Below are 1,153,433 nucleotides of genomic sequence, written 5' to 3' on the forward strand. Positions count from 1 at the left end.
ATCATGCGATTGCCCATACTCCCTTCAGTCCCTATTTCCGATAGGGGCCGGCAATTCATTTCCCAATTCTGGCACAGTCTTTGCACATATTAGACATTGTTGCCCAACACTCATCTGCCTATCACCCACAAACGAAGGGCAGACAGAGTGGGTAAACCAGGTTTTAGAACAGACACTGCAATTTCTAGTGACCTCTACTCCTAATCCTTGTTACCGTTCACTGAATTTGCCTACAATAACTCAGAGCATTCAGCTACTGGGGTTTCCCCTTTCTCATGTTGAACAGGTACACGTCCTTGTATGTTGCCCAAAAATGTGCAATGCATTCTGAACATGTACCTGCCATACAAGACTTTGTGAAACATCTGGCTAATTCACAGCAGCAGGCTAAGCTAAGTATGGAAAAATATGCTAACAGACATCAACAGCAACAGCCAGACTGTAAGGCTGGAGATCAAGTTTGGCTGTCCACTAAACACCTACGATTCTAAGGGCTACGTAAGCTAAAACCCAGAAATGATGGTCCCTTCTCAATTGAATGAATCATTAACCCAGTAGCTGTAAAATTAGTTGCCAGAAGATTTACCTGTTCATCTAATGTTTCATGTGTCCCTCTTGAAGCCCGATTGTACCCACACATATCCTGCTCCCCCCTCCCTCACCAATAACACTGGATGGTCATTTGGAATTTGAAGTACAAAGAATCCTTGATTCTGAACAAGAGAATAGATGCTTGTTTTACTTGATAGTTTGGAAAGGCTATGGTCCTGAGGAGCAGTATTGGGAGCCAGCCAGCAAAGTCCATGCCCCTCGCCTGGTTCATTCCTTCCCCACCTGTCACCCAGACAAATCACAAACTGTAGGTCATTGTTTGCGGGGTGAACTATCACAACCCCCTCATGTGTAGTGGGCCTAGCATGCAGGGCTCATGTTGCTTTACCCCTGTGGCACTTCATGGCATGCTATGATAATATGACTGATGATTCCACAGCACCCTCAATACTGCTGTCCCCCCAGTGCCTTCATGACTGGTGCTTCCCCAGCACTTTCATGACTGATGCTCCCCCAGCACCCTCCTGACCGATACTTCCCCAGCACCCTCCTGACTGATGCTTTCCCAGCACCCGTAGTTTCCATTACACTTGAGCCCGTGCAAGAGTTCCCCAAATCCTGTGAACCAATAGATTATTTGCTCTTGCTGTTCCTAGGGTCTCGGTGTGATTTTCCATTAAATCCCTGCAAGTTTCCTCCAGAATCCCGTGAGCCAATGGCAAGCCTTGCTCTTGCTGTAACTGGGGTCTTGGTGTTGATTTCTATTATGCACGTTCAAGCGAAAAAGATACATGTGTTTCCTGTTATTCGGGTCCGATCAACAAGTTGCAACTGTCCATTCTGTAAGGTCAATGAAAGTTTACTAACACGTATTTTCCCCAATGTTCGAGAGCCTTCCAGGCAGCCATGTGCCCCACGTGATCTAGCTACATCCATTGAGCCTTCGAGAAAGTGTATATACCCCGCCCATACCTGACTCGTGGCTTGGCCTCGCTCCCTGCAGAAGAAGCTTCACCTTTCCCACTCACATGAAGAATCCTGCTGGAACCAAGAAACACTCCAGTCTCCTTACAATCCATCCAAACTGGTGTTTCCCATGGCACTCGGTCCCTTGATGTCTTCCCCCTTGCTCCCTCTTGCACAGTTTCTCTGGAGCCGCGCAACTCCCTGAGTCAAAGCCTTGAGATCTTCTTGGAACTTCAGTCAAGTGGAAAAACTAGGCTAGGTACTTGATATCAGGTTAGTGTGCACTAAACTTCCTAAACGAGTAAACAGGATGGAGTATCCCCGTATTCAGACTATAGACTTTTCCTCCATATCCTCTCTGTGAATTACTCCAGCGCTTCTTGTGTGTTGATATTAGGGACCCTTCCTATATCCTTGGCACTAGAAATGTATTGTTCAAGGTTTAAAGACTTGAGCTCCATGTTTGTCTGATGAATAGTAGTGCTTAGTGAAAGTACTTCAGAGTTTCTGTTATATGTATGGACTTTGTACCAACATCTGTATTTTAATTTATTCCTAGGAGTGCCTCACTCAAATCTATGATTTGGGATGTTCTTCCCGCATGCTGAGCTGCTGATAAAACCTGCAATTTTGTGTCACTAGATTTAATGCATACTCATTGTATTTAGAGACTTGTTAGTGTAACTGCCACCTCTTGTTATTTCCAGTGCATTGTGTCATCGCAAAAAAAGAGATTCTGGTCCCGGGAACATCTACCTTGCTAACAAAAGGGTATAAGAAGCGACAGATCCTTTTCCGCAGTTTCGCACAGCCGCAGAGCAAATCCAAAACTGCAAGTCTCTCTTTCTTATTTTACACCAACCCCACTTCCCCCTTGGGGACAGTGTGTGTTTTAAGGTTTTGACTCCTAGGCATTTGCTGTCCTTAGGAGGGGTAGAATGTCCAGTATTGGCTCCACTGTCGTCTCTGGTTGGGATCAGATGAGTGCATGACAGTAGTCATTGTTATCTGAATAGATATTAGAACATCTAAGAAGCAAGTTTATTTAACTAAAAGCAAACCTAATATTGGCAAAATGTGCACAATCTCAATTAGAATCTTGATCTTAAAATGACATGCCTAGAAATGTTCGTTATAACTGCTGAATGTTCCAGTTTAATAAATGCATTACTTTATAGGCAACATTTTATTCTTCAATGAACTTCCTATTTTCTCATGTTCACATATAAATGCTTGATTAAGTTAGTTGTGCATGATAGACAATAATTCTTGTTCGTATTGAATGGAATGCGCTGCCTAACAGTGATTTTGTCTCTTAATTAGTACAGTTCATTGTTCTCGTAGTGAAACAAATGTGAGGTAGAAAGTCAACTTGTGCTCAAATACCGATGGGAACTAAGGCTTATGTTTCCCGAATCTAACTACGCAAGAATGTTTGTAGTTAACTTGTGTTAACTTCACAAGCCACATATATTTTTCATGGGAAGGGAGGAGCTGAACCAACTCTATGATGAGAAATGCCAATTAATTGGTCGGCGGATGAAGAAGCCCGATACAGTGTCTGCAACATGTAATAGTATATTTTATATTAGTGTGTGTTTCTGGGTAGATGCAATTCTTTTCTCCCCTTTGCCAGGCTCTTGACAGTTATGGCTTCTGTTGCTGCTGTTTCCCTCTTACCCTGTTATTGCCAATTAATTTTGATAGATTGCTACTGCAACTGTATGCTGAATTAATTTGGATTTATTGAGGCTCTGCTGAGTTTCTTGAACCACTTTTTATGGGAAGTTCTGCTGCTTTAGTTTGACTTCAAAACGTATACTCATTTGATCTCACTTTTTTCCTTTTGAATTCGAACTCTTCATGGGTTCCAAGAATCTAACACTCAGGTCTCACATTGAGTATGGGGAATTAGCCCTTTGCGGAACACGCTTACATGTATTTTTCCAGTCTAACCATAGTTTTTGATGAGATTTCAGTATACTTATTTGATTTAAAGACTAATCAAAATAAAAACAACAAAACAACTTTGCTAACCTCGTAATGAGAATAAAGGTTTCAGAAACTTATCAAAATTCTCATCATTGACTGAACTTAAACGATTGATGTAATTTAATTTTATGATGCCCAATTTGCTCTTTGACTCATAATGCGATATTCAAAAATCCATCACAGAAGAGAAAGTTCCAGCGCAGAAACGGCCTAATTCAGCAAGTGATAGTAAATTCATAAATAAACCGTATAACCCTATATTATTATTTAGGATTGATTTTTGGGGCCCAGTCCTCGCTATCAGAAGCTTTGCTCTGTGGCTTAGGGATGCCTGTGTTAGTTGTCTGAGGAGTTCTGTTGGCTCTTAACATCTGTATGACACTTTTTCTGGTGTGCGGGCTCCCTGATGATGGGACTCTTTTTGTGTGTGCCCAGTGTATGGGCGCTGTGGGTCCCCACAAGTGTTCCCTTTGGCTTGTTGGTGCTTGAATCTGAGTTCATTTTCCATTTCAGTGCTGAAGCTTTGCTTTTTGTATAGTGCTTTTGAACATACTTCTGGCGTTTGTGGTGACTATATATTGCAGCTGGTACTGTTGCAATATTTGCTGGTGCTCGGTTTACTTACGCTCAGTGTACTTGAAGACCTGTATGGCCTTGCCAAAATTGAAGCTTATTCTCTGAAATTGCCATTTGTTTGGTGGCATGCCCTGATTTACATGCATGCTCTTGCCAGCTCAAAGGATAGATTTTGGCCTAATGTTGAGGGGTCTGTTCTTGTATTCTGTACTATTGCCACAGTGTCTTCCAGCCTCTGGTGCGTCTGTTGTTGCCAGTTGCCTCCGTTGTTTCCTGTTGCTATTGATCTCCGATTTGTTGATAATTGTCCTCTGCCAATCCAACTCCTCCTTTTATGCTTCAATGATGGGGTCACTGGGTGCTTTTTCTTGGCATGAATCTGGTGTCACTTGCCTGGCCTTCAGTGCTGTGCCTTGTGGCTGACTGTAAGCAGTTTGGCTATTTAGCACCTGGTCTTCGCTTATGGAAGCACTCATTTATCTTGTGGTCTGTTCGTCTTCTGTTAGGTGGGGGTAAAGATTTCTACAGCTTTTCCCACATTGTGACCTCTCAGGGTTTGTTCACATGTTCATCTGCCTCATCACCTGGCCACCCAACTTTCTTGCTTTGGTCATCGTTTGGAGGTAAGTTCTTGGCAGGCTGCGGTCATGATCTTACTCATCCCACTTGGAGATTACTTCTTACTTGTTGTGCCTCTCAGGGTTTACAAAATTTGGAGTGGGTAATCCTGTAGGCTGGCTTCTTTATTTTCAGACATGTGCCTTGCACATCTGTTCATGATGACATGTGGTGCAGGGTTTCACCAGAACGGTTTATACAACCTTGCAGTCTGGGCTGACTGTTCTGACATAGGCTTGAATTGGTGTCCTTTGATTCAGAACTATTCACTGCAGTGTTGAAAAGTGATTGGTGCTCAGATTAATTTTTGCGGCTGACTGCTGTTAAATATCATCTTTTCTTGAGGGGCTACTTCACTGTTGTGTGTGCTATATAGGCAGAAGTCCAGAGCCAGCAGTCAACCACTCCTGGCAATTCTAGGGTCTGACCCCGAATGCTTTCATGTTTCCTAGCATTTTGGCTGTTACACTTATGTTTTGCTGATTTATTTGAGCAATTCCTATGTTGGCTGCCTGACTATCCATGTTGTGACCTTGACTAATGAGTGCTCTCACTTTCATTATACCCATCTCCTTTCGGGTCCTTGCCATCTCCTCATCTTCCCAAGCATCCAGTGAAGTAGGGCTCTGTTCTGGGTCTGTCCTTGCAGCCATGGGTGCTTGACGTTGACCCCATTGTTTGTATAGCCTCTTTCCTGGTTTTTTTCCTGCCATGGTGCCAGCACTATCAGGGTGCTGTTCCCTCATCCTGCACCCTTGATTCTCTGTCTACTTGGTTTTATCCTGTGCTATTGCACTGCACTGGCCAATTGAAGGGGGAGAGTGGCTGGTACTCCTTGTTCCCTAGGGCTTTGTTTCTTCCCTGCCCTAGGTTATCCACCTATTGTGTCTCGCCCCATTTCAACAGTTCTTAAGAAGGTCTGGCTACTGTAGTGGCTGTTAATGCTCCACAATGGTGGTTGCTTGATGCTGACTGCTTTATCTATGGTTCTGCTGGAATCCCACTGGTTGCTTGAACTGCTGTGGTTGTTACCTGGTGATGGATATGACATCTGGTCCTCTACTCTTCATGTGACTATGTCAGCCTGGATGTCATGACTTGCATCCTGTTGCTGATGTTGTGCAATAACGTTCTGAATCTATCAGGATCCTGTGTTATTCCCACTACCCTGTCACAAAGAGCAGTGCCCCAGACACAACTTAAAACAAACACAACTAGCTGAATCAGGCCCCAGAAGTAGCAGATTCTGTGGGGCACACAATGTGGAGTCAGCACTGGAGAGCTAGTGAGTTTGTAGGCGAGGCCCAGTGTATGGCTGCATCTCCTCCAAGATTTCAAGTTTTATTAAAAGTAGTGACCTACTTGGGCTTGGCATTTAAACTGTGCCTGACTCATACAGTCTGTCTTGTGGTCGGGTTTCTAGATAAAGAAAGTTCTTCCTACTTGACCTTCTGCTTTAGACAGATCCAGTTCTTTCATTTCTCATGAGCTCATCCTCACCAGCAATTGAGCTTCATTAGTGATCAGGAACAACAATAATACACGGCTGTTACTATGAAATGCTTTGACGGTAAGAAACAGCTCCTTGCACAGCATAAACAATGGTTGTTCCATTACTAATTTTGCACCTTCAGAAAGGAGATGTTATTCATGAGTTCACTAAGCCTTTGTTAAACTGTGCTCAAGTACAGAGCACAATGTCATGAATCATTAACATTCTATGACATCTAAATGTAAATAGAACTTTAAATATGTATGAATATGAATATGGATACAACTTATTACTTTGCTACGAAACTCGGCATTCCAATCATAGACATGATAAAGAAAACAGGTATTTAGCACCATGGTAGTAGAGGGACAGAGCAAAGAAAAGCTATAGGACCTTGTCAGTAATAATTGGATGTTTACTTGTCTAAGACACGGATTGAATCAACAAATAGTACATTTAATCCTGATAAACAGACCTAGCTTAAACCAAGGAGAGGATGGGTTTAGGTATTCTGTAGGATAGTCATACAAAACGTCACTCAATATGATTTATATCTATTTATTCTTCAGTATGGCTTTGATTAGTCATTACTCTTATATTATATCTTAAATTAACAATAGAACAGCATTCCAACTGAGGTCACAGGCAAAGGTGATTGGATTGCTTAGACGACAGTAGCTTCCTCCAGACGAGCTTCAGTACAATGTGGGCCTCATTTTCAAGAAGTGATGCATGGCTGTGCTGTGGCCGCGATGCGTCAAAAGCACTTACGAAACGCAACATCATTTTTTTACAACATGGATGTGCCGTTTTTAGGTATCTGAAAAAATTGACACATCTGCCGTAAAAGTGTGGTAAGGCAGAATAGTGTCACATAACACGAGCAAAACAACCTTAGCTCCACTTTTTACTGCATTGAATGTGAAAAAGTGGATAAAAAACTTATGCAAATTACAAAAACATAAACCCAATTTCACTGAAGGCAGCAATGGAGCAGGGAGGAGAGATCAGCAGCCAGGACAACAACCCAACAACCCCAGCAACAGCCAAGATGTCCAGGCAGACTTCCTGGGCAGAGAAAAAGGAAGTGCAACTTTAGTGAGGACGAGAAGGAGATCCTGATCACTGATGTGACAGACAACCTACACGAGCTGTTTGTCACCTCAAAATTGCCATTATCAAAGAATGAAGCCATTTGGCAGTTCATGCTGGCCAAGGTAAACAGTGTGGGACAAGTGAAGAAGACAGTGACCGACTTGAAGAAATACTGGCATGCCATAAAGCGCAGGACACAAGAGGAATAGCAACCAACAAGAAGGGATCAATGCAGACCAGAGGAGGGATCCCAGCAGACCAGAAGGAGCTGGATGCCCTGGAGGAGCATGTGGCAGCTTTCATTCCAGAATAGTTGGTGACAGGCCTTTCAGGACAAGACAGTGCAGCCCATGAGGAACATCAATGCCTACAGTGTAAGGTACAACAAGGGCAATGTGGTGAAAAAGATCTTGTCGTGAAGTCTAGCTAGCTAAGTACCAGCACTCCACTGCAAGATAAGGGCAGAAGTGGGGGTCATGTACTGTTAAAATTCATATAAATGTCAGTCACACTGGCTTGTTACTGGCCTTTTAAATGGTCACCTCTGTTATCAACCACTTGTAGTCGTATAATCAACATGAGTCCCCAGAACTACAAGTCCCACAATACCATGAAAAAATACATGGGACCTCAGTCACCAGAAGCCTGTGCTGCCATGAGTCTCACTTTTCATTACACTCTGGTGGTGCAGGTCTATCAGTCATATTTTGTATGCAACGCTAAGCCACCCTGCATGGCTTTGAGTGGCCTCATAGGTATGGATTAAGGCAAAGCAGTGCAAGGCGCTGCCTTGCCTTACTCTAAGCTCATGTGGCTTGAACTGGCCTCCAAGTGATGGGTCTACACTGTGAGCTGCCGGGACGTCAGGAAAAGTGATTTTCTGGGGGCACACTGGGTTTGTAATAAGCACCTGGGTTTAGGGGGCAATGCAAGTAATGCACACCAGAGGACCTGGGGCCATATTCTGGCAAATTTGCTTTTTCATAGTTTGCCCTGGGCGCAAACAGGCAAAATGTGTCCTATTACCACAAATGTGCTGCCCCCAGGGCAGCAGTTAACTAGTGCTTCACCGGGTACAGCGCATTCCTGTAAAAACGAATGCAGCTGCTATACAGCCGCTCTGTGTTTTCACTGTGTAGGCGGCAACCATCTGCACTTTTGAAGGGGATTAGCGATCCCATTGCAGGCGGGTGCAGTCAGTGACTGCACCCACCTGTAAAGGGATGTCTGGTGGGGTCCATGGGTCCCCCTTTTTCCCCTCCAGAGGTCTGCATGAGGGGGCAAACTGACAGTACACCACCTTTTAGGTGGAGCACTGTCAGCACACCCCCTGAGGGCTTCTTTGCCTCTGCGCCCGCATCTGTTATACGGCGTGGGTGCAGAGGCAAAGGGAGTCCCTTAATTGCATTGGGCAAGCCACCATGCAAATGCGGGAACCCCCCCTGCAGATAGCACTTTATGTGCACCAGCACTATCGATATGTCGGAAGGGGCGGCACAAGCTTCTGCGGCCCCTCCTGTAATACCAAAGTGCTCCGGGGCACGCAAAGTGGGCACAAACGTCATTGCACCCCCAGGCACTTTATGTACCATGCGTGTTGAAACTAAACATGGTGGGGGTTATTGACAAAGCCATTGTGCCACCAGTGCATCATTTTTTGTGATGCACTGCTGGCGCAATGGGCCTGCCCATATTAACAGGGCCACGTAAAGTCACTCTGAGTGGCTTTTCATGGCCTAGTAAATATGGTCCCCTTTCACAAATTACTCTGTGTTCAATGGGTGCTGCTGTGGGTTTTCCCAAGCAACATCCATGGAATCTGATGCACTCCCTGATTTACAAGGTCTTGTAAATCTGGCAATGTGTCAGATTCCTATGCCTCCCCAGGGGGGGGGGGCATAAGGGAGGGACAACAAGGAGAAATACCTTTATTTCTCCTCATTTCCCCTTTTTTCCATGTATGCTGAATCCTGCTGTACACATAGAAATAGAAAAACACTGCTTGTGATTGTATTTGTGCATGAATGTGTCTCTTCCTGCGCAAAAGCAATCACCCTCTACAACACTGACACCCTTGCGTCATGGTACAAGTGTTCCTGCATTGGCGCATAAGGGCAGGAATGCACTGTATCTCATAGATAGGGTTCATTCTTCCCTTTTCTTTTGATGCAGGGCAGCGCAGCAAGATCCCTTGTGGTGCTGCCCTGCACCAAAACCTCATCAATGATGCCCAATGTGTGGCCCTGGATTTCCTCTGGTAGTGTAGGCCATTGTAGGTGCTGGTTGAGCATGTACATCTGCCAGTGTGTATGGATGTAGAAATATTGCATTGGAAGGCTGCAAGAAGGCATATGTGTATAGCAAGGTTGCCATGCAATGCTGTGTCTGACAGTGTCAGACTTGTGTTGTAGTTGGTTAGGCATGACAGGGAAGAGCCCATTGGGGCAATTCATCCTACATGTGATGTGGCCCTGGTTGAAGATGGAGCACGTGACAGGAGGGAGTCTGGAAGCAAAGTGTCTCACCATACCACATGTGCCAAAGAGGAAGGATACGAAACAGGGATCAGTCAAGGTATATGAAGAACTAGTTTGCCACCACAAAGCCCTTGAGTTAGGAATGGTAGGAGGCTAATGTAAATGGCTCCATTTGTGGGGCAAACCTGGGTAGCTAGATGTCACCAATTCCAGCACTACTACAATGCACGGTTCCAGTTGACCCAGAGCCCTCAAATACAGGCTGCCATCTCAGTCTATAGGTTATGGTCAGTCATATTGTCAGTGTTCCAGGCACGAGACTAAATGTGAGATCTAGTTTACATCATAGTTTGGCAGTAAGTTGTGTCTCTGCTCCAAAACATGAAGGGCCAAATGAGACATGCACATGTACAAGTGAGGAGCATGAGTCAAACAATGTGTGATACTCTGACGATAAACTACTCTTCCACTGATTAAATGGGGTGAGAGTCTGTGTTAGCAATCTACATTGTTTCACTGGGCCTATCCCCTCAGAGTTGCTACACTGTGCTCACTAATATGGAGCAAAGTCTGTGTGTACTTTACTCACCTCAGTATCCACCACTCAGACAGCCATCCTAAGAACCTGTCCCTAAAACATTCCTACAGTGTATCAAGGTTTGAAACTGTGTGGAGGACATGTGTGAAACACAGACCCCTAGGCCACATGACTGCACAATGTGCATGGAAGACACTACAACAAGGAAGAGTATTGTGGTGTACTGTGTGAAAGGCAGACTGCAGGTACATAACCAATTAAATTTCCAAGCTACATCACTTCCGCAGGAGTGAACGGCTGAGTACTTGTCACGGGGAATGCAGGCTCCTTGCGGCTTATGGTACAATGTGCATATAAGTGGTGCCAATATGTCAATCAATAAATCAATCAATTAATCAGGGATTTGTATAGCACGAATACTCAGCCATGAGAGTCTCAAGGCGCTGAGGGGAGGGGGTTGCTGATCCATCTGTGTGTGTTGGTTCAGTCAAACAGACAGGTCTTGAGGTTCTTCCCGAAGTGGGGCTACGATGTGGATTGCCTGAGGTGGAGGAGCAGGGTGTTCCAGGTCTTGGCGGCGAGGTAGGAGAAGGATCTTCCTCCAGTTCTGGTCTTGTGGATCCATGGGATGGAGGCCAGGGGGAGTTGAGCGGACAGAAGTTGTCTGGCTGGTGTGTGGAAAGTGAGGTGGTGGGCAAGATATTCTGGTCCTACATCATGGAGAGGCTTGAATGTGTGTGTGAGGAGCTTGAAGGTGATGCTTTTGATTCGGAGCCAGTGGAATTGTTGGAGGTGTGTCATGTGGCTGGGGTAGGAGATGTCAAGGACTAGTCTGGCTTTGGCATTTTGGACGTTCTGTAGTTTCCTGAGGTGTTTCTGGGTGACGTTGCCATAGTCAAGTCTGCTGGTGATGAGTTTGTGGGTGACCATCTTTCAGGATTCTGTGGGGAGCCATCTGAAAGTCTTTCGAAGCAGGTGGAGCACGTGGAAACAGGATGAGGATACTGTGTTGATATGGCGAGGAGTCTAGCATGATGCCGAGGTTCAGTGCGCAGTCTGTAGGGGTGGGAGTGGTTCCTGGTGCGGCGGGCCACCAGGAGTCATCGAAGGCTGAGGGAGTGGGTCCCAGGATGAGTACTTCGGTCTTGTCCGAGTTGAGCTTGAGACAGCTGTCTTTCATCCACTTAGTGACAGCCTTCATTCCATTGTGAAAGTTGATTCTCGCGGCTGTGGGTTATTTGGTGAATGATATGATCAGCTGGGTGTCGTTGGTATAGGAGACGATGAGTCCGTGATCAGGAGGAGTGGATCCAGTTCAGTGCCTTGTTGTGTATGCCGGTATGGTGGAGTCTTGTGATTAGGGTGCGGTGGGAGACAGTGTTGAAGGCGGCCAAAATGTCCAGTAGGATGAGGGCTGTAGTTTTGCCCCGGTCGAAGAGGGAGCAGATGTCATCAGCGGCAGAGAGGAGTGCATTCTTGGTGCTGTGGTTGCTTTCGAAGCCGGTTTGCAAGGTGTCCAGGACGTGGTTTTCTTCAATGAAATCAGAGGGTTGGATGATGATGGCCTTCTCGATGACCTTGGCTAGGAAGTGGAGGAGGTGATGGGTCTAAAGTTCTTGAGGTCCGTCAGGTCGGCAGGCGGTTTCTTCTTCAAGGGTTGATCTTGGCATGTTTTCAGTCTTTGGGAAAGGTGGCAGTTTTGATGGAGCAGTTGATGTTGCGGGAAGCAAGGGGGCAATGGAGGTGGCTGCTCTATGGAAGATGTGGTACAGGCAAGGATCAGATGGGGCTCATGAGTGGATGCTCTTCATGGTCGTGAGCATGTCGTCTGTGGTGAGCAGAGTCCAGTTTACCACGATCTGTTGGGGTGAGGCATGGTCGCATGCGGTGATGGCAGCTGTAGTGGCAGGGGGTCTTGGGTGTTGATGCTGTCATATATCTGCCCAATTTTGTGGTGGAAGAAGGTGCCAAGTTTCTTGCAGAGGTCTTGGGAGGGTGGGACGTCTGTGGTCTCGCTGTTGGGCCTGACAAACTCCTTGAGGATGGCAAAGAATTCTTTGCTGTTGTTAGCGTTGGCATTGATTCTATCTTGGAAGACTGTTTTCTTTGTGGTTCTGAGGAGAACGTGGTGTGCATTGACGGAGGATTTGAAGGTTGCATGGGTTGCTAGGGTTTTGTTGTTCCTCCATCTCTTCTCGAGTTGTCGGCAGGTGCGTCTGGACTCGTGGAGGATGTGAGTGAACAAGCTGGCTTTCTTGGAGTGCTGTTTGCCTCATGTCTTCTTGAGGGGTTGCCAGAGTGTCGGCGCAGGTGGAGATCCTTCGGTGAAGGTTGCACTTTGCTGTGTTGGCGTCTGTTGGTGTAGGCAGAGTGTTCGTACTGAAGACGGGTGGAGACAATGAGGGCTGTCCAGGGAAGTTCGGTGGTTTGGTTGTGGGTGGTGTTCCTGCTGGTGGAGAAGATGGGGCCAAGCGTGTGTCCGGCTGTGTGGGTTGGTGCGGTTCCTACTGCCTGAGTCGATGTTGGTCAAGATCCTACAGTAGGGAAGTGGTGTTCTTGATGCTGGGGTTGTCCAGGTGGACGTTGAGGTCTCTGATGAGGATGTAATCAGTCAATACATGAGCCTGGGGTGTGATGAGGTCTATGATGGTGTCGGTGTAGGATGGGTGGGGGCCAGGGGGCCTGTAGACGAGGGTGCCACGGAGAGAAGTGCTGGGGTGAGTCTGGACCTGCAGGTGTTCCAGCTAGGGGCGCAAATAAAATAGTAGCTTACTAGTTAAGTAGTTTTAAGTCTTTCCCTTCCACTTCACATCACTGCACCTCACATAGTCCTTAACAAAATGCTCCTGCATAGTTCGCAAGTTGCAGCACGCCTCAATCAGTAGAGGATTGAGAGGAAAACCAAGGATGAATCATTTCACCTAGGGGAAACCCTAGTGGGTGAGGGTTCTCTAAAAAAAGAGTCTTTTTTCTAGTGAAGCAATCGCAACGAACTTCCGTTGGATCCTGTTCTCTTTCATTTCCCTTAGGGTTAGGTTTTTTTTCAATTACATTTGATTTGTGAAACCAGATACATTAAGGAGGGTAAATCGAACTTAAACCTCTACCTCCCCCTATTCTTTGGTGTTCCATGGCTGTCATTGGGTCTCTCAGTGAGTGGTCACTCAGAGAGTGTTCTTGTGGGCAATGGCAATGACTGCTCCTGGCCAGTCGACGCAGTCCTTGTACATGATTTTGTAGCCATTGGGGATGGCAATATCCAGACCAGACCTGGGGTTGTTCCAGGTTTCCATGAAAACGGTGATATCGGGAGCGGTGAGGCGGTCCCAGATTTCCATAGTCCTGTTGGTGGAGGGATCGCATGTTGAGGAGGATGCAGTTGATTCGGTCGGGTGTGCTGTTGGTCGGTCAGGCTGTGGGAGCAGCTGGCGTATTGGTGTGGGTGAAGGTATGGCTGCAGTTCCAGCAGGTGAATGGTCCACGGGTCTCCTTCAGTGACATGAGGTGGAAGGTGGCTTGGCATCCTGAGTTGAAAGCGAGGAGGGTGCTTGCGTGGTAGCGGTGGAAGGTCCGAGAACCAGGGTCCCTGGTGCAGCAGCAACCATTAAGTAGTGCTGCGGGGGGGGGCTGGAAAGCTGGGATGTGGAAAAACACGGGAGCGGAAAGGGTAACTGAAGGGGATGCCACAGGGGTGACAAAGAAGCAACAAACACCGAAAAAGGAAACATAAGTAAAAAAAGGCAGAAGCAAAAAAGGCAAAAGCACGAGAAAAATGACAAAAGACAAGCAGAAAGAGAGAGACAGAAGGACAGTCAAGTAGCAGAGCAGTGGTTCAGGAGCCTGCGGGCTGAGGAGGGTCTCGAACTCCTGACCTACGGGTCACCAGTAGAAACGGGGGCAGCAGAAGCTGCCAGATGGAGAAGTGCCATGAAAGGAGCAAGTTCACCAAAAGGTTAGTGGGGTCAATATATATGGGGGCATATTTACAAACCCAGTGCGCCCCTGGAGCTTCATTAAGCAAGACTTTGCTTCCAAGCAGTGGGCTTACCCATATCTACAAGGCCCCATAAAGCCTCACACTACGATTGGAACGCATACCATGGGCCTCATGGTGGGTTTTCACAGGTAACAGTCAAGGCATTTCAGACAGTCCCAGAGTTACAACAAGCTGGAAAGCAGGGAAATCGTCAATATCTGATGCCTCTCCAAGGGAGGTGTAGTGGAGGTGAAAAAAGGAGAAATTACATCATTTCACCACGATGTTGCCTCTTCCTATGTATGCTGCATTCAGCAGCACAAACGGAAAGAGGAAAATTCCTCCATATCTTGTTTTTTGTCAGAAAGGTGACCATTCCTGCACAAAAACAAACATACCTACAATGCAGTCACTCCAACACAGTGAAAGGGTGCCTACGTTGGTGCATGGCAGTCATTTGTGCACCAACACTGTGGAAGAGGCTAGGAATATGCCTTATTGCATAGATATGGGGCAATCATGTCCTTTTATTGTGTCATGAGGGACTGTGCAGCAGGAACCTTGCAATGCTGTCCTATGCCATAAACTCTTTATTATAAAGAGGATCCACACGAAGTCTCTTTAAAACGTTTATTTGTAACACCCACCAAATATGCAGCGATGACAGCAGGCTTCAGCTCCAACTGTCCCTTCAGTCCCTTCTCACCTCTAGCCCATGTCATCACATTCTATCACAGAACCAGAGCTTAAAGGAGAAGCTACAACACATCTTCCCTTTATAAAAATGTAAAAGAACACAAAAGAAAGAATAGAAAAAGAAGAAAGATAAAATAAAACAGATTAAGCAGATACATAAGTAAATCACAAATTTAGGAAAAGAACATATCAATTTCCAGTTAACTTGCAGATACAAAGATAAAACCTACCAAATACTATTTGTACTTTACACAGTAATCTTGAAGATACAATGGTGGTCTCCTGATTCTGGAACCATGAATAGACAAATCAGAACGAGTACAATTTTGATTACATTTTGGAAATTTAGGCTGATACAAAGAATCTCTGTATCCATTCCCCGAATGGGCACATTTTGACAACCGGGACATACTCCACACATCCCCCCCATCAAGCATTACTACATTCCTCAAGACTTTAATGATACGTCTCGGACCAAAATATTTTGTTTCGCCTTTGGGAGACCAAACTGCTTTCTTAACAAACACAAAGTCACCAAGGTTGACATACCCCATTTTTTAAATCAAACCTACGTTTGTAATCCTCTTGATATTTATTAAGTCTCCAATTCTGCAAAACACAACCCCTATCTTTCACACTCAACCAAAGAGGATTTAACTTTGAACCAGCTGTTCTCCCCTTAAGTTTTTCAAATGGAGAACACCCAGTCACAGTATTGGGTGCATTCCTACGTGCCCACAATTTCTCTCTCAGGATGGGCTTGAGTGGGGCACTTCTCTCTAAGGCATTCTGAGCAGAAGCTCTAACTAATCTATTCATACTTTCAACTAACCCATTTGCCTGTGGAGCACAGAGAGCAGTTCTGTGATGTGTAATAGAAAGCTCTTTCAAAAAATCTGCCATTTCTTGAGAGCTGAACTGCACCCCATTATCTGATACAAGAACATTGGGTATACCTTCACAAGTGAAGGCATCTTTAAGAAATTCAATAATGTTCTTAGTTACAACTGAACCCATACAAGAAGCAGACACCCACTTGGATGTATAATCAACTAGTACTACAACAAACCTTTCTGAGGGAGACAAGGTGTCAAAAGGGCCTACAATGTCAACAGCAAGCTTTGACCAAGGACACTCAGGTATCGCAACAGGAGAAAGAGGAGCAGTCCTGGCTTTCCTCGACATGTCATTTCCTGCGCACATGACACAATCCTTGACCACTTCTTCCACTTGGCGATCTACTTCAGGCCACCAATAAGACTCTCTAACTCTCGCTTTAGTTAAGCTACGCCCTCGTCGCCAGTATTATAAAGAGGATCCACACAAAGTCTCTTTAAAACGTTTATTTGTAACACCCACCAAATATGCAGCGATGACAGCAGGCTTCAGCTCCAACTGTCCCTTCGGTCCCTTCTCACCTCTAGCCCATGTCATCACATTCTATCACAGAACCAGAGCATAAGGAGAAGCTACAACACTCTTTCAACATAACTCTTAATTCCAGAGGATGAAACACCTACTTCTGACCAGCTTCATGTCCTGGAAGTGGATTCTGTGGAGTATGATAGACTGCCAAGTCTCGACCAAGACATTCTCTGGGATATTCTGGACTTCATCCAAACACCATCTCCAGTCACGAGAATGGCTAACAGCATTGCAGGGTCTCCACATGATCTGCTGCTCACACATCTAACACCACCTGCTAGACCATATCTAGCAGAGAACTCTGAGTCCCTCAAACAATTTTCCATCATCGTGTGGTAGGAGTGCAGTGTAAACTGGTTGATGAGGTGTGGGCGAGGATGGAGACCATGGCAAGCACCCTAGATGAAGGAGATGATGGAATGAGCACTGAACCTTTTCAGACACTTACCTCTAGTCCCAGATCTAGGTTGAATCCATCATCTTCTTTAGCTCACTTCGTCATCCTAGTTTAGACCCAGCCATATACAAATCAGTCTTGACCCTCTTTCTCATGGGAACAGACCAGCCTGAATTGCCAAGCCATGTCTTCCCTGGACTGGAAACGGGCATACTGAGACCGGTTTTAGGTGAACACCTCTCATCAGCCAGGCTAGCTTGAATCCAGTGGCAAAGTAAGCAAGGGACCCACATCTGGGCATACCCTGCCAACTTAGGCCAAACAAAGCAAACACAAAGAGATGATGGACAGTGCGCTGAAACTTTTCAGACACTCACCCCCAGTCACAGATCTAGGTTGAATACATCATCGTTCTTTAGCTCACTTCACCACCCTAGTTCAGACCCAACCATATGCAAAACAGTATTGACCCTGTTCCTCGTTAGAACAGTCCAGCCCAAACTGCCAAGCCAGGTATGAAAATGTTCAGCACACCTGCCATTGTCTCTTTGTGCTTGCTTTGTTTGCCCTAACTTCCTGTCATAACTTAAAACTAGCCTAACCTACCTAACCATATCTTCTACTCTGTACATATACCACAAGAGACAAGTTAAATATCAACCCCATCCCGCTCGTAACACATTTCTACATGAGACTAACACCAGCTACAGCTATACACAAACTACCTAAACGTTAAAAGCTAAACAAATATATATTTGCTTGTATTTTTTGTTTATTTTTTATATAAACACAGACTACACATCAACACCCCACCCACTGAACAACCCTCACCTAAAACACAGATCAACGAACAAATACATGAAAAAAACAATACCTACACTAACCTATCACTATGCTAATAACTATCCTAACCTAAGCTAAAGGTCTATACTATAAAATGTATTTTAAAATAACTGGGGAGGCCATAAAAGTTTCAGGAATGGCCTACATTTTATGTTCTATGCATTCCACAGTCTGCTGCAAAGTCTTGGTTATTTGCATCTGAAGTCAAGCCAATTTTAAATGATCGTCCTGCTTCCTCCTCTGCAACTGTTGTAGAGGTCCAATAGTTGCTGTGACTGTCCGGCATGAGGCTGTGCTGCCATTGCTGGTGGGCCAATAGAGGGTCCTTGTACTGGGCCTGTGGAGGATCCTGCAACTGGTCCTGGAATATCACCTTGTAACATATCCGCAGGACGGCTTTCTCCTACCCTTCTGGATTCTTCCTGCCTCGGGTCTGTCGACATTCAGTTCCCTGCTACCCTGGCTCTTTTTGTAAGTGTGGGCTATTCTCCTGAAGGCCTTTGCACATGTCTTATTTGCCTGTATTGTTCAAGGAGGACCCAATAATCCTTTTCCTCGGTTGGGGTCATGTTTGCTGTTAGAGAAGAAGAACACATGAATCACACAAAGATTTGTGTCACAATTGAGCACATTTACATGCATCAATCACTATTAGCAGCAGTAGTGGCATGGCCTTACATCTATGTAACGTAGAATGACCAACCATAATGAGAAGCATGTCCTCCCCCTAAGAAAACAATGGTAAATAAGCCAGATTTTGACCGTGTGGGTACAGGAAAGGGCAGTGACAGGCTTCATTACCATGTACCCATGTGAAAATGAATTCAGAAGTGGATTTATGTTGTAATGTACACATGGAATTGTACACATAGTCTATCTATGTGCTCCCTGGGGAATGACATGAAACATGCAAGGGTACAATATATGGGCAATCAGCTAAAAGAAATGAGTGAGGTGTAGCAAGTACACGTAATGCGCCCCAGCAATGCTTCACTGTTATGGCAGGTACACAGGCCACACACATAGCAAAATAGATGGGCTCAATGGCAGGTAGCTGAAACATAGACCAAATTTACCTCACATTCAACAGACCTGTTAAAAAATGTTGTGATTGACATATAGACAGCCCAGAACCACTATAGCATAGATCACCTACTGCATTGATAAACAAAGTACGGCCCTGGGGCTGCATGCAGCCCACCTGACCTTCACAGGCAGCCCCATGGTTAACAGCAGCACTGGGCTGCTGCTTAATCGACTCAGCACTAACATTAAAAAACGATGTTAAATAAATAGGTGAGCATTTGTTTAAAGGTTAATTGAAGTGAAAGAAAGGTAGCAACTAAGATGTCCTGCACCACGTAACTTTAGAAATACCTTCATTTTTAAAGACCTCTTGCAAAAAAATTGTAAAAGTATCATAACGTCTCTTGAGAATTCAACATGTGTATTTTATGAACATGAAGAACCGTTAACCGAAATACATCAGATTATATCAGTGCATTGAGAAGTTTTTTTTAAAGTGATACTTTTGAAAATGAATTTAGAAACATTAATTAGTCTCCCATCCTGAAAACAAACCAAAAGTGAACTAAGACACAAGTCAGTTGTTTTGCGCAATTTTTGGGTGGCCTGAGTTCCTATTATAAATGAACAGCATTATAGTTCATTAAAACACAGGATAAGGTTTTGTAAAGCGCACATCCTGAAGTCATGTATTTTTAGGTCCTCTTCTATGTGATAATGAGGAAAAAGGAGGGAAAGTGAAATAAAACAATTGACTAGGATCACACAATTTAGTGAAGAAATGGAGAAGCCAGGATTCATTTCAGGTGTTCTGCTTTGACATTGTGCAATTCAGCCAATATATGTATATGCTTCACTTCCCATACACCTGCCTTACCGCCAACACCCCCACCCTCCACCCACCAAACCTCCAAACCCCTCACTACCAGCCTGCTAGCATCAATGCGGCCGGATGTCACATTACAGACCAGACCTTTTGGACTCTTGGACCCAATAGTCTGTTCCAACCTTCCTGAATGGATTGTTATCGAGAATCACACCAACTCATACATAGTCCATGTGAATAGTGTATACATGCAAACTGTGCAGCGCATAATTGTGAGTTTTCAGAGCTTTACCTTTAATGTAATTTGCAAACAAGTGCTGAATGGAGAGATATCCAGGGTATAAAATATGGATCTGTGAGAAGGTGGTTCTGACCATCTGAGCAACCTGGATTTTTTGCTTTTTGAACACCTGATTTTTCAGCTTTTACTGTGGGAGAGCCTCATAAGCTGGGACTCACCAAAGTAAACTCATGATAAAATAGACTGCATGTGGATTTCACCGGTGTCCACCTTGTGAGATAAGGCCGCTGCACTGCAGCCAGGGTAAGGGGCACCGGACTAGTTACATATGGACACATGTTCACACACGTGTACACCTGTGCAAGGGCTGCGCGGGGAGGTACCTGTTATGTGCTGCCCAGGAGCTAGTACAGATAGAATGGTGTGGCAGGGGTAATGCAGAGTTTGGAGGTGACATGGAATAGGCTTTATAATGTGGGGAAAGTCAGTGTGCTTTACTGTTTCACTGTAGAAACACCCACTTACTCTCCTATGGAGACAGAGACCAGGTGGGGTAGTTTCACTTCCCTAGGGCCTAAAAATTCCAAACACGGCCGAACTACACCGTAAGCTGTGTAAAAAGAAGTATTCTGCTGAGTCCAAAGCCATATCTGTACTGCTTATGGGTAATCCAGAAATGTCATATTCCTCTGACTCAGCTCATAACCAGAGCCTGGCTGGGTGTGACCCTGCCAGGCTGGATTCATTATATTCCTCCCCAAGCTGTAGCATCAGAGGCCTAGCACTTCACTGCAAGCATTCCCAAGGGCGAAGGTCTTCTCTTCTGGAGGGAGAGATGGGGGTGAAGCTACAGGTTATCCATCAGCAGATGTCACCCGGTGCCAGGCACCAGGCCGAATCTGGGCGTTGAAGTCATCAAGAAGGAAAGGGGGCTTTTCAGAGACCCTGTAGCATAAGTCCCCTGGACGACGCCATCTTGAAGTATCCCAGAGGCCTGGGCAGGAAGGAGGGAGCAGAGGCAGAGAGTTGAGGTGTCACTGCAGGTTAGGCCTTCCTGCCAGCCCACTCCAAGTTCTCTTAAAAGGTCTTGCACAGGAAGATGGGCTCTCTCTGGGTAGTGGTATTGCTGAGGAAGACTGGTGCTGGATCCTGGCACCATGGTCAATTAGAAGGAGGATTCCCCTGAATATCCCAGGACTCTGGACTGCGCCTTTGAGAGAGTCCAGGGCCAGTAAAGAGAAGAGAAGCCTGGGTCTCTGTGCAAGGAGGAGAGAGGCCCAGAAGGAGAGCTAGGTGAAAGGCTGGCCCAGGGAGCCAGTGAATATAGTTCCTTGCCGAGTCACCCTCTAGGAGGCCAGGAGGGTGGTGAAAAGTGCTCCATATTGCTAGGGCTGGCCACCAGGAGTGAGAAGAGGCCAAGATTGTCAAAATCGGTCGACGGGGGCCGAGTTAGGCCCCCAGAAGGTAGGCAACCTTTGACCTCTGATCAGACCGACAATGAAGCGCGTGGGGCTCTGCCGCGGGTCTTGGATGTGCCCCCAGGGTGAGGGAAGGTCTGGCTGGCTGCCCCCAGAAGAAGGAGAAGCAGGGGAGTTCTGTCACCCCACCGGGAAGGTACCCACAGTGCCCAGGCTCTCCAACCTGGTCCCCCCATGAAGTAAAGCCAGGCAACACTGGTCCCCATCGACAACGGAAGTCAGGGGCACCATTGTGCACCTGAGAAGTGGTGCCGGGGGCCTATGACCCCCAACTCCGGGACCCACTGAAGCAGAAGTTGAGGAGTGCCGTTGTGCCCCCCGTGAAGAGGGAAGTCGGGGAGTGCCGTCACGCTCCCCGTGAAAGAATTCCTGGGGACTGGGACCCCCAAATCCGAGCCCTGCAGAAGCAGACATCAGCACTGTTGCGTTCTTCGTGAAGGTGGGTGGGGCCCAGGACTCTTTCCTGGGCCCCAGTGTCAGAGAGGTGGGGGAGTGCTGCTGCTCTCCCCTGCTGCAGGAAGAAGAAGGGGGAGTGCCATCACACTCCTCTGAGGCCCCGCCCGCCAGACTGTATCATCCGTGTCTGCCCTCAGGAGCTGGCAGACCAGAAGGAAGAGCCAGTTCCCGCAGGAGCATGCAAGGGTGCTGGCCAGACGTGGAGCCGATGAGAGCAGCCGGGGGTAGGCTCCCTTGAGTTGCTTTCTAAGTCATCCTGAATACGGGGTGCCTGATGGGACCGGGCCATGAGAATTTGTGAAGAAGCGAGAGGCCACCACCACAGGCAGCACAGCTCTCCCCGGCTGCTCAGATATTCATGCCCTTAGCACGAAGCACCCCATAATGCCTTGCAAGGCATGTTCAAGGCTGCAGGAAAACCTGGGTTTTCTGCGTGTGGTGGCCACAGGAGGATGGGGTCACCACCATTTGTTGGCAAAGGTGCAGGGGGAGCTGCAGGAGACATGCATACTCCCCCAGCACAAAAGAGGAAAGTCCCGCCCAACATCTTTGGGGACTTAAAAGGAAACAACCTCTCAAGGGTTCAGCCTTGTTTCAAAGCAAACCTATTGCTGGAATCTTTGTTCTGCAGCTGGGGGCTAATGGTTAGGACTGTACAGAGGTGTAAGAGGCTGAACTTGGGATGTCTTTGGAGAGGCATCCCCTAGAGGTGCAATTGCACAAGTGGTGCATTTACATAATGTTGTTCCTAATGGGGACTGGAAGTCAGATTTAATATGTGAAATGATAAATACATTGGAAATATGTTGTAAGGCATTCCTGCCAGGGTGCCTGGTTGTAATTGCATAATCATGTGATTATAAAGGTGATGGGCCCGATTCACAGAACTAACTTAAGACAAAATCCTAAACTTACGACCATTTTGGTATTCACAGAAGGCACTTACTCGTTTTGGTATTCACAGAAGGCACTTACTCATTTCGGTATTCACAGAAGTTAGGAGTCCTAACTTTAGGACTCCTAAATGCCTTCTGTGAATACCAAAAGTCTTAAAATTAGGATTTTCCTCAGTTTAGTAGTAGTATAGTTAGGACTCCTAACTTTAGGACTCATAAATGCCTTCTGTGAATACCGAAAGTCTTAAAATTAGGATTTTTCTCAATTTAGTAGTAGTAAAGTTAGGACTCCTAACTTTAGGACTCCTAAATGCCTTCTGTGAATACCAAAAGCCTTAAAATTAGGATTTTTCTCAGTTTAGTAGTAGTATAGTTAGGACTCCTAACTTTAGGACTCCTAAATGCCTTCTGTAAATACCGAAAGTCTTAAAATTAGGATTTTTCTCAATTTAGTAGTAGTAAACTTAGGAATCCTAACTTTAGGACTCCTAAATGCCTTCTGTGAATACCGAAAGCCTTAAAGTTAGCATTTTTCTCAGTTTAGTAGTAGTAAAGTTAGGAGTCCTAACTTTAGGACTCCTAAACTGAGAAAAATCCTAATTTTAAGACTTTCGGTATTCACAGAAGGCATTTAGGAGTCCTAAAGTTAGGACTCCTAACTTCTGTGAATACCGAAGTGAGTAAGTGTCTTCTGTGAATACCAAAATGAGTAAGTGCCTTCTGTGAATACGAAAACGGTAGTAAGTTTAGGATTTTGTCTTAAGTTAGTTCTGTGAATCGGGCCCGATGCCTTTTAAGGGCTGTGATTGACTTGGATTATACCTGTTATCAGTTATCATAAGTACCTGTCATTCTAAGTGATGCCTAGACATTTATTATTGCTACTGCGTTAGTCGAACAACCAGATTGGCAGCCAGAGTGATTCAAGTGTGTATGCTGTATGGTCAGTATGAGTTGCTCAGTAAGGGTTATGTGTCAATATGGCAGGTGTTCCTATTTTAAATGCTTGTTGGGATAATGGGGTGGGCGGCCACTGGAATGGTGCCAGTGAGAAGGGCCCTCACTCCAGGTTATTGTCAACCCACTGCATTTTGGGGGCAAGATGATGTTCATACATGTGAGTGTTGGTACAAGACTCTCCCCCTCTGGGAGGGGTGGGGATGTTACGCAATGTCCCGTAGTATTTCCAACAGCATATGTATATTTGTAAATGAATGCATAGTATTGAGTAGTGTGTGTTTAATAAATGTACTCTTCCTTTTAATAAAGCAAAGTACAGACTGGACAATCAATTATTGAGTGTTATTTCTGCATACCTGTAAATGGTGATTACTAGCCCACACCACTTCCCTTGAGTAAGCCTTAGACTGCTCTTCAATGCTACCCTCTGAGAGTCAAGCGCTACAATGAGGTGTTTGGTTCCCAGTGAAGGCCAACTGTAGACATATTGTTTGTGCAGGCCTCACAAATATTGCCTCATTTTTCATAAGGATCACTACAGCATTTTGAGGAATGTGGAAGGGCCTTATGTGAGCCTTATGTCTCACAGAAACCTAAAAAGTTATGGGATTGTGTCTTTTACAGGCTATTTGATGTGTGGGACAGGAGTCAGGCATGTTACACAATTGCGATGTGTGGACTGATGACATGTCCCACATACACTCATACCTAATCAGGGCTCAATTTATTAAAAATATCCTTAGGGCAGCGTCACAGGCCTTCATGCTGTACTGCCCTACGGCAAAAGAAAAGGGCAAGAATGCTCTCTATCTATTAGATATGGTGCATTCCTATCCATTTCACGTGTGCTGGCCCACAACGTGCTACCATGCATCAATGCAGGCACGCTTGCACCATGGTGCAAGGGTTTTTGCGTCTGCAGGATAATTATTTTTGTGAAGTAAGGGACACCTTCATACACAAACAAATCACAAGAGGTGATTTCCTCTTTGCATTTGTGTTGTGGAATGCAGCACACATAGAAAGAGGAAAAACAAGGAAAAATAAAGACATTTATCCTCTTTGTGCATCCCCTACTCCACCCCTGGGGAGGCGTATGTTTTTGACGCATTTCCCAGTTTACAAAAATTCGTTAATCTGGTAATGTGTCACAGGTCATGGGTGTTACGAGGGAACATCCACCATAACTCCCATGGCATGCCTCCCTAATGTAGGGTGAGGCCACGCAGTGACTTGCACTGCGTTGTTTCAGTCCATATCCAAAAGGCCATTTAAAGCCATGCAGGGTGGCTTTACGTGGCCTTGTAGATATGGCCCTGCAGTGTGCACCACCGGACCGTCGCTAGAAGTGATGTTCTGGCAGTCACAGGGGCTTGTACATGAGGCCCTCAGTTTGCACTTGTGTAGGATTCATCACAGCCTGTGTACATCTGCCACATAAAAGAGTTCCCTAAATTAACATGTGTAGGCATACTGCAGCAATGTGCAGCAGACAGGAAGATATGGATCATTTATCCCAATCCATGTTAACATTGAGTTGAATCACAACTTCCTTTCACCACTATGTCACATTGCCTTTCTCTACTCTGTCACCCCATCTCACCAATGAGCAGTACTCTGAGGGATGGGCTGCTACCCATGATGCAAGATGACAGTTGCAACAGATCATGATCACTGTTGACTAGGGGATGACACCAAGTCATTCATTGACATGGACAATAGATGTTTGCACTCACTGCAAAAAATGGGGAAATGTGAATTCACCACTCACCATGCCATCTGCAATAATACATGTTAACTATGCCACGTCCGTTATACATATGCTGCATCAATACTAAGTTGGAATCATGTTTAGGTATGGGAGCCTGCACACATTCTAACCCAAGTCCATTGCAGTCCACACATTGGCTAGATGTTGTACAACAGGTACATGTATGGAAGACTAAACATTAAGCTGCCTGAGTGGCATGCATGTCAGACATGTCTTCAATCATTTAGCCTACCAATGTTGATAGGGTAGAGGTAAGTAATTGGGAGGCATGTGCTTGGTATGATGTGAAGACACAATGTGAGAACACATATATTGATCAAATGGTCATTGTGCACATGACATCCGATGTTCTGTTGAGTATTGGAAGTTTGGTCTGGGATATGTGTAACACCCCAACCACACCTGTGTGCTGCTGGAAACATGACTTGGGAAAACATACTGGGGTATATTCACAAGAACGTATGATAACTACCACAAGAGTAGCTTAACGCAACTCTCAACATCGCAGCCTATCGCAGGAAAATTTTGCGGTGCCACCAAGTATTCACAACGCGGCGGTAGCATGCGATAGTCTGCCTAAACCGCAGACAATGTCTGCGATACAACCACCTCGATGGAGATAAAAACACAAACCACAACAGAAAAAAAACTGTGATGGGCCAAAGCGCGATGAGGAAATCAGCGATAATCAGCTCCAGGCCTGCAACACACACCTGGCAGGCCGGAAAAATCACTATAAAAGTAGAAAAAACACCCAAACACAAACTGACCAACACCTAAGCACCATGGAGGCAGCTGGAGCAGGTGCAGAGGACAAGCGCAACACCACTAGCACCCCAGTTGACCAGCCCGGGACCTCGGAGACAGGGAAGGGCAAGGAAAAGAAGAAGAGGAAGACGAAGTTCAGTCCGCCGGCGAACAGGATCATAGTCACGGAGGTGATGGAACACCATCAACAACTGTTCGTCACCTCCAACTTGTCATTGGGCACCAAAACTTGAATACGGCGGGACATCGTGGACAAGGTGAATACCGTCGGAAAGCACAAGAGGGCAATAGACGGGGTCAAGAGCCGATGGAATGACACCAAGAGAAAGACCAAGGAGAAACTCGCAGCCAACCAGAAGGCAGCAATGCAGACTGGAGGTGGGGGCCCAGTGCCACAGCTCGGGCTGGATGACATGGAGAAGCTGGTGTCGACAGTCCTCAGTGTGGATACTGTGGCCGAAGTCGGGGGACCGGACACTGCTTGACAGGACACAACACAACTGCAACAGGGTGAGTGACCACCAGGTACTGGGGGGACAGGTGGAGATGGCCACGATGGCACACATGCACAATCAAGCAGAACATAGTGCATACCCACAATGACTTTAGGTCATCGCCCAGATCTATAGACTGTCACAATGTACAATGCCATGCTGTCTGAATGTCAACATGTATCATGCGGCTACATACATGTGGACACATTTCAATACACCATCTCCCCTTCACATTGCAGGGCCACCGTCAATACTCCCTGCAGAGCAGTCCCAGCCACTCTTCACTGATGACGAGGAGGACAACCTCAGCATCGATGCAAAAGCCCTCCTAGACATCATTGACATCATCCACAACACACCTCCAGGATCAGGGCTGACCAGCTGCATCGAGGAGACCCCACCCACCACCCAAACCACCCAGCAGGAGGCACCCACGGCCCCAGCAGTCTCCCAAGACCCCCAGGAACAACACATGGCATTCCAACACCATGTGCTGGAGGCCCAGAGGGAGATGGCTGAGCAGGTGTGGGTGGGGTTCGACCTCATGGCCACCAAACTGGACACCATCCATGGTTGTCTAGGCCCACTCCATGGTCTCCAACGAGCCCTGACTGACATTGCTGGAGTCCTGACGTGGAGAGAAGAACACCTGTCCACTCAGATGGGCACCAGCGATACCAGCCGTGAGCTGGCACACATGGGGGAGGCTCATAGAGGACATGGTGCGGATGCAGGTGGAAAGGATGGCAGCCACCGCTGTACATCAGCGAAATGTAGCTGGGATCTACCATGCCCTGCAGATCATCATCATGGCATTGCTGCCACAAGGCGTGGTGCAGATGAATGCTGCTGCCCCCACACCAACCACATCTCCGCCCCCTGGTATGCCATTGCCTCACAGTGCGGCAGACGTATCCACTCCGGCACCTGATGTGTCAGTGGTACACTGTGCCTCAGCCGGTACTGCAACAGCCACAGGTTAGGCAGAGCACACATCCGTGGGATGAGGACGTGGATGGGTTTGTGATCAGGAGGCACTAGCATTCATTTCCGCCACCTGGCCTGTTTTTGCTTGGTTCCGCACATGGCCTCATGACCGTCCACTGACCCCCGATACACTACGATGCACTCATCTTGGACAGCGACATAGACTGTCATATCCTGTTTGATGATAATGACACGGTGACCAGACTGCGGACTGTACCCTTCCTCTTCCGCAGTACTTGTCATCCCCGGATGGACTCTGGCTGGCCCTCCATGGGCCCATATTGTGTAGCGTGCTCGGCATTGCCCTGTACCGCTCCAGCTGCAGAACTCCACTGGATGTGCAATAAACATCAAGTGACGCACTGCTGTGTTATGTCTTTCATCATTCATGAATGTGTGGATGAATGTAGGGACAGTGATTTCCCTCGCGTCAATGATGCTCATCCTGTAGGATGCCAGTCAGAGGGTGCTACATTGCATATTATGTCCTGGGTCCCGTGAACACTACAAAAGGGACGCATCTGTTACTTCCATGTCCGGACATGGACTGAACCACGCCCAGAGCCCACGAGTCATTTTTGCAGGCCCTGCACGCTCCAAGGGGGGGCTCTCATTGCTACCTGTCGCAAGCGTACACGCTGGTGGTGTGCAGGTCACTGGTCTAGTTGTCCGCATGTCACAGCCACTCCCTGAGGGCAAGTTTGCACGCACACCACAACCGTCCGGCACAGGCGTCACAGGCCATGTGATTGCATCAACATAAGGGGCCAATGACGTCACATTCCCCTCTGCCGCTGGTGACTGGATGACGGTTCTCAATCATGAAGGGCACGTGAGTTGTTGTGCACAGGGTTAGTGGCAGGGTTAGTGGCACCTGAGGCCTTGCGGCCGCTATGGGCCTACCACCACATGGCGCTGACTGGCGTTCCACAGGGTTAGTGGCACCCGAGGTCTTGTGGCCGTCATGGGCCTACCACCACATGGCACTGACTGGTGTTGCACAGGGTTAGTGTCACCGGGAGCATTGCGGCCGGCACAGGCACACCTCCACGGGATGGTGACTTTGGGTGCACTGAGTCAGTGTCACCTTAAGCTGCTGAGCGAGTGTGCAGCCTGCAATGATGTCCTGTCCCAGCGGTCCGGACAGGTCAGGTTTTGTGTGCCATGCTGGACTGCAGTGTAGGCCAGAGCCAGCAGGCAGTGTGGGTCTACCGCCACATGGCATCACTTCCGGGATCCCAGAGTTAGTGGCATCCATTGGGCTGAGCAGGTGTGCACTGATAAGTCCTATGCCATGGAGTAAACAAGACCAAGCACCAAACGTGAGACCTGGTGGCCTGCGGAGCGGGGCTGCATGGTGTTGAGGGTGCCATGCCCGCAGGCCTGGGGCTTGTGGCTTGCAGCGGCACAAGGTGAGACCTCCTGTCTGGTGGCGGAAGGTGAGCAGTGAGGCCTGGGTGTGCAGGGGCGGGCATGCTCCGATTGGCGGCGGGAGAGGCTGGGGTGCCTCTACCTGGGTGTGCATGGGCAGGCGTGCTCTAATCGGCGGCAGGTGGGGCTGGGGTGTCTCTGCCTGGGTGTGCATCGGCGGGTGGGCCATGTTGTCTTGTGCATATTGTATGTTCTCTGCCAATCATGTATCTGGACTCTGTTTCAGATGACGGCTCTGTCTCAGATGTGTGACCTCGTGTTCTGCTATACATACTGTCAAGTGGTTGGAGACACACCGGTGGCAGCAGGTGAGCAGTGTGGCCTGGGTGTGCAGGGGCAGCACTCTCTCTCTCTCTCTTCCCCTCTCTTCTTTTCTCTCTCTCTCTCACCCCCTCTCTTCTTCTCTCTCTCTCTCTCCCCTCTCTTCTTTTCTCTCTCTCTCTCTCCCCCTCTCTTCTTATCGCTCTCGCTCTCCCCCTCTTTTCTTATCTCTCTATCTCCCTCTATTCCTCTCTCTCTCTTTCGCTCTCTCTCTGACCTTTGATGTGCGCAGGACACACCTTCTCATCATGAATTTTGTCTTGCAGGCTGTGACCTACAGATTGTCCCGAGGGGAGCCACCATGTGTCATTTAAGTGTTCATGTTAATAAAGTTTCATTTGTTGCTTCGAAAGTGAATGTGTGATGCTAATTTTTGTGAGGACACATGCATGTCACCAGTTGTGATTGTGCAACATCAAGCGGATTATTTTGAATGTGTTTAGGTGTAGCTGATGTGGCATGTGTTTTGTCGGGGGGTGCCGGGGAGAGGGGGTCCTGGGGGTGGTGGCGGCGGCTGTTGTTGCCCTTTCGGTCCTCCGGGCTGCATGTTCAGTAGTCCGGGTGCATCTGTTGCGCTTCCGATGTGGCTGTGGGCTGTGCTCACTTTTGTGGTGCAGGCTGTGGTTCGACTTTGCACCAGGTCAGAGCAGGTGTTATTTTCCTGCTGCTAATGCACCTTATTGCCTGTTTTGTTTTCTTATCGCAGTTCTGGCTGGTCGTTGTGAATGTTGTGGAGTGGTTTTGTCGCGGCTTTGGACACGGTAACGCCTACTCTGCATCTCATTAGCGATAGTTGCGGGGGTCATTGATGGCGATGTTTCACAGCATACAACATGAAACATTTGTGTTAGATACTTGGGGTAACTTGTTGGCAATTGTGGTCCATAGTATGGGTGAGAGACTTTATATTTGATATCCATCATCAGTTTTTGGGGCAGTTGATGGTACATGTGTGATATGAGTCTCTACACTATAGCTGACACTACATAAGCCCTGCACATTAAAGCCATACATATTGTGGGCCAGCAAACATTGCTAATCATTCCAGATGGCAATTTGGGCCTGTCATTTGCACATGCTACTTTGTCTTACTCCTATTATAAATCTACAAGTAAGGTGCAGCTTGTCTCCACAGACTGACGACGGCCCTTGTACATCTCACTAGAACCCATTTCAGCAAACACACACAATCCTTAAAGATCACAGAAACAATTAAGTGACATTCACAGGTAGCATAAGAGTCTCTGAAGGTCACCACCTCAACATTGGAGTATGGGTTTGGTCCACCTAATAACACAAAATCATGGTACATAGCTCTGTGAATGCTGAACATATACTGTATACATTTTAAGCAAGTACATTGTCTTCACAAATACCTGGTATTGTCGGTACGTTGGACTAGTAGCATGAAGCACAGTTGGGACACCATCATGATGGACATTCGTATGCCATGTTGAAGTGTATTCAGATGATAGCAAGCACATCACATATGAGGTGCACAGAGTTCAGACAAGGTACAAGACCAGCCTAGCTTGCAACACAGTGACAATGTGCCTGGCTTTGACGCCTACTTGAACAGGCCAAGTAGATTGACCACACTTTGCATAGTAGGACAGTGCTGGAGCCTACTCAAGTTTATACGTGTACTTTACCAGGCTGCACACATCAAACAATATCCATGCTTGTTTGCCTCCTTGACTTAGCTCCTTACATATGACCAGTGCACTGTAATTAAACAATGATCAATCAAGACTCATGCAGGCTCATTAAGGAATGAGCATGTAGGTATGTAACAGAGACATATGTCTGATTATTTTGGGAGACACAGACACCCTATCAAACCTGTGGCTTGATGACTTGTGAGTGCACTTTCCTGCAACAAATTTGGCAGGTGGCCCACACAGTTTGAAGTAAGCAAGTGAACTAGCAGGGCATCAATACTGCCTGGGCAGTGAGGGATGTATCCCACATCACCCATGGGCCTACCCTGCAGTGCATGGTCTGCTTTGCTAGTTCTAGAACCCCTGTAACCAGGGCCCATGTTTCATGTTCAGGGTTTGTAAATAAGTTAGCACGTGTCATGCCATAGTCACCGATATACATATTTGACCCTTTCAATTACAAAACCAGTTAGAGAATTTTGCTACAGCTACAAGCTCATGGTACAAAGTTTGCCACCAACTTCTATGCCCAGGTGATCAAGGAGATCCTGTTCCAGGCTAATAATATCGGCCCACCAGTGCTTGTATTGACTTACTTGCCAGTCCACAACAAATACTCTTTCCATTTGCTATCACACCTTCTCCCACCTTTGCCATCTCTACTGGGTTGGGTAGCCCTGGATCACCCTGCAGCCTGCCACTTCCAATCATGTTGGGCAGGAATTATACAATCAATACCAGCAGACCCTCAAAATGATACTTCTCCCTTACTCTTTTCCCTAAAACTATTCACCCCTAATAAGACAAACACCCCACAATACACTACACAGTACAAGACAAGATACAATTACAGGAAAAAAGTGACATTTTAGGTACATGACACAGAAAGCAAGACACCTACAAGAGCAGGAAAACTACAACACTCTCAAGCAAAATCTGTAGGAATGTGTCCCTTTTGCATGGTTGCCCCCACGTTTTGCCATATGTTGATGTACTTTGACTGAGTGTGCCCTGGGTTCCTGCCAACCAGGTACCCATGGTCTATGTTCTTTCCCTAAAAACTGTACAGTTGCAAAACCCATTGGCAACTCTCTGGCCACATGTAAGCCCCTTGTAAAAGGTACCCTAGGTACCAAGGGCACTGTGACCAGGAAAGGTCTCTAAGGGCTGCAGCACTTATTGTGCCACCCTGTGTACACACACACACTGCCTTTGCAGGCTGCATGTTTTGGTGCAGAACAAAGTGAAGAGTCGACATGACTCACATCCCTGTGTGCCATGCCTACAACCCACTGACTTGGCATAGGTAAGCCACCCATCTAGATGGGTGCACTATACCAGTGGTAAGGGTGCAGGTGCATGAGCCCTGTACACCTACAGTGTTTAAATCAATTCTTAGACATTGTAAGTGTAGTAATGCCATAGAGTATACGGTATGGGAGTTTGTCATTACAAACTCCACAGCACTATAATGACTTTGCTGAAAACTGGGAAGTTTGGTAGCAAACTTGTCAGCACATTAAACCCCCACTGGTGCCAGTGTAGGATTTAATGAAAAATGCACTAAGAGGGCATCTTAGAGATGTCCCCTAAAAAAACAACTCTAGTGTCCTGGCTGAGCGGCTGCTCATCAGCTGCCACCACCAGAAATGTTTCTGGACCCCTGGGTCGTGAGCCTGCTGCTCTTGGGGTCCTGAAACAAAGCACATCCTGGGACAAGGTACCAAGCCTCCTCCCCTGGATGGGCAGAGTCCACAAAGAGGATGCTTCAAAGGCCTGCCGCCTTTGTGAGCTACCCCAGCCATTTGCTGCTCCCAGCAACTGGCCTCCACCGGTTCTGACCCCCACTTTGGCCATGAGAATCGGCAGTAAAACCAAGTTAGGAAGAGAGGTGTGCCCACCTTTGCCAACCCCCCCCCTCAGGTGGGGGAGGTGAGGAGGAGCACAACTCTCAGTCCCTGCCATCTTACAGATGGGGGGACCCAGCCAACCAGAGTGAGCCTATGCCTCCCTCCCACTGAAGGGTGGTATAATAAGGGGTGTGCCCACCCCAAGGACCTATTGGTCCTGACCTGTACCTACCTGAAATGCCCCTACATTTAGTATTTAGGGGCCACCCTGAAACTTGCCTCCTCAGACCAGAGATGTAATGTAGAAGCATGAAGAAGAAGAAGTAGGACAGAACAGCCGTGTGGAGAGCAGAAGAGGAGGACACCAACTGACATGGTCCCAGTCCAACTGGCCAGTCCAGAACCTAGACTCCTCCAAGAGAACCTCGGTGTATCCTACAGCCAGAAGTCCTCAAAAACCCTGAGAACCTGCCCTGCCTTTGCGACTAAAAAGGACTTTGTCTCCAGACTTGCTCAAAAGTAACCGACTTTGGGGCATATCAGCAAAAGCCGGCGATAATTATCGCTAAGCGCGCTTAGCGTGAGGATAATTATCGCCGGCTATCGCTGGATTTTATCACAGAGATAGCGTGCTACCGGCAACGCTTATCTCCAATGCGATAATAAATCCAGCGATAGCTGCAAAATGTGCGATTATCGCTGGAATTCCAGCGATAATCGCACAGCGATAGGCGATACGTTGATGATAGGGCAGGGTGGTCTTATTATTATGATCCACCACCCATAGACTATAATGGCTTAGTCAGTGTAAAAGCAGGCGTAAGCAAACCTGTGCTCAGCGCGGTTAGCACTACTTTTCTCGTCGCTACACAGGTTAGCGATTAGCTTGTTAATTGGAGAAATGTCTGTTAGCGACATTCTCCCCGTCAGTTTAGCAGGGTACGCCCACTTTGCATATCATTGGTGTTGCAAAGATGGGCGTTAGGGAAACCGGCGCAGAGGAATAGGAACACGCGTTAGCGTGTCCTTGCTGATAGTGCAATAAAATTATTGCCGCTTTTCGCCCAAAAACGGACGCTAAAGCGGCGATAATTTTATCGCAGCGCCTTGATGATATGCCCCTTTGACTCCAGTCGAGTCAATGAGTCTCCATCGCTCTGTTCCCAGCACCCCAAGCTTGAGCCTAAGCCTGAGAGAGCCAACACCCAAAGGAGGTCCTCTCAGCGATCTTAGCCTAGATCCCAGTGACCCCTAAACACCAATAAGGTCCCAAACCCAACCTGCAGCCAACAACATGAAGGTCCACTCAACAGCGACCGAAGGTGACACCCAGACTGACTCCGTAACCGAAGCGGTCCAGAAAGACCAACTGTGAATGTCTGACCACCTCCATCACCAAACGCTTGCGGTCACAGTACAACGTTTCCCAAAGACCCCATTCGCCTCAACAGCAGCTGACCAACTCCGAGGAAACCACTACCAAATCTGCAGTATCAGCCAAAACCGCATCCTATACCCCGCCACCCCTGTGCTGCTGGTGTAGTTCATGTGTTGGCCGTCGGGCCCTTCTGTGCTGACCTCGACCCCAGGAGTTTTTGTTTTCCCAACCTGGTGGCCTGCTTGCTGCAGTCCCCCAGCCCATGATCATGCTTAGACTGTTGGCTAATGTGTGGTCCCTGCACTCTGCACCCGCCCACCTCTGTCCCTCTGGCCGCGCAACTCGAGTGCCCATTTGACTGCATCTTACCCACAGACCCGTAAACCCACTTCTGCCTCCTCAGGACTAAATGTGGTTTGTGAGTAGTACTGTAAATCTGTATTGAGTTTGCAAAACAGACTGCATCCTTTTTCCTTCCCACAGGAAATGCACCAGCCTTGCATCTAGAGATACTTGAATGCATAAGAAAAGTAATTGCAAAGTAATTCTGACTATCTGCAAATACAAAGTAATTCTACTGTAAACAAATTCACGCCATCCGAACAGTATTTGAATTGCATATGCGTGCAAAGTATTTGTATACTTACCTGTACCAAGCCTGGATTCATTTTAGACAATAAAAATGACTTAGAACTACCCTCTTATAAGGCCATACTGCTAGCCCACACTACCCCAAACAGAGAGTAAGGTATTGCCTACTTTTGTGGATCCACTGGACACTATACCTTACTTTGATATAGTACCTACAGAGTCAGCTTCCTACAAACACAAAACACCTCCACCAGCCAGCACAGACAAAAAGACAGTAAGTTAAAGAGAACAAATTTCACACTTCCTACTTTGCAGAATGGCTGAGCCTTGACATCATCTCCTGTGGGGATGTGACACATTTTTAGTGCATGCATAATATTTTTTACTGAAGTGTGTTTTTTCTGATGCTTTGCTAGCTAAAGGTCCAAGTCGTATTAACACTATGGGCAAAGCATTGTTATTGCCACTTTGCCCTTGATGCGTGGCTTCTAGCCGACACTCTTTCCACTCAAGTGCCACGTTTGTAGTAAAGTGTCCGTTTTCCGATAAAAACAATACATTTACTTGAGTTACCTTTTATAACATTGAGTCAGTTTACCTAGTCCAATGTCACTTTTGGAGGTGATGCGTGACTTTCCATTGCAAAACAGTCACATTTCCTACAGAAACATCACCTTTCATACCATTGAGTCACTTTACCTAATCCAATGTCACTTTTAGTGTGAATGAAGGGCTTTCCACGGGAAAACGTCACATTTCCTACAGTAATTTCACCTTTCATGCCATTGAGTCACTTTATCTACTCCAATGTCACTTTTAGTGTGAATGAAGGGCTTTCCACGGGAAAACGTCACGTTTCCTACAGTAATTTCACCTTTCATGCCATTGAGTCACTTTATCTACTCCAATGTCACTTTTAGTGTGAATGAAGGGCTTTCCACGGGAAAACGTCACGTTTCCTACTGTAATTTCACCTTTCATGCCATTGAGTCACTTTATCTACTCCAATGTCACTTTTAGTGTGAATGAGTGACTTTCCATGGGAACAAGTCACGTTTCCTACGGAAATTTCACCTTTCATAACATTGAGTCCAATGTCACTTTTAGAGGTCACGTGTGACTTTCCAATGCAAAAAGTCACTTTTCCTACAGAAATGTAACCTTTTATACCAGTGAGTCACTTTACCTAGTTTAATGGTACTTTTAGTATGAATGAGTGACTTTCCATGCCAGAGTCACATTTACTCCAGAACATTATTCTTTCATACAATAGTGTCAGTGTTGGTAGTATAGTGTAACCTTTCCTATTAGAGTGTCACCTTACCTACTCATATATGATTGTTTACTGACACATTGCTATGAAAATTAGCTAGACACATGTGACATACATCACTTGACAATGCACAGTGCATTATTTTTGGGGCTTTGACATTGATGCCTGGCTTTTAACCTGATTGTAAACATCTGAGGGCTACTTCTAGTTGACAAAATGTGTGTACGTAGATGTTTCCTCCAAATGTGACATAAACACAAAGACAAGTAATAGTTTCAAACAGTTATCACCATGTTGAAACTTTCAGACACGTTGGGTAATGGTACATTCGCAAGCATGTGTTTCAAGAAAGGACATTTTGCACAATGTGTGTGCATCTGTGATTTCCTGCAGCTGTATTTTGGATGTCTTGAGCCTTGGGATCCTCCTCTTCATCCTCCTCCTCCATTAGGTCCTCAACTTGTAGGTCACCATCCCAGGGAACATTAGTCCTCACACAAATATTGTGCAGTATGGCACACACCAAGAGGATTTTGCAGATCACTGAACAGGGAGTAGAGCAACCTCCCCCCGAAATGTCCATTCAGCGGAACCTGGCCTTCAGCAGTCTAAAAGTTCTTTCAACAATGTTCCTGGTCATGGTCAGAACCTGTTTGTAGGCCTTCTTGGGCTCAGACGGATGATGTGCATAGGCTGTCATGACCCATGGCTGGATCTCAAATCCATGGTCAGCTGAAAGTGAAAAGAATGGACACTTGTCAATACTTTAGAAAACTGTTACTGATACATGGCAGGTCATTTGCGTTATGTGTAGTTACATTGTCATACAAATTTCGAACTTGTTTTTCACAATATGTGTTAGTCATACAGTTGTTAATAAGTTGACACTTTTCTCTTATTTCTCTATGTTATAGCAAATGGTGAGCACAGGCTGATACATCGTACACTTCTACATCATGACAGTCATGTTGATCCTGTATTTTTCTGTGATGTCAATCTAGAGTTGCTTGTGACCACTCTATCTATGTTATGTGCTCCCACAACATGTGTGAACTTGCCAATTGTGATTCTAATATTTGGGTGCTTGGTCCTCCCTAGGTACATAATGACATAGGAAACATGCCTTAATCTACACAGGCATATGTCCATGGCAAACCACAGATGTGGGTGTTGGGATACATGACATGCCTTAGGAACCATGGAAGTGTCATGTAGACACCCCCACAGCCCCCATGGAAACCTTCTTTACACACATGGATGGTACACTGCATTTGGCCCAGCAATGCATTGATCTATACCCTTCCATCATTAAACGGACGCCATAGTGGCATTGTGGGGCATATTATCAAGGGCCCTATCTCAGCTTTTTTGGTTTTAAAAGCCAGAAAAGCAGAGATACTATTTTCGCCCTATATACAAGGCGGTACTAACATGCATTAGCACATCATAGCAGCCGTTCTCAAAACGCCACACCTTACATCGCTAATGAGATGCAAAGTAGGCGTTTCTTTTCAAAACAACATGAAAAATATCGCTAAATACACTACTCTGTATTAACAAGCCCACCCAGGACACCCATAGCGATATAAAAAGCTGCACTAACCGCGGTTATCGCCGTAAGCTAACGTCTGCAAAATTTCTGACTTAGCTATATTTATAAAGGGAGGTGGATTCTAAGGCTAAGTCCACATCTCCCTATTACCAATGATTCCCTTATCGCTGCAGTTGTATCGCTGGATTTCCAGCGATGTTCCCTCATTTCGCCACTATAGCCAGATTTTATATTGCCTTGGAGATAAGCGTTGATAATAACGCGTTATCTCGGCGATTAAATCCAGCGATAGCCGGCGTTAAACAAAATCGCGCTAAGCGCGCTCTGCGATATTTATCGCAGATTGCTGATAATATGCCCCTGTGTGTCTTGACATTGGTACCTTGTGGATTTGCCTGAGACATGAACCATGATACATGGTGCATGTGTGAGTCACGTCCCTCTTACTTCTGTTCCTATCTCCATCAACAGGCACAGTCATGGATATTATGTCATCCATTTCTAGATGTTATTGGGTGTGTTGGGGATTAGAGTGTAGCTTACCTACAAGTAGGCTATTCCCACATTGTCCATTCCGGAATCGGTCATTGATGATGCAGTGCCTGAATATGTATGCATCAGGCACACAATTCATTTTATTTTGATATGGAACTCCGATGGAGGTCCACAGAAGTACACCAATTACTTAAAAAGGACATACTTTATATACAATACAAAATTCTTCAAAAGTACTACATAAGGTTAAAAAAGATAAAAGGACATACTATATATACACAATACAAAATTCTTCAATATCCAACCATCAGATATTACAACATACAACAATGGGCTGAAAAATGACCTAATAAATAACCAAGAATGTTTTAAAAAATTGATATATCCTATGGCAAACCATTTCATTTGGTGGGGACAAAACAAATGCAGGGCCTCCTGAGCAGAATAGATATTAAATTTGATAAATGATGCTCTTAAAAACATAAGCCTGGCCCTTTGTAATGCTGGGCACACACATAGCACGTGATTAAGATCCTGAATTTGTAAAGGGCACATTTCGCAAATTCTCTCCCCTCTTGGTATTTTTTCCCATAAACCTGTAACTACTCTTAAGGGCAACAAGTTTGTTCTCAATAAAAGTATCAGCCTTCTGATTCCATGAGGAAGGTTCCAGGTTAAATAAAGCTGCGGTTTATTCCCCTAAGCACTCCCACAGACCGCCTCATCACGGGGCTTGGACTGACATAAAGCAATATCTATAACCGTGCTAATATAGCCTTATAGCCCGCCGTAGCGGGCTATACCGGCTATTAAAGGCCCGCTGCAGCGTTAAAGGCCCGAGCCGAAGGCGAGGGACTTTAACTAAAGCAGCGGGACTTTAATAGCGGTATAGCCCTGCTACGAAGGGCTATAAGGCTATTAGAACATTCTGCCACTAGAGGGCAGAATGTTCTAACAAATTAAACAAAGGCTTCTCGAAGCTCGAGGAGATTTAAAATCCCCTCGAGCTTCGAGAGGCTTTTGTAAAACATTGGAATGTTGCTCTGCGGGCCTTTACCGGCCCGTAGAAGCATGGAGCACTCCATTGTCTACAATGGAGTGCTCCACATTCCAATGTTCTAATAGAAGTTACAGACTTTTTTATAAACAGCTTCAGTGCAGACTTTGGCATAGGGGAATCAACATTTAAGCTAAGCCTGAATAAATCATTTGCTTGTGCAAAGGACCAGAAAAATGTTTATTTATCAAAAATTACCATTCTCAAAGCAGCCCTAAGAGTGCCCTCGACCCCGCAACAGAGGGAGTTACCCCACCTCAGGACCGCTGCCATGGATAAAATATATGAAGAGACTGGACCAAATTCCAAACGTAGTACATGTGAAGCAGCTATAGAAATTAAATTACAGTTGTGGCATAGGATTCGGCCTTCAGCCTCATCAAAAGAGAGCCAGTGATTCATATCCTGTACTTCAACAGCATACTTTAATGAAGGGGGAATTTTAACCTTAAATACTGATAGAACATGAATGAAGTGGCATTTCCCACAAGTTTTATAAAATCTCTTCAAAGCTCCAGCCTGGGATACAGCCTTACTAACACAGAGTTTAATATGCTCTATATCTCGTCCAGTTTTTGAAAAGACCTTCCCCAAATATAGATACGAGTCAACTAGTTCCAGTTCTTCAAACCCCTGCAACCACTTATACCCACTCTTTAATCAAAGCCCTTTCTTGCGGAAGACCAAGATTTTGCTTTTGGCATTATCAATTTTCAAGAAATGGTCTTCTGCATATTTAGTTAAAGCATCCAAACGACGTTGCAGACCAATGGGCGTTAGATCAAAGATTGCCATGTGATCCGCATATAATATAGAAATAACGGACATTGTACCAATTCTGGGGTCATCCCCCCACAGTGAGTTCAAACTGCAGGGGAGATCAGATGCGTACAAAAAAAACAAAAGAGGGGCCAGCAGGCAACCCTTCTTAAGCCCATTATATGTGATAGTGATTGGATATGCTGCAGTGCGTACAAGTTACACATGTTTGCTGTCCATGGCACCCAGCTCATGTAGGAACCCGGCAATAGCATAAAACCCTTGTTTGGTCTCCAGCTCTAGTTCCTGGGTGTTGATAAAAAGGTGTAGCAGGTTATCAGCCAGATGATGGCATCTAGGTTGATGGGAAGGGATGATGAGAAAAATGTCTGGGAGATTTCAGCCACTCTGGCGGCTGTTGCCTTGAAGGACCCTGACACCAGCATATGTACTACCGTCAGAAGCTTCACCTGTGAAAGGAGGTTGGTATCCCTGTCAGCTGTTGGCTGTTGCCTTGGGGAAATGAGGTGTAGCAGGTCTACAATGAACTGCCTCCTATCCGGTAATGGGTGTTTCACTCATCCTCCCTTGGTTCTATTAGAGTGGTCCTCTGATGATAAGTGCGCTCCCTCCACCTGTGTTGCATTACTGGTCGTGAGGGGTGGTGTGGGATGGGTGGTTGCGGTGTGTTGGATGGTGGTCGTCTCCTTGTGACTCCCAGCTGCAAAATTAATAACTCCATGGTGTGGTTCTGGTTGCAAAACTGTCCTGTCTAACTTCTCTTTATGTAGCAATGTTGATGCATCATTTCCTACTTGAGGGTTTCACAGGTGCAGGAATGTTGATGTTACCGGACCTCTGAGTAACTTAACCTGCCACTGCATCACTTTTCTGAAATGTCACAAATGTCCATGCATCAGGTTTACGCTGGAAATTATGCCGGAACACCTACCTTGCATATATTTATACTTACGTGACCAGGCAATTCTGACACAGGTTCTTTTTGGTGCAGGAGTCCTAAAAGTGACCCAATCTCAAAGATACGTCACCTAGTATATTTTGGAGCAGTGATTGCGCTGCCAATGCATCAAAACGTTTGACACATTGACGGTGCAAGCTCCATGTATATAAGCCTACATTGGTATTTGTCTTTCTCTCTTTTCTCACCCTTCTTTTTCTTTCTCTGTTTGCTAGTCCCTATAATGGGTTGAGGATATACAGAAACACGTATTTAATAATTCCATATACATGTAAAATGTCTAATACATGCAGTCCAGCCTTTCATATAGCTTTAGGTGGCCTCGAATAGTCTGAGTTGTCACACTTGCTGGAGTGTGATGGTTAGTATGGTGTTGGTACTGTCATTGGCAGCCCTGGCAGGGGCAAGAAATGGTGCAAACTGCAGTGGCATACTGACAAGGGCCCTGGCACTTATCCTTTTGCAAATTAAGGACTGCATGAAGAGATAAGACAGTAGGACACTGAGCTAGGGCATATTTTTTTCATTGTCTGTCAATTGCTGGTTGAAATGGGAGGATATGCACACAATGCTCAGTTACTAACTGGCCATATTCATCATGTTTAGTCATACTCTAACTTATCACAGCAATTAGGTTCCGTCCAACCACTCCATTGTTTTCGGTCTTTGGTAAGGGCTTTGGGCCCGATTCACAAAAGTAATCTGAGACAAAATCCTACCTTTACGACTTTCTGTATTCACAAAGGGCATTTAGGAGTAGTAAAGTTAGGAATCCTAACTTTACTAAACCCAAATGCCCTTTGTGAATACCGAAAGTTGTAAAATTAGGATTTTGTCTCAGATTACTTTTGTGAATGAGGTTCTTTAATATTACAGGAGTATTCTGGAAAGGCTAGCCCCTTTTCATGACACGTGTTTTTAGCAAGTGGTACTGAAGCAGTTATGTCTTAGAGGTGGGATCCAACTCATAAATCATAGCTGTGAGGAGGACCAGTAGGATTAAGAGGAATGAAGAATGCCAATAAGCAATCTGATCATTCTGTGTTTTTCCCAATTTGAAGGAGAGAAGGACTGCTAGATAGAGACACCAGACTCTAAAGCATGCATCTTATTTTACACCTTGGAAGCAGGAATTTTGTTTGCATTTGAGAGTGCATTTTTGGCTGCCAGGTGATCATGATGTATTCATGATATATGAAAAGTATTTGTACTGATGGAATTTTTTTAATTCACTCACTTTTAGTTTTCTTCAGGTTCAGCAACTTCTCATATCCTGAATTATTTTACATTTATTAACTCACTGTAAATAAAAATGCGAAAGTAATTTAAAAAATCTTTAGGCAGCATTTAGAATGCATCCGTGAACTTTGGTTTAAGCATGTTTGTCGCTTGTCTGAGTGCATTGTGGATTATTTCTTAATTAATATTATTCCTATTTACACAAAAGAAGAGAAATAATGCCATGGTTCATTGTGATAATTATGTTGATGATTTTGAAAACATGTATTTAATGAACATTCTAGGAAGAACATCGAGTGAGTTAAAAACAAAGAAGAGGCTGATAGAAAATATAATTCTGCCATCTCTTCTGAAGAAATATGTGTAAATGGAAGTCACTGCAGAGCTGGCTTACTTCCAAGCAGCAGTTATCACAGTGGGAAAGACCATAACTCGCAGATATAATAATATCTCTACAGGCAAGAGGCATTTATCTGTTATGGTCCTAATTGGGATTTCATGGTCTGAAGCATTATGAATTTGTCATTTATGTTCATTTGTTTCTAGCAAAGTGACTCCCTTATTTTGTTCATGCTATTTGATAAAAAAAATCAAAATGAAACACTCTAAAATTAGAATGTGTACTGACTCCAGGCAATTGGTTCTTGTCCAGAATCAAATTCGTATCTGTTGATAGACCCAAGCTGAAATATCCATAACCTATCTGATATAGTCACAGACCATTAACCATCTGGTTCTCGCTTTCACTATTTTCTCTACTTAAAGTGGGTATTTCTTTGCAATATCGTTCTTATGTAAGCATTGCCCACACCATAAGAAGATACTGGCTATAAATTATACAGCACATTTTATAGTGTTGCATTTATTTTTGCACACTCATGCTGACCGATAAAATATATTTTAATGGGATGTAAATTAAGGGCATGGATCCAGTTAGACTGCAGTCTTAAAAAAATGTCTTTGAGGGCAAGGGCGTGTGTTATGACCACACATCATGGCAACGAAATATGTTGCACCGGTCAGACGTGGCAGCCCTGTATAGTTCTGCCATTGGGTAGGATAGAGAATGGGAATCTAATGTTCGGTTTTGTAATATGTAAAGCTTGTATAATCAAAACTTAAAATGTATAAATTGGTATATTCCATATGTTGGGGGAGGTTGTACCTTTTCTTGTGCTATCTTGTAGTGTTTACAGTATTGTCTTGACTTTCAAGGCCTCCCGCTTCTGCCACTGCCTGACCGCTCTTAGGGTGCAGTGCTGTCTAATTTTCTTTAATTGACAAATGAATAAATAACATCTTCTTAACTTTCAATGGTAAACTTTTTTGAATTTCTTCTTCTTGCCAATTGTAGGCACCATCCCGAGCAAGTAAATGTTTCTTTTTTTCTTTGTCTCACTATTCTTAGGATGTTGAATGAGACTTTACTTGAGATAAGTAACAACTTACAATGTTTTTTCAGATATAGTCAAACCATCAAATCCTCAAGTTGGTATATTACAAATTTTGGATGGAGTTAATCCTCTTCTCTCCTTCTAGGGTATCTTGTAGTGTTTATATAATTTTTCTAACTTTCAGGCTCTCCCCATTTAATCAAAACCTATCTTTTCTTGGGGCACAGTGCGGACTGATTTTCTTTACGTGACAAGCATACAAAGATCTTCTTACCTTCGCTGGTACATACTATTTTCTTCTTCTTGCTGCACAAAAATATCCATCCCCAGATGGTTTTACTTTCTGCCCATTTCTCTGTGCCTCCTCTTCACTCCTATTCCCTGTACACACATTTACCACCATGGTCATTAAAACCATCAAACATCATCTAACCAAGTGAAGTTCAGGTGAACCCACACTTGCCTGAACAAAACTGGCATTAAATAAACAATGTCTGTATGAGCTATTGCCCCATACCCAAATGCTCTGCAGAAGCCTGATATCTCATTATTCACCTCAAGAATAGCTCTGTCCACTGCCGCAGCCTTCACAGTGCCCTACCATACTCTCCTAGACAACACCATAGGCTATCCTAAATTCACCCCAGGCTACTTCTGTTCAGCTCCAAAATATTTTTCTTCATCAGTCTTATCAATGCCAGACCTGTCGTGTGCAGTAAATCATTCCTCCTTAAGTGTGTAATCAACAGATCCTACCTCTTCTCTTGCTATTTAAATCAAAAGTCAATGCCAGCATTTGCGTCCATTGCATAGCTCCCCTCCCAGAGGGGACTCAATTGTCCTTAGGGACATGGCACCTTGCCTCCCATAGCTTCTTCTTCTTGCATAATTCCCTATGCACTTAACAATTAAATCACTTCAAATCCATAGTTTCAGGGGTGTGCATATTTCCCTACCATGCTTCAAATTCATAAAAATACATTGGCAATGTTAACTCCAAAAGTACCATCTTCCCCTTTAGGCACAGTCTTTTTTATATAAAATCTATAGAGCTCTGACTTCCATCTGAGCAGTTTCATACATTTCTCCTTGGATGTCTAAATCCTGGGAGCCTCTGTATCTGCCCCAATTCAAAATAAATGGGCGCCAAATCTTGCTCTTGGCAACTCAAATGATGTCATACATTTTAAAAGGATTTCCAGCACAACACTACACTTCACACCAGTAACATTTTCATGCCAGAATAGCCCCCATTCCACCATCTCCGACTATGCTATAACCTTCCTGCACTGTTATGGGGTAGATCGAATTCTTGCGCATTTTGCCCAACAGACCACTGTCCCTAACCCACTTCATCAGTTTTACTCCTTCCTATCCACAGTGGTACACACTTTTCCCACAGTTGCACTTCATCTTAAAACAAGCCACCACTGTTTGCACCTCTCATTTTCTGCAACTCGGAAAGCTCTGAAAAAGATTGGGCCTGATTTAAAGAATGACAGGCAGCCGACCGTCCATCAGGGTGGTGGAGGTCATTACGCCAACACCCTGACTGGACTACTGCTCGCCATATTTAGAGACATCCACTGGAATTCTGGAGATTTCTGTGCCATCAGAGGAAGACCATCATGGTGTCTTCCATGATGGCACTGTAAGTCTGGTGAGCAGTTGCCAAGTTTCATGAAACCACTCATCAAACACTTGTATTTTCAAAAATCAAATACCCAAAGTGGGAGTTTGTTTTTGAAAAACAAAAACTTGACACCCTAGAAGTTTTCCTTCAGGGTATGAGGTTAATTGTCCTCTGTTTTCAGTTTGGAACTGACAGTTTCAATGGCAGTCCCAATCTGAAAGGAAAATTCATGAAACCATCCACTCTAAATAGGGCAGATGGTCTGATGCAGCTACCTGTGTGGAGTTGAGGCTTTCAGTGCAGGCGTTTCCATGTTGGAGCCAGTGGGGACACTGATGTAAGAAATATAATAGTCCATCCAACTCTCAACAGAGTGGGCAGACCATCAGTTTGGTGGGCAAGGTACTCTACTGTATTTGTCCCCTTTGAACCAAACTGTAAATCAGGCCCATAGTTACAAACAAAGCTCCAAAAATTGTATTTTCGAACCCCAAGTAACAAACTCTCTCTAGCAATCCATAAATGTCCTCAATATCACCATCATCACTGGCATCTTGCCATCTGCAATGTATCTTCCCATCCTCGCGCAACATTCAAACATTCTTCTATCCAATTCACCTCAGCCTCTCCAGTTGATCTTATCATTCGAAAACTTCCCTTAACCCCTTCGCTGCGGCGGAAATTCCGCCGCAGCGCTGGGGGATGCGGGGGGGGCAGCGCGGTGGCCCGGTGCTCATGACGGAGCCACGCCGTCATGAGCCACGGTTGGGCTGTGCTCATGACGGAGTGGTTCCGTCATGACTCCGCCCACAGCGCTAATCGCCCGCACAGGCGGGGAATTAGCGCCGCGTGGGCGGCGCGGCCGCCAACGGCCGCAGCATGACGGAACCACTCCGTCATGAGCACACGGCAACCGTGGCTCATGACGGCGTGGCTCCGTCATGAGCACGGAAGGAGTTAAAATTCACTTGAGCCAGCTTGCTTTCTGTTATAGCAGTGATATGAGAATGTGGATTATTAGTTGGTGTGGATGGTAGTCTACCACAAGTAATAATGGCACTATTCTTGTTCGGTCCAATTAAAGTTTCATTAATTTATACAGGAGCTCAACCCCTGGTAGCTATGGCACAGAGCAGACAGGCTTAACTTCGAAAATGTGTAAAGCATTGAGAAACAATAAAACAGTTAAAAAATGAAAACACAACATAATAAAAATCCCTTTCTAATATGTATCAATGACAAATGTTTTAGTGAACATATGCCACCAAAACAACAAAAATCCAATAAGGGGAACAGGAGTTATGTATTTTTTATTTTTTTTTAAATAAAATAGTGCTGAAAATTGCATAGCACCAATGGTGAGCAACTAGTTGTACTAGACTAGGATAAGGGTAAGGTTTGAGTCCTACTGCATTAGAGCTCAGGTCAGATATGAGGATCAGGTTGGTCCCTGTCAAAGAGTGACTTTCTCACTTAGAAATATTCTGAGAAGGCAGTCTTCAGTGAGGAAAGGCAGCAGGCTGAATTCGTAGGTGGGTCATCAAGATAGGTTGGCAAAGGATGATGTCTTGGTAAAACCATTGACGAAGATGGGAAAAGCTCCGAGGAAAAACAGGAATAGTCAAAAGTTCACGCCCAAGAAGGTATCAATGTTGATCGGATACTGCTCGGTTTCAGGCCCAGTGAAGATTTCTAGCTTTGGATGAACATGCTTTTGTGCACTAGGGCAAGGCTGCTAGCTGTAGCCAAAAAGTGTTCAACGTCATTGGATGCCAGTCTGTGTCAGGCCTGCTGAAGCGGATTTGATGCTTGGAGAAGAACGTAGCAGGAGCTACAGCGAAGTCAGACTCAAAAGTGATGCAACCTCGGCAGATTGGCGTGACAGGTTGGTGTCGGTCTTCTGACGGTTGCCCAGGCAAAAAGTTTTAAAAAAGATTCTCAATCCATGGTTTTAGAGTAAGGCAGGAAGAATACACTCTGATACCAGCCAAGGGTTCTGGGACCTCTGGAACAGCACTTGGCGGCTCACTCCACAAAAGCCACCAGCAGAGTCCAGGGTAGGTCCAGTTGAAACTAGTCAGTTGGGCTGCTCCATGAAAGTGGGCTTCTTGCAGGTTTTGCATTCCTGTATCTTACCAGGATGCCAGCCAACTGACCCTTGGAGTCCTTTTCTTTGTCCTGGGTACAAGTGGCAGCAGTTCTAGCCCTTTGGGTTCTCATCACAGGTTTCAGCAGTAGTTGAAGTCCTTCTTCTGTATTCCACAGGTCCAGCAGTGTTTTGAAGAGGGTGTCCATTGCTGTCACAATTATGCCTTGCACTAGCCTGTGGGTCAGGGAAAATCCTGACCCTCCCTAACCAATAGGGAAAAAGTTATCTGGGTGAACCCTACCACTTTTGCAGCGGGTCCTGTGTGTCCTACCGCAATCAATCTCACAGTGCCCCTCTCTGACTTAAACTAAGCTGGCAGATCCTTTCTCCCCTATGCAGCACTCCTGTGCCCACTCTAGCTAGAGGTGTTGCCAAGGATATTAGCAATCCCTCCTCTGCAGTCACTCAAAAACAGTGCTGGGGGCATTTCCTCTCCCTCCCCTGGGTTGGTACTTGACTGTCTAGGGAACAAACAAAGGGTGAAGGCCCAAGTGTTAGCTACATCTGCCTGTGATGGGTACGTATCTTTGAAGTTAATTAAGTTGCTGCCAGAGGAACAAAGCACCTCCTGATGCGTAAAGCTTTTACTCAAGCTTTGCGTCAGCTCTAAGAACAGGCTTACTTCTCAGCAAGAAGCTATTCAGCTCCTGGGTCAAAGTTGGAAGTATTTATTGTAAAATATTTGTGAAAAATCAGACCTTAACAATGAATTGGACTTATAAAAATTATTTTAATGGGTCCAAAAACAAACTTTTAGCTTACTCCTAGGCGGGGATAACCTTATTCAATATTAACTCCCAAATTCTTTCCTATAGAACAGCAAATCCTGCTACAGTGCAAATAGCTTTTGGGGCCTTGTCACTGTAAGGACATGTTTTCCATTAAACTGTTACATCTCCTACTTTTATATACCATGCACTCTGCCTTTTTTTGAGATTAATGACTAATTAGGGGTGACTTATTAAAATTTAAATTGAGGGTTTAGGCCTGTCAAAAGGGTTTGAGTTGGCAGGATGAATTTGTAGTTTAAATCTGCAAAGCTAGGTTATTATTGGCAGGCCTGCAGTCATGTTTTGCATTGTTGCTTTAGGGATGACACAATATGTGCAGCAGCCCACTAATGTCATTTAACATGCAATGTTGTCATGCTTTAAGAGGCAGGACTCATGCACTGGGGCATGGTTAGCAGAGTCCCAGTGTACAGAGTACAAAAGCAGCAGTTCCAGTCCAAAAAAAGGGGGGATCAAGAAAAAAGAGGCCTTTTCTTATAAGGAGCCTTTACTTGCCATCCACAAAAAGTAAATCTCCATGTCCAATTGTATCCTCATATTCCCCAGTTTCGTTCATCTGAAAGTCTTCCCCGCTCAACACAAATTCCCCCATGCAGTTATTCTCTTTATTGGATTTTCAATATCAACATAAACATCAAACATTACACCAATAGAGAGCTTATCAAAGAAATCATAGATATCGAGGTTACATGCTCACAAATCCCCTGGCAAGTATTCTTGCTGATTACCAATCATTACTTCCACCAGAAGGCATATATCTCATGTGTGCACATAATTACACCAGTTCTCACATATTTTCCCATGTTCAGTACTCACTCCCCAGGCCTTATGGACCAACATCTCTACCTTAGAGTACAATTCCATGCCTCTTGTCTATTACTGCATGGGGGGGGGGGGGCGTTCTGCATCCCTCTTGGCCACCAGGAATCCCATGGCCTTAGATAATAATAGGGTGCAGCGAGTACCCCCCACTCTTCCATTCGGTCCATTATTGTCATTTGTGGGTCGACTGAGACTGCCCTGCCTCACTCAGAGTACAGCAGACATACTTTCAATATTGCAATATGTTCGCACATGACCAAATCACATGAAAGAATTCCGCTTCCTGACATCCACTACAGCTCAGAGTTTGAGATCTCCCCATATGCCAGAGGCGCTTTCAGCATAGTAATGCCTAGAACTGTATAAGGCGCAGCCTTGAGGACACTAAGCAGCATAGAGCCATCATTGCCTCCCTCCAGTCACCTTCGCCTAATCTCCCCACAACCTTTCAGTTCGTTGCTGGAGCTGCAGGAGAGGGTCTGAACATTGTTTAACAGAGATCGGTAAATCTGGGAAATGACTTTCTTCTCTAATTTTGATAAAACAAACTTATCCTCTGTGGAGATACTATCCTGAATTATCTCTGATTTTCTCTCATAAAAGGCATGATGCAAATGAAGGTAACGATGAAACTATGAGACGTGTATCGAGAACTCCACCTGTTGGTCTCGAAAGAATTTCATATGATTATGTGACCACACATCTCCCAGTGTTGAAATTCCAATCAGGTCCCATTGCCTGAAATCCTGTGGGCACACCAAATGTGGGATATTTGTATCATGCCACAGTGGCATTGCCGCTGTTAGGACATTCCGAAACCTGATGGACCTCAAAGCAGTGCTCCACCATAGAAGGTGTATCCAAGTAACCTTGGTGAGGGAATTGGAGATCTTACCCCCATACATCGTTGTTAGAACTGGGGTCACCAATTCCGACTTAGTAGCTTGGCGCGAGGTAGGAAGGCACCCGAAGGCAATGTGCAAAGCAGTTGTGCAGCACTCACTTACACAAACTCAGCAATGCGCATACAATGAAGGACACCACACCAAGTTGTTTGATAAAACCAGATCTTTTATCTATCTCATGTCATGGCAAATCAGTTCATTTCAGGAATAATCTGGATAATTTCAAGACAGCGATAAATTCATTCGAGTAGCTAAAACAGATATTCGCAGGGCAACAATTAATTCATTCAAATAAATGAAGCAGTGAATTTCAGGGCAACAATTAATTCATTTCAGCTCAAAACAGGTGTAAATTCCTTCAAGTGAATAGCACCAATAACCTCTTGGCAACAAGTAACTCATTCCAGCCCCAACACAGGTGCAAATTCATTTAGGGGCCTCAGGGTGTGACCAGATCAGCAAAACGGCTCCTGGATAGGGGAACATGAAGGTACCAGACACCCCCATGGCATGCATGTAAATCATCAACATATCCCTGGGGTGAGTAGTGCATACCAGCATTCAGCATGGGACAGGCAGTCCCCTTTCCAACTCAGTTCCCCAGCTCTTGGCTGTTCCAGGTGGCAAAAGGAAGTTAATTAGGGGTCCTTGGGGCCTGGGAACAGTCTCCTGAGGGGAGGGGCTGTAGCTGAGCTGCCTTGCTAATTGTGGGAGACTCCTGGGAAGCCCTCGCTATTCCCGCAGACTCTCCGCCCTCCCCCCCAGAGGTATTACTTTGCACCGGGGGCTCCGTTCTCTGTAGGGAGTTCCAGTTCAGGCGGGAGCCCGCGCAGGCAAAGCGGACTCGTGGTCGGGGCGAGGCAGGGGGGCTCCCGCTCCACTCGGAGCCCCCACGGGGAGTGACAGAGCCGGTACCGGCTCTCCGGCGTCTTCTTCGTCCCGGGACCAATCCGGGCCCAGGCCTCATAGGGCGCGCCAGCAGCAGCCAATCCCTGCACGACTCGCTGGGGGGCGCGGCAGCCTCGTCCAATGGCTGTGCGGTGTTAGCGGGGGCGTGGCTGGTGATGCGGCCGGCGCCCCCGTCACATGACACAAGATGCGCTGGCTTCGCCGGCCTGGTGCGGTCCTCCCCAATACTGCGGCAACCCTCTCCAGACTTCGGCGGCTGCGGCGGTGATGTCGGCAGCAGGCGATCCTTGTGGCAGCAGGCGCCGGGGCCACGGCAGTGATTCTCTGGCCCAAGGCGCACTCGTCAGCGACACAGGCGGCGCCTCCTTCTTCCCAGCGCCCGGGCTGCAGCGGTGATCCTCGGCAGGTGAGCGCTCCCAGGGCTCTGCGCGGGGACGCAGGTACCGGGCTGCGGCGGTGATCTGGGGGTGTGCAGCACTTAGCGGTCACAGCGCTTGGAAGTCACCACATGAAAGGGGCACAGCAGTAGCTCCACTAAATCCTGGACTGCGGCGGTGACGGCTTGCAGCGCTTCGAGACCCCAGCGCTTGGGAGACACAGCAGGTGGGGGGAGGTACTGCGGCAGTTCAGTGATGATAGGGAAAAGTAGAGCTTAGAGGCTACACAGCGCTTGGGAACAGTATGGGTGGATTAATCTTCTGAGGAGCACAGTTCTGGCAGTGTAGCGCTAGGAGGGCACAGCGCTTTACCTGTAGATACTCCAGTGGCTCACAACAAACAACCCACGTCCTCAGTACAGCACTTATCTCAGGGGGAAGGAAGATGGCAGGTCTCAGTGGCAGGCTTGTGAGGGGGAGAAGGGGGTTGATTTGACAGGCTTAGGAGGGCAGGATGGTTCCCTGCAGCGCACTGGAGTTGGTCCCCTGGGTTTCCCCCTCACCAGGCAAGATCAGCAGGCAGGCAGAATACCTCATCTAACTTGGGTACAGCAGGGCCTAGACTCAGTCAGTCCCAGTAGTGTAGGTTTCTCCCCTAGGCCCAACCGCCTACATTCCGACAGAGGTTCCCCCAGGTCCAGTGGTGCCCCAACTGACTGGTTCAGTTTCCCTCCTTTCCCCTTATACCCCTAGGTCAGGTGACCCTCCAGTAAAGGTGGCAAAGCATAGCCCCTCCCAGGGCTGGAAGGTTCCAGGAGCTTCCACATATCTGTCTATGGGACAAAAAGGCGGAATGGTAAAGATACTACTGTATCTTTACCATCCCGCCTTTTTGTCCACGATGTCCCAGCCTGCTCCTAACCACTAGTGCGTGTATGCAATGGCCACTCCGCAGTAACAGGGGCCTGTGGCAGCCATGCTATTAGGAGAGATGACCTGCACATCAGCACTGTTTGGCAGTGGTAAGGCGCCCAGAGACCTATGGCCAACAAAAAGGTGGTAGCAAAAATGAGGCGACAAGGGCAAAAAAACAGGGTAAGACCACCCTAGGGCTGACAGGTCTAACATGCGTCCCGGGAAATAGAGGCCACTGGCTGGTCTTGGCCTTCCTCATTCAGTTGAGACAGCACAGCTCCTATGCCATGCTCAGAGGCGTCTGTCTGCACAATGAATTCCTTGTTGAAATCTGGAGTTCTCAGCACCGGAGCGGTGCACAACGCGTGCTTAAGGGGGTCAAATGCTTCTTGACAGGCAGCCGTCCAGATGACTTTATGGGGTTGCTTCTTAGACGTCAATTCAGTCAGGGGGGCTACGATGGTTCTATACCCCTTGACAAACCGGCGGTAGTAACCCGTGAGGCCGAGAAAACCTCGGACCTCCGTTTGGGTTTTGGGGGGCTTCCAGGCCAAGATGGTCTCGATTTTGGCCTGGAGGGGTTGCACCTTACCCCCGCCCACCAGGTGTCCCAGGTAGATGACAGATCCCTGTCCAATCTGGCACTTGCTAGCCTTGTTGGTCAGGCCAGCCCGTTGTAGAGCCTGTAGCACCTCCTGGAGGTGCTCCAGATGGTCCTCCCAGCTGCTGCTGAAGACAGCTATGTCATCCAGGTAGGCAGCTGAGAAGGCTTCTAGGTCAGAAAGCACCTGGTTGACCAACTGCTGGAAAGTGGCCGGAGCATTCTTTAGCCCGAAGGGCATCACCCGAAATTGAAAGTGGCCCATGGGGGTGGAGAACGCAGTCTTCTCCTTGGCTCCGTATGCCATGGCAATCTGCCAATATCCTGACGTCAGGTCGATGATACTCAGATACCAAGCTGCTCCCAGACGGTCAATCAGCTCATCCGCCCTAGGGATCGGGTGAGCATCCGTCTTGGTCACGGAGTTCAAGCCACGGTAATCCACACAGAACAGATGTTCTAGTGTGGTGCCCGGTGGGGCCGCTTTCGGCACCAACACCACCGGACTAGCCCAAGGGCTGATGGAAGGCTCAATCACCCCCAGCTCCAACATCTTGGCCACCTCACTCTGGATGCTGGTCTTGATCTTGTCGGACAGGTGGTAAGACTTGGTTTTCACCGGGGGGCTGTCCCCTGTGTCCACGTCATGGGTACACAGATGCGTGATCCCAGGAGTGAGGGAGAACAACGAGGCGTACTGCTCCAACACCTGGCAGCAGTCCCTCTGTTGCTCCGGGGTCAAGGATGGGGAGAGGACCACTCCCTCCACTGATCCATCCTTCTCGTGGGTCACCAGAAGGTCCGGAAGAGGCTTGCTCTCTTCCTCTTCGCTCCCATCCGTCACCATAAGGAGAGCAAGCTCTGATCGCTCATGGTGTGGCTTCAGGCGGTTGATGTGGAACACCCTATGGGGTTGCCGGGGGGTCTTGAGGTCTACAACGTAAGTGTTCTGGCCTCTATTCTCCAAAATGTCGTATGGTCCAGTCCACCGGTCCTGGAGGGCGCTAAGCTCTCCGGGCTCCATGACCCACACCTTTTGTCCAACATCCAACTCCACCGTCCGAGCGTTGCGGTCAAACCACTCCTTCATGACGGCTTGACTAGCCTCCAGATTGTTGGAGGCTTCCTTCCACAGCTTGGCCATCTGGCTGCGGAAGGCCAGCATGTAGCTGACAACGTCACGGGGAAGCTTCTTGGAAGACTTCTCCTACCCATCCTTCACCAGGCTTAGGGGCCCCCTAACGGGGTGTCCATAGAGCAGCTCAAAGGGGCTGAACCCGGCTCCCTTCTGCAGCACCTCTCGGTAGGAGAACAGCAAACAGGGTAAGAGGACGTCCCACTTCCGTCTCAAGTCCTCTGGCAGGCTCCGGATCATCCCCTTCATGAGCAAGAGGCATTTATCTGTTATGGTCCTAATTGGGATTTCATGGTCTGAAGCATTATGAATTTGTCATTTATGTTCATTTGTTTCTAGCAAAGTGACTCCCTTATTTTGTTCATGCTATTTGATAAAAAAAATCAAAATGAAACACTCTAAAATTAGAATGTGTACTGACTCCAGGCAATTGGTTCTTGTCCAGAATCAAATTCGTATCTGTTGATAGACCCAAGCTGAAATATCCATAACCTATCTGATATAGTCACAGACCATTAACCATCTGGTTCTCGCTTTCACTATTTTCTCTACTTAAAGTGGGTATTTCTTTGCAATATCGTTCTTATGTAAGCATTGCCCACACCATAAGAAGATACTGGCTATAAATTATACAGCACATTTTATAGTGTTGCATTTATTTTTGCACACTCATGCTGACCGATAAAATATATTTTAATGGGATGTAAATTAAGGGCATGGATCCAGTTAGACTGCAGTCTTAAAAAAATGTCTTTGAGGGCAAGGGCGTGTGTTATGACCACACATCATGGCAACGAAATATGTTGCACCGGTCAGACGTGGCAGCCCTGTATAGTTCTGCCATTGGGTAGGATAGAGAATGGGAATCTAATGTTCGGTTTTGTAATATGTAAAGCTTGTATAATCAAAACTTAAAATGTATAAATTGGTATATTCCATATGTTGGGGGAGGTTGTACCTTTTCTTGTGCTATCTTGTAGTGTTTACAGTATTGTCTTGACTTTCAAGGCCTCCCGCTTCTGCCACTGCCTGACCGCTCTTAGGGTGCAGTGCTGTCTAATTTTCTTTAATTGACAAATGAATAAATAACATCTTCTTAACTTTCAATGGTAAACTTTTTTGAATTTCTTCTTCTTGCCAATTGTAGGCACCATCCCGAGCAAGTAAATGTTTCTTTTTTTCTTTGTCTCACTATTCTTAGGATGTTGAATGAGACTTTACTTGAGATAAGTAACAACTTACAATGTTTTTTCAGATATAGTCAAACCATCAAATCCTCAAGTTGGTATATTACAAATTTTGGATGGAGTTAATCCTCTTCTCTCCTTCTAGGGTATCTTGTAGTGTTTATATAATTTTTCTAACTTTCAGGCTCTCCCCATTTAATCAAAACCTATCTTTTCTTGGGGCACAGTGCGGACTGATTTTCTTTACGTGACAAGCATACAAAGATCTTCTTACCTTCGCTGGTACATACTATTTTCTTCTTCTTGCTGCACAAAAATATCCATCCCCAGATGGTTTTACTTTCTGCCCATTTCTCTGTGCCTCCTCTTCACTCCTATTCCCTGTACACACATTTACCACCATGGTCATTAAAACCATCAAACATCATCTAACCAAGTGAAGTTCAGGTGAACCCACACTTGCCTGAACAAAACTGGCATTAAATAAACAATGTCTGTATGAGCTATTGCCCCATACCCAAATGCTCTGCAGAAGCCTGATATCTCATTATTCACCTCAAGAATAGCTCTGTCCACTGCCGCAGCCTTCACAGTGCCCTACCATACTCTCCTAGACAACACCATAGGCTATCCTAAATTCACCCCAGGCTACTTCTGTTCAGCTCCAAAATATTTTTCTTCATCAGTCTTATCAATGCCAGACCTGTCGTGTGCAGTAAATCATTCCTCCTTAAGTGTGTAATCAACAGATCCTACCTCTTCTCTTGCTATTTAAATCAAAAGTCAATGCCAGCATTTGCGTCCATTGCATAGCTCCCCTCCCAGAGGGGACTCAATTGTCCTTAGGGACATGGCACCTTGCCTCCCATAGCTTCTTCTTCTTGCATAATTCCCTATGCACTTAACAATTAAATCACTTCAAATCCATAGTTTCAGGGGTGTGCATATTTCCCTACCATGCTTCAAATTCATAAAAATACATTGGCAATGTTAACTCCAAAAGTACCATCTTCCCCTTTAGGCACAGTCTTTTTTATATAAAATCTATAGAGCTCTGACTTCCATCTGAGCAGTTTCATACATTTCTCCTTGGATGTCTAAATCCTGGGAGCCTCTGTATCTGCCCCAATTCAAAATAAATGGGCGCCAAATCTTGCTCTTGGCAACTCAAATGATGTCATACATTTTAAAAGGATTTCCAGCACAACACTACACTTCACACCAGTAACATTTTCATGCCAGAATAGCCCCCATTCCACCATCTCCGACTATGCTATAACCTTCCTGCACTGTTATGGGGTAGATCGAATTCTTGCGCATTTTGCCCAACAGACCACTGTCCCTAACCCACTTCATCAGTTTTACTCCTTCCTATCCACAGTGGTACACACTTTTCCCACAGTTGCACTTCATCTTAAAACAAGCCACCACTGTTTGCACCTCTCATTTTCTGCAACTCGGAAAGCTCTGAAAAAGATTGGGCCTGATTTAAAGAATGACAGGCAGCCGACCGTCCATCAGGGTGGTGGAGGTCATTACGCCAACACCCTGACTGGACTACTGCTCGCCATATTTAGAGACATCCACTGGAATTCTGGAGATTTCTGTGCCATCAGAGGAAGACCATCATGGTGTCTTCCATGATGGCACTGTAAGTCTGGTGAGCAGTTGCCAAGTTTCATGAAACCACTCATCAAACACTTGTATTTTCAAAAATCAAACACCCAAAGTGGGAGTTTGTTTTTGAAAAACAAAAACTTGACACCCTAGAAGTTTTCCTTCAGGGTATGAGGTTAATTGTCCTCTGTTTTCAGTTTGGAACTGACAGTTTCAATGGCAGTCCCAATCTGAAAGGAAAATTCATGAAACCATCCACTCTAAATAGGGCAGATGGTCTGATGCAGCTACCTGTGTGGAGTTGAGGCTTTCAGTGCAGGCGTTTCCATGTTGGAGCCAGTGGGGACACTGATGTAAGAAATATAATAGTCCATCCAACTCTCAACAGAGTGGGCAGACCATCAGTTTGGTGGGCAAGGTACTCTACTGTATTTGTCCCCTTTGAACCAAACTGTAAATCAGGCCCATAGTTACAAACAAAGCTCCAAAAATTGTATTTTCGAACCCCAAGTAACAAACTCTCTCTAGCAATCCATAAATGTCCTCAATATCACCATCATCACTGGCATCTTGCCATCTGCAATGTATCTTCCCATCCTCGCGCAACATTCAAACATTCTTCTATCCAATTCACCTCAGCCTCTCCAGTTGATCTTATCATTCGAAAACTTCCCTTAACCCCTTCGCTGCGGCGGAAATTCCGCCGCAGCGCTGGGGGAGGCGGGGGGGGCAGCGCGGTGGCCCGGTGCTCATGACGGAGCCACGCCGTCATGAGCCACGGTTGGGCTGTGCTCATGACGGAGTGGTTCCGTCATGACTCCGCCCACAGCGCTAATCGCCCGCACAGGCGGGGAATTAGCGCCGCGTGGGCGGCGCGGCCGCCAACGGCCGCAGCATGACGGAACCACTCCGTCATGAGCACACGGCAACCGTGGCTCATGACGGCGTGGCTCCGTCATGAGCACGGAAGGAGTTAAAATTCACTTGAGCCAGCTTGCTTTCTGTTATAGCAGTGATATGAGAATGTGGATTATTAGTTGGTGTGGATGGTAGTCTACCACAAGTAATAATGGCACTATTCTTGTTCGGTCCAATTAAAGTTTCATTAATTTATACAGGAGCTCAACCCCTGGTAGCTATGGCACAGAGCAGACAGGCTTAACTTCGAAAATGTGTAAAGCATTGAGAAACAATAAAACAGTTAAAAAATGAAAACACAACATAATAAAAATCCCTTTCTAATATGTATCAATGACAAATGTTTTAGTGAACATATGCCACCAAAACAACAAAAATCCAATAAGGGGAACAGGAGTTATGTATTTTTTATTTTTTTTTAAATAAAATAGTGCTGAAAATTGCATAGCACCAATGGTGAGCAACTAGTTGTACTAGACTAGGATAAGGGTAAGGTTTGAGTCCTACTGCATTAGAGCTCAGGTCAGATATGAGGATCAGGTTGGTCCCTGTCAAAGAGTGACTTTCTCACTTAGAAATATTCTGAGAAGGCAGTCTTCAGTGAGGAAAGGCAGCAGGCTGAATTCGTAGGTGGGTCATCAAGATAGGTTGGCAAAGGATGATGTCTTGGTAAAACCATTGACGAAGATGGGAAAAGCTCCGAGGAAAAACAGGAATAGTCAAAAGTTCACGCCCAAGAAGGTATCAATGTTGATCGGATACTGCTCGGTTTCAGGCCCAGTGAAGATTTCTAGCTTTGGATGAACATGCTTTTGTGCACTAGGGCAAGGCTGCTAGCTGTAGCCAAAAAGTGTTCAACGTCATTGGATGCCAGTCTGTGTCAGGCCTGCTGAAGCGGATTTGATGCTTGGAGAAGAACGTAGCAGGAGCTACAGCGAAGTCAGACTCAAAAGTGATGCAACCTCGGCAGATTGGCGTGACAGGTTGGTGTCGGTCTTCTGACGGTTGCCCAGGCAAAAAGTTTTAAAAAAGATTCTCAATCCATGGTTTTAGAGTAAGGCAGGAAGAATACACTCTGATACCAGCCAAGGGTTCTGGGACCTCTGGAACAGCACTTGGCGGCTCACTCCACAAAAGCCACCAGCAGAGTCCAGGGTAGGTCCAGTTGAAACTGGTCAGTTGGGCTGCTCCATGAAAGTGGGCTTCTTGCAGGTTTTGCATTCCTGTATCTTACCAGGATGCCAGCCAACTGACCCTTGGAGTCCTTTTCTTTGTCCTGGGTACAAGTGGCAGCAGTTCTAGCCCTTTGGGTTCTCATCACAGGTTTCAGCAGTAGTTGAAGTCCTTCTTCTGTATTCCACAGGTCCAGCAGTGTTTTGAAGAGGGTGTCCATTGCTGTCACAATTATGCCTTGCACTAGCCTGTGGGTCAGGGAAAATCCTGACCCTCCCTAACCAATAGGGAAAAAGTTATCTGGGTGAACCCTACCACTTTTGCAGCGGGTCCTGTGTGTCCTACCGCAATCAATCTCACAGTGCCCCTCTCTGACTTAAACTAAGCTGGCAGATCCTTTCTCCCCTATGCAGCACTCCTGTGCCCACTCTAGCTAGAGGTGTTGCCAAGGATATTAGCAATCCCTCCTCTGCAGTCACTCAAAAACAGTTCTGGGGGCATTTCCTCTCCCTCCCCTGGGTTGGTACTTGACTGTCTAGGGAACAAACAAAGGGTGAAGGCCCAAGTGTTAGCTACATCTGCCTGTGATGGGTACGTATCTTTGAAGTTAATTAAGTTGCTGCCAGAGGAACAAAGCACCTCCTGATGCGTAAAGCTTTTACTCAAGCTTTGCGTCAGCTCTAAGAACAGGCTTACTTCTCAGCAAGAAGCTATTCAGCTCCTGGGTCAAAGTTGGAAGTATTTATTGTAAAATATTTGTGAAAAATCAGACCTTAACAATGAATTGGACTTATAAAAATTATTTTAATGGGTCCAAAAACAAACTTTTAGCTTACTCCTAGGCGGGGATAACCTTATTCAATATTAACTCCCAAATTCTTTCCTATAGAACAGCAAATCCTGCTACAGTGCAAATAGCTTTTGGGGCCTTGTCACTGTAAGGACATGTTTTCCATTAAACTGTTACATCTCCTACTTTTATATACCATGCACTCTGCCTTTTTTTGAGATTAATGACTAATTAGGGGTGACTTATTAAAATTTAAATTGAGGGTTTAGGCCTGTCACAAGGGTTTGAGTTGGCAGGATGAATTTGTAGTTTAAATCTGCAAAGCTAGGTTATTAGTGGCAGGCCTGCAGTCATGTTTTGCATTGTTGCTTTAGGGATGACACAATATGTGCAGCAGCCCACTAATGTCATTTAACATGCAATGTTGTCATGCTTTAAGAGGCAGGACTCATGCACTGGGGCATGGTTAGCAGAGTCCCAGTGTACAGAGTACAAAAGCAGCAGTTCCAGTCCAAAAAAAGGGGGGATCAAGAAAAAAGAGGCCTTTTCTTATAAGGAGCCTTTACTTGCCATCCACAAAAAGTAAATCTCCATGTCCAATTGTATCCTCATATTCCCCAGTTTCGTTCATCTGAAAGTCTTCCCCGCTCAACACAAATTCCCCCATGCAGTTATTCTCTTTATTGGATTTTCAATATCAACATAAACATCAAACATTACACCAATAGAGAGCTTATCAAAGAAATCATAGATATCGAGGTTACATGCTCACAAATCCCCTGGCAAGTATTCTTGCTGATTACCAATCATTACTTCCACCAGAAGGCATATATCTCATGTGTGCACATAATTACACCAGTTCTCACATATTTTCCCATGTTCAGTACTCACTCCCCAGGCCTTATGGACCAACATCTCTACCTTAGAGTACAATTCCATGCCTCTTGTCTATTACTGCATGGGGGGGGGGGGCGTTCTGCATCCCTCTTGGCCACCAGGAATCCCATGGCCTTAAATAATAATTGGGTGCAGCGAGTACCCCCCACTCTTCCATTCGGTCCATTATTGTCATTTGTGGGTCGACTGAGACTGCCCTGCCTCACTCAGAGTACAGCAGACATACTTTCAATATTGCAATATGTTCGCACATGACCAAATCACATGAAAGAATTCCGCTTCCTGACATCCACTACAGCTCAGAGTTTGAGATCTCCCCATATGCCAGAGGCGCTTTCAGCATAGTAATGCCTAGAACTGTATAAGGCGCAGCCTTGAGGACACTAAGCAGCATAGAGCCATCATTGCCTCCCTCCAGTCACCTTCGCCTAATCTCCCCACAACCTTTCAGTTCGTTGCTGGAGCTGCAGGAGAGGGTCTGAACATTGTTTAACAGAGATCGGTAAATCTGGGAAATGACTTTCTTCTCTAATTTTGATAAAACAAACTTATCCTCTGTGGAGATACTATCCTGAATTATCTCTGATTTTCTCTCATAAAAGGCATGATGCAAATGAAGGTAACGATGAAACTATGAGACGTGTATCGAGAACTCCACCTGTTGGTCTCGAAAGAATTTCATATGATTATGTGACCACACATCTCCCAGTGTTGAAATTCCAATCAGGTCCCATTGCCTGAAATCCTGTGGGCACACCAAATGTGGGATATTTGTATCATGCCACAGTGGCATTGCCGCTGTTAGGACATTCCGAAACCTGATGGACCTCAAAGCAGTGCTCCACCATAGAAGGTGTATCCAAGTAACCTTGGTGAGGGAATTGGAGATCTTACCCCCATACATCGTTGTTAGAACTGGGGTCACCAATTCCGACTTAGTAGCTTGGCGCGAGGTAGGAAGGCACCCGAAGGCAATGTGCAAAGCAGTTGTGCAGCACTCACTTACACAAACTCAGCAATGCGCATACAATGAAGGACACCACACCAAGTTGTTTGATAAAACCAGATCTTTTATCTATCTCATGTCATGGCAAATCAGTTCATTTCAGGAATAATCTGGATAATTTCAAGACAGCGATAAATTCATTCGAGTAGCTAAAACAGATATTCGCAGGGCAACAATTAATTCATTCAAATAAATGAAGCAGTGAATTTCAGGGCAACAATTAATTCATTTCAGTTCAAAACAGGTGTAAATTCCTTCAAGTGAATAGCACCAATAACCTCTTGGCAACAAGTAACTCATTCCAGCCCCAACACAGGTGCAAATTCATTTAGGGGCCTCAGGGTGTGACCAGATCAGCAAAACAGCTCCTGGATAGGGGAACATGAAGGTACCAGACACCCCCATGGCATGCATGTAAATCATCAACATATCCCTGGGGTGAGTAGTGCATACCAGCATTCAGCATGGGACAGGCAGTCCCCTTTCCAACTCAGTTCCCCAGCTCTTGGCTGTTCCAGGTGGCAAAAGGAAGTTAATTAGGGGTCCTTGGGGCCTGGGAACAGTCTCCTGAGGGGAGGGGCTGTAGCTGAGCTGCCTTGCTAACTGTGGGAGACTCCTGGGAAGCCCTCGCTATTCCCGCAGACTCTCCGCCCTCCCCCCCAGAGGTATTACTTTGCACCGGGGGCTCCGTTCTCTGTAGGGAGTTCCAGTTCAGGCGGGAGCCCGCGCAGGCAAAGCGGACTCGTGGTCGGGGCGAGGCAGGGGGGGCTCCCGCTCCACTCGGAGCCCCCACGGGGAGTGACAGAGCCGGTACCGGCTCTCCGGCGTCTTCTTCGTCCCGGGACCAATCCGGGCCCAGGCCTCATAGGGCGCGCCAGCAGCAGCCAATCCCTGCACGACTCGCTGGGGGGCGCGGCAGCCTCGTCCAATGGCTGTGCGGTGTTAGCGGGGGCGTGGCTGGTGATGCGGCCGGCGCCCCCGTCACATGACACAAGATGCGCTGGCTTCGCCGGCCTGGTGCGGTCCTCCCCAATACCGCGGCAGCCCTCTCCAGACTTCGGCGGCTGCGGCGGTGATGTCGGCAGCAGGCGATCCTTGTGGCAGCAGGCGCCGGGGCCACGGCAGTGATTCTCTGGCCCAAGGCGCACTCGTCAGCGACACAGGCGGCGCCTCCTTCTTCCCAGCGCCCGGGCTGCAGCGGTGATCCTCGGCAGGTGAGCGCTCCCAGGGCTCTGCGCGGGGACGCAGGTACCGGGCTGCGGCGGTGATCTGGGGGTGTGCAGCACTTAGCGGTCACAGCGCTTGGAAGTCACCACATGAAAGGGGCACAGCAGTAGCTCCACTAAATCCTGGACTGCGGCGGTGACGGCTTGCAGCGCTTCGAGACCCCAGCGCTTGGGAGACACAGCAGGTGGGGGGAGGTACTGCGGCAGTTCAGTGATGATAGGGAAAAGTAGAGCTTAGAGGCTACACAGCGCTTGGGAACAGTATGGGTGGATTAATCTTCTGAGGAGCACAGTTCTGGCAGTGTAGCGCTAGGAGGGCACAGCGCTTTACCTGTAGATACTCCAGTGGCTCACAACAAACAACCCACGTCCTCAGTACAGCACTTATCTCAGGGGGAAGGAAGATGGCAGGTCTCAGTGGCAGGCTTGTGAGGGGGAGAAGGGGGTTGATTTGACAGGCTTAGGAGGGCAGGATGGTTCCCTGCAGCGCACTGGAGTTGGTCCCCTGGGTTTCCCCCTCACCAGGCAAGATCAGCAGGCAGGCAGAATACCTCATCTAACTTGGGTACAGCAGGGCCTAGACTCAGTCAGTCCCAGTAGTGTAGGTTTCTCCCCTAGGCCCAACCGCCTACATTCCGACAGAGGTTCCCCCAGGTCCAGTGGTGCCCCAACTGACTGGTTCAGTTTCCCTCCTTTCCCCTTATACCCCTAGGTCAGGTGACCCTCCAGTAAAGGTGGCAAAGCATAGCCCCTCCCAGGGCTGGAAGGTTCCAGGAGCTTCCACATATCTGTCTATGGGACAAAAAGGCGGAATGGTAAAGATACTACTGTATCTTTACCATCCCGCCTTTTTGTCCACGATGTCCCAGCCTGCTCCTAACCACTAGTGCGTGTATGCAATGGCCACTCCGCAGTAACAGGGGCCTGTGGCAGCCATGCTATTAGGAGAGATGACCTGCACATCAGCACTGTTTGGCAGTGGTAAGGCGCCCAGAGACCTATGGCCAACAAAAAGGTGGTAGCAAAAATGAGGCGACAAGGGCAAAAAAACAGGGTAAGACCACCCTAGGGCTGACAGGTCTAACATGCGTCCCGGGAAATAGAGGCCACTGGCTGGTCTTGGCCTTCCTCATTCAGTTAAGACAGCACAGCTCCTATGCCATGCTCAGAGGCGTCTGTCTGCACAATGAATTCCTTGTTGAAATCTGGAGTTCTCAGCACCGGAGCGGTGCACAACGCGTGCTTAAGGGGGTCAAATGCTTCTTGACAGGCAGCCGTCCAGATGACTTTATGGGGTTGCTTCTTAGACGTCAATTCAGTCAGGGGGGCTACGATGGTTCTATACCCCTTGACAAACCGGCGGTAGTAACCCGTGAGGCCGAGAAAACCTCGGACCTCCGTTTGGGTTTTGGGGGGCTTCCAGGCCAAGATGGTCTCGATTTTGGCCTGGAGGGGTTGCACCTTACCCCCGCCCACCAGGTGTCCCAGGTAGATGACAGATCCCTGTCCAATCTGGCACTTGCTAGCCTTGTTGGTCAGGCCAGCCCGTTGTAGAGCCTGTAGCACCTCCTGGAGGTGCTCCAGATGGTCCTCCCAGCTGCTGCTGAAGACAGCTATGTCATCCAGGTAGGCAGCTGAGAAGGCTTCTAGGTCAGAAAGCACCTGGTTGACCAACTGCTGGAAAGTGGCCGGAGCATTCTTTAGCCCGAAGGGCATCACCCGAAATTGAAAGTGGCCCATGGGGGTGGAGAACGCAGTCTTCTCCTTGGCTCCGTATGCCATGGCAATCTGCCAATATCCTGACGTCAGGTCGATGATACTCAGATACCAAGCTGCTCCCAGACGGTCAATCAGCTCATCCGCCCTAGGGATCGGGTGAGCATCCGTCTTGGTCACGGAGTTCAAGCCACGGTAATCCACACAGAACAGATGTTCTAGTGTGGTGCCCGGTGGGGCCGCTTTCGGCACCAACACCACCGGACTAGCCCAAGGGCTGATGGAAGGCTCAATCACCCCCAGCTCCAACATCTTGGCCACCTCACTCTGGATGCTGGTCTTGATCTTGTCGGACAGGTGGTAAGACTTGGTTTTCACCGGGGGGCTGTCCCCTGTGTCCACGTCATGGGTACACAGATGCGTGATCCCAGGAGTGAGGGAGAACAACGAGGCGTACTGCTCCAACACCTGGCAGCAGTCCCTCTGTTGCTCCGGGGTCAAGGATGGGGAGAGGACCACTCCCTCCACTGATCCATCCTTCTCGTGGGTCACCAGAAGGTCCGGAAGAGGCTTGCTCTCTTCCTCTTCGCTCCCATCCGTCACCATAAGGAGAGCAAGCTCTGATCGCTCATGGTGTGGCTTCAGGCGGTTGATGTGGAACACCCTATGGGGTTGCCGGGGGGTCTTGAGGTCTACAACGTAAGTGTTCTGGCCTCTATTCTCCAAAATGTCGTATGGTCCAGTCCACCGGTCCTGGAGGGCGCTAAGCTCTCCGGGCTCCATGACCCACACCTTTTGTCCAACATCCAACTCCACCGTCCGAGCGTTGCGGTCAAACCACTCCTTCATGACGGCTTGACTAGCCTCCAGATTGTTGGAGGCTTCCTTCCACAGCTTGGCCATCTGGCTGCGGAAGGCCAGCATGTAGCTGACAACGTCACGGGGAAGCTTCTTGGAAGACTTCTCCTACCCATCCTTCACCAGGCTTAGGGGCCCCCTAACGGGGTGTCCATAGAGCAGCTCAAAGGGGCTGAACCCGGCTCCCTTCTGCAGCACCTCTCGGTAGGAGAACAGCAAACAGGGTAAGAGGACGTCCCACTTCCGTCTCAAGTCCTCTGGCAGGCTCCGGATCATCCCCTTCAGAGTCTTATTGAAGCGCTCGACGAGCCCTTTAGTCTGGTGGTGGTAAGGAGTGGAGAACCGGTAGGTCACTCTGCACTCCTTCCACATGGCCTGTATGTAGGCCGACATGAAATTCGTGCCCCTATCTGACACCACGACCTTGGGGAATCCCACACGGGTAAAAATCCCCATCAAGGCCCGCGCCACCGCAGGTGCAGTGATGGTCCTCAGAGGGATCGCCTCCGGGTACCGGGTGGTGTGGTCCACCAACACCAAGATGAACCGGTGTCCCGAAGAAGTCGGCGGGTCCATCGTCCCGACAATGTCAATGCCTACCCGCTCAAAAGGGGTACCGACAACCGGGAGCGGTTCCAGAGGGGCCTTCAACTTAGTCCCTGTCTTGCCACTCGCTTGACAAGTCTTACAGGTCTTGCAAAAGGTGTCAGAGGCAACTCGCATTCGGGGCCAGTAAAAATGTGGGTCCAAACGGGCAAAGGTATTGTCCTGGCCCAGGTATCCTGCTAGTGGTATCTCGTGTGCCAATTACAGCAGAAAGGCCCGGTAGCATTGGGGGACCACCAAGGCCCTTGATGACCCAGGCACTGGAGACTTAGGCTCACTGTAGAGGAGGCCATCCTCCCAGTAAATATGGTAATTACCAGTCTCTTGGTGCGTCGCTTTGGCTTCGGCCTGCCGCCGCATACCTTCAAGCGTGGGGCACTCTCTCTGCTCCTGACAAAATTGCTCCCGGGTCGGCCCTCCTTCCACCTGCCACTCTGCAGGGGTTGGCAAGTCCTCCACGGGAACAACATCCACCTCCGCGGACTCCGGGGCCACCTCCATGGGCTCCCCATCCATCTCGCAAGGTGCATCCTCCACAACATCTCCTTGTCCAGCAGTTAGCTGGGCCATTGTTTCAGGCTCCAACCCGGGTTGAGTTCCTTGCCGGGCAGCCATGGACCTCGTGACCACGCAGGTCCACCCTGGTAACCCCAGCATCTCAGCGTGGGCGTTGAACTCCAATTCCTTCCAGGCGGTATGTTCCAAGCCATTTCCGAGCAGACAATCCACCGGCATGGCAGGGCTTACGGCAATTCTCAACTGGACTGTGATTCCTCCCCACTCAAAGGGAACTTGGGCCACGGAGTAATGACTCTGACTGGATGGAATACCTCAGGAATCACCTGCTCTGGGGACACCAGCTGATGTCTTACCATCGTCATGCTGGCACCCGTGCCCCTCAGAGCCTCCACCTCCACCTCCTCCCCGTTAACCCGTACCCTCTGCCGATACTTGGCAGTGTTCGAGGGCAACTGCGTCACTGGGACCATCTCTCTATCCCCCAGTGAAACCAGAGACATGCCTGTCCACTCACCCCCCCATCTAGCATCTAGGGACAACTCCTCCCCCAGCGTTACACTAGCCACCCCGGGGCTCTTACCTCCTGTGGGGGCTGGGGTCCGTTTGCGACACTGGGGATCCCCCTTGTAGTGTCCAACCTCCCCACACTCATAGCACCGGACAGTTCTGGGCTGCTGACTCTTGTCAGGGTAAGTGGGTTTCTGGGATCCAGATTGGGGTGAGGATCCTACCACTTTCCCTTGCGGTCTATTTTGCGGGCCTTTAAAGAACTCCTTTTTATCTCCCCTCTCTCTCTTCTGGGGAAAGCCCTGTCCGCCATTCGGGGTGTCTCCCCCGGGTCCCTTGTGGGACACCCGAGTGCTGACCCAGGTATCTGCCTCTTCCGCAAGCTTATGAGGGTCGGTCAGCTTGCGGTCCACCAGGTGTTGATGCAGCTCTGGAAAACATTTATCGAGGGGGTGCTCCCTTAAAAACAAGTTGTACAGCCTCTCATAGTCGCTCACTTCGCTGCCACGCACCCAACCCTCTAAGGTCTTACGTGCATAGTCAAACAAATCCACCCAGTTTTGTGTGGGAAGCTTATGGCTGTTGCGGAACCTCTGGCGATACTTCTCTGGAGTGAGACCTAAGCAGTGCCTCCCTCATGACAGGATAATTGGTTCGATCTTCCTTTTCTAAAGTCAGGAGGGTATCCCTTACCACTGGAGGTATGTACCGATACAGGCCACCCCCCCAGTAACTCTCGGGCACCCCATGGGCTACCAGAGACACCTCTCATATGCCACCAACCACTTATCTAGGTCATCCTCTACCCTAAAACTGACCACCACCTCCTTAGGTCGGTAAAACTTAGGCTCCCGTGGAGCCTCAGCGGGTACGCTGCCACCATTTCTGTTGCCTTGCGCCCCTATTTGCAATGCTCATGTTCAATTCCTTTAGGCTAAGTTCATGTGCTAGCTTTCTCTCCTCCATGGCTAGCCTCTTCTCCTCTCTCTCCTTCTCCATTCTAGCAAGCTCTAATCTCAATTGCCTCTCCTCCCTCCTGTCCTCGTACTCCTCCACCGACACACTCCCTCCTGACACACTACTACCTGCCCTGGAACGTCTCCCTGGCAACACATTGTCACTAATGTCTACCTGCAGTAGGTCCAACTCTCCTGAAGTGCCCAGTTCCCCTCCAGCGCCCGACTCCCCTCGAGCGCCCGGCTCCCCCAAGCGCCCGGCTCCCACTGCCCCTCGTCCCCTCTCCACCCAAGTGGGCCAATACCCATGCCCTCAAGGCTTTTTGAAGCTCCTCTCTCTTGGCACCTCATTTGACAGACACCCCCATCCCCTGACAGAACTCCCTCAGCTGCGCCACCCTATACATTTCAAGTTTGGCCAGCTCGAACTCCATCCTGACAGGTGGGGCCCCAGACAATTTAAGAGAAAATACTAGGACGTAGGCAACAGGTTCAAAACAGGAGCCTATACAATCAATCCGACAGTGCAGGGCAATTTGTTAGGCTTGCGAAAGAACAGGTGTCCAATTGCAGCGCACACTGAATCCCTGTAGGGTGCTGCACAAGCAGAAGTCCCAATCTCACCGCTGCCACCAATGTTAGAACTGGGGTCACCAATTCTGATGTGGTAGCTTGGCGCGAGGTAGGAAGGTGCCCGAAGGCAATGTGTAAAGCGGTTGTGCAGCACTCACTCACCCGGACTCAGCAATGCTCACACAATGAAGGACACCACAACAAGTTGTTTGATAAAACCAGATCTTTTATCTATCTCACATCATGGCAAATAAGTTCATTTCAGGAATAATCCGGATAATTTCAAGACAGCAGTAAATTCATTTGAGTAGCTAAAACAGAAATTCGCAGGGCAACAATTAATTCATTCAAATAAATGAAGCAGTGAATTTCAGGGCAACAATTAATTAATTTCAGCTCAAAACAGGTGTAAATTCCTTCAAGTGAATAGCACCAATAACCTCTTGGCAACAAGTAACTCATTCTAGCCCCAACACAGGCGCAAATTCATTTAGGGGCCTCAGGGTGTGACCAGATCAGCAAAACAGCTCCTGGATAGGGGAACATCAAGGTACCAGACACCCCCAGGGCATGCATGTAAATCATCAACCTATACCTGGGGTGTGTAGTGCATACCAGCATTCAGCATGGGACAGGCAGTTCCCTTTCCAACTCAGTTCCCCAGCTCTTGGCTGTTCCAGGTGGCGAAAGGAAGTTAATTGGGGGTCCTTGGGGCCCGGGGACAGTTTCCTGAGGGGAGGGGCGGTAGCGGGCTGCCTTGCTAATTGTGGGAGATTCCTGGGCAGCCCTCGCTATTCCCACAGACTCTCCGCTCTCCCCCCCAGGGGGATTACCTTGCACCGGGGGCTCCATTCTCTGTAGGGAGTTCCAGTTCAGGCGGCTCTTACTTGCGGTCGGGGCGAGGCAGGGGGGGCTCCCGCTCCACTCGGAGCCCCCACGGGGGGTGTCAGAGCCGGTCCCGGCTCTCCGGTGTCTTCTTCGTCCCGGGACCAATCCGGGCCCAGGCCTCATAGGGCGCACCCGCAGAGGCCAATCCCTGCACGGCTCGCTGGGGGCGCAGCAGCCTCGTCCAATGGCTGTGCGGCATTAGCCGGGGCGTGGCTGGTGACGCGGCCGGCGCTCCCGTCACATGACACAGGACGCGCTGGCTTCGCCGGTCTGGTGCGGGCCTTCCCAATAACTCGGCGGCTTTCTCCAGACTTCGGGGGCCGCGGCGGTGATGTGGGCAGCAGGCGATCCTTGTGGCAACAGGCACCGGGGCCACGGCAGTGATTCTCGGGCCCACGGCGCACTCGTCAGCAACACAGGCGGCACCTCCTTCTTCCCAGCGCCCGGGAGGCAGTGGTGATCCTCGGCAGGCGAGCGCTCCCAGGTCTCAGCGCAGGGACACAGGTACCGGGCTGCGGCGGTGATCTGGGGGCGTGCAGCGCTTAGCGGTCACAGCGCTTGGAAGTCACCACATGAAAGGGGCACTGCAGTAGCTCCACTAAATCCTGGGCTGCGGCGACCCCAGCACTTGGGAGACACAGCAGGTGGGGGGAGGTACCGCGGTAGTTCAGTGATGATAGGGCAAAGTAGTGCTTAGAGGCTACACAGCGCTTGGGAACAGTATGGGTGGATTAATCTTCTGGGGAGCACAGTTCTGGCAGTGTAGTGCTAGGAGGGCACAGCGCTTTACCTGTAGATCCTCCAGTGGCTCACAACAAACAACCCACGTCCTCAGTACATCACTTATCTCAGGGGGAAGGAAGATGGCAGATCTCAGTGGCAGGCTTGTGAGGGGGAGAAGGGGGTTGATTTGACAGGCTTAGGAGGGCAGGATGGTTCCCTGCAGCACACTGGAGTTGGTCCCCTGGGTTTCCACCTCACCAGGCAAGATCAGCAGTCAGGCAGAATACCTCAACTAACTTGGGTACAGCAGGGCCTAGACTCAGTCAGTCCCAGTAGTGTAGGTTTCTCCCCTAGGCCCAACCGCCTACGCTCCGGCAGAGGTTCCCCCAGGTCCAGTGGTGCCCCAACTGACTGGTTCAGTTTCCCTCCTTTCCCCTTATACACCTAGGTCAGGTGACCCTCCAGTAAAGGCGGCAAAGCATAACCCCTCCCAGGGCTGGAAGGTTCCAGGAGCTTTCACATATCTGTCTATGGGACAAAAAGCCGGGATGGTAAAGATACAGTATCACGATGTCCCAGCCTGCTCCTAACCACTAGTGCGTGTATGCAATGGCCACTCCGCAGTAGCAGAGGCCTGTGGCAGCCATGTTATTAGGAGAGAGCACCTGCACCTCAGCACTGTTTGGCAGTGGTAAGGCGCCCAGAGACCTAGGGCCAACAAAAAGATGGTGGCAAAAATGAGGCGACAAGGGCAAAAAAAACAAAAAAAAAAAAAAATAATCTGGGTAAGACCACCCAAGGGCTGACAGGTTTAACAAACGTAATGAACAGTCCATGGCATTCTATCAAGGGTAGTTCCAACCTCTACAGGGGTTCCAGCTGGTCTCAATGAAACCAGTCATTCTTAGGACTCAGCTGTGCTGCCCAATAGTAGAGCTGTACATCCGCCCAACCCAGTCCAGCTTCATATGGAGAGCTGTGGCACTTCGCATATGAGACCCACAGGACCGCCCTGGCCCACAGAGGAACATGAGACCTTCAAATGTAAGTTCAGAAAAAAATGCAGCTGCAATATGTAGGGGTAGTTTTGAAATACATGCAACAGGCAGGGCAGGAGCACCATTTCAAAGAGTGCACTTTGACCCATCATAGAAAGTGGCAGGTGCTCCCAGGACCAAAAGGTATTCCTCATGTCACCAAGCAATGTACCGATATTCAGTTCCCAACTTCTGGTACAAGAGGTGGTGATTTCCTTGTCCAAATACCTAAAATGTGGAAATACATTGATTTCTGCTAGTTTTTCTGCAGACCTGGGGTATCGCCATACATTTAAGGATTTTCATCACTCTCAGAAATCTCTGAATTCAATCTTATTCATATAATCTCTAAAACTAGCTATTCCTTTTCCTTATTTAGTACCCACATTTGAAGGGAGAGGTTGTAGTACAGCTATTGACTCCACCTTGATATTGGCCAGAATGTTACCCTTGCTTATCTGTTAGAAATGGGGGTCTCTACTTGGCAGAGGTAGGTAGCTTTGTCTAAATAGGGACCATTGCTACTAGTCAGGGTAAGGTGGATAAACTTCTAAATTAACCTTTGCTCACCCCCTTGGTAGCTTGGCATGAGCAGACAGGCTTATGTTAGAGGCAGTGTGTAAAGCATTTATGAACACATACAGTAATACAGTACAAATGGACACCACCCCAGTTTAGAAAAATAAGTAATCTTTATCTAAACCAAACAAGACCAAAATGAAAAAAAATCCACAACACAGTACTAAAAATATGATTCTCAAATTGGAGAAATAGTTCAGTTCAAAGCAAATTGCACATGTGACACTTTTCACACAAAGTACCTGGGATGCGTCACAAACACAAACAAAAAGGGCTGCAGGGAAGGTGATGCGTCGGTTCCTTTCTCCAAGGGAGGTGATGCGTTGGTTGCTTACTGCTGTGCAGGGGAGGTGATGCGTCTGTTTCTTACCTGAGAGGAGGCGATGCGTCGGTTTCTTATTGCGTGGGGAGGTGATGCGTTGGTTTCTTACTGGGTCTCCCAACGATACAACAGACTTGGCGCCTCGATTGTAATGCGACGATCCGGGAAGATGCGTGGGTTCTTACAGCCACACAGCAGAGCTTCAGTTGAAATTGGTGCAGTAATCTCGGACTTCGGTGACCGATGCGCCCGATGTGGCGTTCAGCGATTTCTCGAGCCACAGGCAGGTGCTGCGACGATTTCTTCGGCAATGCGTCGGAAACAGATGCGGATGCGTCACAATTCGAAGTAGCATTACCTGTCCAGCTCCCAGCGGCAAACAGCCTCCAGAGGTCCAAAATAACAGCAGGAATCTCTCTGCAGGTTAGAACTCACAGAAAGGAAGTTCAGGGGAGCTGGTGGTGAAGTCGTTGTGTCCCTGAGACTTCAGAACCGGAGGCAAGCTCAGTTTCAAACCCTTGGAGATCTTCCTCAAGCAGGGGACACAGCAAACTGCAGTCCTTTTCCCTTTCCTTGGCAGAAAGTAGCCACTGCAGGCCAACCCCAGAGAGCAAATAGCCAGGGGCAGTACTCCTCCTCAGTTTCTACAGTTCTTCTCCTTGGCAAAGGTTACTCTTGATTTCCCAGAAGTGATCTAAAAGTCTAGGGTCTGGTCCCCTCTTTTCATACAGTAAATGTCTTTGTTCTCTCCTGGCCCGGGGCTCTGAGCCCAGTTCAAATCAGTTCTCGCGGGCAAGTGCACAACAACCTCTGTTGTCAGTGTGATGGCTGGCTCCAGATACACCACAGGGGGGGGCAGAGCCATCATTGTGGAAGACAGGCACAGCCTGTTAGAAATGGGATTTCTGGTTGGCTAGGGCTTGCGCCAAAGCCAGGCAGTAACCACCACTCTAGTCATCGCTGGGGAGTTACACGCCAAAGATAGCTCCTGCTCACCCCCTTGGTAGCTTGGCACGAGCAGTCAGGCTTATCCCGGAGGCAATGTGTAAAGCGTTTGCGCGCTCACCCAGAAACAACACCCAAGGCCCACCACAAAAGAAACTCCACACAAGGTTATATATAAAAATAGCCTTTGTATTATACCAAACACATTAGATAATAAATACTCACTTTACAATGTGCCACTGGCACGGGCAGAATTTACAGGGGAATTATCTACATGGGACAGGGCCTCATGGACCAGTGTCAGGAATAAGCACTTTTAGAACTAGCACTTTGTAGGAATAACACTTTAGAACATAGCACATATAATCACTGTAGCACCAATTAGAAAATTAGCGCACAACCAGTATCCACTGGTAACAGGTAAGTACCACCTACGCAACCCTAACCACCTTAGGAAAATATTACACAGGGAACCATGAACTCACTAGTATCACTATACTAGGTAACACAACCTCCTAGGTATAAAAATGCATCTAGAGGGATACACAAAGCATTGCATAAATCACATTAGGCAATAATGACAAATAACGCACAGATCACTTAGACCTGTCCCCTAGGCCAACCTGGCCTCTCAGGGGCTCAAAACGCCCTTTGTCCAAAGTCAGGGCTGGACTGCGCAAGCCACAGCACAGGGGCACAACCGAAACGTTGCAGCTGCCCACTAAGTGCTGGGCAGCTGGGAAAATGAGCCGGGGCACCACTGTGCCTTTCAAAACAAATATACCGCACTGGAGCCACCTAGGCTCTAAAAGAAGAATGCCCCCAAAAGGTTGGAGTCCCGCTCGGGGTACTCGTGGGCCCTCAAAGGAAAAGGTGCCCCAACTGTTGGAGCCTCACAGGCTCTGGAATATCAATGCCCCCGACGTTGGAGCCTTTCACGGCTCTGGACAACAATTGTGGCCTCAAGTTGCAGCGGCCCGCTCTCCTGCGGGTCCGCTGAAGGACACAGGCACAGTCACCCCGGTGCCTTGTGGGCACTCCACATGTACCCGGTCTGCCCCCACACTCACCAGGACACTCCACACGCTGCTCCGATGTTTCCGGTGGCGGCAGCACTTCGGCGGGGCAGCAGCGTCGCGCTGACTCGCTCTCTTCTTTCCTCGCCACAGGAGCGCGGGGTAGGCTCCCGTCTGCTCCTTCTGTGTACCCCCGCTGCACTTCTCTTGGGGAGCCTCCGAGGCTCCAGGCACACCGGACTCTTCAGGGGCAGTACGACGGGCCACAAGAGAGCTCCCGCTCCTCGGGGGCTCTCTCGCTCTCCGTCGGGACGGCCTTCCTCAGTTCTTTCCGCTGCGTGTAACGGAGCGCGGGATGGGCTCCCGTCAGCTTCCAGGTCAGGCCCCGCCCCCGTCTCGGCGAGGGTTGCCTGACTTCTGGTTGGCCGCTCCGACGCAGCGGTAGGTTCAGATCTTGGGCTGCGGCGGCGATTCTCCCTTTTTGGGAAGGCAGCAATGCGGGGTAGGCTCCCGCCTTCGGCAAAACAAAGTCAACAACGGGGTAGGCTCCCGTGGAACCGGCAAGACACGGGGTGGGCATCCGTTTTAAACAAAGCAGAAATCCTTCCAGCGGCAATACCGTGGGGTGGGCACCCGCTCCCTGGAATACTGAGGGTTGCGGGGTAATCTCCACGCCGGGGATTCCCTTTTTAAAAGGATCGCAGCTCCGTGCTGCAACTAAAATTGGAAGCGCTGCTCCTCAGCTGCGCAGAGCACAGTGTACTCTGAAAATGAATGCCAAACACTCGTCCAAATAAAAGGCAAAGGTCAGGGAAAAGTCCCTCAGGAGCAGGGGGGCAAAGACTGGGCCCAGGGGCCAGCTCACAGGGCCCTCCAGCAGGGAGGCAGTGCCCAGTGGCGGTCTCTCCTGGCGCCCAGCAGCAGCAGGCCCCCCTCAAGTTTAGGATCAGAAGAGAACATTTTGTAAGGGGTCACAGCCCCTTTTTATACACATTTTTCTTTTGTGACACAGCACAGGGTTTAGGGCAGAACCAGTTACAACTGGTTCAGGAGCACTTGAGCACTTTGTTTTGCTCAGCTCCTCGCCTTCCTTTCACAGGACAGGGCCATCCGACGCACCACAGGGGGCGGAGCCAGCATTGTGTGGGGAAAGCCCAGCCCTATTCAGGTCCCAGGTGCACTCCTCTCACCCATCTGGCTGCTGACCTCCTCATTCACCACTGGGTGACTCATCCTGACTCTGGGGATTCCCTAGCCCATCACATGACCTCAGCCAGCCAATCGCCAGACAAGGCACTCATCTCACACTGCACACAGAAATGCCAACTTCTAGAAGTGGCACTTCCACACTAGGTACATTGATGCTGCACACATCATCGCGCAGCATTTCATCACACGAGTCCGCACATACCAAACTCGCACCTGCACTCCCCAGTATCAGGAAGTACCAGGGACACATACATTCCCCCATGCATTCCTATGGGAGGGCAGGCCAACCTCACTACACGCACGCACATTACCCTGGGACACAGTGGTAAAGTGCGCAGAAGCCAAAAATCACTAACACCAGGTCACAATAAAAAGCAAAAAAGTTTATGGGTGAACCTGCCAGAAGGGCCAAGTCCAACACAGCCCTATTCAGTTGCAGGTGCTACTCCTCCCACCACTCCAAACGCAGACCAGGCCTATTCAGCCGAGTGCTGACTCATCCAGACTCTCTAGAGCCAATTCACATCCCCAGCCCCTGTCACACTAAAGCCAGACAGTCAATACACATCCCTGCAGAGGCACATTGGATGGCTAAGCAAGAAAATACCTACTTTCTAAAAATGGTATTTTTAAACACAGAATGTAAAAATCACCCTCACTAAAAGAAAGATTTTAACATTCTAAGTTCAGGCATATAAACTTTATTTTCCCATCTGGTTCCCAGGGGCAGGTATGCTTAAAAGATGTTATAAGTAAACTCCCCATTCTATCCTATGGGAACAAATAGCTGTATAATAGTGAAAAACAAAATTGGCAGCATTTCACTATCAGGACATGCCACACACATCAGGGCATGTCCTACCTTTCACATACACTGCGCCCTGCCCATATGGGTACCTTGGTCCTAATTTAGGGGTGAATATCATGTAAGAAAATGGAAGGTTAAGGCCTGGCAAGTGGGTGCACTTGTTAAGTCAAAATAGCAGTACTAGACTGCACGCAAGCTCTGCAATGGCAGGCCTGAGTTACATTTACAGGCTGCTTATGTGGGTAGCACAATCAGTGTTGCAGGCCCACTAGCAGCATTTGATTTACAGGCCCTGGGCACAAACAGTGCACTGTACAAGAGACTGACTAGTAAATCAAATCAGCTAATTATAGAAACACCAATCCATATATACAATTTACAGGGAGAGCATATGTACTTTAGCACTGATCAGCAGTGGTAAAGTGCCCAGAGTCATACAACCAATAAAAACATGTCAGAAACAGAAGGCCACAAAGCAAAAAATATTTGGATAACCCCACTATAAAAGCCAGGTCTAACACTTACTCTCTTCTCTGTGGAATGGAACAGCAGTAGCGATCACAACCCATTAGTGCAGCAGTTTATCTGGTCTGCAGTGGGGGGTAGGTCAACCACCATCTACAAGGAGTCAATGAAATTGCAGGACCAAGGTCGTAGATTTAGATGGGTTAAAATGTTCCTGGTTTACTTATTAAGTGCTTTGATTCAAAACCAGCAATCAGATTTTGAGTAGGGGTGGGTGGAATTTGCGAAATCCACTTTCACAAATTATCGCGAAAATGTTAAAAATTATCGTAAACACGCGGAAATATCGCGAAGATGCGGAAGTTTTTTTCCCGCATGTTCGCGAGATTTTCTGCATGGTTGCGGCTCGCCAACTTACCCATGTGGTTGCTCGCGGGCGCGGCCATCTTGTTTACAGTTGTCTCGCAGTGCATGATCGCGAGAAGAAAGACGTGATCGCCCGACGCATGACGTCACTGCGGGCGCGAACTGTCGTGAGACAGTGCAAATGGCTAAAACAATACAACATCTCATGGAGAACGCGACCGGATCAAGAAAACTTGTCGGCGAACGCAGGGATTCAGGTAAGGCGATCGCGCGCGAGAATGTATTATTTTACAGCGCGAGCAAGAAACAAATTATCGCCAAGCTGCGGAATGCGGAAATTTTGACATTTTCGCGCTTTCCGCGGAACGCGGAAATGTCAAATTATCGCAATATCCGCGAACGGAACGAAATTTTAGCCCAGGCCTAATTTTGAGACCTGTTTATTGACAGACTCCTCAGATCAGATAATTTTAGATTTCTTTTCTAATATTGGCATAGCAGTGCAATTGGCTGTTAAGGTAAAAGCAAGAAGGCGGGGAGGGGGGGTTAATCCAGGCCCCAAGTGGTTTGATAGGAGTTGCTCATCAGCACAATATGTGCTGATGAGCAACTCTTAGCAAGGTCTTAGCATGAGTAGTCAATAAAAGACACTAAAAAAAGTTTAACTTGGCTTGTAAGACCTGTAAGGAAACTCATAATAAAGAGGCTTGGGAAAACCTGGTGGCCACTTGTGAGTAGAGTGTAAACCCTGCTTTTGGGAATATAGTAAATCATTCCCTTTTCTATGAGGCAGCGGTACCTGAACAGAATCAATGTATTCCTCCCGAGGCCTGGATTAGTCATTTTAAATCCATATATGTGGTGGCCATCACCACACCCTCTAGATCAGGTGCTGGCTCTCCTCTGAGTAGAGGGAGACCTCTTAAGATTTTTGTGAGCAAAATCACAGAGGCTACAACAACCCTTCCCGCACATAAAGCTACGGGACCAGATGGGAGTACCTGGGGACCTCACTAATCATGTGTGGAATTATGGGCCCATTTGGTTACGTAACACCTTAATGCAGCAGCTCAAGGTCATTCTCCTCCTTCTTGGCATAGGCCAGTTATTATACCTGATTTTTGAAAAAAGTAATCATGCAGAACCTGCCTGCTATCATCCCATTTTCTTAGTGGATGCCGAAGTGAAGGTTCTAGGGAGGTTACTGTTAAACCATCTGAGGAATTGGTCAGAGAATGGATACCTTATATTAGACATTCAATATGGTTTTAGGTCCAGGAGAGGGACAATAGAGCAAAATCTTCATCTTTATCTAATAACCTCCAAGTACACCAAGGTGAAGAAGGAGGCGATACACTTGGCTTTCACGGACCTCAGCACCACTTTTGATACAATAGATAGAACTAAGTTGGGGGCTGTGCTGAGGTCCATGGGGAAGGGAGGGCTCTCATTAGTTAGATTGACTTGCATGAGGGGATGGAAGCATCAGTAAGGTTTGGGTGCACGGGTGAATGTACATCACACTTTTGGTTAGGAAGAGGGTCCAACAGGGCTGCATCCTAGCCCCTATGCTTTTTAGTTTATATATTAGTCAGTTAGATCAGTGTTTAGTGGCGCAATACAAGGATGTCCTCCTGGTGGGTAATAAGAGGGTTGTTATATGTAGTTGACACCATGCTTATAGCTTGCACAGGTAATAGTTTACAGCTTTTAATTGATTGCTTTCATGGTTTTATGGGTGCATTAGGCATGAATATGAATTCCTCAAAATCTTTCACTATGGTGTTAGGGCCATGGAAAAACAAAACTAGAACCCATGTGATTAGGGATTAGTATTTTAGCAGGACAGAGCATTTTAGCTATTTAGGCATCTGGATGGATGTAAAATTAAATTGGGATTCCCTAATTAGGGCTTGTGTGCAATCTTTTAACAGAGTGACCCATTGCATTGATGAATTTGCAAGAAGCCTGGGACATTCACATGTTAAATCTGTATTGGATGTTTATAGAGAAAAGTGTGTTCCCACAGTGTCTTTTGGTGCAGAGATTTGGGGATATGAGCCTTGCTGCCCCGTTCAGGTGGCAGAGAACAAAGTCCTCAGGAAGACTCTGAGGTTACCGCAATCGGTACCTGCAGAAGTTGTCTATGAAGAACTGAGTATGGGTTTTATGTCATTACTTTCAAATCCACCCTGTTCTATTATGATTATCTGTCTGACTAAAAATAGACGTGGAATTCAATAGAATTATTTTGAAAGACTGTTTGGGGTTGGAATGTAGCCGCGTAATTCCATGTGTACAGTACATCAAAGATATGCTAAGTATCCTAGGAAGGCCAGAGTTGTTCTCTCACCCAGACACACTTTCAAAATCTAATGTGAGCTGGGTTAAAGTGATGTTTCAGCTGTACAAGGATGAAAGAAGGGTAACAAGGTCTCTGTCCAAAAAAGCATGTCGGCTTTACACGACAGTCAAACTTTCAACTGAGAGTGAATTGCACCTAACACTTGATATGCCCGTCTTTCATAGGCAACTTTTGTCGTATTTTCACCTAAATATGTTCCCCTAGTAGCTAGCCAGATGGTACAGGCCTCCAGAACCTGCAATTTGCACTTGTGATAATGTTACTGCACTTGACATATTACACATCATTTTTCTTTGTCCCATTTTTGAAAATCTCCGATCTAAATATATATCCGCCCTTTATTGCGACCGTTGAGTTTTACACGAGCGGGGCCGTCCTTACTTTACCTACAATTTTTAGAGAGCCATACAATTTGTTTTTATCTGGAGTTTTCCATGCCTCATGAAGGATGGTTCTAATGGTTTTTGCTGTTTTTAATGATAATGTTTTGAATGTGCTTTTATGATTTTTATGATAAGTTGAATAAAGTGATTTTAATTGAACTGAACAATCCTTGAGCCATACTCCCTATTAACCAACCAGTATAACATTGTCTCTTCCTTTTCTACTTTTTCATACAATCTACTCTGTGAATACAACCAAAAAGTACTAGCAGTGACCAGGAGTTTTTGCTTTAGCGCCAGTTTGGCTCTGTGGAATCGGCGTTCTTTATCCTGAGTCAACGGGGCCTCTCTCCTCCCTTCTAACTGCTGAAATTGACACTCTGGATCCATTATATCATTTCTCCTATCTGCCTCCTTACCCCGATATTGGCCATGGTGGAGCAATGCAGTACTGTCTTGAAGGCTTCGCAGAGGGCTGTGGCTGAGGAGACCATGTGTTTATTAATTTGGAAAATTCAACTACTCCCTCCCTTAGGTGTTCAACCATGTCATTATCTAACAATCACCAGGCATTTAATAACCATATCCCTGAGCTCCCCTGACGTGTATGCCTGAAGTTTATTTGTATGGGGGACTGGTCTGAAAGTGCCCAGGTGAGAGTGAGCACCACAGCCACTGCTTAGCGTTCCACTACTGGGACCAGAAAGTAGTCAATACAAGATTGTGTGGCATGCACTGGGGAGTAATACATAAATTGACTGGTGGTCCTGTGATGTATGCTCCAGGTATCGGCCAACCCGGTCGTCAATATATTCTGCTGGAAGTGGGATGTGCGATGAGACGCAGTTGATGCAGTGGTGTTGTAATGTACACCCACTACAGCATTAAAGTCCCCACCAATTACTGTCATTCCAGCAGGGATGCTAAGCAGGAGCTCAGTCAGGGCAGGTAATGTAGCCAATCTGGGGGGTGAATACACAGTCACGATAGACCATTGGTTTCATTCCAGGTGACTCATCACCATAATATATCGCCCCTGATCATCCATGAAAACCTGGGGCAGTGACAGAGGGACTGTCCTACGCAGCAGAATCGCCAAACCCCTTGACCCCTTAGCAAATCCTGAGGTATAAATCAGGGTATATCCATGTTGACCTAGGAACTGATAACGTATGCCCAATAAGTGTATCTCCTGCAATAGGAGAACATCTATAGCATGGTATTTGCCATACAGCATAACTGCTCCGCATTTGATTTTATTATTCAAGCCATTCGCATTTCAGGACATTAAGCGAAATTCCTCCCTATGCACCCCTGGAAGGTTCTCAACCATCTCGGGCAACATTACTCAGTGACCTTTAAGTTTTGCTGTCAGATGAAAACAGGAACAACAACTAAAAGCATGCAAACCAAAAACTACCCCTTCCCCCAACATCCCTCCACCTTATACTTCCGAAGCATCTGTCACCTGTATAACAACAAACCATCCTACTAACCTAAGAAAATAAAAGTGAGACAACAAAAAAGTGAAAGCTGATATTCTCTGAGGGATCCACGCTGTGAAGCCCAATTTGGGCGCACCAGGGGATCCCCAACTGCTCAGGAAAATGGTAGGCACTTCAGGTTGAGACTAAAGCCATTCTTAAACACGTCCACACTAGCAGTTTGAGTCCTGCCTACACCGACCTTCCTCTCATCAGTGGCCGGCTCAACCCTAGGAAACTCTACCTAAAATGTTCCCAGTGGTGTTCCCAGGATCACATCATGATCCTTTGGTGGACCCTCGGTCTCCTGGTCCCCGTGCCCTCCTAGATTACAAGTCCATATCTAGGGGGCCACAGATGTTACCTACCAACCTCCTGTTGGTTACCTGCCTTGCTGTATTTTGTGGGGCACGATTGATGTCACATGCTTCTCCCCTGCTCCTTAGGGGACTGACCCAGGACACCATGCCTGGGACTCTGGCATGGCCATCCTGGAAATCTCAGGCCATCCCTCCAACCAGGCCTGTTCTGGTGATTTAAAAAAAAAGTGCCTTGTCATTAAACAGGACCTTTAGCTTGGATGTAAATAGTAACATGTAAGGCAGACCCATCGCTCTCAATTTCACCTACACCTGATCAATGGATCCCCTTTGATGCTGCATCAACTGAGTGTAGTCAGGGAGGATTAGGACAGTTGTAGAGTCATCTTTGCGCTCCCCCTTCAGTCGTGCTACATGCAGTACAGTGTTGTGGTCTCTATAATTGAGAAAACAGGCAATTAATGTGTCAGGAGCCCTGTGCACCATCTCGATCAGGGTTGTCCCCATCCGTTCATTCGGGAAACCCCACAAATCACAAGCTATTGCTGTGGGAAAACCTCTCTGTGTCCTTCACCCACACACACAGTTCCAAATTAGTATTTCTGAGCTTGTGGAGATCAGTACACATGGTCGGCAATTCATCCTCCAGGATGGAGATCCACTCTTCCCCCTCAGTGACTCGATCCACCACCTGGCGAAGATTCTGTCTCACTAAGTGAACATCGCTGCCCACTGAGCCAATCTGGGACACCAGAGTCTGTCTCTTGTATTGTAGGATGATGTCAGTGGACTTTCTGCTACCTGGCTCCTCCTCTGTGCCATTACTGTTCCCACCAGCCAATGTGTGGAATATTTGGCCCCAGTAGGACTTTGGTAAATGTGTTCGTTTTTGCCTGATTTGGAGGGGGGGGGGGCATGGTCTTCATTGTAAGCTGAAGGTGCTGGTGAAGGATCCAATCAAGGGGAAGAGAGAGGGACCCACCAGGAGATCAGTGTACTGGGCCCACCAGGCCCGTTGCAGAGCAGCACATGAAGCCATCAATCAGCCCTCAAAAGTCAGAGCGTTCTTTCAGGTATATGCCAGGATGCTGCAGAGGATGTCCAAGCATGTAGTTCATCACTCCTCACAGTCAACAAATAGAGAGAAAGGGTTATTTAGATGGGTAACACTCCCAGTCCCCTGGAGATAATCCAGTAATCAAATGAGGGAGTTTGCCCCAAAACTCCCTCATTTGATTACTGGCTCATCACTCCTCACCATCCCAGTACCCGGGCCAGGACGGTAACTCTCAGGATGCAGAAGAAGGCATCAGATAGTCACAGTTGGTGGGTCCACAGAGTCACCGTTAGGCCCTTGCCAGGCCATCAAAGAATGGTGGTGAGTAGGGGGGCACACTCACCGCCTACACGCCGGGTTTCCAGAATTGCCGAGGAAGGTAGCCCTGATAGCCATGCAGCCGCAGAGTCCTCTGCCAGTGCTCGTCGGTGTCGCTCGAGCTCACTTATGTTGCGTCCTGGCACACGGCCAGCCCAAGCCTAGCTCCCAGAGCAGCCACGAAGCCAAGCGCTGTACGGATGTAATTATGCTAAGAAGTATGATTTGGGGATTAATGGGCCATCAGGCTGGAGCTGACGGAACACATCCACCATCTTGAGAATTCTGCCACGACTCCTAATGAAGTTTTATAAGTACTTAACACAAGCGTGGAATCAAAGTTCCCAAGAGTCCTCTTGCAGTAACCCCTTCCCTAGCTGCAAGTGTGGATCTGTCTCTTGCCTCTGGAGCCATGTCATCTCATTCTCCGGAAACTAGACTACACATCAGCTCTGTCACTAGATATTACATGCTCAAAAAACACATTCATGGCTCATTGTTCAGAATAAATGTCACTCGACTGACACGCAGTGCTTCATCCCTCAATGAATGACTCCAAAAATGCAAAACTGTGCTTTTGTCTGATCCAGTGCTCTGTCCATCTCATGCACACCGTTCACCAGACCAATAAAGACCGACACCTGAGGTATACACTTTAAAGGTTTTTCCAGGTAATATTGCTATCTGGCTCATCTGAAGAAATTCAACAACACAAAAATCTTCAGAATTAAACTTTGAACTGTGCTTGTTCCAATTGTTCTAATTGAAATAAAAAACGGACCGTGCTCTCACTTCCTTCGAAAATAAAACATACCCTTGATTAATATCGGCGTGCATCCATTGCTTCGGGCTATTGCTCTTCAGTCCTTACAAAGTGAAGAAGACAAAGCTTCTCCTTTAATAATCCACACAAACAAACAGATTTTCTGCGCCTCTACTTCACTTCGCATATAAGAGTGAAATACCCATGCATCTGCAGTTTTTACTATATGTCTTCATGCGCTCCCTGGAAAATTACTCTACTGCACCATATGTCCAGTAGTAATTTAGCTGACAAATGTAAGGTAACTCACTATGATGGAACCTTTTACACTAACCATCAATTTTAAATCATTCTAATGAGTTTAAAGGCACATAGACATCTTGTTGGTGTCATACTTTAAACGAAGGCTCCATCGGCTCTAGGACGCTAACATTATATTGCACCACCAGGGAAAGTAGCAATATTGTCTAGCTGTTGCAGGTTAAACACAAAGTGACGTACAAAGAAATGTTGCACTTTCAAAGTCTGCCACTACCAAAATCACAGGGTTTGAATCAGCAAAATTCCTTGTTGTTCTATACTTAACCCATGAGCTGGCAACACACTATTAACTAGAAAAACGGGTTTAGAAACCCATAACCAGTAACTATTTGAAAGGAGCATGTTCCAGGCATTCCGGTCCAAAAAGTGATGTTTCAAAATATGTATCAATGTTTTGCAACCAAAATCCAGTCACAAAACATGGACATTTTCGAAACTCCTCAAAGGAGATTTTAGCCCATAGGCAAAGGGAAAATGGTCCCCTTCAGACACCTTCCCATTTGTGAATGTTAATTAAACGTTTTTTGGGAAGTTGTTATTGGAAATTTGCCCTACCTGCATGGTCATCCGTGATTTTTTTGCCTTTTTTCTGAACCCTACTTCTGTTGGCGGATAAACGCTGTACACTTTGCTAACGAGTGTTGAAGTGCTTGTGCTCTCCCTGTTAAACATGGTAAAAGTGGTACAGACCTAATTAGTACATTTAATTTACATATAGGCACCTAGTACATGGTACTTCATGTACTCAGGTCCTGTAAATGAAATGCTACTAGTGGGTGTGCCGTGTCTCCAGGCCCAGGCCCAGCCCTGCAGCTTATGCATGCAGTTTTAAACTGCAAATTCGACCTGGCAAAATAACTCTTTTGCGAGGCCTAAACCTTCCATTTTTAAAACGTATAAATTTACCCCTAAAGTAGGTCCTAAATGTCCATTGGGCAGAGTGTGTGGTATTTAAAAAGTAGGGCAACATTTTACATGTCTCTGCAGTGAAAAATATACAGTGATTTTTCACGGTGACAAGACGGCCTCTGCGATAGGTCAACACTGGTTTACACTATTATCTTTAATCAGTGCTAAATTCAGTTTGGTAGCAGCTAGAAATGTTGTTCATGGACACCTTTTATTAGTAATTTAAAATCCATCTTAAAGGACAGGTCATAATTTATATCACGTGTTTGGAAATGGCCCTTTTAGAAAGTTGTCATTTATCTACCTAAAGTCAAATGAGCCTTTCTGCCAGTGTCCAGTGTTGCACAACTGCTGATGGCTCTCCTGTGGTGAGTTATGGATTACTCCAATACAGTGGTCAAAAGGCTTGGGTGTGAAGAGGTGTTTTGAGATATTTGTAGGCTTAGGAAGCACAACTAGTACAGGTTTTTACATGTGTTTATACATCTGTGTGTATTATTAAACTATTAACACTGCTTCACCATTTTACCCTTCCCTGGACCCAATTATTTGAAAATGACCCTCAGTTTTCAGACCGATAAATTCAAACATGTTCTTCAAAATAAATCATAGGAACAGGCTTCATTGTCTTTTGTCTTGGTCCACCTACATGCACCTCTAATATCAAGGCTACTGCTGGACACATATGAATGTTCGCCATAATTATTGCATAGCTTATCCAATAAAGTGTCCTTATACATTTCCACTCATTAAAAATATACATTAAAATAAAAACACCACATCTGCTCAAGTCAAGTGACCTAAATTTACAAAAAGTGGCTGGAAGACATCACCTCAGCTTGAAGCTACTGTATGAAAAACTGCAATGGTCCCACCACCCAGGAACTGCAAATTGGGGGTTAAGGGATCAGCGTGGACATCAATGGTGGAACATTCCATCTCAAGGTAAAGCAAAGGTGCCACTCAGGTGATCCAGACTTGCAATTAGATTGGTTCTTCAGGTCTAAGGGCAAAACAAACAGTTTACAACAATCAAATATCCAAGAACAAGCAGGGATAAAGAAAAAAATGACAGTAATGTTACAGCTGTACAGTAGGTTGGAATATACTTTCTTTAAAGGTGGACGACTGTGATGTGTGATCAATGCATTTAAATCACCACCAGCCACAACCATTTTGCAATGGAGCACACCGCTCTAATCCAGGAAGCTACTACTAAAACCTCCCTGGAAAAAAGGGTTCATTTGAAAGAGCTCCACTCCTTCCTGCCTGTCCAAATATTTTGAAGTAAATCCCATCAAATGTCAAGGATGGTTTACCGCTGATCCTGAGCCGTGGAAAGTAGTGTAACTTATTGGGTTACTGCTACACTAGTTGACCTTGAGGGAAAATGGCAAACTAGATGGGACACCTTCCTGCACAAAAACAATACCCAGAGGCATTTTCCTCTTTCTATGTGTGCTACCACACTTAGAAAGAGGAAGTATGAATAAAATAAAAATATTTCTCCTCGTTACGCTTTATCTGGGAAGGCATAGCATTTTGGCGCATGCCCAGGTCTACTACTTTTGGTAAATCTGGGAATGCATAAAAATCCATGGATGTTGTATTGGAACAACCAAGCAACACCCATGGAATGCCACCCTGGCGCAGAATAACGCAACACAGTGATTTACGCTGTGGTGCGTTACTCTAGATTTATCAAGCCACACAGGCTCTTGCATGGCTTGATGACTTGCATTTTGGGCTTGCGTCACTTATGCACCATATTGCGTTCCAAACATGCATCCCAGACGTTTGTGCACCTACTGAATTGTGTCATTTGATTTTGTGTAATTGCACAACATTTTGTAAAAAAATGACGTAAAATTGCGAGTAACAACCCAAAATGCATAACCTGCATTTAGTGCTACATTTTGGCGTGAAATGTGTCCTCGGGTCCATCTTCTAGGCAAGGACTCATACCACATTTAAAACAGGAGAGCAGCAGACAGCAGCTGCTCTCATTCTGCTTGTCCGCATTGCTCCTGCTAACAATTTGCCATGTGAGACGAGTAATTATGCGATGTAGTATAATAGTGTAGTTTCTGGGATTTTGTGTAACAAGCACATGTAAACACGAAATGACCAAAATTGCTCACGAATATAACCATGTAACAGAAAGGTGGCCCAGGCCTACTAATGACCAATTCCTCCTGAACCATTGCTACCACTTCCTCTTCACATCTTCTTCTTAGTAAAACCTCCAACGTTCCCCTGATAGGAACAAGGGTACTTCTGTATTCGAGAACAGAAGTATCCCTTAGTTTCACAAACAGACAGGACGGACAAAGGCCTGTTTTAGCAGAATTGTGTGAGAATTGCAGGGGACAGCAGTTAAGTGGTGAATGCTATCACATTTGCTACGTTTAAAGGGCAAGACATGCCTTTTTTTAAAACATTGGTGTGAATTTTTTTCAGTCACTAAAAAGGACTCTAAACGTCCTCAGTTGTTGCTCTAGGTTGACAGCAGAAGTACTGTGTACCTCCCAGCAGTCTCTGGCATTGCCGCATTCCTGGCTCTGAAAAAGTACTTAAAGCAATTATCCCATTCAACTTTCTGTCTTTTCAAGGGTAATTTCATGAAATATGTAATCACATAATAATGATTAACTTTAAAAAACACTGCGTACAATGATATGGACTGCAATTTAGTGCTTTCAAAAATGAAAAAAACCTAAATTCTGGCAAAAGAAATGCATCTGAAGCACTCATCTAACTGGTGAATAGAGATTATTTTCGCAATGTGCAGATTTTTTTTAAATGACTTGAATTCCCAGCATATGTAGAATTCAGCCAAGGAAAGAAATACAAAAATGTTGATATATTTTCTGAACACGTTAGGATATTATGTTTTATTGTACAAACGCCATCATGTCAAAGTGCATTATACAATGTATATAATGCCCCCTGTCTGTGTATTGCATTGTAACACAAAGAAGAGAAATATATGCAAAGAAAAATACAGTTACGTGCCACATTATGAAATATCAACTGTTCTCTTATTCTATGATGCATTGTTATGATTTCCACAGTAGAAATCTACAATTTAGGATTGTGTAGGTTTGAAAATTAGCAAACAAACCCAGATTAATGACTGAAAATTGTACCAACATAGGGGCTTATTTACAAGCCCGTTGCGCCACTTTTGCGCCACTTTTGCGTCACTTTCCCCATGTTAAAAGTGACGCAAAAGTGGCGCAAGGGGCTTGTAAATAATCCCCATAATTAGGTCTCGCCTGACCCAGCGCATGCGCTGGTCTGGCGAGACTTATTGAGAGGGCTCCAAAAAGTGCTACCAGACCAGCCTAGAGCTACAGTGCATGTGCGCGGGCGCGCGCGCCGAGATTACTTTCACTTTCATGGCTGCTTTGATGTTTGATCGCGATTGCGATCACTTTCACTTTAGCGGCCGTGCGCCGCTTGGCATAGCCAATAGGTCTCGCATGCTTGTTAGGACTTTTGCCCTGTATTTTCAGAATGTTTTGCAATTCATAGCCTCTGATCATGGTTTTGGTTCGTGAAGAATGAGAAGCTGTCAGCAACATATTTTCCATCTCACACAAGCCACTGATATTGATATGATTATTTTCCCCGCATATTACATTCTCACCAACTTGTTTCGCTTTAGTAATTCAAGTTTTACATACATGTATGTAAACCATCTGTGCATCACACGTGTTTCATATTGTTCCAAGGGTTTCTAGTGACACGACTTGTAATCTGCAGATCGCAGTCCCAGTATTCCAAGGCAATGTTACAAGATGCGGGACCCACCACACCGTCAGTGTCCGCCTTAACCAGTTTAAGAGATTCGCGTGCTGCATGATACATCACGACAGCACTGCATAAGAGCTGTCTGTTGAAGTACAACCCCTGTGAGTTTGTAGTCGTGCACTGTGTCTCGCACCGGAGCACAAACACCAGCTGCTTTCCTAATCAGGATGGCGCCGAAAAGCAAGTCAGCTCAGACAAACACAATGCAAGTCCCAAGTAGAATGCCTGGAACATGCGAGATATAAATGACGGAGCAGCTGCCAGTCATTTGCATGAATGTGGAACAAGATAGAAAGGGACTGTCTTGAAACATTTCTGGAAGCAGAATAGATCTGCTGTGGGGGCTCTGCTACTGTGTACAGGAATGGGAATGTTTCCGTATATAATGTATATCACAGTGGTATAATGCCATAAGGACAGTTATATGGGTTGCAAGAACTTGCATGACATTAGATCGAGGAAAATATATTTGCTTAGAATCTGTTGACCCTTGGCAATTCACACAGACAAAGATTTAGACTTTTAAACTATATGAAGTGCATGCTAGACTTGGACAAATGAGAAGCGTATGGCTTTATGTCAATTCACATACATTTATTTGCGTCGCTTACAAAGTGGCACAGAGCTTGCACTGACAGAGGTCACTTCAAACGTCCCCCTTAAATAACAAGCATTTGCAATGCAATAGGTCTCGCATTTACGCGAGTTTGAGCTATTGACATTGCAAATAGTAATGCCTTTTATTTTTGTTTTAGTTTTAAAAACATAAATAAAAAGCATTGTTATTTACAATGCCAATGGCTGAAACTCTTGTAACTGCGAGACCTATTGCATTGCAAATGCTTGTTTTTAAAATGTGATTGAACTAGACTCCAGAAACAACTTTTGCATCGCATAAGACAGGAGGGAAGACTGGGGGTGCTATTACTGTCATGGTACTATCAAGCTACCCAGCTCCACTATCTCATTGAATGGAACCGGTCCCTCTCTGAGAAGCATTGGGTATTTATGGATCAAGCAGAAGCTGGCTTCCACATATGGAAGGAAGTGTGGCTGCCTCTTCGGCATAGGGATTGACGTCTCTCTTCCTCGCCTATGACATGTGTGACTTTAAAGGTTTGAGATAAAGTGGCGGTTATAGCTAGCCTTACTATGTTCCCTTCACCCATGACTCCCCTTTTGACTAATCCAGACTATCATCCTGGGTTGGCACAGGGTAGCTTCCAACAATGGGTAGGTGGGGGCTGTAAGCGAATGGGCTGTTTATTCGATTTGGACGGACTGATCTCATTTGACCAACTTTAGATTGATTACTCCTTGCTGCAAAAATATCCTTTGTCATTCATGCAATTGTGCCATTGGGTGATGAGTCCGGACGTACCCATGGGTACAAGCCGAACGGTGACCCTGTTTGAAAAATGTCTGCTTCTTCAATTGGATCATAAGAGGCTGGTCTCAGAGATTTACGCCTACCAAGGTAAGGCGGGGCTACGTCATTGGACTCCTGGTCAAAGGCAATGAGAGGCTCAGGTGGGCCGACCCTTCATGGACAAAGAATGGGAGGATATTTTTTAAGAGTCCATTACACTGCACACACGGTAGTCAACACTGAAACGGCATATGAGATCATCTCTTATTGTCACTATACGCTGAGCCACACCCGGAAATGGAATGAGGACACAATGGGGGATTGTTGGTGGGGCTCTGGGAATCCCGGGACCCTGCTCCATCTCCTATGGCACTGTCCCAAATTGACTAGGCACTGGGACCAAGTCCTGGACGATATTGACATCGCCTTTAACACTGCGATCCCGCGATTCCCAGCTTACACTGTCTTGGGGATCCCAAACGCATTGAAATTCCCGCTGCGCTCCCTTTGAGGGAGACAGAAGGTCCTTGCACTGAACGCAGCTCATCGGGTTATACTATCATCCTGGGTTAATGTAATGTAATGTAATGTACACTTATAAAGCGCACTGCAACCCATCAGCCATCCTGGTGCTAAAGAGACGGAAAAGACACCTATAACAGAGACATGTAGGCATTAAAATCTGAGAAACAGACAGGTTTTTATTTTATTTTGAAACGGCAAAATATATTTCATCTGCCGCAGCTCCGTGGGCAGCTTATTCCAGAGTCTTGCAGCAGCAACACTGAAAGCTTGCCCCCTCAATTTAGCTCTTCTAACCAAAGGTACTTCCACCAAATTACCTGAGAAGGACCGAAGGCAACAGGTGGGGACATACCAGCTAAATTTGTTCTGTAATGGTACAGGCCCCAGACCGTGTAGTGCCTTAAACACGACACAGAGGGATTTGAAGTGGATCCTCTGCAAAATAGGGAGCCAATGAAGCTCCTTGAGGGCCTGAGAGGAGGATGATTGGCGAGGGTGCGACAAAGTCAACTTGGCTGCCATATTCTGGAGTCTCTGCAGTCTCCCAATTAGATACCTAGGAGGCTCCATCAACAAAGAGTTGCAGTAATCCAGCCTGCTCAAAATCACACTCCTTACTACCAGAGAGGGTGAATGTGTAGGGAGCAGGGGGAGAATTTTCCTCAAAGTCCTGATAAGGGAGAAGCAGCTCCACACGGTTTAATTAACTTGAGTTTCCAGGGTCAGCTTCTCTTTAAAACAAATTCCCAGATTGCGGCCGACTTGGATGGTACCAATGGAGGATAGGCAGGAATACTCCAGAAGTTGGCTGGGAGGAGGTAGGACACTCTCCCACCCTCAATACAGAGGATCTCTGTTTTATCTGCATTAAATTGCAGGGAGTTGTTTCTCAACCAGTGAACCCCATTCTGCATACAGACATGGAAGTTCTCCAAAGTGGGTGACTGTTCTCCCTCCAGAGAAAGAATCAGCTGGGTATCATCCGCGTAGTTTACCAGGTGTATGCCGTAAGATTTAATGACATCCACCAGGGGACGCATATAGACGTTAAAAAAAATAGGACTAATTGCATAGCCCTGCAGCACACCATGGTGGATCGTGGTTAACTTGGACTGGAAAGCAGGAAGAGCCACTGCCTGATATCTGTCAGACAAATAGGATTGGAGCCATTTCTGTGCCTGGCTAAAAACCCCCACTCCTTCCAATAATTCCAGGAGAACCTTGTGATTGACTGTGTCGAAAGCGGCAGACAGGTCTAACAGGATCAAGATGGCATGTTGACCCTTGTCTGCAATCAAACGAAGATCGTCCAACACAGTCAGCAGAGCAAATACAAAACACCAGATCATAGAGCATGGCTGCACCAACTGTGGCTCCTTCTGGTAATGGAGTGGTTGACCATGGCGGTGACCCCCGAGGGCTCCTCTTATGCAGAGCTATGGACCCCTTTTATTTCAATTCTTTCTAAAGAATTGCGAGAGCTGTCCTCCCCATCCTATCTTTCAATCTTGCGATTGATCCCAGAATCCTCTCTCTATGAGTGATGAAGGTCACTGGTCTTGGATGAGGGACACATGGGTTATCTGCTCATCTCCTAGTCTAGTGGCAGTTTGGAAGGAAGGTGAGTGGGGGTGTGGGAAGAGATATTTGTTATTTTTTGTCATTTTCTGTATTTTTTAAAATCGATTTAAAACTCAGTCCTTCTTATGCAACTCTCTTATTGTTGACAGCAAACCATACCTTTGAATAAACGCGGCCGGCCCTGTTGGGTTGTAGGCAGCTTGCTGTGTTATCAGTGTCCTCGAGTTAAATCATTGTGAATATGCAACTGGCCTGGATTGGGTTGTAGGTGACATGCGGTGTTCAACATGTGCAGACTGTTAATAAACAGAATTGATCCTAAAATGTGATTGAAAGCATTAATGACTGAAAATTCCACCAATGCATTTTTTTTAATGTGATTTTCAAGACATTGAGAACGGAGGTGTTACATGAAAATACACATTGTTGCATCATAAATCCTTATTACCACAATTTATGGAATGCTGTGATTGACTCAGTGTCTTATGCAAACAGGGCCAGTTGTCATGGTGTCTGCATATTTTGGGAGAGATTTGGTGTAAGGAATCAGGAACCTTATTGCTAGTGGATGAGGTTTAAGGCCATCTAAGATGGCTGTGTAGTTGTGGAGCTCTTTCTTTCTACATTCAATAAAAATCGTGCATTTCACCAATTTGCATATGACCCGGCCTGTGCTGAAAGGGAGTGAGCTATGAGACCCCATTGCCACAAAACTCTTTTACTAATGGATAGGTGCTCCTAGAAACAGTTGAAGATATGTCCCTAAGGTATCATGTGGTATTTGCAAAATACAGAAAATGGATGCCAAACAGAGCAACCTAATTTTTGACCATAAGAAACACACTCAAACAAAATCAAGATTGAAAAGATAAACACAGTGATGGACTAGAAAAAGCATAAGAGAGGATTTCTGAAAATAGAAGATGGTAAATATTAAAAGCATGCTGCTATGAATGGAAAGCAAGATGCCTAAACTCAATGAAAAGAACAAGACCTTGTGTCCTGATCACACAGACATAATATCTGCATAGCAAGGATCCCAGAATCACCTAACCTTAGCAAGACTGAGGCCTTGATAGACACACAACTTCCAGACCTGTCATTCAGATACAACTTTTCTAAGCTCTTCGTAGTTGAGCGCACTTAGATCGCTTGAATCCCTCCTGGTCAATATTTTCTTGACTGTGTAACTAGTGTGATTGAGATAGTTTGCTGAGACCAGACAGAGAGATGGCCCCCTTCAACATCAGGGCTCTGAAATATCCCTTTTTCTGGATTTCACAGTAGCAGATCAAGAGGCCAGAAGGGCATTTGTGGGAGTGAAGGAATTGTTGAGAGCTCAGGATATCAAGTATGTCATGCAGTATTCTGCCAGACTTTGTATACAGAATAAAGACTACACACACATTTATGGCAGTCCAAGAGAAGCAATGAAGTTGTTAAGACCACAATCGGAGCAGGAAAGGAGAAAAGCTGTTGCATGCTGCTGATCATCAAGATACCAACCCTGAATTTCCTTTTTTACTCTGCGTCAGTATGAGAAAGTAGTTTATTAGTTGAGGTAGATTGGTGTCTGCCAGTAGTAATAAATTCACTATCTTTTCAGGTCCAGTCAAAGGATTCAACAATCTGACCCCATCCCCTAGAAGCATGACATAAAGCCGACAAGCTTAACTTAGAGAAAATTGTGTAAAGCATTTAGAAGTACCAAAACAGTTAACAACCCAAAAAAGAACACACTGTAATCCCACTCCAATATACACAGATAGAGTCAGATGTGTTAACGAAATTGAAATGACAAAATTCAAATAAGGGGAACTGGAGAAATGAATTTTTAAAAATGTAAGTGAAAACAGAGTCAAAAAGTTCAAAGCACCAATGGTACTCAATGGTCGCTGGAGACTGGGACCTAGGCACACTATGAGTTGGACCACAAAAGAGCACTGGTTGGATACCCAAAGTAGATTGGTCCAGCTAGGGCCTGGAATTAGGGAAGCTCAAAAAAGGTTCCATGTCCCTAACTAAAAAGGCACCTACGCGCCATGAGTGGTACGTTACCTGTTAATACGTTTTTGGCAGTCTACGCGGCACCCCCTTACACTCACCTACTCCCTGCTGACGAGAGGCAACTACCTCGAAACACGTGTCCAGGGATGGCTAATGCGACACTTACTTTCTTCTAACACTGTGGCACAGGCGTACTCGCCGTCGCCACTACATGGACCATAGTTCCTTGGGGCAACTTGCTGGTAAGACGAGCAGAGTGCGGCCAATTGGATTTGTTGTATTAAGGCTCCCTTGAGCCATTGGGCTGACGAGCCCTGGACCAGCACCTGCACGCCATGAGTGGTACGTTACCTGTTAATACGTTTTTGGCAGTCTACGTGGCACCCCCTTACACTCACCTACTCCCTGCTGACGAGAGGCAACTACCTCGAAACACGTGTCCAGGGATGGCTAATGCGACACTTACTTTCTTCTAACACTGTGGCACAGGCGTACTCGCCGTCGCCACTACATGGACCATACTTCCTTGGGGCAACTTGCTGGTAAGACGAGCAGAGTGCGGCCAATTGGATTTGTTGTATTAAGGCTCCCTTAAGCCATTGGGCTGACGAGCCCTGGACCAGCACCTGCACGCCATGAGTGGTACGTTACCTGTTAATACGTTTTTGACAGTCTACGCGGCACCCCCTTACACTCACCTACTCCCTGCTGATGAGAGGCAACTACCTCGAAACACGTGTCCAGGGATGGCTAATGCGACACTTACTTTCTTCTAACACTGTGGCACAGGCGTACTTGCCGTCGCCACTACATGGACCATAGTTCCTTGGGGCAACTTGCTGGTAAGACGAGCAGAGTGCAGCCAATTGGATTTGTTGTATTAAGGCTCCCTTGAGCCATTGGGCTGACGAGCCCTGGACCAGCACCTGTGCGCCATGAGTGGTACGTTACCTGTTAATACGTTTTTGACAGTCTACGCGGCACCCCCTTACACTCACCTACTCCCTGCTGATGAGAGGCAACTACCTCGAAACACGTGTCCAGGGATGGCTAATGCGACACTTACTTTCTTCTAACACTGTGGCACAGGCGTACTCGCCGTCGCCACTACATGAACCATAGTTCCTTGGGGCAACTTGCTGGTAAGACGAGCAGAGTGCAGCCAATTGGATTTGTTGTATTAAGGCTCCCTTGAGCCATTGGGCTGATGAACCCTGGACCAGCACCTGCGCGCCATGAGTGGTACGTTACCTGTTAATACGTTTTTGGCAGTCTACGCGGCACCCCCTTAACTCACCTACTCCCTGCTGACGAGAGGCAACTACCTCGAAACACGTGTCCAGGGATGGCTAATGCGACACTTACTTTCTTCTAACACTGTGGCACAGGCGTACTCGCCGTCGCCACTACATGGACCATAGTTCCTTGGGGCAACTTGCTGGTAAGACGAGCAGAGTGCGGCCAATTGGATTTGTTGTATTAGGGCTCCCTTGAGCCATTGGGCTGACGAGCCCTGGACCAGAACCTGCGCGCCATGAGTGGTACGTTACCGGTTAATACGTTTTTGGCAGTCTCCGCGGCACCCCCTTACACTCACCTACTCCCTGCTGACGAGAGGCAACTACCTCGAAACACGTGTCCAGGGATGGCTAATGCGACACTTACTTTCTTCTAACACTGTGGCACAGGCGTACTCGCCGTCGCCACTACATGGACCATAGTTCCTTGGGGCAACTTGCTGGTAAGACGAGCAGAGTGCGGCCAATTGGATTTGTTGTATTAAGGCTCCCTTGAGCCACTGGGCTGACGAGCCCTGGACCAGCACCTGCGCGCCATGAGTGGTACGTTACCTGTTAATACGTTTTTGGCAGTCTACGCGGCACCCCCTTACACTCACCTACTCCTTGCTGACGAGAGGCAACTACCTCGAAACACGTGTCCAGGGATGGCTAATGCGACACTTACTTTCTTCTAACACTGTGGCACAGGCGTACTCGCCGTCACCACTACATGGACCATAGTTCCTTGGGGCAACTTGCGTGTAAGACGAGCAGAGTGCGGCCAATTGGATTTGTTGTATTAAGGCTCCCTTGAGCCATTGGGCTGACGAGCCCTGGACCAGTATCTGCGCGCCATGAGTGGTATGTTACCTGTTAATACGTTTTTGGCAGTCTACGTGGCACCCCCTTACACTCACCTTCTCCCTGCTGACGAGAGGCAACTAGCTCGAAACACGTGTCCAGGAATGGGTAATGCAACACTTACTTTCTTCTAACACTGTGGCACAGGCGTACTCGCCGTCGCCACTACATGGACCATAGTTCCTTGGAGCAACTTGCTGGTAAGACGAGCAGAGTGCGGCCAATTGGATTTGTTGTATTAAGACTCCCTTGAGCCATTGGGCTGACGAGCCCTGGATCAGCACCTGCGCGCCATGAGTGGTACGTTACCTGTTAATACGTTTTTGGCAGTCTACGCGGCACCCCCTTACACTCACCTACTCCCTGCTGATGAGAGGCAACTACCTCGAAACACGTGTCCAGGGATTGCTAATGGGACACTTACTTTCTTCTAACACTGTGGCACAGGCGTACTCGCCGTCGCCACTACATGGACCATAGTTCCTTGGGGCAACTTGCTGGTAAGACGAGCAGAGTGTGGCCAATTAGATTTGTTGTATTAAGGCTCCCTTGAGCCATTGGGCTGACGAGCCCTGGACCAGCACCTGCGCGCCATGAGTGGTACGTTACCTGTTAATACGTTTTTGGTAGTCTCCGCGGCACCCACTTACACTCACCTACTCCCTGCTAACGAGAGGCAACTACCTCGAAACACGTGTCCAGGGATGGTTAATGCAACACTTACTTTCTTCTAACACTGTAGCACAGGCGTACTCGCCGTCGCCACTACATGGACCATAGTTCCTTGGGGCAACTTGCTGGTAAGACGAGCAGAGTGCGGCCAATTGGATTTGTTGTATTAAGGCTCCCTTGAGCCATTGGGCTGACGAGCCCTGGACCAGCACCTGCGCGCCATGAGTGGTATGTTACCTGTTAATACGTTTTTGGCAGTCCAAGCTGCACCCCCTTACACTCACCTTCTCCCTGCTGACGAGAGGCAACTACCTCGAAACACATGTCCAGGGATGGCTAATGCGACACTTACTTTCTTCTAACACTGTGGCACAGGCGTATACGCCGTCGCCACTACATGGACCATAGTTCCTTGGGGCAACTTGCTGGTAAGACGAGCAGAGTGCGGCCAATTGGATTTGTTGTATTAAGACTCCCTTCAGCCATTGGGCTGACGAGTCCTGGACCAGCACCTGCGCGCCATGAGTGGCACGTTACCTGTTAATACGTTTTTGGCAGTCTACGCGGCACCACCTTACACTCACCTACTCCCTGCTGATGAGTGGCAACTATCTCGAAACACGTGTCCAGGGATGGCTAATGCGACACTTACTTTCTTCTAACACTGTTGCACAGGCGTACTCGCCGTCGCCACTACATGGACCATAGTTCCTTGGGGCAACTTGCTGGTAAGACAAGCAGAGTGCGGCCAATTGGATTTGTTGTATTAAGGCTCCCTTGAGCCATTGGGCTGACGAGCCCTGGACCAGCACCTGTGCGCTATGAGTGGTACGTTACCTGTTAATACGTTTTTGGCAGTCTACGCGGCACCCCCTTACACTCACCTACTCCCTGCTGACGAGAGGCAACTACCTCGAAACACGTGTCCAGGGATGGCTAATGCGACACTTACTTTCTTTTAACACTGTGGCACAGGTGTACTCGCCGTCGCCACTATATGGACCATAATTCCTTGGGGCAACTTGCTGGTAAGACGAGCAGAGTGCGGCCAATTGGATTTGTTGTATTAAGGTTCCCTTGAGCCATTGGGCTGACGAGCCCTGGACCAGCACCTGCGCGCCATGAGTGGCACGTTACCTGTTAATACGTTTTTGGCAGTCTAAGCTGCACCCCCTTACACTCACCTTCTCCCTGCTGATGAGTGGCAACTATCTCGAAACACGTGTCCAGGGATGGCTAATGCGACACTTACTTTCTTCTAACACTGTGGCACAGGCGTACTCGCCGTCGCCACTACATGGACCATAGTTCCTTGGGGCAACTTGCTGGTAAGACGAGCAGAGTGCGGCCAATTGGATTTGTTGTATTAAGGCTCCCTTGAGCCATTGGGCTGACGAGCCCTGGACCAGCACCTGTGCGCCATGAGTGGTACGTTACCTGTTAATACGTTTTTGGCAGTCTACACGGCACCCCCTTACACTCACCTACTCCCTGCTGACGAGAGGCAACTACCTCAAAACACGTGTCCAGGGATGGCTAATGCGACACTTACTTTCTTCTAACACTGTGGCACAGGTGTACTCGCCGTCGCCACTACATGGACCATAGTTCCTTGGGGCAACTTGCTGGTAAGACGAGCAGAGTGCGGCCAATTGGATTTGTTGTATTAAGGTTCCCTTGAGCCATTGGGCTGACGAGCCCTGGACCAGCACCTGCGCGCCATGAGTGGCACGTTACCTGTTAATAAGTTTTTGGCAGTCTAAGCTGCACCCCCTTACACTCACCTTCTCCTTGCTGACGAGAGGCAACTACCTCGAAACACGTGTCCAGGGATGGCTGATGCGACACTTACTTTCTTCTAACACTGTGGCACAGGCGTACTCACCGTCACCACTACATGGACCATAGTTCCTTGGGGCAACTTGCTGGTAAGACGAGCAGAGTGCGGCCAATTGGATTTGTTGTATTAAGACTCCCTTCAGCCATTGGGCTGACGAGCCCTGGACCAGCACCTGCGCGCCATGAGTGGCACATTACCTGTTAATACGTTTTTGGCAGTCTACGCGGCACCCCCTTACACTCACCTACTCCCTGCTGATGAGTGGCAACTATCTCGAAACACGTGTCCAGGGATGGCTAATGCGACACTTACTTTCTTCTAACACTGTGGCACAGGCGTACTCGCCGTCGCCACTACATGGACCATAGTTCCTTGGGGCAACTTTCTGGTAAGACAAGCAGAGTGCGGCCAATTGGATTTGTTGTATTAAGGCTCCCTTGAGCCATTGGGCTGACGAGCCCTGAACCAGCACCTGTGCGCCATGAGTGGTACGTTACCTGTTAATACGTTTTTGGCAGTCTACGCGGCACCCCCTTACACTCACCTACTCCCTGCTGACGAGAGGCAACTACCTCGAAACACGTGTCCAGGGATGGCTAATGCGACACTTACTTTCTTCTAACACTGTGGCACAGGTGTACTCGCCGTCGCCACTACATGGACCATAGTTCCTTGGGGCAACTTGCTGGTAAGACGAGCAGAGTGCGGCCAATTGGATTTGTTGTATTAAGGCTCCCTTGAGCCATTTGGCTGACGAGCCCTGGACCAGCACCTGCGCGCCATGAGTGGTACGTTACCTGTTAATAAGTTTTTGGCAGTCTACGCGGCACCCCCTTACACTCACCTACTCCCTGCTGACGAGAGGCAACTACTTCGAAACACGTGTCCAGGGATGGCTAATGCAACACTTACTTTCTTCTAACACTGTGGCACAGGCGTACTCGCCGTCGCCACTACATGGACCATAGTTCCTTGGGGCAACTTGCTGGTAAGACGAGCAGAGTGCGGCCAATTGGATTTGTTGTATTAAGACTCCCTTCAGCCATTGGGCTGACGAGCCCTGGACCAGCACCTGCGCGCCATGAGTGGCACGTTACCTGTTAATACGTTTTTGGCAGTCTACGCGGCAACCCCTTATACTCACCTACTCCCTGCTGATGAGTGGCAACTACCTCGAAACACGTGTCCAGGGATGGCTAATGCGACACTTACTTTCTTCTAACACTGTGGCACAGGCGTACTTGCCGTCGCCACTACATGGACCATAGTTCCTTGGGGCAACTTGCTGGTAAGACGAGCAGAGTGCGGCCAATTGGATTTGTTGTATTAAGGCTCCCTTGAGCCATTGGACTGATGAGCCCTGGACCAGCACCTGCGCGCCATGAGTGGTACGTTACCTGTTAATACGTTTTTGGCAGTCTACGCGGCACCCCCTTACACTCACCTACTCCCTGCTGATGAGAGGCAACTACCTCGAAACACGTGTCCAGGGATGGCTAATGCGACACTTATTTTCTTCTAACACTGTGGCACAGGCGTACTTGCCGTCGCCACTACATGGACCATAGTTCCTTGGGGCAACTTGCTGGTAAGACGAGCAGAGTGCGGCCAATTGGATTTGTTGTATTAAGGCTCCCTTGAGCCATTGGGCTGATGAGCCCTGAACCAGCACCTGCGCGCCATGAGTGGCACGTTACCTGTTAATTCGTTTTTGGCAGTCTACGCGGCACCCCCTTACACTCACCTACTCCCTGCTGACGAGAGGCAACTACCTCGAAACACGTGTCCAGGGATGGCTAATGCGACACTTACTTTCTTCTAACACTGTGGCACAGGCGTACTCGCCGTCGCCACTACATGGACCATAGTTCCTTGGGGCAACTTGCTGGTAAGATGAGCAGAGTGCGGCCAATTGAATTTGTTGTATTAAGGCTCCCTTGAGCCATTGGGCTGACGAGCCCTGGACCAGCACCTGCGCGCCATGAGTGGCACGTTACCTGTTAATATGTTTTTGGCAGGCTACGCGGCACCCCCTTACACTCACCTACTCCCTGCTGACGAGTGGCAACTATCTCGAAACACGTGTCCGGGGATGGCTAATGCGACACTTACTTTTTCTAACACTGTGGCACAGGCGTACTCGCCGTCGCCACTACATGGACCATAGTTCCTTGGGGCAACTTGCTGGTAAGACGAGCAGAGTGCGGCCAATCGGATTTGTTGTATTAAGACTCCCTTCAGCCATTGGGCTGACGACCCCTGGACCAGCACCTGCGCGCCATGAGTGGCAGGTTACCTGTTAATACGTTTTTGGCAGTCTAAGCTGCACCCCCTTACACTCACCTTCTCCCTGCTGACGAGAGGCAACTACCTCGAAACACATGTCCAGGGATGGCTAATGCAACACTTACTTTCTTCTAACACTGTGGCACAGGCGTACTCGCCGTCGCCACTACATGGACCATAGTTCCTTGGGGCAACTTGCTGGTAAGACGAGCAGAGTGCGGCCAATTGGATTTGTTGTATTAAGACTCCCTTCAGCCATTGGGCTGACGAGCCCTGGACCAGCACCTGCTCGCCATGAGTGGCACGTTACCTGTTAATACGTTTTTGGCAGTCTAAGCTGCACCCCCTTACACTCACCTTCTCCCTGCTGATGAGAGGCAACTACCTCGAAACATGTGTCCAGGGATGGCTAATGCGACACTTACTTTCTTCTAACACTGTGGCACAGGCGTACTCGCCGTCGCCACTACATGGACCATAGTTCCTTGGGGCAACTTTCTGGTAAGACGAGCAGAGTGCGGCCAATTGGATTTGTTGTATTAAGACTCCCTTCAGCCATTGGGCTGACGAGCCCTGGACCAGCACCTGCGCGCCATGAGTGGCACGTTACCTCTTAATACGTTTTTGGCAGTCTACGCGGCACCCCCTTACACTCACCTACTCCCTGCTGATGAGTGGCAACTATCTCGAAACACGTGTCCAGGGATGGCTAATGCGACACTTACTTTCTTCTAACACTGTGGCACAGGCGTACTCGCCGTCGCCACTACATGGACCATAGTTCCTTGGGGCAACTTGCTGGTAAGACAAGCAGAGTGCGGCCAATTGGATTTGTTGTATTAAGGCTCCCTTGAGCCATTGGGCTGACGAGCCCTGGACCAGCACCTGTGCGCTATGAGTGGTACGTTACCTGTTAATACGTTTTTGGCAGTCTACGCGGCACCCCCTTACACTCACCTACTCCCTGCTGACGAGAGGCAACTACCTCGAAACACGTGTCCAGGGATGGCTAATGCGACACTTACTTTCTTCTAACACTGTGGCACAGGTGTACTCGCCGTCGCCACTACATGGACCATAGTTCCTTGGGGCAACTTGCTGGTAAGACGAGCAGAGTGCGGCCAATTGGATTTGTTGTATTAAGGCTCCCTTGAGCCATTGGGCTGACGAGCCCTGGACCAGCACCTGCGCGCAATGAGTGGTACGTTACCTGTTAATATGTTTTTGGCAGTCTACGCGGCACCCCCTTACACTCACCTACTCCCTGCTGACGAGAGGCAACTACTTCGAAACACGTGTCCAGGGATGGCTAATGCGACACTTACTTTCTTCTAACACTGTGGCACAGGCGTACTCGCCGTCGCCACTACATGGACAATAGTTCCTTGGGGCAACTTGCTGGTACGACGAGCAGAGTGCGGCCAATTGGATTTGTTGTATTAAGACTCCCTTCAGCCATTGGGCTGACGAACCCTGGACCAGCACCTGCGCGCCATGAGTGGCACGTTACCTGTTAATACGTTTTTGGCAGTCTACGCGGCACCCCCTTACACTCACCTACTCCCTGCTGATGAGTGGCAACTATCTCGAAACACGTGTCCAGGGATGGCTAATGCGACACTTACTTTCTTCTAACACTGTGGCACAGGCGTACTCGCCGTCACCACTACATGGACCATAGTTCCTTGGGGCAACTTGCTGGTAAGACGAGCAGAGTGCGGCCAATTGGATTTGTTGTATTAAGGCTCCCTTGAGCCATTGGGCTGACGAGCCCTGGACCAGCACCTGTGCGCCTTGAGTGGTACGTTACCTGTTAATACGTTTTTGGCAGTCTACGCGGCACCCCCTTACACTCACCTACTCCCTGCTGACGAGAGGCAACTACCTCGAAACACGTGTCCAGGGATGGCTAATGCGACACTTACTTTCTTCTAACACTGTGGCACAGGTGTACTTGCCGTCGCCACTACATGGACCATAGTTCCTTGGGGCAACTTGCTGGTAAGACGAGCAGAGTGCGGCCAATTGGATTTGTTGTATTAAGGCTCCCTTGAGCCATTGGGCTGATGAGCCCTGGACCAGCACCTGCGCGCCATGAGTGGTACGTTACCTGTTAATACGTTTTTGGCAGTCTACGCGGCACCCCCTTACACTCACCTACTCCCTGCTGACGAGAGGCAACTACCTCGAAACTCGTGTCCAGGTATGGCTAATGCGACACTTACTTTCTTCTAACACTGTGGCACAGGCGTACTCGCCGTCGCCACTACATGGACCATAGTTCCTTGGGGCAACTTGCTGGTAAGATGAGCAAAGTGCGGCCAATTGAATTTGTTGTATTAAGACTCCCTTGAGCCATTGGGCTGACGAGCCCTGGACCAGCACCTGCGCGCCATGAGTGGTACGTTACCTGTTAATACGTTTTTGGCAGTCTACGCGGCACCCCCTTACACTCACCTACTCCCTGCTGACGAGAGGCAACTACCTCGAAACACGTGTCCAGGGATGGCTAATGCGACACTTACTTTCTTCTAACACTGTGGCACAGGCGTACTCGCCGTCGCCACTACATGGACCATAGTTCCTTGGGGCAACCTTCTGGTAAGACGAGCAGAGTGCGGCCAATTGGATTTGTTGTATTAAGGCTCCCTTGAGCCATTGGGCTGACGAGCCCTGGACCAGCACCTGCGCGCCATGAGTGGTACGTTACCTGTTAATACGTTTTTGGCAGTCTACGCGGCACCCCCTTACACTCACCTACTCCCTGCTGACGAAAGGCAACTACCTCGAAACACATGTCCAGGGATGGCTAATGAGACACTTACTTTCTACTAACACTGTGGCACGGGCGTACTCGCCGTCGCCACTACATGGACCATAGTTCCTTGGGGCAAGTTGCTGGTAAGACGAGCAGAATGCTGCCAATTGGATTTGTTGTATTAAGGCTCCCTTGAGCCATTGGGCTGACGAGCCCTGGACCAGCACCTGCGCGCCATGAGTGGTACGTTGCCTGTTAATACGTTTTTGGCAGTCTACGCGGCACCCCCTTACACTCACCTACTCCCTGCTGACCAGAGGCAACTACCTCGAAACACGTGTCCAGGGATGGCTAATGCGACACTTACTTTCTTCTAACACTGTGGCACAGGCGTACTCGCCGTCGCCACTACATGGACCATAGTTCCTTGGGGCAACTTGCTGGTAAGACGAGCAGAGTGCGGCCAATTGGATTTGTTGTATTAAGGCTCCCTTGAGCCATTGGGCTGACGAGCCCTGGACCAGCACCTGTGCGCCATGAGTGGTACGTTACCTGTTAATACGTTTTTGGCAGTCTACGCGGCACCCTCTTACACTCACCTACTCCCTGCTGACGAGAGGCAACTACCTAGAAACACGTGTCCAGGCATGGCTAATGCGACACTTAGTTTCTTCTAACACTGTGGCACAGGCGTACTCGCCGTCGCCACTACATGGACCATAGTTCCTTGGGGCAACTTGCTGGTAAGACGAGCAGAGTGCGGCCAATTGGATTTGTTGTATTAAGGCTCCCTTGAGCCCTTGGGCTGAAGAGCCCTGGACCAGCACCTGCGCGCCATGAGTGGTACGTTACCTGTTAATACGTTTTTTGCAGTCTACGTGGCACCCCCTTACACTCACCTACTCCCTGCTGACGAGAGGCAACTACCTCGAAACACGTGTCCAGGGATGGCTAATGCGACACTTACTTCCTTCTAACACTGTGGCACAGGCGTACTCGCCGTCACCACTACATGGACCATAGTTCCTTGGGGCAACTTGCTGGTAAGACGAGCAGAGTGTGGCCAATTGGATTTGTTGTATTAAGGCTCCCTTGAGCCATTGGGCTGACGAGCCCTGGACCAGCACCTGCGCGCCATGAGTGGTACGTTACCTGTTAATACGTTTTTGGCAGTCTACGCAGCACCCCCTTACACTCACCTACTCCCTGCTGATGAGAGGCAACTACCTCGAAACACATGTCCAGGGATGGCTAATGCGACACTTACTTTCTTCTAACACTGTGGCACAGGCGTACTCGCCGTCGCCACTACATGGACCATAGTTCCTTGGGGCAACTTGCTGGTAAGACGAGCAGAGTGCGGCCAATTGGATTTGTTGTATTAAGGCTCCCTTGAGCCATTGGGCTGACGAGCCCTGGACCAGCACCTGCGTGCCATGAGTGGTACGTTACCTGTTAATATGTTTTTGGTAGTCTACGCGGCACCCCCTTACACTCACCTACTCCCTGCTGACGAGAGGCAACTACCTCGAAACACGTGTCCAGGGATGGCTAATGCGACACTTACTTTCTTCTAACACTGTGGCACAGGCGTACTCGCCGTCGCCACTACATGGACCATAGTTCCTTGGGGCAACTTGCTGGTAAGACGAGCAGAGTGCGGCCAATTGGATTTGTTGTATTAAGGCTCCCTTGAGCCATTGGGCTGACGAGCCCTGGACCAGCACCTGCGCACCATGAGTGGTACGTTACCTGTTAATACGTTTTTGGCAGTCTACGCGGCACCCCCTTACACTCACCTACTCCCTGCTGACGAGAGGCAACTACCTCGAAACACATGTCCAGGGATGGCTAATGCGACACTTACTTTCTTCTAACACTGTGGCAAAGGCGTACTCGCCGTCGCCACTACATGGACCATAGTTCCTTGGGGCAACTTGCTGGTAAGACGAGCAGAGTGCGGCCAATTGGATTTGTTGTATTAAGGCTCCCTTGAGCCATTGGGCTGACGAGCCCTGGACCAGCACCTGCGCGCCATGAGTGGTCCGTTACCTGTTAATAAGTTTTTGTCAGTCTACGCGGCACCCCCTTACACTCACCTACTCCCTGCTGACGAGAGGCAACTACTTCGAAACACGTGTCCGGGGATGGCTAATGCAACACTTACTTTCTTCTAACACTGTGGCACAGGCGTACTCGCCGTCGCCACTACATGGACCATAGTTCCTTGGGGCAACTTGCTGGTAAGACGAGCAGAGTGCGGCCAATTGGATTTGTTGTATTAAGACTCCCTTCAGCCATTGGGCTGACGAGCCCTGGACCAGCACCTGCGCGCCATGAGTGGCACGTTACCTGTTAATACGTTTTTGGCAGTCTACGCGGCAACCCCTTATACTCACCTACTCCCTGCTGATGAGTGGCAACTATCTCAAAACACGTGTCCAGGGATGGCTAATGCGATACTTACTTTCTTCTAACACTGTGGCACAGGCGTACCCGCCGTCGCCACTACATGGACCATAGTTCCTTGGGGCAACTTGCTGGTAAGACGAGCAGAGTGCGGCCAATTGGATTTGTTGTATTAAGGCTCCCTTGAGCCATTGGGATGACGAGCCCTGGACCAGCACCTGTGCGCCATGAGTGGTACGTTACCTGTTAATACGTTTTTGGCAGTCTACGCGGCACCCCCTTACACTCACCTACTCCCTGCTGACGAGAGGCAACTACCTCGAAACACGTGTCCAGGGATGGCTAATGCGACACTTACTTTCTTCTAACACTGTGGCACAGGCGTACTTGCCGTCGCCACTACATGGACCATAGTTCCTTGGGGCAACTTGCTGGTAAGACGAGCAGAGTGCGGCCAATTGGATTTGTTGTATTAAGGCTCCCTTGAGCCATTGGACTGATGAGCCCTGGACCAGCACCTGCGCGCCATGAGTGGTACGTTACCTGTTAATACGTTTTTGGCAGTCTACACGGCACCCCCTTACACTCACCTACTCCCTGCTGATGAGAGGCAACTACCTCGAAACACGTGTCCAGGGATGGCTAATGCGACACTTATTTTCTTCTAACACTGTGGCACAGGCGTACTTGCCGTCGCCACTACATGGACCATAGTTCCTTGGGGCAACTTGCTGGTAAGACGAGCAGAGTGCGGCCAATTGGATTTGTTGTATTAAGGCTCCCTTGAGCCATTGGGCTGATGAGCCCTGAACCAGCACCTGCGCGCCATGAGTGGCACGTTACCTGTTAATTCGTTTTTGGAAGTCTACGCGGCACCCCCTTACACTCACCTACTCCCTGCTGACGAGAGGCAACTACCTCGAAACACGTGTCCAGGGATGGCTAATGCGACACTTACTTTCTTCTAACACTGTGGCACAGGCGTACTCGCCGTCGCCACTACATGGACCATAGTTCCTTGGGGCAACTTGCTGGTAAGATGAGCAGAGTGCGGCCAATTGAATTTGTTGTATTAAGGCTCCCTTGAGCCATTGGGCTGACGAGCCCTGGACCAGCACCTGCGCGCCATGAGTGGCACGTTACCTGTTAATATGTTTTTGGCAGGCTACGCGGCACCCCCTTACACTCACCTACTCCCTGCTGACGAGTGGCAACTATCTCGAAACACGTGTCCGGGGATGGCTAATGCGACACTTACTTTTTCTAACACTGTGGCACAGGCGTACTCGCCGTCGCCACTACATGGACCATAGTTCCTTGGGGCAACTTGCTGGTAAGACGAGCAGAGTGCGGCCAATTGGATTTGTTGTATTAAGGCTCCCTTGAGCCATTGGGCTGACGAGCCCTGGACCAGCACCTGCGCACCATGAGTGGTACGTTACCTGTTAATACGTTTTTGGCAGTCTACGCGGCACCCCCTTACACTCACCTACTCCCTGCTGACGAGAGGCAACTACCTCGAAACACATGTCCAGGGATGGCTAATGCGACACTTACTTTCTTCTAACACTGTGGCAAAGGCGTACTCGCCGTCGCCACTACATGGACCATAGTTCCTTGGGGCAACTTGCTGGTAAGACGAGCAGAGTGCGGCCAATTGGATTTGTTGTATTAAGGCTCCCTTGAGCCATTGGGCTGACGAGCCCTGGACCAGCACCTGCGCGCCATGAGTGGTCCGTTACCTGTTAATAAGTTTTTGGCAGTCTACGCGACACCCCCTTACACTCACCTACTCCGTGCTGACGAGAGGCAACTACCTCGAAACACGTGTCCAGGGATGGCTAATGCGACACTTACTTTCTTCTAACACTGTGGCACAGGCGTACTCGCTGTCGCCACTACATGGACCATAGTTCCTTGGGGCAACCTTCTGGTAAGACGAGCAGAGTGCGGCCAATTGGATTTGTTGTATTAAGGCTCCCTTGAGCCATTTGGCTGACGAGCCCTGGACCAGCACCTGCGCGCCATGAGTGGTACGTTACCTGTTAATAAGTTTTTGGCAGTCTACGCGGCACCCCCTTACACTCACCTACTCCCTGCTGACGAGAGGCAACTACTTCGAAACACGTGTCCGGGGATGGCTAATGCAACACTTACTTTCTTCTAACACTGTGGCACAGGCGTACTCGCCGTCGCCACTACATGGACCATAGTTCCTTGGGGCAACTTGCTGGTAAGACGAGCAGAGTGCGGCCAATTGGATTTGTTGTATTAAGACTCCCTTCAGCCATTGGGCTGACGAGCCCTGGACCAGCACCTGCGCGCCATGAGTGGCACGTTACCTGTTAATACGTTTTTGGCAGTCTACGCGGCAACCCCTTATACTCACCTACTCCCTGCTGATGAGTGGCAACTATCTCGAAACACGTGTCCAGGGATGGCTAATGCGATACTTACTTTCTTCTAACACTGTGGCACAGGCGTACTCGCCGTCGCCACTAAATGGACCATAGTTCCTTGGGGCAACTTGCTGGTAAGACGAGCAGAGTGCGGCCAATTGGATTTGTTGTATTAAGGCTCCCTTGAGCCATTGGGATGACGAGCCCTGGACCAGCACCTGTGCGCCATGAGTGGTACGTTACCTGTTAATACGTTTTTGGCAGTCTACGCGGCACCCCCTTACACTCACCTACTCCCTGCTGACGAGAGGCAACTACCTCGAAACACGTGTCCAGGGATGGCTAATGCGACACTTACTTTCTTCTAACACTGTGGCACAGGCGTACTTGCCGTCGCCACTACATGGACCATAGTTCCTTGGGGCAACTTGCTGGTAAGACGAGCAGAGTGCGGCCAATTGGATTTGTTGTATTAAGGCTCCCTTGAGCCATTGGACTGATGAGCCCTGGACCAGCACCTGCGCCCCATGAGTGGTACGTTACCTGTTAATACGTTTTTGGCAGTCTACACGGCACCCCCTTACACTCACCTACTCCCTGCTGATGAGAGGCAACTACCTCGAAACACGTGTCCAGGGATGGCTAATGCGACACTTATTTTCTTCTAACACTGTGGCACAGGCGTACTTGCCGTCGCCACTACATGGACCATAGTTCCTTGGGGCAACTTGCTGGTAAGACGAGCAGAGTGCGGCCAATTGGATTTGTTGTATTAAGGCTCCCTTGAGCCATTGGGCTGATGAGCCCTGAACCAGCACCTGCGCGCCATGAGTGGCACGTTACCTGTTAATTCGTTTTTGGCAGTCTACGCGGCACCCCCTTACACTCACCTACTCCCTGCTGACGAGAGGCAACTACTTCGAAACACGTGTCCAGGGATGGCTAATGCGACACTTACTTTCTTCTAACACTGTGGCACAGGCGTACTCGCCGTCGCCACTACATGGACCATAGTTCCTTGGGGCAACTTGCTGGTAAGATGAGCAGAGTGCGGCCAATTGAATTTGTTGTATTAAGGCTCCCTTGAGCCATTGGGCTGACGAGCCCTGGACCAGCACCTGCGCGCCATGAGTGGCACGTTACCTGTTAATATGTTTTTGGCAGGCTACGCGGCACCCCCTTACACTCACCTACTCCCTGCTGACGAGTGGCAACTATCTCGAAACACGTGTCCGGGGATGGCTAATGCGACACTTACTTTTTCTAACACTGTGGCACAGGCGTACTCGCCGTCGCCACTACATGGACCATAGTTCCTTGGGGCAACTTTCTGGTAAGACGAGCAGAGTGCGGCCAATCGGATTTGTTGTATTAAGACTCCCTTCAGCCATTGGGCTGACGACCCCTGGACCAGCACCTGCGCGCCATGAGTGGCAGGTTACCTGTTAATACGTTTTTGGCAGTCTAAGCTGCACCCCCTTACACTCACCTTCTCCCTGCTGACGAGAGGCAACTACCTCGAAACACATGTCCAGGGATGGCTAATGCAACACTTACTTTCTTCTAACACTGTGGCACAGGCGTACTCGCCGTCGCCACTACATGGACCATAGTTCCTTGGGGCAACTTGCTGGTAAGACGAGCAGAGTGCGGCCAATTGGATTTGTTGTATTAAGACTCCCTTCAGCCATTGGGCTGACGAGCCCTGGACCAGCACCTGCTCGCCATGAGTGGCACGTTACCTGTTAATACGTTTTTGGCAGTCTAAGCTGCACCCCCTTACACTCACCTTCTCCCTGCTGATGAGAGGCAACTACCTCGAAACACGTGTCCAGGGATGGCTAATGCGACACTTACTTTCTTCTAACACTGTGGCACAGGCGTACTCGCCGTCGCCACTACATGGACCATAGTTCCTTGGGGCAACTTGCTGGTAAGACGAGCAGAGTGCGGCCAATTGGATTTGTTGTATTAAGACTCCCTTCAGCCATTGGGCTGACGAGCCCTGGACCAGCACCTGCGCGCCATGAGTGGCACGTTACCTCTTAATACGTTTTTGGCAGTCTACGCGGCACCCCCTTACACTCACCTACTCCCTGCTGATGAGTGGCAACTATCTCGAAACACGTGTCCAGGGATGGCTAATGCGACACTTACTTTCTTCTAACACTGTGGCACAGGCGTACTCGTCGTCGCCACTACATGGACCATAGTTCCTTGGGGCAACTTGCTGGTAAGACAAGCAGAGTGCGGCCAATTGGATTTGTTGTATTAAGGCTCCCTTGAGCCATTGGGCTGACGAGCCCTGGACCAGCACCTGTGCGCCATGAGTGGTACGTTACCTGTTAATACGTTTTTGGCAGTCTACGCGGCACCCCCTTACACTCACCTACTCCCTGCTGACGAGAGGCAACTACCTCGAAACACGTGTCCAGGGATGGCTAATGCGACACTTACTTTCTTCTAACACTGTGGCACAGGTGTACTCGCCGTCGCCACTACATGGACCATAGTTCCTTGGGGCAACTTGCTGGTAAGACGAGCAGAGTGCGGCCAATTGGATTTGTTGTATTAAGGCTCCCTTGAGCCATTGGGCTGACGAGCCCTGGACCAGCACCTGCGCGCCATGAGTGGTACGTTACCTGTTAATATGTTTTTGGCAGTCTACGCGGCACCCCCTTACACTCACCTACTCCCTGCTGATGAGAGGCAACTACTTCGAAACACGTGTCCAGGGATGGCTAATGCGACACTTACTTTCTTCTAACACTGTGGCACAGGCGTACTCGCCGTCGCCACTACATGGACAATAGTTCCTTGGGGCAACTTGCTGGTACGACGAGCAGAGTGCGGCCAATTGGATTTGTTGTATTAAGACTCCCTTCAGCCATTGGGCTGACAAACCCTGGACCAGCACCTGCGCGCCATGAGTGGCACGTTACCTGTTAATACGTTTTTGGCAGTCTACGCGGCACCCCCTTACACTCACCTACTCCCTGCTGATGAGTGGCAACTATCTCGAAACACGTGTCCAGGGATGGCTAATGCGACACTTACTTTCTTCTAACACTGTGGCACAGGCGTACTCGCCGTCACCACTACATGGACCATAGTTCCTTGGGGCAACTTGCTGGTAAGACGAGCAGAGTGCGGCCAATTGGATTTGTTGTATTAAGGCTCCCTTGAGCCATTGGGCTGACGAGCCCTGGACCAGCACCTGTGCGCCTTGAGTGGTACGTTACCTGTTAATACGTTTTTGGCAGTCTACGCGGCACCCCCTTACACTCACCTACTCCCTGCTGACGAGAGGCAACTACCTCAAAACACGTGTCCAGGGATGGCTAATGCGACACTTACTTTCTTCTAACACTGTGGCACAGGTGTACTTGCCGTCGCCACTACATGGACCATAGTTCCTTGGGGCAACTTGCTGGTAAGACGAGCAGAGTGCGGCCAATTGGATTTGTTGTATTAAGGCTCCCTTGAGCCATTGGGCTGATGAGCCCTGGACCAGCACCTGCGCACCATGAGTGGTACGTTACCTGTTAATACGTTTTTGGCAGTCTACGCGGCACCCCCTTACACTCACCTACTCCCTGCTGACGAGAGGCAACTACCTCGAAACTCGTGTCCAGGTATGGCTAATGCAACACTTACTTTCTTCTAACACTGTGGCACAGGCGTACTCGCCGTCGCCACTACATGGACCATAGTTCCTTGGGGCAACTTGCTGGTAAGATGAGCAAAGTGCGGCCAATTGAATTTGTTGTATTAAGACTCCCTTGAGCCATTGGGCTGACGAGCCCTGGACCAGCACCTGCGCGCCATGAGTGGTACGTTACCTGTTAATACGTTTTTGGCAGTCTACGCGGCACCCCCTTACACTCACCTACTCCCTGCTGACGAGAGGCAACTACCTCGAAACACGTGTCCAGGGATGGCTAATGCGACACTTACTTTCTTCTAACACTGTGGCACAGGCGTACTCGCCGTCGCCACTACATGGACCATAGTTCCTTGGGGCAACCTTCTGGTAAGACGAGCAGAGTGCGGCCAATTGGATTTGTTGTATTAAGGCTCCCTTGAGCCATTGGGCTGACGAGCCCTGGACCAGCACCTGCGCGCCATGAGTGGTACGTTACCTGTTAATACGTTTTTGGCAGTCTACGCGGCACCCCCTTACACTCACCTACTCCCTGCTGACGAAAGGCAACTACCTCGAAACACATGTCCACGGATGGCTAATGAGACACTTACTTTCTACTAACACTGTGGCACGGGCGTACTCGCCGTCGCCACTACATGGACCATAGTTCCTTGGGGCAAGTTGCTGGTAAGACGAGCAGAATGCTGCCAATTGGATTTGTTGTATTAAGGCTCCCTTGAGCCATTGGGCTGACGAGCCCTGGACCAGCACCTGCGCGCCATGAGTGGTACGTTGCCTGTTAATACGTTTTTGGCAGTCTACGCGGCACCCCCTTACACTCACCTACTCCCTGCTGACCAGAGGCAACTACCTCGAAACACGTGTCCAGGGATGGCTAATGCGACACTTACTTTCTTCTAACACTGTGGCACAGGCGTACTCGCCGTCGCCACTACATGGACCATAGTTCCTTGGGGCAACTTGCTGGTAAGACGAGCAGAGTGCGGCCAATTGGATTTGTTGTATTAAGGCTCCCTTGAGCCATTGGGCTGACGAGCCCTGGACCAGCACCTGTGCGCCATGAGTGGTACGTTACCTGTTAATACGTTTTTGGCAGTCTACGCGGCACCCTCTTACACTCACCTACTCCCTGCTGACGAGAGGCAACTACCTAGAAACACGTGTCCAGGCATGGCTAATGCGACACTTACTTTCTTCTAACACTGTGGCACAGGCGTACTCGCCGTCGCCACTACATGGACCATAGTTCCTTGGGGCAACTTGCTGGTAAGACGAGCAGAGTGCGGCCAATTGGATTTGTTGTATTAAGGCTCCCTTGAGCCCTTGGGCTGAAGAGCCCTGGACCAGCACCTGCGCGCCATGAGTGGTACGTTACCTGTTAATACGTTTTTTGCAGTCTACGTGGCACCCCCTTACACTCACCTACTCCCTGCTGACGAGAGGCAACTACCTCGAAACACGTGTCCAGGGATGGCTAATGCGACACTTACTTCCTTCTAACACTGTGGCACAGGCGTACTCGCCGTCACCACTACATGGACCATAGTTCCTTGGGGCAACTTGCTGGTAAGACGAGCAGAGTGTGGCCAATTGGATTTGTTGTATTAAGGCTCCCTTGAGCCATTGGGCTGACGAGCCCTGGACCAGCACCTGCGCGCCATGAGTGGTACGTTACCTGTTAATACGTTTTTGGCAGTCTACGCAGCACCCCCTTACACTCACCTACTCTCTGCTGATGAGAGGCAACTACCTCGAAACACATGTCCAGGGATGGCTAATGCGACACTTACTTTCTTCTAACACTGTGGCACAGGCGTACTCGCCGTCGCCACTACATGGACCATAGTTCCTTGGGGCAACTTGCTGGTAAGACGAGCAGAGTGCGGCCAATTGGAATTGTTGTATTAAGGCTCCCTTGAGCCATTGGGCTGACGAGCCCTGGACCAGCACCTGCGTGCCATGAGTGGTACGTTACCTGTTAATATGTTTTTGGCAGTCTACGCGGCACCCCCTTACACTCACCTACTCCCTGCTGACGAGAGGCAACTACCTCGAAACACGTGTCCAGGGATGGCTAATGCGACACTTACTTTCTTCTAACACTGTGGCACAGGCGTACTCGCCGTCGCCACTACATGGACCATAGTTCCTTGGGGCAACTTGCTGGTAAGACGAGCAGAGTGCGGCCAATTGGATTTGTTGTATTAAGGCTCCCTTGAGCCATTGGGCTGACGAGCCCTGGACCAGCACCTGCGCACCATGAGTGGTACGTTACCTGTTAATACGTTTTTGGCAGTCTACGCGGCACCCCCTTACACTCACCTACTCCCTGCTGACGAGAGGCAACTACCTCGAAACACATGTCCAGGGATGGCTAATGCGACACTTACTTTCTTCTAACACTGTGGCAAAGGCGTACTCGCCGTCGCCACTACATGGACCATAGTTCCTTGGGGCAACTTGCTGGTAAGACGAGCAGAGTGCGGCCAATTGGATTTGTTGTATTAAGGCTCCCTTGAGCCATTGGGCTGACGAGCCCTGGACCAGCACCTGCGCGCCATGAGTGGTCCGTTACCTGTTAATAAGTTTTTGGCAGTCTACGCGACACCCCCTTACACTCACCTACTCCGTGCTGACGAGAGGCAACTACCTCGAAACACGTGTCCAGGGATGGCTAATGCGACACTTACTTTCTTCTAACACTGTGGCACAGGCGTACTCGCTGTCGCCACTACATGGACCATAGTTCCTTGGGGCAACCTTCTGGTAAGACGAGCAGAGTGCGGCCAATTGGATTTGTTGTATTAAGGCTCCCTTGAGCCATCGGGCTGACGAGCCCTGGACCAGCACCTGCGCGCCATGAGTGGTACGTTACCTGTTAATATGTTTTTGGCAGACTACGCAGCACCCCCTTACACTCACCTACTCCCTGCTGACGAGAGGCAACTACCTCGAAACACGTGTCCAGGCATGGCTAATGCGACACTTACTTTCTTCTACCACTGTGGCACAGGCGTACTCGCCGTCACCACTACATGGACCATAGTTCCTTGGGGCAACTTGCTGGTAAGACGAGCAGAGTGCGGCCAATTGGATTTGTTGTATTAAGGCTCCCTTGAGCCATTGGGCTGACGAGCCCTGGACCAGCACCTGCGCGCCATGAGTGGTCCGTTACCTGTTAATAGGTTTTTGGCAGTCTACGCGACACCCCCTTACACTCACCTACTCCGTGCTGACGAGAGGCAACTACCTCGAAACACGTGTCCAGGGATGGCTAATGCGACACTTACTTTCTTCTAACACTGTGGCACAGGCGTACTCGCTGTCGCCACTACATGGACCATAGTTCCTTGGGGCAACCTTCTGGTAAGACGAGCAGAGTGCGGCCAATTGGATTTGTTGTATTAAGGCTCCCTTGAGCCATCGGGCTGACGAGCCCTGGACCAGCACCTGCGCGCCATGAGTGGTACGTTACCTGTTAATATGTTTTTGGCAGACTACGCAGCACCCCCTTACACTCACCTACTCCCTGCTGACGAGAGGCAACTACCTCGAAACACGTGTCCAGGCATGGCTAATGCGACACTTACTTTCTTCTACCACTGTGGCACAGGCGTACTCGCCGTCACCACTACATGGACCATAGTTCCTTGGGGCAACTTGCTGGTAAGACGAGCAGAGTGCGGCCAATTGGATTTGTTGTATTAAGGCTCCCTTGAGCCATTGGGCTGACGAGCCCTGGACCAGCACCTGCGCGCCATGAGTGGTACGTTACCTGTTAATACGTTTTTGGCAGTCTACGCGGCACCCCCTTACACTCACCTACTCCCTGCTGACGAGAGGCAACTACCTCGAAACACGTGTCCAGGGATGGCTAATGCGACACTTACTTTCTTCTAACACTGTGGCACAGGCGTACTCGCCGTCGCCACTACATGGACCATAGTTCCTTGGGGCAACCTTCTGGTAAGACGAGCAGAGTGCGGCCAATTGGATTTGTTGTATTAAGGCTCCCTTGAGCCATTGGGCTGACGAGCCCTGGACCAGCACCTGCGCGCCATGAGTGGTCCGTTACCTGTTAATAAGTTTTTGGCAGTCTACGCAACACCCCCTTACACTCACCTACTCAGTGCTGACGAGAGGCAACTACCTCGAAACACGTGTCCAGGGATGGCTAATGCGACACTTACTTTCTTCTAACACTGTGGCACAGGCGTACTCGCTGTCGCCACTACATGGACCATAGTTCCTTGGGGCAACCTTCTGGTAAGACGAGCAGAGTGCGGCCAATTGGATTTGTTGTATTAAGGCTCCCTTGAGCCATTGGTCTGACGAGCCCTGGACCAGCACCTGCGCGCCATGAGTGGTACGTTACCTGTTAATACGTTTTTGGCAGTCTACGCGGCACCCCCTTACACTCACCTACTCCCTGCTGACGAAAGGCAACTACCTCGAAACACATGTCCAGGGATGGCTAATGAGACACTTACTTTCTACTAACACTGTGGCACGGGCGTACTCGCCGTCGCCACTACATGGACCATAGTTCCTTGGGGCAACTTGCTGGTAAGACGAGCAGAATGCTGCCAATTGGATTTGTTGTATTAAGGCTCCCTTGAGCCATTGGGCTGACGAGCCCTGGACCAGCACCTGCGCGCCATGAGTGGTACGTTGCCTGTTAATACGTTTTTGGCAGTCTACGCGGCACCCACTTACACTCACCTACTCCCTGCTGACGAGAGGCAACTACCTCGAAACACGTGTCCAGGGATGGCTAATGCAACACTTACTTTCTTCTAACACTGTGGCACAGGCTACTCGCCGTCGCCACTACATGGACCATAGTTCCTTGGGGCAACTTGCTGGTAAGACGAGCAGAGTGCGGCCAATTGGATTTGTTGTATTAAGGCTCCCTTGAGCCATTGGGCTGACGAGCCCTGGACCAGCACCTGTGCGCCATGAGTGGTACGTTACCTGTTAATACGTTTTTGGCAGTCTACGCGGCACCCTCTTACACTCACCTACTCCCTGCTGACGAGAGGCAACTACCTCGAAACACGTGTCCAGGCATGGCTAATGCGACACTTACTTTCTTCTAACACTGTGGCACAGGCGTACTCGCCGTCGCCACTACATGGACCATAGATCCTTGGGGCAACTTGCTGGTAAGACGAGCAGAGTGCGGCCAATTGGATTTGTTGTATTAAGGCTCCCTTGAGCCCTTGGGCTGAAGAGCCCTGGACCAGCACCTGCGCGCCATGAGTGGTACGTTACCTGTTAATACGTTTTTTGCAGTCTACATGACACCCCCTTACACTCACCTACTCCCTGCTGACGAGAGGCAACTACCTCGAAACACGTGTCCAGGGATGGCTAATGCAACACTTACTTCCTTCTAACACTGTGGCACAGGCGTACTCGCCGTCACCACTACATGGACCATAGTTCCTTGGGGCAACTTGCTGGTAAGACGAGCAGAGTGTTGCCAATTGGATTTGTTGTATTAAGGCTCCCTTGAGCCATTGGGCTGACGAGCCCTGGACCAGCACCTGCGCGCCATGAGTGGTCCGTTACCTGTTAATAGGTTTTTGGCAGTCTACGCGACACCCCCTTACACTCACCTACTCCGTGCTGACGAGAGGCAACTACCTCGAAACACGTGTCCAGGGATGGCTAATGCGACACTTACTTTCTTCTAACACTGTGGCACAGGCGTACTCGCTGTCGCCACTACATGGACCATAGTTCCTTGGAGCAACCTTCTGGTAAGACGAGCAGAGTGCGGCCAATTGGATTTGTTGTATTAAGGCTCCCTTGAGCCATCGGGCTGAAGAGCCCTGGACCAGCACCTGCGCGCCATGAGTGGTACGTTACCTGTTAATATGTTTTTGGCAGTCTACGCAGCACCCCCTTACACTCACCTACTCCCTGCTGACGAGAGGCAACTACCTCGAAACACGTGTCCAGGCATGGCTAATGCGACACTTACTTTCTTCTACCACTGTGGCACAGGCGTACTCGCCGTCACCACTACATGGACCATAGTTCCTTGGGGCAACTTGCTGGTAAGACGAGCAGAGTGCGGCCAATTGGATTTGTTGTATTAAGGCTCCCTTGAGCCATTGGGCTGACGAGCCCTGGACCAGCACCTGCGCGCCATGAGTGGTACGTTACCTGTTAATACGTTTTTGGCAGTCTACGCGGCACCCCCTTACACTCACCTACTCCCTGCTGACGAGAGGCAACTACCTCGAAACACGTGTCCAGGGATGGCTAATGCGACACTTACTTTCTTCTAACACTGTGGCACAGGCGTACTCGCCGTCGCCACTACATGGACCATAGTTCCTTGGGGCAACCTTCTGGTAAGACGAGCAGAGTGCGGCCAATTGGATTTGTTGTATTAAGGCTCCCTTGAGCCATTGGTCTGACGAGCCCTGGACCAGCACCTGCGCGCCATGAGTGGTACGTTACCTGTTAATACGTTTTTGGCAGTCTACGCGGCACCCCCTTACACTCACCTACTCCCTGCTGATGAGAGGCAACTACCTCGAAACACGTGTCCAGGGATGGCTAATGCGACACTTACTTTCTTCTAACACTGTGGCACAGGCGTACTCGCCGTCGCCACTACATGGACCATAGTTCCTTGGGGCAACTTGCTGGTAAGATGAGCAGAGTGCGGCCAATTGAATTTGTTGTATTAAGGCTCCCTTCAGCCATTGGGCTGACGACCCCTGGACCAGCACCTGCGCGCCATGAGTGGCAGGTTACCTGTTAATACGTTTTTGGCAGTCTAAGCTGCACCCCCTTACACTCACCTTCTCCCTGCTGACGAGAGGCAACTACCTCGAAACACATGTCCAGGGATGGCTAATGCAACACTTACTTTCTTCTAACACTGTGGCACAGGCGTACTCGCCGTCGCCACTACATGGACCATAGTTCCTTGGGGCAACTTGCTGGTAAGACGAGCAGAGTGCGGCCAATTGGATTTGTTGTATTAAGACTCCCTTCAGCCATTGGGCTGACGAGCCCTGGACCAGCACCTGCTCGCCATGAGTGGCACGTTACCTGTTAATACGTTTTTGGCAGTCTAAGCTGCACCCCCTTACACTCACCTTCTCCCTGCTGATGAGAGGCAACTACCTCGAAACATGTGTCCAGGGATGGCTAATGCGACACTTACTTTCTTCTAACACTGTGGCACAGGCGTACTCGCCGTCGCCACTACATGGACCATAGTTCCTTGGGGCAACTTGCTGGTAAGACGAGCAGAGTGCGGCCAATTGGATTTGTTGTATTAAGACTCCCTTCAGCCATTGGGCTGACGAGCCCTGGACCAGCACCTGCGCGCCATGAGTGGCACGTTACCTCTTAATACGTTTTTGGCAGTCTACGCGGCACCCCCTTACACTCACCTACTCCCTGCTGATGAGTGGCAACTATCTCGAAACACGTGTCCAGGGATGGCTAATGCGACACTTACTTTCTTCTAACACTGTGGCACAGGTGTACTCGCCGTCGCCACTACATGGACCATAGTTCCTTGGGGCAACTTGCTGGTAAGACAAGCAGAGTGCGGCCAATTGGATTTGTTGTATTAAGGCTCCCTTGAGCCATTGGGCTGACGAGCCCTGGACCAGCACCTGTGCGCTATGAGTGGTACGTTACCTGTTAATACGTTTTTGGCAGTCTACGCGGCACCCCCTTACACTCACCTACTCCCTGCTGACGAGAGGCAACTACCTCGAAACACGTGTCCAGGGATGGCTAATGCGACACTTACTTTCTTCTAACACTGTGGCACAGGTGTACTCGCCGTCGCCACTACATGGACCATAGTTCCTTGGGGCAACTTGCTGGTAAGACGAGCAGAGTGCGGCCAATTGGATTTGTTGTATTAAGGCTCCCTTGAGCCATTGGGCTGACGAGCCCTGGACCAGCACCTGTGCGCCTTGAGTGGTACGTTACCTGTTAATACGTTTTTGGCAGTCTACGCGGCACCCCCTTACACTCACCTACTCCCTGCTGACGAGAGGCAACTACCTCGAAACACGTGTCCAGGGATGGCTAATGCGACACTTACTTTCTTCTAACACTGTGGCACAGGTGTACTTGCCGTCGCCACTACATGGACCATAGTTCCTTGGGGCAACTTGCTGGTAAGACGAGCAGAGTGCGGCCAATTGGATTTGTTGTATTAAGGCTCCCTTGAGCCATTGGGCTGATGAGCCCTGGACCAGCACCTGCGCGCCATGAGTGGTACGTTACCTGTTAATACGTTTTTGGCAGTCTACGCGGCACCCCCTTACACTCACCTACTCCCTGCTGACGAGAGGCAACTACCTCGAAACTCGTGTCCAGGTATGGCTAATGCGACACTTACTTTCTTCTAACACTGTGGCACAGGCGTACTCGCCGTCGCCACTACATGGACCATAGTTCCTTGGGGCAACTTGCTGGTAAGATGAGCAAAGTGCGGCCAATTGAATTTGTTGTATTAAGACTCCCTTGAGCCATTGGGCTGACGAGCCCTGGACCAGCACCTGCGCGCCATGAGTGGTACGTTACCTGTTAATACGTTTTTGGCAGTCTACGCGGCACCCCCTTACACTCACCTACTCCCTGCTGACGAGAGGCAACTACCTCGAAACACGTGTCCAGGGATGGCTAATGCGACACTTACTTTCTTCTAACACTGTGGCACAGGCGTACTCGCCGTCGCCACTACATGGACCATAGTTCCTTGGGGCAACCTTCTGGTAAGACGAGCAGAGTGCGGCCAATTGGATTTGTTGTATTAAGGCTCCCTTGAGCCATTGGGCTGACGAGCCCTGGACCAGCACCTGCGCGCCATGAGTGGTACGTTACCTGTTAATACGTTTTTGGCAGTCTACGCGGCACCCCCTTACACTCACCTACTCCCTGCTGACGAAAGGCAACTACCTCGAAACACATGTCCAGGGATGGCTAATGAGACACTTACTTTCTACTAACACTGTGGCACGGGCGTACTCGCCGTCGCCACTACATGGACCATAGTTCCTTGGGGCAAGTTGCTGGTAAGACGTGCAGAATGCTGCCAATTGGATTTGTTGTATTAAGGCTCCCTTGAGCCATTGGGCTGACGAGCCCTGGACCAGCACCTGCGCGCCATGAGTGGTACGTTGCCTGTTAATACGTTTTTGGCAGTCTACGCGGCACCCCCTTACACTCACCTACTCCCTGCTGACCAGAGGCAACTACCTCGAAACACGTGTCCAGGGATGGCTAATGCGACACTTACTTTCTTCTAAAACTGTGGCACAGGCGTACTCGCCGTCGCCACTACATGGACCATAGTTCCTTGGGGCAACATGCTGGTAAGACGAACAGAGTGCGGCCAATTGGATTTGTTGTATTAAGGCTCCCTTGAGCCATTGGGCTGACGAGCCCTGGACCAGCACCTGTGCGCCATGAGTGGTACGTTACCTGTTAATACGTTTTTGGCAGTCTACGCGGCACCCTCTTACACTCACCTACTCCCTGCTGACGAGAGGCAACTACCTAGAAACACGTGTCCAGGCATGGCTAATGCGACACTTAGTTTCTTCTAACACTGTGGCACAGGCGTACTCGCCGTCGCCACTACATGGACCATAGTTCCTTGGGGCAACTTGCTGGTAAGACGAGCAGAGTGCGGCCAATTGGATTTGTTGTATTAAGGCTCCCTTGAGCCCTTGGGCTGAAGAGCCCTGGACCAGCACCTGCGCGCCATGAGTGGTACGTTACCTGTTAATACGTTTTTTGCAGTCTACGTGGCACCCCCTTACACTCACCTACTCCCTGCTGACGAGAGGCAACTACCTCGAAACACGTGTCCAGGGATGGCTAATGCGACACTTACTTCCTTCTAACACTGTGGCACAGGCGTACTCGCCGTCACCACTACATGGACCATAGTTCCTTGGGGCAACTTGCTGGTAAGACGAGCAGAGTGTGGCCAATTGGATTTGTTGTATTAAGGCTCCCTTGAGCCATTGGGCTGACGAGCCCTGGACCAGCACCTGCGCGCCATGAGTGGTACGTTACCTGTTAATACGTTTTTGGCAGTCTACGCAGCACCCCCTTACACTCACCTACTCCCTGCTGATGAGAGGCAACTACCTCGAAACACATGTCCAGGGATGGCTAATGCGACACTTACTTTCTTCTAACACTGTGGCACAGGCGTACTCGCCGTCGCCACTACATGGACCATAGTTCCTTGGGGCAACTTGCTGGTAAGACGAGCAGAGTGCGGCCAATTGGATTTGTTGTATTAAGGCTCCCTTGAGCCATTGGGCTGACGAGCCCTGGACCAGCACCTGCGTGCCATGAGTGGTACGTTACCTGTTAATATGTTTTTGGTAGTCTACGCGGCACCCCCTTACACTCACCTACTCCCTGCTGACGAGAGGCAACTACCTCGAAACACGTGTCCAGGGATGGCTAATGCGACACTTACTTTCTTCTAACACTGTGGCACAGGCGTACTCGCCGTCGCCACTACATGGACCATAGTTCCTTGGGGCAACTTGCTGGTAAGACGAGCAGAGTGCGGCCAATTGGATTTGTTGTATTAAGGCTCCCTTGAGCCATTGGGCTGACGAGCCCTGGACCAGCACCTGCGCACCATGAGTGGTACGTTACCTGTTAATACGTTTTTGGCAGTCTACGCGGCACCCCCTTACACTCACCTACTCCCTGCTGACGAGAGGCAACTACCTCGAAACACATGTCCAGGGATGGCTAATGCGACACTTACTTTCTTCTAACACTGTGGCAAAGGCGTACTCGCCGTCGCCACTACATGGACCATAGTTCCTTGGGGCAACTTGCTGGTAAGACGAGCAGAGTGCGGCCAATTGGATTTGTTGTATTAAGGCTCCCTTGAGCCATTGGGCTGACGAGCCCTGGACCAGCACCTGCGCGCCATGAGTGGTCCGTTACCTGTTAATAAGTTTTTGGCAGTCTACGCGACACCCCCTTACACTCACCTACTCCGTGCTGACGAGAGGCAACTACCTCGAAACACGTGTCCAGGGATGGCTAATGCGACACTTACTTTCTTCTAACACTGTGGCACAGGCGTACTCGCTGTCGCCACTACATGGACCATAGTTCCTTGGGGCAACCTTCTGGTAAGACGAGCAGAGTGCGGCCAATTGGATTTGTTGTATTAAGGCTCCCTTGAGCCATCGGGCTGACGAGCCCTGGACCAGCACCTGCGCGCCATGAGTGGTACGTTACCTGTTAATATGTTTTTGGCAGTCTACGCAGCACCCCCTTACACTCACCTACTCCCTGCTGACGAGAGGCAACTACCTCGAAACACGTGTCCAGGCATGGCTAATGCGACACTTACTTTCTTCTACCACTGTGGCACAGGCGTACTCGCCGTCACCACTACATGGACCATAGTTCCTTGGGGCAACTTGCTGGTAAGACGAGCAGAGTGCAGCCAATTGGATTTGTTGTATTAAGGCTCCCTTGAGCCATTGGGCTGACGAGCCCTGGACCAGCACCTGCGCGCCATGAGTGGTACGTTACCTGTTAATACGTTTTTGGCAGTCTACGCGGCACCCCCTTACACTCACCTACTCCCTGCTGACGAGAGGCAACTACCTCGAAACACGTGTCCAGGGATGGCTAATGCGACACTTACTTTCTTCTAACACTGTGGCACAGGCGTACTCGCCGTCGCCACTACATGGACCATAGTTCCTTGGGGCAACCTTCTGGTAAGACGAGCAGAGTGCGGCCAATTGGATTTGTTGTATTAAGGCTCCCTTGAGCCATTTGGCTGACGAGCCCTGGACCAGCACCTGCGCGCCATGAGTGGTACGTTACCTGTTAATACGTTTTTGGCAGTCTACGCGGCACCCCCTTACACTCACCTACTCCCTGCTGACGAGAGGCAACTACTTCGAAACACGTGTCCGGGGATGGCTAATGCAACACTTACTTTCTTCTAACACTGTGGCACAGGCGTACTCGCCGTCGCCACTACATGGACCATAGTTCCTTGGGGCAACTTGCTGGTAAGACGAGCAGAGTGCGGCCAATTGGATTTGTTGTATTAAGACTCCCTTCAGCCATTGGGCTGACGAGCCCTGGACCAGCACCTGCGCGCCATGAGTGGCACGTTACCTGTTAATACGTTTTTGGCAGTCTACGCGGCAACCCCTTATACTCACCTACTCCCTGCTGATGAGTGGCAACTATCTTGAAACACGTGTCCAGGGATGGCTAATGCGATACTTACTTTCTTCTAACACTGTGGCACAGGCGTACCCGCCGTCGCCACTACATGGACCATAGTTCCTTGGGGCAACTTGCTGGTAAGACGAGCAGAGTGCGGCCAATTGGATTTGTTGTATTAAGGCTCCCTTGAGCCATTGGGATGACGAGCCCTGGACCAGCACCTGTGCGCCATGAGTGGTACGTTACCTGTTAATACGTTTTTGGCAGTCTACGCGGCACCCCCTTACACTCACCTACTCCCTGCTGACGAGAGGCAACTACCTCGAAACACGTGTCCAGGGATGGCTAATGCGACACTTACTTTCTTCTAACACTGTGGCACAGGCGTACTTGCCGTCGCCACTACATGGACCATAGTTCCTTGGGGCAACTTGCTGGTAAGACGAGCAGAGTGCGGCCAATTGGATTTGTTGTATTAAGGCTCCCTTGAGCCATTGGACTGATGAGCCCTGGACCAGCACCTGCGCGCCATGAGTGGTACGTTACCTGTTAATACGTTTTTGGCAGTCTACACGGCACCCCCTTACACTCACCTACTCCCTGCTGATGAGAGGCAACTACCTCGAAACACGTGTCCAGGGATGGCTAATGCGACACTTATTTTCTTCTAACACTGTGGCACAGGCGTACTTGCCGTCGCCACTACATGGACCATAGTTCCTTGGGGCAACTTGCTGGTAAGACGAGCAGAGTGCGGCCAATTGGATTTGTTGTATTAAGGCTCCCTTGAGCCATTGGGCTGATGAGCCCTGAACCAGCACCTGCGCGCCATGAGTGGCACGTTACCTGTTAATTCGTTTTTGGAAGTCTACGCGGCACCCCCTTACACTCACCTACTCCCTGCTGACGAGAGGCAACTACCTCGAAACACGTGTCCAGGGATGGCTAATGCGACACTTACTTTCTTCTAACACTGTGGCACAGGCGTACTCGCCGTCGCCACTACATGGACCACAGTTCCTTGGGGCAACTTGCTGGTAAGATGAGCAGAGTGCGGCCAATTGAATTTGTTGTATTAAGGCTCCCTTGAGCCATTGGGCTGACGAGCCCTGGACCAGCACCTGCGCGCCATGAGTGGCACGTTACCTGTTAATATGTTTTTGGCAGGCTACGCGGCACCCCCTTACACTCACCTACTCCCTGCTGACGAGTGGCAACTATCTCGAAACACGTGTCCGGGGATGGCTAATGCGACACTTACTTTTTCTAACACTGTGGCACAGGCGTACTCGCCGTCGCCACTACATGGACCATAGTTCCTTGGGGCAACTTGCTGGTAAGACGAGCAGAGTGCGGCCAATTGGATTTGTTGTATTAAGGCTCCCTTGAGCCATTGGGCTGACGAGCCCTGGACCAGCACCTGCGCACCATGAGTGGTACGTTACCTGTTAATACGTTTTTGGCAGTCTACGCGGCACCCCCTTACACTCACCTACTCCCTGCTGACGAGAGGCAACTACCTCGAAACACATGTCCAGGGATGGCTAATGCGACACTTACTTTCTTCTAACACTGTGGCAAAGGCGTACTCGCCGTCGCCACTACATGGACCATAGTTCCTTGGGGCAACTTGCTGGTAAGACGAGCAGAGTGCGGCCAATTGGATTTGTTGTATTAAGGCTCCCTTGAGCCATTGGGCTGACGAGCCCTGGACCAGCACCTGCGCGCCATGAGTGGTCCGTTACCTGTTAATAAGTTTTTGGCAGTCTACGCGACACCCCCTTACACTCACCTACTCCGTGCTGACGAGAGGCAACTACCTCGAAACACGTGTCCAGGGATGGCTAATGCGACACTTACTTTCTTCTAACACTGTGGCACAGGCGTACTCGCTGTCGCCACTACATGGACCATAGTTCCTTGGGGCAACCTTCTGGTAAGACGAGCAGAGTGCGGCCAATTGGATTTGTTGTATTAAGGCTCCCTTGAGCCATTTGGCTGACGAGCCCTGGACCAGCACCTGCGCGCCATGAGTGGTACGTTACCTGTTAATAAGTTTTTGGCAGTCTACGCGGCACCCCCTTACACTCACCTACTCCCTGCTGACGAGAGGCAACTACTTCGAAACACGTGTCCGGGGATGGCTAATGCAACACTTACTTTCTTCTAACACTGTGGCACAGGCGTACTCGCCGTCGCCACTACATGGACCATAGTTCCTTGGGGCAACTTGCTGGTAAGACGAGCAGAGTGCGGCCAATTGGATTTGTTGTATTAAGACTCCCTTCAGCCATTGGGCTGACGAGCCCTGGACCAGCACCTGCGCGCCATGAGTGGCACGTTACCTGTTAATACGTTTTTGGCAGTCTACGCGGCAACCCCTTATACTCACCTACTCCCTGCTGATGAGTGGCAACTATCTCGAAACACGTGTCCAGGGATGGCTAATGCGATACTTACTTTCTTCTAACACTGTGGCACAGGCGTACTCGCCGTCGCCACTACATGGACCATAGTTCCTTGGGGCAACTTGCTGGTAAGACGAGCAGAGTGCGGCCAATTGGATTTGTTGTATTAAGGCTCCCTTGAGCCATTGGGATGACGAGCCCTGGACCAGCACCTGTGCGCCATGAGTGGTACGTTACCTGTTAATACGTTTTTGGCAGTCTACGCGGCACCCCCTTACACTCACCTACTCCCTGCTGACGAGAGGCAACTACCTCGAAACACGTGTCCAGGGATGGCTAATGCGACACTTACTTTCTTCTAACACTGTGGCACAGGCGTACTTGCCGTCGCCACTACATGGACCATAGTTCCTTGGGGCAACTTGCTGGTAAGACGAGCAGAGTGCGGCCAATTGGATTTGTTGTATTAAGGCTCCCTTGAGCCATTGGACTGATGAGCCCTGGACCAGCACCTGCGCGCCATGAGTGGTACGTTACCTGTTAATACGTTTTTGGCAGTCTACACGGCACCCCCTTACACTCACCTACTCCCTGCTGATGAGAGGCAACTACCTCGAAACACGTGTCCAGGGATGGCTAATGCGACACTTATTTTCTTCTAACACTGTGGCACAGGCGTACTTGCCGTCGCCACTACATGGACCATAGTTCCTTGGGGCAACTTGCTGGTAAGACGAGCAGAGTGCGGCCAATTGGATTTGTTGTATTAAGGCTCCCTTGAGCCATTGGGCTGATGAGCCCTGAACCAGCACCTGCGCGCCATGAGTGGCACGTTACCTGTTAATTCGTTTTTGGCAGTCTACGCGGCACCCCCTTACACTCACCTACTCCCTGCTGACGAGAGGCAACTACCTCGAAACACGTGTCCAGGGATGGCTAATGCGACACTTACTTTCTTCTAACTCTGTGGCACAGGCGTACTCGCCGTCGCCACTACATGGACCATAGTTCCTTGGGGCAACTTGCTGGTAAGATGAGCAGAGTGCGGCCAATTGAATTTGTTGTATTAAGGCTCCCTTGAGCCATTGGGCTGACGAGCCCTGGACCAGCACCTGCGCGCCATGAGTGGCACGTTACCTGTTAATATGTTTTTGGCAGGCTACGCGGCACCCCCTTACACTCACCTACTCCCTGCTGACGAGTGGCAACTATCTCGAAACACGTGTCCGGGGATGGCTAATGCGACACTTACTTTTTCTAACACTGTGGCACAGGCGTACTCGCCGTCGCCACTACATGGACCATAGTTCCTTGGGGCAACTTGCTGGTAAGACGAGCAGAGTGCGGCCAATCGGATTTGTTGTATTAAGACTCCCTTCAGCCATTGGGCTGACGACCCCTGGACCAGCACCTGCGCGCCATGAGTGGCAGGTTACCTGTTAATACGTTTTTGGCAGTCTAAGCTGCACCCCCTTACACTCACCTTCTCCCTGCTGACGAGAGGCAACTACCTCGAAACACATGTCCAGGGATGGCTAATGCAACACTTACTTTCTTCTAACACTGTGGCACAGGCGTACTCGCCGTCGCCACTACATGGACCATAGTTCCTTGGGGCAACTTGCTGGTAAGACGAGCAGAGTGCGGCCAATTGGATTTGTTGTATTAAGACTCCCTTCAGCCATTGGGCTGACGAGCCCTGGACCAGCACCTGCTCGCCATGAGTGGCACGTTACCTGTTAATACGTTTTTGGCAGTCTAAGCTGCACCCCCTTACACTCACCTTCTCCCTGCTGATGAGAGGCAACTACCTCGAAACACGTGTCCAGGGATGGCTAATGCGACACTTACTTTCTTCTAACACTGTGGCACAGGCGTACTCGCCGTCGCCACTACATGGACCATAGTTCCTTGGGGCAACTTGCTGGTAAGACGAGCAGAGTGCGGCCAATTGGATTTGTTGTATTAAGATTCCCTTCAGCCATTGGGCTGACGAGCCCTGGACCAGCACCTGCGCGCCATGAGTGGCACGTTACCTCTTAATACGTTTTTGGCAGTCTACGCGGCACCCCCTTACACTCACCTACTCCCTGCTGATGAGTGGCAACTATCTCGAAACACGTGTCCAGGGATGGCTAATGCGACACTTACTTTCTTCTAACACTGTGGCACAGGCGTACTCGCCGTCGCCACTACATGGACCATAGTTCCTTGGGGCAACTTGCTGGTAAGACAAGCAGAGTGCGGCCAATTGGATTTGTTGTATTAAGGCTCCCTTGAGCCATTGGGCTGACGAGCCCTGGACCAGCACCTGTGCGCCATGAGTGGTACGTTACCTGTTAATACGTTTTTGGCAGTCTACGCGGCACCCCCTTACACTCACCTACTCCCTGCTGACGAGAGGCAACTACCTCGAAACACGTGTCCAGGGATGGCTAATGCGACACTTACTTTCTTCTAACACTGTGGCACAGGTGTACTCGCCGTCGCCACTACATGGACCATAGTTCCTTGGGGCAACTTGCTGGTAAGACGAGCAGAGTGCGGCCAATTGGATTTGTTGTATTAAGGCTCCCTTGAGCCATTGGGCTGACGAGCCCTGGACCAGCACCTGCGCGCCATGAGTGGTACGTTACCTGTTAATATGTTTTTGGCAGTCTACGCGGCACCCCCTTACACTCACCTACTCCCTGCTGACGAGAGGCAACTACTTCGAAACACGTGTCCAGGGATGGCTAATGCGACACTTACTTTCTTCTAACACTGTGGCACAGGCGTACTCGCCGTCGCCACTACATGGACAATAGTTCCTTGGGGCAACTTGCTGGTACGACGAGCAGAGTGCGGCCAATTGGATTTGTTGTATTAAGACTCCCTTCAGCCATTGGGCTGACAAACCCTGGACCAGCACCTGCGCGCCATGAGTGGCACGTTACCTGTTAATACGTTTTTGGCAGTCTACGCGGCACCCCCTTACACTCACCTACTCCCTGCTGATGAGTGGCAACTATCTCGAAACACGTGTCCAGGGATGGCTAATGCGACACTTACTTTCTTCTAACACTGTGGCACAGGCGTACTCGCCGTCACCACTACATGGACCATAGTTCCTTGGGGCAACTTGCTGGTAAGACGAGCAGAGTGCGGCCAATTGGATTTGTTGTATTAAGGCTCCCTTGAGCCATTGGGCTGACGAGCCCTGGACCAGCACCTGTGCGCCTTGAGTGGTACGTTACCTGTTAATACGTTTTTGGCAGTCTACGCGGCACCCCCTTACACTCACCTACTCCCTGCTGACGAGAGGCAACTACCTCGAAACACGTGTCCAGGGATGGCTAATGCGACACTTACTTTCTTCTAACACTGTGGCACAGGTGTACTTGCCGTCGCCACTACATGGACCATAGTTCCTTGGGGCAACTTGCTGGTAAGACGAGCAGAGTGCGGCCAATTGGATTTGTTGTATTAAGGCTCCCTTGAGCCATTGGGCTGATGAGCCCTGGACCAGCACCTGCGCACCATGAGTGGTACGTTACCTGTTAATACGTTTTTGGCAGTCTATGCGGCACCCCCTTACACTCACCTACTCCCTGCTGACGAGAGGCAACTACCTCGAAACTCGTGTCCAGGTATGGCTAATGCAACACTTACTTTCTTCTAACACTGTGGCACAGGCGTACTCGCCGTCGCCACTACATGGACCATAGTTCCTTGGGGCAACTTGCTGGTAAGATGAGCAAAGTGCGGCCAATTGAATTTGTTGTATTAAGACTCCCTTGAGCCATTGGGCTGACGAGCCCTGGACCAGCACCTGCGCGCCATGAGTGGTACGTTACCTGTTAATACGTTTTTGGCAGTCTACGCGGCACCCCCTTACACTCACCTACTCCCTGCTGACGAGAGGCAACTACCTCGAAACACGTGTCCAGGGATGGCTAATGCGACACTTACTTTCTTCTAACACTGTGGCACAGGCGTACTCGCCGTCGCCACTACATGGACCATAGTTCCTTGGGGCAACCTTCTGGTACGACGAGCAGAGTGCGGCCAATTGGATTTGTTGTATTAAGGCTCCCTTGAGCCATTGGGCTGACGAGCCCTGGACCAGCACCTGCGCGCCATGAGTGGTACGTTACCTGTTAATACGTTTTTGGCAGTCTACGCGGCACCCCCTTACACTCACCTACTCCCTGCTGACGAAAGGCAACTACCTCGAAACACATGTCCAGGGATGGCTAATGAGACACTTACTTTCTACTAACACTGTGGCACGGGCGTACTCGCCGTCGCCACTACATGGACCATAGTTCCTTGGGGCAAGTTGCTGGTAAGACGAGCAGAATGCTGCCAATTGGATTTGTTGTATTAAGGCTCCCTTGAGCCATTGGGCTGACGAGCCCTGGACCAGCACCTGCGCGCCATGAGTGGTACGTTGCCTGTTAATACGTTTTTGGCAGTCTACGCGGCACCCCCTTACACTCACCTACTCCCTGCTGACCAGAGGCAACTACCTCGAAACACGTGTCCAGGGATGGCTAATGCGACACTTACTTTCTTCTAACACTGTGGCACAGGCGTACTCGCCGTCGCCACTACATGGACCATAGTTCCTTGGGGCAACTTGCTGGTAAGACGAGCAGAGTGCGGCCAATTGGATTTGTTGTATTAAGGCTCCCTTGAGCCATTGGGCTGACGAGCCCTGGACCAGCACCTGTGCGCCATGAGTGGTACGTTACCTGTTAATACGTTTTTGGCAGTCTACGCGGCACCCTCTTACACTCACCTACTCCCTGCTGACGAGAGGCAACTACCTAGAAACACGTGTCCAGGCATGGCTAATGCGACACTTACTTTCTTCTAACACTGTGGCACAGGCGTACTCGCCGTCGCCACTACATGGACCATAGTTCCTTGGGGCAACTTGCTGGTAAGACGAGCAGAGTGCGGCCAATTGGATTTGTTGTATTAAGGCTCCCTTGAGCCCTTGGGCTGAAGAGCCCTGGACCAGCACCTGCGCGCCATGAGTGGTACGTTACCTGTTAATACGTTTTTTGCAGTCTACGTGGCACCCCCTTACACTCACCTACTCCCTGCTGACGAGAGGCAACTACCTCGAAACACGTGTCCAGGGATGGCTAATGCGACACTTACTTCCTTCTAACACTGTGGCACAGGCGTACTCGCCGTCACCACTACATGGACCATAGTTCCTTGGGGCAACTTGCTGGTAAGACGAGCAGAGTGTGGCCAATTGGATTTGTTGTATTAAGGCTCCCTTGAGCCATTGGGCTGACGAGCCCTGGACCAGCACCTGCGCGCCATGAGTGGTACGTTACCTGTTAATACGTTTTTGGCAGTCTACGCAGCACCCCCTTACACTCACCTACTCTCTGCTGATGAGAGGCAACTACCTCGAAACACATGTCCAGGGATGGCTAATGCGACACTTACTTTCTTCTAACACTGTGGCACAGGCGTACTCGCCGTCGCCACTACATGGACCATAGTTCCTTGGGGCAACTTGCTGGTAAGACGAGCAGAGTGCGGCCAATTGGATTTGTTGTATTAAGGCTCCCTTGAGCCATTGGGCTGACGAGCCCTGGACCAGCACCTGCGTGCCATGAGTGGTACGTTACCTGTTAATATGTTTTTGGCAGTCTACGCGGCACCCCCTTACACTCACCTACTCCCTGCTGACGAGAGGCAACTACCTCGAAACACGTGTCCAGGGATGGCTAATGCGACACTTACTTTCTTCTAACACTGTGGCACAGGCGTACTCGCCGTCGCCACTACATGGACCATAGTTCCTTGGGGCAACTTGCTGGTAAGACGAGCAGAGTGCGGCCAATTGGATTTGTTGTATTAAGGCTCCCTTGAGCCATTGGGCTGACGAGCCCTGGACCAGCACCTGCGCACCATGAGTGGTACGTTACCTGTTAATACGTTTTTGGCAGTCTACGCGGCACCCCCTTACACTCACCTACTCCCTGCTGACGAGAGGCAACTACCTCGAAACACATGTCCAGGGATGGCTAATGCGACACTTACTTTCTTCTAACACTGTGGCAAAGGCGTACTCGCCGTCGCCACTACATGGACCATAGTTCCTTGGGGCAACTTGCTGGTAAGACGAGCAGAGTGCGGCCAATTGGATTTGTTGTATTAAGGCTCCCTTGAGCCATTGGGCTGACGAGCCCTGGACCAGCACCTGCGCGCCATGAGTGGTCCGTTACCTGTTAATAAGTTTTTGGCAGTCTACGCGACACCCCCTTACACTCACCTACTCCGTGCTGACGAGAGGCAACTACCTCGAAACACGTGTCCAGGGATGGCTAATGCGACACTTACTTTCTTCTAACACTGTGGCACAGGCGTACTCGCTGTCGCCACTACATGGACCATAGTTCCTTGGGGCAACCTTCTGGTAAGACGAGCAGAGTGCGGCCAATTGGATTTGTTGTATTAAGGCTCCCTTGAGCCATCGGGCTGACGAGCCCTGGACCAGCACCTGCGCGCCATGAGTGGTACGTTACCTGTTAATATGTTTTTGGCAGTCTACGCAGCACCCCCTTACACTCACCTACTCCCTGCTGACGAGAGGCAACTACCTCGAAACACGTGTCCAGGCATGGCTAATGCGACACTTACTTTCTTCTACCACTGTGGCACAGGCGTACTCGCCGTCACCACTACATGGACCATAGTTCCTTGGGGCAACTTGCTGGTAAGACGAGCAGAGTGCGGCCAATTGGATTTGTTGTATTAAGGCTCCCTTGAGCCATTGGGCTGACGAGCCCTGGACCAGCACCTGCGCGCCATGAGTGGTACGTTACCTGTTAATACGTTTTTGGCAGTCTACGCGGCACCCCCTTACACTCACCTACTCCCTGCTGACGAGAGGCAACTACCTCGAAACACGTGTCCAGGGATGGCTAATGCGACACTTACTTTCTTCTAACACTGTGGCACAGGCGTACTCGCCGTCGCCACTACATGGACCATAGTTCCTTGGGGCAACCTTCTGGTAAGACGAGCAGAGTGCGGCCAATTGGATTTGTTGTATTAAGGCTCCCTTGAGCCATTGGGCTGACGAGCCCTGGACCAGCACCTGCGCGCCATGAGTGGTCCGTTACCTGTTAATAAGTTTTTGGCAGTCTACGCGACACCCCCTTACACTCACCTACTCAGTGCTGACGAGAGGCAACTACCTCGAAACACGTGTCCAGGGATGGCTAATGCGACACTTACTTTCTTCTAACACTGTGGCACAGGCGTACTCGCTGTCGCCACTACATGGACCATAGTTCCTTGGGGCAACCTTCTGGTAAGACGAGCAGAGTGCGGCCAATTGGATTTGTTGTATTAAGGCTCCCTTGAGCCATTGGTCTGACGAGCCCAGGACCAGCACCTGCGCGCCATGAGTGGTACGTTACCTGTTAATACGTTTTTGGCAGTCTACGCGGCACCCCCTTACACTCACCTACTCCCTGCTGACGAAAGGCAACTACCTCGAAACACATGTCCAGGGATGGCTAATGAGACACTTACTTTCTACTAACACTGTGGCACGGGCGTACTCGCCGTCGCCACTACATGGACCATAGTTCCTTGGGGCAACTTGCTGGTAAGACGAGCAGAATGCTGCCAATTGGATTTGTTGTATTAAGGCTCCCTTGAGCCATTGGGCTGACGAGCCCTGGACCAGCACCTGCGCGCCATGAGTGGTACGTTGCCTGTTAATACGTTTTTGGCAGTCTACGCGGCACCCACTTACACTCACCTACTCCCTGCTGACGAGAGGCAACTACCTCGAAACACGTGTCCAGGGATGGCTAATGCAACACTTACTTTCTTCTAACACTGTGGCACAGGCTACTCGCCGTCGCCACTACATGGACCATAGTTCCTTGGGGCAACTTGCTGGTAAGACGAGCAGAGTGCGGCCAATTGGATTTGTTGTATTAAGGCTCCCTTGAGCCATTGGGCTGACGAGCCCTGGACCAGCACCTGTGCGCCATGAGTGGTACGTTACCTGTTAATACGTTTTTGGCAGTCTACGCGGCACCCTCTTACACTCACCTACTCCCTGCTGACGAGAGGCAACTACCTCGAAACACGTGTCCAGGCATGGCTAATGCGACACTTACTTTCTTCTAACACTGTGGCACAGGCGTACTCGCCGTCACCACTACATGGACCATAGTTCCTTGGGGCAACTTGCTGGTAAGACGAGCAGAGTGCGGCCAATTGGATTTATTGTATTAAGGCTCCCTTGAGCCCTTGGGCTGAAGAGCCCTGGACCAGCACCTGCGCGCCATGAGTGGTACGTTACCTGTTAATACGTTTTTTGCAGTCTACATGACACCCCCTTACACTCACCTACTCCCTGCTGACGAGAGGCAACTACCTCGAAACACGTGTCCAGGGATGGCTAATGCAACACTTACTTCCTTCTAACACTGTGGCACAGGCGTACTCGCCGTCACCACTACATGGACCATAGTTCCTTGGGGCAACTTGCTGGTAAGACGAGCAGAGTGTTGCCAATTGGATTTGTTGTATTAAGGCTCCCTTGAGCCATTGGGCTGACGAGCCCTGGACCAGCACCTGCGCGCCATGAGTGGTCCGTTACCTGTTAATAGGTTTTTGGCAGTCTACGCGACACCCCCTTACACTCACCTACTCCGTGCTGACGAGAGGCAACTACCTCGAAACACGTGTCCAGGGATGGCTAATGCGACACTTACTTTCTTCTAACACTGTGGCACAGGCGTACTCGCTGTCGCCACTACATGGACCATAGTTCCTTGGGGCAACCTTCTGGTAAGACGAGCAGAGTGCGGCCAATTGGATTTGTTGTATTAAGGCTCCCTTGAGCCATCGGGCTGAAGAGCCCTGGACCAGCACCTGCGCGCCATGAGTGGTACGTTACCTGTTAATATGTTTTTGGCAGTCTACGCAGCACCCCCTTACACTCACCTACTCCCTGCTGACGAGAGGCAACTACCTCGAAACACGTGTCCAGGCATGGCTAATGCGACACTTACTTTCTTCTACCACTGTGGCACAGGCGTACTCGCCGTCACCACTACATGGACCATAGTTCCTTGGGGCAACTTGCTGGTAAGACGAGCAGAGTGCGGCCAATTGGATTTGTTGTATTAAGGCTCCCTTGAGCCATTGGGCTGACGAGCCCTGGACCAGCACCTGCGCGCCATGAGTGGTACGTTACCTGTTAATACGTTTTTGGCAGTCTACGCGGCACCCCCTTACACTCACCTACTCCCTGCTGACGAGAGGCAACTACCTCGAAACACGTGTCCAGGGATGGCTAATGCGACACTTACTTTCTTCTAACACTGTGGCACAGGCGTACTCGCCGTCGCCACTACATGGACCATAGTTCCTTGGGGCAACCTTCTGGTAAGACGAGCAGAGTGCGGCCAATTGGATTTGTTGTATTAAGGCTCCCTTGAGCCATTGGTCTGACGAGCCCTGGACCAGCACCTGCGCGCCATGAGTGGTACGTTACCTGTTAATACGTTTTTGGCAGTCTACGCGGCACCCCCTTACACTCACCTACTCCCTGCTGACGAAAGGCAACTACCTCGAAACACATGTCCAGGGATGGCTAATGAGACACTTACTTTCTACTAACACTGTGGCACGGGCGTACTCGCCGTCGCCACTACATGGACCATAGTTCCTTGGGGCAACTTGCTGGTAAGACGAGCAGAATGCTGCCAATTGGATTTGTTGTATTAAGGCTCCCTTGAGCCATTGGGCTGACGAGCCCTGGACCAGCACCTGCGCGCCATGAGTGGTACGTTGCCTGTTAATACGTTTTTGGCAGTCTACGCGGCACCCCCTTACACTCACCTACTCCCTGCTGATGAGAGGCAACTACCTCGAAACACGTGTCCAGGGATGGCTAATGCAACACTTACTTTCTTCTAACACTGTGGCACAGGCGTACTCGCCGTCGCCACTACATGGACCATAGTTCCTTGGGGCAACTTGCTGGTAAGACGAGCAGAGTGCGGCCAATTGGATTTGTTGTATTAAGGCTCCCTTGAGCCCTTGGGCTGAAGAGCCCTGGACCAGCACCTGCGCGCCATGAGTGGTACGTTACCTGTTAATACGTTTTTTGCAGTCTACGTGGCACCCCCTTACACTCACCTACTCCCTGCTGACGAGAGGCAACTACCTCGAAACACGTGTCCAGGGATGGCTAATGCAACACTTACTTCCTTCTAACACTGTGGCACAGGCGTACTCGCCGTCACCACTACATGGACCATAGTTCCTTGGGGCAACTTGCTGGTAAGACGAGCAGAGTGTGGCCAATTGGATTTGTTGTATTAAGGCTCCCTTGAGCCATTGGGCTGACGAGCCCTGGACCAGCACCTGCGCGCCATGAGTGGTACGTTACCTGTTAATACGTTTTTGGCAGTCTACGCAGCACCCCCTTATACTCACCTACTCCCTGCTGATGAGAGGCAACTACCTCGAAACACATGTCCAGGGATGGCTAATGCAACACTTACTTTCTTCTAACACTGTGGCACAGGCGTACTCGCCGTCGCCACTACATGGACCATAGTTCCTTGGGGCAACTTGCTGGTAAGACGAGCAGAGTGCGGCCAATTGGATTTGTTGTATTAAGGCTCCCTTGAGCAATTGGGCTGACGAGCCCTGGACCAGCACCTGCGCACCATGAGTGGTACGTTACCTGTTAATACGTTTTTGGCAGTCTACGCGGCACCCCCTTACACTCACCTACTCCCTGCTGACGAGAGGCAACTACCTCGAAACACATGTCCAGGGATGGCTAATGCGACACTTACTTTCTTCTAACACTGTGGCAAAGGCGTACTCGCCGTCGCCACTACATGGACCATAGTTCCTTGGGGCAACTTGCTGGTAAGACGAGCAGAGTGCGGCCAATTGGATTTGTTGTATTAAGGCTCCCTTGAGCCATTGGGCTGACGAGCCCTGGACCAGCACCTGCGCGCCATGAGTGGTACGTTGCCTGTTAATACGTTTTTGGCAGTCTACGCGGCACCCCCTTACACTCACCTACTCCCTGCTGACGAGAGGCAACTACCTCGAAACACGTGTCCAGGGATGGCTAATGCAACACTTACTTTCTTCTAACACTGTGGCACAGGCGTACTCGCCGTCGCCACTACATGGACCATAGTTCCTTGGGGCAACTTGCTGGTAAGACGAGCAGAGTGCGGCCAATTGGATTTGTTGTATTAAGGCTCCCTTGAGCCCTTGGGCTGAAGAGCCCTGGACCAGCACCTGCGCGCCATGAGTGGTACGTTACCTGTTAATACGTTTTTTGCAGTCTACGTGGCACCCCCTTACACTTACCTACTCCCTGCTGACGAGAGGCAACTACCTCGAAACACGTGTCCAGGGATGGCTAATGCAACACTTACTTCCTTCTAACACTGTGGCACAGGCGTACTCGCCGTCACCACTACATGGACCATAGTTCCTTGGGGCAACTTGCTGGTAAGACGAGCAGAGTGTGGCCAATTGGATTTGTTGTATTAAGGCTCCCTTGAGCCATTGGGCTGACGAGCCCTGGACCAGCACCTGCGCGCCATGAGTGGTACGTTACCTGTTAATACGTTTTTGGCAGTCTATGCAGCACCCCCTTACACTCACCTACTCCCTGCTGATGAGAGGCAACTACCTCGAAACACATGTCCAGGGATGGCTAATGCAACACTTACTTTCTTCTAACACTGTGGCACAGGCGTACTCGCCGTCGCCACTACATGGACCATAGTTCCTTGGGGCAACTTGCTGGTAAGACGAGCAGAGTGCGGCCAATTGGATTTGTTGTATTAAGGCTCCCTTGAGCCATTGGGCTGACGAGCCCTGGACCAGCACCTGCGTGCCATGAGTGGTACGTTACCTGTTAATATGTTTTTGGCAGTCTACGCGGCACCCCCTTACACTCACCTACTCCCTGCTGACGAGAGGCAACTACCTCGAAACACGTGTCCAGGGATGGCTAATGCGACACTTACTTTCTTCTAACACTGTGGCACAGGCGTACTCGCCGTCGCCACTACATGGACCATAGTTCCTTGGGGCAACTTGCTGGTAAGACGAGCAGAGTGCGGCCAATTGGATTTGTTGTATTAAGGCTCCCTTGAGCCATTGGGCTGACGAGCCCTGGACCAGCACCTGCGCACCATGAGTGGTACGTTACCTGTTAATACGTTTTTGGCAGTCTACGCGGCACCCCCTTACACTCACCTACTCCCTGCTGACGAGAGGCAACTACCTCGAAACACATGTCCAGGGATGGCTAATGCGACACTTACTTTCTTCTAACACTGTGGCAAAGGCGTACTCGCCGTCGCCACTACATGGACCATAGTTCCTTGGGGCAACTTGCTGGTAAGACGAGCAGAGTGCGGCCAATTGGATTTGTTGTATTAAGGCTCCCTTGAGCCATTGGGCTGACGAGCCCTGGACCAGCACCTGCGCGCCATGAGTGGTACGTTACCTGTTAATAAGTTTTTGGCAGTCTACGCGACACCCCCTTACACTCACCTACTCCGTGCTGACGAGAGGCAACTACCTCGAAACACGTGTCCAGGGATGGCTAATGCGACACTTACTTTCTTCTAACACTGTGGCACAGGCGTACTCGCTGTCGCCACTACATGGACCATAGTTCCTTGGGGCAACCTTCTGGTAAGACGAGCAGAGTGCGGCCAATTGGATTTGTTGTATTAAGGCTCCCTTGAGCCATCGGGCTGACGAGCCCTGGACCAGCACCTGCGCGCCATGAGTGGTACGTTACCTGTTAATATGTTTTTGGCAGTCTACGCAGCACCCCCTTACACTCACCTACTCCCTGCTGACGAGAGGCAACTACCTCGAAACACGTGTCCAGGCATGGCTAATGCGACACTTACTTTCTTCTACCACTGTGGCACAGGCGTACTCGCCGTCACCACTACATGGACCATAGTTCCTTGGGGCAACTTGCTGGTAAGACGAGCAGAGTGCGGCCAATTGGATTTGTTGTATTAAGGCTCCCTTGAGCCATTGGGCTGACGAGCCCTGGACCAGCACCTGCGCGCCATGAGTGGCATGTTACCTGTTAATATGTTTTTGGCAGTCTACGCAGCACCCCCTTACACTCACCTACTCCCTGCTGACGAGAGGCAACTACCTTGAAACACGTGTCCAGGTATGGCTAATGTGACACTTACTTTCTTCTAACACTGTGGCACAGGCGTACTCGCCGTCGCCACTACATGGACCACAGTTTCTTGGGGCAACTTTCTGGTAAGACGAGCAGAGTGCGGCCAATTGGATTTGTTGTATTAAGGCTCCCTTGAGCCATTGGGCTGACGAGCCCTGGACCAGCACCTGCGCGCCATGAGTGGTACGTTACCTGTTAATACGTTTTTGGCAGTCTACGCGGCACCCCCTTACACTCACCTACTCCCTGCTGATGAGAGGCAACTACCTCGAAACACGTGTCCAGGCATGGCTAATGCGACACTTACTTTCTTCTAACACTGTGGCACAGGCGTACTCGCCGTCACCACTACATGGACCATAGTTCCTTGGGGCAACTTGCTGGTAAGACGAGCAGAGTGCGGCCAATTGGATTTGTTGTATTAAGGCTCCCTTGAGCCATTGGGCTGACGAGCCCTGGACCAGCACCTGCGCGCCATGAGTGGCACGTTACCTGTTAATACGTTTTTGGCAGTCTACGCGGCACCCCCTTACACTCACCTACTCCCTGCTGACCAGAGGCAACTACCTCGAAACACGTGTCCAGGGATGGCTAATGCGACACTTACTTTCTTCTAACACTGTGGCACAGGCGTACTCGCCGTCGCCACTACATGGACCATAGTTCCTTGGGGCAACTTGCTGGTAAGACGAGCAGAGTGCGGCCAATTGGATTTGTTGTATTAAGGCTCCCTTGAGCCATTGGGCTGACGAGCCCTGGACCAGCACCTGTGCGCCATGAGTGGTACGTTACCTGTTAATATGTTTATGGCAGTCTACGCGGCACCTCCTTACACGCACCTACTCCCTGCTGACGAGAGGCAACTACCTCGAAACACGTGTGCAGGGATGGCTAATGCAACACTTACTTTCTTCTAACACTGTGGCACAGGCGTACTCGCCGTCGCCACTACAGGGACCATAGTTCCTTGAGGCAACTTGCTGGTAAGACGAGCAGTGTGTGGCCAATTGGATTTGTTGTATTAAGACTCCCTTCAGCCTTTGGGCTGACGACCCCTGGACAAGCACCTGCGCGCCATGAGTGGCACGTTACCTGTTAATACGTTTTTGGCAGTCTAAGCTGCACCCCCTTACAATCACCTTCTCCCTGCTGACGAGAGGCAACTACCTCGAAACACATGTCCAGGGATGGCTAATGCGACACTTACTTTCTTCTAACACTGTGGCACAGGCGTACTCGCCGTCGCCACTACATGGACCATAGTTCCTTGGGGCAACTTGCTGGTAAGACGAGCAGAGTGCCGCCAATTGGATTTGTTGTATTAAGACTCCCTTCAGCCAATGGGCTGACGAGCCCTGGACCAGCACCTGCGCGCCATGAGTGGCACGTTACCTGTTAATACGTTTTTGGCAGTCTAAGCTGCACCCCCTTACACTCACCTTCTCCCTGCTGATGAGAGGCAACTACCTCGAAACACGTGTCCAGGGATGGCTAATGTGACACTTACTTTCTTCTAACACTGTGGCACAGGCGTACTCGCCGTCGCCACTACATGGACCATAGTTCCTTGGGGCAACTTGCTGGTAAGACGAGCAGAGTGCGGCCAATTGGATTTGTTGTATTAAGACTCCCTTCAGCCATTGGGCTGACGAGCCCTGGACCAGCACCTGCGCGCCATGAGTGGCACGTTACCTGTTAATACGTTTTTGGCAGTCTACGCGGCACCCCCTTACACTCACCTACTCCCTGCTGATGAGTGGCAACTATCTCGAAACACGTGTCCAGGGATGGCTAATGCGACACTTACTTTCTTCTAGCACTGTGGCACAGGCGTACTCGCCGTCGCCACTACATGGACCATAGTTCCTTGGGGCAACTTGCTGGTAAGACGAGCAGAGTGCGGCCAATTGGATTTGTTGTATTAAGACTCCCTTCAGCCATTGGGCTGACGAGCCCTGGACCAGCACCTGCGCGCCATGAGTGGCACGTTACCTGTTAATACGTTTTTGGCAGTCTACGCGGCACCCCCTTACACTCACCTACTCCCTGCTGATGAGTGGCAACTATCTCGAAACACGTGTCCAGGGATGGCTAATGCGACACTTACTTTCTTCTAACACTGTGGCACAGGCGTACTCGCCGTCGCCACTACATGGACCATAGTTCCTTGGGGCAACTTGCTGGTAAGACAAGCAGAGTGTGGCCAATTGGATTTGTTGTATTAAGGCTCCCTTGAGCCATTGGGCTGACGAGCCCTGGACCAGCACCTGTGCGCCATGAGTGGTACGTTACCTGTTAATACGTTTTTGGCAGTCTACGCGGCACCCCCTTACACTCACCTACTCCCTGCTGACGAGAGGCAACTACTTCGAAACACGTGTCCAGGGATGGCTAATGCGACACTTACTTTCTTCTAACACTGTGGCACAGGCGTACTCGCCGTCGCCACTACATGGACCATAGTTCCTTGGGGCAACTTGCTGGTAAGACGAGCAGAGTGCGGCCAATTGGATTTGTTGTATTAAGACTCCCTTCAGCCATTGGGCTGACGAGCCCTGGACCAGCACCTGCGCGCCATGAGTGGCACGTTACCTGGTAATACGTTTTTGGCAGTCTACGCGGCACCCCCTTACACTCACCTACTCCCTGCTGATGAGTGGCAACTATCTCGAAACACGTGTCCAGGGATGGCTAATGCGACACTTACTTTCTTCTAACACTGTGGCACAGGCGTACTCGCCGTCGCCACTAGATGGACCATAGTTTCTTGGGGCAACTTGCTGGTAAGACGAGCAGAGTGCGGCCAATTGGATTTGTTGTATTAAGGCTCCCTTGAGCCATTGGGCTGAAGAGCCCTGGACCAGCACCTGTGCGCCATGAGTGGTACGTTACCTGTTAATACGTTTTTGGCAGTCTACGCGGCACCCCCTTACACTCACCTACTCCCTGCTGACGAGAAGCAACTACCTCAAAACACATGTCCAGGGATGGCTAATGCGACACTTACTTTCTTCTAACACTGTGGCACAGGCGTACTCGCCGTCGCCACTACATGGACCATAGTTCCTTGGGGCAACTTGCTGGTAAGATGAGCAGAGTGCGGCCAATTGAATTTGTTGTATTAAGGCTCCCTTGAGCCATTGGGCTGACGAGCCCTGGACCAGCACCTGCGCGCCATGAGTGGTACGTTACCTGTTAATATGTTTTTGGCAGTCTACGCAGCACCCCCTTACACTCACCTACTCCCTGCTGACGAGAGGCAACTACCTCGAAACACGTGTCCAGGCATGGCTAATGCGACACTTACTTTCTTCTACCACTGTGGCACAGGCGTACTCGCCGTCACCACTACATGGACCATAGTTCCTTGGGGCAACTTGCTGGTAAGACGAGCAGAGTGCGGCCAATTGGATTTGTTGTATTAAGGCTCCCTTGAACCATTGGGCTGACGAGCCCTGGACCAGCACCTGCGCGCCATGAGTGGTACGTTACCTGTTAATACGTTTTTGGCAGTCTACGCGGCACCCCCTTACACTCACCTACTCCCTGCTGACGAGAGGCAACTACCTCGAAACACGTGTCCAGGGATGGCTAATGCGACACTTACTTTCTTCTAACACTGTGGCACAGGCGTACTCGCCGTCGCCACTACATGGACCATAGTTCCTTGGGGCAACCTTCTGGTAAGACGAGCAGAGTGCGGCCAATTGGATTTGTTGTATTAAGGCTCCCTTGAGCCATTGGTCTGACGAGCCCTGGACCAGCACCTGCGCGCCATGAGTGGTACGTTACCTGTTAATACGTTTTTGGCAGTCTACGCGGCACCCCCTTACACTCACCTACTCCCTGCTGACGAAAGGCAACTACCTCGAAACACATGTCCAGGGATGGCTAATGAGACACTTACTTTCTACTAACACTGTGGCACGGGCGTACTCGCCGTCGCCACTACATGGACCATAGTTCCTTGGGGCAACTTGCTGGTAAGACGAGCAAAATGCTGCCAATTGGATTTGTTGTATTAAGGCTCCCTTGAGCCATTGGGCTGACGAGCCCTGGACCAGCACCTGCGCGCCATGAGTGGTACGTTGCCTGTTAATACGTTTTTGGCAGTCTACGTGGCACCCACTTACACTCACCTACTCCCTGCTGATGAGAGGCAACTACCTCGAAACACGTGTCCAGGGATGGCTAATGCAACACTTACTTTCTTCTAACACTGTGGCACAGGCGTACTCGCCGTCGCCACTACATGGACCATAGTTCCTTGGGGCAACTTGCTGGTAAGACGAGCAGAGTGCGGCCAATTGAATTTGTTGTATTAAGGCTCCCTTGAGCCATTGGGCTGACGAGCCCTGGACCAGCACCTGTGCGCCATGAGTGGTACGTTACCTGTTAATACGTTTTTGGCAGTCTACGCGGCACCCTCTTACACTCACCTACTCCCTGCTGACGAGAGGCAACTACCTCGAAACACGTGTCCAGGCATGGCTAATGCGACACTTACTTTCTTCTAACACTGTGGCACAGGCGTACTCGCCGTCGCCACTACATGGACCATAGTTCCTTGGGGCAACTTGCTGGTAAGACGAGCAGAGTGCGGCCAATTGGATTTGTTGTATTAAGGCTCCCTTGAGCCCTTGGGCTGAAGAGCCCTGGGCCAGCACCTGCGCGCCATGAGTGGTACGTTACCTGTTAATACGTTTTTTGCAGTCTACGTGACACCCCCTTACACTCACCTACTCCCTGCTGACGAGAGGCAACTACCTCGAAACACGTGTCCAGGGATGGCTAATGCAACACTTACTTCCTTCGAACACTGTGGCACAGGCGTACTCGCCGTCACCACTACATGGACCATAGTTCCTTGGGGCAACTTGCTGGTAAGACGAGCAGAGTGTGGCCAATTGGATTTGTTGTATTAAGGCTCCCTTGAGCCATTGGGCTGACGAGCCCTGGACCAGCACCTGCGCGCCATGAGTGGTCCGTTACCTGTTAATAAGTTTTTGGCAGTCTACGCGACACCCCCTTACACTCACCTACTCCGTGCTGACGAGAGGCAACTACCTCGAAACACGTGTCCAGGGATGGCTAATGCGACACTTACTTTCTTCTAACACTGTGGCACAGGCGTACTCGCTGTCGCCACTACATGGACCATAGTTCCTTGGGGCAACCTTCTGGTAAGACGAGCAGAGTGCGGCCAATTGGATTTGTTGTATTAAGGCTCCCTTGAGCCATCGGGCTGAAGAGCCCTGGACCAGCACCTGCGTGCCATGAGTGGTACGTTACCTGTTAATATGTTTTTGGCAGTCTACGCAGCACCCCCTTACACTCACCTACTCCCTGCTGACGAGAGGCAACTACCTCGAAACACGTGTCCAGGCATGGCTAATGCGACACTTACTTTCTTCTACCACTGTGGCACAGGCGTACTCGCCGTCACCACTACATGGACCATAGTTCCTTGGGGCAACTTGCTGGTAAGACGAGCAGAGTGCGGCCAGTTGGATTTGTTGTATTAAGGCTCCCTTGAGCCATTGGGCTGACGAGCCCTGGACCAGCACCTGCGCGCCATGAGTGGTACGTTACCTGTTAACACGTTTTTGGCAGTCTACGCGGCACCCCCTTACACTCACCTACTCCCTGCTGACGAGAGGCAACTACCTCGAAACACGTGTCCAGGGATGGCTAATGCGACACTTACTTTCTTCTAACACTGTGGCACAGGCGTACTCGCCGTCGCCACTACATGGACCATAGTTCATTGGGGCAACCTTCTGGTAAGACGAGCAGAGTGCGGCCAATTGGATTTGTTGTATTAAGGCTCCCTTGAGCCATTGGTCTGACGAGCCCTGGACCAGCACCTGCGCGCCATGAGTGGTACGTTACCTGTTAATACGTTTTTGGCAGTCTACGCGGCACCCCCTTACACTCACCTACTCCCTGCTGACGAAAGGCAACTACCTCGAAACACATGTCCAGGGATGGCTAATGAGACACTTACTTTCTACTAACACTGTGGCACGGGCGTACTCGCCGTCGCCACTACATGGACCATAGTTCCTTGGGGCAACTTGCTGGTAAGACGAGCAGAATGCTGCCAATTGGATTTGTTGTATTAAGGCTCCCTTGAGCCATTGGGCTGACGAGCCCTGGACCAGCACCTGCGCGCCATGAGTGGTACGTTGCCTGTTAATACGTTTTTGGCAGTCTACGCGGCACCCCCTTACACTCACCTACTCCCTGCTGACGAGAGGCAACTACCTCGAAACACGTGTCCAGGGATGGCTAATGCAACACTTACTTTCTTCTAACACTGTGGCACAGGCGTACTCGCCGTCGCCACTACATGGACCATAGTTCCTTGGGGCAACTTGCTGGTAAGACGAGCAGAGTGCGGCCAATTGGATTTGTTGTATTAAGGCTCCCTTGAGCCATTGGGCTGACGAGCCCTGGACCAGCACCTGTGCGCCATGAGTGGTACATTACCTGTTAATACGTTTTTGGCAGTCTACGCGGCACCCTCTTACACTCACCTACTCCCTGCTGACGAGAGGCAACTACCTCGAAACACGTGTCCAGGCATGGCTAATGCGACACTTACTTTCTTCTAACACTGTGGCACAGGCGTACTCGCCGTCGCCACTACATGGACCATAGTTCCTTGGGGCAACTTGCTGGTAAGACGAGCAGAGTGCGGCCAATTGGATTTGTTGTATTAAGGCTCCCTTGAGCCCTTGGGCTGAAGAGCCCTGGACCAGCACCTGCGCGCCATGAGTGGTACGTTACCTGTTAATACGTTTTTTGCAGTCTACGTGGCACCCCCTTACACTCACCTACTCCCTGCTGACGAGAGGCAACTACCTCGAAACACGTGTCCAGGGATGGCTAATGCAACACTTACTTCCTTCTAACACTGTGGCACAGGCGTACTCGCCGTCACCACTACATGGACCATAGTTCCTTGGGGCAACTTGCTGGTAAGACGAGCAGAGTGTGGCCAATTGGATTTGTTGTATTAAGGCTCCCTTGAGCCATTGGGCTGACGAGCCCTGGACCAGCACCTGCGCGCCATGAGTGGTACGTTACCTGTTAATACGTTTTTGGCAGTCTACGCAGCACCCCCTTACACTCACCTACTCCCTGCTGATGAGAGGCAACTACCTCGAAACACATGTCCAGGGATGGCTAATGCAACACTTACTTTCTTCTAACACTGTGGCACAGGCGTACTCGCCGTCGCCACTACATGGACCATAGTTCCTTCGGGCAACTTGCTGGTAAGACGAGCAGAGTGCGGCCAATTGGATTTGTTGTATTAAGGCTCCCTTGAGCCATTGGGCTGACGAGCCCTGGACCAGCACCTGCGTGCCATGAGTGGTACGTTACCTGTTAATATGTTTTTGGCAGTCTACGCGGCACCCCCTTACACTCACCTACTCCCTGCTGACGAGAGGCAACTCCCTCGAAACACGTGTCCAGGGATGGCTAATGCGACACTTACTTTCTTCTAACACTGTGGCACAGGCGTACTCGCCGTCGCCACTACATGGACCATAGTTCCTTGGGGCAACTTGCTGGTAAGACGAGCAGAGTGCGGCCAATTGGATTTGTTGTATTAAGGCTCCCTTGAGCCATTGGGCTGACGAGCCCTGGACCAGCACCTGCGCACCATGAGTGGTACGTTACCTGTTAATACGTTTTTGGCAGTCTACGCGGCACCCCCTTACACTCACCTACTCCCTGCTGACGAGAGGCAACTACCTCGAAACACATGTCCAGGGATGGCTAATGCGACACTTACTTTCTTCTAACACTGTGGCAAAGGCGTACTCGCCGTCGCCACTACATGGACCATAGTTCCTTGGGGCAACTTGCTGGTAAGACGAGCAGAGTGCGGCCAATTGGATTTGTTGTATTAAGGCTCCCTTGAGCCATTGGGCTGACGAGCCCTGGACCAGCACCTGCGCGCCATGAGTGGTACGTTGCCTGTTAATACGTTTTTGGCAGTCTACGCGGCACCCCCTTACACTCACCTACTCCCTGCTGACGAGAGGCAACTACCTCGAAACACGTGTCCAGGGATGGCTAATGCAACACTTACTTTCTTCTAACACTGTGGCACAGGCGTACTCGCCGTCACCACTACATGGACCATAGTTCCTTGGGGCAACTTGCTGGTAAGACGAGCAGAGTGCGGCCAATTGGATTTGTTGTATTAAGGCTCCCTTGAGCCATTGGGCTGACGAGCCCTGGACCAGCACCTGTGCGCCATGAGTGGTACGTTACCTGTTAATACGTTTTTGGCAGTCTACGCGGCACCCTCTTACACTCACCTACTCCCTGCTGACGAGAGGCAACTACCTCGAAACACGTGTCCAGGCATGGCTAATGCGACACTTACTTTCTTCTAACACTGTGGCACAGGCGTACTCGCCGTCGCCACTACATGGACCATAGTTCCTTGGGGCAACTTGCTGGTAAGACGAGCAGAGTGCGGCCAATTGGATTTGTTGTATTAAGGCTCCCTTGAGCCCTTGGGCTGAAGAGCCCTGGACCAGCACCTGCGCGCCATGAGTGGTACGTTACCTGTTAATACGTTTTTTGCAGTCTACGTGGCACCCCCTTACACTCACCTACTCCCTGCTGACGAGAGGCAACTACCTCGAAACACGTGTCCAGGGATGGCTAATGCAACACTTACTTCCTTCTAACACTGTGGCACAGCCGTACTCGCCGTCACCACTACATGGACCATAGTTCCTTGGGGCAACTTGCTGGTAAGACGAGCAGAGTGTGGCCAATTGGATTTGTTGTATTAAGGCTCCCTTGAGCCATTGGGCTGACGAGCCCTGGACCAGCACCTGCGCGCCATGAGTGGTACGTTACCTGTTAATACGTTTTTGGCAGTCTACGCAGCACCCCCTTACACTCACCTACTCCCTGCTGATGAGAGGCAACTACCTCGAAACACATGTCCAGGGATGGCTAATGCAACACTTACTTTCTTCTAACACTGTGGCACAGGCGTACTCGCCGTCGCCACTACATGGACCATAGTTCCTTGGGGCAACTTGCTGGTAAGATGAGCAGAGTGCGGCCAATTGGATTTGTTGTATTAAGGCTCCCTTGAGCCATTGGGCTGACGAGCCCTGGACCAGCACCTGCGTGCCATGAGTGGTACGTTACCTGTTAATACGTTTTTGGCAGTCTACGCGGCACCCCCTTACACTCACCTACTCCCTGCTGACGAGAGGCAACTACCTCGAAACACGTGTCCAGGGATGGCTAATGCGACACTTACTTTCTTCTAACACTGTGGCACAGGCGTACTCGCCGTCGCCACTACATGGACCATAGTTCCTTGGGGCAACTTGCTGGTAAGACGAGCAGAGTGCGGCCAATTGGATTTGTTGTATTAAGGCTCCCTTGAGCCATTGGGCTGACGAGCCCTGGACCAGCACCTGCGCACCATGAGTGGTACGTTACCTGTTAATAAGTTTTTGGCAGTCTACGCGACACCCCCTTACACTCACCTACTCCGTGCTGACGAGAGGCAACTACCTCGAAACACGTGTCCAGGGATGGCTAATGCAAAACTTACTTTCTTCTAACACTGTGGCACAGGCGTACTCGGCGTCGCCACTACATGGACCATAGTTCCTTGGGGCAACCTTCTGGTAAGACGAGCAGAGTGCGGCCAATTGGATTTGTTGTATTAAGGCTCCCTTGAGCCATCGGGCTGACGAGCCCTGGACCAGCACCTGCGCGCCATGAGTGGTACGTTACCTGTTAATATGTTTTTGGCAGTCTACGCAGCACCCCCTTACACTCACCTACTCCCTGCTGACGAGAGGCAACTACCTCGAAACACGTGTCCAGGCATGGCTAATGCGACACTTACTTTCTTCTACCACTGTGGCACAGGCGTACTCGCCGTCACCACTACATGGACCATAGTTCCTTGGGGCAACTTGCTGGTAAGACGAGCAGAGTGCGGCCAATTGGATTTGTTGTATTAAGGCTCCCTTGAGCCATTGGGCTGACGAGCCCTGGACCAGCACCTGCGCGCCATGAGTGGCACGTTACCTGTTAATATGTTTTTGGCAGTCTACGCAGCACCCCCTTACACTCACCTACTCCCTGCTGACGAGAGGCAACTACCTTGAAACACGTGTCCAGGTATGGCTAATGTGACACTTACTTTCTTCTAACACTGTGGCACAGGCGTACTCGCCGTCGCCACTACATGGACCACAGTTTCTTGGGGCAACTTTCTGGTAAGACGAGCAGAGTGCGGCCAATTGGATTTGTTGTATTAAGGCTCCCTTGAGCCATTGGGCTGACGAGCCCTGGACCAGCACCTGCGCGCCATGAGTGGTACGTTACCTGTTAATACGTTTTTGGCAGTCTACGCGGCACCCCCTTACACTCACCTACTCCCTGCTGACGAGAGGCAACTACCTCGAAACACGTGTCCAGGCATGGCTAATGCGACACTTACTTTCTTCTAACACTGTGGCACAGGCGTACTCGCCGTCACCACTACATGGACCATAGTTCCTTGGGGCAACTTGCTGGTAAGACGAGCAGAGTGCGGCCAATTGGATTTGTTGTATTAAGGCTCCCTTGAGCCATTGGGCTGACGAGCCCTGGACCAGCACCTGCGCGCCATGAGTGGTACGTTACCTGTTAATATGTTTATGGCAGTCTACGCGGCACCCCCTTACACGCACCTACTCCCTGCTGACGAGAGGCAACTACCTCGAAACACGTGTCCAGGGATGGCTAATGCAACACTTACTTTCTTCTAACACTGTGGCACAGGCGTACTCGCCGTCGCCACTACAGGGACCATAGTTCCTTGAGGCAACTTGCTGGTAAGACGAGCAGTGTGTGGCCAATTGGATTTGTTGTATTAAGACTCCCTTCAGCCTTTGGGCTGACGACCCCTGGACAAGCACCTGCGCGCCATGAGTGGCACGTTACCTGTTAATACGTTTTTGGCAGTCTAAGCTGCACCCCCTTACACTCACCTTCTCCCTGCTGACGAGAGGCAACTACCTCGAAACACATGTCCAGGGATGGCTAATGCGACACTTACTTTCTTCTAACACTGTGGCACAGGCGTACTCGCCGTCGCCACTACATGGACCATAGTTCCTTGGGGCAACTTGCTGGTAAGACGAGCAGAGTGCCGCCAATTGGATTTGTTGTATTAAGACTCCCTTCAGCCAATGGGCTGACGAGCCCTGGTCCAGCACCTGCGCGCCATGAGTGGCACGTTACCTGTTAATACGTTTTTGGCAGTCTAAGCTGCACCCCCTTACACTCACCTTCTCCCTGCTGATGAGAGGCAACTACCTCGAAACACGTGTCCAGGGATGGCTAATGTGACACTTACTTTCTTCTAACACTGTGGCACAGGCGTACTCGCCGTCGCCACTACATGGACCATAGTTCCTTGGGGCAACTTGCTGGTAAGACGAGCAGAGTGCGGCCAATTGGATTTGTTGTATTAAGACTCCCTTCAGCCATTGGGCTGACGAGCCCTGGACCAGCACCTGCGCGCCATGAGTGGCACGTTACCTGTTAATACGTTTTTGGCAGTCTACGCGGCACCCCCTTACACTCACCTACTCCCTGCTGATGAGTGGCAACTATCTCGAAACACGTGTCCAGGGATGGCTAATGCGACACTTACTTTCTTCTAACACTGTGGCACAGGCGTACTCGCCGTCGCCACTACATGGACCATAGTTCCTTGGGGCAACTTGCTGGTAAGACAAGCAGAGTGCGGCCAATTGGATTTGTTGTATTAAGGCTCCCTTGATCCATTGGGCTGACGAGCCCTGGACCAGCACCTGTGCGCCATGAGTGGTACGTTACCTGTTAATACGTTTTTGGCAGTCTACGCGGCACCCCCTTACACTCACCTACTCCCTGCTGACGAGAGGCAACTACTTCGAAACACGTGTCCAGGGATGGCTAATGCGACACTTACTTTCTTCTAACACTGTGGCACAGGCGTACTCGCCGTCGCCACTACATGGACCATAGTTCCTTGGGGCAACTTGCTGGTAAGACGAGCAGAGTGCGGCCAATTGGATTTGTTGTATTAAGACTCCCTTCAGCCATTGGGCTGACGAGCCCTGGACCAGCACCTGCGCGCCATGAGTGGCACGTTACCTGTTAATACGTTTTTGGCAGTCTACGCGGCACCCCCTTACACTCACCTACTCCCTGCTGATGAGTGGCAACTATCTCGAAACACGTGTCCAGGGATGGCTAATGCGACACTTACTTTCTTCTAACACTGTGGCACAGGCGTACTCGCCGTCGCCACTACATGGACCATAGTTCCTTGGGGCAACTTGCTGGTAAGACGAGCAGAGTGCGGCCAATTGGATTTGTTGTATTAAGACTCCCTTCAGCCATTGGGCTGACGAGCCCTGGACCAGCACCTGCGCGCCATGAGTGGCACGTTACCTGTTAATACGTTTTTGGCAGTCTACGCGGCACCCCCTTACACTCACCTACTCCCTGCTGATGAGTGGCAACTATCTCGAAACACGTGTCCAGGGATGGCTAATGCGACACTTACTTTCTTCTAACACTGTGGCACAGGCGTACTCGCCGTCGCCACTACATGGACCATAGTTCCTTGGGGCAACTTGCTGGTAAGACAAGCAGAGTGCGGCCAATTGGATTTGTTGTATTAAGGCTCCCTTGAGCCATTGGGCTGACGAGCCCTGGACCAGCACCTGTGCGCCATGAGTGGTACGTTACCTGTTAATACGTTTTTGGCAGTCTACGCGGCACCCCCTTACACTCACCTACTCCCTGCTGACGAGAGGCAACTACTTCGAAACACGTGTCCAGGGATGGCTAATGCGACACTTACTTTCTTCTAACACTGTGGCACAGGCGTACTCGCCGTCGCCACTACATGGACCATAGTTCCTTGGGGCAACTTGCTGGTAAGACGAGCAGAGTGCGGCCAATTGGATTTGTTGTATTAAGACTCCCTTCAGCCATTGGGCTGACGAGCCCTGGACCAGCACCTGCGCGCCATGAGTGGCACGTTACCTGTTAATACGTTTTTGGCAGTCTACGCGGCACCCCCTTACACTCACCTACTCCCTGCTGATGAGTGGCAACTATCTCGAAACACGTGTCCAGGGATGGCTAATGCGACACTTACTTTCTTCTAACACTGTGGCACAGGCGTACTCGCCGTCGCCACTACATGGACCATAGTTCCTTGGGGCAACTTGCTGGTAAGACAAGCAGAGTGCGGCCAATTGGATTTGTTGTATTAAGGCTCCCTTGAGCCATTGGGCTGACGAGCCCTGGACCAGCACCTGTGCGCCATGAGTGGTACGTTACCTGTTAATACGTTTTTGGCAGTCTACGCGGCACCCCCTTACACTCACCTACTCCCTGCTGACGAGAGGCAACTACCTCGAAACACGTGTCCAGGCATGGCTAATGCGACACTTACTTTCTTCTACCACTGTGGCACAGGCGTACTCGCCGTCACCACTACATGGACCATAGTTCCTTGGGGCAACTTGCTGGTAAGACGAGCAGAGTGCGGCCAATTGGATTTGTTGTATTAAGGCTCCCTTGAGCCATTGGGCTGACGAGCCCTGGACCAGCACCTGCGCGCCATGAGTGGCACGTTACCTGTTAATATGTTTTTGGCAGTCTACGCAGCACCCCCTTACACTCACCTACTCCCTGCTGACGAGAGGCAACTACCTTGAAACACGTGTCCAGGTATGGCTAATGTGACACTTACTTTCTTCTAACACTGTGGCACAGGCGTACTCGCCGTCGCCACTACATGGACCACAGTTTCTTGGGGCAACTTTCTGGTAAGACGAGCAGAGTGCGGCCAATTGGATTTGTTGTATTAAGGCTCCCTTGAGCCATTGGGCTGACGAGCCCTGGACCAGCACCTGCGCGCCATGAGTGGTACGTTACCTGTTAATACGTTTTTGGCAGTCTACGCGGCACCCCCTTACACTCACCTACTCCCTGCTGACGAGAGGCAACTACCTCGAAACACGTGTCCAGGCATGGCTAATGCGACACTTACTTTCTTCTAACACTGTGGCACAGGCGTACTCGCCGTCACCACTACATGGACCATAGTTCCTTGGGGCAACTTGCTGGTAAGACGAGCAGAGTGCGGCCAATTGGATTTGTTGTATTAAGGCTCCCTTGAGCCATTGGGCTGACGAGCCCTGGACCAGCACCTGCGCGCCATGAGTGGTACGTTACCTGTTAATATGTTTATGGCAGTCTACGCAGCACCCCCTTACACGCACCTACTCCCTGCTGACGAGAGGCAACTACCTCGAAACACGTGTCCAGGGATGGCTAATGCAACACTTACTTTCTTCTAACACTGTGGCACAGGCGTACTCGCCGTCGCCACTACAGGGACCATAGTTCCTTGAGGCAACTTGCTGGTAAGACGAGCAGTGTGTGGCCAATTGGATTTGTTGTATTAAGACTCCCTTCAGCCTTTGGGCTGACGACCCCTGGACAAGCACCTGCGCGCCATGAGTGGCACGTTACCTGTTAATACGTTTTTGGCAGTCTAAGCTGCACCCCCTTACACTCACCTTCTCCCTGCTGACGAGAGGCAACTACCTCGAAACACATGTCCAGGGATGGCTAATGCGACACTTACTTTCTTCTAACACTGTGGCACAGGCGTACTCGCCGTCGCCACTACATGGACCATAGTTCCTTGGGGCAACTTGCTGGTAAGACGAGCAGAGTGCCGCCAATTGGATTTGTTGTATTAAGACTCCCTTCAGCCAATGGGCTGACGAGCCCTGGTCCAGCACCTGCGCGCCATGAGTGGCACGTTACCTGTTAATACGTTTTTGGCAGTCTAAGCTGCACCCCCTTACACTCACCTTCTCCCTGCTGATGAGAGGCAACTACCTCGAAACACGTGTCCAGGGATGGCTAATGTGACACTTACTTTCTTCTAACACTGTGGCACAGGCGTACTCGCCGTCGCCACTACATGGACCATAGTTCCTTGGGGCAACTTGCTGGTAAGACGAGCAGAGTGCGGCCAATTGGATTTGTTGTATTAAGACTCCCTTCAGCCATTGGGCTGACGAGCCCTGGACCAGCACCTGCGCGCCATGAGTGGCACGTTACCTGTTAATACGTTTTTGGCAGTCTACGCGGCACCCCCTTACACTCACCTACTCCCTGCTGATGAGTGGCAACTATCTCGAAACACGTGTCCAGGGATGGCTAATGCGACACTTACTTTCTTCTAACACTGTGGCACAGGCGTACTCGCCGTCGCCACTACATGGACCATAGTTCCTTGGGGCAACTTGCTGGTAAGACAAGCAGAGTGCGGCCAATTGGATTTGTTGTATTAAGGCTCCCTTGAGCCATTGGGCTGACGAGCCCTGGACCAGCACCTGTGCGCCATGAGTGGTACGTTACCTGTTAATACGTTTTTGGCAGTCTACGCGGCACCCCCTTACACTCACCTACTCCCTGCTGACGAGAGGCAACTACTTCGAAACACGTGTCCAGGGATGGCTAATGCGACACTTACTTTCTTCTAACACTGTGGCACAGGCGTACTCGCCGTCGCCACTACATGGACCATAGTTCCTTGGGGCAACTTGCTGGTAAGACGAGCAGAGTGCGGCCAATTGGATTTGTTGTATTAAGACTCCCTTCAGCCATTGGGCTGACGAGCCCTGGACCAGCACCTGCGCGCCATGAGTGGCACGTTACCTGTTAATACGTTTTTGGCAGTCTACGCGGCACCCCCTTACACTCACCTACTCCCTGCTGATGAGTGGCAACTATCTCGAAACACGTGTCCAGGGATGGCTAATGCGACACTTACTTTCTTCTAACACTGTGGCACAGGCGTACTCGCCGTCGCCACTAGATGGACCATAGTTTCTTGGGGCAACTTGCTGGTAAGACGAGCAGAGTGCGGCCAATTGGATTTGTTGTATTAAGGCTCCCTTGAGCCATTGGGCCGAAGAGCCCTGGACCAGCACCTGTGCGCCATGAGTGATACGTTACCTGTTAATACGTTTTTGGCAGTCTACGCGGCACCCCCTTACACTCACCTACTCCCTGCTGACGAGAGGCAACTACTTCGAAACACGTGTCCAGGGATGGCTAATGCGACACTTACTTTCTTCTAACACTGTGGCACAGGCGTACTCGCCGTCGCCACTACATGGACCATAGTTCCTTGGGGCAACTTGCTGGTAAGACGAGCAGAGTGCGGCCAATTGGATTTGTTGTATTAAGACTCCCTTCAGCCATTGGGCTGACGAGCCCTGGACCAGCACCTGCGCGCCATGAGTGGCACGTTACCTGTTAATACGTTTTTGGCAGTCTACGCGGCACCCCCTTACACTCACCTACTCCCTGCTGATGAGTGGCAACTATCTCGAAACACGTGTCCAGGGATGGCTAATGCGACACTTACTTTCTTCTAACACTGTGGCACAGGCGTACTCGCCGTCGCCACTAGATGGACCATAGTTTCTTGGGGCAACTTGCTGGTAAGACGAGCAGAGTGCGGCCAATTGGATTTGTTGTATTAAGGCTCCCTTGAGCCATTGGGCCGAAGAGCCCTGGACCAGCACCTGTGCGCCATGAGTGATACGTTACCTGTTAATACGTTTTTGGCAGTCTACGCGGCACCCCCTTACACTCACCTACTCCCTGCTGACGAGAGGCAACTACCTCGAAACACGTGTCCAGGCATGGCTAATGCGACACTTACTTTCTTCTAACACTGTGGCACAGGCGTACTCGCCGTCACCACTACATGGACCATAGTTCCTTGGGGCAACTTGCTGGTAAGACGAGCAGAGTGCGGCCAATTGGATTTGTTGTATTAAGGCTCCCTTGAGCCATTGGGCTGACGAGCCCTGGACCAGCACCTGCGCGCCATGAGTGGTACGTTACCTGTTAATATGTTTATGGCAGTCTACGCGGCACCCCCTTACACGCACCTACTCCCTGCTGACGAGAGGCAACTACCTCGAAACACGTGTCCAGGGATGGCTAATGCAACACTTACTTTCTTCTAACACTGTGGCACAGGCGTACTCGCCGTCGCCACTACAGGGACCATAGTTCCTTGAGGCAACTTGCTGGTAAGACGAGCAGTGTGTGGCCAATTGGATTTGTTGTATTAAGACTCCCTTCAGCCTTTGGGCTGACGACCCCTGGACAAGCACCTGCGCGCCATGAGTGGCACGTTACCTGTTAATACGTTTTTGGCAGTCTAAGCTGCACCCCCTTACACTCACCTTCTCCCTGCTGACGAGAGGCAACTACCTCGAAACACATGTCCAGGGATGGCTAATGCGACACTTACTTTCTTCTAACACTGTGGCACAGGCGTACTCGCCGTCGCCACTACATGGACCATAGTTCCTTGGGGCAACTTGCTGGTAAGACGAGCAGAGTGCCGCCAATTGGATTTGTTGTATTAAGACTCCCTTCAGCCAATGGGCTGACGAGCCCTGGTCCAGCACCTGCGCGCCATGAGTGGCACGTTACCTGTTAATACGTTTTTGGCAGTCTAAGCTGCACCCCCTTACACTCACCTTCTCCCTGCTGATGAGAGGCAACTACCTCGAAACACGTGTCCAGGGATGGCTAATGTGACACTTACTTTCTTCTAACACTGTGGCACAGGCGTACTCGCCGTCGCCACTACATGGACCATAGTTCCTTGGGGCAACTTGCTGGTAAGACGAGCAGAGTGCGGCCAATTGGATTTGTTGTATTAAGACTCCCTTCAGCCATTGGGCTGACGAGCCCTGGACCAGCACCTGCGCGCCATGAGTGGCACGTTACCTGTTAATACGTTTTTGGCAGTCTACGCGGCACCCCCTTACACTCACCTACTCCCTGCTGATGAGTGGCAACTATCTCGAAACACGTGTCCAGGGATGGCTAATGCGACACTTACTTTCTTCTAACACTGTGGCACAGGCGTACTCGCCGTCGCCACTACATGGACCATAGTTCCTTGGGGCAACTTGCTGGTAAGACAAGCAGAGTGCGGCCAATTGGATTTGTTGTATTAAGGCTCCCTTGAGCCATTGGGCTGACGAGCCCTGGACCAGCACCTGTGCGCCATGAGTGGTACGTTACCTGTTAATACGTTTTTGGCAGTCTACGCGGCACCCCCTTACACTCACCTACTCCCTGCTGACGAGAGGCAACTACCTCGAAACACGTGTCCAGGCATGGCTAATGCGACACTTACTTTCTTCTACCACTGTGGCACAGGCGTACTCGCCGTCACCACTACATGGACCATAGTTCCTTGGGGCAACTTGCTGGTAAGACGAGCAGAGTGCGGCCAATTGGATTTGTTGTATTAAGGCTCCCTTGAGCCATTGGGCTGACGAGCCCTGGACCAGCACCTGCGCGCCATGAGTGGCACGTTACCTGTTAATATGTTTTTGGCAGTCTACGCAGCACCCCCTTACACTCACCTACTCCCTGCTGACGAGAGGCAACTACCTTGAAACACGTGTCCAGGTATGGCTAATGTGACACTTACTTTCTTCTAACACTGTGGCACAGGCGTACTCGCCGTCGCCACTACATGGACCACAGTTTCTTGGGGCAACTTTCTGGTAAGACGAGCAGAGTGCGGCCAATTGGATTTGTTGTATTAAGGCTCCCTTGAGCCATTGGGCTGACGAGCCCTGGACCAGCACCTGCGCGCCATGAGTGGTACGTTACCTGTTAATACGTTTTTGGCAGTCTACGCGGCACCCCCTTACACTCACCTACTCCCTGCTGACGAGAGGCAACTACCTCGAAACACGTGTCCAGGCATGGCTAATGCGACACTTACTTTCTTCTAACACTGTGGCACAGGCGTACTCGCCGTCACCACTACATGGACCATAGTTCCTTGGGGCAACTTGCTGGTAAGACGAGCAGAGTGCGGCCAATTGGATTTGTTGTATTAAGGCTCCCTTGAGCCATTGGGCTGACGAGCCCTGGACCAGCACCTGCGCGCCATGAGTGGTACGTTACCTGTTAATATGTTTATGGCAGTCTACGCGGCACCCCCTTACACGCACCTACTCCCTGCTGACGAGAGGCAACTACCTCGAAACACGTGTCCAGGGATGGCTAATGCAACACTTACTTTCTTCTAACACTGTGGCACAGGCGTACTCGCCGTCGCCACTACAGGGACCATAGTTCCTTGAGGCAACTTGCTGGTAAGACGAGCAGTGTGTGGCCAATTGGATTTGTTGTATTAAGACTCCCTTCAGCCTTTGGGCTGACGACCCCTGGACAAGCACCTGCGCGCCATGAGTGGCACGTTACCTGTTAATACGTTTTTGGCAGTCTAAGCTGCACCCCCTTACACTCACCTTCTCCCTGCTGACGAGAGGCAACTACCTCGAAACACATGTCCAGGGATGGCTAATGCGACACTTACTTTCTTCTAACACTGTGGCACAGGCGTACTCGCCGTCGCCACTACATGGACCATAGTTCCTTGGGGCAACTTGCTGGTAAGACGAGCAGAGTGCCGCCAATTGGATTTGTTGTATTAAGACTCCCTTCAGCCAATGGGCTGACGAGCCCTGGTCCAGCACCTGCGCGCCATGAGTGGCACGTTACCTGTTAATACGTTTTTGGCAGTCTAAGCTGCACCCCCTTACACTCACCTTCTCCCTGCTGATGAGAGGCAACTACCTCGAAACACGTGTCCAGGGATGGCTAATGTGACACTTACTTTCTTCTAACACTGTGGCACAGGCGTACTCGCCGTCGCCACTACATGGACCATAGTTCCTTGGGGCAACTTGCTGGTAAGACGAGCAGAGTGCGGCCAATTGGATTTGTTGTATTAAGACTCCCTTCAGCCATTGGGCTGACGAGCCCTGGACCAGCACCTGCGCGCCATGAGTGGCACGTTACCTGTTAATACGTTTTTGGCAGTCTACGCGGCACCCCCTTACACTCACCTACTCCCTGCTGATGAGTGGCAACTATCTCGAAACACGTGTCCAGGGATGGCTAATGCGACACTTACTTTCTTCTAACACTGTGGCACAGGCGTACTCGCCGTCGCCACTACATGGACCATAGTTCCTTGGGGCAACTTGCTGGTAAGACAAGCAGAGTGCGGCCAATTGGATTTGTTGTATTAAGGCTCCCTTGAGCCATTGGGCTGACGAGCCCTGGACCAGCACCTGTGCGCCATGAGTGGTACGTTACCTGTTAATACGTTTTTGGCAGTCTACGCGGCACCCCCTTACACTCACCTACTCCCTGCTGACGAGAGGCAACTACTTCGAAACACGTGTCCAGGGATGGCTAATGCGACACTTACTTTCTTCTAACACTGTGGCACAGGCGTACTCGCAGTCGCCACTACATGGACCATAGTTCCTTGGGGCAACTTGCTGGTAAGACGAGCAGAGTGCGGCCAATTGGATTTGTTGTATTAAGACTCCCTTCAGCCATTGGGCTGACGAGCCCTGGACCAGCACCTGCGCGCCATGAGTGGCACGTTACCTGTTAATACGTTTTTGGCAGTCTACGCGGCACCCCCTTACACTCACCTACTCCCTGCTGATGAGTGGCAACTATCTCGAAACACGTGTCCAGGGATGGCTAATGCGACACTTACTTTCTTCTAACACTGTGGCACAGGCGTACTCGCCGTCGCCACTAGATGGACCATAGTTTCTTGGGGCAACTTGCTGGTAAGACGAGCAGAGTGCGGCCAATTGGATTTGTTGTATTAAGGCTCCCTTGAGCCATTGGGCCGAAGAGCCCTGGACCAGCACCTGTGCGCCATGAGTGATACGTTACCTGTTAATACGTTTTTGGCAGTCTACGCGGCACCCCCTTACACTCACCTACTCCCTGCTGACGAGAGGCAACTACCTCAAAACACGTGTCCAGGGATGGCTAATGCGACACTTACTTTCTTCTAACACTGTGGCACAGGCGTACTCGCCGTCGCCACTACATGGACCATAGTTCCTTGGGGCAACTTGCTGGTAAGATGAGCAGAGTGCGGCCAATTGAATTTGTTGTATTAAGGCTCCCTTGAGCCATTGGGCTGATGAGCTCTGGACCAGCACCTGCGCGCCATGAGTGGTACGTTACCTGTTAATATGTTTTTGGCAGTCTACGCGGCACCCCCTTACACTCACCTACTCTTTGCTGACGAGAGGCAACTACCTCGAAACACGTGTCCAGGGATGGCTAATGCGACACTTACTTTCTTCTAACACTGTGGCACAGGCGTACTCGCCGTCGCCACTACATGGACCATAGTTCCTTGGGGCAACTTGCTGGTAAGACGAGCAGAGTGCGGCCAATTGGATTTGTTGTATTAAGGCTCCCTTGAGCTATTGGGCTGATGAGCCCTGGACCAGCACCTGCGCGCCATGAGTGGTACGTTACCTGTTAATACGTTTATGGCAGTCTACGCGGCACCCCCTTATGCTCACCTACTCCCTGCTGACGAGAGGCAACTACCGCGAAACACGTGTCCAGGGATGGCTAATGCGACACTTACTTTCTTCTAACACTGTGGCACAGGCGTACTCGCCGTCGCCACTACTTGGACCATAGTTCCTTGGGGCAACTTTCTGGTAAGACGAGCAGAGTACGGCCAATTGGATTTGTTGTATTAAGGCTCCCTTGAGCCATTGGGCTGACGAGCCCTGGACCAGCACCTGCGCGCCATGAGTGTAACGTTACCTGTTAATACGTTTTTGGCAGTCTACGTGGCACCCCCTTACACTCACCTACTCCCTGCTGACGAAAGGCAACTACCTCGAAACACGTGTCCAGGGATGGCTAATGCGACACTTACTTTCTTCTAACACTGTGGCACGGGCGTACTCGCCGTCGCCACTACATGGACCATAGTTCCTTGGGGCAACTTGCTGGTAAGACGAGCAGAGTGCGGCCAATTGGATTTGTTGTATTAAGGCTCCCTTGAGCCATTGGGCTGACGAGCCCTGGACCAGCACCTGCGCGCCATGAGTGGTACGGTACCTGTTAATACGTTTTTGGCAGTCTACGCGGCACCCCCTTACACTCACCTACTCCCTGCTGACGAGAGGCAACCACCTAGAAACACGTGTCCAGGCATGGCTAATGCGACACTTACTTTCTTCTAACACTGTGGCACAGGCGTACTCGCCGTCGCCACTACATGGACCATAGTTCCTTGGGGCAACTTGCTGGTAAGACGAGCAGAGTGCGGCCAATTGGATTTGTTGTATTAAGGCTCCCTTGAGCCCTTGGGCTGAAGAGCCCTGGACCAGCACCTGCGCGCCATGAGTGGTACGTTACCTGTTAATACGTTTTTGGCAGTCTACGTGGCACCCTCTTACACTCAACTACTCCCTGCTGACGAGAGGCAACTACCTCGAAACACGTGTCCAGGGATGGCTAATGCGACACTTACTTTCTTCTAACACTGTGGCACAGGCGTACTCGCCGTCACCACTACATGGACCATAGTTCCTTGGGGCAACTTTCTGGTAAGACGAGCAGAGTGCGGCCAATTGGATTTGTTGTATTAAGGCTCCCTTGAGCCATTGGGCTGACGAGCCCTGGACCAGCACCTGCGCGCCATGAGTGGTACGTTACCTGTTAATACGTTTTTGGCAGTCTACGCGGCACCCCCTTACACTCACCTACTCCCTGCTGACGAGAGGCAACTACCTCGAAACACGTGTCCAGGCATGGCTAATGCGACACTTACTTTCTTCTAACACTGTGGCACAGGCGTACTCGCCGTCACCACTACATGGACCATAGTTCCTTGGGGCAACTTGCTGGTAAGACGAGCAGAGTGCGGCCAATTGGATTTGTTGTATTAAGGCTCCCTTGAGCCATTGGGCTGACGAGCCCTGGACCAGCACCTGCGCGCCATGAGTGGTACGTTACCTGTTAATATGTTTATGGCATTCTACGCGGCACCCCCTTACACGCACCTACTCCCTGCTGACGAGAGGCAACTACCTCGAAACACGTGTCCAGGGATGGCTAATGCAACACTTACTTTCTTCTAACACTGTGGCACAGGCGTACTCGCCGTCGCCACTACAGGGACCATAGTTCCTTGAGGCAACTTGCTGGTAAGACGAGCAGTGTGTGGCCAATTGGATTTGTTGTATTAAGACTCCCTTCAGCCTTTGGGCTGACGACCCCTGGACAAGCACCTGCGCGCCATGAGTGGCACGTTACCTGTTAATACGTTTTTGGCAGTCTAAGCTGCACCCCCTTACACTCACCTTCTCCCTGCTGACGAGAGGCAACTACCTCGAAACACATGTCCAGGGATGGCTAATGCGACACTTACTTTCTTCTAACACTGTGGCACAGGCGTACTCGCCGTCGCCACTACATGGACCATAGTTCCTTGGGGCAACTTGCTGGTAAGACGAGCAGAGTGCGGCCAATTGGATTTGTTGTATTAAGACTCCCTTCAGCCAATGGGCTGACGAGCCCTGGACCAGCACCTGCGCGCCATGAGTGGCACGTTACCTGTTAATACGTTTTTGGCAGTCTAAGCTGCACCCCCTTACACTCACCTTCTCCCTGCTGATGAGAGGCAACTACCTCGAAACACGTGTCCAGGGATGGCTAATGTGACACTTACTTTCTTCTAACACTGTGGCACAGGCGTACTCGCCGTCGCCACTACATGGACCATAGTTCCTTGGGGCAACTTGCTGGTAAGACGAGCAGAGTGCGGCCAATTGGATTTGTTGTATTAAGACTCCCTTCAGCCATTGGGCTGACGAGCCCTGGACCAGCACCTGCGCGCCATGAGTGGCACGTTACCTGTTAATACGTTTTTGACAGTCTACGCGGCACCCCCTTACACTCACCTACTCCCTGCTGATGAGTGGCAACTATCTCGAAACACGTGTCCAGGGATGGCTAATGCGACACTTACTTTCTTCTAACACTGTGGCACAGGCGTACTCGCCGTCGCCACTACATGGACCATAGTTCCTTGGGGCAACTTGCTGGTAAGACGAGCAGAGTGCGGCCAATTGGATTTGTTGTATTAAGACTCCCTTCAGCCATTGGGCTGACGAGCCCTGGACCAGCACCTGCGTGCCATGAGTGGCACGTTACCTGTTAATACGTTTTTGGCAGTTTACGCGGCACCCCCTTACACTCACCTACTCCCTGCTGATGAGTGGCAACTATCTCGAAACACGTGTCCAGGGATGGCTAATGCGACACTTACTTTCTTCTAACACTGTGGCACAGGCGTACTCGCCGTCGCCACTACATGGACCATAGTTCCTTGGGGCAACTTGCTGGTAAGACAAGCAGAGTGCGGCCAATTGGATTTGTTGTATTAAGGCTCCCTTGAGCCATTGGGCTGACGAGCCCTGGACCAGCACCTGTGCGCCATGAGTGGTACGTTACCTGTTAATACGTTTTTGGCAGTCTACGCGGCACCCCCTTACACTCACCTACTCCCTGCTGACGAGAGGCAACTACTTCGAAACACGTGTCCAGGGATGGCTAATGCGACACTTACTTTCTTCTAACACTGTGGCACAGGCGTACTCGCCGTCGCCACTACATGGACCATAGTTCCTTGGGGCAACTTGCTGGTAAGACGAGCAGAGTGCGGCCAATTGGATTTGTTGTATTAAGACTCCCTTCAGCCATTGGGCTGACGAGCCCTGGACCAGCACCTGCGCGCCATGAGTGGCACGTTACCTGTTAATACGTTTTTGGCAGTCTACGCGGCACCCCCTTACACTCACCTACTCCCTGCTGATGAGTGGCAACTATCTCGAAACACGTGTCCAGGGATGGCTAATGCGACACTTACTTTCTTCTAACACTGTGGCACAGGCGTACTCGCCGTCGCCACTACATGGACCATAGTTCCTTGGGGCAACTTGCTGGTAAGACAAGCAGAGTGCGGCCAATTGGATTTGTTGTATTAAGGCTCCCTTGAGCCATTGGGCTGACGAGCCCTGGACCAGCACCTGTGCGCCATGAGTGGTACGTTACCTGTTAATACGTTTTTGGCAGTCTACGCGGCACCCCCTTACACTCACCTACTCCCTGCTGACGAGAGGCAACTACTTCGAAACACGTGTCCAGGGATGGCTAATGCGACACTTACTTTCTTCTAACACTGTGGCACAGGCGTACTCGCCGTCGCCACTACATGGACCATAGTTCCTTGGGGCAACTTGCTGGTAAGACGAGCAGAGTGCGGCCAATTGGATTTGTTGTATTAAGACTCCCTTCAGCCATTGGGCGGACGAGCCCTGGACCAGCACCTGCGCGCCATGAGTGGCACGTTACCTGTTAATACGTTTTTGGCAGTCTACGCGGCACCCCCTTACACTCACCTACTCCCTGCTGATGAGTGGCAACTATCTCGAAACACGTGTCCAGGGATGGCTAATGCGACACTTACTTTCTTCTAACACTGTGGCACAGGCGTACTCGCCGTCGCCACTAGATGGACCATAGTTTCTTGGGGCAACTTGCTGGTAAGACGAGCAGAGTGCGGCCAATTGGATTTGTTGTATTAAGGCTCCCTTGAGCCATTGGGCTGAAGAGCCCTGGACCAGCACCTGTGCGCCATGAGTGGTACGTTACCTGTTAATACGTTTTTGGCAGTCTACGCGGCACCCCCTTACACTCACCTACTCCCTGCTGACGAGAGGCAACTACCTCAAAACACGTGTCCAGGGATGGCTAATGCGACACTTACTTTCTTCTAACACTGTGGCACAGGCGTACTCGCCATCGCCACTACATGGACCATAGTTCCTTGGGGCAACTTGCTGGTAAGATGAGCAGAGTGCGGCCAATTGAATTTGTTGTATTAAGGCTCCCTTGAGCCATTGGGCTGATGAGCCCTGGACCAGCACATGCGCGCCATGAGTGGTACGTTACCTGTTAATATGTTTTTGGCAGTCTACGCGGCACCCCCTTACACTCACCTACTCTTTGCTGACGAGAGGCAACTACCTCGAAACACGTGTCCAGGGATGGCTAATGCGACACTTACTTTCTTCTAACACTGTGGCACAGGCGTACTCGCCGTCGCCACTACATGGACCATAGTTCCTTGGGGCAACTTGCTGGTAAGACGAGCAGAGTGCGGCCAATTGGATTTGTTGTATTAAGGCTCCCTTGAGCTATTGGGCTGATGAGCCCTGGACCAGCACCTGCGCGCCATGAGTGGTACGTTACCTGTTAATACGTTTATGGCAGTCTACGCGGCACCCCCTTATGCTCACCTACTCCCTGCTGACGAGAGGCAACTACCTCGAAACACGTGTCCAGGGATGGCTAATGCGACACTTACTTTCTTCTAACACTGTGGCACAGGCGTACTCGCCGTCGCCACTACTTGGACCATAGTTCCTTGGGGCAACTTTCTGGTAAGACGAGCAGAGTACGGCCAATTGGATTTGTTGTATTAAGGCTCCCTTGAGCCATTGGGCTGACGAGCCCTGGACCAGCACCTGCGCGCCATGAGTGTAACGTTACCTGTTAATACGTTTTTGGCAGTCTACGCGGCACCCCCTTACACTCACCTACTCCCTGCTGACGAAAGGCAACTACCTCGAAACACGTGTCCAGGGATGGCTAATGCGACACTTACTTTCTTCTAACACTGTGGCACGGGCGTACTCGCCGTCGCCACTACATGGACCATAGTTCCTTGGGGCAACTTGCTGGTAAGACGAGCAGAGTGCGGCCAATTGGATTTGTTGTATTAAGGCTCCCTTGAGCCATTGGGCTGACGAGCCCTGGACCAGCACCTGCGCGCCATGAGTGGTACGGTACCTGTTAATACGTTTTTGGCAGTCTACGCGGCACCCCCTTACACTCACCTACTCCCTGCTGACGAGAGGCAACCACCTAGAAACACGTGTCCAGGCATGGCTAATGCGACACTTACTTTCTTCTAACACTGTGGCACAGGCGTACTCGCCGTCGCCACTACATGGACCATAGTTCCTTGGGGCAACTTGCTGGTAAGACGAGCAGAGTGCGGCCAATTGGATTTGTTGTATTAAGGCTCCCTTGAGCCCTTGGGCTGAAGAGCCCTGGACCAGCACCTGCGCGCCATGAGTGGTACGTTACCTGTTAATACGTTTTTGGCAGTCTACGTGGCACCCTCTTACACTCACCTACTCCCTGCTGACGAGAGGCAACTACCTCGAAACACGTGTCCAGGGATGGCTAATGCGACACTTACTTTCTTCTAACACTGTGGCACAGGCGTACTCGCCGTCACCACTACATGGACCATAGTTCCTTGGGGCAACTTGCTGGTAAGACGAGCAGAGTGCGGCCAATTGGATTTGTTGTATTAAGACTCCCTTCAGCCATTGGGCTGACGACCCCTGGCCAAGCAACTGCGCGCCATGAGTGGCACGTTACCTGTTAATACGTTTTTGGCAGTCTAAGCTGCACCCCCTTACACTCACCTTCTCCCTGCTGACGAGAGGCAACTACCTCGAAACACATGTCCAGGGATGGCTAATGCGACACTTACTTTCTTCTAACACTGTGGCACAGGCGTACTCGCCGTCGCCACTACATGGACCATAGTTCCTTGGGGCAACTTGCTGGTAAGACGAGCTGAGTGCGGCCAATTGGAATTGTTGTATTAAGACTCCCTTCAGCCATTGGGCTGACGAGCCCTGGACCAGCACCTGCGCGCCATGAGTGGCACGTTACCTGTTAATACGTTTTTGGCAGTCTAAGCTGCACCCCCTTACACTCACCTTCTCCCTGCTGATGAGAGGCAACTACCTCGAAACACGTGTCCAGGGATGGCTAATGTGACACTTACTTTCTTCTAACACTGTGGCACAGGCGTACTCGCCGTCGCCACTACATGGACCATAGTTCCTTGGGGCAACTTGCTGGTAAGACGAGCAGAGTGCGGCCAATTGGATTTGTTGTATTAAGACTCCCTTCAGCCATTGGGCTGACGAGCCCTGGACCAGCACCTGCTCGCCATGAGTGGCACGTTACCTGTTAATACGTTTTTGGCAGTCTACGCGGCACCCCCTTACACTCACCTACTCCCTGATGATGAGTGGCAGCTATCTCGAAACAAGTGTCCAGGGATGGCTAATGCGACACTTACTTTCTTCTAACACTGTGGCACAGGCGTACTCGCCGTCGCCACTACATGGACCATAGTTCCTTGGGGCAACTTGCTGGTAAGACGAGCAGAGTGCGGCCAATTGGATTTGTTGTATTAAGACTCCCTTCAGCCATTGGGCTGACGAGCCCTGGACCAGCACCTGCGCGCCATGAGTGGCACGTTACCTGTTAATACGTTTTTGGCAGTCTACGCGGCACCCCCTTACACTCACCTACTCCCTGCTGACGAGAGGCAACTACCTCGAAACACGTGTCCAGGGATGTCTAATGCGAAACTTACTTTCTTCTAACACTGTGGCACAGGTGTACTCGCCGTCGCCACTACATGGACCATAGTTCCTTGGGGCAACTTGCTGGTAAGACGAGCAGAGTGCGGCCAATTGGATTTGTTGTATTAAGGCTCCCTTGAGCCCTTGGGCTGAAGAGCCCTGGACCAGCACCTGCGCGCCATGAGTGGTACGTTACCTGTTAATACGTTTTTGGCAGTCTACGTGGCACCCAATTACACTCACCTACTCCCTGCTGACGAGAGGCAACTAACTCGAAACACGTGTCCAGGGATGGCTAATGCGACAGTTACTTTCTTCTAACACTGTGGCACAGGCGTACTCGCCGTCGCCACTACATGGACCATAGTTCCTTGGGGCAACTTGCTGGTAAGACGAGCAGAGTGCGGCCAATTGGATTTGTTGTATTAAGACTCCCTTCAGCCAATGGGCTGACGAGCCCTGGACCAGCACCTGCGCGCCATGAGTGGCACGTTACCTGTTAATACGTTTTTGGCAGTCTAAGCTGCACCCCCTTACACTCACCTTCTCCCTGCTGATGAGAGGCAACTACCTCGAAACACGTGTCCAGGGATGGCTAATGTGACACTTACTTTCTTCTAACACTGTGGCACAGGCGTACTCGCCGTCGCCACTACATGGACCATAGTTCCTTGGGGCAACTTGCTGGTAAGACGAGCAGAGTGCGGCCAATTGGATTTGTTGTATTAAGACTCCCTTCAGCCATTGGGCTGACGAGCCCTGGACCAGCACCTGCGCGCCATGAGTGGCACGTTACCTGTTAATACGTTTTTGACAGTCTACGCGGCACCCCCTTACACTCACCTACTCCCTGTTGATGAGTGGCAACTATCTCGAAACACGTGTCCAGGGATGGCTAATGCGACACTTACTTTCTTCTAACACTGTGGCACAGGCGTACTCGCCGTCGCCACTACATGGACCATAGTTCCTTGGGGCAACTTGCTGGTAAGACGAGCAGAGTGCGGCCAATTGGATTTGTTGTATTAAGACTCCCTTCAGCCATTGGGCTGACGAGCCCTGGACCAGCACCTGCGCGCCATGAGTGGCACGTTACCTGTTAATACGTTTTTGGCAGTTTACGCGGCACCCCCTTACACTCACCTACTCCCTGCTGATGAGTGGCAACTATCTCGAAACACGTGTCCAGGGATGGCTAATGCGACACTTACTTTCTTCTAACACTGTGGCACAGGCGTACTCGCCGTCGCCACTACATGGACCATAGTTCCTTGGGGCAACTTGCTGGTAAGACAAGCAGAGTGCGGCCAATTGGATTTGTTGTATTAAGGCTCCCTTGAGCCATTGGGCTGACGAGCCCTGGACCAGCACCTGTGCGCCATGAGTGGTACGTTACCTGTTAATACGTTTTTGGCAGTCTACGCGGCACCCCCTTACACTCACCTACTCCCTGCTGACGAGAGGCAACTACTTCGAAACACGTGTCCAGGGATGGCTAATGCGACACTTACTTTCTTCTAACACTGTGGCACAGGCGTACTCGCCGTCGCCACTACATGGACCATAGTTCCTTGGGGCAACTTGCTGGTAAGACGAGCAGAGTGCGGCCAATTGGATTTGTTGTATTAAGACTCCCTTCAGCCATTGGGCTGACGAGCCCTGGACCAGCACCTGCGCGCCATGAGTGGCACGTTACCTGTTAATACGTTTTTGGCAGTCTACGCGGCACCCCCTTACACTCACCTACTCCCTGCTGATGAGTGGCAACTATCTCGAAACACGTGTCCAGGGATGGCTAATGCAACACTTACTTTCTTCTAACACTGTGGCACAGGCGTACTCGCCGTCGCCACTACATGGACCATAGTTCCTTGGGGCAACTTGCTGGTAAGACAAGCAGAGTGCGGCCAATTGGATTTGTTGTATTAAGGCTCCCTTGAGCCATTGGGCTGACGAGCCCTGGACCAGCACCTGTGCGCCATGAGTGGTACGTTACCTGTTAATACGTTTTTGGCAGTCTACGCGGCACCCCCTTACACTCACCTACTCCCTGCTGACGAGAGGCAACTACTTCGAAACACGTGTCCAGGGATGGCTAATGCGACACTTACTTTCTTCTAACACTGTGGCACAGGCGTACTCGCCGTCGCCACTACATGGACCATAGTTCCTTGGGGCAACTTGCTGGTAAGACGAGCAGAGTGCGGCCAATTGGATTTGTTGTATTAAGACTCCCTTCAGCCATTGGGCGGACGAGCCCTGGACCAGCACCTGCGCGCCATGAGTGGCACGTTACCTGTTAATACGTTTTTGGCAGTCTACGCGGCACCCCCTTACACTCACCTACTCCCTGCTGATGAGTGGCAACTATCTCGAAACACGTGTCCAGGGATGGCTAATGCGACACTTACTTTCTTCTAACACTGTGGCACAGGCGTACTCGCCGTCGCCACTAGATGGACCATAGTTTCTTGGGGCAACTTGCTGGTAAGACGAGCAGAGTGCGGCCAATTGGATTTGTTGTATTAAGGCTCCCTTGAGCCATTGGGCTGAAGAGCCCTGGACCAGCACCTGTGCGCCATGAGTGGTACGTTACCTGTTAATACGTTTTTGGCAGTCTACGCGGCACCCCCTTACACTCACCTACTCCCTGCTGACGAGAGGCAACTACCTCAAAACACGTGTCCAGGGATGGCTAATGCGACACTTACTTTCTTCTAACACTGTGGCACAGGCGTACTCGCCATCGCCACTACATGGAACATAGTTCCTTGGGGCAACTTGCTGGTAAGATGAGCAGAGTGCGGCCAATTGAATTTGTTGTATTAAGGCTCCCTTGAGCCATTGGGCTGATGAGCCCTGGACCAGCACATGCGCGCCATGAGTGGTACGTTACCTGTTAATATGTTTTTGGCAGTCTACGCGGCACCCCCTTACACTCACCTACTCTTTGCTGACGAGAGGCAACTACCTCGAAACACGTGTCCAGGGATGGCTAATGCGACACTTACTTTCTTCTAACACTGTGGCACAGGCGTACTCGCCGTCGCCACTACATGGACCATAGTTCCTTGGGGCAACTTGCTGGTAAGACGAGCAGAGTGCGGCCAATTGGATTTGTTGTATTAAGGCTCCCTTGAGCTATTGGGCTGATGAGCCCTGGACCAGCACCTGCGCGCCATGAGTGGTACGTTACCTGTTAATACGTTTATGGCAGTCTACGCGGCACCCCCTTATGCTCACCTACTCCCTGCTGACGAGAGGCAACTACCTCGAAACACGTGTCCAGGGATGGCTAATGCGACACTTACTTTCTTCTAACACTGTGGCACAGGCGTACTCGCCGTCGCCACTACTTGGACCATAGTTCCTTGGGGCAACTTTCTGGTAAGACGAGCAGAGTACGGCCAATTGGATTTGTTGTATTAAGGCTCCCTTGAGCCATTGGGCTGACGAGCCCTGGACCAGCACCTGCGCGCCATGAGTGTAACGTTACCTGTTAATACGTTTTTGGCAGTCTACGCGGCACCCCCTTACACTCACCTACTCCCTGCTGACGAAAGGCAACTACCTCGAAACACGTGTCCAGGGATGGCTAATGCGACACTTACTTTCTTCTAACACTGTGGCACGGGCGTACTCGCCGTCGCCACTACATGGACCATAGTTCCTTGGGGCAACTTGCTGGTAAGACGAGCAGAGTGCGGCCAATTGGATTTGTTGTATTAAGGCTCCCTTGAGCCATTGGGCTGACGAGCCCTGGACCAGCACCTGCGCGCCATGAGTGGTACGGTACCTGTTAATACGTTTTTGGCAGTCTACGCGGCACCCCCTTACACTCACCTACTCCCTGCTGACGAGAGGCAACCACCTAGAAACACGTGTCCAGGCATGGCTAATGCGACACTTACTTTCTTCTAACACTGTGGCACAGGCGTACTCGCCGTCGCCACTACATGGACCATAGTTCCTTGGGGCAACTTGCTGGTAAGACGAGCAGAGTGCGGCCAATTGGATTTGTTGTATTAAGGCTCCCTTGAGCCCTTGGGCTGAAGAGCCCTGGACCAGCACCTGCGCGCCATGAGTGGTACGTTACCTGTTAATACGTTTTTGGCAGTCTACGTGGCACCCTCTTACACTCACCTACTCCCTGCTGACGAGAGGCAACTACCTCGAAACACGTGTCCAGGGATGGCTAATGCGACACTTACTTTCTTCTAACACTGTGGCACAGGCGTACTCGCCGTCACCACTACATGGACCATAGTTCCTTGGGGCAACTTGCTGGTAAGACGAGCAGAGTGCGGCGAATTGGATTTGTTGTATTAAGACTCCCTTCAGCCATTGGGCTGACGACCCCTGGCCAAGCAACTGCGCGCCATGAGTGGCACGTTACCTGTTAATACGTTTTTGGCAGTCTAAGCTGCACCCCCTTACACTCACCTTCTCCCTGCTGACGAGAGGCAACTACCTCGAAACACATGTCCAGGGATGGCTAATGCGACACTTACTTTCTTCTAACACTGTGGCACAGGCGTACTCGCCGTCGCCACTACATGGACCATAGTTCCTTGGGGCAACTTGCTGGTAAGACGAGCTGAGTGCGGCCAATTGGAATTGTTGTATTAAGACTCCCTTCAGCCATTGGGCTGACGAGCCCTGGACCAGCACCTGCGCGCCATGAGTGGCACGTTACCTGTTAATACGTTTTTGGCAGTCTAAGCTGCACCCCCTTACACTCACCTTCTCCCTGCTGATGAGAGGCAACTACCTCGAAACACGTGTCCAGGGATGGCTAATGTGACACTTACTTTCTTCTAACACTGTGGCACAGGCGTACTCGCCGTCGCCACTACATGGACCATAGTTCCTTGGGGCAACTTGCTGGTAAGACGAGCAGAGTGCGGCCAATTGGATTTGTTGTATTAAGACTCCCTTCAGCCATTGGGCTGACGAGCCCTGGACCAGCACCTGCTCGCCATGAGTGGCACGTTACCTGTTAATACGTTTTTGGCAGTCTACGCGGCACCCCCTTACACTCACCTACTCCCTGATGATGAGTGGCAGCTATCTCGAAACAAGTGTCCAGGGATGGCTAATGCGACACTTACTTTCTTCTAACACTGTGGCACAGGCGTACTCGCCGTCGCCACTACATGGACCATAGTTCCTTGGGGCAACTTGCTGGTAAGACGAGCAGAGTGCGGCCAATTGGATTTGTTGTATTAAGACTCCCTTCAGCCATTGGGCTGACGAGCCCTGGACCAGCACCTGCGCGCCATGAGTGGCACGTTACCTGTTAATACGTTTTTGGCAGTCTACACGGCACCCCCTTACACTCACCTACTCCCTGCTGACGAGAGGCAACTACCTCGAAACACGTGTCCAGGGATGTCTAATGCGAAACTTACTTTCTTCTAACACTGTGGCACAGGTGTACTCGCCGTCGCCACTACATGGACCATAGTTCCTTGGGGCAACTTGCTGGTAAGACGAGCAGAGTGCGGCCAATTGGATTTGTTGTATTAAGGCTCCCTTGAGCCCTTGGGCTGAAGAGCCCTGGACCAGCACCTGCGCGCCATGAGTGGTACGTTACCTGTTAATACGTTTTTGGCAGTCTACGTGGCACCCAATTACACTCACCTACTCCCTGCTGACGAGAGGCAACTAACTCGAAACACGTGTCCAGGGATGGCTAATGCGACAGTTACTTTCTTCTAACACTGTGGCACAGGCGTACTCGCCGTCACCACTACATGGACCATAGTTCCTTGGGGCAACTTGCTGGTAAGACGAGCAGAGTGCGGGCAATTGGATTTGTTGTATTAAGACTCCCTTCAGCCATTGGGCTGACGACCCCTGGACAAGCACCTGCGCGCCATGAGTGGCACGTTACCTGTTAATAAGTTTTTGGCAGTCTAAGATGCACCCCCTTACACTCACCTTCTCCCTGCTGACGAGAGGCAACTACCTCGAAACACATGTCCAGGGATGGCTAATGCGACACTTACTTTCTTCTAACACTGTGGCACAGGCGTACTCGCCGTCGCCACTACATGGACCATAGTTCCTTGGGGCAACTTGCTGGTAAGACGAGCAGAGTGCGGCCAATTGGATTTGTTGTATTAAGGCTCCCTTCAGCCATTGGGCTGACGAGCCCTGGACCAGCACCTGCGCGCCATGAGTGGCACGTTACCTGTTAATACGTTTTTGGCAGTCTACGCGGCACCCCCTTACACTCACCTACTCCCTGCTGATGAGTGGCAACTATCTCGAAACACGTGTCCAGGGATGGCTAATGCGACACTTACTTTCTTCTAACAGTGTGGCACAGGCGTACTCGCTGTCGCCACTAGATGGACCATAGTTTCTTGGGGCAACTTGCTGGTAAGACGAGCAGAGTGCGGCCAATTGGATTTGTTGTATTAAGGCTCCCTTGAGCCATTGGGCTGAAGAGCCCTGGACCAGCACCTGTGCGCCATGAGTGGTACGTTACCTGTTAATATGTTTTTGGCAGTCTACGCGGCACCCCCTTACACTCACCTACTCCCTGCTGACGAGAGGCAACTACCTCAAAACACGTGTCCAGGGATGGCTAATACGACACTTACTTTCTTCTAACACTGTGGCACAGGCGTACTCGCCATCGCCACTACATGGACCATAGTTCCTTGGGGCAACTTGCTGGTAAGATGAGCAGAGTGCGGCCAATTGATTTTGTTGTATTAAGGCTCCCTTGAGCCATTGGGCTGACGAGCCCTGGACCAGCACCTGCGCGCCATGAGTGGTACGTTACCTGTTAATATGTTTTTGGCAGTCTACGCGGCACCCCCTTACACTCACCTACTCTTTGCTGACGAGAGGCAACTACCTCGAAACACGTGTCCAGGGATGGCTAATGCGACACTTACTTTCTTCTAACACTGTGGCACAGGCGTACCCGCCGTCGCCACTACATGGACCATAGGCCCTTGGGGCAACTTGCTGGTAAGACGAGCAGAGTGCGGCCAATTGGATTTGTTGTATTAAGGCTCCCTTGAGCTATTGGGCTGATGAGCCCTGGACCAGCACCTGCACGCCATGAGTGGTACGTTACCTGTTAATACGTTTATGGCAGTCTACGCGGCACCCCCTTATGCTCACCTACTCCCTTCTGACGAGAGGCAACTACCTCGAAACACGTGTCCAGGGATGGCTAATGCGACACTTACTTTCTTCTAACACTGTGGCACAGGCGTACTCGCCGTCGCCACTACATGGACCATAGTTCCTTGGGGCAACTTGCTGGTAAGACGAGCAGAGTGCGGCCAATTGGATTTGTTGTATTAAGACTCCCTTGAGCCATTGGGCTGACGACCCCTGGACAAGCAACTGCGCGCCATGAGTGGCACGTTATCTGTTAATACGTTTTTGGCAGTCTAAGCTGCACCCCCTTACACTCACCTTCTCCCTGCTGACGAGAGGCAACTACCTCGAAACACATGTCCAGGGATGGCTAATGCGACACTTACTTTCTTCTAACACTGTGGCACAGGCGTACTCGCCGTCGCCACTACATGGACCATAGTTCCTTGGGGCAACTTGCTGGTAAGACGAGCAGAGTGCGGCCAATTGGATTTGTTGTATTAAGACTCCCTTCAGCCATTGGGCTGACGAGCCCTGGACCAGCACCTGCGCGCCATGAGTGGCACGTTACCTGTTAATACGTTTTTGGCAGTCTAAGCTGCACCCCCTTACACTCACCTTCTCCCTGCTGATGAGAGGCAACTACCTCGAAACACGTGTCCAGGGATGGCTAATGTGACACTTACTTTCTTCTAACACTGTGGCACAGGCGTACTCGCCGTCGCCACTACATGGACCATAGTTCCTTGGAGCAACTTGCTGGTAATACGAGCAGAGTGCGGCCAATTGGATTTCTTGTATTAAGACTCCCTTCAGCCATTGGGCTGACGACCCCTGGACAAGCACCTGCGCGCCATGAGTGGCACGTTACCTGTTAATAAGTTTTTGGCAGTCTATGCAGCACCCCCTTACACTCACCTACTCCCTGCTGATGAGAGGCAACTACCTCGAAACACATGTCCAGGGATGGCTAATGCAACACTTACTTTCTTCTAACACTGTGGCACAGGCGTACTCGCCGTCGCCACTACATGGACCATAGTTCCTTGGGGCAACTTGCTGGTAAGACAAGCATGGTGCGGCCAATTGGATTTGTTGTATTAAGGCTCCCTTGAGCCATTGGGCTGACGAGCCCTGGACCAGCACCTGTGCGCCATGAGTGGTACGTTACCTGTTAATACGTTTTTGGCAGTCTACGCGGCACCCCCTTACACTCACCTACTCCCTGCTGACGAGAGGCAACTACCTCGAAACACGTGTCCAGGGATGGCTAATGCAACACTTACTTTCTTCTAACACTGTGGCACAGGTGTACTCGCCGTCGCCACTACATGGACCATAGTTCCTTGGGGCAACTTGCTGGTAAGACGAGCAGAGTGCGGCCAATTGGATTTGTTGTATTAAGGCTCCCTTGAGCCCTTGGGCTGAAGAGCCCTGGACCAGCACCTGCGCGCCATGAGTGGTACGTTACCTGTTAATACATTTTTGGCAGTCTACGTGGCACCCCCTTACACTCACCTACTCCCTGCTGACGAGAGGCAACTACCTCGAAACACATGTCCAGGGATGGCTAATGCGACACTTACTTTCTTCTAACACTGTGGCACAGGCGCACTCGCCGTCACCACTACATGGACCATAGTTCCTTGGGGCAACTTGCTGGTAAGACGAGCAGAGTGCGGGCAATTGGATTTCTTGTATTAAGACTCCCTTCAGCCATTGGGCTGACGACCCCTGGACAAGCACCTGCGCGCCATGAGTGGCACGTTACCTGTTAATAAGTTTTTGGCAGTCTAAGATGCACCCCCTTACACTCACCTTCTCCCTGCTGACGAGAGGCAACTACCTCGAAACACATGTCCAGGGATGGCTAATGCGACACTTACTTTCTTCTAACACTGTGGCACAGGCGTACTCGCCGTCACCACTACATGGACCATAGTTCCTTGGGGCAACTTGCTGGTAAGACGAGCAGAGTGCGGCCAATTGGATTTGTTGTATTAAGGCTCCCTTCAGCCATTGGGCTGACGAGCTCTGGACCAGCACCTGTGCGCCATGAGTGGCACGTTACCTGTTAATACGTTTTTGGCAGTCTACGCGGCACCCCCTTACACTCACCTACTCCCTGCTGATGAGTGGCAACTATCTCGAAACACGTGTCCAGGGATGGCTAATGCGACACTTACTTTCTTCTAACACTGTGGCACAGGCGTACTCGCCGTCGCCACTACATGGACCATAGTTCCTTGGGGCAACTTGCTGGTAAGACAAGCAGAGTGCGGCCAATTGGATTTTTTGTATTAAGGCTCCCTTGAGCCATTGGGCTGACGAGCCCTGGACCAGCACCTGTGCGCCATGAGTGGTACGTTACCTGTTAATACGTTTTTGGCAGTCTACGCGGCACCCCCTTACACTCACCTACTCCCTGCTGACGAGAGGCAACTACCTCGAAACACGTGTCCAGGGATGGCTAATGCGACACTTACTTTCTTCTAACACTGTGGCACAGGTGTACTCGCCGTCGCCACTACATGGACAATAGTTCCTTGGGGCAACTTGCTGGTAAGACGAGCAGAGTGCGGCCAATTGGATTTGTTGTATTAAGACTCCCTTCAGCCATTGGGCTGACGAGCCCTGGACCAGCACCTGCGCGCCATGAGTGGCACGTTACCTGTTAATACGTTTTTGGCAGTCTACGCGGCACCCCCTTACACTCACCTACTCCCTGCTGATGAGTGGCAACTATCTCGAAACACGTGTCCAGGGATGGCTAATGCAACACTTACTTTCTTCTAACACTGTGGCACAGGCGTACTCGCCGTCGCCACTAGATGGACCATAGTTTCTTGGGGCAACTTGCTGGTAAGACAAGCAGAGTGCGGCCAATTGGATTTGTTGTATTAAGGCTCCCTTGAGCCATTGAGCTGAAGAGCCCTGGACCAGCACCTGTGCGCCATGAGTGGTACGTTACCTGTTAATACGTTTTTGGCAGTCTACGCGGCACCCCCTTACACTCACCTACTCCCTGCTGACGAGAGGCAACTACCTCAAAACACGTGTCCAGGGATGGCTAATGCGACACTTACTTTCTTCTAACACTGTGGCACAGGCGTACTCGCCGTCGCCACTACATGGACCATAGTTCCTTGGGGCAACTTGCTGGTAAGATGAGCAGAGTGCGGCCAATTGAATTTGTTGTATTAAGGCTCCCTTGAGCCATTGGGCTGACGAGCCCTGGACCAGCACCTGCGCGCCATGAGTGGTACGTTACCTGTTAATATGTTTTTGGCAGTCTACGCGGCACCCCCTTACACTCACCTACTCTTTGCTGACGAGAGGCAACTACCTCGAAACACGTGTCCAGGGACGGCTAATGCGAGTGCGACACTTACTTTCTTCTAACACTGTGGCACAGGCGTACTCGCCGTCGCCACTACATGGACCATAGTCCCTTGGGGCAACTTGCTGGTAAGACGAGCAGAGTGCGGCCAATTGGATTTGTTGTATTAAGGCTCCCTTGAGCTATTGGGCTGATGAGCCCTGGACCAGCACCTGCACGCCATGAGTGGTACGTTACCTGTTAATACGTTTATGGCAGTCTACGCGGCACCCCCTTATGCTCACCTACTCCCTGCTGACGAGAGGCAACTACCTCGAAACACGTGTCCAGGGATGGCTAATGCGACACTTACTTTCTTCTAACACTGTGGCACAGGCGTACTCGCCGTCGCCACTACTTGGACCATAGTTCCTTGGGGCAACTTTCTGGTAAGACGAGCAGAGTACGGCCAATTGGATTTGTTGTATTAAGGCTCCCTTGAGCCATTGGGCTGACGAGCCCTGGACCAGCACCTGCGCGCCATGAGTGGTACGTTACCTGTTAATACGTTTTTGGCAGTCTACGCGGCACCCCCTTACACTCACCTACTCCCTGCTGACGAAAGGCAACTACCTCGAAACACGTGTCCAGGGATGGCTAATGCGACACTTACTTTCTTCTAACACTGTGGCACAGGTGTACTCGCCGTCGCCACTACATGGACCATAGTTCCTTGGGGCAACTTGCTGGTAAGACGAGCAGAGTGCGGCCAATTGGATTTGTTGTATTAAGGCTCCCTTGAGCCATTGGGCTGATGAGCCCTGGACCAGCACCTGCGCGCCATGAGTGGTACGTTACCTGTTAATACGTTTTTGGCAGTCTACGCGGCACCCCCTTACACTCACCTACTCCCTGCTGACGAGAGGCAAATACTTCGAAACACGTGTCCAGGGATGGCTAATGCGACACTTACTTTCTTCTAACACTGTGGCACAGGTGTACTCGCCGTCGCCACTACATGGACCATAGTTCCTTGGGGCAACTTGCTGGTAAGACGAGCAGAGTGCGGCCAATTGGATTTGTTGTATTAAGACTCCCTTCAGCCATTGGGCTGACGAGCCCTGGACCAGCACCTGCGCGCCATGAGTGGCACGTTACCTGTTAATACGTTTTTGGCAGTCTACGCGGCACCCCCTTACACTCACCTACTCCCTGCTGATGAGTGGCAACTATCTCGAAACACGTGTCCAGGGATGGCTAATGCGACACTTACTTTCTTCTAACACTGTGGCACAGGCGTACTCGCCGTCGCCACTAGATGGACCATAGTTTCTTGGGGCAACTTGCTGGTAAGACGAGCAGAGTGCGGCCAATTGGATTTGTTGTATTAAGGCTCCCTTGAGCCATTGGGCTGAAGAGCCCTGGACCAGCACCTGTGCGCCATGAGTGGTACGTTACCTGTTAATACGTTTTTGGCAGTCTACGCGGCACCCCCTTACACTCACCTACTCCCTGCTGACGAGAGGCAACTACCTCGAAACACGTGTCCAGGGATGGCTAATGCGACACTTACTTTTTCTAACACTGTGGCACAGGCGTACTCGCCGTCGCCACTACATGGACCATAGTTCCTTGGGGCAACTTGCTGGTAAGACGAGCAGAGTGCGGCCAATTGGATTTGTTGTATTAAGGCTCCCTTGAGCCATTGGGCTGACGAGCCCTGGACCAGCACCTGCGCGCCATGAGTGGTACGTTACCTGTTAATATGTTTTTGGCAGTCTACGCGGCACCCCCTTACACTCACCTACTCTTTGCTGACGAGAGGCAACTACCTCGAAACACGTGTCCAGGGATGGCTAATGCGACACTTACTTTCTTCTAACACTGTGGCACAGGCGTACTCGCCGTCGCCACTACATGGACCATAGTTCCTTGGGGCAACTTGCTGGTAAGACGAGCAGAGTGCGGCCAATTGGATTTGTTGTATTAAGGCTCCCTTGAGCTATTGGGCTGATGAGCCCTGGACCAGCACCTGCGCGCCATGAGTGGTACGTTACCTGTTAATACGTTTTTGGCAGTCTACGTGGCACCCCCTTACACTCACCTACTCCCTGCTGACGAGAGGCAACTACCTCGAAACACATGTCCAGGGATGGCTAATGCGACACTTACTTTCTTCTAACACTGTGGCACAGGCGTACTCGCCGTCACCACTACATGGACCATAGTTCCTTGGGGCAACTTGCTGGTAAGACGAGCAGAGTGCGGCCAATTGGATTTGTTGTATTAAGGCTCCCTTGAGCCATTGGGCTGACGAGCCCTGGACCAGCACCTGCGCGCCATGAGTGGTACGTTACCTGTTAATACGTTTTTGTCAGTCTACGCGGCACCCCCTTACACTCACCTACACCCTGCTGACGAAAGGCAACTACCTCGAAACACGTGTCCAGGGATGGCTAATGCGACACTTACTTTCTTCTAACACTGTGGCACGGGCGTACTCGCCGTCGCCACTAAATGGACCATAGTTCCTTGGGGCAACTTGCTGGTAAGACGAGCAGAGTGCGGCCAATTGGATTTGTTGTATTAAGGCTCCCTTGAGCCATTGGGCTGATGAGCCCTGGACCAGCACCTGCGTGCCATGAGTGGTACGTTACCTGTTAATACGTTTTTGGCAGTCTCCGCGACACCCCCTTACACTCACCTACTCCCTGCTGACGAGAGGCAACTACCTCGAAACACGTGTCCAGGGACGGCTAATGCGACACTTACTTTCTTCTAACACTGTGGCACAGGCGTACTCGCCGTCGCCACTACATGGAGCATAGTTCCTTGGGGTAACTTGCTGGTAAGACGAGCAGAGTGCGGCCAATTGGATTTGTTGTATTAAGGCTCCCTTGAGCCTTTGGGCTGACGAGCCCTGGACCAGCACCTGTGCGCCATGAGTGGTACGTTACCTGTTAATACATTTTTGGCAGTCTACGCGGCACCCCCTTACACTCACCTACTCCCTGCTGACGAGAGGCAACCACCTCGAAACACGTGTCCAGGCATGGCTAATGCGACACTTACTTTCTTCTAACACTGTGGCACAGGCGTACTCGCCGTCGCCACTACATGGACCATAGTTCCTTGGGGCAACTTGCTGGTAAGACGAGCAGAGTGCGGCCAATTGTATTTGTTGTATTAAGGCTCCCTTGAGCCCTTGGGCTGAAGAGCCCTGGACCAGCACCTGCGCGCCATGAGTGGTACGTTACCTGTTAATACGTTTTTGGCAGTCTACGTGGCACCCCCTTACACTCACCTACTCCCTGCTGACGAGAGGCAACTGCCTCGAAACACGTGTCCAGGGATGGCTAATGCGACACTTACTTTCTTCTAACACTGTGGCACAGGCGTACTCGCCGTCACCACTACATGGACCATAGTTCCTTGGGGCAACTTGCTGGTAAGACGAGCAGAGTGCGGCCAATTGGATTTGTTGTATTAAGGCTCCCTTGAGCCATTGGGCTGACGAGCCCTGGACCAGCACCTGCGCGCCATGAGTGGTACGTTACCTGTTAATATGTTTTTGGCAGTCTACGCGGCACCCCCTTACACTCACCTACTCTTTGCTGACGAGAGGCAACTACCTCGAAACACGTGTCCAGGGATGGCTAATGCGACACTTACTTTCTTCTAACACTGTGGCACAGGCGTACTCGCCGTCGCCACTACATGGACCATAGTTCCTTGGGGCAACTTGCTGGTAAGACGAGCAGAGTGCGGCCAATTGGATTTGTTGTATTAAGGCTCCCTTGAGCTATTGGGCTGATGAGCCCTGGACCAGCATCTGCGCGCCATGAGTGGTACGTTACCTGTTAATACGTTTATGGCAGTCTACGCGGCACCCCCTTATGCTCACCTACTCCCTGCTGACGAGAGGCAACTACCTCGAAACACGTGTCCAGGGATGGCTAATGCGACACTTACTTTCTTCTAACACTGTGGCACAGGCGTACTCGCCGTCGCCACTACTTGGACCATAGTTCCTTGGGGCAACTTTCTCATAACACGAGCAGAGTATGGCCAATTGGATTTGTTGTATTAAGGCTCCCTTGAGCCATTGGGCTGACGAGCCCTGGACCAGCACCTGCGCGCCATGAGTGGTACGTTACCTGTTAATACGTTTTTGGCAGTCTACGCGGCACCCCCTTACACTCACCTACTCCCTGCTGACGAAAGGCAACTACCTCGAAACACGTGTCCAGGGATGGCTAATGCGACACTTACTTTCTTCTAACACTGTGGCACGGGCGTACTCGCCGTCGCCACTACATGGACCATAGTTCCTTGGGGCAACTTGCTGGTAAGACGAGCAGAGTGCGGCCAATTGGATTTGTTGTATTAAGGATCCCTTGAGCCATTGGGCTGACAAGCCCTGGACCAGCACCTGCGTGCCATGAGTGGTACGTTACCTGTTAATACGTTTTTGGCAGTCTCCGCGACACCCCCTTACACTCACCTACTCCCTGCTGACGAGAGGCAACTACCTCGAAACACGTGTCCAGGGACGGCTAATGCGACACTTACTTTCTTCTAACACTGTGGCACAGGCGTACTCGCCGTCGCCACTACATGGACCATAGTTCCTTGGGGCAACTTGCTGGTAAGACGAGCAGAGTGCGGCCAATTGGATTTGTTGTATTAAGGCTCCCTTGAGCCTTTGGGCTGACGAGCCCTGGACCAGCACCTGTGCGCCATGAGTGGTACGTTACCTGTTAATACGTTTTTGGCAGTCTACGCGGCACCCCCTTACACTCACCTACTCCCTGCTGACGAGAGGCAACCACCTCGAAACAGGTGTCCAGGCATGGCTAATGCGACACTTACTTTCTTCTAACACTGTGGCACAGGCGTACTCGCCGTCGCCACTACATGGACCATAGTTCCTTGGGGCAACTTGCTGGTAAGACGAGCAGAGTGCGGCCAATTGGATTTGTTGTATTAAGGCTCCCTTGAGCCCTTGGGCTGAAGAGCCCTGGACCAGCACCTGCGCGCCGTGAGTGGTACGTTACCTGTTAATACGTTTTTGGCAGTCTACGTGGCACCCCCTTACACTCACCTACTCCCTGCTGACGAGAGGCAACTACCTCGAAACACGTGTCCAGGGATGGCTAATGCGACACTTACTTTCTTCTAACACTGTGGCACAGGCGTACTCGCCGTCACCACTACATGGACCATAGTTCCTTGGGGCAACTTGCTGGTAAGACGAGCAGAGTGCGGCCAATTGGATTTGTTGTATTAAGGCTCCCTTGAGCCATTGGGCTGACGAGCCCTGGACCAGCAACTGCGCGCCATGAGTGGTACGTTACCTGTTAATACGTTTTTGGCAGTCTACGCGGCACCCCCTTACACTCACCTAGTCCCTGCTGACGAGAGGCAACTACCTCGAAACACGTGTCCAGAGATGGCTAATGCGACACTTACTTTCTTCTAACACTGTGGCATGGGCGTACTCGCCGTCGCCACTACGTGGACCATAGTTCCTTGGGGCAACTTGCTGGTAAGACGAGCAGATTGCGGCCAATTGGATTTGTTGTATTAAGGCTCCCTTGAGCCATTGGGCTGACGAGCCCTGGACCAGCACCTGCGTGCCATGAGTGGTACGTTACCTGTTAATACGTTTTTGGCAGTCTCCGCGACACCCCTTTACACTCACCTACTCCCTGCTGACGAGAGGCAACTACCTCGAAACACGTGTCCAGGGACGGCTAATGCGACACTTACTTTCTTCTAACACTGTGGCACAGGCGTACTCGCCGTCGCCACTACATGGACCATAGTTCCTTGGGGCAACTTGCTGGTAAGACGAGCAGAGTGCGGCCAATTGGATTTGTTGTATTAAGGCTCCCTTGAGCCTTTGGGCTGACGAGCCCTGGACCAGCACCTGTGCGCCATGAGTGGTACGTTACCTGTTAATACGTTTTTGGCAGTCTACGCGGCACCCCCTTACACTCACCTACTCCCTGCTGACGAGAGGCAACCACCTCGAAACACGTGTCCAGGCATGGCTAATGCGACACTTACTTTCTTCTAACACTGTGGCACAGGCGTACTCGCCGTCGCCACTACATGGACCATAGTTCCTTGGGGCAACTTGCTGGTAAGACGAGCAGAGTGCGGCCAATTGGATTTGTTGTATTAAGGCTCCCTTGAGCCCTTGGGCTGAAGAGCCCTGGACCAGCACCTGCGCGCCATGAGTGGTACGTTACCTGTTAATACGTTTTTGGCAGTCTACGTGGCACCCCCTTACACTCACCTACTCCCTGCTGACGAGAGGCAACTACCTCGAAACACGTGTCCAGGGATGGCTAATGCGACACTTACTTTCTTCTAACACTGTGGCACAGGCGTACTCGCCGTCACCACTACATGGACCATAGTTCCTTGGGGCAACTTGCTGGTAAGACGAGCAGAGTGCGGCCAATTGGATTTGTTGTATTAAGGCTCCCTTGAGCCATTGGGCTGACGAGCCCTGGACCAGCAACTGCGCGCCATGAGTGGTACGTTACCTGTTAATACGTTTTTGGCAGTCTACGCGGCACCCCCTTACACTCACCTAGTCCCTGCTGACGAGAGGCAACTACCTCGAAACACGTGTCCAGAGATGGCTAATGCGACACTTACTTTCTTCTAACACTGTGGCACGGGCGTACTCGCCGTCGCCACTACATGGACCATAGTTCCTTGGGGCAACTTGCTGGTAAGACGAGCAGATTGCGGCCAATTGGATTTGTTGTATTAAGGCTCCCTTGAGCCATTGGGCTGACGAGCCCTGGACCAGCACCTGCGTGCCATGAGTGGTACGTTACCTGTTAATACGTTTTTGGCAGTCTCCGCGACACCCCCTTACACTCACCTACTCCCTGCTGACGAGAGGCAACTACCTCGAAACACGTGTCCAGGGACGGCTAATGCGACACTTACTTTCTTCTAACACTGTGGCACAGGCGTACTCGCCGTCGCCACTACATGGACCATAGTTCCTTGGGGCAACTTGCTGGTAAGACGAGCAGAGTGCGGCCAATTGGATTTGTTGTATTAAGGCTCCCTTGAGCCTTTGGGCTGACGAGCCCTGGACCAGCACCTGCGCGCCATGAGTGGTACGTTACCTGTTAATACGTTTTTGGCAGTCTACGCGGCACCCCCTTACACTCACCTACTCCCTGCTGACGAGAGGCAACCACCTCGAAACACGTGTCCAGGCATGGCTAATGCGACACTTACTGTCTTCTAACACTGTGGCACAGGCGTACTCGCCGTCGCCACTACATGGACCATAGTTCCTTGGGGCAACTTGCTGGTAAGACGAGCAGAGTGCGGCCAATTGGATTCGTTGTATTAAGGCTCCCTTGAGCCCTTGGGCTGAAGAGCCCTGGACCAGCACCTGCGCGCCATGAGTGGTACGTTACCTGTTAATACGTTTTTGGCAGTCTACGTGGCACCCCCTTACACTCACCTACTCCCTGCTGACGAGAGGCAACTACCTCGAAACACGTGTCCAGGGATGGCTAATGCGACACTTACTTTCTTCTAACACTGTGGCACAGGCGTACTCGCCGTCACCACTACATGGACCATAGTTCCTTGGGGCAACTTGCTGGTAAGACGAGCAGAGTGCGGCCAATTGGATTTGTTGTATTAAGGCTCCCTTGAGCCATTGGGCTGACGAGCCCTGGACCAGCAACTGCGCGCCATGAGTGGTACGTTACCTGGTAATACCTTTTTGGCAGTCTATGCGGCACCCCCTTACACTCACCTACTCCCTGCTGACGAGAGGCAACTACCTCGAAACACGTGTCCAGGGATGGCTAATGCGACACTTACTTTCTTCTAACACTGTGGCACGGGCGTACTCGCCGTCGCCACTACATGGACCATAGTTCCTTGGGGCAACTTGCTGGTAAGACGAGCAGAGTGCGGCCAATTGGATTTGTTGTATTAAGGCTCCCTTGAGCCATTGGCCTGACGAGCCCTGGACCAGCACCTGCGTGCCATGAGTGGTACGTTACCTGTTAATACGTTTTTGGCAGTCTCCGCGACACCCCCTTACACTCACCTACTCCCTGCTGACGAGAGGCAACTACCTCGAAACACGTGTCCAGGGATGGCTAATGCGACACTTACTTTCTTCTAACACTGTGGCACAGGCGTACTCGCCGTCGCCACTACATGGACCATAGTTCCTTTGGGCAACTTGCTGGTAAGACGAGCAGAGTGCGGCCAATTGGATTTGTTGTATTAAGGCTCCCTTGAGCCATTGGGCTGACGAGCCCTGGACCAGCACCTGCGTGCCATGAGTGGTACGTTACCTGTTAATACGTTTTTGGCAGTCTACGCGGCACCCCCTTACACTCACCTACTCCCTGCTGACGAGAGGCAACTACCTCGAAACACGTGTCCAGGGACGGCTAATGCGACACTTACTTTCTTCTAACACTGTGGCACAGGCGTACTCGCCGTCGCCACTACATGGACCATAGTTCCTTGGGGCAACTTGCTGGTAAGACGAGCAGAGTGCGGCCAATTGGATTTGTTGTATTAAGGCTCCCTTGAGCCCTTGGGCTGAAGAGCCCTGGACCAGCACCTGCGCGCCATGAGTGGTACATTACCTGTTAATACGTTTTTGGCAGTCTACGTGGCACCCCCTTACACTCACCTACTCCCTGCTGACGAGAGGCAACTACCTCGAAACACGTGTACAGGGATGGCTAATGCGACACTTACTTTCTTCTAACACTGTGGCACAGGCGTACTCGCCGTCACCACTACATGGACCATAGTTCCTTGGGGCAACTTGCTGGTAAGACGAGCAGAGTGCGGCCAATTGGATTCGTTGTATTAAGGCTCCCTTGAGCCATTGGGCTGACGAGCCCTGGACCAGCAACTGCGCGCCATGAGTGGTACGTTACCTGTTAATACGTTTTTGGCAGTCTACGCGGCAACCCCTTACACTCACCTACTCCCTGCTTACGAGAGGCAACTACCTCGAAACACGTGTCCAGGGATGGCTAATGCGACACTTACTTTCTTCTAACACTGTGGCACGGGCGTACTCGCCGTCGCCACTACATGGACCATAGTTCCTTGGGGCAACTTGCTGGTAAGACGAGCAGAGTGCGGCCAATTGGATTTGTTGTATTAAGGCTCCCTTGAGCCATTGGGCTGACGAGCCCTGGACCAGCACCTGCGTGCCATGAGTGGTACGTTACCTGTTAATACGTTTTTGGCAGTCTCCGCGACACCCCCTTAAACTCACCTACTCCCTGCTGACGAGAGGCAACTACCTCGAAACATGTGTCCAGGGATGGCTAATGCGACACTTACTTTCTTCTAACACTGTGGCACAGGCGTACTCGCCGTCGCCACTACATGGACCATAGTTCCTTTGGGCAACTTGCTGGTGAGACGAGCAGAGTGCGGCCAATTGGATTTGTTGTATTAAGGCTCCCTTGAGCCATTGGGCTGACGAGCCCTGGACCAGCACCTGCGCGCCATGAGTGGTACGTTACCTGTTAATACGTTTTTGGCAGTCTACGCGGCACCCCCTTACACTCACCTACTCCCTGCTGACGAGAGGCAACTACCTCGAAACACGTGTCCAGGGATGGCTAATGCGACACTTACTTTCTTCTAACACTGTGGCACAGGCGTACTCGCCGTCGCCACTACATGGACCATAGTTCCTTGGGGTAACTTGCTGGTAAGACGAGCAGAGTGCGGCCAATTGGATTTGTTGTATTAAGGCTCCCTAGAGCCTTTGGGCTGACGAGCCCTGGACCAGCACCTGCGCGCCATGAGTGGTACGTTACCTGTTAATACGTTTTTGGCAGTCTACGCAGCACCCCCTTACACTCACCTACTCCCTGCTGACGAGAGGCAACTACCTCGAAACACGTGTCCAGGGATGGCTAATGCGACACTTACTTTCTTCTAACACTGTGGCACAGGCGTACTCGCCGTCACCACTACATGGACCATAGTGCCTTGGGGCAACTTGCTGGCAAGACGAGCAGAGTGCGGCCAATTGGATTTGTTGTATTAAGGCTCCCTTGAGCCATTGGGCTGACGAGCCCTGGACCAGCACCTGCGCGCCATGAGTGGTACGTTACCTGTTAATACGTTTTTGGCAGTCTACGCGGCACCCCCTTACACTCACCTACTCCCTGCTGACGAGAGGCAACTACCTCGAAACACGTGTCCAGGGATGGCTAATGCGACACTTACTTTCTTCTAACACTGTGGCACAGGCGTACTCGCCGTCGCCACTACATGGACGATAGTTCCTTGGGGCAACTTGCTGGTAAGACGAGCAGAGTGCGGCCAATTGGATTTGTTGTATTAAGGCTCCCTTGAGCCATTGGGCTGACGAGCCCTGGACCAGCACCTGCGTGCCATGAGTGGTACGTTACCTGTTAATACGTTTTTGGCAGTCTCCGCGACACCCCCTTAAACTCACCTACTCCCTGCTGACGAGAGGCAACTACCTCGAAACATGTGTCCAGGGATGGCTAATGCGACACTTACTTTCTTCTAACACTGTGGCACAGGCGTACTCGCCGTCGCCACTACATGGACCATAGTTCCTTTGGGCAACTTGCTGGTGAGACGAGCAGAGTGCGGCCAATTGGATTTGTTGTATTAAGGCTCCCTTGAGCCATTGGGCTGACGAGCCCTGGACCAGCACCTGCGCGCCATGAGTGGTACGTTACCTGTTAATACGTTTTTGGCAGTCTACGCGGCACCCCCTTACACTCACCTACTCCCTGCTGACGAGAGGCAACTACCTCGAAACACGTGTCCAGGGATGGCTAATGCGACACTTACTTTCTTCTAACAATGTGGCACAGGCGTACTCGCCGTCGCCACTACATGGACCATAGTTCCTTGGGGTAACTTGCTGGTAAGACGAGCAGAGTGCGGCCAATTGGATTTGTTGTATTAAGGCTCCCTAGAGCCTTTGGGCTGACGAGCCCTGGACCAGCACCTGCGCGCCATGAGTGGTACGTTACCTGTTAATACGTTTTTGGCAGTCTACGCAGCACCCCCTTACACTCACCTACTCCCTGCTGACGAGAGGCAACTACCTCGAAACACGTGTCCAGGGATGGCTAATGCGACACTTACTTTCTTCTAACACTGTGGCACAGGCGTACTCGCCGTCACCACTACATGGACCATAGTGCCTTGGGGCAACTTGCTGGCAAGACGAGCAGAGTGCGGCCAATTGGATTTGTTGTATTAAGGCTCCCTTGAGCCATTGGGCTGACGAGCCCTGGACCAGCACCTGCGCGCCATGAGTGGTACGTTACCTGTTAATACGTTTTTGGCAGTCTACGCGGCACCCCCTTACACTCACCTACTCCCTGCTGACGAGAGGCAACTACCTCGAAACACGTGTCCAGGGATGGCTAATGCGACACTTACTTTCTTCTAACACTGTGGCACAGGCGTACTCGCCGTCGCCACTACATGGACGATAGTTCCTTGGGGCAACTTGCTGGTAAGACGAGCAGAGTGCGGCCAATTGGATTTGTTGTATTAAGGCTCCCTTGAGCCATTGGGCTGACGAGCCCTGGACCAGCACCTGCGCGCCATGAGTGGTACGTTACCTGTTAATACGTTTTTGGCAGTCTACGCAGCACCCCCTTACACTCACCTACTCCCTGCTGACGAGAGGCAACTACCTCGAAACACGTGTCCAGTGATGGCTAATGCAACACTTACTTTCTTCTAACACTGTGGCACAGGCGTACTCGCCGTCGCCACCACATGGACCATAGTTCCTTGGGGCAACTTGCTGGTAAGACGAGCAGAGTGCGGCCAATTGGATTTGTTGTATTAAGGCTCCCTTGAGCCATTGGGCTGACGAGCCCTGGACTAGCACCTGCGCACCATGAGTGGTACGTTACCTGTTAATACGTTTTTGGCAGTCTACGCGGCACCCCCTTACACTCACCTACTCCCTGCTGACGAGAGGCAACTACCTCGAAACACATGTCCAGGGATGGCTAATGCGACACTTACTTTCTTCTAACACTGTGGTACAGGCGTACTCGCCGTCGCCACTACATGGACCATAGTTCCTTGGGGCAACTTGCTGGTAAGACGAGCAGAGTGTGGCCAATTGGATTTGTTGTATTAAGGCTCCCTTGAGCCATTGGGCTGACGAGCCCTGGACCAGCACCTGCGCGCCATGAGTGGTACGTTACCTGTTAATACGTTTTTGGCAGTCTACGCGACACCCCCTTACACTCACCTACTCCGTGCTGACGAGAGGCAACTACCTCGAAACACGTGTCCAGGGATGGCTAATGCGACACTTACTTTCTTCTAACACTGTCGCGCAGGCGTACTCGCCGTCGCCACTACATGGACCATAGTTCCTTGGGGCAACCTTCTGGTAAGACGAGCACAGTGCGGCCAATTGGATTTGTTGTATTAAGGCTCCCTTGAGCCATTGGGCTGACGACCCCTGGACCAGCACCTGCGCGCCATGAGTGGTACGTTACCTGTTAATACGTTTTTGGCAGTCTACGCGGCACCCTCTTACACTCACCTACTCCCTGCTGACGAAAGGCAACTACCTCGAAACATGTGTCCAGGGATGGCTAATGCGACACTTACTTTCTTCTAACACTGTGGCACGGGCGTACTCGCCGTCACCACTACATGGACCATAGTTCCTTGGGGCAACTTGCTGGTAAGACGAGCAGAGTGCGGCCAATTGGATTTGTTGTATTAAGGCTCCCTTGAGCCATTGGGCTGACGAGCCCTGGACCAGCACCTGCGCGCCATGAGTGGTACGTTACCTGTTAATACGTTTTTGGCAGTCTACGCGGCACCCCCTTACACTCACCTACTCCCTGCTGACGAGAGGCAACTACCTCGAAACACGTGTCCAGGGATGGCTAATGCGACACTTACTTTCTTCTAACACTGTGGCACAGGCGTACTCGCCGTCGCCACTACATGGACCATAGTTCCTTGGGGTAACTTGCTGGTAAGACGAGCAGAGTGCGGCCAATTGGATTTGTTGTATTAAGGCTCCCTAGAGCCTTTGGGCTGACGAGCCCTGGACCAGCACCTGCGCGCCATGAGTGGTACGTTACCTGTTAATACGTTTTTGGCAGTCTACGCAGCACCCCCTTACACTCACCTACTCCCTGCTGACGAGAGGCAACTACCTCGAAACACGTGTCCAGGGATGGCTAATGCGACACTTACTTTCTTCTAACACTGTGGCACAGGCGTACTCGCCGTCACCACTACATGGACCATAGTGCCTTGGGGCAACTTGCTGGCAAGACGAGCAGAGTGCGGCCAATTGGATTTGTTGTATTAAGGCTCCCTTGAGCCATTGGGCTGACGAGCCCTGGACCAGCACCTGCGCGCCATGAGTGGTACGTTACCTGTTAATACGTTTTTGGCAGTCTACGCGGCACCCCCTTACACTCACCTACTCCCTGCTGACGAGAGGCAACTACCTCGAAACACGTGTCCAGGGATGGCTAATGCGACACTTACTTTCTTCTAACACTGTGGCACAGGCGTACTCGCCGTCGCCACTACATGGACGATAGTTCCTTGGGGCAACTTGCTGGTAAGACGAGCAGAGTGCGGCCAATTGGATTTGTTGTATTAAGGCTCCCTTGAGCCATTGGGCTGACGAGCCCTGGACCAGCACCTGCGCGCCATGAGTGGTACGTTACCTGTTAATACGTTTTTGGCAGTCTACGCAGCACCCCCTTACACTCACCTACTCCCTGCTGACGAGAGGCAACTACCTCGAAACACGTGTCCAGTGATGGCTAATGCAACACTTACTTTCTTCTAACACTGTGGCACAGGCGTACTCGCCGTCGCCACCACATGGACCATAGTTCCTTGGGGCAACTTGCTGGTAAGACGAGCAGAGTGCGGCCAATTGGATTTGTTGTATTAAGGCTCCCTTGAGCCATTGGGCTGACGAGCCCTGGACTAGCACCTGCGCACCATGAGTGGTACGTTACCTGTTAATACGTTTTTGGCAGTCTACGCGGCACCCCCTTACACTCACCTACTCCCTGCTGACGAGAGGCAACTACCTCGAAACACATGTCCAGGGATGGCTAATGCGACACTTACTTTCTTCTAACACTGTGGTACAGGCGTACTCGCCGTCGCCACTACATGGACCATAGTTCCTTGGGGCAACTTGCTGGTAAGACGAGCAGAGTGTGGCCAATTGGATTTGTTGTATTAAGGCTCCCTTGAGCCATTGGGCTGACGAGCCCTGGACCAGCACCTGCGCGCCATGAGTGGTACGTTACCTGTTAATACGTTTTTGGCAGTCTACGCGACACCCCCTTACACTCACCTACTCCGTGCTGACGAGAGGCAACTACCTCGAAACACGTGTCCAGGGATGGCTAATGCGACACTTACTTTCTTCTAACACTGTCGCGCAGGCGTACTCGCCGTCGCCACTACATGGACCATAGTTCCTTGGGGCAACCTTCTGGTAAGACGAGCACAGTGCGGCCAATTGGATTTGTTGTATTAAGGCTCCCTTGAGCCATTGGGCTGACGACCCCTGGACCAGCACCTGCGCGCCATGAGTGGTACGTTACCTGTTAATACGTTTTTGGCAGTCTACGCGGCACCCTCTTACACTCACCTACTCCCTGCTGACGAAAGGCAACTACCTCGAAACATGTGTCCAGGGATGGCTAATGCGACACTTACTTTCTTCTAACACTGTGGCACGGGCGTACTCGCCGTCACCACTACATGGACCATAGTTCCTTGGGGCAACTTGCTGGTAAGACGAGCAGAGTGCGGCCAATTGGATTTGTTGTATTAAGGCTCCCTTGAGCCATTGGGCTGACGAGCCCTGGACCAGCACCTGCGCGCCATGAGTGGTACGTTACCTGTTAATACGTTTTTGGCAGTCTACGCGGCACCCCCTTACACTCACCTACTCCCTGCTGACGAGAGGCAACTACCTCGAAACACGTGTCCAGGCATGGCTAATGCGACACTTACTTTCTTCTAACACTGTGGCACAGGCGTACTCGCCGTCACCACTACATGGACCATAGTTCCTTGGGGCAACTTGCTGGTAAGACGAGCAGAGTGCGGCCAATTGGATTTGTTGTATTAAGGCTCCCTTGAGCCATTGGGCTGACGAGCCCTGGACCAGCACCTGCGCGCCATGAGTGGTACGTTACCTGTTAATACGTTTTTGGCAGTCTACGCAGCACCCCCTTACACTCACCTACTCCCTGCTGACGAGAGGCAACTACCTCGAAACACGTGTCCAGGGATGGCTAATGCGACACTTACTTTCTTCTAACACTGTGGCACAGGCGTACTCGCCGTCACCACTACATGGACCATAGTTCCTTGGGGCAACTTGCTGGTAAGACGAGCAGAGTGCGGCCAATTGGATTTGTTGTATTAAGGCTCCCTTGAGCCATTGGGCTGACGAGCCCTGGACCAGCACCTGCGCGCCATGAGTGGTACGTTACCTGTTAATACGTTTTTGGCAGTCTACGCGGCACCCCCTTACACTCACCTACTCCCTGCTGACGAGAGGCAACTACCTCGAAACACGTGTCCAGGGATGGCTAATGCGACACTTACTTTCTTCTAACACTGTGGCACAGGCGTACTCGCCGTCGCCACTACATGGACCATAGTTCCTTGGGGCAACTTGCTGGTAAGACGAGCAGAGTGCGGCCAATTGGATTTGTTGTATTAAGGCTCCCTTGAGCCATTGGGCTGACGAGCCCTGGACCAGCACCTGCGCGCCATGAGTGGTACGTTACCTGTTAATATGTTTTTGGCAGTCTACACGGCACCCCCTTACACTCACCTACTCCCTGCTGATGAGAGGCAACTACCTCGAAACACGTGTCCAGGGTTGGCTAATGCGACACTTACTTTCTTCTAACACTGTGGCACAGGCGTACTCGCCGTCGCCACTACATGGACCATAGTTCCTTGGGGCAACTTGCTGGTAAGACGAGCAGAGTGCGGCCAATTGGATTTGTTGTATTAAGGCTCCCTTGAGCCATTGGGCTGACGAGCCCTGGACCAGCCCCTGCGCGCCATGAGTGGTACGTTACCTGTTAATACGTTTTTGGCAGTCTACGCAGCAACCCCTTACACTCACCTACTCCCTGCTGACGTGAGGCAACTACCTCGAAACACGTGTCCAGGGATGGCTAATGCGACACTTACTTTCTTCTAACACTGTGGCACAGGCGTACTCGCCGTTGCCACTACATGGACCATAGTTCCTTGGGGCAACTTGCTGGTAAGACGAGCAGAGTGCGGCCAAATGGATTTGTTGTATTAAGGCTCCCTTGAGCCATTGGGCTGACGAGCCCTGGACCAGCACCTGCGCACCATGAGTGGTACGTTACCTGTTAATACGTTTTTGGCAGTCTATGCGGCACCCCCTTACACTCACCTACTCCCTGCTGACGAGAGGCAACTACCTCGAAACACGTGTCCAGGGATGGCTAATGCGACACTTACTTTCTTCTAACACTGTGGCACAGGCGTACTCGCCGTCGCCACTACATGGACCATAGTTCCTTGGGGCAACTTGCTGGTAAGACGAGCAGAGTGCGGCCAATTGGATTTGTTGTATTAAGGCTCCCTTGAGCCATTGGGCTGACGAGCCCTGGACCAGCACCTGCGCGCCATGAGTGGTACGTTACCTGTTAATACGTTTTTGGCAGTCTACGCGGCACCCCCTTACACTCACCTACTCCCTGCTGACGAGAGGCAACTACCTCGAAACACATGTCCAGGGATGGCTAATGCGACACTTACTTTCTTCTAACACTGTGGTACAGGCGTACTCGCCGTCACCACTACATGGACCATAGTTCCTTGGGGCAACTTGCTGGTAAGACGAGCAGAGTGCGGCCAATTGGATTTGTTGTATTAAGGCTCCCTTGAGCCATTGGGCTGACGAGCCCTGGACCAGCACCTGCGCGCCATGAGTGGTACGTTACCTGTTAATACGTTTTTGGCAGTCTACGCGACACCCCCTTACACTCACCTACTCCCTGCTGACGAGAGGCAACTACTTCGAAACACGTGTCCAGGGATGGCTAATGCGACAGTTACTTACTTCTAACACTGTGGCACAGGCGTACTCGCCGTTGCCACTACATGGACCATAGTTCCTTGGGGCAACTTGCTGGTAAGACGAGCAGAGTGTGGCCAATTGGATTTGTTGTATTAAGGCTCCCTTGAGCCATTGGGCTGACGAGCCCTGGACCAGCACCTGCGCGCCATGAGTGGTACGTTACCTGTTAATACGTTTTTGGCAGTCTACGCGACACCCCCTTACACTCACCTACTCCGTGCTGACGAGAGGCAACTACCTCGAAACACGTGTCCAGGGATGGCTAATGCGACACTTACTTTCTTCTAACACTGTGGCGCAGGCGTACTCGCCGTCGCCACTACATGGACCATAGTTCCTTGGGGCAACCTTCTGGTAAGACGAGCAGAGTGCTACCAATTGGATTTGTTGTATTAAGGCTCCCTTGAGCCATTGGGCTGACGACCCCTGGACCAGCACCTGCGCGCCATGAGTGGTACGTTACCTGTTAATATGTTTTTGGCAGTCTACGCGGCACCCTCTTACACTCACCTACTCCCTGCTGACGAAAGGCAACTACCTCGAAACACGTGTCCAGGGATGGCTAATGTGACACTTACTTTCTTCTAACACTGTGGCACGGGCGTACTCGCCGTCACCACTACATGTACCATAGTTCCTTGGGGCAACTTGCTGGTAAGACGAGCAGAGTGCGGCCAATTGGATTTTTTTGTATTAAGGCTCCCTTGAGCCATTGGGCTGACGAGCCCTGGACCAGCACCTGCGCGCCATGAGTGGTACGTTACCTGTTAATACGTTTTTGGCAGTCTACGCGGCACCCCCTTACACTCACCTACTCCCTGCTGACGAGAGGCAACTACCTCGAAACACGTGTCCAGGGATGGCTAATGCGACACTTACTTTCTTCTAACACTGTGGCACAGGCGTACTCGCCGTCGCCACTACATGGACCATAGTTCCTTGGGGCAACTTGCTGGTAAGACGAGCAGAGTCCGGCCAATTGGATTTGTTGTATTAAGGCTCCCTTGAGCCATTGGGCTGACGAGCCCTGGACCAGCACCTGCGCGCCATGAGTGGTACGTTACCTGTTAATATGTTTTTGGCAGTCTATGCGGCACCCCCTTACACTCACCTACTCCCTGCTGACGAGAGGCAACTACCTCGAAACACGTGTCCAGGGATGGCTAATGCGACACTTACTTTCTTCTAACACTGTGGCACAGGCGTACTCGCCGTCGCCACTACATGGACCATAGTTCCTTGGGGCAACTTGCTGGTAAGACGAGCAGAGTACGGCCAATTGGATTTGTTGTATTAAGGCTCCCTTGAGCCATTGGGCTGACGAGCCCTGGACCAGCACCTGCGCGCCATGAGTGGTACGTTACCTGTTAATATGTTTTTGGCAGTCTATGCGACACCCCCTTACTCTCACCTACTCCGTGCTGATGAGAGGCAACTACCTCGAAACACGTGTCCAGGGATGGCTAATGCGACACTTACTTTCTTCTAACACTGTGGCACAGGCGTACTCGCCGTCGCCACTACATGGACCATAGTTCCTTGGGGCAACTTGCTGGTAAGACGAGCAGAGTGCGGCCAATTGGATTTGTTGTATTAAGGCTCCCTTGAGCCATTGGGCTGACGAGCCCTGGACCAGCCCCTGCGCGCCATGAGTGGTACGTTACCTGTTAATACGTTTTTGGCAGTCTACGCAGCAACCCCTTACACTCACCTACTCCCTGCTGACGTGAGGCAACTACCTCGAAACACGTGTCCAGGGATGGCTAATGCGACACTTACTTTCTTCTAACACTGTGGTACAGGCGTACTCGCCGTCGCCACTACATGGACCATAGTTCCTTGGGGCAACTTGCTGGTAAGACGAGCAGAGTGCGGCCAATTGGATTTGTTGTATTAAGGCTCCCTTGAGCCATTGGGCTGACGAGCCCTGGACCAGCACCTGCGCGCCATGAGTGGTACGTTACCTGTTAATACGTTTTTGGCAGTCTACGCGACACCCCCTTACACTCACCTACTCCCTGCTGACGAGAGGCAACTACTTCGAAACACGTGTCCAGGGATGGCTAATGCGACACTTACTTTCTTCTAACACTGTGGCACAGGCGTACTCGCCGTTGCCACTACATGGACCATAGTTCCTTGGGGCAACTTGCTGGTAAGACGAGCAGAGTGCGGCCAATTGGATTTGTTGTATTAAGGCTCCCTTGAGCCATTGGGCTGACGAGCCCTGGACCAGCACCTGCGCGCCATTAGTGGTACGTTACCTGTTAATACGTTTTTGGCAGTCTACGCGACACCCCCTTACACTCACCTACTCCGTGCTGACGAGAGGCAACTACCTCGAAACACGTGTCCAGGAATGGCTAATGCGACACTTACTTTCTTCTAACACTGTGGCGCAGGCGTACTCGCCGTCGCCACTACATGGACCATAGTTCCTTGGTGCAACCTTCTGGTAAGACGAGCAGAGTGCTACCAATTGGATTTGTTGTATTAAGGCTCCCTTGAGCCATTGGGCTGACGACCCCTGGACCAGCACCTGCGCGCCATGAGTGGTACGTTACCTGTTAATACGTTTTTGGCAGTCTACGCGGCACCCTCTTACACTCACCTACTCCCTGCTGACGAAAGGCAACTACCTCGAAACACGTGTCCAGGGATGGCTAATGCGACACTTACTTTCTTCTAACACTGTGGCACGGGCGTACTCGCCGTCACCACTACATGGACCATAGTTCCTTGGGGCAACTTGCTGGTAAGACGAGCAGAGTGCGGCCAATTGGATTTGTTGTATTAAGGCTCCCTTGAGCCATTGGGCTGACGAGCCCTGGACCAGCACCTGCGTGCCATGAGTGGTACGTTACCTGTTAATACGTTTTTGGCAGTCTCCGCGACACCCCCTTACACTCACCTACTCCCTGCTGACGAGAGGCAACTACCTCGAAACACGTGTCCAGGGACGGCTAATGCGACACTTACTTTCTTCTAACACTGTGGCACAGGCGTACTCGCCGTCGCCACTACATGGACCATAGTTCCTTGGGGCAACTTGCTGGTAAGACGAGCAGAGTGCGGCCAATTGGATTTGTTGTATTAAGGCTCCCTTGAGCCTTTGGGCTGACGAGCCCTGGACCAGCACCTGTGCGCCATGAGTGGTACGTTACCTGTTAATACGTTTTTGGCAGTCTACGCGGCACCCCCTTACACTCACCTACTCCCTGCTGACGAGAGGCAACCACCTCGAAACACGTGTCCAGGCATGGCTAATGCGACACTTACTTTCTTCTAACACTGTGGCACAGGCGTACTCGCCGTCGCCACTACATGGACCATAGTTCCTTGGGGCAACTTGCTGGTAAGACGAGCAGAGTGCGGCCAATTGGATTTGTTGTATTAAGGCTCCCTTGAGCCATTGGGCTGACGAGCCCTGGACCAGCACCTGCGCGCCATGAGTGGTACGTTACCTGTTAATACGTTTTTGGCAGTCTACGCGACACCCCCTTACACTCACCTACTCCCTGCTGACGAGAGGCAACTACTTCGAAACACGTGTCCAGGGATGGCTAATGCGACACTTACTTTCTTCTAACACTGTGGCACAGGCGTACTCGCCGTTGCCACTACATGGACCATAGTTCCTTGGGGCAACTTGCTGGTAAGACGAGCAGAGTGCGGCCAATTGGATTTGTTGTATTAAGGCTCCCTTGAGCCATTGGGCTGACGAGCCCTGGACCAGCACCTGCGCGCCATTAGTGGTACGTTACCTGTTAATACGTTTTTGGCAGTCTACGCGACACCCCCTTACACTCACCTACTCCGTGCTGACGAGAGGCAACTACCTCGAAACACGTGTCCAGGAATGGCTAATGCGACACTTACTTTCTTCTAACACTGTGGCGCAGGCGTACTCGCCGTCGCCACTACATGGACCATAGTTCCTTGGTGCAACCTTCTGGTAAGACGAGCAGAGTGCTACCAATTGGATTTGTTGTATTAAGGCTCCCTTGAGCCATTGGGCTGACGACCCCTGGACCAGCACCTGCGCGCCATGAGTGGTACGTTACCTGTTAATACGTTTTTGGCAGTCTACGCGGCACCCTCTTACACTCACCTACTCCCTGCTGACGAAAGGCAACTACCTCGAAACACGTGTCCAGGGATGGCTAATGCGACACTTACTTTCTTCTAACACTGTGGCACGGGCGTACTCGCCGTCACCACTACATGGACCATAGTTCCTTGGGGCAACTTGCTGGTAAGACGAGCAGAGTGCGGCCAATTGGATTTGTTGTATTAAGGCTCCCTTGAGCCATTGGGCTGACGAGCCCTGGACCAGCACCTGCGTGCCATGAGTGGTACGTTACCTGTTAATACGTTTTTGGCAGTCTCCGCGACACCCCCTTACACTCACCTACTCCCTGCTGACGAGAGGCAACTACCTCGAAACACGTGTCCAGGGACGGCTAATGCGACACTTACTTTCTTCTAACACTGTGGCACAGGCGTACTCGCCGTCGCCACTACATGGACCATAGTTCCTTGGGGCAACTTGCTGGTAAGACGAGCAGAGTGCGGCCAATTGGATTTGTTGTATTAAGGCTCCCTTGAGCCTTTGGGCTGACGAGCCCTGGACCAGCACCTGTGCGCCATGAGTGGTACGTTACCTGTTAATACGTTTTTGGCAGTCTACGCGGCACCCCCTTACACTCACCTACTCCCTGCTGACGAGAGGCAACCACCTCGAAACACGTGTCCAGGCATGGCTAATGCGACACTTACTTTCTTCTAACACTGTGGCACAGGCGTACTCGCCGTCACCACTACATGGACCATAGTTCCTTTGGGCAACTTGCTGGTAAGATGAGCAGAGTGCGGCCAATTGGATTTGTTGTATTAAGGCTCCCTTGAGCCATTGGGCTGACGAGCCCTGGACCAGCAACTGCGCGCCATGAGTGGTACGTTACCTGTTAATACGTTTTTGGCAGTCTACGCGGCACCCCCTTACACTCACCTAGTCCCTGCTGACGAGAGGCAACTACCTCGAAACACGTGTCCAGAGATGGCTAATGCGACACTTACTTTCTTCTAACACTGTGGCACGGGCGTACTCGCCGTCGCCACTACATGGACCATAGTTCCTTGGGGCAACTTGCTGGTAAGACGAGCAGATTGCGGCCAATTGGATTTGTTGTATTAAGGCTCCCTTGAGCCATTGGGCTGACGAGCCCTGGACCAGCACCTGCGTGCCATGAGTGGTACGTTACCTGTTAATACGTTTTTGGCAGTCTCCGCGACACCCCCTTACACTCACCTACTCCCTGCTGACGAGAGGCAACTACCTCGAAACACGTGTCCAGGGACGGCTAATGCGACACTTACTTTCTTCTAACACTGTGGCACAGGCGTACTCGCCGTCGCCACTACATGGACCATAGTTCCTTGGGGCAACTTGCTGGTAAGACGAGCAGAGTGCGGCCAATTGGATTTGTTGTATTAAGGCTCCCTTGAGCCTTTGGGCTGACGAGCCCTGGGCCAGCACCTGCGCGCCATGAGTGGTACGTTACCTGTTAATACGTTTTTGGCAGTCTACGCGGCACCCCCTTACACTCACCTACTCCCTGCTGACGAGAGGCAACCACCTCGAAACACGTGTCCAGGCATGGCTAATGCGACACTTACTTTCTTCTAACACTGTGGCACAGGCGTACTCGCCGTCGCCACTACATGGACCATAGTTCCTTGGGGCAACTTGCTGGTAAGACGAGCAGAGTGCGGCCAATTGGATTTGTTGTATTAAGGCTCCCTTGAGCCATTGGGCTGAGGAGCCCTGGACCAGCACCTGCGTGCCATGAGTGGTACGTTACCTGTTAATACGTTTTTGGCAGTCTACGCGGCACCCCCTTACACTCACCTACTCCCTGCTGACGAGAGGCAACCACCTCGAAACACATTGTCCAGGCATGGCTAATGCGACGCTTACTTTCTTCTAACACTGTGGCACAGGCGTACTCGCCGTCGCCACTACATGGACCATAGTTCCTTGGGGCAACTTGCTGGTAAGACGAGCAGAGTGCAGCCAATTGGATTTGTTGTATTAAGGCTCCCTTGAGCCCTTGGGCTGAAGAGCCCTGGACCAGCACCTGCGCGCCATGAGTGGTACGTTACCTGTTAATACGTTTTTGGCAGTCTACGTGGCACCCCCTTACACTCACCTACTCCCTGCTGACGAGAGGCAACTACCTCGAAACACGTGTCCAGGGATGGCTAATGCGACACTTACTTTCTTCTAACACTGTGGCACAGGCGTACTCGCCGTCGCCACTACATGGACCATAGTTCCTTTGGGCAACTTGCTGGTAAGACGAGCAGAGTGCGGCCAATTGGATTTGTTGTATTAAGGCTCCCTTGAGCCATTGGGCTGACGAGCCCTGGACCAGCACCTGCGCGCCATGAGTGGTACGTTACCTGTTAATACGTTTTTGGCAGTCTACGCGGCACCCCCTTACACTCACCTACTCCCTGCTGACGAGAGGCAACTACCTCGAAACACGTGTCCAGGGACGGCTAATGCGACACTTACTTTCTTCTAACACTGTGGCACAGGCGTACTCGCCGTCGCCACTACATGGACCATAGTTCCTTTGGGCAACTTGCTGGTAAGACGAGCAGAGTGCGGCCAATTGGATTTGTTGTATTAAGGCTCCCTTGAGCCATTGGGCTGAGGAGCCCTGGACCAGCACCTGCGTGCCATGAGTGGTACGTTACCTGTTAATACGTTTTTGGCAGTCTACGCGGCACCCCCTTACACTCACCTACTCCCTGCTGACGAGAGGCAACCACCTCGAAACACATTGTCCAGGCATGGCTAATGCGACTCTTACTTTCTTCTAACACTGTGGCACAGGCGTACTCGCCGTCGCCACTACATGGACCATAGTTCCTTTGGGCAACTTGCTGGTAAGACGAGCAGAGTGCGGCCAATTGGATTTGTTGTATTAAGGCTCCCTTGAGCCATTGGGCTGACGAGCCCTGGACCAGCACCTGCGCGCCATGAGTGGTACGTTACCTGTTAATACGTTTTTGGCAGTCTACGCGGCACCCCCTTACACTCACCTACTCCCTGCTGACGAGAGGCAACTACCTCGAAACACGTGTCCAGGGACGGCTAATGCGACACTTACTTTCTTCTAACACTGTGGCACAGGCGTACTCGCCGTCGCCACTACATGGACCATAGTTCCTTGGGGCAACTTGCTGGTAAGACGAGCAGAGTGCGGCCAATTGGATTTGTTGTATTAAGGCTCCCTTGAGCCCTTGGGCTGAAGAGCCCTGAACCAGCACCTGCGCGCCATGAGTGGTACATTACCTGTTAATACGTTTTTGGCAGTCTACGTGGCACCCCCTTACACTCACCTACTCCCTGCTGACGAGAGGCAACTACCTCGAAACACGTGTACAGGGATGGCTAATGCGACACTTACTTTCTTCTAACACTGTGGCACAGGCGTACTCGCCGTCACCACTACATGGACCATAGTTCCTTGAGGCAACTTGCTGGTAAGACGAGCAGAGTGCGGCCAATTGGATTCGTTGTATTAAGGCTCCCTTGAGCCATTGGGCTGACGAGCCCTGGACCAGCAACTGCGCGCCATGAGTGGTACGTTACCTGTTAATACGTTTTTGGCAGTCTACGCGGCTCCCCCTTACACTCACCTACTCCCTGCTGACGAGAGGCAACTACCTCGAAACACGTGTCCAGGGATGGCTAATGCGACACTTACTTTCTTCTAACACTGTGGCACGGGCGTACTCGCCGTCGCCACTACATGGACCATAGTTCCTTGGGGCAACTTGCTGGTAAGACGAGCAGAGTGCGGCCAATTGGATTTGTTGTATTAAGGCTCCCTTGAGCCATTGGGCTGACGAGCCCTGGACCAGCACCTGCGTGCCATGAGTGGTACGTTACCTGTTAATACGTTTTTGGCAGTCTCCGCGACACCCCCTTACACTCACCTACTCCCTGCTGACGAGAGGCAACTACCTCGAAACACGTGTCCAGGGATGGCTAATGCGACACTTACTTTCTTCTAACACTGTGGCACAGGCGTACTCGCCGTCGCCACTACATGGACCATAGTTCCTTTGGGCAACTTGCTGGTAAGACGAGCAGAGTGCGGCCAATTGGATTTGTTGTATTAAGGCTCCCTTGAGCCATTGGGCTGACGAGCCCTGGACCAGCACCTGCGCGCCATGAGTGGTACGTTACCTGTTAATACGTTTTTGGCAGTCTACGGGGCACCCCCTTACACTCACCTACTCCCTGCTGACGAGAGGCAACTACCTCGAAACACATGTCCAGGGATGGCTAATGCGACACTTACTTTCTTCTAACACTGTGGCACAGGCGTACTCGCCGTCGCCACTACATGGACCATAGTTCCTTGGGGCAACTTGCTGGTAAGACGAGCAGAGTGCGGCCAATTGGATTTGTTGTATTAAGGCTCCCTAGAGCATTTGGGCTGACGAGCCCTGGACCAGCACCTGCCCGCCATGAGTGGTACGTTACCTGTTAATACGTTTTTGGCAGTCTACGCAGCACCCCCTTACACTCACCTACTCCCTGCTGACGAGAGGCAACTACCTCGAAACATGTGTCCAGGGATGGCTAATGCGACACTTACTTTCTTCTAACACTGTGGCACAGGCGTACTCGCCGTCACCACTACATGGACCATAGTGCCTTGGGGCAACTTGCTGGCAAGACGAGCAGAGTGCGGCCAATTGGATTTGTTGTATTAAGGCTCCCTTGAGCCATTGGGCTGACGAGCCCTGGACCAGCACCTGCGCGCCATGAGTGGTACGTTACCTGTTAATACGTTTTTGGCAGTCTACGCGGCACCCCCTTACACTCACCTACTCCCTGCTGACGAGAGGCAACTACCTCGAAACACGTGTCCAGGGATGGCTAATGCGACACTTACTTTCTTCTAACACTGTGGCACAGGCGTACTCGCTGTCGCCACTACATGGACGATAGTTCCTTGGGGCAACTTGCTGGTAAGACGAGCAGAGTGCGGCCAATTGGATTTGTTGTATTAAGGCTCCCTTGAGCCATTGGGCTGACGAGCCCTGGACCAGCACCTGTGCACCATGAGTGGTACGTTACCTGTTAATACGTTTTTGGCAGTCTACGCGGCACCCCCTTACACTCACCTACTCCCTGCTGACGAGAGGCAACTACCTCGAAACACGTGTCCAGGGATGGCTAATGCGACACTTACTTTCTTCTAACACTGTGGCACAGGCGTACTCGCCGTCGCCACTACATGGACCATAGTTCCTTGGGGCAACTTGCTGGTAAGACGAGCAGAGTGCGGCCAATTGGATTTGTTGTATTAAGGCTCCCTTGAGCCATTGGGCTGACGAGCCCTGGACCAGCACCTGCGCGCCATGAGTGGTACGTTATCTGTTAATACGTTTTTGGCAGTCTACGCGGCACCCCCTTACACTCACCTACTCCCTGCTGATGAGAGGCAACTACCTCGAAACACATGTCCAGGGATGGCTAATGCGACACTTACTTTCTTCTAACACTGTGGTACAGGCGTACTCGCCGTCGCCACTATATGGACCATAGTTCCTTGGGGCAACTTGCTGGTAAGACGAGCAGAGTGTGGCCAATTGGATTTGTTGTATTAAGGCTCCCTTGAGCCATTGGGCTGACGAGCCCTGGACCAGCACCTGCGCGCCATGAGTGGTACGTTACCTGTTAATATGTTTTTGGCAGTCTACGCGACACCCCCTTACACTCACCTACTCCGTGCTGACGAGAGGCAACTACCTCGAAACACGTGTCCAGGGATGGCTAATGCGACACTTACTTTCTTCTAACACTGTGGCACAGGCGTACTCGCCGTCGCCACTACATGGACCATAGTTCCTTGGGGCAACCTTCTGGTAAGACGAGCAGAGTGCGGCCAATTGGATTTGTTGTATTAAGGCTCCCTTGAGCCATTGGGCTGACGACCCCTGGACCAGCACCTGCGCGCCATGAGTGGTACGTTACCTGTTAATACGTTTTTGGCAGTCTACGCGGCACCCTCTTACACTCACCTACTCCCTGCTGACGAAAGGCAACTACCTCGAAACATGTGTCCAGGGATGGCTAATGCGACACTTACTTTCTTCTAACACTGTGGCACGGGCGTACTCGCCGTCACCACTACATGGACCATAGTTCCTTGGGGCAACTTGCTGGTAAGACGAGCAGAGTGCGGCCAATTGGATTTGTTGTATTAAGGCTCCCTTGAGCCATTGGGCTGACGAGCCCTGGACCAGCACCTGCGCGCCATGAGTGGTACGTTACCTGTTAATATGTTTTTGGCAGTCTACGCGGCACCCCCTTACACTCACCTACTCCCTGCTGACGAGAGGCAACTACCTCGAAACACATGTCCAGGGATGGCTAATGCGACACTTACTTTCTTCTAACACTGTGGTACAGGCGTACTCGCCGTCGCCACTACATGGACCATAGTTCCTTGGGGCAACTTGCTGGTAAGACGAGCAGAGTGCGGCCAATTGGATTTGTTGTATTAAGGCTCCCTTGAGCCATTGGGCTGACGAGCCCTGGACCAGCACCTGCGCGCCATGAGTGGTACGTTACCTGTTAATACGTTTTTGGCAGTCTACGCGACACCCCCTTACACTCACCTACTCCCTGCTGACGAGAGGCAACTACTTCGAAACACGTGTCCAGGGATGGCTAATGCGTCACTTACTTACTTCTAACACTGTGGCACAGGCGTACTCGCCGTCACCACTACATGGACCATAGTTCCTTGGGGCAACTTGCTGGTAAGACGAGCAGAGTGCGGCCAATTGGATTTGTTGTATTAAGGCTCCCTTGAGCCATTGGGCTGATGAGCCCTGGACCAGCACCTGCGCGCCATGAGTGGTACGTTACCTGTTAATACGTTTTTGGCAGTCTACGCGGCACCCCCTTACACTCACCTACTCCCTGCTGACGAGAGGCAACTACCTCGAAACACGTGTCCAGGGATGGCTAATGCGACACTTACTTTCTTCTAACACTGTGGCACAGGCGTACTCGCCGTCGCCACTACATGGACCATAGTTCCTTGGGGCAACTTGCTGGTAAGACGAGCAGAGTGCGGCCAATTGGATTTGTTGTATTAAGGCTCCCTTGAGCCATTGGGCTGACGAGCCCTGGACCAGCACCTGCGCGCCATGAGTGGTACGTTACCTGTTAATATGTTTTTGGCAGTCTACACAGCACCCCCTTACACTCACCTACTCCCTGCTGATGAGAGGCAACTACCTCGAAACACGTGTCCAGGGTTGGCTAATGCGACACTTACTTTCTTCTAACACTGTGGCACAGGCGTACTCGCCGTCGCCACTACATGGACCATAGTTCCTTGGGGCAACTTGCTGGTAAGACGAGCAGAGTGCGGCCAATTGGATTTGTTGTATTAAGGCTCCCTTGAGCCATTGGGCTGACGAGCCCTGGACCAGCCCCTGCGCGCCATGAGTGGTACGTTACCTGTTAATACGTTTTTGGCAGTCTACGCAGCAACCCCTTACACTCACCTACTCCCTGCTGACGTGAGGCAACTACCTCGAAACACGTGTCCAGGGATGGCTAATGCGACACTTACTTTCTTCTAACACTGTGGCACAGGCGTACTCGCCGTTGCCACTACATGGACCATAGTTCCTTGGGGCAACTTGCTGGTAAGACGAGCAGAGTGCGGCCAATTGGATTTGTTGTATTAAGGCTCCCTTGAGCCATTGGGCTGACGAGCCCTGGACCAGCACCTGCGCGCCATGAGTGGTACGTTACCTGTTAATATGTTTTTGGCAGTCTACGCGGCACCCCCTTACACTCACCTACTCCCTGCTGACGAGAGGCAACTACCTCGAAACACATGTCCAGGGATGGCTAATGCGACACTTACTTTCTTCTAACACTGTGGTACAGGCGTACTCGCCGTCGCCACTACATGGACCATAGTTCCTTGGGGCAACTTGCTGGTAAGACGAGCAGAGTGCGGCCAATTGGATTTGTTGTATTAAGGCTCCCTTGAGCCATTGGGCTGACGAGCCCTGGACCAGCACCTGCGCGCCATGAGTGGTACGTTACCTGTTAATACGTTTTTGGCAGTCTACGCGACACCCCCTTACACTCACCTACTCCCTGCTGACGAGAGGCAACTACTTCGAAACACGTGTCCAGGGATGGCTAATGCGACACTTACTTACTTCTAACACTGTGGCACAGGCGTACTCGCCGTTGCCACTACATGGACCATAGTTCCTTGGGGCAACTTGCTGGTAAGACGAGCAGAGTGCGGCCAATTGGATTTGTTGTATTAAGGCTCCCTTGAGCCATTGGGCTGACGAGCCCTGGACCAGCACCTGCGCGCCATGAGTGGTACGTTACCTGTTAATACGTTTTTGGCAGTCTACGCGACACCCCCTTACACTCACCTACTCCGTGCTGACGAGAGGCAACTACCTCGAAACACGTGTCCAGGGATGGCTAATGCGACACTTACTTTCTTCTAACACTGTGGCGCAGGCGTACTCGCCGTCGCCACTACATGGACCATAGTTCCTTGGGGCAACCTTCTGGTAAGACGAGCAGAGTGCTACCAATTGGATTTGTTGTATTAAGGCTCCCTTGAGCAATTGGGCTGACGACCCCTGGACCAGCACCTGCGCGCCATGAGTGGTACGTTACCTGTTAATACGTTTTTGGCAGTCTACGCGGCACCCTCTTACACTCACCTACTCCCTGCTGACGAAAGGCAACTACCTCGAAACACGTGTCCAGGGATGGCTAATGCGACACTTACTTTCTTCTAACACTGTGGCACGGGCGTACTCGAAGTCACCACTACATGGACCATAGTTCCTTGGGGCAACTTGCTGGTAAGACGAGCAGAGTGCGGCCAATTGGATTTTTTTTGTATTAAGGCTCCCTTGAGCCATTGGGCTGACGAGCCCTGGACCAGCACCTGCGCGCCATGAGTGGTACGTTACCTGTTAATACGTTTTTGGCAGTCTACGCGGCACCCCCTTACACTCACCTACTCCCTGCTGACGAGAGGCAACTACCTCGAAACACGTGTCCAGGGATGGCTAATGCGACACTTACTTTCTTCTAACACTGTGGCACAGGCGTACTCGCCGTCGCCACTACATGGACCATAGTTCCTTGGGGCAACTTGCTGGTAAGACGAGCAGAGTGCGGCCAATTGGATTTGTTGTATTAAGGCTCCCTTGAGCCATTGGGCTGACAAGCCCTGGACCAGCACCTGCGCGCCATGAGTGGTACGTTACCTGTTAATATGTTTTTGGCAGTCTATGCGACACCCCCTTACTCTCACCTACTCCGTGCTGATGAGAGGCAACTACCTCGAAACACGTGTCCAGGGATGGCTAATGCGACACTTACTTTCTTCTAACACTGTGGCACAGGCGTACTCGCCGTCGCCACTACATGGACCATAGTTCCTTGGGGCAACTTGCTGGTAAGACGAGCAGAGTGCGGCCAATTGGATTTGTTGTATTAAGGCTCCCTTGAGCCATTGGGCTGACGAGCCCTGGACCAGCCCCTGCGCGCCATGAGTGGTACGTTACCTGTTAATACGTTTTTGGCAGTCTACGCAGCAACCCCTTACACTCACCTACTCCCTGCTGACGTGAGGCAACTACCTCGAAACACGTGTCCAGGGATGGCTAATGCGACACTTACTTTCTTCTAACACTGTGGCACAGGCGTACTCGCCGTTGCCACTACATGGACCATAGTTCCTTGGGGCAACTTGCTGGTAAGACAAGCAGAGTGCGGCCAATTGGATTTGATGTATTAAGGCTCCCTTGAGCCATTGGGCTGACGAGCCCTGGACCAGCACCTGCGCACCATGAGTGGTACTTTACCTGTTAATACGTTTTTGGCAGTCTATGCGGCACCCCCTTACACTCACCTACTCCCTGCTGACGAGAGGCAACTACCTCGAAACACGTGTCCAGGGATGGCTAATGCGACACTTACTTTCTTCTAACACTGTGGCACAGGCGTACTCGCCGTCGCCACTACATGGACCATAGTTCCTTGGGGCAACTTGCTGGTAAGACAAGCAGAGTGCGGCCAATTGGATTTGTTGTATTAAGGCTCCCTTGAGCCATTGGGCTGACGAGCCCTGGACCAGCACCTGCGCACCATGAGTGGTACGTTACCTGTTAATACGTTTTTGGCAGTCTACGCGGCACCCCCTTACACTCACCTACTCCCTGCTGACGAGAGGCAACTACCTCGAAACACATGTCCAGGGATGGCTAATGCGACACTTACTTTCTTCTAACACTGTGGTACAGGCGTACTCGCCGTCGCCACTACATGGACCATAGTTCCTTGGGGCAACTTGCTGGTAAGACGAGCAGAGTGCGGCCAATTGGATTTGTTGTATTAAGGCTCCCTTGAGCCATTGGACTGACGAGCCCTGGACCAGCACCTGCGCGCCATGAGTGGTACGTTACCTGTTAATACGTTTTTGGCAGTCTACGCGGCACCCCCTTACACTCACCTACTCCCTGCTGATGAGAGGCAACTACCTCGAAACACGTGTCCAGGCATGGCTAATGCGACACTTACTTTCTTCTAACACTGTGGCACAGGCGTACTTGCCGTCACCACTACATGGACCATAGTTCCTTGGGGCAACTTGCTGGTAAGACGAGCAGAGTGCGGCCAATTGGATTTGTTGTATTAAGGCTCCCTTGAGCCATTGGGCTGACGAGCCCTGGACCAGCACCTGCGCGCCATGAGTGGTACATTACCTTTTAATACGTTTATGCCAGTCTACGCGGCACCCCCTTACACTCACCTACTCCCTGCTGACGAGAGGCAACTACCTCAAAACACGTGTCCAGGGATGGCTAATGCGACACTTACTTTCTTCTAACACTGTGGCACAGGCGTACTCGCCGTCACCACTACATGGACCATAGTTCCTTGGGGCAACTTGCTGGTAAGACGAGCAGAGTGCGGCCAATTGGATTTGTTGTATTAAGGCTCCCTTGAGCCATTGGGCTGACGAGCCCTGGACCAGCACCTGCGCGCCATGAGTGGTACGTTACCTGTTAATATGTTTTTGGCAGTCTACGCGGCACCCCCTTACACTCACCTACTCCCTGCTGACGAGAGGCAACTACCTCGAAACACGTGTCCAGGGATGGCTAATGCGACACTTACTTTCTTCTAACACTGTGGCACAGGCGTACTCGCCGTCACCACTACATGGACCATAGTTCCTTGGGGCAACTTGCTGGTAAGACGAGCAGAGTGCGGCCAATTGGATTTGTTGTATTAAGGCTCCCTTGAGCCATTGGGCTGACGAGCCCTGGACCAGCACCTGCGCGCCATGAGTGGTACGTTACCTGTTAATACGTTTTTGGCAGTCTACGCGGCACCCCCTTACACTCACCTACTCCCTGATGACGAGAGGCAACTACCTCGAAACACGTGTCCAGGGATGGCTAATGCGACACTTACTTTCTTCTAACACTGTGGCGCAGGCGTACTCGCCGTCGCCACTACATGGACCATAGTTCCTTGGGGCAACCTTCTGGTAAGACGAGCAGAGTGCTACCAATTGGATTTGTTGTATTAAGGCTCCCTTGAGCCATTGGGCTGACGACCCCTGGACCAGCACCTGCGCGCCATGAGTGGTACGTTACCTGTTAATATGTTTTTGGCAGTCTACGCGGCACCCTCTTACACTCACCTACTCCCTGCTGACGAAAGGCAACTACCTCGAAACACGTGTCCAGGGATGGCTAATGTGACACTTACTTTCTTCTAACACTGTGGCACGGGCGTACTCGCCGTCACCACTACATGGACCATAGTTCCTTGGGGCAACTTGCTGGTAAGACGAGCAGAGTGCGGCCAATTGGATTTTTTTGTATTAAGGCTCCCTTGAGCCATTGGGCTGACGAGCCCTGGACCAGCACCTGCGCGCCATGAGTGGTACGTTACCTGTTAATACGTTTTTGGCAGTCTACGCGGCACCCCCTTACACTCACCTACTCCCTGCTGACGAGAGGCAACTACCTCGAAACACGTGTCCAGGGATGGCTAATGCGACACTTACTTTCTTCTAACACTGTGGCACAGGCGTACTCGCCGTCGCCACTACATGGACCATAGTTCCTTGGGGCAACTTGCTGGTAAGACGAGCAGAGTCCGGCCAATTGGATTTGTTGTATTAAGGCTCCCTTGAGCCATTGGGCTGACGAGCCCTGGACCAGCACCTGCGCGCCATGAGTGGTACGTTACCTGTTAATACGTTTTTGGCAGTCTACGGGGCACCCCCTTACACTCACCTACTCCCTGCTGACGAGAGGCAACTACCTCGAAACACATGTCCAGGGATGGCTAATGCGACACTTACTTTCTTCTAACACTGTGGCACAGGCGTACTCGCCGTCGCCACTACATGGACCATAGTTCCTTGGGGCAACTTGCTGGTAAGACGAGCAGAGTGCAGCCAATTGGATTTGTTGTATTAAGGCTCCCTTGAGCCATTGGGCTGACGAGCCCTGGACCAGCACCTGCGCGCCATGAGTGGTACGTTACCTGTTAATATGTTTTTGGCAGTCTATGCGGCACCCCCTTACACTCACCTACTCCCTGCTGACGAGAGGCAACTACCTCGAAACACGTGTCCAGGGATGGCTAATGCGACACTTACTTTCTTCTAACACTGTGGCACAGGCGTACTCGCCGTCGCCACTACATGGACCATAGTTCCTTGGGGCAACTTGCTGGTAAGACGAGCAGAGTGCGGCCAATTGGATTTGTTGTATTAAGGCTCCCTTGAGCCATTGGGCTGACGAGCCCTGGACCAGCACCTGCGCGCCATGAGTGGTACGTTACCTGTTAATATGTTTTTGGCAGTCTATGCGACACCCCCTTACTCTCACCTACTCCGTGCTGATGAGAGGCAACTACCTCGAAACACGTGTCCAGGGATGGCTAATGCGACACTTACTTTCTTCTAACACTGTGGCACAGGTGTACTCGCCGTCGCCACTACATGGACCATAGTTCCTTGGGGCAACTTGCTGGTAAGACGAGCAGAGTGCGGCCAATTGGATTTGTTGTATTAAGGCTCCCTTGAGCCATTGGGCTGACGAGCCCTGGACCAGCCCCTGCGCGCCATGAGTGGTACGTTACCTGTTAATACGTTTTTGGCAGTCTACGCAGCAACCCCTTACACTCACCTACTCCCTGCTGACGTGAGGCAACTACCTCGAAACACGTGTCCAGGGATGGCTAATGCGACACTTACTTTCTTCTAACACTGTGGTACAGGCGTACTCGCCGTCGCCACTACATGGACCATAGTTCCTTGGGGCAACTTGCTGGTAAGACGAGCAGAGTGCGGCCAATTGGATTTGTTGTATTAAGGCTCCCTTGAGCCATTGGGCTGACGAGCCCTGGACCAGCACCTGCGCGCCATGAGTGGTACGTTACCTGTTAATACGTTTTTGGCAGTCTACGCGACACCCCCTTACACTCACCTACTCCCTGCTGACGAGAGGCAACTACTTCGAAACACGTGTCCAGGGATGGCTAATGCGACACTTACTTTCTTCTAACACTGTGGCACAGGCGTACTCGCCGTTGCCACTACATGGACCATAGTTCCTTGGGGCAACTTGCTGGTAAGACGAGCAGAGTGCGGCCAATTGGATTTGTTGTATTAAGGCTCCCTTGAGCCATTGGGCTGACGAGCCCTGGACCAGCACCTGCGCGCCATTAGTGGTACGTTACCTGTTAATACGTTTTTGGCAGTCTACGCGACACCCCCTTACACTCACCTACTCCGTGCTGACGAGAGGCAACTACCTCGAAACACGTGTCCAGGGATGGCTAATGCGACACTTACTTTCTTCTAACACTGTGGCGCAGGCGTACTCGCCGTCGCCACTACATGGACCATAGTTCCTTGGTGCAACCTTCTGGTAAGACGAGCAGAGTGCTACCAATTGGATTTGTTGTATTAAGGCTCCCTTGAGCCATTGGGCTGACGACCCCTGGACCAGCACCTGCGCGCCATGAGTGGTACGTTACCTGTTAATACGTTTTTGGCAGTCTACGCGGCACCCTCTTACACTCACCTACTCCCTGCTGACGAAAGGCAACTACCTCGAAACACGTGTCCAGGGATGGCTAATGCGACACTTACTTTCTTCTAACACTGTGGCACGGGCGTACTCGCCGTCACCACTACATGGACCATAGTTCCTTGGGGCAACTTGCTGGTAAGACGAGCAGAGTGCGGCCAATTGGATTTGTTGTATTAAGGCTCCCTTGAGCCATTGGGCTGACGAGCCCTGGACCAGCACCTGCGTGCCATGAGTGGTACGTTACCTGTTAATACGTTTTTGGCAGTCTCCGCGACACCCCCTTACACTCACCTACTCCCTGCTGACGAGAGGCAACTACCTCGAAACACGTGTCCAGGGACGGCTAATGCGACACTTACTTTCTTCTAACACTGTGGCACAGGCGTACTCGCCGTCGCCACTACATGGACCATAGTTCCTTGGGGCAACTTGCTGGTAAGACGAGCAGAGTGCGGCCAATTGGATTTGTTGTATTAAGGCTCCCTTGAGCCTTTGGGCTGACGAGCCCTGGACCAGCACCTGTGCGCCATGAGTGGTACGTTACCTGTTAATACGTTTTTGGCAGTCTACGCGGCACCCCCTTACACTCACCTACTCCCTGCTGACGAGAGGCAACCACCTCGAAACACGTGTCCAGGCATGGCTAATGCGACACTTACTTTCTTCTAACACTGTGGCACAGGCGTACTCGCCGTCACCACTACATGGACCATAGTTCCTTTGGGCAACTTGCTGGTAAGATGAGCAGAGTGCGGCCAATTGGATTTGTTGTATTAAGGCTCCCTTGAGCCATTGGGCTGACGAGCCCTGGACCAGCAACTGCGCGCCATGAGTGGTACGTTACCTGTTAATACGTTTTTGGCAGTCTACGCGGCACCCCCTTACACTCACCTAGTCCCTGCTGACGAGAGGCAACTACCTCGAAACACGTGTCCAGAGATGGCTAATGCGACACTTACTTTCTTCTAACACTGTGGCACGGGCGTACTCGCCGTCGCCACTACATGGACCATAGTTCCTTGGGGCAACTTGCTGGTAAGACGAGCAGATTGCGGCCAATTGGATTTGTTGTATTAAGGCTCCCTTGAGCCATTGGGCTGACGAGCCCTGGACCAGCACCTGCGTGCCATGAGTGGTACGTTACCTGTTAATACGTTTTTGGCAGTCTCCGCGACACCCCCTTACACTCACCTACTCCCTGCTGACGAGAGGCAACTACCTCGAAACACGTGTCCAGGGACGGCTAATGCGACACTTACTTTCTTCTAACACTGTGGCACAGGCGTACTCGCCGTCGCCACTACATGGACCATAGTTCCTTGGGGCAACTTGCTGGTAAGACGAGCAGAGTGCGGCCAATTGGATTTGTTGTATTAAGGCTCCCTTGAGCCTTTGGGCTGACGAGCCCTGGACCAGCACCTGCGCGCCATGAGTGGTACGTTACCTGTTAATACGTTTTTGGCAGTCTACGCGGCACCCCCTTACACTCACCTACTCCCTGCTGACGAGAGGCAACCACCTCGAAACACGTGTCCAGGCATGGCTAATGCGACACTTACTTTCTTCTAACACTGTGGCACAGGCGTACTCGCCGTCGCCACTACATGGACCATAGTTCCTTGGGGCAACTTGCTGGTAAGACGAGCAGAGTGCGGCCAATTGGATTTGTTGTATTAAGGCTCCCTTGAGCCATTGGGCTGAGGAGCCCTGGACCAGCACCTGCGTGCCATGAGTGGTACGTTACCTGTTAATACGTTTTTGGCAGTCTACGCGGCACCCCCTTACACTCACCTACTCCCTGCTGACGAGAGGCAACCACCTCGAAACACATTGTCCAGGCATGGCTAATGCGACGCTTACTTTCTTCTAACACTGTGGCACAGGCGTACTCGCCGTCGCCACTACATGGACCATAGTTCCTTGGGGCAACTTGCTGGTAAGACGAGCAGAGTGCAGCCAATTGGATTTGTTGTATTAAGGCTCCCTTGAGCCCTTGGGCTGAAGAGCCCTGGACCAGCACCTGCGCGCCATGAGTGGTACGTTACCTGTTAATACGTTTTTGGCAGTCTACGTGGCACCCCCTTACACTCACCTACTCCCTGCTGACGAGAGGCAACTACCTCGAAACACGTGTCCAGGGATGGCTAATGCGACACTTACTTTCTTCTAACACTGTGGCACAGGCGTACTCGCCGTAGCCACTACATGGACCATAGTTCCTTTGGGCAACTTGCTGGTAAGACGAGCAGAGTGCGGCCAATTGGATTTGTTGTATTAAGGCTCCCTTGAGCCATTGGGCTGACGAGCCCTGGACCAGCACCTGCGCGCCATGAGTGGTACGTTACCTGTTAATACGTTTTTGGCAGTCTACGCGGCACCCCCTTACACTCACCTACTCCCTGCTGACGAGAGGCAACTACCTCGAAACACGTGTCCAGGGACGGCTAATGCGACACTTACTTTCTTCTAACACTGTGGCACAGGCGTACTCGCCGTCGCCACTACATGGACCATAGTTCCTTTGGGCAACTTGCTGGTAAGACGAGCAGAGTGCGGCCAATTGGATTTGTTGTATTAAGGCTCCCTTGAGCCATTGGGCTGAGGAGCCCTGGACCAGCACCTGCGTGCCATGAGTGGTACGTTACCTGTTAATACGTTTTTGGCAGTCTACGCGGCACCCCCTTACACTCACCTACTCCCTGCTGACGAGAGGCAACCACCTCGAAACACATTGTCCAGGCATGGCTAATGCGACACTTACTTTCTTCTAACACTGTGGCACAGGCGTACTCGCCGTCGCCACTACATGGACCATAGTTCCTTTGGGCAACTTGCTGGTAAGACGAGCAGAGTGCGGCCAATTGGATTTGTTGTATTAAGGCTCCCTTGAGCCATTGGGCTGACGAGCCCTGGACCAGCACCTGCGCGCCATGAGTGGTACGTTACCTGTTAATACGTTTTTGGCAGTCTACGCGGCACCCCCTTACACTCACCTACTCCCTGCTGACGAGAGGCAACTACCTCGAAACACGTGTCCAGGGACGGCTAATGCGACACTTACTTTCTTCTAACACTGTGGCACAGGCGTACTCGCCGTCGCCACTACATGGACCATAGTTCCTTGGGGCAACTTGCTGGTAAGACGAGCAGAGTGCGGCCAATTGGATTTGTTGTATTAAGGCTCCCTTGAGCCCTTGGGCTGAAGAGCCCTGAACCAGCACCTGCGCGCCATGAGTGGTACATTACCTGTTAATACGTTTTTGGCAGTCTACGTGGCACCCCCTTACACTCACCTACTCCCTGCTGACGAGAGGCAACTACCTCGAAACACGTGTACAGGGATGGCTAATGCGACACTTACTTTCTTCTAACACTGTGGCACAGGCGTACTCGCCGTCACCACTACATGGACCATAGTTCCTTGAGGCAACTTGCTGGTAAGACGAGCAGAGTGCGGCCAATTGGATTCGTTGTATTAAGGCTCCCTTGAGCCATTGGGCTGACGAGCCCTGGACCAGCAACTGCGCGCCATGAGTGGTACGTTACCTGTTAATACGTTTTTGGCAGTCTACGCGGCTCCCCCTTACACTCACCTACTCCCTGCTGACGAGAGGCAACTACCTCGAAACACGTGTCCAGGGATGGCTAATGCGACACTTACTTTCTTCTAACACTGTGGCACGGGCGTACTCGCCGTCGCCACTACATGGACCATAGTTCCTTGGGGCAACTTGCTGGTAAGACGAGCAGAGTGCGGCCAATTGGATTTGTTGTATTAAGGCTCCCTTGAGCCATTGGGCTGACGAGCCCTGGACCAGCACCTGCGTGCCATGAGTGGTACGTTACCTGTTAATACGTTTTTGGCAGTCTCCGCGACACCCCCTTACACTCACCTACTCCCTGCTGACGAGAGGCAACTACCTCGAAACACGTGTCCAGGGATGGCTAATGCGACACTTACTTTCTTCTAACACTGTGGCACAGGCGTACTCGCCGTCGCCACTACATGGACCATAGTTCCTTTGGGCAACTTGCTGGTAAGACGAGCAGAGTGCGGCCAATTGGATTTGTTGTATTAAGGCTCCCTTGAGCCATTGGGCTGACGAGCCCTGGACCAGCACCTGCGCGCCATGAGTGGTACGTTACCTGTTAATACGTTTTTGGCAGTCTACGGGGCACCCCCTTACACTCACCTACTCCCTGCTGACGAGAGGCAACTACCTCGAAACACATGTCCAGGGATGGCTAATGCGACACTTACTTTCTTCTAACACTGTGGCACAGGCGTACTCGCCGTCGCCACTACATGGACCATAGTTCCTTGGGGCAACTTGCTGGTAAGACGAGCAGAGTGCGGCCAATTGGATTTGTTGTATTAAGGCTCCCTAGAGCATTTGGGCTGACGAGCCCTGGACCAGCACCTGCCCGCCATGAGTGGTACGTTACCTGTTAATACGTTTTTGGCAGTCTACGCAGCACCCCCTTACACTCACCTACTCCCTGCTGACGAGAGGCAACTACCTCGAAACATGTGTCCAGGGATGGCTAATGCGACACTTACTTTCTTCTAACACTGTGGCACAGGCGTACTCGCCGTCACCACTACATGGACCATAGTGCCTTGGGGCAACTTGCTGGCAAGACGAGCAGAGTGCGGCCAATTGGATTTGTTGTATTAAGGCTCCCTTGAGCCATTGGGCTGACGAGCCCTGGACCAGCACCTGCGCGCCATGAGTGGTACGTTACCTGTTAATACGTTTTTGGCAGTCTACGCGGCACCCCCTTACACTCACCTACTCCCTGCTGACGAGAGGCAACTACCTCGAAACACGTGTCCAGGGATGGCTAATGCGACACTTACTTTCTTCTAACACTGTGGCACAGGCGTACTCGCCGTCGCCACTACATGGACGATAGTTCCTTGGGGCAACTTGCTGGTAAGACGAGCAGAGTGCGGCCAATTGGATTTGTTGTATTAAGGCTCCCTTGAGCCATTGGGCTGACGAGCCCTGGACCAGCACCTGCGCACCATGAGTGGTACGTTACCTGTTAATACGTTTTTGGCAGTCTACGCGGCACCCCCTTACACTCACCTACTCCCTGCTGACGAGAGGCAACTACCTCGAAACACGTGTCCAGGGATGGCTAATGCGACACTTACTTTCTTCTAACACTGTGGCACAGGCGTACTCGCCGTCGCCACTACATGGACCATAGTTCCTTGGGGCAACTTGCTGGTAAGACGAGCAGAGTGCGGCCAATTGGATTTGTTGTATTAAGGCTCCCTTGAGCCATTGGGCTGACGAGCCCTGGACCAGCACCTGCGCGCCATGAGTGGTACGTTATCTGTTAATACGTTTTTGGCAGTCTACGCGGCACCCCCTTACACTCACCTACTCCCTGCTGATGAGAGGCAACTACCTCGAAACACATGTCCAGGGATGGCTAATGCGACACTTACTTTCTTCTAACACTGTGGTACAGGCGTACTCGCCGTCGCCACTATATGGACCATAGTTCCTTGGGGCAACTTGCTGGTAAGACGAGCAGAGTGTGGCCAATTGGATTTGTTGTATTAAGGCTCCCTTGAGCCATTGGGCTGACGAGCCCTGGACCAGCACCTGCGCGCCATGAGTGGTACGTTACCTGTTAATATGTTTTTGGCAGTCTACGCGACACCCCCTTACACTCACCTACTCCGTGCTGACGAGAGGCAACTACCTCGAAACACGTGTCCAGGGATGGCTAATGCGACACTTACTTTCTTCTAACACTGTGGCACAGGCGTACTCGCCGTCGCCACTACATGGACCATAGTTCCTTGGGGCAACCTTCTGGTAAGACGAGCAGAGTGCGGCCAATTGGATTTGTTGTATTAAGGCTCCCTTGAGCCATTGGGCTGACGACCCCTGGACCAGCACCTGCGCGCCATGAGTGGTACGTTACCTGTTAATACGTTTTTGGCAGTCTACGCGGCACCCTCTTACACTCACCTACTCCCTGCTGACGAAAGGCAACTACCTCGAAACATGTGTCCAGGGATGGCTAATGCGACACTTACTTTCTTCTAACACTGTGGCACGGGCGTACTCGCCGTCACCACTACATGGACCATAGTTCCTTGGGGCAACTTGCTGGTAAGACGAGCAGAGTGCGGCCAATTGGATTTGTTGTATTAAGGCTCCCTTGAGCCATTGGGCTGACGAGCCCTGGACCAGCACCTGCGCGCCATGAGTGGTAAGTTACCTGTTAATACGTTTTTGGCAGTCTACGCGGCACCCCCTTACACTCACCTACTCCCTGCTGACGAGAGGCAACTACCTCGAAACACGTGTCCAGGCATGGCTAATGCGACACTTACTTTCTTCTAACACTGTGGCACAGGCGTACTCGCCGTCACCACTACATGGACCATAGTTCCTTGGGGCAACTTGCTGGTAAGACGAGCAGAGTGCGGCCAATTGGATTTGTTGTATTAAGGCTCCCTTGAGCCATTGGGCTGACGAGCCCTGGACCAGCACCTGCGCGCCATGAGTGGTACGTTACCTGTTAATACGTTTTTGGCAGTCTACGCAGCACCCCCTTACACTCACCTACTCCCTGCTGACGAGAGGCAACTACCTCGAAACACGTGTCCAGGGATGGCTAATGCGACACTTACTTTCTTCTAACACTGTGGCACAGGCGTACTCGCCGTCACCACTACATGGACCATAGTTCCTTGGGGCAACTTGCTGGTAAGACGAGCAGAGTGCGGCCAATTGGATTTGTTGTATTAAGGCTCCCTTGAGCCATTGGGCTGATGAGCCCTGGACCAGCACCTGCGCGCCATGAGTGGTACGTTACCTGTTAATACGTTTTTGGCAGTCTACGCGGCACCCCCTTACACTCACCTACTCCCTGCTGACGAGAGGCAACTACCTCGAAACACGTGTCCAGGGATGGCTAATGCGACACTTACTTTCTTCTAACACTGTGGCACAGGCGTACTCGCCGTCGCCACTACATGGACCATAGTTCCTTGGGGCAACTTGCTGGTAAGACGAGCAGAGTGCGGCCAATTGGATTTGTTGTATTAAGGCTCCCTTGAGCCATTGGGCTGACGAGCCCTGGACCAGCACCTGCGCGCCATGAGTGGTACGTTACCTGTTAATATGTTTTTGGCAGTCTACACGGCACCCCCTTACACTCACCTACTCCCTGCTGATGAGAGGCAACTACCTCGAAACACGTGTCCAGGGTTGGCTAATGCGACACTTACTTTCTTCTAACACTGTGGCACAGGCGTACTCGCCGTCGCCACTACATGGACCATAGTTCCTTGGGGCAACTTGCTGGTAAGACGAGCAGAGTGCGGCCAATTGGATTTGTTGTATTAAGGCTCCCTTGAGCCATTGGGCTGACGAGCCCTGGACCAGCCCCTGCGCGCCATGAGTGGTACGTTACCTGTTAATACGTTTTTGGCAGTCTACGCAGCAACCCCTTACACTCACCTACTCCCTGCTGACGTGAGGCAACTACCTCGAAACACGTGTCCAGGGATGGCTAATGCGACACTTACTTTCTTCTAACACTGTGGCACAGGCGTACTCGCCGTTGCCACTACATGGACCATAGTTCCTTGGGGCAACTTGCTGGTAAGACGAGCAGAGTGCGGCCAATTGGATTTGTTGTATTAAGGCTCCCTTGAGCCATTGGGCTGACGAGCCCTGGACCAGCACCTGCGCGCCATGAGTGGTACGTTACCTGTTAATATGTTTTTGGCAGTCTACGCGGCACCCCCTTACACTCACCTACTCCCTGCTGACGAGAGGCAACTACCTCGAAACACATGTCCAGGGATGGCTAATGCGACACTTACTTTCTTCTAACACTGTGGTACAGGCGTACTCGCCGTCGCCACTACATGGACCATAGTTCCTTGGGGCAACTTGCTGGTAAGACGAGCAGAGTGCGGCCAATTGGATTTGTTGTATTAAGGCTCCCTTGAGCCATTGGGCTGACGAGCCCTGGACCAGCACCTGCGCGCCATGAGTGGTACGTTACCTGTTAATACGTTTTTGGCAGTCTACGCGACACCCCCTTACACTCACCTACTCCCTGCTGACGAGAGGCAACTACTTCGAAACACGTGTCCAGGGATGGCTAATGCGTCACTTACTTACTTCTAACACTGTGGCACAGGCGTACTCGCCGTCACCACTACATGGACCATAGTTCCTTGGGGCAACTTGCTGGTAAGACGAGCAGAGTGCGGCCAATTGGATTTGTTGTATTAAGGCTCCCTTGAGCCATTGGGCTGATGAGCCCTGGACCAGCACCTGCGCGCCATGAGTGGTACGTTACCTGTTAATACGTTTTTGGCAGTCTACGCGGCACCCCCTTACACTCACCTACTCCCTGCTGACGAGAGGCAACTACCTCGAAACACGTGTCCAGGGATGGCTAATGCGACACTTACTTTCTTCTAACACTGTGGCACAGGCGTACTCGCCGTCGCCACTACATGGACCATAGTTCCTTGGGGCAACTTGCTGGTAAGACGAGCAGAGTGCGGCCAATTGGATTTGTTGTATTAAGGCTCCCTTGAGCCATTGGGCTGACGAGCCCTGGACCAGCACCTGCGCGCCATGAGTGGTACGTTACCTGTTAATATGTTTTTGGCAGTCTACACGGCACCCCCTTACACTCACCTACTCCCTGCTGATGAGAGGCAACTACCTCGAAACACGTGTCCAGGGTTGGCTAATGCGACACTTACTTTCTTCTAACACTGTGGCACAGGCGTACTCGCCGTCGCCACTACATGGACCATAGTTCCTTGGGGCAACTTGCTGGTAAGACGAGCAGAGTGCGGCCAATTGGATTTGTTGTATTAAGGCTCCCTTGAGCCATTGGGCTGACGAGCCCTGGACCAGCCCCTGCGCGCCATGAGTGGTACGTTACCTGTTAATACGTTTTTGGCAGTCTACGCAGCAACCCCTTACACTCACCTACTCCCTGCTGACGTGAGGCAACTACCTCGAAACACGTGTCCAGGGATGGCTAATGCGACACTTACTTTCTTCTAACACTGTGGCACAGGCGTACTCGCCGTTGCCACTACATGGACCATAGTTCCTTGGGGCAACTTGCTGGTAAGACGAGCAGAGTGCGGCCAATTGGATTTGTTGTATTAAGGCTCCCTTGAGCCATTGGGCTGACGAGCCCTGGACCAGCACCTGCGCGCCATGAGTGGTACGTTACCTGTTAATATGTTTTTGGCAGTCTACGCGGCACCCCCTTACACTCACCTACTCCCTGCTGACGAGAGGCAACTACCTCGAAACACATGTCCAGGGATGGCTAATGTGACACTTACTTTCTTCTAACACTGTGGTACAGGCGTACTCGCCGTCGCCACTACATGGACCATAGTTCCTTGGGGCAACTTGCTGGTAAGACGAGCAGAGTGCGGCCAATTGGATTTGTTGTATTAAGGCTCCCTTGAGCCATTGGGCTGACGAGCCCTGGACCAGCACCTGCGCGCCATGAGTGGTACGTTACCTGTTAATACGTTTTTGGCAGTCTACGCGACACCCCCTTACACTCACCTACTCCCTGCTGACGAGAGGCAACTACTTCGAAACACGTGTCCAGGGATGGCTAATGCGACACTTACTTACTTCTAACACTGTGGCACAGGCGTACTCGCCGTTGCCACTACATGGACCATAGTTCCTTGGGGCAACTTGCTGGTAAGACGAGCAGAGTGCGGCCAATTGGATTTGTTGTATTAAGGCTCCCTTGAGCCATTGGGCTGACGAGCCCTGGACCAGCACCTGCGCGCCATGAGTGGTACGTTACCTGTTAATACGTTTTTGGCAGTCTACGCGACACCCCCTTACACTCACCTACTCCGTGCTGACGAGAGGCAACTACCTCGAAACACGTGTCCAGGGATGGCTAATGCGACACTTACTTTCTTCTAACACTGTGGCGCAGGCGTACTCGCCGTCGCCACTACATGGACCATAGTTCCTTGGGGCAACCTTCTGGTAAGACGAGCAGAGTGCTACCAATTGGATTTGTTGTATTAAGGCTCCCTTGAGCAATTGGGCTGACGACCCCTGGACCAGCACCTGCGCGCCATGAGTGGTACGTTACCTGTTAATACGTTTTTGGCAGTCTACGCGGCACCCTCTTACACTCACCTACTCCCTGCTGACGAAAGGCAACTACCTCAAAACACGTGTCCAGGGATGGCTAATGCGACACTTACTTTCTTCTAACACTGTGGCACGGGCGTACTCGAAGTCACCACTACATGGACCATAGTTCCTTGGGGCAACTTGCTGGTAAGACGAGCAGAGTGCGGCCAATTGGATTTTTTTTGTATTAAGGCTCCCTTGAGCCATTGGGCTGACGAGCCCTGGACCAGCACCTGCGCGCCATGAGTGGTACGTTACCTGTTAATACGTTTTTGGCAGTCTACGCGGCACCCCCTTACACTCACCTACTCCCTGCTGACGAGAGGCAACTACCTCGAAACACGTGTCCAGGGATGGCTAATGCGACACTTACTTTCTTCTAACACTGTGGCACAGGCGTACTCGCCTTCGCCACTACATGGACCATAGTTCCTTGGGGCAACTTGCTGGTAAGACGAGCAGAGTGCGGCCAATTGGATTTGTTGTATTAAGGCTCACTTGAGCCATTGGGCTGACGAGCCCTGGACCAGCACCTGCGCGCCATGAGTGGTACGTTACCTGTTAATATGTTTTTGGCAGTCTATGCGGCACCCCCTTACACTCACCTACTCCCTGCTGACGAGAGGCAACTACCTCGAAACACGTGTCCAGGGATGGCTAATGCGACACTTACTTTCTTCTAACACTGTGGCACAGGCGTACTCGCCGTCGCCACTACATGGACCATAGTTCCTTGGGGCAACTTGCTGGTAAGACGAGCAGAGTGCGGCCAATTGGATTTGTTGTATTAAGGCTCCCTTGAGCCATTGGGCTGACAAGCCCTGGACCAGCACCTGCGCGCCATGAGTGGTACGTTACCTGTTAATATGTTTTTGGCAGTCTATGCGACACCCCCTTACTCTCACCTACTCCGTGCTGATGAGAGGCAACTACCTCGAAACACGTGTCCAGGGATGGCTAATGCGACACTTACTTTCTTCTAACACTGTGGCACAGGCGTACTCGCCGTCGCCACTACATGGACCATAGTTCCTTGGGGCAACTTGCTGGTAAGACGAGCAGAGTGCGGCCAATTGGATTTGTTGTATTAAGGCTCCCTTGAGCCATTGGGCTGACGAGCACTGGACCAGCCCCTGCGCGCCATGAGTGGTACGTTACCTGTTAATACGTTTTTGGCAGTCTACGCAGCAACCCCTTACACTCACCTACTCCCTGCTGACGTGAGGCAACTACCTCGAAACACGTGTCCAGGGATGGCTAATGCGACACTTACTTTCTTCTAACACTGTGGCACAGGCGTACTCGCCGTTGCCACTACATGGACCATAGTTCCTTTGGGCAACTTGCTGGTAAGACAAGCAGAGTGCGGCCAATTGGATTTGATGTATTAAGGCTCCCTTGAGCCATTGGGCTGACGAGCCCTGGACCAGCACCTGCGCACCATGAGTGGTACTTTACCTGTTAATACGTTTTTGGCAGTCTATGCGGCACCCCCTTACACTCACCTACTCCCTGCTGACGAGAGGCAACTACCTCGAAACACGTGTCCAGGGATGGCTAATGCGACACTTACTTTCTTCTAACACTGTGGCACAGGCGTACTCGCCGTCGCCACTACATGGACCATAGTTCCTTGGGGCAACTTGCTGGTAAGACAAGCAGAGTGCGGCCAATTGGATTTGTTGTATTAAGGCTCCCTTGAGCCATTGGGCTGACGAGCCCTGGACCAGCACCTGCGCACCATGAGTGGTACGTTACCTGTTAATACGTTTTTGGCAGTCTACGCGGCACCCCCTTACACTCACCTACTCCCTGCTGACGAGAGGCAACTACCTCGAAACACATGTCCAGGGATGGCTAATGCGACACTTACTTTCTTCTAACACTGTGGTACAGGCGTACTCGCCGTCGCCACTACATGGACCATAGTTCCTTGGGGCAACTTGCTGGTAAGACGAGCAGAGTGCGGCCAATTGGATTTGTTGTATTAAGGCTCCCTTGAGCCATTGGACTGACGAGCCCTGGACCAGCACCTGCGCGCCATGAGTGGTACGTTACCTGTTAATACGTTTTTGGCAGTCTACGCGGCACCCCCTTACACTCACCTACTCCCTGCTGATGAGAGGCAACTACCTCGAAACACGTGTCCAGGCATGGCTAATGCGACACTTACTTTCTTCTAACACTGTGGCACAGGCGTACTTGCCGTCACCACTACATGGACCATAGTTCCTTGGGGCAACTTGCTGGTAAGACGAGCAGAGTGCGGCCAATTGGATTTGTTGTATTAAGGCTCCCTTGAGCCATTGGGCTGACGAGCCCTGGACCAGCACCTGCGCGCCATGAGTGGTACATTACCTTTTAATACGTTTATGCCAGTCTACGCGGCACCCCCTTACACTCACCTACTCCCTGCTGACGAGAGGCAACTACCTCAAAACACGTGTCCAGGGATGGCTAATGCGACACTTACTTTCTTCTAACACTGTGGCACAGGCGTACTCGCCGTCACCACTACATGGACCATAGTTCCTTGGGGCAACTTGCTGGTAAGACGAGCAGAGTGCGGCCAATTGGATTTGTTGTATTAAGGCTCCCTTGAGCCATTGGGCTGACGAGCCCTGGACCAGCACCTGCGCGCCATGAGTGGTACGTTACCTGTTAATATGTTTTTGGCAGTCTACGCGGCACCCCCTTACACTCACCTACTCCCTGCTGACGAGAGGCAACTACCTCGAAACACGTGTCCAGGGATGGCTAATGCGACACTTACTTTCTTCTAACACTGTGGCACAGGCGTACTCGCCGTCACCACTACATGGACCATAGTTCCTTGGGGCAACTTGCTGGTAAGACGAGCAGAGTGCGGCCAATTGGATTTGTTGTATTAAGGCTCCCTTGAGCCATTGGGCTGACGAGCCCTGGACCAGCACCTGCGCGCCATGAGTGGTACGTTACCTGTTAATACGTTTTTGGCAGTCTACGCGGCACCCCCTTACACTCACCTACTCCCTGATGACGAGAGGCAACTACCTCGAAACACGTGTCCAGGGATGGCTAATGCGACACTTACTTTCTTCTAACACTGTGGCGCAGGCGTACTCGCCGTCGCCACTACATGGACCATAGTTCCTTGGGGCAACCTTCTGGTAAGACGAGCAGAGTGCTACCAATTGGATTTGTTGTATTAAGGCTCCCTTGAGCCATTGGGCTGACGACCCCTGGACCAGCACCTGCTCGCCATGAGTGGTACGTTACCTGTTAATACGTTTTTGGCAGTCTACGCGGCACCCTCTTACACTCACCTACTCCCTGCTGACGAAAGGCAACTACCTCGAAACACGTGTCCAGGGATGGCTAATGCGACACTTACTTTCTTCTAACACTGTGGCACGGGCGTACTCGCCGTCACCACTACATGGACCATAGTTCCTTGGGGGCAACTTGCTGGTAAGACGAGCAGAGTGCGGCCAATTGGATTTGTTGTATTAAGGCTCCCTTGAGCCATTGGGCTGACGAGCCCTGGACCAGCACCTGCGCGCCATGAGTGGTACGTTACCTGTTAATACGTTTTTGGCAGTCTACGCGGCACCCCCTTACACTCACCTACTCCCTGCTGACGAGAGGCAACTACCTCGAAACACGTGTCCAGGCATGGCTAATGCGACACTTACTTTCTTCTAACACTGTGGCACAGGCGTACTTGCCGTCACCACTACATGGACCATAGTTCCTTGGGGCAACTTGCTGGTAAGACGAGCAGAGTGCGGCCAATTGGATTTGTTGTATTAAGGCTCCCTTGAGCCATTGGGCTGACGAGCCCTGGACCAGCACCTGCGCGCCATGAGTGGTACATTACCTTTTAATACGTTTATGGCAGTCTACGCGGCACCCCCTTACACTCACCTACTCCCTGCTGACGAGAGGCAACTACCTCGAAACACGTGTCCAGGGATGGCTAATGCGACACTTACTTTCTTCTAACACTGTGGCACAGGCTTACTCGCCGTCACCACTACATGGACCATAGTTCCTTGGGGCAACTTGCTGGTAAGACGAGCAGAGTGCGGCCAATTGGATTTGTTGTATTAAGACTCCCTTGAGCCATTGGGCTGACGAGCCCTGGACCAGCACCTGCGCGCCATGAGTGGTACGTTACCTGTTAATACGTTTTTGGCAGTCTACGCGGCACCCCCTTACACTCACCTACTCCCTGCTGACGAGAGGCAACTACCTCGAAACACGTGTCCAGGGATGGCTAATGCGACACTTACTTTCTTCTAACACTGTGGCACAGGCGTACTCGCCGTCACCACTACATGGACCATAGTTCCTTGGGGCAACTTGCTGGTAAGACGAGCAGAGTGCGGCCAATTGGATTTGTTGTATTAAGGCTCCCTTGAGCCATTGGGCTGACGAGCCCTGGACCAGCACCTGCGCGCCATGAGTGGTACGTTACCTGTTAATACGTTTTTGGCAGTCTACGCGGCACCCCCTTACACTCACCTACTCCCTGCTGACGAGAGGCAACTACCTCGAAACACGTGTCCAGGGATGGCTAATGCAACACTTACTTTCTTCTAACACTGTGGCACAGGCGTACTCGCCGTCGCCACTACATGGACCATAGTTCCTTGGGGCAACTTGCTGGTAAGACGAGCAGAGTGCGGCCAATTGGATTTGTTGTATTAAGGCTCCCTTGAGCCATTGGGCTGACGAGCCCTGGACCAGCACCTTCGCGCCATGAGTGGTACGTTACCTGTTAATATGTTTTTGGCAGTCTATGCGGCACCCCCTTACACTCACCTACTCCCTGCTGACGAGAGGCAACTACCTCGAAACACGTGTCCAGGGATGGCTAATGCGACACTTACTTTCTTCTAACACTGTGGCACAGGCGTAATCGCCGTCGCCACTACATGGACCATAGTTCCTTGGGGCAACTTGCTGGTAAGACGAGCAGAGTGCGGCCAATTGGATTTGTTGTATTAAGGCTCCCTTGAGCCATTGGGATGACGAGCCCTGGACCAGCCCCTGCGCGCCATGAGTGGTACGTTACCTGTTAATACGTTTTTGGCAGTCTACGCAGCAACCCCTTACACTCACCTACTCCCTGCTGACGTGAGGCAACTACCTCGAAACACGCGTCCAGGGATGGCTAATGCGACACTTACTTTCTTCTAACACTGTGGCACAGGCGTACTCGCCGTTGCCACTACATGGACCATAGTTCCTTGGGGCAACTTGCTGGTAAGACGAGCAGAGTGCGGCCAATTGGATTTGTTGTATTAAGGCTCCCTTGAGCCATTGGGCTAACGAGCCCTGGACCAGCACCTGCGCGCCATGAGTGGTACGTTACCTGTTAATACGTTTTTGGCAGTCTACGCGGCACCCCCTTACACTCATCTACTCCCTGCTGACGAGAGGCAACTACCTCGAAACACATGTCCAGGGATGGCTAATGCGACACTTACTTTCTTCTAACACTGTGGTACAGGCGTACTCACCGTCGCCACTACATGGACCATAGTTCCTTGGGGCAACTTGCTGGTAAGACGAGCAGAGTGCGGCCAATTGGATTTGTTGTATTAAGGCTCCCTTGAGCCATTGGGCTGACGAGCCCTGGACCAGCACCTGCGCGCCATGAGTGGTACGTTACCTGTTAATACGTTTTTGGCAGTCTATGCGACACCCCCTTACACTCACCTACTCCCTGCTGACGAGAGGCAACTACTTCGAAACACGTGTCCAGGGATGGCTAATGCGACACTTACTTTCTTCTAACACTGTGGCACAGGCGTACTCGCCGTCGCCACTACATGGACCATAGTTCCTTGGGGCAACTTGCTGGTAAGACGAGCAGAGTGCGGCCAATTGGATTTGTTGTATTAAGACTCCCTTCAGCCATTGGGCCGACGAGCCCTGGACCAGCACCTGCGCGCCATGAGTGGCACGTTACCTGTTAATACGTTTTTGGCAGTCTACGCGGCACCCCCTTACACTCACCTACTCCCTGCTGATGAGTGGCAACTATCTCGAAACACGTGTCCAGGGATGGCTAATGCGACACTTACTTTCTTCTAACACTGTGGCACAGGCGTACTCGCCGTCGCCACTACTTGGACCATAGTTCCTTGGGGCAACTTTCTGGTAAGACGAGCAGAGTACGGCCAATTGGATTTGTTGTATTAAGGCTCCCTTGAGCCATTGGGCTGACGAGCCCTGGACCAGCACCTGCATGCCATGAGTGGTACGTTACCTGTTAATACGTTTTTGGCAGTCTACGCGGCACCCCCTTACACTCACCTACTCCCTGCTGACGAGAGGCAACCACCTCGAAACACGTGTCCAGGCATGGCTAATGCGACACTTACTTTCTTCTAACACTGTGGCACAGGCGTACTCGCCGTCGCCACTACATGGACCATAGTTCCTTGGGGCAACTTGCTGGTAAGACGAGCAGAGTGCGGCCAATTGGATTTGTTGTATTAAGGCTCCCTTGAGCCCTTGGGCTGAAGAGCCCTGGACCAGCACCTGCGCGCCATGAGTGGTACGTTACCTGTTAATACGTTTTTGGCAGTCTACGTGGCACCCCCTTACACTCACCTACTCCCTGCTGACGAGAGGCAACTACCTAGAAACACGTGTCCAGGGATGGCTAATGCGACACTTACTTTCTTCTAACACTGTGGCACAGGTGTACTCGCCGTCACCACTACATGGACCATAGTTCCTTGGGGCAACTTGCTTGTAAGACGAGCAGAGTGCGGCCAATTGGATTTGTTGTATTAAGGCTCCCTTGAGCCATTGGGCTGACGAGCCCTGGACCAGCACCTGCGCGCCGTGAGTGGTACGTTACCTGTTAATACGTTTTTGGCAGTCTACGCGACACCCCCTTACACTCACCTACTCCGTGCTGACGAGAGGCAACTACCTCGAAACACGTGTCCAGGGATGGCTAATGCGACACTTACTTTCTTCTAACACTGTGACGCAGGCGTACTCGCCGTCGCCACTACATGGACCATAGTTCCTTGGGGCAACCTTCTGGTAAGACGAGCAGAGTGCTACCAATTGGATTTGTTGTATTAAGGCTCCCTTGAGCCATTGGGCTGACGACCCCTGGACCAGCACCTGCGCGCCATGAGTGGTACGTTACCTGTTAATGCGTTTTTGGCAGTCTACGCGGCACCCTCTTACACTCACCTACTCCCTGCTGACGAAAGGCAACTACCTCGAAACACGTGTCCAGGGATGGCTAATGCGACACTTACTTTCTTCTAACACTGTGGCACGGGCGTACTCGCCGTCACCACTACATGGACCATAGTTCCTTGGGGCAACTTGCTGGTAAGACGAGCAGAGTGCGGCCAATTGGATTTGTTGTATTAAGGCTCCCTTGAGCCATTGGGCTGACGAGCCCTGGACCAGCACCTGCGCGCCATGAGTGGTACGTTACCTGTTAATACGTTTTTGGCAGTCTACGCGGCACCCCCTTACACTCACCTACTCCCTGCTGACGAGAGGCAACTACCTCGAAACACGTGTCCAGGCATGGCTAATGCGACACTTACTTTCTTCTAACACTGTGGCACAGGCGTACTTGCCGTCACCACTACATGGACCATAGTTCCTTGGGGCAACTTGCTGGTAAGACGAGCAGAGTGCGGCCAATTGGATTTGTTGTATTAAGGCTCCCTTGAGCCATTGGGCTGACGAGCCCTGGACCAGCACCTGCGCGCCATGAGTGGTACATTACCTTTTAATACGTTTATGGCAGTCTACGCGGCACCCCCTTACACTCACCTACTCCCTGCTGACGAGAGGCAACTACCTCGAAACACGTGTCCAGGGATGGCTAATGCGACACTTACTTTCTTCTAACACTGTGGCACAGGCTTACTCGCCGTCACCACTACATGGACCATAGTTCCTTGGGGCAACTTGCTGGTAAGACGAGCAGAGTGCGGCCAATTGGATTTGTTGTATTAAGACTCCCTTGAGCCATTGGGCTGACGAGCCCTGGACCAGCACCTGCGCGCCATGAGTGGTACGTTACCTGTTAATACGTTTTTGGCAGTCTACGCGGCACCCCCTTACACTCACCTACTCCCTGCTGACGAGAGGCAACTACCTCGAAACACGTGTCCAGGGATGGCTAATGCGACACTTACTTTCTTCTAACACTGTGGCACAGGCGTACTCGCCGTCACCACTACATGGACCATAGTTCCTTGGGGCAACTTGCTGGTAAGACGAGCAGAGTGCGGCCAATTGGATTTGTTGTATTAAGGCTCCCTTGAGCCATTGGGCTGACGAGCCCTGGACCAGCACCTGCGCGCCATGAGTGGTACGTTACCTGTTAATACGTTTTTGGCAGTCTACGCGGCACCCCCTTACACTCACCTACTCCCTGCTGACGAGAGGCAACTACCTCGAAACACGTGTCCAGGGATGGCTAATGCAACACTTACTTTCTTCTAACACTGTGGCACAGGCGTACTCGCCGTCGCCACTACATGGACCATAGTTCCTTGGGGCAACTTGCTGGTAAGACGAGCAGAGTGCGGCCAATTGGATTTGTTGTATTAAGGCTCCCTTGAGCCATTGGGCTGACGAGCCCTGGACCAGCACCTTCGCGCCATGAGTGGTACGTTACCTGTTAATATGTTTTTGGCAGTCTATGCGGCACCCCCTTACACTCACCTACTCCCTGCTGACGAGAGGCAACTACCTCGAAACACGTGTCCAGGGATGGCTAATGCGACACTTACTTTCTTCTAACAGTGTGGCACAGGCGTAATCGCCGTCGCCACTACATGGACCATAGTTCCTTGGGGCAACTTGCTGGTAAGACGAGCAGAGTGCGGCCAATTGGATTTGTTGTATTAAGGCTCCCTTGAGCCATTGGGATGACGAGCCCTGGACCAGCCCCTGCGCGCCATGAGTGGTACGTTACCTGTTAATACGTTTTTGGCAGTCTACGCAGCAACCCCTTACACTCACCTACTCCCTGCTGACGTGAGGCAACTACCTCGAAACACGCGTCCAGGGATGGCTAATGCGACACTTACTTTCTTCTAACACTGTGGCACAGGCGTACTCGCCGTTGCCACTACATGGACCATAGTTCCTTGGGGCAACTTGCTGGTAAGACGAGCAGAGTGCGGCCAATTGGATTTGTTGTATTAAGGCTCCCTTGAGCCATTGGGCTAACGAGCCCTGGACCAGCACCTGCGCGCCATGAGTGGTACGTTACCTGTTAATACGTTTTTGGCAGTCTACGCGGCACCCCCTTACACTCATCTACTCCCTGCTGACGAGAGGCAACTACCTCGAAACACATGTCCAGGGATGGCTAATGCGACACTTACTTTCTTCTAACACTGTGGTACAGGCGTACTCACCGTCGCCACTACATGGACCATAGTTCCTTGGGGCAACTTGCTGGTAAGACGAGCAGAGTGCGGCCAATTGGATTTGTTGTATTAAGGCTCCCTTGAGCCATTGGGCTGACGAGCCCTGGACCAGCACCTGCGCGCCATGAGTGGTACGTTACCTGTTAATACGTTTTTGGCAGTCTATGCGACACCCCCTTACACTCACCTACTCCCTGCTGACGAGAGGCAACTACTTCGAAACACGTGTCCAGGGATGGCTAATGCGACACTTACTTTCTTCTAACACTGTGGCACAGGCGTACTCGCCGTCGCCACTACATGGACCATAGTTCCTTGGGGCAACTTGCTGGTAAGACGAGCAGAGTGCGGCCAATTGGATTTGTTGTATTAAGACTCCCTTCAGCCATTGGGCTGACGAGCCCTGGACCAGCACCTGCGCGCCATGAGTGGCACGTTACCTGTTAATACGTTTTTGGCAGTCTACGCGGCACCCCCTTACACTCACCTACTCCCTGCTGATGAGTGGCAACTATCTCGAAACACGTGTCCAGGGATGGCTAATGCGACACTTACTTTCTTCTAACACTGTGGCACAGGCGTACTCGCCGTCGCCACTACTTGGACCATAGTTCCTTGGGGCAACTTTCTGGTAAGACGAGCAGAGTACGGCCAATTGGATTTGTTGTATTAAGGCTCCCTTGAGCCATTGGGCTGACGAGCCCTGGACCAGCACCTGCATGCCATGAGTGGTACGTTACCTGTTAATACGTTTTTGGCAGTCTACGCGGCACCCCCTTACACTCACCTACTCCCTGCTGACGAGAGGCAACCACCTCGAAACATGTGTCCAGGCATGGCTAATGCGACACTTACTTTCTTCTAACACTGTGGCACAGGCGTACTCGCCGTCGCCACTACATGGACCATAGTTCCTTGGGGCAACTTGCTGGTAAGACGAGCAGAGTGCGGCCAATTGGATTTGTTGTATTAAGGCTCCCTTGAGCCCTTGGGCTGAAGAGCCCTGGACCAGCACCTGCGCGCCATGAGTGGTACGTTACCTGTTAATACGTTTTTGGCAGTCTACGTGGCACCCCCTTACACTCACCTACTCCCTGCTGACGAGAGGCAACTACCTAGAAACACGTGTCCAGGGATGGCTAATGCGACACTTACTTTCTTCTAACACTGTGGCACAGGTGTACTCGCCGTCACCACTACATGGACCATAGTTCCTTGGGGCAACTTGCTTGTAAGACGAGCAGAGTGCGGCCAATTGGATTTGTTGTATTAAGGCTCCCTTGAGCCATTGGGCTGACGAGCCCTGGACCAGCACCTGCGCGCCGTGAGTGGTACGTTACCTGTTAATACGTTTTTGGCAGTCTACGCGACACCCCCTTACACTCACCTACTCCGTGCTGACGAGAGGCAACTACCTCGAAACACGTGTCCAGGGATGGCTAATGCGACACTTACTTTCTTCTAACACTGTGACGCAGGCGTACTCGCCGTCGCCACTACATGGACCATAGTTCCTTGGGGCAACCTTCTGGTAAGACGAGCAGAGTGCTACCAATTGGATTTGTTGTATTAAGGCTCCCTTGAGCCATTGGGCTGACGACCCCTGGACCAGCACCTGCGCGCCATGAGTGGTACGTTACCTGTTAATGCGTTTTTGGCAGTCTACGCGGCACCCTCTTACACTCACCTACTCCCTGCTGACAAAAGGCAACTACCTCGAAACACGTGTCCAGGGATGGCTAATGCGACACTTACTTTCTTCTAACACTGTGGCACGGGCGTACTCGCCGTCACCACTACATGGACCATAGTTCCTTGGGGCAACTTGCTGGTAAGACGAGCAGAGTGCGGCCAATTGGATTTGTTGTATTAAGGCTCCCTTGAGCCATTGGGCTGACGAGCCCTGGACCAGCACCTGCGCGCCATGAGTGGTACGTTACCTGTTAATACGTTTTTGGCAGTCTACGCGGCACCCCCGTACACTCACCTACTCCCTGCTGACGAGAGGCAACTACCTCGAAACACGTGTCCAGGGATGGCTAATGCGACACTTACTTTCTTCTAACACTGTGGCACAGGCGTACTCGCCGTCGCCACTACATGGACCATAGTTCCTTGGGGCAACTTGTTGGTAAGACGAGCAGAGTGCGGCCAATTGGATTTGTTGTATTAAGGCTCCCTAGAGCCTTTGGGCTGACGAGCCCTGGACCAGCACCTGCGCGCCATGAGTGGTACGTTACCTGTTAATGCGTTTTTGGCAGTCTACGCAGCACCCCCTTACACTCACCTACTCCCTGCTGACGAGAGGCAACTACCTCGAAACACGTGTCCAGGGATGGCTAATGCGACACTTACTTTCTTCTAACACTGTGGCACAGGCGTACTCGCCGTCGCCACTACATGGACCATAGTTCCTTGGGGCAACTTGCTGGTAAGACGAGCAGAGTGCGGCCAATTGGATTTGTTGTATTAAGGCTCCCTTGAGCCATTGGGCTGACGATCCCTGGACCAGCACCTGCGCGCCATGAGTGGTACGTTACCTGTTAATACGTTTTTGGCAGTCTACGCGGCACCCCCTTACACTCACCTACTCCCTGCTGACGAGAGGCAACTACCTCGAAACACGTGTCCAGGGATGGCTAATGCGACACTTACTTTCTTCTAACACTGTGGCACAGGCGTACTCGCCGTCGCCACTACATGGACCATAGTGCCTTGGGGCAACTTGCTGGTAAGACGAGCAGAGTGCGGCCAATTGGATTTGTTGTATTAAGGCTCCCTTGAGCCATTGGGCTGACGAGCCCTGGACCAGCACCTGCGCGCCATGAGTGGTACGTTACCTGTTAATATGTTTTTGGCAGTCTACGTGGCACCCCCTTACACTCACCTACTCCCTGCTGACGAGAGGCAACTACCTCGAAACACGTGTCCAGGGATGGCTAATGCGACACTTACTTTCTTCTAACACTGTGGCACAGGCGTACTCGCCGTCGCCACTACATGGACGATAGTTCCTTGGGGCAACTTGCTGGTAAGACGAGCAGAGTGCGGCCAATTGGATTTGTTGTATTAAGGCTCCCTTGAGCCATTGGGCTGACGATCCCTGGACCAGCACCTGCGCGCCATGAGTGGTACGTTACCTGTTAATACGTTTTTGGCAGTCTACGCAGCACCCCCTTACACTCACCTACTCCCTGCTGACGAGAGGCAACTACCTCGAAACACGTGTCCAGTGATGGCTAATGCAACACTTACTTTCTTCTAACACTGTGGCACAGGCGTACTCGCCGTCGCCACCACATGGACCATAGTTCCTTGGGGCAACTTGCTGGTAAGACGAGCAGAGTGTGGCCAATTGGATTTGTTGTATTAAGGCTCCCTTGAGCCATTAGGCTGACGAGCCCTGGACCAGCACCTGCGCACCATTAGTGGTACGTTACCTGTTAATACGTTTTTGGCAGTCTACGCGGCACCCCCTTACACTCACCTACTCCCTGCTGACGAGAGGCAACTACCTCGAAACACGTGTCCAGGGATGGCTAATGCGACACTTACTTTCTTCTAACACTGTGGCACAGGCGTACTCGCCGTCGCCACTACATGGACCATAGTTCCTTGGGGCAACTTGCTGGTAAGACGAGCAGAGTGCGGCCAATTGGATTTGTTGTATTAAGGCTCCCTTGAGCCATTGGGCTAACGAGCCCTGGACCAGCACCTGCGCGCCATGAGTGGTACGTTACCTGTTAATACGTTTTTGGCAGTCTACGCGGCACCCCCTTACACTCATCTACTCCCTGCTGACGAGAGGCAACTACCTCGAAACACATGTCCAGGGATGGCTAATGCGACACTTACTTTCTTCTAACACTGTGGTACAGGCGTACTCACCGTCGCCACTACATGGACCATAGTTCCTTGGGGCAACTTGCTGGTAAGACGAGCAGAGTGCGGCCAATTGGATTTGTTGTATTAAGGCTCCCTTGAGCCATTGGGCTGACGAGCCCTGGACCAGCACCTGCGCGCCATGAGTGGTACGTTACCTGTTAATACGTTTTTGGCAGTCTACGCGACACCCCCTTACACTCACCTACTCCCTGCTGACGAGAGGCAACTACTTCGAAACACGTGTCCAGGGATGGCTAATGCGACACTTACTTTCTTCTAACACTGTGGCACAGGCGTACTCGCCGTCGCCACTACATGGACCATAGTTCCTTGGGGCAACTTGCTGGTAAGACGAGCAGAGTGCGGCCAATTGGATTTGTTGTATTAAGACTCCCTTCAGCCATTGGGCTGACGAGCCCTGGACCAGCACCTGCGCGCCATGAGTGGCACGTTACCTGTTAATACGTTTTTGGCAGTCTACGCGGCACCCCCTTACACTCACCTACTCCCTGCTGATGAGTGGCAACTATCTCGAAACACGTGTCCAGGGATGGCTAATGCGACACTTACTTTCTTCTAACACTGTGGCACAGGCGTACTCGCCGTCGCCACTACATGGACCATAGTTCCTTGGGGCAACTTGCTGGTAAAACGAGCAGAGTGCGGCCAATTGGATTTGTTGTATTAAGGCTCCCTTGAGCCATTGGGCTGACGAGCCCTGGACCAGCACCTGTGCGCCATGAGTGGTACGTTACCTGTTAATACGTTTTTGGCAGTCTACGCGGCACCCCCTTACACTCACCTACTCCCTGCTGACGAGAGGCAACTACCTCGAAACACGTGTCCAGGGATGGCTAATGCGACACTTACTTTCTTCTAACACTGTGGCACAGGCGTACTCGCCGTCGCCACTACTTGGACCATAGTTCCTTGGGGCAACTTTCTGGTAAGACGAGCAGAGTACGGCCAATTGGATTTGTTGTATTAAGGCTCCCTTGAGCCATTGGGCTGACGAGCCCTGGACCAGCACCTGCATGCCATGAGTGGTACGTTACCTGTTAATACGTTTTTGGCAGTCTACGCGGCACCCCCTTACACTCACCTACTCCCTGCTGACGAGAGGCAACCACCTCGAAACACGTGTCCAGGCATGGCTAATGCGACACTTACTTTCTTCTAACACTGTGGCACAGGCGTACTCGCCGTCGCCACTACATGGACCATAGTTCCTTGGGGCAACTTGCTGGTAAGACGAGCAGAGTGCGGCCAATTGGATTTGTTGTATTAAGGCTCCCTTCAGCCCTTGGGCTGAAGAGCCCTGGACCAGCACCTGCGCGCCATGAGTGGTACGTTACCTGTTAATACGTTTTTGGCAGTCTACGTGGCACCCCCTTACACTCACCTACTCCCTGCTGACGAGAGGCAACTACCTCGAAACACGTGTCCAGGGATGGCTAATGCGACACTTACTTTCTTCTAACACTGTGGCACAGGTGTACTCGCCGTCACCACTACATGGACCATAGTTACTTGGGGCAACTTGCTTGTAAGACGAGCAGAGTGCGGCCAATTGGATTTGTTGTATTAAGGCTCCCTTGAGCCATTGGGCTGACGAGCCCTGGACCAGCAACTGCGCGCCATGAGTGGTACGTTACCTGTTAATACGTTTTTGGCAGTCTACGCGGCACCCCCTTACACTCACCTACTCCCTGCTGACGAGAGGCAACTACCTCGAAACACGTGTCCAGGGATGGCTAATGCGACACTTACTTTCTTCTAACACTGTGGCACGGGCGTACTCGCCGTCGCCACTACATGGACCATAGTTCCTTGGGGCAACTTGCTGGTAAGACGAGCAGAGTGCGGCCAATTGGATTTGTTGTATTAAGGCTCCCTTGAGCCATTGGGCTGACGAGCCCTGGACCAGCACCTGCGTGCCATGAGTGGTACGTTACCTGTTAATACGTTTTTGGCAGTCTCCGCGACACCCCCTTACACTCACCTACTCCCTGCTGACGAGAGGCAACTACCTCGAAACACGTGTCCAGGGATGGCTAATGCGACACTTACTTTCTTCTAACACTGTGGCACAGGCGTACTCGCCGTCGCCACTACATGGACCATAGTTCCTTGGGGCAACTTGCTGGTAAGACGAGCAGAGTGCGGCCAATTGGATTTGTTGTATTAAGGCTCCCTTGAGCCCTTGGGCTGAAGAGCCCTGGACCAGCACCTGCGCGCCATGAGTGGTACGTTACCTGTTAATACGTTTTTGGCAGTCTACGTGGCACCCCCTTACACTCACCTACTCCCTGCTGCTGAGAGGCAACTACCTCGAAACACGTGTCCAGGGATGGCTAATGCGACACTTACTTTCTTCTAACACTGTGGCACAGGCGTACTCGCCGTCACCACTACATGGACCATAGTTCCTTGGGGCAACTTGCTGGTAAGACGAGCAGAGTGCGGCCAATTGGATTTGTTGTATTAAGGCTCCCTTGAGCCATTGGGCTGACGAGCCCTGGACCAGCACCTGCGCGCCATGAGTGGTACATTACCTTTTAATACGTTTATGCCAGTCTACGCGGCACCCCCTTACACTCACCTACTCCCTGCTGACGAGAGGCAACTACCTCGAAACACGTGTCCAGGGATGGCTAATGCGACACTTACTTTCTTCTAACACTGTGGCACAGGCGTACTCGCCGTCACCACTACTTGGACCATAGTTCCTTGGGGCAACTTTCTGGTAAGACGAGCAGAGTACGGCCAATTGGATTTGTTGTATTAAGGCTCCCTTGAGCCATTGGGCTGACGAGCCCTGGACCAGCACCTGCATGCCATGAGTGGTACGTTACCTGTTAATACGTTTTTGGCAGTCTACGCGGCACCCCCTTACACTCACCTACTCCCTGCTGACGAGAGGCAACCACCTCGAAACACGTGTCCAGGCATGGCTAATGCGACACTTACTTTCTTCTAACACTGTGGCACAGGCGTACTCGCCGTCGCCACTACATGGACCATAGTTCCTTGGGGCAACTTGCTGGTAAGACGAGCAGAGTGCGGCCAATTGGATTTGTTGTATTAAGGCTCCCTTGAGCCCTTGGGCTGAAGAGCCCTGGACCAGCACCTGCCCGCCATGAGTGGTACGTTACCTGTTAATACGTTTTTGGCAGTCTACGTGGCACCCCCTTACACTCACCTACTCCCTGCTGACGAGAGGCAACTACCTCGAAACACGTGTCCAGGGATGGCTAATGCGACACTTACTTTCTTCTAACACTGTGGCACAGGTGTACTCGCCATCACCACTACATGGACCATAGTTCCTTGGGGCAACTTGCTTGTAAGACGAGCAGAGTGTGGCCAATTGGATTTGTTGTATTAAGGCTCCCTTGAGCCATTGGGCTGACGAGCCCTGGACCAGCAACTGCGCGCCATGAGTGGTACGTTACCTGTTAATACGTTTTTGGCAGTCTACGCGGCACCCCCTTACACTCACCTACTCCCTGCTGACGAGAGGCAACTACCTCGAAACACGTGTCCAGGGATGGCTAATGCGACACTTACTTTCTTCTAACACTGTGGCACGGGCGTACTCGCCGTCGCCACTACATGGACCATAGTTCCTTGGGGCAACTTGCTGGTAAAACGAGCAGAGTGCGGCCAATTGGATTTGTTGTATTAAGGCTCCCTTGAGCCATTGGGCTGACGAGCCCTGGACCAGCACCTGTGCGCCATGAGTGGTACGTTACCTGTTAATACGTTTTTGGCAGTCTACGCGGCACCCCCTTACACTCACCTACTCCCTGCTGACGAGAGGCAACTACCTCGAAACACGTGTCCAGGGATGGCTAATGCGACACTTACTTTCTTCTAACACTGTGGCACAGGCGTACTCGCCGTCGCCACTACTTGGACCATAGTTCCTTGGGGCAACTTTCTGGTAAGACGAGCAGAGTACGGCCAATTGGATTTGTTGTATTAAGGCTCCCTTGAGCCATTGGGCTGACGAGCCCTGGACCAGCACCTGCATGCCATGAGTGGTACGTTACCTGTTAATACGTTTTTGGCAGTCTACGCGGCACCCCCTTACACTCACCTACTCCCTGCTGACGAGAGGCAACCACCTCGAAACACGTGTCCAGGCATGGCTAATGCGACACTTACTTTCTTCTAACACTGTGGCACAGGCGTACTCGCCGTCGCCACTACATGGACCATAGTTCCTTGGGGCAACTTGCTGGTAAGACGAGCAGAGTGCGGCCAATTGGATTTGTTGTATTAAGGCTCCCTTGAGCCCTTGGGCTGAAGAGCCCTGGACCAGCACCTGCGCGCCATGAGTGGTACGTTACCTGTTAATACGTTTTTGGCAGTCTACGCGGCACCCCCTTACACTCACCTACTCCCTGCTGACGAGAGGCAACCACCTCGAAACACGTGTCCAGGCATGGCTAATGCGACACTTACTTTCTTCTAACACTGTGGCACAGGCGTACTCGCCGTCGCCACTACATGGACCATAGTTCCTTGGGGCAACTTGCTGGTAAGACGAGCAGAGTGCGGCCAATTGGATTTGTTGTATTAAGGCTCCCTTGAGCCCTTGGGCTGAAGAGCCCTGGACCAGCACCTGCGCGCCATGAGTGGTACGTTACCTGTTAATACGTTTTTGGCAGTCTACGTGGCACCCCCTTACACTCACCTACTCCCTGCTGACGAGAGGCAACTACCTCGAAACACGTGTCCAGGGATGGCTAATGCGACACTTACTTTCTTCTAACACTGTGGCACAGGTGTACTCGCCGTCACCACTACATGGACCATAGTTCCTTGGGGCAACTTGCTTGTAAGACGAGCAGAGTGTGGCCAATTGGATTTGTTGTATTAAGGCTCCCTTGAGCCATTGGGCTGACGAGCCCTGGACCAGCAACTGCGCGCCATGAGTGGTACGTTACCTGTTAATACGTTTTTGGCAGTCTACGCGGCACCCCCTTACACTCACCTACTCCCTGCTGACGAGAGGCAACTACCTCGAAACACGTGTCCAGGGATGGCTAATGCGACACTTACTTTCTTCTAACACTGTGGCACGGGCGTACTCGCCGTCGCCACTACATGGACCATAGTTCCTTGGGGCAACTTGCTGGTAAGACGAGCAGAGTGCGGCCAATTGGATTTGTTGTATTAAGGCTCCCTTGAGCCATTGGGCTGACGAGCCCTGGACCAGCACCTGCGTGCCATGAGTGGTACGTTACCTGTTAATACGTTTTTGGCAGTCTCCGCGACACCCCCTTACACTCACCTACTCCCTGCTGACGAGAGGCAACTACCTCGAAACACGTGTCCAGGGATGGCTAATGCGACACTTACTTTCTTCTAACACTGTGGCGCAGGCGTACTCGCCGTCGCCACTACATGGACCATAGTTCCTTGGGGCAACTTGCTGGTAAGACGAGCAGAGTGCGGCCAAATGGATTTGTTGTATTAAGGCTCCCTTGAGCCCTTGGGCTGAAGAGCCCTGGACCAGCACCTGCGCACCATGAGTGGTACGTTACCTGTTAATACGTTTTTGGCAGTCTACGTGGCACCCCCTTACACTCACCTACTCCCTGCTGCTGAGAGGCAACTACCTCGAAACACGTGTCCAGGGATGGCTAATGCGACACTTACTTTCTTCTAACACTGTGGCACAGGCGTACTCGCCGTCACCACTACATGGACCATAGTTCCTTGGGGCAACTTGCTGGTAAGACGAGCAGAGTGCGGCCAATTGGATTTGTTGTATTAAGGCTCCCTTGAGCCATTGGGCTGACGAGCCCTGGACCAGCACCTGCGCGCCATGAGTGGTACATTACCTTTTAATACGTTTATGCCAGTCTACGCGGCACCCCCTTACACTCACCTACTCCCTGCTGACGAGAGGCAACTACCTCAAAACACGTGTCTAGGGATGGCTAATGCGACACTTACTTTCTTCTAACACTGTGGCACAGGCGTACTCGCCGTCACCACTACATGGACCATAGTTCCTTGGGGCAACTTGCTGGTAAGACGAGCAGAGTGCGGCCAATTGGATTTGTTGTATTAAGGCTCCCTTGAGCCATTGGGCTGACGAGCCCTGGACCAGCACCTGCGCGCCATGAGTGGTACGTTACCTGTTAATACGTTTTTGGCAGTCTACGCGGCACCCCCTTACACTCACCTACTCCCTGATGACGAGAGGCAACTACCTCGAAACACGTGTCCAGGGATGGCTAATGCGACACTTACTTTCTTCTAACACTGTGGCACAGGCGTACTCGCCGTTGCCACTACATGGACCATAGTTCCTTGGGGCAACTTGCTGGTAAGACGAGCAGAGTGCGGCCAATTGGATTTGTTGTATTAAGGCTCCCTTGAGCCATTGGGCTGACGAGCCCTGGACCAGCACCTGCGCGCCGTGAGTGGTACGTTACCTGTTAATATGTTTTTGGCAGTCTACGCGGCACCCCCTTACACTCACCTACTCCCTGCTGACGAGAGGCAACTACCTCGAAACACGTGTCCAGGGATGGCTAATGCGACACTTACTTTCTTCTAACACTGTGGCACAGGCGTACTCGCCGTCACCACTACATGGACCATAGTTCCTTGGGGCAACTTGCTGGTAAGACGAGCAGAGTGCGGCCAATTGGATTTGTTGAATTAAGGCTCCCTTGAGCCATTGGGCTGACGAGACCTGGACCAGCACCTGCGCGCCATGAGTGGTACGTTACCTGTTAATACGTTTTTGGCAGTCTACGCGGCACCCCCTTACACTCACCTACTTCCTGCTGACGAGAGGCAACTACCTCGAAACACGTGTCCAGGGATGGCTAATGCGACACTTACTTTCTTCTAACACTGTGGCACAGGCGTACTCGCCGTCGCCACTACATGGACCATAGTTCCTTGGGGCAACTTGCTGGTAAGACGAGCAGAGTGCGGCCAATTGGATTTGTTGTATTAAGGCTCCCTTGAGCCATTGGGCTGACGAGCCCTGGACCAGCACCTGCGCGCCATGAGTGGTACGTTACCTGTTAATACGTTTTTGGCAGTCTATGCGGCACCCCCTTACACTCACCTACTCCCTGATGACGAGAGGCAACTACCTCGAAACACGTGTCCAGGGATGGCTAATGCGGCACTTACTTTCTTCTAACACTGTGGCACAGGCGTACTCGCCGTTGCCACTACATGGACCATAGTTCCTTGGGGCAACTTGCTGGTAAGACGAGCAGAGTGCGGCCAATTGGATTTGTTGTATTAAGGCTCCCTTGAGCCATTGGGCTGACGAGCCCTGGACCAGCACCTGCGCGCCGTGAGTGGTACGTTACCTGTTAATACGTTTTTGGCAGTCTACGCGACACCCCCTTACACTCACCTACTCCGTGCTGACGAGAGGCAACTACCTCGAAACACGTGTCCAGGGATGGCTAATGCGACACTTACTTTCTTCTAACACTGTGGCGCAGGCGTACTCGCCGTCGCCACTACATGGACCATAGTTCCTTGGGGCAACCTTCTGGTAAGACGAGCAGAGTGCTACCAATTGGATTTGTTGTATTAAGGCTCCCTTGAGCCATTGGGCTGACGACCCCTGGACCAGCACCTGCGCGCCATGAGTGGTACGTTACCTGTTAATACGTTTTTGGCAGTCTACGCGGCACCCTCTTACACTCACCTACTCCCTGCTGATGAAAGGCAACTACCTCGAAACACGTGTCCAGGGATGGCTAATGCGACACTTACTTTCTTCTAACACTGTGGCACGGGCGTACTCGCCGTCACCACTACATGGACCATAGTTCCTTGGGGCAACTTGCTGGTAAGACGAGCAGAGTGCGGCCAATTGGATTTGTTGTATTAAGGCTCCCTTGAGCCATTGGGCTGACGAGCCCTGGACCAGCACCTGCGCGCCATGAGTGGTACGTTACCTGTTAATACGTTTTTGGCAGTCTACGCGGCACCCCCTTACACTCACCTACTCCCTGCTGACGAGAGGCAACTACCTCGAAACACGTGTCCAGGCATGGCTAATGCGACACTTACTTTCTTCTAACACTGTGGCACAGGCGTACTTGCCGTCACCACTACATGGACCATAGTTCCTTGGGGCAACTTGCTGGTAAGACGAGCAGAGTGCGGCCAATTGGATTTGTTGTATTAAGGCTCCCTTGAGCCATTGGGCTGACGAGCCCTGGACCAGCACCTGCGCGCCATGAGTGGTACATTACTTTTTAATACGTTTATGGCAGTCTACGCGGCACCCCCTTACACTCACCTACTCCCTGCTGACGAGAGGCAACTACCTCAAAACACGTGTCCAGGGATGGCTAATGCGACACTTACTTTCTTCTAACACTGTGGCACAGGCTTACTCGCCGTCACCACTACATGGACCATAGTTCCTTGGGGCAACTTGCTGGTAAGACGAGCAGAGTGCGGCCAATTGGATTTGTTGTATTAAGACTCCCTTGACCCATTGGGCTGACGAGCCCTGGACCAGCACCTGCGCGCCATGAGTGGTACGTTACCTGTTAATACGTTTTTGGCAGTCTACGCGGCACCCCCTTACACTCACCTACTCCCTGCTGACGAGAGGCAACTACCTCGAAACACGTGTCCAGGGATGGCTAATGCGACACTTACTTTCTTCTAACACTGTGGCACAGGCGTACTCGCCGTCACCACTACATGGACCATAGTTCCTTGGGGCAACTTGCTGGTAAGACGAGCAGAGTGCGGCCAATTGGATTTGTTGTATTAAGGCTCCCTTGAGCCATTGGGCTGACGAGCCCTGAACCAGCACCTGCGCGCCATGAGTGGTACGTTACCTGTTAATACGTTTTTGGCAGTCTACGCGGCACCCCCTTACACTCACCTACTCCCTGCTGACGAGAGGCAACTACCTCGAAACACGTGTCCAGGGATGGCTAATGCGACACTTACTTTCTTCTAACACTGTGGCACAGGCGTACTCGCCGTCGCCACTACATGGACCATAGTTCCTTGGGGCAACTTGCTGGTAAGACGAGCAGAGTGCGGCCAATTGGATTTGTTGTATTAAGGCTCCCTTGAGCCATTGGGCTGACGAGCCCTGGACCAGCACCTGCGCGCCATGAGTGGTACGTTACCTGTTAATATGTTTTTGGCAGTCTACGCGGCACCCCCTTACACTCACCTACTCCCTGCTGACGAGAGGCAACTACCTCGAAACACGTGTCCAGGGATGGCTAATGCGACACTTACTTTCTTCTAACACTGTGGCACAGGCGTACTCGCCGTCGCCACTACATGGACCATAGTTCCTTGGGGCAACTTGCTGGTAAGACGAGCAGAGTGCGGCCAATTGGATTTGTTGTATTAAGGCTCCCTTGAGCCATTGGGATGACGAGCCCTGGACCAGCCCCTGCGCGCCATGAGTGGTACGTTACCTGTTAATACGTTTTTGGCAGTCTACGCAGCAACCCCTTACACTCACCTACTCCCTGCTGACGTGAGGCAACTACCTCGAAACACGCGTCCAGGGATGGCTAATGCGACACTTACTTTCTTCTAACACTGTGGCACAGGCGTACTCGCCGTTGCCACTACATGGACCATAGTTCCTTGGGGCAACTTGCTGGTAAGACGAGCAGAGTGCGGCCAATTGGATTTGTTGTATTAAGACTCCCTTCAGCCATTGGGCTGACGAGCCCTGGAGCAGCACCTGCGCGCCATGAGTGGTACGTTACCTGTTAATACGTTTTTGGCAGTCTACGCGGCACCCCCTTACACTCACCTACTCCCTGCTGATGAGTGGCAACTATCTCGAAACACGTGTCCAGGGATGGCTAATGCGACACTTACTTTCTTCTAACACTGTGGCACAGGCGTACTCGCCGTCGCCACTACATGGACCATAGTTCCTTGGGGCAACTTGCTGGTAAAACGAGCAGAGTGCGGCCAATTGGATTTGTTGTATTAAGGCTCCCTTGAGCCATTGGGCTGACGAGCCCTGGACCAGCACCTGTGCGCCATGAGTGGTACGTTACCTGTTAATACGTTTTTGGCAGTCTACGCGGCACCCCCTTACACTCACCTACTCCCTGCTGACGAGAGGCAACTACCTCGAAACACGTGTCCAGGGATGGCTAATGCGACACTTACTTTCTTCTAACACTGTGGCACAGGCGTACTCGCCGTCGCCACTACTTGGACCATAGTTCCTTGGGGCAACTTTCTGGTAAGACGAGCAGAGTACGGCCAATTGGATTTGTTGTATTAAGGCTCCCTTGAGCCATTGGGCTGACGAGCCCTGGACCAGCACCTGCATGCCATGAGTGGTACGTTACCTGTTAATACGTTTTTGGCAGTCTACGCGGCACCCCCTTACACTCACCTACTCCCTGCTGACGAGAGGCAACCACCTCGAAACACGTGTCCAGGCATGGCTAATGCGACACTTACTTTCTTCTAACACTGTGGCACAGGCGTACTCGCCGTCGCCACTACATGGACCATAGTTCCTTGGGGCAACTTGCTGGTAAGACGAGCAGAGTGCGGCCAATTGGATTTGTTGTATTAAGGCTCCCTTGAGCCCTTGGGCTGAAGAGCCCTGGACCAGCACCTGCGCGCCATGAGTGGTACGTTACCTGTTAATACGTTTTTGGCAGTCTACGTGGCACCCCCTTACACTCACCTACTCCCTGCTGACGAGAGGCAACTAACTCGAAACACGTGTCCAGGGATGGCTAATGCGACACTTACTTTCTTCTAACACTGTGGCACAGGCGTACTCGCCGTCACCACTACATGGACCATAGTTCCTTGGGGCAACTTGCTTGTAAGACGAGCAGAGTGCGGCCAATTGGATTTGTTGTATTAAGGCTCCCTTGAGCCATTGGGCTGACGAGCCCTGGACCAGCAACTGCGCGCCATGAGTGGTACGTTATTTGTTAATACGTTTTTGGCAGTCTACGCGGCACCCCCTTACACTCACCTACTCCCTGCTGACGAGAGGCAACTACCTCGAAACACGTGTCCAGGGATGGCTAATGCGACACTTACTTTCTTCTAACACTGTGGCACGGGCGTACTCGCCGTCGCCACTACATGGACCATAGTTCCTTGGGGCAACTTGCTGGTAAGACGAGCAGAGTGCGGCCAATTGGATTTGTTGTATTAAGGCTCCCTTGAGCCATTGGGCTGACGAGCCCTGGACCAGCACCTGCGTGCCATGAGTGGTACGTTACCTGTTAATACGTTTTTGGCAGTCTCCACGACACCCCCTTACACTCACCTACTCCCTGCTGACGAGAGGCAACTACCTCGAAACACGTGTCCAGGGATGGCTAATGCGACACTTACTTTCTTCTAACACTGTGGCACAGGCGTACTCGCCGTCGCCACTACATGGACCATAGTTCCTTGGGGCAACTTGCTGGTAAGACGAGCAGAGTGCGGCCAAATGGATTTGTTGTATTAAGGCTCCCTTGAGCCATTGGGCTGACGAGCCCTGGACCAGCACCTGCGCGCCATGAGTGGTACGTTACCTGTTAATACGTTTTTGGCAGTCTACGCGGCACCCCCTTACACTCACCTACTCCCTGCTGACGAGAGGCAACCACCTCGAAACACGTGTCCAGGCATGGCTAATGCGACACTTACTTTCTTCTAACACTGTGGCACAGGCGTACCCGCCGTCGCCACTACATGGACCATAGTTCCTTGGGGCAACTTGCTGGTAAGACGAGCAGAGTGCGGCCAATTGGATTTGTTGTATTAAGGCTCCCTTGAGCCCTTGGGCTGAAGAGCCCTGGACCAGCACCTGCGCGCCATGAGTGGTACGTTACCTGTTAATACGTTTTTGGCAGTCTACGTGGCACCCCCTTACACTCACCTACTCCCTGCTGCTGAGAGGCAACTACCTCGAAACACGTGTCCAGGGATGGCTAATGCGACACTTACTTTCTTCTAACACTGTGGCACAGGCGTACTCGCCGTCACCACTACATGGACCATAGTTCCTTGGGGCAACTTGCTGGTAAGACGAGCAGAGTGCGGCCAATTGGATTTGTTGTATTAAGGCTCCCTTGAGCCATTGGGCTGACGAGCCCTGGACCAGCAACTGCGCGCCATGAGTGGTACGTTACCTGTTAATACGTTTTTGGCAGTCTACGCGGCACCCCCTTACACTCACCTACTCCCTGCTGACGAGAGGCAACTACCTCGAAACACGTGTCCAGGGATGGCTAATGCGACACTTACTTTCTTCTAACACTGTGGCACAGGCGTACTCGCCGTCGCCACTACATGGACCATAGTTCCTTGGGGCAACTTGTTGGTAAGACGAGCAGAGTGCGGCCAATTGGATTTGTTGTATTAAGGCTCCCTAGAGCCTTTGGGCTGACGAGCCCTGGACCAGCACCTGCGCGCCATGAGTGGTACGTTACCTGTTAATGCGTTTTTGGCAGTCTACGCAGCACCCCCTTACACTCACCTACTCCCTGCTGACGAGAGGCAACTACCTCGAAACACGTGTCCAGGGATGGCTAATGCGACACTTACTTTCTTCTAACACTGTGGCACAGGCGTACTCGCCGTCGCCACTACATGGACCATAGTTCCTTGGGGCAACTTGCTGGTAAGACGAGCAGAGTGCGGCCAATTGGATTTGTTGTATTAAGGCTCCCTTGAGCCATTGGGCTGACGATCCCTGGACCAGCACCTGCGCGCCATGAGTGGTACGTTACCTGTTAATACGTTTTTGGCAGTCTACGCGGCACCCCCTTACACTCACCTACTCCCTGCTGACGAGAGGCAACTACCTCGAAACACGTGTCCAGGGATGGCTAATGCGACACTTACTTTCTTCTAACACTGTGGCACAGGCGTACTCGCCGTCGCCACTACATGGACCATAGTGCCTTGGGGCAACTTGCTGGTAAGACGAGCAGAGTGCGGCCAATTGGATTTGTTGTATTAAGGCTCCCTTGAGCCATTGGGCTGACGAGCCCTGGACCAGCACCTGCGCGCCATGAGTGGTACGTTACCTGTTAATATGTTTTTGGCAGTCTACGTGGCACCCCCTTACACTCACCTACTCCCTGCTGACGAGAGGCAACTACCTCGAAACACGTGTCCAGGGATGGCTAATGCGACACTTACTTTCTTCTAACACTGTGGCACAGGCGTACTCGCCGTCGCCACTACATGGACGATAGTTCCTTGGGGCAACTTGCTGGTAAGACGAGCAGAGTGCGGCCAATTGGATTTGTTGTATTAAGGCTCCCTTGAGCCATTGGGCTGACGATCCCTGGACCAGCACCTGCGCGCCATGAGTGGTACGTTACCTGTTAATACGTTTTTGGCAGTCTACGCAGCACCCCCTTACACTCACCTACTCCCTGCTGACGAGAGGCAACTACCTCGAAACACGTGTTCAGTGATGGCTAATGCAACACTTACTTTCTTCTAACACTGTGGCACAGGCGTACTCGCCGTCGCCACCACATGGACCATAGTTCCTTGGGGCAACTTGCTGGTAAGACGAGCAGAGTGTGGCCAATTGGATTTGTTGTATTAAGGCTCCCTTGAGCCATTAGGCTGACGAGCCCTGGACCAGCACCTGCGCACCATTAGTGGTACGTTACCTGTTAATACGTTTTTGGCAGTCTACGCGGCACCCCCTTACACTCACCTACTCCCTGCTGACGAGAGGCAACTACCTCGAAACACGTGTCCAGGGATGGCTAATGCGACACTTACTTTCTTCTAACACTGTGGCACAGGCGTACTCGCCGTCGCCACTACATGGACCATAGTTCCTTGGGGCAACTTGCTGGTAAGACGAGCAGAGTGCGGCCAATTGGATTTGTTGTATTAAGGCTCCCTTGAGCCATTGGGCTGACGAGCCCTGGACCAGCACCTGCGCGCCATGAGTGGTACGTTATCTGTTAATACGTTTTTGGCAGTCTACGCGGCACCCCCTTACACTCACCTACTCCCTGCTGACGAGAGGCAACTACCTCGAAACACATGTCCAGGGATGGCTAATGCGACACTTACTTTCTTCTAACACTGTGGTACAGGCGTACTCGCCGTCGCCACTACATGGACCATAGTTCCTTGGGGCAACTTGCTGGTAAGACGAGCGGAGTGCGGCCAATTGGATTTGTTGTATTAAGGCTCCCTTGAGCCATTGGGCTGACGAGCCCTGGACCAGCACCTGCGCGCCATGAGTGGTACGTTACCTGTTAATACGTTTTAGGCAGTCTACGCGACACCCCCTTACACTCACCTACTCCGTGCTGACGAGAGGCAACTACCTCGAAACACGTGTCCAGGGATGGCTAATGCGACACTTACTTTCTTCTAACACTGTGGCGCAGGCGTACTCGCCGTCGCCACTACATGGACCATAGTTCCTTGGGGCAACCTTCTGGTAAGACGAGCAGAGTGCTACCAATTGGATTTGTTGTATTAAGGCTCCCTTGAGCCATTGGGCTGACGACCCCTGGACCAGCACCTGCACGCCATGAGTGGTACGTTACCTGTTAATACGTTTTTGGCAGTCTACGCGGCACACCCTTACACTCACCTACTCCCTGCTGACGAAAGGCAACTACCTCGAAACACGTGTCCAGGGATGGCTAATGCGACACTTACTTTCTTCTAACACTGTGGTACAGGCGTACTCACCGTCACCACTACATGGACCATAGTTCCTTGGGGCAACTTGCTGGTAAGACGAGCAGAGTGCGGCCAATTGGATTTGTTGTATTAAGGCTCCCTTGAGCCATTGGGCTGACGAGCCCTGGACCAGCACCTGCGCGCCATGAGTGGTACGTTACCTGTTAATACGTTTTTGGCAGTCTACGCGACACCCCCTTACACTCACCTACTCCCTGCTGACGAGAGGCAACTACTTCGAAACACGTGTCCAGGGATGGCTAATGCGACACTTACTTTCTTCTAACACTGTGGCACAGGCGTACTCGCCGTCGCCACTACATGGACCATAGTTCCTTGGGGCAACTTGCTGGTAAGACGAGCAGAGTGCGGCCAATTGGATTTGTTGTATTAAGACTCCCTTCAGCCATTGGGCTGACGAGCCCTGGACCAGCACCTGCGCGCCATGAGTGGCACGTTACCTGTTAATACGTTTTTGGCAGTCTACGCGGCACCCCCTTACACTCACCTACTCCCTGCTGATGAGTGGCAACTATCTCGAAACACGTGTCCAGGGATGGCTAATGCGACACTTACTTTCTTCTAACACTGTGGCACAGGCGTACTCGCCGTCGCCACTACATGGACCATAGTTCCTTGGGGCAACTTGCTGGTAAGACGAGCAGAGTGCGGCCAATTGGATTTGTTGTATTAAGACTCCCTTCAGCCATTGGGCTGACGAGCCCTGGACCAGCACCTGCGCGCCATGAGTGGCACGTTACCTGTTAATACGTTTTTGGCAGTCTACGCGGCACCCCCTTACACTCACCTACTCCCTGCTGATGAGTGGCAACTATCTCGAAACACGTGTCCAGGGATGGCTAATGCGACACTTACTTTCTTCTAACACTGTGGCACAGGCGTACTCGCCGTCGCCACTACATGGACCATAGTTCCTTGGGGCAACTTGCTGGTAAAACGAGCAGAGTGCGGCCAATTGGATTTGTTGTATTAAGGCTCCCTTGAGCCATTGGGCTGACGAGCCCTGGACCAGCACCTGTGCGCCATGAGTGGTACGTTACCTGTTAATACGTTTTTGGCAGTCTACGCGGCACCCCCTTACACTCACCTACTCCCTGCTGACGAGAGGCAACTACCTCGAAACACGTGTCCAGGGATGGCTAATGCGACACTTACTTTCTTCTAACACTGTGGCACAGGCGTACTCGCCGTCGCCACTACTTGGACCATAGTTCCTTGGGGCAACTTTCTGGTAAGACGAGCAGAGTACGGCCAATTGGATTTGTTGTATTAAGGCTCCCTTGAGCCATTGGGCTGACGAGCCCTGGACCAGCACCTGCATGCCATGAGTGGTACGTTACCTGTTAATACGTTTTTGGCAGTCTACGCGGCACCCCCTTACACTCACCTACTCCCTGCTGACGAGAGGCAACTACCTCGAAACACGTGTCCAGGGATGGCTAATGCGACACTTACTTTCTTCTAACACTGTGGCGCAGGCGTACTCGCCGTCGCCACTACATGGACCATAGTTCCTTGGGGCAACCTTCTGGTAAGACGAGCAGAGTGCTACCAATTGGATTTGTTGTATTAAGGCTCCCTTGAGCCATTGGGCTGACGACCCCTGGACCAGCACCTGCACGCCATGAGTGGTACGTTACCTGTTAATAAGTTTTTGGCAGTCTATGCGGCACACCCTTACACTCACCTACTCCCTGCTGACGAAAGGCAACTACCTCGAAACACGTGTCCAGGGATGGCTAATGCGACACTTACTTTCTTCTAACACTGTGGCACGGGCGTACTCGCCGTCACCACTACATGAACCATAGTTCCTTGGGGCAACTTGCTGGTAAGACGAGCAGAGTGCGGCCAATTGGATTTGTTGTATTAAGGCTCCCTTGAGCCATTGGGCTGACGAGCCCTGGACCAGCACCTGCGCGCCATGAGTGGTACGTTCCCTGTTAATACGTTTTTGGCAGTCTACGCGGCACCCCCTTACACTCACCTACTCCCTGCTGACGAGAGGCAACTACCTCGAAACACGTGTCCAGGCATGGCTAATGCAACACTTACTTTCTTCTAACACTGTGGCACAGGCGTACTCGCCGTCACCACTACATGGACCATAGTTCCTTGGGGCAACTTGCTGGTAAGACGAGCAGAGTGCGGCCAATTGGATTTGTTGTATTAAGGCTCCCTTGAGCCATTGGGCTGACGAGCCCTGGACCAGCACCTGCGCGCCATGAGTGGTACGTTACCTGTTAATACGTTTTTGGCAGTCTACGCGGCACCCCCTTACACTCACCTACTCCCTGCTGACGAGAGGCAACTACCTCGAAATACGTGTCCAGGGATGGCTAATGCGACACCTACTTTCTTCTAACACTGTGGCACAGGCGTACTCGCCGTCGCCACTACATGGACCATAGTTCCTTGGGGCAACTTGCTGGTAAGACGAGCAGAGTGCGGCCAATTGGATTTGTTGTATTAAGGCTCCCTTGAGCCATTGGGCTGACGAGCCCTGGACCAGCACCTGCGCGCCATGAGTGGTACGTTACCTGTTAATATGTTTTTGGCAGTCTACGCGGCACCCCCTTACACTCACCTACTCCCTGCTGACGAGAGGCAACTACCTCGAAACACGTGTCCAGGGATGGCTAATGCGACACTTACTTTCTTCTAACACTGTGGCACAGGCGTACTCGCCGTCGCCACTACATGGACCATAGTTCCTTGGGGCAACTTGCTGGTAAGACGAGCAGAGTGCAGCCAATTGGATTTGTTGTATTAAGGCTCCCTTGAGCCATTGGGCTGACGAGCCCTGGACCAGCCCCTGCGCGCCATGAGTGGTACGTTACCTGTTAATACGTTTTTGGCAGTCTACGCAGCAACCCCTTACACTCACCTACTCCCTGCTGACGAGAGGCAACTACCTAGAAACACGTGTCCAGGGATGGCTAATGCGACACTTACTTTCTCCTAACACTGTGGCACAGGCGTACTCGCCGTTGCCACTACATGGACCATAGTTCCTTGGGGCAACTTGCTGGTAAGACGAGCAGAGTGCGGCCAATTGGATTTGTTGTATTAAGGCTCCCTTGAGCCATTGGGCTGACGAGCCCTGGACCAGCACCTGCGCGCCATGAGTGGTACGTTATCTGTTAATACGTTTTTGGCAGTCTACACGGCACCCCCTTACACTCACCTACTCCCTGCTGACGAGAGGCAACTACCTCGAAACACATGTCCAGGGATGGCTAATGCGACACTTACTTTCTTCTAACACTGTGGTACAGGCGTACTCGCCGTCGCCACTACATGGACCATAGTTCCTTGGGGCAACTTGCTGGTAAGACGAGCAGAGTGCGGCCAATTGGATTTGTTGTATTAAGGCTCCCTTGAGCCATTGGGCTGACGAGCCCTGGACCAGCACCTGCGCGCCATGAGTGGTACGTTACCTGTTAATACGTTTTTGGCAGTCTACGCGACACCCCCTTACACTCACCTACTCCGTGCTGACGAGAGGCAACTACCTCGAAACACGTGTCCAGGGATGGCTAATGCGACACTTACTTTCTTCTAACACTGTGGCACAGGCGTACTCGCCGTCGCCACTACATGGACCATAGTTCCTTGGGGCAACTTGTTGGTAAGACGAGCAGAGTGCGGCCAATTGGATTTGTTGTATTAAGGCTCCCTAGAGCCTTTGGGCTGACGAGCCCTGGACCAGCACCTGCGCGCCATGAGTGGTACGTTACCTGTTAATGCGTTTTTGGCAGTCTACGTAGCACCCCCTTACACTCACCTACTCCCTGCTGACGAGAGGCAACTACCTCGAAACACGTGTCCAGGGATGGCTAATGCGACACTTACTTTCTTCTAACACTGTGGCACAGGCGTACTCGCCGTCGCCACTACATGGACCATAGTTCCTTGGGGCAACTTGCTGGTAAGACGAGCAGAGTGCGGCCAATTGGATTTGTTGTATTAAGGCTCCCTTGAGCCATTGGGCTGACGATCCCTGGACCAGCACCTGCGCGCCATGAGTGGTACGTTACCTGTTAATACGTTTTTGGCAGTCTACGCGGCACCCCCTTACACTCACCTACTCCCTGCTGACGAGAGGCAACTACCTCGAAACACGTGTCCAGGGATGGCTAATGCGACACTTACTTTCTTCTAACACTGTGGCACAGGCGTACTCGCCGTCGCCACTACATGGACCATAGTGCCTTGGGGCAACTTGCTGGTAAGACGAGCAGAGTGCGGCCAATTGGATTTGTTGTATTAAGGCTCCCTTGAGCCATTGGGCTGACGAGCCCTGGACCAGCACCTGCGCGCCATGAGTGGTACGTTACCTGTTAATATGTTTTTGGCAGTCTACGTGGCACCCCCTTACACTCACCTACTCCCTGCTGACGAGAGGCAACTACCTCGAAACACGTGTCCAGGGATGGCTAATGCGACACTTACTTTCTTCTAACACTGTGGCACAGGCGTACTCGCAGTCGCCACTACATGGACGATAGTTCCTTGGGGCAACTTGCTGGTAAGACGAGCAGAGTGCGGCCAATTGGATTTGTTGTATTAAGGCTCCCTTGAGCCATTGGGCTGACGATCCCTGGACCAGCACCTGCGCGCCATGAGTGGTACGTTACCTGTTAATACGTTTTTGGCAGTCTACGCAGCACCCCCTTACACTCACCTACTCCCTGCTGACGAGAGGCAACTACCTCGAAACACGTGTCCAGTGATGGCTAATGCAACACTTACTTTCTTCTAACACTGTGGCACAGGCGTACTCGCCGTCGCCACCACATGGACCATAGTTCCTTGGGGCAACTTGCTGGTAAGACGAGCAGAGTGTGGCCAATTGGATTTGTTGTATTAAGGCTCCCTTGAGCCATTGGGCTGACGAGCCCTGGACCAGCACCTGCGCACCATTAGTGGTACGTTACCTGTTAATACGTTTTTGGCAGTCTACGCGGCACCCCCTTACACTCACCTACTCCCTGCTGACGAGAGGCAACTACCTCGAAACACGTGTCCAGGGATGGCTAATGCGACACTTACTTTCTTCTAACACTGTGGCACAGGCGTACTCGCCGTCGCCACTACATGGACCATAGTTCCTTGGGGCAACTTGCTGGTAAGACGAGCAGAGTGCGGCCAATTGGATTTGTTGTATTAAGGCTCCCTTGAGCCATTGGGCTGACGAGCCCTGGACCAGCACCTGCGCGCCATGAGTGGTACGTTACCTGTTAATACGTTTTTGGCAGTCTACGCGACACCCCCTTACACTCACCTACTCCGTGCTGACGAGAGGCAACTACCTCGAAACACGTGTCCAGGGATGGCTAATGCGACACTTACTTTCTTCTAACACTGTGGCGCAGGCGTACTCGCCGTCGCCACTACATGGACCATAGTTCCTTGGGGCAACCTTCTGGTAAGACGAGCAGAGTGCTACCAATTGGATTTGTTGTATTAAGGCTCCCTTGAGCCATTGGGCTGACGACCCCTGGACCAGCACCTGCACGCCATGAGTGGTACGTTACCTGTTAATACGTTTTGGCAGTCTACGCGGCACACCCTTACACTCACCTACTCCCTGCTGACGAAAGGCAACTACCTCGAAACACGTGTCCAGGGATGGCTAATGCGACACTTACTTTCTTCTAACACTGTGGTACAGGCGTACTCACCGTCACCACTACATGGACCATAGTTCCTTGGGGCAACTTGCTGGTAAGACGAGCAGAGTGCGGCCAATTGGATTTGTTGTATTAAGGCTCCCTTGAGCCATTGGGCTGACGAGCCCTGGACCAGCACCTGCGCGCCATGAGTGGTACGTTACCTGTTAATACGTTTTTGGCAGTCTACGCGACACCCCCTTACACTCACCTACTCCCTGCTGACGAGAGGCAACTACTTCGAAACACGTGTCCAGGGATGGCTAATGCGACACTTACTTTCTTCTAACACTGTGGCACAGGCGTACTCGCCGTCGCCACTACATGGACCATAGTTCCTTGGGGCAACTTGCTGGTAAGACGAGCAGAGTGCGGCCAATTGGATTTGTTGTATTAAGACTCCCTTCAGCCATTGGGCTGACGAGCCCTGGACCAGCACCTGCGCGCCATGAGTGGCACGTTACCTGTTAATACGTTTTTGGCAGTCTACGCGGCACCCCCTTACACTCACCTACTCCCTGCTGATGAGTGGCAACTATCTCGAAACACGTGTCCAGGGATGGCTAATGCGACACTTACTTTCTTCTAACACTGTGGCACAGGCGTACTCGCCGTCGCCACTACATGGACCATAGTTCCTTGGGGCAACTTGCTGGTAAAACGAGCAGAGTGCGGCCAATTGGATTTGTTGTATTAAGGCTCCCTTGAGCCATTGGGCTGACGAGCCCTGGACCAGCACCTGTGCGCCATGAGTGGTACGTTACCTGTTAATACGTTTTTGGCAGTCTACGCGGCACCCCCTTACACTCACCTACTCCCTGCTGACGAGAGGCAACTACTTCGAAACACGTGTCCAGGGATGGCTAATGCGACACTTACTTTCTTCTAACACTGTGGCACAGGCGTACTCGCCGTCGCCACTACATGGACCATAGTTCCTTGGGGCAACTTGCTGGTAAGACGAGCAGAGTGCGGCCAATTGGATTTGTTGTATTAAGACTCCCTTCAGCCATTGGGCTGACGAGCCCTGGACCAGCACCTGCGCGCCATGAGTGGCACGTTACCTGTTAATACGTTTTTGGCAGTCTACGCGGCACCCCCTTACACTCACCTACTCCCTGCTGATGAGTGGCAACTATCTCGAAACACGTGTCCAGGGATGGCTAATGCGACACTTACTTTCTTCTAACACTGTGGCACAGGCGTACTCGCCGTCGCCACTACATGGACCATAGTTCCTTGGGGCAACTTGCTGGTAAAACGAGCAGAGTGCGGCCAATTGGATTTGTTGTATTAAGGCTCCCTTGAGCCATTGGGCTGACGAGCCCTGGACCAGCACCTGTGCGCCATGAGTGGTACGTTACCTGTTAATACGTTTTTGGCAGTCTACGCGGCACCCCCTTACACTCACCTACTCCCTGCTGACGAGAGGCAACTACCTCGAAACACGTGTCCAGGGATGGCTAATGCGACACTTACTTTCTTCTAACACTGTGGCACAGGCGTACTCGCCGTCGCCACTACTTGGACCATAGTTCCTTGGGGCAACTTTCTGGTAAGACGAGCAGAGTACGGCCAATTGGATTTGTTGTATTAAGGCTCCCTTGAGCCATTGGGCTGACGAGCCCTGGACCAGCACCTGCATGCCATGAGTGGTACGTTACCTGTTAATACGTTTTTGGCAGTCTACGCGGCACCCCCTTACACTCACCTACTCCCTGCTGACGAGAGGCAACCACCTCGAAACACGTGTCCAGGCATGGCTAATGCGACACTTACTTTCTTCTAACACTGTGGCACAGGCGTACTCGCCGTCGCCACTACATGGACCATAGTTCCTTGGGGCAACTTGCTGGTAAGACGAGCAGAGTGCGGCCAATTGGATTTGTTGTATTAAGGCTCCCTTGAGCCCTTAGGCTGAAGAGCCCTGGACCAGCACCTGCGCGCCATGAGTGGTACGTTACCTGTTAATACGTTTTTGGCAGTCTACGTGGCACCCCCTTACACTCACCTACTCCCTGCTGACGAGAGGCAACTACCTCGAAACACGTGTCCAGGGATGGCTAATGCGACACTTACTTTCTTCTAACACTGTGGCACAGGCGTACTCGCCGTCACCACTACATGGACCATAGTTCCTTGGGGCAACTTGCTTGTAAGACGAGCAGAGTGCGGCCAATTGGATTTGTTGTATTAAGGCTCCCTTGAGCCATTGGGCTGACGAGCCCTGGACCAGCAACTGCGCGCCATGAGTGGTACGTTATTTGTTAATACGTTTTTGGCAGTCTACGCGGCACCCCCTTACACTCACCTACTCCCTGCTGACGAGAGGCAACTACCTCGAAACACGTGTCCAGGGATGGCTAATGCGACACTTACTTTCTTCTAACACTGTGGCACGGGCGTACTCGCCGTCGCCACTACATGGACCATAGTTCCTTGGGGCAACTTGCTGGTAAGACGAGCAGAGTGCGGCCAATTGGATTTGTTGTATTAAGGCTCCCTTGAGCCATTGGGCTGACGAGCCCTGGACCAGCACCTGCGTGCCATGAGTGGTACGTTACCTGTTAATACGTTTTTGGCAGACTCCGCGACACCCCCTTACACTCACCTACTCCCTGCTGACGAGAGGCAACTACCTCGAAACACGTGTCCAGGGATGGCTAATGCGACACTTATTTTCTTATAACACTGTGGCACAGGCGTACTCGCCGTCGCCACTACATGGACCATAGTTCCTTGGGGCAACTTGCTGGTAAGACGAGCAGAGTGCGGCCAAATGGATTTGTTGTATTAAGGCTCCCTTGAGCCATTGGGCTGACGAGCCCTGGACCAGCACCTGCGCGCCATGAGTGGTACGTTACCTGTTAATACGTTTTTGGCAGTCTACGCGGCACCCCCTTACACTCACCTACTCCCTGCTGACGAGAGGCAACCACCTCGAAACACGTGTCCAGGCATGGCTAATGCGACACTTACTTTCTTCTAACACTGTGGCACAGGCGTACTCGCCGTCGCCACTACATGGACCATAGTTCCTTGGGGCAACTTGCTGGTAAGACGAGCAGAGTGCGGCCAATTGGATTTGTTGTATTAAGGCTCCCTTGAGCCCTTGGGCTGAAGAGCCCTGGACCAGCACCTGCGCGCCATGAGTGGTACGTTACCTGTTAATACGTTTTTGGCAGTCTACGTGGCACCCCCTTACACTCACCTACTCCCTGCTGCTGAGAGGCAACTACCTCGAAACACGTGTCCAGGGATGGCTAATGCGACACTTACTTTCTTCTAACACTGTGGCACAGGCGTACTCGCCGTCACCACTACATGGACCATAGTTCCTTGGGGCAACTTGCTGGTAAGACGAGCAGAGTGCGGCCAATTGGATTTGTTGTATTAAGGCTCCCTTGAGCCATTGGGCTGACGAGCCCTGGACCAGCAACTGCGCGCCATGAGTGGTACGTTACCTGTTAATACGTTTTTGGCAGTCTACGCGGCACCCCCTTACACTCACCTACTCCCTGCTGACGAGAGGCAACTACCTCGAAACATGTGTCCAGGGATGGCTAATGCGACACTTACTTTCTTCTAACACTGTGGCACAGGCGTACTCGCCGTCGCCACTACATGGACCATAGTTCCTTGGGGCAACTTGTTGGTAAGACGAGCAGAGTGCGGCCAATTGGATTTGTTGTATTAAGGCTCCCTAGAGCCTTTGGGCTGACGAGCCCTGGACCAGCACCTGCGCGCCATGAGTGGTACGTTACCTGTTAATGCGTTTTTGGCAGTCTACGCAGCACCCCCTTACACTCACCTACTCCCTGCTGACGAGAGGCAACTACCTCGAAACACGTGTCCAGGGATGGCTAATGCGACACTTACTTTCTTCTAACACTGTGGCACAGGCGTACTCGCCGTCGCCACTACATGGACCATAGTTCCTTGGGGCAACTTGCTGGTAAGACGAGCAGAGTGCGGCCAATTGGATTTGTTGTATTAAGGCTCCCTTGAGCCATTGGGCTGACGATCCCTGGACCAGCACCTGCGCGCCATGAGTGGTGCGTTACCTGTTAATACGTTTTTGGCAGTCTACGCGGCACCCCCTTACACTCACCTACTCCCTGCTGACGAGAGGCAACTACCTCGAAACACGTGTCCAGGGATGGCTAATGCGACACTTACTTTCTTCTAACACTGTGGCACAGGCGTACTCGCCGTCGCCACTACATGGACCATAGTTCCTTGGGGCAACTTGCTGGTAAGACGAGCAGAGTGCGGCCAATTGGATTTGTTGTATTAAGGCTCCCTTGAGCCATTGGGCTGACGATCCCTGGACCAGCACCTGCGCGCCATGAGTGGTACGTTACCTGTTAATATGTTTTTGGCAGTCTACGTGGCACCCCCTTACACTCACCTACTCCCTGCTGACGAGAGGCAACTACCTCGAAACACGTGTCCAGGGATGGCTAATGCGACACTTACTTTCTTCTAACACTGTGGCACAGGCGTACTCGCCGTCGCCACTACATGGACGATAGTTCCTTGGGGCAACTTGCTGGTAAGACGAGCAGAGTGCGGCCAATTGGATTTGTTGTATTAAGGCTCCCTTGAGCCATTGGGCTGACGATCCCTGGACCAGCACCTGCGCGCCATGAGTGGTACGTTACCTGGTAATACGTTTTTGGCAGTCTACGCAGCACCCCCTTACACTCACCTACTCCCTGCTGACGAGAGGCAACTACCTCGAAACACGTGTCCAGTGATGGCTAATGCGACACTTACTTTCTTCTAACACTGTGGCACAGGCGTACTCGCCGTCGCCACTACATGGACCATAGTTCCTTGGGGCAACTTGCTGGTAAGACGAGCAGAGTGCGGCCAATTGGATTTGTTGTATTAAGGCTCCCTTGAGCCATTGGGCTGACGAGCCCTGGACCAGCACCTGCGCGCCATGAGTGGTACGTTATCTGTTAATACGTTTTTGGCAGTCTACGCGGCACCCCCTTACACTCACCTACTCCCTAGTGCTGACGAGAGGCAACTACCTCGAAACACATGTCCAGGGATGGCTAATGCGACACTTACTTTCTTCTAACACTGTGGTACAGGCGTACTCGCCGTCGCCACTACATGGACCATAGTTCCTTGGGGCAACTTGCTGGTAATACGAGCGGAGTGCGGCCAATTGGATTTGTTGTATTAAGGCTCCCTTGAGCCATTGGGCTGACGAGCCCTGGACCAGCACCTGCGTGCCATGAGTGGTACGTTACCTGTTAATACGTTTTTGGCAGTCTACGCGACACCCCCTTACACTCACCTACTCCGTGCTGACGAGAGGCAACTACCTCGAAACACGTGTCCAGGGATGGCTAATGCGACACTTACTTTCTTCTAACACTGTGGCGCAGGCGTACTCGCCGTCGCCACTACATGGACCATAGTTCCTTGGGGCAACCTTCTGGTAAGACGAGCAGAGTGCTACCAATTGGATTTGTTGTATTAAGGCTCCCTTGAGCCATTGGGCTGACGACCCCTGGACCAGCACCTGCACGCCATGAGTGGTACGTTACCTGTTAATAAGTTTTTGGCAGTCTATGCGGCACACCCTTACACTCACCTACTCCCTGCTGACGAAAGGCAACTACCTCGAAACACGTGTCCAGGGATGGCTAATGCGACACTTACTTTCTTCTAACACTGTGGCACGGGCGTACTCGCCGTCACCACTACATGGACCAAAGTTCCTTGGGGCAACTTGCTGGTAAGACGAGCAGAGTGCGGCCAATTGGATTTGTTGTATTAAGGCTCCCTTGAGCCATTGGGCTGACGAGCCCTGGACCAGCACCTGCGCGCCATGAGTGGTACGTTCCCTGTTAATACGTTTTTGGCAGTCTACGCGGCACCCCCTTACACTCACCTACTCCCTGCTGACGAGAGGCAACTACCTCGAAACACGTGTCCAGGCATGGCTAATGCAACACTTACTTTCTTCTAACACTGTGGCACAGGCGTACTCGCCGTCACCACTACATGGACCATAGTTCCTTGGGGCAACTTGCTGGTAAGACGAGCAGAGTGCGGCCAATTGGATTTGTTGTATTAAGGCTCCCTTGAGCCATTGGGCTGACGAGCCCTGGACCAGCACCTGCGCGCCATGAGTGGTACGTTACCTGTTAATACGTTTTTGGCAGTCTACGCGGCACCCCCTTACACTCACCTACTCCCTGCTGACGAGAGGCAACTACCTCGAAATACGTGTCCAGGGATGGCTAATGCGACACCTACTTTCTTCTAACACTGTGGCACAGGCGTACTCGCCGTCGCCACTACATGGACCATAGTTCCTTGGGGCAACTTGCTGGTAAGACGAGCAGAGTGCGGCCAATTGGATTTGTTGTATTAAGGCTCCCTTGAGCCATTGGGCTGACGAGCCCTGGACCAGCACCTGCGCGCCATGAGTGGTACGTTACCTGTTAATATGTTTTTGGCAGTCTACGCGGCACCCCCTTACACTCACCTACTCCCTGCTGACGAGAGGCAACTACCTCGAAACACGTGTCCAGGGATGGCTAATGCGACACTTACTTTCTTCTAACACTGTGGCACAGGCGTACTCGCCGTCGCCACTACATGGACCATAGTTCCTTGGGGCAACTTGCTGGTAAGACGAGCAGAGTGCAGCCAATTGGATTTGTTGTATTAAGGCTCCCTTGAGCCATTGGGCTGAAGAGCCCTGGACCAGCCCCTGCGCGCCATGAGTGGTACGTTACCTGTTAATACGTTTTTGGCAGTCTACGCAGCAACCCCTTACACTCACCTACTCCCTGCTGACGAGAGGCAACTACCTAGAAACACGTGTCCAGGGATGGCTAATGCGACACTTACTTTCTTCTAACACTGTGGCACAGGCGTACTCGCCGTTGCCACTACATGGACCATAGTTCCTTGGGGCAACTTGCTGGTAAGACGAGCAGAGTGCGGCCAATTGGATTTGTTGTATTAAGGCTCCCTTGAGCCATTGGGCTGACGAGCCCTGGACCAGCACCTGCGCGCCATGAGTGGTACGTTATCTGTTAATACGTTTTTGGCAGTCTACACGGCACCCCCTTACACTCACCTACTCGCTGCTGACGAGAGGCAACTACCTCGAAACACATGTCCAGGGATGGCTAATGCGACACTTACTTTCTTCTAACACTGTGGTACAGGCGTACTCGCCGTCGCCACTACATGGACCACAGTTCCTTGGGGCAACTTGCTGGTAAGACGAGCAGAGTGCGGCCAATTGGATTTGTTGTATTAAGGCTCCCTTGAGCCATTGGGCTGACGAGCCCTGGACCAGCACCTGCGCGCCATGAGTGGTACGTTACCTGTTAATACGTTTTTGGCAGTCTACGCGACACCCCCTTACACTCACCTACTCCGTGCTGACGAGAGGCAACTACCTCGAAACACGTGTCCAGGGATGGCTAATGCGACACTTACTTTCTTCTAACACTGTGGCGCAGGCGTACTCGCCGTCGCCACTACATGGACCATAGTTCCTTGGGGCAACCTTCTGGTAAGACGAGCAGAGTTCTACCAATTGGATTTGTTGTATTAAGGCTCCCTTGAGCCATTGGGCTGACGACCCCTGGACCAGCACCTGCACGCCATGAGTGGTACGTTACCTGTTAATACGTTTTTGGCAGTCTACACGGCACCCCCTTACACTCACCTACTCCCTGCTGACGAAAGGCAACTACCTCGAAACACGTGTCCAGGGATGGCTAATGCAACACTTACTTTCTTCTAACACTGTGGCACGGGCGTACTCGCCGTCACCACTACATGGACCATAGTTCCTTGGGGCAACTTGCTGGTAAGACGAGCAGAGTGCGGCCAATTGGATTTGTTGTATTAAGGCTCCCTTGAGCCATTGGGCTGACGAGCCCTGGACCAGCACCTGCGCGCCATGAGTGGTACGTTACCTGTTAACATGTTTTTGGCAGTCTACGCGGCACCCCCTTACACTCACCTACTCCCTGCTGACGAGAGGCAACTACCTCGAAACACGTGTCCAGGGATGGCTAATGCGACACTTACTTTCTTCTAACACTGTGGCACAGGCGTACTCGCCGTCGCCACTACATGGACCATAGTTCCTTGGGGCAACTTGCTGGTAAGACGAGCAGAGTGCGGCCAATTGGATTTGTTGTATTAAGGCTCCCTTGAGCCATTGGGCTGACGAGCCCTGGACCAGCCCCTGCGCGCCATGAGTGGTACGTTACCTGTTAATACGTTTTTGGCAGTCTACGCAGCAACCCCTTACACTCACCTACTCCCTGCTGACGAGAGGCAACTACCTCGAAACACGTGTCCAGGAATGGCTAATGCGACACTTACTTTCTTCTAACACTGTGGCACAGGCGTACTCGCCGTTGCCACTACATGGACCATAGTTCCTTGGGGCAACTTGCTGGTAAGACGAGCAGAGTGCGGCCAATTGGATTTGTTGTATTAAGGCTCCCTTCAGCCATTGGGCTGACGAGCCCTGGACCAGCACCTGCGCACCATGAGTGGTACGTTACCTGTTAATACGTTTTTGGCAGTCTACGCGGCACCCCCTTACACTCACCTACTCCCTGCTGACGAGAGGCAACTACCTCGAAACACGTGTCCAGGGATGGCTAATGCGACACTTACTTTCTTCTAACAATGTGGCACAGGCGTACTCGCCGTCGCCACTACATGGACCATAGTTCCTTGGGGCAACTTGCTGGTAAGACGAGCAGAGTGCGGCCAATTGGATTTGTTGTATTAAGGCTCCCTTGAGCCATTGGGCTGACGAGCCCTGGACCAGCACCTGCGCGCCATGAGTGGTACGTTACCTGTTAATACGTTTTTGGCAGTCTACGCGGCACCCCCTTACACTCACCTACTCCCTGCTGATGAGAGGGAACTACCTCGAAACACGTGTCCAGGGATGGCTAATGCGACACATACTTTCTTCTAACACTGTGGCGCAGGCGTACTCGCCGTCGCCACTACATGGACCATAGTTCCTTGGGGCAACCTTCTGGTAAGACGAGCAGAGTGCTGCCAATTGGATTTGTTGTATTAAGGCTCCCTTGAGCCATTGGGCTGACGACCCCTGGACCAGCACCTGCGCGCCATGAGTGGTACGTTACCTGTTAATATGTTTTTGGCAGTCTACGCAGCAACCCCTTACACTCACCTACTCCCTGCTGACGAGAGGCAACTACCTCGAAACACGTGTCCAGGGATGGCTAATGAGACACTTACTTTCTTCTAACACTGTGGCACAGGCGTACTCGCCGTTGCCACTACATGGACCATAGTTCCTTGGGGCAACTTGCTGGTAAGACGAGCAGAGTGCGGCCAATTGGATTTGTTGTATTAAGGCTCCCTTGAGCCATTGGGCTGACGAGCCCTGGACCAGCACCTGCGCACCATGAGTGGTACGTTACCTGTTAATACGTTTTTGGCAGTCTACGCGGCACCCCCTTACACTCACCTACTCCCTGCTGACGAGAGGCAACTACCTCGAAACACGTGTCCAGGGATGGCTAATGCGACACTTACTTTCTTCTAACACTGTGGCACAGGCGTACTCGCCGTCGCCACTACATGGACCATAGTCCCTTGGGGCAACTTGCTGGTAAGACGAGCAGAGTGCGGCCAATTGGATTTGTTGTATTAAGGCTCCCTTGAGCCATTGGGCTGACGAGCCCTGGACCAGCACCTGCGCGCCATGAGTGGTACGTTACCTGTTAATACGTTTTTGGCAGTCTACGCAGCACCCCCTTACACTCACCTACTCCCTGCTGACGAGAGGCAACTACCTCGAAACACATGTCCAGGGATGGCTAATGCGACACTTACTTTCTTCTAACACTGTGGTACAGGCGTACTCGCCGTCACCACTACATGGACCATAGTTCCTTGGGGCAACTTGCTGGTAAGACGAGCAGAGTGCGGCCAATTGGATTTGTTGTATTAAGGCTCCCTTGAGCCATTGGGCTGACGAGCCCTGGACCAGCACCTGCGCGCCATGAGTGGTACGTTACCTGTTAATACGTTTTTGGCAGTCTACGCGACACCCCCTTACACTCACCTACTCCGTGCTGACGAGAGGCAACTACCTCGAAACACGTGTCCAGGGATGGCTAATGGGACACTTACTTTCTTCTAACACTGTGGCGCAGGCGTACTCGCCGTCGCCACTACATGGACCATAGTTCCTTGGGGCAACCTTCTGGTAAGACGAGCAGAGTGCTGCCAATTGGATTTGTTGTATTAAGGCTCCCTTGAGCCATTGGGCTGACAACCCCTGGACCAGCACCTGCGCGCCATGAGTGGTACATTACCTGTTAATACGTTTTTGGCAGTCTACGCGGCACCCCCTTACACTCACCTACTCCCTGCTGACGAAAGGCAACTACCTCGAAACACGTGTCCAGGGATGGCTAATGCAACACTTACTTTCTTCTAACACTGTGGCACGGGCGTACTCGCCGTCACCACTACATGGACCATAGTTCCTTGGGGCAACTTGCTGGTAAGACGAGCAGAGTGCGGCCAATTGGATTTGTTGTATTAAGGCTCCCTTGAGCCATTGGGCTGACGAGCCCTGGACCAGCACCTGCGCGCCATGAGTGGTACGTTACCTGTTAATACGTTTTTGGCAGTCGACGCGGCACCCCCTTACACTCACCTACTCCCTGCTGACTAGAGGCAACTACCTCGAAACACGTGTCCAGGGATGGCTAATGCAACACTTACTTTCTTCTAACACTGTGGCACAGGCGTACTCGCCGTCGCCACTACATGGACCATAGTTCCTTGGGGCAACTTGCTGGTAAGACGAGCAGAGTGCGGCCAATTGGATTTGTTGTATTAAGGCTCCCTTGAGCCATTGGGCTGACGAGCCCTGGACCAGCACCTGCGCGCCATGAGTGGTACGTTACCTGTTAATACGTTTTTGGCAGTCTACACAGCACCCCCTTACACTCACCTACTCCCTGCTGACGAGAGGCAACTACCTCGAAACACGTGTCCAGGGATGGCTAATGCGACACTTACTTTCTTCCAACACTGTGGCACAGGCGTACTCGCCGTCGCCACTACATGGACAATAGTTCCTTGGGGAAACTTGCTGGTAAGACGACCAGAGTGCGGCCAATTGGATTTGTTGTATTAAGGCTCCCTTGAGCCATTGGGCTGACGAGCCCTGGACGAGCACCTGCGCGCCATGAGTGGTACGTTACCTGTTAATACGTTTTTGGCAGTCTACGCAGCACCCCCTTACACTCACCTACTCCCTGCTGACGAGAGGCAAGTACCTCGAAACACGTGTCCAGGGATGGCTAATGCAACACTTACTTTCTTCTAACGCTGTGGCACAGGCGTACTCGCCGTCGCCACCACATGGACCATAGTTCCTTGCGGCAACTTGCTGGTAAGACGAGCAGAGTGCGGCCAATTGGATTTGTTGTATTAAAGCTCCCTTGAGCCATTGGGCTGACGAGCCCTGGACCAGCACCTGCGCACCATGAGTGGTACGTTACCTGTTAATAAGTTTTTGGCAGTCTCCACGGCACCCCCTTACACTCACCTACTCCCTGCTGACGAGAGGCAACTACCTCGAAACACGTGTCCAGGGATGGCTAATGCGACACTTACTTTCTTCTAACACTGTGGCACAGGCGTACTCGCCGTCGCCACTACATGGACCATAGTTCCTTGGGGCAACTTGCTGGTAAGACGAGCAGAGTGCGGCCAATTGGATTTGTTGTATTAAGGCTCCCTTGAGCCATTGGGCTGACGAGCCCTGGACCAGCACCTGCGCGCCATGAGTGGTACGTTCCCTGTTAATACGTTTTTGGCAGTCTACGCGGCACCCCCTTACACTCACCTACTCCCTGCTGACGAGAGGCAACTACCTCGAAACACGTGTCCAGGCATGGCTAATGCAACACTTACTTTCTTCTAACATTGTGGCACAGGCGTACTCGCCGTCACCACTACATGGACCATAGTTCCTTGGGGCAACTTGCTGGTAAGACGAGCAGAGTGCGGCCAATTGGATTTGTTGTATTAAGGCTCCCTTGAGCCATTGGGCTGACGAGCCCTGGACCAGCACCTGCGCGCCATGAGTGGTACGTTACCTGTTAATACGTTTTTGGCAGTCTACGCGGCACCCCCTTACACTCACCTACTCCCTGCTGACGAGAGGCAACTACCTCGAAATACGTGTCCAGGGATGGCTAATGCGACACCTACTTTCTTCTAACACTGTGGCACAGGCGTACTCGCCGTCGCCACTACATGGACCATAGTTCCTTGGGGCAACTTGCTGGTAAGACGAGCAGAGTGCGGCCAATTGGATTTGTTGTATTAAGGCTCCCTTGAGCCATTGGGCTGACGAGCCCTGGACCAGCACCTGCGCGCCATGAGTGGTACGTTACCTGTTAATATGTTTTTGGCAGTCTACGCGGCACCCCCTTACACTCACCTACTCCCTGCTGACGAGAGGCAACTACCTCGAAACACGTGTCCAGGGATGGCTAATGCGACACTTACTTTCTTCTAACACTGTGGCACAGGCGTACTCGCCGTCGCCACTACATGGACCATAGTTCCTTGGGGCAACTTGCTGGTAAGACGAGCAGAGTGCAGCCAATTGGATTTGTTGTATTAAGGCTCCCTTGAGCCATTGGGCTGACGAGCCCTGGACCAGCCCCTGCGCGCCATGAGTGGTACGTTACCTGTTAATACGTTTTTGGCAGTCTACGCAGCAACCCCTTACACTCACCTACTCCCTGCTGACGAGAGGCAACTACCTAGAAACACGTGTCCAGGGATGGCTAATGCGACACTTACTTTCTTCTAACACTGTGGCACAGGCGTACTCGCCGTTGCCACTACATGGACCATAGTTCCTTGGGGCAACTTGCTGGTAAGACGAGCAGAGTGCGGCCAATTGGATTTGTTGTATTAAGGCTCCCTTGAGCCATTGGGCTGACGAGCCCTGGACCAGCACCTGCGCGCCATGAGTGGTACGTTATCTGTTAATACGTTTTTGGCAGTCTACACGGCACCCCCTTACACTCACCTACTCCCTGCTGACTAGAGGCAACTACCTCGAAACACATGTCCAGGGATGGCTAATGCGACACTTACTTTCTTCTAACACTGTGGTACAGGCGTACTCGCCGTCGCCACTACATGGACCATAGTTCCTTGGGGCAACTTGCTGGTAAGACGAGCAGAGTGCGGCCAATTGGATTTGTTGTATTAAGGCTCCCTTGAGCCATTGGGCTGACGAGCCCTGGACCAGCACCTGCGCGCCATGAGTGGTACGTTACCTGTTAATACGTTTTTGGCAGTCTACGCGACACCCCCTTACACTCACCTACTCCGTGCTGACGAGAGGCAACTACCTCGAAACACGTGTCCAGGGATGGCTAATGCGACACTTACTTTCTTCTAACACTGTGGCGCAGGCGTACTCGCCGTCGCCACTACATGGACCATAGTTCCTTGGGGCAACCTTCTGGTAAGACGAGCAGAGTTCTACCAATTGGATTTGTTGTATTAAGGCTCCCTTGAGCCATTGGGCTGACGACCCCTGGACCAGCACCTGCACGCCATGAGTGGTACGTTACCTGTTAATACGTTTTTGGCAGTCTACGCGGCACCCCCTTACACTCACCTACTCCCTGCTGACGAAAGGCAACTACCTCGAAACACGTGTCCAGGGATGGCTAATGCAACACTTACTTTCTTCTAACACTGTGGCACGGGCGTACTCGCCGTCACCACTACATGGACCATAGTTCCTTGGGGCAACTTGCTGGTAAGACGAGCAGAGTGCGGCCAATTGGATTTGTTGTATTAAGGCTCCCTTGAGCCATTGGGCTGACGAGCCCTGGACCAGCACCTGCGCGCCATGAGTGGTACGTTACCTGTTAACATGTTTTTGGCAGTCTACGCGGCACCCCCTTACACTCACCTACTCCCTGCTGATGAGAGGCAACTACCTCGAAACACGTGTCCAGGGATGGCTAATGCGACACTTACTTTCTTCTAACACTGTGGCACAGGCGTACTCGCCGTCGCCACTACATGGACCATAGTTCCTTGGGGCAACTTGCTGGTAAGACGAGCAGAGTGCGGCCAATTGGATTTGTTGTATTAAGGCTCCCTTGAGCCATTGGGCTGACGAGCCCTGGACCAGCCCCTGCGCGCCATGAGTGGTACGTTACCTGTTAATACGTTTTTGGCAGTCTACGCAGCAACCCCTTACACTCACCTACTCCCTGCTGACGAGAGGCAACTACCTCGAAACACGTGTCCAGGAATGGCTAATGCGGCACTTACTTTCTTCTAACACTGTGGCACAGGCGTACTCGCCGTTGCCACTACATGGACCATAGTTCCTTGGGGCAACTTGCTGGTAAGACGAGCAGAGTGCGGCCAATTGGATTTGTTGTATTAAGGCTCCCTTGAGCCATTGGGCTGACGAGCCCTGGACCAGCACCTGCGCACCATGAGTGGTACGTTACCTGTTAATACGTTTTTGGCAGTCTACGCGGCACCCCCTTACACTCACCTACTCCCTGCTGACGAGAGGCAACTACCTCGAAACACGTGTCCAGGGATGGCTAATGCGACACTTACTTTCTTCTAACAATGTGGCACAGGCGTACTCGCCGTCGCCACTACATGGACCATAGTTCCTTGGGGCAACTTGCTGGTAAGACGAGCAGAGTGCGGCCAATTGGATTTGTTGTATTAAGGCTCCCTTGAGCCATTGGGCTGACGAGCCCTGGACCAGCACCTGCGCGCCATGAGTGGTACGTTACCTGTTAATACGTTTTTGGCAGTCTACGCGGCACCCCCTTACACTCACCTACTCCCTGCTGACGAGAGGCAACTACCTCGAAACACATGTCCAGGGATGGCTAATGCGACACTTACTTTCTTCTAACACTGTGGTACAGGCGTACTCGCCGTCACCACTACATGGACCATAGTTCCTTGGGGCAACTTGCTGGTAAGACGAGCAGAGTGCTGCCAATTGGATTTGTTGTATTAAGGCTCCCTTGAGCCATTGGGCTGACGACCCCTGGACCAGCACCTGCGCGCCATGAGTGGTACGTTACCTGTTAATATGTTTTTGGCAGTCTACGCAGCAACCCCTTACACTCACCTACTCCCTGCTGACGAGAGGCAACTACCTCGAAACACGTGTCCAGGGATGGCTAATGAGACACTTACTTTCTTCTAACACTGTGGCACAGGCGTACTCGCCGTTGCCACTACATGGACCATAGTTCCTTGGGGCAACTTGCTGGTAAGACGAGCAGAGTGCGGCCAATTGGATTTGTTGTATTAAGGCTCCCTTGAGCCATTGGGCTGACGAGCCCTGGACCAGCACCTGCGCACCATGAGTGGTACGTTACCTGTTAATACGTTTTTGGCAGTCTACGCGGCACCCCCTTACACTCACCTACTCCCTGCTGACGAGAGGCAACTACCTCGAAACACGTGTCCAGGGATGGCTAATGCGACACTTACTTTCTTCTAACACTGTGGCACAGGCGTACTCGCCGTCGCCACTACATGGACCATAGTCCCTTGGGGCAACTTGCTGGTAAGACGAGCAGAGTGCGGCCAATTGGATTTGTTGTATTAAGGCTCCCTTGAGCCATTGGGCTGACGAGCCCTGGACCAGCACCTGCGCGCCATGAGTGGTACGTTACCTGTTAATACGTTTTTGGCAGTCTACGCAGCACCCCCTTACACTCACCTACTCCCTGCTGACGAGAGGCAACTACCTCGAAACACATGTCCAGGGATGGCTTATGCGACACTTACTTTCTTCTAACACTGTGGTACAGGCGTACTCGCCGTCACCACTACATGGACCATAGTTCCTTGGGGCAACTTGCTGGTAAGACGAGCAGAGTGCGGCCAATTGGATTTGTTGTATTAAGGCTCCCTTGAGCCATTGGGCTGACGAGCCCTGGACCAGCACCTGCGCGCCATGAGTGGTACGTTACCTGTTAATACGTTTTTGGCAGTCTACGCGACACCCCCTTACACTCACCTACTCCGTGCTGACGAGAGGCAACTACCTCGAAACACGTGTCCAGGGATGGCTAATGGGACACTTACTTTCTTCTAACACTGTGGCGCAGGCGTACTCGCCGTCGCCACTACATGGACCATAGTTCCTTGGGGCAACCTTCTGGTAAGACGAGCAGAGTGCTGCCAATTGGATTTGTTGTATTAAGGCTCCCTTGAGCCATTGGGCTGACGACCCCTGGACCAGCACCTGCGCGCCATGAGTGGTACATTACCTGTTAATACGTTTTTGGCAGTCTACGCGGCACCCCCTTACACTCACCTACTCCCTGCTGACGAAAGGCAACTACCTCGAAACACGTGTCCAGGGATGGCTAATGCAACACTTACTTTCTTCTAACACTGTGGCACAGGCGTACTCGCCGTCACCACTACATGGACCATAGTTCCTTGGGGCAACTTGCTGGTAAGACGAGCAGAGTGCGGCCAATTGGATTTGTTGTATTAAGGCTCCCTTGAGCCATTGGGCTGACGAGCCCTGGACCAGCACCTGCGCGCCATGAGTGGTACGTTACCTGTTAATACGTTTTTGGCAGTCGACGCGGCACCCCCTTACACTCACCTACTCCCTGCTGACTAGAGGCAACTACCTCGAAACACGTGTCCAGGGATGGCTAATGCAACACTTACTTTCTTCTAACACTGTGGCACAGGCGTACTCGCCGTCGCCACTACATGGACCATAGTTCCTTGGGGCAACTTGCTGGTAAGACGAGCAGAGTGCGGCCAATTGGATTTGTTGTATTAAGGCTCCCTTGAGCCATTGGGCTGACGAGCCCTCGACCAGCACCTGCGCGCCATGAGTGGTACGTTACCTGTTAATACGTTTTTGGCAGTCTACACAGCACCCCCTTACACTCACCTACTCCCTGCTGACGAGAGGCAACTACCTCGAAACACGTGTCCAGGGATGGCTAATGCGACACTTACTTTCTTCTAACACTGTGGCACAGGCGTACTCGCCGTCGCCACTACATGGACCATAGTTCCTTGGGGCAACTTGCTGGTAAGACGAGCAGAGTGCGGCCAATTGGATTTGTTGTATTAAGGCTCCCTTGAGCCATTGGGCTGACGAGCCCTGGACCAGCACCTGCGCGCCATGAGTGGTACGTTACCTGTTAATACGTTTTTGGCAGTCTACGCGGCACCCCCTTACACTCACCTACTCCCTGCTGACGAGAGGCAACTACCTCGAAACACGTGTCCAGGGATGGCTAATGCGACACTTACTTTCTTCCAACACTGTGGCACAGGCGTACTCGCCGTCGCCACTACATGGACAATAGTTCCTTGGGGAAACTTGCTGGTAAGACGAGCAGAGTGCGGCCAATTGGATTTGTTGTATTAAGGCTCCCTTGAGCCATTGGGCTGACGAGCCCTGGACGAGCACCTGCGCGCCATGAGTGGTACGTTACCTGTTAATACGTTTTTGGCAGTCTACGCAGCACCCCCTTACACTCACCTACTCCCTGCTGACGAGAGGCAAGTACCTCGAAACACGTGTCCAGGGATGGCTAATGCAACACTTACTTTCTTCTAACGCTGTGGCACAGGCGTACTCGCCGTCGCCACCACATGGACCATAGTTCCTTGCGGCAACTTTCTGGTAAGACGAGCAGAGTGCGGCCAATTGGATTTGTTGTATTAAAGCTCCCTTGAGCCATTGGGCTGACGAGCCCTGGACCAGCACCTGCGCACCATGAGTGGTATGTTACCTGTTAATAAGTTTTTGGCAGTCTCCACGGCACCCCCTTACACTCACCTACTCCCTGCTGACGAGAGGCAACTACCTCGAAACACGTGTCCAGGGATGGCTAATGCGACACTTACTTTCTTCTAACACTGTGGCACAGGCGTACTCGCCGTCGCCACTACATGGACCATAGTTCCTTGGGGCAACTTGCTGGTAAGACGAGCAGAGTGCGGCCAATTGGATTTGTTGTATTAAGGCTCCCTTGAGCCATTGGGCTGACGAGCCCTGGACCAGCACCTGCGCGCCATGAGTGGTACGTTACCTGTTAATACGTTTTTGGCAGTCTACGCGGCACCCCCTTACACTCACCTACTCCCTGCTGACGAGAGGCAACTACCTCGAAACACGTGTCCAGGGATGGCTAATGCGACACTTACTTTCTTCTAACACTGTGGCACAGGCGTACTCGCCGTCGCCACTACATGGACCATAGTTCCTTGGTTCAACTTGCTGGTAAGACGAGCAGAGTGCGGCCAATTGGATTTGTTGTATTAAGGCTCCCTTGAGCCATTGGGCTGACAAGCCCTGGACCAGCACCTGCGCGCCATGAGTGGTACGTTACCTGTTAATACGTTTTTGGCAGTCTACGCGGCACCCTCTTACACTCACCTACTCCCTGCTGACGAAAGGCAACTACCTCGAAACACGTGTCCAGGGATGGCTAATGCGACACTTACTTTCTTCTAACACTGTGACACAGGTGTACTCACCGTCGCCACTACATGGACCATAGTTCCTTGGGGCAACTTGCTGGTAAGACGAGCAGAGTTTGGCCAATTGGATTTGTCACCAATGGTACTCAATGCTCGCTGGAGACTGGGATCTAGGCACAATGTGAGTTAGACCACAAAAGAGCACTGGTTGGATACACAAAGTAGATTGGTCCAGCTAGGGCCTGGAATTAGGGAAGCTCAAAAAAGGTTCCATGTTCCTAACTAAAAAGGGACTTTGTCACTTTTCTGAAGAAACACTCCTCTCCGCGTGGGACAAGCATGAAGTTCAGCCTGATGCTGTGAAACTGCTGATTAGATCATTTTTGTTGTTGGTTTCCTTGAAACTCTGCCGGAAAAGTTTTGAAAAAGTTCCTAAACTCCTTTTGGTGCTCAATCAATCATTGGAGTAAACTTTCAAGGTCCCCAGGGCCTCATGGGTCACACTTATAGACTCTCAGGGTGTCAGACAGAAGGCAAAAACAAACTCTAGGACCAGTCCAGTTGCCACTGGTCTACTGGGATACTTCACCGGAATATCCTGTTCTGGTTTTTAATTTTCTCTTCTGGATATTTGCAGGGGATCAGCCTAATAATCCTTTGAGATCTATCTCTCCTTGGAATGTAAGTGAAAGAAAGCCCCTTCAGGTCATTATCACAGGTCACAGATGCCAAGTGTAGCAGGCTCTGTTAGGGGCATATTAGCAAGAAAGGACGTTAAAATTATCGCTGCTTTAGCAGCAGAAAACTGCCGCTAAAGCGGCGATAATGTGCTTGATAATACGCCGCAGAGAATTTCAATAGAAGCCCATGTTCTGGTGTCAACATGGGCTTCTATTGGAATTCTCTAGTGCATATTATCAAGCCCATTATCGCTGCTTTAGCGGCAGTTTTCTGTCGCTAAAGCGGCTATAATGTTAACGCCGTGCTTGATAATATGCCCCTTAGTTTGTCAAGCAGTGTTCTGAGTAAGGCTGGGTGAGGGTCAAGCTTTCTAGGATCACCAGCATATGGGTGGGGACTACCCTAACACTTTCCTAGTTCCTCTCTGACAATGTAGTAAAGGATTCCTATGTCCTTTTGCAGTAATTCCTGTTTGCTTTACTGTTGATAGAGTCAAATTGCTATGTTTTACGGCATTTATAGGATGGCGGCAAAATTCTTAAACCACACTAAATTTGGCCTCTAAGGGCAGTGGTTCTGTGTGGGGAGTACATTTTGGTAATCCTATTGTATTCGCCGTCTGGCACTAAAAGTTAGTTTGAAGCAGGCACTGAAAATACAACAAACTCAGAGACAGATGTCTGGAAGGACAAAAACATGGTCCTTCTGCAACTAGACAGGCACTGCACAAGAACTGTTCAAGCATCCTGTTTGCTCCCTTTGAATGCGCAAAACCTTTCCATGTGCCTGACAGACTTGGGTGTCAACAGGAGGGGCACAGCCCCCATCCTACATATCCTATTGAGCACAAAGGAATCATCCCTGCGTATTCAGTTCAGCCAATCAATTATTTGCTTCTGGGAGGCATTTCACAACTCATTCAAACCTTTTTCAGGACAAGTGTAGCCTAGAAGAAACTGGAGAGCTAGTGATTATCAGCCTCAGTATACCTCGGACAGTCAAAAGGTAACTTTTTAAGAATTCATTTTCCTTAATATTTATGAAAATCCTACTTTGACATTAAATTGATTGTTTAGTAGCTATTAAACATAGTAGTTTATTTTTGTTGCAAGCTGGTACATTTCAGATATACAGTATTAGTATTTGATCTAGTTTGCTACATAGGAAAGGTAGGCATGCCACAGTGAAACTATCTTTTTCGGTCTTGTCACTGTGATATTAATTTTCTGTAGGTCACACTTGCAAATGCCATGCAACCTACCATCTGGGCTGTAGGGCCTGCACAGGGGTGACATAGTAATATTTACAAGGGAGATTTTTTTGTAAAAAAGTTATTTTAACAGGTTTCACTGCAGGTTCAAAGTGCAGCAATCAGGCTCCAATAGAATGATATAAATGAGATAGCTTTGGTGTGCAATTCTTACAGATCATTATTTCTAATAATCCTATACAATAAAATCCCAGCATGGACTCATTCTGCTGATGAAGCGTGTTGTACTACCAGACCAATCAAGGATTTGTATTGGGCAGAGCCAGATCTAACAACCTAAAATCATTGTTTGCTGTTATGCACTGGGTCCAACCTGATCTGATGCCCTTTCCATGTTTTCAGAAGCAGAGGGGGCTTTCGTCTTGTTGCATGGCCCAGTGGTGACTCCTCCACTAAGGCAGAGGAGTGTCACACCAATGCTCAAAAGGAAAAATACAATGAGAATAACGTATCATTATTATCATTGCATTTTTCCTATGGAAGTCAGTGGCCCGCAAGGGGTGGGGCTGGGCAGAGGAGGGGGAGGAGCGGTTTGCACTCCTTAAGTGCACATGACTGCTTGGCCAGCCCTCTTGGGCCAGACAAGCAATCATGCGCACCTTGCATCTTTCCCACCAGGCTGCATTACACAGCCTGGTGATGAACATGCAAAGCCTCCCTGTCCCCGTCTGAACACCGATCCACGGCTCTCAGACCAAACACAATGCTGCATTGCAGCCTTGTGATTGGCTATGGGGAGCCAATCACAATGCTGAACTGGAGAGTTGTGATTGGCTCAGGAGAGCCAGTGTGCCCGGTTGCTTCCTGCTGCCAGGCAGGACTGGAGACCGGAAGATGAAGAGGGCGGAGGAGAGATGTCCGTCTGTCCATTTCAGGTAAGTTCTTTTTATTTTTTTCATTCCCGCCTCGCCTCTCCCGTCTGGTAGTAGCCGCTACTGGAGTGGCACTTTCTCTACATGGCGTTGAGCAGGCTGGGGCTAAGGGCCTAAAATTTAGGGCTCATAAAACTGCTTTATTCTGAATTCATGGCCAGGGTGGGCTTTAAGGGATCTACTTATCGGCCATTCGCAGTAATCAGAGGTTCGTCACAGGATACTACCTTTCACCCCTCTTTTTCTCTCTCATTAAGGAACCTTTGGTTATGTGACTACGGAAGAGTCATCTACATAGGGGCATTGCATTTCCAAACAGACCTGTATTATTGCCCCTCTATACTAATGATAATGTGTTATTTGTGAAAAACCCTGAGGTCAAATCGGAGGTGATCATCAGTAAAACAAATTAGGTATGGGCTCTTATAAGGCACACATATGACACTGTGGGCCAAGAATTGACAAGTGGCTTGCCCTGCTACCTCCCGTGTGCTTCGAGGGACCATGGAATAACCTGCGATTGCTCTCCGAGCATGCCCTGGAATACTATGGAACACTCCTGAAATCATGGGAGTATCATAAGAGATAACAGAAGCCCATTCTAAGTTTTTCTGGGTGATTGGTCAAGAAACATTCTTCTCCTTTGGGCCATGTTTTGTTATACTTATCCATCATGGAGACGCTACCATTGTTTTCTATTGCTTTTTCCCCATCAAATATGGCATCACTCTACTTCCTCTTCATCACTTCCTGTCTTTGGATGTATAAGGGTAAGGCACTGTTTGCACCGGCATTCCATTGTCAGTAGCACTGTAGCCACCAGAAAGGTTTGCCCCTACCTTTGGAAGAAAAGAACCATCCAGATCCGGAATATGGATGGTCAGGGGAGTAAGAGACCTCAGAAGCCCATTCTTAGTTTTGCTGGGCGATTGATCTGGAGGCATGCTTCTACTTTGGGGCCATGTTCTTATCCTCTGTAGTTCCCCTTCCCAGAATTCCTCAGTCAGGGTTTTTGTTATACTTGCCCATCATGGAGGCATTACCATTTTTTCCCTATCCAGTATGGCAGCTATCTACTTCCTCTTCATCACTTCCTGTCCTAGGGTATAAATGGGTTAGACCTGTCTTTCTCTTTGTGTTGCAACATTCTTTGCTCCTGCTGGTGTGTCTTCGCTCCTTTGCTGATTCCTCGCTGGTTCTTGTTCCAGTTAGTGTCCTTGTCTGCTGGTGATCCCGATTCCTGTATTTGTCCTGCTCTTCTTATTTTCATCTGGTCTCCCCTTATCTGCAGTTTTCCGAGTCCTGTCCTAGCCTTAGAATCCTCATCTACTTCAGCACTCTTCGCCTCCGGAGAGTGTCCAGTTGCCATCAGACATTTTTTCCCTTAAAGGTTTTTCCTCCTGGGGACTTCTTCTGGAAGGCACTGTCGGCTCCAGTGTTCCATTGTGAGCAGCACTGTGGCTACCTGAAAGGGTCACCCCTACCTTGGGCAGAAAAGAACTATCAAGATATGGAATCATGAACGTTTCCTTCATACCAAGATCATGAAAAGAAGTCTGTCCATTGAAGATCCTGATGTAAATATTGACTGAGGGAAATCTGCAGTGTATCCCTTCCCAGATATGTCACTTCTTCTGTAAGCCTACTACCACTCCTGAGGTATTGACTGTCAGTCAGGCTCTTCAGCCATCTCTACCTTTGACTTTTCTTTCAATCAGACTCCAGGTTTCGCCCATCTGATCGAGGCCTCATGCCAGGTGTTTCTTATGCCTTCCTCATATCCCTTGAGTGATCAAGGTCAGGGCTAGTCCTCAGTGTTTGAAATGGGCTTGTGGAGGGTATGACCTATCAAGCCACAGGGTCTTATCATGATTTCTTCATAGGCATGGTGTAGATAAGTCTGCTTCAATTGGTTTTTTTTGCTGATGGTGTTTGGCCAATGAATTTGGAGGATTTTCCTCAGACAAGTGTTGATTAAGGTCTGAACTTTATTGGTGGTGGTCACTGTTGTATCCAAGTTTCTGCTCTATAAAGACGGACCAATTTTACATGTTAAAAAGCCTGATCTTGGTTTTCCTTGTTAGGTCCTTGGAGCTCCAGATCTTCTTCACCTGAATAAAAGAAGCCATCGCTTTTCCAATTCTTGCCTTGACGTCGGTATCTGTGCCGCCCTGCTTGTCTTTTCCAATTCTTGCCTTGACATCGGTGTCTGTGCCGCCCTGCTTGTCTATGACAATGCCCAGGTAGGTGAAGCCCCCAATCTCTTCCAGTGCATCACATGCAAAAGAGACTGCAGTTGTGCTGGCCACGGTAGCATTCGGGATTTTGGTTTTTCCTCTGTAGTTATTTAGGCCATAACTTTGCTGATGTGGCTGCCACATTCTGGGTCTGCTCCTGCATCTGCAGATGGATATGAAACATAGAGCCAGGTTGTCTACAAAGTCCTGGTCATCGAGCTGCATCCAAGGTGTTCAGTGGATCCCATTTCTCCTCCCTGCTGGGGAAGTCTTCATGATCCAATCTATGATCAGCAGGAAGTGTAAAGGCGAGATCAGAGGGCCCTGGTGGGTTCCAGTACTCACTTGGAAGGCTTCTGAGTCCTCCATTGACTAGCTTGCAGGTCATTCCCTTATAAGAGTTCCTGATGATACTTTAGAGTTCATCTGGCACACCATAGTGGTGGTGAAGTTTCCAAAGGGTCTCTCTGTCCACGTTGTGAAATGCCTTCTCATAGTTGATATTGACACTGTCGCTCTCACTCAGACCATAGATCAACTATCCACTGCGCTGTTTGAGACCATAGTCATATATCTGGGGATACTTATAAGCAGAGATTAACAATTGGTGATTTGGGATAACTATGGTCCAATAATTCAAACTCTAAACAGCCAGGTTAAATCATGGATAATGCTGCCTTTGTCAATTGCTGACAGAATATCCCTGATTAACATTATGCTATTGCCCAGACTTCTTTATGTATTCCATAACATTCCAATCCCGCTTATTAAGTCATTTCTTGATAAGCTGATGACCTTGCTATCCAGGCTAGTCTGGGGAGGACTCAGCCCTAGATTTAAGTGGGGTTCTCTCAATATTTCTTATGATAGAGGTGGGTTTGCAGTTCCTATGCGTAGAGATATTATCATGGTGTGCAATCTCAGTATCTGGTGTACTGGTTTGAACCACAGTGTTATGCAACCCATCTTCTGATAGATGATAATCAAGTGGATGTGTGAATTCATGTGCCAGTTAAAGGTAAACAGTCAAATTGGCATAATTACCTGATACTGTTTGGACATTGCTGTTTGCAGGAGTGTTTCAAAAGATTTCGAAACTTCTTTTGTACATTTCTTAAAGTAGTTAAAAAAATATAGGGCTGGCAATTGTATAATTGTGAAAGCTTGCTAATCTTTGTAAAGTGAAACAAAGGCAGATATAGATAATATAACATTTGAATTCTAGCAAAGGTTTTCAAATATGCTGGAAAACGAAATATTTTTTCTATGATTTTCAGCATTATGTTATGTTATGTTATGTTATGTTATGTACATTTATTACTCGCGCAGATACTCAAAGAGTGTCCCGGCGCGGTCAAGGAAGAACCAAAAGAGAAGAGGGGATTAAGAAAAGAGATACGTTTTTAACCGTTTTTTAAAGACCTCCAGATCTTCAATAGAACGAAGTGATAGGGGGAGCGTGTTCCAAGAGCGGCCAGCAGCCACGACCAGAGAGGCGCCGCCTAACCGGTGCCGCTGAAAGACAGGGATCTTCATAAGCCTGAGTGCCGAGGACCTCAAAGAGCGACCCGGCACGTAAAACGAGAAGCGTTTCTGTAGGTAACCAGGACCTTGCCCATGCAGAGCACGATGGGCTATGGTGAGGGTTTTAAAGGCAACACGGGCCTTCACTGGAAGCCAATGGAGGGAACGACGATAGCCATGAACGTTCTGCCTAGGACCCAGCCCACCCAGCAAGCGAACAGCCGCATTCTGGGTCACTTGCAGCTTGTTAAGGGCATAGGCTGGAATCCCAGCATAGAGGGCATTAGCGTAGTCTAAACGGGACAAAATAAGCGCCCGAACCACCGATTCCCTGGCCGCTTGCGGAAGCAGCGGCAAAAATCTTCTCAGCACTCTAAGTAGGCCAAAACAGCCACCTGACAAACGTTTGACCTGACTAGAGAAGGAGAGATTACAATCGAAATACACTCCCAGATTCTTCACGGTCTGGCTGCTGGAAGCCGGAGGTGGAAACTCGGGAGGCCAAATGAACTCTCTAAACCCTGGGGGGAAATTACCGAACATCAAAACCTCCGATTTGTCCTCGTTGCATTTTAAATGAGCAGAAGCCATCCAGGCGAAGACCGAGGAGAGACATCTCTGCACAAAGATGAGGAATCTTTCACTTACCTAATTTGAACGTTTTAGAGATGGTATTTGAAAAATGTGTCTTTTCAAAACTTTTCAACAGACCCTTGCCACTATATAAAGACATAGGTGTTCCCATGATTGTGAGTAACCTTCAAAAGAAGTCAAACCCAGGCTATCCTTTCTGTTCAATTAGTGTTGTGGCAGCCTTTGAAACCTTAGCTAAAGCATAGTGGTATTGTGTGGAACATAAAAACGACTGCATTAAAATAACATTTATAAGACTTTTTATAGGTTTGGAAGGCTTTTAAGGAATACATTGAAAAGGTTTATGACACACAGGTTGCTTCAGTAAATATAAGTGGAATCTAACAAATTTCCAATTTCCAGATGGTATAGGAAAGTCATTGAATAAATCAATCAATGACATTTGTAAAGCACTCAGCTGCCTCAGCTGAGGCGTCCCAGTGCTCAAAGCAGAAACTGAAAAATGAAGCCTGGACAATTCTATCTAAATTTGGTTGAACAGACAAGTTTTTAGTTCTTTCCTAAAGCAATGCTCGGAATGGACCATGCGTAGTTTAATAGGCAAGGTGATCCAAAGCTTAGCTGTCAGTACAGTGAATGACCTGTCACCTCACCGTTTCCGGTTACGCGGGGCACAAGACAGGGGTGCCCGCTGTCCCCCCTGTTGTTTGCTATTGCAATGGATCCGTTGGCTGCACTCATTAGACAACACATCACGGTCAAGGGTATAGGCTTTAGAGCTCGGAGTCTCTTGATATCACTCTATGTAGATGATGTCACTTTGTATATTTTGAACCCTGCGCAAAATCTGGACACAGTATTACGAGAATTCATCAATTTTGGTGGCCTTTCAGGCATATCTATAAATTGGGCCAAATCGGTGGTATTCCCCCTCACCGATAACACTAAAGCGGTAATCTCGGAATTTCCGTTACTATGGGAAGAAGAGAAAGTGATGTATTTGGGGATCTGGATCAGCTGGAATATGCAAGAAGTATGGAACCTGAATTACGGTAATGCCATTAATTGGTTGGAGGAAAAGGTGGCTCTGTGGGCTAAACTTCCGCTGTCCCTAGCAGGGAGAATCGCGTTAGCAAACATGATTGTCTTGCCTAAATTCCTATATCTTTTTGTTAATCTGCCACTCATACTTACTCAATCTTTTTTTAACATATTGCACTCACTGTTAACATCCTTGGCATGGGCGGGGGTCCAGGCCCGGGTATCGTGGGATCTGCTGTCCCTGCCGCTTAAGCAGGGTGGTGTGGGCGCGCCCGATATGAAGTTATATGCACTTTGCGCACAGGCACAATTCCTGCACCATTGGGTGCGCCCAGCTCCCTTCCAACCGCACGTGGCCGTGGAGACAGATGTGGTGGCTCCTGTTTCTTTCCGAGTGGCAGTGTACCAGACCTACAAACGCCCTACAGACAGCATTGACACCTCTGAAACTCCAAGATGGGCTTGGGATGGGCTGCGCAGGCGGGCGGGAGTAAAGATACTATATGTGCCTTCAATCCCCCTAGCACAAAACACTATGCTACCAAACATTAGAGATGAGATAATCACAAAGATAGCGCAGCGGATGTCACTTCATACCTCTGCAGATCTCCACCCGGGGGGGGGGGGGCTGTTTAGAGAACCTCCAGTGGTGGAGGAGGGGCAGAAGGTGTCCTTCGGGGAGACATTCTTATATCACAAAATTCGGGCTGCATGTCGCAAATTACATGCCGAATTCCCGTCCCAACCATCCCCTTTGAATGCCTTGGAAAAACTACTATGTACACCATTGCCACATAGACTTATTACCAGACTCAACACACAAATGCAAGCTGACGCCCCAGTAGCGGCCTCTAGTGCTAGGCATAAGTGGGACATGGAGCTATCGCCCACCCTATCTGATGACCAGTGGATTTATTGTTGCGCTCAGATGACTGAGTTGTCTCCTAATTACAGTCTCCGCTTGATCCACTTTAAATTCTTACATAGATACTACAGAACACCCATTAGCTTACGTCACATGGGGCTTAGAGACGATGACTGGTGCTGGCACTGCGGTGTGACCTCCTCTTCTTTTCTCCATATGGCATGGGAGTGTCCGGACATTGCTGACTACTGGTCTCAAATTTTCGTGTCCATCAATCACATTCTAGTTCTGACGCTGTCCCCATCCCCATTATTGGGACTGTTAGGATATGTCAGAGACATGCACGTAAACAAACGCAAATTGCATGCGCAATTGCTACTGTTCACCAAAGGCCAAATAGCCGTACACTGGGGGAGAAAGGGGACACCTAGGATCCCGGAATGGATTAGGGCGGTTACATATGGTCAAGTTCAGCTGGCCACGTTCTGGGAACTAATGCCACCCACCTCCAGGCCCCGGTAGATATGGGCACCATTTATTACCTGGGCTCAAGAGAGGACCAATGGACCAAATGATGGGGGGTAAATGTATTAAGCACTGAGACTGTGTGACTTGTTGATTGTGGAGATTTGATGTGCGTCTCGACTGGATACTACGGGAGAACTGATGTGTGAGTCGGTTGGGTATCATGAGAGGTCATTGTATGCCACTGTCAGAATAAGAATTATTAGATTTTAATGTTTACTCTTACCTAAATCCTGGCTTTGTGTTCGCGGGAACTTCGCTGTGCTCTATACAGAAGGATATGATTTTATGTGATGTCGCACATTTGGCAACTATACACCAAGTTGGTTTGTTGTTGTATATGGTATATGCTGCAATGATTTTGCACAATCAATAAATATATTCTTTTTAAATAAAAAAAATGACCTGTCACCCCAGCTAACTTTAGAAAACCTGGGAATGTGCATGAGTCAGAGGTGGTTAGATCTAAATGATCTCTCCAGTTGGTATCCGCCAAGTCTATTTCTCATGTAATGTGGTCCTTTGCCTTCAAGGGCTCTGAAAGACAAAGAAAGGGCTTTAAAAGTAATCCTTTTGGCAATAGGCATCCAATTGCATTCATAGACGTCAGTGTGGTCAAGGATAGGACAGGTAGATGGCCCGATTAAAGATAATCTGGCCCCACTACTGGAGTCAGATCTAATCTTGTCATCTAAGTATTAGGAAGGGTCTCTTAAGGGGCCATCCACGTGGAGAAAAACAGTTCTCTTTACCCACTACTACAAATCTAACAATCGCAAACAATAGGCTTTAAAGAAGGTTCCTGTGGTTGATTAGTTCTACTTGGGTTTTGAAACCTGTTTTGGCATCATTCATAGGAAGGTCCCTTTGATGTGGCTCTTAACCCTCAAGACAGACAGACAGACACCTTTTACAAAAATGCAATGATTGTCAACAGTGTGGACAGAGTTCGGTGTAGGGAATTGCAAATGCCTTGACCTTATTTACAGCTGTAGGATGATTAGAGAAACACACTTCCCAAACAGAAAAAAGTTGACATACTTTGGTAAATAGTTTGTTGTTGAATCTCAAATAAACGCCAATGCTCCTGCCTCTGTGACATGCTACTTGGTACAATTGTGGAAGCGATATTCACCAATCATTCTTACAGTGCGATAAGATGATAGTGGGCAGGGCGCAAGCATGTCACGAATGGTGTTTACACAGTTTGTTTCGGTGTTATGAAAAATTCCACAGCATTGTTTGTTGGCATCTAGGGGGCTATTTATTCCTTAACCAGGGTATGGCACCACTGAAGGAGCCATTAATGACAAGTGGCAAATGGCAAAACAAATATTCATTTTAGTGGACCAAAAGTAAAATAAGACCTTTGCCAGTTAAAGCGTCGCCTATCAACTGCCCTCTCAAACGTCACGAAACCAAGGGTTACATCCTCAACATTCCACACTGCAACCTTGCATGCACACAAAGGGCAGAAGCAGAACAGAACAACAGGAACCAGCAAGGTAATATAACAAAATACATATAACATAAAAATACATAAATCATAATGATGTGTAGGTTACATCATCTCTTATCATTAAAAAACATTTTAGAAAAAATAAATAAATACTTCTTGCATTACAAAATCTCTAGATTTCTTTGGTAATGCCATTTTCTTAAGGATTCAACAGTAACTTGAAAACTTTTACTCTTTCGAGATTCAACCTCACAGCTATTGCAAGATTACTGGTAACATGTATTCCTTGCTCATAAAACTCCTTACCCTGTGAGATTCCTGACAAGAGTTCTCTGCACTACCCTCTCTTTCTTGTTCGGCATTCCTAATCAGTCGCTGCCTGTGCAGGTAAGAGCGGTAGGGCGGTGAGGTGGGTGGGAGGGGGATTTCGACGAACGATGACAAGGGAAAATTATGTATTTATTTAATTTTCCTTGTCATCGTCCATCGAAATGCCACCCCACCCAGCCTCACCGCTCTTTCCCGCACAAGCCACGGCTGTTCATAATGCCGATACAAGTTTTCCAAGCTGCATGGTTTCAAGACTTCTTCAAAATAGTTTTTCTTGCCTGTGAGTGTGAATTTAAAAAACGTATTACTCTCCGCACTTCTCTTTCGTATCTTACCCAAAATTTCAGCTTGATCAGAATCAATAGGAATTTCTTTAAGTTCCATCCACCTTTGTTTCTCAAAAAAACGTATTTTTTACCACCTTTTAAATCAATTGTGGCTTCTGATAGTTTGTTAACGCTTTAGGTACAAAAGTATTTTTTGTATTAGAATCCAATCGGCCACATCGACCAGTGGTTATGAGAAATCCCCTTCACTAGTTGTAAAGCGTGAGCCCATGCCACATATGATAATGTCTACTGTAACACCCCATCCCACTTAGCGCGCGCCTTCGTTGCATGGTCCTTAGATGTAGTATTGAGCGAAGTGTAAAGTGCTGTAACGGCATGACGCATGCCACTGTGTGCAGGATCGCTGACAGGGCTCGAGTCGGGGTACCACGCGGGTGGACGGCGTCCCCCCACTTATTTTACCAGGTTTTTCCGGGTGGACGCCGTCCCCCCTGCCCAAAAGCTGGACAGCATTGTGTGAGCAGAGAGCCCGGGTGGGAGGGAAGTTTCCCGTAAATTACCAAAGATATGCTAATATTTGTAATTGGAGACTTTAAGAGGCACCGGTGGTGTGTGCAGGCTGGAGTGATTGGGAGGCGGAGCGAGCAGGCGTTGGCGGTTAACGCTTGGAATGTGTGTCCTTCTGTATCTTGTGCACTTTTGAGCACTTCGTTGTGCAACTGGGGCACCCCCTCGGGGGAGTGGGGGGCAGGGGGGGTTGCAAAGGACATCGAGGAACAGACCAGGGGTAGCAGTGCTGTGAAATGCCTCGTCATCTAAAGGCATATGAATACTCATGAGATTCCTGTTTTGACGTCACTTCCGGTGACAGCGTCCCCCCACTTCTTTTCATGAGATTCCTGTTGTGACGTCACTTACGGTGACAGCGTCCCCCCACTTCTTTTCATGAGATTCCTGTTGTGACGTCACTTCCGGTGACAGCGTCCCCCCACTTCTTTTTTTAGGACTTGTGCCCTGATCGCTGAAGTAGAGGGCTTTTCATCCCGTTATTCCCAGTCTCGTGTAGAGCATGCTAAACAGCATGAAAAGTTAAGAACTGCCCTGTATTCAACCCGTAAGTGTCCACGACTTCCTGGAACACCATGGCAGTGCCCTCATTGTACGTGTCACCTACTCGTGTAACCTGAGCGTCAGTCCATGGGGACAAATTAGTGAATTGTGCTATGAGACGCATGTGCGGTAGTTCACATTTGGAAATCGATGGGGATTATGGGAAATGGGCGCCCCTGATATGCACATAGCTGTGATAGCAGGAGCGAGCCACCGAGATCTGTCTTGGTTTTGTTCCGCGGGTGGATGGTTGCATCCGAGAGCTATGGGTGGATGCTTACAGCCTGCAGCACTGCTCGCACCAGCAATGACTCGGAGCACCGCGGTGTGCAGAGCCACGCCATCAGCCACTGGAGCTGTGCTGCCGCATAATAGAGCTCAGTTCGGTTCTCCGAGGCTGCCTTCGGATAGAGGCACTGGAGTGTCATCAGCACAACACGCCGTCAGCTCGAGCTCCAAATGAGCTCTAACAGTAAGCCATGAAGTTGGGGAAAAAACCTTCCAGGGCGCACATCAGGAAGGGCAGCAAAGAAATACAATAGCTGAGGTAAAACCAGCATTTTAGAGATCACTACACAGCCCAATGGGGACAGGGGCAGCAAATGCCAGAAGGGCAGAGATCAATAGATGGACCCGATTGCCTTATCAATGTTTGCTTCCTTGAGGTCTGTAATGTTGCTGCGCCAGGCAGGCAGGCCTCGTGAAGCTGGACCCCACAAACATACACAGACAACTGGATAGACACTATGGGCCGGAAGTCCAGAGTGACCTCCGCCCATTTATTTATACCCTCTGGCCACGCCTGGTCAGAGGTTGATACAATGTGTGTCAGCCCTTCAGGGCTAAGGGTCCGAAGGTAGAAACTTAGCGGCAACTAGACCGCTACATCCCATCCCAAGTCAGTATTCAAATGAAATAACAATAGGTTAACACATAAAGTCTGTAAGTCTTTGACTCTGCCTCGGATTGGGCCTCAGTTTATACCGCTGGTGGTAACCTCCGCGACTTGCTTGATAGCTGTCTTCATCGACCTCGGGGCCTGGAGATTGGCCCCCAATGGCAGCTCCTCCACCTTCTGCGGGGCCAGGAGGCACCCAGCGGGTGTTGGTTTCATGCACTCGCTTGAACCACGAAATGTTCCTGGTGATGACTTTGTCACCTTTTTGCACTATTATGGCAGTCCCATTGGTTTTCAGCACGGTCCATGCCCCGGGCACGTATGTGGTGCAGAACTTGCTTCCGCTGCCGTGAGCCATTACGAAAATGGTGCATCTTGGCATGATGGTCCTTGTTTTGGCCCTTCTCTTCTTGCTAGCTCGCTCGTTGGTCACCATCCTTTTCCTTTGGGTGGTGGCAGGATCATAGGGTTCTGGGACACAACCGTCAGCTGCTGGGATGATGTCATGGCGGGTTCCTGCTAGCATCAATGACCGGGCTGACCGCTGGGAGGTGGAGTGTGGAGTACTGCGGTATTCCTGTAGAAACTGGTGCATTGCCACTTCTGGGTCAGCTTGTTCGGAGACAGTGATCCGCAGGATCTTGTTTAGGATCCTCATGAAGCGCTCTGCTTCTCCGTTGGCCTGTGTCCACTGCGGGGTGATCCGGTGAGGTGGATTCCCAGTAATGACAAGGAAGAAAGAAAATCCCTGTTGCAGATTGCAGATGTCCACTTGCGCCCTACGTGTTCTAGGTGGCGATGGGAAAATGTCTATTTTTGCCTTCTTGTGCTTTGGCTAGGCTGTGTGTGTTGTTGGCAGACTGGCTCCTCCTTCCTGATTGGCTCAGCCCCAGTGGCCAGGGAGGGGGGTGAGGGAGAGGCAAAAATGCAGCGCTCTGGGCTCAGCAGCGTACTGTAGGCCGCTCGCGCATTGTAATTGAGGTGTCGGGGTACCATGCGCAAGCGCACACCACGCGGTCCAACGCGGGCTTCAACCGGTTCACCACCGGGAGCACCGGCGTTTTCGGAGTGCGTAGTAGCCATTACGGGGTCAGGGCAAGGGAAGGCTCATGCGTATGCGTACCATAAAGGCGAAGGCTGTCGAGGTTGCTCGCTGGCATGCAGAGCGATGTCAGAGCCTTCAGCGATGGTGCTGCTGCGGGGGCAGATCATCGCACTTTGGTGATACTTGGTCACACGGCGCTCGGGCTCTCAGCGCGGGTCGTTTGGTCGACGCTGCAGCGTCAGTCTTTGCTGATACAGAAATCTAATCATGCATTTTGAGGGCTTACTTATGCAGGGGAAATAACTAAAATTGATTATAAATGTAAACTGCAGACGGATCTCTGAAGGGTTAACTCGATGCAGCGCTGGTCTCAGCGTTACGGGAAACAGACATGACTTTGGCCAATTCACATACAAGCTGGAAACCATGCCAAAGCATCCAATATGTGCATTAGACAGGAAGCAAAGACTCAACATCTCTCAGAAAAACCAGTGTGTGATCAGTGTATAATGTCACAACAATGGAAAGGTGCACTCTGAAAATTGTTCTAGTCCAAAGAACGTCAGTGGGGTATCTCTATAAAGTATTTTGTTTTTCCTTCTACACAAATCTCAAAACAATACAATACAACACTAATATTCGCTATATCATATTACTAAATATAAGCACAACCAAATATAACATTTTCCAGTTGCACAGTGAGATAACAATAAAAGACCATTTGTGTGTCAAAAAAGTACATATATAAAGTAAACTTTCTGAACCATAAAATAAACACATTAAGATCTAAATTTGATATGACCCATTATGTCTACCCATATCATTTCATTCAGAGGGACATCAACAGTACAGCATTACCTACGCAATATGTGCCCTTGGTTACCTATACCTGATCTGAATTACTGAATTCGAATGATACAGAAATCTAATCATGCATTTTGAGGGCTTACTTATGCAGGGGCAATAACTACAATTGATTATAAATGTAAACTGGCATTCAGTGGTGAAATGCTTCCTAAATATCCTAACTTGCAAGTCCAATGACACAAAGTTAGATCTGATTTGTAGTTTAGAACATACTTCTCACTCAAAAGGTTTATCAAAGACCATGACATACCTTATGTGTGTTGATTTCAAACATGTGCATCTTCTAATAACACAATAGTATCATCTATTGCTCCAGTCAACCTTGAATTTGTCAAGGGGTCTTTCCCTCTTTAATTGCAATTGTATTTCCAAAATATTACCCGTTCGTAAGGGAATTAAGGTAAAAATCCCAGGATGGAGACCTGGTGGAGATGGCAAACAATAATATCAAAACTAGTGTTACATACGGAGAAGGGAAAGCATACATTTGCATGATAGCCGGTGAATCTAACCAAAATAATATGTATTTTCTATGATTAAGTACACGGCTGATAACCATCCATAAATTTTACTGCCAACTAAAGAATAATAACTGCCAATGACATTCTACATATTGACAAGGCATTGCTTAACACTAAAATACCACAAATTTACATAGGTCTCGCATTGACTAATGTTCGCTATTTAATCAAAGGGAAGTATATCCATGGTGCTAAACAATATTAGTTAATTCCTACAGTTAAAGGTGTGACCATTCCAAGAGACATAAATTAGCTAATGTCACCAACAGATCACTAAAGATAGCACAATAAATTAGCTTCACAATACACCAAACCCAGTGCCAGATGCAAAATACTGCCCCCTATCTCAGCGGTCAAAGCGACCTAAAGTTGGCCAAAATTGGAGAGTCTTGTAAGCTTTAAAATAGTGGAGATGAGCCACAATCGTCCTCATGCCATAGCTACCATGCAAAGCCTGAATCTGCGTATAATGATATTGTGTGATGCCCACCCCATTCAGGAATACCTCAGTCTAATGGTCGTTGGCAAAGTTGACAGGCCACAGGCTCCATGACCAATACAAATATGACAGGGGACAATCGGCAATGCTCTGTCTAGAAGATGCTGAAGCTGTCAGAGATCAATCCTGGTCTTCACCCGCACCAAAGGAGCGGCATAGAGAGTGCGTACACAACCCATTAACCCTGGGCCCAACCCCATGTTGGTGAGTGTTGAAAGGAAGTAGTCCCAGCTCAGGGTGTCAAAGGCCAATGAAACTGCCACATGAGCCAGAGCGTCAGCCAGTGTGTTGTGCAAGAAACGCAGAAGACGGTGGATTTTCAGGTTCGTACTGTGTCCAAGCATCAAGCTGGATTGGTCCGTGTGGACTAGCGAGTGTATGATGGGAAGAAGGTGGTTTGCCAGCACACTACCCAAAATCTTACAATTCATATTAAGTAAGGAGAGGGAGCAATAAGTGCGAACATCCAGTGGGTCCCTACTGTTTTTGGGTACAACCACTATCAGGGCTTCGCAAAGTGAATCTGGAACATCATTCCCTAGCCTCAACAAACACGTCAAGCTGGTGTTGGATAGTTTGAGCAGTGAAGGTGGTGCAATACTCAATTGGTAAACCATCAGTGCCTGTGGTCTTTTTATGGGCAATCTGAGAGATAGCCACCCAAATTTCTGCCAGTTGTAGTGGGTCGTCTAGCTTGTACCCCTGCAATCTGTTCAGCTTTGCCAGCTGCAATTCACAGAACGCACACATGTGCTCAGGTGCCGGGGGCATTTTACGGCATAAAATTCTCTGTAGTAATCTCGAAAGGCTGCATTAATGGCCAATTACAAGGTAATCAGTGCACCACCATCTCTATCGAACCACACCAGCAATCTCCCCAAGCGATCCCCCCCTTGGCATGCTGTATGGCCACCCATTACCTATAGTCATGTCTGCTCAAGTGCGATTCGGCCTCGTTGAGTTGCTTGCTTAATTGTTGAAGCCGCTCAGCCGGAGCAAGCACCTACTCATGTTTATAAGGACCGAAGTTCACACTCCATCCCCATTAGATCCTCTGTCAAATGTCTGCATATCTCCAAGAGGCTGTGAGACAATGACCTTGCACCACCACTTTGTGGGTGAAGGAAGTGGCCCTTAGGGGCCACCCGGGTTATCTACAACCTCCTACTTGCCTTCTACCAAAATGAAGAGTCGGTCAGCCAGTAGAGAAAGCAAACAGTTGTTTATATGCAATACTCTGCAGAGGAGTACAATCTTACCTGCACCCTAAGATGTCTGCCAAGGGACTGGCCCCCCAACAGTCTGCAATGCATAATCATTCATCTATGAACCCCCAACCACGCCCACAGTGGAAAGTTACCGGCTCAGGCAAATGTGAATGCCTAACCCTTGAAACTGCATTTTTTTTCTTTGGCTTCTGTGCTTGGTACATGTATTGTCGTATGCTGTTTTGTGTTGTAGGTACACAAGACGGCTTGTTGTGTGCTTTCTGTCTTTTGAGCCCACCCGAGCTAGGAATGGTCATGACGGTGGCCATTTCCATTAGTCAATCGGTTGGACTCGCTTTAGCCACTCATTTCACAGGATGCTGTGAACATGCCCTTGAATTAACAGAGACAACACCTCACCAGTGCATCGGCCATAAAATAACACTGTTTGCAAAAATTGTCATGATTAGAAAAATGTGTCACCTTAAGTCAGCCATATTACTGCCTCTCCCTTCTGTAAAATTTATGGAATTGGAATTGAAATGGAGATGAAAGGACGGGTAGACTAGACTGATGTTCCCTTATCTGATCCTTAAGGGGAACTATATGTTGTGGCTTTTGTTTGGATACCCAGGTGGCACCACCATTATTGCTCATGTTACCCCAACACTACGTACAGTTGTAGAGACATCATAGGTCCTTTATTAGTTAGCCTGAGTAACTGGGTTGTAACAGATGATGTGGGAAGGAACAATGCATTTGCAGAAAATGATTAAAATGAAATTAAATAATGTTTGTAGCTGGCCCTGCAGCATGGGTACTGGCAGTCACGACGTCTAAATTCAAAGTACATTGTCAGGATGAGACATTGCTCAGCCTGTGTACTGTATGGTGCACATGATGCGCATTACCAGGAAGGGTACCTGTAGGCCCCCAATAATTTCACACCACACATTGTCTTTTTTGAGGTTCTTCAGATGAATAATATAGGAATGGACAGATGCAATGATTCAAAATATGTCCGGATTGTTCTTTCAGAGCTTAGTAAATGAATTAAAGGCTTACCCCACTACTTGGTGTTGGGAGAGACAAGAAAATAGCCGTGTCTTTTCCATCTTATTCCTATGAAAGATATACTCGTAGAATGGTACTAAACATTCCCCATTCTGTCCTTTTGGCAGGGCAGCCTTTCAAATGGCAACATTTCGCCACCAGGACATGACACACACACCAACACACATCAGCACATATCCCACTCCTCACACAAACACACCGCACTCCACCCAGGGGGAAACCCTGGGCCCACCATAGGGGTGCCCTATGTACAATCTGAGCGCAGGCAACAGACTGCCAGGCCGAGACGTCTTTCCCGGGCCACTCATGCAAGCGGCACAATCAGTGCCGCAAGCCCTCCAGTAGCACCCGATCTACCAGCCCTGGCACACCTAGTGTACTTCATTAAGAATCTACTGGCAAAACAAAATACGCATATCAGGGAGAACCAAGCACAATATCATGTTACACAGGCAGCACCTGCACCATGACACTGACCAGCAGCGGCAAAATGCCCAAAGCATCTAAGCCAATGAAAACAAAATCCAGCACAGCATCAAAACATGGGAGGTAGAGGCAAAGAGTCAGGCAAAACCACGCCAAGGATGCCATGTCCAACACTATTTAACTGTACTATTCCTACAACTTTGCTATGTGTCTAAAACTATGAGCAAATAACTACCCTTTTTTAAAACATTTTTATAGATGCTCTGTCTTTCTGCATAGTCCTAAGAAGCGCAGGGGAGCCTATGACTCCTACCAGTCAATGTGAAATCCGGACATAGACCTATTATTGAAATAAATAGTACCGCCAAAGAACGTATTTTAGATATATAATAAAATATTGAGCAGCAGAAATGTCCATTAGCAGAAGCATAGCAATGGCTAGAACAGCAGGATGTTGGAAAACCACTTTTTCATGATGTTCACACCAATCTGTCACAAATTGTAAACACAATCAAAATAATGGGACTATTACAATGTACCAGTCTTCTCCTCACCAACACCTTTCTCAACCAAATCCGGAATCATACACAACAAGGCTCGTGAAATCTGTAGGAATCCCAGCTCTACATCACCTGTTGCCCACCAAGTGGGTGGCACATCTGCAAAACTCGGGGGAGGGGGTTGGGCAACACCATGCACTGGCGACAACAACACTCCTTACATTAGGACCCATCATCATGCATTCATCACAATCAAGCATTAACACAAACGCATTATCCACCAAAAAAGGACCAATAGCCAAAGCAAGAGGGTGCAAAATGCGTGCTACAACTAATGCGTATGAGACACCCACCAATACACGCATAGCACTGTACTATGTTAAATACATCAAAGAAAGAAACAGTATAGACCAATTATTTCCCAATTTCTACAACCAAGTCGCTAGTGCAAAAACACAATAAACGAATCTGCAAACAATCAAGTTCCTCTTTATAGACACAAATCCTGCCCACTAAAATCTAAAAAGCACCTTAAATCTCTCATCTTTCCTCTGACAGCAGCAACCAGAACAGCCTGAACATCACAGCAGGAATAGAAAAAGCAGAAATAAAAGAACAGCTGATCAGAATTTAATTCTGGCTGAACCTATCAGTTGGGAAGAAATCGAGGCTGCCATAAAATCCCTGTCTACCGGCAAAGCCGCAGGACCCGACCTCATACATCTCGAATTTTATAAAACTTTTTCACATTTATTTAAGCAGCAGATGCTTGAAGTTTTCCAACTCGCTCAGAGGGGGGTCATTCCTGAAACCTGGCGACAATCGACCATTGTACTATTTAAAAAGAAAGGTAAAGACGAACTAAACCCAGCATCATATCGGCCTATAGCATTAATCAACACCAATAGTAAAATCTACTCCAGGGTCCTAGCGTTTCGCCTTGTGCAAATTATTTCTTCGTTAGTTTCCACTCGCCAGCATGGCTTTATCCCGGGTAGAGATACCACCGACCATATCAGGCGTGTTATCGCTCTTTTAGATTGGGCTCAGGTGACAAACTCTCCCCTTGGTGTGATCCTGTTGGACGCCGAGAAGGCGTTCAACAGGGTCTCCTGGGGTTATCTATGGGCTCTTCTCCATTGGAAAGGGATATCGCCAGAATTTATTCTGGCTTTGCAAACCTTGTATATTTCCCCAATTTCCCAAATCCGTATCTCAGGAAGGGACTCAAGCTATTTCCCTATCACTCGGGGCACCAGACAAGGGTGCCCCTGCTCCCCCCTTCTTTTTGCTTTATATAGTGATCCCTTTCTGTCTTTGATAGAAAAAGCCCAAAACATCTCCCCATCTATAGTTCATGGTACTCAGTATAAAGTATTGGCATATGCTGACGATATAGTAGTATTAACAAATAATATTATTGTTTCTCTTCCTGCATTGGAGACCTTAGCAGTACAATTCGGCCTAATCTCAGGTTATAAGTTAAACATCACTAAAACCCAAATTTTGCAATCATCAGCTATGCCAATATCAACTGCTCCCATTACCCCACAAGCGACATACCTTGGTATTCAGATCTCGGCTGATGTTGATCAAATCTCAGATCTGAACTATCTACCCATTATTGATCAGCTTCATAATAAACTAGAACGGCTGAACCACCTTCATCTCTCTCTATTTGGGCGCTGTAATGTTCTCAAAATGCTGGCTCTTCCAAAATGTTTATATTTATTTAGATCCATCCCTTTATTAATCTCCAATCCTACCTTAACAAAAGCACAAAGAATTTGTCAGAGGTTTTTATGGACATACCGCAAGCCAAGATGAGCTGCTAAATGGACCTGTCTCCCGCAAGATCGTGGGGGCTGGTCAGTTCCAAATCTTGTTTATTATTATTGGGCTACTATGATCCAACATTTTGCCCTTCCATTATTTGGAAAGAAAGTGGAATTGCCGCTCTTTTTGGCTCCTTCAATATATTCAATTTCATTAGGTGACCCTACACAAGGGATATTAACACGTATCCTAGAACCAAGCTACTTCAAAAATACGAGGTTCAAGGTAGCATGGGCCCTGTTCACGATTTGGCAAAAAATCCGTCGTCTCTTTTCCAATTACAAATTGAATTACTATACATCACTGAATGCTTCTGGGCTACCCCCAGCGATATTTCAAGACTGAATAGTTTCCATCTGGGCCTCGCAAGGCCTGACTGATATAGGCGACCTAGCTGACTCTGGCCTGCTGGCATCTTTTTCTCTTTTGAAACACAAATTTCAATTACAATCCAATCATTTTTTCAAATACCTTCAAATTAGAAGTTTTCTCGATAAAAAATTTCTAAAAAACCCTGCACTCTTTGACAAGATTCTGATATTTGAATTAGTTAAAAGGAAAGCCAAAATCGGTATATTATATCAAACCTTACTGTCTCAACTTCCAGATGACCTATCTGATTTTAATAATAAATGGGCGGTCAAATTTGGTGTACCCTCTATAGATTTAAAATTACCACTGATGTTAGCCAGGACGGTCTTTGTCTCCGGTACTCTTCGCACCCAAAGCTATATGGCTATGTTTAATCTTTATTACACTCCAGCAAAACTAGTCAGATGGGGGACGGTTGCCGGAGGCAAGAGCTTATCATGTGCAAGATGCAAATATCCATCTGCGGATTCTCTTCACATGTTTTATGACTGCCCTGAGCTATCACTTTTTATTAACCAAATTGAAACGTTTCTCATACAGATTACTCAATCCTCAATTAAAATTTCCGCTGAAATGGTAATCACCGGCTATCAACACGCTATGGTCTCTACAAGATCAAGATATTTACACTCTTTTTTGTTTATCGCAATGGCAATGCTTAGACTCTGTATTACTTCTATTTGGATAAACCCTCAAACCCCCACTTTTTCTCACTGGCAGGCCAGGATGTTGGCATGGTTTTAATTAGAAACTGTTGTACGAAAGTTTCAGGGAAGGAGAAGACGTTTAATTGCCTCTAAAAACTGGGCTCCATTTCAAGACTGGTTAGCAAATTAATAATGTGTCTCTGTTATATACTGTCATGTATTTTCTCTCTGTTTATATCTTGATTTATTGCATTGTTTTCATGAAGCATAAACTGCCAATCCCTCCCCCACCACCACAGGGGGTGGGTTGCAAGGAGAAAAAAAAAATGAATGTTTAAAGCAATAAAGTCAGAGGGATATTTGCAAATTGACATTTCTTAAAACAATGCTACGGCTGTCTCCTGCTAGGCCTTCTACACTGTACATACTCATCAGGAATCTGATATTTAACATCATCTGGTGTACAGTAATCTGTGATTTACCTTTCTCAAATGAACCTATTGTTGCTGCAACTTTCTCTAAAACGTATTGTGTAATTTCTCCTTTTAAAACTACAACAACCTTGGTATTGCACCTTTTATTTCTGCTTGTGAAACAACACATCTTAACTCACTTTTCATTCCCTGCAAACAACTTTTCTGAGCAAACTCTGAGGCAAATGCCACAGCAAGCCTGCATGAACAAATGGAATTCACTGGGTGTGTTGCACATTAAAAAAATCCTTTTATACAGCATAAGTACATGCTGCCTGGAGCGCTTGAGACACTTTTTCCAAATTAAACACACTCACTCAAATCAATCATATGTTAACTACACATTCTCTAACTGCTCAATCCTCCCTCCGTCCTTTTTTTAATTTCCAGAACTCAAGTAGAGGGAAAAAACTGTGCCTGCTTGCATGCTTCCAGTTCATGGAGAGACCAAACACATTCCGTTCTTAGTTCAAAGCTAAACAGCAAACTTTTTGCCAGCACTACTGAATTACGAGCGTGTATTTCACCTCTCCTACTGCACTTTTAGAATGCATATCTGTTCAGCACAAATATACTTTACCTAGAATCATCACAACACTGTTTTCAATTTAAATGCACATTCCCTCCTTACATTTTTCTCATGATGCACTCTTCCTTGTCAAAACAAATGTACATTCTTACTAGTATGATCAAACCATATATATATATATTTTTTTACATTCTTTAAAATTTAAAGTGTCGTCTGGAGGCGCCAGCTAACCTACTTCCAATGGACATCTGCAGAGCAACAACGACAACAAGAGACCAAATTAAGCTCATTCCAGACATTTTCAAGAAGGGGCCACATTCATTATTTTGCCTGGCAAAGGAATTGCAAGTACTTTTCCCAAAGACGGTCCTCAGACCGTGTCAAACAAAGAGAAAAAACACACAACACAGCTTACTGAGGCAAGGCATCCTTACCTCCACACGAAGAGCACCGTCGCTACTCACTCAGACAAGCATTTCACAAGCACCACCACCGACGTCAGACCACAAACCTCATAGCACCCAAACACAACAAACAAACCACAAGTCAGCCCGGAGACTGCACCAGAACAAGAACAAGAGGCAGACCGGAGACTGCACCAGAACAAGACAGTCCAGAGACTATATCAAAACAAGACAGTCCAAAGACTGCACCAAGATAAGAAGACAGGCTTTAGCCCCAGACCTTTACAAGAATAGACCGAATTTCCAGTTCGCCTGGCAGATTGCTCGCAAACAGTCCGAGTCCTTTTCAAGAATAGGACGAATTTCCAGTTGGCCTGGTAGACTGCTCACAAACACTCTGTGTCTTTTAAGGGTCCGCAAACCAACCAAGATCAAGACAAGACAGTTCGAAGACCCGTAGGCTTGTGTCGTTCAACCATGGCGCCACATTTTCCAAGAATTCAAATCACTCACCTGGTGCACTCAGGTCGAGCAAGATTATTCTCCACTGCTGACTCTTCAGACCACAATGGTCAAATCCAAGGTTTTGCCTTCTCAGGATCCCAGCCAGTGACCACTAGACGAGGAGTCGCCCGATCAGACGGGAGGGGCAGCCAAGAGAACTGGGTTCTTATTGTGTGGGGATTCCCGATCCGCCCGACCGGACGCAACCCGGACCCTGCAACCCGATTACGGGTGAGTCGGATCACCTTGCGGAGTCCCTGTTCGGGCGCCTACTGAAGGAAGTGGCCCTTAGGGGCCACTCGGGTTATCTACAACCTCCTACTCACCTTCTACCAAAATGAAGAGTCGGTCAGACAGTAGAGAATACAAACAGTTGTTTATTAGCAATACTCTGCAGAGGAGTCCAATCTGACCAGCACCCTAAGATGTCTGCAGAGGGACTGGCCCCCCAACAGTCTGCAACAGTAAATCATTCCTCTAAGAACCCCCAACCACGCCCACCGTGGAAAGTTACAGGCTCTAGCCGAACATGACCAAAGGAGGCACAGAAAGATGAGCTACCACCTGCTAGATGGGTACATATTATCATTCTCTCAAGGTTGCCCTGCTGGGGCTCAGCCTCTCCTAACGTGGGAGCAGAACTACACAGGGATAGATATCCAAGGACAGAATAGCCTATTCGTTAGTGAGTCAGATTCCAACCTTGAACAGCAAAGGAAAATAATACTTAATACAGTGTTCTGCTGAGGCAGGCAATACGAATAATGACGCCTAGTTCAGACACAGCCTAATAGGGATTACTAAATACAAAATGGAGTCATACTTGCTAACTGAAGCTTACACATTGCAGGGATAACTCAGTGGGTTGCATAAAATGGATATGAATGATGCCTAATTTAGCTGTTCACTGGTAACCTAATATAGCATAGAACAAGTCTATAACGATAAAGGATTTTTCAAACCTAACATGGGTATCCCACTCAGTAGCATGAGACGCTGCGGTACCAGCATTAGGCTCAGAAAATTGTGCAATACATTGTGCTAAGTTTTTACGGAAGGAGGGTCAGCTAAAGCCTCTACTTGCAATTGCCAACTAGGTTTGACTGGATGCTGTCATCCCCGTCACAGGATAAGCAACACCGGACAGTGGTCCAACAGTGTGAGTGCCAGATATTATACCCAGACACCTGATCACTAAGCAGGCAAGTTCTAAAAAAAAAAGGTCTGTCCTAGTGTGTACGTCAAGTACCTATGAGTAAAACTAAAACTTGCACTCTGTTGGGTGTGCTAACTGCCATGCTTCATGAAGAAGCATATGTGTGAGCCACTGGCTGAGGTGCTAATCAGCACGATGAAAGGCAGAGGTTTGGAGGAGGGTAGACCGGTGAAGGTCGATGTGCGGGATGCAGTTGAAATCATCTTCACATAATTCAGGGGATTATGGGTCCTTGAAAAGCATCAGTGTAAGAATGACCAAAAATCACACCTGATGTGTGTTGGGAGCATAGATCGCAGTCAGTGCAAGAGGTGCACTATCCCGGTGGCCTTCCAGAAGCACATAGTGACCCTCCACGTCCAGCCTTTGTCAGTCTACTACATAAGGGACCCCAGGGGCGACCCATTTAAGCATGCCACAAGCAAATAAATGACATGGAGGTACCATACACCTGTCCTCTCCACTTTGTGCAGACCTTGTGAAGCTCTGAAGCCGTGAGGTGGGTTTCCTGGAGCATCACAATGTGTATGTGGTGGCGATTGAGATGTGCCTAAATGTGGCACTGTTTAGTTGGAGAAGACATGCCATGCACGTTCCAAGCGAGGATATGTTAGTGGGATATGCAAGTGTCAGATATAATACCCCCATGGAGTTCAGTATGTAACCCAAGGGCAAAGGATACAAGAACCCCATTTAATCCCCATTGGCGACCCGTGGGGTTCAGGAAAACCTTCCCCAATATCATCAGGTACATTTGTAAGACATGCAAAGAAACAGCAATTCCATCAATATTCAAATTCAGGGCACTTTCAGAGCATTTTGATAAACAATAACAACAAGCATCAACTTAATACCACCTGGGACAGATGCACTTGTAGAGCCTGTCCGAAAATACCCAACTCTATGGCAAAAACAATGTGAAAAAGAAAACCAATCAACAATTAAGTCCACATAGGAATGTTGGTGGGACCTAGCACTAGGGTGGAGGACCAATCTCAACACCAATGCGATGACGACAGTGTTCAGTGTGTCCGTAGTGTGGGTCCAGAACAGGAAGTGTCTCCTTCAGCCCCCTGAACAGTACCACTTACCTTCCGAAGGACAGCGAGTCCATGATAACTCCACTCACTTACAAGTCATCTGCTGATCTTGGGGTGACCTTCGGGCCCTGTTGAACCCCAGTAGATGATGAGAGCAAGCCATCCGAGTCCGATCCTGATTCCAAAGGGTGCTCAGTTCGAAGAGGAGAAAAGGAGTTTGTATGGTGGAGAGGCCTCTGACACCCCTCAGGCCTGCTCCGCTGCCACCTGCTCCCTTGTTGGTCTCGTCTTTTTTTTTTTTTTTTTAATTTTTTTTTCTGTCCTCATACTCAACCCATTAGGAACCATCCAGGCTTTGGAGAGAAGAAAAAGAATAACACCGCCTCAGTACACTGGATTTGTAAACTTTATCTTCAGACAAGTGTACCGGTGCTTCTTTTACTCAAACAATGGCCAAAGGCAATATCCACTATGGGGCCTATTGCTCAGCCTTAGAGGCAGTGGCAACTCATCCATGACCTGCATTTAAGGGAGAGAGGATCTGTCTAGGAGAAAGGGCTATGTAATCCTTGTTGGTCTCGTCTTGTTGTTACGGCACCTCTGTCATATGTGCATGGGCACTATCCAGTCTCCAGCAGTCGACTCCTCGGGTGGAGTATGCACTATGTCCTTGGCATGGAACCAAGTCCATACATCGTCTGGGCAATGGAATATCTGAGACTTGTCACCATCAATGACAAGGAGCCTGGCAGGAAACAGGAGAGCATACTTGAAATCCAATTAACAAAGGTGCTGGTTGACCCTGGAATAGGAGCCACAGCAATGCTGCACTGCCATGATGAAGTCAGGGTATGCGATGATCTTTGTATTTCTATAGCCCCAGGGGCCCTTGGTGCGGACCCGTTGTAGTTTAGGAGACTAGCTATGAAGGGCCGCGGAGGTGTAACGGGGAGGGGTGGCTGGATTGGAGTGTGGTGCACCCTTCTGCTGGAGAAGAATTTTTGTGCTCTACCCTCCAGGGCAGACTTCATTAGCCAATCTTCCAGAAATAACCTGACACTGGGGCCTTCTGCATGTTCTGGGGAGCCTATCAAGTGAATGCTATTGGGTCTCGATCTCCCTTCTGTATCTTCCTCTCTGTGATGTAAGTGAGCGACCTCTTCCTCCACATGCTACAAAACCTCCCCCAGGTCCTTCACTGTCGGTTTCTCCTTTGTCAGAAAGGATTCCTCTTCTTCCACTCTGATAGTTTGTGGGTGTAAATGCGAGCTTCTAGGGAGGTTTTAGTGTCCATGATGGCCTGGAGCACCTTGTCGAATTGAGCAGAATACAATTGGAAAGTTGTTTCTAGATGTTGAAGGCCGGCAAGAGTCGGTTTCAGCAGTGCAGGATTCATCCCTGCCCCCTTGGTGCCTGTGTGCTGTGGTTCAATATTCTTGGGTTTCACCATCTCAGCATAATGGACCGGAAGGTCTCGAGTGAATAGGAGGCACCTTGTAGAACAAGTGGCCACCAATACTACCAATGCTTTCAAGAACATCGCCTATGTGTGCCAACATTTCTTGGAGTTTTGGAAAAGGATGACATTCAACCACAATGTTCTTATTCAGTGATTGTGGGCTGCTCATAATCTAAGCTGACCGTGTTTCTTCTGTGCAATCTTTGTGGGCCTGCAGCACATGTGTCAGGCCTGCCATTGCAGAGCCTGCGTGTGCATTTTATACCGCTATTTCAACCTTGTCAAAATAAACCTTTTGCCAGACCCAAACCTTCCCTTTTTATGCATATCTGTCACCCCTAGGGTATACCCTGGACAAACTAAGGGGTAGGGTGCAATGTATTTAAAAGGCAGGATATGCTCTTTAAAGTTTTACATGCCATGATAGTGAAAAAATATCAAATTCATTTTCCACTACTGCAGGGCTTATCTCTCCATTAGGATAACACTGGCACTACCATATTACCTTTCATAAGTGTAATTTCCAAATAGGAAGATATAACTGTTTCAAGTTTGGTATCTCTAGAATCTTAATTTAATATCCAGACTTATGGTGAAGCTGATAATGTCACTTTTAGAAAGTTTTGTTACAGGAGACAGTGGTCCCTGGGAAGTAAGAGGATATTAGTACAATGAATATAGCCTCAATCAATGCTATATTTGAGCCAGTGTCCAGCCGGAAAAGGGCGCTATTTAATATATTTTAGAACAGTAGTACAAAGGATGTAAGTTAAATCACATTGGGATACAAGCCTGTATCCGAGACCTAACATATCACATGAACAATAAAGTACAAAAGGCTTAGGCAATTTCGTGGATGTTTCGGTCAGTGAGTACTTAAATGGCGAAACATTTGATATACAAGGGTCACCTTCACATAAGTTATCAACAGTAAATAAAATGTGTAAGGCTGACAACTGTGTCAACGGCGTTTCGATCCTTATCAAGGGGATATCGGATCATCATCAGGACTAATTAAATAAAATTGTCCGTGAACAATTGCCTCAGAGGGCGTGGTGAATGAGAATTCCGCGGCGCAAGGAGCGGGGGTAGTTAATCCGGGCAATTGCCAGACATCGTAGGTGGTAGATGTGGGTTGAAGGATGAATATCCTGGCTCTTGAGGGTAGATGAAATGTGGAAGATTGAGCCTCGCGATGGAGGATCGGTCACATGCAATGATGCGAGTGAGTTCCGTGGCCGGGTACGCTAATGGCGTCATTAGCGTACCCGGCCATGGAACTCACTCACATTGCATGTTTGCCACCTGCCTCAATAGTACAAATGAGGTGGGTCCAATTATGACCTACTACAATTCAGCATTTTGTGAACTGAGTTATTAGTGCACAGGTCGCTTTGCAAAATACCAATGTATTATGTAAATGTTGCTGTGCAAATTGCTACCACTTTTACCAAATGAATGGCACTTACCTCTGGCCCCAAGTTTTTTAAAAAAAGGTACAAATTACCTATACATGTAAGATTTAATATATTTTCTTCTTTTCATGCCTGAGATCTGTAATCAATTGGGGATGGGGATGTGCATAATGAACTGGGGACAGAACTGGTTACAGGTATCTTTGTACAGTCTATATAATACGGACATGATTTAGAATACAGTGCTAATTAAGAAAGCCTCAGATTTTGAAAGCAAGCACTAAATTAAGAAGAAAATTAATCATTGAAACTCTTTCCAACATTTTAGAGGAGCATTTCCCAGCAGAGAATTCTCTTCTGAATTTATGCTTAAACAATGAATTTTACAATTCATCATATCTGGCACAATCTCATTGGAAGTGAGCTGAGAAGTCAACAATATAGAAAAATATATTCTGGAGGTTATAGACAACACCACCACAACCACCCCAACATTTGACCCAACAATGGAAGAATCCTTCCCGACTACATACTCTTCATAACCTTTCCAAAAAAGGAATGTCCTTGATTATACTATACCAAGTAAATCGTTAGGATCACCTAATGACCGGGCACCTCCCAAAAAATATACTTTGCCTAACTTGCGCAGGGAGGTAGCTAGTAGCTTAGACAAAAAGTCCCTGGAAATAGGTCAATTCCCACATAAACTGAAAACAACATATATTAGACCACTTCACAAAAAGAAAAACCTTGATTGATCTTACCCAGCAAACTACCGGCCTAAATCGAATGGCCCATATTTAGGTAAAATAATTGAAAGAACCATGTTAACTCCAATTTAAACATTTACAGAAGAAAATGACTTGATGTCAGACCAACAGTCCAGCTTCAGGCCAGGGAGAGGCATTGACTCAGCCATAGAGTTAGTCATCATGTCCGTTTGGCATGACCTAAAACTGACCAACCATCTTTCATATCAGCTCCTCACATTCAACACTGTGGCATCTCTAAAAGTTCTTTCATATCAACATCCCTATCCACTTCACTAAACATGATTGAACCATTTAACCTCACCTGGTACAATTATGCAGATGACACACAAATCATTATAAAAATGAACTTGACAGAAGACCTTTTGCAACTAGGGGTGGGCGGAATTTGCGAAATTCACTTTCGCAAATTATCGCGAACATTTTCAAAATCTCCGCAAACACTCGGAAATATCGTGAAGATGCAGAAGTTTTTTTCCCGCCAGTTCGCGGTATGTTCTGCGTGGTCGCGGCTCGCCAACTTACCCATGCGGTTGCTCGCGGGCGCGGCCATCTTGTTTTCACTTGTCTCGCGGTGCATGATCGCAAGAAGAAAGACGTGATCGTGCGACGAATGATGCTACTGCGGGCGCGAACTGTCTCGTGACAGCGCAAATGGCTACCGACACTCCAACAGAACGCGACCGGATCGGGAAAACTTGTCAGCGAACGCGGGGATTCAGGTAAGGCGATCGCACGCACGCAAGAATGAATTATTTTACAGCAAGCAAAAATTTTCCGGTAAAATGCGGATTGCGTAAATTTGGACATTTTCGCGCTCTCCGCGGAACGCGAAAATGTCAAATTATCGCAATTTCCGCAAGCGGAACAGATTTTTAGCACAGGCCTATTTAGAACCCAAAACCTGATGACTACCATCACACTATAAATATATGGATGAGGAGCAACCACTAAACGGCTCAACATCTCAAAGACAGTGATCCTGAACTGTGTACAATTGCAAAAGTACGAGCCTACAGCTATATGGTCAAAGAAAATAGAGGCCCCGGCAACATATTCAAGAGAAGTCAAGAATCTAGTGGCAACCATGGATGTCCTTGATACCACATGTCAACAATGTTGAAAAGAGCACTTTCGACACAAAGAAAACACTGGTTCACACCTTCCAATAGCATGGATACAACAAAAAACGACAAGCTATCCTGACACTCATGATGTCCCAGTTTAACTATGCCAGCAGCTCATACCTTTTCCACACCCAGATACATCATATGCAAAATATATGTAATCCAAAATACTGCCACAAGACTCCTTCTCCACCTTTACCCAAGAGAATAAATGACTCCAGTCCTACATTGGGTGCCTATAAAAAACAAAAATCCATAGGAGGCACTGCTTTTTCAGTACAAGCTGCCAAGTCCTCAAACTCTCTACCAGTCAAGATTCAAAGCATTCAGGAGCATATTCACTTCAGAAGGCAAATCAAAGCATGGATATTTCCATGACAACTATATCATTCCACAACCTTGAGATAGAACCAGGAAAGTCAATCACATGTACAATAGACAGTCTACAGCCCACAGATATGGCCTACCAATGAGCACTCTAATTTCTATATCCAGGTAAGCTAAGAAAGGCTGTCCTGTGGCTAGCAGAGCTGGGAGAAAGGGCCCCTTTTTGAGCAATCACCACCGTTTATTTTGACTGATGCTGTTGTTTCTTTGACTATGTGCACTTGAGCACTGCTAACCATATCCCAGTGCATGTGATTCGACCCTTAAGACATAGCTAAATGGCTAACTCCTAGCTGGCTCATTTAACATTCATATAAAGGCATAATATGTGGTGTAGAAATGCAACTGTGCCATGTCAAGTTAAATATCACCTGTGGACTGCAGCACAAACACTGCTATCTGCTATGGTGACACTGAAAAGATAGCTTCTGGCCTAACAGTGTTGCCTGGATTCTTTAGTTTAAACCTGCATTCTAGCCTGGTAAGAACCATTTTTGACTGGGAAAACCTTCATTTTAATTATTAATCTGTCAACCCTATGTAGATCATGTAGCCCACAAAGTAGGTTGCATTGAATTAAAATTTGGGACATAGAAACGTATTCTATGCCATCCCTACAGTGACAAGTCCCAGCATGCTATTCTTACTGTGACAAGCCCTGGCTATCCTATGAAGAAAGAGGGCTGATTAAAATATTAATTCTGCTATTTCGGCTTGGGATCAACTAGAAAAATGATTCACCCACTTTTTAAATATTTAAGCATCCAATCTAATGGTAAAGTTAGAACATAATAAGTGTCTAAGACAAGTAACTTTTAGAAAGTTGCCTTGTCCCTTCCTGAAGCTCCTCGAATCAAATTTACATTAGGTCTCCAGCAGCTCTGCAGCCACTGCATGACCCTAATGAGTTGTGAATACTGCACCCAGGGCACAGGCAATGGCCTGGGTATGGGGAGGTGTTTTCTTTCCTTTGCAGGAAAGCCAGTTAGGGTGGAGCCAGGCACTTTATTAACTTGTAAAAGGTTCTGCCCTTTCACACGTAAATGTAAGCCGAGGACTGGAGATGGCACTCTTTGTTCCCCCATCAAGACTGGATCCAACACAGTGGGGGGGGGGGAACTACGCCTAGAATTGGTTTAGAGTGGCCACGAAGGAGGGGACTGGTCATCTGCCTAGCCACACCTCTGCGCAGATACACATGATCTGTACTTGGGAAGAAAGCTTCCCTCATTTTGGATTTTGTGTGTAAGGTACAATGTGGGATTGTTTACTATAGAGCAAACAGAAACATTTACATACGTCGTAAGGTTTGATCCTGGGAACTTTTAGCCCATTATTTAGAGAGGAGCCAGGAGGCACCCCCCACTCACTAGCTAGTTACAACCATAAATATGACACCCCGAGGTGCCCTCTTAGCATACTTTCTGGAACCCTGGAAGAACAAAAAAAGGACTGTACCTGCTGTTTGTGATCTGTGAGGATGCCTGACAGGCTGGATCTGCTTCCATGTGTACTCAGCGCAAAGGAGAGAACTCCAAGGCTCAATTGGCTGATATCTTGCATGGCTACAGGTACACGACAATCTGCTAGGGGCTTTTTTCCTGAAGTGCCCACTTGACCTTGGATTGGACTGGACATGGATGGTGGCCTTTGATGGAGTGAGTGAGAACCTGCAAGTGATGTCACTAAGGTCCTGGGACCCATGTCTGTGCATAACTGGACTTCTCAAACAATCTGCAAAACATTTTGAACTTCCAGATCTCCAGAGGACCAAGCACTGAAGCCTTTCTGCCCAAGACACAACTCCACCAGGCTGAATAATTAGGGCTCTCCCACTTGGAGCTTCTCCGCTGAAGCACATCGATTTCAGTGGGCTCTCAGTGAAAAGGTATCTGTCCTTTTGGAACTCAGTATCAAAAGTAGCCTGCAACCTTGCCCCGATAGAGGGTTCTGAGCTACAAAAAAGAGACTAAGGGCCTTATTTAGAGCTTGTTGGATGGGTTACTGCATCATAGCAGTTACAGATATCCTGTATGCCAAAATATAAATCCCAAGGGATATAATGGCATTGACATTTCGTCGTATGGGATAACCATCACTATTGGGATGGAGTAATCCATCCACCAAGATCTAAATCAGGCCCTAAGTCCGAAAAAATAAATCTTGATTTAGGTGAAAGCGACAAAAGTATCTGGCCGATGAAAGGACCTTCCTAGGTCTCGGCTTTTCCTACCAATGCACACTACTTCAGCAGGACCTAGTCTAATGGCTACCCAGTTTCAAGTTTCAAATTTAAGTTTATTTAATTTAGTTCTCTGCTGAGAACAACACATTTTGAAAATACATTTGTTGTTAAATATTAATAAAATAATTATTTCAATACAAATTTTCAAACGTTTTTAAAAATTTGAACAGATTATAACATACAAATTCATTAGGCGGTGATTTAAGAAGCAAAGGCGAGCTCTGTACTCATGTACTTTTGTATCTAGTTTGAATTAATTTTAAGTACCGCTTTCTGGCCTCAACCAATGTTGAATTAGGATATACAAACAGAACATACTTCATGTCTTGGACTCCTCCGTTGCACAGGTCACATATACTAGTTGCTTTTTCATTGAGGTTCCACTTAGAAGTAAAAGATTTTAAGGGAAGAATCCCTAGCCGTAGTAATATAATGCATTGCCAGACTACAAGCATTAAAGTAAAGCGAATGTACTGTTTGCAAATATTTATCTTCTATTGACTCTGCGTAAGGTTCATAATGATGCAATTTAGAACAATGTTGAATGTCAAGATTGTAACATATCCTCGGCATTAAATGTTTTAAGAAGAGCCTTAAGTGTGCAGGAGTCCAAGATTTCAACAGTTCGATTGTACAGTTTGATCATTTAAAATCTGTAATTAAATGTTGACTAAAAGTATACTTCAATGATTTGAGTTCAAAAGTCTCCATTTTTATTACAAATCTTAAGGTGCCTTCTTCTGCATGTATGAGGTTAGAAGCCCCTCTTATGATGTTGGTAATGGCTCTGGCATATGATCTGACTAAAGAAAGCCCAATGCGTAGAGCTTGTGCAGGAACTGATTGGTGGACTTTAATCAAGTTATGAAGTATTTTCCCTTCTTTCGTTTGTATTTGTTGCCACTGTCTTATTGGAATGTATTCCAAAGCGTACGATAAAATGGGTGGAATCTTGGAGCTAAAAACCTGTAAAAGAGGACAAAAGTGCCAGCGCCCAGAGGAGGAATATAAACGTTGGAGAGCCCTGACATGTACGTCTGCCTTACGGCCCAAATGCTGCAGATGAGGGGAATGTTGTAATGTTTGTGTAAATATATGCCCTAGGTGTATTCCTTAACCACTTCTAGTGGTTTTCCCACAAAATGTCCAATTGAATTTTATGTAATGTTTTCTTCCTCTGAATTGAACTATTTTTGTTTTGGTTATTTTTGGAACTAAAAAAGTTTTCTTCTGTGTATTTGGTAAGTACTTGTAGTTTCCTTTGTAGGCCGAATGGGTTAAGGTCTAAAATAACCCCATCATCGGAGTACACCATAATGTGGATTTTACACGATGATATTTTTTGGGGAAAGTTAATGACCTGTGTAAAACAATCCAGAAGATCACTGAGGTATTGAGAGAAAAGGAGGGGAGCTAAAAGGCAGCCTTGCCTAAGACCATTTGGTGTGACTATTGGGCAAGAGAGTCCCTTCTCTTTCCCAATTTTTACTTGACACCAAGTTTTAGAGTATAATGATGTATTATGAAGAAGATTCTTTGGAATTCCCAGTTTTCTAAGCTTGTTACAGAGTGTAAGTCTGTCAACTCGATTGAATGCTGTCATAAAATTGACAAAGATAGAGTAGACAACCTGCCATTTTGACACCACATAATGGCTATCGGACATTGAGAGGACTTCCACGACTACAGCCTGGAACCTTACACCACTAGAGAATTTCACCATCCAGTTCAGAGACTGAGTCCCATGGTAAAATATACGACTGGGACAAACCTGGTAGGTGTACCTTGTCCTCTCTCAATAGCATTCAGACTGAGATCTCACCAGCTGCTAATAGACTATCATTGATGCTTTATGCTTTTTGGTGAATTGTTTCTTTAATTCTTATTACTGTTCATTGGATTTTTGTCATTTTGGTGTAATTTTGTTTATTAAATGTTACCTTCTTTTTCTACTTTTGAGTTGGAATTTTATTCTTTTGTGTTGTTGACTTTTTAACTTTTTTTAGACGTTTACTTCAAGATAGGTCTGCTCTGTGTCACAGACATCAATGGTTGAGCTCAGGTTTAAAATATTGAAACTGTTGACTGGATCTGATACGCTTTATTAGTTGCGGTGAACTCCCATCCACCCCAACTAGTGATTAACTTTTTTCACACAGAGTATTATACATGAAAATCAATTTACATATAACTCTTCTTTCCCACACCAGTGATAATACCAAATCAGTCAGCTGTTGGTAGCAAACTGTAGCTTAATCAGCTTATACTTACATGAGGCATATCTGATATGTCCACTGCATACCAGACCGTGAACCAGACATGACCATCTGACTTAGTCAAGGAATAGGAATAACTAAGTCAATCTGTCACATACTATGGCCAATCAGAGGACTCTAATCTAGTCCACTGCTGAGGCTCCTAACTAGTTACATATTATGGGTAAACAACCTTTACAACGCAACTTTTACAACGCAATGCTATTACAACGCATTATTTACAACGCAAAAGCTTTTACAACGCATGCATTTACAACGCATGCTTTTATATGGTAAGTACTTTTACAACGCATAGACCTTTACAACGCATGTTTATTAATTTAAAAAAAAAAAAAAGATTTTTTTAAAACAATAATGAAATAATATTTGAGTATTTAGTAAAAATATTAATATTTTAAAAATATGATTGAGTAATTTTTGATTATTAAAAAATAAATAATAAAGAAAAAGTAAAATATATGAGTTTATAAATAATGATTAATACTTGAGTATTTATAGATTTTTTATTTAAAATGTAAGTAATAATATTAATAATTTAAAAAAAGATTGAGTACTTTTTGAGTATTAAAAAATAAATAATAAAGATATTGTAAAATACTTGAGTATTATAAATAATGATTAATACTTGAGTATTTATAGATTTTTAATTTAAAATCTAAGAAATAATATTAATAATTTAAAAATATGTTTGAGTAAATTATGAGTATTAAAAAAATAAAATAAAGATATTGTAAAATACTTGAGTATTATAAATAATGATTAATACTTGAGTATTTATAGAGTATTTAATTAAAATGTAAGTAATAAAATTAATAATTTAAAAATTAGATTGAGTATTTATTGATTAATAAAAAATAAAATATAAAGAAAATGTAAAATACTTGAGTATTACCTGCTAAAAAATTAATTTTAGGAAATTAATAAAAAAAACATTTATTTTAAATAAATATTTTTTATATGTATTATTTTTTATTATTACTGTACTAAAAATTAAAATAATTATAATATATATATGTAGGATAGATAAATAAATAAAAAGTCGTATTGATACAAGATATTAATAATGAAAAGTTTATGTTAAAAAATAAATATTTTAAAATATTTAAAAAAAAAATATTTAAAAAAAATGATTAAAAATAAGAAATAATTTTAATATTATTATTTGAGTTTAAAAAAAATAATATTACTTTTAATATTACAAAAACAAAAAAGATAAAAGAAAATAGAACAAACTTTGAAAAAATTCCCACGCTTTTGTATTGAAGTCTATGAGAAAAATTGTCCTTCATTTATTTTGGCAGCTTAAGAATATACAACCCGCGGAACAAGAAAGGAAGGAGTGAAAATAGACGAAAACTAAAGTTTCAAAGAAAAAAGAAAGTAGAGTTGAGGTAAGGAACACATTTAGTAAATTTAGATATTATAATATATATTTAACATGTGTAAATAACAAATTAATAATAAATAACAATAAACAAATAAGGTGTAAAAAATAATTCTTTATTGAAAAAAGCATAAGATAAACATTTTGGTTATATTCTTTTTTATAACATAATGTACATATTTTAAAAAAATTATACATTATTTATTAGTAATTTAAAACATATATTTAATGAAACAATAAATAAAATAGTCCTTTTTTAACATTGATGCATGCGATGACGTCATGACGTGAACGTAAACGTAAGGCGCCATTTTGGAGAGCAACGGAGGAGGAAGCAGCAGGAAGCTGATCTGCGTCCAGGTAGGAAACTTTTTCACATTTATTTATAGATATAAAGTTAAAAATAGATACATATATCGTAAATAAAGAATAAGGAGAGGTTGCGGAATAACTAATTGATGTTTTAAATGTAAAAAAGCATGTCCACGTTCATGTCATTAGTGTATGCCTATGTCGGGTCGAGGAAAGTTAATTGTAACAAAAAAAAACCTTGTTTTAGTGTAACATTAAGTAAAGTTTGTACAAAAATGTTCATTAAATCACTTCGGTAGAAATATAAATGATTTAAAACTTTGTTTAAAAAAAAAAACCTTTTGCGTTTTCGGAATTTGTGAAAAAATGATTGTATTTTTACTGTTGTTTATGCAGCAATGTGCATTTCGTTTCATGGATTGACATAGGGATTTTTGAAGAGGTAGAGACATTTTGGTTTTTTTTGGTGGTAGTAATTAAGGATGTTTACAAGAAATTAATATCTTGCTTTTGATAATTGGAAAATTGGAAACATATTCTAGGGAAGTCGTTTTTGATACTTTGGTTGTTTGGAAAAAAAGGAGATTGAAAAAGAAAAAGTGAAAAATAAGTAGACCCGACTCGTAATTTGGAAAAAATATTTGTGTAAGATTTGTATGCCAATTGTAATTAATGGTTATTTAAATTTTAAGCAAAGCAGGAAAGTAAGTAGATATCTATTTTTAAAAAGAAAGAATGTTAGCAAGATTTTCGAGGTAGTCTAGAACCACACACAACGTAAATTGTTGTAAAATACCCAATAGTCTCTCAGACATTTCCTTTGTTTTTAGAGTTACTCGTGGGTTTAGACTACCAGCAAGTGTTTTGGAAAGTCTCATTTCTTGAAAACTTTGCTCCTTCTTCAAAGTTTCCAAGAAAGAGTAGAAATTAGGATGAGGTTTGCCAATTGTATGGTTGAAGGAGTTATGCCATCCCTCAATGGCATTATTTGTTTTCGCTTCTCCCTCTAAACAGCTCGTGTAACAGTTCCACCACTCCACATGGAATCGTGGCTTCCTCCTGCGACCCGATCTGCTTAGGTGCCCAATCCATGTGTCTTCGAAATAATTTAGGATGGGTGCCAATTTTTCTTCATTACTTGTAAAATATTCAGATTCTGTAATAGCAGTGTAGTACTCGTCCACACTATCGGGAGGAACAAAACAAAGTGCTGTTAATTTTTTTAATTCAAACTGTAGTTTGCTATCTCGACAGTATTCTGCAACTAGGGATGTTTTTTGTAATTTACGCCAGAATGCCTGGGAAAAATGGAAAAAACATCCCTGAATTGGGGTATCCATGTACGTTTTAGTGATCACATTGATCATGCTCTATTCAAAATCTACTATTATTTTCCTAGGACTTTGGGAAGTTTTATTTTTAATAACTGATAAAAGTTCAGAGTATGTTGCAGAAGTCTTATCAGGTAGCAAACTATATACTAAGGGTATTACATTATTGGTAATTTTTGCATGTATAGTGTAAATTTGAGTGAAAGGATGGGGTGTACTTTTAAACGTCCCATCCATCATCCAAATTTCACTATTTTCTAACTTAGCAAGGTTACGTGGGGTACTAAAAATAAGAATTCGTTTTTGAGGGTTTTCGTTATCATGCAGAAGGAAAGGTTCATCAGCAAAAGAAATAGAAAGATCATGTGGAATTCTAATATCAGAAAATGTATGTGGTGTAGATAATTGGATGTTACTTGCTGCCTGCTTTTGTCTTTGAATAATTCGTCTCAAATTAGGAATTATAGGCATATTACTAGCAACATGACTGGGGACATGCTGTGCAACCTCTCTTAAAATGGATCCTGTAGAATCATTGGAGGTGCTTGCAATGGCTTTCATTCCATTTACTGTTTCTCTTATTTCTACCTTCATTGCAGAGGCAGAGTGGTTATGTTCTGTTGTTTTTACAACTAAATTATCAAGTGTAACCGCTCTGCCACTGCAATGGGAAGAGTAGTATTGCACACACCTCCAATGATTTCTAGGAAAACTTATTCTTTCCTTACTATATATGTATCCTGCATGGTTCAGTAAATTTTTCCCTTTCCTAGATTTAATATATTTAGCAGCTTCAAGAGTAGACATTATCTGTGAAGAGAAGAGAAGAAAAATAAATTAGTCTGTAAAAGTAAATACACTATGTCTAATGTTACCCCTACACCATCCCACAATTTCCCTACTGCTGCACCTTCCTGGAGTTAGAATAGTAATTGTTACCCCTACACCATCCAACACTTTCCCTACTGCTGCACCTTCCTGGAGTTAGATTAGCAATTTTTACCCCTACACCATCCCACAGTTTCCCTACTGCTGTACCTACTTGGAGTAAGAATAGTAATTGATATTCCTACTACAACCCATAGTTTATGTATTGTGGCAGCTTATTTTAATAATTAAAAAAAAAGGTTAGTCCATAAGATTGTTGGATTTATAAGAGTGTTTATTTTAAATACCTTTTGCTTTTTGAGTTTTTTTCTTGGTTTTGCTTCTGGTATGGTTTTTGCCTGCTGGCTGGAGTTTTTGGTTGTCTGGTCTTCTTTTTTCAACTTTTCATATACAGTAGCAAAGATTTATCTGAGAAACAGAAAGAAAAATCAATTCACAAATGGGAAACATTGTCAATGTTTGGAAAAATTGCAAAAATTGAAAACATCTGTGTATATTTGACATTTTATTTAAGTCTAACTACATTACATATCACATATTCCCTGATTCTGCACCTATCTTGAGTTACATTACTATTTGTTAACCCCACCACACTCATACACTTTGTCTGCTGCTGCACATAACTGGAGTTAGAATAGTAATTGGTGCCCCTACACCATCCTACACTTTCCCTACTGATGCACCTACCTGGAGTTAGAATAGTAATTGTTACCCCTACAGCATCCCACACTTTCCAAAATGCTGCACCTACCGGGTGAATGAATAGTAATTGTTACCCCTACACCATGCCACACTTTCCCTACTGCTGCACCTTCCTGGAGTTAGAATAGTAATTGTTACCCCTACACCATCCCACACTTTCCCTACTGCTGCACCTTCCTTGAGTTAGAATAGTAATAGTTATTCCAACTACAACCCATATTTTCTGTATTGTGGGATTTTATTTTAATTATTAAATTAAAGGTTTGACTATTATATTGTTGGATTTATAACAGTGTTTATTTAAAATACCTTTTGTTTTTGGTGTTTCTTTCTTGGTTTTGCTTCTGCTATGGTTTTGGCCTGCTGGCTGGAGTTTTTGGTTGTTTGGTCTTCTGTTTTTTGACTTTTTCGACAAAGTTGCAAAGAATTATGTGAGAAAAAGAAAGAAAAAACAATTAAGAAATGAACAATTTTGACAACGTTGGAGAAAATTGCAAAATTTGAAAACTTCTTTGTAAAGGTGACATTTTATTTAAGTCTAACTACATCACATATCACATATTCCCTGGTGCTGCACCTATCTTGAGTTAGATAAATAATTTGTACCCCTAAACATCCTACACTTTCCATAATGCTGTAACTTCCTGGAGTTAGAATAGTAATGGATACCCCTACACCATCCCTCACTTTCCCTTCAGCTCCATCTTCCAGGAGTTAGAATAGTAATTGTTACCCCAACACCATACCACACTTTCCCTACTGATGCACCTTCAAGGAGTAAAAAAATTAATTGTTACCCCTATACCATCCAACACTTTTGCTAATGGTAAAGTTAATGTCTTTATTTACAAAATTAAAATTATAAGAAGTATTAATTAATTTACCTTCACATTAAGAAAGGTGAGTCGTGTAGGTTGTGTTGAAAAAACATTTTGCAAACGATATGTTGGTTTTGAAAAAGATATTATAAGTTCGTATATATTAAAGTTACTTTACAGAAAAAAAATGGTTAGAGTACATTTTAAAAAAAATGAAAATTATATTTGCTGCACTGTTTGAATGGAAATGATTTATGAGAAAACATGGTGTTAACATATAATAGTAACTTACTTGTAGTAGGAAAGAAAGAATGCTTCTCCAATGGATTGCAGTGTTCTCTCAGTCTAGGAGTCAGAGGGTCAGGTTTTTGCGTCTGGTCTCTCTGGTAGTTGATAATCAACTGATTGTAAAATGGTGTCTTGCTGGTATTTATACGTTTTAGTCAGTGTCATTATTAATTTTTTTTAAAACAGCGTTCGTTGTGTTTTTTAGTATACTTTTATTTGCTGTGGAAAATGATAATTTAAAAAAACATTAAAGGATGTGTTGTTTTCACTTATTTGCTCCGTTTTGGCATCCATTTTGGAACATGTATTTTGCTATTGTTTTCATAGAAAGTGTTGTAGGACAAGTTTTAGAAGTGGGATGGTTAAAATGGCGACTATGTGTATGTGTTTTGTGTTGTAATCCGTTTACTTGTTTTCTGATATAATCATGATTTGCATGTATATGAACTGTTGATTAATTATTCGTTATTTGTGTAAAACGTTTAAATTTGTTAGAACGTTTTTTTGGGGAAAGAGGAGTATTAATTGTAATACTCGCGTATTAATTTTAATACTCGAGTATTCATTTTGTAATGCATTTCAGTTACTTTACGTACAGTTTTTCTCCACATTTTAATACACTTCCCCACCCAAAAACCCCTAATTTCCCTGCATCCCGTGCCAGATTTCATTGTACTTTTTAAAAAATATATATATATTTTGGCGTTGTAATGGTATGCGTTGTAATTGTTTTCGTTGTAAATGCACTTTTAAGTAATATACTCAGTTTTGCGTTGTAACAGTATTCGTTGTAAAATAATGCGTTGTAACAGTGTTTGCGTTGTAAAAAATGCGTTGTCATGGTATGCGTTGTACTAGTATGCGTTGTAACGTCATACATCCCATATTATGACCATTTATTTACATTTCACAATGGGATTCATATATGAAATGATAGTAACAATGTTAATCTCAACCGTTCTCTTTACCACTTCTCTCTCTACCTAAGCCCGTTAAGGAACATAAACTTTAAACAAAATATCAGGTTAGATAACCCAGTACAGTAATACCCTAAGTAGACTATGAGCATGAGAAATACCATAAAGGAACTTGCAGAGCTGATCAAAGCTGTCAGCCAATTTACGACTATAAACTGCCTGTCTATCTCTTACACGTCTTCATCCAATACACTGCAAATCGATGTGCCCCATAGTACTGTAATCGCAACTCGGAGATCATCATTCATGACATGGAAACACACCCCACTTAGGATGAAACAACACAACATCCTTCTAACAACGCTGCTTACAGAGCATAGCTTGCTACCGATGTAGGCAATTGCCTCAGGGCACCAGATAGCAAGTAAGTGCTATATAAATGCTGCAGTATAATAGACAATGTGACACAGATGTTTAAGAAACGCAGATGAGGATGCAGAAACCGGAAGAGACCTAAAATGACAATGGGCAAGAAACCTCAGGCAGTGGAAGAATGTCCTATATGGTGTGCCTATTTCTTTATTTTACCTGCGTGGCTAGAAAAGCTTCATTAGTCGCCTTTTAGGATCTGCTTTGAGAGGTTATTCTCCACATCTGAATCAAAAAGATACTGATTATTGGTTATTTTTTAATCCTTCTCATGCTGGTCTTGGAATAAATGAAGTATATCACTCCGGAGCACTCAAACAATGAAATTATAGACAGAACTAGAACTTTCATTGTACCAGGCAGTTACATGCCTTAAGTCCCATTTGTGTTTCTCACAAGACTTACTTATTACTTATTTTCAATGTTTTCAAAGATAAACCTAGCTAAATGTTGAATAAATAGGGAGAATAAAATTGCACCCAGGCCCTTATTACTAGTGGTGGTAGTCCACAGAGAGTTGTAAATCAGGGTGTGATTTCATCACTTGGGTCAGTTTTGTAATTATAGTGTCAGCAAACTCCGGACCCAGTAATACCAAGTCCCCAGACACTGGAAACAAGAATCCCGGACCCAGAGACACAAGCCCATATTTTTCTGGGTGTGGCTGCACACTCAGTGAAAGCACTGCAGTGGTCAGGGACATTGTATTACGGATTGACCCTATCCTACCCCTGAAGCATGACAAGGGTAGCATAAAATGTCAGTAATTTTCTCCCATGAATCAGGGAAAACCTCAGGCCACCTAGTCACAGATCCATATGGTTATTCCCAATTTCAGGAAGTAAAATGTAAATTGCCAAATTATGGTGCAAGGATGCCAGATGGAATATGGAATTCTGGCACTCAGGATTCCCCACACAAAAATCTGGTCAGAGTCCTGCATTATTTTTAATATTCATCCACTGTTTGCAATATTGTTGTCCATTTCTGTCAATAGGTTATTCCCATATGGCATAATTTTTCACCTTATAAACCCACAAAGCACATGTGCCACTTGGTGATCTATTTGAAAACCTGCAAAAATACATTGTTACAATAATGTACCTGCCTTTAGCCACAAATACAACTGCATGAAGAACATAACCTGAGACATACATTCAAGAACACGCCCTGTGGCGCCTTTTAAGTTGGGGTATTAATTCCCTTTCAATCCTGAGGACCCCTGGGGGCAAACTAGCCAACCAGGTGCTTTCAGTAAGTGGCACAGGGCTGTGTTGCAGAGAGGTGGTCCAGGCCATGCCCCTTTTTACACCTCTCTGCAACGCAGCTCTGTGGTGCTTACTGGAGGTACCTGGTGGGCTAGTTGGACCCCAGGGACCCTCAGGATTCAAGGGGACTTAATCCCCCAACTTACCATGCACCAGGGGGCGCGTTTGCAGAGTGGTGGAGAAAGTGGGCATGGCCTTTGTCTATCTCTCACCAATCCCACTGCGAGGGGCTTACTGGAGGTAAAAGGTAGGTTAGTTGGCCCCTAAAGGACCCCCAGCAGTGAAGGGGACTTCAATCCCCATCCAAGAGCGTGGTGGGCAAAGTGGGCATGGCCTGGTACGAGTACTTATCAGTGCTGCTGTGTGGGACTGACTGGAGTTAATAGTTTGGAAAGTTGGCCCACAACGATGTCCTTGGGTACCAACTACCCCTCTTGTTACCTCCAGTAATTCCCATACAGTGGAATTGCTAAGACGTCTTCGGAGACCATGGCCCCCTTTCTCTACCACTCTGCAAACATGCCTCGGGCAGACTACGGGATAGGGATGAAGTCCAATTTAGTCCTGAGGTAGTTTGGGGGCCAAGAATCCCTCCTGGTACCTCCTGTAAGTCCTACGCAGCGGAATTCCTGAGCGTTGGTTGCTCACACAGTACCATTTCTCCACCACTCTGCAAATGTGACTACTAGTTAAAGTAGCATATTTCTGCACCTCTGACTTAGAGGTAGTTTCAATCCCCCTGCCCTATTATGTACTAGGGCCTTACAGAGGAGGTCATGCTAATTACAGGGATACCCCAACGCATAGTGTTCTCTAGTGTATGTAGGTGTTTTCACTGTATTCTAAGTGTCTTTTAGCATAGCACTAGTTCTAGGCCTGGTAGTCAGAGTCAGCTACCACCAGTACCCGTCTGAAAAGTTGTTGGCACAGGATGATTTTGCAACAAGGCCTCTTTCTGCTCCTCTGTTGGTTCTTTCTGCACATGTCTTGCTTCTTCCTGCACTTTTCTTCATCTTTGTGGACTTCTGTTTCTTCTTCCTGCATTTCTTTTGCTTCTTTCTGTGCATTTTTTCTTCTTTCTTCACAAGTCCTACCTCTGTAAGCATAGTTAGAAACTAGCATTTAAAAAACCTTTGAAAGTCACTTAAAAAACCATAGGGTTCAGGCACGTTATAGTTAGAAATTAGCATTTAAAAAACCTTTGAAGTTCACTGAAAAAACCATAGGTTTCAGGCACGTTATAGTTAGAAACTAGCATTTAAAAAACCTTAGAAATTCACAGAAAAAACTATAGGTTTTAGGGAAATTTATAGTTAGTTGGACCGGAGAAATTCCCCCGTTATAGTTAGTTCAGCTAAATATAACTCGCGCCCCTGCAATGCACTGCTGATGACGTCACATATTACATCACTCATGACGTGGTCAGTGACATCACTGATGACATCACTGATGACATCTCACATCTGTTTTCAGACACACCCCAGGAATGCGTCACATTTGTGCCTACAGTAATACTCACATATCTGTAGCTCCTTGCGACATGGAGCGCCGTACATTAAATACGGCGCATCCATTATGTCACAAGGTGGGCGCAGTGAATCTGTTGCATCGCTGTTTTGTCGCAGCGATCCAACAGTTTAAAAAAATGAGGCCCAGAGTGGATTGACTTAGTGCAGGAAGGTGTCCCTTCCTGCAAAAAATCAATCAGCCCCGCAACGCAGGTACCCTTGGATCATGGTGCAAAGGTGCCTGCATTGGTGCACGGCAGCTCATTATACGACGGCACAGGGGAAAAGGACAGGAATGCGCCCTAACACATAAATACAGTGCATTCCTGCCCTTTCCTTTTTCCGTAGGGCGGCGCAGCAAGGAGGCCTGCGGCGCTGCCCTATGCTAAAAGCCGATTAATGAGGCCCTCTATTATCTACTATATGCTATTGTAAGCCACATATTTCCCACAATATACTAAGGGCAGTGACGCAGAAGATTCTGATGACCACGCAGGTATGAAAGATTGCTGCCGCTAAGGCTATTAGCATGCAATCAAAATCCTGTGCCACATTGTAATAACGTATTAGTGACTTGAAGTAATTTCTGTTTCAAAGCAGCTTTATCATACTCTTATTTAATTTAATATGCACATATTGAATATTAGTGGATGGGAGAGTTACCCAAAATAGATATGAAAAATGTCACACATTAAGTCTGAACTGATTTCTCATTTAAGACGGGTTGTACAGCATGGATTTAGAAAATGAACGGATGCAAATTCCAAATAAGTTGTCACAGAAGAAGTTGAGTTGAGCAATTTTTAAAACTAGCTGCAATTTTTCATTTACATTATGTTTATTTTATGAAAGGTGAATGCAAAACCATACCACACTTAATTCAAAGTTTGTATGGCAACTTAGATCCCAAATAACAAAAAAAAAAGCACCTTTTTTATGTTTGGTTACAGTCATCTTTTGTTGTCTGGCAGAGCTCAGAACAACGTACAACACAAAATATGCAGCGAGGGGCTTCGGGTGAGCCACTTTCAGCCATTGATTTGGTTGAGAAACCCCTCTTTTTGGATTTGCTCAATGCATTTCCGCAAAGTTTATTTTAAAAAAATTGCATTTTTCATAAAGAATCAAACTTACAGAAAGTGTTCTACCTTCCAAGCACTTCGAGCACACGGTAGAATTTAAGCGTTTAACAATTACTAAGGAAAACATATGTTGCCTGTAGTAAGGACTAGGTCCATTACGGAGAGCAGTCGAATAATCTTACTGTAGATTGACTGTAAGTGCCTGATGTGAGGTTGTGCCATGAAAATGGTCAATGTAATGTTAGACTTTAGAACATGGTAACTTAACTTTGGTTGGAGGACAGGTGGGGAAAATAAGATCTTTGCGAGGATTAAGTAGACTGTACGGTTGTAAGCACCTCGGACAGGGGTTGTGAATCTAGAAGAATCAGCCTGACAGGGGCTAGCAAAGTCATAAGTGAATGGGGCGAGGGCAAAGGTTGTCAACGCGCTGTAGGGGAAAGGGCCCCAAAATAGGATAAGGCTGAGCACCCCGTGCATGTTTTGAGTCACTGAATCTGAGAAAATAAATTAATCTGAGTTCACGGCCAGGAGGCTAGACAGCAGCCATTGCAGTAAGGTACCACCATTAGGTGTTTCCACCAAGTTAGACCACAAGGTGTCCTGATAATTGGGTGCTTCTATTGGCTCCTAACCTCCTCTCCATGCAAGGTTTTGCTTTTCCCTTGATGCCACTTCATAGTGGCTTGACACCAAGCTTCAAACATGGAAGAAATGGCAGTCTTCCATCATATAGTGACCACTCATTTGATTAATAACTATGCAAAGGATCAAGAAGCAGACTACTACTTTATTCTTCACAAGTCTCATGTAAAATCGCAAAGCACAACCACCCAAGAGTCTCTGGGCAGATAGCCCAGAAATATTTGACAATCTTCCTGCTACACCGGACCAGTATATCATCAAAGATGGGCAATCCCACTATTTATATAATTGAAATTAGTTGAGGGAGCAGTACAGTGTGCACAGGAGACGTTGGAGCTAGAGGAACTTTTGTTAATTACCACAGGGGATAAGTATGTCCTGTCTAACATCCAAAACTGTATCAATATAACTTTAGCATTGCATGAAATTATATCTGGGAAACTTAGTGCTCTGGCACGCTCATTGTCATACACCGACCTCCCAATCTCAGATTGCCATGCATCTTGTGAGGGATGTAGTAAAGTATATACATATGTCTTTGAAGGGATTTGTATAACCAACTCATACATTTCCTACTGTTGCCCAGATCAAATAGGTTCTGGATGAGGGAGTTGGCTTTAGGGTCTGTGTCAATGGACCATTTAGAATAATTGATCTCTGAGTGAGTGAAGGACAGGAGTTGGCCATCTTGAAATAAGTTCCCTAGGGTTTCAATAACAGCTACCTCCCGTTGCCGTAGGTTGCTGATGGTAATGAACCCCCAGTGCGTGGCACACCAAGCAAGTGTATGGCAACAGTATAAGGTGTCATATGGTCAGTTATTAGTTAATTCCTGGCTTAGAAGATCATTGCTGTATGTATCAAGCAAGCTGTGGCCACACCCGGGTTTGATGGTCAGAAGAATAACATTGCATATTTCTTCAAGTCCTGATAACCTGCAGACTTAGCCATTGGAGTTGTACTGCCAAATAATAATGTTCAAAAATGTGTGCGAAAGATGGGAATGTTGGGGGAATAGTACAGGAGGCAGAGTAACATTACCATCCTAGATAAGGTGATACACCCCATAGTTGAGAGCAGGAGTTATCTCCAAACGATCCCCTATTCCCAAGTTGTCCTTGTGAGATTCTCATATAGAAGGTCGCAATGGGTGTGATAGCTATAGATCCCTAAGTAATGAAAAGAGGTACATTCTCACTTAACGTGGCCATTCATCCAATCTAAATTGGTCAGAGTGATGTTGGAACAGAAGGGCAACAGACAAGACTTGTGCCAGTTGATAAACAATTGAGGAAATGCACCAAACTCATTAGAGGGTGCAGGCAACACTAACTGATCAACCCCACAAGATTTAAAGTACAACATGACGTTGTCAGTGTATATAGAAGCCACTTGAGTGTTGTCAGCTTGTGGGACCCCCCCAATCTTTTTTCCTCCAACTGCATTAGAATAACAAGGGCCTCCTTAGCAAGCATGAAGGACAGAGGGGAGATGAGGAGGTTTTGGGGATCCCCCTACTGACGGCCAGATGTAATGTTAATTTACCCAGCAAAACTCTAGCTATAGGGTCCAAGTAGAGCAGGTTGATTAGCTGCAAGGTGACTTTTCCAAATCCAAATTTGGTAAGGACCTTGAAGAAGTTGTCACACAACATGGGGTCAAATGCCCTTTCCAGTTACAGTACAGAGGGGGGGGGGAAGAGCCATGTTGGCAGGGCTGCTTTCATGATTTTGTGTAGTCTCCTTCTTTTTAGGGATGTATGTCTCCCTGGGACAAAGCTGTTTTGATCCATTTGGTTCAGTTGAGGTAGTACTCGATTTTGAAATCAGAATACAAACTAGAACTTGGACTGTAAAAAGGAGGGTCAATGGGTATGTACCCTGGTTCGAGCATCTAAACTTATAAAGGCTCCCCAAGAGTCGAAGGTAACCTATCTTGTGTGATTGCTGCCTTATACATGCCCACTTCAGAGTGTATACAGGGACCACGAGCGACCACCTTAAACACCTCCCATTAAAATGTTGATGAGGAGTCTGTGCCATTGTTGTTCTCAAAAAGCTCCTGCATTTGTCCCACTATGGTGTCCTGGCAAGCTACATTTTCGCACATGGAGGCCTGTATGTGCCACAAGGTGATAAGTGGAAGAACTCTGCTCCAGTCTAAGTAGAGAAGTTAGGGACTGTGATTGATATATCTCTTTCTAGATAGTCAGAAGAGGATATCAGTGGATAAAGTGATGCTGAGTAGACCACTCTGTTTAATGGCACATAAGCATCATGTATGGGGGAGTAGAATGCATAGAGCCTAACTTAACCATTGCAGAGGTGCCAAACATCTATTTAGGGAACACTGTTAAAGCCAAAGCCACATTACTTTCGTGTTATGGACCATTTCCGGTTATGTGAGGGGTGGATGTGATATATCGAGTGCAACATCCATGATCCAATTTGAGTCATCCCCAAGTATCATTGGGATATGTGCCCACCTCACTGGCAGTTCTCACAGCCTGCTGAGGAATGCTTGTTGCTGTATATTCAGGGAGTAAGTCCCACCTATAACAATTAAGTAATGGGTCATCATTTGGTGTTCTTTCAACTAGGACAAATCTACCATCTTAGTCTATTATGACTGCACCTGCTTCAAAAGGAACTCCGGCTCTTAGATTAAAGCCCCTCCCCGGAATAGGCAGAGAAATTCATGGCAAAAACCTGCCCTCATTGTCGTTTCTGATGCCTATTGCCCACAATTAGAGTTTGGGGGGATTCCTGAAGCAAAACTATTTGATTCCTCCAGCATTTGAGGAAGGAGTGGATTCTTTATCATTCATTCAGATTATGCATCCCTCTAATGCTCCATGTCACCAGAGAAACTACTTGGACATGACATGGGTTCAATGGTAACATGCATGCTTACATTCTATGATGCCATCCTGCACCCCCCCTCTGTTTAGAGAGGAATTACATTTGCTCCCCCCAAACCTCCAGAATTAAGCATTCTATTCCACACTGCCTCCAACCATGAAAAACCAACCTAGGTAGCAACAGCAGTTATGCCGATGACAAAAGGTAAATGACCCACTGTTCAATAGAAATGGACAAAATGAGAGCATCAGATGGGGTGTATTGAGGGGCTTGTCTCATTCTAGAAGATCGTGCTAACACAACATGTGTGGGTGCAGGAGCACTAAACAGGAATGCACAGGGTGCCCTCCATCCCAAGTATCCACAGTAAGGGGAACTCTCAAGTGAAAGACCCCATTCAAGAAGGTCTGTAGGAGGCTCCTTTCACTATTTTCAGGAGATTATCTGCCGGCTGAGGAGTCAACACTGAGGGGAGCCTTGGTTCCTGAAAAGGCACCAAAAGTGAGGAGGTGTTGTTGTCCTCAGACCCCTCGCAGGATGTGGTAGCCTGTGCTTTTGTTGGATCTTGGAAGGAAACTGCAGCCTCTAGCATTGAGTGTTTACTGTCACTAAGGTTAGCGGTACAACAGGTTTCCACCTCTGATGTCTGCATCGTCGACTGGCTGTTTGGTGTATCCATTTATGAGGTGCGTCTGGCAGTGACAACGTTCCCTGATTCTCCGCCATGTCTCAAGCTGCCTCAGGGTTGGTCAAAAAGTAAGCATTCTGCCCGACAGAATTTAAAGTTTGGCTGGGGACAGTGCGAGTATTTCCAGTCCATCTCTTTAATTTTTCTTGTATAACCTAGAAAAGTAACCTACTGGTTATGAACAGATAGTGTGTAGTGGTGCAGCGCAAAGTTGCCCACTCTTTCCATGCCACCAAAACCTAAATATGACTGATGCCTGACACCTAACATGAACGTGCACCTTGCACATGAACCTTACTTGTCATAATGATTCTTGCACATGTTGCATCTGACACTGCAGCTGCAGAGCCTTTACTGTAGAATCTAGAGTTCTCCTATGGAATATTTACTAATGTCGAAGAGATATTTAACTTAGGAACCGTACACTAAATAAGAGATGTATTTAATACGAATGATTTAGAAAATAATTATTTGATGTGGATTGATAAAGTGACTGACTTGTAATAATAAAATATATAAGCTTCATTGCAACTTAAAGGATTTACTGTTATGACGGGTGCTACATTGAAAAGATGGAAGTTAGTAATGTGTAATTGTTTCCTCAAACCATCCTCTTTACTTCATTGCTGAAGATTTATGTAAGATTCATAAATGTGGGCTATATTGTCAGTGTAGCTGTTATGGATATCGATCTTATCTTTAAATGATTCTTATGTATGTAGGATATTAGTATGGATCAATCGATAAAGTTTATTCAATGTATGCATTAATGTTACATGTATCTACTTTCAAACGTAGTTCCTAGTCACACTTGCTATTATGAAAATTGCATTTATTACTCTGTGATTTACTCAACATGAACTAAAAGTACTAAAGAAATATCATATACATATAATTTTAAATGTGCACATGCAATATGTGCATCATTGAATAAACGTCCTAAGTTATTATTTTTATTCTAAAGGTCTGAATCTTTGTCCTATAACTTACTGTGCTTTTTTTTTTTGTGCTGACTTACGTTTCTTGCAGGTGGTCACATGCATTGCTAGTTTAGAATAGATACATTTCTTGTAACAGCAATAGGTACATGTTTGAGAAAAGAATTTAACTCTGAGCTCATGAGAAACCTGTGGACGAATAATAGACTATTGTGCTCAAGCTTGAACATATGACCAAGACGGTATTCCCATGTCATGTGTCGGAATTTTCTCTATTGTTGCACTGTGTACCATGTGAATCAACACAGAGATTGAAAAAATGCAATGAACTTCTATTGATGATGCAACCAAAGGGGAATAGCTGATGGATTCTATCGATAATAATTTATCGTTTGCTCTGGCTGAGCAGGGCAGATGACTTCGGACTTTCTTGCAGACTTCATGCTGAACTAATTTCCCGAACCCCTTTCTGCAGACTCTATGCAGAATCTGCCTTGGACTCCAACACAAACCATTTTCTAAATCCATTGCCCCTTGAATGGACTCTTGAAAGACATTTCCCTATGTCCTGTTACTTTCCCTAAATGTGGTTTAGACCAACACTTATTTCCGACCTATTGAACTCTTAACTGAGCTTCCAAAATGCTACTGTTAATGTTACTCATACTCTTTTGCCTTAACCCTATTGTTTTCTTAAGAGGTATTTGATTCCCGAACTCTGAGCATTTTTGTGTCTTAATCTGTGCCTGGAAGACTTTGATTTCTAATGCATAGAAATGACTAACTTAGATTATTATCTGGACATTAGATATGAATTTTGATTTTTTGTTTTGCAGCAACAGAACTGCTTGTGCTCCTAATTCTTGCCTGCCTAAATTTCTTCAGGAGTCTTGGCCTCCCCATTGCTATTTTATAGTTATATAGTATGGTCTTGAAAATTAAATATTTGAATCTAATTTTTAATTTGTAATAAACACCCTGGAACTTGGTTATCGATTCCTGGTCCTCACTGTGTAGCCAAATTGGTTGCACTGTTAATTGCAATTAAGTTGATTGGATAAGAAATGCTAACTCTCCCCTCAGTGCGACACAAAAAGGTTCATTGGAGGACCAAGTAAGTAAGTAAGAGTAAATGATCTAGTAACGGAGGTAAATCTTCAGCACAAGTGGGCCCAGAAATGCAGAATTAAATCTGCTGAATCTAATCAGGAAAGATGAGGAGCTGATAGTTGTTTATTTCTAGGTGCACCGTTTGCTGCTTTGCCTGTAGAACTTCATCTTGGTCCTTAAACTGCAGTAGTTTTGTAATTGCTGGCCTTGACAAAGCACCATCAAGGGGTCGGTGGACCAGGACGTGTGGGCCCTTTCAATCAAGAATAAGGGGGGTAGTTTATGGCAAGCCTCAAAACTTTTGATCCAAGCTTTTAGAAGCTCCACTGTGCCCTACAATTCTCAGCCTTGGGCATGCCAACTATTCTGTTATTACTGAGTTGTGAGAAGACTTCCTCATCTTCCATCTCCCTATAAGAAAGCATACACATTCTGTTAAGTCCTGTATCTGCTGCTGCAGGTCTGGTGCCCCGGTTGTGTTATTGTAGGGTCTTTTCCAACTGAGTGACTCTTTCAACTAATCGTTTGTGGTGGCCATGTGGTAAAATGGCTTCAACAGCAGTAGCATACAGCTTCACTCCAAGGAAAGATCTATAGATCTATATGGCCTTCAGAATTATGCCCAGCTTGTTTGGCTCTATTGTGTGAGATTCTACTGCAGGGGTATCATCATTCTTATTCAATGGCTGGGCTCCTGCCTTAGCTGGCCTCAGTCTACCCATAATGCACAGGATCATCTCTGGCTAAAGCTAGGTATTATCATGTGTCTTGGTTACAGCAATAAATCATCACTCAGTTCCTGAGGATAAGGTGAGATAGCATTGCAATGGCCAAAAGCCAGCCACTGTCAGGCCAGCTTATCACCACTCAGCAACTGCAAGATGGAATAAGCCTGCGGCGGCAGTATGAGCAGAATTAATTTGCAGACGGCTCTTGCTAACTCTGTGTCATGGACATCAGGCAGTGTGCTTTGTCAGAGAAATACCCCAATTAACAATCTAGGAACGTCAGAAATAACCAATCACATCAACCCTTCACAGTTTAATCCACCAGAGCAGGGGCAAGGGAAATGACTCTGTTGTAGGGATCCCACATAGTATAATGAAGTGAGGATGGAAGGAGCTAGACCCACTTGTAACTGCTGACCACTCTAGTGGTGTGTGGTCAGCTGCACAGCACAAGAAGTCTGAGCTGAGAAAGAGCACTGTCGGTCCTCAAATAAGTAATGTGGAGTTGTCATAGATTGAACCCAAGAGTAGAACACTAGCAAACTACTGGCCCCAGAACATCCCAAATATTATTTTATGTCATGTTATGTTACAGTGAAGTTGTATGGCATACATACCACCTTGGAGCGAATCTGGTGCCTGAAGGAGCTGCCACCTCTAGCTCTGTGAATGCTGGAGATGTGAGCAATCTGGAGGCTGACAAAGCTGCAGGTTTCCTGTCAGAGTGTGGAAGGTTACGCTGCTGTTCATGTAAGTGGGGCTAATATTGTGTAGCAACTTGTATGTGAGAGTGAGTAGTTTAAAGATAATGCATTTGTGTACTGGGAGACAGTGTAAGTTGTTGTGGTTGTTGGTGAGTGTCATGGGGGACTTGGCGCATGAGTCTAGCTGCTACACTTTGGAGAATCTGGAGTTGTTTGGTGATGTGAGTGGTGATGCCAACATAGAGAGTGTACCAAAGCCCCATTTGCTGGTCCTCATGGTTTGGGTGACTGTTCTCCAGGTGTAGAGAGTTAGCCACTTGAAGATCTTTTTGAGGAGTTTGAAGGTGTGGAATCAAGATGAGGCTACTACATTAACTTAGATGGTCATCAAGAGCTGTTTTTCCACCACTATGCTGAGGTTCCGGGCTTGATTGGCTGGTTTGAAATCTCGTCCGAGTCCGGCAGGCAACAAGGCTGGAGACCACAGAGAGGTGTCGCTTTGAAATAGTACCAGCACCAACATGCCAAAGTTGAGCTTAAGGCACTTAATCTTCATCCACTTGGCAACTTCAGACATGCAGATGGTGAAGGTGGTCTGCGCGCTGAGCATGTTGTGTGCATAGGTGATGATGTGAAGTCCTTGAGTTCAGATGATGCCGGCGATCAGAGTCTTGTATATGTTGAATATCATTGGGCTGAGGAAGGATCCCTGGGGGGGCTCCACAGATTAGGATGGTCACTGTAAAAGTGTTTGGTATTGGGCTGAGTAACTAGATACACCTGTGAGGAAGGGGAAGATCCATTGGAGAGTAGGTTCTCCAAAGCCAGAGTAATGGAGGTATTGTATGAGAATGTGGTGGGGGATGGCTTTGAAGGCGGTGGAAAGGTTGAGCAGGTGGCTTCTTCATGGATGCCACCTCTGTCCATGATAATGCGAATGTCATTGATGGCAGTGATGAGGGAGTTTTCAGTGCTGTGGTTGGACCAGAAGCCCAATTAGGAGGATTTTAGGAGGTGTTGTTGATGTGATGGTCTGAAAGTTGCCTGATTGATCTCCACCCACCATGGTCACCTTCTCCCTGCCTTCTGCTCCATAGAAGCTTTCTGCTGTCATTGACATTCTCTCCCAATGCATGGCAAGACAGTGAATGTCTAATCAGTGGCCCGAGCTGCTCATTAGAAATCCAGTGTCCCAGTATATACCGCAATATTGAAGTTTGTTAGGAGGACGGTGTGGAAGGCAGAGAAACATGGGGTTAAGTGGAAATGATATATATTTCTATCACAGTGACAATTGTTTGTTCTATTTTTTTGTCTCAGGCCACTATTCTGCTACAAGTTCTGCTGGTGTCAATCAGAAAGTATACATCTCGCTGATGTATGCTGTGGGATATATATTTGGTACTAGGTCTGTAATCTAATGGCCCTCATCAGATGTGATGGGGCAAATTGTTTTTCCTGATGTTATAGTGATCAGCTGTTCAATTTTAGGAGCAACCCCAAATACCAGTGCTGAAGCACTCCTGGGCTTGCACACATATTACCTTCATTTAAAATATCCAGTTAGCCTCGATACTGAAAATGGTTGTTTATTTCCTTAAAGGTCCATGCTGTCATATTGCCATATACCAAGATGGTAGCTATTGTAGACTCTGAAAGTGACATTTGTGGTCTCAGTCAGTCCTTCTTTCATGCAGTGCCACATTGTCTCAGAATGCCGCTAGCTTTCATTAATTGTCCCACTGTAAATCATTCAGTACTCAAAGTAGACCTATTGTGATCATTGATCTATTGAGCTGTGAACTTTTATTGTCAGGACGAACATGAGTCGAAATCACTGCCTCTGCTCTGTATTCTTCGAGAAACCTCCTTAGTTTTAATTCATGTTTTACCAAGTGAGATAAAGTATTTGCACAATTGCTAGCTTGGATATGTTTATGAATCTCTGCTTTAAAGGCCACATATTGTGTCTCCAGCACAGCAACCTGGAGAGAAATGTAAAGGTCACCTTCTTCTTTTTCAGATCATTCTGATTGTGTGTCCTCTCATTAGCTCTACTCAGCTCTTTAACTTTTACACCATCACTATCTCTAAAGAGTAGCAGAGATCTGCAAGAGCTACGCAGAACGGTCTCAGGGGTAAAGACTCTTACTTGCTACAACGCTAAAAAGACCAGGATGAGATGCACACACTATTAGGCCAGACCATCACTTACATATTGAGTCCATGGCTTAAATAGCCCTTTCATTGTTTCTACACATACTTTTAGATAATGAACCGTACAGTTATCTGTCATACCATGCAGTTGTATGTCATTATCTTCTTTTAAAAATTCAGAATATTCAGTCTTTTGCTCAAGACCCCATGCATGTGCCTTATGGTTATTGTTTTACAAATAAAATATTGAGTGCAGGTATATAATTGAACTGGTCCTCACACTATTTGGCAAAAGTAGGCTTTTTGGAGCTCTGTCGAACTCCAAAAAGAGTGAAATATGCACAATAATTTGTAAAATATTAAGTACCAGGGCTCTGACCAGGAGGCTACTGCAGCTTGCACCACCCATCGCCCGTCATCACTACCTAAACAACTATTAACTATCTCTATTGCATGTCAATGCAACAGTTCCGATTATTCCAGGTCCCTAAAGGTAAAGAAATGGTTGGGGAGGCAGGTATTGGTATTTTTGTTTTATGTATATTGTTTTACAAAACAACTGTTATACTGCTCATCTTTAAATTACATGAGCAGCGCCACCTTGTGGCAGACTGCCCTAAGTGTGGTGTTGACAATTAGGTGCAGGTGCCGAGCACCAGAAACCAATTAAGTGCCGGTGCTCAGCACCGGAAAACTCCGCCTCAAAGTAAGCACTGAATTTATGCACCAAGAACTGCATTCAAAATATTTCATACATACATGCAATAATATATTAAAGTCAGAACTGCTGGATTTGTAAAGGTTTCTCTTCATACGCTTTAGTGCTGAGGCCCTGCCTTTAAGTGTACTAATAGTGTTTGTTGACTTTTTGGTAATATTGTGCTAAAGAACCATACCTGAATTTGCAGAGTTATGCCTGATTTTGTTTTTAAGTCAGTAAAGGTCTATTTTAACCTAACCCTGACTGAAATTAATGGCTGGCTTTGGCACTGTTTGGGCCTGGTGTGACAATCTTTTTTGGGGGGCTCCCCTGATGATTTCGTTTTCAACTGATTCTGTCATTATCACCCTCTAACAGTGTCCCTCAAGTCTCTATATCCCTTCTCTCATATGCATTTCATTTGTTTTATAGCTCTACTCATACCAGTGTAGGGTGTCAGAGCACTTTACATCACACACGTATTATACAGAGACAATGAATCGTACACGTGTAAATCAGTCTATGGGAAATGTTACATAAGACAATGATGATCACAAGGTGTAGACTCACATGTCATCAGTAGTATGTGTTGTGAGTGTGTGGTCTGCAGAAGCACAGACTCAAGATTTAAAACATTTTACAGTGGTTGGGGTTGGCTTCACCAGTAAGAATGTATGTCGACCAAAAAAACCTTTTTTAGCAACATTAGGATAATGAAAAACCTGGGATAAGCATAATGTTCTAACCTATACCATGTGGTTTGCATGCAGCTCTTCGATGACAGTTCATAGGTTATTGGGCTATATTAGGATTGTAACTGATGAACAGCAAGTAACACACTTAGAAAGTACTAAAAACGAGGACAAATTTATTTCTCCTTGAATTGCCATTCTAAGACCAGATATTACCTGGCCTTAGTTTGTGCCACTGCCCAGCCTTGTAAATCTGGGACAGGGTCGAAAATCAATGTGTGTTGTGGTGGAACGCCCACTGCAACACCCATTCCCGCTGCTTTGCCATGGCAGACTGTGGGGGAAAGGGTAATATTTACAAGTGGCCACCCTGTAAATATGTGAAATGGCGCTACGTAACCTGAGCATCAAAAAAACTAAGTGGGCTTGTAAATATGCCCATCTGTCCCTTCCCCTCTCCAGTTAATCCCACAATTACAAAACTATACAAAAAAAGAACCATATTAGACTCAAGCCTCTGCCACTACTTACCAAATACCTTCTCCAGTCTTCCCGAAGATAAAATGTAATTTTAGGTACAGAGAAGAACCTACTGCTTATGTTCTGATGTACCAGTCACCGCCTCAAAATTGTAACTCTATTGCCGCTGTGTTAAAAACAACCTTGTTAAAAAAACACACACTTTGGCACCACACCTTCAGTTATCCTATCTGTTTACCATACTATTAAAATACGAGATAAATGGCGTTTTAGGTGTAAAAGGTGGTATACATAGCAACATGCTCCGGTGTCTGGTCATGCCCACCTTTTCACTTGACCAACAAATACTTTCCCAATATTTCTGCCTGCCATACAAGACAAAAGAATAATATCTTCAAAAATTAAAATCTGTCCCAACCACTCCCCCATTGTGCTGACTTTAAAGGATTGACAACAACAAAATAAGACAAGCAAATATTAAAATGACTCTTCTTATCATGCGACACAAGTGCCTTCTACCATCCTACCATATATTGTAAAAGAAAACGAAAGTACCTGTTTTGAGTTTAAACAAGAGAAGCACACACAGAGAGGAAATCTCAACTTTCACTAGCAAAGATAACTCAGCTATAAGTCATAAAAGAAAGCCATAGTGGTATACTGATGTCAAGTGCCAACATCTTTGTTTAGAGCTCTGTAGTATGGGACATTTGCTAAAATATGCGCATGCCCCATCTACCCACTCCCCTCATTTAAAGGAGTACAAACTGGTGTGTTCCTAACAGTGGCAACCACCAGTGGATCAGATCAAAGTTTCCACCTGTCCGGGATACACAAAAAATGCACGTGATAAAGTGACAGGCCAGGAGGAAATTGCATAAAGTAAATAGGGCAAGGAATTACAAATATATATATATATATCAATTACTGCATATGGGGCCATGCAAGGTCAACAGTATTCCTAGGACATCAGCAGGGAGGCTATCAACACTATAATTACTTACAAATCAGTATAAATAATAACTGCCATATACAGAGCAGGAGATATATACAGAAGGTCACATAATCGCCAGGACTCTATGACAGGAAATTTCACTCCAAAAATGGAAAACATTAGTAGTGACATCTGTACCTGCACAAGGGTCCTAGCATCAAAAAGTTAGGAGTTGGGAGATCGTACAAAAACAACTATCACTTCCAGGGTAGCTGTAGGAAATCCTAAAAATACACGAAAATAAAATATCTGTAGCCGAACACGATACAAAGTCCCACATACAAAAGGTCAGTGCGCGGGAAATTTGGGAAAAAATGTTAACATTAGTAACAATATCTGAGGCCTCACATAACCCTAAAACTCCAGCAGCAGCAGATTATGCATACAATGAAAGCATCATGCTCAAATATCCATAATGAAAATAACTGTGCAATCAACAAACAATAAAGAGGGGTAAAAAGAATGGGAAGAGGAAGTTGGTTGTGGATGTGATCCAATAAAGCATTTGAAATTAGCCCAACTTCTGTTTGAGTACTTTTGATACATTTTTCACCACCCACCTGTAAAAGCAGTCCTTAGACAACATCACAATATAATGATAATGTATTGTAAATCCAGGGAGGTGATAATTTTGGAGTACATCCCAACTTAGGGTGACGAGGCAGGAGATCCATTGGGAAGAAAGGTGGCATCCTCTTGAGGTGATTGGTGGTCATCTTGCCATCCTAGGGCCACCACAGAGGAAGTTAAGGACCAAAATGCAGGCAAAACAACAAGGCCCCGCAAAGCATTATGGGGCAATCCTCTCAAGCGCAGTATATATTGGAACAGCGGCACTCTCGTTGTGCAGGGGAGAGCTGTGACTCCACTTTTTTCCCCCTTCGTTTATGCATGGCCTTGTGCCTTTCTTTCTCTCTGGGTGCCCGGTGCCACCCGGGCACCCCATGTGCATCTGCATCATTGGAGGACAGCCCAAGAGCCCACCCACAGCTGTCCTCAACAGCATCCTGTGCGGCCACCACTCCCTCGTGCTGCCACAGGTGTGGGCAACGGCATTCTGGCATGCCCGCTCATGAGGGCAGGCGAGTAGTGGCTGGCTGGCCTTCCTGCTCCCCCCAGACATGGTTACGAGGAAAGAGGAAGGCCAGCCACGCAGGGGAGTGTGGCAGCACTTCCCCCTTTTTGTTAATGGCATTGGGGCCAGAGATGGGGCACTGGGCCTCCTCTCCTGCCTTGCGGGGGTGCAACAACACTCCTGCATTATTGTAACTTCTCGGGCCCACGGATGGGATCCCGAGCCCCTTCTCCTAATATGGGGATAACGTGGCAGCACTTCCCCTATTGTTTTGATTCTCGGGTGCAGTCACCGGCCCTGGCCCACCCCACAGGCAAGGCTGAAAACAGGCGTCCAAGCCCACTTCCTACTTTGTCAGTGTCATTGCAGAAAAAGGTCAAAGGTCGCCAAACTTCAAAGTGCCATAACTCAGGCCTCGTTGGGTTGATTTGGACAATTCTGGGCTTATTTTACCCCTGGTGGCAAGCTCTAGCAACCAGGGGCAATTGGAGCAACACTCCTCACCTCTGAAATGGTAGATTCTCAAAAGAGGTGGTCTTCCTGGTTACCTTTGGCAGCTCTCCTCTCGATCTTGGTTTCTGAGCGCAGAGAAGTCAAGGGCTTTCCCCAAACTGGTTCTCAAGGGGTGTAAGGGAGCACATTCACTTGCCCTTAGGGAATCCCAACGGTCCTGTGGTCAGCTGGGCACAGTCCTTGGTACTGAGTGGGGGTTTCCCTTTCCAGTTTTCTGTGGTGGTACCAGAGTCCAGCAGCGAGGCGTAGAAACTTCTGCAGACAAGAGAGGGTCTCTCCCTTGTGCAAGAGTTTTGAAAGGGGAGAGGAGGGTTCCAGAAGACTGGCACCCCTGTCCAATCATTTGGTGCCACATCACCTCTCTACCCTTGTCCCAACACTCCTGCACAGCATGCTTGGACAGTCCAAGATGGCATCATCCAGGAGCCGCTGGGCACATAAGCTCCTAGGGTCTCAGCTCCACCCCTCGCTGATATCACTGCCAGGGACTTGCACACTTGAATTTCAAAGAGGGCCCCCCTCTGGGTGCGCTCTTGTTTGGAAAATCTCCTTTCTGCAGTGGGCTTTGGCAGGTCCATCCCAAGTACAGTGTGACAGCTGGGTTATTGATGAAGGTCATTTCGCCATACTCCGTTCCTCCTAATGTGCTGGGAGAAGAACTACTTATTGCTTCTTTGATGTGGTGTGGGCTTTGCTCCTGCTGCTGGAGAAAATGTAATTAACTGGGTACAACAGGGGGACACAAGTCCTGGGCTCTGATCCTGATCCGTGCCAGGGAAATATGAAAACTTCGGATGACCCATAAGGTTTACAGTTATCATTTAGTAAGTTACATATTTGGTGTTCTCACACAGGTTACACCCCAATTCATGATTTTGATGGTCTCTGTAGGCCAAGGGAAAATAACACTACACTCTAAGGCAGTTATCTCCCTATGTGTATAATAGGTGACAACACAGGCAAAACAGTAAAGCACACTGACTTTCCCTTTTAGAGTACACTACCCATATAAAGCCTATCTCAGGTGAATGCCTAATACTGCAGAGTCCCCATTGCACCAGCCTACCTGTGTGCTGTTACAGGGCTGTGCATGACAGTAGTTTCCCACGCGCAGCTAGCACGTGTGCACGCATGTGTTCACACATGTTCATGTTTAACCAGCCAAGTGCACCTCACCCTTGCTGTGTCGCATCAGCCTTATCTTAACAGGAGGGCACTGGCAGTAAACATGGGCAGTCTGTTAGTCATGTGATCACCGTGGGTGAGACATCGGCAGTGAGACTCACCCACATTAGAAAGTCCAAAAATCGAGTGATCAGAAAAGCAAAAAATCTGGGCATACTGAAGGGGCAGAACACAGTGCAACACTGCCTAACAAATATAGCTTACATAGGTCGTAATTTGCAACCCTCTGTGATTGGCTACGAATGCAGGGCTTGGATGCTAATAAGAAACAGCAAACTCCAGCCTTACACCTCCACTCCCAAACAGGAAACACTTTTTTGAAAAGCAGCCTGTGTCTATTAAAGAGCCAATGCTACTCACCCCTGGGGCCACAGACCCTATTTGCAAAGGGAATCTGTCCAATGGGGACCTCTTCCCCTTTTTGAATCAGATACAATTCCAACTGGCCGGCATCTGTAATTAATCAATGGTTTGCCACTGCAATTGCGTTCACAAACCTTTGATACATTTCATAGTGAATCCCAAATAGGAGGAGATGCCTATTTCGTCCCCTCTACTGTTTGTGGTTCTTAATAGACCGCAAAAACCCTTTTATGAATCAAACATAATTTTAAGACTCATAAAAGGCACATTTTAAAAAGGTGTTTTTGTGTTCGCAACTCCTACTTTTGTCCAAATTTCAGGCTTAGCAAATTCAAAACACCTTTTCTACATGATGCCCTGTATGTGTTATACTCCTAAGCAAGTGTTTTCATCTGAGCATGGAATATCCCCCTTTACCACACAACCTACTCCTTATTAAAGCTTAGTGCTTGCTGTTTTTGTAAAACGTAAGACAACAATACACATTATATAGTCTATTAATAGTTGGCTTTTTAATGTGTTCTTATGCAATTCCCAAATAGCATGCAGAGATTTGGACTGCCGGTCACACAAAAGAAAATGAAATGACCATTGGCATTTTCAGAACACATAATGGGGCGCTAAATGGCAAGTAATAAAAGTCTCCTCTGCAAAGTGTGCAACCAACCGAGATTTAACTTGAACAATCAACACACGTTGTAATATACGATTGCCAAATAGCAGATCGTAAAAGTAAAAGCTCACGTATTCAACTACGCCGCCTTAACTAGCACTGAGCTACTGTTTGCATAGTACAAGTACATACTCTTTCAAGGTTGAAACACATCTATTTATCGATCAGTTAATCAATCAATCAATTTTGTTCATTAGTTCATATTCGATTGCAAAATAACTGTTACTAATACATTAAAATAACCAGAATTAAAAACATAAATTCATCATAGCAGCAGGAATATCTCCAAAACCTTTAAATACCATGTCCGAGGACTTATTACTTCAGTAAAATAACTCTAAATTCCTAGGCATTGAATAAAAATAGCCCTTAAATATTGCGGAAATCATAACTCTTCTAGTTCTGCTATGGAGGATTTATCAGGCCAAGACCTACTCAGGATCCATCACACTTTCCAAACTAAAGTAGCAGAAGTGCTGATGGTTCACATGGATAATTTACTATGGACATTAAACTATGGAACCATATATGTGCAAATGATACTGATGTAATAGTCATTGAGAACATCGGAGGGCTCCTTATTAGATGGTTTGCATATTGTTTGACAAATTGAGGTTCCTGGGTGGCTGAACCCAGAAGAATTGGAGCACCGTGGTTGTGTAAACCACCACTGGAGTATGTGCAATGTGACTGAGCCACAGCTGCCGCTTTTTGTAAATATTGTATCTTTCTATTAGTTTTTTATATTAAAGTAAAAAAGCAGGCCCTCATTTATGAGAAGTGACGCATCGCTGCGTAAAAGCAGCGATGCGTCACTTCTCAGCGCACCCTCCCTGCGACATCAATGATGCGTCATATTTATAATATGACGCATCATGTCGCAAGCAAGGACAGATACACCAGTATAACTGACGTATCTGTCAGCGCAAAAAGTGGCGCATTGCTGGAGTTATGTCTGAAGCCTGACGCTACTCCAGCAATGTTCCTTTCACATGGGGAAAGCCCCATGTGAAAGGGCCTGCGTCACCCTTACGCCTGCCATGAGGCAGGCGCAAGGTTTTGACGCATTGGCGTCCTAGTAGTGGCGCAGCGAAATCTCATAGATTTCGCTGCACCACTCCTATGACCCTTTCTTGCGGGGTTCGTCCACCCTGCATACATTATACCTGGCGCAGGTATGATGTAGCGCAGGGGTTTACGAACTAACGCATCTACCTAGATGCGTCATTTCGTTAATATGGCGCGACATGGCGCATGTTTTACGCCACTGGTGCGACACAAAACGTGACGCACCGGTGGCGCAAAAGTGACGCAGGGGCTCATAAATGAGACCCGCAGTCTTTACTGCAGTATTTCTATTGAAAACAGTCATCCATTCAAACTGCTAATGGCATGAGTTTCAGTCTAAATAATTGTATCTCTCCATCCTATCATCCGTCCATCACCCATGCCTCTCCCTATCCCTCCATCCACCCACTAATATATTCATGGATTTCTGTTTTTAGTTAAAGTGAGGTTCTGCTTACAACTCCCTGGAATTCATAGTTATGGCTTGATTATTTTGGAGGAATCTTTTAACCTTTAAACTTTCAGAAAACAATTTCATCTGTTATGCTACGTTTTGCTGCATGTATGCATGGCTGCAAGCAATTTATTAGAGGATATAGGACGCTTTGTTGGTTACTAGGTAAAGACTGGAAAATTTCCCAGGAGAAAACTATGTGATCAACTGAACGGTGAAGTGGAGGGGTAACTGTGGTTAAGCGGCTTGTGATTATTCTGAGGATAAGGGTAGAATGGTCAGGGTATTGAAGAAAACTAAGGGGCTTATTTACAAGCCCCTTGCACCACTTTTGCGTCATTTTTAACATGGGAAAAGTGACGCACGTGGGCCGCAATGGGTTCGTAAATCTGCCCCAAGTGATTAACGATAATGTGAAAAAGGTAGAAAAAAACATTAATTAACAGAAAGTGACTTGACTGAGGGCAACTATGTGAATGATAAGTGAATGAATGAGGTGATGATTGGGATGTACAGAGTTCAACTCACGGTTCAATTCACAAAGAGCATCAGATTTTTGGCACTGAGTCATGTTCCTTATCTGTGGTTTGGAACACAAGGGCATTTGAGGGCAAAAGTAAGATGATTGGACATTATTTATGCAGAGTTTTTTGTGGAACTATTCCCTTGTATCATCACATGGGTGAACTGAATGCAACAAAGTTGGTATGGGTGACATATTTTTGGCTAATTGGTCATTCAGAATATTTGCTACAGCAAGATGTTCGGTTGTTTTTGGGCACCAGGGCAGGAAGGCGCAAGGTTATTTTGGGTAAACAATTATTTCGAAGTATCCATTCACCAAATCTAGAGATGCCTTGGAAGTACTGCTGTCATGGTGGTTTCTGTCAATGCATTCAAAGATTGACGAACAGACCGATCAACATGACGAAGCTGTACGGCAAACATTCAAAGTTTTTTTATTCAAATCAAAATCCCGAAAAAGATGTATTTTTCTTTTTATATAAAACAAGGACTTCCTCACCATGTGAGGATTTTCCCATGGCATGGTTGTCATTTAAATGTTTTCACTGCCTATTACCACCAGTGAAAATTGGCCATTCAACCAGAGACTCTGAATCGGATAGGTGAATATGCAGTTTATGTAGCATGTCCCTTGATGTATGTAGGGAGCACTGTTCATCAGTTGCATAAACTCATCCTTCAGCATATCCGTGTGATAAAATAATTGTGACAAAACATCCGTTGGCCTGACACTTCAATTCAGTACATAAAGGAGATGTGGCATTGTTGAAATATTTTGTTATCGATAATGTCCCACTAGACTTGAAAGGAGGAAATAGAGAGAGGAAGCTACATCAGCTTGAGTCAATGTATATCCTTGAATTAGAGAGCAAGAGCCCTCAGGGAATGAATATGGAAGAAGATCTGTATACAATGCTGTAAATCCCTTTCTTCATGATTCCAGAAAAGAAACACAAGCCTATATTTATGTCTTTATATATTTTGCTATGTTAATGAAATAATGATAATTTTGGGCATAGAAGTGTGTGGTTATGCTGTAGTTCGACTGTAGGATGATTTGGTAATATAGTTTGATACATTGGGAACAATGATGAATATGCATAATTTCTGATGCTTATAAACCTCCTCCCTATTGGGAAAAACTATCTGTTTTTAATGAGATTTCTGCTGGTATCAAGGTGCTTGTATTTAGGTATATACACACACTTGCGTTAATATATTATGCTGCAATATGTATAAAAAATTATCTTTTATACATGCACTTGCGGTAGATTGAGAAGTGAAATACTGATGACTGGGCAACATGAATTAGTTGTGCATTATGAATTTATACATCTATATTATTTTTTAAATATTTTCGGTGTATTTGTTTTAGCAGCAAATAGATGTACAGTGGAGTGCATCATTATTTTTTTGGTGCGATAATGTGAATAATATATCCCTTTTTGCGTTTTAAATTGTCTACATAGAATGTATTGCCTTTTTATTGAAACCATGTTCACAGTGTAATCATGTAGAAACTTGCTAATCTTCACTTCTAAGTCAATTATTTGTGAAGTGTCACATGAGGTAAAATGGTGAAAAATATGGCGTTTCTTTATTGTGATCAAGGCCAACGCAAGGGCCGAAATGCGTTATGCGGTTACTCTCAATAAATGAGAGTTTGATGCAGAGGCTCATGAGTGTCGTTGTCTCTTTCTTGTGAAATGGAGAAACGTAGTATAGAATATAGCGCAAGGTATCTCGCAATTTACAGTTCAGCGGTTACTGCATCCATTTGAAAAGTGCTAACGGGATATATACATACTCACTCACATCCTTACTCCATTTAAATTGTACAACTGCAGCACCAAGCACTACAACACTCCACAACAGGTGCTAACATAGTTTTATTTATGAGCAGAAAGGAAGTTCCATAAGGCGTCTCCAAATGGTGCAGTCTTAAGTGCAAAATACAAAACAACAAGCTTTTCATGGCCAATGCGTTTCTGAGTGATGCCTTCTACAGGGTAAAGGTTATCAGTGATGTCAAAAAATAATGTCAGAGAACATATCAAGAGTGATGTAATATGTGAGGTCAGAAGCAATGCATGGCGGAGACCAAGTTATGGGTAGTCCTGCTAACTACAGCTGGTGAATTTCTGTGTGTTTTTTAGCTTAAAATGTTAATGTTGTTCCTGACATATTCACCTAACTATAACATTACTTTAACCTTTGTTTTTTGTGAAACAAAACTATAAATACAAAGATGTTTCGGAAGAACACAGCAGGAAATACGGTGTTACATGCTGGCATCTTTCATCTGCGCAGACTGAAGCCTAGGAGTCCACATGCAGAGAATATACACATGTGGAGAAACTGCAGCAATGAAGATCAGCTCCAGATAGCATAACAACAAATTAATGATAGATCTGTCACTCAAGGTTATAGTCAACAAATATTAGATGGTGCTAAAAAAAAGGAAATAGCAAATCTAGACAACAGTTGTTGTTCTCAGATAAAAACAGAAGTACAGAAAAACAGCAGAAAAAAGTGTTTTGATTTATCACACGGTACAGTGCTCAACATCAAAAGATTATTATTATTATTATGAATCATTTGTAAAGTGCATGACTACCCGAAGGCATCCCAGCGCTAGAAGTGCCACACAGCAGAACAGATGAGAGGGTAAAATGGTCATAGAGATGTGCTGGTACAGCCAGGTTTTGAGCAACTTGAGGAAAGGGAGATGTTGTTTAGCTGAGTGAAGATGGAGAGGGAGGGCATTCCAAAGCCTGGCAACGTTATATGAAAAAGAGCGGCCACCATATCTTTCCTTTTATAATCAAGGTACTATGGCCCATGAATAGATTGGCTGAGCGTAAGCTTTTTCTGGGGTGATAGAAGGAGATCAAGGCACAAGTGATTGGGGGTCCTTTGCTTCAGAGTATCTTATGAGCAATACATAGAGATTTAAACTTTATTCTATCAACTACTGGCAGCCGATGAAGGGTCTTCAATGCATGGCCGGCCGATTGGGTTCTGGATATATTGAGCAGCAACCGAGACGCGCAGTTTTGTAAAATTTGCTGTTTCCTTGTAGTGATGTTTTGGGCCTCTGGATAGAGGGAGTTCCCATAGTCCAGGTCCTAGACCATCAGTCTCATAGCAGTGAATGGAATAAGAGGAAGAAGTTTGTGAAGCATTCTGGGCATGCTGTAGCATGTAGCTGCCAACTTCACAGCTTGATGGTCAAATTTAAAGGTCTTATCTACCCACAAACACAAGGCTTTTAATTATAGATTTAGGAGAAGGAGCGGGCCCATGCATTTGGGCCATGCCAGTCCCAGGTCTGGGGTAAGGTTATTGTCCAAGAGTATCAGCTCAGTTTTATCTGTATTGAGCTTGTGGTATGAATATTTCATCCATTTTGCCGCTTTTTCTAGACATGAACCAAAGGAGAATGATAAGGTGTTCTTGTTATGATTTAGTGAGAAAACCAATTAAGCATTCTCAGCATAAGTGACTATATTGATTCCATAGGGTAAAACAATATCCGCAAGAGGCCTCATATAGATATTGAACAATATAGGGCTCAACGCTGAGCCCTGCGGCATTCCACATCTCAGCAGCAGGCTATCAGAGGTGTTACCTCCTTCAAAAACCTGGAAGGTTCTACCTTCCAGGATGGACTGTATCCTGGTGATCGCGCTTCCCATAACTCCAACATTCCTGAGTCTTCTTATAAGGGTATCATAGTTTACAGTATCAAATGCCGAGCACAGGTCGAGAAGAATCAAGGCGACTGATTTTCCTTGATCAAGGAGTCCCTTAGATTTCTCAACTACAGTAAGAAGGGCTGTTTCCATGCCATGAAGAGGTCGGAATCCTGTCTGAGTGGAGTGAGGTCAATTGTAATTTTCAAGAAACTCCGATAAAGTCAGATTGGCATGTCTTTCTAGGATTTTACTTATCCCTGGAAGAAGGGAGATGGGACGATGGTTGCCTAGAATCTCGGGATCCAAATTGGGCTTCTTCAATAGCCCATTTCCAAGGCAAGGGGATTGGCCGCTGGTAATGGAATTATTTATCAGCTCAAGCAGGATTGGAAAGATGGATTCAGGAACCTTAATTAGAAAATGTGAAGGTGCAGGATTGGATGGGGAGCCTGATTTTATTTGAGATAAAGATTCTAAGAGCTCATCATAGTTCAAAGAGGGAAGTTCCTCTAACAAATGCTCAGCATAAGGTGGATGATTGTTGGCGGTTGGAGGACTGCGAGGGGGAGAAGAATAGAGACATTTGTCATAGGCATCTGGTATTGTTTTGAGAAAAAAATTGGGCAAGTTCATTACAGCAAGCTGGGTAAGGCCTCAGATAATATATCAGGAGAAGGTGGTTCAAGCAAGTTTTTAGCAATTCAAAAGATTTCGCACGGGGAGTTGAGAACAAGGTTGATTTTTTTATTCGAAATAAAGTGCTTATGCTTTTTTAATTTCAGCCTGATAACATTTTATAGTCTCCCTATAGTCCTGTTTGCTTGACTCACTATAATCTCTTCTCCATTTCCTTTCTGTTCTTTTGTAATTCTGTTTCAGCCTCCGAAGTTTAGGGGAATAGAAAGGTTAAATTGTCTCTTTAGCTCGCTTGTAACTGATTTTCTTTGGAATACTCGATCCAGGGAGGACTCAATGCAATGAGTAAATTTTTCATTGACTGAGTTAGGACTGGAATCTAAGGTAGGCTTAGAGTCTCTGAGTGCTTGAAGCCATTGTTCCAACAATTGTTTAGACCAGGTACATTCTAAACTGCTAATGGTTCTGAGATGGGTGAGTTGTGCCTCCCTATCTCAGATAACTGGATCAAATAATGATCGGTCCAAGACACTGGAATAGGGTCCAAGGGTCCTAATCAATGGAAAGAAATGGGTCAAGTAGATTTCCTTTACAATGAGTGGGGCGTATTACCTTTTGTTTTAACTGAATGGCTGATAAGGCTTGAAGAAGCTCAGAAGCTTGGGGACACAGTGGCTCATCAAGATGTATGTTAAAATCCCCTAGGAGGGAGAAGTTGGGGGAGGCATTGTCAAAATTGGCAGCGATTCCAGGAAGAGAAAGCAAGAATTTTCCATAGGCTCCTGGTGGTCTGCACATTAAAATCCCAGACAGGGTACAGGTGAGAGGAAAAGTGAGTGCAAAAGTAATACTTTCGCAGTCTGGTACCAAGTCTGGTTTAATTAGCATTTAAACGTATCTTTCAGAATATTGGCGATACCTCCACTCTTCTTAATTCCACGATCTCTATGCTGAATGTGATAGCTGGGGTAAAGGGTCTGCACAGGATCAGGGCAGGATTCCTTGTGCAGACAATTTTCAGTTAAAAATATGGCATCTGGTTGTTCCTCTTGTAAAGAAATGGAAAGTTCAGAAGAGTGTTTTTGGTAAAGACCTGCAAATGATTAAAAACATTTTACAAAAGCAAGGGGTTTTAGGTTTAGTTAAATTCCTTGGGACAGGGAGAGAGCTGAATGAGCAGTGTATACATGGGAAATCTCTGTTAATTAAGCAGAGTGTAAACAGTGTTCCTTGCATTATCTCTGAAGCACTAGGAGTTGAGAGGCAGAGTTATCTTACTTACTTGGGGAGAAGCAGGGTTCCAGGCCCTGGTCGGACGGGTGCAGACAGGCTTGCACTTGACTTGCCTTCGGCGCACCTGTGGCGTGCCCGCGGCATGCTTCCTCTGCCTGTCCACACAGCAGATATAATTTAATAGAAGAGACCCAGAAACACTAAAGCGTGAACCAAAATGGCACCTCCAAGTGTCCCAAAGTGCAATATGGCAAGTTAAAATAAGACAGGATAAAACAAACAGGTCAGTTCAATGATCAATTTTAAAATGTTTTAGCACCACAAATTCTACAACAGATTCAAAAACAGTCGGTTCAGACTCCCGTTCCCCACAACAGTAGTTCTGTGAGAGGCTAACCATGTGTCCGCACAGCGGGTCTCATTTAATAGAGGAGACCTAGAAACACTGGAGAGCTAACCAAAATGCTGCGTCCAAGTGTCACAAAGTGCAATATGGCAAGTTAAAATAAGACAGGATAAAACAAACAGGTCTGTTCAAAGATTAATTTTAACATGTTTTAGCACCTCAAATTCTTAAACGGATTCAAAAACAGTTGGTTCAGACACCTGTTCCCCTCAAAAGTAGTTCTGTGCGATGCTAACCGCACGTCCACACAGTGGATCTCATTTAATGGAGGAGACCCAGAAACACTGGAGCGCTAACCAAAATGGCGCCTCCAAGTGTCACAAAGTGCAACATGGCAAGTTAAAATAAGACAGGATAAAACAAACAGGTCGGTTCAATTATCAATTTTAAAATGTTTTAGCACCACTAATTCTTTAACAGATTCAAAAACAGTTGGTTCAGACTCCCGTTTCCCTTAACAGTAGTTATGTGCGACACACAGGGGATTTTCCAGAAACAGGCATTTTTCAGAAACATTGCTACCTTTTGAAGACTGATCCATTGATTGATCCAAAACTGCACAATAGACCTCATATATCATTCAGTAAGGAAAGGTCAATGGGAGAAGATCTTGTAGTAAGCAGTCCAGAAGTACAACAGCAGAGGATGTGGCTCAGTGGAAGTGGAGGATTCAGGAAATGCCATAAATGTAAGGCTTGTAAATAAGGGGTAAACACCACAGAAGAACCATTGCCTTTTTCAGACAGGGTGTTGAACATCTCAAAGCCACAAAATTGTAGGAGTGAGTTTGTTATTTATCTTTTGAAGTGCACTTGTCCGAAGTTCTATATAGGAAGGACCATCTTGAGAGCGTATCAGTTCATTTTGCAACATATTAGAGCTATCAAAAACAGGGACCGCACCTTTCCAGTGGCTAGACCCTTTGAGGCAATACACGCAAGTAATGTAGAAGATCTTAGGTACTCTGAATTGGATCAAGTATCGATTATAATAAGAGGAGGCAACAGGGGAAAGTGCCTGAGGCAATTCAAATCTAAATATATTTTAAAATTTAACACCAAAGCACCAGAATGTTTGAACACAGAATACATTTTGTAGGTCCATCTATAAAACATTGAGAATCTGTATAATATATATTTTTGAAATTGAACCAATTCAGCCACCCATTCTTAGCAATATATTTTCAGATGTAGTGGGCTCCTTATAGATACTTGTGAGCCCTTTTAAAGTTTTATTTTCAACTTAGATCTATCGTCTGATCAATTTGGGTATTTGTTGTTCAACTTGAGAAAATGTAGTTTTTTACAGTATGTATGAACCAAGAGTCTTTCATAATTTGATGCATAGGCACAAATGTTTATTATAGTTTTTGCTAAATTTGCACAACTTTGATTATGGTAGTGGTTCCCCCTTTCGTTTTACTTCTCTGCTTAAATCATTTTGGAGTAAGGAAAGATTGAGGATATTACTTAATGTGCCAGGGAAACTTGCCCAGATTCCTCTAGTAGATAGATAAATCATGTGTGCAAAATATTGATGGTGTTTCTCAATGGATAATAGGAGAAACTAGGTATATTATTTGAAGATTTTTTCTCAGGGCTTTCCTTAATTGAGGGTTTTTAAAATTTTGAAATAGGTGAACTCTAGTATATATATTTATTGCACAGATTTTCACACTATTTAAATTGAGGTACATGTAAAGAAATTGCACGTTGCACTATGTACATTCAAGTGGCTATTGTATAGAGGCTCTAAATGGTCAGAAGCCATGTGCTAAACTAAATATCTTGGAAGACACAGAGAGCTCACTCCTGCTGCCTTAAATATCTACAGATCAAGTTGGAACAGCAGTTGGTTTGAGGAATTTTATAATAGACCTGTAACGGTTTGTCTGCACAGTGGTAGTAACTGTGGCGATAGACAATTGTTATTATTTGCACTAGTTTCAATTTAAGAGAGAAAATTTGGACTGACACTTAAAATTTTTGGAATCTGTCTGTGTGTATAAAATAGAAAACATGGTGCCTACTAACGGTATATACATACATATATATGTGTGTTTGTATATATATATATACATATATATACATATACATATATATATATATATATATATATATATATATATATATATATATATATATATATATATATATTCACTGAAAAAACCATAGGTTTCACACACGTTATAGTTAGGAATTAGCATTTAAAAAACCTTGCAAATTCACTGAAAAAACCATAGGTTTCACACAAGTTATAGTTAGCTGGAAATTTCACTCGTCAAAAACCAATGAAATTCCCCCGTTATAGTTAGTGCAGGCAACTATAACTCACGCGACCGCAATCCTCTGCTGATGATGTAAGAGATATTACATCACTGATGACATATGTGTCTTTATGAAAAATAAATATTTGTAATATATGTATAGCTAAAGATACAGTATTAGCATCAACAGAGGATTGCGGAGTTCGCGGAATTTTTCCTCGCGGAATTTCTCCGTTTACGCCGTGCGCGTAAACGGCGATTTTTTGAAAAAAAAATTAAAATACATTTTTTGCCCTTGGGGGTCCGTCTGGGACCCCTTGACAAAGGCTAGGGGGTCAGGAACTGTCCAGCCTGCCCCCTTTTCACGTTATCCACCTTTGTTTTTCACCCCGTCAGACTGCGAGAGACAAAATGGCGGCCGACACTTCCTGGTTTCGACCGATTCGAATGTTTACTGAGATCTAACAACCAATCAGAATCGCGCTCGTGCACGGCGGCGTGCGCGTACGGTAAGCTTACGGTACGCGCTCGGAGCGGGCCCATAGATATATATATTGATTTAAATGCTATTTTCTCAGGAAATACTGAACAGATTTATATGAGACCTTCAAAAGGCACATCCCTGACCTGAGGGCTACCTCTCTGCCAAATTTCACGTAATTCTGTTCAGCCATTCGGGCTGTAGCTGCGACTAAAGTCCCTATGGAAAAATCCATGGGGAAAATGCGTTTTGGGACCCCCCTTTTTTCTCGGCCCCCGCTTGACGAATCACCCGAGACTTTCAGGGTAGGAGCGGAGCGGAGCGCCCCATTAGTTTTGAAAATTTCGCGAGGATTCGTCAATCGGCGCCAAAGTTATTCAAAATAGAATTTTGAGATTTCCTATGGAAACTCGGTCCTAACTATAACTATCTACTGGCGACCGCCAGTAGATAATATATATATATATATATGTATATATATATATATATATATATATATATATATACATATATATGCATAAGAATCCAAACTTTTTGCAGAAGTATCCCAATACTCGAGGCTTCTGAAGTAGGAGACGGACACCAATTAGTGCTATTTCTTTTTTATTTTCATGCAGTGAATGCCGCCATGACGCGTTTCGGGCTCTCAAGCCCTTGATCATATATATATATATATATATATATATATATATATATATATATATATATATATATATATATATATATATATATATATATATATGACCTACTGGCAGTCGCCAGTAGGTAGTCATAGTTAGGACCTATTTTCCATAGGAAATCCGCAACATTCTATTTGGAATAATGTTGGCGCCGATTGACGAATCTTCGCGAAATTTTCCAGCTCCGGTACGCTCTTATCCTGAAAATTTCATGGTGATTCGTCAAGCAGGGGTCGAGAAAAAAGGGTGGTCCCAAAATGCGTTTTCCCCATGCATTTTCCCAAAGGACCTGTTGGCGCAGCTACAGCCCGAACTGCTGAACGGAATTACACCAAATTTGGCAAAGAGGTAGTCCTCAGTTCAGACTCGTGTCTTTTGCTTAAATGGTGTAAATCCGTTCAGTAGTTCCTGAGAAAATTAGAGTTACAAAGATAGATATATCTGGGCGGAGCCTAACCACACATCTCATTGTGAGATCTGATTGTCTGTCAGTACTTCATCCAAGAAGTGTTGGCAGCCATCTTGGGACCAATATACATGATAGCACCTCATTAAAAAGCATTGCAGTTAATAGAAGGTTTTAAGACTTTAGTTACATTATTATTCATTTGTTGATGGTACCATACTCATTTTAGGAATTGTAGTGTGTTCTAAGGTGATTTTACCACGTGAAAAAGCCTTCTGCTGTGATATCATGAATCATGTTTGAGAGAAAACTATTTACTCATGCTTTTCCCACAGAGGTTTGGAAGGTGATCTATAAGCTAAACTGAGAGCATATTTTCTGTAAATTCACATTATCTTTCTCAGTCATGTGAGAATGAAGTCTGACATTCTCAGTAAAACATGTATGTCCAACAAGGGCAGAGACTGTCAGTTGATTCCTTTGTGTTCTACTGCAGCTTCCCAGAGTGTTCTAAAGAACAACTAGAGCGCTAACAGTCTTACTTATGACAAAAGTATGGCACACCTGAAGCCATCTTGATTGGAATAAAGTGGTAACACTTAAAACATTTAATTTACAAAGGAGCAAAATGAGGGGGTTCATTTTGCCATAGAAATTATGATTAGTGCTGCACAAAGATAAATTAGGGCACATTATGACTTCTCAAATCCTCTTCTATTTCATAAAAAAATTCTGACATGCAGACTGAAACATGCACTTTGAATACCAGCAGCAGACTTCCCTGGTGATCAGTAGCTTTAATACAGTGATCTAATGAGCAACCAGAGTGCTAACATTCAGAATGTATGGCGAATGTGTGACACATCTGAATGCCTTCTTGATGAAAGTAAAAAACTGAAAGTATTTCCTACTGAGGAGATTGCAGTAAATGAGGAAATTAGGAAACTTCATAACAAATAAATCTCCCAAGATGGCCACCAGAGACAAAAGAGCCCAAATGCAGCACAAATATCACCCAGATGTAGCCCAAATATAGCCCAATGACAGAAGTGTGCAAAATACTTATATTTTGTGTATTTGCAGTTTTATATAGTGCAGACTTGTCAGGTATTGGAGTGCTTTACATGAGCATTGGTTACATCACACAAGATCAATTTCATTTTGGTTGTAGACATGGGGAGATTAAGTGTTTTGACCAGAATCACAGAATGTTGAGCCGAAGCAGAAACTCCAACCTGGTTCCCCAGTTGCAAAGTCTGCAACTCTGGAAGTAACACCACATCCTCTCCCCTAGGTGCAACGTTTAATCAAGTGGTCAGCTGGATAAAAAACATAAAGATTACAAGTAATTTAAAAGTTCTTTGGCGCTATTTGAAAACTCAGAAAATATGCCCTAATTTTAGTTTTTCCAGCACTAACCATAATTTTAATGCAAAGAAGACCCTCTCATATATGTAATTTCTAAAGGAAATGCTCTAGGTATTAAAGTGTTGATTATATCAAGATGACGTCAGGCGTTCCACACTTTTGTAATAAATATAGAATGTTAGCAATCTAGTTGATCATTGGGATACTGTTGAGAGGCAGAGGCCAGGAGAACGGACTCTGAAAATTGAAGGCGGGTAGGAGAGTGCAGAGGCAACAATTTGAACACACTGGGCAGGCAGGAAGGGCAGTGGCAGCACAACAGACTATGGAAGGCAGTGGAAAGGGGGGCAGGGGCAACAAACCAACAATACAGGACTGGCAAGAGAGGCTGTGGCAATATAATAGACCATTGTGGGCAGAAGGAAGAGGCAGTGGTAGTACAACCATACATGCCAACAGACCCGTTTCAGCCAGGAAACGTCCAATGTTTTTAAGCTCAAATGGGCTTTATTTGATCTGTCTCCTGTCTACAATCTCCTCTTTTTCAATGTAACTCAAAGGGGAAAATCAATACCCCAGTTTTTCCCTCCTACCAAAATCAAAATGTTCGCAAGTATGGTACATTGGATCATGGTAGGCAGGAGGAATTGGGGTAGGGACATGGACTCGGATAACAGAGGACAGGAGGGACATGGAGAGGTGCACCAAACTGACCCTACAGGGCAGGCATTAGGGTTTGCAGCAGCACAATACACCACACAGGGCATGCGGGACGGGAGTGCAGCGCAACAATCCATAGAAAGCAATAGGGAGGGGACAGGACCATGCACATGGACAACAGAGAACAGAGGGGAAAGAGGCAATGGTAGCTAGCTGACCATAATTGACAGACAGGAGAGAGAGCTGCAGCATAACAGACCATAAAGGGCAGGAGGGACGGAGGGACGGATCGGGGCATTACAATGGAACAGACAAGCCAGGAGGGAGGGAATAGGGGTCTGCACATGGAAACAGAGGGCTGCGGGAAGGGGGCAGGGCAGGAGCAGCAAGATGACCATGGGGGTCAGGTAGGATGGGCACTAGAAACAAGACACACCATGGAGAGCAACAGTGAGACTATGATGGCATACACACAGACCATGGAAGGAAGGTGGGAGGGGGTCAGGGGCAGCCAGCTGACCACACAGGGAAGGTGGGAGGGGCCATGGAAGCACAGAAGACCATGCATGGCAAGCGGGAGGGTTAGTGGTAGCACAATGGCTATGATGGGCAAGAAGGAGGGTACAGGGGCATGCACAAAGGACCATGGAGGATAGAAGGGAGGGTCAGGATCTGGGCACAGACAAGAGAGTTCAGGGGAAGGGGCCTCACAACAGACTGCCCGGGGCAGGCAGGGGACCTATCGTCATGGTGATAGGTACATACGGTTTGTCCAGCATGTCCTAGGTGTTTCTATAAATACATTTTAAAAAAAATAATAAAAAACAAAGGCCGACCCCGGGAGATGGGGTCCCCGGGGCCATAAGTAGCCTGAGGAGGGGGGCAACGCAGCCCCCCTCCTAAAGAATTTTTTTTTAAAAGTCCATGACCTGGGGGTTGGGGTCCCCGGGGCCGATTAAGGCCTTGGGAGGGCCAATTTTTTGTTTTTCAGCCCAAAAAATTAGGGTGCAGGCCCTGGGGGATGGGGTCCCCAGGGCCAATAAATCAGAAAAAGAAGGGGGCCACACAGCCCTCCTTCTTAAACAAATAAATAAATAAAAGACCGGCATCGTGCCGGAGGCCATGCCCCCTCCTTGCAGCATTCTGCAAACGCGCCCGTGGCCAGTTGTAAGTTGGGGAATTAATTCTCCTTCAATACTGAGGGTCCCTGAGGAAGTGAAATGCTAATTCCTAACTATGACGTGTGTGAAACCTATGGCTTTTTAAGTGAATTTGCACGGTTTGTTAAATGCTAAGTTATGTATGTATTATTATATTTTTTATATATTTATTTTACAATAAACTACCTATGTATATAGTTATAGATTGACTGTATCCTGTAATATGGAATGGCTCATTTAAAAAGATTTTTTTAAAAATGTTTTCCACCGTGCGCGCACCCCGCGATTTAAAAAAAAAAATACCATTTTTTTTCCAGCCTTGGGGGTCCTTCAGGGACCCCCTGACAAAGGCTAGGGGGTCAGAAACTCTCTACCCTGCCCCCTTTTCACATTCGCCACCTTCCTTTTTTCCTGTCGCACACAAAACAAACAAAATGGCGGCCGACACTTCCTGATTTCGACCGATTCGAACGTTGACTGAGATATAACCACCAATCAGAATTACGCTCGTGCACGGTGCGCGCATATAGATATATATATGTACTTTTAACTGCAATTTTCTCAAGAAATACTGAACAGATTGACTCCATATATGCAAAAGGCACATGCCTGACCTGAGGACTACCTCTCTGCCAAATTTCAAGTAATTCTGTTCAGCCTTTCGGGCTGCACCTTCGACTAAAGGTCCTATGGGAAAATGCATGGGGAAAATGCGTTTTGGGACCCCCCTTTTTTCTCGGCCCCCGCTTGACGAATCACCCCGAGACTTTCAGGGTAGGAGCTGAGCGGAGCGCCCCATTAGTTTTGAAAATTTCGCGTGGATTCGTCAACCGGCGCCAAAGTTATTCAAAATAGAATTTTGAGATTTCCTATGGAAACATGGTTCTAACTATAACTATCTACTGTCGACCGCCAGTAGATAATATATATATATATATATTCACTGAAAAAACCATAGGTTTCAGGGGCGTTATAGTTAGCTGGACTTTTCACTCAAAACCATTGAAATTCCTCCGTTATAGTTAGTTCAGCTAACTATAACTCGCGCGCCCGCAATGCACTGCTGATGACGTCACATATTACATCACTCATCACATGGTCAGTGACATCAGTCATGACATCACGAGTGAAAAGTCCAGCTAACTATAACGCCCCTGAAACCTATGGTTTTTCAGTGAATTTCTAAGGTGTTTTAAATGCTAATTCCTAACTATAACGTGCCTGAAACCTATGGTTTTTTCAGTGAATTTCAAAGGTTTTTTAAATGCTAATTTCTAACTATGCCTACTGAGATAGGACATGTGAAGAAAGAAGAAAAAACGCACAGAAAGAAAAAAAAGAAATGCAGAAAGAGCAACAGAAGTCCTCAAAGACGAAGAAAAGTGCAGGAAGAAGGATAACGTGCAGAAAGAACAAACAGAAGAGCAGAAAGAAGCCTTGTTGCAAAATCATCCTGTACCCTCAATTTTTTCAAACGGATACTGGTGGTAACTGAGTCTGTCTAACCAGTCCTAGAGCCAGTGCTATGTCAAAAGACACTCAGAATGCAGTGAAAACACCTACATACACTAGGGAACACTTTGCGTTGAGGTCCCCCTGTGATCACCATGACCTCCTCTGTAAGCTCCTAGTATATAATAGGGCATGGGATTAAAACTACCTCTTAAAACGTGCCACAGGGCGTGTTTGCACACGTCACCTCAGGCCCCGTCCCCTCACTTCCCCGCTGTGTAAACACACCCTGTGGCCGTTTTAAGTTGGGAGATTAAGTCCCCTTGAATCCTGAGGGTCCCTAGGGTCCAACTAGACCACTAGGTACCTCCAGTAAGTGCCACAGAGGTGCGTTGCAGAGAGATGTAAAAAGGGGCACGGCCTAGACCACCTCTCTGCAACGCAGCGCAGTGGCGCTTACTGGAAGCACTTGGTGGGCTAGTTGGGCCCCAGGGTCCCTCAGGATTGAAGGGGAATTATTTCCCCAACTTAAAACGAGCCACAGGGCTTGTTTGCACACGTTAACTCAGGCCCCGTCCCCTCCCTTCACCACTGTGTAAACACGCCCTGTGGGCGTTTTTAGTTGGGAGATTAAGTTCATTTGAATCCTGAGGGTCCCTAGGGTCCAACTAGCCCACTAGGTACCTCCAGTAAGCGCCACAGAGCTGCGTTGCAGAGAGGTGTAAAATGTGGCACGGCCTAGACCACCTCTCTGTAACGCAGCGCAGTGGCGCTTACTGGAAGCACCTGGTGGGCTAGTTGGCCCCCAGGGTCCCTCAGGATTGAAAGGGAATTATTTCCCCAACTTAAAACGTGCCACAGGGCGTGTTTGCACATGTTACCTCAGACCCCATCTCCTCCCTTCACTACTGTGTTAACGCGCCCTGTGACTGTTATAAATTGAGAGAGTAAGTCCTCTTGAATCCTAAGGGTCCCAAGGGTCAAACTAGCCCACTAGGTACCATCAGTAAGCGCCACAGAGCTGCGTTGCATAGAGGTGTAAAAAGGGGCGTGGCCTCAGAACACCTGTCTGCAACGCAGCTCCCTGGCGCATACTGGAGATACCTGTTGGGCTAGTTGGCCCTCAGGGACCCTCAGTATTGAAGGGGAATTAATTCCCTAACTTACAACTGGCCAGGGGGTGAGTTTGCAGAGTGCTGCAAGGAGGGGGCGTGGCCTCCGGCACCATGCCGGTCTTTTATTTATTTTATTTTTTTAAGAAGGAGGGCTGTGTTTCCCCCCCTTCTTTTTCTAATTTACTGGCCCCGGGGACCCCATCCCCCAGGGCGTGCACCCTAATTTTTTTTGTTGAAAAAAATTAATTTGGCCCTCCGAAGGCCTTAATCGCCCCCAGGGACCCCAACCCCCGGGTCATGGCCTTTTTAAAAAAAAAATCTTTAGGAGGGGGCTGTGTTGCCCCCCTCCTCAGGCTACTTATGGCCCCGAGGAACCCATCCCCCGGGGCCGGCCTTTGTTTTTTATTATTTTTAAAAAATATATATTTATAGAAACACCTAGGACATGCTGGACAAACCGTACGTACTTATCACCATGACGATTTGTGTGATATTCATTAAAAGGCGACTATGCATAGAATGAATCCACATGGAATATATTTACACCGCTAGTGAAGCTCTGACATGTCTGACGCCCTACCGTGCCTAATCCCGGCGCCCCCGCCGGTGGGTACTCTCCAAGTAGACACCCTTTTCGTTTATTTATACAAACATGGGTAGCTATTGACGAGCACATTTAATATACACGCACACCAAGCCATTCAAAGGGGATTCGACAAAAATTCGACCAATCTATGCAAGAAACCCCCCTCATGGTTAATAAAATACACATCCACCTCCGGATGTGTAATGCTTTTTATTTTACTCTCTGGAAGGGAGACAAACCTCACTTGAGAGTCACAGCGTGCTACTGGCTGAGCCCAATGCTGTGTTACACCCACCTGTGCCCGCCGAGTGCCTCACACCTCTGTGTTGTATTCCACCAGCTAGTGCGTATGCTATGACACTCTCTAGCCCATGTGCACTGTAACACCCCCGTGAATATATCATGCCACACTTGCCTTCGCACGGGTTAAATTGCCCCATCTAACGTGCCTTCCTCGATGCCTATGTTATAACGCACAGCGCTATGCCATACATATTACAATCTGGGATCCATATCTTTGTCACAGTGCATATGCAACGTTACACTCCCCAGCACATATTTTATATTACAACTTTAGAGACTAGTTAGGTTACACAACACTGCCCTGTGCATATTACACTCCAAGGCGCATATCGCATAGCACGCGCTAGTGCCTGTGCTATCTCGCGCTTTCCAATGAATCTGTCATTGCGCACAATGTATTGCATATTATATTTCACGCCCCGGTTCATCTTATATCACACTTTTTAGTGCATAGTTTATACCATATACCATATCTAGTTTTCATTTTCAATCGTGCTCTCAGGACTATGTTCTATATAACACTGCACCCACCTACCCTTTTCACGGGCATTACATTTTGCGATGGGGGGTGGAGGGTCAGGGGGTGTTTCTGCCAAGTGAGCCCGGAGTCACAGTCACAAACGTCCTCTTCTTCCTGAATAAAAGTGAGATTATGCTGCATACTTGTTCATATTTTAAGCAGTTCGCACAGACACACATTTTAAAAACAACAAAGTTCCTAATACCCACCTTCTCTGAACAGTTAGCTTGCTGCCCCATCCACCTCCTCCCTATCCTCTGTTGTCTGAATCCATGGACTAGCCTCATCCCTCCTGCCATGCATGGTCTGATGTGCTGCCACTGCCCTCCATTTAGCATGATGTACCAGTCCACTCCTCCTGCCCTCCATTGCCCAATTATATGGCCCATTATTGACCTCCTGCTTAGCCTCTGTGCTTAGCTTGCTGCCCCTATTCTCCTTCACCCTGCCCTCCGATGTCTTTGTGCATGCCCCTGCTCCATCCTTTTTGCCCACCATGTTCCATGGACCTGCCACTCCTATCTACTCTGAGTGTTCTGTTGAGCTGCCACTCCCCTCCCACCTGCCTAGCATTGTCAGATGACTGTAACCTGTCCCTGTCACCTCCACCCTGCCTGTCCACATGCCATGCCCCTATCCCCCTCCTCCTGTCCTCCATGGTCCATTTTACTGCCACACCCTTCTGCCCTCCCTGGTCTGTTGTGCTGCAACTGCTCCTCCTGCCTGCCCTACGCGATCTGTTGTGAGGCCCCTTCCCCTGAACTCTCTTGTCTGTGCCCAGGTCTTGACCCTCCCTTCTATCCTCCATGGTCCTTTGTGCATGCCCCTGCACCATCCTGCTTGCCATGCATGGTCTTCTGTGCTGCCATGGCCCCTCCCACCTTCCCTGTGTGGTCAGCTAGCTGCCCCTGACTTCCTCCCACCTTCCCTCCATGGTCTGTGTGTATGCCATCATAGTCTCATTGTTGCTCTCCATGGTGTGTCTTGTGTCTAGAGACCATCCTGCCTGACCTCCATGGTCATCTAGCTGCTCCTGTCCTGCCCCCTTGCCCCCAGCTCTCTATTTCCATGTGCAGACACCTATTCCCTCCCTCCTGGCTTGTCTGTTCCATTATAATGCCGCTGATCCATCCCTCCTGCCCTTTATGGTCTGTTATGCTGCAGCTTTCTCTCCTGTCTGTCCATTATGGTCAGCTAGCTACCATTGCCTCTTTCCCCTCTGTTCTCTGTTGTCCATGTGCATGGTCCTGTCCCCTCCCTATTGCTTTCTATGGATTGTTGTGCTGTACTCCCGTCCCACATGCGCTGTGTGGTGTATTGTGCTGCTGCAAACCCTGATGCCTGCCCTGTAGGGTCAGTTTGGTGCACCTCTCCATGATCCTCCTGTCCTCTGTTATCCGAGTCCATGTCCCTACCCCAATTCCTCCTGCCTACCATGATCCAATGTACCATACTTGCGAACATTTTGAACTTGGTAAGAGGGAGATTTTGAAAAAAAACTGGGGTATTGATATTCCCCTTTGAGTTACATTGAAAAAGAGGAGATTGTAGACAGGAGACAGATCAAATAAAGCCCATTTGAGCTTAAAAAAATTGGACATTTCCTGGCTGAAACGGGTCTGTTGGCATGTATGGTTGTACTACCACTGCCTCTTCCTTCTGCCCACAATGGTCTATTATATTGCCACAGCTTCTCTTGCCAGTCCTGTATTGTTGGCTTGTTGCTCCTGCCCCCCTTTTCACTGCCCTCCATAGTCTGTTGTGCTGCCACTGCCCTTCCTGCCTGATCAGTGTGGTCAAAAAGTTGCCTCTGCACTCTCCTACCTGCCTTCAATTTTCAGAGTCCGTGCCCCTGGCCTCTGCCTCTCAACAGTAACCCAATGAACAACTAGATTGCTAACATTCTATATTTATTACAAAAGTGTGGAACGCCTGACGTCATCTTGATGTAATCAAAACTGTAATACCTAGAGTATTTCCTTTAGAAATTACATATATTAGAGGGTCAAAATTATGGTTAGTGCTCTAAAAAACTAAAATGAGGACATATTTTCTGAGTTTTCAAATAGCGACAAAGAACTTTTAAATTATTTGTAATCTTTATGTTTTTTTATCCAGTTGACCACTTGATTAAATGTTGCACCTAGGGGAGAGGATGTGGTGTTACTTCCAGAGCTGCAGACTTTGCAACTGGGGAACCAGGTTGGAGTTTCTGCTTCAGCTCAACATTCTGTGATTCTGGTCAAATCACTTAATCTCCCCATGTCTACAACCAAAATGAATTTGATCTTGTGTGATGTAACCAATGCTCATGTAAAGCACTCCAATACCTGACAAGTCTGCACTATATAAAACTGCACATACACAAAAAATAAGTGTTTTGCATACTTCTGTCATTGGGCTACAAGTGGGCTACATCTGGGTGGTATTTGAGCTGCATTTGGGGTCTTTTGTTTCTGGGGGCCATCTTGGGAGATTTATTTATTATGACGTTTCCTAATTTCCTCATTTACTGCAGTCTCTTGGGAATACTTTCAGTTTTTTATTTTGGTTCCATCAAGAAGGCATTCAGATGTGTCACACATTTGCCATAAATTCTGAATGTTAGCACTCTAGTTGCTCCTTAGATCACTGTAGTAAAACTATTGCTCACCAGGGAAGTCTGCTGCTGGTATTCAATGTGCATGTTTCAGTCTGCATGTCAGAATTTGTTTATGAAATAGAAGAGGATTTGAGAAGTCAAAATGTGCCCTAATTTTTCTTTCTGCAGAACTAATCATAATTTCTATAGCAAAATGAAACCCCTCATTTTGTTCCTTTGTAAATTAAATGTTTTAAGTGGTACCACTTTAATCCAATCAAGATGGCTTCCGGTGTTCCATACTTTTGTCATAAGTAAGACTGTTAGCGCTGTAGTTGTTCGTTAGAACACTCTGGGACATTTTGTCATTGGGCTATACTTGGGCTACATCTGGGTGATATTTGGGCTACATTTGGGCTCTTTTGTCTCTGGTGGCCATCTTGGGAGATTTATTTGTTATGAAGTTTCCTAATTTCCTCATTTACTGCAGTCTCCTCAGTAGGAAATATTTTCAGTTTTTTACTTTGGTTCCATCAAGAAGGCATTCAGATGTGTCACACATTTGCCATAAATTCTGAATGTTAGCACCCTAGTTGCTCATTAGATCACTGTAGTAAAGCTACTGCTCACCAGGGAAGTCTGCTGCTGGTATTCAAAGTGCATGTTTCAGTCTGCATGTCAGAATTTTTTCATGAAATAGAAGAGGATTTGAGAAGTCAAAATGTGCCCTAATTTTTCTTTCTGCAGCACTAATCATAATTTCTATGGCAAAATGAACCCCCTCATTTTGTTCCTTTGTAAAGTAATTGTTTTAAGTGTTACCACTTTATTCCAATCAAGATGGCTTCAGGTGTGAACTACTTTTGTCATAAGTAAGACTGTTAGCGCTCTAGTTGTTCTTTAGAACCCTCTGGGAGGCTGCAGTAGAACACAAAGGAATCAACTGACAGTCTCTGCCCTTGTTGGATGTACATTTTTTACTGAGAATGTCAGACTTCATTCTCACATGACTGAGAAAGATAATGTGAATTTACAGAAAATATGCTCTCAGTTTAGCTTATAGATCACCTTCCAAACCTCTGTGGGAAAAGCATGAGAAAATAGTTTTCTCTCAAACATGATTCATGATATCACAGCAGAAGGCTTTTCACATGGTAAAATCGCCTTAGAACACACCACAATTCCTAAAATGAGTATGGTACCATCAACAAATGATTTATAATGTAACTAAAGTCTTAAAACCTTCTATTAACTGCAATGCTTTTTAATGAGGTGCTATCAAGTATATTGGTTCCAAGATGGCTGCCAACACTTCTTGGATGAAGTGCTGACAGCCAATCAGATCTCACGATGAGATGTGTGGTTAGGCTCCGCCCAGATATATATGTGATTTTACTTTTGATTTTCTCAGGAACTACGGAACGGATTTACACCATTTAAGCAAAAGGCACAAGCCTGACCTGAGGACTACCTCTTTGCCAAATTTCAAGTAATTCTGTTCAGCCGTTCGGGCTGTACCTTCGACTAAAGGTCCTATGGGAAAATGCATGGGGAAAACGCGTTTAGGGACCCCCTTTTTTCTCAGCCCCCGCTTGACGAATCACCCCGAGACTTTCAGGGTAGGAGCTGAGCGGAGCGCCCCATTAGTTTTGAAAATTTCACGAAGATAAGTCAACCGGCGCAAAAGTTATTCAAAATAGATTTTTCAGATTTCCTATGGGAACGCGGTCCTAACTATAACTATCTACTGGCGACCGCCAATAAGTCTGGCGCCAGTTGACGAATCCTCGCAAACTTTTGGCCAGCTCCGCTCCGCTCCTACCCTGAAAGTTTCGTGGTGATTCGTCAAGCGGGGGCCAAGAAAAAAGGGGGGTCCAAAAACGCATTTTCCCCATGCAATTTCACATAGGATCTGTTGTCGCAGCTACAGCCCTAACCACTGAACGGAATGACACCAAATTTGGCAAAGACGTAGTCCTCAGTTCAGACTCGTGCCTTTTGCATAAATGGTGTGAATCCGTTCAGTAGTTCCTGAGAAAATTATAGTTAAAAGTACCTAAATATCTATGGCCGGGGAGGGTCCGTGGACCCTACCCGCACCGTAAGCGCACCCTCCCCGATCCGAGCGCGCATCCACCCTATCGCGTGCTGAATGCTAATTGGCTGTCGAGTGTCTGTCTGCATTCGAAACCAGGAACAGTTGGCAGCCATTTTCTGCCTCGGTAGAAGCGAGGCTGAAGAAGCAAGGGGGATAGGTGTGTAAAACATATAAAGGGGGCAGAGTGGAAATACTCTGACCCTCTAGAGGACCCCCTGGGCCCCCCCCTTTTTTTTTTTTTAAACGGCGAAATGCGCGCACTGTGCGCGCATCCTATCGCGTTGGATGCACGGATTCGCTCGCGGTGGGTTCACGGATCCAAGGAAAAAAAATGTAAATTGTTGGGAGATAAAGATTAAGGTTAAGTGTTTTGTTCTTGAGTGGCTCTAAAACGAGCCGTTGTGTTCATTCAGAATTTTTGGTACTTATAAGTAAGTACCTATACAGAGTCTAAAGTTGTTGAGGAAGACTCTGTTTCCATTCATCAGTAAAGTGTACTCCATCTCTCCTATACATCTCTTGCATATGAAAGCGCAGATTGTTATTGTAAATGAACGCCATTCTGTAGTCTCAGAGAAAAGCAGAAACAGATTTATTCACATGTTTCCTAGCTTTCTCAATCTGTGGACAAAAATGATCGGACCAGTTCCATTTCTGCCTTTGGCATATGTTAGAATACACAAAGGCAGTTTTAGGGAAAAGTGAAATCAGTTCTGCAAAGGTGTCCTTCATAAGCATTTCCAGACCTACCCCAGTCAAAGTGCCTAGGTCCTTGCCACCACAGTGCACTATTATGAGGTCAGGGTGTTGGATTTGCATGGAGGATTTCACCAATGGCATCAATTGGTGCCACTTTAACCCTCTCTGTCCAATCCATTTAATGTCTACATTTGGCAAACCTAGGTCTTTGTGAATGCCTTTGTTTTCTGCATACCTTTGGCTCCAGAAAATGTAGCTGTGTCCCACAATCCACACTCTAAGCATCTTGTAAGGAGGTCTGGATGCACTCAGATGGTCTCTGTAAATGAAATGGCAGTTTGGAAAGTAAGATTTTTCAAAAATGGTGGCTAAGATGCAGTTTTGAAAAAAGAAAAGAAATGATTGGTTGTTTGACAACCTTCTACACTGAAAGGTAGGGTGTATATTTCTGTTTTTTAAATGCATGATTCTTATTGGTTAACAAAAACTGATTGTAAGGAACATTATATATGATAAGCTGATATGTTGAGAAGTCAAGCACACTTGCTGTCTTGATTACCAAGATTGTGTGTGCTGAACTTGTGACCTGTGTGCTCAGTACAGTGTTCCATGACCTGTTTCTATGGTAACGGGCAGAAGGCAGATTGGGGGAAGGGTTGAAGTTTATGTCATTTGGAAAGGGTTGAAATGTTTAACTAATAGAAATGTGTGTTTGCTTTTGAATTTATGTGGGAAGGAATGTGATTTGATGTTTACATGTATATGTGTGGAAAATGAGAGGGAAACGTTGCCATTCTTTGGCTCTGCTGACAGGTGCACAGTGCCGAGATTCTGTATAAGAAAATCTGGTGTATGACTGATATCTGGTGTGTGACCGATATACTTCTTAATCTACAAAACATCTTGAAAGGTGAGTTATTTAATTGTGAGGGGATGTATGTAGACGATTTTTATTTTAATCAGACTAATGTATTTCTTCTGCTAAAGTGTAGGGAGTACTTTTTTTTCTCTACAATCTTATTGACAGTGCGTGTGCATGTAGAAACCATTCTGTGATAAGCATTTGTTTTTTTCATGTGTTTGTAGACAGATAACTATGCAGTTTTTATATTTTGGTAGAATTAAAAACCAGTCATTGTTAATGAATTTGTGAAATGAGTTATGTTTCTGCACTAAAATGTAGTACTCCTTGTAGATGAAGAAATGTGTTTTGGTATAGTGCAAGGGATAGTGTTGTTTGTCTAGAAGCACACAGTGAGTCTGTGTGTATTTGGGAACCACTGTGAGAGAAGCATTTGGTAACATCGTGTATTTGCTAACAGATAACTCTTTTAAAACCGGTCATGTTGTCAAGTGTTAGTAGCATTAGAAGCCAGTCTTTGCTTATGCTTTGATTAAATGAGTCAGTCTTTGAAACAAAAGTGCAGTCCAGAAAAATGTAGATTGTGTGCAGTTCCCTTACCACTTCCACAGTAGTTAATGAGTTTTGGTAAACTTCTAGGGATAGTGGTTGTTGTCTAGAATCACACAATGAGTCTGTGTGCATTTGGGAACCACTGTGAGAGAAGCATTTGGTAACATCATGTATTTGGTGGCAGATAACTGTTTTAAAACTAGGCCTGGGCGAAGCACTACGCTACGCTCGCGTAGTTTGCGAAGTTCGCGCTACTTCGCACTACGCGAACTGCACGTAGCACAGTGCGAACACGCGTAGCGTAGTGTTGCGTAGTGCTGCGGTCATTTTTTGCTTGCTCGCGGTCCTCAACGTCAAGTTGGCGACCGCGAGCAAGCAAAATGACATCCTGGCGAGACTTTTTCCTTGTTCGCGATCGCGAGCATGGAAAATAAACCTCCCGGCGAGATTCCCAACGCGAGGAGGTCAGATTTCTCATTGCGAGGGGTCGCGTATGCTCGCGACCGCTCGCGATGAGAAACTACCAGTTCGCGTTGAGAAAGCTGCAGCTCGAGGAAAAATCTACTCGAGCAGCAGAAAACTACAGCTCGCACTGTGCAAGATGCCATTGTCAATGATTGCACAGTGCCGGATGCTTGTCCGCACTGTGCAATCATTGAAAACAACATCTTGCACAGTGCGAACATGTTACTTCGCAGTTCGCGAAGTGCTACGCGTAGCTCGCGTAGTGCGAACTTCACTTTGCGTAGCTTCGCGAAGTGCTACTTCGCGAACTACGCCCACCCTTATTTAAAACCTCTCATGTTGTCTAGTTGTAGTAGCATTAGAAGGCAGTCTTTGCTTATGCTTTGATTAAGTGAGTCAGGCTTTGACACAAAAGTGCAGTCCTGAAATATGTAGATTGTGTGCAGTTCCCATACCACTTCCACAGTAGTAAATGAGTTTTGGTAAACTTCTAGGGATAGTGGTTGTTGTCTAGAATCACACAGTGAGTCTGTGTGCATTTGGGAACCACTGTGAGAGAACGATTGGGTAACATCGTGATTTTCTGACAGATAACTCTTTTAAAACCGGTCATGTTGTCAAGTTTTAGTAGCATTAGAAGCTAGTCTTTGCTTATGCATTGATAAAATGAGTCAGGGTTTGACACTAAGGTGCAGTACCATGTACTATTCTCTTCACTGTGGCAGAACTGAAAATTTAAAAGTTTTACCCAGGCACTGTCCTAGAAGTAGTCTGATGATTTAGTCAGTTTCTAAGTACTTATGTTGTGAACCATTCATTACCAAATAGACTGCTTCAAATGTATATGCAGTATGTATGTAGTGTTCTAACATACTATACACTTGTCTTTTACACCTTCAATTCCCTAGTCAGTATCCACACACTTCCAGGAAACACCCTGTCACTCCCTTTGCAGTCCTCTAGTGAACTATTCAGCACCATGTACTAATCCATTCACTGTGCATTCACTGTGCCAAAACCCAAACAGTTATAAATTCACCAAGACACTCTCTTTCCAGTACTCTAATGATTCAGTCACTGCACAAGTATTCATGCACTGAGCCAGGCCTTAGCACATGGACTTCTTCAAACCCCTATCCGCTATGCATGCAGTCTTCTAACCACCTAGACACTTGTCTTTCACACTTTCAATTCCCTAGTCAGTATCCATACAGTCCAGCAAACATCCTGTCACTCCCTTTGCACTCTTCTAGTGACCCATTCAGTACCAAGTACTAATCCATTCCCTGCGCCAAAAGCCTACCACTTATAAATTCACCCAGGCAGTCTTTTTGCTGTACTCTAATCATTCAGTCAGTACTCAAGTACTCATGCAGTGAGCCAGGCCTTATCACATAGACTGCTTAAAACACCTATTCACTATGCATGTAGTCCTCTAACCACCTACACAGTTGTTTTTCACACCTTTAATTCCCTAGTCAGTATCCATACACTTCCAGGAAACACCCTGTCACTCCCTTTGCAGTCCTCTAGTGACCCATTCAGCACCATGTAGTAATCCATTCACTGTGCCAAAACCCAAACACTTATAAATTCACCAAGACACTCTCTTTGCAGTACTCTAATCATTCAGTCAGTGCCTAAGTATTCATGCACTGAGCCAGGCCTTAGCACATGGCCTGTTTCAAACCCCTATCCACTATTCATGCACTCTTCTAACCACCTAGACACTTGTCTTTCAGACTTTCAATTCCCTAGTCAGTATCCATACCGTCCAGCAAACACCCTGTCACTCCCTTTGCACTCCTCTAGTGACCCATTCAGTACCAAGTACTAATCCATTCCCTGCGCCAAAAGCCTACCACTTATAAATTCACCCAGGCACTCTCCTTGCTGTAGTCTAATCATTCAGTCAGTACCCAAGTACTCATGCAGTGAGCCAGGCCTTAGCACATGGACTGCTTTAAATGTTAAATGCCTATCCAGTATGCATGCAGTCCTCTAATCAGCTACACAGTTGTCTTTCACACCTTCAATTCCCCAGTTAGTATTCATACACTTCTAGCAAACACTCTGTTACTCACCCAGTATGTCTCCTTATACTACTGTAATCATTCAGTCAGTTAGTATGTAGTCTTTAAGTGAGGTAGGCTTTAGGGCATGAACTGCTTCAAAGTAGTATGCACTATGAATGTAGTATTTTAACCATCGTCCCACTTGTGGTTCAGGGCTATAGTTTCTTAGTCAGTTTTTATATAAAATGTGTTTGTACAGTAATGGAATAGTGTAAATTTGAAAGTTATTAATATACATTTATTTGTGATTCTTTTTTACAGATACTGTTTTTCAACGTTAAAATAGAGAAATTATGCCAGAAAAAGAAAAGAACAGAGACAGGAGGATTATTTGAAGAAACATCAACCACAAGTATTGAATGAACAAGATAATGTGGCTAAAAGGAAAAAATCTTCTGGTAAAATCACGAAGCAATTTATTAAAAATGTTTGTAGGAGCAAACAGAATGTAGAAAATGCTGGAACTTCTGATAATTTTTCAAGTAAGAAAAAAATTCAAAATAAGAGGAAAAGTAAAAAAGCAAATGTTCAGTCAAAGGAGATAAAGTATGGTAAAAGAAGGCAAAATCAGTATAAGGAATTACGCAAAAAAATATTTTACAAGAGAGTAGTGCATAATTTGCTGAAAGATGTGAAGAAATATAAAAAGAGAGCTTTATTTTATAAAATGAAGAAGCATATTGAAAGCATTGTGGAAAAGTCTTTTGAAGTAAAAAGGAAACTGTTTATTTTAGTGTTAAACAGAAGTCGATCACTAGATAAACCAATATATGTAATGAAGACCAAAAGTAGGAGGAAAAGAGTTATTAATAAAAAAAAAATTTGTGATGTTTTTTTGGAAGAATGGAAACACAGTTCTAGTTCAGAGCCTTTTTTTAATGAAGAGAGTTATTCACTGAGCGAAAAATTATTGTATGCAGTTGACACCAGTGGTAGAGGTTATGAGGTTAGTGACGGTTGTCCAATGGAGAAAGAGAAAATGGTTGAAAGAAATGCAGGAGAAGTGATAGCTGATGAAGTTTTAGGGAGATGTGCTAAAAACCCTGTGTACACTTGGGATTGCAGTAGTGTTTGCAGTGTACGACAGGAATCTATTGAAAAATGATGTAGTTTTTTACGAGCCTATACTAAAAAAAGTGTAAAACAAAAGATTAAGCTGTTGCAAGGACTAGACCCTTGCAGAGTGAGAAAACATAGTGGTTTGCAAGGTCATTCTCTGGCTTGTCTTTCTAGGAAAGTTTGTCAAAGTGTTTTTCACCATTTCAGAATGCTGGCAGTACATCATACTCAAATGCGGAAGTTAGTGAGAAGGTTGTATTATGCAAAAAGTCCAGCACTAAAGTTAAGTGAGTTGAACAGTGCTCTTTTGCGTGGGTCAGTATCAGATGTGAAGCAGGTCTGTGAGGATATTGAGTTTTGTTACTTTGGGCCTCAGCAAGAGAGTGAAGAAACTGACACATTAGTAGAACAAAATGTTGAAGACAATGTAGAACCCGTAATTACAGAAATATTTGATGATGAAATCACAAAATTTAAGGTAATTTCAGGTGAAAGACCAAATGTTTCTTGTATTTGTTGTCGGCGAAGTCACTATAAAAATCAGACTAGGGGTGTCAATCTTTATTTTAAAAGTGAAATAGAAGATAATGATAAGTGGATGGAATTTGCAACCTATTTGTTGGTAGAGGATTGTTTTTATTTGGGATGTGAGCAGCGTATTTGCAAATATTGTTATAACAGATTAGATGAGAATAACATGCCTGCTAGAGCTGTTCATAATAATCTAGAGTTGGTTGCTATTCCTCCAGAGCTGATAGATTTAAATACGTATGAGTCTATTCTCATACAATGTGTTCACCCGTTTCAGGCTATTGTTCGTATGGAGCCCAAAACAAGTAAATTACCTCCATCAGAGTTGCAAAGAGGATTGAAAGGAAGAGTTGTGTATGTACCATTAAATTTAAGGAAAAATATTGAAACTATTGGTGTAGATCATGCAGAAAATGAGCCACTAGTCATTCTAGTTAATGGTGTTCCTACTAAGAATAAGAAAATCTGGCAAGAGTTAGTGGATGTTAGAAAAGTGCAAAAGGCATCATTGTATCTGTTAAAAAATAATGAGTACTATAGATATGTGTTTGTTGGAGAAGAAGAAATAGATTTAGCAGAAGATACTGAAACATTAAGTGGACAAATTGAAAAAGTGGACATGTCCAGATGTGAAGAGATCTATGAACATTACAGTGTACATCCACTTCGTTCCAAAGAGGTGATGGGGAATACGATTGAGTTGTTTCAAATGAAAAAAGCAACAGGAAGTCCCATGAGTGTATGGGAAGAGAGCTTGGAAGCTCGTTGTTTCCCGCAGTTGTTTCCAACAGGAAAAGGTGGACGATATGATGAACGTCCTGTGCAGATTCCTGCATCTGAATATCGGACAACAAGATTATATGCAGAAGATCCAAGATTTCGTCAATGTATCCCTTATATGTTTCATCTTTTGTTTGAAAGTGACTTGTCTGGACTTTCATATGCAGTAAATCACATTTTAAAAACTGGAATGCATCTTCAAAATGTAACTGCAAAGGATTTTATGGATAAAGTGCATCAGAGAGATGATAATTTAGAATCTCAGTTGATTAATCTGATGGCATGTCAGCGTGGGACTAATGAATATTAGTACCGTCGACATCGAGAACTGAAATGTATGCTACGGAACTTGGGAACTCCCTCATGGTTCGTTACACTAAGCTGTGCTGAGTATGCTTGGGATGATTTACTTGAATTTCTTCGAGAGGCAAATTCCAATATAAAAAATATTGAATACAAGACACCTGGAGAATTGTGCTCTTTGGATCCTGTCAATGTATGCAGATATTTCAATCATAGATTTGAAGCTATGATGTCTTTCATATGCAATAACAAAGATCCTCCTCTTGGAGAAGTTGTGGATTTCTTTTGGAGAAAGGAGTATCCACCAAGAGGTGCTCCTCACACACATATGTTGTTATGGGTCAAGGACGCCCAAATTTGGAACAGAATCAGATGAAACTGTTTTGTCTTTCATTGAAGATTATGCTATATGTGCTCTTCCCAATAGCAGAGAAGACAAAAACTTAAAACAACAAGTCTTACGATTTCAAAGCCACATGTGTGGAAAATACTGTCGACGAAAGTACAAGTCAAAGGATAAGTTTTATACCAAATGTCGTTTTAGATTTCCACGTCCTGTATTATCCAAAGGAAGAGTGAACAGTTTTATGTCAGCTGTACGACATACCATCACAAGAAAGTCTCTGAAAAACACCTACAACTTAAGAAGAAGCGAAGAATCAAAGTACATAAATGACTACAATCCAGTTATTTTATCCACGTGGAACGCTAACATGGATATTCAGTATGTTGCGTACAATTCCATTGCTGTTGCTCGATATGTAACGTCTTACATTACTAAATCAGAAAAGACTGAATTGAAAGAAATGTGGGAAGAGATTTCTCACGAGAAGACGCATCGTGAAATTGGAGCATATAAATGTTCAGATCGGTTATCATCTGCAAGTCTGTATTCCAAAAGTAGAAGAATCATTTGGGTGAGTCTAGGTCTTGCAGGAATGCGAAATCGGGTACTGAGATCTGTTCAAGAAATTGAATATTTAGCAGAAAATGACCCTGAAAGTACAGATATTTTGAAAAACAATATGTTGGACACATACTATCCAAATAGAAGTCATCATCTTGAGAACATGTGTCTCTATGAAGTGCTGCAAAACTACACTTTTAAACGGAATACTGCAGAGAACATCAACGATGGAAAATATGCAGTGATTGGTTCCGAAGGATGTCTGGTGAAACAAAGGAAAGGAAATTTAATTAATCACAGAAAACTGAGTTGCGACACTGCTGACAAAAGGGAATTTTACTATTTAGCCCTTTTGCAAATGTTCAACCCTTGGCGTTCAGAATTGGAATTACTTGGAGATTTTCTCAGCTATGAAGATTCATTTAATGCTTCTAAAGATAGCATACAATGTAGTGCTTTCGCAAATTATGTCAAAATATTGAATGATGAAATTGATCAAGAAGCTATAATTGCAGCTGAGATTGCTAGAGACAGTTCTCAAGACAGTCAAAGTTCTGCTGCACTGAGTCAAGATCCACTAGGACAACCAATTGTTGAAAATGAAGCCGCGATTGCAATGAATGAGGTGGAAACAGCAATGTATCAAGCACAAGAAGATGCAATACAGTTAGGAAACTTGGAAGAGCAACTAAATGTTGAACAGAAACAAATATATCAGCAAGTAAAAGAGCAGATTGACCATGGATTACTTCATGAAAAGAAAGGGTGCTCATGTACATCATTTCAACATATCCGAATGTATGTGAGTGGTCAAGCTGGAACAAGAAAAAGTTTCCTAATTAAAGTAATTACAAGTTATCTGCAAAAAAAGTCGCATTTGTCTTGTGTTGTTACTGCTCCAACTGGGTTGGCAGCACATAACATTAAAGGAATTACTTTACATCGTTTACTAATGCTACCAGTAGAGCATGAGAACATATTGGAATACCACAAGCTATCTGGAGAAGCTTGTTGTGAAGTTTCAAGAGTCCTGAAGAAAATGAAACTTCTCATTATTGATGAGGTGAGCATGGTTTCAAACTTGATGCTTGCCTTTGTGCATTTAAGAATACGGCAAATTCTTAAAACAGAGTATGACGTGTTATTTGGAGGTAAACATGTCATAGTTTTTGGAGATCCACTGCAACTGACTCCGGTAAAAGGACAACCGGTATTTAAAACACTTGCTCATGAAGATACCAGAAAGTCTCTTGGCAATGTTGGTAACGTGAACATTTGGAGGAATTTTGAATACAAAGAACTGACAACAAATATGAGACAGGCAAATGATGCTGAATATGGAAGTATTCTTCAAGATATAGGAATTGGAATTCTTTCAAAAAAAGGGAAAGAAGCTTTGGAGAGTCGATTACTTTGCAATGTCTTTCCAAATGAAAATGCAGTTCCTGCAAAAGTGTACGTGGAAATTGCTAAAAATAAGTCAGTGATTTGCTTAATGCCAATACTGCATGAGTGTTCAATATTCAACGAAGAATTATTAAACCTGGAAAATGAAGAAATTGTAAAAATGGAAGCCATTGATAAAATACTGCAAGAAGGAATCACTATTATTTTGACGGGTAAGTTGAGATCAAAACTGGATTGTTTAGAAAAAAAAAATATCTAAAACTGCTGGTTTAGAAAAGACACTATATGCGTGTGTAAACTGTCGAGTAATTTTAAGGCGTAATTTGGATGTAGAGAAAGGTTTAGTTAATGGTGCAATGGGCCAAGTGGTGGATTTTGTGAATTATCAGAAAAAAGAAGAAATTGAATTTTTAAAAATTAAATTTGATCAGATTGAAGAAGTTAGAGAAATTGGTCATTGTTCAGTTCGTTTTTTGCTTGTTAAAGATTTATATGTCTGTAGGAAACAATTTTCATTTTCTCTGGCATATGCAGTGACTATTCATAAATCTCAAGGATTAAGTGTAGACAGTGCATTGGTGAACATTGGATCTACCGTATTTAAAGAGGGTATGGCATATGTTGCTTTGTCGCGAGTCAAAACATTATCAGGTTTGTTTTTGATGAGACAAAGGTTACTGCAGATGCAAACTGTGTAAAAGAGTATAATAGGTTAAGAAGGGTATATGCTCCAAATTTAGGTCAATATCTTGTATTTGAAAAGCGTGTGGTTGGTCGAAAAAGAAAGTTAGAGAATATCTGTTCTGAAGGTGTCAAGAAAAGGAAAGAAAGAGATAATGTTGTGATTGCAGGTAAAAAGAAATTGGACACTGTTGGAGAGATTGTTGTTTATCAGTTTGAAAATAGTTCTGCTGTCAACTGCTATGCTAATGTAGTGGTCAATGTTGTTTTTTATCTTGAAGGTTTGCAAGAACAAATTATGGAGAATCGGCAAAAAAGATTTTGTTCTGTGTTGCATTCTGTTTATGAAAAATTGACAACAGATAGAAGTAAAATAGAATCTGTTTTAGATGTTCGTAGTCTTTTGACTGTGTGTTCTGGTTCTACACAATTTACTCAAAATATCCAACAAGATGCTCAGGAATTTTTAATGTATATGCTTACCATTTTTTAAAATGAAGGTGTAGAAATAGAAAATATTTGTGGCCTTTCTTACAAATGGGAACATTATTGTGAAAATTGCATGTATACCTGTAACACGATTGTAGACACTGAGAGATTTCTGTATTTAACATTACCAGACTGTAAATCAGTGTCTTTCAATAAATTTGTGAAAGGTGCAATTCAAAACATGGAGTGTAGCCAATGTAAATCAGAAATGTTATCCACATTATTCTTAACAAAATATGGAAAATACATAATTTTAATGATGCAACGTTGTACAGCTAACGGAAGAAAATTGGATACTTTAATAAAACAATTTGTAGCAGCACAACTATCAATATCAGGAAGGACTTTTGTAGCAATTGCAATAATTTTCCATGATGGTCCTTCCACCACATCTGGACATTACACTGCCTATCTAAAATGTGAAAAAGGCTGGACACTTTGTAATGATGCCCAGTTGGTTTTCAAACAACGTTTGCCTAGTGAATTACCAAATTCCTACCTAATATTTTTAAAGCCAAATTTTTAGGAAGATAATTCACTCTCTGAGGAATTTATTATAATAATTTAAAAGGACTACCATTGGACAATTTACAAAAAGAAGAGTAAAAATACCATTTGGCCTCAAGGAAAGGTATATTTTTGAATTATGGACTTTTTGGTGGTCATTTATTCAGTGATTATTTTAATGCGGCAACCTTTACAGATGTTATAATTTAAAGTTATAAAATGTTGTAATCTGTAAGCATTTCATATATGTGTGATTTGTATTTTCTGGTATTTTACTGAGAATAGTATGTTGTTTTTTTTTTAACAATCTTTCTGATTGTTTTTTTTCCCCCCGCTGTTAAGTGATGAGTATGATTGAAATCACTATTTTTAGTGAAATTCAATGTATTCTGAGAGCAGCGAAAAAGGCAAACAAATTACTTTGAGGAAATTATGCTGTGTTATAAAAAATGTATTATTACATATTATAATTTTTTTTTTCTTTTCTTTCACAGATCTAAATTTTAAAATAAGCAATTTATATGAATTTAGATTGCAATGAATATATGAAAGAAATGTATACCATTTTTTATTCCTATTATTATTTAAGGTAAGTTTAAGTAAGTCTCAATATGCAGAATGACGAGGTCTGCAAGAAGCTACAAAGTTGAAACATGTTTCTAAAAACACTCTGTTTATACGTATGTAGTTTTCAAATCTGACCATAATCAGATATCATGTGACCTGCAAAAAAAGAGATTTGAGGGGTTCATAATATTTCCCATTGTACCTATTGAAGGACCACAATCATTTCAATCATTCTTCTTTGAACATCTTTGGAGATAAAACTATGTGCTTACCTTCTATCATTCGCAAGGAATTTTGAAACCAGAAATATGTCACTTTTTGTAACATAGTTATTGCGCAAGACACTCTTTCATATTTACAAAGAGAGGAAAATGCACTCTGTGCACTTTGTGTACTCCATGTAAATACAACCTCATCATACACACCACTTTGCGTTGAAAGGGTGTTCTATAAGTGTTGTTGGGCATGATTGCACTGAATACTCATAGAACAAGACACATGTCTAGATTTATCAGAAATCATGAAGCTCGATATGTGTGTGAATGGTGCACCATTCTAAAAATGGTGTAGGAAAGCACAACAAAGAGAATTGTTTTAATTTCTCCACATTTTTATATCTTCAATGCATGCTAAAATGTTCAGCATACATTGAAGGAGAAAATGCGTTTTCTGATTGTTTTTGTGCAGGAAGGTGTGTCTTCCTGCACAAAAACAAACAGCACATGACACAGATATCCTTGCACTATGATGCAAGGGTGCCTGTGTCACCACATGGCTGCAGTTTAAGCAGCCGTGCAGAGAGAAGCATAGATTTGCAACATATTTATGTACATATGTTGCATCCCTGTGCTTCGGAAGTACTACAGCACACTGCAGTTAAAGAGGTTACTATGTGATGCTGCAGCACTTCCTCATAGTTCTGCACTTATACATTCACCATACGCTACTAATGCATTCATTTAGTCAATTACGTACTACACATACATTCATCTAAACTTTCACACACTAACAAAGAAATTTAGCTCTTTTTTTAAACCAGGAAAGTTAGTTCTTACAAGAACTTTTTTTTTCTTCTTTCTTCTCTTATAATTTTTTTTGAGTTTTCTGAACAATTTTTAATTTTGGGGGGTTTTTCTACAAAAAACAAGACAGGAGAAACCAAAAAATGAACTTCAGGGAACAATAAAAAAAAATAAAAAAAAATAGCAAATGTGACTTTCTTGCCGGCGGCAGATCAGATCGATCGACTGCTCACCATAGCACAAAGTCGCATTGCACTTAGGGCAGAGCACTTTTAAAAATTGAAATTGAGGACGGATGTCCAAGGTTTGGGCTGATGGATGCACTCTTGATGTGCCCGGCTGCGATGAGGTGGATGGCGCAGGAGCAGGAGTGTTTCTCATCCGTCAGCACTCTTCACGTGATTGTTTGGATGAAGGGTCCTCATGTGCTTCATCATACTTGCCTGCCGCATGAGTATTTCTTGTTAGGATCCCCTCGTGACAGGACTCTTTTGCAGATCTTGCACGTGACCAAGGTGGCATTGGTCTTATTCTGCCCCTCGGGAAAAGTAAACATTTTCCACACCACTGAAGAAAAACGTTCTTTGGGTGGTGTCTCCGCCAAAAATTCATCCTCAGAAGTATGAGGTGATGCAGGTGATGCCTGCTGCCCTGAAGCCATTTTTGGTTGAAAAAAGTTAGAGCTAAGTGTAAACTTAGTCTAAAAAATCTTCTTCTCTCCAAACAGATGGTGCTCTAAAGAAGGCCAAAGAAGAATGATTGAAATGGGTGGGGTCTTTCAATAGTTAGAAGAGGAAGTGTAATGAACCAATCAAATCTCTTTTTTTGCAGGTCACATGGGATCCGCGCACCCTGCGCTTACGCAGCACGCACCCAGCGCGCATCCACAAAACTGAATTAAAAAAAATTATAGGATTAGATGTAAAAATATATTAGTTTTAAGACTAGTTTAGAGCTTGTCTTCAATTAATATTCACATGAAATACATATATATATGTTTTTTTAAATGTTAAATATTTCGCGGGATCCGCGCACCTACCGCGTCATAGACACAGATGACGCATCGGAGAAGTGCGGAAACGTCGCGTTACGTACATCGAGCGTGTCGCGTATAGGCTGGGAGTCGCGTACCGGTCGCATTGCAATCACGCACTAAACACGTACCTAACGCTTACCATGCGTGGATGCTACCACGTAGGGATCGAGAGCGGTGCGCGTAGGGTGCGCGGATCCAAAATCATTGCAAAAAAATATACAAAATAAAGTTTTGAACATATAGTTAAAAAAATATATTTGAAAAACCCATTAAGTTCAAATAATATTTTTTAATTTTTAAAAGAATTAATTGATAGAATAAGTTTAAAAAATGGTGATAAAAAAGTATTTTTAAAAAAACTTAATTAATGAAATTGGCACAGTGAATTTGAAAAATATACAAATCCAATCAAAATCATTAAACATGATATCTTCAGAGATAAGTTATAGATAGGAATTAGCATTTAAAAAACCTTTGAAATTCACTGAAAAAACCATAGGTTTCATGCACGTTATAGTTAGGAATTGGCATTTAAAAAACCTTTGAAATTCACTGAAAAAACCAAAGGTTTCAGGGGCGTTATAGTTAGGAATTGGCATTTAAAAAGCCTTAAAAATTCACTGAAAAAACCATAGGTTTCAGGGTTGTTATAGTTAGCTGGACATTTCCCTCGTACAAAACCCTAGAAATTCCCCTGTTATAGTTAGTTCAGCTAACTATAACTCGCGCCCCCGCAATGCACTGCTGATGACGTCACATATTACATCACTCATGACATGGTCAGTGACATCACTGATGACATCACTGATGATATCTGAAATGACATCACTGATGACATCATCCATGTGATAAATTACTGTATCTTCTCACACCCTAATTTAACCGTTGATACACCAACTCAAAATTTCAGACGTCCATTCTGAAAACCATAGATACTCCAATACCAATAACTACATATCCACTCATTAACTCTTAGGTCTACATACACCTCCACTCACTCACCTGTACAGTCACTCATACTTACAGTCACTCCGTACAAGACTATCATATGCATTTATACACCTACATAGACACTCACACACCACCAATCATCCATAGAGGTACTCTCACACCTAGTCAGTCATGCAAATAATTAATCACACTCCCATTTACTCACCTATGAAGTTATACACACTCAAGTTCACTTACTCATAAAAATAGTACCACATTCTTACGCTCTTATACAATCATTGATACAAGCACACACTCATCCATACAGCCACTCTCACAATCACACACTCTCACATATACCCACTTATATACTCTTACTCATATATATACTGCCTTTCACATATGTAGTTACTGACACATGTACAACTGAGATATACATTCAATCCCTAACACACCCATACATACACTCACTCAACCATACAGTTCATCACAGATGCACTCTTAAAACTATGCACCCATAGAATCACCCAGTCACACATCTATGCACAGAGTCACACACACCCTAGCCACACAAACACTCAGGCAACCATACAGATACTCAGACAACCAATCAATAACCCATATAGACACTCATATAGCTATTCACAAAACCATGCAGCCACGTATACACCAATATATTTATATATATATCCGTCCGACACTTCCTGATTTCGACCGATTCGAATGTTGACTGACATCTAACCACCAATCAGAATTACGCTCGCACACGGCACCGTGCACGCACGGTGCGCGCATATAGATATTTATGTACATTTAACTGCAATTTTCTCAGGAACTACTGAACAGATTGACACCATATATGCAAAAGGCACATCCCTGACCTGAGGACTACCTCTTTGCCAAATTTCAAGTAATTCTGTTCAGCCGTTCGGGCTGTACCTTCGACTAAAGGTCCTATGGGAAAATGCAATGGGAAAACGCGTTTTGGGACCCCCCTTTTTTCTCAGCCACCGCTTGACGAATCACCCCAAGACTTTCAGGGTAGGAGCTGAGTGGAGCACCCCATTAGTTTTGAAAATTTCGCGAGGATTCCTCAACCGGCGCCAAAGTTATTCAAAATAGAATTTTCCGATTTCCTATGGGAACTCGGTCCTAACTATAACTATCTACTGGCGACCGCCAGTAGATAATATATGTATATATATATATATTCACTGAAAAAACCATAGGTTTCAGACATGTTATAGTTAGCGGAAATTTTACTGATAAAAAACCAATGAAATTCCCCCGTTATAGTTAGTGCAGGCAACTATAACTCACGCGACCGCAATCCTCTGCTGATGCTAATACTGTATTTAGACACTTATTTGCCCATGTCTTCTTCCATAAATTTTTAGCTATACATATATTAGAAATATTTTTTTTTCATAAAGACACATATGTCATCAGCAGAAGATTGCGGTCGCGTGAGTTATAGTTGCCTGCACTAACTATAACGGGGGAATTTCATTGGTTTTTTATCAGTAAAATTTCCGCTAACTATAACATGTCTGAAACCTATGGTTTTTTCAGTGAATTTGCAAGGTTTTTTAAATGCTAATTCCTAACTATAACGTGTGTGAAACCTATGGTTTTTTCAGTGAATTTGTATGGTTTTTTAAATGCTAAGTTACTTTACGCCATTCGTGGCGTGCACGCCCACTTAACGCAGTTCGTTCCGTGCGCGCACGGTGCGCTTCGCGCACCGTGCGCGCACGGTGAGCACGCGGTGCGCTTCGCGCACCGCGCGCTCACTTTACGCAGTTAGTGCCGTACACGCAAGGTGGGCACGCAGTGCGCTACGCGCACCGCGTGCCCACGTTACGCACCGTGCGCACATGGAGGACATATTATGCGCTTCCTTGTGATAGGTAATCTGTTAAATTTAATTTGTAAGTGATGACAATAATATGCCATGCACAGAGAGTTTTTTTTTTTTTATTAAAATTTTTAGCGTAAGCGCACCGTACGCGTACGGTAAGCGTAATCGGCGAAATTTTCAAAAATTAAAAATTTACCGTTTTTGGCCTTTGAGGACTCAACTAACATGGCTATGTGCATGGGCGCTGTCTAAACAGCCCCTTTATATGTTTTTTGCCTTTATTTACTGCCCCCCCCTCAGAGTGCGAGAGAGAAAATGGCGGCCGCCGCTTCCTGGTTTCGACCGATTCGAATGTTTACTTAGATGTAACAGCCAATCAGAATCGCGCTCGCGCACGCCACCGTACGCGTACGGTAAGCTTACGGTAAGCGTACCGTAAGCTGGCTCAGATATATATATTGATTTAAAGGCTATTTTCTCAGAATCTACTGAACAGATTTACACCAAACCTACAAAAGGCACTTCCTTGACCTGAGGACTACCTCTCTGCCAAATTTCTAGTAATTCTGTTCAGCCGTTCGGGCTGTAGCCCTGTCTAAAGGTCCTATGGAAAAATGCATGGGAAAAACGCGTTTTGGGACCCCCCTTTTATCTCAGCCCCCGCTTGACGAATCCCCCCGAGACTTTCAGGGTAGGAGCGGAGCGTAGCGCCCCACCTATTTTGAGAAATTCGCGAGGATTCGTTGACCGGCGCCAAAGTTATTCAAAATAGAATGTTGCGGATTTCCTATGGAAAAGGGGTCCTAACTATAACTACCTACTGGCGACCGCCAGTAGGTAATATATATATATATATATATATATTACCTACTGGCAGTCGCCAGTAGGTAGTTATAGTTAGGACCTATTTTCCATAGGAAATCCGCAACATTCTATTTGGAATACCGTTGGCGCCGATTGATGAATCGTCGCAAAATTTTCCAAACTTTTGGCCAGCTCCAGTCTGCTCATATCCTGAAAATTTCACGGTGATTTGTCAAGCGAGGGCCGAGAAAAAGTGGGGTCCCAAAACGCGTTTTCCCCATGCATTTTCCCATAGGACCTGGTGACGCAGCTACTGCTGAACAGAATTACACCACATTTGGCAAAGAGGTAGTCCTCAGTTCAGATCTGTGCCTTTTGCTTAAATGGTGTAAATCCGTTCAGTAGTTCCTGAGAAAATTAGAGTTAAAAAGATAGATATATCTGGGCAGGGCCTAACCACACATCTCATCGTGAGATCTGATTGGCTGTCAGTACTTCATCCAAAAAGTGTTGGCAGCCATCTTGGGACCAATATACATGATAGCACCTCATTAAAAAGCATTGCAGTTAATAGAAGGTTTTAAGACTTTAGTTACATTAATAAATCATTTGTTGATGGTACCATACTCATTTTAGGAATTGTGGTGTGTTCTAAGGTGATTTTATATTGTGAAAAAGCCTTCTGCTGTGATATCATGAATCATGTTTGAGAGAAAACTATTTTCTCATGCTTTTCCCACAGAGGTTTGGAAGGTGATCTATAAGCTAAACTGAGAGCATATTTCCTGTAAATTCACATAATCTTTCTCAGTTATGTGAGAATAAGGTCTGACATTCTCAGTAAAACATGTACATCCAACAAGGGCAGAGACTGTCAGTTGATTCCTTTGTGTTCTACTGCAGCTTCCCAGAGTGTTCTAAAGAACAACTAGAGCGCTAACAGTTCTACTTATAACAAACGTATTGCACACCTGAAGCCATCTTGATTGGAATAAAGTGGTAACTCTTAAAACATTTAATTTAAAAAGGAACAACATGAGGGGGTTCATTTTGCCATAGAAAGTATGATTAGTGCTGCAGAAAGAAAAACTAGGGCACATTTTGAGTGACTTCTCAAATCCTCTCTATTTCATCAAAAAATTCTGACATGCAGACTGAAACATGCACTTTGAATACCAGCAGCAGACTTCCCTGGTGAGCAGTAGCGTTACTACAGTGATCTAATGAGCAACTAGAGTGCTAACATTCAGAATTTATGGCAAATGTGTGACGTGACACATCTGAATGCCTTCTTGAGTAAAGTAAAAAATTGAAAGTATTTCCTACTGAGGAGACTGCAGTAAATGAGGAAATTAGGAAACTTCATAACAAATAAATCTCCCAAGATGGCCCCCAGAGACAAAAGAGCCCAAATGTAGCCCAAATATCACCCAGATGTAGCCCAAGTATAGCCCAATGACAGAATGTCCCAGTGTGTTCTAACGAACAACTAGAGCGCTTACTTATGAAAAAAGTATGGCACACCTGAAGCCATCTTGATTGGAATAAAGTGGTAACACTTAAAACATTTAATTTACAAAGGAACAAAATAAGGGGGTTCATTTTGCCATTGAAATTATGATTAGTGCTGCAGAAAGAAAAATTAGGGCACATTTTGACTTCTCAAATACTCTTCTATTTCATAAAAAAATTCTGACATGCAGACTGAAACATGCACTTTGAATACCAGCAGCAGACTTCACTGGTGAGCAGTAGCTTTACTACAGTGATCTAATGAGCAACTACAGTGCTAACATCCAGAATTTATGGCAAATGTGTGACACATCTGAATGCCTTCTTGATGGAACCAAAGTAAAAAACTGAAAGTATTTCCTACTTAGGAGACTGCAGTAAATGAGGAAATTAGGAAACTTCACAACAAATAAATCTCCCAAGATGGCCACCAGAGACAAAAGAGCCCAAATGTAGCCCAAATATCACCCAGATGTAGCCCAAGTACAGCCCAATGACAGAATGTCCCAGAGTGTTCTTAAGAACAACTAGGACGCTTACTGTCTTACTTTTGACAAAAGTATGGCACACCTGAAGCCATCTTGATTGGAATAATCTGGTAACACTTAAAACATTTCATTTAAAAAGGAACACAATGAGGGGGTTCATTTTGCCATAGAAATTATGATTAGTGCTGAAGAAAGAAAAATTAGGGCACATTTTGAGTGACTTCTCAAATCATCTTCTATTTCATTAAAAAATTCTGATATGCAGACTGAAACATGCACTTTTAATACCAGCAGCAAACTTCCGTGGTGAGCAGTAGCTTTACTACAGTGATCTAATGAGTGATCTAATGAGCAACTAGAGTGCTAACATTCAGAATTTATGGCAAATGTGTGACATATCTGAATACCTTCTTGATGGAATCAATTAAAAACTGAAAGCTTTTCCTACTGAGGAAACTGCAGTAAATGAGGAAATTAGGAAACGTCATAACAAATAAATCTCCCAAGATGGCGACCAGAGACAAAAGAGCCCAATGCAACACAAATATCATCCAGATGTAGCCCACATGTAGTCCAATGACAGAAGTGTGCAAAACAAGTATTTATTGTGTATTTGTAGTTTTATATAGTGCAGACTTGTCAGGTATTGGAGTGCTTTACATTAGCATTGGTTACATCACACAAGATCAAATTCATTTTGGTTGTAGACATGGGGAGATTAAGTGATTTGACCAGAATCACAGAATGTTGAGCTGAAGCAGAAACTCCAACCTGGTTCCCCAGTTGCAAAGTCTGCGGCTCTGGAAGTAACACCACACCCTCTCCCCTAGGTGCAACATTTAATCAAGTGGTCAACTGCATGAAAATCATAAAGATTACAAATAATTTAAAAGTTCTTTGTCGCTATTTGAAAACTCAGAAAATATGTCCTCATTTTAGTTTTTTAGAGCACTAACCATAATTTTGATGCAAATAAGACCCTCTCATATATGTCATTTCTAAAGGAAATGCTCTAGGTATTACAGTATTGATTACATCAAGATGGCGTTCCACACTTTTGTAATAAATATAGAATGTTAGCAATCTAGTTGTTTATTGGGATACTGTTGAGAGGCAGAGGCACGGACTCTGAAAATTGAAGGCAGGTAGGAGAGTGCAGAGGCAACAATTTGACCACACTGGGCAGGCAGGAAGGGCAGACTATGGAGGGCAGTGGAAAGGGGGGCAGGGGCAACACACCAACAATACAGGACTGGCAAGAGAGGCTGTGGCAATATAATAGACCATTGTGGGCAGAAGGAAGAGGCAGTGGTAGTACAACCATACATGCCAACAGACCCGTTTCAGCCAGGAAACGTCCAATGTTTTTAAGCTCAAATGGGCTTTATTTGATCTGTCTCCTGTCTACAATCTCCTCTTTTTCAATGTAACTCAAAGGGGAAAATCAATACCCCAGTTTTTTTTCAAAATCTCCCTCTTACCAAGTTCAAAATGTTCGCAAGTATGGTACATTGGATCATGGTAGGCAGGAGGAATTGGGGTAGGGACATGGACTCGGATAACAGAGGACAGGAGGGACATGGAGAGGTGCACCAAACTGACCCTACAGGGCAGGCATCAGGGTTTGCAGCAGCACAATACACCACACAGGGCATGCGGGACGGAAGTGCAGCACAACAATCCATAGAAAGCAATAGGGAGGGGACGGGACCATGCACGTGGGCAACAGAGAACAGAGGGGAAAGAGACAAAGGTAGCTGGCTGACCATAATGGACAGACAGGAGAGAAAGCTGCAGCATAACAGACCATAAAGGGCAGGAGGGACGGATATGGGGCATTACAATGGAACAGACAAGCCAGGAGGGAGGGAATAGGGGTCTGCACATGGAAACAGAGGGCTGGGGGCAAGAGGGCAGGGCAGGAGCAGCAAGATGACCATGGAGGTCAGGCAGGATGGGCACTAGAAACTAGACACACCATGGAGAGCAACAGTGAGACTATGATGGCATAAACACAGACTATGGAGGGAAGGTGGGAGGGGGTCAGGGGCAGCTAGCTGACCACACAGGAAAGGTGGGAGGGGCCATGGTAGCACAGAAGACCATGTATGGCAAGTTGGAGGGTTAGTGGCAGCACAAAATGGCTATGATGGGCAAGAAGGAGGGTGCAGGGGCATGCACAAAGGACCATGGAGGATAGAACGGAAGGTCAGGATCTGGGCACAGACAAGAGAGTTCAGGGGAAGGGGCCTCAAAACAGACTGCGCGGGGCAGGCAGGAGGAGCAGTTGCAGCACAACAGACAAGGGAGGGCAGAAGGGTGTGGCAGTAAAATGGACCATGGAGGACAGGAGGAAGGGGATAGAGGCATGGCATGTGGACAGGCAGGGTGGAGGTGACAGGGATAGGATACAGTCATCTGACAATGATAGGCAGGTGGGAGGGGAGTGGCAGCTCAACAGAACACTCAGAGAAGAAATGAGTGGCAGGTCCATGGAGCATGGTGGGCAAAAAGGATGGAGCAGGAACATGCACAAAGACATCGGAGGGCAGGGGGAAGGAGAATAGGGGCAGCAACCTAAGCACAGAGGCTAAGCAGGAGGTCAATGATGGGCCATAGAATTGGGCAATGGAGAGCAGGAGGAGTGGACTGGTACATCATGCTAAATGGAGGGCAGTGGCAGCACATCAGACCATGCATGGCAGGAGGGAGGAGGCTAGTCCATGGTTTCAGACAACAGAGGATAGGGAGGAGGTGGATGGGGCAGCAAGCTAACTGTTCAGAGAAGGTGGGTATTAGGAACGGTATTGTTTTTAAAATGTGTGTCTGTGCGAACTAATTAAAATATGAACAAGTATCCAGCATAATCTTACTTTTATTCAGGAAGAAGAGGACGTTTGTGACTGTGACTCCGGGCTCACTTGGCAGAAACTACCCCTGACCCTCCACCCCCCATCGCAAAATGTAATGCCCGTGAAAAGGGTAGGTGGACGCAGTGTTATATAGAACATAGTCCTGAGAGCACGATTGAAAATGAAAACTAGATATAGTATATGGTATAAACTATGCACCAAAAAGTGTGAAATAAGATGAACCGGGGCGTGAAATATAATATGCAATACATTGTGCACAATGACAGATTCATTGGAGAGCGCGAGATAGCACAGGCACTAGCGCGTGCTATGCGATATGCGCCTTGGAGTGTAATATGCACAGGGCAGTGTTGTGTAACCTAACTAGTCTCTAAAGTTGTAATATAAAATATGTGCGGTGGAGTGTAACGTTGCATATGCACTGTGACAAAGATATGGATCCCAGATTGTAATATGTATGGCATAGCACTGTGCGTTATAACATAGGCATCGAGGAAGGCACGTTAGATGGGGCAATATAACCCGTGCGAAAACAAGTGTGGCATGACATATTCACAGGGTGGTGTTACAGTGCACATGGGCTAGAGAGTGTCATAGCATATGCACTAGCTGGTGGAATACAACACAGAGGTGTGTGGCACTCGGCAGGCAATGGTGGGTGTAACACAGCATTGGGCTCTGCCAGGAGCGCGCTGTGACTCTCAAGTGATGTTCGTCCCCTTTCCAGAGATTAAAATAAAAAGTATTACACATCCGGCAGTGGATGTGTGTTTTATTAACCGTGAGGGGGGTTTCTTACATAGTTTTGTTCGAATTTGTGTCGAATCCCCTTTGAATGGCTTGGTGTGCATGTGTATTAAATGTGCCCGTCAATAGCTACCCATGTTTGTATAAATAAACGACAAGGGTGTCTTCCGGGTTAGGCACAGTAGGGCATCAGACATGTCAGAGCTTCACTAGTGGTGTAAATACATTCCACGTGGATTCATTGTATGCATAGTCCCCTTTTAATGAATATCACTCAAATCGTCATGGTGATAGGTACGTACGGTTTGTCCAGCATGTCCTAGGTGTGTCTTTAAATATATATTTTTTTAAAATAATAAAAAACAGTGGCCGGCCCTGGGGATTGGGGTCAAAAAAATATAACTAGGAGACAGGCCCTGGGGGATGGGGTCATCAGGGCCAATAAATTAGAATAAGAAGGGGATCCACACAGCCCCCCTTCTTAAAAAATTAAAATAAATAAAAGACTGGCATCGTGCCGGAGGCCACGCCCCCTCCTTGCAGCACTCTGCAAACGCCCCCCTGGCGAGTTGTAAGTTGGGGAATTAATTCCTCTTCAGTACTAGTCTCTAAAGTTGTAATAAAAAATATGTGCTGGGGGGTGTAACATTGCATATGCACTGTGACAAAGATATGGATCCCAGATTGTAATAAGTATGGCATAGCGCTATGCGTTATAACATAGGCATTGAGGAAGGCATGTTAGATGGGGCAATATAACCTGTACGAAGGCAAGTGTGGCATGACATATTCACGGGGTGGTGTTACAGTGCACATGGGCTAGAGAGTGTCACAGCATACGCACTAGCTGGTGGAATACAACACAGAGGTGTGTGGCACTCGGCGGGCACTGGTGGGTGTAACACAGCATTGGGCTCAGCCAGGAGCACTCTGTGACTCTCAAGTAAGGTTCGTCTCCTTTCCAGAAAGTAAAATAAAAAGTATTACACATCCGGCGGTGGATGTGTGTTTTATTAACCGTGAGGGGGGTTTCTTGCATAGTTTGGTCGAATTTTTGTCAAATCCCCTTTGAATGGCTTGGTTTGTGTGTGTATTAAATGTGCCCGTCAATAGCTACCCATGTTTGTATAAATAAACGACAAGGTTGTCTACTTGGAGAGAACCCATCAGCGGGGGCGCCGGGATTAGGCACGGTAGGGCTTCAGACACGTCAGAGCTTCACTAGCGGTGTAAACACATTCCACGTGGATTAATTGTATGCATAGTCGCCTTTTAATAAATATCACGCAAATCGTCATGGTGATAGGTACATACGGTTTGTCCAGCATGTCCTAGGTGTTTCTATAAATATATATTTTTTTAAATATTAAAAAACAAAGGCCGACCCCGGGGGATGCGGTCTCCGGGGCCATAAGTGGCCTGAGGAGGGGGGCAACGCAGCCCCCCTCCTAAAGAATAAAAAAAAAAAAGGCCATGACCCGGGGATTGGGGTCCTCGGGCCGATTAAGGCCTTGGGAAGGCCAAATTAATTTTTTGCAACAAAAAAAATTAAGGTGTGGACCGTGGGGGAAGGGGTCCCCAGGGCCAATAAATTAGAAAAAGAAGGGGGGCCACACAGCACTCCTTCTTAAAAAAATTAAATAAATAAAAGACCGGCATCGCGACGGAGGCCACGCCCCCTCCTTGCAGCACTCTGCAAACGCTCCCCCTGGCCAGTTGTAAGTTGGGGAATTAATTCCCCTTCAATACTGAGGGTCCCTCTCGGCCAACTAGCCCAACAGGTATCTCCAGTATGCGCCAGGGAGCTGCGTTGCAGACAGGTGTTCTGAGACCACGCCCCTTTTTACACCTCTATGCAACACAGCTCTGTGGCGCTTACTGGAGGTCCCTAGTGGGCTAGTTTGACCCTAGGGACCCTTAGGATTCAAGGGGACTTAATCTCTCAACTTAGAACGGCCACAGGGCACGTTTACACGGTGGTAAAGGGAGGGGACGGGGCCTGAGGTGACGTGTGCAAACACGCCCTATGGCGCGATTTAAGTTGGGGAAATAATTCCCCTTCAATCCTGAGGGCCCCTGGGGGCTAACTAGCCCACCAGGTGCTTCCAGTAAGCGCCACTGAGCTGCGTTGCAGAGAGGTGGTCCAGGCCGTGCAACTTTTTACACTTCTCTGTAACGCAGCTCTGTGGCGCTTACTGGAGGTACCTAGTGGTCTAGTTGGACCCTAGGGACCCTCAGGATTCAAGGGGACTTAATCTGCCAACTTAAAATGGCCACAGGGCGTGTTTACACTGTGGGGAAAGGAGGGGACAGGGCCTGAGGTGATGTGTGCAAACACGCCCTGTGGCGCATTTTAAAAGGTAGTTTTAATCCCCTGCCCTATTATATACTAGGGGCTTACAGAGGAGGTCATGCTAATCACAGGAGGACCCCAACGCATAGTGTTCCTTAGTGTATGCAGGTGTTTTCACTGTATTCTGAGTGTCTTTTAACATAGCACTGGCTCTAGGACTGGTTAGTCAGACTCAGTTACCACCAGTATCCGTCTGAAAAAGTTGAGGGTACAGGATGATTTTGCAACAAGGCTTCTTTCTGCTCTTCTGTTTGTTCTTTCTGCACGTTATCCTTTTTCATGCACTTTTCGTCGTCAGCCCACATGCTTACTTGTACCCAATCGCTGCGCAATGTAGTGCATCTTCTGTTTTAATGAATATTTGTTTTAAATAGAACTACCAATATGGCGCATTTCAGGTTGAGAAAGGCAGCTTGTCTGCCGAAACGCGTTCCTGTTTGTCCATAGCCTGATGTAACCTGCGCAATAAACGAGAGAACCCCCATGTCGACGAGTGCTTTCTCCTTAATCAGATTTGGTTGGGGATTATTTCTTATATATATATATATTCAATGAAAAAACCAAAGGTTTCACACATGTTATAGTTAGCTGGACATTTCACTCGTAAAAAACCATTGAAATTCCCCCGTTATAGTTAGTTCAGCTAACTATAACTCGCGCGCCCGCAATGCACTACTGATGACATCACATATTACATCACTCATGACATGGTCACTGACATCACTCATGACATCACTGATGACATCTCAAATGACATCACTGATGACATCATCCAGTGATTGTGTGTTTTTCTGAAAATTAAATATGTTTTATATTTATGTATATCTCAAGGTCAAAGGAAGAATAAATGGGTATATAAGTGTCTAAATGGATGCTTTTTTTTGAAATTTTTTTTGTGTAACTGACTGATTAAGTGTATCATAGTGAATACATGGCTTACTGAGTAATCTTTAAATATGAAAATATCTGTATCAGTTTCTTACTTTGTGTATAAGTGGCTGCATGGGTTGGTGAGTAGCTACATGAGTGTCAATATAGGTTATTAGTTGGTTTTTTATCAGTATGAGTGTCTGAGTTTCTGTATGGTTCGGTGGGGGGTATTACTTAGTGCATAGGTGCATGAATGAGTGACTCACTGTTTGTATGTGTTGAATACAGCATGTGTGCAGGACTGTATGGGTGGATGAGTGTGTGCATGGGTGTGTTAGTGAGTGAATGACTGTCTCTATAGTGTCTTTATGAGTAACTACATATGTTTTAAACTAGTATATGTGACTATTGGTGTATATAAGTGAGTATATGTGAGAGTGAGAGATTGGAAGAGTTCCTGTATGAATAAGTATGTGTTTCTATAAGTTATTGTTTAAAAGAGTAAGTATATGTAAGTTTCTGTAGAAGTAAGTGTGGTGGTGTGTGTATAACTGTATATGCAAGTAAATGGATGTTTGATTCTTTATTAGCATGAGTGACTATGTGTGTGAGTAACTCTATGGATGAGTGGCGTTGTGTAACAGGATGTATAGGTGTATGAATACATATGATGAGTGAGTACATGTATGAGTGACTGTAGAGGACTGTTGGTGAATGACTGTATGTGTATGTGGTTCTTAGAATTACTGATTAGGTTGTTGTAACTGATATTGATATGTTCATTATTTTGAACATTTTAGTTTCTATTTTTGAATGTGTGTTTCAATGGTTATATTAGGGGAAGAGGAGGTCTGCCACTCTATCACAAGGATGATGTCATCAGTGATGTCATCAGTGATGTCATTTGAGATGTCATCAGTGATGTCATGAGTGATGTCAGTGACCATGTCATGAGTGATGTAATATGTGACGTCATCAGTAGTGCATTGCGGGCGCGTGAGTTATAGTTAGCTGAACTAACTATAACGGGGGAATTTCAATGGTTTTTTACGAGTGAAATGTCCAGCTAACTATAACATGTGTGAAACCTTTGGTTTTTTCATTGAATTTCTAAGGTTTTTTAAATGCTAATTCCTAACTATAACGTATGTGAAACCCATGGTTTTTTCAGTGAATTTGCAAGGTTTTTTAAATGCTAATTCCTAACTATAACGTGAGTGAAACCCATGGTTTTTTCAGTGAATTTGCAAGGTTTTTTAAATGCAAATTTTTTATTTTTTTTAATTTTTTTTTTACATATTTTTATTTTAATTTTCTATCCTTTTTTAAAGACTATGGTTAATTTTTAAAAATTCTATAATATGTTTTTATTTTACCATTTTTATAAAATAAACAGGTAAAATTTATTAGTATAACATATTTTTTTTTTTTCCTTTTTTTTTTTTATTTATTTTTTTTAACGTGCGCGTACGGTAAGCGCACGTCTTGCTTTAATTACGTTAGATTCCTACGCTGTTTGCGTTCATTTACGCAATTTGCGTAGACGCACAACACGCGCGCACAGTGCGTAACGCGTACGCTGCATGCGCACGTTACGCGGAAGTGAAGGGGCGTGCCTGTTTTGCGCATGCGCGCGTGCGCGTGTCTTTTTTACGCGCATGCGTACTTTTGCCGTAAGCGCTCCGTAAGCGTACCGTAAGCGTAACGTACGCGCACGGTAGATCATGTGATCAAGAAACAAGACTTTTGATTGGTTTTTACAACTTTCAGTTCTAGAACTCTCCTACACCACACCCATTCCACTCATTTCTGCTTGTGATCCCTTAGGAGAAGGAGCTGGGTTGTCTTTGTGATACGATGGCAGAACAGCAGAGCCCTTCTGAGAGTGAGGCTAGCAGCACTACCTTGAGGCAGAGAACGAGGAAACAAAAGACCTCTTTCATATGGGAGTATTTTTCTTTTCCAGAGGGCCAGCAAAAGGTAAATGCACCCTCAGTGACTTGTAAGCTGTGTAAGCGTGTACTTTCAAGAGGGAATCCCAACAAGAAGTATTCCTTCGGGAATCACACCATGTTGAGACACCTTAAGGATGTACACAGAAGGACACATGCTCGACATACTGAAGGTAACCCTTCAGTAAGTTAACCAAGCACATCCACAGCAGCTCAGCCTGGACCAATATCTGCAGGGCCGAGTCCATCTTCGGCAGGTCAGGTGAGCCCTTCATCTGTGGGGGGAGCATCTCCTTTTTCTCATCCTCTGGAAATTAACCCTCGGTTTCTGAGGGTTGAAATACGGTGCGCCACTTGTCATGATCTAATTTGTCATAGGGAGACCAGTATTTCCCTAGTGAACAATAAAATAGATCAGCACATTTGTCGTACCGACTAATATTCCCATTCTTTCTTTCCTCTGTCCCTGCATGAACACAACGGCTCTTTTAAGAGCCAACCTTACCTTTCAACTTTTTTTTATATATTTTTTAAAACTTTTTTTTGATTTTTTTTTTACCGTACGCGTACGGTACGCGTAATTATTATTTTTTTTTAAAAAAAAACACTAAAAATCAATTATCACATTACAAGGTCCTTGAGAGACTAAAATGAAAAACTGAAAATGTGATTGTGGAGAAGTGGAAAAAAGGCACCATGAAATTTTTGACTTACCATACCCACTCAAAAAAATATTTATTCATTTAATTTTTTTTTTAATTGCTTTAAAAATGGTTCTAGTTTTCGAATATTTTCTATCTCAATCTGAAAAAAAAGAAAAAAGTATTAATATTTAATAAAACATTTTATAATACAGTACACATATTTACATATTTTTTTTAAAAAAATGTTGCCTTTTTTTTGCTGTTTTCAGAATATATTGCATTTCACTATAAATTGTGAAAGCAATTGCATTCATCATTTAACAGCGGGCAAAAAAAATAATTAACAATCTCAAAGATTGTTTTAAAAAAGCCCACAATCTCTTTTTGCATAAACATAACTTTATAGAAATGCATAATATTCTTAAAAAATATCATCTAATATCAATACTTATTTCTTTAAAATACCGTCTGATATTTTTGTTTCAGAAGTATAATCACAAAAATATATCTCAAATAACTCCACAATACATCTGGTTCGATTTCCTTTAGGCCAAATAGTAATTTTAAAATTCTTTTTTGATTAAATTTCCAATGGTAATCCAATAAAAATCTAAAGTTTAAATTGTACAGATCTCACCGATTCTCTGTAACATTTTGGTTTCCGAAAGATTTATTAATAATTAAATAAGTCCACAATAGAATTGTTTACCTTTCCGCATGGCCAAATAGTGATTTTAAAAATCTTTTTTGAATAAATTTCCAATGGCAATCCAATAACATTCCAAAATTTAAATTGTGCAGATGTTACCGATTTTTTCAAAATTTTTGGTTTTCCAAAGTTTCATTAAAAATTGAAAAAGTCCACATTACAATTGGTTACCTTTCCATTAGGCCAAATGGTAATTTGTAAAATCATTTTTTTTGAAAATTCCAATGGTAATCCAATAAAATGGTAAAATTGTTTTGTCCAGATGTTGCCAAATCTCTCTAAAATTTAGGTTTCAGGAAGATTAGATAGGAATTTGCTAAATCAAAAGGCAAACGTTGCTTAAAAATCAATTGGGAATCATTACACAGTGTCCAGCCTTTTTCACATTTAAGATAAACTGTGTAATGACCAGAAGTTACAGTAGGTCCATCATGGAAAATTATTGCAACTGTTACAAAAGTTTTTCCTGAAATTGATAATTGCTGTCCTGTAAACTTCTTTATTAAAGTATCTAATTTTGAACCATCAGCTTTACAGCGTTGCATCATTAAAATTACATACTGTCCGTATTCCTTTAAAAATAACGTTGAAAACATGTCAGATTGACACTCACTGCATTCCATGCTATGATTAGCATCTTTAACTAATTTAGCAAAAGTGACTGTTTTACTTTCTGGCAATGTTAAATAAATAAACCTTTCAGAATCAACATTAGAGCCACATATATTATAACAGTTTTCACAACTATGTTCCCATTTATAAGAGAGACCAAATAAATTTTCAATGGGAACCCCTTCTTCTTCCAGTACCTGAAGAAAAAACATCAAGAATTCCTGTGCGTCTTGCTGTACATTTTGAGAAAACTGTGTTCGTACTGAACATACATCTAAAAGTCTTCTAATTTCAGTAGCACTTTCTATTTGAGTTTTATCATTACTCAGCTTTTGAAAAAGGAGACTCAACTCAGAACAGAATCTTTTTCCCTGATTTACTATTATCTGCTCTTGCACACTTTCCAGATAAAATGCAACATTCAGCACTACATTAGCGTAGCAGTTGACACCAGAGCTATTTTCAAAATGACATCCTACAACCTGTTCTTCATTTTCCTTTTTCTTTTTGCTTGCAATTACATCACTCCTCTTTTTTTTCCTCCTCTCTACATCTTCATTACAGATATTCTCATTTCTCCTTTTACGAGAAACTACACGTTTCTCCAACACAGGATACTGACCTAAATGAGGAGCATAGCTTCTTCTTAATCTATTATACTCCTTTACACAATTTGCATCAGCACTAACTTTTGAGTCATCAAAGTCTATCATGAATAAACCTGATAATGTTTTCACTCGTGACAAAGCAACATATGCCATACCTTCTTTGAACACAGTTGAACCAATGTTCACAAATGCACAATCTACAGTCAATCCTTGAGACTTGTGAATAGTTACAGAATATGCTAGAGAAAACGGAAACTGATCCTACGTACATATAAGTCTTTCACAAGCATGAAACGAACTGAACAACGACAAATGTCTTTAACTTCTTCTATCTGATCAAATTTTATTTTTAAACATTCAATTCCATCTTTTTTCTGATAATTAATAAAACCCACAACTCTTCCCATAGCTCCATTAACTAAACCTTTTTCAACATCCAAATTTCTCCTTAAAAATACTCTACAGTTCATGCAAATATATAGATTTTTTTCTAATCCAGCTGTTTTGGAAATGTTCTTCTCTAGTGAATCCAATTTATTTTTCAGTGTGCCTGTTAATGTGACAGTAATTCTTCCATCCTCAATTTTGTCCACTGCTTCCAATTTCCTGATATCTTCCTTTTCCAATTTCAAAAGCTCCTCATTGAATATTGAGCATTCACGTAGAGTTGGCATTAAGCAGATGACACTTTTCTTTTCTGCAATGTTCTTGTATATGTTCTCTGCAACTATTTCTTCCTTTGGAAATAAATTATGTAGCAGCCGACTCTGTAATGCTTTCGTGCCAGCTTCAGTGAGTAGTCCAATTCTGATATCTTTCAGAATACTTCCATATTCTTCATCGTTTGCTTGCCTCATATTAGTAGTAAGTTCCTTGTACTCAAAGAAGGACCAAATATTTGCATTACCGATGCTTCCCAATGACTTCTTCGTGTCTTCATGTGTCACAGTATTAAACACTGGTTGTCCTTTAACTGGAGTAAGTTGCAAAAGATCTCCAAAAACTATGACGTGTTTTCCTCCAAATAACACGTCATAGTCTGTCTTCAGAATTTGCTGCATTCTTAAATGCACAAAGGCAAGCATTAAGTTTGATACCATGCTCACCTCATCAATAATGAGAACTTGCATCTTCTTCAATACTCTTGAAACTTCCAAGCATGCTTCTCCAGTTAGCTTGTTGTATTGTATTTTGTTTTCATGCTCCACTGGTAACATTAGCAAACGATGTAAAGTGATTCCTTTTATGTTATATGCTGCTAACCCAGTTGGAGCAGTAACCACACAAGACAAAGTAGAATCCGTTTTTTGCTGTAGGTAGCTTCTGATGACTTTTATAAGGAAACTTTTTTCAGTTCCAGCTTGTCCGCTTACATACATCCTGATTGGATGAAATGATGTGCATGAGCACTCTTTTTTTTCATGTAGAAATCCGTGATCAATTTTGTTTCTGATCTCTTCATAAATTTGTTGCTGCTCTTCGTTCAGTTGTCTTTCCAAATTTTGTAAGTCTATAAATTCTTCTTGAGCTTGATTCATAGCCGTTTCCACTTCATTCATGGCTATTGATGCTTCATTTTCAACGATTGGTTGTCCTAGGGGATCTTGACTGAGTGTTCCTGAACTTTGGCTGTCCTGAGAACTGTCTCTAGCTATTTCTGCTGCAATTGTAGTTTCCTGTTCAATTTCTTCATTTAACATTTGCAGATAAGTTGAGAATGTACTGCATTGTATGCTGTCTTTGCAAGCATTAAAATAATCTTCATAGCTTTGAAATTCTCCCAGTAGTTCATCCTCTGTACGCCATGGTTTAAACAGCTGTAAAAGAGCCAAGTAGTAAAATTCCTTTTTGTCAGTAGTGTCGCAACTCAGCTTCCTGTGATTTATCAAACTTCCTTTTGTTTGCTTCACCAAACATCCTTCCTCTCCAATGACTTTATATTTTCCATTGTTGATGTCTTCTGTGGCTTTCCGTGAATAAATGTAGTTCTGCAGCACTCCATAGAGTCACATGTTCTCCAGATGATGACTTCTCTTGGGATAATATGTGTCCAACATGTTTGATTTCAAAATATTTGTACTTTCTGGGTCATTCTCGGCCAAATATTCAATTTCTCCAACAGATTTCAGTACCCGATTTCTCATTGCTGCAAGGCCTAAACTTGCCCAAATTATTCTTCTTGATTTCGAGTAGAGACTTGCAGAAGATAACCTATCTGAACATTCGTAGGATCCAATTTCTCGATGCGATAACATCTTCAAACTGAAACTGTACAGCTTCTTACTGACAGTTTTCTCGTGAGAAATCTCTTCCCACATTTCCTTCAATTCTGTTTTTTCTGATTTCGTAATGTAAGACGTTACATATCGAGCAACAGCAATGGAATTGTCAGCTACATACTGTATATCCATGTTAGCATTCCACATGTATAAAATGACTGGGTTGTAGTCATTTATATTTTTTGATTCTTCTTTTCTTTTAAGGTTGTAGGTATTCTTAGGTGATTTTCTTGTGATAGTATGTCTCACAGATGACATAAAACTGTTTACTCTTCCATTTGAAAGAACAGGTCTAGGAAATCCAAATCGACATTTAGTGTAGTATTTATCTTTGCTCTTGTATTTCCGTCGACAGTATTTTCCACACCGATGACTTTGGAAACGTAAAACTTGCTCCTTTAACTTTTTCTCTTCTGTGTTTTTTGGTATAGCACATGTTGCATATTCTTCAATGTAAGATAACACTGCTTCATCAGCATCTGTTCCAAACTTTGGGGCATCCTTGATCCACAACAGCATATGAATATGAGGAGCACCTCTTGCCTGGTACTCTTTTCTCCAAAAGAAATCCACTACTTCTCCTAGAGGTGGATTTTTTTTATTGCAGATGAACGACATCATAGCCTCAAATCTATGATTGAAATATCTGCAAACATTAACCGGATCCAATGAGCACAGTTCTCCTGCTGTCTTGTATTCGATGTTTTTAATGTTTGAATTTGCCTCTCGTAGAAAATCCAGTAAATCATCCCAAGCGTACTCAGCACAGCTTAGGGTAACGAACCATGTTGGTGTTCCTAAATTCCGTAACATGCATTTTAATTCACCATGGCGTCTGTACCAATATTCATTTGTCCCACGCTGACAAGCCATCAGATTGATCAGTTGTGTTTCCAAATGATCATCTCGGTGCTGCACTTTCTCCATAAAATCCTTAGCAGATACATTTTGTAAATGTACTCCACTTTTTAAAATGTGATTTACTGCATAAGACAGTGCAGACAAGTCGCTTTCAAATAAAAGATGGAACAAATAAGGAATACTTTGTCGAAATCTGGGATCTTCAGCATATAGTCTTGTAGTCCGATACTCAGAAGCTGGAATCTGTTCCGGACGTTCATCGTATCGTCCTCCTTTTCCTTTAGGAAACAGCTGGGGAAAACATCGAGCTTCCAATCTCTCCTCCCATACACTCACGGGAGTTCCTTTTGCTTTCTTCATCTGAAACAGATCAATATTGTCTCCCATAACTTCTTTTGAATGAAGAGGATGTATGCTAAAATGTTCATAAATTTCTTCTTCCTTTGACTTGTCCACTTTTTCAATTTGTCCAGTTGGTGTTTCTGTGTCTTCTTGTAAATCTTCTTCTTCTTCTTCTTCTATATAAATTGATTCATACCATTTGTTATTCCTTTTCAAATACAAATTTGCTCTTTGTACTTTCCGTACATCTACCAGCTCCTGCCAAATCTTCTTATTCTTTGTAGGTACACCATTAACCAGAATAATTAATGGTTCCGTTTCCAAAGTATCCGCATCAATAGTTTCCATATTTTTTTTCAAATCCAAGGGCAAATACACCACTCTACCTTTTAAACCTCTCAGTAAATCTGAAGGAGGTAATTTTCCAGTTTTGGGCTCCATACGTACTATGGTCTGGAACGGATGAACACATTGAATGAGTATAGACTCATATGTATTTAATTCAGAAAGTTCAGCAGGAATAGCATCCAATTCTAAATTATTATGTACAGCTCTGGTCGGCATTCTATTTTCCTCTAACTTGTTGTAACAGTATTTACAAATACGCTGATCTTCACCCAATTCAAAACAATTTTCAAGAAATATTTATGTGGCAAAATCCTTCCACTTATAATTATCTTCATTTTCACTCTTTCTGTAGAGATCAACATTCCTAGTTTGTTTTCTATAATGAGTTCTGCGGCAACAAATACAAGTAATATTTGGTCTTTCATTAGAGATTATTGCAAATTTTGTTATGTGATCATTAAATGTCTTACTTACAGAGGGTTCTACATTCTCTTCCACTTCTTCCTCATTTACTGTGTCCTTTTCTGCACTGTTTTGTTCAGGACCAAAGTTACAAAACTGAATTTCATCAACAACCTTCTCTACATCTGATACCGATCCACGGAACAGAGCCCTATTCAATTCATCTAACTTTATTGCTGGACTTTTAGCAAAATACAACCGTCTCACAAACTTTCTCATTTCAGTATGATGAACAGCCAGCATCCTAAAATGATGGAAAACACTATTACACACTTTTCTAGATAGACAAGCCAGAGAATGACCCTGCAAACCAGTATTCTCTCTCACTCTGCATGGATCTAGACTTTGAAGCACCTTAATCTTCTGTTTTACACTTTTTTTTACTATATTCTCTTAGAAACTCACGAAATTTATCAATAGATTCCTGACGCACAGTGCAAATACTACTACAATTCCAAGTGTACACTGGGGCTTCAGGACGTCTCCCCATAGCCTCATCCGCCATCACTTGTACCTCATCTCTTGGAACCATTATCTCCTTCTCCATTATGCAACCATTTTTCACTTCGTAAGCACGACCTCTGGTGTCAACTGCATGCAGCAAACTATTACTTTGAAAATAGCTCTCTTCATTAAAAAAAGGTTCACTACTTGAACTATGCATCCATTTTCCTAAAAACACTTTACAAAAGTTTGTTCTGTTCACTACTCTTTTCCTTTTGCTTTGTGATTTCAGTACATTAACCATTTTATCTAATGTACGCATCCTATTCAAAATTAAAATGAATAGTTTCCTTTTTAATTCTAATGCCTTTGCTGCAATGGCTTCAATTTCTTTTTTTCTCTTATAAAACTTAGCCTTTTGCTAATATTTCTTCACATCCTTTATCGAATTGGACATAACTCTTCTCTGAAACATTTTTCTACGTATCTCTTTAAACGCTGTTTTTCTGTTTAAGTTAATCTTTTTAGTTGCAGAAGGTATATTTGCATTAACTAAATTCTCAATTTTTTCCTGTCCTTTTCTATTGAAAACATTCTTTCCAGTACAGACATTTTGTACATTTTTCCTTTTTTTGAATATGTTCTTTAAAAAAATTTTTGTCTGCTTACCAGAAGATTTTTTCTTTTTCCCAACATGAGCATCTCCAACTAACTTAGGTCCTCCAGTTGTCTTCAAATATAGGTTTTTTTTGTGGTCTTTCTTTACTCTGGATTTTGTAGGCATCTTAAATTTTGTTCACTGCTCTTCAGCAATACCTGAAAAAAACTAAAAAAAAATTCCTTTATTTTATTTAAATATATTACTACATTTTTTATGTTCTTTAGAAATCTTAAAATACTATAAACCCCTTTCCTATAAATGAAAATCACAATAACACCTTCACCAATTAAATATCTAAAAACAATTCCTGTGTGCACACAGAGTCATGCTTTGAAATTAGGCAGAAAACGAAATTTCTTTGCCAATTGCAAAGCATACTTTCTACTACTTTTTAGGCAAGTGAAAAGTACTTTTACAGACTGACACATTATGAATCCACTTTTCAGATTCTGATAAAAGCACATGTCCAAACAGCTTTTTCAGACCAGCACCATGTGTAACCTGGGTGACTGACTACACTCCAGCAAGGGCAACCAGCCTTAGTGATGCTGAATGTATTTGCATTACTGACTGAAACCTCAAACCCCACTCGCTTGTGAATACTGTGCATGATTCCACAGGGTAAGCAGCTGGGTGTGTGCTAAGAGTCTGCTTCTGCACAAAAAAATGGCTCCCCCTTTCCATCTAATGCAACTGTGAAATCACCAGAGCAATACGCAATAAATCTCTGCCTGTAATTCCTCTTTGCACACAGAGTCATGTTTTCATATTAGTCACAAAACGAAATTTCTTTGCCAATTTGAAAGCACACTTACTACTCTTTTTTTTGGCAAGTGATAAACACTTTTACAGACTGACACATTATGAATCCACTTTTTAGATTCTTAAAAAAGCACATGTCCAAACTGCTTTTTCAGACCAGCACCATGTGTAACCTGGGTAACTGACTACACTCCAGCAAGGGCAACCAGCCTTAGTGATGCTGAATGTATTTGCATTACTGACTGAAACCTCAAACCCCACTCGCTTGTGAATACTGTGCATGATTCCACAGGGTAAGCAGCTGGGTGTGTGCTAAGAGTCTGCTTCTGCACCAAAAAATGGCTCCCCCTTTCCATCTTATGCAACTGTGAAATCACCAGAGCAATACGCAATAAATCTCTGCCTGTAATTCCTATATGCACACAGAGTCATGTTTTCACATTAGTCACAAAACGAAATTTCTTTGCCATTTTGAAAGCACACTTACTACTCTTTTTTTTGGCAAGTGATAAACACTTTTACAGTCTGTCACATTTTGAATCCACTTTTCAGATTCTTAAAAAAGCACATGTCCAAACTGCTTTTTCAGACCAGCACCATGTGTAACCTGGGTGACTGACTACAGTCCAGCAAGGGCAACCAGCCTTAGTGATGCTGAATGTATTTGCATTACTGACTGAAACCTCAAACCCCACTCGCTTGTGAATACTGAGCATGATTCCACAGGGTAAGCAGCTGGGTGTGTGCTAAGAGTCTGCTTCTGCACAAAAAAATGGCTCCCCCTTTCCATCTAATGCAACTGTGAAATCACCAGAGCAATACGCAATAAATCTCTGCCTGTAATTCCTATTTGCACACAGAGTCATGTTTTCACATTAGTCACAAAACGAAATTTCTTTGCCAATTTGAAAGCACACTTACTACTCTTTTTTTTGGCAAGTGACAAACACTTTTACAGACTGACACATTATGAATCCACTTTTCAGATTCTTAAAAAAGCACATGTCCAAACTGCTTTTTCAGACCAGCACCATGTGTAACCTGGGTGACTGCCTACACTCCAGCAAGGGCAACCAGCCTTACTGATGCTGTATGTATTTGCATTACTGAGTCCAACCTCAAACCCTTAAAGTATTCTTTATTTTTACCAGTACACCTTAATATATCGTGAAAACATAGTCCATATTATTTTACATGTTCCTCACATTTAAATTTCTCCCAAAACAGAAAATAATAAACACAACTTCAACAAAAGGAATTCCATTTCTATTATTCATTTCTTAATTTACCATATACATCCCCTCTCAAACTCTAAACTCACCTTTAAAATTAGTTAGCTGTGAAAGAAATGTGGCACTCAAACAGCAGATTATCAGAGCCAGGATCTCTGTTCTTCACACCTCTCTCCTCTCAGCAGAACCAGATAATGGCAAACTTTCCCTAATTTCAAATCTCAGTGCTTCCCCCTTTTTTTCAAATGTAATCACACATTTCTATTGGTTGAAAACCAACCCTTTTCCAAAAGTACCCTTCCCCCAACTTGACTTCTGCCTAGTACCCTTCCCCCAACTTGACTTCTGCCTGCTACCATAGCAACAGCTCATGGAACACTGCTGTGTGGAGTTAGGTCAGAAGTTCACCAAACAATGTTTCAATTCCACAGAGCAAGAGTGCTTGACTTTTCAAACCTAACAGCAAATCCATAGTACTGTTCTTTGGTAACACATTTTTCTGTACCAATACAAAACATGCTTCTATTAATTTACACATACAGCCTAGTTTTTATTCTAGAATGGTATGAAACAGCCAATCAGTTCTTTTTTTTATGAAAAAAATATGTATGCCTCCATTTCCAAACTGTCTTTCATTTCTTTTTACCATTCTACTGAATTACACCTCCTGAGTGCATCCAGTTCTCCTTTGAAGATGTTCACAGTGTGGATTGTAGGGCACAGCTATGTCTTCTGGAGTGAAAAGTATGCAGAGAAAACAGATATGGTGAGAGACCTTGCTTTGCCAAATGTAGACATTAAATGGATTGGTCAGAGAGGGTTAAAGTGGCACCAATTGATGCCATTGGTGAAATCCTTCATGCAAATCCAACACCCTGACCTCATAATAGTGCACTGTGGTGGCAATGACCTAGGCACTTTGACTGGGGTAGGTCTGGAAATGCTTATGAAGGACACCTTTGCACAACTGTTTTCACTTGTCCCTAAAACTGCCTTTGTGTTTTCTAACATATGCCAAAGGCAAAAATGGAACTGGTCCAATCATTTCTGTCCGCAGATTGACAAAGCAAGAAAGCACGTCAACAAATCTGTTTCTGCTTTCCTCCGTGACTATGGTATGGGTTCCATTTACCACAACAACTTGCGTTACGACATGCAAGACATTTATAGAGGAGATGGTGTGCACTTCAATGATGAAGGGAACAGAGTCTTCCTCTTGAACCTTAGACTCTGCATCGGTACTTACTTGTAGGCACTGTTCCCACTAACCTGCGCGCGCGGGCGCGCGCGCACGACGGTCACCCGCAGCGCGCAGTGTCCTGCATTTGGCGCGCACACTGCGAGACATCCCTACAAGACCCTTCGCGCCGCCGTATTTTTAAACGCGAGCGGCGCGAAATCCCGGCGTGAGGCAGGGGGAGACACATGGTGCTTGCAGGCGTGCAAAGCTCATTGTGCTTAAAGGGCTTCTGCTTCAGCCCCCCACACCCCCGTCATGTGTCAGCCCGGCTGAGCCAGCTTCCCGCACCGAGTACTTCACGGGTCTTTAAAAGACCATTTGCATGTCAATGAGCTTTGTCGTATTGGACTCCTCTTCCCAATGGTTCCCGGACTACCAAAAGCACTCCGGCCCTCATTTGCACTCTGAGAAAAGTCACTTCTACTTCCTTTTCAAAAGCCCACAGTCTTCCCCGCACCGCGCTTTTCTAACGAAAGAGTAGAGCAAGTTTAAAAACACGCTGTGTTTTTAAACTTGCTCTACTCTTTTGTTGATGTACCGGAAGTAATTTAACCAAACCCCGCTTGCTGTGTATAAGAGGCCAATCACTTGCCGAACGACTTAAGAGTGCAGTCATGCCGTCGCCTGTATCACTGTATATTTTGCAATTTTATTAGTGTATGCTGTTTGTTCCATGACACAAACATCACACATTCTGCATAGAACTGACGAGTAAGTGCCTCCTGTTTTTATTTTTTTAACGCTCTTGGCTGTATTGTTTCTGTTGTGCCGAAGTTCCAAAGAGCAGACTTCCAACAATATGGTTTCAAGCACCTTTTCATATTTTAATATCCGAAAGTGATCAATATTGTGCTCCCAAAAAATGTTATGTCAGGGTTTTTCTGGAAGCCATATAAGCAATGTTCTTTATTTACTAGATATTTAACTTACTGCAAATACGTTATTGACAGTACATTTCTTCAGTTACTCCTATAAAGTGATTGAAAAATTAGGAATACGGGCACCTGAATGCTGCACAGGATGTGCCATCAGCACCAGGACTGCAGAATTCTCTCATCTAGCGCTTAGGGTATGTCCGTATGGAATTCTTTTCTGCTAGAACACTGCTCCTCTGCCATGCCACATGGAAGCGTTTCTCATAATTTAGCCATCGCCGTATTAAACAGATATTTCCACATTAGCAGCCTCTGTTTGTGTATGGGTGAGGGAGAGAGGCAGCTGTGTATGCCTGAGGTAGTGTGTGTGTTTGAGGGAAAGAGAGAAAGACATCAGTGTATGTGAGAGAGACATCAGTGTATGTGAGAGACAGCAGTGTAAGAGAGACAGCAGTGTGTGTGTGTGTATGTGTGTGTCCTAGAGAGAGACAGCAATGTGAGAGAGACAGCAGTGTGAGAGACAGCAGTGTGTGTGTGTCCTTGGGAGAGCATGGTGTGTGAGAGAGACAGCAGTGTGAGAGAGGCAGCAGTGTGAGAGACAGCAGTGTGTGGATGTGTCCTAGGGAGAGCATGGTGTGTGAGAGAGACAGCAGTGTGAGAGAGGCAGCAGTGTGTGTGTGTCCTAGGGAGAGCATGGTGTGTGAGAGAGACAGCAGTGTGAGAGACAGCAGTGTGTGTGTGTGTCCTAGGGAGAGCATGGTGTGTGAGAGAGACAGCAGTGCCAATAGCTTAAACTCTCGCTAATGCTATTGGCATTTTAAATGACAATGCGTTTTATTTATGTTTTTAAAAACAAAAGCAAAAAGAAAAGGCATTGTCATTTACGATGCCAATAGCTCAAAATTTCGCAATTGCGCGAATTATTGCATTGCAAATGCTGGTGTTTTTACTGTTACTTATTAGCTGAAACAACGTCCCTCGCTTTACCTTCCAGTGGCTCCCCTTACCCCCCACAACACTGCTCGCAGGCCCCTTGCTTTCCTTGAATCTCCCTGTGCATCCCCTCCCACCTCACCACCCCTCCGAGGCCAAGTGTCCACTGTTCATATGGCGTTTATGTTGTGAAGGGCCGGGACCTCTGCTCTGACCTTAAATATCTTTTTATGCTGTCCGTGACTTACTCTGAGCTCCCCTTCACCTCCATCTGGGAGACGCAATTACTGCTTTTGCAATAACTTAATGGAAGGTACTTTCTAATTATGATAGGCAACATCTGTTTGATATTAAAGAAAAATAATTACAAATCGTATCATTTACTGTGCTCACACCGGATCAGCTGTTTAAAAGGATGGCTAAATTGGGTTTTGTGACAATAGTGGGGTGTTTTATATAAAAATCTAGGCTTGTCAGTTTTTTGGGCACAAGTTTGGGCCGCAATATCACATGCAAATGGTAGAATCTTTTCACAAGTGTACGTTGTTTTTTGCGTAACATCTCTGACGGAATTCATTTACATTTAACTTGCATTTGCAGACAGTTGTCCTCATATATGCCAACAACAGTAATTTTGATAATTTTCGACAAAGTGTGGATTTTGTATAATTTGGATGTTTCAGGATATGAATCTGGTGTGTTCGTATTAGCATGTGCATTCGATGGGTCCCGGTTTCCATCCTGTGTGTGCAACCAGCATGTCTTTGTATTGGACTCCTATATGTTTTTTTTTATGACGATTATAGCAGACGAGTCCAGTGAGCACGTCTGGAAATTTCAAATGAGACCACGTCCACTTGCAAAGCGAACAAGCATTTGCAATGCAATAGGTCTCGCAGTTGTGAGAGTTTGAGCTATTGACATTGAAAAAGTCAATGGCTTTTATTTACCTGTTGGTTTTTAAAATAATAAATGAAAGGCATTGTCATTTACAATGCCAATAGCTTAAACTCTCGTTCTAATGTGCGCCCGAGGGTTTCTTGGCACAGTATGGCAGATGTTTATTACACCACCATCACTAATTGCTAGTGTGTGCCTACATTGGCTAAATAATACAATCATGCCATGATCCATCTCCCAAACCACCATTAGAGTGCCTGAAAGAGTCCAGTTTGAAAACAAACTTGGTGTTGTTTTAGCACTTCCAAATCCCCTGTGCAGCTGCAGGAATTTACCGAAGTCTTGATTTTGCCTCATGGTTCTTCCATCCACCATCCGAAACTCCCTGTCCCTTTATTTCGCTCTTATACGGTCTTTTTCCTCCCTGTTTTCTGACTTAGTCATTGATTTTCCAAATTTCTCTTCCTCCTTCTTTATCCCTTTTGTGTTTTCTTTGCTCTTGCTCAAGGTCGAAGTTGGATAAGCAAAAACAAGTGCCAGTCCAGAAACAACAAGCATTGAAAATGCAATAGGTCTCGGTTTTGATAAAGTTAAAGCCATTTGCTTTGCTAATGGTACTGTATAGCAAAGCAAATGGCTTTAACTTAAAAAAAGGCGAGACCTATTGCATTTTTAATGCTTGTTAGAGGAATGGGACACATTTTTCATTTTTCAGACGGAGTACGAGATAAAGACGGAAAAAGAAGAAGGGATAGGAAAACTGTAAAAAAAGGAGAAAGCATAAACGAAAATGCACCTTTGAGAGGGAGATAATGAGACAAGCAGTGTTGGGGGGTGGGGTGAAAAAACAGACATTAGTTATCCACAAGTCTAGCCACTCCAGCATTCGGCTGCTCCTGCAGCGGGCCCCTGAGAAAATCTTTGGGCCCCTGTGCTTGTTATTTTTTTAATTAGGCACAGTCTCTCTCACTAACTCATTTCCACGAGTTGACAGTCTATGCTTCCCAGGAGCGAGAACGGAAACAGTGAGGAAAGAGAGAGGGGTAGGGAAATAAAAGGAAAGGAGTGATAGGGATGGACAGGGCCTCTAGGAGAGGTGAAAGGGAGGTAAAGTCTAATGGACAGGAGAGTTAGAAGGGCAAAATGAGGGAGAGATAAATGGAATAAGGGGAAAGGGATGAGACAAGGCGATGATTGAAACAAAGATCACCTGTGTGATTGAAGGATCAGGGAAAACTAGAGAAAAGGAAGGAAAAGTAGGAAAAGAGAAAAAACAAGTAAGGCGACGAGAGGTGAGGACAGAAGAAGAGAAAAGCAAAAAGAAGAGGACGAGGGGAGCAATGGGAGGAGACAGAGACAAAAGGAGAAGCAAGACACATGAAAGAGAAAAGGAGAGAAAAAAAGGTTGGGTTAGAAGGAGGCATAGAGTCTTTGGGGGATCCACTGCCATTGATGTAGTATCTTAAAATAACTATCTTTCAATCATGTTTTTCTAATGGCTCCTCCGAATCCCCCTCAAAGAATTGTGTCTGTAATTGCACTTCTCTCCAATTATGAAGTGCATTTGAGGTGGCTTGCAAGAAGAGCTTAGCAATTAGAGTTGCATATAAGCCAGAATCTGTCCCACCATATTCCTTCCAGGTGAGTAGATATTGAAGAATTGGGGACTGTGGTATGTAGATAGGTCATGGGCCCAGTTTTCCACGTATTGGGTGCACCAGTAGAGCATATCTCCACTGTAGGGTATGTGGGATATTATGAGATTGCACTAAGTCCTGGAAGGTTCTAACTAAAGTATGTCAGTTATCCCTGTCAGCTTGCAGGCTCTCCCCATGGCCCATCTAATTTCTTCTCCCCTAATTTCATTCTGACCATTCCGTTATAATGGCATTTTCAGCTGGAGAACTGCATGTACTTCAGGCAGTCTATGGACCCTCAGCCGTTGGAGTCTTGTGCTTTTCTAAACCTAAAGTGTACTTGCCTGTGTAACCAATTCATGTCATGTCGTTGCAAATCTGCCTTAAGCCCCTTAACGTGGGTTGTATGTGTGGAAATGCACCGTCTTTTCAGTTTTTTAAAGCAAACGTGTGGAGTGATATTTGGCTCTGCGCACAAGCGCGGTCTGGTTCCTGGCGCACACAGCCATGGCTGCAGCGCACAGAGACACATCACTGCCGCACACAGAGGAAAAAAATTAGAGGGAACATTGCTTGTAGGTACCACTAAAAAATCACTTCATAAACACAACAGCTCTTTTTAGAGCCCCCTAATATCTAAACTCTTAAATCTGCATTTCATTTCTTTTATTTTACTTTTTTTCTACCGTACGCGTACGTTGAGCTTACCGTACGCGTACCCCGCGATTTTTTTAAAAATCAATAAATGTTTTCTTTGTACTTTTCTGTCCTTCTTTGACCCCCTTACAAATGTTAGGGAGTCTGTAACTCTCCTCCTTGCCCCCTTTTCAAGATATCACTCTTTTTTTTCTGAGTGAAACACACGAAATGGCGGCCGCCGCTTCCTGGTTTCGACCGATTTGAATGTTTACTAAGATCTAAGAGCCAATCAGAATCGCGCTCGCGCACGCCACCGTACGCGTACGGTAAGCGCACCGTAAGCGCACCGTAAGCTGGCTCAGATATATATATTGATTTAAAGGCTATTTTCTCAGAATCTACTGAACAGATTTACACCAAACCTACAAAAGGCACTTCCTTGACCTGAGGGCTACCTCTCTGCCAAATTTCTAGTAATTCTGTTCAGCCGTTCGGGCTGTAGCTGTGTCTAAAGGTCCTATGGAAAAATGCATGGGAAAAACGCGTTTTGGGACCCCCCTTTTATCTCAGCCCCCCGCTTGACGAATCCCCCTGAGACTTTCAGGGTAGGAGCGGAGCGTAGCGCCCCACCTATTTTGAAATATTCGCGAGGATTCGTCGACCGGCGCCAAAGTTATTCAAAATAGAATGTTGCGGATTTCCTATGGAAACAGGGTCCTAACTATAACTACCTACTGGCGACCGCCAGTAGGTAATATATATATATATATATATATATATATATATATACTGAAATAACCATAGGTTTCAGGGGTGTTATAGTTAGCTGGACTTTTCACTTGTACAAAACCATTGAAATTCCCCCGTTATAGTTAGTTCAGCTAACTATAACTCGCGCGCCCGCAATGCACTGCTGATGACGTCACATATTACATCACTCATGACATGGTCAGTGACATCACTCATGACATCACTGATGACATCTCAAATGACATCACTGATGACATCATCCAGTGAATGTCTGTTTTTCTGAAAATTAAATATGTTTTATATATGTATATCTCAAGGTCGATCGAAGAATAAATGGGTATATAAGTGTCTAAATGGATGATTTGTTTTTGAAAAATTGATTGTGTAACTGACTGATTAAGTGTATCATAGTGAATACATGGCTTAGTGAGTAATGTTTAAATATGTAAATATCTGTATCAGTCTCTGACTTTGTGTATAAGTGGCTGCATGGGTTGGTGAGTAGCTACATGGGTGTCTATATAGGTTATTAGTTGGTTTTTTGAGTATCAGTCTGAGTGTCTGCATGGTTCGGTGGGGGGTATTACGTAGTGCATAGGTGCATGAATGAGTGACTCACTGTTTGTATGTGTTGAAGATAGCATGTGTGCAGGACTGTATGGGTGGATGAGTGTGTGTATGGGTGTGTTAGTGAGTGAATGAGTGTCTCAATAGTGTCTTTATGAGTAACTACATATGTTTTAAACTAGTATATGTGACTATTGGTGTATATAAGTGAGTATATGTGAGAGTGAGAGATTGAAAGAGTTCCTGTATGAATAAGTATGTGTTTCTATAAGTGATTGTTTAAAAGACTTAGTATGTGTAAGTTTCCGTAGAAGTAAGTGTGGTGGTGTGTGTATAACTGTATATGCAAGTAAATGTATGTTTGATTCTTTATTAGCATGAGTGACTGTGTGTGTGAGTAACTCTATGGATGAGTGGCATTGTGTAACAGGATGTATAGGTGTATGAGTACATATGATGAGTGAGTACATGTATGAGTGACTGTATAGGACTGTTGGTGAATGAGTGGATGTGTATGTGGATCTTAGAATTACTGAAGAGGTTGTTGTAACTGGTATTGGTATGTCCATTGTTTTGAAAATTTTAGTCTCTATTTTTGAATGTGTGTATCAAAGGTTATATTAGGCTGAGAGGAGGTCTGCCACTCTATCACAAGGATGATGTCATCAGTGATGTCATCAGTGATGTCATTTGAGATGTCATCAGTGATGTCATGAGGGATGTCACTGACCATGTCATGAGTGATGTAATATGTGACGTCATCAGCAGTGCATTGCGGGCGCGCGAGTTATAGTTAGCTGAACTAACTATAATGGGGGAATTTCAATGGTTTTGTACAAGTGAAAAGTCCAGCTAACTATAACACCCCTGAAACCTATGGATTTTTCAGTATATTTCTGAGGTTTTGTAAATGCTAATTCCTAACTATAACGTGCCTGAAACCTTTGTTTTTTTCTGTGGATTTCAAAGGTTTTTTAAATGCTAATTTCTAACTATGCCTACAGAGATAGGACATGTGAAGAAAGAAGAAAAAATGCACAGAAAGAAAAAAAAGAAGTGCAGAAAGAAGCAACAGAAGTCCTCAAAGATGAAGAAAAGTGCAGGAAGAAGGATAACGTGCAGAAAGAACAAAAAGAAGAGCAGAAAGAATCCTTGTTGCAAAATCATCCTGTACCCTCAACTTTTTCAGACGGATACTGGTGGTAACTGAGTCTGACTAACCAGTCCTAGAGCCAGTGCTATGTTAAAAGACACTTAGAATACAGTGAAAACACCTACATACACTAGAGAACATTATGCATTGGGGTCCCCCTGTGATTAGCATGACCTCCTCTGTAAGCCCCTAGTATATAATAGGGCAGGGGGATTAAAACTACCTCTTAAAACAGGCCACGGGGCGTTTTTGCACACGTTAACTCAGGCCCCGTCCCCTCCCTTCACCACTGTGTAAACACGTCCTGTGTCCGTTTTTAGTTAAGAGATTAATTTCATTTGAATCCTGAGGGTCCCTAGGGTCCAACTAGCCCACTAGGTACCTCCAGTAAGTGCCACAGAGCTGCGTTGTGGAGAGGTGTAAAAAGTGGCACAGCCTGGACCACCTCTCTGCAATGCAGCTCAGTGGCGCTTACTGGAAGCACTTGGTGGGCTAGTTAGCCCCAGGGGCCCTCAGTATTGAAGGGAAATTATATCCCCCAATTTAAAACGTGCCATAGTGCGTGTTTGCACACGTCACCTCAGGCCCCGTCCCCTCCCTTCACCACTGTGTAAACGCGCCCTGTGGCTGTTCTAAGTTGAGAGATTAAGTCCCCTTGAATCCTAAGGGTCCCTAGGGTCAAACTAGACCACTAGGTACCTCCAGTAAGCGCCACAGAGCTGCGTTGCAGAGAGGTGTAAAAAGGGGCTTGGCCTCAGAACACCTGTCTGCAGCGCAGCTCCCTGGCGCATACTGGAGATGCCTGTTGGGCTAGTTGGCCCTCAGGGACCCTCAGTATTGAAGAGGAATTAATTCCCCAACTTACAACTCGCCAGGGGGGCGTTTGCAGAGTGCTGCAAGGAGGGGGCGTGGCCTCCGGCACGATGCCAGTCTTTTATTTATTTTAATTTTTTAAGAAGGGGGGCTGTGTGGATCCCCTTCTTATTCTAATTTATTGGCCCTGATGACCCCATCCCCCAGGGCCTGTCTCCTAATTATATTTTTTTGACCCCAATCCCCAGGGCCGGCCACTGTTTTTTATTATTTTAAAAAAATATATATTTAAAGACACACCTAGGACATGCTAGACAAACCGTACGTACCTATCACCATGACGATTTGAGTGATATTCATTAAAAGGCGACTATGCATACAATGAATCCACGTGGAATGTATTTACACCACTAGTGAAGCTCTGACATGTCTGATGCCCTACCGTGCCTAACCCGGTAGACACCCTTGTCGTTTATTTATACAAACATGGGTAGCTATTGACGGGCACATTTAATACACATGCACACCAAGCCATTCAAAGGGGATTCTACACAAATTCGAACAAAACTATGTAAGAAACCCCCCTCACGGTCAATAAAACACACATCCACTGCCGGATGTGTAATACTTTTTATTTTAATCTCTGGAAAGGGGACGAACATCACTTGAGAGTCACAGCGCGCTCCTGGCAGAGCCCAATGCTGTGTTACACCCACCATTGCCTGCCGAGTGCCACACACCTCTGTGTTGTATTCCACCAGCTAGTGCATATGCTATGACACTCTCTAGCCCATGTGCACTGTAACACCACCCTGTGAATATGTCATGCCACACTTGTTTTCGCACGGGTTATACTGCCCCATCTAACGTGCCTTCCTCGATGCCTATGTTATAACGCACAGTGCTATGCCATACATATTACAATCTGGGATCCATATCTTTGTCACAGTGCATATGCAACGTTACACTCCACAGCACATATTTTATATTACAACTTTAGAGACTAGTTAGGTTACACAACACTGCCCTGTGCATATTACACTCCAAGGCGCACATCGCATAGCACACGCTAGTGCCTGTGCTATCTCGCGCTCTTCAATGAATCTGTCATTGCGCACAATGTATTGCATGTTATATTTCACGCCCGGTTCATCTTATATCACACTTTTTGGTGCATAGTTTATACCATACACTATATCTAGTTTTCATTTTCAATCGTGCTCTCAGGACTATGTTCTATATAACACTGTGTTCACCTACCCTTTTCACGGGCATTACATTTTGCGATAGGGGGTGGAGGGTCAGGGGGTGTTTCTGCCAAGTGAGCCCGGAGTCACAGTCACAAACGTCCTCTTCTTTCTGAATAAAAGAGAGATTATGCTGCATACTTGTTCATATTTTAAGTAGTTCGCACAGAGACACATTTTAAAAACAATAAAGTTCCTAATACCCGCCTTCTCTGAACAGTTAGCTTGCTGCCCCATCCCCCTCCTCCCTATCCTCTGTTGTGTGAATCCATGGACTAGCCTCCTCCCTCCTGCCATGCATGGTCTGATGTGCTGCCACTGCCCTCAATTTAGTATGATGTACCAGTCCCCTCTTCCTGCCCTCCATTGCCCAATTCTATTGTTATTGTTATGTGGATATTTATAAAGCGCAACATTCGCTCCGGAAGGAGCATCTTGGCGCTGAGCAAGCGTGTAGGGGATAAGCGGTGAAAAGATCTAGATGGCTGCTAGCACATAGGTATCCGATTGCTGATAGACCCAGGTCTTCAATTGTTTCCTAAAGGGGCATTCGGACTCAATAAGTCTGAGATTTACAGGTAGATTATTCCAGGCTCTTGCTGCTAGAACTGTGAACGTTTTTCCGCCCCTGGTTTTGTATTTATGCCTCGGGATCTGTGCAAGATTGGCCCCCGAGGATCGCAAACAACGTACAGGTTCATAGCGAACAAAACGTTTAACAAGGTATTTGGGGCCTATATTTTTTAAAGATTTAAAAGCTGTGAGCAAGAGTTTGAAAAGAATTCTCTTGTGTAGTGGCAACCAGTGCAGAGAATTTAATGCAGTTGAGGCTGAAGATTTCCTAGGAAGTTTTAACACTAACCGTGCCGCCGCATGCTGAACACTTTGCAACTTCCTCAATGTAGACTTTTTTACCCCTGCCATCAACCCATTGCAATAGTCGAGTCGGGAAAGAATTAGTGCAACCACGACCGATTTCCTAGCGGCAATGGGGAGGAAGTCAAAAAATTTCTTTAAAGATTTGATGAGGCCAAAGCAGCAGCCAGCCGTGATCCTAACATGATCATCAAATGATAAGGTAGCATCAAATTGCACGCCTAGGTTGCGAGCAGAAGACACAGCACTAGGCGGAGCCTCAGAGTCTTTAGGCCACCAATCCCTCGGGCAAAAAGGAAGGTCCTGACCCAATGGTATAATTTCGGTTTTCCCACTGTTGCACTTTAAGTGGTTTTTATTTAGCCACTGAAATACCTCAGTGAGACAATTCCGAAAGCACGATTCAGTATCCGTGCGATTTTTGTCTATGGAGACGACCAATTGAGTGTCGTCGGCATATGACGTAACAAGGATCCCGTGTGACTCTATCACAGCGAGGAGGGGCGCCATATAGATGTTGAAAAGAAGTGGACTTAATATGGATCCCTGCGGGACTCCAGATGTAATAGTTCATTCGCTGGATAAGTAATGGCCCAAAGATACAGACTGGGACCTGTTGGACAGAAAAGATTTAACCCATGTCAAAGCTGTATCTGTCACACCAATCTCTCGCAGCCTGTCATTCAAGATGACATGAGAGATGGTGTCAAAGGCTGCTGTTAGATCGAGCAGGATGAGGACAGCTTGCTTGCCCTCATCCTGCAGGAACTTGATGGAGTCAGAGAGTTCTACCAGAGCAGTTTCAGTGGAGTGACCAGAGCGAAACCCAGATTGTTGGGGATGCAAAATGTTGTGGTTTTCCACAAATGGTTTTAGCTCCAAGTGCACCATCCGTTCAGTGATCTTTCCTAGAACAGGCAGGAGTGAAATGGGTCGCATATTGGTCAGATCCGTTGGTGATTTATTCTGCTTATTCTGGGGTTTTACGATAGCCTTTTTCCATTCATTAGGTACAAACCCTAATTTTAAGGATGTGTTTATGATGGCATTGATGGTTGGATTCACTACCTCGACTAAGTGATGTAGAATGCAGGGGGGACAGGAGTCAGTGGGTGCTCCCGATTTGCAAGCCAAGATCGCTTTGCGGGTCTGTTGGAGGGAGACTGGCTGGAAACTATCAAGGAAATGGCTACTTTCGGCTACATGTTTTGGGGGGCCTAAACTAGGAGGGATCAGAGGAGGCGGGAAATCCTTTTGGATATTTACAATTTTCTCCTCAAAGAATTCTGCAATTTGATTGCACAAACTCTCAGAGGGCGGGATTTCAGGCTGGAGGGCTTTGGGGTGGGTAAAGGATTTGACTATAGAAAAAACAGTTTTTTTTTTTTTATGCCCCATCATTGACCTCCTGCTTAAACTCTGTGCTTAACTTGCTGCCCCTATTCTCCTTCCCCCTGCCCTCCGATGTCTTTGTGCATGCCCCTGCTCCATCCTTTTTGCCCACCATGTTCCATGGACCTGCCACTCCTATCTACTCTGAGTGTTCTGTTGAGCTGCCACTCCCCTCCCACCTGCCTAGCATTGTCAGATGACTGTAACCTGTCCCTGCCACCTCCACCCTGCCTGTCCACATGCCATGCCCCTATCCTCTTCCTCCTGTCCTACATGGTCCATTGTACTGCCACACCCTTCTGCCCTCCCTGGTCTGTTGTGCTGCAACTGCTCCTCCTGCCTGCCGCGTGCGGTCTGTTGTGAGGCCCCTTCCCCTGAACTTTCTTGTCTGTGCACAGGTCCTGACCCTCCATTCTATCCTCCATCGTCCTTTGTGCATGCCCCTGCACCCTCCTTCTTGCCCATCATAGCCATTGTGCTGCCACTAACCCTCCCACTTTCCATGCATGGTCTTCTGTGCTGCCATGGCCCCTCCCACCTTCCCTGTGTGGTCAGTTAGCTGCCCCTGACCCCCTCCCACCTTCCCTCCATGGTCTGTGTGTATGCCATCACAGTCTCACTGTTGCTCTTCATGGTGTGTCTTGCTTCTAGTTCCCATCCTGCCTGACCTCCATGGCTATCTTGCTGCTCCTGCCCTGCCCTGCCCCCTTGCCCCCAGCCCTCTGTTTACATGTGAAGACCCCTACTCCCTCCATCCTGCCTTGTCTGTTCCATTGTAATGCCCCTGATCCGTCCCTCCTGCCCTTTATGGTCTGTTATGCTGCAGCTTTCTCTCCTGTCTGTCCATTATGGTCAGCTAGCTACCATTGCCTCTTGCCCCTCTGTTCTCTGTTGTCCATGTGCATGGTCCTGTCCCCTCCCTCTTGCTTTCTATGGATTGTTGTGCAGCACTCCCGTCCCGCATGCCCTGTGTGGTGTATTGTGCCGCTGCAAACCCTGATGCCTGCCCTGCAGGGTCAGTTTGGTGCACCTCTCCATGTCCCTCCTGTCCTCTGTTATCCAAGTCCATGTCCCTACCCCATTTCCTTCCATGATCCAATGTACCATACTTGCGAACATTTTGAACTTGGTAAGAGGGAGATTTTAAAAAAAAACTGGGGTATTGATTTTCCCCTTTGAGTTACATTGAAAAAGAGGAGATTGTAGACAGGAGACAGATCAAATAAAGCCCATTTGAGCTTAAAAACATTGGACGTTTCCTGGCTGAATTGGGTCTGTTGGCATGCATGGTTGTACTACCATTGCCTCTTCCTTCTGCCCACAATGGTCTATTACATTGCCACAGCCTCTCTTGCAAGTCCTGTATTGTTGGTTTGTTGCCCCTGCCCCCCTTTCCACTGCCCTCCATAGTCTGTTGTGCTGCCACGGCCCTTCCTGCCTGCTCAGTGTGGTTAAATTGTTGCCTTTGCACCCTCCTACCTGCCTTAAATTTTCAGAGTCCGTGCCACTGGCCTCTGCCTCTCAACAGTATCCTAATGAACAACTAGATTGCTAACATTCTATATTTATTACAAAAGTGTGGAACGCCTGACGTCATCTTGATGTAATCAAAACTGGAATACCTAGAGCATTTCCTTTAGAAATTACATATATGAGAGGGTCTTATTGGCATCAAAATTATGGTTAGTGCTCTAAAAGACTAAAATAAGGACATATTTTCTAAATTTTCGAATAACGACAAAGCACTTTTAAATTATTTGTTATCTTTATGTTTTTTTATCCAATTGACCACTTGATTAAATGTTGCACTTAGGGGAGAGGATGTGGTGTTACTTCCAGAACTGCAGACTTTGCTACTGGGGATCCAGGTTGGAGTTTCTGCTTCACCTCGACATTCTGTGATTCTGGTCAAATCACTTAGTCTCCCCATGTCTACAACCAAAATGAATTTGTTCTTGTGTGATGTAACCAATGCTCATGTAAAGCACTCCAATACCTGACAAGTCTGCACTATATAACACTGCAAAAACACAAAATAATAAGTGTTTTGCACACTTCTGTCATTGGGCTATATTTGGGCTACATCTGGGTGATTTTGGGATACATTTGGGCTCTTTTGTCTCCGGTGGCCATTTTGGGAGATTTATTAGTTATGAAGTTTCCTAATTTCCTCGTGTACTGCAGTCTCCTCAGTAGGAAATGCTTTCAGTTTTTTACTTTGATTCCATCATGAAGGTATTCAGATATGTCACACATTTGCCATAAATTCTGAAAGTTAGCACTCTAGTTGCTCATTAGATCACTTTAGTAAAACTACTGTTCACCATGAAAGTCTGCTCCTGGTATTAAAAGTGCATGTTTCAGTCTGCATGTCAGAATTTTTTAATGAAATAGAAGAGGATTTGAGAAGTCACTCAAAATGTGCCCTCATTTTCTTTCTTCAGCATTAATCATAATTTCTATGGCAAAATGAACCCCCTCATTGTGTTCCTTTTTAAATTAAATGTTTTAAGTGTTACCAGTTTATTCCAATCAAGATGGCTTCAGGTGTGCCATACTTTTGTCATAATGAAGACAGTAAGCACTCTAGTTGTTTTTAAGAACACTCTGGGACATTCTGTCATTAGGCTATACTTGGGCTACATCTGGGTGATATTTGGGCTACATTTGGGCTCTTTTGTCTCTGGTGGCCATCTTGGGAGACTTATTTGTTATGAAGTTTCCTAATTTCCTCATTTACTGCAGTCTCCTCAGTAGAAAATACTTTCAGTTTTTTACTTTGATTCCATCAAGAAGGCATTCAGATGTGTCACACATTTGCCATAAATTCAGAATGTTAGCACTCTTTTTGCTCATTAGATCACTGTAGTAAAGCTACTGCTCACCAGGGAAAACTGCTGCTGGTATTGAAAGTGCATGTTTCAGTCTGCATGTCAGAATTCTTTAATGAAATAAAAGAGGATTTCAGAAGTCAAAATGTGCCCTAGTTTTTCTTTCTGCAGCACTAATCATACTTGTTATGGAAAAATGAACCCCCTCATTTTGTTCCTTATTAAATTAAATGTTTTAAGAGTTACCACTTTAATCCGAGCAAGATGGCTTCAGGTGTGCCATACGTTTATCATAAGTAGGACTGTTGGCGCTCTAGTTGTTCTTTGGAACACTCTGGGAAGCTGCAGTAGAACACAAAGGAATCAACTGACAGTCTCTGCCCTTGTTGGATGTACATGTTTTACTGAGAATGTCAGACTTCATTCTCACATGACTGAGAAAGATAATGTTAATTTACAGAAAATAAGCTCTCAGTTTAGCTTATAGATCACCTTCCAAACCTCTGTGGCAAAAGCATGAGAAAATATTTTTCTCTCAATCATGATATCCCAGCAGAAGGCTTTTTCACATGGTAAAATCACCTTAGAACATACCACAATACCTAAAATGAGTATGGTACCATCAACAAATCATTTATAATTTAACTAAAGTCTTAAAACCTTCTATTAACTGCAATGCTTTTTAATGAGGTGCTATCATGTATATTGGTCCTAAGATGGCTGCCAACACTTCTTGGATGAAGTGCTGACAGCCAATCAGATCTCAGGATGAGATGTGTGGTTAGGCTCCGCCCACATATATATATGATTTTACTTTTGATTTTCTCAGGAACTGCTGAACAGATTGACACCAGACCTGCAAAAGGCACTTCCCTGAGCTGAGGACTACCTCTCTGCCAAATTTCAAGTAATTCTGTTCAGCCGTTCGGGCTGTACCGTGGACTAAAGGTCCCTATGGAAAATTGCATGGGGAAAACGCGTTTTGGGACCCCCCTTTTTTCTCAGCCCCCGCTTGACGAATCCCCCCGAGACTTTCAGGGTAGGAGCAAAGCGGAGCGCCCCACCTATTTTGAAAATTTCGCGAGGATTCGTCAACCGGCGCCAAAGTTATTCCAAATAGAATGTTGCTGATTTGCTATGGAAACACGGTCCTAACTATAACTATCTACTGGCGACTGCCAGTAGATAATATATATATATATATATATATATATATATATATATATATATATATATTCACTGAAAAAACCATGGGTTTCACACACGTTATAGTTAGGAATTAGCATTTAAAAAACCTTAGAAATTCACTGAAAAAACCATAGGTTTCACACACGTTATAGTTAGGAATTAGCATTTAAAAAACCTTAGAAATTCAGTGAAAAAACCATAGGTTTCACACATGTTATAGTTAGCTGGACATTTTACTCGTAAAAAACCAATGAAATTGCCCCGTTATAGTTAGTTCAGCTAACTATAACTCGCGCGCCCGCAATGCACTGCTGATGACGTCACATATTACATCACTCATGACATGGTCAGTGACATCACTCATGACATCACTGATGACATCTCAAATGACATCACTGATGACATCACTGATGACATCATCCAGTGAATGTGTGTTTTTCTGAAAATTAAATATGTTTTATATATGTGTATCTCAAGGTCGATGGAAGAATAAATGGGTATATAAGTGTCTAAATGGATGATTTGTTTTTGAAAAATTGATTGTGTTACTGACTGATTAAGTGTATCTCTCACTTTGTGTATAAGTGGCTGCATGGGTTGGTGAGTAGCTACATGGGTGTCTATATAGGTTATTAGTTGTTTTTTTGAGTATCAGTCTGAGTGTCTGTATGGTACGGTGGGGGGTATTACGTAGTGCATAGATGCATGAATGAGTGACTCACTGTTTGTATGTGTTGAAGACAGCATGTGTGCAGGACTGTATGGGTGGATGAGTGTGTGTATGGGTGTGTTAGTGAGTGAATGACTGTCTCAATAGTGTCTTCAGGAGTAACTACATATGTTTTTAACTAGTATATGTGACTATTGGTGTATATATGTGAGTATATGTGAGAGGGAGAGATTGAAAGAGTTCCTGTATGAATAAGTATGTGTTTCTATAAGTGATTGTTTAAAAGACTAAGTATGTGTAAGTTTCCGTAGAAGTAAGTATGGTGGTGTGTGTATTACTGTATATGCAAGTAAATGTATGTTTTATTCTTTATTAGCATGAGTGACTATGTGTGTGAGTAACTCTATGGATGAGTGGCATTGTGTAACAGGATGTATAGATGTATGAGTACATATGATGAGTGAGTACATGTATGAGTGACTGTATAGGACTGTTGGTGAATGAGTGGATGTGTATGTGGATCTTAGAATTACTGAAGAGGTTGTTGTAACTGGTATTGGTATGTCCATTGTTTTGAAATTTTTAGTCTCTATTTTTGAATGTGTGTATCAAAGCTTATATTAAGGTGAGAGGAGGTCTGCCACTCTATCACAAGGATGATGTCATCAGTGATGTCATCAGTGATGTCATTTGAGATGTCATCAGTGATGTCATGAGTGATGTCACTGACCATGTCATGAGTGATGTAATATGTGACGTCATCAGCAGTGCATTGCGGGCGCGCGAGTTATAGTTAGCTGAACTAACTATAACGGGGCAATTTCATTGGTTTTTTACGAGTAAAATGTCCAGCTAACTATAACATGTGTGAAACCTATGGTTTTTTCACTGAATTTCTAAGGTTTTTTAAATGCTAATTCCTAACTATAACGTGTGTGAAACCTATGGTTTTTTCAGTGAATTTCTAAGGTTTTTTAAATGCTAATTCCTAACTATAACGTGTGTGAAACCCATGGTTTTTTCAGTGAATTTGCAAGGTTTTTTAAATGCTAATTCCTAACTATAACGTGTGTGAAACCCATGGTTTTTTCAGTGAATTTGCAAGGTTTTTTAAATGCTATTTTTTTTTTATTCTTCATTTTTTTCAAACATATTTTTAATTTAATTTTCTTATCTTTTATAAAGACTATGCTTAAATTTTTAAAATCCTTAAATATTTTTTTATATATATTTTTTAAAATAAACGTAAAATTTATTTCCAGTTTTTTTTTTTTTTTTTTTTTTTTTTTTTATAGTACGCGTACCGTAAGCTCACGGTAAGCGTACGGTTTACGCAACGCCCGTAATCTATCTACGCTGCTTGCGTATAGTTACGTACTTTGCGTAGCCGCGCGTACTGCGCGTGGGACGCGTGCGCGCTTACGCAACACGCGTACATTACGCGGAAGTGCCGGGGAGTGACTGTTATGCGCATGCGCACAAGCGCGTGTCTTTTTTACGCGCACGCGTACTTTTTGCCGTAAGCGTACCGTAAGCGTACCGTAAGCGTACGGTAGGTCATGTGATCTTGAAACACAACTTTTGATTGGTTGAAACTACTTTCAGTTCTAGAACTCTCCTACACCACACCCATTCCCCTCATTTCTGCTTGTGATCCCTTGGGAGAAGGAGCTGGTTTGTCTTTGGGATACGATGGCAGAACAGCAGAGCTCTTCTGAGAGTGAGGCTAGCACCAGCAGCACTGTCTTGAGGCAGAGAGCGAGGAAAGTAAAGCCTTCTTATGTTTGGGATTATTTTACTTTTCCAGAAGGCCAGCAAAAGGTGAATGCACCCTTAGTTACTTGCAAGCTGTGTAAGCGTGTACTTTCTAGAGGTAATCCTAACAGGAAGTATTCCTTTGGGAATCACACCATGAAGAGACACCTCCAGGAAGTACACAGAAGGACACATGGTCATCTTTTTGGAGGTAACTCTTCAGAAAGACGAGCCAGTACATCCACAGCAGCTCAGCCTGGACCATCATCTGCAGGGCAGACTCCTTCTTCTGCAGGTCAGGTGAGCCCTTCATCTGTGGGGGGAGAATCTCCTTTTGCTGGCCCTCTGGAAATTAACCCTCGGTTTGCGAGGGTTGAAGTACGGTGCGCAACTTGTCACGATCTAATTACTTATAGGGAGACCAGTGTTTCCCTGGTGAACAGTAAAATAGATCAGCACACTTGTCGTACCGTCTAATATTCCCAATCTTTCTTTCCTCTGTCCCTGCATGAACACAACGGTTCTTTTAAGAGCCAACCTTATCTTTCATCTTTTTTTTTCTTTTTTTTTTAAAACTTTTTTTTTTTTTTTACCGTACGCGTACGGTAAGCGTACCTTTTTTTTATTTTTTTTAAAAAAACACTAAAAATCATTTATCTCATTACAAAGTCCTTGAGAGACTACAATTTTTATTTTTAACTTACCATACTCACTCAAAAAAATATTTATTCATTTGTTTTTTTTAAAAATAGTTTTTAAAATGGTTGTAGTTTCCGAAAATTTTCTATATCGATCTGAAAATAAAGAAAAAAGTATTAATATTTTTTATCCATTTTATAATACAATACACATATTTACATTTTTTACAAAAAAATATTTTTGCCTTATTTTTGCTGTTTTCAGAATATATTGCATTTCACTATTAATTGTGAAAGCAATTGCATTCATCATTTTACAGCGGGCAAAAAAAATGAACAATCACAAAGATTGTATTAAAAAAGCCCAGAATGTCTTCTCACTTAAACTTATCATTACAGAAATGCATATTATTCTAAAAAAATATCATCTAAAAACAATACTTTTTTCTTTAAAATACCGTCTGATATGTTTGTTTCAGAAGTATAATCACAATATTATATCTCAAATAACTCCAAAATACATCTGATTTTATTTCCTTTAGGCCAAATAGTATTTTTTTTTTTTTCCTGGAATAAATTTCCAAGGGAAAACCATTAAAATTCTAAAGTTTAATCTGTCCAGATCTCACCAATTCTCTGTAACATTTTGGTTCACGAAAATTTTTTGAATAATTTATTTAGTCCACAATAGAATTGCTTACTTTTCCACATGGCCAAATAGTAATTTTTTAAATCATTTTTGAAAAAATTTCCAATGGCAGTCCAATAGCATTCCATAATTTAAAATGTGCAGAAGTTACCGATTATCTCTAAATTATTGGTTTTTGAAAATTGAATTAAAATTTAAAAAAGTCCACATTACAATTGGTTATCTTTCCTTTAGGCCAAATGATAATTTTAAAAATCTTTTTTCTACAAAATTGCAATGGTAATCCAGTAAAATGGTAAAATTATTTTGTCCAGATCTTGCCAAATCTCTCTAAAATTTAGGTTTCAGGAAGATTAGATAGGAATTTGCTAAATCAAAAGGCAAACGTTGTTTGAAAATCAATTGGGAATCATTACACAGTGTCCAGCCTTTTTCACATTTTAGATAAACTGTGTAATGTCCAGAAGTAACAGTAGGTCCATCATGGAAAATTATTGCAACAGTTACAAAAGTTTTTCCTGAAATTGATAATTGCTGTCCTGTAAACTTCTTTATTAAAGTATCCAATTTTGATCCATCAGCTCTACATCGTTGCATCATTAAAATTACATACTGTCCGTATTCCCTTAAAATTAATGTTGAAAACATGTCAGAATTACACTCACCACATTTCATGCTATGATTAGCATCTTTAACTAATTTTGCAAAAGTGACTGTTTTACTCTCTGGCAATGTCAAATAAATAAACCTTTCATTATCAACAATAGAGCCACATATATTATAACAATTATCACAACTATGTTCCCATTTATAAGAGAGACCAAAAAAAATGTCAATGGGAACTCCTTCTTCTTCCACTACCTGAAGAAAATACATCAAAAATTCGTGTGCATCTTGCTGTTCATTTTGAGAAAACTGTGTTCGTCCTGAACATACATCTAAAAGTTTTCTAATTTCAGTAGCACTTTCTATTTGAGTTTTATCTTTACTCAGCTTTTGAAAAAGGAGACTGAGCTCTGAACAGAATCTTTTTCCCTGATTTACTATTATCTGCTCTTGCAAACTTTCCAGATAAAATGCAACATTCAGCACTACATTAGCGTAGCAGTTGACACCAGAGCTATTTTCAAAATGACATCCTACAACCTGTTCTTCATTTTCCTTATTCTTTTTGCTTGCAATTACATCACTCCTCTTTTTTTTCCTCTTCTCTACATCTTCATTACAGATATTCTCATTTCTCCTTTTACGAGAAACTACACGTTTCTCCAACACAGGATACTGACCTAAATGAGGAGCATAGCTTCTTCTTAATCTATTATACTCCTTTACACAGTTTGTATCAGCACTAACTTTTGAGTCATCAAAGTCTATCATGAATAAACCTGATAATGTTTTGACTCGTGACAAAGCTACATATGCCATACCTTCTTTGAACACAGTTGAACCAATGTTCACAAATGCACAATCTACAGTCAATCCTTGAGACTTGTGGATAGTTACAGCATATGCTAGTGAAAACGGAAACTGCTTCCTACGTACATATAAGTCTTTCACAAGCATGAAACGAACTGAACAACGACAAATGTCTTTAACTTACTCTATCTGATCAAATTTTATCTGTAAACATTCAATTCCTTCTTTTTTCTGATAATTAATAAAACCCACAACTCTTCCCATCGCTCCATTCACTAAGCCTTTCTCAACATCCAAATTTCTCCTTAAAAACACTCTACAGTTCATGCAAACATAAAGATTTTTTTCTAATCCTGCTGTTTTGGAGATGTTCTTCTCTAGTGAGTCCAATTTATTTTTCAGTTTGCCTGTTACTGTGACTGTAATTCTTCCATCCTCAATTTTGTCCACTGCTTCCAATTTCCTGATGTCTTCCTTTTCCAATTTCAAAAGCTCCTCATTAAATATTGAGCATTCACGTAGAGTTGGCATTAAGCAGATGACACTTTTGTTTTCTGCAATATTCTTGTATATTTTCTCTGCAACTATTTCTTCCTTTGGAAATAAATTATGTAGCAGCCGACTCTGTAATGCTTTTTTCCCAACATCTGTGAGTAGTCCAATCCTGATATCTTTCAGAATACTTCCATATTCTTCATCGTTTGCTTGCCTCATATTAGTTGTAAGTTCCTTGTACTCAAAGAAGGACCAAATATTTGTATTTCCAATGCTTCCCAATGACTTCTTTGTGTCTTCATGTGTCACAGTATTAAACACTGGTTGTCCTTTAACTGGAGTAAGTTGCAAAAGATCCCCAAAAACTATGACGTGTTTTCCACCAAATAACACGTCATAGTCTGTCTTCAAAATTTGCTGCATTCTTAAATGCACAAAGGCAAGCATTAAGTTTGATACCATGCTCACCTCATCAATAATGAGAACTTGCATCTTCTTCAATACTCGTGAAACTTCCAAGGATGCTTCTCCAGTTAGCTTGTTGAATTGTATTTTGTTCTCATGCTCCACTGGTAACATTAGCAAACGATGTAAGGTGATTCCTTTTATGTTATATGCTGCTAACCCAGTTGGAGCAGTAACCACACAAGACAAAGTAGAATCCGTTTTTTGCTTTAGGTAGCTTCTGATGACTTTAATTAGGAAACTTTTTCCAGTGCCAGCTTGTCCGCTTACATACATCCTGATTGGATGAAATGATGTGCATGAGCACTCTTTTTTGATATGTAGAAATCCGTGATCAATTTTGTTTTTGATCTCTTCATAAATTTGTTGCTGCTCTTGATTCAGTTGTCTTTCCAAATTTTCTAAGTCTATAAATTCTTCTTGAGCTTGATTCATAGCCGTTTCCACTTCATTCATGGCTATTGATGCTTCATTTTCAACGATTGGTTGTCCTAGGGGATCTTGACTGTGTGTTCCTGAACTTTGGCTGTCCTGAGAACTGTCTCTAGCTATTTCTGCTGCAATTGTAGTTTCCTGTTCAATTTCTTCATTTAACATTTGCAGATAAGTTGAGAATGTACTGCATTGTATGCTGTCTTTGCAAGCATTAAAAGAATCTTCATAGCTCTGGAATTCTCCCAGTAGTTCATCCTCTGTACGCCATGGTTTAAACAACTGTAAAAGAGCCAAGTAGTAAAATTCTTTCTTGTCGGTAGTGTCGCAACTCAGCTTCCGGTGATTTATCAAACTTCCTTTGGTTTGCTTCACCAAACATCCTTCTTCACCAACAACTTTATATTTTCCACTGTTGATGTCTTCTGCAGCTTTCCGTGAATAAATGTAGTTCTGTAACACTTCATAGAGACACATGTTCTCCAGATGATGACTTCTCTTGGGATAATATGTGTCCAACATGTTTGTTTTCAATATGTCTGTACTTTCTGGGTCATTCTCAGCCAAATATTCAATTTCTCCAACAGATTTCAGTACCCGATTTCTCATTGCTGCAAGGCCTAAACTTGCCCAAATTATTCTTCTTGACTTCGAGTAGAGACTTGCAGAAGATAACCTATCTGAACATTCGTAGGATCCAATTTCTCGATGCGATAACATCTTCAAACTGAAACTGTACAGCTTCTTACTGACAGTCTTCTCGTGAGAAATCTCTTCCCACATTTCCTTCAATTCTGTTTTTTCTGATTTCGTAATGTAAGACGTTACATATCGAGCAACAGCAATGGAATTGTCAGCAACATACTGTATATCCATGTTAGCGTTCCACATGGATAAAATGACTGGGTTGTAGTCATTTATATTTTTTGATTCTTCTTTTCTTTTAAGGTTGTAGGTATTCTTAGGTGATTTTCTTGTGATAGTATGTCTCACAGCTGACATAAAACTGTTGACTCTTCCATTTGTAAGAACAGGTCTAGGAAATCCAAATCGACATTTAGTGTAGTATTTTTCTTTGCTCTTGTATTTCCGTCGACAGTATTTTCCACACCGATGACTTTGGAAACGTAGAACTTGCTCCTTTAACTTGTTCTCTTCTGTGCTTTTAGGTATAGCACATGTTGCATATTCTTCAATGTAAGATAACACTGCTTCATCAGTATCTGTTCCAAACTTTGGGGCATCCTTGATCCACAGCAGCATATGAATATGAGGAGCACCTCTTGCCTGGTACTCTTTTCTCCAAAAGAAATCCACTACTTCTCCAAGGGGTGGATTTTTTTTATTGCAGATGAAGGACATCATAGCCTCAAATCTATGATTGAAATATCTGCAAACATTAACCGGATCCAATGAGCACAGTTCTCCTGCTGTCTTGTATTCGATGTTTTTAATGTTTGAATTGGCCTCTCGTAGAAAATCCAGTAAATCATCCCAAGCGTACTCGGCACAGCTTAGGGTAAGGAACCATGTTGGTGTTCCTAAATTGCGTAACATGCATTTTAGTTCACCATGGCGTCGGTACCAATATTCATTTGTCCCACGCTGACAAGCCATCAGATTGATCAGTTGTGTTTCCAAATGATCATCTCGGTGCTGCACTTTCTCCATAAAATCCTTAGCAGACACATTTTGTAAATGTACTCCACTTTTTAAAATGTGATTTACTGCATAAGACAGTGCAGACAAGTCGCTTTCAAATAAAAGATGGAACAAATAAGGAATACTTTGTCGAAATCTGGGATCTTCAGCATATAGTCTTGTAGTTCGATACTCTGAAGCTGGAATCTGTTCTGGACGTTCATCGTATCGTCCTCCTTTTCCTTTAGGAAACAGCTGGGGAAAACATCGAGCTTCCAAGCTCTCCTCCCATACACTCACGGGATTTCCTTTTGCTTTCTTCATCTGAAAGAGATCAATATTGTCTCCCATAACTTCTTTCGAATGGAGAGGATGTATGCTAAAATGTTCATAAATTTCTTCTTCCTTTGACTTGTCCACTTTTTCAATTTGTCCAGTTGGTGTTTCTGTGTCTCCTTGTAAATCTTCTTCTTCTTCTTCTTCTTCTTCTATATAAATTGATTCATACCATTTGTTATTTTTTTTCAAATACAAATTTGCTCTTTGTACTTTCCGCACATCTACCAGCTCCTGCCAAATCTTCTTATTCTTTGTAGGTACACCATTAACCAGAATAATTAATGGTTCAGTTTCCAAAGTATCCGCATCAATAGTTTCCATATTTTTTTTCAAATCCAAGGGCAAATACACCACTCTACCTTTTAAACCTCTCAGTAAATCTGAAGGAGGTAATTTACCAGTTTTGGGCTCCATACGTACTATGGTCTGGAACGGATGAACACATTGAATGAGTATAGACTCATATGTATTTAATTCAGAAAGTTCAGCAGGAATAGCATCCAATTCTAAATTATTATGTACAGCTCTGGTCGGCATTCTATTTTCCTCTAACTTGTTGTAGCAGTACTTACAAATACGCTGATCTTCACCCAATTCAAAACAATTTTCAAGAAATATATATGTGGCAAAATCCATCCACTTATAATTATCTTCATTTTCACTCTTTCTGTAGAGATCAACATTCCTAGTTTGTTTTCTATAATGAGTTCTGCGGCAACAAATACAAGTAACATTTGGTCTTTCATTAGAGATTATTGCAAATTTTGTTATGTGATCATTAAATGTCTTACTTACACAAGGTTCTACATTCTCTTCCACTTCTGCCTCATTTACTGTGTCCTTCTCTGCACTGTTTTGTTCAGGACCAAAGTAACAAAACTGAATTTCATCAACAACCTTCTCTACATCTGATACCGTTCCTCGGAACAGAGCCCTATTCAATTCATTTAACTTTATTGCTGGACTTTTGGCAAAATACAACCGTCTCACAAACTTTCTCATTTCAGTATGATGAACAGCCAGCATCCTAAAATGATGGAAAACACTATTGCACACTTTTCTAGATAGACAAGCAAGAGAATGACCCTGCAAACCAGTATTCTCTCTCACTCTGCATGGATCCAGACTTTGAAGCACCTTAATCTTTTGTTTTACACTTTTTTTACTATATTCTCTTAGAAACTCTCGAAATCTGTCAATAGATTCCTGACGCACAGTGCAAATACTACTACAATTCCAAGTGTACACTGGGGCTTTAGGACGTCTCCCCATTGCCTCATCTGCCATCACTTGTACCTCATCTCTTGGAACCATTATCTCCTTCTCCATTATGCAACCATTTTTTACTTCGTATGAACGACCTCTGGTGTCAACTGCATGCAGCAAACTATTACTTTGAAAATAGCTCTCTTCATTAAAAAAAGGTTCACTACTTGAACTATGCATCCACTTTCCTAAAAACACTTTACAAAAGTTTGTTCTGTTCACTACTCTTTTGCTTTTGCTTTGTGATTTCAGTACATTAACCATTTTATCTAATGTACGCATCCTATTCAAAATTAATATGAATAGTTTCCTTTTTAATTCTAATGCTTTTGCTGCAATGGCTTCAATTTCTTTTTTTCTCTTGTAATATTTAGCCTTTTGCTTATATTTCTTTATATCCTTTATCAAATTGGACATAACTCTTCTCTGAAACATTTTTCTACGTATCTCTTTAAATGCTGTTTTTCTGTTTATGTTAAACTTTTCAATTGCAGAAGGTATATTTGCATTAACTAAATTCTCAATTTTTTGCTGTTCTCTATTTTTTATTACATTTTTCCGAGAACAGACATTTTGTACATTTTTCTTTGTTTTGAATATTTTGTTTAGAAATTGTTTTTTTTGCTTACCAGAAGATTTTTTCTTTTTCCCAACATCAGCATCTTCTACTAACTTTGGTCCTCCAGTTGTCTTCAAATATAGTTTTTTTTTTAGCGTTTTTTGAACTCGAGATTTTGTAGGCATCTTAAATTTTGTTCACTGTTCTTCAGTAATACCTGAAAAAAACTAAAAAAAAAAATCCTTTATTGTATTTAAATATATTACTACATTTCTTTTCACAATAGTCACAAAACGAAATTTCTTTGCCAATTTGAATGCACACAAACTGCTCTTTTTTTTGGGCAAGTGAAAATCTCTTTTACAAACTGTCACATTATGAAACCAAGCTGTTTTTTCAGACCACCACCATGTGTATTCTCTGTGACTGCCTACACTCCAGCAGGGGCAACCAGCCTTAGTGATGCTGAATGTATTTGCATTACAGACTTAAACCTGAAAACCCCACTCGCTTCTAATTACTGTGCATGACTATACAAGGCAAGCACATGGGTGTGTGCTAAGCCTCTGCTTCTTCCCCCAAAAAATCGCTCCCCCTTTCCATCTACTGCAACTGTGAAATCACCAGAGCAAGACGCAATAAATCTCTGCCTATAATTCTTCTATGCACACAGAGTCATGTTTTCACATTAGTGCCAAAACGAAATTTCTTTGCCAATTTGAAAGCACACTTACTGCTCTTTTTTTTTCGGGCCAAGTGAAAATCTCTTTTTACAATTTGAAATCACTTTTACAGACTGACACATTCTGAAACCTTTTTTTTAAATTTATTTAAATGCACATGTCCAAGCTGTTTTTTTTTCAGACCACCACCGTGTGTATTCTCTGTGACTGCCTACACTCCAGCAGGGGCAACCAGCCTTAGTGATGCTGAATGTATTTGCATTACAGACTTAAACCTGAAAACCCCACTCGCTTCTAATTACTGTGCATGACTATACATGGCAAGCACATGGGTGTGTGCTAAGCCTCTGCTTCTTCCCCCAAAAAATCGCTCCCCCTTTCCATCTACTGCAACTGTGAAATCACCAGAGCAAGACGCAATAAATCTCTGCCTATAATTCTTCTATGCACACAGAGTCATGTTTTCACATTAGTGCCAAAACGAAATTTCTTTGCCAATTTGAAAGCACACTTACTGCTCTTTTTTTTTCGGGCCAAGTGAAAATCTCTTTTTACAATTTGAAATCACTTTTACAGACTGACACATTCTGAAACCTTTTTTTTAAATTTATTTAAATGCACATGTCCAAGCTGTTTTTTTTTCAGACCACCACCGTGTGTATTCTCTGTGACTGCCTACACTCCAGCAGGGGCAACCAGCCTTAGTGATGCTGAATGTATTTGCATTACAGACTTAAACCTGAAAACCCCACTCGCTTCTAATTACTGTGCATGACTATACATGGCAAGCACATGGGTGTGTGCTAAGCCTCTGCTTCTTCCCCCAAAAATTCGCTCCTCTTTTCCATCTACTGCAACTGTGAAATCACCAGAGCAAGACGCAATAAATCTCTGCCTATAATTCTTCTATGCACACAGAGTCATGTTTTCACATTAGTGCCAAAACGAAATTTCTTTGCCAATTTGAAAGCACACTTACTGCTCTTTTTTTTTCGGGCCAAGTGAAAATCTCTTTTTACAATTTGAAATCACTTTTACAGACTGACACATTCTGAAACCTTTTTTTTAAATTTATTTAAATGCACATGTCCAAGCTGTTTTTTTTTCAGACCACCACCGTGTGTATTCTCTGTGACTGCCTACACTCCAGCAGGGGCAACCAGCCTTAGTGATGCTGAATGTATTTGCATTACAGACTTAAACCTGAAAACCCCACTCGCTTCTAATTACTGTGCATGACTATACATGGCAAGCACATGTGTGTGTGCTAAGCCTGTGCTTATTCCCTCAAAAATTCGCTCCTCTTTTCCATCTACTGCAACTGTGAAATCACCAGAGCAAGACGCAATAAATCTCTGCCTATAATTCTTCTATGCACACAGAGTCATGTTTTCACATTAGTGCCAAAACGAAATTTCTTTGCCAATTTGAAAGCACACTTACTGCTCTTTTTTTTTCGGGCCATTGGAAAATCTCTTTTTACAATTTGAAATCACTTTTACAGACTGACACATTCTGAAACCTTTTTTTTAAATTTATTTAAATGCACATGTCCAAGCTGTTTTTTTTTCAGACCACCACCGTGTGTATTCTCTGTGACTGCCTACACTCCAGCAGGGGCAACCAGCCTTAGTGATGCTGAATGTATTTGCATTACAGACTTAAACCTGAAAACCCCACTCGCTTCTAATTACTGTGCATGACTATACAAGGCAAGCACATGGGTGTGTGCTAAGCCTCTGCTTCTTCCCCCAAAAATTCGCTCCCCCTTTCCATCTACTGCAAATGTGAAATCACCAGAGCAAGAAGCAATAAATCTCTGCCTATAATTCTTCTATGCACACAGAGTCATGTTTTCACATTAGTGCCAAAACGAAATTTCTTTGCCAATTTGAAAGCACACTTACTGCTCTTTTTTTTTCGGGCCAAGTGAAAATCTCTTTTTACAATTTGAAATCACTTTTACAGACTGACACATTCTGAAACCTTTTTTTTAAATTTATTTAAATGCACATGTCCAAGCTGTTTTTTTTTCAGACCACCACCGTGTGTATTCTCTGTGACTGCCTACACTCCAGCAGGGGCAACCAGCCTTAGTGATGCTGAATGTATTTGCATTACAGACTTAAACCTGAAAACCCCACTCGCTTCTAATTACTGTGCATGACTATACATGGCAAGCACATGGGTGTGTGCTAAGCCTCTGCTTCTTCCCCCAAAAATTCGCTCCCCCTTTCCATCTACTGCAACTGTGAAATCACCAGAGCAAGACGCAATAAATCTCTGCCTATAATTCTTCTATGCACACAGAGTCATGTTTTCACATTAGTACCAAAACGAAATTTCTTTGCCAATTTGAAAGCACACTTACTGCTTTTTTTTTTTTCGGGCCAAGTGAAAATCTCTTTTTACAATTTGAAATCACTTTTACAGACTGACACATTCTGAATCCTTTTTTTTAAAATTTATTTAAATGCACATGTCCAAGCTGTTTTTTTTTCAGACCACCACCGTGTGTATTCTCTGTGACTGCCTACACTCCAGCAGGGGCAACCAGCCTTAGTGATGCTGAATGTATTTGCATTACAGACTTAAACCTGAAAACCCCACTCGCTTCTAATTACTGTGCATGACTATACATGGCAAGCACATGGGTGTGTGCTAAGCCTCTGCTTCTTCCCCCAAAAATTCGCTCCCCCTTTCCATCTACTGCAACTGTGAAATCACCAGAGCAAGACGCAATAAATCTCTGCCTATAATTCTTCTATGCACACAGAGTCATGTTTTCACATTAGTGCCAAAACGAAATTTCTTTGCCAATTTGAAAGCACACTTACTGCTCTTTTTTTTTCGGGCCAAGTGAAAATCTCTTTTTACAATTTGAAATCACTTTTACAGACTGACACATTCTGAAACCTTTTTTTTAAATTTATTTAAATGCACATGTCCAAGCTGTTTTTTTTTCAGACCACCACCGTGTGTATTCTCTGTGACTGCCTACACTCCAGCAGGGGCAACCAGCCTTAGTGATGCTGAATGTATTTGCATTACAGACTTAAACCTGAAAACCCCACTCGCTTCTAATTACTGTGCATGACTATACATGGCAAGCACATGGGTGTGTGCTAAGCCTCTGCTTCTTCCCCCAAAAATTCGCTCCCCCTTTCCATCTACTGCAAATGTGAAATCACCAGAGCAAGACGCAATAAATCTCTGCCTATAATTCTTCTATGCACACAGAGTCATGTTTTCACATTAGTGCCAAAACGAAATTTCTTTGCCAATTTGAAAGCACACTTACTGCTCTTTTTTTTTCGGGCCAAGTGAAAATCTCTTTTTACAATTTGAAATCACTTTTACAGACTGACACATTCTGAAACCTTTTTTTTAAATTTATTTAAATGCACATGTCCAAGCTGTTTTTTTTTCAGACCACCACCGTGTGTATTCTCTGTGACTGCCTACACTCCAGCAGGGGCAACCAGCCTTAGTGATGCTGAATGTATTTGCATTACAGACTTAAACCTGAAAACCCCACTCGCTTCTAATTACTGTGCATGACTATACATGGCAAGCACATGGGTGTGTGCTAAGCCTCTGCTTCTTCCCCCAAAAATTCGCTCCTCTTTTCCATCTACTGCAACTGTGAAATCACCAGAGCAAGACGCAATAAATCTCTGCCTATAATTCTTCTATGCACACAGAGTCATGTTTTCACATTAGTGCCAAAACGAAATTTCTTTGCCAATTTGAAAGCACACTTACTGCTCTTTTTTTTTCGGGCCAAGTGAAAATCTCTTTTTACAATTTGAAATCACTTTTACAGACTGACACATTCTGAATCCTTTTTTTTTAAATTTATTTAAATGCACATGTCCAAGCTGTTTTTTTTTCAGACCACCACCGTGTGTATTCTCTGTGACTGCCTACACTCCAGCAGGGGCAACCAGCCTTAGTGATGCTGAATGTATTTGCATTACAGACTTAAACCTGAAAACCCCACTCGCTTCTAATTACTGTGCATGACTATACATGGCAAGCACATGGGTGTGTGCTAAGCCTCTGCTTCTTCCCCCAAAAATTCGCTCCCCCTTTCCATCTACTGCAACTGTGAAATCACCAGAGCAAGACGCAATAAATCTCTGCCTATAATTCTTCTATGCACACAGAGTCATGTTTTCACATTAGTGCCAAAACGAAATTTCTTTGCCAATTTGAAAGCACACTTACTGCACTTTTACAGACTGACACATTATGAAACCACCATGTGTAACTACAACAAAAACAATTCCCATTTCTATTATTCATTTCTTAAGTTACCACATACATCCCCTCTCAAACTGTAAACTCACCTTTAAAATTAGTTAGTTGTGAAAGAAATGTGACACTCAAACAGCAGATTATCAGAGCCAGGATCTCTGTTCTCTACACCTCTCTCCTCTCAGCAGAACCAGATAATGGCAAACTTTCCCTCTATTTTTCCACACATATACATGTAAGTTTCAAATCTCAGTGCTTCCCCCTTTTTTTCAAATGTAATGACACATTTCTATTGGTTGAAAACCAACCCTTTTCCAAAAGTACCCTGCCCCCAACTTGACTTCTGCCTAGTACCCTTCCCCCAACTTGACTTCTGCCTGCTACCATAGCAACAGCTCATGGAACACTGCTGTGTGCAGTTAGGTCAGAAGTTCGACACACAATGTTTCAATTCCACAGAGCAAGAGTGCTTGACTTTTCAAACCTAACAGCAAATCCACAGTACTGTTCTTTGGTTACACATTTTTTTGTACCAATACAAAACATGCTTCTTTTAATTTTCACATACAGCCTAGTTTTTTTTCTAGAATGGTATGAAACAGCCAATCAGTTCTTTTTGTTTTGTAAAAAATATGTATGCCTCCATTTCCAAACTGTCTTTCTTTTCATATTGCCATTCTACTGAAAGACACCTCCTGAGTGCATCCAGTTCTCCTTTGAAGATGTTCACAGTGTGGATTGTAGGGCACAGCTATGTCTTCTGGAGTGAAAAGTTTGCAGAGAAAACAGATATGGTGAGAGACCTTGCTTTGCCAAATGTAGACATTAAATGGATTGGTCAGAGAGGGTTAAAGTGGCACCAATTGATGCCATTGGTGAAATCCTTCATTCAAATCCAACACCCTGACCTCATAATAGTGCACTGTGGTGGCAATGACCTAGGCACTTTGACTGGGGTAGGTCTGGAAATGCTTATGAAGGACACCTTTGCACAACTGTTTACACTTTTCCCTAAAACTGCCTTTGTGTTTTCCAACATATGCCAAAGGCAAAAATGGAACTGGTCCAATCATTTCTGTCCTCAGATTGACAAAGCAAGAAAGCACGTCAACAAATCTGTTTCTGCTTTCCTCCGTGACTATGGTATGGGTGCCATTTACCACAACAACTTGCGTTACGACATGCAAGACATTTATAGAGGAGATGGTGTGCACTTCAATGATGAAGGGAACAGAGTCTTCCTCTTGAACCTTAGACTCTGCATCGGTACTTACTTGTAGGTACCACTAAAAAAATGACTCCATAAACACAACAGCTCTTTTTAGAGCTCCCTAATTTCTAAACTCTTAAATCTGCTTTTCATTTATTTATTTTTTATTTTTTTTACCGTACGCTTACCGTAAGCTTACCGTACGCGTACCCCGTGATTTTTTTTAAAATCAATAAATGTTTTTTTTGTACTTTTCTGTCCTTCTTTGACCCCCTTACAATTGTTAGGGGGTCTGTAACTCTCCTCATTGCCCCCTTTCCTTGTTTTCACTCTTTTTTTTCAGAGTGAAATACACAAAATGGCGGCCGCCGCTTCCTGGTTTCGGCCGATTCGAATGTTTACTAAGATCTAAGAGCCAATCAGAATCGCGCTCGCGCACGCCACCGTACGCTTACCGTAAGCGTACGGTAAGCGTACCGTAAGCGGGCTCAGATATATATATTGATTTAAAGGCTATTTTCTCAGAATCTACTGAACAGATTTACACCAAACCTACAAAAGGCACTTCCTTGACCTAGGGACTACCTCTCTGCCAAATTTCGAGTAACTCTGTTCAGCCGTTCGGGCTGTAGCTCGTTCTAAAGGTCCTATGGAAAAATGCATGGGAAAAACGCGTTTTGGGACCCCCCTTTTATCTCAGCCCCCGCTTGACGGATCCCCCCGAGACTTTTCAGGGTAGGAGCGGAGCGTAGCGCCCCACCTATTTTGAGAAATTCGCGAGGATTCGTCGACCGGCGCCAAAGTTATTCAAAATAGAATGTTGAGGTTTTCCTATGGAAACGTGGTCCTAACTATAACTACCTACTGGCGACTGCCAGTAGGTAATATATATATATATATATATATATATATATATATATATATATATATATATATGTATATAAATTTTCACAAAAACAAAGCTTCCATGCTTGGAAATGCCAACTCAGATCAGGGTTAAACCTTTCTTGATTGTGCGTAGCAAAGCATTATTACTCCACGTCCATAGCGCCATACGCATTTCGGGTGGACTGCCCATGTTCACTGGTAATACATGCAGGCCACCACAAGTGCGAACTAAATAGTCTTTATACCCGCCATTATGTGCAAGTGCATTCTGGGTAAAGTAGTTCCTGCATCTTCCTAACGGTAGCAGTTGGCACTGTATGCATTAAATAATTCCCAAGTGGGTTTGGATACAGTAAGGCAGCACTGTCCAGCAAATGTTCATTCCACAATACTGGACCATCACCTCCACATGGCCCCCCGTTAAGGTGCCATGGTCTGCAAGATATGCGGCGGGGCATTTCCGCGACGAGGCACGCAGCATTTTGAATTCACAAAAATAAAGTTACCATGCTTGGAAACGCCTACTCAGTTGAGGGTTAATCCTTTCTTTATTGTGGGTAGCAAAGCAGCGCATTATTACTCCATGTCCATAGCGCCATACACATTTCGGGCGGACTGCCCTTGTTCACTGGCAATACATGCAGGCCACCACAAGTGTAAACTAAATAGTCTTTATACCCGCAATAATGTGCAAGTGCATTCTGGGTAAAATAGTTCCTGCATCCTCCTAATGGTAGCAGTCAGGACTGTATGCATTAAATATTTCCTGAGTGGGTTTGGATGCAGTAAGGCAGCACTGTCCAGCAAATGTTCATCCCACAATACTGGGCCATCACCTCCACATGGCTTTCCAGTTAAGTTGCCGTGGTCCGCAAGATCTGCGGCGGGGCATTTCCACGATGAGGCACGCCGCATTATGAATTCAAAAAACAAAGTTACCATGCTTGGAAATGCCAACTCAGGTGAGGGTTAATCCTTTCTTTATTGTGGGTAGCAAAGCAGCACGTTATAATCCATGTCCATAGCACCATATGTGTTTCGGGCAGACTGCCCTTGTTCACTGGTAATACATGCAGGCCACACAAGTGCAAACTAAATAGTCTTTATATCTGCCATCATGTGCAAGTGCATTCTGGGTAAAGTAGGTCCTGCATCTTCCTAAAGGTAGCAGTCGGCACTGTATGCATTAAATAATTTCTAAGTGGGTTTGGATGGAGTAAGGCAGCACTGTCCAGCAAATGTTCATCCCACAATACTGGGCCATCACCTCCACATGGCCCCCCAGTTAAGGTGTCGTGGTCCGCAAGATCTGCAGAGGGGCATTTCCGCGACGAGGCACGCCACATTTTGAATTCACAAAAACAAAGTTACCATGCTTGGAAACGCCAACTCAGGTGAGAGTTAATCCTTTCTTTATTGTGGGTAGCAAAGCAGCGCGTTATTACTCCATGTCCATGGCGCCATACGCGTTTCGGGCGGACTGCCCTTGTTCACTGTCAATACATGCAGGCCACCACAAGTGCGAACTAAATAGTCTTTATACCCGCCATCATGTGCAAGTGCATTCTGGGTAAAGTAGTTCCTGCATCTTTCTAAAGGTAGCAGTCGGCACTGTATGCATTAATAAATTCCCAAGTGGAATTGGATGGAGTAAGGCAGCACTGTCCAGCAAATGTTCATCCCACAATACTGGGCCATCACCTCCACATGGCGCCCCAGTTAAGGTGCCGACTGCTACCATTAGGAAGATGCAGGAACTACTTTACCCAGAATGCACTTGCACATGACACCGGGTATAAAGACTATTTAGTTCGCACTTTTGCCTTTTTTGCTGTTCTCAGAATATATTAAATAGTGATTTCAATCGTACTCATCACTTAACAGCGGGCAAAAAAAACACAATCTCAAAGATTGTTAAAAAAAAACAACATGCCATTCTCAAAATACAAATCACAGAAATATAAAATGCACACAGCTAACAACATTTTTTAACTTTAACTTACAAAAACTGTAAAGGATGTTGCTATAAAATATTCACCAAATCTAAAGTTGAATTTTTGGAGGATGCACCACGCCCACAACGTTTTCCTTCAGTGATGTGGAAATTTTCTACTTTTCTCGAGGGGCAAACAAAGACCAATACCACCTTTCTCATGCACAACATTTTCAAAAGAGTTCTGTTACGAGGGGATCCTAACAAAAAATACTCATGCGGCACAGCAAGTATGATGAAACACCTAAGGACCCTTCATCCAAACAATCTTGCACGAGAAGAGTACAAACAGATGAGAAACACTCCTGTTCTGTATCTGTAAAAAAGAATCACAAATAAATGTATATTAATAACTTTCAAAATTATACTATTCCATTACTGTACAAACACATTTTATATAAATACTGACTAAGAAACTATGTCCCTGAACCACAAGAGTGACGATGGTTAAAACACTACATGCATACTGCATACTACTTTGAAGCAGTTCATGCCCTAAAGCCTACCTCACTAAAACTCTACATGCTAACTGACTAAATGATTACAGTACTATAAGGAGACACACTGGGTGAGTGACAGGGTGTTTGCTAGAAGAGTATGAATACTAACTAGGGAATTGAAGATGTGAAACACAACTGTGTAGGTGATTAGAGGACTGCATCCATACTGCATAGGCTTTTAAAGCAGTCCATGTGCTAAGGCCTGGCTCACTGCATGACTACTTGGGTACTGACTGAATGATTAGAGTACAGCAAGGAGAGTGCCTAGGTGAATTTATAAGTGCTAGGCTTTTCGCACAGGGAATGGATTAGTACTTGGTACTGAATGGGTCACTAGAGGAGTGCAAAGGCAGTGACAAGATGTTTGCTGGACTGTATGGATACTGACTAGGGAATTGAAAGTGTGAAAGACAAGAGTCTAAGTGGTTAGAAGACTGTATACATAGTGGATAGGGGTTTGAAGCAGTCCATGTGCTAAGGCCTGGCTTAGTGCATTAATACTTAGGCACTGACTGAATGATTAGAGTACTGCAAAGATAGTATCTTGGTGAATTTATAAGTGATTGAGTTTTTGCACAGTGAATGGATTAGTGCATGATGCTGAATGGGTCACTCGAAGACTGCAAAGGGAGTGACAGGGTGTTTCCCGGAAGTGTATGGATACTGACTAGGGAATTGAAGGTGTGAAAGACAATTGTGTAGGTGGTTAGAGTAACCCTGGGCGTAGTTCGCGTAGCCGCGCTTTGCGAAGCTTCGCGAAGCTTCGCGAAGATGTCATTGCACTACGCGACCTTCGCGTAGCTTCGCGAGCTTGCGTAGTTGCTTGTGGCAACCTGTTCGCGATGGCTTTTTCTTGTTCGCGAGCGCGGTAAGCATGTTCGGGGAGCTGTTTGCATGCTCGGGGGATATATCTCGCAATCTTACCCATGCGGTCGCCAATGGGCAAGGCCATCTTGTTTTTCTATTGTCCCGCCCGCTCGCGAGGCCTTATTTCCTGTTCCGGGTCGCGGATAGCGTGTTTGCGATGTGCATTGACGTGTTCAGGAGCGCATTTTACTTGTTCGCAGTGAATAGTGCATGTTCGCAAGAAATATCGTGCGAACATACCCACGCGGTCGCGAATGGGCGCGGCCATCTTGTTTTTCACTCTATGCTATGGTTCTGGGCCTACTTTTGTATCCTCCCATTATCTTTGCCATCCTTTGTCTTTAAAACATTTTTTCTGACTTTTTTTAATTATTATCTATCCCTCTTTTTGCCTAAGTTTATATTTTCCATTTTATTTCTACTTTTACTGTGTTTTGGTTACTTTTATAAAGTTTTTTCTATCTTCTTCCCCCTAACTTTTTTTTCCCCTTCTAACTTTTCTTTTCCGCCTCCCACCCACCCCAGAGCCATGGCCAAGGGCACAGCAAGTCCCAGTGGCAAGGGCAAGGGACCTGCAGGAGCACAGAAGGCCCGCCTGCCTTGCGGCAGAATGCGTCCTGCAGGGGTGCAGGCCCGGCAACTATTTGGGGAGGAGGAGGTGGCCGCCCTTGCTTTTTTCATCCAGCGCAACCTCCCCTTGACCTTGGCATCAGGCGGCAGGCCAGGCTCCGGCTACGCTACCCAGGAGCGGCACCGTCGGTGGGCGAAGGTGCGCCGGGCCGTGTTCCGGTGCTCTGGGGTCCGGCGCACCCACAATCAACTAGCCCACCGGTGGTCTGACATCCTGGACCGGGAGCAGGACCTGTTGGACCTGCTAGGTGTCGAGGTCGTCGGGCTTGGTGAGTAACTTATTGTGTATATTAAATTTGATGAACAACAAGATTACTGCTGCGTGCCAAGCGTTGCTGATAAATTAAGTTCCAAAAAGCAAAATGTTCTTTGATTTAAGGACCCAGGTGCTCGGTGGTACTCTTACTTGTTTGCAACTTAGTTTGCGCTAGCTTGTGCTCATGCTGATTATATAAGAGTTTATTTTACAGAACTGAAGTTAGGTAATGCGATTTGTGAGAGAGACTCTAGTCCTTCCATTGTCCTACTGTGAAATAGTGGTGGATGGATATTGGATACTAGGTTTAGTTTGTTAGTATTAGTTAATAATTGTTTTATGCGGTCTGCGTGACGCCTCCTCTGTCACTGAGTGCTGCTTACCCCAGTCCTCCGTTGAACCTTTTGTACTTTGTTTAGTGAGTGGCAGGCTTAGCATGGTCAGTCAGTAGCAGAACTAGATCAGAATAATGCAACCAACCCACAATTTGTTGTATCTTCTATGTATGCACTAATGTATGCATGTGTCCTCCATCTCATCTATGCATTTGATGGACTTAGTGAACAATTGGCCCGTCTGGAATAGGTGGTGTAGGTCAGGTGGTACTTACTTGGCTTCGTTAGTATTTGTAATCAGAATGATTATGGAACACTGGAGTGTTCATAAATAAGTAGACGATCCGTGAATGCAGGTAGAAGCCAGTAGCTGATCCATCTGATTAGATAGTTCAATTTTATTGCAATAGTTGTTTCCTAAAATCTTGTTTGACATATTTTTCCAAATGATTTATTATTATTTCTTTCACAGCACTCCTTAATGTTTGTCTCTTTATTTATTATATTTGACATGATCATCAGCACCACCCAGGGGCAAGAAGACGGGGTCGGAGTCGGCGGGGGACCCACAGGAGGACCGCTCCTCTACCGAGGCTCCTGCTGCTGGCCCCAGTAAGTCCTCCAGTGGTTATATTGACATTTATATTTCCCTAACTTTTACTGCATCTTTTTTTTCCGAACTATAAATTATGGTTCCACTTTCTAATTCTATTTTTACAAAAGCTTACTTCTTTGACCTTGACTATCTGTTTCCAAATTCTGTTTATCCCTGCCTCTAACTAAGTTGCTTCTAACTGCCTCTGCTATGACTCTCTGTACTACTACTACTATTACTATTATATTACTCTGTCTGTAGCGAAGCTTGCACAGCTGCCCACTCTTTATAGAAGGTTTTCTTTGGAATAATAAAACTCTGATTGACCAATAGCTCTAGCCACTGTGTCCTGTCCTTTGGGTTGTCCTCTTCAAGTCTTCTCAATGTTGAGGTTTTGACAATAACCACAAACAAAATGGCCAACCAGATATTTGACTAGTACATGATACTACTATTGTCTAGTGATTCTGCAGAGCCACATACAGAAATATGCACAACAAAATAGGATGCTGCTGATGGGAGGTTGGACCTTACTGATCACACCTCAGTCCGAAGAACCCAGGATCCCCTGACTGACTAGCTATAGTGTCTCACATTAGGGTCCCACTCCCGAACCCCCCCACGAAGAAGATACAAAATGTTGATGATGACTGAGACAGACAACCCAGAACATATTAATACCATTTTGCACACTCACTTGTGTAAGCCCCCCCACCACACCAAATACCACAGAGTCTATGTGTAAGTTCAAAAGGTTTATTTGAAACAAGTATCAAACTCTGTACATCGTTAATATGAAATTTATTTTACTACAGCCATAGTCAATAAGCCAGCAAAAAGCCTAACATTAAAACAGTAAACATTTACAAGTGCATGACAACAAGAACAAGAGCCAAGATCTTTAGAATTCTGGAAGACCCCTCACCGTAGAACGTAGAAATACTGGTTACATAATCTTGCATCATAATATCTTCTGTAAATCTCTGGTTTGTAGAAGGGAATCATCCGCCTATTATATGAGAAAAATGCTGCGAGTTAGCCGTTAGATAAGATACTGGTGAATGGAAGCATTTTGCAGTCATGGCAAAAATTGTAACATGTATGTGATGGCTAAGCAATATGAACTAAACAAACTCATTAAGTGTGTTTTTTTTCCGACCTCGTCACTTGTACGCAACAGTCAAGTGGCCTCAAAGGCATCTACTCTACTGCACATCTCACTAAGCTTGCAGGTATAATTAAATATGCGCCAAAAGAGTAGTAGTCGACATGATGAATCTAAAAGGGTTACACATGGCTCAGGCTAACTTTCAAAGAGTAGAGTAGGACTAGATGACCCTAGGAAGTGGAACCATATCACCACTAGTGTCTGTCTACTGACTGTACATACTGTCTAGTGCTGATGTATGTTGTATTAACTTTTTTTTCAATGTTCCAAGTGAACAACACTTAAAATAGGGGGAAGTTTCCAGGCATCTAAAAATTTGTGATGTTTTTTTATAGGCACACTACCATCCACCAGTGCCGTCTGGGCCAGCGATGCGGCCATTCTGGAGGGGGCAGGCGAAGTGGCGGCACCTGCAGACGAGACAGTGGGGGATGCAGCAGCAGTGGCCGGCGGCGGTAAGTTATATTAATTAATTCTTGACATTACTACTCGATGGAAGTGTGTTCACTATTTCACTGTACTGTGCGACTTATTATTGTACAACGGTTGAAGAAGACACCCTTTACTTAGCATTAGCAGCATGATTAGAGTAACCAATGGCCTCTTCGATTTGACTCCAAAATCAGCCAAAATCAGATCAGATGACCTTGATGGATGTGTTGAGGGAAAGAACTAAGGGTGGAAGGACGGGCGAGATAAATAATATGACTGACTGGCAGAGAAGGAAATGTTGTTGGAAGCATGCATAGGTGGCTGATAGTAATCAGATCAGATGCAAGGGTTGATGAAGGATGGGTGGAAGGTGAAAGAATGCCTGCCTGGGTGGGCGACAAAGTATGGGTGGATAGTGCTAGATAGCAAAAATCAGCGTTGTTTGGTTCAAATTCAAACTCAAAGCCAAGGCAAGCAAGGAAGGAGCGGAAGCATGGGTGGTTGTTGGTGAAACCAACTAAGTATGAGGGATATAAAAAAAGAAGGATAAACGTTTACTTGAATGGATGTATTCCTGGATGTACTATAGACAGTATAGGATTGGAAAGTGTCACTGGAGATTCTTACTTTGAAGAAAATGTAAAAGAAACTGCGCGACAGTAGCAAAGCCTAGGGAATATAGGTATTATTATCAGAATACAGTACACTTGCAGTAGTTTGCAATCACGTCATATATATTTATATATATATACACATTATCAAGCGGAAGCCCCTTCCTCCCACTCTGGGGACCACTCCCTACCTATTATTATTAATGTATTTTCGAATTGTGGCAGCCAGCCTGCAAAGGGTGGCCTATCTGTTGTTTATGGTTATTGGTTACACAATCAATGAAAGCAAAGTACCCTCTGCAGTAGCGGTTGGTGGTGGGAGTGTTTGCGGGCTATGACATGGGGAGGGGGCGGGTGGGTGGCACTGGCGAGTAAACTGTGTATTAAGGCCAAATACAGGTAATCAACATAAAAATAAATACCATTATTTTCAATGTGCGAGCTGCACCGCCGAATGCGATGCAGTGCGTGCAACAAATTTTTTATGTATTGTTTAATTACCTGTGATTGTCCTTAATCCATAGTTTACTATCCCCACCCTGCACCTTCCCACGTCACCGACTCACCTCCCGGCAGCACTCCCACCACTGACCGCTACTGGCCTGATGTCGTATCGTATTAGCATCTATAATATGAATTTAAGCAATGATCTTGGATCAGGTAAATAATCAGCCTTTTTGTAGTACCCATGGCAGGGTGTAAGTGAAATTGTGCATGCCATTTGCCCCCTGTAACAGAGTATGGCCAGTGCCAACGGCCGTAAGGCGTCATACAAAAATATGAGCTTCCCCACCTGCAGACAGTAGTAGTATATAAAACTAACGTGAGTCTGCATCATGTGGCTCATATCTGTTTCTCTTGGGTGCAAGCTTAGCTGACTGAGCTGGCATGCCGGCTACAATGAAGTTATGTAATTGGGCTAAACTACAGAAAACAACAACACGACTGGTGTACCGGAGTACATAGTACAATTATATTTATAATGTCGGAAACTCCCACAAATGTTAGAGTCCAAGGAAGTAGGAGTAGAGATACTTACCACCAAATCACAAATGTTATGAACTGTGCCTGCTAGTGATACTGTGACACTATGTGTTGAATGATTTCAGTGTTAAGAGTATTGGCTACAACATGTTCTTTTTCTTTCTTGATTCTAGATACTCCTTCCACACCAACAAAACCATCACGGAAGGAGTTGGCCGCTAGGGCCCGGCGCCGGAAACTGGAGGCCATCTGTGAACATTATCGCCAGCTGGTGGCTCAGGCGGAGGAGGAGGAGGAGGCGGCTGCAGCCTCCTCCAATGCCCCGGGCCCCAGTCAGGCCCTGCCTCCACTTTCACGGCGCTGTGGTCCGGCAGCCGGCCGCCGGCGCCCATCTATTTCAAGCACTGCTGCCCCCCACCCTGCATGTAACTGCAGGGCATTTCGCCGCTAGCTGCTCCGCCGGATGGGCCGCTTGGAGGAGAACCTGGAGGAGCGGGTAAAGATCCTGGTGGATAAACACCTCAAGTCCCGCCGACGATAGAGGACCTCGTCACTTGCCCCTTTTTTAATTCCTTTTGTTGGTGGGTGGGTTTGTGGGCGTTGGGGATTTTTCCGGACATTTGGGACTCGCAACTTTCGTTTTGGACATTGGTTGGGGTTTGGGAGGGGGGTGGGTTAGGTCAGAGTGGGATAGTTTTTTTTTATTAGGGGTATTAAATATATACTATTATTTACTTATACGATGTTAATGTTTTGTGGTGGGTTACAGTTTTCCGAATTCAATCTAAGTTACATGGTTGTTTACTTTGTTTCCGTGCTGCTGCATGCCCACAGCCAGTGTTTGTTTTAAAAGATCTGCCGATTTTGTAACACACAAACCGATAGATGCAGTACCCCTCACTGAGTTATTTTAATTGTCATAATAGTACTGTCAGTCTCTCCTCCTAGTCCATACCTCCCACAAAACTTATCTTACCTGCAATTGATGATGAAGTTCGGCACACTGATGGCTGCATGGTTGGTTTCCCAAATTAACGGACAAGATGCCATTATTGTGGTGGTAGTAGTAGACACTGGCAATAGCATTTGAAACAAGAAAGAGAAAGTCACTTGACTGAGAGACTGTGGGAGGAGTAGTAGAGCAGAACACAAAGTAAACTACAGCATGGGTGGGCTAGCAGAAGAAGATCCTCGCACAGCTTCAGTTGAAATTCAATTAGTGTTGCTTTCACCACATCTGCCCCAGCAAGCGTGTGATCAATTGGTGTACATAATGTAGTCATCACATCACACCTCAATATAAATCACACAGCCCGGGGGAAGAGGGTTAGGGATTGATCAATGGATGGGAAGTGGGGTTTTGGGAAAGGTTTGAGAAAGAAAAACAGACAGTATGCATGGACACAACAAAAGTAAAACACAATCTTGTAAGACGACCATGATCCATTATCAAAGAAATCAAAGTATAAAGTGAGAAAAAGCAAATGTATGCATGCTGAGGAAGAGAACTTGATGGTAATGATAATGAGTTGTACTTACTATACCTACTATTACCCAATGAGACAGTGCAGTCAGGGAAGAAATTGAAATTTGCCTTGCCTGTCTGCCGCCCTCAGAGCTCAAACCGAACCCAATTACATGCTGTACCGGGCTTACTTTTATTTTTCAAGCAAGCAAAGGAAATTAAAAAATAGTTGTAGGGATCAATTACCAAACAAACCACAAGACACAGTCTTAATGATTGAAGAGAAAAAAGCAATCAAATAAATTTAAAGACGAATGATGAATGATACTAAAGTTACTGTATTATCCTGGTCCAAATGTGGAGTTGCATCATTATCATCATTCCTCTTGGTCCTCCCTTCCATGGACACTCCGCACATCAAACTTGGGTACCACTGCCTGCCTGATGCGGATTGGTAAGGTAAGTGTGAGTCATTTCTCCCACCATGGCACAGGTTAAAGGCCGGCCTGTAAGTGTAGATGGAAAAACAAATGGGGTATTGAAAAATTACAGCATTTAAAACAATAAACTCAATTACAGTGGAGTGCAAGACGAGAAGACAACACTCTGGAGAGAACACTTTCAGACTGAGGCAGCTTGGATAGGATACATAAGTGTTTACTCTACAGCATTAAGGTACAACAACAACGGGACAGTACTCAGGAGCCAGCACAGCCACAGAACAGGAGAACTGCGGCACAGGCCAGGCACCCTACCCCTTACTTACATTTTGACCGAGCCAGAGAAATGTCATATGCACTGCAGCAACCGAGCATTTTCCAAATGAAGTGACTAAATCAATGCGCCACTGTCCCTCATACCACTACACTGTACTCCAGTCCACACCACTACACGGACATCTAGCCTAGGTCTGTGCTGTGGTTCTTGTTCAAACTGTTTACCTTTTAAGTCAGCCCATGAAACGCAGTTATTCCATCAATTTTCTCTGATCCAACTGACTGTGTGCAAAGATAGTATGCTCAGCAGCATCATGATGATGACCGTGTGGTACGTCTTCTCCAACACCAACTCAGTCTGTAGTGATTGATTAAGTTTAGAATATATTCCATATTACTAAATTGAAACGGATATTGGCCGGCACCTGCAATGGTAGGAGTACAATGTGGCTATTATTAAACAACAAGGAAACATTAACTGTCACCACACCAGAGTCACTTTTACTTTGTCTATAAACTAGTATAGTTCTACTTCATGCACAATTATTCGTAGTCAGCCAGCATCCAATGCAATGCATGCCACCATCATTCACAATAATCACTCATTACCTGTCTTGGTGTTCTCTTTGGCTGTCTGATCTGATGCCTGCCTAGCCTTCTGCCAGTCAGTGATGAGTTTCTTTCGGCTTGGAAACAAAATGGAATATAGCTGGAGTCACGTTTCACTTCTTATGGAGGGACTGTTAGAGGCAACATGTATTGTACTATTCTCCATCTCCATCCAATGTCTGGCTTGCTTGAAATGTACTTAGGGAGAGTAAGGAAGATGGAGCAGGACCCTGAGGAGTGGAGTGGACAGTTATGCACAGTCGTGCAACTCCAATAGGGAAATAAAAAGAGGAGACTGTTGATGGATTTGTTGTGATTAGATTTTGAACCAGAAAAACAGATACACACAGTCACACACAAATAAAGGAAGGGAGAACAATTTGAAAGCCTAGTACTTGTCAGGGAAGAGGAGCTCGTCCTCAAACTCTGGTGGTTCAGACAGAAGTACGTCTAACAACCCACTACTTATGTCATCGAAGTCGCTCTCCTCTTCCTGCTGTGATTCACGTATTTTGTACTCCGGTGGTATAAAGTGTTGATTCATTTTGATCATGGTTAACCTCTCAACGCTTTTGGGTGAGAGACTGGTCCTTTTTACATTAACAATGGCACCAGCAGCAATGAAAACACGCTCTGAAGAGGCACTTGCAACAGGGCAAGCCACATACTTTATCGCCAGCCTGCTGAGCACCGGCCATTGGCTTCTTTTCCCATACCAATACACCAATGGGCTTTGCTCCATGAAGACCTCTGTTGTGTCATCTAGATAGGCCTGAACCATCCGCTCAATGTTCAGGGGTGCTCCGATTTCCTGGGCCTCTTTTGCCTTTGCATCAGTCATGGACGTACAATACACTTTCCGTAGAAACCAATCACCTGCCGTTTTTTTTTATGTGCCTGATGATCCTGTTGGTGCTGTTGATGTTATTGCTGGCAGTGTTGTTGACTGCTGGGAGGCAAATGCACTGCTCTTGGCCTCTGAAGTAGAACTTGGCTCTGGGTGCCCTGCAGTACTTTTTCTGCCCTGGGGGGGCGGGCCTCAATTAAGATCCTTTCGTTTTCAAACTCAGTGGCTTCCTCAGCTATCAAAGTTTTGTACTGGGCAACATTCACTTCTGAAAAAGGAATTACTTCATTACTGCGCAGCAATAATTTGTAACGTGGATCCAAAATTGAGGCAATAATGTAATGTGGATGTGACACAATGTTATTTTGAATCCTTGTATTGTGAGATAAGCGAGCGGATAAGGTGTCTGCCAAATGATATGCGTCTACTTTGTCATCCAGACCTGCATACATTTCTGACACCTCCTTCAGCTCTTGCTCTAGCATCTACAACAATGGGATAGCTTGGCCCATAGTACAGTCCTCCCTGCTCACTTCACGCGTGAAGACCTCAAAAGGAAGTAGCATCTCTGTCAGGCATTTGACGAGGTCCCATTGGGCCATCTCAACTCTCATGCCTTTCACAGTAGGATCCCCTGACCTTTTCATCACATAAGCATTAAGTGGTATGTACTGCTCAAACAGATGCTCAAGCATGTAATACGTTGAGTTCCAACGTGTTGGCACCTCCTGGATGAGTGCTTTGACTGGCATTTTATGCTCACGCTGAATGACCCTCAGCTGCTTACGGGCTTTAAAAGAATGAATGAAATGTGTGCATATTCTTCTGCAGGTGATCAGTAAGCTGCTGACTTTGCTTTAATTTTTCAGAAAGTCTTGAACAACAATGTTAATGCAGTGTGCCAAACATGGCACCCTGAAATAGCCACCATCTTTCATGGCCCTAACTACATTACTGCCATTGTCCGTGGCAACAAAACCAATGGTAAGCCCTCTTGGTCGCAGCCACTCAAACACCTTGCTGTTAAACTCATCCAAAATGTTTGCAGCAGTATGAGATTTCTCCATAGCAAACATGGCTACAGTTGCATGTTTGCGAGTGTCTTTAAAAATCTCAGCGGTGTCAACAACACTGTCAGATATCTTATCTTTAACACCCGAAAAAGAGACCCAGTGTGCAGTGATGCACATGCAATCAGTGGCTTGGCAACTGGTCCACATGTCTGTTGTCAGATGTATACTCTGAACAGCACTCTTTTTTAAGGCTTTTCCAAGCAATTCCAGCACGTCGTGATGTAGTGCTGGAACAGCAACTCTTGCGAAATATTAGCGGCTGGGAACTTTCCATTTTGGGCAGATGGTGGTCACAAACTCAAGAAAACCCACCCCTTCAAGAAAAATGGAGAAGGTCCAGTGCTAACATTTTTGCCAGCTTTGCATTGTGCAAATGTGCTATTGGGTGGTTGCGTTCGTACTGCCCCTCCGGCCTACTAAACATGCTAAGAATGGTAGGCTGCATGGTATTTCTTCCTGTGGTCAACGTCGCACTTTTTGGGCCAGCAGTACTCCTTGGTGTCTCAGGCTGACTCTTACTCTTGTGCCAATGAGATGTGGCTGAGGATGTGGGCGTTACCACTGCAGTGCTGGGGACAGGGCTACTTTGTGTACCACTACCACAGAGAATGTCTCCCTCTTCTTCCTGTTCCACTGGGAGCGGACTTTCTACTCATTTATGCCCAACAGCAATGGTTCCAGTTTTTTCAGATGGGCCATTTGGCCTCCGGTACCATAGTTTGTACCAAGCTTACCACGACTAACAGAGGTATGACAAACGGAGCATATAGCTATGTTCTCCTCCTTTCCGCTAACCGTAAAGAAGTCCCACACTGGGGAGCTTAACTTTTGTCTCCTGCTGGAGGTGCCACTCCCACTTCCAATGCCGGATGAACTGGAGGGTGTGTGTTGAATTTGACTCTGTGCAGGACCACTACCTACTTCTGCTGAGGTGGTGCTTGTGCTGGATGTAGGACGCTGCCGGCCCTTTGCTAATGTAAATATGGAAGCTGGAGGTCGTGTTGGTGTTACCTGTGTTGGAGGTATGCGTGCTACATCCCTCGCAGCCATTTTGGATAGTGTAAAAATGTTGGTCTCCATCTCCTCAGGCCCGGGAGTGATGTTTGTGATGACTGGCTCATCATCATCATCATCATCATCCTGCTCTTCTACATCAACATCCATAAGTGTAAGGCTTTCTGGAACCTTCCTTTTCCCATGCCTGCTCTTGTGATGTGTTTGCCTCTCAGACTCAGTTTGTGGCTTCCAAGTGGCATCTAGATCATCAGAAGGGGGGCTTGGTGAAGAACTTGATGTACTAACCCTCCTTTTCCTTGCTGGGGATTTGGATGCCAATGGGACTTCTAAAGGAGTGGCTTCCTCTTCTTCCTCTGCATGAGGCTCAATTTCCTGAACTGCCCCTACTTCGGGAGGAACAACAGCTACTATTGCGGGCGGTGGCTGCGGCTGTTGACCACTTATCGGCTGTGTTGATGATGTTCCCTCCTGCGTTGATTGTGTACTACTTTGAGATAGCGATAAGTTTAGTTCAGGCTCAGCATCACTGCTTTCCACCATAAGGCTGGCTACCTCTTCCACACTCATCTGCTTGGGCCTGGGTTGGTGGGTTGGGCCCACTGATGTGGAGGTGCTGACCCCAGCTTGGCCCCTCGACACCGCTGCTGCAGGCGTCATTTTTGGTGTACCAAAAAAGGTTTTGGGAGGCACACCAGACTTAAGTAACACTTCCTTCTTCTTCTGTTCCTTCTTCTCCATGGCAACTTTCTTGGAACCGGGGGACCTGCTACCTGCTTTCTTTGGGGGCATCTTCAACAGATGTCAAAACAGCACTCAGTAGCACAAGTTGCAGAGATGCCTGGTCAGGTCACTCACACGTCACGTTGTGTACAGCAGCAGGACGTCGGTCTGGCACCACAACAGTGGATGATGATGACACACCTCCTCTGTCTTTTGTGCACCTAAAAGCAAAAAAGCCAGAAGAACATCAGTCAAAAGATCCATAATATGATATATAACTTATTAGTGTCTGGTGGGTGGTCATCACAATTATTAAACTAGGCCACAAGCTTGGAGGCCTATGCAAAAAATCACAATGCCTGCCTTCCTAAAATGGCCACCACACACATGCACAGGCCACCCACCACAAATAACCAAAAAGTGATTACAAAGGACAGGAACAGGAAGTTTTAGTGTCTGTGGAACTTACTTCCTCTTATAAAAATATTTTGAAAAAAATAAAAGCTTCTCCGTGCTCCAAACCTACAGCTCAATGACAACCTGAGGAGTTTTTTTAGCATAAATGCACAAAAAAGCGTTTTCGAGAAGGATCTATGTTGCTCGCGAGATATTGTTTGCCAGATTGCAAAAGCTGCGTGTTCGGGATCGCGAACTGTACAAAAAGGCTTTATCGCGTGCGCGAACACGCATATTGCGAGCGCGAAAATGACGAAAACTGTAAGTCCGCATTGTCGCGCTGTGCAGAGTTACCAAAAGTACGCGAGCTGAATCCCTAGGCTTACATACTGGCTACAAAACCGTATTTATTTAACACACACCCAAAAAATGCTATTCCACCCCAAAAAACACCTTTTGCAATAAAATCCAAAGCCATCCATGGTGTAAAAGAAAATCAACAGACAACACAAACTGTAAATTTAAATAACGCACCAAAGATTTGAGGCTGACTACCTCTGGGCCTACTGGCAGACTTTGCCACAAGCTTGGAACAGAATGGCAAAAGCAAGCACACTGCTTGGATGGCTCCACAAAATGGCCGCCAAACACCCACAACAACAAGAAATGGAAGACAGTCAATGTACGCCTATGGCAAAAGCACAATGCCTGCCTTCCTAAAATGGCCACCACACACATGCACAGGCCACCCACCACAAATAACCAAAAAGGTATTACAAAGGACAGGAACAGGAAGTTTTAGTGTCTGTGGAACTTACTTCCTCTCATAAAAATATTTTGAAAAAAATGAAAGCTTCTCCATGCTCGAAACCTACAGCTCAATGACAACCTGAGGAGTTTTTTTAGCAGAAATGCACAAAAAAGCATTTTCGAGAAGGATCTATGTTGCTCGCGAGATATTGTTTGCCAGATTGCAAAAGCTGCATGTTCGGGATCGCGAACTGTACAAAAAGGCTTTATCGCTTGCGCGAATACGCATATTGCGAGCGCGAAAATGACGAAAACTGTAAGTCCGCGTTGTCGCGCTGTGCAGAGTTACCAAAAGTACGCGAGCTGAATCCCTAGGCTTACATACTGGCTAAAAAGCCCTATTTATTTAACACACACCCAAAAAATGCTATTCCACCCCAAAAAACACCTTTTGCAATAAAATCCAAAGCCATCCATGGTGTAAAAGAAAATCAACAGACAACACAAACTGTAAATTTAAATAACGCACCAAAGATTTGAGGCTGACTACCTCTGGGCCTACTGGCAGACTAGGCCACAAGCTTGGAACACTCAATGTAAGCCTATGGCAAAAGCACAATGCCTGCCTTAACAAAATGGCCGCCACACACATGGCCAGGAGGACACAACAACAAGCATAATCCAAGGGGAACAATGAAAAGAAATACAGGCCTTTATGGAAAAAGAAGCACACACTACTAAACTACCACCACAAAATTGCCACAAGCCACATGGGCACTCACAGTCACAACAGGCCATGGAAAACAATGAACTGAAGCAGGCCTATAATATATGACCGGACAAAGGAGGCCTGCTAAACAACCCAGCTTTAATACACAAATGAAAATGAACAGGGCTACGAAAGGATTGGAAAGAAGTTACACATCAAGCACACACATCCCACAAAGGTATTTCACACACACACCAACAGAGAAATACACCACACCCACATTTAGCATTTCAAATAATCCTATGCCATCCATGCCCTACATGATGTTGAAAATTCTACAGACACCACAAAACATGAACCCATGGGTACCCTACTGGCTGAAATTGCAGAGAAAAACAACTAGGCCCCTATTGAAAGCACAGGCCACCCGCCACAACAATAATTTTAAAAAACAATGAAAAACCCAGAAAAATGTAGGTAATACAAATAGCCCCAATGAAACAAACACACCAATTCTCCAACTTACTTGTAGTAAATTAAATCTCAAATCAAAAAGTCCTCAAATAAATCCAATCCAATGGTATGAGCAGACAGACACAAAAAGTGATCCTTCCAGCTCCAAATCCAAATGAAAGAGAACAGCACATGCACAAAGCACTGGGAGGAGCCTGCTGGACAGGAACAGGAAGTTGTAGACTCAGGGGCACTTCCTTCCTCTTGAAAAAAAGAGTTAAAAAAATTAAAGGACTCCTCCTTACACAAAAGACTAAAGCAAAATCACAATCTGAGGAGTTTTATGAGCTAAATGATCATTTTAGAGAAGGTTTTATGAAGATCGCGAGATATTCTTCGCCAGATTGTAGTTTTTGCATGTTCGGGATCGCGATCTTACCAAGACAGCCGCCGGAAGTCAGCTCGCGCTCCCGAATGACGTGTTCGCGTTCGCACACTCTCGCGGGATTGGGCAGCCATAGTACAAATCTCGTGGCGCTCGCGAACGGACAGAAAAGCAAGTTGGTGATCGCAGAATCACGGTAAGACGTTACCGCGTGCGCGAGAATGAATATTGAGCCCGCGAGGAAGCAAAACTACTACGCTACGCGCTAGATTGCGTAGCAATCTGCAACTTCGCGCTCTATGCGAATCGCGAAGTTGCCTAAACTTCGCAAGCTCCGCGAACGGAGCGTAGTTCAACGCCCAGGCTTAGGTTAGAGGACTGCATGCATAGTGGATTGGGGTTTGAAGCAGTCCATATACTAAGGCCTGGGTCACTGGATGAGTACTTGGGTACTGACTGAATGATTAGAGTACTGCAAGGAGAGTGCCTGGATGAATTTATTAGGGTTTGGCGCAGTGAATGGATTAGTACATGATGCTTAATAAGGTCACTAGAGGAGTGCAAGGGGAGTGACAGGGTGTTTGCTGGAAGTGTATGGATACTGACTGGGGAATTGAAGGTGTGAAAGACAAGTGTGTAGGTGGTTAGAGGACTGCATGCATAGTGGATAGGGGTTTGAAGAAGTCCATGTGCTAAGGCCTGGCTCAGTGCATGAATACTTAGGCAGTGACTGAATCATTAGAGTACTGGAAAGAGAGTGTCTTGGTGAATTTATAAGTGTTTGGGTTTTGGCACAGTGAATGGATTAGTACATGGTGTTGAATGGGTCACTAGTAGGGGTGGGCGGAATTTGCGTAATTGCATTACGCAAATCTCCGCGAAACGGTAAAAAATCTCCGCGAACAAGCAGAAATTCCGCGAACACGCGGAATTGCTTGTTGGCGATGCTTTTTTCCTGTTCGCAATTGCTGTTTGCGTGTTCGAGGAGAAATATCTCGCGAACATGCATTTTGAGAACGCGAACAAGCAAAAATTTCGCGAAATCGCGGAAAGCAGACTTTTGAGCAATTTCGCGTTCTCCGCGGAACGCGAAATTATGCAAATTACGCAAATTCCGCGAGCGGAACAGAATTTGCCGCCCAGGCCTAGTCACTAGAGGGCTGCAAAGGGAGTGACAGGGTGTTTCCTGGAAGTGTATGGATACTGACTAGGGAATTGAAGGTGTAAAAGACAAGTGTATAGTATGTTAGAACACTACATGCATACTGCATGGACATTTGAAGCAGTCTATTTGGTACTTAGAAACTGACTAAATCATCAGACTACTTCTAGGACAGTGCTTGGGTAAAACTTTTAAATTTTCAGTTCTGTCACAGTGAAGAGAATAGTACATGGTACTGCACCTTAGTGTCAAACCCTGACTCATTTTATCAATGCATAAGCAAAGACTAGCTTCTAATGCTACTAAAACTTGACAACATGACAGGTTTTAAAAGAGTTATCTGCTAAAAAATACACGATGTTACCAAATGCTTCTCTCACAGTGGTTTCCAAATGCACACAGACTTACTGGGCCCGATTCACAGAATTAACTTAAGACAAAATCCTAAACTTACTACTTTTGGTATTCACAGAATGCACTTACTGCTTTTGGTATTCACAGAATGCACTTACTACTTTTGGTATTCACAGAATGGATTTACGACTACTAACTTTACGTCCGCACTCGGGCCGGAAATTCTGGCCCGGATGCGGAGTTTCCGGGCCGGAGGCGGGGCTTCCGGGCCAGAGGCGGGGCTTCCGGGCCGGAGTCGGAGCTTCCAGCCCAGAGGTGGAGATTTTGGCCATGGCTAAATCTCCGCCACTGGCCGGAATCCCCACCTCCAGGCCGGAAGCTCCGCCTCCGACCCAGAAGCCCCGCCTCCGGCCCGGAATTTCCGGCCCGAGTGCGGATGTAAAGTTAGTAGTCGTAAATCCATTCTGTGAATACCAAAAGTAGTAAGTGCAAGTGCATTCTGTGAATACCAAAAGTAGTAAGTTTAGGATTTTGTCTTAAGTTAATTCTGGGAATCGGGCCCACAGTGTGATTCTAGACAACAACCACTATACCTAGGAGTTTACCAAAAATCATTCACTACTGTGGAAGTGGTAAGGGAACTGCACACAATCGACATATTTCAGGACTGCACTTTTGTGTCAAAGCCTGACTCATTTAATCAAAGCATAAGCAAAGACTGGCTTCTAATGCTACTTAAACTTGACAACATCATCGGTTTTAAAACAGTTATCTGTCAGCAAATGCACGATGTTACCAAATGCTTCTCTCACAATCCTTACCCAAATGCACACAGACTCACAGTGTGATTTTAGACAAGCAACACTATCCTAGGAGTTTACCAAAACTCATTCACTAGTCTAGAAGAGTTAATGGTACTGCACACAATCTACATATTTAAGTACAGCACATCAGTGTCAAAGCATGACTCATTTAATCAACGCATAAGCAAAGACTGGATTCTAATGCTACTAAAACTTCACAACGTGACAGGTTTTAAAACAGTTATCTGTCAGCAAATACATGATGTTACCAAATGCTTCTCTCACAGTGATCCCAAATACACACTAACTCACAGTGTGATTCTAGACAAGCACCACTATCCCTACGAGTTTACTAAAACTCATTCACTACAGTGCAAGTGGTAAGGGAACTGCACACAATCTACATATTTCAGGACTGCACTTTTCTGTCAAAGCCTGACTCATTTAATCAAAGCATAAGCCATAACTGTCTTCCAATGCTACTAAAACTTCTCAACATGACAGGTTAAAACAGTTATCTGTCAGCAAATACACAATGTTACCAAATGCTTCTCTCACAGTGGTTCCCAAATGCACACATACTCACTGTGTGATTCTAGACAAACAACACTATCCCTTGCACTATACCAAAACACATTTCTTCATCTAGAAGAAGTACTACATTTTAGTATAGAAACATAACATAACTCATTTCACAAATTCATAAACAATGACTGGTTTCTAATTCTACCAAAATATAAAAACAGCACAGTTATCTGTCTGTAAACACATGAAAAACACAAATGCTTATCACAGAAAGGTTTCTACATGCACACACACTGTCAATAAGATTGTAGAGATAAAAAGTACTCCCTACACTTTAGCAGGAGAAATACATTAGTCTGATTAAAATAGTCTACATACATCCCTTCACAATTAAATAACTCATCTTTCAAGTTCTTTTGTAGATTAAGAAGTATATCAGTCACTCACCATATTTTCTTTTACAGAATCTCTGCACTGTGCACCTCTCAGCAAAAACAAAGAATGGAAAAAATGTCCCTTTCATTTTCCACACATATACATGTAAACATCAAATCACAATCCTTCACATATAAACTCAAAAGCAAACACACATTTCTATTGGTTAAACATTTCAACCCTTTCCAACTGAAACACATTTCAACCCTTCCCCCAATCTGCCTTCTGCCTGTTACCACAGAAACAGGTCATGGAACACTGCACTGAGCACACAGGTCAGAAGTTCAGCACACAATGTTGCTACACAAGAGAGGTAGCATGCTTCACTTTTCAACATATCAGCTAATCATATATAATGTTACTTACAATCTGTTTTTCTTAACCAATAAGAATCATACCTTTAAAAAACAGAAATATACACCCTACCTTTCAGTGTTCAAAGTAGTCATACAACCAATGATTTCTTGTCTTTTAAAAAAAAAAAACTCCATGGATCCGCGCACCCAATGCGATAGGATGCGCGCACCGTGCGTGCATTTTGCTGTTTTTTTTTTTTTTTTTTAAAAGGGGGCCCCAGGGGGTCCTTCTGGGACCCCTAAGCATTTCTAGAGGGTCAGAGTATTTACACTCTGCCCCCTTTATATGTTTTACACACTTATTCCCCTTGCTTCTTCAGCCTCTCTTCTACCGAAGCAGACAATGGCCGCCAACAGTTCCTGGTTTCGAATGTAGAGAGACACTCGACAGCCAAAAACCATTCAGCGCGCGATCGGGAGGGTGTGCGCTCGGTTCGGGGAGGGTGCGCTCACGGTGCGGGTAGGGTCCGCGGATCCTCCCCGGCCATAGCTATTTATGTACTTTTTCTCAGGAACTACTCAACGGATTCACACCACTTATGCAAAAGGCACGAGTCTGAACTGAGGACTACCTCTTTACCAAATTTGGTGTCATTCCGTTCAGCGGTTCGGGCTGTAGCTGCGACAACAGGTCCTATGGGAAATTGAATAGGGAAAACGCGTTTTGGACCCCCCTTTTTTCTCTGTCCCCGCTTGACGAATCACCACGAAACCTTCAGGGTAGCAGCGGAGCGGAGCTGGCCAAAAGTTTGGAAAAGTTCATGAGGAATCGTCAACCGGTGCCAGACTTATTGAGAATAGAATGTTGCGGTTTTCCTATGGAAAATAGGTCCTAACTATAACTATCCACTGGCGACCGCCAGTAGATAATATGTATATACATATATTATCTACTGGCGGTCGCCAGTAGATAGTTATAGTTAGGACTGAGTTCCCATAGGAAATCTGAAAATTCTATTTTGAATAACTTTGGCGCCGGTTTACGAATCCTCGCGAAATTTTCAAAACTAATGGGGCGCTTCGCTCAGCTCCTACCCTGAAAGTCTCGGGGTGATTCGTCAAGCAGGGGCTGAGAAAAAAGGGGGGTCCCAAAACGCGTTTTCCCCATGCATTTTCCCATAGGACCTTTAGTCGAAGGTACAGCCCGAACGGCTGAACAGAATTACTTGAAATTTGGCAAAGAGGTAGTCCTCAGGTCAGGGATGTGCCTTTTGCATATATGGTGTCAATCTGTTCAGTAGTTCCTGAGAAAATTGCAGTTAAATGTACATAAATATCTATATGCGCGCACCGTGCGCGCACTGTGCCGTGCGCGAGCCTAATTCTGATTGGTGGTTAGATGTCAGTCAACTTTCGAATCGGTCGAAATCAGGAAGTGTCGGACGCCATTTTGTGTGTGGCAGTGAAAAAGAAAGGTGCAGAACGTGAAAAGGGGGCACGGTAGAGAGTTCCTGACCCCCTAGCCTTTGTCAGGGGGTCCCTGAAGGACCACGAAGGGTGAAAAAAACATTTTATTCTTTTTCAAAAAATCGCGGGGTGCGCGCACGGTGAAAAACCCTTAAAAAAAATAATAATTTTTAAACGAGCCATTCCATATTACAGGATACAGTCAATCTATAACTATATACATAGGTAGTTTATTGTAAAATAAATATATAAAAAATATAATAATACATACATAACTTAGCATTTAAAAAACCGTAAAAATTCACTTAAAACCATAGGTTTCACACACGTTAAAGTTAGGAATTAGCATTTAAAAAACCTTGCAAATTCACTTAAAAAACCATAGGTTTCACACACGTTATCGTTAGGAATTAGCATTTAAAAAACTTTGCAAATTAACTAAAAAAAAACATAGGTTTCACACATGTTATAGTTAGCTGGACATTTCACCCGTAAAAAACCATTGAAATTCCCCCGTTATAGTTAGTTCAGCTAAATATAACTCGCGCGACCGCAATCCACTGCTGATGACGTCACATATTACATCACTCATGACATGGTTAGTGACATCACTCATGACATCACTGATGACATCTCAAATGACATCACTGATTACATCACTGATGACATCATCCAGTGAATATGTGCCTTTCTGAAAAATAAATATTTTTTATATATGTATATCTAAAGGTTAATGGAAGAATACATGGGTAAATAAGTGTCTAAATGGATGGTTTTTTTTGTAAAATTAATTGTATAACTGACTTATTAACAGTATCTTAGTGAATGCAGTGATGTAATATGTGACGTCATCAGCAGTGGATTGCGGTCGCGCGAGTTATATTTAGCTGAACTAACTATAACGGGGAAATTTCAATGGTTTTTTACGAGTGAAATGTCCAGCTAACTATAACATGTGTGAAACCTATGTTTTTTTTTGTGAATTTGCAAAGTTTTTTAAATGCTAATTCCTAACTATAACGTGTGTGAAACCTATGGTTTTTTAAGTGAATATATATATATACACATATACATATATATACATATACATATACATATAAATATATATATACATATATATATATATATTCCTTGAAAACGGGTCATTCCGAGACCGAGCCCATTTTCAGTTTGTGCAATAATGCCAGTATGCCCGAAAACTGGCAATTTTAAATAATCCAGAAATGTTCGAGTCAATTCACACTTAGTCTCAGGTATGCAAGGCAGGAGGAAAGGAAGGGGCCCACCCTGTGTACGGTCACTTCACCAGTCCCCTACCCTTTTCTTCCCCGGGCTCGGGTCAACACTGAATGCAGGTAAGAAATTATGTTTCATATGTACAATATAATCGATCTATTTTCTTATGTAATTTAGTTTATTTTCTTACACTTTGTTACTCACAAAATTTTGGTATGACAATATGATACAATATAAATATGGTAATTTACAATTGGCGGTTGGATACAATGTATATGCAATATAAAAATATAGATTGTTTTGATATAACCTACTCTTACAAATTGGCACTAGACCGTATGTATAGGCTATTTTTAGAGAAACGCAACTGTGAGGACATATCTGTTACCAAAAATGGTTGGTATTAGGCACTATACCGACAATATAAGTAATGTAGGTAACTGATGTAATTTTCATGCTTAAGCCACTAGCGCGTTTAAAAATTTAAAAAAATGCCTAAATGTGTAAATGCATGAGTATAATATGAAGTGATATTTCAATGAAATCACATTCATAGGCAGAACGTTCTTATTGCAAAATGTCTGCTGATTGTGTTTTACCGAATGGTTGACAATTTCGTGCAAAAGTGTAATCAACAGATGCATTTGTCAGGTCGGCCACTTAAGCGATAAAATAAAATAATATCCATAAGATATAAGAAGCTTAACCTTAGCCATGTAATAAATAGCCACACCACCGACAAGGCACTAAGCCTTAAAATGGTAATGAAAAGAAATGTTGTAAGAACGTTTTTAAAATGTTGAAAAATGTTTAAAACAATCTAATGTACGTTATTCAAATGAAATTGCATTCATATGCTGGATACTTGCATACTACAAAATGTCTGCCATGTAACAGCGCTGGAAAAGGTTACCTAGAGTATAGTCCTTTGTCAATTGTCACTACTTGGGTGTGTTTACTTGAATTAACTTTATTTATACTCACGTGAAGTGTTTGTATATTCGTGTGATGAAGACTATGGTCGAAACGCGTAACGAGCAATAAACGGCTACCTGCCTTACATACCTGAGACTCTGAGTGTGCATTTACTTGAAAATGTCTGTATTATATATATATATATATATATATATATATATTTACATTTTTGGAATCTGTGTGTATATAATAGAAAAAATGGTGACTACTAACTGTATATACATACATATATATGTGTGTGTGTATATATATATATATATATATATATATATATATATATATATATATCACCTACTGGCGGTCACCGGCAGGTAGTTATAGTTAGGACCTAGTTTATATAGAAAGAGTGTTTGTGCAACTTACAAAAACTAATGGGGCTGTCACTAGAGCTGCTGTATTGAAAATGTCCTTGTGATCCGTCAAGCGGGCAGAGAAAAAGGGGATCCCAAAACACTTTTTCTCCATGTTAATTTCCATGTGAAACTTTAGACACAGCTACAACCCAATTTGCTGAACGGAATTACATAAAATTTGGTATAAAGAAAGCTCTTGGTCCGGAAAGCATTATTTTTCATAAATTGTGTAAATCCATTCAGTAGATGCTGAGAAATGTAAAGAAATTCCCATTTGCATATCTAGGGACGCGAAGGATCCGCAAACCCTCTCGATCTTGTGCCTGAGATCTGATGGGCTGCCAACACTTCAAACCTGGAAGTGTTGGCAGCAATCTTGGAACTCGGTTGAATCGGGTCACAAGAAAAAATTTTAACAAAAGAAAAGGGGGCAGGATAGAGACACCCACAGGGCCCAAAAAGTATTCTAAAAGGAATTTCCATGAGAGTAATGTTGTATTTGCGACTCCCACTGAAAATCGTGGACTTGTTGGATGTAACAGGATGGCTAGTTACACTATTAGTAGGGGCATGAAGTCCCATTGGCTAGCTTGCCAAGGGGATTTCCTGCCCCTACTAGTAGTGAACCTGGAAGTGTGTTTGGGTAGTGGTGGAGAAAGGGGGCATGGCCTCATACCAGGTCTCAGCAATCCCACAGTGTGGGATTCACTGGAATTACCAGGAGAAGTAGTTGGTCCTCAAGAATGCTTTGGAGGCAACTACCCCTTCTGTTATCTCCAGTACGTCCCTCGCAGTGGGATTGCTAGGAGGTCATTAGAGGCCATGCCCCCTTTCTCCACCATACTGCAAACGGTGCTTGTGGTACACTGCTGGTTGGGGCATAAAGTCCACTTTACTCCTGAGGGACTTTGGGGGCCAAGAAGCCCTCCTGGTACCTCTTGTAAGTCCCACACAGTGGGATTTCAGTGAGCTCGGCAGAGGCCCAGCCCCCTTTCTCCATCACGCTGTAAACACGACTACTATTTAAAAAACCTTTAAAAATTCACTGAAAAAAACAAAGGTTACAGGGACGTAATAGTTAGAAATTAGAAATTATAAAATCTAAGAAATTCATGGAAACAAACGAAGGTTACAGGTACGTTAGGGTTAGGGTCTTATTTCACTTGTACGAAACCAGAGAAATTCATCCATTATAGTCAGCTGAGCTAACACATCAATTTTCGCATCTATGAGGTCCATTACTTAATTGACTACCAGAGCACTTGCCAATAATCACGATAAGTCAATGTTTATCATGTTTGTTTTCTTTTCCTGGTTTTATTGCTTACTATAGGTTAAACGCTGAATTCATGCTGCTTTCAGCAAATATATTAGTACAATGTATGTATTTTTCACTTGAATCATTTTGTAATTACGAGGGTACTTGCCAGTAACAATGCTTCATTATGTTCTTAATCGACATTTGTGTAGAAATATGGGAATGAAGAAAGGACTCCCTCAACTGTAATCAAGACCTTGGTGGTCAAAACGAGTTGGTGATGGTGTAACAAAATCAATACATTGACAAAATCAAACTCCTGGAGTGCAGCAAATGAGTTGCTCTTGATGGATAATTTATGCGGGACTTGGTTCAACCCTGAATGCCAACACCGGCCGGGATAGCTGTGAGTGGAGCCAATTGGTGGTGTTTGTGTGTATATATACAACATGTTGGTCTCTGATATACCCACTATTCACACCTTGGTGGAAATGGAATCCATGTCCAATAACACCTCAACACAGCAGATCCTCCAGAATTAAGGCATTGACAGCTTGACCAACAATGGTAGTCCATTTAAGCCACGCTCGATATTTACCCTCATGATGCCTAGGGATGCAATAGATATCTTCAATGACGTCATCGTTGATTAACTCAAAACTCTACATCTCGAAAGACTACACAAACAACCAAGGCTCAACCACTGCAACAAACTATATTTTTACCTAATAAAAAACTGCAAAAAAACAACACGGTCATCATCAACAAATCGGACAAAGGTGGCAACTTCGTACTCTGGCCGAGAAACATGTATGTTGAGGAAGCCATGAGGCATCTGAATGACTCTGCTTGCTACAGAATCTCTAGCCATAAGGAGGTGGCCTCAAGCTACAAGGAACTCAAAAAACATCTCAATACCCACAGATCAGATGGAATCCTCAGTAAGGATGAATTCTCATTTTTGATCAACGATTCTCCTGTGCTCCCTGTTCTATATTTCCTTCCCAAGGTACACAAGAGCGTATCACCTATCCCGGGCCATCCTATCAGCTCGGCTCGCAAAAGTATGTATGAAAACATATTCAAATATGTAGACTTTTTCCTACAGGAACTCGTAACGAGTCTGCCCACATACCTTAAGGATACCAGCGACTTTCTTCTCAAGGTTAAGGACATCCCATGGTCTAATGATTATATTCTGATGTCCCTAGATATCGCCTCGCTCTACACCAGCATTCGCCATTGCAATGGTCTATCAGCCTGCAAACATTTCCTCAGTTAAAGACCAATTCACTGTTACAAGCATAATGCATTTATCCTGTTTCTCATTGAATGGTGTTTATGTCACAATTTTTTCATGTTTGACAAAACTGTTTACCAACAGCTCAGGGGTGTTGCCATGGGCGTCTGCTTCTTGCCCAGCTACGCATGTCTCCATGTGGGTTGGTGGGAGGAGCGGGCTCTCATGGTAAGACACTGGTGCATGGAAAAATCACAATGTCACTTGGCTCCGATACATTGATGACGTTTTTGTCATCTGGAAAGGTGAAACTGACAGCGCCAGGTCTTTTATAACTGAGATTAATGACAACAATCTGATCCTTGAGTTCAATGCCAAAATAAGCACCATCTCTGTATAGTTCCTTGATGTTATGCTATATGTCTCTAATGGCACACTACACTCCAAGCTGCACAGAAAATCCACCGCAAGTAACTCTACCTTACATGCCTCGAGCTTCCATCCTAGACATTTGATTGCCAGCATTCCCCATGGCGAAATGCTGCACTTGCGTCGAATCAGCAGCTCCACTGAAGACCTAGATATATGTCAGAGAGAGAGGCACAACAGATATTCAGGGCCTGTGGGTATTCCAAACACAACATCAACACGGCAACCAACATGGCCAACTCCATTCCCAGAGAGGAACTCCTAATATGGAGGCCCATGACAAACACCAATACTGACATACAGGATGAGACAGACAGTCGAGGCACTGTTATCACCCGTCTCATCATCACATAGAACACAGAGGAACATGCTATAAGAGGCATCATAAACAAGCACTGGAAAATTATAAAATCCGATCCTACCCTGGGGCCCCTAGTTGCTAAACGGCCGGATATCACTCACAGGCATGCATTCTCTATGCATGATGCCTTGGTAAGAAGTAGCACCGAAGTCCTCACCAAATCTAACTGGCTGGCTGATATCAAGGGTTTCTACAAATGCAGTAGCTGCAGAGCTTGCAAATTTGGAAGTAACATCACACAAATTGATTCCAATTTCAGGAGGGAGCCGCTCGCCATAAAACATAGACTCACCTGCAGATCAGAGTATGCATTCTACTTACTAGAATGCAAGTGTGGGTTAAGGTACAATGGCAGCACTAAACTGCAAGTTCATCTCCGCATCCTCCAACACCTTAGGGCTATTGTGAACAGTGATCCAACTTACCCAGCAGCCAGACATTTTAAGGAGGTGCACAATAACAACCTCGACCACTTAAAATAATCTGTGATAGACTGCATACCCCCACTAAGATGGGGAGGTAACCGAGAGAAACAACTCCAGCAGCTGGAAACACGGTACATTCTTGTGTTCAACAATAAAGCACCGTCAGGCCTTAACACTAGTGAGGACCTCCACAATTTCTTATAGCAATCCTTGATCAGTCACCATCTAGCCTTTGAAATTGGACTTGGTATTGTCTTATGGCTATCTGTATAGGTGTTTATCATTGTTATAATGCTTTCAATGTGAACTTCAATTTATATACTTATTGTGGTGATGTGTCTCATCTTGTCACTCTTGATTCGTGCCCTGGTGCAACATTTCACATATCATCCCTTCCTGTCAGTTATTCATTTGTCTGTAATAGTAGGTCGCATCCCATGCACCTTGTAACTGTGATTTTTAACATGCATTTGTGCGTTTCAATGTCTAGAACAGAATGCTTTTCTGTCACCACCGGCATTACTCTGTAGCGCTATTGACGTCCAGGTTGTGTGAATTATATTTAGAATTCCCACTTCACTGTCCTTCACCTTCCATCTGGAAGGGGGACACAGTCATGCTTTTGTTTGATTCTGTCCCATTTGGCCATAACTTGCCTAGCATTTCTAGCATTTACGGTTAGGTTTTAATCACTCTCTCACACCAGCACAATTGAGCACCTAAGTAGAGTTGTCACTCAAAGTGTAAATAGAATGCTTCACACTGGCATTGTCATCCGACACTGCTTCAACACTTTATCAATTTCCCTATTTTCACTACCCCAGATGCCCACATAACTGAATATTGACATAATAGTGTTGTTATCTTTTATCATTCACCACAGCTTTTGTTCGGCAGTCTGTGCACTGGCTCAGGCTACTTAATATCTTCACATTTATTCTGTCTGCTTGCTTGCTGAGTCACACTTCACCTATTTGTGCACTGCAGTCCTCGTACTCACTGTTGTCAACGCTATCAGACTCATTGACTCCCGCAGTTCTCTGTGAGTCAAGATTTGCCTCACTTTGACCCAGCACATTGGTGCTCGTTTGACGAGCCAGAGTTGCATTAGTCACATGTGACACCGTCCGTTCCTTCTCACGATTATCGTGACCAAAGTATTTTCTCTCTTGTGGTCAGTTGTGTTCACCATCTAGATTTTTGTGATTTGGTTTTTGCATTAGTTACCACTTTGTTATTCAATCGGTCTACTTAGACGGAACCAGTCATTCATATATTTATTCTTTTATATTTACTCATCATATCTGGATGTGAACCACACATAATTGCATTAGGAGGCACTTATGTCACTCTTCACTTGTATATATTCCAATCAGTGTTGAGTTAAATCATTCATGTTGTTTCGTCTACTTTGAGTGTGTCATCAGCAGAGTCATTTGCACATGACTCACATCCAGCAGGCATTTTACGTGATTTACTCCTGTCGGAAATATGCTGTAAAATGGTATTGAATGCTTACTCATAGCTCACCATGTATGAACATAGTAAAACACTATTATGCCTATTTAAGGCACCCATAACCTCACAGCACACCATGTGCTCAAGGCCGCAGTCCGGTGGCAGAAACGTGTCATTTGGACTTTGATGCTGCAATAAATATCATTTGAATTTCATCATTGGAGTCTGTGCCTTTGTGTTGTGCCGCTGTGGCCATTTTATTTGGGATTTCTGCTTGGACATTTATATATATATATTTTACACCAGCCCCCCCACAAAGAAGAGCAAATGCAGGCACTCCCGGTAAGCAGCATATTCTTTATTCTTCAAGTCATGGCACGATGTCCGTCCTGATACATTTCGGCTGTACACAGCCTTTGTCAAAGTAATTTTCTTGTTAGTTTTTTTTCTATATAAGGGAACAGTACAATAGACATAAAAAACAGCATAACCATTCTCATTATGCTGTCCTACTAATGTAATCTGTTCACCTTACACACACACACATATATATATATATATATATATATATATATATATATATTCACAGAAAAAACCATAGGTTTCACACACGTTATTGTTAGGAATTAGCATTTAAAAAACCTTGCAAATTCACTGAAAAAACCATAGGTTTCACACATGTAATAGTTAGCTGGACATTTCACTCGTACAAAACCATTGAAATTCCCCCGTTATAGTTAGTTCAGCTAACTATAACTCGCGCGACCGCAATCCACTGCTGATGACGTCACATATTACATCACTCATGACATGGTCAGTGACATCACTCATCACATCACTGATGACATCTCAAATGACATCACTGCTATCCCAGTTGGAGCAGTAACAACACAAGACAAAGTTGAATCAGTTTTTTTCTGTAGGTAGCTTCTAATTACTTTAATTAAGAAACTTTTTCCAGTTCCAGCTTGTCCACTCACATACATGGTTCAAATGATGTGCATGAGCACTCTTTATTTTCATGTAGTAATCCATGATCAATTTGTTTTGTGACTTCTTCATAAATTTGTTGTTGTTCATCATTCAGTTGTTGTTCCAAATTTGGTAAGTCTATTAAATCTTCCTGAGCTTGATTCATAGCTGTTGCCTCTTCAGTCATGGCTATTGCAGCTTCATTTTCTACGATTGGTTGTCCTAGGGGATCTTGACTGAGCGTACCAGAACTTTGACTGTCTTGAGAACTGTCTCTAGCTACTTCAGCTGCAATTGTAGCTTCTTGTTCAATTTCTTTATTTAACATTTGTACATAATTTGTGAAAGTACTGCATTCTATGCTATCTTTACATGCATTAAAGGACTCGTCATAGCTCTGAAAATCTCCAAGTAATTCATTCTCTGAACGCCATGGTTTAAACAGCTGTAAAAGTGCTAAGTAGTAAAATTCCTTTTTGTCAGTAGTATCGCAACTCAGCTTCCTGTGATTAATCAAACTTCCTTTTGTTTGTTTCACCAAACATCCTTCCTCACCAATGACTTTATATTTTCCATTGTTGATGTCTTCTGTGGCATTCCGTGTAAAAATGTAGTTCTGCAGCACTTCATAGAGACACATTTTCTCAAGATGATGACTTCTGTTTGGGTAATATGTGTCCAACATATTTGTTTTCAAAAAGTCTGTACTTTCTGGTTTGTTCTCTGCTAAATATTCAATTTCTCGAATAGATTTCAGTACCCGATTTCGCATTCCTGCAAGGCCTAAACTTACCCAAATTATTCTTCTGGATTTGGAGTACAGACTTGCAGATGATAACCTATCTGAGCATTCATATGACCCAATTTCTCGATGCGATAACATCTTTAAACTGAAACTGTATAACTTTTTACTGACAGTCTTCTCGTGAGAAATCTCTTCCCACATTTCTTTCAATTCCGTTTTCTCAGATTTAGTGATGTAAGATGTGACATACCGAGCAACAGTAATAAAATTGTCAGCTACATACTGAATATCCATGTTAGCATTCCACATGGATAAAATGACTGGGTTGTAGTCATTTATATATTTTGACTCTTCTTTTCTTCTTAGGTTGTAGGTATTTTTCGGAGATTTTCTTGTAATGGTATGTCGCACAGCTGACATAAAACTGTTTACTCTTCCTTTTGAAAGAACAGGTCGTGGAAATCCAAATCGACATTTTGTGTAGAATTTATCTTTACTCTTGTACTTTCGTCGACAGTATTTTCCACACCGATGACTTTGGAAACGTAAAACTTGCTCTATTAAATTTTTCTCTTCTGTGCTTTTAGGTATAGCACATGTTGCATATTCTTTGATGAAAGATAAAACTGCATCATCAGAATCTGAGGAGCACCTCTTGCTTGGTACTCTTTTCTCCAAAAGAAATCCACAACTTCACCAAGAGGTGGATTTTGTTTATTGCAGATGAAGGAAACCATAGCCTCAAATCTATGATTGAAATATCTGCAAACATTAACCGGATCCAATTAGCACAATTCTCCTGCTGTCTTGTATTGGATGTTTTCAATATTAGAATTTGCCTCTCGAAGAAAATCCAGTAAATCATCCCAAGCGTACTCAGCACAGCTTAGGGTAAGGAACCATGTAGGAGTTCCTAAATTCCGTAACATACATTTCAATTCTCCATGGCGTCGGTACCAATATTCATTAGTTCCACGCTGACAAGCCATCAGATTAATCAATTGAGATTCCAAATGATCATCTCGCTGTTGCACTTTGTTCATAAAATCCTTTGCAGACACATTATGTAGATGTACTCCAGTTTTTAAAATGTGATTTACTGCATAAGATAGTGCAGACAAGCCACTTTCAAATAAAAGATGGAACAAATAAGGAATACTTTGACGAAATCTTGGATCTTCTGCATATAATCTTGTAGTCCGATACTCAGAAGCAGGAATCTGTACTGGACGTTCATCATATCGTCCACCTTTTCCTGTAGGAAACAGCTGGGGAAAACAACGAGCTTCCAAGCTCTCCTCCCATACACTCACGGGAGTTCCTTTTGCTTTTTTCATCTGAAACAGATCAATAGTGTTTCCCATAACTTCTTTAGAATGAAGAGGATGTATGCTGAAATGTTCAGAAATTTCTTCTTCTTTTGACGTATCCACTTTTTCAATTTGCCCAGTTGGTATTCCTGTGTCTGCTAGTAAAACTTCTTCATCTTTATCCATATAAATTGATTCATAGTACTTAATATTTATTTTCAAATATAAATTTGCTCTTTGTACTTTTCGTACATCTACTAGCTCCTGCCAAATTTTCCTATTCTTTGTAAGTACACCATTAACCAGAATAACTAATGGTTCAGTTTCCAAACTATCTGCATCAATTGTTTCAATATTTTTTTTCAAATCTAATGGCAAATAGACAACTCTTCCTTTTAAACCTCTTTGTAAATCTGAAGGAGGTAATTTACCTGTTTTGGGCTCCATACGAACTATAGTCTGAAACGGATTGACACATTGAATGAGTATAGACTCATACATATTTAAATCACTAAGTTTGCAGGAATATCAACCAATTCTAAATTATTATGTACAGCTCTAGCTGGCATTTTATTTTCTTCTAAATTGTTATAACAGTATTTACAAATACGCTGATCTTCACCCAAATCAAAACAATTTTCCAGAAACAAATATGTAGCAAAATCCTTCCACTCATAATTTTTTCTTATTCACTCTTTTTATAGAGATCAACATTCCTTGTTTGAGTTTTAGAATGGCTTCTCCGGGAACAAATACAAGTAATATTTGGTCTTTCATTAGAGATGATAGTAAATTTTGTCATTTGATTTTCAAAATTTTTACTAACAGCGGGTCCTACATTCTCTTCCACATTTTCTTCAATAACTGTGTCATTTCCTGCACTTTCTTGTTCTGGACTAAAGTAACACAACTGAATATCATCAGTAACTTTCTCTACATCTGATACAGATCCACGCAACAGAGCACTATTCAACTCATTTAACTTTAGTGCTGGACTTTTAGCAAAATACAATCTTCTCGCAAACTTTCTAATTTCAGTATGATGTACTGCCAGCATCCTAAAATGGTGAAAAACACTTTGACAAACTTTCCTAGAAAGACAAGCCAGAGAATGTCCTTGCAAACCAGTATTCTTTCTCACTCTGCATGGATCTAGTCTTTGAAGCACCTTAATATTCTGTTTAACACTTTTTTTACTATATTCTCTTAGAAAGTCACGTTATTTATCAATAGATTCTTGTCGTACAGTACAAATACTACTACAATTCCAAGTGTACACTGGGGCTTTAGGACGTTTCCCCATAACCTCAGCAGCTAATACTTCTTCCGCATTTCTTGGAACCATTTTCTCCTTTTCCATTACACAACCATCTTTAACTTCATAACTTCGACCACTGGTAGCAACTGCATGCAGCAAACCATTACTTTGAAGATAACTCTCTTCATTAAAAAATGGTTCAGTACTTGAACTATGCTTCCATTCTCCTAAGAACACATTGCAAAAGTTATTTTTTTCACTACTCTTTTCCTTTTGCTTTTTGACTTCATTACATTGACTATTTTATCTAATGTACGGATCCTGTTCAAAATTAAAATGAATAGTTTTCTTTTTAATTCCAAAGCCTTTGCAACAATTGATTCAATATGTTTCTTTTTCTTATAAAATATTGCTTTCTTCCTATATTTTTTCACATCCTTTAGCAAATTGAACACCACTCTTCTCTGAAACATTTTTTACGAATGTTTTTTAATTCTGTTTTTCTTTTTAAGTCATTCTTTCTTGCTTCTGATTGTACATTAGCATTTAGTTTTTCTTTCTATTGTCTTGTTGTTTTCTTCTTGAAACACTATTTGCAGTGGATAAACTTTGTACATTTTTTCTATGTTTGAGGATATTTTTTAAAAAATCCTTAGTCTGCTTACCAGAAGACTTTTTCTTTTTTCCAACATGAGGTTCTCCAACTAATTTCTGTTGTCCAGTTGTCTTCAAATATAGATGTTTTTGCTGTTCTTTTCTCTTTCTTGATTTTATAGGCATGTTTACTTTATTACAGTGTTGTTCAGCAATACCTAAAGGGAACTAAAAAAAAAAATACCTTTATGTAATTTAAATATATTACTATATTTTTTTTTAGCTTTTCAAATCCTATCATATGAGCTGCCCCTTTCCTACGAGTGAAAGTCTTACAGAACAAGAGCAACACAAATTACATCTCTGACAACAATTCCTGTGTGCAGACAGACTCATGGTGTGATTCTAGGCAGAAAACGATATTTGATTGGCAATTTCAAAGCACATTTACTACTGTGGTAGAGCAAGTCATAATTACTGTAACAGCCTGACACATTTTCCTTATAGTTTAGAGAGGCAGAAAAGAGCACATGTCCTAACAGCTACTTGAGACCATGAGCATGTGGAACCTGGGTGAGTGATTAGACTAGAGCAAAGGAAATGAGCCTTGGTGATGTTGAATGTGTTAGCGTTACACACTGCTATCTGAAATACCACACAGTGCTGAATAGTAAGCATGGGAATGCAGGAGAAGCAGCTGCCTGTGTGCTAAGAGTGTGTTTCTGGAGACTGTATTGTCAGGTGCAAGAGAGATCTGCATGGACGCTTGCACAACTGCATGAAGACTGCACAGATGTATGTAAGATCACCTGAGGTAAGGGTTAATTGGAGTTTTGAACATGTAGGAACTACCTCACCCATTGCAGGAGTGGAAGGAAAATCTACCCTGTTGTTTTTAAACGTGTTACCATTTGCCTCTCATCTGTGAGATAGTGATTTGTGCTGAATGCTAACCATCACAGTTCAAGAAAACAAGCTGCCCCTTTCCTACGAGTGCAAGTCTTACAGAACAAGAGCAACACAAATTAAATCTCTGACAACAATTCCTGTGTGCACACAGACTCATGGTGTGATTCTAGGCAGAAAACGATATTTGATTGGCAATTTCAAAGCACATTTACTACTGTGGTAGAGCAAGTGATAATTACTGTAACAGCCTGACACATTTTCCTTATAGTTTAGAGAGGCAGAAAAGAGCACATGTCCTAACAGCTACTTGAGACCATGAGCATGTGGAACCTGGGGGAGTGATTAGACTAGAGCAAAGGAAATGAGCCTTGGTGATGTTGAATGTGTTAGCGTTACACACTGCTATCTGAAATACCACACAGGGCTGAATAGTAAGCATGGGAGTGCAGGAGAAGCAGCTGCCTGTGTGCTAAGAGTGCGTTTCTGGAGACTGTGTATTGTCAGGTGCAAGAGAGATCTGCATGGACGCTTGCACAACTGCATGAAGACTGCAGAGATGTATGTAAGAGCACATGTGCTAAGGGTTAATTGGGCTTATGAACATGTAGGAACTACCTCACTCATTACAGTACTGCAGGGAAAATCTCCCCTGTTGTTTTCAAATGTGTTAGCATTTGCCTCTCATCTGTGAGATGGTGATGTGTGCTGTATGCTAACCATCACAGTTCAAGAAAACAAGCTGCCCCTTTCCTACGAGTGCAAGTCTTAAAGAACAAGAGCAACACAAATTATATCTCTGACAAAAATTCCCGTGTGCACACAGACTCATGGTGTGATTCTAGGCAGAAAATGATATTTGATTGGCAATTTCAAAGCACATTTACTACCGTGGTAAAGCAAGTGATAATTACTGTAACAGCCTGACACATTTTCCTTATAGTTTAGAGAAGCAGAAAAGAGCACTTGTCCTAACAGCTACTTGAGACCATGAGCATGTGGAACCTGTGTGAGTGATTAGACTAGAGCAAAGGAAATGAGCCTTGGTGATGTTGAATGTGTTAACGTTACACACTGCTATCTGAAATACCACACAGTGCTGAATAGTAAGTATGGGAGTGCAGGAGAAGCAGCTGGCTGTGTGCTAAGAGTATGTTTCTGGAGACTGTGTATTGTCAGATGCAAGAGAGATCTGCATGGACGCTTGCACAACTGCATGAAGACTGCAGAGATGTATGTAAGATCACCTGTGGTAAGGCTTAATTGGGCTTATGAACATGTAGGAACTACCTCACCCATTGCAGGAGTGGAAGGAAAATCTACCCTGTTGTTTTCAAATGTGTTAGCATTTGCCTCTCATCTGTGAGATGGTGATGTGTGCTATATGCTAACCATCACAGTTCAATAAAACAAGCTGCCCCTTTCCTATGAGTGCAAGTCTTACAGAACAAGAGCAACATTAATTAAATCTCTGACAACAATTCCTGTGTGCACACAGACTCGTGGTGTGATCCTAGGCAGAAAACGATATTTGATTGGCAATTTCAAAGCACATTTACTACTGTGGTAGAGCAAGTGATAATTACAGTAACCGCCTGACACATTTTCCTTATACTTTAGAGAGGCAGAAAAGAGCACATGTCCTAACAGCTAATGGAGACCATGAGCATGTGGAACCTGGGTGAGTGATTAGACTAGAGCAAAGAAAATGAGCCTTGGTGATGTTGAATGTGTTAGCGTTACACACTGCTATCTGAAATACCACACAGTGCTGAATAGTAAGCATGGGAGTGCAGGAGAAACAGCTGCCTGTGTGCTAAGAGTGTGTTTCTGGAGACTGTGTATTGTCAGGTGCAAGAGAGATCTGCATGGACGCTTGCACAACTGCATGAAGACTGCAGAGATGTATGTAAGATCACCTGTGGTAAGGGTTAATTGGAGTTTTGAACATGTAGGAACTACCTCACCCATTGCAGGAGTGGAAGGAAAATCTACCCAGTTGTTTTCAAATGTGTTACCATTTGCCTCTCATCTGTGAGATAGTGATTTGTGCTGAATGCTAACCATCACAGTTCAAGAAAACAAGCTGCCCCTTTCCTACGAGTGCAAGACTTACAGAACAAGAGCAACACAAATTAAATCTCTGACAACAATTCCTGTGTGCACACAGACTCATGATGTGATTCTAGGCACAAAACAGTATTCCCGGGTGATACCAGTACACCTTAACTTATGGTGAAGACATACTCCATAATATCTTACAAGTTCAAGGCAGTTAAATATCTTCCAAAACATAAAATATAAAACACAACTTTAACAGAAGAAACAAATTTCTATTATTTATATCAAAATACACCACATACATCCCCTCTCAAATTCCTAACTCACCTTTAAAAGTAGTTAGTGTAGAAAAAAATGTGCCACTCACACAGCAGATTATCAGAGCCAGAATCTCTGAGCTGTACTCCTCTCACCAAAACCACTAAATGGCAAAATTTCCCTCTCTTTTTTCACACATATACATGGTAACTTCAAATCACATTGCTTCCCACATTTTTTAAATGGAAACACACATTTCTATTGGTTACAAATTTCAACCCTTTCCAAATGATTCCTACCCCCAACATGACTTCTGCCTGCTACCATAGCAACAGATCATGGAACACTGGTGTGAGCAGAGAGGTCAGAAGTTCAGCACTCAATGTTTCTAATCCAAAGAGCAAGAGTGCTTAACTTTTCAAACCTAACAGCATATCCAAAGTAATCTTCTGTGGGAACACATTTTTCTGAACCAATACAAAACATGCTTTTAAAAATTTAAACATACAGCCTAGTTTTTAGTGTTGAATGGTCTGAAACAGCCAATGAGCTCTTTTTATTAAAAAAAGTATGTAAGCCTCCATTTTACAACTATCTTTCTGTTCATATTGCCATTCTACTGAAAGACACCTTCTGAGTGCATCCAGATCTCCTTGAAAGATGTTCAGTGTGGATTGTAGGTCATAGCTATGTCTACTGGAGTGAAAAGTATGCAGAAAAAGAGGTATTGTGAAAGACCTTGCTTTGCCAAATATAGACATTAAATGGATTGGTCAGAGAGGGTTAAAGTGGCACCAATTAATGCCTTTGGTGAAATCCTTTCTACATCTCCCACAGCCTGACCTTATAATTGTGCACTGTGGTGGAAATGACCTAGGCACTTTAACTGGGGTAGGTCTGGAAATGCTTGTTAAGGACACCTTTGTGCAATTGATGTCACTTTTTCCACAAACTACCTTTGTATATTCTAATATATGCCAAAGGCAAAAGTGGAACTGGTCCAACCAATATTGTCCGCAGTTTGAGAAAGCCAAAAAGTACGTCAATAAGTCTGTTTTTGCTTTCCTCAGAGACTATGGTATGGGTTCTATATACCACAACAACTTGCGTTACAAAATGCAAGGCATTTATAGAGGAGACAGTGTTCATTTCACAGATGAAGGGAACAGAGTCTTCCTCTTGAACTTTTGACTGTGCATCGGTACTTACTTGTAGGTACAAAAAAACACTCAATGAACACAATGGCTCTTTTTAGAGCCAACCAACATCTAAACACTTAAACTTGATTTTTGATTCAATTTTTTAATTAATTTTTTGCCGCCGTGCGCGCACCGTGCGCGCACCGTGCAATATTTATAATTTTTTTTTTTTGGGACCTTAGGGGTCTTTCATGGTCCCCCTGAGAAGGCCTAGGGGGTCAGGGACTCTCTACCCTGCCCCTTTTTCACGTTCTCCACTTGTGTTTTTAGCTCTCTTCTGCTTCTAAAACTCAAAATGGCGGCTGGGGGGTGCGCGCACCATGCGCGCACCCCGCGATTTTTAAAAAAAAAATAAAATGTTTTTTTCACCCTTCGGGGTCCTTCAGGGACCCCATGACAAAGGCTCGGGGGTCAGGAACTCTCTACCCTGCCCCCTTTTCACGTTCTCCACCTTTCTTTTTCACTGCCACTCACAAAATGGCGTCCGACACTTCCTGATTTGACCGATTTGAATGTTGACTGACATCTAACCACCAATCAGAATTACGCTCGCGCACATTTGGTGCGCGCACGGTGCGCGCATATAGATATTTATGTACTTTTAACTGCAATTTTCTCAGGAACTACTGAACAGATTGACACCATATATGCAAAATGCACATGCCTGACCTGAGGACTACCTCTTTGCCAAATTTCAAGTAATTCTGTTCAGCCGTTCGGGCTGTACCTTCGACTAAAGGTCCTATGGGAAAATGTATGGGGAAAATGCGTTTTGGGACCCCCCTTTTTTCTCAGCCCCCGCTTGACGAATCACCCCGAGACTTTCAGGGTAGGAGCTGAGCGGAGCGCCCCATTAGTTTTGAAAATTTCACGAAGATAAGTCAACCGGCGCCAAAGTTATTAAAAATAGAATTTTCAGATTTCCTATGGGAACTCGGTCCTAACTATAACTATCTACTGGCAACCGCCAGTAGATAATATACCTACATATATATATATATTCACTGAAAAAACCATAGGTTTCACACACGTTATAGTTACGAATTAGCATTTAAAAAACCTTGCAAATTCACTTAAAAAACCATAGGTTTCACACATGTTATAGTTAGCTGGACATTTCACTCGTAAAAAAGCAATGAAATTCCCCCGTTATAGTTAGTGCAGGCAACTATAACTCACGCGACCGCAATCCTCTGCTGATGACGTCAGATATTAGATCACTGTATTTAGACACTTATTTACCCATGTCTTCTTCCATTAATCTTTAGCTATACATATATTACAAATATTTATTTTTCAGAAAGACATATATGTCATCAGTGATGTAATATCTGACGTCATCAGCAGAGGATTGCGGTCGCGTGAGTAATAGTTGCCTGCACTAACTATAACGGGGGAATTTAATTGGTTTTTTACGAGTGAAATGTCTAGCTAACTATAACATGTGTGAAACCTATGGTTTTTTAAGTGAATTTGCATGGTTTTTCAAATGCTAATTCGTAACTATAACGTGTGTGAAACCTATGGTTTTTTCAGTGAATTTGTACGGTTTTTTAAATGCTAAGTTATGTATTTATTAAATGGTTTTTTTTTCTGGTTTTTCACCGTGTGCGCACCGTGCGCGCACGGTGCACTTCGCGCACCGTGCACTCGCTGTGGGCGCTCGGTGCGCTTCGCGCACCGAGCACCCACGGTACGCAGTGTGTAACGTGCGCACGCGGTGCCCGCACCCCGCGATTTGTTTAAAAAAAACCTTTGTTTTTTTCTCCCTTGGGGGTCCTTCTGTGACCCCCTGACCAAGGCTAGGGGGTCAGGAACTGTCCACCCTGCCCCCTTTTGACGTTCTCCACCTTTGTTTTTTACCCCCTCAGACTGCGAGAGACAAAATGGCGGCCGACACTTCCTGGTTTCGACCGATTCGAATGTTTACCGACATCTAACAACCAATCAGAATTGCGCTCGCGTACGGCAGGGTGCGCGCACCGTGCGCGCACGGTGCGCTCGTATAGATATTTATATGCTTTTAAATGCTATTTTCTCAGGAAATACTGATCAGATTTACACCAGACGTGCAAAAGGCACTTCCCTGACCTGAGGACTACCTCTCTGCCAAATTTCAAGTAATTCTGTTCAGCCGTTCGGGCTGTACCTTCGACTAAAGGTCCTTTGGAAAAATGCATGGGGAAAACGCGTTTTGGGACCCCCCCTTTTTCTCGGCCCCCGCTTGACGAATCACCCCGAGACTTTCAGGGTAGGAGCTGAACGGAGCGCCCCATTTGTTTTGAAAATTTCGCGAGGATTCGTCAACCGGCTCCATAGTTATTCAAAATAGAATTTTGAGATTTCCTATGGAAACTAGGTTGTAACTATAACTATCTACTGGCGACCGCCAGTAGATAATATTGTGAGCAAGGAAACTAGTTTTCTGAAACGCGTAGTCGTATCTTTGCCATAAAATAAAATCTGTTTGAAAGCATTGTGGTGCCGTGGACCGCTGTCATTTGGATTAATTACAATGGAACTTTGGATGTTTGGGCTTCACTAACCCGCCACCTATATTTATATATATATTCACTGAAAAAAACCATAGGTTTCAGGGGTGTTATAGTTAGCTGCCCATTTCACCCGTACAAAACCATAGAAATTCCTCTGTTATAGTTAGTTCTGCTAACTATAACTCACGCGCCCGCAATGCACTGCTGATGCTGTCACATATTGCATCATTCATGACATGGTCAGTGACATCACTGATGACATCACTGATGACATCTCAAATGACATCACTGATGACATCACTGATGACATCATCCACTGAATGTGGTTTAGTTTGAAATTTAAATATGTATTATATATATATATACCAATCTGTATTGAAGATTGAGTGGATATATAACTGTCTGGATGGAGGATTTAGTAGCTGTCTGACTGTCTTTTTAAGTGAGTAATTAAAAGTGTCTCACTTAATACATGGATTAGTAACTAAACTATGTGTATGCGTGCAGCAGTGTCTCTGTTGTTGTATAACATGCTGCCTCAGTTGGTCACTAACTACATGAGTGTGTATATTAGTTATTGATTAGTTGGGTGAGTATTTGTACGGGACACTGAGTGTGTGTGTGGTTGGATGGGGTGCGTGTAACTCTATGCATAGATGTGTGAATGGTTGATTGACTAGGTGTATAGGTTTAAGAGTGCATGTGGAAACAGTTGTTTGGGTGACTGAGTGTATTTATTTGTGTATTGGTGAGCGAATATATGTTTTAGTTTGTACATCTTCAACAAAGTAAAAAAATAAAAGGCATTGTAAGTGAGAGTTGGTGTATATAAATAAGTTTGTGTAAGAGTCAGTGATTGTGAGAGTAAATATATGAATGAGTGTATAATTGTAATGGTGCTTTTTTAACATATTAACGATGAGTTAGTATGTGTTTGAATAAATGAGGTGTCGTTGGATAATTGTGTAAGTGAGTAAATTTAAGTGCGATACATTTTTTTCATGAGTGAGTAGGATGACTGCATAACCGACTAAGATGACTGCTGATGTGTCAATGTCTATATATGTGTATAAGTGAATTTGATAGTGTTCTATTAATTAATGACTGCATGTATAGATGATTCTGTTGTTAAATGGGTAGTTGTGTGTGTAGACTTGGGAATCAGTGAGTGGGTATGTAGTAACTGGTATTGGTGTGTCAATGGTTTCAAATATGGTACTCTGTATTTTACAGTGAGTGATGAAAGGTTATACTAGTGTATGATGTGGTGTATCGGATTGTCAAGTGGATGATGTCATCAGTGATGTCATTTGAGATGTCATCAGTGATGTCATCAGTGATGTCACTGACCATGTCATGAATGATGCAATATGTGACATCATCAGCAGTGCATTGCGGGCGCGTGAGTTATAGTTAGCAGAACTAACTATAACGGAGGAATTTCTATGGTTTTGTACGAGTGAAATGGGCAGCTAACTATAACACCCCTGAAACCTATGGTTTTTTTCAGTGAATTTCAAAGGTTTTTTAAATGCTAACTTTTAAGTGTGATAGTAGTTATATCTATTTTTTGTACTGATTTTCTACAGTTTTTAACTGTTTATTTATAAATATTTTATTCATTAAATAACATTATATATTTTTCTGAAAATTGCAAAAAAAACATTTTTTAATTAAAACTGAAATATTGATTAATTTTCTTGTTTTCATTTTTTATTTTAATATATTTATATCATTTTCTTTAAAAAAAAAATTTCAATTTCATTCGCAGTCGCGCACTCAAAGTGTACACATCACGGTGGGTGCGCGCATTCTAGCCGCCATTTTAGAAAAGTCATGAAGGATCCGCGTATGGTGTGCGACGGCTGCGTGTTTTTCAGTTACATCATATACATTTAATATCATGTGATATGCGCGATTGGCATGCGACCAGTCTGCGACTCCTGCTCCCGCGCATTCGGGACACATGCGCATTACGGTACGAGATGTTTGCGCACTTGCGGGTCCCGCGTGACATCATATACGTGCTGGGGCGCGCTGGGTGCGCGACTCCCGCAAAAAATATTTATGTTCCAAAATGATATGTATGTGTCTTTAATATACATATTAAGGCAAGTGATTATGTAAGATATTCATCAAAATAATATATTTGTACTTATAAGAAACTTATATTATTTTTAAATAGATTTTCGCGAAGTCGGGTGCGTGCGTCGTGAGTGCAGAAAACCAGGTCAGCAGAGCTGCTGTAGAGCCAGAGAACCAGGTCAGCAGAGCTGCTCTAGAGCCTAAGAACTAGGTCAGCAGAGCTGCTCTAGAGTCAGAGAACCAGGTCAGCAGAGCTGCTGTAGAGCCAGAGAAACCAGGTCAGCAGACCTGCTTTAGAGGGAGAGAACCAGGTCAGCAGAGCTGCTTTAGAGCCAGAGAACCAGGCCAGCAGAGCTGCTTTAGAGCCAGAGAACCAGGTTAGCAGAGCTGCTTTAGAGCCAGAGAACCAGGTCAGCAGACCTACTCTAGAGCCAGAGAACCAAATCAGCAGAGCTGCTTTAGAGCCATAGAACCAGGTCAGCAGAGCTGCTTTAGAGCCAGAGAACCAGGTCAGTAGATCTGCTCTAGAGCCTAAGAACCAGGCCAACAGAGCTGCTCTAGAGCCAGAGAACCAGGTCAGCAGAGCTGCTGCAGAGCCAGAGAAACCAGGTCAGTAGAGCCGCTTTAGAGGGAGAGAACCAGGTCAGCAGAGCTTCTATAGAGCCAGAGAACCAGGTTAGCAGAGCTGCTTTAGAGCCAGAGAACCAGGTCAGCAGAGCTACTCTAGAGCCAGAGAACCAAATCAGCAGAGCTGCTTTAGAGCCATAGAACCAGGTCAGCAGAGCTGCTCTAGAGCCATAGAACCAGGTCAGCAGACCTGCTGTAGAGCCAGAGAAACCAGGTCAGCAGAGCTGCTTTAGAGAGAGAGAACCAGGTCAGCAGAGCTGCTTTAGAGCCAGAGAAACAGGTCAGCAGAGCTGCTCTAGCTGACACTGACTGACTAACACTGACTGACTGACACTGACTGACACTGATTGACACTGATTGACTGACACTGACTGACTGACACTGATTGACTGACACTGACTGACTGACACTGATTGACTGACACTGACTGACACTGACTGACTACTCTCTTACTACTCTACTACTGACTCTCTACTACTCTCTACTACTCTCTCTACTACTCACTCTCTACTACTCACTATCTACTACTCTCTACTACTCACTCTCTACTACTCACTCTCAACTACTCACTCTCAACTACTCACTCTCAACTACTCTACTACTCACTCTCTACTACTCACTCTCTACTACTCACTCTCTACTACTCACGCTCTACTACTCTCTACTACTCACTCTCTACTACTCTCTACTATTCACTCTCTACTACTCACTCTCTACTACTCACTCTACTACTTTCTAATACTCTCTACCACTCACTCTCTACTACTTTACTACTCACTCTCTACTACTCACTCGCTACAACTCTCTACTACTCACTCTCTACTACACTCTCTACTACTCTCTCTCTCTCTACTACTCTCTACTACTACTCTCTACTATTCACTCTCTACTACTCTCTACTACTCACTCTACTACTCTCTGCTGCTCTCTAGCACTCACTCTCTACTACTCTACTTCTCTTTCTCTACTACTCACTCTCTACTGCTCTCTCTCTACTTCTCTCTACTACTCACTCTCTACTACTCACTCTACTACTCTCTACTACTCACTCTCTACTACTCTCTCTCTACTACTCACTCTCTACTATTCACTCTCTACTACTCGCTCTCTACTACTCATTCTCCACTACTCACTCTCTAATACTCACTCTCTACTACTCTACTACTCACTCTCTACTACTCACTCGCCACAACTCTCTACTACTCACTCTCTACTACACTCTCTACTACTCTCTCTCTCTCTACTACTCTCTACTACTACTCTCTACTATTCACTCTCAACTACTCACTCTCTACTACTAAAAATACCAACACCAAATGCACCACTTAAACACTATAAATTGAATCTTATAACACTTCTTGAGTAGTCTGTGTCTTTTTCAAAAACTCCAATTTTATTTTGCAACACTTTATACATTTAAAAGGTCAAAGTTTTCACAGAACAGCCGGAACAGCCGACGCGTTTCGTCCATCAAAGGACTTCTTCAGGGCTGTAACAGATATATACAAGGATATGTTGAAAACTTTGTTTAAACTAACAGAAAACACATAAGTTGACATTACAAAGACCCTTTTTACAGATAACACCCACGTGTTATCATGCACATATGATGCCATTATCTTAAAAATGCTGATTAATCCCTCACAAAACAAAACATCACATGCTGAGATTGAACCATTGCATCAAAAATTTCATATGTTTACAAAATGCAGCAGCAACTAATGTTAACGAGAAATACATAGAGAATTTCATGAATTTACAAAAAACGGCAGCAATTGATATATAAAACTGGTATACATATAATTATCAGTTTAAGATTTGTGATCAAGAGACATTTTTTATGAGTAAGAGCACTTCTCCCACAATGTCTCAACCCTAGTGTGGTTAAAATTTCGGACAATAAAAAAGAGGAATGACCAATGGGAAAGGCATGAAATAAAAAGAAGTGATAGTAGCAGCAAGTGTAAGAACAGTAAAAAAGTGAAAAGAAAGTGAAAAGAGAACTCGAAGAGCAAAGAGCAAAAGAATTAAAGACGTCACGTAGGAAAGAACAGCCAAATATTGAAACGTCCAGAAGTTGGACACGTATGATGAAAATATATGATGTCTATACACACCGAGATAAATAAATCAGGGTGACGGGAAAGATATATCAATCTTTAGTTCTTGATAAAATGTTTGAATCCCTGGTATCGATATTCCCGGTAGTGGGTTGTAGCGCAATCAATCTGAGGAAACAAGTACAATATATGTACAACCATAGTTAGTTGAGAAGCCTGATGGTAACGTGTATAGGTTAAATATGGTCATGGGACCCCGCCAAATAATACTCACTTTATATCCGAAATATCAGAAAACACTGTGTTTATTCCAGACAGTCTATGGAAAGGCACATTTCAGGTAAGGCCCAGTAAATGATGGTCGATAAAATTCAAGCGATAATCGATCAGTTAGGCTAATGTAGTCACAGAAAGATACCTACAACAAAGGAATGACAAAATGTATACATCCCTACGTAACCATAAATACAAAAAAGTAACATTAAACATTGGGAAAGCTATTAACAATTTCGAAGGTATACTTATGCTATGAGCAATGGGAGGGAGAAAAGAAGAATGGGTAGATCAATAAGAGGGCATACCTAATGCTGAAAGTGCCACCCTTATAACATCCATAGGCTGTTAAATGCAGGAAATAGCGGTCCCATTATCACGGCCGCCATCTTGGAATGGTGAACCGTAGTTATGTTAGTATGTCCATAATCAAACGGTCCCGTTATTAAACTGCACCCCACATCTTATCTCATGGACATAAAAACCAAAAACGGTGGAGGCACAAGCGGGAATAGCTTACACACACCACCCACCCGTTCATTTGTCCTTATATAATGTATTGTGAACGTACTATCACCGGCTAGGGTTATGTCTGACATCCTGGCTTGATGCAGACCGAGTAGATGTTGTTAGTCTGTATTTGAATAAACCACGCCAAAGTACGTGTGTCTATTCGGAAAAACGTTTGCTCGACTATGGCTGGTGAGCCATCAGCCGGACGTCGCTCTTGTTTAAAATAAATAAATAAATAGAGTCTCTTCATGAGAAATATGAGCCCTTACCAGATTCCGTATCTTCAGGAGGCGGGTCCAGCATCCACCCAACCAGTCAAGTGGCCGTAAGCTCTCCCACGAGGGGGTTCCTTATATATAGGCCATGTAATCATACAAAATTGAGCGCACCTGGTTAAACCAAAATTCCGTTCACAGGTTGTCGGGCAACGGAGATAACAGAATAGTCAACTCTAACATGGGCGCCATCTTGTAGATGCTAAGACATAATGAAAAGGGATCCATATGCTCCGTAGGTGTTTAAAAATCTACTACTAATACAGGTCCATACCCTAACAGGAAAGTTCTTATTGAAAATCACAAAACAAATATAGCGAACGTGCCTCCAGTATGACAACTAGACAATACAGGGAAGTCTCCTTTAAGCCAAGCCACGACGCGCGGTATTATAGACATAACTCAGATAGTAAAAACCATGGGTGAAAGCTTATGGGGGGAGAGTGGAAAGAATAAAAAAGTGAGTAATCACTCGTGTTGAACATAAGCAGAAAAAGTCTGTCGATCTAACTACAAGTACCCTAAATTCATGACGCCATCTTAAAATGACCAGTGGGTAACTTCAGATTACTGAATAGCCCGTATTGGGATGTCCCTCCTTAACCCCTAGATATGGTCGTGTCCGAAAAGGAAAGATCGTATCACTTAATACGAGAGGCGGAGGTGCATCCCCGAAATTACCAAAAAATCACTTGACGACAAGTGTATAATAATACACGATATTTGCTATCAAAGGTATGTATACAACGACGGGATAAAGGGAACAATAAACCGCATGACCCAACCCCATATAGCAGAAAGCATATAAGGTCGGTGTGAGAGAGGCATAGGTCTTGATAACTTTTCAGATCCACCCCAGACGATGTAGGCAGCACCTCATATGCTAAGCATGGAGTTCATAAAAGGGCTGAGTTGGATGTGTCATGGATAATATATGACGATATAGATTGCCTGATAACAAAATGTATCTGTGTGTACGTCGGAGGGGTCTGAATCGGATTGCACAGACTGAATCATCCCCGAGTAAACAACGATAAAAGAACGATAACCATAACAAGAGGAAAAGTGAAATGGGTTCTTGTGGGGACAGATGATAAAACGTCAACAAAAAGGGGGTATAGAGGGGGTTGTATCAATGGGCAAGAAAAACCCGTATGGGGGTCCAAATGGTAAGTGCCAAGTAGGCATATAAATGACTATCAGGTTTTTTCTTTTTCTTTCTCCTCCTTTTTTCTTCCTTTTCCTTCTTTTTTCTTTTTCTCTCTTTGCATGGGGGTTCGATGATAATAACGATTGCAAGTTAGGAAATATGACATGTGGATGGAAGTGCTCTTAGATAGTGTTAAAAGCTCCAAAACAAAGCACCAACCACCGCAGCAGATAGTTTAGACTTATCATTCTTACAAGGATTTCAAAGAAAAATGGGTAGGGGGGTTGTATCTAGACTGTTAATGACCAATTCAGTACTTCCAAATCCTCTTATGATATTTCAGTGGAGGTATCTCCAGACTGAACAGGAGAGGTTTGAGGGCACTTAGAGAAAATAGTGCATCTCTGATTCGCTATTATGGCCCATTTCGACACATCGGAGTTTACAGATCCAGCCAGCCTCGTTTCTTCTCAGGGCAAGTTCCCTGTTTCCTCCTCAATTTTGTATGATCACATGGCCTATATATAAGGAACCCCCTCGTGGGAGAGCTTACGGCCACTTGACTGGTTGGGTGGATGCTGGACCCGCCTCCTGAAGATACGGAATCTGGTAAGGGCTCATATTTCTCATGAAGAGACTCTATTTATTTATTTATTTTAAACAAGAGCGACGTCCGGCTGATGGCTCACCAGCCATAGTCGAGCAAACGTTTTTCCGAATAGACACACGTACTTTGGCGTGGTTTATTCAAATACAGACTAACAACATCTACTCGGTCTGCATCAAGCCAGGATGTCAGACATAACCCTAGCCGGTGATAGTACGTTCACAATACGTTATATAAGGACAAATGAACAGGTGGGTGGTGTGTGTAAGCTATTCCCGCTTGTGCCTCCACCGTTTTTGGTTTTTATGTCCATGAGATAAGATGTGGGGTGCAGTTTAATAACGGGACCGTTTGATTATGGACATACTAACATAACTACGGTTCACCATTCCAAGATGGCGGCCGTGATAATGGGACCGCTATTTCCTGCATTTAACAGCCTATGGATGTTATAAGGGTGGCACTTTCAGCATTAGGTATGCCCTCTTATTGATCTACCCATTCTTCTTTTCTCCCTCCCATTGCTCATAGCATAAGTATACCTTCGAAATTGTTAATAGCTTTCCCAATGTTTAATGTTACTTTTTTGTATTTATGGTTACGTAGGGATGTATACATTTTGTCATTCCTTTGTTGTAGGTATCTTTCTGTGACTACATTAGCCTAACTGATCGATTATCGCTTGAATTTTATCGACCATCATTTACTGGGCCTTACCTGAAATGTGCCTTTCCATAGACTGTCTGGAATAAACACAGTGATTTCTGATATTTCGGATATAAAGTGAGTATTATTTGGCGGGGTCCCATGACCATATTTAACCTATACACGTTACCATCAGGCTTCTCAACTAACTATGGTTGTACATATATTGTACTTGTTTCCTCAGATTGATTGCGCTACAACCCACTACCGGGAATATCGATACCAGGGATTCAAACATTTTATCAAGAACTAAAGATTGATATATCTTTCCCGTCACCCTGATTTATTTATCTCGGTGTGTATAGACATCATATATTTTCATCATACGTGTCCAACTTCTGGAAGTTTCAATATTTGGCTGTTCTTTCCTACGTGACGTCTTTAATTCTTTTGCTCTTTGCTCTTCGAGTTCTCTTTTCACTTTCTTTTCACTTTTTTACTGTTCTTACACTTGCTGCTACTATCACTTCTTTTTATTTCATGCCTTTCCCATTGGTCATTCCTCTTTTTTATTGTCCGAAATTTTAACCACACTAGGGTTGAGACATTGTGGGAGAAGTGCTCTTACTCATAAAAAATGTCTCTCGATCACAAATCTTAAACTGATAATTATATGTATACCAGTTTTATATATCAATTGCTGCCGTTTTTTGTAAATTCATGAAATTCTCTATGTATTTCTCGTTAACATTAGTTGCTGCTGCATTTTGTAAACATATGAAATTTTTGATGCAATGGTTCAATCTCAGCATGTGATGTTTTGTTTTGTGAGGGATTAATCAGCATTTTTAAGATAATGGCATCATATGTGCATGATAACACGTGGGTGTTATCTGTAAAAAGGGTCTTTGTAATGTCAACTTATGTGTTTTCTGTTAGTTTAAACAAAGTTTTCAACATATCCTTGTATATATCTGTTACAGCCCTGAAGAAGTCCTTTGATGGACGAAACGCGTCGGCTGTTCCGGCTGTTCTGTGAAAACTTTGACCTTTTAAATGTATAAAGTGTTGCAAAATAAAATTGGAGTTTTTGTAAAAGACACAGACTACTCAAGAAGTGTTATAAGATTCAATTTATAGTGTTTAAGTGGTGCATTTGGTGTTGGTATTTTTACATATATTTTCCAAATCTTTTTGGAACGACATTGTGTTGGCGGGTGTCGACCAAATTTGCACACTTGCGGTGATTCTATTATATCACCATAACTGATATGGGGTAATTTCCAAGACCGGTGCTGTTCTAGAGGGCCACCGCTAGCTTTGTGTTTGGTTCTGTATACTTTGTCGCCCCTTTCTTGCACGGTTTTAGCCCATATATTGTTCAGTAGGACTTTTTGTTGCGTTCAATCAGTTTTTCTAATCCTAATATGGCTCAATTTAAGGACAGAAGACATGAGTTGGCACAGGATCTATTCGGAAACAATCCGGGGGCCGAGGGTACTACAACTATAACCCCAACCCCTGAGGGCTTAAAAAGCAAATTTCAAAAACTTGAAAGACTGAAAAAGGCGGAAATGGCAAGGTGGTGGGATGGCACCACCTTAGCAAAATATATGGAAAATGATAAAATCCCAAGGGGCTTAAGAATTTTAATTTTCCCGACTTTTGAGAATTTAGAAGAGGATGACCTTAGGGACTGGGAGAAAAATCTTCACGATGCTTCATTCGTGATGATGAGAATCTTGATCAAAAACGCGGAGGGTAAAGGGAAGAAACTGCAACTAGAGATTGCGGAACTTGAGACCGAGATAGCCTCCATGGATCCCAAGGAGACGATTGGAAAAAATTATGAAATCCTAAATAAAATCTTAGATGATCATCTCATTCACCTGAAAGATAAGAAAGTGAGGAAAATTCGTAGGGACGACAGAGACTATAGGGATGGCAGGGTGTACACATTCGCTAGGAAATATGATAATATCAAAGTGACAGGGGAAGGAAAGAGACAACGTGAGGACACCCTGGGGTCATCATCACTCACGGGCAGTGTGTCATCAGTCTCATCCTCTGTTAGCTCCATAACCCCAGAAACGCCAATCCCCAAACCAACAGAAAATCCCCAGACTTCGTCTTTTTTATTAGAAATGGAGAAGGTCAGGGTAGGGGGAAGGGCACTGGGAAAAGACATAAGACAAGAAGGGGGGGCAGGAGATGGCAGGAACAGCGCCTTAAACAAACCTCCAAAGGAAATCCCGGAGAGGGCAACCAGATCAAAGAGGGGAGGAATCAGAAAGTAGGGGAACCCGGGACAAACAGGACTGACTTACTGAAAATAGTTAATCTCTCAAAAAAAGATCTTTCAGACAACGAAATTTCTGTTCTTGGTAAGGGACTTGGGTTTTGTCCGACTCAAACGGGAAATGATGTTGATATCTTTGTTGATGTATACAAATTTGTACGTAATCTAAAATTAAAAGATCATTTTGCAAATACTCTGCCTCCACGTGTGGAAAGTAATTCTGAACAACCTCATGTTGAACAGACGGTCTCAGAATTTAATGCCCTCAAAGCCATGCTTTCGTTAGAATTCGAAACAGAAATAGACACGGAGGATTTACGTATTGAATTGGATCTAAAGGAAGATCTAAATGTAAATAGTAACCTTAAAGAAAAATCCAAATTCATCCCAACAGGGACTCACCCAAATATTGACATCTTCCACGATAGGGTATGCCATGACCTACACAACATGAAAACTGCACACACCAAAAATGTTAAGACTATGTTCAATCTATCTTTGGCCGAAAATCAAGCCCTTAAGGAATTGAAAGCAAACCCCACACTAGTCATCCGAGAGGCCGACAAAGGAGGCAATGTGGTCGTCATGGAAAAAACAGATTATATGAGGGAGATAGAGAGACAACTATCGGACACCACGTGTTACACGAAACTAACTGCCAACCCCATGAAACAACTATGCGATTTCATCAATAACAGACTTTTTGAATGGCGGGAGATTGGGCTCTTGGATGAAAAGGAACATAAGTATTTGTCAGTCGTGGAGCCAACATTCCCATGCATCTATGTCCTACCAAAAGTTCATAAGGGTGGTCCCTTTCCACCAGGGCGACCAATAATTTCTGGAATCAATTCCCCAACAGAGAGGCTGTCGCAATATGTGGATGGCTTTCTGCAACCTTTGGTACAGAGACTTCCTGCTTATATTAAAGACAGCAAAGACATTCTCTCTAAATTTGAGGGATTGGAATGGCAGGACACCATGACTTTTGTCACACTTGATGTGACCAGTCTCTATACCTGCATAAAGAAAGAATTTGGCGTTAGGGCATTGGAGTTCTACTTGGGTCAACGTACGGCTGACCATCTGGACCATAATGACATGCTCATGGAGATGACAAACATAATTCTGTCAAAAAAAAATTTTCTCCATGACAACAGATGGTATCAACAGATACAGGGTACGGCCATGGGGTCCAGGTTTGCACCGGCTTATGCCAGCCTCTTCATGGGCTGGTATGAGCGGGTGCATGCCTGGGGTAGATACTCGACCAAATGGACCGAGCATGTTTTGTTCTGGGGCAGGTACATCGACAATGTCATCATCATTTGGAATGGACCTGTCCCAGACCTTTTGGATTATTATACCTACCTCAATGATAACCCATACAATGTGAAGTTCACTCTGAACTGGAACAAGGAGAGAATAGATTTTTTGGACATTGAATTCTTTGTGCAGGACAAAGTGATCCACAGTACTGTCCACCGAAAAAACACCGCTTGTAATAGTGTTTTACACTATAAAAGCGCCCACCCCCGACGAGTGGTAAACAACATACCATTCGGGGAGATGGTAAGAATGAGAAGGATCTGTAGCACACAAGACTCTTTCATTCATCACATCTCAGAGACTAAGGAAAGATTCCTGGCTAGGGGTTATCCAGTGACCCTCATGAATAAAACAGAGAGGAGAGCTCTTAACATGGACCGTGAAAGCACATTAGAAGCACGAATTCCACGCAAAAAGAGGGGGGAACATTTACCCGTGGCCCTAGTAACAGGATTTAACAGAGACAGCAGTAGGGTTTACAATATTCTCCGAAAACACTGGAGACTCCTGGAGGATGTTCCAGGTCTCAGGGACTCGATCACACGAAACCCTAAAATCACCTACAAACGTGGTCGCAGTTTGAGAAACATGCTTTGCCCGAGCCTGATTAGATCACCAAACAATTCAAACTGGATGAGAGAAGGCCAAGGGGGTTTCTACACTTGTACCAAATGCTGTGTCTGTAAAATTGGAAAAAATAAAATGCGCACATTCCAGTTCAACAGTGAAAAGACATATGAGATCAGACACATCATAACGTGTAGAACCACGTTTGTCACATACATTTTAGGGTGCCCCTGTAACATAATATACGTGGGCAGCACTAAAAGGGAACTTAGGATTCGAATCCAGGAACACCACAGGGCAATAAACAACTGTGACTCCAGGTACCCCCTTACAGCGCACTTTCTAGAAAAACAACACAAGTCCGGAGAACTTTGGTTCTTTGGCATAGACCACATACCAGTATCACCTCGAGGAGGAAACAGGGAACTTGCCCTGAGAAGAAACGAGGCTGGCTGGATCTGTAAACTCCGATGTGTCGAAATGGGCCATAATAGCGAATCAGAGATGCACTATTTTCTCTAAGTGCCCTCAAACCTCTCCTGTTCAGTCTGGAGATACCTCCACCGAAATATCATAAGAGGATTTGGAAGTACTGAATTGGTCATTAACAGTCTAGATACAACCCCCCTACCCATTTTTCTTTGAAATCCTTGTAAGAATGATAAGTCTAAACTATCTGCTGCGGTGGTTGGTGCTTTGTTTTGGAGCTTTTAACACTATCTAAGAGCACTTCCATCCACATGTCATATTCCCTAACTTGCAATCGTTATTATCATCGAACCCCCATGCAAAGAGAGAAAAAGAAAAAAGAAGGAAAAGGAAGAAAAAAGGAGGAGAAAGAAAAAGAAAAAACCTGATAGTCATTTATATGCCTACTTGGCACTTACCATTTGGACCCCCATACGGGTTTTTCTTGCCCATTGATACAACCCCCTCTATACCCCCTTTTTGTTGACGTTTTATCATCTGTCCCCACAAGAACCCATTTCACTTTTCCTCTTGTTATGGTTATCGTTCTTTTATCGTTGTTTACTCGGGGATGATTCAGTCTGTGCAATCCGATTCAGACCCCTCCGACGTACACACAGATACATTTTGTTATCAGGCAATCTATATCGTCATATATTATCCATGACACATCCAACTCAGCCCTTTTATGAACTCCATGCTTAGCATATGAGGTGCTGCCTACATCGTCTGGGGTGGATCTGAAAAGTTATCAAGACCTATGCCTCTCTCACACCGACCTTATATGCTTTCTGCTATATGGGGTTGGGTCATGCGGTTTATTGTTCCCTTTATCCCGTCGTTGTATACATACCTTTGATAGCAAATATCGTGTATTATTATACACTTGTCGTCAAGTGATTTTTTGGTAATTTCGGGGATGCACCTCCGCCTCTCGTATTAAGTGATACGATCTTTCCTTTTCGGACACGACCATATCTAGGGGTTAAGGAGGGACATCCCAATACGGGCTATTCAGTAATCTGAAGTTACCCACTGGTCATTTTAAGATGGCGTCATGAATTTAGGGTACTTGTAGTTAGATCGACAGACTTTTTCTGCTTATGTTCAACACGAGTGATTACTCACTTTTTTATTCTTTCCACTCTCCCCCCATAAGCTTTCACCCATGGTTTTTACTATCTGAGTTATGTCTATAATACCGCGCGTCGTGGCTTGGCTTAAAGGAGACTTCCCTGTATTGTCTAGTTGTCATACTGGAGGCACGTTCGCTATATTTGTTTTGTGATTTTCAATAAGAACTTTCCTGTTAGGGTATGGACCTGTATTAGTAGTAGATTTTTAAACACCTACGGAGCATATGGATCCCTTTTCATTATGTCTTAGCATCTACAAGATGGCGCCCATGTTAGAGTTGACTATTCTGTTATCTCCGTTGCCCGACAACCTGTGAACGGAATTTTGGTTTAACCAGGTGCGCTCAATTTTGTATGATTACATGGCCTATATATAAGGAACCCCCTCGTGGGAGAGCTTACGGCCACTTGACTGGTTGGGTGGATGCTGGACCCGCCTCCTGAAGATACGGAATCTGGTAAGGGCTCATATTTCTCATGAAGAGACTCTATTTATTTATTTATTTTAAACAAGAGCGACGTCCGGCTGATGGCTCACCAGCCATAGTCGAGCAAACGTTTTTCCGAATAGACACACGTACTTTGGCGTGGTTTATTCAAATACAGACTAACAACATCTACTCGGTCTGCATCAAGCCAGGATGTCAGACATAACCCTAGCCGGTGATAGTACGTTCACAATACGTTATATAAGGACAAATGAACGGGTGGGTGGTGTGTGTAAGCTATTCCCGCTTGTGCCTCCACCGTTTTTGGTTTTTATGTCCATGAGATAAGATGTGGGGTGCAGTTTAATAACGGGACCGTTTGATTATGGACATACTAACATAACTACGGTTCACCATTCCAAGATGGCGGCCGTGATAATGGGACCGCTATATCCTGCATTTAACAGCCTATGGATGTTATAAGGGTGGCACTTTCAGCATTAGGTATGCCCTCTTATTGATCTACCCATTCTTCTTTTCTCCCTCCCATTGCTCATAGCATAAGTATACCTTCGAAATTGTTAATAGCTTTCCCAATGTTTAATGTTACTTTTTTGTATTTATGGTTACGTAGGGATGTATACATTTTGTCATTCCTTTGTTGTAGGTATCTTTCTGTGACTACATTAGCCTAACTGATCGATTATCGCTTGAATTTTATCGACCATCATTTACTGGGCCTTACCTGAAATGTGCCTTTCCATAGACTGTCTGGAATAAACACAGTGTTTTCTGATATTTCGGATATAAAGTGAGTATTATTTGGCGGGGTCCCATGACCATATTTAACCTATACACGTTACCATCAGGCTTCTCAACTAACTATGGTTGTACATATATTGTACTTGTTTCCTCAGATTGATTGCGCTACAACCCACTACCGGGAATATCGATACCAGGGATTCAAACATTTTATCAAGAACTAAAGATTGATATATCTTTCCCGTCACCCTGATTTATTTATCTCGGTGTGTATAGACATCATATATTTTCATCATACGTGTCCAACTTCTGGACGTTTCAATATTTGGCTGTTCTTTCCTACGTGACGTCTTTAATTCTTTTGCTCTTTGCTCTTCGAGTTCTCTTTTCACTTTCTTTTCACTTTTTTACTGTTCTTACACTTGCTGCTACTATCACTTCTTTTTATTTCATGCCTTTCCCATTGGTCATTCCTCTTTTTTATTGTCCGAAATTTTAACCACACTAGGGTTGAGACATTGTGGGAGAAGTGCTCTTACTCATAAAAAATGTCTCTCGATCACAAATCTTAAACTGATAATTATATGTATACCAGTTTTATATATCAATTGCTGCCGTTTTTTGTAAATTCATGAAATTCTCTATGTATTTCTTGTTAACATTAGTTGCTGCTGCATTTTGTAAACATATGAAATTTTTGATGCAATGGTTCAATCTCAGCATGTGATGTTTTGTTTTGTGAGGGATTAATCAGCATTTTTAAGATAATGGCATCATATGTGCATGATAACACGTGGGTGTTATCTGTAAAAAGGGTCTTTGTAATGTCAACTTATGTGTTTTCTGTTAGTTTAAACAAAGTTTTCAACATATCCTTGTATATATCTGTTACAGCCCTGAAGAAGTCCTTTGATGGACGAAACGCGTCGGCTGTTCCGGCTGTTCTGTGAAAACTTTGACCTTTTAAATGTATAAAGTGTTGCAAAATAAAATTGGAGTTTTTGTAAAAGACACAGACTACTCAAGAAGTGTTATAAGATTCAATTTATAGTGTTTAAGTGGTGCATTTGGTGTTGGTATTTTTACATATATTTTCCAAATCTTTTTGGAACGACATTGTGTTGGCGGGTGTCGACCAAATTTGCACACTTGCGGTGATTCTATTATATCACCATAACTGATATGGGGTAATTTCCAAGACCGGTGCTGTTCTAGAGGGCCACCGCTAGCTTTGTGTTTGGTTCTGTTCACTCTCTACTACTCTCTACTAATCACTCTACTACTCTCTGCTGCTCTCTAGCACTCACTCTCTACTACTCTACTTCTCTTTCTCTACTACTCACTCTCTACTACTCTCTCTCTACTTCTCTCTACTACTCACTCTCTACTACTCACTCTACTACTCTCTACTACTCACTCTCTACTACTCTCTCTTTACTATTCACTCTACTATTCACTCTCTACTACTCGCTCTCTACTACTCATTCTCCACTACTCACTCTCTAATTCTCGCTCTCTACTACTCTCTACTACTCACTCTCTACTACTCACTCTCCACTACTCTCTACTACTCTCTCTGCTACTCACTCTCTACTACTCACTCTCTACTACTCTACTACTCTCTACTACTCCCTCTACTACTCACTCTCTACTACTCTCTACTTCTCACTCTCTACTACTCTCTCTACTACTCACTCTCTACTACTCACTCTCTACTACACACTCTCTACTACTTGCTCTCTGCTACTCGCTCTCTACTACTCTCTAGTACTCACTCTAATACTCACTCTCTACTACTCTCTACTACTCACTCTCTACTACTCCACTACTCTCTACTACTCACTCTCTACTACTCACGCTCTACTACTCTACTAATCTCTACTACTCTCTCTCTACTACTCACTCTCTACTACTCACTCTCTACCACTCTCTACTACTTACTCTCTACTACTCTCTACTACTCACTCTCTACTACTCTCTCTCTACTACTCTCTACTACTCACTCAGCTACTCACTCTCTACTACTCTCTACTACTCACTCTCTACTACTCTCTAATACTCACTCTCTACTACTCTCTACTACTTTATACTACTCACTCTACTACTCACTCTCTACTACTCTCTACTACTCACTCTCTAATACTCACTCTCTACTACTCACTCTCTACTACTCACTCTACTACTCACTCTCTGATACTTTCTCTACTACTCTCTACTACTCTCTACTACTCACTCCCTACTCTCTATTACTCGCTCTCTACTCTCTACCTCTCTACCTCTCTCTCTACTACTCTCTACCTCTCTACCTCTGCCTCTCTACCTCTACACCTCTACCTATACACCTCTACCTCTCTACCTCTCTGTACATGCACACATATGCACATATATATATGCATATATATGCATATGCATTTATATATTTGTATGTGTATATATATATACATATATAAACATATAAACATAATCTGCATATCTATATAAATATAAATTCATGCAGACATATACATATACATATATGCATACATATGCATGGTATGTACATGAAAGTTTGAAAAACTCTAATACAAGCAAAGCTAAAAAAACACCTAATTACAAACAGAATTGCTTTAACTTAAACGTGGGCGAGACCTATTGCATTTTCAATGCTTGTTTACTTTGATTCCATCAAGAAGGCATTCAGATGTGTCACACATTTTCCATCAATTCTGAATGGTAGCACTCTAGTTGCTCATTAGATCACAGTAGTAAAGCTACTGCTCACCAGGGAAGTCTGCTGCTGGTATTGAAAGTGCATGTTTCAGTCTGCATGTCAGAATTCTTTAATGAAATAGAAGAGGATTTGAGAAGTCACTCAAAATGTGCCCTAATTTTTCTTTTTTCCTCACTAATCATAATTTCTATGGCAAAATGAACCTCCTCATTGTGTTCCTTTTAAATTAAACTACTCACTCTCTACTACTCACTCACTACTACTATCTACTACTCACTCTCTACTACTCACTTTCTACTATTCTCTACTACTCTCTACCACTCACTCTCTACTACTCTACTACTCACTCTCTACTACTCTCTACTACTCTCTCTCTACTACTCTCTCTCTACTACTCCCTCTCTACTACTCACTCTACTACTCTCTACTACTCACTCTCTACTACTCACTCTCTACTACTCTACTACTCTCTACTACTCTCTACTACTCACTCTCTACTACTCACTCTCAACTACTCACTCTACTACTCTCTCTACTACTCACTTTCTACTACTCTCTACTATCACTCTACTACTCTCTACCACTCACTCTCTACTACTCTCTCTCTACTACGCACTCTCTACTACTCACTCTGCTACTCTCTACTACTCACTCTCTACTACTCTCTACTACTCACTCTCTACTACTCACTCTCTACTACTCTACTACTCTCTACTACTCTCTCTATTACTCACTCTCTACTACTCACTCTCTACTACTCTCTCTCTACTACACACTCTCTACTACTTTCTCTCTACTACTCACTCTACTACTCACTCTACTACTCACTCTCTACTACTCCCTACTACTCACTCTACTACTCACTCTCTACTACTCACTCTCTACTACTCCACTACTCTCTACTAATCACTCTCTACTACTCACTTTGTACTACTCTCTACTACTCACTCTCTACTACTCTCTACTACTCACTACTACTCACTCTCTACTACTCACTCTCTACTACTCACTCTCAACTACTCTCTCTGCTACTCTCTCTCCACTACTCACTCTCTACTACTCTCTACTACTCACTCTCTACTACTCACTCTCTACTACTCTCTCTACTACTCTCTACTACTCACTCTACTACTCATTCTCTACTACTGATTCTCTACTACTCTCTCTCTGCTACTCTCTCTCCACTACTCACTCTCTACTACTCTCTACTACTCACTCTCTAATATTCACTCTCTACTACTCTCTACTACTCACTCTCTACTACTCTCTACTACTCCCTCTACTACTCCCTCTCTACTACTCTCTACTACTCTCTACTTCTCACTCTCTACTACTCTCTACTACTCACTCTCTACTAATCACTCTACTACTCTCTCCTACTCATTCTCTGCTCTCTCTCTACTCTCTACTCTCTATTACTCATCCTCTACTCTCTACCTCTCTACCTCGCGACCGCCAGTAGATAATATATATATATATATATATATATATATTCACTGAAAAAACCATAGGTTTCACACATGTTATAGTTAGCTGGACATTTTACTGATAAAAAACCAATGAAATTCCCCCGTTATAGTTAGTGCAGGCAACTATAACTCACGCGACCGCAATCCTCTGCTGATGACATATGTGTCTTTATGAAAAAAAACATATTTGTAATATATGTATAGCTAAAATTTAATGGAAGAAGACATGGGCAAATAAGTGTCTAAATACAGTATTAGCATCAGCAGAGGATTGCGGTCGCGTGAGTTATAGTTGCCTGCACTAACTATAACGGGGGAATTTCATTGGTTTTTTATCAGTAAAATGTGCAGCTAACTATAACATGTGTGAAACCTATGGTTTTTTCAGTGAATTTGCAAGGTTTTTTAAATGCTAATTCCTAACTATAACGTGTGTGAAACCTATGGTTTTTTCAGTGAATTTGTACGTTTTTTTAAATGCTAAGTTACTTTACACCATTCGTGGCGTGCGCGCCCATTTAACGCAGTTCGTTCCGTGCGCGCACGGAGCGCTTTGCGCACCGTGCGCGCACAGTTAGCACGCGGTGCGCTTCGCGCACCACGCGCCCACTTTACGCAGTTAGTGCCGTGCACGCACGGTGGGCACACGGTGCGCTACGCGTGCCCACGTTACGCTGGATGGGCCATGTACGCACGATGCGCTTCGCGCACCGTGCGCACATGGAGGACATATTAGTAATGTAAGCGTAATCGGCGATTTTTAAAAAAAAATTAAAATTGAATTTTTTGCCTTGGGGGTTCTTAGGGGACACCTTCATCATGGCTAGGTGGTTGGGAGCAGTCTAAACAGCCCCTTTACATGTTTTTTGCCTTTGTTTTTCCTCCTCCCCCTCAGAGTGCGAGATAGAAAATGGCGGCCGCCGCTTTCTGGTTTCGACCGATTCGAATGTTTACTAAGATCTAACAGCCAATTAGAATCGCGCTCGCGCACTGCACCGTACGCGTACGGTAAGCTTACCGTAAGCGCATGGTAAGCGCACCGTAAGCTGCCACAGATATATATATTGATTTAAAGGCTATTTTCTCAGGATCTACTCAACAGATTTACACCAAACCTACAAAAGGCACTTCCTTGACCTGTAGACTACCTCTCTGCCAAATTTCAAGTAACTCTGTTCAGCCGTTCGGTCTGTAGCTGTGTCTAAAGGTCCTATGGAAAAATGCATGGGAAAAACGCGTTTTGGGACCCCCCTTTTTTCTCAGCCCCCGCTTGACAAATCCCCCCGAGACTTTCAGGGTAGGAGCGGAGCATAGCGCCCCACCTATTTTGAAAATTTCGCGAGGATTCGTCGACCGGCGCCAAAGTTATTCCAAATAGAATGTTGAGGATTTCCTATGGAAACGTGGTCCTAACTATAACTATCTACTGGCGACCGCCAGTAGATAATATATGTATAAAAGCAAGCCTCTTTGGCACCGTCATAACAATATAACAAACCCTGGACCAGGAATCCAAGGATGGAAGCCCCCAAACAGCAGTGCTCCAGGAGGCGTGTTTGCAGAGTGGTGTAAAAAGGGGGCGTGGCCTCGGACCACTCTAAGCAATCCAGCTGTGTGGGACTGACTGGAGGTACCTGGTGGGCTAGTTGGCCCCTAGGGACCATCATGATTCAGGGGGACTTAATCCCCAACCCAGAATGTCCCAGTAGGTGCGTCTACAGAGTGGTGGAGAAATGGGGAATGGCCTGTGTCCACCTCTCAGTAATCCCACTGTGTGGGGCTTACTGGAGGTAAGAGGTAGGCTAGTTGGCCCCTAAAGGACCCCCAGCAGCGAATGAGACTTTAATCTAGGGGTGGGCGGAATTTGCAAAATTCACTTTCGCAAATTATCACGAAAATGTTAAAAATCTCCGCAAACACGCAGAAATATCGGGAAGATGCAGAAGTTTTCTTCCTGCCCGTTCGCGGTATTTTCTGCATGGTCGCGGCTCGCCAACTTACCCATGCGGTTGCTCGCGGGCGCGGCCATCTTGTTTTCACTTGTCTCACGGTGCATGATCGCAAGAAGAAAGACGTGATCGCGGGGATTCAGGTAAGGCTATCGTGCGCACGCGAGAATGTATTATTTTACAGCAAAAAAATTCTGGTAAAATGCGGATTGAGGAAATTTTGACATTTTCGCGCTCTCCGCGGAACGCGAAAATGTCAAATTAGCGCAATTTCCGCGAGCGGAACGGAATTTTAGCCCAGGCCTACTTTAATCCCCATCCAAGAGCATGCCAGGAAGCACGTTTGCAGAGTGGTGGGAGAAGGGGGTGTGGCCTGAAATGAGAACTTAGCAATCCCGCTGTGTGGTACTTACTGGAGGTAATGGGAGTAGTAGTTGGCCCCCCCTCTTGTTACCTCCAGTAAGTCCCACACAGTGGGATTGCTAAAATGTCTTCAGAAGCCATGCACCCCTTTCCCGACCACCCTGCAAGCATGCGTCCTGGCAGACTACAGGATGGTAGGTGAAGTCCAATTTACTCCTGAGGGACTTTAGGGGCCAAGAAGCCCTCCTGGCACCTCCTGTAAGTCCTACGCAGTGAAATTCCTGAGCGCTGGTAGGAGGCCCAGCACCCTTTCTCCACCACACTGCAAACGCGACTACTAGTTAAAGAAGTGTTTCCAATGTAATAGGTTTCGCATTTGCGAGAGTTAGAGCTACTGACATTGTAAATGTAAAGGTTTTTCAATAATGTTTTTGGTAGTGGAGTGGATGTACGTTGTGGGTAGTGGAATCATGTGGTAAATTGTGCAGGGAAATTATGCGGATAGAAATTATGTGGTATTTAATTTATAGGAATTATGTAGGGTGGGATTATGTGTTATGAAGAGTAATTATGTGGTATGGTAGTCTGTGTTGTGGAGTGGTAACCTCAGGTTTAGTCTTCCTCGTTTCCATAGAAGCTCAACTATGAACTTAGTGAGACAAAAAAGAAGGCATCACTGAGGAGCACTTGTGGACCTAGTCGGAAGGATGAGCAGGGCCCCTGGAATTATGCGACCGCTTGGCTGCACCGACTCGCACAATTATACATTTTCCGCATTAGCCACATAATTCATCATCTGCTCCCTAATCTGGAGATTTGAACAAAAAATGCCTTGTTTCTAGCTCAAACGGCTCAAACGTTACCAATAATGCAGCGACAAGTGTTAGAGCATGGTGGAAGGCCCTTTGCAATCCTAGAATGGTCACCTATTACTTATTGCTAAATGTGGTTTTAAATTGGTACTAATGGTGTGCAAGCCACTCTTGCTTCCTTCTGTGCCTCTCTTGCCTCTTTCTGCATTTCTGTTGCTTCTTTCTGCACATTTCTTTCTTTTTCTACACTTCTCTTGTCGTTCTGCAAATCTCTTCTACTTTATGCACCTCTCTTGCCTCTTTCTGCACCTCTCTTGCCTCTTTCTGCAATTCATTTGCTTCTTTATGTACCCCTCTTGTCTCTTTCTGCACCCTTCTTCCTTCTTTCTGCACCTCTCTTGCCTTTTTCTGTACTCCTCTTAGGTCTTTCTGAACCCTTTTTGCCTCCTTCTACACCTCTGTTCCTTCTTTCTACACTTCTTTGGTTTCTTTCTGCACCTGTCTGGCTTCTTTCTGCATCCCTCTTGCCTCTCTCTCCACCCCTCTTCCCTCTTTGTGCAATTATGTTGCTTCTTTCTACACTTATCTTGTTTCTTTCTGAACCTCACTTGCTTCTTTCTGAACCCTTTTTGCCTGTGTCTGCACCCCTCTTCCCTTTTTGTGCAACGCTCTTGCCCCTTTCTATACCTCTCTTCCCTATTTCTGCACCACTCTTGCCTATTTCTGTACCTCTGTTTCTTCTTTCTGCACCTGTCTTGTCTCTTTCTGCACCCTTCGTGCCTCTTTCAGCACCTCTGCTACTTCTTTCTGCAGTTTTCTTCTTTCTGCACCCTTCCTACCTCTTTCTGTACCCCTCTTGCCTCTTTCTGCACCTCTCCCACCTGTTTCTGCACCCCTCTTGCCTCTTTTTCCACCTCTGTTGGTTCTTTCTGCACTGCTCTGACTTCTTCCTGCACCTCAGTTCTTAATGTCAGCATCCCTCTTGCCTTTTTCGGCACCCCTCTTCCCTCTTTCTGCAACTATCTTGCCTCAGTCTGCCCACCTGTTCCCTCTTTCTGCACCCCCTTTGCCTATTTCTGCAACTCTCTTGCCTCTTTATGCAGTCCTCTTGCATCCTTCTGCACCTCACGTGCCTCTTTTTGCACCTCTGTTGGTTCTATTGCACTGCTCTTGCTTCTTTCTGCACCTCTCTTGCAAATTTCTGCACCACTCTTGCCTCTTTCTGTACCCCTTTTACCTGTTACAGCACCTCTCTTGCCTCTGTCTGCACCTCTGTTCCCTCTTTCTGTACCTCTTTTGCCTGTTCCTGCAACTCTCTTGCCTTTCTGCAGTTCTCTTGCCTCCTTCTGCACCTCTATTGCTTCTTTCTTCACTTCTCTTGCCTCTTTCTGCACCCCTGTTGCTTCAGTCTGTACTTTCCATGCTTCTTTCTGCACCTGTCTTGCTCCTTTTTTGCATCCCTGTTGTGTCTTTCTACACTCGTCTTCCCTCTTTCTGCACATTTCTTGCCTGTCTCTGCATCTCACTTGCCTCTTTCTGCACTTCTCTTACTTCTTTCTACACCTCTCCTCCTTGTTTCAGCAATTATCTTGCCTCTTTCTGCACTTCTCTTGCCTGTTTCTGCACCTCTCTTGCCTCTTTTTGCACCCCTCTTGCATCTTTCTGTACCTCACTTGCTTCTTTCTGCACATCTCTTGTTCTTTCTGCACCCCTTTTGCTTTATTCTGTACTTTCCATGCTCCTTTCTGCACTTGTCTTTCTTCTTCCTGCACCCGTTGTCTCTTTCTGTACCTCTTTTGCCTGTTTCTGCAACTCTCTTGCCGCTTTCTGCAGTTCTCTTGTCTCCTTGTGCACCTGTTTGCTTCTTTCGGCACTTCTCTTGCCTCTTTCTGCACCCCTGTTGCTTCAGTCTGTACTTTCCATGCTTCTTTCTGCACCTGTCTTGCTCCTTTTTTGCATCCCTGTTGTGTCTTTCTACACTCGTCTTCCCTCTTTCTGCACATTTCTTGCCTGTCTCTGCATCTCACCTGCCTCTTTCTGCACTTCTCTTGCTTCTTTCTACACCTCTCCTCCTTGTTTCAGCAATTATCTTGCCTCTTTCTGCACTTCTCTTGCCTGTTTCTGCACCTCTCTTGCCTCTTTTTGCACCCCTCTTGCATCTTTCTGTACCTCACTTGCTTCTTTCTGCACATCTCTTGCTCTTTCTGCACCCCTTTTGCTTCATTCTGTACTTTCCATGCTCCTTTCTGCACTTGTCTTTCTTCTTCCTGCACCCGTTGTCTCTTTCTGTACCTCTTTTGCCTGTTTCTGCAACTCTCTTGCCGCTTTCTGCAGTTCTCTTGTCTCCTTGTGCACCTCTGTTTGCTTCTTTCGGCACTTCTCTTGCCTCTTTCTGCACCCCTGTTGCTTCATTCTGCACTTTTCATGCTTCTTTCGGCACATATCTTGCTTCTTTCTGCACCCCTGTTGTCTCTTTCTGCACTTGTCTTCCCTCTTTCTGTACGTGTTTCTGCATATCGCTTCTTTTTACACCTCTGCTGCTTCTTTCAGCAATTTTCTCGCCTCTTTCTGCGCTCCTTTTGTCTGTCTCTGCACCCCTTTTGCCTCTTTCTGCACCCGTCTTCCCTCTTTGTGCAACTCTCTTTCCTCTTTCTACACATCTCTTCCCTCTTTCTGCACCACTCTTGCCTCTTTTTGTACCTCTGTTGCTTCTTTATGCACTTCTCTTTTCTCTTTCTGCATACTTCATGCCTTTTTCAGCATCTCTGTTGCTTCTTTCTGCACTTCTCTTCCTTCTTTCTGCACTCCTCGTGCCTCCTTCTGTACCTCTGTTGCTTCTTTCTGGACTTCTCTTGCCTCTTTCTTCACCTCTGTTGCTTCGTTCAGCAATTCTCTTGCCTCTTTCTGCACTTCTCTTCCTTCTTTCTGTACCCCTCTTGCCTCTTTCTGTAACTCTCTTGCCTCTTTGTGCACCTATCCTACCTCTTTCTGCACCCCTCTTGCCTCTTTTTGCACCTCTGTTGGTTCTTTCTGCACTGCTATTGCTTCTTTCTGTACCTCACTTGCATCTTTCTGTACTTCTCTTGCTTCTTTATGCACCTATGTTGCTTCTTTCAGCAATTCTCTTGTCTCTTTCTGCACTTTTCTTCCTTCTTTCTGCACCCCTCCTGCCTCTTTTTGTACCTCTCTTGCCTCTTTGTGCACATCTCCTACCTCTTTCTGTTCCCCTCTTGCTTCTTTTTGCACCTCTGTTGGTTCTTTCTGCACTTCTCTTGCTTGTTTCTGTACCTCGCGTGTGTCTTTCTGCACCTCTGTTGCCTCTTTCTGCACTCCACTTGTTTTTTTCTGCACCTCTCCTGCCTCTTTTGGCACCTCTGTTGCTTCTTCCTATACTTTTGTTGCCTCTTTCTGCACACACAGGGCTACTTTTAAGCTGGCCTCAGGCTCAGCAGTGCACACACGCAAGTGCAGAAAAGGGCTTCTGGCCTCTAAACTGCCGTGCCCTATTATATGCTAGGGACTTAGAGGTAGTTTTAATCCCCCTGCCCTATTATGTACTAGGGCCTTACAGGGGAGATCATGCCAATCACAGGGGTATCCTAACCCACAGTGTATTCAAGTGTATGTAGGTGTTTTCACTGTATTCTAAGCGTCTTTCAGCATAGCAGTGGCTCTGGGCATGGTTAGTCAAAGTCAGTTACCACCAGTGCTAGTCGGCAAAAAGTTGGGGGCACAGGATGACTTTGCAACAATGCATCTTTTTGCACCTCTGTTGGTTTTTTCTGCATATCTCTTGCTTCTTTCCGCACCTTTCTTCGTCTTTCTGGACTTCTGTTACCTCTTTCTGCATTTCTCTTGTTTCTTTCTGTGCTTTTCTTCCTCTTTCTGCACACGTAGCTAAAACATCTCCTTCACCTCTCTCCCTGATTTTTTAGTCCTGGGACGTCCCTTGGCTGGGGCAGCCATGTGATCTCCAAATTACATAACATAACATAACATGTCCTACCTCTGTAGGCATAGTTGGAAATTAGCATTTTAAAAACCTTTGAAATTCACTGAAAAAAACAAAGGTTTCAGGGGCGTTATAGTTAGGAATTAGCATTTAAAAAATCTTAGAAACTCACTGAAGACATCATAGGTTTCAGGGACGTTATAGTTAGAAAAAAGCATTTAAAAACTTTAGAAATTCACTGAAATAAACATAGGTTTCAGGGACGTTATAGTTAGAAATTAGTATCTTAACAACCTTAGAAATTCACAGAAAAAAACACAGGTTTCAGGGACGTTATAGCTAGTTGGACATTTCACTCATACAAAACCAGAAAATTTTGGCTGTTATAGTTAGTTGAGCTAACTATAACTCGTGCCCCCGCAATGCACTGCTGACGATATCACATATTACATCAATCATGACATGGTCAGTGAGATTACTGATGACATCACTGATGACATCTCAAATGACAAAAAGGTTGTTATAAGTTAGGTAAATATGTCAGTGACAACATTAACATTTTGAACTAAAAAACACAGAAATACACCAGTTGTAGTTAGCAGAAGTAACTATATCTAGGCCCCTGCCATGCACTGCTAATGACCTACCTCACATGTTACATCACTCATGACATACTATATTACGTCATTTATGACATCACTTATGACATCTCAAGTGACGTCTTGGCATCACTTATGATATCACTGATGCTATCACTGATGACATCATTCCAAATGTGTGTACTAGTTTTTTTTATAGTTTACTTAGTGGTGGGTAACTTCCATATTACTTCTCTACCTAATTTCTACTGCCTGCGGTCAGTTAATGGGTGTAAGGTTTTACAAAACTCAGATGCTGCTAATTTATCACAGGTGTGTAAAGGTAATGAATACCTTATATATATTATATGTTATTATATTGGGCTGGCTGTGGGGCTTGGCCTGCAGTCACACCTACCAACTGAAACCCCAACAGGCAGCAATACCACTCTGCACATGGTCTTCACCGTGCGCAGCATAAGGTTAGCCTTTGGGACCTGGAGACCCTATCTGGTGCCAAATAGCAGAACAAAGGGGGAGGGGACCACACAGCCCCACTCCCTGAGACAAATTTGTCCATGGTGACTCAAGTCCCCAGGGCCTTTTTTTGTTTAAAAAGGGGGCTGCACCAATCCCAAAGCCGATCTGGCCCCAGGAGATGGGGTCTAAGGGTAGGGGGTGTGCATGCCGCTGGACCTTTTTGTTTTTAAAGGTGGGCGGGGTTGTCCCCCTCCCCATGCCTCAAACGCTGGGGATCTCATCTCCAGGGCCATTTTTTTAATTTAAAGGGCCTGGGGATCCCTACCCCAGAGCCATATATATTTTAGAGGGGAGGGTGGACATGTGCCCCCCTTCCTCAGCCTCTTTAGGCCCCCGGGACCTCATCCCCAGGGCCAGTTATTTTTTTTTAAAGGGAATGGGGCACGTGGTCTCCCTCCTCGATCCGATTATGGCCTTGGTGACCCCATCCCACAGGGCCATATATATATATATTATATAGCTAGTTATTTTTAGGACCTAGTTTCCATTAGAAAAAGTGTTTTTTGTCTTTCCCAATATATTTGGTGCCGTTTGATGAATTTTCACAAAAGTTTCCAAAAAAAGTATCAAGTTGGGTCTTGTTGTGCATGGGAAGTTTGGGGGTGATCTGGAAAGTGAGGCCAATTAAAAGGGGGGGGTCATAAAATGTGCATTTCTCTTGTTAATTCCCATAGGAATTTAGACACAACTACAGCCTCAACCGCTGAACGGAATTGCACAAAATTTGGAAGAAAGGTAGCTATTGATCCGGAAAGCAAACTTTTTGTGAATTGGTGTGAATCTGTTCAGTAGTTTTTGAGATAGTAAAAGAGATCCAAATTTGTATATCTACGGACGTGGATCCTCTGAGGATCCGACAGTCCTTGTACTGAAATCTGATTGGCAGTCAGTACTTCAACCAGGAAGTGTTGGCAGCCACTAATACACCCAGTCATAGACCCACAGAGGCACTTACACATCAACTCCCAGACCCACAAAGGTACCCACACACCAACTCATAGACCTACACAGGCACTAACACACCCACTAACAGACCCATAGCACTACTCACAATCCCACTCACAGACACACACCCACTCACATATCCACTCACAGACTACTAGGGGCACTCACAGACCCCACACAGCCAGTCACACAGCCAGTCACTAACCTATAGCTAACCCATAGCACCACTCACACACCCACTTACAGACCCACACAGGCACTCACACACCCACTCACAGACCCACAGAGGTACTCACACACCTACTAACAGACCCATACCACCACTCACACACCCACTCAAAGAACCAAACAGGCCCTTGTACACCCCATCACAGATGCACACAGGCACACACACATGCACTCACAGACCTATAGCGCCGCTCACATGACAACTCATAGACCCATAGCACCACTCACAGAACCAGTAACAGACCCACATTGGCACTGACACATCCACTCACAGACCTACACAAGCACCCACACAGCCCCTCACAGATCCATACAGCCACTAACATATCCACTCACAGATCCATTTAGCCACACGCACTCATTTACAGACCCATACAGCCACTCACACACCCAACCACCAACCTAGACAGCCACTCACATACCCATTGTCAAAGATTACAATTTATAGTTAGGAAATTAAAGAAATGTAAATGTTCAAAATCACTGAAAAACAAAAGTTACAAGGACATAATAGTTAGGAAATACAACAAAAAAACTTAGAAATTCACTGATGAGACTAAAGGTTACAGGAACGTTATAGTTAGGCTCAGATTTCACTTGTACAAAACTATCGAAATTCAGATCTTATACTTACCGGCGCTAACTATAACTTACTCCCCTGCAATGCAATGCTTAGAACCTCACATATGGCATCACTCATGACATGGTCAGTAACATCACTGATGACATATCAGTCCTGAGTCCTTTAAAATGGAAAAAAAGACATGGAGGCAATGCAGGGATACCTTGACCCCCTAGGCCTGGTGGTGGGGTCCCAGATGATCCCACGTGGGATCAAAAATTGTTTTTTTTAACCTTTTGCAGTGACGTTGTGGAGGATCTGCACATCTGTGGCAAAAAAGCAAGTGCAGGCTTTTTGCTTGTTTCATTAATATTCCCCTGTGGTCGGCCAGGTGGGGAACGTTTTTTTTATTTTGTGGAGGGGTGCATGGCCCCCTACCGAAAGCTCTGAAAGGTCCCAGGGATCCCTTCACCCAGGGCTGAGGAGAAAAAGAAGGGAAAGAGGCACAAGGCACACCTCCCAGAGCCTAATTAGGCCCCAGGGACTCCATCCCCTGGGGACAAAATGCATTAAAAAAGATCAGGGGGACAGGGCTCCTCATTGAGCCTAAAAAGCCACCGATTACCCCATTCCCCAAGCTGAGTAATTAGATGTAGGGGGCATGCAGCCCCCTTCCAGAGCCTGATTAGGCCCTGGGTCCCCATCCCATGGGACCAAAATGTTAACAAAAGGGGAGGGGCCCTGCTCCCTGAGCCTTTAAAGGCTCCATGGACCCCGTTCCCTAGACCCAGCAAACTTACTGTGTCCCAGGGAGCCTACCCCCAGGACACAGTAGTTTTCCTGCTCACACTAGCACAGGCAGGAAAATATATGTTTTCTCCCGTCTTGCAGGAACATTTTTAAATCTCCTGCCAAACTAGAGCAAACATAGCAGTCTTCTACCACCCAGAGGGAGATTTTAACATGCTCCCACCTCCTGGGAGAAGACTTGTGTTTTGTTTTCCTGCCCACAATTCTAGGACAGGGAAACTAAAGGCAAATCGCTCCCATCTGGAGGAAGCAAGCAGAAAACAGCTGCTCCGGCCGGAGAAATGCCGGCTCCCACACTATGCAGGGAGCCAGCTGGGACCCAGAAGCTACCCTGGCAGCCCCCAACGTGTTGTGTGTGAGTGCCCCGGGATAGCTATCTGTAATGGAAAGATAGTTACAATCAAGGGGAATGGGTATCCACTGGCAAATGGGCATTAATTAATATGTGGTTCAAAACGGAGTTGTGTGTTGTTCCTGTGCACCACTGGCCAAAGGGACTTCTTTTGAGCTGTAAGCATACAGAATTTCTCAGAAGGAATCTCTAGGAGGCTTGATACTCAATCTACCTATTAAAGCTGATCCATCACACAAGATTGATAAAAAGCCATCAATACATGATGATTCAAGTCTATAAAAGGAACGCACAACTGCTCCACTACATATGCCATCATCTGGTATATTAAGAGTCTTTGTCTTATTTATATTAGCTCCACTTGTCCCATACAGTCAATCAAGGTATTTTCATATCACAGACCTACCAGCCTGCCCCCACTCCTTACTTTTTGAGGTTGAAGGAGGCAATGGTTGGCTGTTACATGCCCTGCTCCACTTTGCTCCAAGAAAAGGAGAGCAACTACCAAACCCAGGGTGAGAACTGCTGTAGTGTTATGTTCATATTCGCAAACATTGCACCAGGTCTGCTGGGTCGCCTTCACCTTACAAAAGTTTAGGGGTTAGGAAGTTGTGGAAGGCGTATACTATATGGCTCTCTTTAGTATTTTGTCTTTAATTTTAAATGTTCACTGTCACATAAAAAAAACAAGTTGTACATAACAAATTAATAGGTATAAACAATGGTTGCAATGCGATGAAATGCATTCCAAATATAAAACTGTTTCATTCCAACAAATAGAAACATCAAAGATGAAAATACCATATAGTTCCAAAGTGTATCTGTTTCTGTAATGGGTTAATACTCATGTTCTCTGCTTTCAAAACTATTCGCTGCATGACACATACCACCGCATTTCAGTTCACTACAATAATACAATACATTGCCCACTGTGGTAACTTGCTGAATAATTGGTATACCCACTATAGCTGTGTTTACAAGGGAAGCCATTTACTTTTTATAACAAATGAATGACATCCTGTGCAAACTCTATATTGTGTTATGCATTAATGATGACATTTCTCAGGTGTTATCACACCACCCAAGATCTACGCAAATGTAATGACCAAGCCTGCGTGACATATCATTTGCGGTATTCCTCTCTCTTAATAATAAGTAGAAAGCAACCGATGTTGGCACTTCGATGGAATCACATAATGTGTTTTGGCACTCAGATAGATGGAAGATCTGTGCCTTGGCTATTTAATGTTTGTCGGAGTTTTAAAGTGGAAACTTTATTTAACTATTTATTCTGGTTTTGGTCTTAAATGTATGAAAACGTTTTCATTGTACCCCAGAATATTGTATATTTTAATTAATTCACAATCAATTTTGATTGAAGTGACGAGAAGTGATAAGCATATTTATTTATTTATTTCAATAGCTAATAGCATTTTTACATGGCATGTACCATACTATTGGGGTGTCACAGTGCTTTCCAGACCCAGATAAGTTTCAGTTTTACAATGGTAAGGAAACAGCAACATTTATCCATTGACTAAAAGCTAAAACAATACTAGAAGTATCAAGAGGCTGGTCAAGCATATTTACAAGTTTATATTTGAGAAAGGGTGCCTAACAGGTCAAGCATCTCCAGTGGTGGGAGGGAATAAAAGGTGTTTTGTGATTCATAATGGGGTGTGCCACTAGAATAGGAGGTATTTCAGCTCTTTCTTAAAAGAATCGTTATCTGTGTTTGCCCAGATCTTATCTTCGTCGCCCTTATACTTATAAATCCACTGGCCAAGACCAGACAGTAAAGGGTGGTGGTGGTGGAGTGGTGATTTACAATAGTGAGACTAATCTGCACCACATAACGTGTAATCTGTTCAGTTCATTCTCTATAAAGAATTAGTTCAAGGTGTAGCCGGCATCATAATCTAGCACACACAGCATTTCACCACTGTTTTTTTAACCAGGTTAGAAGACATTATTTTAGATTTTCAACTCCATTACATGAATATAATCTGTCTTTTGGACTTTAACTTGTAGAGTAAGACCTACGCCACAAAGCTAAAGTTCTAGTGGATGTTATCCATGTCATAAAACTAAACAGTTAGTCTCGTGCCAAACTCATAAAGCTGTCTATAGTCTGCTTCATATCAATGCACAGCCGGATTACAATAGCATTAGAAACACCCTGAGAGAACAACTATTTTTTTCTCTTCTTTTCTGGCCTAATGAAACAAAGGCAAATAATGGCTAAACCTGTGCAATAGATAGTCACTATGCACAAAAGAGTATGGTCAAAAACCAATGTAGGAAAACTGCCCATTTCACTCTTGGTCTCAAATGATGATATTGCCAAGCACTGGAATAAACTTAGACCCATCGATATGGATACCACATACTATCATCACTTAAAGACATCCTTGGAAGTGGTGTGCCCACTTAAATATTACACATTCCAGTCACCCAGCTTGCAAATGGTACACTCTGGAATTAAAATATAATTTTACAAAAACTGGGAATTAATTTATGATTCTCAAGCCAGAGCTACCTCCTACCTCTAGTTAAGGAAATTCAACTTCCTAATTAGAGCGGCTAAAAGATCGTATTATTCCAGCAAAATAATATAAACGCAGTAAATTCCACTGAGGAGTTGTATAACATTACTAAATACCTCCCACAACCCTTAATGGCATGCAATCTGGTGCCGGTAAATCAGGCTTTAGCAGATAGTCTTGAAGATTATTGTGAAAGGAAGATAGGAAAAAGGAAAATAGGACTACTCAGGGAAGAATTTATAGAACAACTCAATCAACCATTGGTGAATGCAAAGGGGAATTACTCCCTCTCTGTGTATAAAATAATTTGATTATTTATCTTGTAGTATACGTTACTACAATAAAAAAAAATCCACAGATTGTACAGAGGGCATTACGCCTGCATCAACTGATCATAGACTTGTATCTTTCACACCCATCATCCTAAAGAGTGTTTTTTGCTTATTGATAACAGTGGGTCTGCTAGTTCACCTTATCATTTAATTACAAGTGCGAAATGGAAAATGCTAAAGGACCCTTCGGTCTGTTTTTTGACTAACATCCTTAATTCCTCCTGGATAACTGCTATATTTCCAGAGGAGTTTAAATCCTTTGTGTGTCCTTTATTAATAAAACAAATTGTTGGCCACATCTGAACCCAAGACTTTCAAGCATATATTATATCACCTTTTATGGCAAACATTATTGAGAAGCCGTGACTTGCCAGCTCCAACATTACATTGAAGAAAAACATTTTAGAGGATAGCCAGATGAGATTTGGACCCGGACGAGGTGCTGAGTTGGTGATTACTTTGGTGAAGGCAGGTGACGAGGGTGTCTTGGACCTCGCCACTGTTTTTGACACCACGGACCAGACCAACCTGAGCAGCGACTTAGATACCTAGGAATAAATGGCTTGGTTTCTCCGCTCACATGTAATACAATTTGGAATTCCACTCCCCTTCAAAACCTTTGCTTTGGGGCAGGGCGAAAAAATCTGTTAACTCCCCTAGGCTCTTTAATCGTTGTTAAACTCATTAGCACGTCTATTACGAGAACAAGGAATTAAGATATAAGTTTACGTAGGTGGCATGCAATTTATTTGGCAGCTGTAAGTAAACTCAGTTGAGTAACACCAAGGTGACGGACAATTTTTTTCAACTGTAATCTTAGTAAACATGAGGTAATAGTAATCAGCAAAAAATACAATTATGGGACCCTATTTTATGGCCACGATCCTTTTACCAGTGCCCTCTCTCTGCGAAAATTGGTTGGAATTTTGCCATCATATTGGAATCTAATTTGTCTCTGAAACCTCAGATATCAACTGTCTCTCAGCCCAGATTTTTTCAATTAACACAGGTCAGACAGATTTTTCTTTTTGCAGCCAATTCCATCCATTAAAATTATAATGGCAACATTGTTCAAAGCAGATTGGATCATGGGAATTTTATATATTAGGGGCTGATCAAATTTTTTTTAAACGCCCATAAAAGCTACATAGGTTAGCGGTCAGACTTGTCTCTAACCGGAAGCAATTTGACCATCTGTTATTCCACTCAGATCATTTCCTACTGGTTAATATACGACTTGAATTTAACAATCCATGCTTAATTGACAAAATCTTATAAGGATTAATGCCAGTGTTATTTAGCAATAGAGTTAAGAAATTTCAGCCTTCGCATTTGTTAAGAACTTCTGTTAAGTTTCACAGTCCCAAGGGCTAAATTTGCCAAAAGTGGAGGAAGAGCACTTGGGGGCTTATTTACAAACCCCGTACGCTGCCAAAGCATCACTTTTTTGATGCTTCGGCAGTGTAGGTGCAAACCCATATCTATGAGGCCACGTAAAGCAACCATACATGACTTTTTATGGCCTCATACATATGGTGTAAGGCAACTCAACTTAAGGCACCATGTTGTCTCACACTGTGTCAAGGAGGCAGGCCATGGGCATTGCAGTGGATGTTCCCACACAACACCCAGGGATTTCGACACATTTTCTGGATTTACAACATAGCACAAATCTGGGATTGTGTCAAAACTGTGTGCAGCTCCCCAAAACGAGGAGAAATAACTTTATTTATCCTTGTTTTTTCCTCTTTCTATGTGTGCTGAATTCTGTAGCACAATTTGAAAGAGGAAAACGCCTCCATTGATAGTTTTTGTGCAGGAAGATGTCACTTTCTGTTCAAAAACAACCAATCCTACAACAGGGAGCAGCCATTTGTGTACCAGTGCAGTGAAAGAGGAGAGGAATGCACCGTATCTCAGAGATACCGTGCATTCAAGGCATTTTCTTTTGACGCAGGGCAGCTCAGCAGAAACTTGTAAATAAGGTTCATAGTGTTCTAAACCAAAGTCATTGGAATTCACTCTCCCTCATATTGGTGCCAAATCGGATCACCTAAAATTTAGAAATATTTAGAAAAAAGTTAACAATCGGCTTGTTTACATCTTAAAATGAAATCTCTATTGATGCCTTTACTGATTACGTTATGATTCTTATAAGCACTAAGTGCACTTTATAAATAGTCTTAAATACAATAAATAAATTGTGACCTGTTTCATTCCTTTAAACCACTTTGTCAGTTGATTCTTGGCCCAACTGATTTCCTTTTGGAAGTGCCTGCACTTTACTTCAGAAATGTATTTCTTTGCAGTCTCTGTCTTCCCTGGGTAGCTATTGAAGTGTTTTAGTTGATAATGTTTAGCATCAGGTGCGTTCTGAAACCCCAATATAGTTGTTTAATGAAGCAAGGTGCCAATTTCTTCAGCTTTCTTTTTTTCAGTTTTTTAAGGGGAAGATCATGCCAGGATACTCACTTGTAATCTTCATTACTCCGAGTACTGGTCTTTCTGTTCCATTTCTTAATAATGAGCAGCTTGTCTGCTCTACAACGACCTATTACCTAGCAAAGTCGAATACTTTCACCATTATGTCCCCACCTATCTGTCCCAGCATGCATGAAGGGGGAAGTGCGCCATTCACACATCCTGAGAATACCAAAGAAACTCAAGAAGAAGAAAAACAGAAACCAATCACCAAAAACAGAAACAGGGAGGAAGGAACAGGCTCAGGAATGGAATGGGAAGACCAGGACTCGGAGTAATAAAGATTACTGGTGAGTAACCAGGCATTACTTCCTCCTCCGTCTTCCTGTCCCATTCCTTAACAATGAGTTCATACCCAAGCGCATGGTAATTAAAACACAAAGACCGGAAGGCGATAGCAAAAACCAACAGGTCAGTGCGATGACAAAAGCAAAGAGTATAAATCACAAAACATGAGCGCCAAAAGCAGCGGAAGCCATCATACCTAACAGATCACCGTAAGGGCAAACTAAAGTGTGGGGAGAGGACGATGTAGTAGCACTATAAACATCATGGAAGAAGGTACCCTGAAACATGGTTCAGGATGAGGAAAACAACACCCAATGAGTCGGAAGGGACAAGGAAAGTACGTGACCCCACCTAGAGAGACCACAGGCAACACATAAGGAAGCCACTGCCCAAATGCACAGGAATGGCCCTGGCAGATGCAGAAATCCCACAACACATCCAGAGAATGGAGAACCCCCATCTCCATAGAAGATGGTGCTGGAGAGAACACCAAACAGACAAAAACCTTCAAGACCAACAGAAAACAGGGGTGCAAAGTGGGACAAGGCAACTCCGGAAGCACCAACGGAAGACCCCAGACGGGGACCTCAGAGCAGGGGACCCTGCAAAAAGGGAGCCACCATGGAAACAGGAGATAGACCTGTACCCCTAGAGTCAAAGCACCCCCAGTGACGACTGCAAGATGCCATGGTCGAAGGCCCGTGAGAGAACTGGAAGAAGTGAGGCACTAAAAGCGAACAACCCGAGCCCAGAGGGACAACCATCCCAGCAACAATCACTCAGCCTGAGGCGCAGGAGAGAGGGCGGGCTGAAAAGAGGAGCAAGCAGCGAAGATGGGTACACAGGAACCAACAAATGCAGACAAGAAGACAATATAAGAAGGGAAAACCACGGTCTAGAGACCAGGACAGAACAAACAGAAGAACCGCAGGAAGAACCACTCAAATCCCCTCAAGGAACCAGAACAGCAAGGACCATGGGAGGAAGGAAGCAGTGAAGGCCAGGCGGATCCCCGAGGGAACCAAGCCAAGGCGAATAATCTCAGAAAGGGAAGGCCGAACTAGGAGAGAAACAGCTGAAGGACAAGAGGCACAAACAGGATCAAAAGAAACCGCAGGCCCTTCACCACCCCCAGAAGAGAGATTGATGAGAGAGCAAGGAGACTTCCCAAAGCTCACAAATCGGGCAGTCCTCTGAAGAAATCAAAGATCGGCACAACTCCCCCCACCTGTCAACTGAGTGGATGTCTGAACACAGATAGCACAGGCAGAAGGAGAGGAGCAAAACAGAGACAGTGCCCGTCCCAAGGCAACCACTAATCACTAGGACAAAGACTGGAGAGCCCAGAAATGTGAACAGCAGGCCAGGAATCCCTCAACAGTGCAACTTCCCCAGGCATGTGATTCAGTCCCCACGACCATTGAGAGAGAAGGAGGAACGAGTCCCTGAGGTTGTGAGGGGTGACAACCAGATTTGATTTTGATTTGATTTGTAATTTGTAGAGTGTAGCAATCACCCTAAGGCATCAAGGTGCTAAAGACCAGCCGTCCGGAAGCAGGATAAAAAGGGAAGCGAGAATCCTGATAGATGCTAGACAGAGAAAAGCCAGGTCTTCAGAGCCGTTCTAAAAGGAAGCAGAAGAGGGATAGACCTAAGGGCAAAGAAGAGGGAGTGCCAAAGTTTGATTGCTGCCACCGAGAATGCCCTGTCCCCCTACTTCCTCTTTTTGGTTCCTGGAACGACCAATTGCATTTGGATCGAAGAACGCAAGGGTCTACTAGGTAAGTGCCAATTGAACATAGTCTTTAGTCTTGACGGGCAGGAAGAATGTAGTGATTTATGAACCATACATAGTGATTTAAAACGAATGCGTTTTTCAATAGGGAGCCAATGTAGGGATTCTAGTCCCTTCCTGGCGGATTGTTTCTTGGGAATATACAGAACGAGTCTTGCCAGTGCGTCTGCAGCACCTGGAGTTTAAACTGCATACTCTTATTGGCAACCAGGTATAATGCGTTGCAGTTGTCGAGTCTGGATATTACCAAGGCCAGTGCTACCTGTATTCGAGATGGTCGTTGGATAAGAGGGAATTTTATTTTAATATCCTTAGAATCCAGGAGCATATCAAGATGGTGCAGTTAATTTGGATATTACAATTGAGTTCAATATCCATCAGAACTCCAAGGTTCTTAGCCTTCTTGCTCGGAGCAGGACATCATCCTAAGGATTGAGGCCAGCAGTTACTATTCCACTTAGATGACCCTGTTTCGAATATCATCACTTCAGTTTTCTTCCCATTGAGTTTCAAAAAGTTAGCAGACATTCATTCTACCACTTTAGTCATGCATCCAAGAATATTTTCTGATGTTGAGCAAGGACCTTTAGGGATAGTCAACATAATTTGTGTGTTATCTGCATATGACACCACCTCTAATCCAAATGAATGGATCACAGTTGCTAGGGGTGTCATATACAGATTAAAAAGAGTAGGGCTCAGAGAAGATTCCTGCGGAACTCCACAGGGTCGAACATAGGAGTCTGAGTAGAAAGATTGAAATTTCACCCTTTGTGATCTCCCTGTTAGGAATGAGGATAGGAGGGCTAGTGCTTGATATGAGATACCAAGACTCTGGTGTCTGTCCTGCAGCAGAATAGGTGAAATGGTGTCAAATGCTGCTGACTGTTCCAAGAGAATCAGCACTTTCCCTGTCCTTCATCCACGGAATGCCTGATGTAGTCAGTGGCCGATATTAGATCCGTTTCCGTCCCATGATACTTCCTGAATCCAAACTGAGAATCATTGAGCCATGATTGTGATTTTGCTGTTACCATAAGCTGCTTATTAAGATGCAGCTCCAAGATTTTAGCTGGAGCTGGAAGCAAATATATGGGACGGTTGTTCTTAGAATACCCTGGATCTAAGTTAGGTTTTTTTAGAAGCGGCCTAAGGATGGCTTGTTTCCAACTATGTGGATAGATTCCGGATAGCATGATATTATTCATGAGATTACAGAGCGGTTCTGCTATGGTGTTTGCAGCCATATGGAGTATTGCGGGTGGACACACCTCCATGGGTGAACCCGCATGCGTTCTCAAAATTTATTGTGCAACAAGTGGGGGCTAGAGATCAGAAAATTTAGAAAGACCTCTATTCTCGCTACAGGGTTCCAAGAATGCCCCATCAATGAGGCTGCTAGATGCTGGTGATGTAGTGGACCGCCAAGGTGTGGATCAAAACCGGTATAAATATCCATGATTTTAGTTTGAAAGAAGTTGGCCAGTTAGTTGCAGAATACTTGTGAGGTTTCTGGTTCTGCTATAAGATGGGAGGATGAAAGCTGTTGTACCCGTTAAATAACTCTTTTGTGGATGATGAGTTTTTAATTTTGTGTGTGCAGTATTTGGATTTTTCTTCCACTAATGCACATTTGTATTCCTTAATGCTAGCTTTGTATGACGATCTATCCGGTTCCTCTAAGGATAACCTCCAGGCTCGCTCAGAGCGATGGCAGGCTTATTTTAATAGTATGAGTTTGTTGTTATACCAGGGGACCGAGGGACGACATTTTTTTAAAGCATGCAGTTTCAAAGGTGTCAGTATATTAGCTGGGGATTCTAACCATCTCGCAAAGGTATCAGACCCAAGATTAGAATCCTCTTGAAATATACAAGGAATATTCTTTAGGGTGTTGGTTAAGGTGTTTAGCTGAAATTCCTTTCCAGCTTCTAGTTTTACTAGGCTGGTGAGGGGGCTCTATAATCCACCGCTATAGATTGGGGGAGGATATCAAACAATACTGCACTATGGTCGGCACAACAAATAGGTCTGATATTTTGGAAGCTAACTTTTAAGTCATTGGAGAAAATTCCATCCAATGTGTGTCCGTCTTTGTGAGTTGGGGCCGTTACTAGTTGAAGTAGACTGATGCTAGAAAACATCTCTATAAGAGCACTGGAGTCTTGATTGTCCCTCTCCTCAATGTGAAAGTTAAAATCCCCTATGATAGTCAGAGAGTTCTCTGCAATAACTGGCTCTAAAAGCTGCTTAAATTCTTGATGGAAAGGCGGTCTGGGTCCTGGGGGTCTGTAGATTAATAGCCCTCCAAAAGTTCAAGTGGCTGAGAGAATAAGTTTGAAGTTAGTGGCCTCACACGTGTGGGTATTCAGTTCTGACTCAATGATGCATTTAAATTGAGATTTAAAAACAATTGCTAACCACCCACCCATGCATCCCACTCTGTCTACCTTTTGGATAAAATATTATCTGGGATAGCATCAATTAGGTCGGGTCCTGAGGCTGAATTAGCCCAGGTTTTAGTAATGAAGGCCCAATCAGGTTCCACGTCCTCTATTAGTGTCGCAAACTCCACTCTGTGTTTTATGAAGGAGCGAGTGTTGAGCAGAAGCCCCTTGTATCCCTCTGTTTTACCTACGGTGGTGACCAATAGGTTTTTGAATTTTGCCTGCCTATGAGAAATAGGTGTATTTGCATATAGGGGAATGGAGTAGCCGCATGAAAAGCAGCAGTGACATGAGTGATCCTGCCCACTCTCCAAGGGAAACATAACCCATGCACAGTGATTATGACTCTCACCTTTTCAGATTTTTAGTTGTGCTTCCGCAGAGTAGGAGGTAGGCTTAGGAACCTCTATACATGCATGTTAAATAGCAGTGCTACCGGCACCAGAGAAACTCCCAATCTCGGGGTCCCCAGGAATAAAACCACTTATCCAGAGAAGCCGGAAATCAGGGAACAAACAGATAGGGAACCCGCAGAGTATGGGCAGTGCAGAGGCCAACTACCCCAGACCCAGCAGTCAGAGATGGGCAGACACCCAAGGAAGGACACAAACCCGGGAAATATGGAAAAACAGAGGAAAGAGGACCCCGAAGAACCACTGAGCCAGTATGGCTAAGAGGGACGAAAAAACCCATGGTGGCAATGAAAAGCCAAAAAGAAGCACCTGGAAATTGCAGTAGCGTGAGTCCACAGCGGTCCAACCAGATGGAAGGAAAGACGCAGTCAGGCATCCATCAGGATGAGGGATGCGAGGAGAAATTCACAGGAGCTGTGAGGACAGTCCCATTGAAGACCGAGCAGAACCGTAGGCGTCTGCTCCACAACCAGGTGCAAACAAAAAGGAAGGGGACCAACATCCCCCCTGCATGACACAAAAAAGAACCAAGCCATCTGTGCATCTGTTTGAACACACTTTCCTGTAAACCACGACAGACAGGAGGAAACCAAAGCTGGAATCAGGGCCAAAGCCCACCAGGCGGAAAAAAGAAGAGATCCCCCTCATACCAAAACCCCTCGCCAAAGGCGGCAGAACCAACACAGGCCAGGAGAGCACAACATAAGTAAATGTAAAGCGCAAATTCACCGAAAAGGGTATTATGATGATAAAGAACAGATGGGTATAGCCACCCAACTCTATGGTATTTATTTTTTCGACCTCAGAAGGAGGAAAAGCTGAGTTGACCCGCCAGGATACAAACCAGTGACCATAAAGCCAAATACATGCCCCAACTGTGGATACAATAGTCCACTAAACCACCAGTCCTGGTAAGCCCATTGTCGGAGACACCACCGATGGAAAAGCAATTGCAAAACACGTCCACATGAGAATGACAGGAAACAAGGGAAGAAGGACATGTCCACGACATGCCATACTTGCGAGTGTAAGGCACACATGCACCCAGAAGGACACAGTGTCGTGAAAAGTAGAAGTATATCCCAATCCAACCAAAATCAGCCGCAGCAGACTGAGAGAGGTGCCACCAGTGGGAAGCAGAATCCACAAGATGACAGACCCCACGCACCTTCTCTGGAAAGAGAAAGAAGGAAAGACAAACAGACAGGCAAAACCGCAAGGGGCTGAAGTGCAAGATGAGGGTAGATTAACAGTCACCAAGACTCCACAGTAGACTTGCCCAAGAAGATCCCCAAACACAAAGACCCCTCTGGCACCTCCCCCCAACCCTGATCAGGCCAAACACAACCAGCAATGGGACTCAAAGAGAGGATACCCAGGACCAAAAAGCCACCACCTCCACAGATGTAGCTTGGCCCAAATAAACTGCACACACACCCCTCGGGGGCGGGACACAGAATAACAAACATACCAAGTGAAACAGCACAAATGACCTAGGCCAATGTTGTATCTACATTTCTTGCTGCTTAGCCAGTATGCATGGGTATGTGAATGGAATGATGGAATGCATGATGATTGTATGGAATGTTGGTGTGTCTGGCTGACTGGGAGGTATGACAGTTGGAGAGAAAGTTATGATGCACAATGGGCAGTGTTCCCTATATTTGAAGGTTTGATGCGCAATGGGCAGTGTTCCCGATACTTAAATTATAATTGAAATTGTTGAAATATTGAAGTGTTGAATGCATAATGGCAATTTATTATTGAATGGTCGAATTGTCAAAATTTTGAGTGCTTAATGGACATGTATTATTTTATTTTATTTAATATGGTGGTTTTGTCATATTCTCATTTTCAGGGTGAAATTTTTCTTTCCATGTGAATTTCTTTCTTTTCCTCAATTCTTCGTGTCATATTTTTCCATTCTTACCTTTTCTAATTTTCTGTATTCTTCTTGAGGTTATTTTTTCCAAGGAAAGGGGATGGGTGCTGTGTAAAATTGTTATATTCTCTTTTGCACTCAATTCTTTTCTATATATATCTTCACTCACTTCGCATTCTCACTATCTTTAATTCTTTTCTATATATATCTTCACTCACTTCGCATTCTCACTATCTTTTGTCATTATACATCATTTCTTCAATTATGATGTATATTTTGAATGTGATGTTTTAACGAGCTTTCTGCATATTGAGGCTACTCTCATTTAGGCTTGTTTATATTAGTTTTGTTTTTGATTTCGTAAAGGAAGAGGATGTGTTGTATCTACATTTCTTGCTGCTTAGCCAGTATGCATGGGTATGTGAATGGAATGATGGAATGCATGATGATTGTATGGAATGTTGGTGTGTCTGGCTGACTGGGAGGTATGACAGTTGGAGAGAGTGGGCTGAGCAGCAGAGATGCAGTTCCTGGTGGGACCATATATCTACCTGATCTAACTCATCTACTATGTAACTATCATCCTGAAATCAACTAATAAACATCAACTTGGATCTACCACTTCGATAACATCATTTACATTGCAACATTGGCGACGATCTGGATAAAAAAAAAACCTGCGTGTACTGTTTCCTGCATACCTGAAGTGAAGATTTTGAATTTACAAGCAAAAGACTAATTGTAAAGAAATTTGAAGGAAATTACACTTGAAAAAGAGGAGAAGAACACCCAATTTTGTCCCACCAGAGTCCTCCATCAACCGGACAGCCTATTTTGGTTGCTTCACACTCCTTAAGGAAAATCATCTCAACAGTTGAAATAATTATTTGACATATGCTGGAAAGACACAGCATTAACAACAGTAAGCTACGAGCAACATACAAGAAAGACAGCCTACATAAGTAAGTTATATTTTGGGCATTAGATGTTATGTGACTTGATTAATTTGAACCTTCAAAAGTATGTCGAAGTCTCAAATCTGCGTAGCCTACTCGAAGAAATTAATTTGCCTGGTGCCAACCTTTTTGTGACTGATATTGAGATCACTTGTTTTGTTTGGAAAGCGCTGCCTGCTGTGAACTTTTTAGGATTCTACTGTTTGCAACCCACTTGAGAGGAACCGGGACCCTTGAACTTTGCCAAACTAAATGAATACTATCTGGATACTTTGGCAGTCATTGACAGTCATAAATCTAGCAGTTAAGTGCACTGCTACGATCGTCAGCACAGATTGTTGAGTGTACATTAATTTCATTCATGCCACGAGAATCGCTGAGTGCTTATTTCCCTTGTTAGGCATTTTGACAGCTCACACCTTTGATAGGGTGCCTGTGAGTGTTGGTGAATATGAAACTTATTAATTACCGTTCCTAAGAGTTTAAAAGGAAGTAAGAACAAACTGTCACTCACCAACATATTCTGCTCGTGCCTTCGATCTTTCTGCCAGCGCGAGTCCTCTCATCAACTCGCGCAGCCTCCTGTTTGCTTTGTGGAGAGCTGCTGAAGTGTGCCGTGAGCCACCCGTCTAGACGTCACGTACGTGCTGCCATTTTGGGGCATCTGGTCATTTACTGTTACTGCACCGACGTTGCCAAGCAAAATGTGCTCCCGTCATTGTCTCTTCATTGCACCGCAGCAAATTATGCAGGTGAGAGAAGTACTTCAACTTGCACGTGACTTGTCTCAACAAAGGCATGGAAGTACAAGACGGATGTTTCTGAGGATATCGTCTGGGACCTACAGTCATTCGATTTCATTGGTGAGAGGGGACAACATGACTCACCTGTACTTGCTAATCTATGATGACTGTGACTGTGGCATTTCAACGTTCGGACTACGGTGACTACTTTTGTTGTTTTAATTTCTTATTTTGAAAACTTTGTAATCTGCTTTGCTATTTGTATCGACTAATTTGCTTATTGCATTGTTGATGACATAATTTACATTTATGCTACCTTTACGTCTTTTCACATGTAACAGATTTATGGTATTGTCATTCATTGGCGGTTATTGCATCTTAGTCAGTTTTTGGAGTTCAGTGATGTGCTGGGTTAACTTACTTTTATTGGATTGAGCCACTTATGTGCTCAACCTATGTTGGGGTGCTCAATTTTATTTATTTATAGAGATTATTTGATGCGCAATGGGCAGTGTTCCCTATATTTGAAGTTTTGATGCGCAATGGGCAGTGTTCCCTATATTTGAAGTTTGATGCGCAATGGGCAGTGTTCCCTATATTTGAAGGTTTGATGCGCAATGGGCAGTGTTCCCTATATTTGAAGGTTTGATCCGCAATGGGCAGTGTTCCCTATATTTGAAGTTTGATGCGCAATGGGCAGTGTTCCCTATATTTGAAGGTTTGATGCGCAATGGGCAGTGTTCCCTATATTTGAAGGTTTGATCCGCAATGGGCAGTGTTCCCTATATTTGAAGTGTTGATGCGCAATGGGCAGTGTTCCCTATATTTGAAGTTTGATACGCAATGGGCAGTGTTCCCTATTCCCTATATTTGAAGGTTTGATCCGCAATGGGCAGTGTTCCCGATATTTGAAGTTTTGATGCGCAATGGGCAGTGTTCCCTATATATGAAAGTTATGATGCACAATGGGCAGTGTTCCCTATATTTGAAGGTTTGATGCGCAATGGGCAGTGTTCCCGATACTTAAATTATAATTGAAATTGTTGAAATATTGAAGTGTTGAATGCATAATGGCAATTTATTATTGAATGGTCGAATTGTCAAAATTTTGAGTGCTTAATGGACATGTATTATTTTATTTTATTTAATATGGTGGTTTTGTCATATTCTCATTTTCAGGGTGAAATTTTTCTTTCCATGTGAATTTCTTTCTTTTCCTCAATTCTTCGTGTCATATTTTTCCATTCTTACCTTTTCTAATTTTCTGTATTCTTCTTGAGGTTATTTTTTCCAAGGAAAGGGGATGGGTGCTGTGTAAAATTGTTATATTCTCTTTTGCACTCAATTCTTTTCTATATATATCTTCACTCACTTCGCATTCTCACTATCTTTAATTCTTTTCTATATATATCTTCACTCACTTCGCATTCTCACTATCTTTTGTCATTATACATCATTTCTTCAATTATGATGTATATTTTGAATGTGATGTTTTAACGAGCTTTCTGCATATTGAGGCTACTCTCATTTAGGCTTGTTTATATTAGTTTTGTTTTTGATTTCGTAAAGGAAGAGGATGTGTTGTATCTACATTTCTTGCTGCTTAGCCAGTATGCATGGGTATGTGAATGGAATGATGGAATGCATGATGATTGTATGGAATGTTGGTGTGTCTGGCTGACTGGGAGGTATGACAGTTGGAGAGAGTGGGCTGAGCAGCAGAGATGCAGTTCCTGGTGGGACCATATATCTACCTGATCTAACTCATCTACTATGTAACTATCATCCTGAAATCAACTAATAAACATCAACTTGGATCTACCACTTCGATAACATCATTTACATTGCAACAGCCAACAAACCCCAGAAGGAGGAAATGGCAAAGGGCTACCAGTGAACCAAAGCAGTGTGCCAAAATCACGAGGTATCAAAGGCGACCTCCTATGCCATACCAGAAGAAGGCATCTGGAGAGAGAGGTTAGGGTCCACGCCAACCCAATGTGATCCCCCGACATGCAGGGAAAACAAATCAGGCCACAGCAAATCCAGCCCCCTTGCCACAAGACAGTAGTGCAAGCCCCAAAGAGAGGCAAACAACCAACATGCCCATGACAGAAGGGCAAATAGGACGTGGATACCCCCAAACCCCACTCACAAATGCTAAGCACAGTGGCGAGGGATGCGAAGGAATCAAACCTGGAGACCCCAAGCAATGCTCACTTATGCAGAGCAATATGGGCCGGGGATACCTAACACATCGCTATACCACAGTGCAGGAATGCACGGGTGCCAGCCCCGCCTGCCGAGGCAGGTTGCCGTGGGTTGAAGCGATCAGGGAGAAGTAGCACACAAATGCATGTGCCCACAATGGACCCCACCTAGCAAGCCTGGCCCGCTATCGCTGGGCGAAGGGCCCAGCAGTAGCAATGCTCCAGCAGAGAGATGCAATCAGATCCTGTGAAAAAAAATGCCAAACCAGGATCCCTGGCAGGATAGGAGCCAGAAACCAAACCAACTTGGGCGGACTGCAAACATTTGAACAGTGGTAATTGCTTGTTGTGAAATAGCCCACTGCAGCATGTTCAAAGGCACGCGCTCCCAGTGAGACCTCACTAGGAGACAAACTTGTGACAAGCCCATCACAATGTCATCAGAGGGTGCTGTTGACTTACTAAGTGAGTCTGTCGACAGCGGCTGCGATAATATCACTGTTGACTCCCAGAGCGGGACTGGAACCCCTCCCCATAAGGAGTCAGCAAGACAGCAGCAAAAGACAAACCAACATTCTGCTGCAGGTGGTAGGACTCAAACCCTTGCAAAGGAGGGCCTGCCACACCAAACAAGAAACAGTCCCCGATGCTGCCTCTGAGCTACAGCTCTTAGCTTCAGGGATGAGAACATGCACCAGGACGCTTAGTACCACCACCCAACAGCAAAAGCAAACACCCGCGGCCACAAAGATGAAAAATAGCACCGCTGTTAAAGCAAGCAGCGAAACATACACAAGAAAAAATAACTTACCCGACTCAGGTAGGCAACCGGTCTGCAGCATGCAGAAAAAAAAGAACAGGATGTGTGGATGACACACTTCCCCCTTTATGCATGTAGGGACAGTTAGGCAGTGCCATACTGGAGCAAGTATTAGACTTTGCTAGGCAATCGGTTCCTGTAGAGAAGACAAGCTGCTCATTGTTCAGTAATGGGACGACAAGACAGGAGAGGAGTTCCAACATTGTTCAATATGGTGTCCAACAAACAAGTTGATTTCTTGATCCTGTCAGGAACTATATCATCCGCACAGTAAAGACTCTAAGGAAAACAGTAAAAGGGACAGAAAAGGATGATGGAAGAAAGCGTGCAAAGAAAAGCACAAGAGTATGTTCCAGTCTAGTCGCTGCACTGGGCCATCAACTCAGCCCGCCACTCATGAAAGTAAGGCTCATGACACTTCCCTCATGGAGGTATTTGAGGTGTGCACTCTGCCAGTGTCCTTGAGAGGAGGTTTGTGCTCTTGAGATAAAAAGAACCATCATTTCTTGGTTTCTGGAAAACACTTGGGGGCATATTACAAGAAACGGCGTTAAAATTATCACCGCTTTAGCGACAGAAAACTGCTGCTAAAGCGGCGATAATGAGCTTGATAATATGCTCTATGGAATTCCAATTGAAGCCCATGTTAGATGTCCTTCACATCTAACATGGGCTTCAATTGGAATTCCATAGAGCATATTATCAAGCCCAGTATCGCCTTTTTAGTGGAATAAAATTATCGCCGCTAAAGCGGCGATAATTTTATCGCCTGCCTTGATAATATGCCCCTTGATGAGGAAAGCCATTTGCCTCCGAGGGGTAGGCCGAGGTGTAGGCCATCAATTCCTCATTTTTTAAGGAGATCTTCCATTTTTGACATTCTCGTTTTTTGTGAGTGCCCCCGGCACTGGCGTAACAAAACTGGAGGGGGCCCCTCTGCCAGGTACTTGGAGGGGCCCTCCCAGGACTCAATCTGGACCTCGCTGGCCAGAGTACTGCGCTGAGGGGGCCCCCTGGAGTTTGGTACTCCCCCCACACCGCAGGGGCTGCAGGGGCCTGTGTTACGCCACGGCCTCCCAAGATGTGGTTGCAGACTCATGAGAGTAAAATAATAGTCTGAGAAGGAGTTTAGTCAGCAAACTGAGGTAACAGACTTTGAACTTTTCAAATAAAAGTAAAGGTTATTGAGCTCTTCATGAAAAGGTTATTGAAGAAAACGAAAGGTGATGCATTAGAATCTCATTCTGTCGACAGAAGGAAATAATTCTGTCAACAGGCAAACAACTAAAAACTGGAAGTAATGAGAAAAGGTTAGCTGTGCACATGTTTGATCAGAACATTTATTAATAAAATATTTTAGTCAGTTAAAGATTTAGCTGGGATTGTAGCCATAATTTCTCATTGGAGGAGGAGCAGAGACATCAGGATTTCATGGTAAGAAATGACTTTGGGAGTTAGTGGTAGTTATGTAAAAGAATATATGATGCATGATATTGAAAATGCTATTATATTATTAATAGGTTCATTTGAATCTCAGATGAAAAGAATAAAGGTAGTTCAAACACATGGAAAGAGAGGAAATTGTGAAATAAGCAGATAGAGAAATAGCAAAAAAGGGTGAGCCATTCTCTGGAGCTGTCTTTTCATGTACTCTAATTTCTCTAGGGCTTAAAATAAGAAACTGCTTGCTCAATATTTAATGAATTAGGTGTGTAAAGCTTCTGACACTTAACGGTGTGAGGTGGGTAAGGCTTTTGTGTGTAGTTAGGATTTATAGATTTGTTTTTTGTTTCTAACTCAGATTTTTGGTCTCTTGGTTCGACCTGTGGTCACAATTTTGGTGATAGCAGTGGTAAAGCTAGTAGATGGTCTGACTAGTTAACTGAGATTGGAGTCTTCATTTCTTCGTAGAGGAGGGAGGTTACAATATAAATTAATCAAATGAAAATGACACATGGTTTATGTCTTGATATGACCCTGAAAAAGACATCATGCAGAAAATGTACAATATTAAAAAAATATGTTCATGTTATTCACAAGGTTTACTGCAGTTACCCAATAGCATTTGTTAACAGTTTGTCCTATAGTGCAATAAAAAGAAACAATGAAATCAAAATTTAACAATCATACATTTTGTAGATTAAATACCACCATAGCATGAAAAATGACACTAAGGGCCTGATTATGATTGTGGCAGTGTGGGAGGGGGCCACCACGTCAGCGTCCCACTCCCACACCCCTATACTCTACCGCTGGGCCATGCTTTGCTGGTCCCAGTCAGTGAGCCTTAGAAAGGCACCACGATCTGAATGCCGAAGCCTTTTCGTGCATGGCATTGACTGTGCTGTCCATGCTGTGCAGGATCAGGGGGTACATGCACACAGGGGGCACACCATGGGCTTCTCTACATGCATCCTCAGGCCCTGAGGAAACAGGGGGCCCTGTAGAGCCCCCTAAATTTGCTCAACACCACTCGTTTCATGGCGTGCTCACTGCCATGAAAACTGTGGCAGTGAGGAAATTTGTAATATGCTCAGCAGTGCAGCAGCATCACAAGCATATTGCAGGCCTCAAACCACTACAAGACCGCCAGACATCGCAGATCCCTGGTGGTAACAGCGATCCAATCTTGGTCCAATTGGCCAACTCGTAATAGGGAGGTTGGACCACCCGTGTATTGGTAGCCACACTGCCACTGTGGGTTTGGCATAAACTCATATTTAGGCCCTAGATTATTGGCAGTTATGTACTGCATTGGATGTGATTAAAAGTAGAAAAAAAGAGAAAAATGCATGGCGCGGCTATATAATATCCTACATTTTTACTACAAACTGAGAGACAGTAGAATAATAAAAAATACCTATAGTGCTAAGACATGTTTCAATATTCCCTTGTCCAAATGAATTCTTTTTTTGCCCAAATAAGTTAGAGGATAGATTTCTTGGAAAGTTTATTAACCCACTCATCAATTTCAGAATACCAAAAAACCTTTCATTTCTGAAGAGGCAGTTAAATACCAGTCACAATAGACATCTGGATTCATGGTTTTGATGTAGAGTTCTATTATGAAAACATGGACATGTCCTTGAAAAAAAAATAGGGCCTCGTGTACATGCACATTGCATCACTGGTGTATCAGTTTTTTGGTGCACTTGCAGTGCAATTGGCTTTCACATATTTACAAAGCCACGAAAAGCCACCCTGCGTGACTTTTCAAGGCCTTGTAAATCTGGGCCCCTTGCCCACATTATTCTGGATGAAAGGGGTCCGTGGGTGTTGCAGTCGATGTTCCCATGCAACTTCCATGGAATCTGGCATATTCCCAGATTTACACCGTTTTGTAAAGCTGGGAATGCATCAGAATCCTACGCCTCCATAGAGGAGGCATAGGAGTGGCGTAACAAGGAGAGATACTTTTATTTCTTCAGTTTATTTTCCTCTTTCTATGCGTGCTGCTTTCTATAACATGAATAGAAGGATAGAAATTCTACCAATGATTGTTTTTGTGCAGGAAGGTGTCTCTTCCTGCAAAAAAACAATCATCCCCGCAATGCGGGCACCCTTGCAACATGATGCAAGGGTGTCTGAGTTGGTGCACGGCTGCTGTTTGTGCCCTGGCACAGGGGAGAAGGACATATCTTGTGTCATATCTTGTAGATACAAAAGGAACAAGGGATGGACAGAATGCATAACAATATCATGCATTCACCCCAGTACAGAGATCTGGGCCTAAATCCATCGTTTCCCCCCTACGCCATTCCAGGTTGAACCCAGCCATATGAAAATCAGTCTTGTTGACCCTCTCCCCAATGGGAACAGACCAGCCCGAGTTGCCAGGCCAGGTACTCCCTGGACAGTAAACAAGCATCCTAGGACCAGTTTCGGGGTTTCACCCCTCATCAAACAGGATAACTTGACTCCAGTGGCATGGAGAGCACGGGACCCACGTCTGGGCATACCCGTCCCAATCGGGGTAACAAATGCAAAAAGAACAATTGAAGGACAGAATGCAGAACAATTTCATACATTCACCCCAGTACCGATATCTGAGCCTTAATCCATCATTTTTTTGATCCCCAGGCCATTCAAATTTGAACCCAGTGATATGCAAATCAGTCTTGACCCTGCCCCCAATAGGAACAGTCCAGCCCGAACTGTCAGGCCAGGTCCTCCCTGGACAGGAAACAAGCATCCTAGGACCGGTTTCGGGGTTTCACCCCTCATCAACCAGGATGGCTTGCCTCCAGTGGCATGGAGAGCACCGGCCCCACTTCTGGGCATACCCATCCCCCTCAGGGCGACAAATGCAAAAAGAACAATTGATGGACAGAATGCAGAACAATGTTATACACTACCCAGTAAAGAGCTCTGGACCTAAATCCATAGTTTTTTTGCTTCCCATGCCATTCCAGTTTGAAGACAGCCATATGCAAATCAGTCTTGACCCTGCACAAATGGGAACAATCCAGACCGAACTGCCAGACCAGGTCCTCCCTGGACTGGAAACAAGCATCCTATGACCAGTTTCGGGCTTTCACCCCTCTTCAACTAGGCTAGCTTGACTTCAGTGGCATGAAGAGCACGGGACCCATGTCTGGGCATACCATTCCCACTCAGGGTGACAAATGCTAAATGAACAATTGATGGACAGAATGCAGAACAATGTGATACATTCCCCCAGTACCGAGATCTGGGCATAAATCCATCATTTGTTTGCTCCCCATGCCATTCCTGTTTGAACCCAGCCACATGCAAATCAATCTTGACTCTGCATCCAATAGGAACAGTCCAGCCCGAACTGCCAAGCCAGGTCCTCACTGGCCTGGAGACAAGCATCCTAGTACCAGTTTTGGGTTTTTACCCCTCATCAGCCAGGATAGCTTGACTCCAGTTATGTTATGTTATATTATGTTGAAAGGAAATTATATAGCACACGTCCACCAGGGTGGTTTCATGGCGCTGCCCTGAGAGACACCTCTACCCTAAAGAGTTACTCATAAGCCTGTTGAAATAGCCAGGTCTTGAGAAGTTTTCTGAAACCTAAGAGGTCGGTGCAAAAGCGGATTTCAGAAGGAAGAGAGTTCCAAAATTTGGGGGCCAGAACGGTAAACCTCTCACCGCCTACACGCTTCAATTTAAATGAGAAAGTAGACAGGAATTGCTGATGGGCCGAACGCAAGTTGCATCTGGGTACATGTCTTATAATCAAGCTGTTCAAAAATGTGGGGCTTCTTCCATTAAGAGATTTGAAAATGAGGCGGGAAACCTTGAAGGCGCAGCACTGAGAAATCGGGAGCCAGTGTAATTTTCTCAGGAGCGGGATAACATGGCAGTTTCTAGATTGATTGGAAATCAGGCGCGCAGCTTGGTTCTGTACCAACTGCAAGCGTTTTAATAGGTATAAAGGGAAGCCAAAATACAGCGAGTTGGCATAGTCGCTATGGGACATAACCATGGCGAGAGTTACCTGAATCAGAGCATCCTGAGTAAGTAGTCTTCGGATCTTTTTTATTTTCCCCAGATGGAAAAACAAGTGGAGATTACTGACCCAATTTGGGACTTCGTAGTGAGATCCTGGTTAATTGTTACCCCAAGACTCTTGGCTGAACTAGGAAGGAAAGGGGATTGACCCAATTCATTGGGCCACAAGTGGGGACCCCAGGGATTTTTGTGAATGCCTCCTGTTAAAACCAGCTCCGTCTTATCCGGGTTAATTTTAAGATAGTTGCTGCTCATCCAATCACTAATGAACAGCATAGTGGACTGAAAGGCATGGACCGAGTCAGGAGAGTTGCTGATGGGAAATATAAGTTGGAAATCATCAGCGTAGTTGAACACACAAAGTAGATGTTTCTTCAATGCCCGGAGGAGGGGAAGGAGGTAAAGATTAAATAACAAGGGAGAAAGTGAAGAGCCTTGTGGAAGTCCGCATGAGATCCCAATCCTGGGGGCAGTAAACTCAGCAGTACAGACCGCTTGAGAACGGATTTCCAGGAAGGAACTAATCCAACCCAGTGCGGGTCCCTGAATCCCTACATCTCTCCCCCGGTCGACCAGTAGACCATGGTTGATCGTGTCAAAGGCAGCAGGGAGATCAAGCAGTACAAGAATGTGTGGGGAGCCCTTGTGGGCATCACTACAGAGGATGTCCAACACTGTCAATATCACTGCCTCAGTCGAGTGTGCTGGGCGAAAGCCAGCCTGGTGAGGATCAAGATATTCAGATTCCTCTAGGAACCCAGAAAAGCACCTGGTTACATAGGCTTCTAAAACCTTAGCTAGGTAGGGAAGAAGGGAAATAGGGCGGTAGTTTGACAGGATCTGGGGATCTAAGCCAGGTTTCTTCAAGAGAGGGACAACAGTTGCCTCCTTGAAAGTAGCAGGGACAATGCCCTGGGACAGTGATTCATTCAAAATATTTAGAACCGGGCTAGGAAAGGCAGTAAAGATTTATTTTAAAATGGTAGGGGGGCAGAAGTCCCTAGGGGAGCCAGATTTAACTTTGGATAAGAGATCGGCAAGAGTTTGATTGCTTATAATAGGAAATTGCATGAAGATGCAAGGGTTTTTAATAGTACTGGAGCTTGTTTCCGAAGTGAGATAGGCAGGAATGCTGGCCTTTATTTTTAATAATCTTGTCTATAAAGAAAGAGTTAAGAAACTTGCAAAATGATTGAGAAGGGGTAGGTTTATTTGAAACTCTTTCGGGATTAGACCGTTCGTTCACAATAGAAAAGATCTCCTTGGATCTATTGGTTGCAGTCAGAATTTTGGAAGAGAAATAATCAGTTTTGGCAATCATGATACACTTTTAATATTCTTTCATAGTGTGTAGATAGTTCCTTTTATCTTCAGCTAAATAGTTGTATCTCCACTTTCTTTCAATTTGTCGCAAAGCCAATTTTTTATTTTTTAAATCTGGGAAAAACCATTTCTGGGCATCATGATGGTGGGCAGAGTGTAACTTCCTAAGGGGGCCAAATTGTCACTGGCTGTAGTAAGCCATGTAGTTAAGTGTTCATCAGCCAAATTTATGGAAAGGTTTGGCGTTGAAGCAGAGTGGCAATTGAGGACAAAAGTTTTATCAATTTTATTCCAATTTCTTCGTAATCCCCCTTTAAAAGATTTTGGACATGGGACTATCATCGATAGTGAATTCAATCAGATGAAGATCTGACCAGGTACAAGGTAGAATCGACATAGTAGATATGGTCAGGTTCGCTGTCCAGACATGATCTAGGGTGTGCCCTTTGATATGTGTGGCAGAATATACTTGTGTCAGGTTGAGCCCTGTGAGTAACTCAGAGAGCTCGACCAATTGGGGACCACCAGATGATTCATTGGCCCAATAATTGAAATTGTCGATCAACAGAATTTTTCCATAGTTAGTTACTAAATGAGCGACCTGCTCACCCAAAGAGTGGAGGAAAAGAGGCATACTGTGGTGGGACCTGTAGAGCAAAGCGCAGATTAGAAGGGCAACATCGGATTCTAATTACACTACTAGATTATCTACTAGTGGTAGATCAAGTGACATTAAGGTAATACATTTCCAATCCTGGCAAATAATAGCAGCTACGCCTCCCCCAACTTTCCCTGGTGGAGAGTTGCTAGGAGAATATAATAATCCGAGGGTAAAGCTGCAAAGATGTCTGGTGAAAAGTACTGGGACAACCAGGTTTCTGTGGGCAGAAGGATATCCGGCTGCTCAAACTTAAGTAACAAAAAAATATCTAACTGGTGTTTAACTATAGAGCGGGTATTCAGATAGATGACAAAGTATCCGAGCTCCGATTCCTCCATGATTTTGGTAAGAGCGTATGCTATGAGTGGACTCAACCAATTCAGGGTAAGATGTTCTTGTGGCCATAATCCCATGTTCAACCAAACTGTGGTAAATGAGAGGATTAAGTTTAAGTTTATCTGTGTGTCGATGGTTAAGTTCCACAGCAGAGTAAGTGACTTTTTATGCCTATTGACTGGCCCCTGGGCCCGGTTGGGCGCGGACGGGCGCAGACGGGCTTGCCTTTGGCGCACTGCCGTCGCGTCCGCTGCGCTCCTGCGCTGCGACCGGCATGAAATAGCCGGTGGCAGCCTTGACTTCACCCCCTTCGCAGTGATTGGTGCCCGAGCGGGCGTACCAGCTGGAAGTAGCTGTGCCCGATCTTGAGTGTACAAAGCAGAAGAAAAGGGGAGCAGCTTTCAGGTAACAACACAAGCTGCGATTAGCGCAATCTCAATATAGTGCAGAGTGAGAGTAGCAATTATTAAAAACAAGACTAAAACGGGCCAAAATGTTTGCAATTTTCTTAAAAAACTGGATGAAAACGGACCATATGGTAGCGGTAAAAAATTCAAACCAGTGGCATGGAGAGCACGGGACCCACGTCTGTGCATACCCATGTCAGGGAGGACTTGGCCTGGCAGTTCGGGCTGGACTGGTGGTGCGAATACAATGCAAGCCCTAAGGGAATCTGGCCCTTATTGTCACACATACTACCAAAATAATCCTTGAACTGGTTTCCAAGAGGTGCATTTTTGAGACACATGAGTATCATGTATTTATAGCCTCTACCTGTCTTCAAGCATAATTCACAATCATTAAAGTTCAAGTTCTTCATTTCAGGTTAATCAATCAGGTAAACAGATATAGGGCCAGATGTACGACCCTTTTTTGTGCTCGCAAACTGGAGATCAACTTGTTTGCAACTGTAAAAAAGGGTAATGGAATGTCAAATGCTATTTTGTGACTCACTGACTCCAAAATAGCATTTGCGACTCTCACTATTAGGCAGGGGCATCCCTTCCTAATAACGAGACTCACTGCCATGTACTGTTGTTTTACAACCGCATTTGCGGCCGCCAAACACTTGCAGTTTACCATCTACTTCAAGTAGGTGGTAAACCACTCACAAATGGGAAGGGGTCCCCTTCCACTTTGTGAGTGGGTGAGAAAATATTTTTTAAGAGCAGACAGTGTTCCCAGAGACCACTGCTTGCCCTTAAAAAATGGAATTGAAAAGTTTCATTTTTCTTTTTTAAATGCATTCCGTTTTCCTTTAAGGAAAACTGGCTGCATTTAAAATAAAAAAACTGCTTTATTTAAAAAGCAGTCCCCCTAACATGGTGGTCTGCTGACCCCAGCAGGCCACCATCCCTGGGAGTGCTAGCCATTCCCAATGGGGTCGCTAATTGTGCTTGCCTCATGAATATTGATGAGGCTTGCAATTTGCGACCCCTATTGGAATCGCTATCAGTGTCTGTGACACTGTTGAACATTGCATTTTGCAAGTTGCAAATTGGGAGTCGCAAAGCTACGCAATTTGCAAGTTGCTAAATGTAAAGGTCATACATCTGGCCCTTAAACCTATTTTTGCCTTTGACATGCTTAAGGAACACATCAAGAGTTAGACTGTGACTCCCTACATTTAGCATTTCCAATACAGATATATCTGAAAGACGCTCTCGCTTGCGCTCTCTCTCTCTTGCAAAGTTTATGTCTACTGTGCCACATTTGAGGGAAATCTCTCTACTGTACATCTGAAATATTGGAGAAGGTTTAGAATTCAATTATTTGTAGGCGTTTTTTAAAATATTCGTCAGTATGGAAAATAATCTTGTTTTCTCATACTTCTTATTTCTTATTGTTGTGGCACAAATATTGACAAATAAAACTAAATGCCTCATAACCATATTTAAAAACTTTGATATTCAATACTTTATTGTTTTTCCAAATGTGATGTGAATTTTGAAGTATCAATCTATTATAGCAACATTTTGAGAAAGTATATCCATTTTTTTCATCTATTACTATGTCAAGAAAGAAAGTGGAATCTTTTTGATTATTTGTTACATTTACTATTGAATGTGGTGCAGTCCATGTTCAAATGAAAAGTACTCTCTATAGTGAGAGGAATGGAAATTTGCCTTGCTAACGTAATGGTAAGGTTCAATTCTATTAAGGACACGGAGGCGAGGATTATACTATTCTCTCTTCGCTTTATTCCATAACATATTCCATAGCAGCCTAAAGAGAAACACTTTGAAACCAAAAAACAACAACTCCCAGCAACCATAGGGGGAGTCCAAGCAATAGTCCTTTCTCAATGTAAGAGCATGTAATCCTCCCATCATGCCAACTCCTCCTCTTTCTTCACGCGGAGTACGTCACAATCCCCTTCACTGGTCATGTTTCGACCTGTCCTTTCCTAGCAAAAAATGGACAGCGTAAGGCCCTGGGAAGAAAAGCTGATGTAACCATAACAGTCAGAACATTTTCATCAAAGACAAGCAGTAGTCCCATAAATGACTTACTTACCACCATATGGAGAGGGGGTACCGAAGGTGCCTAGGGTAGGATAATCCTCGCCTCTGTGTCCTTAATAGAATTGAAACTTACCGTTATGTTAGCTAGGCAAATTACCATTCTATGGCAGGACCGAAGGCTTCGGATTATGCTACTTTAAAGCTTACTCACCACCAAATGTGCAACCTCCACTACCGGTTTAAAAAAAAACCTCTTGAAGGTGGAGTCTGAGGACCAATCTGCCGCTTGCATCAAGTCCTCCAGACGAGCCCCTAAAGAAAAAGCCTTTGAGGCTGTAGTGAGGACGCAGTGACACAATGACTAATTCAGTCCAGTTTATTTGTAGAATAGCTACACAGCAAAGAGACATCAAGGCAGCACCCACATCAATCTCCAACTGCCGCAGAGCCTTTTCAAATAATAAGAGAACCTAACTCCCAAGCAACTAGGCAAACCCTGGACATTCTACTATGTGTCACCAGGGAGATAACACAGAACAGAGAACTACATCTTAAAGCTATAACTCACATACCTAAGATAGAGAAATTATATAACATATCCTCCTTTCTCACTAAAAAAAATAAACACAAAATAAAATAAGAATAAATGGCAAGGAAAACATTAAAAAGAAACAGTAAAGAAAAGTGTCATATAGGGATAAAACAAAACAACAAGAATTAATAATGTCACAATTTCCAGAGTTGGCCCACCTAACGCAGTCCCCTACCACTCTATTCATTCGCTCAACAAGTCCATTTGATTGGGGATGGTAAAGTGAACTCTTTACATGTTTGATACTACATGACTGTAGGAAATTGCCAAAAATTAGACTTGTGAATTGAGTACCATTATCTGTTACTATGGTCTCTGGAAACCCCTCACGCATGAAAACATCCTTGAGAAAAGAAAGAATAATTTTTGTGGAGGCCTCCTTAACAAGTTTTACTTCTGGCCACTTTGAGGCATAGTCAATAAGAACCAGAACAAAACGACATCCACCAGGTAATATATCAAGAGGTCCCATGACGTCCAGACCCACTTTGGACCAGGGTCCAGTAGGACATTCAATGGGAATCAGAGCCGGAGTAACTACCTTCAATCCATAATCAGCTGAACGGCACATGAGGCACATATCAACAAATTCATTGATTTCACTGTCCATATTCTCTAATTCGTCTCCTTGTGAGTGTGGACCCTAAATGACCATTGTGGGCACTTGTGATAATACCTCTCCTAAGATTCTGTGGAGGAATGAGTTGGTCACCACAAAGCAAAATTCCACCCTCCTGGAAAACATCCGACTCAACTTTCCAAAAAGGTAGTAAACTTTGAGGAAGGACACGCCCTCTGGGCCAACCAGTCCTAACAAACTCACTGACTTGTTGCAGAGCATCATCAGCAGCAAGAGCTTTCAACCACTCATCTTCTGTACCCACACCATGCTCTAGTAAATCAATTGAGGCTATAAGACAATCATCAGAATCTTCTTCCCCACAGTCAGCTAAGTCAGGATCCCTTTCACCATCCTTCATGGGAAAGCGAGACAAGAAGTCTGCCCTGACATTCCTGCCATCAGAGACATGGACAACATCGAACTGGTATTGCATAAGGCGTGACACCATACAAAGGATTCTGGGAGAACAGGATTTACCTGTCCCTGCTCCAAGAATATTGATCGATGGCTTGTGATCAGTTCTCAACACAAAACGCATTCCCCAGACATAAGGACGGAATTTTTCAATGTCCCACAATCGGGACAACAGTTCCTTCTCAATAACAGAGTATTGAAGTTCGCTGTTTCTTAGGACCCTAGAAGCGAACGTGACTGTGTATTCGGTAGTGTGATCATCTTGGGTTAGCACTGCCCCCAACCCCACTTGACTTCCGTCAACCGTTATGCAAGATGGCAAACTTGGGTCATAAGGTTTGAGAGCAGCACTATTTTTTAAACAGTCTTTAACAGAACTCAAGGCGGAAGCACAATCATTTCCCCACATTAAAACAACTCCCCTTCTGAGGAGAGAGCTGATAGGACGTACCAGACTGGCATAATTGGGAATGAACTTAGAGTAGTACTCCAAAAGCCCGAGCAAAGACTTGACATCTGTCTTATCAACTGGAGCAGGAGCATGAGTAATAGCATCAAGCAAGCACTGCCTAGACCTGATTCCTTCCCCAGAAATGAGGTGACCTAGGTATTCAATTTCATCACATAGGAACTTACACTTTTCAGATTTTACCACTACACCACAGTTTTTGAAGATTTCAAGGACTTTTTTAAGTACAGTCTCATGCGAGAGAACGGGCCCGATTCACAGAACTAACTTAAGACAAAATCCTAAACTTACTACCATTTTGGTATTCACAGAAGGCACTTACTCATTTTGGTATTCACAGAAGGCACTTACTCATTTCGGTATTAACAGAAGTTAGGAGTCCTAACTTTAGGACTCCTAAATGCCTTCTGTGAATACTGAAAGTTTTAAAGTTAGGAGTTTTCTCAGTTTAGGAGTAGTAAATTTAGGAGTCCTAACTTTGCTACTCCTAAACTGAGAAAAATCCTAACTTTAAGACTTTCGGTATTCACAGAAGGCATTTAGGAGTCCTAAAGTTAGGACTCCTAACTTTACTACTCCTAAACTGAGAACAATCCTAACTTTAAGACTTTCGGTATTCATAACTTCTGTGAATACTGAAATGAATAAGTGCCTTCTGTGAATACCAAAATGAGTAAGTGCCTTCTGTGAATCCCAAAATGGTAGTAAGTTTAGGATTTTGTCTTAAGTTAGTTCTGTGAATCGGGCCCAACATCTTTAGAGTGTACTAACACATCATCCTTAAAAACTAGGACCCCATCGATGCCCCCTAACATGTTCTGCATCACTCGTTGAAAAACGGACTCGGCAGAGGCAAGCCCAAAAGGCATCTGTTTGTACTGAAAGGTACCTAATGGTGAGACAAATGCCGTGAGGATCTAGCTCTATCTGATGACACGCACTGGCTAGATCCAGTTTGGAGAAATAGCGTGACCCCCTGACACATGCAAAAAGATCATCAATTTTAGGTAATGGGTGAGAGTCGACACAAATCTCTCTGTTGATAGACCTCAAATCTACACAAACGCGCAATTTACCACATTTCTTGCGTGCGACGACCAAGGGTGAAAGCCATAGTGATGACTCTGTAGGTTCGACGATCCCTTGGTCACACAGAGACTTGAGCTCAGACTCAAGATAGTCTCTCACACTGAAAGGTACACCCCTCAATTTATGCTTTACGGGAACGGCTCCATCCTTGACAACAATTTTATGTCTGAACCCTAGCATGGCTCCAAGATTCCCTGAAAAGACAGATGGATAACGTTCCTTCCATGCTCTTAAATCTTGATCATCTGTAACTCCCAGACCTTGTTCAGACGTACCTGGTTTGAGGATTATTTTGAATAAACCTTGCTGATACCAGCCCAAAATGTTCAGGCCTTTGATTGCAACATAAATCTTACCCCAAATTTTCCTCCCCTTGAATATAAGTTCATCCTCGAAAAACCCAAGAAGATCAATTTTACATCCCTCATACGAGACAGGATAGCGATCAGGAGGTTGGAGAGTCCTGTCTCCCCAAGTCTCGTAGAACAATTTCTGTGTTAACATGGTAATTCTAGCCCCTGAATCAACGAGAAGATTTAAACGTTTACCACCTACACAAATCTCGACAATAGGATCAACACACTCAGATGAATCATGTATATTCGAGATAACATCATGAGAATCAATAACAACTGAGACCACCTCTGAATCAGATTCATGATCTGATTCTGTTTACAATAATTGCAGACCGCATTAGCCCTAGAGCACCTTCCACCTTTTTGATGAGGTGGGTTCCCACATCGGTAACACATTTGCTTGAAATTTTGGAATTCTGGCTTGACAGATGAGCTACATCTGACTGCATTAGAGTTCTTTGAAGAACTGTTTTTTGAAGGACCTTGTTGAGATTCAGCATGTCAGTTCTTATTATTCTAAGAAACAATATTGACAGAATCAACAGGCTTAACTTCTAACTCTTTCACCGAAACCTGAGAAGACTCAATGCTCTTAGCAATTTTAATTGATTCTTCCAATGAAGGATTAGCTAAGGACAACAATTTTTGACGAATCTGTTTGTCTCTGCAGTGGCACACAAACTGATCTCTGATCAACTGGTCCATGAACATGTCAAATTGACAGACAGAAGCTAACATACGTAAGGCAGAAATGTAGGAATCAACATCCTCACTTTCACACTGTTGTCTCTTTAGAAACTTGTGGCGGAGAACCATCAAGCTAGGTTGTTTATCAAACCTAGTTTTGAGTTTCATGATGGTGTCTTGGTAGACATCAATAACATCTTCTGGAGGATGATTAATTTCAGGAAGATGTTTAAAAATGGATCTTCCCTCAAAACCCAAGGAATGAAGAAGGAGAAATTTCTTACATTCGTTACTAAATCTGGAAGACCCAATGGCACCGAGATAAGTTTGAAAGGCATCAAACCATATCTCCCACCGAACGCGAGGTTCACCTTGGCATTCAAGAAAAGAGGGAGGAGGTGTTACAGATGGCATGACCTGAGAGGTAACAAAGAAAGAAATGAGAAGTGGCAAGAAAAGGAAATGATAAGGTAGCAAGATACATAAAGTTAAAAGATATAAGGAAAGTGAGGAAAGAATGTTGAGAATGAAAAAAGGGGTATGTAAAATAAGGCGGGAAAGAGAGAGAAAAAATAAATATAACTGAAAGGTGTGCGAATCACCGTAAATTCATCCACACAAAACACATCTAAATAAGAAAAAAAAATGTGTGTGAATCACCACTTAATCATCCGCACGAAGTAGGTGTGCGAATCACCATGAGGACAATGCAAAAGGATAGTGTGTGAATTACTGTTTAATCCTCAGCACAAAGCTGGTGTGTGAATCACTGTGAAAATCAGTAAATGCAGAGAGAAAAAAAAATGTGGTATATTGCTCGAGAGTTTGAGAGAGGCAAAAATTGAATATTGTAAAAGATTAATAAAGTTCATTCAGGTTGTAAATACAGTAACATGAAACACCTTGAGGAGAAATGAAAAATAAGTTCGATTTAAAAATTTGGATTAATAATTGACGTGCCAATTGTTGTGATCGGCTGTTAATGTGGTACTTTGCTTTATGAAAAAGAAAAGTTTCCAGACGAGCCAATCGTCGTGACAGAAATAATGATTGGCGTGCCAAACGTCGTGAACAGCTGAAAATGTAATTTGTTTCCTTGAAATGAAGAACTTCTAGACAAAACGATCTTGTTGCGCAGAAGAGTGTGCGAGTAAGCTGAAGCTTGGAGGTTGCTAAGCAACGAATACAGCGTTGCGTGAAGCGTAGAAAAGCAGGCAGGCCAGGCAAAATGAAGCCTACTGCTGCGCGTGCTCAAGCAACGTCAGGCCTGAGCTTAGGAAAGCTGTGAAATCCAGGAGGATGTAGTGGGGATATGCGAGGTATGGAGAGATGAAACGCAGTGCTTCCCTGAAGAGCGACAAAGCGCGGCGAATCCCTGAAGGCAATCGGAAGAGAGCCGAAAGCAGGTAGGGTGAACAGCAAGACTTTTTTAAAATAAATACCCAAAAGGAGACTCTTGATAAGTCCGACAGAAGATCCTTTGACAGTCGTTCGACACTTGAATAATGCGTAGCAATGCATAGCACCACAAATAAAGGAACAGTCTTACCGTATGAATAGAAGGCCTTGATTCGTGTGAGAGGTGGAAGCAGATGCACGCAGGGTCCTGACTGTGGCTGTGTAGCTGGATCGTCACCACAAATTGTAGTGAGGACGCAGTGACACACTGACAAATTCAGTCCAGTTTATTTGTAGAATAGCTACACAGCAAAGAGACATCAAGGCAGCACCCACATCAATCTCCAACCGCCCCAGCCAGCCTTTTCCAATAATAGGAGAACCTAACTCCCAAGTAACTAGGCAACCCCTGGATATTCTACTATGTGTCACCAGGGATAGAACACAGAGCAGAGAACTACATCTTAAAGCTATAACTCACATACCTAAGTTAGAGAAAGGATATACCAGAGGCCAAGGCCCGACGTGCTGAATGAGCTTCAAACTGCTTTGTGTCAATACCCACCACCTGCATGACCCAACGCCCCACCTAGCTAAAGTGGGGGAAGAGACAGCTTTATGAGGCTTCTTTATGGCAATAAGTAATTAATGTACGCCAGGAGGACAAAAATCCTGAGTCAGGGCTTCATACGCCTTGAGGCACCGCACAACACACAATTTGGGTGCGTCTGGAAACGCTATATAAGAGACCGTGCGGGAAAGCAACGTTCCACTGTAAAGGTAGCCCCTTCTGGAGGAAAAAAAACCCTAGCGGAAACGTCCAAGGCTCTGACATCTGAAACTCTCCTACAGGAGACGAAGCACAGATGTATAGCCAGTTTGGCCGGGAGCTCCTTCTGAGAAAAATACTTATTCGACGGCCAGGAAAGGAACAAATTCAAAAACAAATTGACGTCCCATAGGACAGAATAACGTGGCTCCTGGGGTAAGGAGAGTCGAATACCGTGCAGCAACCTGCAGACGAAAGGGTGTTCCCCCACAGGAGCCCCATCCACCGGGACATTGCCTGCAGAAATAGCCGACCTCATGACGTTAACTGAACGGTAAGCCAGTCCCTCGGAAGCCAGTTCCGCCAAGAAATTCAGGATGTGAACGACGTCTGCTGCCACGGGATCCAAGTGCCTCCGAAGACACCAACGAAACCATCTCACCAAGCGGATCGGTAACTTTTAGTGGAACTGTCAGCCCATGCTTTGGACAAAAGGTGTTCAGACGGTTGCGATAAGCCTGGGAGCAACCATCATTGCTGGAAAGACGCCAAGCCATCAACTGGAGGGAACCCAGAGCCGTGAGGTAATGCGGCATCTGATCCGGGGGATCAGAAGAAGATGAGGAAATCGAGGGAATTGGATTGGAGAATCCCAAGCACGTTCCAGAAGAACCAGAAACAAGCCTTGAGACCTCCAGAAAGGCGTCTCCAACACCACCTCTGCCCCCTGCCGACGGAATTGGGCCGCCGCTCTCGTGATCATCGAAAACGGGGGAAAAACCTATTATTTATTTATTTGGAAATCTTGTATAGCGCACAGATACCCCAAACGGGGTGTCCCGGCGACTATGTGAAGGCAAAGGGTGTCCTAGAACTCAGGAGATATTAACAGAAGAGAAAGGTTTTCAAAGCTCTCCGGAAGGGAAGTTCCTCCCGGATAGTCCTAATGGACAAAGGTAAGTTGTTTCAAAGGAAGGAGGCACAGACTTGGAATGTTTTCCCCCCAGATCGGGCTTTGTTAACTCTGGGGTAAAAAGAAGATGTTTAGAGCTGGAGCGAAGAAGTCGAGTATTGCTGTAAGGACGAAGGCAAGAAGATAGATGGGCGGAACCTTTACCATTGATTGCGCGATGAGCAAGGGTAAGAGTCTTAAATTCCGCCCTTTGTGAACTGGGAGCCAATGCAACCTGTGTCGATGGAGAGTAATATGTTCACGAAGTGGAAGACCGCAAACCAGACGGACAGCGGCATTTTGGACTGTCTGAAGATGATGCTGAAGGCCCCAGGAGAGACCTAGATACAGTCCATTGGCGTAGTCTAGATGGGAAGTGATTAAAGCCTGCACAATAGTTTTCCTAGTTTGGCTAGGAAGGAAATTAATACATTTTTTCATCATCCTCATCTCAGAAAAACAGGCCGCAGATACCGACTGAATTTGTTTCTGAAAAGAAAGATTGGTATCCCAGATTACTCCGAGATTTTTGACTGAATCTTTGGGCGAGGGGGGTGAGCTCAGATCCAGAGGCCACCACAGGTTAGGGTCCAAAGGCGAAGGCTGATGGAAAAATATAACCTCGGTTTTGCCAGCATTGAGCCGGAGGGAGTTATTATCCATCCAGCTGGCGATGATCCGGAGGCAGTTTTTCAACGGGTCAAAGGTAGATTGAGAGGGGGAATCAAATGAGAACAGAAGCTGTATATCGTCCGCATAAGAAGTGGCCTGGATTCCAGATTGAGTAATGATCTCGGCTAGCGGGGAGAAATACACATTAAACAAAAGGGGACTCAGTGAGGAGCCCTGAGGGACGCCCCACCTGAGGGGGCGGCTGTCTGAGGTAAAAGGGGGAGTGAATACTGCCTGAGTCAGATTGGACAAAAAGGAGGCAAACCATTCCAGGGCCTTTCCTTGAATGCCTTTTTCCTGCAGACGGTCAAGGAGGACGGGGTGGGAGACGGTGTCGAATGCTGCCGACAAGTCGAGCAGCACCAACACCGCTCTAGATCCCTCGTCTAGCTTCTATCTGATGGCGTCAGCCATCTCTATGAGGGCAGATTCGGTACTATGACCCGACCTGAAGCCGTGCTGTGAGATGTGGAAAGCGCCGTTCATTTCCAAGAAACCAGACAGTTGACGTTGTACAAGTTTCTCCAGCACTTTAGCTGGGGCGGGGAGCAGGGAGATGGGACGGTAGTTAGCTGGCTCAGAGGGATCTGCAGTTGCTTTTTTAATAATGGGAACCAACCTAGCGTGTTTCCAGGAGTCGGGATAGATTCCTGTCTGAAGGGAATCATTCCAAATTTTATTTAAAAAAGGAGTAAGCAAGGGGGCTAGGGATTTATACTGTTTTGCCGACCAGGGGTCCAAAGGGGAACCAGATTTACATTTGAGTAGTTCTGCCAGCGAGTGTTCCGGGGTGATCACTTCAAAGTTAGAAAAGACCTTGTCAGGATTAGAGCTGACCGGACGTGGTTTCAGATGGGAAGGGTTAATTATGCTGGGAAAGGAGTTCTGAATGGTAGCAATCTTGTCTTCAAAGTAACTGGAAAGATTGTCGCAGAGAGACTGGGATACCAGGGGTTGACGCTTGAGGGCTAGGGGGTCAGTAAAGGCTCTGACAGTGTCAAAGATGACTCTAGAAGATCCTTGTGCCCGGGTGATTTTCTCCTCAAGATGGAATCTTTTATGATCAGTGATTTTCTTACTATACTCCTTGAGGGCAGTTTTATATTTAGATTTGCTGTTAGGAGAGTAAGCCCGTCTCCAACTTCTCTCGAGCCGTTTGCAAGCCGCTTTACAAATACGAAGTTCATCCGAGTACCACGGTGCAGAGGGGGTAGCACGGGGGGATTTAATGGGTCTAATAGGGGCTAGGAGATCCATAGCCGAGGTGATCCAATGGTTAAAATTAACCAATCGAGAGTCCAAGTCTTTAGTCTCCTCAGGGACGAACAATGAGAGATGAGGGGCTAGACTCTCGGGGGAAATCACCCTCCAATTCCGACCCACAGAGTTGGACAGGGGTCTGGAGCGGTCCAGAAGGCGAAAGGAGATGGAAAAAGGGATCACAAAATGATCAGACCAAATTACGGGGGAGGGGTTACTTAAAACGATGTCTGTAAGATTAGTGCAGATCAGGTCCAAAGTATGACCTGCCTTATGCGTCGGACCACAAATAATTTGGTTTAGCCCACCATCTGATAAGGTGGACAAAAAATTGGCAATGGTGGGTTCATTGCTATTATCGACGTGAAGATTGAAGTCCCCTAAAAGGGTGAAGTTGGCATATCGGGAGGAGGCTTGTAGGGCATAGTCAAGAAGGGCCGGGATATAAGAGGTTTTAGATTTGGGGGGACGGTAGACTAATAAGCCTGAGTAAGTGAAGTTAGCAGCAAATTTAATACAAAAAGGTAATGCCTCGATGCACTCTATTTGAGGGTAAGGGAAGGAGGAGATGGACCAGATGGATCTGTAAATAATGGCCACCCCTCCGCCGGGGTGGGAGTCCTGTCTATTAGCGCACAAGATTTTGTAGTCTGACGGGATAGCAAGGCAGAGAGCAGGGTTGGAGTCTGCTCCCAGCCAGGTTTCAGTGAGAAAAAGAATGTCCCACTGATTGTCTTCAAGCGATTGAGCTATATCTAAAGAGTGTTTCACAAGCGAACGGCAGTTAATCAATCCAGCTTTAATGATGGTGTTCTTAAGAGCCAAGGATTGATGTGGGAAGGACCGTAGAAACAGACATGAAGGGTGAGAAGGGTTATCACTGTGTGGTACACAGCAAGGTTTACAGACAGGTGACATCGAGTCAGAAAACAGTGCAGGTGTCCAGGAACAAAACTTTAAGTTAAGGCGAAGTAAAGTTTCCCTACTGTAGGAGATGGAAGTGGAGGAGCCAGGAAGGGAAGAAGAGTGGCTCGGCGCATCCGCGATCGAATCGCGGACGGGCCAATATACACCCGAGTTGCTCACCTTTCCCATATCTGAGACCCAGAGCGTGTTTACCCAAATAAAGAATTTCCCGTTCAGCGAGGTCATGGTACACTGTTAAGAGGGCAACTCTGGCCAGTGGCTGTGCTACATACAAAAGGTGGTGGGCAGGGGAGGGGAGGCACATGAGAGGGGGAGCACTGGGAGAGGAGAAGTTTAAATTAATAACAAAAAAATAAAAAAGTACCTTAAGTTGACGGCTGTGTCCCGTGTTGCAACTGGTGTTTCCACTTCCTTGTCCCAGCAGACACTGGGGCTGCATCAGACTCCCTGTCCAATCCCCGCAATGCAGAGCAGAACGGGGATTGGTCTCAGCAGGCTGGAAAGATGCTTCGCTCAGAGGGTCTGTGGGGTTGCCCCAGCCCGGCTGTTCATTGCAGCCAGTTTAGAGAAACATAAGTGTGCGTGTGTGTTTTGGTCGTCCTGAGACGGCCTGCCAAACACATATATGCACATAGAGAGTGCACATAGCACTCCTCCTACCCCCTCCTATGCCCCAGCCCCAACCCCCTGCACACGCTGGCTGAGCAAACTAATTAAAAATAAGAAAATAATGTAATGTAAGCCCCTGGCTTGAGTATCAGGCGGTGCGGTGCCACATGTGATTCGGAGATTATGGTCAGCCAGAGCCCCCTCGAGTCGTTCGTAAGTCCCTGAGTAGCCCAGAATGCTTCAAGATGCAGATGCCCCTGATATAGGCTTTGAAAGCCTCTCAAAGGGTGGAATGAGAGGCAATCATACCCTCATTGAGCCGGAAGTATTCCAAAACTGCTGCATGCAAGTCGAGAAGAAACCATTCATCCTGTAATGCCAAAGCAGGGAATTGCCACTTTCATTCCCGACAGCCACTAAAATGAATATTAATGAGAACCTAAACCGGGGAATGATCAGATAGTGTGGGAGAGAGATGTTGAGTGGATAGCAACCATGTACATAGGGTAGCGGAGAGAAGGCAGTAACTGATGCATGACCACGTATTATATGGGGCAGAGTAGTGAGTGAACCCCCTGTTTGAGGTGCCTTTTAGGATCTAGGCATCTCTCAATGTCATGAAGTAAATAGAGTGATCTGGCTTTAGTGGATGGCGTTGGTGCTGTGGTGTCAGTGGCAGGGTCCATGAAGTGATTAAATCTCTGGCTACAATAAGATGGATGAAGTCCAGCCATCCAATTTGGGAAGAGAGGGACAAGAAAAACTCTGGAGAATCTACAGTAGGAGCACAGATGTGGGCCAGTAGGACTGAGTGACCTGCCAGAACACTAGCAACTGGGATATAGCAGCCACCGTCATCTGCAATGGTGGCAATGTGCCTTGGTGTATTTTTATGAATGAGAGTACCCACCCCTCAAGCGTAGGAGCTATAGTTGGAAAAGAATCGGTGTGAGCACCAAAAATAAATGCGTATGGGGAAGGTGCATTTTTTTAAGGAAAGCTATGTGGGTGCCGTGATGGGCAAAGTATTGCAAGACCTGTTTGCCCAGGCCTTGATCATTAAGACCCTAATGCTCCAGGACAGGAGCGTAAGAGGTAGGTAGTTGGACTCAGGGGGTTGTTTAGCTGGAAATTTAGCAGCACCTAAACGTTAAAGATCTAACTGGGGGGGGGGGGGCAGGAGCTTCATCACCTGTACTGCTAAGCTTTGGAACATGATGCCCTCAGATCTTAAGGAAATACTGAACTGTTTTCTTTCCAGAAATCTCTTAAAACATAGCTTTTCAACAGTTAGACCCCTATCCCTTCTCATCTCTAAGTTGTCTGCTCAGGCTGTGATCTGTTTCCCAAATCTATAGCTCCTAGACTCCCCAGGGTAGTCGTGAGCTGTATGAATGTAATTTCATTTTCTTTTAATTTAATTCAAAATTATAAAAAAAATGATGAGTATTTTGAATATAAACATTTGTATACTTGTTTAAGCCCTACCTATGCCAACCCCTAGAAAATCCAGCAACCCAAACAAATTACAATAATGAATTTAATAAAAAATAAATAAAATAAAAACAATATAAACCCAAAAGTTTTAAATAACACTCCAATGAAAAAATGTAAAAAATAAAAAAATATTTAAGAAACAATAATAAAATTAATAGCAAAAGATTAGCAACAAAAATTCAATCAATATTAAAAAACAGCAATATTAAAGTAATAGATATGTAATACTTCGATATTATTGAGAATATATTATTTTCTTTGATACTCAATTCTTCAGTACTATGCTACCTACGATTATAGGACATTTATAGGAAGTGGTATTGATATTCTGCCATCAATATTTTAGATCCACACCCAAACGGGCACATTTAGCACAGTGGCGTGACAAAACGTAAGGGGGCTCCCCTGCAAAATATATTGAAGGGGCCCCTGTCACTCACATCAGCAGGGTCTGAGGGACCCCCTCCAGTATGGGTAAGCCTGCCCCCCCGGCACCAGGGGGGCTGCGGTGGACTTTCTTACAGCCCTGTGTTGATGGGGCAGGGGGGCAAATAGAGCTGGGTATGGTCCTCACCCAGAGACAGTAGTGTCCAACCTGTCTTAAATTAGCTTTAACATGTTGAGCTATAGAAGATTACTGACCTTTCCATGAATTTAAAACCGTGCTAGATTTGTGAAAACTAATGTGGATGATACTTAAAACATTTATAAACAAATACTTATCAAAATAGAAATGAATTATGTTTGGAGATGCCATTGGTGGTAAAAGTGTGCTTTATAAGGTCCTTTATAGATATATAACTATGGTTACTTGTGTAGCACAAACCTGGCTGGGAAGCAACGGAGGCCTAAACTTGGTCAATAGTCCAAGACTGGGCACAACATCCTCAAACATCGCAGGTAGTAATATTCTATACTGCAGCCATAGTCCAAAGTCCTATAACATAACATTAGATGGTAGACCACTGAGCACCCAGTGCTGCAGCCAAAGCACGCTATATAAAGTCCTAAAATAAAAACATTCAGTAGTAGACCACTGTACATGGTATTCCACAGCCATAGTGCGCTCCTTAGGGTTCTATAATATAACATTCAGTTGTAGACTATTGGGGATGTTATACCGCAGCCATAGTGTGCCCACAAAGTCCTAGAATATAACATCCGGTAGTAGACCACTGGGCATACCACAGCCACAGTGCGCTCCACAGGGCTCTATAATATAACATTCACTTGTAGACTATTGGGGATGGTATACTGCAGCTATAGTGTGCTCCATAAGGTCCCATAACAAACCAGTTGCATCAAATACTGCAGTTGTAGTGAAGTCTGTAGAGTCAAATAATATAACATTCAATATTAGACCACTGAGAATCATGTATAAAATCCATGGAGGTCCCATACTATAATATTCAGTAGTAGACCATTGGGCAAGGTACACCCCAGCCATGGTGTGCTCTATAAGGTCCTATGCAACATGGGATTCTGTCATCCCTGTATAAACAGCCATCTCTAATTTCTTTATAAAAGGCGACCTGTGATGCAACCAGTCGCCGATTATAAAGAAAAGACGTCAGAACTCGACTAGTATAAAGGCAGGTCAGGTCACATATCATAAATGATCGAAAACAAAACAAACAGAACGTTGCTTTTCTTTCTTCTGCTCTATTTTAATAGCTTACAATGACAAGCAGAGAGAATATATATTTTTTTCACTGCTTAGATAGAAAAAGCCTAGAATATGTCTGCCTGTTTCTATACATTTCGAGCTACTGTAGCTTTTTTGTTTTGAATGCTGTTTGTAACAAACACTTAACAGGTTTTTGATGTGGTTTTTTTTGCACTAGAGGTTTGATTTTTATTATCATTTTATCAAACGTCGTTCTTTCATATGAACGAACTATGCATCAAGGTATTAAGTGGCTTGTGGGAAGAGCAGGGGTGTAACCCAGGCCACCCGAGGCCCCACGTTGTGGGGGGGCCCCGCTCTCCATGGAGCCACTCACTTCATCATGAATTAAATGGTGCGCACACTACGCCCGGCCTCTTAATAAATTAAATGGTGCACACAGCACGCACGCCTGGGCCCCGGCCGGGCCTCAGAGGCTCTTCATTAATTAAATGGTGACCACACCCAGCAGGGCCTGCCCCAGGCCTCAGAGGCTCGCTCTACATTAGTTAAATTGAGCGCAACTGCTGAGCAGTGTGCACGCGCGGGCCCTGGCCGGGCCTCTGAGCCTCTTCAATAATTAAATGGTGCTCAGGCCAGGCCTCTGAGGCTCTTTATACAAAATGTTGGATGGGTGCGCGAGGCACGCAGTTGTCTCTGCGACGTGTCTGCGCGATCTTCAGGGTGGGGAAGGGGCTGGTGACCAATGCCCAGATTGAATTTGTCATGCTTGCACATTGCAGAGCGCGCGCAAGTAAAAATCTGCGTCAGACTTGTGAGGTGTGGCATCCGATCCCAGGACCCAGCCACTCTACGCCAGTCGCAAGGTGAACTTTTGCATACTTTTTGGATTTTCTTCTTTTTGCAACGTTACCTGTTTGTTCGCGGTGAAGAGGAATGCAGGTTGATTGGGAAGTTTGACATACATGGATTCGTCCAGTCGAAGGACCATGAGTTGATCATTGGAGGGATGTTTCCGTTCCACATCAGGACCATACTTACCAATGAGTCGATCTGGTAGGAGCCCTAATCGCCAAAATGTTAAGGGTAAGGATGCGTCCCTAACTGTTCCATGTTGAAATTGGTTTATATTGACACAGGTGGTTCTGTGTGGCTACAATTGTGATGCCAACTGGTATACTGCTGAATATTACGTCATGGGGTCTTATAGACTACACTTCAGCTGGAGTAAGCGATGCTAACCGGTGTATTTTTGCATGTTATTTTATAGGAGCTTATAAAGGGTACAAATACTACGGCGTGCAATGCCTGCTGGTGTACTTATACATGTTACGTCATAGGGCCTTATAGACTGCCCTTTAGCTGCAATACGCAATGCCAAATTGTTTACTGCTGAATGTTGTCATAGGGAGTTATAGACAAGGTCACTGGAATTATGCAACAGTGGAGCACCATATTATGCAGCAGGGGTGACTAAATTATGCAACAAAAATGAAAAATATGCTGCATACTGCGCCGCATTTAAAATAATATAAACTAATTATTTTTACACATGGTAATATTGCCTGGTCAAAGATTTCATCTCATTAGTACCAGGTTAACAACTGAAAAATACAAGTGCAGGTATCATGTAACAGAGTACCTGCTTGTTTTTGAGACGTTACGGTACTCTCCAATTAAAGGTTCTACAAATTGGGAAAACAGTTATTTCAAGCGCTCAGCAGATGTAGGTCAAACAGTCAACAATGTCCAAGTCCAAAAAATGTTATGTTATGAATTCTGACATATATGGGCAGATGCTTAGTTCAATGCCCGTGTAAGGAATGTGATGTTGTATGATTTTAAATAGACATGGAAAAATTGTTACAAGTTACAGATATTATACTTTAACTGGGATAACTGTGAACTCCTACCTCTATATCATCTCTCTCATGGACTGGTGGAGGGGACTTGATATACTTTTGTTCAGAGATGTGGTCTTGGGGTGGGGACCGTGTCATACCATTTATAGCAAACAAAATATTTTGTATTCCAAAGGTGCGGTGGCATATGGACTTTGTGTAGCATCTTGAAGGATAGTCACATGATCTCCAGCCGTCTCAACATCGCGGTATTGCGGAAATATGGAAATTCAAATTGAAGATAAATTATAAAGCGGGGTACTGAGTAAGATTATTATTAGCGATTGTGTGGACAGAAATGACTTTCTGGATAAAGACTATTGCGCGTGATACTGGATTCAAAATTGAATCGTGTACGATTGGAATCCTGCGCGAAGTGTAGGACTTTCGGTATTAATTGAGATAGGAACGGTGGGAAGGTGAATATTGCCCGTTCCAAGATGGCGTATACTTTTGTTGCACATAAAAAGCCACTCTAAGATGGCGCCCGGTGTGGACGCCACCAGTTTGAACGAAGATTGGAGTTACCGCGGGTGAGTGAGTAGGCTGGAGGCTGCGAGTTTAATTCACAGTATTGAATAGTGGATTTGGTGACTTATGGTGCGCTTTTGACACTTTTTACAGGGCACGTACTCGTGTTCCGATTTTGTATGGAAATTTGGAGAGCTTTTGTTACAGTGAGGAGTAATACAGAGGCAGGTTCGGTGTGTGCGATTCTTCCACTTCCTAGGTGAGTGATTGAGGGACTTAGTTTTTATTAATGATAACAGATATAGTGCAGAAAGTGGATAATAATGGGTGGTTCATAATAATCTCTCTTAGCCTATGTTAAGACCGGACCGGAGGAAATCTACGTGGAAACAGAGTTACGTTTTTGGTGAGATTATGTAAATGACAACTCGTACCCAATGGAGTACGCTGAATTGAATGTACTTGATATATGTGCGCTAAAATAAGATAATGGCCAAGGTGATAAGTATTGTTTATATACTGTTTCCTTAGATTTTTCTTGAGAATTATTTGCTGATTTACTTAAGTGGAATTAAATAAGAAGGAAGAATCTTGGGAACTCCTTAAACAAATGAGGGTGATTTGCCATTATGGATAACACGTTTTTGAAGACACTAACATGGAATTATTAGGGTGACATTTACTACGTTCATTGTGTCATTATAGAGTGTATAAGGGTTCATTGACTGGAGACCGGATTGGCTGGATATATATTTCTTCCTTGTTGTGGACTTGAAGGAGCGCTAAGAATTGCTATTTCAGGTATGACGTGGAATCCACTTGAGTCACGTCACTTTTAATTTCTGGTTTCTTTACTTGGGGCCTATAAGACATCATTATGGGCAATAAATGTTATGTTAATTTGGTACTAAATGAGAATACATTTGGCATGCGGATATCTTGCCTGCCATTTGGACATCTTACACTCTTTTGGGTGACTCATTCATGTCCTTGGAGGGGTCTGTGTCATCTTTACTTTACACCACATTTCTGGGACTTGGGAGTGTTGAAGGTGTTTCCACTGTAATTGAGCTGTATTGTTAGAATGCTATACTCCTAGAGTGGAGTACTTATATGTATTATATGGCTTTTGATTTGCAGCCCTGAAGAAGTTGTGAGTCTGATATGACTTTACGAAACACGTGTCGGCTGCGCTTTTATTGAACTGCTGTCCTGACGAATAAACAGTGGATGAAATATTTGGAGTGTCTTATCAACTGATGATTCTATTTTTTGGAACTTTTTCAACATGGATATTTGAGTGCTCGGAGGTTTTTGAGTATACTCCAATTAAAGGTATTACGTTTTTCTTGAGAAGTACAGATACTCTCCCTCTCAAAATAAAAAAGTGTCAGTACTTGGTACCGGCCCATTTAAAGCACTGCAAATACAGAAATAAGCAACTGAATAACCAGTTAACTTTTGCACAGGGACTTCCGCTGCGCATGAACACATTTTGCCACGCTTTTAGTAGCTTTTGATCCATTTCAGCTAGAAACTCTTCACATTTGTTAAAATCTGAAGATTATGTAGCATGTGATGGATTACGTGGCACATCCTTAATTTGCAATTAAAAGTCGCGGCAGCAGAATTACATAACTCCAGTTGCCCTGGTTATAGACTGCGCTTTAGCTGCAGTACGGAAGCCAATGGGTGTCCTTTTGGATGTTTTGTTGTATGACCTTGCACAGGGCGCAAAGACTGCACTATGTGATTCCAGCTGGTGTACTTATGAATGTATTGTTATGGGCCCTTATGGAGTACACTGTGGAGTGGGTGCGATTCCATCTGATGCATTACTGAATGTTATGTTATAAGACCTTATTGAACACACAATGGCTTTAGTGTATGATGGTCAATGGTACAATATTGAGTGCTATATTATTGGACTTTACAGACCACACTACAACAGCGGTATGCGATGAAGTTGGTATGTTCTAGGATGTTACAGAATGCAGAATGTCCGCGGTATATTATGCCCAAAGGTCTATCCCTCACTGTTATATTTATAGGACATTACAGAGCGCATTGTGGTTGTGACATTGAATTTGATGTTATAGGAACTTATATAGCGCCCTTTGGGGTGGGTGCGGTATGTGATGCCATCTGGTGTATTTATGAGTGTTATGGTACAGGACTTTATAGAGTGCACTATGGGTGTGTCATCTAATGCCCAAATTGTCTACTACTGAATGTTATGTTATAAGACCCTATAGACAACACTGTAGCAGCAGCATGCAGGGCACCTGTTGTACCACTGAATGTATTGCTTTATGGCCTATACAGCAAACAATGGCTTTCATTTGGGATGCTAAATTGGCTAGTAAAGATATATTATAGGACTCTACACACCACACTACAGCTGCAGGATGTGATGCAACTGTTATATAAGGGATACAGTTCCCTTTGCCATACATTATAAGGATATTGCAAACTATGAAGGAATTCCATAACCATATAGAATAATGAGGGCAAAGGCCGAGTTTGTGTATAAGGTTATGGAACTCTGAGGGGACTTGCAATATCCTTATCGTATACACCAGGGAGTACTTTATCCCACATAATACATGGTCACACCATCACCCTCACCCTTCCCACAAACCTCTGACTACCTTGATGCGTAGTTCATTCATATGAAAGAACGACGTTTGCAAACATGAATGATAACAATAAAACCTCTAGAGCAAAATAAAAACCACATCAAAAACCTGTTGTTTGTTACAAACAGGACTTTAAAAAAAAAACTACAGTGGCTCAGAATGTGTAGAAACAGGTAGGAAGATTCTAGGCTTTTTCTATATAATGAGTGAAAAAAAAGATATTCTCTCTGCTTGTCATTGTAAACTATTAAAATAGAGCAGAAGAAAGAAAAGCAATGTTCTGTTTTCATTCAATTATGATCCGTGACCTGACCTGCCTTTATAATACTTGAGTTCTGACGTCTTTTCTTTATAATAGGCGACTGGGTGCATCACAGGTCGCCTGTTATAAAGAAATTAGAGACAGCTGTTTCTACAGGGATTACAGAATCCCATGTAGCATAAGACCTTATAGAGCACACTATGGCTGAGGTGTACCATTCCCAATGGTCTACAACTAAATATTATAATATGGGACCTTATAGAGTACACAATAGCTTTTGTACATGATTCTCTGTGGTCTAATATTAAAAGTTATATTATATGACTCTACAGATGAAGCAACTGGTTTGTTATAGGACCTTATGGAGCACACAATAGCTGCAGTATACCATCCCCAATAGTCTACGACTGAATTTTATATTATAGAGCCCTATAGAGTGCACTGTGGCTGTGGTATGCCCAGTGGTCTGCTACTGGATGTTATATTATAGGACTTTATAGGACTTTATAGAGCACACTATGGCTGCGGTATAACATCCCCAATAGTCTACAACTGAATGTTATATTATAGAACCCTATGGAGCGCACTATGGCTGTGGTATACCATGCCATGTGGTCTACTACTGAATGTTATAGTATAGGACTTTATAGAGTACACTATGGCTGCGGTATACCATCCCCAATAGTCTATATAACTGAATGTTATATCATAGAACCCTATGGAGCACACTATGGCTCTGGTATACCATGCCAGTGGTCTCCTACTGAATGTTCTATAATAGGACTTTATAGAGCACACTATGGCTGCGGTATACCATCCCCAATAGTCTACAACTGAATGTTATATTATAGAACCCTATGGAGCGCACTATGGCTGTGGTATACCATGCTCAGTGGTTTACTACTGAATGGTATATTATAGGAATTTATAGAGCACACTATGGCTGCGGTATACCATCCCCAATAGTCTACCACGGAATGTTATATTTTAGGACTTAAGATAGCGTGCTTTGGATGCAGCACTGGGTGCTCAGTGGTCTACCATTGAATGTTATGATATAGGACTCTGGACTATGGCTGCAGTATAGAATATTACAACCTGCGATGTTTGAGGATGTTGTACCCAGTCTTGGACTATTGACCATGTTCAGGCCTCCGTTGCTTTCCAGCCAGGTTTGCACTATACAAGTAACCGTACTTATATATCTATAAAGGACCTTATAAAGCACATAATAAAAACATAATTCATTTCTATTTTGATAAGTATTTGTTTGTAAATGTTTTAAGTAGCATCCACATTAGTCTTTACAAATCTAGCATGGTTTTAAATTCATGGAAAGGTCAGTAATCTTATATAGCTTAACATGTTAAAGCTAAGTTAAGACAGGTTGGACCCTGGTGTCTCTGGGTGAGGACCATACCCAGCTCTATTTGACCCCCCGCCCCATCAACACAGGGGTGTAACAAAGGCCCCCGCAGCCCCGGGGTGCCGGGAGGTCCCTGGCATACCCATACTGGAGGGGGAGCCCTCAGACCCTGCTGATGTGAGTGACAGGGGCCCCTTCAACATATTTGCAGGGGGGCCACCTCAAGTTTTGTTACACCACTGGGGAAGGGTGATGGTGTGACCATGTATTATGTGGGATAAAGTACTCCCTGGTGTACATGATAGGGATATTGCAAGTTCCCTCAGAGTTCCATAACCTTATAAACAAACTTGGCCTTTGTCCTTATTTTTCTATATGGTTATGGAATTCCTTGGTGGCTTGCAATATCCTTATAATGTACGGCAGAGGGTACTTTATCCCTTATATAACAGTTGCATCACATACTGCAGCTGTAGTGTGGTCTGTAGAGTCCTATAATATGGATTTACTAGCCCATTGAGCATCACAAACGAAAGCCATTGTTTGCTGTATAGGCCATAAAACAATGTATTCAGTGGTACAACAGTTGCACTGCATGCTGCTGCCACAGTGTGGTCTATAGGGTCTTATAACATTCAGTAGTAGACAATGTGGGCATTAGATGACACACCCACAGTGCACTCTAAAAAGTCCTGTACCATAACACTCATAAATACACCAGATTGCACCACATACCGCACCCACCCCAAAGTGCGCTATGTAAGTTCCTATAACATAAAATTCAGTGTCACAGCCACAATGCGCTCTGTAATGTCCTATAAATATAACAGTGAGGGATAGACCTTTGGGCATGGCATACCACAAACATTCTGCACTCTGTAACGTCCTAGAACATACCAACTACATCACATACTGCAGTTGTAGTGTGGTCTGTAAGGTCCAATAATAAAGGATTCAAAATTGTACCATTGACCATCACACACTAAAGCTATTGTGTGTTCGATAAGGTCTTATAATATAACATTCAGTAATGCATCAGATGGAATCACACCCACTTCACAGTGTACTCCATAAGGTCTCATATTAATACATTCATAAGTACACAAGCTGGAATCTCATAGTGCAGTCTTTGCGCCCTGTGCAAGGTCATACTTTTTATTGCAAATTATGGATTTGCCGCTTGTGATCCAGCGGTAATTACCTGGTATTTTCCCTATTCAAAACCACATCACCTATGGTTTACCGCTGAAAAGGGTGAAAAATAATGGATCTTTTGATGACCGTGTTTCACCAAACAGGAGACTTTACATATATATAAAAATTAAATGCAAACAATATTAGAGGCAATAATGAGAGTGGTGAGTTATTTTAAAGGGTTTTATTTAAGTCAAAAGTTAAGGTTCTCTGACTCTTTATTCATTAGTCAAATATCAATCAGGTTACAGAATTGAAAAATACGAAAAATAGCATTAATACAGAACATATTACAGTCTGCATATAAGCATCACATATAGGAAGGGAAATGTGGCGCAAATTGTCAGTCAAAACTCTTAAAGAGTTTCTAAGAAAAAGAGTAAGTCTTACAAGGTTAATCAATAATTAATAATGGTAAAAATATCCCATTAAGAGAAATAAATACAGTTTAGGACCTAAAATCTAAATCTGTTCTGATCCTTTCAGCTCTTTCCCTCTGCTTCGCTGTGCTAGTCTGTGTCTCTGTCTCAAGCTGCACCATAGCCCCCACAGAATGCAGCCCCTCCCTGTCTCTGTGTCCAGCACAGAAACTGGGCCTGGAGAGAGGCAAATAGCAAGGCAAAAAGGAGTACTCCTCCCACTTGTAAGCCATATTTCAAGTAAAAGTTCACGTGCTCAGTCCTAATAGCTGGTCCAATCAGAACTTCAAGACATATCATCTCCCCATGGGCTGACTGGATACGTCATTAATCAGGCTTGTTCCTGTTCAAATTTCAGTCTTGTGATTTATGAAAAAAAAGTGTGTTCTTCTCTCCACGTTTAAACAGGCTACAAAAATATGCAACATTTTGAAGGTCGGAGGAAGCGGTAGTTTTCATTGAAAGTTGCTAGGGAAAAAGTAGCACATTCCAAACTGTTTCAGTTTAGTCCACTAAAGCAAACTAAAATCACGTGGTTTTCTACACTGTGAAACACAATTCAGCACATTTCTGCTCTTGCAAAAATACCTTTTGCCATTTTAAAAGTACAAATACATTTTCTAAATAATGCGCATTCTATAGTGAGATTTAAGGGTGGGCGTAGTTCGCGAAGTAGCACTTCGCGAAGCTACGCAAAGTGAAGTTCGCACTACGCGAGCTACGCGTAGCACTTTGCGAACTGCGAAGTAACATGTTCGCACTGTGCAAGATGTTGTTTTCAATGATTGCACAGTGCGGACAAGCAACCGGCACTGTGCAATCATTGAAAATGGCATCTTGCACAGTGCGAGCTGTAATTTTCTGCTGCTCGAGTAGATTTTTACTCGAGCTGCAGCTTTCTCAACGCGAACTGGTAGTTTCTCATCGCGAGCGGTCGCGAGCATACGCGACCCCTCGCAATGAGAAACCTGACCTTCTCGCGTTGGGAATCTCGCCGGGAGGTTTATTTTCCATGCTCGCGATCGCGAACAAGGAAAAAGTCTCGCCAGGATGTCATTTTGCTTGCTCGCGGTCGCCAACTTGACGTTGAGGACCGCGAGCAAGCAAAAAATGACCGCAGCACTACGCAACACTACGCTACGCGTGTTCGCACTGTGCTACGTGCAGTTCGCGTAGCGCGAAGTAGCGCGAACTTCGCAAACTACGCGAGCGTAGCGTAGTGCTTCGATTACAGACGCCCGCTCATGCGCATTTCTCACAAGAAATGCGCATGCGCGGGCGTCCTCGCATGCGCATTTGTCAGAAGAAGTTGGAAACCAGGAAGAGGGAGCCCCGGAGACGCCGCGCTTCAGGTAAGTGTCTTTACTTTTATTTAAATTACAATTAGGGTATGTTTTAAAAGGAGAGCGGGCGGGAGGTGGGTGGCGCGTAGTGGGGCTACGCGGAGCACGTAGTGTGCGTAGATTTGGACACACTACGTGCTGCTTCACGTAGCCCCACTACGCCCACCCTTAGTAGTTACTGCACATGTATTTGTTTCCTTACTCAGGGAAATTAATTCTTTTTCCTCACACTGGTTCATTTTTTCATGATTTAAATAGCAAGGACTATTAATTTCTTCATACTCAAATGTTGAATTTAAAACACTACGCTGTTTCTCTTTTTCGGGGTGTGGGTTAATTTGTTCCACCATGCTTTCTATCTTTTTAATTACTGCTGCTTCCTCAAAGTAGGTTTGAAAAATCCCATCTTCAAATATATTCATTTTATCCTGGGCTGTGGGTGCTGTAAACACCATTTTTTCCCCATCTTTCAATGCTTGGACTGTCTGGGGTAGTTTCTGTTCAATAATCTGTGCATTCTGAGTTTCTGGAATAAACCCTGACATATTTATTCCTTCTACAACTCTTTGAACCTTTTGAGTAGGGCCCATATTAATTTGAACAGTCAAAATTTGTCTAGGCACTATCTGTACATCTGCAGCTTGTAGATTTTTCACTGGATCAGTCACATTTAAAGCAGTAACACCTGGAGGTATTACTGTCAGTGCTGAATCAACAGGTAGTGGGTCAATCTGAAATGTCTGCACATTTCTCTCATTCTATATTTCTCTCTGTTCAACAGAAGCAGTAGCCACTGTAGTACTTACTGGTACACTATTTTCAGTATTTTTAATGGGAACCACATAAAGTGGCAGACATTCAGTTAACAATGCATCCATTATTTCATCCCCTGAATCATTATTTATTTGAAGCTTTTTATCATCATTAATTCCCTTCTCCTGCATCTGGTGCTTTACCTTTTTATCCTCACTTGCTTTGTCTCTTGCTGCTTTTTCCCACATGCTTAAGGCCTCAAATTGTGCAGCTCTAGATGGTGTCTTTCTTTCACATAACACTTCCCTTAATTTGTCAATAACTTGCAATTCAAAAGTACCATCTTTTGGAAACCTCAAAGGACCCTATTTTTCAGTAATCTTGTACCATTGGTGAACCCACATACATGAATTTTGTCCCAAATTGGTAGACATAAAATGCACAGGTGTTCCTTCAGGAGCATCACCAACAAAAATCAAATTTTTCACTTTACCTCCAAACAGCTTCTTTAAACCTTTAAACAATTCCATTTTTGCAATATTTTAATGCAATTTATTTTCTCCAATCCTGCCACAATTGACAGTTTCAGTCTGTTTAACTCCTGCTACTGACCCCTTCTTTACAAACAGGGCTCACTACACACCCACTGTCTCATCCAGTGCCAGTGTGGCCCTTTGGGATGTCAGTTTTCCTCCTGCTACTAGCCCTCCATTTACAAAATCTTAAGGCAATCTTTTTCTTACGTTCTCTTTTACTCAAAATATGTTAGTAACAACATAAAAATGCCACCATTATCTGTTTCGCTAACCAAAGTATAGTTAATGACCTTTTTCACAAGAATTCCGTCTTTTCCGAGAGCAACGCTTACCTCTGCCCTACTACAGAATCGTTACTTCCGTTGATAAAGTAGCACATCTCTCTACTTCACCCTTCTAACAAGCATCAGCTAACCGTTTTTCCAGAACTAAGACTAAGGGTGGGCGTAGTTCGCGAAGTAGCACTTCGCGAAGCTACGCAAAGTGAAGTTCGCACTACGCGAGCTACGCGTAGCACTTCGCGAACTGCGAAGTAACATGTTCGCACTGTGCAAGATGTTGTTTTCAATGATTGCACAGTGCGGACAAGCAACCGGCACTGTGCAATCATTGAAAATGGCATCTTGCACAGTGCGAGCTGTAGTTTTCTGCTGCTCGAGTAGATTTTTCCTCGAGCTGCAGCTTTCTCAACGCGAACTGGTAGTTTCTCATCGCGAGCGGTCGCGAGCATACGCGACCCCTCGCAATGAGAAACCTGACCTTCTCGCGTTGGGAATCTCGCCGGGAGGTTTATTTTCCATGCTCGCGATCGCGAACAAGGAAAAAGTCTCGCCAGGATGTCATTTTGCTTGCTCGCGGTCGCCAACTTGACGTTGAGGACCACGAGCAAGCAAAAAATGACCGCAGCACTACGCAACACTACGCTACGCGTGTTCGCACTGTGCTACGTGCAGTTCGCGTAGTGCGAAGTAGCGCGAACTTCGCAAACTACGCGAGCGTAGCGTAGTGCTTCGCCCAGGCCTAACTAAGACACATACTGGCACATGCATCAAGCAAAAATCCAGTCGGTAAAATACCGAATCGCTAAAATCACCCGTTAGCGAGTGTGAAAAACCGATTTCCAATGCATCAACCCAAAATGTGAGCAAATAAAGAATCGCTAAATAAATACCGGAAAAATAACTAATCGCTATTAACCAATCCCCAAAATTACCGAATCACTAAATACCGAAGTCGCAATTACCGGAACTCACAAATAGCTACCGGAAAGTGCCAATGGCTAATAACCAATCTCCACCCAACGAAACACCACTCGCAAATACCGAAAATCCCAAAAATCGCTATTTAGCATGAGCAAGATAAGGGGAATCCGAACCTGGAGGTAAAGTAAAAAAAAAAAATTGTTAAAGAGAAATTTTTTTCTACACATGTGCAAATGATTGTGCTAATCAGCAAACCCTTAAATGTGGCCCAGGAGACCCTGTTGGCTAGCACAAAATGGCAGCCCTCTACGTGCTTGCAAGGAGGATGCGAATCAATGCCGCAGGACAGCGCAGGAGAAGGGTCCAGGAGAGAGTATTCAGACTGCGCATCACGTTGCTCGGACAGAATGAGGACGAGGTGTACGAGAAGTATCGACTGAATCGTGCCATGATCATGCGCCTCATTGCAGACCTGGAACCACTACTGCAGCACCAGACACATCGGACCAATGCAATCCCTGCGCACGTCCAGGTCCTATGCAGCCTGCACCTACTGGCCTCAGGAAGTTTCCAGGGGGTCATCGCCGTAGCCGAGGCGTATCGACAAAGCGCACTCTCACGCTTCTTCCAGAAATTCTTAGACGCCATGCTGACAATGATCCACACCCACATCAGCTTCCCCACAACCCCACAGCAGTTGGACCGCACCAAACAGGCATTCTACCATCTGGCACAATTCCCCCATGTAATTGGATGCATCGACTGTACGCATATCCCCATCTGTCCACCCTCTGCAAATGAGTACATCTTCCGTAACCGCAAGTCATACCACTCAATCAACGTGCAGGTTGTGTGCGATGCCAAGCACATCATCACGGACCTAGTGGCACAATTCCCGGGGAGCACACACGACTCCTACATATTCCGACACAGTGGCATCCACAGGCGTCTACTCAACGGAGAATTCGGAGAGGGACTCCTGCTTGGTACGTACACATACCTCTTCCACACATGAGCACCACACATGTCTGTACATCACCATTGCTAAGTCTTTGCTTCTATCTTCTAGGCGACAGTGCATACGCCCTGCGTGAATATATACTCACCCCCTTCATCAATCCAGCAACACCACAGGAGCAACGTTACAACGCCGCCCACATAAGCACAAGGAATGTCATAGAGAGGACCTTTGGGATTCTGAAGAGTCGCTTTAGAATCCTACATAAGACTGGCGACGCCTTGCTATACAAACCTGATACCTGCTGCAGGATTGTAGCTGTATGTGCTATGCTGCACAACATTGCGACCAGAAGGGGGATACCCATAGAGGTTGACAGGAATGACGACCACCGGGATGACCAACCACCCGCCCAACACCGACAGGCACACGTCCCTAACACAGCAGAGGGCCATAGGAGGCGGACATACATCATGCAACATCATTTCTGAAGCAGGTAAGAATGAAACATTACAATTTCATTGGTGGTGCAACTGTTTAATGCACAGGAGCACTGAGGTATGTGCGACCAAACAAGCAATGAAATGAATGCCCCCCAGGAAAAATGTAACAACAAATGTCCGTTTCAGTCACGGCTGTGCAGCGTCAGGAAGGGGAGGACCATGGTTGCCTCACCACGGTCAAGTATGACTGTCATTCAGTCTAGTGGCGCTTGCCACGTACGCCAAGCCTCCTCTCAGGTGTCTCCGACGCCTCACCACGGCCTGTCCCCGTGGAGCACAGCGAACTGCGGCTCCTGGTGCTGGCCTCTGCCACAGACACACTGATCACACTCAAGGCAGCCTCACTGCCGTCTTCCCCTCCCAAAGCGCCAGCACTGAAAGTGCCGCTCTGCAGGTGTTCTACTGCAGCGGTGACCTGCCCCAGAGCCTTGGCAACATCCCCGCAAAAGTGTCCAAGGTCCACCTGCAGTGACACCGAGCGGCGTGCCAACACTGCGGTGCTATTGCTCAGCCTTGTGATGGCCTTTGTAGAGGCCGCGGACCTCACCAAGTTATGACGGTGCCTCCTCCTCTTGCTCTCATGGCCTTCCCTCATGGCACGGGTGAGCTCATGGATGTCCTCCCTCAGGTACCCATTGCCCTCTGCCACCACAGTGGTCATGTCCCTCATCACCGCAGTCATGGCACGCATTTCCCTTGCAAGGCGCGCTATGTTGGAGCTGATTGTCGCCATGTGTCTTCTCTGCAGGCGCTGGACACGCAGCATCCTTTCCTCTATGCCAGCATTTGGGGTGGTATCAACGTCGCCTAAGGAAAGTGAACTGCGCCGAGACCTGCGCCGCTGTGGGAGTCTGGCACGTGCAGGTGGTGCAGCAGGCGGTGTGATGCTGCGCAGACTTTGACCCGATGGTGTAGCGGGTGTTTCCATCACCTGCATGGGCGGAACTTGGGACCTGCGTCTCGGCACGTTAGTAGAAGGTGGAGCAGGAGCAGGTGTAGCTGGTGCTGGTGCTGGTGGTGCTGGTAGTGGTGGTGTTGGTGTTGCAGGTGGAGCTGGTGAGTGCGTATCCTGCGCTGTATCCATGTCGGAATCGGCAGGAGTCTCGGAAATAATCAGCCAGCCGCTGTCGTCCGAATCCCCAGGAGATGCATCTGTGTTTGAAACAGTGCATGGTTAGTGGGATAGTTACACCTACGTAGTATTGTAAACATACATGACCCTCTGTGAGCCACTAAATAAACTGTCTATATCCAGGTTCAACTGATGTGGTGATTTGTAATTATATTTTGTCCTGTACATGCACACCGGGCTGACTTGACTACAACTCCCATGATGCACTAGTGTTAAGAGTAAAGTTGTGTGGGCCAAAGCTGCATGCACACTCTGATCCTGCTGGGGGCATGGGAATGGATTTACGCTATGCTGGGAATGGGCACAGGCATGCATCTTACCTTGGGCACTTGTGGCTGCGCCAGAGGTATCCATCTGGGTTACTCCCACGACGACCTCATGCTCGATCGTCCCTTCCACCAGCTCCTCCAGGGCAGTGTTGGCTTGCACTGTACAAGGTCCGCCTCCCGTCCTGGATGCCTCCCGGATCCTCTCCGCAATCCTCTCCTTTGCCCGCTTCCTCAGGTCATACCATCTTTTTTTGAGGTCGTCAATGCTGCGGGGCGTCACTCCAACTGCATTTACCCTCTCCCGGATGCGCTGCCATATGCGCCGCTTCTCACCCTCTGGCACCTTCAGGGACAGCTTACCAAAAAGGCGATCGTGCTTGCTGCTGACTCCCTCTATCAGGTGCTCCAGCTCCCGGTCGGAAAACTTGCGTTTCCGCTTGCGTGCAGCCTCTGCGCTAGATGGTGCTTCCTTATCCATCCTGATTGTTTTGGAGGGTAGGTCAGTTTGTGTGGCTTCAGTGTGCTCAGCCAGTCTCCAGTCCCAGCTCCTGTTTGCTCCTCTGGCGAGGCAATGAGGGTGGGGCTGCAGTATTTCCTGGTTGGTGATGTCATAGACACGTTCCCGGAGCGACCCGATCTTTTACGTAATCGCTAATAGCGATTTCGCTAATACCGAAATCGCTATTAGCTAATTCGGTAATACCGATTTCGCAATTAGCTCTTCGGTGTTTGCATTCCCCGCTATTGGATATTCGGTAAAAAAATAGCGATTTTTAAGGAATCGCTATTTTTTACCGAATCTGTTGATGCATTCACAAAAGCGATTCCTTAATACCGATTCCTTATTTCTCGCTATTAAGGAATCGCTTTTGCTTTTGTTGATGCATGTGCACCATAGTTGGAGACCCAATGCTCCTGAGAAATAAAACTAGAGTTTCACAATTAACCCGAATGCCTTCACATTCACGCACATTCACACAAGAAAAAGTAGTACATTCACACAGAATCCTGTCTTTCCCGAGAACAGCGAAGAGTCTGTCCTACTACAGAATTATGACATACGTTAACAAAACAGCGCTTACCTCTCCTTTGTCCTTCTAACAAGCTCAGAGAGTACCTATTACTTTTCCAGCGATAAGCGTTATCGGAATGCCAGTTGGATCCCTGGTACCTAAGACCAGAATTTCACAGGTAGCCTTCGCTATCATACACACTTCTCTCACACAGAAAATGTCTCTAATGGCAACACACGACGATGTCACCGAATCGAACCCAGACAATGCGTCGTGCAACTTCAATCGTTACACGTTTTCCCTGTGTACCTACAGGGCAACAACAATTCCGTCTTTCCCAAGAACAGCGCTTACCTCTGCCCTACTACGGAACCGTTACAAACTTCCGACTTCCTACATCCCAGAAGCCATGCAATCAAGATATAACTCGACGCGACTCAACATAGAATGTTAGTACATAAATCAATAATCAATAGATCTGTCCTATGAAATTACCAATTCAATCAATAAAACAAAATAAAAAACATCAAGTTAAAATGAGCAAACTTTCATCCACAGTCAAAACCCTTACTATTTTTAAACACCTCAAAAACATACCTGCAGGCACATTAACATTTCACAATCCTATTAATACTCACACCACTCCAGCAATCTCCTTCTTGTATCACCTTTCCAGTACTGCTTTGCCAGTCTTCAGGTTCTAAGCACAGGAATCAGGACTTTATCTAACTTGGGCAATTATTTTTTAGCGCTAGGCATTAAACTATTTATGCTCCTTTTGGTGATGGCACTAACCTTAACTCTGCTACCAAAAACGGATCCAGCGGTAATTACCTGGTAATTTCCCTATTCAAAACCACATCACCTATGGTTTACCGCTGAAAAGGGTGAAAAATGATGGATCTTTTGATGACCGTGTTTCACCAAACAGGAGACTTTACATATATATAAAAATTAAATGCAAACAATATTAGAGGCAATAATGAGACTGGTGAGTTATTTTAAAGGGTTTTATTTAAGTCAAAAGTTATGGTTCTCTGACTCTTTATTCATTAGTCAAATATCAATCAGGTTACAGAATTGAAAAATAGGAAAAATAGCATTAATACAGAACATATTACAGTCTGCATATAAGCATCACATATAGGAAGGGAAATGTGGTGCAAATTGTCAGTCAAAACTCTTAAAGAGTTTCTAAGAAAAAGAGTAAGTCTTACAAGGTTAATCAATAATTAATAATGGCAAAAATATCCCATAAAGAGAAATAAATGCAGTTTAGGACCTAAAATCTAAATCTGTTCTGATCCTTTCAGCTCTTTCCCTCTGCTTCGCTGTGCTAGTCTGTGTCTCTGTCTCAAGCTGCACCATAGCCCCCACATAATGCAGTCCCTCCCTGTCTCTGTGTCCAGCACAGAAACTGGGCCTGGAGAGAGGCAAATAGCAAGGCAAAAAGGAGCACTCCTCCCACTTGTAAGCCATATTTCAAGTAAAAGTTCACGTGCTCAGTCCTAATAGCTTGTCCAATCAGAACTTCAAGACATATCATCTCCCCATGGGCTGACTGGATACGTCATTAATCAGGCTTGTTCCTGTTCAAATTTCAGTCTTGTGATTTATGAAAAAAAAGTGTGTTCTTCTCTCCACGTTTAAACAGGCTACATCGTTTTCATTGAAAGTTGCTAGGGAAAAAGTAGCACATTCCAAACTGTTTCAGTTTAGTCCACTAAAGCAAACTAAAATCACGTGGTTTTCTACACTGTGAAACACAATTCAGCACATTTCTGCTCTTGCAAAAATACATGATGCCACTTTAAAAGTACAAATACATTTTCTAAATTAATGCGCATTCTATAGTGAGATTACATATGGATTAATCACATATAAGCATGGCTGTTTAACTAATTAAGCATGTTTTCACATAAAAGCACCTCCAAACTGAAGCCCTATGTTTTCAATCTTGCTTTTCCACAATCTGCGTGCCATTATAAAACTCATGTCTGCAGCTTTTTGTCATATAATAATGCATACATTTTATAGGTGAAATCTAAGCTCCATCACCACCCATCATCTGCTACATAATCTTCAGATTTTAACAAATATGAAGAGTTTCTAGCTGAAATGGATCAAAAGCTACCACAAGCATGGCAAAATGTGTTTATGCCCACTGGAAGGCCCTTTGCAAAAGTTAACTGGTTATTCAGTTGCTTACTTCTGTGTTTTGCAGTGCTCTAAATGGGCCGGTACTGAGTACTGACACTTTTTGATTTTGAGAGGGAGAATATCCGCACTTCTCAAGAAAAACATAATACCTTTAATTGGAGAGTACCGGCACTTCTCAGAAACAAGCAGGTACTCTGGTACATAATACCTGCACTTCTATTTTTACGTTGTTAACCTTGTTCTAATGAGGTGAAATCTCTGACCAGGCAATATTACCATGTGTAAAAATTAAAAAATAATTAGTTTATACTATTTTAAAAATGCGGCGCATTATGATGCATAATTTTCCTTTTTTGTCGCATAATTTAGTCACCCCTGCTGCATAGTACTGTGCTCCACTGTCGCATAATTCCAGTAGCCTTGTCTATAACTCCCTATGACAACATTCAGCAGTAAACCATTAGGCATCGCGTATTGCAGCTGAAGGGCAGTCTATAAGGCCCTATGACGTAACATGTATAAGTACACGAGCAGGCATCACACGCCACAGTATTTGCGCCCTTTATGAGCTTCTATAACATAACATGCAAAAATGCACCGGTTAGTATCGCTTAATCCAGCTGAAGGGTAGTCTATAAGGCCCTATGACGTAATATTCCGCAGTATACAAGTTGACATCGCAATTGCAGCCACTCAGAACCACCTGTGTCAATATTAACCAATTTCAACATGGAACAGTTAGGGACACATCCTTACTCCTTACATTTCAGCGATTTGGGCTCCTCTCAGCTTGACTCATTGGTAAGTATGGTTCTTAAGTGGAACGGAAACATCCCTCCAATGATCAACTCGTGGTCCTTCGATTCGACGAATCCGTGTATATCAAACTTCCCAATCAACCTGCATTCTTCATCGCCGCGAACAACCAGGTAACATTGCAAAAAGAAGAAAAGTCGAAAAAGTATTCAAAAGTTCACCTTGCCAGTCCCTGGTGTAGCATGGCTGGGTCCTGGGATCGGATGCCGCACATCACAAGTCTCACGCACACTTTTAATTACGCGTGCTCTGCAGTGCGCAAGCATAACAAATTCAATCAGCGCATTGGTCACCAGCCCCTACCCCACCCTGAAGACAGCGCAGACACGTCGCGGAGACAACTGCGGGCCTCGCGCACCCACCCACCATTTAATATAAAGTGCCTCAGAGCCCAGCCGGGCCCGCCCCACGTACCATTTAATTGATGAAAAGGCTCAGAGTGCCGGCCGGGGCCCGCGCGTGCGTGCCGTGTGCACCATTTAATTTATTAAGAGGATGGGCGTGCCATGCGCACCGTTTAATTCATGAGGAATTGAGGGGGCCCCTGGAGCGTGGGCCCCCCCGCAACATGGAGGCTCCGGGGGCCTTAGTTCCTCCCCCGATTTAGCATGGCGGCATAGCTAGCACATGTCATGAGGCGATGACGACATCACTGATACTTACGAAAATAAAGCTGTGCTCTCTTGTGAGAAAATGTGGTCTAGCATTGTGCCACCCATCAAAGTCTTTCAAGCGTTACCCTGCATTTAATTTGTACAAGAGTCATAACCTAAAGTACACTTATCTTTAAACAGGTAACTGCACAAGCGTATATTTTGAAGAATCTATACTTTTCACACGGGTTGCATGTATTTCAAAGAGAAAAGTCGTGTCAAGTTCAATAACCCAACTTTTGACCATTGTTTACGCCTGCTTCATTTTGCATTCGTATTCAACGCATTGGGCGATACTACATTGCTACTGTGCTTCAACTCATATTGGTGTTTTTTAGTTCTTCCTATGTAATGTCCACTATGCAGAGTTTATCAGAGATTTTGTGCTACACAATGCAATTCTATTGTACTGGCAGAGACCTGAACAAAAGCAGATTGTTGTTATCTTTCGCATTGCTTTGCAAGGCCAAACGACTTCGAAAACATTTAGTACATTTGGGTCACAATAATAAAAGAATGCAAAAAGTGTTCCGTTTTCTACAATTTCTTTTTATGGACATAGCATTATTTCCATACCTGCTTTATCACTGTGTTGCTGGAGGTGAATAGCTGAACGGTTCATTATATTTTCTAATCATCAACTATTTGCTGACATGACATTTTGATTTAATGACCTCTATCCTAATCACGTTGATGGTAAATGATGTGATTTATCATAAATCCCTCTTTTTTTATTTGTTTCTAAAAATGGGCACACATTTCTGTCAGTGGCAGTTAACAAATTACAGTGACCGTGCTTTATATTTTATAGCCATTACTCGAATATGTTTTAATTAGAAATAAATTGCCCTAGTCATGTTTATAGGCACAGGGTGTGGGTCTGCCGTGATAGATCGGAGCTGAATGTTAAATTGTCAAGTGCAAATATCCCAATACCTTTTTGTGAATAGCACCAGTATTAATTCGATGTTTCATCACAAGACGGCCCTAAGAAGCACATACTCTGACTTAGAAAAAAACAGAATATTTTAGGATGAGCCCTTTGTGTTGCAAGTACACCTTTAACTTAGATATAAACTTAAAGAAGGTGATTTTGTGGGCTCAGAGTTTTCCGCATAATTATGGTTTTGTCACATTTGCCACTTAGCCCATCATCTGATGAGTAATCAGTGATTTCAGAAAAAAGATTAGCTCAGATGGCTCAATAGGTACTAAAATTGCAGCAAAACATGCTGCTGTGCAGTGAAAGGCCCCTTGCAAAGGTTGACTGATCACCTTGTTGGGTCTTATTACGATGTCGAGTGGGTTGTGGAAAGGAACCGCCCATTCTCAGGTCAGAAGTTCCAACTGTAGTATTTTGATGCAACTGCCCATACGGTGGTCACCAACTTCCATTTCTCATTGGAAGCTTGTGCGGCGGGCGGAAAAGGCCTGCAGCACAAGCTTCCATTGAGGAATGGAGGTTTTGAAACAACCCTGCACCGTGTGGCAGGCACCATGCGGTACCTACCACATGGTGCAGAGATGTTGAGGGGGGAACCTAGGGGCCCGATTCACAGAACTAACTTAAGACAAAATCCTAAACTTACTATCATTTTGGGATTCACAGAAGGCACTTACTCATTTTGGTATTCACAGAAGGCACTTACTCATTTCGGTATTCACAGAAGTTAGGAGTCCTAACTTTAGGATTCCTAAATGCCTTCTGTGAATACCGAAAGTCTTAAAGTTAGGATTTTTCTCAGTTTTGTAGTAGTATAGTTAGGACTCCTAACTTTAGGACTCCTAAATGCCTTCTGTGAATACCGAAAGTCTTAAAATTAGGATTTTTCTCAATTTAGTAGTAGTAAAGTTAGGACTCCTAACTTTAGGACTCCTAAATGCCTTCTGTGAATACCGAAAGCCTTAAAATTAGGATTTTTCTCAGTTTAGTAATAGTATAGTTAGGACTCCTAACTTTAGGACTCCTAAAGGCCTTCTGTGAATACCAAAAGTCTTAAAATTAGGATTTTTCTCAATTTAGTAGTAGTAAAGTTAGGACTCCTAACTTTAGGACTCCTAAATGCCTTCTGTGAATACCAAAAGCCTTAAAATTAGGATTTTTCTCAGTTTAGTAGTAGTAAAGTTAGGAGTCCTAACTTTAGGACTCCTAAACTGAGAAAAATCCTAATTTTAAGATTTTCGGTATTCACAGAAGGCATTTAGGAGTCCTAAAGTTAGGACTCCTAACTTCTGTGAATACCGAAATGAGTAAGTGTCTTCTGTGAATACCAAAATGAGTAAGTGCCTTCTGTGAATACGAAAATGGTAGTAAGTTTAGGATTTTGTCTTAAGTTAGTTCTGTGAATCGGGCCCTAGGTGTCAACCCAGGCCCCATAGCCGAGGGCCAGGAAGAAAGGGATCCCTACTAGGTGCCCCGAAAGTCAGTTTGTGACAGCCAATCCATGTCGAAAAGGCCAACATGGATTGGCTGTAATCCGATATCGTAATCCCGACGGCGGAGCAGAGTTTGGCTCCGCAGTCATTATAGGCATTACTATCCCGCTCCTGTTTCGACGGGCTCACGGAGCCCGTCGGAGGAGGAGTGGAAAATCCCTGCTGGTTTCCTTCTGATCGCCTTCATACGGCAGTCAGAGGAAGACCCAGGATGTTGGACGGAGAGCCTCCGACCGCTAGTTGGAGGCTTTCTGCCAGACATCCTAATCAAGCCCTCTGTTGCTTATTTCTCTATTATTTCTGTATTTGGTTGTTAAAGTGGTACTAATGAGGTGAAACATTTGCCAAGAAAGTAAACGTGTCTGATACAAAATAAGGCACATTATGCCACATAATTTGCCTTGTCTTGCCACATAAATCAGTCAACCCCACATACTTCCACATAATTCCAGTGGCCCTGACAGAATCCATGCTTTATGAGTGATTTGCATAAAACACATTTAGACAGCCACTCTCCATGGTATTTGTCTTCAACATCAATGAAAAGTTCAAGGTATTATTTCTGTAGCAATAACTGCAACTGGGTCTGGCAGTTAAAAGAGCTAATGAATTCTCTGAAAGAACCTGTATTTGACCTTGTGTTCAGAGGTTTGAATCCAGTGGGTGCGTTCAGCCTTTATCCATCCAGGCTTGTTACATTGTATATTATGTAGTGCCAAGATGCCTTATGGGGTAAATGTGTGCTTTAGAAATGCACATATTATGCCATTCCGTGTTGTCTACTCATCTTCAAAAATGATAGCTGCAGTACCTAACAAATGCAGATATAATGCCATCCCTTATTGTCTGCGCAACTTTAAATGTGACAAACTTCAGTACTTCTTTCAAATACTTCAATGTCAGCTCCTGACCATATAAGCTGATTTATTTTGTTAATTCCATTTCTGATCTGGGGAAGGACCTTGTGAAATACCAACATATTTTATACCAATGTTTATCTTGCATAAATTCAATCAAATATGTTGATACCTTCACAATATTCAAAAATTATGTAAGGGACTGAAGCAGGTGTTGTTCAGAAGGGAAATCCTGCATTTCCATAATGAGTAGGATGTAATTTAAAGTAGGCATTGATACTTCTGTGGGCGTTTACGATAAACCAAGCAGTACAAACATATTTCAGATTGAAAGGAGCATAAACAAGCTGGTAGAGAATTGGGGCATGATTCACTGACAGAGAACTCAATGGACTTTACTGACCCCGCAAAAAGTAGAATCAAAAAGTCAGCAGAGGCCCCTGAAGAGTGATAACAGTGGTTGGAGCAGCTCTTGTTTGCTTACCAAGGCCCTCATGAGGTCCCTGTAATTCTCAGTGGGCCTGGTAATGCCCGGTTACTCACCAATAATATTCATTACTTCAAGTCCTGGTCTTCCCGTCCCATTCCTTAACAGTGAGCAGCAAGTCTGCTCCACAGAAACCTATTACCTAGCCTAGCTTTTCGCACTTCCCCCAACATGGCGCCACCATCAGGTGACAATAAAGGGGAAAGTGCGTCATGGAACATCCTGAAAATACCAAAGAAAACACAGAAATGAAAACAATCACCCAAAACCAGGGAGGGAGGGAAGGGCTCAGGAATGAGAGAGGAGGAACAGGACTTGGAGTAATGAATATTACCGGTGAGTAACCGGGCACTACCTCTTCGTCCTGTCTTCCCGTCCCATTCCTTAACAGTGAGCCCATACCCAAGCACACGGTGATTGAAAGAAAACAGACCAGAAAATGTGAGAAACAGGTCCATTTCACCAACACAACGCAGTACAAATCATAAACCATGTACAGCAGACAAAACATGAGTGCCAATGGCAGCCGAGGCCGCCATCCCCAAATGAAGACGATAATGGGAAACAATCGTATGGGGAGAAGCCCATGAGGCAGCATTACAAATGTCTCTCAAGGAGGCCCCCTTGAACATGGTCCAGGAGGAGGAGATGCCCCTGGTCGACCGACCCTGAACCGAAGAGGGCAGAGTACAGTATCGCACCTGCAACTCCATGAGGGTCAAGAGAGAGGAGGCATCCTACCCATCCTGCCTCCCTGGACTACGAGTCCCTGATGCCCATCTCTTCTGGGAGTGGGGTGGATCACCAGTGGTGGTTGTCCCCTCAGTCTCTTTCCCAGGGGTTCGATCTTCTTCCTCCTCAGAATGTGGTTGTGTTATCCACGGATGCCAGTGCTGTGGGTTGGGGTGCTGTGCTGGGTGTCTCCAAGGCTCAGGGTCAGTGATCCCGTTTTGAGTCTCTTCAGTCCTCAGACTGGAAGGAGTTGAAGGCGGTTTGGTTGGCTCTTCGGTGGTTTGCTCCTCTCCTTCTGGGCCGTGCTGACAGCCAGGTTGTTCGGGCTTATGTCAATCTTCAAGGGGTATGTGCCGGTCTCCGTTTCTCCTTTCCTGGGAGCAGGTACGGAGTCAGGATGAATGAGCGCACCGCATAGGCACTGTCACCTGTGTGTGAGAAGTAAGTAAGTATTTCACAGTCTACAATCGCAGCAACAGGTGATTACTTGAGGGGGTGTCACATGTACTTACCTAGCAGGTAGCCTTCTCCAAATTCCCCTGCAAGGAGACAGGTATAGATCCCACTGTTCCTGAATATTTATGAATCATGGGTGCTCCCTGGGAATTTTGCTACTATGTCGGTGATAACATTTGACGCATCGCATATGACCTGGACATTAATCGAATGTGCGGATTTGTGATTGCGGTAAATGTACTCAGTCGCAGCAGGGGGGCAGAGTGGTATATGTGTCCCGTCAATAAAACCAATGACGTTTGGGAACTGATTACAGACCAACTTGGTCTTCAGCAGTTCTGCCTGTGTGCTGGGGAATCTGATGTAGTGTGGCATCCTTTGCAACATGGCGTCCAGGAATTTCTTGAGAAAACGCGACAGGCAACTCTGTGAGACTCCACCTGCCACAGCTATTACCCCTTGGTAACTGCCAGATCCCAGGAGGTGCAGGCAACAGAGTACCTGTACATGAGTGGGTATTGCGTGCGCCCTTGGTGTCTGGAACTCCAGGAGTGGGTGCAGGTCCCTTATCAGGTCCAGGATGGTGTTTGGTGTAGCCTGTACCTCTCATGGATCTCAGCCACAGTCAGTTGGAATAGTGTAACGCGCACTCTGTACACGCGCTCCTCCCATCTCCAGGTCCTCAGTCCTGCTGCTCGCAAACGTAGATGCCTTCCTATCACGTAGAGGGCCGCCATTGTGTTCACACTGTTGCATTTTGGGGCTGTTTATATGCAGTGCACCTGATTACCACCTGCTTTGAGTCAATGCTAATTACCGATTCTTAAATACCGATTTTTAGCAAATTCGGTATTACCGAATTTTGGTACATGGCATTTGCGATTTTTTACAGATTCCTTATTTTCCGATTCTGTGTTTTTGTCTGCAAATTGGTAAATAATTAAACTGTAACTGGTTTCCCTTATTTTTACCGATTCCTTATTACCAATGGTGTTCGGTAATTCCACCATCGCACATGGCTAAATACTGGTCAGTAACGCTGAAATGTACCGAATTTCGGCATTACCGACCGGTAGTTAGCCACCTACATCTGGCCCTAAGTGATTTGCCCAGAATCACAGGATGTTGAGCGTTGTTGCCGAGACTCGAACTCAGTTCCCCATATTTGAGATCGACCTCCCTAGCCATTATTCCACATCCTCTCATAATTGTAGAAAAATATTGAGACCCAAACAATAGTAGAAATGTAATGTATGCATTTACTTTGCATATTCACTTTTAAATGTAGTTGCTATTCATTCTTGCCTTTGACTAATTTGATGATTTGCAGTATGATTTATGTAATGTGAACTAAAATGCATTAATGAATTAAAATTAATTTATGGTAATTTGTGCACACGCATATTAAATGTGCATCATTGAACTTAATGATTAACTTAACTCCAAAGTCCTATATTTCAGCATGCTACATTTCATAAATTACTGTTCTGCTAACTCGACAATTCTTGCAAGTATTCACACACATTGTTAGTTTTGAATGGATACATTTGGTACTAGCCATAGATACATGGCCTGAGAAACAGACCTTGACGATAAACACATGGGAAGCTTGCAACCGAAAAAAATACTATTACGTTTTAACCTGAGTTTGTGAAGGAGATTTCATTCCCATGTCTGGTGTAGGATTTTGCCTGGATGCTGCAGTATGCAACATGGAGACTGAAACAAAGACAAGGGATGTGACTGACAACCCCGATGGACTTCAGAACTTCCCTCAGATCCCCTGGAGTTCACTTAGGACATTTGTGTGGACTTTTTTGCTGAACCCCATTCTGCAGACTCTATGCCGAACCTTCCTTGGACTCCTACCCGAACCTGTCCATGATTTCTCACTGCCCCTTGAATGGACTTTGAGAGGTTTTACCACTATGCCCAATTGACTCTCTCCCTCAGTGTGGCTAAGGCTAGCACTTATTATCAACCAACTGAAAACTCTTGACCCAGCATATGCAATGCAAATGCTTGTCTTACCTATATTCTAGTGCTGTGTCCCTATCTCTTAAATGGAACTCTTTGATTTATGAAAACTTTAGATACTCAAACAATTTTTGTCCTTGGACTGTGCTTGGAAAACTTAGATTACTGATGTATAGAAAGGACCAATTGAGATTGTTTTCCGAGCACCAGGTCCTTATACTGTTGTATTGTATTGCAGCAACTGAGCTACTTGTTTGTTTAATTCTTGTTCGTCTAAACTTCTTCAGGAGGCTTGAGCTCCCTTTTGTTATTTGAATCTTTACAGCACCTGGTCCTGGTCCTCATTGTGTAGCCAAACTGGTAGCACTGGTAATTATATTTAAGTTGATCAGCCATAGAAAGCTAACTCTCTCTCCCATCAGTGCGTCAAAGAAAGGATATGTTGGAGGACCAAGATAGAAAGTAAGTAAGATAGAAAAGATGAAACATTGGGAATGCAGAAAAGCTGAATCCGTCCCTATGGTGGCTCCTTCACATTTTTGGGAGCCATTTTACTATGTTTGAAACATAAAACGTCAGAAGCATGAATTGACTAAGTAATTTTACATTTCTCTGAAGAGCTGTAGAAGTTGTTCCTCTCTGTCTATGATATTTGAGATGTTTCTCCTTACCCATACACAGGACATTGCAACAATCTAGCTTTGCTTATAAGCCACATTTATTATTGTGTAATGTATGGACAGTACATGCTGGAGACTATGAAGGAATCACCTTTAATGGAAGCAGCACCGCATAACTTGTTTAACTATCCCTCCATATTACGTTCATGATCCAAAGTGGCTCTTGGTCCCCAATTAGGAGTTGAGAAAAACCTAATTCTTTTATGGAATTCCACTTCACACAACTAAATGTGGCTGGTGTTCCCCCATCAGGAAGCCGGTCCCCGATTTTATTAACTAGCACTTCTGGCCAGTAGAATCACTTGGAAAAAGGATGTATTGCCACCAGAACCAATTCCTTGTAGTAACTGGACCCTTAGCCAAGGTATAGGGGAGCACATAATGCTCCTCCAGACAGACAATTGCTTCTCCTTCTCTTCACCACCCTCATCACCCACTCGTACCCCACATAGGAGCATTCACAGACATTCACTTCCAGGTTGTAGTAGATGGTAAACCTCTGCAGTAAACACAACAGAATTCAAAATTGCGTGAGAATAATGGCTGAAAAAAACAGGTCCGCAGACTTATTCCCCATGCTTTGGGTTTATCTTGTAATTGCAGGAAGTCCCTCCAGATATTCCAGCCAGTCCAGAAATTTTAGCATCCTAGAACCCTTGCAGGGAATTCTGTATTTCATGTAATCAAGTCCTTCCATCAGCAAAGTTGGCATGGCTGTCTCCTCCACTCATTAACATTTCCAAGTGTACAGTTTTGAAAATGTTTTGTGTGTACCTTCTATATTTTGTTTACATCTACCATATTTTGTGTGTACCAAAGTAGAGGAGCTGCAAAATTGACAGGTTGTTAAGACTGATTTTATAGAAGTATCTATACCTGAATTTAAAAAACACACATCATGTAGATCACAGCTTGAATGCACTTCCACCAACACTTTGGAATAGTTTTTGATTTTTTGTTTTTGACCAGGGTTAGTTTTGGCAGAATGCTGAGCATTGTTCCATATAATTAATCAGTATGAATGAATGAGTTTATTGTGTCAATTAATAAAAATTGTTACAAAAAATTCAAATAAAATCTCACTTACTTCCCTACAATTAATACATACCAAGCGAGTTTTGATATATTGTATCTACTAAAACAAACAACGTGATTTTTACAAACGGGGCTTAAAAACAAATAAAATTAATAAGGTACTGATTTAAAGCCAATAAATCAATTCAATACTGAAGGGTCCTTCCCCTTGTGTGCGATCTTTGCAAGTATTGCAGGGGAGGGTTGGAGTCACAGAGTTATAAAATGCATTTGTAATTATCTTCAGAATGTTCAAACCATGTTTTAAGGGAAATGATTTGCTGTTATTGTAAAATACATGGGTCCAACAGTGGCATAAATAAACTGAGTACTATATATATGTAGGCGATTTCATTTCAATAAAGTAAAAGATGTACAATCCTAAATGAAGCATGAGTTCTTCGCACCAAGTAATTTCGTTTCAAAGGTGCGATGTGCCGGCTTTACCTAAGAGTTCTTTAGCCTTATATGCAAACTTAGCAAACCTTGCCAATTCCACTTGAGTCTCCAGATTGAAAAGCAGTTTCATAGCTTCAGTACAGGTTCGCACCCCGTGTTTTAGGAACAAGGGTTTCAATAAAGTGCGTTGTGCGTGTAACAAGCATTGACATGTACAAATCAGATGGACTAAGGATTCCTCATATTGGTGGCAAAGTCTGCAAGTTGTTATTGCCGCTAAGGCTTTCCAGCGACTGTTGATGTCTTTGATCGGCAAGACTATTAGTGTCACCATAAAAATTTTTTTTACATTGCCTTGTTTAATGCCATGCCGAGGTATGGTTGCCGTACTTGGTCTTCATAGGAACTTGCGAGTATCCCAATGTTACTACTGGATGAGTTAATTTCCTTCAAGTCCTCTTCCTTTGATAATAATCTGACTTATTTTTTCAGTATGGACTTTAGGATACCAGGCTGGTGAATAAAATCCTGCAGTTTGGTCATGTCGAGGTTCAATTCACTACAGGCAGTATGCAGGTCTTCACGCCACAGATTGATTCCTTTCATAAAAATTATCTTTAGGATTGACTTCATTGTTTGCGGGGGGGCTGCTCAAACTACCTCGATGGATCTGCCCCATTGTAGCCCAATGCTCTTAACTCTGTTTATTCAGCCCAAATTCCAATCGCACCAGAGCATTGCGAGCGTGGGCAGGAATCTGAAAGATTCATTTAAATGCGCAGCAATTGGCATGTTCCATAATGTTAATAAAAGTCACTGGGAATGCTATCTGACCATGAGTGATTGCCGGGAGGAGTTTGGCATTTATAACCTTTCTAATTGCTTCGGTTGACGGGCTGCTTAGCTTGGAGTACAGTTTGCACAGAGCAAACGTTACTGCTTTGGCTTTGTTTCAACTGAAGCAATGTGTGCTGTGGGCTTCCTGTTGCTCGTCAGCCACACCCCCAGGTAGTTGTATTTGGTCGCTGTTACTATTTTTTAATTACCCAGTCTCCACTGTTGTCTGAGTATGTTGGTGTATGTCCCAAATATCACTACCTTTGTTGTAAGTGTTTAGTGCATCTAGTAATCTTTGCATGCCTATTTTTGTGTGGTCCAGTAACACCATATCGTCTGCGTACTGCATTAAACATAATCGATTTAGGCCGATTTTGGGGGGTAAAAGGTTGGTGTTAGATAAAATCTTTCCGAGATCTGCCATGTAAAAATTAAAATGCAGAGGGGCCATTACGCAACCTTGCTTTAACCCTCTCTCTGTTGGAATCTTTTTAGTGGCTGATTTTATTGCGGTTTGTACCCGTACCCAAGCTCCTGTGTAGAGACTGATTATGGCTTTCAACAGGTTTGCCGGTATCCCCCAGTCTTGCAGTATCCGCCACAACAGACTCCGATTGACTCCGTCAAATGCGGCAGAGTAATCCACGAAACATGCAAAGAGAGGAGGTGAGTTTTTCTGCCCGGACTGATCTATTAAGTAGGCAAGAGCAACAATATTGTCCATTGTAGACGCTCTTGGACTGAAGCCGGTTTGGTACGTGGGTAGAATTTCATTTTCATTAGCCCAGTCCTGTAGGTCTTGCAGGAGGAGGCTGGTGTATCATTTCGCCTCGATGTCCAGCAGGGCAATACGCCTATAATTAGAGGGGTCCCCAGTGTCTCCCTTTCTATGGATAGGTTGCAACAGGGAATTAATCAGTAAATTCTTTTGCTGCCATATGTTTCACAACTACTTTACAAATTAATAACAGTTTATGGAAGGAGGATAAGCGTAATTTGTCAGATAATTAAAGCTCTCAGCATCAATACACAATGTAAGCTAGGCTGCTTGAATCAACATGTTTTGAATGGCAGTGGCTGAATGGGAAAGGGTTTAGGGAAGAATGGGAATGGGAATAGTGGGACATTTACTACTGAAACTGCTAGTGTTACTGGTGATGATGATGCACTCAATATGCTCCCCAAGCAACCACATATGACATGGAAGCTCGTGCTGTTAACATTAACACTTACTGTAGCCAGGTCAAAGGCCTACTGTCCTAATATCAGTCACTGTCAAAAATAAATAATGATGAATTGGAAGCTTGAAAATATTTCGACCACTGGTAAATACTCATGGCCAGATTCCAATCAATATTTTTTACTCACTGTGAATATGCTCATGGTGATTACCCGTTAACAAATCAGTCGCAATCTTCTGCTCAAAGGGAAGGTTCCATTCAAACTGCTAAGCTACATACCCTCTAATATCAAAGTCTGGCTCTAATGGAAATGTACATCAACACTATGGGCCTCATTACGATGTCAGTCGGAAACTAAACCACCTGACTCCTTGTCGGATTCGGTTCCGACCGATTTGCGGTCGGCGGTTCCTCCCGACCAATTATGATGCTTCCGAACACCATACAGAAGGACTCCAATTGATTTCAATGGAAGCCTATGTTCTGGCCGAAAACAAACACTCTTATGAGGAAAATGGGTGTCTGCAAAAGACCTTTCACCCTGTCGTGGACACCCATTGCGCCTGCCAAACTGTGCTTGGTTTTACAGGGGGGTCCCTTGGGTACCCCCTATACCCTAAACCTGAAGAATCAGGATGAAAGGCGGCCTGCTAGGGACCCCCAAAGTCGTTTCTGACAGCTCTTTCGTGCCGGACGGACCGAGTCAGAAAAGCTGTCGGAATCCGACATCGTAATCGGTTGGTCGGAAACGCTGTCCGTTGAGCTGTATGAATCGTCTCCGACTGACTCAGATTCTCCAAATGCCAGTCGTAACCGATTGCCAAACAGTTCCTCTTCTGGCCGCAAGCATCGTAATCGGTCGGTCGGAAATGTTTCCGACGGAGTCGGGCGGATGGGTTCCGACACAGTCTAGGAGAATCCAACTGTCGTTCGGAGGGTTTCTGACTGACATCGTAATCAGGCCCTAAGTGTTGTAAAAGATTTCAGGCCCTACTCAAGTGTGGCTAGTGTCTGGTCAGTTCTGAAAGGCACTTCAGTCCACAAATCTGCATCAGTCCTCAGAATGTGGGGCAGGGTAGAATGTTTTGAGTGCTTTTTAGTTACAAATCTGAGGAACAGATCAAGAATCAAGACCAGGAAGACTTGTCAGAGGAGCACAATGCCTTACCACCACCTAACACATTCACATTATCTTCCATCCTATGGGTTTGGGATAATGATGACCATTGATGATGTCCCTCTTGAACTTTGGCAGAGGTCTTTCACTGCGGCATCAGCACTAAGGGGCAGATTTACAAAGATTGTATGCCGTGTTTGCATAACAAAAGTGATGCAAGTTGACACAAAATGTTTTGTATGAGTTTCTTTCCAGTGCTAAACTTGTTTGGTGCTGGAAATAATGTGAAAGTAATGCGAAGAAGCATATAAAGTTGCTTTGCATTACTTAGCACCAAGGGGCCTACCATGGGTGCTGCATGGGCATTCCAATGCAACCACAGTAGGTTTCTGACACTAAACCCAATTTACTGAATGAAGAAAATAGGGTTTAGTGTCAGGAAATAGCGCACCCTTCAACCAGGCGCTATGAAGGAGACACGCTTATTTTTTCCTTTACTGTCTGACTTCACATGTGGGCTCCACTGTACAGCACACATAAAAAGTGGTAACATGTTTAAAATTATTGTAAGCATAGCATTTTGTACTAGAAGGGTATCCTTCCAGTACAAAACCTATGCTTGACTCACAGAAACACCCATGCACTATGGCGCAAAGGTGTTTCTGTGGTGCATGGCAGCTAGTTTCAGCTCCATTGCAAGGGAGAGGGGAGGAGAATGCCATATCTCAGTAAATGTGGTGCTTTCCTGCTCTCTCCATTTCACACAGTGCAGCATTTGTGGCTGCTGCACTGCGCCGCGTGAGAAATTGGTAAATCTGTCCGTAAGTCAAAACCCAGTAATGTAACTCTTAAAGGAGTTGTGAGATGCCAGCCACAATACCCTCATGAGTTCAGGTGTATAATACTTATTCTGTCATCAGTCTGCTTGGAAGACATCAAAGATCACTATTTACCAGTGCAGCACCTCACCCTGTTGAAGCATCAGGTATGAGTATGTCATCACAATCACTTTACATCACACCTTGTGCACTTGTGAACAATGCAGAAACCAACCCAATGTGTGTATCTCATTGTAGCCAGATCATCATTCCAGTGAATAATGTTTCAATTTTATACTAGGTGGACCTAGATTTCCCTTTTACTTCTATCTTTCTTTTTCTCTTTCGAGTATGCTATACAGACATCCCTACCTCATTCTACTATTCCAGGTTAGAGCGTAAACGTTTTTCCCCATCCCCTGGCTTGATCCAACTTTCAAAGCTATTGAGACACTTGGACTTTAATGCCCACAGCTGTCACTTTGGCCTTAACCCACATTAAAATCATATGGGGTCTTTTCAGCTGTATGTCCACAGAAGGTTCCACCAACGTGACCTGTGATTTGATTTTTTTTGCCATTTTCTCTTTTGGAAGAAACATTCACCTGTTCTGAAAAGGCTTGTTCCACTAAGGTGTCTATTATGTGGTCATATTATCTTGAATGTCAGTGGCAGAAGGATAGCAATCGTACAGAGAGGTTTCCTCAAGGTCATTCCTTTCTGTTTCATGACTGCTGTAACAGCTTCAACTTTAAAACATATTCTCTTCTGACATGCTTGACAAAGGCCAGACACTTGACCTGATTATAGAAAAGGGGGTTGTTAGGTTGAGCTGTATGGTAACCTCCACAAGGCATGGTCAGATCACTCCTACTCCAGTTCTGCATTATCTCACCCATCTATGTAAAACTACTTGAATCAAATCAGAGTGTCATTCTGATAGGGTACAAGAGCAAGAATGAAATCCCACCAAGACCTCTCACCTGCCTGTCCTGCCTTCTATGGACTTCTAGTGATGCTAACCTTTTCATCAACCAAACTGTTGAATCCCATTTAGTAGAGTGATATGAAGAGTTTGTCCCAGAAAGCAGGACTAGCTGCAGAAATATAAAATGTCAATAGTTCTTCCTGCAGCTGAAAAAACTGAAGAGAAAGATCATATCTGTGGAATCCATTTGGAGGTAGATCATAATAGTTCAGTTAATGCTACCAATAAAAGTCCTCATCGAGTGCATCACTAGTCTATTATCAATGTCAAACAAACTGCTTACAACAACTTGGCAACAGAAAAGATTTAACTTGATGAATACCCTTTTTGCTGCAATTAATTCCCTTATAAAACCACACTGTGTTATTAACAAGATTCCCAGTTTTATGAGCCTGAAAACTTGACGCTATCTATAACTTGTATTCAGCAACACATCAGATCAATAACTGGTTGATGATCTTCTCACCACACTCTTTTTCTCACTTGACTCTGAATTCTGGGTCACAACCCAGTTAAAGTGCAGTAAGCTAATGCATTCATTGGAAGGTAGGATGCTGAAGTCTTAGCTCCTTTAATCACCAGAACTCTTGGAGAGTGGAATGCTAGCTACTCCGTGACATCTTTTGAATAATATTCTACTGTCTGCAAAAAGTATGAGCCAACAGTCATGATTCCTGGTAAATTAATATCCTATAACAAACTAACTGTTGCTAGCAAATCTAATTAAAAGGACAATAGTTGTCAACTAACTTCAAGACATTTTGCAACCTCACCATGCTCTTGACATGCTTAAACAAAGCTGTATGCCCTGGTCAAATGACTTAAACAGTCCTTTTAAAAATTTGAAGTTGAGCTCTTAAGTGGTCAGCACTTCAACTTAGTTTTTTTCCTCTTGCTTTTTACTGTCTCATTTGTTCCAGCTCACTTTAGCCCTTGTTTGGAAAGAATGATTTCTGTGTCATGGGTTTAACTGCTTTTGACCGCGTAGACAGGCATACCCTTTGGAGTAAGCTGAGTGTCATGGGAATCTCAGGGGTCTTTTGAAACGGATTAATTCCCTTCATACCGCTACATGGTGTCATGGTATATTGGCAGGTAGAGGGGTATGACTCTGAAAGTCTCCACCAGAAATGGTCTCAAACAGGAATGCCTGCTGAACCCGATTCCTTTCTCTCTAGATCTTTCTGAAGTGATCAGTTGAATAGCGAGTGATGCCCCAAAGTTAGGCTCATACCCTTTAGGTGCACTGCTATATGCAGACAAAATTGTCTTATTAGACCTAACTCTAAAAGGTCTCCAGAGATGCCATGATACTTTATCATCATACTTATATACTAATTTCCTAATGGTGAACATATATAAAAGTAAGGTTATGAGTATTTAATCAGAGGGGTGCCGGATAAATTCAAAGTATCAGTGGTTTCTTAATAAATCTGCCATTGAAGTAGAAAAATCTTTATCTTATTTCTGAAGAAATCTTACAGAAAATCTAGCTGATAGTGAACAAATTGCACATCTATCAAACAAGGTGTTTGTCAATGGAAATAAACTAAATGCACCTTATGGAGCAACAGGTCGTAGGCACTTTAATTATTTTTTAACAGTATGCAAAATGAAGATCACCGACATGTCTATATACTATAGAGACAAAAATGCAGTGGGGGGATTCTTTTCACTATATGCACTTTGGTGTCAGTGGAAGCTCTTAGGCTGGAATTAGAGTTGGTGAACACTTTCATAAGAGGATTGGCAGCTATATTACAGTGGTTCCATTCCATTTTGCATGCTAGAGAAAAGACTCTGAAGAGACATATGACATCAGAAAGCCTTGCTCCAACCATTGAGGGTGGAACACTTTTAACTAAAATTTAAACTAGTTTAGATACGCTGTCAAAATGTGATTAATAAGTAAAGGAATAGAATCCCAGGGGACAACATACAAGGGGTTTGAGTTTGTTTCTTAAAGAAGGGGTGGAGATGATCTGATAGCTCCTGTCAGATGAATTGTTTTTAACAGTTCCAGAGATTCTGACTGACTCAAGTCTAGAAAAGAGCTGAGATTAATCAATAGCAATAATGCCACAATTAACCCACAATCCACCAGCTGAGGTAGTTTGTCTAGGACTACCACTAATACAAATGCAGTGTTCCATATAGATGAAAGCAGTTTGAAATGGATGTTAAATTTCATTGTCCTTTATGTAATTTTTAATCTGATTTTGGAATAGTAAGGAAGCAGAGATATTGGTTGGCAGTTGATAAAATCAGAGGGATTTAGGAAAGGTTTTTCTGGAAAGGATTATTCATTGCAGTTTCCATAAATCAGGGACAGTACGAGATAGCAAAGATGTATTAAAGTAGTTAACAACTTGTCAACCATCAGAAGGTTAAGAGACCAATGTCACTTTGCTGGTGCTGGTTTCAGTGGAATGCTAGGATAGCTCTTAGTAAACATTTTGACCTCTGTTGTAGATGATTGCAAAGTAAGAAAACTTATTGGAATATGATTCATACATTGTAGAGATTTCAAGGGATGGGAGCCTAGGAATGAATCTATTTGCAGCTGCATCAGGAGTCTTGAGTTTTTTAACATTAGTAATAGCTCCATTGCATCGTTGGGTGTTCAAGAAATTCTACTACTGTAATACATTTGTTTTTGCTTTGCTTGTCTGAGAATTATATACTTCTGATTCCTGGAGATACTGAGATTAAATTTTAGGAAATAAGATTTCCATCAAAGACTTTCAGCTTGCCTGGTTTCTAAGTTTAATCTTGTGAGTTCATGGAAAAACCAAGAGTTTGATGGATTCTTCAATGACGTTTTACATTCCTTTATATGGGTACAAAAGTCCAGAGTGTCAAATAAGGATTGAATAAAGATAGAAAGAACAGTAAAGATACTGTGTTTATTGAAACTCTCAAAACACTTGTTAAACGTCTGTTCAAACAGAGCGGTAATAGATTTAACTGAGCTATTTCTCTATTGTCTACATCTGGCAGGGAGATCAGATCAAAGGGAACAGGAAAATTAATTGAATGAGCTTGCAAGGAAAGGGTTCCCAATTGTAAGATTACCACTCCTGGAGAAGTTGGATCTAACAAAAGACAAGTTTTATGTGTATAATAGAAACAAATTTTAAATAAAACATTCTAATGCCTCTTTATACTGCTAAGAAGCACAATGAGGGTCATCAAGTCACAGTTTTTAATAACCAAGAATCCTTACATTGTTCTTATACAAAAAACAAGCATCAATATGTTCCGTCAGGTCAAAGATTTTAACCAATAGTTGGGCTGTCATTCCTTAGTCACTGATACCCAGCTTTCAGTACATCTATCTGGTACAGAAAATCAAATGACTTCTCTGAAGCAATGACTTGGACACTTACAGTCATCTTTGACTACACCAAAACAAGACCGTTTTTGCTACCCCATACTGACAGTAAGAACAACAGTGTCCCCACCCTAACAGATTACTTCCCTAAATTCTTCTTCACATACTCCAATTCAGAGCATTGACGTCCATTTGAAACTATTTCCCAAATGCATTTCATTGGTGATGGCTGTGACTAAGGCAGCATCAGTTCAACTATCACAACTTAAAACCATTCTCCACCTAATCTCTGACAGGACTGATACAGTAGCTGGAGCTCTAATAAAAGTCCTGATCGATTATGCCTGCCCACAGTATGCCTTTCTCCCCCAGGAACTTCTCAAAAAGCTTCAGAATTTAGATATTTTCCAGAAGAGCACTACATTGGTTGCCCTTTGTCAGTTAAGTATAATTTCAAATCCAGCGACTCGTTCACAAGGTCCTCTTTAATAATAGACCCCTTTGTCTTGGCTGTACTTGAATTAACACTGCCCCTCAAGGGCATTTCATTAGTAATTCAAGGGTGAAACACAAAATGCTATATGAGAGGTTTTAGAAATTGGGTTTCTGGTTGGCAGTGGTAAACATCCTGTCCAAGCTCGAACCACAATCCTAGTCAGGGTAAGTCAGATACACACTATAAATTGGCCTGTGCTCACCCTCTAGTACCCTGGCACAGAGCAAGCAGGCTTAACTTAAGAGGCAAAGTGTAAAGTATGTGTGCGAACCCTACAACAGTAAAACAGTGAAAACACTACAAACAAAATATACATCACCTGGTTAGAAATATACAGCTTAATGTATTGAACAAACAAAACAGGATAAAAACTACAAAAATCCAATAGGTAGAACCGGAGCTTTGAATTTCTAAAGTATATCTTGAAATAAAGTGCTTAAAAGCTTAAAGCACCAACCAAGGCTATCTGGATGCGCTTGACTGAGACAAATCCAAACGTTTAGGCTGACCATGATGGAGCATGGGTCAGATGGAGGGACCTGCCTTGGCCCGCTAAAACAGTACCTTGGTTCTGGATTGTGTGGACATCGAGGGCAATTTGTCGGTTCTGAGCCACGCAAATCAGAGCTGCATCGTCGTTGAACCTCTCTGATGTAAGCGATATGTTGTCATTAAGGTGTGCAGTCAGCGATGCAATGTCCCTGATCCCAGCATGGGGTTGTAGGAGACGCACTGGTTCCGAGTCAGGAAACTATGGTGATGCATGAGTTTTTGCAGTTACAACACTTTAAACCCACTTCCAAGGGCCCAGGACTTGATTGGCATCACTTGGCAGCAAGACAGATGGCAGAGTCCAGGTGCTGTTGAGGATTGGAGTGAAGAGTTTGATGTCCCTGAGACTTCCAGCGGAGTGATGTGGAGTGGAGAGATGTAGGTCCAGATAAGAGGGCAGCAGGCAACATGCCAGCTCAGCAGAGCAGGATTCCAGCAGAGTTCAGCAGAGTGACAGTCCTTTCAGAAGCACAACAGTCCTTCTTCCTGGCAGAGTATCCACAGTTCCGGGAGTGTACTGAGTTAATGGTGTCGGTTGTCCAGTACTTATGCCCAGTTATGCCATTGAAGTGGGGGATACTTCAAAGATAGGCCTTTGAAGTACACAGAGTCCCTGCCCTTCCTCTCCTGGCTCCAGAATCACTACAGGGGTATGCAGCTCTTTGTGTGGGGACATGACACAGCCCTTTCAGATGTAAGTGTCAGCTCCTCCCTCCCATCCTACCAGGACAGCCTAATCGGATGTGGTTGGTCCATCAGTCACACCGAAGCTCCCTTTGTGTGTGGCTGTCTGAAGGGAATGACCAAAGCCCAGCTGTCACCCACCCCTGGCGCGTATTCAGAGATGGGCAGAAGGCACCAAATGGCTAAATTAAGAAAATGCTAACTTTCTAAAAGTAAAAATAACAGATGATAAATGGAATGCTGAACAATGCAAACATTCCCCCCTCTGTCACAGATTTGGGTTAAATCCATTGCTTTTTTGCTCACCACACCACCCCAGTTTGGACCCAGCCATATACAAATTAGTCTTGACCCTGCTCCTCATGGGAACAGTCCAGTCCACACTGCCAAGTGTGGTCCTCCCTGTATCGGAATCAAGCATTCTGGGACTGGTTTTGGGTTACCATCCCTCATCAGCCAGGCTAGCTTGAATCCAGTGGCACAGTGAGCACCGGACCCACGCTTGGACAGGCCCTTCCCCCTTGGGGCAACAAAAGCAAAATTACAGATGATGGACAGAATGCTGAACAATGTAAACATTCACCTCCAGTCACAGATCTGGGTTTTTATCCATCGTTTTTATGCTCACCACACCACCCCAGTTTGGACCCATTCATTAGCAAATTACTCTTGACCCTGCTTCTCATGGGAACCGTCCAGCCTGAAGTGCTAAGCCAGGTCCTCCATAGATGGGAAACAGACATTCTAGGACCATATTTGGGGTATCACCCATCATTAGCCAGGATAGCTTCAATCTAGTGGCACAGTGGGTACGGGACTCACGTCTGGGCATACTCTTTCCACTTAAAGCAACAAAAGCAACAAAAAAAATAGGATGGATGGATTGTTTAACATTGCAAACAGTTACTCTCACTCACAGATCTGGGTTTAATTAATCATTTTCTTGCTCACCAGGGCATTCCAGTTTGGATCCAGCCATATGCAAGTCAGCCATGATCCTGCTCCACATTGGAACAGTCCAGCCTGAACTGCCAAACCAGGTCCTCCCTGGACTGGAAACAAGCATCCTGGACCAGTTTCAGTGTATCACCCCTCATCAGCCAGGCTAGCTTGAATCCATTGGAACAGTGAGCATTCTTTTTCCAACCTTCAAAAAATGGCATTTTCAGAATTACAATTTAAAATCTAACTTCACCTTAATTTAGGTTTTAAATTGTGATTCTAGAGACACCAAACATGTAGAGCCCTACTATTCTCAATTAGGAATGTCACTGATAAGATCAAATAAGGTGATTCCAATGTTAACCTATAGGAGAGATAGTCCTTGCAGTAGAGAAAAATGAATTTAAGAGTTGTTCACGACCTGGATATGTACGACTTAAACGTACAAGTCCAACTTTTGAAATACACTGCACCCTGCCCTTGGGGCTGTCCTGAGCCTACCTTAGGGGTGACAAATGTTTTGAAAATGAAGGTTTGGCCCTGGCAAGAGGGTTAATTTGCCAGGTTGACATGACAGTTTAAACTGCACACAAAGGCTCTATAATGGAAGGCATAAGACATGTTTAAAGGGGCTACCAAAGTGAGTGGAACAGTCAGTGCTGCTGGCCCACCAATAGCATTTAATTTACAGGCTCTGGGCACATGTAGTGTACTTTACTAGGGACTTATATGTAAATTAAATATGCCAGTTGTGAAGAAGCCACTGTTACCATATTTAAAGTAGAGAGCATGTGCACTTTAGCACATGGGTAGCAGTGGCAAGTGCCCAGAGTCCTAAAGGCAGAAAAAACGAAGTCAGCAAAACAGGGATTCAGAAGGCAAATAAGTCAGGGGAAATCACTCCAAAGAAGCCAGGTCTAACACAAGGTTATTCTATGACTAAATAACCACATTCTGGAAGACCCTAATAGGGGGTTAAATACAATGAGCAGCCCATCTTAAATTTAGGATGCCACTTAAAGCTTTCCTTTTTGTCTAATTATATTTAAACATGTTAGATATGCTGAGACATGATTTTTCTACCATTTAATTCTCAACATAGGACACTATTTACAAATCTGTTGTGTAAAACCCTATTATGCAAGCTAAAACACTGCATCATGATGCCTCCACTGGATAGCTCATCACTGCATGCCATTATGATGTGACAAAATAAACATACATGAGAATAACATGCTACAACATTTAAAAATGCAATAAATCTTCAGCAGCGTGGTGGCACATGCTTGTACAGGCACTCCTAAAAGAAAAGCGCTCAGCCAGGGCGTGCACACACAGGGTTGGACATGGCAAAATAAAATGTTTGGGCACCAAATAAAAGTGGCCCCCATAAGTTAATTGGAAAGCTAAAAACTGGTCCCCATTTGTAAATTGGGGGTGAGGGTGCTGAACTTGTAAAAAACGCTGTATAAGTGATTTGCAAGGAATGGGAGATTGCATGGACTTACAATTGCTACTGGCAATGTTTGTTTTAATATTAGGAATATAAAAAGTAAACACTGGCCCAGCAGACCATAAAAAAGGCCACAGACAGACAAACAAAATGTCCAAGCACTGATGTGTCAGACCAGCCCTTCGGGAACTGCCAGATTGCCCTATAGGTCAGTCCGAACCTGTGCACGTGTGTCTAAAGTCATTACCATCAGTCCAAGATAGAGTGCCATCAAATAGTATGTCAGTTCAGTGTCATCATGACAATAGTGCATGCTGTAGACCTTCTACAATGAGAATCCTTTTTGGGAAACAATGGCTGTAGGATGCTAATGCAACCACTGACCTCCACTGGGAGATTGAACATGTGCAATACATTTCAATTAAGACCGTGATGCAGTTATATGAACAAGTATTTGTTGAGACATGAATAGCATTGGAGTGCTCAGAGGGTAGACATTATAACTGCACAATTAACATATGATGTACGGGTTTATTGTTCATAGCAGCATACTGAGCCATCTTCCCAATTCGTGGCAAACACCAGGAGTGACATAAGGGCTGAATGATTATCATTAACAAGAACATTTGAACATACACCACTTTAATGGCAGGTTTAGCAGAGCAGCTGATCTATGGGAAGGTCTGGGGAAGGCGGGTGACAGACAATGTAGGTTTGAGATAGTAGGCAATACCTTGAGTGCCATTGCTGCCCTACAGCTGAATAACAATACATATCCTCTGCTCTACACATGCTCTTCACCTTGTAGTAGCAAGCTGTCTATGACCTAATTGCTTTAGCAAATCAGACACTCTTCATTTCCATCGATTGTACAATGACATCAGTGCTTTTCATGTACTGCAGTTGTACAGCAAACCGCCACACCGCTGGCAAGAATGTCTGTGCCAACACCAATGGAATTGAACATTCTGCATGCTTACCACCTTTCTGAGCGATGCAATGCCATAAATGGTTATGGGTAAAGATGAGGGGGGAGCCTTCTTTGCATCCACACAGTAATAGCACGTTCAGATTTTCTGGTGGGCACTGTGGTCCAGTCGGCCAATCAGCAGCCTTATGAACCAAGGTCTGTATCTATTATTTAGGCAATTATGCTTATGTTTTTCTTTCATTTCTATTTTTTTTTGTATAACTTGGTCAAGACCCCAAGAAGAGGGGCGTCTGGGAGCTCTCAACAACAGTCTACTTATGTAGAGTTATTATATTGATCTTGCTGGATACCCACTTGCCCAAATGCAATCAACAACTTCTAGTGTGCGCATAGTCAACCAGATCCCATTTTGTATAAACTATCAAATCTTTCAAGGCTAGGTAATTTCCCCCCAAAATAAAGGTTGAGATTGTATGGTTGGGTCCCTGTTAGGAGCTACATAGCACATATTTACTTCACTGTTGGTGGTTGTTGAAAACAGTATTGGCTAGAACCCAGTGAACCATACATCTGTCAAATCTGCATTAAGAAAAGATAAGTTAGATCTGTCAGCCTTAGGGCTCCTCCATTTTTGCTTATCTTGTTTTTGCTGGTCCTAGGACTCTGTTTTACCACTGCTAACCCGTGCTAACGTGCATGTGCTCAAGCCTTATAACACGGTAACATTGCTGTATTTCCAATTGCCATATTTAATTTACTTATAATTCCCTAGTGAAGTGATAGTACATGTGTCCAGGGCCTGTTAATTAAATGCCATTAGTGAGCCTGCAGCACTTATTGGGTCATCCACTTAAATAGCCCTTTAAACATGTCTCAAGCGTGCCATTTCTACCTGTATGTGCAGTTTTAAACTGCCATTTCGACCTGGAAAAATAAACCTTTTGCCAGGCCCAAAGTTCACTTTTTCATACATAGGGAAGGCCCTGGACATCCCAGAGGACAGGGCGCAGTTATTTAAAAAGCTGGACGTGTACTTTTAAGTTTTACATGTCCTGGTAGTGAAAACCTCTTAAATTCATTTTTCACTACTGTATGGCCTTCCTCTCCTAAAGAACAACATTGCAGTTACCTTATTACATCTAATAAGCTGCAAATGCGAACAGGTAACCTGCTCATGTTTGGTGTCTTTGGAACTGGTCTGAAAAATCTTCTATTGTGGTAGAGTCAGATTCAAAATTACAATTTTGAAAATCCCACTTTCAGAAAGTTGGCATTTTCCTGATTTAGCTATTTACTGCCTGTAACTATCCCTCTGTCACATGACTTGGTGAAGCTGACAGTTGGGCTTTGTGCATACCTCCTAGACAGTCACACTCAATAGACAGCTTAGATGTGCTTGGATAGGCCATCACTGGCAGGATGGGAGGGCAGAGCCGGACATGGCCACATTTGCACTTGAATAGGCTGTATCCTGCCTCCACACAAAGGACTGCATACCCCATGTAGTTACTCTGAATCTCGGGTATGGATGGCAGGATGACTGTGGACTTCAAAGGGAAACTTCTAGAAGCTTCCCCCACTTCAAAGGTAGAACTGGGCATACATATTGGACCTCACACACCAAATCTTCAGTATGCTTCTGGACCTGTGGATAGACTCAGGAAAAACTACTGCTGTGCAGCTGAAAGGACTACACCTCTTTTGGACTGCTGCTGAAAAGGACTGCTGCCTAGGTGTGCTGACCTGCTACTTGCTGTCTTCTTGCCTGGATGAGAAGGACTGGACCTCTGCTTAGTGGTTCAATACCAAGCAGAGCCCACACATGGCCTATGCTGCAAGGTTTCTATCTATGCAAGGACTCTGCATTGGCCATGCAACCCACATCAGAACTACTGCCTGTGTGAAGCTTTCCTGATGTAGACCCTCGCATCTCAACACCCTTGTTGAAGGGGTCCTCGGCTATGATGCAGGACCTAGCATTGCAGCTCTGCAGTTACTCCGAACTGATGCATCACCTTGGCTGCACCAAGCATCCTTGGCATGGGACCGTGCAATGCCCCCACAAACCAGAATTTAAGGTACTCTTGTTCAGTGGGCCTAAATGGGTACCTGTAGCCAGTATGTGCTCTATCGTGGTCGACCTGAACTTGTGACTTTGTCCCAGTCCAGCACAACCTGATATCTGCAGTTGACGGTTTGTGCTTTTTGGCACTATTTTCACTAAAATCTTCAAACCTGCATATCTCCGATTCTGCTGATTGAATTTTTGTCATTTTGGTCATGTTTAATTTATAAAAAATTGCTCTATTTTGTAAACTGGTTTGGGATCCATTTGTGGTGTGTTTTTACTTTGTTACTGTTTGTAGTGTTGCACAAATACTTTACGCATTACCTTTAAGTGAATACAGACTGCTCTGCGCCAAGCTACCAGACGGTTGAGCACAGGTTAACTTGGGGATTAGTTGTGACTTCACCCTGACAAGGATTGTGGTTGCTGCTTAAGTAAGGTTTCACCCCCCTCAACCAGTGGCCATATTTCCTACACCCTCCTGCAAGAAATCTGTTTCCACAATCAAATACAAAATATTAGAGCTATCATTCTTTAGTGCATTACTCAGTAGTCTTAAAATACAAGGACACCAGCCCAAAAAATCTCAGTGTAAGACACATTGCACAACAATGAGGTACAGTGTGACAGAATATTATCCTTTAATTAAAGCACCACCACTTGGGGAAAATCACTGATCTGTCTCAGCATAGTTCTACCACATTCTGTGGATGTGGGCTACTTACAGAGAAGTAAACAGCTTTATGAGTTTGTGAGTGACATATTTACTGTGGGAAAGTTCTAGGTATCTGGCAGGGAAAAATATAAAGTGGCGCTCTAGAGTTCATTAAGTGGGAGACATTTGACACTGGAAACATTAATGCCAGCCTCTATAGGACCAATTACTTGAGCTGTAATATCTCACATAAATTGGTGCTACATAATTGCCTGTAATTCTTCTTCTGTCGGAGTCCTTCACACTGACCAAATTATAGTTTGGGTGTTGCAAACAGCTCTGCTACTTCCTGTATATGTATGGTAGTATTATTGTAATTGAATATTATTTTACGTTATAAAAAAAAAACTAGAAATTGACTGAAAAAACAAACGTTAAAGTAACCTTATAGTTTGTTAAAAATGTGACTTTAAATGTAATATTTAATATTCTAAAAAACACTGAAATTCACCAGTTAAAGTTATTTCTAGTAACATTAACTCGTGCACTTGCGATGCACTGCTTATGACCTCACATATTACATCACTCATATTCTATGACATCATTGTGCATGATACTGGCACATGTTACAAAAGCACCTTTCCATCTGTCTTCTGACTTTCTCCTTCAGAACCAGTCATGCCAGTCTCTGGTCAGAACATTTACCCTCAAAAGCTCAAAGTATACTTAATGGGTATGCAGTAGTTCTTTAAGAATAACTGTACAAATGGCTGGAACTATTGCCAGGAGCCCAGAAGAGACCCTTCTTACATTTGACACAACAACAAGAAAAAAGTCTGTACACGCTTGTCATCTCTCCACTTCTCCACCAAACAACAAAGTGATGGAAGGAATGCTTGAATTAATTTGAGTCACTGGCAATTGCTTAAGACACATTCCAGTCCCTCATTTTTCATCGATCAAGCCACCTTAGGTTGAGGCATACTTTATGCAAATCAGTACTGCCCCTGCCGTTCACAGGAACTGTTCATCCTGAACTTCCAGATGAGAAAGGGAGGAAAAGCAACTCCAGACCTGTTTCAGTCGGATGTATGACGTAACAACGCGAGTCATTACAACGCGTGCAGTTACATCGCGGTCGTTACAACGACTGCGATGTTACTACGCTATGCCATTACAACGCAAGTCTTTACATCGACTTGCGCTAGATGGCGTGCTAACATTAGAAAAGCGTAATTTACTATTCCAACTCCAGTCCACTTAACAGTAGGGAAGGTGTTGGGATAGTAAACTACACTATTTGTAATGTTAGCACGCCATCTAGCGCAAGTCGATGTAAAGACTTGCGTTGTAATGGCATCGCGTGGTTACATGCGTTCGTTGTAACGACCGCGATGTAACAGCATTGCGGTGTACTGAATACGATGTAAACGATGTTTCCCGTTTCGGTCTATTTGGGCCTCTTCAGTAGTCTACCTATATCTGACTCCCTGACTCTGTATTGCTCTTACAATGTATTTTCATCACTCCCACAACTCATTGTCTTATGTTAAACACTCACAGTGAGTCATCAAATGTCATATCTGCATTCTGTCAATTAGGATAAAACAATGGGCCTTGCTGTAATGCCCATGTATAATGAAGCAAATAGGTGTGGGTGTGTGTGATCACAAAGTTTGTATGTTACAAGAAACATAAATAGAAAAAAAGCTTTGGCAAAGACAGTAGGTCTAGAGTTGGTTGCCAACCATTTGTTTTTGGCAATGCTTTCACATTTTGTAATGGTTTTGGTAAAAGCTTATCACAAAACCTCTTTTTGTATCAACAAAATCTCATAATTGGCCAGTGTCCCTGAGGACTAATTGAGACTAATAATAATAATACTTTATTGCGTGATTAAAAAAAAAACCATTGCAAGTGCAAATTTAAAATATCAAAAATTCATTGAAAATAGAACTAATTTAGTCCGGTAAAAGTAGGGATGTCGGGTGGCGCCTGCCAAAACATTATGCCGACGGAGGATCACTGACTGGGGGTCCCTCACAGAGTTTTTATTCTGCGTGAGCCATGTACCTTACTAGGGCACAGTTTAATTTAGTGTTCTTAGGATCAAAGCAGGCCAAGACTGCCGCTCTACAAGTTCTAATCTTTTTTGTGTTCCAGTGATGCTTAAGGAGGGCCCGTCTTTTAGTCAGTAATTTTGGGCATAGACATATGATGTGTATAATGTCTTCTTTATGATCCCCACAAAGTCGGCAGAGATCTCTTCCATGCTCTCTTTTCCATTTTTGCAAGTGAACCAACAAGTTAATGACACCGAGTCTCAATTTTAAAAAGCTTAATTTTGTTCGTGCAGTAAAGGGTACAGTTAGGTACTGCTGTGGGATCAACGAGGCATAGGATTGCAGCGTCAGCCACACATGTCTTCTTTTGGCTAGACGAGCCTTGTCTTCCACTATTGAAAGTGGAAGACAAGGCTCGTCTAGCCAAAAGAAGACATGGGTGGCTGACGCTGCAATCCTCAGCCACCCATGTCTTCTTTTGGCTAGCCGAAAATGTCCACTTACTTTTTCTATGTAAGTGGACATTTTCTAAGAGCAGAATTCCGTCAATCAGAGTATATTGAGCCAAAGCTGCAATTGACTGACCCAATGCCCAATGCTGTATTGGGTGGAAGAAGACTGAGAATAACACAACCACAGACCAATGGATGAAGATGTTGATTAAAATCCCGTATAAGTAAGTATATTATTTATATAACTACTGCAATCAAAGGGTCTCGGCTAAAATGAGGTCCACAATAATTAAACACTTAAATAACATAAAGTCGTGCATTAATTAGCCCCTGTAGATGAATAACTATGAAGAATAAAGGCACTAAAATTCGCGGGCAAGAGAAACATATTTATTGCAATAACACAAAAAAGTGCTAGTTGCCAACTTTAGCAGTAAAAACGGAAAGCATGTTTGTAGTAGAACTATGATTCATATTTAAAGTGCCACAAGCAATTATTCTTTTAATTTTATTGCAATAGTCACCAGAAACAAGCTTATTTGCGCCAATTTAAATTTATTTTAAAAGTGACTGCTTACCCTGTTGACACAAGACATAAGCCTCAAGTGTGCATTAGAAAAAAATACTTATTACTAGTCTTCCATCACATACAATATAAGGGCTACTTCAGACAAAAGAGATTATAAAATACATTATTTTGAAGGACCCAATGACAACAACTTTAAATAACTTCATAGCCTCAGAAAAGTGCTATGGAGCAATCAGTCCCACTATGGCCACAGAAAAATATGCGAATGTAAAAGAGTCAGTTTCGCTTTCATGTATAGAGCAAATGTTTCTGTGGGATTTTCTGTTCTCCAAATTCACGAGAAAATCTTCCCAGAAAATGCTTGTTTTATAGATGCTTTCGACCTCAGCGTTGGAGCATTCGATCTCTTTGACAGAACATTTGACCTAACAAGGTCTTCATCAGGACAGTGGATTGTTAAATAATTTTCAGTCTGACTTCAAATGAAATTGCTCAATCCTGATGATTGAGGCAATAATGTCTTCTGCTGACTCCCAATAATGCTGATTCTTTACACTGGCCCTAATTGACATTGATGACTATTTCCTTGTTTCATAGAGTTCAAGGATCCTGTGGTGTCCTGCTGTACTTGCGTGGAATCTGAAACACGGTGTGCATAGTCCAGATTCCAGTGGAGACAGTTGGCCCAGGCTTGATGAAGGAGCAACCTCACGACGCTCCCAACTTAATAAACCTACCTGAAAGATTTGATGAATCCTGTCATCTGTATTCGAGAATCCTACACTGGCGGCGTCTGTGAAACGACCTATCAAGCATGGGTGAGCAGATTGTGCATTCATCTCCAATCTATTTCTCCTGATTGCACCTGTGTGTGGTGTACCATTCCATAGACTGCCTGCTGTCCTGAAAACCCCATCTTCTTTAAACGTTTTGGTGAGGCTTTATGCAATTTTCTGCTGTTTTCTACTTTTGCGCTGCCTCGTGCTCGCTGTTGGCTTTAAATGCGCTGTCCCGTGCGCCATGGAACTTTAATTAAATGTGTTCGTGTGCCGACGAAGGATAGAATGTGGGCTTTAAACGCGCTGTCCTGCGCACCACGGAACTTTAATTAAAAGCGCTTGTGCACCGACAAAGGACAGAATGGTTTCAGGTCCTCTGCTTCTCGTCCTGACGCCCACACGTGTTTTGCCCATGCACATGTGAGCCGATAAAGTCTAGAACGTTGCCTCTTCTCTCTGCGTGCATTGTTTGTATCCTCACACACTGGTGCTCATGTACACTGCTCTCTGCTCACGTCTCGACAAAGGCTTGAGCGATCAAGTAGTCTTCATTTATGTGCCTATCGTTTACTGTGTAAGTGTCATCCTCGCAGTTTCAGCATTAACAAGTGATCAGCTGTTTACATGCAGTTAACATTGCGGTCATTTTTTTCTTCGGTGATTTGCACACCATCAGTAAAGCTTAAAGAATCTAGTTAACTGATTCGCACACTTCGTTTTGTGCGAGCCAATTTTTCAAAGGCTTCACACTCTTCTTGTACTACATCTCAATAATTCATGCCTTGTGGACAACGTTATATCGGTGATCTACACACCAATTCATGCTGATGTATTAATCATCTTTTATTTTATTAAGGCGGTGTTGATATTTGTAGTGCATTTTTCTCGTAACCTTTCTTTTCAAATTTTATTATGGAGGGTTTTGGTGCTACACCTGCATTTTTAGCTACTCCAGGAGATCCTGCTTTAGAATGGAAACAATGGAAGGAAGGTTTAGAAGCTTACATCGAAGCCATTGTTGGCGATGACTACACAGACAAGCCGAAATTGGCTATTTTAAAGCACTGCTTAGGTGCTGAAGGCAGACACATTTTAAGTCACTTACCCTCACTTTCTTATAATCTGTCAGGTGATGAGGATGACATCAACTTCTTCAACAATGCTATCAAACAGCTTGACAAACTATATGTGGAGAAGGTTAATGAAGTGGTTGCACACCACAAATTTCTTAGCAGTGGTCAATGGAAAATTAATCCATTGACGTTTTTGTCAACGATTTGAGAAACTTGCCTGCCAAATGTAATTATTCCTCATTTCATGATCAAATGGTACGTGATCAAATGGTGCATAAGGTGGCCAAGGTACAAGAGAAAATATTATCCGCTGAGGATTTGACTCTTAACAAAGCCATTGATATTGTTTATCATTTTGAAGACATGAAATTTAGGCATGAAAGAATTGTCAGAGAAGAATCCTGCTGATATTCATTTAGTTAAAAAGACTGATCCTGATGAATCCATTAATAACAAATTTAAGAGTAAAGTACCTACTTCTTACTCTAATCAGGAAAGTAAAGAATATGTATGTTTCAAGTGCTGCATTCCAGGCCATCAGGCCAATGACAAAAAGTCTCCTGCTATTGGTCAAGTATGGAGATATTGTAAAATAAAGGAACATTATGCGAGAATGTGTAAGAACAGAAACAGGTTTAGGAGCAAAAGTATAGATACCAGAAACCAAAATACGGATCAGAATAAGGAAGTTAATTATGACCTTGAAGAGAAAGACTTTCTTTTAACTGTTTGCGAGATCAGTGAAAATAGGAAAGATGCCCCCTTTTTGCACAATTTTAATTGGTGATAGACAAGAGTTATTGCAGATTCTGGTGCCAGGCATACTCTTATTGGTGATGAGTGGTTAAAAGAGTTTCCTGATGTGCACCTGTCTCCTCCGGATATCAGACTTGTGGGGTATAGTAGGAAGCCCATGGTGCCAGTTATACTCTTATTGGTGATGAGTGGTAAAAGAGTTTCCTGATGTACACCTGTCTCCTCCGGATATCAGACTTGTGGGGTATAGTAGGAAGCCCATCGATGTTTTAGGATTTTTCACCACTAATCTTAGTTTTAAAGGCAAATCTATTTCTGCTAAAGTGTATGTTGCCAAAGTTGGTTCCAGTCTTTTAGGTTGGCCCCAGCAAAGGGACCTGATGATCACCCTTGATCCCAACCATCCCGATCAGGTACTGGGTTACTCAGATCTGATTCTTTATGTGGACAATGATCCAGCAGCGGAGTGGGAGAAAAGGTTTCCCAGTGTATTCATCCACATCTAGGTCTGCTCAAAAATTCTGTCCACAAAGTTTTTGGGAAACACAATGCTGTACCCAGGGTTCATAAAGTCAGGAATGTTCCATTGCTTTTAAAAGATGTCGTAAAAAAGAATTAGAGAGATTGTGTCATCTTGATATCATTGAGGAAATAGAATCCTTTGAATGGTTGTCACCCGTCGTTGTCGCACACAAACCTAATGGAAAGGTTAGGTTGTGTGTGGATTTGAGAGATCTCAGCGACAATGTGTGGGTAGACAGACATTCTCTGCCTAATATTGGGGAGATGTTTGCTAAACTTAAAGGGGCTTCGATGTTTTCAACTCTAAATCTATCAAATACTTATCACCAAATTGCCTTACATGAAGACAGCAAACAACTCACCTTATTCATTACTTCTGAGGGTGCTATCAGGTATAGAAGGATGCCATTTGGCTTAGTCTCTGCATCTTCTGTCTTTCAAAGGGTTATGCCCAAATTTTAAAGACAAGGACAATGTGTTATATTTTCAAGACGATATTCTAGTTTTTGCATGTAATTCAGAAAAGCATATTAATACATTACACAAAGTCCTGTGTACTTTAAAAGAGAATGGTTTGACCATAACAAAAGAAAAATGTTAAGTTTGGGGTAAAATCTGTGGATTTATTTGGGTCACTCCATTAGCAAAGACAGTATTTATCCTAAACATAATTTGGTCAAGGCCATTGAAGAGGCTCCAGAGCCTCAAAACAAAGACCAACTTAGATCCTTTTTAGGTCTAGCGGAGTACTACGCTAAATTTATTCCGGTATTTTCTGGCAAAACCGCCCATTTGAGAAATTTGATGAAAAAGAACCAATCATTTTCATGGGATGATAATTGTGCCTGCGAATTCAAACATTTAAAGAAATGTATATCCACTGCACCTGCTTTAGCCACTTTTAACACTGCTTGTGACTCCTTTATTGTCTCCGATGCCAGCAATGTTGGCATTGGTGCTGTTCTTGTGCAAAATCAGAAGGGACATTTAGTCACTATAGCCTTTGCATCTAGACCGTTAAGAGGTGCTGAATGCAAATATTCCACTGTAGAAAAAGAAACTCTTGCATGTTGGTGGGGCATTGAGTATTTTCGAAAATATGTTTATGGCACGGTTTTAAGGGTGAGGAAAGATCATCGTCCCCTTGTGGATTTCTTTACAACCAAATCTTGTGGTAAGGCCACTCCTAGGATTGCAAGGAGGCAATATAAATTACAAGAATTTCACTTCAAGGTTTAGTACATTTTGGGTGTAAAGAACATCCTGGCTGACTGTCTATCAAGATTAATCAGAAAGATGATAATGTTGTTGAGGATGATGTGGATCTAGAGAGGTTTGTTTCTGTGTGTATCTAAGGGTTGCATCAAGGAAGATCAGTGGAGATTGGCATGTGATAAGGATGTATGTCACAAAGAAGTTGTAGGTTTTGTGTCAAATCTTCATGGCCTAGAAAAGCTGATGTTTCACAGAGTCTTTCAAGTTGCTCATGAATTATCGCTCCTGGATGATGTTTTAATGAGATGCTTACAATTTGTTGTGCCTGTTGATCTTCAACAAATTGTCTCTGACATGGCTCATGAAGGTCACCTTGGTATGACCAGTATGAAGAGGAGAATCAGGAGTGAATTTTGGTGGCCTGCAATGGATAACTGCATAGAATGCAAAGTCAGATGTTGTGTCGAGTGCTGTGTCAGTGCTAAATCTCAAAAAATTGTTGCTAATGAACGTCTTCCTGTTTCAAGACTGGTACATGTTTGGGAATGCCTGTCTCTCGATATTGCCGGTCCAATGAGTTTTGGTCACAATCCTTTGTATGCCATTGTTCTTATTGACCAGTTATCCCAGTGGCCTGATGTCAAATTGGTTCCACATGTCATTTCTAGGGTTGTGTTTCAGTTTCTAAATGACATTTTTGAAAGGGAAGGTTTTCCTGAATCGTTGCTTACTGATAATGGGGTGCAGTTGACATCCATTGAGACGAAGGACTTTCTTGGATGGCATGGAATTGCACATAAACGCTCTTCTGTCTATTATCCCCAGAGCATTGATATTATGGAGAGGTGGATCAGAGTGTTAAAGGAAGGTTTACAGCTGGTGATTAGCAATGGTAAGAACTGTCATCAAGCCATCAAGGAGATACTTTGGAGTTACAGAAACACTACAAGAAGTGATGGTGATTTGTCTCCTTTTGAATAAATGAGGGGTAGGAAGAGCATGTGCAATATGAGTCAGGGATGGACGAGAGATTTGGTGTGTAAAAAGGATGACAAAGGCAATACAGGTCACGATCATTGCTCTAAGTCTATAATGTCCCCTTTGAAGGTTAATGATTGGGTGCGTATGAGGAAGGAGAGATAGGTGAAATCTGGTGAGTCGAGATTTTCATCTCCTTTGAAAGTTGTCAGAGTTGGTCGGGAGGTTCTGGAACTTTCTGATGGGAATGTGTGGAAATAATCCAAAGTTCTAAAAGTTCCTCAATGTTTATGGCCTGTTGATGATAGCCATTGACCCAGGTCTGTGCGGGATCCCAGGTTGTTGAATGATAATTTAAATTGCTGGGAACAGTTTTGTCATCAATCCAGAATCTTGCAAAGACATCAAGTTCAGAGACAACATCCGTCATGGTGTAAAGAATATTTCATGGATGTGTAAATTTATGGGCACTCGTTCACATTACTTATGAGTGAAATTAACATTTGTACTTGCAGTTTTATTTTTGTATTGTTCTCTTGCAAATGTAGTATATTTTATTAATGGAGGGGGATGTGTGGTTTCCTGCTGTACTTGCATGGAATCTGGAACACGGTGTGCGTGGTCCAAATTCCAATGGTAACATTTGGCCCAAGCTTGATGAAGGAGCTACCTCACGACACTCCCAACTTAATAAACCTACCAGAAATGATTTGATGAACCCTGTGATCTGTATTGGAGAATCCTACAGATCCATCAGCTGTGACAACTCACGGCTTCCTGACGAGTTGCGTGTGCCCAGACATTAACACATGAAACACAATTCATAAAGTGTGTATTTCTTGCATAGATGTGACTATAAAATGTACCCTTTAAATATTAATAAAAAAAATCTTTTTCATTGAAGCTTACCATTCACAGATATTGCAGGCTGGTAGGTTTCATGCTTCAGTCTATATTAGTGCTGAATGTAAATAGCCTGATATTGTTTTGCTACATTTATTGTTTTCTCAGTGACACTTTTTTTACCTTCATGAAGCAGATGCAACTAAGCAAATGCAAAACTCTTTAATCACAATTTTCAAAGGTAGCACACACTTAAATACATTGTGGTATTTTGTACTCTACTTGAATAAATAAATAACATAAACAGTTGAAAACATTGGATAGATGCAGATTTTTTTATCTCAACGTATTTACAATACATTATGTCATAATAAAATATTTTGAGACTGAGAATTGATTGTCTTGTCACTAAGTAGTGAACAAGAGCATTAGCTAGGCTTTCTGTAGCCAATTAGAGAGGAAAATGGGAGCCATAAACAGAATGTGTAAGTACCAAAGATATGAAAGTAGGACTCACACAAGTGCAGTGCAGTGCATTAACACTGGGACACAGAAAAGGTCATGAACATTTGGCAAGTATTTCACAGACCACTAAAGAAATAGTCAATCCGATACATTAAACTATCCACGAGGGAATCCTCAGCAGGGACTTCCTATGCGCGGGACGCATGCCTGAGGGGACCTCATAGCCAAAGGCGGCTTACACAGGTAAACCCTGTGGGGCAGGAGGAGAGGTGGGGGTGGGATGGGGTGGGGGTAGTGGAATTCGGCATACGATGGGATAGTGAAACTTAAATAAAGAAATAAATAAAACCACTTACCTTGCGCTCGGTGCATCGCTGACTCGGCAATGCAGCGAGCACAAGGTAAGTGGTTTTATATATTTGTTTATTTACGTTTAACTATCCCATCATATGTCAAATTCTACTAACCCCCACCCAGCCCCACCCGACCTGCCTCACCACCCCACAGCGTTTACCTGTGTGAGCTGCCACTCCTCAGAGTTTCTCTCACAGTCTGCGGTGCACCTGGCAGGTCTGTTGACAGTGTGAAACAGCACCACCTAGGGATGAACGTGCTTGGGGAAAATTACCTACCACCCTGGAAAAACAATCATGTATGTCAATATCTCTTATTAACTTCAGCAAATAAAATGAGAAACAGTAGCCAACGACATAAGAAGTCAAGGAAAAAGACAAGTGACAACTGATGAGCAGTGAAGAAAGAGGAACAGGAAGGGACTTCATTGATATATACAAAGGATTGTACTGTGATTGGATGACTTTTACTATGGATACTTAAGCCCCAGTGGATCAGTGTTCTGTTTTTCACTAAAAATGTTCTTTGAAGGTAACTGCTGTTTTGAAAAGTGAAGAAAGAAATGCATAATCCTCGCCTCTGGTCCTGACTTAGAATGTGTAAGCCTAGATTAGGTAGTGTAGCAGCCAGAAAGAAACTTGGAATTCTAACATAATTTGGTCTCTGTAAATGGAATTAGCATAACATTCTGGGCCGTGCATTCTAAGCAGGGACAGAATTAACTGCAGCGACATCAACACACAGAGGGTGGCAGATTGGAGTGATTTTCATAGGGTTGCTTGATTAGGCATGGGAGGTGCGTTGGCAGCGGGAAGGCTAAGCAGTCGGAATGGAAAGACACAACAAGGAACCTAATTACTGAGAAAACAGACAGGAACATGAGAGCTGCAAACAAAGTTCAAAGCAGGTAACCCAGGGAGAGAGACATCAGTGACACACTAGTCAAGCCAAGTTGTCTTATAAAAGCAGAACCAGCAGAGAACATAGACTGTCGGAAGGCAAGTCACCCAGTGATGAGCTCACTTTGGGGTTTTTTTTGTCAAGAAACAGACAGTGAGCCTTGTGGCAAACTTTAGATGCACTGCTTAGTCCAGTGCTGAACGGGTTTTCACTTGTTACTGCTTCAAAACAATATATACAGTGGTCCCAAACAGACAGCCTCACACAAAGATTAGGAATGGAGTGCGTCACAAAAAAGAGCCTGTATTTGCTAACAAGGTTCTGACATCATTTAGCAATCCTAGGGATGTCAGACTACAGAAGTGCATATTACAACACAGCACTGTCCTCTAGAATCGTAACTCAACTGATCTATGAACAGCCAGCAAACATATGTACTGCATGATAGTGGAAGAGTATTCAGAGGAACAAAGCCATTATAAATATATTGTCAATTAGTTATTCAAAACTGGCAGCTGTTTTGCCTCTAATAGGCTAACGTGGCCAAGAGAGCTTTAGGAAGGTTCAAACATCTCTCTCACTGTCTCTCCACTTTCCCCTTCTCTCGCTCTCTCTATCCATATATGTATATATCTATATATGTGTATATTACCTACTGGCGGTCGCCAGTAGGTAGTTATAGTTAGGACCTATTTTCCATAGGAAACCGGCAACATTCTATTCCCAATAACTTTGGCGCCGATTGACGAATCTTCGCGAAAGTTTCAAAACTTTTAGCCAGCTCCGGTCCGCTCCTATCTTAAAAGTCTCGGGATGATTCGTGTAGTGGGGGCCAAGAAAAAGGGGGGTCCCAAAACGTGTTTTCTCCATGCAATTTCCCATAGGACCTTTAGCCGCAGCTACAGCCCGAACTGCTGAACGGAATTACACCAAATTTGGCAGAAAGGTAGTCCTCAGTTCAGACTTGTGCCTTTTGCTTAAATGGTGTAAATCCGTTCAGTAGTTCCTGAGAAAATCAAAAGCAAAATCACATATATATCTGGGCGGAGCCTAACCACACATCTCATCGTGAGATCTGATTAGCTGTCAGCACTTCAGCCAAGAAGTGTTGGTAGCCATCTTGGGACCAATATACATAATAGCACCTCATTAAAAAGCATTGCAGTTAATTGAAGGTTTTAAGACTTTAGTTACATTATAAATCATTTGTTGATGGTACCATACTCATTTTAGGAATTGTGGTGTGTTCTAAGGTGATTTTACCATGTGAAAAAGCCTTCTGCTGGGATATCATGAATCATGTTTGAGAGAAAACTATTTTCTCATGCTTTTTCCACAGAGGTTTAGAAGGGGATCTATAAGCTAAACTGAGAGCATATGTTCTGTAAATTCACATTATCTTTCTCAGTCATGTGAGAATTAAGTCTGAGTAAAACATGTACATCCAACAAGGGCAGAGACTGTCAGTTGATTCCTTTGTGTTCTACTACAGCTCCCAGAGTGTTCTAAAGAACAACTAGAGCGATAACAGTCCTACTTATGACAAACGTATGGCACACCTGAAGCCTTCCACTGGGATATCATGAATCATGTTTGAGAGAAAACTATTTGCTCATGCTTTTCCCACAGAGGTTTGGAAGGTGATCTATAAGCTAAACTGAGAGCATATTTTCTATAAATTCACATTATCTTTCTCAGTCATGTGAGAATGAAGTCTGACATTCTCAGTAAACCATGTGCATCCACCAAGGGCAGAGACTGTCAGTTGATTCCTTTGTGTTCTACTGCAGCTTCCCAGAGTGTTCCAAAGAACAACTAGAGCGCTAACAGTCCTACTTATGATAAACGTATGGCACACCTGCAGCCATCTTGATTGGAATAAAGTGGTAACTCTTAAAGCATTTAATTTAAAAAGGAACAAAATGAGGGGGTTCATTTTGCCATAGAAAGTATGATTAGTGCTGCAGAAAGAAAAATTAGGGCACATTTTGAGTGACTTCTCAAATCCTCTTCTATTTCATTAAAAAATTCTGACATGCAGACTGAAACATGCACTTTCAATACCAGCAGGAGACTTCCCTGGTGAGGAGTACCTTTACTACATTGATCTAATGAGCAACTAGAGTGCTAACATTCTGAATTCATGGCAAATGTGTGACACATCTGAATGCCTTCTTGATGGAATCAAATTAAAAAACTGAAAGTATTCCCACTGAGGAGACTGCAGTAAATGAGGAAATTAGGAAACTTCATAACAAATAAGTCTCCCAAGATGGCCACCAGAGACAAAAGAGCCCAAATGTAGCACAAATATCACCCAGATGTAGCCCAAGTATAGCCCAATGACAGAATGTCCCAGATTGTTCTAAAGAACAACTAGAGCGCTAACAGTCTTACTTATGACAAAAGTATGGCACACCTGAAGCCATCTTGATTGGAATAAAGTGGTAATACTTAAAACATTTAATTTGCAAAGGAACAAAATGAGGGGGTTCATTTTGCCATAGAAATTATGATTAGTGCTGCAGAAAGAAAAATTTGGGCACATTTTGACTTCTCAAATCCTCTAGACTGAAACATGCACTTTGAATACCAGCAGCAGACTTCCCTGGTGAGCAGTAGCTTTACTACAGTGATCTAATGAGCAACTAGAGGGCTACCATTCAGAATTTATGGCAAATGTGCTTCACATCTGAGTGCCTTCTTGATGGAACCAAAGCAATCAAGCATCGAAAATGCAATAGGTCTCGCCCTCGTTTAAGTTAAAGCAATTCTGTTTGTAATTATATGGCTTTTTAGCTTTGCTTTTATTTGTGTTTTTCAAACTTTCATGTACATAATATGCATATGCATGCATATATGTATATGTATGCATGCATTTATATTTGTATTTATATAGATATGCAGATTATATATGTGTTTATATATGTATGTATTACCTACTGGCGGTCGCCAGTAGGTAGATATAGTTAGGACCTATTTTCCATAGGAAATCCGCAACATTCTATTTTGAATAACGTTGGCGCCGATTAACAAATCTTTGCGAAATTTTTCAAACTTTTGGCCAGCTCTGGTCCACTCCTATCCTGAAAATTTCACGGTGATTCGTCAAGCGGGGGCCGAGAAAAAAGGGAGGTTCCAAAACGCGTTTTCCCTATGCATTTTCCCATAGGACCTGTTGACGCAGCTACAGCCTGAACTTCTTAACAGAATTACACCAAATTTGACAAAGAGGTAGTCCTCAGTTCAGACTCGTGCCTTTTGCTTAAATGGTGTAAATCCGTTCAGTAGTTCCTGAGAAAATTAGAGTTAAAAAGATAGATATATCTATGGCCTCGGAGGATCCACACACCCTCCTCACACCCAGCGAGCACCCTGCCGTGCACGAGCTGTATTCTAATTGGCTGTCAACACTCCAGATCCCTGACGCATACTGGAGGTACCTGGTGGGCTAGTTGGCCCCCAGGGGACCGCAGGATTGAAGAGAGATTAATTCCCCAACTTAAAAAGCGCCACAGGGCGTGTTTGCGCACGTCACCTCAGGCCCCGCCCCCTTCCTTTACCATTGTACAAATATTCCTCTAAAATCAGCCGAACTACGAATTCTGATTTACTCACCTGTTATCAGGAGAGAACCAAGGGCTGCATCTTTTAGACCAGCACTGACCCTGAAAAGTAATTCTAAGCGTACTTACCAGTAACTTGTATTTCCTTTTTATAGGAATCCATTGTGTGGGTTTTCAGCAGTAAAGTTTCCAAGTGTCCATTTTTGAAAGGTACAAATATTCCTCTAAAATCAGCCGAACTACGAATTCCAATTTATTCACCTGTTATCAGGAGAGAACCCAGGGCTGCATCTTTTAGCCCAGCACTGACCCTGTAAAGTAATTCTAAGCGTACTTACCAGTAACTTGTATTTCCTTCCATAGGAATCCATTGTGTGGTTTTCAGCAGAAAAGTTTCAAAGTGTCCATTTTTGAAACGTACAAATATCCCTCTAAAATCAGCCAAACTACGAATTACGATTTACTCACCTGTTCTCAGGAGAGAACCCAGGGCTGTATCTTTTAGCCCAGCACTGACCCTGAAAAATAATTCTAAGCGTACTTAGCAGTAACTTGTATTTCCTTATATAGGAATCCATTGTGTGGTTTTCAGCAGAAAAGTTTCTGTGTCTATTTTTGAAACGTACAAATATTCCTCAAAAATCAGCCGAACTACGAATTACGATTTACTTACCTGTTATCAGGAGAGAACCCAGGGCTGCATCCTTTAGACCAGCACTGACCATGAAAAATAATTTTAAGCGTACTTACCAGTAACTTGTATTTCCTTCCATAGGAATCCATTGTGTGCTTTTAAGTAGAAAAGTTTCTAAGCGTCTATTTTCACAAACTAAAAATATTCCTGAAAAATCGACTGTATGACTTAAACACATTCTTTCAACTGTTTACAGGAGATTCACCTGTGCTGGATCCAGGATCCACCACTGAGTAAGAAAAAGTAACGATAACACTTATGGCCCCGGGGATCTCATCCCCCGGGGTCTGGCCTCGGTTGGGGGGCCGTGGGGGGGTCCCCAATCCCCCCACGGTCCCAGCCGGCTCTCCGCGTCCTGCGGGAGCCGGCATTGCTTTTCCACATGGGGAGCAGCTAACATGCTGCTCCCCATGTGGAAAAGCAATCAGCTTTGCTTCATTGAAGCGAGAGCAGGTTTCCCTGCTCTCGCTTCAATGAAGCAAAGCAGTTTGCAATGACAGGGTGGGAGCCTCGCGGCTCCCGCCCTGTCATTGCAAACTACAGTGTCCCGGGGGTGGGCACCCCGGGACACTGCAGGAGCCGGCCCTGGGGGGTGGCGGTCTCCAGGGCCTATATAAGGATCCGGGAGGGGGGATGCGTGGCTCCCCTCTCACATTTACAAGTTGCCCCAGGGGTGGTGGTCCCAGAGGCGGTGGGGCATGAGCCCCCCACATATACAATGTTCGAGCCCTGGGGTGGTGGTCCCCGGGGCAGTGTGGGGGGGATTGGGACCCCCCCACAATTCTTTTTTTTATTCTGCCCCCCGGATTTGGCCCCCCTCCAGGGGCAAATTAGCATATTCGGCGCAGGAGCACGTGCTGAATTTTTTTTTCTATCGGGAAGTGTTGCCAGCCATCTTGTGCCTCGGTAGAACCGAGGCACAAGATGGCTGTCAACACTTCCTGATTCAGAGTGTTGGCAGCCAATTAGCATACACATCGTGCTCGGGAGGGTGCGCAGATCCTCCAAGGCCATAGATATATATGTACTTTTAACTCTAATTTTCTCAGGAACTACTGAACGGATTTACACCATTTAAGCCAAAGGCACAAGTCTGAACTGAGGACTACCGCTTTGCCAAATTTGGTGTAATTCTGCTCAGCAGTTCGGGCTGTAGCTGCGGCTATAGGTCCTATGGGAAAATGCATGGGGAAAACGTGTTTTGGGACTCCACTTTTTTCTCGGCCCCCACTTGACGAATCACCATGAAAATTTCAGGATAGGAGCTGGCCAAAAGTTTGGAAAATTTCACAAAGATTCGTCATTCGGCGCCAACGTTATTCCAAATAGAATGTTGCGGATTTCCTATGGAAAATAGGTCCTAACTATATCTACCTACTGGCGACCTCCAGTAGGTAATATATATATATATTTCATTTCAACAATCCTCCGCTTATTCGCAAAGAATACTCGGACACTTCTGCATGCGGAATAAAGTTGACTTAATGGCAAAAAACGACGCGTTTCGGATTGCGCCTTGCTCACGCTGCTAGTACACAAACCTATCACTCGTGATTTTATCTCCTTCCTTATACAAAATAAAGAAAGGACTGCACCTATCAAAAGTGTATGCAATCATGTCAACTGTTTCAGCCATTTTGTAACGGTATAATACATCGTGTATCCTGTAACATTTCATTGTCGGAATAAATCATTAGCTAATCAATGCAAACTAATAATTCATGATATTGTAATATAAATGACCGCCATGTATAGTTAGGACCATGCATGTTTCCATAGGAAAAGCGTTTTTTGACTTGCCTATATTTGTGCCGCAGTTTGATGAATCTTCACAAAATTTCCCAAAAAAGGTGTGCTGATGATTCTTCTTACACATGGAAAGTTTCGGGATGATCAGTCAAGCGGGGCCTGAGAAAAAGGGGAGGGGGTGAAAAAAAGTGGGTTTCCCATGTTAATTCTCTAAGCGTCTTTGAACCCGACTACTGCACCAACCGCTGGACAGAATTACACTGAATTTGGCAGAAAGGTAGATTTGGTTACGCAAATCACACTTTCACTTAGTTGGTGTGAATCCGTTCAGTGATTGTTGAGAAATTTAAGGAAGTACAAATTAGGATATCTGTGATCATGGCTAATTCGTGATTAAGAATGGGCTCATGCAGAGAATGGCAGAGCTCTTATTGGCTGCTAACACTTCAACCAGGAAGTGTTGGCAGCCATCTTGGAACTTCACTTCAGCCAAGTCCCAAATTATACTTAAAAAAACAAAAAGGGGCAAGGTAGGAATACCCTGACACCAAGTTTTGGACCCCAGCAGGGCAAAAAAGCTATTTAAATAAAATGTCGACAAATTCACAAAAATCAGGACTTCACAGCAAAAAAAAAAACAAGTGCAGGATCCCCACTTTTTTTGAAAAGGGCCCGTGGGTGAGCCAGGTCCCTGGGACATTTAATGAATAAATTAAAAATGAAGGTGGGTGCATAGGGTCCCCCTACAAGGGTTTACTTTGCCCCAAAACCACCACCTCCCTGGGTGCTTATGAACAGTATAATGGGGGGCCTCATTTACACCCCCCTGGGGACTACCAACTCCCTGGGGTTAAAGTAAAAAAATAATGTTGTACAGACACCCCTCGGGACCACCACCTCCCTGGTGCCATAAAATTGAGTATGGATGGCGCGCAGACCTCCTGGGGACCATCACCTCTCCTGGGATTTCTATTTATTTCTAAAGATGGGGGGGCCGATCAGCCCCCTTCACAGACCGTTCTGGAGCCCGGGGACCACCACCTCCCCAGGGTAGCCCATGCAAGCAGAAATAGTGGGCTGTGCGTCCCCCCATCTGGAGCCATACATGACCTTGGGAACCACAACACCCCAGGGCCGGCTCCTGCTATGTCATGAGGTGCCCACCCCCAGAACATAGCTGGTTGCTTTTTCTTGGCAGAAGCTGTGACAGCTCCCTATTAGCAAAAGCAAACATTCCGCTTCCAGTGGGTGGGAAATGTCAAAGTGCTCCCACACACTGAAAGAGGAGGTTTCATCTCTTTCCCTTGCCCGCAGAAATGCGGACAGGCAAAAAATGAAGAAGATTGCTCTTGCACTCAGGAGCTGCATTTCCAGCGGCTCTCCTCCGGCTAGAGCAATGCCAGCTCCTACAGGAGGCAGGGAACCGACTGGGACCACGAGGACCTTGAACCTCCCCTTGCAGTCCCTGGGAAAAGAGCAGAGGGAGGTACAATAAAGGTCAGCAACAGGCAGAAAGAGGTAAAATAAAAGTGAGAAACAAGCAGAAAGAGGCAAAATAAAGCTCAGACATGAGCAGAAAGAGGCAGAAAAAAGATCAGCAATGCTCAGAAAGAGGCAAAATAAAGGTAGAAAATGAGCAGAAAGAGGCAAAATAAAGGTGAGAAACGAGCAGTAAAAGGCAAAATAAAGGTCGACAACTTGCAGAAAACGGCAAAATAAAAGTGAGTAACGTGCATATAGAGGCAGAATAAAGGTAAGAATTCAGCAGAAAGGGAAAATAGAGGTCAGAAATGAGCAGCAAGAAGCAGAACAAAGGTCAGTAATGAGCAGAAGGAGGCAGAATAGCGGTCAGAAAAGAGCAGCAAGAGTCAGAATAAATGTTAGTAACAAGCAGAAAGAGGAAGAATAAAGGTCAGAAACAAGAAGAATGAGGCAGGATAAATGTCAGCAGTGTGCAGAAAGCGGCAGAATAAAGGTTGGCAATGAGCTTAAAGAGGCAAAATAAAGGTGAGTATTGAGCAGAAAGAGGTAAGATAAATGTTGGCAGCAAGCAGAAAGAGGCAATATAAAGGTGAATAACATGCAGAAAGAGGCAGAATAAAGGTAAAAACGAGCAGAAAGAGGCAAAATTGAGGTCAGAACCGAGCAGTAAAAGCAGAATAAAGGCTGCAAAGGACAGAAAGATGCTGAATAGAGGTCAGAAACGAGCAGCAAGAAGCAGAATAAAGGTCAGAAAGGAGCGGAAGAGGCAGAATAAAGGTCAGAAACAAGCAGGAAGAAACATTAGAGGTCAGCAACCAGCAGCAAGAGGTAAAATAAAGATGGGAAACAAGCAGAAAGTGCCAAAATAAATGTGAGAAACAAGCAGAAAGAGGGAAAAGAAAGGTCAAAATAGGACAGAAAGAGGCTGAATAATGGTCAGAAACGAGCCGAAAGAGGCTAAATAAAGGTGAGAAATTAGCAGAAAGATGCAAAATAAAGGTCAGCAACGAGCGGAAAGAGGCAAAACACAGGTGAGAAATTAGCAGAAAGAGGCAAAATAAAGGTCAGCAAAAAGCAGAAAGAGGAAACATAAAGGTGAGAAACAAACAGAAAGAGGAAAAATAGAGGTCAGAAACCAGTAGCAAGAGGCAAAAAACAGTGAACAACATGCAGAAGGAGGCAAAATAAAGTCAGCAATAATCAAAAAGAGGCTAAATAAAGGTGAGAATGGAGCAAAAAGAGGCAGAAAATTGTTAGAAATGAGCAGAAAGAGGCAAAATAGAGGTCAGAAACCAGCAGAAAGAGGCAAAATAAAGGTCAGGAGCGAGCAGAAAGAGGCAGAGTTATGGGCAGAATGAGCAGAAAGAGGCAACATAAAGGTAAGAAACGAGCAGAAAGAGGCAAAATAAAGGTCGACAACAAGCAGAACGAGACAAAATAAAGGTGAGAAACGAGCAGAAAGAGGCAAAATAAAGGTCAGAAACCAGCAGAATGAGGCAAAATAGAGGTCACAAATAGGCAGCGAGAGGCAGAATAAAGGTCAGAAATTAACAGAAAGAGGAAAATGAAGGTCAGGAGCAAACAGAAAGAGGCAAAATAATGGGCAGAATGCGAAGAAAGAGGCAAAATAGAGGTCAGAAACGAGCAGCAAGAGGCAAAATAGAGGTTAGAAACGAGCAGCAAGAGGCAGAATAAAGGGCAGCAGCAGGCAGAAAAAGGCAAAATAATGGGGATAATGAGCATAAAGAGGCAAACGAGGGCAGGAGAGAGCAGAGAAGAGGCAGAAAAATGAGCAGAAAACAAGCAAAGGAGACACAAAACCAATGGCAGCAGTGGGTTAGCAGACTGCAGGCAAGCTGGACAGGAGGATCATGACAGGGGAGCTGGCACGAGGACCTGCACTTGTGTTTCCCCCCACTTTTTATTGGTGCACACTCTGACAGACCCACTCATACTCTCACCCACCCCCTCACAGAGCCACTCACACACTCACGCACCCACTCACAGGCCGACTCTGAGACTCACATACCCACTCACAGATATACTCAGATACTCATGCACCCACTCACAGATCCATTCAAGCACTCATTCAACCACTCACAGACCCACTGAGAGACTCACACACACATTCACAGACCCATTCAGAGACTCATACACCCACTCACACACCCACTTATGCACCCACTCACACACCCACTCAGAGACTCACACACCCACTCACAGACTGACTCATACACATGCATGCTCTCAAAGACCAACTCAGACACTCATTCACCCACTCACAGTCCCAGTCAGACACAGACCAACTTAGAGACTCATGCCCCACTCACAGATCCACTCATGCACCCACTGACTGACCCACTTAGACATTCACTCACTCACAGACCCACTCAGTGACTCATACAACACACACAGACCCACTCAGACTCTCATTCACCCACTCACTCACCCACTCAGACACATAATTCACTCATAGAATTTTGAATACTCTCATGCACCCACTCACAAACCTGTCAGAGACTCAAGTACTGACTCACAGACTCAATCAGACACTCATGCACCCACTCACAAACCCACTCAGAGACTCACACATCCAGTCACAGACCCACTTATGCACCCCTTTACAGACCCATTCATGCACCCACTCACAGATCTCATTCACCCACTCACAGTCCCACTCAGACACTCATGTTCCCATTCACAGACCCACTCAGAGACTCATGCAACCGCTCACAGATCCACTCAGAGATCACGCACCCACTGGCTGACCTACTCAGAGACTCACTCACTCCCAGACCCACTCCGTGACTCACACAACCACTCATAGACTTTCGAGTACACTCATGCACCTACTCACAGGCCCAGTCAGAGACTCGAAGCACTGTCTCACAGACCCAGTCAGAGACTCATGCACCCACTCACAAACCCACTCAGACACTCACACATCCAGTCACAGACTCAATCAGATCCACACAGGCACTCCTACACCCACTTACACAGCCTTGTACACACCCATACAGTCACTCTCACACCCGCACACAGACCCATAACACCACTCACACACCAACAGACCCACTCACACACCCACTCAGAGGCCCATACAGCTACTCACTTCAATTCTCTTTATTTCGATTCAAAAAATCATAAAATAATATTTACAAGTCGGTCACAAATAAAAACACATATTAGAAAATTCTTTCCGGTGCACACATTGAGTGCAGTATTCATTAGATGATAAGGTGCAGAAAAAATGTGCATTTTAAAATTCCCATTATGCCAAAATATTAGAACACAGTGGTCAGCTCGATTTGCTGCAGGAATAATATAAAGTGCAAGTGCATACTCTATTAACCCCCGCCAGATGAATAATATTTAGAGTTTACACTAGGAAGAGTAAAACATGCGCATTATACCATTAAGATTTGCTCTCGCTAATGTAGCTTCGCTTAAGTTATATTAGACCAGTAAATTCATTTACATAATAAAACAAGTACTAAAACTTCATTATAAAATAGAAGAGTTAATATTTTTGTCCAATATTTTTTCCTTAAATTACTGGCAGGCAATAAAAATCTGCTGACGCCAAATACAATAGCTTGTGAGGTGTTCGTTTTTAGTATTCCCAGTGCCTCTAGGTATAACCTAATCTTCAAATTCTTACACAATGGCCTAATCCATTTTCTCGTGGGCGTTACATATATTGTGCAAAAAAATAATTAACGTGCAATATTTTCCTTTGTGCCTGAAGAACATAGAGTACACCTTGAGTTCCTTCCATAAAACCTGAGGCGTGGACCCCTTAGAAGTAAAAGAGTTGATCTGCAACACCTCGTATCTGAACTTCAGGTAAAGTGTCTGTGCTGATTGAGGTTCAATCTTGTCCAGAAACTGTTTGAAACTCGGGGTCACTTTGAAAGACAGATACTGTGTGGTAAGTCTTCCAGACAGGCAACCTAAAGTGACTTTGTGCAAAATAAAATTCCAATAAATGTCCTTAATCTCTCTCTTTGATTCTGACATCAATATGGTGGGATTTGCCCCAAACCTACTCAAACCCAGTTCCAAAAGTCATTTTCAGATATGTGCGAGCCAAGGGAAAGTGTGATTGACAATGAGTTACAGTAACTCACACATACTCTGCCTATATATTCCCAGTTCTTCAGTGGTCTAAAGTATGACCAAATAGGACAGGGATCTCAATATGGCTAAGTGTTCTAATCTTTTTATACCAATGTCATAAGTTAGCGGAATCGCTGGAGTATTTTGGGGGAGGAGGGTAAACATTCTCAAATTTTATTTTCCCCAACAATTAAGGGCTGCTAGTTTTCACGACCCCTTAGCTCTTATTCATAAGGGCAGCAGTTTGGGCCCTAGCTTTATAGACTTCCAGGACCGGGGAGATGGCCTTGAACACAGTAGAGTGTTGTTTTTTTTGCAATAGGAATAGAATTTTGCATTAAGATTGTCTTGGACTCCTTTAATTGTGGCCTCCAAGACAATTTTGAGTCTAGCATGACCCCCAAATAAACAAAGTTAGAAACACAATCTAATGGCATTTCGTTCAAGACTATTTTTCTTTCGAAACTTTTATGTTGTCTAATGGCCATGTGTTTGGTCTTAACAGGGTTTATCCCGAGGTCCTTTTGTCTACAATAGTGGATATTATCAAGTAGGTTTTGTAGCCCCTTTAGTGTTTGGGACAATAAAATTGTGCCATCCACAAATGTTAGGGCGCAAATATGTGTCCCGCCTAATTTAGGTGAATCATGGGATGATTTTGCAGATGTTGAACCAAGTCATTTACATATAATAAAACAACGTAGGTGCCAGGACACAACCCTGGTGCACGCCTCTCCTGACCGGGATCTCATCTATGAGCCCCCCGTCCTATACCTCATCATACCTTAGCAAAGTTAATCTTATGATCTGTTTTAAAATCTCCTCTGGCACTCCCTGCTGGGGTAAAGTTCCCCATAAAAAATCTCTTGGGATTGAATCGAATGTTGCTTTCAGATCAATGAAAGCAACATATAAGTGTCCAGATTTTATCCTTGTATACTTCCTGGCTAGGCTGAAGAGTCCAAAGACTTGGTTGATTGTACTTGTTTTAACTCTCAAGCCGACCTGGCAAGGTGAAAGTATGTCATTCCCACTATCCAGTCATTTACCTTGCCCAAGATTTGTTTAGCATAGACTTTCAGCAAAGTGTCTATCAGGCTTATTGGCCTATAATTTGTGAGGTCCTCCCTTCTACTCTTTTTGTAGATGAGGACTATTTCTGCCCCTTTCCAGGATTCTGGAATGGGCTCTCCCCTAGATATTGCATTACTCAAAAGATTAACGTATGGCACCCATACTTCTGGGGCATGTTTCAAAAGAACCCCATGTATTTTATTTGGACTAGGTGCCTTTGCTGGCTTCATGGCAGCTACAGCTAGTGCAGTGTCATAAATATATTTTGTGTTGGTAGCAAAAGCCCATCAATGGAGGCAGAAGAATTTGGGCAAACGTAGCAGGGGTGGCAGGAGTGTCATAGAACTCAGAAAAGTGCTTATGCCAGGTGCAAGGGTCCAGGAAGTGGTCTGTGAATGTTTGGTTTGATTTTCCGCCATGTGCTATTACTCTCCAGAACATGGCCTGGTCCCCAATTTTTGGAGCTGCAATAAGGTCACTCCAGCTAGCATCCTCCAAGTTCCTCTGTGCTGTCTTCTGTGTTTTTCTATATTCTACTCTTTCGTGTCTAATCTGGGTTATGTTTTTAGACTTGATGCCCCTTAGGAGTCACCGTTTAGCTAGAACACATTCTTTGTCAAACCAGGGATTAAGTGGCTGTATCTTGGGTCTGGCTTTGCGAGGTCCCATCTGGGTTTGGTTAGAAAGATTTGTTTTTTCTTTGCCGGTCTTCTATGAATTTGTGTAATAGAGAACGGCTCTGGGGAGCCTTTATCTATTACACAAGGAGTTAGGTATTGCAGGAGGCACTATAAATGTTAGTATGGGTCTCAATTTGTCTAGTATGACTGGCTATTTAACAGATCTTCGATTATTACTAACTGACGGTTACATATCCTTGCTTCCAGAATCAGTAGGTTGAGTTGGATGGATGGAGATCATCCTCCTGGTTAGGGTTAGGCATAATGGAAAGAGATCACTCTCCTGTCTGCTGCCTACCTTAAAGTCCTGTATATAAGCCCAATACGCTATACTCATCATTACATAATCTATTCGTGAGTTGGAGTTTCCAATGCTAAAAGTATTTGAACATTTAAAATCTAAGGTAAAGAGGTCATTGCAGGCCTTAAGGCCTCTTTCAATGGTGAAATGAAGTATTTGCATTGCTGAGACGGAGCACAGCACCTTATGGTGTGTAGTGAGGAGGGGAATTCCCCTAGCCGATTCTTCCTCCTCCAAAATAGAGTCCATTCCTGCCATTGGTTCGTAGCAGCAATTAATATCCCCCATCACGAGAATAACTCTATTGGGTTCAGTGGATTCAAGAATTTCTTCTAGCCTATGGAAAACAGATGATTCTTTTGAACGCTCCCTCAGCCTTATAAAAAGAAGGATCTGTGTCATATTCGAAGATTTCAATTTTAATCCTAGAATTTCTGGGGAAGCGGTGTTAATAATTTCAATGTTTTTTTTTAAGTTAATTTTTATCCAAATTATCAGCCCACCCGAAGGTCTCCCTTTTTTTGAGGGCACAGCTTCTACACTAAATGTTCTATACCCTAGTTTGTGTAATGGCTCTCTGAACCAAGTCTCTTGAAATAGACAAATATCAAAATTTCCAATATATTCCTGCCAATCTGGTGCTGCAAGTTTTTGTTTGAGCCCAGCTATATTCCAGGATATCATCTTCAGGTTTTCTGGAGATTGATCTACAAGCACAGTTAAGGCATGATCAAACAGAGTAGCATGGCCAGTAATGTCAAAGATTGGGATTTTAGATGCCTGGATTTCATGTGAGTGTGTCTTATGTAAATTAGGGTCATACGTGGGTAGATGTCTGGGCATTAGTAAAGGGGGCACAGTGTCTATCTGACTCAGTATGCCATTAGTGGTTGAATTCGCTCTACCCTGTTCGATTAGTCAATCTACTGCTTCCATGGTGTTGGGCCCCTCTGTAACGTGCAAAACATTATTGTCCTTATCTAAAGCGTTTTTTCTCAGTCTAATACTAATCCTGGTAACAAAGAGTAGGTGAGTTTGTAAATTCAAAGCTACCAGGTTGTCTGCAATATAATTACAATAAAAGGTTAGCTTTAGGTCGTCCATATTTCCTATTCTTGGTGAAAACGCTCAACTTTTATTATGTCTGATCTTACAAAAGAGAGGCATTGACGCTTAGTTCTAATCCAATGTATTAATTTATTTTTTAGCGAGTCCTCATCCTGTCTAAGACCTTGCTTTAGCCTAGGGACATTCGGCATAAAAATGTTATAGATGTTCATCTTGGGCTGGTTTGAATATTGAGGTGCAGGGAGAGGTTTTGGTAACTGCTGGGTACCTATGTACCCCCATCCTGGTCCTAGATTTTTCCATGATCCTTCGTATCTTGCATAGTTAGGCCTACTTGTGGTATGAGCATTTGAAGACATTGCATTGGAACCCTCCTGTCTGATGAGCGTAGGCATTCTGAGTGTGTGTAGTCCGATCGATTGCCTAGAATAGATAGATGGGAATTTGTGCTAAACGAATAGTTGTTATGATTTGTGGGCATCCTAGGAACAGAAGGGCGAAGTCGACCAAAAGAGCACCCAACCTGAAGGGTCTAGTTCTGGGTACAATATGATGTTACTATTACTTTGTGAAATGCCCATCTCAGGCACAATGAATTAGTTCGCAGTGCGGGATCTCCAATTACCTTTTTAAGGGCCAGGACCTCATCTTGTATTACGTTTAATTATTGTAATAATTCTACCATAGAAGCATGGATGTCAATGCTATCGGTCTAAGTCCCAGCCTCCTTGCAGATGCTAATCTGTGGATTGTTATATTGGGCCCATTTTGTTTGTCCTAGTTGGTCCAGTACTTGTAAAGTTGCCAATGGTATCTATTAGAGCAATCCACCAATAGGACCTCAGCATTTGTCAACCTGGTTTGGTCAGAAGTTGATGCACCAAGATTAGTGGGGGTAATTCGGGATTGACTACTCATCATGTGCTTTGTGGGAGGAGTTAGGATTTGTGAGGTTGTCTAGTGGTGGACAATAACACTGGGAGTAGGCGATGTTGTATGGTTAGGCGTTTCCTGTCTTCCATAGTATGAGGAGATCTTTTTTGTGCCATTAATTGTTATATCCTTCCCATTAGCTAGAATTGTCTCGACCTCCTCTATTAGGTCATCTATTGCAGCAAAAGTGCAATCATCTGCTGCTGATTTAGCCGATTTGTTGGTCTTTTGAAACTTCTTCCTTCCCACAGCAACCTCTGCAGCCTTCCTCTTCCCCATTTCCTAGGAACAATACAATAGATTCCTAGGTATCCATGTTCCAGTATTAGGTTTAAGACAAAAGCAAGAGTTAAAGGCGGCGTCTATTTAGCTGTCGATATATGGTCACGGAAAGTATTTTAGGCCAGCTAGACCCTTTGAAGCATAATAGGCGAACTTGACGTTTGAACTGCTCAATACACCAAAGGGTAAAACCGGAAATTATATCAATACTACAAACAGTAGCCTTGCAACAATATATTTTTGCTAAAAAAAAATTAGATAAAAGAGAAATTAGAGAAAAAGGAAAGACCGTGCATATAAAGGACGTTATAGTCAAAGTCTCAGTTTCTATCAAGTCCCCTTCTAGTGAAGAGCAACAATCAGGAGACTTCCCTAGGGCCAGTATAAAAAGATGATCCCATTTATCGGCTCAAAGTCTCACGGCCAGCACACTTAAGTTCCAGAAGCAGGATTTGGCATGTAGGACAGCAAGTTTCAACTTATAGCTAAGTACAAAACCTTGTTTGTGGCCAGCTCCAAGCCAAGTGGCAGGTAGTAAGTCAAAAAATTAAATCAGCGAGGTCTTACCAGCAGAGCTGCACTGCAAAGTCGGGGCTCAGGGGAATAGTCCTACTCTGCCAAAGGGCCCGCCCTTGGCCCCAGCTTCAACAAGGCACGGCACACGCGCATCGCGTACCATGATGGGTGAGGCAGCACGTTTAAGTGCAATGCAAGCACCACCCCCTCACCTGCGAAACCAGGAGAAATTCAAGTTGCACCCTGGGACATGTAGTCCCACCAGGGTGATTGGCGGCCCAGCAGGATTCAATGCGGCAGGCAGAAGGCAGGAGGTACACCCTGGGACTGAAGTCCCACCAGGGTGTTGCAGCAGGATAGTTGATGCGCCCAACAACGGCCCAACCGTGCCCCAGCCAAAACAGCGTCCTGCGCTACAGAGGGTGAGGCACAGCTTTTAAGCACGATGCAAGTGCCTCCTCCTTACCTGTGACAGCAGGAGAAAGTCAAGTTGCACCCTGGGACTTGTAGTCCCACCAGGTTGATTGGCGACCCAGCAGGCTTCAATGCGGCAGGCAGAAGGTGGAAGGTACACTCTGGGACTGATGTCCCACCAGGGTGTTGCAGCAGGATAGTAGATGCCCCCAACAACTGCCTGACCATGCCCCAGCCAAAACAGCGTCCTGCGCTGCGGGGGGTGAGGCGGGGCTTTTAAGCATGATGCAAGTGCCTCCCCCTTACCTGTGACAGCGGGAGAAAGTCAAGTTGCACCTTAGTACTTGTAGTCCCACCCGGATGATTGGAGGCCCAGCAACTTTCAATGTGGCAGGCAGAAGGTGGAAGGTACACTCTGGGACTGATGTCCCACCAGGGTTTTGCAGCAGGATAGTAGATAACCCCTTCAACAGTCCCACTATGACCCATCCAAAACAGCATCCCTCGCCATGGGGGTGAGGCAGCGCTTTTAAGAGTGAAGCAAGGACCCCCCTCACCTTCGACTGCAGGAGAAAGTCAAGTTGCACCCTGGGACTTGTAGTCCCACCGGGGTGATTGGCGGCCCAGCAGGATTCAATGAGGCAGGCAGAAAGCAGAAGGTATATCCTAGGTGGAACTGAAGTCCCACCAGGGTTTTGCAGCAGGATAGTAGATGACACCAACAGCCTGACCGTGTCCCTGCCAAAACAGCATCTCACACACACAGTCATCTACCTATACAGCCACTCCCACACACATTCTCAAATGTTGCATGTTACAGCTAGGATTTTTTTTTTTTAATGGTGAATTTGACTGAAGAAAACAAAGGTTACAGGGACATTATAGTTAGGAAATAGGTTTTTTAAAAACCTAGAATTTCACTGAAAAAACAAAGGTTACAGGGCCATTATAGTTAGTTTCAGATTTCACTCGCACAAATCCAGTGAAATTCACCAGTTATAGTTACCTGAGATAACCATAACTTACGTCCCCACAATGCACTGCTTATGATCTCACATAGTGCATCTCTCATGACATGGTCAGTGACATCACTGATTATAACTACCCTGCCCCTTTCTGTGGGACTCGGCTGAAGCCAAGCCCCAAGATGGCTGCCAACACTTCCTGGTTGAAGTGTTGGCAGCCAATCTGATTTCAGCACTGGGACTGTCAGGTCCTCAGAGTATCCATATCCCTATATATACAAATTCGTTTTTTTTTTATTCTCCAAAACTACTGAATGGATTTACACCAAAACAGTAAAGGGTTCTTTCTGGACCAAATTTGGTGTAATTCCGTCCATTGGTTTGGACTGTAGTCATGTCCAAAAATCTCTATGGAAATTAACATTGGAAAAACACTTTTTTAACCCCTCCCTTTTCCCCATCCACCACTTGACAGATAATCCTGAAACTTTCCAGGCGCAACAAGAATAACAAGAGCACTTATTTTGGAAACTTTTGTTAAGATTCGTCTACCTGTGCCAAACATATAGGCACGTCAAAAATGCTGTTGCTATGGAAACATGGACCTAACTATAATTACCTACTTGTGACCCTCAGTAGGTTATATATATTTGCAATGAATATGGGTCCCTCGATAGTTATATCTCTTTTTGCTTTAAAACTCCAAAACTACTGAATGGATTTACACCAAATCACAAAAAGGGCTCTTTCTGGACCAAGAGCTCTCTCCCGGCCAAATGTAACTCTGTCCAGCGGTTCGGGCTGTAGTCGTGTTCAAAATCCCCATGGGAAATTGGGGAAATCGAATTTGAGACCACTTTTTTACTTTCCCCTGCTTGACATAGCACCCCAAAAATGTTCAAGACAGCTGCTAAAGTGAGTGACAAACTAATTTTCAAAATGTTGTGAAGATTCATCATTCGATGCCAAAGTTAATGTCAAAACAAATAATGCTTTTTCTATGGAAACTAGGTCCTAAATATAACTACCTACTGGTGAACACCAGTAGATAATGTTGTATATATGTGTGTGTATATATATATATATATATTATCTATTATCTACTGGCGGTCGCCAGTAGATAGTTATAGTTAGGACCTCCTACACTGAAAGTCTCGGGGTGATTCGTCAAGCGGGGGCTGAGAAAAAAGGGGGGTCCCAAAACGCGTTTTCCCCATGCATTTTTCCATAGGACCTTTAGACACAGCTACAGCCCGAACGGCTGAACAGAATTACTTGTAATTTGGCAGAGAGGTAGCCATAAGGTCAAGGAAGTGCCTTTTGTAGGTCTGGTGTAAATCTGTTCAGTAGTTCCTGAGAAAATAGCATTTAATCAATATATAGTGATTGTCAGGGGGTCCAGGAAGGACCCAAAAGTACGAAAAATAAATTAAATTTTTTTTTTTTAAAATCGCGGGGTACGCGTACGGTAAGCTTACCGTACGCGCACGGCAAAAAAAAAAAAAAAAAAAAAGAAGTAACAATCACATTTATTAAATAAATTAAAGGACCCACAAGGGAGAAAAAAAAATGTTACTGGGTAAAAAAAGGCGAGGCGCGCACGGCATGGACTGCGCAACGAGCGCCCACAGCGCGCGCAGGGTGTGCGCATAGTGAAAAACCAGAAAAATAAATAAAAAATAAATACATAACTTAGCATTTAAAAAACCGTACAAATTCACTGAAAAAACCATAGGTTTCACACACGTTATAGTTAGGAATTATCATTTACAAAACCTTGCAAATTCACTTAAAAAACCATAGGTTTCACACATGTTATAGTTAGCTGTACATTTCACTCGTAAAAAACCAATGAAATTCCACGTTATAGTTAGATCAGGTAACTATAACTTGCGCGACCGCAATTCACAATGTGTAATTTCAGATGTCATCATTGATGTCATGAGTGATGTCACTGACCATGTCATGAGTGATGTACTATGTGACGTCATCAGCAGTTTATTGTGGGCGCGCAAGTTATAGTTACCTGATCTAACTATAACGTGGAATTTCATTGGTTTTTTACGAGTGAAATGTACAGCTAACTATAACATGTGTGAAACCTATGGTTTTTTAAGTGAATATATATATATATATATATATATTACCTACTGGCGGTCGCCAGTAGGTAGTTATAGTTAGGACCCTGTTTCCATTGGAAATCCGCAACATTCTATTTTGAATAACTTTGGCGCCGGTCGACGAATCCTCGCGAATTTTTCAAAATAGGTGGGGCGCTACGCTCCGCTCCTACCCTGAAAGTCTCGGGGGGATTCGTCAAGCGGGGGCTGAGAAAAAAGGGGGGTCCCAAAACGCGTTTTCCCCATGCATTTTTCCATAGGACCTTTAGACACAGCTACAGCCCGAACGGCTGAACAGAATTACTTGAAATTTGGCAGAGAGGTAGCCATAAGGTCAAGGAAGTGCCTTTTGTAGGTTTGGTGTAAATCTGTTCAGTATTTCCTGAGAAAATAGCATTTAAAAGCATATATATATGTGGGCGGAGCCTAACCACACATCTCATCCTGAGATCTGATTGGCTGTCAGCACTTCATCCAAGAAGTGTTGGCAGCCATCTTGGGACCAATATACATGATAGCACCTCATTAAAAAGCATTGCAGTTAATAGAAGGTTTTAAGACTTTAGTTACATTATAAATCATTTGTTGATGGTACCATACTCATTTTAGGAATTGTGGTATGTTCTAAGGTGATTTTACCATGTGAAAAAGCCTTCTGCTGGGATATCATGATTGAGAGAAAAATATTTTCCCATGCTTTTACCACAGAGGTTTGGAAGGTGATCTATAGGCTAAACTGAGAGCATATTTTCTGTAAATTCACATTATCTTTCTCAGTCATGTGAGAATGAAGTCTGACATTCTCAGTAAAACATGTACATCCAACAAGGGCAGAGACTGTCAGTTGATTCCTTTGTGTTCTACTGCAGCTTCCCAGAGTGTTCCAAAGAACTACTAGAGCGCTAACAGTCCTACTTATGATAAACGTATGGCACACCTGAAGCCATCTTGCTTGGATTAAAGTGGTAACTCTTAAAACATTTAATTTAAAAAGGAACAAAATGAGGGGGTTCATTTTTCCTTAAAAAGTATGATTAGTGCTGCAGAAAGAAAAATTAGGGCACATTTTGAGTGACTTCTCAAATCCTCTTCTATTTCATTAAAAAATTCTGACATGCAGACTGAAACATGCACTTTCAATACCAGCAGCAGTTTTCCCTGGTGAGCAGTAGCTTTACTACAGTGATCTAATGAGCAAAAAGAGTGCTAACATTCTGAATTTATGGCAAATGTGTGACACATCTGAATGCCTTCTTGATGGAATCAAAGTAAAAAACTGAAAGTATTTCCTACTGAGGAGACTGCAGTAAATGAGGAAATTAGGAAACTTCATAACAAATAAGTCTCCCAAGATGGCCACCAGAGACAAAAGAGCCCAAATGTAGCCCAAATATCACCCAGATGTAGCCCAAGTATAGCCCAATGACAGAATGTCCCAGAATGTTCTTAAAAACAACTAGAGCGCTTACTGTCTTCATTATGACAAAAGTATGGCACACCTGAAGCCATCTTGATTGGAATAAACTGGTAACACTTAAAACATTTAATTTAAAAAGGAACACAATGAGGAGGTTCATTTTGCCATAGAAATTATGATTAATGCTGAAGAAAGAAAATGAGGGCACATTTTGAGTGACTTCTCAAATCCTCTTCTATTTCATTAAAAAATTCTGACATGCAGACTGAAACATGCACTTTTAATACCAGGAGCAGACTTCCATGGTGCAGTAGTTTTACTACAGTGATCTAATGAGCAACTAGAGTGCTAACATTCTGAATTTATGGCAAATATGTGACATATCTGAATACCTTCATGATGGAATCAAAGTAAAAAACTGAAAGCATTTCCTACTGAGGAGACTGCAGTACATGAGGAAATTAGGAAACTTCATAACAAATAAATCTCCCAAGATGGCCACCGGAGACAAAAGAGCCCAAATGTAGCCCAAAATCACCCAGATGTAGCCCAAATATAGCCCAATGACAGAAGTGTGCAAAACACTTATTATTTTGTGTTTTTGCAGTGTTATATAGTGCAGACTTGTCAGGTATTGGAGTGCTTTACATGAGCATTGGTTACATCACACAAGAACAAATTCATTTTGGTTGTAGACATGGGGAGACTAAGTGATTTGACCAGAATCACAGAATGTCGAGCTGAAGCAGAAACTTCAACCTGGTTCCCCAGTTGCAAAGTCTGCAGTTCTGGAAGTAACACCACATCCTCTCCCCTAAGTGCAAAATTTAATCAAGTGGTCAACTGGATAAAAAACATAAAGATAACAAAAAATTTAAAAGTGCTTTGTCGCTATTTGAAAACTCAGAAAATATGTCCTTATTTTAGTCTTTTAGAGCACTAACTATAATTTTGATGCCAATAAGACCCTCTCATATATGTAATTTCTAAAGGAAATGCTCTAGGTATTACAGTTTTGATTACATCAAGATGATGTCAGGCGTTCCACACTTTTGTAATAAATATAGAATGTTAGCAATCTAGTTGTTCATTAGGATACTGTTGAGAGGCAGAGGCCAGGGGCACGGACTCTGAAAATTGAAGGCAGGTAGGAGGGTGCAAAGGCAACAATTTAACCACACTGAGCAGGCAGGAAGGGCCGTGGAAGCACAACAGACTATGGAGGGCAGTGGAAAGGGGGGCAGGGGCAACAAACCAACAATACAGGACTTGCAAGAGAGGCTGTTGGAGGGAAGATCTATTACGGGTCAAGGAAGCTAGGGGCAGTCCCCAGATCCCCGGGAGCCACCACAGAACTGAGCAGGAGAGTGAGTCAGGGACAAAAGGGGCACCTTAATTTGAGCCGGGGTGCCTAGGAACGCTTGCTCCAAAAATGAAGAAAACAGACATATGAGACATGGAATTGGAGGCAGAATACAATGACAGTTTAATGAGAAGATGCAACTTCAAAGAAACCGCAGAATAGAGACAAAGTACAAAATACAGAATCCAGATAATCATACAGCTGTCATGATATTCTCTGTATCTCAATTAATGTACTGACAGAGAGAGAGAGAAAACACATCTATAAATGCATCATGAGAAACAAGTTACACCAAGGAAAATGTTACCTAGGAACACTCACGTTTACTCTTAGAGCAAGCATTCCTGCAATTACAATACAAAATCTTTTAAATGCAAAAGTAAAGAGAACAATGGTTAAACATAACATGACATTTCATATAGGTAAAATAGAATAAGATACGCAAAGCAGAGCAAGACATTTTAAGCAAAGGAAGACAAGAGCTCCCAGCTCTTGGGGAAAACCTGCACTGCCTGTTAACCTACATACAGACGGCGAGGTAGTCCGTCGATATCTGTGGGTGCTCCCTTTTTATATCATTTTGTGGGCTCCTTTGCACGCTACATCTACCTACGTATGCTACCCAAAAGCTTCGTCTGCAGATTTTACCAGACATTTCGTCATTTACCCACTTAATGCTGACAATGGACTGGGTGAAAAGGTCAGTCTCTCAGGCCAATCGCTTATCGTAAGTTCCATAGAGCAAGCAGAAAATAATGGGTATTGTACGGGAATTCAATATATTCATGTATAAAATTTCATCAGTTCTCCTAACTTGACGCTCTGCGGTTGCCACTTCCTTAAAAGCGGGAAACCTGCCCAGGAAGCAAGTACCAGTCCAGGATGCAGCCTACTGTATGTCGACAGCTTCAGGGGGATGTTGAACTTTGATACCGAGCACGGAGCACTCGGGTAGGGTGGGGGCTCCTAGTTTGGAGCAGAAGGCCTCGCAGACCTGCCTTCAGACTGCTATACACTAAAATTGCAGAGCTATGGTCAATTTAACAAAGAGGCCTACATATTGAACAGAAGGGCCTACACAGGGGTTTTATGCTGGCTGAGTGGTAAGGATGTCTCAGGATAAATATATAGCAACACAGGACCCGCTGGTCAATTTAATACGGCCTACAAATGCAGCTGGCAGGGCAAGGACAAGGGTCTCATACTTCAGGTGTGGACAGAACGGGCCAGGGGGCCCCTGTGATACAAAATCTACCCTCCTTCAAGGCTGTGGCAATGTAATAGACCATTGTGGGCAGAAGGAAGAGGCAATGGTAGTACAACCATACATGCCAACAGACCCGATTCAGCCAGGAAACGTCCAATGTTTTTAAGCTCAAATGGGCTTTATTTGATCTGTCTCCTGTCTACAATATCCTCTTTTTCAATGTAACTCAAAGGGGAAAATCAATACCCCAGTTTTTTTTCAAAATCTCCCTCTTACCAAGTTCAAAATGTTCGCAAGTATGGTACATTGGATCATGGAAGGAAATGGGATAGGGACATGGACTTGGATAACAGAGGACAGGAGGCACATGGAGAGGTGCACCAAACTGACCCTGCAGGGCAGGCATCAGGGTTTGCAGCAGCACAATACACCACACAGGGCATGCAGGACGGGAGTGCAGCACAACAATCCATAGAAAGCAAGAGGGAGGGGACAGGACCATGCACATGGACAACAGAGAACAGAGGGGCAAGAGGCAATGGTAGCTAGCTGACCATAATGGACAGACAGGAGAGAAAGCTGCAGCATAACAGACCATAAAGGGCAGGAGGGACGGATCAGGGGCATTATAATGGAACAGACAAGCCAGGAGGGAGGGAGTAGGGCTGGGGGCAAGGCGGCAGGGCAGGAGCAGCAAGATAGCCATGGAGGTCAGGCAGGATGGGCACTAGAAGCAAGACACACCATGAAGAGCAACAGTGAGACTGTGATGGCATACACACAGACCATGGAGGGAAGGTGGGAGGGGGTCAGGGGCAGCTAACTGACCACACAGGGAAGGTGGGAGGGGCCATGGCAGCACAGAAGACCATGCATGGCAAGTGGGAGGGTTAGTGGCAGCACAATGGCTATGATGGGCAAGAAGGAGGGTGGAGGGGCATGCACAAAGGACGATGGAGGATAGAAGGGAGGGTCAGGACCTGTGCACAGACAAGAAAGTTCAGGGGAAGGGACCTCACAACAGACCACACGGGGCAGGCAGGAGGAGCAGTTGCAGCACAACAGACCAGGGAGGGCAGAAGGGTGTGGCAGTACAATGGACCATGTAGGACAGGAGGAAGAGGATAGGGGCATGGCATGTGGACAGGCAGGGTGGAGGTGGCAGGGACAGGTTACAGTCATCTGACAATGCTAGGCAGGTGGGAGGGGAGTGGCAGCTCAACAGAACACTCAGAGTAGATAGGAGTGGCAGGTCCATGGGACATGGTGGGCAAAAAGGATGGAGCAGGGGCATGCACAAAGACATCGGAGGGCAGGGGGAAGGAGAATAGGGGCAGCAAGCTAAGCACAGAATTTAAGCAGGAGGTCAATGATGGGGCATAGAATTGGGCAATGGAGGGCAGGAGGAGTGGACTGGTACATCATACTAAATTGAGGGCAGTGGCAGCACATCAGACCATGCATGGCAGGAGGGAGGAGGCTAGTCCATGGATTCACACAACAGAGGATAGGGAGGAAGGGGATGGGGCAGCAAGCTAACTGTTCTGAGAAGGCGGGTATTAGGAACTTTATTGTTTTTAAAACATTGTGTCTGTGCGAACTACTTAAAATATGAACAAGTATGCAGCATAATCTCACTTTTATTCAGGAAGAAGAGGACGTTTGTGACTGTGACTCCAGGCTCACTTGGCAGAAACACCCCCTGACCCTCCACCCCCTATCGCAAAATGTAATGCCTGTGAAAAGGGTAGGTGAACACAGTGTTATATAGAACATAGTCCTGAGAGCACGATTGAAAATGAAAACTAGATATAGTGTATGGTATAAACTATGCACCAAAAAGTGTGATATAAGATGAACCGGGCGTGAAATATAATATGCAATACATTGTGCGCAATGACAGATTCATTGGAGAGTGCGAGATAGCACAGGCACTAGCGCGTGCTATGCGATATGCGCCTTGGAGTGTAATATGCACAGGGCAGTGTTGTGTAACCTAACTAGTCTTTAAAGTTGTAATATAAAATATGTGCTGGGGAGTGTAACGTTGCATATGCACTGTGACAAAGATATGGATCCCAGATTGTAATATGTATGGCATAGCACTGTGCGTTATAACATAGGCATCGAGGAAGGCACGTTAGATGGGGCAATATAACCCGTGCGAAGACAAGTGTGGCATGACATATTCACGGGGTGGTGTTACAGTGCACATGGGCTAGAGAGTGTCATAGCATATGCACTAGCTAGTGGAATACAACACAGAGGTGTGTGGCACTCGGCAGGCAATGGTGGGTGTAACACAGCATTGGGCTCTGTCAGGAGCGCCCTGTGACTCTCAAGTGATGTTCGTCCCCTTTCCAGAGAGTCAAATAAAAAGTATTACACATCCGGATGTGTGTTTTATTAACCGTGAGGGGGGTTTCTTGCATAGTTTTGGTCGAATTTTTGTCGAATCCCCTTTGAATGGCTTGGTGTGCATGTGTATTAAATGTGCCCGTCAATAGCTACCCATGTTTGTATAAATAAACGACAAGGGTGTCTACCGGGATTAGGCACGGTAGGGCATCAGACATGTCAGAGCTTCACTAGTGGTGTAAATACATTCCACGTGGATTCATTGCATGCATAGTCGCCTTTTAATGAATATCACGCAAATCGTCATGGTGATAGGTACGTACGGTTTGTCCGACATGTCCTAGGTGTGTCTATAAATATATATTTTTTAAAAATAATAAAAAACAGTGGCCGGCCCTGGGGATTGGGGTCAAAAAAATATAATTAGGAGACTGGCCCTGGGGGATGGGGTCATCAGGGCCAATAAATTAGAATAAGAAGGGGAACCAAACAGCCCCCCTTCTTAAAAAACTAAAATAAATAAAAGACTGGCATCGTGCCGTAGGCCATGCCCCCTCCGTGCAGCACTCTGCAAACGCGCCCCCAACAGGCATCTCCAGTATGCGCCAGGGAGCTGCGCTGCAGCCAGGTGTTCTGAGGCCAAGCCCCTTTTTACACCTCTCTGCAACGCAGCTCTGTGGCGCTTACTGGAGGTACCTAGTGGTCTAGTTTGACCCTAGGGACCCTTAGGATTCAAGGGGACTTAATCTCTCAACTTAGAACAGCCACAGGGCGTGTTTACACAGTGGTGAAGGGAGGGACGGGGCCTGAGGTGACGTGTGCAAACACGCACTATGGCACGTTTTAAATTGGGGATATAATTTCCCTTCAATACTGAGGGCCCCTGGGGGCTAACTAGCCCACCAAGTGCTTCCAGTAAGCGCCACTGAGCTGCATTGCAGAGAGGTGGTCCAGGCCGTGCCACTTTTTACACCTCTCTGCAACGCAGCTCTGTGGCACTTACTGGAGGTACCTAGTGGGCTAGTTGGACCCTAGGGACCCTCAGGATTCAAATGAACTTAATCTCCCAACTAAAAATGGACACAGGGCTTGTTTACACAGTGGTAAAGGGAGGGGACGGGGCCTGAGTTAACGTGTGCAAAAACGCCCTGTGGCCTGTTTTAAGAGGTAGTTTTAATCCCCATGCCCTATTATATACTAGGGGCTTACAGAGGAGGTCATGCTAATCACAGGGGGACCCCCAACGCATAATGTTCTCTAGTGTATGTAGGTGTTTTCACTGTATTCTAAGTGTCTTTTAACATAGCACTGGCTCTAGGACTGGTTAGTCAGACTCAGTTACCACCAGTATCCGTCTCAAAAAGTTGAGGGTACAGGATGATTTTGCAACAAGGCTTCTTTCTGCTCTTCTTTTTGTTCTTTCTGCACGTTATCCTTCTTCCTGCACTTATCTTCGTATTTGAGGACTTCTGTTGCTTCTTTCTGCACTTCTTTTGTTTCTTTCTGTGCATTTTTTCTTCTTTCTTCACATGTCCTATCTCTGTAGGCATAGTTAGAAATTAGCATTTAAAAAACCTTTGAAATTCACAGAAAAAACCATAGGTTTCAGGCACGTTATAGTTAGGAATTAGCATTTAAAAAACCTCAGAAATTCACTGAAAAAACCATAGGTTTCAGGGGTGTTATAGTTAGCTGGACTTTTCACTTGTACAAAACCATTGAAATTCCCCCGTTATAGTTAGTTCAGCTAACTATAACTCGCGCGCCCGCAATGCACTGCTGATGACGTCACATATTACATCACTCATGACATGGTCAGTGACATCACTCATGACATCACTGATGACATCTCAAATGACATCACTGATGACATCACTGATGACATCATCCAGTGAATGTGTGTTTTTCTGAAAATTAAATATGTTTTATATATGTATATCTCAAGGTCGATGGAAGAATAAATGGGTATATAAGTGTCTAAATGGATGATTTGTTTTTGAAAAATTGATTGTGTAACTGACTGATTAAGTGTATCATAGTGAATACATGGCTTAGTGAGTAATGTTTAAATATGTAAATATCTGTATCAGTCTCTCACTTTGTGTATAAGTGGCTGCATGGGTTGGTGAGAAGCTACATGGGTGTCTATATAGGTTATTAGTTGGTTTTTTTGAGTATCAGTCTGAGTGTCTGCATGGTTCGGTGGGGGGTATTACGTAGTGCATAGGTGCATGAATGAGTGACTCACTGTATGTGTTGAACACAGCATGTGTGCAGGACTGAATGGGTGGATGAGTGTGTGTATGGGTGTGTTAGTGAGTGAATGACTGTCTCTATAGTGTCTTTATGAGTAACTACATATGTTTTAAACTAGTATATGTGACTATTGGTGTATATATGTGAGTATATGTGAGAGTGAGAGATTGAAAGAGTTCCTGTATGAATAAGTATGTGTTTCTATAAGTGATTGTTTAAAAGACTAAGTATGTGTAAGTTTCCGTAGAAGTAAGTATGGTGGTGTGTGTATAACTGTATATGCAAGTAAATGTATGTTTGATTCTTTATTAGCATGAGTGACTATGTGTGTGAGTAACTCTATGGATGAGTGGCATTGTGTAACAGGATGTATAGGTGTATGAGTACATATGATGAGTGAGTACATGTATGAGTGACTGTATAGGACTGTTGGTGAATGAGTGGATGTGTATGTGGATCTTAGAATTACTGAAGAGGTTGTTGTAACTGGTATTGGTATGTCCATTGTTTTGAAAATTTTAGTCTCTATTTTTGAATGTGTGTATCAAAGGTTATATTAGGGTGAGAGGAGGTCTGCCACTCTATCACAAGGATGATGTCATCAGTGATGTCATCAGTGATGTCATTTGAGATGTCATCAGTGATGTCATGAGTGATGTCACTGACCATGTCATGAGTGATGTAATATGTGACGTCATCAGCAGTGCATTGCGGGCGCGCGAGTTATAGTTAGCTGAACTAACTATAACGGGGGAATTTCAATGGTTTTGTACAAGTGAAAAGTCCAGCTAACTATAACACCCCTGAAACCTATGGTTTTTTCAGTGATATATATATATATATATATATATCGCCAGTAGATAGTTATAGTTAGGACCTAGTTTCCATAGGAATAGCGTTTTTTGATTTGCCAATATCTTTAGCACCGTTTGACAAATCTTCGTGAAATTTTCCCAAAAATAGGGTTAGATCGCTCAGTTTGTGCGCTAAAAGCGTCGGGGTTATTTGCCAAGCGGGGGCCGAGAAAAAAGTGGGGTCCCAAAGCCCATTTTCTCCATGTTAATTTCCATAGGAACTTTATTACAGGCTACAACCCAAACTGCTGAACGGAATTACACCAAATTTGGCAAAAAGGTAGGTCTTGGTTTAGACCGCGCCCTTTTTGTTAAATGATGTAAATCTGTTCAGTAGTTCCTGAGAAATTTAGAAAAGAATATATTGATATCCGAGCACCGAGGAGTGTTCGCCTCGGCACGAGCTTCACTCTGATTGGCTGCCAACACCTCAAACCAGGAAGTGTTGGCAGCCATCTTGTGACTCAGTAGAACCGAGTCACAAGAAAACAGTGAAAAAGAGTTTATAAAAGAATAAAAGGTGGCAGGGTACAAACACCCGGACCCCCTAGGCCTGCTCTGGGGTCCCACAAGGACCCCCAGAGCCCAAAAAAGCATTTTATTAAAAACAAATTGGCTGAATTATATCGCGGGGGCCCCCGCAGCCCTGGGGACTGCCACCTCCCCGGGGCTATGCAAATTGAATGCAGAAGGGCACGCGCCCCCCCGGATCCCTGGGGACCTCCACCTTCCCAGGGCTTGTTTAATAATCTGTAGGTAGGCCTCCCAGGCCCCCTCCAAGCCCCGGGGACCGCCATTCCCCAGGCTTTACTTAAATATGCGTAGGGTCACACAGCCTCCCGCTGCCCCGGGATCGCCACCTCCCGGGGCACATAGACAAAGATTTGAGGGTGGGGGGCCTCACGGAATCCCCAAGCCCGAGGGACTGCCACCTCCCCGGGTCTTTCTTCAATTATATGCGGGAGGACCCGCAGGACCAAGACCCCAGGGACCACCACCTCCCCAAGGCTGTGCAAATGATGGGAGGGGGGCCACACAGCCCCCCTCCAGGAGCCCTTGATGGCCCTGGGGACCGCTACCCCCCACGGCCAGTTCCTGCAATGTCCCGGGTGCCCATCCCCGGTACATTGCTGTTTGCTATGGCAAGGCGGGAGAACAGCTTCCGCCCTGCCATTGCTAACCCTGCTTTGCTTAATCGAAGCGAGAGCAGGAAACCCTGCTATCGCTTCAATGAAGCAAAGCAGATTGCTTTTGAGCAAGTGGAGCTGCATGTCAGCAATGCCGGTTCCCGCAAGAGGCAGGGAGCCGGCGGGACTGTGGGGGCATTGGGACTCCCCCCACAGTCGAAATCACTGAGGCCAGGCCCCAGGGGATGGGGTCCCCGGGGCCAAAAGTGGCCCGGGAGGGGGGCCACGCAGCCCCTTCCCCTCTAATACAAAAAAATGTAAAACAAAAAGGCCGGCCCCGGGACATAATTAGCCTAAGGAGGGGGGCCATGCGGCCCCCTCCATATAAATGAATACATTTTAAAAAAACAAAAGTCTGGCCATGCCCCAGGGGATGGGGTCCTTGAGGCCGAAATTGGCCTCAGGAGGGGGTCACGGGGCCCTCTTCCCGTTTTTTAAAAATTATTTTTTAAAAAGGGGTCAGGCCTTGGGGCATGGGGTCCCCAGGGCCCAAAAAATAGTAAAAGAATGGGGACCACACAGCCGCCTTCTAAAAAAAAAGAAAAAGTAATCTCACCAGAGGCCCCGACCAATCACTGCATCACTCTGCAAACAAAATTAATTTCCCTTGAATAATGGGGGTCCCTGGGGGCCAACTAGCCCACCAGGTACCTCCAGTATGAGCCACAGAGCTAGGAACACCTCTCTGCAATGCAGCTCTGTGGTGGTTACTGGAGGTACCTGGTGGGCTACTTGGCCACCAGGCACCTTCAGGATTCAGGGGGACTTAATAGGGATATTATAGTTAGAAATTAGCATTTAAAAAACCTTAGAAAATCACTGAAAAAACCATAGGATCGAAGCACATTATAATTAGAAATTCTCGTTTAAAAACACCTTTGAAATTTACTCAAAAAGCCATAGGTTTCAGGGACATTATAGTTAAAAATGATCATTTAAAAAACCTATGAAATTCACTGAAAAAACATAGGTTTGAGGGACGTTATAGTTAGTTGGACATTTCACTCGTACAAAACCATTGATATTCGGCCGTTATAGATAGTAGAGCTAACTATAACTAGCGCCCCTGCAATGCACTGCCGATGACGTCACATATTACATCACTCATAACATGGTCAGTGACATCACTGATGACATCTCAAATGACATCACTCATGACATCACTCATGACATCATCCATGTGATAATCTGATGCACCTCCTCACAGCCTAATAAAACCTTTTATACACCCATTCTAAAATAAAGACAACCAATATTGAAAGCATAGACTGACCAATATCAGTTTCTCATATAACACACATACAATAACACCCAGAGCACTCCAAATCTTTATAGGACCGTAAAAGTGGAAGCAGGTCCATTTATTGTAGATGATTCTATGGTCCAACTTTGTCTTTAAACAACTTTATCAAGGCTGTTGATAACAATGAACACATATATAAATATATCCTTGTCAATAGAAATACTGCACCAAAGGCTCCCCACATGCCTTCATGTTAGAGCAAATATATCATAAGTGACAATATGTCCCTTAAAAGACCATAGCTGCGATGAATAGACGAAACTCCAAAAGGATCCAAAGTGTGTAATTCACCAGCCAGTGAAATAAAGCTCTATTTGTTAGTGAAAACAAATTTTAATATGTCACAAAAGAAGAGAGAGAAAGCCCAGAGAAATAAAAACATGCTAGAGACCTCAAGAGTTAAGGTAAAAGTTAGGTACACGAAAAAAAGAAAAAACTTTGCTTCCAGTTGGCTGTCACGAGCAATAAAGTAATAGAAAGCCCATGTCAAAGAGAAATAAATAAATGAATAATATATAGGTAGCTGAAGTAAACAGGTCCACAAGGGTCCAGTAAATAAAGTCGACAACCTTCAAGAAATGTGAAACACAATTAAGTATCCAAAGTCACACGCAAAGTACTGAAATAAAAACAAGAAGCAAAATCGTAAACACGCACCTGTCAGTGCAACTGCATTGGTGTGTGATAGTTTTGAGGACCTTGGTAAACCTGTTTCTGTCTCCAAAGCGTAGCTAGTACAGCTATGTTCAAACTCAATTGTTCACTACAGCGAGGGGCCTTGATGAATCCATATTAGTCTCTCAAGTGCAACTGGTCAAAATAAGGAAAACAGCAAAAAGGGGAATCCATATTTACTACAAAATTACAATATGGTCACATAAATTGACCTAAAGGCTTGGTAGCAAACATGCAACCCCACAAATTACCGTTTGTATGCCAAACGCGTATGTTCTGAGGTGAGTACAGCCTCCCAGCCGTCACATGTTATTCACAGGCTGAACAAATTAAATGAAAAACAGCCTGCTTTCTATCTCAAGGATGCTCCAATTTGAGTGTCATCCTTTAGCAGACTACAATGTTTAAAACAGTGAAAACAATCTATATTTATTGTTAAAATTATGACATGGTCCCTCAAATTGGCATTATTACAGATAACCTCATAGCGACGAACTTGCTGTTCATGGTCAGAAATTATTTATTATGGAGTGAGTATAGTCCCCCGAATATCACGTTTGTTTTTAACCAGAACAAACAAATGGCAGGGAAGACAGGCCTGGTATTAAAACCAAAGATAGTCCAATTTTCAGGGCATCATGTAACAGACCTAGAGCTTTCAAAACTAAAACACGACTGGGAGCAAGAAAAAAAGGGTGAGTCAAACAGAAGGAATAGAGATGAAAAACCAATTTGTGTTCAGAAAAAGTGAAAAGCCAGTGAATAGTATGTGCATCTAGCATATAGATGTATATATATATAGTCCAGTGGCAGTCCCCACTGGGTAGTTATAGTTAGGTCAGCTGTTCCATTAGAACATTTTTTGTTTTTGTTGCAAATAACATTGGAACCATTCACAAAACAGTGCTACTTTTCAATTAGTTTGTGCATGGAATGTTTCAGGGTGATCCATTAAGAGGGGGCAAGAAAATTTGGGGGTCCCAAAATTCCCTTTGAATTTTCTATACAGTTCCTTAGACCAGGTTACAGCAAAAATAAGTGAACAGAATTTCACCAGATTTGGCAGTAAGCTAGATCTTTGTATCCAGATTGTGCCTTTTATTATTTGATGCAAATACATTCAGTAGTTTTTAAGGTATTAAGGTCCAAATAAATATAGATATCTTGACGGTTGTGTTCATTGGACTTAAAACTCCCTTAAATCCAATAATAAAAATAGAGCATACTGATAGGGCAAGAAGCTGTTTATCCATTAAGCCAATAAGCATATAAGCCAATAGGAATACCTTGAACCCCTAGGCCTAGCCATAAAAATGGACAAAAAATTGACATGTTCCCCGGGGTCTCGCGCGGTGTCATAAAAAAAACATTGCAGCCAGGGCCATTTTGTTTTAAAAAGTCGCAGGGGAACATGGCCCACCTTCCCCAGCCTTTACTAGCTCCAGAGAGCCCACTCCCGGGGCTGATAAAAATGTATATGGAGGGTAAATGGCACAGCTCCCCTAGATGCTTGCCCCCCTCTCCAAGCCAGGAAAGGCCCTGGGGAGCCCACCCCAGAAAATTATGAAAAAAGGGAGGGGCCCTCCCTGTGCCATTAAGCGCCCTGGGGACCAAAATATTGCTCCCGCTCAAAGGGAGCAGCTCCCTTTGGGTGGGAGCAATGCTGGCTCCTGCTGCTGCAGGGAGCTGCTGGGTTGCGGTGACCTTAGGTCTCCCCTTGTGGCCCCAACAAATATATGGTGGCTACTGTGGGTCACCTGGGCACTCACCTTTAATGATGCAGGCCATGGGAGATGGGATCACCGGTGCTCAAAAAAGGTTGGGGAGGGGCACAACACGACCCCCCTCCCCTCTATTTTTAGTAGTGGCCCTGGGGGATGGGTCCCCAAGACCTAACAAGGCCCGCTGAAGAAGCTGCACAGCCTCTTTCCCTGTAAATAAAAAAAATGTGTCCCCAGGACCTATAATGACTTGGGGAGAGGGACTCCATGGCCCCCTTTAAAAAAAAAGGCCTGGTGAAAGGGATCACCAAGCCTAATATGGTTAGGGGAACAAGGCACTACGCCATCATCCTCTTGAAAATACATAGGGCCCTGGGGGATGAGGTCCCCAGAATTTAATAAGGGGTGGAGAGGAAGGCCTCTTTGTCCCCCTCCCCTCTATGAAAAAATTAACCTGGGGAGGAAGTCCCTAGTGCTGAACAAGGCTTGGGGAAGGGGGCCAAGTAGCTCCATCCCTTTGGAAAGTATAAGGCCCTGTGGCCTACCTCCAGTGGCTCACGGCAGAAGGGGGGCCTTAATCTCCATCCCATTTTAAAGGGGGGTTGGCTTTACATATTGTAATAAAATCTTACTTTACTTTAAAAAAAACTAGAAATTCACAGAAAAAACTAATGTCAAACTAATGTTACAGTTAGGTATGATAAAAAGATTATGACATCAGTGATGACACCTCAAATGGCATTATTAATGCCATTTGAGATGCTTACACCATCTGAGCTTCTTTTGTACACATTGCTCTATAAAGCATTACAGCTATGAAAGTAATTGCAAAATAACTCAGAATACTATGAAGCATCATTATTGTTATCATATATATAACCCCATAGGTAAAGCAAGCTTATGTTATGCAGAACATTGACCCTATATCATACTATACTATACACTTTAATGGGTAGCAGAGTTCATGTTGACTATGAACCACAAATAAAAGGGTAGTCTAATCTGCAGACGGTGTTCAATCTGTATACAACTGTTCAGAGAAAAAAAAATCCTCCAGAAATACTTAAGCCCCGTTAGATAACTAATTACCTACTACGGACAGTCTTGTGTGAAACCCCTGACAGTCACTAAACCTAAATTGAGAAATTAGGGAGACAGTGAAACTCTCAAAAGAAATACACCACAGAGTATTAAAAAGAGTCTACTAAGGACAGGGTACACTATATGCAAAACGTGTTCAAAGATAAACTATTCAATAAAAAAAATAGAATTCGGATGGTGCTAAAGATCATATTACCCGAGGCCTTCATACTGTGAAGAAATCTTTACGGATAGCCAGTCTTCTGAAACAAAACAAGCAAATGTACATACGTTGGTACCTCTTCTATGCTAAGTAAAAATTGTCATTCTGAGATGAATCTGTCTGAGAACTCAAGGCTAGTTGCATACACAGGTTGGTGCCCTAAATTTGCTAACTGCTAAGAAATATAGCCTAACCAGGAAATATTTGCAGCCCTTTCTAGCCTCATACGATCATCTAGAACAATTTGATATCAACCGGATGTGGGGTTAGACAACGTTTTCAACCACTACATTATTGGGGCCACCGCTATACAATCAGAAATATAACCCTGCCCTAATTCTTCATGCACCATAAAGGAGGGTGTATTGGGTTGTACAACTAAGAGTTTCCGTAGAAATTTAGTTTCCGCCCCTTGCAGGTCACTGACCTACTTATAGCCCCAGACCTCTACTCTGGGACCTACCGGTTCTACTTCACCTCTCTTCCCTCTATAGGACCTTTTCAGGCCGTTGGACCCATGACCAGGGGTCCGGCTCCTGTGCCAGCTCCCGGGAATCACAGAGCTCGCACCTTAACAAGGGTTGGCGCAATCCTGAAAAAGGATTACTGAGCCTAGGCTCCCTTGGGGTAAGGTGAGCACCCCTATCAAATCATTTGCCATGCTCACCAACACCCAGTCATCCAGTGCAAGCTTGTACTCATCCAACTCTTGCCACTGGCTGTACGCTGCCACCATCTGAACTGGCCTCTGCCCTTTTAACCTTAAAGTCCAGTTCCTGACTGAGCCAAGAGAATTGTTTCTCTTCTAAAGCGAGAGCATTCCTACTCTCCTCTGCTCGCTTTTCACTTTCAATGAGCAGCTTCAGCTCCTCTGCCTGAGTTTTAAGTTTTAACACCTTCAACTCATGCTCTCTGACCCTTTGGTTTTCCTCTAACTCCTCTGGTGAAAAACTCCTCCCTGAATGGCTACTACCAGCCCCTGAAGCTGGTCCCTCCACTGGCAAATCCAGTGTACCAAATCCATTCCCTGGGTCATCCTCATCCACCTCCACATCACCCGCCTCCTGAGTCCCTGTGGTTTTTCACCAGGCCCTCAAGGTCACCTGCAGCTCCTCCTTCTTGGTGCTACTTTTCATGGGACATCCAAACGTCTTGCAGAATTGCCTCAATTGATCAACCTTGTGGGTATGCAATGCCTCAATGTTGAACTCTAATTCTGAAGCCTCACTGGCTCCTTGACTCCTCTGAGACATGATGTGTGGCTTAAAGGCTTGCTCTTAAAATAAAACCAACAGATCAAAAACACAATACGTGGTTGTGCAGTGGTCTACTAAATTTGTGATGTACACCATCCACTGTGAGCAAACTTGCAAATACACATTCAATTCCTACAGCATTAATTACAAAAATAATGTTAGGAAATGCCACCGCACTGCTGCCAAAATGTTAGAATTCCCAAGATTCCTGGTTGGCTGAGGTAGGTACCACAGGCCAAGCAGGGACCCGTGAGCCCCAACGTTAGGGAAAAGACAGGTTGCCTCCCGAGATAGCCCCCGCTCCACCCCCTTGGTAGCTAGGCACAAGCAGCCAGGCTTATCTTCAAGTCTTAATGTGTAAAGTTTTTGCAATTACGCTCACAGCAATCCAATGATGGAACCTCAAATAGACTCAACATGAGTTCCATAGAAAACAAGAATATGTTTATAAAACAATATACAATGCGACCACACAATACTAAACCAACATAGGCGCCGGGGTAATGTTCCCTCTGCCCTAATATTATTGAGCTAAACTAAACAATCCTATGTTATCCTAATATCGTAATATGCAGTTCGATATGCAACAGTCAGGTACTTCACAACATAAGAATAATGCAGCTCGTAATACGGTTATCTGGCGATTTGTACTTTCACTGTAATGCAATGCGTAAAGCAACAACGTGGTAAACTGTTATGCTGCGTAATGCAATGCGTACAATCTCCCTTCAGATATTCTGTTAGGAAAAAGCAATGCAAAGTGTAATACAGTTATCAGGCAATTTGTTATGCGAAACTAATGCAATGTGGAACACATATATCTGGCAGTTCGGTATGCAACACTAATGCAATGTGTAATACGACAATTCAGCAGATCGTGATGCAGGATTGAGACAAGGCGTAACACATCTATCAGGCAGTTTATTATGCAAACCTAGTGCAATGCGTAACACATCTATCAAGCAGTTTGTTAGGCAAACTAACACAATGGGCAATATGACAAAACAGGCAGTCCGTTGTGCAGAAATAAAGCAATGCGGTATTCAATCATCAGATACTCACCTATGCAGAAGTAATGCAATACGTAAGTTACTCCAGCACCGTTCATGGTGCCTCTGGCGGTCTCTCTGCCACTCATGCTGGCTTGCGGTCAGTCTCCGGCCACAGTTGCCCCCCACACAGGTAAATAGAATTCAGTAAATGCAGCTTCGCACTCAGGCCCCGGTGCTGCCACTCCCTTAGCACATGGGCCTCAATCCGAGCTGAAGCAGAGGCTCGTGAGGCAGAACAGAGAGAGAGGCCGATAGCATATCCCTCTGAGCCCGCGCCCCGCCCCAGGAATCGACACAAGTTACCTGGGGGGCGCGAACCTACTCTCCTCTCCTCGTTCAGCGACTTGGGCCTCCAATGGAATCTCTGACTTCCTGGGCAATGGGAAGATCCCAGGCTGCGCACTACATCAGCACTCAGAGTCACTAAGACTCACTGAAACTCCGGGTGAACGTGAACCAGACAACTCCTCATGAGGGTCTCAGGCTACGCACAACACACGCATGCAGCGTCGCTGAGATACACTTGATCTTCTTGTGCCCACGATCACAAGGCACAACTTGCACAGGTCTCAGATAGTAGAAAGCACACGAACTCCGTGTCGCTGGGACTCACTTTATCCTCCGGTGCCCCCGATCACAGGGCACCCCTTGCGCAGGTCTCAGGCAGTAGAAGGTACACGCACACAGCGTCGCTTGAGATACACTTTATCTTCCGGTGCCCCCGATCACAGGGCACCCCCAGCGAGGGTCTCAGTCTGCAAACAGCACACACACACTGTGTCGCTGAGGCACACTCACTTTTCTGGTGTGCACGATCACGGGCCAATCCACACAAAATTCTCAGGCTGCCCCAAAGCACATGCACACAGCGTCGCTGAGACTTACTTGGCTCCTCGATACACACGTTCACAGGACGATCCTCTCGAAGGACTCAGGCTAGACAGAGCACATGCACCCACGTCGTATCTGAGTCTCGTTTGGAACTCCAGGTGCCCAAGATCACAGGGCACAACTTGCAAAGGTCTCAGGCTAGACAGAGCACATGCACCCACAGCGTATCTGAGAATCTTCTCTGGAAACTTTTGTGTTTCTGTGTTTCCAAACAGGGAGCCAGCTCATCTCGGGTCCTTGGGGATAGTTACTTCAGGACACAGCACACAGCAAAGTCCTTCAAGCAGGCGGACACAGCACACAGCAAAGTCCCTACAGCCTTTCCTTGGTTAAAACAGCAAACTGCAGCCCCAGATCACAGAGCAAGAGTAGCCCTGTCCAGCAGTCTATTCAGTTGTTTCTTCCTTGGCAAAGTTTCCTCTTGATCCACAAAGTAGCTCCAGTCTTGTTCACACTTGATCAAGCCATTCTAAAAAAATGTTCAGGGGCTTCAGCTCGCATAGTTATACCCCTCAATGGCTTTGAAGTCTTTGTGTTACAGAGGGCACTGACCCCTGCTCAAACCAGTTCTGGGTGCCTCCCTACCAGTGACACCTTCTCCCTTTGATTAGTGGGGGTCTGGATTCTCAATCACTCAGCAGGAGATGGGACAATTGTTTTATAGCACCAGCCCAGGCCTCTTCACATCAAGGCCTACTCCTCCTCCTACACACCAGATGCAGGTCCGCCTGTGCTGTCTCACCCCCTCCCCTGGGTCAAGACATTCCCCAGATCCTATCGCTTTTAAATCCAGCCAGTCAATCCACAACCAGGCAGAGACACACAGAAATGTTTAAAGCACAAAAACCCATCCACTTCTATAAGAGTGGCTTACAAACACACAATGCAAAAACCATCTTCATAAAAAGATGTGTTATTGCAGGGTGAGTAAGGGTGGGCGGAATTAGCGAAATTGCCTTTCGCAAAATTTCGCAAAACGGCAAAAAATCGCAGTGAAATTTTGCATGCTCGCTGAGATTTTGTGCTGATTAATGCATTACTGAATTTGACCTTCAACTCGGGCACCTGCTTTATTTATATCTGTAAGTGCTTCCTGTTGAGGTTTAATTTTTGTGACAGGAGCATCGTGCGAGATGGAATCCTGCCCTGCATATTTATCCAAGAAGATGCCACCGTTTTGTGCGATACCTCTACTCAACTGGAGTACTTTCTACTGGCTAATCAGTAAGTGCTACCTTGTGGGTAAATGTATAGTGCTTTTCCTACATTACAGCTGCGTAATGGGCCAGAAGAGTTGTCTCCTGCGACCATGTGTGCCTGCAACTTTTGCCACCGCGCCGATGGGCGCCGGGGTACCTCGAGTGAGCTGTCCATCATAGTGGGGAAAGGGCGGGAAGACGTTGCACACCGCTGGTGTGTGGGCTGGGGCCAAACGGGCGGGGCTTCTATGCAGTTCACATGCCTCTTGTTTATGAAGGGTCAGAGACCGACCAGAGCAGCAGATGAGGAGACAGAACCTCCTGGTGTCAGGAACTACACGGGAATTGCGCTCGAGAAACTCATGGATGCAGAGACCTCCATCAAGGATTACAGCAAATTGTTGAGGGTAGATATGGGGAGAAAGCACACCTGCCTTGCCTCGACCGTGCTCACAAATGTTTTGTGCTGATTAATGTGCGTTACTGAATTTGAGCTTCAACTCGGGCACCTGCTTTATTTATATCTGTAAGTGCTTCCTGTTGAGGTTTACATTTTTGTGACAGTAGCATCGTGCCAGAACGAATCCTGTCCTGCATATTTATCCAAGAAGATGCCACAGTTTTGTGCACTACCTCTACTCAACGGGAGTACTTTCTACAGGCTAATCAGTAAGTGCTACCTCGGTGGGTAAATGTATATTGCTTTTCCTATACTACAGCTGCGTAAAGGGCCATAAGAGTTGTCTCCAGCGACCATGTGCGTCTGTAACATTTGCCACCGCGCCGATGGGCGCAGGGGTCCCTCGAGTGAGCTGTCCATCATAGTGGGGAAAGGGCGGGAAGACGTTGCACACCGTTGGTGTGTGGACTGGGGCCAAACGGGCGGGGCTTCTATGCAGTTCACATGCCTCTTGTTTATAAAGGGTCAGAACCTCCTGGTGTCATGAACTATATGGGGATTGCGCTCGAGAAACTCATGGATGCACAGACCTCCATGAAGGATTACAGCAAATTGTTGACGGTAGATATGGGGAGAAAGCACACCTGCCTAGCCTCCACCGTGCTCGCAAATCTTTTGTGCTGATTAATGCGTTACTGAATTTGATCTTCAACTCGGGCACCTGCTTTATTTAAATCTGTAAAGGCTTCCTGTTGAGGTTTAATAATGACAGGAGCATCGTGCCAAAATGAATCCTGCCCTGCATATTTCTGTTGCGCTGCGGATTGCGGAAGTTTCGACATTTTCGCGTTCCGCGGGAACGCGAAAATGTCGAAATTTCCGCGAGCAGAACGGAAATTGTCGGCCCACCCTTAAGGGTGAGTTCAGGCATACTAAACTTCACCTTTCCATCTTAAGCCTTTAGGGAGATAGGTTGGAAAACATAATACACAGCCTCCCCATTCTATTCTAATGGGTAAGATGGCCTTTCAGCAGTGAAAACGAAATGGAGATTATTTCACTGCCAGGACATGGCACACACTGTGGTACATGTCCCACCTTTCACATGCACTGCATTCTGTCCAAGGGGTACCCTAGACCTACCATAGGGGTGCCTGATGTGCATGGAAAGGAAAGGGCAGGGTCTGGTAAGTGCGTGCACTTACCACAATAACATGGCAGTTGAGGAAACTGCGCGCATGCCCTGCAATTGCAGACCTGAGTTCCCTTTCCAAGGCTACTTGAGTGGGTGGCACAATAAGTGCTGGAGGCCCACCAGTAGAATTTGCATTAGAAGCCCTGGCACACATTGTGCACTTCACTAGGGACTTTACTAGTAAAGCAAACATACCAATAATGGACAACCAATCACCATTACACTTTACACAGGGAACATGCACTTTGACACTGTTTAACAGTGGCATAGTGTCCAGAGCATCTAAGTTGGCAACACATGTCAGAAAAAAGCTCTAGGGGAAAAGCAAAAAGTTTAGGGAACTTTAACCAAAAAGGGCCAAGTCCCACACTGGCTATTTACTCATCCCAGTTCTGGTGAAATTCCAATGGCTTTCTGGGTGATGTAGTGGTTCTATCAAACCAGGGGTGCTCCTGATCTCTTAGTAAAGACTTTGTTGGCACTATTATAACTCAGTGGGCCGTTAAACCTGCAGCACTTGAGGTGGTATTCGACTCGAGTGAGCATTCTGAACGACCCAGTCACGGAATTGATTGTGATGCATTCTGGAAGTTGTAGTGATTACAGGATGAGAGTTAAGAGTAAAGTCCTGTATAATGCTGACATCTCATTCAGGCGCTGCTGTTTGGAAAGACGAGCACTGAACACCGCTGTTTCTCTGACTAAGAAGAAGGCCATTTTGCCTTTCCTGCTCGCATTGTTAAGCTGCAACTCTCAAGATGGGATATTAATTGAATGTCTGTTCCCTGGCTGTAATTGAAGAACGGTTCCCCACGCTGTATCATTGCGTTTCCAAAATTAAATTAGGCAACCAGATGCTTAAATGTACCTTTTGACTTTCTAAATCTCAGACAGAACGGTCAATGAATTTCAAACTAATTGCAAAGAAGAGCACTGTTCCTAGCAGTAAAACATTACGCTCAAAACAGGTACCGGGCAGCGTTCATGAAAACTTACACATTTGACATCAAGAAGGAAGTAGAAATTATTTATAAAATAGCATAATTTGTTTATCTTTTAGATTGCACCAAGTCAAAGCCCTGAAGAGAGCCCCACGAGTACTACTGGGACTCGAAATGCGTCGGCATTCTTTACCATTGAGGAAACACTAATTTAGGAGTAGGAGCAGCTTGAAGGGAAATATTGCAATGTTTTAACCCGAGCTGCGTCCAAGTTTGTTCCCAATGGGCAGCATCCCCTAAAAAAGGAGTGTTTAAATCATGTATAACATCACAGCAGGATTGCTGCATGCATGAAGTTTTTGAAATAACTGACTGGTGTAACACTTTGATTTTTTGTTCATGTATTGTTGTTTATTATGTTTAAAATCTACTTTATGTACTGTTTTGAAACAAAACATGTCTTCTCTATTTTTGACACATATGACAACAGAAAAATAAAAAAATGAAAGAATTGTTGAATAAATACCCAGGACCAATGAAATCAGGTATTGGTTCTTGGTTGTGTAAGTAGATACCAGCAGAGAAATTGGTAGCTCTGGATCTCGTTGTGCTAGTTCAATTAGGCCCTATCTATCTACCAGCACTTGGGCCTACCCCCTTTAATTGATTTTTACTTTCTAAATGTGCCATTTTCAAGCACACAATTTAAAAACCTTCTTCACTAAAAGATGTGTTATTAAATTCTGAGTTCAGAGAGTCCAAACTTTATTCATCCATCTTGTCCCAATGCGAAGTTATACTGGTAAGATTTTACAAAGTATCTCCAATGATATCCTATAGGACAGATTGCCTTTCAATAGTGAAAAACGAAATTGGCAGTATTTCACTATCAGGACATGTCACACACATCAGTACATGTCCACCTTTCACACATACTGCACCCTGCCCATGGGGGTACCCTAGGCCTAATTGAGGGGCGTCTTACATGTAAGAAAAGGGAAGGTTAGGGCCCGGCAAGTGGGTGCACTTGCGAGGTCGACATAGCAGCTTAAAACTGCGCCCAGACACTGCAGTAGCAGGCTTGAGATACATTTACAGACTACTTATGTGGGTGGCCCAATCAGTGCTGCAGGCCCACTAGCAACATTCGATTTACAGGCTCTGGGCACACTCAGTGTACTTTACTAGGGACTTACCAGTAAACCTAATAAGTCAATCATGCATCACTAATCATAACAGCAATTTATACAGAGAGCCTATGCACTTTAGCACTGATTAGCAGTGGTAAAGTGCTCAGAGTCCTATAGCCAACAAAAACAGGCCAGGAAAAAATAGGAGGAAGAAGCAAAACATTTCGGGATAACCCTGCAAAAGGGACATTTCCAACAGATCTAAAACAGGGTAGTCATTGAATATTTATTCAGCGTAGTATCAGTGATGCTCACCTGGTTGTGTTCATACTAAGTATGCCTTGGTTAGTAACTCACAACCCTTCCATCGATTTGATAGAGGACAAAGTATAGTTTAACTCTGAATTTTGATTGAAATCCTGCCTTTAAGCACCTTGGTTAGTTTGATTATTCTGTCTAGTCATTAGTATATATTCTGTGGCAATGGCTGCGTAAAAAGATATCACTTTACCTATACAACATTCTTCCTTTATTGATGTGTTTAGTGAAGAAAAAGCAGAATTATTGTCTCCACATTGACAGCATGACTGCCATTTAAATCTGTTTCCAGTTGCTGATTTCCTTTGTAGTGTGATATACTCCATTATAGAAAGTTAAAAATGACTCTAATCTGTGGGCCTTTCTTGAGTGGTGTTTTGCTAATGAATTTACCAGTCCTTCCCGTTCTCCAGAAGATTCCCCTTTTTAATTGTCTCCAAGACTAACAGAGAATTACATGCCTGCATAGCATATTGCCTCCTTTAGAAATCGTAGTGAAGAATATATACCTCTTGCCACCCACACTAGTTCTACTAGATAAAAATAAAGACTACAACCATTTACAGTCGGATAGATTTGCTTAGTGTCTATTTCTTCGTTAGTGTCAGAAATATAGGTGAGTCAAAGACAAACTTCAAGGCACATAATAGCCTCTTAGAATATTGCTTAAAGCCGTGCGGAAAATGAAGAGTTCCGCAAACTTCCTGTATTTAATCAATTATGTTCTATGAGATTCTCTAGACATGTTTGTGCTAGTTTACATCAACAGTGTTTTGATTTATTACACTGATGTGACTAGCCACATGCAACATACGCCCACAGTTCTGCTAACTTTGAGTAAACATCACTTATATTACTAATCAAATGTGATTCTGTGTAATAGAAGGATTATACTTGCACCTGCTGGTGTAACAAATGCTAAATGAGATATCTAGGCATTCAGAAGCTGGGAAAACCCTAAACATGTGAAGAATCAACAGTGTTTCTCGAAGTTAGGAAATATTTACTTCCACTTGAAGGAATGCTTTTCTCATATCCTGTCCCCATCACACTACTACTCTGCAAAACGATTTCGTTTTGCTGGTCTTCTATTTAAAAAGTGCTTTTACAACAGCACTTACGTTGACACACATAATCCAAAATTCGCATTTACTATAGATGGCCCTGGAGAATGAACAAGTGCGGATTTGTATGAACAATTCAGAAAATCATTTAAATGCTTACAGCAGCAAATACATCTATAAAACATCCACGCAATGCAGCAAGCTACTATTTGACTTATATGGCACACTCCTGTCCTATCCTTGCTCTGGTGCACGATATGATGCCGGGCTCCAATGCAGGCACTCTTGCACCATGGTGCAAGGGTGCCTGTATTGTAAACAACATTGTTTTATGTGCAGGAAAGGAAACCTTCCTGCACACACACAATCCACTGTGGCAGAATGCAGCACACATAAAAAGAGGACACAACATGGGGAAATATAGATATTTCTCCTCATTACTCCTCACTTGTTGAGATGTAGCATTTTGATGCATTCCCAAGTCTATTAGTAATGGTAAATGTGGGAATGCACCAAACTCAATGGGTGGATGCAGGGAGGCACCCACGCCCCACCCATGGAACGTTTCCCTGGGACAGAGTAACGCAATGCAGCAATTTGCGCTGCAGTCGATTACTCTGGATCAGAGTTCTCTAATATCGGTCTAGAAGGGCTGGATCCATGTCAAATTTTTAGCATATCCACATTTAGATAAATGTAGTTATTATGAAAATCTGGCATGAATCGGGCCCTCCAGGACCGAGATTGGAGAACCCTGCTCTAGATTTATCAAGCCACTCTGAGCCATACAAAGTGGCCTTGTGTGGCTTGATAAATCTGACTTAATAGTTGTGTCGCCCTTGCGCCCCCTTGTGTGACGCACAGGAGACACAACTCAATGATAAATATGCCTAAGTATATATGCACTGGACCTTAAAACATTATTTGTACTGTTACATCTTTGGCAGATCTGCATTGGCTTGATGAGGTAGCTTACAACAATACGTATTACGTAACAGGTTCATTTTACTGTTCTTTTTGCTTTCACCCTATGTTTGCCATTCAAATCACCAAACTTGCTACATGTTGCCCCACCAGTAGAAGATAGGATATAAAAGATATAGAAAAATGATTAGCTATGAAAAATCTTAATCAGGCCAAAACCTAAATACGAAAACAATCAGATAAACAATGCTGTCCTGTTTCTCCATATGGATCTCTATCTGAAATCTAACATTTAAACATAGAATCAAATGTCATGCTAATTTCCCAGCAATTTGCCATCATGAAGCAAGTAAATGTGTTGGCATATAAATTATGGATAATAACATAATTTAAAATCCATCCAGTATTCCATAGGCTCCTCCCTACACCAGCTATGCTGCACATTTATTAGAGACCACAACCTGTCCTTGGAAACAGTAAGAAATGAAATATAACTTGACCCCCAGTATCATGGGAGATGTTTATTTTATCTGGTATTACGAAAGGCGTATACCTCAAAGCAAGTTTCCTGGGGACCTGCGATATCAGTACATGCTCCTAAAATGGTATTAGCTTTTGATCGCAGTTGTCCTCTCCATACAGGTTCTGTGAAGTGATAGGTATGAAGGACTATTGCCAGAGATTAAATCCAGCTCCCCTCATCAACCGCACTGAGTTTTCCTTGACACCATATAACTTCAAGACCTCGAAATTGGTGTCAATTGTATGTGGCTGCAGACAATCCCTACGTAAGCCTTTTTGGCACTGTTATAAATGGTGCTGGAGCATCAGCGTCAAACAATAGCCAACAACACTGGAACACTGATAGAATTACATTGCTGAACATTTCAAGAGAGTTGGCCATCGTGGGTGGGTCCTGCTATTTAAGGAGCTGCTCTCATACCACAGTGCTCTATATTTTGGATCTGGGGCATCATACGGATACATAGGGAGCGGCCCCAGGTTCTAGTGGAATTCCGGGGACTTCAGACTTCAGGAAATGGCCCTGAACACATAATGTGACCTTGGCAACATGTATTGATCATGTTTGATTTCTCTGTAGACAATCAATATGTGTGTTACCATAGCGACAAATATAAATAATTTACGGAGTTGAAGAATGCACTGTACTGAGTTTATCCAATTTTATGTTAAGCAGTATCTCTGTATGTCACAGTTATTTAAAAAGATGCTTTAAACTCGTTTAGTGTAAACAGTGAACCAATAAGTAACTTGTTAACACACTAAAACCAGAGTTCTCTACCCTTGCCACCGCATTCATGCTCGCAGAGCTAGATTCACAGCACGACAGGGATCTGTTGGACCTCCTTTTGACCTCGGCAGTGAAAATGGTCCTGTCAAACTGGAACGATACAGCTAAGACGACATTCAAAGGCTGGCTCAATTGGGTGACGTACCTCAGAGGCGCAGATAGCACCGCACTGCGAAACTCACCCTGGAGACCAGCAACTAGGGGAATGTGGACATCACTGGGCGAGTACCTGGACCCCTATGAACCCCCATGAATTCATCTGAAGAGGGGCGCCTGCCCACAAACAAAACCCCACAGAAAAGGCCCTCTGCTAAAATTATCTTTTTGTATACCATCTCCTGCCTTCTCTTTTCTATTCTCTTTTTTTCCCTTTCTGGTACCCCTATTCTCCTAGCAAGACATTGTAAAGGGGGGCAGCCAAACATGTATAACACCTACCTGTAACCAAGGCAAAAACAGCCAATTTGGGCTGATACCCTGTAATGGCAAAGCGCGCTTACCTGTCTGTAACATGTAATAAAATACGTTGAAATCAAAAAAAATAAAATATTGTCAATTCTTTTTCATGTTTTTATTGCAAAATGCATCATCATTTTCCAAAAACAAATCCTTCCTTTTGTACATGGGAGGGAAAATTAGTAGAGTCTTAAGTATTAAGGTATTTTTATTTCCAGTAACCTTGAGCAGTAGTTTCTAACGTTTTGACTTATGTGGACCCCCCAATCAATCAATATTGGAACTTGGGGACCGTAACTGAACTATTATTGGAATCCAGGAACTCCACCGAGTCATTACTGGAAGCCACGAACCACAGCCTAAGCTTTGTCAATGATTTGAACCACAAAGCACAACATAAAAATACAGCAACAAGTATTCATCAACATACACACAAATGATCAGATACTTTACTTAATTCACATACAAATCATTTTTTTTACATTTTAATGAGTTTGGAGCATTTCAAACTCAATTGAGGCCACACCTCCTCCATACTATATTCTGTTTGATGCACTTGCACTACTCACACGACTCAATCTGAGGACACTAACTAAATTTTTAGCCTCCAAATTCAAACTTGTTCACATTTTCAAAATATTTAAACATTTTCAAATTTAAATCGTGCCTATTTATCTACATACAATGTATTAATCTTTTAATAATATTTAATATTTTAAGCCATCACTGACCCTCTGACCCCAATGGCTCTCCAGAACACAGGCTAAGAACCACTGTCCTAGAGAGATTGGGAGAGGAGCCACTAACATTTATTTACCCTTTTATTGTTTCAGAACTCATTCCCCCCCCCCCCCTGTTCCTTAGCCCTTTCCCTTCCCCTTTCGCAAACACTGTACTGTCACAACAATTAGAGGCATTGGTGCCTAAAGGTGAGCTTTCTTGAGCAGTGAGCTGACCCTGAGGAATCCAGAGAACTTGACATCCGTTCGGGATAGGAGATACAAGTGTGGAGGCCACTATCCCTCCACTCGCTTCTATTCCCAGGCAGTCACAAAATGTGACCTGCCTGAACATTGATTAACAGGTTGTGTGCAACCCCAGCCTCTTAGTTCTTAGTACAGATGTTGCATTGCATATCACATCCCCATTTCAAACCACTTAGAGAATTGCCTATTGAATGTACTGTACTGTACAGCATGCCCAATGATCCTACTCTTCATATGCAAACTTTTGAATATTAATCAGAACGTCTCAAGTTACACAAAGAATTATTTCATTAACATCTACCAGTGATATATCAACAATTGTTTTGAAATGACTAATCAATGTTCATGTTCGCCTCTATCAAACCTTGGGCAATGGGTGCCAGGGCTGGCTCTAGGGCAGTGTGACTGTTGTCCTGGCACCTGGTGCTGACTTCAGGGGGCGCTGTGTTTTCAAATATATTGTGGATGTAGAAGCACCTGCTACAGATTCTTTGCCTCCAGCAATTCCCAGGCACAATAGAAATGTCAAGATAACTCTGGTGATTGATGGGTCTGCTGGTGAGAGATCAGTTTTTTTTCAAGAGGAAGTTTTGAGCATCACAAGGTAGCACAGAGGGTTAATATGCCTGCTGCAAAGAACATGCACCATGCAGATCAAAGAAGTGCATATAATGTAATTAGTTCAGTGGGTTACTGCTTTTGTCACAGAGATCGTTATGTTACTCGCAGTTTATAAATTAAAATCCTAACATAGAACAGTGACCTATTAACTATATCAAAGAGCTGCATGCAGACTGCAATGTATAGATTAGAACATTATGTTTTTTACCAGGTCTTTCATTCCCTCTGATCCCTGCCCCACTTGGATTATTAAGCAGATCGCGGACACTATCTGTAGTGTCTTGACTCCCCTGTTTAATGATATGTTCCGTACTGGAACTTTTCCCAGCTCTTGGAAAAAAGCATCAGTACTTCCACTTCTAAAAAAAAAGTCCTTGGACCCTACAGATCCAACTAATTATCGCCCTATTTCTAGACTTCCCCTCCCTGCCAAAATGGTAGAAAAAGCCATGAATAGGCAACTTAGTAACTTCCTTCAGGATAATGACTCCCTGGATCATTCTCAATTTGGTTTTAGAGCCCTTCACAGCACGGAGCTGGCTCTTTTTAAATCCACAGAGGAGATCAGAGAGGTGATGGACAAGGGAGGAAGTGCGATGCTGATTCTATTAGATCTCTCTGCGGCTTTCGATACCGTTCACCATGGGGTATTGATGAACAGGCTTTCTGAGATAGGGATAGGTGGTCAGGCATGGAATCTGCTGCACTCCTTTCTGAAGGACAGATCTCAAACTGTCGAACTCAACGGTGATGTCTCCGAACCTTTTTCCCTGCCTTGCGGGGTTCCGCAGGGCTCATCCCTTAGCCCCACATTATTTAATATATATGTGGCACCCCTGGCGGGCATCATCAGATCACATGGGTTTCAGCTTACCTCCTACGCTGACGACACTCAAATTGTGCTGTCGGTGATGGAGGGAACAGAAAAAGAAACAGGGGTTCGTTTTTCGGACTGTATGGGATCCATCTCTAGGTGGATGTCGGCTAACTGCCTCAAATTAAACTCAGCCAAAACTGAGGCTATGAGATTTGGTAATAACCCTCGGATGTGGACTCCCGACTGGTGGCCTGATAAGCTTGGTCCATGTCCCACACCCTGCAAAAAAGTTAAAAACTTGGGTGTGATGGTGGATGACAAACTTATGCTGGGAGACCAGGTGAGCAAGGTGACATCTGGATGCTCCTTGGTCCTCAGAATGATTAGAAAAATCAGACCTTACCTTTCGGAGGGATGCCTCAGAACTGTGGTGACGGCACTTATACTATCACGCCTTGATTATTGCAACAGTCTGTACGTTAATATGCAGATACAACATCTAAATCGCTTACAGGTTAATCAAAATGCTGCCGCCAGACTGCTGACTCGGACTCCTAGGACTGTTTCAGTCACGGGCGAATTACAGAAGCTGCATTGGCTCCCTATTCGTCTGAGAGCGCGTTTCAAGGCGGCGTGTATAGTGTTTAGGGCTCTGAACGGGATCGGGCCAAAGTTCCTTAGACAAATGTTTTTTTGGTACGTGCCTAGTAGAACTCTTAGATCAGCTGAGGCAAAACTAGTACAAACACCCCAGTTTAAAAAAGTTAATTGGGGAGGTAGAAGTTTTGTACATAGCGCTTCCAAGATCTGGAATGAACTCCCATTTATGTTAAGAAGCTCCTCTGATTTCTGTTTCTTCAGAAAACATCTCAAGACTTGGTTTTTCTCACAGTTCTAGTTTCTTGTTACTGTTAGTTGGCAGTGCTTAGCGCCAGGACACCGCAAGGTAATCGTGCGCTTTATAAGCAATAATAACATAACATAACATAACATTATACTAATGTGGCAAAAAGAGTTCATTTGAGTAGATATCTATTATTACTAAAAAGAACCCCCCAAAAATGGTGTTACATTTTAAATTCTGAGCGTGTGGTTCTCCATACCAAGCACTCTTGAACTAGAGTGCCTACCAGAATGGATGACATGTGACTCTTACACCTTATCGTCCTCTGTCTTATGTAACATTTCCTATACACTGATTCACACTCATATGATTCATTGTCTCTGTGCAATGTGAGTGTGTAATGTAAAATTGCTCTGACACCCTACACTGGCATGAGTGGCGTTATAAAACAAAAGAAATGCATGTGAGAGAGAGTGGTTATGGAGAGTTGAGGAGCACTGTTAAAGGGTGGGAGGGAATCCGTAGCGAAGGAGGTCACTGAATGTGCCAACAAACATTGGGGCATATCAACAACAACCGGCGATAATTATCGCTCAGCGCTCTTAGCGTGAGGATAATTATCGCCGGCTAGCGTGAATTTTTATCGCTGAGATAGCGTGCTATTAGCAACGCTTATCTCAATAGCGATAAAAGTCTACACGCTAACAGGCTAACGTGAGGTTATCGCTGGAAACCCAGCGATAATCACACGTTACCTTGTTGATAGGGACAGGCAAACTTAGCCATGATATCCTCCTTCCATAGGATATCATGGCTAAGTCTGAAAATTAGCAGACGTAAAAAAGTAGCGTTAACCGCGGTTAGCGCTGCTTTTTTTGTCTCTAACAGGGTTAGCGACATTCTTGATAATAGGAGAAATGTCGCTTAGCGACATTTCTCCTATTATTTTACTCTGGAACGCCCCCTTTGCATCTCATTAGAGATGCAAGGGGAAGCGTAGAGTAAAAGGGTGCTAACATGCAAATTTGCGTGTTAGCACCCTGTTGTTGATAGGGCGCTAGTTTTATCTCTGCTTTTTTGGCTTTTAAAGCCAAAAAAGCAGAGATAAAGCCCTTGTTTATATGCCCCATTGTTTCACCAGTTACTACCAGTGCTAAGGCTGGCCCTGACGGGTGGTATAGAAACCGAACATTTTTAAAATTCTAGCTGTATCACAACCAACTTCAAAAACATTTCTAGTTTCAATGATAAAAAGTCTATCTTCCATTGACTCTTCAAGATAATCACCTGGGCAAAGCAAATCATCCCTGTTCTGTGGAATCAGCGACCTCACGCGAAAGCACAATAAACAGGAAACGAACTGCCAAGTTACGCCTCCTTCCTCCCTCAAGGCAAATGTCCTTTCAGCAAGAATACGGCAGGTTTTTTGGAGATGATATGCTAATTGAACATCCCAAGAGCCAATGCAAGTGGAAATATCGCACCACTGTTGAACATAAGTTAGACAGGAACATCTGGAAGAATGCTATTGAATGCCGACCATGGACCAAGTAATATTTGATGTACCACGGTGTTCAATGTCAAATCGATAAAATGTTCCATTGTTGGACTTTTCTGCATTATGCACATTTTTTCAATACTTTTAAAATGCAGTGTATTAGCTTGATTTTCGAAAGAAATGGCTTTGCTGTATTGTTGTATTTGGAGCAGCTAAACAATTTAATGTTAGTATTCGCAATCGTGTTGCTTGTTCTGCAATGTTGTTGCTCCCACCTTTACATGTGATGTGCTAGTTGCAGTGCAGAACTGTAAATGTGGTGTGGTTCATCAGAGTCATTCGTTAATATAGAAATAGGTCTATTACACTGCACACATTTATATTTTTTATTTTGTGATGAAAATCTTGTTAAATGCCCTCACATAAAGAGAAACACATTTCTCCTTCATCCAAAGATGCTGACCTTTTCTCCTTGAAAAAGAGTGCTTTTGAACTCCAAATGGGCCTTCAGGAGAATTCTAACTTTAAGTTTAAGTGATCCCCATAAAATAATGTTCCAGCCATCACGTCATTGGTCAAAGAGCATTCTCTCCTGAAGAAATCTGACTTGCAAGTTTATCTTATTCCATACTGTTTTGAAAAAAATCTTCATCGTGCACTTGTGTGGTGTAAAACAGTGTACTTAAAGCAAATGGAAATTTAGAGAATATTAATGATAGTGATCTGCAACAAAGCACCTGTGTTATAAGTAGGCCTGGGCCAAAATTCCGTTCCGTTCACGAAAATTGCGATAATTTGGCATTTTCGCGTTCCACGGAAAGCGCGAAAATGTCAAAATTTCCACATTCCGCAGCTTAGCGATAATTTGTTTCTTGCTCGTGCTGTAAAATAATACATTCTCGCATGCGTGCGATCGCCTTACCTGAATCCCCGCGTTCGCCGACAAGTTTTCCCGATCTGGTCGCATTCTCCACGAGATGTTGGATTGTTGGTAGCCATTTGCGCTGTCTCGCGACAGTTCGCGCCCGCAGTAACGTCATGGGCCACGCGATCACGTCTTTCTTCTCGCGATCATGCACCGCGAGACAAGTGAAAACAAGATGGCCGCGCCCGCGAGCAACCGCATGGGTAAGTTGGCGAGCCGCGACCACGCAGAAAATACCGCAAATGGGCGGGAAAAAAACTTCCGCATCTTAGCGATATTTCCGCGAGTTTGCGGAGATTTTTAACATTTTCGCGATAATTTGCGAAAGTAAATTTTGCAGATTCCGCCCACCCCTAGTTATAAGTGCTCTTTCAGTAAAAATAATTCTATTTGCTTGAAAAGCAACTTTCACTTACATTTGAATCGGCGCCAAACGTGTCTGTTAGTAATATATTTCTTGGGATAAGATATATATATACTAGGGGTGGGGGTAACTTGTAGAGTTTTCCTCCTCAAAATTCCACATAGTTACATAAAAATTCCATGAGATTTAGCGGAGTACTGTGAGCGACGGCTATTTCTGCACCTCATGCTGCTTTTTAACGCCAGGAGCTTGTTATGTGCTGTAAAATCAGCCCGAAAGGTACCACGCACCTTGCCAGAGGGCACAGCTTCTTTTTGCCACATGAGCAGATTTTCTACTCGAGAGGCAGCATTCTCACCGCGAACAGTAGTGACCTGCCAAGAACGCCCGCGTTGAGAAACAACGCTGGGACTCGTCCTAACGCTCAATTTTCACTCATGCTTGCCAAATTAACATTGGTGAGCTGCGCAAGAGAGAAATACTGCCATGTGGCAGTCCATGGAGTTTTTCTGGGCAAAACTCAGTGAACTCTGCCAGCGGAGCAGAGTTTATCACCCACCACTATTATGTACAACATGATGTTTTTTATATACATATTAGAATAATTGTGGCCTTGAAGAATAGGATCCTGCGTTGTTGCCCCGATTTTACTTTTTCTGGTTAGCGGGTTTGGAATGAAAATGAACATACACTCTCTCCCTTCCGCAAAATTGTTCTGTTTAGTTTTGTCTTAACATTTTGTAAAATTTATATTTCCACTGGAGCTTGAAAATCATACAATATTCCTACGTCCAAAACAAATAGGTAGTACATTGAAAAATAGTACAGGGAGTAAAACATTATCGTATATGCCAAACGTTGATGAATGAGATCTGTGCTGGACTGGGAACCAAAAGTACCTCTGGCAAAAATGCTCAAACCAGCCCTCCCTTTCTTTTCTCACACAATGCCTCTCATTTCATCCATGCATTCTCTCTCTCTCATTGCTCTTCTCTCCTTTCTCTCTTCTCTTCACTCTTTCTGATCACATGCTCTCTACGTTCCACTTCCCAACCTCTCTTTATCTCTCTCTTGAAGCTTCCCCATGCCTGCTGCAATTAACTTCAGGTAGCTGGGGAAAGTAACATAGGCACCAGTAGTGGTCCTGTGCCCAATGAGAACAGTCAAGCTCGAACTGCCAGGCCAGGTCCCCACTCAACCAGAAATCAAGCAATTCAAGATCCGTTTTTCCCTATTAGGGCTCATCAGTCAGGTATTGCTTGGTTCAAGTGGAATTATGTGTATGTGAACTCTGTCTGGCCAAACCGGTCCCACTTAAGCCATCACGCAGAAGTACAGAAAAAAGTCATGGATGGAATGCTTGAATTAATCTCAGACACTAGTAATTTGTATGGGCTGCATCCCCATTTACTATTATCTTGCACACCTTTCCTCATCCGTTTGGACCCAGCTATATGCAAATCAGTCTTGACTGCACTCCAAAGGGAAGAGTCAAGTCTGAACTCCCAGGCCAAATCATCCCTAAACCATAACTCAAGAAACCCAAGGCTGGTTTCACACTTATTAGCATTCATCAACCAAATGCCAATCGTTTTTGACACTGTTTCAATAGGACAATAGGAACAGTCCAGCTGAATCCCCAGTTACTCCCTGAACCAGAACTCAAGCAACCCAGGACAAAGTTAGCCCTTGTTAGGTCTCACCAGCCATGTATAACTTGATTTCAGTAGACTAGTGTACACAGGACCCACATCTGGGCATAACTGTCCCACTTTGGGCATCACCCTGAAGTATACAAAAAAGTGATGTGGGAATGCTTGAGTTAATCTCAGCCACTGGTAATTACTCGGGACGTATCCCAGTCCACCATTTTTTTGCACATCATACTACCTCAGTTTGCACCCAGGCATATGCAAATTAGCCTTGACCCTGCTCCAGTGAGAACAGCCCGACCGAGCTACCAGGCAAAATCGTCCCTCAACCAGAACCCAAGCAACTGAAGAACTGTTTTGTCCTTATTAGGGGCCATCAGTCGATGTAGCTTGGTTCCAGCGAAACCGTGTGCTCTGGACCCATGGATCGGTATAACTGACCCACTTTGTGTGTCACACTGAGAATTCAGCAAAGTGATGGACACAATTCTTGAATTGATCTCAGCCACTGGTAATTACTTGGGCCTCATCCCTGTACATCGTTATTTGGCAACACGGTGCCACCTCAGTTTGAACACCGCCATATGGAAATCAGTCTTGACCCTGCTCCAGTTTGAATACCCTAAGACCAGTTCTACCCTTATTAAAGCTCATCAGTTGGGTATAGCTTGGTTCCAGTGGCATAGTCTGCTCGGGTCCCTGTTGGGGTATACCCGCTGCACTTTGAACTTTAAAAATGAGCAAATTTGGAAATTGATGCCATCCAAGAATGGATAAAAACTGAAAGACATTGAATGGATCATGTTATGACTCGCATGTTCTGCTTTTTTCTTGTTCTTGAACTTCACTAATCAATCAAATAATACCAACAAAAAGTAGAAGTGTTACTTTAAAGCTTATGTTTTATAAGTGTTTCATGAAACAATGTATTCTGGAGATGCATCCTAACTAATGTAGATATGTGTGAACTGTAATTCCAGAAGGTAACTAGTAAAAGTGAGAGGACCCTTTTCTCTAGCATCAGGCTTATTCCAATTACCCAAAAATGAACGATCCAAAATGTATATGTAGTTAAATATTTACTATAAGGCACACAACCATAGCTGACTTTCTCCATGGACTTGAAAACGGATTCAATCTTTCCAATGGCATACCTTCTCATCTGAAATTTATTAGAGGTTTTGAATAGATATTCCCCCTTCAACATGATCAAAAGCCTTCCCTGAAGCATAACCTAGCCATGGAGCAAGGTGGCCATATTAACATAGTGTGCTGGTATGCCAATCTGGACCTTTTGTCTAAGGATGAATAATACATAAGCTTATGACAAAACGAAGAAACACCCCAGTAATGAGGGTTATCTCCTGCAGAGTAGCAGACGAGAAACGGTTTACACTAAGTAACCACTGGAAGAGGCCCTCACCCATACACTGGTATAACAGGTAAAGCAGACATGCGCCCCTTTACCTTGAAATAAAACTGGCCCCAGGGTGTGACCCCTCCGAATGGAGTGCCTGTAATGTGCCCCCTTTCAATGGTGAAATCAGGCCCATTGCGATAGCAAGTAAGTAGCTGCTGCACTGGAGTGGTAATGGAAGGCTATTGTGTGCAGTGTCTTTTTTTACCTTTGTATGAAAAATCTACTTCACTTCGCCATACCTTGTGAATAATATCTGAACATTGTTTTTGACATAACATGCACACTATTTTTATGTTACGTCAAAAATCTAATATGTCGATAATTTAAATGAAAACTTTCTAAATAAGTAACAGACACTCAATCAATTATTCTTATTTGATTAATAATCTTAAAAGAACAAGTTACAAACAAAGACAATACAGCACTCATCATAAAAAGGAAAACTATGAATAAATATACATAGTTAAAACGTATATAAATATATCAAATTAAAACTGAAATAAAAAGACGTCCTACTTTTAGTGCATACGTTTGGATATTAACATATAAATAGAAGCATTAAAGTGTAAATCACTTTTTATGAAAGACACAACAGCAGCTATGATAGTTGGAACTCAAGGGGGATGGAGCACACTGCTTCTCATCCCAGCACAGTTCTTTCCCCTTGCATCCTGGTAAATGCAGTATGCCTATTTTCAAATTTGATTTAGTTCCTCACCAGAATTGGTACAAGTAGTGCTGTTATCACTAGACATGTGTTTCTGGGTTTAGCCCTTCATCAGTAGAGAGCAAAAGTAATGTAGAACACAGAAAAGTCATCAGGGGATGCTGAAATGGTGCCCAAGTTTTCAAGGGTCATAGTACCACTCCACAGTCACACAGGTGCATCCCAGGAGAGCTTGTCAGCTCATTGGCTCAAGGGGGCCTTTAAAACAGAAGGAGGGAAGGAGCACACTGCTTCTCATCCCAGCACAGTTTTTCCCATTGCATCCTGGTTAATGCAGTACACTTACTTTCAAAGTTTCTTTAGTTCTTCACCAAAGTTGGTACAGGTAGTGCTGTTATCTCTAGACACATGTTTCTGGATTTAACCCTTCATCAGTAGAAAGCAAAAGTAATGTAGAACAGAGAAAAATCATCAGGGGTTGCTGAAATGGTGCCCAAGTCTTCACAGGTCACAGTACCACTCCGCAGGCACACAGGTGTATCCCAAGAGAGCTCATCAGCACATTGGCCCAAGGGAGCCTTTCAAACACAAGGAGGAGTGAGAACACTGCTTCTCATCCCAGCACAGTTCTCCCCATTGCATCTTGGTAAATGCAGTACGCTTACTTTCAAAGTTGCTTTAGTTCTTCACCAAAGTTGGTGCAGGTAGTGCTGTTATCTCTGGACACATGTTTCTGTGTTTAGCCCTTCATCAGTAGAGAGAAAAAGTAATGTAGAAAAGAGAAAAGTCATCAGGGGTTGCTGACATGGTGCCCACGTCTTCACAGGTCACGTACCACTCCACAGGCATACAGGTGCATCCCAAGAGAGCTCATCAGCTCATCAGCTCATTGGCTCAAGGGAGCCTTTCAAACACAAGGAGGAGTGAGAACACTGCTTCTCATCCCAGCACAGTTCTCCCCATTGCATCTTGGTAAATGCAGTACGCTTACTTTCAAAGTTGCTTTAGTTCTTCACCAAAGTTGGTGCAGGTAGTGCTGTTATCTCTGGACACATGTTTCTGTGTTTAGCCCTCCATCAGTAGAGAGCAAAAGTAATGTAGAACAGGGAAAAGTCATCAGGGGTTGCTGAAATGGTGCCCAAGTCTTCACAGGTCACAGTTAGGGGTGGGCGGAATTTGCGGAATCGCGTTACGCAAATCTCCGCGAAACGGTAAAAAATCTCCGCGAACACGCATAAATTCCGCGAACACGCGTAATTGCTTTTTCCTGTTCACAATCGCTGTTTGCGTGCTCGGGGAGAAATATCTCGCAAACACGCATCTTGAGAACGCGAACAAGCAAAAAATTTCGTGAAGTCGCGGAAAGCAGAATTTTGGGCAATTTCGCGTTCTCCGCGGAACGCCTAATTACTCAAATTGCGCAAATTCAGCGAGCGGAACAGAATTTACTGCCCAGGCCTAGTCACAGTACCACTCCACATGCACACAGGTGCATCCCAAGAGAGCTGGTCAGCTCATTGGCTCTAGGGAGCCTTTCAAGCACAAGAGGATGGGAGCACATGTGCTTCTCATCCCAGCACAGCTCTTCACAGTGCATCCTGGTAAATTCAGTACGCTTACTTTCAAAGTTGCTTTAGTTCTTCACCAAAGTTGGTACAGGTAATGCTGTTATCTCTAGACACATGTTTCTGGGTTTAGCCCTTCATCAGTAGAGAGGAAAAGTAATGTAGAAGAGAGAAAAGTCATATGGGGATGTTCAAACGGTGCCCAAGTCTTAACAAGTCACAGTACCACTCCACAGGCACACAGGTGCATCCCAAGAGAGCTTGTCAACTCATTGGCTCAAGGGAGCCTTTCAAACACAAGGGGGGAGGTAGCACACTGCTTCTCATCCAATCACAGTTCTCCCTATTGCATCCTCATAAATCCAGTACACGTACTTTCAAAGTTTCTTTAGTTCTTCACCAGCTCTTGGAGATGCACCTGTGCACCAGGGAGAGGTACAGAGACCTGAGTGGATTGTGGCAACTTTCTCAGCAACCCCAGAATAATTTCGTTTTTATCTCTACTGATGAAGGATAATAACCTGAAACACGTGTCTAGAGATTAACAGCACTAACCTGCAGCAACTTTGGTGAAACACTTCAACGAAAATTCAAATGAGCATTTAAACTGAATTGAATTTTCCATGATCCCAAGGGGTGAACTGTGCTGGGAGGTGAAGCAGTGTGCTCCCATCCACCTTCTCTTTAAAAAAGGCTCCCTTGAGCCACTGAGCTGACATGCTTCTGGAGATGCACCTGTGCGCCAGGGAGAGGTACACAGACCTGAGAGGATTGTGGCAGCTTTCTCAGCAACCCCAGATGAATTTTGTTTCTATCTCTACTGATGAAGGATAATATCCAGAAACACATGTGTCTAGGGATTAACAGCAATAACCTGCACTAACTTTGGTGAAACACTCCAGCAAAAATTCAAGTAAGTATTCAAGCTGAAATGCATTCCCCAGGATGCTAAGGGGGGAAGTGTGCTGGGAGGTGAAGCAGTGTGCTCCCATTCCCCTTCTGTTTAAAAAGGCTCCCTTGAGCCACTGAGCTGACAAGCTCTTGGAGATGCACCTGTGTGCCACGGAGAGGTACACAGACCTGAGAGGATTGTGGTAGCGTTCTCAGCAACCCCAGTTTCAGTTTTATCTCTACTGATGAAGGATAATATCCAGAAACACGTGTCTAGAGAATAACAGAACTAACCTGCACCAAATGTGGTGAAACACTTCAACAAAAATTCAATTAAGCATTTAAACTGAATTTCATTTACCAGGATGCTAAGGGGCGAACTGTGCTGGGAGGTGAAGCAGTGTGCTCCCATCTCCCTTTCTGTGAGCATCTGTAAATGTAAAAAGCAGGCCTAAACTGGTTAAAAAACCTAGATCTTAAATTGGGGCGCAAATAGCTCTCCCACAGGCAATTGTACGTCGGGCAGAATACCAAGTGATCCAAGGTCTGTGGTGTGGTGCCATCACATGGACAGGTCAGAATTAAACTGCAATCATATTGTTCAGGAGGGAAACATAGACTACATTGTAGTGGGCCCAATCGAAATCATAGGAGCAAAAATCTATCTTACATATTTTTAACCAAGGTAAGATAAAGCTCAAGTCCTAAATTATATTTTATTATATTACAAGCTCTCATAATTGGTTTCTCCAGGGCCCTGGTTTCCCTCGTTTCCATAACTAAGTCAAAAAACGTATTTTTCATCCTTTTCCTATCAGCTTTAACAATGAACTGGGAAGTATAATACAATTCAGGATGCTCAAGTTCAATTGCCAAATCTCTGGTATAAGCCAACCATTGTATATTATGCCCCAGATCACAATCAAGACATTCCTGAACTACTTCCCTATTAAAAACTGTGTGGTCCCCACACCAAATGGAAATCCATAAGAGAAGTGTGGTTAATAGTACAAAAACTCCTACAAATCCCAGACTCAGTTCCTCATGAATAAAAGTATTTGGGCTGGTGGGGCCAAACCCCAAGCAATTTTTGATGGAACCAGGTCTCTTCCCTCTGTTTTTCTGTAAAATTCTGAAAGCCCCAGATAGCTGCACCCTAGGTAAGTACTGACAGGCATTTCATCATTTGTATTTGAAGCAGAGGAACTATGCATTTGTTTCCAATTGTCGCAGATAACTTATAAAGGGAACCACTAGCTTAGTTAAACCATTGGCATCTATCAGCCATAAAAGGGTTCCAATTGCGATGTTTATCAAAAGTAACACCCAAATATGGAAAAGAACTAACCTGCAAAATTACCCAGTCATTAATAGTTAAAGGCCTAACTTTAGAAGTTATCTTCCCACAAATCATTAAATGGGTTTTAGAGATGTTAGTTTACAATCAAATCCACTAATCCCTTAAGACCGTTAGCTGTGCGGGATAACAAAACCAAGTCATCTGCATATAGCAGAGATGGGACAAAACAGAGTTAACCCTAGACATATCCTTTCCATTGGCAGTCAAAAACTGGTTCAACCCATTAATATACAATCTAAATAAAAGCAATGCCAAAACGCACCCTTGACAACCACGTCTAGGGTGATTGAGGGGATCCTTACACTCCCCATGCTGGCCTGGTCAGTAGCAGCTATATGGGAGTGCTGGGTCCTTAAAAAATCCAGCAAGGTTTTAGGCAATCCCGTATCTGCTAATAAAGACTACATCTTTGACCTATTTACTTGGTCAAAGGAGCCCGCCCCCCCTCCCGGGGGCACAATCTATTAAACTATCACAACACATGTTGGAGTGGGAATCCAACATGCAGGTCCACAATGAATGGTGCAGGATGCATCCCCAGGCACACACTTACTCGCACTATTCAGTACTACACGACTTGTACACACGGATTGATACAATATTCTGCTCCCACAACGCCCTTCATAACTTATTACACACTGACTATGTGGCGCATGTGCTTTCCGGCCATGCCCCATTACAGCTGAGCTTGTCCTGGGGCATGAAGCGCCCTGAGATCTTGACCTGGTGCCTGCCAAGTGCTGCGCTTGCCGACTCGTCTTACTGGGCCACCCTCCTGGAATCCATTGAATCCTATTTCTCGGTGAATGAGGGAATTGCCTTGTTGGCAGGAGTGGAGTGGAACGCCTTCAAGGCTGCCCTCCGAGGGCAGGCCATCAAGACCACAAATGGCGCCCGGAAAATGATGGCCGCTGCGCTACACATCCACGAGTTAGCGATACAGAGCTGCGAGCAGCCCATCTCCACCGACCTATAACAAAATACGGTTCAAAGCCGGAGGGTCGTAGGGATGGTTTAAAGACCACACAGGGTGCACAAAAATGTAATATATCCACCTGGCCGTCCTATTATTTCGGGACTTGGTTCTCTTTTAGAACCCTTGTCCTCTTTTTATGATCACTTCCTACGGCCTTTGGTTGATAAGATGCCTACCTATTTGAAGGATACCAAAGATTTTCTTATACTGGTGAAAGACCTGACTTTTGAGGTAGAGACTGACGTGGAGTCACTTTACACTTGTATTCCTCAGGATGAGACACTATCTGTCATCGAGACTCTCCTGTAGGAGAACCCTCCAGATATCACACCGGTATCTTTCTTCATAGTATGTGCTAAATTGGCCATGAAAGAGAACTTTTTCAAATTTGAGGAACAGCTGTACCTCCAGGTTTCGGGTAAATCGATGGGGAGCATTTTTGCTCCCAACCTGGCAAATCTGTATGTCCACGTATTTGAGCAACAAAACATCTTTGGTACTAATATTCCATATAAAGCTCATATACGGATATGGAAAAGATATATTGATGATATTTTTGTAGTTTGGCGTGGCTCTTTAGCATCACTGTTGGAGTTCAAACTCTGGTTGAACAACTGCAACGCCTTTCTAAATTTTACGTGTGAATACAGCAAGACCCAGCTTCCTTTTTTGGATATTTTGATTTCACCTTCTGTAGGTGGTCTCATTACCGAATTGTACAAGAAACCTATGGCTAAAAATTCTCTTTCGCTGTATAATAGTTACCATCCACAAGCCTTGCATGACAATCTGCCTTTTGGGCAATTTTTACGCTTAAAAAGGAATTGCTCTTCCACTGAGAAATATCAGGAACATGCCCATAACTTGTCGAAACAACTACAAGCCAGGCAATATCCAAGAGAACTAGTAAAAAGATCTCTCAAACGTGCCCTTAACAACAATCGGGATGCTTTACTTGAACCTAACATTCCTAAAGAGGCTATGAACAGACTGACTTGTGTTCACACCTTTTGTAAATTCTCCAACCAAATAAAAAAAAGCATTTTGACTAATTGAAGAGTTCTCAATATAGGTGAAGATGCACTCCCACAACCTCTTTTTGCATTTAAACGGAGCAGCAATTTAAGGGACCATTTGGTACATACTCGTTCCCGGGTTCAGAAGAAAGGTACACAGGACACCTTGTGGGGTTTGTCTCCGATACTGGGACATTACCCATGTGGTTCTTGTGCGGCTTGTTCTCATACATCCATTACAACAGAGATAGACATAGGTTCGCCTAGACCTTGGGTTCTTAAGTGTCACACCAACTGCAACAGCGATAATTTGATCTATATGATCACATGCCCTTGCCCATTACGATATGTCGGGATGACCACCCAGCGGGTGAAAATCCGTATCCTTGAACACAAAAGCACTATCCGTTGTGGTAGGGCTTCTACAAAACTGACCAACCATTTTCTTACAATGAAACATAGTCCTAGTGACTTAAAGTGGACAGTTCTAGAAAAACCATTTATCTCGCCTCACCTCACGGACATAACAGCCTTTTTGTTTAGGAGAGAACAATGGTGGGTACATAAGTTACAGTCAGACACTAGAGGTCTTAATGATGACATTCCCTGGTTGCTATTGTAGGCACCTGCCTCTATATACATGCCGGTCTGTTCCCCCTATGACACACCTCTGGTTTTTGAGGAATACTTTAGTTATTTCATTTTAGATATCACACACATACTGAATATTATTACCAGTGTGCTTATGTGATCTTGCACACATATATTTCCAGACTTCATTGCATTTTAGATACTATTGTGTGTAGTGTATAACCTAGTCACCCTCGAGATCATTATTCTCGCGTGTGATGTGCACATTTGATTATACTTCTGTTTTTAAAGGCTGTTCTTTACAAAAGGATTTTTCATATATTTATCATTTAAATGGGGTTTTTTTGGGCCTATTTTGCCCCTTGTTGTGGCATTCTCGCTACATATTTATACTAATTGACGTGGATACAGTGGTTATACCATTGCCCATGTGCATTGCCTCACTTCGAACAGTGTCGCGACGTGCATGTCTAATCGGATAGCGCTTCCAGCCATAGACATGCGCGGTGAAATTGCTACACGGGTACCGCGTTTGCTCTGCATGCACGTATATTACGTGCTTCTGCCTTAATGCGCATGTCCTATGAAACAGTGTTTTTAGATACAGACATGCGCAGTGATAACATCACCGGGTGCCGTGATTGGCTATTCATCATTTAGGAGGGGCTTATATAGGAAGTGTTTTTGCTGTCCTGGTACCTCCGGCTCCAGGCTCTACACCGCGCCGGGGTACCGACGGACAGGTAAGCCACGAGAGGTTTTCCTGCTTGGAATTTACCTTATTTTTTCTGAGTGTGACTTCGTCCACCAACGGTTTCTTTGATATAGCAGCACCTAGATGTTGTCTTTGGTTTTCATTTGAAAAACTACATTTCTGATAATTTCCTTGTCATGTATGATCAACATAGGATGTTGAATTTTGCAACTACTTTACAGCCTTTAATTTTTTTTTTTTTTTTTGGAGTTTTGATTGGCTGCACTACCGATCTTATATTGTTCAGTTCACTTATGAAGACAGTGTTGAATTCACTGTTATTAGCAACTGCATGTTTCCAGTTTAAACATATGGACCCTTCTTTATTTCTTGATGGTATGACGTCAGCTTTTCATTCTTAGTTTTGGCTCCTTTTCTAAACATGCTTATAAAGGGGTTTCTAAGAAGTACAAACTACTATCACTCCCCACTTTTTTTCTTTATCTTTAAGACATGTTATATTAACAATGGGTTACCACCGTCTTTTCTATAGCGGTGCTCCTTTCCTGAGCGGTTGCCAGGTAGAAGTGTGGTGACTTACCCAGTGCTCACGGGTAAGTTTATATGATTTTTTCTAGTGGAACACTACTTGTCACATTTAGTACTATTATATTTACGTTTCCTATTTTTTAGGTAACTCCCAGCACTTATGGACACACTGAAAGAGTGTTTGTCCTTGTATCCTTTTTTGTGTTAATTACACATTTTCACTTGTACGCAGCAGTATTATAGGTGCTGATGAAAGCTAAGTCTTCTTATAGGCTATATGGCTGAAACATGTTGACCAATCTTTCCATCACCGCAGTTTGAATGTTTGCGACTGCTGGTGCACGTTTCTTAATCCTGGCCAAGAACGTTCTACAATAAAAGCAATCTCTTGCACGTTCCTGAGCTAGTTTTAACTTCACTTACCCTCACACTTTTCTTCTGTGCTGCACCCTTACTCATACTTTCAGCTTTACATTTGTGGATTTAGTATATCCTACATTACGTTTAAAACATCCCTGAGCTCCTCCCTCTCAGTGAGGGGGTTGTAGCCCCCAGAGGAACTAGGTTTTTCCTCTGGGAGGAGAATCCCAAATGATGATGCATGTCACCTTTGGTGAGTGAGGGATTTCGTCCTATAAAGGGAAATGCCCAAATAAATGAGTACTGGGCTTAGATACTGGTTGTGTTTCACTTTCTCTTGTTGTTTTGATTTAACCTTGCTTTAGTGGTTATCCACACTTTCTCAGCTTTTTGACAGACCCCGGGGTTTCGTACAGGTGCTCATCTCCACCGACCCCCAGATTGTGCCCTCACTAGCCCAGGCCCACTTGGCATATAAAAACAGGATGGATGACCTCTGTGCTTTAGATTACAAAACCTATCTGGCACGCAGACACAAGGAGGGCGGCAACGTGAGCAGACTGCTCGCGTGGCTATTGCAGGCAGACACGACTCAACCTCCTATCATCGCCATATATACATCTACCGGGACCCTAGTGAACACACAGGGGGCCATTAACCAATCATTCTATGAATACTATATGGCGTTGTATACAGCCCCTGCCATACAGGGCCCTACCACCATTCAGGACTTCCTCACAGGGATACAAATCCCACAGTTTACGCCACCCCACTATGATGCTTTAGAAGACCCCATCGTGCTTGATGAGATCACAGACACAAATGGACAGCTGGCAACCGGCAAGACACCGGGGACAACCGGGTGGCCATTGGAATTGTATTCTCTGCACAACTAGAACCTAGGATACCCAAGGTGTACGTAGAAGGCTTCGAAATGGGCGCGCTGCCGCCCACTTTAAGAGAGGCAAAACTAGAGATTCTGTCAAGCCAGGCCGCAACACCCTCCAAATGGCCTCCTATCTCCCTCTGTCGATGTTGAATGTCGACCATAAGGTCCTTGGGAAATTTCTAGTGAATAGGTTGATCACTGTGGTTCCGCTGCTGGTCCATGAAGACCAAAATGGGTTCATACCAGGCTGCAACACAGGTTTGAATCTGCGCCGGCTGTTTGCCCTGCTGGACTGGGCACAGGGTGCGGCGGAGAAGCCCTGGGTTGCATCCTGCGCTATTGAAAAGGCTTTTGACACTCTGAGCTGGGCTTACCTTATAGCGGTACTGGAGGGGTTCAGCATCAGCCCCAATTTCACACAATGGATATGTCTGCTGTATTTCAGACTGCAACCCAGAGTGAAGACGGGTCACACTTTCTATCTGCTTTTCTCAATAGCGCGGGCACACGCCCCCTGTTGACGATTCTTTTTGCCCTTTTCTATGGAGCCATTGGCCTGCAGACTGCGACAACGGGTCACTGATTGGTTCCTACAGGTTGAGTGACCATGGCACATTGTGTCATTGTACGTGGACGACACATTAATATACCTGCTTGGCAGGGCTGAGATACTGCAGTCGATCATGGACCTCTTAAATACGCATGCAAGAGTCTCCGGGCTCCAAGTTAACTGGACTAAGTCGGTAGTGTTCCCGATGACACCAATGACACCGACCCAGAGACGAATTGTGCCGGACACACTAATGAAATACTTGGGAATCCAGGTTTATCATCTGGGAGCTGATACTGTGTATGGGAATCTTGGTCGGGCAATAACTCGGGCACGTTCGACTCGCCCATTTTGGATGAGCCTTCAATTGTCCCCCATTGGCCGGGTGACCATCTCAAAGATGTTGGTCCTTCCCCGCCTTCTGTACTTCTTCTACACACTGCCCTACCGCCTGCCTCTGAGAATCTTTAGGGAACTGGAAACCTTACTGGTCTCCCTGATACGGGGAAACTCAAGGGCCTGGGTGGCCCTCCATAAGCTATACCTGCCACTGTCGGATGGCGGTCTAGGCACCCTGAACTATGAGCGGTACTATGCAGCAGCTCAGCTGCAATGGCCAATGTGGTGGCTCGCTCAGAGCAACCTCACTGAAATGGCCACGGCAGCCTTGGCTTGGGAACCCCAAACATTGCTGGAATGGATGTCAGGACAGTGCCTTATGCCCCTGGCTTAACAAAGGAGCTCCTGCCTGGAGCGTTCTCCTGCCATGGGCACCTGGAACTAATACTATGGAGAGAGAGTCGGTTGGAGATGTGGGGGGACATGTACACAGACTCGCAATTGCAAACATATGAGGACTTAGTAGACACCTACGGGGTACCGCAGGGCTCCTATCTATTACATGCCTTGCTGATGCGGCTATCCCTGCAAACATGGGACACAGACCGTGCAGAACCCACCACATCACATCTGCTGCAAACCCTGCTCACACACGGCCGGGGCTGGCATGACGTAACAGCCATCTACACCTCATTCAGATTGAACGATCCACCTGCACTGGCGACACTGTGAGGATACTGGGGCACCGAACTGTCTATCACCCTTACTGTTAAGCAGTGGCTGCAATGCCTTAACCACCCCAAAACCATCTCGACTATTGCTAGGATAAAGTACACAGTTTAATTATCTTCATCACATGTATCTCACTCCCCACATGTCAGCACGCATGTACACCGCCACTGCGGACATATGCCCTGGATGTCGAGACCGGAGAGCCACATTCACACACATGGTGTGGAACTGCACCGATTTTCAAATATTCTGGACCACGGTGGCCACTATGCTCGCAGAAGCAGCAGGCACACAGATAGAGGCGGAACCCCTTCACTTTCTGCTGGGTGTTACGAGACGCAAGGGCTTGAATAAGTTCCTGGACCTTGCTGTGGGCCTGGCCAAGCGCAAGATCGCCATGGTGTGGAAGGCACACTAGGTAAGTGCATGCATGCTTGATCTCCGCAGGGCTCTGGTGTTGGAACACACAAACCAGCTGTCGACCGCAGCACGAGCTACATCGCCCCCGCGACAGGCCCCCACACAATGAGAGAACTACTTGTCCATGATCAAGACTAAATTGTCCACAGCACCTCTTCCCTCTTGGATCGGCTCATGGGCGCAGGACACTTAATCTCCTGGGATCTTTGAGACCTACACCAACATGCGAGCACACCTGCTCCCGGCTCCCAGATACCATGGCCTTCCCACTTCTACCTCTCCTCTTATACCCTGCCCACCTCGCCTCTCATCCTGTTGTTCTCCTTCGCCTTACGCCCCCCCTCCCGCCCCGGCACATCCACTAACACAACCTGCCACGCCCTTGCAACCGCACGCATGCTACCAACTGATACATCAGACTCACAGACACACTGAAACTGGCGGCTCTATGAAGAGATCGATTGTTCCTTTTCTCCCTTTTTTGTTCTCTCGCTTCTTTTCTCTCTCCTTTGTTGCTCTTGTTCAAGTCTAACTTACTTGCACATGTATGTGACTCAATGGAGAAATGGCTTTGAGGGGCAGTGGATGGTTCACCCTTTGGTTATCCTGCTCTCCTTTCATTGCTTATAGCTGTGCTGAGCCGCAGAGTGAAGCGGCAAACCAGCCAACAGAGTGGACTTTAATGCTTTCCAGATTAGTGTTTCCTTGTTCTCCACCTATGCCATTCAAATGTATTGCTATTTTATAATGTCAATGCTCGATTGAATCGTCATTCTGATGTTAATGATGTTACCTTCTCAAAACTAATAAAGACCATTTAAAAAAAAAAAAACTTGGTCAAAGGAGCTGCTTAGGTCCATAAACGCTAGATGGACAGTGCTTTTCTTTGCCACCACATATTTCTCAATCAGCAGCTCTAGGTTGAGGCATTGTTCTATTGTTCCCTTGCCCTCCCTAAAACCATATTGAACAGGACTAAGGACAGTATTGATTTGAGCCCATTCCTCTATTCTCCCCCAAATAACTCTTCCAGCCACCTTTATAATTGAATTTACCAAGGAAATAGACCTATAGCTTCAAAGGTTCTGGCTGTCCAGCTTTTTAAAGACCGGTGCAATTGTGGCAGATTTCCACTCCTTAGCAATACTTCTAACTGTAGCAGCATTAAGGATGTTAGTTAATAGTGGGGTACAAAATAAGTTGTTCGATTTATATAGGTCGATAGGGATCCCATTAGGGCCAGGAGCCTTATTGGCAGGACTGACCCTGATAGCCTCCCATACCTCCTGCAACTAAATATTATGGCTAGTGGAACTCAATTAAATCCTTTGCATTTTCAATGTGCTTATGCAGGTCCTCTGAATAGATATCAGAAAAATGATTTAACCATTGTTATGGTGAGATAATAATACCTATGTCATCATGGGCATCTAGCAGCAAGTTCCTACCCTTTTGCATCTCCCAAAAGCACCTGGAGTCGCACTTGGCACAGGCCTCTATTAATTTGCCCCATGTCTCTCCCTTTACTACTTGCTTCCTATGCTTTATAGCCAGCTTATAGCTTGCTCTGACCTGAATGACATCTGCTTTAATTTTTGGCGTGGCTTTAAGTGTCTCTCTGAGTTGCTTATTTGCTGATCTGCAGTTGTGATCAAACCACCTAGTTTTTCTCAGCTTCCCTGGGGCATAAAGACTCTTCATGAAATAATTAGCTGTTTTGCTAAGGGACTCAAAAGCCTCCAAAGCCTCCTTGGGAAAAGGATAGTTCATGAGCAGTGGTTCCATAAGCAGATCCAAGTTGGCACTAACTAGAGACATAAATAGCTCGGGGATCAGTATATTTTGCCATCTAATTCTGCGCCCCTTATCTTTAGTGCTAAGACCAGTCAAACCTGGGTTTCTTGTTCTTGTTTCTCCCAGGGATATTAATAGTTCAAACACTATAGGGTTATGATCACTATGGCAGGTGTATAGGACGTTTCCTGATTGAACCAGCTCTCTCAAAATATAAAATCAATGGTTGCTCCATTTCCCCACCAAATAAAGGTGGGTTTGTGGCTAAAACCATGCCCTACTAAAGAATCTAAATCTATTAACTCTGTCTGCCCTAGGGCTCTTATCAGCCACTGTCCTCTTTCATCTACCTCAGAATTCTCCTCCAAATACTATGTTTAAATTCCGCAACTGTTAGACCTGGCATCTTTTGGCGTGGTTACCCCTGACTTTTTTGCCTCTACCTCCTGTATTTGTGATGCTATGCTGGATGTCGTTTTTACTGGTATAGATGCTTTGGGCACTTTGCCACTGCTGATCAGTGTCAAAGTGCAAGTGCTCCCTAGGGAAATTGTGATGTAATTGGCTATACATGTTTGGCATATTTGTTCTACCTGCAAGGCCCTAGTAAAGTGCACTGAGTGTGCCAGGGCTGGTGGTTCAAATGCTACTAGTGGCCTGCAGCACTGATTTTGCCACCCACAGGAGTAGCGTTAAAATGATGTCTTAGGCCTGCTTGCAGTGCCTATGTGCAGTCCAGGACTGCACATGTCGACCTGGCCAGTGCAACCACTGACCAGGCCTTATCCTTCCCTTTCTGTACATGTAAGGCATCCCTATGGTGGCCCTAGGTACCCCCCTGGGCTGGGTGCAGTGTAGCTGAAAGGTAGGGCATGTACTGAGGTGTGTAACATGCCCTGGGAGTGAATTACAGCCATTGTCGTTTTTCACTGCTGAGAGGCTATCTTGCGCATAGGACAGAATGGGGGAGGCTGTTTACATGCCTATCTTCCCCTAAAGGCAAGATAGAAAATCCAAGTTTGGTATCTTTGTGTTCAGAATTTAATTATACATCTTTTTAGAAAGATGTTTTTTAAATTCACTATGTGAGAATAGCACTTTTTAGAAAGTAGCTATTCTCCTGTTTAACCTTCCTGTGTGCCTGTGTGCAGATTGACTGACTGGTGTCATGTAATGGGCTAGGTGGCTCCAGGAGTCTGGATGAGTCAGCAGCAGGGTGAATAGGGAGATCTGCTCTAGATGGGTGGGAGGAGTAGCCCCTGGGTTTGAATAGGGCTGCCTCTGCCAGCACAATGCCGGCTCCACCCCCTGCTGGGCAGGCTGAGGACTCTGCCTCTGCCAGCACAAAAAAGGCTCCACTGCCTGCTGAGCATTCAACGACCCTGCCCCTCACTCTGAAAGGAACCAGGTGCTGCAGGGCAGAGCACACCCAGGAACCTGTTTGAGCAGGGGAATCCCCCCACTGAAACAAAGAGAGACAAAGACTTCGAGGGGTACAAGAAGAGGACCCCAGACACCTAAATTTTAGATCACTGTGGAACTAAGAAGGAACCACTGCCAAGGAGAAAGCTGGAAGGAACTGAAGAGAAGACTGCCTGCTTGCTGTTTTGCTTTGCTGCCAAGGAGAGGGGAACGACTCTGCTGTGTCCCCTTCTTTAAATTCTGATCTCCAAGGGCCTGAGGAGAGCTGGCTCCCTGTTAAGAAGTCCCAGGAACAAAAGAACTTCACCACCAGCTCCCTTGGAACTCTGATGAGGGAGTTCTGACCTGCCTTGGAGTGCTTGCCTAGTCTTGGGGCCTCAGGAGGTCGTTATGCTGTGTTTGGGAGCTGGAAAGCAGAAAGCGTGAACAAGAGTAACTGGTACCCATCGCATCATCCGTTTGAGGGTCGCATCATCCGGTTGCGAGTCGCAAGATCGAGAATGCAAGAAGAATTTCATCGCGGCGTCATCGCAGCACCCGGAATCCCCGCATCGCTGAGTGCGTCGAGCATCGTCCCGGTGTGTGAAGATTCCTGACACTGCGAAGGTCGTCTCAGAACCAGTTTGCGGGCCGCACCACTGCCGGTACGTGAAAGTATCCAGTCGCTGCGTGCGTCGACGCAGAGTCCCGTCCCGTGGCGCATCAAGGGTTTCGGCGCCAGAAGTCAACGACGCGCCGCGCATCGCGCCCCATCGAAGAGCGTCGCACCGTACCTGTGCGTGAAGCTTCCCCCTAAGAAACCTATGCAACGAAAGCCAAAGTCATCGTATCCTCCCCCTACAGATCGGAGCCGGCGCATCCACCTCTGCTGCGTGAAGCAGGGCTGCTGCAAAGCCTCCCCAAGGTCTCAGGAGTATTGCATCACCTTTGCCATCTTCATTGTTATAGCTTTTGGAAACCTTAGCGCAACTACAGGTACTGTTGGGCACGAGAGTGTCGCATTTTGTGCATTGAGAGTCGCATTGTGCAGGACACTGATTTTTACATCCTGGAGTACTTTCTACAAACTCTTGAACTATCTTTAAAGTAACCTTTTTAATTTTATGTTGGTTTTTCTGTAGTATTTGGTCTTGTGAAGTGTTTAGTAAAGATACCTTATTTTCTAAAACTGGTGTAGAGTAAATCTGTGGTGTTTTCACTGTGTTACTGTGAGTGTTGGTACAAATACTTTACACATTGCCTTTGATAGCCTAGACTGCTCAGGACAAGCTACCTAGAGGGTGAGCAGGGGTTATCTTAACAGTGTATCCCCCTTTCCCTGACTAGAAGCAAGGGTCCCTACTTGGACAGTGGTACCTACCCTGCCAACTAGAGACCCACAGATCTAACAGCAACCAATGATGAGCTCTGGTCTCTAGGCTAGTCAAACAAATAAGGTTGAGATTTGATAGCCCATATTGACCACTGAGTTATGAAAATGTTAATCAGATTTTTTTAATTTTATTTCTTGTTACCACCACCCAAAGCACCTGAACCTCCTTATGCTTAATAGGATCAAAATATCTTATCCACCTTGGGCTCTCTGTCCATTGCCACCTATTACAGGAACATAAAAGCACTAATACCCATCCCCAAAAAAAGGTTCACATGCCCGAGATTCCTGAAGTAATATTACATCATATGGTTTAATCAGGTCTAACCATTCTGGACCCATCACCTTGGATACAACTCGTGCAGCATTCTGACAAACAAACTTAAGGGGTGAATACCCAGTTGCCAATAATTCCAAACTGGTATTATCTCCTATTAAAATTAATGGCTGCTCCCCCTGATTGCCTTCATTTAGAGAGACAGATGTTTATGTAATCAGTCATTACCATCGAGGCTTGCTAGTGGAAGAAACATATTGGCAGTGGGAATAAAAGGATCATATTGAGTGTTAAGTTGGAGATTCTGGTTATAACTGCTTATGGGCCTCAAATGTCTATAAAAAAATCCCAATGGTTCAAAGCCAATAACCTCGTCTGTCAGTTGCCAGGAATGGTAGCTATATATCAATCGCCTCGCTAGCAGAGGGTGTATGCAATTAACCACGATGCAATCCCCCTCTTGCTGTTTTCTTCCTGGCCCCACTGAATCTACCCTTCTGGTAAAGAGGATATGCCTCTGCTCCCTCACATTAAATTGAGTGTTTTTACAAAACCAGTGGCAAACTTTATTGCATAGTTGCGGAGTAGATTCCACAGAGTTTGAGGGTTGTTCAGTGATGCTTGGCATTACTACTACGTATGGGCTGCATTTGGAGGTAAGTTAAGTGTAGGCAAAAAAGCCTCTTTATGAGTACGAGTGCTTAAACCTTCACTATTACCCCTACTGTTGCTTATTTCATCTCCTATACCCCTTTCTATTGGCACTGAATGGCTACTTGCCATAGGGGCGATAACGAAACCTGGCTCATGAGTGTTGCTTGTCTCTATGGTCTACTCAAGGGGTTTTAATGAAGTAGTTGGTCATGGGTGCACCTCAACTTTTAAGGCCCTTGAGTAAGTTGCCTCCGACCCGCTCAGGGAATTGCTATCATCACAGTAGCCAGGTATGTAGTCTATTTTAGATGATAAAACATTAAACATTGATTCTATATTCTGCAATTTCTCATACAGAGTAGCAATACATTTTTCTATTAGATGTTTGAATTTTTTCACTTTCAATTCCCAATTGCTGGGTGCCAAATCCCTTCCAATTTCTGTACTAATTTTCTTGGGCAGTACCTTTTTTTCAGTTTCTTCGTGTCTATGGTTTCTTGTTTGATTTTAGATTTCCTTTTGGCCGCGGTCACGCAATCACTGTCATTTGGGAGTTCTTCCCCACTAATTGCCAATATGTCTACTTGAAGAACAGAAGGGGAAATTGTTAACGCCGCTGTGGACACATTTGTAACATTGAATTTTATTAGGCTGGATAGTTTCTTCGAAGGAGAGGTCCCCTACCTTTCCCAAACTTAAGCGGTGTTCTGCCAGGTCTATTTCCTTAGATATTTCCCCCACCACTCTCGCCACATAAGTATCCGAAGTAGTCACAGTACGGGGTTTGGCAGGGCTACCCCGTGCCCTCTCCCCTTTCTTTATCCTGGTCCAATTTTCACTTACTCATTCTAACGACTTCACAGATGGAAGAAGGTTTGACCAGCTCAGCCTCCTCCAGGCTCTTATGGGCACAGACGGGCCTGCTGATGGTTCTTCTTGTAGATTTATGATGCCTCCAATCACCACTGCGGTCTCTGGGTGGGAAGAACTGAGGATGCTGGGAGGTGTAGTTCCTTCCCCCCTGCAAGCAACCAGGGCCCATGGATGCAATAGGCAGCAGACAAAGTTACTGTGAGGGTCCCACACTGTGGGTCTCCTCTTGTTGATTTATGGCACCTCCAATCACCGCAGCAACCTCTGGCTGGGAAGAATTGAGGATGCTGGGGAGTGTAGTTTCGTCCTCCTAGCAAGCGACCAGGGTTCGTGGCTCCAGTACGCAGCAGACAAAGTTACCAAATTGTTTTTGCCATAACATGCTCACTATTGTTCTGTTACGTCAAAAATCAAATTATGTCGTTATTTTAAAATAAAACTTCCAAATTAAGAAAACAGACTATTATCCCATGCTCAGTTTATCCTTTTACTGAAAGTTAATAAGCCCAAGCAGTTTCGGACTACCAGAAAATTATCTATCTTGTAGAAATCAAAAAGTTTAACTTATTATATTGTCCATGTGCGCTGCCTTTTTTGACATGATCTTTATTAGAATTATCAAAACTACAGCTAGCTTTTCATCTTCGGGGATTTTACTAGCACTGAATTTTTCCATTGTCTCTATTATTTCCTTTTCTGTGAATGTACTTTCTAGGAAGACTCTATTGTCTAAATCTAGCTGCAACAATTTTATATTGGTAATTCTGTATACTTCTGTTTCACTAATCTGCATAGTTCTATGTAGAACCGAAAAAAAATTGTTCTTTTCTACAGAAAATGTCATGAAGGTCCAATAATTAATCAATGCTGCTTTTCTTGCATTTGGTATGTCTGTACTGTGAATCCAGCCAAAAGGCTGTGGAGCACTGTACAGCATCAAAGACAAACTACAATATAATGAGTGGTAATAAAAGTAGCTGGTTCTTGGACGGGTAATGCATTGTAATGTACTTTGTCTAAAGAAGTATGCCTTCAATTCTTTCCTAAATTGGAGCACCATTGGAAAAGACCTAATGGATACAGGAATGTTGTTGCAGATCCTGGGTGCAGAGATGAAATATGTCTACTGCTTAGTTTTCATATTTTTACACACCTTAATCTGCCGTCTGATGGTATCTTAGTTGTGGGTGCACCAAAAACCAACAGAGATATTGAGCTTATCTACAAATTAGGCAGGGATGATGGTCTTGATGGCTTTGTAAAAAATGCAGCTGGTTTAGAGAATGATGCATGCAGGCAAGGGTTGCCAATGGAGTTCCAACAGGATGGATGTTGTGGTCATATTCCTCCTGGCCCTGGGATTCCAGTTATTACAACTGGACAGATAGCAATCTGCCTACTTTCAAGCACTCATATTGTGGTAGATTAATTCACAATACTAAAATGTATGTATGAGAACAGAGAAGGTACCCACTTTTAATACATGGAGGGCAAAGTTGTCTAGAATACAAGAACTCGAAAAGAAATATGCAATAAGATCAGGAACTGTAAGAAAATATGAGAAATATTGGAGTGTGTTAGAGATATAGAATAATATCTTGTAGCGGATATAAAAAGAGAGAATATATATTTGGGTATATGTTCGGTTATAGCACTCTGCACTTTAGATTATGTTGATTCCTTGCAGTTTTGCACTTTAAATTGGCAGGTTCTTTTTCTGTATTGTAGGAATATTGTGATTGCACTCCTGAGTATTTCCTGATATGGATATTTATCACACTGTAATGCATTGAACTTTAGATTTAATCAATTTTTCGTTTTCCTTTTCAATATTTCGAAATACGTATTTATATATGATATTATTGTATGTTTATTAAGTATATGAACTCTCAATAAAAAGTTAAAAAAATAAATAAAGAAATAAAGAAACAACAGAGCTTATCTACAAATTAAGCAGGGATGATGGTCTTGATGGCTTTATAAAAAATGCAGCTGGTTTAGAGAATGATGCATGCTGGCAAGGGGTGCCAATGGAGTTCCAACAGAATGGATGTTGTGGTCATATTCCTCCTGGCCCTGGGATTCCAGTTATTACAACTGGACAGATAGCAATCTGCCTACTTTCAAGCACTCATATTGTGGTAGATTCATTCACAATACTAAAATGTATGTTTTTTAATGATCAGATAATTGATCTTATATTTGGCTGTAATAAGCTTTTGGAAACTCCATTTTCCAGGTCAACTAGTTGGCAAGTTGAAACCAATTTTAATTGTTTCTTAATGGGCTTCAGTAATGTCGTATTTTTTTCTCTTTTTATTGAGGTTTTCCGTGTCAGTTTCCTTTTAAGGTGTGCCTTGCCAGTTACCAACAGGCCACCATTCAGCCCAATGAGCTCTTGCTTAAGAAGATCCGTATTACACGTCTTTTCATCTAGACCTTAGGCTTCACTATCATTGTATTGTTGGAATTCCTAACGGAGCCCCTTTTTTTTGCACCCCCTATTTTGGGGGTTTGTAGACAAACTTCAGAAACTAAACAAAACACGCATTACAGCAGACTGGAACAGCAGGAGAAAATTGTCTGGTTAAGCAGTCTCCTTTTCGTAAGCATTCCCAAGTTATTCAAGAGAAGTGTCTCACTAAAGTTTGAAATGAAGAATGAGGATTTCCATTCACTTACAGGCCCATACAATGAGCGTGCATACTGAGACATCCGTTATGGGTGTTACCCAATAGGGTAAGCCTGGAAGGTTTGTTCTCAGCTTTCACATTAAATTCATAAGAAGTCACCAAATACATATAGAACCAAATGTAAATCCTTGGAGCAAGATAACATTTCCCTAACAGTGGAAAAAAAGGTGTACATTCAAACATCAGACACACAACCTAAGCCTCTTGGATGCATTTGGGTAAACGCAGAACTATGGAAAGGTAGGGAAGACACTAGGGGGCATATTTACAAGCTGGCGATAAAACATTTCCGCCGCTTTTGCGGCCGTTTTCGGCCGAAAAGTGGCGATAATTTTATCGCTTAATTAGCAAGGCCATGCTAACGCGTGAAACCTTGCTTTAGCGTGGGGATTCCCAACGCCCAGCTTTGCATCTCTAATGAGATGCAAAGTGGGCGTTCCTGACCTAACATGACAGGAGAAATGTCGCTAAGCGGCATTTCTCCTATCATCAAGCCCCACGCTATGAAACATAGTGACAGGAAAAGTACCGATAACCCCTGTTATCGCTACTTTTCTTACACCTGCTTCAGGACTGACTTAGCCATGATATCCTATGGAAGGTGGATATCATGGCTAATTTTGTGAGTCCCTATCAGCAAGCTAACGCCACATTGCGTGAGATTATCGCTGGGTTTCCAGCGATAATCTCACGTTAGGCAGTTAGCGCTAGGATTTTTATCGCTGAGGAGATAAGCGTTGCTAATAGCACGCTATCTCAGCGTTAAAATCCACGTTAACCGGCCATAATTATCCTCACGCTAAGAGCGCTGAGCAATAATTATCACCGGGTGTTCCTGATATGCCCCTAGGGTCTTTCTTGGGGTGGACGAATTGGCAGATTTCGTTACACAAATCAAACAGCAATCTAATCAGCAAGTGTGATAGCAAGGAACGTGCTCTCCTCAAAGAGGCTGAACTGGTAGGTAGCAAAAGTGATGGGCCCTCTGCTTTACTGTTGTACAGGCAGTTTGGGGCTGAACGGGAGGGGATACAACTGATTATCAAAATGATTATTTGGTCGGATAACAAGTAAAGTAGCCCAATTGCAGCACTGTGCTAGATTTTTCAGGCCAAGTGGGAATGGGGTTGGCAACTGGGTGTGTCGATGAATGGAGAAACACAGAGGTAAGGATGGCATCTTGAGTGACAGCAAAGTAATTTAAAATTGGAATGGTAATTGATAGACAAAGACATCGTAAAATCATAATAAATAGGAAGCCTGTATTGCTTCTATTGAGATGCAGTGGCTGCAAAGAACAAAAGATATAATTCTTCGTGTTACAGAACCATCATTTAAAAGTTGATGAGTGGCAATTCTTGCATTAAGTTAAGAGATGAACTTATCAGGGTTATTTGATCATCTACATCACCAAACACAGGTGACAGCTAAAATAAGGACACCGCTGGATTTGATTTAATTGTCACATCACTTTCTCCTACAAACAGCAATAATCTCATCATTTCCCAAGGTGTGGGTACAATACATATATATAGAATTAAATCATAGAAGATTTTGGTGGGTTTATATTTTTGTGCATCATTAAAAAACTGCAGAATGTATTTTCATACTTGATATCATATATAAACACTGATATAGCACTGTTGCTTTTACAAATTTCTATGTTGTGTAGAAGTTGATTTTCCTGATAAATGTTAACTAGGCCACAACTAAGATACACACGCCAGCTTTCCCAAGAAGCATATCATAATTTGTCATTCATGACCCCCCCCCACAAACCACCTTCTCTGATCACAAACTCTGCAGCATGTGGGGCCTGTCACATGGGGTATGGATGTTTAGGGGGCACCACAGGTGCCCCGCAGGCCTCATAGCAGAGGCGGCGTAGGGCTGGAGGCCCTGCTAGGAGCCCCAAAATTATGTTTCCAAAAGTCTTTCAATGGTGGTCAGACTGCCATTGAAAAGCTGTATGAAAGGAACTTCATAATCCCTATGGCAATGCCTGAGCAAGCCCGACCCTATTGTAGGGTATTACATCCGGAACGGTGGTCTAACGGGCTCAGAAGCGTCAGTCGGTCCCTCCGTCCTCTGCCTCCAAACGCTATGTGTCATTATCTGGCAGTCAGACTGCGGCACCAGATGTCAGTCAGACCGCAACCGAAGGCCTGTCAGTTGAGATCTGACCGACATCGTAATGAGAAAAGGGCACTTTTGTAGCACATAAAAACCTTTTGTGCTGCAAACAAATCGTTGGTTTGCATCACTTTGCCTCGTTTCTTGCTAGCTCAGGCCTTTTGTAAATGAGCGCATACATTTCCCCTTGCTTATGCCTGATCATGCAGGGGTTAGTTTATGATGAAAAGCCTCACTTGCCTATTTTAATAGATTGGGCTTTGTGTCAAAACCTGCACTGATCTTCCCGCATAACGCTCACTTGACACAAGGCAGATCAATTCATTTTTTGTGTTAAGAAAAGGCAACTTTCCAGTACAAAATACCTTTTTCACAAAAAAGAAAATACCACTGGCTATTTTGCGTCACTATGCATTGATCATGAGGAGCATATTTACCGGAATGATGGCACAGGGCAGCACAGCAATTACCTTGATGCGCTGTCCTTTGCCACAGAGAAAAGGTGGAAATGCACCATATTTTTACAATACGGTGCATTTCTGTTATTTCCCCCTGTGCTGGCGCCGTTTTGGCAGACTAGCTCCAACGCAGCCAGCCTTGCACAATGGTGTAAGGGTGCCTGAGTTACATGCAGGATTGTTTTTGTGCAGGAAGGTGCACTTTCCTGCACAAAATCAATCCATAAAGGTATTTTTCTCTGTCTATGTGTGCTGCATTCTGCAGCACACATAGTAAGAGGAAAAACCGAGGAGAAATAATTGTAAGGGAATAATTATGAAATCCTTGCACTACCGTAGCATCACTTTTTGTGACGCAATGGTGGGGCAAACCACCAAATCATATTTATGAGGCCATGCAAAGCCACTTTGTGTGATTTGAATGGCCTCAAAGAGATGGAGTACGGCGTTCCATGGGCATTGCAGTGTGTGTTCCCATGCAACTCCCATGGTTTATGACACATTCCCATATTTACAGGTGCTTCTAAACCTGGGAATGCATCAAAATCGTACACCTCCCGAAGAGAGGCATAAGAAGGAGCGATTTGCACTGAGTTGCATTACTCCAAATTTGTGAAGCCATATGGCTTGGGGATTTGCGTTGTGCATGTACCACATTGCGTGGTGCAAACATTAGGCAAGTCCCTTATAAATATGCCCCAAGGTCTTTAGTAGATGTGTGCCAAGGTATCTTTATCCTAGCAAGTTAAATAGCGATGATAGAAGGAGATAAACTATGTATGTGTTCAAATACAGGCAGTAAATTAGTGCTAAATATTTAATTAGGGTTTAAGAGATTTTCTATTTCTACTCACAGGGAGACTTCATTAAAAAGGTAATTGTTTAATCTTCAATCAGAGTATAAAAATAAGCCACGTGCATCCGTGGAGCAAATTATTCAAAACAAGGAGAACTCTACCAATTTAATTGATTTGAATTGACCTAAATCTACCACGAAAATGTAATACAATTTTTTCAAATAACATTGTAATATAATAACTCTTGCATTAATTCTTGTAAGTAGTTCTGATTAGGCAAATAAGTCTGAAATAACAAGTCACACAATAAATTTAAACTGTGACATGATTTCCATGCAAATGGTATAATCGGTAAAGCTTCAGTCTTAATATTTTTTTCCAAGATAAATTGAATTATTTATTTTGTGGATTCAGGCTGCAGATCATGTATGCAGCTGTGAACGAGTTGCACTATTAGTGTTAAATCATTCTTGTACTATTCTTTAAGTGGTGTGTAGATATCAAATATAACGTCCAGTTAAATGTAATGGAGTAATGTTACAATATGACGTCCATAGGAACTGAGTAAAGAAAGCTCCCAAAATCTCTGGCTCACTTTTGAAGAACAATAATAACTTGTACCATCCAAAAGGCTCAAAACAAATTGCCTTCTTTTTCCAGTTGACTTAATTTTGAAGTACCAACTGTACCCAACACTAACATTTAGAAGTAAGATACTAATCCCGTTGAAAAGACAAACCCTTGAAAAACAATCAGTCAGTTCATAGGTAAATTGTCTTTTTGTGCCTGGTCCAAGTTTTATAACTTTCTTGCTCTTTTTTCAAGTTATGTATAGGTTTGTATATTTGAGTAGGTACTCATCAATAAGATGTCAACAGGAGTATAGGGGAACCTGATTTGACCTTTGATATGCCCACCCCTGCGCTGTTACCCCTTGCCTCAAGATTCATCAAAGGCAGCGACAGGAACAGAAATGTAATCAGTATTTATTTCAAGAACTCCTTAATGTTTGTGTTTTTAACTTCTAGTCGTTTTCCTTGTTTCTCAGAAGAATATTGAAGGTTTACCTAAAGGCAAGGGGTCAGCCCAGAGATGTCATTTGCAGCCAAAATATTCCTGGGGAAATGTTGGAATCCCTGGAATTTTGGCAAATCGGTGTTCGTGAGCACAAGTAACTTAATTAATGTTCAGCAATTATAATCTTTGAGCAGTCTTAATGGTGTGGTCTAGACAATTGCACCTTCTGCATGCCATATGTGTTAGTCTTGGCCCTCCCTGCTTGGTCACCCCCACACCTTTTGCGTCTACCCTCCAGTTTTTACTGAAATTCGTTTTTGTCGGATCTAGATCTCTAAGCACTTTACCACTGATAACCAGTGCTAAAGTGCTTGTACTCTCTACTTTAAACATGGTAAAATTGACTTGGCAATATAACCCCCTTGCCAAGCCTTAAACTCCCCATTTATTGCTTATAACTCACCCCTATGGTAGGCCCTGGGTAGTCCATAGAACAGGGTGCTTTGTAATTAAATGTTGGACATGTACTTTTAAGTATTACATGTCCAGGTAGTGACATATATCTCTTTAGAGATTTTAGACAAGGTAAGTTTAGAATTTCCTCTGAAGTGGGACCACCTCAATTCCTAAGTATTTGGGGGCAGATTTATGTTTGACTTGCGCCTCATTTACGCCGCCGTTGCGTCACTTTTGTGACACAGCAGCGGCGCAAATCCTGCGCCATGGTGCGGGGTATTTACAACTTGACGCATCTGGGAGATGCGTCACGTTGTAAAGCTCTGCGCCACATGTAGGCGTTCCAGGGCAGGTGGGGGCGTTCCGGCGCAGGAACGCCTCCTAAAAGTGGCTGAGTGAAATCTACAAGATTTCACTCAGTCACTTTTGAGCCCATGCTGCGTCAAAACCCTGCGCCTGCTTTAAGCAGGCGTAAGGATTGACGCAGCATTGTGCAGATAGGGCCCCCCAGAGCATTGCTGGAGCTGCGTCGCACTTGCGACGCAACTCCAGCAATGCGCCACTTTTACGGCACAGATGCGTGACGCATCTGTGCCGTTTTTGCCCCATGGTGCGCTGCATTATAAATGCGGCGCATCCATGGTGGCGGAGCTGAGGCGCAAAATAACTGGCGCATCCCTGCTGATATGCAGAGATGCGTCAGTTATTATAAATATGCCTCTTGATCTACAGACGTGCCTGTGAGGGTTGAAGATAACCATTCCAAGTCATAATCTCTGCTATTGATATATTGATAGCATATCCTGAAATAGCTCCAAAATTGTCTGTTAACTGTATCATATGCGGGAGATTGTCATTTAAATCACACACATATATATATACATACTGCCACTCTCAAAACCATGGACACTCCAACACCAATAAGTACATACCCCATCAAAGAGTTTTACATCTAAACACCCATCCACTCACTCACCCGTACAGTCACTCATACTTATGGTCACTCAGTACAGGACTATCATATGCACTCATACACCTATATAGACACTGCCACACCGCTACTCATCCATGGAGTTACTCACACACATACTCAGTCATGCAAGTAATTAATCACACTGCCATTTACTCACCTATACAGTTATACACACACAAGGTCAATTACTCATACAAATACTACCACATTCTTATGGTCTTATACAATCAATGATACAAGCACACACTCATCCATACAGCCACTCACACTATCATACACTCTCAGTTATAGTCATTTCTGTACTCCAACATACATATACACTGCCGTTCACATATGTAGTAAATTACACATGTACTAATGAAATATATATTCACCAACTAACTCAAACATACAGATATTCACCCACCCATACAATCCATTACAGACCTATTGTTGAAACCATGCACCCAGTGAACCACCCACTGACACATCTATGCACAGAGTCACACACATCCCACCCACACAAACACTCAGGTACCCATACAGATACTCAAACACTCAGACAACCAATCAATAACTTATATAGACATTCATGTACTTATTCACAAAACCATGCATCCGGTTACACACCAACAGACAGACGCATACAGTCATTCACACAGTTTAGTCATTAACTCATGCATTCAGTAAGATACATTTAATGACTCACTTATAGAGTCAGTCACGCACCTACAAAATCATCCATTCACACACTTATACACTCACTCATTCTTCAATATGCCTTTCCCTATATATAATAAACATATTTAAAGTTAATAGAAACACACAGACACTCTATGATGTAATCAGTGATGTCATCAGTGATGTCATTTGAGATGTCATCAGTGATGTCACTGACCATGTCATGAGTAATGTAATATGTGACGTCATCAGCAGTGCATTGCGGGGGCGCAAGTTATAGTTAGCTGAACTAATTATAACGGGAGAATTTCTAGGGTTTTGTACGAGGGAAATGTCCAGCTAACTATAACGCCCCTGAAACCTATGTTTTTTTCTGTGAATATATATATATATATATTTTCTACTGGCGGTCGGCCCATTGCTCTCTCTGTGTGAATTAGACCACAGCTCTCTGAAGCATAGCCCCCAACAACCTAACAACCTTCTCGGGCCAGCAACTCCCCCGATGCGAACCACCGGTCGGCTCGCAGCTCTTCGTGTGCGAGTGCTCGGGCCCGCAGTTGTATCTCTGAAGCCAAGACTGGAAATATACCGCAGCTCTCTCTCTGCAAGATACCTCCTTCACGCCACCTCTCCCCACATCACTGTCCCGCAAGTTAGAAAAAACAGTACTAATGACAAATAGCAGAATAGTAGTTTAATATTTAAAAAAAACTTTGAAATTCACTGAAAAAACCGTAGGTTTTTCGAAAATGGTAGTCTGTATTTTAGAGTGGGTGTATCAAAGGTTACATTCAGGTGTGAGGAGGTGCATCAGATTTTCACATGGATGATGTCATCAGTGATGTCATTTGATATGTCATCAGTGATGTCACTGACCATGTCATGAATGATGTAATATGTGACGTCATCAGCAGTGCATTGCGGAGGCACGAGTTATGGTTAGCTGAACTAACTATAACAGTGGAAATTCTCTGGTTTTGTATGAGTGAAATTTCCAACTAACTATAAAGTCCCTGAAACCTATGTTTTTTTCAGTGAATTTCAAAGCTTTTTAAATGCTAATTTCTGACTACAACTTCTGTAAAACCTATGCTTCTTTCTGTGAATTTCAAAGGTTTTTTAAATGCTAATTTCTAACTGTAACGTCTGTAAAACCTATGTTTTTTTTCAGTGAATATATATATGTATATATATATATATATATATATATATTCACTGAAAAAACCATAGGTTTCACACACGTTATAGTTAGGAATTAGCATTTAAAAAACCTTGCAAATTCACTGAAAAAACCATAGGTTTCACACATGTTATAGTTAGCGGAAATTTTACTGATAAAAAACCAATGAAATTCCCCCGTTATAGTTAGTGCAGGCAACTATAACTCACGCGACCGCAATCCTCTGCTGATGCTAATACTGTATTTAGACACTTATTTGCCCATGTCTTCTTCCATACATTTTTAGCTATACATATATTACAAATATTTTTTTTTCATAAAGACACATATGTCATCAGCAGAAGATTGCGGTCGCGTGAGTTATAGTTGCCTGCACTAACTATAACGGGGGAATTTCATTGGTTTTTTATCAGTAAAATTTCCGCTAACTATAACATGTGTGAAACCTATGGTTTTTTCAGTGAATTTGCAAGGTTTTTTAAATGCTAATTCCTAACTATAACGTGTGTGAAACCTATGGTTTTTTCAGTGAATTTGTACGGTTTTTTAAATGCTAAGTTACTTTACGCCATTCGTGGCGTGCGCGCCCACTTAACGCAGTTCGTTCCGTGCGCGCACGGTGCGCTTTGCGCACCGTGCGCGCACAGTGAGCACGCTGTGCGCTTCGCGCACCGCGCGCCCACTTTACGCAGTTAGTGCCGTGCACGCACGGTGGGCACGCGGTGCGATGACAAAGCAAGAAAGCACGTCAACAAATCTGTTTCTGCTTTCCTCCGTGACTATGGAATGGGTGCCATTTACCACAACAACTTGCGTTATGACATGCAAGACATTTATAGAGGAGATGGTGTGCACTTCAATGATGAAGGGAACAGAGTCTTCCTCTTGAACCTTAGACTCTGCATCGGTACTTACTTGTAGGTACCACTAAAAAATCATTTCATAAACACAACGGCCCCCTAATATCTAAACACTTAAATCTGATTTTCATTTTTTTTTTTTTTTTTTTCTACCGTACGCTTACCGTAAGCTTACCGTACGCGTACCCCGTGATTTTTTTTAAAATCAATAAGTGTGTTCTTTGTACTTTACAGTCCTTCTTTGACCCCCTCACAAATGTAAGGGGGTCTGTAACTCTCCTCATTGCCCCCTTTTCTTGTTTTCACTCTTTTTTTTCTGAGTGAAATACACAAAATGGCGGCCGCCGCTTCCTGGTTTCGGCCGATTCGAATGTTTACTAAGATCTAAGAGCCAATCAGAATCGCGCTCGCGCACGCCACCGTACGCTTACGGTAAGCGTACGGTAAGCGTACCGTAAGCGGGCTCAGATATATATATTGATTTAAAGGCTATTTTCTCAGAATCTACTGAACAGATTTACACCAAACCTACAAAAGGCACTTCCTTGACCTAGGGACTACCTCTCTGCCAAATTTCGAGTAATTCTGTTCAGCCGTTCGGGCTGTAGCTCATTCTAAAGGTCCTATGGAAAAATGCATGGGGAAAACGCGTTTTGGGACCCCCCTTTTATCTCAGCCCCCGCTTGACGGATCCCCCCGAGACTTTCAGGGTAGGAGCGGAGCGTAGCGCCCCACCTATTTTGAGAAATTTGCGAGGATTCATCAACCGGCGCCAAAGTTATTCAAAATAGAATGTTGAGGTTTTCCTATGGAAAAGGGGTCCTAACTATAACTACCTACTGGCGACCGCCAGTAGGTAATATATATATATATATATATATATACATACACATATACATATACATATATGATAATATCATCTGCATAGACAACTATTTTATTTTCCAGTCCCTGGTTCACAAATGGAACCACATCCCCTTCACCCCGGAACAGCTGTGCAAAAGTTTTGTTGTATGTATCAAATAGGAGTGGGGACAATGGGCACTCCTAACATGTACCCCTGTGAATCACAATTTTTCTAGTAAGATTGTCATTTACCATGACACGAGCATTAGGGGACTTACATAATTGTAGAATTCCCTTTATATATAATTGGAAGAACTCATAGCTCTCCTCAGCTCTCAAAAGTATGTCAAACTCAAGCTATTTAATGCCTTAGCTGCATCAATTAATATTGCTGTAAGGGGGCTTGCATTTTACTGTAGCTAAATCTATTGAGGCTATTAGTAAGTGTGTCATATCATGCAATTGCCTGCCTTGGATGAAGAAACTCTGATCAGCAAGTATTACTTGACTGTTAGACCTGGCCCTCTTTGCATAGTCTCCCCTAAAATTCTTTCCTTTCTCCTCCTATTTTTGCTGAGTTTGTTTTTGTTGGCCATAGAACTCTGTGCACTTTTACCACTGCTAAGCAGCGCTAAAGTGCTTGAGCAATCTCCTTAAAACATGGTAGAATTGGCGTACACACATTTGCCATATTTAATTTACTTGAAAGTCCCTTGTAAAGGGGCACTACATATTTATATATGCATTTGGAACATCAACGGCCTAACTACCAAAACTGATGACCAAGAGGTTCTAAATTATTTAAAAACATTCAACATGATCCTGCTCCAGAAGACCTGGGAGGAAAAACCCTTTTAACTCCAAGGTTACACCTCCCAATCTATTCCATCTATAAAGGGATCTGACTTCGGCCACTGCTCTGCGGGACTAATGCTTCTAGCCTCCAAAAACCGTAACAGGAGAAATTTCTCCCATAAAGGTCTATATTGCCCCTCCAAGCTGCATCCAGGCCGCCACAGTAATGCTCAAGTTCAATCAGACCCATCAGAAAGTAATAATGAATGTCTATGTGCTTCCCAAACAAAAATTAAATGCAGCCAAGGAGCTGGTCGCAGAACTAAAAAGAGTAACAGAAGAAGAGGACACAGCACAGCTGGCGATTTTAATTTGCACCTCTTAGGGCCCAACGCAAGACTTAACCGTCGCCTGGGGAATACCAACACAGGGTCCATCAAAAATTAAGAAAACTACAAGATGCTTGAAGTACCTGCTCCAGGAATTAGAACACCTAAATTTGAGAGTGCTAAATGGCCGCTTCGAGGGGGACAATCCAAAAGTTGCCACATACCATTCGTCCAAATCCTCCTCTCATTTAGACTTCACCTTTGCAATCTGAACTTTGTTTAATAAAATCGCCTCCTTAAGAATAGGCAATAATGAACACAGCGACCACCTGCTCCAAGAAGTGAGTCTCAAAGCAACCTCAACCTTCTTAATAGAGCCACTTACTGCACCTCTGAGGCGGAAGCCGGAGGCATTATTCACTCGTTTTTTTTAATATTTTCTTTTTGTGTCACACTGCTTTTAAAATAACTTGCCTAATCGCCCCTGAGATTGTGAGCACTTAGAACCAGCAGACACCCCACGAGCAGCGGAGCTAGCGCTGCTTCGCGGGACAGCTGGTGGAAAGGCCGCCATCGCGGCATCCGTGAGGCCACGCCCACCTCGTTGGCCACGCCCACTCCCCCTCCTATAACTAGCGCTGAGTAAAAGCGCAGGCAGCCACTTACTGCACCTCTGAGGCGGAAGCCGGAGGCATTATTCACTCGTTTTTTTTAATATTTTCTTTTTGTGTCACACTGCTTTTAAAATAACTTGCCTAATCGCCCCTGAGATTGTGAGCACTTAGAACCAGCAGACACCCCACGAGCAGCGGAGCTAGCGCTGCTTCGCGGGACAGCTGGTGGAAAGGCCGCCATCGCGGCATCCGTGAGGCCACGCCCACCTCGTTGGCCACGCCCACTCCCCCTCCTATAACTAGCGCTGAGTAAAAGCGCAGGCAGCCACTTACTGCACCTCTGAGGCGGAAGCCGGAGGCATTATTCACTCGTTTTTTTTAATATTTTCTTTTTGTGTCACACTGCTTTTAAAATAACTTGCCTAATCGCCCCTGAGATTGTGAGCACTTAGAACCAGCAGACACCCCACGAGCAGCGGAGCTAGCGCTGCTTCGCGGGACAGCTGGTGGAAAGGCCGCCATCGCGGCATCCGTGAGGCCACGCCCACCTCGTTGGCCACGCCCACTCCCCCGCCTAAATGTGCCAACCACGCAAGCGCAGCGGACGAGCGCAGCGGGAGCGCCGTTTGCGCGCCGAAGGCGCGCCTAAGGCAAGCCCGTCTGCGCCCGTCCGCGACCTGCAGCGGCCCAGGCCCCGTCCCCCTGTCCAAACCATCTCAGAACAACGTGGAATTCTAAACTACACTAGGCAGGCGCTACTACAGTTGAATAAGAGGCTGCCGCCAGAATGTGAACATATGCTACAGGTGGAAAAATGGCCCCTGAAGTGTGTGGGATGTGGACATACATTCTTCAAAGACCAAGCGACGAATAAGGAAGGTAACAAATTATCTGCCTTATTACTTAACTGCCGTTCGATGAAACGCCATAGCTTGAACATTTATGACCTACTGTTAGATGACAAACCCGACCTAGTCTTCTTGACAGAGACATGGCTGGATGATCAATCCATCCCTGATATCCTAGAGGCCCTTCCTCCCGGCTTCAATATTCTTCACATTAACAGAGGAGATCAAAGAGGGGGTGGGATAGCCATTATTCACAATAGTGACTTACCAGTCTCTCTTGAACCGACTTCCATCAATAAATGCGAAGCGGGACTTTTCTCTATCACGGTGAGCCCCAACTGCACCATTAAGGGCTACCTTATCTATCGTCCTCCGGGTGTAGCTACTGCGTTCATTGAAAGCCTCCTGGAAGCTCTAATGCAATCTGCTTTACGCCACAATAAATTTATGATTGTAGGAGACCTCAACGTGCACTTGGACGATGTCAATTGCAGAGAGGCCGCTTCCTTAATTAATGAACTTAGAACCCTTATGCTTGTTTTAGCTGACAATAGAGCCACTCATCAAGCAGGACATTTGCTGGACCCAATTTTCACTAACTGGAAAGACATAAGTGTCTCTGCTCCGATTAAGATTCTGTGGTCAGATCACTATGTGATCCCATTTAAATTGAGGAAACTACCCAACAGGAGGCCCATACAGAAACCTCCCGTCATTAGACGCAGGGACTGGAGAAAATTCAGCCACAATGCTTTCAGTCAAGCCCTTGAACAGAATCCTCCCAAGCTCAGCGACAATTTGGTAGAGGCGTATAAGATATATGAAGATTGGGTGCAAGGTGCGCTGGATAATGTAGCCCCTTGGACTCATAAAGCCATGGCTCGGAGCACGAAATCTGCTCCCTGGTTCACCGCTGAGCTGCGCGCCGCAAAAACCAAGTGCAAAACCGTGGAGCGTAGATGGAGAGTGGAATATGCCCCCTCACTACGCGAAGCCTATAAGAGTGAACTAAGGCTCTACCACAAACAGATCAGGAAAGCTAAAAGAGAGTACTATAATAAACGGATAGACTGTGCGGAGAACACATCTAAAGAACTTTTTATGATTCTAAAGGAACTCTCAGCCCCTCCAGCGAGTTCAGGGGAAGCCCCCCCCACGACTGAGTCATGCAATGACATCGCAGACTTCTTTATAGGGAAGGTAGAAAAAATCTATGCATCGTTTCAGACTAATTATGAAGCTATAAATCCCGACCCTAACTGCGGAAAGAAGGTCAGGGAAGAACTTAGGAAATTTGTGGTTCCTCAAACTGAGGAGCTTATCAATATCCTATCGAACATTCACTCAGGCTCTCCCCTTGATGCAGTACCAGCGAGAATTCTTCGAAATCATATCCCGCTGGTAGCGAAGCATATAGGTAACTTGGCTTCAATGTCTTTCCATGAATGCTTAATTCCGGATAGCTGGAAACTGGCCCAAGTCGTCCCAATTAAAAAGAAAGCCCACATAAGCATCACGCAATTAGACAACCTGAGACCAATCTCCCTCCTTCCCTACTGTGCGAAGGTAGTAGAAAAATTGGTCAACAGACAGCTGATGAGCTTTGTGGAGGAAAACATGCTCCTTCACACGTCTCAATCGGGATTCAGAGCCAGACACTCGACAGAGACTGCCCTCCTCCTATCGACAGAACTGCTGCGAAGTAAGGCGGACGAGGGTCACACGGCTGCACTGGTCCTATTGGACTTAAGTGCGGCGTTTGATACCGTATCTCACCCCGTATTACTGGACCGCCTAAATGAAAAGGGAATAACCGGTCCTGCACATGAGTGGCTGGTCTCCTTCCTCAACAACAGGAGATTTCAAGTGCACTGCCCACCATATAAATCCAGTGTAAGACGTCTCAGGCAAGGGGTTCCTCAGGGCTCGATCCTGAGCCCCACTCTATTTAATCTGTACATGGAACCCCTTGCCAAGTTGGTGGAGTCATATGGTGTCGCAATAGTCTCTTATGCAGACGACACACAACTGGTGATCAATCTATCCCGTGATCCAGTTGTGGACGCTGAGAATTTCTCGGCCTGCTTGGTAGCACTTGACGGCTGGATGAAACAGAACTGTCTCCGCCTCAATGGCAACAAGACGGAAGTTCTTATCGTAGGCCCCTGCCCTTCCATTTGGACCTCTGCCTGGTGGCCCACGGAACTGGGCTTGGTCCCGGCCCCAGTAGACACAGTCAAAAACCTTGGCTTCCTCCTCGACTCTAAGCTAGCATACACCAACCATGTTGGGAAGGTTGCCGGAAAATGCTATGGACTCCTGAAGGTCCTGAGGAAAGTCCTGGACCTTTTGCCCCCCAGCTCCAGAAAAACTATGGTACATGCCTTGGTCACCTCCCACCTAGACTATGGGAATTCCCTTCTATGCGGACTCAGCAAAAAAGGCCTAGCTCAGTTACAACGCGTCCAGAACGCAGCTGCTAGGCTGGTCCTTAACCTCCCTAGGAGAGCCTCTGGGAAACATGCATTACGCTCCCTCCACTGGCTCCCAATAAAGGAACGAATCAAATTTAAAACCATGTGTATAACCCACCGTATAGCTCACAAAAAAGCACCTCCATATCTCCAGGACCTGCTTCCTGTCTATCGCCCCTCACGTCCCCTGAGGTCGATGGGCAGCATGCTTTTAGTGGCGCCTCGGATATATAGAGCTAGGATGGGAGGTCGTTCCTTTAGACACCATGCCAGCAATGACTGGAATAACCTACCCATCGACTTGAGGATGGAGCTGTCTGAAACCAGGTTCAGACAGAGGCTGAAAACCCACCTTTTCCCCAAACTCAATTCAGCATAGCAGGCCAAGCACTCCTTCTGTGATCCAGCTGATGAGATGTAGATAGGGCTGTCAGCGCGGGGACGCACTGTTCTCTGTGCAACCATGCGCTTAACAAATGTCATTAACCTAACCTAACCTAGAGGAGTGTAAAACCATCAGCTCAGAAGAAATTACAAACTTCAAACGCATAAGGTGCAATACCAGCAATATAGAGGAAATATCAGCAACTGCCAAAGATCTATATATCCAAGGGAAAGACATATCAGTCCCTCCGAGAAAAACTTGCGACCAAGACAGGGCCAAAGTTGAGGAAAACGGCGGTCGCCCCTAACAAGAATGGTGAATAGCCCAGTCTTCAAAAACGTAAGTACAAAATAAACCAAACTTTAGGGCGGCTCCGCAAATCACCACAAGACTTGAGGTTGCAACGCACCCTTCAAGAATCAAACGCACATATAAAGTGAAGGAAATGGGGGAAAAAAGAACCAAGGACGACGAGCTATGGGCGAAATTGCTTCACGATGCAAATCAAAATAACAGTGCCAGGTTTTGGCATACAGTTAACAGATTAAAGCGGCCCAGCCATTCTGGTATAAACTCAACATAACCGAGGCAGTCTGGGTTGATTACCTTTTCAACCATTTCAATGATAAAGTGCAAAATGTAGATGCCGCCTCTAAATCTAAGGATGACACAAGTGCTATTGGTCCCAACAGAGAAGTAACAACCTACAACCCTGTAACTATAGTGCAAAGCGATTCCCCCAGGATAATACTACAAAAACAGGGGACAGAACCACCATTGGGCACATACTGCTCATTAATTACAACAGAGGAGTGCAGTGGCCCATCAGCATTGCAGATAATGAAACAAATTGCCCGGGGCAAACCTGCAGGAGCCCAGCCCCAACGGCATACCCCCAATGTTGTATGAACATGACACGGAATTTTGGAGTAAGGCACTAGTACCAGTTTCCAGTTTTTAGGTATGTAATAAGCGCGGCCATTAGCCCAATTTTTAAACAGGCTGAAAGGAGTGCTCCGAATAAATACAGACTAATCGCCTTTATCAACACTGAGGCTAAATATTACGCGGGGACAATCTTGGATGAACTAGCTTACCTATGCATCAGAAAATCGCATAATTCCACCAACTCAAACAGGGTTCTGCCAAGGGCTAGGCACCATAACCAATATTATGGCTTAAACCTTTGCTAATGAACGCAGCGAAAGAGGGAAAATATCCCCTATTTCTCTGCTTTATAGACTATACAGCAGCTTTCGACCATGTAGATCGCACCAAGCTCTGGCAAAAACTGGAAGGATGGGGGATACCAAAGCCTCTCTTAGATCAGCTCAGGCAGCTGCACACCGATACCTGGATTAGGATCAAAATTGGTGCTGGGACACACCTATCAAAACAAATCTCCACCACAAAGGGGTCAAAACAAGGGTGCGTCCAAGCCCCGTTACTTTTTAACCTTTTACTAGCCGGCCTCCCAGGGGAACTCGACAGATGCGCATCCCACGCCCCGAAGTTTGGAAGAATGATGTTGTCAAACCTGCTTTATGCGGACGATCTAGTGCTGATAAGCCGGACCCTCATTGTACTCCAACACCTCCTAGACACTACACATACCTTCTCGCAACGGAACGCCTTAAATATAAATCTCAAAAAAACTAAAACTATGGCAGTAAATTACCACAGGAAGAAAAACATCAACTGGTACTTGGACAGACAGCGCTTAGATCAGACAAGTTATAAATATCTTGGAATACTCTTAGAGCATTAAAGCACTTTCAAACCGCAGTTGGAGTCCTTGCGGTGAAAGGGAGTCATGACTTACTTAGCCATAAAGCCTCTGAAGAAGAAGCTGCTGAATTTAACACTTGACCCCCTGTTAAAGGTTCTGCGAGCCAAACTACAGCCAACAATAACCTACGGGAGTGAACCGCTTAAAGGGAAAGATGCAGCAGTCCTGGATATAAATTCCTACACAGCGATTTGTCATTTCCCCAGATGTGTTTTGCAGGCCCAAATACGGTTGAAATTTGGGCTTAATAAACAATCAGTGGAAAGAAGGGGTGCTTATAGAAAATGTTGGCATAAAATCTAAAGAGCCGAGGAAGGATCCCTAAACTTCCAACTCTGGATTGAGCTGTTTTGAACCGAAAAATCGCTAGTCAGAGAATATTTCTCCATTAAGTTCCTGGGACTGACAGATCTCTGGAGAACTTCAATGGAGCACCTTTCATTAAAAAAAATAGTGACATAACCAACTCAATGGATATCGGCCCTAAAGGACAAAGATACACTCGCCAAACAAGCACATGGCTGGGTAGTGGTCAACAACTATGAAGCCCTTAAACCCCAACCCTACTTTAAAATGGGAATAAAATTTGTAACCAAGGAAACATTTCTAAAGCTCCGGCTAGGTGTCGTTCCGATTACCCCGCTTCTGCCCACATAGGAAAGAAGAGGAGGCTAGCTGCCCAGTCGTCTGTGCGGACATCGCACTGAAGATCTTATTCACGTCATCTGTATTTATCGCAATATAAGGGATATAAGGTGGACTTTATTAAGACCAATATTTAAGCAGCACAGTATCAGGACCTGTAGGCAGGCAGTAAAGCTGTGCTTTAATCCATCTGTAGTGCAACTAAACTGCCGGTTCACAATTTTTTTTATATCGCTGCAAAGAGACTCAAAAACTCTTCATCATTGGTCACAACTAAGGGTGGGCGTAGTTCGCGAAGTAGCACTTCGCGAAGCTACGCAAAGTGAAGTTCGCACTACGCGAGCTACGCGTAGCACTTCGCGAACTGCGTAGTAACATGTTCGCACTGTGCAAGATGTTGTTTTCAATGATTGCACAGTGCGGACAAGCAACCGGCACTGTGCAATCATTGAAAATGGCATCTTGCACAACGCGAACTGGTAGTTTCTCATCGCGAGCGGTCGCGAGCATACGCGACCCCTCGCAATGAGAAACCTGACCTCCTCGCGTTGGGAATCTCGCCGGGAGGTTTATTTTCCATGCTCGCGATCGCCAACTTGATGTTGCTGATCGCGAACAAGGAAAAAGTCTCGCCGGGATGTCATTTTGCTTGCTCGCGGTCGCCAACTTGACGTTGAGGACCGCGAGCAAGCAAAAAATGACCGCAGCACTACGCAACACTACGCTACGCGTGTTCGCACTGTGCTACGTGCAGTTCGCGTAGTGCGAAGTAGCGCGAACTTCGCAAACTTCGCGAGCGTAGCGTAGTGCTTCGCCCAGGCTTAGTCACAAGTCAACCTAACACAGTGGAACTGGGCATCACCTGAGACTTGTCCCGCAGAATCTTTTTGAGTGTACTCTATGGCTGCACAAGCACTTTAAACCCGGCAATCATTCGAAGTTCGGCCCACTAAGTACAGAAAGAGCACCTTATTGTTGCCCTGGCACTTTAAATCAATGCACTGAGTATAATAACAAGCACAGTGGAGGGACAAAGATAGGTCGGCAGCTTAATTTGGCAATTTACTCCCACCCGAACTCTCTGCCGCGCAAGCATTCTAGTGCGTCCAAGACTGTAAAAATCATGAGTGCACCTTTTGATGAGGATTTTAATACTGTTTTATTTACACTACAAATGTGGATTTTTAACTTTGTTTTATTTTTTGTACTATGAATAGGGAACTTCTATTTTTATATGTATTAAATATATGCAAAGGTTGTAATTAATCATGCATAATACAACTGAACCTTACCTTACAAGTGCCCAGGGCCTGTAAGTGAAATGTTGTTAGCGGGCCTGCAGCACTGATTGTTCTACCCACTTAAGAATCCTTTAAACATGTCTCAGACCTGCCATTGCAGAGCCTGTGTGTGCAGTGTTAATATTAAACTGCCATGTCGACATAGGAAAATAAACCTTTTGCAATACACATAAGTCACCCCTAAGATAGGCCATAGACAGCCCCAAGGGCTAGGTGCAGCCTATTTAAAAAGTGGGACATGCACTTTTAATTTTTACATGTCCTGGTAGTGAAAAATCCTAAATTTGTGTTTTACTACTGTGAGGCCTACTTCTTTCATAGGATAATATTGGGTTGCCGTATTACACCTAATAGCTGCTAACTTTTGTTTGGGAGCAGGTAATCATTTCACGTTTGGTGTCTGATAAATTATAACTGAAAGTCCCATTTTATTTTATAGCCAGATTTTAAATTACAATTTTGAAAATTGCACTTTTAGAAAATTTGCCTTTTCTTGCCCAAACAATTAGTTTTTCACTACTGTGAGGCCAACCCGTCCCATAGGAGAACATTGGCATGCCGTATTACACTTAATAGGTGCTAAATCTTGTTTGGGTACAGGTAAACATTTCATGTTTGGTGTCTGAGAAATTGTAATTAAAAATCTGTTTTAATTGTAGAGCCAGAGTTTAAGTTATAATTTTGAAAATGCCACTTAGTGAAAGTTAGCATTTTGCTGCCCTAACCATTTGGTGCCTGCAGCCTGTTCCTGGATCACATGACAGGGTGTAGTTGGCAGGTGGACTTTGTTTATTCTTCCCTATCAGGCAGACAATTTACGGGATTAGGTGTGCCTGAATGGACCATCACTGGCAGGAGGGGGTCGGAGCTGGGCCCAGCCCCACTTTTAACTGAAGAGGCTGTGCCATGTGTTCACACAAAGCACTTGCCACCACTGCATTGTTCATTTAGCCAGTTTGGAATCAGGACAGGGAAAGCAGGAAACTTCAAGAGTTTCAACGAAAATTCTCTAGAAACGTCCTCTGCTTCAAAGAAGGCACAGGTATAATAATAGAACCCTCAGACCACCACTTCAATTCACTTTCTGGACCAGCGGAAGGACTCTCAGGACACTGCCTGCTGCTGTGCATTCCATAAGATGGCTTTGTTGCTCCTGGAAGGACAGCGTTGCTGTCTGTAGCCTGCATTAAAACCTCAGAGGCCTGCCCTGCTACTTGAGCCCTATTCTACTGTTTCAACGCAGAACTACCAAAGTAACTCCAAGGGCCAGTTGGCTGGCCTCCTGATCAGAGCTTAAGGGACAAAAAAGGCTCCAAACAACTTGGACCAGCACCTGGACCCAAACTGACTGAGTCCTAAACCCTCAAGTGGTGCCCCTCCATCCTGGGCCCTTGGATGTGGTGTTAAAGCTTCCCAGATAGCCAAAATCCCAAACTTGGGACTTGGAAAATTATGGGCTGTAAATTGCTCTGAGAACTGAGAGGAGACCGGTACCAACCTGCTTATCTGTCTCTCCAAGTTGCATCACTGGTCAGACTGACTACACGACAGCTCCTGCTACATTCTTCTCTTCTCTTCCCCATCCATCTTGAGTCGTGCCATCTCCAACTCGTGTAATCTGACTCTGTCTCTTTCTCGGATCTCCTCTTGCGGGAGGCCCGTTCCCCGCTCCTCGGGAGCCGTGGCGTTCCCCTCTGGTGTGACGCTGGTTTGGTCTGGTGTGACGCTGCTTTGGTCGGAGGGTCCTGTGACCCCCGTTTCTGTCCATGACTCCAGAGCGCGCTTTAGATCATCCTTGGTACTCAGGCCGGTGGTAGCAATGCCAAGTTCTATGCAAAATTGTCTCAGTTCGCGGTGGTTGTATTCTTCTAATTTCTCCATTTGGAATTTCTCGGTGGAGCTGCTATCTTTGGTCGACATCGTGCTTATGTCTTGGGGTGAGCTACTTTCTGTACGATTACGCGTTGATTCGGATCGCGCCGCTGGCCACCAATGTTAGAAAAGGTAGACGGACCGGGAGGGCCGGCCGGGGTCAGGGGGAGAGGTCTCCAGGGAGAGCCGTCTCCAGCGATCGTACAGACAAGTAACTTCCCCCCCACAGACAGATATCACACACGGATGAGGTTCAGTGTTCTTTATAGGTACTTATTTACGATACGGTAGAATGGTACAAGGAGGTCTGGACTCAGGGGTCCCCTCGATTAGAGTCTCGTAAGGTAGGGAAGGGGGTAGCGGGTCAGTCTATTTACCAATCAGGTAGTTCGGATGAGAGGATGATGAGCTCACAATCCTCGAGCGTGGTGGTTAGGTGGTACGGTCCGCGGCAGCGCCAGCAGGTCCCGGTGAGGATGGTTGTTACAACGGGCCGCGGCAACGCCAGCAGGTCCCAGGAAGATGTACGGTCCGCGGCAGCGCCAGCAGGTCCCGGTGAGGGTGGTCGTTACAACGGGCCGCGGCAGCGCCAGCAGGTCCCAGGAAGATGAACGGTCCGCGGCAGCGCCAGCAGGTCCCGGTGAGGATGGTCGTTACAACGGGCCGCGGCAGCGCCAGCAGGTCCCAGGAAGATGAAGGTTGCAGAAGGCCGCGGCAGCGCCAGCAGGCAGGACGATGGTTCACAAGATCGGGCTACGGCAGCGCCAGTAGACCGTCAGGGTTGAGTTCACTCGGTGTCTCTCGACTCCAGGATACAACTGCCTTCCTGCTCTGGAGCTGCCTCAGTTATAGGGCTGGTGCCCTTTGATGTCCGGGCCCTCGCACTTGGAGGTCGGAGGGTCCGGGATGAAGGTGTCCAGACACCCAGCAGGGGGTGGAGCCAGCGCCTGGGGGAGCTGGAGGCGATCGGCACCTGGCGGGGGGAAGAGCCCTTGACACTTCGTTCTCCCATTGACCTGCCAAGTGGTCCGCTCACCTCCTGGGTGGATGGTGGTGCCGGGATGTTGGGGCCGGCCAGGCCCGGGGTTAGGGTCGAGGGGAGGCCATGCGGCCGCGTGGTGCAGGGCCCAAGATGGCGGCTTGACCCGGCCGGGGAAGCCGGTGGGGCTGGACCCCGTGATGAGTAGGGGTTCGAGGGCGGAGGGTCCGTCGGGAGACGGAGTACAGGTGCTTGCCGCGGGGATATGCCAGGTGGGCCGGAGTTCGGGCCCCGTCGAGCGGGGAGGGAGCGAGCCGGTTGTGAGGCCTGTCCAACAGTGGGGGTAAAGTTTCCTGCCCCAGCCCCCCACCCCCCTTTGCCCCTGGGTGTTGTTCTGACCTTCTGCGGCGTCTGCGTCGGTTTCTGAACACGAGGTCATAGGCTATGAGGGCCGGGATGACGCGTAGGTTGGGGTCCATCGCTATCCGTCGTGTACCGGTGCTCCTTCTTCACGTCGTCCTCAATTTCCCGGGTGTGTTTGGCTGCCGTAAAAGAATAGCGGTGCGGAGTGACGTAGGCACGGATCGTATTTGCTGGTCCGTAAAACGCTGCCTGACTCCGTCCGGACGTCGCGTACGCGCTGTCCAGATTCAGATTTGTATGTATTTTTTTGCCGGTCGGTCTTTTGTACGACTCGTACGGAAATGGTATTTCTGGGCGAATCGTACTTGCGAGTTTGTAAGGTGTTTTTCCCGGGTACGAGTCGGACGGAGAAAACGCTCCTTACAACCATTTGTACCCGGGTTTTACAGGATCGCAATCGGCACCATTGTAATAAAAAGATAAGACCTATGGAATCTGGTAGCATTTTTCCATAAACCAATAAGGTCTACAGCTTGGGAGATTCTCGTGTCACCATATTCAATGTAGGCCTACAGTATTGGGCATCATCTGCTCAATATAATAACTCCAATGCATATGAAGCTCAAAAAATCTCTCCAATCAAACCCAGAAGATGATCAGCATATGGGCAGCTAATGGGCAGAGCATAAGACCCTCTCTCTGTAGCTCTTCTTTAAGCTCTTTTTTATGTTAATCACATTAGGTCTGCCAACAGCTGAGCTATCAAACCAGATCCAAAAACATAGACTAAATATTATGTTATAAGAAAATGGCAAATAATAAATAAGGAATGGGAATCATGTCTAGTTTCAGGAATTCAGACCTGAAGATTGAGGAGCATATTTACAAGGAAATGGGGGAGTGCAGAGCTGCGGCAAATGTTGCAGCGCCGCACTCCACCATTTTCAAAACCCTGGGGTGCGCCCTATTTACAACAATACAGTGCAGCCCTGTGTTTTCCCTAGCGCTAGCACTAAATATAGCTACCAAGTGCCATCACAGACACCCTTGTGCCATAGTGCAACGGTGCCTGCTTTGCAGGGAATTATTGTTTATGTGCGTGATGGTGTCCCTTTCTGCACTCAAACAATCAATAATGGTCATCTGTGCAGCTTTCTTTAGCACACATAGAACGAGGAGAAATAAAAGTATTTCTCCTTGTTGTGCCATTCTAATACCTGCTATTGCATGGTGTTCATTTTTGGCGTTGCCTGGGATTCCCCCCCATGTAAATCTGGAACAGAATCAAAAAACAATGGGTGTTGCCGTGGAACGCCGATAGCAACACCCATTGCATGCCCCTTTCATGCAGATACCTGCGCAAAAGAGTACCACATTTGCAAAGCGGTGTTAAGCCACAAAAGTGGCTTGAAGCCCCTTTTTGAATATGGTGCAAAGCATTGCGCCACTGGAACATCACAAAAAGTGATGTTCTGGTGGTGCAATGACCTTGTAAATGAGCCCATGAGTGACTTATGACAGTGTGAGGATTGAATAGGACTCTGTGTGGTATTATTAGATTTCCGTATAAAAGCAAATTTTATGTTTCTGGGATGAAGATTTGTCCCTCCTTCACCGCCCCCTTCCCTCCCAGAGCCATGCAAATGGGGAGAATATACTGGTGCATGTGAGGATGGAATCTAAGTGGGGCAGTATCAAAAGGAGCAGAAATAACCAAGGCAGATTACGACGAGGAGGGAAAAACAGCATGGATGCCCCCAGACAGGAATTCTGCATTCTACTGCACTCTATTATTACCCACCAAGTCTTGAGTCAATATTCAGGAACATATTATCAATATGTAATGCAGCACAGAGCAGCAAATCACCTTTCTGTGCTACACTGCATGACTGGGAAAGGGCAGGAATATGCCGGAGTCAACATAATAGGGATTTTCTTGCCTTTTTCCAGCTCTGGCACACAATGTGCGGCCGAGCGCCAACGCAGGCACTCTTGCACCATGGCGCGATGGTGCCTGCATGGTAAGCAAGGTATTGTTTTTGTGCAGGAAGGCACACCTTCTCGCACAAAAACAAAACCCTGAAGCATTTTTCTCTTTCTACATGTGCTGCAAAATGCAGCATACATAGAAAGAGGATAAAACATGGAGAAATAAACATATTTGTCCTCATACCGTCTCACATAGGGAGGCATAGCAATTTTAGTGCATTCACAGGTCTACCACTTATGGTAAATCTGGGACTGTGTCAAAATCCAAGGGTGGTGCATGAGAGCACCCATGCACCACCCATTGAACTCCTCCCTGGGGATGCGCTGCGTTGCAATACTCAGGATTTATCATGCCACACTGGGCTATGTAAGCTGGGCTTGCGTGGCTTGATAAATCGCACTTAAGAGATGTGTCACTTTTGCACCCTGTTGCGTGGTGCCAAAGCAACGCAACCCTTTAATAAATATGGCCCTGAGTGTCCTCCAATGTCTCCACCCCCACCACTGTTTCCTGATTCTGTGCAGCACTATAGACACACAGAGTATATTGAAATGTTCAGAGCCAAAATCATGTATACTACAACTTATAAAACTAAAAACACATAGCAATCTTCACAATAAAACAACATGTTAAACGACTTCCCATAAAATACCCCCGTAGGCAAGGCTTATCCCAAGCACAATCCAGGCCCTTAAATATCTCAGTACCCACGGAAAAAAAGGTGTTTTCCTTGTTTAGAAGAAATTGCATAATTAGTGGGGTGGAAACCCCATCCCCCTCTTTATGCACCACAATCTTTGTTAACGGTGGCGATGAAGACATGAAAAATATATACTTGAAATATATTGAGTGCCTTATTAAAAATACTGCCTTGCACAAGACTCCTTGAGAGAGGAATTATGGTTAGTGATAACACAGTTGGAAAGTTACTTTTTGCCCAAAATTTATTGGGTTATTTGGGAATTATGGGCACTGTGGTATCAAAAATTCACGTGCCTCATTGCTCTTGTAAGTATGATTTTAATAATCAGATATTCACATAGAGCAACATAATAATAATATGTTATGGTCATACATTTGCAGGTTATTGCAAAGGTAGTGCTTCGAGATTTTCTTGCTTTAAATCCGTCGTAGATTATGCACTATAAAACTGATGACTAACCGTTGCTTCTAATTATAATGAAATGCCCTGTTTTCAAATGTTTAAACTTGATTGCCTCTGATACGTTTATATTGCTATATAGGATACTGGTTTCTATAGACACTAATATTGAATAATATTTTAAATCTAGTATATTTATCAATCTGGTCAGTTGAACTCACTAAGCACTTTTTATCAATTCATTCTTTACTATCCCTTGGTAGCTATAAGCGAAGTTAATAAAAACTTTGATATGGCAAGGCAGAAAAGAACCCCTACTTAATGTTATACAATATATTTAGATTTTCAGCATACATATAAGCCTTTTAGTATTCGAGTGCTGATTTGCTGTTGATTATGATTAAGCCGACATGGCGGCCGGTTATGCTCCATGTGGTAGGGCAAGCCATTAAAATGGCCGCCGCGTCGTCAGAATTCTTCAGGCTAAACTTAACTACACCTTTAGCAACAGAGCGCGCGCATCCGGGGTCTTTTTAAAATGCACCGGAGATGCCGGGGACACCAGTGATGGATGAACACATTCTCTAAGTGGCAAACATCAAGGTCACTGACTGACACGGGAAGTATTACATTTAGGCATGTCAGTGGTTTAATTTGAATACGTCTGGGTGATTTTTTTTGACTGATAAATTATATTGCAGGGGTTGAATGCCAGACAGGTTTGTGCAATTCAACTGTGGCAATCAAACGGACGGACGAAATTAAACCTGCTCAGGTTGGAATGCAATGAGGAATGTTAATGCACTTGTTGATGGGCGTTCAGAAGAGGTTTTGCATCTTTTGACAATTTACACTTAAAAAAAGTGTTTTTAAGGTAGGTGATCGCAGCCTTACCTGTGTCCTTGTCGTTGCAATATGAATCAGGAGTGTGAGGATTAATCACTTTGGACTGGTTTGCCGAATATCGGTTTTAAAAGACCCAGCTAAGGCTAGCCTACATAGCAAAAAGATGAGAAGTGATGCAAAATGGCTCATGGTATTTTCTGTGCAAAAGTCATTTTACACTGGAAAGGTGCCCTTTTCTGAGCGCAAAAACCACCTTGAACTGCTTTGTCTCGCTTTGCATCGCTTTGCATGAAGAGGGCGCTACTTGGACAAACACTCATAGGTTTTGATGCATAACACAATTTAGTAAGTTATCCAGACCAAGCTTTGTATACAAAAATAACACCTTAAATCAGGCATACGTTAGAAGAAATATTTTCATTTCTCAAAAACCAGCACATTGCATGTATGCTGAAGTACACATCAAACATCCTTCTATATTTCTCTACACATAGGAGTTTGTGCTGGCTTCCTACACTGACAGTACAAACCCTATGAATGGCAGCGCACACTCACCTCTGCAAGGCTGAGCGTCCGTCACTCAAGGCAGCCTTTTAGAGCACCAGCACAGAGGATGACGGCAGGAAATGGGCGCAGTCTTAATAGTTATGGCTCTCCACTATTTTGCCCCTTACTCAATGAGTGAAAAATGTGCTTTTCTCCTCCGTGCCCACACTTTTTACTAATTTCAATTTTTCTTAGTATTTTTATGAGGAAGTGTAGCCCTCAGACCCATATTTTAATTCATTGTTTATATTTGCGCACCAAAACATGTTTTGCTCTCTGTAGAACGCATTTCTTTCGCATGACATTGGCTAAGGGTGTATTGAGCATGTTGGGGATGTAAATTAAGGTTTGCATTGTGTGTCGCACACCATAACTAGTGAAATATAGGGCATTTTCAGTTTTGTATTTACTCAACCACAACTAAACTTTGACTATGATTTTTTTAGTAAATTTAATGTTTTATATGATGTACCACATTCACCCGCTATGTACCCATTCTGCGCTTTCAGAAATGTGGCCAGGGTCTGTGCCCAAATACAAATTTATCAAACATTGTCAAATATATTGGCAGAGGAACACTTGATGGGCCTTCATAAAATTAAGAAAACCAAGAGTAGGCCAAACATCTTATGGTGTGAAAGGTATAAGTAAACCAAAAAGGAATTGACCCACTCTCTTTTTAATGACACCCACCCCCCCCCCCAAGAGTGGACCTGCACAAAACCTGAAATGCCTACACGGGATGTATCTTTCTAACTGCTTGCCACACCTGATGCAGAATCATCAAACAGCACTAAAGTTATAAGAAGTTACAAAGTGCTTCACCCCATTATGCCTTTACCTTTGTCTCTACTTGACGGATTGGCACAAAACTTGGCATACTTATACACACTTGACATATGAATCATTCAATGCTTCTGCCAAATGTTGGGCAGATTTGTCATGCAGTGCCAATGTTATTAACAGATGAACACTTATTTGCACCTCCCTTATGAAATCAACCCTTTGATGAATCTGCAAGAGACTAAGGGGTCTATTAGGATGGCGGACGGATGGCCGTTGCCAGGCCAACGGTGAAAACCACCGGGCCGGCGGCGGCAATCCGTCCGCGATCGAAACCCGGGAAACCGCCGGTCACATTAGCATGGCGGTGAGAAATTACGCCTGCCACTTTCCCGCCGGTAGCAGTCCGCACGTTTGCCTGGCGGGCGGAGCTGGACTGCTAAAATGGGGCTGGTGCAAGGCCAGACTCCGCCGGCATGATTATGATGCCGGCAGTAGCCAGCCTTTCCGCTGCGGTGGAACCACCATGGAAAGGCATGCGGAGAATGTCTCCGGGGGCCCGTTGTGGGCCCCCAATGTGTTGGGTGGGGTGTGGGTGCACTGGGGGGATACCCACCCAACATATCCCTGTTCCAGGTGTCAGGCATTGTGCAGTGCCTGCCACGCAGTGCAGGGATATGCAGGACATTCTCCTATCGACATTGCGGCGGTGCTGCTGACAGCAACAACCACCTCAATGTTAAAAGCCGCGATCGTACCGCAGCGGTCGGATTTCGACTGCGGAGCATAATAATTGGACCCGCGGTTATGCCGCGGTCCTGGCGGGCTGTCTCTACCCACTACCATGTCAGTCGGAGTGATTTTCTGACCGCCATCCTAATAGACCCCTAAATGTGATTAGTTTCAAGCAAATTTCATTCAGATCAATCAAACAGTGCGACAGTTATTAGTTAACGAAGAATATTCTTGACTCCACCTTTAATTTTGCCCACTCATTGGAGCTTCATGCAAACTAAAGTACCTTCACGAGGTGGAACTTGCTATGTGCTCACCCCATTTGACAAAGTTTATTCATTCAGCACCTAAGTCATAAGCACATGAAAATTGTATACCCCCTTTAACTTTGTCCCTCCACTTGATGGATTGGCAAAAAGGTTGATAGAAAATAGAACACTAATCCTTCTAAGCATTTGCCAATTCATGCGCAGATTCAAAAAAGTGTGTGAAATTTATTAGCAACCAAACATTTGTTCCCCCCGCCCTTTTTAATTGTACTCGCCAATCAATCTGTACAAATTAGAAAACACCAAGAGTAATCATAACATACTAATTGTCTCATTTATGGCATTTTGGCATTTGGCAGCACAGCAAGGCAGGTTGCTGCTCTGCCCTTCGCTATAGTGAAAGGGCAGAGCAGGATATTGGTCGATTAAGCTTGAATGACACAATAAAGGGAGTTCAGAGTTAAAAAGTACATTCCTTTTAATATCCATGTCACTATATGGCTTGGGGACCTGGTCACACGGAATAAAAACCACAGAGGCAGAGGTGGCCACATTGAGTAAGTTTGATTATGTATATAGTGAATGCTTGGTGATGCCATTTTGAAATCATATGTTGGTAAAGTCATTCCACAGATTAATTTTGGCACTGAGATCTGGGGAAGGTCACTCACAGAGAATATGACTCTGTATGAAGGGGAAACCACTTCCTCTCGCTTTCTCCTATGAAAGCTAAATGGATTACACACAGTTAACCTGTTATTCATCTAAAATATCACTCACAAATTTATGAGAGTGATTTAAAAAAGCTAAAATTTACATTATCAGAAAAAGCTTGCCTGGTATAAGATTTTGGCATGGAGAAGGCCATTGTTTTTCATATGACCAGATCTGCTTAGTGCAGGGATTGCCAAAATTTTCTATAATGAGATGTACGTATGTTCAGTAAAAATCATCCTGAGATAATAAAACAAAAATTATTAATGTTACAATAGTGACCACTTCAGACAGGATCCCATTAGTGGCTTACTGGCAGTGACCGAATCACTGACAGAATATCGAAGGTCAGAATATCGACCTACAGAAATATCGGAGCACGAATATTGAAGTCAAGAATATGAACATCCTAGCTACATTATGGTAAGTACAAAAATATTGATGTTTTTTATTTAAGTTAAAAAAATAATATAAAATGAAGTAAATAATACATATAATTAAAATAAACTTTTTTATAAGCAATATATATAATGTAAAAATAAATTAAACATATACATATACTATATAATATATATACTTATTTATTAATATTTTTTAATAATTATTTTAATAACATACATTGTTAAAAATATCTTATACATTATAAATACATCTATACACATAAAACAATAATATAAATTACATTTAAATAAATATATATAACAAATTAAAAAAATTAAAACTATTTTTAATATTTTTGAAATTAATTATATACTAAATTAACTAAAATAATACAAAAAATATTAGATAGCAGAGGGAATAAAATTACTATTCCAACTCCAAACAGTGCAACAGTAGGGAAAGTGTTGGATAGCATAAAGATAACAATTACTATTCCAACTCCAAAGAGTGGAATAGAAGTGAAAGTGTTGGATAGCGTAGGGGTTAAAACTACTATTCCCACTCCAGTGAGTGCAACAGTAGGGAAAGTGTTGGTTAGCGTAGGGGTAAAAATTACTATTCCCATTCCAGTGAGTGCAACAGTAGTGAAAGTGTTGGCTAGTGTGGGGGTTAAAATTACTATTCCCACTCCAGGGAGTGCAACAGTAGGGAAAGTGTTGGATAGCGTAGGGGTAAAAATTACTATTCCCACTCCAGTGAGTGCAACAGTAGGGAAAGAGTTGGATAGCATAGGGGTTAAAATTACTATTCCCACTCCAGTGAGTGCAACAGTAGGGAAAATGTTGGAAAGCGTAGGGGTAAAAATTACTATTCCCACTCCAGTGACTGCAAAAGTAGGGAAAGTGTTGGATTGCGTAGGGGTAAAAATTACTATTCCCACTCCAGTAAGTGCAACAGTAGGAAAAGTGTTGGATAGCGTAGGGGTTACAATTACTATTCCCTCTTCAGTAAGTGCAACAGTAGGGAAAGTGTTGGATAGCGTAGGGGTTAAAATTACTATTCCCATTTCAGGGAGTGCAACAGTAGGGAAAGTGTTGGATAGCATAGGGCTTAAAACTACTATTCCCACTCCAGTGAGTGCAACAGTAGGGAAAATGATAGATTGCGTAGGGGTAAGAATTACTATTCCCACTCCAGTAAGTGCAACAGTAGTAAAAGTGTTGGATAGCGTAGGGGTTATAATTACTATTTCCTCTTCAGTAAGTGCAACAGTAGGGAAAGTGTTGGATAGCGTAGGGGTTAAAATTACTATTCCCACTCCAGGGAGTGCAACAGTAGGGAAAGTGTTGGATAGCGTAGGGGTAAAAATTACTATTCCCACTCCAGTGAGTGCAACAGTAGGGAAAGAGTTGGATAGAGTAGGGATTAAAATTACTATTCCCACTCCAGTGAGTGCAACAGTAGGGAAAGTGTTGGATAGCGTAGGGGTAAAAATTACTATTCCCACTCCAGTGAGTGCAACAGTAGGGAAAGAGTTGGATAGCATAGGGGTTAAAATTACTATTCCCACTCCAGTGAGTGCAACAGTAGGGAAAATGTTGGAAAGCGTAGGGGTAAAAATTACTATTCCCACTCCAGTGACTGCAAAAGTAGAGAAAGTGTTGGATTGCGTAGGGGTAAAAATTACTATTCCCACTCCAGTAAGTGCAACAGTAGGAAAAGTGTTGGATAGCGTAGGGGTTACAATTACTATTCCCTCTTCAGTAAGTGCAACAGTAGGGAAAGTGTTGGATAGCGTAGGGGTTAAAATTACTATTCCCATTTCAGGGAGTGCAACAGTAGGGAAAGTGTTGGATAGCATAGGGCTTAAAACTACTATTCCCACTCCAGTGAGTGCAACAGTAGGGAAAATGATAGATTGCGTAGGGGTGAGAATTACTATTCCCACTCCAGTAAGTGCAACAGTAGTAAAAGTGTTGGATAGCGTAGGGGTTATAATTACTATTTCCTCTTCAGTAAGTGCAACAGTAGGGAAAGTGTTGGATAGCGTAGGGGTTAAAATTACTATTCCCACTCCAGGGAGTGCAACAGTAGGGAAAGTGTTGGATAGCGTAGGGGTAAAAATTACTATTCCCACTCCAGTGAGTGCAACAGTAGGGAAAGAGTTGGATAGAGTAGGGATTAAAATTACTATTCCCACTCCAGTGAGTGCAACAGTAGGGAAAATGTTGGAAAGCGTAGCGATAAAAATTACTATTCCCACTCCAGTGACTGCAATAGTAGGGAAAGTGTTGGATTGCGTAGGGGTAAAAATTACTATTCCCACTTCAAGGAGTGCAACAGTAGGGAAATTATTGGATAGCGTGGGGGTTAAAAATTACTATTCTCACTCCAGTGAGTGCAACAGTATGGAAAGTGTTGGATAGCGTAGGGGTAAAAATTACTATTCCCACTCCAGTGAGTGCAACAGTAGGGAAAGAGTTGGATAGCGTAGGAGTTAAAATTACTATTCCCACTCCAGTGACTGCAATAGCAGGGAAAGTGTTGGATTGCGTAGGGGTAAAAATTACTATTCCCACTCCAGGGAGTGCAACAGTAGAGAAATTATTGGAAAGCGTGGGGGGTAAAAATCACTATTCTCACTCCAGTGAGTGCAACAGTATGGAAAGTGTTGGATAGCGTAGGGGTAAAAATTACTATTCCCACTCCAGTGAGTGCAACAGTAGGAAAAGTGTTGGATAGCATAGGGGTTACAATTACTATTCCCACTCCAGTAAGTGCAACAGTAGGGAAAGAATGGATAGCATACGGGTAAACATTACTATATCCACCCCAGTGAGTGCAACAGTAGGGAAAGTGTTGGATAGCGTAGAGCTAAAAAACTGACTATTCCCACATCAGTGAGTGCAACAGTAGGGAAAGTGTTGGATATCGTAGGGATTAAAATTACTATTCCAACTCCAGTGAGTGTAACAGTGTGGAAAATGTAGGATAGCGTAGAGGTCAAATTAACATACTTATTAATTAAATTATTTCTTTAAAATAAATAACATATTAATAATTAATTAACAAAAAAAAATAATTAATAAAGACAAATAAAATTAAATTTAGATCTACTTAAATAACATCAAATTACTTCCCAGCCTATTCCCCCATAAACATACAGCCTGCTACATATAAAAAGTAACACAATTAATTTAATGATCAATTAATCAATTAATTACCAATGAAAAATTAACTAGCAAAAAATGTATAAGTAATACAATTTAAAAAAAATACTTAATTATAATAAATTACTTCCCACCCTATTCCCCTATAAACCCACAACCCACTACACATAAACAAATAGCACAATTAAATTAATTACGAATGAATCAATTAATAAAAATTAATTACCAATTAATAATACATTTCCAATAAATTGTTTAGCAATAACAATACATAGAAAATAATAATAAATTAATTATAATTAATATAATGATAAATTAATCAATGAATACAAATTAATTACCAATTAATAATTATTTAACAATAAATTAATAATCAATAACAATAAATAAAAACATATTAATTAATTAAATACAATAAATTTACTTCCCACCCTATCCCCCTATAAACACACAACCATCTTCAGTTAGCAATAGAAATACAATTGTGGGGCAAGATGGCCGCTGACTGATCTCTGTGAAAGTCGCTGCTGCAGCCGCCTCCCTCCCTGGGGAAGATACTGGATTTAATGGATGTGCTGCGATTAAATATTAGGAAAGAATAAGAAAGGATGGTGATATACTCGCATCCACTCACCTGGCTGACGTTCCAAGGCTACCTGAGGAAGGTTGCCGCAGTGAGTATCGCGGCGAGGAGGCTGCTGCTCGCTTTGCTCTCTCCGAGCTCCGCTGACAGGGGGCCGATGGTTGGTGTGAAGAGAATGGATGCGAAAGCGGCGAGGACGGCGGGGGATAGATCCGGTGCACCAACGAGATCTACTGAACCTCCCGCTCCCCAGGGGGTTCAAATGTCGCAATTACCCCTCGGATCTTCTGGCCGTGGCCAAGCGGCATCGGTCAAGGGCAAATCGACGAAGAAAGCCGGCTCCAACGCTGTTGGACCGGCCTCGAGTGCTATGAGTGTTCCGGATGTCTCTGCCGCTCGGGCTAGACAAGGTGACACGAAAGAACTCTCCCTGTGGCAGCCGACAGTGACAGAAGCGTTTAGGATGACGGCAGGCTCCCCTGTGCAGGCTGTGATCGCAAGTGGAAGTGTGGCGGCGAGTTTGGAGACCGTAGGGCAGACAGTAGCTGGAGACGATCGTGGAAACCGATCAAGGGACAAGGCTGAACCTGGGGCTCCCCCTGCTGGGGATAAGCGAGCACTGTGCGCTACAGATGCTTCTGTGGCTTCAACAGATGGCAAAACTCTGGAAAGAGATGAATTGGACGTCTATGGTAGTGAGAGTCACAGCGAAAAACTGCAAAAGGAAGATAAAGGAGAAGACGGATTGAATAAAATTCTAGAGGCAGACGCTATAGAGGAAGAGCTAACCATGGCGTGTTGCCAAGAAAGAAAAGTACAGGCTGCTCTAAACTCTTCTACAAATAATCTTATAAATAACAGGGGCGCAGAGTCTAACGTGTTGGATAAAGAAATTTTGAAGAATACACAAGAGCGAAGGAGTAATTCAACATCAGGTGAATCAGACTCAGTGACATCTTCTGCCTCCCAGGGGGCAGCAGCACGTAGATGCATGACCCTGAAACGGAGGTCAAAACAACTGCTAAAGGCAAGATTGGAAGCTACTGCAGTTAAGGAGCTAAACTGGGATTACTCAGCTACTAGTCAAGTGTATGGGGATACACCAAAAGCACCAGAAGTTCCTGGAGAGGGTGCTGCCCCCCCGGCCTCGCTTGATCTGCTATACTCTACTCTTAAGCAGATGCAAGGGGAGGCCAGGCAAGAGAGCCGTAGAGCACGCCAAGCGACCAAAAAGCTTCAACTATCACTACAAAAGGTAAACAAGCTGTACACGTACATGGTGGAAAGGGTGGACCAGGTTGAGCTGAGAACTGAGAAATTGGAAGAAGAAGTAGGGAGGATTCAGGCATCCAAGAAGGAACAGGAGAAGCAGACGGAAGACTGTATGTGGAAAATAGAAGACTTTCAGAATCGACAGAGGCGGAACAATGTTAGACTCCTGGGCCTTGAGGAAAATATTGAGGGTGGTGACATCTTGGCATTTGTGGTGTCCTTATTGAAGGGCGCCTTCCCGGATCTTTCTCAATGGAACTGGGCCACTGAGGTGCAGAGGGCACATCGGTACCCTCTCATAGTTAGAAAGAGCCAGAATGCAGGACAGACGGCACACCCTAGAGCAGTCCTTGTCTATATTGGGAATTTCTTATTAAGGCAAGCTATACTAGATAAGGCAAAACCTCACATTAAACGCTCTTTTGACGGCCATACCTTTTTCGCTAGGCCCGACTTCTGTCACAGCACTGTAGAGAGAAGGTGGAGAATGCGGCAGATGATTGCACCTTTTCAGGAGAGGGGTAGTGAGGCATACTTGCTATACCCAGCTAGGCTCAAGGTGGTGGTGAATGGTCGGGCCCGAATGTTTACATCAGAGATCAAAGCACAAGAGTATCTGGAAAAATTGAAAGGTACTAGGTGAGGTGGAGTGTGGCCTAGGGGAGGCGAAAAAAAAAAAATGAAAAATAACAAGGATTCAAGAATTCAAGCTCGGTCTGGAGGCAGCAGATGGTGGGGGAAAACTCAGGGGGGGTGTAGTAGCGGCGACTAGAGATGATCAGTTAGGCTGCTACATATAGGTCATACGTGACCTATTTGCCTATGATGGGATTGGGGGGTGGGGGTGGGGGTGGGGCGGGAGAAGGTACAAGTGAGGTTAGGGGGGCAGGACAGGGTGAGGGTAAGATGGGGAGAAGGGGAGGGGAGGGGGAGGGGGAGGGGACGAAAGAACGCAGCACAGCACAGAACATTTTGGGTGGTACAAGGGAGATGGCAGATTTTTGGATAAGGAAGGCTACGGCATAGTATTAAGCTTCAAACAAAAACATAAAAATGAGTATTAGAGTGGCATCTGTTAATGTGTGTGGTCTTAATGATCAATGAAAGAGATTTAGAGTTGCTGCATATCTTAAGACATTGCGTATAGACAATCTATGCCTTCAAGAGATCCACATTGAGGAAACTAGAGGGTACCTTTTGGAACAATTGGGATTTAAGATGCTTATTGCCACTAAACAGGGGGTAAGGACAAGGGGGGTAGCCGTTCTAGCTCGTCATCGGAAACTAGTGATCAAAATGGGATAAATGGGGGCGCTGGGCCCTGGTAGAATGCACATTGCAGGATGAGACATTTACTATCTGTACTGTCTATGGATCAACGGCTGATGATCCAGAGCTTTTGAAATTTATGTAAGTTGAACTAGCCTCATGGTCTACCCCAGTGATAATGTGCGGGGACTTTAACATTGATGGTATCGGTAGATCTTGGGGGAGTACTGGAGGGGCTTATGATGGTCGAAAAAAAAAAAGATTATTACGCCCTCACCAATCTTCTGCAGAATAATGCTTTGGTAGATGTATGGGGGCGACTCAGGCCTAATGATACGGGTAGTACTTTTTTTCTGCGCCTCATAAATCAATTTTTAGATTAGATTACTTCTTTGTTTCAAGTACAATGTTATCAAGGTGCAGTATAGAAAAATACCCCCGGGTTGTCTCCGATCACAACCCTTTGATACTCACTGTTACTCTAACAGGGTGCCCTAAGCAGAGGCGAGAATGGACATTTGAAAGAGGGCTTTTGGTGGAGCCAGAATATCTGACTCATATGAATCAATGGATAGCGTTTTTTTGGGGGGGTTAAGCGTGGTAGCACAGGGGGCAGGAATTGTATGGGACGCCTTTAAGGCCGGAGTTAGAGGCGAAACTTTAAGCTACAGCCTGTTACGCCCCAAAAAAGAAGCAGCACATTTGGATAAACTCTGCCAGGCATTAGTAATGGTAGAAGAGGAATTGGTGGCTGCAATTGTTGGTGGCAATTCACTGGAGAACATTATGCTGAGAATTGCAGTCATACGATCAGAGATAGGGGATATCTCCACAACAAAGATAGCTGCGCGATAATTAGTAAATAGAGAAATATGCCACGAATTTAGTGAAAAGGTGGGGCAAACGCTAGCTGTCAGAATAAGACAAAAGAGTGTTGTAGGAGAAATCTCTGAGATTAATGATAGCAATGGTTCCCCTGTAACAAACGTACCCGAGATCCGCAATGTGTTTCGCAACTACTATCAACATTTATACAGTGAGGATCAGCTGATAGAGAAGAACGGGATTCAAGAATATTTGGGAAAAATCCATAGGGAAACTATACCAGAAGAAGAAAGGGATAGTTTGGAAGGGGAAATTATGCAGGATGAAATCTATGCAGCACTCAGTGACTTACCTTCAGGTAAAGCTGCTGGGCCCGATAAAATCCCCCTTGAATTCTATAAAACATTTAAAGAGGCTATCGGCCCAGACCTGGTAAATATTATAAGGATGGCTCAGTTAGGTTACACTGTACCCGATTCTTGGTCAATGGCCGAGACAATAGTTTTTCTCAAAAAAGGCAAACCACCGAGAGACCCTGGCTCTTATAGGCCCATTACGCTAATGAATAGTGATGCAAAGATTTATTCAAAGGTATTAGCAATGCGGCTTAACTTAATTATTGGAAAAATGGTACATCCCTGCCAACATGGGTTCATATTAGGAAGAGGGACCACCCAACATATACGTAGGGTTATAACATTATTCGACTGTACCATAGTCTCGGGAGATCCTATGGCTCTAATCTTAATGGACGCTGAAAAGGCCTTCGATAGGGTCTCATGGGGTTATCTATGGGCTGTTTTAAGTTGGTTCGGGATTGGAGATAGGTATATAAAGGTGATACAGGCTCTCTATAGAGACCCGATGGCTTACTTAAAAATAAATGGTGGATATACGGCAGCCTTGGTGATTAAGCGTGGTACACGGCAAGGCTGCCCCTCTTCACCTTTGCTTTTCGCTCTATATATCGATCAACTTATCCGAAGACTAGAGGCTAACGAAGGAATACATCCAATTACATCATATGGGTTGGAGACCAAGATATTGGCCTACGCGGACGATATCGCTGTGATAACCTCTAAGCCCGGGGAAGCATTAGTGGCAATTGAAAATGAAGCTTTAATTTTCGGTTCGGTTTCTGGATATGCACTTAACCAAACCAAAACGCAAATCGTGAAAAATAAGCTGACTATAATTGATGATCCTAGGGTGGTAGATTCGGCAACATATCTTGGCATAGTTATAACTACAGAATTAGATACCCTAGTAGATAGAAACATCAAACCGATTGTAAAGCAAGTTACGAAAGACCTAGATAGAATGAACAATTTGCATCTATCAATAGTTGGATGCACTAATGTTGTCAAGATGATAATCTTGCCCAAAATATTATATCTCTTCAGGGCAATCCCTTTGTAATTTGAGAAAAGATGGTTTGAAACATTAGAACATCTGGTTAACAGATTCATCTGGGCCCACGGCAAAACGAGAAGAGCTATACGATTTATGTCACTCCCTAGGGAAAGAGGAGGCTGGGCAGTCCCTGATTTTAGGATGTACTACTGGGCGGCAGCCCTACAATACATGGGGATCTTAGTTGGAGCTCAGGATAAGGAGCCATCAAACGGCCTTCCAGAGATATACAAATTATTATTAGGAGAAGAGGCAACCAATTGTTTCCTACAGTTTACAGAACCTAGCTACTTTAAGCGGACAAGATTTAAGAGGGCACTAGGGAAAAAAATAGGTATTGGCAGGATACACTATTATACGCAGCTATATAAGAATCCCAACCTTCCGGAAATTTTCTCCGATGGAGTTATGGCAGATTGGGGACGATTGGGAATTCAAAAGGTTGGAGATATCATGGGGATAAGGGGAATTTTTTCTTTTGCTGAAGTTCAGGCTTCGTACGGGGTGGATATAAAACACTTTTTCAAATATCTACAGATTCGTAGTTTTTTAAAGGGGAAAACAGGAGGGGTGACTGGGCTCTGCCCAATAAAAATTATGGATGTATTAAAAAAGGGACAAGAGTGCACTATCAAGAAAATGTATTCTGAATTGGCTTTATTAAAGGCTGATGATATGGAGAAGCATGGCAAAAAATGGGGAGATAAACTTGGTATAAAACAGGAGGCTTTTGAGAGATCTTTAGAACTGGGACAAACTGCCCTCTACTTAGCAGGATTACAAGCCCAAAATTATAAAACTATTTTTTCATTCTATTATACACCAGCAAAAATCGCACAATGGGGAGGGCAGGAGGGCATTACGTGCCCCAGATGTGAGAGCTACGATGCAGATTTGATTCACATGATGTCAACCTGTCCCAAGCTGCTTAGTTTAAAAGGTGAAATCGAGACATTTTTTATACATTCTTTAAAAGTTAATATTCATCTCACTTCAGTAGTAATTCTGTTGGGAATTAGGGAGGAGGATGAAGTAATAAAGACCACAGAATATTTCATATTTCTTTCTATGGCGGTGCTACGAATCTGTATCTGCTCGGCGTGGCTAGACCCTAATCCACCAACGTTTCAGCAATGGATTGCCAGGCTTCTCTCGATTTATAACCTCGAAATAGGAATTTATGAATGGAAGGGGAAGAGAGGGAAGATATTAGGGGAGCGTATATGGGGTCCAGTTCAGAGATGGAAGAAAGAGTTAGAAGGAAGAACCGTTTGTGATAATTAAGATACATATACATATATATATATGAAATGCTCTGTGAGATATAGCACTCTCTCCCAAAGAAAAGGAATTTATTTAGCTTTTTTTTGTGGTGTATCTCCAAACCTATGCTGTATTGTGACTTTATCCTTTCTTTTTTTATTTTTTATTTGGATGGTCTGTACCCAATGTACCTAATTTAAAATGAATTATATGAATAATTGCTGTGCTTTTTATGAAAAATAAAAATATAATTAAAAAACATAATAATAATACATTTCCAATAAATTGTTTAGCAATAACAATAAATAGAAAATAACAATAAATTAATTATAATTAATATAATGATAAATTAATCAATTAATACAAATTAATTACCAATTAATAATTATTTAACAATAAATTAATAATCAATAACAATAAATAAAAACATGTTAATTAATTAAATACAATGAATTTACTTCCCACCCTATCCCCCTATAAACCCACAACCCACTACACATAAAAAATAACATAATTAATTTAATTTTCAAATAATCAATTAATAAAAAGTATTTACCAATTAATAATTAATTAACAATAAATTAATTAACAACAACAATAAATAAAAAATATTAATACATTGATTCTAATTAATATAATGATAAATTAATCAATTCATAAAAAATAATTAACAATTAATAATGAATTAACAATAAATAAATAATCAATAACAATAAATAAAAACATATCAATTAATTAATTATAAATAAAATACTTCCCACCTTATTCCCCTATGAACCCACAACCTGCTCTGATACTAAAACGAAAAATTCACATTAAAAAAATTACTAATTTCTAAACATTTGGGTGCCGATTCCGATCCGTTAAAAATAATTTGCGTACGTCCAGTATCCGTATTTTTTTACGTACGAGTCGTACAAGTACCGTACAAACGGGCAAGTACGATTCGTACGTGAAAAATAACTACGAATAGCGTCGGGAAAAGTGTACGAGAGTGCGTCAGAAAGTTTTTACGTCCGAATATCGTCGGGAAAAGTGTACGAGAGTGAGCCGGACATTTTTATGTGCAAATCGTAAAACACAAGTCCGAGCGCGCAAGTACGATCCCGACCGTCCGTCCGAATACACAATCGCACGTAAAATGGCCCGTACGGAGCCAACGCAGTAGCACACATGTACACGGGTAAACTTATGCCCGTGTACGAGCCGTACAGCCCCCCCACCCCCAAATATGTCAGCACCGTACACCACCATGTCCGCACTGTACCCCAGCCCCACAACTGTACGCGCCATACCCCCATGTATGCACCGTACCCCCATGTATGCGCTGTACCTCTACATGTACGTGCCGTACCCCCGCATGTACGCGCCGTACCCCCATGTACGCGCCTTACCCCCCCTGTTCGCACTGTACCCCAGCCCCGCAACTGTACACGCCGTATCCCCCCATGTACGCGCCGTACCCCCGCATGTACGTGCCGTACCCCCCATGTACGCGCCTTACCCCCCCTGTCTGCACTCCACCCCAGCCCCGCAACTGTACGCACCGTACGCCCCCATGTACGCGCCGTAACCCCCATGTACGCACCGTACCCCCCCATGTATGCGCCGTACCCCCCCATGTACGCGCCGTACCTCCGCATGTACGCGCCGTACCCCAGGCCCACACCTGTACACGCCGTACCCCCCTATATACGCGCCTTACCCCCCCGCATGTACACGCCGTACCTTCGCATGTACGCTCTGTACCCCAGGCCCGCACGTGTACGCACTGTACTCCCACCGCATGTATGCGCCACACTCCAACACCGTACCCCAGCACCCTCACCCACCATCGCATATGTACGTACCGTACCTACGCAAAAAAGACTCTTACAGAACCAGGACACTGTAAAACAGCACAAGGAGGGTCAATTCGACTCGCACAACACCACAAAACACGTCTACATGACAAAATACATCTCAATGACTGACCTGGCACATCCAAATAGGCAAACAGAGGACCAAATCACAACCACCTCTTATAACACACCCACCAAAATTCAAACACAGCCACACCCAAAAATGGACCAATAAAAAGGGCCCACACACACAACCCATGAGCCTTTGCAACAGACCCACGGCCGACAGACCCCACAGAGAAACAACTCTACATTACTGATACCTTCACTACACCTTCACTCACACACCTTCACACAACCTCCTTCACAAACATCCCCCTCTTCACATTCACACACACACCGTCACATTCACACCCACACACCCACAACCATCCACACCCACATCCACACCCCACACCATGCCCACAGACAAGAATCCAAAGTTCACAACGGCGGAGCTGGACCTCCTTTCCAACGAAGTCATCAGAGTCGAGCCACAGCTGTTTGGAACATTGGTCAGACAGACCAGCAAAGCTGAAAAATCTGCCATGTGGCAGAGGATTGTCGATAAGGTGAATGCTGTTGCGCCCATCCGAAGGACCAGGCATGAATGCCAAGCCAGGTGGTATGATCTGCGCAAGGCGGTCAAGAGGAAAATGAACGAAGAATATGCCCAGAGTAACATCACTGGAGGTGGGCCGCCCCGCAGACCCGTACACTTCCATCCCTGGGAGGAGAAGGTGATGGCCCTGCTACCGCCGGTGGGTGTACACGGAGTCGAAGGAGTCGCATAGCCTGGTGAGTACACAAACAACTTATGTAACATGGGGGCAATGGGGTCCACCTCACATATACACCAAATGCACGCAACTTCCCCCAAGCACTCACCGCACACAACCACACTCAAAAACCACGCTCATGCCACTAACGTCTCCATGCACCCTTCTCAAATCAAGGCAAGGCCATGTCCAAGGCTACAACAACCACAAACACAAGACTGGATGTCCGGGAGGCGGGGAGGGTGGGCCCCACACAACACATTGTGAAAATGAGACGCAGACACCAATGCCCTCAGCCCATATGGCATAGGTACATACCCATGCACAGGGACTAGCAAAGTACTGACAAGGTAGCTGACACCTGGCCCTGCTGTATGCAGCACAAGGCCCTCCTGGGACCACTGTACACTCAAACACCAACTCCACAAGCACAGGTATCTAGCACAGGAACTCACACTCACTGTCATGCCAGCATGCACCATGAGGGGACAGACACATCACCTGGGAGACCCAATGACAACTCACACTACACACAACAGCATGCCCGGTCACACCCCCCCCACTAACACAAGCACACACCCCCGGGGCAGGCAACAGATTTACACACTCCCACAATGGACATGTGACACAACAAGACCTAACCATAGCCAACTAAGCACCATAGCCAACAATCTACAGGTCAAACACTCAGGAGAACATCCCAATCTGTCCCCCGCAACATACCCATCCCCAAGTGGACATTGAGAGGAATGCTAGGCACATCCAACTACCTGGAGGAACTGTGTCAACTTGAATATGTATGAAACATAGATGTTGCATGAAACACCATTAACATTGTCTCTCTCTCACACACAGGGCAACATCGTTGATCTTCCCCCAATACTGGGGGGGAAGAATCACAGTCCCAGGCTCCGCATGAAGATGATCCCACCGGCAGCGACGACTCTCACCACTCCGTGGATGACCCCGAACAACCTGGACCCTCTGGTGCCCAAGCCCCTGCAGTCCCTCCTGCCACATCCCAGGACACACCCAGGAGCCCTGCTCGCACTGAACAACAGAGCCAGTCTGACCAGGAGGGACAAGGTTCTCCGGGCACCCAGGAGGAGGCAGGCAACCCTGTAAATGCCATCCCTCAGGGGTCCCGTAGACCCGATGTGCCCACAAGGGCAGGCCAGGCTCAAGTGGGCAGGGGTGGTGGGAGTGGAGGCAGGCGGAGGCGCGAACCTGACCAGCCAGCTCAGGACACCTGTATGTCACACATACGCAACATCCTGGACACATACCGGCGTGACACCAGAGGCATCAATCAGGGCATGTCGAGACTCTCAGAGATGCAGGGGACCCTCGATAAGATTAAGAACCTGCAGGTTGAGCATTATGCCAGTCATCAACAACACCAAGGACGGATGGAGGCAAGACTGGCTGAGCTCCTGGCGGTGCACAGGGACATGATCCAATCACTCCGTCAGATCGCCCAAAGCATGGGCAACCCTCCCTGTGCCACCAGGCGTAGACCAGCACCAGACACAGGGAGGGAGGAGGAGGAGGAGGATTCGTCTGACGGAGCGTCCCAAACATCGTCAAGGCCTGCATCTGAGGGTCCCCGGAGGAAGGTGGGTCGTCCACGGAAAAGACCGTGAGAGTCAACGGACCATCCACATCTCCCAGGTCACCTGGCCTGGCACCTGGCCCTCTGGCGCAACAGCAGCACCTCATCCAATGACATTCTCTGCCACATGGACTTGCTGGTCACAGTCTGACCAATGATGACCAACACTGTGCCCTGGACTCTGATGACTTCCAATGCCAAGGATACCATCTCCCCCTGTGATCTTTGGACTCTATGCACGGAGATGGCCCAACGGGATCTAGGATGACAGACGTACAAGGTTCGTTTGGGGTCGGGGTTGTGGACTGCCTCCTGAGTGTGGGTGGGGAGTGTGGAGGTCATCCTGCAGCAGACAGTGATCCATTGCAGCTATCTATGGTGGACGGTGAGGTGGCTGGGGCGCAGGGTGTTGAAGCTGAGGTGTGCAGATGCACCCTGGATGTGGACAAGTTTCCTGTGAGTTTGGATGTACTTGCTCCGTAGAGGGCAGGGCAGAGCAGTATTTGACACAGATGTTGTCATGGACCTGGAGGATGGTCTGTCTTTTCTTTGAGTGGATCTATCTGTGGATCATGTGCATAATGCAGAGGGTGTTGCAGCATGAGGTACAGATGCTGTGGACTAGCATGGCAAATGTGAGCGAGCCAAACATGTGGCACACCATCTTGTGTGTGTGGCCACTGGGTGCTTGTGCAGGGCTCTTGCGGGTGGGACACAAGCACTTGACCCAGCTGGAAGGGGACAATCCTCAGATGATCACCTCAGTCCTGTACAAGTCCAGCCTCAGGTGGCTTGTGTTCAGCCATTCATCAATGGATCTCATGCATACTTGAATGATGGAACTGCCAATGTCTGTGTCTTTGTTGAGGGTGAGGAGCACCTGGCTGTCAATGGCATACGAGCTGATGATGAGGTGCTGTGCGCATGAGATGGTGGAGAGGGGGGTCCTGGACACTCTGTAGATTGACATGCTGAGAGATGATACCTGTGCCATGTCCCAGACGATTACACCATACTACATGCTGAAGCCTTGAGTCCCACTCCCATGCCCTTGCTGGGCTACAGAGCCGGTGGGGAGTATTATGGACGTGACCTGGTTGGTGTGACAGGGCCTGGAAGGCGGGGCAGCGCAGTGTAGGCAGTTGGAGTTGCACACTCAGCATGCAAAGGTGTCGTGTGTGTGCCCAGGGTATATCTGACAGCAGGCGTTAGATATGCGGGTGGACATACTCGGAGTGTGGCTGCCACATCAGACTGTAGTGTGATGTGGGTTATGCAAGGACAGGATGGTGGTGCAATTTGCACCTTGCATGTGCTGATGGTCCAGCCTTTGGCACCGCGTGGCGGCAACAGTGGCATAGACAAGCTGAGGACAGCCAAATGGATGGGTGGAGGGAGGAAGTGAGGAGCATCTTGGAGGCGTGTGTGTTGCCATATCTGGATACTCTGTGGGCCCTTGCTGCAGGGGCCGCAGCAGCAGGCGGCATCTCCTTGCCAAATGGCAGAATTTGCACACAAAGCCTAGGATGTCAGAAGGACAACTGCAACAGGCGTGTGTGTAAAGTAAGGAGTGTCCAGTGTCACATGGCACACCCAGAGACAATGCATGCACAATCACCAAAGAAGCATGACACCGGATCAGGAAACTGAAGGCCGACCTGCGCACAGGAGACACACCCTCAGCAGGTGTTAATGGCCCATTGTGTGGACCAACATTCCCAAAAACATACACGACCATGTACTTCATGCCCAATAGGGAGCCTAATCCATGAGCAACTGCATGCATGTTGGTAAACTACACATGGACTCCTATGCATAATCTTCCACAACTATGACAGATATGCCGCATGCAAAGTGGCAAGAGACCTGCATTGACAGAGATGAGGCACCTTGGAGTGTGATGGACACCTTTATAACTCAGCCTCACACTAAGGGAAATGCATCAATTGGAACAGACTCACAGGTCATTTGGCTGACCATGTGTGACCTACACTGGACACACCCTTCAACACACAGATGTGGTAAATCCTACTGAGCTGGCACACAAGTGAAGGGGTTGAGCCTAACACTAACCCTGGGCGTGACACTACGCTTCGCCCACGTAGTGTACGTAGCGCTGCCTGCTTCGCAGTTTTCGAAGTAGGCGAAGCAGGCAGCGCCTAGGCACACTACGTGGGTGAAGCGTAGCTGCCTGCCGCCCACCACCCGCCTCCCGCCTGCCGTACTTTTAAAAGGAAAAATAAATTTGTAATAAAGCAAATTAGGCACTTACCTGACGCGCGGCGTCTCCCGGGGCTCTCTCTTCCTGTTTTTCAATTTTCCTGACAAATGCGCATGCGCGGACGCCCGCGCATGCGCATTTCTCGCAAGAAATGCGCATGCGAGGGCGTCCGCGCATGCGCATTTGTCAGGAAAATTGAAAAACAGGAAGAGGGAGCCCCGGGAGACGCCGCGCGTCAGGTAAGTGCCTTTAATTTGCTTTATTACAAATTCATTTTATCTTTTAAAAGTAGGGTGGGTGGGTGGCGGGTGGCGCGTAGTGGGGCTACGCGAAGCGCGTAGTGTGCGTAGATTTGGGCACACTACGTGCTGCTTCACGTAGCCCCACTACGCCCACTACGCCCACCCTTACCTAACACCCCTTGCTGCACAGGGAGAGTCTGCAATTCCCCATTGAGCCTCATATGGGGATGTCCCACACTATGTCCACCATTAGCATCCCGTATGTTCCTGAGGGACGTTATACACACACATTGATGCCTTCATCAGAATCCACAAACCAAAACAGATGACTGTCAGGAAGGGTGACCATCCATTCATGGGAGCCATGCAACACGTCATGTGCCCCATGGTGAGTCGACATGTATGCATGGTAACACAACATGCACAGGAGCAGTCCCCACATATCACAAACACGTACCACCCACAAAATGCCTTGCTGCACTCCTTACCCAAAATGACTTTTCACCATGTCTGTGCATGTAACTCTGATCCAGCACACGTTGCAATACTCATGAGAAATAGCAGGAGGGCAATGATGACATCAGCAGACGACAGCCGCAAGAACCTGGGGAGGACAGACACACAACAAGTCAGTGAAGAGCTAGTAATCCTCAGACATGTACATGTACTCTACAGGAATGATGTTGTCACCATGCTCTTAAAAAATGTAGTGTCCCAGCTAAAATGTGTGGAATGAATCATCACTTGAATGACACATCAGAACACACCTCCAAGTCACTTAGCACACAGTCAGCTGGACACACACATTGCAACACATGCCACACAAGGCTCAAAGCGTGCACACTCAGACACAGGGACTCACCATTATGAGAAGAATTTGCGGATAAGCTGACTCTGGATGTCCTCATCCTCATCCTCACTTGCCCCATGCCCAAGCCCTTCATCTTCCACGGGTGGATGATCCTGCTCATCCGGATCAAGGATGAGTGGCACGGCCTTCTCCACTGCCATGTTGTGCAGCATACAGCACACAATGAAGATTTTGCAGACCCTTACCGGGGCATATGGGAGGGCGCCGCCGGTCTTGTGGCGGCACCGGAATCTGCTCTTCAGGAGTCCAAACGTCCTCTCAATCACGCGCTTCGTCTGCCCATGGGTGTCATTGTACCGGTGTTCTGAGGCTGTTCTGGGGTTGCGGAGAGGCGTCATCAGCCATGGCATGTTGGGATAGCCAGAGTCCCCTACATGGAAACATCATGTGAAGAAGTGGGTCAGGAGATGGCGTAAGATACAAAGATAGCGCAAAACACAGGACTAACAGAGTATACCCACCAACAAGACATGCTCGTTCTGCGTGCAGCTGCAGCATCATTTCTGGCACCCTGCTACGCCTCATGATGTAGGCATCGTGTGCGGACCCTGGAAAATGGGCACAGACATGGGAAATCAGCCTGTTAGCAAGACACACCACAAGGGCATTGATAGAGTGATAATGTTTGCAGTTCCGAAAGGCTACCTCCTGTGCCTGTGGTGGTACCAAAGCCACATGTGTCCCATCAATGGCCCCAATTACGTGAGGCATCCCTCCCAGGGCATAGAACTCACCCATGACACCTGTCAACTGCTCACGAGTGGGAAAATGGATGAATTCATCCAGGTGCACCAACATGGCTTCTAAAACATCATTCAGGACACGGCTGAACATTGTCTGGGACATGCCACCGACATCAGCTATGGTCAAATGAAACGTACCGGTGGCAAAAAAATGTAGGGCTGCCATCACCTTCATCTTGGGGGTCAGAGCTGTAGGATACCTGTGTTGTGGTTGGAGGTGTGGTTCAAGCAGGCGGGTCAAGTCCTCTATCAACTCTTGCGAGAAGCGGTATCTGCGTATGCAGTCATGTTCACGCATGGCATCCAGGTCTGGCATTCGTCTGGGGAGAGGCAGTGCCCTGCAGAGATTTGGAAGGAATAACGAAGAGTGAGTACATTACCACACCAATGTCACTGAGGTGAGCACATGTTCAACAGCTAATACACATCTGCTTAATACAGAGTCTGGTCTGTGCAATACATCCAGGACACGTAGGCCAGCCAGGTGATACTCCTACGAAGAGCCAGCCACAATAGTTTCATGGCAATGATGATTTGACATGCCATTAAAATAGCTGTGGGCCAGTGTAAGTGACCAGCCAGACACATTACATGAGTGACAGACATCCACATATCAGCATTTGAAGGATGTTATCTCATACAGACAGCTGGCGGGAGTCTAGACGCACAGGTCACATGTCATCTGAAAGAGGACAGATAACACACATTTCCATGAAGGGGTACATGTCAAAAACGCTTGACACAGACATTGAGACAACGCAGATATTGCCTCATGTCAGGAAGTCATCTTCGAACCATCATGACACATGTAACGTGTGAGTCCACATGTGGCATGGTGTGCGTATATGTGTGTCATGCACATATGCACACAGACACATGTTGGATACTGCAACAGCAGATGGAGTTGACGGAACACCAACGGCAAGCTCATGGGAACACATGACACACACATGACATAGTCACATTGTGGCATGCTGGTAGTCACATGTCAGGTGTAATTATCCATGTACCTGGCATCAGGGGACAGTTGCGGGTGTTGGTGACTGTGCCATACCAGTGATGCAGTGCTTGACACATGTGTCCCACATGCACACATGTGCAAAGTGTGAAGGGGAAGTGTGCCACGTAGTGCCCCATCACACATGACATGTGTAAACAGCTCATCACACATCTATTGTGCCACAACATGATGAGACATGTGCCACATCACTGCCTGACACACATAGGCCCTGCAAATGAAGGACTGCACTGACAATGACTTGATGTCCAGCCTTGTGCGAGTCTCACACCTCCATTCCTTTCGTGTGCGCCTCCTATCACCAGTGTAAGCTGTGAAACGCAGTACACATGCTCTGAGGGCATGTGTACGGGCCGTACTCACACGTGAGTATGTGCCGTACACTCGTGAGTACGTGCCTATCACTATAGTTGGGGTACCGTAGGCCCTAGTGATACGGCACATACTCACGCGTGTACGGCCCATACACGCGTGAGTACGTGCCTATCATTATAGTTGGGGGTACCATAGGCCCTAGTGATACGGCACGTACTCACGCATGTACGGCCCCAGGACACGCGTGTGTACGTGACCATCACTATAGTTGGGGTACCGTAGGCCCTAGTGATACGGCACGTACTCACGCGTGTACGGCCCGTACACGCGTGAGTACGTGCCTATCACTATAGTTGGGGGTACCGTAGGCCCTAGTGATACGGCATGTACTCACGCGTGTACGGCCCGTACACGCGTGAGTACGTGACTATCACTATAGTTGGGGTACCGTAGGCCCTAGTGATACAGCACGTACTCACACGTGTTCGGCCCGTACACGCGTGAGTACGTGCCTATCACTATAATTGGGGGTACTGTAGGCCCTAGTGATACGGCACGTACTCACGCGTGTACGGCCCGTACACACGTGAGTACGTGCCTATCACTATAGTTGGGGGTACCGTAGGCCCTAGTGATACGGCACATACTCATGCGTGTATGGCCCGCACACGCGTGAGTACGTGACTATCACTATAGTTGGGGGTACCGTAGGCCCTAGTGATACGGCACGTACTCACGTGTGTACGGGCCATACACGCGTTAGTACATGCCTATCACTATAGTTGGGGGTACCATAGGCCCTAGTGATACGGCACGTACTCACGCGTGTACGGCCCGTACACGCGTGAGTACGGCCCGTATCACTGTAGTGATGGTGCCCTAGGGGTACGTGTGAAACGCACCGTACCTGTGTGGGGATTTAAGAATTACAATGGGGACACATGAGGGACAAGTATTAGGGCCTAAATGCATGCTGGTTGTCCTGGATACCGAGTTTCAAGTTCAAAATTTAACATGTGATCTGGAAAAAGCAGTTGGCCACATTATACATTGTTGCAAAGTGGTTGTTGACTTGGCATGATGTTGCAAATTCGAAAGATGCTAAGGCTGTCACTGGGATTGAAGGAAACGTAGGATGCAAATTAGTCTGACCAATCACTCTGTACTCCTGTAAATGAAATAGGCCAGCAAGGCAGATATAAGGCAGGCAGAACCCATGGGAGGGCACTTGCCTGCACAACATGTCAGTCGATACCACTGCTGCTGTATTGTCTCCCTCTGGCACCATGTCAAGGACTGTGGAGAGGACCCAGCCTTTCACCCAGTAGGAGAACGAGGCCCTGCTGGATGTGATCCTCCCACGGTACCCCATGCTGTATGGTCGACCAGGGGAGCAGGTGGATGCTGACTCCACTACCTTTGCCTGTGCACCTTTTTTGTGTCTGTCACTTCTGGCATTGTTTCCAGGTGTGACAGACATGCAATGTTGGTTGGAGTGGGTCCCGGGGGGGGTGGATGGCTTATGTCTCTCATGCAGGGCTTGATGTAGTTAATGTGTGCACTCCTCACTTGCATTGTGCTTACTGTGACATTCACTGCATAGTGCATGGCACATTCAGCCAGCCTAATCCTCTTGGGCATTCTTGTTCTATTGTCCTGCGGTGATTCAGTGGTCACCCCGGTGTGACAGGTGACTGCACCCACAGATGTGTGTGAGAGTTGAGTGGAGCTGTGGTGAGAGTGGTGAGAGTGTCCAAATGATGTGTACGCCCCCTGGACATTGATGTGTGTGAATGTTTCTTGTCATGTGGGTGAGTGTCTATGTGGAGTGTTGCACCACAGCTGCATGGAGGAGGCAACTGCTCAATCCATCTGATGTGAGAAGTAAGCCGTGCTGTGTGTCTGACTTGCTGAGCTAGCCCCACACCTGTGACCCCCCCGGCAAGTGGCACATGTGCAGAGTGAGGTTTGCATCCGCTGTTGCCAATGGCAGGTGATTGATGTGTGCCTGTGTGTGTCTGTATACTCTGCTGAGGTTTCGTCAGTGGCCTGGGGCATGTGACTGCTTTGCGGTGCTCTCCATCAGCCTTGTGTTGCTTGGGATGCACAGTGTGTGTCATGATCAGGGATTGTTTCGCACCCCTCATGCCACCTGTGTACTTACTATGCCATGTAGTGCATTGGTGCGTCCCCAGTGGAAAAAGTCCCTATGACTAAGGTGCTATTACTTGCCAGCATACTATGCCCTGTTCAACAAATCAAAGATGTTCAAATGTGTGTCTCTGTGACATGGTGCAGGTGTAGTGATGTTGTCCCACTTTGTCATCCACACAGGTAACCGCCTACCACAAGGGGAAGATCTGGAAGGATGCCGTCAAGGCTGAGCAATCGGTGGAGGGTCGCAGTCGCCGCCTGCCACAAGTGAAGAAGAGATGGCAGGACATCCGGTGCTGCCATCTCTGGGGCGTGGGTACGGGCCGTACCACCATTGTGGCGGTGCCGTAGGGGTACGCGTAGTACGGCCCGTACCCATGCTCTGGGGGCGTGGGTACGGGCCGTACCACCATAGTGGCAGTGACGTAGGGGTACGCGTGGTACGGCCCGTACCCACGCACCCCAGAGCGTGGGTATGGGCCATACCACCATTGTGGCGGTGACATAGGGGTACGCATGGAACGGCCCATTCCCACGCTCTGGGGGGTGTGGGTACAGGCCGTACCACCATTGTGGCGGTGACGTAGGGGTACGCGTGGTACGGCCCGTACCCACGCCCCCCAGAGTGTGGGTACGGGCCGTACCACCATTGTGGCGGTGACGTAGGGGTACGCGTGGTACGGCCCGTACCCATGCTCTGGGGGCGTGGGTACGGGCCGTACCACCATTGTGGCGGTGACGTAGGGGTACACGTGGCACGGCCCGTACCCACGCTCTGGGGGGCGTGGGTACGGTCCATAATGGGGTACGTGTGTACGGACCGTACCCACACTCTGGGGGCGTGGGTACAGTCCGTACACGCGTACCCCTACATCACCACTGCAATGGTGGTACGGACCGTACCCACGCTCTGAGGGGCATGGGTACGTCCTGTACCACCATTGTGGTGGTGACGGGTACGCGTCCACTTCCGTTGTGGCGGGACGTGGGATTGGTGGACACGTCCCCGAAGTGACCAGACCATGGAGGTAATTAATGTGCAGGATATATTTGTTTTTTGTGGGGTGTGGGTTATGTTTCCTGCCCCTTGCCCCCCCCTTTGCCCCTGGGGGTTGTTCTGACCTTCTGCGGCATCTGCGGCGGTTTCTGAACACGAGGTCGTAGGCTATGAGGGCCGGGATGACGCGTAGGTTGGGATCCATCGCTGTCCGTCGCGTACCGGTGCTCCTTCTTCGCGTCGTCCTCAATTTCCCGGCAGTTTTTGGCTCCCGTAAAAAATGCTACATGCGGAGTGACGTAGGCACAAATCGTACTTGCTGGTCCGTAAAACGCTGCCTGACTCCGTCCGGACGTCGCGTATGCGCCGTCCAGATTCAGATTTGTATGTAGTTTTTTTGCCGGTCGGTCTTTTGTACGACTCGTACGGAAATGGTATTTCTGTGCGAATCGTACTTGCGAGTTTGTAAGGTGCTTTTCCCGGGTACGAGTCGGACGGAGAAAACGCTCCTTATGACCATTTGTACCCGGGTTTTACAGGATCGGAATCGGCACCTTAATACATATATTTAAAAATAAATTACAAAAAATGTTAAACATGCATATAAAATACATACTAAAATACATAACACTAATATAAATATCGATATAAATAACAACAGTATTTTTGCTAACGATATTACTTACTTCGATATTACTTACTTCGATATTACTTACTTCGATAAAAATAAAACAATATTACTTACCTTAAGGTAGATATTCTGGTCACCAATATTCTTGACATCAATATTCTGTCCCTACGATATTAAAAAATTGTTATTAGTGTAGGTCGATATAAAAAAGTCGATATTTTGACTGCTCACCGCAGTGACCACCTCATTGCATCAGGCAAGGTCGCCAGCAATAATAAAAAAAGAAAAGCTTTATCAATTTTAATTTTGAAGGCCTGTGCATGTCATAGCAATCATCTGTAATGCCCCCAGCACCTGCAAAGAAACATCAGTAATAAGACCCCCCCAAAACAGCATGAAATACTCAGCCTTAGAAAAACAAATTCTTTGAACATCAGCTTATCAGTTCTGAGAATAGGCTCATTTTACTTTAAAATATATCCTTTTCCTTTTTCAAACAAACAAAAGCTTTTTTATTTACTACGTTAGGCGATGCATAAGAGAGGCATTTACACGTACTAGCGGCTACCTAGCTACTTAGGGGCCGATTCCGATCGGGGTTGGAAAGCTCTCCGACCGAGCCGCATCCGGATTGTTTTCCAACCGAGACGGACTCCTGCAGTCCGACCGAGCGAGTACGATGCGGCCGTATGCTGCTGGACTCGGTTCAGTCGGACTCCCATAGAAGTCAATGGGAGTCGGTCGTACGACGCGTACATGGGCTCCCATTGACTGAATGGGTACGTCTCACACAAGGGCGCCCCTTACTGTGGGTATGTGTCGGTACCATCCGCACCATACATGCCTGTGTTGGGGAGACCCTTGTGTCTCCCCCTGTGTCTGAGTCGTAAGGCTGCAGGTGACGGGGGGTCTGAAGCGGACCCCCAAAGGCAGTTTCCCAGACGTTTTGCAAGCCGGAGGCTCCGACTCGATCTGGCTGTCCGAATCGAGCATCGTACTGGTTCGGTCGTGAAACGTCTCCATTGCGCGGTACGATTCGTGTCCATACGGGTCGGACGGAGCAGTTCGGAACTGGATACGGGTCGGTCGGCGATTATGCAGTCAATCGCATCGTACTTGGACGTCCGGACCTGTGTACGACTCAGTCGGAAAATAAGCCTCCGAATCGGATCCGCTACTGCTGAACCCAATTTGGTGCCCTTCCGACCGAGATCGGAATCGGCCCCTTATTAGAGAAACCTGGCTTTGCATCCAGATTTTTCTGCTTTGGTGTTAAAAAAGTTACTTATCTCTTTGCTGACTGGGTTTACCAATATTGAAATTAACTGGCACTTTGAAAAATTGTCTTCTCTGCAGCACTATTTAGATATGCAATAGAAGGAGGTCCCTACAATTATTATTGGATTAGAAAAGTGGAATGGTTTACCTCAGACTGAGATTGGAAACATCTCCTCTTCCTTTTAGTGGGTTATTATATTCAAATCTATGATATTATGAAAGATTTGCATATGTGAGAGTGGTTATTTTGGGAACCTATGATTCATTACCTTTGAATGTCTGTACTTTATGGCCATAAGAGGGAACATTTTAAGCCCATTACTTTCTCAAACATATTGCTAGACCTGACAGCCTTTTGTGTGGTCTTCCCCTAAACGTTTTCCCTTCTTCTCTCCTGTTTGCATAAATACATTTTTGTTGGCCTTCGGACTCTGTGTACTAAAGCACTGCTAACCAGTGCTAAAGTGCATGTGCCCACTTAATGAAACATAATAAATTTGGCTTGCATACAATTGTCACATTAAAATGTACTTGTATGTATGTCCATGGAAAAGTGGCACTAATTGTACCCAGGGCCTGTAAATTAAATGTTGCTAGTGGACCTGCACACACTTAAACATGTCTCGGATCTCCCCATATAAAACATGTCTCAGCTCTGCCGTTGCTGTCTGTGTGCATTTTTAAACAACCAATTTAGACGTGGCAAAATGAACCTTTCACCAGGCCCAAAGCTCTCTTTTTAATACTTATAGGTCACGTCTAGGGTAGGCCCTGGATAGCCCAGAGGGCAAGGTGCAGTGTATTTGAACGATTGGACATTTACTTTTAAGTTTTACATGTCCTGGAAGTTAAAAAATGTCAAACACAATTGTTTTTACTACTGCAATGCCTAGCTCTCCCATAGGCTAACATTATAGGCTAATATTGGAGGTACCTTATTAAATTAATACATGATAATTTCCAATTGGGAGCAGGTAACCATTTCGGGGCCGATTCCGATCCTGTATTTCTTTTTCCCGTACGACTCGTATCCGTATTTTTTTCCGTACAAATCGTACAAGTCACGTCCGACCTGTGAAATACGATTCGTACGGGAAAAAGTACATACGGATCGGCCCGATCCATATGAACTGCAGCGGGAAAAGTTGTACGAGACGGACCCGGACACTTTTCCGTACGAATCGTAAAAAGACAGTCCGAGCGTACAAGTACGATCCGGACCGGCTTTCCGATTTACGATTCGTATGGAAAACGTCCCGTACACGGGGAATGACTTGTACATATGCAATGTCGGTGTACACACCGTACATACGCAATGTTGTTGTACGCACCAATTTTGTATTACGCACCGTACATACGCAATGGCGGTGTACGCACCAATGTCGTAGTACGCACCGTACATAGCAGTGGCGGTGTACGCACCGTACATATGCAATGGCGGTGTACGCACCGTACATATGCAATGGTGGTGTACGCACCGTATATAGCAAAGGCTGTGTACGCCCCATACATATGCAATGGCGGTGTACGCACCGTACATAGCAATGGCCGTGTACGCACCGTACATACACAACGCATGGGGGTGTGTGCCTGTATGACTCGTACCCCTGTACCGTACTGAACCACGGACACTGTAAAACAGCACAAGGAAGGTCTATTCGACTCGCACAACACGACAAAACACGTCTACAGTGCACTAAAAATGGAAATGACTGACCTGGACACATCCAAACAGGCAAACAGAGGGGCAAACTCACAACCACCCCTTATAACACACCCACCAAAAATTCAAACTGAGGCCCACCCACAAATGGACCAATAGAAAGGGCCCACACACACAAACCATGAGCCTTTGCAACAGACTCACTGCAGATAGAGAGCACACACCAACAACTGCACCCATCCACCTTAACATATACACCGTCACACAACCTCCTTCACGCATACCCCCTCTACACATTCACACCCACACCATCACATTCAGACCAACACACCCACAACCATCCACACCCTCACCCCACACCATGCCCACAGACAAGAATCCAAAGTTCACAAGGGAGGAGCTGGAGATCCTTGTCAATGAAGTCATCAGAGACGAGCCACAGCTGTTTGGAACATTGGTCAGACAGACCAGCATAGCTGAAAAATCACACCTGTGGCAGAGGATCGTCGATAGGGTGAATGCTGTTGCACCCATCAGAAGGACCAGGAATGAATGCCAAGCCAGGTGGTACGATCTGCGGAGGGCGGTCAAGCGCAAAATGAATGATGACTACGCCCAGAGCAACATCACTGGGGGTGGTGCGCCCCGCAGACCAGTACATTACCATCCCTGGGAGGAGAAGGTGATGGCCCTGCTTCCGCCGGAGGGAGTACATGGACTGCAAGGACTTCCAGAGCCTGGTGAGTACACAAACAACTCACGTAACATGGGGGTAATGGCATCCACAACCCAACTACACAAAATGCACGCAACTACCCCCAAGCCCTCACCGGCCAGAACCACAGTCAAAAATAACGCTAATGCCACTAACATGTGTATGCTCCATTGAGAAAGCAAGGCCATGCTATGTCCCATGCTACATGAAGCAGCAACCCAAGAATGGATGTCCGGTATGCTGGGAGGGTGGATGGCACAAAACACATTGTTGAACTCCAAATCAGACACAATTGCCCTCATCCCATATGGCCCAGGTACATACCCATGCACAATGCACAGGGATTGGGAAAGTACTGACAAGATAGCTCACACTCAGCCCGGGTGTAGGCAGCACAAGGCCCTCCTGTGACCAGTGCAAACACAAACACCAAGACAACAAGGTCAGATATCTAGGACAGGAACTCACACTCACTGTCATGGCAGCATGCTCCATGGGGGGACAGCTACATCACCTGGGAGCCCCAGTGCTAAATCACACTACACCCACCAGCAGGCCCTGTCACACACACCCCTTACACAAGCAGACACCCCCGGGACAGACAATGGATTTACACACTGTCACAATGGACATGTAACACAACAACACCAATACATAGCCAAAGAAGCATCCAAGCCAAAAATCTACATGTCAAAGACTCAGGAGAACATATCAATCTGTCCCCCGCAACATACCCATCCACAAGTGAACATTGAGGAGAATGCTAGGCAAATACAACTACAGTGCCAACTTGAATGTGTATGATACATGCATGTTGCATGAAACAGCATTAACATTGTCTGTCTCTCACACACAGGGCAACGTGATGAATCTATCCCCAACAATGGGGGTGAAGATTCACAGTCCCTGGCCCGGGAGGAACCTGATCCCACCGGCAGCGACACCTCTCAACATTCCGCGGATGACCCCGACCGACCTGGACCCTCTGGTGTCCAAGTCCCTGCAGAACCTGGTTCAGGACCATCTGTGCCAACCACCACCCCCATTCCTGCCACATCCCAGGACACACCGAGGAGCCCTGCCCGCAGTGAACAACTGAGCCAGTCTGACCAGGAGGGACAAGGAGCGCCGGGCACCCAGGAGGAGGCGGACAACACTGCCACTGCCATCCCTCAGGGGTCCCGTAGACCTGATGTGCCCACAACGGCAGGCCAGGCTCGTGTGGGCAGGGGTGGTGGGAGTGGAGGCAGGCAGAGGCGAGAACCTGACCAGCCAGCTGAAGGGACCGGTATGTCACACATACACAACATCATGGAGGCATTCCAGGGTGACACCAGGGAGTGCAGCCAGGTAGTGCTGACCCTCACAGAGATCAAGAACCAGCAGACCGAGCAACACCCCAGTCAACAAGAACACCAAGGACGGATGGAGGCAAGACTGGCTGAGCTCCTGGCGGTGCAAAGAGACATAAGCCATTCACTCCGTCGGATCACCGACAACATGGGCAACCCTCCCTGTGCCACCAGGCGAAGACCACCACCAGCCACAGGGAGGGAGGAGGAGGAGGAGAAGGATTCGTCCGATGGAGTGGCCCAAGCATCATCAAGGCCTGCATCTGAGGGTCCCCGGAGGAAGGTGGGTCATCCACGGAAAAGACTGAGAGGCAGCGGACCATCCACATCTCCCAGGTCACCTGGCCTTCATGTGCGACAGCATCACCTCATTGACTGACATCATCTGCCACATGGACCTGCTGGTCACAGTCTGACTAATGATGCCAAACACTGTGGTCTGGACTCTGATGACTTCAAATGGCAAGGATCCCATCTCCCCTGGGGAACTTTGGATTCTATGGTCCCTGCATTGCACCTTTTTCAGTGCACATATCACGCCCCAGACCTATAATTAATACGTGAAATTTTATGTTGCAGTCATTTAGCATGAGTCCACAACATACGTGTGGGATATGTCAACTAACTCCAGCCATCCATACACTTGGATCTGAGTCCGGTCGAGGACACACATGTGTCTCAATGTATCACCAAATACAGACATGGAGCCCAATACTCACCCGTGATGGCCTCAAGCTGCTGAGGGGGGGCTTGCAATACTGCTCAGACAGACCAATTTGGAAGAGTATCATGAAGGTGTAGAGGTCATGGGTCATGTTGATGTGCCCGGGGAGGGAGTCCCAGGTCTGTTTGGTGAGGTGGGAGAACTATCTCCTGCATGCAGTGTTTATGTGGATGTGATGAATGGTGGCCAGGGCCAACGGGGTATTGGATGACAAACGTCCAAGGTTTGTTTTGGGTCTGGGGTTGTGGACTGCCTCCTGGGTGTGGTTGAGGAGTCTGAAGGTGATCCTGCAGCAGACAGTGAGCCATTCTAGCTATCTCAGGTGGACAGTGATGTGGCTGGGGCTGGGGATGTTGAAGATGAGGTGTGCGGATGCACCCTGGATGTGGACAACTTCTCCTGCAGTTTTGCTGTTGTTCTACATAGAGGCCGGTGCTGTAGTTGAGCCAGCTGGTGTCGTGGACCTGGGGGACGGTCTGTCTTGCCTTGTAGTGGATCTATCTGTGGATCATTTGCAGCATGTGGAGGGTGTTGCAGCATGAGGTACAGATGGTGGTGAGTTGCATGGTAATTGTCAGCGATGGGTCCATGATGAACACCAGCTTGCGTGCGTGGCCACTGGGTGCTGGTGCGGTGCCCAGACCAGTGGGACACAAGGAGTTGACACAGCCGTAAGTGGACAATCCTCAGATGATGACCTCAGTCCTGTCCAAGTCCAGCCTCAGGTGGCTAATGTTCAGCCATTCGTCAACGGATCTCATGCCTTCTTGAAGTTTGGATCTGGCAATGGCTGGCTCTTTGTTGAGTTTGAGGAGCAGCTGGGTGTCAATGGCATACGAGATGATGATGAGGTGGTGTGCGCATGTGATGGTGGAGAGGGGGGTCATGGAGACATTGAAGATCGTCACACTGAGAGAAAAGCTCTGGGGCATGTGCCAAATGACCCCAGTGTACTACATGCTGCAGGGTGGAGGCAGACTCCCTGGGCCTTGCTGGTGAGCTACTTTCTGATTGAATCCTGGGCCCTCCTCTGGATACCAGTGTTGGAGATGTGTGAGCTGACAGTGTGGTAGCACATGGTGTACAATGCCATTGAGAGGTCGAGGGGGGTGGGCTCACCATTGTTGAGCAGGGCAAATTTGTCATTGGTGGTGGCAATGATGATGGTTGCAGTGGTGTGATTACTGTGGAATATGTTCTGGTGCCGGTTGCCTGGACCTGATTGCATGGAGGAAATATATGTCAGTTGCTTGTTGAGTGTCTTCCGGATGACATTTGATGGGTAGGGAAGCAGGGTGATGTACCAGGAGATCCTGTGGTACTGCTGTTCGTTGTTTAAGAAGGGCTTGTGTCTCTGCCCATGGAATGTGGCAAACTCAAAGGAGACATTCAAGATGCGCTGGACGTGGGCTTCAAGGATGGGGAATGATGTGGTTGAGATGTTGTGTGGGAAGGGGCCTGATGGAGAGCCAGAGTGGATGGTGCACATGAGCCAGGTGGTGTACTTGCTGCTGACGGGAGTCCAGAACCTGAGGGGGGTTTGTCCTGCAGATAATAGTGCTGTCTGACTCTGTGTGCCAAGGCTGTTGTGTATGGCCATGAGCTAGCAGTGGTACAAAGTTGCAAGGGATGTGATCTGCCTTGCAAGGGTGGGATGTTTTGGATGGAGATCTGCTGTCAGTTCACTCACAATGCTGATGAGCTCCTTGATGTCGTGTCTTTTGGTGTCTCAGCACTATCTGAAGGATCTCCACTTGTCCTTGCTGATGATATGGTGATGGCTGTGTGTGGTCTTTTACAGGCCTGTAAGGTAAATGATGGCTCTTTGTGTTGCAAGGTGTTCACAAGAATCCGGCTACGTCTGTAGGAGTCCAGCAGGTCTGCCTTGTCCCAGGTGCCTTAACTATTGTTGTGCTTCACAGGAAAGTCCATCAATGTGGAAAGATTGTTGGATCAGTTGCTGATCCAGTGCGTGAGGTATCAGGGTGTTGCGTTGGTGTTGTTTTGAGTGTCCCACACAGCTTGTCGGTGGTGACTTACATCAAGCATCTTTGGGGGATTGTTAGCAGGGTGTGGGGCAGTGTGTTGCTTTTTGGAGACGTCGATTAAAATGTTGATGGACCAATGATGGATGGTGGTGTGGTTCTCCTCCAGCCAGAAGTTACTGGCACCCAGCCACATGTAGCCTGTGGAGGTGAGGGCGTGCGTGCAGATGTACGTGTTGATGGCTTAGCGCAATTGTGGATGTAGGCCTGGATATCTGTAGATGAGTGTTACTCTGAGGGTTGCCAGGGAGTTGCTGCAAACCCGGATTTGTGACTCTGAGGGTGTACTTGTGAATCAATTGCAATTCATCCTCTGGGATTGTTGGTGCCGTCCCTGTGGGTGATCTTGTATCCGTCTGAGATGGCAATGAAGAAGTTGTGGGCTGAGGATGCTTATGTCCAGGTTACTGTCATGAAGGTGATGTGTGGCCCAGTTGTGTTGAGGAGGCAACAGAGTCAATGGCGTGCTGGTGGACGGAGCGGGTGTGGAGTAGGAGGCACATGACCTGGTTGTTCTGACAGGGTCTGGTAGGCTGGGCAGCGCTGTGTAGGCAGTTGGAGTTGCACACTCAGCATGCGAAGGTGTCGTGTGTGCGCTTAGGGGTTGCCTGATAGTAGGCGGATGATTGTGTAGAGGACATTGCTTGGAGGTTGGCTGCAGCATGAGCCTGTTGTGTGACGTGGGTCATGCAAAGACCAGAGACTCGGGCACTGTGCACGTTGCAGGCGCAGACGGTCCTGCCTTTGGCACGGCGTTGGCGCAACAGTGGCACAGACAAGCTGCTGGCTGCATTAAGAATGGGTGGAGGGGGGTAGGGAGGAGCATTTTGGAGGCATGTGGGTTGCAGAATCATGGCACTCAGCAGGGCGGTGCCGCAGGTGACGCAGCAGCAGGCGGAAGGGGTGAGAAACTAGGCACAAAGTAGCACACAAAGACAAGGAGGTCAGAAAGGCACAGTGCAACAGGTGTATGTAAAGGAAGGAGTGTCAGGTAACTCATGGGTCACTACGAGAAAATGTATGACCAATCACCAAAAATGACGGTCACAGGGTCAGGCAACAAAATGCGGAGCTGCGCACAGGAGACACACCATCAGCATGTGTTCACGTCGCGTTGTGTGGAGCAACCTACACAAATACATACACAACCAGGGACTTCATGCACAATAGATATTATTAGCCATGAAGAACTGCATGCATGTTGCCGAAGTAGACATACACATATGCTCAATATTTGACAAGTATGCCATAGATGACGCATGCAAACTGGCAAGAGAGCTGCAGTGACAGAGATGAGGCACTTTGGATTGTACTGAACACCTTTATTCCACATACACACACAAAGGGAAATGCATCCATGTGAACAGACTCACAGGTCAGTTGACAGAACATGTGGGACATACGCTGGACCCCCCCTTCATGACTCGGATGATGTCAATCCCAATGAAATGGCACACAAGTCAAGGGGATGAGCCAAACACATCCTGCTGCACACGGAGAGGCTGCAATTCCCCATAGAGTCTGTTGTTGTGATGTCCCACACTATGTCCACCCGTAGCATCCGAAATGTTTCAGAGCCAAGGTTTACACACATTGACGCCTTCATCAGACGCCACACTCCACTACAGATGACAGTCAAGAAGGATGACTATCATGTCATGGGAGTGATGCTACATGTTATATGCTCCATGGTGAGAAGACATGTATGCATGGTACCACAACATGCACAGAAGCAGGCCCACACATTCCCAACCCGTACCACCACCAAAAAGCCTTGCTGCTATCCTTACCCAAACTGACATTTCCACATGTCCGTGCATGGAACGCTGATTCAGCACACGTTGCAATCCTCATGAGGAATAGCAGGAGGACTAAGATGACACGAGCAGACAACAGGCGCAAAAACCTGGGAATGACAGACACACAAGAAGTCACCTAAAACAATTCTCGCCGCACACAGGGACATTTACAAAACATGAACAATGTTGGACACATGTAAATTTCAAAGAAATTCTCTCTGCAAAACTGTGTGGCATGACATCATTACTCGAGTGACACATCAGAACACACATCAAAGTCACTTTGCATTCAGTCAGCTGGACACACACATTGCAACACATCCCACTCAATGCTACAAGCTTGCACACTCATACCCAGTGACTCACCATTATGAGAAGAAGTTGCGTATGAGCTGACTCCTCCTCCTCCTCCTCCTCCTCCTCATCACTAGCCTCGTGAGCAAGCCCTTGATCCTCCACGGGTGGATGTTCCTGCTCATCCGGATCCAGGATGAGTGGCACTGCCTTCTCAACTGCCATGTTGTGCAGCATGCAGCACACGAGGAAGATTCGGCAGACCTTCTCCGGGGCATAAGGGAGGGACCCGCCTGTCTTGTCCAGGCACCAGAATCGGCTCTTCAGGAGGCCAAACGTCCTCTCAATCACTCGCCTGGTCTGCCCGTGTGCATTGTTGTACCTGTGATCTGCAGCTGTTCTTGGGTTGCGGAGAGGTGTCATTAGCCATGGCATGTTGGGATATCCTGAGTCCCTACATGGAAACATCATGTAAAAAAGTGGGTCAGGAGATGCCGTAAGAGCCAAAGATACTGCAACTCACAGGACAAACACAGTGAGCCCGATTCACAGAATTAACTTAAGACAAAATCCTAAACTTACTACTTTTGGTATTCACAGAATGCACTTACTACTTTTGGTATTCACAGAATGCACTTACTACTTTTGGTATTCACAGAATGGATTTACGACTACTAACTTTACGTCCGCACTCGGGCCGGAAATTCTGGCCCGGAGGCGGAGCTTCCGGCCCGAAGGCGGGGCTTCCGGCCCGGAGGCGTAGCTTCCGGCCCGAAGGTGGAGATTTCGGCCATGGCTAAATCTCTGCCACTGGCCGGAATCCCCACCTCCGGGCCGGAAGCTCCGCCTCTGAGCCAAAAGCTCCGCCTCTGGGCCAGACGCCCCGCCTCCGGGCTGAAATTTCCGGCCCGAGTGCGGACGTAAAGTTAGTAGTCGTAAATCCATTCTGTGAATACCAAAAGTAGTAAGTGCATTCTGTGAATGCCAAAAGTAGTAAGTGCATTCTCTGAATACCAAAAGTAGTAAGTTTAGGATTTTGTCTTAAGTTAATTCTGTGAATCCGGCCCAACATACCCACCAACAAGACATGCTTATTCGTTGTGCAGCCGCAGCATCATTTGTGGCACCCTGCTACGCCTCATGATGTAGGCATCGTGTGCTGATCCTGGAAAACGTGCACAGACATGGGAAATCAGCATGTTAGCAAGACACACCACAAGGGCATTTATCGAGTGGTAATGTTTTCTATTGCGATAGGCTTGTTCCTGTGCCTGTGGTGGTACCAAAGCAACATGTGTACCATCAATGGACCCAATGACATGGGGCATCCCTCCCAGGGCATAGAAATCACCCTTGACATCTGTCAACTCCTCAGGAGTAGGAAATGTGATGGATTCATCAAGGTGCTCCAACATGGCTGCTAAAACATCACGCAGGACACGGCTGAACATTGTCTGTGACATGCCACCAACATCAGCTATGGTGAATTGAAACGTACCTGTGGCAAAAAAATGTAGGGCTGCCATCACCTTCATCTTTGGGGTCAGCGCAGTAGGATACCTGTGTCACGGTTGGAGGTGTGGTGCCAGCCTGTCGGTCAAGTCCTCAATCAACTGTTGAGTGAATCTGTAACGTCGGATGCAGGCACGTTCCCTCATGGCACCCAAGTCTGCCATTGTTCTTGGGACAGGCGGTGCCCTGCAAGACTTTGTTTGTAAGAATGAAGATTGACAATCTGCCAATATCAATGTCAATGAACATAGCACATGCTATACTGCTAATACACATCAGGTAACTATGGAGTTGGGTGTGTGCAATACATACAGGACACATATGCCAGCTTGCTGGCACTCCTACAAAAAGCCAGATACACCTGTTGATTGTCAAGTCTACATGACATGCCCTGAAATGAGTTGGTGGCCAACTGAGTGAAGAGCCACAGATATCACCGGAGTGACACACAACCACATAGCTGCATAGGAAGGATGTCATCTCATCCACACAGCTGACTGCAAGGCACACGCACAGGTCACAAGGAATGTCAAATGTACATATCAAACACATTGCCATGAAGGGGTACACGTGACAAGAGAAAGACACAGCCATTGAGACAACACAGACATGTATGACTGGGAAAATATGATGTCCGATGCACACAGACCCTACAGCGGTGGGAATCCACATGTGGCATGGTATGCGTAGATGTGTCCCATGCCCATCTCCACACAGACCCATGTTGGATGCACCAACAGCAGATGCAGTTGACGGAACACTGACATCAAGCTCATGGGAACACATGACACACACCTGACATAGTCACAAATGGGCACGCAGATCGTGACATGTCAGTTGATTGAGTGTCCCTGTCCCTGGCATCAGGAGACAGGTGCGGGTGGTGATGACTGTGCAATCCCACTGCTGCTGTGCATGACACAGTTGGACTACAGACACACATGTGGCAAGTGTCAAGGTGATGTGTGCCACATAGTGCCCCATCACACATGACATGTGTCCACAGGTCATCACATATCAATTGTGCAACTAGATGAGATGACCTGTGCAATATCACTGGCTGCCACACCTAGGGCCTGCACATAACAGTATTCAATGACAAGACTTGATGGACATCCTTGTGCGACTCGTAGCCCTCCATTCCTGGCATGTGTGCACCTGTATTACCATTGTAAGCTTGTGAAATGCATACCCGTAGGTGTCTAACGCACTGTACTACTAGTGCGTACCCATACGTGTGAACTAGTGCGTACCTGTAGGTGTCTAATGCACTGTACTACTAGTGCGTACCCATACGTGTGAACTAGTGCGTACCCGTAGGTGTCTAACGCACTGTACTACTAGTGCGTACCCGTACGTGTGAACTAGTGCCTACCCGTAGGCGTTTAACGCACTGTACTACTAGTGCGTACCCAAACGTGTGAACTAGTGCGTACCCATAGGTGTCTAACACACTGTACTACTAGTGCGTACCCGTGAACTAGTGCATACCCGTAGGTGTCTAACGCACTGTAACACTAGTGTGTACCCATACGTGTGAACAATTGCGTACCTGTAGGTGTCTAACGCACTGTAACACTAGTGCGTACCCATACGTGTGAACTAGTGCGTACCCGTACATGTGAAACGCACCGTACACCCGCTATCATCACGTATGTACGCTTCGTTTCACCATTGTACTTGTGCCGTAGGGGTACAAGTGAAACGCACCATACACCCGCTATCATCGCATGTGTACGCTTCGTTTCACCATTGTACTTGTGCCGTAGGGGTACATGTGAAACGCACTGTACCTGTGTGTGGATTTCAAAATTACATAGGGGACACATAAGGGACAAGTATTAGGCCCTAAATGCATTCTGGTTGTCATGGAGACAGAGTTTTCAGTTGAAAAGTGTCGATCATGTGTCCTGGAACAGTCAGTTGGCCACAAAATACAATGTTGCAAAGTGGTTGTTGACTTGACATGATGCTCAAAATTTGAACGATGCGAATGCTGTCATTGGTGTATGTTTAAAGTCATTGGTGTATGTTTAAAGGGATTGGAGTAAACGTAGGATGCGAATGAGTCTGACCAATCACTATGTATTCCTCTAAATGAATGCCCCTCAGCAAGACAGATATAATGCAGCCAGAACCCATGAGAGGGCACTTGCCTGCACAACTTTCCAGTCGACCACACTGCTGCTGTCTCTGCTTCCTCTGGACCAAGTCACGTACTGTGGAGAGGGCCCAGCCATTCACCCAGGAGGAGAATGAAGCCTTGCTGGACGTCCTCCTCCCACAGTACACCAAGCTGTATGGGAGACCAGGGGAACAGGTGAGTGCTGAGTCCACTAACTTTGCCTATGCACCTGTTGTGTGACTGTCAATATTGTGTCCAGGTGGGACAGACATGCAATGTTGTTTAGAGTGGGTCCTAGGGGGGGACATGCTGATGTCTCCCATGCAGAGCATGATGTAGTTCCTGTGTGCACTCCTCACTTGCAATGTGCTTACTGTGACTTTCACTGCATAGTGCATGACACTTTCAGCCTGGAAAATCCTTGGTGGTTTTTTTTCCTATTGTCCTGAGGTGATTCAGTGGTCCCCCCGGTTTGACAGGTGACTGTACCCACAGATGTGTATGAGTTGAGTGGCCCTGTGGTGAGAGTGTCCAAATGATGTGTACGACCTCATGGACAGTGATGTGTGTGAATGTTCCTTGTCATGTGGGTGAGTGTCTATGTGAAGTGTTGCACCACAGCTGCATGGAGGAGGCAACAGATCAACCCATCTGATGTGACAAGTAAGCCGTGCTTTGTGTCTGACTTGCAGAGCTAGCATGACACCTGTGACACCCCACTGGCAAGTGGCACATGTGCAGAGGGTTGTTTTTGCTGTTGTCAATGACAGGCGAGTGATCTGTGCTTGGGTGTGTCTGTCTAGTATGCTGATGGTGCGTCAGTGGAGTGGGACATGCGACAGCTTGGCACGTCCTGGCCTTCATTCTGCTGTTGCATGTGCTGCACAGTGTGTGGCATGATCAGTGAGTGTGTCGCACCCCTCATCCCAACCTGTTGACTTTCAATGCCATGTAGTGCATTGGGGCTTGCACACAGGCCAATTTCTTATTGTGTATGATGTAATTCCTGTCTGCATCCTATGCCCTGTTCAACATTTCAATGATGTTCAAATGTGTGTGACATGGAGCAGGTGTATTGATGTTGTGTCACTTTGTCATCCTGACAGGTAACTGCCTACGAAAAGGGCGTGATCTGGAAAGACATCGTCAGGGCCGTGAGATCTGAGGGGGAGCGTAGTCGGCAGCTGCCACAGGTCTGCAAGAGGTGGCAGGACATCCGGTGCTGGACCCGGCAGATCGCCCGGGTCCAGCTGGGGCTCGACAGTCCTCGCCCCCACGGCGGCCGCTGACGCCTGACCCCCCACATGAAACGTGTCCTCACGGTGGTATTCCCTGAGCTGGATAGGCAGTTACTGAAGAGACTGCAGCAGGGAGGGGGTAGGTACATGGCTGTTTGTCGTGTTATGTGTCACCAGCTTTTAGAAGTGCTCTGTAGCCTGGATACACTCCCAAAGTTAATATGTGCAGTGCATTTTCTGTTCCCCAATGTCACCTGGTGTTCTTTTTCATCCCTTCCCCTCCTTGACATGTGTCACCTGGTCTGTGTGTAATCACATTTGCACATGGTCATCTAGGGTGCCAGTAAATCTAAGTGCACATTGCTTTCGGCATCATGTGGGAGGGTGGTTTGTGACTTGTGTTGGTACCTTGCCTGTGCCATGACCTGTTCACTATGTTGGGGGTCCATATTTGTTGGCACTGATGATGAGTTTCAACATAGGAGTGTAAGCTTTCAACTGAACACCCTTGCAGCATGCATGACCAATGCCGTGGCCTCAGACATGATGTGCATGAGTGGGAGATATGCATATTGCCATGACGGTTGAACATGGTACAGTCAGCACATTCCAGGACCACGGAGCAGTGTGCCCACTACAGTCCCCTGAGACACCCTGGCCTCCTAATCATGTGTGTCATCCAACACTGTGCACATTCTCTGTGGGTTCAGCATAGGTCTGCCTCTGTGGCATTGTTCCCTGGCCTAGTTAGTATTTTGCAAATGTGTGATACATGTGTCCACTGGACAGGGATACACCATTTTGCTTGTGCATACTCACACTGGGCAGTGCCTGTGTGGCGATTCACAACAATCTGTTGATGGTTGTTTGTCACAAATATGTGTTGCCAGCCCCACAAGGTGATGTTGTGTAAATGAAGCTATTTTTCCAGCACAGTTATTGTAACCCTGAATAAGAGGTGTCACTTCTTGATCTGTATCAATCACATTGACTCAGGCATGGGGTGGAGTGTGCGGGAGAGACATACACGTGCAACCCTGATTTTTCATTGCCGGGTCTGACTTGTGTGTGAGACTTGGCTGTACAAAGAATCACCGTGTAGTGCCCCTCTGATGCTGGCCAGTGCATAATTTACCTGCTTTGCAGCCTGTGTCAGTTTTTTAAAAACATGATTCCTGCTCATACATTTTTAGCACCTGTGTGTGGTTCAGATGCAACGCTTTTTGGACTTTGTGTGCCGACATCTGTGTGTACATTCTGGCTTGCCATGAGGGGTCCCCACAGTACAGCTAGGCTTTTTTTCTACCCATTTGCAGGCCCATTAGCTTATGCATTGTCCTGGGTGTGGACATGTGTGCTACTCAAGATGACAGGCAGTAGGTCATAAGTGTAGCCAACTGTTTAATCAGGGGACGGATGGCCATGTGACAACTGACATAATTCAAGTTGTTACTCTTAAAAAATTGTACCTTGGCACTCACAGCACTTGTCAACAGTTCTTCATGTTTTAAAAGTGGAAATTTGATGATTTGTGTTAAGAACACTGATGTGCCTGCATGAAAAAAGTCGCCCAAGGAAGTGCACACCAAACGACATTTCCACTTTCATGGAACACACTGGCACATTTTCTAAGAACCCACTGTTAGAATTAAATGGTGTTGCAGATTCTCCAAATACATGTTCCCACAGTGCTCTTGATTTTTTGAGACTCCTTTGTTGGCGATACAAACTGACGAGTCTCAAGACATCAAGACCTCCGTGGGCCCATGTATATGTACTTTCTGCAACACCATTAATTTCTAACAGTGGCTTCTTAGAAAAGGTGCCAGCTTCTTCAATGACAGTGTAAATGCACTGTTGTGTGCACTGCCTTGTGCGACATATTTCATGAGTGTACTTTTCACGAAATGGCGAATTGGCACATTCAAAACATGTAGATTGTGTAAAGTATTGTGAGTCCCAAAGTAGCAACATTTTTTCGTTTTGTGTTCTAAAGTACTTACAGGTCTCTGAGTGTGGTGACACCTTGAGTATTGAGGTGTGTCAGTTTACATTGGGTGCACCACTACTGTTTCTTACAGGTTAAACAAGAGGTGGCATGACTTCATTGTATTGTTGTGCTCACCGGTTCAAAGACACTAGCTTCTCAGTGTATTTCTCATTCAAGTTGTGGCCTTTTGTGTTCTTTTTTTCCTGGTGTCCAAGTGGCATAGTGGGTCTACCAACTGGGCAGTACAGGGCTTACATATGTGCGGAGTTATCTAGCTGTTACTCATGATGCATTGCCTGATATGCACTGTGACCAATTGTTCTTGTGCTCATGTGTCAGATGTATACAGGTGACTGATGCATTTTGGTTTCTTCTCCTTGCCCACAGCATCATCATCCACAACCAAGGGAGACACCTGCATGGACCTGGAGGAGGGACCCAGCAACAGTGCCACCAGTGCTGTGGAGTCAGAAGGAGCCAGTGGCACAGAGGGCGAGGGGAGTCAGTCGGAGGACCTGTCTGGAGGCGAGAGCAGCTACGATGCCGACGGGTCCGAGGCTGACCTCCCTGAGGAGGCGGAGGCTGCAACACCAACTGGCAGCATCCCCACATCTGTCCCTGCCTCCTCCATTACCATCTCCGCCCTCCCAGTTGCTTCCGTCTCTTCTGTCCGTGCAGAGTCCCACCATGTCTCCTTCGGCCCAGGCACCGCACCTCCTGCCCCTGTCACCCCTGCTGCCCTCAGTGAAGAGTCTGTGGACATACTGCAGCAGTTGCAGGTTGGGCAGGCATTGGTGCTGACTGTCCTCCATGGACACACTAAACTGCTCACACAGATGGTGTCGTTCATGGAGGGCATGTCAGCAGCGATGTCTGACCAACTCAGGTTTCTGCGGTCCATGGACTCTTCCCTGACGGCAGCAGTTTCTCTCCTGCAGCGCTCCGTCCCCGCCCTACCCCGGACCCATCCACACTGCCCTCTCCCATGCCTGCCCAACGCACACCCAGACAGTCACGGGCACGCACCCCACCAGACACATCCAGCACACCCCCAAGTAAGGCACAGCGCACACCTCCTGGCACGCACACTCAGGGGGATGTAGGCACACCCACATTGTCTAGGGGCAGATGACATACATGCAGCCACAGTCGCAGTCCGCAGTCCTCACAACCCTGTTCCTCCAAAACCAGTCCCCTTAGCTCCCCAGCCAAACTTTCACCTAAGGAGACCTATATGGTTCAGCTGGAAGTCCCCGGGCACGGGAGTTCAGTCCCCCACCATGTCCACCCCCTTCCCCAAGAATGCTGAACCCCATCCCTCGCCCACCACACCCTACGTTGGCCCTGGGGTATCTTCAGGTGCAGGGGTTAGGATGGAGGCCCTAGCAGCAGTGTGCAGTGCCGTGCTCACCTCCACCTTTGGCACTGCCCCACCCCCTGTGGTGGAGACATCCACCCCTGCACCCAACACACCTACCCCTCCCCCTCATGTCCCTGTGGTGCCAGGTCCTGCCACAGATGATGCCCCCCCCGGTCGACGAACCTTGAGGTTCCTTAGTGCAGGCAAGGTAGGGGTAGACGCGGTCCCGTACGTCCACCCTTGGACTTGAGAAATGGACTGGCCATTGGCCTTTGTACATAGTATCTTTTAAATGTATTTATTGTTGGTGCTGAATAAAGCCTTTTCTTTTACTTTCAACACTATTGCATTTCAGGTACTTGATGTTGGTGATGAGGCTCCGGGAGTTGGTGTTCTGGTAATGTGTTAGGGTTCTGATAAATGTTTTGTATGATGGTCATGAGGTGGACCATGGTATATGTGTGCCATCACAATGTCTCTGCAAAGAATCATTGGTTAGTGTGTGTTCATTTAGTTTGGAGACATTGTCCCAAGGAGTGTTCCTTCCTCTGTGGCACCTGACATCTTCCCTGCAAACAGTTGCACAATTGTTGTGCTGACCTGTGTCCACATTTCCTTTGTTGGTGACGGATCCCTTCAACAATAGCCATGCCTGCTCACCGATGTCTCCTGCTGAATCGTCTGTCCCATCCTTGCTAGTCAAAGTACTTGTGTTTTGGGTATGTAGGAATGCCTTCAGGGACAAATTGGCCCTTTTCAGCACTATGCATGTGTGTAATCACGGCCTACCACACAATTGGTACTTGTTATGCAGGGTATTTGGGCACCTGACTCACAATTGTGGGCATTGTATCTGGTGGAAATGAACCCTATTCCTTCCATGAGAGACAACATCTTGGTGGCTGGACCAGCACCTGCACATTCCTAACACTCCTGGGATGTGCGTGACAGTGTGTGTTCACTTTGGCTATCTTAGTTTTGTATGCAGTTACATTACAATACAGTCTGTTGACATGAAATCAGGGTGTGTATTGTGCTGCATCCGCCATGGGTGGGTATGCATGTGTTATATGTCCTCACACCCACATGTGGTATGTCATGCAGTGTGTGACAGACATCCATCCTCCTGGGAGTGGGACCCTGCTGTCAGTGATGTGTTGTAGTAGCACTAAAATCATAGTCCAAAGTTAGGGATGCGTCCATACCACCATGTAGGTGTAGTCATCTGATGATGATGTACACCCCCCATATCTCTGTCCACTGCTGGGAGTCCTCTGCACCCACCCCTCATAGGTCTGGACACTGCTGGGAGTCATATGCACCCACCCCTCATATGTCTGGACACTGCTGGGTGTCATATGCACCCACCCCTCATATTGCAGGGCACTGCTGGTAGTCATATGCGCCCACACCTCATATTGCAGGCCACTGCTGGTAGTCATTTGCACCCACCCCTCATATCTCTGTCCACTGCTGGGGGTCATATGCACCCACCCCTCATATCTCTGTCCACTGCTAGGAGTCATATGCACCCACCCCTCATATTGTAGGACAATGCTGGTAGTCATATGCACCCACCCCTCATATTGCAGACCATTGCTGGTAGTCATATGCACCCACCCCTCATATCTCTATCCACTGCTGGGAGCCATATGCACCCACCCCTCATATCTCTGTCCACTGCTAGGAGGCTTATGCACCCACCCCTCATATCTCTGTCCACTGCTGGGAGTCATATGCACCCACCCCTCATATTGCAGGCCACTGCTGGTAGTCATATGCACCCACCCCTCATATCTCTGTCCACTGCTGGGAGTCATATGCACCCACCCCTCATATCTCTGTTCACTGCTAGGAGTCATATGCACCCACCCCTCATATTGCAGGCCACTGCTGGTAGTCATATGCACCCACCCCTCATATCTCTGTCCACTGCTGGGAGTCATATGCACCCACCCCTCATATATCTGTCCACTGCTGGGAGTCATATGCACCCACCCCTCATATTGCAGGCCACTGTTGGGAGTCATATGCACCCACCCCTCATATCTTTGTCCACTGCTGGCAGTCATATGCACCCACCCCTCATATCTCTGTCCACTGCTAGGAGTCATATGCACCCTCCCCTCATATTGCAGGCCACTGCTGGTAGTCATATGCACCCACCCCTCATATCTCTGTCCACTGCTGGGAGTCATATGCACCCACCCCTCGTATTGCAGGACACTGCTGGGAGTCATATGCACCCACCCACGCACCCCCTTGGAGCAGTACACTGCTGGCCTGGACCTACACACACACCAATATGAAGGTAACATGCTGGGGCAGTCCTGTAAGCCCACATTCCTGGCGTGTGTACGCCTCGTATCCCAAATGTACTGGTGCCGTAATGGGGTATGTGTGACATGCACCGTACCCACGCATTCATTGCGTGTGTACGGTCCGTATCACTGTTCTAAGGGTGCCGTAGGGGTATGTGTGGTACGCACCGTACCCACGCATTCATTGCGTGTGTACAGTCCATATCACTGTTCTAATGGTGCTGTAGGGGTACGTGTGGTACGCCCCGTACCCACGCATTCATTGCGTGTGTACGGTCCGTATCACTGTTCTAATGGTGCCGTAGGGGTACGTGTGACACGCACCGTACCCACGCATTCATTGCGTGTGTACGGTCCATATCACAGTTCTACTGTGCCGTAGGGGTACGTGTGCAACGCACCATACACGTCCACTTCCGTTGTTGTGGTACACAGGGGTTGCTGGCCACGCCCCCCAAGTGACCAGACCCTGGTGGTAATGTATGGCCTCTATATTATAGGTTTGGCTTTGAGTATGGGGTTTGTTTCCTGCCCCTCACCGCCACCCTGGCCCCTGGGTGTTGTTCTCACCTTCTGCGGCGTGTGCGGTGCACCAGGCCGTAGGCCAAGAGGACCGGGATGACACGTACGACAGGGTTCATGGCGTGTACGTTGCGTACCGGGGCTCCGTTGCGTAGCGGTTCACGACGGACTCTGCTTTTCCGGCTCAGTTTGACTCCTGTAAAAAAAGAGCCGTACGGAGTGACGCAGGGAAGAATCGTACTTGCTGGGCAGGAAACAGCTGCCTGAATACATCCGGACGTCGCGTACAAGCTGCTCCAGATCAGAATCGTAGTTTTTTTTTACCCCTACGGGCTTTTTTACGAAACGCACGGAAATAGGCTTTCTGTACGAATCGTACTTCCTAGGTTGTACGGAAAGTTTACCGGGTACGAGTCATACGGCCTATACGCTCCGTACAACGATTCGTACAGCCTTTTTACAGGATCGGAATCGGCCCCTTCATGTTTGGTGTCTTTGAAATTGTAATGACAAATTCTCCCTTATGTTACTGTCGGGTTTTAAAATTACAATTTTGAAAATGCCACTTTTAGAAAGTTAATCAATGACTTTCAACAGCAAATATTGAGAAAATGTGCAAAGCTATCAAATAAAAAACACAGATTACGACTCCTAAAATAAGTGACTGGTCTTAAAAATGATCTGGAAGTATCAAATCACAGAGATGTCTCAGAAATGCAACTTGAATGGAAAAAAGAGAGAATCACAATGTGAATAGAAACAACAGGAAAGATCCACAAATCTCAAACCCAACTGTGCATGCCAGATCTACCCTTAAAAAGTTACATACTTGACAACCGTGAAGACAATCTATGAAGTGAAAAATAGTGCATCCCTAAAAAAAGAATTTCAAAACTAAACACGGTACCTCCACTGTGATGCACAAAAAAATTAACTAATATCAGGTCCGCAGCTTGTACCCAATGTCATGTATTCTCTCCCCCGTTACTCAGAGCAATTGAGTAAAACAGAAGAATCCTGCAAAACGGCAAAACAAAAGAACGAAAAAAACGCTTGTGAAAACCCTAGCTATTGCCCAGTAAATTACTTAAACTCAAATGAACGATTCATGTAGCTGAAACCTTACCAATAAGTGAATTGCATGAGGGATCCAGAAAAAGCGCTTGTGCACTCAAGAACTAATGAAAAGTAACTTTCCTCCTGTTAGGCCGCATTCAATTCTACAGAAAAAACTAAGAAAAGAAACCCTGATAAGCATCATATCTGTTGCCCATTAAAATACTAGAGCAAAATGTATAACTAAATGTTACTTAAAGCTTACCGATAGTCTATTGTGCGCTTAGTCCCAGGAGACGCCTTTAAGCTCGAGTGCTAGTAGAAATGAACTTAACTTCTCTTTAACCCCATTGCATGCTGTAAAGAAAAAGGTTAGTGAGGACAGAAACTAATGACTCATGAATTCCAAGAAACTATATGAAAGCAGACTTACCGAACCGAAATACCTAAAGTGTCCCCATGACACCAGAACACCCAAGGGTTACGTGCCAGTGAATCCACTACGCGTTATATTTAAACTCGCGTGGTGTCTCCGATCTATCATGTCACACATATAGGAACGTGTAGAAAGTTAGAAGTAGAAGTAAAGGAAGGACAAAGGTAGAAAATCCATGTGTTTAATTTGTGAATGTGCGGCCATCTTAGTGTAAAGCCATAGAAAACATTGAAATGCAGAAAACTGCCTCTGCCTATGATCCATAATGGTGACAAACAAGGTACAGACTAGAGAGCATAAAAAAATCATGAATGATAACATAACATTCGTTCTAGTATTCTATTGCATCCAATAGCTTTAACATGCCAATATAATGAAGTAGTTACATATAAAATCATAAATTATAGCATAACAATCATGCTAATATGATACTGGAACCAGTAGCTACGACATGCCGTTGTGATAGAGTCAATGATGAACCGAATATGATAAAAATATAGTCATGAGAACATAATAACATAACAATAACCTATGTTAAACAAATGTTGAGGCTACTGAACATGTTGTTACATGAAAGTTTAAACCAGCATCATCCAATAACAAACATAGCTGGTATCATGCTCACTTATTGATAGAATCAAGTCATCTTACACAGTTAAACAACTGATACTAATCAAAATCATGTGACATACACATACGGATAAAACCTCCCAAATTCCTTTAGTACTCAAAAATATACCCGACATCAATGACTGACGTCCACGGATTGATATGCCCAAGTGCAATAACACGCTATTTATTACTGAGATGACCAGAGTATGAGAAAAAAATGAGCAAAATAAACATAAAAAAACAGCACACATTCTTAAGTGAACCCTAACCCAGTAAAGTAACACGTGTGAAAGTGATTAACCCTTGTGAAATGTGCCCTGCCTAGCACACATCTGAGTTACATCATGGTTATTATGATTGACATCTCCAGAATATAGTTGTGTAGCCGTGTCCTATGTACACAACATTACAATAAAGGAAGCATGAGAATTCCAACTTATCATTGAGACCCTTCGGGATCAAGGTCTCTAAATGTCTTATCTAGAACGTCTCACGCTGTGTAATAAATGTAGTCATGTCCCTATCCTTGCAGCTCTTGACAATCTCCAGAACTGTGAATCTTAACTGAGCAATTGTGTGATGAAATTCAATCCAATGACTCGCTAATGGGGAAGTAGTAGCCCGGGTTCTGATTCTACTCATGTGTTGTGTTCTGTTATACGTGTGCGAAGTGATCTTTCTGTCTTGCCCACATAATATAAACCACATGGACATCGTATAGCATAGATAATGTTTTGCGAATTACAATTAGCTGTAAATTACAACTTTACTGGTTTTTCCCGACCAGGGATGTGAGATTGAAGTCCCAATGTGAACAGTTGTAACATTTGTGCATGCCTCTCTGATCCCTCGCGTCAGCAACATCTTTCTTCTTCAGTATCTCCCGAATATTGTTGGATCTTTTGTAGGCAAAAATAGGGGGATCTTGAAAAAGATTACCAAAATCAGGTTCTGTTTCTAGCAATTCCCATCGGTTTAAAATCACTTTTTTGATGGCAGTCGCCTGAGTGGAAAAGGTAGAAACAAACACTTCTCTTCCGTCCTTAACATTATCTTTTTTGGTTAACAAATCAGATCTAGGAATCTCATCTGCCCGCCTAGCTGCTGCTTCCACAATCACATTGGGGTAACCCCGTTCAAGGAAACCTTTCTTGAATCGTTGCAGGGTTGCTTGATACTGTGTGTTATCAGAGGTGATACGTTTCATACACAGAAATTGTGAAAATGGGAGGTGTTTTTTTAAAGATTTAGGGTGAAAGCTGGTATACAGCAGCGTATTGTTGCAATCAGTAGGTTTCGTAAAAACCTTTGTGGTAATCTCCAAACCACTCAACTCAATGTTCACATCTAGGTAATAAATATTCTGTTTGTCCATTACATGAGCGAATTGAATTCTGGGATTCTTATCATTTAGTTGTTGAAGTTTACAGATCAATTCATGTGACGTGCCCTGCCATATAATAAATATGTCATCGATATATCTACGATATAGAATCAAGTGTTCCATCCAGCCTGGATCGCTCAACACATGCTCTTGTTCAAATTTCATCATATAAAAATTTGCATAACTGGGGCCCCCAGAAAAATCCATAGAGGTTCCGGTCCCCTGTAAGAAATACCTGTCTTGCCACTTAAAATAACTGTGAAAAAGACAGAACTTCAAGACTTCTAGAAGAAATACTTTGTTAGCCTGTATCACTTCCTGCTGGAGGAGGGCCCACTCAACAGCCTCAACTCCCTCTACATGTGGTATGGATGTAAATAGTGCCACCACATCCACTGCACATAACCAAATCTCTACTCCTGATGGCAATACAAGGTCACCTAACAGTTTCAAAAAATGGGTGGTATCTTACACGTATGTGGAACCTGATTGTACTATCGGCTGGAGGAAGGTATCTAAGTAATGTGCAAGTGGCTCATGGATCGACCCGCAGCCCGATACTATGGGGCGAAATGGGGGGTCTCTGAGATGTTTATGTATTTTTGGTTCCTATAGATCTCAGGCCTGCGTGGAAACCTGGAGTATAAGAATTCAGAAGATTTATCAGAAATCCATCCCATGTCCTTTGCATGTGATAGAATTTGTGAAAGAATCTCCTGGAACTCAAAAGTAGGGTCTTGATTCATTCTCTTCTGAAGAGGTGGTTCCTGATTTATGAAAAGTACGTTTTGCACGTATACCTCCGCCCAGGAGTACACCTCATCTAATTAGTAATCTATCGTGTCTCTCCTGAACTTGCGGACCTTCCGTTCATGGATCTCTTTCGCATAGGTGTCTAACTTAGTGTTAATCTGCGCTAGCGTGGTTACACAAATATCTGTTTCCATGCGCTGTTTGACAGAGTCTTGCAGCTCTTTGATCTCTTGTTCCAGACCTAACAGCACTGTGGATAATTCTTCTACTATTAAAATATGAGGTCAAGTGAACATTTGTTAAGGATGGAGTACCATTTATCCATGAACTTTTTATTAGTCTTGAACATCATCAGTTTTAAGGGTACTCTTAATCCTCTCGGTATCCTACTAGACTTATGGTACTGGATAAGGGTAGTGGCATGCAACCTCTGGTTTATCTCCCACCGCATTAAGTATTCCAGTTGTCGTAATTGTTGTGTAACTGGTCCTTGGGTCATATCAAATGACCTAACCTCCCGGATGAGGCCATATATTTCTTGTGCTTCTGCTGCACTATATACTTTGGTTTCTGCCTTATTATCAGTGAGATGTAAGATATCTTCAAATTACATTCTGTGGACTATTTGTTGAAGCTTTCACCTTGAATAAAGCAAGTTGAAGACTCACAGCTGACTGACGCCACTTTTTATTGTAGAAAATTTTGAAAAATGTGTGTTGTTTATTTGATAACTTTGCTAATTTTCTCATTATTTGCTGTTGAAAGTGATTGATTAACATGGTGTTAAAACACTCATTCTGAGTGTATCAGGTAGTGCGCACTCTGTCTAAGACTCACATCTTAGATTTGTTGTTTCTATGTTGAATTAAACATACTTTGCAGGCAGGGAGGAAAATGTGTGTTCCCCACAAGATGGTTAGCCATACCTGTAAAATTCACTATAGAGATGTCCACCACTCCCTTCAGATAAGTAGGGTTCCTCTCATCATAGCATATAGAGCTGATAGTTCCTGGAGTGTGGAAATGTTCTCTGATCTCTGTTAAGAGGTATTGGGGCAGAGATTGGAGGAGTTTGCAATGAGTAAGAGAAGTGCAGAACTGAATCCACCTTCTAATGTTGTAATTTTCCATAGTAAAGGGGGCCATAGGTTTGCTTTTGATCTGAAGCACTTCTCTGAAACTTGAGCTGATTCACACTACCAACATACTTATGAAGAGAAAATGTGAGAAATGTTCTTTGATTTGTTCAGGGTTTGTTGCCAATCATAGATAGGTTTTACATCGTAAAACCTTTAGTTGACTACTAAGAAGAGAACTGCCTGATAGAGATGAGGATTTAAAGATTTACCTGCATCCTCCTCTGAAGCATTTTGTCTGCCTGCATCAGTATTGGAAACAGTGTCTCCAGTTTTGAACTTGAATCTCTGAAACCTGTGTCCTAATCTACTGATGTTAGATGCGCAATGATCCCCATGCATACAGGGATTGAGATTGTGACAAAAGGTATATTGACCTGTAGGATATTTCTTCTGAGAAGATTCAGGTGATAGAGGAACTGTGACTGTGGGGTAAAAAAAGGTAGACCAGTTGTAACTTGACATTTCTTCAATGTGTCATGTAAAATGTTTGCCTTATGTCTAGGGATGAAGAGAGCCCTGTGCACTTAAGGTGTTAGAGCTGTTAAAGAGAAATCCTAGCAAATAAGGAGAGGCTTCTATAGTATCATTAAACCTGTGGCATTGTGCTCAGGAAGCCTTTCCAGAAAGTGTGAAGACATTTGGAGCACCACAGAGTTAGGGCATGGGAACAACATCCACAAAAAGGGTACCTTTTACTTGGCTACATTTTAGAGGATTTTACCACTGGGGGCTGCTGACTGTGAAGTTTGGGGCTGAGTATAGACCACAAATCCAGCCTTCTGATCCTAGTTTTGTTACAGCTTCCAGCGCTGATCTGCTGAAGGAATCAACCTTGCAGACAGTTCTAGTTTCAAGGGACATCTTTTGACCTGAAGTAACCATCAACTGTTGTACAGCCACACAACAAACATGATGGGAAACTAGGGCCCAGATCTCCATAACTCTTGCCCAAGAAATATCACTAACTTGTATACAACTTCAATCCATCCTCAGTCACTGGTTGGCCACTTAGGACATCCTGACCCCTGACTATTAAACTTCATAGACTAGCTTTGAATTTGACTTTTCCATTATTTAGGTCTGGCCTAGTGACAGCTTTAGCTCTGTTACCAATCTCATGTTTTCCTAAAATATATTTAAAAAATATATATCGTCGGTTCAGGTGTGCTTCACGTTTAGTTTCCACCCACCACACTATACAGCATGGGAAACAGGCCTACCCACTTCTTCTATTGACTGTCTTGCACTGGGAGAGATGGAATATTTCCTGATTACATGGCCCAGCCACCACAAACGTAGTACCCTCCAGACCTGTAGCTGTTAGAGCAGTATATGTATTCATTTGTGCTTTTCATATTTTTTGCCTCTGTCAATGTTTTTTTCCAGGGCTTATTTAGAGTGCTTGTCAGGCAGCTATAGCTACCACTATCACCCCTGCTACCAGCATCACTACTACTACCACCACCGTCACCACTACTACACTACCATAAGCATCACATGAAGTTCTCATATGCTTGTGTATTCAAGAGAAAGTTGATATGATCATGTGAGTAATAGTCCTTGTTTTGTGCAATCAGTGATAAAAAAGGCCAGATCTATTGGCTTTGGAAATTCTTGTTTCTATGAAGCCTTCATACTCAATGCAAAGACTTTTGAATCCAGCATCCGATTTTATTCTTTTTTGTGTCCTTTTATTCATTCCATTATTCACTTTTTGAAAATTAAATGTAGTTTGAAATGTAATTCATTTACAGATTAACTTCTCTTTATGCCCATAGACAAAATGCATTTTCTCGAGGAAGGCCTTGCTGCTCGTAGTAAGAAGAATAAGTAAATCAGATACTCTTCACAGAATCAAGGTTACATGACAAGAGGCAGAGTTCTTTGGCTTTGCGGAAAGGTCATTTACAGCTCACAGTAAGAGAGAGGCCTCTCCACAATTAACAATCCTGTTGCCTACAAAGAGCCTATAGTATTCCTAATTTAAAATGAAACAGGCCTATTTTACAAAAATGGGACGTTAAAATATTTTAGCAGAAATAAGAATATAAATATTTTGGTTTGTTTTACTTTTTATAAATCTAGATTGTCCATTTTTCAATATTTAATTGAGTTCAGAAGTAGCTGAAAAGGACACTATTTTTAAACAGACATGTTGAACTTGTGATCTGTTTATTTTTTCAACAGAAAAACCTGCTGTTAATGCATCTTTATTTTTTTTCCTGGTGGTTTTTATCCATCTTCAAAGCACAAAAGCTTGCAAATTTGCAGATCGTTAGGATATAGAAAGGTCAACGGTGCAAAGGTCTCTCTTTTTTCTAAGGTAAGGGATTCAAAGGTAACCCCCACTCACACACACACTGGGCCTCTTTCACAAATAAAGGGGGGTGCTCCCAGAGGAAACGGGTTTAAGAAATACCCATAGGCCAGGTTACTCGCACAAAAGGGGTCAGTCATTGTAATGGAGGTTGGACTGCATCTGGCATCTCATCAACGGTGCAGTCTGACTGTCATCTGCTGCTGCTGTTCGGGTGAAGCATTACAATGCGTGTGGTCAGAGGCAGCAGGTGGAGGGACAGTCCAACGCTGTCCAATGGGCTCACGAAGCCCGTCGGACTGTCTTAGGGTCAGTAATACCTACAATAGGGGTGATGTCTGCTCAGGCATCGCCTTAGGGATTACAATGTCCCTTTCTGCCTGCTCGTTCATGGTGGTTTGCTATAGGGACTGGGGGTCACCTATGGTGCACAAATAAACATCCATGCACCATGTGGCAAGCACCGCATGATGCAGGGATCTTTGTAAAGTGTACAGCTTGAGCCGCAGCCCTCAGCACAAGCCACAAAAGAAAATATACACTTTGCGACCGCCGTGAAGTCAGTCATATTGTAATACGGGAAGCGGGACCCCTGATGCAATGTCGGGCGGTCACACTTCCGCTATGGTGCCGACCAGACGAGAGTCCGACCAGCATCGTAATGATGCCCAAAGTGTTCATAAAGCAATGCAATAGGGCACAAGATGACATCTCTCAGTCTCAAGTAAGGAGAACGGATTTCCCTCTGTAAAAATAATGGAAGGACTCCTACACCTGTGTCCATCCCGACCTGAGCCCTGTCTAAGGTCAAAGACATATAATGTCAAACATTTTCATCATCGTGCAAGAAATATGGTAGAACGCTGTTCTAAAATACTTAAGTATAGAATCTGCACCAGATTGCTTAGATCATCCTATGATGCAATAGTCAGTTTATTTCAAATGCCTTACCAAGCCAAATCATTCACACAAAAGAGAGAACAACGGATTCTTCACTCAACATTGTCCATGCACTAACGAAGCAAAAACCAAAGGAGGGTGGGCTAAAGAACGGTGATGGATTAAACCCAGATCAGTTGACTGGGGGTGAGTGCTTGCAATGTTCAACACTCCGTCCATCATTTCCTTTGGTTTTTGCTTTGTTCGCCATAAGTTGGCAGGGTATGCTCAGACGTGAGTCCCTTGCTCACTTTGCCACTGGATTCAAGCAAGCCTGGCTGAAGACGGCTGAAAAGCCAGAAACCGGTCCTAGGAAGCTTGTTTCCGGTCCAGGTAAGACATGGCTTGGCAGTTCGGGCTGGACTGTTCCCATGAGGCACAGGGTCATACTGATTTGCATATGGCCATGTCTGAACTGGGGTGGCAGAGTGGGCTAAAGAATGGTGATGGATTAAACCCAGATCAGTTGACTGGGGGTGAGTGCTTGCAATGTTCAACACTCCGTCCATCATTTCCTTTGGTTTTTGCAAGTATAGCCTGATTTATGTAATGGGATCTAACTCCAGGTCTCCTGAAATATGCAAATATCAAAGCCCTCTATCAGTTTGTTCCAATGAGGTATTGATAGTTTGCTACTAAACCCCGCCACATTCCAAGATATTATCTTCAGCTGGTGATGTGAAACTGAGGAAAAGGCGTTATTTTTACTTGTGGTATGTTGGCTGATGGGTGCTGGGGCATAAGGCAATAACAAGGGGTATATGGGTGAGGGAGTTCCACCTCCTGCGCCCTCTGAGTGTCAGTAGCGGAGCTACCTAGACCCTTTCACCCTAGGCTGTCTGCCAGTGGCTCCGGATCAGTATGAGGGGCGAAGATGTTATGGGAGCCATATTTGGTCTTTATAGGGATAAGACGTAGTTCCTGGTGCGGTTGGAGTTTGCACTGTAGTCAATCAATGGCTTTCAAAGAGGTCCCTCCCATTGAAATGGAGGATGGTTGCATCGCAGGTGGCCTACCCCCAGTGACTGTTGGAAACTGCCTGAACTGTATAGATGAAGTGTCGGGGGAGCAGGTACTATACTCCAGTGCAAAGAGGTTTCCAGCCAATTCAGCCCTAGTCATAGTAATCTCAATACAGTCCAGGGGTTGGGCGGGAGACGTAAATCTCCGGGCCCTAGTGATGTCATCTCGTATTTCTGAGCGGCAGCCCCTGCCATGACGGATCCAATGAATGGCTTTATTGGTTAAAGAGTCTTCGATTTCAGGGCCGCTATTTGGGCCAATCCTAGGGACATTAACCATGTAGATTTTTAGCGCATGAGGCAGGGAGGAGGTAACTGGATGGTTCCACTGTTGTTGGGCTTTCTCAGAGGTGCGCGTTGCCGATGGCAGGCTGAAGGGTCTGGCATGATTTGTAAGAACCTGGGCGGCAGCTAAATTATAATGATCTTTCGATATGTTGGTTTTGGGTTTGTCGAAGTAATTGATCTTAGAATTTGGTGGGGTATACTTGGAGGTTCATAAGAGGGATGAAGAGGACCCACAGCCTGATATGCCCTTTTCCTTAGTAATTGGCATTCGTGCCAAATGAGGTTGTGGGGGGCGTTCAGTCAAAGGATTTACATGCTGCTGACAAGATGGGTCCTTTGGGAGTAAAGATTTGACCAGGGCAGTAAGTTCTTAAATAATGTGCCTCAAAGGTTCCTATCTCGGACCTGAGCGTATTGATGAGCTGGAATGTATACTGTGGTAATGGAATTTGCTACTCGTTAGGCTCTGTGGAAGGCGCGTGAGATAGCTGGGGCATATTGTCCCTGTGAATGTCATGCATGTTCGCAAATGGTGAAAAACGGTTTACACACGGGATAGGACGGCCAGGTTGACACTCATCAGTGCAAGTGGAGGGATTTAAAGAATGGGAGTCCCTCACCAGTTCTGTCATTAACTCCAATATTGTATCTTTGCTGAGTGTACGGACCCCCTTTTGGGAGGGCTTGTGAAACATTGCTGGGATGGTGGTTGAACGGGGAGGACAGGTAACTTCGGGAGGGGATTGGCCATTGATATCGGGCACTATTGATTCCTCTTCTAAGATGCCTTCACATTCGCTAATAAGGGTATCTCTTCTATCCAACACACAGTTGCTGCCAGTGTGTTTGTGTGATTTCTTTGCCTTTTTTCCCTTGCCTACCCTGCCATTGGCACCATTTCCTCCCCCTGTTCCCTCCATAGTTTTCCTTTTACCCATGTTTTATCCTCTGTAAAGTGTTTGTAACTAGTCACTAGAAGTAGCCCACGAAATGTCTAATACCCAGGGCACAATCAAATGTTAAATCCACATTCCTAATTACAGTAATAGGTTAGTAGATCATGCGCCTAAACAGGAAATTCCAGTCCATAGAGATTTTTAACGTCTTTGCTCTACACAGGGCCTCCACATATATCTAGGGGTGGGCAGATTTTGCGAAATTCACTTTCGCAAATTATCGTGAAAATGTTAAAAATCTCCGCAAACACGCAAAAATATCTCGAAGATGCAGAAGTTTTTTCCCGCCCGTTCGCGGTATTTTCTGCGTGGTCGCGGCTCGCCAACTTACCCATGCGGTTGCTCACGGATGCGGCCATCTTGTTTTCACTTGTCTCACGGTGCATGATTGCGAGAAGAAAAACGTGATCGCGAGATGAATGACGTTACTGCGTGCGCGAACTGTCACGAGACAGCGCAAATGGCTACCAACAATCCAACATCTCGTGGAGAACGCGACCGGATCGGGAAAACTTGTCGGCGAACACGGGGATTCAGGTAAGGCGAGACTGTAATATTTTAAAGTGCGAGCAAGCAAAAAATTTCCGGTAAAATGCGGTTTGCGGAAATGTTGAAATTTTCGCGCTCTCCACGGAACATGAAAATGTCAAATTATCGCAATTTCCGCGAGCGGAACAGAATTTTAGCCCAGGCCTACATATATCCCAGATAGATCACACTGTACCGCGGTGTGCTGATGACAGTCAACAACATGATCCAGAAGTCAGATGAAAGAGGGGTGGCCCTGCCCTGTCTCTTCCTGGCAATGACGGGCAAACAATCCTGGGTGATGGAGTCCCCCAGCAAGTGGCCACAAAAAGGGATGAGCACTTCATTGTACATAACACCCTATGTTTTTTTTACCCCAGGAAGATTGGTTACACTTTTTAAATATTTGGTAAAGAGCGGAGGAATTAATTTCTCAGTAATGTTTCTGTATTTAATGAATTTTGAAACAGAGCAATATGATGAATCATTTTCTATTACTGTGTGCAATTGAATAATGCTCCTCTTGTGGAAAAAGAAAAGATTTTAAAAAAACTGAAAAAAAGAGGAAGCAACTTGGAGAAATAAACATATTTCTCCTTATTATACCATGGTCAGACTTAGTGCAATCCCAGGTTTATTGATTTAATTAAATTTGAGTTTACATCAAATTCAATTGGTGGAAGTATTGGAATGCCCATGCTCCACCCATGGAATGCTTACCACTACGAAATGTAACACAATGCAGGGCAGGGCACTATGTTGTGTTACATTTCTTTGCAAAGTCATGCAAGGTGGTACAAATCGCACCCTGGTTTATCATCTACTTCTCATCATGGATTCATAACGCTACAAAATATCATCTCTCAATCATATACTCACATTCAAAGCCTTTCTCTAATCAGCACATCATCATCCATTAATCCTACTAACCTCCTACATACAAATTCAAAGGCTTCTTTTATGTATTCAATACTACAAGGCACCTCAAATGATCAACCTAAATCCAATACTGAACTCGCTTGGGAAAATGATCTTTATGTCACTATACCTACTTCAAACTGGAAGCAGAAAATACAACACAAGCTATTTTCTTTATACACAATAGACTTTTTACAACACCTGCTTTTCTCCATGAGACCAATTTTGACACTCCAAACTCTTGCCAGACATGCTCTACACCACAGGCTGACCTGAAACACCTGACATTTACTTGTCTTATGTTTCCACTTTCCGGCTACAAGTTTGGACCCAAAGCAATTTAATATTCTGTTCTAGCATACCCTATCCTATTTCTAATGTATTTTAGGAAGCATATCTGATGCACGGGCTAATGTTTTTTTTTTTACTGTGCAAATAAAATCAGATCTGATCTTCTTCACACGATGTACAGCAAGCTGGAGAAAATCATCACACACAGTATTACAGGTCTCTAAATTCAACAAAATACCGCACGGTCTCAAACTGTCTATTTACCCCTCACAATTATTCAAGGCAGATGTGGCAATATCAATTGACAAGAATGGCATACTGCTGGTACAAGCATTGGACCCTGACCTTGAAATCTTTTATTTATGGTTCCCCCAACTAAGAGCACACACAAGAGCCATCTCATCACAGAACACGTCACACGATACGCAGTTTATTCAACAACCCCTCAGAATGGAAAACTTTACAGAACAAGACCCAGACTCAATGGCAATGATTCATCCCTCTCTCCATAGTGCTACAAGCTCATTACAACTAAACCTACTCCCCAACACAAACTTCAAAGACCCTAGTACAACTATAGCCAATCATACAAACCAGAAACTCTTGAGAAATGGCAACAATTCTACAGTAAAGTCAAAAACGTTTAAGGATCCAAGTCAAATTCAGATACTCACATTCCAGACGCTACCCCAGGTCCACAGCACCAGATGACTATGACAAACACTAGGGAAGAACGGAGAGGCAAAGACTCCCACATAGATGAGTATGTAATATACAGAAAGAACACCAAACCTCATCCCTACGGAGCAAAGATGTACACGGACCCCCAAATGAACCTGACCACGGGGATACAAGAGCCCCCCCCCCCCAGAATGCAATAAACTCATCACTGGCACACAACGCCCAGGGCACCCGAAGGTTCGAAGAAGCGATCTCTCTTTTACCAATGACTTAGGAAACAAACACTACAATGATGAAAACCATCCATCACACGGATGCTTAAAGACAATAAGTCGATCACCATTACCAGTCAACACAGGTCACAAAGATCCTGCACCAGGTTTAAGTCATAGTGAGGACCAACAGACCCAGGCAACCAATACAAAATATATGATAAGCTAAGCAAGCTGGAAAGAAAACTTGGAAACCTAATTAACCCCTTGGGTGCTCATGATGAGCTGGACTCGTCATTGCACACAGTGGGCGTGTACTCATGACGAGTCCAGCTCGTCATGACACCCAGCACCAGAAATACCTCTGGTGCAGGCACCAGAGGGATTCCGTTTTCTCCCCTAAAGCCTCAGGAGCTGGGGAAGAGCTTCCCCAGCTCCCAAGCCCCCCCCCCCCTGGTTTCCCTGAAATGACGATTGGCGCACACGTCGCGCTGATGTCATTTCAGCGAAACTGAAATGGAAATGAGCCAAGAGGCTCATTTCAGTTTCAGTTTCTACATGCTCAGGGGGCTATCTCAGTCCCCTGAGCAAGTAGAACCTCAGGAAAGTTATCCTTGGAAAGGGGAGAATCTCAGGAGGGCGATCCCCAAGCAGGGAAGGGCCTTTGCTCTCCCCATAAAAATGTTGGCATGATTAGTCTTTCTGCCCCCCTGGGGGGTAGATGGGGGCAGTAGCCCCCAATATGCCCCCTGGGGGGGTAGAAAACCCGCTAGACACCAGGGATTTTTTATGGGATATTTATTAGGGGTGGGGGCTGCCCAAAACGGGCATGCCGATGCCCCACACTCCTGGCCACAAAATTACAGTAGGCTTTCTGCCCCCGTGGGGGGCAGATGGGGGCATTAGCCCCTATCTGAACCCCTTGGGGGGTCAAAAGCCCACTAGTCGCCAGGGATTTTTTGGGGGCAAATTTGAATTAGGGTGGTGACTGCCCAAAACGTGCATGCCCATGCCCCCACCCCCCCACAAAAAAATTACAGTCTTCCTACCCCCCTGAGGGGCAGAAAAAGCCAACTAGACGCCAACGATTACGCTGGCTTTTTTATGTATGGGGTGGGGGCTGCCCAGCATGGGCATACCAATGCCCCCACCCCCAAACAAATAGCCACAGTGTTTCTGCCCCCCTTGGGGGATTTGTTTTTAGCAATCCGCCTACCTGTCGATTTTGGGCCGTAGCGCAGACGGCAAGTAGGGAACCTAGCAAACCTGTACATTTTTACAAACTAGACACCCAGGGGAATCCAGCATGGTGTGACTTGACTGGCTCTCACCAGGTTCTGTTACCCAGAATCCCTTGCAAACCTAAACATTTGTCAAAAAACACATTTTCCTCACATTTCTGTCGTGGAAAGTTCTGGCATCTGCGTGGATCCACAAAATTCCACCCACCCCGAGTTCTCCATAGTCTTCCAAAAAAAATGGTACTTCACTTGTGTGGGTAGGCCTAGTGCCCGCGACAGGAAACAGCCCAAAACTCAACGTGGACACACCACATTTTCACAGTGAAAACTGATCCTTTTTTTGCAAAGTGCCTAGCTGTAGATTTTGAATCCTAGCTCTGCCGGCACCTAGGGAAACCTAGCAAACCTATACATTTTTTAAAACTAAACACCCAGGGGAATCCAGGATGGGGTGACTTGACTGGCTCTCACCAGGTTCTGTTATCCAGAATCCCTTGCAAACCTAAATATTTGTCAAAAAAACACATTTTCCTCAAACTTCTGTAGTGGAAAGTTCTGGAATCTGCGTGGATCCACAAAATTTCACCCACCACACATTCCCCAAAGCATTCCGATAAAAACGGTGCCTCACTTGTGTGGGAGGCTCAAGTACCCGCGACAGGCAGGGGCCCAAAATATATTGAGGCGACATCAAAATTGCCTATCACCAAACAACCTGGTTTTGCAAGGGGGTCACCTGGGTTTTTGGCCCCGTGCTCAGCGGCCACCTAGGGAAACCTACCAAACCCACAAATTCCTAAAAACTAGACACTTGGGGGATTCCAGGGAGGAATGGCTTGCGTGGATCCCCCAACATTTCCCTACCCAGAATCCCCTGCAAACCTCAATTTTAGCTGAAAAAAATCACTTTTTCACACGTTTTTGTGTGGGAAAGTTGTGGCATCACCGGGCTGACACAAATTTCCTAGCACCCAGCGTTCCCCAGGGTCTCCCGATAAAAATGGTGCCTCACTCGTGTGGGAGGCCCAAGTGCCTGCGACAGGCAAGGGCCCAAAACATTTTGGGATAGGCAATTCTGATGTTGCCTCAATACGTTTTGGCCCCTTGCCTGTCGCAGGTAGTTGGGCCTCCCACACATGGGAGGCACTGTTTTTATCGGGAGACCCGGGAGAATGCTGGGTGGTAGGAAATTTGTGTCAGCCCGGTGATGCCACAACTTTCCCACACAAAAATGTGTGAAAAAAGTGATTGCTTCAGCTAAAATTGAGGTTTACAGGGGATTCTGGGTAAGGAAACGTTAGGGGATACACACAAGCCATACCTCCCTGGAATCCCCCGGGTGTCTGGTTTACAGAAATGTGTGGGTTTGGTAGGTTTCCCTAGGTGGCCGCCGAGCACCGGGCCAAAAACCCAGGGTACCCCCCTTGCAAAACCAGGTCGTTTTGAGATAGGCAATTTTGATGTCGCCTCACTACGTTTTAGTCCCTTGCCTTTCACGGGTACTTGGGCCTCCCACACGAGTGAGGCACCGTTTTTATTGGGAGACCCAGGGGAACGCTGGCTGGTAGGAAATTTATGTCAGCCCTGTGATGCCACAACTTTCCCACACAAAAATGTGTGAAAAAAGTTCGTTTTTCAGCTCAAATTGAGGTTTGCAGGGGATTCTGGGTAAGGAAACGTTGGTGGATTCACGCAAGCCATACCTCCCTGGAATCCCCTGGGTATCTAGTTTTCAGAAATGTGTGGGTTTGGTAGGTTATCCTAGGTGCCGGCAGAGCTAGGGTTCACAAACTACAGCTAGGCACTTTGCCAAAAAGGGTAATTTTTCACTGCAAAATTAAGGTGTGTCCACGTTGCGTTTTGCACCGTTTCCTGTTGCGGGCACTAGACCGACCCACACAAGTGAGGTACCATTTTTCTCAGAAGACTTTGGGGAACGCGGGGTGGGTGGAAATTTTTGGATCTACCTGGATTCCAGAACTTTCCATCACAGAAATGTGGACAAAATGTGTTTTTCTTGACAATCTTTTAGGTTTGCAAGGGATTCTGGGTAACAGAACCTGGTGGGAGGCAGTCAAGTCAGCCCATCCTGGATTCCCCTGGGTGTCTACTTTTAAAAAATGTATAGGTTTGCTAGGTTTCCCTTGGTTCCGGCAGAGCTATGGTTCAAAAACTACAGCTAGGCACTTTGCAAAAAAAGGGTAATTTTTCACTGCGAAATTGAGGTATGTCCACGTTGCCTTTTGCACCGTTTCCTATCGTTGGCACTAGGCCAACCCACACAAGTGAGGCACCATTATTCTCGGAAGACTTTGGGGAACGCGGGGTGGGTGGAAATTTGTGGATCCGCACAGATTCCAGAACTTTCCACCACAGAAGTGTGGGGAGAATGTGTTTTTTTTAATAATGTTTTAGGTGTGCAAGGGATTCTGGGTAACAGAACCTGGAGGGAGGCAGTCAAGTCACCCCATCCTGGATTCCCCTGGGTGTCTAGTTTTCAAAAATGCATAGGTTTGCTAGGTTTCCCTAGGTGTCAGCAGAGCTAGGGTTCAAAAACTACAGCTAGGCACTTTGCCAAAAAAGAGTCATTTATCACTGCGAAATTGCGGTGTGACCACGTTGCCTTTTGCGCCGTTTCCTGTCGCGGGCACAAGGCCGACCCACACAAGTGAGGTACCATTTTTCTCAGAAGACTTTGGGGAATGTGGGGTGCATGGAAATGTGTGGATCCACGCAGATTCCTGAACTTTCCACCACAGAAATATGGGGAAAATATGTTTTTTTTAATACTTTTTTAGGTGTGCAAGGGATTCTGGGTAACAGAACCTGGTGAGAGGCAGTCAAGTCACCCCATCCTGGATTCCCCTGGGTGTCTAGTTTTAAAAAATGTATAGGTTTGCTAGGTTTCCCTAAGTGTCAGCAGAGCTAGGGTTCAAAAACTACAGGTAGGCACTTTGCCAAAAAAGGGTCATTTATCACTGCGAAATTGAGGTGTGACCACGTTGCCATTTGCGCCGTTTCCTGTCGCGGGCACTAGCCCGATCCACACAAGTGAGGTACCATTTTCTCGGAAGACTTTGGGGAATGCGGGGTGGGTGGAAATTTGTGGATCCACGCAGATTCCAGAACTTTCCACCACAGAAATGTGGGGAAATGTGTTTTTTTAATAATGTTTTAGGTGTGCAAGGGATTCTGGGTAACAGAACCTGGTGGGAGGCAGTCAAGTCACCCCATCCTGGATTCCCCTGGGTGTCTAGTTTTCAAAAATCTATAGGTTTGCTAGGCTTCCCTAGGTGTCAGCAGAGCTAGGGTTCAAAAACTACAGCTAGGCACTTTGCCAAAAGAGGGTCATTTATCACTGCGAAATTGAGGTGTGACCACGTTGCCTTTTGTGCCGTTTCCTGTTGCGTGCCCTAGGCCGATCCACACAAGTGAGGTACCATTTTTCTCTGAAGACTTTTGGGAATGCGGGGTGGGTGGAAATTTGTGGATCCACGCAGATTCCAGAACTTTCCACCACAGGAATATGGGGAAAATGTGGTTTTTTTGATAATTTTTTAGGTTTGCAAGGGATTCCGGGTAACAGAACCTGGTGGGAGGCAGTCAAGTCACCCCATCCTGGATTTCCCTTGGTGTCTAGTTTTCAAAAATGTATAGGTTTGCTAGGTTTCCCTAGGTGCCGGCAAAGCTATGGTTAAAAAACCACAGCAAGGCACTTTGCCAAAAATGGGTACTTTTTCACTGCGAAATTGAGGTGTGTCCACGTTGCCTTTTGCGCCGTTTCCTGTCATGGGCACTAGGCCAACCCACACAAGTGAGGCATCATTTTTCTCAGAAGACTTTGGGGAACGCGGGATGGGTGGAAATTTGTGGATCCACACAGATTCCAGAACTTTTCACCACAGAAATGTGGGGAAAATGTGTTTTTTTTAATAATGTTTTAGGTGTGCAAGGGATTCTGGGTAACAGAACCTGGTGGGAGGCAGTCAATTCACCCCATCCTGGGTTCCCCTTGGTGTCTAGTTTTCAAAAATGTATAGGTTTGCTAGGTTTCCCTAGGTGCCGGCAAAGCTATGGTTAAAAAACCACAGCTAGGCACTTTGCCAAAAAAGGGTCATTTTTCACTGCGAAATTGAGGTGTGTCCACGTTGCCTTTTGCGCCGTTTACTATCGCGGGCACTAGGCCGACCCACACAAGTGAGGTACCATTTTTCTCGGAAGGCTTCGGGGAACGTGGGGTGGGTGGAAATGTGTGGATCCACACAGATTCCAGAACTTTCCACCACAGAAATGTGGGGAACATTTGTTTTTTTTTACAATTGTTTCGTTTGCAAGGGATTCAGTGTAACAGAACCTGGTGGGAGGCAGTCAAGTCACCCCATCCTGGATTCCCCTGGGTGTCTAGTTTTAAAAAATGTATAGGTTTTCTAGGTTTGCCTAGGTCCCGGCAGAGCTAGGGTTCAATAACTACAGCTAGGCACTTTGCAAGAAAAGGGTAATTTTTCATTGTGAAAATGTGGTGTGTTCACGTTGGGTTTTGAGCCATTTCCTGTCGTGGGCACTATGCCTACCCACACAAGTGAGGTACCAACCTTTTGGAAGACTTAGTTTAATTCAGATTTGTAAAGCAACCGTTATTACCTATTGACTTTCGATCATTTCTGCCTTCCAAATGAAAGACATTGTGTAAAAAAGAAGTCATTTTGAAAAATGACAGATAATTCTCAAGCTAGTATGAGTATTCCCAATTTCGAAAATGTGCAAATATCTACTGTTTTTAAACTCTATATTTGTTCCCATTTCAGAAATACATAGGTGTCTTTCATACCGATTTTTCCATGTATACATTTTCCCACAATAATTGCTATATACCCGGTACATAATAAAAAGCCATTGCAAATTGCTGCTCAGTTTTTTACTCTGGGTTCGTCGGGTTGTATGTGAACCTACAAGTCCTATATATCCCCACAACCAGAAAGGTTCAGCGGATGTAACGGTATATTTCTTTCAAAGAGCTGTCATAATTGGAAGAAGTTACAGGTGAAAACGTTGACACAAAAGGCTGTTTATTTCAACTAATTTTCAATTTTTCCTATATTTAACTGTTAGTTTCTATACAGAAACCTTGAAAGATCTACACAAATGACCCCTTGCTAAATTCAGAATGTTGTCTACTTTTCTAAAATGTATAGTTGTTCAGGATCCATTATTGCTTTTATACCCATTTCTACCATTAACTGGAAGGAGGTTGAAAGCACAAAAAATAGCAGAAATAGGCTATGTCCCAGAAAAATGCCAAAACTGTGTAAAACATTTTGGTTTTCTGACAAAAGTCTGTCATTCCCTAAAAGCTGGGAAAATGGTGATTTCAGCCCCACAAACCCTTTTTGATACAATTTGCAGGGAAAAACCCAGATGCTTTCATTTTCAGCCCTTTTTTTCCCATTCCCCCCCAAAAAAAAAATTAGCTGTATTTTGGCTAATTTCTGGGACCCCTCCAGGGGAATCCACAAACCCTGGGTACCTTTAGAATACCCATGATGTTGGAAGAAAAGGACGTAAATTTGGCGTGGATACCTTATGTGGTCAAAACGTTACAGGGGCCTAAGCGTGTACTACCCCAAATAGCCAAAAAAAGGCTTAGCACAGGGGGGGAAAGGCCAAGCAGCAAAGGGGTTAATGTAGTAAACATAGCTTACGCAAGCATCAAAGAAACCTCACTAGCTTGCCAAGAGATTAAGACGCTCCAACGTGACATGGTAACCACGTTTGCTAACAACATATCACCTCCAGCACGCTGCTATGACACCCAACCTTGCCTTCCATTTGTCGACCCAAGAGAGCACAGAACCATCTATCCACGAAAGACATTGAAAACTTGCTTCAATATTACAACGGCCATTCACCACCATCCAACACACAAGTCTTCAACATACAGACCGTCAATTTCAAAGAAAGGCAAAATCCTCGGGAAAGAAGACAGAACACAAACCATGAGAACCCAATCGAAATCCCAAGTGAACTAAATCTAAATCCCTCTTCCCTTCCAAATCTGTCTACTAAATGTATGTTACTAAACTGCAGATCAGAGATAAAACATGCCACAGACATTGCCGAAACCATTCTTCACCATGACTTGGACATTCTTTTCCTGACAGGAATCTGGCTAAATCATGCTGGACCTACTTGTTCCTCCAAATTACACCATCCAACACCGAGATAGACAGCATCCACCTGGAGGTGAGATTGCAATCATTCACGAGAACTCCCTTCAAGTCAAAACATTCCCTTTAGACAATCTCACATTCTGTGAATACATGCCTGCAGAAATCTACACAGCAGAGAAATCACTAGCCAATGTACACCTGTTTTATCACGCTCTAGGGGACAAACAGCTGTTTATTGAACAGATAATGGAAACAATCACAATACAGTCCATGCTACACCTCAATGCTATTTTTCTTGGAGACTTTAACCTTCACTGGAATGATGAGCACAATTCACAGGTCTCCACCCTTAAACAATTCCTAGAGGACCAAAACCTGACCCAATACTGCACAAGCGCAACACACAATAAAGGCCTGTCGCTCGACCTAATCATATCCAGAGGAGATGCATTGTCAATAACACCCATTGACTGGTTGGATCACTACTCAATATTATTCCACCTAATGACGCACATACAGACCACCTAAGGGCAAATACCCAAACAAAAATACTGGGTCAGAGACACTAAAAACATAGATAAAGTGAAACTGACAGAATTGTGCAAAAACAACTCAACCCTCCTGCATCACAACAGAATGTGTCCAAACTAACTGAACACTACAACCAAACAGTATCAAATATAATGGAGACAGTAGCCCCTCTGAGACTCAAGAAACAAAGAAACAAACCTTCCCAACCATGGTACCCTCAAAGCCTAACTGAGGAAAACAGAAGTCTCAGACAAGCAGAGCGAAGATGGAGACAGGAATCCTCAACACTACTTCTAAGCAGACTTCGGGAACGACGAAACAGATACAAAAAAGCATCTGGGAAGCCAAAGCATCATACTTTAGAATCCAACTAGACAATGCAAAAAACCCTCCAAAACGACTGTTTGAAATTATCAACAAACAAACGGGGGTGAACAGTATAACTAAGCTCAGTATTAACACAGTGGATGAATATGAAGCGTTTGCTTAATTTTTCGATGAAAAAATCTTAGAAATCGGAAAAGAAATTGCAACCGACAGTCAAAATTCACAAGACAATAGAGTCAATGATCGCCATCCCATCTATGACCCTACAGGCCAGTGGAGGGAGCCACTGTTGAACCACCCTTTCAAGACCAAAAATCAAGATACCTGGTTTGAGTTCAAAACACTAACAGAGGACAAGTTTCACAAGGTCTTAATATCTATGAAACCAACTTCACATTTCAATGACCCCATCCCCTCCACAACAGTAAAGGACCTAAGTCACATCTTCTCATCTATACTAACGGAGATTGTAAACTCATCACTAAAACAAGGCAGGATTCCAGAATGCCTGAAGATCGGTCAAGTGACACCCCTCTTGAAAAAAGCAGGTGCTGACCCTACAATCCTGAGCAACTTTCGGCCGGTGTCAAATATCCCATTTCTAGCATAATTGCTGGAAAAATGTGTGCATAACCAACTGAGCCAGCACATTGACTGATTCAACCTACTTAACAAATTTTAATCAGGGTTTAGAACAAGACACAGCACTGATTCAGCCATCGTGCATATAATGGGCGACAAACTCAAGATACTAGACAACAACGACTCGTGCCTACTCATCCTCCTATATCTCTCATCAGCGTTCACGGTCAATCACAACATCCTACTAAAAGTACTAGAACACAGAATTGGGTTATCTGGGAAAGTTCTTTCTTAATTTGCTTCCTTCCTACAGAATCGCTCACAGTGCATCAAACTTGGCAACTCATTCTCTGATTCCTCACCAGTGAGATGTGGAGTCCGCCAAGGGTTGACCATTTCACCCATACTCTTTAACCTATATATGGAACCACAAACTGAAATTCTCAACCAATTGAACATTGCATACCACCTGTACGCAGATGATACACAACTATACTTAAAGATATCCTCCATTGATGACAACATTCAAATAAATAACACTTTAGTCAAAACCCAGTCCTGGCTCTCTCAAACAACCTCCAACTGACCTCTTTGCAAACCCAATTCCTTCTTTTCTCCCCAACAAACAGCTCCTTACTCATCCATGATTGGCTCAAGCACCTAGACGCACTCAATTGCACACCTACCATCATTGAGTCCATGAAATCCCTGGGAAGAACACTGGACAAAAGTCTAAATATGAGAGCTCACATCAGTGCAACCACACGCAGTGCAACTTTCCAACTCAGAATACTGAAAAAACTGAAACCATTTCTGCCAACCTCAAACAAGAAGTACAAGCACTTTTGATGTCCAGACAAGAATATGGTGCTGCGACACTGTCAGGACTACCCAAAACGAGAACAGCTCCACTCAAAATGACTTGTAATGCGGCAGTGAGACTGGTAACAGGAAATAGGGGGCACATGCATCAAGGTAGGCAATTGCGATTTCATAATTGCGATTATTAAGGAATCACAATTATGGAATCGCAATTGCATATGCATGAAGGTTTCACCAAATTATTTGCAATTCCTACATATTCCTTAATTGCCAATAGACTGGTAACAGGAACAGGGGGCACATGCATCAAGGTAGGCAATAGCGATTTCATAATTGCGATTAATAAGGAATCACAATTATGGAATCGCAATTGCATATACATGTAGGTTTCGCCAACATATTAGCGATTCTTACATATTCCTTAATTGCCAATAGCAAATTGTGATTTGCTATTAAGAAATAGTTTCCCATTCATTCCTATGGGCCTCGAGGCCCATAGGAATGAAAGGGAATTGCATGGGAATGCATGAGCAATTTGTGAGTACCAAATAGGTACTCGCAAATTGTGCATGCAATTTCTAGGGTGCAAGGGGGCCAAAAGGCCACCCGGATGCACCCCTGAAATTGGCATGTGTGCACATGTGGCACACACACATGCCCCAAACACTGATGTGAAAGGCTTGTTCCTTTCCAAATAGGGAATCGTAATTTGCGATTCCCTAATTGCATTTGCAATTTAGGTAATCGCAAATTCCTCAATTACCTATTTTGCGAATTTGCATTTGGGTTGATGCATCCCAAATGCCAAAATACCTGTCGCAAATCGGCCTGTTTGCAACCAGTGTTTTGGTTGATGCATGTCCCCTAGATCCTTTGACCACATCACCCCATCGCTCAGGTATCTAAACTCAACTGAAAATTGCCTGCCTCACACACAAAGCATTACATTTTAGAGAAGACAAGTTGCGTGGGGGAAGTTTGAATATCCGGTGGCAGCCGCTTCGTAAGAATTGCTAACTCTCTCAGGCTGGAAACTCCAAGATTCCGAAAGAAAAACACATACACACCATCCTTCTCCAGAGTAGCGCCAAGGATCTGGAGTTCCTTACCTCCCAAGGTACGCTGAAATCCATCAATCCATTTCTTCAAAAAAGAGGTAAAAAAGATCCTAATGAATAGATTCCTGGCATAGTCTTTTGGAGAGACAGGGTACAAGGGACATTTGAATGCCAGCAACCTCTAGATTGGTAAGAGGCACGTTGTTTACTAGAGAACCCTCGAACACTCTGATCCTCTGGGTACGTGGTTCTGAATAGTTTCAGAGCAGCAGCAAATACCCTCCAGGAAGTTGCTAGAGCTATGAAGACTAACAGAATTTTAATGGACTGACGGCTTTATAATTATGAGATTTGTTGCAACAGACCAATCCGACTCTGTACTCTAGAGGTATCTGTGTCTATACCTTTCATCTTGTTTCATTCAACCCCATGTAAAGCGCTCTGATATCCCTGGGTCATGTGCGCTCTTTATAAAACACTCTAAAAGAAATAAAAATAAAATAAATACTATCGATTGCTTTTCAGCAAATCTCTGAACATTGGAAAAACTGCACACAGTTGTTGTCTAAAGCATGATGGTTAGCAGTCTGTCATAATAATAGACTAGATATTGCATGCATGCATCCTTTGTCTCTTGTTCTAAAATGGCAAGAACTCTGGTTACCAATTACGCAGTTTCTAGAGGAATCTGCCAAATGATAATTTACACCTCTACCCAATGCTTAAGAAGTACTTCAACCTTCCTGAATTCTTGTTCTGATTACAATATTTGTTTTGTTTGCTAATATGGCTTGCATAATATTTTAGAGATTATCATTTAAAAAAAATCTATTTATGTTTTTTACATGACATATGTACAGGCTCTTCCTTCCCATGCACCCCAGTATTTTATAGTTTTCACCTTTCAACTGTTGTACTTATATATGTATCTATGACTGTATCTTCTTTGCATACATAAATTTATTCTTGAAACTTAAAAAAATCAAAGTAGAACTTAGAAGTGAACCTGAAACCTTGAAATGGCCAACTCACTGACTAACCTTAGAACAGACTCACAGTGGAAGAATCCATCACCTGGGGATGCACTTAGCCTTTTCTGCAGGCCAACCCCAAACCTTTCTACAATCACCCTCCTGTTTTCTGAACCTGTTTTTGTTGGCTTGAAGGACTCGCCACACTTTACCACAATCAGTGCTGAAGTGCTTGTACTCTCTCCTTTAAATACGGTCAATTTGGCTTACACCCAATTGGCACATTTAATTTCCTCGTTAGTCCCTAGTAAAGTGGCAGTACATGTGCTCAGTACCTGTAAATTAGGTGCTACTACTGGGCCTACAGCACTAATTGCACCACCTACCAAAGTAGCCTAATAAACAAGTCTTGGGCTGCCATTTAAGCCTGTGTGTGCAATTTTAAACTGCCATTTCGATTTGACAATATAAACCTCTTGCCATCAGAACACTGAATGGTTTGGTGTTGGGCAGCAAGTTTGATGATTTTACTGGCTTGTTTAATCTGATACTGAGAGAGCACATCCACCGTATATGTTTTGTGGAGCTCTGCCAGCAGCTGGTTGACAGTAAGCCCACTGACCCCAGAGAGCGTGCAAAGGAGGCAGAACTCCAGATCAGTACCAAGTTGTCTAAGAAGGTATCTGTGAGTAACCCCAAGAAGGGTGGCTTAGCTTCCCCAGCAGAGTGAGGGGAGGTTAAAAATGACCCTGGCAAATCCCTGGGTGAGGTGGGGGGAAAAGGTTCCCAAGCCTCTTCAGAGAAACAGGGGGAGGTTCTGTGGAAATTGGCCCAGGGCACCCATATTTCAACCCCACTCCAGAGCAGGGTTATAGTTAGTCATCAGATGCTCAAAGACTGCATTCTGTTGAATGAGATTCCCATAGTGTCAGGAGAGCTGGGACATGTGACAGGCCAGGGCACTTTGACAATTCAGTTTTCTAAGGGTGTCACTCCCAATCAGAGGGTATGGAGCCCAGACAGAGGGGCAAAGTGAGGAAGAACTCACCCCTGACCCCGGTTCACACTCAGGGTACAGACCTTGATCTGAGTGCCCACCCCTGAACTGGCCGGAAGGAGAGTTGAAGAAAGCTGCACAAACCCCGGGCTGGTGCCTCACATTCTGAGAAACCTCAGAGAACCTTGGATGGTCCAGGACTGGGCACTTGACGCTGACAGCTGTCATGGCCCCTGTAGGTTGCTGTCTTTATGGGGAGCATTTTCCTTGGGTTGGAAATAGAATTCTGATCCAAGGAGTGAACTGGGGTCATCACTTTGTCAGCCATTGTGGTACTGTCTGCCTCCTGGGCTGCATCTGTGAGCAGATTTAGGTTAGGTGCTGCACAACAAGGGTCCATAAGTGAGGGGAAGGTTTTCCCATGGGTCAGGTCAGTGGCTTAGTAGAGTGTAGACAGAGGGATCCAATTGGGTTCAGAAGGACCAAAAACTGACTGATGCTGCTGCATAACAGAGACTGTGTCCATGTTCTAACAGCTAAGCAGGGAAAGCCATCAAGGTATTGACAATCTACTCTGTTTTTTGGTTGGGGGGTCTTGTTGAACTTGGCCCTTTATGCACGGTCATCCCCCAACCTTTTTACCTTAATTCTCCTATTTCCTGAACCTGTTTTTGTTGGCTTTTAGGACTCTGCACACTTTACCACAACCTGCGCTAAAGGGCTTGTGCTCTCTCCTTTAAACATGGTAAAATTGGCTTGCACACAAGTGGCATATTTAATTTACTTGTAAGTCCCTAGTACAGTGGTAGTACATGTACCCAGGGCCTGTAAAATTAAATGCTACTAATGGGCATTTTAAAGAAATAAAGAGGTTGGAGGAAGAAATAGAGGGAGATTCGGCAATTGTGGATGCAAAGGCATTGCTGGAGAGTATTAATAAAACTTTAACCGATTTCAAAACACACAGGGTTAATCTAAAAACATCCAAATTAAGTAGGGATATCAAAAAGACCAAGTATACCCTTACTTAAAAGAGGATTTCTTTAAAAACAATAATCCAAGTTCCCTTAATTTACAATATAAGGGAAGATCTCGTACTAGATTTTTGACATTCTCTGACTCATTGTTTGATTCTGACCAAGAAGCAGGGTCATTCTATCAACCATACCAACCGTTTTATCAATACCCATACGCTCCGCCACCTTTTTTAGACAGGGGAAGGGCCGCAGGGGCAGGGGATTCAGAGGAGGATGGAGGACCCCGGCTCACCAACCGCCACAAGAGCAGAATTTCTTTTGGACACAGCAGAAAGTGTACAGACGATAGCATCTAGTTTAGGCACTACTAGCCAGTCCAATGATGAACTAATGCCTATATACAATCTATCTAAGCATCCACTTACACCATGGGAAATAAAAGTTTTACAAAAGGGCTTATCTTTTGTTCCTTTGGTGGTGCAGGATCCAGTGGATACTAAAACTGAGGTTTTACAATTCCTGCGAAAGATAAGGTTGAAAGCCTTCTTTTTGAATCAGAATGAGACACAAGAACTTATTGTGAGTGGTCTTAAGAAAAAACATCTTTCTGTCCAGACAGTGCGGCTATGCCCGATAAGATCATACTGTTTGAGGACCAAATCCTGCGTTAAATAGATAAATTAAATGAGAAACATCTATCGTTTAAGTCCAACTTTACCATACCAGAACGTACTGCCCTTAAAAGCCTAGCAAGTAATCCTCTTACGGAAATAAAACCTGCCGACAAGAGAGGAGGAATCGTCCTATGAGACAGTGGTGATTATGATAAAGAGGTTTTAAAACAACTTAATAATCCCACACACTATCATAGAATCCAGAACAGACCGACATCATCCTTAAAAGCAAAGATTTTACAAGTGACTACTGAAGCTTGGGATTGTGGTTATTTATGTAAAAAAGAATATGACTACCTAAATTTACAACCCAGAAAGGGCCCACTATATATGTACTGCCCAAAGTACATAAAGATGCCCGTAATCCACTGGGGAGACCGATCATTGCTGCCTGAGGGTCGATACTCGAACCCCTTGCGAAGTACATAGATACCTTTCTGAAACCCTTTGTGAGTGCCACACAGGCATATGTGAGGGACACTATGGACCTTATTTTTAAAATTGAACATTCAGTGTTCGAGGGAGACCTTCTGTTATTACAGATAGTCTTAAAGATAGGATTTTTCTAAGTTTAGGAGTAGTAAAGTTAGGAGTCCTAACTTTACTACTCCTAAACTGAGAAAAATCCTAACTTTAAGATTTTCAGTATTCACAGAAGGCATTTAGGAGTCCTAAAGTTTGGAGTCCTAACTTTACTACTCCTAAACTGAGAAAAATCCTAACTTTAAGACTTTCTGTATTCACAGAAGGCAATTAGGAGTCCTAAAGTTAGGACTCCTAACTTCTGTGAATACCGAAATGAGTAAGTGCCTTCTGTGAATACCAAAATTAGTAAGTGCCTTCTGTAAATACCAAAATGGTAGTAAGTTTAGGATTTTGTCTTAAGTTAGTTCTGTGAATCGGGCCCAAAGTACGGAGAGGCAACCCAAAAGGGAAGATTATTATTATACACTTGTAATTCCACAGAATGAGATAAGGAGTCTTCGGTGTCTCTGTTGCTTCTTTTTATTTTCAAAATATTGAGGTGCAAGACAACCTCATGCACCCTGAATAGGGCTTTATCAGGGCAGTGTTTGCAAATATTGAGTAAAAGAACATCAGCTTCTAAGCAACGTTATAACATGCTCCATTTATAGGTACATAACGTATCCAAAAAACGATGAGATAAAAGAAGAAGCAACCGTGCGCAACCAAGTGGAATTTCACTCTGATGGGTGACAAAAGGGCCGTGTTTGCCAAAATCAAGCTGACATGATTCTAAAAGACGCCAACCCGAGTGTTCGCAGTCCGCCTCCTATCGATGCATGCCATTGGCTGTATGAGTTTGTCTTGCACCTCAATATTTAGGAAAATAAAAAGAAGCAACAGAGACAACGGATACTTCTGATCTCATTCTGTGGAATCACAAGTGTATAATAATAATCTTCCCTTTTGAGTTGGATTTTTTGTCATTTTGGTCACAAATAATTCATTAAATTTTACTCTATCTAAACTGCTAAAGTTTTTTTCTTGTGTTATGTTTTCACTTTATTTCTGTTTGTGTGCTGCATAAATACCTTACGCATTGCCTCTAAGTTAAGCCTGACTTTTTTTGTGCCAAACTACCAGAGTTAAGCACAATTTAATTTGGAGTTTGCTTGAGTTTCACCCTGACAAGAATTGTGGGCGATGCTCAAGTACTGTTTCACCCCCCTCTTCCAGTAACACAATTTCCTACACTTTTTAAATGCCAAGACTCCCAATCTGCCTTGCTGGTCAGCCACTGGATCACCGGGGCAAAACCAGAGAAACACAGTTAATGCAAAGAGGAAAATAAAAACTTGAAGAGAACAACTGCAGAACAAGGGCTCAACCCAGGTGGAGGAGAATATATTCCAAATCAAGCCGACATGTGGCCTGAATTAAGTAGTCCCCCGCGAATAAACATGCTGGAAGACACCAAAAAGACAGTAGCTTAAAAAAGTTAGTGCAGTGCACACAACAGGGATACGACAAATACCCAAAGTACTTGGTTCTCCCAACTATGCTCTCTGGGCAGAAGCATGATTATGACTGGCTCCATTCACTGAGCAGGTGCATACTGCAAAACCATCTTTAATGGCAGAGAATGCAAGAGAGGTGATGTACTAATAGAATCAGCAAATGTCTACTGTGTCACAGAGGCCAGATCCAGAAATACATGCAGTAACAGAAACAAGCGCTGTTTGCTGGTGAAGCTGTCACCCAACAGTCCTAAAGTGTAAAAATCTTTCTAACAACACTATTATAAACTCTAAGGGAAAGACAAGTAGTACATTCCTCTAACAAAGGTGAAGTTGCCAACCTACTACTTGAAGAGCCTTCAGAAACCTCCAACAAGGAAAGAACACCTCAGAATTTGGGAAGGCAAAAGTCAAAAAACAACTACAGGAAATTCTAGCGTCTCTAGAAACAGATTTTCAGAACATGCTACCAGCCTGCCGAGAAACCAGAGAACCTTGGAGAGAGTCTGTGGTATATTGGGAAAATAGTATCAGTACCAAATAGAGAATGGGCATATACTAATGACAAGAATCACTGGATCTGGGCAGGGATCCACAAGATTTCATGACTGCTTTATTACAGCCCAAATATGGAAGCTGCGTCTGGACCCCCAACACTCCAGAACAAAGACCACATCCTGCTGTTCTAAATATAAAATACATGCTCTTTCAGCCTACAGAGCCATCTAATGTCAGGCAGCAAAGTCTCATGCCCTAAAACAGGGATCAATGGTGATCAAGATAACCTCTCTGATGATTGAAATAGAAAGAAGGAGACCTCCGAGGCTTATGAGTAATTCACTACCTCTCCAATGGCCATTCATTGTTGGTTGGAAAAAGGTCAACACCTTCTTGACCCACTTAAGATTCTAAGGTAATGCTTGCCATAAAATCTCAGAAGTAACCAAACTATCACCTCTCTCAGTACAAAGAGATGGTGACCAGAAAGAAGGTGAGAAAAGCAAGGAAATTGCTAGCCCACTCGGAGAAGTCTCAGGAAGCCTAACAATCATTGCAAACCTCCAACAATAACAGAGAAGGGAATCATAAACATTGCCTCCCAAATCACAGAGGGGCATATTTACAAGGCGGTGCTAGAAAATTATCGCCGCTTTTGCAGCCGTTTTCGATAATTTTATCACCTAATTAGCAAGGTCACGCTAACGCTAATTAACGATAATTATCGCAGGTTGTTGCTGATATGCCCCAGAGTTGGGAACAAACCTAGGGGCATATCAGCAACAACCGGCGATATTTATCGCTAAGCGCACTTAGCGCTAGGATAATTATCGCCGGCTAGCGTTGATTTTTATCGCTGAGATAGCGTGCTATTAGCAACGCTTATCTCAAAAGCGATAAAAATCCACGCGCTAACTGCCTAACGTGAGATTATCGCTGGGAACCCAGCGATAATCTCACGCAATCTGGCGTTAGCTTGTTGATAGGGCCCCACAAATTTAGCCATGATATCCACCTTCCATAGGATATCATGGCTAAGTCAGTCCTGAATCAGGCATAAGGAAAGTAGCGATAACAGGGGTTATCGCTACTTTTCTTGCCGCTATGCTTCATAGCGTGGGGCTTGATGATAGGAGAAATGTCGCTTAGCGACATTTCTCCTGTCATGTCAGGTCAGGAACGCCCACTTTGCATCTCATTAGAGATGTAAAGCTGGGCGTTAGGAATTCCTGCGCTAATACAAGTTTTCACGCGTTAGCGTGAGCTTGCTAATCAGGCGATAAAATTATCGCCGCTTTTCGGCCGAAAACGGCTGCAAAAGCGGCGATAATTCTATCGCCTCGCCGTGCTGATATGCCCCCTAGAGATTGACTGTCAGACATGGCATTTTTACCAACCTTAGATCTACTATATGATACAATGGTTTTAGGTTTTCAGACTTACGAAGAGCAGAAGTCTGTATTGGCATTAATGGACCTCATATTTCAGAAGTAAGTGTATGGATAAGGCCTAGGGAAGGAATTCACATTCAGGTCAAGCGAAACTCCCAGTCAAGCACTCTATCATAGATGTTTTACAGAAATGTCCTGCTTGAACAAGATGCAACCAGTAGTGACAGAATCTACCACTACGTAAATACTAAGCGTCTGTTAATTGGAAGAGCACCGGTAAGAGGGAGACAAGATATGACTCATAGAACCAAGCAGAAGCAGGAGAAGAAATTGGACGATTGCTTAGTGAAACGAATGCTTGCTTTTGACAAAAAATGCCCCCTAGAAGCACAAAGCTAAATCTCTCAAACTGTAAATCCAGCAAATAGAGGCCAAAAAAGTGAACATCAAAAACTAGACCGCAACAGTAAAGCAGTCCGTTGAAACAGCAATATGCGATGAAAAACAAGTCAACCCCAGTAGGAGTGATAAAAAATATGCACTTTGAGAGAGAAAGGCAAATAACAAAATCTGGGAAAGCCACAAAAGAATATCAGGGCGACCACAAAGTAGTACACACATGGGGAAATACGGAGTCAAGAACTGCATGTACTATTAACAATGAAAAAGCAAAGTCCCTGAAACTCAGTCAATCATCTGTGAAGTAATCTATGATATAGAGGGTCACCCATAAATCATGAACTTAAATAAAAATGGAGATTCTACCAAAATACACCAGTACACAACACATCAGAGAGAGCTTGAACTGCAAACAAGGCTAAACATGAAGGCATATGGGGCCTGAACAGGAGCAACACCCCCTAAAACAAAATGGACTCAGGCACATCCAGATGAGAAAACAAGCAATCTAAGGAAATATCCCCCGCACAGCAGCTGCAGCCCTCTCAAGAGGGTTAAAAAGGGCAGTTAGGCCCAGGAAACCCTGGGAGTGCTCTCACCCATAACCCACTAACATCAGTCAATAGAAGCACACTCTTAGTAACAGAGGCTCCCATCCATTAGCGACAGAGGTTGGCATAGTCAAGACAAACACAAGCCTGCTGACCTAAAAAAATTAAAAACGGACAGCTGGAGTGTCGGGTGAATTTTAAAAGGACAACACGTTATACAGGTATTAGGTGCTATGGCCTCAAACTGGCGAGGGGAGACAACTGAACATGTCATAGCTCAAAAGTGTTACAACTGTGCTACCTCAGGACACTTAATTTAAAGATCCTTCAGCCACAGGGGATTGAATGGACATTTTAGAAGTTACATGACCATGGTGGCACCAGGACTTGAATCCTTGGGGCAGATTAATGAAGCCCTTGCGCCTCATTTACGCCGCCGTTGCTTCACTTTTGTGACGCAGCAGCGGCGCAAATCCTGCGCCATGGTGCGGGGTATTTATAACGTGACGCATCTGGGAGATGCGTCACGTAGTAAAGCCCTGCGCCACATGTAGGCGTTCCAGGGCAGGTGGGGGCGTTCCGGCGCAGGAACGCCTCCTAAAAGTGGCTGAGTGAAATCTACAAGATTTCACTCAGTCACTTTTGAGCCCATGCTGCGTCAAAACCCTGCGCCTGCTTGAAGCAGGCGTAAGGATTGACGCAGCATTGTGCAGATAGGGCACCCTCGAGCCTTCCTGGAGCTGCGTCGCGCTTGCGACGCAACTCCAGCAATGCGCCACTTTTCGGCACAGATGCGTGACGCATCTGTGCCGTTTTTGCCCCGTGGTGCGCCGCATTATAAATGCGGCGCATCCATGATGGCGGAGCTGGGGCGCAAAATAACTGGCGCATCCCTGCTGATATGCAGGGATGCGTCAGTTATTATAAATATGCCCCCTTATCTTTATGTCAGAGACTGAGGCAGGAGTCTGAAAGTTCTCTCACTATCCAAAGCACCCTTCAGCCTTTGAGACACCAAAAACAGGGAGGAAAGTAGCGACGCTGCTGGAGCCCAGCTGCACAAAAAGAATTCTATCCAAGCCAAGGAACAGTAGAGAAGAAGGCCTGGCCTCCACACAGCAGGGGCAGCACTATCTGCAGCAGTAGTGAAGCCATCCTTACAGGGTGGGGCCTGTATTGGAACAGGGTAAAAGGTGAGCAGTGTTGAAGGAGAGCAACAACAGCCAGCAGCCTCCAGCTCAGCCAGAAAATGAATCCTAGCCCTGATTTTCGGGGGACCCTCTGTCTTCCCTCGTTATGCCTACTTCCCCCATCCTCTCAGTAGGGGGGAAAGGTCGTACTCAATATTTCTTAAGGCCAAGGAGAAGGAGACAATTGCCCAGCGCCCCATCTTTCAAAAGGCCCCCATAGTGAAGTGAGCTTTCTTTCTATATTACATCCATTTCTCTATCCTAGATTTTCAACTCCCTCTGTCTTTTTCTACCTCAGCGTCTTTCTCAACTTTGGATCAACGGAAGGATATTTGGGCCCCAGCCAAGACATATTTTGGCTGTTTGCGTCCCACTGTTCTGAAAATGTATTGTATAATTCACATTGTTTGCCATTGTGCAAGCTTGAATTAGCAGAAAACTGATACAATTCAAAGTATTTGGGAATAGGGGACCATTTCTTTTACCATGACACAGGTCAGAAATTGTGACAAACATGTTGCCATAGAGACAGATAAGTTAAAGAAAAATAAAGTTAGAGGGACTTGTCTTTGTGGTGCAATATTTCAAACAGCATGGAATGGGGCGAGAAAGAGATACTTCGACTGTGAGCAGCATAGATGGGAGAAAGAACTCTCATCATACCATGTAATATGCTAAACACCAGTTTTGCACAAGAGCAGATTCAGGCTGTAGCCAACTGCACGGATTGATGGATAAGAGAACCATCGCAGCTTTACGCATGGCAGTTGTTCTGATTTTCATGAAACACATAGGCATCCTAGGAGCATTCTATTTTTCTTTTCAAATTCATACATTTTCTTTTTTTTAATCATTTAGCTTGCATTTCGTAAACTTTTTTAATGGTAATGTAGTACGATCATTTCTTCTCTGATCCACTTCCAATTAATGATGGAGCATTTGTTAAACATTAATTAATGCAATTAATGTGTAGAAATAACAAGTAGACCCAAAACGAGAAGTCACATTTTTAAAAGGCATATGGAATCACTAGGCTTCTGTATACGCCCATGTTCAGTTAGAAATGCTTTTGAATGCAGTTTTCTTTTCTTTCATTCTTACTGACCTTAAGTCAACATTCTTAGTAATGTGAAGTGAAAAGTTCAATGATAAAATGTGCTGAACCAACATGATTTAATTGAGAAAGATTGTTTTCAACCTTCCCATAAGGATATTTCTCATAGAATACAATAGTGTAATAAATATTGTAGTTAGAAATTTTACATAGATGTTTCCTCATTAAAATTAGCAAGTTAGAGTATGTGAGAAAGAGATTATTTGATTTGTGGAATGACAGACCTAACTGTGAACTTTTATGCGAGAAAGCAAAAGACACACAATTGATGGACGGAATGCAGAACAAATCAAAACAATCACCAGACGTGTGTCCTGGGCTCACTGTGCCACTGGACTCAAGCTATCCTGGCTGAAGAGGGGTGAAACCCCGAAACCGGTCCTAGGACGCTTGTTTCCAGTCCAGGGAGGACCTGGCTTGGCAGTTCTTGCTGGACTGTTCCCATGAGGCACAGAGTCAAGATTGATTTACATATGGCCAGGTCTAAACTGGGATGGCATGGTGAGCGAAAGAATGATGGATTTAACCCAGATCTCTTGACTGGGCGAGAATGTTTTGATTTATTCTGCATTCCTTCCATCAATTGTGTGTCTTTTGCTTTCTCGCCCTAAGTGCGCCAGGTATGACCAGACCTGCATCCTGGGCTCACTGTGCCACTGGAATCAAGCTATCCTGGCTGAATCAATTGTGTGTCATTTGCTTTCTAGACCTAGCACCAAAGCATAATGTGCAGGAGGTTTGGAAGTTAGTCAGAATGCAGAAAGAGAGAGAGCATTAAGTGTCCCAAAATTTAAAATAGAATTAGAAGAAATAATTAGAGGATGATTGGGTCTGGATTACATCAACCATTATCAAGAAGAACAACTGTTTTATTTGTACAAATAAATCACGAGGAAGCAGCTACAGTTCACGAAAAACTGACTGAATTGGCAAATGAATATAAAGTCGATCTTTCAAAAAGTGCTCCATTAGAGAAACGTTTTAGAGTGCAGCTAGACGACAAACTGATTGAAACAATCCGTTCATCCGGAAGGCCTTTGACAATTGTTGAATTAGTAAAAAACATTTGTAAATGGAGTGAATTTAAAAAAATAGAAAATAAATGGGCAAAGAAAAATGAAAAGAAAAAGACTGAGGTAGAAACAGCTGAGGCTAAGCGAAAGCCTCCTCTGGGTCCTCCCGATTATGAAAGAACTTCAACTTTTCCATTAAGAGAGATACCAGATGGAGAGTATGTACATGTGCCTTGAAGTAGAGAAGACCTTGCATCATTTATGAACAATTCCCCCAAATTGAGAGAAAGTCCAATCCAATGGTATACACAGGTTAAAAAGGTTTGTCAAGATTTCAAAGGTGCTGTGGATTGATTTGCACACTTTCTTTGACATTGTTGTTCCAAATGATTTATGGATTGAGTGTAAAATTGCTTTACATGGGCAGATACAGACCTTCTGACAGAATGTGTACAAATGCACCATTACCTGTTGTGTGAATAAATACAATGTGATCACTTTCTTGAAGGGCAGAGTACCTCATAAATATTTGGATTATGTGAGATTAAACAGAAGTCAGCACGAATTTAAAGTATATAAGTCCATTATTATTATCAAAGATTTTTAAAGGTTATCAATCAATCAATCAAAGAATCATTATTCACTGCATTTCTGTAGCATAAAAGTACATATAAAAGCACCTTTACCTACATTCATTAACATTTCCCAACATTACATATCCCTTCCCACCCAAATAAAAATTTGCATCATATAAAAGAAGACATTTTGCCAAAAAGATCCTTACAATAAAATGACATAGGTAAAACGTAATTTTCATAACTCTGGCGAGAGCCAGATATCATACTCAAAGAGACTTTACAGACTATTTCCAACCACACAGCCTTTCAGCATATTAAACTTCTCCTTATTTTTTAACTCCGTCATATAAAATAATTAACAGACCTGTGGGCACTGCAATTGTCACAAAAACAACATAGCTGGCATACATTGTCTAAACTACAACAGTTTAAAAAGTGGTAAAATAAGATCTCTTCTAGGACCATCATAAAAAAGTGCAGAAAATTGATTAGGGAGGTTAGACTGCATAGATACACCATCACAAGGGCAATAACTTAAGTCTGATAGAGTAAAACTGTTTGCTGGAGAACCTACCATAATTGGTAGGTAATTAAAATGAAATCTAGTTAAAACAAAACCATGTTGCAGCCAAGGTATATAGAGGGCTGCATGCACATTCAGGCAATCCTTTAGGACAAACTGGTAAAGTGCAGCACTCTCCAGAGTCCAAATAGAATGCCAAAAGAGGAGTGGCAGTAGCTTGATTTTGTTCACAATATAGGGAGCAGCTAATTCATCGTGGCAGATGGAATTTACACAAGTAGCGGGAACCGCCAAAAGTTTAAAAATAAAACATTTTCCACCATTGCATTCCCTCACATTACCCATACCCTCTATGCCTGCCCCATATGTGGCTATTGCCAAAGATTTAGCAGCATAGATGACTAGGAGCTCTTCCAGTTGTTTGGAGCCTAGTTTTTTTATAGAATTTATGCAACCCCAGGATTGACCTTTGCAACACAGCAGTTCTATTAGATACCATTGGTTTCTAGGAATGGTTACTATCAAAAAAGAATTCCCAAATATGAATAGGAAGTAGTCTCACACACCCTGAAAGTATTAATGAAGTGCAACAGCCTTTTTTGGGCCTCGCCCCACAGATCATGGTTAAAATTGTACTTCCATAGACCTCTTAGTCCAGCTCCCTTATAAAGGAAATATAAGTTTCAATTGAACCTTGCAACTCTCTCTCAGTTCTTGCCACTAAGACTGTGTCATCTGCATAGAGTAGTTTTGGAAGGGGATGTGTTCCTATGTAGGGATTTACCTTGGTTGGTACTAATGATGAAGCTTCCACACTGTTCATATAGAGGGAAAATAGGAAGGCGGCAAGGAAACATGCTTGCCTCACTCCTCAATTCAACTTAAAAGGTCCTGTGTGTTTACCATTCCTACCATAGCATACACACGCATTCGCCTCTGATAGAGCTGCCTTATAAAATTCAAAATACCCTCCTCTACGCCCATCTCAGACATGATCGACAAGAGTTTGGAATGTGAGAGACAGTCAAAGCTGCAATAAAATCCATAAATGCTAGGTTCTCTTCTTAGCACAAGTATTCTTGCCTATTAACATGCTCAAGTTTAGGCATTAATCAATAGTACCTGCCCCCTTTTTAAATCCATATTACACATCGGCCAAAATATTCTTTGAACAAGCCCCCTTCTCTAATCTTTGCAACAGGATGCACCCCATAATTTTAGCTGCTAGCGTCCTGAACAGAAATTGTCAAATAATTATTTGGACCATTTTTTTCCCTTTTTTTAATAGCTTGGGACGATGATTGAACTTTTTCAAGAGGAAGGTGGGCCTATCATCACAATAGCATGAAAAACATTTGTGATTAGGGGAGTCCAGAGACCCTGACAATCTAAGTGAACATCCACCGGCAACCTGTCCGGGCCAGGAGCCTTTCCTCTACTACTTTCCATTACTTCCCTTTGTACCTCCTCTAGATCAACACTTAAGGGGTTTGGGTCAGATTGTGGCTCAGCAGGACCCACTTCAGCAGTCATCAAAGACTTGCTTGAGTATATAGTGGAGAAATGATCTACCCATTTTAGATCATGGATATGAACATCCATTGTGGTATCTATAGCTTACCTAAAATAAGGTCGTTTTAACATCTAGTCTAGCTTCTGAAAATGTACAATTGAAAAGGTGCCAGATTTTGAAACCAGTACACTGATGCCCCTTCGTGAAAACTCTTACGAATTTGAACATGGCTGTTTAGATGTAACAGAATTAGGCACCAAGACCTGATATAGAAGATGAGCTTTTAATAAGACCTGATTATGTACTGTTTATAGATGTCTCATGATTGAGAACAAAAGATGGAGTCCTGAAAGCAGCTTATGCTGTCTGCACAATCCAAGTTATTGTTAAAACTTCCTAGTATCAAAGTATGAATTTAGCCCAAGTTGCAGAATTGATTACCTTTACCAGAGCATACCATTTAACAGCCCAAATTAGAGTGACTATATTTACAGATCGTCCGTATGGCTTTACTGTTGTCCATGACTTTGGGCAGTTATGGTCACAAAGAGGATTCATGACATCATCTTGCTCACCAATATGAAATGGTGACCATGTGAAAAATTTGCTAGATCATTAGACCTGTCAGCCTTAGTTTGGTCTCCGCCCAAACATGTTGCCTGCTTACCTCCTTTTTTTTGCTGATTCTTTTTGTTGGCCATAAGACTCTGAGCACTGTACCACAGCTGACCAGTGGAAAGTGCATGTGCTTCTCCCCTAAACATGGTCACAATGAAGTATATACAATTGCACAATTGCACATTTATTTACATGTAAGTCCCTTGTAAACTGGTTTACTATAAACCCAGGGCTTGTAGATTAAATGCTACTAGTGGGCCTGCAGCACTGATTGTATCACCCACACAAATAGCCCTCTAACCCTGTCTCATCTCGACTTGGAATTTAAAACCATTTGCCAAGCCTAAAACTCAATTTTTATTGCACATCCATCACCCCTAAAGCAGGCCCCAGGTAGCCCACAGGGCAGTGGGGTATGTAAGTAAAAGGTAGGACATGTACTTTTAAGTTTTGCATGTCCTGGTAGTGAAAAGCACCTCAATTTGTTGTTCACTGCTGTGAGACCTACTCCTTTCATAGGATAACGTTGGGGATTCCTTAATGCACTATTGAGCTGTAATTCCTGATTAGGAAGGAATAGCTGCATCATGTTTTATATCTTTTGAAAGGTAATGATACATTCTCTATACTGGTAAAGTTGGATTTGACACTACTATTTAAAAAATGCCAGTTTTAGAAGGTGGACATGTATCGGCTCTTATAGTTCTTTGTGCCTGCCGGCTGTCTCCAATACATGTCTGGGGTGGGTCACAACTATAATTTGTGCATTCCCTCTGGACAGACACAAACACAGGAAGGTTAGGTGCATCTGAGTACCCATCTGCATTTTGATGGCTCTTTCTGGGCAGGAAGGGAGGGAGGTGCTGATACTTACACTTGAACAGGCAGTGCCCTGTTCCTACACAAAAGATTGATTATGCTCGACTGATAGTCTGGAGCCAGTGCTAGGATGAAAGGACCTCTGCACACACCAAGGACCCTTCTTTGAAATCACCCTCACTTCAAAGGCACAACTGGGTCTCTGACCCCACCAAATCAGGCACTTCTGGACTTGTAATTAAACTCTGTCAGAAGGACTGCTGTGCTGCATCATGAACTGACACTCTTCTTGACTGCAGATCTGAAAGACTTGCTTCTCTGCTGTGCTACCCTGCTGCCTGCCAATCTCTGAACCTGTTGAAGGACAGCTGTCCTCTGCCTTGCAACAAAAGTGATCTTCAAAGGCTTGTTGGCTTGCCTCCTGTTGCGTGAGACCTAGGGTTATCAAAGTCTTTACCCCTGTTCCTGCATCTGGTTCACTTGAAGTGAACCTAGATACTTTCACCTTAGAAATCTCACTCAGAACCACTGCATCATATCCTGGACTACCGCTTCAGAACCAATGCATCACCACCATTCTGTGTAGAAGATCGATGCATCGCCCCTAAAGCGTGGATTAACCTGCGCATCTCCTTCAATCTGGCACACTCAGAACAGGCAATTTGCTCAATTGACCCGATGCATCCCCACCAATGTATGAAGAAAATCGATGCATCCCCTCAACTGCAGGCACAAAATCAATGCATCACTCGTCTGACCCGTATTTTGCTGTTGCGATCAAGGTACTCTGTTCACCAGGCCTGTGTGGTTCTTGTCCTCCATCGTGGTTGGCTTGAACTGTTGACTTTGTCCCAGTTCAGCGTGACCAGATAACCTCCATTGGCACTTATTGCTTCTAAGTGCTAGTAATTTTTTATTCATTAAAAGATAATATCTTGAGTTCCACTTTTTGGATTTTTGTTTTCTTGGGATTTAACTTATTTATACAATTATTGTCTCTTTTTCTAAACTCATGTGGAGTTTTCTTGTGGTGTTTTAATTGTCTTACTGTGTGAGTGTGTTGCACAAATACTTTACACAGTGCCTCATTTGATACGCCTGATTGCTCACAGCCAAGCTGCCAGAGGGTGAGCACAGGTTATCTTTTAGTGTGTTTCTAGCTTACCTTGACTAGGATTGTTGTTCCTGCTTGGACAGGGTACAAATGTCTGCCAACCTAAAATCCAATTTCTAACATGGATGCATTACAACTCCTCACAGAAATTGCTGTAGTTAAGTGTGCAGTTTACCAAAGTCACAATAGCTATGTCACAGTTGGCAATAGATACGCTGATGAAGTAGCACAGTATTTTGTGTTGTGGCGGCCTGCACTTTTAATGGAACAATCACAGGTGTATCTCACGAGGACTCTGTCTTTTCAATGTGAATGTTTATAGCTGACACATGGGAAGAACTTCAAAGTATGCAGCAAAATGTCACTGAGGCAGAACAGAAGGGGTGGATCGGAGCAAGATGCAGAACGAATGCATATTACATTTTGACTCCAGCAGATGGAAGACCAGTCTTACCAGACAATTTGTTACCACACATGACACAACACTGCCATGGTCCCACTCATTTAGGGAGGGATACTATGGCCAGGCCATTTAGGCAAAACTGATTCATCCCCAGAATCAGGATGCTTGCTGAAGATCTATGTCACTGTTGTGTGGCACCTCATCTAATGAATGTAGAAAAATTAACAAAAGTTACACTGAGTCACATAGGGAGATCGGGTGGTACTTTCACCAGGATGCAAATTGATTTTACCAAGATGCCTGTTTATAGTGGGCTGATACATATCCTGGTTATAGTGGGCATTTTCTCCACATGTGTGGAAACCTACCAGCACAGAGAAATTACAGTCTCACTGTGGCTAAATTGTTGTTGAGAGAACTAATCCCATGGTACGGACTGCCGGTTTCTTTTATGCCAGATTGATGAATTAATTTAATGATGACATTCTCAAGATGTTGTGTGCAGCATTGCAAGTGGAACAGAAGTTGAATTGTAGCCATCGACTGCAAGCTTCTTGAATAGTAGAGCAGTTGAACGAGACCATATAGTCTTGATTGGCAATGGTCTGTGCATCCACTTCACTGAAATGGCATGATGTTTTGCCTTTGCTGTTGATAAGTCTTCGAAGTACACCTGACAGGAAGACAAGTTCATCACCACATGCAATTTTGATGGGATGAACGATGAGAATGCCTGCAGTACCCGCAAATGCACTTGGGATTGGCTGATGTGGCATGTTCTCTTTCTCGACAGGTTGAAGCTGTCACTCCAAATTTTCATTATGAGCAGTGCCACGATATGAACCCAGGGAACTGGGTATCATAAAGATGAATGTGAGACTATTCTGTCTGGAGTCAAGTCAGGAAGGCAATTGCAAAAACAAAGATTGATGGACAGAATGCAGAAGAATGTCGTACCTTCACCCCAGTATAGAGTCTGGGCCTAAATCCATTGTTTTTTAGCTCACCATGTCATTCCAGTTTGGACCCAGCCATATGCAAATCAGTCTTGAACCTGCGCTCAATGGGAACAGTTCAGCCCGAACTGCCAGGCCAGGTCCAGGTCCTCCCTGGACTGGAAACAAGCATCCTAGGACCGGTTTCGGTCTTTCAGCGCTCAATAGCTAGGATAACTTGACTCCAGTGGCAAGGATTGCACGGGACCCACGTTTGGGCATACCCGTCCCACTCGGGGTGACAAATGCAAAAACAACAATTGATGGACAGAATGCAGATCAATATCATACATTCATCCCAGTACAGAGATCTGGGCCTAAATCCATCGTTTTTTGCTCACCATGCCATTCCAGTTTGGACCCAGCCATATGCAAATCAGGCTTGACCCTGCGCCCAATAGGAACAGTCCAGACTGAACAGCCAGGCCATGACCTCCCTGGACTGGAAACAAGCATCCTAGGACCAGTTTTGGGCTTTCAGCCCTCATCGGCCAGGATAGCGTGACTCCAGTGGCATGGAGAGCACGGGACCTACGTCTGGGCATACCCGTCCCACTCGGAGTGACAAATGCAAAAACGTCAGGAAGGCCCCTACCAGGTGATTTTAATCATGAAGATTGCTGTCAAGTGCACTGGAGTGGCAAATTGGGTACACGCCTTGCAAGCACAGTGAACAAGAGACCCATATGAAAAATAGTGTTCAATGAGCCAGAACGGAGAGCACTAGTGAATGTACAACCTCGTTTGGCACAACATTATAGAAGAAGAAACACATAGGTATCCTAGGAGCATGTTATTTTTCTTTTCAAATTCATACATTTTCTTTTTTTAATCATTTATCTTGCATTTCGTAAACTTTTTTAATGGTAATGTAGTACGATCATTTCTTCTCTGATCCACTTCCAATTAATGATGGAACATTTGTTAAACATTAAATAATGCAATTAATGTGTAGAAATAACAAGTAGACCTAAAACGAGAAGTCACATTTTTAAAAGGCATATGGAATCACTAGGCTTCTGTATACGCCCATGTTCAGTTAGAGATGCTTTTGAACGCAGTTTTCTTTTCTTTCGTTCTTACTGACCTTAAGACAACATTCTTAGTAATGTGAAGTGAAAAGTTCAATGATAAAATGTGCTGAACCAACATGATTTAATTGAGAAAGATTGTTTTCAACCTTCCCATAAGGATATTTCTCATAGAATACAATAGAGTAATAAATATTGTATTTAGAAATTTTACATAGATGTATCCTCGTTAATAAAATTAGCAAGTTAGAGTATGTGAGAAAGAGATTATTTGATTTGTGGAATGACAGACCTAACTGTGAACTTTTATGCGAGAAAGCAAAAGACACACAATTGATGGACTTAATGCAGAACAAATCAAAAAAATCACCAGACGTGTGTCCTGGGCTCACTGTGCCACTGGAATCAAGCTATCCTGGCTGAAGAGGGGTGAAACCCCGAAACCGGTCCTAGGATGCTTGTTTCCGGTCCAGGGAGGACCGGGCTTGGCAGTTCTGGCTGGACTGTTCCCATGAGGCACAGGGTCAAGATTGATTTGCATATGGCCAGGTCTAAACTGGGGTGGCATGGTGAGTAAAAGAATGATGGACTTAACCCAGATCTCTTGACTGGGGGTGAATGTTTTGATTTATTCTGCATTCCGTCCATCAATTGTGTGTCTTTTGCTTTCTCGCCCTAAGTGCGCCAGATATGACCAGACGTGCGTCCTGGGCTCACTGTGCCACTGGATTCAAGCTATCCTGGCTGAAACAATTGTGTGTCATTTGCTTTCTAGACTTAGCACCAAAGCATAATGTGCAGGAGGTTTGGAAGTTAGTCAGAATGCAGAAAGAGAGAGAGCATTAAGTGTCCCAAAATTTAAAATAGAATTAGAAGAAATAATTAGAGGATGTTTGGGTCTGGATTACATCAACCATTATCAAGAAGAACAACTGTTTTATGTGTGCAAATAAATCACGAGGAAGCAGCTACAGTACATGAAAAACTGACTGAATTGGCAAATGAATATGAAGTCGATCTTTCAAAAAGTGCTCCATTAGAGAAAAGTTTTAGAGGTGCAGCTAGATGACAAACTGATTGAAGCAATGCGTTCATAAGGAATGCCTTTGACAATTGTTGAATTAGTAAAAAACATTTGTAAATGGAGTGAATTAAAAAAATAGAAAATAAATGGGCAAAGAAAAATGAAAAGAAAAAGACTGAGGTAGAAACAGCTGAGGCTAAGCGAAAGCCTTCTCTGGGTCCTCTCGATTAAGAAAGAACTTCAGCTTTTCCATTAAGAGAGATACCAGATGGAGAGTATGTACATGTGCCTTGAAGTAGAGAAGACCTTGCATCATTTATGAACAATTTCCCCATATTGAGAGAAAGTCCAATCCAATGGTATACACAGGTTAAAAAGGTTTGTCAAGATTTCAAAGGTGCTGTGGATTGATTTGCACACTTTCTTTGACATTGTTGTTCCAAATGATTTATGGACTGAGTGTAAAATTGCTGTACATGGGCCAGATGCAGAGCTGCTGACAGAATTTGTACAAATGCACCATTACCTGTTGTGTGAATAAATACAACGTGATCACTTTCTTGAAGGGCAGCATGCCTCAGAAATATTTGGATTATGTGAGATTAAACAGAAGTCAGCACGAATTTAAAGAATAAGTGCATTATTATTATGAAAGATTTTTAAAGGCTATTAATCAATCAATCAAAGGATCATTATTCACTGCATTTCTGTAGCATAAAAGTACATATAAAAGCACCTTTACCTACATTCATTAACATTTCCCAACAATACATATCCCTTCCCACCCAAATAAAAATTTGCATCATATAAAAGAAGGCATTTTGCCAAAAAGATCCTTACAATAAAATGACATAGGTAAAACGTAATTTTCATAACTCTGGCGAGAGCCAGATATCATACTCAAAGAGACTTTACAGACTATTTCCAACCACACAGCCTTTCAGCATACTTAGGGCCTCATGTAGGTAGCTAAATACCGGTCGGTAACGGCCGAAATTCGGTAAATATCCTGTTACCGACCGGTATTTAGGCATTTGAGATGTAGGAGGCTTGATTTAAGGATTCGGTAATTTACCGAATCGGTAAGGGATCGGTAAAATACCGAATCGGTAAAATACAGATTCGGTAAATTACCGAATCCTTAAATCATATGTAGGGAGCACTCAAGTGAGTGAATTTCAGTAGTAAGGATTCGGTATTTAACACCAACTACAGGTTGATGTTAAATAACGAATACCTTTCAAAAAGCTAAATTTGGCTGCTTTAAAAGTGCCATGTGGCAGACATACATGCCCTTAGGGCATGTATGTGTGCCACATGTGCACACATGCACGAATCAGGGGTGCAACAGGGTGTCAATGTGACACCCTGCCACCCATGATTATGCTTCCCCTATTACCGATTCGGTATTTACCGAATCGGTAATAGTAAATGGCTTCCCATTCATTCCTATGGGCCTCCAGGCCCATAGGAATGAATGGGAAGGGATGCATTATTACCGATTCGGTAAATACCGATTCATAAATACCGATATTTACCGAATCGGTAATAATTACCGATTGTTTACCTACATACTATTTACCAATTCATAAATACCGAATCGGTAAAATTCGGTATTTATGAATCGGTAAATAGTATGTTACCTACATATGGCCCTAAACTTCTTATTTTATAACTCCGTCATATAAAATAATTAACAGACCTGTGGGCACTGTAATTGTCACAAAAACAACATAGCTGGCATACATTGTCTAAACTTCAACAGTTTAAAAAGTTGTAAAATAAGATCTCTTCTAGGACCATCATAAAAAAGTGCAGAAAATGGATTAGGGAGGTTAGACTGCATAGATACACCATCACAAGGGCAATAACTTAAGTCTGATAGAGTATAACTGTTTGCTGGAGAACCTACCATAATTGGTAGGTAATTAAAATGAAATCTAGTTAAAACAAAACCATGTTTCAGCCAAAGTATATAGAGGGCTGCATGCAAATTCAGGCAATCCTTTAGGACAAACTGGTTCAGTGCAGCACTCTCCAGAGTCCAAATAGAATGCCAAAGGAGGAGTGGCAGTAGCTTGATTTTGTTCACAATATAGGGAGCAGCTAATTCATCATGGCAGATGGAATTTACACAAGTAGCGAGAACCGCCAAAAGTTTAAAAATAAAACATTATCCACCATTGCATTCCCTCACATTACCCATACCCTCTATGCCTGCCCCATATGTGGCTATTGCCAAAGATTTAGCAGCATAGATGACTAGGAGCTCTTCCAGTTGTTTGGAGCCTAGTTTTTTTATAGAATTTATGCAACCCCAGGATTGACCTTTGCAACACAGCAGTTCTATTAGATACCATTGGTTTCTAGGAATGGTTACTATCAAAAAAAGAATGCCCAAATATGAATAGGAAGTAGTCTCACACACCCTGAAAGTATTAATTAAGTGCAACAGCCTTTTTTGGGCCTCGCCCCACAGATCATGGTTAAAATTTTACTTCCATTGACCTGTTAGTCCAGCTCCCTCATAAAGGAAATATAAGTTTCAATTGAACCTTGCAACTCTCTCTCAGTCCTTGCCACTAAGACTGTGTCATCTGCATAGAGTAGTATTGGAAGGGGATGTGTTCCTATGTAGGGATTTACCTTGGTTGGTACTAATAATGAAGCTTCCACACTGTTCATATAGAGGGAAAATAGGAAGGCGGCAAGGAAACATGCTTGCCTCACTCCTCAATTCAACTTAAAAGGTCCTGTGTGTTTACCATTCCTACCATAGCATACACACGCATTCGCCTCTGATAGAGCTGCCTTATAAAATTCAAAATACCCTCCTCTACGCCCATCTCAGACATGATCGACAAGAGTTTGGAATGTGAGAGACAGTCAAAGCTGCAATAAAATCCATAAATGCTAGGTTCTCTTCTTAGCACAAGTATTCTTGCCTATTAACATGCTCAAGTTCAGGCATTAATCAATAGTACCTGCCCCCTTTTTAAATCCATATTACACATCGGCCAAAATATTCATTGAACAAGCCCCCTTCTCTAATCTGTGCAACAGGATGCACCCCATAATTTTAGCTGCTAGCGTCCTGGACAGAAATTGTAAAATAATTATTTGGATCATATTTCTCCCTTTTTTAATAGCTTGGGACGATGATTGAACTTTTTCAAGAGGAAGGTGGGCCTATCATCACAATAGCAAGAAAAACATTTGTGATTAGGGCAGTCCAGAGACCCTGACAATCTAAGTGAACATCCACCGGCAACCTGTCCGGACCTGGAGCCTTTCCTCTACTACTCTCCATTACTGCCCTTTGTACCTCCTCTAGATCAACAATTAAGGGGTTTGGGTCAGATTGTGGCTCAGCAGGACCCACTTCAGCAGTCATCAAAGACTTGCTTGAGTATATAGTGGAGAAATGATCTACCCATTTTAGATCATGGATATGAACATCCATTGTGGTATCTATAGCTTACCTAAAATAAGGTCCTTTTAACATCCTCCAAAAGGCTGTGCTATCTTTCTGAGTACTAGCTATCCGGAGAGCCTCCCGCGCTTCCTTCTCAGTCTGTTTAGTCCTAGCCTCCTGAGTCATCTTATACATTGCCCGCCCATTTCTAATAAGTTCTCTATCTCTCAATTTGCTGTATAAGGCAACTTCAAAAGGGATTTAGTGCAGGCCGAGTCAAACCAGCCTCACGATGTGACTTTACCGAACGGATTTCAGCTGTCAATGCCTGCCTAATCCTTGCCATAATACCAGAAAACGCTGACTTGATAAAAATAGGATCAGCAACCAGATCCAGACAAATTGTGAACTCCTCCTGACTATCATGAAGGACAATCGTGAGAACATTAAGCTTGTCTGCCCTGTCCCATTTAATATGAAAGCCATTATCCCTGGCCAAAACTGGGATGAATCCTATACTAGAATGAGGCTCTTTTACACCCTTGAACAACATAGCTTAGCATGATCACTATACCCCTTAAATTCAGACTCAAACTCTACATCTAATGCAGTCAGGTCCTCAGAGATTAGAATACAGACTATTGTCAATACGTGGTCAATGCCCATACAATTTAGGTGCAGGGCAAACTGCTAGGTCCCGCAGCTCATTGAGGATCATCAGGATATACTTGATCAGGAAATTGTTTAAAGTATTACCATGTGCATCATGTCAAAACTGTAGTAATGTATCCTCCTTGTTATCTGCTAATCCACATACTGATTTTATAAACTTTGGACTATGGTGAACATTAAGATCCCCCAGCCAGAGAACCCTCAGAGGAATGTGGTGCTCGTTATATATTGTCTGAATACACAAATTTAGCTCAAACACCACCTGTGATCTTATTCCATTAAAACAGTTATTATAATAATTGACTATTAGTAGAGCTCAATCTGTTGATGTCACACAACAAAATATGATAAAATTCAGTCATTATAAAACATAATCACAACCCCTAGGAAAGTATTTACAGTAAGGGTAGCTAATCCCCCCCTTGGCTCTATCAGCGTTTGAGGGGGAAGCTGTGGTGTGAAAAGTAATGTACCCATCAATATAACTAGGGTTCAATAAAGCTTGGGATTGTTACTGGTATTTTAGTAGCATACAGGACAGATGCACCTTGAACCTACGGATATGGGTTTCTTTATTTCACCATTTGTGATTAGTTTGAGACCAGAGTTAAGTCAGCACATACAGCAGAATGTGATTTGTTGGCAGTCTAAGTCATTAGATTTATGTTACTTTAAAAAACATTTTTATTATTTTTGTATAACCAAAAACAAAGGACATTAGTTGCCAGGACTTAGTAGAGAGGGATTTATGCACTGTGGTAGTACAGGACACCAGAAACAGACAATGATCTACGCAGAGTAGAACAGAGCAAAACAGGTTAAAAATGTGCACATCTTACAAACTCATACAGCCGAAGTGCATACCATTTCTCCTCTCCAGCTAGCAACTAACAAACAATATTGAAATATCCAAAGTATTTTAGTGATGAACAAGAGATGATGTAAAAAAAAATCAAAGAAAAATTCACACCGGGACAAACAAAGTTTGTGCTGAAAGATTTTCAAAACCAGTTCTTTGCAGGAAATGTTGGTACAATGCAGAATGTTAGTTTCCAGAATGAGATGCAAGACTTTGGTCACCAAGGTGTACAGGGTGGCATGGTCAGTGCTCAGGAAACAGGTCGAGGAGTTCAGATTAATCCAGGCACACGTGAAGATACATTTAAGAAAATGACTGCATGTCATCTTTGTAACAAAATTTGGCACTGGAAACGTGAGTGTAGGCTTAATCCAGATAGAATTAATATTGTTAATCAAATGCAGGGAGGAAATCAGGTCCAAATGAAAAAATTGCTCCTGTCCAGCAAATCAAAGTGCCCATGCAGAAACAGATTCCAAGGATGCTGGTACCAAAACAGAACGTGGGTAATACAAAGTAAATTTTCCCTAAGATTGAGAATGAGGATTTTGAATCAGATTTGGCACAATGACGGTGCCTGAGCCGGGGAGGCCGATTGGATGATTTCCACAGTCTTAGAGGTTGACCAGAGTAGACCATGCATAGAAGGTGAGGTAAAAGGTCACCATGTGTCATTTCTCATCAACACAGAACAACTCTTTCCACTTTTAGAACAGCAAAAGTCGCAGACCTACTTCTCTTGAGAAAGAAGATCTAAGTTGTAGGAGTCACAAACAAGCAAGTTACAAACCCCATTATGAGTGAAGTGCCTGTAAAAAAAGTTTCATTTAAAGTAAATCACCATTTTTTTCTGTGTCCTGTAACCCTATTAATGCATCATTTATTGTGCAAGTTAAATCCACTGTACCACCTAGAGGAGTTGAGTTCCAGATGCCAGATGGAGACATAAAGTGTAAACTCATACAACAAAATGCTGTAGAGCTTTACCCATTGAGAACAGTTGAAGAGTTGACCCCAGATTTAAAAGAGTGCAAATTCAGAAGTGTGGGATCTTACAGGGAAAGACATTGGACGAATTAAAGGTGTAAAACCAGTCTGAATTACAGTCAAGCCTAAGGCAATTTTTCTAAGAACACTATCCCATCACATGACACCAGAGATGGGAAATAGTAATTTTTACCCCTACCATATCCAACACTTACCCTACTGTTGCACTCACTGGAGTTGGAAAAGTAATTTTTACCCCTACACTATCCAAAACTTACCATACTGTTGCACTCACTGGAGTGGGAATAGTAATTGTTACTCCTACACTATCCAACACTTACCCTACTGTTGCCCTAAAAGTAATATGCATTGTAATGGTATGCGTTGTAATGGTATGCATTGTAATGGAATGCGTTGTAAATGCAGTTTCTAAAAATGCATTGTGATGGCATGCAATGTAAAATTATGCGTTGTAATGGATGTTGAGATGTAAAAACTGTGTTGTAAAGGCATGCGTTGTACATTTTTGCGTTGTATCGTCATACATGCACCAGAGATAGTCGCAAGAATAACATCATTAATTACCGACATGTTGCAGTAAGGGATTTTGAAACACATAATCAGGAATACGTGCAGTTCACCAATTATGAGATTACAGAAACCAAATGGAAAATTCAGAATACTGTATTCCCATAATTGTAATCCCATGTTGTCCTGTGGTACTGAATCCAGCCACCATATTATACCAGATTATGTGCACAGCAGAGTTTTTCACTGTTGTGGACCTTTGTCAGGTAATTTTCTCGATTCCCGAACACAAAGAAAGCCAATTTCTGTTCTCATTCGTGTTTCGAGAGAGAGTTTTGGCATTGTGCCAAGTGCCACAAGGGGACACTGAGAGTCTCCCAATTATCAACCATATGACGAAGAAGACTTTGGAGGCATTGTAAGTGCTATGTAACTCAGTTTTTGTTCAATATATAGATGACTTAATCATAGCATGAGAAGCAAAAAAAGCCTGTAAACAAGTTACGAGTGTACTTTTAAATAATCTTGCTGAAAATTTTCATAAATTGTCCATGAATAAATTACAACACTGTCAAAAAGAAGTCCAATATCTGGGACATATCAAAAAGGGAACACGATGATTCTTACAAAAGAGAATGAAGGCAATTTTTAATATGGGTCCTCCTAAAATGCAGAAAGATGCTCACATGTTTTTGAAAATGGATGGCTATGGTAGACAGTGGAAACCAAACACAGAGATGAAACTGATCCACTTCCATGGGGCAACAGATGCATGAACGCCTTCCTAGAGCTGAGAGAAAGTCTCTGTCATACACCGGCGCTATGAATACCAGATTATACTAAGATATTTACTTTACTTTGAAGTGAGAGGGAGGACTGCACTCTCCCAGTTCGTACACAAATAGATGATGAAGCAAGAAGGCTTGTGGAATATTTTTCAATTACCCTTGACCCCGTACTTGGAGGGCTACCTGGTTGCCTGAAATCATTGTCGCTGTGAATCTAAGCTTAGAGAGGTGTGAAAGAATAGTGAGGGAGCATCCATTAATTGTTATTGCTCCCCATTCAGTGGTGATCTTGCTTACAAGAACTAAAACCCAATACATGACCAACTTGAAGTTGACTAGATATGAACAACAAAGTCTAGCTTCTGAAAATGTACTATTGAAAAGGTGCCAGATTTTGAAACCAGTACACTGATGCCCCTTCATGAAAACTCTTTCGAATTTGAACATGGCTGTTTAGATGTCACGGAATTAGGCACCAAGACCTGATATAGTTGATGAGCTTTTAATAAGACCTGATTATGTACTGTTTGTAGATGTCTCATGATTGAGAACAAAGATGGAGTCCTGAAAGCAGCTTATGCTGTCTGCACAATCCAAGTTATTGTTAAAACTTCCGAGTTTCAAAGTATAAACTTAAGACAAGTTCCAGAATTGATTACCTTTACCGGAACATACTATTTAACAGCCCAAATGAGAGTGACTATATTTACAGATCGTCCAGATGGCTTTACTGTTGGGCAGTTATGGTCACAAAGAGGATTCATGACATCATCTTGCTCACCAATATGAAATGGTGACCGTGTGAAAAATTTGCTAGACCGTTAGACCTGTCAGCCTTAGGTTGGTCTCCGCCCAAACATGTTGCCTGCTTACCTCCTTTTTTTTGCTGATTCTTTTTGTTGGCCATAAGACTCTGAGCACTTTACCACAGCTGACCAGTGGAAAGTGCATGTGCTTCTCCCCTAAACATGGTCACAATGAAGTATTTACAATTTGCACATTTATTTACATGTAAATCCCTTGTAAACCGGTTTACTATAAACCCAGGGCTTGTAGATTAAATGTTACTAGTGGGCCTGCAGCACTGATGTGTCACCCACACAAATAGCTCTCTAACCCTGTCTCATCTCGACTTGGAACTTAAAACCATTTGCCAAGCCTAAAACTCAATTTTTATTGCACATCCATCACCCCTAAAGCCCACAGGACAGTGGGGTATGTAAGTAAAAGGTAGGACATGTACTTTCAAGTTTTGCATGTCCTGGTAGTGAAAAGCACCTCAATTTGTTGTTCACTACTGTGAGACCTACTCCTTTCATAGGATAACGTTGGGGTTTCCTTAATGCACTATTGAGCTGTAATTCCTGATTAGGAAGGAATAGCTGCATCATGTTTTATATCTTTTGAAAGGTAATGATACATTCTCTATACTGGTAAAGTTTTATTTGACACTACTATTTAAAAAAAAATGCCAGTTTTAGAAAGTGAACATGTATCGGCTCTTATAGTTCTTTGTGCCTGCCGGCTGTCTCCAATACATGTCTGGGGTTGTCACAACTATAATTTGTGCATTCCCTCTGGACAGACACAAACACAGGAAGGTTAGGTGCGTCTGAGTACCCATCTGCATTTTGATGGCTCTTTCTGGGCAGGAAGGGAGGGAGGTGCTGATACTTACACTTGAACAGTTAGTGCACTGTCCCTACACAAAAGACTGATTATGCTCGACTGATAGTCTGGAGCCAGTGCTAGGATGAAAGGACCTCTGCACACACCAAGGATCGTTATTTGAAATCACCCTCACTTCAAAGGCACAAGTGGGTCTCTGACCCCACCAAATCAGGCACTTCTGGACTTGTAATTAAACTCTGTCAGAAGGACTGCTGTGCTGCATCATGAACTGACACTCTTCTGGACTGCAGATCTGAAAGACTTGCTTCTCTGCTGTGCTACCCTGCTGCCTGCCACTCTCTGAACCTGTTGAAGGACAGCTGTACTCTGCCTTGCAACAAAAGTGATCTTCAAAGGCTTGTTGGCTTGCCTCCTGTTGCGTGAGACCTAGGGCTATCAAAGTTTTTACCCCTGTTCCTGCATCTAGTTCACTTGAAGTGAACCTAGATACTTTCACCTTAGAAATCTCACTCAGAACTACTGCATTGTATCCTGGACTACCGCTTCAGAACCAATGCATCACCGCCACTCTGTGGAGAAGATCGATGCATCGCCCCTAAAGCGTGGATTAACCCGCGCATCTCCTTCAGGCACACTCAGAACAGGCAATTTGCTCAATGGACCCGATGCATCCCCACCAATGTATGAAGAAAATCGATTCATCCCCTCAACTGCAGGCACGAAATCGATGCATCACTTGTCTGACCCGTATTTTGCTGTTGTGATCCAGAATCACGGTACTCTGTTCACCAGGCCTGTGTGGTTCTTGTCCTCCATCGTGGTTGGCTTGAACTGTTGACTTTGTCCCAGTTCAGCGTGAACAGATAATCTCCATTGGCACTTATTTCTTCTAAGTGCTAGAAATCTTTTTATTCTTTAAAAGATGACATCTTGAATTCGACTTTTTGGATTTTTGTTGTCTTGTGATTTAATTTATTTATAAAATTATTGTCTCTTTTTCTAAACTCATGTGGAGTTTTCTTGTGATGTTTTTATTGTCTTGCTGTGTGAGTGTGTTGCACAAATACTTTATACAGTGCCTCATTAGATAAGCCTGACTGCTCAGAGCCAAGCTGCCAGAGGGTGAGCACAGGTTATCTTTTAGTGTGTGTTCTAGCTTACCTTGACTAGGATTGTTGTTCCTGCTTGGACAGGGTACAAATGTCTGCTAACCTAAAAGCCAATTTCTAACATGGATGCATTACAACTCCTCACAGAAATTGCTGTAGTTAAGTGTGCAGTTTACCAAAGTCACAATAGGTATGTCACAGTTGGCAATAGATACGCTGATGAAGTAGCACAGTATTTTGTGTTGTAGTGGCCTGCACATTTAATGGAACATTCACAGGTGTATCTCACGAGGACTCTGTCTTTTCAATCTGAATGTTTATAGCTGACATATGGGAAGAACTTCAAAGTATGCAGGAAAATGTCACTGAGGCAGAACAGAAGGGGTGGATCGGAGCAAGATGCAGAAAGAACGCATATTACATTTTGACTCCGGCAGATGGAAGACCAGTCTTACCAGACAATTTGTTACCACACATGCCACAACACTGCCATGGTCCTACTCATTTAGGGAGGGATACTATAGTCAGGCCATTTAGGAAAAACTGATTCATCCCCAGAATCAGGATGATTGCTGAAGATCTATGTCACTGTTGTGTGGCACCTCACCTAATGAATGTAGAAAAAGTAACACAAGTTACACTGAGTCACATAGGGAGATCGGGTGGTACTTTCACCAGGATGGACATTGATTTTACGGAGATGCCTTTTTATAGTTGGCTGATATATATCCTGGTTATAGTGTGCATTTTCTCTACATGTGTGGAAACCTACCAGCGCAGAGAAATTACAGTCTCACTGTGGCTAAATTGTTGTTGAGAGAACTAATCCCATGGTACGGACTGCCGGTTTCTTTTATGCCAGATCGATGAATTAATTTTAATGATGAAATTCTGAAGATGATGTGTACAGCATTACAAGTGGAATAGAAGTTGAATTGTACCTATTGACTGCAAGCGTCTTGAAAAGTAGAGCAGTTGAACGAGACCATACAGTCTTGATTGGCAATGGTCTGTGCATCCACTTCACTATAATGGCCTGATGTTTTGCCTTTGGTGTTGATTAGTCTTCGAAGTACACCTGACAGGAAGACAGGTTCATCACCACATGCAATTTTGAGGGGATGAACAATGAGAATGCCTGCAGTACCCTCAAATGTACTTGGGAGTGGCTGATGTGGCATGTTCTGTTTCACGACAGGTTGAAGCTGTCACTCCAAATTTTCATTATGAGCAGTGCCACGATATGACCCCAGGGGACTGGGTATCATAAAGAAGAATGTGAGAATGTTCTGTCTGGAGTCAAGTCAGGAAGGCAAATGCAAAAACAAAGATTGATGGACAGAATGCAGAAGAATGTTCTACCTTCACCCCAGTATAGCGATCTGGGCCTAAATCCATTGTTTTTTTCTCACCATGCCATTCCAGTTTGGACCCAGCTATATGCAAATCAGTCTTGACCCTGCGCCCAATGGGAGCAGTCCAGCCCGAACTGCCAGGCCAGGTCCTCCCTGGACTGGAAACAAGCATCCTAGGACCGGTTTCAGGGTTTCACGCCTCTTCAGCCAGGATAGCTTGATTCCAGTGGCATGGAGAGTACGGGACTCACCTCTGAGCATACCCGTCCCACTCGGGGTGACAAATGCAAAAACAACAATTGATGGAGAGAATGCAGATCAATATCATACAATCACCCCGGTACAGAGAAATGGGCCTAAATCCATCGTTTTTTGCTCGCCATGCCATTCCAGTTTGGACCCAGCCATATGCAAATCAGTCTTGACCCTGTGCCCAATAGGAACAGTCCAGCCCGAACAGCCAGGCCAGGTCCTCCCTGGACTAGAAACAAGCATCCTAGGACCGGTTTTGGGCTTTCAGCCCTCATCAGCCAGGATAGCTTTACTCCAGTGGCATGGAGAGCACGGGACCTACGTCTGGGCACACCCGTCCCACTCGGGGTGACAAATGCAAAAACAACAATTGATGGACAGTCAGGAAGGCCCATACCAGGTGATTTTAATCATGAAGACTGCTGTCAAGTGCACTTGAGTGACAAATTGGGTGCACGCCTCGCATGCACAGTGAACAAGGGACCCATATGAAAAATAGTGTTCAATGAGCCAGAACTGAGAGCATTAGTGAATGTACAACCTCGTTTGGCACAATATTATAGAAGAATGGGTGAAGTACCACAACAGGTGAGGAAATCAATTTCTTGATATCTCACAGAGTGGCATTAGAGCTCATGAGGGAAGAGAAGAAATAAATAATGCAGCAACAGTGACATTCAAGAAACTCCCAGAGCAACAGGAAGATCCAGGTGAAGGCATCAGCATTATATTGAGACCAGAAAGAACTCTCAATGATGAATGGCCAAGAGTCATTAAGTGAAAGAAGGTGAGATCAAGTGTGTTCATTGGATCACCGCCACCCACAATCACTGAAGAAACAGAGCCAAGTGGTATAAGTGAAAGTGAAAGCAAAAGTGATCAAGTGCCAAGAAAATCCAACAGAACAAGAGTAGCTAGTTGAAGGAAATCTGCACCTCAATGGACGTATCACGTAAGCCAAGTGCTAAATGTTCCAATATCAGATTTACTTGACTGGAGGAGATAATTGACTCAACCCCCTTGAAATGGTTTGACTTTCAAGAATTTGAAAAGAAAAAAAACACTTGTTGACAAACTTATTGAATGCACAGTACAAATAGACAAAAATTAAATCTGATAAGGTGATTAAGAAGAAAAGAAGGTTACTTAGGCCCAAAGCTGCAGTAGGGCTAACATTTTGGGAAAAACATGGAGGACTATTCAAGGACAGTTGTAAATAAAGGTTTCAAGAAACTGACTAAATTTCAAAGCAATAAAGAATAATAGTAAATGTTTGTGAAATAAAAACAAAGATACTAACTTGCTGCTGCACTTTTTCCTAAAAGATCTAACTTTAGCTAAATATGTGTATTTTAACCAGAGCTATTGCAGGATTATTGAAGGAATTACATTTCTAGCAATGATATTAGTAGCTATAGCATTTTTACTAATCATATATTTTTCACCAGATAATGAGATATCTGTAATTTCACCCACCAACATGACACTTTAACATTATGTAGTTGAGGCTGAGTTGAAAACCTCATTGTGGACTATCTGAAAGAAGAATTTTCAACCTACGTTTATTCTAGATAAGTGCAAGAATATACACATGCTATGAATGCTAAGAATTGTTATGTATGTGCAAATTTACCTTCCTTGGCTGAGAAGGAGTGACATACCCTCACATCCTCTTGTCTTATGCAATTTTGTGCTGTATATTGCTTAGTTTAGTTTATAGAAAGCAAATACTGTTATTCGAATTTAGACACGGTTCTTTCAAAGGTACCTTTACAACCGAACATGAATTTACACCCACAAGTAAAAGAAATGGAGACTGCTTGGCATTACTTAAGGCCATACATTCCTATTTACACTGTGAAAATATTATTCCATGTTTAATGAGACCTTTAAAAAATACATTTATCATTATGTTAGAAGAAAGAAGAGCACACATTGCACATAGTAGGAATCCAAATGAAGATGTTTTGAAGGATGCATGGACAAAGTAAGAAGATGACTTTAGAAAGAAAATAGCATACCCAAAGTTAAGACTGAATAAAAGACAAAAAGGGACAGTATGTGTTTTTAGGAAAAGATTTCAAAACAGAAAGAGACATGTTAGGAAATGTAACTGTTATCATACATTTGAATTATCAGGAGGAACTTGGCAAAATGTGTAAGATGCCTAATCAGCGATTCCTGGAGTTTATTATATCTGTGGACAAAATGCATGTATAATGTTGCCAGCTGATTGGGAGGATATTTGCTATTTGGGATTTATTTTTCCTAAGACCAATCAAGTAAATAGCCCTTTGAAATTGAATTCAGCCCTTCTGAAGCCGGGAAGCAAGCCAGTCTTTGCCTCATCACTGCCACAGTGAAACCGGGACCGGGAGTGTAGCGAGTGGGAAGACTACACTCACCAGAGTCCATTGCGGCAAATCGCGCCGTCGCGCATCCGCCGACATCACTGGAGCACCAGGAGGTGCGGTTAAAAGCACACAGGGGTTCCCGCAGCACGGGACGCGGCGGACGTGCCTGGGCCACGCTCATCAGTGGCTGACAGAGGCTGGGCTAGGCAACCCCTCTGATGTCCAGATACTAACATGGGTCAGCAAAAAACAACATGTTCAAATGATTTGCCTAAGACTAAAGCCAAAATTCCCCGCAATTGTGCTTCAATAATATCCTACCTAACTAGTGCTGTTGGGGCAATTACCACAGATATTCCTAATGTAGAAGCACAACCGGGAATAGGTGATGTGAATGAGATTGCTAATACCTCCACATTGTTAGCCCCTCGCATTTTAAGATTGGACGCTGCTAAAGATTCTGCAGATACTCTAGTAGGGGCCCAAGGTTCCAGTCAAGACTTTGTCCAAGGGAAAGTAACTATGTCGCTCCCACTTTCGGAACCTCTACTGGGGATTGTTAATACACCAATGATCTCTTCAATTGAACAGCCCTGGACTACAATAAGGAAAAAAAGAAAGAAACGTGCTAAGGGTATCAAGGGAGGTCCCACTAAAAAAGCCCTTGCTCCCCAGGTGGTGCCAGGTAATCAATCAAATTTCAATAAGAGACCCCTGCCCCCACCGGCGCAACACCCACGGATATTCCTATGGATACAATTTCGACTCATATTGACACTTTATTTGAGACATTAAGAATGGAAATAATTAATCATATGAAATATGGGGTGGATGGAATCATGAAGAAACTGTCACATCTTGAGAACAAATGGGTGGGTGGGGCATGTACGAATATTATAAAAGAGAATGAATATGATAACGGTAGAAATGGCCAGTGTGAAGTATCTTGCAGGAATAGTAACCCAAATAGTAATACAAATTTGGGTGGTGGGTGTGCTGCAAGAGTAGCTTATCCTAGTACTTCTGGTCCTGAACCCCGGAAATATATGGATCACCCCCAGGAAGGTTGTAGTAATCTAGAGCAGCAGGACAACTTAGAACACCATAGGAGAGAGGATATCAATTTGAAGGTCAATCTGCTCAATTCAAGTGGTTTGATGAGTCAAGTTGGGATCCACTTGCCCCCCGGAATCTACTCTATTGGTTACAGTTCTTACCGGGGTACCGCAACTCAAGTTAAAAACAAGGAAAACTGCAGAAGCTCTAATTCGTAAAGTAAAATTTTAGTGCTCTAGATATTCCGAGGGTGGTTTAATGGCGTCTTCCCATATTATAATGGCAAGACGTGTTGACTGGGTTGGTTACTGCCCTAAAAATACTGATGGAGATTGTGTGGTGGCTAATTTTGATAAAAATAATGTAGAAGGTTGACTCTTTGATGAGAAACAGACGGGAATTAGAGCTCTTCCTTCGGGGGTGTATATCCCCCTAAAATACCTGAAAGGCCCAGTAATAGACAAAGTCTGGAGAATAGATCCTCCCTTACAGAAGACCAACGTTTAGCTAGTGGAATTTCCACAATCTCTTTAACAACATGGGGTCTCAGTGGAGCCGGTCCGACTACTAGTGGGCTGGAAATTACGAATAGATATGATGCACTTTCTCACCTAGATGACAACGATTGACTAATCACCGTCTCACCTACCCAGGTGGAGGAGATAGACATACTGAGGAAGCATACACCTGATACACTTCAATCTTTGCCACAAGGGGATATAGTAAAAATACTTAGTTGGAATATTGCTGGGCTAAGAATTAAAATGGAGGACGCCAATTGGATTCTTTTCTTAAAAGATTATGATATTATTGGGCTTCAGGAATCATGGGAAGAATATAGCCCACTATGGATAGATGGTTTTAAATCTTATTTTGAACCAGCTAGACCGTCTACAATGGGAAGATCGAAAGGGGGTTTTATCACTCTGATTGCCCTAAAGGTTTCTGGAAGTCATCGTAAGCTAGAAACAGGATTAGCAAATTGTCTGGTTGTTAAGATTGTTCCTGTAAACTCTAGTAGAATTTTAATTGTGAACTTTTATAATTCATTGGATAGAATTACAGTCACAGAACATTTGTTCAACCTAAAGACCTACTTAGAGGGTTATAGGGAGAATTATTCTGCGCCTTATTCGGTTATTATTTTAGGGGATTTTAATATACATTTATGTTATAAGCAATGTTGTGTCTCTGATTGTTTAGGGCCCAATAGGTTTTCCGAGCCACACTTTGAACACACCTCACAAGGCGAATACTTGGAGCAAATCATAGCAGATCTGGGTCTTTTATATCCATCTAATTTAGGTGATACAGACGTTATTCCAACATTTAAAGGGAGGGGAAACTACACAACTATCGACTATATCTTTATAAATACCGCCCTCTAATTATTTGTTAAGGATTACACAGCATTGTGGTCTCAATTTAGTGACCACAATCCTATACATTTGATTTTGGGGGGGTATCGGCCTTAATTTGGATGTTAAAAAATTGGCTTTCACAGCAATAATTGAGAATACAGATCAGGGCTGTAGACTGAAATGAAGTATGGTCATCCCAGAAGATTTCTGTAATGGGCTAGTCAATAAAGTAGGGCCAGAAATGGAGTTGTGTTGTGATAGTGAGGCAGGAGATGATGGTGTCCTAAGTGCATTCGATAAAAACAGTAGGCAAGCGGCACAAGATCTTTCGTACCCCCTTAAAGAAAATGTACACAAAGGAGAAAGGTGGTTTGACCATAGTTGCTCAGTTGCACACCAAAAATTAATGGGTGCACTAAAGAATAGACCACAAGATAAGATCTTTATTGCTGACTGTAGGAAAGATTATAAATTAGCAATAAATATTCGTAAAACAGAGATTAAAAATGATGCTTTTATGGAATTAACGTCAATTGATGTGTTAAAATACAGTGCCAAATTCTGGAGTGTAGTGAATAGACCTTTCTTCTCTGACAGTAAAGGCAGTATGTCGGAGTGTAATATTTCTGAAGAGGATTGGTATAACCACTTTAAAGTTATATATGGGGACAAGGTAGATAGTGAAGCTAGGAACTCTATTTACGTGGGTAAGAAATATTCCCTAACCTTTATAGATAGTGAAATAGCAAAGGCTATAGCTCAAATGTCTAAAAATAAAGCCCCAGGCCCGGATGGGGTTCCTGACGTCCTTTTCATAACGAACATACCCCTCTAGTCTAAATTGCTAGCTAATGTTTTTAATAAAGCCTGTAAAGTGGGTTTACCACAATCCTGGTCGCTATCAGTAAGAGTACCAGTTTTTAAAAAGGGTTTAAGAAGTGACCCGCGCTGCTCTAGGACAATTTCTTTGATCGATTCAGCTGTGAAGGTTTAAGGTAGAGTGGTGCTGGCCAAGCTTACAGACTGGCTAAATTACACTAATATCCTCTCTAATATTAAGTATGGATTTAGGTAGGGGAGAGGTACCACAGCTCAGTGCCTGAACGTGCTCTTGTTGACCGGGAAATATACGATTGTGAAAAAGGGCACACTTCATCTAGCATTTATGGACCTTTCTTCTGCTTTCGACCGAGTGAACAGGTCCAAGTTATGGCATCTACTACTGAAATTAGGATTAGATGAAAATATTGTACATTTTCTGGCGGATTTGCATCAAGATCTGGGTGCCACAGTACGAATCGATCAAAAAGGCAACCTATCACGTAGCATCCATATAATTAAAGGAATGAAACAGGGCTGTATTTTAGCCCCACTCTTATTCACACTATATATTAACAACCTTGAAACTGTTTTATCGGGTGCTAGTTTGGATATTCTCCGCATAGGACAGAGATTAATTCCGTCCCTCCTGTATGCGGATGACACTGCTCTATTAGCTAAAACAGCGAATGGCCTACAGCATCTTTTAACAACTTTTGCCTCATTCATGAAGTCCTTGGACTTGGATGTAAATTTCTCTAAGTCCCATATTAGGATCATGGGGACCAATCTTACGCGGGTAACGTCATTCTCATATTTGGGAGTGTTATTTGATGAAAGGGGATCCTGGATCCCACAAATGCAGGCCCAAAAAAGTATGATGGCAAGATCAACTATTGCCGTTTTAGATTTTGACCGTAGATTGGGTTCTAACCCCATACAAGCTATGTTAAATATCTACAGGGCTAAATGTCTTGCTATTGCGAGCTATGGTTCTGAACTTTGGGGTTACAGGAATGCCGGGAATGTCCAAATAGTGGAAAACAAATTTTTAAGAAATTTGCTATCCGTACCATCATCGACATCCACCTATATTATACATCAAGAAATGGGCATAGGTTTCATAACAGATACTATAGGAATGGCCCATTTGCTCAAATGGATAAGTATCTGGACAAATACGGAGTTGGAGATGAACCGCGTTAATATTCGTGATTGTTTGACTCTTGGCCAGTAGTAACCCATGGTTAAACTATGTCAAAAAGACTGCAATTTATTTAGGGAGACCCGAGCTCTTTAGCTCGCCGGAGAAACTGCTAAAAGCTGATAAACTGTGGGTCAAAAATATGTATGTTCAGGTATCCCAAAGTGACAGAGAGCTGAAGGAGTTAAGTAAACCACTTGTTCGGGCTCATCAGTTCATATGTACATCATTAACGATTGAGCCATACTTAACCATAGTGTCTAACCAGCATCATCGTTTTCTATTGGATCGATTCAGATTAAATCAACTACACTTCCTTTTTGCCGACCCGAAGGGATGGAAAAAAGATACCTTTCTCTCATTTTATCGACGTATAATAGGGATTTTTCTAATATGGAACACGCTTCATGCAATTGTTCAGCATTGCATTACGGATGGATTGATTACTTACTGATGACTAATAAAGAAAATGCTTACTAAAATACTTTAATAAAAAGTCTTTAAACTCATGGCAAAATCTCATCATTGACTCCCAATAATTGCTATTTAATTGTGACGTGTAATTTGAATGTTGATTTGCAGCTTCTAATTAATTCTTACTTACGTCCAAGGTCTGGAGCTCAAGGGTACAGTAAGAGCAGGGACTGTTTTATTCGGATATGCTGAGACACACTTTCTGAATAAAACTGAGGACATTGATTGGTCTAAAGCAAGGGTGTGTCCCTGCTCTCCTCCAATCTAATCTATATATTTTGAAACTTTCCCCAGCATTGTGTGAGTTGATATCACATGTTTAAGCTTAGAAGGCATCCCATTGTTGAATATCTTGAATGTGGATGACGTGATCCTGCTTAGTATCACCACAGTAGGTCTGCAGAGTGCAATCAATTGCCTGTCAATATATGCAGTTGACAATGGATTGTAGATTATCTCAAGAAATCGAAAGTAATCTCGTTAAATTGCTGAATCATAAATCAACATAAATGGTACCTTAATCGAGCTGCGATAGATGAGACATCTGTAAATGTCTATCTAGGTATCAAGATAGACTCAAAGGCCTCGTATGCTCCTCAAAGGGGAGCAATCAGAAAAAAAGCCTTAGTCTTACATTTTTCTTTTTTAACTTTAGCAAAAACCCTTCGGGGGCACAACCTCCGACCACTGGCTGCATTAATGAAGGCAAGACTGATACCCAATCTTTCATAGAGAGGTGAAATTATGATGGGCATAGGCGCCAGTTTGTTGGACAAAATCGTAATAAAAACCTATAAGAAAGTACTTCTGCTGCTGAAATCGGCCTCTCCTGCTCAAGCCAGGCTGGAGTTTCCACTGACAAGACAGACCTTGGCCAGGTCCGGAGCATTTGTTAAATGCTGCCATGAGTTAAAATCTGTTGCTGAGTGTTCACTAGCTATCTTGGTCTGTTCTGAAATTAACCTCCAAAGAGGGAAGGGTTCTTATAAAAAATATCTTGATGATAGTGTAGAAAAACTTGAGCTGGGTTGAACTATGGACTTCAGACTCAAGTGCCCAAGTATTCAGAAGGGTGATAAATAAAAGTATCCAGTTTCAAAGCCAGATAGAGGACAAAGGAGTAGTAACCAAACAAACACATGGGTGGCTTGTGTTGAATTCTTACGACAATCAAAAGAACCAACTTCTTTTGGAAACCACCTACTCCCCGAAGGTCAAACAGACATTTCTGTCACTTAGATTGGGAGAGATTCTCACTCTGGACTTTATACCAAAATGGAAGGAAAAGAACAATGGGGAGACATGGAATGTTGCTTGTGCCACGAGACAAATGTGTCAATGCTGCATATCCTATGCATATGCCCCTGCTTAGTCTAAGCATGAAGGACCCTGCTAAGTAAGGAGTTTAAGACATTGGGGATTTGGACATGCAGATCGGCAGTAATAGAATCACTGGACCCACAGGATACATTTCGTAACATCCGCCTGGTGCAATTCTTGGACATTTTTAAGGATCTTGTTAAAGGAGAATATTTCTGCTCAGATTGATGATGTCTGCTAGTAAAGATGGGCTCCCCAAATGTTTTATCGAAATGGTGGGCTTTTAGGGAGATGCAACATTAATTATGTCGCTACCCCGCCTTATTTTCTTAGGGGTATGCATTAAAATTTAAGTTTTACATGCACCATGTCCCTTTTAGTTGGTTCTTACAACCGGGGTGGGAATCAGTTAGGATTTGTAGGGAAGGGAACTTTTTCACCAATGAATAGGGACCAGTTGATTTGGTCGAATTAATACATTGGTAATTCACCCTGTTGAAATCAAGGTGGGCTGCTAGGGAAGTAGTAGCTTTATGTCAGGATGTCTCAAATCCCCACCACGGTACATGAGCACCAATTGCATTTGAAGTATTACATAAGTATTTTGTCACTTGATTAGTTACTTTACTGAAGACAATATTTACACCTCATGCACCCCGGCACTTTATGCACCCTTAGGATGCCTTAAATTCCCATTTCCCTGTGTGGGCTCCAATTATATTAAAAGGACTTCTTTTGAAGCAGAGACAATTTAAGGCGGGAGACAGCCAAAATAAAGGCATTTTAGGAGTCTCCCTCCTGAATCGGGCCTATTTGGCATGCATGATCGTACATACATGCCAACATTTTACAACAGAAAAAGGAGAGATTTTGAATAAAAGAAATTGGGGTAGTATTTTCCCCAGTGACTTCTATTGAAGAAGGGGCAATTTTAGGTGGGAGAAAGCTAAAATTAAGCCTGGTGTCTTTCCAGAGCTGCCTTACCGGATCGGGGGACCTGAGGCTTGCTCCCTGGCGTACCTGCTTTCCAGCCGCTCCTGGGGTCCTGACGCTGTGTGCCTCCCCTGCCGCCGCTTCAAACCATCGCGCGGCCACTGCAGGGGGAGACTACAGCTCCCAGGTTGCTTAGCGACCAACTGACCCTAATCTCACGCCCGGAAGCGCAGAAAAGGGAGAGGCTCCCTCCGTGTCGCGGGACGCGCGTGGGCGGCGCCGGACGAAGCCCGGACAAAGGGCGGACCGTCTGTGGCCGTCAGGGGCCGGATGAGGCCGGGATGGGCCAGCCCCCTGACATCTAGTGGGAACTGTGAGTACCATATAAAATTAGTTCCTAATACTAACACTTGACCATTATGGCTGCCAGAAGGGGTGTGAAACCGACACCAATAGGGCTTGTAGCCGGGACTCTAGACCAATTCATCACGAGAGCATCATCGGTATTGGAACGCAAAATTGTAATGACGCAACGTTGTTTGTCCCAGGACACGGTCTTCTTAAGGAGATCTTCCCTGGGCCCCGTTGCACAAGCATGCTCACCTAATCCTCCCCAGCTAAATACAGCTATCGAAGAGTTCCCCACTAACTTATATCCTACTGGAAATAATTCACTAGACCAGGTGGATGGGTCAACCCAACTATTATGTGGACAGTCCATAAATACAATACCTGCCCAAACCGAAGTGAGTATAAATACTCTGAACAAGACAAGATGCAAAGAGGGTGCTATCCCGAAAAGGAAGAGGGCTGGTGCCTCACTTCGGGGTAGAAAACCTAAACAGTCTAAATTTAACACCCAACCGGAACCCCTCATCGTAGACCAACCCGAGTTTCGCCCCCCTGTGGCTTCTATAAACAGCCCTGTTAAGAATGGCACAGACTCCATATCCACATGCTCCCTCGACCTAGATTTATTGGTGGGAAAACTAAGTATGGTTCTATCTTCTCTTATCCAGCCTGTGGAGCAAAAACTGAAATATTTAGATGATAGACTGGAAAAAATGGTGGCACTGCTTGTGGAAAACATGGGTCTTCGAAAAGATCTTTCTGCTACCCAAGCACAAGTTAAAGCTCTGGTTACACCAGCGAATGTTTCGCAGTCCCAACATAAGCCAACACCTATTACTGTAAATGATCAACCCACATCGACCATTACACAGGGGCCAATTCTGAGCTCTAGTATAACTGGCCCAAAAAATAACCCAACAGTTGTGAAAAAGGCACAGCCCCTGCAGTTGGCAAACTCTGTAAATATCGAAACTCCAGGAAAGGAGTCCCCAAACCAACTCGGGGAAATGACGTTTCTCGAGACTTACCATGCATCAACTTACCCCCGGATTGTGCTCCATATGTGGTTATCCTAACTGGGGTTCCAAAGTTGACGAACACTAAACATGAATCGTATGAGGAACTCAAGAATAAGACAATGCATTGGTTGAACACCCATAGACCCTTGCCTAGATCCATCCAAAGTAAAATCCTGTTTGTTAGAAGGGTGGGGTGGGTGGGTTGTAATTCAAAAAATGTGGTTGGGGATTGTGTAATTATTAATTTTGAGGATTACAGGGCAGTCGATTATGTATGTAGCAGGCACCAGACAAGCCCTAATACAATCATTAAATCTTTGAGGTTGGACCATTTTTATCAAACAGATCATGCTCACCATGCCTTCAACCAAAGGAGCTACGACCCATGGTTCCAGCAAGAGGACTCCTGGCATTATGAAGATAGAAGTAGGGGTGGACAGGTTAGGGGTGAAGTGTTGGGCTTTCCAATTAACAACAGATACAGTCTGCTGGATCAAGTGGATTGACTTCATATGCCCCCCAGTCCCCCATTGGTCCATCGAACAGATGTTAATAAAATGGAAGAAGGTCTGAAGATTATCAGGAGGGATTATTTGGGGGTGGCAAACATCGCAATTAATTCTTTACCCTCTACTGAAGCAAGAATGATGCCTAAGGAAAAGCTTTAATGCACCTCAGGGAAGCTAGGGGATGGTCCACCTCCCCCTGTGATTGATAATTCTATTCCCGTGCCGCAACACCAGACTGTCCGCGCGCACTTGGATCGGCATCCAGCCGGTCCTGGGGTGCACGGTCTTGTCGGGTTTGGCCATGAGGGAAGTTCGGGAAATAAGCAGGCAATGACAAAAGGGACCTTAAAAATTTTATCTTGGAATATAGCGGGCCTCACATCTAACTTAGATATCCCGGATTGGTGTACATTCGTGGATTCTCATGGGATCTGCTTATTCCAGGAAACGTGGGCGGTAGGTCCCACCCATAGATTGGGTTATGTAACCTTTGCGGAATCTGCAGTAAAAGGCCCGAGAGGCAGACCGTCAAGGGGGCTGTGTATATGGGTGGGTGTCCATCTTGGATTCACGTTGAAAAGGCTAGAAACAAATAGTCCTGATCTCACGTGCATCCTGATGTCTCACAAAGAAACACCAAAACTGGCTCTCATCAATATATATTCACGGCCAGTGCGATCGGGTGGAACATCTAATACCTTAGACAAACTAACCATCCTATTGCACTTGCTTGGGGGTGATGTTGCCTTGTTGATCGGAGGAGACTTCAATTGCCATTTTGAACCACTACAAGGGGCCCCTCCGATCACAATGGAAGAAGATGAAATCTGGTCAGTTCCGCCCCCCAATGCCTATCCTGTAAAAAATTGGACAGCTCTAGTCCTTCAGTTGACTTCCCTTACCTATACGTCCTCTATCAGAGCCTGTAACGGTTGATTCCAGAGTGATACCCCAGCCCGGTATACTTACAGTGGCATGGGGCATGCATCTGTAATAGATTATTTTTTGGCTAGTTTGGCTCTGTGGCCCAAAATTAGAGATCTTAGCGTTCCTTTTCGCATTGAAAGTGACCATAATCCCCTGATAATTGAGATGGACTTCCAACTAACCAGGGAGGACAGTGCTACGATGAGCACCCCAAGTAGTGATTTAAGAATAGTGCAAGGTGGGAGAAGAATCCGATGGGCGGCTGTGAAATCGTCCAGTGAATCCATGGCAAAAATATATCGAGATGTAATCCCCCTGCTCGAAAGGGCAAATCCTACCCTTACCAATTCCTCGGATATTGATATGGGTGAACTTATGGGTATCCATAGTGAAATGGTCACAATATTAAAGGACTCTTTCTATAAGATAGGTTTTGCTAAGCCTAAACCTCGTAATGATGAGAACCCATGGTTTAATAGGTGCTGTAGGGACGCGAAAGCTGCACTACTGTTGGCCCTAAGCCAAGGCAATAGATTTTGTGTTACAGAAGCTAGACAAGCATATAAGAAAATGCTAAAAAACGCAAAATTAGAACGGGAGGCAGATCGTTGGTCCCCTATTACATCTGCACTTGTGGCAAAGGACCTAAGGTCATTCTGGAATCTTGTCCACACTGGAAAATCAGAAGGCAGGTCTACAATCGCCCCAAACGTTTCCGAAGAAGCATCGTCTTCTTATTTTAAAGATCTTTATTCTCTCTCCTCTACACTTATAAGTGAAGCCCCTCCGAGCCTATTGGCTCCGAATCCTATGTGGTCAGTGCAACCTTTCACGTTGGTCGAAGTCCAGTCGGCCATTTCAAGTATTCAGCCAAATAAAGCACCGGGACTTGATAGGATCCCAGGTGACTTATATAGAGAAGAACCGATAGTTTGGGGCCCATACCTACAGGTATTATTTAATGCGATATTGCAGGGGCTACCACTCCCAAGTACTTGGCTGGGGGCGGAGATAATTCCAATTCATAAGGGGTTCTCCGCTTCAACCCTCTAATTATAGGCCTTATTGATGTGACCCAAATATTTATGCCAGGCTCCTGTTACAACGTTTACAGGCTTGGTCCAACGATAACTACATCCTGATGCCGCTTCAGGCGGGATTTAGGGCCAAAACATCAACAATAGACCAACTATTCCGGTTGCAAGTCCTTCACTGGAAGCATGTGGTCTTGGAAGGGGGTAGTCTATATCTTACATTCGTTGACTTAAAGTCCGCATTTGATATGGTGGACCGGAACCAGTTATGGACCATTTTATTAACAATGGGGGTTCCGCCTTATTTATGCCATCAGTTTAAGATCTTACATGAAGGCACCTTTGCTAGAGTTCGTTTTGGTAGGCAAGGTCAGCTAACTGGACCATTCCCGATTGAGAAAGGCGTTAGACAGGGCTGTGTGCTTGCCCGTCCCTGTTTTCCCTCTTCCTCAACGGGCTTATTGAAGATCTCCTTGCCATAAACGACATTGACTCCCCCAAATTGGCTGCCCAAAGATTTCCCGCACTAATGTTTGCGGATGACACGCTGCTGCTTTCTAAATCCCCAATGGGGATGCAGCGGGTGTTGAACCAGTTTTCCAAATTCTGTATTAAAAGGAACCTGGTGGTCAATATAAATAAGACTAAGTACATGGTTTTTAATGCCAATACTGTTAACTGCCCCCATCCAATGATGGAAGGCAGACCCCTTGAAAGGGTTCCAACTTTTGACTACTTGGGTTTAACTTTGAATGACAAAATGGGGTGGGGTCCTCACCCAAGCAGCTGGGGGTATCCTAAAAGTGCAGAAGAATTGTACCCACAAAATAATAAGCGCCCCCCCTTGATATCTTTAGAGTTCAAGCCAGGGCTTCATCCCTCTATGGGGCGGAACTCTGGGGACATATACCAGTAAGCGACCTATCTATAACTGAAAATAATTTTATAAGGCAACTATTGGATTTGCCAAAAAGCACTCCCTTGGCCCCACTCAGATTGGATTTGAATATTCGCCCAATCGCAGACGCTATTGCTGTTCGGCCCCTACTTTACTGGAAGCGCCTGTGGAGCATCCCTGAGCTGGTGAATTACAAGGAGGACCTCAAAGTAGTCATGGCTTTATTAGGATCTGGTAGGATCCCTTGGTTAACATTTGTAAGACAGTCACTTACATTGACTGGGCTCGAGGAACTCTGGCTAAACCCCGAGGTCTCCTGCCCAGCCATTTCTAAGAAAACCATGACATGTGTTGTAAAAGACTTTAATTTAAGGAATCTCTTTCGCTCAGTAAAAACTTCAAGCTCAACTGACATCTTTTTGGACGTTAAGTCCTTTTATAGCTTTGAGCTGGAGATTGATGTAATACAACCCACTTTAGCGAAGAAGCTCTATTTGCAATTTAGATATGGCACTTTGCCTTTTTTCTCTAATATTGATAGGTGGAAAGGGGGTCCGGCACGTCCTTGCCCAGGTTGTCGAATCTGAGGAAGAAACTACTGTACATGTTATCCTTTTCTGTCCAGCATATGCTAACATTAGGAGGAAATGGATAATTCAGCTGTGCAAAAATCTGGGAGTAAAGCAATATTTGTTTTTTTTTAGGATTCTAAAAACTGATACCAACGCAGTGATTGTGTCTGCAGTAGCCAAATATTTGATCTCTATGTGGACAATACGAAGGAACCTGATAAATAACATTGCTATATATCTGCACTAAGTCTACTGGATAATGAGAGAAAAGATTGCACTTTATTTTTTATAACGATCATTGTTTTAACAATTTTAGAATCCCGGATAGTATTTAAATGTTTTTAACCTTTTAAGAATACATTTAATAACCATCTATACAATTGTGATTATATGCATGAATTGAACTGACTGACCCACTGTATTGATTGTTTTATTTTTATGTGCTTTTATGGTAAACCAAACTGCAATAAAGCTTGATTGAATTGATTTGACTATTAATTTGACCACACAGATCCGGTAATTTTCTTTTCAAGTCAAATATAAGTAGGTTGATTTAGAATAAAAGTATGTTAATTAGACTTGTTGTTGATGTTATTTTAGTTTTCAAGAGATCTAATAAACAGCACAGTCTAAAAAATAAATTAATAAATAAATAAATAAATAAAATTAACCCCTTCAGCGCTGCGCGGATTCCCCCGCGGTGCTGAAGGGTTCGAGCGCGGGCGGGGCCATGACGGAACGGTTCCGTCATGAGCACAGCTCAACCGATGCTCATGACGGAATCGTTCCGTCATGAGCATGGAAGGGGTTAAAAGCTTCATACAAGCATTTCGGCATTTTTGCGGGTTTACCCTACTAGTCAGCTCAGTTAAGACATTGTTTACATCTGTATGCATTTGGCACTTAAAGTACCTTTTTGTTATTTTGGGGTCGCCATTAGTCAGCCCTGTGAAGGAGCATTTGTTGGCACTTTATATATGGTAGGCACTGTGGGCCAACAGGAACGATGGCACCCTGGGCAAGGGGACCTGGTTTTATTTTTAATGTAATTACTTTGTGTGTTTGAATATTGATTTTTATTTGCTGCGATGTTTATAGTGTATTTTAGTAATGTTTATGGTTTTAATTCACTAATAAACTCGAGATTGACTGACTGACAATTTCCGAATCGAAACCAATTATTTATGAAGGTCCCAAGCTCCACCATTAATATAGTTACTACACAATTGTATTCGTCTCTATACAACAAAACAATCACACTCAATTTCATCACAGCAACTATTACCCTTAAAGGAAGCTTTCGAAGCATGTTTAGGAGAACATGCAAGACTGCTTCATTGCACCACTTGTGAAATAAACTCTGAACAGAGCAAAACAAAATGCTGAAAAAATAGAAGCGGGTTACGATAAATCAAAACTACACCACAATCAGCATTACTGTACGTTTATTAAACAATGGTAATAGATTAAACGCATGCAAAATAAAAGATGCACGTGTAAATTCCTGTCAGACGATGCAGTGTTCCTTCGTTAAACCTTGCATTCAGTGGCGGCTGCCTCTCAACTGGCATGGTGAGGTGGGGTGCTGGATGGAAAAGAAAAAAAATAAACGTACCTGCTTTGCCGCCGTATCCACCGCACACCTCTCTTCCGTCTCCTTGTCTTCTTCCCGGCTGCTGCCTGCAGCCTGCACCGAAAGCACCCAGGCTTGTGACTCTGCCAGCCAATCATGACGCTGCAGAAGCGTCATGATTGGTCTGAGTGGCCTGTTTGGCCGCTCAGGTAGTGCCTGGGGAGGCTGGCCATGTTTTCCACAGGGCTGTGCAATGCAGCCCAATGAAGAACATGCCAACCACGCATGACTGTTTGGCCAGCCTTAGAGGGGGGTCAAAGCTTCATGTGCATGTAGGGAGGCAGTGCAAACCACTCCTGCTTGTAATGTTGTATGCTTCCCCCCAGTGAAGGACAGGAGCCAAACACGTGATCTAACCTTTCTTTATTCGATAGATAATGGTAACACCTGAGAGCGCCGGGCATAAGCCTCTGATCGCTGTACTATCGCCTCGCACGTCTCGCGCATGCGCAGTAGCGTCCAAAATGGCCGCCATGCGCATTAGCGTGCTTACGTAGTGCGCGTCTGCTAGACCGCGACACTACTTATCTCCCCCTTTTATACCACACAAAACAAATTACTTGACTGAGAGTGTTATTCCAGTTCATAGTCTGTTATTCCAGTTCTTAGTCTTTAAACTTGGATGGTCTCACCACCGCTCGCCCAACTCAGGTGAATCTTACCGGGGTAGTGTGTCCTTCTCGAACCCCTTCTGCGACAGGGCTTCCCCTTCTTCCTTCTTGGGTACCTTTTCCTTCTCTTTCTCCATTCTCGCCCACTTCCCGGGTCCTTTCCTCCATAGTTGGTCCTTCTCGTTCTTCCCTCTCGCGGTTATGATCTTCAGGCATGCTCTCTTCATTCTCTCCATTTGGAGTCCCTATTTCGTTCCTCGTGTCCTCTGTTGATGTTACTCCTTCCTTGTCCTCGCGGGGCCACTGTAGGATTTTTTTGCATTTGGCCATGCGGTCTTGGGACCATACATTTCCATCGCTGAGCAGCGCCGCTCGGTCATACACCTCTTCCACTCTTAGGGGTGGGGAGTATTTGCTGTCTCCCTTTCTCTTGAGCACTGCCAACTTTACTCTAACCCACTCCCCTTTTTCTAAAGTTGTCTCTTTCACGTTTTTTCTGCGGTTGTAATGTTCTGTATATATCTTCTGTGCTTTCTCCAGGTTGTGTTGCACCACTGCTGGAGACCATTTGCTTGTGATTGTCTTCTCTTTCCACGCGACATTGTCTTTGGTAAAGGGTTGCCTTCCACGTAGAATTTGAAACGGGCTGCACCCCGTGCTAGTGGGGGTGATGCGGTAGGCCCATAATGTGCTTTGTACCTCCTTTTCCCAGTCCTTGCCCCTTGAGATGGCTGCCTGTATGGAGCCCATTATCACCCTGTTGAACCTTTCTACTTAGCCGTTGCTGGGACGGTGATATACCGACGTATGTTTGAGTTGTAGGCCATTTCTTTCTGCAAATCGGGTCCATCTGTCCGAAGTAAATTGGGGTCCGTTGTCACTAATTATAGCTCTGGGGATGCCCTCCCTGAGGAATACTGTTGTGAGGAATCGAATTATTGTGTCAGTGTCCATTTCTTCTTGAATGTGTACTTCTGTCCACTTTGAGTATTTGTCCACTATAACACATATGAACTTGGGAATTCCCTGTTTGTCAAATACTGGCCCCAAGATGTCCACTGCCACTTCTTCCCAGGGATTACTGGGGTTCGTGAACCTTCCTAGAGCAGGCCTCATAGGTTTCAGGATTTTGTCAGCTCCTTGGCACTGCACACAGTCTCTTACAAGTCTCTCCACCTGTAGATCCATACCAGGCCACCAATACATTTGTTTGGTTCTTGCTTTAGTCTTCACTATTCCCAGGTGCCCCTCATGTATTATGGTCAAAAGATATGGTATTATATTTGCTGGTGGTACTACTCGGCTTCCCCGGTATACAAACACTCCATCATTCCCCACCGACAACTCGTCCCTGACCTCGTAAAATTGTCGAATTTGGGGCTTCTGTTGTTTCCTATCGGGCCACCCTCGCACTATGCATTTCTTGATTTCTTCGAGATCTCTATCTGCTCCATACGCGTCCTTCCATTCTCGCCTGCTTATTGCCCGTTTCGGATCATCAGTCAGGGCTACCATCTCATCATCATCTTCTGTGCCACTGGTGGCACTTTCCATTGCTGACGCCCTGCTGAGATAATCAGCTATCTTGTTTCTTGAGCCTGGTATATATTCCACATCATAGCGATATTCCAAGAGTTTCAGTGTCATCTTTGCTATGCGGGGTGTCACGCCGGCATGACCGCTTGACGTTAGTACCTTTACTAGTGGTTTGTGGTCCGTTTTCAGCAGGAATCGCGTGCCCCACAGGAACTGGCAATATTTCCCCATGGCCCATACTAGGGCCAACATCTCTTTCTCAATCACGCTGAACTTTTGTACTGAATTCGTTAATGACCTAGACGCGAAGCTGATCGTCTCCTTCTTGCCGTCTTGTCTCTTTTGCATGAGCACTGCTCCCAACCCTTTTTCGCTGGCGTCTGTCATCAATATCGATTTTCCTAGGGGATCGTACCCTTGTAGCGGGATAGCCTGGCTGATTTCTCGTTTAACTGTGTCAAACTCTTCTTGCGTGTCTTCTGTCCATGCAAAAGCTGTTTTCTCCCTCGGTAGCTGCCTCATGTGGTGCGTTTTCGTGGCAAAGTGTTGGACGAACTTATTGTAGTATTCCGCCATCCCTAGGAAGGATCTTACTTCTTCCTTGGTGGCTGGCGGAGGAGCATCGCAGATGGCTGTCACGTTCCCTTTTTTTGGTGTTATTCCATTCTCTCCGATTTTGTGCCCTAGGTAGGTGACTGATGACATGCCAAAATGGCACTTCTCCCACTCTGCTGTTAGTCCGTTTTCCTGCAGGATCCTAAGTACCACCTCCAGCTTCTCGTCGTGGTCTCCTTGTTCCTTCCCCATCACTAGGATATCGTCTTGGAAGTATTGTAAGAATACATTTAATAACCATCTATACAATTGTGATTATATGCATGAATTGAACTGACTGACCCACTGTATTGATTGTTTTATTTTTATGTGCTTTTATGGTAAACCAAACTGCAATAAAGCTTGATTGAATTGATTTGACTATTAATTTGACCACACAGATCCGGTAATTTTCTTTTCAAGTCAAACATAAGTAGGTTGATTTAGAATAAAAGTATGTTAATTAGACTTGTTGTTGATGTTATTTTAGTTTTCAAGAGATCTAATAAACAGCACAGTCTAAAAAATAAATACATAAATAAATAAATAAATAAATTAAATTAAAAGCTTCATACAAGCTTTCGGCATTTTTGCGGGTTTACCCTACTAGTCAGCTCAGTTAAGACATTGTTTACATCTGTATGCATTTGGCACTTAAAGTACCTTTTTGTTATTTTGGGGTCGCCATTAGTCAGCCCTGTGAAGGAGCATTTGTTGGCACTTTATATATGGTAGGCACTGTGGGCCAACAGGAACGATGGCACCCTGGGCAAGGGGACCTGGTTTTATTTTTAATGTAATTACTTTGTGTGTTTGAATATTGATTTTTATTTGCTGCGATGTTTATAGTGTATTTTAGTAATGTTTATGGTTTTAATTCACTAATAAACTCGAGATTGACTGACTGACAATTTCCAAATCGAAACCAATTATTTATGAAGGTCCCAAGCTCCACCATTAATATAGTTACTACACAATTGTATTCGTCTCTGTACAACAAAACAATCACACTCAATTTCATCACAGCAACTATTACCCTTAAAGGAAGCTTTCGAAGCATGTTTAGGAGAACATGCAAGACTGCTTCATTGCACCACTTGTGAAATAAACTCTGAACAGAGCAAAACAAAATGCTGAAAAAATAGAAGCGGGTTACGATAAATCAAAACTACACCACAATCAGCATTACTGTACGTTTATTAAACAATGGTAATAGATTAAACGCATGCAAAATAAAAGATGCACGTGTAAATTCCTGTAAGACGATGCAGTGTTCCTTCGTTAAACCTTGCATTCAGTGGCGGCTGCCTCTCAACTGGCATGGTGAGGTGGGGTGCTGGATGGAAAAGAAAAAAAATAAACGTACCTGCTTTGCCGCCGCATCCACCGCACACCTCTCTTCCGTCTCCTTGTCTTCTTCCCGGCTGCTGCCTACAGCCTGCACCGAAAGCACCCAGGCTTGTGACTCTGCCAGCCAATCATGACGCTGCAGAAGCGTCATGATTGGTCTGAGTGGCCTGTTTGGCCGCTCAGGTAGTGCCTGGGGAGGCTGGCCATGTTTTCCACAGGGCTGTGCAATGCAGCCCAATGAAGAACATGCCAACCACGCATGACTGTTTGGCCAGCCTTAGAGGGTGGTCAAAGCTTCATGTGCATGTAGGGAGGCAGTGCAAACCACTCCTGCTTGTAATGTTGTATGCTTCCCCCCAGTGAAGGACAGGAGCCAAACACGTGATCTAACCTTTCTTTATTGGTTAGATACTGGTAACACCTGAGAGCGCCGGGCATAAGCCTCTGATCGCTGTACTATCGCCTCGCGTGTCTCGCGCATGCGCAGTAGCGTCCAAAATGGCCGCCACGCGCATTAGCGTGCTTACGTAGTGCGCGTCTGCTAGACCGCGACACTACTTATCTCCCCTTTTATACCACACAAAACGAATTACTTGACTGAGAGTGTTATTCCAGTTCATAGTCTGTTATTCCAGTTCTTAGTCTTTAAATTGGATGGTCTCACCACCGCTCGCCCAACTCAGGTGAATCTTACTGGGGTAGTGTGTCCTTCTCGAACCCCTTCTGCGACAGGGCTTCCCCTTCTTCCTTCTTGGGTACCTTTTCCTTCTCTTTCTCCATTCTCGCCCACTTCCCGGGTCCTTTCCTCCATAGTTGGTCCTTCTCGTTCTTCCCTCTCGCGGTTATGATCTTCAGGCATACTCTCTTCATTCTCTCCATTCGGAGTCCCTATTTCATTCCTCGTGTCCTCTGGTGATGTCACTCCTTCCTTGTCCTCGCGGGGCCACTGTAGGATTTTGTTGCATTTGGCCATGCGGTCTTGGGACCATACATTTCCATCGCTGAGCAGCGCCGCTCGGTCATACACCTCTTCCACTCTTAGGGGTGGGGAGTATTTGCTGTCTCCCTTTCTCTTGAGCACTGCCAACTTTACTCTAACCCACTCCCCTTTTTCTAAAGTTGTCTCTTTCACGTTTTTTCTGCGGTTGTAATGTTCTGTATATATCTTCTGTGCTTTCTCCAGGTTGTGTTGCACCACTGCTGGAGACCATTTGCTTGTGATTGTCTTCTCTTTCCACGCGACATTGTCTTTGGTAAAGGGTTGCCTTCCACGTAGAATTTGAAACGGGCTGCACCCCGTGCTAGTGGGGGTGATGCGGTAGGCCCATAATGTGCTTTGTACCTCCTTTTCCCAGTCCTTGCCCCTTGAGATGGCTGCCTGAATGGAGCCCATTATCACCCTGTTGAACCTTTCTACTTAGCCGTTGCTGGGACGGTGATATACCGACGTATGTTTGAGTTGTATGCCATTTCTTTCTGCAAATCGGGTCCATCTGTCCGAAGTAAATTGGGGTCCGTTGTCACTAATTATAGCTCTGGGGATGCCCTCCCTGAGGAATACTGTTGTGAGGAATCGAATTATTGTGTCAGTGTCCATTTCTTCTTGAATGTGTACTTCTGGCCACTTTGAGTATTTGTCCACTATAACACATATGAACTTGGGAATTCCCTGTTTGTCAAATACTGGCCCCAAGATGTCCACTGCCACTTCTTCCCAGGGATTACTGGGGTTCGTGAACCTTCCTAGAGCAGGTCTCATAGGTTTCAGGATTTTGTCAGCTCCTTGGCACTGCACACAGTCTCTTACAAGTCTCTCCACCTGTAGATCCATACCAGGCCACCAATACGTTTGTTTGGTTCTTGCTTTAGTCTTCACTATTCCCAGGTGCCCCTCATGTATTATGGTCAAAAGATATGGTATTATATTTGCTGGTGGTACTACTCGGCTTCCCCGGTATACAAACACTCCATCATTTCCCCACCGACAACTCGTCCCTGACCTCGTAAAATTGTTGAATTTGGGGCTTCTGTTGTTTCCTATCGGGCCACCCTCGCACTATGCATTTCTTGATTTCTTCCAGATCTCTATCTGCTCCATACGCGTCCTTCCATTCTCGCCTGCTTATTGCCCGTTCCGGATCATCAGTCAGGGCTACCATCTCATCATCATCTTCTGTGCCACTGGTGGCACTTTCCATTGCTGACGCCCTGCTGAGATAATCAGCTATCTTGTTTCTTGAGCCTGGTATATATTCCACATCATAACGATATTCCAAGAGTTTCAGTGTCATCTTTGCTATGCGGGGTGTCGCGCCGGCATGACCGCTTGACGTTAGTACCTTCACTATTGGTTTGTGGTCCGTTTTCAGCAGGAATCGCGTGCCCCACAGGAACTGGCAATATTTCCCCATGGCCCATACTACGGCCAACATCTCTTTCTCAATCACGCTGAACTTTTGTACTGAATTCGTTAATGACCTAGACGCGAAGCTGATCGTCTCCTTCTTGCCGTCTTATCTCTTTTGCATGAGCACTGCTCCCAACCCTTTTTCGCTAGCGTCTGTCATCAATATCGATTTTCCTAGGGGATCGTACCCTTGTAGCGGGATAGCCTGGCTGATTTCTCGTTTAACTGTGTCAAACTCTTCTTGCGTGTCTTCTGTCCATGCAAAAGCTGTTTTCTCCCTCGGTAGCTGCCTCATGTGGTGCGTTTTCGTGGCAAAGTGTTGGACGAACTTATTGTAGTATTCCGCCATCCCTAGGAAGGATCTTACTTCTTCCTTGGTGGCTGGCGGAGGAGCATCGCAGATGGCTGTCACGTTCCCTTTTTTTGGTGTTATTCCATTCTCTCCGATTTTGTGCCCTAGGTAGGTGACTGATGACATGCCAAAATGGCACTTCTCCCACTCTGCTGTTAGTCCGTTTTCCTCCAGGATCCTAAGTACCACCTCCAGCTTCTCGTCGTGGTCTTCTTGTTCCTTCCCCATCACTAGGATATCGTCTTGGAAGTATTGTACTCCCTCTATGTCCCTGAACAGGCGGGCCATTAGCTTTTGGAAGACTGCCGCTGCCGATGCCAGACCGAAGGGCATGCGGCAGAACTGATAGCACCCGAATGGAGTTATGAACGACGTCAGTTTCTTGCTCGTGTGGTGCAGGACTACCTGGTGGTATGCCGACTTTAGATCGATGGTGGAAAACCATTTCACTCCTTTTGTCCGTGCCAGCATTTCCTTTATGCGTGGTAGCGGGAACTTCTTCACCACAATACATTTGTTGAGTTCCCTGAGGTCCACACATAAGCGCACCTTGCCTGACGGTTTCATGGCCACCACCAGTGGTGCCAACCACTCAGCGCTATCGATGGGTTCAATGATTCCGTCTTTCTCCAGTCGGTGTAGCTCCTGTTGTACTGCCTCTCTCACTGCGACCGGTATGTTCCTCACTTTGTGAGTGACAGGTTGGACGTTCTCCTTGAGCACGATTTTGTGGGTAAATTTTTCCAATTTCCCTATCTTGTCCCCAAATATTTTCGGGTGTTCGCTTCGCAGTCCCGCTGCCTTGGACCAATTTCCTTCCAACGTCACTAACACTTGGGTGTCTCCTCCAGGATTCAGTTGCATTCCCAATTTTCCTTGGTCCATCCACCCTAGGACCGAGGGTCCTTTCTCTGCAACGTACAATTTTCACTGGGCGCTGCGTTCTTTGAACTGGAAGAGCAGTCTTCTAAATCCAACCATTGGGATAGGTTTCCCCGTGTAGGTGACCGGTCGTATGTCGGGCGGTTCCAGATGTGGGCCTAGTTTTGGTTCAAATTTCGCATTCCACACTGATCTTTGGACAATCGTGTAGAGGGACCCCGAATCCGCTACTATGGTGATTTCCACTCCTCCAATGTGAATGTCGCACTGGGGTTTGCGAGGCCTTCTGCCATCAATGCGTAGCACTTGGTCTTCCACGCAAAGGACTTCGTCATCTTCCTCTCGACCCTCTTCTTCCTCTCCTGGGTCTTGTGCCACGTATTTCACTGCGCGCTGTTTCCACTTCCTGGGGCACACCTTCTCGTAGTGGCGGACCAGGCCGCAGAACGCGCAGTTTGCTCTGAAGGCGGGACATTGTTTGTCATGTGCCGCATGGTTCGGGCTCCCACACCTGTAGCACTTCGACGTTCCTTCTTTGTCTTGTTTCCACGTTTGTCCCGGTTTTTCTTTCCCCTTGTGCGTTCCCTTGTTTTCTCCTGGCGCCGGTTTTCCTCTTCCATATTGGTCGGCGTCCTCCACCTTGTTTATCGTGGGTTTCGGGGTCTGGTCTCTCTTCGCTGCGTCTGTGCAGCGCTTGGTCAGTTCTGCCCTTTTCACGATGGCTATCACGTCCTTTAGCGTCGCATCTCCACTTGCCCACAATTTATCCTGCACCGTCTTGCTTGTTGTGTGCATTACTATTTGGTCCTTTATAAATTTGTCGTGTAGAGCTCCGAATTTACACGTTATTGCCAGCTTCCTTAGTGCCGCAACGTAGTCATCTATCGTTTCCCCCGCTTCTTGCTTCCTCTGCTGGAAATTGTAGCGGTCGATAGATGTGCAGACTGCGGGCGATAGTGGTTGTCTAAGTCTTCAATGGCGTGTGTGAACACGTCATCGTCTGCTGCTGGTCGGGTGACCGGTGTTAAATTTTGGAATACTCGTATGCCCTCTGGTCCCAGATTATGTAAGAGTATCCTCTTCCTCCGGCTGCTGGAGAACGCCTCTTCATTCTCGTCTTCCAATGCTTCGAGGTAATTTTTGAAGTATTCTCTCCAGTCCTCCCATTTCATTTGAGAATCCCCTGGTCTTGGTAGGAACGGGACCGGCGTCGTTAGTGCTGACGCTTGTGTGCACATCTCGGCTTCTGCCTGTTTTCTGGGACTACCTGGCGCTTCCGTCCCTTCTCCCCTCCTTCGGGTCGTCTGGGCCTCTTCAGTACCTTCCGCGCTGTTCCTCCCTGATTCCGCCAGGGCCTCTTCTATATCTCGCCCTGAGTTGTCTGCTACGCTTCCTTGCAGCTGGTCGGCAGCCTTGCTTTTCACGTGCCTCCCTCTGGCTTCCGTCTGCCACTGCCGCGCTCTCTCGGTGTCCTGGTGTCTGTCCTGTGACCCCCTGGTGTACCTGCCACTGTAGGACGTCATCCCCTCCGGCTCTCCTGCTGGTGGGGGCTTCTCCTCCCCTGGGTGTCCTTCAGGGTCCTCTGCATCCCATCCTCGTCGCCACTGTAATGTTGTATGCTTCCCCCCAGTGAAGGACAGGAGCCAAACACGTGATCTAACCTTTCTTTATTCGTTAGATACTGGTAACACCTGAGAGCGCCGGGCATAAGCCTCCGATCACTGTACTATCGCCTTGCGCGTCTCGCGCATGCGCAGTAGCGTCCAAAATGGGTGCCACGCGCATTAGCGTGCTTAAGTAGTGCGCGTCTGCTAGACCGCGACACTACACTGCTCCCTCTGCAGTGAGCCATCCCTGCCCCACCTGGAGTCGCAAAGGAAAATAAGGAAAATAAAATGATAATAATGTTATTATGTTTTTTTTTTTTCCACTGCCAAACGAGCAGGAGGGCAACGCTCTTCTGCCTTAGCGGAGAAGCCGCCACTGCTTTCATTCTCGAAACTGTCTAACAGCGGGGCCAACAAGTGATCTCAAGACCGGGAGAGACTTCCACTATTGCTTCTTATTTTCATAATTTTCATCATTTTAATTAACTCTAATTTCACCAGAGGGAGATAAGTGTGTTAGTGTGCACATCCTTGAGTTCTTATATTATCATGGCCGTTCCATTAATTGAATTAGTCAGATCATTCCAAACAATTTTGGAAAAATTGTTGTTCCCCAAGCGGGAACTTCAATACCAAGTAATCTATCTATTTATTATGTGTGGCCTCTTGCACCATCACGACTTCGGCAATTCGCATTGTAATTTCTTTAGTTTGCCTAGTGCTCAGTTTGACACAATTTAGGTCACAATTTTTTTTTAAAAAGCAACATTTTGCAGTGAAAAAATAGTTTTTATCCTTCATAAGATTCTTTTATACAGCTTGGTGACTGTAGCTTTTAAAGCACTTTTAGCAGCTGTGATGCTTCGGGTAGCTGTAGGGAGTTGCACATAAATGTGCATAATATTTTGTAAGAAAAAGTTTAATACAGAAAGTTGTAGCATTCACTATGATGCACGGCATAATGTGCTTATACAAGTTAGGAGAATGCCAAAGATCTTATATATGGCAGGTCATTCGGCTTGTAAAAGAGTGAGAATTAACTCAAACGTGGATGTTTATTAAATTGATAAGCAATTCTTAAATTATCCGATTAAGTATTCTAAAAGAAGGCTCTTAAAAGAAGGCTCTATATACACAATTAAAAATGTCCCTTGACCAAATAGAATGTATTAGCCATTGACAAGGTTACAAATTCCGATTGCAGCAAAAAACGGGTGTGCTGGCCTGTAAATAAGAATTTTGGGGGATACGGTGTAGTGGTGGATACTCTTAAAAATGCTCACGGAAATGGTGCAATAAATCAGGGTCAGAACCACCTTGGTAGAAAAAAATGCTTGGAGAGGGAGGACTAACAAAAACTGTACCTCTTTTCCTGACGCCTGAAGACAACTTATTGTTATACAAATCTCTATGGTTACCATATAGCAGTGATGGCATTAGGAAGGCCATAGTGGTCTGAATTCCACAGATTTGCGGAAAAATGGTACTGTGCATACATTTTCAAAGAATAATGGATGCTCTACAGTCGAGACTGCCATCCTAGTAGACAGGACTGGACTGGGGAACAAAAATGCTGAAACCAGCCCCCCCCCCCCTCATCGCTTTATCTCTGTTATTCTATTCATTCATTCTTTCTCCTTTCCAGTGTCGGGATGGGACGTCCGGGCACCAAAATAAAAGTGGCCCCAACTGTTGAATAAGAAATCTAAAAATATGCTCCATGTTTGTAAATTCGGGCAGTCTTCAACTTGTAAAGACTCTCTGTGTAAGTGTTTTGCAAAGTATGGAAGATTGCATGGACTTGAGCTTGCTGCAGGCAGTTTTTTTAATATCAGGGAAATCAACAGTAAACATTTGCCTAGCACACTATAAAACAGGTCCACACAAAGCCAACAATATTGGCCTTCAGACTGACCTGACTGCCATATAAGCCACCCCAACATTGCTCCTCTCCTTCTTCTACCTTTCTAATGTAATTATTTTTAACTCCCTCCTTCCCTTTCTATTTTTTATCTCTTTGTAGTCCCCCTGTGCGTACAACTATTAACCTTGGGGAGCTGCAGAAAGTGACAGAGGCACCCACCGGTGAAATGCCTGGTGGTGTGTGGGGGAGTCCTGCATCATCCCCTGGCATTGGCACCAATATTATCTACCAGATTTACCTACTCAGAGATGCTGGAATGCTGTTCACAACTTCTGAAGTTCTCCACCTGAAGAATGCTGCCGGGTCCCGCAAGCAGAAATCCTTCAGCGCCGGCTGGACATTGGCCGCATCACAACAGCAACCGTGGCACGAAGAATGCCAGTGCCACCTGCAACAGAATATAGGTTTTTCTGGTGCTGCAGGTAGGTGAATTGATCATGGCTTCATTCAAAATACAATGGATTTGCCAGGGATAACTCAAAGGAGGTCAGCAGTTATGTCTTCTCAGCAAGGACCCTGCAGCCAGCTTCAACTGAGTTCTTTCATACCTCCGCTATTCCTATCAAGTCTGGTCTGCTACAGTGGAACTATCAGATACAGCAGCTCCGGGGAAAGGAGGGGATCCTGGGTCCCTTTTGTAATACAACAGTGGCAAACCTGAAATTGATCTGGCCCTGACGGGGAAATTGGGGGCAATGGCCCATTTTCCTGCTCAATCTCAAGCACCAGGCACTGTTGAAAAAAGACCTGTGGCAGAATGCAGTCTCCTGGAAGTGGACCAATGAGGGGGATCCTTGCTAATGGAAAGCGCACAACCGAATTGGCTTAGGAGGAAGTGAATTGAATCCAGCTACGAATAATTTGGACCCCCCAAGCCACCAATTCAAAATAGGCAAGTTCAGCTGTCGGAAGCGGGCATGGTGTCTAACCCCATTGTTTACAATACTCAGACTAGTGAAGATTTGGCTGTGTCCCATTAAGGTGGATTGACTGGCTCTGGTAAAGATAGCTCAGGGGAAAGTAATCTCACAGCTGATAGTGCCAAATCAAATAAAAGCCTAGACATTTTCCAGAGGGGTTGGATAAGTTTTACTCCCTCACTGAGGGGTCAGAAGCCACCTGTCCTAGTCCTGGCTCTAGGGAGGATGAAGTCAGTTCCTCCCTGTCTGAGGTCAGTGAAAGCAGTCTTTAATCGCACCTGGGTCTACAGTTAAGTGGTGGAAACATCAAAGACAGTCGAAGGGAAAATTGGTCGCATCTGCAGCAAGGAGAGAGAAGAAGCCTCAGGTGGCTGCAGCTCTAAAGTGTGCTACTTATCTATATGACAGCTGCAACAAGACGGTGGAAAATAGAGCTTTAAGCCATCAAAAGATGCAAGTCACTCAAACACTGTTGATGAAGTTATGGAACCTATACTAAAACTTATTTATTGCACGATTAAAGAACATCAAATGAAAACTCGTGCTGACAGTCGAAGGCCCCAGTTGGCAACAAAAAACTACAAGGTGCTTTAAAGAAAGTATCTAAATCCTGTGCTGGGATTGGAGAAAAGCTCAATGCTATCAAAGAAAAAACTACAATAGTTGAAACTGATGTAGGGCTCCTCAAGAGGCATGCAGAAACTCAGGGGGTGCAGCCGTCTGATATCATGTGGAAAACATAGGATTTTGAGAATCGTCAAATACAGAATAACTTACGATTTCTTGGGATAAAGGAAGGGGGAGAAGGCAATGATATTAGAGTGTAAATGCTAGATCTCCTCAAAGGTGCCTGTCCCGAGTTCTTGTCCTGGAATTGGGAAACAGAGGTGCAGAGACTGCAATGATTCCCACTCATGCTCAAAAAGCAGGGTCGTCCAGATGGAGTAAATGAAAGTCGACCTAGGGCAGCCCTGGTCTACTTTGGGAATTTCTTACTTAGGCTATATTTGAGAAAGCCCGTCCAGATTCCCAGCAGTGTCATAGTGTTCAGTCATTCTTTGTGCACCTGACTTTTGTCACATCACGATAGAGCATAGGTGGTGATTAATACAGCTCACCATGCCGTTCCCAGATGCTTGGGCGGAAGCATTTTTACTATTTTTGAAGGCAAAATCAGAACTTTTACGTATGAAATCTAGATCAAGGAATACTTGAAAGAACTTGCTTCACAGAGTTGGGAAAGCCTCTCTGGCGGTGACAACTGTATACTGCGTGGTTGAACTGGGGTTGGGTATGGGTACTGGTTAGTTGGGAGATTCCCCTCCCTTCCTCACTGATTATACAAATGATCTTAGGCTTTGGATGTTTTACACACTAGAATGCTTAGCCCAGGGGGCTGCTTGAATCTTTTTTCTGAATCGTGGGAGCTTTTTTGCTTGCTTTCTATGCTATTATGGCTCTCTGCTGGGGGGATTCTCCTGCCCTTTCTGATAATTTACTTTTTGGTAATTGGGGCACAGGCACAGGAGTCGGGGGGAGCCCAAATGGGTGCACACAGGAGCCATCCCTCGTGCCATGAGTGGCCTGATTGCTTCACACTGTTGGTGGGGGGAAGGGGGATGGGCAGGGGTGGACAGGGATGGACAGGGTAGGAGGGCAGTGGAGAGTTTCCGAGTATCGGGGGATGGCATGGTCTGGGGAGGCAGAGGGTCTGGACACGATAACCGTAGAGAGGAGAATTGAGCACACCAGTAGGGGAGACATACTGATGCATAAATGTTGTGGAATGGTTGTTTTGAAGGCATGTGTTATTAATTTGGGTCAATTAGGTAGGATCGACTGTATAATCGGTGTGGTCTTCATCAGGTTGACTTATTGGGTATATTAGTATGTCTAAGTCACGTATAACCACTATAAATGTCCATGGCCTGAATGATGAGGCCAAAAGAAGAAGGATAGCGGATGATCTGGAAACTTTGAAGGCAAATATTTACTGCTTTCAGGAAACACACATAGATAGAGCCAGCAGGAATCTGTTGGAAACTTTGGGACTAACTCTGTTAGCATTTACCATTCAAGATAGAAAGACTGCAGGGGTTGCTATTCTCGCATGAAGTAAAGTATGTGTTTTGAGCTGTAGTGCTGCAGGTAAACTCAGAAAATGGGTAATAACGGAGTGTTGGTATAAACAAGGTCCTTCACTTAATGCTTGCTATATGGCCCAATTCTGGACAATCCAGGCACCTTAGATTTTTTTTGTCAGTGTCAATTCCTCTGTGGCCTGCTGCCTGTGCATTATGTGAGGCTCTTCATAAATAATGAATCTGGGGGCACTCTTTGGTATGCAACCCATATGTATTTAGGTCATAAACCAAGAGTGTTTAGGGCCATACGGAGCCTTGAGAGGGAGCGAGGTCTGGTGGATGCCTGGATTAAGAGCACAGCTGCAGAGATTGGCTATGTACATTATTAGGCTCTTCATAGTTCTTTTGCTTAGCTTGATTATTTCTATCTGACACTAGATTTACATAAGGGGTGCCACATAGAGTTATTCGCTCAACTCATGTCTAATCATAACCCTTTGATAATCAAACATACCTTGGTGGGGCATATAATGAGTGCCTGGAGATCGTCTTTTACGAGAGATCTCCTTAAGAGATGGTCCTTTAAGAGAGGTCTATGTCGACAGCATAGCTCTAAGACTCTCTCCCTGGTGCCCTCCTTATAGGAAACTGTGGGGCACTTTGGACACATCCTCCTACACCTTCAAGCCACCTTGAATGACCTCTAAGACATCTAGCTATATCAATTCAAATTCATTTCACCAGATACTACTCTTCTTGAAAGTTTGCTTAGACCCATCCGACACTTACCCTATGACAGATGTTGTGAATCCTTGGATTTCCTTTGATTTTCCATTAATACAGGGTTTTACCTCTCACTCTGGACTTTTTATGTTTTATTTATAACGTGCATATGTTATTACACAATGAACAAGGCTACAATAAATGTTAGTACTAGAAGTTGCACCAATGTGCAGGGTACCCTCTTCATGTCACCCTTTTTACCATTGATATACTTGAAACACGATTTACTATCTCATACAAGATATGTTATACCTGACTTTGTATTTTTCAATGAGATGTTATAACTGACATCACTCCTATTAATTGAGTTCTATATGTATTATGATTACCTGTCTTTTTTTTGCTTTCACTACCCCTTTTTGTGTTGTATATCTTAATATGCCAATAAAGAGTATTTTAAATAAACTAGAGGTCCCCTAGCCAACTCAGCTTACATTGCACACATGAATGCATGGATCCCAGAGTTTTTAAATTGAAATAGAGGAAGCGACCCAATTTGGGGTAGTTTGGGATGCCTTTTAGCAGGAGTACGGGGAGAAACCTTAGGTTTAGCCTGAATCATCAGATACAGAGTCAATGGCTTCTTAAAGAATCATACCATAAACTTAGCAAGGCACAGTCTCAGTTTATCTTGACCATATCTGCTGGGACTGACCTGTCAATTGACCAACAAAAGATGGAAGTAACTAAGGCCGAACTTAATATAATCGCGGCCAAAAAAGATATGAGAAAGATTTCTGGCTAGAAGGCAAGAATGCTATAAGTACAATGGCCAGGCGGGCATTTTCTAGCAGTATGTACCCAGCAGAAGGTGGCGGCAGGCTATATCGCTGGAACAAAAAATGATCCGGTTGACCTAGTCTCTGACCCCAATGATATCAGGGAAGGCTTTTGGGGATTTTATGAAAAGCTATACCATTCCTAGCTTCCAGCATGGGAGGAGAATATTGAGCAATTCCTGAATCTTGTGGATTCAGATAGAATCACTCAGGAGGATCTGAACTCTCTGGAGGCTTATATTTATGTAGATGAAATACAGGTCACTCTCCAAGAACTACCCACTTGTAAGGCAATGGGGACTCACCCAGTTTCCTGTGTAATTTTGCAAGATTTTCTTCATGGCGCTAATCTTTGATATGTTTGAGCTTTTTCTTCAAGTGCAGAAAAGCCAATGGGCCCCTGAATCTTGGTCTGCAACCAACGTTATTGGTTTTTTTTAAGAAAGGGAAGGCCCCCAATGACCCAGGCTCATACTGACCAATAACTTTAATAATTTGCAATGTTAAGTTATATTTCAAAATTCTGTCTGGTCGGCTTGGCCGTATTATTGCTAAATTGGTCTCCATGAAACAGCATGGCCTTATCCCCAGAAGGGGCACCACTGACCATATTCGTCAAGTGATCATGCTTTTTGACACAACTGATATTGCAAATGACCCCATGGTGGTGAGCCTGTTGTACATAGAAAAAGCATTCAACAGGGTTGCCTGGGATTATCTATGGAAATGGGGCTCATTCGGATTAGGCCTGGGCTATGATAAAGCGGTGCAGGCAATATATGAAAGACCAGTGGCACAGTTGCAAATGATGGGGGGGGTCAATCCCGGCCAATTTATATTGAGAGAGGAATAGACAGGGATGCCCCTGCTCCCCCTGCCGTTCACTTTGTATATAGACCCTTTTAGTCATAAGTTTGCAGCTAATCTAGCCATACCGCCAGTTTGGTGGGTGGGAGACAAAAATAAATCCTAGCCTATGCAGATCATATTGCAGTTCTAACCACAAATCCAGATGCATGCAGACGAGGAAGAAGCTGCTAAATTCAGCGGTTTGAGGGTTATTCACTGAACAGTAATAAAACGCAACTGGTAGCGAATAGACAAATCATAACTCAGGATGCACAAGTGGTTGAACATGTGCTGTATCAGGTGACTAGTATGAGCATGAAATTAGATCAGACTGTTAAGGTCAATATTGCCCAGATTATCAGGAAAGCTACGTGGGACTTCAACAGATGGAGCAATCTATATCTGTCAATTGTGGGTATATGCAAAATTGTTTAAGATATTATTTTTGCTGATGGTCCTTTATCTTTTTCTGGTTTAAAAAAATAGACGTTATGATCTCCAGATTTATCTGTTCATATTGTAAAACAACAAGGGCCATCAGATATTTGCCTTTAACCAGGAAGAAAGAGGGATGGGCTCTCCCTAACCTCAAACTGTACCAGCTTACCGCCGCTTTTCGATGCTGCCAGCCTCTTTTAGGGAGTACAACGGGGGCACCAGGATCCGGAGACTATGTCCCTTTCACCTATGAGTTTTTAACTGGGGAGGACACCAAGGGTTGCCTACTAAAATTAGTCAAACCTAGGTATTATAAAAAAAGTTTCTTTTAGGACATTAAGAGCAGCCTATGTGATTTCGGCTGCCTGGTGGAAAGAGGCTGGGTTGGGAAGATTCAATTGGTATGCTACCTTACAGAGGAACTCACTACTCGCAGACATATTTCATGATGCTTGTTTGCTAAGGTGGGAGTGCAGGGGCTATTGAAATTAGTAGATTGTTTTCAAGGACCTAATTTGGTATCATTTGAGGAATGTTGTGCCAGATTTGATCTAAATCATACACATTTCTTAAAATACCTGCAAATCTGTGATTTTGTGCACAGGAAGGCGGGGGTATGCCAGGTTTTTTAGAGCACCATTGTTGGAACAGTTATTGGGGATTGAGGATTGTACAATTAGCCACATTTATGGAAGCCTGGGTTCTAATATTCAGGACGACTTAGAGAAACACAAAAGTAAGTGGCACCAAAGAATTGTTTACACAGATTTTAGCTTTTATGAGTCCCTGGAGGTTAGCCGCATTCATCTCCGCTCTTTAGGGCTGCTGGTGCAGCATTAAAAAATTACTTTTGACTTATACTATACTCCTGCAAAGATCATTAAATGGAGGGGCACAGATGGTATACGCTGCCCACTGTTCGAATTCTGGAAGCAGACCTGAAACATATGTTTTGTACATGCCCTGCTAGATGCACTTAGACTTGATTTTTATACATTTCTGGAGGATGTCCTTGACCCTAATCTGGTATTGACTTCACTAGTTATGCTCCAATGGTTTCCAGAGGCAGGAGGTGTTAGAGCTTGAGAGTCTCTAGTGTGTATTGCCATGGCAGTTTGCCGCATTTGTATTGCTTCAGCATGGCTAGATCCTCAGCCTCCCAAATTCCAGCAATGGCAAGGGCGCTTTTTGTTGATATTAAATTTAGAAACCACACTATATGAGCGCAAAGGATGGAAGGACAGGAGGAAGAGGAAGAAAATCTGGGGCCCCTTTCGGATTGGGTTAAATCCCACTAGCAGGCTTCAGGTTGGATCACTCTCTGAATTAAGTTTATTGTGGAGCTTTTAGGGAATCCTATGTGATAGTTATTATGTATATGTATGTCCAGGCACTTTAGAGATTATGTATATGACTGTTTTACTCACTTTATGACTATGATTCGGATATAGGCTTTATTGCATAGCTGAGTTAATGCGCTCCCCTGACATTCTTTTTCTTTGCCGAATTGGTATAAAATTTTGATAGGAATCCCTGCAATTCAATTTAATCTTTATATATTATATATTTTTGTATGAGCTCTCGGGTCGACATAAAGAATTGATCAGTGCTCTTGGTCTCGATTCTTGATGCATTTATTTGGACACGATTTGCATTCTACTTATCATGGTATGAATTAGACATATATTCTCCAGTAGTTTTTACATCCACTATGAAATTAATTATGTACATATGCTCTTGTTCAATCCCAGTGTTTTTTTATTTCTGTGATTTCTGGATGAATATTTATTCTGATGAACTGTTTAGTATAATTCATTCCCAGCTGTATGTGCTCTTCTTCCCTGTGTTTTGTAATGATGAAGTAAATATTGAAAGCACCAATAAAAATATATTTAAAAAAAGGAATCCATGGGTATAAATTCCAGCACAATACTATGACTATGGTGGAGATAGTTCTATCATTATATTCCCATTCTGAGATGGATCTTCAGGAGAGACTGGAGGAACTTCCAACACCACCCAACTCTAAATCAAGCAGTTTATGTTCAACTGTTGTTCAATGAAAGTATATCACAAAACCAAGGGTGACGTACCAAATCGTTTTTCACTAGCACGTTAGTTTGTGATGAATAGACCAAGCCAAAAGAAGCTTAGGGTATAGCCCCTTATTGTGGGGCATCCCTTTGTAGAATTACAGGACCCTCAGCCACAGATGAGGCATGTTCCATCATCAGAATCTGCTCCTCCTTGAGTGGGGGGTGCAATACCCAAGAGGCATCCTTTACAGAGCTCTTAAAGGAGACTATGTATCCTAAGTTGAACAATACCAGGTGGTCACTTGAGCTTCCTGACAGCAAGATATTCCCTTCTTTGTAGAGGACTGGTAGATGAAAATTTAGCCAACGTGAAAAGATAAGTCACAAACAAACAAAGCTTGCAGGGAATCTGTCTGAAAAAGTTATGTCACCCAATGAGAAACAAGTACTTAATACGGGCCTGGGTTTTGTACCAAGACACAGTATCGACCGTTTTAAGTACCTGCTGGGAACAACAGGACTTTTTTTGAAAGATACGACTAAAAGCCTACTTCTCAGACAAACATATGATCAAGGAAAGACCAATACGGACCTTAGAAACACCTCTAATTTCTCACCACAGTCAGTGGATGTACCTGTGGAAATTCAGGCATTCTAACAAGCTGTACTCTTCAAGATGGAAAAACCCTCCCTTCTGAAAGCTTTTTTCAACATCACAAAGGATGAATTGAATGCTCTGGACTGCCCGATCACTAATCAAAGTATTACTGATAAACCTGCAGACAAAGTAAGTGCCAGAGTGAATATGGCCAGCCCAGATTACAGAAATGAATGCCTTAGGCTACTTAGTATCCTAATAGCTACAGAATTCGAATAGTAGAGCCCATGGCAAACTCTCAAAAGTGTTGCCACTACAGACGGCCATTTAGGTAAAATTAGCGGTCTAATCACCGCTACCTTGAGGATGTGAGCATGAGAACGTCTTATCAGGATGGTCTCTGCTCAGTCATTCATCTTTGGAACCATGGGTAAGGCAGACTATGCCGAGCAAGCGTGCAGCTTTGAAGACGTAAGAACAGCATAGCCGCTCCCTCTGACAACGCGGATTCCTTCCCTTTGACAATGAGGATTTTCCTTTGAATTATGATGCACTTTCCCTAAAAAGAACTTGTTTCTAGACCTTTCTGAAACTTTTTCTTCCAGTCTGTGACTACAAGCACCCCTCCCTCCCCATGCAGAGCTCATGGGGCTCTAAATAGTGAACAATAATGTACGCTTGAATCAATATATAATGCTCGCTTCTACGATTTTTTCACCATTTTTTCTTAACTTTCCTCACTTTCAGCCTGCCAATTAAACCTAGAGAATCATAAACTATGGGAAAACTATTACAGTCTCTTGTGCAGCATCAGGAAACTACCACATAGAGTGTGTGATTCATGTTACTTGTTTTGTTTTGTCTTGTTCATCTAAGGGCAGCACGACACAATCATCATTATTACTCAAGAAGATTAGTCGCGCACGAGTGAAAAATATATAACTTTTTTCCACTAGTTGGTGATGTGTTTGTATATTGAAATACATGAACACGTTAAATATTCAATGATGACCTATCTTTGCAGATCTTAATCCAAAGAACATACTTAATAGGTATTGTATTTGCATGAAAATCGTAGTTTTTCACCCAAAGTATATATTTTTTCACCTTAATAAATAAGAAGACGAACTAGGTTCTTTTAGGAGTGGTACATGGGATCATTTACTTTGGTCCCGACGAAAAGCCCTAGGGGATAGGCTTGAAACATGTAAACCAGGAGATAAACACCCATCATTGTGTAAGCCTCCATTTCCCCCTTTTTAATAGTACTAGCTACAGGATTTAATCAAATTTAGACTTAACATAGCCAGGCATGTTTTAATAATACACACATGTTTGACCCTCCCACTCCAATCCCCCTATAGTCAACACCCTACAAAGTTCTCCCACATCCCCGTCATTCATAGAACCCCCCGTCTCGCAGCGGGGCGGGAAGAACCCGATTATGAAGCATGCCACCGTGGGTCACTTTGGTGGGTGAGGGTTATTTTAAGAAAACTCATTGTTTTCCTTAATTTAAATCATTATCAAGACCATCAATAGGGCTGTTACTTCAATTAAAAGTGGACTTTGTTTTGTTATAAACTCTCAAAAGCCATCAGGGTAATGGTCCCAGAAGCAGAAATGGTGGGCCACCTCACTAAAAATGAGGGACAACTTTTTTTTATTAAAAAGAATCAAAGATCCCTTACTTTTGTGTGCTCTCTAAGATCCACAAGAAGCATTTTCCATCTCTGGCATGACCTATTTTCGCAGGAATAGATTCCCTCTTGGAAGTCTTGTCTATATTCTGTGGCTTTCTCCTTAGACCAGTGGGCTACAAGATTTTATAATATGTACAATATACTAAACACATTCTCAATATCATCTCAGAAATAAATCTGATACAACCAGTAAAGCTTTGGGCATACTCTGGATGTAGAAGCACTCTACGCAAGCATCCCTCCGGAGGCAACCTTGACCACAATTAAAGAACTAACAACTGCAAGTACTGGGGATTACAATCCACTGATAGAATTTGTGAAGGAGTGCATTTCTTGTGATCTGAAGAATAAAAAATTTTTGAATTTGAAAAAACACTATACTTACAAATACAGGGAACTCCAATGGGCAGTACATTCTCCCTGATCTCAGGTTCACATCTATTATGCCAGGACAGAATTTGTAATTCCTAGACCTGGAGTTGATTCTTACAGATGTCAATATTAAAACAATCACCTTTTAAGATCGAATGATTGTAACAATCTTCTCAGCTATGACAGTTATTATCCAAAAGCTTTGAGAGAAAACCTACCATATGGACAATTCCTCAGACTTCGCAGAAAATGTTGTGAAATTCACACGGATAACACATAAGCATAAGATCTCTCAGTAAAACTGCAAGAAAAGAAATACCCTAAGAAAACAATCAATTGAGTAAATAAAGAGTGAGTAATAACAGAGAAGTACTATTGGACACCAATGGTAAACAAAAGCAGCACATCCTGACCTGTGCAATGACTTTCACTACCATTTCTTACACTTTTAAGCTAAGAAACCAAACCGGCATATTCTAAATCCAAGGAAATGTCCTTGAAGATACCGCTCTTTGCTTTTGAGGGACATCTTGGTACATACAAGCCCATGCCAACCCATGACAACCCGACATCACAGAATCCATCACCAGACCTAGCCTCCATTACAGGACATTGTAATGTGTGCCTGCTCACAAAATACTGCAAAGAAGTTGACTCATGACTCTAATATAAATGGGAGCTTCGGAGACATAGCAACTGCATCACCAAAAATGCATTTTATCTCATAACATATCTGTGCAAGCTGAGATATGTCAGTATGACAACCAGGTAAAAAAGATCACAGTGAACAAACATAGGAGCACCCTGCTTTGCAGGAGATCCACAACCAAACTGACAGCCTATTTTCTACAGAAAAATCATCAACCCTGGGAAATCCAATGGATTGTACTTGAATGCCTATGAAGAACCCTAATGTCAAGGGTCGCCTTTTTGATAGAGAACAAATATGGCTCTTTAAAGTGAGAACTGACAGATATGCCCTCAAAAATTAAATTCTGTGGATACCTCTGTCGTAGTGCAAGAAATACTCCACATAGATTTGTGATACTGCCTATCATTGTGGCCACTGTGCTCAGTACTTTGAGACAACTCTGCCAGGAGATCATGGTTTTATTATATTAATGAATTATGCTGCCCCCCCTTTTCTCTTATATGTAAAACTACCAATCAGCTTGACTTATACTTCTGATCACAACAATCTGTTTGACTGTAATATCAATATCATGGTGCTCAGATTACTCTCTATACATATAGATGTATTAAATATATATTTAACAGAAACTTTAGACAATATCCTCTGATATGGCATCATAAAGAAGATCCTTAATCACATGTTACCATATTATAAATTGCTGAAATACCATCATAGACAAGAATATTGATCCCATGACACACCTTTGTTGTTTGATGAAACACCATTTCAATAGGACGCCTCCATCTTCAGGGCTAAACAATGATGAAACAAAACAACCTGTCACCAAGGTCCTATATTTACATCCACCAACCCCAACAGTTTGATGCCGATAAAGTCACAATACCATGTCACTTAGTCTGCCTCATTTGTATATTCTTAGCCCATGAATTTATGTTCTTGATAGTACTACAAGATGGCATATACCTACCTCACACCTTCACACTTTGCTTAATACGGCCTAAGAGGATGATGCGGTTTCTTCACTTATATGTGGTCACGCCCCCACACCAACCTGGAAGAGGGAAAGTATCCCACACTTCCTTTGTCCACCTAAAATAACAGCAGAAGAGGCTCTCTTTCGCCCTGAGGGACGACGAGTCAGAATACACAAGTGCAATCACCAGCTTGCTCCTCAAGGTTTTCTCCAACTATTTCTTTCTGACAGTTAGTGAAATAATCACTACTTGTTTCCCATAAATAAATTCCTCACTCAAATGTCACCGGGCCTGTATACTCTATGAGGCTTTGGTAACGTTTGGTTACGGTGGGCAGAAGTCTTGGGCTTATATGGCATGGAGTTTGTTTCTGTTTACAACAGGATCAATAAGTACTTATACTTTGAGTGTTGTGTGTCTTTGTTTGCTGTACTGTGGCCCTTCTCCTCACAGAAACAAATGAATGACTTCTAATGTGCATCAACATATTGTGCTTCCGCATTCTGCATCTCCAAACAGAAATTATTATATGTGTATATACCCTGTTCTAATGTCTTGTTTTTTTTTATTGACCTGGCACCAGATATTATGAATGCTACATGAGTCAACTGTCTTTCCACTAAACAGTGACTCATGCAATGAGGTTGACACTACTGTGTTGTTGTCCAACTGGAGATAGATTAGGGCCTTAAACTGGTCCTGAGAAATGCCATGGACCCCTCAGGGCCATTGAGGGCAGGAAACATAACACCCTAGCTCAGACTCCATGGATTATTTAGTCAAGTTATCCTATTGTGGTAATGAAATCCCTATTTGTGCATGATCATCTCCCAGTTTTTGGACTGTTGCTGCTGGCTATTCAACTCTGAAGGTGCACTGAGTCCTGCAAAACAGACCTCAGTGTCAATTTTCTGACCCTTAAAAGTGTGTGTCTAGTTGGTTCTCCCACAATTGGCATAAATGTACTGACTTATATGTCCCTACTATATAGTACCAGGCGTACCCAGGACCTGTAAGTTAAAAGCCCTGGACTTGTGGACTGCAGCACTTATTGTGCCACCAAGAGTGTGACAAAGCAAATTATGACCCTCAGCCCGTGATTGTTGGCTGGCAGAGCAGTTTCCCCCGGTTGTCTACACAGAAGAGAATAGCTCCCAGTGGGGAAGTTCAATAGATCACCTGGATTTAGTGAACTTAGTATAAAAGACCTCTGAAAAGAGCTCTTTAAAGGATGCTTATTTTGTACTGATTCCCTCCCCGGACGAGGAGCTAGACCCGATGATGAAGCATGCCACTTTGGTGGGTGAGGGTCCTTGTATCTTACAAAGGGGTGCCCCACAATTAACCCCTTCAGCGCTGGGCGAATTCCGCCGCGGTGCTGAAGGGTTCGAGCGCGGGCGGGCTCATGACGGAACGGTTCCGTCATGAGCACAGCTCAACCGTGGCTCATGACGGAACCGTTCCGTCATGAGCATGGAAGGGGTTAAGATATATAACCTAAGCATATTTTGCCTTGGTCTATTCAACACAAACAAACTTGCTGGTGGAAACTAATTAGGAACGTCATACTTTGATTTTGTAATTTATCATTAGAGAGGAAGTATGACAGAATGACCATTCTCTCTTCCACTCCATTTATATAAGTAGTTCATTGAAAGTAAAAAATTGACTTATATATAAAATGTTTGTTATTTTTTTCCTCAGAGTTTTATATAGAGCTAACTGGACCTGAAGGTATCAGGTTTAGAGCACTTTACATGAGCACCAGTTGCGTAACAGACTGACCTGTTCTTCATTCAACACGGCGAGTTTAAGTGATTTGCCCAGAATCACAAGATGTTGAGCGTTGTTAAACCTGATTCCCCAGCTTCGAGGTCAACTGCTCTAGCTCTTAGGCTACATCCTCTACTATTGTTTTGCATAAACTTTGGCTTTACACCTATGTATGTTACATTTTGGCCAGTTCAAATCGGCTTGGACTTTTGACATACTGTCCCGTCACCACTTTGCTAGAAATGATTTTAAAAATGCACAGTAAAGACAATACCGTATTCTCTAACTATATAAATTATCAATATGGTCATAGGTCTAGAAATCCCATACAAATATGAACAATATACTCTAGAGTCACCCATAGAACATGTAGACTATTATCTCATCAGGTATGCAAGTAAAGAACATTTCAAAGGACAGTGTGTTTAAATTGTTGCTACTAACAAACATTTTGAGCCTGTGTTCCAGCATAAGTTCAGAAAATGTTTCTTTTAGCAAAACTAATTTCTGCTAGCCAAGCTCAGGAAACAAAACACAAAGGGGCATATTTACAAGCAGGCGATATTTTTATCGCCTAATTAGCAAGGCCACGCTAAAGCGTGAAACCTTGCTTTAGCGTCAGGATTCCTAACGCCCAGCTTTGCATCTCTAATGAGATGCAAAGTGGGCGTTCCTGACCTAACATGACAGGAGAAATGTCGCTAAGTGACATTTCTCCTATCATCAAGCCCCAGCTATGAAGCATAGTGGCAGGAAAAGTAGCGATAACCCCTGTTATCGCTACTTTCCTTACGCCTGCTTCAGGACTGATTTAGCCATGAAACCCTATGGAAGGTGGATATCATGGCTAAGTTTGTGAGTCCCTATCAGCAAGCTAACGCCACATTGCGTGAGATTATCACTGGGATTCCATCGATAATCTCACGTTAGGCAGTTAGCGTGAGGATTTTTATCGCTGAGGAGATAAGCGTTGCTAATAGCACGCTATCTCAGCGATAAAAATCCACGTTACCCGGCGATAATTATCCTCACGCTAAGAGCGCTGAGCGATAATTATCGCCGGGTGTTGCTGATATGCCCCTAAGGGGCATATTATCAAGCACGGCGATAAAATTATCGCCGTTTTAGTGGCAGAAAACTGCTGCTAAATCGGCGATAATGGGCTTGATAATATGCCCTTGAGAATTCCCATAGAAGCCCATGTTCTGGTGTCAACATGGGCTTCAATTGGAATCCCCAAGGGCATATTATCAAGCCCATTATCGCCGCTTTAATTTTAACACTGTTTGTTGATAATATGCCCCATGGAAACTAAAAAGAAAAATATTATTAAAATCTAACCACACTGTAGTGATGTAAAGTTCTGAATTTGCTTTGTAATGTGATTTGGGCGCATACACAATTGTTGCATAAGAAAACCGTAGAGTTCTTTATCCTTGTTCACGCCACTTCTAGTAATCTCATTAGCAAAAGGTCGCATTGGAAAGATTTTTCATAGTATTGATTTTTAATGGGCATCTTCATCCTCCATAGTTAAATAACGCAGTACAAAATCCTTCACACTATTTCCCTCCCGTATTTTGTTATTTCGTTCTTCTGGTACATTGCTAAAAAGAGCTGGCAAGATTTCAGATAAAAAAAAACACCTCCATAAGGAAGTCATGCTGGCTAAATAATTTCTACAATTTTCTCTTCACATAAAATTGATTAAACTTTGAAGTTGTGTGTTCTAGCAAACATTAGGAATGCTTTTACACTTCAGCAGAATAAGAAAAATAATCTAATTTCCTTTTTTATGTAGCCAGTAGATTGAAGGCCCTTGTCGACTTTTGGCATTTTAAGGTGTTCACTAGTAAACCCTATGGGCCAGTTGTACGACGGACAAAATAGCGCAATTTGCGAGGCGCTATTTTGGATGTACTCGTGCTTTTAACAGTTTAGGACATGTGCAGACTAGATGAATAAAGTCCTCTTTACTGCTTCCACATAATCTACGGGCCCGATTCACAGAACTAACTTAAGACAAATTCCAAAACTTACTAACATTTTGGTATTCACAGAAGGCACTTACTCATTTTGGTATTTACAGAAGGCACTTACTCATTTCGGTATTCACAGAAGTTAGGAGTCCTAACTTTAGGACTCCTAAATGCTTTCTGTGAATAACGAAAGTCTTAAAGTTAGGTTTTTTCTCAGTTTAGGAGTAGTAAAGTTAGGATTCCTAACTTTAGGACTCCTAAATGCCTTCTGTGAATACCGAAAGTCTTAAAGTTAGGATTTTTCTCAGTTTAGGAGTAGTAAAGTTAGGAATCCTAACTTCTGTGAATACCGAAATGAGTAAGTGCCTTCTGTAAATACCAAAGTAGTAAGTTTAGGATTTTGTCTTAAGTTAGTTCTGTGAATCGGTCCCACCATTCTTTCGGCCCTTTGTGGACCCAGGTGGGCCAATCAACGATTGAAAGCTGTTTGCCTAAACACAGGGCCATTAGTTGTAACTTTTGATAAAACGAGAATGTGATGTTTAGATATAGACCACCATGTCTGAGACTGTTTTTAAATAAATCAGTTTTATTTTTTTTAAATGCAGCTCGTTTTCCTTAAAGGAAAACGTGATGCAATAAAAAAAGAAAAAAATGAAATGTTTTAGTTTCATTTTTTAAGTGCAGACAGTGGTCCCTGGGACTATTGCCTGCCCTTAAAAAAGTATTTTCCCCTTGCGTTTTGAAGAGTGTGGTAATTTGCGAGTGTTTTGCGCCAAACATTCTTACATAGGGTTGCGCTCGCTAGTAGGGAGGGAACAACCTTTCCTAATAGCGAGTCGCAAAATAGGGTTTGTACATTCCCCATGCTGTTTTTGCATGTGCAAATGGGTTCGCACACCTGTTTGAGCATGCAAAAATTGTCGTACATCTGGCCCTGTTTCCCTTTTTGCGTATAAGTCAGCTCCAACATGGGTCTGTGGCACATCCTGCCCCAATACAGCTTTCCAATGAGTCAAGGCAGGGATTTTCATACTGGCCATCAAATGTGGTTAAGAACTACAAGTAATGTAAGGCTCTTGAAAAAGAAGTGGTGGCCAAACGAGTATCTCAGCGCAGGGACGGAGTCACATGGCGTCCTAATTACATAACACGTTAGACCCTTTGCAATGCTTGTGGATTTATATTCCATTCATATCTATATTAAATACTACATGGTTCTGATGTTGACATTTTACTTTCAATAAGTTCGTGACTATACAGTTTTCTAGGAAGTAAATACAGAGGCATTTTCCACAGAAAATTCAAGTGAGATCTTAAGCCTGATGTGTCAAAGAGTTTTCCATCTTTTATAGCTGACATGTGACATGTGATCACCTAGAAGGTGCTGCACAGCTCCCTTTATGGAGAGGGAGAGTGGAGCTGGATGATATAGCTGAGAATCAGAGAACTGGAGACTAGTGGACCTCTGCCAGAGATTTTGACATCCAGTTCAGGCAGCTCAGACATAGGCGCTGAGCTTGGGAAAAGTGGGAATCGGTGTATTATACATGCAGCATAGGGTTGACGTTTGGGAGCCGCAGAAGCGTCCGGTTTAAGTATTGGTGCAGCTTGCACAACATTGTGCCCCTGCTTTTTCATGAGTGGGTCGTGTCAGGTAAAAGAGAAGTGGCGTGGCAGGGTGGGGGAGTTGGATGGGGGATGACAGAAACAGATAAAAACGAACTTACCTGCCGCCCTCGAGCATCACACTCTTCTGCTCCTCTGCTCTCTACTGCTGGCAGGCACAGGCTCCCAGACTGCCCTGCCGCCAATCCTGAAGCTGCTCTCATGCATGAGAGCAGCTCCAGGATTGGCCCGCGTGCTGTGAATTTACGCTCCCAGGCAGATTGGGAGCCTGTGCCTGCTCTCTCCAACCCGGTACAAAAGGGGGTGGTGATGGACGGAGCATCAGAACCAATCAAACACTCACACCCAGTCAACAGATCCGGGTTTGATCCATCACCGTTCTTTAGCCCACTCTGCCACCCCAGTTCAGACATGGCCATATGCAAATCAGTCTGACCCTCTGCCTCATGGGAACAGTCCAGCTCGAACTGCCAAGCCACGCCTTCCCTGGACCGGAAACAGGCTTCCTAGGACCGGTTTGTGGCATTTCAGCCGTCTTCAGCCAGGCTTGCTTGAATCCAGTGGCAAAGTGAGCAAGGGACTCACGTCTGAGCATACCCTGCCAACTTATGGCGAACAAAGCGGTACAAAAGGGGGTGGTGATGGACGGAGCATCAGAACCAATCAAACACTCACACCCAGTCAACAGATCCGGGTTTGATCCATCACCGTTCTTTAGCCCACTCTGCCACCCCAGTTCAGACATGGCCATATGCAAATCAGTCTGACCCTGTGCCTCATGGGAACAGTCCAGCTCGAACTGCCAAGCCATGCCTTCCCTGGACCGGAAACAAGCTTCCTAGGACCAGTTTCTGGCATTTCAGCCATCTTCAGCCAGGCTTACTTGAATCCAGTGGCAAAGTGAGCAAGGGACTCACGTCTGAGCATACCCTGCCAACTTATGGCGAACAAAGCGGTATAAAAGGGGGTGGTGATGGACGGAGCATCAGAACCAATCAAACACTCACACCCAGCCAACAGATCCGGGTTTGATTCATCACCGTTCTTTAGCCCACTCTGCCACCCCAGTTCAGACATGGCCATATGCAAATCAGTCTGACCCTGTGCCTCATGGGAACAGTCCAGCTCGAACTGCCAAGCCATACCTTCCCTGGACCGGAAACAAGCTTACTAGGACCAGTTTCTGGCATTTCAGCCGTCTTCAGCCAGGCTTGCTTGAATCCAGTGGCAAAGTGAGCAAGGGACTCACGTCTGAGCATACCCTGCCAACTTATGGCGAACAAAGCGGTACAAAAGGGGTTGGTGATGGACGGAGCATCAGAACCAATCAAACACTCACACCCAGTCAACAGATCCAGGTTTGCAGCTCGGGTTGGAGAGAGCTTCAGTGCGCATGATGGTTTGGCTTACCTTAGACGGCCAGCCAAACTGTCATGTGCGCTGATAACAGTGCTCACCAGTCCCCCTCCAGTTCTGTCTCCCCCTGGCCCTGCCCCCTAGACTCGGCACAAGAAAAATAAAATGGTAATAAAATGGGTTTCAAACCGGTCTATCAGTTTTATTTTTCACGTTTTTGAGGATGCTGGCAAGAAGGCGATGCTCCTCCGGCATAGTTAAGGAGCATCAGTTTGATTTTCCACCGGTAGTGTTTCAGTGCATTCATTCCTAAGCCGGCCCTTGTCGAACGTTTAACAAAGACCGTGAGCAGACACAGGTGCGCAGAAATAGAGCGAAACAGGCTTGATCTCGAGACGTTGAGTCAGAGCCCCGTTCCCAGCCCTTTGTGTCATCTCCTATGTCTCTAATTTATTTGCCACAGAAGTAAAATAAGAAGAATAAACTAGTGCCAGATTACCTCCAACCTTGACTACATTTGCACTCCCCTTGCCCTCCCCGTGCACGTCACCCATTCAAGGCCATTTGTTGTTCGGAAAAGTACGCAGAGCGGTCCAAGGCAAGTGGGAGGTGATCCAGAGGACTGGCTAGCCCCTGTATCTTCATGTATGGCAGCAGAGGAAGGAAGGAGAGCACCATCAGACTGGGTAAGCCAAGGTCTGGGGTGGCGTGGTCCTTGAACCTCCATCTGAGAGGTGAAGCAGAGGATTGGAGCGGAGGACTTGAATTTGTTCTTGGTACCCTGAATGTCTATTTAGCAAAACAGATTGTGGAGCTAGCGCTATGCTTATTGAGGAAGAGGAGATTCAGCAAACCAAGAGGTACAGCAGTAGAACTAGTGACAAGGAAGCAAAAGTCACAGAATGTATCAAATTCAACAAAAACACTCTTTTGAGTTCACGGACCCAGCTAAAATCTGCCCATCTGAGGGAAAGCCTTAATCAATCATTCACAGTTTTAAACTTCTCCAAAACTCTGAGAAACCAACTGACTCATTGTCAGAAGGCAGCTTAAAGGGTCAACAACTAAAACTCAATCAGGCAAAACTGCATTTTTCTTTAAAAAAAATGGCAAATGGTGGAGTACCCACACAATAAACACAACACCCATAATCCCTCTAGCAGAAGTAGCGGTCTCAGAGTTTGCACAACTCAACACTCTGTTTATGGATCTCTTTGGAACTAAGGGCCCCATGCATCAACCATTTTTGCACTCGCAAACGGGCTGATTCACAGAATCGGCCCGTTTGCAACGGCAAAAAGGCCTTTATATGATGCATCAAAGGCTTTCCATTCGCAACTTAGGTAATCACATTTTTTTGTGATTAACTAAATTGCAAATGCATTTAGGGAATCGCAATTTGCGATTCCCAAAATGCGACGCATCAAGCCTTTCCTTAATGCAAACTGTGCATTTAGGAAATGCCAACTACCATCAACTTCAAGTTGATGGTAATTTGCGCATTCTTTTTAAAAAATGCACAAAATCCATTTTTCAGTGACATGTGGCGCACACAGGGCATGTGTGCGTGCGACATGTGCACACTTACCTTTTTTGGGGGGTGCATCAGGGGGGCCTTAGGCCCCCTGGCACCCTTGGAATTGCATTCTCAATTTGCGATTACCAATTTCGGAATTGCAATTTGCGTACGCATTCCCATGGAATGAATGGAGTGACATTACCTAATAGCAATTCGCATTTCGCGAATCAGTATTAGGTAATGTTTAGGAATCTCAATTTATTTGCGATTTCTACATGCATAAGGAATTGCGATTCCTAGATACCAATTCCTTAAAAATCGCTATTTAGGAATCGCAATTCCTTTTGTTGATGAATGTGGCAGTAAGTGTTTACTGGGACATGATGAGGATCCGATCGCTGAGCCCAATGAATTATCAGTTTATAACCCAAATTACATTTCATTACAAAATAATTTATTTAGCCTCTCAGAAAACACTATGGTAGATTCACTTCCCATGCATGTGGATCCAGAGTCTTTTAAAGATTTTGATAAAATGGAAAATCCACAGGAGGCAGTGGAACCTGGATTACGAGACAATAAAGCCAGCTCCAACATATTTGTCTATTAATTTTGGCCAATGCTGTTAGATTTGATTCAAGCATCTGTCACTCCATTAAATTACCATTCAAATAAGTTAGACATACATCTCAATACACTGCCCATATATATTTAGGCATAGATGCAAGGTTAGAAGATTTGAATAACCTGATCACAAGAGCACAGGCAGGGGAATTAGATAAATCAAGTGCATGCTCTTGTACTTGTGTTCCCATTATCGACAAATGTATTCATATACCTGAGATAATCATATCATGATGGGGGACTTAAAAACAAGTGTCTCACTCTGCATAACTCAGTCCAAGTACAATTGCTACATCAACCACTAACCAAAGGAGCCAAATGATGTCTCAAATGATGTTCCACCCTCAGTCATGAAGGACCCTCTACATCAGTGGCGTCTTAATACATGGGCATGCTGGGCAGTTGCCCGTGGGCCCTACGAGTATAGGGGCCCCATGCTAATCTATGCACAGACCAGATGTTATCCAGGGGGCGATAATTTGCACTTTTATTCCTGTGAGTGGTAGTGTCCACAGGTCTCAGACTGATTTGCACATGGTTGGGTCCAAACTGAGGTGACATGATGAGCATAAGAACCAATGGATTAAACCCAGATCTATGTGACTTGGGGTGAATGTTTGCATTGTTCAGAATTCCATCCATCATTTGTTCCTTTTGCATTTGTCGCCCTAAGTGGGAAGGGTATGCCCAGACGTGGGTCCTGTGTTCACTGTGCCCCTGGATTCAATCTAGCCTGGCTGATGAAGGGTGATGCCCCAAAACTTGTCCCAGGATGCTTGTTTCCAGTCCAGGGAGGACCTGGCTTGACAATTTGGGCTGGACCGCTCCCATGAGGAAGAGGGTCAAGACTGATTTGCATATGGCTGGGCCCAAACTGGGCTGGCGTGGTGAGCAAAGCATAATGGATTAAACCCAGATCTATATGACTGGGGGTGAATGTTTGCATTGCTCAGCATTCCATTCATCATTTGTTCCTTTTGAATTTGTCGGCCTAAGTGTGAAGGGTATACCCAGATGTGGGTCCCGTGCTCACTATGGCTCTGGATTCAATCAAGCTTGACTGATGAGGGGTGATGCCACGAAACCGATCCCAAGCTTCTTGTTTCCGGTCCTGGGAGGACCTCACTTGGCAGTTGGGGTTGGGCTGTTCCCACGAGGAACAGGGTCAAGACTGATTTGCATATGGCTGGATCCAAACTGGTGTGGCGTGGTGAGCAAAAGAACGATGGATAAACCCAGATCTTTCTGACAGGGGGTGAATGTTTCCATTGATCAGCATTCCATCCATCATTTGTTCCTTTTGCATACATTAGTAACATGGCACTCATTCGATAATCTCAAACACATCATTATGAAGACAGATATTTTAAGCAAATAGGGATCCAAAAACTCTGGGACAGATTTACAAGCCCCTTTCTCCACTTTTGCGTCACTTTTAGCATGGGAAAAGTGACGCAAAAGTGGCGCAAGGGGCTTGTAAATCTGCCCCTCTGAATATTGGGAAAGTGCCTACCCAACACAATAAAACAGATGAATACATGACCAAGAAAAGCACATTAATGGATGAATGCAAAAAGTGACCCTGTCCATTTGAGCATGAGAAACTCTATCGGCAAATCAGACATAAGTCTGTCTGATATGAGAACAGTTCCATTGATGGCCAATATGGTTCAACAGGGGAGTTATTCAAAAGACCAGGACAATGAGCCTAACTTCCACTCTACAGCTCCAATTAGCAAATCCAGCTTCAATATTGACTGGATTTGGCTTCTGGCCACACAGAAGAGTACATTTTACACATACATACATCTCCTGTTTCAACAAAGGTAACCAAATTATGAATATGTTTTTGGAACGTAGGAGGCCTACAGTAAATAATGGACGGTCCAGAAGCAATCTCTCTTTATCAGAAGTACAACATAATTATTGTACAAGAGACATGGAACATGACCTCAGTCCCAATGATAGGTTACATCGAAATAACCAATTGAGTAAAAGGTAATGATATAGGTAGGCCTAAAGGTGGGCTGGCTGTCTACATTTCTTCTGAAATAGATTTAAAAATTACAAAAATGTTGTTACATGAGTCCTGGTCCACAGATCAAGACATAACACATTTAATTTTAAATGTGTATATAAATCCAGTACACAAACAAAAAAGGAGATTTTGTCTAAGCTACAAAGTACAATCACAGCACTTAAAACTGACTTTGATTATCCGCTCATTCTGTTGTCTAGCGACTTCAGTTTGAATTTTTTCTATTTATTAAAGACAATGTAAGATCAGCTGTGGAGTATTTTCCAGCAAGTCACCCCACGAATTAAGAAACGTGACAAATTTTGGAAATTAGTGGGGAGCATATGCAAACATGCAGACCTCAGAGTACTAACTGGGATATTCGGTGATGATTAACCACATTCATTCTGTCATACCTCTTCAAAATTAAAATCCATTGTTGATTATACTATCAGAAGTCTAGCATTATCTAAAATACATAACTTAGGGTCCAATTTATATACGTGCAGGCGGCCTGTTGTTACGCAGGGGCAATGGAGTAAATTACTGTGTCGCCCTGGTGGAGGTACAGTATGCCAGACTTAGAAATGACTGTCAAGCTGGCGGTCATTTCTAAAGCATTGCCAAGGGCAGCTGTAACAGCGGCTTCTGTCAATATGTTCAGCAGTTTGGTGCAAGGCTCTGTCAGCATGACGGAGCCTTTCACCAACCTGTCTACTTTTTTATTTCCAAAAAGAAAATTCCAACACAGGATTTTTTTTAATATAAAAAGATAATGCCCTCCATTATTTCTTTTTTACTGTGCCTCACCACCAGGGTGGTGAGGGACAGTAGAAAAATTGCTATTTGTCCGACCATCCGAATTGAGCGGCTGGACATAAAGTCAATGCTCCTACGCCCCTTACTCTGTTGGGCTGTCAGAGAAGTTTGGCAATGGCAGAAATAGAGTAGTCACTGCCATAGCCAAACGCATTGTCTGCATCTAAATTGGGCAGGCAGACCGGATGTATGACGTTACAACGCGTGCTGTTACAACGCATGCTGTTACAACAAAACTTTTACAACGCAAGTGGATTTCCAACGCATCCCATTACAACGCAAGTCTTTACATCGACTTGCGCTAGATGGCGTGCTAACATTAGAAAAGTGTAATTTACTATTCCAACTCCAGTCCACTTAACAGTAGGGAAGGTGTTGGGATAGTAAACTACACTATTTGTAATGTTAGCACGCCATCTAGCGCAAGTCGATGTAAAGACTTGCGTTGTAACGGCATGCGTTGTAAATCCACTTGCGTTGTAAAAGTTTCGTTGTAATGGTAGTGCGTTGTAAAAGTTGTGTTGTAAAGGTTGTTTACCGGCAGACCACTAGGTTAACAGGGAGGGAACTCCATTGCCATTGCAACGGAGTTCGCTCTCCGCCAACAGATAAGTCATGCCCTAAGTCCTCTATAATACCACGTCCTGAAAGCTATCTGAAACCCATTCACATATATAAGCAACTGACATTGAGCAACCACACATGCCACCAACTTGTAAAGGCTCAACTGGAACAGCGTGCTCAGCACCGGTGTCAAGGCCAAGAACACTTCTTTGTATGAACAGCAGGAAAAGGTGTACTACAACCCTGTGCACGTGTGGAAATTGCTTATCTCTAACTTGTTAAAAAATATTCCTATAAAACATGCAAGGTGCATGTATTAGCCCCCAGGTTAGGACATAAAGGTTTGTATACAACAGCCTAGAGAACTGCAAAAAAGAAATAAACCGGGAACTAAGACTCAGTAATCAAAACCTACTGAATCAAGCCCACACTGTCAAGGTCAAGGCACCTCAAAAAAGGTATAAATATGCAATCTGGGCAGCCGAAAGAGAACACCAGGATGACTTCTGGGCACAGCTTTTTCACACCAGCAAGAATATGAACTCAAAGGAACTTTGGTGTATTATAAACCTCTTGGAAATTGGGGAAGTGGCAGCAAGCAATACTAGCATTAGTGAAAACAACTAGTTCAACTATTTCTGCAAGCTTCATGGCAAAAGGGTGCTGGAGAAAGTCATCAAAGAATCAACTGAGAGGCTTTATCAGAGTACCACCACAGGCCCACATACAGCAGCCCTAGGACCAATGAGCCCTCGACCATCTCAAAAGTGCCTAAAATTTACAGAGCCCGAAGTTGAAAACATTATAAAAAAAGGGCCACGCAGAAGGCATCCCCAGCCCTAATGGTCTCTCACAAGTTTTATTTGAAACAAACCCCAAGTTCTGGTGAGAAAAACAAATGCTCCTCTTCAGTCATCTACTAGTAACCTAAGAAGTGCCAGATTCTTAGTGTGGGGTGATAATTACCCGAATATTCAAGGGGGGATTGCTCCAACCCTGCCAACTATTGACAGAGCTCCTTACTCAAAAACCAAGCCAAGAATTTTGGTGGCCTTTACTCAAAGATCTGGAGTTCTGGATCACCAAGCATAAGATATAGTTGTTGAATCAAACAAGTTTTAGGGAAGGAATCAGCATGCTTAGGGAAGCAATCGGCACACTTTTTAATCTTACGACCCTATCTTTATTAACCAACAGAACCATAATTAATTGATCTCTGCTCTATCTTTGTTTTGTGCATTTTAAATATGGCTTGCCCGTCCCTAGAGGTGCCCTAGTGGCCAAAGTTTGGAGCATGGGTGTCCTGTCTTTGCTGTTGAGAGACATCATCATGTTATATTCGTTTGAGTTTAAAATGCTTTATTGAGATGAAATACCACGTAAAACATCAGTATACATTATATAAACAAAGTTAAAGTATAAACAATACCAAGAATTGAAATAACAAAATTTGGACTATATTAAGTAATATATGCTGGAAACCAATTTGAATCTTCTAAACCAATACTTAGAAAAGTGTAATTTAGCGTTTAAGAACGAAGGGAAGAAAAAAAAGGAAGGAAATAAAGAAAAGGGGGAGAAAAGAGAGATGAGGGAAAGAAAAGAGCAGCAGCTAGATCAGAATGTAAAGATAACAGAAAAAAGTGAAACTATTAACATAAGATTGTCAAGAAGATACATGATGCAGAACTTACAGATAAATCAAGCGGGTGACCTGGAAAGAAATGTGGTGAGTGGTAACCATAGCAAGTCCTTTTTGATCAGTAAGGGTGTAGAGGTGGCATATGCACGATCTAGGGGCATATTATCAAGACAGGCGATAAAATTATCGCCGCTTTAGCGGCAGAAAACTGCAGCTAAAACAGCGATAATGGGCTTGATAATATGCTCTGTGGAATTCCAATTGAAGCTCAGGTTAGATGTCCTTCACATCTAACATGGGCTTCAATTGAAATTCCATAGACCATATTATCAAGCCCATTACCGCCGTTTTAGCTGCAGTTTTCTGCCGCTAAAGCGGTGATAATTTTATCGCCTGTCTTGATAATATGCCCCCTAGTCTGTGATGATGGCATAGTAAGTTCCACCAAGCTTGGTACGAGATTTTACTAGTGTCCTTCCAATTGGAGGTGATAATCTGAAAAGTAATAGCTATGAACAAATCAATAAATTTGCCAACGCTCCACTGGGCATTCCATATAGTAGAGGAAACACCCAGAAAAACATGTACAATATCAAAGGGAACATTGGTAGATAAAATATTATTCAACTTTTCCAAAGAAGTGACCAAAAACTCTTAACTACAGGGCAGAGGAAAAACATGTAAAGTAAGTCACTATTACCATGCGAGAAAGACCAGCATTTTGTATCATCCATTAGTCTGAACTTGGGAAGGTTGGTGGGGGTAAGGAAAAGCCTATTATAAAAGTAATAGAGAGTCTGCGTAGTACTTGCGATCGTACAGAGGTGTGGATTTTTGCCCTGATGGAGCCCCAGGTTTGAAATGAGAATTCATGTGCCAGATCTTTTTCCCAAAGAAGTTCAGTTCTATATTTGGTTCTAGAGGCAGAGGGAAGAGACAAAATCTTGTAGATATGGGAGGCTTTGAGCTGCGTTGAAAAATATAGTGAGAGAGTGGAGGTCTGACTATCAGAAGTCAAGGAAGGATTTTGGGATTGGAAGTGAGTGATGGATGACCTGAGGAGAGGACATTGAGACAAGAAGAACTATTGATGGACAGAATGCAGAACAATGTCATACATTCACCCCAGTACAGAGATCTGGGCCTCAATCCATTGTTTTTTTCCTCACCATGCCATTCCCGGTTAGACCCAGCCATATGCAAATCAATCTTGACCCTGTTCCCAATGGAAACAGTCCAGCCCGAACTGCCAGGCTAGGTCCTCCCTGGACTGGAAACAAGCATCCTAGGACCGGTTTCGGTGTTTCACACCTCTTCGGCCAGGATAGGTTGATTCTACTGGCATGTAGAGCACGGGAATCATGTCTGAGCACACCCGTCCCACTCGGGGTGACATATGCAAAAAGAGCTATTGATGGACAGAATGCAGAACAATGTCATACATTCAACCCAGTACAAAGATCCGGGCCTAAATCCATTGTTATTTTCTCATCATGCCACTCCAGTTTGGACCCAGCCATATGCAAATCAGTCTTGACCCTGTGCCCAATGGAAACAGTCCAGCCCGAACTGCCAGACCAGGACCTCCCTGGACAGGAAACAAGCATCCTAGGACCGCTTTCGGGGTTTCACCCCGTTTCAGCCAGGATAGCTTGATTCCAGTGGCATGGAGAGCACGGGACTCACGTCTGAACATACCCATCCCACTCGGGGTGACAAATGCAAAAAGAACTATTGATGGACAGAATGCAGAACAATGTCATACATTCACCCCAGTACAGAGATCTGGGCCTAAATCCATCGTTTTTTGCTCACTATACCATTCCAGTTTGGACCCAGCCAAATGCAAATCAGTCTTGACCGTGTGCCCAATGGGAACAGTCCAGCCCAAACTGCCAGGCCAGGTCCTCCCTGGACTGGAAACAAGCATCCTAGGACCGGTTTCGGGTTTACCCCCTCTTCAGCCAGGATAGCTTGATTCCAGTGGCATGGAGGGCACGGGACTCACGTCTGAGCATACCCGTCCCACTCGGGGTGACAAATGCAAAAAGAAATATTGATGGACAGAATGAAGAACAGTGTCATACATTCACCCCAGTACAGAGATCTGGGCCTAAATGCATTGTTTTTTGCTCACCATATAATTCCAGTTTGGACCCAGCCATATGCAAATTAGTCTTGACCCTGTGCCCAATGGGAACAGTCCATCCTGAACTGCCAGGCCAGGTCCTCCCTGGACTGGAAAAAAGCATCCTAGGACCAGTTTCGGGGTTTCACCCCTCTTTAGCCAGGATAGCTTGATTCCAGTGGCATGGAGAGCAAGGGACTCAAGTCTGAGCATACCCGTCCCACTCGGGTTGACAAATGCAAAAAGAACTATTGATAGACAGAATGCAGAACAATGTCATACATTCACCCCAGTACAGAGATCTGGGCCTAAATCCATCGTTTTTTTGCTCACCATGCCATTGCAGTTTGGACCCAGCCATATGCAAATCAGTCTTGACCCTGTGCCCAATGGGAACAGTCTAGCCTGAACTGCCAGGCCAGGTCCTCCCTGGACTGGAAACTAGCATCCTAGGACCGGTTTCGGGGTTTCACCCCGCTTCAGGCAGGATAGCTTGATTCCAGTGGGATGGAGAGCACGGGACTCACGTCTGAGCATACCCGTCCCACTCGGGGTGACAATTGCAAAAAGAACTATTGATGGACAGAATGCAGAACAATGTCATACATTCACCCCAGTACAGAGATCTGGGCCTAAATCCATCGTCTTTTTGCTCACCATGCCATTCCAGTTTGAACCCGGCCATATGCAAATTAGAATTTACCCTGTGCCCAATGGGAACAGTCCAGCCCAAACTGCCAGACCATGTCCTCCCTGGACTGGAAACAAGCATCCTAGGACCGGTTTCAGGGTTTCTCCCCTCTTCAGCCAGGATAGCTTAATTCCAGTGGCATGGAGAGCACAGGACTCACGTCTGAGCATACCTGTCACACTCGGGGTGACAAATGCAAAAATAACTATTGATGGACAGAATGCAGAACAATGTCATACATTCACCCCAGTACAGAGATCTGGGCCTAAATCCATTGTTTTATTGCTCACCATGCCATTCCAGTTTGGACCCGGCCATATGCAAATTAGTCTTGACCCTGTGCCCAATGGGAACAGTCCAGGCCAAATTGCTAGGCCAGGTCCTCCCTGGACTGGAAACTAGCATCCTAGGACTGATTTTGGGGTTTCACGCCTCTTCAGCCAGGATAGCTTGATTCCAGTGGCATGGAGAGTACGGTACTCACGTCTGAGCATACCCGCCCCACTCGGGGTTACAAATGCAAAAAGAACTATTGATGGACAGAATGCAGAACAATGTCATACATTCACCCCAGTACAGAGCTCTGGGCCTAAATCCATCGTTTTTTTGCTCACCATGCCATTCCAATTTGGACCCAGCCATATGCAAATCAGTCGTGACCCAGTGCCCAATGGGAGCAGTCCAGCCCGAACTGCCAAGCCAGGTCCTCCCTGGACTGGAAACAAGCACCCTAGGACCGGTTTCGGGGTTTCACCCCTCTTCAGGCAGGATAGCTTGATTCCAGTGGCATGGAGAGCATGAGACTCACGTCTGAACATACCCGTCCCACTCGGATTGACAAATTCAAAAAGAACTATTGATAGACAGAATACAGAACAATGTCATACATTCACCCCAGTACAGAGATTGGGCCTATATCCATCGTTTTTTTTCGCTCATCATGCCATTCCAGTTTGGACCCATTCATATGCAAATCAGTCTTGACCGTGTGCCCAATGGGAACAGTCCAGCCCAAACTGCCAGGCCAGATCCTCCCTGGACTGGAAACAAGCATCCTAGGACCGGTTTCGGGGTTTACCCCCTCTTCGGCCAGGATAGCTTGATTCCAGTGGCATGGAGAGCACGGGACTCACGTCTGAGCATACCCGTCCCACTCGGGGTGACAAATGCAAAAAGAACTATTGATGGACAGAATGCAGAACAATGTCATACATTCACCCCAGTACAGAGATCTGGGCCTAAATCCATCGTTTTTTTGCTCACCATGCCATTCCAGTTTGGACCCAGCCATATGCAAATCAGTCTTGACCGTGTGCCCAATGGGAGCAGTCCAGCCTGAACTGCCAGGCCAGGTCCTCCCTGGACTGGAAAAAAGCATCCTAGGACCAGTTTCGGGGTTTCACCCCTCTTTAGCTAGGATAGCTTGATTCCAGTGGCATGGAGAGCACTAGACTCAAGTCTGAGCATACCCGTCCCACTCGGGGTGACAAATGCAAAAAGAACTATTGATGGACAGAATGCAGAACAATGTCATACATTCACCCCAGTACAGAGATCTGGGCCTAAATCCATCGTTGTTTTGCTCACCATGCCATTCCAGTTTGGACCCAGCCATATGCAAATCAGTCTTGACCGTGTGCCCAATGGGAGCAGTCCAGCCCGAACTGCCAGGCCAGGTCCTCCCTGGACTGGAAACAAGCACCCTAGGACCAGTTTTGGGGTTTCACCACTCTTCAGCCAGGATAGCTTGATTCAAATGGCATTGAGAGCACAGGACTCACGTCTGAGCATACCCGTCCCACTCGGGGTGCCAAATGCAAAAAGAACTATTGATGGACAGAATGCAGAACAATGTCATACATTCACCCCAGTACAGAGATCTGGGCCTAAATCCATTTTTTTTTGCTCACCATGCCATTGCAGTTTGGACCCAGCCATATGCAAATCAGTCTTGACCCTGTGCCCAATGGGAACAGTCTAGCCTGAACTGCCAGGCCAGGTCCTCCCTGGACTGGAAACTAGCATCCTAGGACCGGTTTCGGGGTTTCACCCCGCTTCAGCCAGGATAGCTTGATTGTAGTGGGATGGAAAGCACGGGACTCACGTCTGAGCATACCCGTCCCACTCGGGGTGACAAATGCAAAAATAACTATTGATGGACAGAATGCAGAACAATGTCATACATTCACCCCAGTACAGAGATCTGGGCCTAAATCCATCGTTTTTTTTGCACACCATGCCATTGCAGTTTGGACCCAGCCGTATGCAAATCAGTCTTGACCCTGTGCCCAATGGGAACAGTCTAGCCTGAACTGCCAGGCCGGGTCCTCCCTGGACTGGAAACTAGCATCCTAGGACCGGTTTCGGGGTTTCACCCCGCTTCAGCCAGGATAGCTTGATTCCAGTGGGATGGAGAGCACGGGACTCACGTCTGAGCATACCCATTCCACTCAGGGTGACAAATGCAAAAAGAACTATTGATTGACAGAATGCAGAACAATGTCATACATTCACCCCAGTACAGAGATCTGGGCCTAAATCCATCGTTTTTTTGCTCACCATGCCATTGCAGTTTGGACCCAGCCATATGCAAATCAGTCTTGACCCTGTGCCCAATGGGAACAGTCTAGCCTGAACTGCCAGGCCAGGTCCTCCCTGGACTGGAAACTAGCATCCTAGGACCGGTTTCGGGGTTTCACCCCGCTTCAGGCAGGATAGCTTGATTCCAGTGGATGGAGAGCACGGGACTCACGTCTGAGCATACCCGTCCCACTCGGGGTGACAAATGCAAAAAGAACTATTGATGGACAGAATGCAGAACAATGTCATACATTCACCCCAGTACAGAGATCTGGGCCTAAATCCATCGTTTTTTTGCTCACCATGCCATTCCAGTTTGAACCCGGCCATATGCAAATTAGAATTTACCCTGTGCCCAATGGGAACAGTCCAGCCCAAACTGCCAGGCCATGTCCTCCCTGGACTGGAAACAAGCATCCTAGGACCGGTTTCAGGGTTTCTCCCCTCTTCAACCAGGATAGCTTAATTCCAGTGGCATGGAGAGCACAGGACTCACGTCTGAGCATACCTGTCACACTCGGGGTGACAAATGCAAAAATAACTATTGATGGACAGAATGCAGAACAATGTCATACATTCACCCCAGTACAGAGATCTGGGCCTAAATCCATTGTTAAGTAAGTAAGTAATAATAGCTTTATTCGATTTATCTAAAAATCATAAAAGCATACAGATACAATTTATGCAGACAGTTAAAAAACATTTTCCATATAAACAAGTTACCAAAATGGATAAAAAAAAACATTTCTCGCAAGAGTTAAAAAAAGTACGACAGTCATTTGAATTAATCAGTCAAGGTTGACATGTGTTAGTTAACTCATAGAGTTTCTAAATTTCATCACAGACATTAAAAAGCGAGAAACAACCCAAATAACATCCACATCTTCTAAAAGCAAAATTTTTAGGTATGCCGATTTACATGTTCTTATCTGTGGTAAATAATTTAATTACCGGGACTTAATTTGATACAGAAACATAATAAAAATAGCTCAGTAAATAAGAGGCAGAATCCGTGGTATTAGAGGTTCGGAATGGGCTTTATTCCAATGGTCGATTCGAATCGGTTGCTCCAAGTTCCATCACCACGAAGGTTCAGGAAGTGAAGTACATACTTTATTGATAATTAATCACTTTTATACAATAGGCATTACAGTGAAGCAAATGCAAGAGGCGTAACAATTGATAGTGTGGATAATACATTCATGCGTAGCAAAAAGTAGGCGTAACTGGGTGTGACTTAAAGAACATCATCAGGTGTGATGTCATAATAGGGTGGTTACATGAAAGAATTTCGCAATGTCAGCAGAAATACTTGGCAGAAATGCGCGCGCAGCAGCATGACGTGTGATTGACGTGCAACTAGGGGGTGAAGGGGACTTGACATTTAGCTCTACATGTGGCGACAGAAGTCTGGAGGGTCAAGTCAACCTAATCCCAAATCATATCTAACATCCTATGTTTAAAGAACTATGTTATCCAAAAGAGAGGTCTCTTAGAGTAGAATCTTATTCTATACTGATTATACTGACTGTTAGTGCGTGTACAAGCGTCTAAGTGTCTACACTAGATGCGAGGGTAGAAATCTTCCATAGTAATAGGGCTATGAATTACTTGCATAAAGACAGAGAAGCCGGGCCTTTGCTCGGTAGCTGGAAGAATGTTTACTTAAACTACTAGACAGGAATGCATTGGGCAGGGAACGGAGCAGATAATTTCGAAGGTGAAATACAGTTTTTGGCAGGCAACAGGCTGATGTCAGGCTTCGTGAGCCGCGCAGAGAATGAGACAAAGTTCATGGTCACAGATGCAGGCTCAGACTGGAGCTTTCAGAGGCAGAAGGCAAGAAAAGTTTGATGACAGAATCGGGGCCTACTTGCCTGGACTGTAAAAATGGCATAAGTGAACCATATAAAGCCGGTGGCCTTTCATACTTAGGAATGGAATATCCGGCCTATTCACGGCGGATCTGAAAGAGGACATGTTGACGGTGGACGCACATGTGTTTGCGTCTTCATAACTGGAACTGGAGGGAACATACATGTACTTGTGATTCATACATGAAACTGTTGGGGTCCAAGATAGGGGACATAACTGATCAGAAAAATCCATATTTCCACATTCCCTCCTTGTCCCCTTCTTGCCCGTTAAGAGATATCAATCTTCATCAATCCGTTGATCTGTTCATATAGCATCATTTGTTCTTCTTTCTTCTTCCGGGATGAATGAAATCTTGGTGGTGGAATACACGATGTGGCACACAGACCACAGATCGCTGGTCCACATTGTAGACATAGACAGCAACTGAATAGTATGAGAAGGCCAATACCTAGGAAAGATAGGACCTTCCATCCAAAGGTAGATAATACACTCCAAAACCAACCGGACCAAGTCCAGGTGCCTGGGTTCTGGTGTATCTGGCTTACAATCTTATGAAGGCGAGTTATGGCTTTATATACAGATGGCGAATTTTCTGGTATGAAAATGCAACAGCTTGATCCGATGACCCTACAAGCTCCGCCCCTATCGGCCAGGATGACGTCAAGGACAAGACGATTTTGAAGCACAACAATCCGCATAGCAGACTGCTCTTCTGTTAAATTGCCTAAGGCGGAAATAGTTTCGTTCACTACTGCTTCAAGGGTTCTAGTTAATCTACGTATCAGCTTACTATTAGTAACTGTACCTATATAGGGAAAGAGACCTTTATTGAAATCTGTGTATTTTTCCCATGCTGTTTCAGTGTAATCGACTATTGGGAGATCTCTCCTTACTCTATTATATACTAAATGAGTATTTCTGTGATAATCAGGAGGAGCTAGGAAAACAGGTGGCAAAAGGAATCCAATGTAGCAAGTACCATCCCAATCTAGAGGCAAACGTACATAGGCCGTCTGACCACATATGAAATAGGAATGGCGGGAAGCTCTAAATGTAGACTTGCCTTGATCACTAAATTCTACTACAGTGGTGCATCTACTATGGCCCATATGTATGGAACCATTCTTTTTTACACATAATTCACCTTTTACTGGAAATATTGACATAGCGGGCAAAATTGGAGTAGCTTCGGATTCGACATTTAGGATCATAAGATTAAGCGTAAAATTACCTAATCCATACACTTCATTTTCTAGATCAGTTCCTGTTCTCTGGGGAAGTCCCTCCTTGTTAGGGTAGCAGACTTTAAGTAAAACTAAGTTCAAATTTCCCCATACCCAGTTATCTTGATAAACTGCAGAATTCGAATCTAGGGAATTAATTAAACTAAACCATGCTCCACAGGAGCCGTTGTGTGTGAACGGGTATGGAAAGAGAGGTAGAATTCCTTTATAATTCTGATAGGGAGGGAGTCGGCCACATATCCAACAATTTGTAGCATTGCTAACCTGATGGGAATGATGTAACATACTAATAAACGTGTTATTGCGCAGCGCAAATCTATAAGACAACTCAAGCGGAGGTAATTCACTAAAAGAATGTTCAGCAGTAATATTATAAACATGTCTAGAGATAGGATAATATATGTGTAACAATATACCTGCAGTAATTATTAAAAGACTTAAGAAAAACAAAATTAATAACGTCACTGTGCAATGACTACGCAGTGATTTACAGTACGCCTGTCGTTTCAACATTTTTCGGGTGTGTTCTCTATTCAGGTCTAAGGGATACATGTCAGAGACAATTCAACCGCTTCACCTTGGAGAGGACTTAAACAATCAAATTGCTTGACTGATTAGTCCTGAGTTTTAGTTTATAAAGTTCGGAATTACTCTTTTCAACAAAAGGAAGTTTTGAGTCAATGGGGGAAGACACACGAGGTGTGGTATTCACATCCGATTGTAGTCCATGAAATTTCTTGATATGACTTGAATGAATCCAGCCTTTCCTGCCCTCGATCTTCACGGCTGTCCTTGTGGTGAGCAAGACCAGCTGCGGCGACTTCCACCTAGGATCCAGCTGAGTCTTTCGATCAAAGTTCCTCACCAGGACCAGGTCTCCCGGAACTACGTCATGGGGTTTCACCTCAGTGTTGTCAGGAAAAGCTGCAGCTACCTGTGAACGACAAGATTGTAGTGCAGACATCAAGGAAGCCAAGTAATCTGTCAGCATATTACAGTCAATATCAGTTATTTTGCGTGGTATGGGCGTCCCCCACATATTTGGTGGTCTGCCAAAGATCACCTCATACGGGGATAGCCCTGTTCGAGAGTGTGCTACCATTCTCATGTAAAAGAGTGAAACTGGTAACGCTACTACCCAGTCGACACCTTTCTCTCTGCATATTTTGGACAATCTAATTTTCAGGATCTGATTATGTCTTTCTATGAGACCTGCTGCCTCGGGGTGTCGGACACAGTGGAATTTCCACTGATAGCCTAACAAAAGTGAAACGTGTTTCATCAATTCGGATGAGAACGGCCGGCCGTTATCTGAGTAGACAACACGTGGTAAACCGTATCGTGGGAAGAATTCTCGAACCAACTGTTTGGCAGTAGTCGGGGCAGTGTAATCTGAAACCGGGTATGCCTCCGTCCAACGGGAAAGAGCACAGACAACTACGAGAACATATTTGAATCCTCAACATCGTTCCATCTGGATATAATCCATCTGGAGGACTTCAAAAGGGTGATCAGGAGGCTGAAATCCACACTGTTCTACGGGAACGCTTTTTCCTGGGTTGAACCGACAACAGATCATACAGGTACGAACTTTTTGTTTAGCTGCTGCTCGTAAATGTTTATTGAACAAAATGTGTTGAATGCTATCTAGCATAGCTTTTTCTCCTAGATGTGCTGGACTATGTACAGTGTTAATTATAACCTGGACCATTGAATCAGGAAGGAACCACACAGACTTTTCCTTCATCATCCATCCTTGATCCGTTTGGATCCCTCCTAATTCAGTCCATTTCTTTATTTCATCTGGTGTAGCATGTGTCTGTATATCAATTACATCAAGAGTAGGATCTTTAATCGTCATACAATGTGTTGGCGTCGGGACTATTGTCTTTGTCATGTCGGATGTTTGAGTTTGAGCAGTCTGTTTAGCTGTTCTGTCAGCTAGATCATTGCCTTGAGAAATGATATCAGTAACTTTCGTATGAGCTTTACATTTCATAATTGATATTGCAGTGGGTAGATGTATTGCATCTAATAAGGCATGAATGAGGGGTCTGTGCTGAATGTGGGCACCGTGAGAAGTTAAATAACCTCTCTCTCGCCACAGCACGCCGAAGTCATGTACAACTCCGAATGCATAACGTGAATCAGTGTATATGTTGACTTTTTTATTTGTGGCTTGAATACAGGCTTGTGTCAGAGCGATGAGCTCTGCGGCTTGAGCTGACAAGGTATTTATGCAATTTGTTTCAATGATTTCAGTATCTGTTGTGACTGCGTAAGCGGCCACTAGCTCTCCTGTACCTGTTCTCATACATGAACCATCTACATACAACGTCAGGTCTGGGTCTGACAATGGGACATCGGTTAAGTCTTGTCTGGGTTTCGTCGTGATTGTAATAACTTCAATACAGTCATGGGCTAGTGGGTCTGTTCCGTTTACAGGTAAAAGTGTGGCAGGATTCAATGTGTTACAACGTCTGATTTCTATATGTGGCTGAAACAATGTTAATTCATACCCTGTAAGTCGCGCTATAGTCAAGTGTTGTGTTTGCGTTCGATTCACGAGAACCTCTACTGCATGTGGTACTTGAACTGTCAATGGATGTCCTAACACTATGGCATCGCTTTGTCTGATTGCTAAAGCTGTTGCTGCCACTGATTTTAGGCATGCAGGCAAAGCCTGAGCTACTGGATCTAATGTACTAGAAAAATAAGCACATGGTTTGTGTGATCCTGCTTGTTCCTGTGTGAGTACTGACAAGGCAGTACCTTCGCATTCTGTAACAAAGAGTGTAAACTGTTTACTGTAACATGGTGTTGCTAAAACAGGTGCTTGGCATAAAGCTTTCTTTAGGCTTTCAAAAGCTTGTGTATGTTCCTGAGTCCAAGGGAGAACAGTCGATGTGGCTGCCTCCTGTGTTGTCAACTGAATGAGTGGTTTTGCTAGAAATGCATACTGAGGGATCCACTGCCTACAATATGAAGTGAGGCCTATGAAAGCCCGTACCTCCTTTTGTGTCTTGGGTATTGGCATGTTAGCTATTAACTGAATGCGGTCGGGTGTAAGCTGCCTTCCCTCCTTGGACAGCGAGTGTCCAAGATAAACAACTCGCTGGACACAGAATTGCAGCTTAGAAGGGGACACCTTGTGCCCCTTTTCGGCTAGAAATTGTAAAACTGTCAGTGATGCTTTCTCACATTCGGGTTCGCTTCTCGCGGTGATCAGCAGATCATCGACATATTGAAGCAAGGCAGTGTTAACTGGCATGTGGATACTGTTGAGTTCTCGTTTCAGTGCTTGGCTATAGATGCTGGGGCTTTCTGTAAATCCTTGAGGTGCGCGTGAGAATTTAAAGCTACGTCCATTTAAACTAAATCCGAACAAGTATTGGCTTTCCGGATCTATTGGGACGCTGAAAAAGGCATTCTTGAGATCAATTACAGTAAAGAATGTTGCTTCGGAATCAATAGCTGTCAGTAATGACGAGATATCTGGGACCACAGGAAATTGTGGCACAATGCACTTGTTCAATTCGCGCAGATCAATAACCAATCGATATACTGGCGGGGCCTTCGGATCTGTTCGTTTAAGAATCGGAATTATCGGTGAATTACATACATTGGAGTCTGTTTCCACAACCACTCCTTGGGCAATGAGCTCGTCAATGATTTGCAGTAAAGCCACTACAGCATCTGGTGGTAACTTGTATTGTCGCATTCGTGGTAGTACCACTCCTGCCTTTAGTGTGACTCGATATGGTGTAATATTCATGCAACCAACATCAGTAGGGCCTTGTGCCCATAGATGTGTAGGTAAAGTCTGCAGTCGGGGATCCATGTCTCTAGACACATAGTGACCTTTAAAATCACGTAAAAACAATCTTACTCCTTCCGGAGAACAACATATTATAGCTCCTAGAGCTTTCAGTGTTTTTATACCTAACAAGTTTTCTGGACATGATTTAGTAAGCAATAAATCTGTAGTTCGGGTCAAAGGTCCTATCGTAAGTGGAAGAGGCTGTGACACTTCATTAACAATAGGTTTTCCTGAAAAACCAAGGGAAATATTCTGTGAGCCTGAGAGGGGTGCCCCTGGAACTTCACTACGTTTTATGGTTGTTCGACTTGCCCCTGTATCGAGTAAAAATTTTCTGTCTTGGCCTAATAATTCACTATGTACATAAGGTCCTTCTTGGTCTACAGGGACCTCGATAAGGGGTAAGTCAACTTCCCTCTCTAGGCTGGTTCATGCGTATCGTTGATAATCAGGATAGTCGTACTGTGCGGTCTGGTACAGCTGTCGTGTCGTGGTTTGTGTGGCAGCAACAGGCAGCGCTGGTGCAGCTGGCACAAACTGTATAGACTGTGGTGGAGCTGGCATGGACTGTGCATGCTGCGGGGCTCCTTGTTCATTCTGATCCTGTCTAGGTGGCCGTGGTCTTTCCTGTGTTTTACCTGTGGCGATATTACGCTTCAGGACTGGGCAATCGTGTATGTAATGTCCTGGCTGTTTACAATAGTTGCATGTCCCTTTTACAGGTCCTGTTGAATCACCGGAATGTGTCGTACCCTTTTTATGTCCTTCAGCTGGAACTCTCTGGGAGACAAGCATTTTCATTTTCGTGTCTTTCATGCGTCTTTGTTCATGTTCTTGTTCCTCTCTAATTCTATTGTGATGATACTGTAACATTTGTAACATTTGTGATGGAGTGTTACCTTGCCAGGTACTCTCGAATTTTAATACTCTATTCTTCACTTGAGGCAAGGAATTTTCTACTAATTTTGTCACAAACAGATGTGGGTATGATTCGCTACTTGCTTTTATGCCACTATTTATACCAAAACATTTTTCAAATCGGGCATAGAAATCACTAGTGTCTTCATCTTGCTTCTGTTTACAGGCTGAAATTGTACCCCAATCTTCCTTTTTCGTAGTTAATAAACGTGGCAGTACCTGTACTAGTAAACCTGGTAGTGCTTTAGTTTTATCCCCAAGCCCTGCTCCTGCAGTTCGGGCCTTTTCTTCTGCTTCTAATGCTGACCATTCTATCTTTTGGTCTCCCACCTCCCACTCTTTTTCCTTGAGTTTTTCATAAATGCCAGCAGGCATTAATACCTTTAATATTGTCATAATGTCGGGATAGGTATACTCTCCCATGAGCAACATGTCTTTAATTTCTCGGTGGAATCCCGCTGGGTCTTTGTCATGACTGGGTACCACTTTCTTCATTTGTAACAATTCTATTTTCGATATGGGCGTATATACAAATACACGTTTAAACTCATTGTCCTCGCCTTTTATTGGGTGTACTTCTCGTAAGGGATTCTGTCTGTCCATGTAATACGTAGTTCTTTCCTTGATGGGCAGTGAGACATGTTCTGGGCATACAAAAAGAATGTACTGCTTTCTTGATTCTAGTATTTCTTTAATTAATTTAGTACCTGAACCTCTCCATCTATTCGTGAGTAATTCAGTCAGTATTTCAGGTAAAGGACCAGGATCTGAATGCTGACTCTGATATAGTATAAGGAGTTGTTGAATCATATAAATCCCAGCTAAACGCTGTTCATCTGGGGTGAGATTCAAAAATGTGTGTGCTACTGTATCATCACCATACTTTCCGGGACTGTCAACCCAATGAACGGCTGACCTGGCTAATTCTTGTTCATCCATAGAATCGAGAAAATGATAACCCCTTCGTTCTCGGAGTAATTTGTCAGCGGCTTGGAACGAATGCTCGGGGGACCTTATATTAATTATAGGTGTTTGGAAATTCCTGTTATTATCTGAACATATCGGACGTATCGGGTCAATAAAACATCTAGTACTATTACAAGATCTTCCTCTACCTACATAGGCTATGGTGTCCGACTGTCCTGTGGGCAGTCCTGATCCTTCCTCCTCGCTTTGTTCGAACTGGTCTACCGCTAATCTTTCTTCGTGTAGGCGTTCTATTTCTTTACGGATCTTTCGGCACATGGCTATTATACAATTTTGCTTATCATGTCTCCCTTCTGATATATTCTGGCTCCATCTGGTAAGAATTTGCATTGCTTCCGGGTCTACCCCCGGTCGGTCTTGATTTCTGATCACACAATTTATGAGGAAACGTAACAGTTCCCCCTGTATCTCCACTTTCTGGTATTCCATAGCTCTGTTAATACATTCTGAATCTCGCCCTGTTTGGACAAAATGATATATATTATCTAGATGCGCAGTCATTCCGGGTATCTTCCCTAAATACACCGCGGCTCGTCTGATACGTAATGATGCCATGATCATTTCGTCCTCTTTGCCGGGCACAGGGTCATATCTACAATCTATAAGAAGTTCCTTAAGCGTGCGGGCATTTATGAGTTTGGGGGTACGTGAATGTGCTGACTCTTGAAAGGTAAGTTTATTTACTCTGGGTGGCGTAGAAAAAATGTTGGTAGCACCTCCCGTAGCCCCATCTGGGGTATCGGGCGTGAAAGGATTCGTTGAACGCGATACTGCAACTATAGGTGTGGACACAGCTATAGAAGTAGCTGTAGGAACAGATGTAGAAACAGATGTGCTTGCCGGAACTTGTGTCAGGATTTGTTGCTGTAGAGATACAGATACTGGATCTTGGCGTTGAACCTCCCTGGCAGGCGGTCTATGTGGGGCGGGATTAGCGTACTCGGGAACTGCGTCATCTAAATATGAGGAAAGAAAAACATCTTCTGCCGTTCTAGGATGCCCCTTAGGATGTATTTTTATTGGAAACAATGGGGGTGGCAAGTCTTTTGGTATTTCCGGAGTAGCCTTAGGTAATCCCTCGGCCAGGAGGGGATACATACCATTCATAAGGGCATTTCTTTGTCTGTCTACTTGTTCTGATTTCACTCGTGTACCTTCTTCAATTAATAGATTTTCTCGAACTTTATTTGAATTCTCTTTATATTTCTCTTCCTGTCGGAGTGCTTTTTCTGTACGTCTATGAGATTCTTTACGCCATAACTCAACGGCGTCTTTCTGTGACTGTCTGACTTTCCTTTTCCATAACTCTTCCTCTACTTTCATGATGCACTCTGCATCCCAGGTCCCAGCTGCGGGCCACCTCTGCCTTTCTGGTAATTCCTTAGTGTAGTCTACCCATAAATCAAGAAATAATATAGCGTCTAAGCCATGTTTATGATACATGAAGTACCCTGGAGTGTCCCTAGGAGGAATAGGAACAGCTTCTTCGAGTACCCCTTTTCTTGTTGTGATCTGTCTTAATTTCGAAAAGAGCGGCATATTGAGAACTGATCTGATACTTGATCTTGAACAAACTTAATACAAATAAACACAATAATGAACAATCATTCATACCACAATATGCAGAACGTATTTAAAACATTTAACATCTAACATTTAACTGAGCAACAATGATGATGACGATCTAAGGAAAACGTAATCACTAAACATAATACTCGACATTATCTGGATTATTCTGAATTTATATACTTGATATACTAGATATACTGCTAAACAGTACAGATACACTGCTGAAACAGTGCAGACCGGATTTGTGTACCCAAACCCGTCTTGACCGGCACAACCTATGTGCACGTCAGAACGCCTCCCCAGTAATGGTACTCACCGGGTAGCTCGGAAACGGAAGGCCTCGGAAACGGAAGGCCTCGGAAACTGAACTGAACTTGAACCGGACTGGACTCGACTCGGGACTTCGGAAACTGGTGGGCCTCTGTATACCTCGGATCTTGCTCTCTCAGCTAGGCTCTGGTCGGGATACTTCGCACTTCTCACCGCCTCGTCTGGGTGCTGATCGCAGCCTCAGTCGCCCCCGCTTGACCGGAGGGAGATACAGGAAATCCTGCTGGTACGCGTTGTTGTCCGTCCAGCTGTGGCAGGAGACCGGGCCTGCAACTCACCGCCGGCGCGTGAGATGAGAAAGTGTCCCTGTTTGGGCGCCATTCATGTGGTAAATAATTTAATTACCGGGACTTAATTTGATACAGAAACATAATAAAAATAGCTCAGTAAATGAGAGGCAGAATCCGTGGTATTAGAGGTTCGGAATGGGCTTTATTCCAATGGTCGATTCGAATCGGTTGCTCCAAGTTCCATCACCACGAAGGTTCAGGAAGTGAAGTACATACTTTATTGATAATTAATCACTTTTATACAATAGGCATTACAGTGAAGCAAATGCAAGAGGCGTAACAATTGATAGTGTGGATAATACATTCATGCGTAGCAAAAAGTAGGCGTAACTGGGTGTGACTTAAAGAACATCATCAGGTGTGATGTCATAATAGGGTGGTTACATGAAAGAATTTCGCAATGTCAGCAGAAATACTTGGCAGAAATGCGCGCGCAGCAGCATGACGTGTGATTGACGTGCAACTAGGGGGTGAAGGGGACTTGACATTTAGCTCTACATGTGGCGACAGAAGTCTGGAGGGTCAAGTCAACCTAATCCCAAATCATATCTAACATCCTATGTTTAAAGAACTATGTTATCCAAAAGAGAGGTCTCTTAGAGTAGAATCTTATTCTATACTGACTATACTGACTGTTAGTGCGTGTACAAGCGTCTAAGTGTCTACACTAGATGCGAGGGTAGAAATCTTCCATAGTAATAGGGCTATGAATTACTTGCATAAAGACAGAGAAGCCGGGCCTTTGCTCGGTAGCTGGAAGAATGTTTACTTAAACTACTAGACAGGAATGCATTGGGCAGGGAACGGAGCAGATAATTTCGAAGGTGAAATACAGTTTTTGGCAGGCAACAGGCTGATGTCAGGCTTCGTGAGCCGCGCAGAGAATGAGACAAAGTTCATGGTCACAGATGCAGGCTCAGACTGGAGCTTTCAGAGGCAGAAGGCAAGAAAAGTTTGATGACAGAATCGGGGCCTACTTGCCTGGACTGTAAAAATGGCATAAGTGAACCATATAAAGCCGGTGGCCTTTCATACTTAGGAATGGAATATCCGGCCTATTCACGGCGGATCTGAAAGAGGACATGTTGACGGTGGACGCACATGTGTTTGCGTCTTCATAACTGGAACTGGAGGGAACATACATGTACTTGTGATTCATACATGAAACCGTTGGGGTCCAAGATAGGGGACATAACTGATCAGAAAAATCCATATTTCCACATATCCCCCAGCGTTTAAGAAGGGGTAAGAGGAATAATTTCCTCGGACTGGTATACAAATTACAAAAGAACATGATATGAATGTTGCTTTGTGTGGAATGGTCATCGCATGGACATATTAATTTCAATGAGGCCCAGTCATTCTGTTTCGGGAAAGCAACCAAACGGAAGAAAGTCCCTAGGCGCAGCCTAGTTAGGAGCATGCGAGCATAGGGTGCCTTTTCAATTCCAAGATAAAATTGTAGGCCTTCAGTAGGGGTGATTTGCTGATAGTTCAGGGTTGTGCCTTTAAGTTTCTCGGTATCCCATCTAGCGCTCTCTAGGTGTGTAGTTAATAGCTTTTTGAGGGCCGGTCTAGTCAAGGTTTGTAGGGTCTCAGGCTCGTTGTAAAATTCAGGGTGTCCAATGTTAGTAAACATCGCTTGTACGTGTCGCAGCCACTTAATTTTTGCAACACCGTCCAAACCCATGCAGTCTTCTATGAGATTTCTGTTCAAATAGCACTCCTCTGTGGTCCAGATCTTATACCAAAGCAGACAAGGTGATATTTTTATGATGTCGCTGAGGTATTTGACGCCGATCTCAGTGTGAGTCATAAAAGTCGACGTGGTTTTGGGCACACCTAGTAAGTAACAAATGAAGATGTTCTCACAGGTTTGTAATGCGGACACATTCTCAAAACCCCAGAGACCTGCGCCATATGTGGCCGTTGCTATACACTTTGCGCGGTAGACCTGTAGCATTTCTTGAATGGGTTTACCCCCAATTTTAGCTGCAAAGGTTCTTAAAGCACCTATGGCACGGCTAAAGGCGAGTTTCCTAGCTGACACTGCGTGTTTCCACCTTCCCCACCTGTCAAACACAATGCCCAAATAGCAAAAGGTGTCTGTAATAGCAATCTTTTGCTGATCTAAGTATATTGAGCATGATGGTCTATTGTTCTTTTGAGAGCAGGGCATGGAGAAAGTTTTGGAAATATTCACCTTTAAATTTCTTTTATGCATGTAGGATGAAAATTCATTTACTGCTCTCTGCAAACCTATTTTTGTCCTAGACATGATTGCCGCGTCGTCAGCATATAAAAGAATAGGTACAGGGCTACCCTTAACAGCCGGATAATCGCTTGCCAATGTTATTAAGCTTTCAGCGATAGAATTTATGTAAAATGAGAAGAGCAAGGGTGCAAGTATGCAGCCTTGCCTCACCCCTCTGTTTATAGCAAATTTTTGTGAGCATTGCCCCTGGGTCCCAAATCTCACTCTGGCCCCCGCTTCTCTATATAATTCTTTAATAAATATAAGGATAGCTGTGTCCACCCCGATGTCTTCCAGTGTCGACCAGAGCATCGCATGATCCACACAATCAAATGCGGAGCTGAGGTCGACAAAGGTAACAAATAGATCCCCTTTTTTGGCCTGTGTATATTTGGAGACTAATAGGGACAAATTTAAAGATTGCTCCAATGTCCCTAGTCTCTTTCGAAACCCATATTGAAACTCCGAGATAACCTTCTTCTCTTTTTCCCAGTATTGTATCCTCTTGAGGACGATCCTGCCAGCGACTTTCATGAGGCCGTCCAATAACGATATAGGACGGTAACAAGCAGGGTCGTCCCTATTTCCTTTTTTAAAAATGGGGACTACAATTGCATCCGACCAGGTGGTGATAAAACCGCATTTATTTCCCATGTTAAGTACGTTAGTTAACAAGGGAACCCAGAAGTCCGGTTCTGATTTATAGAGATCCACTGGGGTGTGGTCAGGGCCGGGGGCTTTACCTAAGGGACTTTCTCTAAGGGCATCTTCCACTTCTAGTGTGGTGAATACCAGTTCAATAGGGTAGGGAGGTGCTGGGGAAACAGTAAGATTGCTATCCTGAGTAATGCCATCTGGTGGTAAATTCACATTGCCTGGGTTCGAGGCATTACCCTGTATGTTGCTGGAGTAGAGGTTACCAAAATGTTCTGCCCAGAGCTCAGCCGTTATGGCCACTTCTACAGAGTTATCTCTGTCTTTTAAGTTATAAACAGACCTTATAACTTTCCAAAAGGCATTACTGTCCTTATTCCCAGCAGCTTCCCCCAGGGCTTCCCAGGCCTCTTGCTTCAATTTCGCCCTCCGCTGTTTAATTGCCAGCTTATAATCATATCTCGCTCGACGAATTTGAACTCTATCTTTGGGGTCGGCAGACAAAGCTTTCTTTAAGGTTTTCAATGTTAATGTACATCTAGAGTCAAACCAGCCCCGAGTATGCCTCCCCTTGTCTTTGGAATTCCTAGTCAGTGCATTTCTTATGTGGCACTGAATATTGGAAAAAGCTACCATGATGCTCTTTGGGTCAGTATCTTCCTCTAAGCAGGCAAGTATATCCGTGGAGCAAGAGGATAAAAAGTTTTGAAAAAAAGATGTTGAATTTATTTTCTCCCATTTAATTACATACCCGTTGGTCTTAGATAGGGTAACCTCAAATGGATATAAAGCCCTACTAGGTTCCTTTACTTTGCCCTCCATGAGATTTACCCCGAAGGTAATAGGATAATGATCGCTCGTGGGGTCATCACCCGTTTCCCAGAATGTTATAAAATCAGGATAGGTGGGTGATATCAAGGCGAAATCAATTGTGGATTTACAACCTCTTCCATGATACGTTGGGGCAAAGGGAACCGGGGGCGAGCATACCTGGTTAATAAAGGTGAGGTCAAAGGTAAATATAACATTGTTAAGGAGAGACCCCATATTGGTGTGGGAAAAGTGCAAGGGCCCGTCCTCCCCGAGATCTGCAAGGCCGCACAAACCTAACTCAGAAGACGGACAGACGGGGCAATTGAAATCACCCACCCACAGCACTATGAGATCCCCCGAGGCTTGATCTCTCAACTTGTGAATATGATGGATCATAACGTTCAAAATTGGTTCCACCTCACCAATTAGTAAATTATTATAAAAATTCACAAGAATCACCTTTTGCGAGGTGCCCCATTTAAATGATATAATTTGGAAGTACTGATTAGATTGAAAATCGTAAACTTTTACGTCCCCTACATTGGATATATATGTACACAAACCCCCCTTGTTGCGACCCTTGGCTGATGGCGCCGCTGGGGTATGCAAGGTTCGATAGCCCAACATATGCACTTCCTCTATAAGCCAAGTTTCTTGTAGGCATAGGATGCCATACTTCTGCACAATCTCCAGCCAAGGCTTGTGGGTGATCTTACTATCGAGGCCTGCGACATTCCAAGAAAGGAGAGAATGCATTGAGTTACTGATTTCCTGTGGATAACGCCCCGCGTTCCCAGTAATGCCTATCCGAGCTTGCAGATGTTCAGAGTCTGCCGGTAGTTTGACCTGTGGTGCAAGAGGGCGCTGTACAGGGGGGTTTAGATCTATCCCAATATGGGTTGGGACTAGGGGTATGGGCATTGATTTTTCTCTCGGAACGGTTTCCGTTAGGGGTTTTTTAGGGTTGGTAGGGATTATAGCAGCACTAATTCCCAGTCAATCCACCTGATCCAGACATTCGAACCTGTTCATGGTGGATGCTCCTTCCCACCAGTTATTAAAAGATTGCCAACCATCCCCATGTCCTTTCCGTCTGGGATTATGGACTATTGACCAGGCCCCAGGTAACTCAACCGTCTGTTTTGGGGGATAGAAAAAAGTAAGGGGTCTGGTGACAATAGATTGGTCAGTGTCCTGTAAATCCCAGGTAGTGATATACTGGGCTGTATGGGGGTCTGCAAATGAGACCACTATGCAATCACCTGGGATAGATTTATGGGTACGACCCACCCATGGCACTCTCCTGACCATTAGAACCCTCGTCCTGACGGTATTGGGGAGCTGCCTATTGGTATTAAGCCAGTGGATCACCTTGTTCTTTAGGGACCACTGGGTCTCCCTAGAAGGTGGGTCGAGTGGTGGCACACCAGCCAGTATAACAACGTAAGGCCCGGCATCAGGAGGAAGATCAATGTAACCCCCACGAAAATTCTGGCAGCCATGGTACTGGTTAGTTATGCACGCAGTAGGGGGAACATTAATCTTGTTGGACTTATGTACGGCCTTAGGGATAGGGTTGGATAAGGGCTGGTTCTCGGAGCCTGTTACCACTGATTTTGGGGTTTTTGATAATGGGGGAAAGGGAGCAGTTGGCTTAAAACAGGGTTTGGATATTGTGATTGGCTTTGGTAGGGGTGGGGACAAGGCCGAAGCTGGAATTTCAGGAGCAAGGGAACTAGCATTAGCATTAGTTTCTGGTACCGGGTGAATGGCATCGTCATTCTCCTGAGAAGTACTCTCAGCAATATGAGGATAAATTGCTTCCAGTTGTTTTAGGCTAAGAGTGGCCAGGGAGACTAAGGTCTTGTCCATCTCGAGGAGATTGTTCTCTATACGAGAAAGCCTATGTTCCAGAGGTGACAGTAGTTGTTTTAATGTACCCCAGACTATCTTAAGAAAGTCTTCGTCGTCACCCCCCTTGTCTCTGTCCCTCCCTAACTCACTTTGCCCTCCCTGAATAGGATTCTCACCATATGTGGGGAAAGGCCCTTGGATAGGGTCAAGGACTGCGTTAAGATTGCTATGTTCGCTATCCACCCCTGTTAATTGATTAACCAAATTTGGGGCTTGTGTGATCCCCCCAGTGGTGGGTAGTGTACGCCTATTATTAAAAAACTGTGACCTTGCAATTTTTTGTTTTTTGCGGGCATAGGCAGATCTTGCATTATTTTTCTTTTTAAGAGTTGAACCAACTTTGTTTTTGTTTTGTGCTGCTGAGGGAGAGGGGTCAGGGTGGTCAGGACTATCCGCCAAAACGATGACGGTTCCAGGTCCAATGGAAGTAACTCCCTCGAGAGTTTTTGGGAGGCCAGTTGTTGATGTAGATATTGCGTCCAATGGAAGGGAAGATGGTGGGGAAGCATGATGAACATCTGCCAAAATTATCAATGGGGAAGGACGAGAAGCATGTTGTGGAGATGCAGCAAACGCTATTTTCCCTAGGGAAGATTTTTTAGAGTTAGCAAAAGTCTGGGAAAGCCTACGTGCCGCATCAAGCTCGTCTGACACCCTCTTTTGCATTTTGGTGATTTCAGCATCAATTGCTAAGTTAGTCTTAACAAGGAAATCATCTAATGTCCCGGTGGGCTTGCTCAGCCCCATTGCAGTTTTACTGCGACTGCCCCGTGTGCTCATAATATATCAATTACAGTGCCCACAATGTACTTACTGATGGAGAAGGGACGAAACAAATAACAGGAACCAAAAGGGGGGTGGGCCAGGCCAGTCCTCTATGTCCTCGAACGGCCTCAAACGGCCCGCTCTTTGTCCGGTCTTCGTCCCGGACTGCGCCCCGCACGCGTCCCGCGATACGCGTTACAGGGATTGCCTTTATGCTGTGGTTTGTAAATAGGGGCGTGGCACTGGGAGGGGGCGCGGCTCGCACGGGAAGAGGACCAGCTGGAGCTGTTGTGTGCTGGTCCTCGCAGTCCCGGGGCCAGCGCCTCTCCCTCCTCTGCGGCCGCGGGATGTGCTGGGGCTTCCTAGCCGAGCAGCGGTGCTAATTAGCCTTGAGAGGCTGCTCCTGTAGTTGAAGAGTGCTCCGGTCGTGCTCGGAATGAGCTAAGGCTCTTGGCGAGTGGCACCCGCGAAGCGGGTGCCGCGAGGAGTTATCGCGCTCAGGTGGGGGCGTGGCACTGGGAGGGGGCGCGGCTCGCACGGGAAGAGGACCAGCTGGAGCTGTTGTGTGCTGGTCCTCGCAGTCCCGGGGCCAGCGCCTCTCCCTCCTCTGCGGCCGCGGGATGTGCTGGGGCTTCCTAGCCGAGCAGCGGTGCTAATTAGCCTTGAGAGGCTGCTCCTGTAGTTGAAGAGTGCTCCGGTCGTGCTCGGAATGAGCTGAGGCTCTTGGCGAGTGGCACCCGCGAAGCGGGTGCCGCGAGGAGTTATCGCGCTCAGGTGGGGGCGTGGCACTGGGAGGGGGCGCGGCTCGCACGGGAAGAGGACCAGCTGGAGCTGTTGTGTGCTGGTCCTCGCAGTCCCGGGGCCAGCGCCTCTCCCTCCTCTGCGGCCGCGGGATGTGCTGGGGCTTCCTAGCCGAGCAGCGGTGCTAATTAGCCTTGAGAGGCTGCTCCTGTAGTTGAAGAGTGCTCCGGTCGTGCTCGGAATGAGCTGAGGCTCTTGGCGAGTGGCACCCGCGAAGCGGGTGCCGCGAGGAGTTATCGCGCTCAGGTGGGGGCGTGGCACTGGGAGGGGGCGCGGCTCGCACGGGAAGAGGACCAGCTGGAGCTGTTGTGTGCTGGTCCTCGCAGTCCCGGGGCCAGCGCCTCTCCCTCCTCTGCGGCCGCGGGATGTGCTGGGGCTTCCTAGCCGAGCAGCGGTGCTAATTAGCCTTGAGAGGCTGCTCCTGTAGTTGAAGAGTGCTCCGGTCGTGCTCGGAATGAGCTGAGGCTCTTGGCGAGAGGCACCCGCGAAGCAGGTGCCGCGAGGAGTTATCGCGCTCAGGTGGGGGCGTGGCACTGGGAGGGGGCGCGGCTCGCACGGGAAGAGGACCAGCTGGAGCTGTTGTGTGCTGGTCCTCGCAGTCCCGGGGCCAGCGCCTCTCCCTCCTCTGCGGCCGCGGGATGTGCTGGGGCTTCCTAGCCGAGCAGCGGTGCTAATTAGCCTTGAGAGGCTGCTCCTGTAGTTGAAGAGTGCTCCGGTCGTGCTCGGAATGAGCTGTGGCTCTTGGCGAGTGGCCATTGTTTTTTTGCTCACCATGCCATTCCAGTTTGGACCCGGCCATATGCAAATTAGTCTTGACCCTGTGCCCATTGGGAACAGTCCAGGCCAAATTGCTAGGCCAGGTCCTCCCTGGACTAGAAACTAGCATCCTAGGACCGTTTTGGGGGTTTCACGCCTCTTCAGCCAGGATAGCTTGATTCCAGTGGCATGGAGAGTACGGGACTCACGTCTGAGCATACCCGTCCCACTCGGGGTTAAAATGCAAAAAGAACTATTGATGGACAGAATGCAGAACAATGTCATACATTCACCCCAGTACAGAGCTCTGGGCCTAAATCCATCGTTTTTTTGCTCACCATGCCATTCCAGTTTGGACCCAGCCATATGCAAATCAGTCGTGACCCAGTGCCCAATGGGAGCAGTCCAGCCCGAACTGCCAAGCCAGGTCCTCCCTGGACTGGAAACAAGCACCCTAGGACCGTTTTCGGGGTTTCACCCCTCTTCAGGCAGGATAGCTTGATTCCAGTTGCATGGAGAGCATGAGACTCACGTCTGAACATACCCGTCCCTCTCGGGTTGACAAATGCAAAAAGAACTATTGATAGACATAATGCAGAACAATGTCATACATTCACCCCATTACAAAGATCTGGGCCTAAATCCATGGTTTTTTTGCTCACTATGCCATTCCAGTTTGGACCCAGCCATATGCAAATCAGTCTTGACCCTGTGCCCAATGGGAACAGTCCAGCCCAAACTGCCAGTCCAGGTCCTCCCGGTTTCAGTCCCAGGATGCTTGTTTCCGGTCCAGAGAGGACCTGGCCTGGCAGTTCGGTCTGGACTGTTCCCATGAGGCACAGGGTCAAGACTGAGTTGCATATGGCTGGTTCCAAACTGGGGTGGCGTAGTGGGCAAAAGAACGATGGATTTATCCCAGAACTTTTGACTGGGGGAGAATGTTTGCATTGTCAGCATTCCGTCCATCATTTGTTTGCTGCAACACTTTTTGCCCTCAGTGGGATGGGTATGCCCAGATGTGGGTCCCTTGCTCACTGTTCCACTGGATTCAAGCTAGCCTGGCTGAAGAAGGGTGACATACCCTGAAACCGGTCCCAGGATGTTTTTTTTCCGGTCCAGGGAGGACCTGACCTGGCAGTTCGGTCTGGACTGTTCCCATGAGGCACAGGGTCAAGACTGATTTGCATATGGCTGGGTCCAAACTGGGGTGGCGTAGTGGGCAAAAGAACAATGGATTTAACCCACATCTTTTGACTGAGGGAGAATGTTTGCATTGTCAGCATTCCATCCATCATTTGTTTGCTGTAACACTTTTCGTCCTAAGTGGGATGGGTATGCCCAGACGTGGGTCCCTTGCTCATTGTTCCACTGGATTCAAGCCAGCCTGGCTGAAGAAGGGTGACATACCCTGAAACCGGTCCCAGAATGCTTGTTTCCGGTCCAGGGAGGACCTGGCCTGCCAGTTCGGTCTGGACTTTTCCCATGAGGCCCAGGGTTGAGACTGATTTGCATATGGCTGGGTCCAAACTGGGGTGGCATAGTGGACAAAAAAACAATGGATTTAACCCAGATCTTTTGACTTGGGGTGAATGTTTGCATTGTCAGCATTCCGTCCATCATTTGTTTGCTGTAACACTTTTCGCCCTAAGTAGGATGGATATGCCTAGACGTGGGTCCCTTGCTCACTGTTCCACTGGATTAAAGCTAGCCTGGCTGAAGAAGGGTGACATACCCTGAAACCAGTCCCAGAATGCTTGTTTCCGGTCCAGGGAGGACCTGGCCTGGCAGTTCAGTCTGGACTGTTCCCTTGGAGCACAGCGTCAAGACTGATTTGCATATGGCTGGGTCCAAACTGGGGTGGCGTAGTGGGAAAAAGAATGATAGATTTAGCACCGATGTTTTGACTGGGGCAGAATGTTTGCATTATCAGCATTCCGTCCATCATTTGTTTGCTGTAACACTTTTTGCCCTAAGTGGCATGGGTGTGCCCAGATATGGTTCCCTTGCTCACTGTTCCACTGGATTCAAGCTAGCCTGGCTGAAGAAGGGAGACATGCCCTGAAACCGGTCCCAATATGCTTGTTTCTGGTCCAGGGAGGAACTGGCCTGGCAGTTCGGTCTGGACTGTTCCCATGAGGCACAGGGTCAAGACTGATTTGGATATGGCTGTGTCCAAACTGGGGTGGCGTAGTGGGCAAAAGAACAATGGATTTAAACCATATCTTTTGACTGGCGGAGAATGTTTACATTGTCAGCATTCCGTCCATCATTTTTTTGCTGTAACACGAGAGGACACTGAGGAGCATATCTACCATATCTGTCTTGAATCTCCGTGACATCCATAAGAGACCCGTTGATCTTCAGGTGTTTCTAAGTTAAAATGCCTTTATCAATCCACTCTCTCCAAAAAAGAGCTCTATTTTTGATCTTAAGGTATTTGTTATACCAGAAAGGAGTAAGTGTAAGATTATCTGAGTTCAAAAAATGCGCTTTAAACAGAGAAGTAGCAACTGCAGAAGAGTGTGGGAAAATGGGGAAGAAAAGCGTCTGGGGGTTGGGATAATCTAGTGGTCACAGCAAAAGGGAATGGTGCATAATAGGATTGTTCTAGAGAGCTCCAGGCTGTGAAAGGTGTGTGTTTGGAGTCCAAACTTGTTTCAGGGTGAATGCAGAGTGATAGCGTCTGATGTGAGAAAATTAACCCCACCAAGTTCCCTAGGTCTCTGAAGTCGAGTGAGTGAAATCCTAGTTTTACGGTTATTCCATAAGAATTTGGTCAGTGTTAAAGAAAGAGAGTGGGAGAGTGACTGGGAGCATTGAGAGAAATTGATGATCGGGAACAACACCATTTTAATTGTAGCATCTCTACCCCACCAGGACAAAAACAGTGGAGACCAGCTATCTATGAGGGCAGAGAGTTTTTTAAGTATGTCTACAAGATTAATTTTAATCGTTTCTTACATATTATTAGTATAAAGGATGCCTAAACACTTAATACTATTGGGGTTCCATTTGAAACCTGTGTCTTGAAACATATGAGAAAAACAATATTTGTTCAGCGGCACAACTTCAGACTTGTCAGGATTCGGGGGCGTATCAGCAAGGCGAGGCGATAGAACTATCGCTGCTTTTGTGGCCGTTTTCGGCCGAAAAGCGGCGATAATTTTATCGCCTAATTAGCAATCTAAAACTTGCGTTAGCGCAGGAATTCCTAACGCCCAGCTTTGCATCTCTAATGTGATGCAAAGTGGGAGTTCCTGACCTGACATGACAGGAGAAATGTCACTAAGCGACATTTCTCCTATCATCAAGCCCCACGCTATGAAGCATAGCGGCAAGAAAAGTAGCGATAACCCCTGTTATCGCTACTTTTCTTACGCCTGCTTCAGGACTGACTTAGCCATGATATCATATGAAAGGTGGATATCATGGCTAAGTTTGCGGGGCCCTATCATCAAGCTAACACCACATTGCGTGAGATTATCGCTGGGTTTCCAGCGATAATCTCACGTTAGGCAATTAGCGCGAGGATTAGCATTGAGAACTTCCTGTTCCGATTTAAGGCTATTGAGAGAAGTAAGATCGACTTGGTTATCATGGGATTTGGGAATCGTTTGAAAGAAAGAATCAATTTGATCATTGGTAGGGATTGAGTCAGACGTATAGAGCGAAGTATAGTATTCGGTGAAGCATTCGAGGATTTTAGAATCTGTAATGTGCCTCACTCCTTTGCTATCGGTAATGGCAACGATCTTGGACTTTTGTTTTTGTTTTTGAGATAATTGGCTAGGAATTTGATGGCTTTATTCCGATCACCATACATTTTTGCATTAAATTTAAGGAGATTGTTGCAGGCATGATCCCAGGATTGTTTGTTATATTACAATTTGGACTTAATGAGATTGGGCAGAATATCCGGACAGTTTGTAGTGAAGTAAGCATGTTCTAGGGCCTTGATTTGTTTTAGAATTGGTGTAGCCACCGTAAGTGCCTTCTTCTTCTTCCGGGTAGACAAAATCCATATAAATCCTCTAGCAGTAGCTTTAAAAGCATCCCAAATAAGATGGAATTGTGAAAATGTGGAAAGGTTATTATTAAAGAACTCATGCATAAAGTGTGTGAATTTTTCAACAAATTGAGTGTCCAGCCAAAGTGCATTGTTAAAACGCCATCTGCGTGAAATAGGTGGATGTAAGGGGTAATCCATATCTAGTATGACCGGGGCATGATCAGAGATGAGAATGGAACCGATCTCAGCATTCAACATGAATTGAAGAGAGGATTGAGTGAGGAATATGTAATCAATTCAGGAATGAGACCTATGAGCGGCGAAAAAAAGGAAAATTCCAGGACATCAGGATGGGAAACTCTCCATGCATTCACTAACCCTCTAGCTGTTATTTCTTCGTGAAAATACTTCTGCATATTGTTAGGGATAAATTTGGTTTGGGATTTACAATCTAAAAAGGATCCATGAGTTGATTGCAGTCACAACCCAAAATCAAGTTTTCAGAAGCATGAGAAGAAGGGAGAGTGGGAAAGTCCTTCCAGGATACTAAATCAATACCATTAGGTCCATATATATTACAAATGGAGAAATGAGTATCATTAACTTAACATTTAATAAAAGCCATTTAATGATTTGTGAAACAATATTACAACACCATTCTTGTTATCAATTGTTGGGGAACAGAAGACATCACCAACCCATAATTTACGTAAAGAAGACAAATCTTGTTCTTTAAGATGTGTTTCTTGCAGTAACGCAATCTGGCATTTCAATTTGGCAAGGTGAGATAATACATGTTGTTTTTTAATTGGGTTGAGAATCCCTTTAACATTCCAAGAAATAATACGTAAACCACTCATCGAAAAAACTTACAGCAAACTAAGCAATTAATGATATTAACCTTTAAAAAAGTAGAAAAATAAAATACAGAAGGCTAAACAGCATTAAAAAGTACAAATCCAGAATTAAAATGAATCTGAAAGAGAGAAGAACAAATGAAGACGGGAAGATAATGAAAAATAGAAATTGAGGAAAAGAAACATGATGGTAGAAAAAGCTGCAACTAAATATAAGAAGAAGGAAAAAAGAGTAAGAGGAAGGAAAGAGGGAAAGGTGGAGAGCGAGTAGGGAGAACACTGTCTCCTTAGAGGGATAGCCACAGAGAAGATGACAAGAAGCTGGAAAACTTCAGTCAAAGTGACCATATAAGAGAAGGACATTGAAGTAGGTGGGGGGGCGAGCAGAACAGAGGCCGCCCCAAGAGAAGGACACTGAGAAGAATAAATATAATGGCAACAAAAATCTTTTAGAAAACTGTAAACGTGAACGAAAGCATACATAAAGGAAGGGAACTTACCGGACAACGAAGGGGGTAACAGAACGAATGGAGTACACAAAACAAAACAAAACAGATGAACATTGCGGAAACGAACTGCATCACACAAGACACGGAGAGGGAGCCTGCAGAACTAAGGAGAAGGCATATAAGAAAACATTCAGGTTTTCTTCAAATCCATAGCTTCTCCTCTCTGCGTATGAATACATTTCCTCAATACAGCAGGATCTTCAGAACAGTAGGTTCTGTCTTTGTAAGTAACTTTAAAGAAACATGGATGAATCAAACCATAACGAGCATTCATAGAGCGCAATGAGGGTCTGAGGTCTAGAAATTCCTTACAACGGTTGGCAGTGGGTTTAGAGACATCTTGGCTGAAATAGATTTTTTGGCCAGACCTTGTCGAGCTGCATTGAGAATCACCATGAGATCAGAATATAGTAGGAAGTAGGCAATAATTCCTCGTGGTTTGCTAGTAGAAGAGGAATGTTGAGGGCCTATCCTGTGGACACTTTGAATATTGAGATTAGTGGATTTCAGCAGGCCGACGATCTGAGGAATGTGAATTTTCAATAAGGAGATCATATGTGAACCTTTGGAGCCCTCCAGGACACCATAAATGCGAAGGATGTTGTGCCTATTTCGGTTTTCAAAATCCTCTGTGGAGTTCTTCAACTGTTCCACTTCAAGAGAAAGAATATCTACTTTAGCAGCAACATCTTGGTCGTCGCTGATCCTCTGTACGACATCCGAGAGTCTCAAGTCTAAACCAGACCATTTCTCCTCAATTCGTTGAAGTGTCGCACTGATTTCTGTCAGAAAAGGTCGAATATTGCGAAGCTCCTCCATAATGTCCTCCAGAATCAACAGTAGAGGTGATTTCGTTGGAGAGTACGGGTCCTTCTTGGCACGTTTATTTGCATTACCAGAAGAGTCCTTGTGACCATTGGCATTGTAATCAGGTGCTCCAAGGGACTTGGTAGGATCAGAGGAATCCATACTGGAGGAGTGAATGTCAACAGGATACAGAGAAAAAGGAGTTCTCTTGAATTATTATATTCCGTAAGGACAATACACAATGAATGAATGAATGAATGAATACTTTCTTATATAGCGCATGGCTACCCATGGGCATCCCAGCGCTGTAAGACCTAGAGGATGAAAGTAGACCTACTTAAACAAGAAAGTCTTTAGTTGCTTCCTGAAGATGGTAATGTTTGATTCATGCCTGATGTTATCGGGGAGCTTGTTCCAGAGGTTAGCCGCTTGTACAGAGAGAAGCCGGCCGCCCATCCGGGCGAGCCTCACCCTGGGCACCACTAGAAGATTACGGTGATTGGATCTGAGGGATCTTATTGATTTATGGCGCTGAAACCAAGGGTTCAGAATAGAGGGGCCCATATTATGAATGGACTTGTGAGCCAAACACAGAGCCTTAAATGTGATCCTCTCCTGAATTGGGAGCCAATGAAGAGTACGAATTGAGGATTTTGCTGAGAAGCGTTTGGGGATCTTCATGAGCAGACATGCTGCGCAGTTCTGAACACCTTGCAAAGTTTTTAAAGTGGCTGCTGATGTTCCCAGATATATAGCATTTGCATAGTCCAGTCTTGAGAGAATTAACGACTGGACCAGAATGCGTCTTCGTTCAAAGGCAAGAAGGTCAAGGACTTTTTTTAACGATCTCATGAGACCATAGCAGGTTGCCGCTACCTTGTTGGCCTGATGTTGGAAGTTTAGAGTGTCATCCATTCAAACCCCTAAACTTTTTATTTTGGTCTTAGGTTTGGGGGGGGTTCCGAGACAGCCGGGCCACCAGGGGTCAAGGTTTATCGGAGCTTTGAAGCCCAACAACATGATATCTGTTTTGGCCCCATTTAATTTTAGGCAAGAGGAAGTCATCCATTCCAGGACACTGGAGAGACAAGGGGTGAGGTTGTTGAGCCCATGATGTATATTGTTGTCCCTTGCAAGAGAAACCACCAGCTGCGTGTCATCGGCATATGTGACAAGCTGAATTCCCCAAGGAAGCACTACATCAGCCAACGGTCTCATATAAATGTTAAAGAGTGTAGGGCTGAGTGATGATCCCTGGGGAACGCCGTGGCTCAGATGCAACTGGTTTGATGACACCTCGTCTTCAAAGACAGAGAAATACCTGTCGGATAAAAAGGAGTGCAGCCATTTGAGAGCCAATCCTGATATCCCAGCAAGGCGCAGCCGGTGTAGCAGGAGAGAGTGATTTACCGTATCGAAAGCTGTGCTGAGGTCCAATAGGACCACCGCAGCGCAGCCTCCAGCATCCACAATCCTCCTGGTAGCCTCGACTACTGCCACCAGCGCTGTTTCGGTACCTTGCTTAGCTCTAAAACCAGTCTGAGAAGAATTAAGGGCGCCCGAGGATTCAACAAAACAAGAGAGGACATGGTTGACGTGCTTTTCAGCTATTTTGCTGAGACTGGGTAACAATGAAATAGGTCTATAATTAGTCAGGTCTTCTGGGTCCAGCTTAGGTTTTTTTAATAAAGCGCGTACCTTTGCTCTCTTCCAATTCAGGGGAACCACTCCTGAGGTCAAAGATGAATTAATGACCTGCATTATGATAGGGCAGACTGTTTTAGAGACAAGTTTGAGTACAGCCGGAGGAGCGATGTCCTGAGGCGAGCCCGATTTTAAGTTGGTAAGAAGACGTTCCACCGTGACAAGATCTAATAGCGGGAAGGCCATGAGATCATAGCCTGACTTAGGAGCAACCAACTCCGAGCTTTCGGTAACATTGTCCAAATTATCAGGCGTAGGAGGGATTGCTGGAAAACTAGTGTAGATGTTAGACACTTTTGTCGCAAAGAAGTTAGCTAACGCCTCACAATGTTTATGCAAATCAGGTGGCAGATTGATGGGCCGATGGATAGCAACCAGTGATTGAAAGACCTTGAAGATCTCTCTGGTGGAATTCTCTGCCTCTGAAATTTTTATTTGATAGTATTCTGCTTGAGTGAGTTTGAGTAATGTTTTATAAGACCTGAGGGCTATTTTATATTCCATTTTAGCAACAGGAGAAAAGGCTTTCCTCCATTTCCTCTCTGCCCGTTTGCAAGACTGTTTATGTTGTTTAAGATTATCAGTATACCATGGATGTTTGCTATGGCCTTCGCGATGTCGCATTTCATTTTTAGGCAGGATGGTATTTAGAGTGGAGTTCAGCCAGTGATCAAAGGCTTCATTGGCAGCCACAGGATCCTCAAAAAGGGATGGTGGACATCTCCTAAGGGCAGCTTCCCAATCGCTGACCGATAGTCTGGACCAGACTCGGCCTACTTTCTTTGAGAGTCTAACTTTATGGTTCTGCGTGTCAGGAGACCGAGCAAAAGAAAGTAGGGCGTGATCTGACCATGGGATGAAATGGGGAGGCTCACACACTATATTCTTGAGATTCGTGAAACAGTGGTCCAACAAATGACCTGCTGTATGTGTAGGGGAGGTCACTATTTGGTCAAGGTGGACTAATCCCACGGTATCCAACAGGCATTGAGTCGCAACTGTATCTGTTTCGTCCAGATGAATATTAAGATCGCCCAGAATGGAAAAATTAGAGGAGCTGCTAATAGGGAGAGAGATTTTGTCAAGAAGATTGTGACAGAAGCTGTGATGGTCACCCGGGGGTCTATAGACCAAGATCCCTGAGAAAGTACTCGTGGGCGAGATGGAGATGGAAAAGCCGAGGCTCTCGCAGTCTGTGAGAGGGCTGTCTTGAGTTCTGCAACCAAATATGTTCTTATGGATAATTGCCACACCTCCTCCACGTCCTGTCTGGCGATCTAATCTAATAATAGAGTAATTGGGAGGGAGGGCCTGAACAATATCCGGGTCAGATGATTCAGTGAGCCACGTCTCGGTTAGGAAGAGTATGTCTGGGGCTCTTTCCTCTAGAATCAGGTTAATTTCTATTGAATGCTGCGGAAGGGATCTACAATTTAACAAGGCGAAGATAATAGGGGTGTTAGTAGTTTCCATTGAATTAAGGGGATTGCAGTGCAGTGTAGTGCAGCGATGGCAATGGGTAGATATGCTCTCGAAAATGGCCACCGGGGGACAGAGTGATCTAGCGTAATCTCTTAATGTCAATAAAAACTCACCATTATAAACAAGTCTATTAGGGTTTTGAGCTGCCATGACTGCGGTCCTAAGCTCCGTCCTGCTCCGTCCTGGCACGGACGGGCACAGACGGGCTTTCCTTAGGCGCTCCTTCGGCGCTCAAGGCGCTCAAGGCGCTCCCGCCAACGCGTACGCTAACGCGTATGGGAACGTTTAAATGTATGCGTTTTCGTGGCAGCGCGTGTAGCCCTACCTCCGAACAACTAGCCCGTGATCTCCTCCTCCTCCCAAGATGGCCGCTATCGTGTGACGGCCCCTCTGGTCCCGAGTGCCCAGCGTCACCAGGAAGCCTGCAGGGAGCAGCGGTGTACGGCGATAGCCTTACGAGCCCAGAACAAAGTGCCCAGTGCTACGAAGTAAAATTTCCAATTTTATTTTTACACAAGAAAAAAGTACGAGAATTAAAATAGTTAGACTAACTAGCTCCCGGCTTTCCGCCTCAGGAGCAACAGGTCCCTAGGTCTGACACGAGAGATGTGTCCTGCTTAATTTATGCGTTTTCGTGGCAGCGCGTGTAGCCCTACCTCCGAACAACTAGCCCGTGATCTCCTCCTCCTCCCAAGATGGCCGCTATCGTGTGACGGCCCCTCTGGTCCCGAGTGCCCAGCGTCACCAGGAAGCCTGCAGGGAGCAGCGGTGTACGGCGATAGCCTTACGAGCCCAGAACAAAGTGCCCAGTGCTACGAAGTAAAATTTCCAATTTTATTTTTACACAAGAAAAAAGTACGAGAATTAAAATAGTTAGACTAACTAGCTCCCGGCTTTCCGCCTCAGGAGCAACAGGTCCAGAATTGCGATGAAAATTCAAATAAGGGCCTGGCCTGGTTATGGTTAGCCACCGAAGTAAGTAAAAATAGAAGGCAAACAAGGAGAAGAGGAAATCAAGTAAGCTGGAAGCAAAAATATGAATGTTCCCGCCATTATGACAGACCTGCCTTCAAGCAATATGCAGCAAAACATGGCAGTCCGTTTAAAGCAGGAGGGCTGATCCATTCTGGTGAGCAACTATTAAACAGGACCGTTTACTTGTTAGCATTGTTCTGTTAATCCAAAAAATAGGCGCATTTGGACCTTGATGTGGAGAAGAAAATCGCTGACAGCAAATGCGCAAAATGGCGGCCGCGCTATACAGGGGCACCGAGGCGAAGCAAGCGCGAAGAAAAAGGCACTGAAAGAGACCATTTCAAGGTCTATACACTTGCCTCAGTGTGCCCTGCGACTTCTAATACAAGGAGGCATGTTTCAAATACGGAGCTGCAATCGGGAAAAGAGCCCTTCAACGCCGACCGGAGCTCGGTGTCGCGGAGCTTCTCAGGGGGCGGCCATCTTGTGTAGCCGCCGCCGCGCGCCTCATCATGTTATATTCTAACTGTTGGATATGTGTTGAAATCAGAGATGGTAGCACAGTAGCTATACTACGACAGGCTTGAAACAAGGCTGCGTTGTAGTGTCACTGCTGTTCAACATCTTTCTAACAGACCTTTCAATGTCATTAGATAAAGTTATTAACAATGCGGGCTAAACAACGCATGCAGTTACAAAGCAAGTGGAACAATGCTTACTTCAACAGTCACCTCAACCAAGCATGCAGTTACCTCCCCAGAACTTGTTTAAGGCTCCTAATCAGGGTTATCTGATCATTGAGTCAATCAGTGCTTAATTTGTGCCGGTGCTTTACGGTGCTTAGCACCGGCACTTAATTCTCAGGGCCGGGTCAATGCATCTGCTGCACATGTCACACATTGCTGTTTTTTTAAATTTACCGTAAGTCTGTACTCGGTGCATGCAGCCTCAGCGTGTTCACTGTGAGCCACGGCGGTTAACAGTGTCTGGTTGCGGGTGTGTGAGACACTTCTTAATCACTTCGCCTGCCCTGAGGCTGAGCCCAAGTCCGATTCATAAATTATATATATTTGATTGTGGCGGCCGCGCGCTGCGGCACTTAGTTCACAGTGCAGTGTTGACCATTGCAGTGTTGCCACTTGCAGTGACACACTGATTTATTTGGGCGGGCTGGATCTTGGTTCTGATGGGGGAGGGGCTGAGAGCGCAGATTTTTTTCACATGGCCACGCCCGCCCCCAGCATAACCACCGCAGCTCACTGCCCATCACGAGTCATCATCGTTGTTCAAGTCAGGCGACCCCCGACCGACGACTACATTGTGCAGGCATCGATCAGCCAGTAGAACAGTGCAGTACTGTATGGTAGCAAGCAGCACCAGGCGGCGGCGGCTGCCTAATCGTACAATCAGTTATTCACTGAGCAAAGGCAGTACAGCCAGTGTGTGTCCCTGCCGCCGACTCACCATGATTAACGAGTAACGGTAAGAAGTTAAAACTTTACTAATCCTCTTGGAAACCAGAGTTCGAGCCTCGAGGTCGCGTCCACATCCTGTGATTCTGGGCAAATCACTTAATTTCCCCGTGCCTGAATGTGTAATGTAAATACGGTGGTATGTAAAGCGCTCCAATACCTTCGGGTCGAGTTCGCGCTATATAAATTTGCAACAAAAAAAACAAAACATGATAAATGCTTCCCACGGAATCTGATCGGCTCACCAGCTCTGTAAATCTTCCTCACCCTCCAAAAACTGTTTCCCTTCTGTTGACATCCATGACCCACCCCCGCCAAAAGCCCCTGATTTCACCCTCCTTTGAGACTCAGTAGTGTGACGGGTACGAAGAGTCTCTGAGCCCTGGGCACCGGCATTTTTATAATTTCAAAGGCAAATACCACACATTTGCAGGGCAGCTTTAAAAAGCCCTACCAAAACAAACCTGCTTATAATTTCCTAGATGAATCGCTCCTCTCCACCCCTATGGACGAAAAGCCCCATCTTTTGATCTCCTGGGGGTGTCCAGACCGAGCACAGGAAGGCCCCTCCCACCTCGGCCCCACACACCAGTAAGTGCATGGATGTGCCCCACCCCCACCCTTCCAGAGTGAAGATATGTTATAAACATACTTGGTTCTCAATGCTCTCGCAGACTACATCATGTGATGACTGTGGATCTATTTTCATACCAGGCTGAGAGACAGTAGCCTTGACCCCGGAATGTTGCTGGTGTTCTCGCTTCAGAGGATGCTCGCAGTACTTTCTCTTTCTACTCTCTACTTCCACCGGGCCTCCACCCCCTCCGTCGTTATCTTGAAAACGCGCATTTCCCCTAATTTCTCAACACTGTTCCTGCTGGGAGGCCTCTGCGTACCGCTGGCAGGAAGCCTGTTTAGCATTTCAGCTGTGTAAGTAGCCGCTGCGGGTTGTAAGCATCACCACAGCCCTGGGGTACAGCCAGGGCCGGCTTTAGTGCTGGTGGCGCCCTGTGCGACAATGTTTGTTGGTGCCCCCCCAATGACCACCTCCACCAGGGAGTCTCTCACTAGCACCCTTTAAATGTGACGAAGTCTCCATAACCACACTCTCTCAGATGCATTGAATTAGTTATATAGCGCCACTCACACCAGTGTAGGGTGTCCGAGCACTTTGCATCACACACACATTACACAGAGACAATCAATCATAAGTGTGTAAATCAGTGTATAGGAAATGTTACATAAGCCAAAAGACTAAAAGTGTAGGAGTCACATATCATCCATACTGGTAAGCAGTATAGTTTAAGAGTGCTTGGTGTGGAGAAGCACAAACTCAGAGTCGAAAAAGAGACAGCATAGTTGGGAGCTCTCTTTAATAATAAGAATCGATTTCTAGCCAAATTAATCCTTTTTGCAACATTAATCAATATTCTAATAATGTATACTTTGCAGTGTGTATGCAGTTCAAGGATGAAAGTTGATAGCTCACTGTTCTATATTAGGGCTTTAAGTTATAAATTGCAAGTAACAAAAGGACGTTTCTTTTGAAAGCAGTAACCTGCTGATCTGTGTACATCATACGCACTCTGTAATATACTTGGTACACGTTCTTTGCAGCAGACATATTAACCCTCTGCACTAACTTCACATAAGTCAAAACCTCAACTATGCACAATGCTGATCTCTCTCCAGGACTATAATTTATCACAGGAGTTATTGTGACATGTATGTGAGGCCTGGTAATTGCCTGGAGAAAGAAACGCTGCTGCAGGTGCTTCAAAAGCGTAATAATTGTTTAAGCACGGCGCCCCCAGGGAGCCAGCACCCAGTGCGGTGGCACCGGTGGCACCGGTCGCACCGCCCTAAAGCCGGCCCTGGGTACAGTCAGCAGTGAGATAGATGCAGCATGACTGTGGTAGCAACCACAGGCAGGCACAGAGCTTCACCACAGCCCTGAGGTACAGTCATCAGCGGGGTCGATATAGCAGCATGTCCGTGGTAGCAGGCAGAGGCAAGTGCCGAGCATCACCACAGCCCTGGGGTACAGTCAGCAGTGGGATCAATGCACCAGCCCCTCTGTGCTAAGAAACGTTACTCTAGACCTGGGGACCCACCCAGCAATGGGAAGCAGCAACCCCTCTAGAGCATTCATAGAGGCAATGGAGGGATGGTCAGCAACGGAGTGAAGGCACTGATGTCTTACAGCAGCTTTGAAGGCAACCAACATTACCATACTCCTGGGTGAATAGTCAGCAGTGGAGTACCGCAGCCCATCTATGGCAGCACTGCTGCAAGCATTGTGAATTATCAGACTCTTGTTTAAAAAGATTTGGGGTGTGACTTTCAGATTTTTCGACAATCACGCTGGAATATCCAGTTAAAATACATCATATGACAAAGGCGTGGGGTTAAGGGCAGTGGAGGGGGAGAGTAGTACAGCTCCAGGGAGTACGTTATAATAACAAGTCCAATTGTTTATCATCTTTTTTAATTCTTTCTCTAATAGTAATCACTTTAACGGAATACTAACTCTGCTATTTATGAATCCCAAACCCCTTCGGCCACCGGAAGTGACAAAGGGACTCATTCAAGTGAATTTCATGACTTTATTCAGCTTATCTGTTTTGACTAGTGATTTCACAACATTTTGGTTTATTTCTTCACATAAGCTATGTAAACGTTGTATCTTTGATGTCATAGACTCAGTCACTGCATAAACTCTCTTAAAAAGGGCATTGTCCTTTTCCCCAAATCAGCACATAGAGTACTGGAATTGTCCCTTTTCAATGCATTAGTGATTTCCGATAATTTATTCCAAATTTGTGCTTTAAATGCACTTTTGATTGAATCTTTTTCAAAATGTTCTCAGGGCAGGGGAACCTCCTATCAAAACCTTATTATGAGGAAGGCTCCCTTGCTGAAATTCATCTAACTTTTCGCAGTGCCAGTTGAGGATGTGGGTGGAGCTAATACAGGAAGTGGGTGGAGCTGGTGGCGGAAGTGGGTGGAGCCAGAGAAAAGTTGGTGTGGCCTCCGACAAAGATTTGAGCACATGCACTTCATATTTTACAAATTAAGCACTGGAGTCAATGTCTCCTTCGTGCTACAATTTCCTGCCAGAAGGATAATTTACACCATTTCAGGGTTGAGTTCCTCCCTATCCTCACTGTGCTGCATTCTAGGGGCAACGTCTGTTTGACTAATGCAGCTAAAGGGTTGAGTAGCTTGTAACAAAGGTACATTCAGATTTCCTGTGTTTTATAGGATCAAGTTTCCAAGTCTCTCCTGACTCACCAAAGGGATCTTTATGATTCTATGGTGCACAGACTGAATGTTTCATCTGGCGAGTTACTATTAATATTATTGTTATTATTATTATTATTATTATTATTATTATTATTAACAACACTGTTATTATTATTAATAATAATAACAGCAATATTATTGGAGAGGTGTGGTGCATCGGCCAGGGCAGCTGACTTCAGAGCACAGGTTTCAGGGTTCGATCCCCGACTCTGGGGGCAGCTCAGCTCAGCCCCATGTGACTCTGGGCAATAGCTCACCTAATTTCCACGACGGACCTCAGCGCCTTGAGACCCGTAAGGGTGAGTAGTTCGTGCTTTACAAATACGTATTTATATATATATTTTTTACATTATTATTATTATTATTGGTGTTGGTATTATTATTATTATTAACAATATTTAACAATAATAATATTAATAATAATAACAATAATAATGATGATGATAATAATAATAATGATAAAATATGTGTTATATAGTGCAAACTCTTACTTACAAAGGCATCCTGCTGCACACCAATCAGAAGCCAGTACAGGCATGTACAAATCCCTGAAGGTTGTAAGAACAAGTTTTCAAGGCTTTCCTGAAAGCATAGAAGTTGCTGAAGGATTGGAGCGAGCTCGGTAGGTGGTTCCAAAGACTGGCAGCCTGCAAAGAGAATGCTCTGTGGCAAATCTGTGCTTTCTTACATTTGGGAGCAGAAGTTAACATTAGCTGAGTGTAAAGATCAAGGCGGAATGTATCCTTGTGATTTTCTTCAAAGGGGGGAAAGCCTTAATATGATGAAGAGCCCTGTGCGCTATAAGCAGTGATTTAAACTGAATTTGCTTGAGTACAGGGAACCAGTGAATTTGAGTCCAGAGCAGCTATGGCAGAGAAGTAATGAGGCATGGAAAGAGCAGGTTTTTCAGTTGCTGCCTGTATACAATGTAGGCCCTTAACAGGGTAGCCTAGAGCACCTAGACATAAGGCATTACCATAGTCCACCCTACTCAAATTTATGCTTTACACCACAAGAGGACAAAAGTGAGTCGGTAGCAAAGGTAGTAATGACAAGTTTGAATTACAATTGAGGCCCTTGGACCTAACTTTGACCCCATTAGGCTCCCTCTGACCCCATTAAATGTCATACATTTCTTAACTAGAGTCACCGAAGCTCTTTGGGGAATTAAAAAATGTAAGGGCAGGGGATTATGAAAAGGGCATCAATAGAGGTGGCCTTTCACAATGAATAGTGGTTCTGTTCCCTTCTAAGACTTTCTTCATCTTGCACTTGCTGTTATTAGGCGTCAAGCATAGCGTACGGTTCCGGTATACCCTGATAAATGTCTTTGTGGTCTACAGTGCCACATTGAGCTGACAATCATTTTAGCCAACATTTTAATTTCTCTTAAGCATACAGAATTGTAAATTAATTATTACATCAAGAATAAAAATAGTTAGCAATGTGAACGTTATAGCCTTGAAGTACATATAAAAAATAAGATCATAATTTTCTCTTTTAATAAAAAGTCATGAGGAATGGGAGCAACATACTTTTTTCAGTCAGAAAGAAACATTTGTGTCTAATTATGTCTTGCAGATCATATCTTCGCAAAAGGAAGGGTTAGCAGGACTGGACCAATTGACTAGGTTTCAGTTAGGCTAGCCTAATACATTGCAACCACCTTTAATGTGGTAAGGAGTAGTTTGATTTTTCCTAGCTCATTCTTTTAACTTCTAATGCAGATAAAAGAAGATTGTGGATCGTGTCTTTACAACGAAGAAGGTCAGCAAGAAATGGCTGAGTGCCCAGTGATCAGTGATGCTAACCAGAGATATTACGACCAGCCTTAGAGTATTGAGGGGTAGTCTAATTCTTCCCTACAATGTGTCTATATGTCCAAAGACAAGAGCTTCTAGTAGAACAAGGTAGACAAAGGCACTACTCTTCTGGGGCAGACCTCACCTTTAGTATCCAGTAGATTCAATCAACACACTCTGCTCTTTGCAGGCGACATTAAGAGACGTTGAGTTAGGATTTATTTAGGACAAGAAATTATATGCATTCAGAGACACTTGCTAAAGCTGTAAGCAAAGTTATTAGGAGGAAGAGGGCGAGAGGGGGTTGACAATGAGAGAGGACCAGACATACGAGATCTGAAAGGAAGTTAATATTTGGAGACACATGTTTATCACAAGGCTCACAGATCAGAGAAAAGCTGGGCTACGATTGATCAAAATAGGAACATCCAAATCAGTGCCATGATATTATCCTATATGTATATATGACCTGAAAGCTCCTCGTAAATTTCCAGGGAAGAGACATGCACTTCTGAATGGGAAAATGCAGAAAGTATTTCAGCGATAGCCTTAGCCATGTGTTACATGGTGACTTGGTTGACTGTAATCGATGACGAGGCTGACAGTGAAACGCATTGGGTTTTGCTGATACTGGTGTAAATAAATACGTTTTGCATCCCACCATCAAGAGTGCACATCTCTTCTATGGAAATTTATAAGGCGCTTTCAAGTGATATTTTAACAGGCTTTCACATCTGTGGCGTGCACCACTGTTGACAGGGCTGAGAGGCTCTTTTTGTGGGGATGCGTGGTGTATATAGATCGTTTTGTTTTAATACCTTATTTCAATATCTTGTGATAAATGTTTTCTTACGATATGACGATTGTGGCATTTAAATAATACAATAAAGTGCATGTATTAATTACAGGCCTGGTAACATCAGTAAAAGATATACAGCAACATAATTTAAGAATGGTACCATTGAAATGTGCTGCCTCAGCATTAAATAAATCAATAAAAACCTATTAAAAGATCGATTGAAAGTGTGCAACAGCATTATTAAAATAGTAACCATAGAGGGTGTGGCCGGCAGCCAAAGAAGATAGCCGCCTGCTAGCGTGGCTCCGGCGCCCGCGACCTTAAATCCCCAAAATATCCTGTAATACATCTGACCCAGGGACGCACGCACTCGTGCACCAACTCCCAGAGTGTGCTGCGAGCCCGAATCTGCCTATCTGGTCCCCAAGTGTTGTGGAACAACCGAATCTGCGTGGCCGCGGCCCTGAAGCCTGAGACGACTGCGGGCTAACGTGGTTGATCGGCCAGAGGAGAGCAGACGTATTCGGAAGCAGGACCGGCACTGACTGCGGAGCGTGAGACCCGCCAGTGAATAAAGACAAGCTTCAGTAGTGGGCTCGGCCCTGTGGGTTTGGTGTGTGAGAGTTCAGGAAAGCATGAAACTGAGTGAGTGACGCCCTGAAGCCCGAGAAGATCACGGGCCGGAGCGGTGGGCCATCTGGAGGTGAGAGGGTGAATTCTGGAGCGGGGCTGGCGCTGGATGTGAAGCACGCCCCCCCCCCGTGACAGCAAGACAATCCTGAGCCGGGAGCTTACATTTGCTGGTGTGGCAGAGTAAAAGGAATGATATTGCTGCAGTCTTGAGGCCCGAGAAGAATGCCGGCTGGCGTGGTTGGCTGGTTGAAAGTTAGAGGGCAAATCCGGGTGGAGGGCTGGTGCAGAAAGCAGACTGCATGACCCCCCCCTCACCCGCAACAAAAGACGACTTTGCGGCGGGAGTGGTGGTGCTAAGCAGTGGACCCCTGACGAGCTGCCCCCAGTGCTGGGGCTAGTATTGACTTAGTTTGGCACAGAGCAGCGAGAGGCACTGTTAAACATCGGCCTGGCCCCCGTTCAAGCACTGGGGTGCCACTGCCCTGCCACACCCAGGGAGGCTGCGGCGGCCGGGGGTGCCGGGACCAACAGGCGGTTAAGAGTAGATCCCCCTAATACCGATACAGGATGCTGTGCCCGGTCCCCTGGAGGCTGTTGCTGGGAGTCAGTGCTGCGGGGTGTCCCCGCAACAGATATCCTGCGACAAAGGGGAGACAGTACAATACATCGGATCCATAGCAACAGGGGCCCCACACAACACTGGCTCGCTCCCCCTGGCCTGCCTGTGTCGGGAAGATCGGCGCACTGAACTGCCTGTAAGCTGCGAGCTCTGAGTTTCCCCCAGTTAGGCAGTACACCCACCGCGAAGCGGAAAATCCGACAGGCCACGCAGTGTAGGCTGCGGTAGGTGGCAGTGAGTACCGGTAAACTGTGGCCCGGTGAGTCTACGACCAAAATGACGTAATCTAAGGGCAATCGATCGACAAAACAAGAGAAGTTCGACAAATTTGCCTCCCTTAAGGCATCAAAAGGGAAACAACTGATGTCAGAACCGGAAAAGCACATGCAACCACACAGAGACGATCAGGTCTCACCCAAGCTCCAAGATGTATTGCCCGCCATTAATGGGGTCCATACTTCACTCGAGGGCCGCATTGACTACGTGGATGCAGATATCTCTCTCCTCATAGCTGATCTCCGAAACGGGGACTCTCGGGTGAAGAAGGTTGAGAGCACCACCCAAGAACTGGTTGCAGATGTGTCTGGTATGGGCAAGCAAATTCTGGAACTGCAACAAAAGACTGAACTCCTGCTGTCCCAGGTGGATGAGTATGAGGGGAGGTCAAGGAGGAGCAACATTTGCATCCTGGGGGTTCCTGAACGGGCAGAGGGGCCGGCCGCAGATCTCTTTGTCGAAGAACTGGTGACCAAACATCTATGGGCCCAAAACCTATCCAATTATTTTTCCATCGAGTGAGCTCATCGGATTCCTGGGGGTAGGCCCAAACCTGGGGCACCCCCCTGACCTTCTGCCAATTGTATCTGCACTGACCCCTTGAGCACAGGAAAGAGGAATAACTTTGGAAATATACGCAACAGACTTCTGCTGAAGATGCTGTAGGACCACCAGACTTCACGGTGTCAGACCACCATAGACTAAAGTAGACCGAGAGATGGACTGAATATCAAAAACGTAATTTGCCGTTCCTCCCTGGGGCCTTGGTATATATCAGTTCCTGGGGTTTACATGGAATGTTCAGTTTCTAGGGATGGGAGGTGCAGGTTAGGTCCACGTTTCCCCCAAGAACGGTTTGGGTGGGCGACGGGCACTCTGCACTGTTGGGGGTGGGTTATTCAAATCCATCTTGCAGGGAGGCAGGGAGGGGGGTGGAGGGAGTTTTGGGAGTTGAGATGGGTAGTTTTTGCATTTCTAGTTTTGTGCAGCAGTGCTATTTCCATACATCCTCACAGGTCACTGTCTATGCTTACACCGAGTGGGCACAGGATCCACCAGCGACACCCCGCACATTACCAAAGGGTTGTCCACACACTTCACGTCGACCCATGCCGGCCCACAATAGCATGGTGCGACCACTCATATAGTATGCCAGCAGGTCACACCCAGTGATATAAGTCCTACACTTCGGTTGCATACAGGTCAATGGTACATACATGTAGATCTTAAGTTCCTCACTTGGAACGTTAATGGCATGGGGGAGAAAATCAAACGAGGGATAGTTCTACAATACCTGAAGAGGCAGGCACCAGATATTGTTCTCCTTTAGGAAACTCATTTAGTTGGTGTTAGAAATGGGATTTCTGGTTGGCTACGGCTTGCGCCAAAGTCAGGCAGAAACCACCACTCTAGTCAGGGCAAGGAAGTTACACGCCAAAGATAACCCCTGCTCACCCCCTTGGTAGCTTGGCACGAGCAGACAGGCTTATCCCTGAGGCGATGTGTAAAGCGTTTGCGCGCGCACCCAGCAACAACACCCAAGGCCCACCACAAAGGAAACTCCACACAAGGTATTATATAAAAATAACCTTTGTATTATACACAACACATTAGATAAAAACACACACTTTACAATGTGCCAACAGGCACGGGCAGAATTTACAAGGGATTATATATACAGGGGACAGGGCCACATGGACCACTGTCAGGAATTAGCACTTTGTAGGAATAATATTTGAGAACATAGCACACAATCACTGTAGCACTAAAAATAGAACATGTAGCACACAACCAGTAACTACTGGTATCAGAACGTACCACCTACGCAACCCTAACCACCTTTAGGAATACCACGCAGGGAACTAGGACCTTACTAGTACCACCTGTACTAAGGAGAAAACAACCACCTAAGTATCACTCTACCTGTAGGGGTCTAAGCCCATAAACACATGATGCATAACATTCAGAGGTGTAAAGCAAAGCACATGACGCATAAACACATTCAGAGGTGCAGAAAAGGTACAATGGCGCCAAAACTCACATTAGCCACTACTGTGGCAGTCCCTGGGCCAACTGGCCTAGTAGGGGCAAGGACGCCCTGCGTCCAGAAAAGTCAGGGCGCGCCGGCGCAGGCTGCGCAAGCCAGAACACCGAGGCCACAACCTAAACGTTGCAGTTGCCCACTAAGTGCTGGGCAACTGGAGAGATGCAGTGGCACCACTGTGCCTTGTTAAACAAATCTGGCGGGGGGGTTGGAGCCTCTCCTGGGCTCTAACCACGCAAAATGCCCCCTAGAGCCTCGCAGGCTCCAAACAACTCTGTGGGGCAAGGTGGGAGTGGCCCGCTGCCATCTGGGGCCACTCAATCACAAGAGAAATGCCCCCGTCGTTGGAGCGCCCTGAGCGCTCTGAACATTCATGCCCCCTGAGCCTCGCAGGCTCTACAACAAGAATGCGCCCCTTCGTTGGAGCGCACCAGCGCTCAAAGAAAACAATGCGGGGTGTTGGAGCCCCACGAGCGCTCTGAAGTATTATGCCCCCACGATGGAGTCCCTCTGGACTCTTGAAACAATGCCCCCTTGGACGTTGGAGTCCCACTCAGCAGGGTAAACGAAGTCCCCCTGAGCCTTGCTGGCTCCGAAACCACTGGGGGGGGGGCGCGTTGCAGGCTCGTCAGAGTGTGAGCCCCGTTGGAGCGCACCAGCGCTCAAAGACACACAGGCTGCCCCGGGCACCCTCCCACACTCACCGGGCTCTTGGTCCTGCACGATGCTCCTCCTCGACTTCTCGCAGGGGAAACGGCTGCCGGGCTGCACACGGGGCCTCTTCCTCGTCGCTGGGGATCCGGGAGCCGGGACTTCCTGCTTCCGCTCAGCGTCAGGATGACGTGGCGGTTGGAGTCCCGGTTGCCAGGCAACCCCGTGGTTTCCCCAGAGTCCGCGTCACTTCCCTTTTCTGCGGCTCGGCCGCGGCGGTGATGCGGTGACAATGAGGGGTAGGCTCCCTCGTCTTTTATCATACGAGCGGGGTGGGCACCCGCTCGAGGTCGCAATAATGCGGGGTGGGCACCCGCCAACCAAATAACTAAATAAGCGGGGTAGGCACCCGCGTAGTACACGGCAACGACAGCGGGGTGGGCTCCCGCTGTAAAAATAATGAATTAAGCGGGGCAAATGCTGGGTGGGCACCGGCCTCCAGAAACACAGCGCTCCTAGCGCTACTGCCAACAATGAAAGCGCCCTAGAAGCGCTGGGGGTCCAAATAAAGCGCTCCTAGCGCTATAAGCCAACGAAAAGCGCTCCCAGCGCCTAGGCATACAAAAAAAGCACCACAAAGTCCAGCAGAGTTCTTCCCTGCATGCAGCAGGGCAGGGGTGGGGGCAAGGCTGGACCCAGAGCCAGCTCACTGGGCCTCCAGGCAGGGAGGTAGTCCAAGTGGCGGTCCTCTGGTCCAGCAGCAGCAGCAGCAGCCCCCCTCAGGTAAGATCCTGGCTTGATGTGCTCAGCCCCTCATTCTATTCACTGGAAGGGCTAGGGTCGTCAGTCGCACCACAGGGGGCGGGGCCAGCATTGTGTTTGGAAAACCCTGTCCTATTCAGGACCCAGGTGGACTCCTCCCACCCATCTAGCTGCTGATCTCCCCATTCACCACTGGGTGACTCATCCTGACACTGGGGAATCCCTAGCCCGTCACATGACATGACCAGCCAATCACGCGACAGACACACTGCACACAGAAGTGCCCACTTCTAGAAGTGGCACTTCCACACTAGGTACATGCACGCCGCACACATCATCGCGCAGCATTCACTCCCACGAGTCCGCACATACCAAACTCGGGCCTGCACACCCCACGCATCAGGAACTACTAGGGACACATACATTCCCCATGCATTCCTATGGGAGGGCAGGCCTATCTCACCACATGCACTCAGAGCACGCACGCACTTTACCCTGGGACACAGGGAAAGTGCGCAGAAACCAAACAATCACCACACCAAGTCACCAGTAAAAATGAAAAAAGTTCAGGGGTGAACCTGCCAGAAGGGCCAAGTCCAACACAACCCCCTTCCAGCCAAAACGCAGGGCAGCCCAATCACCACCGTGATGGACTTCCCTGCTTGGGGCGATAGAACACGGACGCGGGCCCGCAACTGCAGGGACACCCTCCGGTTCTACGCCACGGCGAACCCATGGAATTCTTTCTAACACCACTGTCTGGACCAACTGGGCTACCCCACTGGTACTCCCAAGTTGTCCGCGGCCAAGACCAGGCCCTAGGCCACCCAGGTGCCACTGGTCTTTGCCTAACCACAGAGTGGGGGGTAGTAACCCCTGGCACATAGCGGCCATTCTCCACTCTTCCTCTCTGAAAGACAGGACTAGACTGCCACTGGTTCTCCAGCCTAGGGTCTACACCCTCAGGCGGACCAGGAGTCTCAGGGAAGGCTCTCCTCCCCCTACCTCTTCTCCTAGGGTTCCTCCTCCTCTGGCGAGGGGTACACCTAGAACGCCATTCCAACCCAGGGTTTAACCCCTCAGGTTGTACCGGGGGCAGAGGTGGGCTCTCCCACCCTCTGCACCCCCTTCCAGAACCCTGCTCCCTACCAACTGGGGCGGTACCTCTGGAAGAAGAACTGGTCGGGACGCTGATTACAGACGTCCCACCCTTCAGGTCAGGCTGATCCCGAACCTGGCCTTCCAACCTCCGGCCTAGAACCTTTGGTGGAATAATTGCCTGGCACTCCAGGACTTCTGGGGATCTCCACTCCATCCCCCTGAGGCTATCAAATGACACGTATGTCGAGCGACTGTCTGTCTGGCGCTGATCTCCCGTCCCCTGTCCACCTGACAGTGCGCGGAGATCCCCCAGAACAGAAGTGGTGTCACCCTGGTCACTACACGGGAACCTAGCCCAACTGGGAAGTCCCTGACCCACCGGCTCTTCCACTGGGGAACTCATCCCCCAATCACTCACGCTGGACTCCTGTACCCTCCCTACCGGAGCGGTACCGCCAGACTCCAGAACCACAGGAGCCCTGGTTACAGGTGCCCCAGGTCCTCCACTCACTAAGAGATCTTCCTCAAGTGGACTAACAGGACAGCCTAGGTCCCCAACTTGGTGTTCCCTCATGAAACCATCCAAGTCCTGAGGCAGGGTTTCGGGCGTCTGGGGACCCTCGGTCACCCCCTCACTCCTGCTCCACTGAGCCAGGCAGTGAGCCCCTACACCCTCCTCGCTATCCTGGGACCTAGCTGGGCTACACTGAGCCTCCTCCACCACGCTGGGCTGGAGGATCTCTGACCCACTATTGTTGGAATCACTCACTAATGACACTAGAGAACCTCTGGCCCTTTCCCAGCGGTCTGCTTCCTCTGCAAGTTCAAATGGACAAAAAGAGTTATACCTCAACAGGTGTTGGCGCAACCCTGGAGAACAACTACTGAGCATCTGCTCCTTGATAATCATATTTAGTACTCCATCCAAATCCTGCTCCGGGTTAAACACCAACCAGTCCACCAGGGCATCATGACATTCCTCCACAGCCTCCTCCCAAGACTGGTGAGACAGCTTCTTACTGCCCCTGAACTTCAACCTACATTCCTCCTCTTGGGAACAAGGTACCACACTCGGGGAACTGGGACTGGGACTCTCTATACTGCACTTTATATTGCTGCCCCCCCTGGACTCCACCCTCACTGGGGAATCCAGAAAACTACCACTGCGCTCAGGGGACAGGGAAAGGGGTGAGGCGCTATCTTCTACGCTGGACCCAGCAAGGGACTCCCTACCTACGGGGTCCTCACTCTCTCCTGGCGTCCAGGTACTGTCATCTTCTTCTGAGTCTTCAGGGCTCCCCACAGACCCACCACCCTCCAGGTGTGAGGCCCGGGCCCTTTCTTCCTCACTGCGCTCACGTTTCCATTCATCTGCTTGCCATCCAATCATGTAGTTCCTCAATTCGTACACAGTGTCTGACTCGCTCACCCCTATGTTTCTCTCTCTACAGAACCTTTCCAACTCCTGCATACTGTAATAAACTAGATCACTGAGATCAAAAGCAGGCTCCATTCTGGCAGACGTTCTGGAGAAAAGATCACACAGGGAACCTAGGGGTCTGAGTTTAACAGGAGTACACAATTCACAAAAAGATTCAGCAAGCTCTCTAACCCAGAGAACTCACACTCACTTGCCTAGTGCCACTCACCACTCATCCACACACAACCCTCCCCTCGGACTGGTAAGGCAGTTTCTACCACCCCTGATTCCTCAACCTGACCACCACGTGACTCAGGTACCAACTCTGGGCGCAGGGCGGGGGACAAATGTACAGGACACTATTACGCTGCCACCACTGGATCCCACCCTCTGGTGAATCCAGAAAACACAATGCACTAAGGGGGATGATCTACCCTCCCGAGCTAGGGACACCTAACTCACAGTGCACAAAAACACATTTCCAAGGAAATGACAATTAAAAACAATTTTAAAACAATAATCCCTATACCATGTGATTTATCTAAATGCAGAGTTTTGTAGTGCGGCCAGTTGCCGCTGCGGTACAGCGCAAACGCAAGTCCAAATCCCACCGCTGATCACCAATGTTAGAAATGGGATTTCTGGTTGGCTACGGCTTGCGCCAAAGTCAGGCAGAAACCACCACTCTAGTCAGGGCAAGGAAGTTACACGCCAAAGATAACCCCTGCTCACCCCCTTGGTAGCTTGGCACGAGCAGACAGGCTTATCCCTGAGGCGATGTGTACAGCGTTTGCGCGCGCACCCAGCAACAACACCCAAGGCCCACCACAAAGGAAACTCCACACAAGGTATTATATAAAAATAACCTTTGTATTATACACAACACATTAGATAAAAACACACACTTTACAATGTGCCAACAGGCACGGGCAGAATTTACAAGGGATTATATATACAGGGGACAGGGCCACATGGACCACTGTCAGGAATTAGCACTTTGTAGGAATAATATTTGAGAACATAGCACACAATCACTGTAGCCCTAAAAATAGAACATGTAGCACACAACCAGTAACTACTGGTATCAGAACGTACCACCTACGCAACCCTAACCACCTTTAGGAATACCACGCAGGGAACTAGGACCTTACTAGTACCACCTGTACTAAGGAGAAAACAACCACCTAAGTATCACTCTACCTGTAGGGGTCTAAGCCCATAAACACATGATGCATAACATTCAGAGGTGTAAAGCAAAGCACATGACGCATAAACACATTCAGAGGTGCAGAAAAGGTACAATGGCGCCAAAACTCACATTAGCCACTACTGTGGCAGTCCCTGGGCCAACTGGCCTAGTAGGGGCAAGGACGCCCTGCGTCCAGAAAAGTCAGGGCGCGCCGGCGCAGGCTGCGCAAGCCAGAACACCGAGGCCACAACCTAAACGTTGCAGTTGCCCACTAAGTGCTGGGCAACTGGAGAGATGCAGTGGCACCACTGTGCCTTGTTAAACAAATCTGGCGGGGGGGTTGGAGCCTCTCCTGGGCTCTAACCACGCAAAATGCCCCCTAGAGCCTCGCAGGCTCCAAACAACTCTGTGGGGCAAGGTGGGAGTGGCCCGCTGCCATCTGGGGCCACTCAATCACAAGAGAAATGCCCCCGTCGTTGGAGCGCCCTGAGCGCTCTGAACATTCATGCCCCCTGAGCCTCGCAGGCTCTACAACAAGAATGCGCCCCTTCGTTGGAGCGCACCAGCGCTCAAAGAAAACAATGCGGGGTGTTGGAGCCCCACGAGCGCTCTGAAGTATTATGCCCCCACGATGGAGTCCCTCTGGACTCTTGAAACAATGCCCCCTTGGACGTTGGAGTCCCGCTCGGGGGACTCAGCAGGGTAAACGAAGTCCCCCTGAGCCTTGCTGGCTCCGAAACCACTGGGGGGGGGGGCGCGTTGCAGGCTCGTCAGAGTGTGAGCCCCGTTGGAGCGCACCAGCGCTCAAAGACACACAGGCTGCCCCGGGCACCCTCCCGCACTCACCGGGCTCTTGGTCCTGCACGATGCTCCTCCTCGACTTCTCGCAGGGGAAACGGCTGCCGGGCTGCACACGGGGCCTCTTCCTCGTCGCTGGGGATCCGGGAGCTGGGACTTCCTGCTTCCGCTCAGCGTCAGGATGACGTGGCGGTTGGAGTCCCGGTTGCCAGGCAACCCCGTGGTTTCCCCAGAGTCCGCGTCACTTCCCTTTTCTGCGGCTCGGGCCGCGGCGGTGATGCGGTGACAATGAGGGGTAGGCTCCCTCATCTTTTATCATACGAGCGGGGTGGGCACCCGCTCGAGGTCGCAATAATGCGGGGTGGGCACCCGCTAACCAAATAACTAAATAAGCGGGGTAGGCACCCGCGTAGTCGACGGCAACGACAGCGGGGTGGGCTCCCGCTGTAAAAATAATGAATTAAGCGGGGCAAATGCCGGGTGGGCACCGGCCTCCAGAAATACAGCGCTCCTAGCGCTACTGCCAACAATGAAAGCGCCCTAGAAGCGCTGGGGGTCCAAATAAAGCGCTCCTAGCGCTATAAGCCAACGAAAAGCGCTCCCAGCGCCTAGGCATACAAAAAAAGCACCACAAAGTCCAGCAGAGTTCTTCCCTGCATGCAGCAGGGCAGGGGTGGGGGCAAGGCTGGACCCAGAGCCAGCTCACTGGGCCTCCAGGCAGGGAGGTAGTCCAAGTGGCGGTCCTCTGGTCCAGCAGCAGCAGCAGCAGCCCCCCTCAGGTAAGATCCTGGCAGAGAACAGTTTCTGTGGGGACACAGCCCCATTTTTATACAGGCAAACCCTTTGTTCTGGGTTCAGGGTGAGGGGGAAAACCAGTCGCAGCTGGTTGGGGAGCACCCTTGATGTGCTCAGCCCCTCATTCTATTCACTGGAAGGGCTAGGGTCGTCAGTCGCACCACAGGGGGCGGGGCCAGCATTGTGTTTGGAAAACCCTGTCCTATTCAGGACCCAGGTGGACTCCTCCCACCCATCTAGCTGCTGATCTCCCCATTCACCACTGGGTGACTCATCCTGACACTGGGGAATCCCTAGCCCGTCACATGACATGACCAGCCAATCACGCGACAGACACACTGCACACAGAAGTGCCCACTTCTAGAAGTGGCACTTCCACACTAGGTACATGCACGCCGCACACATCATCGCGCAGCATTCACTCCCACGAGTCCGCACATACCAAACTCGGGCCTGCACACCCCACGCATCAGGAACTACTAGGGACACATACATTCCCCATGCATTCCTATGGGAGGGCAGGCCTATCTCACCACATGCACTCAGAGCACGCACGCACTTTACCCTGGGACACAGGGAAAGTGCGCAGAAACCAAACAATCACCACACCAAGTCACCAGTAAAAATCAAAAAAGTTCAGGGGTGAACCTGCCAGAAGGGCCAAGTCCAACAGTTGGTAACTCCTGCGGGGCCCTGAATGGATGGGGTATCACCTAGCCACACATGCGGGGTTCACCTCGGGTTCGTGGGGAATGGGGGTTCTGATCCGTGAAGGTTGTCCCTACATAGTACACAACACCTGGTGTGATGGGCAAAGCAGATTTGTCGCACTATCCGGCACCTGGGAAGGGAAATCACATAATGTTATATCGACATATCTACCCCTGGACTACAGCGCCTCACGTTGCATGACCTAGGAAAGCTTCTCCGTTATCTTCCGCTTGGCTCCCTTGTGCTGGGGGTAGACTTCAACCTTGCAGTGGATGGCGCCTTGGACTGCCTCCTGCCTTGCAGAGACCCCGAGGGGAATCCCAACTTGTCGAATTCCTGTCCGCCATGGGCCTGAGCGACATATTGCGACATCTTAATCCCACTGCGACACAATTCACGTTTACCTGCGGGTCCATAACAGCCAGTTGCGGATCGACTATTTGTTTACACACTCCCAAGACATCCACAAATTTACTGAGTCCCAGTGCCTCGCACAGGGTATCTCAGACCACTCACCTATTCTCATGAAGCTGACAGTAGGCTCACACTTACGACGCATGACCTTGACCATAAACCCCTGGGCGCTCAAGATATCGCATATCAAGGAGACGCTGATTAAAGAGACCGGCCTGTATTTCGAAGAAAATGTGGGATCTGTAACCTCAGCCCAAATCCTTTGGGGGGCATTTGGTGTGGTGATTAAGGGCAGGGCCCTTGCGTTGATGGTGGGCCATAAAAGAGAACTTACCAAACGCATAGTACAGCTTGAGGAAGACTCTACTATCAGGCGTCCCGGCTGGTAGCAGTCAACAGATGGGCACACGGAAACCATGACGACCCGCACTTCCGCACAGACTTGCGGCTTATGGGATGGGCGGATACAACAGGGCACCGTACACAAACCCCCGGAAGCTAAACCTTACGGGGCCCACAGCGCACACAATTGAAACACACTCTACCACTCTCTGGGAGACAGATCTCTTGGGTCTCCTGAGTGCTTGTCCTGGGTTTGACAAGTGGGATTTGCTTGGTATATCAACGGTAGGGGACGTATGGAAATCTGGGAGACTGGTCACCTTTGCAGACCTTCAGCAGAAATACCAGCTTGCACAGGCCGAAACCTTTCGATATTTACAGATCAGTCACACACTCAGAGCGGTGCAGCCCAGGGGTGACCCATTGCCCAAGGCCTCTCTACCGGAAGATAGGCTATTGCTTGATCCCATGCACAAAAAAGCCACATCCCTCACGTATAAAAAATGTATAAACAACCGCCTGGACACCTTAGTGCATCTGTGGCAACAATGGGAGACAGACATGGGTGTACTTGAGGGTGATGACTGGCGTGAGGCCTTAGGTTCCCCCAGAGAAGTGGCTATCCCAATGAGACTCCGACTGGTCCAGCTGAAGACCCTACATCGTGCTTACCTAGCGGCGGGCGTCTTAGTCAAAATGAGTAGACAGGCAAACCCCTTGTGCCTTAGACAATGTCGCCAAGAGAGAACCTTTTTCCACATCATCTGGGACTGCCCAGCTATACGATTATATTGGGACGCTATCACCAAACAAATAGAAAGGGCAGGGGGAAAGCCCCTGAAGGCCTCCCCGCAACTGAACATTTGGGACACCATCAATCTTACGCAGACAGATCAAACATGGGCCTCACTGGGATGAGTCATCGCAAAACGTAACATTGCACAGAAATAGGGGGTGGACGTGATCCCTAGTGTCCGCGACTGGGCAGTGGACATCAACAGGGCCATGATTGCCAAAAAACACCTCTTCAAAAACAGGGGGTGCTCCAAAAATAGGGGATAGCAAGTGGGGTTGGTGAAATAAATACAGTGGGGACATATGCCTATCTCCAAAAATGGAATTACGGCATGAACGAAGGAAACTTGTTGATATGTCCGACACTGAAAGTACATCTTAAAATCGGGACCTAGGAGGTTATTGCTCGTATGCCGACCAGTTTACAAAGTCTGTATGCATAATGTGACCTTAAAATACTACTGTACTGCTGTTTTATGTTTTCTTTAGTTCAATAAAAAGTCTATAAAAAAAATAGTAACCATAAATAAAATATGTACAATTCAATTGTTTGGTTTTTCCCTTGATAGCTTCCACTCTCCAATACCACCCAATGAAATGACATTAAAGTAATCAGAAGTGTAATCTGCAGAATAATAATGGTAAGACCATGGTAAATGAAATCAGGGTACAACTACAGCAAATATAATTGTATAAATCACCTCCCTTCGATGCTTATTATCCTTTAACATATACATTATTTTATGGAATCAATTATCATTCGCCATCTGTGCCTTGCCTATAAGGACCCACATTTGGCCAAAAAACGTTACTGCACATGCAAACAATGGCCTGGCATCGGACTTTCAAATCCTCAATGCAATTCTGTAGTTGTCAGTTCCCAACTGCTTGAAAATCAGAGTGAGACAGTTTTTCCTCTGGAACACATACAGAAGGTATGCAAACATTACGTGGGCTAAGGTTTCTTGTTGTTTTTCACAGCCAGGGCAGCTACACTGCTATTATTCCATTGGCTAGTAAACTCATGCAGGGGCAGGAAACCAAACCTAACCTGGATATAAAATTTCCTATCCCTGGGGCATTCAATAAGATTCAAATAACCTTCCAGAGAGCGATCCAGTTTGTGGGTCATGAAATCTAGGGTAAGCTTCCCGCGAACCCTACTTCTCAATTCCCTCTGAATTACCCACTCCCAATAGGCACTCTTTACTTCACATTTCCTGGGGAGCACGGTGGGGTCGTTAACATCCCAGATATCCCCCATCCCAATGGCTTTAAGCATATACTTAACATCTCTCAGCCAGCTAATTTTATTAGCTATATCCCTGCTTTTTACATCCACCAAAACACTTGCATATGGCAATAGTTCGGGAGTTGACTTGATCCCTAGTAAGAACAACAAAGGGTGCAATCTTGCTTTGGAGACAAGGGAGTATCTGCCCAAGTCTAACGTGAGAGGAAGAAGAGGAGTACTCTGAGGTAACATTCCTAGACTATTAAGGAGTTTAAGTCTAGGCTACTAACCTCCTATACATGTTCCAGGCCCAATAGTTCTGCCTCATACATCACAGAGCTCACCACGTTGGCATCATCTTGATTTGAGTTGTATTTATTATTAGCCTTTGGCAACACAGAATTCTTGGAAACGGTTAGAAAGTCGTAACAACCCTTCCTGAGTTTTAGACACCAAGAATGTGTCATCTGCAAAGAGAAGAGTAACTACTTCCCGGACCCCCCCCCCTCCCCCCCCAGACTAGGTGAATCTTTTGGTTTCTCAGTAAGAAATTGTACAACATTATTGATGAATAAAGAGAAAAGCATTGAGGCCAGGACATAACTTTGACGCACACCCTTTGGACCATGTTTTTCCCTGACAGCAAGTGGGTTTGGCAAGTTAATCTGGACCTCGGCGTGAGGATGTGTCAGGAACCCTTTTGCTTGCCTCAGTGCCATTCACACGCAAAAACTGTACCCTCGATGGAGAAAATCAAGTCCTGGCTGGAGAGCTGTTTTGCGCGCGATCTTGCAGGCGTTAAAGCATCACAGTTGATCGCCTTCCTTTCCTGAGGAGTTGGCGGTCTAGTTGTTCTAGTTGCAGTCTTAAGCTGCGTTTAATGCGCATGCGCGACTAGCGCGCCGCGCACTTCAACCGTTGAAGAAATTCCTGTCAGGAGTGCCTCCCTCTCGCGCTCCGTTTTTGAAGTTAAGGATGGTGTATTGAAAGTTCGACACCCTTTATTTCTTTTGAAAAGGAAAGTAAAAAATGCTTACTCAAATCCAGTAAGCTTGAATGTTTGCTAACCCAATTTGAATTTATAGTTACAGCCTCGTCTTCTTGCCGCTTCGGAGAATTGGGTTTCAGTCATCCTAGAGAGAAGAATGGTATCACAAGGGCACATCAGGAAGTAGCTACATTAAGAGGAGCGCTAAAGAACTTTTAAAGGAAGCCGCTTCTGTGAAGAGAAGCACTTTGAATCTAAAGTAAGCGTATCCAAGCTGTTTCTGAAGTAAACCTAAAACTGCCGTGTGTTCTTTCAAGTTCCTTGAATGAGGAGAAATTGCTAAGTCATTCCAAGTACCTCCGTGGTTTTGTTTGTGAGGTGATTGGTTATCCTAAATCACAGTTACCGTCACCTTTTAAAAAGAAAAGAACATTGCAAGCGCGCTAAGGTTACTATTCTGAGGAAACCTTTTGGCGCAACTTAAAATAACTTTTTTCAAACAAAGACAATTATCAGGAAGTTCCCTTGAGAAAAGACTCTGAAAAGGCAGATGCCTCAATCTTAAGCAAATTTCTAAAAAGTTGTTGCTTATTAGAAGATTGGCAATAATATAACTGCAAGCATATGCCAGGGGTTCTTCCGATGAATCAGATAGAATAACAGCTACTAGACAAAACATTCCAGAGAGTGGCTATTCCTTTAAATCAGGGGTACTCACAAACTTTCTCTTGGGGGCCAAATTTACAGTGTGGTTTGTGGCCGAGGGCCGTACCTTGGGGGCGGCGTCATTGGGGGAGGGGGCGGGGCTAGAGCAACAAAAAAAACTGTGACCATGAGGTGGAACACAGGTCCCTGCAGCGGACGCCTTCGTCCACTGAGCCACCGGACCCGGCATACACATATCTCTCTCTCTCTATCTCCCTCCCTCCCTCCCTCCCTCCTCCGTCTCCCTCCCTCCTCCGTCTCCCTCCGTCTCCCTCCCTTCTTCGTCTCCCTCCCTTCTCCATCTCCCTCCCTCCTCCGTCTCCCTCCCTCTCTCCTTCTATCCATCTCTCTCCCTCTCTGTCTCTCTGTCTCTCTCCCGCTGTCTCTCTCCCTCCCTTTCTGTCTCTCTCCCTCCCTCCCCGTCTCCCTCCCTCTCCCCGTCTTCCTCTCTCTCTGTCACCCTCCCTCTCCGTCTCCCTCTCCGTCTGTCCCTTTGCCTCTCTGTCTGTCTCTGCCTCTATCTGTCTGTCCCTGTCTCTGCCTATCTGACTCTGTCTCTATCTCTGTCTCTGTCTGTTTCTGTCTCTCTCTACTGCCCTCTGTCACCCTCTGTCCCCTTATCCGACTCTCACACCCTGCTGTTCTCTTGTCATTCTTTGTCACCTCTCAGGACCCCCGGCCCTCCCCCCCTCCTCCGCTTGTGTGGCAGCTGAGGCAGCTTCCCTTCCAGGGCACACACACAAACGATTATCATTCAAAGGACGCTGGACTGTGCATCAACACTGTAGTAATACGATGTTGGGACTTGCGCCTGCATTTGATCTGAAAGCCTGAAATAGAAAAGTATAATGTTCCGTGTTACTACAGTTAGTGCATGTGTTAGGGAAAGATAATACAAATTTATTTCGATTTGATTCAAAGGATAATAGCTGAAAGCCTAAAATAGAAAACTGTAATGTTGTTCGGTGTTATTCTAATAACAATTAGTGCCGCTGCTAAGAAAAGATAAATAAGGGTTATTTTTTTTTGCCGTGATTCACAGGAAAAAATGTTTATGATATTTTCCTCGCAAGTGCACTAACGTTAAAATAACACAGAACGACATTCTACTTTTGTATTTTAAGCCTTAAGCTAATATTCTGTGGAACACACCATAATAAATAATGCGTATTATCTCATCCTTGCAAGTGCAATAACTGTAATAACAGAACATTCCACTTTTCTATTTTCAAGACGAGGCGTGTTTGTAAGTAAGGCATAACGACTACAGAGACCAATTAAAAAAATCAGCTTGCCTCGCCCTTCCGGCCCCACCCATAAAGAAAGGTTAAGTGAAATCCAGCTTTTTAAATAAAATTTTCTGAAAAAGCGATAGCCGTCCCAATAACGTACCTTGGAATCGCTTGAGGGAAGGCCTGTCCTTCTCTCTGGAGTCCGATGGCAGGAAGCTGGCAGGAGTCCGCCTGTGTCCTGGGCACTGCTATCAGACAACACCCAAACCCCACAGTCGCAGCCCGAGGCCAAGACTCCGGTGCTCTATTGCTGCGAGGGAAGGCCTGTGTCTGAATGCCCAGGTCCCAGAAAACGGCATGCCAGAGTCTGAGCAAGTTGTTGCTGCACGGAACCATTGTCACCTCTCCGCCCCCCCCCCCCCCCTCCAGGGCACACACACAGCCCCACCCGAGTACTTCACAGGTCTTTAAGAGACCATTTGATGATAACGAGGCTTTGTTGTATTTCACCTCTTAGCGCCCCAGCAGCTCCCGGCCCCCACAGAGCAGACACTGTTAAAAAAAACACTGGTACGATGTCTGAAAGGTCCGCGGGCCGCCAAGAAAGGCTAGCCGGGCCGCTGGCGGCCCGCGGGCCGTACTATGAGTGCCCCTGCTTTAAATAGTTGCAGGTAAACACAATACAACAGGAGTAAGATTACAAGTGAGCATTATATGGCAAAAAAGGGTAATGTGTGTGCTTTCCTTGCAGGTCTCTTCCCATACCCAGAGTGACATTAAGAAAAGAGCCAGCAGCAGGGAGCAGTCTCTCTTGTTTTGTCTTCCACTTCCCCTTTCCCCCGAGCTGAAATTAGAGATAGAAACTAATTGCTTGTCTCTGGTTTCGGTTAGAGGGATCTGGGGTATTGTCATCTGCTTCCGAGGGGATCATATCTTTTAGCAGAGAGTTTCTGACAGATTGAAGTGCCCTAACCTCTTAATTGAGGAATATAGATCCCCTTCCGGGCAGAATGATGGAAGAATTTGATTTAACGTCCTTGACAACTATTTTAAGTAATATGCAGGAACAATTACGTACCGCAGTGGGAGAAAACCAGTCTTTGAGGGAGGAAGTTAGAAGGTCAAGGGAGGAGTCCATTCAGACAAGACAAAAATTAGACGAGTTGGTAGCGTCAGGGTCAGTCTTTAAGGGACCTCCACCCTTGTCTAGTAATTCATCCGCTGCAGACATTTCCACGCAGGTTATCCATACTATTTCACCCATTATCCCTTTGGCACCTCCAGAAAGGTTTGGTGGAGACCCATAGAGAGCACAAATCTTTTTGACACAGTGTTCATAACACTTTTTGTGTCGTCCTGTGATTTTTGTGGAGGATCAATCTAAAGTGGCATTTATACTGTCGTATCTAAATGGTGACGCAGCAGCTTGGTCGATGTCCTTGGTCACAAGGAATGATCCAGTGTTGTACAATTTTGCAAATTTCAAAACCGAATTTTTAAGAATATTCGACAGACGATCTGCATCTCAGGCAACTGACAATGAGTTATTAGAGCTCAAGCAAGGGACAAAAGATTTGGTAGGATATTTGGCACAATTCAACAAATTAGTTGTGGAAACAAATTGGCCGGAGGAGAAAAGAGCTGCCATTTTTTATAGAGGACTAAAGGATGAGCTCAAGGATGCTTTGGCCCAGATTCCTCGTAGACCAACTGAGGTTTCGGAGCTAATTGATTTGGTGTTACAGATAGATCACAGATTAAGTGAACGTCGTAGTGAGAAGAGAAAAGATTTTCGCCCTCCGCCTCCCCGTTTTGATCGGATTAAATCTGAAGGTCACAAGGGAACAGAGAGTGTTTCCACAGAAGAGCCAATGCAAATCGGGTCAGTCAGGAGCCCGTTGTCTAAAGAGGAAAAAGAGCGCAGAAGAAATTCGCAGTTATGTCTATATTGTGGAGCAGCCGGACATTTTGTGAGAGAATGCCCAAAGAAGCCAAAATCTGCTCAGCAGGGAAAAGGCCGGCTTCACCTGTAGAAGGAGCTGCACGGGTGGAAGCAACAGTCAAGACGGCTCCGGAGACACAACAGATAGTTAACACATTACAATCTGCAGCCCCTCATTTGGTGGTCTCTTTCACAGTAAGATTCCGTAGTATAGAAATAAAAGAAGTCTCGGTGATGCTTGATTCTGGGGCCACTGGAAACTTCTGTGATATTAAGTACGCACAGCGGGAGGGCGTGGCCAACCGGGCAGCGAAATGGCCGCTCTGTGAGTGAGCTCCGCCGGCTGCACCCAATAATCCTTTCCAAAATCCTTCCCTGCACACACTCTGAGCTCTGATTCCTGCACCGGAGAGTAGAGCGACACTCTGAGCATTGTTGGACTGAGCCAGGCGGCTGCCGGGGGCCGGGTGATCGTGGTGTGCCTCTGGACGCCCTGCCGCGCTGATCCTTCAGGGACCGCCCGCCTCTGCTGCGGTTGGAGACGGACGGGCCGGATTGCGAGAGCCCGGGGCTGTGCGGGCCTGACGTGCCTTGGGACGCTACGGTCTCCGTGCTGTGTGAGTGGCTGGGCCGCTGCGATGGATTAGCTCTGGATCCTAGACGTCGATGATTGCCCGCTGGCCTGAGAAACAACCTACTTGCTGGTTTCTTGCTGCGGCTGGGTGAATCTCGGCCGACGCGGCCGCCATTTTACGGACATTGCGAGTGTCGGAGCTGTGGCTGCCTGCGGCTGAAGCCTTGCCGAGCTCTACTCGAGGTGAGTCCAAGCCTACTCGTCCCTGCTGTGGCAGTTATTCATATATGCTGACCGGGAACCTACGAGGGCGGCTGTTGCTTTGTGGATTACTGAGAGGAAGATGCTGCTGAAGCCATACTGAGAGGGACAGCGGACAGGTGCTGAGAGGCTGTGTGCCCGGGCGGTGACGGTGGGGCCGCGTGGATTGCATCTCCCAGCTTTTGTCAACAGTGCGTTGGTGCGAGCGGCGGAACCGGTGCACGTCTGGACGATTACGGCGATTCCCCTGGGTGCGCCGATTGGAAAAGACCCGACTGCTCGTACTGTTACAGGAGTGCGAGTCGTGGGGGAGTGGCTGCGCGGTCTCCGCGGTGAACCTTCCGCTGCGGCCCAGCTGACCAGTGAGCCTACTTCGGTCTGACCGACGTTGTGCAGCCACCATTCTAGCCGGGACTGGCGGCCCCTGTGGCTTCCCGCTTTGCCCCCACTGGACTAGTGCCTACTCAGTGAAATCGGAAGTAGTGTTGTCTGGACCCCTAAGACTCTGGTGTACGTGATCGGGGCTGATATCTCAACATGGGGGGGAAAAACGAAGCGAAACAATCTAGGCTCACCTTTGATCAAAAGCGCCAGACTAAACAGCAAGCGGTGGATCAAGATGCGGCGGAGTCTACCTCACAAGAGTCGGGGACTGATGGTGACTACCGTACGTTGATGTTGGAGGTCAGATCAAGCCTAAAGAGCATTGACGCTAAGCTCGATAACATGGCCTCCCAGCTTGAGTCTGTTAAGCAGCAAGTGGATTCACATGACACCAGACTGGACAGTCTAGAAGCCGAGCGTGCCGAATGCTGCGAGTTCCGGCACGAAACCAAGAAACACATCACGTCCGTGGAAAAAGAATTGGAACTCCTCCGGGCCAAAACAGATGATTTAGAGGCGAGGTCACGGAGGTCCAACGTCCGCATAACGGGCATCCCAGAGACGACGAACATTGGCCGTATGGAACTATACATGTCAGAGCTGCTGCACGAACTCTTCGATCCGGAGTTGTCCCCGGTGTTCACGGTCGAGAGGGCGCACAGGTCATTGGGGAAAAAGCCGCCGGTGGGGGCGCCGCCGCGCCCTATCCTAGCTAAGATTCTTAATTTTCAGGACAGGGACCTCATCTTACGCCTTGCTCGTGAACGAGGCAAAATCACACATAGAGGAAACAACATCTCCTTTTACCCCGATTTCACTCCCTCTGTGCAAGCGGCCCGGAAGGAATTCTTACCTGCTAAAAAATTGCTCCTCCAGGCTAACGTGCAATATGCACTGTTGTACCCTGCTAAGCTGAAGGTGACACACGAGGGCAGCACGCACTTCTTCACTGAGGCCAAAGCGGCGTTGAAGTTTGCTAAACAACTTGGAGGAGCGGTGGCGAGACGATCCTCTCCGCGCGCGGAGGTAGTAGATGGCCATTTGAGTGATAATGACTGACCAAGGTGGGTGTGAGCTGCATGCTCTATCCGCAAGGAACAATGGTGCTTGTGAGGGACAGGCCAACCTCGGCCCACCCGTAGTTGCCCTTGGGGCCCAGTGATCTGCTTCTGAGGTGTAGTATGGGTCCTACTTCTGACTTTCGTACTAGGGCGCTGGGATGAACTTCTAGCGCACGGCCCTCCAGGGTCCGGGCTGAGGCCGGATTGTATGGAGCGATGCAGATGTGCTGTGGGGACCGCTATAGTGCAGCCACCCTGTGCAAACAGGGGTGTACGCTTGGAGCACCACGCCCCATGGGGTGTCTCCCATTGTTTTTAAGTTCAAGTTGCCAACACGCCTTGCGTGTTTATTGGAGGGTTTTGTCACAACCTGATTGGGGGGTTGGAGAGGGCGGTGGGAGGGGGGGGAGTTATGTTGGGGTATGTTGTGTAAAGTTTGGTACGATGGATATTTTCGCTCGCAATATACCATAATATTACTCAATTCATGGCACGAGGGGTATGCTAGGAAGGAGACGCATTATACACTCAGTGGCAGAGCAGATGATACACAGGACAGATATTGGGATGGCAGGAGTTAGGTTAGTGACATGGAACATTAGGGGACTCGGGGACTACAAAAAGGCTCGGCTCATGCAGGGGTACCTCGCTCGACATCAAGTGGATATCTGCTTCCTGCAGGAGACACACTTGAACTCCACTCCTTCCCTCAGACTAAAGCACTCGCGCTGGGCGCGGGTGCACTCTGCCATTTATTCTAATTATGCCAGAGGAGTGGCGATCCTCATACGTAATGGGCTGGACTGGAAGGAACATCACACCCTATTAGACAAAGAAGGCAGGTACGTGATTACTCATGGTGTTCTTCAGGGGCGGGAGCTGGTGCTGGCGGCAGTGTACGGGCCTAATGTGGATGACCCTGATTTTTTTAGAGAGTTGTGGGCACAGATTACGCTAAGAAACTGTTCCACGATTATCATTGGTGGGGACTTTAATGTGGTGCTGGAGGATGCGATGGACCGCAGGGGTGTAGGTGGGTCCACACACACCAGGGCGAGGCAGGCCCTCTTAGATATCATGGCAGAGGGAGAATTGTCGGATGTGTGGAGAGCCAGACACCCTACTGACATTGTGGGGACGTGCATAACGAGTCAGCACGCGGCGTGGTCCCGACTAGACTACTGGTTGGTCTCGCCAGATGTGGCGTCCTGGGTGGTTGAGGTGGATATTCAAGCCAGGTCCCTCTCTGATCACGCCCCTTGCCTGTTGGTAGCAGAGATGCCTGGGGCCCCCTCTCGTGCATTCTCCTGGCGGCTGCCCCCACATGCGCTCACCGACCCTGTTTTCACTGAGGAGATTCGAGCGGATATAGTGAAATATTTCGAAACCAACACTGGCTCGGTGACTACTGAGGCAACCCTTTGGGACGCGTTTAAGTCGGTGATTCGTGGCCAGTGTATCTCTAGACAGGCGGGGGTCCTTAAGGCGCTTCGTGGCACTCTTGGCCGTCTGGAGGGGGAGTTAAAGGAGTTGGATGTGAGATTCTGCGCTGACCCTTCACCCGAACTGGCGGTACAGATGAAGGCTAAGTTGCTGGAGTTTGAAGTTGAGGCGCAGCGTGAGGTGAAATTCCTGGGCAGGCAAGCTGAGGCCCGTAGATATGGAGAAGGGGATAGACCTAGCAGAACTCTGGCGCGGCTTATTTCACCACGCGCGCAGTCAAATTTTATTCCATCCATAATAGATAAGGAGGGGGAGCTCCGGCTGGGTCACGAGGCAGTCCTGACTGCTTTTGCACGATTTTACTCGACTCTTTACACCTCCAAACAACCTACAGCGCCGTCATCCCTTGATGCCTTCTTAGATTCAATTGCCATTGTCTGGTTTAATGACCATCACCGTAAGTATATGGACGTCCCAATCACCGCCCGGGATATCGCGCAGGTGATAAACGGCATGCCCGCGCTTAAGGCCCCTGGCCCGGATGGGCTGCCCACTAGCTTTTACAAGACCTACGTCCATGAGTTGGCCCCTAGACTCCACTCGGTCTTCGCTGAGGCTCTGGAGACTGGCTCCCTTCCGGACTCGATGCGTGAGGCGCTGATACTCACGTTATTAAAGCCTGACAAAGATTGCCAGCTACTGGACTCATATCGTCCGTTATCCCTCATTAACGTAGACGTCAAGATTTATGCCAAACTGATAGCGGATAGACTTCAGCCCTTGCTGCCGATGGTGGCGCTACCCGATCAGTCGGGGTTCATCCCGGGCCGCGCCACGTCGCACAACCTTCGAACGATATTTTCAGTTTTGCACTATTTACACCCTTCCATTCAGGCGGCGGTCATTTTCCTTGACGCCACGAAAGCGTTTGACTCGCTGGAATGGCCCTACCTTTTTAGGATTCTTGGCAGGATGGGATTTAGCCCCCTCTTTATAAACTTGATACGGCTACTATACGCCGCTCCCAGAGCCCGCGTACGGGTGAATGGACTGATTTCCCAGCCGTTTGACATCTCCCGAGGGACCAGACAGGGGTGCCCTTTGTCCCCGTTGCTATTTGCTATTGCAATGGAGCCCCTGGCGGCTCGGGTCCGACAGCACCACACAGCCCGGGGCATCGGCTTCAGCTCTCGCAGCTTGCTGATTTCCTTATACGCTGATGATGTTACTCTCTATGTCACTAACCCCGCCGAGAACCTGAACCCACTGTTGAGGGAGTTCGTCCGCTTTGAGGGGCTGGCAGGGGTATCCATTAACTGGTCCAAGTCTGTTGCTTTCCCTTTGACAGAGGCCACATCTGAGGTGGAATCGGACTACCCATTGCGCTGGGAAACTGACTCAGTCAAATACCTGGGAGTCTGGATTAGCCGTAACCTGAGCGACTTGTGGACACTGAACTATGGTAGGGCGGTGGATTGGCTGGAGGGGAAAATTGAAATTTGGAACAAACTCCCCCTGTCATTGGTTGCAAGGATAGCCCTGGCAAAAATGGTGGTCCTTCCGAAATTTTTATATCTCTTTGTAAATCTACCGCTGCCCCTGACTGCGCATTTTCATGCTAGGGTGCGGTCACTGCTGTTGACGCTGGTTTGGGCTGGGGGTCAGGCGAGAACATCCTGGGCGTTGCTTACCCTCCCGCTGAGGCAGGGGGGGCTGGGGGCCCCAGACATGGCACTCTACTCACTGTGTGCGCAAGCACAATTTCTGCACTTCTGGGTTTTTCCCACTCCCTACCAGCCGCATGTCGCGGAGGAGAGGGCGGCTGCGGCCCCCTTGCCCCTCGGAGTGGCGGTGTACGGGAGGTCGCCTCGCCCCTCTAGGGATGTGGACACGGTAGCCCTGCTCCGTTGGACATGGCGGGAGCTGCAGAAAAGAGCGAACCTCCCTCTCTTGTATGCGCCGGCTGTTCCCCTACGGGGTAATCCCTTGATTCCCTGCTTACAGGATAGTGGGAGGGACGTTGTGATTCGAGGTAAGATCCTGCGTACTTTCGCAGACATTTACCCGGAGGGTACCTTCGGGGTTCCCGTGGAAGGCGGGGAAGACCCTCCGGCCACCTTCGCCGACCTTTTTACTCTCCATCAGCTTAAAGAATCCTGCAAAGCGCTGTGGCCTCATTTCCCGGATGAGCCCCCACGACTCCAGGCACTACAAAACTTACTCTCGAAAGCGTCCCCCAAAAAACTTGTGTCCCGGCTATACAACTGTATGCAGGAGCAATCCCCTGTTGTTATACCTTCTTCCCTGCATGCATGGAATGCGGAGCTGGTGGCCCCCCTGTCTGAGGAACAGTGGTCCTTCTGCTGTGGGCAACTGCGGGAACTATCGCCGAATTATAGGTTGCGCCTGGTGCATTTCAAATTCTTACACAGGTACTATCGTACACCACGATCACTGCACCGAATGGGGCTCCGGGAGGATGATGCCTGCTGGAAGTGTGGGGCCGACAATGCTACTTTTATGCACGTGGCGTGGAGTTGCCCGAGGCTAGAGGAGTACTGGTTGGACATTTTTAATGCTATTAACCAAATTCTACTTAGAACTTATGTGCCGTCTCCGAACTTGGGGCTCCTGGGCTATGTTAAAGATACCCCACCACAGGCTAGAAAGTTGCATGCGCTCCTACTCCTGTATGCTAAGAGACAAGTAGCTGTGCGGTGGGGTCGGAGGTCCCTGCCTAAATTTACTGAATGGGTGAAGGATGTAACCTATGGGAACACACAACTTACATGCTATTGGGAGACGATGCCGGCTGCTGCCCGGCCCAGGGACATCTGGGAGCCCTTTCTGCAGTGGTCCCGAGACAGGGCTGCTTCCCCCTGCTCTCCACGTTCTTTGTCTGGAGTGCCTTCTGATGATATGGGTTGACGCTGGTGTGGGAGGTGGAGCGCTCACCTATGCTGCTGCACTCTAAACGATTCTGCAAGTGGTTGAGACCAGCCGTGGGTGGTGACACTGGGGCTAGGCCCCGTCTTATGGGAGGGAGGCATGTCGCAAATGGTTAGTCCTTGAGCCTGGACACACTTGGGCGGCAGCCCGCTTTTAGTGAGCTATGTCATGGTCAGCCATACCAACATGATTGTTGTTTCTGTGTGCCCCTTCCTATGGGTTGCTTCCTTTGCAGGTTTCGCCCCTCATTTGCTCATGTGCTATGTTTGATTTCTGCTGCTTTCCGTACGTACCTTAGTTGGTTTTGTTAAGGTTCAGTTACAGTGTATTTGGGGGAAAATGTAAAATGATAATTCTTTTTATGATGCTTTACAGTGACAGCTTGGTTTAGTCATTACCTGCCTGCCTTGAGGCTCTGTATGTACATACCTGTAATGCAGTTTATTGGCTGACCTGAATAAACAAATTTTAAAAAAAAGTACGCACAGCAGATGGGGATAAGATTTATAAAGAAACAATTTTTGGAGTCAGTCCGAGCAGTGGACGGAACTAACCTGTCTTCAGGACCTATCACCCATGAGACTGAGTGGGTGCAATTATCGGGTTTAAATGGTCACACTGAACAAATTACCTTCAATTTAATTGATGCCCCTCAATTTCAGTTTATCTTGGGCCTTCCTTGGTTGACTGAACACAACCCACGCATTGATTGGAGTAAAAGAACAGTAGTTATGGACTCCCCTTTTTGTGTGGAGAATTGTTTCAAGGAAGAGACAGAATCAACTCAAGAATCACCGGTGCTGGGATTAGTACATCATCATTCCGCACAGATTTGCGCTGTGAAGACAAAAGAAATACCACACGAATATCAGGATTTATCTCCAGTGTTTGACAAGAAAGAAGCAGAAAAGCTCCCCCCACATCGCCCTTATGATTGTAAAATTGAAATTGAGCCGTGTGCAGTTCTTCCTTGTAGTAGAATTTATGCCCTCACAGAAATGGAAAATAAATTTTTAAAGGCTTATCTAGATCAGCATTTAGCAAATGGTTTTATTCGCCCCTCTCAGTCTCCGGTCTCGTCTCCTCTATTTTTCATTCCAAAGAAGGATGGCGATCTGCGCACATGTATAGACTACAGAGCGCTGAATCAAGTGACTGTCAAGATTTGATATCCGCTGCCCTAGATCTCTGTGTTGTTAGATCAAGTTAAAGATGCCAAGGTGTACACAAAGCTGGATTTGCGGGGAGCATATCATTTAATCAGGGTGGCTCCAGGTGATGAATGGAAGACAGCATTTCGAACTCGTTATGGCTTATTTGAATATCAGGTAATGCCATACGGATTGTGCAATGCTCCAGCTGCATTTCAACATTTCGTGAACGATGTGCTAGGAGAATTTTTGGATAGAGTGGCGGTTGTTTACATCAATGATATTTTGATTTTTTCAAAAGATGTGAAACAGCATGTACATCATGTGAGAGCCATCCTCACGAAGCTGCTCGAGAATCATCTCTATGTCAAATTGGAGAAATGTGCATTTCACGTTGAGAGAGTAGAATTTTTGGGATATGTTCTTTCTCCAGAAGGAGTCAGTATGGATACCACAAAGGTGAAAGCAGTGCAAGATTGGCCCTCACCAAGAAATGTTAAGGAGATTCAAAGTTTTCTGGGATTTTCAAATTTCTACCGGAGATTCATTCCAGATTTCTCCCATAAGGTGACTCCCATCACTCGCCTTTTGAGGAAAGGAGTGACGTTCCTGTGGAATCCAGAGGCTGAAGAGGCCTTCCAGTTTTTAAAGGAATCTTTTACTCAGGCTCCAGTTCTTTTGCACCCAAGACCAGAAGATCCATTCTATGTCGAAGCAGACGCTTCAGATGTCGCAATCGGAGGAATTTTATCACAACGTCACCCGAGTACTGGCCAGATGCATCCGGTGGCTTACTACTCCAGGAAATTGACCCCGCCAGAGTGCAATTACTCAATTGCAGATAAAGAGTTACTAGCTGTCAAATGTGCATTTTTGGAGTGGCGACATTATTTACTAGGGGCCAAGCACAAGGTCACCGTGTTTACGGACCATCGTAATTTGCAGTTTCTCAAATCGGCTCGTACACTAACTGCCAGACAACTACGGTGGTCTTTGTTTTTTGTCGACTTTAATTTTGTCATCACCTTTCGACCTGGAGCAAGTAATGCCAGAGCAGATGCACTTTCCAGAATCAATTCAGACTCGCAAGAAAGAATTAAAGAGTTGCAACCAATTATTCCAGAAGAAAAGATAATATCGGCAATGAGTGAGTCAGATTTTTCAGCTGAAATCCATGAAGCAATGAATAATCAGGAGATGATTCAATGGGCTCAAGAGGCGAAAGATCGAGAAATCAAGAAAGGTCTACCTTATTTAGGCAATCGTCTGTTTCTTCCCACAAGGACACTCCAAGAAAAAGCCTTAAAATCCTGTCATGACAATCTACTTGCTGGGCACAAGGGAATTCACAAAACCATAGAATTAGTGGAAAGAAATTTTTGGTGGCCTGGAATGAGACCACAGATACGACAGTTTGTGACCACTTGTGAGCGATGCCTCAAAGGAAAATCTGATCGAATGGCTCCACAAGGCTTGTTAATGCCAATGCCCACTCCACCACATCCATGGCACACAGTGTCCATGGATTTGATAGTTGATCTTCCCCTCAGTCAAGGATTTAATACCATTTTAGTTATGGTTGATGTTTTTTCCAAAATGGCCCATTTCATTCCACTCAAGAGAATTCCAAATGCTCCTCAATTGGCTCAGTTATTTTCCCAACACATAGTGCGGTTGCATGGAATACCAAAGGTTTTGGTTTCAGACCATGGCACCCAATTTATTTCCCACTTTTGGAGAGCTTTCACAAAGAAATTGGCAATAGATTCTCGGTATTCCACTAGTTTCCATCCAGAAACTAATGGCCAAACAGAGAGGGTTGACCAGGAATTAGAGCAGTATCTTCGACTCTACCTATTGGATCAAAATGCAGAATGGTCCGAGTTGGTTTGGGCGGCAGAGTTTGCTTATAATAATGCTAAGCATTCCTCCACAGGAAATTCTCCTTTTTATTTAAACTATGGTAGGCACCCAAGTTTAATTGTAGAAAAGGAAGAGAGTCCAGTACCAGCAGTAGAAGAGCATGTAAAAGGGGTACAGAGAACCTTAATGCAAGTAAAGGAAAATTTAACTAAGGCAAAGGCTTCATACAAAATGCAAGCTGATAAAAAGAGAAGGGAGGGTCCAGTTTACTGCCCATGTGACAAGGTGTGGCTTTCTACCAAACATCTTAGATTAAAAGAGAGTCGTAAATTTCAACCTCATTTTATTGGTCCTTTTCAGGTGGAAAGAATGTTAAATCCAGTGACAGTAAAAATCCACCTGCCGCCTTATTTAAAAGTGCATCCAACATTTCACGTTTCTTTGCTCAAGAAAAGTCCACCTAATTTGAGAGTTCAGGCACCACCTAGACCTGTAACAGTTGATGCTGCTGAAGAATTTGAGGTACACAAAATTTTAGATTCAACCTTTAGAAAAGGTAAATTGTTTTATCTGATTGATTGGAAGAACTTTGGCCCAGAGGAGAGGTCTTGGGAGCCACTTACTAACATTCATGCCCCAAGGCTTATTCGAGAGTTTCATAAAGCTAACCCAACAAAACCAAGTTTGGGGAGATGTTTTTTGGTGGGGGGTACTGTCAGGAACCCTTTTGCTTGCCTCAGTGCCATTCACACGCAAAAACTGTACCCTCGATGGAGAAAATCAAGTCCTGGCTGGAGAGCTGTTTTGCGCGCGATCTTGCAGGCGTTAAAGCATCACAGTTGATCGCCTTCCTTTCCTGAGGAGTTGGCGGTCTAGTTGTTCTAGTTGCAGTCTTAAGCTGCGTTTAATGCGCATGCGCGACTAGCGCGCCGCGCACTTCAACCGTTGAAGAAATTCCTGTCAGGAGTGCCTCCCTCTCGCGCTCCGTTTTTGAAGTTAAGGATGGTGTATTGAAAGTTCGACACCCTATATTTCTTTTGAAAAGGAAAGTAAAAAAGGCTTACTCAAATCCAGTAAGCTTGAATGTTTGCTAACCCAATTTGAATTTATAGTTACAGCCTCGTCTTCTTGCTGCTTCGGAGAATTGGGTTTCAGTCATCCTAGAGAGAAGAAGAGGAGTAAGAATGGTATCACAAGGGCACATCAGGAAGTAGCTACATTAAGAGGAGCGCTAAAGAACTTTTAAAGGAAGTCGCTTCTGTGAAGAGAAGCACTTTGAATCTAAAGTAAGCGTATCCAAGCTGTTTCTGAAGTAAACCTAAAACTGCTGTGCGTTCTTTCAAGTTCCTTGAATGAGGAGAAATTGCTAAGTCATTCCAAGTACCTCCGTGGTTTTGTTTGTGAGGTGATTGGTTATCCTAAATCACAGATACCGTCACCTTTTAAAAAGAAAAGAACATTGCAAGCGCGCTAAGGTTACTATTCTGAGGAAACTTTTTGGCGCAACTTAAAAGAACTTTTTTCAAACAAAGACAATTATCAGGAAGTTCCCTTGAGAAAAGACTCTGAAAAGGCAGATGCTTCAATCTTAAGCAAATTTCTAAAAAGTTGTTGCTTATTAGAAGATTGGCAATAATATAACTGCAAGCATATGCCAGGGGTTCTTCCGATGAATCAGAATAACAGCTACTAGACAAAACATTCCAGAGAGTGGCTATTCCTTTAAATAGTTGCAGGTAAACACAATACAACAGGAGTAAGATTAGAAGTGAGCATTATATGGCAAAAAAGGGTAATGTTTGTGCTTTCCTTGCAGGTCTCTTCCCATACCCAGAGTGACATTAAGAGAAGAGCCAGCAGCAGGGAGCAGTCTCTCTTGTTTTGTCTTCCACTTCCCCTTTCCCCTGAGCTGAAATTAGAGATAGAAACTAATCGCTTGTCTCTGGTTTCGGTTAGAGGGATCTGGGGTATTGTCATCTGCTTCCGAGGGGATCATATCTTTTAGCAGAGAGTTTCTGACAGATTGAAGTGCCCTAACCTCTTAATTGAGGAATATAGATCCCCTTCCGGGCAGAATGATGGAAGAATTTGATTTAACGTCCTTGACAACTATTTTAAGTAATATGCAGGAACAATTACGTACCGCAGTGGGAGAAAACCAGTCTTTGAGGGAGGAAGTTAGAAGGTCAAGGGAGGAGTCCATTCAGACAAGACAAAAATTAGACGAGTTGGTAGCGTCAGGGTCAGTCTTTAAGGGACCTCCACCCTTGTCTAGTAATTCATCCGCTGCAGACATTTCCACTCAGGTTATCCATGCTATTTCACCCATTATCCCTTTGGCACCTCCAGAAAGGTTTGGTGGAGACCCATAGAGAGCACAAATCTTTTTGACACAGTGTTCATTACACTTTTTGTGTCGTCCTGTGATTTTTGTGGAGGATCAATCTAAAGTGGCACTTATACTGTCGTATCTAAATGGTGACGCAGCAGCTTGGTCGATGTCCTTGGTCACAAGGAATGATCCAGTGTTGTACAATTTTGCAAATTTCAAAAACGAATTTTTAAGAATATTCGACAGACGATCTGCATCTCAGGCAACTGACAATGAGTTATTAGAGCTCAAGCAAGGGACAAAAGATTTGGTAGGATATTTGGCACAATTCAACAAATTAGTTGTGGAAACAAATTGGCCGGAGGAGAAAAGAGCTGCCATTTTTTATAGAGGACTAAAGGATGAGCTCAAGGATGCTTTGGCCCAGATTCCTCGTAGACCAACTGAGGTTTCGGAGCTAATTGATTTGGTGTTACAGATAGATCACAGATTAAGTGAACGTCGTAGTGAGAAAAGAAAAGATTTTCGCCCTCCGCCTCCCCGTTTTGATCGGATTAAATCTGAAGGTCACAAGGGAACAGAGAGTGTTTCCACAGAAGAGCCAATGCAAATCGGGTCAGTCAGGGGCCCGTTGTCTAAAGAGGAAAAAGAGCGCAGAAGAAATTCGCAGTTATGTCTATATTGTGGAGCAGCCGGACATTTTGTGAGAGAATGCCCAAAGAAGCCAAAATCTGCTCAGCAGGGAAAAGGCCGGCTTCACCTGTAGAAGGAGCTGCATGGGTGGAAGCAACAGTCCAGACAGCTCCGGAGACACAACAGATAGTTAACACATTACAATCTGCAGCCCCTCATTTGGTGGTCTCTTTCACAGTAAGATTCCGTAGTATAGAAATAAAAGAAGTCTCGGTGATGCTTGATTCTGGGGCCACTGGAAACTTCTGTGATATTAAGTACGCACAGCAGATGGGGATAAGATTTATAAAGAAACAATTTTTGGAGTCAGTCCGAGCAGTGGACGGAACTAACCTGTCTTCAGGACCTATCACCCATGAGACTGAGTGGGTGCAATTATCGGGTTTAAATGGTCACACTGAACAAATTACCTTCAATTTAATTGATGCCCCTCAATTTCAGTTTATCTTGGGCCTTCCTTGGTTGACTGAACACAACCCACGCATTGATTGGAGTAGAAGAACAGTAGTTATGGACTCCCCTTTTTGTGTGGAGAACTGTTTCAAGGAAGAGACAGAATCAACTCAAGAATCACCGGTGCTGGGATTAGTACATCATCATTCCGCACAGATTTGCGCTGTGAAGACAAAAGAAATACCACACGAATATCAGGATTTATCTCCAGTGTTTGACAAGAAAGAAGCAGAAAAGCTCCCCCCACATCGCCCTTATGATTGTAAAATTGAAATTGAGCCGTGTGCAGTTCTTCCTTGTAGTAGAATTTATGCCCTCACAGAAATGGAAAATAAATTTTTAAAGGCTTATCTAGATCAGCATTTAGCAAATGGTTTTATTCGCCCCTCTCAGTCTCCGGTCTCGTCTCCTCTATTTTTCATTCCAAAGAAGGATGGCGATCTGCGCCCATGTATAGACTACAGAGCGCTGAATCAAGTGACTGTCAAGAATCGATATCCGCTGCCCTTGATCTCTGTGTTGTTAGATCAAGTTAAAGATGCCAAGGTGTACACAAAGCTGGATTTGCGGGGAGCATATCATTTAATCAGGGTGGCTCCAGGTGATGAATGGAAGACAGCATTTCGAACTCGTTATGGCTTATTTGAGTATCAGGTAATGCCATACGGATTGTGCAATGCTCCAGCTGCATTTCAACATTTCGTGAACGATGTGCTAGGAGAATTTTTGGATAGAGTGGCGGTTGTTTACATCGATGATATTTTGATTTTTTCAAAAGATGTGAAACAGCATGTACATCATGTGAGAGCCATCCTCACGAAGCTGCTCGAGAATCATCTCTATGTCAAATTGGAGAAATGTGCATTTCACGTTGAGAGAGTAGAATTTTTGGGATATGTTCTTTCTCCAGAAGGAGTCAGTATGGATACCACAAAGGTGAAAGCAGTGCAAGATTGGCCCTCACCAAGAAATGTTAAGGAGATTCAAAGTTTTCTGGGATTTTCAAATTTCTACCGGAGATTCATTCCAGATTTCTCCCATAAGGTGACTCCCATCACTCGCCTTTTGAGGAAAGGAGTGAATTTCCTGTGGAATCCAGAGGCTGAAGAGGCCTTCCAGATTTTAAAGGAATCTTTTACTCAGGCTCCAGTTCTTTTGCACCCAAGACCAGAAGATCCATTCTATGTCGAAGCAGACGCTTCAGATGTCGCAATCGGAGGAATTTTATCACAACGTCACCCGAGTACTGGCCAGTTGCATCCGGTGGCTTACTACTCCAGGAAATTGACCCCGCCAGAGTGCAATTACTCAATTGCAGATAAAGAGTTACTAGCTGTCAAATGTGCATTTTTGGAGTGGCGACATTATTTACTAGGGGCCAAGCACAAGGTCACCGTGTTTACGGACCATCGTAATTTGCAGTTTCTCAAATCGGCTCCTACACTAACTGCCAGACAACTACGGTGGTCTTTGTTTTTTGCCGACTTTATTTTGTCATCACCTTTCGACCTGGAGCAAGTAATGCCAGAGCAGATGCACTTTCCAGAATCAATTCAGACTCGCAAGAAAGAATTAAAGAGTTGCAACCAATTATTCCAGAAGAAAAGATAATATCGGCAATGAGTGAGTCAGATTTTTCAGCTGAAATCCATGAAGCAATGAATAATCAGGAGATGATTCAATGGGCTCAAGAGGAGAAAGATCGAGAAATCAAGAAAGGTCTACCTTATTTAGGCAATCGTCTGTTTCTTCCCACAAGGACACTCCAAGAAAAAGCCTTAAAATCCTGTCATGACAATCTACTTGCTGGGCACAAGGGAATTCACAAAACCATAGAATTAGTGGAAAGAAATTTTTGGTGGCCTGGAATGAGACCACAGATACGACAGTTTGTGACCACTTGTGAGCAATGCCTCAAAGGAAAATCTGATCGAATGGCTCCACAAGGCTTGTTAATGCCAATGCCCACTCCACCACATCCATGGCACACAGTGTCCATGGATTTGATAGTTGATCTTCCCCTCAGTCAAGGATTTAATACCATTTTAGTTATGGTTGATGTTTTTTCCAAAATGGCCCATTTCATTCCACTCAAGAGAATTCCAAATGCTCCTCAATTGGCTCAGTTATTTTCCCAACACATAGTACGGTTGCATGGAATACCAAAGGTTTTGGTTTCAGACCATGGCACCCAATTTATTTCCCACTTTTGGAGAGCTTTCACAAAGAAATTGGGAATAGATTCTCGGTATTCCACTAGTTTCCATCCAGAAACTGATGGCCAAACAGAGAGGGTTAACCAGGAATTAGAGCAGTATCTTCGACTCTACCTATTGGATCAAAAGGCAGAATGGTCCGAGTTGGTTTGGGCGGCAGAGTTTGCTTATATTAATGCTAAGCATTCCTCCACAGGAAATTCTCCTTTTTATTTAAACTATGGTAGGCACCCAAGTTTAATTGTAGAAAAGGAAGAGAGTCCAGTACCAGCAGTAGAAGAGCATGTAAAAGGGGTACAGAGAACCTTAATGCAAGTAAAGGAAAATTTAACTAAGGCAAAGGCTTCATACAAAATGCAAGCTGATAAAAAGAGAAGGGAGGGTCCAGTTTACTGCCCAGGTGGCAAGGTGTGGCTTTCTACCAAACATCTTAGATTAAAAGAGAGTCGTAAATTTCAACCTCGTTTTATCGGTCCTTTTCAGGTGGAAAGAATGTTAAATCCAGTGACAGTAAAAATCCACCTGCCACCTTATTTAAAAGTGCATCCAACATTTCACGTTTCTTTGCTCAAGAAAAGTCCACCTAATTTGAGAGTTCAGGCACCACCTAAACCTGTAACAGTTGATGCTGCTGAAGAATTTGAGGTACACAAAATTTTAGATTCAACCTTTAGAAAAGGTAAATTGTTTTATCTGATTGATTGGAAGAACTTTGGCCCAGAGGAGAGGTCTTGGGAGCCACTTACTAACATTCATGCCCCAAAGCTTATTCGAGAGTTTCATAAAGCTAACCAAACAAAACCAAGTTTGGGGAAACGTTTTTTGGTGGGGGGTACTGTCAGGAACCCTTTTGCTTGCCTCAGTGCCATTCACACGCAAAAACTGTACCCTCGATGGAGAGAATCAAGTCCTGGCTGGAGAGCTGTTTTGCGCGCGATCTTGCAGGCGTTAAAGCATCACAGTTGATCGCCTTCCTTTCCTGAGGAGTTGGCGGTCTAGTTGTTCTAGTTGCAGTCTTAAGCTGCATTTAATGCGCATGCGCGACTAGCGCGCCGCGCACTTCAACCGTTGAAGAAATTCCTGTCAGGAGTGCCTCCCTCTCGCGCTCCGTTTTTGAAGTTAAGGATGGTGTATTCAAAGTTCGGAGAATTGGGTTTCAGTCATCCTAGAGAGAAGAAGAGGAGTAAGAATGGTATCACAAGGGCACATCAGGAAGTAGCTACATGAAGAGGAGCGCTAAAGAACTTTTAAAGGAAGTCGCTTCTGTGAAGAGAAGCACTTTGAATCTAAAGTAAGCGTATCCAAGCTGTTTCTGAAGTAAACCTAAAACTGCCGTGTGTTCTTTCAAGTTCCTTGAATGAGGAGAAATTGCTAAGTCATTCCAAGTACCTCCGTGGTTTTGTTTGTGAGGTGATTGGTTATCCTAAATCACAGTTACCGTCACCTTTTAAAAAGAAAAGAACATTGCAAGCGCCCTAAGGTTACTATTCTGAGGAAACCTTTTGGCGCAACTTAAAAGAACTTTTTTCAAACAAAGACAATTATCAGGAAGTTCCCTTGAGAAAAGACTCTGAAAAGGCAGATGCTTCAATCTTAAGCAAATTTCTAAAAAGTTGTTGCTTATTAGAAGATTGGCAATAATATAACTGCAAGCATATGCCAGGGGTTCTTCCGATGAATCAGATAGAATAACAGCTACTAGACAAAACATTCCAGAGAGTGGCTATTCCTTTAAATAGTTGCAGGTAAACACAATACAACAGGAGTAAGATTAGAAGTGAGCATTATATGGCAAAAAAGGGTAATGTCTGTGCTTTCCTTGCAGGTCTCTTCCCATACCCAGAGTGACATTAAGAGAAGAGCCAGCAGCAGGGAGCAGTCTCTCTTGTTTTGTCTTCCACTTCCCCTTTGCCCCGAGCTGAAATTAGAGATAGAAACTAATGGCTTGTCTCTGGTTTCGGTTAGAAGGATCTGGGGTATTGTCATCTGCTTCCGAGGGGATCGTATCTTTTAGCAGAGAGTTTCTGACAGGATGCCAGTTTGTTCAAAACCCTTAACTCCCTCAGCATCCCCTTAAGTTTGCCGATCATCGATCTGAAAGCGTTAACCTCATTTTTTAAATCCCTGACAGAGTCATGGACACCAGGGGTGCACACTGGAACAATATTAATTTGGGTAGAACATAAACTCCCAGCACAGCTATCACTAATTTCAATAGGACTCTGTAGAGGGGTGAACCGATTGCTGCAGACAACTATTAAATCTACAGCGCTATTGGAATGCGTATCAGAGTGCATTGTGATTGCTGCTTCTAAGTATTAGTTTACTGCTTTGTCGTATGTGCAAGGTCACTTTTAGCCTTGGGCTTCGAAAACATCTTTGGGATAGTATGTGTTTCACCAGAGTTTGTCTAAGTAGGGTGGCTGTTAGAGTTACTTGCGCCAGCCTCTGCCCCTTCTGAATCTGTAGCTAAAATGCCCTCGCATTCAACCAAAAGGCTACCTATGCCATCCAAGATGCAGTTATGTTATGTTATGTTACTGATTTTTGTACCGCGCACAGCTGCCCCAGCAAAGGGGCGTCCTGGCGCCAAAAAAGGTGAACACAACAACACAGAATGCAGCGGGGTTACTTAATTTTATTAAAAAGAAACGTTTTAATGACACCTCTGAACCTGGTTAAATCTTCCACAGCACGGATGTCGTAGGGAAGAGCGTTCCAGAGCTTGGCAGCTACTACTCGAAAGGAGCGGCCACCCGTCCTGTTCAACAGAAAACGGGGAACAACAGCTAAGTTCTGGCCCAAGGATCTCAAAGAGCGAGAAGGGATGTACGGAGTAAGGAGATTCGTAAGAATAGGAGGGGCCAAGCCTTTCAAAATTTTGAAGGCCAGGCAAAGCACCTTAAACTCAATGCGCCGCGCAACAGGCAGCCAGTGGAGAGTGTGCAGTACTCCGGACACTGAGCAACGTTTGGGCAACCCAAATATTGCTCTTGCAGCGGCATTCTGCACACGTTGTAGCCGCAGGAGTTCAGCCTTGTTCGTGCCTGCAAGCAGAGCACTAGCATAGTCTATCCTAGATAAGACCGAGGCCTGGACCACCAGCTGTCTCGTGCTGGCATCAAAGAATTTGAGCACCGGCCTCATGCTCCTGATAATGCCGAAACAAGAGGCAGCTACCTTCTTCGTATGGCAGGTGAAACTAAGTGCAGGGTCCAGCCAGACCCCGAGGTTCTTTAACTCCATAGCAGGAGAAGGGGTCATACCTAACTCGGGGGGCCACCAGCTATCATTCCAACATCCAGGAAGCTTACCAAACACCATCACCTCTGTCTTCTTAGTGTTCAATTGGAGACAGTTCTGATTCATCCAATTGGCCACCGAGCGCAACCCCTCACAGAAGTTGAGGGCATCCATAGCTGAGTCCCCACTTAGTGTGACCGCCAGCTGCGTGTCATCCGCATAGGAAACCATTGTCAGGCCCCAGCTTTTGACTACAGCAGCCAGCGGCCTCACGTAAAGATCAAAAAGAGTGGGGCTCAGAGATGAACCCTGAGGAACCCCCAACGTGAGCGGGTGAGAGGTGGACTTACCGGGTGGTATCGCAACCTGGAAGGATCTGTTGGAAAGAAAGGAGCGAAACCAGCCTAATGCCAACCCCCTAACCCCAGCTTCCTCTAGCCGCCGCATCAAGATGTCATGGGACACCGTATCAAAGGCGGCACTCAGGTCTAACAAAAGGAGTGCCGCTGTTTGTCCGGTGTCCAGCACGGAGCGCAGGTGTTCAGCCATATATAGCAGGGCAGTCTCCGTGCTGTGGGCTTTACGGAAACCATTTTGCGTGGGGTCCAAGATGTTAGCTTTATCAAGATGGTCCGCCAGGATCCCATTCACGTGGGTTTCGATGACTTTAGCAGCCCACGGCAGCAAGGAGATGGGGCGGTAGTTCTCAGGTTTAGTGGGGTCGAGGGTAGGCTTTTTCAGGATGGGAGTGACTACCGCTTGCTTCCACTTGGTAGGTACAGTCCCTGAACCAAGGGACATATTGATAAGGGAAAGCAAGGGAGCACGACATGTATCCTGCATGTTTTTAAATAAGGCCGGTTTGAGGGGGTCTGCCGGGGAGCCAGATTTAATTTTTTGGCTCAAGAGATCAAAGCCCTCCTCCGATAGGGTGGCTAGACAGTCCAGGATCCTATCCTTGAACTCAGGACAGTCAACTGGCTTCGAACAGTGCACGGCCGTAGGGAAGGTTTGATAAATAGCTTGCACCTTCTGAACAAAGAACAAGGCCAGGCGCTCACAATGGGAGTCTGTGCATATTTCAGCCGCAGGGGTCCTCTTAGTTATAAGGTCCTTTAGGACCTTGAAGATTAATTTGGAGGGGTTCGGGCTGTTCCGAAACTCCTGCGCATAGAAAGCGGCACGTGTACGACACACCGCTCTGTGATATGACTTGGAAATAGTAAGGTAGCAGATCTTAAGCGCGGGATCATAGGCTTTCCTCCATCGCCTTTCCGCTTGCCTACATTCTCTCTTGAGAGACGCCAGTGTCTCATCATACCACGGGCTATGAGCCTTGGTCCGGCATTTGGAACGTACACAGGGAATCAGAGAGTCCAAGGCCGTGCCAATCCAAGTGCAGAATGCATCATACCCACCATCCACGTCAGAAAAGAAGGGTAGGGGTATTTTTCCTAATAAAAGGTAAAAATCATCAAGCTTTAATTTACACCACTGGCGGGACAGAGATGTTTTATTCAGTGCCACGAAGAGAGGATCTGCCACAGGGAGAACTGCTTTCACCAGCATATGATCTGTCCAAGCCAGCTGGACAGGGTGGCATAAAGTAATCTCCTCTAAGGAGGTAAAAAACGGGTCCAGTATGTGACCACCAGAATGGGAGGGGGACATCACTCTCTGTGTAAGCTGCAAAGCTTCCAGATCTGCTAGACAGCTCCTAATGGAAGATTGGGAAGGACAGTCAAAATGCAAATTGAGGTCACCGACCACATTAAAATTAGCACAGCCGAGAGCTTCTATACTAATGACGTCCGGGAGAGCAGCCCTAAATGCCGCATCGTAGCCCGGAGGCCGATATATTAAAAGACCTGAGAAGCTAAAGCAGTGAGACAGAGAGATTCTGAAACGAGCACATTCACAGCCTGGAAGTTTTAATTCTTTCCATTCACAAGGGAATCGCCGTTTCACCGCCATTGCAATCCCACCACCTCTCGAACCGCGATTGAGCGTTACCACGGTATAATCAGGGGGGAAGGCAAGGTTTAAAATCGCAGTGTCATCGTCTTGTAGCCATGTCTCAGTCATAAACAGCACATCAGGGGAGTCATTGGTGACCATGTCAAAGATCTCCGCCTGATGTTTAACCAGAGGTCTGACATTTAGGCTATATATGCTGGCCGCATTCCCCTCCAACGCGCTGATCTGCCGAGATGAAATATGGCTGGAGCGAATGCGAGATGGGGGCGGCAGGTGCCAGCAGCAACAAGTGCACCGATAAGGACCCCTTAGTGGTGCTACAGGCGAAAGTGGACAGACGAAGCAAAGGTCACGTACGGCCAGTAAATCAGCTCTACCGTACCTGAAAGACGGAGGGGCCATAGTGAAAATGTAAGAGTCTGCCGCACCCCGCACTTCCTTAGCACTGACGGGCGCAGACGGGCAGGACTCTGGCTTGACTCAGGCGAGAGTCAGGCGCTACCGCTGCGCGTCACCGCTGCGCGCCAATGCGAGCTTCAAATAGGCAAAGAGGCGGAACAGCGGCGCTGGAGCGCTAACCCCAGAGCCCAGGATGTGCAAACAGCCCTCAGCAAGATGGCGGCGGCGCGTCACGAGACCCCGTGAGCCCGGACCCGCAAAGTGCGGTGTTAAAAACAATTATGATGCGAGCAAGGGCCAGGGGGGGGCGCAGCTTTCCTAAAAGCAGGGACAATAAACCAAAATAAAATAAAATCCAAAACCAGGGATGTTTAAAAGTTCCTGCGTGTTTGATTAGTTTATTAGCTTTCTATTTACCTGGCCCAACCCCGCTCTCTGTCGCCTTCCTTTTTGCCATCGACTAGCGGGAAAGGGCTATCAAACTGTCACTGTACTGGCTGTTCAAATGCTAGCGCTAGTGCACTTTGACTGATGCTAGTGGCCCCAAATGGGTGAAGTACAAAACCGTACCACCTAGTCCATGAAGCAAACATGGGGGGATGCCCAGCCTCATCCAGGATCTGATGGGCGTGGACGGTTCTACTGTTGGCTTGGGCACGTCCCGGGTGCTTCCCACGCTGTGGGAGCCCACCAGTCAGTTTGTATAAGTAGGTTGGCTGTTGCAATAACTAGCACCAGCCTCTGCCCCTTCTGCGTCTGTATCTAAAATACCCTAGCATTCAACCAAAAGGCTATCTTGCGATCCAAGACACAGTTACTCTCTGTGTGTTTGACTAGTTTCTTAGCTTTCTTAGCTTTCCCTGTACCTGGCCCACCTACGCACCATGTCGCCATCGTTTTTGCCATCGACTAGCAGAAAAGGGCTGCCAAACTACGACTGTACTGGTTGTTAAAATGCTAGGGCTATTGCACTTTGATTGGTGTTAGTGGCCCCAAATGGGTGAAGTATAAAACAGGACCTCCTAGTCCGTGAAGCAAACGATAGCAAGGTAGCCCAGCCCAGCCTCGTCCAGGCTCTGATGGGCGCAGATGGTCCGGCCCTTTGCCCGGGCATGTCCCACGCTGCGTGAGCCCACCAGTTAATTTGTTCTACTCCTCCGGGCGCAGGCTGCCATCACTTCAATCAGAAAGTGTTGGCAGTCATTTTGAGACTCAGCTTCAGCTAAGTCCCACAAAAATATTTTAAAAAAAGAAAAGAGTGCAAGGTAGGAATACCCTGACCCACTAACTGTGGTTTTGAGGTCCCCCTGTGTCCCCGACAGGGTCAAAAAGCACTCAAAAAAATAAATGCTAGGTAACATGATGGGCCACAAAGCCATGGCCAAAATTAGGAACAAAACAAGTGCAGGCTTCCACGTTTGTTTTGATTAGAGCCCCCAGATGGACCAGGTCCTGGGGCCATTTGCTTTTTAAAAGGAGGGGTGCACACTGGGCCATCTCCTAAGACTTACTGAGCCCCAGGGACCATCACCTCCCTGGGGCTTTTTTGATGAAATAGGAGGGGGGCGCATGGCCCTCTCCAGGGGCTCCATAAGCCCTTGGGACCACCACCTTCCTGGGGCTAAAGAAACATTGATGGGGCCACACAGACCCTCCCGAGTCACAGGCACCTCCCTGGGGCTAAATAGCCCGTAATGGGGTGCCCTGCACCCCCTTGGGCCACGGGGACCACCACCTCCCCAGGGCCAAATATCATTCCTTTTTTCAGAGTAAGAGGTGCAGCGCGGCCCCTTACCTGGCCAAATAGTGCACTGGTGACCACCACCTCCCTGGTGATGGCCCGGAAAAGTAAATGAGGGGGATGACGCAGTCCCCCTCCTGGAGCCACACATGGCCCTTCTGTACAGCCACCCCACAGGGACGTCTACTGTCATGTCCCAGGGTGCCCACCCCAGGACATAGCTGTTTGCTTTTGCTTGGTGGGAGCTATCAAAGTACTCCTGATTGTTGGATGCTCATCCGCCCACTCACAGACCCACTCAGACACTCATGCATCCACTTGCATGGTCATTGAGAGATGTAGAGAGTCAATCAAATACTTGTGAATAGTAAATGTTTTGGTCTGAATTAAATGTATATTTTTCCTTTGTCGATTCGAGACGGATTTGCTAACCTAGAATGCGCTGCTATGTATTGTAAACCAAATGCTGCTGGTGGGATTGCAGCACTGGTTGTGCCACCCAGAGAAGCAGCCTGTTAAAGTGTGTCTAAGGCTTGCCATTGCAGAGCCTGTGTGCAGTCTGGTACTGCCATGCTGACTGGGCGAGTGCACCCACTTGCCAGTCCCTAAACCTTCCCTTTTCTTCATATTAGACACCCCTATGGTAGGCCCAAGGGCAGGGTGCATTGTAAGTATAAGGTAGGACATGCCCTGGTGTGTGTGGCATGTCCTAATAGTAAAAAATTACAGCCATTTTTGTTTTTCACTATTGCAAGGCTACCTGTTCCCCATAGGCCAGAATGGGCGGTTTGATTATTACATCCTATAATCCTAACGGACTCAGGGAACATGGTAGAAATTCGAGTTTAGTATGCCTGAACTCAGAATGATAAAATACATCTTTTAGTGAATTTGGTTTTAACATTCTGTGTTTGAAAATACCACTTTTAGAAAGTAGGTATTTTCTTGTCTAACCATCCAAACCTGCCTCTGCTCGGCTGTGTATTCCTTGTCTGGAGTTTGAGTGACAGGGGCTGGGGAATTCCAGGGGGCTGTGTAATTCCCGGAGACTGGGTGAGTCAGCACAGGGCTGAATAGAGAGATCTCCATGTAGAGTGGTGGGAGGTGTTGCACCTGGGACCTGAATAGGACTGTGCTTTCCTCCACAATGCTGGCTCCACCTCCTGTGGTGCGTCTGATGTCTCTGTCCTGCACTGTGAAAGGAAAGAAGGAGTCATGTAAACAAAGTGCTCCAGGACTGACCAGAACTGGTTTGGACTAGGCAAAGGCCTCTCTGCCTCCAGAGAACAAAGGAAAACTCAGTATAAATATTGAGACCTCAACCCAAGATCTTTAGATCACTTTGGGAAACAAGAAGAAACCTTTGTTGAGGAGTGGAACCAGAAGAAACTGAGGAGAAACTATCCCTAAGCTGAAGTGCTGCTTGGGGGATTGGCCTGCAGTCGTTGCCTGACTGCCAAAGAAAGGAGAAAGGACTTTGTGTGCATTTTCATTCAATTTGTGTAAGGATCTCCAAGGGCTTGGAAAAGAGCTTGCCTCCTGCTGAAGTCTCATGGACAAAAGACTTCAACCTCGAGCTCCCCAGAGTTCTTTGGAAGTGCCTGCTGCTGTTTTTGGGCCTTCTGAGGGACTGCGTGTCGCAAGGAGCTGGAAGCGCGACTAACGGGGAAGAAGCGCATCGCCGTCGCAGCCGCTGCCGTTGCATCACTGAACAAGGCTGTCGCCGCTGTAGCCGTCGCATTGCACTGCATCACGAGAAGAGTCTCGCATTGAGGAAGAAGCGGGTCGCCGTCACCGCCACTGCCGTCGCATCGTGGATGTCGCCGCTGTAGCTGTCGCATTGTACCACATCAAGAAAAGTGCCTCGCATCCACAGAGAAGCGTGCCACCATCGGAGCTGCTGCTGTCGCATCACTGAACAAGGCTGTCACCGCTGCAGCTGTCGCATCGAGAGGAAGCATCTCGCATTGTCGGAGAAGAGTGTCGCTGCCAATGCCGCTGTCATCGCTTCACTGGACAAGGGTGTCGCCGCTGCAGCTGACGCATCGAGTCGAGTCTTCTCGCAACAACCGAAAAGCATGCAGCATCAGAAAGATCTTCACGTCTTTATTTCTTTGCACAGAACTTTCATCGCATCACCATCGTTGCAACACTTTCGTTGCCCTGCATGTCGCATCTAAAGGTACATTGACTCAAAGTGTTGCATTTAAGATCTAAAGCAGAACTAAGCTAAATTCTACAATTTTAAACTAACAGTATTGTGTATTTTTGTTGTTTATGGTCTTGTGTTAAATCTATATAAAGAATACTTATTTTTGATACAAAACCTGTGTGGTGTCCATCTGTAGTGTTGTCACTTGATTACTGTATGTGTTCACAAATGCTTTACACACTACCTCTGAGATAAGCCTGTCTGCTCATGCCAAGCTACCAATGGGGTGAGCAGGGGTTATTTTAGGAGTGTACCCCCTTACCCTGACTAGAGACAAGGGTCCCTATTTGTCACAAGTGCATACCTGTGCCGCCTAGAGACCCCCAAATCTAACAACTTCCTACCAAAGGCAGCACTTAATGCTATGTAAACTCTCTCTGGCGAACCCAAATAATGTGCACATTAGGCAAATCCAAGTCCCTATCAATGCTGCTCTTTCTAGCATACTCTGTGGCCCAATACACATATCTATGACCCTCAATCCACACTATAACTATTTTGAAGGCAAGAAGCAGTAGCACTCAGGAGAAGGTTGGAGCTTAATAAGGCAGTGTTCAAAATGAAAAGCAGTTAAATGAAGGTCATGTGCTGCCATAAAAAAGACATATTTGGATGCTGTAAATATGCTGTTAGCTAAAAATAGGTAGTGATTTAATATGTAAAGAAATTGGATCTGTGAGTGGTTCTAGTTAATTTAAAAAGAAGCTCTGCTGTTTTGGATGTGCTAACATTTTCAAACACTTAACCGCACTTGCTACAGCTGAACTTGAAGCTAGTATTCTGCTGATTGAAAGTGCTGTGATCTTATGACCTACTAGTCCAGTAGAGTGTTGCAAAGGAGGTTGCCATGGCAACCGAGGTAAAGCAGTGTGAGGGGAGGGTTCTAAATGCACTGTACTTTCAAAGTAGAAAGGAAAGTGGTTTACACTTAGTACCTATTCGTAAATACAAATTTCATAAACTAGCACTATCATAGTATGTCAAATGGAGATGAAAAATAGCAGTGGTATAATGGTAAATGCAGTAACAGACTTCCATAGAGATTCACAAATCCATCACAAAGTTACATGGGGGCCGTGTTGAGCATTACGACGGATTCACAAATCCCCACACAAACACTTCCAGGTTGGGCTTCTTAGCAGGGGACTGAGAAAAAGTAAAAACAAACTGACTATTCACAAGTGGAATAACAAAAGAAAAAAAATAAAGAAAGGTTTCGATTTTCTAAGTGCATCAGTATCACTCAAAAAAAGTGGGAAAGATTGGCCTTACTGGTTCTACAGAGAGCAGTAGGTATTATTTTTCATGATTAGAAACTCCAAGTAAAAGTGTGTTACAAATTGCCAAACATCAAAACCATAACAGAGGTATGTTAATAATGGTGGAAATGGAAAATGTACATATACTAAGTTGTGACTACGAAACGCATTCTACATCTAGTTGTGCCACCCAGAATCTGTGTCTTTACTGTAGTCTGCTATGTAGAAATGACTGTTATAATGTATAGGCAAGTCCTATGGTTCTCTTTTATTACATTTGTTTTTAAAAACTAAGGTAAACGGTATGTAGCCAATAGGAAAGGCAGGTGTGTGTTTAAAAGGCAAAACATGTAATTCGATGTTTCAGTGACTTATGAATACATTTGCAGAGCAGTATATCCTGTTAAACAGCCCCTCATCTTTCTGTATACTGATTGACATACTTATTTAGAAAACCATTCCGCCACTCACAAATATAGTCATACAGTAACAGCATGCATAGAAATCACTAACACACTGGCACACTAGTTATGTATATAGTAATAAAATGTGAGTTGCACACACTTTTACATATCCCTACACTCAGTAACACAGTCAGTAAGCTATCCATACAACCATTTGCATACAGTTTTGGAAACCTATAGAGTTACTAAGAAAGTCAGTGAAATAACGATGTAGTTAGGTAGACATCGATTCACACTCGCCTTTCTAATGCAAGGCCTGAGTGTGTAGTTTTACTGCTAAGTATATTTGGCATTTAAAATGCATTTAGCAAGCTTTAAAGATGACTCCTACTACATATAAGTCGCCTGTAAAGTAGGCCGCAGGTACACAATAGGTTTAGTGGTATCTGCTTAGAAGTTAAGACATGCAATTTGAAGTTTTAGAAAGTTTCATATGCACTTACAGACACATATGCTCAGTTATACATGGAGTCTGCCATCCATACTACAACAGACATAGCTATTTACAAAAAGAAAGAGCCACTCACACACCCAGTGAAACAGCGACAATAGGACTTATACATTCGCTCACACGCCCACACAATAATTATGTATCTAGTAGTATGAGAGCCAGTTGCAGACACAATAAGGCTTAACCTCCTCTTCTACTACATATTAGTCACTTTTTAGATAGGCGGCAGGTAGGCCATAGGGAGGGAGCTATCAGCTTAAAAGATAAGACATATTGTTTCAACGTTACATGCGCACTTACAGAGCCATATGTCCAGTTATAGATTCCGTCTCCTACCCATACTGTAACTCACATACCTATGTGTAAAAGTATAGAGCCACACATACACCTAGTCACACAATGACAGAGGCACTTAACTTCACTCACACATATTTACAGCTCTTATTTATCCAGCAGTGATGGGGGAGTTGCACACACAGTTAAATAATACCCCAATACTCACTATACAGCCTATGCAGCACCTTACATTCACATTGGGAGACCCATAGAGTAACTAAGAGAGCCAGACATATGCCAACATACTTACTTACATATTCAATGACACATACACATAGGAACTGAGACACTCATCCTGATATGTACTGAAGAACTGACACTCACAAGTCAGACAAGTAGGCATTTCAACATGTCTCAAGCTTGCTGCTGTAAAGCCTATGTGAGCAGCTTTACTGCTAGGCCGATTTGATATTTAAAACATGTTTCCATCCCTTAAACTCCTCTTCAACTTCATATAAATCACCTCTAAGATAGGCTGTAGGCACTCCATAGTGAGTGAGCTATGTACTTAAAATGTAAGACATATGCTGTCAAGTTTCAGTGACTGACATGTGAACTTACAAACCCATATGTCCAGTTATACATCCAGTCTCAGAGTCACAGTGGAAGTCACATAGCTATCTACAAAAGGCTAGAACCACTCACACACTCAGTCAGGACGTCACAGAGGCACCTCAACCTTCACTCACAGACACACATGCACACACACACACACACACACAGGTCTTATGCAAGTAGTCCTAATAGAGACAGTTGTACACAGTTACAGGCCCAAATACTCAGTGACACAGGCACTTACTAATCCATGCAGCCTCTTACATATGTATTTTGAGAACCATAGAGTAACTCAGAGAGCCAGTCATATACCAACATACTTCCTTAAATATTCAATGGCACGCCTAATTAGGGACTGAGGAACTTATTCATATATGTGCCAAGGAATGACACTAATAACTCGCCTATGCAGATACGTGACTGTAGTGAAAGAGAGAAGAGCTGATGGTAAGAAAGCAAAAAAGTTTATTAAAATGATTTCTGGAAACCTAAAAAGAGAGCAAATGCAAATAATTAAAAGGCAAACTTGCAAATCAGCTAAGAAAGGAAAAAAGTGCAAGATATTAGGAGTAAAACATTGTATAAAAAATCAGATAGTTTAACAAGTAAACAGAGGAAGTTTAAAGAAATTAGGGTCAGAATGTTTCATAGTAAGGTCATTCACAATCTCATAAGAACTATGAAGCAGTATCAAAGGAGAAGAAAACCTGTCAAACAAAGGGAAAGTTTTGAGGCTGTAGTTAATTAAGTTATTTGCCCTCAAGAGGAAGCTATTTATTTTGATTCGGAGTAGAATGAGAACACTGGATAAAGTAGTGTTGTCTATGAGGAAAAGAAGCCTAGAGAAAAGACTTGTGAATAGAAGTAACTTTTGCAAAATTTTCAGTGGTGAAGGGAAGCATACTTCTGCCACTGAGCCTTTCTTTAATGAAGAAAACTACTTGCAAGAGAACATATTAGTGCATCCAATTGAAACAACTGAACGATGTTATGAGATCAAGGATGGGACTCCCATTGCAAAAGAGGAGATAGTACCTAGGAATGATGAAGAAGTGTTAGCTGAAGAAGTACACGGAAGGCGTAGACAGGCCCTGTGTACAAATAGAACTGTAGAAATATTTGTAGTGTTTGTCAAGGAATCCATTTACATATTGGGAACATTTCTTCATAAGTTTTCATGCAAAAGTCTAGAAAAGAAAATAAGTATGTTGCAAGGATTAGATCCACACAAAGTAAGGAAGTATACATATTTACAAGGACATTCACTAGCATATCCCTCGACAAAAGTGCGCCAAAGCACCATTTATCATTTCAGAATGTTAGCTGTTCATCACTATATAATGCGAAAGTTAGTTAGGAGGCTTTACCATGTCAAAACGCCTGTTCTATGTTTAGGAGAAATTAATAGAGCTTTTTTGCATGGTACAGCAGCAGAGGTAGAAAACGTTTGTGAAGATGTACAGTTTCATTTCTTTGTTCCTGAAGATTAGTGTAAAGAAGATGAGGAGTTGGTATGTGGAGGTGCAGAGGAACATGACACAAATATTAGTGTTGATAACTTTACAGAAGAGGATAGAAAGTTTTACGCAGTTTCTTCTGAGAAACCAAACTGTGTTTGTATTTGTTGTTGATGCACTCACTTTAAAAGCCAAACTCGCAATGTGGCTGTATTCTCAAAAACTGAACAGGAGAATAGAGACAATTGGGAAGAATTTGATGTTTATTTATTTGTAGAGGAACAATTTGACTTGTCCACATGTCAAGTTATATGTAAGTACTACTACGATAAGTTAGAGAATAAAAAAATGACAGGTAGAGCAGTATATAACAAGTTAGTATTAACATCAAATGTATATAAATTTATTCTCATACAATGTATACACGCATTTCAGGCTAAAGTTCGTATGGAGCCTAAGGCAAGGAAGCTGCCACCAACTGATCTTCAGAAAGGCTTTTCAGGAAAAGTTCTCTACTTTTAGATTTTTAACAAATTATATTGAATGTTGTTGGTGTACACAGAGAAGATCATGAACCAGTTTTCATCCCAGTAAATGGTGTCTCTACAAAGAATCTGGCAAGAGCTAGTGGATATCAGTAAAGTCAAGAAAAGTGGCATTATACCTGGAGCAAAATAATGCTCATTATAAAACTGTTGATGTTGTTTGAGATGTAACATATGTAGAGGATGAGACATTACCCTCAAGTGGACAGATTGAAAAAGTGGAATAATCCAGATCGGAAGAGATGTATGAACACTTAGGCATCCATCCTCTGCATTCTAAAGAAGTCATCGGTGATGCTAATGTTATCTTTCAAATGAAGTAAGCATTAGGAGCTCCCATGAGCGTCTGGGAGAAAAGTTTAGAAGCTTACTGTTTTCCACAACTGTTTCAAACTGGACAGGGTAGCCACATTAATGACCACCCTGTGCAAGTACCAGCAGTTGAATACCTGTCAACCAGATTATATTCAGAATATCCAAGATTTTGGCAGTGTATTTCCTACATATTTCATCTTCTGATTGAGAGTGACTTGTCTGGACTTTCATATGCTGGTAACCCCATCCTGAAGACATGAGTTAATCTTCAAAATCTCTCTGCAAAGGAATTCATTGACAAAGTTCATGGAGAGGATGAAAACTTAGAATACAGCTTAATTAATTTAATGGTGTGCCAACTTGACACCAATTAGGATTGGAATCTCCCTTATGGAGATCTGAAATGTATGTTGAATGATCTAGGTGCTCCTACTTGGTTTATGACACTCAGCTGTGCTGAATATGCATGGGATGACATAATTGAATTTTTGAGAGAAGTGAACTCTAACATTAAAGACATCACAATGAAGGCAGCCGGAGAACTTTGCTTTTTGGATCTCGCTAATATTTGCAGAAATTTTAACCACAGATTTCAATCTATGATGTCTTTCATCTGCAACAAAACAAATCTTCCTCCTGCTGAAGTAACTGATTGTTTTTGTGGAAAAGAATAGCAAGCAAGAAGTGCTGCTCATATTCACTTGCTGTTATGGTTAAAGAATGCACCGAAATTTGGAAGAGACAGTGATGAGCATGTCTTGCCTTTCATCAAACAGTATGTGACATGCCAGTTTGTGGCAAGAATTTCTGCACTTTTAAAGTCATAGATGTTGGAAGAACTGTTGTCAAAAATACAGATACAAAGGAACATTTTATACAAGATGTTGTTTTGGATTCCCACGTCCCGTTATTTCACAAGGAAGAGAAAGCAGCTTTTTGTGTGCAGTAAGGCATACACTAGCTGGAAAGTCACAGAACAACCCAAAAAGAATACAGGCCTCGAAGTATATTATTGACTGTAAACCAAAATTCCAAAAATGTGGAGTGCGAATATGGGCATACAGTTTGTTGCAGACAACTCCATTGCTGTTGCTTGTTACGTCACTTCTTATATTACAAAATCATGGAAGTCAGAGATGAAGGAGATGTGGAAGGAGATTTCTGCAGAAAAGACTCTTGTCAAGAAATTGTACAGCTTCAGCTTGAAAATGCTTTCCCATAGAAAATAGGTTCCTATGTGTGCTCGAATCGGTTGAGCTTGGCCAGTTTGTTCTTGATCAAGAGAAATTGTTTAGGTAAATCTAGGTCTTTGAAGCACGCAAAATAGGGTGTTGAAGTCTATCCCAGAAATACAGCATCTAGCAAAGTTTGATCCGGAAAGTAGAGATATTGTGAAGTCAAATATGTTGGCTACGTACTATTCTTGAAGGAGTCAACACCAGCCACGGTCCGTGCAGGTAACAGCGGTGTGGTGGTGGGGCCTTGTTGGGGGGTATTTTGAGGGAAGATGCAGAGGGGAAATTAAATATTTATTTAATTCTCCCTTGGCATCGTCCCTCGAAATCCCCCGCACACAGCCCCACCCCTGTTACCTGCATGCACTGCAGCTGGTCAACAGCTAGAGAACATGTGTCTATATGAACTACTTCAACACTACAGATATAAAATTAATGTAACGGAAAACAAAGAGGAAGGGAAATATGTGATGGTCGGATGTGACGGTTGTTTGGTGAAAAATAGCACAGGAGCCTGTAGCGCTACCTGAACGTCACTTTTATTGATGTTCCGGTGGCGCACAGTGCAGTGCCACCTCTACATGGCCTTGTAAAGCCATCCTGTGTAGCTTTCCATAGCCTTGTAGAGACAGTGTGGGGCAATACAGTGCAAGTCGCGGAAATGCCTAACATTGCAATGGAGAAGCATGCCATGGGCATTACTGTGGGTGTTCCCACGTAACACCCATGGCATTTGACACATTCCCAGATGCACAACGTTCTGTAAACCTGGGAATGCAACAAAAGCCTATGCCTCCCAGGGTAGGAGTAGGGGAGGTGCAACAAGGGGGAATAACTTTATTTCTCCTCTTTTTTTCTCTATCTATGTGTGCTGCATTAAGCAGTCCCCACAGAAGGAGGAAATCACCTCCATTGATTGTTTTTGTGCATGAAGGTGTGCACCTTTCTGCACAAAAGCAATCATTCCCACAATGCAGGCACCCTTTTACCATGGTGCAAGGGTGCCTGTATTGGTGCATGGCAGCCAATTTTGCTCCAGCACTGGGAAAAGAGGACAGGAATGTGCCTTATCTCATAGATATGCCACATTTCATCTCTTTTCTTTTGATGTAGGGAAGCGCAGCAAGAAGGCTTGCAGCACTGCCCTACGACAGAAGTTTGTAAATGAGGCCCTTCGAGTTTTGCAACTTGAGACAGGGAAAATCTGCAGCATTTCTCTGTGATCCCTCAGTTCAGCATGTGAAACTCGTAAAAGGGAGGAAATACCCCGCACAGTGAATACCACTCCCTACCGTATCTGTGGTAACTGTTTACTTCTTTGAGTACCAAATCACTTTCAATACAGCACTTATTGCAAGTGATTTGGTGAATAAAACATGGTAAACAATTACTGCACAATTTTGCACATTTTTACCCTTGGAATTATCCCCAGTATTTAGCTTGTGGTATTTATAGGTGGGGTTCCTCTCAGGCAGATTCAATTGTACTTGTGCAGTGACACAATATATAGAATTCCCTGGGCAGATTTGCCAGATTTTGAATGCAAATTCCACATAAAATGAAAAGTATGGAAATCGAGTTATTACCATGTGAGTGGGAGGCTACAAGTGGCCTTATTATGAGCGCCCTGTATTTCTTGACCCTGCGGTTAATGAAAACTACCAGCAGCATCAGGAGTTACAAGTTGTGCAAGAATGCCACAATCCCGATAATTACCTTTTTTTCATTCTACGAGGGTAAAATGGGCGAGAATGTGAGTAAAACATGCTGTGATTGATGTGAAAATAATGGATCCCAGCAGGGCCGGACTGGCCATTGAGGTCATCAGGCGTGTACCCGAGAGGCTGGAAGGGTGGGGGCCGGTTTTGAGGCAGTGGGGCAGATTTCGCTACTGGGGGCCAGTTTTGCAGCTGTGCTATAATATCGCCCCACAAGTAACAAAAGCAGCAGTGCTTCACACTTGCAAGCCATCCTCCCGGGGTGGGGAGAGAGGTGGGTTTGGGGGGTGGGGCTTGTCGTGTCTTGGTGGTCACAGACACGCGGGAGCCAGGTAAGGATCGTATATGCTTTATTACTATATATTCTGCTGAGCTGTGCCCCATTCACATCTGCCCACGCTCTCCTCTGGATCTGTAATGTCCCCTCCCACACCCTTGACCGGATGTGGTGTCCGGTTCCCTCTGTGTCCTTGTTGTTCCTTGCAGGGTACTAGTGCCCTGCCCCAGGTCACCACATCGCTGGTCGGACAAAATTGCCATGACTGCTTTGGGCTCCCAGTCCAGCCCTGATTCCCAGGGTTATTATTACACATTGCAGGCACTGCTTCTTGTAATGAGGTTATTTCTTCACCGCATAATTACTGATTCCTGAAGAGTCAGTACTTCTCTTGGAGGGAGGAGGGGTGCCCCAAAGAAATTTGGGCCATATAACTAGGCCAGTTTTAATAGAGCAAATAACCGTTTAATTCCGGAGATAATTCAGTGGGGCTGCCCTGTCATTGCTTCCGGGTACTGTCTCTTGGGTTTTACACTGAACTTTAACCTGTTTGTCTGCTTTCTAAAGAATTCATGTTTTGTGTATTTTGTTAAGTGTACAATATACTGTGAATGAGTGTTCTGCTAATTCATGAAAACATGGTACCCTGCAAACAGGATAAGTGACAAAAGCCTGAAAAATTGCAGCCAATAGGGTAAATCCAATAAAGAATCCGTTTCTTCAGAACCGTCTCTGCTAATAGTCGTTGTGCAAACTTCTTTTTTTTTGCTTTTGGTTTCATGGCCATGCACCACATTCTCTTTTCTTCAATGTGTACATTTTATTTCTAACCCGGCACAGTCGTTGCATTGTTTAAATACTGTGGTGTAGCACAGAATGTTTCTGTGGTTTTATCATCCTTTGATTTTGCCGCGTGATACTCATCTGCATGCCTTGCTGCGCGAGGATATATGTAGAAATGAACACAGAAAGGTTAGCTTTCACAAATGACAGACGATGTGCATTTTCAGCAGCAATTAAAGGCCCGTGTAAAGTGTTACACGAGAAACTAAATAAAAGCCATTTGTCATTGCTGGACCTTGAAAAACATAAGCACATTCAAGATGCATTTGTATGTCTCAGTGGAAAATCTGCCTCGCTTATTTTTTAAAGTTATGTTCTCCAATGAGCATTGTTCAGTCCGGTCACCTATAGACTTATACATGCAGATATAGGTATCTAAAACACGTCGGGGCATATTTACAAGCCCATATCGCCACCACAACATCACTTTCAGTGACGTTGTGATGGCAGTAGGGGGTTCGCCTTATTTACAAGGCAGTGTTAAGTCACTTAACGTGGCTTAACGCTGCCTTGTAAATAAGGCACCCTTTCACGCTGTACTTAGCGTAAAAGGGGAGAGCAATGGGTGTTGTGGTGGGCGTTCCACCGCAGCACCTATTGATTTTGACGCTGCCCCCTATTTACAAAGGTGGCATAAATATGAGGCAGCGCCAAAATTAAGACCAGGGAAAACCTGGTCTTACACAGGCGAACAAGGAGAAATGCTTTATTTCTCCTTGTTTTTGCTGTTTCCATGTATGCTGCGTTGTGCAGCACACATAGAAACAGCAAGTGGTCATTGATTGTTTATGTGCAGGAAGGTGGTCCTTCCTGCACATAAACAATTAAAAAAAAAGAAATTACATTTTGCAACTTCTATGTGTGCTGCATTAAGTGTTAAGCATTAAGTGTCATTTATAGATTGTTTACGTGCAGGAAAGGAAGGACACCTTCCTGCGCATAAAAAATCTTTCCCTCAATGCAGACACCCTTCCACTATGGTGCAAGGGTGTCTGCGTTGGCACTAGGCTGCTAAGTCTAGCGCCCGCTCAGGGGGAAACACAGGGCTGCACAATATTTTTTGCAAATATGGGGCAGCCCTGTGTTTCAGAAGGCTAGCACAGCACTCCATCACTGCATTGTAAATATGCCCCAGAGCTTGCATACCCCTTCCAAAAGTGTGCTCTAAGGAAGAGAGTCTCTGCCATGTGAAATGACAGATTCTGGCAGCGTGCATTGTGTACATTAATATCAAAGTATTACAGCATTCCTACAACATGTATAATTATTTCTCTGCGCATTCAGCTCTTTATGTGGTTGCTTGATTCTGTAGGCACAGAAGTGATCTAGGCCAGAGGGAATGCCATCATGGTTTTCTATAGGAGAAGAGAAGGGTAAAGAATCAATGTAAACAATGCTTAATTTGTGTTGTGGTTGCAAGTGGTGGGCACTGGCACTCGGGACCTATGTTTTATCATCATTTTGACCAAAAGCAAGAGTTATAAATTCTGGAAAGAGAGAAAGAAGGTCAATAAATGACCCCTTATATGGTTTGGAGAGAGTCAAACATCAATACAGTAAAGACGTTGTTGCCATTTCAGATGGTAACAAGCAAGAAAGGGAGGGTCCATAGTATAAAGGGGTTGTGGCTTCCACCTGTGGTCTCGGACCAATAGCATATTGACTCGTCATGGGTGAGGCTAACAACACCAAATTCCTCACTCGAGAGTGAATTGGTGGAGGTTCGTCCCTTTTTCCTGGTTTGGTATGTAACGCATAGGGGGCGCTCAGAAGGGGGAAGATGGAGGCAGATTGGATGGCCCTCTCATGACCACTCTTTCTTCTCCATTGGTGGAACCTGATCCTAAGCTCCAATATATATGAAAAAATCAGAAAGGCATGAATGGACTTGGGTGCCCAGGAGGTCCGTTATTACAACATGAACTACATTAGAAGAGGGAGAAAGACATTGAAGAACCATTCTGATTATGTGGAAATATCATTGGGAGACAATGACTGTGAAATTCCTTGGGTATAAGATAATGTCCAGGGTCCACCCAATTCAAAAAAATATATGTACGATTTGTCTTCTGAACTACAAAAAGAAGTAGAATAATGCTTACCTCATAATTAATTGTGCTTCTGGATGTATGCCCACCATACAGTAAATCTTTAATGCTCTATTTAGTTCTGGGTTTTTTCACCACAGTTTTGCCCTCATACCATTTTTATAAGTGCTTTTTATAAGCGCTTGCTAAATTTAGAATGTATTTGGAAGGTGAGAGTTCAGTAATCTTATCCATTTGTTCAAAAAGTAATGCCATCTGAATCTAATGCATCACAGCAAACTAATGAATTTACTCATATCTGCATCTATAGTCTCATTATAAGATGGGCCAAAGTAATGCAATTTTCCAAATACATTTTACTGACCTGAATTTATTAGACATAGTAATTTCAACAACTGGCATCTGTATATATAGTGGACACAGTCTAGTTTAAATGACAAGGCAAAGATTAAAGAAATAAGCAGGTCATGATCACAATAAGAATCCAAATGTTCCTGGAAAGTCTCTAATGGGTCATTCTGGGACAGGTAACAGTAGAGGACTTTGTATGTTATCTCAAGAAAGGGTGAACCATTTATTGAGCTATATGCTACAGGGAAGACCAATTACATAAAGTATCTGAATCGTCTCACTGAAGGTGCATTACAGACAATTAAAAGTTCATACAGTCTCTGATTTGTTCTTTATTCTTAAGGAGGTAGAGAAAGCAGTAAGTAGCCATAAACCTACAAAAGCGCCAAGCCTGTCAACATCTCTGTGGGCATTTATTGGGTCAAACCGAAACTATGGCTCACTGTTCCAGCAAATGTTTTTAATGCATTATTTACCAGAGGCCCTGCCTTGAGATATAGGCTGCTGGAAACAATTGCCATTATTAGACCTGTTATCCTTAGGGTGGTTTTCCCCCAAACGTTTTGCCTGCTTACCTCTCTCCTCTTTTTGCTGTATCTTTTTGTTGGCCCTAGGACTCTGAACACTTTACAGCTGATGAACACTGCTAAAGTGCATTTGCTTTTCCTCTAAACATGGTGACTTTGGTGTATACCTGATTGGCATACTCAGTTTACTAATAAGTCTGTTGTAAAGTGGTATACCATTTACCCAGGGCCTGTAATCTAAATGCTAACAGTGCGCCTCCAGCACTGGTCATGCCACCGACACAAGTAGCTTTTAAACCTATCTCAGGCCTGTGTGTGCAGTTTCCTACCACTTTGAATTAGCATTTATGACAACTTGCCAAGCTTAAAACTCCTCTTTTATTACACATATGTCACCCCCTAAGCTAGGCCGGGGGTAGCCCTAAGGGCAGGGGATTGTGTAAGTAAAAGGTAGGATAAGTACATTTAAGTTTTACAGGTCCTGGTAGTGACAAACAGATACATTTGTTTTCCCTACTGTGACACCAACGTCTCTTATAGGCTAGCATTGGAAGTTTTAAGCTGTTGTATTCCTGATTAGAAAGAAGTAGCTGCCTCTTGTTTCATATCTTTGGAATAGTAAGGAGAAATCCTCTTTAATGGTAACAATAGATTTAACATTACTATTTTAGAAATGCCACTTTTAGAAAGTGGACCTTTCTCTGCTTTCAACTCTGCTCTGTATGCCTGCAGCCTGACTCTAATACACATTTAGGGTGGGTGACAGCTACATTTTGTGAATTCTCTCTAGACAGCCCCAAACACAGGAAGGGCGGGTGTGATAGAGAACTGGCATGAAAGTGGACCTATGCACTTTAAGGGCCTGCTGTGAAGTCACCCACGGTTCAAAGACACATTGGAATATACGTCTGGGGCTCTGACCCTACCAAGACAGTACACTACTGGATCTGTGAAAAACTCTGTCAGGTGTAAAGACTGCGTTGCTGCAAGAATTGCCACTCTGCTTGACTGCTGCTCTGGAAGAGTTGCTATTCTGCTTTGCTGTGCTGTCCTGCTTGCTGTTGATCTCTGCCCTGCTGAGGACAAGGACTATGCCCACCTCACTTGAACTCAGAGTTACTCCAAGGGCTTGCCGGCGTGCCCCCTGTTCTGAAGTCAAAGGGTCACCAAAGAAATCCTGCAACTCTTTAATAGCACCTGGACTCTGCCATCTGTGAGTTCTGCCCTGCCAATCTAGTCCTGGGCCCTTGAAATGTGATTGTTGTTGTCCAGGATCATCAACATTGATGCAGTGATGACTTTCTGCTGATCAGAACTGACACATAGCCCTTCAACGCCAATGCAGTGCTGATCCAAGGACATCCCTGCGTGGCTCGACGACGACACAAGACCCAAATACGAGGTTCAACAAAGATGCATTGCCTGCATCGTAACGGGTCTGATGCCGACATACGACCTGACTGCGAGGCTCAACAACAACTCATATACTCGACTGGGTGAATCGGAACTGATACATCGAGTTATTTTTCAGCAGGATCTGTGTGAGTCCTGTGCTAGCTGGCCCTCCATTGTGGTCTGCCTGAACTTTGCATTTACCCAGGTCCAGTGTGACCTCAATTAACCCCTAAATACTATTTGACTCTAAGCACTAGATTTTGATTTAATCTTTAAAATGTATAATTATGGATCTACTTTTTGTCGTTTTGGTCTTGATTTACCCATTATATAATTTTCAAAACCTGTGTGGAGTTTTTTGTGATGTTTTCATTGTGTTACTGTGTGTGTATTGCAAAAATACTTTACGTATTGCGTCTTTAGACTACTTTGTGCCGAGCAACCAGAGGATGAGCACAGGTTATCTTTAAATGTGTGTCTAGCTTACCCTGAATAGGATTGTGGGCCCTTCTTGGACAGGGTGCATACCTCTGCCAACTAGAAACCCAATTTCTAACAGTCATGCTGTGTAAGACGGCCAGTCCCATGTATCTGACTAATTACAGGCACATCTGTTTGGTAGACAGTTTAAAAAATATGAAAGTTGCTACCAAAACGTATACATGATTGGATTGACACTGATGGCCTTTTCAAAGATAACCTGGCAGGATTTTGGAATGGGGAAGACACAAAAGATGAGGTGGTAAGGTTATATTTGATAAGTGCTAAATGTGTTAAAATCTACAGCGTTACATTTTACAGGACTGTGACTCGGTACACATCATGAACAACTGTAGTTTGCTTTTACCCACCAGTTTCTATCCAAGTCATGTTATCACCTGAGTAAGGGTTACAAGCAAACAGCAGGTAGGATTTGGCATGGAATAATGGGTGAATGTTTACAAGAATTACCGATAGCCATTTAGTATGGCAGGAATGGGTACATTTTGCCTTTTTGTTCAGCCTCTTTTTAAACGACTTTGATGGTTATTTGTGAGATCGACTTAAACATGAATGTGTCAACGCTCTGTGGGGGAAATCTTTTTGTCTTACTCTTTGAGGATTACTCAGCTTTATTCTCATAGATTAAGTTAGCAATACACCAAAGAGCTTTGAAAATTATGTGTATGAATTCAGAGATGCTGTTATTCATTATTGGAATGATTGGACTACTTTGGCTTCACTGGTGTGTTATTTTATACAAGATTCTCATGCCTTGGCAAAGAGAAAATGTGGTCTCCAAACTGAAATAGTCAACTGTGGGCACACTGTAACCCTCTAATCCAATACCTCAAAAATATGCCAACTGGTTAGGTGGATTGGGCGGTGTTAACCTCATTTTCAAGGCATTATGGCCCAAGATAAGGTACAAAATCATCATTTAAAAATGCAGTTAATAAGAAAGGGCTGACCTAATTAGTGAGTCCTACATTGGAGTTAGAAATCTATGAATATTTATTAGAATATTTTAATGGGCACAATACAGAAATAGCAAAGTAAAAATGCAGTACCTCCTTGAAATGCATAAGATCATTGCCATGAAGACTGTTAGCAATAGAACTATACAGAATAATAGGAAAAAGGAAAAATCGACAATGGGCCTTATTACGAGTTTGGTGGAAAGGCACTGCCGTCACTTTTTCAGCAGTCTTCCCTCTGCCTTGGCAGTCTGACCCACTGATTAGAATGCATGCAGTTTCATAGACGAAAGACCGTTGCTGTCCGACCCCCCAGAACTCTTTACAATGGCAGAAGACGGATAGGCTAATGCATCAGTTGGACTGCAGACCACCAGTGACGGTACAGTGGCGGTCCAACCACCACATCTGAGCTGGTGGAGAAGGAGGGATGTAAGGCTGAGACTCAACTGTACTCAACTTCACACGTCCTGTGCTGCCATGTAGCCAGTGCTACACATCCTGCCACTACTGTTCCATAGACGGGCCACAGGGTTTGGGGTCTCTGAGTCAAATATATTTTGTGAGCCTCTGTTTTGAAATGTTTGCAGTGTATGATAAAATTACAGCTCTATGATGCCCTTTTTGCCCAAGTCACTGATATTTCACAGGCACACTCTACTAAAATCAGCATGTGCTCACATCTCATAATCAGGGATAGTGATGTAAGTGTTAAATTGTGTGACACAACAGCACCTCCACATCAATATCACACCTATTAATCTCTATGACACCATCAAATTGTTCACATGCTAGGTCCTGTTGTGATATCAAAGATGAATGTATGACGTTATAACACATACATTTACAATGCATGCCTTTACAAAGTAGTTTTTACATCACAACATCATTTACAATGCATTATTTTACATCGCATGCCATTACATCGCATTTTCAGAAACTACCTTTACAACGCATTCCATTATATCGCATTATACCTTTAAAATGCATACCATTACAATGCATGCCATTACATCGCATTTAAAGTAAGTGTTGGCTAGTATAGGGGTAATAATTACTATTTTAACTTCAGTGAGTACAACAGTAGGGTAAGTGTTGGATAGTGTAGGGGTAAAAATTACTATTCTAACTCCAGTGAGTGCAACAGTAGGGTAAGTGTTGGATAGTGTAAGTGTACTATGCATTGTAATGGTATGCATTGTAATGACTTGCGATGTAATGCCTGCGTTGTAGCGACATGCGTTGTAATGACATGCTTTGTAGTGACATGTGATGTAATGGCTGCATTGTAATGACATGCATCGTAAAGGATGTTGTGATGTAATGACTGCTATGTAAAGGTAGTGTGATGTAATGACTGCGTTGTAAAGGTTGTTTCCCATCAAAGATACATCTGTATGGACGTGTCATGTAACTGAAACACACTCTCTCTTCCAAATCTCTGTAATGGACTCTCACTCATCACCCACATTAAAAGATAATGGCAGGTAAATGAAATTCCAAATAATCAGTGTGAGAAGCATTCAAAGTTCACAATGTAAACACTCTCTGCAGATTAGTTATTCCTTTACCAGGGGGATCCCTGAGAGGCTGGGACCCTGGAATAGCAGTCCACTTTGCACATGGCTCAAAACCTCTATGTGGACAGACCCGGTGGATTGAAGTATATCATGGACAACCAATAGTATAACCATGTGGCAAGTCATGAAAGCAAACAGAGCAGTAACAGCATTTGTCACACATTCATATGAAGTAAGTGTGAGGTAGACACACGAAAATGGACACATGTTCATAAAAATGTCTACAAAGGTAGGACAAATTAACACCCTTTATGTGTGGTTAAACAAATATCTAACTTGCACACATCAAACACATATCCAACCTACATCATTGGGAGAAGTGCAAGCTAAATGATTTTGACATTGCCCAAGCCAAGCTGAACTACTTACCATATGAAATGCGACCCATTGCAAAGTCAACCCTAGTTGGATTTCACCCACATATCCATCCATTGAACATTTCCCCTTGTCCTGTGTGACTCCAGCACTGGTTTCAAGATAAGATCATACTAACCACTTCAAATGTATCAGCAATCAGTGTGATACAAACACAGCTATAGTCACCTATCCCAAAGTATCCAATAACATCCAAAAGTTAGAAAATTAATGGCAGGACTAATGTGTTCTACACCAAACTTTGGGGCATATCAACAAGGGCTTTATCTCTGCTTTTTTGGCTTTAAAAGCCAAAAAAGCAGAGATAAAACTAGCGCCCTATCAACAACAGGGTGCTAACACGCAAATTCGCATGTTAGCACCCTTTTACTCTACGCTTCCCCTTGCATCTCTAATGAGATGCAAAGGGGGGGTTCCAGAGTAGAATAATAGGAGAAATGTCGCTAAGCGACATTTCTCCTATTATCAAGAATGTCGCTAACCCTGTTAGAGACAAAAAAAGCAGCGCTAACCGCGGTTAACGCTGCTTTTTTACGTCTGCTAATTTTCAGACTTAGCCATGATATCCTATGGAAGGAGGATATCTTGGCTAAGTTTGCCTGTCCCTATCAACAAGGTAACGTGTGATTATCGCTGGGTTTCCAGCGATAATCTCACGTTAGCCTGTTAGCGTGTAGATTTTTATCGCTATTGAGATAAGCGTTGCTAATAGCACGCTATCTCAGCGATAAAAATTCACGCTAGCCGGCGATAATTATCCTCACGCTAAGAGCGCTGAGCGATAATTATCGCCGGTTGTTGTTGATATGCCCCTAATATTTTTACTCCTCCAAAATAACTAAATGGAGTAATACAAATGCCAATGACCAGCCCTTGTAAATAATATGTGCTCTATTACACTGCTCTGCCACTAACCGTGCCCTTCATGACACTGCCATGGAACCTCCTCACAAAGGGGCATCCATTGGGCGTGACAGACTCCTCGAAGATCTTATTAGGGAGGGGTGAGGCCGGTATTGGGAGGGTTTAGTGGTGGGGGATCATGTTTGTCAGGGGTAGATTGGTATGTGAAAGGAATGGGTTGAGTTGTGAAAGAGGTTCTTTTGGCTTTGTGAGGTTTTGACAGGGGTAAAGGCAAGTGCAAATAACACAGGTTCACAGGTAAAATGGGAAGGATATGGTTTGTGAGGTAGAGGGAGTCAGGTGTAGGTGGGTGTGTTGTTGGTGCAGGTGTCTGTGTGTCTGTCATATTTTGTTTGTTTTTTATAGGTGTCTGTTGTGTGGGTGAGTGTGGGCGTTTTCTTTTTTGGTGGTGTAGAAGTGCTGGGAATGCTGGGTGTTGTGGATCAATTAATCAATCAATCAATCAGGTGGCTTGTAAAGCGTGACTACTCACCTGTAAGGGTCTCAAGACACTGAGGGGGGGGGGCGCTGCTGGTCTGTTGAAGGCACTGTGGTTCAGTCAAAGAGCCAGGTCTTGAGGTCCTTCCTGAATTGAGGCAGTGATAGTTTTGGCTTATGGTGGGAAGGCAGGGTGTTCCAGGTATATGCTGTGAGGTAGAAGAAGGATATTCCTCCAGCTGTGGTCTTGCAGATATGTCGGACGGTAGCCAGGGCCAGTTGGGTGAAGCAGAGGTCTCTGGTGGGTGCGTGGAATGCAAGGTGGTGGTTGAGGTTTACAGGTCCAGCTTCGTGTAGGGCTATATAGGCATGTGTGTGGAGCTTGAAGGTGAATCTTTTGTTGACTGGGAGCCAGTGGAGGTCTCTCAGGTGGCTGGTGATGTGTCTGCAGAAGGGGTTATCGAGGATGAGTCTAACTGAGGTGTTTTGAATGTTTGTCAGTTTCTTGAGGAGTTTCCGGGTGATGCCAGCGTAGAGTGTGTTGTTGTAGTCGATTCCACTGATGACGACTGCATGGGTAACTATCTTTCTGCACTCGGTGGCGATCCACTTGAAGATCTTTCGGGGCAGGCATAGCATGTGGAAGCAGGATGATGGAACAACGTTGATCTGCCAGTTCATGATAAGCAAAGAGTCCAGGATGATGCTGAGTTTTTGTGTGTGGTCTGTGGGTGTGGAGGGGCTTCCAAGTGCTGCGGACCATGATGAGTTATCCCAGGAGGAGGGGGTTGGAGCCCATGATGATGACTTTGGTCTTCTCTGAGTTGAGCTTGAGGCAGTTGTTGTTCATCCAGGTGGAGACAGCCTTCATTCCGTCATGTAAGTTGTCCTTTGCAACTGTGGGTTTGTTGGTGAGGGACAGAATTGGCCGGGTGGCATCGGCCTAGGAGTCGATGTCCAGGCCGTGATTTCTGATGATGCTGCAAGCAGGACCATGTAGCTGTTGAAGAAAGTGGGTCCCAGGGTGGAGCCCTAAGGCACTCCACAGGTGATCTCTGTGGGTTTTGAGAGGAACGGTGGTAGTCTGACTCTCAGTGTTCAGTCAGTGAGGAAGGAGCTGATCCATTCCAGCGCTTTGTCGCAGAGGCCGGCATCGTGGAGTCTTGTGCATAGGGTGTGGTGAGAGATGGTATTTAAGGTGGCTGAGAGGTCCAGGAGGATGAGGGCTGCAGTTTTGCCTCGGTCGAGGAGGGTGCAAACATCGTCTGTGGAAGTGAGGAGTGGGGTCTTGGTGCTGAGGTTGCTTCGAAAGCCAGATGGGAAGAGGTTCAGGATGTGGTTCGCTTTGATGTACTCAGAAAGTTGGGTGTTTGTGGCCTTCTCAATGACCTTGGCTGGGAAGGGAAGAAGAGAGATGGGTCTGAAGTTCTTGAGGTCTGTCTGGTCAGCGGGGGCTTTCTTCAGCAAGGTATGGATTCATGTTTCCAGTATTCTGGGAAGATGACAGAGTTGATGGAGCAGTTGGTGGTGCAGCAGAGTTCGAGGGCAATGGTGGTGTCGGCTCTATTGAAAATGTGATGCGGGCAGGGGTCCAAGGGTGCTCTTTAGTGGATGATCTTCATAATCTTGAAAGTGTCATCTGCGGTGATGGGAGTCCTGCTGAGTAGGGTCTGTTGGGGTCCGGCATCATAGAGTGCATTTGATGCGGGTGGGGTGGGAGGGTCTTGGGTATCGAGGCTGTTGAAGCTGTCATATTCCTCCTGGATCTTGCAGTGGAAGTAGGTGCTGAGGTTGTCCCGGAGATCTTGGAAGGGGGTCTGCTGTCTCTGTGCTGGGTCTGGCAAATTCTTTGATCACAAAGCTATTTACTGTTGAGTGCATCGGCATTGATCCTTTTTTGTACAGCCACTTTCTTTGTAGTTCTGATGAGGTTGTGGTGTGCTGTGGCAGTGGTCTTGAAGGCTGAGTGGTCTTCCTGGGCTTTGCTTCTCCTCCATCTCTTCTAAAGCTGTCTACAGGAACTTCCGGACTCATGAAGGTCAGGCAAGAACAAGCTGACTTACTTGAAGTGCCGCTTGCTTGGGGCTTTCTTCAGGGGAGCCAGAGATCTATCAGTGGAGGTTGAGAGCTGAGATATTAGCATCTGTGGATGTCATTGGAGGGGTTTTGCTGAGGGAGGTGGTGAGCTGTTCTCTTGGTGACCATGTTCCAATTTCTGCGTGGGTAGCAGTGGGTGTGGTGGGGTAAGGTGGGCTTGCTGTAGGAGAAGAGGACTCAGCAATGGTCAGTCTACGGAGAGAAGATGGGGTCCAGCGTGTGTCCTGCTTAGTGGGTTGGGGAGGTGACCAGTTATTTGAGTCCGACAGTGGTGAGGTTCTCCAGCAGTGACAAAGTGTTTTTGTTGATGGAGTTGTCCTGGTGAAAGTTCCCTTAGCTGAGGAGGATGTGGTCTGTGGAGGTGAGAGTGTGCAGTGCAATTAAGTTGATGAAGGAATCACTGAAGGGTGGGGTCCTGGGGGTCTGTAGATGAGGGTGCTACAGAGAGTGGCGTTCCTGTTGGTCTTGACCTAGAAGTGGAGGTTCTCCATTTTGGTTGAGAGGTCATCTGCATGGGAAATGAGGCGAAGGGTGATTTTGTATACAATGCCAATGCTTCTCCCCAGTTTTTTGACAGTCCTTGTGAATGATCTTCTAGCCGTCGGGGATAGTGGTGGCAATGTCCGGGATTGAGGTGGAGTTCATCCAGGTTTCTGTGAGGAAGGCGTTGTCAGGGTTGACTGAGTTGAACATGTCCCAGATCCCCACGGCTTGTTTGTGGAAGGAACATGTGTTGAGCAGGATGCAGTTGAGGCAGCCAGGTCTGGTGTTTGTTGGTCGTGTGGTGGGTGGGGCTGGTGTGCGGTGGCAGGCAAAGGTGCACCACTAGTACAGGCACGTAAAAGGGCCTTGGGTGTCCTTCGGCAATGCCCTGCCGCAGGTAGTATGGCATCCAGAGTTGAGGGCGTGGGTGGTGCTGGTGTTTTAGTGGTCAAAGAACCAGGGTCCGTGGTGCTGAGCGTGGTTCAGGCGTGGATGGGCACAGATGGGCTTGGCTTTTGCACGGCCTTTGGCGCACCCACTATGCAAGGCCATGCAGCTGCCACCATAAGTAGTTTGAGGGGGAGAGCTGGACAGCTGGGAGGCGGGCACGTTGGAAGCAGCACTCGAGGGGAGCGGGCCACGTGGGATGAGTAGCAGCAGGGACACAGAGGCAAAAGTGGAAAAGAGGCAGGAGAGGAGAAAGCGTGAAAAAACACAGAAAAAAGGAAGGGAAAAGAGATCAGAGCAGCAGAAGGCAGAGAGGCAGAGGGTAGAGCAGTGGCAGACCAGAGAAGCTCCCAACTGGACCACCAGGATGAGGCACAGGTTGGTGCCTGTGGGTGGAGGAGGGCCTAAAACTCAGGTCAGCAAGGGTCAAGGGCAGCAGCTAGAAGGGAGTGCTGTGTGGGAAGGGAAGCAGTTTACTGATGGGTCTGGTGGCTTGGATGTGGTATCTGGGGGAATGCTGAGGGTGATTGATGAGTCTGGTGGTATGGGTTTGGTATCTGGAGGAATGCTGGGAGTGTGTTGATGGATCTGGTGGCACAGGTGTGGTGTCTGGGGAATGCTGGGGTGATGGATCGGTCTGGTGGTGTGGTGGCTGGGGGGATGCTGGCTGTTGGATATGGGTCTGTTGATGCGGGTGAGGTATCTTAGGGTATTCTGGGGGCATGGGAATGGGGAATTTGGATGAAGAAGAGGCAACAGGTGGGGTGGAAGTTTGTGATGGGTGGAAGGCTGCCATGAGGGATGAGGCCAGAGCCTGAAAAGATCTCTGTAGGACAGACATAACACTTTGGATGACTTCCAGGTAGGCCACCATCTGTTGCATATGGCTGTCTTGCCCCTCGATGGCATGTAGTAGTACAGTCTGATCCTCAGTGATGTTTCTTACGAGGCCAATAGCCCCTTTGCTCAGAGCAGCTGTGGTAAAGGGGCAGGGGCTGAACTGCCTAGAGCGAAGGAGACAGCTCCCTCTTTTGGGGAAATGGGCCTGGCCACCAGGGTGGGGAGCAACAGGGAGGGTCAAGATGGAACTGGGGGTGGCAGACAAGGATAAAGGTAGAACAAATCCTGTGGGGTCTGACACCACTCTGGAGTGCCCAGTGGAGGGAGACTCTGATGATGAAGAAGTCAAGCTTCCATCTTCTGTGGCACTCCCCCCTCTGTCTTGGTCACTGGGTCCTTCTGTGTCTGTACTCTCAGAGCTAGAACCACTGTGACCAGCTGTGTACACAGCAATGTTGGCCCCTTTTCCTTGACTTATCCTGGATGAATATAAAATGACATAAACATTTTTTTAATGCAACTGCGTTCACACCCCTGACCATCAGATATCAACACAAAAGATTTCTAAAGTGCACTGATCACACCAACTGCTGGATCTCTACATGGGTTTCAACAGTAGCATCAACACATGCATGCATGTAAACAGTTACTCACAATGAAGACATAACCACAGACAGGTACGATTGTTTTAGTGAAATGGTCTGATATCCATCCTTGTGTCTCTAGTAGAAAACTTCATCACCTTGTATAGGTTGGCTCTTGTAGTATACCTTAATAACCAGCTTTCATCAAATAGAATGATAATGAAAACAATAATTCCTACAGATTCCACACAAGGCCCTGCAATCGGCAAATAGCTATAACCTAAAATACCTAATTCCACATCATGATGAAATGATGGTCAACCAAAACAGCTATGTTGCAGCAATATGTACAGTAGCAGGAAGAAGGTGAAATGGAATTGTCTCATGAAAGCTGTACTTAAGTAACTTCACTATGTATCACACGTAGCACAGAAAAGTAAGAGTGTAGACAATCTGGAGATTTGTCTACAAATATCCACAGCATAAGAATTCACATAGGCCTGGGGACGTCACCAGTCCAGATTGGTACTGGTGAGAACACCTTTCTTACATTGTATGCCTAAGATCCAATAGACCATTAAAGGTTGTTGAGGCTCAGTGAATCTCCATTACAAGAAGAAGTGGTTTTACCTGTGTCCTAATTGGAAGGTACATTAAAGTATCCTTTTGTCTCACAAACACATTGTATTGTATTGCTGAATGTAGACACTCACATATGATCCCTACATTCCTGTATGTTACTCCCTGATGCATGTCACCAGTCAAAGGATGAACCTTGAAAAATCACATAACTGAATACTATCACATCAATGGTATGGAAATTCTTATTATGAGAAATGACTGTAAGTCTTCTTGTCATATCCTTCATTGCTTCACCAATTAGCCCTGACTAATGACAATTGGAACTGACTAATTGAACAATGTCTTAGGGTATATGTAACCCACCCACCAATGTCTACACACTCTTGTCTGTGGTAAAACATCAAGGGCCCAATTCACAGAACTAACTTAAGACAAAATCCTAAACTTACTACCATTTTGGTATTCACAGAAGGCACTTACTCATTTTGGTATTCACAGAAGGCACTTACTCATTTCGGTATTCACAGAAGTTAGGAGTCCTAACTTTAGGACTCCTAAATGCCTTCTGTGAATACCGAAAGTTTTAAAATTAGGATTTTTCTCAGTTTAGTAGTAGTATAGTTAGGACTCCTAACTTTAGGACTCCTAAATGCCTTCTGTGAATACCGAAAGTCTTAAAATTAGGATTTTTCTCAGTTTAGTAGTAGTATAGTTAGGACTCCTAACTTTAGGACTCCTAAATGCCTTCTGTGAATACCGAAAGTCTTAAAATTAGGTTTTTCTCAATTTAGTAGTCCTAAGTCTAAATTTAGGACTACTAAATTGAGAAAAATCCTAATTTTAAGACTTTCGGTATTCACAGAAGGCATTTAGGAGTCCTAAAGTTAGGAGTCATAACTATACTACTACTAAACTGAGAAAAATCCTAATTTTAAGGCTTTCGGTATTCACAAAAGGCATTTAGGAGTCCTAAAGTTAGGAGTCCTAAACTTAGGACTACTAAATTGAGAAAAATCCTAATTTTAAGACTTTCGGTATTCACAGAAGGCATTTAGGAGTCCGAAAGTTAGGAGTCCTAACTATACTACTACTAAACTGAGAAACATCCTAATTTTAAGACTTTCGGTATTCACAGAAGGCATTTAGGAGTCCTAAAGTTAGGACTCCTAACTTCTGTGAATACCGAAATGAGTAAGTGCCTTCTGTGAATACCAAAATGAGTAAGTGCCTTCTGTGAATGCCAAAATGGTAGTAAGTTTAGGATTTTGTCTTAAGTTAGTTCTGTGAATCGGGCCCCAACTGTATACCCATCACAAATAACTATTCACAAATACAGATTGACCTACATACACATTTGTGATGGAATCAGACTTCAATCTATGAAGACACATGGATCACATTTAAAACAGTAGTGCAGATGATATAACAACAGGGAAAGGTACACATGCCAGCATGTAGGCACTAATACTGATGGCACCAGTGATGTTTGCTATCTCATATTACTGTACATTCCCCACTCACCAAGCAGAAGTATTGCTCAGTGACTGCATCCAAAGTGCACTGTATGCTTTGTCACATGTAGGAGGGCCACCATCACATGAGACACAGTAATGAGGGAGCATCACTAATAACATACTGACACACTGAAGACAAGTGGCCTGTTTGGCACAATTGTCACCCACAACATCAAACAACATGAGCTGATTAATCACTTTACTCAGCCACGTGTCTACTCAAGACAGTACATTGATAGTGAACTGGACTCTGCTGTGTTCCTGGTCAGACAGACAATTGGCAAAGAACATTAGCATGCACCTACTTCAAGACCTACGCAACCAAACACGTCTTCTGTGTCTCACATGGGCCTCCCCAATATTGATAGGGAAATGCCTGCCTGTAACACACAAAGCTTGCAATGTAACGTGCATGACTGAACAGAACGTACCCCCTTGCAGCTGCACTTGGGCCCTCAACTGCCCATCAAGCATGGGTAGGCCACCGCCAGAAGGCAGGCCATTGGGAAGGTCTGGGTCCGACACATGCCCAGTCCAGGTTGGGAGGACATCCCCAGCTGGACCTCCGTGATCTTCAGGGTCCAGCACCTCAGGTCCTCCCACTTTTCCTGCAATGGACACAGTACTGGCGAGAGACCCCCAGGGTCCTTACCGTCTGAGCTATGGCTTTCCAAATAAATTACTTTTGATGGACCTGTATAGATGCAATAGATGAGGAAACAGATTTTAACTGCAAGTTTTAGGATATCTATTTGGTTACTACACATTTGTATACACATAGCACACATATTATTTAAAGGGTAGCACACTACATGTGTCATTCTCATATGCTAAGCACCACAAATACATGAATACACACTGTTGTAGTCATCTACTGACTGTCTATCCTCAACCCTGATCATGACCTACACTGACTAAGCCAGGCTACTAACATCATGTAGCCCAGGGCTATCCTACATGTTCTGTGATGTGAGCTACTTTTAAGCACCATTGTGACCTTTTGAAGGGTAAACTACTTGCACATTATTGTGCAGACATCTTTACAGCCAGGCCCATTGACTTGATGCATATGGCCCATACAGGCTGATCCCCATAATATAAACTATAATCCAAGACTTAGGTCACAACAAAAGTGCTGGCACGCGTGTCACTGAGATCTTCCTCTCTGGGGATGTGTGGACATGTAGACTACTTAATGGGATATCATACTACTTCTGATGAGGAGTATGTATTGGCATCACAGGACACACCTTTTGTCATATGTGGCACTATTACAGGGATGCCATTCAACAAATCATTGCATGTGTTGTTTGATTGTAACAAAGCATGGTGATTCACATATAAAAATCAATTCAGAAATAACCAACTATCTGCACTGCTTCTTCAATGGAAGCATGACTTATGGAAACGGGACAACAGTCCTGAGGGAATAAGGGGCCTATCATAAGTAAATGTAACACATTGACAATGGGTGGCAATGGAAAGAAGTATCAGATCCGGGGGTTACCTTAGTCACCATTCCAAATGTAGTCCATGAAAAAGTAAACAGGGCTAATATTGGTTCAGAAAATGTATTTTGAGAACATATAAGGACCTGGAGGTCTATATGGAGATTACTCTTTGCATCAGTTGTATTGCCGCCGTAACTCTGCCCCATCCTGGGCCATGCCCCAGACTGGGAATAAGTTGTTGTCACGCCTTGTTCTCTGCAGGCTGAGCATAGTGATCTTGCATGAAGATCATATTTCCACAAATTCAATACATACAAATACATCTTGTGGCCATCCAGTAAGTGGCCTCATGGGTGCGTGGCATCTGAAGGTGTCTGTGAGGTATAGCTATCTCCAATACAACAGTTTGACGAGGCTTAATGTGAGCTGAGTGATATGTGGGACTGTACACACAGTTAACATCAGCCTCAACTGCTTCTTACAGTATACATACACAGCTCATGCTCTTTGAACATTTACCATGATTAGCAAATATATCATAGGTACCCTGAAATCTATACATGCAGAGATAGGTGCATGCAACACAAGCTCTCTCACCTGCTTGAGCTGGTGGTTTGATTGCTCCAAGTGGTGGAAAACAGCAGATAAAGTGGAGGAGGTGTCAATAGCAGCAGTGTCAGTTGGCAAGTTTGCTATTTGTCAAACAGCAGCATACATATACGCCACATACACGATCATCAGCATAGACAGACACATCCACTGGGCCGAGACCATCATAATTACCAACATTAGCTTATTGCTGTGTTTGCCTTGAATGAATCCTCCCACAGCACAGTCGACTTCTGCTGGCAGCAGTATGTTCCTAATGTCCTATATGGGAGGTTAGGCATCCGCAATTTCAGCAGATGGAATTACAGTATTGGTGACTGTTAAGGACATCACCACCACTACAAATGTGTTGTAACATGTGTACATATGTATTACTCCATTACTCTGTAATTTCCTTTACACAAACATCAGTTTAGTGTATTAGTGTGCTTAAACGCTATATTACTGCGGTGCACTGTACACAGCCAGTTATTGCATTTTGTGAGAACAATTCAAACTTGACAATATTAGGGTGTTCATGATACATTTTTGGATGTATAATGTGCACATTTCTGTTACAGACACCTGTGAAGGTAGACCACAGTGGGAATTATAGGTGGATGTTGGACAGTAGACAAATATTATGTGAGTTATGTGTAATGCTTTCTGAAGCAGTTATGTTTTGTCACATTACTTTTGGCTTACTCTTCATATATGTTACTGTGGACACTGTGACCAATGTTCAAAATTGTTTTCACTCCACACATAGGTACCCTGGAAGAGGGAGGAGATGGTAGCCTCCAGTGTACCACCCATTTCTAGACCTTCAGACCATGGAAAAAAGGGATGTCATCCAGAAGTTCCATTTGAATAGGGAAACAATACAGGATTTATGTAATCAGTTGGAGCCTCATCTCTTTCGTCAAAACACTAATCCCACATGTATCCCACCTATTGTGAGACTTATGGCAGTATTGTAATTTCTGGCCACTGGTTCCTTTCAATACAGTGTTGCTACATCTGGTGGTATGTCAAAACCAATCTTCAGTGGTATACTATAAGACATACTTCCAGCAATGATGAGACACATTGACAGCTACATCCAGTTCCCCAGACCTGAGAATTTAGTCAATGTGAATGTTGACCTCTATGCATTTAGTCACATCCCACATGTAGCGAGAGCCATTGATGTTACCCATATTGATTTAGAAACACCACTAGTTAGGGAACAAGTTTATCATAATGGGAAGCACTTCCATTTTATCAACGTGCAAGCTGTCTTCTTAACGGATTTGAACATCTCAAATGTCTGTGCTCAATTCCCAGGATCAGCCCGTGAGTCCTTCATGCTGCGGAACAGCACCATACCCCAGCTAATGTCACAACTACTACCGTAGATGACCTGACTTGTTGGTAAGTTTGAGCTGTCCTAACTTTGTGTGGGTGATGTCAGGTAGAATAATGAGAAGGTGTGTAACTTATTGTTGCACCTATGTGTATTTTCCATCTAGAAGACTCAGCGTATCCCAAATATCCATGGTTTTTGGCACCGCTGAGGATTACAACTACGCCAGGGGAAGTCTGCTTCAATGAGGCCCATGCAATGACACGGCAGTCAGTGGAGCTGGCTTTTGGGCTCCTGTATGCCAGATTTAGATGTCTGAGCAGGACTGGTAGAGCCCTCCTCTAGTCACCCGGGAAGGTGTTGCCTGATGCATGTTCCACAACATAGCCCTGTGACGGAACATCCATTATATCGCAGAGGATGGAGACCATGAAGTGCCATTGGGTGAGGATCCTGAAAAGCCAAATGATGATGACAGTGGCGAAAAGCAAGGAGCTGATTTGCGTCAAGATCTCATCAACCACTTCTCATGAGCATAAATATGTTGTGAGTTGTCATAACTTTGACTATTAAAGCAACTTGTGTTGTGATGATGTGAGGAGTATGTTTAGGGAAAATATTAGGAAGCTAAAACTCTGACAAATTCTGGTGAAAGGTGTTTATGGAGAAAGGGTTTCACACATGCTCATTTTGTTACTGTTCTTTTGTTGAGCTTAGTTTTTTGCAATGGACTGTGTTCTCCAAAGTTTGACTATGTGAATTGTGTCAAATGTATGGTTTCATAACTAATCTCTTTGTTTTGGTCTGTTTAAAGTACCTTCACCATGGCATCTTCATTCGGACATTTCAGAGTAGTGACATTAGGAGGTATATGAAGCTGTGTGAATGTACAAAGTGGACATGGATTGTTCCTGGGAATGTCTGACATAGTCTTTGGGTGTTCAAAACCTGTACCACGACAGCTTGCACAGCGATAGGATGGAGTTAAGAGGAATCCATTGGACTTTTTCCTTTTTGTGTTGGGGTCCTAATGCAATATGTGTTCCATCATGTGCTCCAACAAATGTTGCTGTGGGCCCAAATCTTGCTACTTTCCCTTCACATTGGCTAAATCCTCAATGTGTATAAATTGTATGGTAGCTGTTGATGTCTCCTCGCTGTAGGCCAAAGTGCTTGTGGCACATCACTTACCTTTGTTTGTGACATTCCACCTGTTGCAGCAACACTGGATTGGAATAACCCTCTAATCAGAAACTGTTGTACTGCCATGTGTCTGTCTATTATTTTAAATGATGTAGGATTCCTTTTGTGAAGTAGGCGATATGGTTTTAGCTGATAACATGGACCAATGATTTTTTGCCTATTCTATAGGAAATTATCTGATGTATCCCTCCTTCCATGTTGTTATGGTCTTCACCTGAAAATGCGATCACTAACACAGAATATTTGAGTCATGTTTGATTTGCTATGTTTCTGACACCATGCCAGCCTATGTTTGGAACAATGGAATAAAGATGTTATAAGACAAGACTCGGTATGATTACTAAAGAACTGAAGAATTAGTCTTTACTGTATGGTGGTGGATTTTGTACATTTTTTTGAGTTAGTTTTGAATTTACAGATGGTAAGTCTATTTTTGAAATGGCCATCGGGTCTTACAATTCCTATTTTTCCCTGGCCTTCTTTAATTCCTTCTTCAGGAAAGCAATTTCAAGTTTCAGAGATTACTTTATCGACAATAGTTCATTGTTGGGTAGCTCTAGAGCTTTTGACACTAGAGTCAGAGTTTCCAAAGTCCCTGTGTACTGGGGCCCCTGTTATCATAAAAGGCCAGTCAAGGGGTTCTTCCATGACCTACCTTATAATCGTTTGAAGATAGGACTAAAGGAGGCCCAGTCTTAAAAAATAAGTGCCAGTGGGCCACACCAGCCTCCACTGTTAGATATTAAGTACTGCCCCAAAAAAACATTAATTTTCCTGCTAGTGTACCTTTAACACTCATTCAAACGCTCACTTTTTCTATTTTTGCTAGAATACTCCCCCAGTCTTTTGCTTTCACTCACAGTCACTCATTCACTGACTGACTCACTCACGTACCTTTTCACTCAAAAAGGTCATAAACTGCAACAAAACATTGTCCCCAGAAAAGTGGAGAATGCAGATGATGTTTTAAATAATGCGTATCCAAGCAGGGCATATTGGGATCCCTGTACATTTGTTAATGTTTTACACCAAATAAGCATCAGAGTAGGTGTCTGCATTCCACAATTTTGAATTTTGTAAAGGTCACTAAATAAAAGACCACACTGGGAGTAACTATACACCCTCAATCATGTGACAGGTAACTTTCTGATATCAAAAGTGATGGGTAATACGAGTTAAGGTATTGACTGTGCATTGCATGTGGTTGCTCGTTTCAATTTGCATCTCCTTCGTTTGCACGTGTTTTTGCTTTTGCCTTAACAACATTTTTCTTCTTGAAGAGATACTTCTGGTTGAATACTGATTTTGCAGAAATCGAATGCATGTTACATTTTTTAGTAGTAGCAACATTAATGCAAATGGATTCTGAGCCTCCTTTTCAAGTCCCTGTATTTAATCACAATGATGCATTATGTTATCTCTTGCAAACGTATTACAGCTGTACACTTGCATGAGTTATGGAATCATTACCGTGCATACTGTATAATAAGGCTGAACGGTACAGAAAATATTTTTCTGGGCAGGAATTTTCAGTGTGTATGTTATGTTAATTAAGAGTATGGAAATGCTGCAATGTCTGGAGCACGAGCCACATTCGTGTCAGAGAGACTATCACTGCAGAACCTTGGAAACGTTCATGTTTAACCTACAGTCGATGAAATGAAAACTCAGAAATGATCGCAGTAAACTGTCAATGTAAGATACCAGTAAGTTGTGAATGTGACCTTAAATGGAATAGGCATCATTTAATGTTCAAAGTTCAGATATACAGGTTTTTATAGGCTATTGGAGTTGAAATTGAATTGAACAATAACAACTCCAAATAAATACATATTTGTTAGATTACAATGTCCCTGCTGCTTTCCAACTCACACCAACCATTCCATTGAAACGTATTCTTATTTTGTGCTTTAAAAACCACAAAGAATTATTATGACGGAGCTGGATCCCCATGTTCATGTTCAGTAAATAGTATTGTATTATTCAAGGACATTATATAGTGGTTGTAGCTGCGACCATATTTAGCACATTGTCATAGCCTTTTTAGATACAGGTAGAACTAACGTTCATTAGATGTCTGACTCTGGAATAGGAGTTGATCAAACAGTGAAGTATTTTGGGCTCTCTGGGGGAGGTTCACAAAGTCAAAGTTTGTGGAGCAGTACTGCAGGAGTATCAATTTAAGTAAATATAAATGCCTATGTGAATCTGTTTCAAAATATCTAACTCCATTTTAGAAAATGTGCATGAGGGTACACATCTTCCCGTTTGTACTTAATGTACAGGAACTCTCAGATTCCACCGAGTCCATGTGTAAGTTGAACATCCAGCCCAGGTTTAATTCTTTGCATGCTAGTACTTATAGTTAGGATTCTATTCTGGTATAAAGAGGTCTGTAAGTTCTAGAATGCTAGACAGCCGCATTCCGTGCAGGTAACAGAGGAGGGGCTGTGGGACTGTGTAAGGGGGGATTTCGAGGGACAATGCAGAGGAGAAAAAAAATATTTATTTATTTTGCCCTCTGCATCGTCCCTCGAAATCCCTCCTTACACGGCCCCACCACCGCACCGCTGTTACCTGCACGGACCGCGGCTGATGCTAGGCAAACATGGACTGTAGGAGCTACTCATGCATTGTCTTGGGAAACATGAAGCTCTATATGATTATTTCCTGAATATTTACATTTTATTTCCATTTTGTGTTTTCTGGGGTTAATATGCAAACGTGTTTAAGAATATATGGTCCAGTAAAGCAGAAGTACTGCTTCAAGTATTCATAAATGCCTTGTGAATTGACCCCTCTCTTTATCTCTCCAAATTTTCTGAAACGTAAAGGCATAATTAAAAAGACTGAAAAAGAGTGTATCAATTTTCTGAGATTTATCAATGGTGAAGACCATTTTGATTTGACATCCAGTTGAGCCAATACTAAGAATACCCTTTGGAGAGCGATCGTTGAAACTATTTAAGGGGCATTACACATAGCCAGAGGAAGTTTGAGAGTAAAATAGTACTCAGAATTGTCATCTTGAGATTTATCAGATAAATGAGACTTTGTGAAAGCAAATGGGATTTGCAAAACGTGTTTCAGATGCTAATTGTAACTCACTCATAGTTGGAGAAAAATGTTAAACAGAAATATGATGGTTTAGATAAAGACAGGTTGCGGCCGCTGTTGTGGCCGGTTAAGCGAGTGCTGAGCAAGATGGCGGCCGCTGTTGTGGCCGGTTAAGCGAGTACTCTCCACCTCTCAGTCTCTTCCAGTACCCGATGTGGCTGTGGCGTACATATCGTTAAAATTGCAGAGCTGGATGTAGATATATGATCAGAGGGACGTGAACTGAAAACCGAATACCTCTGTGTGGCCTGAAGCGAGGTTGGAGTCCCCTTTTCCGATCTTGGGAGATTCGGCATCCCCGTCTCGGAGCTGCCTGACGTTAATCCCGTGCATGCTGTGGAGATTATCAACGGCCGTTCGCTTTGAGCCGGGGTTCTGGCTTTTCAGGCGTTGGTGTTTTCCGGGACTTGTTGCTGCTGGGCTCTATGACGGTATGGTTGGGTAGAACCGTAATAGAGGGGGTGGTAATCCCGCCGGTACACCAGTGAGAACTCGGCAGACAGCCGCTGCCGCGAAACCGAACGAGAAGGGGGCGGGCAAGATCGGGATGGTACTGCTCAATCAGAAGGAGGCGGGAATAGAGAATCAGCCAGAGCCTCAGCCGGGTATCGCCTCACATATCCCTGCAATGTTTAAATCTAAACATAAAACAAACAACCCGGTAAATCTTGAATCTATTTCTATTGAAGAGGCTCAACAGGGTGCCCAACGGTCTGTATGTCCCATGGACCCTCAACAGGTTTCACATGATTTACAAAATCCGAATCCGAATCTGATCCTGAGTAGTCCTGATAGAGGAATTCTGGGAGTTGTAGTCCAAGAAGGGCTAGGACAAATTCAGGTTCCAGAAGCACATCAGGCGACACACCAGATGCAGCAACCGCACAGTCAGCAAGAGAAGACGCCTTCAGTACCAATTATGGAGGGCATAAATGTAGCTAAGCCATTAAGAGCAAAATCTGGACCGCCTGAGTTGCCGATAGGTTCGGCTGAGGTCCCGGATAAAGTATCAACTACGGAGGATTTTTTTTCTCTGTCCGATAGATCCTCAGTGGACAGTGCGGTTCAAGATTGGCTGGAAGGGGACAGTTTGGGAGGAGAGGAGGAGATCTTAGAGGACTCGGCCGATCCTCAGAGGAGCTGTGAGAAGATAGCCAGTGGAGGGGCCCCGAGAGGCTCAGAGGCATCATCTATGTGGGATGAACAGAGCTCGCCGAATTTTATTATGTCATGCCTACCAGGCAAATAGGCCGCACCCTCACAGGGTCAGCAAATGGTGGAGGATTCAACCCCCGGAGAAATAACATTAGCTACTATCTATGACTTAATTATGACTCACAGGGCAGAGACCCAGGCTGGTTTAATACGCACCCAGAACGCGTGCAAACGGCTCCAAAATGCTGTCAGGCGAGTTGCTAAGACTTGCGTAGATGTGTCCACAAGGATGACTGAGGCAGAGACAAGGATCTCCACACTGGAGGATGAACTATGTGTTCAGAAGGACCTAACGGAGTCCCTCAAGGCACAGCGTGATGATACGCGTTGGAAGATCTCTGACCTTGAAAATAGATCTAGACGTAACAACTTGAGGGTGCTTGGGATACCAGAGGGAAAGGAGGGATCGGACACGTTGAGGTTTATGGTGGGGCTATTAACGGAGGCTTTCCCGGAGCTGGGGCACTGGGAGTGGCAAAAAGAGGTCCAAAGGGCACACAGATTCCCATCTGTGCAGAAGAAGGGCCAACAACCAGAATTTCCTAGGGCTATTTTGATATCCTTGAATAATTTTAGTGCAAGAGAGGAGTTATACGATTTAGCCCGTCCAAACAAAAGAAGAAATGCTGGGGGTTGTGAGTTTTTTGTACGGCCAGATTACTGTCAGGATACTGTTGAGCGGCGCTGGAGGCTAAGACAGCTTATCTCCTGTTTTCAGGCAAAAGGGGCTCAGGCGTTTCTACAGAATCCAGCTAAACTAAAAGTTATTAAGGGTGGCCACAGTCAGTTTTTTACGTCCGAAATTAAGGCAAAAGAATATCTTCAGTCAATTTGATTGTATATCATACACTGTACAGTTTGGGAGATATTCGAGGGGGTGCGTGGTGTCGGAGGTATAAGTGAGATAAATTGAGGATTACTGGATAGTATGTTTATAGTGATATAGTTATAGTTATTGGTGAATTATGCCATGCACTTCTTTATTGCTTTGTTTCTTTTTGGAGTGCGGGAGGGCAGAAGAGGTGGTGTCTAAGCACGGGCTTTACCATCAATAGGGAAATTGTTTTTCCCAATGCTCGCTGAGGGAGGTTCAGGGTGGGTTGGGGTGGGTTACGGAGGTGGTGGGGTGGGAGGATGGTGGTGGTGGGGGTGGGTTGTAATCAATTCAGTGAGGTATAAGGATTATATATTGTCTCCAAAAAGTGTCGATTGTATTAAATATAAGCAGAGTAAGGTATCTGTCGAAATCATAGGGCGGGGGGAACCCTTTAGTGCTGTTCTTCGTAAGAAATTTTTTATGATTTTGAATGATGAAAATAATTTGCTCTTCACTGAATATTTGTGGTCTAAATGACTTTAAGAAAAGGCGTGTATTAGCCAGAATTGTGTATGCAAGTTCATGGGACCTGCTTTTTTTACAAGAGACGCATATAGCATGGTCTGATAGGGCCTGGCTCGGCTCTTTAGGGCTCGAATTGTTGGCCTGTACCTCTCAGGCAGTTAACCAGAAAGGAGTTGCAATTCTGGCTAAAAGAGGATTGTTGGAGGTCAAAAAATATAAAGTGGATACATTTGGGAGGTGGATTGTGATGGAGGTAGCAATCTCACAGCAAGTTATGACGCTGTGTTCAATATATGCACCAAATGTGGACGATCCAGATTTTTTTCAAGTAATTAATACAGAGCTATCTCATTACCCTCAGCCTATGTTGGTCTGTGGTGATCTAAACATACATATATATTCGCAGTTAAATATAAGGACAGCCAAATCTTATGTGGGTAGGAAACCGAGAGCTTTTAGGAGCTTGCAGGCATTGGCGCTAGATCAAGGTCTTTACGATGTTTGGGAGGAGTTAAAATCAGGGCAAGATGGGTTTACGTATTTTTCTGCCCCACATAAGAAGATGGCACGACTCGATCTTTTTTTGGTCTCCGGTGTTATATTATCAAGGGCCTCCATAAATGTACCCCCTAAGATAATTTCGGATCACAGTCCAGTAGTATTAGAGTTTGAATGTGCTGGGTTAAAGGCCAAGGGGAGAAAATGGACTTTTGATAGGAAGTTATTGATGAATCATGATTATTGTAGCTGGATGGAAAAATGGATCCCTGAGTTTATTGAGCTGAATATTGGATCTGCTAGGACGGAGATTGTTTGGGACGCCCTCAAAGCTGGCATAAGAGGCGAGACAGTAAGGTTTGTGGCAAGGAAGCGGAAAAAGGACCGTCTGAAATCTCTAAATGATTTGGTGGCCCTCTCTATGCTGGAGCAAAAACTAGTTTCTGAGATAAAGTCTGCTGGGAGGGTCAGGGAGGTTCAAGCGGAAGTGGCTGCTTTTCGCTCAATTATATATCAAGGGTATGCAGATGAAGCAGCCGCCAAATATCAAGTACATAGAAGGGAGTTTTATGAATATGGAGAAAAGGTTGGGAGTGTCCTGGCTAAAAGGTTACGACAAAAGGAGGTTTATTCTAGGATCCTAAAGATTAAGGATATGGATGGGAATATATTAGAGACGCCCTCCCGGATTCATGACTCTTTAAAAAAGTATTATGAAAAACTATACACGGCAGAATCGGTTAGTGGAATACAACAATATTTAGACGAAATGGGCTCTGTCAGATTAGAGGAGGTGGATAAAGACGAATTAGTAGAAAGGATCTCTTGGGAAGAGATCGAAACAGCTATGCTGTCACTAGCCTCAGGGAAGGCGATGGGGTCAGACTCAATCCCTTTAGAGTTTTATACTAAGTCCAGGAAGAGCCTAGCCGGGTTATTGACCTCGGTTGTCCAGGCTGCATTTAAGGGGACCCCTCCGGCTTCTTGGTCGGAAACAGTCATAATAATTTTTAGGAAGAAGGGAAAGGATCCTTGTGAGCTCTCCTCATACCGCCTAATTTCCCTTATAAATGCCGACAACAAAATACATTCGAAATGTTTAGCAAAGAGATTGGGGGGGGTTATTGCACCCTTAGTCATTACGTCAACATGGATTCATAGCTGGGAGAGGCACTACGGATCACGTCAGGCGACTTATTTCTGTCTTTGACTGGGCACAGGCAACGGGGGTTCCCGCTGGGGTGGCCCTGTTGGATGCCGAAAAGGCATTCGACCGGGTCTCCTAGGAATTGTTATGGGCAGTGATGAGATGGAAGTCCTTTCCTAATGATTTTATTCGAGCAATACAATCTATGTACTGTATGCCGAATGCAATAGTACGACTAGGGGGAGAAGAGTCACAGAGGTTTACTGTTAGCAGGGGCACGCGGCAAGGGTGCCCTTGCTCCCCACTTCGCTTTGCTCTGTTTATAGACCCTCTTATAAATAGGCTGGAGGCTGATACCCAAATCTGTCCGGTTAAAGCGCATATATATTCAGTGAAAGTCTTGGCATATGCTGATGACCATGCGGTGCTGTCTGCGGATATGAATAAGGCTATGGAAAGAATTGTGGCTATTACTAATAACTTTGCTACAGTCTCTGGCTATAAATTAAATTTGGAAAAGACACAGGTGTTACATACGGAGGCTGGTTTACCATTAGAGATGGAGGTAGCCACAGAGGCAACGTATTTAGGTGTGCTCATTTCTACTAAAATTCAAGATATAGCAAGGATTAATGTTGAACCACTGATTATATCATCAAATAATACTTTGGAGCGTTTAAATAGGCTGCATCTATCTCTATATGGAAGGGGGAATGTTTTTAAAATGTCAATCTTCCCGAAATTCCTATATTTGTTTCGGGCGATTCCAATTATGTTTCCCAATATCTTTTTTAAGAGAATAGAGCGAATGTGCTCACGGTTTCTTTGGGGGTATCGGCGCTCTAGAAGTCGATGAAATGGTTATATCTGCCGGTAGAGCGGGGTGGTCTGGCTATTCCTAACTTTTATGTTTATTATTGCGCTACGCTGCTCCAATTTATGGGTGTGTTGGTATTTGGGAATACTGAGGTTCAGGAGTCTGCTTTTTCCCCATCTATTTATGAATGGTGTTTGGGAGAATCGGCGCGAGGGTTATTATTAAAAATCCTGGAGCCAAGTTATTATAAAAAGACCCGGTTTAAGATCATTCAGGCAGCATATGCGATATGGAAGATTCGTATATTCTGCCTTCTACTATATGTCATGATTCAGTTATGAGGAGGTGGTCACAGCAAGGTATAAGAGTAATAGGGGATCTATTAGAGATGGGTGATATTCTCTCTTTTCTGACACTCCAAGAGAAATTTGGGGTTGGTAGGTCTGATTTTTTCAAATATTTTCAACTTAGGAGTCTATTGCAGGTTGAAATTGCGAGGGGGAACTGTCAGGTGTCTCAGATCCGGCTATTGGAGCTGATAAAAGGGAGATCCAAAATAGGTCAATTATACAAAGAAATTATCTTAAAAGAGCCTGATGACATCCGTAAATTTGAAACAGCGTGGGAGGGAAAACTGTCATTGACCAATCTTGATCTTCAGTTGGTATGGAGGACCGCTTGTGCTATTTTGCTTTCTGGCAGTTTAAGAAGTCAAGCCTATATGGCTATGTTTAATTTATATTACACGCCAGCAAAAATTACAAAGTGGAAGGCTGGAAGGGGGACGAGATGTGCTAGATGTGGTTTATATGGGGCAGATTCGATACACATGTTTTTCTCCTGCCCCTCGCTTCATCAACTTTTATCGGATATTGAATCTTTTATTTTGGGGTCTTTGGGTATACCGATTTCTCTGACTGCACATCTGGTTTTGTTCGGGATAGAACATGGTATGGAATCGGGGAGGAAATTGGTACGTCATAGAGGCCTAAAGTTCATATGTATGGCGGTTCTGAGGCTATGTATAACATCTCAGTGGCTCGATCCTGAACCCCCGTCATTTGTTAATTGGAGGGCTAAGCTTATTTCATTGTACAATTTGGAAACTGCCCTATATAAACTAAAAGGTAGGGCAAGGAAGAAAGTTTGCTAACTGGGTATAGAAATATATTTTAATGATTGTTATCAGATATATGTCTGTAAATTACGGATTATCTATGTTGCATTATGGCTCTATGTGTGTATATGTCCCCGATTTAAGTTTTTTTTTGTATACTATGAATTTTGTTTAAGTATCCTGACTTCACTGAATTGCAAAAAAAAAAAAAAAAATAGATAAAGACAGGTTTGAAAATATTTCAAGGAATGAAGGCCTGGGGTGCTAAAAGACAAAGTGGTCAAAAATTGTTCACCATTTCTTTTTACCTGTTTCTTATTTTGCAGGGGGACCTACTTTCTATTGTGACACATCATAAAGTCACCAGTTGCAGGTTGGAGCAAAATGACCAGCCTAATGTATAAATTTCCCAAATCATCTTCTGATTGAAATTAATTTGGACGCCCAGGAGGTGATTCTAGCTATAAATGAAAGCGTGGGTGGCAAGGCCCCGGGGCCAGATAGCATACCAATGGATTTATTTCACTCAAATCCAGCTCTCTGGGGACCCTTGTTAGCCCTGGTTCTAAAGGCCTGCTTTACCTTGGGATTCACAGCTACCTGGACGGAGTCGATACTCTTCCCTATTTACAAGAAAGGTAATCGTGATGACGCGTCCTGTTACAGACCAATATCATTTTTGGACTCTTTTGCAAAGGTGGCCGGGCGCATCATCTTAAACCGCCTCCAGCTCTGGGCGGAGAAAAAGGGCATCGTGTCAGAATTACAGTACGGTTTCCGTCAAGGCGTGGGAACCATCGAACAGAGCCTGAATCTGAATTTGCTGCTAGGAAAATACCTACGGGCCAAAAGGGGGAATTTATTTCTATGTTTTGTTGACTTGAGTTCAGCTTTTGATTGTGTCAACCACCAGAAGCTATGGAGCATTTTAGAAACCATGGGGGTCAATCCACCTATCCTAAACTTCTTAAAACAATCTTACCTAGACGCCAGGGCCCGGGTGCGTTATGGAAGAGGTGGCGAGCTCAGCCACAGCTTCCCTGTAAAGAAGGGGGTGAGGCAGGGGTGCGTACTAGCACCCCTCTTGTTCGCTCTTTATATTAATAGCCTGGGAGTAAATTTAAGTAGTGACTGTCAGGATTTACCATGTACAAACAGGCGACCAATAGGAGCATTGTTATATGCGGACGATGCTGTCCTGTTGGCCCGCACCCCCCTTGGACTACAAAATGTGATCTCTAGTTTTTCTGCCTATATGTTAAATCTCGACCTCCATGTAAATATAAGCAAAACATTTACATTGAAATGCTGCAAGCCCAGCATTAAGTGCAGAGAATTCTTTATTGATAATGGAAAACTCGAATTTACAGCTCACTTTTCATACCTGGGCATTGTATTCGAAAAAAGGGGTCTATGGGCTAAAGCTATAGAATCTAGAAAATTACTATTTTGTAAAGCAACTTGTGCATTGATTAACTTTGCCAGGAAGTTAGGGGGGTGCCCATTTGCTAATCTACTAACAATCTACAAGGCTAAATGTACACCCGTTGCTATGTATGGAGCAGGCATGTGGGGCTATGCTAATGTTGAGTGCCTGCAGCTAGTAGAAAATAGGTTTTTAAGATATCTCCTAGCGGTCCCTAACAGTACAGCCGTATCCATATGCCACGCTGAGCTGGGTTTGCCCTATCTCTTGGATTTGATCAAATTGCAGCCTATCCTGCTGTGGCATAAGGACTGGACCGGCATTTCTACTGGCCTGAACAGGGACTTGATCAACGATTGCCTGTTCCTTGATGGGGCAGACCACATTCCCTGGTTGACCTACGTTAAAAACTTTTTAGAGGATTTAGGACACCCGATTATTTTTCCAACCCTGACAGTATGAACAATGCCACTAGAAATAATGTAAAACCAATATGCCTAGATCATCTGGAGTCTATTAATTCAGCTAGTAATATTGCAAAAACGTCAGTGAGAGCACACCAGCTACTTTTCACTCACCCAGGAATACAACCATACCTATTAAATACCATAGGAGCTTATCATAGGTTGTTATTGACCCGCTTACGCCTTGGTATTTTTCACATCAGGGTCACCTTTCCAAAGCTTAACGACTGGTCTCGCTCTTTATGTTTATGTCCGTGTGATAACATCTCTGCACAGTCGACAATTCACGTTATGTTTTTTTGTAAATTTTACACCATGCCCAGGAAAAAATGGATTTGACCTATTTTAAAGAGGTATGGCCTGAGACAATGTCGACCCGCCTTCCTAAAGCTGCAATATTTGAATGATGGACCTGTGACTGATTACATTGCCAAATATCTGAAAAGTTGGTTAGACACCGGATGACAATGGATGGTACCCCACTTTCTTAAATTGTCTGAGTCCTTTTTTAATAAATTTTATTCAAATTATATTGATGTAATGTAAAAAAAAAATTTAACATGTACTGTGCTTTATGGTTTAATATATTTCTAAATCGAATAAAGCGTATTCTGATCTGATCTGACCAGCCTAATGAGTAATAATAAGGAAGGTTGCTGTTAGCGACCCCATGGGACTTGCTACAAACGCAAGCATGGTGGCCTGCAAGGACTAGCACATCACCATCCCTTTGTTTGCATTCTTAAATGGAAAACTATTATATTGAGTGTAACCCAACTGCGACAACTTCCCTTTGGAAATTGATTACCACATTCTTTGAGAAGTCAGTAAATAATCAATGGTTTGCAACCACAACTAAAATCACAAACTATTGATACATACCATTCTGAAGCACAATTAGGAGGGGACAACCCTTTCCACTCCCTCTTAAATGCACTTTGGAATGAATCTCCAAACCAATTTGGCAAGTCAAAAATGCTTTTATAGCTTGCAATTCAGGTTTAGTACATAGTAAAAAAGCATTTTGTGTTGTCAAACTATATGACTTTTCAAACTGTGGGTATGTGACAGCAAAATTGTTTTGTACATCACCCCCTATCATTTCTGTAAACCTCCTAACTAATAATAGTGTAAGGATAGGAGCATAAAGTGTAATTCCCGAGTGGAGTAAAGCCGACAATCCCAATCTTCCACCTGTTCCAATCCAGGTACTCAATAATAATAGATAGGTTAGTGTCCCAGGGAGAAATTAGGGATGAGAAATGACACCATAGACACTGGCTCAGAATGGTGACCACAAAAACCAAGGTCATCTCAGTACCACTTCTCAGATTTCTTGAAGAAAAATAGAAAAACACAAAGTATCAGGAGTGGCTCCTGTATATGGGCGTAGGGGATGCGCCCACTTTACTTTCATGGCTTCCAGAAGAACAAAAGCTTAAGTACTGTAAAAAAACGTAATTGAAATTAAGGTTAACGTACTACTATGCATTTTTGCAAGGAGTGCCCGTCCGTGAGGATGTGCCTGATGCTGTACTAGCAGGGCTTATCCACGCACAGCCCTTGCCTTTTCCTCAGACCGGTGACGTTGCTCTGATTTCTTCACCTTCTTCAAGTGTGGCTATTAAAAACAGCCTTGGGCATTTAGCTGTCAAGCCCGGGCTCCACAAGCTTGCATGTCATTCAGTAGTGATGTCACAGGGTGAGGTGGGGCCAGCAAGCGTGGCTAGCCAAACTCCACCCCATGAGAAGATGTGAAAGGGTGTGTTTAGGAAGTTTCCAATTACAACAGAGGCTACAGCCAAAATTATTTTCTTCAGTCTGTGGTGTCAGGTCGCACTAGATTTGCTGAATTTATGAGCACATTCCTGCTCAGCACAGCACATGTGAGAAGCCTGAACAGGTCGAGTTTGCGCTATATTAAATGTAAAAAAAAAAATGAAATCATGTTAACTGTGACCTAACGTAACCTTTACAATCAAGATGAACAGAGCAGCAGTTGCCTCAAAAAAAGAACTGCACAAGTAAGTTTGGAGAAAAAAATATGGGGCATATCAACAACAACTGGCGATAATTATCGCTGAGCGCACTTAGCGCTTGGATAATTATCGCCGGCTAGCGCCGATTTTTATCGCTGAGATAGCATGCTATTAGCAACGCTTATCTCATCAGCGCTAAAAATCCTCACGCTAACTGCCTAACGTGAGATTATCGCTGGAAACCCAGCAATAATCTCATGTTAGCTAGTTGATAGGGACTCACAAACTTAGCCATGATATCCACCTTCCATAAGATATCATGGCTAAGTCAGTCCTAAAGCAGGCGTAAGGAAAGCAGCGATAACAGGGGTTATCGCTACTTTTCCTGATGCTATGCTTCATAGCGTTAGGCTTGCTGATAGGAGAAATGTTGCTTAGCGACATTTCTCCTGTCATGCCAGGTCAGGAACGCCCACTTTGCATCTCATTAGAGATGCAAAGCTGGGCGTTAGGAATCCTGACGCTAAAGCAAGGTTTCACGCGTTAGCGTGACCTTGCTGATTAGGCGATAAAATTATCGCCGCTTTTCGGCCGAAAACGGCCGCAAAAGCGGCGATAATTTTTTATCGCCTGCTTGTTGATATGCCCCATAGTTCCTTCTCTTGTTTTTTTATTTTCCTTTCTAATTGCTGACTCCTCTGCAGTTCTAATGGGGTCAGTGCAAAACATGTTACTGACACAACTACATGTGGTTGTTTTTTCTCCATTCCAGATTATATTTGATTATTGTGACACTAGATGTAATCTGCAAGGAGAATAAAACAAGTGGTTACAAGGTGCAACTGTTTATTAATTAAATTGCTGGTTACTCAATAAGTGATGTTTGGTGTGTTTGTGTGAATGGGTGAGGCATGGAACGTGGGGGTTGACTGTATAAATAGATAGATGTAATGGTTATATGATTTGGATGAATGACTATGTGAATCTTGATTGGTGAATATGAGTGGGTAGGTGAATGATGTACAGTGAGAGAAAGTGAAATAATTGTTGAATGTGGTAGGTAGGAGTTAGAACTGGGGGTCTCTTGTTGGCAGAGGTAGGTACCTTTGACCAAATAGAGACCCGTGGGTCTAGTCAGGGTAAGGGGGTACACTCCTAAAATAACCACTGCTCACCCCCTTGGTAGCTTGGCACGAGCAGGCAGGCTTATCTCAGAGGCAGTGTGTAAAGCATTTGTGAACACATATAGTAACCCAGTGACAACACTACAGATGGACACTACACAAGTTGTAGCATGAAAATAAGTATTTTTATATAGACTTAACACAAGACCACAAACGCCAAAAATCCACAATACTGTACTTTAAAAATGGTAGAAATAGCTTATTTCTCTTAAGATGGTAAATGTGAAACTTTGAGTTCAATGTGCCTTAGGATGCGTAACTCTGTACAACGAAAGTGTTGCAGGGAAGGTGATGCGTCGGTTCCTTACATGCAAGAACGGTGATGAGTCGGGTCCCTACTGATGTGTAGGGGATGAGTTGGTTCTTCTCTGTGAGGGGAGGTGATGCGTCGGTTTCTTACTGCGCTTTCGTGGCGATGCGACCCGCAACGCCGTGATGCGATGAAGATCCGGTGCAATGCGACAAAGATGGCGTCTTCTTCTTGATGCGACAAAATGCGTGCATGCCTGATGGCCGTGCTGCGACTCAACGATTCTTCTAAGCCGCAACAGGCCCTGCGACACGCTTCCTGGTGATGCGACGGCGTCTGATGCGACGGCAACACTCTTCTCCGGCGAGGTGCTTCAGCAATGATGTGACAGCTGCAGCGGCTGCGACAAGCTTCTCCGTTGGTGCGGCGGCGTCTGATGCAACGTCGATCCTCTTCTCAGGCGATGCGACTTCCAGCTCCTTGCGACACGCAGTCCCTCAGAAAGCCCAGCACAGCAGCAGGCACTTCCAAAAGACTCTTAGGGAGCTGGTTGGTGAAGTCTGTTGTCCCTGAGACTTCAGCAGGAGGCAGGCTCTATCTCAAGCCCTTGGAGATCCTTCACAAGTTGATGAAAGTACACACAAAGTTCCTCTCTCCTTTCTTTGGCAGTCAGGCAACCACTGGCAGGCCAATCCCCTAAACAACACTCAGCTTAGGGATAGTCTCTTCCTCAGTTTCTCTGGTTCCTCTCCTCAGCAAAGGTTTCTTCTTGTTTCCCAAAAGTGATCTAAAGTTCTAGGGGCTGGGTCCCCCTTTTTATACACAGTTTCTCTTTGTTCTTTGAAGGCAGAGAGGCCTTTGCCTAGTCCAAACCAGTTCTGGTCAGTCCTGGAGCACTTTCTTGACAAGACTCCTTCTTTCCTTTCACAGTGCAGGCCAGGGATATCAGACGCACCACAGGAGGTGGAGCCAGCATTGGGAATGGAAGGCACAGCCCTATTCAGGTCCCAGGTGCAACTCCTCCCACCCATCTACATGCAGATCTCTCTATTCAGCCCTGTGCCGACTCTGTCTCCTGGAATCCCCCAGCCCCTGTCACTCAAACCCCAGACAAGTAATACACAACCTAGCAGAGGCAGGCTTGGATGGTTAGACAAGAAAATACCTACATTTAAAAGTGGTATTTTCAAACACAGAATGTTAAAACCAACTTCACTAAAAGATGCATTTTATCATTCTGAGTTCTGGCATACTAAACTCGAATTTCTACCTAGTTCCCTAAGTCAGTTAGGATTATAAGATGTAATAATCAAACTGACCATTTTGGCCTATGGGGAACAGGTAGCCTTGCAATAGTGAAAAACTAAAATGGTTGTAATTCACTATTAGGACATGCCACACACACCATGGCATGTCCTACCTTATACATACAATGCACCCTGCCCTTGGGATACCATAGGGGTGTCTGAGATGAAGAAATGGGAAGGTGTAGGGACTGGCAAGCGGGTGCACATACCCAGTCAACATGGCAGTACCAGACTGCAGACAGGCTCTGCAATGGCAGACCTGAGACACATTTTTACAGGCTGCTTCTGTGGGTGGCACAACCAGTGCTGTAAGCCCACCAGCAGCATTTGGATTTACAAGCCCTGGGCACAATCGGTGCACTGTACTAGGGTCTGACAAGTAAACCAAACAAGCCAATCATGGAGTCACTAATACATACATCAATTTACAATAGGGAGAGCATATGCATTTTAGCACTGATCAGCAGTGGTAAAGTGCCCAGAGACTCATAAAACCACCAACAACAGGTCAGAAAAAATACAGGAAGAAGGCAAAAAGTTCAGGGATGACCCTGCAAAAAGGGCCAAGTACAACAGTAGGTGAATTATTTTGAGTGAGTAGTTGAGTGAGTAACTGAGTGCATGACTGTGGGAATGATAATGTGAGTAGAAGAAAGCTTGTTAAAACACAATGAACTGAATGAATGCAACCTGTTGCCTCCAATAACATATTTTAATAACTGGAAACACAACAGTGAGCTGGTATGGCAATGTGAATTAGTTGGAGGATAGTTTGATGAAAATGTATGATTGAGTGCATGAATGAGTATGAGTTAGTGGGTAAATAGCAGAATGGGTGAGGGTGTGGCTGGGAATATATAGTTTAGTGGGGAAAAGAGTGTGTATGGCTGGATGGAAATATGTGAGTTGATGAGAAATTGTGCTGAACATATGCTGGAAATATTGGTGAAGGTTTGAAGAGATTCTGGTCAGTCTCAGGCCTCTTGCCTCTTAGCTAGGTCCGAAGGCTCATTGGACTAATGCATCCACTAAGCCTTCTGACAAAGCTGATGGATGAGCTGTATCTGACCCCACGGTTTGAACTCTGGCACTATACTCAGCCTTTCATCCTCAAGGTTGATTAAAAACCTATTGAGTTATATAAAATGAACATCTGTGTTCAACCTCACTTCCCAGCCTGACTCTCCGAGAAAATCAGGCATCAGGTTTGCTCGCTATGCTCAATTGTGTGGTGCAATGCTGTGTATGGAATTCTGCCAAACCGCTTTTTGCAATCACCAGCCGCCACTGCAAAGTATACTTTGCGAACTATGCCGGAAAAAAATACAATATGCAGCATATTCCTCATAAATTGTATAATAAGACTTATTTCTCTCTCAGCCAGACTGTGATATACCAGTTTACACGAAATCAGGACTACAGCTGAATACCAAGGAGAGGCCCTGAGACCTCTGACAAGAAGAGGCAAGCAGTTGTGAGCAGTAGCCCCTCTGGCGTAACAAAGGCCCCTGCAGCCCCTGCAGTGTGGTGGGGGGCCTGACCTCCAGGGGGGAGGCCAAGCACAATACCCTGGCTTGAGAGTTCCTGCGTGAGTTCGGAGTCGTGCTCCTTCATGTATGTTGCAGTGGGACCCTCTCAAGTATTGTTACGCCACTGAGTAGCACATGTTGCAGAGCATAATAAGAAGAGGGCAAGCAAAAAAAGGGCACAGAAGGAACGTTGATTTATCACAGGGAGGAAGGGCAAAGGGCCGGGAGGTGAAATGAACCAAAGGGAACAAAACAACAAACATGAGGGCATGAAATACTGAGTGATGAACTGCACAGTAACGAATAAACCAAAACAACTGAGATTTGTGGACTGGCACTGACCTAGTGCCTGCACTAAGGGACATATTTATCCAAAATCAATGCAGCGCAGTACAGCAAGTCACCCTGCTGCACTGAATTACAGATAAAGGGCAGGAATGCACATTATTGATTACATTATGGTGCATCCCAGCCTTTTCTTAGTTCTGGTGGACAATGCACTGCCTAGCGCCAATGCAGGCTCCCTTGCACCATAGTGCAAGGGTGCCAGCGTTGCATGCAGGGTTGTTTTTGTGCTTAAAGGGACACCTTCCTGCACAAAAACAACTCCCTGAGGCATTTTTCTTTATGTGTGCTGCAGAAAAAGGGAGTGACGAGGAGAAATACAGATATTTTTCCTTGTTACATCTCCCCTGCATATTTGTGTGTTCCCAGGTCTACAAGTTATGGTAAATCTGGGAATATGCCAAAATCCATGGCTGTTGCATGGGAAGACCTACGCATCACCCATGGAATGCCTCCTTGGGGCAGAGTAATGCAATGCAGCGATTTGCTTTGCATTGCAATACACAGGATTTATCAAGCCACTCAGGGCTAGGTAAAGTGGCCTTGCATGGCTTGATAAATTGCATTTTAGGGTTGCGTTGCAACCCGTCCATAAATATGGCCCTAAGTTTATATATTCACTGCCCAGCAACAATTATGGGACCCCCTTGAACTTTACTTAAGGTCAGGGAAAAAGGGGAAAAGAAACAATCATATCAGGAAATTTCCCTCACGACCTCTATTAATGAATGTACAATTTAATTGTAATTTGGGAGACAAATATGGCCTAAAAGGTAGTGATACACCACACAAAAATTTACAATTTTTTACTTTTTTATTTTTTATCATTTAGCCATTTTATATTTTTCTTGAGAAAATTCAATATATTTCTTTTTCTTATCACAAAAACATAATTTAAACTTTTAATTATCACTGACTAAATGCATTACAGTGAATCTACATCACATTAATTAGCAACAGACAGTAGTCCCTGGGACAACCTAATGTAGATCACAAAGGATCTGTATCATCACACAATCACATCTACACACATACCACATCGTTCCACATTCATACACATTTCATAAAAACATAGAAAAAAAAGGCATGATTTTTTTATCGTCTATTGAACATTGGAGGTACAAGATACATAATAACCTCCTGTGACTAACAAAACAACTGCAAAAGCAGGATAGTAATGTCAGGTCAATGGTCGACGCGTTTCGATGGCATAGGTGCCACCTTCATCAGGACAACAGATGTATTCAGAAACGATAAAGCCCAGGGAATACCTGAAACAACATATACATAAAAAATACATTTTTAATTAATGGCCCAAAGTTCCCTATAAATTGAAGAAATCCTCACAAGTTAGGTGATCACTAGATGCGAAATAGAAAAATAATTTTTTACACACAAGAGAAAAAAGTATATATACAATAAAGAGAGTCTTATTCGGGTAAGGTAACTATCAACACTACACCGTTGAACACTCCACTTTTAAAGCCCATACGTTAAGACTATGTGAAGGTAGCAGTTTGTTCAAGGACATGTATCCAAATAAGAACAACTCATCTCAGAACAGAATACAATACCACCACCAATAGGGGCGTGAAACACCACGTGCACCACCAGCATGACAGTCCTCTGTGCAATACCTAAACCCCACTGCTACAAAGGAAAAACAGGGGAATAGGAAGCTTACTTGTTTATGAAAGATATCCTGTTAAAGATGCATCGTCATGTACTCGATAGAAAGAATTCATAAAGAGTCTGTCAAGAAAGTACAGAGACCTAGTGATGAAATTCTCTGCTTCGTAATAAGCCGAAATTTAATGATAAGAGGGTAAGAATAGTCCAATACCTGATTTAACAATTATCTTCGCTATCCATCCTCATAACTCAGCAATTATTAGCAAGGTCACAGTCTCCATGAGTATGTATCCAGATTTAATTCTCTGAGAGGCCAGGAGAGCCAAATGCAATATCACTTTTCTAATAGCACTAAAAGGTGGCAAACAACATAAAAATTAGAGAATCTACTATTCTGGTAGTGTAACACGACCTCTAGGGCAATCTCTGCAGAGTTTGTGATTCCTAGAGAAACATCACTAGCGTATTTAACAATTGGGAATATAACGGATAGTATTCCTTTAGAAGGATGTCTACATTTTAGTAACATTGCCACCATATACTGTTTCTGTCTGTACAGGTATATTGATATAAACAGATATATACATATCCAACCCAGTGAAAGAATTTACTGTTTTCCATTCGTAAATTCGATGGTTATTGCTTTTATGCTACTCTAAGAAACGGTACTCTAGAGCAGGCGGTATTTATTCCAAAGATATTATCTAGGAATTAGAGGCTAACCTTTTAGTCAAAGGTTTGAACCGGGAGTCGTATTCATGACCAGTTATTCACCAAAAGTTCTATATTGCAAAGGTTACGTCCGCTATCCCGTCACATCTAGCAACACCTAAACATTTGGAGAGAATTAGAGGCGATGTAACCGATTATATACCAGATCGGATTTAAAAAAGAAAAATGAAGAGATGTGATAAGTACTACCACCTCTTCGTAAGCAGTATAAACGCCAAAAAGGCTTACCTCTTTTATTAAAAATCCTTTCACCATAGAATAGTTCTCGACCCAAAAACCGTATAGGTAAACCAGAAATAGCGGTGCGGCAATACGCCCTCAAATCGTAAGTCCCAATCAGATATGTTCGGAACTATGTTGGGAGACTTTCACCCGGAGACACGTCACATCTACAAAAGTCCCAACATAAAAAAGATATATTAGAAGGACCTAAGTTACTTGATGCCAAATTATATTTAACTAATAAAAAATGCGAGGAGATGTAGCGAAACGAGCACCTCTTCGTAGGTAGTTTATGTGTCTAACGGCTTACCTTCTCTTTAGAGTCCCTTCACCGTCAGATAATTCTCAGCCCAATGGCCTTACGGGTAGACCAGCAATAGCAGTGTGGCAGTACGCGATGACGTCGTCGACTTCAAACTAATATGTTCGTTGCTGGCCAATCAAAACGACGCAGCAAATGGGTAGGCGGAGTATGATTAGAAAATCGAGCAAAAGAAAGAGGACTGCCTTACATAGTTTGTCAGCACCATTTTGGAACGGGTGTTATGCGACCAATCATTGACGCTTATCCAAACACAACTTTATTGTACCATACTGGTTGACAAAAGACATATTATTATTTTTAAATTGAATACGAATCAATTTGATACATATTGCACATACGATTTGTACGCAGCATGCATATGGTGTATGATACCAATGCAGGACGAATATATACTTTGCAATGTGACGAAAAAAAAGAGAACGGGTTAAGAGGAACTCGCATAGTGCACAATTGTGTCAATAATTACTCTCAAGAGGGAGAGTTATTCTTGAGAGACACTCATGATAAAAGAAGGTCAAACAGTGTTGCAACATGGCAAAATCAACGTGCAACACTTTAAAAATAAATATCTCGTAAAGAGTGTCTCTCAAAAGGGTCATTGCTGATTTAAGAATTAGAGTCATAAGAGAGTAGCGAGAGAGCTCATTTACGCTACCCAAATAATTACACTGGGACAGGAATTGGTGGAGTGTAGAATAGTCTATGATACTTATCATTGCCATCATATCACTACCATAATTGTGAGATACAAATTCTCCCAGTATAGTATGCAAAGCCTATCAGAGTTGACTGGACGTCTTCAGAAGAAAATGTACCCATGTACCAAGTAATACGCACGCCTCGGATATGATGGCAGCCTCACCAAGACTGAGTCACATGCCATTGTATATCCAGGTTCAAACCTTTTTTAACACTATTAAAGGTAAAGATCCAAAAAGTTTCACGTTGTTTTACGGATAGTCTCCATCGGTATCCCTGCTTTACTCTGTATTTTTTCCAGAATCAGCCATTTAAATTCACTTTCTGAGTGGTCTTTATCGATACAGTGTTGTACAAGCGGAGCTGTGGTTTTCTTCGTACGTATAGCCGATTTATGCTCACTATATCGGATACGAAATTCTCGTGCGGTTTCTCCGATATATGCTAAGCCGCAAGGGCAGACTAGCATATATACAATGTTGTGACTTCTACAGTTGGTTAGAGATCGCAACTTGACACATTTTCCTTCATATTGTATGGAGTCTGTGACCATAGCACTATCGCAAGCATGACAAGAGCCACACTTGTGATTTCCTAGAATCAAGGGCAGGCCTGATATGGTTAGTTGACGTGCTGCGATCAATTGAGTTGGTCTAGTGTGCACTAGAAGATCGCGTAGATTGCGGTTTCTGCGATACGCTACCAATGGTGGTTCCAGCTGGGTTTCATTTTCGTCACTGTTCAAAATTTTCCAATTCTTCATGATGATGTTTCTGATCTTATAATTCAATGAAGAATGGTTTATGACACATACCACTTGATCTTTAGATGTACGAGCAGTGCATGCCAATAACGCCTCTCTGTCATAATATTTAGCCCTTTTATAGGCATGTCTTATCAACCTATGTGGGTAGCCTCTAGCCAGAAGTTGTACCCAAAGGGCATCTCCATGTCTATGGAACTCCCGCATGTCAGTGCAGTTGCGCCTGATGCGCAGGAATTCTCCAAAAGGGATTGCATCTCTTTGGCTCGTTGGGTGAAAACTTTGGTAGTGTAGTATGGTGTTCTTTGCAGTGGGTTTTCTATATAGACTTACCTCGATGATATTGTTTGACCCTGAGATGAGAATGTCCAAAAATTCCACTTCCTAGGCACTACTTTTAGCTGTAAACTTTAGATTACAGTCACTTGCATTGAGCCAAAGTATAAATTCGTTCAGAGATTCATTTGTACCCGACCAGATGAAAAAAATATCATCGATGAAACGTCTCCAACCGATGACATTATCAGAGAAGGGAGCAGCCTCATTAAAGATGTTCTTAAGTTCCCATTCTCCCATGTAAATGTTGGCCACACTTGGAGCACAAGATGCTCCCATGCTGGTGCCCTTGATTTGTTTGTATGTGGAACCTTCAAACTCAAAGAAATTGTTCATGAGCACCACTTCCAAGCATTCCAAAATGAACGCATCTGGTCTTACACCTGGTGTTCTAAGTAGCAGGGCTGAAACAGATTGTAACGCTTGATACTGAGGGATGTTGGTGTACAAAGCCTCAATATCAAGCGTCACTAATATGTGTTGATTGCAGTTAAATGGCATGCCCTCAATCTTATTGATCATGTCCCCTGTGTCGCGAATAAATGAGGCATAGTTCTGTGTGAGGGGACAGAGATAAGAATCCACAAATTTGGACAAAGGCTCGGTACTAGAGCCAATGGTGGAAATATTGGGGCGCATGGGAGGATCCACTATATTCTTGTGGGTTTTAGGTAATCCATACAAGGCTGGAGTTTTAGGGCAAGATTTATTCAGAAAGTTATACTCATCTTGGCATATATCACCACGGTTCAGAGCTTTACTCGTGATGTCTAAGATGATCCCCTTAAGTTTAGATAATTCCTTGGGATGAGATTTAGTGTAGTGCTGGGGTACAGCCAACATATTGGACATTTTTTCACAATATTGATCTTTGTTCATAATTACTATACCACCACCTTTATCACAAGGCTTTATCACTAGATCTTTATTGGACTTAATGCCACATAATGCGGTATTTTCTAAAGGGGTAAGATTGTTATGTGCATACGGTGGCTTTTTAGTGACACGTTCTATTTCTTTGAGAACATTCTGCTCAAAGATGTTGACCTCAGGGCCCACCATATCAAGGGTGGGAGTAAACTGTGATGGAGGTTTACACCTAGATTGATTATAAGTGTCTTCGGTAGGAGGACGGTCTAGAAAAAACTTTTTTAATCTAACCTTTCTGAAAAAAGAAAAAAGGTCTTCATGCAATTTGAACAAATTCGGGCGAGTATAGGGAACAAAGGATAAGCCCTTACTCAGCACAGCGCGTTCATCATCTTGGAGGGTGGTAGAGGAGAGGTTAAAGATAGGGGTGGGCGGAATTTGCGGAATTAACCTTCGCAAATTATCGCGAGAATGTTTAAAATTATCGCAAACAAGCAGAAATATCGCGAAGATGCGGAAGTTTTTTTCCGGCATGTTCGCGCGATTTTCTGCATGGTTGCGGGTCGCCAACTTACCCATGTGGCTGCTTGCGGGCGCGGCCATCTTGTTTTGAGTTGTTCTCGCGGTGCATGATCGCGAGAAGAAAGACGTGATCGCGCGACGCATGACGTCACTGCGGGCGCGAACTGTCGCGAGACAGCGCAAATGGCTAAAAACAATACAACATCTCATGGAGAACGCGACCGGATCAAGAAAACTTGTCGGCGAACGCAGGGATTCAGGTAAGGCGATCGCGCGCGCGCGAGAATGTATCATTTTACAGCGCGAGCAAGAAACAAATTATCGCCAAGCTGCGGAAACCGGAATTTTTGACATTTTCGCGCTCTCCGCGGAACGCAAAAATGTCAAATTATCGCAATTTCCGCGAACGGAACGAAATTTTTGCCCAGGCCTAGTTAAAGATAGGCATGGTATCATCACCGCCCACCCGCGCACTTCGCCTTAAATGGCGACCGTGCGAACGCGCAGCGGCCACGCGCAGCGGGCGCGCCGATTGTGCGCCGAAGGCGCGCCAAAGGTAAGCCCGTCTGCGCCCGTCCGCGCCTGGACCGCGCCCAGTGCCAGGACCCCTGGCCCACGAGGACCCCGACCGACTCGCCTGACGTACTCCGCCGCCACCCTCACCGCACTCAACACCGGCCGACTCCCAGAATGCCATCAAGCCACTCCACGTAGTACCCACGGACCTTTCAGCTGCCACGCCTGCAAGTTCTCCTGCATCCGGACCAGCCTCGCACCAGCACCCGCAAAGTCGAACACCAGCAGCACCCACCTCAAGTGCATCCTGCTCAACACCCGCTCCGTCCACAGACACACCATCGAACTCTGGAACCTTCTAGACGCCACAGCCCCTGACGTTGCCTTCCTCACGGAGACCTGGATGAACGCCTCTTCAGCTCCCGACATCGCCATCGCTATCCCAGAGGGCTACAAGATCGTCCGGAGGGACCGAAACGCCAACCAGATGGGAGGAGGCATCGCCATCATCCACAGGAACACCATCCGTCTCACGACCAGCACCGACAACACCCTGACCAGCGCCGAACACCTGCATTTCCAGATCCACACCAACCCGAACACCACCCTCAGAGGCACCCTGATCTACCTACCCCCTGGACCACGCACACAATTCAGCGAGGACATCGCCGACTTCGTCAGCCCGTATGCCCTCCCCTCCGCTGACTACATCCTCCTGGGAGACCTCAACTTCCATCTGGAGAACAACAACGACCGCAACACCAGCACCCTGCTCGACAACCTCGCCAACCTTGGACTCAAGCAACTGGTGTCCACCCCCACCCACCTCGCCGGACACACACTCGACGCAGTCTTCTCTTCCAGCACAGACATCGACTTCAGCCACGCCACAGAGCTTCAATGGACGGACCACAGCTGCGTCCACTTCACCTTCAAGAGAACGACGACCCACCAACACCAGCAACAGGCCGCCCGCAGAAGCTGGAACAAGATCACAGCAGACCAGCTCGCCACCTCCCTGAGCCAGCACCCTCCTGCCAGCTCAGCGAACCCCAGCCAGGCCGCCGACAACCTCACGAAGTGGATCAGCAACTGCGCAGACGAACTCGCCCCACTGAGGACCCCGCCTAGCAGACCCGGCAGCAAGAAGGCCCCATGGTTCACCGACGAACTCAAGAGCTCCAAGAAGAACTGCCGAGCCCTCGAGAAAGTCTGGAGAAGGGAACCGACACCGGACAACAGGACCTCCTTCAAACTTGCCACCCGGAATCACCACCAGCTGATCCGCGCCGCCAAGAAAACAGCATTCAAGGACCGGCTGGACAACAACGCACACAACTGCAAGGAACTCTTCAACATCGTGAAAGAGCTTTCCAACCCCAGCGCAGGAAACAACGACATCACCCCATCGCAAGACCTCTGCAACTCCCTCGCTTCATACTTCCACAACAAGATCGCGGACATACACAACAGCTTCAACAACCAACCAACGCACACCATGACCGAACAACCACCCCCCACCACCACCCTCCACGCCTGGACCCCGATCAGCACCGAAGACACCATCCGCACGATGAACTCCATCCACTCCGGATCACCGACCGACCCCTGCCCTCACCACGTCTTCAACAAGGCCGACGCTGTCATCGCACCCCACTTGCGAGACATCATCAACACATCCTTCGACACCACCATCTTCCCTGAGAGCTGGAAACACGCCAAACTCAGCGCTCTACTCAAGAAACCAACAGCGGACCCCACCGACCTCAAGAACTACCGCCCCATCTCGCTCCTCCCGTTTCCAGCCAAAGTCATCGAGAAGACCGTCAACAAGCAGATGGCCGCCTTCCTCGAGACGAACGGATCCCTCGACCCCTCACAGTCTGGCTTCCGAGCCAATCACAGCACCGAGACAGCCCTCATCGCCGCCACCGATGACATCCGAGCCCTGATGGACAACGGAGAAACAGCGGCCCTCATCCTCCTAGACCTCTCCGCGGCATTCGACACGGTCTGCCACCGCACCCTAGTACGGCGCCTCAGCAACATCGGAATCCAGGACAAGGCGCTGGAATGGATCATCTCCTTCCTCGACGGAAGAACACAGAGAGTCCGCCTACCACCGTACAAGTCAGAGGCCTCCGAAGTCATCTGCGGCGTCCCTCAAGGATCATCTCTGAGCCCCACCCTCTTCAACGTCTACATGAGCCCCCTCGCGGCCATCGTACGCAAACACAACCTCAGCATAATCTCCTACGCCGACGACACCCAGCTGATCCTCTCCCTGACCAACGACCCCACTGCCGCCAGAGCCAACCTGCACGAAGGGATGAAAGAGGTAGCCGAGTGGATGACGACCAGCCGCTTGAAACTGAACTCGGACAAGACGGAGGTCCTCATCCTGGGCTCCTCACCCTCCGCCTGGGACGACTCCTGGTGGCCTCCCGCCCTGGGCACCGCACCCAAACCGACAGACCATGCACGCAACCTGGGCTTCATCCTGGACTCCTCCCTCTCCATGACCAGGCAAGTCAACAACGTCTCCTCGGCGTGCTTCAACATCCTACGCATGCTACGGAAGATCTTCTGGTGGATCCCCACCGAGACCAGGAAGACCGTCACCCAGGCCCTCGTCACCAGCCGACTGGACTACGGCAACGCCCTCTATGCCGGTACCACCGCCAAGCTCCAGAAGAGACTCCAGCGGATCCAGAACGCCTCAGCCAGACTCATCCTCGACATCCCACGAACCAGCCACATCTCCGGACATCTGAGAGACCGTCACTGGCTTCCCGTCAACAAAAGAATCACCTTCCGCCTCCTCACCCACGCACACAAAGCCCTACACGACCAAGGCCCGAGCTACCTCAACAGCCGAGTCAACTTCTACGCTCCCAAACGCCACCTCCGATCAGCCAACCACGCCCTCACCACCGTCCCCCGCATCCGAAGAGCGACTACAGGAGGAAGGTCCTTCTCCTACCTGGCCGCCAAGACCTGGAACTCCCTCCTGACCAACCTGCGCCTGACCCAAGACCACCTCTCCTTCAGGAAGAAGCTGAAGACCTGGCTGTTCGAGCAGTAGCGGCACCCCCCCCCCCCAGCGCCTTGAGACCCTACGGGTAGGTAGCGCGCTTTATAAGTGTCCTTGATTGATTGATTGATCACCTCCCAGTCCCATATTCTCATCTCCTAGCGCCAGTACTGTTGATTGCGAGTCTTTAAGTAGGGTTGTTGATTTTGATGTTGAGGGGCCATCGATTGAGAATCCTCTCTGTTCGGTGCCCACCTCCTGTTCCTGCCTCTGAATCGGCCTCTCGATAAAAAAGGGGACTGGCCACGGAATGATTGTTGTGCCATCCGTCTGCCTCTATATGAGCCATACTGTCCACCTGGTGTCTCCTGTCCATTATCATTATCCGAGTCTGAGGAGTATGTGTCCGAGAAGTTCACTATCCTTCTTCTGGGATTGTAGTTATTATACCCTTGACGATCTTGATTTTGGTTCCAATCTTTGTAATATGTTGCATTAAGGTAGGGGTATGCTTTTTCCTCTGTATACCATCTGATGTCCTTTTTTAGTTTTTCTGTTTTTTTATTTTATTCACTGCCTCCTAGCAGCCTTGCCTATATGCTGGAATAGTCCATCAAGATATTCACCAGGATACCATTCTTAACAGTTAACATCTACTAAACTTAAACGAGCCCTTCATTAGCAAGATCACTACCAAAAATCCTACAAAGTTCTCTCTCTGTCTCAAAAAATATGTCCCCTAGGAACACAATTTCTTTTTTTATTGGGACCTTGTATTTTTTTGGTGCTTCTGATGGAATCTAGAACCCAATCAGTGGTCATGTTTAAAAGATGCTGACTTCCAGAATCTCTTGTATACATCAAAACCCTTTCAAGAGATTAATTATTAGATTTGGGTAAAATTAATATGGGAATCCAGAATAGCCTTCAACTCATACTCTTGCAAGCCATTTACAAATATTAGAGGCCGGGGTGCTCCCGTCTTTGACTTCACATTCAACACATGAAATACTGAGTGTATTTCCCCCTTTTTTGGCAACTGTAATTGAACTGTAGATTGTCCAACTGGAGGATTGAGAAGGGACCCACAAATCAAGGAGCAAACGTAAGGTGTGTGCTAGAAAATTGTAAGTATTTCATGGATAGCCAAACCTTCTGTCCAATTTTATGCTCTGGAGCATGTCTACAATGTTTATCATTAACAACATAAGAGACCGCGGGTCTACAACAATCTAATTGAAACACAAAGACGGCGAACCAGCATATTCAGACATAAAGAAGTCCTTCTACAAGGGACCAAGTCCCATCACCCACCGAAGTGGCATGCTTCATCATCTGAGACCTCCCTTAACCGCACCTAGTGCAGTTAAAGAGCTGCAACTCCTTTCTTTACTGTAAAAAGGAGGAGCTCAGAGATGTTTTTGATGTAACATGGAAGGTAAAAAATCTCCTAATGAAAAAGACTGCCAATGGTGTGGTGAAGCTACGTGCAGTGTATAAACAAGAAAATGTGATTTAAAATTGATTACCAGTAGAAAAATATTTGTATTCGATATCTAGTGGTATCAAAAATAAAAACGCAGAGATTAGAGGAAAACGTGTGCACAAAAATTATAGGAACACGTCCTCCGTGGTCTACATGTTTCAGCCAGCTAGTGTCTACCCAATATGACAGTGGCTTTCATCAGGACCAAATGATGTTGCAAGAATTAAAGATGTGAAAAACACAACATAAAAGGAACGATACAACCTACGCAAGTACCTGCTTATCTTGAGATATGCGGCACCGTAGAGATGTAAATTTATCACCTGTTGAAAAAAGAAGAATTATAACAGGAAATAAAAAGAATGATATATGCTGGTTGGGGTCAAGGATATTCAATGACTCACAACAAATGTGCCAATAGTAAACATCTGTAATGAAGGGATCTAAATGGCCTTCTTACCCGTAAATAATCGGGGATGCGTCCTACACTCCTGGTAACAACTCAGGGCGTGAGGCAACGCTCTAAAAAACAAGAATAAAAAGAGAACAAACTAATACCATGCAGAAAACAAAGATCTGTTTGTTCACTACTACAAGCTCAAGCAGGCTTGATAATAAAAACACATAAAGGTGGGTCCATTAACTAAAGAAAGCATGTATATACCAAGAACCGTAGCATTGAATACGGTTCAATTCAATTGGTTCGCAGCTACTGAATTGTTTAGCTTGACAGGTGTCCACATGAATGTTCTCTAATAAAGAGTCATTACACTTCACACAAAAGGACAGAGTCCATTAACCTATCAAAGGACACAATCACTGATATGTCAGATAAGCTACTTACAGAGCGATAGTAAACCCTATAAGTCAAACATCAGTATCTATAAGCACATAGAAAGATCTTTCAAGGAAAGCGCCATAGCATCATAACCGGGGTGAGTCTCGACACCGTGTGTTCTACAAATTGTGCAGTTCTATAAATATAGTGGCACACATGGGAACCCTGACAGCGAGCTTACCTGTCCGTCGTTACCCCGGACCTTCTTCCCAGTTGTTCCGAGTGGTAACCGGATCAGTGTAAGCGTGCTGAATTTATAAACTGTTGATGTCAGTTGCAACACACCGGAGGCATCTTCAGCATCACCCTCGTCACATGGCAAGGGTACTCATGCGCCAAACGCGTAAAAGAACGTGTGCGCGACTAAGCAATGCTGGGTATTGTAGTTCATTCCAAAATCCCTGAGACAACCCCGTCACATGACAGGGGTACTCGTACACCAAATGCGTCACATAACGTGTGCGCGAGTGAGCAATACTGGGTATTATGGTTCATTCTAAAATCTCATCCTCGCCACAAATGTTAAGAGGATGCATTCTGTTTAGAGATAATATATCTAACACCCAGGAACCCGGTGTGGGAATACAGTGTAAAAATGGCTCTGAAATCTTTATGCACGATCGATATCCTATGAGTGACGTGATTGTATCTAGGAAACAAGTCCTCCCAAAGTGAAATTAGCCAGAAAACAAACATTTGAGTATCGTAATGGCTCTATGGTTGCTGTCTTTCTAATAATCCGGTTTATAAACCGAGTGCCCATATGTAACTACAGATGCCTGAATTCGTAGGACAAATGGCATCGATGCTGGCCAAACCCTGAATCAAATACCAGTAATGTTGTTGTACAGCCCCGTTTTGGTTGGTAATGAATATCAAGTATCCTACAGGCTTCAATCAAATGTAGTAAAAACACAATAAAAAAGAACAACCTTTTATTCCAACACATGTTACTGACATTTCTAAATTTCTGTTTAAAAAAGAACAACGTTGGGTATTCAAATTGAAGAGTGATGAGGTGGGGCTGAATGAGGCTATTCCCTGGACCCTACTTTGATACAGCTTGGTTTTACCTACAAGTTTGGCCATGCAGTCCCTCTCAGCAATCTGGGGTCAGTTACCCTGATTCTGCTCTAATTCTTCAATGGCTCGGACTAATATTCTCCAAGCCATTGCCGAATTCCTCTATATGCCCGTATGTTTGAAATTCAGGGCTGATTGTTTTCAACCTCCGGCTCGTTGCTAGAACATTTTGGGTTCTTTTTCACTTTCTTTTTTATTGTGTTTTTACTACTGCAAGCATGAACTCTCTGTGGAAAAACCTGTTCCTTGTTTTTGTGCTGCTTTTATATGGTTTGTGGTGCAGGTCTTGCAGTTGGTGTTACTTGACTTCATCGGACCCAAGCAGGGGGGATGGTAAGCACTTGCACAGGTGATTAACATTGGATACTATGATCATCTATCTCTAGTACTGAGATTCCGGCCCATGTGCAAAAATTCCATCCCGGATGCAGCAATTATGGCCTTGGTGCGGAAATTCCGTCCGGGGAGCAGAAATTCCACCCTGAGTGTGGAAATTCTGGCTCGAGTGTGGACGTAAAGATACGAGTCGGAAATGACTTTTGTGGATACCAAAAGTCGTAAGTGACTTCTGTGAATACCAAAAGTCGTAAAGTTAGTCTTTTGGCTCAGATTACCTTTGTGAATTGGCCTTTAGGATTACAAAGAGTAACAAACACTTCAGCACTGGGGGCAAAGTTTTCTAGACCAAGCCTTGGGATCAGTCTTTTGAAGCCTAATTTGAAAGTTCATCAGGTCAAGAGGCTCTGTATATTTTAGAAGTGCCTAAAGTTTTTTGTGGCTTTGCTGCCAACAGCTCAAACTGTCTTTAACAGACAACATTATATACAGTACTACAGAGTCAGCTACTACTTTACATTAGATGGTTTTATTGTTGCTCTTACATTTCCCCCTATTAAGTGTTTTTCCGTCCACTGGAGAATAACTTGTTTACACTTAATGTTGATTTGCTAGGTACCAGCCTTCCACTGCTGACTTGTTGGAACTATTTTTTAATTTGATAAATTTTTTAGAACTCCATGTGAGTACATGCCTTTGTTTTCACCGCTCACTCACACTCTTTACTGTTTCCCTCCTGACTCACCTCATCTCTCCCTTCCAGCGCTCCCAAATAATTCTCTTCCACAGTATGTCAGCAACTGGGTTGCAGTTTTAGTGATGTCCTGGATGTTAACTAACAAACGCCGCCCATCTCCATAACGGTAACTATAATGGATACATCAATGCTGTAGGCTTTTAAGCTATACTAGCATTGACTAAGTCAAAAATGGCCACCACCCATGGTCAAAGTATAGAAAAAATGAAAAGAAAATTCTACACTTTACGGATGGTTGCTACGCAACAAACTTGAATCTGTAACACACATTGAGCGTGCCTTATGGGGACCAGGCAGTGTTTTATTAAAAGCATTACCTGTCCTTTCAATGGGCATGAGCTTTTTCACCAAAAAAAAATTCGACTTGGGAATACAATCGCAGGTATGGAGGTCTGGAGTCTCTTGCAAGCCTCCATCCCTGCACCAACTGCCAATAACAGGGGGTCACAAATTCTGACATAGTTTCTTAATATTCATTAGCAGTTCATACTGTGATTGCTTTGTTAATGTACAATTTGGGATCCGACCTATGGTCGCCAGTCATGATTAATGTGCACATCCCTGGTTTGTGAATGGCAAGGTGCATTTGGTCCTTTGTCCCCCAATATCAGACTTGAAAAACTTGATCTGTATATTTTAGGTGCTGATAGCACCAAAAGAGACCAACTTTACCCTCCAGTACAAGTTCAAACCTTTACTTCCAAGAATGGAATGCAACTCCACACTATAATTTCTTATTTGATAAGCGACAGACCTTTGCCTCTGTTTATGAATGGAAACCAGCTCAGATCAAGACAATCATTAACATAAAATTACATTTAAGTTCAGTCAATGATGAGAGTTTGGTGAAAGTTTTCAGAGATTTATTTTTCATTGAGAGATTAGTAAACTCTTTTATTTTTTTTTTACATTTAATTAGTAATCAAATATTCTGGTTATAGAAATGATAAAAATATGGTTAGAGTCATCAATATTGTAAATTACACTGTGTTCTATAAATGAATCAGTCCCTATTCTATCCAAAAGGAACCTAACCAAACCCATAACAAGTTCTTGGAAAAGAGCAAGATTTAAAGGAGAATCAAAATCAAAGTCTTAAATAAATCAAACTCCCCATAAAGAGTTGTTCTTGAAACGCAGCCCACTGTCATCCCTTCCACTAGTACTGGTATACAGTTGCAGTAGCGACTGATCAAATGAATCTCAATCAAGTAAAGTAGGAAAACAGACACAGCAGTAGATGCACCCATCAGGGCAATGGGAAAGAAATCTTCACCTGCAAATTATCGGGCAACAGCAATCACCATCACCCTCATACTACTAGACCTCTCAGCAGCCTTCGACACCATCTCCAATCGCGCAATAGCCGCCAGACTCCATGACGCCGGCATCCAGTGAACTGCCTTAGACTGGAATCTTTCTTTTCTCTCAGACAGAACACAAAGAAGAACACTCCCGCCCTTCCTCTCCGAACCCACAAAGATCAGATGCGGAGGACCCCAAGGATCCTCTCTCAGCCCCATGCTCTTCAACATTTACATGGCCCCATTGCAACCATCGTAAAAAAACACGGACTCAGCATAGTATCTTACACCGATGACACCCAGCTCATCCTCTCCCTCACTAAGGAACCCGTCATCACCAGGCACAGTTTCCAGGAAGGAATGAAGCATGTGCATCCTGGATGAGCAGCAGCTGCCTGAAGCCCAACTTGGAGCAAATGGAAGTCCTCATCCTCAGATCCACCCCTCCAGCATGGGAGGACACCTGGTGGCCTCCTGCCCTTGGAAACCCACCCACACCCAAAGACCACGCCCGTCAAAAAGCGAGTAACCTTCAAACTGCTCACACATGCCTACAAAGCCCTCTATAACACAAGAACCCAATATCTCAATGAAAGAATCTAATTCCACGCCCCCAAGAGAAACCTCTGCTCTGCCGACTTAGCCCTTGCCGAGGTCCCCCTCATCCACGGAGCCAGATCGAAGGGCACATCCTTCTCCTACATCGCAGCCAAGACCTGGTACGAACTCCCCTCAGCATCAGACAAAGCCCTACACTGCAAATCTTCAGAAAGGACCTCAAGACCTGGCTCTTCGGATGACCTCAGAGCTGCCCCGGGTAATGCTTTGAGACCCTCACGGGTGAGTAGTGCACTCTATAAATTACTGATTGATTGATTGACCATCAGCAGTAGTTCACAGCAAGTGTGCAAAATTCGGGAAAGGGAGAATGTACTGGATAATGGTGCTATCTAACTAGAAACATGCACTATAATAGAAGACATAAAAACACGTTATTACAATGTTGCATTTCCAGCCGGTCTCATCCGATGGAAAGACATCCTCCATCTGTAAGCCTTCTCGTTTCTTCTTTCACATGGCAAACATGTGAAACTTGCAGTCCATTTATCGGAAAAGTATCAACTTATGCTAACGTTTGTACAACTGGGACAAGCTAGCCATGGTTCTCAGTGAAGAACATTGTAGTGTTCAGTCTATTACTTATTATGTTTTGCTGAGGAAAAATTAACTGCACTAAAGACAGAAACATTTACTTTGCAGATCTCTTGTTATGTAATGGTATTCAGTTTCTTATAAGAATATGTTTATTGTTAAAAACAATTCTCTATTTAATATATGAACACACGAAAGGAAGGAAGTTCAGTTCGAGTTTATCAAGAATATGTAGCTGAAGAAATAATGCATTTTATCAATGCAGAACATTCTACAATTATGACTGTATCTAAGTAAATCACTTTAAGGTTAAGCTATTGACTATTCTCCTGCAGAGTTCAGCATTTTCCTAAAAGCATCTATTTTATAGAAGGGAAAGGCCTAGCTTTATGCTTGGTAATAGGCATGCCAGCTTAGTATGTTCTGCACCATTTTCGGCATGTCATTTTTAACTGCATGTCGTATTAAGACCTAAAGCAAATTAACATCACTATTGATTAATTTTATAGGCAATTGTCTGTGGTATCAGTGTCATTTTCATAATTCAAGTTCAATAGGATAATCATCAGGTGATAGCAGAATGGCTAGCTTGACACCTACTCCCCCTCGGGGACTTCGTCTCTACCGGATCATCTTAGAAATAATCCTGTCAGTGAAACATCTCGTCGCCGGCGCCCAAGGGGTAAAAAGCTGAAGAAATTGCAATCTGCACAAGTAGCGGGCCCGGCCCTGGACCAAATACTGTGTGGTCAGCGAGAAGCTCTGCAAGCCGTGGCGACCATCAGCGGGTCACACAGGGAAGATAATGACTCTGTCACTAGCCAGCACGATCAAGGCAGCGATACTAGCGACCTCTCGGGCAATCCACTCACCACGCAGGACTCCTACGATCTACCGGTTGTCACTCCAAAGACTGCCGATAATATTGTTTGATTGCTATTGTCTTCTATTTCGCCTGATCCCTTCTGACTTGATGCATACGCACGCAAGTATATGGTTGTGAGTTGTATGCCATTGTGGAATGTTTGTGATAATTGTACAATTTGATGTTCCACTGCCTCGGTATTTTTTTATGGGGGCGGTATGCGTGTTATATGCAGGGGATGTAACATGGTGTGCGATGCTTCGTGGTCTCTTTCATGATAGACGTGCGGGGCGCTATTGGTGGGTATTGCCCGAGTGGGTTCATGATGGGCTGACCTTCAGTGGGGGCCTCGGGGAAGACTCTCCCCTCTTTTGTTTTCTTTTTTCATTAGAAGTTCAAAGGTTGCGACACGCAGCTCATCCCCCCAAGATAGAGATTACATGATGTTGCCATGCATCGTTTGGACGATTGCCTGTTGCATATTCGCCCTTTTGGTATTTCTTTTACATTTTTATGGCTGTCAATTGCTTTGTAATTTGCATGGCTTTGTTTCTTTGGTTGTCATGGCTGCTATTTGCTCTGATCTCTACAATGTACTGTTCTGCTTGCTGGGCTGGGTAACCTGCGACATAGGTCGATATGGAGAGATAGACTCTGGGCTCACATCTGCGCGCATACGCTTTCCAATCCTGCCTTCTGCCCGGCTTGGATTGATTATGTTGCTTACCCTATCCTATGGCATCTATTAAGGTTGGGACCTGGAATGTAAGGGGCATCCATAGTCCGTCACACCACTATCGCATTTATTCCTATCTCAAACGACATCATGTACAAGTAGCCCTATTACAGGAAACACATTTGCAATCCTCAGAAATAACACGGCTGCATAGGCGCTGGAGGGGTCAATTGTATGCTACTGGCTATTCAGCTTATGCGCGTGGAGTGTTGGTGTGGGTTAAACCGGGGACTCCCTTTCGAATGGTAGATTCCTGCATTTACGCCGAGGGTAGATATGTAATAGTCAGGGGTGTTTTGGACGGGAGGCAGGTTATCCTTGCATCAATATACGCACCCAACACGGAGCAAGCGGTTTTCTTGGATTCAGTCTCCCTTAAGTTAGCCGAATGGCATGATGTCACGATGATTCTGGGAGGCGATTATAATAGTGTGATGGATGTGTCGTTGGATCACTCCTTTCCTCCTTTACCTGGCACGGCTACACATGTGGCTGCGAAGGCGTTGAATCAATGGGCCGCACATTGGCGCTTAACTGACATCTGGCGCCACCGCAACCCACATGACAGGGTATTCTCGTACTACTCGGGTGCGCATGGTCTCCATGTGCATTTGGACCGCTTCATGATATCGAATGACCTTCTTTCAAGTGTCTCTAATTCCTATTATATGGGGCGGACGCACACGGATCACAATCCGCATATGATAGAAATACAATGGGAAGCCACATTACCTCCAATTCCTGTATGGCGATTGCAGCCAGATGGTCTACTTGACGCTCCCTTCTGAGACTTGTTGGCCACAAATGTAGCGTAATATTTTGATGAAAATGCAGGCACGGCTTCCTCACCTTTGTTTGAATGGGATGCCCTCAAGGTGGTAGTGAGAAGTCACTGTTTAGGTACACAAGCGGGTCTCAGGGTGCAGCTCAAAAAGGAGTTGATCGCGTTGGAGAAGAGACTGGCAGCCGGGGAACAAGACACGGTGGAGGTATCCCAGGGCTCACTCGCTGGCTACAGGGAGGAGCATGCAAAATTGTTAGAGCGGCTGCGATGTCTCAATTATGCCACGCACTCGGTGAGGACGTATCATATGGGAGACAAAGCGGGCAAACTGCTTACATGGCTTACGCGTCAAGACGACTCTTCAGCCCCCATTACGTTTATACGTATGGCGGCCGGGAGCGTCGCCTACACTCAGTGGGATATACACGAGGCCTTTGTAGCCCACTATGAGAGCTTATACATATCTCGCGACGAGGTACGGGTGCGGAGTTACAGCTTTAACTGGACAGGATAGATCCACCGGCACCTACACCTACACAGACTGAGGGACTAAATGCTCCTCTTCTTGCGGAGGAAATACGGAACAGTATATATTCCTTAGCAACTGGGAAGTCGCCAGGACCTGATGGCTTACCGGCTGAATTCTACAAAGCGTATGCACATATTTTAGTTCCACAGCTGCTGACGGTATACGAGACGGCGTTGGAAGAATCCACGCTTACTGACACACAAAATGAAGCTTTATTAGTATCCCTCCTTAAGCCAGACAAAAATTCGGAGTCGCCGGGCTCCTACCGACCCCTCGCGCTTCTTAATACTGATTATAAAAATCTTTGCGTCCTTACTCGCTAGGCGTATATCGCCCTTAGTTAAGTCATTGGTGCACCCAGACCAGAATGGGTTTGTGCCGACCAGGAACACCTCACTCAATCTCCGTAGACTTTTCAGGGTACAGCAGTATGCGACACACAGATGGCCCCGTTTGGGGTGCTTAGTGTTGGATCTGGAGACAACCTTTGACTCGCTTGAGTGGCCTTATCTGGCGACGGTGCTCAACAAATACAAACTAGGTGACCTCTTTTTAAGTATGGTACAACTGCTGTATCAAAGTCCTACTGTCCGTGTTTGCACTGGTAGGCTTATATTGGATCCAATCAGAGTGCGGAGGGGGACGCGCCAAGGGTGCCCGCTGTCCCCGCTGCTTTTCTCCCTGGCTATGGAGCCCTTGGCACTATTTCTCCGTAGAAGTGGCGAAGAGTGTGGCATACGACTGGGTGATGGGACGCATACAGTGTCTCTGTACGCGGATGACTTATTACTATATGTACGTGATGTAGCTGACATCCCCACCTCTATAGCAGAGGTGCTGAAGGCGTTCGAGGAGGTCTCCGGACTCCGGGTAAATTGGGCTAAGTCTGGAGTATACCTATATAGTGCAGACACGGCAAAAACAGACGTAATCATCAACGGTTCGCCCCTCCCATGGTACCCCACTACTTTTCGCTATCTTTGAGTCCTCATATATCGCACGCCAGACGATTCACTAGAGGGCAACTGAAAGAGGGCGATCTCGGCGGTGAAGGCTCAAATACAATTTTGGAAATCACTCCCGTTGAATGTCATGAGTCGCGTGTTACTGCTGAAAATGATAGTCCTTCCTAAGCTCTTATTATATTTCTCGAATCTCTTGGTTTATGTCCCCACTAAGACTTTCCGTGAACTAGAAAGTATGTTCCGGGATCTCATTTGGAACAAAGGCAGAACCAGAGTCTCGTTGTTGAAGTTGTATGCCCCCACCTCGCAGGGAGGTCTAGCGGTTCCTAATCTGGAACAGTACTACTTAGCAGCTCAGCTGCAGTGGGTAGCGAAATGGCTTAATGGTACTAACCTGGAAGAAACGGCAACCCTGCAGCAACCGTGGACCCACACCCAAATATGTCACCTGTTCCATCCAGCGGCTAGACTCCCGCGCCTGTCTCAATTACATTTGAATTTGGCGTATAGGTGCTACAAGAGAAGTCTGTCTCTTACCCGAGCGACTCTCCCCTATGCCCCGATATTGCCACTTCTGGGGACCCCTAGAGGCCCATCGGGCACCTCTGAATCCACTCTAGTGCATTGGCATGCAGCAGGTATAGACACCATGGGAGACTTGTACGAGGAAGGCGCACTTTTGACATTTGAGGCACTGGCGGAGAACACTGACTTACCAACTGGACTATTCCTATTGCATACCTCCATTTCGCGAGTGTTATCTGCTTTCCTGGGAGATTTAACGTCCGAACCTCCAACACATCTATTGTTGCAGTACCTGCACGTAATGGGGGCGGGTTCTCACATCGTACCCTGGCTGGTGACATCCCTGCTCACGCATAAGCTGAAACCAATGTTGGCACTTCACATCCGCTGGGAGACGGACAGAGGCTGGGCCTGGTCGGATAAGGAATGGTCCACAGTCTTAGCTGGTGCTACATATATACCCAAGAATTCCAGATTCAAATTAATACAAACATATATAATACATACGGCGTACTTATCTCCAGACAAAATGAATAGATATTTCCACACAACCACGGCAGAATACCCATGCTGTCGGCAACCTGACGCGGACCTGCTCCACATGCTTTGGTCTTGCACCTCTCTTCACGGTTATTGGAGGGAGGTCGCTGCAACCCTAACGCATTGTACCGTCACCTCCTTTCCGCCCACATGGGAAATCTGCATTTTAGGGGTCTATGTTAGATCTAAGAAAAATCGCAGCACATCGAGGTTCAGAGACCTGGGTTTAATAACAAGACATAAACAGCTAGAAGAGCTCGCTCAAGATATGGGCGCAGGCAGAGAGCACGGCGCTGCACAGGGAGGAGACGGCGGGGCTCCGCAAGTACCCCATAGCGCAACAATGGGACGCCATGCTTGCGGCCTTCAGCAATGAAGTAGGTGGGAAGAACAGTGACACTTAGTAAGTGGCTACATGATATATTACTTGAAGTTCCCGGGTGCCGTGGAGAGAGATGGCAGTGGACATTTGTTGCAGTCCACTGGACGATACCCCTTAAGGGCAGTCTGATGTACTAGGGGTCCTGCTCTTTCCTGACCCGACGTTTAGTGCTGCGACATTAGTCCCCTACATTTATGTGAGCCCGAGTCGAGTCCCAATGAGTCTCCAAGTAGTTCTTCATGACATAACCAGTCCCGCACTCAGTAAAGCAATGGTTAATATGTTCTTTTCAGATAGCAGCTCTTTAATTTGGTTGTTCAGTACGTTAATCTAGACAAAATATGCTTTATTGATATGTCTGTTGTTATAATCATTTATCATCACTTTTCCTCTTCAGCAAAGCCCGCTCCGCTGTAATATTGAGTAGGCCATAAGTATGGATCTCCAGTGCTTAATAACGTTGTGCTTAATTGGACACAAATGTCTTAAATACTGCGGATAATGTTGGCCCGTGCAGTTAGTAACTTTCCCTTTGTTCCCCCCCTTTTTTCTTTTTTCTCTTTTAACTTTATTCCAGCATAGATGTTTGGAGGCTGTTGAGATATGTGGTGGGCAGGCGAGAGCAACAATGTATGAGAAACAGTCTATTAGAAATAAGCTAATATGAGATTGTGCATGTGAAATCGTGCTGCGGCAGTAGGAGCAGCTAATTACTATAATGTTGTTCCAATGACGATTGCATGCTGATGTCTATATTGCATTCTTCACCATCTTTGCTTTGCCATGTATTGTAAGGAAATAGAATAACATGAAAAAGACCAATAAAGATATTTAAAAAATAACATTTAAAAAAATAAAAAAAATCAGGTGATAGCAGAACATGTGTAGTACCACTTGGCTTTTCCTCCCATCAGGATAACTCACTAATTTGTCAACACATTGAGTACACCAGTCTTCTACCTGCACTCAGCTCAAGAGAGACAAATACACATTGAGTACAGAAACAAAAAATAATGTGAACCCTCCACAATGAGATTGGAAACAAAGCTAACAAAACCAAATATTATTTGAGAATATGCAACTTGCATACTGAGACAGTACACCACTTGGTCGCATCATGTCCAATTTACATGCTCATTGAGACATCTCTGCAAGACTTCAAAAAACAATTTGCTCTCAGCCCGTGTCATTTAAATCGAGAACACATGGACCTCCCTTTGAAAATCCACTATTTCTTCATTTTAATGATGCCTTTGCAGTCTGCTCCGATTTAAAATCACCCTGATCTCTGACAGGCACACATTTTCTGGTCTGATGCTTATTATTTTCATATGCCTGCAAACCATGCCCAAACAAGCATTAACATAGGACAATTACGTATGTAGCCTCATTCTTACAGAGAACTGTAGGCATTACTGACTACCTTAATTGCTTGTTGTCTGCTGCTTTTATACACTGTTCATGTGTTTTGGTCCAGACATGAGACATTGCAGCTCATTACTGTTTCATGTATTTTGTATTATATTTGGCTTATTTCAAACTGGAAAAATTACTGGGTCAGCCCATTGTGCAAGAGGTAAATTAAAGTCTTAATACGGAGCCCCAGACTATCACAAACTTCCCCAACCCTATCATTGTTTTATATGAGTGTAGCTACATCTATCAATTACAGGAACATAGTTCCATTTTGAGGTGCCAGATTGTTTCTAATATCACCAAAGAACAGGATATCAATGCAAATGAACCTACTTTTCTTGGATGTTTTAGATTTCGTTAGTCTATTTGAGATTTTGTGTAGGCCTGCAAAAATGACATTTATGCCTTGTAGTTTGTGTAAAATTCAGGATTTTCATGTTAAATTCCTGAAATTACACCATTACATCACTTCACATATTTATGTCCTATTTGCAGGTCAAATTTAAGCAATGAGCCATTCACGTAAAAATGTACCTAAAAGCATGGGAAAATAGAAAGTGAGCACCTTCTGTTCCCAGTGCTTTTGTTACCTTGCACTTTTTTTTTTTAAACATGAACTACATCCTTGCATAAAATAAATGATGAGAGGATGCTTGTCAAACTAAAATGTAGAGCTAAATGATGGATTTGTATGTCGCTGAATTAGGTGTACCTTCACACAATTTTGCGAAGTTTCACATAATTACACAATAGCAAATGTGGGGGCATATCAACAAGCAGGCGATAAAAAATTATCGCCGCTTTTGCGGCCGTTTTCGGCCGAAAAGCGGCGATAATTTTATCGCCTAATCAGCAAGGTCACCCTAACGCGTGAAACCTTGCTTTAGCATCAGGATTCCTAACGCCCAGCTTTGCATCTCTAATGAGATGCAAAGTGGGCGTTCCTGACCTGGCATGACAGGAGAAATGTCGCTAAGCGACATTTCTCCTATCAGCAAGCCTAACGCTATGAAGCATAGCGTCAGGAAAAGTAGCGATAACACCTGTTATCGCTACTTTCCTAACACCTGCTTCAGGACTGACTTAGCCATGATATCATATGGAAGGAGGATATCATGGCTAAGTTTGTGAGTCCCTATCAACAAGCTAACGTGAGATTATCGCTGGGTTTCCAGCGATAATCTCACGTTAGCCAGTTAGCAGCAGGATTTTTATCGCTGATGAGATAAGCGTTGCTAATAGCACGCTATCTCAGCGATAAAAATCGGCGCTAGCCGGCGATAATTATCCTGGCGCTAAGTGCGCTCAGCGATAATTATCGCCGGTTGTTGTTGATATGCCCCTAAGTGATTATTTAGCCTGGTTTTGGGGGACGGTGGTAAAAATCTACCTGGCTATTTTTCATCAAGAAATGGCTCTTTATTTTGGGTCTGAAAGACTTGTGGACCAACGCCTCTGCTATTAGTTCTTTAATGAAGGTTCTTGTGAAGAAAGTATTCTGGGGTCATATTAGAACACAATGCATGAGGAAAGTAGAAAGTGACAGACTTACTTGCAGGTTTTTTTTCTGTAAAACCCTCTCCACAGATTGAATTGTACATGAGGTGGGCCAAATCTTTTTTTATTTAAGGAACCCACTGTATTCTTCTGTTAGAACCAAATGGCTAAAACCCTACTGCTGAAGTTTTGGGCTCCAGAATTATTTACCTGCTCTTCAAATCCTGAGCTCAGCCACTAGCAGACTTTCTGTGTGAGCATATTTTTATTGGTGGTAGGAACGGGCAGGAAACGACTCGGCCTCCCACGATAATACTAGAGCACTTGCACTTTACCAAATTTGATTGAGCTACAGAACTATAAAGGGTATGCATGTGTCTTTGAGTTGAGATATGGGAGTTGCCATCAATACCAGTTGGTAAATGGAAGGGTTATGTTTTAACAAATATTTATGATTCATACAATCTTACATTTAGCTGGTGTTATGGTCACTTGCATATAAATATTGCAATCGCTGGGAACTGTTGGTACTCTTGTATGATGGGGCTGTAATTCGCAAGTCCACTATCGGATCACTGAAATTCTAGAAATGTCTCCAGAACGATTAATAATAGCAATATGTAAATGTAATTTCAATGTGATACTCAATAAAAATATTTTCACAACTGGTGTTATGGTCTGCAACCGTAACAAGTACTATTAGTACTATTATTGCTATATGCAAGTCACGTCAAAATACTTTATTCGGCCAATAAAAGCCATAAAAGCAGACAGTTAAAAAAACATTTTAAAAATGCAATACATTAAAAAGGAGAAATTTCACACATCCATTAAGAGATGTCCCATCATACTGGTATTATGTATACTAGAATTAGTCACTTAGCAGAAAGACTTAAAACTCATTAAGAGGGATCTGAATAAATATACTAATATAAACATATTTGCAACCATGCAAGTGAGGTACCATTTTTCTTGGAAGACTTTGGGAAACGCGGGGTGAGTGGATATTTGTGGATCCACGCAGATTCCAGAACTTTTCACCACAGAAATGTGATAAAAATGTGTTTTAAAAAAAATTTTTTGTAGGTTTGCAAGGGATTCTGGGTAACAGAACCTGGTAAGAGGCAGTAAAGTCCCCCCATCCTGTATTGCCCTGGGTATCTAGTTTTAAAAAATGTATAGGTTTGCTTGGTTTCCCTAGGTGCCGGCAGAGCTAGGGTTCAAAATCTACAACTAGGCACTTTGCAAAAAAAGGATCAGTTTTCACTGTGAAAATGTGGTGTGTCCACGTTGCGTTTTGGGATGTTTCCTATCGCAGGCACTAGGCCTACCCATGCAAGTGAGGTACCATTTTTCACAGAAGACTTTGGAGAACGCAGAGTGGGTTGAATTTTGTGGATCCACACAGATTCCAGAACTTTCCACCACAGAAATGTGAGGAAAATTTGTTTTTTTTTACAAATTTTTAAGTTTGCAAGGGATTGTGGGTAACAGAACCTGGTGAGAGCCAGTCAAGTCACCCCATCCTGGATTCCCCTGGGTGTATAGTTTCAAAAATGTACAGGTTTGCTAGGTTTCCCTATGTGCCGGTCTGCGGTAGGGCCCAAAATCCACAGGTAGGCATATTGGTAAAAACAACTCCATGCCTAGTTGGCTTTCTGCCGCCCTGGGGGGATATCAGGGGGGGGGTTGCCCCAATATGCCCCCAAGGAGGGTGGAAACACTGTGGCTATTTGTTTGGGGGTGGAGGCATTGGTATGCCCATTCTGGGCAGGCCCCACCACAACGCATAAAAAAGCCAGAGTAATCGTTGGCGTCTAGTTGGCTTTTTGCCCCCCTGGGGGGCAGATTGGGGCTACCAGGGGGGGCAGACAGGCTGTAATTGTTGCAGGTGGGGGCATTGACATGCCCGTTTTAGGCAGCCCCCACACTAATTAAAGTTTGCCCCCAAAATTTCCTGGAGTCTATTGGGCTTTTTGCCCACCCGGGGGGCAGATTGGGGGCTACTGCCCCATATGCCCCCAGGGGGGCAGGAAGGCTGTAATTTTTGCAGGGAGGGGGTGGGGGCATGGGCATGCCCATGTTGGGCAGCCCCCCCTAATTCAAATTTGCCCCCAAAAAATCCCTGGCAACTAGTGTGCTTTTTGCCACCCCCAGGTGTGCAGATTGGTGGCTAATGGCCCCATCTGCCCCCCGGGGGTGCAGAAAGCCTACTAGACACCAGGGATGTTTTTTAGGCAAATTTTAATTAGGGTGGGGGCATTGGCATGCCCGTTTTGGGCAGCCCCCACCCTAATTAAAATTTGCCTAAAAAATCCCTGGCGTATAGTGGGCTTTTTGCCTCCCCGGGGGGCAGATTGTGGGCTACAGCCCCCAACTGCCCCCCAGGGGGGCAGAAAGGCTGTACATTTTGCAGTGGTGGGGGCAGCCCCCACCCTAATAAATTATGCACCAAAAACAAAATCCCTGGCGTCTAGTGGGATCCCCCCCCCCCGGAAGGGCAAAAAGACTAAATCACACCAAATATATTTGGGGGAGCAAAAGCCCTTGCTCAAAGGGATGCTCCCCCTCCCTGGTGTCTAGTGGGTGGATCTGAGGGCGATCCCCAAGCAGGGAACCTCTAGGGAGATTCTCCCCTTTCCAATGATAACTCTCCCGTCTTTCTACGTGCCCGGGGGACTGAGATAGCTCCCTGAGCACATAGAAAGTGAAACTGAAATGAGCCTCATTTAAGTTTCGGTTTCTGTGCAATGACGACAGCGCGACGTGCACGCTGATCGTCATCGCACAGAAACCAGGGAGGGGGCCTGGGGAGCTGGGGAAGCTCTTCCCCAGCTCCCGAGGCTTTGGGGGAGAGAATGAAATCCCTCTGCTGTCTGCAGCAGAGGGATTTCCTGCCCCTGTCCTCATGACAGACTGGTTCTGTCATGTGCACAGGGGCACCAATGCTCATGACGGAACCATTCCGTCATGAGCATCAAAGGGGTTAAGGTCCCTGACAGGAAACCCGCAACCCCAAAGCACACCATTGGGGAGGGAAGCATTTGTAAATATAGCAATACAGGCCTTACTTGAACATAACTAGCATTTGTAATTAATGGCAGTATGAACTTTTTACGCAGGGGGTCATAAAATTCACAAAAAAGATCAAATGCAAGGTATTCTGTTCAGAAAAATACATCACAAGGACATGGCTTTAGGGCACAAGGCGTCGAGTAACCCTTGGGGAAGGCTAATAAGCAGGGTACCAGACTCAGTTGGAATCTGGTTAAAAAATAACGATGATGTGCATTGGAGACCAGTGACAAATAAGGCTGTATCTGAGAGCACATACTCAAGATGACGTACCTTCTCACTGAGGGCTTGGCTAACTCCAGGCACTCCTTGATCGCTTAGCCAGAAACTTCTGTTTAATTTCCCTAATGGCTGCTGGACCTAAGGGTCTAAGTTTAGTATGCATGTCGGGGCAGCCTAGCCATTTCATTTGGTCCATGATCTATTTTAACTAGGGAATGCGTAGAGTCCTATTGTGGGCAATAGCAAACTGGTTCAAGGTAGTTGTTGGACTAGACCAGATTCTCAGCCAACGTATCAGGGGCGCGGCAGCAATAAGGTCAGAAATGAACCCCAGACCAAGCTCTTCATGTAAAATAAATGCCGGGATGCAAGAGGGGACAGCAAGAAGACCACGCATGAATTTATTTTCAAACCCCTGAATGTCACTCACATTCTTATAGCCCCAGACATCACACCCATATGAGGCCATAGGAATACATTTTTATTTATACACCTTAAGCAGGGCAGGAACAGGTTTTTGACCCCAGCCTTTTTGCAAAGTCCCACATAGCCCCTACTGTTCTTGCCAGAACATTCTGTATGAGCTGTCTTTGCACCACCCAGGTCCCTCGATCGTCAAACAACACCCCCAGGTAAGGGAAGATAAACACTTTTGTTAATTCTACCCCCCTACAAAAAAACTTGCAATTAGCAACCTTTTTACTACCTATCATCATGGTGTGGGATTTTGAAAAATTAGATGCTAAATCAAATGAATCCATAAAATCTATAAAAACATTCAAAAGTTTTTGAAGGCCTACAGCGGTCCTGGCACACAGCACTGCATTGTCTGTGTACAGAAGTGCAGGTATCCGTTTGACCCCTGCTCTAGGGATATCTTTACTGCTGGCTGAGAGGAGGTCCCCTAGCTTATTGATATAGAGTGCGACCAGCAGAGGGGCCAAAATGCACCCCTGCTGTATCCCTCTCCTGACCTTCCAGGGATCTGTGATGCTGCCATCATCCTTGAACCTTACCGTCGCGGTGGTGTTATTATGGGGGGAATGTAGGAAGGTCACCAGATCCGGCTCCATTCCCCAGCTCCCCTAGGATCTTCCACAGTTTGATCTGTTTACATGGTTAAATGCTGAGGTTAGATCCAGAAAGGCCATTTGCAGGGTGCCCCTCTTAGCTAATGTATATTTCCCAACCACAAAGTTCAAATTTATACATTCGTCGAGCGTCCCTCTGCCTTGCCTAAAACCATATTGTAGATCGCTAATAACATTAAAATTATCTAGCCATGATGATAAACGATTCAAAATCACATTCCCCATGATTTTGGCAGCTGGGTCCAAGAGAGAAAGGGGTCGGTAACAAGCAGTATCGTCCCTTGAGCCCTTTTTAAAAATAGGAATAATAATAGCCCTGGCCCACGAGGGAGGAGGGTCGCATGTGCCAACCATATCAAAAACCTGTGCCAATATTGTACTCCAAACCAAAGGGTCTGCTTTGTACAAGTCAGTTGGTACCCCATTTGGGCCTGGTGTCTTTCCCCCAGATGTAGCTAGAATAGCTCGAAAAACCTCATCTACATTAAAATGAAGTGGTGCAATGACTAAACTGGTGTCCCATTGAAGCTCCATCCCCTCCAGATCATTGCCCCTATACATGCTCCCAAAATGCTTAACTCGTCGTTCTGGGGTTATAGTGCAATCTGTACTGGCATTCGCTATGTCAGAAGAAAAGGGCTGTTAACCACTGCCCAAAACATATTACTATCGGAGAGTGAACTTTCTTGGCCAAAATCCTCCCATTCCTTTCCATATATGCATAAAATCCACTATTAGACATGGAGGGCCATTCAGGATTTTGTCTATGGTTGTGTTGTGTTTTCATTTTCTGTGTAATTAGTCTAGTAGGAAAGTATTTTATGTGACATCTTCATATGTGGGAGAACTTCAAGAGGGTTGTGTTATGAATCTATGAGCCTAATGTATTGTGTTTTAACTTGTTTTTATCGTCCAATATTATGGCCTATGGCTGAAATAAAGTATTTTCTACTACTACTACAAACGTCTTGTCTGCTAACCTCTGCATTCTCCCATGCTACTATAAAGCAGAAAAGGTGCTGTTCTCTGTAGCAGAGCCACCATTGTCTCGATCATTGATAATACCATTGGGCAGTTGTAACATCCCCAGAAATGAGATTGGACTGATCATTCAAATTAGGTATGCCAGTACACCACCATGTCTTGCTTTGGTAGTCCATGGGGGTCTTACACAATGTTTTGCTAATGTGCTGGCAGAAATATTCACGTCTAGCATAAATACTATCATCAATAATGTATTCCACAACAAATAGCCTTTTTTCATTGTATTGGACTTAATTTCTTTTACATAATATTTCACTATTTAATATCAGCACAACTACAAACTGATATGCACAGTTTCCGAAGTTATTGTTAAGTCTCTGGAAAATGATAGTTCGAGTATTCATTCCCCATTGGTCTACAATTTTCATCTGAGGGTGACTGTTTCAGGGGGACGTCTCTCCTTGCATTCTTCTCAGATGTGGCATATTTGCACCACTGCATTAGCATTAATCGTAGCTGTACTCAGGCCCTCAGTTTTGGGGATTTGAGGTAGGGCAGCGCAGCAAGTCAGCTTTTAAAAGGGCAGGAATACACTGTATTTTTGCAATATGGTGCATTCCTGTCCGTTCCCCCTGCGTTTGTGCCATGTCTGCAACCTAGCGCCAACACAGGCACCCTTGCACCATGGTGCAGGAGTGCCTATGTTCTTTTTGTGTACAAAGGGGCACCTTCCTGCACAGAAACAATCTGAAGAGGTGTCTGCAGCACACATAGATAGAGGTTTTAGCGCTTCCCCAGGTTTACATGCTCTCCTGAATCTGGGGAAGTGCCAAAATCCATGATTGTTGCATGAGAAAGTCCACTGCAACGCCCATGGAACACCTCCAGGGATCAGATTAAGGCAACACAGCCATTTGCGCTGCCTCGCCTTACTCAATATCTATGAGGCCATTCGAAACCATGCATAGTGGCTTTGCGTGGCCTCATAGATATGATTTTGTGACTTGCGCTGCTGGAGTATCCCAAAAAGTGATGCTCTGGTGGCACAAAGGGCTCGTAAATATGCCCCTTAGTTTACAATGCATTGCCTCTTCAACGTGCTAAGTACAACCATGATTGGTGTGACAGCACAATTCTTTTTATAGTGACTTACCATGAACTTTGGAAATTGTGTCCTGACTGTTTAAACCATTTTGTCCCCCTGAGGAAGACCTCCTTGGTGTCTGTCTTCATGCAACCGATTTTTGGCCCCGATAAAAAACGTTTTGTATCTAAAGTTAACACAAAAGCAATGTATGTGTTTTTGTTTTTAAGCAGCATATGCTTAACAAGAAGCTAACTAAATCAATGGAAGGAGTTCAGAGTTTTCTTTAGAGACTGTTCTCTAAATGCTGAAACAGTTGGGCAGTGACTTTCAAAAGAGGGTTTTACTTTCTATGAAAGCCCCTTGCGCTGCGGGCACTGCACTTTTTTCCCATGTTAAATGTGATGCACTGGCAGCACAAGGGGCTTGTAAATAAGTCCCATAGTGTTAGTAAAGACAAGAAGGTAACTGTATTCTTCATTATAAAACCAATGAATTGTGTATTTTCCACAATGTATACTTTCTTTATTTTGTTGAAGCAGAAAATGTTAGACGATTTAAATATTCCTTAAACAGACTGGCGAACTTTCCTGGGTTTTTTATGAGATTATGCATCAGGCTTTATTAGTCATTATAGTAATTGTTTATTTGATTTTGTCTCTGTGAATAAATACATTTAAACCTATGTTCTGTTGCGTGTGATTTTTCCGTAGCTTTTTCTTTTTGAGGAATCTTACATATTTTATATTTTGTTAATGTTTCTCAGAAAGAAACGTTATTGGGGGATATGCATCAATGTCTCTTGATGCAAACTGAATATTCCCTGCATCCTCAAACTGCCCATTAACCCTCTGATCTTTCTGAAAGACCCTTAGCTCAGTGGCTTCACATATTTCCTATGCTAATAGGTAATCCAATTACTATTTATTTTTTTAATTTTGTGTACTTTTACATAGCTTTAGCTAGGTACAGAGTCATTAGAGCACTTTGAAAAATAACTGGTCCTCACATTGTTTTTTCATTAGGCATGGGGAAATTAACTAAATTACTTCCAGCTAATCTTCACTACCCTGAGCCATAGTCCTCCATGTCAAAGTCCTAGTCAGATTAGGTATTCCACCTTCCATCAAGACAGTGATTAACAAATGTTTCTGTTATTTTCATTAAAGGCCCCACCTGATTCTCCCTATCTACCGCAAAAGAAGTCCACCAATGTCATCTTCTCTATGGAATTTCGTATCGAAACATTTTCAATTGGCAGGCTATCCGAAATCCACGTTGAATGTTGAATTAAAATCAGATACATTTGCAAGCACAGGCAAACAGGATTAGTTCAAACAGTTGAAGATCTTTTTAATTCTGTTAAAGGACACCATTTCCGAGTCATTTTCCAAGTCTGGCAGTGACAGAACTCCACACTAATCTTCCTTTCCTTATTCAAACTTTGTATTAAATAAAAATTCAGGTTCCAATAGATCCTATGTGTATATAAGTTTGAATGTATCAGTAGTCTGGTTATTTCCTATTGATTATGACTTTGTAGTCTCAAACTGCATACAAGCTGGCAACACATTTTTGAATTCTCAAGCTGTAAGCCCAACGTGTAGGCCCATCACCTGAAGTATCTATGCCTAATATGTTACTCCTAAAGCAGACCACGTTATAAGGTATGTTGCAGGGCCTGGTCCTGGTAAATAACCAGCAAGCTAAACAAACATATCTCCTTGAAAGAATAAGAGCTGGGGTGGAATATAGAGCTAAGGAGGACATGAAGATGATCCTGGTAAATCTACACTCAAAACTGTGCTCCAGAGGTAAACATCAAACAGAATTTTGAAACATCTAAGTTTCCAGGTTTACTGCATTAGTGTATAAACATGGCAAAATATATGGAAAAAACAGGGTATTGTAAACATTCAATCTTTCTAACCAATGCTATTGAAAAGGGAATATAGCCCCACTTTGTAAGAAATCTATACTATAAATCAATAGGGATAAGTGTGCAAAAGTTTATCTAAAGTTTAAAAAAATGCACCTGAAACTTTTTCCAGGCAGTAGAGGAAAAGCCTTGGCATCTTATATTCAGATGCTGGCTTCCTTTTGACTAAGACCTCGATTAGTAAGGATTGATCATCTGGGGAAAAGTAGGAAATGTTAGCGCTAACAACTCTGAACCCTAAAGAAAAGAAAAAGAATTGTGGAGTGGGCAATAACATTTTAGTGATTAAGGATGTTCGAGCAAATCCAGTAGTAATTTTTATGTTAGCCTTGAAGAGTACATATTTCTTTTACTTTAAGTCACAGAAGGTGAAGCATAAATCTAAAATTCGCCCTTTGAACCAATTTAAACTTTTAACAGCCCTTCAGGCAAAAAAAGAAATTAGTTCTAGAAATGTGAATCTGGGGGTATAATGTAGTTAAAGGGAGTGATATTGCAAGGGTTAAAATCTATTATAAATTGTTGGTAGCTGCTATTTAAGAAAGAAAACAAGAGCTATGCACATTAGTCATAAGTCTAATTGAAATACCTGGAGGATTTGATAATACAAATTCAAATATTTATCTGCAAGCACCCTTAATCTAAACCAAACGTAGTGGCTTGGCTATTATCTAAATTGAGTTGTCTGGCTCTTTATGAAAATAAGCCCTGGCAAAATAAGAACTAATCTAGCAGTAGGGGAAGGCCTCCCCAAAGGAAAATTACTGTATCAATTCAAAATAACATATTTGAATTCACAGTGTATATGTCACTCTATGTCTAGGCGAAACATATGGTAAAATAGCTATCCTTGGGGCCAAGATCAGATTAGTTACTGTTCTTAGGTACAAGGGGAATTTGCAAGCACAAGTATCCTAATATGGAATATCGGTGGTTTAAAAACATTATTGAAATTACAAGCTCAAGAAATAATTTGAGAACAATATTCTATAACATTTTTTTCAGGAGAAGTAGTTGCAGAAAATCTCCCTGTTTTACAGGTATGTTGTAAGAAATTGGGTTGTTGAAGAAGATGACTACCTACCTCAAGATACAATCACAATCCTTGTCAGGATGAACCCTCAAAATCTCTAAATTGCCCTGAGAACAAACCCCTTGAAACTATGGCACAGAGCACATGGGCCTAACTTAGGGCAATGTGTAAAGCATTTATGCTGCACCAAAACAGTAATAAAGTCAAAACACAACACAATAAATATCCCAAACTGAATTGAAAAGTTTAATAATAAAATAATACCAAAATGACAAAAATCCAAGAAGGGGAACCAGAGATATGAATTTGTAAAATTGCATTTAAAAATAGCACCAAAATGCGATATGCACCAACCGCAGTCAACTGGTCACGATAGACTGGGACCTAGGTGTGAATTAAGGCCAGCCACAATGGAACGTGGGTCGGATACAGGAACCAGACATGATCTATTTGGAGGTTTTACCTAAAAATTGAAAGTCTAAAATCTTCAGTGGACCAAGATAGCAGGCTGTAGCAGAGGAGAGCTCCACAAGGTTGAATATACATTGTACGCAGTCCCAGTGAAGCTGTTGGTTTTTGTCAGGAAAGCTGAGATCAGGAGAAATTTCACTTTTGCAGCCGGAAATGGTCCCTCATGAGCAGGATATTTTTGGTGCCTTTGGCCAGTCAGGGTTTCAACATTCACACTTAGGGCCAGATTATAAGTCTGGTGGAACTTGGACCACCAGCCTCGTGGTGGTGCAGCGGTGGCGGTCTAGCCACCGCCGTACCTGCAGCCCTACTGTCCCATTGAGACTTGGGCAGTCGGACTGCCATGTATTTGCTGATGTCACCAGGGAAACACCATTCCCTGAGCATGGCGTGGCAGTCCTGAGGCCGCAATATGCTTGGTGGGATCGCTATAGTCCTGCCAAGCATTTTACGAGTTTACTCTCTGTCACAATTTTCATGACGGTTCCACTGCCATGAAAACCGAGGTGGAGAGGAAGCCCTGGTGCCTCATGCCATGTGGATGCACACAGGGGGACACAACATTTGCCCCCTGTGTGCATGCACACCAGTTCCTGCACAGTTGGACTTTACAGTCCATGCCGTGCAGGAACTGTTTTTGGCGTTCCCATTGAGGTGCCCATTTTTAGGGGCACTGCCGTGGGAATGCCAGAACCCAGGCTATCAGACAGGTGGCAACTCCAAATCTGGTGGGCAGCAAAGACCACGGCTTTGGTGCAGATGGAGCGTGGCGATTGTGTACCGGCCACTCCCGCTGCACCAAAAGTTGTAATCAGGCCCTTAGTCACTTTTTCAGAGCTCTGAATCCTTCATTCCAGCATAGGCTAACAACAGGGTTTACGGCAGGTCCAGTTGGAAATGGTCAGGTGGGTATTTGGGAAAAAGGCCTCTTGTAGCTTGTTGCATAATCGTAGCTTGAACAGGTCAGCCTTACGACCTTTGGCGTCTCCTTCTTTGTTTGGGGTACAAGGGGTAGCAGGCCAGTCCTTCAGGGCTCATCTCAAATCTCAGACTGCAGATCCAGTTTCCTTCTGTTCTCCTTAGGTCAAGAAAGGGCTCTGTAGAGGGTGCTAGGAGAAAACACCTTTTTGCCCAACATTATCATGTTTCAGGGGTAACTCATGGCCCTACTCTAATCAATGGATTAAAGGTTCCCAATGATAATACTACCCACATTTAATAATCCCGTCTACCCTACTACAAACAATCCCACAGCTCCCCTCTCTGCCCAAATCCAAAATGGTGAAATCCTTCTCCCCTTGTGCAGTCTGTGTGCTAGCCCAGATGAGTGGCCAGGGTATGTAGCAGCCCCTCCTCTTTGTCACTCCAAGCCAGTTCTGGGGCATCTCCCCTCCCACTAAGACTGTTTCCGCCCTGATTGTAGTAACAAAGGAAGGGGCCTGTCGAGGTGTCTTCTGACATCTCCCTGTGACAGGGGAGGGCCCTGTCAAATCAATTAAACTTCAGCTCAAATGGTCATCCTACTAGAGGAACAAAGACACCTTGCTGCACCCTGGCCTTTTTCTTAGCTCTAATAGCAATTTTCAACTCTCATTCAGGCTATTAACCAGCTAGGTGCCTTTCGTAGTTTCCAGCATTGAAAACTTTCTAAAGTTACTATTCATTTATATTTATCAAAGTTCTTTCTTCACCATTAAATTTGTCTTTTGTTAAACATTAAAAAGCATTTTTGAATTCGATTTCTAGCTGATCCCTTCTCTGAGATAGTAGAATTAATATCAAATATTACATCCCAGTGTTTCACTAAGGGTCAGCCAGCCTTGCAACACTGAAAATAGGCTTTGAGGGCTAGTCACTGTATGGACATGTTTAACATTGAAACTTTATACGGCATACTTTTAAGTACCATTCACACTGCCTTATGCAATGTAAAATCTACATGGGGTTACAGTAATATTTCAAAGGAAGATTTTGGCCTGTCAAAGGTTTTTTTTGACAGGTCAAAATGCAGTTTTTAAACTGTTACAGTCAGGCTAAAATGGTACACGTGAAGCCATGTTTGCACTGCCACTGTAGTGGATGACACAATAAGTGCTTCTGTCCACTAGTGACAGTTAACTTACAAACGTTGGATAGACCTTGTACCATATGCTAGGGGCTTACAGGTAAGTTAAATAGGATGATTTAACTATGTTAACTGGTTGGGAACAAGAAGGGGTAAAGCATAGAGTTCTACAGCCAGCAAAAAATAGGATTCAACAAAATGCAAACATGGTGATTGTGCAGAAAAGGCAGATTTCTTATAAATGTGGTGTGTGTTAAAAGTGCTAAGTTATATAACACGTGTCACTTATCACACAGCCATATGATTTGGGCTGAGTACCTTTTGCAAAGGATATTGCAATATTAGCAACAACTTTATTTGGTTATCAATATATTTGATTCACATAGAAAGTTCCAATTGTGTTTACTGCGCAATTGTTTGCTTGAATGTTTACATACCCCCAAAAGCACCATCTTTTGAGGCTGAACTAACGTAGTTTGACTCTGATCTGTGTTACATGCTATAACGTTTTCCAACATCATTATTTCTTATAGCAGGTGATTGTAATCTAAAAATGTCACTTTGTCATTTGGACAAAGTAATGCAAGACCAGCTGCTAATGTAATAGCAAATTCAGTGTCTATTGTAGGAAACAGCTCTGGCAACAAGGTGCCGTCAATCTTTATTCAGCACAATTCAATTAATAGTATTGGATGCTTTGTAGGCAATAGCTTAGGTTCAGCAACTTTTAGATATGGCAAGCGTGTAGCTCCTATTGATTATTCACTTGTCCTATTAGATCAGCTTAAATTAATTTAAAAGTTCAGGTTACTTACCTAGGAGCCCATGATCATTTCAGTGATAAACTTAAGGGAGCAATTCTTAAAGAGAGCAGAGGTAGCTCTGCAATTAAATTTGGTTTATACTTATAGAATATGTGTTCCAATATCTGAAGATAATCTTTAAGATTACATTTGAAAAATTCCTGGTAAGCCCTTTTCGTTCCTCTCTTGTAGAACGTTGTAGAACGATGTTACCAGCTTATTAAGAAATGTTTGCATTAGTGAAAGCTGATTTAATTCCTTAAACCATCTCTACAAGTTAAATTGAACCCCCCCCCCAAAAAAAACAATATCATGCCCTACTCATGCAAAAAAAAGATTTTTTAGGAATATAACTGGTCTATAATACACAAAGCTATAAAGTGAGGCAATTAAAAAAATTCTGCCACCTAGTAAATATCAGGTTAACTGTATCGATAGATGGTTTGGAGGTTCAGGTATCTGAAGAATAATGGATCAGATTTATTTCAGCTCTATATAATACTTCTCCTGTGAAACTTAAAAATGAATTTAATGTTGAATGTTTTGCTAATTCTGAGTTCATCGTCTTCATAGAATCTATATTAGATTTTATTAAAAATCATAAAATTACACAAAACAATCAATCCATAAGTACAACAAGATCACAACATACTTAAAAATATGGGGGCGTGGTGAGCTGCCAAAGATGGCGGACGCGTGAGCACAGAGCTCAGCATCGGCCCTGCAGTTATCCTGTGAAAATGGGTGGCATAACCCGCTATTAATAGCCGGGAGTGGTGGTCTCGACGCACGGGGCCGAGGCGCTGCCTTGGTGAGAAGCCAGGGAGCTCTGCGAGACCTGCTGGTGTTTGATGTTCCATGGAAGCAGCAGTGCCTGGAGCCCCGGTCTCGAGTGCTGAGACAGGGAAGTGCCTGCCGGAGCTGCTCGATGACAGAAGCGGTGCGGATACGAGGACTAAGATTGTAATGGTGGGATGACCTTGACAGGGAGCTGTTGCGGATTGCTCAGAGGCGGAATACAAATTGATGTGCCTGAGGGGGCCGCACCAAATTCAGTGTGTGGGTTCTGTGTAGGAAGGTGGAGCCTGGAGCACTACGCTCGGACCTGCGGCGAAAAGGACACTACTGGAGTTGAGCAGCTGAGGGACCGGCAGCGTGGCTGCGTGGCCTGAGTCTGGAAGGACGGACTTGAGACTGGATGCCACGGGAGCGGCTGCGAGGTTACTGTTCAGCCCTGATGCACAGCTGCAGAGACTCTGACTTTCTAACAATGATGCGAAGTCACTGAGCTGAGGGTGGCAGGTAGAACCTGACCAGCGGGGCAGCTGCCAATTACTGGAGCGGAGAGTGGGAGTCAGCGGAGAGTCTCATCCCCACTTAGGGGCTCATTCAGACACAGTGCTTTGGGAGCTGCATCGAGCGCTGAGATTAGATGATTACTCGGGCGCAGTGGAGCGCAGAGCAGTTGAGGTGTGGTCACAGCAGGGGGAAGTTGGACCGCGATTGGAGAGGAGCGGCCTACAAGTGGGGCATCAAGCAGAAAAGTGCAGTCTGATGTCTGGCAGGAGTAAATTAGAGAGAAGGAGTGTACCCAGTCATACTGAGACACACTCCTGTGATACCGAAACTGGCTTTGGGAGAACCCAGGACCAGTGTGGTCGAATAGCCTGTTACTCAGAGAAGTCAAGCTGAATAGACTTGCAGTGCCAGTTACCCCGGAACGCAGGTGACCATTTACATACCATAGTGGGAGGACTGCTATATACAGGACTGGGGCTCTCGCTCGTGCGGCGACTTGACCGTATGCCCTGGTCAGAAGAGGCCCACGTATAGCTGTGGTTAGGCAACGAGCTGGGTACGGTGGGGGGGCCTGTGGCCTAGTGAGTTGGCTTTGGAGGATAGACCTCAGCATAGAGACCGGAACAGCTCCCGAGCACTAGGAAGACCCCCCTGATCAGATGAGAAGTAGTCCTGAACCTCAACTGTGACCTGACCCCATCCAGCAGCAGCTGACCCAAATATTGGAAGCAATCTCGGATACAAAAGCCACGCTCCACCAGGATATATAAGCACAGTGTCGGTGGGCCTCAACCTTCTCCGAGCAGAACACCAAAAATCAGTAAAAGAGTGAAGGGAGTGGAAACTGGACTCTAGGAATTGGCGCCCGAACACAAAGCCCTCTCCCAGCGAGTAGTGGAACTTAATGACAAGGTCTGGATTTTGGAAAGACTGGCAGAAGACGGAGAGGGTCGTAGCTGCCACAATATCATACGAATTCTTGGTCTGCCAGAAAGGATCGAGAAAGGACATATGGCATACCTAGAACTGTGACTTTGTGACGTGGTGGCCCCGGGAGCGCTGACACAGTTCTTCATGTTGGAGGGAGCGCACCGGGTGCCAGTCCGCCCAGTGGCACCGGGCTGCCCCGAGCCCAGTGGTAGCCAGGCTGCTGCACTACAAAGACAGAGACATTCTCCTGCAGAAGGCCCGCACAGAGGGCCCTTTTGTGGTTAATAACGCTAAGGTATCTATGTTCCCAGATTATACGTTGGATGTCCAACGGAAGAGGGCCTCCTACTTTGAAGTCAAGAATGCACTTAGGGAAGAGGGTGTCCAGTATTCGCTCATGTTTCCAGCCAAGCTCCGCACAGTGATGGATGGTAAGACCCACTTCTGTGAGAACCCCAAATGGCCTGGGACTCGAACTAGACCTACCATATGAAGAGGCCGGGACAGGCACAAAAACCCAATGGATGGCAAAGGACAGGAGATCTGGAAAGTGTCCCCAGAGGCGGTCAGTATGATTGGAAGCAAAGAAGCCAAACTCCTTGCAGACCGAGCTGGAGAGAACAGCAGCACTGCAGGCGGTGTTGGAGATCATCAAGGGAGGTGCTTCGACGTCGGAACAGGGTTTGAGATCCACGAAGGGGACTGGAGGCTCTGACTCGGCTCATCTGGTAAGGTTAACTTGGAACTTCCGGTGGCGATCCCCCACACGGCAGACAATATCATATAGCGGGGCAGACCAACCTAAGCTACAATGGGACTGGGCCACAGGGGTCTAAACTGTTGCAGTTCTGATAGACTTAATACACCAGGACAGCTGCAACCCCCCTGGAGGCATTCACTACGTATGGCTTTGGCCTTCATTGCTTTGTAATTTTGTTAAAGTGAAGTTTGGCAGTTGCCTGTATACCCTGGGGCTGGGGAGTTGTTTTATGTTTGGGATTGTTACAGCTGCTCAGTTTTGTTTTTAATGCATGTGGGGATGCCTCATTGACCGATCATGCTGGTTTGGTGGGCGGGAGCTGCTGGGACGGATGGAACTGCGGACTGTATAGAGAATGCAATGTTGCCACAAGATGTGAAACTACTTACCTGGAATATTAGAGGAATGGGTTCCATGTCTAATCGTTACAATATTTATAATTACTTGAAACGACGGGGAATGCAAATTGCGTAATTGCAAGTGACCCATTTGACCAAAGGGCGGGTTGAGAAACTGAGAAGGCGATGTAGAGGGCAATTTGCCACTGGCTTCTCTGCATTTGCCCGGGTGGTGTTAATATAGATTCGTCCTGGGGTTCCCTTTGAAACAACTCGCACCCTAATAGATATAGAGGGTAGGTATGTGCTAGTTGGGGGAGATTATTAGGGCAGGAGATGACAATTTGCTGTTGCTACGCTCCCAATCATGACCAGCTGTCTTTTATGACCTCCCTTTCTGTGCATATAGCGAGCATAGCGGCGGGACAGCTGGTGGTGGGAGGAGATTTTCAATTGTGTGGCAGATGTCCAATTAGATCGTTCCCACCCTCCTTTGGCAGGTGCACAAGCGCTTAAGACATCGGCGGGGCTGCGGGAGTGGATGGCACACTGGGACGTGCATGACATCTAGCGTATACAGCACGGTGGAACTCGGGAGTATTCAAACTATTCGCACTTACACCATCTCCACATGAGAATTGATGCATTCTGGTGGTCACGGGTTATTGGCTCTCTCACCCACTCCACTGAATACTTGGGCCACACAGATTCGGACCACTGCCCCCTGTTGTTGACTTATTGCCCACGGCGGCGTAGGCCCCCTATATCTGCATGGAGACTCTGCCCTAGAACAGGTAAGAACAATCATGCCAGATTAGTCTGAATGACAGAAACCATGTCGTATTTAGTTCTCATAGATGAGGTAAATCCAATAGCTGTACTATGCGCTCACGACACTTCTTTTCCAGGAGAGCTTTCTCCAAGTCGCAGGGAGTGACGCTGGTGGATAGGCTTGCCATACCTTAGTAGTAGGAATAAAAACAGGATTCCTGCAACGAATGCTAGAATTAGCGGCAGACGACCAAACACAGAGTGCATGAAGTTTGGAATGATTCCAAGGACCACTTGGAAAGGTGTTAACACTCCTGAACATATGGTCTTATATACATGCACAATACCGCTCGTATCAGACATGTTTAAGATACGTCCCAACATTTCTGTGAAATGTGTAGGGCAATTTGTACGTAACAGAGCCTGTATCTCAGCCGAAGTCCTTGCAATTTGTAGATCATAGGTTTCTTTGGCCGAGGTCAAAGGCACGGTTTGTTGTAAAAGAATGGCTTTTATTCTGCTTAAAGTATCAATTTGCATAGAAGAGGTGCTCAGTGAAGGCCATAAAGGCGACTCCCTGACTGTGTCTATTTAGGGGAACAAGACTTGCATATAGCAAGTGACCCTGGAACTAACCGTTACTAGATATGGGATACCTGGCAACATGCCACAACAGCTCTGATCATTCAACATGAGGTAACTCCCATTTGAAAGTTGTCCAAATATTGGATTAATCACAGCGGCCGGTGAACCATGCAGGTGGCAGGATAACTTTGCAGTGGAACCGCTACAGGCCCCGTGTAAACTAATATCCCGACATATGAGTAAACCGCTCAGTGTATTTTCACAGTGTGTACCGCTAAGAAACACTTCATGTCCCCCACTCCAACATCTGTGTGTGTAAGATAAATCCCAGGATGTCCTGATGTATTCTTTACCCAACCTTTAATATTTGCCTGCTGGCATGTTTTTGAGGCAATTCTGAAATTGGAAAGTTGTAACAGGCCGAGTTATTTTGCCATGAATGATCCATTCTGTAGCCGGTTTTTCTGCTACCGTAAATGGCAATTTTTCCAGTTTTTCAATGCTCAGCACTGTATACTTTGCTCCCCTTTGTGCCAGTTTGATCTGTTTATCAGTGAGATTGTATTCTGAAAACAGAGACGACGTGTCGATGAAACGCCAAGGCCCATAGCCTGCACGCAAGTTTTGTAGCATCCAGCCTAATAACAGAATAGAACGCAATTGAGACTGGCCTTGTCGCAGCAGGACCAAATCTTGTTCCACAATGTTTATAGCAGAGCATACAATGTTGCCCAATGAATATATCCTGGATGACAGAGTCGTTAACCCATTGTCTACCACAGCGAGAGATTTCTCTAAATTAATATGATCAATTTCTTGTATTCTTTCTGAGGCATCTGTTTGGGTAACCTTCCATATTTCATTATAAGCAGCATAGATGCCGGCATATATGAAACGTTTTTGACGCGGTTTTCTTGGACCTGGTAAGAAATCCCTAAGGTTTGCATCTTCTTTAAGTAAAGATAAGTGTTGTTTGACATCTTCTAGTGTAGATGTCTGTAGCCAGTCAAGGCATAATTTTCCTACACTGTATGTTGTCACTACCCCTGGATGCTGTCTTTGAACATAGCGTGGGTCTGGCCTATTGATAGTAAAACCCTGTATTTTGTTCAGGAATCTTTCTTGACAGATGTTTGTATCCGTGGGCCAGAGCAACCATTTTTCCCATTCAGGATGTGATCTGTTGTTTTGTAAAAGTGTGGTATACGGTCACCGCTCCCTGTTCTGTGCTTTTACTAGCTGGAGTTGGTACAGAAGGTGTGTTCATATCTTTGATCATGTCTAACCCAAGGCAAGATGTTTATTTGACAGTGTAATTCAAAAACATTATCTGCTGTGGGATGATGCAGGCTCTAATCAAAGCTTCAATCCCCTGCACTTGCCAGTCTTTTGTACCCCAGACAGTGTTCGTGTCAATTGTGTTTTTGTAAAACTCAAAACCCTGTCTAGACAGTTGGGCAATAAAGGCTGCAGAATAAATCTGTTTTGTATTAGTTAACATATTTTTCGGTCATGTTTTGTTCACCTTTTTAAAGTAAAATGTTTCTGTATTGGATGTATTGTACCCTGAAAAATATGGAAACTTCATTGCAAATGTTTTTGAGCTACCCCTTGGTGGTGTAGGACAATGTTCCCATTGGTTATACATAAATACATTTCTAGGTGTGTCAGATTTATGCAAGAAATGATGACCATAGTGGTTGTAACAATAAAGCTGCTCATAGTCTGTTGAACCCTCTAAGTATTCATGGTTAGAGAATGCAGCGGACCTTTCTAGATCAGACATCATGTTATTTACATTCTCAAAGTCCCAATCATCAGAATAGGTACTGGAGGTAATAAAGACACTTAATGAAATTTTAAATAAGTGTGGAATCTTCAAGAGTTCCGACGGGCCGAATATATCATGAACCGTTTTGTCCCAAACTATATCATCTTGTATAGGAACGGCTGTGATGTTCACTTCTTGCTTCACGATGGGATGATTTGTGTGGTTTCCAAAGTAAGTTCACATTTTTACTTTCTGTGTCCAAGTGAATATATCTTCTATTTATCAGCATGCTCAGAGTCATTACTAAAGCTAGCCAAAGCAGAAAGAAAAGTATTCCAGAAATAATCCATAGTTCAATCCATGGTGAAACCAGATAAGTCTTTTTCACATGATGAAAGAAGTCTTGTGCTTGTTCTTTGAAAGTTCTTTTGGCTGGCGTCATTTCTAGTTCGCTTGGATCCTCAGAAAACATATCAAATTTAATGAAATAGACAGAGGGAGTTCTGTCAATGGTTAAAATTGCATCAGGATTCGTTGAAATTGCTGGAACTAGTTGATCACTTGCTATGTTGGTGTAGACGGGTGTATCAGGACGAACTGTTATTTGGGTTTCAAGAGGAATGAGTTCCATAGCATTCCAGCTTAGTCCTTCATTTCTTACTGCTGAATTCTCGATGGTGATGAGTCTTTCAGTTTGAACCTCTTGGATAGTAGCTAGAGGAGTGCATCTGCTACTTGGTCGGAGTCCACATGGCCTACTGCTTAGTATTGGCCACATTGTGTGGTTTGATGAGGTCGATCTTTTCTCCTTTTTACCAGCAAGGGGCAGCAGAAGTACTGTTCTTGATCCGTGGATGGCTAGGACAGGTACTGGTTGTCTGTAAGAAGGCCCACATTTCTTCTTGTCCGTGATCTTCTCTCTGACTACATCCCCAAGCTTTGGGATCCAGACAGGCCTTGCTGGGACGGCTGGATTTCCCCTAGTGGTAGTTGGGTTCAAGAACACGTTGCTTTGTTTCGATCTTAGTTCATTTAAGTCCTGTAAAACAGCTAAACGATCTTTGATATCAAATGGTTTATTTTCCACCACTGTGCCTTTACATTCGAGATCAGGAACCCACATTCTTGTCCAAAATAGGACTTCATATGGAGTGACCCCCCCAGAGAACTTCTTGGCAAATTGTTTAATGAGCGTTGGACCCCATAAAGATGTTTGACCCACCCATCATCCGAACCTAATAACCTAGCTTTTATAGACCGCTTCATGTCCCGGTTTTTCCTTTCCACAACAGAATTTCCCTCAGGATGGAATGGAGAGGAGTACCGCAATGCAACGCCCAAACTGGCCATGGCTTCTTTGTAAGCTCGAGAGCTAAACGCAGGGCCCTGGTCAGAGTGTAGTGTGCCAATTGCGTATGTGCCGATAAAGACTCGCAAATCTTTTAAAACAGTTTGAGCGTCAGCCGAGCGCTGAGGCCTCATCCATAGGAACCTTGACCTAGTGTTTGTGGGATTGCAATTGTCCAAAAGGACGCCTGCGCATAGATAGTCTAATACTGTCTAACAATGGTGTCTGTACTGGGCAGGCTACTTCGTAGTCTGGTGTCTGGTGGCGTTCTGCACTGCGATCTCTATTGCAGTCTATGCAGTTATTGATGAAGATGTGAATCAGTGTATTCATTCCAGGCCACCAGTATATATCTTTTAATGTTAATATTGTTTTAGAGATCCCCTGATGTGACAGACCCTCTCCCAGATGTGCTTCATAAATCAAAGCTGCTCTACGTTCCATGTTTGGAATTACCCTATCCCCCACCCCAGGGATTTGAGCAAACGGACCGCTGTTCGCATCAATTATATACGAGTGGAAATATTTTAGGTACCGCTGCACCACTGCCTTTGCTTGAAGCATTGACAGCCAACAATATCTCACTGTCTATTCTCGTTTTTGAACGAGTGATCGCAGCTACGGAAGCCGTTTGCACATCCCCCTTTGCGGCTTTGTCAGCCAATGAATTCCCAGCAACGTGAACGCCATGACATTGAGGACTCAGCGTGTGTATCACGTGAGTGTTTTGTACTCGCAACTGAACTACTTGTTCCCAAAGCGTTTTATGCTTGATTGTGCCACCTTATGCATCTTTGAAACCATTTTGAAGCCAAGTCTGTAAATAATTATTATACGATTGAACACAATAAAAGGAATCGCACACTATAAGTCCGTATTTTCAAGTGCCAATTTGAATGCTTGTAGTTCAGCTCGCTGAGCTGTACAATCTCCTAGAGATTGTGTTTTTGTGACAATCGTTCGGAATTTACCATTGCGCATACGACCTTTAACGATCACGCATGCTGCATTTTAAGCTTGCTTACTCCCCGTAGCGGGTTGTGCTGATCAGTCAGTATAAATTATAAATTCATACTGGTCAAGAGGGAGAATCTCAATAGGCAGAGGACTTTCGTGTTAATATTGCAGGAATGCTTGTGTTTTTAAATTAGGATCAAAAACGTATTTAACATCTGTTGCAGCAAGAGAGTTAACCCATTATATCCATCTTGGATGTACAGCTTTTGCATTTGGAATGCTCGCTTTTGTAACTGCCGCTAAGGCTGGTACCGGAGTCACGAAAATAATGCGTTTCCCCTGAGCTAGAGCTCTTTCTTTTGCTAAAGCGGTTTGAACTGCTGTCAGAATTTTTTCTGTCGAAGTGAATCGCATTTCCGCTTGTGTATACAAATGTGATTTGCATGCAATTGGTACCTTTTCACCTTCATTAAAAGTTAAGTATGTGAATCCGCACTGACCCGAAATTATTCGGATCACTAAATTGCGTGTATTTAGGCGTGTCTGTAAGTGATTTGTTGCTAACATGTCAGCTTGTAGTGAATGCAGGATATTTGTGTGTTCCTGTGTCCAATGTTTGTTTTTGAAATCAGGTTTGATTCATTCGTAGAGAGGTTTAACCCTTTCTGCGTAATTTAGAATGTAAGTTCTTCCAAAATTCAGGAAACCTTGAATCGACTGTAAGATTTTCAGCATTTTTGGAGGTTGGAGCAGCGCACATTTTTCTAAAACGTTAGCTGCTAGGCTTTTACCTTCACTTGAAAGTTCATATCCTAGGAAAAAGACATTGAGATGGGCAATTCTTGATTTTTTAAAATTGAATTTGTAGCCCTCAGAGGCAAAGCCCAGTATTATGGTATTTACCCAGTTCAAGTGCCTATCCAGGTCATCGTCTGTCAGATAGATATCATCGACATATGACAATGCCTCATGATCGTAAATTTGTAATAACTCTGTGACACTTACTGAGAATAACCTCGGGCTGCTCTTGTACCCTTGTGGGAGTCGACAAAAGTGACTCTGTGTCCCCATTATTGAGAACGCTGTCAAATACCTACTTTCAGGTGCTATGTTTTGACAAAAGAAACCATTGAAATATCTAATGTGGTTTTATATTTTTAACGCACAATGTTGTTCATTAATGCTGTACTGTGTGCATTTTGCACAGCAAATGTTAAAGAACAAGTGTTCAGGTGTCTGTAGTCCAAAACTAGACGATATGTATTGTCTGGTTTGGAGACAGGAAACAAAGAATTGTTCATTGATGAGGTGCATGCTTCAATCATCCCTTGGTATTCAAGTTGATTTAAGATCTCCCTGACCTGTTTTTTAGCTTCTTGCTTAATTGGGTACTGTCTTTGTGCAGTAGGTTGACATTTTAATTGGATTTTATGGTGAAGTGAGTCCTCATACCATCCTACATGATTTTTGTATAATGCTGGGGCCTGGGCTACTGCCCATTTCCTAGCATAAGTATATTTTAAATTTATAGGAACATGGTTGGAGAAGGCTGGCATAACGATGTCTTTGCCATGTGAGCAATCCCTGACAAATTTTGGTGGCCAGTCCCGTTCTGCTAGAAGGATGTCATAACCCTTTGAAAGTTTTTCCCAAAAGAGTGTTTTCGCTTTTCTTGGTATGCCTCTCTCCATCCGTAGTGTTATTTCATATAACTTTTGTGGAGAACTAACCCTAGTGCCTACAGTCTCAACTGTGATGTACTCATTCAAGTCCACTATCTCCAGAAGTTCCTTCAGCTTCTGGCGAGCTATTGTTACTTCTGCTGCACTGTCCAGCATTGTCTGAGCCTATTCTCTGTTCCTAAAGTTGTGTTCTCAGAATTCTCGGCATGTCTGATCTTCAGACCTGCTACCTTTTTCTTAGTGAATTGAGGTTTTGGTTTGTTTTTCTGAACGTGTTGATCGTCTTTGGACGTTTTTCATTGTGATCTGGCCATCCTCTTCTTTCGGATGTCCGTGAAGATGTCTGAAAGGTACAAGAGGAACGTGTATCAGTATCTTGATACCTGTCAGTTTTTTTCAAATTATCCCTATTCCTGAGGTTATACCTCCTTTCAGAGGGCTCCTTTTGAGGAGACCTACCTCAGGATTGAGAACGTTTCTGTTTTGAATGTTGTTTGTTATTTTCCCACTTCTTTTTAGAAGATGTAGGATTTTGAGTCCTTCTCAGGACTTTCAGACAGTTGTGATTTAACTATGTAATTCTATTAATTCTTGTATTTGATTAGTTAATTGCTTGTCTGACATTGCTTCAATGTCAGGATGAGGTGTGTAGCGGTCTAAAATCGGCCAAGTTGCTCCTGGTCTACCTAGTGGACCGAGCCTGGTAATGTGATTGTAATGTTTTAGGGAGCCTTTAAACCAGAGCTGATGCTCCTGGTATGTGAGTGGAATTTCCACATCCTCGAAGGGAATGTATTCCTCAGGTGGTTCATCTTCTTTGAAGGAGTGAAACACATGTGTTACTGGATTTGATTCTGGGAATGTAATCCATGAATAGAATACCTCTGTCTGAAAAGATTCATGTGCCTGTATCACAAAAACTGCTCTACCACCTCTTGGTGTTAGGCCATGTTTTATACGTTTTAGAGTGAAGGCTCTCCTTAAGTTTGGCGGGATGTTTATAACACCCTCCTCGGTTTCATTTAAACCTGTAGTATTAAAAGTTGTTACGACTGGATCAGTCGTAGCCTCTGTTTCCCTGTTACGGGACATTTGCTTAATTGAAAATGTAGAACAAGTTTCAAGGGAACAAAGATAAGGTGCACAATATTTTGGAACACTGTATCCTTCAACGTTGAACAAACCAAACAGCTAATACATAGGATTCTCGTCCTACTCAGCTATGGCGGATATTAACCCTACCCACTCCAGACGTCTTATGGAGAATTATAAGTAGGGGTCTCTGAGAAAAGCACGACTGAGTTACTTCAGTATCTAGCGTTAAATTAGTGCATTACCAAACGTTGGGCGCCATGTAGTGTAGTTCCTATTTCCCTTATAGGCTCTGCACATTGGAATAATATACACTATAGTTTTGCATAGGACTTAGTTCAGTATGCCTCTATCGAGTACATTAAACTTAATTACTTTGTGTGCCAGCTAACTCAGAGGTCACTAGAAACTTCTTGAATAGACAAGAAGGGAGTAGTTTCTGACAACCGCATAAACATGACAACTTTGTTTCCCTTAGAATCGGAACGTGTCTCAGAATCGTGGAAACAATAGATAACAGTTTAACTCAGTCAATCGTGCATGCTTAGTTTCTTCAGAGTTACACAGAAATAGATAGACGGACGTTTCAATAAAAGGATTTATTGAACAGTCTTGTTTCTTGTGTAAGAGATATGAGCTGTTGCAATCATTGGACAGAAAGCAGGATATGATACGCACAGCATAAGCAGTAAGAAGAAATAATACTGCTATAGCATTGTCTTTTAGCTATGACATATATTCATATATACATATATAAATAACACAGGCTAAAAAGTGGATACTCGTCTGATGCTTCTAAATATTTCTACCCCAGTGTACCTAACCTAAGCGTAGTACGAGGTAAGAAGTAGGTGCTGTTTTCTATAGTACAATATATACTAAGTTTATATGCCAAGAGTCCCTCTATGTTCTAGTTAGCTCCATACCTTAGAATGAGTGAGGTGGGAATCTTTCCGAATCTGAAACTCTAACACCCCGCGATGGGAGTCAGAACACTGGAAGCTGGATTCTCTGCGAGCAGGGATGACAGCGTCTGGTCAGTGCATCAGGCGGGAACTTGAATTCCTCCCGAACTTGCCGTGTTGAGCCATATCGAGCTGTGTAGGCGAGTCGAGCCGAGCCGTGCTTGCCATGGTAAGGGAAGGTATATTTATACCTGGAAGGTATTTAGGAATGCTAGCATTGACGTAAAGTCGGGCAGAGGAAGACGTGATGAGTGAACCCTAAGGAATAGTAGTTCATGCATAATAGATGAGTTCTTGGAGAAATCAATGGTCCTAGCTGGGGAAAGTCCCGCTGGCTTAAGGGTCTGGTTTCTAAGAACACGTTGTGGCATGGGATGGATGGATTTAGGTGATCATGCCAGTATTTGGATAGCATGGCGAATGCCTAAATAAGGACTGGGATTCTATGCCTAAATAAGGGCAATGCGAATTGTGCCTATATAAGGACATGATTCAGGGAAACCTATGTACGGGCATCTAAATCGAAACACAACACCTTCAGGAGGTCAGGGGAGCCATGACATTGCTGGCTGGAGGTGAAACACCAGGCCCTGATGGCCTGCCCGCAGAGTTTTAAGCGAAATATGGATCCGCACTGGCCCCTCGCTTAGAAACTCTGTATAACGAGGCCCTCTGCCTGGGACAATTGCTGCCCTCCACGTACTCCGCAATGGTGATACCACTTCCCAAGACAGAGAGATTGGAGGCTGGGGTGAAAGATTATAGACCGCTGTCTATGCTTAACACTGACTTTAAGCTACTTAGTAAAATACTAGTGGTTGGACTGAAACCATATATGAAAAATGTGATTAATTCAAAACGGGTTTGTTCCGTCCCGGAACACATAGTATAATTTGCCCTGGATATATTCAGTATTATACCACTCAGAGGCAAAGTGCTTCTCTCAGTAGATCTGGTGAAAGCATTTGATATGGTCGGTTGGGAGTACCTAGAAGGGGGTTGTTTGCTCTGGCGGTGGAACCGCTGGCTGAACGTTTCCATAAAGGGGAGGAAGGGCTAGGGATACAGTTGAATGGGAGGACATATATAATTTCCCTATATGCTGATGATCAATTGATCTATCTGAATGATGCTTGCACCGGGGCTAGCTCTGCCTTTAAATTATTGGAGAGCTTTGGCCACGTATCTGGTTTACAGGTGAATCATCGGAAGACGCATTTTTTCCCAGTGGCTGGTCCACTCCCTAGACCTGGAGACCTCCCCGATGAACATAACTGGACTCCGACTTCCTTTGGATATTTGGATATCCAGATTTTTTATTCTTTGGATGATATGAGAGAGGGTAACATGGGAAGGACAATCCGCTCCTTGCGTTCTAGCATGGCCTTCTAGAACTCGCTGCGACTGCCATTGATGGCCAGAGTTTCTCTGACCAAGATGGTCATGCTGCCTCGTTTATTATACTTTTTCGTTAACTTACCTGTGATGATGCCTGCGGGCTGGTTTAGGCTGCTGGATGCCCTAGTGCGGGACCTGGTCTGGGCAGATGGAAGGCGCAGAGTTGCGTTGCGGACTTTACAGTGTCCTATTGGAGTGCGAGGTTTGGGAGTACCAGACTTTGAATTTTATCAACTGGCCGTGCAATGTCAGTGGGTAGCGCAGTTGTTGGAGGGGGTGAACCAAGAGGGAACCTACTTAGTGGAGCCTGGACGACACACACGGTTATTGCGAGCTGCGCTGTTGAACCTGACCACGAAAGTGCCTTATACATCGACACTGGAAACTATAGCCTTGCAGTGTTGGAGACGATGTATGGTGAGGCTGCGGGTGGGTCCGAGGTACACGCCGATGCTGCCATTAATAGGGCTTCCCTACGGAGACCCTCAGGCGATCCTAAGAGCAGACCAGCTGCAGGTCTGGACCAGGGCAGGGATTGATAGGACTGGTGATTGCTTTCAGGACAACTCCTTGCTCCCTTTTGCAGACCTGGCGGAGAGCTATGGACTTCCTGCTGGCCAGTTTCTCTTGTAATAAACATTGGTGTGGACATTTGAGCAGCTGTGGGGTACAAAAAGGGAGGAGCCGACTATGAACGTGGTTCCCCATTTCCTGATAACTTTGGGTACAGCCGGGCATCAAATAAAATGGAATTATGCATCGCTTTTGGAAGCATCCCTATCCCAGATGTTACATCTTCCGGGGAAATGGGAGAGGTCTAATAATAAAACATTTACAGATGCGGAGTGGCGTCGCATTATGGAATCATAGAAGAAAATCTCTTGAAATTATTTACAGTCCACATGACATATATGACTCCACACCGCATTCAGGCTGCCTTTGGAGGGGAACCCAGAGAATGTCCATGACGTAAGCAACTGGACGCGGATTTCCTCCATATGACATGAAACTGTCCGACCGTGCAAAGATTCTGTGAGGCAGTGTTAGCTAAAGTTGACAGCATGTTGGGTTGTACACTAGCTCACTCAGTGGAGGTCTGCCTACTGGGGCTATTTCCCAGATCACCTAAAAGCAAGGTAGGAAGCCGATTTACTGATCTGTCCCTGGCCCTAGCAAAAAGACAATTTTCAATAACGTGGAAAGCGGCTCTGAAATCCCAAATTGGGGTATGGACTCAGGAGGTAACTAGATGGGTGGCAGAGGAGGACAGAGCTTTGCACAGGGAAGAACTGAAGGGTCTGCGCAGGCGTCCTTATCTTTATCAGACATGTCAGAAGGTGAGGTAAAGGTAACCACTCTGCCCGGTTTTTCTGTGATCATCTTGATGCAATGTAGCCAAAGTATTTTGCCTTCCTTGAGCACAGAATAGACTATTTCTATTATTAGGTGCTGAACAGAGAACCCATTAACTACTTGGTAAGCAGGGTCTCAAAGAATCAACAGCATCAAATGTTACCCCAAATTAAGGGGAGCTCTTAACCTTTTCAATTTGCTTCTTTTTTATATTTTAGGATTTGTAGGACAACAATACTTTTGTAGGTTTCAAAAAAGTTACTTTCCAGACCTAACTTTCCCATGAACAAAACAGAAGCCTTTATCAACTTATATAAAACATTTAGAATGACACTAAAACTGTGCCATCCCTAACTAGAAGAACAGGCACCGGTATTTTTCTTAATACTGGGCAAATCCTGACGATCATTACTTAAAAAAGGGGGCTAGCCTGCTAATATTTAATAAAACAGCTTTTGGCTAGGACACACCCTTGGCACACTCTTGTACCAATCAACACGTGTCAGTGCACTCACCATGTTCTCCAAATATCTCAGCAGCTGTCAAATCAAAATATGGGGCTTGCATAAAATTCACAAACACTTCCACTATGCCCATGCTGTATTGTTACACCTGGAATCCTTAAGGTGGTGTTCCCCTAGACATTTTGCCTTATACTTCTTGTTTTTGCTTTTTCATTTTGTTGGCCTAAGGACCCTGTTACCACTGCTAACCAGTGCTAAAGTGCATGCTGATTGACTTTTTTTATGTACTGGTAGGTCCTTTGTAAAATGGTATACCATATACCCAGGTCCTGTACTTCAAAAGCTACTAGTGGGCCTGCAGCACTAATTGGGCCACCACTGATGTAGCCTTTACAACCTGTTTCAGGCCTGCCACTACAGTGCCTGTGTGTGCAGTGTATTGCCACATCGACTTGGCATTCAAAAATACTTGAAATACCTTAAACCTCTGTTTTTTACATATAAGTCACCTCCAAGGTAGGCCCTACGTAACCCTAAGGGCAGGGTGCTATGTAAGTAAAAGGTAGGACATGTACCCTTATGATTTGCATTTCTTGGTAGTGACAAACAGTCTATTTCTTTTTTCACTACTGTGAGGCTACTCCTCTCATAGGCTAGCATTAGGAATTCCTTAATATACTTTTAAGCTGTAACTCCTGATAAGAGAGGGGTAGTTTTTTCATGTTTCATATGTATGGAAGGTAATGATAAATCCTCCTTACTGGTGAAGTTGGATTTAACATTACTGTTTTAGAAATCTCCAATTCAAGACAGGGGTGGGAGACAGCTACACTTTGTGCATTCCCTCTGGGCAGCCACACCACAGGAATGATATGTGTGTCTGAGTACCCATGAACATACATCTGCATTCTGATGGCCTTCCCTGGGCAGCATGGAAGGGAGGGGATAACACTTCACTTGAATAGGCAGTGTCCTGTCCCCACACAAAGGGCTGATTACCTCCCACAGATAATCTGGCAGACAGGACTGGGTTGAAAGAGATACATGTGCACTGCAGAGAGCTACTTTGAAGTCACCCACCACTTCAAAGGCACTTTTGGTTAGTACTGGGTCTCTGAGATCAAGCACTACTGGACTTGCAATTGAAGCTCTGCCAGAAGAACTTATGTGCTGCTTAAAGGACTCAACTGGACTGGTGATTTGGGAGAGTTTGTTGCACTGCTGTCTGTTGCTCTCTAACTCTGCTGAAGGAGAGCTGGACTTTGCCTTCCATCCAAGTGATCTCCAAGGGCTTGTTGGCTTGCTTCCGGTTGATATCACTGGGCCCGATTCACAGAACTAACTTAAGACAAAATCCTAAACTTACTACTTTTGGTATTCACAGAAGTTAGGATTTTGTCTTAAGTTTGTCTTAAGACAAACTTAAGACAAACTTAAGACAAACTTAAGACAGACTTAAGACAGACTTAAGACAGACTTAAGACAAACTTAAGACAGACTTAAGACAGACTTAAGTTAGGATTTTGTCTTAAGTTTGTCTTAAGTCTGTCTTAAGTCTGTCTTAAGTCTGTCTTAAGTCTGTTTTAAGTTTGTCTTAAGTTTGTCTTAAGTTTGTCTTAAGTCTGTCTTAAGTTTGTCTTAAGTCAAACTTAGGACAAAATCCTAACTTCTGTGAATACCAAAAGTAGTAAGTTTAGGATTTTGTCTTAAGTTAGTTCTGTGAATCGGGCCCAAAGTCTCTAACCCTGCTCCTGTGCCTGGCTCACTGGAAGTGACCCATATACTTGCGACACAATATCAATGCATCTCATGTCTGTGTGTAACAGAACTGGTGCATTGATTCAGTTGCAGGAGAAAAATCAGTGCATCACATTAGATCCAGCGGTTTGTCTCCAGAGATTGATGCAGCAGACAGCGTTTCACTGCCACTGCAGCTTGGTGAGATTGACACATCCCCTCGCCTGCATGGCAGAATCTTGTGCATTGCTGCATGTCTCTTGACTTCAGCACCCATCTCCAGAACTAACGCATTCCCTTTGTCACAATCTCACCTGTGTTTCTACAGGAGCGCCATGGAACTGCAGATAAACTCCGCCACTTCCCCTGATCACCTCCTGCACCTATATGAGAACAGGCCACACTAGGTAACCTAGGGAAGAGGGGAAACAAAACAAGGGAAGGATGGGGAAACACTCCTCTGTGAACCCAGGAGCTGCGATGAAACTTCGGTATCAGGAAAGTACTGTGATCCCCTGGGCAAGAAACAGTCTAAAGAAAAATAAAATATATAAAGAGACAATTGGTCATCAACTTTCTTACTGTAAGCAACTCTCTCAAAGGAGGGATATATACCTAGGTACCCCTTGTGGACCAGCGTTACCGAGGAGGTAAAAAAGGAGAACAATTCTTGACTAGGCTGTAATTGCAAAGTACATTGGTTAGTAACATATAAATTTAAACGTTTTCCATATGCCCCTCTTTGTCAAATGCCTACCTGCTATACGGTTTGCACCCTCTTATACAGCAAACAAAATATTATGGCAGGTAAATGGTAGCACTCTAGGAGGAAGTCCAATGTGCTCAAAACAAGATACTGGTAATCTTGGTAACGAATGACCAATGAGTGATGGCCCCAAAAAACACTCACAACATAAAGACAGCGCAAGGCGCTTCGTAACGCAACTGAGGCTTGAATGCTTCTGCACCCTTACAGTCTTTAGAGTGCAATGCTTGCTTGCCCCGTAATTCATAGAACAAAAAAGTCAGCGCAAAGCGCTGTAATACCGTAACTGCAGCTGAGTTGCTGATTCTGCACCCTCACCACTTTCTGGATGCGGATCCCGCCGATACGGGGTGAAGAACAGGAGGAAACGGCCCGTCGAGAGCTCCGGACGCCGACGACGCGGAAGTGGAGGACCGCGACGCACCGGAAGTGACGAAACAGGTAAAAAAACACTAGAACGCGAAGCGTTCTCTTTCGGGAGAGGCAGTGCTTTAACTGATCTGCCTACCCCTGCGAATGCGTGTCAAACGGAACTCACTCACCGGCTATCGGAAGGGATGGGGGAAGCCAAAGCGGTCTGCAGGTATGTGGCACGACAACTATGACACCCTTTACTATGCACAGAAGATGGACACAAGTTGCTGTTTGCTACTATCAAAGGTATTTTGTTCACCAGGCCCTGCGTGGGTCCTGTAGCCAGCCAGCGCTCCATTGCGTTTCCTTTTTAGCACTACTTACTTCTAAATGCTTTACTATATTTACTTCTTTACATTTTAACATTTCAACATCTAAAGATTGGATTTTATCATTTTGGTCTTGTTTTGCTTAGAATATAATAATCTATTCATCCAAACCTGTGTTGAGTCTTTTTATGGTGCATTTATTATGTTACTCTGTGTGTGTGTGCACACATACTTTACAAATTGCCTCTTTAGATAAGCCTGACTGTTCTGTGCCAAGCTACCAGAGGATGAGCACAGGTTATGTTTTAGTGTGTATCTAGCTTACCCTGACTAAAGTGGTGGTTCCTACCTAGCCTGGGTGCATATGTCAGCCAACCAGGAATCCCATTTCTAAAACACATACTATGGCCACTTTAGACAAAAGGCTTAAAAAAAACCTCTATTGATCGCAATTTGCATAATCCTGCACTACAATGTTACCCTAAACCAAGTTGATGGGACATTCCTCACCATTCCCACAGATATGGGTAGTACTGGTTCTGTGTAACATACATAGCCTTCAAAATCTAATTGGCTTGTGAAATTCAGATTTAGTGTTGCTGCAGGAAGTAGGCATTCCAGATGAGATAATTAGTTATACAAAATCATCATAAGTAGCTGGCCTGGACAGTCTGCCATCTATACTATTTGAGGCCAATCGCCTGTGAAGTGCGAAAATACAAAGTCTCCATTTTAAGTGGGTTACATCTATCAGGGTACACCCTGATTCTTAGTGTTGTACTATCATCAAGCTGATTCATAAAAACAGGAGTTGGAGCAAGGAAGGAAATTATAGACTGATATGATTGCTTGATACGATGGCAAAGATGTAAGAATAAAAACTCTTCTCAACAGCTTAGAGCTGGGTGTGTGGGTCCAGTATAAAAGCAAGACAACAAGGTGGTTTTAGAGAAAGTCATTCTACAATTGACCATTGTTTGGTACTCTGGTTGGTGGCCAGGAGATTCTTTGCAACAAGTGTTGTTTTATGGATTTCTGGGATACATTTGACCTGGTTGATCATAATTTACTATGGAATAAACTCCGGGGTTTTAATATACCCCAAGACTTGATATTTGTGGTTCAACAGATGCAATCTAGAAAATAGATGCAGATGGATATGAACTCAAATGGAATTTCATCTGAAAAAATTCACAAAATAAAATGACTTATTGCAGGGGTGTATTTTAGCACCCCTGTTCTTAACCCTTTTATTTCAGATGTTTCTAGTTTCTTCCTGAAGATGAACTTTCTCCAAAAATGGGTTACATTCATATATTGTATCTTATATGCTTGGATGATTTTGTCCTTGTGGACAACCTCCCATTAGGTTTAGGAGGAAAAATCAAAGCTCCTGTAATACCAACAGATTAATTATCAACGTAGGGTATGACTAAGATGCTGATCTTTTCTAAGCGGGCAAAGACGTTTGCCTGGTTTCTTAATGTTACTTTATTAGAACAGGTCAGTGTCTACAAATATATTGATCTCCACTTTCCAGAAAACTTTACATGGGATAAGGATCAATCCATCTAAAAATGCCTTTGCTTGTCACAACTAAGGCACTCAAAGGTTTTACACACAACATGGGGTTCTGTCTTTAGAACCATAATAATGGCTATTGTAGGGAAACTAATCCCTCAGCAACTATACAATGCACAGTTATTAGCCCTGGTCTCCAGAGTAAATTGTCCACATCTTGAAAGCCTGTGCATAAAAAGTCTCTTGGCATTATCAGCAAACTCTTTGGTGCAGGCTTTAAGGTGAGAACTGGGCTTGTCTTCTTGGGGCTTTGTGGTATAATCACATGCCTTAAGGTTTCTGATCTTGCTAACCAGGAACAAGTATTTTTGCAGTGCCTTAATACAACCTCATTATGACTTGTGCAGGTTGGGTATTGGAATAATGTGTCAACGATGCACTTTTTTCCATGTTAAGAGACACAAGATTCACAATCATGTGGTCATGTTCTGCAAAAATGTACTTTCGCAACATCTGTGCAAAGAAATAATTTTGGGGCATATTTAGGAATTTTGGCATGCAGGTCAGCACAGCAAGTCTCATACCCAAGGCAGAGTAATGCAATGCAGCAATTTGAACTGCATGGCATTACTCCAGGCTTTTGGAGCCACTCAAAGGCATGCAAATTGGCTTTGTGTGGCTTCAAAAATCTGACTCAAGGTTTGTGACACACTTGCAACCTAGTGTGTGGTGCAAAACCAATGCAAACCCGGTCATAAATATGGCCCATCATATCTCAGAAGTGGCGTTTTTTTCAATTACTTAACAAGTAAAGTTTAAAAAAAGGTTGTAGCTTAGTATATAGCTCAGTATACACGTCATTGAAGTAGTGGGTACCATTTCACGAATTAAACACAGAAACCAAGGGGCATATTTATGCTGATTTTTTGCAGTGCAGCATAGCAAGTCACCTTTCTGTGCTGTCCTGCATCAATGTGAAAGGGCAGGAATGTGCTATATTTATGGAATATGGTGCATTCCTGTCCTTTCCCCTGCGCTGGGGCAGTTTTGCCAGCCTAGCGCCAACATAGGCACCCTTGAACCATGGTGCCTACATTGCATGCAGGATTGTTTCGTGCAGGAAGAGGGAACCGTCCAGCACAACAACAATCCTGGAAGGCTTTATCTCTTTCTATGTGTGCTGCAGAATGCAGCACTCATTGAAAGAGGAAAAAATAAGGAGCAAGAAAGTTATTTCTCCTCCTTAACCTTCCACAGGGGAGGCGTTAGGTTTTCCTGCATTGCCAGGTTTACATGGACTTGTAAATCTGGAGATGCCTCAAAGATCCATGGATGTTGCACGTGAACAACCAGGGCAACGTCCCTGGAACTCCTCACTGGTGCAGAGTAAGGCAGCACCACCATTTGCGCTGCCTTGCCTTACTGCAGATCTATGAGGCCCTTCAAAGCGATGCAAAGTGGCTTAGCGTGGCCTCACAAATATGATTTAGTGGTTTGCGCTGCCGTTGCATCACAAAAAGTGATGCAACTGTGGCACTCATAAATATGCCCCCAAGTTATTTAGCTCTGCAGACTCTATCACTGAACTTGAAACTGTAGGGCTTTTTTATGAGAGGCTTGCGCCATGGAGCATCATTTTTTTTGTTGCTCCGGCAGCGCAAGCCCCTCAATCATATTTGTGAGGCATCGTAAGGCCACCCTGCATGGATTTACATGACCTGATAGATACTAAGTAAGACAAAGCAGCGATAGCTGCTCCGTTGCCTTACTCTGTGTCAAGGAGGCATTCCATAAGCGTTGCCATGGGTGTGCCCTCTCAACACCCATGGATTTTGATGCTACCCCAGATTTACTTATTCATGTAAACCTGGGACGGCGCCGAAACCTTACACCTCACCAGAGCAGTCGTAACATTTAGAAGTATTTTTATTTCTCCTCGTTCTTTCCTCTTTTCATGCATGGACATAATTTTGGGGTAATCAAGGTTCACAGCTGTGACCTCTGGCTTGCTCCCTGCCACTCCTGGCACTTCCTTTGTGACCCCTGGCCTCAGAGGAGGCAAACATGTTGCCCTCCTGAGGCAAAGGGTCTAAAGGGAAGTGCCAGGAGTAGCAGGGAGTAAGCTAGATGTCACAGCTGCGAACCCTGCCTGCCCTCAAGTAAGGTCTATGTTTCCATGTGTGCAGTATCTGCAGCATAAATAGAAAGAGGAAAACGCCTTTTGGGATTGTTTTAGTGCAGAAAGATGCCCCTTCCTGCACAAAATAATCCTGTCTGCTACTGAGGCACCTTTGCACCATGGTGCAAGGGTGCCTACGTTGGAACTAAGCAAAATATATGTGCACCAGTACAGGAGGAAAGGGCAGTAATTCACCATAGTTCATTAATGCGCCCTTTCACATTTGTGTAGAGCAGTGTAGAAAGAAGACTTGTGGTGCTGCCCTACGCCAATTCTTCATAAATGAGGCCCCGCATTTTAAAGTGTTACTGAAGTTACTGTCTTCTGCTTCTGAGATTTCATTCTTAGCAATGCTGACCCAGTGGTTCATGGTCAGAGAAAGCCATTTCTGTTCTCCATCAAAACCAAACTTTACTATATGTTATTTTCTCTTGCAATCTGCCGCTAATTGTATGCATTTCCCGTTTGTTAGCCCTTCCTTTCGCTTGATAGCACATGAAAGGAAAGCAGTAAAGTGTTTTTTTAATTAAAAACAAACTTCTATTTTCACAGTGCTCAACAGTGCATGTCATTATCCGTATGGATATTTCTGTATCCCAGCCTCACTATGAAGCTCACATTGCACCATGGTAACAGTGTTTACTGGATATTTAATGTTGGATATTTTAATGCAATGAAGAAAAAGAAACTCTTTTATGGTTGCTGTAGTGATCAAAATCCCGCGAGAGTGGAACCTTGAGACTTGGCCCGGAAGGGCATCCAAACCATGTATCACCCTCTGGCTAGGCGTGACCAGAGGTGATAAATAAAGGGGCTAAGATCGCTCGTGGTCTTCCGCTCATTCCCTGCTTCTGGTGTGACCTGTCTTTATGCGCTCCCTCCTTCTAGGCCCTAAGGTCCCCTTGTCCCCTGCAGCAGATGTCCCAACACTGGCAATGAGGGTGGGCGCTGCCCATTCCCACTGCTCACACTGGTGTTGGCAGGCACAGCACCAGCATCAGCACAGGAATCGCTGCGTGCGAGGTCCTTCCGTCCATCCGTTCTGGCTGCAACACACCGATTGGCCGTCCTGCCCTCGCCGCAACGCTTCCACCCGTGGACCCACCTTCGGTGCAGGAATCACTACATGGAAGGCCCGCTAGCAGCCATCTCAGCCGCGGCGCGCACAGCCGCTCCCGCTGCTACCACTGGTGCAGAAACCTGCCTCATTTGCTGCAGTAATGCGGAGGACTGTGGAGGTACAGCAGCCTGCCCACACGGCCAGGTGGTTGTGTGTCCGCGCTCACTCAGCCAGCACCCACAGGACATCACCACTAAGTCCCAGCAGGCTCTGCACAGCAGACTTTGGGGCTCAATGGCAGTAGCAAAGCCGAAGAAGCTAATCAATCTGCAGTAGACAGGTGACTGCCAACAACACCTGAAAAAAAAACAAGAGAGACATTAAATCACAGCACATAATTATCTTAGCTTTAGGAAAGGAAAGCACAGAGAAGAGGTATGACGGACAACGCGGCGCAAGCAGGTCCACAACAGGCTCCTCCACTGGCGCAACACGATAACCACCCTCATATACAGCCGGCCACACAACACACACAAATCAATGCACTGCCACCCTTCAGCAAGCTCATAGACCCAATCTCTGCCTCCCCCAGGTGGAAGATATGGATTGGCTGCCATAAAAATGACTTCACGGTTAACGCGAGAGACAGACAACACCATCAGAGGTCCCTTAACTACATTTTGTAGGTGAAGAGATTTATAAACTTTTTGCACACCTGCCAAACACAGGAGCCGCCAATGATTATGATGCTGCCATCAGGGTTGTAGATGCACACTTTGACCCACAACTAAATCCGGACTATGAGGGATTCAAGCTCCGACAAACCCGCCAAAGTGAAGGAGAGTCTATGGACGCATTTCATGCTCACCTGAGAGAACTAGCCAGCACGTGCATGGACGATGATCAAAACAAAGAAGTAAGAGCGCAAGCCATACAAGGGTGCTGAAATAAGACTCTTTTGACCCTCATCATCCGCCAACCGGAGATCTCGCTGGAAGATATCCTCATCATAGCATGGTCACATGACTGATTGGATGTGAGGGCAACGGAGATGAACATCGCCATCACACAGTAACCGCAATAGCCCGTCACAATAAAAACTGAAGGAGCAGATGCACTCCGTGCACAAGGCAGAGGGAACAGAGGTAGACACCAATGAAAACCACACCGGTGTCACAGTGTGGATATTTTGGCAGAGGCAAACACTCCCTGGAGAATGCCCAGCTCAGGGGTGGACGTGTTCCAAATGCAGTATCCTCAACCATTTTGCCATCGCATGCAGAGGTGGACCAAGAAACAGTGGCGCATGAGGAAGGAGGCCACCGTCGAAGTATGTGAGACAACTATTCCTTGAAGACTCATTAAACTCAAAGATAGCCAAAGCACAACAGCGACAATGACACTGCCTAGAAGACTCCTCCACCGAGGATGAAAATGAATGCTATTTTATATCATTTGCTAGTGACTTAAAACGCTGGAGGTGCCAGCAACCCACATGGGTCATAGAGATTGCAGGGTCCCACATCACCATTCTCATCAACACTGGTGCATCTGTCAATGTAATGGCCAGCCAGCAATACAAGCAACTACAACCACGACCCCAGCTAGCCCCATTTGATGTCAAGAAACTGACATATGGGAGTCAAACACTGCTACCCCTGAAGGGAAAAATGACCGTGCGGATTAAGTCAGCTGACCAAAAGATTACAACAACGTTCCACGTGGTTGATAGGGAAGCAGACATCCTGGTAGGAAGCCACACTGCGGAAGACCTCAGCTTAGTCACGTTTGCCAAAGCACTACAGACAGGCGAGATACTAGAAATGTTCCTACAACTCTTCACTGGACTAGGATGCACGAAGAGACCGCCAGTCAAGCTACATATTGACAAAGCAATAAAACCAGTGGCACTCCGTCATAGGCACATTCCGTTCCACTTATGGCTGTTGGTGGAACAAGAACTCTGCGACCTAGAACCACAAGGAGTTATTGAAAAAGTCACTTGCCCGACACACTGGGTCTCACCTATGGTTATAGCAGGGAAACCCAAACAGCCAGGTAAAATAAGGCTGTACATAGACATGCGCCTACCCAAACAGGCAATCAAACAAGAGCGACACATCACACCAATGGTAGATGATATCATAGCTGACTTGAACGGATCCTGGTGCTTTTCCAAATTGGATCTTAACACGGGATACCACCAACTGAAGTTAGCAAAGGAGAGCCGATATAAAATGACCTTCTCAACTCTTGTCGTGCTGTGCCGAAATAGTGGCTGAACTTTGGGTATATCGTCTGGCTCCGAAATCATTCCAAGATGTGGTCCAAGAGGTCTTGTCTGGTCTGCAAGGAGTACTAAATGTCAGTGACAACATTCTTATTCACTCCTCATCCATCGGTGATCACCACTGGCAGCTCCAAGCAACCCTGCACAAGGACAAATGGTCATTCTTTCAGAATTCAATCAAATTCTTTGGATATGTCTTTAGTCAGGACGGAATCCTGGTGGACCCATGGAGATCACAAGCCATACAACAGGCACCAGCACCAACCACGGTGTCGGGAGTGCAGAGCTTCCTAGGGATGGCTACATACTGCAGGCAGTTTATACCCAACCTGGCCACCATAGTTGAACCCCTACAAGCCGTCAAGAAGAAAGATGCTGCATGGACATGAAGCCGAGTGGAAGAAGAGGCATTCCAGAGAGTCAAAGAAGTATTGCTCAGCAGAACCACAATGGCATACTTCAACGCCAGCAATAATTGCAGTAACACTGTGCTGTTTAGCCAATCGCACAGCTTCAAAAGAAATAGCTTGCAAACTTTTCACAATTCCAATTCTTTTTAATTCTTGAGTTTTCACAGTTCATTCAACTTGACTGGTTTAATTCACGATAAAACTGTCCAAACTCCCATAGCTTCACACGAGGTGGTTGTGCCAATCCAGGCCTCTTACCATATCGCGTACGGGACATGTAATTCATGCAGCACGTTATAATTTTCAAATCCCAATGCATTTCGGGCCCTCTTATTTGGCCCTTCTTCAGGGGTGGCTGTTAAAATTTAAACATAACATAAAGACCCAAATTAATCTTACATAATGCAACATTGTAATATTCTTAAACATCTATGCATTCTCTAGTAATGTTATCCATGTTTTGCCCTTTAAAACAAACCGCATTCCCTTAATAGCGTTCAAACCCTCCCGAGAGCTTACTGCGCGCAATAACCTACCCCACTCCGTCCTCGATATTAAACCCACCTATATATCCGCGTCGCTCAGTAAACAATCAACCCTCCCTCATGCTGTCTATATGCACTTATTGACGAACGATCCTTAAATCCCTGCAGCCAGACTTTGTGCAATGTACCCGAACCCAGTATCCGAGCAGTTTAACCAAATAATATCCCATTATTCCATTTGAACTAATTTACCTGCTGATATTTCATTGCTATTCGCGTCCTCTCTATGTACGCCTCTCTTTGCGGACCATCTCAACCAAATGCTCGAACGTATCTACATGCGCGATTTTAAACTGTTCCTCTGGCGCCAAAACCGTCAATCACAGCTGCTTAATCAGCCTTAACTACATCCAATAAGAGACTGCAAATCCGTCCACCCTTACGCTCCGTTCCCAACTCCTCCTCCATTTCCTCTTTGACTGCAATTCCCATAAGCCCTTATCATGGAAAGAATCTCGTCCCAAAACAATTTTACATGTAGAATATGACCCCCCACATTTTGTTATATATAAACATCATATTGTATGTCATAAACTTGCAGAAACTACTAAATTTTCATAATGAACAAAAACGTGCAAGTGTCAATATGTCCATGTGGTGTGTGCATTAAAATCCAATGTTAAAACAACAGCAAAAAGACAGTCCATGGGTCCCTTGTATTTCTCCATGAATTAAGAAAGTTTTTCTCGTGAAGATGTTACGTGTAAGTTCAAAAGTATTCCTTTTCATCGTTTCTGGTGCGGGTGCAAAACTGCTGTTGAGACAATTCATTCATTGTAAATGCACATACGGAAAGCAGATGCACACCTTGTTTTACATTTTCCTCTTGTTTTACTCTTTTATCCTGTTTGTGTGCAGACTGGGACCGTGCATCACCTCATGGCACGCATATAAATTACTTCAACGCCACCCAAGCCACTGAGCTGTTAGTCAATGCCAGCCCTGTAGGCTTTGGGGCTGTCATCACACAGGAGGTGGAGCCGGGCAAGTGGGCACCACTTGCATTTGCGAGTAAAGCTCTCTTGACCACAGAAGCGTGATACTCCCTGACCAAACGTGAGGTGCTGGTTATTAAATGGGCGTGCAACCATTTTCACCTCTACATGAGCAGGCATCCTTTATGTGTAGTCACTGACCACAACCACTGGCCCCACTTTTACAGGGCACAGCCCCACACCCACCACCAATGATCGAGTGATGGGTGAAACAGCTGCAGCATTTCCAAATGGATCTCATATATCAACCAGGCTCAAAGAATCCTGCAGATTTGCTCTATCAACTCCCACCAGATCCAAGGGAAGAAGACGCCAACAGCGAGGTGAGGACAGAAGAACACGTTGACATTGTGTCCCGAGGAGTGTGCTCACACACTCCCATCACTGAGGAAATGAAAGCAGCAACCAAAGATAATCCTGTCCTAGCCAAAGTGATAGAATCAAAAAATAAAGGGTCATGGGAGAACTTCCTACGTGTCGCCAACAACTGGTGAGACTCTGAGAAGGCACATCTCGAAAAGCCGTGGAGAGTGCGAGGCGAGTTAAGCTCTGTGGATGAAGGCCTGGTGCTATGAGGTGCCCAAATTGTAATTCCGCCGTGTCTCCAAAAGAAAGTAACAACCATTGCCCAAAGAGGCCACCAAGGGACGAGGCGGATGAAGTTGCGCATGAGAGAGAAAGTGTGGTACCCAGGGCTAGAAGCAGCCATAGACAACATAGTACAGAACTGTCGCTCCTGCCAAATCACGAGTAGAACCAGCAGCACCGGTGATTACTGAAGAGCCCATCCCAGCACTGTGGTCTTGAGTAAGCCTCGACTTTGGAAGCTTCCTAGATGGGAGAGTGACCGTGATACTTATCGTCAGCTACTTCAAATATCCAATCCTGGAAGTACTGTACTCCACGTCTTTTTCACACATATCACCAGTACTCGAGAAGACATTTGTGTTGTTCGGCCTGCCACAAGAGCTAAAGACAGACAATGGCCCACCACTCCAAGGAGGAGAATTCAAGGACCTGCTCACATCACTGGGCATACGCCACCACCTGATCACTCCTCAATGGCCAAAGGCCAACGGTGAAACGGAGAGCTTCATGCGCACATTGAACAAGATCTCGCACATTGCCACATCTGAACCAACTGACCCAGAGACAGAGCTGCAACAATTTCTGCATGAATACCACAGCACCCGCATTGCACAACCCAGAGGTCCCCGTGGTCCCTGATGCTTGCCGGACACCGACAAGACACCATCCCGGTGTCTTAAACCTGGTCCCCACTGCCCTATGAGCCAGCCAAAACTCAAACTCGGAGAACCCAGAACAATGAGCAGGCCAGCCGCCGGAGAGGTGCTAAGCCTTGTGGCATAGCGTCTGGGAGCTCAGTGCTGATTTGGATCTGCCTCGCTGGGGGGATGTTCAGGACGACCTATGAACCAGGAACCTGGACAGTACTACGAACAAACGGAACTGCCATCACCGCTAAACGCGGGACTGAGGTGGTCACTTGAAACATATTGTGGTTCCGAAGAGTCAACCATCAGGAACACAAAGTTACCGCGCCCAGAGGTGCCAAGACAGGAGGAGCCTGGGCTGAAGAGCCCTTCCTTTGCCGGTCAGCGGGACCGGGTCGGGCAAGAACCTGCAAACCATCTCCAGCTATGGCTGATGAAAATGGGGAGCTGGCTGTCACATCCCTGCCAAGCCTAAACACGAATCACTGATCCAACCCAAGGCACTACAACCTAAGACCGCATCCAACACCCAGCCAGAGACTTATAGACTTTGGCGCAAGGGCCTTGTAAATAAGCCCCTCTGTTTGTTAAGTCTTGTTAATACATTTTGATACCGATTTGGGAAGGGATATAGTGATTCGAGTCCTGCGACTTGGCCCGGAAGGGCATCCATACAATGTATCACCCTCTGGCCAGGCGTGGCCAGAGGTAATAAATAAAGGGACGAAGCTCGCTCGTGGTCTTCCTCCCATACCCTGCATCTGGTGTGACCTGTCTTTGTGCGCTCCACCGTTCTAGGCCCTAAGGTTCCCTTGTCCCCAGCAGCAAACGTCCCAACAGTTTCCACTCGCCTTTTCATCTAGCAGACATGCCAAGTCTCCTGATGTGGATGAATTGTTTGACCCTCCATGACCCTAATTATTTTAACAGATAAATGTCGATCAAAAGTTTGAGAACTTTTTTTTCTACTTAATTCTTTCTTTTCTCTGTGAGACTTTTTTTCCTTTTCCTTCTTCCTTCCTTTCCTCCGACTAATATTTCTTAAATTGTACAAAATGCTATGCTTGTTACTCAATGTTATTTAGGGTTATGTGCTTTTTTACCATTGGTTGTTTTAAGTCTATTGTGTCATACCTTTGAGCATATATAGATTTTATACAAATGTCCTCTGTAATCAATATTGTTATTCCTTGCTGTTTTATTTTGGCATACTTGAATTGTCTTTAATAAAACATTTTAAAACGTAGAATAGGAGAAACTCCAACACTGCAATTTTTCGAATACTTTCAAAAACACGTCTTTGCACTGCTCACTTTGTAAGATGCTGTCATATACTGTCTCAGGGGATTGTCTAAAACGTTAATTATATTTTTCACCTCCGTGCTCAAGCCCTCTCTTTTTTCTTCACCGATTCTATTGGTCGCATTGTCTGTGTTTCTCAGCTGAGCCTCTCACCTTAATTTACCTGCGTAAAGGATCGTTTAGAAGCCGAGATGACATCATCTCGTGACAGCTGGCCACCAATGTCGTGTCTAGAATACCGCGCATAACAGCCTCTGGGTGTTAGTCTTTCTGTCCACAGGCTCGGACAAAGGACGAAGAACTAGCTGTGACGTCATCTACGCACGTCGTTAATGAGGCCATGCACTTGTTACAGTACCACCTCTTTTTCAGAAATGAGAAACACGTATTTGCAATTCTCTTGGAAGCTACCATTGTCCATGTTCTGACAGGAAGAGCTGCATCGGTCCTCGTGCTCTGGAGAGATATCTTGTCTCGCCAAGTTATAATTACCTGCTTTACTTTGGCCCATCGAGATTAGTCATTTGTTCAATTTTCCGAGGAAATGAACTTCTTTCTTTGCTCCCGTCGTTTTCTCACAACTCCTTCCTGCTAAAATGACCGAGTCATCTTTTATCTTACAACGGCCCCTTCTTTAGAACAGTTTTCACAGTATTTACAGCTGGAAAAATCCTGGTCGTGTCATCCATCATGTTGGAAAGGTAAAACCACATAAAATAGCTACATCATATTACAGAATGGCGGGCAAATAATAATCCACCACGAACACATAAAATATGGTGCTCTGGTGAATCTAGAACACCATGACCAGCATTCACAACACAGTTAAAAGTTTCACTTAAGAAAATCGAATATTGCATAGGTAGGCAGTAAGGAATGCTGTATGCCCATATCAAATGTATTGCTATTGTCAACAAACTTGTTTAGGGAGCTATTGCTTTCTGGTTTATACTCCATTATGTTTTTGTTACCTAGAACAGAATAAATTAGAGCAAAAGACAAAAGGTATATTTAGCAAATCTAAAACAGGTTCCAACCACAAAGTTTTGAACTTTACAGAGTTATGTAACCAGTTTAAACCTGTGACTGCCTTTGGACCAATGAAAAACGAATGTGCATCTGGTCCATGCATCTTTCTGATATGAAGCCAGTCTCAAGGAGAAAATGACAAAGATTATATCGGGGCATTAGTGGACTGTTTGTCATACTTAAACTTCACGCAAGATGAATTACTAATGTCATAAGCCAACCCCACATCAACACACTAAATTAATGGTAGAACTCCTACAAAAAAAAAAATAAAGGGTAAGATTGAAGGAATGAGCTGCAAGTGATGTCACAGACGATAAAAGTAAAGCTTGAGCTTTCTATGGCATTCAGAAACCCAAAGTGGAAAAAATCCCAGTTATAGGCAGGGACATCAGTTAGGGGTAGCCAGGTGTTCCCAGTTTTACCCCTGGCATGCCCCTTGCTGCACCTTGCACTGCCTGTGTTACTCCTGTGGTCATAATTTGTATGCAGCGCTTTTTCCAAGTTAGCGCTGGGTGTACTTTTCAAAAGGTGCACCCAGCACTACCCAGGAAAATGAGGCGGATTATTGTGAAGGCGCTGCCCCCAGGACAGCCGTGAACTCGTGGCTGCCCTGGGTGCAGTGCATTCATGTGAAAAATGGAGCATCTGCTTTGAAGCCGCTCTATGTTTTCACAGTGCAGGTGGCAACCCGCCTGCCCTTTTCAAGGGGATTAGAGATCTCATTGCAGGTGGGTATGGTTAATAATTGCACCCGCCTGCAAGGGAATGTCTGGGGGGGTCCTACCTCCACCAGATGGCCGCAATCAGGGGGCGCACTGCAGTGTGCGCCTCCTGGGAGCTTCTTTACTTCTGCGCCTGCATCACTAATGTGGCGCGGGCATAGAGGGAAAGGGTTTGTCCTCATTTTCATGTTGCCACGCCTCAATGCAAAAGAAGGAACGCCCTCTTGAGGAAGCGATGGTACTATATGTGCACCTGTGCTTTTAGTAATACAGAAGGGGTGCAAAAGCGTCTGTGGCCCCTTCTGCAATATCAACGTGCCCCGGGGCGTGCAAAGCGGGTGAAAACACCCATTGCACCAGCAGGGCGCTTCTATAATATGGCCCCTGGTGGTCAAGAAGGCACTGGCATAGACAGAATGTAACTAGGGTCATAAGTGTATGTTTTCTTTCTGTAGTTTTTACTTCTTGTCCCTCAAAGCAAAGAGGAGGCAGTTGGAGCACTTAAGATGAAGCAAGGGTTCAAACCAATGATGTTATCAGGGTCAAGGTAAGCATGATTTTACTTCTGCTACCCCTGACATTTTTGTGAATCCATGTCTAGACTTATTGATAATTATTATGTAAAAGAAGTTGTACATATCGCCCTCCTTCCCTCACTACCAGCGCTGTCCTTAAGCATAAGCACTATATGGAGAGAAAGAGATAACAAAAGGAATCCAGAAATATCGTTGCATATCTGGAGCTTTATTATGAATAGCGTGCACTTTCCCTTTGTGCGCCATGGCTCATCTATCAAAGTCTTCACCCTGTGGAAAAAGAGAGTGCACCATATTAGAATGAATGCTCTGCCCCCAGGGCAGCTGAAAACTCACACTGTTCTGGGGGATGCACATTCAAGTGAAATATGGGGGATAATAGATCCTCTTTCAGGTGGGTGCACTGAGTGACTGCACATGTCTGCAGAAGAATGCCTCACCCCCAGAGGGCTGCCTTCAGGAGGCACACTTAAAGTGTGCCATCTTTTTGTGCCACACTTTCAGTGCATCTCCTAAAAGCATGTTTGCCTCTGCACCCACGCCTGCAATATGGCACGGGCACAGGTGCAAAGTGTTCCCTCATTTGTATGGGGCCATGCACCCATGCAAATGAGGGCACAACCTCTCATGATAGCACTGGTGCAACATGTGCGCAAGCGCTATCACTATTACAGAAGGGAATGCCTAAGCATCTGCGACCCCTTCTGTAATACCATTGTGTCCCGGGGTGCTGAAAGAGGGCGCACATGGCTGTTTCACCCCCAGGGCACAATGTATAATAAGGGCCCTGGTACTTTTTTCTCTTCCCCAAACTTTCAAATATCTTTTTAATACCTGTCACTATAAATTGCCACCATATGTCTTCCAACCTGTCCCTTCGATTTATCCCCGCACTTTGAAAAGAAAGAACTTACCTGTTTTTTTAATTACATATTTTGAAAGCCTCCTCCATATTGTTTGCATTCCAGTTTGTAAAAGTGATAGAGCTCAGCATGGGTGCATTTCCTATGTTTTCCTCCGTCTCATTAAAAATGGAGGCAGGTTTGGTTGAAGAAATTGGCTATGATGTACGTACCTCTCCTCTTTCTCCTTCATGTTTATGGAGACCTGGATAAGGAACAGAAGATGGCAGATGCATGTATTTCCCTAATTCCCTGGTCTGTTGGTTGAGTAAAGAAGAGGGAGTTTACTGGTGTTATTGCAATAGGACCTACCTCTCCTATTTTTCATACATGTCAGTTGAATCATGGGGTAGAAGCAGAATGTGGCTAAGTAGTTTCACTGAAGCACCTATGTTTTCCCTGGTTCACTTCGGGTGAGGCAGGGGAAAGTGATGAAAATCATTGCAAAGTAAGGTCCTGATTTGCTAATATTTGATACAAAGGAGTACAGTAACCAACGTTTCTGCACTGCCTTGTGTCAAAGGGAGAGAGAAAAAATGCACAACATCTACTAAGATATGGTACATTTTTCCTCTCACCCAGCTCAACACGCTTTTGGTTGCCATATGCCCACACTCACACGCTTGCACCATAGTACATTCTCTTAAGCATATGTTTTGTACTGGAAGGGAATCCTTCCAGTACAAAAACTATCCTTTGTACTGTATGTGTGCTGTACAATCCAGCACACATGCAAAGTTGAGAAAATAAGGTGAAATGAAAACATTCCTCTGCATTACACCTACATTGATGATGCTTAATGTTTTGGTGCAAAACCCGATCTATGGATCTTTGTATCAAAACCTGTGGTGGCTGCATGAGAACACCCATGTACCAGTCATAGAATGACCCCTTGATTCAGAATAGCATTACACTGGAGGACTTTACAATGCAAATCCTAGTTTGCACTGGATAGTTAGTAAATCGCACCCCAATTCTTTGTGCAGGATTTGCGTTATTTTTGTGAACAAATTCAGTGCAAAGCGTTAGTAAACTGACCCTATTACTCTGGATTGTTAGCTTCCAAAACGTCTTTTGTAACTTAGCCCAAAAATAGGAAAGCCACAGTCTTGCATCTGTGAAACAGTTTTCTGTCTGGGAACATATTCATTAAGTCTCGTTCATCATGTCATGCATGCACTTAAATTCCTCTACTACCCATTGATGATTAGGTTTAAGATCATGTGCCGTACGCAAAGGGCTTCCTGCAACAAAATGGAGGCCTACATTTAAAGGCTGCCCCCTCAGTACAGCCAAGTAAGTAACCTCTTACCATCCATATCACAGAGAGTTTTCATTGGAATGTTGAGGTGCCTAAATTTGAGGGGATGCTCTCTTGATTTTCAAGACTGTTGGACTTGGCCCTTTCTGTAGAGTTATCCCCATACTTTTTGCTTTCTCCCTCTTGTTTTCTTGCTTTCTGAAACAGTTTTTGTTGGCTTTTAGGACTCTGCAAACATCACTATGGTTAACCAGTGCTACAGTGCTTGTGCTCTCTCATTAAATCATGGTGAAATCGACTTACACTCAATTTGCATATTTAATTTTCTTGTAAGTCCTTAGTAAAGTGGTACAATGTGTACCGAGAGCCTGCAAATTAAATGTTACAAGTGGACCTGCAATTATGGACTAATGGGGTAAACCAATAAACGTCTACGTACCTGGGTATACTGTAACCCTGGGCGTAGTTCGCTTAGACGCGCTACGCGAAGCTACGCGAAGCTACGCGAAGATGTTCTTGCACTACTTGAGCTACGCGTAGCTTTGCGAGCGTGCATAGTTGCTTGGGGCGCCCGTTCGCGATGCCTTTTTCTTGTTTGGGAGTGCGGTGTGCATGTTCAGGGAGCTGTTTGCATGCTCGGGGGATAATATCTTGCGATCTTACCCATGCGGTCGCCAATGGGCGCTGCCATCTTGTTTTTCAATTGTCCCGCCCGCTCGTGATGCCTTATTTCCTGTTTCGGGTCACGTATAGTGTGTTCGCAATGCGCATGTCGTGTTCGGGAGCGCATTTTACTTGTTCGCGACGATTATTGCATGTTCGCGAGAAATATCGCGCAAACTTACCCACGCGGTCGCGAATGGGCATGGCCATGTTGTTTTTCACTCTATGCTATGGTTCTGGGCCTGCTTTTCTATCGTCCCTTAATCTTTGTAATCCTTAGTATTTAAAACATTTTTTCTTACTTTTTTTAGTTATCATCTATCTCTCTCTTTCCCTAAGTTTATATTTAGCATTTTATTTCTACTTTTACTGTGTTTTTTTAACTTTTATTACTTCTTTCTTACTTCTTCCCCCAACTTTTTTTTCCCTTCTAACTTTTCTTTTCCACCTCCCACCCACCCCAGGACCATGGCCAAGGGCACGTCTAGCTCTAGCGCATCAAAGGGCAAGGCGCCTGCGCCCAAGAGCCGCCTGCCTTGTGGCAGAATGCGTCCTGCAGGGGTGCAGGCCCGGCAACTTTTTGGTGAGGCGGAGGTGGCCGCCCTTGTTTTTTTCATCCAGCGCAACCTCCCCTTGACCTTGGCAGCAGGCCCGGCTCCGGGTACGCTACCCAGGAGCGTCACCGTCGGTGGGCGAAGGTGCGCCGGGCAGTGTTCCAGTGCTCAGGGGTCCGGCGCACCCATAATCAGCTTGCCCACCGGTGGTCTGACATCCTGGACCGGGAGCAGGACCTGTTGGACCTGCTAGGTGTCGAGGTCGTTGGGCTTGGTGAGTAACTTATTGTGTATAGATTACATTTTTGACGAATAACAAGATTACTGCTGCGTGCTAACGCGTTGCTGGTAAATTATGTTTCAAAATCTTCTGTGATTGTAGGACCCAGGTGCTCGATGCTACTCTTACTTGTTTGCAACTTTGCGCAAGCTTGGGCTGATTAATGTAAGAGTTTATTTTAGAGAACTGAAGCTAGGTAATGCTATTCCTAGAGAGACTCTAGTCCTTCCATTGACCTCCTGTGAAATAGTGGTGGATGGATATTGGATACTAGGTTTAGTTAGTATTAGTTAATAATTGTTTTATGGTCTGCGTGATGCCTCCTCTGTCACTGAGTGCTCATTACCCCAGTCCTCCGTAGAACCTTTTGTAGTTTGTTTAGTGAGTGGTAGGCTTAGCAGGGTAAGTCAGTAGCAGAACAAGATCAGACGCAACCAACCCACAATTTGGTGTATGCACAAATTTATGCATGTGTCCTCCATCTCATCTATGCATTTGATGGCTAAAAAAAATGGAAAAGCAGACTTAGTGAACAATTGGCCCGTCTGGAAAAGGTGGTCTAGGTCAGGCGGCACTTACTAGGCATCGTTAGTATATGTAATCAGAATGATTATGAAACACTGGAGTGTTCATAAATAAGTAGACGATCCGTGAATCCAGCAAGAAGCCCAGTAGTCGATCCATCTGATTAGATAGGTCAATTTTATTGCAATTGTTGTTTCCTAAAATGTTTTTTGACTTATTTATCCAAATGATTTATTTGTTTCAGAGCACTCCTTAATGTTTGTCTCTTTCTTTATTATATCTTACATGAACATCAGCACCACCCATGGGCAAGAAGACAGGGTCCGAGTCGGCGGGACAACTTCAACCTGGAGTGGACCGCTCCTCTACCGAGGCTCCTGCTGCTGGCCCCAGTAAGTCCTCCAGGGGTTAATATTAACAATTATATTTCCCTACCTTTAACTGCCTCTTTTTTTTCCGAACTATAAATTATGGTTCCTGTTAGAAATGGCATTTCTGGTTGGCTAGGGCTTGCGCCAAAGCCAGGCAGAAACCACCACTCTAGTCAGCGCTGGGGAGTTACACGCCAAAGATAACCCCTGCTCACCCCCTTGGTAGCTTGGCACGAGCAGTCAGGCTTATCCCGGAGGCAATGTGTAAAGCGTTTGCGCGCGCACCCAGCAACTACACCCAAGGCCCACCACAAAAGAAACTCCACACAAGGTATTATATAAAATAGCCTTTGTATTATACCAAACACATTAGATAATATTCACACAATTTACACTGTGCCAACTGGCACTGGGCGGAATTTACAGGGGACTATTTACACAAGACAGGGCCACATGGACCACTGTCAGAATTATCACAAATCACCAAATTGTAAATGTAGACATGTAGAACAAATAATAAATGTAGCGCACAACCAGTAACCACTGGTAACAGGTAAGTACACCCTACGCAATCCTAAAACACCTTAGGAAAATATTACGCAGGGCACCATGAACACACTAGCATAATTTCTACTAGCAAAACAATCTCCTAGGCATAAACACAGTTTAGGAGTGAAAACAGCATAAAGGCAGGGCACATTGCGCAAAAGTATACATGTTAAAATAACCATACACCCTAGGTGAGGGCACAACACAGGGAACCTGTCACCAGCCCAAATTGGCCTCTCAGGGGCTCAAAACACCCTTTGTCCAAAGTCAGGGCTGGACTGCGCACGCAGTCAAGGCAGACGCAACAGGGCACAACCTAAACGTTGCAGCTGCCCACTAAGTGCTGGGCAGCTGTGGAAATGAGCCTGGGCACCACTGTGCCTTTAACACAAGTATGTCACACGTTGGAGTCTCTCTGGGCTCTGAGAAGATAATACTGGCCGGCGTTGGAGTCCCTCTCGGGGCTCTGAAACAAATATGCCCCCTGAGCGTTGGAGCAACTAAGATGGCCCCTTCGTTGGAGCCTTTTCTGGCTCTTTAACAAACAATGCCCCCAACCGTTGGAGTCCCACTCGGGGGACTCTTGAATAGTAATGCCCCCGCTGGGGCGGCCCGCTATCAGACGGGGCCACCCAAGAACTCTACACTCAGTGCCTTCACTGGCACTTTACACAGTTATCGGCTCCCTCCTCGGCGGGAGCGAAATGCGGCCCGGACCCCCTCGGAGCCCTCACCCACTGGCGCTGGGGGGGAAGGCTCCTCTTCATCCGGTCCCGCTTCACCTGGGCCCTCTCCCAGGGTCCCGGGACTTTTGCAGGCATGCGGGGCTCTCCTCCGGTCACGAGGGCCCCGCAGATAGCAGCGCTGGTTCTGACTTCACCCGGGCATATGCAGGAGCGCGGGGTAGGCTCCCGCCTGCTTCCTGCTTTCGGCGAAGCTTCCGTCCTACGTTACAGGAGCGCGGGGTAGGCTCCCGTCCGCTTCCTGCGCTTAGCCACGCCCACGTCCCTTCCGAGGCTACCTGACTTCCTTTTCACCCGGCCGCGGCGGTGATTTCGATACGGTGGCAATGAGGGGTAGGCTCCCTCTTCTTTAATCACACGGTGCGGGGTGGGCACCCGCGAAGGATGGCAATACGGGGTGGGCTCCCGTTACGTTGGGGCATAAAGCGGGGTGGGCACCCGCGTAGAAAAAAAATTAAATAAGCAGGGTAGGCACCCGCAAGAGCACCACATTGCGGGGTGGGCTACTGCTCAAAAGGGCACACATTGGGGGAATCCCACACGGTGCAGCTTCGTGCAGCAGGCACCCACCGTCCTCTACAGCGCCTCCTTGGACTGCCACAAATGAAGCGTTTCTCTCATAAGACGGCCAAATAAAGCGCTCTTCCAGGTGCTAGGTTCAGGTGAGGTCCAGAAAAAGGCTTTTAGATGCAGGGGGGGCAAAGACTGGGCCCAGGGGCCAGCTCACAGGGCCCTCCAGCAGGGAGGCAGTCCCTAGTGGCGGTCTCTCCTGGCGCCCAGCAGCAGCAGACCCCCCTCAAGTTAGGATCACTAGAAGAACATTTTACATGGGGTCACAGCCCCTTCTTATACACAGGTTTCCTTTGTCTCAAGGTGCAGGGAAGGGCCGAACCAGTTACAACTGGTTCAGGAGCACTTGAGCACTTTGTTTTGCTCAGCTCCTCTCCTTCCTTTCACAGGACAGGCCAGGGTCATCAGTCGCACCACAGGGGGCGGAGCCAGCATTGTGTGGGGAAAGCCCAGCCCTATTCAGGTCCCAGGTGCACTCCTCCCACCCATCTGGCTGCTGATCTCCCCATTCACCACTGGGTGACTCATCCTGACTCTGGGGATTCCCTAACCCATCACATGACCTCAGCCAGCCAATCGCCAGACAAGGCACTCATCTCACACTGCACACAGAAATGCCAAGTTCTAGAAGTGGCACTTTCACACTAGGTACATTGACACCGCACACATCATCGCGCAGCATTTCATCACACGAGTCCGCACATACCAAACTCGCACCTGCACTCCCCACGCGTCAGGAACCACCAGGGACACATACATTCCCCCATGCATTCCTATGGGAGGGCAGGCCAACCTCACCACATGCACGCACTTTACCCTGGGACACAGTGGTAAAGTGCGCAGAAGCCAAAAATCACTAACACCAGGTCATAATAAAAAGCAAAAAGTTTCAGGGGTGAACCTGCCAGAAGGGCCGAGTCCAACACAACCCCCTTCCAGCCAAAACGCAGGGTAGACCAATCACCACCGTGATGGTCTTCCCTGCTTGGGGCGATAAAACACGGACGCAGGCCCGCAACGGCAGGGACATTCTCTGGTTTTACGCCACTCTGAACCCACGTGGTTCCCTCTGAAAAAACTTGGTGGACCAACTGGGCTACCCCACTGGTACTCCTCAGTTGTCCGCGGCCAGCACCAGGCCCTAGGCCATCCAGGTGCCACTGGTCCTTGCCTAACCACAGAGTGGGGGGTAGTAACCCCTGGCACATAGCAACCATTCTCCACTCTACCCCTCATCAGGGCAGTTCTAAACTGCCACTGATCCTCCAGCCTAGGGTCTGTACCCTCAAGCTGACCAACAGTCACGGGCGAGGCTCTCCTCCCCCCACCTCTTCTTCTAGGGTTCTGCCCTCTCTTCCTCTGAGAGGCCACCTCGTAACGCAATTCACCCACCAGCTCAGGACCTCTCCCTGAGAACTGGTCTCCCAACCTAGGGTTTAACCCCTCAGGTTGCACCGGGGTCAGAGGCGAGGACTCCCTCCCTCTGCACCCCCTTCCAGAGTCCGGCACCCTCCCAACTGGAGTGGTTCCCCTAGCAGCTACATCGGTCAGGACACTGCTTACAGTCGTCCTTCCCTCCAGGTCAGGCTGATCCTGAACCTGGCCTCCCAACCAGGGGCCTAAACCCTTTGGCTGAGTACTTGCCTGGCACTCCAGGACTTCTGGGGACTTACACACCATCCCCCCGAGAGTAACATATGCCTCATATGTTGCGTGACAGTCTGCCTGGCGCAGATCTCCCGTCCCCTGTCCACCTGACAGTGCACGAAGATCCCCCAGGACAGACGTGTGGTCACCATGGTCACCTCTAGGAGACTCAGCCCTCCCGGATGATCCCTGACCCACTGGCTCCTCCACCGGGGAACACAGCCCCATGCCACTCCTCTTGCTGGACTTCTGTACCCTCCCTACTGGAGCGGCACTGCCAGACATCAGAACACCTAGAGCTCTACCTACAGATGCTCCAGGTTCTCCATACGCTAGGTGATCCTCCTCAAATGGACTAACAGGACAGCCTAGGCCCCCAACCTGGTGTTCCCTGAAGAAACCATCCAGGCTCTGAGACTCGGTTTCGGGCCTCTGGGGACTCGAAGTCACACACTCACTCCCACTCCACTGAGATAGGTCGTGAGCCCCTACACCCCTCTCACTACTCTGGGACCTAGCTGGGCTACTCTGAACCTCTTCCCCAATACAGGACGGGAAGATACCTGAGCCACTACTTTTGGAATCGCTTTCCCATACCTTATCAGAACCTTGGGCCTTTTCCCATCGGTCTGCTTCTACTGCAAGGTCCCAAGGACAAAAGGAGTCACACTTCCACAGGTGTTGGCGCAGCCCCGGATAACAAGTACTGAGCAACTGCTCTTTGAAAATCATATAGAGCAGTCCATCAAAATCATGTTCCGGGTGAGTCATCAGCCACGCCATCAGTGCATCAAAACAATCATCCGCAAAATCCACCCAAGACTGGTGAGACGGTTTCTTACTGTCCCTGAACTTCAACCTATACTCCTCTACTTGGGAACAAGGTACCATACTTTGGGAACTGGAAATGGGACCCTCTGCACTGGACTCTATATCGCTGCCACCACTGGACTCTACCCTCCCTGGGGAATCCAGACAATTACAACTGTGCTCAGGGGACAACTTACCCTCCAGAGCTAATTTTTCTCTGGCAAAGGCCCTCTCTGCCTCTGCCATCCTCTCCTGCGCTAAGACCCTCTCGGTCTCCAGCTTGGCATGCTCTATCCTGAGCTTCTCCATGGCCAGCTGATGCTCCCTCTCTTCCCTCCTATCTACCCACTCCTCTGGGGACAGCAAAAGGGATGGGGCGCTGCTCCTGATACTGGACCCAGCAAGGGACTCCCTATCTATGGGGTCTTCACTATCTACTGGCGTCGCTGTCCTGTCACGTTCTTCCTCCTCTTCAGACTCCTCAGGGCTCCCCTCAGACCCACCACCCTCCTGGCATGTGGCCCGGGCCCTCTCCTCCTCACTGCGCTCACGTTCCCATTCATCCTTTTGCCATAGGATCAGGTTGTCCCTCAGTTTGGACTGGGTGTCTGACTCACCCACCTCTATGTCTCTCTCTTCACAGAATCTGACCAACTCTAATATACTGTAACTAAACAGACCACAGAAATTAAAAGCAGGCTCCATTTTGGTGGACGCTCAGGGACACGTGCAACACAAGGGACCTAAGTGTCTGAGCTGAAGCAAGAGTACACAATTCAAAAATTACACTTTTTTAGGAGAAGAATTAAAAAATAAACCTCAGAACAATAATCGCCAAACACGTAATTATCTAAAATGCAGAGATTTGTAGTGCAGCCAGTTGCTGCTGCGGTACAGCATAAACGCAAGTCCTATCCCACCACTGATCACCAATGTTAGAAATGGGATTTCCGGTTGGCTAGGGCTTGCGCCAAAGCCAGGCAGAAACCACCACTCTAGTCAGGGCTGGGGAGTTACACGCCAAAGATAACCCCTGCTCACCCCCTTGGTAGCTTGGCACGAGCAGTCAGGCTTATCCCGGAGGCAATGTGTAAAGCGTTTGCGCGCGCACCAGCAACAACACCCAAGGCCCACCACAAAAGAAAATCCACACAAGGTATTATATAAAAATAGCCTTTGTATTATACCAAACAGATTAGATAATATTCACACAATTTACACTGTGCCAACTGGCACTGGGCGGAATTTACAGGGGACTATTTACACAAGACAGGGCCACATGGACCACTGTCAGAATTATCACAAATCACCAAATTGTAAATGTAGACATGTAGAACAAATAATAAATGTAGCTCACAACCAGTAACCACTGGTAACAGGTAAGTACACCCTACGCAATCCTAAAACACCTTAGGAAAATATTACGCAGGGCACCATGAACACACTAGCATAATTTCTACTAGCAAAACAATCTCCTAGGCATAAACACAGTTCAGGAGTGAAAACAGCATAAAGGCTGGGCACATTGCGCAAAAGTATACATGTTAAAATAACCATGCACCCTAGGTGAGGGCACAACACAGGGAACCTGTCTCCAGGCCAACTTGGCCTCTCAGGGGCTCAAAACACCCTTTGTCCAAAGTCAGGGCTGGACTGCGCACGCAGTCAAGGCAGACGCAACAGGGCACAACCTAAACGTTGCAGCTGCCCACTAAGTGCTGGGCAGCTGTGGAAATGAGCGTGGGCACCACTGTGCCTTTAACACAAGTATGTCACATGTTGGAGCCTCTCTGGGCTCTGAGAAGATAATACTGGCCGGCGTTGGAGTCCCTCTCGGGGCTCTGAAACAAATATGCCCCCTGAGCGTTGGAGTGCCCTGGCGCTCTAAAACAACTAAGATGGCCCCTTCGTTGGAGCCTTTTCTTTCTCTTTAACAAACAATGCCCCAACCGTTGGAGTCCCACTCGGGGGACTCTTGAATAGTAATGCCCCCGCTGGGGCGGCCCGCTATCAGACGGGGCCGCCCAAGAACTCTACACTCAGTGCCTTCACTGGCACTTTACACAGTTATCGGCTCCCTCCTCGGCGGGAGCGAAATGCGGCCCGGACCCCCTCGGAGCCCTCACTCACCGGCGCTGGGGGGGAAGGCTCCTCTTCATCCGGTCCCGCTTCACCCGGGCCCTCTCCCAGGGTTCCGGGACTTTTGCAGGCACGCGGGGCTCTCCTCCGGTCACGAGGGCCCCGCAGATAGCAGCGCTGGTTCTGACTTCACCCGGGCATAGGCAGGAGCGCAGGGTAGGCTCCCGCCTGCTTCCTGCTTTCGGCGTAGCTTCCGTCCTACGTTACAGGAGCGCGGGGTAGGCTCTCGTCCGCTTCCTGTGCTTAGCCACGCCCACGTCCCTTCCGAGGCTGCCTGACTTCCATTTCACCCGGCCGCGGCGGTGATTTCGATACGGTGGCAATGAGGGGTAGGCTCCCCCTTCTTTAATCATACGGCGCGGGGTGGGCACCCGCGAAGGATGGCAATACGGGGTGGGCTCCCGTTACGTTGGGGCATAAAGTGGGTGGGCACCCGCGTAGAAAAATAATTAAATAAGCGGGGTAGGCACCCGCAAGAGCACCGCAATGCGGGGTGGGCTCCCGCTCAAAAGGGCACAAATTGGGGGAATCCCACATGGTGCAGCTTCGTGCAGCAGGCACCCACCGTCCTCTACAGCGCCTCCTGGGACTGCCACAAATGAAGCGTTTCTCTCATAAGAAGGCCAAATAAAGCGCTCTTCCAGGTGCTAGGTTCAGGCGAGGTCCAGAAAAAGGCTTTTAGATGCAGGGGGGGCAAAGACTGGGCCCAGGGGCCAGCTCACAGGGCCCTCCAGCAGGGAGGCAGTCCCTAGTGGCGGTCTCTCCTGGCGCCCAGCAGCAGCAGGCCCCCCTCAAGTTAGGATCAGTAGAAGAACATTTTACATGGGGTCACAGCCCCTTCTTATACACAGGTTTCCTTTGTCTCAAGGTGCAGGGAAGGGCCGAACCAGTTACAACTGGTTCAGGAGCACTTGAGCACTTTGTTTTGCTCAGCTCCTCTCTTTCCTTTCACAGGACAGGCCAGGGTCATCAGACGCACCACAGGGGGTGGAGCCAGCATTGTGTGGGGAAAGCCCAGCCCTATTCAGGTCCCAGGTGCACTCCTCCCACCCATCTGGCTGCTGATCTCCCCATTCACCACTGGGTGACTCATCCTGACTCTGGGGATTCCCTAGCCCATCACATGACCTCAGCCAGCCAATCGCTAGACAAGGCACTCATCTCACACTGCACACAGAAATGCCAACTTATAGAAGTGGCACTTCCACACTAGGTACATTGACACAGCACACATCATCGCGCAGCATTTCATCACACGAGTCCGCACATACCAAACTCGCACCTGCACTTCCCACGCATCAGGAAGCACCAGGGACACATACATTCCCCCATTCATTCCTATGGGAGGGCAGGCCAACCTCACTACATGCACGCACTTTACCCTGGGACACAGTGGTTAAGTGCGCAGAAGCCAAAAATCACTAACACCAGGTCATAATAAAAAGCAAAAAGTTTCAGGGGTGAACCTGCCAGAAGGGCTGAGTCCAACAGTTCCACTTTGTAATTCTATTTTTTACAAAAGCTTCTTTAACCTTGACTATCTGTGTCCAAATTCTTGTTATCCCTGCCTCTAACTAAGTTCCTTCTAACTGCCTCTGCTATGACTCTCTGTACTACTACTACTACTACTACTACTATTATTCTGTCTGTAGCTAAGCTTGCACAGTTGGCCACTCTTTATTGAAGGGTTTCTTTGGAATAATAAAACTCAGATTGACCAATAGCTCTAGCCACTGTGTCCTGTCTTTGGGTTGTCCTCTTCTAGTCTTCTAAATGTTGAGGCTTTGACAATTCCCACAAACAAAATGCCCACCCAGATATTTGACTAGTATTTTGGATCGGATAGTACATACTACTACTGTTGTAGTGATTCTGTAGAGCCACATACAGAAATATGCACAACAAAATAGGATGTTAGTGATGGGAGGTTGGACCTTACTCATCACACCTCAGTCAGAAGAACCCACGATCCCCTGACCGACTAGCTATAGTGTCTCAAATTAGGTCCCACTCCCGACCCCCCACACGAAGAAGATACACAATGATGATGACTGAGACAGACAACCCAGAACATAATAACACCCTTTACTCACTCATTTGTGTAAGTCCAACCCACCACACCAAATACCACAGAGTCTATGTGTAAGTTCAAAAGGTTTGTTTGAAATAAGTAACAAGCTCTGTACGTCGTTATATGAAATTTTACTACAGCCATCGTCAACAGCAAAAAGCATAATATTAAAACAGTAAACATTTACAAGTGCAGGACAACAAGAACAAGACAAAAGATCTGTGTGAATTCTGGAAGACCCCTCACCGTAGAACGTAGAAATACTGGTTACATCAAATCTCTGGTTTGTAGAAGGGAATCTTCCGCCTATTATATGAGAAAAATGCTGCGCGTTAGATAGTATACTGCAATAATGCAAGCATTTCGCAGTCATGGCAAAAAGTGCAACATGTACATGTGATGGCTAAGCAATACGGACTAACCAAACTCCATAAAAAGTGGCTTGTTTTTCAATCTCTTCACTTGTACGCAACTGTCATGTGGCCTCAAAGGCGTCTACTGCACATGTCAATAAGCTGCAAGGTATAATTAAATATGCGCAAAAAGAGTAGTAGACATGATGAATCTAAAAGGGTTACATATGGCTCAAGCTAACTTTCAAAAGAGTAGAGTAGGACTAGATGACCCTAGGAACCATATAACACTACTAGTGTCTGTCTAATGACTGTACTACTCTAGTGCTGATGTATGTTGTATTTACTTTTTTTTCAATCTTCCAAGTGAACACTAATACAATAGGGGGAGGTTTCCAGGCATCTAAAAATGTGTAATGTTTTTTCTAGGCATACTACCAACCACCAGTGCCGGCGGGGCCAGCGGCGGTGATGCGGCTATTCCGGAGGAGGCGGGAGAACAGGCGGCACCTGCAGGAGCTACAGGGGGGGAGCCAGCAGCATTGGGTGGCGGTGGTAAGTTATATTCATTACTTCCTGACATTCCTACTAGATGGAAGTGTGTTCACTACTTCACTCACTGTACTGTGCGACTTATTAAGTTTTAGTGAACATTATACAACGGATGAAGAAGACACCCTTTACTTAGCATTAGCAGCATGAGTTGAGTAACCAATGGCCTCTTCTATCTGACTCCAACTCAGCTGTGAAGGTTTTATGGAGAAGACAAACTCAGATCAGATGACCTTGATGGATGTGTTGAACAAAGAGGGAAAGAAGGGTGGAAGGACGGGCTAGACAATATGACTGACTGGCAGAGAAGGATATGTTGGAAGCATGCATAGGTGGCTGATAGTAATCAGATCAGATGCATAGGTTGTTGAAGGATGGGAGGAAGGTGAAAGGATGCCTGCCTGGGTGGGCGACACAGTATGGGTGGATAGTACTAGATAGCAAAAATCAGCGGTTTTTGGTTCAAACTCAAAGCCAAGGCAAGCAAGGAAGGAGCGGACGCATGGGTGGTTGTTGGTGAAACCAACGAATATTTGTTAAGAGATATATAAAAAAGAAGGATATACATTTACTTTAATGGATGTATGCCTGGATGTACTATCATCAATAGACAGCATAGGTGAAGACTGTCACTGGAGAGTCTTACTGTGAAGAAAATGTAAAAGAAACTGCGCCAGAGTAGCAAAGCGGAGGGGAATATAAGTAGTATTTTCAGAATACAGTTGACTCGCAGTAGTTTGCAAGCACATCTTATATATATATATATATATATATATATATTACCTACTGGCGGTCGCCAGTAGGTAGTTATAGTTAGGACCACGTTTCCATAGGAAAACCTCAACATTCTATTTTGAATAACTTTGGCGCCGGTCGACGAATCCTCGCGAATTTCTCAAAATAGGTGGGGCGCTCCGCTCCGCTCCTACCCTGAAAGTCTCGGGGGGATTCGTCAAGCGGGGGCTGAGATAAAAGGGGGGTCCCAAAACGCGTTTTTCCCATGCATTTTTCCATAGGACCTTTAGACAGGGCTACAGCCCGAACGGCTGAACAGAATTACTAGAAATTTGGCAGAGAGGTAGTCCTCAGGTCAAGGAAGTGCCTTTTGTAGGTTTGGTGTAAATCTGTTCAGTAGATTCTGAGAAAATAGCCTTTAAATCAATATATATATCTGAGCCCGCTTACGGTACGCTTACCGTACGCTTACGGTAAGCGTACGGCGGCGTGCGCGAGCGCGATTCTGATTGGCTCTTAGATCTTAGTAAACATTCGAATCGGCCGAAACCAGGAAGCGGCGGCCGCCATTTTGTGTATTTCACTCTGAAAAAAAAGAGTGAAAACAAGGAAAGGGGGCAATGAGGAGAGTTACAGACCCCCTAACATTTGTAAGGGGGTCAAAGAAGGACAGAAAAGTACAAAAAAAACATTTATTGATTTTAAAAAAAATCACGGGGTACGCGTACGGTAAGCTTACGGTAAGCGTACGGTAGAAAAAAAAAAAAAAAAAAAATGAAAATCAGATTTAAGTGTTTAGATATTAGGGGGCTCTAAAAAGAGCCAGACCCCCTAACATTTGTAAGGGGGTCAAAGAAGGACAGAAAAGTACAAAAAAAACATTTATTGATTTTAAAAAAAATCACGGGGTACGCGTACGGTAAGCTTACGGTAAGCGTACGGTAGAAAAAAAAAAAAAAAAAAAATGAAAATCAGATTTAAGTGTTTAGATATTAGGGGGCTCTAAAAAGAGCCGTTGTGTTTAGGAAATGATTTTTTAGTGGTACCTACAAGTAAGTACCGATGCAGAGTCTAAGGTTCAAGAGGAAGACTCTGTTCCCTTCATCATTGAAGTGCACACCATCTCCTCTATAAATGTCTTGCATGTCATAACGCAAGTTGTTGTGGTAAATGGCACCCATACCATAGTCACGGAGGAAAGCAGAAACAGATTTGTTGACGTGCTTTCTTGCTTTGTCATCGCACCGCGTGCCCACCGTGCGTGCAAGGCACTAACTGCGTAAAGTGGGCGCGCGGTGCGCGAAGCGCACCGCGTGCTCACTGTGCGCGCACGGTGCGCGAAGCGCACCGTGCGCGCACGGAACGAACTGCGTTAAGTGGGCGTGCACGCCATGAATGGCGTAAAGTAACTTAGCATTTAAAAAACCGTACAAATTCACTGAAAAAACCATAGGTTTCACACACGTTATAGTTAGGAATTAGCATTTAAAAAACCTTGCAAATTCACTGAAAAAACCATAGGTTTCACACATGTTATAGTTAGCGGAAATTTTACTGATAAAAAACCAATGAAATTCCCCCGTTATAGTTAGTGCAGGCAACTATAACTCACACGACTGCAATCTTCTGCTGATGACATATGTGTCTTTATGAAAAAAAAATATTTGTAATATATGTATAGCTAAAAATGTATGGAAGAAGACATGGGCAAATAAGTGTCTAAATACAGTATTAGCATCAGCAGAGGATTGCGGTCGCGTGAGTTATAGTTGCCTGCACTAACTATAACGGGGGAATTTCATTGGTTTTTTATCAGTAAAATTTCCGCTAACTATAACATGTGTGAAACCTATGGTTTTTTCAGTGAATTTGCAAGGTTTTTTAAATGCTAATTCCTAACTATAACGTGTGTGAAACCTATGGTTTTTTCAGTGAATATATATATATATATATATATATATATATATATATATATATATATATATATATATATATATATTTTATCAAGCAGAAGCAGCCTCCTCCGACTCCGAGGACCACTCCCTACCTATGTTAATGTATTTTCGATTGTGTCAGCCAGCCTGCAAAGGGTGGCCTCTCTGTTGGTTACACAATCAATGAAAGCAAAGTACCCTATGCAGTAGTGGTCGGTGGTGGGAGTGCTGACGGGCAGTGACATGGGGAGGGGCAGGGTGGGTGGGAAGTAAACTATGTATTACGGCCAAATACAGGTAAGTAAACATAAAAATAAATAAAATGATTTTCATTGTGCGCACTTCACCACCAAATGCGATGCAGTGCGTGCAACGAAATGTGTTTTATTTATTTATATGTATTGTTTAATTACCTGTGATTGTCCGTAATCCATAGTTTACTACCCCCACCCTGCACCTTCCCACGTCACCGCCCGGCAGCACTCCCACCACCGACCGCTACTGACCTGATGTCGTATTACCATCTATATTATAAGCAATGATCATTGGATCTGATAAATAATCAGCCTTTTTGTAGTACCCAGGGCAGGGTGAAAGTGAAATTGAGCAATTGCCCTCATGTAACACACAGAGTATGGCCAGTACCACCCGTAATACAAAAATATTAGCTTCCCCACCTGCAGACAGTAGTAGTTAATAAAACTAACGTGAGTCTGCATCATGTGACTCATATCTGTTTCTCTTGGGTGCAAGCTTAGCTGACTGAGCTGGCATGCCGGCTACAACAAAGTTATGTAATTTCGCTAAACTAGAGATAAGTAGAACAAGATGACTGATGTGTACTGGAGTACATAGTGCTAGCATAATGTCGGAAACTCCCACAAATGTTAGAGTCCGAGGAAGTAGGAGTATAGATACTTTTCACAAAATCACAAATGTTATGCACTGTGCTTGCTAGTGATACTGTGCCACTATGTGTTGAATTAATTTTGTGTTTCCGTTTTGCTAAGAGTATTGGTTACAACATGTTTTTTTTTCTTTCTTGATATAGATACTCCTTCCCAACAAAACCCTATGAGGAAGGAGTTGGCAGCCAGGGCCCGGCGCCGTAAACTGGAGGTCATTTGCGAGGAATATCGGCGGCTGGTGGCTCAGGCGGAGGAGGAGGAGGAGGCAGCTGCTGCAGCCTCCTCCAATGCCCCGGGCCCCAGTCAGGCCCTGCCTCCAGTTTTACGGTGCCGTGGTCCGGCAGCCGCCTGCCGCCGTGCCTCTATATCTAGCACTGCTGCCCCCCACCCTGTATGTAACTGCAGGGCATTTTGCCACCAGATGCTCTGCCGAATGGCCCGCTTGGAGGAGCACCTAGAGGAGCTTGTCAAAATCCTTGTGGACAAACACCTGAAAGCCCGCCGACTTTAGGACCTTGTCAATTTGCCCCTTTTTAAATTCCTTTTGTTGGTGGGTGGGTTTTGGGCATTGGGGTTTAACTTTTTTATGGACATTTTGGACTTTGACTTTTGGACATTGGTTGGGGTTAGGGAGGGGGTGGGTCAGGTCAGAGTGGGATAGTTTATTTTTGTTAGGGTATATTAAATTATATATTATTTACTTAAACAGACGATGTTATTGTTTTGTGGTGGGTTACTGTTTTATGAATTCAATTTACGTCACATGGTTTGTTACTTTGTTTCCTTGCTGCTGCATGCCTGCACCAGTGCTTGATTTAAAAGATCTGCCGATTTTGTAACACACAAACAGATAGATGCGGTACCCTTCACTAGTTATTTTATTTGTCATACTAGTACTGTCAGTCTCTCCTCCTAGTCCATTATGCCTCCCACCAAACCTGTGATTGATGATGAAGAAGTTCGGCACAGTGATGTCTGCATGGTTGGTTTCCCAAATGAATGGAGAAGAAGCCATTATTGTGGTGGTAGTAGTAGACACTGGCAATAGCATTTGAAAAAAGAATGAGAAAGTCACTTTACTGAGAGAGACTGTGGGAGGAGTAGTAGAACAAAATAAAGTACAGCATGGGTGGGCAAGCAGAAGAAGATCCTTGCCCTGCCTTAGTTGAAATTCAATTAGTGTTGCTTTCACCACATCTGCCCCAGCAGAGTGCAAGAAGAGAAGACAAGACTCTTGAAAGAACACTTTCAGACTGAGGCGGCTTGGATACATAGTGTCTACTCTACAGAATTAAGCTATAACAACAACAGGACAGGAGCCAGCACAGAACAGCCCAACCACGGCACAGGCCAGGCACCCTACCCCCATTTACCTTAAATTTTGACAGAGCCAGACAAAAGGCATATGCACTGCAGCAACCTAGCATTTTCCAAATGAAGTGACTAAATCAATGCGCCACTGTCCCTCATTCCACTACACTCTACTCCAGTCCACACCACTACACGGACATGTAGCCTAAGTCTGCTGTGGTTCTTGTTGAAACTGTTTACCTTTTAAGGCAGTCCATGAAACGCATTTATTCCATCAATTATCTCCGATCCAACTGACTGACTGTGTGCAAAGATAGTATGGTCAGCATCATGACCGTGTGGTACGTGTTCTCCAACACCAACTCAGTCTGTAGTGACTGATTAAGTTTATAATATATTCCATATTACAAAATTGCAACGGATATTGGCCGGCACCTGCAGTAGTAGGAGTACAATGTGGTTATTAAACAACAAGGAAACATTGACTGTCACCTGAGTCACTTTTACTTTGTAGATAGACTAGTATAGTTAGACTTCATGCACATTCACTCGTAGTCAGCAAGCATCCAATGCAATGCATGCCATCATTCATAATAATTATTACCTGTCTTGCTCTTCTCTTTGGCTGTCAGATCAGATGCCTAGCCTTCTGACAGTGATGAGTTTCGGCTTGGAAACAAAACGGAAGATAGCTGTAGTCATGTTTCACTTCTTATTAAGGGACTGTTAGAGGCAACATGTATTGTACTATTCTCCACCTCCATCCAATATCTGGCATGCTTGAAATGTATTTAGGGAGAGTAAGGAAGATGGAGCAGGACTCTGAGGAGTGGAGTGCACAGTTATGCACAGACGTCCAACTCCAATAGGGAAAGAAAAAGAGGAGATGATGTTGATGGATTTGTTGTGATTAGATTTGAACCAGAAAAACAGATACACACACAAATAAAGGAAGGAAGAACAATTTGAAAGCCTAGTTGTCAGGGAAGAGGAACTCGTCCTCAAACTCTGGTGGTTCGAACAGAAGTACATCATGTAACCCACTACTTATGTCATCGAAGCCGCTCTCCTCTTCCTGCTGTGATTCACGTATTTTGTACTCCGGTGGTATAAAGTGCTGATTCATTTTGATCATGGTTAACCTCTCCACGCTTTTGGGCGAGAGACTGGTCCTTTTCACAGTAACAATGGCACCAGCAGCACTGAAAACACGCTCTGAAGAGACACTTGCAACAGGGCAAGCCACATACTTTATCACCAGCCTGCTGAGCACTGGCCATTGGCTTTTTTTCCCATACCAATACACCAATGGGGTTTGCTCCATGAAGACCTCTTTTGTGTCATCCAGATAGGCGTGAACCATCCGCTCAATGTTCAGGGGTGCTCCGATTTGCTTGGCCTCTTTTGCCTTTGCATCAGTAATGGACGTACAAAACCCTTTCCATAGAAACCAATCACCTGTCGTTTTTTTAAATGTGGCTGATGATCCTGTTGGTGCCGTTGTTGATGTTATTGCTGGTAGTGTTGGTGACTGCTGGGAGGCAAACGCACTGCTCTCGGGCTCTGAAGTAGAACTTGACTCTGGGTACCCTGTAGTACTTTTTCTGGCTTGGGGTGGCAGGACTCTAATTGAGATCCGTTCGTTTTCAAAGTCAGTGGCTTCCTCAGCTATCCAAGTTTTGTACTTGGCTACATCCACTTCTGAAAAAGGAATTACTTCATTACTGCTCAGAAATAATTTGTAACGTGGATCCAAAATTGAGGCAATAATATAATGTCGATGTGACACAATGTTATTTTGAATCCTTGTATTGTCAGATAAGCGAACGGCTAAGGTGTCTGCCAAATAATATGCGTCTACTTTGTCATCCACACCTGCGTACATTTCTTACACCTCCTTCAGCTCTTGCTCTAGCATGTACAACAATGGGATAGCTTGGCCCATAGTACAGTCCTCCCTGCTGACTTCACGTGTGAAGACCTCAAAAGGAAGTAGCATCTCTGTCAGGCATTTAACGAGGTCCCATTGGGCCATCTCAATGGTCATGCCTTTCACAGTAGGATCTCCTGACATTTTCATGACATAAGCATTGAGTGGTATGTACTGCTCAAACAGACGCTCAAGCATGTAATAAGTTGAATTCCAACATGTTGGCACCTCCTGGATGAGTGCTTTGACTGGCATTTTATGCTCACGTTGAATGACCCTCAGCTGCTTCTGAGCTTTAAAAGAATGGTTGAAATGTGTGCATATTCTTCTGCAGGTGGTCAGTAAGTTGCTGACTTTGCTTTCATTTTTCATAAAGTCTTGAACAACAATGTTAATGCAGTGTGCCAAACACGGGACCCTGAAATAGCCACCATCTTTCATGGCCCTAACTACATTACTGCCATTGTCAGTGGCAACAAAACCAATGTTAAGCCCTCTTAGTCTGAGCCACTCAAACACCTTTCTGTTAAACTCATCCAAAATGTTTGCAGCAGTATGAAATTTCTCCATAGCAAACCTGGCTACAGTTGCATGTTTGCGAGTGTCTTTAAAAATCTCAGCAGTGTCAACAACACCTCCAGATATCTTATCTTTAACACCCGAAAATGAGACCCTGTGTGCAGTGATGCACATGTAATCAGTGTCTTGGCAACTGGTCCACATGTCTGTTGTCAGGTGGATACTGTGAACAGCACTCTGTTTTAAGGCTTTTCCAAGCAATTCCAGCACTTTGTGATGTAGTGCTAGAACAGCAACTCTGGCGAAATAGTAGCGTCTGGGAACCTTCCATTTTGGGCAGATGGTTATCACAAATTCCAGAAAACGCACCTCTTCAACAAAAGAAAAAGGGAGAAGGTCCAGTGCTAACATTTTAGCCAGCTTCACATTGTACAAACGTGCTATGGGGTGGTTGCGTTCGTACTGCCCCTCCGGCCTAGTAAACATGCTAAGAATGATAGGCTGCGTGGTATTCCTTTCTGTGCTCAACGTCACACTTTTTTTAAAAGCAGTACTCCTTGGTGTCTCAGGCCGACTCTTACTCTTGTGCCACTGAGATGTTGCTGAGGATGTGGGCGTTACCACTGCTGTGCTGGGGACTGGGCTACTTTGTGTACCACTACCACAGAGAATGTCTCCCTCTTCTTCTTCTTCCTCTTCCACCGTGAGTGGACCTTCTACTCGTTTATGATTGATTGATTGATTGATATGGAATTTGTAATGCGCTACTTTGCCCGAAGGCGTCAAGGCGCAACTGATGGAAAGCAATCAGCCAGATCCAAGATAAGGAGAGGAAGAAGCATTAAGGGTAAGCTTCAGAGAAAAGCAAAATTTTAAGGCCTCTGCGAAACAGAGTAAGAGATTCCTGATTCCTGAGATCAAGGGGAAGCTCATTCCAAAGTATGGGAGCAAGAGCGAAGAAGGCCCTGCCACCCCACCTTGCTTTCGCAGCACGTGGGATGATTAGCAACTTCTGACTGGCGGATCGCAGGGCCCTACCTGGGGTGTAGTATGACAGCAGAGACCTAATGCCCTCGGCCCCTACGTCACGAAGAGCCCGGTGGATGATAATCAGGGTTTTAAATTTTATTCTGGCATGCACCGGGAGCCAATGAAGATGTTTCCTGATCGCAGTTCCTGAGGAGCATCTAGGGGCATTAACGACAAACCTTGCTGCCGCGTTCTGGACCTCTTGCAGCCGATGAACCAGTTTGTTGCTCATCCCAAGATAAAGGGCGTTGCAGTAGTCCAAGCGCGAAGATAGAAGGGCAACCGAGACTTGTTTCCGGGCGTCAGGGGTGAAGTAATGGGTGAGCTTTCTCAACACCCTTAGGACCCCACAGCAGGTGGAGACGGTCCTATTCACTTGCTTGTCAAAGGCAAGTGAGGTGTCAAATAGGACTCCCAGATTTCGGGCAACGGAGGATGGCTGGGGGCATACTCCCAGAGTCGATGGACACCAATCGGCTGACCAAACCTCCTTGTCTCCCCCGAACACAAGGATCTCAGTCTTCTCCCCATTCAATTTTAGGAAGTTTGATGTCATCCAGCCTGCCACGGCCCCCATACAGTTCCTAAAGTTTAGGGCCGTGGAGCCATCAGATTGTGACAGGGAGACCATGATTTGGGTGTCATCGGTGTACGAGAGTACTTCCAGTCCAAAGGACCTGACAAGCCTGGCGAGTGGAGCCACATAAATGTTGAAAAGTGTAGGTCTCAAAGAAGAGCCCTGAGGGACCCCACACTGCAAAGGCTCTGCGGTGGAGAGGAAGTCACCCAATTTAACCCTTTGTTCCCTGTTGTTAAGAAAGGAAGTAAGGAGACTAAGAGCCAGACCTTCCACCCCCATCTCACTGAGACGGGGGTTTATCCCACCAACAGCAATGGTTCCAGTTTTTATGCGATGAAGGTGCTCCTCCCACTGGTTTGCGTGGTGTTTTTTCAGATGGGTCATTTGGCCTCCGGTACCATAGTTTGTACCAAGCTTACTATGACTAACAGAGGTATGACAAATGGAGCATATAGCAATGTTCTCCTCCTTTTCGCTAACCGTAAAGAAGTCCCACACTGGGGAGCTTAACTTTTGTCTCCTGCTGGAGGTGCCACTTCCAATGCTGGATGAACTGGAGGGTGTGCGTTGAATTTGACTCTGTGCAATACCACTACCTACTTCTGCTGAGGTGGTGCTTGTGCTGGATGTAGGACGCTGCCGGCCCTTTGCTAATGTAAATATGGAAGCTGGAGGTTGTGTTGGTGTTACCTGTGTTGGAGGTATGCGTGCTACATCCCTCGCAGCCATTTTGGATAGGGTAAAAATGTTGGTCTCCATCTCCTCTGGGCCGGGAGGGATGTTCGTGATGACTGGCTCATCATCAGCATCATCATCATCCTGCTCTTCTACATCAACCTCCATAAGTGTAAGGCTTTCTGGAACCGTCCTTTTCCCATGCCTGCTCTTGTGACGTGTCTCCCTCTCAGACTCAGTTTGTGGCTTCCAAGTGGCATCTAGATCATCAGAAGGGGGGCTTGGCGAAGAACTTCATGTACTAACCCTCCTTTTCCTTGCTGGGGATTTGGAAGACAATGGAACTTCTGAAGGAGTGGCTTCCTCTTCTTCCTCTGTATGAGGCTCAATTTCCTGAACTGCCCCTATTTCGGGAGGAACAACAGCTACTATTGCGGGCGGTGGTTGCGGCTGTTGTTGTTGACCACTTATCTGCTGCGTTCCCTCCTGCGTTGATTATGTACTACTTTGAGATAGCAATAAGTTTAGTTCAGGCTCAGCATCACTGCTTTCCACCATTAGGCTGGCGACCTCTTCCACACTCATCTGCTTTGTCCTGGGTTGGTGGGCTGGGCCCACTGATACGGAGGTGCTGCCCCCAACTTGGCCCTGGACACCGCTGCAGCAGGCGTCATTTTTGATGTCCAAAAAAAGGTTTTTGGCGGCACACGAGACTTAAGTGACACTTCCTTCTTCTTCTGTTCCTTCTTCTCCATGGCAACTTTCTTGGTACCGGAGGACCTGCTACCTGCTATCTTTGGGGGCATCTTCTTCAGATGTCAACAGCACTCAGTTGCACAAGTTGCAGAGATGGCTGGTCAGGTCACTCACACGTCACGTCGTGTACAGCAGCAGGACATCGGTCTTGCACCACAACGGGCGATGATGACATGCCTCCTCCGTCTTTTGTGCACCTATAAGCAAAGAAGCCAGAAGAACATCAGTCAAAAGATAGTACAATCAAACTAATATAATATATAACTTCTTAGTGTGTGGTGGGTGGTCACAATTATTAAATTTTATTAAGTCAGTGAACAACAACAGTCTAGCCATTTATGAGACTGACAACAAGGCCAGGGCTCCTGGTGTACTACTGTACTGTGTACACTCAGGAAGAATAAGAATAGCAAAGAACAAAAACATAAATGCAGTGTAGCCTGTTTGCCCTAAATAAAAATGTGTGCATCACATGGGATGGATGCAGCATCAGGGAGCAACAACAACGAACATATACACATAAAAAGGCATTTATTTACAACACCCAAAAAGTGAAATATTGTATACCCCAGAAAAAAAGTAAAGCCCACATTTTGCAATTCAATCCAAAGCCATACATGATGTTGAAATTCAACGCACAACACAAAAACAGTTGTTTAACTTCCATGCACCCGTGATGATTGATGAGTAGTACCCCTGGGCCTACTGGCAGACTAGGCCACAAGCTTGGAGGCCTATGGAAAAAGCACAGTGGCTGGTCCCACAAAATGGTCGCCACCACATGGCCAGGCCACTCACAAAAACAAGAAAAGGTCTGGAATACAAGAAAGACAATGCAGGCCTATGGCAAAAGCACAATGCCTGCCTTCACAAAATGGCTGCCACCCACATGCTCAGGCCACCCACCACAATAATAACAAAAAAGTGAATACAAAGGACAGGAACAGGAAGTTGGAGTCTCTGCGGAACTCACTTCCTCTTCTAAAATGTTTTGGGAAAAAATAAAAGTGACTCCGTGCTCCAAAACTACAGCAAAATGACAACCTGAGTAGTTATTTTAGCAAAATGCACAAAATCAGCGTTTTCGAGAAGGTTTTATATTGCTCGCGAGATATTGTTTGCCAGATTGCAAATTCTGCGCTTTCGTCATCGCGAACTGTACAAAAAGTCGTTATCGCGTGCGCGAACACACATATTGAGAACGCAAAAATGACAAAAACTGTAAGTCCGCGTTGTCGCGCTGTGCAGAGTTGCCTAAAGTACACGAGCTGAATTCCTAGGGTTACCTACTGCCTGAAAAGCCCTATTTATTTAACACACACCCAAAAACTGCAATTCCACCACAAAATCCACCTTTTGCAATTCAATCCAAAGCCATCCATGGTGTTAAAATTCAACAGACAACACAAACTGTTTTTATGCACCCATGATTTGATGATGACTACCTCTGGGCCTACTGGCAGACTAGGCCACAAGCTTGGAACAGAATGGCAAAAGCAAGCACACTGCTTGGATGGCTCCACAAAATGGCCTCTACCCCCCCCACAACAACAAGAAATGGAAGACAGACAATGTAAGCCTATGCCAAAAGCACTCTGCCTGTCTTCACAAAATGGCCGCCACACACATGGTCAGGACACAACAACAACAAGCATAAGCCAAGGGGAACAAAGAAAAGACATGTAGGCCTTTATGGAAAAAGAAGCACACACTACTAAACTACCACCACAAAATTGCCACAAGCCACATGGGCACTCACAGTCACAACAGGCCATGGAAAACAATGAACTGAAGCAGGCCTATATATGGCCGGACAAAGGAGGCCTGCTAAACAACACAGCTTTAATATAGAAATGAAAATCAACAGGGCTACAAAAGGATTGGAAAGAAGTTACACATCAAGCACACACACACATCCAACAAAGGTATTTAACACACACACACACACACACAAACAGTGAAATACACCACAGCCACATTTAGCATTTCAATCCTATGCCATCCATGCCCTACATGATGTTTAAATTCAACAGACACCACAGAAACATGGACCCATGGGTACCCTACTGGCTGAAATTGCAAAGAAAAACAACTAGGCCCCTATTGAAAGTACAGACCACCCACAACAACAATTTTTAAAAACAACGAAAATCCCAGAAAAATGTAGGTACAAACAAGCCCCAATGAAACAACCATGTACACCAATTCTCCAACTTACTTGTAAAATTAAATCTCAAATCAGAAAGTCCTCAAATAAATCCAATCCAATGATATGATGCAGCAGACAGACACAAAAAGTGATCCTTCCAGCTCCAAATCCAAATGAAAGTAAACAGCACATGGACAAAGCACTGGGAGGAGCCTGCTGGACAGGAACATGAAGTTGGAGACTCAGGGGCTCTTCCTTCCTCTTGAAAAAAAAAGTTTTTAAAAAAAGGACTCCTTTCACAAAAGACTACAGGCAAATCACAATCTGAGGAGTTTTTCTGAGCAAAATGATCATTTTCGAGAAGGTTTTATGATGCTCGAGAGATATTCTTCGCCAGATTGCAGTTATTGCATGTTCGGGATCGCGATCTTACCAAGACAGCCGCCGGAAGTCAGCTTGTGCGTCCGAATGACATGTTCGCGTTCGCACACTCTCGCGGGATCGGGCGGCCATATTACAAATCTCATGGCGCACGCGAACCGACAGAAAAGCGAGTTGGTGAACGCAGAATCACGGTAAGACGTTACCGAGCGCGCAAGAATGAATATTGAGCGCGCGAGGAAGCAAAACAACTACGCTACGCGGTAGATTGCGTAGGAATATGCAACTTTGTGCTCTACGCGAATCACGAAGTTACCTAAACTTTGCAAGCTCCGCGAGCGGAGCGTAGTTCACCGCCCAGGTTTAGTATAGTGCAAAAAGAACAATAAGTGGTCTCAATGTTCCTCTTCGGACAAGCTAAAGAGGTTGTGACTTTTCTAATTTAATTTGCCCAGTCATTCAAAAATGTATTCACATAATAGTTGCACAGGAGAGGAATAAATACTCTTCAGTACGCACCAGAGAGAAAGAAAAAGAAACAATCACTGTATTTTAGAAGAGATTTTCGTTCTTATATAATCTCTTGTCCTGAAAGTAGCAAATTCTTCACTATATATCTGACAGTATATCAATAGAAGGTTGCTCTAGGGAAAGGGTGCAGAGAAAAAGTGCTCATGTGTGAATGAGAAAGAAAGAATTCAAAGGAAGGTAATTTGGAAAACACAATTTCACAATTTGTAATAAACACTGGCTGAAAAGATGTTAGAAGAAATACACCAGTGCAGGTGGGCCTGTCTAGAAGACAATTTTAGTTCTTCATTCTTTTGCATCCTTTTTTCAGGATGGTGCCAGCATGATCAAAAATGCATCATCAAATATTGAGGAGGGGTGTCATGCCATAGTACAGGCCCTGGATTGGGGGGGTCGACGGTTCAACCCAGCTTTTTGCATAGACGGTAACTTAAAACCTCCGCTTGCGGGTCCTTATCAGGACAAAGGGGTATGGAAGAGACAACCTGAGTGGGATGAAAATGAAATTAAAAACTTCATGTCCATGGATTTAGATGGTGTTTCTAGTAGGTGTGTAGACTACTAACTAGTCTATGATGCCTATTTATGGCAGGCCAGGTCACAGTTCTCGTGGCTGGGTAGTCTGTAACAAAGGAAAAAGCAAAGAGCATACATGAAAGGATCATGTCATTCAAGTACAGAAAATGAAAAGACTAGCTGATTAAACTTACCCACACAATAATGCAGAGTATGGTATTTAAATGGGCATCCAAATCTTTATGGTGCCATTATAGGTGGCCAAATCACCTGTAATTTCCAACGTGATTACATGGGTTGGATAGAAAACTTCATATGAGGATGAGAGAGTAAAACACTCAATAGGACATCCTTCAAAGTAGGGACATTGATTATAAGGTGGAAAAACGACAACGAGCGAGAGGCCAAGAACAAGAACTAGTATGAGCCACCAAGGGCGGTCTCCGGGGCACCAATGGGTTCATCCCGTGGTTCGAGTATTAAAACAAACTTTAGAAATCACGGAAGCCCCAAAACCAATGAAGAAGGATGGCATGAGCCTCGGGAAACACTCTGTTGATGAACACGATACAGAGACTACAGAGACCTCAAACGCAGAGAAAGAAGAACCAAAGAGCGCAGGAACCATCACTGGCCACACTAGTTTAAATAACAGCCTATTCTTTGGTAATCTCAGTGATGTCAACACCAATCTCAGCATGGGCAATGACTTGGAAAGTGGAAATTCAAGTGGAAACCCAATAGCAAACCCCATCTCAAATTTACATCAAAGAAATACATTGGAGGGTCAAGGGCCAACAGACACATCCTCGATTGGGGTTAGGAGGACGACCACAACCACGACTGCAACACCGACCAATACAAGTATACTACAATCAGACCCTGAAGCGCATGGGCAGGCTGACAACTTGGAGGTTTATCAATCAAACCCAGAAGACGCACCTGATCATGGGCAGGCCAGCCCCATAATTTCCTCTAACAACTCAAGCTGTACAAATCGGACGAACTTCATCGTCAACGACTCTGAATCGGTAAAGGCACAAAATATCAGCGCTTGGGATTCTTTACTAAATACAATCCAACTGGCCGTAAATGCCCTGCAATTCCAATCTGAAAAAATGGAGATTCAGTTAACACTGTTAAACACTCTGGCCGTCTTCACCGCTGGCATAGATGAAAAATTGGGCAACTTAAACAGCCTGATCATAAGAGCTCAAACATCTTCGAATCTCAAATGTAATTGTGATCAGGTTGTTGAAAAATTATCTACGTTACCCTCAATGCTGAACAGCATGTTATCAGAGATTAAAAGTGTAACGACAAAAGTAACTGCGACAAACACACAACACACGCAGGCGGTCTCTATCACTGCGGAGGGATCTGAAACCAACTGTCTGGCAGAAACTCCACAGCAGGGCAGTGACACCAAGGCAATGGTAAAGGCTACCTTTAGTGTCCTCAAAAACGGCGATGAATCAATACTAAACGCCAAACAGCGTCGCAAGCAAAAAAGGAAAGGTCGGAATCTAAGGTCAGACAAAAGTACGTCTTCCTTTTACCCCATCTTTGCCTATCCGCATGATAGTCGCGCTAAAAATGTAAACACCCCAGACACCACAAGCAGTCAATCAATACGTGACTTATCTCCTGCGGACACTTTAGATCAATCCCAGGAATCTGAAAGTACCCAAAATCTGAATCTGCACATCTGTACACACGCAAACAAAGACAAGCTAAATCAAATAACAACTACGTTAATTTCACAACAAGCAGCAGGGTGTAGCCAAAGTGCTCCAACAGATCCAAAAACTACAAAAAATCCGATGACAACTCAAAACAAACAACAAAAACAGACTTCTGATCAAAAGAGTCCATCTTGGACATTCCAAAACATACACACGCGACCAACAGAAAAGGGCAGTCTTCTGCGTGCACCCATACCGGTCAATTTAATCCAACATAACCGGAAACCGATACAAAACCAAGAGGTAACAAGAGATGCCCAGGGAAGTGAAGCTAGGCCTGACTGGCCAACGCAGGCACTACCACTAACTGAGTCTAAGCTCCAGGAGCGAGCCAACGAATGCTCCAGTTCTAGGCTACCGGATAACAAGCTACAGTTCAGACGGGGAGGAATAACACACACAAACCCCACACAAAGATCTCCTGAGCCACCCTCAGAAAACTACAGAACTGAGGCTGCAAATAATGAGAGGGATACACAGCACACAGCTATAATCAGCGGTCTGTTTCAAACTAATCAAACAGACAGAACAAATCCAATGCCTTTGGAAATACAAGAACTAACGCAAGAGCCAACAGTTCTGGTTTTTCATCCAACATATGTTTCTCGTGGTCCTCAGGATATACTAAATCGCGGCAACATTTTAAAATTATGCAATGCAATTCCAACTCTAGCTATGATAAGATCAAGGGATCTAATATGCATAGAGTTTGTAAACACCAACAATCCTCAACCTATGGAAGCAACAAAAACAACATGGTCCTCTAGCGGAATTACAAAACTAATCCTGGCAGAACTACATGTTTTTAAAAAATGGGGTATTGAGATACTTCCATTTCAAAACCCAGCATACCCGGCACCACTAATAAATACTGACGGCACAGGTCAACAAGTAGATAAAATTCCACCAACGAGTATTCTCAAGGGCGCCCGTGGGAGATCTCGCCAAAGGAGCATTGATGACTACAGGTACAAACAGGAACTAACCTCTCAATCACGGGCTCCAACACAACAGGTTCGGAAAATAGAAAAAATATCACGTACCATAAAAAGACACACAGAGCTGGATTGACCAGACCAACAAGTTGGAACAACAGGCCTTAAAGTCTGTTCATGGAACATAAACGGCCAAGCTGCAAAAATAACTGACCTAGACTTCCTAAATTACATCAAGGCCCATGACATAATACTACTGCAGGAAACTTGGCTCACGACCCCAATACAAATTGAGGGATACACGTGTTTTTCCACACCGGCAATAAGATCCGGAAGATTTGGTCACAGCTCTGGAGGGCTGGCCACTTACGTGTCAATAACTCGTGTATCATCAGTAACAACGACGGATCTAAACTCAAATACATCTATAACAGTCAAAACTCCAATTTATATTGAGGATAAAGAAACTGAGGTGATCTGGATAAACTCATATATTCATCCTAAACGCAAAACAAAAGATGCCACTGAGTTAGTGAAACATGTGACAGAAATTTATATGGCATCAGAGAATCCTTTGATCATTTTGTCTGGGGATTTTAATCAACATCTTATTGGCTCGGCTCAGGGATATGAGGTAGTGCTGCAAACAGGCCTTTATAATATCTCTAAACAACACGTTCCACAGCAGAAGAAGAAGAACCTGCTCAATAACCACCTACTAGATGATTTGGAACACTTAAACCTGCGTGCACTAAACGGCAGATTCTCAGATGACATTCCACCTGTAGCCTCATATTACTCCTCAACAACCAGTTCCATCTTGGACTACACCTTTGTAAATCTTGCACTTTTTGAATACATCGGTGGGTTCAGAATGGGGGATAAAGGCGACAGTGACCATCGCCCACAAAAATTCCACATAACCTGCATAGCCTCAAAAACAATCACGCCAGAAGCAACTCAGGAGACCATTCATACCTCTAATTTACGGAGGATTAATTGCAAAACAACAAATATAGCCAGTAAAGTTGACGCTGCAATCCAACTCTTTAATAAACTAGCTGAAAGCCCAGGAAATCAAATAGAAACCTGGGAAAAATTCACCGACTCACTCATAAGTCAATCAGCAAAAAACAACAACAACACCCGGGAGCTACAGTTCACACGAAATAAGAACAACATCTCGAATAAAACCCGACTAGAGATAAAGTCTCTTAAAAAAACAATTAATGCAGCCCTGCGCAACTTAAGATATTCACCATGGAATACTTTTCTTCGAACAAAATTAAAAGAGCAAAGGGCAAAATTGAAGAAACTCAAATGGCATATTAATAGAGACTCTGAGAATGACCACTGGGCAAAATTACTATGCGACATAAAACGCAACAACAGTAGTCGCTTCTGGAAAACAGTCAACGGAATCATCCGACCATATCACACCGGAATTGGGTCAAACATAACAGAATTAACATGGATAAACTACTTGTCAAGCCATTTTAACAACCCCATTGAAACATCTGGCAATAATCAAACAAGCTTTCTCACGCCGCAAACACATATTAGCCAGACCTCAACCTATCTGAGCAACCAAGATCTTGGAGACAACGAAAACAGCCAACTAGGTGCCGCCAGCCATCACCCCCTGGAAATAATAAGGAAACAAATTGGAAAAGGAAGGAGAGAAGGAGCACCAGGCCCGAATGGCATTCCTCCGGCACTCTACAAAGCTAAGCCTGATGCCTGGGTGGACATTTTCTGTTCTTTATTCATGGACATCAGGAGGTTGGAAATAATACCAGAACTTTGGAAAGGGTCAATCATAGCACCAATCCATAAAAAAGGGGACAAGGCTGATCCGAACAACTATCGCCTAATAGCTTTGATTGATAATGAGGCAAAATACTTTTCTGGCACAATACTTGAAGAATTAACAAACTGGGCAGAGGCTAGTCTTACTATACCGTGGAATCAGACTGGGTTCCGCAAATCAACAAGTACCACCACCAACATTCTTACAATATCTTTAATAATCGACGCAGCCAAAATCTCAAAGCAACCATTACATCTGTGCTATATTGACTTTAGCGCCGCATTCGACAGTGTGGATAGAGGCAGACTGTGGAGGAAATTGGATCAATGGGGTGCACCAGCACCCACGGTAAATATGCTGAAGCTTTTACACACTAATACCTGGGTGCAGGTGAAACTAGGCGATGGTAGTCACATCTCCAAGAAAATCTACACCTCAAAAGGCTTGAAGCAGGGTTTTGTGCTTGCACCAACCCTGTTTAATCTATATCTGGCTGATCTGCCAAAAGTACTTAATGCCTGTAATTCTCATTCCCCGCGGTTAGGAGGGATTACACTGTCCAACCTAATGTACGCAGACGATGTAGTCCTGCTAAACCACACACACGTTGGATTACAGAACCTCCTGACGGCAATGCAGAACTACGCAGAAGAGAACAATCTAAGGATAAACCTGCAAAAAACACGAACGATGACAATCCAAAAAAACAAAAAAATATGTCAGAGAAATTGGTTCCTCGGCAACAGAAAAATTGATGCGGCAGATGAGTACAGATACTTAGGAGTGATAATAGACAAAGGAGGCTTGTTTAAATCTCAGATGAAGGAGGAAAGAAGAAAGGGCACGTTAATGGCCATAACTCTGAAAAATCTTGCGCACAAACTCACGGGGCCGCTCCTGACCCCCTTACTAAGGGTAGCCCAGGCAAAACTTCTTCCCACAATTGCATACGGTAGTGAAGCAATGCGGGGCAGAGATACTAAGCAATTAGACAATCTCCAGGTTAAAGCCTACAAAGAAATGTTTTGTCTTCCGAACTACATCTCTCCAGCCCAGGTCAGGTTGGAGTTCGGGCTCCTGCGACAAGATCTTGCTAGACAAGGTGCATATATCATTTGTTGGTATAAGATCAAAAGCTCTCGATCCTACAAGCTTAACAGTCTGCTGTGGCAAGAACTGCAACTCAGAGATACGTCACAAGCCAGAGCTTACCTTCAGTCAGCCTTAGAATACACTAAACTACAGGAACTTTGGGAAACCCAAATTGGATATTACGCTTTTAAAAAACTAGCCTGGAAGGTCATTGATTGAAGGCAAGGCAACCTTTTCTAATAGAGCCCATGCCTGGATGACTCTGAATACATATAAGTCCCTGACCCCACAAACATACTTTAATCAGGGGTACTCTAAAGCAGTAAAAATGAGCTTTATGAGGTTCAGATTGGGAGTTCTGCCTTGTGCCCAACATCTTCCGCCATGACAACGGCAGATAGGTCAAGAATCCTGTAGCCTGTGCAAAGCTAAGCAAGGTGACATTTTACATTTAATCTGCCTATGCAAAAATATGGCTCAAGACCGGCAGAAACTCCTAAAAAACCTATTCAACATAATGGGTATTCGAACAAGGAGACAAGCGGTACTAGCATGTTTTAACCCTGAAAACACTCAGTTAAACTGCCGCCTAGCAAAATTTTTAACGCTTGCTGAACAAAAACGGCTAAAAAACCTGGTAACTGACTAAAAAATCATCAACGTTTCTCCTAACTCCGAATGAGATACGGATTTGTCTCAGTTAGTCCTTAAGGACTTAACTTCAGCTACAAGATAGCCCCTTTGAACGAACAATGAACTTGCCTGCTCACCCCGCTGCTGCTGTACACAATCGCTCCCTTTAATGCAAATTTTTCTGTACATAATCTATATTATCTATAATCAAATTGCAAGTATGTATGTTTTAATATTAAGTTACTAGTACGACGGCACTTCAGAACTAATTCCAGGTAACAGCCTAAATTTACTGACACATTGGCTATTTGCACAAGGAAACGGCTCAAAACTTAATGAAAAAAGCACCTGTTTTATAATACTTTTTAACTGATCTCATAGGTACCATGCACTGTTAACAAATGTTATATTGTTACAGTTTTTATTAACTAAACAATAAATGTATTATTCTAGGTGGAAAAAATCACCAAGGTAAGCCTAAAGAAATGGACAAAATGAAGGGAAAAGTCATCCGCCCCTATTTCAGCCCCGTTAAATGTTTCACCCCGTACACAAGATCACAAGATCACAAGATCACAAGTGTGCGTCTCGTATCATACCTTATAAATCCAGCTCAGTCTTAAGAAGCGCTCTTCTGTCGGCAGTTGCCAGGAACTGACAGACACACGGGGAGGCCTGGGGTTAATGGAACCTCTGCATGTACGCGTTGCATGCACTTGGGCTCAGAACGGCATACGTCGCTTGGTAGCTCTCTTCATCACAGACACAATTGGTGTACTAACCATGGTTGGATTTAGAAGAAAGACTCGTGGGGATGTTAGAATAGAAATGTTCAGGTGTGCGTATTGCCCTATGTAAGTTAGCATTCGCTGCACCATTTTCTATTTGGGCGCCATTTTGAATATTAGTGAATACCTTTCTCTCTAGATAGTGGCCCTCTCCCACTTGCCTGATGGCGGGTGCAGGGTGAACCGACCTTGGGTTGTTTGAGGTGGTGTAAGATATGGGAATCAAAACATATTCTTTTTCGTACTTCACTGTCCAGCTGCATTTACTTGGAAAATTCCACTGTGGGCGTGCCTTCGTTTGGTCACGAGATGTACATAATGTATCTTTTGCTTGTCGATTTCAGTCCCTCTGCAGCACTCTTAGCGACTGGGTAGACAGGGCTCTGCTCTGAGTGTATATAATAAACAGTGGTTGGTTTGTATTCTATACTGTCTGGCCGACTCTGCATTTGGTATGGAAGGCTGAGAGGTGGTCATTAGTGACCAGAACAGGGACACCTGCAGACAGGGGGGGGGGGAGGCCGAGAACATCGTCGGGTCAGACTGACGGCTCCGGGATCTCTGCACAAAGAGTCTTTGTTACTCACAGCTGCCCCTTCTGTCCTGCTGGATGGTGCCTCACCCAGTGGTCATCTCGACTGGAGTCTTAAACATCAAAAGCTTTGGATCTGACCGTTTGGTCTGAAGAGTCGGCAGTGGTAAAAGTATTTACAATTTCTTTGTTAGGTAAAAGCAACAAACATGTTTTCCTTCTAAAATGCCTAGTAAATTATTGTATTTGTGTTGTTGTTGTTGTTCTGCAGATGCTCGATTGGAAGAAGCTCAGCCGGCGCCTCCTGAAGGCAGCATTATCTTTGATGTATGTGAAGCATGGTCTTGGCCCTATTATGTTTAGTACTCTATGGCACAAATATACGACGGACAACGCAGAGTTGCAGTGGCTGTTGACGGGCACTTTTGATGAACAAAAAGTTGTTTTTTTACTGGAGCAATTATATAAGAAACGAAGGAGACAGTCTATGTTTTCTTCCCTCAGAACTTGACAGAAGGAGGCTAGACAGAGACGGTTAAAAATGGAAAGAGACTCACGGAAAGAGAAAATGAAAACATTGACACGAAAGCTGTGGCATATGATCGACAGAAACAAGAGTCTGGAATTGAATGTGAAGATTGGAGATTTTGGCTGCATATCAATAAGTTTTATTTGACTAAGGAGGAGGATGATGCATTTGTAGAAGAGTTGTTATATACCCGACCTCCGACTCCTTATGCCCCACAGAGGATATACCCAGCCATTTCCTTACAGTTACAGCAGCCTGCTGCATCTGCTTTGGCTATACCCGTATCTACAGCTGCTGTTTCGACAGCTTTGGCTACTACACCCCCTTCTCCTTCTTTTTCCTCGCCATTTTTGGCAACTGTGACCCCAGATTATTCCTGACACTTCTGCTGTTTCTCCTTCTATGGTTTTTCACCCTCCGATACCTTTGCATGTTGAGAAGCCAGTGCTAGGGTTTGAGGACAGAGACTGGACTAAGTTCCAGGAGCGAATAGGCCCACTGGTATGATCTGGGGTGGGGAATGAAGAGAAACAAGTAATAGCTGACCAAGCCTCATGGTGGGTTCGTAATGCGATCTATGGTGTGGAGGATGTTTGGGAACTTATGTGAGATTTTTAACCCTTTATACAGCAACATGCCCAGAAGCACATGTCTGCTACGTTGATTAGTCTTTGGTAACAACACATTGGGACAGAAGCACCTCAAATTTTATTTGATATTAGAGATTGCCTATATGCTGCTGATTTGGAGCCAGGTCAGGTATTTGGGAATGTTACAACTTTAGTTGCTTACAGGGGTAGATTACATGAGAGGAGCCCTACTCAGGTATCCCAGTTTATGATATGGGAGGTGCATCCCATACATCACCCCAAGATACCTGAGTTGATGGACCAGCGTGGTAATGTTACTAAACCGGCCTGTTTCCAGGAACAAAGGGCCTCATTTACGAGAAGTGGTGCATCGCTGCATGAAAGCAGCGATGCGCCACTTCTCAGTGCGCCCTCCTCTCCTTGCGACACCAATGATGCGTCATATTTACAATATGACGCATCATGTCGTAAGGAAGGACGGATACGTCAGTATAACTGAATTAAATGATAGTGCAAAAAGTGGCACATTGCTGGAGTTTTGTCAGAAGCCCGACTCAACTCCAGCAATGTTCCTTTCACATGGGGCAAACCCCATGTGAAAGGGCCTGCATCACTCTTATGCCTGCCATGAGGCAGGGGTAAGGTTGTGACGCACTGGCGTCCTAGAAGTGGTGCAGCAAAATCTCATAGATTTCGCTGCACCACTCCTATGACCCTTTCTTGCGGGGGAACGCCCACCCTGCATACATTATACCTGACGCAGGTATGATGTAGCGCAGGGGCTTACAAAGTGACGCATCTGCCTAGATGTGTCACTCCGTAAATATGGCGCAACATGGTGCATTATTTACGCCACCGCTGCGTCATTGATGCAACGGCGGCGCAAAGCTGGCACAAGGGGCTCATAAAAAGGCCCCAATGGGTTTATACTCCATGGAAAAGGAGTGAAGTTTTAGCCCTTAAGGCTCATTTACCTGACTTTAGGAAGAATCCTACAGCTTATTATAAAGAATTAATGGAGGCCGCCACTTTTACTGTAATGACTCTTGCTGATATTGAAATGTTCGTGGGTCTCCTTGTTCCCATTGATGTTTCGAGACAGGTTCATACTCAGGATGATATTGCGGAGTTGGGTGGTGCAAGGATGAAAGTGTGTTTGATTTTTTTACTTAGTTTGAAGATACGTTTTTGGACTATAGTGCACAGGATATGTTGTTGAAGGAGGAGTTTGATTGTTTGTTGACAGATTTGTTTCTAATCTCCTCCCCAAAAATTGCGACTCATTTACAGGCATCTGGGAGTACTTGGTCTAAATCTTCCCACTCTGTTACTTTCAATATGGACCAGCACTATGCACATCGAGATCAAGAGGAAAAGGATAGGACTGAAAAAAAGCACAAGGACTTAAAGACAAAAGTTTGTTGCAGCAAGCTTTTAGGGGAAATAATAGAGGACAAGGTGGTCCTTCCAGACAGCTTTCATGTACCAGTAGACAGTCTTCAACTACACCTTTGGGGCCAAATCAGTATGTGCAGTGTAAGTAGGAGGGTCATTGGCGTAGCCAGTGTCCTGTGCTTTTACAGAAAGTTGTAGCTCCTAGAGGATGTGGTTCTGGTGGGAGAGGTCATAGCACAGAGAGAGCTTAGAATGTTACAGTCTCACAGGGTAATTCTGATAATAATTATTTTGATGACCCTTGTGATGGACAGTATCATGATGATTACAATATGGATGAGGTGACAGGTATGTCCTATAGCTAGGACAGCCAGGGACAGGGAGAGGGACCAGTTCAGATACCTGTAGATCAGCGTGGTCCTTATGTCACAGTGGAGTTGCAAGGTTCGACTAAGGAATTTTCAGTGGATAGAGGTGCGACAAAGAGTTCTGTTTCTAGACATATGGTCCCGGGGGCAGCGCTGACTGGCCGCAATAATGTTTTGGTAGGTTTTTTCAGATGTACTGGTTGTAAGCCCCATTTCACACCCTCTTGCATTAACTGTTGGTCCTTTTACTGTGGAATCACCATTTTTGTGACATCTAATTGTGGAGAGAATTTGATGGGTTTGATTTGCTCAAGAAGTTGTATGCTTGCATTTATTGTTCTCCTGCGGGTGTCTATATCACTATGGGTCCGGATGTGAGTACTAAACAGTGTTTGTCTCAGGATGCACCCCTTCCAGATAAATTTGCTGGTGTCCCATCCTCTCTATGGGCTACAGGTGACACATATGTAGGATTATTGCAGATTCCAGCAGCTTCTATACAGGTCAAAGAAAATGTTGTTTTGCCTCGTATTCTTCAATATAAGATACCGCAAGGAAAGGGCTCTTCTTCAGATTATTCAGGATTTGATACAAAAGTAAGTAGTTGAGGAAACATCTGGCAATATTTGTAATAGTCCTATTCTTCTGATTCTTAAAAGGGTACCCTCAGGCTCCTCCCAGGATGCTGATGATGTCTATCGTTTTGTGATTGATCTGCGCAAAGTTAACAAAATAGTGGTTCCGCAATTCCATGTGGTTCCTGATATTACTGCGCTCTTGACAATGATCCCTTCTACTAATAACTTTTTCTCTGTTCTTGATATGAAAAATGCTTTCTTTAGTATTCCTATCCATCCAGACAGTAGATATATGTTTGGGTTTACTATGGCTGGTAGAAGCATTAGATTCTGCCTCACTCCTCAGGGCTGTACTGAGAGTCCTTGTATCTATAGTCAAGCCCTGAAAACTCAGTTGGGTTCCTTGTCGCTTTCCTCTGGTACTGTATTAGTGCAGTATGTTGATGATCTCCTCATAATTTCTGATACCGAACAGGGTTCTAGAGATAGTATAGTTAAATTGTTGTTGTATTTGGCCCATCATGGACATAAGATTTCCCTTTCTAAATGTCAGTATTGTTGACAGGAGGTCACCTACTTAGGTCACCTACTGTCGAAGGCGGGTAGGAGATTGACCCCTGAGCGCATCAGTGCCATTGTTAAAATGCCCATTCCACAAACTCAGAAAGATGTGCGTGCTTTTATAGGTATCACTTCCTATTGACGGCAGGGGATACCTAACTATTCCCTACTAATTAAAGCTTTGCTTGTGTTAACAATGAAAGAAGTGCATGAGCCTTTGCCTTGGACACCCAACTGTCAGTAGTCTTTTGAGCAATTGAAAACTGCTTTGTTTGGCTCCAATGCTTGGTACACCTAACTACGGCAAGCCGTTTGTGCTCTATGCCCACGAGATGGCTGGCTGCGTGCTTTCTGTCCTAACACCAAAATTTGGGGATAGACAATGGCTGTTTTCTTATTTCTCTGCTGTGCTTGATCCTGTCGCGAGGGCCCTCCCAAGTTGTCTGAGAGCGGTTGCGGCTGTGGCCACTTCAATTAGACTATCGGCTGGCCTCATACTCGATACTGACCACACAGTTATGGTACCCCATGCTGTGGATACCCTCTTGAATAAGATGAAGACATAGCACCTCACTAGTGCATGTCTCACGGCTATGAATTGACACTGTTTGCTAAACACATTACAATTAAAAGATGTGCTACTCTGAATCCAGCCACATTACTACCCCTTCCTTCTGAGAGCATTGCAGTCGATACATACAATTGTATTTGTCAGACGGAAGAAGAGACAAAGGGACTGGTAGACTTGACTGATGTTCCCTTATCTGACCCCCAAGGAGAACTATATGTCAATGGCTCTTGTTTTAAGTTACCAGATGGACTACGACGGCAGCTTCTGCTGTCACTACACTGCGTACTGTGGTAGAGACATCACAGGTCCCCTATTGGTTGGCTCTTGCTGCGGAACTCGTTGTTCTTATTTGAGCTTCTGAATTGAGTGAGGGACTGGTTGTCAACATTTATACCGACTGCTAGTATGCCTTCGGAGTCGCGCATAATTTTGGGCGACTCTGGGCAGAGAGGGGGTTCCTTACTGCTCATGGCACCCAGATTCAGCATGGGCATCTCATATTGAGACATTTGTCTGCTTTAACGCTCCCCAAGAAATTGGCCATAATTAAATGTAGGACCAATAGGAAGGTTACCAAATACATAGGTAGAGGAAATGCGTTTGCAGATCCGACCGCTAATGAAACAGCCCGAACAAAGATGAAACATATGTTTGTTACAGGTCCAGCTAGGTGGGTTCCTGAAGTTGTCATGTGTGAAAATACTCTTTAAAGTGTAAAAGAGATACAAAGTAAAGCCATTATGGAAGAATTAGCAGTATGGCAGGAGAATACAGCACAGTTGGATGAAGAAGGGTGTTGGATTGATAAAACAGGGAAGCAAAGAGGGATGTTACCAGATGCATATGTTCTTCCTGTGGTAACAATGGCACATGGTCCCGCTCATAATAGTGCAAAAGGCATTTGTAAGTTGTTAGACCCTGTATGGCAGAATGATAATATTTCTAAAACAGCTACGCATTTGGTGAAATATTGTATGATCTGTATGATGCATGATCCAGGAAAGGGTACCCCAACACCACCTTGTAATTTTGCACCACCTACTTTTCCTTTTGAGATCCTTCAAATGGACTATAGTGAGTTAGAGAGATGTGACAATCTTAAATATGTTCTAGAAGTTGTATGTGCATTCAGCAAATGGGTTGAAGCTTACCCTACTAAGGATAATACAGCCATTTCGACTGCAAAGGTATTCCCGAAGGAGTTCTTTCTTCGTTTCGGCTTGCCCTGAGATAGCTGGAGTGACAACAGAAGTCATTTTAATGCAAAAGTGATTTGATTGATTTGTGAGGGTCTTCATGTGAAGCGAAAATTCCATACTGCTAATCATCCACAGTCAGCGGGTTTGGTTGAGTAGTACAATGGCAATCTCAAACTGAAATTGGCAAACATTCAGGAGACTACAGGGTTAAAATGGCCAGATGCTTTACTGTTAGCACTTTTGTCAACAAGAACAACAGCAAATTCTAGGACAGAATTGTCTCCTTTAGGGGTCATGTTTGGGCGCCCGGCGAATGTCTGGGGTGTCCCGCATCCTCGTAAATTCTTAGATATTGAGTACTCTGTGTTGCTCGACTATCTTGGACAGTTAACCGAAAGTTTACTTTTTATCCACCAACAGTTGCGTGAGTCCCTTCTTTCCTCTCCAGAGGGACCTGGCCACAATATCCAGCACAGTGATTACGTCTTATTAAGGAATTTTCAAAGGAAGAAAAGTTTGCAGCCGCACTGTAAGGCGTCAGAACAGGTCCTGTTGGCTACACGTACTGCTGTGAAGGCAGCTAGCAGTAGGAACTGGGTACAATCGGCCCACTGTCGGAGCATTCCTTTACGTTTGCGTTTTTAGTTCGTAAGCGGGTTGTGGGTTTATAGGGGAATAAGATGGCAAGCAATGTAATTTTATTAAATGTATTTAATAATTTTTATTTATTTATATCTTGGAATTGAGATGTTATAGTATTAAAATGTGTAAATTAATTTATTATTAATTATTTGATAATTTGCTGTTAATTAATTTTAATCAATTAATTGCAAATAATTATGTTAATTATGTCATAAATTTTAGGTGTCTGTTGTGATGTTTATAGGGTAAAATGGTGGGAAGTGTGGGAGGTAATTTATTTTTAATTGACGAATTAATAATTATTTGTTAATTTTAATCAATTAGTAATTAATGATGGTAATTGTGTAAATTAATTTTAGGTGTGTGTTGTGGTGTTTATAGGTGTAAATGGTGGTAAGGATGGAAAGTAATTTATTTTTAATCAATGTATTAATAATTAGTTGTTGATTAATTTTTATGAATTAATTAGTAATTAATTATGGAAATTGTGTAATTAATTTTAGGTGTGTGTTGTGGTGTTTAAAAGGTGTAAATGGTGGGAAGTAATTTATTTTTAATTAATTAATTAATAATAGTTGGTAATTAATTTGAATTAATTAATTAGGAATAAATGATGGTAATTGTTTAATCCATTTTAGGTGTGTGTTGTGCATATTATAGTGTTAATAAATGTGTATTCAATGAATGTTTATTATTTTATAATATTTTTAAAATTCATTATTAATTATGTTTATACTTTATTTGGCAAGTCAATTTAAATAAAAATGTAGAATTGTTTTTTATTGGTGTTGTGTTTTAGGGTAGGAAATAAAATAAATACATTCATGTTTAAAAACAATGTTGTTTGTTAATATCTGCTTCTTTTAAATAAATATTGTATATAAATGTATTTATTAATTTATTTAAGATAATATTTGTACCTTTTTGTTATATGTAATTAATATATTTAATGGTACTGTTTAATATATTTAATTGGATATTTTTTAAATACTGTTTATTTATTTTTAAGATTATTTAAATTGTTTCAATTGTTTAAATGTTATTAGTAATTTTAGTTTCTCTGCTATCCAACACTTTCCCTACTGATGGAATAGTAATTTTTACCCCTCCGCTATCCAATACTTTCCCTACTGTTGCGCTCACTGAAATGGGAATAGTAATTTTTACACCTTCGCTATCCAAAATGTTCCTACTGTTGCACTCACTGAAATGGGAATAGTAATTTTTACTCCTCCGCTATCCAAAGCTTTCCCTACTGTTGCACTCACTGGAATGGGAATAGTAATTTTTACCCCTCTGCTATTCAATACTTTCCCTACTGTTGCACTCAGTGAAGTGGGAATAGTAATTTTAACCCCTACGCTATCCAAATCATTCCCTACTGTTGCTCTCACTGGAGTGGGAATAGTTATTTTTGCTCCTCCGCTATCGAGCACTTTCCCTACTGTTGCACTCACTGGAGTGGGAATGGTAACTTTTGCCCCTCCGCTATCCAGCACTTTCCCCACTGTTGCACTCATTCGAGTTGGAATAGTATTTTTACCCCTGCACTATCTAACACTTTCGCTACTGTTGCACTCACTGGAGTGGGAATAGTAAGTTTTTACCCCTCCCCTATCCAAAACTTTCCCTACAGCTGCACTCACTGGAGTGGGAACAGTAAGTTTTACTCCTCAGCTATCCAGCACTTTCCCTACTGTTGCACCCAGTGGAGGGGGAATAGTAATTTTTTCCCCTGCAATATCAAGCACTTTCCCTACTGTTGCACTCACTGGAGTGGGAATAGTTTTTTTTACCCCTCCACTATCCAACGCTTTTCCTTCTGTAGCACTCACTGGAGAGGGAATAGTAATTTTTACCCCTTCATTATCCAAAATGTTCCCTACTGTTGCACTGTTTGGAGTGGGAATAGTAATTGCTACCCTTTCGCTATCCAATACTTTCCCTACTGTTGCACTCACTGGAGTGGGAATAGTAAATTGAATTATTCTGTTATCTAACATTTTCTCTACTGTTGTAATTATTGTATTGCGAAATGTAGGTTTTAATTTTTTTAATAGTTAAATGTTTTTATTAAGGTGCCGATTCTGATCCGGGTCGGGAAGCACTCCGACTGAGCCAGATCCGGAGTGTTTTCCGACCGAGCCGAAGTCCTGCAGTCCGACCGAGCGAGTACGATGCGGCCATATGCTGCCGGACTCGGTTCGGTCGGACTCCCATAGAAGTCAATGGGAGCCGGTCGTACGACGCGTACATGGGCTCCCATTGACTGAATGGGTATGTGGCGGACAAGTGCACCCCCTACAATGAGTACGCGTCGGTACCATCTGCACCGTACAGGCCTGTGTTGGGGGGACCCTTGGGTCTCCCCCTGTGTCCGAGTCGTAGGGCTGCAGTTGACAGGGGGTCCTACGCGGACACTCTGGCTCGCTCAGGTTGTCCGACGCGTGCATCGTACTGGCTCGGTCGTGAATCGCATCCATTGCACGCCACGGTTAGCTTACGAACGAGACGTACGGAGCGGTTCGGACCCGGAAACGACTCGGTCGGTGAATTTCATGTAGCTCGCATCGTACTTGCTCGCTCGTACAGCTGTACGAATCGGGTGGAAAACACGCATACGGCACGTAGTTTTTACGGCCGGATCACGTTGGGTATTCTTCCGACCCGGATCGGAATCAGCCCCTAAATACAAAATGGGTATTTTTTATTTTAAATTATTGATATATGTATATATTTTATTATTATATAATTTAAAATTAAAAAAATTAAATAAAGATAATAGTTAATACATTATTAATATTTGTATATGTATGAATTATTATGTTTGTCTGTTTATTTTTTTAATTAAGTAAATTGTTAAATTTAGTTAAAATCTATATTAAATTGAATTAATTTTGTTAAAGATTATATTAATATTTTATATATTTAACATATATTTTTTGATTTAATTTTATTTATATTTTTAAATCAATATTTGTTGCATCTATATTTTCAACTTTGATATTTTTGATTCAATATTTATGTACTTACCTGTTAAGGTATTGGAGTTGATATTTTTGTAGTCGATATTTTTTTTTTCTCGATATTTAGAACATCAATGTTTTTAGCATCGATATTCTATCACTGAAACGTTCATCACGCATGACTCCGTTCAGTTCACAAATACTTTATTCGGCAAGTAAAAGCCATAAAAGTAAACAAGTAAAACGCATTAAAACTTTAAAACACAGTTGATACATTGAGAGGGGATTCACTTGTCCAACAGAGGGTCTATCAAGCACATGGTTACAAATACTGCAATTAATTTAGATAACATTTTTTAAAAAGACAAACAACAAACATCAATGCATTAGAAAAAATACTATACTCTTGATTATACATTTGAAATATATTAAAAAGACATATAATAACAATTCCATGTTTGAACAAAGTTACATCGATACTGCAAGGGCATCTTCTTCCTAAATCTCATGGCCCCTAACAGAAAGCTTGCAACCCCGATCCACACCACAGGGGAGGGTAGCATTTGCAGAAATATTAGTGCAGGTCTAACTTGAGTAAAGTTAGTCTCTCTCAATAGTGGCAGTATAACTTAGAAAGGGGGGCATAGAATTCACAAAAAAATATAAAATGGAAGGTATCCTGTTCCAAGAAGCTGTAGCAGGGGCACGGCTTTAGTGTACCTGGCATAGAATAACCCTTAGGAAAGGCTAAAATACAAGGCACCTGATTCAACCGGAATCTTGTTAAGGCAAAGCGGTGTTGTGCGTTGGTAACTAATGCCAGGTAGGGCTGTAGCTGTGTGGACAGACTTATAACTGCATACCTTCTCACTGAGACCTTAGCTAATTCCAAGACCTTCATGTTTGCCTGCTGCCTGGCTAAGAATTTCATTTTGACATCCCTGATTGCTGCTGGTCTCAGCGGTCTAGGATTGCTATACAAGTCTGGACAGCCCAAATCCCTCATTTGCTCTTTAATATATTTGAGCCATGGGATACCAGTCGCCCTGTCAAGAGAAATGCAATCAGCTAGTACGGTCTGGTTCAGGGTGGTGGAGGAACTCAACCATATCCTTAACCAACATACCAGTGGTTCGACCACGATGTGATCAGAGATGTACCCCAAGCCAAGCACTTCATGCAAAAGCCAAGCACTTCATGCAGAATGAAGGCAGGGGTACATGAGGGGATAGCAAGGAGGCAGTGCATACATTTATTCTCAACTCCCTGAATATCCCTCACGTCCTTATAACCCCAAACATCGCACCCATATTTCGACATAGGTATGGACCTTTATTTATAAATCTTGAGTAGGGCGGGTATAATCCCAGCCTTTTGGCGAAATCCCATGCAGCTCCAACTGCTCTTGCCAATGTATTCTTTTTCAGTTGCCTTTATGCAGCCCAGGTCCCGTGATCATCAAACAACACCCCCATGTAGGAAAAGGTAGACACTTTTGACATTTCAGCCCCCCACAGAAAAACTCAGGGGTCGATTAGGATGGCAGAATGACCGCCACCGCCGGGCCGGCATTGGCGGTCCTTCCGCCATCGCACAGGATTTTCCCACCGCCAATTAGGATGGCGGTGGGTACCGCGACACATGCAAAGTCCATCCACCTCTTCACCGCCAAAGGCAATTGGTCCAATTGCCTGGCAGACGGTGTAGGGTGTCCAAAAGCGTGGCGGTGCCTATCAGGCACTGTCCACCAAATTAGGAAGTTTGTTTAAACTGGCCTTTCCATGGCGGTTGTGCTGCCATGGAAAGGCTGGCAGGGATTCGGTTTGGGGGCCAGTTGTGGGCCCCCCTTGTGTCGAGGGAGGTGGGGTACACTTGGGGTACCAGGCACCCCCCTACATTTCACTGCACCAAGTGTCAGGCACCGTATGGTGCCTACCATGTAGTGCAGTGAAATGCAAAACATGCGATTTTAACATCGCGGCAGCAGCACCCGTAGCAATGTTAAAATGAAGAATGCAACCGCCATGGTGGCGGTCGCACCCTAATTCGTGGTGCAGGACTGCCGCATGTCTGGCGGGAGGTCCCGAACACTGCAATGATGACCGGCGGATTCAGGTCCGCCTACCATCTTAATGACCCCTTAGTCTTTGTGGCCGCTTTACTACCTATTGTCATTTTATGGGGTTTAGAAAATTTGGACTCCAGGTCGATTTAATCCATAAAATCAATAAAAGCATTTAAAAGTTTTTGGAGGCCTATGGCAGTCCTTGCAAGCACTACAGCGTCATCAGCATAGAGTAGAGCAGAGACCAATTTGGCCCCTGCTCTTGGAATGTCTTTAGTGTTCATTGTGAGGACGTCGCCAAGTTCATTTATGTAGAGCATAAACAGTAAAGGGGCCAATATGCAACCCTGCTGTACCCCACGCTTAACCTCCTAGGAGTCAATTAGACTGCCATCTTTGTTGAACCTTACTGCCGCTATGGTATTGTTGTGAGCATAGTGTAAAAAGGATACTAAACTCGAATCCATACCCAGCTCTTCCAAGATCTGCCATAATTTTGACCAATTTACTCGATCAAGGGCCGATGTTAGATCCATAAATCCCATATGGAGTGTGCCCGACTTCGCAGTAGTGTACTTCCCAATAACCATGTTCAAATGTATGCATTGGTCAAGTGTTCCCCTCCCTTGCCTAAAAACGTACTGTAGATCACTAAAAACATTAAAAACATTAAAATTCTTGAGCCACAAGGATAAACTATTCAAGATCACCTTACTCATAATTTTAGCAGCTGAATCCAAGAGCGAAATGGGTCTATAGCAAGAAAGGATCATCTCTTGCGTCCTTTTTAAAAATTGGAAAAATTATAACCTTCGCCCATGATGAAGGAAAACCACATGTGCTAGTCGCATTAAAGACCTGCGCTAGTATTGTTGCCCAAACCTGGGGGTCTGCCTTATACAAGTCAGCTGGTACACCATCTGGGCCAGGAGCCTTTCCCCCAGCTGTAGCAAGGATAGCCGCATGAACCTCAGTGGCCTTAAAATAAAGTAAATCCAGAGGTAAACTAGGGCCGCCCTGTGCTTCTGTCCTTTCTAGCCCACTATCACCATACATGCTTCCCAAAAACTCTACCCACCGTTCGGGGGGTACGGTGCAATCCATGGTTGCATTTCCAGTCTCGGAACAAGCGGTCTGTTAACCACAGACCAAAACTTATTGCTGTCATAGTGTGTACTAGCTTGGCCAAGATCCTCCCATGCCTTTTCCCTGATAACTTTCTTCCTCTCATGAATGGCCTTTTTATAGACCCTCCTGCGTACCCTAATCTCGCTCTCATTTCTTGGTGTTTGTTTGAAAGCCAACATTATCTTTCTATGGTCAGCCGAATAGGTGCCATCAAATCACATCTTCGCTTTGTGTTCATCTTCCCTACCCCGAACAGTTAAATTGGAGGCTATCTGTCTGGTCAGGGATCCAAAAGCATCTAGTACTACTCTGTCCTGTATGTCAGCATCCATACATGCTGAGACCTCAACTGCGTGCTCCGTGGTGACTTCCAAGTTTTCAGATTGCCTATGTGAAGGGGCATAGTGAACCCCCTCCCCCACTCTACCCCTTGCATTAGGAACTACAGCTGGGTTAAAGTTCTTGATGGGCCTCTTCTGTCTGCAACTCAGTAGACAAAGGCTCAGCTAATAAATAATTTGAAGAGGTGGGTGAGTGAGTAAGTAAAGGAATAGGTAAATGGATGGATGGATTAGTGAAAGAATCAATGGATGAGTGAAAGGGTGAATGGATGGATGATGAGAAAAAGGATGGATGGATGAGTGAGTGGAAGGATGGATTAGGGTAAAAAGATGGATGCATGGGTGGAAGGGTTGATGGATGGGTAAAAGGGTGGATGGGTCAGTGAAAGTTTGGATGGATGAGTTAAAGGGGGGATGATGGGTGAATGAATGGGTGAATGGATGAGAGAAAAGCTGGATGGATTGATGAATTGATAAGTGAAAGGGTGAATGGATGAATAGATGGAAGAGTGGCTGTAAGGATGGATGAGTGAATGAAAGGGAGGGTATATGGACACAAAGTTGGATAGATGAGTGAAAGGGTGGATGGATGAGAGAAAGGATGGATGGATAAGTGAAAGGGTAGTTGAGTGTTAGGGTCAATGGATGGATTCATGAGTGGATGAGTAAATGGATGGGTGGGTGGATTGGGTGAAGGGTGGAGGGAAGGATGGATGGCTAAGCAAAAGGGGAATGGAGAGAGAAAGGGAGGTTGGATGGATGAATGAAAGCATGGATCAATGATTGGCAGAATGGATGGGCAAATGGGTGCATGGATGAGTGAAAAGAAGAATGTGAAGATGGATGAGTGAAAGAATGTATATATAAGTGAAAGGGAGGGTGGAGAGCTGGAAGAAAGGATGGATGAGTGACTAGGTGGATGGATGAGTGAGGGAAAGGATGGGTGGGTGGAAGAGTGGATGGATGTGTTAAAGGATGGATTGGTGAAAGGGTAAATGGTTGGATGGATGAGTGTATGGATAGATGGGTGGAAGAATAGCTGGATGAGTGAAAGGATGGATTGGATGAAAGGGTGGGTGGATGGATGATGGATGGATGGGTGAAAGGGTGAATGGAGGGATGGATGAGTGGAATTATGGATCGAGGATGGATAGGATTGCAAATGGTTGAAAAGGGTTGGATATTGAGCGGCACACAGATGGAAGGACATAATGAATGGTAAAAGACTGAATGATGGATGAAAGAATTAATAGATGACAGAATGTAAATATGAAATGGTGGATATCAGGGGTTTGATGGAAGGATGAATGGCTAGATGCTTGGATAAGAGAGCTCTTCTGGGGAGGGTTGTGATTACTTACTTTGCCTTCTTGGTACCATAAGAGCTGTAGTTCAAAGTGGGAGGTAAGTTAATTTTCTGGATACTCCCTTGCCTATGTGTTACTATTCTGTATTTGCTGTGTGCATATGTGTGGAAACTTTACATTATGCATATGACATTTTGAGTGAGACCCAACTGCTACTTGAATTCTACACTAGTAATTGAAAATGTTTGCATGTTTTGTTTTAGGTGTAAGGTTTTTGGTAGACCCTCATAGCGCCAGGAGCTGTGCTTGAGATGTATATTGTGTTTTTAGCAATAGGCAAGGCATCAAAAATAAACTATGTATAGTGTATCGACAGGTCCTTCTTTGAGAAAGCTGCGGGGAAAAGCACCTTTGTGACTTCCGTCAGCTAGTGCAACTCTCTGCGAAGCCCCCATAAGCAAAGCCAGATTCCATATTTTAAGTTCCACTTGCTGAAACACCCTTAATGTGTTCCCTATAGTGGACTCATCACAGCAATCCTCCCTTTAGTTCCCCTATGCATGCTGCTTTACATCTAACAATGGCACTCAGTTATGAGACGCTAGTAACAAAGTCTATCCGAGCAGATCTTCCCGACCACTTCTCTCATCAAACATGCCTGCTGAGGACCATGAGTTGTAAAGAAAATATCAGGCTGGACATTCCAGTGCGGTAACCATATAAATAGATTATTACCATATGAAATACCAAAAAAAGACCTGCACAGTTGCTCAAAGCTGCGTGCATACCAATAAAATGTGAAGTGCATGATTTTCTCAACCTAATATATACTTATTTTGACTTGTACTTAATTGGTTGTCTATTTACTTACTTATATACTTTCGCACAACTTCCTCTGAGTTGTCTGTAAAACGTACCTTTTCTACTGAAGATTTGTCCTGAATTTTGACCTTCTGTCCTGTATTTTTATCCTGAATTTTTACACTTATCGTCCTGAATTTGCACCTATATCAGTTGGTCACCTTAGGTGCATTCCTCTATCAACTTGCAACCCCATCTATAACAGTTGTAAAAAGACAGGAAGAACAAAGATGAGGGAAAGTACATGTATTTGGTGAATCTTTTAGGGAGGAGCTGACACAAGAAAAAATGGGCAGCTTTAAGGATCTAAGTAATTTAAAGATTGTAAATGAGAGTGAGGATGAAAAGAACTAATGGCATGCTGTAGGAAGGTTGTAAACCCACAAAATTGTAAACAATACATCTTACAGCACAGTGCATGTGCTGTGTAGTTGAGACCTAACAGTGAACCTTGGCTAAAAGCAAAAATTGCTCTTTGGTCTCAAAAAGGATACTTTGCCAGTGCTTTCGCTGAAAATAAAGGGGAACTGCATTATGTGCATTTGCTCTTTGTGAAAGAACAGATTGCCATTATTCACAGAGAAGTTAGTCAAAGGCTGAAGTGGACTTAACTGTTGCCCCATGATGTATGCTGTAGTGGGCTGAAGAGAAATGTGAATGATACAACAAACCAATGGATGAAAAGGGTTGGCTGACTTCCCCTATAGATATATATAAATATATGTAGATACATAGATATATTATTACCTACTGATATTCGCCAGTAGGTAGTTATAGTTAGGACCTAGTTTCCATAGAAATAACATTTTCTGATTTGCCAATTACTTTGGTGCCGTTTGAAGAATCTTTGTGAAATTTTCAAAACTAATGCGTTGGACACGGCCACTGTTGTGTTTAAAATATCAGAGTGATCTGTCAAGCCGGGCCTTAGCAAAAGAGGGGGTCCCAAAACACCTTTTCACTATGTTAATTTCCATAGCAAACTTTTGACGCGGTTGCAGGCCGAACTGCTGAACCGATTTTCACCAAATTTGGCAGAAAAGTAGCTTTTGATCTAGAAAGCACTCTTTTTGATAAATAGTGTAAATCTGTTCAGTAGTTCCTGTGAAATTTTAAGATTTCTGAGATATACAACTGTGACCAGGGTAGATCCGCGCAGCCTCCAGATCTCATGCCTGAGACTTAATTGGCTGCCAACACTTCAAACCAGGAAGTGTTGACAGCCAACTTGTTACTTGGTTGAACCGAGTCACAAGAATTTTTTTTTTTTTAAAGATAAGGGGTCAGGGAAGAAACACCCTGGGCCTCCCAGGGACAATAAAAGCATTTTTTTCTAAATGTTCGGCAGGAGTACCATTCAATCCGCAAATCATGCTGAATTAAAAAAAAACATGGGCTCCCATGCTTCATTTAATTTAGGCCCCTTGGTGGGCCAGGTCCCGAGTGCAATAGGAAATTTAAATAAAATGTGGGGGGGGCAGCCCCAGGGACCACCAACTCCTCGGGGCTATTTGTAAATAAGATCCATGTGGAGGCTCTGCCTCTGTCACTGTGACACGCAAACCAGCAGCTTGTTCTACAGAGATTGTGCATATTATTACAAATACAGATTGTATTATTCCACAGGAACCGTTGTTTTTCCTTTATAATCATTCACCCCGGTTCCTTAGTGAGTAGGGTTCCCCTGTTCTGTCCTTCGACTATAGGGCAATCTGGCAGTGCTTGATGGTCTGGTCTGACAGATCAATGTGAGGCCCATTTTTTAGCAGTTTTGAGCCGGTTTTATGGCCAGGTGGGACGGTGTTTACTATTTATTTCCCATATACTAACACTTTTGTGACTGTATGATTTGCTAATGCGGGCCACTTTTATTTTGGTGCCTGGGCCTATTTTCCAGACACAGACTGACCCTGTGGGAAACAGAAGGGAAGCACATGCACTCCCAAGGAGTGCCTTAAGCAAAAGAGAAAAGTAGTTCCCTAACACTGAGCAATGGCAGGACGTAAGTAAATTAGCAATGCTCCAGGGGAGTCACAGACACAAAATGGACAAGGCAAGCCATCAAATAAGAAACATGCAAATAGAATGACAATAAAGCCAACCAATGAGAAGCACTGGGCGAGCTGCAAGCCCCAGTATGTTCTTAGTAAGATCACAATTCGTCTTTCTCAGCCACACAACTATGCTGTCTGGTAGACTCGACCAATCGATGCAAGACCATGCTCTGCGCATGCGTCCATACCGTTATTAGACAGGATTTTAAGGCCACAAACAGACACGGAAGTGAATAGCTTGGAAAGGTCTATCAAATAGATGATTGTGTCGAGACACCCACCTCATTATCTCAGATAAACCCTCTCGGTAGCAAGTTGAAGCCTAGACCCGTGAATCGAAACACAGGGATTGGGGCCCCTCTCTCCTCTCCCAGGCAATTGAGGCGGCTGGGTCCAGAATGCGAATAGAAAAAATGACGAACAATGGATAAAAATGAAACATGGTCATTGAAGGACTATAATAAGACCATGAGTGTTGAAATTTGAAATATGAAGATTTCCTGTTAACAAAATGTTTGTTGTGAAAATAAAACTGCGACCTTTTCAGGCACCAAGAAGTGGTCAAGTACTAATTAAGGGAAAAGCGCGCAGCGATGGCAACAAACATGGGGGAGTGGGGAGGGAGTGCTCGCCGCCTGGACGGGGTTAGAAGCCTGCAACCAGCCGAGAACTGTTTATCTAGAAGATGTATTTAATCGTGCCAATCGCCGCCTTTTGGTAGAATTAGAATATGATTATACTTTAATTTTTTTTACCGACAAAACGTAATGAAGAAAACCTGCTACTTGTAGCTTGCGAGTGGCTTTTGCCGTGCACAGTAAGAACTGGCGTTCGTTTTCGCAGTAAAAGTCCAAACACTGACGTACGTACTTTGAGGAAATAGATGAACAGGTTGCAGTTTGTAAATTATGTCAAGGAAAGCGATAAAAAAAATGCAGACAATTAGAGCTACCTGAGCAATGTATAATGCAATAAAGAAACGAAACATGTTTGCGGAAACTGTCTGGAGTCCTACAAGAAGGCGATTCGGGTAGCTGGCAGTCGCAGAAAGGGAGACAGCCAAAAAGAAAGACAGATGCCGGCGCTGTCATCCCGAGCCTACAAAACGACCAAATGAATCATTATTTAGCCAGGGCTTGAGTGACTGCAAAAAAAACTGGCGTGATTACAACACTGCTGCCTGCCTTAAGGGGAATTACATTTCATTCCATTTTGGTGAATATTCAAGCTTAAGCAAATCAGAGGAGTAAAAATAAATGGCACCGAGATCTTGTTAATCAACTGTACATTTTTCCACACATGAAAACTGTCGAGAGCAGATGTGCACGCTTCAACAAATCACTGAGTGGGTGTAGCTGGTCATAAACACAGCTTTTGAAGAGCGCATAACAGCTGACAAATCTTTTTTTTGCAAATTGGTTGCACAGTAGAGCACTGGCAGAATCCAAGGCATTTAACATTTCCTTATCCACGAGAATACATCAGATGTTGGAATATTTCAGAAGTAACATATGAGTTCACCGAGGGTTACCAACGCATTTGGCAGTGGACATTGAAGGACGTGTTTTTCCCGATGCCGCTGGAACTAGGGGTGTCGAGCACCCCCAGATAACCTTGAATGAGTTCAATTTCAAAACTAATAAAGAGGTCTTTGCCTATTTGTCCTGCAGCGTGTGAGATTTTTCAGACAGCCTGTTAAAATGTCAGAGACCTTCCATCTCTTTGACTCAAAAGTGATGACATTTTGTAACATTACCCTCGGGGCACCCTTGAGGCGGGCCAAGGAACAGGAAAGTGTGACACGGGAAGGCTGCAGTATGTCAATGTCATATAACACTCATGTAAATAAAAACATCTGCTTGGTTTGCAAACTAAAGTTTTCAAGTGTATAAAACTATCAGTACACAAACAGGATGGGCCTTATTATAGACCCGCAGGGGCTCATTACGATGGCGGAACGATCGCCAACAACAGCCGGCGTTACGATTGCCTGCCGGGTGGAGCTGGGCCACTAATATAGCAGGCACCGTCCGCCATATTAGGATGTGGCTGTTTGAGGGATTGGCTTTGAGGGCCCATTGCCGGCCCCCTCTCTGGAGGGGTGCACTGGGGGTACCCCCCTGCAGTTCCCTGCACCACGTGGCAGGCACCGCCTGGTGCCTGCCACGTGGTGTAGGGAAATGCTGTGCATGCTCTTTTACCATTGCGGACGGTGCTGCAGCCAGCAGCACCATCCGCAATGGTAAAAGGCCAGGATGCGCCCTCCAGTATGGCGGGCGCATCCTAATTGCACTGGTGGGACCACCCCACGTATGGCAGGCGGTCCCATCACTGTTATGATGGCGGTCGGACATCAGTCCGCCCGCCATCATAATGAGCTCCACAGTTCCTGAGGAGGTAATACTGCACTCAGTAAATACAGCTGTAGTGCGTGGTTAACCAGGTGAGGTATTACAACTGAGTGTGAGTTGTGCACATCGGAATGAGGAATAACATGGTGATAAAACATGTTTATTCCTACTCGAGCTGCAAAACGTAGGCTCTTCCATGATTTCTCTACAAAATGTCTGCCAATTCCAAGCACAAGTTTCAGGACAATAGCCTACACTCCAACTCTTAGCCATATATCTCTTAACCTGTGCTTCAAAATGCACTCTTATTTAATTATTTTGAAAGTTTTATAGAGTGCGAACAAGACCCTTTCGGATATCAGAGCGCTTTACAGTAAATAAAGTTCTTTATATATCAGTTGAAGGCAAGTTGAAGCACGCATACAAAACATCTTATAAAAGCAAAGTGGTGATGTACAACACAACATTATGCCATTGCGTCAGGTAAAGGAAGATAGAATGTCTAGACTTCCTAGATTGTCCCTTGTCATAGTGGGGTAGTAGCGAGGGTGAATTTGGTCTCAAAATTTTTTAGGACCTTACTCAGGTGAATTTGGCCATGAGAAACGATTTTACTTCCTTTTTTAAAGAAACCGTGGAGGGGTTAAGTCTGGTTTCTGGGGGTAAAGCATTCCAGATTCTGGGCGCCATCCCTGAGAAGGTTCGGGTGTATGTTTTCTTCTTCTTGAATCTTTGTGGTTTCAGTAATAGGTTTTCAGCACTTCTTAAACATCTGATCCCTCCAGACATCGTCAGTTTCTGTGCTAAATAGCTGGGTGCTTTGTGATGTATGGCTTTATGAGTCATACAGGCTATTTTCAAATGAATTCTGGCTTCCAGAGGTAGCCACTTCAAAGATTTTAGGTCCGGGGAGATGTGGGAGTTTCTTTTAGAACCAGTGATGAGTCTCGCTGCAGCATTGATTGAAGCTCCTAGCGGTGCCGTTGTAGCTTTGGGTAGACCACAAAGAGAGACACTTCCGTACTCCACTCTAGGGATAACTAGCGCTTGTACTGACTGCTTGAAGTCATTGATTGGCAGGAAGGGTTTCAGCTTCCTCAGTGTATTTATCTGGAAATATGCTCCCTTTGTAGCGTTGCTGATGTGTTTGTGCATATTGAGGCTACTGTCAAGTGTTATTCCCAGTGATTTCGCTGAGTCGACGATGGTTGGTTGAACGTTGAGTGCCGTAAGATGTTTTATCCAGTCTTGCAATAAGGGGACTTGGGCGGGTGGAGCTATTAGAAGGAATTCGGTTTTTAGGGCATTCAATTTGAGATGGTTTTCTGCCAGCCATATCTGGGTATTCCTAAGCATTATGTTAAGCATTTTGATGTCTTCTAAAGTGTGGATCTTAAGGTATAGTTGTGTGTCGTCAGCGTACATGTGGTATTGCACGTTAGACGTGTGTAGAATTTCGGTGAGAGGTTCCATGAAGAGGTTAAACAATGTCAGGGATAGTGAGGACCCTTGCGGTACTCCTAACGTTACTGGGATGGGTTTGGACAGGGAGTTGTTGACCTTGAATTGTTGTGTCCGATTTTGGAGAAATGAGGTAAACCAGTTTAGCACTGATCCTGATAATCCCATTCTATGCTTCAGAAGATCTATCAGGTTCTCATGTTTGACTGTATAAAAGGCTGAGGAGAGGTCTAGCAGGATGAGTAGGCAGGATCCATTCTGATCAAGGATTTGAAGCGCATCATCAATTATATGAGTCATGGCTGATTCAGTGCTGTGACCTGCTCGGAAACCTGATTGGTGTTTGTTAAGAAGGTAAAAGTGGTCAATATGCCTTGTCCGCTGGAGGTGTACACATTTTTCCAATAGTTTGACCAGGGTAGGGATATTGGAGATAGGGCGATAGTTGTTTAAGTCCGTAGGGTCGGCCGGGGGTTTCTTAAGAATGGGTGTATCCTGTCCAATTTTGAGGGTGTCTGGGATGCAACCTTGTTGGAGTGAACTCTTTATGATCTTAGTCCAGAGAGGCAGAAGCAGTGGAATTAGGTCGTTAACAGCGTTTGCGGGGAGAGGATCGGTGAAGTGATTGGCAGGGTTCAGGGCACTGAGAATTTTGCATATGGCTTCTTCAGAGTATGTGGAAAAGGATGACCAATCTGCGTCATTTTTTAGGTTAAGCTTTGAAGGGATATGGTATGGTGCCATTGGAATTGCTGGGGAGGTTTTCGTGTGCGGTCTCGAGTGTAAGATTAGATCATTGAGGAGGTCATTCTTGATATTATGTGTCTTCAGAGTGAAGAAGGCAGAAAATTCTTCACAGTTGGGTTGCGGACACGCAATGTGTTGTGGACGTTGAGGTGCATCCTTAGGGTTTTGTTGAGTTCAAAGAGTTTTTTTGGGCGAATTCTTGCTTGGTCTAGTTGGTGGCTGAAGAAGTCAGCTTTAGTGCGCTTAATCTTTCTGAAGTATGCGTTTCTCTTTTTCTTTAGACGCTTGAGGTGATTGGCGGATGGAACAGATCTCCAAGTACGTTCAGAAGATCTGAGAGATCGTCTGGCTTCGTTGAGTATTCCATTGTACCAGGACTTAGAGTCTTTTATGGAGGCTCTCTTTAGTTGAAGGGGGACTACCTCATTTATTATTGTGGTCATGGAATTGAGGTAGTGATTGGTGAGATCATGGACTTCGGAAGATCCTGCAGGGGGCAGAAGTAGGTTGCAACTGGACGATGGTAAAATGTTAGGGTTGATTTTTTTCATATCTCTTTTCCATACTTCAGGTCTTGTGGATTGAACCGAGTTCAATTTCACTATTTCCTTGATAAAGAAGGTAATGATATCATGGTTTGACCAGTCACAGGGTTGGATCGAGTCTAGCTGAATGGAATCTCTTTTAGAGATGATTATATCTAGGATTGAACCTTTATCATGTGTAGGGCTGTTGCAGATTTGGATGAGGTCAAGGTCGTCTAGGAAATTTTTGAGACTATTGACCGCTGCATCATTGTGGTCGTCCCAGTGGAGATTGAAGTCGCCAAGGAATATTTGGGTATTTTGGCACCCAGTGTTCGTTGATACCATGTCCATGAAATGTTCGGTGAAGGCGAGGTTGTCACCTGGCGGATGATATATGGTATGTAAAGAGCATAATGGTTTGTCATTGCTGGTGATGTCGAGGCCTATGTATTCGCAAGAAGGGAAAACAGGTGATATGGATCTGTTTACTGAGATATTGCTACGGTGTATACAGGCGATGCCTCCCCCTGTCTTATCGGTTTTATCCAGTTTGATGATGTCGTAGTTAGGGGGTACTAGTATGTCAATGATTGGTGAGGAGGATTCCTTTTAGACACTACTCTCCTCTCCTCCTTCTACCTTTGGCTAAAAGGAATGCCTCATTCAGTTCATTTGTTCTTTAGGTAGCATTTGGGTTTCTCACAACCCTCTTCAGTACGTTGATGTTGCTGGCCAGCACCCCACTCTCAAAACCGTTCCAGCCCCATTGGTTTGAGCAGTGGCAAGCTGGAAATTCTAGTGGCCAAAAGAGAACCAAAGTCAAATAAATACTTCTGGCTTCCAAATAATTTTAAGAAAAAAATCAATATTGCAAAGTGTTTACTTAAAATATATGTGGAGGACAGTCACTAGCTTTCTGTAAGTTTGCAAAGAGGACAAGGGGGAAGCCTTGAAGGAGGGAACTATGGCAACCTCCATGCATGTATTTTTCTTGATCACATCATGGGTCAAAAGGGAATCTTAGATAATCATACACCAGGTGTAAAAGGGGCAAGTTATATAAATGCCAACTTCCACATTAGCCAAGGGCGTGTGAAGTGGAAAGAAGGGAGATCTCAGTTGTAAAGTATGACATTTCATGCATGTTACGTCACTGAGATATTTTAATTGGAAATGACATCACGCAACGTAGCATTATAAAATTACACGATGTATGGCACTGTTTGAGAGTTACTGGGCAGGTTGAAGTGAACCTGTGAGTTAAGGTGGGGATCCATAGTGAGTGGTAATTTAAGACTGGTGCAGTGGTAGTTATGGGTTCAAGCAGAATGGTTATCTTCATCTTATCCAGCTAAAAGGTTTTACCTACAAATTATTAAAGATTTATGGAGGTCAAAGATCCTATATGGAGCAAACTAGAAGGAAATGGCCAGGTAGAGCTATATCATCTTGGATATATCATACTGTATGAGGTGGGATACTTTGAGTTGGTGGCCCATTTGACCTAAAACTGCCAGGCCAAATATCTCATTGTGGAAAAATGCAAAGTTAAATCCAACTGTTTGAGGAGAACTTTTTGAATATGTCAATCTACTATGGCCGGTGAGATCCCCAAGCAAATCATACTGCAGTACCCACATTGTCTTGATCAAGGTTCCACTAAACAATGGCACAATTCATGCATCAGCTAAGTATTTTGTGGCAACATATATTCCACTGCTGTGGTGTGCTACAGAAATCCAGAATGGTAGATCTGAACCTCACAGTGATTACATATCCCTTTTGGGCACTTCTCTTGGGCACATCTGCTTCCACCATCAAGTGATGAGATACTCTTCTTTTATGGGTACCCATTGACAGGTATCAGAGATAGGAAAAGGTTTGTCTACAGAGGCACTTATGAATCCCATGACATTACCTCCCTTCCTGGAGTAGGTCTATTTGACACAAATTGTATGTGAGACGAGCATGGCTCTTCTTCAGTAAGTAATTAAGTAACCAGCAGGGGCTAGCCTAGGTTAAAGTGACACCTTTGTAACAGTGACCTCAGTTGCACATATAATAGCAAACTAATTTGACTAACGATTTGTATTTTACGTTAGTAATCTTATCTGCAAGAATGGTGTTTCGCCTCATTTTCTAAATGGTGTTAGCAAAAAACATGCTTTAGCAAAACTGTACACTTTTGAAAGCTTGATGGATGCTGCAACAACATGCTAATCACAAAGCCTTTATGCTTATGTTGTCTTTTTGAATATTAGTCAAGGACTGCTCCTCCCTAATGGCAAAGGAGCGTAGTCCCACAGCCCGTGGCAGCAGACAATAAATAAAATGCTAATAACACAATGTTATTAGCATTTCATTTATGCTGTCTGTGCCCTGTTATAGGTATGGGGCGGGGAAGGGCATGTCAGGGAGAAGTAGAGTGCTCTTATAAGTGTGCAGATGTGTTTGGCCAGGCCGTCCTAAGCCAGCCAAACACACATGCCCACTTATGTTTCTCACAACCGGCTGTGTTACACAGCTCGGTTGGAGGAAAGGCACAGGCTCCAATTCACCATCTCATCAGCAAACAAGGCCGCTCAGACCAATCCTGGCTCTGCTTTTATGTGAGAGCAGCATCTGGATTGGGTGTGAAGTCTGTGCCCTGAGGGTCCATCCCCTTCCGGGCAACGAGAGAAGCAGTGAGGCAGGCGGGAGTGGAAAGGAGCCGAGCAGCTGGTTAGTCTTTTTTATTTTTGTGTTTTAAATTTTATTTCACCCCCTTCCCCAACCCATCACCCTCACCACCCGTGGCCGCCCTACCACTTTATGTAGGCAGCGACCACCACCAATATTAGTGCAACCATAGCTTACATTTCAGTTTTGAACATTAGGAAGATGAGCTAAGCTTTAAAGGAACACCTAGAGCTGACTTACACCTGGCGTTTGAATGCTGAAATATTGGGCAATTATTACCTTGTTCCAGGCCATTCCTGAAGTGCCATTTGGGTTGCTGTGAACCCTTGTCATAGACTTTTACAGCGTATGTAAATGTTGAATTTTAATTTAACCAACCAGTACCATGGGTGCACATTTTAAAGCTGACTTACTCAGGAGCCATAAGTGGCATTTTTTGGGGAAATGCACATGCTGTTAGCGTTGTTTAAGAAGTAAAAATTGCCATGAGGGCAATATTCCTATTGTTTAGAGGCCAAAAGGGCAACCATATGCAGTCAATCATGAAAAAAAGATAGATTTCCTAAACTACATACTTTAATAATCTCAAAGATTAGGCTTGCCTGAAGAGTTCCTTTTGTGCATGCAATGGTGTTCTCTGCTACTATGGGACATTTTGATAGGTGGGTAAAACACACTACACCTCCAGAGACAGTGGTCATATGGTTATAGCAGGTGGGGGGGTGGTGAATTGTAGCGGGACGCCTTAACCACGATTTCGCCCCACCGCCTGGAAGCGCCCCTGTGGCACTGGATTGCTGGTACCGAAAGGACAGGAATCCCCCAGTTACAGGTCGAGGTATTGACAGCTCCCTGTAATTTCCTACCTTCACAACCCACAAGGGATAGAGAACTTTTAACAGTTTAAAACACATAAGCACCCACTGTGGTATGATTGGGGAACTTCAAGTACCGAGAGGCATAGCGCAAACACCCATGTGGGCGGGACTTGACTGAATATTTAAGTTCTTCGCAGCTGTTTCTGTGTTTTATGAACTGCCAGTGATCAAGGATGAAATATCTGAAACACGTATGGCGAACTATGTGTTTGATGAGAGGAGCCACTTTGCGCTGTAACCTGCAACAAAGACAGAGGAACTAACTTCCTTGTGTGTGACGTCATCATTTTGGCACAAGAGTGTTGGAAAAAAAAATATATATATATATTACCTACTGGCGGTCGTTCATATCAGCTCCTATGTGGGAAGTTTGGGGGTGATTCGTCAAGGGCTGCCGAGAAAAAAGGGGGGTCCCAAAACATGTTTTCTCCATGTTAATCTCCATAGGAAACTTAGACCAGGCTACATGTCAAACAGGTGAACGGAATTACCCCAAAATTGGAAGGGAGAAGGGTCTTGGTCTAGATAGCACGCTTTTGTTTGTTTGGTGTAAATCCGTTCAGTAGTTTTGGAGAAATATCGAAATGTACAGATATCAATATTTGGAAATTCTGCCATCTGATTGGCTGAGGCGTTCCGAGCGCAAGCTTGCTGCTTATTGGTTCTGAGCGCTGCGAGCGGTTGCAACTAGTAAGTGTTGACCGCCATTTTGTGATTCCATTGAAGTGAGTAAGGGGGAAAAAGGGCTTAAAGAGTAGGAAACAGGAGGATTGGAGCACTGTAACCTCTGTGGGGGAGTGCAAAGCGAAGACGTCACACCTACCGGTCTGAAAGTGCGGTGTTGCTCAGAGTGACATGGTGCTGAGATGAGATGCTGCTACAGTCGGGTATGAAACCTAGAGCCTAAACCGGGAGGTCATTCCTGTAAAGGATGAGCTGTGGTGTTTGTAGGATACCTGTGGAAGTAGTGTTAGTAGGCGTCTATGCAATACAGGGAGTGGGAAGCGAACTACTGAGCTCTACCGTGCATTTATACTCTACCGGAAGTGGGAAGCGAAGTTCTACGCCTACCAGTGTGAAGACTCGGGGATCAAACCGAGCTGATTGTTGTAAACTGGTGGGCTGTGGGTGCTGTAGCATACTGGCCACTGTAGTATAACTGTAAGTAGTGTTTGTATGCGTTTATACTATACAGCGAGTGGGAAGCGAACTACTCACCCTTACTGGTCTGAAGACTCGGGGATTAAACCGTGAGCTCATTGCTGTAAAGTGATGTGCTCTGTGTACTATTCCAATGTAAGTCATAGTACAATGTTAGTATGTAATGATACCATAATGTAAGTATGTAATGTTAAAATGTAGGGCTGTCATGAGGGGAATCTTGGGAAGTTTGTACACGGTGCTGGAGAAGACGGATGCCTTGGTGTCTGGTCCTGTTGGTGGCTGTCTTCTTTTCCTGCAATAAATCTACTTATCGGATCCACTGCTGTCTTCCTGTTCACTACATAAATTTGGCGACGAGTGGGAGAAGGTAAAAGGAAGGTAACACTCACCAAGATTTTGCGCTTGCTTGTGTTGTGCTGAAGACCCGTTTTCTTGGTGAATCTGTTTCTACTCATCCCAGGGTCGTGTGCTGAAGACCCGTTTTCTTGGTGAATCTGTTTCTACTCATCCCAGGGTCGTTGGCTGATCGAACTATATGATCCTACCTCTGGTAGGATTTATATTTTTTGATTTTGGGCTTCCTCTGCCTCTTCACTACACTCTGGTTGCTGTACCACACGTGTGCAAGTAGTGTTAGTATGCGTTTATACTAATTCTGTAGTTATGCATTAAACAAAGCATCAAGGTCCCATGGAGTGCCACCTCCCAGGCGCAGGTCATACAATGTCCCGGGGTGGGCAAGCGTGGGACATTTATATTTGCTATTACAGGGCGGGAGCATTACTTGCACCCTGTGATAGTAAATTCTTGTTTGCCTTGTTGAAGCGAGAGGAGGAAAACCTCGTATCGTTTCAATAAAGCGAAAACGGATGGTAAAAAATGGAGAAAAAAAAATGAAGCGGGGTTTCTCCCGTTCATTTAAATGAGCCCACTGGTGGGTAATGTTCCGGGCTAATCCTATTATTATATTGCGGGGTCTCTGCAGCATTGGAGATCTTAATCTCACATGTAAATGAGGCGCAGGAGGGCACAGAGACGTTTCGCAGACTAAGGGATCGACACCTCCCCGGGTATTGTTTACGAATTGTTCGGGGGGCTTCGAGGCCAACTCAAGACCGGGGATCGGCAACCTCCAGGGCTTTATTTAAATATGCAGGGTGGGCCTCGCCAGTCCTTGAAGCCTCGGTGGCCCTAGGCAGTGCCTTATTGGTTCTGAAATCACACGGCAAGTACTCATGGTGTTATAAAGTGATAAACTCATAGAACTCTTGCCGTTGTACAATTACCCAGGCTTCATTTATTTAATAGTCAGTTGGTTTATATTTGGTAGGCGCACCGTAAAATTAAACAAAATTTCCCTTATAACCTACTATCAACTGCCGAGTTTCACAATAAACTACAGACAAGTGTTGTCAGAAAAAGAAGACCCATACGCTCAGTTATTTATTGGTAAAAAAAAAAACTTTTATTAACACAACACAAATAAATGGAGATTTAACTTTATTCGAACAACAGTAAAACATGAAAGAAAGTGGGTCAGACTCCTCCGAAAGCAGCGTACAAAACCTGCAAGACAATAAAGAAACATAATTATGTGTGCCATGTCTAAAAGAAAAAGAAAGGTAGTGAGAATGAATGGAGGAAAGTGAGAATGGGACAGAGAGCGAGTGGGTGGAAGGGAGAAGGGGAGGGAGAGTGAAAAGAACAGAGGGAGGAGGAGACAGAGCGCCGGCCTACTGCACCCAGCCCTCACTGTTCACCTCCCGTCACCCGTGTGTCTGGGACGCTGGGGTCCACGAGAAAGAGTGCGGTCCAGGAAGTTCTTAAAATGAAACAGAGATATGAATGAGGCCAGAGAGTACATTATTATCTATGGCAACATCGCTTGCCTGCACCTGTGCACCCAGGCTGCTGCACCCCAGCCCCTTTTCCACTCTGTGCTCAATTGCAGCTCCTGCGCGCCGAGGCTTGACTGCTCATCTGCCACAACCGGTGTGTCCAAGGACGTGCCGGTGCAAGCTCCAACTCCAGGGTGCCGCTATCAGGGTGGCCCAGCAGGTCTCCGGTCGGGGACGGTGTCTTGATACCACGGTGGAAGGTGTCAGAATGCCCAGGGCATCATCATGGGGTGAGCACCCGCTCTGCCCATTTTGGCTCTACTAACCCAGTGTCTGAAAAGGGAGAAAAAATATAATGTTGGAAACGTCTTAAGGTAAATGAAGGTTTCTTTCAATGTTAATAGAGAACACCAGTTGAGTGCATCCTTCCTTCTTGAAGTACGATCTTCGAACTGTTAGTGGTAATCGTGGTTCAAAGAGGAGTTGGAGTGCACGAGAATACACAAGGTTAAATAATAATATGTCATGCCAACGTTCACATACAAAGGAACAGAGCACATGGCAGAAGCATAATGTGCGGGTGTAATGCAGTGGCGCAAGCCTGTGTGCATGTACACTTAGTAATCAGCTCATTACAGTACCCCAAAAGCCAACGCCACGTGTATGTACGGCAGCGCTGCCCGCTGGCTCAGGCCTACAGTACGGTCCAGCAGGTCCTTAAAATGAGACAGAGATGTGACTGAATGAGGTCAGAGATCACATCGGTATGCAGGGTAACATCGGTTGATCGCACCTTTGCACACAGGCTGATGCACCTCACACCTCCCGCAGCACTGCGCTCAACACGTGTCTGTAGGGCAGCGCTGCCCGCTGGCTCAGGCCTACAGTACAGTCCAGCAGGTCCTTAAAATGAGACAAACATGTGACTGAATGAGGTCAGAGAACACATTATTAAGCAAGGCAATATCGCTTGTTTGTACCTGCGTACCCAGGCTGATGCACCCCACCCCAACCACAGCATCGCGCTCAATTGCAGCCCCTGTGCATCCAGACCCTACTGCTCACCTGCTGTCATTGTTGTGTGTTCAAACACGACGGGCAGCAGTGTTCACAATTCAGGTGCAGTATTTATTGCGACGTTGGTGTAGGCCTTATGGATCCCTTTTTTAATTGCGCATTGTGATATGCGAGGTGGATGCGGCTATATCACTTGAGGCAGTGTAGAAGAACTGAGATATGTGGCGTCATCATTATCCTATGTATACGTATGCAAAGTGGGCTGGGCTTGCACACGCCATGTGAGCGTAGGGGTGTGAATAATAGTTCCGGGGACCTGGGCGTTGTTCAGTTCCTGCCTGGCCAGGAAGTGTACTTATGTGTGTTTCTGTTGCAGTTTTGACATCGCAGAATGCGCAATTTACATTAATGTAGCATGTACTGGGAGGGTGGCAACTATCGCTAATGAGATGCTGTTCGAAAATATTGAATGGCCAACATCACATGTCGTTGTCAAGGTTGTGAATATGCGCACACACTCATGTCAATGGTGTGCGGTATTATTCAAAGTGTTGCTATCGTGAAGCGCACACATGTGAATGTGCTCGGATGGAGGGAGGATCAGCAGTGAGGCTACGTCATAAATAGTGATAACGTTCATTATAGTCAAGCAATGAATGCCAAACGTGAATGTGAAAGTCTCACATATGACACACTACTATACTGTTAAAGCCTCACAACAGAGAATACAGCAATACAAATGTGCACATTACTGTTTACTGTTTGTCACATGTGATCTAAGATGTGCACTCTGCCCGTGGCTGATGATACCCCTTTAAGCCAGCAATACCCAGGGCGAAAGACAGCACAATAATGTGCACACACACACACCAGGGGCATCATGTAACAAACATTTGATTTTTGATGTAACGTTTGAGATGCATGGCCATCACACGTGGAAGGCTAATGTACAGACCATGAATATTGATCAAGATGATCGTTGCATGTTGTGTGTAGTAGAAGATATGTGTACACAGCAAAAAAACTTTTCAAAAAAGATCTCTAAGCAGAAGGGGTGTGTCTCATCAAACGCTGTAGAGAGAATGACTAAAATGGGTGGGGTCCTCGAACATTACAATGGGAAATGTTATGAATTAATCAAATGCTTTTTTTTAAGGTCACATGGCAATCGCGCATCGAGGGCGCAAGGAGGCCGCACCCAACAAGATTTTGAGAAAATATATTTATCATAATATAAGTTTATTACAGTTATACATATAATGTTTAAAATATTTTAGATTATCGCTTGCTCTCATATACAGTTTAAAGTTATTTAGATATAGTTTTGAGACATACAAAAAAAAACAAGGGAATGGCGTACCCGGAGCGACACCATACATCTATGATGTAACACAGGGCCTGGCAATGTGCACTTGTCGCATACGCAACCTGCAGCGGGCACGACGCCATACGTTCATGACGTAACTCGTGGCTTGGTACTGCGTACCCGTCAGATACCTATGTAGCAGCTGGCGCAAACTCATACATATATATTGTTACGCGGGACGCGGTGCCACAAATCCGTCAGATACGAAATGCGCATCCTTTACGAGTTTAGCAAGATGGCGGATAGGATTTGCGTGGTGATGGAGCTTGGTACACTACCGGTATGGGAGTACAGTTTAAAAAGAAAAAATGGATATACATATTTTTGGGGGAAGATATAAAACATTACTTAATTTTTAAAGTTACAAAAAAGAAGTATAATAGAGTTCCAAAATATTACAAAAAAAATAGAAAAAATATAGGTTTTATAAACATTAAAATATGAAATTAACATTTAAAAAACCTTCGAAATTCACTGCAAAAAACATAGGTTTTACAGACGTTATAGTTACGAATTAGCATTTAAAAAACCTTTGAAATTCACAAAAAAAAACATAGGTTACAGGGACATTATAGTTAGACATTTGACTCATATAAAACCAGAGAAATTCGCCTGTAATAGTTAGTTGAGCTAACTATAACTCGCATGCCCGCAATACACTGCTGATGATGTCACATATTACAGCACTCATGATATGGTCAGTGACATCCCTGATGACATCACTGATGACATCTCAAATGACATCACTGATGACATCACTGATGACATCATCCACGTGATAATCTGATGCACGTACTGATGCCCTAATATAAACTTTGATACACCCATTCTAAAATGCAGACTGCAATTTTTGAAACTATACACACAACAATGCCATATACTACATACCACTCACTGTTTCCTAGGTCTACACACACATCCAGCCACTTATACATGTAGTTACTCATCAATACAGTAGTATAATATGCACTCATACATCTATACATGCAGTCACACTCCGCCGCTCATCCATAGAGTTACTCACACACCTAGTCAGTAATGCAAAGAATCAATCACATATCCATTTACTCATGTATACAGTTATACTTACCAAGTCCGTTATTGATAGACACACCATATCACTTATTTATAGAGATACTAACACATATTTACTGTCTTATACAATTACTGATACAAGCAAACACTCATTTATACACAAACTCTTCAAATAACTTACTCTCATGTATTGTCATTTATATACTCCAACACTCACATATAGTGCCTTAAAACATATGTAGTTAGTCACACATATACCACTGAAACATTCATTCACTCACTAACACACCCATACACACAGTAACTCATCCATACAGCCCTTCCCAGATGCGCTTTTGAATCCATACAACCAGTGTATCACCCTCTCAGACATCTATGCACAGAGTCATACAACCCCCCCACTCACCCATACAGACACTCAGGGATGCATACAGATACTCAGAAAACAAATCAATAACCCATATAGATACTCATGTAGCTATTCAGCAACCTATGCAGTTGCTTACACACCAACTGAGAGACTAATACAGACTTTCACACAGTGTAGTCACTAACCCATGCATTCAGTAAGACACGTTCAATCACTGACTTATACAGTCAGTCACGCACCTACTAAATAATTCCTTCAGGCACTTGTAAATGCATTAATTCTGAACAACCATGGAGAACCCTGACCCCAATCATCTGGGCAGATGAAGTCCAGATAGTTGCCCCCCAGAGATGCCCGCGTGCCTCACGCCTCCCAAAAATAGAAAGAAAAAGGGTGACGTGCCGAATTAAAAAAAAGATATATATCTATATATATTACCTACTGGTGGTCGCCAGTAGGTAGTTATAGTTAGGACCACGTTTCCATAGGAAATCCGCAACATTCTATTTTGAATAACTTTGGCGCCGGTCGACGAATCCTCGCGAATTTTTCTAAATAGGTGGGGCGCTACGCTCCGCTCCTACCCTGAAAGTCTCGAGGGGATTCGTCAAGCGGGGGCTGAGATAAAAGGGGGGTCCCAAAACGCGTTTTTCCCATGCATTTTTCCGTAGGACCTTTAGACACAGCTACAGCCCGAACGGCTGAACAGAATTACTTGAAATTTGGCAGAGAGGTAGTCCTCAGGTCAAGGAAGTGCCTTTTGTAGGTTTGGTGTAAATCTGTTCAGTAGATTCAGAGAAAATAGCCTATAAATCAATATATATATCTGAGCCAGCTTACGGTGCGCTTACGGTGCGCTTACCGTACGCGTACGGTGGCGTGCGCGAGCGCGATTTTGATTGGCTGTTAGATCTTAGTAAACATTCGAATCGGTCGAAACCAGGAAGCGGCGGCCGCCATTTTCTCTCTCGCTCTCTGAGTTGGGCAGCAAAAACGATGCCAAAAAATGTCTAAAGAGGCATTTTCTTGAGATCCTAACCACCCAGCATAGATATAGGGGTCCCCAAACAACCCCCAAGCCCAAACAATTAAAAAAAAATTTTGGGGGAAAATCAGCGATTACGCTTACCGTACGCGTACGGTAAAAATATATTTTTTAAAAAATTATCCACACCCTCCCCACCCCGTGGGCAAATGGTGCCCGAAGGGCACCATTTGTGCATGGCTTATAACAGGTAAGAAATAAACAAAGAATAAATTTCACAAAGATGCGCATAATATGTCCCCCATGTGCGCACGGTGCGCGAAGCGCATCGTGCGTACATGGCCCATCCCGCATAACGTGGGCACGCGGTGCTCTCCCCGGCAGCTCCGCCAGACGCTCACCGCCTACAGTAGCCCCAGCAGCAGAGTTCGAGCCACGTGCCCGACTCTGCCACAGGTTCTGCTTCATTTTGGGACATCGCGCTCTGACCAGCGCTGTGTGTAACTTTTGTGTTTTCCTGTGTTGTGTTTTACTTCCACAGGTCTCTGCTTCTAATCCTTAGCGCATCTCGCCACACACCCTCAAGCTCCAACACCCTCTCCACTTAGCCCCGCCCCTTACCAGACTCCCGCCAGCCTCTGCTTTGATCCCGCCTCCCTCCCCTTCATTACGGCGACCGCTGCGGGGGAGCGTGTGTGTTGACCTGACCTCGGTCTAGGCAGCACTCTCCCCGGCAGCTCCGCCAGTCGCTCACCGCCTACAGCAGCCCCAGCAGCAGAGTTCGAGCCTCACGCCCGACTCTGCCACAGGTTCTGCTTCATTTTGGGACATCGTGCTCTGACCAGCGCTGTGTGTAAATTTTGTGTTTTGCTGTGTTGTGTTTTACTTCCACAGGTCTCTGCTTCTAATCCTTAGCGCATCGCACCTCCCGCCCTCAAGCTCCGACGCCCTCTCCACTCAGCCCTGCCCCCTACCAGACTCCCGCCCGCCCCCTCCTTGATCCCGCCCCCTCCCCTTCATTACGGCGACACGCCTGGACTGCACCCAGCGCCAGGAACCCTGGCTCTCCATGCCTCCACCGCTACACCTCTTCAAGCCTCCTCGCACTCAAGCCCAGGCACCTCGTGGACTGCATACAAGCCTCGCCCGACAACACTCAAGGAGCCTTCTTGTGCGTTCACTGCCGGAGCTCCTTCTCCATAGATGCTACACCTACAGACACTAAAGCATCGCCTGCCACCAGACCCTCCAACAACATTAACTGCCTCCTTCTCAACGTACGATCCCTTCACCGGCACGCCATAGAGATATGGGACATGCTCAACACACTCGCTCCAGACGTCGCCTTTTTCACTGAGACCTGGACTAACGCCACCTCCGGACCAGACATGGCCTCGGCTATACCGGACAGCTACAAGCTCCAGAGAAAAGACTGCCGAAACCATCCCGGGGGAGGCCTCGCCATCGCACACAAAGCCTCCCTCCAACTCTCCACCTCCAGCCCAAGCAGCTCTCTTCCCAACATAGAACACCTCCAGTTCCAGATCCATGCCAACCCCAGGACAACGCTACGGGGCACGCTCATCTACAGACCACCAGGACCTAGCGCCCAGCCCACTAACACAATCACAAAACTCGCTGCATCCCACGCCATCACCTCCAGGGACTACATCCTGCTTGGAGATCTAAATTTCCACCTCAAGAACCGCCAGGACCCCGACTCCAACGCATTCCTCGAAAAAATCTCGCCAACTGGTAAGCACACCCACCCACATTACAGGACACACTCTGGACCCCATCTTCGCGGAAGGGTCAAACATCCAGTTCACCCACACCAACCGGCCCTCCTGGACAGACCACCACTGCATCCACTTCACTTTCACAGCCAGCACCGCACCCAAACCAGCCCCGCGCCCGCCTCGATGGAAGATCACCGAAGAACTTCTTACCGCCACCCTCATCCACGACTCCCCCTCAGCCACCAACGACACCAACGCTGCAGCCAAGGAACTCCACCGGTGGATCACCAACTGCGCTGATAAACTAGCACCTCTCCAGCAGACATCCACTAAACACCCTCCTAAGGCTGCCTGGTTCACCACCGAGCTCCTAGAGGCCAGACGCGCCTACAGACGCTTCGAAAAAAGGTGGAGGAACCAGAGGACCACTGAAGCCCACACCGACCACAAGATCGCCATTAAGAACTACCACCAGTTGATAAGGAACACCAAAAGAACCTTCATCAGGGAAAAAATCAACACCTACTCATCCAACACAAGGGAACTTCTCAACGTCGTCAAGCAGCTCACCAAACCCTCATGAGAAGCCACTGACATCACACCCTCCCAAGGTCTCTGCAACAAGCTCAGTGCCTACTTCCACCAGAAGATCATGACCCTTTACGACAACTTCAGCAAGCCAACTATTGCCTTCACCCCTCCACCCACCACCACCGACTCGCCAACCATCATCACCTGGAACCCCGCATCCATCGAACTTATCACCACCACCATGAAGAAAACTCACTCAGGAGCCCCTACTGACCCGTGCCCCCGGCACATCTTCCACAGAGCCTCCCAGCCATCACCCCCGAGCTAGCCCGCAACATCAACTCCTCCCTGGCCCTCCGGCACCTGCCCCATGGACTGGAAATGTGCGGAAGTGAAGCCCCTCCTCAAAAATCCATCGGCTAACCCAACTGACCTCAAAAACTACCGACCCATCTCCCTCCTCCCCTTTGCTGCCAAAGTCACAGAAATGCTCATGAACGCCCAACTGCCCACCTTCATCGAAGATAACCGCATCCTGGACCTCTCCCAATCTGGTTTCCGCAGCAACCACAGCACCGAGACAGCCCTGCTCGCCGCCACCGATGACATCCGCATGCTGCTCAACCAGGGCCACACCGCAGCCCTCATCCTCCTGGACCTCTCCGCAGCCTTCGACACCATCTCACACCACACACTAACGACCAGGCTCCACAAAGCGGGAATTCAGGGGGACGCCCTCAACTGGATCCGATCCTTCCTCTCCGGCAGAACACAGAGGGTCATTCTCCCCCCTTTCCTCTCCGAACCCACCAACATTATCTGCCGAATTCCCCAAGGATCTTCTCTGAGGCCGACTCTATTCAACATCTACATGGCCCCATCACTGCCATCGTTAGGCAGCACGGGCTCAGCATCATATCCTACGCTGACGACACCCAGCTCATCCTCTCCCTCACCAAGAACCCGGAAGACACTAGACTCAGCTTCCAGGAAGGAATGAGAAACGTGGCCACCTGGATGAAGGACAGCTGCCTCAAACTCAACTCCGAAAAGACTGAGGTTCTCATCTTCGGACTCTGCCCCTCCACCTGGAGCAACTCCTGGTGGCCTCCCACCCTCGGGGCCCCACCCACCCCGACAGACCACGCTCAGAACCTCGGCATAATCCTCGACTCCTCCCGCTACATGAACCGCCAAATCAACGTTATCTCCTCTGCCAGTTTCAACTGCCTCCGGATCCTACAAAAAACCTTCAAGTGGATCCCCCGAGACTGCAGAAGGACCGTCACCCATGCACTCATCACCAGCAGGCTCGACTACGGCAATGCTCTCTATGCCGGAATCAAAAAATCCCCACTACGCAAGCTCCAAACCATCCAAAACACGGCCGTCAGGCTCATCCTAGGGATACCGTGCCACGAACATGACTCCGCACCTGCGAGACCTCCACTGGCTCCCCGTCGATAAGAGGGTCACCTACAAACTACTCACACATGCCTACAAATCCCTCAACAACATCGGACCCAAATACCTGAACAATCGAATGAGTTTCCACACACCCAAGAGAAACCTCTGCTCAGCCGACCTCACCCTGGCAGAGGTCCCCCGCATCCACAGAAGCAGAGCTGGAGAGAGAACTTTCTCCTTCAATGCAGCCACAGCATGGAACACTCTCCCAGTAGAACTGAGACGCTCTCCAACCCTGAACACCTTCAGACGGGCTCTCAGGACCTGGCTTTTCGACTGACCAGAGCAGCCCCGCTTTTCCTCCCCCAGCGCCTTGAGACCCTCACGGGTGAGTAGCATGCTTTACCAACCCCTGATTGATTGATTGATTGAAAGGTGAGATCACCGATATCAAAAACAAGATGCAGGCAGCGGAAGCCGATATCTCCGCCAGGTTTCCCCTGAAATCTTGCAAGCACGTCAAGCAGAGATTGATAGTTTAAAGGCTCAGCTAGAAAATGTTCTCAATACTCGGCTTACTCGGAGATGGGAAGCTAGTAAAATCTCTCATTTCAACAATGGTGTCCACTCTACAGACGATGAAATTCGTGATGCTTTCCAGATCTTTTTTCAGGATATATATCATGAAGATACTAGGGTGGACAACCTCAGCGCACAGCGGTGGCTTGGTGATATTTCCCTCCCCTCCCTCAATGCAGACCAGCAGCAACATCTAGATCAGGCCTTTTCTCAAGCTGAAGTTAGAGAGGCTATTTCACACTCCAAGAATGGCAAGGCGGCGGGCCTGGATGGGCTCCCAGCCGAGATTTGTAGACTGATTAGCGACAAGCTTGTCCCCACCCTGACACTTCTTTTTAATCAGATATTACAAGAGGGACTACACCTCCCTCTTTCGTGGAATCAAGCCACCATAGTCCTGATCTTGAAACCAGGGAAAGCTCCATCAAACTGTGGATCTTATAGGCCTATATCACTCCTGAATGGCGATTATAAAATCTTCACCTCAATATTGGCAGCAAGACTGGGACGGGTGGCAGGAGATATTCTCCACTTAAATCAGAAGGGTTTCTTCAGGGGTCGACAGCTTTCACATTGATCTCATAGGGGCGATAGATCTAGCCTCCGCATATTCCATCCCATTGGTGGCTATGACTGTCGATGCAACCAAGGCCTTCGACAGGGTGAATTGGATGTACCCGTCGGAGGTTTTGAAGAAATTTAATCTGGGTGGGAAATTTAGCCGCACAATACAGTCTATTTACCAGTATCCAACGGCCAGACTTCTTGTAAATGGTAATCTATCTGATTCATTTAAAATCTCCAGGGGGACCAGACATGGCTGCCCACTCTCACCTCTCCTTTTTGATCTGTATATAGAGCCATTTGCTCAACGACTTAGGGCCGATCCTAATATCCAGCCCTTTGAATACGGAGAGTGGGAGAGGAAGGTAGCCCTTTATGCAGATGATATTTTTCTTTGCAAATTTACAGGCAGCATTTCCAGCTGTTATTAGTCTGGCTCAGGAGTTTGGGCTTGTCTCAGGCTATGAAATCAATGCATCAAAAACGGAGATTATGGGTTGGAACTTAGGAGTAACCCAGCATCAGTACCAGACCAGTCCTAAAATTAAGTACTTGGGGATAAACATTCAGCAGGACATTACTAGCATAGCTGAGACTAACTGGACCAGGGTAGCAGAGGAGTGCCAGAGGCTAATGAAATCTTGGGCCTCACTCCCTCTATCCATTATTGTCAGGGTTAATCTGGTCAAGATGTCAATACTCCCCAAAATTACTTTCATTTTTAATTGTATTCCACTCCATTTTGAGAAATCTCTAATTGACAAACTGCAGAGGGACATAAATGTGTTTGTCTGGGCATATAAATCACACAGGATCGCCTAAAAAAAATGGAGGCGCAGGAGAGAAAAGGGAGGTCTTGCTCTACCAGATATTCAGCTTTATGCCTGGGCCTTCCAACTCTCTCACTTGTGCATGCTCTTGAAAATGCCTGTCAACACTGGGGTGGGCGCGATGTTTCTAGCTATTCTCAGGGCTGCTAATTTGTCGGTGGAAGGTTTCCTGTTTAAATTTGGTGATCCAAAGTTCTTCAAAAAAATCAAGCTGAAAGTTCTCAAGGGCTTAGCCAAAACATGGGTAAAACTAAGGAACTCAGTCGCACTTGGCTACTTTTCTAGTCTGGCTCCCCTCTGGGATTCCCCTGGGGCACCAGAGTTCTTGAGGGATAGGCTGGCAACTCCCTTGAGGGAAGCAGGACTGGTTGTTTAGGGGGCTTTGATCATGGTCGGTTCTCTTGTTTCTTGGGAGCAACTTAGGGATAAAGTGGGTGTTGGCTTATCTAGATTTAAATACCTTCAGCTAGAAAGTTGGCCTCATTCACATTCTCAGTCGGAGGAAGTCTTCTCGGAGGTGGTAATTCCCTGGAACATCAACTCGTAACCATGCTCCCTGGGAGGAAAAAAATCTGTTTTTGGTACCAAGCCATCTTTGAGGCGGTTGACGGCGAATTCAAACTGGCCGAGGACCTGTGGGGAGGGCCCTTACCTGCACAGGACTGTGATAAAATATGGCAGAGCTCATGTAAGATTTTATTTGAGGTGGAAAAACCTGCATGGCTAAAAAAGGAACCACCTGTTTACCATCCACAGGGCATACTTTTCTCCATTAAAACTCTCAAAAATCACTAAAGGCTTACCTGTCTGCTGTAAGAAATGTGGACTGGTCTCGGCTTCCGACATCCATATGTTTAAGGAGTGTCCCGCCCTTGTCTCCTTCTGGGACAGTATAAAAAAAATATGGAAAATACCCTGGGAAGCCCTGTCATCATTGACTTACCTTTAATTATATTCGGCTTGGCAGACAATGTCAAGGGCCCTACCAGATCACTGCTCTTTTATACTATTTTACTAGCCAGGAGACAAATTTGCATAAGATGGATGGATTCTTCTCCCCCCTCTTTTTTTGACTGGCAGACCTCGGTTTTGGAGGTCGCTAAGCTAGATTTAATGAGAACAGGCAGTAGAAAAAAAGAAAGCTTTTTGGAACAGGGCTCAGAGGAAAACCACTTTTTTTTTCCTGAATCCTATGATTATGCTGCCTCTACACTCTCTGGGCTTTGTTGGAAACACCCAGTCTAGTACTGGTTGCCCCACGTGAAGAGCCATCTAGCTCCTGGAGTTTAGCAGAAGAGTTGTCTCAGCTGGTTTCTTCATGTCCACCCAAGAAAGTATTTGTACCTGTAGGTGGGTTCTTATAATCTCAGACACCTACGCCTCTCTGCTTGCTGAGTGAGGGTATAGATAATCTGGGTGCGCATCGAAGTGAGATTGGCGGCGAATGAGGATTCAAAAAAAAGAAAAGTAAATGCATTCATTCTTCAATACACCTTGGCATAGATATATATGAAAAATATTTAAACTTTACAGAAACACACATTCACTGGATGATGTCATCAGTGATGTCATCAGTGATGTCATCAGTGATGTCATTTGAGATGTCATCAGTGATGTCATCTGTGATGTCACTGACCATGTCATGAGTGATGTAATATGTGACATCATCAGCAGTGCATTGCGGGCGCGCGAGTTATAGTTAGCTCAACTAACTATAACAGGCAAATTTATCTGGTTTTATATGAGCCAAATGTCCAACTAACTATAACGTCCCTGAAACCTATGTTTTTTTGTGTGAATTTCCAAGGTTTTTTAAATGCTAATTCCTAACTATAACGTCTGTAAAACCTATGGTTTTTTTCAGTGAATATATATATATATATACATCCCTCTCTCTCATTTTGTTCCATTATTTTTCCATTACTTTTAGAGGGCACAGTCTTGGCCTTTTGGCGCTGTACAGCAAATATTGAAATTATAACATTGAATGTCAATCTGTTTATAAGGTGCTTGTGTGAGTGTGTCTGTGAGAGTTTGTGTGTGTCTATGTGCATGTGATCGCTAGCTGGAGAGGCTTGCCCTAACCTCATGTCTCATTTGTGGGCTTGATGGCAAAAGTAAGACAAGGTAATAGCATAGAGAGATATCTCCTTAGGTACATAAAAGGATTTTACTGTGAATGTATATCACCCAACCTTTGTTATAAATGGGAAGGATACTTTGGTATGGTTGAGGTCTGGGTAGAGGAACACAATGAACAAAGCACCTGATTAGTAACAGCTCCTATATTGTGTCAAGACTTGAAAACCATAGCATCATGTCAAACAATAACATGAGAACATGGTGTCTGCTACGTGAGCAGCCGCGTACACCCAGGAACGCTGCTCGTCTGTCCCACAGCAAATTTTTGCATCATACATTGAGTTTTTCTACCCATGATCTGCAGAGGTGTCTGCTGAATTGCCAGGTCTTGTTGGAGGTTTCCCGGGGATGTGTGTGACCTCTGTCGGTGCTCTTGGTTCTTGCTGCATGCCACGCTGGTGCGAGGCGGCCCTGGAGCTTAGGAGGAGCCGCAGGGCTCCTCCGGGTCAACAGACGCGGCGGGGGCAGAGTCAGCATCAGCCAATTTTTCGGAATGGGGGCCGGCTGGAGGATAGAGCTGTTCCGGTGTCTAGAAGTTGTGTGGTTTCTGCCATTTCGAACCCTCCGGCATGTGTCACGGCAGGGGGGTCGTTTCTTGAGAAAGCAACCTGAAGTTCTTGATATTGCAAAGGGGGGAAAGGCCCAAAGAGAGGAGACCACGGAGGAGACCATTGAGTGTGCTCCGGCCAGTTTAATTACTGTCACTATGGAGGCAGATAGTTCGTTACCCACCCAAGTCGAATCACTGATGATAGCTACCGATATCGATACTGATACCGTTATCGATACTAATTAAGATACTTGAGTCTTCTAAGATACCTGAAACAGTGTTAAATTTCGGTGGAATGGATAAAGGTCTCAACTTTCAAGAATCAGGGGGGACCCAGCCATCGCAATGGAAACTCTTTTTGCCACACTAACAGAGGATATTAAGAAGGGATTCGCTATCTCACCAACTAATCAAGGCGAGATCAGGGAGTGTTGTGAGTCTCTAGAGAGGAAGGTGGACCTCTTAAATTCTAGAACGGAAACCCTAGAGAAATCAGTTGAAGAACTTAAAAATAATCTTGTGGCGGCAGAGGATGAGATCCACTCACTTAAAAGGGAAGAAGCCGTTCATCATGACAGAATGGAAACTTTAGAGAACAATTCTCGTAGAAACAACCTCCGATTTCTGAATATTCCTGAAGGGAGCGAAGGGTCTGACCTTAAAATCTACATCATCTCATTGCTTGATGAGTCAGATGAGGCCCTAAGAAATGACATACAGAGGGCTCACAGAGCCCGTTTCGCAGAGACCCAAAGCGAACAAAGCCAAGAAAGATCCTAGTTAACTTCCTCACGTACTCATTGAAGGAGAAAATCCTTAATTTGGCCTTAAAAGTAAAAACATTAAAGGTTATAGATTTCTCCTTCGATATACGCTCAGATTTGGCTAGACTGACCCTTAAAAGGCAATGGGAACTTGGTAGGCGGATGGAAGACTTTAAGAAAGCTAGTGCAGTGGTACAGCTGACATTTCCTGCCTTCCTAAAAGTTGTGCATAACAATAAAATGCATAATATAATATCTGTTCAGGAGGCAGATGAGCTGCTCAACACCATCAGGAAGAAGGTCCCCTGAAAATAGTTTTCTTATTCTTTTATTTATTTCTAGATTGAGCTAGGGATCAGTCTTCGCCGGTGTTTTATCTCTAACTCCATAAGTTTACTTTCTCTTACACTTGGTCTTGTATAAATTGTTTAGTGAAACAGGAAAGGGTGAAGAGAGGGGGAAGAGGGGGAAGAGAAGATGACTGAAAGTTGATAGGCTCACACACCTATTCACTTACTCACTAGGGCTTTTCTCTTTTTAGGGCAAATATTTATTTTTATATATTTATCTGGCATCTCTCTTTGTGGTAGAGGGATAGCTTAAATTAATTACACATAATTGGGATGGATTAGGCAGGGTAGCTCCGGGTGTAACATCTGGACAACACTGGTCCAGCAACATGCGGGAAGGGTTCTCCAAGGGGGGGTGAGGAGTGGGTGGGGGTGAGCACGGGGTAATAAATTGCAAAAATTCCTCATATGTCGCAACTGCCCGGGTAGCTGCAGCAGGGCTTCAAGAAGATAGGCATCTCTTTTTTTCAGTTCTAGAGTGGGCTCAGAGCTCAAATTTTAAGCCACCATGAAATTACTTCAGATACTGTCTTGGAATGTCAATGGTCTGCGCGTGAGGTCTAGAAAAGCTAGCATTTTACAATATTTAAAAGACTCTCTAGCGCAGGTCATTGTCATCCAGGAGACACACCTACTTAAAAAAGAGATCATAGAAATCTTGAAAAAGCAGAAATGGGTTGACTCTTTTGTCTGCACTAATCAAACCGCCAATATTAGAAGGGTATTGATTCTTTTTTTAAAAAACAAGCTAATGCCCAGATTTTACAACATATAGCAGACCCATGTGGCAGATGGGTAATGCTGAAGGTTGTTCTAATGGGCAGTCTTCTTACCTTAATTGGCTATTATGGATCGAATCAGGATGACCCCTCTTTCCTTAAAACAATCTTTTAGCATTTACTAGATTTCCCAGACCCAGTCATCATGTCCGGAGACTTTAACATCGTTCTCAACCCCAAACTTTATAAATCTGCGAGTAGTAGGGCCACTGTCCCCTCAAGATCTAGGGTGTATCTTCAGAACATGATGGCCCAAACTGGTCTATGAGATGTTTGGAGGGAGAGATCAGGACAACAACTGGGAGTTTCATATAGAAATTTTAAGTATAAGCATAAATCAAGAATTGACTATATCTTAGTTGGTAATAGCCTAAGGTGTAAGGTTAAAGATATAGTCTACTTGATGTCCCATCTGTCCGACCACTCAGGAATATTATTAGACCTTGATTGGGCTCAGGCACGGGAGACCGGAACTTGGTCCTTTGACCAAACGTTGCTCCTCGAAGATGAAGAAATGGCTTTTTTATCTCTTGAAACAGAATTCTTTTTGAGGATTAATCTTCGTACGGCAAATATCACCACGGTCTGGGACTCCCTTAAGGCCTTTCTAAGGGGCATTATTACTAGTAGGGTGATCTATGAGAATAAAAAGTATAGGGAGGAGATTGCGTTTCTGGAAGCAAAAATGTCGGCAGAGGAGTCAATACTTGATAGGGAGGCAGTTTCGGGCAATCAGCAAGCAGACTTGGGTAAACTCAAGGGATTAAAAGAACAGCTAGAGAAAATCCTTCAAACAAGAATGCTGCGCCGATGGGAGGCAAGTGAAATTGCCCATTTTGAATATGGAGAAGGTATTAGGAAATTACTTGCATGGAAGGTCAAAACAGACAGACTTCAAAATCAGATTAAGGAAATTATTGTAGGGGATGGGGGACTAGCTCTTTCTCCTGACGAGGAAATTAGCGAGGCCTTCTTTGAATATTTTCAGGACATCTATCAGGAAGATCGGGTGGAGAATAGATCTGAAACTAAGAACTGGCTGGATAAAACCACATTGACAACTATGAGTTCCAAACAACAAGAGGATTTAGAACGAGATATTACTCAAGAAGAAGTGAAGAAGGCTTTAGCTGCTGGTAAGCGAGGCAAAGCGGCGGGGCCCGGTGGGCTACCTATTGAGCTATATAGATCCGTGGGCGAGACAATAGTACCGGTATTGACACAGTTATTTCACATGATATTAGTAGAGGGGGTAAGGCCGCCTAAGTCTTGGAATGACGCCACAGTGATTTTGATCTCGAAACCTGGCAAAGCAAGCTGTGGATCATGCCGGCCTATTTCGCTTTTAAATGCGGACTATACAATTTTCACCTCAATTCTGGCAGCAAGGCTGGGGTCGGTGGCCGTGGATATTCTCCACCCAGATCAAAAGGGGTTTGTCAAAGGAAGACAACTATCAGACTCACGTACAATATTATCGGAGCAATAGATATTGCCTCCACTTATTCACTTCCCATGGTAACACTGACTCTTGATGCCACCAAGGCTTTCGACAGGGTCAATTGGGTTTACCTGTCGGAAGTCTTGGAAAAATTCAATTGTGTCAGAATTTTCTGTCGTACCATTCAGATACTATACCATAATCCATCTGCTAGATTGTTGGTTAATGGGAAATTGACTAGACCTTTTAAGATCACCAGGGCCCTCTCTTCCCTCTCCTTTTTGATATGTATATAGAACCATTTGCTCAGAGACTTAGAGAAGATCCTAGCATTGTTCCTTTTAGATTTGGAGAGTGGGAGAGAAAGGTGACCCTATATGCAGACGACATTTTGGTCTTCTCTGCAGATTTAGAAACAACTTTCCCGGCAGTGATTAGAATGGAACAGGAATTTGGGCAGATCTCACTGTATGAGGCGAATGCCGCAAAAAGCGACATTATGACGTGGAATATTGAGACATGCCAACAGCAGGTCAGCTCCATCATGCGGTACTTGCGAGTAAGAATTATCCAAGATATAGCTAAGATAGCAGATGTTAACTTAGCACAAGTCACAAGGGAATTTCAAAAGAAAAGGAAATCTTGGGTTCACCTCCCTTGGGGAGGGTGAATTTAGTTAAGATGCTAATATTACCCAAAATAACTTTTCTCTTTAATTCAGTCCCCCTACACTTTGATAAATTAGCCATTGATAAAATACAGCAGGTGGTAAATTCTTTCATCTGGGCCTATAAAGCCAGTAGAATAGCCTGGAAAAAATTAAGGCGTAGGAGAGAGAAGGGCGGGGGGGATTGGCGTTACCTGATATACAGTACTATGCCTGGGCCTTCCTGTTTTCACACTCGCGAATGTTGTTAAAAATGCCGGTAAATACTGGGGCAGGAAGTATGTTTTTAGCCATGTTAAGAGGGGCCAGTCTACCTGTTGAGGGCTTTATGTTTAAGTTTCGAAATCCAACTTTTTTTAAAAACATCAAACACAAAGTCCTCCAATCAATCGTAAGAGCTTGGGCTAGAATAAAACACCTTCTAGGCCTTAATTATTTTTCAAATCTAGCACCACTTTGGGACTCACCAGGCTCGCCTGTATGTCTGCAGGATAGGCTAGCTTTACCACTTAGAGAAGCAGGCATGAAGGTGTGTGGGGACCTGGCTTATGAGGGTACTCTCTTTTCATGGGAGCAACTAGGAGAGAAAGTGGGAGTCGGCCTCTCAAGGTTTAAGTATATCCAACTTCAGCGCTGGGTTAAAACCCAGAAAAAACAGAAGAAACCCATAGGTGTGGGAAATAGTCTAGAACAACAGCTAGTAGCCAGGCCAGTGGGAAGGAGAGAGGTCTCCCACTGGTACTGGGCAATTGAAGAGACCGTGGATGGCGAATTCAAACCTGCGGATGAAGTATGGAGTGAACATCTTCCAAATGTACAGTGCGAGCAACTGTGGCAGAATTCATTTAAGACTCTTTTTGACATCGTGAAACCTGCATGGCTGAAAAGAAACCATATATTCAACATACACAGGGCGTACCTTTCCCCTCAGAGGTTGTCCAAGTTCTCAAGGGGGACGCAAGTAAATTGTAAAAAATGTGGTCTTGCCGAAGCCTCAGACATTCATATGTACAAAGATTGCCCTGCTATTGCTTTGTATTGGGATGAAGTTCAGAAGTCATTCGAAAGTATTTTAAAAGCCCCATTTCAAATAGACTTGGCCCTGATAATTTTTTGCCTTACAAATCAAGTTACT

This window comes from Triturus cristatus, chromosome 5_2 (assembly GCF_964204655.1).
Source record: "Triturus cristatus chromosome 5_2, aTriCri1.1, whole genome shotgun sequence".
Classification (NCBI taxonomy): Eukaryota; Metazoa; Chordata; class Amphibia; order Caudata; family Salamandridae; genus Triturus; species Triturus cristatus.